Genomic DNA, 1,039,074 nt, shown 5'->3' on the forward strand with positions numbered 1-1,039,074 from the left:
ATGTGCCCTGACTACAAAGTGAATTGAAAGCAACATACTGTGCTGAAAAGAAACCATATTTCTAGGCAGGATTGTCAACAGATTCCTAGTTTTCCGTTGCAGTCATTCTCACTGAGTCTTCCTATTGTACCCTATGGCCCAACACACTGCAGCTCATCTCCACTGTGCCTAGAGTTGTGACATTTGGGGGGGAAACAAGGCTTCCTTTAAAATAATTGTAGGCACCCTTTCTAGTGGGGTGTCTGAACTTAATTGGGAGTGTTCCAGTTGGGAAGATCCTGGGTGCTGCAATCCAGCTTTAGAGACCACAACTCCCATGATGCCTTGGGGAAACAGTGAGACACTTCCTCTTCCAGAGAGAGCAGGTGGTGGGCTCCATTTCTGGGGAGAGGAGCAAGATTGCTGGTGTGGAGCGCTCTCTGTACTAGGAGCTGCTGCTAAGAGCCTACTGGGGCTTTGCTCAAGCAGGGAGCTTGAGAGGTGGTTGGTGGCTTTCCTGGAGCCAGGGCAGAGACTATTGCTGTGCCTAGAGCTAACTGGGTAGGTCTGCAGTGAAGGAACTGTGAGTAACCCCCACTCTTGTTTGGGAAAGTACTTGCAAGGGAAGGGGCCCAGCAGAGAGACTGAGTCTGTGGAAAGAAAAGGAGTACTTGTGGCACCTTAGAAACTAACAAATTTATTTGAGCATAAGGTTTCGTGAGCTACAGCTCACTGGGGCAGAGTGATCTTCCCATAGAACCAGGACCCACTGCTGACTTTTGGTGGGGCCAGCTCCAATCTTCAGAAGGGCTGTGCAGCTTGTTGCGTTGGCTGGACTGGTGCACAGAACCAACAGAGTGCTGTCTCCAGCTGCAGATCTTCAGGCGCGCCCATGCAGGTCTCTGAAATCCAGAGGAATGTACACCCCGGGGCTGGGTAAATGGTGGCAGTGTAAATGCCAGTTAGATAAGTTTCATTTATTACTGTGTACTGTATTTGTTAATTGGATTTTATTCAACTGCCCCCTGTTTACATTGGTAGTGACATTTAATCTTAGTCTGGTATATCTGGTTTCTTAAATTAAGTAAATGAGTGTTAGCTCTAATGTAAGTATATTGGATGTATATTATTTATAATTGGTATTTTTGAGTTAGAACCATGCCGCAGATGATGATGATGATTTTATTAGAATGGGTTTATTCCTGGAGGCTCTCTAGGCATGCCATTGAGTGTGTACAGGGGCCAGCCAGGTGGAGGCACCACCAATTGTAAATTCCTTTAGGAGTAAAGGGACTGCAGCAGAGGGGTGGATTAAGGATTCCTACCTATCCAACATCATCATTGGGATACTTCAGGAGCTCCTTTAATGTCAACATCATCAGGTGCCCAGGCACACAGGTGAGTGTTACCTGCTCCTGAGTAACCTATGGAGGAAAGGGCGGAGGGGGAGTTTACATAATAATGAAAAAATGGCCAGTTGTGTAGAGTTGGTAAATGTAATAATTTAAAATCCAGTCAATAGAGAAATTAAAAATAGCAAACACTATCTCCTTCTGCTGCACAACAGGACCAGGAAGTAGAGTAGGAGAGTAGATTAAAGCAGGACCCGGGGTTATCTTAAATACCTGAGCCACATTGTTTGTTTATTTTTAAAGAGAAATCCCCACTAAGCTCAGTGGGGATTTCTGCTTTAAAAATCAGTGGCAGAGAAAGACTCCTCCAGAATAAGTTACAAAACTGGAAGATGAGTCCAAACTGGTGAAGATTTGTTGGGATAGATTTTCCCCTCCAGAGGGAGTTGCTCTTCTTGACTGTAAATGAAAGGCAGAGAAAGGCATAAGACATTCCCATGCAGGAGGATTGTTGTTCCTACTGTAAATCTTAATTTACACAAGACTTCCCTAGTATCATTAGGACAAATTCAGAGGCATATTAAGTATTAATCAGTTCTACTTATCTGGTAACATCCAGAGTCTTCATCAGAACTAGAGTGCACTATTTAGGAAAAGGAGGGATTATAGTCTGACTATAATAAAATCTATATGTGTGCTATTCTGAAAGTATTTATTTATTTATAAGCTTTTCTGTAGGGGTTAGCCTGGGCACCTCACATTATTAATGATTTTACCCTTGATAGACCATGTGAGGTGGGGGAAGTATCATTATTCCCATTTTACAGATGGGCAACTAAGGCACAGCAAGGTTAAATGACTTGCCCAGGTTCACACAGGAAGTCTGTGTCAGAGCTGGGAATTGAAACCCACATCGCCTAGTTTAGTGAATAATCACAAGTTCTTCCTTCTCTCTTTGGAAAAAGGATTAAGGATTTTACAAGGAAGGGGAAATTTTTATATGGAATTTAAGTGGTAACAGGATAAATTTCAGAAAACTTAATTAGAACCATTGTTAACAAGTGGATTAGGACATGAAAGTGGATTCTGCCATTTTTGATTAGCCAAACAATTATGATTTTAACAGAACTTTCTGGAAGGAACATGAAGATGAGACTTAAGGAAAAGCTTCCTGAAACTGATTGTCAGATAATGGGGTAGAAGTTCACGGGTGGAAATCTGAGTATTCTTGATTCTAATTACCTGATTGTAGGCCCCAATCAGGTAGCAAGAAGCACAAGTGCGCAGATTTACAACCACAGTTCACCTTCTGGGCCAATAAGGTAGGTGCAGAGTTTGTTGATTCATATGGCCACTGCAAACTGCAAGGCTGGGCTTCAGCCTGGTGGAAAATATATGCTGAAATTCTGAAAACAAAAGGAGTTATTATTAATTCAAGACTTAAACCTGGCATTTTCCCCCTGAGAAATACTGCCCTGCATCTATAGAAGCAGATAATACAGACTGAATCTGCATGATTTTGTCCAAAAGATGACATGTAATTTCCTCAAAATGAGTGAAGGTGACCTAGATTAACCAGACTTTCTGTTATTCAAAATAAATCCACTGATTGACACTTAATTGACCCACCCTGTTTGCTTCTTGCATAGCCACAGTAGAAGCTGGTCAGAATTTTTTTTCCCTGTGGAAAATGTCACCTTTTCATAAAGCAAACCCCTCCCCACCAATTGATTTTTTTTTTTTAAATTTTTTTGGGGGGAGGGTCTAGTGAAAACTAATTGTTTTTCAGCCAAAAACTGAAATTTTGACTAACCTCCCAAAATTCTAAGTTTTTCAACAATAAATTTAAAATTATATAGGAAAGCAGATGCTTTCTGTGGAAATATTATTTAGTTGAAAACCCAATTTTTTTTATCAACTTCTTTTAGCAAATTTTTGACTAGCCCTATTTTGAGCATAGTGTAAGGGCTCAAAAAATCTGTAGGACGTAATCAGTCCGATGCAGCTGGAGACTTCCAAGCTTCTCTGAGTCAAACTTCCTCGGCCAATTCTATTGGTGAGTTCCAGGTTTAGACTGCACACAATCTGGCCCTAAAGTTCTGTCATTCTGGAAAGCTAGAAAAAGGGTGTGGACATACTGTTGTCACTAGAGATTTACCTCAGCTTGGTTATAAATATCACTTGTACAGGGAGTTGAACTGTAGATGATAAGGTGATATCTGGTAGTTGCCTCTATTCTTCATTTGTATGAAGAGCTTCATACCTGTGTATAATTAATAAATTAAACATTCTGAGATGCTTATATATTTGTATGGAGGGGACTTAGATTGAACATAAGAACGGCCATTCTGGGTCAGACCAAAGGTCCATCTAGCCTAGTATCCTGTCTTCTGACAGTGGCCAGTGCCAGGTGCCTCAGAGAGAATGAACAGAACAGGTAATCATCAAGTGATCCATCCCCGTCACCCATTCCCAGCTTCTGGCAAACAGAGGCTAGGGACAGCATCCCTGCCCATCCTGGCTAATAGCCATTGTTGGACCTATCCTCCATTAATTTATCTAGTTCTTTTTTGAACCCTGTTGTAGTCTTGTCCTTCACAACATCCTCTGGCAAGGAGTTCCATAGGCTGACTGTGTGTTGTGTGAAAATGGGGTAATGATTGTTTGGGGTGTTTTGAACTAGGATGTCTATATTGGGCTGATTGCATTGGGTGAATTCAAGGTGTATACTTGATACTCTATACATGGTTGCATAAATCATGTATTTTTAAACAATGATTGAAGCAGAGCAATATAGTGAAAAAATGGTTTCTTAACTGTGCTTTGGCCATTGGTCCTGATGGGTCCCAGTTCATCCTAAGTGAAGCAACTATCTTTTAACATGTTTGCAGATGGCTCAGCAGTGGCTGATGCAGCTGTGCATGTTTGGCACATGGTTTTTAATTTTGTATTTGGTAGCTAGCCAAATTTTTCTTGGACTGGGTGGGAAGGGGAATGATCCATGGTTGTTGCATGTACACATAGAAAAAGCAATTTACTGGCACTGATCCTTTCCTAACCATATAGCATCTTATCCAGGGCCAATTTTTTCACACATTCCCTCAAACCTCTATTGTTAGACAGCCTTAGAAGGTCTATCATCCCCTCTGGTGGCAGTCAGTATTATAATGGGGTAGAAGAATATGCTATCTGGGAATAGGCAGGCATGGTGGTAGGAATGTTCCACAAATCCTCCTCAAGTAATTTGTGCTGCATATGTTTACAACAGCTTGTAGGCGTTTAGCAATTGCCTGGAGGAGTAGAAGGACAAGATAGAGGGATTCTGGTTTTTAATAGTATAACTGAATTTCTGAGATTGTTACAAAGCATTGATTTATTTGCTGGACAGTTCTTTCATAAAACTGCACAAAGTGGCAACAAAGGAAGCATCATGCATACTAAAGGACGTCAGCAGAACAGGATGTAAGTGGTGTTTTTATTTGTGTAGATTATGTTGTTACCTTTGTCTAAAACAATAAATCCTGGGACTGGAGTTTTGGGCTTATAATAATGAACTATTGTGCTCACCAAAGGTCTGAGGACTTGTTCTCTCTCAGAACAGACCTATAGCGTTACCTCTATTGGGCAACGTCACAGTCATGTTTGAACTTTTTTCTATCACCATAGGTAATTCTGGATTAGTTAATCCTCCTTCCAAACACATGCTCCCCGTTTTCTTTGCAACCCCTAAGTATAGAGATTCTTTCATCTTGCAGGATATTCAATCAAAACCTATTCCCCAACATAGACATGTTAAAAAATCCAAAATTGATGACCTTTCCAGCAAATCCTATTTATTTAAGAGCTATCAGAAGAGAACTCCCTCTTGAAGTGGATGTGCCGGCTCTGGGCTGTCACTGTCCCGCTCTGGGCTGTCACTGTCCCACTCTGGGCATAGGGTAGGTAAGATGCTTCTTGGGGGTACCCAGGATTGTGAGGCATCTTGCTACCATCTGCCTTTAGCCTAAGGAATCCTTGTCTGTGCCAACTCCACCAGCCATGGGCAACATAAGCACTCTCCTCTAGGGCTTGCACGCCCCACTGTTTCTCTACAGGATAGCAATAGACACACTCCAACCCTTGAGCCCTCTGAGTGTCATTTTGTTCCACTGAACCCTCATAGTGTTCACAAATTCACTGCTTCCATAAAAACAGTACACCCCAGCTTGCCAGTTCCACCTCAGATCACTGTTGTGCTTAGTACACAGCACTTAGATATGTTTATAGTGACATCAGGTATAAGTGTATTTAACAAAGCATAGAGATTCAAGTAATAGCAAGTAGAAGCATTGGAAACAAAAAGTTACATATAAAATAAAATCATAACATTCATTCTAGAGCCTAGACTTACTTAAGAGGATACTCTCATGTTTTGTAGAGTAATGCTCACCCCAAATCCTTGCAACTTGTTACAGCCACACGTGGCTGTGGTCCTCCTTCCCTGAGATGAGTACTTTGTGAGCTAGCTTCCCAAGTGAAGGATTCCAGGTGTTTCCTTGCACCCTCAAGATATACTGTAACAATCCTTTGTCTTTAGTCAGAAACAGGACACCTCCTGCTGATTGTTTCATCTTGTGAATTTCCTTTCTTGTAGATTTTGCAATCTCTTCTTTCTCCTGTGGCTGTATATGCAAATAGGCCCATCTTGTGAGGCATACGGCATGCCAGTGACCGGACAGGAAGATAGGTGACGGCTACTTCCTGCCGGAAAGGAACGTTTCCAAGGAATGTCCCCTCTTGGTGACCTACCTTAACTTTAAGACTTTAAGAACATAACTTTTGGTATAGATATGTAACTCTAAATATCATTTGTACATATGTTTCCCAATGGTTATGTTGACCAGTGGACCACTGGCTCTTTGGTAGAGACCTCACATGCCACCCTTTGGTGAACTGTTATAGATTTCAGAGTAGCAGCCATGTTAGTCTGTATTCGCAAAAAGAAAAGGAGTACTAGTGGCACCTTGGAGACTAACCAATTTATTTGAGCATAAGCTTTCGTGAGCTCCAGTTCAAGTGAGCTGGAGCTCACGAAAGCTTATGCTCAAATAAATTGGTTAGCCTCTAAGGTGCCACTAGTACTTCTTTTCTTTTTGTTATTCATAGAGGGATCCCCTGGGTCAGATTAAAAAACATATGTACCTCCTGTGCCCTCTGACAGTTGCCACTAAAAGGTCCCTGGGTCACAGCAGGGGCAATCTGGGGAAAGGGAGGGGAGGGAGGGCACTCTGTGGGCCAGCAGTGGCCATTGTACAATTTAGAGCATGTTTACATAGTGGTTTAATCCAAAGCTTTTTGATGCAAATCAGGTAATTTCCACCAACTGTTTTCAATTCACATCATGTAAACACAGGGCAGTAGTCTGCTGTGAACTGAGGACAGAGTCTCTTGGCAGGTATTCCATGGTACTTGGCTTCACTGCTGGGCAACATGCATCCTGGGATTGTTAAAGGCACCTGTCAAAATCAGTTAGTCTAGAATCACAAAGCTAGGTTCATGTCCCACCCCTGTCCCACCTATCCACCTGGGCTGGAGTTTGCTTGGAGGAAGGAATCTACCCTTTATGTGTAAACTATATTTGAAAGCTAAGCATCATTATTATTTATTGCTTCCCTCTTGTGCATGGGCTAACAGGCTCTCCATGTTTGGAGACACCAGATCTTTTCCATCCCAATTCTCTGCTGAAAAAAATCCTCTATTGAGATTCATTCCACTCTTACTCCTCAGTTTCTTCATCTCTCTGATATTAATTTAAAAAAACTTGAAAATTATCTTTTAAAATTCATTCCATCTGTGCAGTCTCTTCTCTTTCAGGCTCTCTACTGCTTGAGCCCTAGGTCACAGAGCACACACAGACAATATGCATGTTCATAATGAGGTAATAAATAATGCAGTGGTCTCATTCCGATCTCATCCTTTCAGCATAGCTGTGGATTCTCATGCTCTGAGCAGTTTGAATTTCTCAGCATTGCTTCTTTATAAGATCTAGTGGGCGACACAGACTAGAGCTTGTGATTTTGGGTAGATATTTTGTTGTCTTGTTATCAAGAACTTAACAGAGGAGTGGCATTGAGCTCATAATCAGGTAGGGGCTTGTGCACGGAGCGTCCTGATGCAGCTAGGCTCATGCTGCACTCCACTCTGACCTTTGGAGGGTTGTGCCCTGAGAGACACAGAGTGGTTGTGTGGTGGTGGTGAGTATTGGTACTGGATTCTGTTCGGCTGATTAGATTAAAAGAGGCAAAAGAAGACCCTCTGAATATTTGAACATGGAAGCAAGTGCCCCCCCTATTCATAGGTTCGAGATGGTCAGCCTGATGCACAATCAAAACATTTTCAAAGGCTAAAAAGGTTGAGTCATCTGCATAAAATCGTCTGTTGGTTTTGACAACAGATTGTACCATGATTGCTCCTTAAATTTAACTCAAATTTAAACTTGATGTTTTATTTTTATTTCTTTATTGCTGTGCATTTTGTTGGAAAGTTCTGTAGATTGGCTGCATGCGGATACTTCCCTTGATTTGTCAGTCTGGACACATGTTGTTAAATAAAACTCGTTAATGGTCACTAATCTCCTGTCACCACAAGCTAGATGACCCCCTCCCAGGGACACACTTGTTGCAGGGGGCCAGAGGGTCAGGAATCTCTGTGTGATATGAATCTTGTGGGGCTCTCTGTGCAGCAGCCCACAACTAAGGAGCGGGGCTTGGAGGGTTCTTAATCCTGCACATCCTGTGGCTTCCCAGGGAAGAAACCTGCTCCACCAAACGTAAGAGGCCTGGAAACCCCCCAAATGGCTCTTCTGCCTTCGGATGTCCTGTGGCAGCATGATTCCTGCGAGATTCCCATTGGCTGGCTCCCCAGTAACAGGTGTGGAGGTAACTGAGAGGAGGCAAAAGGGGGTAGTGTTACAAAATGTACCAGGTCCCCTCCTCTTTCCCCTCCTACCCCATGTCCTGTCCCAAACCCCTATGGAGCACTAACTCTAGAAAAGAAGTATATGAGGACTCCAGGAAGGATAGAAACACGATGCAGTGGCAGCAATAGAATAGTTAATAAAATAACACAGAGCCCACACCAAAGTGTATTTTCTCTGCATTTGTAAGGTAGGTGTTATCTAGCTTTCACAAGTTTTACCTCAGTAATTCAAACCTTGATACTGCCAACTCAAGAAGAGGCATTGCCAGTTTGTTTTGGTCCTTTTTTCACTCTCACACATCTGTATGCTAATCCTAATTGGTAAGGGTGGTAAGCTTGTTCAGACTAGTGATATGGAGCAATGATAATGCAGCAAAGAAAAGTTGCTTATTACTTGAAATGATTTATTTTTAAGCAAACAACTCTAAAGGCTTGTTAATCAAAAATGCACATGCTACTGCAGCCAATGGGAAACCTCTCTCCTCCTACATACTTCTGTATTAAAAAATAGTATGTTATCCCATTATCATTTGACTCAGTTACCCAAGGAATAGACCCAATTGTTTAGAGGACATGTTGCTGTTTGGATTTGCAACTCCTTAGCAAACAGTAGCAAGCTGTCATTTCACAGGCATTTGGCAAAGAATTCTGCCACTTCACACGTTACAGTCTACTAGGCTTGAAAATGTGATGTCTTTTTTGGTAAACTGCCCAGCCTGTAAATTATTATTATATAACATAAATAGCATGACATAACAAAAGGGCAAATGATGCTGTATTTTTTTCTTATTAAAACATGATTTCAGGTTACAATGTATCATTGCTGAAAAAGGAAACTTTATTTTCTATCTGGAAGTTCAGATAGGTAGGTGCTTAATTGTTTATATTATAGCAGCACTGATAGATGCTAGCTGAGATTGGAGCCCCATTGCCCATGGCATTGCACAATCGCATAGTAAGTAACAGTCTCTGCCCCAAAGAGGTTCCAATCTAAATAGACCAACAACAAAAAATGTAAGAGAAGGGAATTATTATCATTCTCATTTTACAGATGGGGAATCAGGCACAGAGAGATTACGTGATTTGTTCAAGGTCATGCAGAACAGCTGGGCAGAACCAGGAATTGAACCCAGGTCCCCTGGAACTATAAGATCCTCCTTCCACCTGAAGTGCAAACTCAGACCTGGGCTACACCTAAAACTTAAATCAACCATCTGTATTGCTCAGGACTGTGAAAAATTTCACACCCTGTGCAATGTAGTTAGGTGGACATAATCCCCACTGTAGACACAGCATTCTTCCATCGACTTAGTTACTGCCTTTTGAGGAGGTGGATTTACTATGTTGATGGAAAAACTCCTTCTGTCACTGTAGTAAGTGTCTGCAATACAGTGGCATAGCTGCAGAGCCTTTGATGGGGAGAAGATCGTGGCCAGGCACATCACTTGCAATGGCAGAATGAGATGTAGACTATGGAATGAGTCTGGAGCCCTTTTTATCAATCTGTGAATCCTGTCCTAACCTGAAGAGATGGAAGTAGAAAGCTGGACAGACGTCATCACACCTGTAAGACTTTCCTATTCAAGGGGTTAAATATTGAGGCTTTAGGGAGGGTATTCATAGTTTAGCCAAATCAGTTAATCCATCCCTTTATTTAGATTCCCCATTGTTCATACAGCATATAAGTGTCCCATATTCCTGCTATCTGAGTTATTAGGGAATAGTTCGTTGCATTTTAGGCATAATCATTATTGTGTCTGATAAAACATTTAATCTGAGTTCGTTTGAATTTATTATTGTATGATGAAAGACTAGTTTTGTGGCATAATTCCCAGATTAGACAGCTCTTCGTAATGGAATCCCTTTGTATATGTGAGTGACACTAACATATTTGCTGTGTTCGTGTAAATATTCATAGAGAGATTTTCTATTTACATCATTATGCAGTATGTACACAATATATTGTATTTTTGCAAAGACATCTTTGGAGTAAACAGACTGAATACTCAAAGTTGTTAGTGCTAGGGAATGGGAAATGGCAAACTTCCACACTCTTTGGTTTAAAAGAGCTTTGCTGGAAAAAGCTCTCTGTTTTAGATGTGTTTCAGAGTAACAGCCGTGTTAATCTGTATTCGCAAAAAGAAAAGGAGTACTTGTGGCACCTTAGAGACTAACCAATTTATTTGATCATGAGCTTTCGTGAGCTACAGCTCACTTCATCGGATGCATACCGTGGAAACTGCAGCAGACATTATATACACACAGAGATCATGAAACAATACCTCCTCCCACCCCACTGTCCTGCTGGTAATAGCTTATCTGGATGTTTTACAGCTTCCTGTTAAAGTGTATATAATAATTTAATTAAGTGACAAACTGCCAGTGTGAGACAAAAAGTTTAGTTTTGTTTAAGAAAGAGAAGTACTTTACTAGTGTAATTGGAAGAAATAGATTAGGCTATGTCTACGCTACAGCCTATGTTGGCAACACTTATGTCACTTGGGGGTGAATATTGCAACCTCCTGAGCGACTTAAGTTACCCAGATGTAAGCGCTTGTGTGCACAGTGCTATGTCAGCAGGAGAGCTTCTCCCACAGACCTAGCTTCTACCGTTCACGGAGGTGGGTTTTTTGTTTTTGTTTTATGCCGATGGGAGAGCTCTCCCATAGACAGACCCATAGAATAAACACAAATACTGAGTAGTTGAATTGTACAGCTAGTGGGTTGAAAGCATAGCTGAACAAAATCCCTTCTCATGGGTGTAGAGTGTTTTTGTGGAATAGAATTGCTTTAGGTTGAAACACAGATGAGATCCAGGCCATTCAGTTAGTCTCCAGATTCTGTCCCCAACTTTAGAGTGATTAGTGATACCAGGTTGGGACCATTATTGAGATTCTCAGATCAAAAAGTCGAGATTAAAACCTTTCCCGAGGTGAAGATGGGGAGTTTGAAATACCTTGAATCTCTGAAACCAAAGATTTTAATCTCAGCAGGATTAGACTCAGTTTTTCATCCTTCTGAGGTAACTGAAGGCCATACATTTTACTGTGGAAAAGAGCTGGTCAGAATATTTTTTTTCCCTATGGAAAAATTGAAAACTGAATATTTCAATTTGGAAATGCTACTGTGATGTTTTATAAGAATTGTAGTTCAGTGGCCTCATTCTATCATTCTCGTTTATAGGCTGAGCTCCCTGGTCTAACTACATATCCATGATGCACTCCAGTCTCTCCTCTGAGTGAGGGGAAGGACATGGGTGTCCGGTGGCTAAATTTCTCCATGGGAGATGAAGTTCTGCCTGAGAGCCTAATTCATAGGAAAAAAATAGGGAAATGAGGCAAGTGAACTACAGCTCACATAATGCACTGCAGCAGCATATCCAAATAGCAATATTTCCATTTTTGGCCAAAATATTATTTGTTTTGTCTGAAAATCAAAACATTTTCTGTTTTGGGGTGTTGGATTTTTGACAGAAAATTTTTTTGTGGAAAGCAGACCCTTTTGTGCAAAATACATTTGTTTGAGAACACATTTTTTGTGTGTGGAAAAAACAGTATTGGAGAAAAAAAAGTCAGCAAGCCCTACTGAGCAAACATCTTTCAAACAAGCCTTTCAAAGGGATCTCACTAAAATGGATGACTGAATGACCTTAACTATGCACAAAAAAAGATGGGGTCTAAATTAGCTGTTACCACTCAAGAAAGAGATCTTGGAGTCGTCATGGATGGTTCTTTTAAAACATCCACTCAATGTGCAGCAGTAGTGTTTGAAAAACAAAAAACTAACTATGTTAGGAATGATTAGAAAGGGATAGATAATAAAAGAGAAAATATCATAATGCCACTATCTAAATCCACGGTAGGTCTACACTGTGAACAAGTACACAAGTACTTCTTTTCTTTTTGCGAATACAGACTAACACAGCTGCTACTCTGAATACTGTGTCCAGTTTCGGTTGCCCCATTTAAAAAAAGAAAAAGATATTAGAACTGGAAAAGGTGCAGAGAAGAGTAACAAAAAAGATTAGGGGTCTGAAACAGCTTCTGTATGAGAGAAGATTAAATAGACTGGGCCTGGTCATCTTAGAAAATAGATAACTAAAGGGGGATTGGATAGAGGTCATGAATCATGAATGGTGTGGAGAAAGTGAATAGGGAAGTCTTATTTATCCTTTCACGCAACAAAAGAACTAGGGGTCGCCCAATGAAATTAATAGCAGCAGGATTAAAACCAAGTACTACTTCATGCAACACGCAGTCAACCTATGGAAGTTGTCGTTCTGGGATGTTGTGAAGGCCAAAAGTATTAGATAAGTTCATGGAAAATAGTCCAACTGCCAGAAGCTGGCACTGGACAATGGGGATGGATCACTCGAAATTGCCCTGTTCTGGTCATTTCCTCTGATGCATCTGGCACTGGCCACTGTTTGCGACAGGATACTGGGCTAGATGAACCATTGGTCTGATCCAACATGTCTGTTCTTGTTTTTATGCCTACTCTGTGCCTGTTCAGTCAGTTGTATAATCTCCTGTGCCTCACCCTTTTGAACACACAAACATTTAAAAAATAAAAATGGAAGTGTTTTTTAGATGTTAAACATCCCAAGGCACATTTAATCCAGTGACAAGAAAACATACTCCATTAAGACTTCCTTTGACTTCAGTGGAAGTCTTGATTGAGTAAGGGTGTCAGGATTAGATCTAGTGAATGAGGTAATCTATTTTATTGAATTAAATTCTGTTGGTGAGAGACACAAGCTTTTGGGCCACACACACACACAGCTCTTCTTCAGGTCTGGGAAAGGTACTCCCAAGGTCACAGCAAAATTAAAGGTGGAACAGATAGTTTAGTACAAATAGTTAGCACATATTATATGGGACCATTCAAGATAAGTGGCCTGTTAACACCTCTGCAATCATAGGACAAAAAGAGGTGGTTTGGGTTACAAATTGTGATAATAAGCTATAAATCTAGTGTCTCTGTTCAGTCCATGATTTTTAGTGTCTAGCAGATAAATGAATTTAAGCTCCCAGGCTCATCTTTTGAAAGTGTTGTGCAGTTTTCCTTTGAGGATAAGGACTGGAGGTCAAATATTGAGTGATCGCTTTGTGTAGTGTTCACTCACAGGTGAAAGGGTGTTTTTGTCTTTTATCATTTTCCTGTGTGAGTGTAGTGATTGTTTGGTTTCACCTACATAGTAGTTGTTGGGGCATTTAATGCACTGGATGAGTTATACCACATGTTGTGATGATCATGTGTATGATCTATGAATCTTGGAAGATGTGTCGGGGGGGGGGGTGTTGATCATCGTAGTAGAAATGTCTGCACATTTTGCAACTGTTGTTCTGGCAGGGTTTGTTGCTCCTTTGATCAAATTTTGGTTTGTCCTGGTCTGTGGGAAGCTTACATCTGATTATCAGCTTGGAGAGGTTGTCTGAAGGCCAGAAGTGGGGGTTCAGGAAAGATTTATTTCAGGGTGGGGTCCCCATTGAGTATGGGTGTTGGGGAGGTTTATTTCTGTATTGAAGCAGGTTCTCTTAGGGTATCTATGTTGCTCATTCCGTGACGCGATCTACTTCTCTGGTGGAGTACTGCCCTTGTTTGGTGAAGGCAGTTCTAAGTGTGTGAAGATGTATATCCCAATATCCCAGACTTTCTTCTCAGAGCATAGTCCGTGGTAGCTGAGGGTCTGTCTATACTAAAGGTTATGTTGGTATAACTTACGTCACTCAGGGGTGTGAGTAAGCCATCCCCCTGAGCGACATAAGTTACACTGTCCTAAGCGCCACTGTGGACATAGCTACTGTGTCTCTGGGACGTGCATTTATTTTGCCAACAGCAGAACTCTCTCCCGTTGGCAGAGAGTGTCTTCGCCAGACGCACTACAGCGGCACAGCTGTAGCGCTTCTAGTGTAGACTAGCCGTTAGTGCCTGGCGGTAGATAACAGACTTCTTGGGAGTGTTTGGGGTAGTTCCTGGAGTTAGGAAAGTAGGCGAGGTGATCTCTTACAGACAACTATATACAAGAAATCCACAGATGTGTTAACAGGACACTCTACCTTGAATGGTCCCTTACAATATATGCTAACTACACATATTAGCCCTGGTCTACACTAGGACTTTAGGTCGAATTTAGCAGCGTTAAATCGATTTAAACCTGCACCCGTCCACACAATGAAGCCCTTTATTTCGACTTAAAGGCTCTTAAAATCGATTTCCTTACTCCTCCCCTGACAAGTGGATTAGCGCTTAAATCGACGTTGCCGGCTCGAATTTGGGGTACTGTGGACACAATTAGATGGTATTGGCCTCCGGGAGCTATCCCAGAGTGCTCCATTCTGACCGCTCTGGACAGCGCTCTCAACTCAGATGCACTGGCCAGGTAGACAGGAAAAGAACCGCGAACTTTTGAATCTCATTTCCTGTTTGGCCAGCGTGGCAAGCTGCAGGTGACCATGCAGAGCTCATCAGCACAGGTGACCATGATGGAGTCCCAGAATCGCAAAAGAGCTCCAGCATGGACCGAACGGGAGATACGGGATCTGATCGCTGTTTGGGGAGAGGAATCCGTGCTATCAGAACTCCGTTCCAGTTTTCGAAATGCCAAAACCTTTCTGAAAATCTCCCAGGGCATGAAGGACAGAGGCCATAACAGGGACCCGAAGCAGTGCCGCGTGAAACTGAAGGAGCTGAGGCAAGCCTACCAGAAAACCAGAGAGGCGAACAGCCGCTCTGGGTCAGAGCCCCAAACATGCCGCTTCTATGATGAGCTGCATGCCATTTTAGGGGGTTCAGCCACAACTACCACAGCCGTGTTGTTTGACTCCTTCAATGGAGATGGAGGCAATACGGAAGTAGGTTTTGGGGACGAAGAAGATGATGATGAGGAGGTTGTAGATAGCTCACAGCAAGCAAGCGGAGAAACCGGTTTTCCCGACAGCCAGGAACTGTTTCTCACCCTAGACCTGGAGCCAGTACCCCCCGAACCCACCCAAGGCTGCCTCCTGGACTCAGCAGGCGGAGAAGGGACCTCTGGTGAGTGTACCTTTTAAAATGCTATACATGGTTTAAAAGCAAGCATGTGAAAGGATTACTTTGCCCTGGCATTTGCGGTTCTGCCTTTGCAAAAGGTTTCTGGGGAGGGCAGCCTTATTTCGTCCTTCATGGTAGGACACTTTACCACTCCAGGCCAGCAACACGTACTGGGGAATCACTGTAGAACAAAGCATTGCAGTGTATGTTTGCTGGCATTCAACCAAAATCCGTTCACGCAGTGGGAGGAGGCAAAATGCGACCTTGTAACGAAAGCACATGTGCTATGTATGTAATGTTAACAGCAAGGTTTACCCTGAAAGAGTGTAGCGACTGTTTTATAAAATGTGTCTTTTTAAATACCGCTGTCCCTTTTTTTTTCTCCACCAGCTGCATGTGTTTCAATGATCACAGGATCTTCTCCTTCCCAGAGGCTAGTGAAGCTTAGAAAGAAAAAAAAACGCACTTGCGATGAAATGTTCTCCGAGCTCATGCTGTCCTCCCACACTGACAGAGCACAGACGAATGCGTGGAGGCAAATAATGTCAGAGTGCAGGAAAGCACAAAATGACCGGGAGGAGAGGTGGAGGGCTGAAGAGAGTAAGTGGCGGGCTGAAGACAGGGCTGAAGCTCAAAGGTGGCGGCAGCGTGATGAGAGGAGGCAGGATTCAATGCTGAGGCTGCTGCAGGACCAAACCAGTATGCTCCAGTGTATGGTTGAGCTGCAGCAAAGGCAGCTGGAGCACAGACTGCCACTGCAGCCCCTCTGTAACCAACCGCCCTCCTCCCCAAGTTCCATAGCCTCCACACCCAGACGCCCAAGAACGCGGTGGGGGGGCCTCCGGCCAACCAGCCACTCCACCACAGAGGATTGCCCAAAAAAAAGAAGGCTATCATTCAATAAATTTTAAAGTTGTAAACTTTTAAAGTGCTGTGCGGCATTTTCCTTCCCTCCTCCACCACCCCTCCTGGGATACCTTGGTAGTCATCCCCCTATTTGTGTGATGAATGAATAACGAATGCATGAATGTGAAGCAACAATGACTTTATTGGCTCGGCAAGCAATGATTAAAGGGAGGAGGGGAGGGTGGTTAGCTTACAGGGAAGTAGAGTGAACCAAGGGGCGGGGGGGTTCATCAAGGAGAAACAAACAGAACTTTCACACCGTAGCCTGGCCAGTCATGAAACTGTTTTTCAAAGCTTCTCTGATGCGTACCGCGCCCTCCTGTGCTCTTCTAACCGCCCTGGTGTCTGGCTGCGCGTAACCAGCAGCCAGGCGATTTGCCTCAACCTCCCACCCCGCCATAAACGTCTCCCCCTTACTCTCACAGATATTGTGGCGCACACAGCAAGCAGTAATAACAGTGGGAATATTGGTTTCGCTGAGGTCTAAGCGAGTCAGTAAACTGCGCCAGCGCGCCTTTAAACGTCCAAATGCACATTCTACCACCATTCTGCACTTGCTCAGCCTGTAGTTGAACAGCTCCTGACCACTGTCCAGGCTGCCTGTGTATGGCTTCATGAGCCATGGCATTAAGGGGTAGGCTGGGTCCCCAAGGATACATATAGGCATTTCAACATCCCCAACAGTTATTTTCTGGTCTGGGAATAAAGTCCCTTCCTGCAGCTTTTGAAACAGACCAGAGTTCCTGAAGATGCGAGCATCATGCACCTTTCCCGGCCATCCCACGTTGATGTTGGTGAAACGTCCCTTGTGATCCACCAGAGCTTGCAGCACTATCGAAAAGTACCCCTTGCGGTTTATGTACTCGGCGGCTTGGTGCTCCGGTGCCAAGATAGGGATATGGGTTCCGTCTATAGCCCCACCACAGTTAGGGAATCCCATTGCAGCAAAGCCATCCACTATGACCTGCACATTTCCCAGGGTCACTACCCTTGATATCAGCAGATCTTTGATTGCATGGGCTACTTGCATCACAGCAGCCCCCACAGTAGATTTGCCCACTCCAAATTGATTCCCAACTGACCGGTAGCTGTCTGGCGTTGCAAGCTTCCACAGGGCTATCGCCACTCGCTTCTCAACTGTGAGGGCTGCTCTCATCTTGGTATTCATGCGCTTCAGGGCAGGGGAAAGCAAGTCACAAAGTTCCATGAAAGTGCCCTTACGCATGCGAAAGTTTCGTAGCCACTGGGAATCGTCCCAGACCTGCAACACTATGCGGTCCCACCAGTCTGTGCTTGTTTCCCGAGCCCAGAATCGGCGTTCCACAGCATGAACCTGCCCCATTAGCACCATGATGCATGCATTGTCAGGGCCCATGCTTTCAGAGAAATCTGTGTCCATGTCCTGATCACTCACGGGACCGCGCTGACGTCGCCTCCTCGCCCGGTATCGCGTTGCCATGTTCTGGTGCTGTATATACTGCTGAATAATGCGTGTGGTGGTTAATGTGCTCCTAATTGCCAAAGTGAGCTGAGCGGGCTCCATGCTTGCCGTGGTATGGCGTCCGCACAGAAAAAAGGCGCGGAACGATTGTCTGCCGTTGCTCTGACGGAGGGAGGGGCGACTGACGACACGGCTTACAGGGTTGGCTTCAGGGAGCTAAAATCAACAAAGGGGGTGCCTGTACATCAAGGAGTATTTCAGGCAGGACTGCACGGAGGGTTCCAATAAGAAATGGTGCACCTAAGTTATCGTTGTTATTGGAACAAGGAGGTTAGCCTGGCCTCTGATTGATACATGGCTAGATTTACCTCGCTGCACCTTCTCTGTGAGTGACTGCAGTGTGACCTAGAGGAATGAGTCCCCTAGACAGGGGAGGAGGCAAATGAGTACAAAACAAATCTGGTCTATTTCTTGTTTTGACCCACTCCATCTGTCTTTTACATCTTTGGCTGGCAGCAGACGGACTGCATGCCATCCACATCTCATGGCTGCTCGGCAGAAGATGGTACAGTACGACTGCTAGCCATCCCCATCTCTTGCCTGCCTGGCAGAAGATGGTGCAATACGACTGCTAGCAATCCTCATCTCTTGCCTGCCTGGCAGAAGATGGTACAGTACGACTGCTAGCAGTCCGTATCGCCTGCCCGCTCACCATAAGACGGTTCAATAGGACTGACTGCAGGACTAAAGAGAATGACCTGGTCATGTCACTCCAAATTTAGTCCCTGCGCCCATGCCTGCCCAGGCGCTCCCAGCCGACGCGGCCAGGAGCACCTCGGACACGATGAGGACGACTACCAATCGTATTGCACCGTCTGCTGCCAGAAGGCAAGGGGTTGCTGCTACTGTGCAGCAAAGCCGTACCGCGTCTGCCAGCACCCAGGAGACATAGGGTGACGGTTACCTGAGCTGGCTCCATGCTTGCTGTGGTATGGCGTCTGCACAGGTAACTCAGGAAAAAAGGCGCGAAATGATTGTCTGCCCTTGCTTTCACGGAGGGAGGGAGGGAACGGGGGCCTGACGACACGTACCCAGAACCACCCGCGACAATGTTTTAGCCCCATCAGAGTGCTCCATTGTGACTGCTCTGGACAGCACTCTCAGATGCCCGATTGTTTGCCATTGCTCTGACGCTGGGAGGGGCGCTTACAGGGTTGGCTTCAGAGAGCTAAAATCAACAAAGGGGGTGGCTTTACATCAAGGAGTATTTCAGGCAGGACTTCACGGAGGGTTCCAATAAGAAATGGTGCACCTAAGTTATTGTCCTTATTGGAGCAAGAAGGTTAGCCTGGCCTCTGATTGATACATGGCTAGATTTACCTCGCTGCACCTTCTCTGTAAGTGACTGCAGTGTGATCTAGAAGAATGAGTCCCCTAGACAGGGGAGGGGGGGAAGCAAATGAGTACAAAACAAATCTGGTCTATTTCTTGTTTTGATCCACTCCATCTATCTTTTACATCTTTGGCTGGCAGCAGACGGTGCAGAAGGACTGCATGCCATCCACATCTCATGGCTGCTCGGCAGAAGATGGTACAGTACGACTGCAAGCAGTCCGTATCGCCTGCCCGCTCACCATAAGACGGTTCAATAGGACTGACTGCAGGACTAAAGAGAATGACCTGGTCAAGTCACTCCAAATTTAGTCCCTGTGCCCATGTCTGCCCAGGCGCTCCTGATCGACCTCACAGAGGCGACCAGGAGCACCTCAGACATGACGATGACGGCTACCAGTCGTACTGTACCGTCTGCTGCCACAAGGCAAGGGGTTGCTGCTACTGTGTAGCAATGCCGTACCGCGTCTGCCAGCACCCAGGAGACATAGGGTGACGGTTACCTGAGCGGGCTCCATGCTTGCCATGGTATGGCGTCTGCACAGGTAACTCAGGAAAAAAGGCGCGAAATGATTGTCTGCCCTTGCTTTCACAGGGGGAGGGAGGGAACGGGGGGCTGACGATATGTACCCAGAACCACCCGCGACAATGTTTTAGCCCCATCAGGCATTGGGATCTCAACCCAGAATTCCAATGGGCAGCGGAGACTGCGGGAACTGTGGGATAGCTACCCACAGTGCAACGCTCCGGAAGTCGACGCTTGCCTCGGTACTGTGGAAGCGCTCCGCCGAGTTAATGCACTTAATGCACTTAGAGCATTTTCTGTGGGGACACACACACTCGAATTTATAAAACCGATTTCTAAAAAACCGACTTCTATAAATTCGACCTTATTCCGTAGTGTAGACATACCCTTAGTGTATGTGCGAACTACAGTATGCCAACAATCTGTTCCATCTTGCATTTTGCAGATGCTGGGAGTATGTGAAGGAAGAGCTCTGTGTGGCTCAAAAGTTTGTCACTCACCAACAAAAGTTGGTCCAGTAACAGCTACTAACTCATCCACCATGTCTCTCTAATAACCTGGGACTGACATGGCTATACTACCCTGCATGCAAAGGATAAGGGACAGTTTTTTGAAAGAGGGAGAACAATAGACAGTCCTGCTTAATCCATAAATAGATATAATAATACAATGTTCTGGCTCTCCCACACAATGTTCTGCTGTTGACTTACTTGATCCACTTGTTTTCTTAATTACATTTGTGTGATTTATTTTTCAGAAAGGTTATGTGAGTACAGTAAATCAGTGCAGGTTAACTTTTTAATATGAAAGCCATTCTACATTTTTTGACATCTCTCTGTATCTTGTTTCAATTATAATGTCTCTTGCTGTGCTAAACATACATTTGGTAGGTGTGCTTGTTGGCAGAAAATGTAGAACTCAGAGGTCAAACTGCAAAAGAACTGGCCAATGTGCTGGCATCTTTGCTCTTTAATAATCAGATGGGATGTTTGTGATGTCTTGAAGTGCTTCTTCTAGGGAGCAGTGTACCATTGCAGCAGCTAATTGCCTGTTAGCTTGTTGAATCAATGTGAAAGAGAGAGGTGAAGGATTTTTCAGTGGCTGTTTCTTTTTTTTCTCTCCCAATACAGCTTTATTTTAGCACAGTCTCCTCCTTTACACATGAATAACCTGCATAGGTGAGGGGAAACTCCAGTATGGAGCTGCCTAGGGAATTCTTCCCCTGGGGATGGTGGAGTGGGAGGTAGAAAGAAACTACAAAAGAAACTGGTGGTTCTGCTCATGTGACTGGGAGCCCAGGGCCATTTGTGTAGGGGTTCTGTGCCTTCATAGCAATTCTAGGACCTCCATTGCTTCCTTGGGATTGTGACTCCAGTGGGGTGCTACTGCTAAGGGTTTAGCCCCAGACCCTCCCCCACAAAGGGGAGCTGTATTAACTAAAAGTTCTATATAAATTTGGGATGGTATTAGCCAAAGAAGCCCTGCCAGCTGGGCTTCCCAGCCCACTCCAACTCCGCATTCTGGGAGCCTGCAGAGCACCATCAGGTATGGGAAGAGAGAGCACTCTGCAGATATAATATCGCAGAGTGCATGCTTGTTTGCAAATGATAGAGAAAGACAGGGCCCCATGGAGACCTCAGTGCAGCAAAGCATTAAGTACATGATTTCCTTTAGGCAGAGGTTTAAGTCTCATTGACTTTAAGGATGGATTCTTGACTCCAGGCCTGATGCCTGGTTTTCAAGTTCAGCCATATGCTATGACAATAATTTGGTAGGGAGGACATGTTCTGCCCACATGGGCCGAGCAAAGGCGGTGAATTATTATGCAGAGTATTTCCACAGCTTTAATTGAGAGATAGGAGCATGGCCTTTTGACAACCAGGAGCTATAGTGCCGGAGCAGTGCCACAATAGCTAAGGTTGCATCACAACATCTTGTTTAAAGGTTGACCTTTCTAAGTCCTCTGAAATTGACATGCTGAGTCAGATTCCTTTGAAATTTGGTGTGTCTTTGGTGCAAATTGGGGTTATTGACCCAAATTTGAACTTGAGGTTGTGGCAATATAAGCCTGCCCACCCCAAAAAAGCAATTTTCCCACACATTTTTAAGCGGATTTTTTTTTTATTGCTTACAGCTGGAGATCAAACTATTGATGTGATGTGGTCAAAATGGTCTCGATCTGTCTAGTTTTCCCCAGGGTGGTGCATGACACCCACTAAATCTTTGAGGGATCCAAACTGAGAACAATATTTAAGAAAATGTGCACTTTGTACAGTGTACATGCCCCAATACAGAAAAATGTATGGAGGATTTCCATTTCTGCCATTTTATATGCTTTAAAGCTCGACTCTTGTAGGTGCTCTAAATCCAAACAGTTAGTTGGGTTGTTTTGTAATTTGGTATGCCTCGTGGAGGCGCAGGGATAGCATTAGTTATCCAGATTTGGGATCATTTGACCAAGGGGTTTCCAAGTTAATACCCCCTCAAAATGGTTTCCTGCTACTGTCTTGTACTTTTAAATTGAGAGGTACCAATGATGGGAGAAATCAGTGACCCTATGGAGTTCAGTGGCTGTGAACTCTCAATTGAAATAATTAGGGATAAATTAATCACAAGTCCCCACCTAAGACAAAAAGAGGTTTTGGATTGAGTGGCTGGAGGATGCTACAATTTGTGAATCAGGGGGCACTTTTATTGGGGGGGGGAAATGTAATCAAAGTCTTTGGGAGAGAGAATGAGACATGTGAATGCTTCTTGGGAGGGGAGGAGTATTAGGGGGCGGGGGCAGAGGAGAGGGGAAGTGGGGGAGAAGGGTTGGGGCTGCAGTGAGGGGAACAGATTTATAGGGAGAAGCATGGTAGGAGAGGGTAGAGAGGCTAAGGGTTCAGGTGAGGGTAGGTTTGGGGATTGGAGGAAGCGGGAGATGAGGGTGAGTGGCAGGGAAACTGGGGGAGAATAGGGCAGAGGCACAGATTGGTCCCACATTTTCCCCTCTCATGTGTGTGCCCAGATCTGCGGAGCTCTGAGACCCCTCTGTGTTCTCCTCTTATGAGCTGGGATATAGAGGGTCTTATCCCTCTGGGAACATCTGAGCCCCTATCACTGCCCCCAGTGCCTGTGCTAGGATCTGGGAGGCCCATGCCCATCTACATGGGTTAGACCCTTTACCCCTTACATATGTGACTCGGGTTCTTGGGCATGGGGCATGCCCTTTCAAGAGGCCCTCTCCATGTGAGCCGACATCTGGGCTGCGGAGCTGAGAGTGAGTATACTTCATGCATATCACAGGCTGTAAACACTCAAGAGGATGATGGAAACACCCATTGAGATTGAATGGAGCAGTTCACACATTTTAGAGCTGTTGTTTCAGGTCATATTCATCTCAATGTTGTGTTCTCATTCTACTGAAAACATCACATTGAGAATGAATGGGCTACATCACACCTTTCAGAATGTCCCATGATGCAGATGGGTGTGTGGAGGAGCCCTTTCCTTCTAAAGGATGACATTTCTAAGTGCTCTAAAATCCACATACTTGCACAGATTTTCTTTAAGTTTTCTGAACCATGTGGAAGTACAGAATAGGGTTACTAATCCACAGTTTTCAGAGTAGCAGTCGTGTTAGTCTGTATTCGCAAAAAGAAAAGGGGTACTTGTGACACCTTAGAGACTAACCAATTTATTTGAGCATAATCTTTCGTGAGCTACAGCTCACTTCATCAGATGCATTCAGTCATTTGATTCAGAGGTTCCAGAGATATAAGCCCTGAAAAAATAGCACTTAAGTCATTTTTGTGTGAGCGCAGAGATAGAGATCAAACTATTGCTGTGATACGGGTCCGAATGGCTCAGTTGTTTTTTTCCACCCAAGGTAGTGCGTGGTACCTTGGGGAACCCAAATGGTGAATGATATTTAAGAACATATTCACTTATTCATTTGTATAGATGTGCAGTCTGGCAGGATTACAGGCTACGTCTACACTTGAAGCTGTGGGTGTGTTTCTCAACTTGATTAGACATACTCAGGCTAACTTTCATCCTTTGTCCATTATTAGTGTTAGATGGAATGTTGTGGGTGAGAATGACTGGTTTGTAAAAGAAGATGAAGTACCCATACAATTAATCAATTGTGGGGTTGGCAGAGTAACAGTATGTGTGTCAACAAGGCATATCGGGGCGTTGCTGAGAGAGGGCAGAGTTAAGGTTGCTTGGGCATTTTGTGGTGGTCAGAAGTTTGCGTTTTGCTCAATTCCATGTTCTGCAAGAGAATGACATACAAACAAGCAACCCTAACTGTGCATTATAGTAGTTTTTTGCCATTAAATATTTGCAGAGTATGAGGGAAAGAATATATTATGAGACATGCAGTAGGTTCTGCTTCCCAAGTGTCTTCTCTCAGGCTATGACCTGTGTAAACACTCAGTGGGATCCCAGGTAAAGCCTATGCCTTAAAAAATACCCTCTCTCATCCCCCAGCCATTGACTGAGGATTCCAAACCCAAGAGAAAAAGCCAATAAAAATGTTTCCAGCCCTTCTCTCTTTAAATGCAATCACCTGTTTGCTGTCTTGCTCACAATTCTCGGAAAGCAAAGGGCAATGATGCTGTTCACATCACTTCTTACCCTACTGTTTGATGACTTAGTCATGTCATGCCAGCCAACGTGAATGTGAACATCATTTTGGGGAGTCTTAAGTAAAACAGTCTCAGTAGTCCACAGCTGTCCTGTCATGTGCTTGCCGAGGCAAAGAACATTGAATCACAGCAGTTGCTAAACTAGGTTTCAATTCACTACTTGAATGTGGTGGTAGCGGTGGCAGGGGGAATTCAGTGGTCCACAGCCTCACAAGACTGTACGACACTAACACAATGTTCAGTATGCCCTCTTCTAAAAAGTCAGAACACCAACAAGCACTGCACTACCAGTCAATACTGCGATTTGAGTCTAAGCTGGGAGAGTAGCCTTTGTGAGTACCTTAATATCCTGAATGACCTTATCTTTCTAAACGGTGTCTGTCTGAAGGGACATAGAAGCATTTAAAGAGTGAATTTACAAGCATGTGTTGTGTTTATAAAAATAACTGATTGAGTATTTTCTGAACAAGACCCATCTGAAATCTTTTGAAAAAATTAAGGCTAATGTGTTGACAATTGTAATACCAGTAGCTTTTAATCTTTGGGTTTTTTTTTCATTAAATAGGGATTCCAAGACATGGGTAGCAGAAGATTAGGTTTATCCACTAACAATATAAAATCCTGTAATCCTTTGAAAGTTTAAAATCTTTCTTGGGCTGGAGAAAGAAACACTTTATCAATATGTACAGGTAGTGGCCTCTTTTGGCTATACAAGCACATCCCGTTGCTTGGGGTTGGGGTGGGGGGAGGGATTTGGAATGTTTTATATGAGTCTAATAAATCTAATTTTTTAACCCTTTGCATCAATAAATGGAAAAGGTTTTGGGGAAGCTGTACTATTGATTGTCCAGATAACTTTTTTGGTGGGCAGATTTCAGATTCAGGGAAATTAATTATAATACTACGAGTGCTTGTTCATGTTGATTCCAATCAGGTGTGTACGCGCTGCATGCACAGTTGCTGATAAGTTTTTTTTTTTTTTTTTTTTTCCCGCCAGCAGCTCCCGTTGGGTCAGCTGTGGAGCCCCCTGGAATGGCGCCTTCATGGCGCTCTAATATGTGACCCTGCCGACTTGGTCCCTCCTTAGTTCCTTCTTATCACCTGTCACAGTGTCAGAACTGCGAGTGGGTTGCTTGCAAGTTCTCTTCTCTTCCCCAAGCTTTCCAATGTAGTTTATCTCAGTAGTTTACAGTTGTTCTGCATTTTGTTAGTTAGTAGTAGTTCTGTTGGGAGCGGAGGTTTCTCCTTCCACCCCAGTTTTTTTCCCTTGGGGACAATGGGGCATGTCTCGATCCCCGGTGTTCAAGCCCTGAAAGTCCTGTGGTCTCGGCTAATGGGGCGCGTCCCAGAGAGGAGTACCCAGCCCCGAGACTGTCGGAGTTGGCACTGGGAACTTCAGACCCACAAGGAGTACTATTGAGCCCAGGGCCATTGGACTCCCCAATCCATATGGTGGAGGAGGTGGGGCTACCGTCCACCCTGGACACCTTTGAGGCTGCACATGACTGTTCCTGACTTTCTGTGACAAGCCCCCAGCACTGCTGCGGGCGCTACTGTCCCGTGACAAGCCATGACAAGCCCATCTGCTTCTCTAAAGTCACTTGTCCCCAGCACAGTAAAGGGGGCATTATTCTGAGATCCCAGTCCCCATCCTCTGAATCAGATGTGGGGTCTAGATACTCACACTGGTGCCAGCACCGGTTGGCACATTGATGGCCTGAAGTGCGTGCAATGCCATGGCTGCCTCAATGGCAAGGACTGGCACAAAGGCCTTTTTGGACCCCCTGGACATATCATCAGTCCCAGGGTACCTTGTCCAAGGACTCCCAATCAGTGGCATCTGAGCCCAGGGTGCTGATGGCTTCGGACAGCTGTGCTGCGCCCAGAGGTGCGGAAGGGATTTGGCTATAGCACCTTCACTGGCACAGACCCCTGCCCCTGTGGTGGAACCAGTGGTCACTGATCTGGAACAGCAGGTGGAACAGGAGGTGCGCATGGACCAACAGACCCAGGATGACCCGGTTTCCCCCGCCTGCGTCCTCGTCCCCTTTCCCGGACAAGGTGCTAGCGGGAACTTCAGTGTCAGGACCACCACCCATAGATAGTCGCACCCACCAGGACCTACTCTGCAGGGTGGTGCACAATCTGGGCTTACAAGTCAAGGAGGTGGTGGAACAGGAGGACCCAATGGTGGACATTTTGGCCCCAGAAGGTCCATCCCGAGTGGCACTGCCACTCATTAGGACCATTCAAAACAGCATCAAAACTGTGTGGCTTACCCTGGCCTCTCCCCACGATGGCCTCAGGAGTAGAATGCAAATACTTCGTCCCTCCAAGGGTTACACGTATCTAGACTCCCAATTGCAGCCCTGCTCCTTGGTGGTGTCTGCGGTTGATGAACATGAAAGGCAGGGGAGGCAGGGACCCACGCCTGTGTCCAAGGACTCTTAAAAAAAAACTTGACCTTTTTGGTAGAAAGGTCTACTCCCCGGGGGGCCTACAGCTCAGGATTGTTAACCAACAGGCAGTCCTTAAGTCTCAGTGACTTAAAGTTAACCAAATATTTAAGTGTCCTTCCTGAATCAGAGCCAAAGTATTTACCCCATCTTACCCAGTTCAGCAAGATACTTAAGAAGTATGGTCCTTTGAAATGGAGTTAGGTGCCTAAATACCTTTGATCTGGGCCTACATGCCTCACTTTAAACATGTGAGTTTTCCTATTGAAATCAATGGGACTACTCACATGATTAGATTAAACATTTGCCTAAGTACCTTGCTGAATCAGTGCTTTAAGCCCCAAAACTTGCAACTGGATCTACACATGGGTTCAAGAGGCCACTCATTTGGATTCACTTGCAGAATCAGGGCTTTAGAATTAAAGAATGATTTCTAAATCCCCTTGCAATTGGGCTTCTACAAATATAATAGACATCTATATTTTTTTCTCCTAAAAACATGATAAAAATCCATTAAGGCCAAATTCTTTCCTTCTATGTATAATAGAATAATTAAAAAACAATAAACTACAAACTGAGGGATCAGAAAATTCAGAATAGTGATATATAATTTGTCTTTGGTATCAGCTTAATTTGTATCATTATTCATCTTCTGAATACATACAAATTCTTTAGATTGATCATAATCATAGAACAAATTTAATTTACTGAGGCGTAATTTAGATGGAAAAAATATGAAGACTCTAAAGCAAATTGCAAAAAATCTGCCCTCAGAAATCAGTACTTTTCTTCCAACTTTGAGTTATTCTTGAGACATCTGGAAATGTGTGCCTGATTCAAATCCAATTGAAGTCAGTGGGAATCTTTTCTTTTACTCAACGGTCATCGGATGGAGCTCTATATGAATTTTTCTGTGACTGTTTTTCTCTGGATTTAGTGTACCAATTTTTCACAATCTGGAAAAGATAACAATAACAGGCCCAATACTATAAACTCTTACTCATATAAGTAACTTTATGCATGTGAACTGTCCCTTTGAGTACACTAGATGGTTTACATGTGCACATAAGCTTCTTTGTATGCATCTCTTTTTGAAGGAGTGAGGTCCTAAATAGATATAGATTCATAGATACTAAGGTCAGAAGGGACCATTATGATCATCTAGTCCGACCTCCTGCACAACGCAGGCCACAGAATCTCACCCACCCACTCCTGCGAAAAACCTCTCACCTCTGTCTGAGCTATTGAAGTCCTTAAATTGTGGTTTAAAGACTTCAAGGAGCAGAGAATCCTCCAGCAAGTGACCCGTGCCCCATGCTACAGAGGAAGGCGAAAAACCTCCAGGGCCTCTTCCAATCTGCTCTGGAGGAAAATTCCTTCCTGACCCCAAATACGGCAATCAGCGAAACCCTGAGCATATGGGCAAGATTCACCAGATACCCAGGAAATAATTTTCTGTAGTAACTCCGATCCCATTCCATCACAGGCCATTGGGCCTATTTACCATGAATATTTAAAGATCAATTAATTACCAAAATCATGTTGTCCCATCATACCATCTCCTCCATAAACTTATCGAGTTTAATCTTAAAGCCAGATAGATCTTTTGCCCCCACTTCTTCCCTTGGAAGGCTATTCCAAAACTTCATAATGGTTAGAAACCGTTATCTAATTTCAAGTCTAAACTTCCCAATGACCAGTTTATTTCCATTTGTTTTTGTGTCCACATTGGTACTGAGCTTAAATAATTCCTCTCCCTCTCCGGTATTTATCCCTCTGATATATTTATAGAGAGCAATCATATCTCCCCTCAACCTTCTTTTAGTTAGGCTAAACAAGCCAAGTCTCCTTTCGTAAGGCAAGTTTTCCATTCCTTGGATCATCCTTGTAGCCCTTCTCTGTACCTGTTCCAGTTTGAATTCATCCTTCTTAAACATGGGAGACCAGAACTGCACACAGTATTCCAGGTGAGGTCTCACCAGTGCCTTGTATAATGGTACTAAAACCTCCTTATCTCTACTGGAAATACCTCGCCTGATGCATCCCAAGACTGCATTGGCTTTTTTCACGGCAATATCACACTGGCAGCTCATAGTCATCCTATGACCAATATCCCAAGGTCCGTCTCCTCCTCTGTTACTGCTAATTGATGTGTCCCCAGCTTATAACTAAAATTCTTGTTATTAATTCCTAAATGCATAACCTTACACGTCTCACTCTTAAATTCCATCCTATTACTATTAGTCCAGTTTATAAGGTCTTCCAGATCCTCCTGTATGATATCCCGGTCCTTCTCTAAATTGGTAATACCTCCCAGCTTTGTATAATCCACAAACTTTATTAGGTTTCAGAGGAACAGCCGTGTTAGTCTGTATTCGCAAAAAGAAAAGGAGTACTTGTGGCACCTTAGAGACTAACCAATTTATTTGAGCATGAGCTTTCGTGAACTACAGCTCACTTCATCAGATGTTTACCGTGGAAACTGCAGCAGACTTTATATACACACAGAGAATATGAAACAATACCTCCTCCCACCCCACTGTCCTGCTGGTAATAGCTTATCTAAAGTGATCACTTTTTGTGCCGAAGTCAGTAATAAAAAGATTAAGTAAGATTGGTCCCAAAACTGATCCCTGAGGAACTCCACTGGTGACCTCCCTCCAGCCTGACAGTTCACCTTTCAGTAGGACCCGCTGTAGTTTCCCTGTTAACCAATTCCTTATCCACCTTTCAATTTTCATATTGATCCCCATCTTTTCCAATTTAACTAATAATTCCCCATGTCGCATGGTATCAAACACCTTACTGAAATCTAGATAAATTAGATCCACTGTGTTTCCTTTGTCTAAAAAATCTGTTACTTTCTCAAAGAAGGAGATCAGGTTGGTTTGGCACGATCTACCTTTTGTAAAACCATGTTGTATTTTGTCCCATTTGCCATTGACGTCAATGTCCTTAACTACTTTCTCCTTCAAAATTTTTTCCAAGACCTTGCATAATACAGGTGTCAAACTAACAGGCCTGTAGTTACCCGGATCACTTTTTTTCCCCCCTTTCTTAAAAATAGGAACTGTGTTATCAATTCTCCAATCATATGGTACAACCCCTGAGTTTACAGATTCATTAAAAATTCTTGCTAATGGGCTTGCAATTTCGTGTGCCAATTCCTTTAATATTCCTGGATGAAGATTATTTGGGCCCCCCCGATTTAGTCCCATTAAGCTGTTTGAGTTTCGCTTCTACCTCAGATACGGTAATATCTACCTCCATATCCTCATTCCCATTTGTCATGCTACCATTATCCCTAAGATCCTCTTTAGCCTTATTAAAGACTGAGGCAAAGTATTTATTTAGATATTGGGCCATGCCTAGATTATCCTTGACCTCCACTCCATCCTCAGTGTTTAGTGGTCCCACTTCTTCTTTCTTTGTTTTCTTCTTCTTTATATGGCTATAGAACCTTTTACTATTGGTTTTAATTCCCTTTGCAAGGTCCAACTCTACTGGACTTTTAGCCTATCTCACTTTATCCATACATGTTCTGACCTCAATAAGGTAGCTTTCCTTGCTGATCCCTCCCATCGTCCATTCTCTGGATGCTTTCTGCTTTTTCTTAATCACCTCTCTGAGATGCTTGCTCATCCAGCTTGGTCTACAACTCCTACCACTGAATTTTTTCCCCTTTCTTGGGATGCAGGCTTCCCATAGCTTCTGCAGCTTTGGTTTAAAGTAATCCCAGGCCCCCTCTGCCTTTAGATCCATAAATTCTTCAGTCCAATCCACTTCCCTAACTAATTTCCTTAATTTTTGAAAGTCAGCCCTTTTGAAATCAAAAACCCTAGTTGCAGATTTATTTTTGTTAATCCTTCCGTTCAGTTTGAACTGAATTAGCTCATGATCACTTGAACCAAGATTATCCCCTACAACCATTTCTTCTATGAGGTCCTCACTACTCACCAAAACCAAATCTAACATGGCCTCCCCTCTTGTTGGTTCAGCAACTACTTGGTGAAGGAATCCATCAGCTATCGCATGTAGGGAAATCTGAGCCCTATTATTATTACAAGCACTTGTCCTCCAGTCTATATCTGGGAAGTTAGTCTCCCATGATCATGCAGTTTCCATTAGTATTTACTTTATTAAAAACATTAAAAAGGGCTCTATCCATATCTGATCCCTGAGGTCTATAGCACACCCCAAGCACTATCCCAGGGGAGGCTCTAATAGTTTTCTTCCCCAATGTAATTTATGCCCAGACAGACTCTGTCTTATCCATTCCATCGCTTCTTATTTCTTTACATTCTACCTCATCATTGATATACAATGCTACTCCACCACCTTTACCTTTATTTTGGTCTTTCCTAAACAGCACATACCCTTCAATACCTGTAGTCCAGTCATGACTACTATTCCATCATGTTTCTGTTATCCCTATAATGTCTGGTTTCACTTCCTGCACCAGTAGCTCTAGTTCCTCCGTTTTGTTACCTCGGCTCCTCGCATTGGTGTACAAACATCTTAATTTTTGCTGTTTGGCCTCGCTCACATTCTGTACCCTATTAGGCACGGTCATTCTACAGCCAGTATAACCTATTAGACTGGTATCCACACTGCCCTTCCTCCTTATATACATTCTCTGACCCACGGCTGTATCCTTTCTTACTTCATTTTCTTCCTTCTCAATGCTAAAATCCGGCGTGGAGATTACCTGGACATCTCCTAACCATCTCCCCCAAATTCCTAGTTTAAAGCTCTCTTAATCAGTTGTGCCAGCCTCCATCCTAGAAGTCTATTTCCTTCCCTACTCAGATGAAGTCTGTCCCGAGAGAACTGTCCTCTATCCATGAATGCCTCCCAGTGGCCATACATCCCAAAGCCCTCCTTGTAGCACCACTGTCTAAGCCATCTGTTGATAGTCATAATCTTGTCACACCTTTGTTGCCCTTCTCTAGGAATAGGCAGAATCCCACTAAAGATCACCTGAGCCTTGATTTCCTTAAGCGTCTTCCCCAGCCTAGCATAGTCTCCCTTAATACTTTCCAGTGAGAATCTAGCCGTATCATTTGTTCTCATATGAAGGATAATTAGAGGATTCTTTCCTGCTCCCTTTAGGATCCTTTTCAACCTCAGGTCTACATCCCGTATCTTAGCACCTGGAAGACAGCATAGCCTTCTATTCTCTGGATCAGCTCTGGATACAGGCCTGTCTATTCTTCTCAGTAAAGAGTCCCCGATCACATAGACCTGCCTTTTCCTGGTGACGGTGCTATTCTCCAGTCTATCTCCTGTTCCCTCTGTCTGCAAGTTCTTTCCATTCCTATTCTCCCTTGTAATCCTCTTCAACCCATCCTGTATCCTCCTGGGGCTCATTTTTGGTGTAGTCTCCATTGACTCTTCCCCTTTTCCTGTAGGACTAGCCGCTCTTCTCTTCTTCCTTGCCCTTCCACCTTCAGTGACTACCTGCTGAGCTCCTTCTTCATTTTCCAACTCTGCAGACCTGTTCTTGAGCTCTGTTTCTCCTTCACTAGCCTGTCTTTTCCTCTGCCTGGTTCTTTTAGTCACATGCTTCTGCTGACCACTTTCCTTACGCAGTCTCCCCTCAGAATTCCTCAGTCCTGCTTCCATCTGCAAGTCTGAGCTTTTCCCTTCAGATACCTCATGTCTTTGCTCCATAATCTGCTCGAACCCTTTCCTAAACTCAACCAGACTTTCCGCCTGCATCTCCAAACCTCGGATCTTTTCGTCCATCAGCTCTCTCAGACGGCATTTCATGCAGACAAAACTCTTACCAGGTACCCCCTCCAGGATCATGTACATACCACAGCTTCCACATCCAGTCATCTTCATTGTGTCTTCCACGAAATGAGTCACTCCCACTGCTGCCTCTGAATCTGCCATAGCCTTCCCACCTAAATCCTGTTAATTTGGGAAACACAAACCACACCAAACCACCACCACCCACAGCAAAAACAAACCCCAAACAAGCACCTCAATACAAACTCCCCTGTGTACAGCTCTGTTTGCTGGCTCGTGTGCCGCTGCCTGGCTGGCTGGCTACCTTTATAGGACCCCTAGTCAGAGAAGCCCTGCCCCCTGATCAGGGCTCAGCTTCTCTTCCAACACAAAGCCCCTACAAGCCTCTACATAGACCAGGGGCAAGTTATTTAACCACTCCATTCCTCAGTTTCCACACCTGTAATATGGTGGTGATATCTATCCTGCAAAGTGCCATGAGCTCTATGAATGAGAAACTATGGAAGTTAAGTTTTATTACTAATACTTTAAGAAGAAACTTCCCGAATTACAACTGGGGCAGATTCAAATTACAACTGTGACTAGTTCAAAAAAAGATTTTTCCCAATAAAAATTAGGGTTAACTCAAAAAGGAACTTCTCCAGTAACAACTAAGGTTATTTTGATAAAGAAAAAGATAAGTGTAATTTTTTTTTTAAAAAAAGGAAGTTAGAAACTGCATCTAGATATGATTAAAAATAAAGTACCTTGGTGATAACCATTTGTACCTTGGAACCATTTCCAGATGGAAATTTGCCAGATTACAATAAGGGTTACTTAAAAAGAGAATGTCCCATGTTATAGGAATGCCTACTTCATTAAGAAAATTCCCCAGTGTCAGTCAGGACAGATTTTAGGAAAAATTTCCCCAGCTGCAGAAGAACCCAACAAAGGATATTGCAAAAGGTCTCAGTTCAGCAAAGCATTTAAAGAGAAACTTCTATTTAGGAGAGTGAGAAGCAGATTAGCAGGCTCAAGCATCTCGCAGCACCAAGGTCTGAAGAGGGGAATGTGGCTTTGTGCCTCAATTTACTGACATCATCATGTTTTGTGAGAAGCCTTGGTGTAAAAAAGAAAGGAATCCGAGGACCATTACCAGCATCCGTAGTAATGGGTCGTATTATCGGTGATTAGTGAACAGAATCCGTTGCCATTGAAGTCTGTGGGCACTTGGCTATTGAGTTCACTTGCAGCAGGATTGAATCTTCAATGCCCTGCTCCTTTTTCTGCTTCACTGTAAGGCTCTATAACTCATATTTTAAGGTTTTATAAATTCTTGGTCATTCCACCCCATCTGTCTGGAAAAAAAAAAATAAACTACTATGCGCACTCTACAATTTCCTGAAAGTAGCATTCTCAGACAGAGAGAATAGAAGAATATATCTATAGCTATCATTTCACCTATTCCAGATCCGAAAAATCAGGAGTAACGGTGGGGCTGGAAGCAATACTTTGACTTCACTTTCCTGGATATGGATACAATACAATTTATTTTTATGTAGTGTCCTTCAAAGAAAGTATCATCACTTGAAGCATGGTTTTGTGCTCGCTGCCAGAACTAAGCTACTGAAGATACTATAATGACAGCTCCTCCTGTATCATCATCATCAATATTATGACAACCCAAACTGACAAAAGTGCTATGTGTGGTGGTATAGTGATTTGTACAGTGAAAATAAACAATGCATCAGCATAATGGCTTAGAAGGAGGACAGTGGGATTTGTAGTATTCTAGGCAGAGCTGGTAGTGCTGCCTATACTTAAGGTTGCCTAACGGCATGGCTACACTTGCAGACGTAGAGCACTTTGAGTTAAATCCACCTTTGGAGAGCGCAGTAGGGAAAGCGCTGCAGTCCACACTGACAGCTGCAAGCGCACTGGAGTGGCCACATTTGCGGCATTGGGAGCGGTGCATTATGGGGAGCTATCCCACAGAGCACCTCTTCCCATTCTGGCGCTGTGGCCTGTTCAGGAAGCTGCAAGCCGGGACTCTTTTTCCCAGACCAGAAGATCACCGTTGGGGAAGTCAAAATGCCTGTTATTCTTGGAGACCCTGCTTACCCTTTAATGCCGTGGCTCATGAAACCCTACACAGAGAGCCTTGGCAGCAGCAGGATTGGTTCAACAGGCTGAGCCGGTGCAGAATGACTTTGGAGTGTGCTTTTGGCCATTTAAAGGGCCGCTAGTGCTCTCTGTATGGGAAGCTGGAACTGGCCGATGACAGCATCCCCGCGGTTATATCCGCATGCTGTATCCTTCATAACTTTTGTGAAGGGAAGGGTGAATGATTCACTCAGGCATGGAACTTGGAGGTTCAATGCCTGGAGGCTGAATTGGAACAGTCAGAGAGCAGGGCTATTAGAGGGGCCGAGCGTGGGGCTGCAAGGATTAGGGTTGCCTTGAGGGAGCAATTTGAGGCTGAAAGCTACCGGTAATGTCTGGTGCCCTGCACAGGAGTGAAGTGCAGTGGTTCCAATGTTAGTAGGAATCTGTGTTTGCTACGCTGACTTGCAGTGCCTGTTTCTTTCCTGGGCTAAGGTATCTTTTACTTTATGCAGTAATAAAAAATGTTTTCAAAGCCAAAAAATCCATTTATTGAAAAGAAACACAATTGCTTGGGAAACAGGGCAACAAGGTGGGAGGGGAACAGTACAGTCCCAGATTTGCGTATGTCCTGTTGTTATACTCAGCCTTCCTGTCTGGAGTGCTGTGCAATGAGTGCTATACTGCATGGTGATGGGGGTTGAGTGCAGTGGGTAAGGGTCATAGTTTTCAGGGCTCGATGGTGAAGCTACAGGTGTTGGAGGCAGCTGGTGGTGGTAAGAACCTGGATGTTGGGGGAAGTGGGTTGGAGGTGGACATGGGGGCACCAGGGAAAGAGTTCTGAGACAAGGGCTGCAGGGGAGAAGGGGGGGCGCGGTAGTGCTCTGCCTGCATGGCTACGAGCTTCTGGTTAGAGTCTGCCTGGCTCTCCATTATGCTTATCAGCCAATCCGTGCTTTGCTGCCAGAGCACTGCGCTTTTGTGCCGGCACTCCTCATTCTGTTGGCGGATCCTCCTTTCACTGTCCCGCCACTTTTGCACTTTTTGATTTTTATTACTTGAATGCTGCATTACTTCATGCAACATATGTTCTTTACTTGTACGTGGCCTCTTTCTGATTCTTTGGAGTCTTTCGACCGGTGATAACACGGACGGCTGAGATCTCAAGGTTGTATCTGTAAAAGCAAAATGCAGCACTTAACAGAGGCAGCATTGTTCACACCAGGTAGAGCAATGATTCCCCCTTACTTAAGGGCAAGCACAGTCTACACAATAGCATAATTTGACTGTCCCAAAGCGAGCACACATAACCCATGGGAGCCCCAAAACGGTGAGTAAGCACTGGGTCAAGCGTGACTGATTGTTTCGTGGCTGTACTGTCTTCTGGGTTTCTGTGCCTTGGGGAGACCCGACAGCAGCAGGGGGCTCCTAAACTGAACACTGTCCCCACATTTTCCATAGGATGAGTTCGTCCTGGAAGATATCTCGCTGCTGAGGGTGACCTGGGAAGCAAGGGAGGGTCTTCTACTGCAATGCAGCTTCCGCCCTGGCCCATATGCAGCTTGCCTGTGTGCAGCAATGGTCCTTCCGCCCCTCACGGCACAGTGGCGCAGACAAGTTAGCCTTACTGGGACAAGGACCACAGTGGCTCTCTCGAGAAACCTGCGCAAGTGCATTGCCCAAGTTCTGGATGAGACCTTTGAAGAGATCACTGAGGCAGATTACCATGATGTGAGCGAGCACATCAATGCTCTATTCCACAACTAGGCATGCACGCAGCCCTAACCCTCCTCGCCCCAAGAGCCCGCACCGAATAACTTCCTTCCCAAAATAAAAGCTGCTTACTGGGAACCTCCTCTGGTGTTTGTCCTTCCCCAAGCACCGGCTGCTGTGACTGGCTACCTTCCTCCTGGCTTGAGAACAGCTTCTGGCTGCGTGCGTCTAGGGATTTCGGGGTGCCTTCCTCCACCTCAGCACCCTCGCTCCCACTTTGCTGCTGCTGCTGCTCCTCTTCCTCCTCCTGCCTTGTTGAACTGGGTTCTGAAGTGACCACGGTGGTACTTGGAGTGGAGATGGGGTCGCCCCCAAGTATCGTGTCCAGCTCTTTGTAGAAACAGCAAGTTGCAGGGGCAGCACCAGAGCAGCTGTTTGCCTTGCGAGCTTTGCAGTAGGCATTCTGCAGCTCCTTCACTTTAATCCTGCACTGCAGTGCATCCCAGTCATGGCCCCTTTCCATCATGTCCCTTGATATCTGCCTGAAGGTATCGTAATTCCTACCGCTGGAGCGCAGCTGAGATTGGACAGCTTCCTCCCCTCAAATACTGATGAGGTCCAGCACCTCGCCATTGCTCCAGACTGGGGATCACCTGGCGTGTGGAGGCATGATCACCTGGAAAGATTCGCTGAAAGCACTCCATGCCTGGCTGAGCAAAGAGGAAGGGGATTTTCAAAATTCCCAGAGAATTTAAACAGCAGGTCTGATGGTTGGTCACCTAAGGGCAGAGCAGTAGAATTCAAAGTGATGACCAGAGTGGCTAGAACAGGCATTGTGGGACACTTCTGGAGGCCGATCAGAGCACGCTAACAGACCAGGGTGTCCACACTGGCTCTGTGGTGCTCCAGCGGAGGCGCACAAAATGTTATTCCACTCGCCGAGGTGGAATACCAGGCGCGCTCTAGCCACGGAGTCAGAGCACTGTACATGCCATGCCAGTGTGGACGGGTAGTGAGCTAGTGCGCCCGGGGTTCCTTTAATGCGCTCTAACTCGGAAGTGTAGCCAAGCCTTAATACTTTCTTGTATATGACCCTCTTTTCAGTTGCATGAACAAACTTAATTCGGGCGTTTACTAATTTTGAGTGCTTGACTTTGCAACATTTGTTATTTTAATATAGTTTTTTATGTGAAATATGTATGTTTAAATTAATTGTTGCTGTTGTCATTCTCCCTCCTCTATTCCCTTTGTTTTAAATCTAACTAGATAGTTAGCTTTCTGGAGCGGGGACTATGTTTGTACAATGCCTAGTGGAGTGGGCTGCAATTCCCAATTGGTCCAGTAATTGGGTGAACTGGCACTTTAAGAGAGAGATGAGGGAAGTCTCTAGAACCATTTTAACATGTTGCAGCAGTTTTATGGTAAAGGCAGAGTTGTAGGACAAGAAGAACAGCCACTTAGAAATAAAAGGAAGTGGTTTTGGGGAGGCAGTAGGGATGTTTGGAAGTACAGCAGGACTTCTGACTTTGCCCAAGAATGGAACCCCTAGAGGCAAGGTGAGTGGAAGCTTCCATCTGATCTCCGTTCAGAGGGAATGCTGGGTAGTGTATTCCCAGGAATTCTGGTACATGCATGCTAGTCTGGAGAGAGATTGTGGGAGAATATTGCAGACAATCTGCCCCAGGTACAGGGAAAACTCTGTTTGATGTTTCAATTTGACCTCTGAGGATGGTCTGAGTTCTCAGAAGAAGAAGAAAAACCCTGCTGTGACCTCTGACAAATGTTGGCCTGCCCCAGGGTCCTTAGTTACTATTGTGATACATATAAATAATCCATCAACTTTTTAAATCACTGCCAGTCCAAACCATTCAAAATTGAGTCAGGCCAGACTGCTTTAAAAATCATGACACTTAAAATAACCCTACATGTATTTTTTATTTTTTTTATTTTTTACATTTGCCTCTGGATTTTCAACCATTAGGGTTCACATTTTCAAGCTTTTCTCTGCAATAAGGAGGACAGTTTTTTTTAAAATGAAAGCTGAGATTCTGATGTAATTGCTCATTCCAGGAACTGGGTCTTTAGTGGACACATCAGATATCATGAATTGGCAACACTGTATTGCTCTCCTAGGGTATTGCTGAAAGAGGGCAGAGTTAAGGTTGCATAGACAACCTTAACTCTGCATTTCCTGGTTTTCAGAAGTTTTGAGTTTTGCTCAACACAACATACTGCTAGGGAATAACATACCACCAAGCAACCTTAACTCTTAATCAGCTGGCTTTTCCATCAGTTCACTGAGAGTCTACCTGGCTGTCTATATCAGCAGTATACCTGCCTGTGGATAGATTTTTCCATTTCTGTCACTCTTTGATATCCAGATTTCAGAAAGTTCTAGTCAAGGTGTACCCTACTGGGTCTGATCCAGTACCTTTGTGGGATTTTAACCTAGTTTTCTCCAGACTAATGTATTCCCCCGTTAAACCTATGGTGAGAACCTCGCTGAGAACCTCGCTATCTCTATTGTATATGAAGACTACATTTGTGGTGTCAAGCACTTCTGCAAGGAGAGTCTCAAAACTTTAAGATCTCTTAGCTGATTCTCCTTTTGTAGCCTTTCATAAAGATAAGGTTTCCCTTAGGCTAGACCCTAAGTTCATGTTAAAGATGTCAGCTTTCCACCTCATTCAAACTATTCAACTTCTGGTGTTTTTTCTAAACCCTCACTCGTCCACAGCTGAAGAAGTGTTCTATACCTTAGATGTTTGTAGAGCTTTGGCATTTTACCTAAACTGCGCAGTCTTTCAAATCTTCTCCCAGACTCTTTGTAGCCTTACTGAGAGAATTAGGGGTCAACCAGTAACAGCTCAGCAAATTTCACATTGGATTTCTGACTGCATGAAGCTGTGCTGTGATCTTGCTAAAGTCTCCTCCACCAGCAATAACAGCTCACTCTACAAGAGCTCAATCAACTACATCAGCTTTTCTGAACAACATTCTGTCACTGGGGCACCCCCCCAGGCTCTGGGTGGGGCCCCAGCACTCACCCAGGCTATGGCTCTGGGATGTCTAGGTGGTTTCCCACTCCAGCTCCAGCCCTAAGAGCAGGGCCGGCTCCAGCATTTTTGCCGCCCCAAGCGGCAAAAAAACCCAACTTGCTGCCAAACGGGGAGGCGGAATCCTGCCCGCTGAACATGGAGGCGGAGTGATGGTGCGGCTGCTGAATTGCTGCTGGTGACTGAAGAAGAGTTGTGTCCCCACCGCCGCCCAGGGCAGATTGCCGCCCCAGAGCCTGACATCCTGCTGCTCCTTTACATTTGCCGCCCCAGGCACTGGCTTGGTTCGCTGGTGCCTGGAGCCGGGCCTGACTAAGAGGCTCAGCTCTCTGGCTGGTCCCCAGCTAGTCAACCTCTTCTGGGGCTGTCAATGAACAGAAAGAAAGGATAATTAACAGAAATGGGTTGTCCCAAAGCTGGGTTAAGGCTCCCTCTTTTCAGAGGGTGCTCAGCAGGCTGTGGACCTACACTAAATTCACAAGTAATAGAGAGGAATAGTCCCCTTTCAAGGTGAGTCAGGATCAGGCCCTTCCTTCCTTCATGGAGGGGCTATTGGGCATGGTCAGTAGGAGCTCCTGCCTTTAGTCGGCCCTCTCTCCAGGAGGTGAGGACTGAAGGTCTGGTCTGCTCTCCTCCCTGGTCTGCCATTAACTGAGCTGCATTTCTTTCTCTTAAGCTCCTCACTCCAATTCTGACATCTCTCACAGGTGTGATAGGGTGGGGCCGCTGAGCCCGCACTACTAGCTCATTAAACCCGTGTTGCCCAGTGTGGTCTTTGTGTACCCAAAGCAGCTACATGGTCATCTGTACCTGTCTTTTCCAGACATTACACCATCCGTGAATCGTCTAGAGACGATGCCACCTTTGGCAAGTTGATGTTATAGTCTCTGATCAAGTGAATGGAAGTCCCACCACTTGGAAGGGAACTGCTGATGAGTCACCTGCAATAGAATGTATATGTGCACAATCACCTGAAGGAGGAAACATGCTTACTTATCTATTCTTTACCTGTTGTTCCTTGAGATATGTTGTGCACATATACATTCCACAACTCTCCCACCTTCCCTGCTGCTTTGGACCTTACGAATACGTCGGTACGAAGAAATGGAGAGAGGCCGTGGATATGCCCCTTCTATGCCCTTGGCCCAGCTGATGAGGAGAGCCGGGGCTTGTGTTGACTAGTGATGCTGCTGGCAGAAGTCTCCAACTACAGTGCACGGGGTGCACCGGCAGTAGAATGTATATGTACACAACACATTTTGAAGAACAACAGTTACTGTACGGATACATGACTCCTCCCACTCCCCCTCGCCCCCATGAAGGTTAAGTTCTGTAAGGCTTAATTACATTCTGTAAGTGCTGGCCAGTCCTGAAATTGTTAAAACCTGACTTTTCAGAAAAAAATTGAGGCTCTTTGGAGGAGAAAATGACCTGTGATAGTTAAATACTTACTTTGATCGAACAAGTTTAAGTCACAGACAGAGATTCATCCATCTCAGAAATGTCAGTTCTCGCTATAGATGAATCCTAAAAGGCTTGCTGGCGAGTTCAGGTAAGCATGTAAAAGTTCAGATGATTATCCACACCTTTTTGGTTTGGAACTATAGCAGGAATAGGCTTTCACATACTGTTTTGGGGTATTCATTCTAAGACTTATCCCAGCCAAAAATCAGAGGAATAATTTTAAAAAAGTTTTTAGACCTTAAGGCTTTTTAGACCTTAAGTAATGTTTCACTTCTTTCCAGTATGGAGTTTGAATGAAGTTTTGGGACAGTTATGACTTATTTCAGACTGACAGGCCTATACTTAGCTAGATCTTTTTTTTTTTTTTTTTTAAACGCTTGACGCACCATCATGCTAATGTAGAATTTACTCTTGATGCCAGAGGTTCCCAAACTGCAGTCTGCAAAGCATTTCCTGAAGATATATGAAGAGCTGGGAAGCCATGTGAGGAATGCCACAGGCCAGTCAGCCTCACTTCAGTCCCCGGAAAAATCATGGAGCAGGTCCTCAAAGAATCAATCCTGAAGCACTTGCATGAGAGGAAAGTGATCAGGAACAGCCAGCATGGATTCACCAAGGGAAGGTCATGCCTGACTAATCTAATCGCCTTCTATGATGAGATTACTGGTTCTGTGGATGAAGGGAAAGCAGTGGATGTATTGTTTCTTGACTTTAGCAAAGTTTTTGACACGGTCTCCCACAGTATTCTTGTCAGCAAGTTAAGGAAGTATGGGCTGGATGAATGCACTACAAGGTGGGTAGAAAGCTGGCTAGATTGTCGGGCTCAACGGGTAGTTATCAATGGCTCCATGTCTAGTTGGCAGCCGGTATCAAGTGGAGTGCCCCAAGGGTCGGTCCTGGGGCCGGTTTTGTTCAATATCTTCATAAATGATCTGGAGGATGGTGTGGATTGCACTCTCAGCAAATTTGCGGATGATACTAAACTGGGAGGAGTGGTAGATACGCTGGAGGGGAGGGATAGGATACAGAAGGACCTAGACAAATTGGAGGATTGGGCCAAAAGAAATCTGATGAGGTTCAATAAGGATAAGTGCAGGGTCCTGCACTTAGGACGGAAGAACCCAATGCACAGCTACAGACTAGGGACCGAATGGCTAGGCAGCAGTTCTGCGGAAAAGGACCTAGGGGTGACAGTGGACGAGAAGCTGGATATGAGTCAGCAGTGTGCCCTTGTTGCCAAGAAGGCCAATGGCATTTTGGGATGTATAAGTAGGGGCATAGCGAGCAGATCGAGGGACGTGATCGTTCCCCTCTATTCGACATTGGTGAGGCCTCATCTGGAGTACTGTGTCCAGTTTTGGGCCCCACACTTCAAGAAGGATGTGGATAAATTGGATAGAGTCCAGCGAAGGGCAACAAAAATGATTAGGGGTCTGGAACACATGAGTTATGAGGAGAGGCTGAGGGAGCTGGGATTGTTTAGCCTGCAGAAGAGAAGAATGAGGGGGGATTTGATAGCTGCTTTCAACTACCTGAAAGGGGGTTCCAAAGAGGATGGCTCTAGACTGTTCTCAATGGTATCAGATGACAGAACGAGGAGTAATGGTCTCAAGCTGCAGTGGGGGAGGTTTAGATTGGATATTAGGAAAAACTTTTTCACTAAGAGGGTGGTGAAACACTGGAATGCGTTACCTAGGGAGGTGGTAGAATCTCCTTCCTTAGAGGTTTTTAAGGTCAGGCTTGACAAAGCCCTGGCTGGGATGATTTAACTGGGAATTGGTCCTGCTTCGAGCAGGGGATTGGACTAGATGACCTCTGGGGTCCCTTCCAACCCTTATATTCTATGATTCTATGATTCTATGATCTGTTGCTACCCAGGAATCTGCTGCAACCACCATAGTTGTTGCCACTGAGGAACCTTCTGCACCTATATAAGTTGCCACTGTTACCAGAAACTGTGAGATCTGTAATACTCTGCTGCTGAAAGATCAGCCATCTAGGGAACCCCATTGCCCACAACTTCTGCAGGACCCTAGTGCTGCAGCTACTTCTCTGAGACCTCCTACCACTGAGGGACCGGCTGCTGCAGCTGAGGGGAGGATAGGAAATATAAAAGTCCAAAACAGGGGCCTGTGAATGAGGGAAGGAGTAGTGGGAACTTCTGAATGGGGAATTTTGCGTGGAAGGAGGAGTAATGGTCAGTCTGAGGCAGCTGGGGATGGGGTATCCTCGGTGTGACTGGGAAGGCAGGGACTGGAACCGGAGTGTGTAACCTGAGGCCGAGGGAGGAAGACCGGAACCAAGTGCCAAGAGACAGGAACTGAGGACTAGTGTGCATCTGTATTCCCCCTCTGTGGTCCACCAACGGTCACCTCTCTGGTGGAGACACACACCTCTCTCTCTCCCTGTTGACTTGGGTATTTCTAGGCTGCACAGTCTCTGCCTACCCAGTGCATTCCCCAGCAAGTCAGACTGCCTAAACAGACATGCTTTGCGTTTCTCTTTAGGTTATAAACAGCGGAATTCCTCACTGTTATAAGCTACCACACAGTTTTTCCTAAGCAAGCACATTTATTCTTAAAGTGAAAGCATTACAGAGAAAACACATTAAAATAATAAGAGCCTACCTCCATGCTGTTAATCTTGCTAGAGATCACCCCAGCTCCAACAAGGGCTCTGGTAGGAATCAGTCCTTCAAACCCCCCCAAAGGGTTTTTCTGTGGTTACAAGTTCAGAACCACCTTGGCTCAGAATAAGCAAACTCATGAACCTGAAGTCAGTTCTTTATACAGAGTGGGCCTCTGAGCTTGTCCTCCTATAACAGGTGATCTGCAAACATAGGTCTTCTCTTCAGGGTGAAGCTTCAAATGACTGAGTTGCATAACCAGAAGGGGTGCATTTGCATACATTTTCCCCTAGAGAGTTTCTGGGAAACCCTTAACTTTGTCCCAAAAGTACTTTTGTGCCTGGCACACTGTTTAAAAAAGTCCTTTGAAACTCATAACACTTCCCAGGGTTTACACTGACCACATCTTCCTCCCCTAAAGAAGTTGCATACAATCCCACAATAATACATAAACATTTGCATTTTTAGTACAATGAACTCCTAAGATATTTAAACTTGTAATGTGACAAACCCATACCATTTAGTCCCCATATAATATTGCAGGATTTCAGCTGGAAAGATTGATTGGATCCTGAAGTACTGAAAAAGGACAGACAAGCAGGTAGTAAGTTGCTTCTGGATGCACCATGCCGTAAATAAACAAGTTTTATTCGGTTCATAAAACTCTCATCAGCATGTCAATCATAGCAGAAGTGGAACTGATATGCATTGCTGAAATTAAGGATGAGTAAATGGTGGTGATAAAATTCTAGACTCATTCAATTATTAAGGCCTTGTTGTCAGCTGAACAGAAATGACATATCTAGGAGCAAACCTCTACCACACAAAGCAAAGCCATATGAAGGCTTCAAATTTTTATTTGACCTGGTGCCTGAATAATTTTTTTTAAAGAAATTATGGTGAATGAGGTCTTATCTGCTACACCAGGTCCCACCAAATTGCTCCTGCTATATGAAAAAGCAAAACAGAAGAACTTGAGGCTACATCTGTCCCATAAATCCAACTGAAGAGGGCAGGGTTGCAGCTCACTCCAATACCCATTAATATTACTCCATAGGTTAGCAAGAAGCAATCACTCAGGGTGCTCTCTCCTGCAAGGCAGCAAGTGTTTTGCCTGCAGTACTCTCATTCACTCTTGAGATGAGACACAAGGGACAAATGAAGGACTCAAATTCAGATCCACTCTCAGGACTCTAAACCAGAAATTTTGCTTGTATTTTCTTGATCAGGCTTCCTATTGTTCTTACTAGTTAACTCAACTTGATACTCCGTTATTCAGCTGTGTATGTCTGTAATGGCTGGTAGGGTGGTCTAGAAAACCACCATCCTGTTTTGTGGAAAAAAAATGAAGCTTCTATATTTATTTTTGTTCAACAGGACTAAACCAAGACCTTTCAACGTTTTTGAGCGACTGACAGGATAGTGAATAATCCAGTGGTTTGGGCACTCAACTGACATATAGAAGACTCAGGTTTAAGTTCCTGGTCTGGCTGAGTCAACCCAGGGATTTGAACCTGGGTTTGCCAAATCCTAGGTGAGCACATTGGCCACCAGGTTATCAAGTCAGTCAGTTTCTCCTGATGGAACTTTTCCACTTTGTATAAATAATTCAATTTTCATGGGACCAGAGAGAGAGACTTACTCTATAGCCTGTTAGTTAGGGTCTCCCACATCCCAGAAGAGTGCTGCAACCGCTAGGCTATTGGCTAATCAGGTAGGGGTGGGTGGATGCGTGAACACACATCAGAAATTCCATCCTGGATCTGAGAATTCCTTCTGACAATTCTCATTGAAACCAGTACGTTTTCATGAAAAGTTTTGAGTTAGATTAATCAGCATTTTTAACAACAAAAAATTTCATCAAGAAATTTCCAATCAGCTCTACTGTTTTCCCTTTCTGTGGGTTCCCTCTTAATTCAACATGGCTATCTTAACCACTTCACCACAGTATCCAAAGTAAATTCAACAGCACACTGATGATGCAGATTGCTCTTTTTGGCTGGTTCTGTGTGTGTTGCTGTTTTTCAGGTTCTATTACTAGTTAATACCCATTGTTGATCAGCCAATTATGGCAAGCTGTCACATTTTTGATTAATCACATTATACCCTATCAGTATATATTGTGATGTTTGTATCACACTTCTTCACGTCTCCAATTCCTGCTATTGAAGAAAGTGATACTGCCATGCAATTAAGCTTTTGGTGTCCAGGCTTCTGAATGTTATTTTTTGTAATAATGAACCATAAAACCTGGGTCATCTGGCATATCTTTGGGTATTTTCATTCTGACAAGTATTGATTTCCCCACACATTATTTCCTGTTGTTCTCCAGTTTAATGGCTGACTTGCCAGAGTATGATTCCAACCTCTTTCTGGTGACTGAATCATGGATATGTCTGGGTTCTGACCATAAATCTTTGCTGTTCGTCTCTATGTCTAAGGGTGATATTCTGAAACCTAACTATTGGCTCTGAGACATTAATACATTTAAATGGCTCCTGGAAAAATGACACTAGTTCATTTTTCAAGATTTAATCTTGGGGGGGCTTTCCAATGTATATTCAGGGAGAGTTGTAATTCTCACTTTTTCTGGAGGCCTAAGAGATTCTAAGATCATTAACATTGTGTTCTTTACAGTACAGATTTCAGAGTAGCAGCTGTGTTAGTCTGTATCCGCAAAAAGAAAAGGAGGACTTGTGGCACCTTAACAGGTTTCAGAGTAACAGCCGTGTTAGTCTGTATTCGCAAAAAGAACAGGAGGACTTGTGGCACCTTAGAGACGAACAAATTTATTTGAGCATAAGCTTTCGTGAGCTCACTTCATCGAATGCAATTTGTTCGTCTCTAAGGTGCCACAAGTACTCCTTTTCTTTTTACAGTACAGAGAGGCTGTCCATGAATTATGCTGGTGCTAGCTCTGGTAGAACTTTTTTGAGCAGCATTCAGCTGAGGACTTGAAAGCTCACACTGCTGAAGTTGTAAACAGTGATATGGGAACCAATTACAAGGGAAATCTCCAGCCCCAAATGCAAATCTTCACATTGATGTGTCAGATCTTACAGGCAAGATCCTCCTAAAGCTCATTTAAGTTATTTGTTTTCTTCCTCGTTTCAATGCACTATATACTATATGTATTTTTTTACTTCTACTTAATTATTTTTCTTAAAATGTTTTTTAATCACATGGCCATCCATATATATTGTATATTAGTAGAAAAATGCATTTAGGCTCCCAAAAGCTCTTTGAAAAATAGGTTACTCCTAGTCATGTTTAGTATTTTTTCCCTCTCCTCAGGATGGAATCTGCTTTCAGACTATTTTTCACAGAGGAAAGGGATTAGTGCCCCTTTATCAATATTGTCCATATCCCCACTCAGTATACTTTATTATCACTGCTAGAAGGTGCTTCTTGAAGACTGAGCTGTGAAGCTGTAAAAATCAAGCTTCTCAAAGCTGGGGAAAATTGAAATGTCACTCTCTACAAGGAGTTTTAGGAGTGAGACTAAGCATTTACCTCAACCCAGGCCATCCATTCTATGGCCTAGTTTAGAAACTTTCAAAATCAATTTTAAATCTTTTCTTTAAGGCTCTCATGTCCCTTCAATATCATACTTTATTATTAAATTGCCATAGTCAGAGCAACATTTGGGGAAGAAATTGATTTGTTATTTGCAGTGACTACTATTCTTCCTCACTCTGCTCTACCAAACACCAAACTGGATGGAGAACTTCCTATTTTCAACAGATGCAATAGGCCACTGTGGTGTTTGACAGACAATTCCTCATGTTCACAGAACTAGCAATGCTCTTCAAGGCCAAATTAGATTTATATGGAATGGTAGGTCAGCTAGCAGCATTATGTACCAGTCTGAGTGCCCAGGTTAATTAGCAGCCAAAATATAAATAGTAGCATCTCCAGGGACGCTGACATGCTTAATGCATCTGTGGCAAATCAAATTAAGAGAAATCCCATTATCTTGTTTGGGTTTCTGCTTTCTACTGACCACATGTTTCAATGTCCAAACAGGCCAGTTATTGCAAAGATATTTCATTACTCTAATATACTGTCCGAAAACAGAATATAAGGCGAGGCGGGAACCTAACCATACAACAAGATCATTATTTACAATTAAACTAAATTCATTTGTTTTCTCTTTTCCCTGTCAGGGTAGTTATCAGTCAGCTGAGATTACACTGTCAGCACAGCACATGGTATTTTTGCATTTTTAATGCAGCCCCCAAACATTTTTATTTAGCTCACTGTTATCACAGTATTACTAATGAGCTGGTTGGAAGACAAATATTTTTAACAATACTTATAACCTTGTCATGCTCTGGGGTTTGTTTTCTGATGTTTATGAATATTTCTCATAGGGACTGAGTAAGGTAAACTGTCCATTAATCTCTAACTTTATAGTCTTCATGTTATTCAAGACAGACAAAAGAAACCCATAAGCATTGGGAGTTTTTAAACAAGATTATTTTATTACTAAGGGAATGAAGGACATGAATAAAAGCAGAAATGAGAAACACGTACAAGTTTTTATATAAAATGATACTGTGGCTGGAATAAAAAGCAAAGAATAAAGGGAAAATGCACTGATCCCTTTGTACCTTTGGTAACTCTGGATCATTAAATTCAGCTTCATGGGCAAGACCTGACATTTAAGTTGCATATTTAACTACGCTTTGACACTGATACTTTCCAACAAGGGATAAGAGAATAATTTGATTTTCAGTGCAAACTATCACTATTTTAAATATTTAAGATAATGTAATTTATTTTTTTCCAACATGTAGTCACATTATAACCAAAACATCCCCGAAGGGACAAATCCTCCAGCATTAAGTATTTTACCTAACTAAATTTTAATTAAGGAAACCTGAAAATAAATCCCATCTTTTCTGTGGCCTGTTTCCTCAGTCTGTTAAATCTTTGCTCGTGAAAATAAGTCTTAGATTCTTATGTAAAACAGCAAGCACTGTAATTAAGTGTTCTAGGAAACCAATCGTGCACTTTCAGGTATCTTAAATGTGTAGACTGCCAGCGATACATTCTTCGATAGAACTTCAGTTGAGATAATTACATGTATTTTAGCATTTTTTCCTTTTGTTATGTTTCAGATTTTAAATAGTGTTCTGTTTCCTTGTGCTGGCTCATCATCACTTTCACTTTTAATTTGACAGAAAGAGTGGTAATCATTTTAGAAGAGGAATACATTTTTGTCAGAAAGTAGCCCATTTCTACCTGTGTGGCATGATGCTGTGTACAAAGCACTACATAGGTAAGTTCTGTGCATATTAATGATTTCCTTTGATTGGAGGTGTGACCAAGGATCACACGTTTCCTTCTTAGGAGTGAAAATTCAGTTAAACTGTTCTGTTATATGACTGTCATTTCAGTCCCAATGTGGATGTGATTGCATATATATCATAATATTTCTCCTGCCATCTTGTGTTATTTTATTTATGTACTTTAAGTGGTTGTAGTGCTCTTGAAAATACCAGACTGATAGTACCGGAGACTGATTTTCTGTATTTATCCCCAATATAGGTATAGTGCAAGCTTTCCCATACTTCTCTGCTCATGTATTCATAACCAGAACCAGGAGGACCATCTGTAAAGGATGAGAAGGTACAATAGTCACCACCATTTATTAAGTGCTACTATGCAGCAGTCTCAGATATACCATTTATGCACTAGATTTTCTAGAGAATGGTGTGTGACATACAATGACAAGATTTCTGATAGCAGTGAGTGGCAGCGGTTGGTAAGTGTTCACTTTTAATGTTGACCGCTCTTTTTCAGTCTCCATGCCCATTTAGCTCATGGCATCTACTCATAGAATTTAGGGACCCAATTAAGAGAGTGTGGGGAAAATAAGTAATACAAACTAGATTTATAATGCATCAAGTTGTTAACATTGTTTACATAAGAAAATGTGTTTCATGACGTATCAATAATAATAATACAGTATTATTTCTTTTGTTTGTTTACTCAGATATCTACAACACTTTCCTCCCCTCGCTTTCCCCCCCGCCCCAGTTTTTGAAGACCAGACATAAATTGTTTGTGGGTGGCAGGTATCTCAATCCCTGCATATCTGAACTATGTAAGAGTTAATTATATCCCACTTCACTGCAGCTACAGTTAGATTCCTGGGGCCTCTCTGTGTATAATGCTGCACTTTAGTAATGTGTGTCACTGTAGAGACAAGACACATTAATGCAGACCAGAAATTATTAATTACAATTATAGTGACTTACAGTATTTAAAAAAATCAGAGCTAGATGAAATTCATTTTGAATAAAATTCATTATGAATTTAGCCCTTTTTGGAATAGCAAATATTTCATTAAAATTATTTTTTTATTGCATGTGTTATTTTTCAATATTTGCTGGGTAGTCTAGACAAATAACATTTTAGTCTATATGTTTTTAGTAGTTAATTTTGACTATTTGTTATTCGTTATTCATCTTGTGTCACATAGCATTATTTCTGCTCCCTGTTTGGATGTCTGGAACTTTCAGATAGCAATGACTGAATAACACCTTTCCAATAAAAATATTTAGATGAATAAACATTTGTAAAACTTTCAAGATTTGTGAACATTTTCACGGGTACCTCACAGATGTCCAAATACATTTGTGCAACAAATAATCTGACCCCATAAATTACAATAAACTGAATTTGGTGTTTTTCAAATAGTCATTAAGCCATTTTTTTGCTTGCTAATTTCTTTAAAAGTATTCACTACAAATTAGCGCTAGTCAGAAATATTTCCTCAACATTTCCCCTCAGATTTTATCAATTTTAGTTCAAAACTGAAACATTCTGTGTAGCTGGTTCAATTTAGATGAAATTCCTCCAAGCAGTCTTTGAAACATGCCTGCCAAGAGTTCCAGGTTCCAGGGCTCCAGGGCAGCCCTCCAAGTGGATGGTCCCCATGCTGGGAACTCCAGGGTTTTCCCTTTTGTGGAGAATTTCAAAATTTTTGGTTTTCATTCCAAATCAGGACAAAAACCAAATTTCAAAATATCAGTCATCTATTCCAAATAGATTCATAGATATTAAATGCAGAAGGGCCCATTAGATCATTTGGTCTGACCTCCCGTATAATAAAGGCCATAGGATTTAATCCAGTTATTCCTGGATTAGATTGAGCCCAATAACTTGCATTTGACTGGAAGATATCTTTTAGAAAGGCATCTAGTCTTGATTTGAAGACTTCAAGAAATGGAGAATCCACCACTTTCCTTGGTAGTTTTGTTCCAATGGTTAATCAGCCTCAATGTTAAATAATTGTGCCTTATTTCTAAATTGAGTCTTCCTTCAACTTCCAGATGTTGGTTCTTGCTATGCATTTCTCTGCTACATTCATAATCCCTATGTTACCTGGTATTATTGTTGAAAATCATGAAAATAGTGATGGTGACATTTTCTTTCATCAAAAGTTGCTTTGATATATTTGGCAAGTTGAATGTCTGCCTCCTAACTGTCTCAAGGTCACTTCGAGTACACTGAATAGGGCCGCAACAATGTCTAGAAAATGGTTTCTATCTTTGATGAGAAATCAAAACTCATGTTTTGCTTCTTTCTTAGAAAGTCAAAATAAATACATATTCCGTTCCTCAGTGCAGTCTAACCTATTTTTTGCATTAAGTAAACAGATGTTTTGCCAGTTAAACTGTTAGCTTAGCAAAGTTTAAATATTTGTGTCCAATGGAGGGGAAAGCTGAAAATCAACTGGTAAATTCCTCTTCAAGTGGGAGGTTTTCATAGCCTGAATTTTCCTGTGTCATCAGTAACATCCAGATTCCCAGCAGGGAGAGCTTGATAGAAAAAGTTGTCTCGCTGTCTCAGGATTTATTTTGTGAATGAGAATGAGACAGACAACACTATCAGCTGAATGGGTGTCAGGGGATTTGGATTCTTTCCCGAGCTCTATCACTAAGCTGCTGAGTCACATTGGGCAAGTTTGATTAATTTTCCATGCCTAACATTCCCTAATGATTGAAGGGAAGACTTTCAGAAGCACCCAAGGGAGTTTGTAGCATAATTCTCCTTGGAAGTCAATGGAGCTTGTGCTCCTAAATCTCATAATTGTTTTAGAAAATTTGTCCAAGAATCAGTTCCTTACCAAATGCAGGATAGTTTAAAGTACAGTTCCTTTCTGAAAGTGACTACAAAGAAAAGCAGCATGAAGTTCCTGCTTTATTTTCTCTTTATTCCATATCACCTGTGTAAATTTTCCAAGTAAACTGATGGGGGATTTTTTTTTAACTGCCATTCTGGAAAACTCACCCAAAGCTCAGCAAATCAGATCAGGATCTTTCCTGCCCAAACATATTACCCCTAACAAAGTTTAAATTAGTTCTTCAGTGACATCTGTGTAACCCTACTGCTGTTGTCAGATTGACACAGATGGAATTTATTGGAACTTAGCAGGCAATTCTCTTGGTGATGCAAGCGGTGGCATTTGGTGTGGCCTCAATCTACAGCACTTAAAAAGAACAGAACTTTAGTATCTCTAACAGAAGGGGGAAAAAAATCTCACAAAAAGAAGATACAAACCTTAGCACAGACTTAGTAAGAGTATAAATATGGATTTTGAAGAAGGGTACAAGCAGATTGAGAGATTCCAATATTTACATATATCCCCCAAGTGGAGTGCTGTTGAGAGTTCTGGTAGTATCTCTGTCCAGAGTTTCCCTGAGAACTTTCTCAAGCTATCTTGAGTCCTTGGACACCTGTATACCTCCTTAGCATATGCATACTTTCTCTCTGTTTCTTGATGAAATTCCAGTGACGCATTTGACAGGTCCACCCCCATAAGGCCAGTAATTGAGTAGCAGAGCACTGGAAAGCGTTGTGCTTTGAATGCTAGGGGTGCAAATTGAAGTACTTCTAATCTGTTGCAGGGGTTGTGTATACTCCTTCCAGCTGTATCATATCCCAGTGCAGTAGCAGCAAAGAGCCTTTCCTGGTCCTAGGAAATTACTCCTAGCTATGCAGGGCAAGCCCCCCTTGCAGGGAAGCTCATTCCATGGTGTGATTTTTAAATCTCTTCCTCAACTGCTAGACCATATAGACTCAAGAATACCCAAGAAGATGTAGAATGCATCTCTCACTTGGAAGTTCTAACAAGAGTAAAAGGCAGTAATCACTTTATATTTTTTTCTTTTGTTGTTGCTTAAGTCACTTCATGTGTCTTTGAATAAGCACAGGGAGGGGCTTTGCTGAGTTAGGGGGCTGCCATTTTTACATTACCACTTTTCAGAGCACAACCATGCTTTAATTCATCAGCTTGCTCCTATGCATGAGTTCAGTCAAGAGCAGGAATGAGCCCATTACTTGTCAGCTGCTTGGAGATCTTCAGATAACAGGTGTAAAGGGAACTTGTAACACGATAAGGCTTCTGGACAAAGTACTGTTGTTTGGAAAACTATTGCCAAGCAATAAAAATCACTATTATATTTCAATTTCTTTTATTGTAACAACTGTCTTTGAAAGAGGCAGTTTTTTACAAGTGTGTTTTACTGGCACAATATGGAAAATCAGGCAGGCAAAAGAGCAGGTACCTGTGGAGATAATAATCATGATCAAAATAGACTGTATTTGCAGCTCAGACAGTTGCTGTTATTCGGCATATCTATGGTCAGTCTACATTCACCACATGTACTTTTCCTTTAAGAGAGAATCTCTTTCATTCTAAATACTTCACTGACAATTATCAGACATTCTGTGATGTGATCTGAATTATGAAATCTTACTCCTGTAGCCATGCTTCTATGACACGTTCACTCGGAAACTTAAATTACCATGGACTGGATTGTGACATCTGTAGTTCTTGCTGTATTAGGGGATGGGATATATACAGACGCCTTGAACAAGCAGCAATGGCTAGAGGTGTTTTGCCTGTAAAAGGCAACAATAGTGTGTACTTCTGAATGCACTCCCCCAGACCTCTTGGGTCTGGGGGAGTGCATTCAGAAGTATATACTATTATGATTGCCTTTATAAAGGATACAGTAGCTGTTCCTTGTTGTGCCAGACTCAGATCTCTGGGTAATATGGAGGTGAAAGAAATCATGGCCTGTTTTCTTTGTGGTGCCTTGCAGCTACTGATGGTCCTCCACACTTCACAGCAAAGGAGCTTATGGAGAGGATATGTCCATTTGTATCTACAATAGGGTCTTCTGCCAAAAGTTTCCCATTGTTGCTGGAGCTGGTTCAGGAGAGCTATTGTAGACCTGGTTCCAGACAACTGCTAGTATTTCAGGCACTGTGACACCTAACCTTGATCTGAGCATGTGCTCGTAAGGCCAGCAGCTGCCAGAACTTTGTCTACGCTATCATTCCCCCCATTCCTAGGGGTAAGTTAGAGGTAGAAACAAGAAATTTCATAAAAATAAGTCTAGGGTCGGCAAGGCTGCAGTGCAAGGGATAGGATTGAGGGTATGTCTACATGGCAACCTTTTATCTCCCTGCAGCAGCAAGTCTCAGAGTCCAAATCTATAGACTTGGGCTTGTGCTACAGTGCTAAAAATAGCTGTGTAGACATTTGGGCTTGGGCTCTGAAACCCATCCTACTTTTTGGGCTTCAAAGCCTGAGCCCAGATGTCTACACAGGTATTTTTAGTGCTGTAGTGTGAGCCTGAGTCTATAGATCTGGTCTCTGAGACTCGCTGCCATGAGTTTATTTTTGGGTTTATTTTTTGCTGTGTAGACATATCATTAGGCTGCATTTTTCACTGGACCACTAGCAGGGAAGGAATTGTGCACTATCTTTCCCTTTGCAAACATGCTAGGAGCAGCCAAAATACAGCCCAACTATATTTACTCCATACAGACTAGTCCTGTGTTCTTTGTGAAGTTAAATACCATTGTCTTCATTGTGTGTCTTGATCATGCAAGGAGTGTAGGTGTTGTGTCTTTTGCTGTATACATAAGAGTGTGAGGGACAGAACACTGGCACAGTGGGGTCAAAATAATCACGTTTTCAGTATACACATAGAACTCTCAAGGTCCAGCTGCCTATATATACTGCTGCTCTGGGAGGGTTCTCCTAGATTCTAAGTATAGAACATGGTGAGTACTACTAGGGGACTCCAACTATTTAAAGGGATACTTCTCTATTCCTATACACTATAGTAAGTTAGGGTCCTTAAGTCGTTTTGAAAATGCTGTATTTTGACAAAGTGGTAAGGTAATTTTCTTTTCTGGACCAACTTCTAAATAAATAAATAAAAGATATTACCTTACCCACCTTGTCTCTCTCATATCCTGGGACCAAGAGGGCAACAACACCACTGCATATTTTGACAAGTGATTGCTAGAATTTTTTAGTCTGTTACATCTGTCTTTTTCAGCTGAAACAGTGTGTCTGAATATTTAGCTTGTATTGTTAACAGGAAAAGAAATATTTCGCTCCCATTTTTCAGACTGTTTTAGTCTCCTAAAATGTAATATTTCCCCAATATAACTTCATGTAGGTTTCATTTATTTTAACTTTTAAAAACAATCCTTCCATTAAAGGTTAAAGTAAGAAGTTGTTTCTTTTGTGAAAAAGATAAAGAATGCAGACTTTATAGGCCTGTGCAGTGAAGACCACCAGGAAGCTGCCAAAGAAAATTGGATTCATCCATACAGAAGAACATGGTTTTCTTGCAGTAAAATTCATTAAGTTGCCCAAACTCAGAACTTCCCAATGCTAATCACTCCAAGCTCAACTCTTTCATGAGGGTAAAATGCTCTGCTGAAGTATCTTGTTTGAATTCGATGGAGTTACGCTGGACTATACAGAGTAAAGTTTGGAGTAAAGAGGAGATAAGGGTGACACTCTTTTCCCTGACAGATTTAAAATTTTTATTAAAGGAAATGTTAAAAAAATATATATAAAACATAGTTTGGGAAAAGAGCGTCTGTACATCTGGTTATAGTGCTTAGATTATCCTCAAATACAAAGTTTGTTTTTAAAGTCATATGATACATAGAGTACGTAATCAGGAATAACCCAAATTTAGGTGAATAGATTTAACAATACAGTTTAGATTTTAGAATCCAAATACTCGTACATCCCTTGTGAAAAGTTGTACAGAGATTTGGTTGTGGAAAGCAAAATATATCAATGACTAGAGATTGTCCCTCAGTAATTGAGAATTAGGTTGGTTGTCCATTTCCTTGAGGAAAGTATTTGTTACTTTCCTGACTGCACTTCTCATCGTGCAGTCAGGAAAGTAACAAATATATCTACAATATCAAACTCTGTGTGTGTGTGTGTGAGAGGTACACAGGGCTTATTTCTGCAAGGTGTTGAGCTCCCTCAACTCCCATCTAGCTCAATCAGAGTTGAGGGTGCTCAGATCTGATACAAGAAACTCTGCATCTCACAGGCCTTTACGCAGCAAGTGCTTGGATTTTGTCCTCCCATCCCCATTTCACCATTTGTGCTACAAACATATTTCCCTGCAGGAGAAAGGATTAGTTAACTGGATTATGTGTGAAGCTTTAATTGCTCAGATAAATTGCCTATGGTATATTATTTTGGTATCTTGTGAATCAACATGCAGAAAAATGCTAAGTTCCCTTGGTGTATATCCAAATGGGCCAAAATCTGATTTTTAGTTACACCAGTTTAAATCTGGAATACATCCATTGACTTTCACGATTATTCTGGATTTTTACCAGTGCACATAAGAGCAGAATTTGGCCCAGTAAACCCTTTCTCATTGTACAACTCCTCTGCAACTGTGCAATCCATTTTTCATATGGAGCACATTGGTATTCTATGGCATTCTAGTCACGATATGTAACAGGACCCCAAAGACAGATTATGCAGTCACAACGATGAAAATTGATTACTAAGCACTCAATGAGTCATCTGCCTCAGGAAGTAACTACTTCAATCTATTATTGTCAAAGTCCTGATGGGTCAACCAGGACGTGAAAAGGAATTTGCATTAAATTGATTTGAGTGTTTTTTTTCTAGAAATAACATCACTCAATCAAAGGAAACATTCAGACAAAGCTAGACAGGACTGACTGAATTTGATTTGGAAAGGCAGAGCAGCAAGGGATGAGCAGGCTGATTCAGATAAAAATATAAATGGGATTTAGAGCACCATAAATCTAATTTTGCGGAATAACAGGTTAGAGGTGGTGGTAAGAATTTCTGCAATGCAGATGGAGATGCACAAGCAAAGAATCTTTTATTTGGTTATAGGTGTGTGTGTGTATATATACAAACAGCACATGCTATAGTATGTTTATACAGGTAGTGTATTTATATATGTATTCACCATTAAAAAAAAAAGGTTGTCATTCGGTAATAAAGGATAACTTATTTATTTCCAACATTGGGTGATACCATAAATCACAAGAGCAAGGATCTTATGCTTTGTAACAAGATGCTGAAAATGGAGTTATTCTGGATTATGTAGTTGCATTGAATATTTATTTATGTTTTATAGTTTGAGGTTAGCGTGTTTCTGTTTTGAAAGCTTTTACCTTTCGAAGTCAGGATTTCAGAATATGCAGCCCACCACTTCATAAAATTCAAAAAGTGAAATATTTTCTCTTGATTTACAATACTCTGAGATCAGAATCAGGCTTTCAGAACGGACAGAAAATGGGGCATTGGAATTCTGTTGTTTTTTCTGACAACATTCTGTATCCTGAATAGTCTCTGTCTCCTCCTCCCCACCCCCCGTATAAACTAGGTCTTGTAATCACTGGAGTCATCTTCAAACTGTTTAAAATGTATGCGTTGCCAGATGTCCGTTTTTGACTGGAACATCTGGTCGAATAGGGACCCTGGTGGCCCCAGTCAGTACTGCTGACCGGGCTGTTAAAAGTTCGGTTGGCAGGGATGGCAGGCCCCCTACCTGGCTTCTCGCAACTCTCCGGAAGCTGTGACCTGTCCCTCGACTTCTAGGTGGAGGTGCAGCCAGCGGGGCTCCGTGTGCTGCCCCTGCCCTGAGCACCGGTTCTGCAGCTCCCATTGGCTGGGAGCTGCGGGGGCGCTGCCTGCTGGCAGAGGCAGCATGCAGAGCTGCCTGGCCGCACCTCTGCCGAGCAGCCAAGGGACATGTTGTAGCTTCCGGGGACCCCCCAAGGTAAGCACCACCTGCACCCCTCACTCCCTCCCATACTCCAACCCCCACCACAGCCCTGAGCCCCCTCCCACACCCAAACTCCCTCCCAGAGTCCACACCCTGTACTCCCTGCCCCAACCCTGAGCTCCTACCTGGAGCCTGCACCCCTACCCCCTGCCTCAGTTCAGAGCCACCTCCCACTCTCTGAATCCCTTGGTTACACCCCTAGCCCAGAGCCCCCTCCTTCACTCCAAACACCTCATACCTGACCCACCCCAGAGCCTAGACCCCAACCTCCTGCCCCAGCCTGGAGCCCCCTCCTGCACCCAAACTCCCTCCCAGAGCCTGCACCCGAACCCCCTGCCTCAGCCCAGCGCCACTTCCCACACTCTGAACCTCTTGGCTCCACACCCCAGACGCCTTCCCCCTGCCCTAGCCTGGTGAAAATGAGCAAGTGAATGAGGGTGGGAAAAAGCGAGCGACAGAGGGAGGCAGGATGGAGTGAGTGGGGGCGGGGCTTTGGAGAAGGGGTGGGGGGGCCTAGGGGATGGGGCGGGGCAAGGGTGTTCACTTTTGTGCGATTAGAAAGTTGGCAACCCTGTTGGCAAGACCATTATTTATGGAGCAGTTCCTAAAAGTCTAAGGGCAGATCCTCAACTGATGTAAATTTTCACACTTCCATTGACTTCAACAGAACTATGACAACTTACGCTGGTTGAGGATGTGCCCCCTAAACTTTATATTCTTTAGTCCAATTCTGCAACTTCCATTCAGTCTGAATAGTATTTATGAGACTAGGCCCAAGAGAGCTCAGCGTGAGTAGTCCTATAAAGCTCTATTGTGTGTTGTACAAAGGCATAGTTGGAGGCATTCCCTGCCCTGAAGAGCTTGCAAACTAAAGGAGAGATTTTCAAATGTCTCAGGGATTTAGGAACTCAACCCCAGTTGAAAGGATTTGGGCTCCTAAATTGCTTGCACACTTTTGAAAATCTTCTGTATAGATGAGACAGGCAAAAGATGGGGGAAAAAGAATTTTTATTCCCATTACTGGCAGGGCTGAAGCACACAGAGACTCAAGCCCTGATTCAGCACAGAACTTAAGCATATTCCTAATTTTGACTTTAATCAGCATTTTGCGTGGATAAGGAATGCAGGTTCGGGCTCCTTGTGAGAAACAGAATTAGCATGAACAGGGACCAAACTGTAAAATGCTTGAATTTTACCAGTAGACAAAGAGGTGTCAGGGCAGACAGTAATCTGCATCTGACATAAGCTCTCAAATGGAACATAGGCATTTATCAGTTCCTATAAATAACACAGCTGAGAGGCTTCAAGTGCCTTGAACATATGTAGAACTTTAAATTATATCCCTGTTCTCAAAAAAAGTCCAATGAAACTTCTTAATCCAAGGGGTAACATGATCAAAATAGGTTTCAGAGCAGATAAATCAAGTCACCAAATTCCAAACAGCCTGCCAAATGGGTGAAAGTAGACCAACCATGAGTGCAGTGATACAAATCAGGAAGCGTCCTTCCCTACCCTGGCATCTTGAAAGTGAAGTAAATGAGAACTCTGGGCTCTGTAGTCACTGATACATTTCAGCTGCTTTTTGCTGCTCCAGCTAAAATATGTGAAATCTAATTGGATTCCCCATTACATTTCCTAAATACAAGAATCCTGAACAACGCCATCTAAAAGACTGGAGATTTGGAACATCTCTTCCCCAATCAATGGTACTGCATGTCTGAGTAAGTGTTGAAGGATTGGGCCCTTAATGTTTGTACAGTACATATATCATCTAAGACCTGATTTTTCTCTGTCCAGCCTCTGTCTGTGTGCACACTGGTACGCATGCTCAGTGTGGTAACATTATTTACATGAACATCTGACAAAATGTGCATGTGTAGAGATCAAACATGCAAGTATTAGTGCACCAAACAGTGCAAAAGGTGTGTGCCGCTGCAAAGATGCACGTGGAGGGTGCCTGCTGAAAATGGGGCTCATAAAGTTCTATATTAGAGATAAAAATATTGTTTTCATAAGAACATAAGAATGGCCATACTGGGTCAGACCAAAGGTCCATCCAGCCCAGTATTCCGTCTACCAACAGTGGCCAGTGCCAGGTGCCCCAGAGGGAGTGAACCTAACAGGTAATGATCAAGTGATCTCTCTCCTGCCATCCATCTCCACCCTCTGACAAACAGAGGGTAGGGACACCATTCCTTACCCATTCTGGCTAAAAGCCATTAGTGGTCTTAATCTCCATGAATTTACCCAATTCGCTTTTAAACCCTGTTACAGTCTTAGCCTTCACAATCTCCTCAGGCAAGGAGTTCCAGAGGTTGACTGTGTGCTGAGTGAAGAAGAACTTCCTTTTATCTGTGTTAAACCTGCTACCCATTAATTTCATTTGGTGGCCCCTAGTTCTTATATTATGGGAACAAGTAAATAACTTTTCCTTATTCACTTTCTCTACACCACTCATGATTTTATATACCTCTATCATGTCCCCCCCTTCGTCTCCTCTTTTCCAATCTGAAAAGTCCTAGCCTCTTTAATCTCTCCTTGTGTGGGACCCATTCCAAACCCCTAATCATTTTAGTTGCCCTTTTCTGAACCTTTTCTAATGCCAGTATATCTTTTTTGAGATGAGGGGACCACATCTGTATGCAGTATTCAAGATGTGGGCGTACCATGGATTTATACACGGGCAATAAAATATTCTCCATCTTATTCTCTATCCCTTTTTTAATGATTCCTAACATCCCCTTTGCTTTTTTGACTGCCGCTGCACACTGCGTGGACGTCTTCAGAGAACTATCCACGATGACTCCAAGATCTTCCTCCTGATTGGTTGTAACTAAATTAGCCCCCATCATATTGTATGTATATTACTTACTACTATTTTGTAAAATAACTGCCTGGGATTGTGATTGACTCCCTGGAAATCAGTTTCTCATTAAACACTATCACTGTGCATTTTTAAGCTCCTCTTAGGCTACGTCTATACTACCCATCGCTGGCGGCAGCATGTAGGGTATGTGCAGCTACACGCTTCAGGCACTGGCACGCTGCACTGCTAAACATAGCAGTGTAGGTGGGGAGGCATGGCTTGAACAAATAGAGAGATGTCTAGGGTACGTAGTTGTATACATACTCACACCCGTCAGGCATGTCTGCACTCTACTCACTTAATACACTTCTGTTCATACCCATGCAAGGGGGCTGTGTGGGGATGTACACCACACACTGCTGTGTGCCGTCTAGACGTACCATAAATGAAAACTCTTCTTCCGCCTTGGTTTTCATTTGAATCCAGATGCACATGGAAGAACCATCAGTAGGCTCATCTCTAGTACAGCTTATTCCATTTGTAGGCGTCAAGAGAGTGCTATTATACTGATCAGCTATATTCTTAACATCAGGAAAAGGCATTGAGGTAAAGAGGAAATGGCTCTCTTCCAGGAGTGTTGGTACCAAGTGCCCTCAAATTACAGCACTCAACACTATGACAAGGAGGAGCTGACCACTAGGTTCTTTTAACAGAAGTGCATTTATTGTTACGTAAAAGTTGAAGAGCATTACTGGAATCAGGCAGCAGCTAATGCTCTGAGCTGGGATAGAGGACACTGATGAATTTCAAATGATTCCAGTGAAAGCCAGAGAAGGTGGCATTATTTAATATGAATATTGAAATAAAATATTTAAATTGACAGCAAAATGTACATGCATATACAAACTTTGTTATTAACTCAAATGAATGATATATAATCACCAGCTATCCGTAAAGGGAAATAACTGAACTGCATCTTTTTGAAGGTGGAAAGATCTAAGAGGCTTTAGGTAGAGGTCAGCATAAATAAATAATAAATTAGAAAGGATACTCCTATACTTGCACTAGTTTCACACAGATGTAACTTTATTGACTTCTTCATTCGACTTCCCAGTATAAATAAGAGAAGAAGTGTGTTCCTCACCATCCTCCTAAGTTTATTTTAAATAAAGAGTGGGTCTCTGCAACTAAGGAAGATTTACTAAACATCTGGCATAGTTAGTCAAATTATAATTACAACAAACACATTGGCTCCTTCAGAAGTCTAGCAGTCAGTTCTAGAACATTAGATTTTGTCTAGTGAGTAGCCATCCCATATATAACAAAATTAAGACATTAACTAGTGTGTTCAGACTCTTTGATGTCTCTGCAGGATTACAATGGTGAGAATGATTGCAAGGCCTAGAGACATTCCTCCTTTGCCTAAAATGAGCAGTCCTTAAAACATATTATCTTACAAAAGAGTTGGAGCCCAGTTCTGGGTTGTCATTTGTCTATGAACTTAATAGTCTGAGCCACAGCCAGAGTATTTGAATGACATATAAATAATTGAAACAAACTATATATACTTGCTACAAGGCTGAGAAGAGCTGCCACTTGAACTAGGAAACCCAGCTGAGGATGAAACAGACCTCAGTCTGCCCTTCTGCAGTCAGCCCAAAAATACTTGGGCACTATAATAGTAGGAAGAAGCAAGAACAAAGAAGAAGGGTGACATGTCTACTCAAGAAACCAAAATAAAATAATACAATTGGAACAGTTGAAAACTTAAGTACAGAATTCTGTATCCAACCCACAGGGAACACCACCAAGAGAAGAAAAAAATGTGTTCAATAGCATAAAGAACATTACGTGAAATTAATCATATTTGAAAACCTAAATTAAAAATGCGTGTCTGAGACAAAGTTAAGAAAAAGTCAAAGGTTGCACAGAAATCACCCCTGCAGAAGCTCATGACTGGCAGAAAACACCAATAACTGACCATAGTTATCTAGAGCAATATCAAAGCATGCTTAAATTGTCAAAACACATTGACTAAACAAAGCTTGGAGCTAAATCAAAGGCAGACAAAATCTCTACAGATAGCAGTAGAATTGCTTCTTCTTTAAATGATGCTGGTATAAACCTGGAGTAATTCTACAGAAAGCAAGGGATCTACACAAGGGTAAAATCAGAACTGGTCTGAATAAGTCGAAAATCAAGCAGGAGGTCCATACCCAATGGTTTTATAAAAAAGACTTGTCCATACAACAGATATACCAGAACAAACTAGTGTGCCTGGATGTTTCCTGTAAAGAGTAGCTCAGGGATCCTTATGTAATGCCCATACTTTGCCAAGGCGTCATTGCTCATTGTCTGCTGACAGAGAAATTAAATTAGTTTCTCTCTGGTTGGCTCTGTTTAATTGGCAGAGCTCTTCAACCTCATAGACTTTTAGAAAATTTAAGTCAGTTCCCTTTTGTCTCCAGATTGTCCAGATACCTCCTTTACAACAACTCGATCTCCAAAGACAAGAAAGTGGTCCAACCAAGAATGATTCCTAGCCCAGCATTCTAAAACATTTTGACTGAAATGGGAAGAAAAGCAGCACAGATGATGTTATGCCATTTATTGTTAAGCAGATGTTTCGATCACCACTTGCAAAGAGACCAGATTATTTCTATGTGCCTGTGCTGTCAATCTTTCTGCAAGTGCATCTGTGTATTATTTTGCTAAGATTAAGCAAAATTCAGTTTTACTAAAAGACTTTTAAATTATCATTTAAATGGAGATTTTTCTTAATTGTTTGTGTGAGAGAGGTTTTGAAAGACTAGGCTAGATCTTTAGCTAGTGTCAATCAGTGTAGCTTATTTGAAGTCGGGGGAACTTCACTTCACAACAGCTGAGGACCTGGCCCTCTATTACAGAATCAGAGGTAATGGAGAGGAGCTCCAAATAACTGGGAAATACAGTTCAGAATACTGTGAAGAAAGGGCACAGAGACAATTGCAGAAGTCAAAGGGCTGTGAAGGGTATTCCATTTCCTTCCCTTTCTACAGTCCTTTTCCATCAAATGAAAGCCAGGAGTCTGAAAAAAAATCAAGCTCAAAAAAGCAGCAATCATAAGCACTGGAGCAAATGAGGAACCAGGAGCTGATTAGCAGAGGATCAAAGTGAATGTGACTGATGCTCCAAGGAGCAATAAGCAGTTTGTTTGTACATTCAGCCATTTTGTGTCCCAAAAGTATCTTTAAGTTTTACTCTCAAGTATGTGACAACTGGATGGAATAGCAATAGCTGTGCTTGTACATGAATCAGGATGGATCGATTGGCAAGAGAGTTGTTTAGATGGAAAGTAGTTGCCACCGTCTTGGTTGAATTAGTCTCCATTGCTGAAAGTAAGTGATCAGAGTATTCAGGTCTTGGCAGAGATTTCCTTCAATCCTGTGGAAATTGTATCCCTTGTCAGCAATACAGATGCCATCAGCATACACGTATTTCTTGGCCTGCATTTCAGGAAGGTTGTATGTAGATATTGAACGAAAGGGGAGCCAAAACTGACCTTTGTGAAGGCCATTGCAGAGATGTTTAAAGTGATGGATTATCTCCCCAATTTGCGGAATGAAGCTTCAGTTGCTAATCATTTCTTGAATGAATGGCACCATCCGCCTACACGGAATAACTTGCAGCAGCTTGGCAGTCAGCCCGATGTACCGTGTCGTAGGCTGACGTAAGATCAATAAGAACTGCACCAACTTTCTTTTCTGATACAAATGCATTTTCTGTATCTTGATTTGGGGAGAGTACCTTCTATTTTCCCCTCCTAAATCCAGTCTAAAGGCGAGGCAGCTGAGGATAGACTGCCTCTTTAATCTGCATCAGTATTAGTCTCTTCATCACCTTGTAGATAATACACTGCAGAGAAAATGGTTGATAGCTCTTTGGGTCTGTCAGTGCTTTCCCTGGCTTGGCAACAGCTATGACCTTTGCTCTGTGCCAGACGGTTGGGATGCTGCAATCCTGGGTACAAGGATGCAAAAATCAAAGTGGACAGCTTTTGGTGATTGGCCCAAAATGAACGATGAACTTCTTATGGATGTTGTGTAGACCAGGAGCCTTTTTAGACTGCAGTTGATGTATAGCCAGGTTGAGCTCTTGATCAGTAGAAAGAGCAGGTTTGTGTTCACACTCAGTATATATTCCAGTGAGAGACTGAATGACTCTAGAACAATGTTATGCTTAGAACTTGTATAATCATGGGGGAAAACTGAATTTAAATTTTAGTTTCCAGAAAACAATACTCATGCATGGGACTTGGAAATTTGGACATCTCAGCCAACATTAATGCCAGCAAAACTCAATTGGTAGTGGAAAGCGAACACAAAAAGCGTCTGAGTCTGGTGGAAGCAAATTTGGTTAAAAATTCAAACCAGTGTTCAAAATATTTGCTTATATAATCCTCTAATCAGGGAACAGAAAAAATAAGATAGGGCTTACATGGTGAATCACAACACAGCTCGGGGGCTGGCTATATGTGATCAATCTGGAGAGGTAAAAGAAAAAAGTGGTAAATTAATTCAAATGACAAACCTGTAGAAATTACAATGTGCCCATGGATATTCTATGACCAGCAAGAGGCTAAGCTTATTGAATAAGGTATTCATTGTAGAATATTCATTCATCTCCAATTATGAATGAACGTAACATATAACCTTCAGTGAACCTGGGTGTCAATGTCTGTCTGTTTAGAAAAGAACTGTACTAAGGGGTACGGAGAACAAAAAAAGAGATTAAATATGCATTCAGCTGCTAAGAATCACATGGGTCCATATGTAGATGAGAAAATGTCTAGGTTTGCTGAAGAAGGAAAGCATAAAGTGGAAAGAGGTGTAAAAGGTCTCTCTATTGGCAAAAAGCATTTTGGCTGCCTGATGTAGACTTGTTGGTATTTTCCCAGGGCCTTAAAATTTTAATTTGAGGCTTTCTGTGCATAGCCTGCCTGCCTTGCAATTTCTTCGCAAGTTAGATTCAGTACTACTTATGTGGAACACACTCTAATGCAGGGGGCGGCAACCTATGGCACGCGTGCCAAAGACGGCACGCGAGCCAATTTTTAATGCCATGCTGATGCCTGCAGGGTTCCAGCTGCCGGCTTTGCTCAGCCTGCTGCCAAACCCAAGCCGGGACCCCGGCAGGCAGCAGCGTGCCATTAAAAATCCTGCCTGCCCCGGCCTGCTCTTCTCCGCCCCTCCCCCAATGGGGGCAGGGTGAAGAAGCTTGGTCCTACTGGCTGCTGCTGCAGGGAAGGCAAGATCCCCCTCCCCCGCCTCTTCTGCCAGCGTGCTGGGGTTCCTGCCCCTCCTCCTCTCCCTCCCTGCCGCCGATCAGCTGATGGCCCTTGCAAGGGAGTGGGAGAAGTGGAGACAGAGCGTGCTTGCTGCTCTGGGGAGGAGGCGGAGAAGAGGTGGGGACGGGGCCTTGGAAAAAGGGGGTGGAATCGGCATATCCCCTCCAGCCCCCTGCCATGAGCCACTCTGGGCAGGGGGCTGGGAGCACCCCTAGGACTCTAGCCCACACCCCCCAGCCCTCTGCCCTGACCCGTGCAGCCCCCACGACCCCAGCCCTGACTCCAGCACCCCCACACATACCCAGCCCTCCCACATCCCATACCCTGACTCTTGCACCCCCCGCATTCGTACCCCCACCCTGAGCACCAAACGGGAGCTCCTGCACTCCCCCCCCCACACACACACACACATTCCCACCACACCCCTCGCACCAAATGGGAGCTGCCCTGGTAAGCACTCCACACCCACTCCTGCCCCAACCTTGAGCCCCCTCCCTCATTCTAGCTCCTGGCCAGACCCTACACCCCAACCCCCAGCCTGATCCTTCACCCCCAGCTCTGTGCTCAGTGCACTCCCACCCTCAGCTCAGTGCAGAGAGAGAGGAAGGGAATGGGCTAGAACCAAGGAGAAGGTAGGTACCCACTGTATGTGGGCAGGGCTGGGATCCCAGACCGGCAGCAGGCTGAGCGGGTCTGGCAGCCGGGACCCTGGCTGGCAGGAGCCGGCGGATGGAACCCCAGACCAGTAGCAGGCGGAGCGGCAGCGGGCTGAGCCGCTCAGCCCGCTGCCGGTCTGGGGGTCCTGGCCGCTGGCCCCGCTCAGCCCGCTGCCGGTCTGGGGGTCCTGGCCGCTGGCCCCGCTCAGCCCCCTGCCGGTCTGGGGTTCTGGCTGCCGGCCCTTTGCCAGCTGGGGTCCCAGGTGCAGGCCCTGTTCAGCCTGCTGCCGGCCTAGGTGAACAGAACCCCAGGCTGGCAGCGGGCTGAATGGGCCAGTGGCTTAAGATCAGCATTTTAATTTAATTTTAAATGAAGCTTCTTAAACATTTTGAAAACCTTGTTTACTTTACATACGACAATAGTTTAGTTATATAAACTATAACACCACACCACTTCTGAAAGGTTGCCGACCCCTGCTCTAATGCCAAGGAAAGGGTTGGTGCAGTAGTAGCAAAACTTGAGACACGTTAATATTCAGACAGTCTTGACAACTTGGGAGTATCCTTTTTTTTTTCTCTCCCCAGAAGTTATAGTCCTACCTTACTTATCCTAATCACGTCTGAGAAAATGGCTTATCTGCAATGTATGGGCTTGCAGGGCTACTTCTTAGAGTGATTAATGGTGAGTAACTGATTCCCCTTCTCTTCCATTCACTTGCTGAGCAGTCAGGGCTGATAAAGTGTAGTAAATTTTTGCGAAGACAGGGCTCAGAATACAGCTTCACAACTTATTCTCTACAGCCTGGTGGAGATGGCATGCATTCTTGAAAAATGCCAAAAACATTTTAAATAATTCCCATTAAGTTTTTTTTTATCCTTCGCTAAACCCAGCACTGTTTGTGTAGTCCATCTGCCCCTAGTAGTTATAAATATTCAAAACTTCCAACAAGATATTGGCACAGCATTGAGTTGCTCTGTGTGTATCTTTTGTACAGGGGTGTTTATAATATTTTCCTGGAATTAAAGAATACTTGTTTATTGCAAGAGGGCCTGGAATGCAAGACCTATTATGGGCATCTAAGGGTAGCAAGTCTAAAAGAATCTCTTGACAGTATTACTTCCTTCTACATTTTTGCAGTTGATATATGTTCTTTCTCTGGACCCCAAACATACAGTGGCAGAGTCATAAGTAGGATTGTGTATAACACACTGGTTTTGATTGTATTGATTTCACAAACCACACTCTGTGGGTTAAGTTGACATCTTACAAATCTAAAACCTTCAAGCAGAGTTAGATCTAGCACCTGTAAAACAAGTTGGTTTCCTATTGTGGGTGTCCTTTATTTAGTATTATCGGTACTCCAAAGAGGACTGTGTAAAATGATAGAACATTCTAGCGAAGTAAATGATTCAAAAGTAAGATAGTCTTTACTAAACTTAAGCATGATTTCATCTCTTTTAGCTCTTTGACATTGTTCAGGCTAGATATATTATATCTTGTAATACTCGGAGGGATGTTTTCTATTTCTAAAAGAATACTTTCTTGTAATCAGTGAGGGCAATAAGAAAAAGAGATGTACCAATGAAGATAATCTGTCTCTGAGCAAGTGTTCTCTCATGTAACATATGAGGTTGTCAAATCCACTCTCATCCTTTGGGCTAAGGTGGTTAATAGTTGAGTCTAGATATATTAAGTTGATTGGGGGTACACAGAATTTCACAGCATGGTGGTAAGAAACAGGCTCTATGGTAGATATTTCCAAGGATGCTTGGAGGAGGGTATGTGAATGGAAGATGATGAATAAAGATATCAATATGCTATTGTCAAGCCAGACCTCATAGAATGTGCTCATTGAAACTTTGAAGAAGAATATCTTTCAAAAGAAGCTCATGTTAACATGTTCTGCTTTGATAAAGGCAGAACATCTTAAAGGCCTGCAGGCTAGTAAGTCTACAATAAAATTGTACTGTAGTGTTGATGTTTACTTTTTGATCACTGGATTATCAGTGGATATTTATGCAGAGTTTGTGAGTCACCCTTTAAAACATATTCAGGGTTAGATCCACAAAGGGATCCCCATTCAGCTGCCACCTAATCCTGTAAGCATTTTTTTTCCCTTGGGGCAAGAAGGGGCTGATCTAGTGGAGACATCTAACTCCAGGAGATGATTCATGGCTGTGAATAAATGAAAGTAGGTGCCTTCCTCTTGCCCAGAGATAGGTGCCTAACTTCTTTTGAGGGATGGGGTTTAGGCCAGCTCAGCTTCCTGGCTTTTGTGGATCCCATTCTTAGGAGCCTAACTCTTCCCAAGTCCTGTATAGGGAGTCTGGGCTCCTGTCTTGGGGTAATGGATTCCACTAGGTGGCAGGGTACCCAAAATTAGGTGTTGCAGGGCTGAGCCTAAATCCCCTTTAAAAAAGGAGTACTTGTGGCACCTTAGAGACTAACAAATTTTTTTGAGCATAAGCTTTCGTGAGCTACAGCTCACTTCACTGGATGCATCCAATGAAGTGAGCTGTAGCTCACAAAAGCTTATGCTCAAATAAATTTGTTAGTCTCTAAGGTGCCACAAGTACTCCTTTTTTTTTTGCGGATACAGACTAACACGGCTGCTACTCTGAAATAAATCCCCTTTGTGACTCTAATCCCTCAGGTCTATAGAACCCTATAGAAAGTATAGGGAATACTGGAAATAATTATGTAATTTAGGATGCATGAAATCTCAATGGATAAAACTTGAAAGCACATGGGATAAGATGACAGATATTCCTTTTCCTTTCCATTCTGTTTCCAGCCATCACTTCCATCCTGAAATGAATGTTAAAATATTTTTCTTAGATTAAATTAAGACCAAATACCACAACCAATGGCCACATTAATCCAGTTTGCCTTTACTAAAAGAAATCTAGTCAAACTGGTGCCTTTCTTTGTGCCCATTTAATGAAGATTGTTGGTAACTTAAGAAAATCAGAAAAGACCTCTCAGAAAATTTTGACAAGTCTTTAAACAGATATTTTGCCACCAGATTGTTTGAAAGTTATTTTAAAAAGACTTCATTTATTTGTTTGTTTATTGAGTAAGAGAGCTTTGTGCTTTGTCTACTGGGATTGATTTTAAAAATTTGGGACATGGCCCAGTAATGAGCTCTGTGTGGGCAGAACATTGCATCTTGGGTCTTGTGAGACCAGGGATCTGAGCATGTAAAAGAGTGGTATCAAAGTGTTGTCTCATAAGGGGAGATTGGCCTGGCATGTCCGGGGTATTTCAAATAATTTAGAGAAATATGAAAGTGCCTCACCACATGCAGATCACTATGGCATTTTAAAATCTGTGTAAAATTTGTTTTAATATCACATAATTCCTTCAGAGCCTTTAGCTGGCTGGCATTATCATGTAGGTTCTCAAATAAACCCTTCTATGGAGCCTGCTAGCCCAGCAATAGTTATGAAAATCTAGCACCTTTTTGATATAAAGTTATCCGTTGGGTGAAATTCACCCTTGATTGCCAGCACAAGTTCCTGAAGACTTATGTGATGTCCGGGCTTTATTTTGGCACTCTGTGCAAGAGTACATTTCACCCATTCTAGTCATCTTCTAGTTGTTTGTTTATGAGCCCAGAGAAAGTGAATAAACAACTTTTAAGAGCTAAGCAAATTACATTAGATGATTTTGAAGAGAAATTAAAAAAAATAGCAGTATTCGTTATTAAAACATTAATTCTATCCAAAAAGATAGTGCTGTTCTTTAAGTTGTGTTGTATTTTGTATGCTACTATCCCAGTTAAAGGCTACCAAACAAAATAAAATGCTAAACATTTTAATGGCATAAGTACATGACATCCATTTTACAGTAGGATCAGGAACTGCATATGGAGTTGTAATGGGATTTGAAGTCTTTTTTTCCTTTAAGAATTGAGATATAAAACTTCAAAAATGTGATTGAACAACCTTAATTAGAGTAGCTCATCCGTCGGAACTGAAGCAACAGACTGATTCCTCAAATCTTTCTCAGCAGTGTAGAACTGAAGTGGTAAGTCTTTTGCCCTTTCTCTTCAGCACCCATCTCTCAATTATGTTTCTCTTGTGGCTAGCCGGAAGAGGGAGCTATGACCAGCTCTTTGAGGCTCATCATTTCCATTCTCCCCCTGGATGGAGTGGAGATGAACCCTTGGCATCTAACTTCAAAACCCAAACATGAAGGGTTTTATTATGGCTCATGAGTCCCAGGTGTAACTGAGTTGGGATGTGGGCAGCACCCAATAATGGAACCCTTGATGAATTATGCCTGCATAGGCCAGGAACAGGCATCGTGCAGCAGGGGTGCCAGGGTAAGCAAGCTCACTGGTAGCACCTGCAACACTTGTCTGTGTAATAGGTGCAGTACATATTCCCACAATCAGCTGGTGTGCAGTATTCTACAGGGTGTGTGCATTTTAGCCAATGCTGGACCGCTTCCTCATTCAATTCCTCTTGAAGAGCACAGCTATTAGGTGAGCCCTTTGTAATTAATCCTTATGTCATTTGTAAGGTAGGTAATATATACCATTATGCCCATTTCACAGGTGAGGAGATAGGGGCACAGATATGTTAAGTGTCTTGTCCAAGACTAGATAGTGAATTAATGGTAGAGCCAGGATTAGAACTCAAGATTTCCTGGCTTACAAGTCCCATGGTCAGGCCTGTGCAATTTATGCTGCATTTTTTCTGACTCTCTGAAATGGACCATGTTTCCCGACAAGTGGAGTTTTGTTGGTCATAATATTAGATCTGTTGAAAAGATTATAAGTTAAAAAATGAATAATGGGTAGAAATGTATCTTGATATCATAAGTAGTACTGGGTGAATAATGCCTTTGTTCAGTTTGCTGGCAATTACAAAATAAATAAATACAATTAAAATTAAAAAATAAACTGTTTTGGGTAAAAAAAAAAAAGTTCCTTTTCAATTTTGAGCATTATTGTGTGTTTTAATTTTTGAAATAAAATTAGAGAAAATTTCTAAACAAAGTCATTTTGAACTGAAAAATCAGCATTTTCTTTCAAAAATGTCAAATGGAACATTTCAAATTTTTTGGAATTTTTTACTAAACAATTCAGTGAAATCCACAAGGATTCACCAAAAAATGTTGGGGCTGAAAAATTTTGCCCAGCCCCAATTATAAGTCATTTTGTGATGGAAAAACAAATGAAGACAGAGCCCTGGAAGTAAAGAAAACAGTAGATGTTATAGCAATTTGTATTATTGTTATTAAACAAAGGATAAATGGGAGCAATCCAATATTCCCATGGAAAGAGCAGGAAAACACTGAAAATCCATTTAAATGAAAAATGTTTCACCAACCTTTTATTCACACCATGGCAAAGGATTCATGTGATGCACAGAGCATATTGAAAGAGATCGACTCTTACAATAAGATATGGATGAAATTCTTTCTTGCTTTGTCATGTACAGAACAACCAAGAGATTTGACATTTTTTTTTCACTGTGAACTTCCTTATGTCAAACAGTGCTATGCTGTTCATGTTTCAGAATATTTGGACATTTTGCTCCTCAATTCTCTTCTTTCCTCTCCCTCTCCTCGGTCTAGCAGACAGTTAAACAACAAGCTGCCAGAAACCTCCAAAAGATGTAAATGTGTCATTTCTGAGTTTGCCCCAGGTTATTTATCTACAGTGGACACACTTAAAAGTTCATTCCAGTTCTAGAGATATAGCTAGTTCCAGCAGTATTCCCCTTGGTGTACGGAATATCTCTGAACCCTTTAATAGCTCTAAAATCAGAATGAACACTTTAAGTGAGTACTCTGTAGACAGTTTTATCTATGCAGTTTCTGCATTTAGAGTCAAATCCCACTGAAGGCAATAGGAGTTTTATTATTTAAATTAGTGGAACCAAGCTTTCATTCTTCCTGTTTTCTGTTAGATAATAGAAACCTCTGTATACATATGTATATATATCACAAGTTTGCTGAAATGCCCAATAAACAATTGAGGCTTGTATATGCTGGCCATTTCTACAAGTGGTTATAAGTCTGATACCAGGATATTTTTCATACCAGACTCATTTCTTGCAAATTAAAAAACAATTCCAATATTCTCAGAGCATGGGTGGAAACAGCGAGGCAAGGCCTTTCTGAGTTTTGGGCTCTTTAATGAAGTTTAGTGAGTCAGATTAATTCTGGATTGAATTTCAGCATGAAACTATCTTTTAAAATGAGGGTTTATCTGGAGAAGAAAGTCTCAATATTATAAAAGTATTTGTAAGTGAGGAAGATGGTTCATGAAGTGGAAAAACTTTCCATTCAATATATAGAGACGAGTCCAAATATTGGTATGCCTATATTTTGTCCAAGCCATTAGACTCAAAGCACAATGACTGAGGATATTTTATATTGATCTTAGGTTGTTTTAATGGTAACATTGATGGGTGGGCTGGAAAACACTCTCAAAGGAATCTCTGGTTCATTTTGACCATACTTGTATAACTTACTGATCTGTACATATTGCACCACTTCCTCTCTGCCCAAGCCACAGAACGTGTGTGAATCTGTTACAGCCCCCTGTCTCCAGACCCTTGTTCTTTAGCTCAAGCCGTAGAGACTCATGTTTTTAGCTTTTTAGGGTCCTGAAAAAGTGTGTTGGCTAAGATTATGGCCATCACTCTTGCATACCTTTGTGTCCTGTGATTACCTTTTGGCAGTGCACTCAGCTTTTGAAGACCATTTAGTTAAAACATTGATATCTACCAGATAGGAGGATGTACATGCTATATATAGGCCACCTGCTGCTGCTAACGTAGGACTTCAATACTGTTTCTTTTCCTAATACACAGTCTCTTTAGACACAGAAAATCATTTTAAAAAAAAGATGGAATCATCCTTTGACGGTAGAGGATGGTGGTGGTAATGGGGAATGAATTTAAATTACAGGAAAATTTTAGTGAATTTGTACTAATCTTGCAAAGAAAGAATTAGTTCTAAAGATATGCAGACCTTTCAGCTTCCTAAGACTTGCCCATCTCCAGCTGTTACCTGATGGAGACATTACATTCAAGAGTCTCAGCTGGTGCAAACTGATGTAGTTCCATTGACTTCAGTGGAGCTATGCCAATATGCAGGAGCTGAGAATCCAGCCCTATTTTTGCTTTGTTGATGGGATTGTTGCTTTTGTAATAGCTTCCCTTTTTCTCCCCTCAAAACCGTTCATGTTTTATATTATTTGTTGGATTCTTATTAATCTTTTCATTATAACTGCCTCGCCTCCCTCCCCCCCCCCGATACTCTGTTATCAAAATGGAATTGTGTTTGATTGTCAACAAATTAAATCCTGAGGGGGAGATGCCAGTTGAATACAGCCTTATTAAGGAAATGTAAAGGCTGGATACCCCCCCCCTTTTTTTTTTTTTGGCTGATTTTCACCTGTAATAAGTACACCAATATGATTTCTTTTATTGTTGTATCCAGCAAATGTTTTATGTACAAAATTCAGGTTTTTATATTAAAATCTTTTTTATTTCTTAATTTGTTTTTATTTTGACCCTACCAGGAAAACATACCTTACTCACCAGCATTTGGTTGGCAGTCCGGAGTAGGTCAGTGTTCTAACGAAGATTGAGGCTATATTATAAGCTTCCATATATTTCTTCTAATTGCCTAGCATTTCTCAGTGGTACATCTGAAACATCTTGAATTCACTTTTTGTCTGTTTGCTATGGGAACACTAGTGAAAACTTTAGAATTAAAATAGCATTATTGGCAACTGTCTTTTCCAGAAAACTATTTTAAGAATGAGTTACTGAGTGATAATTAGATACTGAAATGCACCCAGTTTCACATTTCAGTGCTCCTTTCCAATTAGAATGGCATTAGAGTGAAAGTGTAGCTATATAATTGTATGAAGAATAGATCTAATTTTCTCAATGTCACTGCAATATCACCTTTCAGGAGTAACGGCTCTGAATGATTACGCATATCATTTAGTAATTGTATTTTATCCATTTCATGGGGAAAGCTGATTTTTTTAAAGTGGACATGTGATTAGATTATAAATGAATACATCACAAAGAGAGTGTGCTACATATCAATATGTCAGTGTTAATGTTGCTGCATCTTAAACTGCTGTGAATAACGTGGCATGCTATTTGTTAGTATTCAACATTTACAAGCAGGTTGAATCTTTACTGGCTTTTTAATGGTCAAAAAAAGCAGCAGTGGGAACCTCTGAACTCTTGAGTTAAGGAAAAGGTCTTTACAATTTTTTCTTGACCTAGTACTGTATGTAACTACAAAATGAGCTCTGATCCAGGTCCAGGATTAAATGCTCCCATTAGACTTGCTGGATGCCTAGCCTGAGTGTTTCATATGTGTGCATCTTGCCTACCCAGACCATATCATTCTGTCTTGCTGCAGAGAAAAGCAGGCTACAAAACAGATAATCCCTGTGAAAACGCAGTGCTACGAAGTGCAAATTAATCATACCAAATGTTACTGGCAGTATTTCTTATAGGTCATGAGTGGAAATTTATACAGTAATCTGCATTTAAATGGCAGATTTGAGAAGTAGAATGTATAGAAGGAGATGGACTTTAGGCCTTAAGTTATGGCACTGAGGCCTTTAGGAGAGTATTGAACTCTTCAATTCAAGACCATAAATTTGAATAAACACAACATTTTGGTGTGCATTTGAAGCTACATTATCAAACTAACCAAAGGCACTTTGATGGGCTAACTCTGATGCATAGGGTTTGCTTGGGGGCGTTCCCAGGACATAGAAATGTAAGCATCTTCCACCTCAAAATGTTAACTGTGTGACCCGCTCTCCTTGTAGTAGCTTCATTAAAATTAATTTTGTGCTTCTAGCTAAGAATTTTGTACATTCCTGTTATATTTATTTGTTACCCTGGCCTCCTCTACCTGTTATGTATTGTCTTTTAGATTTTTTAGGTCCTTAGGGTAGCGACTGTCATTAATAGAGTTGGGCAACTTTTTCAGCAAATTTTAAGTAAGAAAAATAAAAAATGCAAAAAAAGAAAGCTCTGGGTTCAAAACTGTTTAAAAAAAATGGCTACTGCACCTGTGTAGTGAATGTTTTGTAGGGATTTACTATGCATAGTGTGTCTCCTAAAGCACTGCTTCTCTGTCTAAAGGGTAGAATAGGTCTATAAAATATACCTCTCATTATACACTATAATTATAAAAATAATAAACTGGGATGATTCAGAGTGGCCTTTCTTGTGTTTTGAGTTAATAATATGAATTTTTAAAAAATATCCTATGTTCATATTTATTGAGAAGCTGAAATACTTCCAAAGGAAATTGTTCTTATCCCTGGGGTAATACTTATGTATTAAATTCATGGAAATTAAAAAAAAAAAGAAACAAGAACATTAATATGTGTAGGTTATAACACACCTATAAAAGTCAGAGAATTCAAAGTTAAACCTGATGCTCTATCTTTAACTACTGTATTTTTGCTGTATTTTAACCATATTTAACACAATGGTAAGTTAAAGACAAATGATCTGACTTGACTGAATTTCCTGCCTTTTCTATTTTTCACTAGTGCCTTCTCTTTTTAATTATTGTATTTTATGATTATTATTACTGCAAGGAAGTGTTTAACCTGTGAGATCTCCTCAAAATAAGAAATTGGAAGCAGCAGCAGAATGTTGAGTTCACCAATGCTTTGTTTGTCTTTCACATATAGAAAATTAAACATTTACAAAGAGAAATACATTAAAGGGCTGTTAGAAATTCCAAAGGAAAATAATTTGGTTGGTGGAAATTTTCCACTTGGCCTCTCTCAAAGTCGTCTTAACACTTTTTCGACAAATCCATATTGAATGCTACATAGTAACTTTTGCAGCAGCTCGGAAATGCTAAAGAGGACTTTTTAAAAACTGCTTTTGTTTTCAGGAATACAGTTCCAGTTTGTTCCAATCAATGGAACCCTAGGACTCATGGGAACATTGACTCTTTAGAAACACACTGTTAGAAGCAAAGACTTCAAAGAGTGGTATTATATCACTACCAAAAGTAATTCTTGGACTTATTTTGGACATCCTTGAACTTAGTATTAATTTAGTTCTTATTTTTTGTGAATTTTATGGTCTTATTTTTTGTCATTTGTGATGGCAATGAAGAATGCAAACAGACAAAATAATCTAACTGATGCATAGTGGGTCACCAGGGTACAGAGTTCATAGTATATAAGGTATCCTTTGCATAATTAGGGGTTTTCCCAGAGAAAACATAGGTGTGCGTGTTTATCATTCTCTGCACATTGCTCTCGATTGTCTGCCAGAGTTAATTTAGACTTGAAAATTCTATTCATCAGTATTTTCCCTCAGTGGAGCCCAGCCAGTCAGTGTGCTTTACCTTAATGTATTCTCAACATCTGCATTCCAATAATTTATTCATAGGCTGAAATCTCTAATCCCAGTTTGGGGTGGAGAAATGTTTACTTGGTCACTTACACTCTGTTAATCTGGGACAGTGACAGGCAGGTCATACACAGCTGTTCTTTTTCATACAACTTTTTGAACAATGGATTGTTAGTCATTTTATCAAAGAGCCAAGGGTAGCAGTCTGTGTGGTTGTATTGAGAATCAGCTAATGGACAGAAAGTACCTGCTCCGACACATTAATTCCCTTCCCTGTCAGCCTGCATCATTGTAGAGTGTGCATGATGGGAAGCAAGGTCCCATCACACCATGGCACCTGCTGCTTTTCCATCTGCCGAGCGCAATAGCTTCTTTGATTGCCCATTTTTCAGCGTAATGGCTTTATTCCTTTTCTCTTTGTAAAGTTTTTACATTTTTTATTGTTATTTTAATAGTCTTTTTTTTTATTTTCTCCTCTCTGGTGGGCATGCTAAGAGGGATGATAAAAGAATAACATAAATAATATTCCAAATCTGTGCCCAAATTCAGATTGCCCCAAGTGTTGTGTTTCACAATTTAGTCTGATAAAGTTGTCATGGTGATAATGTCTCCTGAGAATAAAAGTGCCATGTGCCTGGCTGATTACAGGAAATAGCTCAGATGGTACACAAACTGGTAAATATTGAACCCATGGGCAATGATGCTGGCCATATTTTTTGTTTGTTTATTTATTTATTTTATTTTTCTGTAGCTGTGGTCAGTTTGATTATGGAAAGAGTGTGACACTTCACAGTTTGCTTTCCATACACTAAGAGTTATAGGTTTGATTTTTTTTTTCTTTTTTTCTTTCTTTAAATCCAGTGGAATAGATGTTGGCTGTGTTCCCTGAAATGGCCTTTGAATTCTGTCTAAAGCTGTTGACTTGGCTGGATTAGTCAAAGCGGCAGATCATTATTACATATCGAACATCTGTCAAAAATATCACTTGCAATTAACAGATATATCCTCTGTAACTTGCTGTTTCAGATTTTGTATGTGGGAAGAACCTTTAAAATTCTGACAAATGCTGACTTCATTCATCTGAAATTTGAAGATAACAGCCATGCTTTTAAATAGATTTTTCTTCTAGTAAATAGAAAATGAAATAATGTCTTCCATATCCAAGATGTTGATCATGTTAAAATCAAAGTATACTGATGTAGGATTTTTTTAAAAAGTGTTAAGATTACACAATTATGTACTCAGGAGAGAGAAAATATCGGATATAAGGCTGTGTGCACAATACTAGCTTTGTCCCATTGTGCAGACATACTACAATAGTCTGTAAATGCTACTTCTTAAATAATACAATGTAATAAAATACATTTCTATTCAACCTAGATAAACACGCGTAGCATCTTGCAATATTTTCTCCACTCTTGTAGTATTATTATTATTATTATTTTTAATATCATAGAGAGGTAGGTTTTCTGCTTCCATTGAAAGTCAATGGGGATTAGATACCTGAGTGTCATTTTATGTCCATGAAAATCTTCCCCTTTAGGATTTGTGGCTAAGATTTTTCAAAGGTGCCTAAGCGAGTTAGCCACCTCTAACTCCCATTACTTTGGAACTCATTTTAGGCCTCTTTGAAAATCCCATGTAAAGTTCTTTAAGTTATTCAGCCACATACCTTAGAGCTTATTCAGCCACAATGTAGTCAGCCAATAGCACAGCCTTTCTTGGGTGCAATTCAGAGGATGAAGAGGCGTTTAACTTCAAAGCTAATTTAAATGCTCAACATATGCCAGTGGATTATTTTTCATGATTGCTCAAGTTACGAAACATACTACAAATCAAGTGTGAGAATGATTTGCTATGTTCTTTTAAAATAAGTTTAATTGACTTTTTTGGTCATGAAGAGTAGTAGACTATATCACAAGATGCTGTACATGTATATCTAGAGTTACAAAAAATATTGTATGGCGTTACGCTGTTCTGTTTGCACAACAGTATGTGATCATGTAACTGGATTACCTTGGAAAGCACATGCACAAGGAAGCAAGTTTGCGACCAACTTAAAAAAAGCAGAAAATATTATCTGATTTTGTTTGTGTTTTGGGGGGTTTGTGTGTGTGTGCGCGTGTGTATAATCATTCCACCTTAATATTTGTTTAACAGTTTTTTGGATGGAATTTTGTAAGGTATTTTAAGGAGGAAAAAATTGGAAAAATAAATTCCATACTTTGTATCTATTTGGACAGACACCACTAAAACACCCTTTTTGCTCAGGCATTTTGAGGTCCTTGGAAGAGAGTGTGTCTCATGCACTTATTAAGAGCTGTTCAGCTTTTAACTTGCAAGATATACAGTGAAAGAAGCAAGGATATTTTCACAAAATCCGAAGTAGAGCTGGGTGAATATTTTTCAGCTAATTGATTTTTGCCAAATAATGCATTTTTTCAGGCCCCAAAACTAGTCAACAAATTTTGACAAATAATTAAGGTTGACTTTTTTTTTTTAATCCAGATGTTTTGTTTTGACCATTCTGAAATGTTTCATTTCAACTTCTGTAATCAAATCCGTGTTTTGATTTTTAATTTGAGTATTTTTTTAAAATAACCCCACTTAAAGTGAAAAACACTTGAAACAGTCAAACCAAAAATGAAAAACTTGGGGAGGGCAATTCATCCTGAGTCAACCAAAACACTTCTTGAAATTTAAAATAAATATGTAAATAAAAGCAAGTTCAGTTTGAACTGAACTTTTTTGGGGGGGGTGAAGGGAGCTGGATTTTTTCCGTTCATCACCCAATCTGAAAAATCCATTAGTTGCTCATCTTTAGTCTTAAAATTTCAGAGAAATTAACTATACTTATGTGCAAAATATGAATGTTCTTAGCAAAAAAACAAACAACTTCCTGCAAAGTATCCTGCTGATTGCACAGTGCAGATTTTGAGCAACACAGCTTTGTCAAATCAAAAACAACTAACATCGGGACACTTGAAAGCACCTCTATTCATTGAGGACTACTAACATGTCAAATCTCTACTTTCTTCCCCAAACTGTTCCTGGTCTACAACTGTTCAAAAAGGTGATGAGGTGTTTTTGTTTTGTTTTTTTATAATGAATAAAATGTATTTTTTCTACTCTCCTTTGTCTCCAAAATGACTGAACTCAAACTTTCCAAAGAAATCAATGTTCATCAGAGTAAAGCCCAGAAATTTTAGCCGGAGAGGTGAAAATGTCACGTGTTCATGGGGCACTGAAAACAGGAGGTTGGAATGGAGACACTTGAACAAACTTACCTATACCCAAGGCCCTTTATATTGTGTATCTGTGTAAAATGGCTGCTTAATTCTCTCATTTGTAATCCCTCTTTTGGCTCATAAATAACTGACTGGAGGCTTGAGGCTTAGAGGTGCTACAGAGAGATAGGGTGTAAGCCAGTGTCAAAGAAACCGATGAAATTGGAAGCAGTAAGAGTAGGCTTTTGGAGGGTATATTTGTTCCACAAAAGCCTGTTCTGGCTGTACTTGCAGAACAGGTGCTAACTCCAACTGCTGATAAAGAGGGACTTCTTTCTTACCTTACAAGTTCAATCCTACTAGAACCAAGCAATGCTGAATTCTATCTGCAACTGGAATGGTGTCTGTTCTGGACAGCTCCAAAATTCTGCAATACCATAGTCTGCTTGTTGCTTGTAACTTTGTTGACTTATCTGGAGTTAAGCCAAATCTCATTCCCGTTTTTCATACTCTGTGGGTGAAATCCTTGCTCCAATGAAGTCAATGGCAAAACTCCCATTGACGTCAATAGGCCCAGAATTTCACCCTGTGTCTGTAATAGACTGAATGAATTCATAATACTGAGCTACTGCAACAGGGGTAAAATGTATTGTTCCTGTAAGACGTCAAGTGCTTATTAAAAATAAACCTGCAACTTATTATGCAGTGGGTGTGAAAGTCCCTGGCATTTCTCCATTTCTTATGGGAACTTGCAGTGTATTTAGCTCCTTACAAGGTTATACATTGCACCTAAAAAGAAAGGCAAAGGAAACACAGCACACTGCAGACAAAGCCTAGAATTATCTCTAATGGGTGAAAGACAACTGTGACCCCTGGCACAGTACAATGATGGAGAGCTGCTGGTTTGACAGCTCCTTTCTGTGCTCTTTCAGACACAATGAGACAAATGAGAATGCCATTCTGCTTCCCTGCTTCCCATTCTGTAGGAATCAGTGCAGTAGAGGAAGTGTCAAACTTGCTAAAAGCAGAATGAGACATGTTCAGGTGCAGTAGGTAATTTGGAGCATTTAAAGCAAAGTCTTAAGGGTTTGTAGTTTTTCTGAACACCAGAGACAGACAACAAAAAGGGCGGGGGGGGGGGAATCAACACTTCTTCCTCGAATTGGTTCAGATATCTGAGTTCACAGACCTTTTCTTTGTCTTGGAAAAGGTTTGTGTCATGGCTTAATCAGAGCCTTCAGAACAGCCTTCCACAGATTTGTTGTAGGGAGGGCAAAGGAAAGGAGCGGGGGTGGGAGAGGAATAAGTCATTGAAGGGCCAAAGCCTGAGGATTGTGCTGTAAAATTTGCAATAGTTTCTCCTCTAGTTCTTAACTTGATGGGTTGCCAGTGATTAGGGACCCCTGGTCCCTGCTACCTTTGGATGAATTCTGCTAAAGGCCTAAGTAACTATCATTAATGTGCGTAATGCTGAACAGTACAATGGGCTATCTGAACAAACCCACCATGAAGAAACCATTCAGATTGGTCTTTCACAAGGTCTGTGGCATAAAGTCAACACTACTTACCAGAGCACGGAGCATGAACTAATTGCAAAAGCCATTCCATCGGATAATCAGCTTAGAAGTGTTATCGTTTAAGGTACTATAGATGCTGAAGTCAGGGAACAAGTGTGTAGAGCCCTGCGCAGATTAAAAAATGTGGATCTGCATCCACCAGAGTCAACTCACATACTGACCTGTGATTTGCTAGCCATCTTTTACCTGTGTCCGCATCTGCACCTGCAGCAGTAAGCCATCTTACAAGACCTAACGGGGTGGGTGTGTGTGGGGGGGTGCGTGCAGGGAGCAAGTGGGGGGGTGGGGTCTTGCAAGGAAGAGGCAGTGCGAGGGTGGGGACTGGCGGTAAGGGACAGTGTGGGGTGGGGTCTCGAGGAGAAGGGGTGGTGCGGAGGAGGAGGCTGAGGGGGAAGGGGCGTTGTATCGCGTGCTCCTCAGGCTCGCAAGCCATGGCACACAGCAGCAGCAGTGCCTGTTGTGTCACAGCGGGACAAAGGGATGGGGGGGGCCCGCTCCAATCCCCGTGACTCGGGGTGCGCCCTGCTGCCCAGGAGCTGGCAGGCCAGGCCCAGGACTGGGAGCGCGCCCACAGCTGCTGGGCCATGGTGGGAATACTGGTGCTGCATGAGGGGCCCGAGCTGCTGGACAGGAAGTAACGCAGCGAGTGGGTGCTGGACAGCCCCGACTCCAACCTGCTGCCCAGCTCCAGCCATTGGCTGCTGCCGCTGGCCCTAAGCATACTGTGCCCCCCGGGCTGCCCGAGCCAGATGCTGAGGGCCAGGCACCGCCGGTGAGTAGAGCCCTGCATGGTTGTATCTGTATCCGATCCACTATCCACAAAAATGGTCCACAGATATGAAGTGGATATCCGCAGATTTGCATGGCTCTGCAAGTGTGTGTGGTTTATTTGTTTGTTTGTTTTTGTTTTTTTAAGGAAAAATAACGTGCAGTTAAATAAAGTCAAAAGTTGAAACACGGTGGGTTTGGGGTTTTTTTTGCTGATCTGTACTGCAGACCAGATCCTCACTAGGAAAAATTTAGTGTTGCTCCGTTGTAATCAATTGATTTTATGCCAATTGACTTTAGCCAAGGATCTCCTCCTGTATGATTTAAACCTCTTGGTCGTTATTATCAATTTGATAATGATGCTGACCTCCTTTGTAAATATGTTTTGAGATTTACTGATGAAAAGCATTACCTATGCGCTAGGTATTATTAGGATATTCCACAATGTCCAAATCACAGCATATTGTTCCCAGCAAGTTTCAAGTTTTGAGTCCCAGAGCAGATGTTCTTTCCTCGTAATGGTTCATTTTAATCTTCAATGGGCATAGCATAGAAGTGTCCACCCTGGCCTCCTTGCACATAACCTCAACAGGAAAAGCATTACGAAAACTGCACTGATTAGGTACAACCTGAAATGACAATAAGAGTTTTGCTTCATTATCAAAGCTGTGTGTGCTTGGAAAGCTCACCTGGCAATGTCAGGGCTCATTTTTCAGACTATTTTCAAAACGTCCCCTGTCCAGGGCACTCGAAACAGGACAGGGGCAATTTTGAAAAAGTTTGAAAAATGAGCCATGATATTGCCAGGTGGATATCAGCTCTGTGAAAAGCGGAGTGTTTTTAGCTGGTAATACACAAAACTTTGAAAAAGTCAAAAGAGGAACGGATACCTTTTGCTAAGTGCTGCAGATAGGTGTCTGCCAGAAAACCTTCACTTAGGAGCATGATCTAGGGGAGGCCACTCTGCAGCAGGAGCCGGGGAGGATGGTGGTCCAAGATGAGGCCTAGGGGTCAGTCATGTTAGTGAGCATCTGCCCCCTGACCCAGACATGGCCCTTAAGCTCATCCCATCCCACATATAGACACACACAAACCTTATTTATGCTCCTGCCAAGAGTAATCTGTTCATGGGGACGCTGCAAACCAGAATACGAAGGCCACATATGCAGTCTGTGCACCTACCTGCAGGCTATTTCACTGACGTCCAATACCATTCTGCCTTAGACCCAGCCTTCTTTTTTCCCTTCACTGTGACTCTTTAAAGAGGGAAAAAGAAGTCTGTTTGCAGTATTTTGGTGCTCAGTTCATGCCCTCTGCTCTTATTGTTTCAGTCTGTCACACTGACACGTTAGAAGCTCAGGCTCAATTCACCGCCTCTCCCCCGTCAAACCTCATGTGTAGGGTGAGATCACAGCGGAGTGCGATCTCATTCTGAGCGATTCCTTTCATGCCCATAGCTTCATTTGGCTTCTGCTCCCCCTCATCAGTGTGAATTTTTTTCACTTGTGTGGGTTTCAAAGTATTTTGTTTGTGGGATTTTTTTTTTTTTTGTATAAAGACTTGTTCTTCCTTTCCTGCCAAATGGGCTTATTCAAGCATATGATGATGATGACCTAACCTCCTGGGGATTATGGCAGTAAATTTAGGGCCCAGAAGTCTTTGATGGGCTTAGCTGTTCGGAGTTGTAAGCTGTGGCAAACAGTTCAGTGAATTCTATTCAACACACAGCACACGCAACTTACGTTATCACTCTCTGAATGGACTGATTAAAAATCCACATCATTTTACTACAGCTGGATTGAGGCAGGATCTCTTGGATCCTGACTGGCCTTCTACTGATACAGCAGTAAGGCAGAGCAGGAGGTATCCGGTGATTGCTGCTGGCCAGTTAGCTACTAAAGGAGATCAAGATTGAAGTCTTTAAACCACGATTAGAGGACTTCAGTAGCTCAGACATAGGTTAGGGGTTTGTTACAGGAATGGGTGGGTGAGATTCTGTGGCCTGCGTTGTGCAGGAGGTCAGACTAGATGATCATAATGGTCCCTTCTGACCTTAAAGTCTATGATTCTGTGGACTCAGGAGCTGGGAAGATGAGAGCTTCCTGAGAGGCTTGGGAGTAATTGTCTAGGAGGAGTGGCCAAGAGTTGGGCAGAGAATCTGTCCAGATGTTCCCAAGTATGGGGAACTCGGCATTTTACTGGCTGCAGGCCATATTTATCCTCTCTTCACTCCTGTATTTCATAAATTTAAATAGTATGTAAATCCTCCAGTAAAAGCTGGTTTCCCAATGGGGCATAGTGAAGATGGCATTGAAGGAAGTGTCCTACAACCCTGTATTAATTCATTGTATTAACATAATGGATGTAAAAATAAAGTTTTAGTTCATAAAGGAAGCAATACTAAATATGAACATTCTCATTAAGCAGGATGCTGTGGTGACAACTAAATCAGATTATTATGGCAATGTTATTCATAGTAAATCTCTCCTCCGTAGAATTGTTTAATTAATGCCCACTGAACAAATACACTAAATGTTTGTCTGGGTGCATCCTTTACATTTAAAGGAGGAAAAATGTGAGTTTAAACATCAGGCAAATGGAACCAGATATGCAGCTACCAAGGGAGAGACAACTAACTATTGGTATTGCACATACATTCTGGACTATGACTTTTAAGACACATCAGTTAAAGGCAAGCAGTATGGAACTTGGGCACCTCTCCAACAAGCCTTGAATGCTTCAAAACAAACCATTTTTGAGTTGAGAGCCAAGTCTTACAATAGCAGCATATGTCAACAGCCAGCAAGCCCTGATCCTTCCTTGTTTGTGGTTTCTTTGGAAAGTACTAATACTGTATTCCTCTCAAACCCAAAGTCTGACCAGAAAGCATCACTGTGCTTGAGTTCTTTACTCTTCCGGAAGTTTGTTGATGTTTAAAGGGAGTTGGAGTGCTGAACTGTATTTGATTGGAGGTAGTTTACTGTACAGGCCTGGTGCTACTGGGAGGTGGGAGAGAACATTTGACCCCACCCAAATGATTTTCAAGGGACCCCAAATTATTCTCAGAAAGGGCAAAATATATACAATATTTACAGTCTTCATTCTTTATATAAATTATAAATCACAGCCAAATACAGTGGCCACATTTTCTTTTTTTAAAACTCTGAAAAATCAAAGCTTTTCCATCGGTTTAACTAGCCCCCTCCTGGAAGGTTGTTTTTTAATAAGTGCTGTCTAGGGATTCCAAAACACACACTCCCTCCACGCCCCATAATAATGGGACCTTAGAACTGGCCCTGTTAATATATTAAACTCCACGTTTGTATCCAGGCTTTGAATTTTGAAGAGTACTCTGAAATGCCTGTACCATTGGAATTTAAAAGTGTTAACATCCAATTACTCTCTCAAGTAGGAAGGTTTTCTTTCTTTCTTTTATCACTACAAAAGCTCTCTCTAATTAGGCTTAGGTGGTTTTGTTTGATCTCTGATCACACTCTTAGTTCCAAATGTTCCACAAATTGAGTGATATAAATGAAGCAAAGCCTGTATTAGTGTGTAATGTAACTTCCACTCGTTTATTTAACAAAGAAAAAAGTCTCTGAAAGCATTCAGGTAACCCAGCCTTTATTTAAACGCACATACAAATGCAATATTTTACCAAATGGACCGAGTTTTATAACTGTCTGCAGTGAATCAAGATTTGTCTAATTGGCTATACCTCACTCTTAGCGTATAATCTTGGCTTCATTGAAGTCAATGGTCGTTTTACTATTGATTTCAGTGGTGCTAGGATTTCACCCCCAAAGTTCTTCAGCACTAGAGGCTGTGGGGAGACAATGGGGCCTCAATTGCACAAGTATAAAAGAAGTTACTCTGGATTTCCACTGGTGTAATAATGTAGAATTGTGCCCTGTGGTTCAAAAGTCTCCACCAATGCTTGTTTGGTTTGATTTTGTGGGGTATTTTTAACTCAGATAGATGAGACATTTGTACTAATCTGCTGTTTATTTATACAGAGAGATTGTAAAATTGCCCCATGGCTTCTCATTTGACATTACGGAATTCATCAAACATGGGGACACAAATCTAATTGTGTTTCCTTAAACCACTGGAGCAACATGCAGAGTACCTGGCATCAGTCTTATTTGTCAATACTTGTACAGTGTTGTGCAGAGTCCAGAACCATAGTATCTCTAAAGCTTCTATTTGCTCAGGCTTTTGGGGAGGCTGAGGTCATGGGTGTGGTGGGGGTATTACAGGAAATAGGGGTGTATATTTTTATTCTTGTTGACTGGCTGGCTGATTCCTTTATTGTGTGTGCCTTTGTTTTGGTTGTTTTTTATGGACGGCCATTTTAAATTATTATCAGGGTACTGAGAACCTGGGCCTGGTTTCTTTCCCTCATCCCTGGTTTTTGTTTGTATTTTATGTCTATTTCTAGAGGATATAGTGGTGTCCAGGTTCTTGAATTGTTCCATGAGAATTAAATGACTAGAAAATAATGATTTTGGATACACATTTCTGGGTTAACAACAGCAACTTTGCTCTGATAATTTGCTCCCAATACTCTTAATGTTGTTTTCTCTTGTCACAAGAGGGTGCCAGAAATAATGGTACCCTTTTCACATGGTTTAGATTTACATATCAATAAATGACTACCTAGAGTCTAACCAGATCACTCATCAGATATTAGTAATAGGCAATCGGCAAACACTTCAGATGTTCTAGCAAGTCTAGAAACATTCACTATGATACATTGGGAACATAGTTTACTAAACCATTACCTGCAATTAAGGTTCCAACTCATTGAAATGCTACTTATGATACACTCCAGTGACGCTTGGAAAAACAGAAATGGTGCATGACTAAGTAGGCGAATACAAGGGTACTTTCCTTTCTTCAAAGGAAGCTGACATGTACATCACCAGCACTTAGTAAGCAATAAATAATACTTATTTTTTTACAACGATCTGTATATCACTTAAGACTAATCAGACGTTACAGTGTATCCTTAAGTCAGCTGTTTCCACTTTGCGGGTAGTTTAAATCTTTTACTGGCACAAATGTAAACCCAGTTTGACAACGGTAAGCCACTGAATCTGTTTAGTCTCTAGAATTAGTGTTTTATTTCAGAGAAAAGACAGTATTGCTAGGTGCATATGGCAGGCTTGTACAATTATCTGCATTTCTTCTCCATCCTTTGCACTCTCATATCAATCTAATCCATAAATCATGCGCCCATATGAACACTAATACGAACAGTCCCTCAGAAATTCAATACCTAATTTTCATGCATAAATAGTACACTCCAGAAAAATTATGTTCAGGCTCTTTTGTAGAGTATATCATCCTGGAGAAAGAAACCACAATATATAGCAAATAGGCCTAGTTTATCCTCTTTCAGTGGCACTACGAGGAAATCCTGCTATCTAAATATCTACTATACAAACGTCTCTGTCTAACGAACAGCCTTTGCTCTCTAAACTCTTGGAGTCTTCTGTCTTTGAATAAAAGTTGAGTATTTGTTCAGGAAATCTTGGTTGAGAGCCTCATGATTCTTCAATGTACAACTGAGCATCATTTGCTAGACTTCTTTTGTTACACTGTGTTCCGTTACTGAGTTAAAAATCTAATTTGCATTCTCAGCTCAGATACCTAAGTGCTGCAGGTGGCATTGTTTCCAAATGTATTTCCTTTCAAAGTATACTTTAAAAAATTGAAATAATGATGATAGGTGACAGCAAAATATAAATATGAGCTAAAAGGTTCTGAAAATGTCAGCTGACTCCCAATAGGGAAGTATGCCACATATGGAGAACCAAATCTTGTTGTTCTTCATCAGTGTGGAATTTTGATTGCTACACATAGTGTTTCGGTTTTATTTTGAGGTCACGCACGTGTAAATCAGGAGCAACTCCACTAAAGTTAATGTTTGAAGTCAGTAGTGTTACAGCTGTGTAAAACTTTTGCAATCATTTTCCTAAGACAGATGGTTCTTGTCTTTCAAAATAGTTTTGAACATACATAACAGAAAAGAAGAGAGAATACAAATTCTCGATCTGCCACCCAATTTGCAAAAATTATGCTTTTCAAAGGATGGGGCAGTATTGTCAGGATGAGTTTTATAATGTTTCATGGATGTCGTCCTTGGGTAAATAAGAATAATGGGCAACACACCTACACTGTCAGTTTCACTTGTACGGTACACTCCTTAAATCCCGATTTGACACAGTTCTAGAAAAGGGATATGCATGCCAGGGCACTTCATTCCTTTCCTGTGGCCAAATTCAGGGCAGAACTATTCTGCCTCCAACTACAGGTAATATCAGTCCAGCAGGCCTCCATGACTCAAGAAGGAGAGGAGCTCTCCAGGGTAGGGCAGGGCTTAGGAATAGGCCCAGTATAAGGCATAAACACTACTAAGCTTGTGGCTAGGGCACCAGCTCCTGGAGTCACATGATTATATTAAGTGATTTTTTTAAATTATTTTTCCTTTTTTAAAATACTTTTTTTGCTGCACAGAAATGCTTGAAAAATGTGACCTGAGTGTAACCAAAGCAGCAATACAGGGGTCTGTAGATATTAGTTCAGAGAGGTGTGAAGTGGCCAGTGCATTTCAACAGGGTATTAACTGTTGTTCTAGGGAGGACCCACCAACACCATCCCAGCAGAGGACTCTGCGTGGCAAGAGAGGAAGAGTGCAGTTGCACTTGACAAGGGCCCCCCATGCTGCTTCCCCTACCTCTCTCTGGGGAGGGGAGGAGGGAGGGAGGGAAGGACTGTGGGTGGACCCATATAATGGTGTGCATAAAGCCTCAGATTGCTTTAATCCAGGTCTGTTTCAAAGGCATGGCCTGCACATTTCAGAGTGCAGGTCTCTCTAGCTCAGTGTTTCCCAACCGTTTCTGGTCCAAGGCACACTTACTTCAATCAAAGATTTCTGTGGCACATCTCCCACACTGCACTAAAATTATTAAAACAAAACTTACTTTTCATGAGAAATTTGAGCTTGCCTTGGTACCCAGAGCTATTTCAGCCAGGCAGGAAATGCTGACAGTGCAACTCTGAGCTCTTGCTCAACCCATCTCAGATGCTCTCTGTTTGTTTTTGATGCAGGTCAGGCTTGAAAACAATCTAACTTGCACAGATATGTTGTTGAAAATGACAAGAAAATGGAGATAACATGGTCTGAGATTTTCATCTGCCACTGTAAACCAGAATGAGTCCAAAGGCATGTCGCCAAACTTAATTTTAAAAAGAGTGGCCTATCCTTAATGTAGCCGCTTGCTCTTGAGACATTATTGTAAGATTCTTAGCACTTTCTATTGCAGAGGAAATCCAAGGATCCCAGACCCAGTTAAATCTTCAAATAGGTTGAAGGAAAATGTGAGTTGAATTTTTCTTCCAGATTTTTCAAATGGTCAGAAATAACATTGACCAAAATACTGCCGAAAGGATATGCCACATTTTCCAGGGGGGACAAGGCTAACTTAGATCTAAACCTATGCAGTTTATTCATGCAGGAGAGAAGATTCTCTTTTCTACCTTAGAGACTAACAAATGTATTTGGGCATAAGCTTTCGTGGGCTAGAACCCACTTCATCAGATGAATGAAGTAAAAGATACGGGAGGAGGTATAAATACATATACTGATGAAGTGGGTTCCAGCCCACAAAAGCTTATGCCCAAATACATTTGTTAGTGTCTAAGGTGCCACAAGGACTCCCCGTTTTTTTTTGCTGATACAGACTAACACGGCTACCGCTGAAATCTTTTCTACCTTGCATTTTCCTGTTCAGTTCACTGAGATGGTGGACTATATTGGCCAGGTAGGCAAGTTTTACCCTCCTTGCCACATCTGTGATCAAGTGCATATATGTAGATTCCTCCAGAGTTAAGAACATTTTAAACTCCTTTCTCATCTTATACAAATTGTATGCAGCTTTTTTGCCTTTGCTACAAGCTCAGCAACCAAGTGGCCTGCTTTCAGTGGTTTATCGGAAACTGTTACACAGCCTTTCATCATTTGCACTTGTTTTTCATTTTGATCCTTCAAATGCTCAAAAATGTTTTTGACCCGGTTGGCAAGGGATGGATGTTTGCTTTTAACATCTTGTGTTATGCTGTTTTAACTAACTTGGTTTCAGAGATTCTTCCTATACACAAGAGAGTAAGAGAGTAAGATGGTTCACCTGTAAACGAAAATCCAAATTGCAAATAACACAGTAGCTTTGGATCACCACTTTGGCTTCCTTATGTTCCTGTTCAGCTTCATCACTGAAAGTAGAGGTGAAGGCACCAGAATCTCTCTTCTTCAAATATTTGTCCATTTTCAAGTGTTCAATTCAAAATTTACCATCAGCAAGTTTAAAAAAGTATGGATTGGATAAATGGACTATAAGGTGGATAGAAAGCTGGCTAGATCGTCATACTTTTTTAATCTATTTCCCCATGTTAAGTAGCCTGACACCTTCTTGTCAACTGTCTAAATGGGCCTAAATCTTGATTATTACTACAAAAGTTTTTTTTTCTCCTGCTGGTAATAGCTCATCTTAATTAATTAGCCTCTTAGTTGGTATGGCTACTTCCACCTTTTCATGTTCTCTGTATGTGTATATATAGATATCTTCTTACTATATGTGCCATTCTGTGCATCCGATGAAGTGGGCTATCACCCATGAAAGCTTATGCTAAAATAAATTTGTTAGTCTCTAAAGTGCCACAAGTACTCCTGTTCTTTTTGAGGATACAGTCTAACACAGCTGCTTCTCTGAAACCTATGATTCTTCTATGAGTCACTGTAACTTAACAGGTTTCAGAGTAACACCCGTGTTAGTCTGTATTTGCAAAAAGAAAAGGAGTACTTGTGGCACCTTAGAGACTAACCAATTTATTTGAGCATAAGCTTTCGTGAGCTACAGATGAAGTGAGCTGTAGCTCACGAAAGCTTATGCTCTTTCATCTGTAGCTCACGAAAGCTTATGCTCAAATAAATTGGTTAGTCTCTAAGGTGCCACAAGTACTCTTTTTATTTTTGTAACTTAACAGTTGATAAGAAAACACAGCTACCATGTGACACCATGCAAATACTTAGGAAGGAACAATCAGTTGCACACATACAAAATGGGAAATGACAGCCTAGGAAGGAGTACTGTGGAAAGTGATCTGGGGGTCATAGTGGACCACAAGCTAAATATGAGTCAGCAGTGTAACACTGTTGCAAAAAAAGCGAACATCATTCTGGGATGTATTAGCAGGAGTGTTGTAAGCAAGACACGAGGAGTCATTCTTCCTCACTACTCCATGCTGATTAGGCCTCAAATGGAGTATTGTATCCAGGTCTGGGCGTCACATTTCAGGAAAGATGTAGACAACTTGGAGAAAGTCCAGAGTAGAGTAACAAAAATGATTAAAGGTCTAGAAAACATGACCTATGAGGGAAGATTGAAAAAATTGGGTTTGTTTATTTTGGAAAAGAGAAGACTGAGAGGGGACATGATAACAGTTTTCAGGAACATAAAAGGTTGTTACAAGGAGTAGGGAGAAAAATTGTTCTTAACCTCTGAGGATAGGACATGAAGCAATGGGCTTAAATTGCAGCAATGGAGGTTTAGGTTGGACATTAGGAAAATCTTCCTAACTGTCAGGGTGGTTAAGCATTGGAATAAATTGCCTAGGGAGGTTGTGGAATCTCCATCATTGGGGATTTTTAAGAGCATGTTAGACCAATATGTGTCAGGGATGTTCTAGATCAGCAGCTCTCAAAGTTTAGCAACCCAAGGACACCCATTTTGATTTAAAATTTGTCATGGACCCCCAAGATGGCTTTCAATTTTCCCTGGGGGTACTCAACCCCTGCTCAGCCCCAGGCCCTGCCCTCACTCCACCCCTTCCCTGAAGGGCCCGCCTCTTCCCACCCCCTGCTCCATCCCTGCTCCTCGTCTTCCCTGCCTCTTTCCATCCTCCCCCAAGTGCACCCCATCCCCGCTATTCCCCCTCCCTCTCACCACCTCCTGCATGCCGCTGAACAGCTGTTTTGCTGCAGGAGGCACTGGGAGGGAGGGGGAGGAGTTGATCAGCTGGGTCGGCTCCCTGGACATGGCTCACGAACCCCCTGGATTACCCTCCCAGACCCCCAGGGGTCCATGGACCCCACTTTGAGAATTGCTGGTCTAGATGATACTTAGTCCTGCCTTGAGTGCAGGGGACTGGACTAGATGACCTCTTGAGGGCCCTTCCAGTCCTATGATTCTAAAAAAGGTCATTTGAGTGTATTGTGTGTAACATCTGTCTCACACACGTACACCCAAAGAGCAACAGCACAAAATGCAAGTTTATGACACTAATGAAAATAAATTAGAATTATTTTTCTCCTCCTAAGTGACTTTTCCAAAGTTCCGTGGCACACCAGTTCATGCCTGATGGCACATCAATGTGCCATGACACACCAGTTGGGAAACACTGTTCTAGCTGCCTGCAACCCATACACTTTCCACTGCTGGGTCCTCTTTTCTCCATTGGGAATAATCACTGCTGGCATCTGTGTCAGAGGTGTCACAGGTTGCTTGAATATGAGCACAAATGAATATTGCTTTGCCAGTAGTTAATTTGAGAGAATTTGGCGAGAATTTTCTCTCCTGAAGCTTATTTTTATTGGGTCTATCAAGGTGAGATAGATGAAACCTGGAATTCCTGTTTCACAGGAAATTCTGAAACTTTGTGATTTTGTTGTTGTTGTTCTGAATTGGAATAAAAAAAATTCAGTTTTCCATGGAATGAAATATTGAAATTCTGTTTTGGTAAAATTTAAAGGAAATATCATATCAACCATATCAAAACATTTCATTATGATAGATCAAAATATTATTGTTTTGACTTTTGACTTTTTTGTATTATAATTGGTAATTATATTATAAATTACATTAACCAATATATTATGTCATGATATAATAGTTTAAGCATTTCAATTATATTTATATTATAAATTGTAATATAACATAAAAGTCAACTGGTTTGACATCAAAATGAAGTGCTTTGAGAAGGTAAAAACAAAACCTTTTGAGCTTATCAAAATCTTTTCAATTAATTTTTCAGTAAAAATTTTGATGAAATTGACATGTTCCTAGAGAACATTTTAGTTGGTCAAATCTGCATTTCTTGATGAAAGAATATTTCATCAGAAAAATTTTGATCAGCTCTACTCAGTGAAATGCACATGTGGCTCCCAGTGCTCTTGCAACATGTGCTAGCCCCAAGTATACTGAAGTCCAGGGATGTACCTGTTTAATGTGTCATTCCAGGTAATACCACCTAGGGAAATCCCTCTCTGAAGTGACCCTTTCAAATCTCGAGATTATCCAACAACCAAGTTACTGGTGCAGACTTCCAAATACTCCTGGTTTAGATCATACTGTTTAGATTTTTTTTTTTTTGGTTCAGTCCAGTTCTAAGTTAAATTCGTGCTCTGAAATCTTTCTTAAGATGAAGTTAAGTCTGTACCACATAGTAGTAGTTTGAGTGAATGCTAATATCAAAAATATTAGGCCCCAATCCAATAAATCACTTAAGCACATTTGTAACTTTACGCATTTCAGAAGTTCCACTAAAATTTAAGGTATTACTCAGATGCTTAAAGTTACACACGTGCTTAAGTGATTTGCTGCATCAGGGCTATCATGGAGCGTCTATCCCACACTGGCATGTAAAGACTTAATAGAGGCCTAGGGAGGCTGCACAGGAAAGCAGCCAGTAGGAGAGAGGCTGTGATGAGCAGCCAATCCAGGCCCAGCAGGCCCATAAAAGGAGAGCCGCAGGGCAGAGCAGGGTCAGTAGCTGCCTGGAGCTCAAGGAGGGAAGCTTGTGTTCCTAGCAAGAGGAAGGAGTACCAGTACCTTGGACAGAGCAGTGCCTGAAGGCCCTGAGGTGAGGGCAAAGCAGGTGCTGATGGCCAGGGGAAGAGGTCCAGGGAAGCATAGCAGTCATAAGAGGAGTTAAGGAGACACAGCACGAGGGTGCCGTCAACAGGGTTCCTGAGCCGGGATCCAGGTTCCTCCCACTCATCACTGGGGAAGTGGCTGGACAGTTGGACTGCAATACTAACTTCTGGAAGGGGGGAGTACAGATGGTGATATGACTGGAGGGCTGTGTCATGAAGAGGATGCCGTGTTCCCTGGAGTGACGTGGGTCAGAGAGAAGATGTGATGGCGGGCAAGACACCATCGGGAGTGGTCATACCTACCCGCAGAGCTAATCCCCAAGATGGCGAGCAGGAGGCGCCAGCATGGTGAGTCACACCCCGTCACAAGGGTCTTATAATTAAAGCAGCACTTCTTAAACAAGGCACTTCCCACTACTTTAACTCTGTTGCCACAGGGATACCAGTCTACTGTTGTTTTTTGTATGCAGAATATTGAAAATGTTTACAACAAAGTATTGATTTTTATCATTTTTCATACATACACATCTCTGGGCTACTGTGTGTGGTGATTTGTTACGACGCTGACTTTTGTTCTTGTCATGTAAGTGCTCTAACAGCATGATCTGGGCAAATGAGGTTTCTATATGGAGACTCTCTGGCTTTTTGTTTCACAGCCTTTGCATAATTGGCTGCCACATGGAATCATACAGCATGTATGAATGAATGCAACACTTTATGTGATCCAGCCCTCAAAGAAGAGTGGCAATGATTTTCTTCAATGTGCTATTTGTCCAGTCAGGTGTTCAGATGTGTACTATATATGACAGTAAAAGAAGTTAATAACCCAAGCACAGTACAATTAAGTTTAAGGCATTCTAGTTTTTTTAAGGTAACTGATTAAACTACAACTGTTTGTTATGCATAGATTAGGTAGTGTGTTTAGTTATATTTTCCAGGGCCTTCCTGTGGGGGCAGAGTTAAGGTAGTTTGGATGCCTTGTCTGAGAAGACTACTGGGTGAGACGTGGGCATGGAGTGGGAGGAAAATACCGATGGATATTGCTTTCATTCCCAAGGACCTTCTCTGGTCTGCAGCAGTGGAAAACTTACAGCAAGCCATAAGAAGCTCACAGCCCCCTCCCATGAACCTTTTGTTGGAACTATACCCTTATTTCCATTGACAAATCTTCCTAGTGATCAGGTTCTGCATTATGTCTATCTCTGAAAGGGAAAAAGCTATAGATTTCCTTCTGTTTTTTTAATGAAAGTGTATGTCCTGCTATACTGAGCTTTCCAGAGTCACTGATCCATAACCATGTTCCAGATTCAAAAGTTAATACCTTTTGAAATTAGACTTTAATCAACTAAAGTATGATACCATGCACTGGATCTCAACCAGAGAGCTGAGTAAACAAAGTCTAATTTCTGTTCTGCTTTCTGTTTCTCTGGTCCAAAGTAGTAAAAAGTACAGGAGGAGACTTTCTGAACTCTGGGAACACCTCTATTCCATACTTCAGTCACCCCTTCCCCATCCAGTTCAAATGTTGTAGAAAATATCTACAGTAGCCTCAGATCTAACTTACCACTGTTGAGGCTGATATGACTTTACTCTGTGGATTTTAGAGGAAACATAAATCAGGCTTATAAAACTCATTTGCAACTCTTGTTGCTCCATAAAAAAGAAACCATACACCACTGAACCTACACAACAACATCAAAGTAATGGGCCAGAGTAAAGCATGCAAAAGGGAATGACACATAAGAGATAAATCCTTATAATTTGTTTGCTGGCTTTGTTTTACGATTTTGTAACTTATTTATCAGGAAAAAACAGAGGGATTTCAAAACAACTATTCTGGGCACGTCTCCAGCATTAAGTGCACCTTTTTATGCCTTAAACTTAATTATTTTTCATATTTGTTCTCTAATCATTCATTATTTGTAGATGCCACAAAACTATCCACGAAGAGCTGGCAGAACAAACATTAGTCCCCTTAGATTTCTTTTATTGTTATTGTTATTATTATTATTATTATTATTTATTAACCAGATGCTGTAAAGTTTGTATAGAGTAATTTTGTGAACTCAGCAAAGTGGGGGGAGAAAGGGCAGCAGTCTGTGAATTTAAAGATTTTTGGCAATATTAAAAATCAGTCATCTTTATTTTTTAAAGTACTTTTCTTTATGTTATCCCTGTCTTCTTGCCCTGTGTTACTGTCAGAATAAATCTGTTAAAATATGGGCTGAGTCAGTGTGAATCTACTATTCTGTGGGATGCTACTTGGCCTTTTAAAATTAATATTTTAAATAAAGATTGATCTCTGTCACTTTAGGGGTATAAGTACCTTTGTCCATATAAGGTTGCCTTGCCTGCTGCTAGAGCCTCACCTTGAGAATTTCAGCATTTGATTAATTCTTAATAGAGGGCAGATATGATTCTTAGCTACATCGAGAGAGTTTCAATGAAGAATGCTAGCAGTAGTCATTATGCTTTTCAATTCAGAATCGGTGAGCTTTTGTAGCCTAAGCAAAAGCCTGAGTCACTCACATTTTTGATAACCATAAATCTAAGAAAGTTTTGTTAGAATTATGACTTGATATGTGTGTAAACAAATTGCTCAGATGGGTCCCTGTGGATCCGTAATATTTAAAAATACTTAAACATAAAAATCTATACAGATCTTTCTGGTGCTATAATACAGCAATGTCGTTATTTAAGAAAGAACTCGTGGCACCGCTCACTTAAACTATTTAGAGCCCGGATCTGTGGAGGCTGAAACTCTTGATACTGGTCCTCAGAGAGCTGGCTGTTTGCCTGGTGATAGCTCCCTTTTTTATTTCCTCTTGCTTCTATGGGCATCTGGGATCGGCCTCCTGAACTGTAGAAGCTTCGAGACACACCAGCCTAGTTACATAGACTAAGGGTTATTGCTATATAATGGTTCCTGCTATACATAAAGTGGGAAGAGAGAGAACAGGAAGTATTGTAGGAATCAGGGCCACTGGTGTGACTGGAGTTGAGAGGTACCAACAGGATAGGAATCTCCAGGAGGAGAAAAGAGAAGGGAATGAGGCATCTTAGCAGTATATCCAAGAGAGCGGAACCAAGCATGTGCATGCAAGAGAAGACTAAGGCCTGGTCTACACTACGAGTTTATGTCAGATTTAGCAGCGTTAAATCGAATTAACCCTGCACCCGTCCACACAATGGACATTTTTTTTGACATACAGGGTTCTTAAAACCAATTTCTGTACTCCTCCCCAACGAGGGGATTAGTGCTGAAATCGACATCGCTGTTTCGAATTAGGGTTAGTGTGGACACAATTCGAAGATATTGGCCTCCGGGAGCTATCCCACAGTGCACTATTGTGACCGCTCTGGACAGCACTCTGAACTCGGATGCACTGGCCAGGTGTACAGGAAAAGCCCCGGGAACTTTTGAATCTCATTTCCTGTTTGGCCAGGCGAGCTCATCAGCACAGGTGACCATGCAGTCCCAGAATTGAAAAAGAGCTCCAGCATGGACCGAATGGGAGGTACTGGATCTGATCGCTGTGTGGGGAGAGGAATCCGTGCTATCAGAACTACGTTCCAAAAGATGAAATGCCAAAATATTTCAAAAGATCTCCGAGGCCATGAGCGACAGAGACTACAGCAGGGACGCAACACAGTGCTGCGTGAAACTTAAGGAGCTCAGACAAGCGTACCAGAAAACCAAAGAATCAAATGGATGCTCCGGGACAGAGCCCCAGACATGCTGCTTCTAGGCTGAGCTGCATGCAGTCTTAGGGGGGGCCGCCACCACTACCCCACCCCTGTCCATGGACTCCGATGATGGGGTACTCTCCGTCATGCCTGAGGATTTTGCGGATGGGGAAGATGATGATGATGAGGAGGACGAGCTTGAGGAGAGCACACAGCACACCAGTCTCCCCGACAGCCAGGATCTTTTTATCACCCTGACTGAAATACCTCCCAACCCAACGAAGCTGGAGAAGGGACCTCTGGTGAGTGTACCTTTTAAAATATAATACATGTTATAAAAGCAAGCATTTTTTAATGATTAAGTAGCCCTGAGGACTTGGGATGCATTCGTGTCCAGTACAGCTACTGGAAAAGTATGTTAATGTGTCTGGGGATGGAGCAGAAATCTTCCAGGGACATCTCCATGAAGCTCTCCTGGAGGTACTCTAAAAGCCTTTGCAGAAAGCAGCCTTATTCCGTCCTCCATAGTAGGACACTTTACCATGCCATGCTAGTAGCAGGTAATCTGGTATCATTGCATGACTAAGCCTGGCACGGTATGGTCCCGGTGTTTGCTGGCATTGAAGCAACATCCGTTCTTTATCTCTCTGTGTTATCCTCAGGAGAGTGATATCATTCATGGTAACCTGGTTGAAATAGGGGAATTTAATTAAGAGGACATTCAGAGGTGGCCATTCCTACTAGGCTGTTTGCCTGTGGCTGAAAAGAAATCCTCCCCGCAGTTAACCACACGGTGGGAAGGGAGGATTGGCGCTAAGCTGTTCGAGTTTGGCTAGCAGGGATCTTCCTGATACCAGCAACGCGGTTGGGTGAGGGGTAAAGCAATCATCCCAGAGAATTGGAACGGGGGCGGGGTTTAGTTTGGTTTCTGCTGCGGCACGTTAACAGGAAAACCACAGCACTAAATGGCCAACTCAACGTGCTTTGCTTAGTATGGGAGAGGAGGGTGCTGCTGTTATGAAGGTTGCAGAAGCTGAAAGACTGTGGCTTACCATGGCCGCCTGCAAGCCAAATTCTGTTGCCCGGCCCTGCGTGTGTGATCTCTAACACCAAAGCTGCAGGCATTCAATATAAGATGCAAAATGCGACCTTGTACCAAAATCACATATGCTATCTAATGTGAATAGTGTTGTTCACCATGAAAGAGTATAGCCATTGTTCTGTAAAATGTATCTTTTTAAATACTTCACTCCCTTTTTTTCCTCCAGCAGCTGCAAATGTTTCAAGCCTCCCTCCTCCATCCCAAAGGCTATCTCAGATAAGGCGGCGAAAAAAACGCACGCGCAATGACATGTTCTCTGAGCTCATGCAGTCGTCCCGCACTGACAGAGCTCAGCAGAATGTGTGGAGGGACACAATAGTAGAGTACAGGAAAGTAGCCGATGAACGTGAGGAGAGGTGGCAGCAGGAAGATCAGAGGAGGCATGAGGCAACGCTGAGGCTGCTGCGGGATCAAACGGACATGTTTCGGTGTCTGGTGGAGGTTCATGAACGGCAGCAGGATCACAGACTGCCACTGCAGCCCCTGTTTAACTGCCCTCCCTACTCTCCAAGTTCCATAGCCTCCTCAACCAGACACCGAAGAACACGGGGGAGGGGGGGGAGGCTCCGGGCACTCAACCACTCCACCCCAGTGGAAAGCCCAAGCAACAGAAAGCTGTCATTCAACAAGTTTTAAAGTGGCCTTTTCCTTCCCTCCTCCCACACCCCACACGGGCTATCTTGTGAGTTATCTCCCTATTTTTATAATCAATTAATAAAGAATACATGTTTTTTAAATGATAGTGACTTTATTTCCTTTGCAAGCAAGCTGTGATCGAAGGGGGGAGGGCGGGTGGCTTACAGGGAATTTAGAGGCAACCAAGGGGGTGGGTTTTCATCAAGGAGAAACAAACAGAACTGTCACACAGTACCCTGGCCAGTCATGAAACTGGTTTTCAAAGCTTCTCTGACGCGCAGCGCTTCTTGCTGTGCTCTTCTAACTGCCCTGGTGTCTGGCTGTGCGTACTCAGTGGCCAGGCGATTTGCCTCAACCTCCCACCCCACCATAAACGTCTCCCCCTTACTCTCACAGAGATTGTGGAGCACACAGCAAGCAGCAATAACAATGGGAATATTGGTTTTGCTGAGGTCTGAGTGAGTCAGTAAACTGCGCCAGCGACCCTTTAAACGTCCAAATGCACACTCTACCACCATTCTGCACTTGCTCAGCCTATAGTTGAACAGCTCCTTACTACTGTCGAGGGTGCCTGTGTATGGCTTCATGAGCCATGGCATTAAGGGGTAGGCTGGGTCCCCAAGGATAACTATAGGCATTTCAACATCCCCAACAGTTATTTTCTGGTCTGGGAAGTAAATCCCTTCCTGCAGGCATTTCCTGGCCATCCCGCGTTGATGCTGGTGAAAGGTCCCTTGTGATCCAGTGCTTGCAGCACCATTGAAAAGTACCCCTGGCGGTGTATGTACTGGCTGCCATGGTGGTCCGGTCCCAAGATAGGGATATGCATTTCATCTGTAGCCCCACAACAATTAGGGAATCCAATTGCAGCAAAGCCATCTAGTATGACCTGCACATTTCCCAGAGTCACTACCTTTGATAGCAGCAGCTCAATGATTGTGTTGGCTACTTGCATCACAGCAACCCCCACAGTAGATTTGCCCACTCCAAATTGATTCCCGACTGACCGGTAGCTGTCTGGCATTGCAGGCTTCCACAGGGCTATTGCCACTCACTTGTGAACTATGAGGGCTGCTCTCATCTTGGTATTCTTGTGCTTCAGGGCAGGGGAAAGCAAGTCACAAAGTTCCATGAAAGTGCCCTTATGCATGTGAAAGTTTTGGAGCTACTGGGTATCATCCCAAACCTGCAACACTGTGCGGTCCCACACTCTGTGCTTGTTTCCCGGGCCCAGAATTGGCGTTCCACGGCATGAGCCTGCCCCATTAACACCATGATCTCCAAATTGCTGGGGACCGCAGTTTTAGAGAAATCTGTGTTCATGTCCTCATCACCGCGCTGCTGTTGCATCCTCGCCTGGTTTTTCAGGTGCTGGTTCTGCATAAACTGCACAATAATGCGCGAGGTGTTTACAATAGTCATAACTGCTGTGGTGAGCTGAACGGGCTCCATGCTTGCCGTGCTATGACGTCTGCTCGGGCAATCCAGGGAAAAGGGCGCAAAATGATTGTCTGCTGTTGCTTTCATGGAGGGAGGGGGGGGTTGACTGATGACATTTACCCATAACCACCTACAACAAATTTTTGGCCCCATTAGGCATTGGGAGCTCAGTCCAAAATTCCAATGGGCAGCGGGGACTGCAGGAACTGTGGGATAGCTACCCACAGTGCACCGCTCGGAATGTCGATGCTTGCCACGGTACTGTGGACGCACACCGCCGAATTAATGTGCTTAGTGTGAATGCATGCACTCGACTTTACATAATCTGTTCCCAAAAATCGACTTCTGTAACATCAGAGTACTTTTGTAGTGTAGACGTGGCCTCTGAGTAGTACCTGGTGGCAGAAAAGTGTGTGTAAGAGTGTGTGGGATGGAGGGAAGTGGGGGTGAGAACAGTGTCACAAAAGCTAATGGAGGGGCAAGATTTTAAGAGGGTGTGACTAATCAGGAAAGAGAGGTAGTTCCAGTGGTCAGGGATGGGAAGGTACCCATGAGACAATTTCTGTATTACAATGTGGGCCACAGTGTGGAAAAAGTTACACAAACCCCTGATTTAGAGTCATTTAGAGCTGGGTTCTTTGGTTTGTTTTTTAAACAGTTAGCGAGAGATTCCATAGTTTTAGAGCAAAGAACAGGACATCCTGCAGCACAATTGAGTATGGCAATGAATATCATTGACCTTTGTCATTTGGATGGTTGTTGTCACTTTAAGGTCTACCAGTTAATACTGTATCCAAAGCATGCTCCTGTAAGCCACTTTACTTTTCTTATTTTTAAACTGGTTACAACCCAGGAAGTGCGGCAAATCCCTGAATAATATGATCTGTTCTGCTTTTTCTAAAGCAATTTTTAAACCTCCAGGATATTCAACTTTGAAAATAGGCTGTTTCACAGACGCAGTAGCTTGTGTTTATGGGGACTTTTTACTACAGTTCAAAATGGTTTAACTTTATACTGATTTAAAATATTATTGAAGACATTTCTGGAAAAGTGAATGTTTAGAGGCTAGTCAGATAATTTGACCACCCAGTCTGGCCCTCTACATCCCTTGTACAATAAGAAATGTCCATAAAATACTAGTCTAAGAAATGTCAGCTAATACAGGTTTCCCATTGCTGTGGTGTCACTCTGACAATGACTGATCGCTCTTTTTGGAGTCTGTTTTCGTGATTGATGTAAAAAGATGCTGGGAGCTAAGGCAGCTGCAGAGTGATGGGTGGGTCAAGTATTTAAATGCCAGCCTACTTCTGATATACACCCAGGAGTTCAGCTATTGCATTGCTAGGTAAAGTAATGTACTACAATGGCAGTCCACTTTTGGAGACCAGTGATTGAATCCTTTGGAAATGATGCAGTTTATGATGATGATTCTCAGTGATCTCTATTTCCCACTTTTCTGAAACCAACTGTGGGTGTAAAAATGCAGCAAACTAGCACACAATAAACTGTATTTCAGATCGGGGCATTGTGATAATTGGGCCTACAACTGTAAAAAGTGAGTATAAGTTCATGAAATATCACAAAATCCTATAATAATAAATGTTGGTGAGAAGTTGCAAAAGGGAGACAGACCAAGTCCAAATTAAAAGGCTTACAGATAAAACTCAAGGAGTGTGTGAAGATCATGCTTAGTAAACAAGAAAAGTGTGGAACCAGAAATCAGTGACCCAAAATTGGTGTGTTGGAAATTAGGCCTAATTGGTGGGCAAAATAATGAAGACATGAGGCTATTCCATCCCTCACTCTCTTTTGGAGGTCCTTAAAGAGACACTGGGAAGAAAAACTGGCTACTGCAACAAGCTTCACCATTATGGCTGACACCCTTGCCATTTCCTGGGACCCTGGACTGTCTTTGTCCTAATCTTGAGAGATGTCCTGACCAGACCAGGGCACAGAGAGGGAGCCAGATGATGCCACCAGCTCCATTTGAATCCCCCATACCACCTGTTTGAAAAGGACTACATTAGTGTGAACTAGGGACCTTTAAGTTCACACCCTCAGCGTCTACACAGGGGAATTACAGCACAGCATTGTGGTGCACGCTACCATTTACACCCCTATAGTCCAAACTGCAAAGCAATGAAGACCTGCCCTTAGTCTTTCACTCTCTCAGTCCCCCACCATGTCTCCTTTTTCTTCCCTGCTTTACTTTTTCTTTCCCATCTCTCTCTCTCTTTCTTACTTCTGTTTAATAAGAGTTTGGCTTAGCCAGCCAAGACTGCATATTTAGCAATGCTGCAGAAAACCAGTGACCAGAGGGGCAACTGAAAGCAAAACCTTAAAGAGCCTGATTCTAGCCCATTTTTGCCAGGTCTCAGAGTGGCTGATAAGACCAGGTGTCTCTGTGCCCGTGTTTCTCCAGTGATGAAGTTGCAAGCGACAGAAGCTTCTTTTTCTGTCTCTGTTGTTCTTTTCTCTCCCCTTTTGAGAGAGTTTGTCTTCTAGGAAGCAAGACGGCAATGACGGCAACAGCAATGACAACTCCAGCCCATCTTGACTAATGTCTTCTCTTTTCCTCAAAAGGACAGTTACCACCATCTTTAATACCACCTGAGGGCATGTCTACACTCAAATTAAAAAAAACCCGGCTAGCCCAGGCCAGCTGACTCAGGCTCACAGGGCTTAGGCTAAGGGGCTGTTTAATTGCAATGTAAACTTTCAGGCTTGGGCTGGAGCCCAGGCTCTAGCATTCTGTGATGTGGGAGATCCAAGAGCTCAGGCTGGAGTCCAATCATTTACACCACGATTAAACAGCCCCTTAGCCCAAGTGAGCTGGCACAGGCCAGCCCAGGTGTCTAATTGCAATGTACACATCGCCTCAGAGACTGTCAAAAACTGATTTCGCAGAAAGAACAGGAGTACTTGTGGCACCTTAGAGACTAACAAATTTATTTGAGCATAAGCTTTTGTGAGCTACAGCTCACTTCAAATGCATCCGATGAAGTGAGCTGTAGCTCACGAAAGCTTATGCTCAAAAGCTTATGCTCAAATAAATTTGTTAGTCTCTAAGGTGCCACAAGTACTCCTTTTCTTTTTGCAAATACAGATTAACACGGCTGCTACTCTAAAAACTGATTTGTTTTCCTTTTAAGAACGCTCTGCAGCTAAATGGAAAAGGAACAAGGGATATTGTTAAAATGAAAGCCTTATTTAAAACTTGCCATTTCAAATGCTTTAGCTGTTTTTCCTTCTTATCTCTATCTTTCATACAAAGTTAAAAAGGATTTTTAATAGTGTGTTTGCCCGGATACTAAGCAGGCTGAGGTCTCTGTGTATGAAACGCCAAACCTTGTTTAAAACTCTTTAATGTTGGACAGTGACTGGGTTTTGTTGACCTGTTAGGGCCTCTATAGTCCATCTAAATTAATACAACAGGGGCTTAGCCCGTGAGGGCTGGAGCTGCTCCCTGGTTGTATTTGTTATGCAGTTAAATTTGACTTTGCCCTGAGTCTCCATAGCTGTTAATTTGTCACCATTCACAAATGATAATTTCACTTAAACATAACATCTTTAGAAGCTCCATCTCGTATGTATAGAATGCTTTCATCAACATTTTGTTTAATATATTAGCTATGCCCAGACAGCAGAAAACTTGTTTTGTGATCCAGCAAGATGACAGGTAAAAGATTATTATTGGCCTAATTCTGGTCTTGGGTACACCAGCGTAAATCAGGTATAACTCCATTGAAGTCAATGAGTCAAATTCTGTACTCATTTAGACCAGTGTAAATCTGGAATTACTCCACTAAAGTCTAGATTCATACCAGTGTAAGTGGGGAAAGAATTTAGCTCAGTGGCGTTACAGTGATGTAAAAACAGTGTAAGAGCAATTAGAATCAGGTCCCAGGTCTAATACTCTGTGCAGTTAAGTTCATCCCAGGAGACCCAGACATAACAGATGTTGCAACATCTTAAACACAGAATGTCAGTCTTAGCTCTGTATTTCTTTGATTCGGCTGGCATGTGTCATGATGACCTGAACATCATTTAAACTGCAAGGTTTTTTTTTGCGTGTGCTATATTCTCCTGTGGCATTACAATAAATTACATAGAACACTCTAAATGCAGAGCAATTTATCAATTTTTTTAAAAGGTGGGTAACATTAATTTTAATGTTAGGCTTTGGTATGACACACAGACTTTGTCTTCATTATTCTGAAACATAGTTTGGAAAAAAACATGAATCCATTTATGTTTTCAATTTGCTTTGAACTATTTTTCAACATCTCAGGTCAAGACCTAATTTCTGAAGCAATCTTCACTGTATTTTATTGTTCACCAGTGACTTGTACATGATTAAGGAATCCATCAGGAAAATTCTCTTTTTATTCTTTCTATAACATCTCCTTTTCCAATATTTCACTCTTTGGTTTTCAGTATGGTAACTTGAATAAAATTTCAGGGCAGGGAACAGGTACTATACTTTAAAAAATGGCAGTTTCATTTCAAATACCTCCCTAGTCTCAGAATTTGTGCTTTCTTATTGTGAACTTCAATCATCCAAATGTAAAAAGGCATTCAAACACTTGCAATATACTATCTACTAGACACATAATAAGGCACTATTGTTGGCTTTCAGGCCTAAGAATTCTGCCAAAATATCCACTTCTTGCAAACATTTGATCCACCTATTTCACCAACATATACATAAAGCATATCAATTTGAAGAGCCACTCTTTGAATTATTCTATTACTCACAACGGGGTACTTCTGGCACAGGCTTCTCATGAAGTGGAAAACATAGTTTAAAAAATAACCCTTGAAAATAGGAACTAAGACTTCTATTCAACCCTTATTTTTGTGTGATGGAGAAGGACTTTGTGTGTATCTTCAGGAAGAGAGCTGTAGAATTGTCTGGCTTGCTCAATGTATGTTCCAGCCAAAATTCCCTTGTGAGTAGTCTCATCAGAAAAGGCTAGAGCAAGGTGCTGTACATGGAGACTGACCTCTACATGTGGTCAGAGTTGATGCCTATCGACTAGTGTAATGAATGAAATTCACCTCTGTGCAGAGGCGCTGCACAAAGTATCCACCTAAGCTGAACTATATTGAGTAATTATGTGGCATATAGGTCTCCTGCTGGTCTTCTGCTCAGGGGTGAATTTTACTCGTTGTGAAGAGGTTTACATCATTGCTGCATATGCAGTACCTGTTCTCTGGACAAATAGAGTCCAGAGGCCCTAAGACTGTCAGTCAAGCACCTTTGGCGCTTACTACATTCACTCTGTTTTTCTATTTATTTTTCTTAATCCTGAAATGGTATCCTCCTAGCCAGGCAATACCACCATCAGATTATATCCAGCACAAGGAGGAGATAGATAAAAGGGATTGATTCTGACGGGGTAGTCTGCCCCATAAGGGCAGTACTGCCTACTGCTCAGTCCTCCAAAATCAGGTGGCATTGTTATTTAAAAGTTCTGGATGTTCAAATACAGACAGCCTGAGGAGACCTGGGGAGAGAGGATAAAGGGTCCTGAGAAGAAGCAGCATTTAGGAGGAATCCTGCTACTGTATCTTTAAGGGCTGGGGGCCAGAATCCTTGCAGAGAGGGTAAGGCAGAGCTCCCTTCTCAACCAGCCAATAAAAAATGATAACTGTTGCCACCTCCTTCATAGGGCAGATGCCTACAGTCACTGGAAGGAGTAAGAAGGCTCTTGCAGGGCCCTGACTTAGCAGGGGGCGAACACCAGCAGGAGAAGTCTGCCAAACCCTCTGAGGATAAAGTGGAGCCAGCTCAGGGAGATAAATTGCTTCCTAGCTCCAGGAGGAGAGCTGGGGACTCCTGATAAGGAGAGGGATAATAATTGCATGAATTACCCAGCTGCAGGAGGAGCACTGCCATGAGGACAGACTGAGCGAGTACCCTGAGGGGCCTGGGAATGGAGCTTAGAGGACAGGATTCAGAGGAACCCTGTATGCCAGAAGTACTCTTGATTATTTGTGATTCTGTTGTGGCCCCTTTTGTAGGAGGTTTTGTAATTTAAAAACCCAAAACCTAAAGAAGGTTTTATTGAATCGAGCCTCAAGATTGCCAGATGTGGAATTATTAACTTCCTGAGAAAGGAAACTGAGGCAGGGAGCATGTGTAGCACTATACTACCCCAGCAGGGGGCGCTAAAGTGTAGGCACATCCTACAACATGGCACTCATAGGAAAGAGGAGGAATTCCTATGTATTAGTTACAACCAGTTGAGGGTAAACATTTTCCCCACTTCTCACTTGGGGAATATGGAGTTCAGGTCAGGTTAGTCTGCCCACTTCTTTTTACCACTGATTACAAACAGAATAGTGATCATGGTATGTTAATGATGTTAAGGTCTGTCTCAAATTGTGCTGAAATATGGTGCATGTGGAAGTTTGTGTGCACATACGCCCAGAACATCCTCCTTTCTCTCTACTAAAGAAAACATTATTTTAATACTGTCAATGTCTTTCTTAAATGTTTCAATTAAAAAAAAATGTGATAAATAGTTAGTGGTCTATGTAGGTAAAATATACATACAAAAGTCTGATCTAAATACTGAACTATGCTTTACCTGAACAATGTGTTCTGGGTATTTTGTCAAAAGATATTTCTAGGATATGGATATGACAGACATGTATAAAAACAGAACTACATACAAAAGAAATTTTGAATGCAAATCTGTAAAAGCAGGTCACTTTACTTGAATGTCTTGGAAAAAACCTCACCCATTAGACTGTGTGATGGTCAGTGATCATACAGTGCTTAAGATGCATGTGAATTCTTGCAAAATAGTATAATCCATTGCATTTCTTGCTAGTGTAAATCTATATTAGTTTATACCAGCTAAGGATCTGGCCCATTGATTGTAAAAATTCTATTAACAAATTAAGGCTTTTTGTAAATCAAGAAATACATACAGCACACACATCATTAGAATAGGAATCACAAGGTGTTTGATATATGTAAAAGGAGCTGAAACTGGAGAAATATGGCATATGCAAATGAAGGAAACCTAAAAACCATTGTGACAGGGTGTATAAATCCCACAGCGATGAGGAAGGAGCTAGAGAGGCCAGGTGTGGGTGTGGGCCTGGGCCTGGGCCTGCCCCTCCCCCTCCTCCGCCCTACCATACATGATTGACAAGGCAGGCCTTTTAACAGGAAGAAACTGCAGTCAGCTGTGAGGAGAGATCACTGTGACTGGGAAACAGTTGGAGTGATTCCTGAAGCTAAAGAGGGATCTCCTATCTAGGGTAAGCCTGCCAAAGTGAGCCTGATTCAGCAGCCCTGCCAGAAAGATTCAATGAAAACCATACACAGAGGTGGTATTGTTGGCTTTTTCCCTTTTGAGGGGCCCTGGGAAGAAGTTATTCTTGGGTGTTGTCAAAGTTTTTTCCCCACTCTGAACTCTAGGGTACAGATGTGGGGGCCTGCATGAAAAACCCCCTCAGCTTATTTTTACCAGCTTAGGTTAAAACTTCCCCAAGGTACAAACTATTTTACCTTTTGCCCCTGGACTTTATTGCTGCCACCACCAAGTGTCTAACAAATATATAACAGGGAAAGAGCCTGCTTGGAAACATCTTTCCCCCCAAAATCCTCCCCAAACCCTACACCCCCTTTCCTGAGGAAGGCTTGATAAAAATCCTCACCAATTTGCATAGGTGAACACAGACCCCAAACCCAAAAGAACAATGAAAAAGCAATCAGGTTCTTAAAAGAAGAATTTTAATAGAAGTAAAAGAATCACCTCTGTAAAATCAGGATGGTGAATCCTTACAGGGTAATCAGATTCAAAACATAGAGAATTCCTCTAGGCAAAGCCTTAAGTTACAAAAAGACACAAAAACGGGAATATACATTCCATTCAGCACAACTTATTTTATCAGCCATTTAAACAAAACAGAATCTAACACATATCTAACTAGATTGCTTATTAGCCCTTTACAGGAGTTCTGACCTGCACTCCTGTTCTGGTCCTGGCAAAAGCAACACACAGACTGAGAGAACCTTTGTGTCTCCTCCTCTCCAGCTTTGAAAGTATCTTGTCTCCTCATTGGTCATTTTGGTCAGGTGCCAGTGAGGTTATCCTAGCTTCTTAACCCTTTACAGGTGAGAGGGTTTTTCCTCTGGCCAGGAGGGATTTAAAGGTGTTTTCCCTTCCCTTTATATTTATGACAGGTGTGCTGGGGCATTTAACTTTCCTTTTGATCCCCCCATCAGAAGGAACTTAAGAAGGCAAAAGGTAGCATCCGCCCCCCCCTCCCCGCAAAAAGTAAGAAATTGGGGCCTGTGTATGAGCCACCCAGTATAAATATGTGGGCGTGCCAGGGTCCTCCCAGCATCTGGAAGAAGAACCTCAGGGGACTTCTTTTACCCTGTGATGTGTCAAGTAAAATTTGTCTACTGATGTTTGGTACCTTAGATGTTATGACCTGTGCAATGAAGTAACTTATGATTTGGAACACCCTAATTGATACGAAGATTAATAATTACTTTATAACATCAAAGGGATTGGAATTCGGACTCTTCAGCGCCAGGAGTCCAGGCCTTTTACCTGATAAACTAAGGGAGGTGCTCCACAAGCTGCATCGTCAATAGCTCATCGACAGCCAGGAAGGGAATGGGTTTGTATGAGCAGGTCAGTCACCCGACTGGAGTGCAGTGACAGACTGTGCTCAGATATCAAAGTATCCCCCAGTTAAGCTCAGAGTACTCCCAGCATCATAACATGGTACGACGTGTGATGTTACAGAGGTCCATGGCAAAAGCCACAGTAGTGTCCTGTGATGAACATCCTGACAGCATCATTAGTGGTTTGCAAAGGAAGTGCTATATAGTGGTCACAGCACAGGAATCTGAATCAAGAATCCTGGATTCCCTTCCTGCCCTGCCACACGTTTGTTGAGTGACTGTGACCAAGTTGTGACAGGTCGACTTTAATCTATCAATAATATACGTTTAATAGAGAGCAGAATAAAGATAAAGGGGAATTCTAAGAAACTAAGAGCAGGCAGTGAGCTGGCTTCAGGTTAATTTATCAGGTGTGGGTATCCACTTGCAAAAACTTGGTCATTGGGGTAGAACAACGAGCAAGCAGCCTGGGAGTAGGGGAATCTTATTTGGAGGTAAGATGTAATGCTGGAGCGAGGAGACACCTTCAGAAAGACATTGTGGAAGCGTTACAGAACAAACAGGAAACAAAGCAGTTTGTCCAAAGCAGCAAATGCAGTTCTGAATAGATCTGGGAAGCACACAATGTAGGAGACAGTCATATGCTTGCTGGAGGATACATCTGTGCAATTGCCTTTGAGGGGATGTCAGAAAGGGACAGATCATGCAAGGGCCATTCCACAGCTGGGGATCAGCAAGACATAGAGGTGCCCTTGCCATGATCCCTGTGCTAGGATCTGGGCGGTGGGGTAGTGGATCAGATAGTAAAGGGGATCTCCACAATCCAAGGATTCCTCTGCATAGGGGAGAACTTCACTGGCTTTAGGACTGCTTTGTACTGCAAGTGCAATACAAAGCAGCTCTAGCACTCTCTGTAAAACAGGGTCTTACTTCTCCTCTCCTGGAGCCTCACTGCCATGCCTCTCTTGGCTCTCTGAGCTGGTTCTCTTTCTAGTCGCTTCACATGGAGTGTTTGCACTTTGAGTAGTGCTTGAAGGGTGAAGTCTTGACTGAAAGTTGTGTGATGTAGAGGGCAAGTATCTCAACATTGTTTGTCAAGGTTAATGTTAAAAATCCCTGCCTGGGATTTCTCTGATAATACGCCAGGTGGTGCCGTGGATGTTTGCTGAGACAATATGTAATTACTTTTCTTGTTCTGCTAGTACAGTTTAAAAAGACTATTTGGGTTTTACCTTATCACTTGCCCCCTCCTGTTACTGTGGCTCCCTGTGGCTCACTGGTATCAGTATGTCTTCTTGAAATGTCTCTGAGCTCAGTGGATATGACCTCAATTACTCCTTCCTTCCCCCCCCTCGTCCCATCCCAAAGCACTAGCAAATTCTCTTTTTCACATTTACATTATGACTAAGAGAAATGACCTCCTGATCTTCCAGCTAACTCAATGCACGAACCTTCAGTCGGTCACCTGCTATGAAAGATTTAATGTTGTACAGAGCCACGCTGTATCATCGTGTTGCTTAGATAGTCTCTTATTAGAACCGAGTAGAAAAAGGTTAAAAACAAGATCAGCTTTTTGAAGCGACAATATTTTTCTCTTCAAGTGAAAAAGCAGAGTCCATGGTTTTACCATTTCCAGGCTGGAGTCATCTTAGTCCCTAAATTCCTGCAGTTAAAAAGCCCTGTTGAATAGCAGCATGTTCCTCTTTAATGCCTTTCTGCTACTCTCCTAGCTCATATCGGGTTGTCAAGATGATCTCGTAGCGGTCCCTGAGTCCAGCCTGCTGCTGCTCCAGTTCCCTATGCAGTGAAATGTGAAATTGCAGTCTTCTGCAACGTCAGTGCAAATGGCTTATACTAAAGCAAGCAGCAGTGCATTTAATGGTAATGGCCATGAAAAGGAAGTTTGCAGCAAATCACCCCAATGTGTGAGGCCTGGGAGAAGGTCGTTACAATGCTGGTATTTGGACAGAAGTTAGAATTTTATGTGTGTTCCTGCAAATATTTTATCAGCTTTATGGGTGAAGGTGACAGCTGTTCCTTCTCATAGGTTCTTCTTGGGTAAAAAAGCTAGCCTTCATCTTTGTGAAGGAATACATAACAGAGCAATGCGTCACTGAAACTTGGGTGGTTAGAGGTCACATTCACATCACTTATAGCATGTAATCCAGTGATCAAATGGTCACTTACATATTATACATAAAACACTTGCAAGCTTCCAGCCACCTATGCCCTGCCTTCAAATCAAACAGCACACATAATGGATTGCACGGAGGTCTTTTAAAAAAAACCCCAAAAACGACCAAATCATGGTCAAATTGCAAATGCAGTTAGCAGCATCACTTTGGATTGTGTTTTACTTAAATGTTACTGACCCTCAGAATTATTATTGCAGACAAAGGTACCAACAACAGTCGATAAAGCAGAGGTGGGAGTTAATGTATACAGACACACCTCAAATTCTGTACTACTTATAACTTCTCATAAATAACTCCTTGTGTGACAGTACAGAAGTACTAAAAAGAGGAATGGCAGAGCCCGTCTTCACCAATTACTTTTATAGTCACAAAACTACTTCAGCTTTGATTTTCCTCTCCTTCCATCTCTCTACTTTGGACCTTTTTTTCCTCTAAAAGGTATTGTAATTTGAAAAGAAAACCAAAACCTTTGGGAGCAGGGGATGGATATTTTTTCTTGTTGTTCTTATGCTGTATATTCACAGATGGTTGGTTTTATTGTTTGTTTGTTTGTTTTGCTTTTTAAAAGGCCAGAAGGGACTTTCATGGTCATTTAGTCTGACCTCCTGCATAACACAGGCCAGAAAACCCACCCAATAAATTCTTCATCGAGCAAAAGAATATTTCATTAGTTGCAGATTAGAAGGGTATTTGAATATCCATTCACTTGCTCACAAAGCAAAACACTTTCTATTGCTCCACTAAGCCACAGTTTATTTTAGGATAGACAAATCCCCCACTCCTGCCCCAAATCTAGGCATCCAAGGATATGGTGTGTTTATGTATGGCATTTATTATTTCCTTAGTTTCCTCCTCCTCCTCCTCTCTTCTCCCTTTTCTCTTCTCCCTAGTCTGTATCTGTGTTTATTGTGGCTGCTTTCCACTTTGTTTTAACCCCTTCTCCCCCCCCCCCATTTGCCCCTTTCCCCACAATCTCTTCCAAATGAAACTCAAACCCAGCCTTTTCACTCGAAAGACAAACCTTCCAGTTCACAAAGTTCAGAAAACTGAATGCTGAAAAAGAGGTCAAGCATCCCGAATTGGAAGTGTCTTAGGGGGTGGCATGTAAACTCAATAATACAATTTGGCCGAGTGATTTAAGGTTAGAAAAATCCTGACCCAATTACTAGAAGAAAACAACTTGCTCAGACATATCTCAAGAAGGCAACCCTATAACATATATTATATGACCTTCTCATAAACAAACTAGGGAAATACAACGTAGATGGAGGTACTATAAGGTGGGTGCATAACTGGTTGGCAAATCATTCCCAGAGAGAAGTTATCAGTGGTTCACAGTCATTCTGGAAGGGCATAACGAGTGGGGTCCCACAGGGATCGATTCTGGGTTCGGTTCTATTCAATATCTTTATCAATTATTTAGATAATGGTTTAGATCTAAATCAGTGATTTAGATAAAGAGAGTACACTTTAAAGGTTTCAGAGTAGCAGCCGTGTTAGTCTATATCCGCAAAAAGAACAGGAGTACTTGTGGCACCTTAGAGACTAACAAATTTATTAAAGCGTAAGCTTTCGTGGGCTACAGCCCACTTCATCGGATGCATAGAATGGAACAAATAGTAAGAAGATATATACACACATACAAAAAGCAATGGGCTTAAATTGTAGCAAGGGCAGTTTAGGTTGGACATTAGGAAAAACTTCCTAACTGTCAGAGTGGTTAAGAATTGGAATAAATTGCCTAGGGTGATTGTGGAATCTCCATCATTGGGGATTTTTAAGAGCAGGTTGGACAAACACCTGTCGGGGATGGTCTAGAGTGATAATACTTAGTCCTGCCATGAGTGCAGGGGTCTGGACTAGATGACCTCTTGAGGTCCCTCCATGTGGCAGCTCCATGTTATATAGTTACTTAAGTGCCTTGCCGAGAAAGGGACCTAGCTAACATCTCCCTATCTGGAAACAGGAGAAATCAGCAGTGAACTAATAATAAAGTTGAAATTTGGTTCTGTCACTTACAGTAGAACCTCAGAGTTACAAACACCTCAGGAATGAAGGTTTGTTTCTAACTCTGAAATGTTCGTAACTCTGAACAAAATATTGTTCTTTCAAAAATTTAAAACTGAACATTGAGTTAATACAGCTTTGCAACTTCACTATGTAGAAGAAAAATGCTGCTTTCCCTATATTTATTTTTTTTAGTAATTTGTTTAACAGTACCGTGCTGTGTTTACTTTTTTTTTTTTTTTGGGAGGGGGGGTCTCTGCTGCTGCCTGATTGTGTACTTCTGGTTCCAGATGAGGTGTGTGGTTAACTGGTCAGTTTGTAACTCTGGGGTTCTATTCTTGGGACCACCAGCAATGGGTGGTTTGTGTGATATGAATACCAGTGAACTTAATATAAGTGAAACTCTGTGACTAAAATCTATGCACACCCATGTCTTGGACTCACTTGCATTTGGCCGAGTTTTCCCAGCATTTGTACATGGCCATAGTGTGGAGAATGGGGGAGATAACTGTTGTTTTATGTGAATATTATACATATCTCAGTTTATCTGCTTGATATTATTCTGACTGACTGCAAGGAGTTAAAGGAGGCTTTTAGGGTTAGAGAGATGATATCTCCAGGGAGAATGCCCTGGGTCCTTAAGAGAAGCTATGGGTGAGTGTGCCCTTACAAAATCTCTATCTGCAAACCAGGATGACAGGCCTATTCTTCTAAGGCCAGAGGCTAAGATCAAGAGAACACTAGGCCATAAAAAAACCCAGCCTAGAGTAAAAAGGAGGGGAAGTGAGCAGAGAATCACTGTGATAGGGCTGCAGCCTCAGCCTAAGGCAGGAGCTCTGCAGGATGTGCCTGAAATAGCTAGTTTCTCCTAAGCTTTGAGAGAGGTGATGAGGCAGTCAAGCCAAGGCATGCAGACCTCTTGTGAGGTTAACCCTGTCTCCTATCTTGCTGTGCACTTCTGGTGACTTGACAATATGGCTGTTTAGAAAGAGCTGTTTTGAATCACTTTAATCAGCCACTGGTCACAGACACCCAAAGATGCACGCCTTGCAGGTTGACAATTGCAGTTGAGCCTGTTGTGTTAACACCTTTGGAAATGGGATGCATTAGAAATATGACTGTCAGTATCTAGTCACAGTCATACTGACTCAATAGTACTGCTGCAGTTAGACAACGCTTCCTATTCCATGCACACAAGTATGCAGATAAAGCCACACGCTCTTCAATCAGATTTTTAAAACTGGGATTTTGCTGCTGTTGTACTTTAGCCTGGCAATTTGATGCTCATTCCAGTCACTGAGTTCCCTTATCAGAAAAAGTACTGTACACAGGAGAGTCAAGAAGCGGGGAGAAAAATCATGTCTGTACCAAATAACCAAGTTCCCTAGAGCACAAATTCTACCAAATTTTAAATATCTGCTTGTTTTCTCTGAGGAGAGCACAAAATAAACAGTGATATTGTGCCATGATGACAGAATCCCCAGGAAAGCATAAAATTTAATAACGCAGACTCTCACACTCTCTCACCACAGAAAATTCTCTTGCTAAATTCATTTGAGACTGAAGTTGAGCAGGGCAATTTTTCTCTCTGATGCTGACATTTCCATAGACAAACAATGCGTTTATTCTACAACCACAAGTGCACATATCTATACAGATACTATATAAATTATTAATATTAATGGGACCTGGCACAAAGGCTAACATTTTAATTTTAGGCCAGTTTTCAAAATAAGAAATGTTAATGCCACTTCCCACAACTGGGGCTGAAAAACAGTGTGAAATTTCCCTGATTGTACACTTTTGTCCAGTGCACACCACAAACCTCTTTGGGTCTTATTCCAAGGCTTAACAGGATAAAGCCTTCCTCCAGTCCATAGAAGTTCTCTGGTGGAGTTGTGTGCCCGTACAAACCTAGGTTTAAATGAACAATGCTTTCATAAGGTTTTCTCTCCTTGCTTCTGGCATTTCCTAGAGGCAATAGTCCTGGGAATGTTGTAAAAACTTGGGTTTGATGTGACTCTTCAGTTCTGTTGCCAGAGTGGAACAAAGATTGGAAGAGATGGAGTGAGATGAAATAAGAAGGGGAGCAGTGGCTCTGCTTCAGGATTTAGAGGTTGGAGCTCTGTGGATTAAAGGAGGCAAGCTGGAAAGTGGGTGGACCAAGCGAGCAGCCACTCTGTGAAGCATGGAGCCCTGGGTCAAGAAGCAAAACTTAATGGTAAAAGGAATAGGGTAACTCTGGTGAGAAAATTATTAATTTGTGGTAGTAATTTACTGTAGAAAAAGTTGCTAACATGCAGGTGCAGCAAGGGAGTTGTCATATCATGGAAGAGGGAAGTTCTCTGAGAGCACATGGATGGATAGCTCCTCCATAGGTCTAACAATTGTGAGGCCCCAGACAGATAGTGGCTCAGTGTTCTGAGAATCTGTGTAAAGCGTAGTAGGTGCAGTAAATGGGATTTTAAAGATCTATTGTTAACCTGGAGGGTGGGGTTCTGAGTCCCTTCATATTTCTTATTTGTACATGAAAGTTTACTTAGAATTCAATCTTCATTGAAAGGGATATTTTTCTTCACCTATAATTTATTGATCATTCTGAGAAACAACATGTGTGCTATGGAACTTAAATTACACAATTGTTCAGGAAAGACTAGTACCCACTGTAGTATCCAGAGAGAAAAGCTAGTTGCATTTATCAGGATCCCTGAGAATTCTGGTAATTCTTTTCTAATGTACTGATATAACTCTCAATTGTTTCATATTAAGACTAGAGAAAGGGAAGAGTTAGGAGACAGTACATATTTTAATAGAAGCAGTAATTCTGCTTGAAGGCTTGTCTGAACGTTTTGCATGGGAAAAGAAAACAATAGATCACATTTAACTGAATAAGGCAGGATAGGAAGAAATAATATAGGTCACAGCCCCAGGCCTAATTCTGTTGTAAGTGTTTTAAGGCTTGGATTAGCATTTTGCAGTTTATTTTGTAAGTTCCGAATGGCAAAAAAAACGTGTGTACAGTAATTACTGTGAACTACATTTGTCTTGATTGGAACAGAAAAGGGGCTTGTCTTAGGACATTAAATTTGATTCAAACTGGTATCTATACATACATTTGTTATAAAGTAACTTATGCTTTATAAAATATAAACATGAATTGATCAGATTATAACATATGTGTTTATTGTATAACATAGATTCATAGAAGGTTAGGGTTGGAAGGGACCTCAGGAGGTCATCTAGTCCAACCCCCTGCTTGAAGCAGGACCAATCCCCAATTTTTGCTCCAGATCCCTAAATGGCCCCCTCAAGGATTGAACTCACAACCCTGGGTTTAGCAGGCCAATGCTCAAACCACTGTGTATGGTCAGGTCATCCGCTAGTGTAAATCATCAAGGGTCCATTGACCTGAGTTATGCCAGTTGACACTAGCTGAGGATCTGGCTCATAACTTTTTCTTCCTGTTAATGATTATTTAAGAAACTCACTAAAGGCTTAATCTCATACTTTTTGCACAAGCAAAATTAACATTGGTGGGTGGATTGCTTGTTTAATGAACACTGGATTCATCTCCAAAAGTCTTTGCTAACTTATTAGTAAGATCAAGTTGACTTCCTTTGAATTTTCATTAGCTAACTATTTTGGGCTTGATTCTTATTTATCCTAAGGCCCCCTTTAAATTGCTGTGGAAGTGTATAGCATCTTAAAGTAGACGTAAACGGGCTTTAGGCTAAATATGAGGCCTGCTTCTTAAATTTCCATATTTGTCTCTGAGTTCCATTATTCACAATGTGTTCATAAAATTGTAGTCCAGAAAGGACCCCTGCAGCATGATCCCCTTTGTTTTACATTCCTTCCCTTTGGGAAACCAAGATTATAAGATAAGGCAGAGACCAAAATCATCACCTCTGGACCTAAATCTGCAAACGCTACTGGGGAAAGCTGTTACTGCCAGGAGAGGTCCCACTGACATGAATAGGGCTCTGCCTGTTAGCAAACACTGTGTTACATCACAGGATCTGGACCTTCTTTTGTACTGGACAGTAGTGGGGTTTACAAAACCTGCATCAGAAAGGAAGGGGTTAGGGAGCTACTTTGGGCCCAGGCAGACCCACTCTGCTACACCTGCAAAGCATGTATGGCCTGGAGAAGAAGCTCAAAAGGAGAACAGAACAGCTCAGTAGGCGGAAAGAGGGTGCAGGTGAACAGACCAACACTCTTGGCTCCTGGGAGACAGCACTGTGGGTGGTCCAACTGCCCTAGATCTCTAGCTGTCGTGTGTTCACCAAACCCACAGAGAAAAGAGACTCATGACTCTCAGAAGGGCTGAGAGTTGCCATTGATTTCAATTCTTTTATTTCTTTATTTTTCTGGTTGGCGAAGGGGAACAGGTACGAGGTGGTCCAGAGAAACAGGAGCAGTACCACAGCATTGGGTGCAGATCTTAGTTGCCTTCCGCATGGCCCTGGATTGGAACCCAGTGGAGAGGGTGGGCCTGGGTTTCCCTATGAACCCCTAGGTGGTGTAAAGGCCAGAGAGCCTAGCATGATGTCTAAATGAGCACTCCCCTGCTATCTATTGATGAACTGGGAGAAAAATGCTCAGGAGCAGACTGTATTTGCATAGACACAGCTGCTTTGCTTAGGTGATGAGCAGACAGACTTGCATTGCCAAAAGGATCAATTTTGGTTATTTTGGGTTAAAATTCACTTTAGTCTTGGATTTAGGGGTAATGAAATGTTGTTACCTTATTATCTGAGTAGAGTGCAGCAGAACGGTAGTTAATGTGCCTTAGTTGTGGGGGAGGATGGTCATCCTACCTTTAATCTCATTCTCTAAATGTGGAGTAGTGATACCAAATCCAAGTGCCAGAGAAAGGGTGGGGACAGGTCTTTCTACCTGCTGGTGTGGATTCTGTTTAAAGACTGTTTTGGTATTGTTTAATCCTACCCCTGCAGTGTTTAAAGACAGATGTGATCAGACTCAATTGAGTCCTTGTTTCTGCTCAGTGATCACTTGAGCTGACATCACTGATAAGCTGCTGTTGAGGGCTGAACCTTAGGTCTGGTATGGGGACAGAGTTGCAGTGAAAAACAATGCAGCAGTGAGGTTCCTCCCCTACCCAGTGAAATCACTAGGAATTGGGCTAAGCGGTGGAACCTCAAAACACAACATCACAGCTAGAGGCAGAGACATGAGCAAGCAGTGGCAAAGGTGGCAGCGACAGCAACCAGAGGTACTGTCTGGTTACCCCACCCCCAATCCCTGCCTGGGGTGGGAGGTGAACCCACATGAGTGCATCCCTGAATTCTTATGCATATACTGCTTTTGCTCATTCTCATCTCTTGGTGTGATATGGTACATAGATTAATCTGAATGTCTCTGGAGGACACTGATGAGGGGTTTAGTCTTATGCTAATTCTAAAGTATTGCATGCTTCTCTCTTTACCAGGCAGCATGGTCCAGTTGTTTTTCATGAGACTGAGACAAGAACTCCAGACTTCAAGTCTGCTCTTGACTCACTGTGTGGTCTTGGAAAAATGTATGGGATGGGAGTGCTTTAAGGAATGTGTGTGTGGTGGAAGAGGGCAATTACTGTACTGTACAGGGCCCCAGAATTCTTTAGTCGGGTGCTGGGCGTTAGAAGACACGCTCTGGTTTTAGTTCAAGCCTATTCCTTCTCCAAACTGGGATCAGGTTTGCTGAAAAGCTTAAAAAATACTTAGCTACCTTTTTGAGAACCAGGTTTCAATTAAAAACCTGTTACAAAACATGTGGTTTGGGGTTTCACTGGATCAAGATTAGAGAGATGAGAAATGCTCACAAAGAAGAGTTTACTGGCTATCAAAACAGGATAAATTGATATGCTTTGAGAAATACCTAAATAGGAGATTTCATAAATGTTATGATTGACTAATGGCTTTTTAAAAATTGATCTGCTGTTTCTCTGTAAGGCACAGTAGATGATTTAACAATAATAGGCTATTGATCCTGCCTTGAGTAGCAGTTTTGGTGGTGACGTCATGCACAAGCCATGCATGCTTTGGCATAGCTGCAGGTGCTATATCCAGGGCTGTATGTTGTATGCAGCCTCTTGCATTGACTTGAGGATATTCTGGCCTCTTGAGAAAGTTCTGTTTTTTCTTCTCTGGATAAAATCAGTCTGACTGAAAAATTTGAGCTGATCAGCTTGTTTAAGGAAAGCTGGTTTGGGGTTAACATTGTTTCCTATCTGAAATAAATTTAGCCTTCTTTAAAGTTGTGGAATTGATAGACCTGGCGGCTGAAATTCTGGATCCTCCCAGGAGGGTCCAGAGCAGGCAGCAGTAGAGCTTATCTGCCAGACTGACTGAGAGGCAACCCTTTTGGGTGAAAAACTAATTCAGATTCCTTACTCATTTAATCCTTTGCTTTTCTGCTGAAAAGTGTCAACGAGGGCACCAGTGGTTCTTCCTGTCTGGTCTGTCTTCCACTAGGAACCAGTCTGAAAACAGCAAACCCATTTTATACAGACCACTGAGCAGTCCTCCAATGCTAACGACTTTCAGCCACTATGAACTAGAGTTGGAGCTGACCCACTGGCCAGGAGGTGAAAGACTCCAAATCCCATTACCAATTCCCCGAGTCATCTAGTCCTTTTTGTTTAAACATGGCTACAGCACTGATGGAACCTGTGGTAGAATATTGAACTTGGCTGAATCCTGGGTGAACCACCAACTGGAAAGCAAATAGCAAACTTACCCTCCTCCACTCCCACCAGTTAGGCCTCTTTTCTTGAAATGGCGACTATAGAGTAGTTGAACAGTATTTCCATACACAAAATGTACAAGCCTATTCTGTTTTTGTGTGCGTGTGTCTCAGTTTGTTGATTGTTTTGAAAATATGTGGTGGTTTACAAGTGAGAAGTTGTCTATGGATTATTAACAAACTGTCCAGGGCTGATATTTGGTATGGCATATGCAAGCTTAGAAGCTGATCATTACAACCCTCCTGTCACCCTTCTCTTTGCAGCTGCTGCTCATGCTGCTGCCGAGAGTGACACACACGGGGGAGAGAATGATTGATGAGCAGTGAATGCACAATGCAGTAATATTCAATGCTCTCTCACTGAGTCACTGTTACCCTGCCTAATACCCTCACTGTGAGACAAAGGTCCAGTTTATACAAGGGAGAGAGAGCTAGTGGGTACTCTGCAAGCCGTTAGAGCTGAAGGGAGATGGATTGAGCTTTAGGCTGGGGGGCACTAAAAGGGACAGAAGTGGGTAGGTGGGGAAGATGAGGAGCAGGGAAAGGCAGAGCGGAAGCACTTGTGCTTTCCTGACTTCTGCAGCAGACAAACTTCCTGTGGTCTGTAACAGTAGGACGACCTGGCTGATGAACGACAAGTAGTTTGTCTGGTGGGGAAGACCCAGTACTTTCACCATGTTTTCTTCCCTGGGACCGTGGAGCTCCACACTGCACCAGAGTCTTCATTATAAGATCGATTATTTTGGGACCCCACCTTTTAAAGTCCACTCAGAACGTCCCACTGGCTTCTAAACTGGTAGGTTTAGATCTTGGAACAGGACAGAATTCTTCTCCAAAATTTGAAGTGAATAGGACTAAAAGATTTTGAATTATGTCACCACAAAATCAGAGACATTGAGAGTACAAAAGGCCTGTTTATTAAATTGCAGCAAGGTGTAAGCCATCAAAAAGTGAAATAAAATTTCACTTACTGGTCTCCAGACCTAATAAATAACATCAAAATGAGGTTGATTACATGCTCTCTCTCCCTCCACTTTCCCTCTATTTAGAGCCAATTTTGCAGGGTAAGCGAAAAAGAAATATTAATTTATAAGGTATTAACTATAATTACAATAATTAGTGCTATCAATAATTGTATGCAGCTTTATTTATAAAAACAAATGAAATTTCAACAGCTTGTACAACTAGCTGCATTTGCACAGGAGCTGTTCACCTATCTGTAGAATAAAGCCTACAGCTAGCTTGAACAAATGTCTGCTAATCCATGGGGGGGAAATCAATTGGTCAGAATCTTGTGTAGAGAAGAAACCTAGCATGCACTTGCTAGTACATTGTGTCAGATGAAAAGGAAGGACAAAGGGAACTGATTCAGAGTCAAATGAGTTGGAAGGGAGGGAGCCGAAAGAGAAAAAGAGAGAGAGAGAGAGAAAGAAAGGAGAGAGTTGGGAGGAGTCCTGAGAGGAAGTACACCCTCTAAATAAACCTTGGGATTTTCTCCATGATGACTGTACAAACTTAGGACCTCTTGCACTCCACCCGAATGATACCAAAGCTCATCTCCTAAACAAGATCTGCTCCACCTGAAGAGTTTATTTCCACTGCCAGTAGCCAGCCTCATTTAGCAAGTAAATGCTACCATTGGCTAAATGCCAGCTTTGTGCTCTTGTCTCTTCGTAATGGAGAAGGGGCCAAAGAATGGAAGCCTGTTTGATGCAGTGTCAAATAGTCGTTTTCATACCATTTATCCAAACTAAGATCCTGAACAAATTTTATTACTTTCTAGACTTCACATTGTCTGTCTGTGATATGCTGCAGATTAGGGTGACCAGATGTCCCGATTTTATAGGGACAGTCCCAATATTTGGGTTTTTGACATATATAGTCCTATTGCCCCCATCTCCTGTCCTGATTTTTCACACTTGCTATCTGATCACCCTACTGCAGATGCGCACCTGTCTCTCTATTGCACATCCTGTGGGTGTATAAGACAATCCAGCCTTGTTAATGTGGATGCATGATCAAAACTCTCAGCAATGAATTCCAACTGGAACTCTGTCTACTGCTTATCCAAATGGAGCTTTAACTAATAATAGGAACAGTTTATAGAAAGCCAATTTTAATAAAGTGCACCCCAGCCAAACCATCAAACTCTAACAAGCAGCTCCAGTGATAGCTCTGAAACCTGCAAACAACTTCTACTGAAGCCAATCAGAGCGTAGTTACTTTGTTTCAGTTTAGATTCTTCAGATGAGGTGTTGAGCCCTCTGCTTCAAACATCAAGAATGAATGTCCCACCAGGATAATCTGTTCTTGTTTATACAATGGAACTTGTCCTGTTTGAAAAGCCTCTCACCAAAAATAAAGAACAAAAATACACTTCAGCTCTTCTATTCCATTAAGCCCCATGAAAAACTAAAAATCAGACACTTAGGCCACATCTACACTACCCGCCGGATCGACGGGTAGTGATCGATCTATCGGGGATCGATTTATCGTGTCTACTGTAGACACGATAAATCGATCCCTGACCGTTCTGCTGTCTACTCTGGAACTCCACCACAGCAAGAGGTGGCAGCGGAGTCGACGGGGGAGCGGCGGCCGTCGATCCCGCACCGCGAGGATGCGAAGTAAGTGATTTTAAGTCGATCTAAGATATGTCGACTTCAGCTACGCTATTCTCGTAGCTGAAGTTGCATATCTTAGATCGACCCTCCCCCCCCCCCCCAGTGTAGACCAGGCCCTAGTTTTCATATGTCTGGCAGTCTGTCTGAGGAAGAGGATGGGGCAACCCTGGGATTACATTTGGTATTATATAGTTCCTCAACATGGTAGAATTCAAATAAAAGGGGGCGGGAGACAGAGTACCAAAAAACCTAGTTATTTTTGTAAGGAGCTAAATATGAGGTTGATTTTAAAGTGATTTGATCATGTCTGATCTCAGTTGGTTGTTTTCTGGTTTTCAATGTAAGAAATAGCCAAGAGGCTCCTGGAGATTATCAAAAAATAATTTTTTTTGATGAAGGCTTTTATGGCGTTTCTAAAGTCTGAAATGTTTTCAGCCACTGCTGCAAGCTCAGGCAAGGTTAAAGTCACCTCCTCAGCATGATTGGCCAGTTCATTATGCAGAAGATCGGCTGTGGAATTTGCTTAAGATTTACAAAGAAGGCTTCATGTGCAAGGGGCAATTTAGTAGGATTTAAATGTCTCTACAGGAATCTATATAGGAAAATTCAGGCACATTTTCTCTATTACCATGTATGACTCTCTATGTATACACTGTAAACCTCAAGAGGAATGTGTGCAGGACTTTATTCTAGAGAAGTGTACACAGTGGGTTGGCATTTTACTTTCTGCCTATGAGAAATACTATAAAGTACACCATTACCTTCAACAGAAATTATATTAACTGTTGACATGGACGTTTCTATAGGTAATGGTACAAATAGTCACTTTTCTTAAAGTGAGTGATTTTTTTTCATTAGATTCAAATGAATAAATTTTCATTAGTCACTTGTGCCATGTCCATTTAGCATTGCAGCTGATAGGGCAGCTTGAGAAGGTCAGAGGTGAAATATTAAGCTAAAACAAGTCATTTATAAGATACTTCGACTCTGATCCTCTGCTGTGGTCACTTCTATACTACACTGCCATCATGTTGGTCACCTAGCTGACCACACCACTGCAGAGAATGACCTGCTGCCAGTATGTAGAGACATGGCAGAAGGAAAGTGGGTGTGGCCATGGTTTCCCTGTACCCCACCCACCTCCAATTGCCATATCAGCCCCCTGGAGCCAATGGCAGCAAAAGTAAATGAGAGCTGCATTAACTTACCCCAGGGGAACAGACAAGCACACAGCAGGATCAGGGACGCCCCAACATAGGTTAAAGACACTTTCACAGCCCCTACTTTTCCCTGAGCTGTGCTGTGTGCTCCATAGCTGAAGATGATAACCTGTGTTATCAGTGGCCTTTGTGCTTCCCTTCTGCACCTGGCCTTTGGAAACCTATGCAGGTGGTGGTATGTAGATGCAAGGAATGTGACCCAAAAAGCAGCAGCAGAGGAAGGAGATTTGCAGATGTCAAGTTACTGATTTTTTCTTTTTCTACCACACAAACTACAGGTGCCCAGCTGCAGTAGCCATGCACATGGATTCTTCTTCAGTGCTCCTTTGTGGCACTGTCCACGAGCTGCAGAGTACAGCTGAGCCAGTAGCCATGCTGCTGTTGGATGCCGGCTCCCTATAACATTTCTGATACGACCTTGGGGGGTGTGGTCACTGAGCACACAGTGGAATCAATTCTACTTCAAGCAGCACTAACTTTCCTTCCTTTTCACTTTATGTTTGCCTTCCAAAAATGCACTGTGCTTTGCTCTCTTTCCTTGCTTCCCTGCAGCCACACCCCCTTTCTCCAAGTGGCTGATGGGCTGCCTGATGATTTATCTAAAGGAAGAGAAATGGCTAGTGGACTGTGTGTATTGGGCGGGGGAGATCATGCATAACCAACTATCCACTCTGCTCTGTCCTATGGCAGCTCTTATTGCAGACTTGCTCTCTTCTGCATGACACAGAGGAATTTGGCTTTAGAAAAGCAAGGGCCATTGAGATTATGGGATTGCTCTCACTTTTTAAGAGAGTGCCATATTAATGTATAATTTATATAGCATCTTTTATCCTTAAAGGCTTCAAACACTTACACTGCTATACTCTGGGATCACAGTGTAATGCAGATACCTCAGGGGTGAAACAGCTACTTTTTAACAATGCTGAATAGCAATACGCAAGAGTTTAGGCAGAGGAAGAAGAATACCTTGTTTAGTTCATAAACTAATTTGGGGAATTTAAGTCAGTGACCTGAGGTGGAATGTGGCCAGGACACCAGGGTGAATGCCTTAAGTTCATTGCAAAGTGCCATGGGATCTTTAGTTACCTCAAATGCTCAGAACATCAGTGCTGACTCAGGAGAAGGGTGCAATATAGATAAGAGCTAAGAATTATTATAATAGGGAGGCGGTGCTCCCTATGAGATAGTGCACTGGACTGGGACTGAAGACCTGGGTTCTATTCCCAGCTCTTCTACTGGCCTTCTGGGTGAACTAGGCCAAGTTGAATTGCCTCTCTGCCTCAGTTTTCCCATTTTACAGATGGGGTTAATGATCCTGACCTCCTTTGGAAAATGCTTTGAGATCAGCTGATCAAAAGCACTATATAAGAAATAGGTATTATTACTGACCGGTTCACCAGTCTTGCTTTCTGCAGCATGTGTTTCTTGGAGGTCTCACATCCCTGACCCAGCAAAAGTCGCTAGGGGTGTAGGCTGCTCAGCATCTCTGAGAAATGACCATGATTCGATAGCAGGGTTTTGACAAGGCCTTTTTAAAAATGTTCAGCAAAACTTTAAATACTATTTTTGTGTCAAACAAATGAAACCCATGTACCACACTATGATATGGTGCAATTTAATGCTATAGGGCTGTATTCATCTTGTACAATTCAGGAAGCTTGCGAGTAAGTAAAGCTGGGGCCATTTTGCTCTATGCATCCTCCTTTTTTGTTCAGTTGGCTGGTGCAAATCATTTATTTTTGTGTACAAACTGTGAATTATATTTGAAAATAAAGTTAATTAAAATTGGTATTTCTGAGACTTCTGCTCAGGCTACGTAATCAATTAGCTATCATTTGCAATGCACTGTGAAGATGGAAAGCGCTATATAACTACTAAGTGACATTATTATTTTATTTTATTATTAACTCTCTGAAATGCTGGATGCCAGGAGAATCGGTGTCCAATAGCAGACCTCGTTAATCAGCTTCCAGGCTTCTGTAACTCTGATTTAACAGCAACCTGAGGAGAATTGTTACTGTGGAAGCACAGAGTGTATAAACATTAATGCAATATGGCCATTAGTGCCAGAGAAGTGCTTAGGACAAGGAAGTGGGGAAATGAGCAGTGGCTAGGTGGTGGTGGTAACTGCGGATCCTGTGCTTGGAAGTGAAGGGACCTGGTGAGTTGTGTATTTGGTCTATTTGTTGCTGTACATCTGGAGTTTGGGGCACCTAAATAAAACAGGTGAAAGATCTGGGATTTTTTTCCCAAGTCTCCGTGAAGATCCTGGAGCTAGAACTCTTAAGTCTTTGATCAGACCCAGTGTTTTAGGTCTGAGGGATTCATCCTTCCCTGGAGGGATAATAAGCAATGAGACTTGAAATAAATCAGTTTCTGAGCAAACAGGAGTTTCAGAAGGTGTTTGGAAAGGGAGTGTGATTCCATCCATCCATCAGTGAGTTTCAATGAAGTCACACAAATGAGGGTCATTCTTGTCAGTTGCCAGCTTGTGCAGATGGATGGATGGATGGCCCTACATCACATAGTGGATATTGACAATGAGAGAGAGACTGCTGTGAATTGCCTTGGATGATCTATGTTTTCCTTTCTGCTGAAGGACTGAAGAGATTTCTGGTGCATGAAGTGCAAGCTGGTGTCCATCATAGAAGAGAAGATGCATGGCCTGGATATGCACATTTCTATGCTACATAATATCCAAGAAAATGAAGACTTCTTGGATAACCAGATACTGCAGTCATTGCCACAGTCACCACAAGGAAGGATCAATGCTAAGGGAACTGGAGAGAGTAGAAACTGAAGAAGGTGACTGACAATTTGTGACCCAAAGAGAAAAATCAGAAGGCAATCAACATGGTTAAAAGTAACAAATCCATTATCTGATACTCAGTGGGTCAACTACCAGGGAACCCATTATTGAAGAAATGGAACAGAAAGCACCACTGGACATATCTCATCCTTGCAGCATGAAACAAGGAGCTACCAGGATAGGTTCTTCCATCCTAGGGAAAAAAAGGCAATAGTCACTGGCAACTCAGTATTAAGAAGATTGACAGAGAATTCAGAAAAGGACACACAGACAACAGGACAGTGTCTCCCAGTAAAAAAGATATGAGATGTAACTGCAGGATCATGAAATCATATGGCAGCTCTTTGCTGGTGATGATATACATTGTAACCAATGACCAGGCATCATGTGGAATTACACTGATTATAGAAGGCTTCAGGGATCTTGGAAGGGAGCTGAAGAAGATGACAGTCCAAGTGATCTTTTTGGCGATTCTATCGTCCAATGATTGAGAGAAGGCAAAAGGCAGAAAATATAGGTGAACTTTTGGCTGTGCACCTGGAGTAAGGTTGAAGGCTCTGGTTTTGTGAATTGCTGGGCTACATTTCAGTAAGGTGGCAGGGGAGGACTGTAGAAACAGGATGGCCTGCATCTCAGAGGGCTACATTTTCATTAGGAGATTAGCTGGAGTAGCCAGAATGTTAAATTAGCAATGCAAAGGAAGGATGCTAAGAAGGCAAATATGAGTCAATGTTGGTGTGTCATGAACAAATTGAACTGACAGGGCAAAGAATGTGAAGAAAGGAAATTTTTCAGTTGCTTATGCCAATGCTAGGAGTGTAGGTAATAAGCAAGAGGAATTGGAAATTCTCACTGATAAGACATTTGATATAATTGGCATTACTGAAACCTGGTGGGATGATTCATGTGATTGGAATATTAATATAACGGGTTATAACCTGTTCAGGAGGCACACTGAGATGGTAAAAGAAATGTGGGGCATTCTACATTAAAGATGCCAATACTTGGTTTTGAGTTATTGATTACTGAGAACTGCAGGATCTCAATTACCTGTGGATCAGTGTGTTAACTAACAAAGCCAAGGAGAGAGCTGTGGTGGGGTCTGTTAGGATGTGTCTACACAGCAAACAGCAGCCCACAATGTGAGTCTCAGAGCCCAGGCCACCAGACTTGGGCTTGGAAGGCCCACTCTACGGTGTTAAAAATAGCTGCGTAGTCATTTGGTGTCTGAAGCTGAGGGAGCAGGTGGGCTTCGAAGCCTGAGCTCCAGCCTAAGCCCTGCTATCGACACAGCTGTTTTTAGTGCCATCATGTGAGCCCGAGTCTGTGGACCTAGGATTTGAGACTCACTGCCACTAACTGTGTAGACTCACCCTTACAGACCACCAGATGAAACTACAGAACAGGGTGAACTACTCTTTAAGCACCTGTCTGTAATGTGTGGGGGGGAATTGCAGTGCTGGGAAAACTTCGGTGTTGGAGACACATGCAGGGGGTCTCATGGAGCCAGTAGTAAAACATCATTAGAGTTGCTCAAAATCTTAGATGATGATCTTCTAAAACAAAATGTCTTGATACAGCCAAATGCAAAATTATACATCTAAGAACAAGGAATGTAGGCCACTACAGATTGCGGGACTGTAATGGAAAGGCGTGAGATACATGGAAAGGTCAGACCAGATGGTCTAAGAGGTCCCTTTGGCCCGAAACTCTAATCTGAGCATATGATCCAGTTCTCCTATCCTACCAGTTTTAGATAAGTGTAACTCCATTGGCTTCTGTAGAATTACTCCTGATTTACAAATGAAAAGCGAATCAGGCCTATAATTTTTTGTGGGGTGCTTTGTAGGGGGGATGTTCAGAAATAGTGCAGTGTGTACTAGCAGGTGCACAAGAGCCAGGAGCCATAGTGGTATGTGCCACCAGGGACCAATTGTCCCCCTTGCCTTTGTGCTCATAGGACCTGACTCCTAACTTCCTCACAGCAGTTTGAGATTCTGCAGAATCTGAAGGAGCCATGGGAATCGTCCCCTGTGAGCATGCCATTCCAGCATGACTACTTCAGAGTTTTTTCACCGTCCTCAGAGTTACCTGGTACTGGCTGTTGTCAAAGACAGAATACAGAAGTCTGGTCCAGCACTTCCTGTGTTTCACTGACATCTGAGAACTTACCCCTGCTTTACTGAACTCTAAGATGAGAATCAGGCCTCCAATGCAAAGAGAGTGGGGCAAAGGTCCCCTTCCATCCTTGTCCTGCTATAACCAGCTCCTCCATACCGGGACAGCCACAAATGGGCATGTCTGTTTACTAAGGCCTCAGTTTGGCAAAGTACCCAGGCTTGTGTTTAAATACACCCCTAATCAGGAAAGAATTTAACCACATGTTTAACTTGAAGCATGCGCTTAACTCTCACTAAAATCAATAGGACTGAACCATGCTCTTGCATGGAGAGAGCTTGCTGAATTGTTTCCTAAAGGCCCAATCTTGCAAATACCTAAGAGTGAATAGTGCTTACTACCCTAAATAGTTCTATTGATTTCAGTGGAACTATTCAGGGTATTTAGTACTAAACTCAGTGGAAAATGATTGCAAGATTGGGCTCCAGAGCAGTCATGTTAAAGCAGGATAGAAAGAGGCTGATTACCTTTAATATTGCACTCAATTCTTTTGATGTTACCCACAATGTCACTTTTCAGCAGGAGGATGGGTGCCAGCAGGAAGCTCAGAAATTCAAATGTTAATTTAAAGCAAACAGTTCTAAAACTAATTCTCCATGAGTCTTCAGGGTCGTATAGAGAGTGAAGCAAAAAAGGAACATATCTTTATTAAGGCAAAATCTGGGCTGCCACACAGACTGCTGTACAAAAATAAAAACAACTTGACTTCATAAACAAGTCAGTGTCTATAGCTCAAGGTTTTGTACCTTGACATACAGTTTATTTGCTTTTGTGACTTTGTCAGAGGATTAACATTCCTTAAATGCAGCTGTGTATGTAGGAGAATTTCCTCTCTTAGCATTAGCATAAAACAGTGGTTTTCAATTTTTTTTGAAGAAATGGAAGTGCTGATCCCTTTGGAAATCTTAGACATAGTCTGCAGACTTCCAGGGGGCTGTGGACCACAGGTTGAAAACCACTGGCATAAAAGAACAACAGACCATGCTGTAGTATGTGCATGGAAGTTGACAAATAAGGTTATTGAAGACTTATTCTGGTTTATCATGTCAAAACACTTAGAGACAGATAGTGGGTCAATGTCTTGCGACTATTACATCCCCTTCATGCTGCTACACAGTACAAAGGGGCTATGCAACTAATTTAACCAACCTGCTTAGAATTCCTTTGAAGTGACTGGTTCTATTTTACATACCTTCATGGCCCACTCCCTCACGCGCCCACCTTCGGTGTAGTGGGCATGTCTGGCTATTCCCAGTTATCGGAATGGCCCACTGGGGCCATAGGCAGCAGAATCTTAGAGTAACTTTGAGGCATAAAGCCATCTTTGCCCCCCTCCTACCCTAACTCAAGTTCTCCTTCAAACACAGCTCATCCAGGCCTAAAATGTGATCCTTGAAATCTTTCCTCATGAGAGTAGCTCTACTGCTTCATGTGCATAAGGACTACCTGAGTAAACTCAGGCACGCTACAGATTAAAAGCCCAGTCCTGATTGGTGGGAATGTCCCCTTTGGAGCCAGTGTAGTGTATATTTGCATTAGTGGAGTGCTGTTCGTGCTATAGGTTTATTAGCTAAAAAAAGAAATGGAAAATTTTTCTTGAAAGAGTTTGTTTCAGGATTGCCAACCAGAAAGACTAGTTTGCCTTTTTGTTTGTTTTCCAGAATAATCAAAGGCACTTATTTTCATGAAGGTCTTGCATGCCAAGTTTCAGCCTGGGACACAGTTTAGAGTCAAGTTATAAAGCCGTAGGGACAAACTGACAAACTCCCATTGACTCCAGCAGTATAAATAGTGATGGTGTAAGGTTTAAGTGCTGCTATTTAGAAAAAGATTTAGGATCAGATGCATTTCTCCATTTAGCCAGACAGGGAAACAAAAGCAGGTGAAAATAGGGAAGGGAGTGTGTTAGGAGAGAAGCGGTGGTTCCATGGGATGTCCTTTCATTCAGCCTATGAAAGGTTGGATTAGCCATACATATGGGTTACTTACACACACAGACATAAATGCACCCTCCCACCCATTAACAGGTAATAAACACACAGTATTAATATGGTATATATTATATTAAATCTAAGTGTTGGATAGTCATGCTAAATTGTATTATGTTTACTCTTCCTTATGCTAAGGGGGGATGTATCCCACAATACCTTGTAACAGTACTAATCAGCATTTGGCATAGGCAGATAGGAAACCTGTCAAAGTAAAGAGGCATGAATGTACAGCCCTGGTACAAGCTGGTGAGTGCTGGAACCTGGAATGTCATGTCCAAAACATGAGAATAAAGTTAGGTACCCAAGAACAAGTTAAGGAACTTGGGGATTGGATCTTGGATGATGTACAGCAAGCCCTCTGACTTGTATAAAGGTCTGGTATAAATAGAGGTAGTTTTGAAGGGGGTGTAAGGTGAACTGAACACGCTGCCAGATCTCACTTTCCAGAAGGATTGGTAACTTATTAACTCTTTCTTATCTGTACTGCTTTGTCTTTAGACAATAAATTGGCTAAGCTTGGTTATTTTGTCTCTTGGACATTTTTAATATTGAACTGCAACTGTAGTCAAGCCATTGGCTACACATTTAGCAACAGTTGAGTAAGACATAGGAAATACCTACATGGAAGTTCAGATGACTTGTTGAATCTTCTGAAATGTGTATGTACTTCAGTTAAAATGTATAAAATCTTCACGTTCTCAGAGGCTGATAATTTGACTAAAGATTGTCTCCTTTGGTACTGGTGTTTGTTGTAATTATATCATGCTACGGTCATTCTTGGGTGGGATCTTCAAAAGTGGTTAATGACTTACGAGAACAGTAGGACACGTGCAGTTACATCACTTAGGTGCTTTTGAAATCCCACCCATTTTGTCAAATTCCTCTTTGGTGTATCTCCACTGAGCACACTGGATTACCCTAGCTGCAAATGTGTGTTGCATACTTGCCTTGATGACTAACTTTGAATAAAAAACAAAAATGAGTAGAATATGGGTTCATGGTGGAAAAATCCAAGAGACCGAGATTCTGAACATATTTGGCTTACGTGAGATGTGTCCTGATGATGTGAGGTAGCTCTGTTTGGGTTGCTTTTACTCACAGCTGAGCTCAGCTCTAGGCCAAAGAGATGTGTTTCCTCTATTTTATGGGTCAGTGTACCAATTTAAAACAATGTCGTACCGTATTGTGTCTTGCTCCTACCAGCTATACATAGCTGTAGCAGCATCCCATGGAAATGCAAACAGAAAGTTTGAAAGGCAATGCAAGAAATGTGTGTTACCATTTACAGTTGATCAACTAGGTTTGTAACCAAGAGAATCATTTCCTATTTTTCCTCTGTGTATTCGTATAACCGTTTCCTGATAACTCATGCAGCACATTTTAAAACCATGTGTTTTATGTTCAAGCTAAGTGGCAAGCATGGATATTAGAGGGGGCTATGTCTCTTCCATTTGTATTTATGAAAGGATTCCAGATTCTCCAAACTTCTGGATCCTAACCCAAAATTATGTTGAGCCAGAGCGGATCAGTGATTAAAAATGGAGGTGATCTACTTGTTGAGTAAAGTCCTAAGACAATGGTGACTATAACTGAACCATAACAGGGTTTCAGAATTCTGGACATACAGGGAGATATTCTTGTGGTTGTCAGTGCAGTCAAATCTGCATGTGAATAATGCCCAGCTCTCTGTACATGTCTTTGTCTAGAAACTGTAAGTTCTTTCTTTGTCTGATCAAGGAGGAAAGAGTTTTTTCATCTATCTTTTTCAAATGCAACTTTTTTTTAATGTGGTAAGGACCATGGCAACTTCTGAGGAACTTACAGTTTCTCTTTTCATTTTGAGACTTGCAAAATTAAGCTGTTCCCTTAGAGCAGAAAATGAATCCTCTCCTTTTTCCTGTTGTCTAGAGTCCATTTTAAGAATAGAATTCAGAAGGTTAAAACATTTTAAAGCCCTGAAAGTTTTTAATTTGAGGAGGACACTGCCAAATGACATTTCAGACTGAATATTTTTCACCTGCTATTGTTACAAGTTACACCGAAAATGACTGTAACCCAAAGAAATTAGCTACAAAAATTCTTGACTTTTTTTACAGTTTGTTTACTTGGTGCATTTGGCAGCAGTTTTCCTTTTGTGTGGTTATCTGTGGGGTAATGGACAACATTTTTTAAAATCTGAAATAATGCATGATGCAGCAGTTCTCATTAAAAACTCAAGGTTTGCCCAGAGCTATCACAAACGGGTAAATGAGATATCACAGCTTTTCCCTGTTCTAACCACAGGGAATAACTGTGGTTACTATGTGGTATCTGTTGATAAATGCTGACCTGTTCATGGTGACCACTGAACTGTAATTTTCTCGGAGTAATTGAAATTACTGGTTAGTAGGAACACTAAGCAATTGAATTACTGTTTTTTCTAACTTTTGGAAATACATATCTTTGCAGCTTTATGAAAACCAAATGCCTGGAACTTCCTCTGCTGAACAAAGTCCATTAAACTGAGGAACAGTTTGTAACAATCATGTTACCTGACTGACCTCTCCAAGAGTCCTTTGCACTAGTTATCTGAATTGCATGCAGTTTTCTAAATAGTGACAGATGCTAATCACATGTATTTCAGATTGGACTATTCTGTATGTGCTAGCCAGGTAGTTTTCATTACATCTTTCATCATGTAGCTACCTGGTTTACTTTAATTTAAAGTGACACCCATTAACTGAAGCCTAGTCAAAGTTTTAAAAATGTCAGGTAACAAAAGTTTCTTGTGTCGCCCCCTGGCAATTGTTAAAGTTACACCTCTCTTTTTAAAAATACCATTTTTTTTCTCTGTCCCTGTTGCCATATTAAGAAGACACACACACACAATGACATGCTTTGTTACTGCTCCAAGTGCAAAGACTGCATCTTCATTTATTTATTTGTTTGTTTGTTTATTCTATTTAATTTGTAATTGCACTCATTTTTTTTATATCTGTGTTAAAATCAGTTTCTTTCTTCACAACATGTAAAGTAGTTCTTTGGTATTTCTTTGTTGCAGAACTCCATCTTGCACCAAGAACTCTGGATTCCAGATTCCTCTTCCATTGAGAATCAAAGATCTTTCTTGTGCCGTTTAATTTAATTTGCAGGCATAACTGCGTCACTAGACTAGAATAAAAATTCCAATATCCTAATCTCTGTTAAGGGCCAGTTCTCAGCTGCTGTAAATTGATGCAGTGCAACTGAGGATATTACACTAGGACAGGGCTCGGCAACCTTTGGCACGCAGCCCGTCAGGGAAATCCACTGGCAGCCCAGGACGGTTTGCTTACCTGCAGCATCCTCAGGTTCAGCTGATCACAGCTCCCACTGGCCTCGGTTCGCCGTTCCAGGCCAATGGGGGGCTGCGGGAAGTGGCGTGGCCTGAGGGATGTGCTGGCCACCGCTTCCCGCAGCCCCCATTAGCCTGGAACGATGAACCGCAGCTGGTAGGAGCTGCGATCCGCCAAACCTGCGGACGCTGCAGGTAAACAAACTGTCCTGGCCCGCCAGTGGAATTCCCTAGCAGGCCACATGCCAAAGGTTGCCAATCCCTGCACTAGGAGATCATTTCAGTTAGTATTCTTCTAATTATTTCTGCTCAAATCCTATAAAGCATGTAAACTGATAAGTTATTACCATTTTTATTAAAGGCCCCACCTGAAATCTGGGCCCCTTGTGCTAGGCACTGTACAAATACAGTAAGATACTGTCTTCATCCTGAAGAGCTCAAAAACTAAACAGACAACACCAAAATGGGAGATGAAGAGGGGGCAGAAAGCAGAGGCAAACTTACTTGCCTAAGGTCACATAGTAGGCCCAGTGGTAGAGTTAGTGATAGAAAGTAGTTCTCCTAAGTCCCAGTTCAATTCCTTGTCCGCTAGTCCACATTACCTCTCATCTCTATTTCTCATCAAAATTATTTTCCAGCAGTGTCAGGCTAAAGCCAGACTTCCATCCCAGCTTATCATGGGCTTTTCCCATCTCTGTTTTCCAGGAATATCCGCTGACATTTAGACGTACCCAACCAAATTTTTATTTTGGTTAGAGTGTGTGCTACAATTTAAATAGAATATAATTCAGACAAGCTTTCTTTCCATCTGTTTTTAATAATATAATTTCTTTGTGTTATTTTTAATTCCTGGTGAATTTTGTAATGTAAAACTCAAGATGAGAAAAAGAAATATTTTCTAACAATTTACTACTTTGTAGGGAGTTAACTATGAGACCAGGCTCAAAACAAACACCCCTAATGTTGTCCGCTGATTATTTATCTAATGGCAGGGAAGATGAGTCTTTATTGTCTCCTGTGGTCAGTGGTTTATCACTGAAATAACATTAATGGTTTGAAAATGTACTTCCTTGGGATGACTAGGATCTTATTTTCTAATAAACTCACACTTCAGAGGTCTGAAAGGTTGTAGTTTTAGCTTCTACCAAGTTACAGTATCTATTCAAATAGTAATTTCCTCCCTCTGGGTTTGCAGCATTTGGACTCAGAAATGGTCTAACCTCAGTCTATAAATGAACACTTGGAGTGGAAAGCACAAGAGTCTGAGGTTTAGCTGTTACTTGAAGCAGTGACCACCAAACATAAATGGTTTTATGTTGGCTGTCTCTTGACATTTTTCAGATCCATCTATTCTTCTGCCATTTCTTTTATTTACCGGGCACTTTTAACCTAGCCTGTTAACCCTGTTCTCACCACAGCAAACATTGATAGCTTGGAGACTGGCATAATCTTATTTGGAAGACATATTAATAAAAATTCCTAAAGTGCAACATTTATTTAATGCTTCATATAAAATCCTGTTTCAGAGGAACAGCCGTGTTAGTCTGTATTCGCAAAAAGAAAAGGAGTACTTGTGGCACCTTAGAGACTAACCAATTTATTTGAGCATGAGCTTTCGTGATGAAGTGAGCTGTAGCTCACGAAAGCTCATGCTCAAATAAATTGGTTAGTCTCTAAGGTGCCACAAGTACTCCTTTTCTTTTTATATAAAATCCTGATACTCTTGTTTCTTAAGGTAAGCACAATTTGAAATTTAGTAGGAAATGGAACTATTGGGAAATTAGTTTTAAAAATGGCTGTCTAATGAGATCTGTTTTTTGAATTTATATTGTTTCTACTGATTTAAGATTAGTTTTAGTGTTGCCTGGAGTGCTTCATTCATGGAGAATGATTGATTGAGAAAATAATTAGATTGGGCTGCCTCTGTGACAGTGTATGCAAATACTGGGACTGTGCAGCATCATTAAAATCATGTTTAGATCCCAGAAATAGTTGCTATTTTAGAAAAGAACAAGGATGCATATTGTAGGAGATGAAGTACTACATAGCAGTAGACATAATTAATGTCGCTCTGTCTACATTTGAGTTTCCAAAAAATCTCTTTTATAATAATTATTCGTAGTCACAGGAGCTAATCTCAAAATCCCACCCTATCACAGGAAAAGACCACCATGCTCAAAATTAATTTTGGCACTGTTCTCTCATGGTTCAGTCTATCCAATCTCCAGAAACAGACCCTGAGGAATTGTTCCTGGAGGGCTGATTGTTCCGGGAGGGGCTGATTTAACTCGTAACTCAAAGTAACAAAAGAATCCTCAGCTTCCTTCCAAAGATTAATTGTTCCTAGTTACCTGTGGCCCAGCAAGATACTTTCATTCCCATTTTATGAGGGCCAGAGCTAACTGAACCAGACTGCAAGCAAGACTGAGCTGTAATAGCCCTTAATCTTAATGCAGGGTTCTAGCTCCTTTGCTTGGAGTGACTCCACGCAGGAGAGCATGGCATTCCTATACCGGGTCTGTGCTCTGCTCTGCTGCATACTTGTAGAACAAATAAATGTTACCTTGCCCATTTGCACCTTTAAATTTAAAGGGGCATAATTTATACCTAGCATTTCTTGCTTTGACTTCAGAAATGACCAAGCTCATTAGTCCCTGATAGAATATGAATTTAAAAACAAACTAATAAAAAAACCCACAGCTGCTTCAACTTAGAATTGATTCACATGTGTTGTAGTTTTGAGGCTGATGAAATCAGCTCACTCTCTAAATGTGAAGACAACTGCCTTACTGCACGAATTGTAGGTCTGTCTATGTATAGATGCATATATAGCTATCTACGACATGCAGGGGGGAGGGAGGAAAGCTGCCTGATGGTGGGGGACTTCAATTTGAATAATATGTTCTGGAAGTTTCATGCTGCCGGTACTAAAACATCCTTGGAATTTCTAAATATTATGGATAACAATTTCCTAATTCAAAAAGTGTTGCATCCAACATGGGGGGATTCTATATTAGACTTTGTCTTGACAGATAAAGTGGAACTGATCATCAAACAAAAAATTAATGGTATCTTAGGTACAAGTGATCATGACTTAATCACATTTATAATGTGCAAACAGAATAAAGTCCAGACCAGAAATATAGATACTTGGTGCTTTAAAAGGGCCAGTTTCACAAAGCTGAAAAGAATTATGACCAAATGAGCTGGGAGGAAGAATTTAATCAGAAAAGTGTGAATGATAAATGGTTTAAGAATACTGGATGCTTAAAAGCCACAACTGAAGAAAAGAAGAGGGGAAAAAAGGAAATATTAGTTAAAAGATTACTTGGTTTAGGGGAAAGTGAAGGCAGATATTACATATATGGAATAAATTGAAAGTTAATATTAAAGAATGTAAATCAGAAGCTAGGAATTGTAGAAAATTTATATGTTTCAGAGTAACAGCCATGTTAGTCTGTATTCGCAAAAAGAAAAGGAGTACTTGTGGCACCTTAGAGACTAACCAATTTATTTGAGCATAAGCTTTCGTGAGCTACAGCTCACTTCATCGGATGCATACTGTGGAAAATATATAAGATCTCTTTATACACACAAAGCATGAAAAAATGGGTGTTTACCACTACAAAAGGTTTTCTCTCCCCCCACCCCACTCTCCTGCTGGTAATAGCTTATGTAAAGTGATCACTCTCCTTACAATGTGTATGGTAATCAAGTTGGGCCATTTCCAGCACAAATGCAGGTTTTCTCCAGAGACATAAAGAGAAATCTATAGCCAGCAAAGTTAAGGACAATAAGGAGTTTAAATAAAAATAAAGCATATTAGCAACAAAAAAGAATCCTAACAATGGTATTGGTCCATTACTAAATGAAAATGGTAGAATTATCAATAATGATGCAGAAAAGGCAGAAGTATTTAATACATACTTCTGTTATGTTTGGGGGGGAGAAACAGATGATGCAGTGACATCATATGATAACACTCTTTCCATTCCACTAGTATATCAAAAGGATGTTAAACAGCAGTTACTAAAATGAGACACTTTTAAATCAGCAGGTCTGGATAATTACATCCAAGAGTTTAAAAAGACGAGGCTGAAGAACACACTGGACCATTAATGCTGATTTTTAATAAGCCTTGGAATACTGGGGAGGTTCCAGAAGACTGGAAGAAAGCTACTGTGCCAATATTTAAAAAGGGTAAATGGTAGGACCCAAGTAATTATAGGCCTTTCAATCTGACATCAATCCCAGGCAAGATAATGGAGCGTCTGATATGGGACTAGATTAATAAAGAATTAAAGGAAGGTAATATAATTAATGCCAGCCAACATGAATTTATGGAAAAAAGAGCCTGTCAAACTAACTTGATAGCATTTTTATGAGGTTAAAAGTTTGGTTGGTAAAGGATAATAGTGTTGATGTTAATAGACTGCAGTACTGCATCTGACTTTGTACCACACAAAGTTTTGATTTAAAAAACCCTAGAATGATATAAAATTAACATGGCATATAGTGCGTGAATTGAAAGCTGGCTAACAAAATGTAATTGTAAATGGGGAATCATCATTGAGTGGGTGTATTTCTAAAGGGGTCCCTCAGGAATTGGTTCTTGGCCCTACAGTATTTAACATTATCTGTGACCTGGAAGAAAACATAAAATTATCACTGATTAAATTTGCAGATGACAAAAAATGGAAGCAGTGGTAAATAAATAGAGGATAGGCCACTGATACAAAGCAATCTAGATCAGCAGTTTCAGGGGGTCCACCAAGCAGGGCTGGTATTAGACTCACAGGGCCCAGGGCAGAAAAATGAAGCACCATCGTCCAGGGCTGAAGCCTGGGCCCCTGAGTCTCGCCACCCGCTTGTGGCACAGATGGCCTATGGAGTTTTTATGACATGTTGGCGGGGCATCAGAAAGAAAAAGTTTGAGAACCCCTGATATAGATCACTTGGTAAGCTGGGTGCAAGGAAACAATATGTGTTTTAATTTGGCTAAATGTATATATCTAGGTACAAAAAATGTAGGCTGTACTTACAGGATGGGGGACTCTATGCTGGGAAGCAGTGACTCTGAAAAAGATTTGAGTGTCATGGTAGCTTATCAGCTGAACATTAGCCCTCTTGGCCATAGCTTCATACTGGGAGCTCATGTGATCCTTGGATGCATAAACAGGGGAATTTCAAGCAGGAGTAGAGTGGTTATTTTACTTCATTTGGCACTGGTCTGACCAGTGCTGGAATAGTGAGTCCAATCCTGGTATTAACAATTCAAGAAGGGTGTTGATAAATTGGAGAAGGTTCCGAGAAGACCCACAAAAATAACTGAAAGATTAGAAAACATGTCTTTATAGTGACAGGCTCTAAGGGCATGTTTATACAGCACTTGAAAATTCATGGCTGGCCCATGGGCTTGTGGGACTCAGGCTAAGGTGCTGTTTAATTGCAGAGTAGACACTTGGGCTGGAACCTGGACTCTAGGATCCTGCAAGGTTACATTTAGCCGTGGGTATCTAATTGCAGTGTGGACATACCCAAATTTCTCAGTTTGTTTAGCTTAACAAAGAGAAGATTAAGGAGTGACTTGATTACAGTCCATTATCTACATGGAGAACACATATTTGATAATGGGCTCTTCAGTGTAGAAAAGAAAGACATAACATAATCCAATGGCTGGAAGTTGAAGCTAGACAAATTCAGACTGGAAATATGGCATACCTATATTTATGACAGTGAGGATAATTAACCATTGGAGTAGTTTACAAAAGATCATGGTGGGTTCTCCATCACTAGTAATTTTTTATTAACACTGGATCTTTTTCTAAAATCTATGCTCTTGGAATTATTTTTGGGGAAGTTCTATGGCCTGTGCCATACAAGAGGTCAGACTAGATGATCACAGTGGTCCCTTCTGTCCTTGGAATCAATTATAACAAGTCACCATAAATGAGCTTCTCTGCTAAAAGGAGTCATTAAGTAAAGCACTTCCAAAAAAAAATATTTTCTAAATCACTAGACTTTCACTACAGAGAGAGAATTAACTGTAATGAAGAAATTGCTTATAAATTTGTTTTTTACAGCCCTTTATCATTAGTCCAGAATAAATTAGTCATCATTGGGGTAACAGGTGTGATGCGGAGATTTACAGGTCAAATTCATCCCTGGTGCTTACTTCAAAGGAGTTACACCAGTGATTACTTTAATCCAGTGGTTCTCAACCTATTTACCATTGTGGATTGCATATGCAGATCTCTATGTATTATGTGGGACACATCCACACACTATATATACTACCTCTGTGGCCCAGAGGATGTTACATGGGCCACAGCTGCGTGCTGATTGGGCCGTGGGTTGAGAACCACTGCACTAGACCAACCTGCTTGAAAGAAAACAACTATCAGAGGAGATGATGAGCAACACTGTGGATTGGAAAACACTCATCTAACAGCAGTTGCTCAGCACCCTGTAGGAATAGGCCAAGGTATAGCACAGACACAAGGAACAGATGACTGGTTCAGGAACTAGAAAGTGAAACTGAACTTTTCTTCAAAGCATATTGCCTTGACTCTAGAACTGGTTAACATCAGTGACTGGCAGGATTCACTTTGGAATTTCAGGGCTTTCTTTTAAGTACATCTGGTCAGAAAATGGTATTCGCTCTGAGAAATTTCAAAAAGAAGTAAACATTCTTTTCTTTTTTGGGAAGGGGGGATATATATTTACTGGAAAATGTTTGATGAAACAAATTTACCATGAAAATGTTCATGTTGAGAGAAAAAATGTTGAAGGAAAAATTTCAATTAGCTCTACTTCTAAGGTATCTGCCTTAATCTAGGTATAGTTTATTAGTGGTACACACATGAATTGGATACCTTTTTACTAGCACTATCAACTATACGAGGCTAGTTGTTGATTCTGAATAGTGTAAAAGGACTTAAGGCAAGCTTTACTGCCATCTGCCCTAGAAGGAAGAAATTTTATACACGTGGCACTGGGTGAAGTTCTCTGTTACATTCGGCCAGCCCCATTGAAATCATTGCAGTGACTGTCATGGAAATCCCTCTTTTTACACTTCTTAATGTAGGTACCATGGTCATAAGTACTATACAGAAAACCTAGATAGATTTCTTTTCAGATATTCATTCTTTCCTACCTATATCCAGATTTTTCTCTATACCTATACAACAGCTCTCTGTAAAGCAGGATCCACATCTGTTATATACACATTTTAAATAATAATAATTAATAAATGACTGCAAATGGAGTAAAAATAACTTGTCTTGACAAAGTTGGAAATTATTTTCCTAATAAGTTGATTGTTTACCAGGACTTATTTTCTACACACGCATTTCTTTATTAGTCCAAAGGCCACATGGTATTGGTTACATCCAAAATACAAGCATAAGCATATACACACCTGTACTATGTAGCCTAGCAACAACATCATTATAAGCGTTGGCCAACATACTTACAACAGGATCAGGCCAGGGAGACACCTATTCCATCGCAGCATGAACAAAGTTCTGACAAAGAACCCCTAGAAAACCTTGGGTTTTTTTATATCACTCTAACAAACGGGTGATGTCTGCCAATTATTGGATGTTTGCCAAAGATAATTGCAGGAGTTTTAGGACTGAATCCTACCCCCTGGCTTGGTTAAGACAAGATTAATGGCTGGGCCCCTTTCTTCTCAAGGTTTCCTTCTTATTTTATTTTACTATATTTTTCCCTGGCTACTGGACTAAGTCTCTTTAACTAATTATTTATTAGCCCCGGTGTCCAATTAACCATGTTTTCTTTATCTCTGTTGGTTATCCCAAACCTTAAATAAGATAACACTGGTATTTTCAGGGTCGCTACAAGTTTAACACAAACAATCCCTCTTTCTCATTATTTTTTTAGGGTGGGGTATATGTTTTGGGCCTGTCACTCATATCAAGATCCAAACTCAATTTAAAACCATAGTTGGTCCAGCACTAATGTGGGCCTATAATCCTACAGATACGGTCCTACTTTACTCCAGTTTTCTGGTAGATATTAGACACTTAGACAGCTTTTTCCTTTATAGTTTTTTTTTAATTAGTTGGGGCAACAGAAAAGGTATTCTGGGTAATATATATAACTAGCATGACCAGATGTCCGTATTTTATAGGGACATTCCTGATATTTGAGGCTTTATCTTATATAGGCACCTAGCTCCCCACCTCCTGTCCTGATTTTTCACATTTGCTATCTGGTCACCGTACATATAACTCAGTGTGCAATCTGTGCTCAAATCAGCTATAGCTCAGCGGTTTGTGCTCAGCACTCTTCCCTCTTTTAATATTTTCCTGGGATTTTTGGCTCTATGCCAGTTATTAATATGTCAAACAAAATATTGTGAATGAGACTAGGCTACCTGGAGTGTGAAATATATTGACCCGAGTTGCAGAAAGTAACCAACTTTAAAGCTGGCAGGCTCCTATTGCTTATTGGTTTATATTTATGCCAGTGATTAGGGAGATGTGATAGCAAGAAAGAAATTTGCTTGATCAAAATATCCTTCAACTAAAGCTGAATGAAAAACAAAGCTACAGATGAGAGCTACTGTTAATATTAATGCTCAACCTGTCACTTTAAGTCCCGTGATAGAAAATCCAGTGGGAACAAGACCCTAATGTGCAGGAGTAGAGTTAAGGCACTTTAATTACATTTAAAGATTTTCTTACTCATGGGAATGGACATAATTAGCTGTTTTCTGAGCTGTATTTGACCTGAAGATGCTTGCATCAGCAGACAATGGAATGTATTAAGAAGTAGTAGATTCTAATTATGAGATTTTGGGCACCATTAATTTTTTTGTGAAATATTGTTTTCTAAATGATGGGGTAACAACCTGGTAAATAAATATAATGTGTTTCAATAATAGTAAAGAGGTGTTAAAACTGATGGTCTGGATTCAGGGCTGGCTCGAGGAAAGTAAGCTGCCACATACTAAATCAAATGTTGCTGTGTTTGCAGGTTGTCCCAACTTCACTGGAACTTCAGACAATCAAAATAAAAACAGTGAAGTAACACTGGCGATATATGAAAACTATTGCAGTTGGATATAGTGTCTGTGTTAACCTTAAGGAGACCTTAATTAAAGAAATATAGCCACAGTTGGCCAAAGTCATCATTGTATCACTCCATGGCCTTCAGTGGAGTTACACCAGGGATGTTTTTAGCCCTTAACTTCTTGGGCAGCCAAGTCACATTCTAATTCTTTCTAGTCCAGCAAGCAAGCCTGGAATGTCATTTCAAATTGACATCCAATATAGTACGTGCTAATCCCATCAGTCTCTTCAGACTCTTTGTGCTTTGGAGGCAATGTAATAACTGGAGAAAGGCAGGTGACTATGAGCCAGAGTCCTAGCTGGTGTATGTCTAATTATTTCCATGGAAGTCAATGGAACTGTACTGATTTACAGCAGCTGAGGATCTGGCCATATTTCTCTGAGTGCAAGATAACGTAGTGCTTTCCTTCACCCTCTACCTATACCAGTGAGGAAGTATTGGTATGAACATACATTTTAATTTGTGCGCATGTTTGTTCATTGTATTTTTCAAGAAGTTTTACTAGACAGCAAAGGGTTAAATCCCATTTTCGGTCATAGTTCGTTGGTGGGATTTACTATTTGTTGTGTTGTCAATGGCGTTTGAGAAGGGAGACAGCTTCTTTGCCCTCATGGTGAATTTTGTGTGTGGATTTCCTTCCCTTCACCAATGCCATTTTGCTTCCCTTGTGTTTGGAGGAGGTAGCTATCTTCCCCATTTTGAAATCTTGCAGCTCAGTTCTGTAGTGGCCTTACAGAGCTCTCCGGTATGGTCTGTGAGGCCTGCCAGCATACCTCTTAAGCTAGATGCAAATGTTAAATAATAACAACTGTTTTCAAGCAGAGTAAAAACAACTTGTCTGAAAAGATTCTGATTTATTACAACTTTCTGGTACTTAGTAGACACTAAACCCTGATTCAGCAAAGTGCTCAAGCACACGTTTAACTTCAAAGTCAATGAGACAAGCAGGTGCTTAAAAGTTAAACACATACCGGAAGTACATTGGTGAACAAGATAGATTTTATGCAGGCACTTAAGTGCTTTCCTGAATCCAGGCCTAAGATGTCTCTTTTCTTTCCACTACCTGAAAGCAGCAAAGCAGTTTGTTTGTTTTGTTCTGTTTTGCTTAAATTTCTGAGGAGGGGGCCGGGAAAGCAAACCCAGCCCTTTCAAATGCATAGATAAAGGAGTGAAGGAGCCATTAGAAGTGGACCCTTCCTTCTAGTGTAGAGGAGAGTTGGTTAAAAGTTAAGTCAACTACTCTTCTCAGAGATGGACAAGAGTAAAGAGGAGAAGAGCCCCCCTTCGACCAATCCTGTGTCTTGCTCTCAGTTGTCTGGTGAAGGTATTACATAGTATGGGGAATTCTCTTTTGTGGATCCTTCACTCGGTGAGATGCCTTGAAGCTCTTAATCAAGGGAGGGATAGCTCAGTGGTAGGGAGGGATAGCTCTGTGGTTTGAGCATTGGCCTGCTAAACCCAGGGTTGTAAGTTCAATCCTTAAAGGGACTATTTAGGGATCTGGGCCAAAAATTGGAGATTGGCCCTGCTTTGAGCAGGGGGTTGGACTAGATGACCTCCTGAGGTCCCTTCTAACACTGATATTCTATGATTCATGGTCCCCTCCTACCAAAATATCATTACCATCAAGACAGTTTGTCAGTGTTAAATCCATGCTTCACTAAAGCCTGAGGCCACAAGACAGCTCCTAAAAGCTGCAGTGATAAACCATTGCTAAGTACTCAGTACCCTTGTCAGCAGTGTTTTGGGATGGTGACTTTGCTATTTTTGTCTTATGGTGTCTGTTACTTTTCTGGTTTAGGAGGCTGACTGTCTAGCCACCCCTTATTCATCAAAAGAGTATAAAAAATTGAAAAGGCCTTAAAAGTATTAGTTGTCATCAACATCAGTTCATGCAGCCCTTGCATGGAAAATTATGGAACATGTCTTCCTGATATGTCTTGTTCTGTGTACTTCTGGCAGATGCAAAAATGCTCACTTTCACGGCTGTGTGGAAGTGATCCCTGGTGTAGAAGCAATCCCAACAACCATATTGTTCTTTTGACAGCTGAACCCAAATCCAAGTTTTCATATTGAATACAAACAGCAACGACTCACCTACAATTCCCTTGATCACTTATACTATTGGACATGCATTTCTTGCATGAACAGAGATCAACTTCAGATTGTTTTCTATCTACACCTATGGCCCAAATGAGTGTGTAGTATCTGCATATGTATAACCTCTCTTTAACTTGAACAAGAAGATCCACACAAATAAGAAATAACTTTTGGCTTAGTCAGTTCAGTTATTTATGTTCTTGTATCTGATTGGTCTCCTCTGACAGTTGTTTGGGATGAAGGAAATGGGATGACTTGTTGGCACGTTTGCATTAATATTATTGGCTACACTGGATGCTCTGGTGGGTTAGGGTGCCTTTAGTTCCTTGAAGGAAGGGGAGGTAGCTGCTTTCAACTACCTGAAAGGGGGTTCCAAAGAGGATGGATCTAGACTGTTCTCAGTGGTAGCAGATGACAGAACGAGGCGTAATGGTCTCAAGTTACAATGGAGGAGGTTTAGGTTGGATATTGGAAAAAACTTTTTCACTAGGGGGCGATGAAGCACTGGAATGCGTTACCTAGGGAGGTGGTGGAATCTCCTTCCTTAGAAGTTTTTAAGGTCAGGCTTGACAAAGCCCTGGTTGGGATGATTTAGTTGGGGATTGGTCTTGCTTTGAGCAGGGGGTTGGACTAGATGACCTCCTGAGGTCCCTTCCAACCCTGATATTCTGTGATTCTTTGAGCGGGAAATTAAGGACTTAATTCTCTTTTACACTAAGGCCCCATTACACTTCCAGAGTGGCAAATTTGACAAGTATGTTATTAGAGGTGAGTATATATTGGAAAGAACATCCACCCATAATTATTAAAATTGGAAAGGAAGATTCGATTTGACTATGTTTGTGACCCTTTCCTGTTAGCTTTTTGCAAATTTTCCAGGGCACGAGGTCTGCTAACAGAAACACAATGAAAAGCAAATCCTGCATTCCAAGGCATGAATTTGTCAAAAGTACATTTTGAATGATAGTTATGATTGTGATATTCTGATTCACAATTTGCATTTCATATTGGGCTGGATGATTGGTGTGTATAACCAAGACCGCATAAATTTGAAATACTGCAATCAAATATACAATTTTGAAATTCATGTTGGTGGTTCGTTTCATGGGTAGTCTAATAAAGAACCTGTAACTAACCAACACAGAGTAGACTGTGAATATTCACAAACTAGCTGGAGACCAAGAATTATTTACTGCAGAAGTCTGAATAATGTATAATAATGAAGGGGTGTGTGTGTGTTCTGTTGTAGTTATACAGTAATTTACAAAAAACATGTAGGAGTCATTGCACCTACCACTTACAGCTGCTTCTGGGATGGAAAACAGCAGCTGCTTAACACCACAGAGTCTCTCTACACCATGTTTTTTTAGGACAGGTTGTGAAAACACTTTCTGGATGGGCACCAGTCTGTTGTGATTGGACCCATCCACTAACCCACATGCATCTAAGCCCCCTAGATCTTGATATGGACCCTGTGTATGACACCCTTTTTCAGTTGTAGGTCCCTGCAGCCTGACCTCCTAGCCCCCATAACCAGTGTCACTGCCCTCTTCCGCACACATTTGGTTAGACATGATTTCCATGCCTCCAAGTTCCCCAGAGTTCCATGTGCCTGTGGGAACTCGGATTTCCTAGCCACAACCTTTTTAGGAGCATGTGGCAGTAAAGCAATTAACTCAGGCTTAGTAAAGGAATTTGATATGCACAAACACTTTACTCTTATGGAAGGCACAAGAGAGTTACAGCTCTCTTGAAAACAACAAACTCCTGAACACAATTCTCCTCCATCTGACCTCACCATCCCAGTAAGTCCTGGATTTGGTCTGAGTCCTTAGGTTAGGCATCCCCACCAGCCTCCCTGACCTAGCCCTCTTGCTTCTTGTGTTAGAATGGCCTGTCTTGCTTAGATAAGTGCTCTGTTTTAGAACAGTCTCTCTTTCTTGTTGCCCATGAACTTCTGCTGGGGAAATTCCAGCCTCCAGCCCTCTCAACTTGAGGGTAGATAAATATTGAGAGTCAATAGTGGGAAACCCATTGTTGCAATTGGGAAGAATTGTTCAGTGTTGGTGGCCCTTGTCTGTTCTGTTACAGCTTCTCTGACATCTGACCCACATGGTGTCATGCCTCTGCTACAAAAGGGAAACTCTAATCCACAGTGAAGGTAACAGTCATAAATAGGGGTCACAAGGCAAGATGAAATTCAGGATTTGAAGAGATGTATTCCCCCAAACTGTCACAAAGACAAATACCATTGCCAGTTGGAACAAGAGGTGGAATTAGCCAGGTGGAATGTAGTTTCCCAAGTTGGAATTTATCCAGAGCCAAGAGATTAAAAGTGTTTTTTTGATGCTCTTATAATGAATGCAGTGGAATCTTTTAATGTCCACAACTGGCCAGGACCTTGCTTTTAAATCTTATCTGAAAAGCGGGACCTTGAACTAAACAGTATCTCTTAATATCATGCCAAGGTGTTTAGTGAGTGCTGAATTAGGGGGAATAGTGCCACCTACTGAATTGTCAGCACAGTTTATGGCAACCCTTTGGTTTTCCTAATAGATCTTCCAAGTATTGACCATATTGACCCTGCTTAGTTAAATCTGATGAGAACACAGCCCAAGATGGTATAGTTATAGGATTTAGACTATCTGTTTTTATATATATATATATATATATATATATATATATATATATATATATATATATATAATCAGTTCTGGAACTAGAAGGTTAGCACATACATTAGGTCATTTCAATTTCTTTAACTACGGTAGTGTATATTTTTGATAACGGATGAGTTGCTGCTATTGTGTTAAACTCACAAGCCTGACACATTAATCACTAGATTTCTTGGAAGATGTTCTACTTTGGAGTACATCTCCTTTTGGCATTCCTTAAGCATACGTTGCTTTCTCATGACTCTCAAGAGCATAGTTCAGAGATGAACAAACATTTATATTTCTAAAGTAAAACCATTTAATACTTACAAATACTGTATAATATGCTCTGAAGGTATCATTCACTATATTAGGAATCTGTCTCTCCACCCTGCATAAAGCCGCCTTAAATACAAATACTTTAAAGCATATAATTAAGTAGTTTTCTTTTAACTAAATAATGGCTGGCATTTTTCCACTTTCTGTATAAATGATGGGAGGTGCCATGACAGTCAAAATTATTAAGAACGTGTGAGCAAATGGGCTAACCCTCTACCTTCTCAATGGGCATGGGATGGCTGGTTGACAATAGAACCAGTTCCTGTGTGGGGATTTCTCAGCTTTGCTTATGCACCACTGGGGGGGCACTCTCTTTCTCCCTGCATCAGCAGGGGGATTGGGAGCAAGTTAGGGAGGAGTCAAAGCTGCATAAATCCACAAGCAAAATGTGTGTGGTGTGTCAAGCGGGCAAAAGAACCATGGGGTCTATTACAGCCTTCAGACTACAGTAGTGATTGTGATGTATTGAGGACTGTGTTGGAAATGCAAGCTGCCACTCTAAAAGCAGCGGAATTTTCTGGTTCTGCTTGCAGGTGAGGGGGCTCTGTCAAAAACCATGGGATCAGTGTAATTCTGTAAAAAGCCATCTTAAAGCAAGGTGGAGTGAGTTATGCTTGGCTGTCTTAAGGAGCAGCCTGTTTTTTCTCTGTGTGTTCTTGTGTGTGTTATAGCTCTGAATTCTGAGAAATAAAGTAGTGTTACGTTGCTACCTTCCAGCAAGAATATTTATGTTTTTATCTAATTTATATTCAGACGTGCAGGTGCAGACCATGAATATAACAGTGATCACAGAGAACATAGAGCACAATATCCCTTCCAGACACCAGTTGATTCTTGATTAACATTAGCTATTTTGAGGGGTGAGCTGTATTGCCATAGGAATTTAATTTTCTAACTTTGCTATTGTATCAAGGAGCCAGTCTAGCAGCTGTACTGGATTTGTCAAAAGCAATGGAGCAGGTTCTGCTTTGCAATCAGTACCATTCTCGTACTCGGATCTTGGGTAAGGATATTTGTAAAGCAACAGTAAAAGTTAATACTCAATACTCATCATTAACTTTTGAATATTATTGCATGTTAATTTTTACAGTTACTTTTACAAAACCCCTTACCAAAATCTTGGCAGCCAGAAAATGCTGTTGATAGTACAGCAGAGTTTCCCACAGATCAGTTCTTCCTACAGAGCAAGCTGGGCTGCTCCCTGTCTGATACACCAGCCGATAAACCATTCTTCCTCTATGAAAAGAGAAAAAAGCTGGAAACCACAGCAAATTCTTCCCTCTTAGAAATGAAGTTGAATTTAACAATTTGCCTGTGCTGAGTAGCTGACATTCAAGACACACAAGGTGACAATGCAGTATTGATGTACAATTGGATGGGGTTTAATAAGAAAATAAATTTTTAAGTTGTTCTTCATAACTTTCTGACTCTTCCACCCAATGCATAACATAATAACAGCCAAGCGTTATACTGATGCTGATAAGAGTTCTCAGCACTTATATAGTCCATTTATCCACAGACTTCAAAATGTGTTCTAGAAATGTGGGAAATATCATGCCCCAGTTTTATAGATGGGGAAACTGTGACTCTTCCAAAAAGCTCCTCACAAGTCATTGGTATCATTGGGAAGGAAGCCCAGGTTCCCTGAGACCCACTCCCATTTCTTATTGACCATAACATGCTGTCTCCCTTGGTCAGATCTTACACTCCTGACTCGTGTAAAATCCGGTGACATACGTTGTTCAACTGACTTCAGAAGAAGTGCACCTGGGGTGGATAAGGCAAACTCAGCTGTCTCTGTCTCACATAAGCACTGCATTAGGACATGCAGCTGGTGGGAGGAGGCAGGTAGAGCCACTATGCAGGAGACCTTCTGCACTTAATGCACCCTGTGGAAAGGATCTGTGGATCAGCCTCATTTAGGCTAGTGGTGTTGCGAAATTGTATAATCAATTGCTTGACCATACTTTAGTTCAGTATGGAATATATTCAAGAGACCAAATAACTAATGTCAGTTGGGTTTATTGCTAAAAGTCAATAACACTGCAGTACAGGAAGAGTTTTGATATGATACCGGTTTCCAGGAAACAGTCTTGTGCAGCATTGTTACATTCATTTTACACAGAAGGTGTGCCACAGAAGTTCCACATTTTAACTAGGAGTATTTATAGGATGGTTTTACAAGTTACAGAATTTTTCACGTCATTAAAATCCAGCCCATCAGTTTGTCCCAGTTCCTTAACTTGTTCTGTACCTTTTCTTCTTTGTTTTGTATATTAACTTTCCAGGTACTGGTCTGTGAAGGTACCTCCCCAGAATGTATTTTGCCTTTGACAAGCTTCTTATTTTTTAATCCAAAGCTGACTTCAGCTTTGCAAAGTGTTATGGGGTATTCAGAGTAAGTGAATAGGATTATAAACAGACAGGCCAATTCAGGCCATGTAACAGCTAGAAATATGTATGCAATATATTATCTTGATATTGTATTCTTAATGCAAATTAATATGTGATATATCTGTCGGTTAACACAAGTAAGGGACTCACCATGGCATCCCTTTTTATGCAGAATCAGTAGCCGCAAACACAGTAAAAGAGTTGTGAAGGGGTTGCAGCTGCTACTCCAACTCAGGCTGGTGTAGCAGGTTCCTTAACCTGATCCCAACACTTCATTCAAGGGATTCGCTGATGAATTTCCCCAGACAGAAGACACATCAATAAAGCAGTCAGTCTGACAGTGATTCGGCTGGTATGCAAAGGACAGTGCTTTTGGTTCCTCATCCTATAAAACCCCCTGTGGCTTCTAGCAGCGCTCACCCTGAGTCTTAGGACTTGTCTACAGTTACCGGGGGATCAACGAGAAGCGATTGATGTATCAGCGGTTGATTTAGCGGCTCTAGTGAAGACCCGCTAAATAGACTACAGATCATTCTCCGGTCGACTCCCATACTCCACCGGATTGAGAAGAGTAGGGGGAGTCAATGGGAGAGTGTCTCCTGTTGACATCATGTAGTGTGGACCCTGTGGTAAGTAGATCTAAGCTATGTTGATTTTGAGTTACGCTATTCATGTAACTCAAATTGTGTAGCTTAGATCGACTTTCCCCTGTAGCGTAGACAATGCCTTAGATTTTATGAATACAGAGAGCTCAGATTTATCTAATTTCATTAATTAAAAAAGAGACAAATTGCTGCAATATTTTAAAACAGAAAATCACTATAACGACAAATGACAACCTTGCAGCCTGTGAAGTCTGCTAATAAAGTGTCTTCTGTAGTTGTTATTAAAGCTAAACTTATGATCCATGATTATCCAACCATTAAACATAAGTGGAGTCTAAACTGGATATCTGTGTCAGATGATATTTCGGTGCTGTCTTCACTGAGAAAATTACTCATCAAATTTAATTTCTGATGTGTCCCTCCTCTGAAGATTAGCCGCCTGAGGAGTTAACAAGCATTCAGGAAGAATCCTTCCTCCCTCCCTATGCATCCTGTCTTTCTCCTCAGCAACTTCATTGTATGATTTCTTTGTTTCTTTTTTAAGTCATCCATGTAAAGTAGTTGTGTATTGCGTTTTTGTTTTTTTAACACACTTTTACATAGCAGTTGGCAGCACAGCAATGCTGCACACTTACCTGAGCAATCCTCATGCCTATGGATAATCACTGCTTTCCAGCCAAATATTCTTGGACTTTTGCTGGCCATTTTGATAGGGTCTGTCTATCAGCTGTATTGTCTGTATACCAAAGAATCTTTACCACTGCTACATTAGCTAATTAAGCTTCACAAGAACATTGGTTCAGTTCAGATGCTGGCTGGCACATACTGGGATTTTTTTCTTTGATTGATGTATGCTATCGTTATTATTGTCGGGAACATTTTTTATACCATTTGACTAATGGGAACAGTGATCTCTTTAGGAGAGAAAAAAGCTACATATGCCAACACAAAGTTCTAATGCTGTTGGCTGACTGCCGGCGTACCAACAAAAATTTTTATCTCTCTCTGGTCCTTGTCCCCACTGGCTTTCACGGTTGCCAATAAATTTGAGTGGTGCAATTTTTACGTTTGGTTATAGCATGGAAAAACAGAGTCTAATGAATTTACATTCATGCAGCACATTTTAATTTTATTCCTATCCCTCCAACTTGCAGCACAGGAATTATATAAACTAGAATTCAAACCCATCCTTCTGATTCATGCCTGGCTTGACACCAGCTGATTTCTTCCCACATATATTCTAATCCTTACTACTTCTCTGCTTGCAAATATCCCATCTGCAATGATGTCCAGAGCAAACTCTCAACCTTCCACGATGCAAATGTAAATGAAAAAACAGAGGTAGTTAAGAAAAAAAATATTGTTATGAGCACTAATGGTATGACATGAGGGCAGTCTTTCATAATGATGGGTCGCTCAGAGTGATAGCATAAAAAGTTACTGGGTAGCTCAATAGACAACTTGCATGAAACAAAAATACTGGAGGGTGCAAAAGTATATGGTGGAAATGGTTCCAATGTGAAATGCAGAAAAAAAATCAGGGGTTTTAGCTTTCATTTTGTGTTCCAGCATAGGCAGCAGCAATGCAAGCTTCCCACACTGGTCATGCGCCTCAGCCATAACTTGAGCAGGCAAACGAAAGTGAGGAGATGGCTATTAATTCTTTCAATAGCAATGGTGCCATAACATTTTCCAGAAGACCCTGATATATTAAGAACTGGACAAAGACCACCAGTTCACTTCATATAGGCCACTGAACAGCAAGTAGGTGGAACTTATTGTTTCAGCCACTACGGGGGTGAAAATAACTTAAGGGACTTACCAGTAGGCAGCGCTGGGGCCTGAGTGGGTGGGGGGGGGGATTCAGAAGGAGTGGGTGGGGCCTTTAAATCCCCAGGCCCTTTAAATTGCGGCCTCTACTCTGGGACTCCAGCGGTGATTTAAAGGGCCCGGGGCTCCAGCTGCGGTAGCTGCAGCAGCTGTCGGGAGCCCCAGGGCTCTGGCGGTGATTTAAAGGGCCAGGGGCTCTAGCTACTGCCGGGAGCCTCGGGCCTTTTATATTGCCACCAGAGTCCTGAGGCTACCAGCTGCTGCCACCACTACCCCAGGGCTCCGGCAGCAGGACTCTGGCGGCGATTTAAAGGGCCAGGGGCTCCGGTTGTTGCCGGGAGCCCAGGACCCTTTTAAATTGCCCGCTTGGGGAAGTGGCCCCCTGCCGGTACGGTCAGCTTTGTACGGCACTTGCCAGCACACCGTACCTGACCGTGCCGGCTTACTTTCACCTTTAGCCATTACTGACCTGTTTGGATTTGAACAGGTGACTTAAGGTGAGTCTTCATATCACATTGCTCTAGTCCCATAAGCCATTTATCCAGTCCTCCAGCTTCCGCATAGTAATCATCCAAATTATAGAGCAAAGATTGTGAGTACAGGAGAACCTCAGAGTTATGAACACCAGAGTTACAAACTGACCAGTCAACCACGCACCTCATTTGGAACCAGAAGCATGCAATCAGGCAGCAGGAGAGATTCCTCCTCTTCCCTCCCACCCCCGCAAAGAAAGCACAAATTCAGTACAGTACTGTGCTAAATGTAAACTACTAAAAAAATAAAGGGAAAGCAGCATTTTTCTTTTGCATATTAAAGTTTCAAAGCTGCATTAAGTCAATGTTCACTTGTAAACTTTTGAAAGAACAACCAGTACATTCTGTTCAGAGTTATGAACATTTCAGAGTTATGAACAACCTCCATTCCTGAGGAGTTCGTAATTCTCAGGGGCTACAGTATGGTGTAAACTACAGCCAAGATCCTTTTTTAAAACCTAACAGTCAATACGTGTTTATGGTTTCTGGAAGTAAGTGGGACCTCTATATATCATTGATACTTTATTAATGATTTCATTTTAAATAGTGCTAAGTCATGATTCACAGGGGAAGCATTTTCCATCACTCTTGTTAATGTCCACAAAGAGGAGTCCTGCTTACAGCAAAAATAATTTCACACAACACCACAAGTGCTGATTCATAAAAACAAAATGCCTCCTTCTGAAAAAGCTTGTGGTCATTCTTTGTCCTGCAGTGAGAGGTATGAAGCCAGCACTGCTGGACTTTGTAAGATGCTCCTTCTCACTGATGCCACATTAATATGTCATTAGGCTAGTATATTTTACTGGCCCATTGATATAGTTCAGAACTGACTTTGGGCCCTGAGGAACTGTGTGTTTTTATTTTAAAAGAATAAATCATTTATAAATTTTGAATTTATTCTTAAGTAAATCGAATGGTCTTGGCAGAGAGCCCACCGTGCTAACATGTGTGGTGAAAACTAACTGGAAAAAACGTTTGTGGGGCCAAGAGGGCTGTTTGCAGAAGTGGAACTAATGGGGAAAACACAAAAAAGAATGCCAAATTCTAAAGCCCTACCTAGACTCTAAAACCTGGATACCATATACCCCACACATTTGACTAGCATATGTTAACCCCAACTGTTACAGATTTGTTTTTTTATATGTTGAAACAATAAAAGAGACACTTAACGTTCTCATTAAAGCCATCAGACAACATTACCCTTGATGCAGACATTGCTCTTGGGGGCTCAACTGCGACTTACGTGGTGCATAGGTCTGGTAGTGGTCAGTTTCACCCATCACTACAATATCAATTTACATGGCTACAACTCTGCAAATTTCACCCATAATGATTATGAAGGAGCTTGAATGCAGCTGTCAAGAAATTGCATGATGATTATCATCTCACTAATGACAGCAGGGTGTTTCTGTAACTTCTCTCCTCAAATGGTTATCATGTTGTTTTGCCTGTTTATCTCCAATTGCACACCATACCATATCTCACTTCACCTAATGTAAATGGACATGAAGTTGCTCCCAGTTCTGATGGTTTGTAAAAAAAAGTTTAAGAAATCACACATTTCAAATAGAAGTTTAAAGAAAATGCTTTATGGCAACGTCATTGTTCCTCAAGTTTACTGTAGGCTACAAGGGCCCAATCCAACTCTTATCCGAGTCAACTGGAGTCTTTCCACCAACCTTAATGAGAGTAGGATCAGGCCTTTAGTGGACTAGCTCTGGAAATGCCATGCTTGTTTCAAGTGTGGCAGGAATTCTGATTTCCTGTTCTACAGAAGCAGTCCCAGGGCTGCATGACTCATGGGGTTACACATGGTACCTCCTTCCTCATGGCAAAATCTCAATGGCCAAAATGCTTTTGCTGGAGATGTCTGCAGAAAAGTAAGGGTGTTTTGTGGATGAGATGGTGGATTGGGTGAGAATGGAGAACCTCATCTGAAGGGGCTGTGTCAAGGTTCCTTCCCCACTCTGAACTCTAGGGTACAGATGTGGGGACCTGCACGAAAGACCCCCTAAGCTTATTCTTACCAGCTTAGGTTAAAAACTTCCCCAAGGTACAAACTTTGCCATGTCCTTGAACCATATGCTGCCACCACCAAGTGTGTTAAACAAAGAACAGGGAAAGAGCCCAGTTGGAGACGTCTTCCCCCAAAATATCCCCCACAAACCCTACACCCCCTTTCCTGGGGAAGGCTTGATAATAATCCTCACTAATGGGTACAGGTGAACACAGACCCAAACCCTTGGATCTTAAGAACAATGAAAAATCAATCAGGTTCTTAAAAGAAGAGTTTTATTTAAAGAAAAGGTAAAGAATCACCTCTGTAAAATCAGGATCGTAAATACTTTCCAGGGTAATCAGATTCAAAACATAGAGAATCCCTCTAGGCAAAACCTTAGGTTACAAAAAGACACAAAAACAGAAATATACATTCCCTCCAGCACAGCTTATTTTACAAGCCATTAATCAAAAGAAAATCTAATGCATTTTCTAGCTATATTACTTACCAACTTTACAGGAGTTGTAAGGCTTGCAATCCTGATCTGTTCCTGGCAAAAGCATCACACAGACAGACAGAACCTTTTGTCCCCCCACCCCTCTAGATTTGAAAGTATCTTGTCCCCTCATTGGTCAATTTGGGTCAGGTGCCAGTGAGGTTACCTTAGCTTCTTAACCCTTTACAGGTGAAAGGGTTTTGCCTCTGGCCAGGTGGGATTTTACAGCACTGTATACAGAAAGGTTGTTACCCTTCCCTTTATATTTATGACGGGCTGTAAGTATGCTTATCGGAGGGAGCAAAGGGATCCTCCTTGTCAGGGGAGGCACAAAGGGGGTTGGTGCTCTTTAAATAAATTATGCCCTTCATTTATTGATATTTTAGAGTGACACTGGTCTTAGTTATGGATCATTTCAGCAGATCTTTATGCTGAATAGTTTGTGTTGCTAAGCAACATTTAGAAATGTGTATGCATGTTCAAATTGCCTTTGGTACTTCAGATAACCACTTTTATTCTCATCTCCAAATTTTGTTAGCTAGATGAAAGGTTTCTATGTGGATTGATGCAGGATCAAGGTGTACATTGAAAATGGCACAGAGATCAGCTCTTTCAAAGTTAAATAGACCATAGCACTAGAGTAAATGCTAAAGGAAAACTGGGACTTAATCGAAGAACTATGTATCTTTTCTGTCACCTTTAAACTGTGTACCTGTCTTCCCTGCCACAGCTGCACTCATGTTTACTTTCATTTTCAGTGCTGACAAGAACAAAAACCTATTTAAAATGTCTGAGTGAATGGCACCTTTGATAAAAATAGTTTCTTTGTGAAGAATGGTGGACCACTACAGTAGATATAAAACCTATTCTCCAGCTTGCCACCTGCCAGAACGCAGCTGAATGTCCAGTGCTAAGTAACCTGAGCATGAATAAATTATCCAGAGACTCCTAGTCTGAAATCGTTCTCGGATCATTTAATTCATCTCATAATTATTTTAATGCATTGTTAAGGGTCTAAGTGAAGAGAATGCTGCTCATTTCTTACACTCTTGTGCCTTGAGGCATGAATCAAGAAGATTAGAAAGTACATACATAGGAGTTTTTGAGATTTGACATAGTAGAATGCAGTAGGCCTGATGCTGATCTCACACCAGTGTAAATCAAGAGCAGCTCCTTTCTAGATGATAGTGTTACACAGGCCATCCCCTGGTCCTGAAGAAGATCTGTGCAGGCCAGCCCCATGTGCCATGTTAGAACAGGCAGAGGAGTTGCTTTAACCTATAGTAAGCTACAGTATCTGCACAGGACCAAAACCACGGCTGAGGATCAGTAAAGTGAAGGACTATCTTAGCCATACCTCCTTTTCTCCAGGATGCCTCTGTCCCCTAAGGTGTTCCTTCCTCCTGCTATGCTGGCAGCGGCGAGGAGGAATGGTGTAAAAAACCCTATGATGGGTTTATGTCATTACACTAGAGTGATCCTATGTGGGTTAGTTAAACTGACTAACTGCACCACACTGAAGGATCTGGCCCACGTGAGCAGAAAACCAGTGTAAGTGAGATCAAAATCAGAACCATTTGCTTTGAAAGGAGCCACTAGAATCAGCTAGACTCTGAGAATTGTTGGTTGCAAGCCTTTGGGAAATCTTTTAGGTACCCACCATTTAGAATAACCCTGAAGCTGCTCTGTTTTATGAAGGTCACAGAACTGGTCTCCAACACCACTTTCCTCACCATATGCCTCAGGTCCTGTGCCAAACATAGTTCATCTGGGATTGACACCATAACATAAGATTTCATGTACAGTTATTCACTCCATGTGGGATTAAAATGAATAAAACAGCCAAATGTTATGCGTTTGAAAGGAGCTACTGTGAATGAAGGCAGTGATTTAATTTCTTAATATGGTATATATAGTGTGTTGGGTTATGGTTTGGGAAGAGTTAAATTCCTATTCATCAGCACTTGTAGGCTGGTGTTTAATTCCCTATTCAGCAAAGCACTTAAACAATTACTTCACTTTAAGCAAGTATTTAAGCTCTCTGGACTGGAATAGGATGTAAGCAAACACTTAAAGTTATTCACCTGTTCTAGTGCTTTGCAGAATTGGGGCCTTAATTTGTAAAGCACAAGGGTGCCATATAGGTGATGTTCAACGTACTCAATGTGCAGCTAGAATACTCTAAATAAAGTTACCTACTGTTTCTAACTTTACTTAGGCTTTGTCTACACTATTGGGGTAAATCGACCTAAGTTACTCTACTCCAGCTAGGTGAATAACGTAACTGGAGTTGATGTAGCTTAGGTCAACTTACCACGGTATCTTCACTGCATAGACAGGAGATGTCTCCCATCAATTTATCATACTCTTCTCGGAGAGGTAGAGTACCGGAGTCGACTGGGTGTCAATCTCCCCAGTAGTGAAGACAAGCCCTTAGTTAGTTCCAGCCCCAGTGAGGTTACAATCTTTTTGTTCTGTGTTGGTGCAGTTCTTAGCCCAGTGTGGTCCTGGTCCATCACCTGGGCTACTATGCATTACAAGTAATAATAATTCAAATAATATTAAATAGTAATCCATTATTAGCTGTTTAGCACAATTTGTCAAGCAAATACACAAATCAATTAATAAATCGTTTTATCTTGGTCCCTATGAAGCCTGTGAAAAGCGTAGTCAACCATATGTGGTCCCTTCTAGTGATATTTACAGAAGAGGACTTCACAGGAGAGGGAATTAAATTTTAACTTTATATTTCATGAATTATTTCATGGTAAAGATCAAAAGCCAAAACAATTATATATATATATATATATAATTTTTCATTTTGAACCCTAGCCAAGGCAGAAGATTACTTTCTAGAAATGTTGACATGAGAATCTTTTTTATGTAACTTTTTGTGGTGAACAGGTTGAATAATGTTAACATTCATTTGATGCTACAGATATACAGGAGGTTCTGCCTTTTGTTAAACCACTAAATATGTAAATTCTAGAGAGAAACATGACCTGAACTTTAGACCTATGGTATCTATCAAGATTGATCCATTATAATCTAATTCAGGCACAGTCAGTCAGTATTCAAGACATTTGTTTCGTTCTTTCAGTTTAACATTCATCTGTTTTGGTTCATGGTAGGGTATATAAGAACAAATAACGGTTTCCTCTTAACTTTTTTTATGTAAATGAATTACAGCAGCACTTGTTAGTTGCACTAAAATTAAGGGGCTGTCAGTATATCAATTACAAACCTCTATTTTCAGGGACTTATAATTCAGTTGTAAAAATTCTCTCCAGAACACATATCACTTGGCAGACATTGTCTTAAGTGAAAAGCACATTTATTTACAAATTTTTTAGTGATCTTGGGATGTTAACGTTTGGAAAGTGTTTTGAGATCCTTTATATGGCAGACACTGTATAAGTGCAAAATATTGTTAATAGTCTGGATCATTAATACACATTGGCAGCATATGCTAGGAGGACTCATTTGAGTCAGAGTGTTAGATGCCACAATGCATCTAATAGCAAATGTCTTCTGGACGTTATTAAAACCTCAGTTGAGATTTGGTGCTGACTTACTTTGGCAAGAAGAAAAATTGAAATAATGTGGAAAGATGCAAGATATCCAGCTCTTAAAGATTAGATAAAATGTGCAATACTGGATAATTATCTTAGGCTGATGTGGTAGAAGAGAAAAATTTGAAGCTATAGATCATCCTTTAAACTTGTTGTAAAGTGAATGGGGAGTCAATGCACTGGGAGTGCGGGTAAGGATAAAGTACAAAGGTTTCTGTTATGCACTGATGCATTTATCATTTTGTGTCCCCTATTAAAAAATATTAGACACCAATCCTACAAATAATGAAGCATTTGCTCTAAATTTATGCACTGAAATCAATGACCTACTTATGTGCTTAAAGTTAAGCAGTTCTTATTTTTTTTAGGATGGGACCACATAGAGACATTGCCATTTGTACTAGGGCTTCAAAACCCAAAATAAGGCTTAAAGTTCTGAGAGTAGTTTCCTTTAAAGGTTATGCTTATAGCTGCATAAAATGGCCAGGAGAGGGGGAGGCATCATTCAGTACATTACAGGGACATGCTGTTTTCTAATTGCACTTAAAATGGATTTAGGTAAGAATTCATTTAAACAAACAGTAACTCAGCTCTGTCGCTAACTATTCACCTCTTTCATCCCCTGAAACAAATCCACAGGTATAGTCAGAGATATCCAGGCCTGTTCTTGCTGGTACTTTAAACATCTCTTTTGCATCTTTCCTAATTTTCTCTTATTCAAAGAACAAATTAAAGGAGTGTTAGAAAGTGGAGTTCTTCAATGTTCATAATTATGTGAAATGCAGTGGCTATAAATACCACACTGCTACTAAAAATATATTTAGGGGCTTCCATTTGGGGGTTTATTAATTTCTTTTTAGAGGTTATTTTTAGTATTTTTGAAATTTTAGTAGCTATGCAAAAATAATAGATTTCAGGACTTCCTTTTTATATACTGTATATATTTATATTTGCTTTAACTAGTATATGCATTAATCATTACAGTTGTATGACTGTATTGTACTATACATACTACTGTAATAAGTAATCTTTATGTGATGTTCCCTAGCGCACTTTAACATAGTACTGCCTCATACAGCAAGGGACCCTTATAGTATGGACCAGCACATATGGACCAATTAATGCACAACACAGTAGTGTGCTTTTACTGGGGTTCTCGCAACAAAATTTTTGGTGGCCTCAGAGTGAAGCCACCAACTCTTGCTGGTGGCCGCACCGACACTTTTTTCCTAAAATTATTTATTTTTCCTAAAGTTAATAAAGTAATATGCACATATATAGATCTAAGTCATTATAATTTATTTATGTAAGGGGTTTTTTTGTTTTGTTTTGTTTTTTGCAGACTCAGGAATAAAAATCATGCACAGTTATCTATACTCTTTACTGGACCTAACAGAATAGAAACACAAATAAGGTACGTTCTTGTCTTTTTTTATTGTTTCTTTTGCTTTTTTTGGTAAAAGTGGCTGTCCCTATAACAATTCTGAAGTAAACTTAAAAATGCTTTGACATAATAGAAGGCCAAATAATAATGAAAAACATATCTGGGTGGCTTGGGTCTGGGGAGGGAAGGGGAGGCACGGCTGCGGCTGGCCTGGGGCTCCTCCAGGCAGGTGGAGGGACTCGGGGCTTTGGCCAGCCCGGAGCTCCTCGGGATGAGAGGGGTGGGGTGCTCCAGGCTTTGGCCAGTCCGGGGCTCCTCTGGGCAAGTATGGGGGGCTGGGTCTCAGGGCTTCGTCTAGCCAGGAGCTCCTCTGGCTGTGGAGGTTGGCAGGAGCTTGTGGCTCCAGGCGCAGGGGGTCTTGGGGCTCCCCTCCCCTCCCCGCCCCCTGCTGCTCGCCACCTCACCTCTCCCCACTCACCTCTCGCCTCCTCACACCCCCTCTTGCCTCCTCATCCCACCCCCACTCGCCTCCTCACTCCCCCGCTCGTGGCCAGACCCATGCCCGTCTCCTCACCCTGCTGCTGGCTCACTGCTCACCTCCTTACTCCTCCACCAGGGCCTCCCAGTGCCACCTGCCACTCGCTTCCTCACCCCCCTTACCTGCTGCTTGCTTTCTCACCACCTCCTCGCCGCCTCACCTTGTTCCTTAAGCATTGTGTGTCCCACCTGTGTCTCCAGAGAGGCAGCGCATGCAGGAGCAAGAGGGAGGAAGGGGAGGAGCTGATGCTTCCCCCCACCCTGCACAGGAAACTGCCGTGGACGCAGGGAACCCCACCAAACTGCCCCGGTCACGGTGGCCACATTTGAGAAACAGTGCTTTCGAAATCACACACAAAAGTTATCATCTGCTGGAATTAGCCTGTAGCCCAAATATTCTGAATTTGAATTTCATATATTTTAAAGCACTTTAAAATGTTGTAAAATCATATAAACAATCTGATGAAAAAAATCATTTATCTTACTGGAAACTTTTGACTTTTTACAGAAGTATAAGCTTTTCTTTGTCCTTGATAAGTGCAGAAACTATATCCTAATTGCACTAATTTAAAACAGTCTAATAACTTTTATTGTTAAACATATATGTTGTACCACTGTCTTTTTGAAGGTGACCTTTATAGTGAATGAAAAGAAAAAGTTTGAACATTTTTTTGTATTTTCCAGTGGTCTATAAACTCAAATTAGAAATCTTGCAATTTTTTGTAGTATGTGGGGATTAGCCAGCATGGGTTCGACATGAGTTTTGAAGGAATCTTTTAGATGTATTTCCCATTTATTTCTAAAGCACTGTATCATCGACAACACTGTAAATGCAAATGAAGCGTTACAAAATAAAAACTGGCAACATTGAGTAGGAAAATAACCCTTGTGATGTGACCATAATGGAATATATATATATATTTGTAAGAAAGGTGACCCTGAAAAGTTATTATATATATATAAAATAACTTTTCAGGGTCACCTTTCTTACAAACTCAGTTTTTAAGTTTCCTCACTGATTATTTTTGAGGGTAAGAAATGTGGGATCAAATTAACAAATGCATGCACGGCACCGACTTGTGTGCACACACATCAAAAATCCAGTAGAGCCAAATCAAGATGTTCAAAAATCATGACTTTAGACCTCTCCAAATAATCACAAGATTGATTTAAAAATCATGAGGTTATTTTTTTAAAAAGTACAGGATTATTCGTATGTGACTTCTGGTTTCTGAGCCTTGAGGGTGCATTCTGTTCATGTTTCCAGGCTTTTCTCTGCAACTGTGAAGTCTAGAAATTAAGTTTATTTAAATGAAAATGGAGGTTTTCATGTAAGCACAGGATTGCAGGAGTAGAAGCTTTAAGAAGAACTCCGTATCATGACAAAATCATGTGGTGGTAGCACGTCACATGTGGTGACCCACAGTCCGCTGACAATGCACACGATGGGAAGTTCTGCCTCAAGTGGTCTGACAGTTGTTTTCGCAATCCCTGATTAGATCCTTGGTCCTATATAAGCTCATGGAGCATACCAGGAAGTGGCCAGGCAATAATGTGGATCATACCTAGGTTACATGACTGTCCTGCTTCTCTGTTTCTGTATTCACCTCAGCTGTGACTTGGACTCTGAACCCTGGAACCTTAACACTGACTCTGGTATCTTTTATTGACACTTGGCTGGATTCCTGACCGTCTCCAGTTTTGACCCTCAGTTTGATTCTTGATTCTTACCTCAGCTGCAGGTCCTGACTCCCAAGCTCCTGCCACTAGCTCCTGCCTGCCTTTGCCCAGGATCCATGCATCTTTGGAGAATTTGGGGGCTGATCTTATAAGATGCTTACAAATTGTTGAGTGGCCTTAACACCAGTTCAAATCAGTTGAAGATAAAGGCACTCAGAGGCTACCAGTGAAGCCCTCTGAACTCCAGTCCAGCAAAGTATTTAGGTCCTGATCCTGTAGATGTTTATTCACAGGCTCTACTTCATTCATGTCCACCCCATTGCAGTCTACCCCTTCTGAATAAACTTAAAAGGTGCGCACACATTCATGGGGTATGGCTACATTGCAATAACAAGCCTGCTTGGGTGCTGGAGCTGTGCAGCTGTGGCAGCATGGACTTCAGCACGGGCTAGCTGCCCGAGCAATTACCCAAGGTTCTGGGTGGGCTAGTACAGCCTGCGCTGAAGCCAGTAGTGCTGCGGCTTCGTTGCTCAGGTGCCCATACTAGCTGGATGAAAGCTAACTGGGACATGAGCTGCAGACACACCCTTAGATACTGTACAGAGGTGTCACAGTGAGGTCAGACTATGATGTACGCTGTTTACAGTACGTCCTTCGTTTTTTAATGCATCACAAAGTTTGAAACCAAACATTTTAAGTAGATTGTTAATAGAAAATTACAATGTCAAACCTATCGTGTTGTTGTTTCCCAGGAATATTTTTCCAACAGATGTGAACCTAAAAATTTGTAACACAGATTTTATTTTTCAGTCTTGTTGGTGTAAATGTAGCTTCATGTAGCTTTAGTATTGCTAAAATGCATTTTTAAATAAGATGGGTTTTCATAATCCTTTTAATATAAGAGAGATTTTTTTCAACCTAGTCAGCAGCTAATGTTTCCATCACCTGTAAATGAAGCAAACACATCTGTTGGCAAATTGCTTTATACAAGACTACAAAATTGTAGTCTATAGTCTCTGTATAAAAGCTATCAGTGTATCATTCAGTTCATCAATGTGCATAGCTGGGGTAGTTATTCAAGAAGCATATGCATGGGCTAATTGGATTTTCCATTTTGCATTACTTCATTGTTGAATACGTACAGGCTTAGAAGATTCAGGCTAATAAAACTGGCATAATGCTACATGTACATGATTACCTCTGTCTTGTCAATGACTTAATCCACCATCTATTACAATATTAAGCTGACTCTCATACTGCATTATTAGATACGCAAAATTAGAACTATATTTAAAGTTCTTTCCGGCTAGAAAATTGACCCAGATCTAGCCATTTCTAGATAGTGTGATAGAGCTCTGAAACTCTGTTGCTCCATGATGTCTGAACAGCTGTTAAGAAGGGGGTTACTTTGATAAAATTTTAAGTTACCCACTTTTTACTGCCTTCATATTAACAACAGTTAAGGTTTTGGGTTCTGTCACCACGGTTTTGGTTTTGCTTGTTACCACTGAGGAAAAATAGCATTTTAAAACACTGAGTAGTTCCTGGCTCCCAGTTCTGTGCTCAGACTACTAGATAATGCCTTTCTCCTGTTAGGTCAGCAATTCCCAGGCTTTTCTACAGGATATTTGATATTATAGGTTCATTCAGCCAATTTTTTTGGGACAATTTGTGCTAAACATACTGAATCACTTTCATTCACAGATAGTCATAATAATATTAACCCAGTCACTGATATTTAATAAATATTTTTGAAATCATATGCAACTTGAAGGACACAACAAGACTCAAATGCTTATAGTTTTTACCTATGGCTTTAAAAATTCAGATTGTACATCTTTATATTATGCTGTACCACCTTTCAGGCAGACAGCTCCTTAATCACATACAGCCCATGGTATATCAGACAGCAAATTGAATTCTGCACTTTCAAAGAGTCCTCACAACTCATCATACTGCTGAAGCTGCAGGAACAGTTGGCAGTAAGCCTTACAGAAAAATCTTTCACTTCTGTTATTCTCCTATGAAACTATGGCAATTTAGCATAGACTTGTACTAACAGCTCACATTTTATATACTTAAGAACTACAAAAATCAATGCTTGAGTAGATGGACAGATACTAAAGTGCCAGCAGTCTGAAAGGGAGGTTCCTTGTAAACCCACTTTATCATTCTGAATAAGCATCCCGAAGTCTGGAAGCTTTTGTGACTGTAAGCTCCCTAATGATGGAAATCTCATGAGAACACAGGATTTCTGAGACTTCCTGGTTTCAGAAAGAAAAGGAGTACTTGTGGTGCCTTAGAGACTAACAAATTTATTTGAGCATAAGCTTTCATGAGCTACAGCTCACTTCATCGGATGCATTCAGTGGAAAATACAGTGGGGAGATTTTATATACACAGAGAACATGAAACAATGGGTGGTGTTATACACACTGTAACAAGAATGATCAGGTAAGGTGAGTTATTACCGGCAGGAGAGCGGGGCGGAGGGGGGACCTTGTGTAGTGATAATCAAGGTGGGCCATTTCCAGCAGTTGACAAGAACGTGTGAGGAACAGTTGGGGGGGCGTGGAATAAACATGGGGAAATAGTTTTACTTTATGTAATGACGCATCCACTCCCAGTCTTTATTCAAGCCTAAGTTAATTGTATCCAGTTTACAAATTAATTCCAGTTCAGCAGTCTCTCGTTGGAGTCTGTTTTTGAAGTTTTTTTTGTTGAAGAATTGCCACTTTTAGGTCTGTAATTGAGTGACCAAAGAGATTGAAGTGTTCTCTGACTGGTTTTTGAATGTTATAATTCTTGATGTCTGATTTGTGTCCATTTATTCTTTTACGTAGAGACTGTCCAGTTCGGCCAATGTACGTGGCAGAGGGGCATTGCTGGCACATGATGGCATATATCACATTGGTAGATGTGCAGGTGAACGAGCCTCTGATAATGTGGCTGATGTGATTAGGCCCTATGATGGTGTCCCCTGAATAGATACATGGACACAGTTGGCGACGGGCTTTGTTTCAAGGATAGGTTCCCGGGTTAGTGTTTTTGTTGTGTGGTGTGTAGTTGCTGGTGAGTATTTGCTTCAGGTTGGGGGGCTGTCTGTAAGCAAGGACTGGCCTGTCTCTCAAGATCTGTGAGAGTGGTGGGTCATCCTTCAGGATAGGTTGTAGATCCTTGATGATGCGTTGGAGAGGTTTTAGTTGGGGGCTGAAGGTGGTTTCCCCCCAACTTCCCCCCGCTCTCCTGCTGGTAATAGCTCACCTTACCTGATCACTCTTGTTACAGTGTGTATGGTAACACCCATTGTTTCATGTTCTCTGTGTATATAAAATCTCCCCACTGTATTTTCCACTACATGTATCTGATGAAGTGAGCTGTAGCTCACGAAAGCTTATGCTCAAATAAATTGGTTAGTCTCTAAGGTGTCACAAGTACTCCTTTTCTTTTTGAGGATACAGACTAACAAGGCTGCTACTCTGATTCCTGATTTCAATCAGTCTGGAATACCATGTGAATAGCTTTTACTTCCTTGCAACGGGATTTTTACTTCTGTCCTCAGATAAAACCAAAAAGTGAAGGCAGCTGAACTCTCACAAAACACATTTTTTAACTTCCAAAAAGTTTGGTTTATGTTTAAGGGCAAAGATTCAGGTCAGTTCTTACTTCGTCTGATCCAGTTCACTAATCCCTAACTGGAGATGCTCACCGTGCTTTATTTCAGTGAATCAGCTCTCACAAAACAATCTTGGTGCAAACCCTTCACATTCATCCTCAGCCTCTCCCCTAACTGTACATCTCCCATGCTAACATTCTTGTCAGGCGATAAGGTGGAAGTCATAAATAGCTCTGAAACTGCAGTTGAAGACAATTTGTATGAATAGTACATTTAATTGCAATGAAATACATATGTTAAACGAATGTTATTAAGGTTATAAAGTCAAGCACTCCAAAGTGAGGGAATGCCACATATAAGTCTGCCCATGCAAGTTTAACTAGGCTTCCTTTTGTGCATGCATGATGCTACAGGCTTTAATTGTGTGATCACATTCTCTTTTTTTTCCACAGGACCCATGCTTCATTCGGTGCACAGGATGGATGATGCTCACCAAATGAGCAGCTATTCAATATTTTGTTTTCTCTTCATTGTTCAGTGTGAGCCCCAGACTTTATTTACTGCATGGTGCCCAAGCCCTGCTCTGAAGACAGATTTATTAATTCCCTCATAGGCTTTTCTATGGCATTCATCATTATAGTATCTGAATGCTTCATAAACATTAATTAATACATCTTCACAACACCCCTATGCGATGAGGCGTATTATCAGCCCCATTTCACAGATGAGGGAACTGAGGCACAGAAAAACTGAGTTGAAAAGTTTTTCCACTAATTTTGGGTGCCCAATATGAGATGACCAGAGTACCTAGCATTATATAGACGTGTTACATTCAAAATGCAGCTCCCAATGACTTCAGTTGCAGCTGTGAGTGCCCAGCCTTTCTGCAATCTGGACCTCAAGATATCAGAATGGGCACCAAGAAAATGAAGAACACATAAATAGTGGCCACGTGTGAAAAGACTGGATTAATCACCTAGGAACTCTGTGGCAGAGGCAGGGATAGATCCAAATCTCCAGGGTAGCATGCAAATGCCTTAACCGTAAGACGGTCCTTTCTCTTCCTGCAGTTCCCTGCTTCATTCACTACCTTCCAACATCTGCAACAACTGAAGCAAGGGTCCTGCAGACACCAGCCTCCTTCAGTCCACACAACCCTGATTCTTCCCCAGAGCACAGTCCAGTCTATGCGTTGAATCAGGGAGGGGGCCCGTGGAGAAACAGTATGTGAACCTGTAATTAAAAACTCTCATAATGGGGCCATATTAAGGTTTCATAGGCAACATTAATTTTCTAATTTCTGAGAGTGTGATCTTGCAATTTTAATAATGTGCTTTTAACATATCTTGTGTGTGTAATTTCCTGTAAAAATGAAAAAACAGAAATTGCTTCATGTGGCATTGTATTGACTCCCAGATGGGTTGTTGGTAGAGGTGAGCAATTGATTTTTTGGTTGAGGTGGGCCAAACTGAAAAATCTGGGGAAAAAATAGTGTATTTTGAACTGAAACTGATTTTTTGTTTGTTTTTCTCACCAAAACAACAGCAACACACACTGAAAGAAATAGTTTTGGATTGAAAAACACTCAGAATGAAATAACCACTAATATGAACAAAAAAATGAAAAAAAAGTTTGATTTCCAGGATGGTTTTCAATATGAAACCAAACATTTTTGGCTTTTTGTTTGTTTAGATTCTGGGTGTTTTCTACCCTTCTTTAAAAATAAATATAGGGAAATTTCAAAACAAAACATTATTTGAAAATAAACAGTTGAATGATTTTGTTTCTAAATGGCCAAAACAAAATTAACCTTTTAAAAATATATAATCAATTTTTGGGCAAAACTCTTTACCAAATTCAACTGAAATTCACAAATAGCTTCAGTGCCCTGAAAAATACTACATTCCCAGGAAAATGCATTTGCCAAAAAATTTTTGCCCAGCACTAGTCATCACCAAGATTGGTACCTTTAGATCCCCTCCACAGACCTCTGCCATTTGAGCTATCAGTAAGCAGCAGTAAATTGTAATTCTTTGTGGACCAGTTCTAGTTGGGGATGGAACAATCTGCCACTGGGTATAACAGATGTCTGCTGACAGCAAAGGGAAGGTGAGAATGAGGAATCTTGGGTTCTATTCCAGGTTCAGTAGGTGGAGATTTCTAGTGGGTAAAGACTCTTCTGCATATTGTCCCTTCTGCCTCCCACCTGTCCCTGTCCTGCTTCTTCCCCACGACTGGCTCGTTGTCTCAGTCCTATCTCCTCACCTACACAGTCTCAGTCTCCACTCCTGTCAAGATTCCTTCCCCACCCTGAACTCTAGGGTACAGATGTGGGGACCTGCATGAAAGACCCCCTAAGCTTATTCTTACCAGCTTAGGTTAAAAACTTCCTCAAGGTACAAACTTTGCCTTGTCCTTGAACCGTATGCTGCCACCACCAAGTGTGTTAAACAAAGAACAGGGAAAGAGCCCACTTGGAGATGTATTCCCCCAAAATATTCCCCCAAGCCCTACACCCCCTTTCCTGGGGAAGGCTTGATAAAAATCCTCACCAATTTGTACAGGTGAACACAGACCCAAACCCTTGGATCTTAAGAACAACGAAAAATCAATCAGGTCCTTAAAAGAAGAATTTTAATTAAACAAAAGGTAAGAGAATCAACTCTGTAAAATCAGGATGGTAAATACCTTACAGGGTAATCAGATTCAAAACGTAGAGAATCCCTCTAGGCAAAACCTTAAGTGACAAAAAGATACAAAAACAGGAATATACATTCCAGCCAGCACAGCTTATTTTACCAGCCATTAAACAAAAGGAAATCTAACGCATTTCTAGCTAGATTACTTACTAACTAACAGAAGTTCTGAGACTGCATTCCTGAGCTGTTCCCGTCAAAAGCATCACACAGACAGACAGACCCTTTGTTCCCACCCCTCCCGATTTGAAAGTATCTTGTCTCCTCATTGGTCATTTTGGTCAGGTGCCAGCGAGGTTATCTTAGCTTTTTAACCCTTTACAGGTTAAAGGGTTTTGCCTCTGGCCAGGAGGGATTTTATAGCACTGTATACAGAAAGGTGGTTATCCTTCCTTTATTTTTATGACAACTCCTCAGGCTTCTCATCTTAGTCCCATACTCCTTGTCCAGCCAGTTCTAGTCTCCCCTGAAACTCAGCTCCTTGTTTGATCTATTGCCCTTCTCCACCCACAATTTCCTAGTCCCAGTGTTCTTGACCAGCCAGTCCCAGTCTCCCAGATCCCCTTTCAATCTCAGTATTTTCCTCACTGACTCCCAGTTCCTGTCTTTCCCCCACAACTCCCAGTCTCCTAGCAAGTCTTAGCCTCAGTTCCCGCTCTGGATCCCTGTCCCAATTTCCTTGCCCAGCCACTCCCATTTCCAGTTTTTCTCTTCCTCCATTCCCAGTTTCGCCAAAAATCCTTGTCCCAATTTATTCATTTCCATCCCCTCTGGAATGGCTTTGTCCCCTCTGCATTTGAATACTCCATGGTGCCAGCATGAGTGTCACTAAAAGCACAGGAAAACCAGGCTCCCTGCTCTCAGTTCCAGACAGTGTCCCCCCTCCCCATCCCCTATAGGGTGACTAGATAGAAAGTGAAAAATCAGGACAGGGGATGGGAGGTAATAGATGCCTATATAAGAAAAAGCTCCAAATATCAGGACTGTCCCTATGAAATCGGGACATCTGGTCACTCTAATCCCCTAGCCCAGAGCAGCTGCAAGTAGCTTTCACAGGGAATATCCACCTCACCCCAGTAGCATTGGTCTGGAGAGTGCTCGGTCACTCTGTGGCGATGGTGCAAGTGTAACCCGGTCAGGTCAGTGCTAGGAGCTATTAGGATGACTCATCAGCAGTTAATATAGTCATTCAGTGCATCCTGGGTGTCATTTTGCAGCGTGGCCACTCACACTCAAGTTGGCTAACCCTAGAGTAACCCTAGGTAATCTGAGTTAATCCTGCGGTGAAGAGAGACGCACAGGCTTCCAATGTGCCAAGGACACAGAGCCAACGAACATTGCCTGGAGCACTGGCCAGCCCCAAAGGGGATGTTTGTTTGCATGTAGAGCAAGGTGGGGATATGGCCCTGTCCCCTCTGCAATGGAAGCAATTGCCACCCCTTTTTAGAGATGTAGCATGACACCATCTGTGTCGTGTTCCCCACTGTGCATTTGAAGTCAGAATGCTTCCAGGCAGACCTTTGCATATGTAACCCACACACCTCCTGGGTATGATGTTCTGTCCCTTTGGGTGGGCATGGGAGGAGAGCGAGAGATTAATGAGTCTGCTCTACAGCCTTAGCTAGCAGCCAGTTGGCTTTTAGCTCATGCGATAGGGCTCATGCACTGAGCTCCAGAGGTCCCAGTTTCAATCCCGCCCGCCGATGACCACAGTCTGTGGGTATTTCACATACCTAGGGGGTATCTGACAACCGCACAGTGCATGTCTTCTCTCAGCTGCACATGGTTTAGCTTCAGAAGATGTATACCTGAGCCCTAAATATTATCAGGAATATGCACATGTATGTATAAAATGCCATATATGAAGAGCATATGCATGTTCCATACAAGGACATGTATAGAAACTGGGTGATTTAGTGCTGTTAACTGAGCAAGCCAGTGTCTATTCCAAAAGTGAAGCTAATCCCCCAAATCCAGGGAGACAGTAGTTAAAAACTGCCTTACAAACTCCTTTCTGTTAATGGTACAGCCTAGATAGAGCACTTAGATCTCCTTGCTCTCTCTCTGGGATGATTCATCTCCAGAGCAATATTACAGATCAGTCACTCTGAATCAATAATATTTGCATGCACTTATGTGTAGTTCATGCTAAAGAGGGTAAGCCAGAGCTAATCAAGCCAAAACATCATTTGTACCCTTGGCAGCTCCCTGCTAACTTTGAACAGTCCATTACATTAAAGTGCAATGATCAAACGATCTAGAACTGAAATAGTGAGTACAGCTGATTTTTAAATGGAATTACTATAAAAGTCAAAGTGCCTTGTGAAAGCATATGGGTTTCTACAAAGCTAATAGACAGATCTAGCTAATACCTAAATGCAGGCAATAAATTTCCCACAACCAGCAGACAGTTCTCAAACCTATCTATCTAATCTATCAATCGTGGAAATGTGGGAAGCCTTAATCCCAGCCATGCTGATATAATCTATCTATCTGCCTACCTACATGTATAGCCCCAAGAGCCACACTGATATTTAAAAACTGAAATAATATTGCTCTTCCTGCCTGGCCTGTAGGGAAATAGCTTGATTTGTTTATAGTGGAGGTTTTTTTGTTATTTTTGCCTGTTTGATTATATGTGTAAGTGAGTGGGTGTGTTGTGTGCCTGTATGACTAATCAGGCTTGCTTTCTTTGTCCGGAGGTGAGGATTTTTGAAAAAATAGACTGGATTTTATTTTAAGGCCCTCAAGCCAGGACAGTTATGAGTTTAGGCCCTTCTATCAAGCTGTATCTGTATTCTGGTCTCCTTTTAGATATTTGGCAGCAGCAGCAGCAACATTCTGGCAGAATTTTTCAAACTGCACAGTTCACAAACTACATGAACATGCAATTAAATATATCTGTGGTTTTGGTTTGCAATGGATTGAACATTAATCCAATATGTTTGTGTATAGTGTTTTTATATTTAAAGGCTTTTTATTTTCATCTTTTGACTTCGAATTGTGGGCATTTAAAACCACATGTGCATATTTTGCTACATACACACACGTTTTGCAGAATCATACTTCTGCATGTGCAATTATTAATTGTAATACCTGCATGTAGGATAAAGGCAAGCGATAGATTTTGCCTCCTTAAAAACCATTTGTCCCAACAGGCTTTACAGAGGCATATTCCTCCACTTACACACATGCAAAGTTTAACATTTTTTAAAGTATGTGCACAGTGCTTTGCATCGAGACGTGCGCATATAGATGTGGAGACCGGAAAGACTTTGAGAAAAAAGTTGCATTTACTACTATGAATAACAATTCTTTGAACATTTTATAATTTACAGCTTAGAATACAATAGTAGCACTGATTGTGAATCTTCATAAAACATCCCTTTTTTTGCAGATAGGGGCTGAGAGAGAGAGAACTTAGCTATTCTTCCAGGCCATACCACAGTCGTTAGCTAATCTTGTCTGGGTAAAAATCCAAAATTAAAATTGTCAAACTGAGCAGCAGATGTTGAAAGGGAATTGGGCATTGCCAGAAAGTTGGTGTGCCAATGTAAGCTAGTGGATGCAGCATGGAGAAAATTGAAGAGAAAGGAAGTTCCAATTAAATAAAACCCAGCAGGTGACAGGGACACAGAAAGCTAAACTAGGACATCTAGCCAGTTTATATTTTGGCAACCACATTCATGGTTTTTACACTGCTGTGCTTCATCCCTACTCCATTTTCTGAAGGCTTGGACTGGCTTCATTTTACAGGTGACTCCTCTACAGTCTTCTCCTAACTGATTAGATGTCATGATCTGGTGATTTAATGACTCTGCCCATCGAGTTGTCTGCCCACCTATCTCCACTGGTGCCCGCAGCCATAGGCACATTATGCACAGTGCATACCACTGGCAGCCTTGCTCCACTTCCAGCGCCCTGTATTCCCTCTCAGGGATGGGGAGTGACACTGCACCTGGGTGTGCTGCTCTGGAAGGTTGGGGCTGAGTGTGGCATGGATTTGATGTGCAAGGAGCTGTAGGCCAGTGGCTGCGAGGAGGATGGCTCCACAGGTACTGATGATGTGTACCCTGAGAAAATTTCTGGGGGCACCCCTGACTAGCTCCACCTGCACACAGTTAAAGAGGCTTCTGTTGGTGATTTGTGGGGATGTTGAATCCATCTAGATTTGCCAGAGTAGCAACACCACTGGGTGAGTTGTCTGCAGGGAATATATATATAGACCAGATCTCTGATTTAGCTGGTCAAAAGGGAAGTGACTAGGTCACACATTTTCAGCCGAGACCTCAGGATTTTCATTCTTCTTTCATATGGCGATAGTGAAACAGGCAAAGCAACTGCATGACTACAGTTGGATCTTGAGGTCTCTTATCCAGTTCAGAGCGGAGGGCATAGCCATGTGAATGGCTGTGACACCTCCAGGATGAGCAGAGATTGGACAATCATTTATAATATGTCTGACCATTTGCACCACGCCACAGTTGCAGTTCTGCAGTTCCCTCACTTTCCATCTTTGGAGTAAGTATGTGCATCTTCCATGTTGGGTGCGGATACAGTTTAGAGCTCTCCATATGTGCCATGGGGAGGGGTAGCCCAGAACTTGTACAGTTGGGTCCCCAATTAGATATTTGTTTGGTACGCTGGCAGCCGTCCATGCTTCAAACCATCTTCTGCGAATGTCCTTATTTTCCACAAGGAGGGCCGTGACACTAGACCAGATGGCTTTTCTTGATTTTAATAGGTGGTGAGGGGGGTGTTCTAGGTCATGGTGGAGCAGTAGTGTGGTATTTGCCATGATCTTTATGTGCTCCCCAACTGTCGCAGTGTCTCGTTGGGTATTTGCTGGCGCATTGCTAGCCAGTACCGATAGCCATGGAAGTGGCATTGATGTGAAGGTTGTTACCAGATTTGCCCGTTACTTTGGGGTATGCTCATTTATTAGGGTTACTCTTCTGGCAGGGCAGGTCCCCTCCCAATGGAGCTATCCTGCAGGACCTAGGTTCCCCAGGGCTGGGTTCCTCCAGCCCCAGAACCAGATGAACACACACACACATTAACAGAGAAAGTCTGAGTGGACTGGGTCAATCAGCATTTTCAAGATGTCACCCTTATATGTCCCTGGACTCAGTGGGCTGGGTCAAGCAGCACTTTTAAGCTGTCACCCTTATATGCCCCAGGGCTCAATAGGCTGGGCCAGGCAGCACTTTCAAGCTGCAACCCTTATATGCCACAAGTACCGCACCGGAATAGAGTACACCTGAGCAGGCTGGGTCAAACAGCACTTTCAGGCTGCCACCCTTATATGTCACAGGTTTAGCACATCCCTATCCCCACTTTCACGTCACAATTGTACTGGTTGTAACCCACTTGATGAGAAAACCCCACAGTATTTTTGGGCGCTACAGGGATCTTTAGCTTAGGTAAGAGGAGCGTTGCTGCAGAGTAAATGGGGAAGCTAAAAACACAAAAGAATAAAGTTCAGAGAGAGAGAGAGAGAGAAGCAACCAGCTTAACCATAAAAGTTATTTATTGAATAATAGTGATAACTACACAAGGAGAGCCTAAACCAAGAAAACAGTTACATTATTAAAGGTTAATACCTGGGGTAGAAAAGAAGAGAGAAAGAGAGATCTCACCCACTCCCTGAAGCTTGAACTGGTCGCAGTTCCCAGGTGATGGTGGTTGCTCAGGGTCCTGAATGCTGGATACTGGCAGAGCCCCCAGCATGATCAGTCAGGAGAAGATGAAATCCCAGTGGAACAGTGCAGAGTTTGGGTCCTTACATCAAAACACTTACTTGAACATAGGTGGGGGTTTTTATAGAGAAACAACAATGGTTCAAGAGAGAACACTAGATTTGTTTATGTGTAAACTGGTGACTCAAGGGTTTTCTTTAGGCTAGACCATAGAAGCTGATCACTCTTGGCTATGGGTGGTATTTTCTACCAGGGAGCTCACAGTGCAATTAGGCTGCTTCAGTATTTTGGATATCAATCAAGGATTCATTACTAGAATTGGTCTGATAACTGCTGAGTCTGGTGTATGCAGGCATAGGTTCATTAACATCTGGAGCAGAGATCCTCCATGATGCAGTGCTTCCCTGCTTTTCTGGTCGCAAAGTTCAGTGCAGTTCTCTGTTCTCCATTCTGTATGCTAATGGAGATGTCTCCCTGTCTCATCTTTCATGCAGGTGAGGCTAGGGAAGTTGCCTCTGTTCTCCATTTTGTATGCTAATGTAGATACCTTAATCTTGTCACCCTTGTCAGGAGGGGTCTAAGTGTGTATCCCAACGCCCTTCACTGCTCTCTGCAAGTCTTTGATCGGTTTTGGTTCAAGCAGAGACTGGTGTGTGTGGGGGGGTGTTTTTCATGAGTCAGACAGGCTAGATACTGCGCCCTGGTTCCCCCAAGAACACAGAGCTGACTGGTATCAAGATACTGTTAATTATGCAAAGAGCGGCGTTAATTTCAGCATCCACAAAAATCCTGTGGACCTTCGCTCCAAACTGGGGCACAGTATTTCACTGTGGAATGGACCAGGGCTAGTGTCAATATTGGGAGCATGTGGTCATCACTTCCCTAAGATGTTTCTGCAAACTTTTGTATGATGTTGACGCTGGTCTTCCTTTTCCTTTTGGTTTCTTCAAGGTGGTGATGGAAGCTGAGCATGAGGTCCAGGGTTATCCCCAGATGTAGCGAGGTGGTGTGGCTCCCCGCCGCCCCGGAAAGGGTCTAGCCCCTCCAGACACCAGAGTTGGCGGAGCCAGGAAGCTCTGAGCCCAACCCTCAGAGGGACAGGTGGCGACCCGGAAGTAGAAAGGCGTGACCTGGAAGTATAAAGGCAGGCCCTCAGAGCTCACTAGAGGACCAGCCACCGGAGAGGCCAGATGTAGCCAGCCTAGCCCGTGACTGGCAAAACCCGATGGCTCCAGGTCCACGCCAAGACTGGCCGGGCCTGTCCTGCGCCTGCTCTCCAGGGGAGTTGCCGGGCCTGCCTGTGCTTGTACCAGGCCCACCGCTTGTCCATTACCCTGAGAAGTCCCTGGTGCTGGACCCCCTGGAGAACACCGCTGTGATCCAGGTACCAGAAGGAGGGGAGCTAGGAAGTAGCCTGGGGACAGCCAACCCTGGTCTGGCTGTAATTCTGCCAGAACCCACGTCAGTGTGTTGTGGTCAGCATCCCCACTGACCCAGCAGCAGGTTGTTTGCTGCTGCTGTTAGGGCCCCGAGCTGGGACGCAGTGGAGTGGGTGGGCCTGCGTCCCCCCTGCCACCCAACTCCTGGGTGGCTGCCTCCCCCTCTTCCAGGTCCATGGAGGCCTGGGCTAATTCACACATGCTGTGCTGCTCAACCCCTGCCTGAGGGCCTGAGCTACTGACTATTTGGTGCCCCGCCCTGACTCAGGGCCCAGGCCTACAGTGCTCGTCCCAGTTACCACAAGGGCTGCCAAGGGAGACTCCAGTGGCTGGATAAATTCCCCAAAGTCAACCGTGTAGTGAGCCGGTGTGGCTCCCCACCGTCCCGGAGAGGGTCGAGCCCTGGCCTAGCCCCTTTACACCAGGTATTGTGGATTTTCATTAAACCTGGAAAAAGTCTAATTTTTCTGTCTTCTCCATCACCCAATGTTTTCTCTGTGGCAGCTGCTGCTGCTTTATGTGGCAGACAGCCCTGGGTTTTTGAAAAATTTCCTTAGTTTGATTCATTTCTCTTGAATATAGATTTTTTTCTTGTTTTTGGCAAGCAGAGAATTCTGGCCTCAGTGTAGATTTCTGTCTCAGTCTCTCACACACGTACTTCACTTCCTTTGCTGTGTCCAACCTTTTCAACTCTCTTTTTTTATTGCCTGCTGTTTTCCCCTAAAGAGGCAGTAAGCAATGGTCAGTATCCATGGGCCACCATGAACTGTTAACTCATTAATAGATATAATGTGGTGCATGGATTAGGAGCCTCGCATGTTTCTGAAAAACCACACACATTAGCAAAATAAAATATTTTTTCTTTATGTGAGTGTGTGTGAGAATTTAAGCTGTGCCACTGTTGCCCGTGCTATTGTGGCTATGCTACTATTTATCCTCATGCTAGCTTGGTGTCAGCTGGTGAAAGTATGTGTACACCACCCCAGGGAATCACACCCCTAGCTGGTAGTGTAGATAGGGTTTCCAACTTTCTAATTGCAAAAAACCGAACATGCTTGCCCCACCCCCTGTCCTGCCCCTTCTCTGAGGCCCTGTCCCCACTCACTCCATCTCCCCTCCCTCTGTCACTCACTTTCCCCACCCTCACTCGCTCATTTTCACCGGGCTGGGGCAGAGGGTTGGGGTCCAGGAGGGGGTGAGGGCATCTGCTGGGGGTGTGGCTCTGGGGTGGGGCTGGGGATGCGGGGTTTGGGGTGGAGGAGAGGGCTCCAGGCTGGGGCCAAGGGGTTCAGAGTGTGGGAGGGGGTTCCAAACTGGGGTAGGGGGTTGGGGCAAAGGAGGGGGTTTGGGGTGCAGACTCTGGGAGGGAGTTTAGGTGCAGGAGGGGGCTCAGGGCTGGGGGTTGGGGCGTAGGAGAGGGCTGTGGCGCAGGAGGGGGCTCAGGGCTGGGGCAGAGGGTTGGGGTGTTGGAGGGATTTTGGCTGTGGGAGGGGGGGTTGGGACAGGGGGTTGGAGCATGGGAGGGTGTGCAGGCTCTGGGAGGGAGCTGAGGTGTGGGAGAGGGCTCAGGGCTGGGGCAAGGGGGTTGGCGTGCAGGAGGGGTTTCAGGGTTCGGACGCTGAACAGCGCTTACCTCAGGCGGCTCCCCACAAGCGGCGACATGTCCCTCAGCTCCTAGGCATAGGGGTGGCTAGGTGGCTCTGTGCGCGCTGCCTCTGCCCGCAGTCGCTGCCCCCACAGCTCCCATTGGCTGCGGTTCCAATGGAAGCTGCGGAGCTGGCACTCAGCGTGGGGGCAGTGTCCTGAGCCCCTGTGGCCTTCCGTCCACCTAGGAGCCGAGGGACATGTCACTGCTTCCGGGGAGCCATGCGGAGCCAAGTAGGGAGCCTACCAGCCCTGCGCCAAATGGACTTTCAACAGCCTGGTCAGCAGTACTGACCGGAACTGCCAGGGTCCCTTTTCGACTGGGTGTTCCAGTTGAAAACCGGACACCTGGCAGCCCTAAGTGTAGACATAGCCTCAGTACGTGGTTGCATGGCAGCTATCACAATAGGGCCCTTATCTTCATTAGGGCCTATGGACTTGATCCTGTGCCAATTGAAATCAAGAGTAAAGATCCCTTGGACTTCAGTGATGCAAGATCTGGCCCTATACATGCTACTGTAATGCAAATAATAAAGTGTTTGGGTTCATCTGGATGAGATGATAACTTCATGCCTCCAGTTCTTGCCATATCAGTCAATGCTTCCCATTAATGTGATGGTAGTCTTTGCAATGTAGACACCTGTCCATCAGGAAATGTGCCAGGACCAGCAAACTCTTGTCCATTTTGGCAATTTGCCCATTTTGACAAATGTAAATTATGACCATTTTGAAACATTATTCAAAAAAATTCTGAGTAGAGAAATTTGTCAAAACCAACTCTTTCCCACAGAATTTTTTGACAAATCATTATATTTTTAATGAAAAAACATTTTGTCAAAAAATTCCTGACCAGCTCCCCTTGTTGTTCTATTGACAATCCTCTGACCCAAATGCTGTGTTGTTTTCCTTGGAATGTAAATGAATATAAGGTGGTGTTTAAGATATTTTTGGCATATTTCCCTGTATACTTAATCCAAAATTGCTCATATATGTATCTTGCCAATTTAGCATCACACTATCTGTATTTTCTAATAATCTTATATTTTGCTACCTGAAATAATTCCTTTGTATTCTGTATATTTAGCTGAATTTCATCCTCCTATTTCCATCCTTACTAAAGGCAACTAGATTAATTGTAGTCAAGATTCCAACACAGAAAGGAAGGCGAAATCGCAAAAAAGAAAATGGCTATATTAAGAATAGGCTCTTTGTTTTGCTCAGCTCTCTAATCATAAACAAAACCCAGAACTCACCGAGGTTCAGTGAAAGGTTCATATGAATGCTTTGCAAAATTTTTTTTTGCTGTCTGGCTTTTGGAAGATTTCGTAAATGTTTACCCAAAATAAGCAGATTTTGTTGTGAAACTGATGAAAGCCAACAATCTCGTAGCCAAATCATCAGGATTTGTTATGAAGCCAAAGATATTTCTCACTGGCCGAATTTCACATTCAGTTTTTAGGCTTGTATGAGAGAAGTACCAGCCATGATCCCACTTCATTTCTGTGAACTTTGGAAAGTTCTGGATTCAGAGCTGGATGTTGCAGTTTGGGTCTATTGTGTTTGAACCTGAAACACTGAGCAAGCCAGGAGGATCTGAAAACAAGTAAACTGAGTCTAATCACAAGTGTTCACCAAGTGTCATGCAAAACAAAAGGGATGATTCATGACAAGCCCTAGCCTTACACTGAAGAAATGACCAAGGTCAGAAAAGGCAGTATATTACCAAATACAGTAAAAGCTGTGCTATCCAGCCCTGTACCAACCAGAAAGCTCTATTCATAGGAAGTCTGGTTTATGGCTCAGTTGGCACGGGGCTGGCAGGCTCCCTATGTGGTTCCCTGGAAGTAACACCATGTCCATGCTGCTTCTAGGTGGAGGAACGGCCATAAGGGGCTTGGAGTGCAGGGGGTCGGGGTGCAGGCTCTGGGAGAGAGTTTGGGTGCAGGAGGAGGTGCGGGGTGCCAGATCTGGGGGGCACTCACCTCAGGCAGCTCCCTGCAAGCAGTAACCAGTCCCTGCAGCTCCCAGGCAGAAGTGTAGCTAGGTGACCCTGCGAATGCTGCCCTCACCCCAGTGCTGGCTCCACAGCTCCCATTGGCCGGGAACCGCGGCCAGTGGGAGCTGCAGGAACAGTGCCTGCAGACAGGGCCCCCCTGCCCCACGCCCCCTCCTGCAACCAAACTCCCTCCCAGAGGCCGCACCCCAACCTCACACCTGCCCCATCCCTCCCCGCAAGCAAACTCCATCCCTCTTAGTTAACCGGAATTTTTGACTTACCGGCACCCCCTCATTCCCCCAACATGCCAGAGAAAAAGCTTTTACTGTACATCTTCTGTTGTTCTTTAAGGGCCATGTTCATCAACTAGTTATGAGCTACAAGAGCTCATAGTGAAGTTTTAAAAAAGTGATGAGTGATTTTTGGGGGCCCTCCATTTTTGGGGTGCCAAACTTGGGACACCTTAAGAGTCATGATTTTCAGAGAGTGCTGAGTACCACCCTCTGAAAATCAGGCCACCGAATAACTGATCCTGAATAGCTCTGTCTTAAAAAGCATATATTTTGCTTAACATTAAGCATATGCTTAAGTGTTTTCCTAAATTGGGGCCTCTATCAGTTTTATTAGCTCCCTAAAATAAGAATGGAGGATAGTAAGGAAACTACCTTTTTTTTTTTTAAATAAATGTATCCGCTAAATGTACACACGGAACATTTTAAAGTGATGGAGGAATACTTAGCAATAAACATTTTTAATGGGGAGCCCTATTCCCAGTTTATTTTCTGCTCTCAATCATACAGTATTCATAGATTCTTGGATACTAAGGTCAGAAGGGACCATTATGATCATCTAGTCCGACCTCCTGCACAACACAGGCCACAGAATCTCACCCACCCACTCCTGCGAAAAACCTCTCTCCTGTGTCTGAACTATTGAAGTCCTAAAATTGCGGTTTAAAGACTTCAAGGAGCAGAGAATCCTCCAGTAAGTGACCTGTGCCCCATGCTACAGAGGAAGGCGAAAAACCTCCAGGGCCTCCTCCAATCTGCCCTGGAGGAAAATTCCTTCCCGACCCCAAATATGGTGATCAGCTAAACCCTGAGCATATGGGAAAGATTCACCAGCCAGATACCCAGGAAAGAATTTTCTGTAGTAACTCAGATCCCATCACAGGCCATTAGGCCTATTTATCATGAAAATTTAAAGATCAATTAATTACCAAAATCATGTTATTATCCCATCATACCATCTCCTCCATAAACTTATCGAGTTTAATCTTAAAGCCAGATAGATCTTTTGTCCCCACTGCTTCCCTTGGAAGGCTATTCCAAAACTTCACTCCGATGGTTAGAAACCTTTGTCTAATTTCAAGTCTAAACTTCCCAATGACCAGTTTATATCCATTTGTTTTTGTGTCACATTGGTACTGAGCTTAAATAATTCCTCTCCCTCTCCGGTATTTATCCCTCTGATATATTTATAGAGAGCAGTCATTATCTCCCCTCAACCTTCTGTTAGTTAGGCTAAACAAGCCAAGCTCCTTGAGTCTCCTTTCATAAGATAAGTTTTCCATTCCTCGGATCATCCTAGTAGCCCTTCTCTGTACCTGTTCCAGCTTGAATTCATTCTTCTTAAACATGGGAGACCAGAACTGCACACAGTATTCCAGGTGAGGTCTCACCAGTGCCTTGTATAACGGTACTAAAACTTCCTTATCTCTACTGGAAATACCTCTCCTGATGCATTCCAAGACCGCATTAGCTTTTTTCACGGCCATATCACATTGGCGGCTCATAGTCATCCTATGATCAACCAATACTCCAAGGTCTTTCTCCTCCTCGTTACTTCTAATTGATGCATCCCCAGCTTATAACTAAAATTCATATTATTAATCCCTAAATGCATAACCTTACACTTCTCACTATTAAATTTCATCATATTACTATTACAGTTTACAAGGTCATCCACATCCTCCTGTATGATATCCCAGTCCTTTTCTAAATTGGCAATACCTTCCAGCTTTGTATCATCCGCAAACTTTATTGGCACACTCCCACTTTTTGTGCCGAGGTCAGTAATAAAAATATTAAATAAGATTGGTCCCAAAACTGATCCTTGAGGAACTCCACTGGTAACCTCCCTCCAGCCTGACAGTTCACCTTTCAGTAGGACTAGTTGTAGTCTCCCCTTTAACCAATTCCTTATCCACCTTTCAATTTTCGTATTGATCCCCATAATTTCCAATTTAACTAATAATTCCACCTGTGGCACAGTATCAAACACCTTACTGAAATGGAGGTAAATTAGATCCACTGCGTTTCCTTTGTCTAAAAAAATCTGTTACCTTCTCAAAGAAGGAGATCAGGTTGGTTTGGCACAATCTACCTTTTGTAAAACCATGTTGTCTTTGTCCCATTTGCCATTGACCTCAATGTCCTTAACTACTTTCTCCTTCAAAATTTTTTCCAAGACCTTGCATAATACAGGTGTCAAACTAACAGGCCTGTAGTTACCCGGATCACTTTTTTTCCCCCCTTTCTTAAAAATAGGAACTATATTAGCAATTCTCCAATCATACGGTACAACCCCTGAGTTTACAGATTCATTAAAAATTCTTGCTAATGGGCTTGCAATTTCGTGTGCCAATTCCTTTAATATTCCTGGATGAAGATTATTTGGGCTCCCCCGATTTAGTCCCATTAAGCTGTTTGAGTTTCGCTTCTACCTCAGATATAGTAATATCTACCTCCATATCCTCATTCCCGTTTGTCATGCTACCATTATCCCTAAGATCCTCTTTAGCCTTATTAAAGACTGAGGCAAAGTATTTATTTAGATATTGGGCCATGCCAAGATTATCCTTGACCTCCACTCCGTCCTCAGTGTTTAGCAGTCCCACTTCTTCCTTCTTTATATAGCTATAGAACCTTTTACTTTTGGTTTTAATTCCCTTTGCAAGGTCCAACTCTACTTGACTTTTAGCCTATCTCACTTTATCCATACATGTTCTGACCTCAATAAGGTAGCTTTCCTTGCTGATCCCTCCCATCGTCCATTCTCTGGATGCTTTCTGCTTTTTCTTAATCACCTCTCTGAGATGCTTGGTCTACACTTCCTGCCTCTGAATTTTTTCCCCTTTCTTGGGATGCAGGCTTCCCATAGCTTCTGCAGCTTTGGTTTAAAGTAATCCCAGGCCTCCTCTGCCTTTAGATCCATAAGTTCTTCAGTCCAATCCACTTCCCTAACTAATTTCCTTAATTTTTGAAAGTCAGCCCTTTTGAAATCAAAAACCCTAGTTGCAGATTTATTTTTGTTAATCCTTCTGTTCAGTTTGAACTGAATTAGCTCATGATCACTTGAACCAAGATTATCCCCTACAACCATTTCTTCTATGAGGTCCTCACTACTCACCAAAACCAAATCTAACATGGCATCCCCTCTAATCGGTTCAGCAACTACTTGATGAAAGAATCGATCAGCTATCGCATCTAGGAAAATCTGAGCCCTATTATTATTACTAGCACTTGTCCTCCAGTCTATATCTGGGAAGTTAAAGTCTCCCATGATCACACAGTTTCCATTAGTATTTACTTCATTAAAAAGGGCTCTATCCATATCCGATCCCTGAGGTCTATAGCACACCCCAAGCACTATCCCAGGGGAGGCTCTAATAGTTTTCTTCCCCAATGTAATTTTTGCACAGACGGACTCTGTCTTATCCATTCCGTCGCTTATTTCTTTACATTCTACCTCATCATTGATATACAATGCTACTCCACCACCTTTACCTTTATTTTGGTCTTTCCTGAACAGCACATACCCTTCAATACCTGTTGTCCAGTCATGACTACTATTCCACCATGTTTCTGTTATCCCTATAATATCTGGTTTCACTTCCTGCACCAGTAGCTCTAGTTCCTCCATTTTGTTACCTCGGCTCCTTGCATTGGTGTACAAACATCTTACTTTTTGCTGTTTGGCCTCGTTCACATTCTGTACCCTATTAGGCACGGTCATTCTACAGCCAGTATAACCTATTAGACTGGTATTCACACTGCCCTTCCTCCTTATATACATTCTCCTACCCACGGCTGTATCCTTTCTTACTTCATTTTCTTCCCTCTCAATGCTAAAATCCAGCTTGGAGATTACTTGAACATCTCCTAACCATCTCCCCCAAATTCCTAGTTTAAAGCTCTCTTAATCAGTTGTGCCAGCCTCCATCCTAGAAGTCTATTTCCTTCCCTACTCAGATGAAGTCTGTCCCGAGAGAACTGTCCTCTGTCCATGAATGCCTCCCAGTGGCCACACATCCCAAAGCCCTCCTTATAGCACCACTGCCTAAGCCATCTGTTGATAGTCATAATCTTGTCACAACTTTGCCCTTCTCCAGGCAGAATCCCACTAAAGATCAGCTGAGCCTCGATTTCCTTAAGCATCTTCCCCAGCCTAGCACAGTCTCCCTTAATACTTTCCAGCGAGAATCTAGCCATATCATTTGTTCCCACATGAAGGATAATTAGGGGATTCTTTCCTGCTCCCTTCAGGATCCTTTTCAACCTCAGGTCTACATCCCGTATCTTAGCACCTGGAAGACAGCATAGCCTTCTATTCTATGGATCAGCTCTGGTTACAGGCCTGTCTATTCTTCTCAGTAAAGAGTCCCTGATCACATAGACCTGCCTTTTCCTGGTGACAGTGCTGTTCTCCAGTCTATCCCCTGTTCCCTCTGGCTGCAAGTTCTTTCCATTCCTATTCTCCCTTGTAATCCTCTTCAACGCATCCTGTATCCTCCTGGGGCTCATATTTGGTGTAGTCTCCATTGACTCTTCCCCTTCTCTTCTTCCTTGCCCTTCCACCTTCAGTGACTACCTGCTGAGCCCCTTCTTCATTTTCCAACTCTGCAGACCTGTTCTTGAGCTCTATTTCTCCTTCACTAGCCTGTCTTCCTCTGCCTGGTTCTTTTAGTCACATGCTTCTGCTGACCACTTTCCTTACCCAGTCTCCCCTCAGAATTCCTCAGTCCTGCTTCCATCTGCAAGTCTGAGCTTTTCCCTTCAGATACCTCATGTCTTTGCTCCATAATCTGCTCAAACCCCTTCCTAAACTTAACCAGACTTTCCACCTGCATCTCCAAACCTCAGATCTTTTCCTCCATCAGCTCTATCAGACAGCATTTCATGCAGACAAAACTCTTACCAGGTACCCCCTCCAGGATCATGTACATACTGCAGCTTCCATATTCAGTCATCTTCATTGTGTCTTCCATGACATGAGTCACTCCCACTGCTGCCTCTGAATCTGCCATAGCCTTCCCATCTAAATCCTGTTAATCTGGGAAACAAACCACACCAAACCACCACCACCCACAGCAAAAACAAACCCCAAACAAGCACCGCACTACAAACTCCCCTTACAAACTCCCCTGTTTGCTGGCTCCTGTGCCGCGGCAGCTGTCTGTGCTGCTGCCTGGCTGGCTGGCTACCTTTTATAGGACCCCTTCTCCTCCAACAGAACTCCAACTCCCACTCCTTTTTCCTAGGTAGTCATTTTCCATTTTGTATGTGTGCAACTGATTGTTCCTTCCTAAGTGGAGTACTCTTCATTTGTCCTTTATTGAGTTTCATCCTGTTTACTTCAGACCATTTCTCCAGTTTGTCCAGATGATTTTGAATTTTAATCCTGTCCTCCAAAGCACTTGCATCACAATACTAGTGATGTTCCTTTGCTTTAATCAGAGCATATGAACAGCCAAACTGTATGGAATTGCAAAAATGTGTCTAGAATGTAGTGTCAAGAATGTGGTATGATACTAAAATTTAGTAATGAATGCTCTGGTATTAAAATTGTGAGAGATTTATCTTTCTGCATCTATCCTCTCCACATTGAATAGTCATGCCTCAGTTCAGCAATGGTGACTGTTACAAAACTAAAGAGAATGGATATCAGAAATGGCACAAAGCATGACACTAGTAATTAGAGATAAATGAATAACTGACTTGATTGATTTGACCATTCTTCATTGTACATTTTCTGCAGTTTCCTCCAATGTATTTATTATTCTGCATTATTCTACACACAACTTCTATGAATGGTTCTTGGCAGAAATGAGTGTTTGATATTCCTAAGCCAATACTAACTCAACGTCAGGTCGTCACAATGGTCACAATACTGTTTGTCTTCTCTGATTGATTGTGTATATTTTTTTACAATTAACTTTCTGGAGCAAGTATTCATAATCCATGATTTCTGGGTGAAATTCATGCCTGTGCTGATAGCCACAACCAGGCTACATTTAATCCTACTTAAGCCATATTTTGAAGACTTAAATGGTGCACAAGTTACTGTACTGGGCCTCCACAGGGGGAGACATTGATCTCCGGCAAATATTCTTTGATAGTCACTGAATTGGGCAAATCATGAGTCCAGAACTTGGTTCTACTCTTCCCATCCTCTAATACCTGCCACAGAGGGAGCCTGCCTGGAACAGAGCTCTGTGCTAATCACGGAGCTGTGCTGTCTGCATAACCCCACTACCCTACACGCCACTCCTCATTCTTGCAGACGTACTGTCTCGTTTCTGTTTGCAAGAAGTGCTTTACAGCTGCAGCTAGGGCTGCATTTATCCCCAGATAAACTGCCGTTTTGTGAATATTCCTACCACCAAGATCATTCCCTAGAATATTCATGAAAAACCAATGCAAAGGGGACATGAATGCAGAAGACGCAAGTTCAATTTTTTATTTAAGTGACTGTTATAAATTTACTCCACAGCATTCACCCAAAATGAATACATGATTTGGCATGAAAATGTTCAGAAGGGAAGTATCTGTGCTTATTCACTATTCATAATTCAAGGAAAAAACATACCTCCTGACATCTGTGGAAAATTCAGTCTAATTACTTCAGAGGCTGATGATTCTGCTGTGCTCGAACAAAGGTTACAGGTTCTTGGATCTACAAGTAGTGAAATTAAGGAAGGAAATTAAAATGGCTGGTCAGGTTTAATTTTTAATGGTTCATAAATTTCTGGGTCATAAACATACACTTTTAACATCAAGAACAGATTATTCCTTGGCTTATATCATGTAAAAATAGTTCTTTTCATGTCATTCTTGCATGCTGTTTTTAAGGATTGCATGAAAGGCAGCTTTCCTTTCAATAATACACTAGTATCAGGACCGTTCCACTTGGCCTTGCAAAGCTCTACTCACCAGAAAGCCCCTGGTCAGTAACTTCTGTTAATGAATAAGTAAAATACCACTCTCCTTTCCTATCACCATTAGCTTGGTAGGGTGAACAAGAAGCATATGTGCTTCAGCTGGTAAATTTAACAAGTGTGGCCTTAGGCCCCTCGGCTTCACATATGCATTAGCAGAATCCTCTTTCGGCACGTACTTGTTTCTTTGTGTAAAGATTTTATTAGTAGAGGAAAAAGATCCAACCAGCTACACCAAAGCCACAACTATCCAGCTTGTTTCAATATAAGCATATAGATTGAAATATAGAAGGGGTAACAGTTTGCCTCTACTGAAATACTAGGCATTCATTAAATAAGAAGCCCCATTACCAATTCCATATGCCGCTTTATTCAGTCCTAACCTTTCAGAAAGCAGGACCATAACCATAATGTATGTACTTATATGATGGGCAGAGAAAGGGTCCTTCTCATTGTTGATGGAGATGGTGTTTGTATTCAATTTAAAAACTATTAAAAATAATTGAACAATGAGGGTGCATAAATTTGTGGAGCCTGCCTGAGGTTGACATAACTTACACAATACACATGAAAGATTTGCAAAGGGGTTATATTCAACATTCATAAAATAAGAAAAAACCTTATTAAATCACAGCAGCTCTACTACTTCGAAGATAAAGAGCTCTGTCTTGAACAATATTTACCCATGCACATTTCTACACAGACCAAGAGGATGAAATTAATTCACAGACTTTTGGTTAATGTGCAGCAGAGTTTGTCTTCTACTTGAGACAAACTGGAGAGAGAGCAGAGCATCACACTTCTGCCCTGAGAATAGAACCCATCAGCACTACTTGATTCAGTAACTGAACCCATCTCATTTCCAAACTGTTGCCCTACCCCTAAGCTCAGACTGCATAGACTCATCACATTCAAGTTTTTCTCTACCACTTGTGAGTGATGAGATTCATCTCCAACTTATGAAAGTACCTTGATCTCAGAAACGGGGAATGGCTGACACATTTTACTGAAGTTGTAATCCCCGAGATTGGGGAAAAAGCACGTTCTCTATTATTAGGGCCCTGCTGAGCTCATCATTGTAGAAACATATTGTAAGAGATGGGCCCTGCCTTAAAGAGCTACTATCAACAATAGATAAAATATGAGGCAAGGGTGCATTATTACAGATGAGGACCTGAGCACACAGAGGGGAAATTACTTGCTGAAGGTCACATAGTAGGTGTGTAGCAGACCTGGGAATAGAACCCATCTCTCCTTAGTCTTGGCCCATTGCTTTAACCTCAGAACCCTTCTTCTTCTCTCCCAACACTCATCTGGAGTGAATGTGAGTTCTGGGGAGATGCTATGGGTCCAAGTTGCTGCAGTCAATGCCCCATTACACTCCCACATGCTGTATGCACGTGTGCTGCTGCCAGACGTGAAGGTGAGCCAGAAGAACCCTCTAACACTACCTCAGAGAGGTGGGTTATGCGTTTGCAGGAGTGCCCTTAGATGGGCTGCCAGGAGAAGTCCCCCAGCCTCTCAGATTGTCCCCCTTCTTTAGCCAGGCTGGCCCCTGTAGACCAATGGGCAGGGCATTTCCACAGATCCTTCCTCCCACCCCTCATCAGCCAGGGAAGGTTTTTCTCCTTTTCATGTAGTGTGAGATTTCACAAAACTGGAGCCCATTTTGTGAGGTTGTCAGACATTTGACAAGGCTCCCTCTCAAGTCCTCAAACTTCAGTGGGGCTTGAACCTCTCCAACAGGAACACACATTCACCCACCACTCTGAACTCTCCCTTCAGGTGGAGAGCGGGCCTGATTCTGACCCCAACAGACTCAATTGACAAACTGCCACTGACCTCAGTGGTACAGGATCAAGCCCATATGGCTACATGAGCACCACATTCTCTAGACTAATGGTCTCCCCAGAGCCTGTCGTTGCTCCACAGCTCAATCTGCTGGCTCCTATAGAAACCAAAGACTCTCTAGTGCCGGTGCCACTGTTACCGTTTTCTCTTCAGGCAAATGCTGTTCTGTAAAAACAAACGCTCTGGTGCAGAACAATGGCATCGATCAAAGCCAGAGGGCAGCACTCTCCATCCACTCGTAGCATTGCAGTCCAAGATCAAAGCTGTTGATGCCAATAGAGGTATAACAGTGTAAGAGCAATAAAAGTTGGTCCCAAAGTACTTTTTTCAGTGTCTCAGGCCTATACTACACTGAAGCCTCCACTTACAACACCACAGCGTGCCTGGAGTTCGAGTCCAAGAGCTCCTAGATTTCAAAGCCAAACAAATGTAGCAGTTAATGGATATTAACTGTTTCATGAAAGAGGAGGAGCGCATTGTTTAAATGAATATGTTGTCTTAATTTCTTGTCATTCTCAATCTCTTTTCTTTGTACCCTCCCCCTAAACTTCTCTTCCCTCGTCTTCCTCCTATTTTTCTATGCTTCCTCTGTCTTTAAAATTCTCTGCTCTCTAGTCCCCACCATTTACTTTTTGCCTCTCTCTTTTTCTTGATTCTTCCCCAGCATCTCCATTTCATTGCTGTCCTTTATTTTCTCTCTCTCACTAAATCCCTATGCCGGCCTGTCATTGATCTTCTTTTAAACAACTAAGAGTGTGTAATTTTGTATCCTGCACTGGCCAAAACATTGTTTGTCTTAGCTATATGTTAATCAACTGGTTTTAAACTTTCTCATTGACCTGTAAGGCCAAATATGTTTCCATTTTTAGTCCTGAGAAACCAGTGGTTTATAATCACAAAACAGATTTGAAACACATTGAATGCAACAAAACAAGCCTGCGAGCAAAAATAACTAAAACAATATATCAATAAGCATTCCACTGCATGTTTTTGTATAAGAGAGAATCTCTATATAATAATAAATTAGAATATAAGCAAAACTGTAGAGGCTAGGGTATGAACAGAAGATATATGCAATAGGACAACTCCATTTGAATGAGCTAATTGATTAATTACATGTGCAAATCAGCTGTTTGCACTTACAGATAATTGTGCATGGAATTTTCAGTTCATAAGCCTGAACCAAAGCCCAATGAAGTAATTAGGAGTCTTTCCTTTGGTGTCAATGTGCACTGGATTGGGTGCATGGGCAAAACAGATGGGTTTGCATTTGCAAATAGGGGGTGCAATGGACCTTTGCCTCTACATTTTAAAATGTGGCACAGAGATCTGAGAAGAGAGCGAAGTACATGGAGTGACCAGTTGTGCTGGTAATTTTATAAGTAAACTACTACTGCCTATACTGAGAATTTCTAATTGGGAGCTTGGCACAGCAGCTGTAGAAAGCAGTTCAGCAGGTAAAGCAGGAGGTAAAATGGGGTCCAGTCAGGGCCACCCTTCCTCCCTCACACCCCTAAACCCAGAACTGTGCAGGGGAGACCACCCCCTATGGGGCAATAGGAGCCATAGGTCAACCTCTCCAAAGCCATGTGACTTTTGAGAAAGAACCTGCAGAGAGAAACTAGCTAGAGACTGAAGCCAGTATGTCAGCTGCAGTGGCAGTTTAAGCAGGGACCAATAGACATTGATGATGTCTAGCTAGATCTCTGTCTAGCTAATCCCCCCCTAACATAACCCCACTGTAAGGGCTTAAATAATCAAACAAATCATGGAGCTGACATGACATCTGTTGCCATCATGTTGTTTACTTTTCTTGTGTGTTCTACCTCTTCCTTCTTCCTTTTGTCTGTCTTGGCTACTTAGATTGTAAGCCATTCAGGGCAGGGACTGATGCTTATTCTGTGTTTAGAATAGACATAGTAGAATGGGTCTCCTTTCTCCGTTGGACCCTAGGCTCTGTTGTGATAAACATGACTGATAATAACTCTACTGGCAACAATACATTTGGCCTCAGGTATTTTACATGTGAGCAAACCAGACAAAAACAAATCAACAGCTTTGGGAGGGGAAAGGTTGGACAAGGATGTGGATCAATCCCAGGTCCAACTGTGGGAGCTTTTCTGAATAAAGAACCTTAAGAATCCTTGCTAAAATAAATGTTTTTTGCATGTATCTGCACTTTCTCATTCTGCCTGGGAACAGAAATGGACAAAATACAGTGAAATAGGATGCTTTTGCATTAGGTCTATCCTAGTACTGAAGACCCGAAAGGTTTGGATAGGGTCAAAATATTGCTCTGAACATTTAGGTGCTTATCCAAACCCTGAATCAGCTTCTTCCAGTGATATTAGTGTTGCTACTATGTGGTGCAGGAAAAGAAGAAAATTTATCAGAAGCCTTGGCAACTACAAATCAAGGTAGTAAGAATGGGGCAGTTAATTATACCTTTACCCACAATGAATAGTACCATAATCCACAAAGTGGTTCCTTTGATTTCAGTGGTAAAACTTGTGGAGTAGGCTTCTGTTCAACATCAGTAACAGAATCTGTCCCAATATTGTCAAGTTTGGTAGGATTCAGGTCTATTTGTAAATAAACTGAACATAATTCTGGGGTAAATTTATTGTCTTTAATGCATTCTTGGCCAATACACAGGGTAGTTTTTCTACCAAGTTCTATTCTTTCCAATATTTTCAGTGCAAACTATTTTTCTTGATATTGCCTGACTGATGGCTACATCTCATCTGTTTGTACATGGCTTATATTCTCCTCCTTTCTCTTGACCAGATCCTCAACTGATGCAGCTCCAATGAAGTCGAGGTACAATTATACTGTACTAATATATACGTCACTCTGTGAACCAATGCTGATTTACTCCAGGTGAGGAAGGGCCCTTGACTTGTGCTGTCATTTGCTGTGTTGAATTGGATGAATATGGCAATTTGTTGGACTCTCAGTAAAAATGTAAAAGCAATGTAACTTTTGATCCTCATTTCATCTCTGTACATTCTAAATGAATCTGTAAAGATGGAGCTACAGCAGTTATCCATCTCATTAGTCCCATTCCAAGTTTCAAAAGTTTTCTCTCAAAACTTGGCTGCTTTTGGCCAGTGATCTTTTTAAAAAAAACCTTGCATTTTCCACTTGAAATCCAAATCACCAAGAACAAGGGATGAAGACTAGGTTTGAGTGGGTATATGACTGTGTTCCCCACCTATCACAGGAAAAGCTCATGCTCTTTATCTTAAATGAGTGACCCAGTCTATTGGCCTGATTCTATAATTTCCCCTACTTCTTTCCCTCCCATTTGTTTAGACTTGGTAATTATGAATCTGGTAATTGTGATACTTTGGCCTCTAAAGCTTACATTATCCCTTGAAGGCGCAGGCTTATGGTAGGGTGGATCAATTCCACCCCAGGAGGGACTGTGCCTGGGCCCCATGAAGGGGAGCACATTCCACCATCCTCAGGGCATGCACATTTTCCCCGCAATCCCTGGACTGCTGGGGAGGGGGTTTGTATTTTCAGGAAATAGAGAGGGAGAGGGAAGGGGGTGCAGGGTGCTTCACCCTCCCTGACTAGCTAGCACAGAGGAGGAGAAGGGACATTTTCCTGCCTTTCCTCATGGGCAATTAGGGCTCTGACGTGTTAGGCGGAAGGTGAGCATAGGGCCTGTGATTTTTGAGTGGTTTTTGCAGGGGGGTAGTTGTGAGGGTGTTGGCACCCCATCAGTGTGCATTCACACAAGCCTAGCCTGTGATTTGGGGCACTTGAAGCCACTTAACTCTTCTCACAGAAACAGAATGTCAAAGGCAAACAGGAAGACACAACAATTCCAACACCCAGCTCAGAAAACAGTGGTGTGCCATACCCGAGTCTCCAAAACATAGGAGATCCTAGGAGCACTTTTTGAGAGAAATGTCTGATCATGGTTGAAACTCCTCAGTGTAAGACCATTCACTTACAGTAGGAAATCTATCCCAGCATTCTTTTGCATGGTAGCTTTAAATTTGGCAGAGAAATGCAGCTGCAGCCCTAGAGGGGTCATCAGGTAGTTGGCTGCTCATTGGTACATCTCCCTTGCTTCCAACTGGTAAGTCTTCTTAGCCCTTAATATATTTTCCCCTACTGTTATTCCTGAAAATAGCCCATAGGCTGGGCATAACATGTGGCAACTCTTTAACTAGTTATGAATGGATGTATTATGTTTTCCACATTCTAAATAACTGTTTTTAAAAAGCACTTCTCTTGGCAAGTGATTTTTTTTCTTATTACTAATTTTAAAATGTCCAGTAAATCCTTTGTACAGGATTTACAAGATTCGTGTTGGTTCTGTACATCCTGACTAGGGAGCCCAAGGAAATTACTAAATGTACAAGAGGAGTAGATTTGTTATGGGATTTAGAGCAGTAGCCTATTCAGTTCCAGCCCAGATCAGCAGTGACTAAAAGTTATCAGCTGATTGTTACTGAGTGGCCTAAGTGAAATGAGTATTGGTGGTCTCAGTCAATTTCCCTGTAGACAGTTTTCGCCATTATGACTGACACCATCCCTTGCATTCTTAGCAGACAGGTGAAGAATTCAATGGACCCTAGATAATTAACCTTTTAGGTCAGGATTGAGGTATATTGGCAGAGCAGTGTGAGGGGGAGTGTAGTGTGGCTGCCTGTGCTTTATCTGTTCTGTGGATTCCATACACAAAGGATTTCAGCAGAATCAATCTGACAGAATTTACCAAGACTATATTCACATGCCATATTTACAAAGCGAAGAAATTCTGTTCCCAGAACTGGCCTAGCAGCCTCAGCGATGCTGATGCACAAATGAGGGAATAGCCCAAACAAAAAGAAAAATGAGCCCAGCTGATTTCAGTTTAATTGAAAATGCACAGGAAGAACAGGGAGTATTTCCCAAAGGGAAAAGGACAGAATTGGTAGCAAAAGCAATGTTAGTTGCAAACTCCTGTCAAACAACACAGAGACTAAAGAAAATTGCTTCCCCCCCCCTTTTTTTTTGTTTTGTTTTGTTTTGTTTTGTTTGGATAGTTTATTGGTTTTATAATGAACAAACACAGAAATACAAGAGAAAACAACTTCAAAGACCTACAATGAAATGTTACTGAGATTAGTAAGGCTGTGGGCCAAATTGACACGTCTGTGAATGCAGAGGTGCACAAACACTTTGCCATGTGTTGATTTTAGTTGCACAGATACTTTGGTGCAGACTTTGGACAGATATTGAGCTTACATGCACACATAGCTAGTCACATATGCAGAGTCAGGAGAGTATAAAATTGTGGGTGCATTTTGCTCAGGCCAATTTACAAATCTGTCCTGTAAACCAACAGTGTCTATTCATCTATATAAATCTTCAGTGATGCGCCCTCTTCTTTCACACTTCCAAGGCTACCTGACTGTGGAATTGGAGTTTGTCCCTTGTGGTGATTTTCATAATCACTTGGTATTTAGTGTATAATGTAGTCTTACAATTTTTTTACATTTTGGCCAACTTTCTGTTTCACGAACAATTCATCTCCTGCTGCGTGTTTCTGCCCTTTTGACTAAGGAAGTTTAATGGCCTGTATTTGCAGAAAGGGCTTGTTTTGCTTTCTAACCTAATCCAATTTAAATGTATGCTGGTCTAATTTTTGCTAGTCTTTCTTTTGATCCAGTCACTCGAGGGATAGCTCAGTGGTTTGAGCATGGGCCTGCTAAACCAAGGGTTTTGAGTTCAATCCTTGAGGGGGCCATTTAGGGATCTGGGGCAAAAATTGGGAATTGGTCCTGCTTTGAGCAGGGGGTTGGACTAGATGACCTCCTGAGGTCCCTTCCAACCCTGATATTCTATGATTCTATCACAAATTCTGAATTATTTCTCTGCAGTAAATATCACCACATCAACATTTGTGACTCGCTAATGCGCTTACACCTGTACATTTTCTGGAGACATAAGGGGCCTGCGCCAGAGGGGATATTGCTTTTAGTTTGAATTTTTATAACTCAGTATTAGTTTTTTTTAATGTATTGGAATTTGTAATCAGTTTGGCACACCAAGACATATTGGAAGCATGCAGGAAGTTACTAATCTTTTCAGATTGCTTATTTATCTCTAAAGGTATTAGGGGATCATATAAAAGTCTGGTGCTGCAGAACTGTCCCTCCCCTTTCTTCACCCCCTTAGTTTCCACAGGAGAAAGTAATTAGTGTCTTAAGATTAACCTCCCAGGGCTCTTGTTTAATGGAACATGAACAATTTATTTGAGTAATTTTTACTTCCCAGGATTTTCAAAGTGCTAGTCAGAATAAAGCCTATTATGAATATCCATAATAATGTCTACCCTGAGTACTTTTTAACCTGAAAAGAAAGGCAACTTGTCTTTTAAGAAGAAAAGGAGGACTTGTGGCACCTTAGAGACAAACAAATTTATTTGAGCATAAGCTTTTGTGAGCTACAGCTCACTTAATTTAGTCTTTTTTTGGTCCAGTTGCCCTAGTGCCTTGGCAGCCTGTTGCCATGTGGGAGACCTGGGTGAAGTTGGTGTTTAGTAGATATCTGTTTGTCCTTGGCCCTTGCATGCTACTCATCATGCACCTGCACAAGCAACAACCTGGCAGTAACTGCAGTAGCAGCTGCTGCCTGAAATAAATGGTGGGCTCCCAGTAGTGAGTTCCCCTCTCGAGGGCCTCTTTCCTACACTCCCCTACAGGATGACCATACTTTCAAAATTAGAAAAATAAGGATGTTACGGTCAGGGAAGTATTTTGGTTGGGGACAAGAGAGGCTTGAGCCAAAGCTAGAAGTAAAGGGATGATTTCTTCGCTTTCTTCTTTTCTACCCCTTTTGTAATGAAACTTTGGGCCAGTAAAGAGCCAAACCATAAAAACAGTACAAACAAAACCAGGTTGGATCTCAGCTAATGCCTGTGATTAAATGGGAGGAGGTCAAGGTGTCCAACTTGCACTTTGATGATGTAAGTCAGTGTCCCTCAAGAGAAATCACTGGAGCTATGCTGATTTATGCCCTGCAAGAATCTGGCTCATATACTTAGCTGGGCTTGATGAACCCTACTGATTTCTTTGTGGATAAAAGCAGCAGCACAGAGTTGGGAGGGATTCATCTTAATTTCATCCTGTTGGCAATCCCCAAGCTGCTTCTTGTCAATTTCACATCACTGCCTCTCCCCAAGCTGCTATTTGTCAATTTCACTCTGCTGCAGAGTGCTAAAAAGACAAGGAGTGATACAGTGACCCTTGCCGATGTTAAAGTTATAATGAGAAGCACAGCAATTGGCCAGCCCATATATTTTGCTTTTCATTCTTCATACATATATTATGTGCCTGTTTTATGAAGTTGAAGGAAGACTCAAGGTTGTTTAAAAGTAGGAGAGAACACCTGTCAGAGCCACTTTTCAATGCTAGGAAGGAATAAGTGCAAGTATATTATTTTATCAGTAAATTGTAACTCTCTCTTTTTTGAAAAAGTTTAAAAATATTAACCTCAGGCCACTATGTAAAATCATATTCTTTGCAACAAATGCTGCTCTGCTGGCCTATTCCAATAATAAAAGACGACAGGAGACCATAAAAAGGGACAGTGCAAAATGCTGAGAAACATTCCTTTCCCAGGAGGGTGTACTTAGCTTTGTCTTCAGACACTTGAGAAGCATCATTACCATGACAAAGCAAAATAGCAGACCCTGGGGAACATTACAGCAATTATAAAATGATCCTCTTTAAAAAAAGAAATTGTGACCTATTTGGGCTTTGCTCACTGATGTTTTTCACTTCCATCATTCAAGCACTTGTTCACAGCTGCAGGGTAAAACGCTTTATTATATGAGAAATGGAGAACAGGCTGGAACAAAGTTTCAGACATTGGCACCTCAGTTACACCATTTGCCCATTTTACAAAAACAATCTACATTTGCAAGTGTGATAGGCATAGACTCATCATCATTATCATCATCATTATTTATTTGTATGACAATAGCACCTAGGGCTCCTAATCATGGACCTAGACCCCACTGTGCTAGGCGCTTTACAACCACAGAACACAAAGACAATCCCTGCCCCAGGGAGCTTATATGTGTTCTGTGGCTGCATTTTGGTGTTGACATTTGAGCATTCAGCCTATTTCTCTAATACCTTGAAAAGTGCTATAGGAATATGTGTTATAATGTATTATCATTATATTGATTTTTATTTCTCATTTTAAAGAACGTTAGAGCCTAAATAAAGGTGTTTTTTAAAGCCTATGAGATCTCTTGTCTTACTAAGCCCCATTCCCCGGGTTTAGCTTGACATGAGAGAAAACAGTTCTTTTAATCAGAAGAATTTCTGTTTGGGAGCATGGGCAGGGAGAGTAGGCTGGATGGGTTTTCATTTCTGTGTATTTCTGCTGTGTCCAATGGCTCATATTTAAAGAAGTCACCTTCTGAGGACAATAGCCAATTTCTTCCTCTAGAAGAGCAATCAGGCTAAGCGTGAATCAGATTCATTCCAGGAGCCAGAGAATGACTATGTGTGCAGATGTGAATGGGAATTTCATAGAGGGAGCTACACAGAACTCCAGGCCTTAACTAACGTGTGCTGGCAACATGTGCATGGGATTAAATAAATCAGTTAGGTGCCTAATAGAGCAGAATGCAACAGTCTTTACGGTAAGGCAAGGAGAAGACTGCACACTCAGAGGAGCTCTGCACTGTATACCTAACAAACTGACAATATAAAGAGACTGTTTGGACAAACTCCATGAGGAATAGTTTTTGGGTGAGTTTCTTGAGGAAAGACATTCTCACTATCGAGGTACAACCACACAAATACTGAACTAATATAGCACTTGCATGCTGCCTGTGCTGTCCACACACACAGTGCACAATATCCAATAATAAACACCGCTTTTAAATGTACCTTCCTCACAAGCTGCATTGATTTCACCTCACATGCAGTATCCTTAGCACAGAACACAGCAAGTCAAAAGAGAAAAATAAATAACCTAATTTTCTGGGGGTGGGGGTTAAGTTTCATCTGGGCACATATGGAACAGATCGTGTTGCAATGTAGCAAAATAAAGTATTTCAAGTAAACTACCTCATTATCATCAACAAAAATAAAGCTGTCCACCCAACCTTGCTATTTCAATTTTCTGCTCATTTTCTTTAGTTCATGTCAGTCTCAGCACCCATTTTCTTTAGTTCCTGAAAGACTCACTGTAATAGCAAACCAATGAGCGAAGACCATTTTCAGGCATGGTAATTATAATGAAAAAGGAAAATATCAGGAAAAAAGATTGAATTTCCACAGACTCTGCCATTTATAATCCACCAAACGCAAGTTAGAAGGGACTCTCCTTTTCCGTTTCTACATTCCACCGCTTAAATTGTTAGGAGAATTGTGGCATGTGTAACGATGTAGCTCTGATGTCTTTGCTGTCTCTGTGGCACCTTTAAATGGCTAGGAAGGCTGCTTATCCATAGGTGCAGCTGCCAGTGTGTGAGGCAGAGCTGATCCAGGGTACTGCAGAGGAGAGGAACTCTGTGCCCTCTCATGCAGATTTTATTTTTGTTGTCATTTCTCTCGTTTCAAAATAAATCACTCATGTAGAATGTATGAGCTGTGTAAAAACAGAGCAAGACCAAGGTCTACTGAAGAGGTATAATAAAGATTTTTAATTGTTATATGTAGAGGTATCACATGCAACCTGTGAGCATCATGGTCCTGTGGATTAGCCATAGGACTGGGACTCAGAAGACCCACCTTCTATCCCTGGCTATATCTCAGACTAGCACTGCCTATAATACTTCTGGTTTTGGTGCTTATCTGGCTCCCATTATCCTAGGAGCTCAACAGCTTGAAATCTTTAATGTATTTAATAGTTACAGTGCCCCTGCAAGGTAGGGATTCATCCCTATTTTACAGATGCGGCATTGAGACACAGAGAGAGTAAGTGACTCACTCCAGGGCACACAGGAAGTCTGTGGCACTCAGGGATTTGACTCCAAGGCTATTGCCCTAACGACTGGATGGTACTGTCCCACCTTGCAGTGGTATTGTAAGTCTTAATGCATTAATGTTTGTAAAGGGCCCTGTAAACTTTTAGAGAAGGAGCTTTACCAGTGTAAAATCTTGTTTTATTTATGAATCTACAAAGCTTCCTATACTTTGCTGCAGGGGGGAAAAAGAAGAATCTAATAGGAGGCAAAGTTGGTCTGTCAAAACCTCTGTCTTTCCGTTTAATTAAGAGTGATCAAACCTAGAACCTTTTCGGAAGTCTGGGTCAGAGGGTAATAATGAAACAAAAATTGAGTCAAGAAGTTAAGGGAAAGCCACACTCCAAAGTCACCATACAGAGGTCCAGGTTATTTCAATCAAAATTATTTTCAGGCAATGTCGCTCTCCCTAACCAGCCTTTAATGCCATAAGGCAGAAGGCCAAAGCAGTCAGCAGTCTGACAGCTTAGTTTTCTTACATCGATCCAGAGAATATATAGTAGGCCGTTTGCGCCATCTGCCACACAGGTATCATTCACAGGCAGTAGGGTGGAAACCTGGGACTGTCAGTGTTGAGATGCCATTAGAGGATAAATAAAGGCTGCGGTGGGAAAAGCCTGAAAAAACAAAGAACCTAAGAGAGCTGAAAACAACAACGAATAATACTTAAAACCTCAGGGTAATCATGAGAAGGCAGGATGGGCATGCTTCTGAGACCTGGGGAAGCATACGACAACTTTCCAGCCTTTATCACCCAGAAATGGCTGAATATAACTCACAAGCCTGGCAAACATTTTGACATTAAAAATAAAGGGTCTTCTGCAGCACAAAAAGTGTTACAGCATAAAAAGGGAGCTGCAGAAGCAAGATGTGCACAGTACACAATGAGCAGCCCACTTGCACTGATGTAGCAGACTGTAGTATTGATAGGTTTCAGAGTATTGATGAATCCACTGAGAAAAAGTAACATTACCCTGAGCCTTTTACGATGTTTTTTCTTTGAACAAAACAGACTATTCAGTTTGTAAAATTGTGCGAGGAAGATTAGTGTACGCTGGGGCAGGTCCTCAACAAGTGTAAAGTGGCGTAGCATTTCTGACTTCAGTGGAGCAATGCTGATTTACTACAGCTGAGGATCTGGCCCTCGCTCTAGAGGGAAGGGAATAAGGAATGCAATTCAGCTCTAGAGCTGTACCTTTGACTCTCTGAATGTAGGGAATTGTCAAGACCAGGGTTTTTGTTCAGCTGGGTACAGAAATAGCAGCCCACTGAGAAATTCAGATTTGGGTTTGGATTCCTCCTTCCCCAAGTACTGGTGTGTTTGGATTTGAGTTTTGGCTCATGCCCATTGACTATTCTAAGGCAAACTGAGGCACTTCAAGGTCACATCGGCACATGTAATATGCAGCCTTCTGATTAAATGCTGGATGTCAGTTATAGACAGATTGGAGAATGTACCAGTCTGCCAGCTGTGTCTTGTCCTTTTCCAAGGCTAGTGTCATTGGGAACTGTTTAGCTTCATTTATTAAAGGTTTTGAAATAGATCACATTGTCATCAGCTTATTTCAGAAGTTTCAGCACCTGCTTGGAGTGTGGTTCGTGCCCACTTCTGTCTCATTTATGCTAGCACATTCTGAGTTAAGGCTCTCCGCACCATCCATAACATAAAGAGTAGTGGCCGCACACTCTGCTTTGCATGCCATTTAAACTGGGCTGTGCATAATTCCCTGCACAATTAATCACAGAACTAGAATATGTGATTTGTGTCACTCACTGCTTAATTTGTGCCAGGGTTGAGCCCCAGCATGCTAGGTTTGGCAGTCCTTAGCCCTGGCACCTCTGGGCTTGCCACATCAGTTATAAAGTAAACAAATTGCTTCAGCCCCAGCACCTAATTGCTTAAGCCTCAGCACCTCCTTCATTACAAATTAAGTATGGGTGTCTCGTATGATCTTTGGCCACTTTGGCTGCTGGCCATTATGTCAAAAAGAGTTTGGCTCATTACAGGAAGGGAAAAAGCAAAAACAAACCAAAAACTTGCCAATACATCAGCTCAAAGCAGGAGGTTCAAGCTCATTGGAAACTGGCATTCCATATGCTCGAGAGACTTCTGGAACACGCACTCTCTACATATGCTTCTGTTGGCAAGCTCATAAACAGAAAGGGAGATATTTTCCTCTTCCCACCTAACATTGCTCCCACTCACTTGAAATGCTCACTTGCAAATGGAGAACACTCAGATATAAGAATGACACTAGCATATACCCAATATATGTGAAGCTGGAGAGAGAAAAATCTTGAATGAATTTGAAACTAAAGAAGTCCTTGATGTAGTCACAGTAGTAGAAAGCAAAGCTTGTAAGAGAGCCTCCCACTTAGGGTAACCAGAGAGTTAGTGTGAAAAATCAGGACAGGGGGTGGAGGGTAACAGGAGCCTGTATAAGAAAAAGACCCAAAAATCGGGACTGTCCCTATAAAATCAGGACATCTGGTCAAACTACTTCCACTCCACAATCAGTGGAATAGTTAAAGGAGAATAACATGTGCTGTGCTGGCCACATTTATTTCCATCCCAAGTAGATCCAGATTGCTGGAAAGATGCTATCATGGAGAAAAGATTTGAAGCCTGTGTAATTCTCTTGCCTCTACTTTTCCTTCATAATAATGAAGCCATGATATGTATGTGTGTGTATACATATATACACATATATGGTTGCCTCTTGGGATATCAGAGAGTGTAAAAGAGAATCACCATGCTGGTAGCAGCAGTATCAACAACAGAAAGACTACAAATGCATCTGTTGTCTTTTTTTCAGACATATGTCTTTTGGTCCTTTTCTAAACAGTCAATGTATAGCAGGAAAATTACCCCATCTTCTTAATTTGCTCCTACAAACAATATGCATGCACAAGTTCAAATGTTTGTATGGGGGGGGGGGCAAGAAAGGGGGAGGAGAAAAGTGTCCCTACAGTTTGAGAGGCCAGGTTGAGACAGCCTGTTAATCTACCCTTAACTGACTACCTTGGGGAAGCTGTCACTGTTTAATGAAACCCAACCTTAAAAAGAATAGTTCCTCAGTGCAGACTTGTTAAAGGAAAACGGAAATGTCAATGAGAAAATAGTACAGGAACCGATGCTTGAAGTGGGTGGTTTATATGTGTAGTCGTCACCATTAGTCAGCCTTTGCCAGCACTTGCGACACGGAGGTACCAGAGATTTTTTTTTTTAACATGAAACAGCTGTGGATAAGCAGTTGAGCTGTTGAAAAATTCTAAGTTTTTAAATGGCAAGCATTGTAGTTATGCTGTACCCATCCTTCTCACTTGATCTGGTTAACATTTTTCAGGTTTCAGCATTTTGACAAAATGAGAGTTTCCATTAAATTATTGTGAAATTTCCCACTATTTGTTGACCAACTCTTAGAGCTGGTGGAAAATTTTCAAAATGTGATTTTTTTTTTAAAGGGGAAACTATTTTTAAAAATGAATTGTGCAATGTTTTCCCTGCCTCAGCCAAATCTACTTCCTTACCCTGCCCCCTGAGAAAGGGAAAAAATCTTGGGCACCCCGCTCTGCTTGGCTTGAATTGAAGTGATAAAAATGAAACAGCCCCCACCTGCAAGACTTAAGACAATTGTTTATCGGATGTTAAATAAGAAAATAATGGAGGAAATTGTTGTTTGTTGTATGTTTTTATTTGTATGTGAAATGGTTATTTAGTATAAAGCGCCCTGAATATAGTATGTCACTAAGTACCTACAATCGGTAAACCTGGCCTTAGACTGTATTTCAAGTTCCCTGATAAGCAACACAATGTGAAAAGGCCCTCTGCTCTTTCAAGGGGTCGTGATGGAGTCCTTTCCCTCTTTCTAGCACCACGCAATTGAATTGGAACATCCATGTCATTCAGAAAATACATAGGGCTACATTCTGCACTGACCTGACTCCCACTGGCAACCTCACTGAAAATCAATGAGGTCACACAAGCTGTAAGGCAGCAGAGAATCTGCCCCACAGAGGCTGATGTTAAATATGATCTTAACAAATACGTGCCCACAGCATTAGCAACGATGGAAAAGGCTTCCAAGAAAAATGAGCACAAACTAATTACTGGTATAATACACACCGCTTCCATTAAGTGAGGTCTTCTAATGAAATACATTCATGCTAGCAGGAAGGTAAAGCAAGCCAATGTATTTAGAACAGTTCTATCAACCTTTTTTTTAAAAAAAAACCTTTCAATACCCAGAATTTGACACTGAATAGTTCTATGTGAAACATTCCTTATAATAACCAACTGAAAGGACACAAGCATCACAAAACTGGCAGTCATGCTATGACCCTGATTCAGCTAAGAGTTTAAGCACATGTTTAACTGGCAGGATCCCAATCACATGCTCAAGGGAATGGGCTTGGGGGGCAGCACTAGCGCCTCACGCTGTCTAGAACAGCAAATCTGAGAAGCCCTTCTTTGACTCATAAGGGGAGAGACGAGTCACACAATGATTTGCTTAGAGCACTTTTGGGTTTGGCATGCATCTGAATGTGTCCAGAACCCCTTTGCTGATTCATTCATTGTATTTATACTTCTGCATGCTCCTGCACTTCCTGCTTTCGCCAGGGATGAGAGATGCAAGTTCTGAAATTCTGTGGAGAGAAAAAAGTCTGTTGCTTGTATATGGAAGCATGTAATTGTAACATTGTGTAAATAACATGAGGGAAGACCTCATCTTTGTGACATTCCCCAGGCTGTGTCCTGACTGGAATGCTTTGTTCAGATCAGAGTTGTGTGGAAGTCAGCAGTTTTGATGTGGAAAGGGTGAGGAGGGCTCATGTGAATCTTTTCTTCTACTTGTATTCATCTGGCTATAGCAGTCACACAAGGCCACCCCATGGAAGAGCCCCCTAGACCTCAGTGGGATTTTTGATCAGTAAAGCTCTGCAGAATTTGCCTCTACATTCCCAGATAGTAACGTGTGCTTAACTAATTAGCTAAGGCTGCGAGGCCCTATGCTCAGCTTCGTAGCACTTCTCTGGCTGTTAGGTGTAATGCAGTAGATTTTGCTCATTGCAGCTGATCAATTCCAAACATTCAGGGGCTGTTCTAGGCAGAACCCTACTGATTTCGGTGAAAACTGGAAAACCAGAGCATGAAATGGGGGAACACATGGGAGCCCTGGCATCTGGTTAGCAGACCCAGCAACTTCAACATGCACTGTTCTCCACTGATTGAAGAAATGGCATCCGTTAACACCTTCCAGCATTGCAACACCACCATCACAGTTCTGCTGCCCTCCTGCTAGAGTTGAATATGTTGATGCCCTGAATGACTCATCTCCCAGGCAAAAAAAGAACAGGAAATTATAGTTGGGGAATGGGAGCCACACAGATTTCTGGCATAGAGGGGAGAGTGGGAGACCCTAGTATGGGAGCAGGAGGAATAGGCAGCCACACAGTGACCCTAGCATTTAAGGACAGGGGGAACGAGGGGGAACACATCCAGCCTCCGGCATGGGGGAGGGAATGAGGGGCTGCAGGGAGTCCCTGCAATAGACTGGGAAGGGGGGTGGTGACACACAGGAAGCTTGTGGAAGGGAATGGATGAAGGATCATCTGTCTCAATGGCTCCATGTCTAGTTAGCAGCTGGTATCAAGCGGAGTGTCCCAAGGGTCGGTCCTGGGGCCAGTTTTGTTCAATATCTTCATTAATGATCCGGAGGATGGCGTGGAATGCACCCTCAGCAAGTGTGCAGATGACACTAAACTGACAGGAGTGGTAGATACCCTGGAGGGTAGGGACAGGATACAGGGGGACCAAGACAAATTAGAGGATTGGGACAAAAGAAATCTCATGAGGTTCAACAAGGACAGGTGCGGAGTCCTGCACTTAGGATGGAAGAATCCCATGCACTGCTATGGACTAGGGACCAAGTGGCTAGGCGGCAGTTCTGCAGAAAAGGACCTAGGGGCTACAGTGGACTAGAAGCTGGATATGAGTCAACAGTGTGCCCTTGTTGCCAAGAAGGCTAACGGCATTTTGGGCTGTATAAGTAGGGGAATTGCCAGCAGATGGAGGGACATGATCATTCTCCTTTATTCAGCATTGGTGAGGCCTCATCTGGAGTACTGTGTCCAGCTTTGGGCCCCACAGTACAAGAAATATGTGGAAAAATTGGAAAGAGTCCAGCGGAGGGCAACAAAAATGATTAGGGGGCTGGAGTACAAGATTTATGAGGAGAGGCTGAGGGAACTGGGATTATTTAGTCTGCAGAAGAGAAGAATGAGGGGGGATTTGATAGCTGCTTTCAACTACCTGAAAGGGGGTTCCAAAGAGGATGGATCTTGACTGTTCTCAGTAGTAGCAGATGACAGAACAAGGAGTAATGGTCTCAAGTTGCAGTGGGGGAGGTTTAGGTTGGATATTAGGAAAAACTTTTTCACTAGGAGGGTGGTGAAGCACTGGAATGCATTACCTAGGGAGGTGGTGGGATCTCCTTCCTTAGAGGTTTTTAAGGTCAGGCTTAACAAAGCCCTGGCTGGGATGATTTAGCTGGGGATTGGTCCTGCTTTGAGCAGGGGGTTGGACTAGATGATCTCCTGAGGTCCCTTCCAAACCTGATATTCTGTGATTCTATGAAGGATCTTGGCCTACAGAAGCTACAGGAAGTGTAATCCCATACTTACAGGCAGTGTGACTTATAGGGAGTCACAACTCCCAGCTTTACTAACGAGCCAAACTTCCGAGCTGCTCTCCCTCCTCTCATTAGCAAAAACATACCTTGTACAAAACCTCTTTCTTTGCATTTAGCCTCCATATCTCTCGCAGTCTGTGCCTGCTTGTTCTTCATTATCACACCTTTATCTTGTCATCACCTGGGGATGCTGGACACCTGCAATGCACTGAATGTGCCCAGGCTCCCACTGAAGTTCAGTGCATCACCCTGGGCTCTTCTAAGGCACACAAAAGAGCTTTGTTCCCTTTTTTTCTTTTTTTTTCTCTCTCTCTCTTTTAATGAATGACATTAGCAGAATACAGAAATTCCATTGTTCAGCAACGCAGACAATAGTAGAATAAACAGTGCAAAGTGGGCAGCTGAGCCAAAACGCATTTATTTCTGTAGCCTATGGGATGGTCCCTCCTGCATTCTGTTGCCTTTTCAAACGTTTCTGAAATATTAGGTTTTTCCAGGTGATAGACAGGTCACCTATGCGCCTTGCCAGTCACGTGGCTTCCTCTGGTACTAGCAGTGCCTATGACTATGAAAGAAATAATGGATGTCAAGCCACTCAGTGGATGTTCTTATCACTGATATGTACCAAGATCTTGATTGCTTCTCCACCTCCTTCTCCGTCTACGCCTCCCTATTGCATAGCTGATGATTTGCTGCATGATGTGTGAAGGTTTTTCTCCCCATGCTATTGCATGGTTATTTTTCAGTGTACCCGATCTGCAGCATCTACTTTCCTGTCTTCCACTAATGCATTCTCCGACCCCATTTGAATGCTGATCTAAAAACACTGCTGGTTTTATTTCCTCCCCTACCAATAGCATTGCTTCCTATGGATATATTCTCTAGGATGGTTTTTCTCTTTAGATTCCTTCTTTCTCCCTGTGCCTTGTACCCAGAACCAAATCCTTCAGTCCTTACTCATTGAGATCAATGGAGCTAGGATCTCATCTAAAGGGTACAGGGTACAAGCATATTTTTAATGACAGGTTTCAGAGTAGCAGCCGTGTTAGTCTGTATTCGCAAAAAGAAAAGGAGGACTTGTGGCATCTTAGAGACTAGCAAATTTATCTGAGCATAAGCTTTCGTGAGCTACAGCATCCAATGCATCCGATGCAGTGAGCTGTAGCTCATGAAAGCTTATGCTCAAATAAATTTGTTAGTCTCTAAGGTGCCACAAGTCCTCCTTTTCTTTTTGCATATTTTTAAGAGGCTGCAGCATGAGAGATGCTGCTGCTCCTGCTATACTTGTACAGCCTGTTCCTCTCTTCTCTTTGCAGGAAGAACACTCTGTCCTTTGCTCCTGTTCCCCCTCTTCTTCAACAAAACAAACAAAAAATAATTTGGAGCTTTACAGTTTTTCTTTTCCTCTCACAAGTAGAAGGATTTGGCCTGCTGTTCACCCTTCTTCCCACTGCTAGAGCTTTTGCATGGTGGGAGTTAGAACGAATGAACATATTGCACACAAAAGTGGCATAAATACCATATGCAAAAGTAATTTTCTGCGTGGGCAGCAAATACAAAACCCAGCTTTTGACACCAACATTTGGGGTAAGGGAGAATCACACCTGGTGAAAAGACGTCATCAGGCAAAATGCAAATGTATCCATTTTTCATGTTAAGTGGGAATGAGGGAGGCCTATGGAGTACAGGGTTTGCAGACCTCACAAGCCAAGTTCATAGGGGTTGCAAGTCCATATACCTATTTTTCCCCTTTCCCTATACTATAAACCCATGTTGTTTTCTAGGGGTAACTCAATTTAAAAAAACCCAATCTAGGTAAATGGAAGAATGAGCTAAATTGGGAAAGAAGGGCAATCCACAAAATGTAGGTTGATACTGGGGCCAGATTTCATACAGCTGGCACAGATCTCATATACCACGGCAGTTGGAAAGTCCACCCAAAAATGGCTTGCAGCAGTGCAATTTTACCCGCACCTTCCCATCCACTGGGGGCCCCACAACTAGCCAGCAAAATTCCAAACATGGGCAGCGTTGAGTAATGAGTGGGTGTGCTGATTCCCCACTGCAGCCTTAGATCCAGCTGCCAAGATTTAGGCTGCCCCCGCCCTGGAGGAAACTCCCAGGCAAAGTTGTTCTGTAAATACAATTTGCACCTCCCTGCACTTGCAGTTGTGACTCTAACCCAGATATTCACGCTGCCTCCCCATTGCTCTGTTTTTTACCCTGTTTTTTTCACTGGACATTTTTCTCCCTGTCTCGTCTCTGCCCCCTTCTTTGTACTCTCTCCTAAGCAGAATATGCACCCAGTAACTTCAGGGGTCAGACAAACTTTGGGGCCCACAATAGTTATGTGGGTTTCAGATTGGTTGAGCTGGTTTAAGAATGGAAACCTATTATTGTATACAGTTGTCAATTGTTCAAAACTGGTCAATTGTTCATTTTTTTTCAGAATCTTTTAAGGGTGTTGGAGTGAGTGAGATGAAATTTGTATTGGACGCATGAATGAAATAGTTTTTGAAATTTTCATTGAACAAAAAAATTAAATAGTTATTTTGCTAACAATTTTGGATTTTTTTTTAAAAAAAGGTATAGGGTAAAATCCTGGCTCCACAAAACTCAATGACAAAACTCACATTAATTTTAGTAGTGGCAGGATTTCAGCCATAGGATTTTAAAAAAGAACCATATTTTGTTTTTTAAAAAGGCCATTTTTCAATTAAAGCAACTTCAGAATTATTTTGGTCAGCTCTAGAAATTAGGTTAAACATGTTTGCATTGTCCACTGGAGACAAGAGCACAAACTTTTATTTCTACATGATTCAGGGACTCAAAATCACATCCTGTTTACTCCATACTTACAAGCAATAATAGCATCTTATTTTGTCCGGGAGACCAAAGGAGCTGATCTTCTCAGGGATAGAGAAAACAAGGTGTAACTTTATTTCAGACACTGTCTTGAAAGAGTTGGACAACTGAAATCTTTCCCAGATGTACTGAGAGCATAACTTTCCCCAGGCCATGAGCCTAATATCAATTTGTGTAGATGGCCACATCTGACCATGCATTGTGGTCTTCTAACTACTTGCATCAGTACTAGAGTCTGACTTGGAAATGCTGTAGCAATCTAGGAATATATTTCTCTTAATTTTTTTGTCACTTCTCTGAATTAGAATGTGGCAAATATTATAGGCCAGACCCTCGGCTGATGCAAACTTCTGCAGCTCCAGGGCTGGGGTTTTACACCCTCTGAGGACCTGGCCCTATGTGTGTGCATTTTAAGGACTGCATTAGAAAATGTTGATTCAGTTCATTGGAAGGACTTAGCAGAAGGAAAGGCTCAATTACAAGCTTCTTCTGTAGCTGACTTTAAAACTCCCAAATGTAAAATCTCAAACATTTGTAAAATAAAAGAGTTGCAATATGTTGTTCTCTCTTCTGTTTAGACTGAAGAAATTAGGGGGAGGGTTCTTGTCAGTCTTTGCTGAATTTTCTGTATTCAGTGATATTTCCAAAGCTCAGTACATAAAAAGAAGGTACAATTAATTCTTCCTGAATTTGGACAGCTTGGAAGTTTTCTGTTGCCCTCTGTCAAGCTTGGCACATTGAATTCTCTCTTTGAGATTTCTTAGAGCATGCTGCTTCAGGCATTTCAAAGATGTCTCTGCCTGCTCCTCTAGAAATACTTGAGGTAGTTTGTGCAGAGAATGTTTCCAGGAATTGCATAGCAGTGGCAATCTCCTGTGCTTGCTGTCTTCAGAATCAGAGAGCAAATATGTATTTTGTTTATTTGTGAAAATGCTCCATCAATTGGTAAGTCAAGTTGCTTTTAAGAGATGAACAGGGGTCTGAGGTACAGACCTAACCTCTCATTCCTTTATATTTCATAGGGCATTATTTGGATGAGTGGGTATTAGCTGCCTCCAGTTGTACCTGCTAGTAACCTGAGTTCCAGTTTTCACTCCCTTCAAAGTTTGTGCTTAGTATCCCATAATACTTGCTTTCCATGTAGTTTATACATCCACTATTTTCAGTAGCAAAATGGTTTTTGGGTCCTCAAGAACAAAAAATGATCGAATTGTGGTTTTAGCAGATAAGAAGGTGGGGGAAATCCACAGGTTTCTGCAAAAGCAGACATTTTCAGGGGAATGAAAGCACTCTGAGCCTGAAGAAGCTGTTCATGACAGTGTGTGACATAAAAGGTGAAGCAGCCATTTGGAAACCTCTACCTCTACCACACATTGCTCTTCTCCTGGATCTCCTCCGAATATCATTCCTTCATCTCAGGTTTAGAATTAGAAAACTATGTAAATAAATTAAACTAAATAACATCAATTAATTCCACTTTCTTTTCATGAACTGTTCATGAACTGTCTGGGTCCCAGATTATGATTGTCTCAAATTGATTCATTATCTGTTGAACAATTTTTGTGAATAATTCTTGACCTGTAGATCGTTCTTGGTTAGTACTTTAATAATCAAGATGTTTTGATTGAATGCGTTAGTCACGTGGTATGTTTCGGTGCCCTGTTTGGACAAGTGCAACTCTTCAAGCGTCTAGTATGGTTACAAATTCATAATTTGTTTCTCATTAATATTGTGCATAAAATTCACCATTTTGGTTAACTATCATGCAAGTGAACTAATTCATATTAACTGAACATTAAAGGGCCGCAAGCGTTGGCAAAGACAATTTAATATAGCATAGGCCAAATAAACTCTGTTCTGCAAAAAATCTCAGTTCAGCCATATGTGATAACTCCCTGTAAGTCCGATTACCCCTGGCTGTGGGAAGACAAATGTCGGCTTTCAGGATTTTTGTAAAATATCATGTTCCTCTGAAATTAGGATACCCTGTCCTAAAGCAATGACTAGATTACTGTTCTATGGTGCCAGGGACTTGATCCTTCAGTTCTTACCTTTACTAAAGCAGACCGAGAATATCTAGAAAGAGTCAGCATATTAGTATTCTAAAGTTACACAGTGTCTCTTAGCGCTGTGAAAGCATCAGAGGGGTAGCTTCCTTCCCCCATTAGAGTTTTATCAGTTATCAGATCCTCTCATATGTTCTTTTTCCTCCAGTTGTATCTTTCAAAAATAGTATTTTTCTGGATTTTGCTCTCATTTGGTTCCAAATTAAGGCAAGGACCTTGCTGGGCTGTATGATATACAGGTCAGTATGGCTAATGAACTCAGACTTTAAAATTGTGAGCATTGGGAGGAAAGCTCTTGCACAGAGATGGAGGTGGGTATTCCTGAGGGGTAGTAGCCAGGGTTACAGTCTCCAGATTGATAATCTACAGCAGGGGTGGCCAACCTGTGACTCCGGAGCCACATGCGCCTCTTCAGAAGTTAATATGTGGCTCCTTGTATAGGCACTTTTTAGAGTAACAGCCGTGTTAGTCTGTATTCGCGAAAAGAAAAGGAGTACTTGTGGCACCTTAGAGACTAACTCCAGGGCTAGAGCTGCCCGTGCCAACTTTCCAATGTGCCGGGGGGTGCTCACTGCTCAACAACCTGGCTCTGCCACAGACCCTGCCCTCACTCCACTCCTTCCTGTCCCCTCCCCTGAGCCTGCAGTGTCCTCGCTACCCCTCCCCCAGAGCCTCCTGCACGCCACAAAACAGCTGATCAGGAGGTGCGGGGAGGGAGGAGGAGGTGCTGATTGGCGGGGGGCAGGTGCTGGGAATGGGAGGGGAGAGCTGATGGGGGGCTGCTGACGTGGCTCTTTGGCAATTACATTGGTAAATTCTGGCTCCTTCTCAGGCTCAGGCTGGCCACCCCGATCTACTGCAAGTAGCATGGAGATGGTGTTTTTTCACACCATTGAACAGATTGTCCTGCTCTCTAGCACTCCAGTAGTCTGGAATCAGCCAAAACTTTCTCAAGTTATTCTGTAATAACTGGTGTCCTAGCCCTTGCCCTTGCCCTTCACACAAACTATTAGACAAGGTTACCCGTTTCTCTCTCTTTTTGAGGCCTGGTTCCGATCTCATTTACAACATAAATTGTTAGTAACTCTATGGAGATCAACAGAGTTACACCGTATAAGTGTGTTCTGAATCGAGTCCTTACTACTTTAGCCACTGAGTCTTTAGTTTTCTATTGTTTGAGCTATTAACAGAATTCAAACAAATTGGGCCTCCATTTTCCTTCCTTTGGAAGGAACTTGGCTCCTTATGTTAAAACAATTGTTAAAACAATTGTTTTAACTCAACAGTCTCCCTCGTAGGAGACAGGTTTATTTCTTTTAAACATATGGATCAGCTTCCCTCCTTCGACTGAATGTGTGTGGGTATGGGTTTTATGGAAATATCTGCTTCTCCTAGCTCATCAGTCTCAAATTTCTGCCATGTTATTTATTGTGTTTGTTATAGCACTGCCTAAGGACCAACCAAGAGTGGAGCGCCATTGTGCTAGGCACTGTACGAACTCAGAATAGTTGACGGTTCCTGCCTTGAAGAGTTTATACTCCAAATATGCCATGAGACTTATGTAGGGTTTGGTTTCAACTGTGGGAACCATTAAATCTTAAGGATCACTAAGTAAAGAGAGATTGTGATTATCTACGTTGAGCTACCTAGACTATATTTTGTTTTGTTAGGACAAGGGCTTCCCTTTATCAAGCTTTAATGGTTTAGCTGCCAACTTTAATTAGTTTCTAGGGCTTTCTTCACTGATTTTACAGGCTATGGATGTGGTAAGATTAAGAAATGTCTGTTTCCCTTTTACTTCAAGGGATTCTCTAAGAACTCAGCACGGTTCTTTTATTATACGATTTCCATACCTAACTACCTCATCATCAGCCATTCTATCAGTGTTCTGTACATGGTTCAGCATACGTGAAGGAGTTCAACTTTTTAATCAATAGATACACTGATGCTTTCTCTGGGATGGGTAACCCTTTACCCTCCAGGAAGGGATTACCAATGGGAAATATGCAGTGGAGGATGTGGTCAGCAGTTGTCTGTTCCTGACCTTTTCAGAGCTGAAGCAGAAGTACAGCATCATCTTTCCAGCAAGTCTTGTATGAGTATAAATCAGTTTGCTCTGAATGCTATTTATTTTTTTTTCCTTTCCCTCTTGTTGCTCTTCTACATTTATATCTGTCTGAATCCATGTTGATGTCTCTGGTGCTGATTTTTCTTTGGAAAAAAGATTTTCATTTTCCTGAAGCTGGGATTTAGTAGTTTAGAGAAATAGGAATTGATTAGGGTTTGTTTTCTTTCCATTTTCACAAAAGTATCCGTAAACAGTGTTTGAAAACAACAAAACTATATCTAACAGGTTTGATTCATATTTGTGGTGCACATAAAGCAAAAAGCATGCCTGATCTAGCTTCCCTTGAAGTCAATGGCAGAGCTATCATTGACTTCAAAGGGTGCAATATTCAGGACCTTAAATGCTATAATTTTGATCACAAGATTTTGGGTAACAGTTAGACCAGGTGACTGGATGACAGAGCTCCTGGGTTCTGGTCCCAGCTTTGCTACTAGCTCACTGCACACCTCAATTTCCCTCCATGAAAATGCATTTAAGATTTCAAAGCAACATTGTACGGCTGAAATAATTATAAATATTCTTAAAGTGGGATTTCCTTGCAGTAGAACATCATGGGTTGCCCTGATTCCCATACATTTTCTGTGTGTCTCTGTGAAGTGTCCTCATGATAGTTCCCTTCTGCATGTTGTCTGCTAATCACAAAGCTGATATTCAAAAATTAATGAAAATGTGGAAGCGCAAAAAAAGAAAATGAACAGCTGTAGCTACTGTAATGATTCCTACACCCACAGGCTCAGCAGGTTCTGGAGCAATCAGCTATAACTTGGCTTAAAAAGCGTAGAATTTCTGGTACTATATTTGCTGCTGCTTTGCCCAGTTTAATTGAGGGGACTCTTCAGAAAGGAATAAGACTTGAGGTCTCAACTGAATCCTAGCCTGACATAACCTATGAGACCACTGGAATAAACATCAACCTTCAGGCCAGTATATACTGTCCTACAATGAACAAACTGTAAGAGACCACAATTTGTTGCACAGTTAGAAGAAACGGTATATAATTTGCAGCAGGTATTAGGAATGGAGATGTTGTGCATTTTGGAATAACCTCCATCTCTCTAATTCAAGCCAAAATCAGCTCCAGCTGACTGAGATAGATAGGTAGAGAATCTGCCAGTGACACAGAGCAAGGCAGTGAAAGTAGAAACTCAGGATTTAGCACTGTGGCGGAGGGAGGATTAGTGCCAGTTGGACCCTCACACTCTCTCTCACCTGTCTGATTGCTGCTTCTTAGTCCATCTAGGGAGGCCAGGGACCTCATTTTCCCACTCTCAGGCTCCATGTAACTCCTACATGGGGTGACTGCAAGGCTCTAAAGAAAAAGGTTAAGCACAATTCAATCTGTGTAATTCTTCCTCTGTACAAAATTTGTACCTGATGCAGGTGGGGACTTGCTCCTCGTCTCTGCTGCAACTGCTACTCCTTCCATTGACCTTAATTCATTTCCGTACCCTGGTCTCAACTTATTGCAGACTGGAGGGTGCGGTAGCCCAAGATAGCCATGTAAACTCTGTCATTTTAGAAAGAATGATGCAGGGGGCTCAACCACCTGTGCAGTCAGAATGTGAACTGCTTTTCTCTCAGTAGACAGCTACGTGTTCATAAAATCATGGCCAAATCAGTTTGATTAAAGTGAACAAAAGGAGAACTCAGAACCTTTCCGTCTCCCTGGCCGAGAATGTGAGACTCATGCAAATGAGGTCCTTGTTTCCCCTCCATCCTATCGTCTATCTGTTCCCTAGCTGGTACTCCCTGTACTACTGCACTAACCCACATGTGGATCCAAATGGCAAAGGTTCTCTGTTTTTTATTTCTTCCTTGAGGGTCACTGGGGATGTCTTTTCCTCTTATTCAGGTTGTAGGAGGGACTCTTTGCACAGATCTCCATCGTCTCTTCCTTGCTGACATCTTCCTAACTGTTGACTAGAAGATCCATCTTCAGGTCATGCAGCCCCTTTGAATGCCTCCCAGGCAACCAGAAACCCACATTTCTGGATTTGGCCCTCTCACCCTAAAAACTGGAATTGAATTTTAGGAAAGGCACAATTTATGAAGTATAGCCTTGGCCTTTCACAATTCCTGTTGTTCTACAGAGTGAATTCGATTGAACAACGCAGATTTCCTCAAAGAGCACACTTCCTGTTGGAGAAATTCTAAAGGACAGGGTCTGTATGCACTATAGAGTACCAGTGACATTACTCTATATGTTACATCATACTGCATCTCTGCAGAGTCCCTTTCATTCAGTGATCACAAGTAATTTACAGACTTTAATTAATTAAGCCTCAAACCACCCTGTCAAATATATAAGGAGTATTATTGCCTATAAAATTGAGTAAGATGAGGCACAGAGAAGTTACGTGTCTTGTCTAAGGTCACTTGTCATTTCTGTTTCTGATCTGTTATGTCCTGAATCCTCGTGCCTTGCTCTGAACATTAATTCACACTCCAGCTCTGAAATGTCATGACAGAGAGTTTGGGTAGCTACATCGTGAAAGAGAGATTTGTGTTCTGACTGGCGCAAACTGTTAATTTTCCTTTCTCTGAGTCTTAATATGCAACAGAAGAGAAAGGTACTCAGTTATTCTAGGCAAGAACGTCATAGCAAGGGAAGACAGAATCCAGTTCAGATCAAATTCAATAATATTTTGCCTTTATATAGCGACATTCATTCAAAGTTCTTTGAGTGCTTTGCTGTTCAAAGGTGGGTGGAAATTCGACAATGTGTGTCTAATCAGGAGTACAGCTATGTAGCTAATGGTACCAATGCTCTAATTTGTGTTTACAGTTGACTTTTGCTACCTAAAAGTAATTTTGCAGGCTCATTTTTCACCCACAAATAAGGAGGTTGGGCCTGAGGATTAGCCTTGTAACCATACAGTACTGCCGAGGCCACCGTGCACAGCTGTCATTGCCTATAGTTTGCTTTCTCACAGCCCCAGTGGTATTGAGATAAATGGCAAACCATTGTTTAATCTGATGCCATTTTTGTGCAGGGTATGTTTGCTTGCTTGCAAATCTAACAGGTGTGGAGAGAGGATAGTGGGTGTTGTTAACATTTTTCATCAACATTTTATCTGGGAGAAAAGTTATTGCCAGTTCCAGTGCTATCTAGAAGGCACAGCCAGATTTCCAAAGGTATTTAGGGGTGTCAAGGTTCCTCCCCCACTCTGAACTCTAGGGTACAGATGTGGGGACCTGCATGAAAAACCTCCTAAGCTTATCTTTACCAGCTTAGGTCAAAACTTCCCCAAGGTACAAAATATTACACCCGTTATCCTTGGAATGGCCGCTACCACCACCAAACTAATACTGGTTACTGGGGAAGAGCTGTTTGGACGCGTCTTTCCCCCCAAAATACTTCCCAAAACCTTGCACCCCACTTCCTGGACAAGGTTTGGTAAAAAGCCTCACCAATTTGCCTAGGTGACTACAGACCCAGACCCTTGGATCTTAAGAACAATGAACAATCCTCCCAACACTTGCACCCCCCCTTTCCTGGGAAATGTTGGATAAAAAGCCTCACCAATTTGCATAGGTGACCACAGACCCAAACCCTTGGATCTGAGAACAATGAAAAAGCATTCAGTTTTTTACAAGAAGACTTTTAATAAAAAATAGAAGTAAATAGAAATAAAGAAATCCCCCCTGTAAAATCAGGATGGTAGATATCTTACAGGGTAATTAGATTCAAAAACATAGAGAACCCCTCTAGGCAAACCCTTAAGTTACAAAAAAGATACACAGACAGAAATAGGTATTCTATTCAGCACAATGCTTTTCTCAGCCATTTAAAGAAATCATAATCTAACACATACCTAGCTAGATTACTTACTAAAAGTTCTAAGACTCCATTCCTGGTCTATCCCTGGCAGAAACCAGCATACAGACAGACACAGACCCTTTGTTTCTCTCCCTCCTCCCAGCTTTTGAAAGTATCTTGTCTCCTCATTGGTCATTTTGGTCAGGTGCCAGCGAGGTTACCTTTAGCTTCTTAACCCTTTACAGGTGAGAGGAGCTTTCCCCTGGCCAGGAGGGATTTCAAAGGGGTTTACCTTTCCCTTTATATTTATGACAAGGGGCCTTGGGCTAAAGCCACAAAGGGGATCTAGACTCAGCATTGAATATTTTCTTAGCATCTTACCTACCATTGAAAAGATATTGTTGTATATTATTTCCTATAGCACCTAGCAGACCTAGTCATTGAACATGTGCAAAGAACATAAGACAATCCCCAAAGAGCTCCAGATAGCTTACAATGTAAGTACTGGTTTAAGTAGGTAGGGCCAGATTTACAGAGGTAGTTAGGTGTCTAAAATGCAGATGGGTGCCTAGCGGGATTTACAAAAGCATCCAAATAAATTGGGTGCCTAACTTCCATTGACTTTCAGAAATGCCAATGGGAGTTAGGTGCCCAATTCATTTAGGTGCTTTTTCAAATACCATTTGGGGCTAGATCTACAGAGGGAATTAGATGCTTAACTGCCATTTTAGGTGCCTAAGTCCAAAGTCACATCCTCAAAATATCCACTCGGCTGCTGCCTAACCCTGTATGCGCCTAAGTTCCTGCTAGTAAAATTCCTAAGGCACTTAAAAATCTTCCCGTGAGCATGGGCACACCTGACAAAGTCCTGACTTCCAGAAGAATCCTCAGACTAGCCATGCCCCCCCGTCTCCCGCAGGGCTCGACCTGCTAGATGTTCTCAGAGGCTGCCTAACAGCTCTCGCCCTGCACAAAACACAGCTGGAGGAGAAAAAAGTGATGGTGTGAGGTCCCCCCCAAACCTTTAGCCAGTGGTTAGGGCATTCACCAGCGTGTGGGAGAGCCAGATTCAAATCCTTCCTCTGCCTGATGTGAAGCGGGCATTTGAGCCAATATCTCCTATCTCTTAGGAGAGTGCCTAACCACTGGTCTGTGGGATATCCGGGGCGGGTGGGGAGGGAGTCTCTCAGCCTTTCCTGTTGAAGCTGTTCCATTTTGTATAACATACTTCAATAGTCGAGAGAGAGAGAGAGAGAATGACTCTATAGCTCATGTTAGTGGTTAGTGCACTCTCCAGAGATGGGGGTTCAACTCCACATCAGCCAGGGAAGGGATTTGAACTTGGGGTTTCCACATCCTGGGTGAGTGCTCTAACCATTGAGCTACAGGTTATAAAGGGCTCCAAGGCCTAAGTCCAGGAGAGAGTTCATGGCTGAAAACCCCAAGTGGAAATAGGTGCCTAACTTCCCTTGAGGGGCGGAGCTTAGGCCACACTTATCTCATCAGTATTTCCAATTGGCTGTCTTAGGTGAAATTCTGGCCAAATGGAATTCAGTGAGTTTTTCCATTCAGTGTGCTGGCTTTTCTAGTTCCCATTTTTAGGCACTTAACTCTCCCCAAGCTTTGTACAGGGAGCCTCGGTGCCCATCTTGGGGCTATGCATTCCATTCAGTGGTGGCATGCTTAAAGTTACATCTTGACTTTTTGATTGTGTCCACTGTAACTGCTTCTTCATATTTTTTCTGATGTAACCTCTGGTACCGTTTAATGTTTTAATAAGCATTCAGGAGTCAGGTTTGTCCAGAGTTAAGATGAGGCATTTGCCATGAAGATCACTAGCACTCACCTCATTCCAAGACTGCTCAGGTTTCCGGAAACGTCTCGTGAAAATCCCAGCCCCATGGAAGTTAATGGCAAAACTCACTGAATTCCATAGGGTCAGGATTTCACCCTTACTTTAGCATACTGGGCATGCTCAGAAACTTAAGCTGGACATTAGCATCCTCAGTGGGAACTAACATCAGCTTATTAGCAGACTGACTCCCATGCTTGTAACTTGATACCTAGCCCTATACCCATCACTATTTCCTCCACTGTCAGGAATAATAGCCTCTGTCTCTTCCTCATTATTGCCTTCACTGTCATTGAGTTTAGAAGAAACAGACAGACACACCACTGTCACCTGAATCAGTATCAGCTGTACCTGGTAATGTATCAGCTGAGTCTGACCTGGCACCATTTTCCTGATATCTTTATTATCCTTATTGGTAATTTCAAGTTCAGACTGAACCTGACTGCAGCAGTTCCTTGAGAGTTTGATGTATCTGAGCTGCCAGGTTGGGAGGTGGACAAGGACTCCCCTATCCCTCTGCTCTGAGTTGAGCTCCTTGCAAGCTCAGCCTGTTTCTCACAAATTACTTAGTGGTTATTCTCTGAGGGCTGATAGCTACTGCTAGCTTTATTTGATCTATTGATTGATTCTATTTATTTTATCTTGTGCTTTTACTGATGATGAGAGAAAGAATAGGTTGGATCCAGACACACAAACTAACTAGTTAATTGTTCTTTCCCTACTCTTTAATCTGTTCCTCTGTGTATTTGCTTAAATTGGAGTTCACCTTGTTTTTCTTCTTTCTTATGTACCTGCACCCTTTTTTACATATCCCATCTATAACTCATGCTACAGTTCTTCTCCTTCCTCACACTAGAGGACAATTGGATTGTGCCCATCCTTTTTGGGGCACAGCCCAAGGGCATCCAGTAAGCACAGCAATAATTTATGCAGCAAGGAAATACGTCTGTCTTTGCTCTGAAATTACACTCATCGAACTGTGCTGGATAACCTTACCTGTATGCCAAAGCCTTCACTCTGTGTTTCACTGAATATTTGTGCTGTAAAGTGTGGCAGGTCGTGCACAAAGATGAATAAAATGAATTGTACAAATACCAACCTTCATGTTGCTAAAATTGATACATTCCAGTTTTATGAGAGTGACCTATAATCAACAATCCTGAATTACTGTCCAAGACATGCCAGCTCCTTGCCAGGACACATAGAAAGTTTGAGGTCAGAAAATGAGTGAGAACTCAGTGAGAGAGAAGAATATTGAAATGGTAGCAATAAAGAAGCCCTTATGGTCAGGAATAGAAATGGAGAGTGTGTAGAAACAGATGGATACTACATGCTTAGGTCTCTGAAGATCCAGACATGTCATTACATGTATCATTACAAGTATCATTTCTCTGGCTGATTATCAACATTGTATGTGTGTTGAAATCTAAAGCCTGGGACAGATCCTGAAGAGACATTCATGTCCATATAAAGCCCTGACAGAGCTCAAACACAGTTTCTACCACAGCAACAGGCCAGACAGCAGAGACTTCCTGAAGGAAGTATTTGCTTCTCCTGCACAGCAGGGTAGCCCTCCATAGCATTAAATGGAGGGCAAGCAGAAGTGTTGGATGGGTTTGCATTGTGCAAAAAGCAAATCCAGAAGAGCCAGGCTCCCTCCTCTCCCACCCCTTTGAAGAACAGGAGGGCACTGCCTTATGCAGCAGCTGGCTAGGGGAAAGGTCTGAAGAATTCTGAGGCAAGCATTGTAGTGGTGGATTCTTTTCCTCTGTCCTGCTACGGTTCAGAGCATTTCCATTTTATACTCTAGCTTTGCTCCATTACCACAGAGCCTCTGTAAGTCACAGGTGGTGGCCATAGCAAGAGTGAGCCTCATCTGAGAGAAATAAATCAGACAGTAATTATTTATAGAGATAGGGTAACCAAATATTAATTGGAATCAATGGCAATTACCATGCTAGGAAAAAACAAATTAAGATTAAGTCAATTAAAGGTAATGCCTTGACGGAAGGACAATGATATTTAAATTAAATTGTTCTAAAGGGTACTTCACAGATACAAATTGTTATTTTCATTAAAATATTTTAAACATTTTAACATTGAAAATGAAATTGAATTATTTTACAAAGGTAAAGAGCAAAAGTGGTATTGGCAACCTTTTTTATTCTGTCAGCCAGGTCAGGAATTGCATAAGTAGCATTTTACTTAGCATGCTGTGCACATTTATTTTATACTTTCAAAGTACTGTATATGGTCTGCTTGTGTGAGAGGCTTAAATGGAAAAAGGCATTCACGTCTTTTAAAAATTTATTTTTCTTACATTCAAGATCTTTTCTTGAATTTTTGTTGTTTTTTCCCCCCACAATGAAAGATCGAGATCTAATTATTTCATCAAAGTGTCAATTACAAACCCCTTCAAATTAATGTTTCTTTGCTGATCAGCAGGAGATGTAAGATGTTTACCTCATGATTTTTATATTTCATCCTGTTCACATACATAAGGCTGCAGTCTCTAAAATTACATGAAGTTGGCTTTCTTGAGTTTCTAGGCCTGGATTAATAGTAACAATGCTCAGATGTTGCCCCAAAAATAAGAGTACTATCCATCCATCATTTCCTCCTCCTCCTTTATTATCATCCCTTAAAATAAGCAAGCCACTTTCTAAGTTATATATAAGGCTATATATTACGCACTGTATGTGAAATACTCATATCCTATTATTGAGATCAGGTGTGACTTGCTGTTGTATGGGTGTTGATACATGGAAAGAATATAATAGGAGACTTTCAAAGGCATGTGTTAACTCTTCCCATCCCATACTTCCTACCCTACACAGATATGTAACGCTACCTGCTGTGACATAGTATATACAGTAGATCTGCATCCTTCACATAGTGAAAACTCCTCATTTACTTCATTTAGATGTTTTCTTGGGTGAAGACTGAAGGATCAAGCACAATACCAATATATCTAAAATAATTGTTTCCCAGCTGGCAATGGTTTTGTACTGTAATTGATATGCTAGGTTTTTCTTCTCTTAATGATGGGCATGTGCCCTCTTCCCCATTGGGTACCCTTGTGCCAGACTTGATTCAGTTAAGCAAGGTTTAAGGGCTTGTTTATAGTGGTACAGCTTTTTGCTAACTTTTGTGCTGGTGATGTTAATACATTGTTCAGAACAATTCCAGATAAAATGCTCTAGTGCAAAGTGAGACAGTGCTAGAGGTGACCAGAGGTGGCACAGGCTAGGGTGACCAGACAGCAAGTGTGAAAAATCGGGACGGGGTGGGGGGTAATAGAAGCCTGTATAAGAAAAAGACCCAAAAATCGGGACTGTCCCTATAAAATTGGAACATCTGGTCACCCTAGCATGGGCTGAAATGCCAGCATAGGGAAAGCCTAACTCACAGCAAAGCTTGGTCTGATTATGAGACACGGGTTTGCAGCAGCTCAGCCTCCAGCGCGGACGGAGGTGAGTACAGCTGATTGGAAGGCAGCTCACACCACCAAGGATTTAGCCAGATATAGTATTATAGTTGCTTGAAAAGGCTGGGAACCCCTCTCCTAAGTCATATCATATGCATCTTAATTGGACTTGTTCTGCAGAGTACATCAATCTTCAGCAAAGTAGTCAGAGTAATAATTTCAAAGAAAAGCTATAATTACAGATACCCTTTATCAGAAGGTTTGCATGTTCTCTGAAGGATGTAGGTTTTGAATGTGTCAGGCCATCTATTTGGGGGATCCTGATAGCTTAAGCTGGTCCATGGCTTAAATTGCTTCAAGTTATTAGTTATATTTCACAAATGTCAGCGCTGCTCTGTAGAAACTTGATGTGGCCTTACCCAGACAGTGCTTCATTACTGACATTTCTTTCCCTAGCTAGTGCCTTTTCCTTGGAACCCATTGTCTAAAGTTGTCTGTCCCTGTCTCTGGCTTTTAAACCCCAGAGAGTTGTCAACTGAGTATCAAACTGGGGCTGAGGTGACGCAGGTCACTGATGTTTTAACTGACACTTGCTTTGCATAATGTGCAGAAAGCGTGCAGCCTGAACTTCAAGATCAACCTCAAAATATAGACACTCCTTCTTAATATTATTTTTGTATTAATTGTGCATACTCTACATGGTGATTCCCAGTAATTTTTGGCTATAGTTAGGAAAGAATTTTTTTTCCAGAAAGTGAACTTACAAGACTAGAGGATTGTTTTTTCTCCCTTCACAGGAGGTAAAAAAGGCACTTGTTTTTACTTTACTTTCCTGCAAAGTTTCCATCTAACTCTGCCAACATGTGGAGAAATTAGCTATGAAGGTCTGAAGGTAGTTCTTCACTTTATTCATGAAGTAGAGCTGCCATGAATACCATACTCCTACTTTGGTGTTCTTTTTGGTGAAAATCTAGAGAAGGTTCAAGTAAACCGTCTAGACCTATAGAAATAATGCTACATAATATCTGTAGCTAAGGCTAGATCATCAGCTAGTGTAAACTGGCATAGCTCCATTGAGTTCAACAGTGTCCAGCTGAGGGTTAGGCCCTTAAGACTTATTCTAAGATAACATGGTTAAAAAGGAAGTTTCACAGGACCTGATTCCTCTCTCAGCTTGCATTAATATATCTCCATGGACTTCAGTTGAGTTACTCCTGTTTTAAGACTGATTAAAATGAGAACACATTATGGCCCACAGTGTACATGAATATCTTAATGACATTTCTTTTGACAAGGACAGCCAAAGAATTTATCAACCCAGCTTTGGGGCTTGTCTATCTCATTATCTCAATGAGCATCAGGTAGGAGAAGACATCCCCATTCCAAAGTAAGTTGTTGCAAAACTCTTGTTGCAATAAGTATTTAAGGTTTCCCAGCAGCTGGTGATTTAAATGTTTTTTAAGTTTGCTGTGTACAGGAAAAGTGGTGTTTGCTGCCTTTACAAACCTCTAGAGAAACGTTCTGTGTAGCTCTAATTCAAACTAGACCAGCTGGGCAGATAAATCACTATGTAAAAATCCATCATTGCCATCAGAATATTTTAAGGAAATGAGCAAAACTAGGTATGCTTCCCTTCAAGAGTTTCCCCCCAAAATGCTGAATTTACTATAATTAGTTTTGTTCTCTACAGAAACCTTCATTTAGTGGTAACGCCATAAAACAAGTGAAATACAAATTACAAGTGACATTTATATGATCATAATCACTCCTTCCTGGCTGCCAGGAATATTTTCTCATAGAGAACCTGCATTTCTGCAGATGGTATGAAAAAAAATGAGGCCTGCAGAACACACCATTATTCCTGTGAGGCCATCAGTTTATTAGTCGAAGCAGCCAAGTCTTGACGAGCTGCAACTGATCAGCAAATGGGAAATGAGCAGGAGTATAAATTCCCAGCAAACTGAATCATTAACATTTGCCGCCTGCATCCTGGAAACATGGTAAATCAAGTGTCATGATGTATCAAGACAAAATATCATTACTAATTGGGATTAATTTGCTGCCGTGGGATTGCCGACCTTTGCTGAAAGAAAATAAAACTGCTCATTAACTTATTTATTATTATTATTATTACTATTTATTTAGGATAGACTAAGGTGCTACTATACCAGATCTTTCACTCAGTTCTATTCTTGTCATAGTTTGGTGCTTTGACTGACAAATGTAGTATTTTCTGCTTGGACCGGATATTTGTGTTCAGAGAAAGTAACACGCATCCACACTATGTTAGTTCTGATTGAGAAGTGTCAAAATATTGTGAAAAACATTATTAGAAAAATAATGAAGGTGGAATTTTGTCCTATTTGAAGGAAAATAGGTAAAAGTAAGATATTTTGGATTTACTTTCCTATTTCTTTTCATTGTTAAAATGAGGCATAGGCCGACTGTGGGGACACCAACTCCATCTGGCACTCATTGGCATTCCCCAATGCTTGATCATTCTTAGCACTTGCACAATATCTTTTCATCTTCAAAGGGTTTTGCAGTTGTTATCCAGCTGATCCTCACAACACTCTTCTGAGAAAATGTTACTGAGAATATGAGCTACAGAGCCATGAATGGAGGATCAGGCCTATTATAATTTTTCAACAGTGGCCGCTAGGAGCCCTGAAAGAGCATTCACTGATAAAGTGAAGGCCATCAACCCCTTTAAATGTGTGACAGGGCAGTTTGGGTGGAGTGGGCCTACTGTCAAACACATGGCACCTGAACACCTGTAAGCTGCTGGCGAGTGTGTGTTATAGATCCCCCTCTGTGTGAATCCACAGAGCATATCCGTTGTTACAGTTCCCCGCTACAAAGTCTTGGCTATTTAGTTCATGCTGTAGCACCTAATGTTTTTAGCTCTGGGGGCCTCTGTTACCGGGGTTCTTTCAACCCAAAGCTCTTGGTAACTTTTACTCTGTGCAAGGTGGTGTCAGGAAATAAATCAGGGGAGACACGGCCATCCAACCGATAGATGGCTGGCACAAACAGGACAACACAAGAGTGCTTTCACTTAAAGCTAAACTTTACTTAGTCTCCAGCCCCTACGCATGTCTGCAAAAGATTAGTAAAACACCCCTGTCAAGGTTCCTTCCCCACTCTGAACTCTTGGGTACAGATGTGGGGACCTGCATGAAAACCCACTAAGCTTACTTTTACCAGCTTAGGTTAAAACTTCCCCAAGGTACAAACTATTTTACCCTTTTTGCCCCTGGACTTCCATTGCCACCACCAAACTTTATCTGGGTTCCTGAAAAAACGTAGTTTGGACACGTCTTTCCCCCCAAAATCCTCCCAACCCTTGCACCCCACTTCCTGGGGAAGGTTTGGTAAAAATCCTCACCAATTTGCATAGGTGACCACAGACCCTTGGATCTTAGAACAATGAAAAAGCATTCCGTTTTCTTACAAGAAGACTTTTAATAGAAGTAAAAAGGAATCACCTCTGTAAAATCAGGATGGTGAATACCTTACAGAGTAATTAGATTCAAAACATAGAGAATCCCTCTAGGCAAAACCTTAAGTTACAAAAAAGACACGCAGACAGGAATATTCATTCTATTCAGCACAGCTATTTTCTCAGCCATTTAAAGAAATCATAATCTAACACATACCTAGCTAGATTACTTACTAAATTCTAAGACTCTGTTCCTGTTCTGTCCCCCGCAAAAGCATCACACAGACAGACACAGACCGTTTGTTTTTTCTCCCTCCTCCCAGCTTTTGAAAGTATCTTGTCTCCTCATTGGTTATTTTGGTCAGGTGCCAGCGAGGTTACCTTTAGTTTCTTAACCCTTTACAGGTGAGAGGATTTTTCCTCTGGCCAGGAGGGATTTTAAAGGGGTTTACCCTTCCCTTTATATTTATGACAACCCCCAAACCTCTATAATTACCGAAGCTGAGTGTGGCTCTCGAGCGGCACAGCGGCTGCCCGTGGGGAACATAAGATGTATCCAGAGGGAGAGTCCAGTCCTGAAGCGTCTCACTGCCTCAAACTTTTCCCCCTTATTTTATAACATAAGTAACACGTCCCTTAAAGAAAACTTGTTAAGCAAGCACTTTCAATGGTCAAGCAAGAGGTTTTCTTCTGATTATTGATTAACCAGGTGTGGTTTTTCCAGAGTTTGCAGCCTGGAGGCCCCAAGACATTCCTGGGGCACATCCTGCTATTCTAAAATGCATGTATCAGCAACTTCAACACAATTCTTATCAGGAAGGACGTGGGGTCAAGCTGCCCTTTCTGTGGCACCCAAAAGTCCCTCTCCTCCTGCTTTGGTCAAGCTAAGCCTCTGACTTGGCTGCTTTTAGCAATAAGCCATAGTGGTTTCAGGCACTTTACTGGTTTGCTGACATCTCCCCATACAGATCCCCTCCTTAAAGGTCACCTTTCACCTTTTCTGGATGCACCTGCATTGAGATCCAACAAAAGCTCAAGGCTCTCAGCTGAGACTGAGCAAATTATCTTCTTGTTGGCATCCCATACTCAGCACACCAGCGTAGCAATTTACAAGCAATCATTTTACCCTCCTTTCCTATTTGAGGGAGGGGTGACAAGTTCGATATGTTCCTTTCCCAGGCGTATGAGTGTCAGTAACCACTGACTCATCTGTCGGGGAACTTGCAATTGCTGTATTTTGCACCAGGTCCAGCATGTCATCAGGCTGGTAACAAAAACCACTACTATTTGGCACCCCAAGATTACTATGATGGGGTGTTGGGCCAAATTCAGGATCCCTGTGCCAGTAGGGGACCATCTCAATAACACTTCCCACCAGTGGTGTGACAGGTCTTGGCCAATTCTTGCAAATACCCATTTAATTTCATTGGCATTATGATGCACAGTACCATGACTCTACACCCTTTCTGTTTTACAGTATATAGCTGGTTCTGTAAATCAGTGTGTACAAGCAATGTTTGTAAAGCAGTTAAATCCATTCCAAGGGGCACAGGTGTTACAATAGAATACAAAGTATAAGACACTTTTAACTGACTATATTTAAATTTGGGTACATTAAATTCAAAATCACATCCCCTAATTGCTACAATATGACTGAAACATTTATTCTCATGAGGATTATGATTTACTTTATGAACATAACTTTGTTTATTTGCCAATACCTCTATGTTAGTAGCATCCAGCACTCCAACTTCTAATCCTCCTGCCTTGGTCAAGCTAAGCCTGCTGACTTGGGTGCTTTTAGCAATAAGCCATAGTGGTTTCAGGCACTTGACTAGTTTGCTGACATCTCCCTGTACATCCCCAGTTCAGTCTGTGGTGCATCGGCCATTGTGGATACCATCACACACCTATGCCATGGACCTCATTCATACACTAGTACAAAGTGGAGGTATGATGGGGCATTCACCCCACCCCAGCCTCAAAAGGGTTAAGGAAGCTGAGAAAGGGCCAGTTAGTAAGATAGGTCACACATGAGGTGTGCATGCTGGAGAAGCAACCCCTGATGAGAAGATGGAGCTCAGCTAAGCAGGTGCTAAGCAGGTGTGGGCTAAGCTAGTATAAAGCCAGGAAACTGGCAATAGAAATAACTGCAGTGAGGAAGCCACCCTCTGTGCGTTAAAGAGGGAAGCCTGGGAGCCTGGCCCTGAGGAAACAGTGTACACAGAAGAGAGAAGGGTGAAGATGAGAGCCTGTGGGAGGTGGGTAGGAAGCAGCCCAAGGAGGGAGCAGCAAAGGTAGGGACTGAGCAGACCTTGCAGGGGGACTGCAACAATCTGTATAGTGGGGGTGCTGAGAGTCTTGAACTAAACTGTAAACCCTGTATATGATGGAAACCCCTTCAAACCAGGGTGTGCCGCCACACCCCCAGTGCCCTTAGTTCCAGCACCTATGACACCTTGGCTGTGTGTTGTAGGGTCACCGGACTGGAACCCAGAGTAGTGGGCAGGCCCAGATTCCCCTCCCAGTCACTGACTGAGTGGCGTTGCCTGGACAATGGGTCCAGTGAGAGACTGTACCTCAGAAGGGGAAACCACATAGTGACTGGCCGGAGGAGGAGTTCTGAGGAGGAAGCTGCAGCTCCTGGAGCAAGAGAGGAGCCACAGAATGAGAGGGACGACAATGGGCTGAGAGACGGCAAGGGGAGGCGTCAGACCTGGAAGACAGCTAATCCCCAGAACAGCTAGGAGCAGGCGCCACCTGTGGTGAGTACCCCATGACAGGAGGTACCGTTCTGACTGGTTCAGCATTTTAAATCCAGTTGCACAGGTGTAAATGCCTACACAATGTCCAGTCACATACTAGGGTTCACCACATATTTTGTCCAGGGCTTATTACTCTGTGTTGGGTTTCATAATGTGCAGGGGTCATTTTTATCTGCTATTAACAAACCCATTATTTTTCCGATCAACCCAATGAGGGGAGAAGACGTATTTGTGTATCTGCTCAGTCTCCTCACAATAGGCTATTCTACCGCCCGGACTCTTCCGTCATTGTGAGATAAGGTAATGGTTATAGTAACGTTGACAGTGCATATTTGGGATATTCAGACTGACACTAGAAAGGACAATGGTCTATAAATAATTAAGAAAAAGTCATTTGTGCACTATGTTTAGTGCTCAGAGATAAGCTCTCATTTCAACTTCAGGCATGTTGCAGCCAAAATTGATAGTCCAAGGTCAACTTGAGTGTTCCACATAGCTCTGTCTGAAGTAATGTTGTCCTTTTCCGTTATAGGGGCCAGACTCAGCTGTGGTGTAAAGCTGGTACTGAAGTCAATGGGAGGTTTATTCACTGTTGCCAGTATTAGATTGGCCCATAATTTGTTTTGAATATCTTTGGGCTGAGACTCACCCCTGCTGCAGTGGTGTGTAGGGGTCGTAAATGAATCGCCAAGGTCCAGGGAAGAATTCTCTCATCTCAGGAGCAGTGTGGAGCCAATGAAAGCCCTACACTCCTGCTTCTCACGAACCACACAGAGGGGAAAAGCTGGGGCTGGCAGTGGGAAGAGAGATGTCAAGGAGGGCAAGGGAGTAGTGGTAGCACTTGGTGCTGTGCAGAGTCTGGACTGCGATCCATAAGCAGCCTGGGATAGGCCACTTTTGCCACCCCTTCTTGCTGTGCTATATCTGCTGTGTTTCTTCTCTCAGGAGACGCCAAAGAGAGTCTGGTCCAATGTGTGTGTGTGTGCGTGTGTATCTGCTTATTGGAGATCAAGATCTTGAAATAGAAGAAGGGCCATATTTACAGCAGAGATGAATTTGGCCAAAGATATTTACAAACATCAGCACATTAAGAAAACTGTAGGAAAAACTGCTACTGTGCTAGATTTTTTTACACATCTTCCTAACCCCTACCTCCTCCTTCCCCCAGGCCTGATAGGTATTTGATTTTTCTGCGTATTTGTTGTGTATATGTTAGGCAATGGACTCATCAGAAGACAATACAAATATTGAGAAATATTGTACACTTATCAAAGACTAAATTAAAAACAGTTTATGGGCAGCTGTGTTATTCTTGTGCCCCAGACCTTTTGGCTCATCTCTTTAATATGTATGTAGGATGGCTTTCAGACACATGATAAACTACCAGCTTGTCTACTGAGCCCAAGCTGACTTTATTAACACCATCATTAAAAACACATAGACAGTATTTCATTAATTTAGAAGCAAGAAGCTGTTTTAATTAGATACTGTAACTCAGCTTAAACTTCTCTTTATCTAACTTCAGAGTCGGACGCCTGGATTGTGACAATGTCTTTAGTGAAGCAAAGGTCCTTTTTCCAACCAAATCCATAGGAACCTGTGACATTTACCAGTACATTTGTATTATTAAGATAAGCAGTACCAGTCCAAGTCAAGAACAGGGACTCTCAAGTCAATAGGCAAACAGATGAGCTGCACGTCAGCAGTACAGTGATTGGGGCACGAGCCTAGGACTTGGAGACCTGGGGTCAATTCCCTGCTTTACCACAGACGTCCTGACCTTGTTGCAAGTTACTTAGCCTCACAGTGCCCCATCTGTAAAGTGGAGGTAAAAATCATTCCCTACCTCACAAGAATCTTGTGAGGATAAATACAGTACAGAGTGTGAAGCACTTTGAGATCTACTGATGAAAAGTTCTATATAAGAGCTAGGCATTTTTAAATGTAAGGTAGACTGTAAAAGTGAGCTATTTATTCTGTGGCCAGACCTTACATAGCAAATTTACAATGTTGCATTAATGTGACTATGATTAAATATTAAAACAAGAATAAACTATTTCAAATCCTCCTCTAGCATGGGAGTTATTTTACCCCTGAACATAGGTGTTGATGTTAATAATTTTACATTCAAAAGCCTGTGAGAACTTATCTCACATGGTGCTAGATGACGATGAATGAAGGTGGCTCGGGAACTGAAAGGGCTCCAACATCCAAAGATGCCTCCTCCACAGGCTCTAGTTCTGCCTTATTTGAACTTTAAGAAGTTTTTTCCAATGAAGAAAGGAAGCCAGCCAGCCAGCCATTTCTAATTCACCTATATCTGCCCTAGCTGCTGATAGAAGCTCATCAGTCTGTCTACCAGGTGGTACCATTTTGTGCACAGTGTATGATAATGATCCTCTTTTGGCAGTAACTTCTGCAGGAACCCCCTCAACCAATTTCCAAGCTAGGACTGGTTATTCTGGATTTAAAACTGCTTTTGGCTCACATCTCCCATTGATTTCCAGTTATTGCATCAGCCATGTCATCCAGTGGCACTAGTCAGTGCTGGATGTTCCTTTGCAGTGGTAGTGGTTTGTTTGTTTTGATAAGAAAATCAGAGATCAGCAAGGAATTTATGAACAGGCGACCCTTCCTGAAAAGAACACAAGGCTTGTTGTGTTGGCTGAAAAAACCTTTCTGTGCAATACAATGTAGAGCTAATTTATGACCTAACCCAAGCATCATCTTCAAAGTTTCAAACTCATCACACCCAGTGGCATATTGAAATATACAAGTTGTTAATGATAGACCAGGAAGACTGAGCATTTCACACAGGTTTGGTAGCTGTAGGGTGACCAGATGTCCCAGTTTTATAGGGACAGTCCCAGTATTCGGGGCTTTGTCTTATATAGGCACCTATCACCCCCTACCTCCTGGCCCAATTTTTCACACTTGCTATCTGATCACCCTACGTAGCTGTAAAGGTCCGTACAGATTCCCAGCTGCTTTGTTTAAGCAACATTGATCATCAATATTATGAGTCCTATGAAAGGAAGAGCAAAATTCACATGGATATGTTGGAATGGATTTTCAACCCACCCATGACTTACGGATGCTGCTGTTTTCCTGTACATACTTTTTAAAAATGACCTTTATTTTAAAGAAACATTGTCATTTTGAAATCTAGTTAGTTTTCAAAACTCAAGTTAAAAGGTAATGATATCTACCCCTTAGTCTCCCTGCCAATTTTTTGTGATTTTTTTTTTTTGCAATCACACTTTCCAATTTTAAAACATTTTTCTTTCCCTTGTTTCTTGTATGAAAGACCTATACAAACAACAAGGGAATCCAGCTAACTAAATTGAAAAGGAAACAGTGAAATTGAAAATGCTCCAAGTGCTGTCAAATGCATAATATAAACTGAAAAATAGAGAACAACATTTTTTTCTAAACCTTTTCATTTAAACCAATCTTAGGCGCTACTTGAAGAAAATGGTAAAACATTTTCTAACGTAAGTGTGAGGTTTTTTTAAAAATTTGTTGTCCCTTTAGGAGAAGGGCAAAATAGGAGACCACAAAAGGTAACATCTCCAAAAGAGAACATGCGATCTGTGTCTGCACTGCTCTGCTTTAGAAAATGGCAGCTTCCTTCTGTGTGTTGACAGCAGATGTCTAGAAATTCAAAGGTTCAGTACACAGAAAGCAAACAGGAAAAATTGCATAGTTCCATATACCATAAATATAGGAGTGCCATTTCTAACATGAAAAAAACCTTCCTTTTTTTCCCTTTGTACAGTCCAAAGGAAGGTCACCAAATGGAACTTGGGACAATTTGCTCCAGCTCCATCACTCCACAAAGCCTAGGTAGATCTCAGCTGGCCTCTGCTTGCTTAATGGTGGTGGAATAAAAGTTTGAATACACAGCAAGACTGAACCAGTACCTCTGGTTATCTGTAGTAATAGGGTGTGAGCACTTCTGATTTTCCTACAATGTTTTTTTAGAGAAAACAAATGTAACAACACAGGACAATATGAAATCAGCTGGTCTGCATTGTCTTATGTGCAGATAAAGAAATGAGTTTGTGTGGCTGCATTACCAAAGCTTTAGGAAGAATTAACAATTTTTCTAAGATATACTAGAAAATAACACTTCATTTTAATAGTCAAAATATATAAAGACAGTTATTCACCAATTTCTGTGTTTTAGCTAATCACTCTGAAACTGAATACTTCCCATACTATGAAATTTTGCTGAGGGCTGCTCTATGTTGTTAGGTTCTCCATATTTTTCCCTCTTGAAGGACATGTTCAATGGAGGGATTCTTTTCTCCAGCTGCTTAATGGTACATGTGCCATGGCAGACGTGGCTTCATTCTTAACATGTCCCGTATCTTCTTTTCTAGATAACTTTGGAGATAATAAGTTGTTGAACTCTTTGACAAGTCTCAGCATTTGTTATAAATTCATTCAATTTCAGACTTAGTATTTTTCTAAAACATTTGCTTTCAAAGGGATTTAGACATCTGTCTACGTTTGGTGGAATTCCAGCTTTCACATCAGTTAGACATTTTTAAACCAACACTTTAAAAAAAAAAAAAAGCTTTTACATACACCCTCTATTTTGAATGTGAGATCGCATTCTGGTGTTTATGAATGATAGCCTGCATTAAAAAAGCATAGCACAAAAGTATGGGCCTGATCTGTGTGCTCAAAACACACCTGATGCGTATACAAGTTGGGTCTGCATGGATGTAAAGGTCTGAGCAGATGCAAATCTCAACCTTATATGCAAGGATCAGACATACTTTCGTACACTGATTTTTAGAATTTTGGGCCAAAGCATGTTCCCTTCCTCACTCTTAGTATTGTGTCTTTTGCGTGCTAGTTATGCTAATCTTATTCAGAGAGTAAATATTTCATTTTTAATTGCATTGGAACTAATTCAGTCTAGCCTATAAATGGGGCTATTTGAATTAGCTACAATTAACCTGAACATCATAATTTCTTTGTATGGAAAAACAAGACACTCATTCCCATTCATTTCTGTTAGCTCAGAGCCGCAATAAACGAATACTGTAGGTGTTAACAAGCATGAATGTGCTACAGAGTAAGTTGTTCTTTTGCAATATCTTCTTATAACACTTAGACTTTCAAGGGAACTGTTGTTTCAAACACAAAAGAAATGCCTCCAACATGTGAGATGTCTGACTGCAGCACACTTTGTTTCTGCAGCTGCAACCCAACTGAAGTGTTAAAGCATTATGACTAAACATTCAAAGCTAGAAATGTTTATTTTAGATAAAGAAGGGAAAGGCACTTTTGCATTGTCGAATACTTAAATAATAAGTCTGACTGATGAAGAGGTTGTGTTAGCGGCAGCTCATCCTTATGCTGATATAACTTTGGATGATATAACTATTGCATGAGGAATTAGCCAGCCAATTCCCATTCTAATCAATGGGAACCACATGGCTAAATCCTATGTAACTCATTGAAAATGTAGAAGTTTTTTCAGTTGTTTGTTGCCATATGGCTAGATAATGCTGGGGGTTGTGCAACATAAACATTAGTTCAAGTTTCTAGAGTAAAAAGATTAGGTTTGGCATGTTGTTAATAGAGCTTCAACCTCCTCAAATGGTGTAGCTTATCTTCATAAAAGTTGTTATGGCTTTAGGTCTGGCTGCTGCTTCTTCTCCAAGCCTCTCCTAGTTTTTCAGTCTCTCTTGCTTACTGCACTGCATAGTAAACAATAACATGTGTCAATTAATTCCTAGAGTTCCCCTCACTGCCTCGAAAACCTGGGCTGAATACTGGCCCCAGCGAAGTCAATGGGAATTTTGCCATTGATTTAAATGGGGCCAGGATTTCACTCATCATCTGTCTGAGAAACAAACAAACAAAATTAGAAAATATTATTTTCTTTCCTAACTAATTTGTCTGCAATTTGAGTGTTACATCAAATTATGATTTTTACAGTGGATAAACATTTTGAGACATCTGCCCACTCCATTATATATTTTAGGTGTGCTTTAATTAACCCATTCTCCTGCATTTCCGTCCAGCTCATCTTTCAGTTATGTTGATGATATTTATTTATGTTTGTCTCATGCCTTATGATTTATTTTCACTGCTGTCACTGGTACTTCTAAATAACAGTCAGGAGCTCAGACAATAGATAGAAATGTTCACTATGCTGTAATATTAAATGTCTTACAGCCAAACAACCCAACTATTTGTATTGTACAATATTCTTCTTTTCTTCTGAGAATGTAATACCTTCCTGTTCTTTCATCTCTCAATCCCTATTATCCTCAGAACAGATAATAAGAGCTCAAATTATTGTTATGGCCCCCAAATGGAGCATAATTTGATATACCATAGAAAATGCTAAATGACAATTTTCTCCACATTTTGAGGTATTGATATTACATTTGTGCCAACCATAGATCATTTATGGGACAAATTGCTTCAACAAATACCTTTAACGTTGGATAATATAAATAAAAATATGCCTGTACTGTTCTTTTATAACCCGTGGATATATGATTTAATCATTTCATCAGATATACAAGCATGCACTGAATGAACGACTGAGTCCATAGAATGGATAAAAATACTGTGTACTGTTGTCATGATACCTAGTGAATTTTTTATCCCCGTTTCTCTGGGTAGTCGTGCAGAGAAATCTTTTGTAAATGTGCATTAGCATGCAGGCAAACTGAGGCCATGATTCTGCAAATCCTTATAAATGTGCTTAACTTTTTATGCATGTGAGCAGTTGCATTGAAGTAAAATATTTGACACCACTGGGATTAAACACAGACAGAAGTGTTTGCAGGACTGGGGGCCTAAAAATGTATCAACTTTACTTTATAGAGCTAATGCACATCTGTCATGCTCTATTGTATCAATAACACTATTTCCAATGAAGATTGTAGTGCCTTGTAACTTGCTATTGTATGAAAATCCATGTCTTTCAGGGGCATAGATATATTCAATAGGTGCTATTAGAAACTCAGCATTTGCCACTCCAGGTTCCTGCACTAACCATGGTATCTTCCTGTACTTAGAATAAGAGATCCCAGTGTACCACAGTCACTGCAGTAGATCAGATAATGAGGTTTTATTTCTAATAACTTTTTACTTTTCAAAAGAACTTAAGAACATACATTGACTTAAACTATGTATACTTGCTGTTCAGCAGATATTGCTATATACTAAAAAAAAAGTTAATCGGTTTTACAGCAGCTGATTTATACATTATCAGTAAAAGAAAGTCAGTTATCTAGGTTTCAGAGTAGCAGCTGTGTTAGTCTGTATTCGCAAAAAGAAAAGGAGTACTTGTGGCACCTTAGAGACTAACAAATTTATTTGAGCATAAGCTTATCTAGGTATTTGTCAGGAATTTTTTGTCTCCCTTATTAGGTTTTCAGTTAATGTGTGTATTTCTCCATTACCATTATATCTTAAGTTTTATTGTACCAGGTAGGAATGTTTTCTTCTTCCATTTCCCAGCTAATGAGAGACTGGCTGCCTCTAGTAAATGTGTTCTTAATGATTTAGGTTCTCCAAAGGCCACATCGTTAATTGGGAAACCTAAAAGGACCTATTGGTTCCTTAAGAAGATTACATCTAGTAATTGATCTGATTTGGTCAGTTATCCTGCCCCAGTAATCTTGTGCCTCTGAACAATCCCACCTGGTATGCATAAAGGTCCCTGTATTCCCACATGCCCTCCAGCATCAGTCACTGGTAGGTTACAAATATTAAAAGCTTTGCTGAATTAAGGTACCATTGACACAATATCTTAAAACAGTTTTCCCTTGTAATGGTATTTTCTCTGTTGATGTCTATTCCTCTTCTCTTCAGGATGCCAGCATTCCCCTTTATGTCCCCAGTGATCAGATATCTGCAGATTTGTAGGAAGGTATCTCCAGTAATTGGCAAGTGACCCACACCAACATGCTGCAAAGGAAGGTGAAAAATCCCCCAGGTCACTGCCAATCAGATCTGGAGAAAAAAATTCTTCCTGGCCCCATATATTGTGATCAGTTACATCCTGAGTATGTTTTAACAAGAACCAGACAGCCAAGCACCTAGAGAGAGAATGCTCGGTGCCACCTCACAGCCCTGGCCCACCACATCCAATGTCCCATCTCCAGCCTGGGCCATCCCTGATGCTTCAGAGGAAAAAGATTTTTAAAAATACCTGGCATAAATCCCTTCCTGCCCCCTGCAGGTGGCTTGCTGAAACCCTGAAGCATGAACCTTTATATATGCTAATTTATGTGAGTGAAGTGTGTGATTTATTTATAAATCTTCATTAAGGAGATTTCTATAGTACAACTGTGAATCATGTCATCAATGGCAGAATTCATCCTTATCTCACTTAAACTTTCACCTAGATATGTTTGCATTATTGTACACTCTCATAAGATACATTTAAAATGAAAATGCGTGAAGCAATACTGTCCACTTCATTATGACAGTAATACTTGTAAATCTGCAGAAGATTTAAGTCTGTATTCATTTCAGTGAGAGTCAATACAACGCTAACTATTAATTCCTTGATGTTGTAGTTTGTTTGGTTTTTTAACTCAAACTTTCTTGAAAGGTTATGACACATATACCTAGAGTTAGGTTTTCTAAAGCATTCAGCATTGGCCTAACTCTGCTTCCTTTGAAGTCATTGCTCCTAAACCACAGATCTATACTTGCCACCTTAACTATCCCTTAACAAAGCTTGTTCTCTAAACATCATCTTCAGCTTCTCTGTTGTATGTCTGTGAAAATTATTAGGAATCCTAATGAAAACCATTGAAAACAGCTATCATGCAGGGTCCCACACTGAAATTGATAGTTGAAATGGAGAAATCTGCATATTTGAAATCACTCTGTGGTGCTGTGAATGTAGAACTTATATTTAGTTCCTATAATTCCCTGAGTCCAAATTTTATAATGAACTAACAATTAATGTAAGGATAAATTCTCATCACAAAGTACAGCTCATAACTGTTTAAGTTCAGTTTATGATCTGTTGATTGGCTAAGTCTGAGTTAATTGAAAGTAATTATAAATAGGCAATTTGGAAACTGTGAAAAAAGAAAATCAGAGTGAAAAATTAAGCTTTCATGGTCCAATTCAGCGAGTCTTATAGTTGGAGCAAAGAAACTCTGTTATAAATGTAATTCCTCAGCAACAATGCTCATCCTACTACTATTACTTGATACAGATACAGCACTCTTCATCCAACAGAAGGTCCTATTGGCATGAAATTTCTCTAGTGTAAAATGTCTTCTTCCCTCTAAACAGATACCAGATTGCACCCAAAGCCCAAATATATTACAAACACCACTGGAAAAAAAATTATCTTTAAGTTAAGGTATGGTGATAAAACATGACCTTATGAATATTTTGGGGGTTCAGTGATATTGTATGAATATTAACTGTATTTACTAAGAACTTGTCATCTTATATTTGTCTGTAAAGCACAATGCACACCAGTAGAAAATAGCAATGAATAATAATAGTGTGATCCATATATTTAAGTGGCATAAAAGCCTACCTAGGTTGTAGTACTTACCAAAAAAGAAAACACCATGTCATTATTTATATACTTAGTTACTCTGCAGAGTGATTGTAAAATAGCTTTAAATCCTACTCAGCTGTTCTATCTCGGTTGATTACTTTATCAGAACAGTGAAATGAATTTTAATTACAATATGACATTTCCATGAAATATTCTGACAGATGTTTGTCTTATTTTTCCATCAATCATCATAAACAGAAGGAAACATTCATGATATTCAGCTACCAAAATACCTCCAGTATCGCCTACCAAAGACACCTTCAGTGTTCATCAATTAGCTCTGGTGTCACACAGACTCCAAAGTATTGGCACAATTCCATTCCAGTTTCTAGTGCTGTAATGTTATTCCCCAAAACAGCCCCTCCTTCTGAAAGTCGTTCTTCCGAGAGTGATGTAGAAACATGCTGATGCCCTTTCACCACTGCTAAGCTGTGAGGCAAACTGCTTGCCTGGCCCTATTGTGAAGGCACCTTTATATGCAAAGGTATCTGTCTCCTTAGCTGGGTAACCTGCAATTCTTTAGTTGAGAGTTGTTCAGAAAAATGTAACACCTTTTGCAGACTGTAAGGCAGGATGCTCCACTGGCCTATCTATACTCTACTGGCCTCACAGTCAGCAGTTTTGTGATCCTTAGCCCGGATTTTGGATATTCCAGAGATGATATCACCACTTACTGTAGCTGCTGAATACTAATGGAGGAGTTAGGGAAGATTTGCAACAGCTGAGCCTGAAATTGTTTGAGAATTTTATTTGTAAATTTCCATTTGAAGGCTTTGTCATGTCTCACCTGTCTCTCTCCTCCCACATCCTATATTTATTGAGAAACAAATATAAATTCCAAAGATCAGTAATCTTGGCCTGAAAGCTCTGTCCTGTGAGTGAAACACATCTTTAAAAATGGCAGGTTTCAGAGGAACAGCCGTGTTAGTCTGTATTCGCAAAAAGAAAAGGAGTACTTGTGGCACCTTAGAGACTAACCAATTTATTTGAGCATGAGCTTTCGTGAGCTACAGCTCACTGATCTGATGAAGTGAGCTGTAGCTCACGAAAGCTCATGCTCAAATAAATTGGTTAGTCTCTAAGGTGCCACAAGTACTCCTTATCTTTAAAAATGTTATCTATGAGTTGTTTGAATACATTTGAAACTTCTGTTTAATTTCTGTTCTTGAACCTCCTTTTTAAAAGCCAGATAAATGCTGGACCAGGTGTAATATATTAGCCCAACAGTAATATCCTTTCACGTGTTAAACTAATTGAACTGCTATCTTCCCTCTCAATATTCCAACAGACATACAGTAAGGATTCAGATTTTTTAAAACACTGCAAATTAATCACAGAATTAGAGCAATTATGTAATAGGTAAAGTGCACAAAGACTTACTTTTATAAATGCAACTGAAAACAGGAATGTAACCCTCCCCAGTTAGTGCCTGCTCCCGTTGAAGTTAGAGGGGGGACTGAAATTGACTTTCAAGTGAGCAGAACAGGCCTAGAGTGTCCCCAGTTGAAAACCCAGCCTAGAACCAGAGCCTCAGCACATTCATGAAGAAGGCTTTGTGTTTTCAGTAGTACAATAATCAGTAGAGTGAAGGGACTCATTCATAATTAATAATTATTCATTAAAAACGGCTTTTTTCACTATCTTCCACAGGTAGCATTATTTTTGTTGGTAGCATTTCCTTCTTTCAAGTAATCTAAATGAGTCTGCTGTTTTTGTTTTTGCTTTCCCAGTCAGCATCTGATAAACATGGTGATGATTTTCTCTGTGTCACAAATTTTCAGAGGCCCATTGCAGCTTCTGATATCTGAAAGGCCTGAGCCTATGGTATATATAAAATATGCTAATATGTATGGAACAACTATATAGAGAGCTGGTTGGAAATTTTCTGTCATGATTTTTTGATAGAAAATATGGTTTTTGCAAAACTGAAATTTTCCACTGGAAAATTTTGTTTTTGATGACATTTTTAATTTTTCACCAGGCGAATTGTAATAAAGTATTTTGTTTTGGGTCAATTTGACCCAAATTGAAGCATTTCAGTTTGTTGAACAGAACTAAAATATTTTGAGTCAGTTCAACATTAAACTGCATCTGTGTGTGGTGCCATGGTGCAGCATGGGAGTTGTAGTTTGAGTGCTTCATCCTCTATTCCTATGTTCATTTGCCAGACATTCCCCGTGATGCACTGTGCCCTCCACTCTTACTGAGCCATGTGGTGCTTCATAAGAGTCACATAACTGTAGGTGCATCATGGAAGACATACTGTTGCCAGAGAGAAGGGGTTCTCAAACTGGGGATCGGGACCCCTCGTGGGCCACAAGGTTATTACCTGGGGGGGGTCGCGAGCTGTCAGCCTCCACCCCAAATTCCGCTTTGCCTCCAGCATTTATAATGGTGTTAAATATATAAAAAAGTGTTTTTAATCAATAATCTCACTCAGAGGCTTGCTATGTAAAAGGGGTCACCAGTAAAAAAGGTTTGAGAACCACTGCCATAGAGCCTGGCATATTGAGGAGACCAGGGGCAAGAGGCACCCATACCATACTTGTGTCTCCTCAGCACGATAGGCAGATGCAGTTTAATTGCAAACTGACTAAAAATGAGATGTTGAATCTCCATTCAACACCCTGAGACAAAATGTTTTGACATTTCTGATTCAGTTTTTAGAATTTTTCTTTTGATGAAAATTTAGATATTTGAATGGTTTGTCTCAATTTAAGACAAAAACAGATGTTGAAATGGTGGAATTTCCCAAAGGGCAGAAATTCAGATGTTTTTCTTGGCTCTAGTTATATGTATATAAATAAGTCTGAAGTCAAAGTGTTGGCCAAGATGTAAGACCAAAAGTTGGCCATTGCTAGCATGCTAGTAGTCTCAGTCATTCACACTGAGTAATAGTTCACATCATTAAAGCATATATCTTTCAGGATTTACCTATTACTGACATGTAACTAAACAAGAACCTTTAAGCACTTAAATCAGGATTTAGGCTGTAGCTCACTTTTGGGAAGGTATATAGTACTGCTTGTTATTAAGGCATGGTAAGAGGAATCTTGTACCATCTAGAGATTAAAAATGTGTATTTAGGGCATCAATCTGCAAATAAAGCCTTCTAGTAGCAAGTAAAATAAGAAAGATTATGATATATTCATGATTCATGGCATGAGCCAGATGCATTATGAATGATCAATGAACATTATCATCAGAACAATGTCATACTCTTACAATTATGTTGCATCATAAATGCAAAGATAATTGCATTGTATTTAATGAAATACAAAAGCTTCATTTAAATAATAAAGTTAAGGTTGTGATTCAAACTGACAAAACCTTCAATATTCGAGAGACAAGGTGGATAACTTTTATTGGACCAACTTCTGTTGGTGAGAGAGACAAGCTTTTGAGTTTACACAGATCTCTTCTTCACATCACTGTTTATGCTCAAAAGCTTGTCTCTCTCACCAACAGAAGTTGGTCCAATAAAAGATATTACCTCACCCACCTTGTCTCTCTAACACCCTGGGAACAACATGGCTACAACAATATTGTGTAAAACTTTGAATACTCAGGTAGGCTGACATGATTTCATCCTTAACCCCTTTGTTGCTGCCGGAACATAAACATGTTTGGTAACACTTTTCTTATGGACCATCAGGACATGCCTAGTGATAACACTGGACAAGTTCTTTTGCCACAGGGAAGTGAGGGACCACAGTATATAGACATCTGTTCTTCCCATCACATTTTGAGGTCATCTTATTGATTTCAAAGTATGCTGACAACACTGCCAAGTAGTAAGATGCTATTTCAATAGCCATTCAGAGAGAAGGGTGATATATATGCACACACTTAGTTATTCACTGTATAAGTGGACAAGCCTACCAGGGAGTTAAAATGCCATGATTACGGATAAGATTTTTTCATGGATATTTTTAGTAAAAGTCACTGACAGGTCGCTGGCAATAAACAAATTCATGGAAGCCTGTGACCTGTCTGTGACATTTACTAAATATAACCGGGGGTAGGGGGCCGACTTCCAGGGTAGACTGAAGCCCGAGCTCTGCTGCTCGGGGAAGGGAGGTTCCATTCCCCGCCGTAGCAGCTGACAGTTCTAGGCCCCGCTGCCCTGAGGCACGCAGCTGAAGCTGAAGAAGTCACTGTAGCCCACAAAAGCTTATGCTCTAATAAATTTGTTAGTTTCTAAGGTGCCACAAGTACTCCTGTTCTTTTAGAAGATGCAGAGGGGTTGGGATGAAGACAGCCATGCAGGAAATTCTGCCCTCACTGAAGCCAATAGCAAAAATTCCATGGACTTCAATAGGGCCAGGATTTCATCTCACAGGTCTGTCCCCTCCTCACCAGCTACTATAGCTGGTCCCATACTGTGGTGAGACCAGCCTGCTTCTTACAGCTCGGTCACACTCTGGCACACACCAGCTCTGGTTATGTCTGGCAAGGTGAACTCAAGGCACCCTAGCTCTGAATTTTCCCCAGACCATGAGCTCTGCAATGTCCAGACCTTTCCTGGACCATACTGAGGTATAAGAAGATTCATTTGGTCCTCTAAAAAGACAAATGGCACAGCTTATCACTTTAACTGGAGTTAACAATCACTTTAAGTCAGGCACAGCACGGGCTTGGTTTAGGGTGAAAGTAAAACAAGTTTTATTAACAAAAGAATATAGTGATAGTGAATATAGTGATAAGTGAGTTCAAGTATAAGGGATAGTCAGAAATAGTTACAAGCAGATAAAAGTGAAAAATGCTTCCTAGAGACTAAGTTGGGGTGGTCAGTCCAGCTGAAACTCACTGTCAGATGCACTGAGACGCTGTAAGGGTCACACAAACATCTACCCTTCCTATGTACTCCTGAAGGCACTGTGCTTCCCTCGTCCTACGTATCCTAGAATTAGTCTGGATAAGTACTCCAGTCTATATACCGAAGACAGTGTGGGGAGGGATTTGTGGTGACAGGGAGTACACCACTTGGAACTACAGGAGGTGGAAGCATATCCTTGTTTTGGAAGCTCTGAATGTGCTCATATACTATGGGAAAAAAATGTTAAATAACAGCTAACTATTCTCTCATTTACTGGTTTCTTGACAAAGCCAGCCATTTAAAAAGGTCAAATCTTCTGCTTCAGTTGATTGAAAACTGCTGACTGCTGTATTCATAGTGCTCGACAGGGAGATAATGATGTCACTCTTCAAAATATTACATACATATATGCCTTTTGGGGGGCAGGTTTTGCAGGAGTCATGGCCTTAGAAAGTTTCTAGATACTGTATGTGATGCCTGGTATCTACAGTAAATATTAGTCTCCTTATCTTATATAATATTCTGTGCTGTTCGTTTCAATAAGAATATAATATAACCTAAATTTTCAGAAACAGTTTAAAGAAAACCAAATCCTTCAAGATATACAGTAATAACTAGAATTTGCTTCAATATCTTTTCTCATTTTCAATAATACTGATGCCGGAAAATGAAATTCTAAGCACAGAAGCCAACCCCATTCCTCTGCTATGGGATACATATAACTCTTATTGACTTCAGTGGGTATCCCATGATAAGGAAATACTAGGGGTTCCAATTCTTCTCTCAGCTGTAGTGGTGTAAATTGGAATAACCCCACTGAAGTTAATGGCATGCCTCAGATTTGTGCTGATGTAATTCGGAGCAGCATTTGGCCCACTAAGTTATCTTAAATATAGCTGGAGTTTAACCCTACTCCTAAATTTCAACTTAAAATGTGTTATATCACTATTCTCCATATAAATGTTAGACTCAATATGGGGGTATAGTGAGAAAGAAACTTATTTACTAAATGTTCCCTAATCACCAGAAAATAAAAGTCTTTAAAGATGAGCAAGGAGTTCTGTTATGGGCTGATGTCATATGGTGAGTCACCAGTCTAATAATCCCCGGCAATCAGAGAGGAGCAGAACGCAGTCTCAGTTAATTAAAAGACAGAAGGATAACTGGGCCACTGTCATTGGCATCGCTGCAGTATGTTAGATTGTCTAAAAGTCTCCAATAAACGCTACATGAAAACACTTGACCCTTTGTTATTATTAAAATTTATTAGATTTTCAGCATATCAGTGGCTGAATTATAAAGAGCAGTTATAATCATAATAGTGCCCAGTGTGGAGATAATATTGCTATCTATAGAGTACAGAGAGCGTTAAGAAAGCTTTCAATAATAAAGCACTTGACCCTTTTAGCCCTACATTTTCTCAAAGTTTATAATTCTAACATTAACAAGAGCATTGTCATCACCAAGAACATTTTATTTCTAGGTAATTTTAGTTTGGTTAAGACGGTAGTCATAAAATATTAGATAATGAAAGATTTCTTTCCTAGAAATGCACTTTAATCAAGTGTGATTTACATATCTCTTAATATGCAGTTTCTGTTAGAAAAATGTCCTGAAATTTACAACGGGTGATTCAAGGTAAATTGTCTATGGCAGGGAGAGATAAGAGATTTGAAAAAGTCAATACCTCAACTGTGCATCCCACAACAACATTTTGAGCAAAAATAGGCAGGTATTCAAAAAACTGATAAGGATTAGAACTGTGTTATGGAATAGGGGCAACAGCCATGTACGTTGTGGAGCTCCAAGAGGATCACATTTTGTAGGAAGAAGCTCTTGAGAGATTAAACATGAGCTTTAAGGTTAAAATTATACCTAAAGACACAGCACTCTTTTGGGGATATAGTCAAAGTATACGAATGTACTAATGGGAAGGCTGATGACTGAACAGACAATTAACAATGGAAAACTATGAAAAGTTTCAGTATATTGAACGGGTATGTTGGGTTGTGTGACTCCTGAAATTACTTATTTACTGGTAGCACCCAATATGTCCCAGGAGCTTTCCAATCATTCCAGAATGTCAGTCTCTGTTCCAGGGAGCTCACAATCTAATACCCTGATCCTTCAATGTACAATCACCAGATGATTGCTCCACCCACACAGATCCTCACTGACTTCTGTGGGACTTCATGCGGGGACAGCATTTCACCCATGCATTATACATTTCAGGACTGCGCCCAAGCACAGAAAAATGTAGCGATTAGGAGAAAGGGAACAGAAACAACCACAGATCATTTCTGTGCAGTTTATATGCAAGTTAACGCAATTTGCTGTAGGCAGTATGGCAGAAGTGGGTCCTTAATGGAGACTTAATTGTGGACATGTTGTGAGTCTATTAAAATATATTAATTTCAGATGAATGAGAAGATGGAGGAATGTAATGAAATATGTTTTGCCTTTCTGAAGCTATACAACTAAATGAAAACATACGTTTTTAAATCAGTAATATAGGTCACATGTAATATATCTTCCTTGTAAACGATTGCAGTAAAAATCTGTGTTGTTACTGCTATTTATTATTTCTGTTGTGCTAATGCCCAAAGGCCCCAATCAGAATATCTGTTCATTTTCTCAGTCATTATCCATTTCTCACTAAACCCTCCTGCTTTGAAGATCTAAAATATATAAAACCAAGAAAGAAGAAAAGAGAAAGAAGAAGGGTTTCAACTGAGTACTTTCCACTAATAGTAAAATATTCATGATTTGTCTGGGAACTGCCTTATCTTTACAAGCCTTCAGTAACATGGGAGTGAAGGATATTTGGCAGCCGTTCCCCCCACAGGAGGCAAGCCTCACTTCTGAACAGTGCCCCAGATTCACAAGAGGAACTTGTCTCCTGTGGAACTGAGGAGTTGCACAGAAGCAGGGCTTCACTTCAGCAAGTGCACCATCCCCCCGGGTAAGCTGTAAGAGGTTGTTCCCTCTCACCTTGTGAGTTTGGTGCTTGTGACCAACAACCCTCAATCTCTGCGAATCTTAGGAGGTTGGGTCTGAGCCTCCTGAAACCACCTTTGGTTTGTGGGTGCATCTTACACACACACACGTTCAAATATTGGCATGTCCCCGTCACTCCCAAAACATAGATGGATGTCTCTTCCCTTTCCTTTGAATTCAGGGTGTCCAATGTTGCTATGAGCATAGCTTGTGTGATGTGCTAGTGCAGGATAATCAGCTCCTGGCCACGTCTATAGAGAAAGAGTTTATCAAACAGCTGCAGAAATACAGTTTCTTCTTTAACTTTATTCTTATACAACAAACAGCACAATGATTGTGTCTATCAGCTTGGCTTGCCTTATGGTAGCATAGTAAATCCATGGCCAGGGAAGGAAAGTTGCACTTGCTGAATTTAGTACTGAGGGTCTTGGGAGCTCACAGTGATTTACAAACACTATAGAAACTAGTTTGTATTTAGGAGGGAAGTGATGAGACATCGGAGGGTGAATGCAGGTGCCATTTTACACCAGTTAATGACACGTCACTTTCCATTGCTACAACCAGAGTAGTGTGTCCAATATGTCTCTCTTTCATTTAAAAAAGAAAAGAAAAGATCATGCTGGCTAGATTTCTCTTCCTCCCGCCACCCCCTGTATTTTGTTTTAGTAACATAGTGTATTGTATATTTTGATTCTTGACCATGAGGAATCACTGCAGCAAGCTTTAAATGATCTATGAAATGCAAAATTCCTGCTTGGTGCATAGATCACAAAAGAGTGTATGAATGCACACAGACAGTGCCAAGCAGTCATTGCTAGCTTGTGCCATTGGCTCCATAGTATTAAAGGAAAGCTTCAGAAAACCAGCAAGACGTGTGTGTGCGAGAGAGAGAGAGAGAGCGCATTTAGCTGATAGCCATTCTAGGAAATCCTAGAGTGTGAGATCCCCAGGCCAGAGCAGTTTCTGAGGGAAATAGACCCTTGTTGAGCTGTCCCCACCCCTAATTTTCACTAACTCTATCACTACATCCTCATCCTCCCACCAACAGTCATCACCTCCTCCTTCACAAGGCTTATTTGCATAAAGGCTGTTATGGGGAATTTCTGTGGTGATGTCACAAGATCTCAAGGGTCCCCTTTTGTAAAGTTGCAGCCATAGCTGCTCAGACACTGCTGAGTTCAGAGTTGTTGGGACCTTTTATAAGCCATTCCCAGAGAAGTGGATATAAGAACCTACTGTCCCACATGGTCTGGGGAGAAAAGGGCCTGGTGCCCATAGTCCTGAGATTTGGAGATCCAAGGGCAGGAAGACAGGCTAAACCAACTGCTCTCTGTGGTTAAACATTCTTTTTTTTATTTAAGTGAAGAATATTTTATCCACTGTGAGCTCCCTTTAACACAAGTGGTCATCCCTTCTATGGAGACCTGTGAATCAGATCATCAATCTGTAATACCTCTTTATAAATCATTCACAAAATATGCACTGTGGTTCATTCCTTTCCTTATGGAGAACATTATGAGAGAATATGAAATAAATGGATTTTTAATAGTGTCTGATAGCAGGAGCATTGTCTCTTCATAAGAGAAAGTAGTACCAAAATAAACCTCTACTGTCTCTGTGTTAATTAAAGTGGCCTACCTCCTTCGTCTCTACATCCCCTCCACCTGCTAAACTGATAATTGGCTGCTGTGAGCTGAAAATGAAATTGGAAGATAGAGAATGTCAGGGGAAGAGTGGATGGAGGAGTGTGTGTGTGTCTGTACACGTATCATCTATATTTAGGGTTGCCAATTTTCTGAATGCAGAAAACCGAACACCCCTTTCCTTTCCTCCTGCCCAAGGCCCCACCCCTTCTCTGAGGCTCCGCCCCTGCTCACTCCATTCCCCCTCCTTCCATTGCTTGCTCTCCCCCACTCTTGTTCCCTTGCTCATTTTCACCAGGCTGGGCAGGGAGTTGGGTTGCGGGAGGGAGTGAGGGCTCTGGGTCAGGGTGCGGGCTGTGGAGTGGGACCAGAAATGAGGGGTTTGGAATGTGTCGGGGGATCCAGGATGGGGCAGGGAAATAGGGTGTGGGAGGGGGTATGGGCTCGGAGATGGGGGTGCAGGCTCCGCTGTGGGACCAGATATGAGGGGTTCAGGGTGTGGGGGAGGCTCTGGGTTGGGGTTCGGGGGGATGAGGGCTCCGGCTGGGGTGCGGGCTGACCTGGGGCTGGGAGTGAGGGGTGCTGAGTGTGGGCTCCGGGCTAGAACTGAGGGTTTCGGAGTGCAGGAAGGGGTGTGGGCTTTGGGAGGGAGTTTGGGTGCAGGAGGGAGCTCAGGGCTGGGGCAGGGGGTTGGGGTGCGGGTGGGAATTCAAGGTGCAGGCTCCAGGCGGTCTTACCTCAGGAGGCTCCCGGAAGCAGTCGGCCTTTCTCTCTGGCTCCTAGGCAGAGGTGTGGCCAGGCAGCTCTGCGCGTTCCCCTTGTCCGCAGGTGCTACCCATGCAGCTGCCATTGGCCATGGTTCCCAGCCAATGGGAACTGCAGAGCCCATGCTCGGGCGGGGACAGCGAGCAGAGCCCCCATGGCCATACCTCTGCCTAGGAGCCAGAGGGAAATGCCAGCTGCTTCCAGGAGCTGTGCAGAGCCAAGGCAAGCAGGGAGCCCTGCCTTAGCCCCACTGCATTGCCACCTGGACATTTATTGGTCCAGTCAGCAGTGCTGACCAGAGCTGCCAAGATCCCTTTTCGACCGGGAGTTCTGGTCGAAAACTGGATGCCTGGCAACCCTATCTATATTCTCTTTCCTCTTTTGGTTTCATTGTGCAGTATTATGTCCCCTTGGGGTTTCTGGTCCAGTTAGAATCAGGAATTTCCACAAGACAGCCAAAAAACTAACAGTTCAGTCATTATTTGATCTATTGTTGTTTTCATCCAAGGATTTCAAAACCCTAACCTCACCATGTTTTCAGCCCAGATATATTTGGATGATTCAGACTAAGTTCAGATAATCATCCAAAAGTTTGAGTGCTAATCTGAACCTCAACCTACATATCTTTTCAGCTTTACCCATTACTGCACAAGATTGGTATATGAGCTATTCTTGTGACCATAATTTCCGCTTCATTTGTCTGCAAAATTAATATCCTACTGGTTGTAATTTTGTAGGCAAATTTGATATCTGTTTACCTGATTTGCAGAGACAGTAAAGTAACTAACTGTCTAAGTGACAATAAAATGCACCCACACATATTTGTCTCTATGGTTATCTGAAAAATGTAGACAAAAAACCAAAGGCTGAGGCCCTTTTGAAAATCAGGGCCTATATATCTCCTTTGTAAAAGGTCAGACCACTTGTTCCTGATTCTGAACTCCTGAGTGTGTTACAGTCATTTAAACTGAGGTGAATTCAAATCATGATTCTATACAGTCATTCCGTAATAGCAGAGTGAGCAGCGGTCACTCTATTGCTCCGGTATCCATCAGATACAAGGATTATTTCCAAACATCAGTAATTTCACATAATATAACTAAAGTTAATAAGACAGAAAATTATCACAATTTCAGTGCCTCCCACTTTGAAAATAAACATCCCTGCTTTTTCTTGCCATATATCTAACAGCAAGAAAGCATTATCCTGTGACAATATTCTATCCATTGTTAGTATCTCTCCATTATTGCACATAGAATCTGTATTATTCTGTTGCTAGATGGCTGATTTCAGACTAATTTATATTTTTAGCACTATTTTCTTTTGAAATATTGAATTTTTGGCATTATCAGCTAGATCAGGATTCAAGAAAAGAAACATTACATTCCCCAAACACGATATACGATACTTGCTTCTTGATGTGCTCTCTAAATAGCCTAAGATAGTATTTTAAGTCCTAACACAATTCCATGTTCACAGACTTAAGGGCCGATCCAAAGTCCATTAAAGTCAATGGGAATCTTTCCATAGAATAGATTGGGTTTTGAATCAGGCCCTTAGTACTTCTGAAATATATTACAGTGATTAAAGACATCCTCAAAGGGTAATTACTTTAGAGAGGTAGCACAGTAATTGAAGGTTGAATGAAAAAACATATGCAGTTATCAATAGAGCTGGCTGAACATTTATAATTTATTATAATGAAGGTCTGCATACTCCCCAAGAAGCTAGACCTACATTCTGCCATACTGTGATGCAGCAGACTGAAAAGTCTGCAGCAGCCTCAGTCATTCATGTTAACATATGGAGCTTTTTTTAAATGAATTAAATACGAAAATGCATGGTTCAATCAGTGCATTAGTCCCTGAGATATTTCGTGTGTCGTTAAATGTTTTAAGCTCCTGTGTTTCCAGTTTCAATGCAGAGCAGATATTTGTTTTGACAAGGAATGACTGCATCATAGAAGTTGTCTGGGGCAGAGAGAGGTTTTGGGAGCTGGGCAGTGGGTAGCTGGGGCTTTCTATCCATGAAGAGGAATGGGAAGCAATTTGAGGGGAATAAGGACAGGAGCTAGATGTTTCTGCTACAATGATCAGCACTGAATTGTTAGGGGCGTTGATAGTCGCAATGTTATTTTTAAATTTCAGAGTTAACAACCTTTTGAGGCAAGTGAGCTACTTCCCAGAGCTATTGTTTTGAGCAGTCTGCAGACTCAGGAAGCCAACACTGCATTGGTTTACATTCAATCCATGTTTTCGATGTTATCATCACAGCCATGAGAGCTGGAGATAGATACAGATATATGAAATGAAAGGGTAGATTTTGGAGAACAGTTCTGTGGTAAGGAATGGATTGTGCAGCAAGTTCCAACACTGCTGAATCACACAATATATAGGGCCTTTGTTATCTTTATCATTATTATTACCATAATAGCCCTCCCAAATTATGCTGAGTCCTCCACAGTAAACATAGGAGATATGGCCCCTACTGTGATCTCAGAGTTTCCAGCTGTATGCAACAGGAGGATGATGAGATTTGTTATCCCATACCAACTGCTCAAAAAAACAACCTCATGAGAAGAAAAGGAGTAAATGTTATAATTACAGATGGGGAACAACCCAAACAATTTTTCCAATCCCCCCCACTGGGCTTTTGGGGCTTTGGATGAACTGAGATCCAGATCTGAACCACCTTTGTTGTCAGAAATGAACAGTATGAACTCTCTGAATGGCACAAATAATCAGATCTATATTTCTGCAATGATTTCTCAGGCAAAATGAAAAACATGTCTGTAATAATTAAACCAAATTCAACTTAGAAGGAATAAGTGGAGGACCTCAAAGATCGAACGACACTGAAAATAATCTCAAAATGAATGTAAGGGCAATTATTTAAACCGAAGTAACAAACTGGTAAATTTCCAGTTTTGTATGATGATAGGGAAGTATAGTTTTAGAAAAAACTAACAGTTCAGTCATTATTTGATCTATTGTTGTTTTCATCCAAGGATTTCAAAACATTACTTAAATAATATGCAGAAAAGTACTATAAACTACTGCTAGAAAGTAATATTATACCCATGTTACAGAGGGGGACTGTGAGGTAGTAAATTGAATTATTGAAGTGCATGGTGGGTTGAGCAAGGAAAGTAATCCAGGATTCATGACTCCCAGCCTCTTACTTTAGCATCTAGAATAAATTGCCTTTGGAATTTGAGTGATTGTTTTACATTTATTAATTTAGCTCTTCAGATTTACTGCTCTCTGAATTTTATATGTATGCTGTGCACTACAGCTAAACTGCTTTTTCTGGAAAATCTCTTTTCTTCTTTTTTTCCAAAGATGGTCCTTTTCGTAATTCAAAATACCCTGCATATATTTTTCACGCTTACCTTTTTTTAAAAAAGAAAATTAAAGGTGAGATTACTCTCCTACATATTAATTTTTCATATCACCAACTAGCAGAAAAAAATGTGTCATCAAGTTTTTCCCCCTTTAAGCACTTTTGTGTTTGGATCTTTGCATAAAATCAAATAGCAGAGATAATAAAATTAGGATGGAAGCATGTTCAACCCAGCCTACCCTAATGCAATTAATAATTAAGATCAAATGGCTTGTAAAATACCTAGCAATATGATTAAAATGCTATGGAAAGGTTGCTGTAAGAATAATTGCTTTTCGTTTAATATAACCAAAAAACAAATCTGTGCTTCAATATCTGTTGTGTTGTATGTTTTCTGTTTTTAAAATTAATATGACATAAGCCATTCTTTATGCTAATGTTATAGCTCCTTGGTCGAGTTTAGCACCATTATCTTCTTTAATGAATAATTCATTCCCTGTTGAAAACTTAACTATATCATTTTTACAGTGTGTAAATGAAACTTTGAAGTGCAATTTAACTTTAAAGAACTTCAGATTGTAGAGAATTCCCATAAACCACCAAAAAAAGTGCTGTGCTGGTAATACTGCCTCATACGGAAGTGTAATCACTTTATGGTAAGTATGTGTGAGATTTTTAATTTTGCTTCTCATTTTAAAAAAATCTTGGAGAGAATCCTTGCCATGATTCTTCTTTTAACTGATGTAATTTGTTAATACAACAAGGCATAGCTTCCTAGTGCCTGTCTTTAGCAGGTGGGCTCGGTGTTGGTAACGCATAGGAGAAGGCTGTGGAGTGGGAACAAAACCCTTTCACAGCAGTGGACTCCAGTCTTGTTGCTAGAAAGCCTTTGCCATTCAAGCACAGACTTATATTTAGGTGGAGGGAGAGGGAAAGGGAAGAAAGGACCCATACAGTTGTAAGAGCATCTGACCACACCCAACCCAGATCTCTCCTTTCCTCCCCTTCATTCTTTCAGAGCCATGTTAGGAGCTCAGCATCACACTGGGGTTACTTAGTGGTCTTTTTGTTATAACTATGTTGCTGTATATAAACAGGATCCCATATACTTTATGATTGCATCTTACTTCCCTCTCTACTGCAGACTTGCGCTCTTCAATCTAAGCTTTCACTTTTTTTTCAAAAAAGTAAGTTTATGGGTTTCATCACAGTTTCATCAGTGTTATACTGCTGTAATAGAATGCAGAATGGGACCCAATAGCTCTAAGGGGGGGTGAACTTACCCATTCATCTCAATGTTAACTCTGAAACCTAGATTCAATAAGTTAAAAGTCAATGTTGCTAATTGTTTCACAGCTGATCATTTTAGGCTCAACATTTAGTTTGTTCATCCCAATCTCCCAGATGCCTGAATATGGGGTGTGTGTGTGTGTGTGTGTGTGTGTGTGTGTGTACTTCTATTTTTTTTATTTAATTAACTTCTTCTATCATCTGCTTCATTACATATACACAGGCCTCCATACATTCTGCAATCTGTGGGCATATAATTTGCTACAGAATGGAATGGAGAATCAGACCCAGTTTTTCTAGGATGTTAGATGACTCAGCATGTATTATTTAAGGGGGTCAGATAACTGGAATATATCTATACCTGTATAAATATTCCAGTTACCCGACCCTTTGCCTGATACTTATTGAGACCCCCTTGTGGTGAGACCTTATTGATTTCAATAACATAGCAGAATGCACTGCATGTGTCCAACAGATCAAATAAATGCCTTTCTTCATGAGAATTCTAAGACAGTGGAGTGTTTAGATGAAGACATTTCCACGCAATAATTTTTGTGCTAAGCCATGCTTATTTTGAAAATTTCCTGATAAGACTAAACCTTCTCCCTCAAGGCTGGAGACATATCATTGTGTAAGTTGTTTTGTCTCCCCGTGGCAATAATAGCTACCGGTGATGGTGGGAGCTGTGAGTTTTCCCTTGTCCCCAGGGTGCGCATTATCATCTTGATTTGGATCATATCCTCACAAAATATTTTCATTTGAGCCATTTTAAGGCACACAGCTTTGAGGGTTTATAGAAACCCACTTGGTAAATGTTTTCTCTTTTCCCACTTCCTTCCAAGCTCCCTCAGTTTGCAAGCCAAAGGACCCTGAGGAGTACTCATTTAAAGCCAACCGTGAAATCTACCAGAAAAATAAACAGTGTACTTAATTTTTTTCCTGAGATAATCTCTTTCTGGAACTGGTGTGATTCTCAGATAAAACAAATGAATCTCCAAATACCTGCTAGTCGATTTCGTGCAGCTTCCCATGGCAGAGAGTTCCTCAGGTACTCTTCTACCAGTGCTTTAAATAACACAGATACACAGACCTGCTCCTGTCAGCTGTGGAGGAATTGATGGGACACATCATCAATTTCAATACCAGACTTATCTCAGCTGATCACGAATCTGCAGTTAATTTTACTGTATGTTCTTGAACTTCTGATTACAGAACTGATGACTTCTGAAGCTGAGTTTATAGAAATGTTATAGAACTGACATTATTTCTACCTGTTTCCTCTGAAATTTTCTGTTGGATCCCATACTTGGAGTCTTAGCTGCACATTTTAAAGGCCAGTGGTCTTGGCTGCTTTTGAAATGCATATATAAAGTCAGTATAAAGTTTAAGGTGTCCATTTACACAAGGGGTCAGGGCATAAGAAATTGTAGAGGATAGAATAGAAACAGGTAAACCCAAGCAGGGAGGAGGGTCAGACTGGGGAGAGAAGTATGAATCATACCTCTTTGCATAATGTGTTGTCCTTTGCATAATGTGGCTGGCTGTGGGTGGAAAACGACATTTCTTCAAAGGAAAAATAACTCCTGCGGGTATTATAGGCTCTTTATAATGGCAATTCAGCAACCTCAACTTGTGGTCTGGATTTGTGATATTTTTATTTTATTTTTGTGGGATGCAATCATGGAAAGCTTTGCATTTATCCAGTTGCACATTACAAAGCATTTGAATGTTTTCCCTTTCGTTAATGTTAACAAAGCTTCTTGAATCAAATATATTTAAAATAGGAAAATCTTATGTTTTTCTAATGAGTTTACCTTGTACAAAACATTGAAATAATCACAATTAATCCCCTTCTTCAATCTAGGGTTCCAGTCCCTATGTCCCCTTTCTGTTGCTTTCTCTTTCTGACAATCAAAATCCTTTGAAGTCAAACACACACACAAAACCATTTTTACCTTGCATAACTCAAGCAGTGATCAGCAGCAGCCGCTATTATTACAGGAGATTAGCTTTGTCATTAAGGGACATAATCCCTACAATACTCCTATTCATCAGGTACCATTTAAATGAGGAAAAGTCTCTAGTCCTGGCAATTGTAAAATTGCATATTAAAACATTATACAGTATCCATGCAGACTGCATGAAACAATGATTAGCATGCTGCTCTCCCTTCCTTTTGACATTATTTATTTTAAGGACATTTCAGATGTTAAAGTAAAAAGTACAACCACAGTTTCAATAACCGTGTTTTCCATTTTATTGTTAGCCATTTCCTGGCTTCTAGGTTTCATTTAGCTATTTTTATTCATTTGGTCTATTGATCTTTCTCCCTGTTCTATAATGCATCTCAATATTTGTCTCAAATTCTAAAATATAAACCAAGCCTGATGGTAATTTGTGTTTTTCAAAAGGTAATTGGATTCCTTTAGTCTTTGCTTGTGGCATTGAAAAGATGCACACAAAAGGATAAAGGTAAAACTTTTCCTCTATCCCAAAGAACTCTGCTATAATGGTATAACCTGAGAATGAGACCCAGTTTTGTTTTTCTTTGGGGGGGCTACAGAAGACCAATAGTATTCAATGAGTATTCAAATAACATTTGCCTCATGGCAATACAGTTATTAAAATAGTTTAACTTGAGGCTGGTCCAGCATTTAATCAGCTAGGACTGTGTAAAATGATCACAACCAAAGTTGAAATCGTGCAAGATGTATTTGGGATGGGTGTGTATTTTTTATTCCAGATTCTAAACTAAGGTCAGGTTGGCAAAACTCCTGAGCAAACTTGGATCCAGGTTTGAATACGCCTGGAACAATGTATTGTTTTGCAGTGCAAACAGGCAAAATGTGCTGGTTTCAATTGAATTTCGCTCAATGTTTTTCTCCTGGAACCTGGAAACTCAAAGTGAAATGTGGGGAGAGATCTGAATCTCACATGCATTAAAATCAGAGAAAATGTTGGCATGAACTCCTGTGAAGGGAACCCACCATATTTCTCACAGCTCCATTAATTGTGGCACAAAGGGCATCCATGTGGATATGAGTCTGAGACTTGTGCTTGTTCCTCCTTTCTGGTGCCATCATGAAATGGAAGGCTAGAGCATGGCAGTGGCCTTGTGCTCAGCGCTGGCCATTTCAGGATGACAGTTCAGAGCACCGGAAGAAACTGTTTTCCATTCATCTCATATGGAGGGATGATCATCACAAAGCCGAGTCTTTGTGGCTGGAGAAAGTATAACTGAAAATTGAGGGTTGGGGGGGCCTTCCAGACTGAGAGAGGAACAGAGGAGTCTTCTCTGCTGTCACAAAAAAGATTGTGTAAGTTACAGTGTTGTCATTTTCCTAATATTTTCCCCCGTGCACTGGTGGTTTAATATTGGAATTTGAGTGAATGGTTTCCTTGATTTACGAGGAGAAAACTAATTGAAAAAAAAGTTGGCAAGGTTACTCAATAGACTGATGCATTCATCTGTTACACTCTGATGCAAGTGCTGGCACAGCCAGTTATATTATCATTTTGTTCTTTGTGTCAAACAGCCAGGTTTCAGATTCTGACCTCACTGGTGTTTGCTACTTGTAGAGAGTTATGTATGGCTTGTTGATTGAATTCAACAGCAGGGAAGGCAGCAGTGATCAGTTTTGTCCTAACTGAGTATCATTGCAGTCAACAGGAAATTCTATAAGAGGTTTCCAGGGATGATCTGCCAGCCAAAAGGCAAAGGCAGAACTAAATTATCATAGAAAATTGCAGCAAACCTAATTAAGCTGGGTTTGTGGCGGGAGAGATTGTTTTTAACCACATGAATGGCTATTATCTTCAGTCACTAAAGATGCTTAGAACATAGCCCATCCTAGCAAATCATGCAGCACCTTGCTAAAATCTATAAGGACACTCATTCATATGGCTCCATATGGTACAAGGTGTTTAATATTATCCTTAAAGCAGCAAGTTTCTGTGACGTTTGAAAAATGCACACATATGCTCATGGTGAGGACCAATATGGCTACAAACAATTTGTGAACAGTGTGGATGACACCGCAATCTGCTCTCTCAAATGGCAGTTTTGCTACATGGAAAAATCAGAGAAGCATTTCCTGAGCAAATGCAAAATGTAGAATATTGTTCCTAATGGGCCTGGAGTCTACAACCCACTGAGAATCACATATAACATTTATTACCATCACTCCCCTTTAGAAAGGAAAGCTAAGCAGTCACTAAAATCCAATAACATCTTGATCAAGCCAGCTGACAAAAGAGTGGATACTGTCATTCTAAACCAACAAGATTATATTAATGAAGCAGACTCAGATTTTCTTACAGAAAACAATTGACTGCACTGAAGATTATTATTATTTTATTAAACTACTGCCCAGAAACTCCAATCAAGATTAGGGCCCAGTGTTCTGCCCCAAAGAGCTTACAGAACACACTGCAAGGCCAACTCAGTTCTTAATAAACTGTCATCAGAGTTGCTCTCTGTTCCACTCCTCATGGCCATTATTCTCCCAAGAGACCACACAGTTGTATTGTCATCCTCCTTATACCCTTGTGGTGTTTTCTCCACATATTTATGGTAAGTCTAGGAAATTATAACTCTATAGCACCACCCTGTTGACACATTTCAGGGTGTCATTACCTGCATCAAACTCCCTGGATAGTGAAGTAACTAACAAAGATTGTGGCCCTGCTAATTGGGTAGGCTGGGTTGTGCTTAGTCCAGTACTCTTCAAAAGAGGGGTGGAGAAGGCAGGACTCCACCTTTATGACCAGCTTTATGACCTTGGACTGTTCTAACTTGTTTTGGTAGTAATGCCTCCCTCTCTCCCCCAACGTGCCACTGTGATGGCTGGTTTGCTGGAACATGTTCCCTATGCTGAAGGACAGGAAGGAGTACTGTATGGCTGGCTAGTCCAAGAATATACACCACTCTTATCACTAAAACAACCTTTACTGCCTTTTATTTAATTGTTAGGAAGAAAGCCTAAACTAGGGTGTAGCATGAAAGTCACAATTTAACTTTATTATAGATTTTGTGTGGTTTGGGGTGGTTTCATTTTGAGCATTCAGGAATTTGTCCAGGGCAAATATATATATATTTTTTTCCGTGGTAAACATGGATCTTTGAAATGAGAATACAAGATGTATCCATATTTTTTTCTCACATTTGGACAAAATACCAACCAAGTGTTGTGGGCCTAAATGCAAAGAAAATGTTTATAAAGTGGTAAATACACCTCCATAAAGGAGTTGAACTTAGCTCTCCTGTCATGCAATGAAAATCTTTTTCTGTCTTGTAGTTATGCAATTCACAGTTAAGAAATCAACATAGCCCTGTAAAATCTTCCAGCGTGTAAAGGAAGTTGGATTTTGGTCCAAAAGCTTTATAATAAAATTCACACAATATGTTGATCCAATAAAGGTATCACATTTTCTTTACCTTCTTCATAAATGTTCCCTCCTCTTTTTAATTACAAAAGCTACCATATTAGTACCTTCTTTCCTTCCTTGCCTTCAACTATTAACTCCTAGCATAGACCTATTGACCTACAGTATGCTAGTGAATGTTTTTGTAATGTAGTCTTGGAGTTTACAGCTCATATAGCAATTTTCTGCCCAATCTAGGGCCATATATTTTTCCTTTAAATCACCTGCAAGTTAAATTAATTATGGGTCAAAATCCTAGTTTTTGAACCTGTAGCAACTGTCTGATTAATTAACTCATGTGTGGGTGCAAACATCTAAATACTATCACTTGTGCCTGAAATTAACTGCACCTGCAATATTGGAGGAGAGAGTTGAAACTCCTTGTAAAATCTGAGCCCTAAAGATATGTGTTCAACATAGACTCACAGATACAGTAGCTGCCAGTAAATAGTCAACAGCTAGCAACAGACATCATCACACAATTATATTTTATAATTTATTTTCAAAGCATAGAGAGAAACTGTGTCATCTGAGATACAACTGTGTGGCAAATGCTGACATTTTAAGAGAACCCGCTAAAGAGGTAATCAGTGCACTTTCATATATGTCACTGAAGGTAGAATTTGACCCAGAATTATTATATGGAGTTATGACATGAAGGATGTCCTAGTCCTCTGATAAATTTCACCTATGCTGACATGTGCCCTATTTATAAAGACATTAGGTTAATTCCTCAGTTGGCATAAATGGTCAGAGCTGCATTGAAACAAGTTGACCTGTGCCCATTTACACCAATTGAGGATCTGTCCGTTTGTACATAATATACAGCTTGAGGAACCAAAATAAACAGGAAGTTAAAGTAGTAACTGTCCTAGTGTAACTTACTTTGTCTTCCAGGTTTTCAGCACTCATTTAGACTCCCTGATACACAGATAGAGTTGCTGTAAGTAGATCTGATGGAATTTGAATGAGTGTAAAGAAGTCTAACTTTTGCATCACCTTACACATCACTTCTGAATTAGATCCCCAAGCACAATAGAATCTCCTTGCTTCTCCCTGCAAAGGGACTTTTTGCCCACCTTAGGACCAATGGGCCCTGCTGCGTTTCTTAATGATCCTTGGGCTAATGTCAATTCTCAGCCTTAAGCTGGCTGGTCATGGGAGCTCAGCTGGTTGCTCAGTGTCTCCACCTAGTGGCCAGGTGAATAAATCCATATGCAGCCCCTATGAGCTGGAGAACATTAAAGACTAAAACGTGTCAAAAACCAACCAATTTTAAAAAGGAACAAATGTAACTATGTAAATGTGTGCATAATAACTATATTTACTAAGTAGTAGGACTATTGGCAGAATACAAGGGACTTATCAGGCCATATGTGAAACATGATTATGTCAGGTCAACTTATTACAGATAGAATATCAGGGAAATGCATAAAATAAAACAGATGGCAACCATAATGTTGCAAGAACCAAGGGACTTGGTTTTTATAAAAAGGCTAAAAAAAAAATCCCCATCTCTAACCTCTTTAGAGATGAGAGAGAAAGAGGTAACCCTATTGAGGTATATAAAATTCTGAAGAGACGTGAGAGGATAGATGCTACAGTCCCATTTGAATTTGTGTCAAATGCAAGAACAAGAGTCATGAACTAAAACTAAGAAAGGCTCAGTTCCTGAAGGAATGTAAGTAGAATGTCTCTGAGCAGAGAATAGTTATGCTTTATAAAGAACAGGCAGTGATATTAATTTCTACTATAAATACCTTTAAAAAGGAGTTAGGCAAATAGCTGGGGGAAAACATTGTGTATTGTGTGACTACAAGGTTAAAACAATGGAATGAATCTTAATGGATATTAAGATTGATTTTGTTTTCATAATTTCTATGCTGTTGTTATTTTTAGATAAACTATAATTCTGTTATGCAAGAACTGTTCCCACTAGGAGTCACTGACATACAGTGGTACATACATTGTGGAAAACAACATATAGTATATACGCAATCTGCTAAAAAGGTTATATATATATCTCATTAATATATATATATATACATGCGATTGTTGGATAGAGCCTGTACAGTATGTGTCTTTGAGTGTAAAATCATCTATATAGCATGCATTAACAGTAATCACTCACTTATTATAAAATAGCACTATGTAGTTTGTTACTGTTATTTTTACTTTCTAGGTACAGCTTATTTGATTGACAAAAAAGACAAAGAAAAAGAGCTATTTCCAGGTGAATGCAAATAGGGCTAGATTCTCTGCTGCATCCACCTTATGCTGGTCTGGGAGTTGGGTCTACTTCCCCGATTTTTTTTTTTATTTTTTTTTCTGCCCTGGCTCCAGCTATTCACAGCAGCCAGGGGGGGGCTGCTCTAGCTTTGGTAGGTGGTAATTGTCCTGAAGGAGAACTCCTGCTGCCAACTCCAATATAATCTGTGCTAGAATCTACCAGGGAGGGGAAGTGGAGGAGCCAGCAGAGGCTCCTCCAGCAGACCTCTACTGGGGACTCCCACTTGCTGGATATATGCCAAACTGGGAAATTACAGAGATTTCACCTTCATTCTTGAGCAGTGCAAAGGCAGCAAAGCAGACCAGAGAACTTGACTCGTATAGTGGAATCTGTGTTCAATTCATCATAACTTAGTACTTTCATAGTAAATGTCCATCAAGTTATTATGATGCAAATCTATTAAGGATATTAACATTTCCTAAGCCTGGCTATGCCTAATAAAAACACACTGCAAAGCAAGTTTTATTTCAGAATGCTGAGTGTCCAATTAATGATTAATTTGCACCAAATATCTCATTAATAGCCCAGATTGTTTTGCCAATGCTCTTGAGCAAATATAATTAGAAAATTTATCAAAAATTCCTTAACGTACTTAGGGCTGCAAAAGATAAAAGTGTGAAATTAATAACGTTTGCTACTTATTTCTGTACTCGTGTTTTGATGCACTACTTTATCTATTCCAGGGGTTCTCAAGCTTTTTTCTTTCTGAGGCCTCCCAACGTGCTATAAAAACTCTACAGCCTACCTGTGCCACAATAACTGTTTTCCTGCATATAAAAGCCAGAGCCAGGGTTAGGGGGTAGCAAGCAGGGCAATGGCCTGGGGCCCCATGCCACAGCGGTCCCCACAAAGCTAAGTCGCTCAGGCTTCAGCTTCAACCCTGGGTGGCAAGGCTTAGGGGCCCATGCTTCAGTCCTGGATAGTGGTGCTTCATCTTTCTGCCCCGGGCCCCAGTGAGTCTAATGCCAGCTCTGCTTGGAGGCCCCCCAAGGGGGCCCTGACCTCTGGTTGAGAACTGCTAATCTATTCTGTGTATATGGGGCCAAAGCTGTATTTCCCTGTGACCAGCATGCTCATATAGTGACATTCTCCTAGCACAATTTCCTTGTGTTCAGACTTCTCCTATGAGAATCAAACTTTGAGCCCAGTCTTAAAATTAAAGAAACTTAGCAAAACTCCCATTGATCTCAATGAGAGCAGGAGCAAGACCTTTATTTAGGAGTGTAGGTACAGACAGAGTGGCCTGTCCTGCCATCATTTCAAGACTGGAACTTCCATAGAAGCCAATGGGAGTTCTCTGAGTAAAGCAGGGTAAATATTTCACAAGGAATAGCTTCTATGACAAAATCAGCTTGTATTCTGCTTTGCAGGCTGTCTGCAAGAAGGTAGCAATTCCCATGAATTTATTCATTTCTCCAAATTACTCAGCTGATTATTAAATATTTTTGTTATTTCTGTGGTTTGATTTGGAACAGTTCTGAATGAGTGTTCAATATTGGCTATTCAAGCTGTGTTACTGCTTATGATTGGTCACATGATATCATCTCTGTGTGCCCTGATTGCATGTGTGTGCAAATTCTTCCAGCACGAATGATCACTTGTTGCCTGTTTAGCATTTGGTTTCTGTGAATACTTTCACATGGAACTTTCAGATGTGCTTTCAGTGAATTAGTATGCAAGTAAATGATGGTTTCTGCAATGGCAGTGGAAAGCAAACCCAAAAGGATCATGAGCATGGCTGAAATGAATTAATTTGTTTTATTCCCACAAATTCTATGAAAAATCCTTTTCACTATTTGCCAGCCTCCAGGATTTGTGTGTACATTGGTAGCAGGACTGGACCCTGTGTCAGCACAGAGAGAAAACACAGCTCACTAAAGCACAAGGTCAAACAGCAATCTGGGATTTGCCAGCCCTTTGGGTGTGTCCAGAAAAGCTAATATCAATTTCGTTAACATGGGCTGTCAAAGATCAAGGGGTAGGAGATCCATTCGTTTTCTAAAGGACCAGGCTTGGCTGGGAAATAATCTTTGAACAGGTAAAAAGTTTTAAAGCCTGACCACTACTCCCTCCCCGCCAACTAAACCTCATCTGAAACGCAGCTGTACTAGGTAAATGGCAAATTTGCTTACTGTACACACTGTACCGGGGTCAGCAACGTGTCTGTACGTGGACACAAGTGTCTGTGATAAAAATTTTGAGGTCCATGTAATTTTTCAAAAAATTGAATGACTGAATGACAAACCCCGCCTCATACCCCTACACAATGAACGTTACTAAGTATGGCAATTTTGTCAAGTGTCAGTCCCACAAGATCGTGGTGCCAACCCTTGCACTGTACATATTGCCATGAGCCATAAATACTAGCAATGCAAATACCATGGCAAAGAACATAACTTAAAAATGCAAATGAGGAAGTCAAAATGGCAGTTCTTAAAATAGGGACTTTCCAAGTAAGAGCTATAGTAACAACTTTCTTTTCAAAAGGGTGCTTCTAGGGGTCAAGATGGATATTTTCACCAATTCTAATTTGATTAAAAAATGTATGTATTCCCATAAGTGAATAGCTGGAAATTAATTTCGTGGGGACGAATGTTTCATTATATTTGATAAGTTGATACCATGATAGGTTCTTAATGCCATTTATGACAGAGTCATTAATTATGTTACTATTTTATTGTTTATATTTCTTTTTGGTACTTATGGTTAAGGAACTAGAATAGGTCCTATTCCTTATGGGAATATAACTTATGGTTAAGGAATAGAATAGAATAGAAGATATGGGTTCAATTCCTAGCTCTTCCACAAACTTTCCTGTGTGATCTTGGGCAAGTCATTTAATTTCTCTGTATCTCTGTAATAATCCTTTATTTCTCCCACTCTATGTCTATCTTGTCCATTTAGATTGCAGGCTTTTTGGGGCAGGGACTGTCTCTTGCTATGTAATGTGCTGAGCCTGAGGCTAGTTTGAGGACTAGTTTGGGGTCTCTAGGTAAGACAAATACAAATATTACTCAATAATATAATTAAGTATATAAGGCTGTGAGTATGTCACGGAAGTCATGGATTCCGTGACTTTCCGCAATCTCTGTGACATTGGGCCTCGCAGCAGCCCAGCCACCACCAGCACTGGGGAGACCCTCCCACACTAGACCAGCTGCCATACCCCCTTCTGCAGCTCCCCAACCCCCGCGGGCGATGGGGAACCCTTCTGCAGCTTCCCAACTCCCATGGGCAGCGGGGGATCCCGCAGATCCCAGCCCCAGCCAGAGGCAAGGGACCTTGGAGTTCCTGATTGCCATGGGCAGTGGAAGACCCTCCTCCTTTTCCATTTTGTCATTGATGTTTTTAGTAAAAGTCAGGAACAGGTCACAGCTTCCATGAATTTTTGTTCATTGCCCATGACCTGTCCCATGACTTTTACTAAAAATATCCATGACAAAATCATAGCCTTAAATATAGTTAATAGAAATAAGGAGACGACTTGTACTGTCTGTAATTTAGGGGAAATGCTTCAAAAATAAATAAGACTACATCCACAAAGCAAATAGAGCTGGTTATTCTGCAGTGTCTCAGAAGACATGATATGAGCAAGGCATCAGTTAGTGCAACCAGCTGAAAGGTTGTGTAGGTTCCAATTCATCATTAACGTTGATAGGTGCCAACTTTCAAATTTCCCAGGGAGTGCTCAACCCCCACTCCATCTCAGGTCCCACCCCTACCCGCCTCTTCCTCCCCCACTCCACCCCACCCCACCTCTTCCTGTCCCTTTCAGCCCCCTCCACCAAGTGCACCCCACCCTCGCTCTGCCTCTTCCTGCCCCTGCTTCTCCCCCTAATAGTGCTGAGCACACACTATTTTTCCCATGGGCGCTCCAGCCCCGAAGCACCCACAGAGTCAGTGCCTATGGTAATATTAATGGGACTTAAGCACATAAGTGCTTTGCAGAATAGGAATAGCCATTAACACATGCTTAGCTCTTTTGCTGAACAAGGGCAATAAATTTAGCAGCAGGATTAGTGATGAGAGCAGAATCCTTAGGATCAAATATAGTTCCTTGGACATTATAATCTAGTCCAGGGAGCTTCTCATAATGGCATTCTCATACAGCAGTCAGCATTTACCAACAGTTATCAATTTACCACTCATTGCTGTTTGAGCTATTACAATATTTCCTGTATCTAGAATTGGAAGTAATAGTAGAGTCTCAGCTGCCACTTTATGGTAATTGTTGATAGCCACTGACTTTTTAATAGCAACTACTGTAGTGAGCTGTATTGGTAAATAAAATGTTTCTCTTGCTACCATTTGGCACCTCCTGATCCTATCTGGTACTCTCATCTTCTAAAGAAACCTCAGATTACAAGGAGTGGGAATGATATAACCTTGATTTGGACATAGGTGGTTGGATCTTCAGCTGATGTAAATTGCTGTAGCTCCTTTAAAATCAGCTGTCCATTGAAGCTGATTTACACCAGCTGTAAATCTGGCCTAGATCCTTTTTATGACATGGTTCTGACATGTCATCATTGGAAATATTTTCCAAGTAATTATGTTTTGCAGCAGTTGTACCATAAAGGTGCTGGCTTCTTTATAAAACAGCTTTTGAAGGGCAGATGTCAAACATCAGAGGGACAATTCTGGTAACTTTATTAATGGTTGTGAATAAACTAGCTTGCAGTTTTCCTGCTCAGTTAAGGTTTGTGTGGGCCTTGAATAATGCAGTATGTAAAGACAGTTTACCATGAAATTTATTATAATTGGAAATCTGTTTCTCATGAAGGTAAATGGTTCCCCATTTTTTCTCAGATGGCTAAGTAATTGAACAGCATAACATCCTCAGGTCAGAGGTCATAGAGCATCCTAATACCATGCTGCCTGGGCAAACCATAGTTTCAACAAAAACCCCTACCACACCAGCACTGAACCTAGTGACTAGAGAATATGCCCTCAAAGAAATACATTACACCTTAATGTTTTAAAAAGAAAATACTTCTTTATTTAATAGCAGAACAGCATCCAATAAAACATCAATCCAGTTTAAAAGCCAAACACCCTTAAAATAAATCACACACCCATCTTTCCTGTTGTTTTTTAAATGAAAGAGGGTCATACAAGAGCACAAATAAACAATCCCCCCTTTTCCCATTTACATTAATAATTATTTACATACCAAGCTCTTTGTAGCAGAGATCATTCCTTTTATATGTCTTTAAAGTGCTGTACACACCCAGTGTTGTATAAATAATAACAATAAGCTCTTCTTCCTTGCTATTTCTGAACAGTCTCAAACAAAAACTGTCTCTTGAAAGTCATAAGTGTACAGAAGAAAATCCTTCTCTGAGCTGGACACAGATTTTTTGGCCTTATCTCTTTTGGCCTTTCTCCAAGTCTTTCAGATGATTGGCCCCTTTCTGCAAAAACCAGCAACAAAGAGCTAAAGAGAATTCACACTTGTGAGTAAAACCTAGGAAGGAAGCTTTTACTTGAACAGAAGATGGGGAACCATTTACCTGTAGGAGAACAGATTCCTGATTTTCCCCTAATTTTGCATTGTGATAGAGTTTGATGTTTAGATCCATAAGAAAGATAAGGCTGAGATGTGAATTCCGAACTGACCTTGGAGCTGGGTTTAAATTTTGCTTCAGACTTGCATGCATTTTAATTCAAGTTACATTTTACACGGGATACATTCTATCTGGTTTGGTATGTGACTTCTGACCTGGCATTGTTATATTCTTTTAAGGCCCAATCTAAAGCCCATTGAAGGCAATGGAACATCTATTCTGTATGAGATGGCTTCTTGTGTTTGTTTGAGTGTAGTGGGTTCTGTGGTGATGAGGATTAGCCAGACCTCAGTCCAATCTCAAGTACTACAGGTGCAATTTTGTGCCCATAATTAAATGATGGAGCATTTAATCATGTCTGCAATTACCCCCAACTGTCTGATTTGTGAGTGCTGTCAGTTGTTTAGGCTCAAATCCATTTGCAGACACACTTAATTTTGCACCGTCATTTAAATATGGCTGCACAATGGATTAAAGTTATTCAAAGATGCTTTTGAAAAATTAAGGCCTGTAAATGCGTTTAGGCATATGTTTAGGCCTTTTATGCTAACTGTATATAGCTGTTCTTTTAATCCCTAGACATATCAATCTGAAGAAGTAGTGGTTAAAGCAGCCAGTAAACTCTCATCTTGTGCATTACGAATATCTATTGTAAAGAACTGCCATCCTACTCCTCCCTTCACTTCCCCCACCCCACATTCTACCTTCCTCCCATGTTTATGAGTTGGGTTTATGAAACATTTTCTCCACTTGATTCTAAAAGGTATGGGGGGGGAGGGAGGATATTGCACAGCATTATTTAATCTTACTTATTCCTCAAATGTTTGAGCCTGAAATATTGTTCAGTCCCAAGCTATAGAACAGGAGCTCCTGAAGTTGACCAGAGTGACTCACTTGTTTCACCATGAATTCAAAGTGGATATGAAGCATAAATCCCCCTCTTCCCTCTGTAATATAGTAGCCATGAATCACAATGTCACACTGAGTCGATCATAATCTAACACTTCACGCCTCAGCCAACAACTTGATTTGTCAAGAGAACAGGCCTGCAAGCTGCCAATAGAATTGTTTCCCATTGGAGAAGAAGGGATAATTAAGCCCTCCGTGAGCTAATTTCTTTGTTCTTTTATAAAAATAACATTTACTTTCATCATTTTAGTAAACACAAATGAAGAAATATGACATATGTATAAGATCACTAAACTGTTTACTTTCTCTAAATTACTGATATGAGTTTTCATTCCATTACCACCTGATAAAGTATGTTCAGGAATATTCTATTTTGCCACAAAACAATGCACCGTGTTATATCTTAATTAGGTAAACTGGAGCTAAAGCTAATTACACTATATCTGGATGCTAACTGGAGCAGGGCATCATTGCTTCCTGGGGATAAGTGTGAGGCTGTCTATTATGAGCTTGGTATTTTCTATCCAGTGACTGAATAATCATTATATTTTGTTTAATGTTCTGGTTAAATTCTATTCCATGTGACCTATATAATGTGTGATTATATCAGGGTGACCAAATGTGTATTATGAGTCTTGAAACATGATCTGAAGTCATTGTTCAGTGCTCTGTATTTTATACGTAGAGAATATTGATTCTATTAAGAAAAATCCAAACCTCCTATTCCTCCCTCATGACTAAGAATGCCTTAATATTGTGGATTCATGGCTGGTGAATTCAGCCAATAAGTGATTCTTCTTCTTCTCCTACCAAGGACAATATTGAATATGCTTGGGTTTGGGTTTTTTATATTATGTTATGTACATTTACATACAAATTAGATATGGCCCTGGCTGTCATGGAGAGTTGGCTGTAAGGCCTCACTGTTACAATGTTTGGGAACTCATGATGTGCTAATGACCAGTTTTCCCTCTATGCACACCCTAAGTAAACAGTTTATGGAGAGAGAGAGAGAGAGAGAGCTGCTGCAGGGTAGGGAGAAAGAATATTGAATTGCTCAGCACTGCAGTAGACCCCATAGAAGTTGCTCCCTTCCTCTGTAGAGGAGAATGGCCAGTTGGTTCATATAGTCAAGGATTCACCAATCTCACCACCACTCCTCCCCTGGCTCCGCCTTGCTGAGCTGTATTTCTTGGCAGTACATTAGGAGCCCTCTCAGATCTAGGCACCACAGCACTGAAGAAGGATGCACTTTCCTAGTGTCCTGAACTATCCTTGTGTCCTCCCATAGCCCCTAAGGCACACACAGCCTGTGCACCCACTATGACACCACTGTGTGAGATGCAGCTAATTACGTGATACATGGCCAGTGCCTAGGGAGGGCAGAGTCATTTCATCCCTTTCTGCATCTTGGAGAGAACAGGGGTAGAGCAGTCCCTGCCCTTTGCCTGGCTCTTATGCAGGGGCAGGGAAAGCTCCTTCATTTACAAAGTCAAAGAATAGCCAGGTAGAATCTGCCCCATGTGAATATTAAGAATACCCTAATGACTTTGGGCCTGTTCTCCTACTTCTTACTAGCACTGAGATTAGATATATAGAGTTACAGTATCATGAGGCTGAATAAGCTTTTGTCCTCACAGTTAGTTCTTTTCTCTCTTCCTACAATTGTACCACAGTCACTGCCTGGCTTCTTGTATATATTCCATAGCTGCTGGGATACTGTCATTAATAAGCTTCATGGGTTTTTTTTATTTTTTGCATTGATGAAGCTAAATGTGATACCTTTCTTTCTCTACGTATTTACTTGGGTAGTATTTCCAAGACATCTAGACTCATTTTCTTAGCTGACACTCAGTTATGTCTTTCCACAGTTGCACTAGATAAGAATACAAACAGCTATCCTTGGATATGGCTCTTTAAAAAAAAAAACTAATATGTTTTCTATATTTTTCTCCATATGAGAGAAATTTTCCTTAGCCATCCATATGCTATTCAAATTAAGTTGTTCACAAGCTATGCTTATGAAGTGAATTTCTTAAATGGAAACTTATTTTGACATCTGTTTAAATTTTCTTCTATTTTGTTAGTAGCTAAAAGCATTTTGAGTCTGCCTGTCAAAAACGCCTTTGGCTTTTAAATTTAAGGGGATCTATGAACTGTGTCTGCTGTGTTTAACTGGTGTTTGGAAGCAGTGAAGTATTTTTTTAAAAAAGCTGGATCTCCCTGTTATCCAGTAAGGACAAAGGCTCCCTGTGCAAAGAGAATTGTTTCCTGAGCTGTGCGGTAACTCCTCCTAGCCAGCAGCTAGATGAGAGTGTAGGCTCTTTGGGGCTGAGACTGCCTCTTTAAGAAATGTTTGTACAGTGTTTAGGAAGTCTGGCACCAATCCCTAATTGAGTCCTTCGGCATTACCATAATATAAACTTGTGTGTACAGTGCCAAGTTCCTTGGTAGGAGCCTCTAGGTAATACTACAGTACCAATAAATAATAATAGACAATACTGGGTGATCTGGGGACATAACATACAGTACCTAATGAATGTCAGCCATAAACAACAGTCGTTTATGGAGATATACATACTATTTATACGGTATATGTAGCAGATAAGAAAAATAACTAAATTGTGTGGTTTCAGAGTAACAGCTGTGTTAGTCTGTATTTGCAAAAAGAAAAGGAGTACTTGTGGCACCTTAGAGACTAACCAATTTATTTGAGCATAGGCTTTTGTGAGCTACAGCTCACTTCATCGGATGCATACTGTGGAAAATACAGAAGAAGAATATCATGAAAAAATGGGTGTTTATCACTACAAAAGGTTTTCTCTCCCCCGACCCCACTCTCCTGATGGTAATAGCTTATGCAAAGTGATCACTCTTCCATTTCCAGCACAAATCCAGGTGGGGGGGGGGGAGAAAACCTGGATTTGTGCTGGAAATGGCCCATCTTGATTATCATACACATTGTAAGGAGGGTGATCACTTTACATAAGCTGTTACCAGCAGAAGAGTGGGGTGGGGGGAGAGAAAACCTTTTGTAGTGATAAACACCCATTTCTTCATGATTTGTGTGTATAAAAACAAACAACTATGCATCCGATGAAGTGAGCCGTAGCTCACGAAAGCTTATGCTCAAATAAATTGGTTAGTCTCTAAGGTGCCACAAGTACTCCTTTTCTTTTTGTAAATTGTGTGGGGAGCAGAACGACTCAAGTCAAGCCCTAGAGTACTGTATAATTCCCTGGTCCCTCACAGTCTCACTGGCAATATCTAATCTCTCACTCTTGCACAGTTTGCAATTGCTTTTCGAAGTATGGTAATGAACATCCCTATAATATTTGCAGCATTCCCTATGCTGTATATAGGGAGTATGGCAGAAAGTAACTACATGAAAAAGGATCATAGCAAATGTTTAATGGTGACCACTTTTTGCATGCATCTGTTCTTTTATGGTAGAGATATATTCTTCTGTAATATGTGCAGCAAATTTGGAGCTTTGTTGTTAATCTTCAGCAAAATGCTCGTATGATGCATTCTCCATTGTGTCACTATACCACTCTTCCAAAACCAGAGCACGTGGACTTTTCTAATTTTGGAGGAGAAATCTTTTTCTGCAAACAAGGGAATGGAAATCCATTTTTTATGTCTTTGTTGGTCTGTATGCCGACAAGAAATCCTACAGTAAATATAAATTTGATTTATGTGGTAATTTATTTATTTATTCCATGCAATTTCTATGGAATTTGTTACACTAGATATTTACACTAGGTATTTACAGTGTTAGGGTATAATTCTGTGCATGTAACATTGCCACCCATGAGACAACACACATCATTGTCCAGTACATCAAACTCCAAGTAGTGTGCAGGAGTCCAGTAAATTCTTAGTATAATTTTCCACTTTGCAGGTTGTTATTATTATTATTTATTTTGTACTAGGACCAGGACCCTATTGTGTTATGTGCTGTACAAACACAGTATAAAAATCTAGTTACTGCCCCAAAGTGCTTATAAGACTAGAGAGAACAGGTGGATACAAACAGAGGGGGGGAGCACATGGAAACAATGATATTATTGATATTATTATGGTAATATTGCTCAGCATTACAGGCAGTGATATCAGTACATCAGCCTCCTAACCATTGTCAAGTTTTTTGTAGGCATCATGGCAAAGGAGAGTTTTAAGAGGGGATATGAAGGAGGAGGATAAGGTAGCTTTGAGATGGGGAACTCCCCCCCAGGGTCAGAGACATAAGAGATAGGACAAAAGTGCTTGTTTTAAAATTTAACAAGTGAGTGATGGAGTTTGGCATCTTGGGCCAGTTGGACGTGAGGACTCTCTCCAGTAGCTCTATTAATGTAATAGTTTTTAAAAGAAATGCTGCATATAAATATAACCAACCAACTCCTGCACTGCTTTAACCCAGCGTAGCTCCATTTACTTTAGTTGGACCAGCAGAGAAGCTGGTCCAAACTTCTTAAAATACTTACTTCTGAGAAATCAAATGCCTTTTTCTGAATCATTTTATAGGGGGTTGTGTTGATGTGATGGATCATATAAAACAAACGTGTAGGACAATGCTGGTCAGGGTTTAGCAGTGTCTAACTGGAAAAGGAGAACAATTGTGCTCCAAAGCAGCTCTTTATGCTGGTTCAGAAAGTAAATGCTCCATCCTGCACAGACATTTTCACCTCATGCCTTCTTTTATTCCCTTTCAGCATTGAGATGATGCTTCTTGGGGGTACCCAGGGTTGTGAGGCACCTTGCTACCATCTGTCCTTAGCGAGAGAAAGTCTGATCTGTGTCTAGTGAGGGTCAGCTCCCCATCCCAACCAGACAGGGGCAACACTCCTCTCTCTGCCTATTCAAACTCTGGTGTCTCTCTGCAGATTAATGATAGGTGTACTCCAAGCCCTCAGAACCATCTCCCTCCTTCCCCCGGGAGTGTGTAGCCCCTGTTCCACTGGCCCCATGTAGAATTCACAGATTTGCCGATCCCAAAGGAAAAGTACACACCAGTTTAGCAGTTCCACCTCAGGATCATCACTCCACTTAACACGCTTCACTTAGATATGTGTATAGTGAAAACAAAGAAAGGCTTATTTAACAAGGTAGAGAGATTTGAGATATGGAGTAAAGTTTTGGAAACCGTAAAATAAAATCATAACACACCTTCTAAAGCCTAGTGTGACAGAGAGCTATCTGTAGCACCCTGATCATTGATGTTGCTGCAGCATGGAAAAGGCTGCAGGCTCATCTGGGAGTAATCAGCCATTTTCTATTGGAATGGGAGGATTATGAGCACCTGGTGATAATCACTAGGCTATTGATTCAATTGGCAGTAACTGGGAGGATCATAGAATCATAGAATATCAGGGTTGGAAGGGACCCCAGAAGGTCATCTAGTCCAACCCCCTGCTCGAAGCAGGACAAAGCAGGACAAGCAGGATCAGGAAGTGGGGAGTGGGGGAGAGTTTAGAGGGTGAGTTGTGCAGAGGAGAGAAGCTGTGTAGAAGCCATCTCCTGTAACATGTGTGCCATGTTCTGTTTGCTGGAGAACGGAGGAGCAAAGGTACATGTTGTGAAAGGGAAAGAGCCTGAGCATGTTTGAGATTGAGGGACCATGGAAACAGGAAATGAGGCATGCAGGGTAGCTGAAGAAGTACTCTGTGACACCTAGGCTTAATTAACAAGATAATTTTCTATTTAATAAAGTTTTTAGTTCAGTCAAAGTCTCCGCAGCATTTTTCGGCCAGGTTGGCTGTGACCTTCCTTTCATAAGAGAGAACATGCTGACAATTCATCTCCTCCGTGAAGGATACAGGTTCTGCAGTACCCCAGTTATATTCCCCAAATTCATTGCCTTTACTTATAAACAGGATACCTCCTGCTGTTTTTGTTTTTTCCTGCAGCTCTCCTCTTGTGACTTTTTTGCAATCTCTTGATTAACCACAAACTCAGCAATGCGGATAAGCCTTCAGTGTGATGCATACAATACGCACCTGAAGAGAGAGAGAGAGAGAGCAGTGTCTCTCTACCCTATACCTGAGCAGAATCTCTCCAAGACCTGTCACCTCCTGTCACCACCTACTTTTAATGTCAAGGCTTTAAGAACATAATTTCCAACTTATCCCCACGTAACTTCTTAGATATTATCTGTACATACATTGTGCAATGACTATAATGACCAGTAAGCTACTGGCTCTTGGTAGAGGCCTTACACGCTACCCTTTGGTGAAATATTATACATATACCTGACCCAGAGGATCCCTGTGGAACCTGATGCATCCACTCTTTGCCTTCTGTTAGTTTGCATCAAGAGGTCCAGGGTCATAATCGCTACAAAGAGAATAGTGCAGAAAGGAGAGGAAAGTAAGTGTGATTTGGAGGAAACGGAGCTACACAAGGCCCTAGGCTAGTACTCCTCCCTCTAATATTAAAGAATAGAACCTCTGCTCTCTGAGAAAGTACTCAACCCACACTGCATCAGATAATGAGCCTGGTGGCGGGGACTTAAAAATGGAATCCCACATGAAGATTTGGATTCAGATTGTGGAAAAATTACTAGCATATAGTGGGAACAGGATATTTCCTACTCACTGTAGTAAAACCTGGTGATTTCTGAACATGCAGGAGTGGAACCAAGATTGTCTGAAAATGTTGGCCTATCAGAAGAGCTCAACTCCCATTTAGGCACCAAAATCTGGTTATAAATGTCAAAGTAGGAGCTGCTGGTACCTGAACACTTTTGTGAAGTTGGCCTTTTATTTTGGTGTCTAAAAGGGAAAGGAAGTCTTTGGGTAATCTGTATCCTGTTGTGAGTGCAGAGTAGAGCCATGTGAATAACCAAATGCCAAACCAAAAAGTTGAAAACAATTTTTCCTTTCAGACTGAGCCAAAACAAAAAAATGTTCAATTTTCTGGAAAACCAGGAAAGTAGAAAAAATTGTTTTGGATCAAATGAAACATTTTGTTTCATATTCAAGTTTTTTACTTTTCAAAAATTAAAGTAAAATTTGAAACAAAAAGTCATTTTGAATTAAAAATATCAAAATACATTGTTTAGAAAATGTTGAAATGGAAAGGTTCTGATTTTTTCCAAAAATATGTTGTGGGAGACTTGACCCCCAAAAAACCTGGCAAAGTCCATACTAATTCATAGAATGTTTTAATTTTTTTCATTGAAAATGTTTTGGTCCAAAAAAACTTGCCCTGACTTGAAAATCAGGGGACCTTGTTCTCTTTTGAAAATCCGATCCCAAAATATATATTCAAACAATATATGCTAGATAAATTACACCCAAAACATTCTCCTACATTAGGATGCACCTTCAAATATTTTTCATTGGAACATTTTTTTTTTTAAAGAAATGATATGCCTTTTCATTATTTAGCTAATTTTTAAATTTTAACTAAATCAGAGGCATAACAAGTAATTACTAGATGATTATGCTTATAGTAAAACAGAATTTCATAAAGATTGCATTTTCATCTCATGTAAACAAGCAGGTTTTCTATAATTTATGCCCTTTTTCCTAAAAAATTGGAGATGAAACTTGAAATGATATGCATCAAAATGAAGTGGGAACAAAGATTTTATCTAATTTTGTGCTTTGTGTCTTGACTTTTTACTTCGGTATATATTATTGCAGACATTTTCAGATTTTCATTCTCTGAGAAAAGCTGTGTAAACGTCAACCTAACTTCAGTGGTAATTAGGGTCCAAAAATGACTTTGAACTAAGCAGGACTTTATTCCGTTAGCATATTGTTAGATCATTGACTTTTAAAATTATAAAAATCTCTGCATTAGCTAGAAATAGCTTTCTTAGCTGAAAATAGGCCCATGATATTCTTTTTTTTTTTTTCCAAGCATGAGAGCCAGCATTTTGTCATTTAGGCATAGAACTTCTTGGCGTTCTCTAATACAATGTAACAACATAATACACCTAAATGACACAATATTGACTCCCTTGACATACATTATATAGTATTATTTATACTTATTTTCAGCTGTGAAAGCCACTATTAACTCACATACACAAAATGGCAGTAAACATGTACAAACTAAATATGCTGAACATGACCATTTAAATAAGAGGCCAGCCCAATTCTATCTGATATTAGTTAAGTATTTTCAGTCATTAGCTGATGTTTGAGGAAGTAGGCTCTTAGGAATGACTCCATATTAACTCCTAATCCACATTCTGGATGTAATGTTCTCAGACAGGAACATGTTTTGGTAAATTGTTAAATAAGTGGGTTTGCCTGAGTTCTCCAGGACCATGTAAGCGCTGTAGCCATGACCATCGTTAACTTTGATGAAAGGTTCTGTGGCTTTGAATCTCATGTGTCTGAGTCAGTTTCAGAATGGGAAGGATAACTGGCAAGAGGATAATGTGAAGCAGATGGAGAAGGAGGGAGAGTGAATTCTGGACTTCAGTGGTAGGACTTTCATCAGTTAATAACCAGAAAAACTGATGACTTGTGGCATGTTGAGATTTGGTTGGGTTGATGTGATAGTATCAACTGAATAAACTTCAGTGAGAGCTTTGCAAGCTGAGAAGTTAAATCTCAGGTTGTTGGAGGCAAACAGTGTGTGTGAACTCGGGAATAACACTGCAATTAAAGAAGGGACTAAGGGCTTGATCTTGACTGAGGCATTGTGGCCCCAGTCCATCACAGTTCTTAAGCACATGCTTAACTTTAAACATGTCAGTAGTATCACTGAGTTTAAGCACTCGCATGTTTAAAGATAAGCACATGCTTAAGTGCTTTGCTGGACTGGGGCAGAGTGCTCTGCACTTTGTAGGATCAAGCCTTAAACCAGTGAACTCTCAGTGAAAGCTTTAAGTCATCCATAAGGGGTACCATCTTGCAAACTTTTATACAGTGAGGCTTCTTGTGGGTGTATTGGTTTCAAAGGGACTACGAACATGAATAGAGACTACTCAAGTCTGTAAGAGTTTGGTGGATTGAGTATGAAGACATGAGATTCTTCTGAAGATAAAAAAGGGCAATTTAAGAAATACCGAAGTGTCTAGTTGTGGGGATTACTAAGGCTAGCTCTGGTACAGAATTGCCTTTGTTTAGTGGGGTTCTGCTATCACAGCACATGTTCTGGTTTTGTTATTTGCACCAGGAATGGGAAAAGAAAGGGTATTTCGGGTACAAAACAATGTGCAGGGGTGGGTTGGTTTTTGTTTTGTTTTCACCCTTTCTTCGTTTAAAAATTAAATAACCTTTTTACCATAGCTACCCTAAAAACAATCATGCCAAAATCACAGCTCTAGTTAAATATTATGGGCCGGATCTTCATCCCATTGAAGTGAGTGATAATATTGCCATTGACTTCAGTGGGAGCAGGATCATGTCCAAGAAGGAGGAAATGTGGAGCAGAATGCAGTCTCCAGTGCTATATATTTATGATTATTCTTGGATTGGTCTGAAACAATTAGGATGAAATCCCGGCCCCATTGAAGTCAATGGGAATTTTACCATTAAATTCAACAAAGCTAGGATTTCACCCTTATTTCTTCCTGGAATAGAAATCCATTCTATAGCTTTCCTAAATCTTCACCCATTATATTCATGCACCATGTAGCTAAACCTTTTAGCAGATAGGTTCCATATGCTGTTTGTTCATTGTCTCCAGTTTTATTTACCTGAAATGAGCTGCTTTTGTTCCATAAAACACCTTTATTCCTTCTCTGATATGTCCATGTGACTTACCAGAGGAACTTCAGCCAAATGAAAATCAATGAACTCCATTCTTGAAATCCCTGCAGTACTTTCTGGCCTTCTCATGCAGAATAAACAAAATTGCTTTGTCTTAACAACAGCTTGTCAATATTCATAAGCATTTAACAGAGCAGGAAAAGATGCCAATGAAAGCCACCCCCCAGATACAAGAACAAATGTTTAGCCTTTGAGAGATGGGTCCAGTTAGCTTTGTGGCAGGAGTGTAAAACTTACTCATGACAAGATTATGCGTGGATATTAAAAGTGGTGATGTGTGGATATTAAAAAACCCACTACCCATGTCTACTCTCAGATACTACTATAAGAGCCACTATAGGATATGATTTCCTGGCATACCTTCAAAAAATTAATGTTACAGTGCCATGAAGTCAATCTCTTTAAGAACGCAACATCACTTGTATAAATGACATTAAGAATATTGTGAACCACCCAATAGGAAGATAAAGACTTAGGTGGTATCAAGATACTTTACTTATATTCAAAGTTTATATGTCCTCATTTGAAGTCTGCTTTCTATATTTTGTACCATTGTCCATGGTGACTTCTAAAACCGGACAGTTAAAAATGCTGGGCCAAATTCTGTTTCCCACTTATTCTGTTTATAAGTTTGAAATAACTCCAGACTTTAATGGGATTACTCTGGATTTGTACTGGTGTAACTGAGAGCAGAGTTTGTCCCATCAAATAGAGCTTTTCATGCATCTAGATGAACAAGATTATCAAAGAAGCTCCTTTAAAAATCTTATATTGATCAGTCTTGTCTGCACAAATTCATCTCTAATTGAAAGAGGAGCTGACTTCAGAGACATTTTTAGCACATCTGCATCCTTTAACTGAGAGTGGTTATGAAAGTAAAAACTCTTGTAGTATGTATTGGTTGTGTTAGCTCAATCTAAAATCTGAAAAAGACATCCAGCCATTGGGTGTTAGAAATTAGTTGCCCAATTCTGCATCTGTTCATGTGCTAATCCTTACTTACATAATATTTATTGACGCCAATGGAACTATTCACATGAGGAAAAACTACTCGCTTGAAATGAGAAGGAAGGATCTGGCCTTAATTCTGTATCATATAGTTGTCAGTTCAGTTCAGTTACAGCCCTAAATGCAATTAGTTTCAATGTAATAATGAAAATGATTGTTGTAGCTTAATGGGGGTTTTAGCTCTATATCATCAGAAACTGAAGACCCCTTCCATTTACCAAAAGTGAAATTGTATTATTAATTAATTCAGTAAACTGCCAACAACAAATTGATAGTTTTCCCCTTGTTGGCTATTAAATATGCTTAACTAAAACCCTGATTCTGATCTTACATCTGAGTAGCTCCATTGACATCAATGAAGTTATTCCTGATTTGCATCATGGTCAATGAAATTAGAATTAGGACTTGTCTTATTAGTAGTTCTAGTGTCTTTTTGATGGGCATATAATTGTATTACGTTTCTTGTGTTAGTGTTTCTTGTGCTGCCTTTTCTTTATTTCTCCAGCTGAATATCAGCATCACTGGCAATGTCCACATAATGGTCTGCTCATGAAACAGGAGCTTTTATATAACTTCTGCTGCAGGACAGTAAGTCACACCAAAATGATTGTTACTGATTATTATCCTAAAAATATATTACTTAGATTGCAAGCTCTTCGGGGTGGGGACTGTCTTTTTGTTTTGTGTTTCACACTTCACATAGCACAATTCAAATTTAGCCAATTTTTAAAGGAAAAACGTGCACAAAAAGAGTGACACCCCCCCCACTCCCAACCCCCGCAAATGGCTGAATCAAAACAAAAAAAAATTGAAACAACGATGATTTGGGGTTGACCAAATTGGTGAGCGTGAAACAATGTTTTTGGTATGGGGTTTTTTGAGCCTTGCGATACAATGGGAAAAACTGGGTTTGGTTCAAATTGAGCTGGAGTGTGTTTTTTTCGGTTTGCCCCCGAACCAAAAAAAATCTAAAGTCTCAAGTCTAAAGGACAGACAGAGACAGATAGACAGAGCTAATAGAGGGAAGGGGAGCACTGTATACTTTTTGCTTTTCTGATTACTGAGTATACATGGCAACAAGCATCCCCAGCAGAAGTGCCTTCCAAGACTTACAATAATGTGGCGAGGGTAGGGGACTTTGTGGATAAGCTCGGGAGCATTGTACCACGTGTAAGGGGAAGTCTGGAAAAGGTGTGTAGGTGATTGAAAGTGGGGCAATAGTCAGTTTTTTCTAAACAAAAATGCACTCAAATTTATGACACTGTAGCTAAAAGGTTATATTCAGATACTTACATCCCGAAGACAGATGGTTATTTGTAATGCTATTATTTATATCAGGACACTTTCTGCAGTACTAAGATGAATGATTACTGTCTAAAGTTTATTGGAGAAAGGGTGTATTGTCCTTTCACAATTAATTGTATTAAGCCATTTCCTTCAAAACAGGAGCCCGCTTGAATTGGATTTTAGGGGCAACTATTTTGAAACCAGAGCAGTCTTGCTGATAGTGAGCCAACAAATGTCTGAACAGGCTCATTTGTTTACTCTGGTAATCGCAATAAGGCATTTCAGGCCACATCTCTTTCAATTTTGCTGGCAGTGGGGAAAGATTGGGGCTGGGGAGGAGAGGAAGCAAAAGCTGCCAAAACCTGTAGGAAGCAAGAGCAGCATGCTGTACCCCTCCATCTGACACCCTAAAAGTGCATTTATATGAACTCCATACAGCCAGTGCTCTGCAGGTTCTGAGAGGGGTCTGTCTAAATGGGAGTAAGGATTGGAATAGATCTTTGCCCTGTGGAATCACCCTACACCCCAGCAGACTCATGGGAGAACATGTACAGGATTTAATGGTGACTCAGTCAACATTTTGCACAAAGCGAAATTTTAGGCTTGGTGCTACAGAAGTGTGCAGAAAATGGTGAAATATGTATGTTTTCTGGAAGAAAAATGTGAATGTTTTGCACATTTCCAAACGAGATGCAGATCTGTAGTGTAGCGGGCGTGATGTGCTACTGCTTTTTCATCCTAATTCAAATCCTTCACGCAGCATACAGTTGCTTTGTTTGGCGTGCACGCAGCAACCAAGACCATTTTTTTTAATTCTTGCCATGCATAGCACCCTGCTATACAGAACACTCCAAGCAGCGATCACTGAAATAAATCAAGTACTTTGATTTAGTGCCAGAGTTCAAAATCATCCAGTCCCAATCTCCACTTCTACGCAGTATTGCAATTCATTCAAGTGAAGCAATGTGATTTAAAGATGATACTGCCACATTAACAATACATCACCTGATTTAGAACAGGTCCTTCAGGTTATAGTGCTGTTGATGTTGCACTTCTAACAATGTCCAATCTTATGGAAACTCCCAACCTACTACATGTTTTTATGGTAGCTGTGACTTCTGTATTTACCCAGTGTCAGATCCTTGATAGAGAACGATACATGTGAAGGACCAAATTCTGTGCTCAGCTACACCAGGGTAAATCCAGAGTAACTCCATGAAGTCAGAGGAGATCAGAATAAGTCCCAAATTTTTGAGCGTAGTGTATATAGATTGTGGGCCTGAGCCTGATTCCCTTGAGCCTTTTAGGCACTGGTCTGCACAGGAGGTGCTGAAGACCCAACTTGATTAAGGAGGATATTAGGGAGTTTCCTGGTGCACATGAATATGCACAGATTGAACCCTCTCTTCAGGTAGTGCAGCCGGTTTTCTCCAGTATGCCCAGCGCTCTGTCTGGACCATTACTGTGATCGGGGTAGGGGGGGCAAAATCCTATCTCATCCCTATCACTCATGACTCCCTTTGGGAGCATGTTGAGGGAACAGTCTATGCAGTCCCCCATGCCCAAGCATTGAAACTTTAACAGGCCCTTGTGGGCGGGGGGGGGGGAGAGACACAAGCAGCCAATCTGACCCTTTGTCTTCAATGAGGCAAAGCCAGGCCTTTCATTCAGTTAACTTGATGGTGTATAGATTTGTACAAAGGAAATAGTTTGGTATAGAAATAGCCTCTGAGATGTTATATTAGCCTTTTTAATTACATGGATTCTGTCTAATACCACCCTACTTTCACTTCCTATTCTTCTCATCCTCTTTATCTTCTTGTATGAAAATCACATCTTCCTCTCAGATATTCTGTTTTTGCATCGTTAGCTTTCCTAGTGTTGCCCAAAATTACTCTGTCCTTGCTCTAAATGTCTTTTATTTGCTGCCAGTTCTAGTTATAAAGAAACACTTCTGAGTGGTGTTTTCATTGAAATAATCTCAAAACTCAGCCATGTGCATACGCTATTTTCTCCTTTTCCCACCATTCTCATCTCCTGTCCAACTGACAAATGTTCTCTCAACAATGGAAATAAAATTCTTGGATCACTTGTTTCATTCTAAACTTCAGGGCTTGCTATTTGTGATGCTTCCCTCTTCTTCAGTTTCTTTTTATGCAGGCTCCATTCCTGCATGTTTTGTCACTGTGACATCTCTTTAAAATGCATTGTTTCTAGCATTGTAATGATGTTGGAAACAAGGAGGAAAAAAAGCATCGTTGAGCTGATCAGATTGATAACATTACATTACAGGTGTCACTGACAACTGACTGAATCAACCCCAGATAGAGGGAGGACAGAGGAGTTAGAGGTATGGTATGTTATGTGCAGTTAAATTTCTGATCAACTGTCCACAAAATTTCTGTTCCTGGATTCTACAAGCCAATCATGGGGAAATGCCCTCTACCCATTTCTTGGTTAAAAGCACCATCTTTCTACTAACATATGGCCAGTGTTGTGTTCACTATTAATCATCACTTGTGCGTGTATAATGTTTCCTTAGTCTGCCTGTCTTATGAGCAAAGGACGGTCTCGGGGCTAAACTACAGAACAGGGGAGGCAAAAGATCTGAATTCCATTCTTGGCTCTGCCCCAGGCCTTCTGCATGACCTGAGTGAGTCATTTCCCTTTCTCTGTGCCCAATTACCTACTGTCAACAATGGCTGAGGTATGGGATAGGACAACAGCCACTCGTTCCTCTGGGGATTTTTGGTCCAAAAGCACTGAAAGTCCAGTGGGGCTAAGGCAGGCTCCCTCCCTGCCCTGGTCCCGTGCTGCTCCTGAAAGTGGTTGGCACGTCCCTGCGGCCACTGTGGGGGGGAGCAGGTGGCTCCACGTGCTGCCCCCACTCCCAGTGCTGACTCCACAGCTTCCATTGGCTGGGAACTGCGGCCAGTAGGAGCTGCGGGGGCGACATTTGCAGGCGTAGGCAGTGCGCAGAGCTCTCTCCACCCCACACGGGCTGCAGGGACCTGCCAGCCACTTTCAGGAGTGGCATGGAGCCAGAGCAGGCAGGGAGCCTGCCTTAGCCCCGCTGCACCGCTGAATGGGAGGCCCGCAAGGTAAGCACCTCCTGGGCGGAGCCTATACCCCAATCCCCTGCCCCAACCCTGAGCCCCCTCCTACACCCAAACTCCCTCCCAGAGCCTGCACCCCAATCCCCTTCACCAGCCCTGAGCCCCTTCAACACCCAAACTCCTTCCCAGAGCTTGCACCCTGCACCCCAACTCCCTGCCCCAGGCGTATCCCACACTCTGAACCCCTTAGACCCCGCCCAGAGCCCACACCCCAAGCCCCTGCGCTAGCCCAGTGAAAGTGTGTCAGGCTGGGGGAGAGTGAGTGACAGAGGGAGTGGGGATGGAGTGAGTGGGGCGAGGCCTCGGAGAAGGGGCTGGGCAGGGGAAGGGCCTTCGGGAAGGGGCGGCACAGGTGGCAGGCAGCAGGCACAGGTGGCAGGACAAGTGTGTTTGGGTTTGTGTGATTACACAGTTGGCAACTGTACTCTGAATGGGCCTGCCTGGGAGGTTTGTTGTACTAGCACTTTGCAAAGAGTATATGATCAATTATGAGAAAAGTGTGTTGAGTGTTTTACATGCCTACCTTAAAGGGATGGGTATTCCTAAAATGACTAGAAAGCCAGGAAGAGATAAAAATGTGTCAAATGCTTATTACCTGGAAGGGAGAGAATGAAAACTCACCCCAACTGGGATCCAGAATGGTTCTTGATTCTAGCTGGCCATTTCTCCTGGATTTAAGAGGCCAGCTATTAGGGGAGAACATGCTGGGGAAGGTTGATAATAACAGAAATCAAAACAGACCAGAGTAGTTGTGACCAATATGCCAGGCTAATACTTCTGAGAAAATGCTAGGCCACCAACTGTTAAGAGTTCAGGACAACTGCACTTCTGTGGTCCCTTGAGGGCACTCATTTTAGGTTCCTGGCTCCTCAGCCATCATCTCTCTTGGGCAGAGATCCACATCTCTCTCCCTCCTGACTGGGGTTTTTCCAGGCTGCACAGTTCCCTGCCTACACTGTGATATAAGTGATATATGTGTGATGTAAGGTACATTTACGGTACTGCTGTTACACTTTACTCCCCATGGGTCACATTGGAAACTTATCCCAATGGCTCTATGGGCTTGTGTGTTTAATAACAGTCATTTGGAGGAAGAAGAAAAGGAGTACTTGTGGCACCTTAGAGACTAACCAATTTATTGTTACTGCAATTTATTGTTTACTGCAGTCTGCTGCAGTTTCCACAGTATGCATCCGATGAAGTGAGCTGTAGCTCACGAAAGCTCATGCTCAAATAAATTGGTTAGTCTCTAAGGTGCCACAAGTACTCCTTTTCTTTTTGCGAATACAGACTAACACGGCTGTTACTCTGAAACCAGTCATTTGGAGGAGAAGCCTTTGTTAATACCGTAACTGGAAACAGATGTTAGCTGTAGACAAGCACTGAAGAAAATGAGACAGAACTGTTTTGCCAGCCAGTGATTTGAATGCTTTGTTTGCTACAGGCATTCCTCTGTGTGTTGGTGATGATCACTGATTCTAGTCCAATGTTTTACTTGATTTCCGATTCTGATAATGCAAAGATAAAGCATCAAGCTATGAAAGTGCACCCATCCAAAAAGTCTTCCAGCTGTGGAAATAACTTACTCTAAAAATGGCCAGTTTTGTGCAAAGCTGCTCAGAATACCCCAAGCTACACAACATTTTGTGAAGACTTTATTCATCTTGGGCATGAAAACTGCTATAGCTTGAGCAATAAAAAGAAAGGGAGAAAATTCCATAAAATATTGGCGATAATGGAACTAGATACCTGTAGTCACATCTAAAAGAAAAAATGTAAATTATTACCAACCTTCAGGAGTCTATTGTTTACAGTGCCTACATTATATTTAAAAGATTCATTTAGATGCAGCAATGGGCTTGTTTTCTGGGTTTATCTCAAGATGGCAGACTAAGAGTAATTACTCTCTTCAGGAAAACAAATGCTATTCAAAAAGTTTTCTCGAAGCCAAGGACAAGAATAATGGAAACAGCAGTTTGCCAGGATAAAAACAAACTTGTTCATCTGTATCAGATATGATGGGTTTAAAATGATTCGGTTTCAAATTATGAAAGATCTCAAGTGCATATGTGCACACATCTGTTTTTTTTAACAGGAAACTTGTGATTAGAATGGGATCTGAATATTTTAGATCTGCATCCCAGGAGTCACTGGCACAGCCCACAAAGGCATAGGAAATAGGAATGGGAAAACCTCAAAAGGTTTCAAGTTCACATTCAGGTCAGAGAAGCATATAAAAGACTGAATGCTTGCAGTGGTTGTTGTTAAAAAGTTTCAGAGTAACAGCCGTGTTAGTCTGTATTCGCAAAAAGAAAAGGAGTACTTGTGGCACCTTAGAGACTAACCAATTTAGCTCACGAAAGCTTATGCTCAAATAAATTGGTTAGTCTCTAAGGTGCCACAAGTACTCCTTTTCTTTTTGTTAAAAAGTTATTTGCCAAGTCTCTGATTCAGCAAACCACACCTATTCAGCAAAGTACTTAATGTGAAGCACATGCTTAAGTATTTTGCTAACAAAGGTTGGACTTAAGCATGCATTGCAGTGCTTTGCTCAATTGGTGCCCAAGTTACTATGCAGTGATATCTGAAGTATCACAACTTTATAGATCTAGGAGGAATAGGAAATAAATAAAGGTGACTGAATAAAATGTCATTTAAAAAAAATAAAGTATTCAACAAATGGTTTTCAAACCTGAATCGAGGGCATCCTCTCTGAACTCAGGGAACTTTGAGGAAGTTTGCATCTGAAGCTGAACTTTGAAGCTCATTTGTACAATAATGTGGCTCTGCACATAGGAATCCATGATAAAGCATCAGATCATGGGATCAGACCCAGAGTCTTCACACTTGTTTGATATATCTTATTTTAACTGAAACGTTTCATCCCTCACCACTCCAAAATTGCTCTATAACAAATTCTGCTCTATAAAGATTTAGTCCGTTAAATCAGGGTGCTGCTGAGATACTTTCTAAAGAACTGTTGTTGTGATTTTTAAAAAGATGGGAAATCTGATGGTAATATTATGGTTTGAGTGTATTGGGCAAGGTGATAAGACTGTACCTTTAGATATTTTGTATTTCAAAGCACAGAAAGACAATTGTCAGTCAAATTGAGATTTTCTGGCTAGAAATAAGATTTGTCTTTCCTTCCTTACTATGTATTTAATGTGACAGATGTTGGATGGCTTTACTTAACCTCCTCCTTGCTCTTTGAGATCTTTTTTCTTCTTCTTATGGTTAATGTTTTCAAAAACAAGCCGTACAACATTTGTGTCACAATAAATGCCTCTGCTCATTTGCTACCTCATTCTAGACGTGTTGCTGCATCTGAGTGAAATTTAACCCAACAAGAAAGTTAATTCTAAAGCGATTCCTAAACTAGAGAGTACAGAGTGTGTTCAGCACTTGTCCTGGAGTAATTTTTTATTAATAGTCATGAGGGTATGTCTCTCCTGAGGAGTGAACACACATGCATTTTTGTGTACTATATTTGTATCCATCATCTCTTTTAATATTAATGCCCTCAAATTGTTTGTTGAGTATCACTTGGTATGGGCTTTTTCTGAGACTAAAGAAAGGCAATTAATATAATGCATTTATTAAAATGTTAAAATATTAAAAACTATATTTCATCAGCATAAAAACTACTATATTAATGCAGATACATCATTATGCTAAAAGAAATGCCTCATGATGTTGGAAAATACTGTGCACCCTAAGGCACAATGTCTAGTTAATTACTAAAGAATAATCTCCATCTGGTAGACTTTTGTCTTCCCCAGTTCATTCTAAAACAAGTCTCCAGATAGTCTCTGCAATAGTCTCCTTAAACACACTGTTTCCAAGGTTATTAGTAGTAATTGTGTTGCACAATCAAGGGAATTTTGTTTAGGAAGCCATGTCATTATTAGTTGATTAGTGTGAACAATCTTTGACAATATGTAGTACCAATATGTAGATCCGATGAAGTGAGCTGTAGCTCACGAAAGCTTATGCTCAAATAAATTTGCAAAAAGAAAAGGAGTACTTGTGGCACCTTAGAGACTACATAAATTGGTTAGTCTCTAAGGCGCCACAAGTACTCCTTTTCTTTTTGCGAATACAGACTAACACGGCTGCTACCCTGAAACCTGTCAAATAAATTTGTTAGCCTCTAAGGTGCCACAAGTCCTCCACCTCTCTAAGGTGCCACAAGTCTGTTGCGGATACAGACTAACACGGCTGCTACTCTAGTACCAACTATAGGTTCAACCAGTGACATCTCATTATTCTGATTGTCATGTTAAGAGGCAACTGGAAAATAAAAAGCAATCATCCCCTATAAATTTCTGAGCCTAGAACCATTAGAGAGTTTGTGTGCTTAGCCACTGTCAAGGTTCCTTCCCCACTCTGAACGCTAGGGTACAGATGTGGGGACCTGCATGAAAAACCTCCTAAGTTTATCTTTACCTGCTTAGGTCAAAACTTCCCCAAGGTACAAAATATTCCACCCTTTGTCCTTGGATTGGCCGCTACCACCACCAAACTAATACTGGTTACTGGGGAAGAGCTGTTCGGAAATGTCTTTCCCCCCAAAATACTTCCCAAAACCTTGCACCCCACTTCCTGGACAAGGTTTGGTAAAAAGCCTCACCAATTTGCCTAGGTGACTACAGACCCAGACCCTTGGATCTTAAGAACAATGAACAATCCTCCCAACACTTGCACCCCCCCTTTCCTGGGAAATGTTGGATAAAAAGCCTCACCAATTTGCATAGGTGACCACAGACCCAAACCCTTGGATCTGAGAACAATGAAAAAACATTCAGTTTTCTTACAAGAAGACTTTTAATAGAAATAGAAGTAAATAGAAATAAAGAAATCACCTCTGTAAAATCAGGATGGTAGATACCTAACAGGGTAATTAGATTAGATAGAGAAACCCCTCTAGGCAAAACCTTAAGTTACAAAAAAGATACACAGACAGAAATAGTTATTCTATTCAGCACAATTCTTTTCTCAGCCATTTAAAGAAATCATAATCTAACAAGTACCTAGCTAGATTACTTACTAAAAGTTCTAAGACTCCATTCCTGGTCTATCCCCGACAAAGACAGCATATAGACAGACAGAGACCCTTTGTTTCTCTCCCTCCTCCCAGCTTTTGAAAGTATCTTGTCTCCTCATCGGTCATTTTGGTCAGGTGCCAGCATGGTTACCTTTAGCTTCTTAACCCTTTACAGGTGAGAGGAGCTTTCCCCTGGCCAGGAGGCATTTCAAAGGGGTTTATCCTTCCCTTTATATTTATGACAGCCACCTTCTAGAAATTTCCTTTCCCCAAGAAAACTAGGTTCAGAGGTTGACAAATGCCTGTCACTGTTTTTGTAAATTATCACAAGTAGTGCAGTGAGGCATCTAACCGATAGTAGTCTCTGAAATATGCTCTGTGATTTCAAAAACTGGTAACAAGACTAGATCATTTGTAATTAAAGGGAATCTAAAGAAAATGTGTCAGATGTTCAGCTGGTGTAAAGTAGCATAGCTCAAATGTAAATCTGATCCAAGAAGAAGTTCTCAGTAAAAACAACTAGCCTTTTTCATACCAAAATACCTTTGGCCAAATTCAGGCCTCGGTTACACCATAAATCCAGATTAACTCTCTTGTCTACAAATGGTTGTTTAAGATTTCTACCAGTGTTATGGAGAATGGAATTTGGCCTCTTCTATCTATGACAGACACCCCAAAACAATGCAAGGGAAAGTAGGAATGCTGAGGACACACCCTGAAGCAGTGAGAACGTTCATAGACAGGGTGGGTATTTTTAATTCCCTGACACCTTTGCCAATCTGCACAGTAAACCTGTGTCCCTTCATTTTATTCCTGGAAGCACCGTCCTGGGAATAATACCATAGGTCAGCAGCTCTGTTGGTAGGTCCCATGAACACTAAAATACCTGCTTGTATTTTGCAAAGGAAGCTGTCTTAGCAGATCCTGGGTCTTCATGGCTCTGGCACTGTACATGCATAATTATAAACATAAGGAACTTTATCTACTCACATGCTTTAAGTATGTGCACAACTTTAATACTTTGGTGGATTGCAGTCTCTAAGGCCAGAGTCTGTATCATATAATGTACTACACATTTTCAACTTGGCTTCAAATTACATGGCTTTTGTACATTTAATTACTGTATTTGTATGCAATATCCTGTTTCCAGATGCAAATGTAATTGAGTTTGCGTTGGTGTGCACGCACATACAGCTAGGGGAGCTACTTTTAGCAAATTTGGCCCATGTGGTGGGGTGATTATTGGACCTACAAATTTACCCGACTGTGTGCTCAACTGTGAAAAATGCATGAAAGTTCATAAAATGTCACAGTAACATGTATTAATAAATGTTGATGGGGAAAGGTGCAAAAAAGGGGGACAAAGACTGAATTAAACTAAACGTAAGAGGCTACTAGTATAATTCAAAGACTGTGTTAAGATCGCACCTGGTAAATAAGAAAAGTGTGGGACTGGAAATAAATGAACCAAAATTGGTGTGTCGGAAATTAGGCTTAATTGGTGTATAAAATAATGAAGGGATGAGTTATTTGCTCTATCACTCCCTTTTGAGGTCCTTAGAAAGAGAGAGAGACTTTGGGGTGGAAACTGTACCTTGACACTGGCTGACTAAAAGAAAGGGAAGGTGCAAGCTTTCCCTTCATGACTACTACCTCCACTATCGCCTGGGATCCCAGGATCCAGAGTGACACCTTTGTGCCTTTCTAAAGCTGAGGTGTCCTGATCTGACCAAGCCAGAGAAGGACCCAAATGACACTGACACTGCAGTCATAGGTGATGGAACTAGGAGTGTTGGGGGTGCTGGAGCACACCCTGGCTTGAAGTGGTTTCCATCATGTACAGGGCTTAGAGTTTGGTTCAATGGCTCTCAGCAGTCCACCCCACTATAAACATTATTCCAGCACCCCTGACCGCCACTGGCTCCAGCTAATCCCAAACACCATCTGAGATGTGAGACTTTGTTGTCCCACACCTCACCTCCTTGTATGTTCTTTTCCTTCCCTCTAATTTCTCCTCTTTCCTATCTCTCTCCTTTTGGATTCTGTCTAATAAGTCTGGCTTAGCTGGCCAAGACTGTATGTTTTGCTGTAAGCCTGTGATCAGAAAGGCAACTAACAGCCATGCTCTAAACAGCCTGACATTAGAACGAGTTTGCCAGGTCTTAGAGAGGCTAATAAGACCATGTGCTGTGCCTGTGTTTTTCCACTATTGAGGCTGCAAGACAGAGTCAACAATATAAGCTTCATTTTCCATCTTTGCTGTTCTCTTCTCTCCCCTTTTGTGTACATCTGTCTTTAGTCTTCTAGGAAACAGGATTGGACTTCAACAGCAGCAGCTGCGGCCCATCTCAATTAGCTGCTTCTCTTCCCTCCCTCGCCCCCCATCCAAAAAGGACAGTTATGACTGTCTAAGAGACTGTCAAAGAAAGGGGTTTTCATTCTAAAAACTTTCTACACTCAAATAAAAAGGGAACAAGGGAGGTTATTAAAAGGAAAGTCTTTCTTAATACTTTACATTTCAAATGCTTTAACTCTTTTTCCCCTTTTCGGTATCTTTAATACAAGATTTAAAAGATTTTTAATAACATTTGCTATGGTTCTAAGCAACCTGAAATCTCTGTATACTGAATCCAATCCTTGTTTAAAATTGTTTAATATTGGACAGTGATGTTAATGAATTTGACTCTTTGGGCCTATATATTCCATCAAAACTAATACAACAATGATCAATAGTTTCTGTATTAGCAGTGATGTTATAAACCCCTATTTGGGTGCATTGTATGTGATCTGTAAATACTGATCTATACCAAAACCCACTTTTAGGTTCTGTTTTAACTCAGAGGTGACATTTTTGCAGAAAGAAAAATCTCAAAAGTCATGGTAATCTTCGGTCTAATTAAATGAATGAAAAATGCCTCCAATCTTTGTCACCCCTTCCCAAGGTGTACTGATTTAATTGTTGTTTAGCACTTGTTTAATATGCATGTGCCATTGGTTAAGTGAGTGACTGAGGCACAGAATACAACTCGTGGCAAGGGAAGCAGAATCTGTGTATAAGCAGGCTATGTCTCAAGTTAGAATAAGTAGTTTGCATTACTGTCCATACTAGACTGGAATTTGGTAAATTAGCATCTGTTCAACCCATGAGTAACAGAAGACAGAGTTGCACTGGAAAACAAAAAGGGAGTTTAGTATAAAAGGGAAGGCATCTTCCCTTCTTCGTCTTCTATAATAGATTGTTCAAAGGAATATCAATTAAAATCGTAACTTGTGCTTCCCAACATTGGAACATTTTTGCTGGGTCAAATTATGCTATGTTACACATTGGGAATCAAGGGTAACTCCATTAAAGTCAATGGAATCACTCAATTTATGCCAATGTAAATGACCCCAGTATTTGTCCATGTCTTTGAATCAGGTAGGCCAAAAGGCTGCATTTCCATTAGTGTCTCCCTACTTGTTGAACCCTATCTGCTCTGGGATAGTGCTAACATGTATCTGGGGAAGGGTCTCTAACCAAAATAGAACCATCCACAATTAGAGAGGCCAGTAAAATAATTACATAAGGAATAAACTAAGGCTTTTATTCTCTCTCTGGATTCTGATTCATTGGAAGCTGTTTGGGCCAGTGGCTGTCATTATGTGCTAGGTGCCCTACATACATAATTGACCTGATTGGTCTCTAGCTACTCCTGCAATATAAATGTTACATAATAGCTGTCATAAATATAAAGGGAAGGGTAAACCCCTTTGAAATCCCTCCTGGCCAGGGGAAAGCTCCTCTCACCTGTAAAGGGTTAAGAAGCTAAAGGTAACCTCGCTGGCACCTGACCAAAATGACCAATGAGGAGACAAGATACTTTCAAAAGCTGGGAGGAGGGGGATAAACAAAGGGTCTGTGTCTGTCTGTGTGCTGCTCTTGCCAGAGACAGAACAGGAATGGAGTCTTAGAACTTTTAGTAAATAATCTAGCTAGGTATGTGTTAGATTATGATTTCTTTAAATGGCTGAGAAAAGAATTGTGCTGAATAGAATAACTATTTCTGTCTGTGTATCTTTTTTGTAACTTAAGGTTTTGCCTAGAGGGGTTCTCTATGTTTTTGAATCTAATTACCCTGTAAGATATCTACCATCCTGATTTTACAGGGGGGATTTCTTTATTTCTATTTACTTCTATTTTTTATTAAAAGTCTTCTTGTAAAAAACTGAATGCTTTTTCATTGTTCTCAGATCCAAGGGTTTGGGTCTGTGGTCACCTATGCAAATTGGTGAGGCTTTTTATCCAACATTTCCCAGGAAAGGGGGGGTGCAAGTGTTGGGAGGATTGTTCATTGTTCTTAAGATCCAAGGGTCTGGGTCTGTAGTCACCTAGGCAAATTGGTGAGGCTTTTTACCAAACCTTGTCCAGGAAGTGGGGTGCAAGGTTTTGGGAAGTATTTTGGGGGGAAAGACGCGTCCAAACAGCTCTTCCCCAGTAACCAGTATTAGTTTGGTGGTGGTAGCGGCCATTCCAAGGATAACGGGTGTAATATCTTGTACCTTGGGGAAGTTTTGACCTAAGCTGGTAAAGATAAGCTTAGGAGGTTTTTCATGCAGGTCCCCACATCTGTACCCTAGAGTTCAGAGTGGGGGAGGAACCTTGACATGGTGGCACAGTGGTGGGATTAACCTGAAATCATTTGAGATCCAGTTGAGATTTTTTGAACTAGAAATACAGATTTTAAAAAGGAAAATTTTTTTTTCTTTGGAAAGAAAGTCCAGAAAGCAGCTTTGAAACTGAAAGCAGCTTGGTTTCTCTCTGCTTTGTGGCCAAGCAGAGACAAAAGGGGATTATCTTGTGAATTGCAGGTTTTTTTTTGCCTGGAGGCAGGGTACTTAACTCCTGCAGGGAAATCTTCCAATCCAGAGGTTTTTTTTTTCTTTTCTTCCTAAAAGTAAATAGGGGGTGTGTGTTCTACCCATTTGCTTTTTCTTTGGGCTGGGTAAGCAGGTTTCCAAGCAGTTGGAGGTTTTTTGCTTTAATTTGGGCCCAGAGCAGAGACAAGGGAATTGTCTTTTTCTGTAGGCTGACAATCACTATCAGAGAATAGGTATTCTATTGCAGCACAGCAAAATTTTACAGCCAAGTTTTGTTTGTTTATTTCTAAACCTCAGGTGTAAAGTTAGTTAAAAACAGAGAGGTTAGAATGACCAAATCCTCAGCTCAACTACAGCTGGAATTAGCCAAATTTCAGGCTGAGGAAAGACAAAGGGAACATGAAAGACAGATAGAACTCATGCGGCTGGAGAAGGAGGTACAGGAGGCTGCCCACAAGAGGGAAATGGAGGCAAGGAAGCATGTGGAGGAGGAGAAGGAAAAAGAGAGGAAGCATGTGGAGGAGGAGAAGGAAAAAGAGAGGAAGCATGTGGAGGAGGAGAAGGAAAAAGAGAGGAAGCATGTGGAGGAGGTGGAGAGGATAAAGGCCCTGCAGAATATACCAACAAACCCTAGCAATCCTTCTCCAGGTACCACTTCCCATCCCAGAAAGTTCCCCACCTACAAGGCAGGTGATGATACTGAGGCCTTCTTAGAAAACTTTGAAAGGGCCTGCCTTGGGTACAGCATCTCTACTGACCAATACATGGTAGAGCTGAGGTCGCAGCTCAGTGGACCCTTAGCTGAGGTGGCAGCTGAAATGCCTAAAGAACACATGAACAAGTATGAACTGTTTAAATCCAAGGCGAGAGTCAGAATGGGGATAACACCCGAGCAGTCTCGTCGGAGGTTCAGAGCCCTAAGGTGGAAACCAGACATGTCATTTACCCGACATGCCTACCACATTGTGAAACATTGGGATGCCTGGATATCAGGAGCAAGTGTTGAATCTCCAGTAAATTTGCCCTTCCTAATGCAAATGGAACAATTCTTAGAGGGTGTTCCTGAGGAAATAGAAAGATACATCCTAGACGGGAAGCCCAAAACTGTAATCGAGGCAGGAGAGATTGGAGCCAGATGGGTGGAGGTGGCAGAGAAGAAGAAAACTGGTCGCAGTTGGAGTGGAGACCAGAAGGGACCACCCCAGACCACACCCTATTACCGGGGGCCGCCCAAAGCCCCACCTACCTCCCAAAGAACCCTCCAGACCCCTTATCGTCCCACCACCCCGTTCTCCAGCAACCCTCCTCGCCCCAGTGACCCGTCAGCTGGACGATGTTTTAAGTGTAACGAGCTGGGGCATGTAAAGGCCAACTGCCCCAAGAACCCCAACAGATTACAGTTCATTGCACCGGAATCACACCAGAGGTCCACAGGCCCAGATACCTCCCAGATACCCTTGGAGCGGAGGGAAACTGTGAGTGTGGGCGGGAAGAAGGTCACCGCGTGGAGGGACACCGGAGCACAAGTGTCAGCTATCCATGCTTCCTTAGTGGACCCCAATTTAATCAACCCAGAGATCCAAGTGACGATTCAACCCTTCAAGTCCAACTCTTTCAATTTGCCTACAGCCAAGTTGCCTGTCCAGTACAAGGGCTGGTCAGGAATGTGGACTTTTGCAGTCTATGATGATTATCCCATCCCCATGCTGTTGGGGGAAGACTTGGCCAATCATGTGAAGCAGGCCAAGAGGGTGGGAATGGTCACCCGCAGCCAGGCTAAACAAGCCGTGAGGCCTAGCTCTGTTCCAGAAACTTCTATCAGGACCCAGTCAGAGGTGATGGACCTGGACCCCAGGCCAATGTCTGCAACAGCAGTAGTGGATCCAGTCCCAGAGACCCAGACGGAACCAGTCCCAGAACCGGAACCAGCCGAACAACCAACACCAGACCCCGTGTCAGCACTGAATCCAGTACTTGCAACCTCAACAACAGAGGGCCCCACCGAACCTGAACTGGCAGCAGCCGATAACCCTACACAAGAGGCTCAGCCGGAGCCTGAATCCCAACATAGTGCACCAGCGGAGAGCGGTTCACAGTCAATAGAAACAGCTCCATCCCCTATATCGCTTCCAGAGGGACCAAGCCTAGGTCCACAATCCCATGAGGAACTGATGTCTCCAGCATCAAGGGAACAGTTCCAGACCGAACAGGAAGCAGATGAAAGCCTCCAGAGAGCTTGGACGGCGGCACGGAGCAACCCACCGCCTCTCAGCTCTTCTAATCGATCCAGGTTTGTTGTAGAAAGAGGACTTTTATACAAGGAAACTCTTTCTGGTGGACACCAGGAAGACTGGCATCCTCAGAGACAGTTGGTAGTTCCAACTAAATACCGGGCCAAGCTCTTGAGCTTAGCCCATGATCACCCTAGTGGCCATGCTGGGGTTAACAGGACCAAAGACCGTTTGGGGGGGTCATTCCACTGGGAAGGAATGGGCAAGGATGTTTCTACCTATGTCCAGTCTTGTGAGGTGTGCCAAAGAGTGGGAAAACCCCAAGACCAGGTCAAAGCCCCTCTACAACCCCTCCCCATCATTGAAGTTCCATTTCAGCGAGTAGCTGTGGATATTCTGGGTCCTTTTCCGAAAAAGACACCCAGAGGAAAGCAGTACATACTGACTTTCATGGATTTTGCCACCCGATGGCCAGAAGCAGTAGCTGTAAGCAACACCAGGGCTAAAAGTGTGTGCCAGGCACTAGCAGACATTTTTGCCAGGGTAGGTTGGCCCTCCGACATCCTCACAGATGCAGGGACTAATTTCCTGGCAGGAACTATGAAAAACCTTTGGGAAGCTCATGGGGTAAATCACTTGGTTGCCACTCCTTACCACCATCAAACAAATGGCATGGTGGAGAAGTTTAATGGAACTTTGGGGGCCATGATACGTAAATTCGTAAATGAGCACTCCAATGATTGGGACCTAGTGTTGCAGCAGTTGCTCTTTGCCTACAGAGCTGTACCACATCCCAGTTTAGGGTTTTCCCCATTTGAACTTGTATATGGCCGTGAGGTTAAGGGGCCATTGCAGTTGGTGAAGCAGCAATGGGAGGGATTTACACCTTCTCCAGGAACTAACATTCTGGACTTTGTAACCAACCTACAAAACACCCTCCGAACCTCTTTAGCCCTTGCTAGAGAAAACTTACAGGATGCTCAAAAAGAGCAAAAAGCCTGGTATGATAAGCATGCCAGAGAGCGTTCCTTCAAAGTAGGAGACCAGGTCATGGTCTTAAAGGCGCTCCAGGCCCATAAAATGGAAGCATCGTGGGAAGGGCCATTCATGGTCCAGGAGCGCCTGGGAGCTGTTAATTATCTCATAGCATTCCCCACCTCCAACCGAAAGCCTAAGGTGTACCATATTAATTCTCTAAAGCCCTTTTATTCCAGAGAATTAAAGGTTTGTCAGTTTACAGCCCAGGGAGGAGACGACGCTGAGTGGCCTGAAGGTGTTTACTACGAAGGGAAATGTAGTGGTGGTGTGGAAGAGGTGAACCTCTCCATGACCCTTGGGCGTATGCAGCGACAGCAGATCCAGGAGCTGTGCACTAGCTACACGCCAACGTTCTCAGCCACCCCAGGACTGACTGAACGGGCATACCACTCCATTGACACAGGTAATGCTCACCCAATTAGGGTCCAACCTTACCGGGTGTCTCCTCAAGCTAAAACTGCTATAGAACGGGAGATCCAGGATATGTTACAGATGGGGGTAATCCGCCCCTCTGAAAGTGCATGGGCATCTCCAGTGGTTCTAGTTCCCAAACCAGATGGGGAAATACGTTTTTGCGTGGACTACCGTAAACTAAATGCTGTAACTCGCCCAGACAACTATCCAATGCCACGCACAGATGAACTATTAGAGAAACTGGGACGGGCCCAGTTCATCTCTACCTTGGACTTAACCAAGGGGTACTGGCAGGTACCGCCAGATGAATCTGCCAAGGAAAGGTCAGCCTTCATCACACATCTCGGGCTGTATGAATTTAATGTACTCCCTTTCGGGCTGCGAAATGCACCCGCCACTTTCCAAAGACTTGTAGATGGTCTCCTAGCGGGATTAGGAGAATATGCAGTCGCCTACCTTGACGACGTGGCCATATTTTCGGATTCCTGGGCAGACCACCTGGAACATCTACAAAAAGTCCTTGAGCGCATAAGGGAGGCAGGACTAACTGTTAAGGCTAAGAAGTGTCAAATAGGCCTAAACAGAGTGACTTACCTTGGACACCAGGTGGGTCAAGGAACTATCAGCCCCCTACAGGCCAAAGTGGATGCTATCCAAAAGTGGCCTGTCCCAAAGTCAAAGAAACAGGTTCAATCCTTCTTAGGCTTGGCCGGTTATTACAGACGATTTGTACCGCACTACAGCCAAATCGCTGCCCCACTGACAGACCTAACCAAAAAGAAACAGCCAAATGCTGTTCAGTGGACCGGAAAGTGTCAGAAGGCCTTTAACAAGCTTAAAGCGACACTCATGTCTGACCCTGTACTAAGGGCCCCAGACTTTGACAAACCGTTCCTAGTAACCACAGATGCATCCGAGCGTGGTGTGGGAGCAGTTTTAATGCAGAAAGGACCTGATCAAGAATTCCACCCTGTAGTGTTTCTCAGCAAAAAACTGTCTGAGAGGGAAAGCAACTGGTCAGTCACTGAAAAAGAATGTTATGCCATTGTCTACGCTCTGGAAAAGCTACGCCCATATGTTTGGGGACGGCGTTTCCACCTGCAAACCGACCATGCTGCACTAAAGTGGCTTCACACCGTCAAAGAAACTAACAAAAAACTTCTTCGGTGGAGTTTAGCTCTCCAAGATTTTGATTTCGACATCCAACACATCTCAGGAGCTTCTAACAAAGTGGCTGATGCACTCTCCCGTGAAAGTTTCCCAGAGTCAACTGGTTAAAATCGTCCTTGAGATGTGGAAAATATTGTTAGTCTTTATGTACTTGGTAGTATATTTAGAGATGCATGTGTCTTATTAACTCTGTTTTCCTAGAGCTCCAGGAAGAAATCCCAGCCAGTGTTTCACCCTAGCTGAGATTTGGGGGGCGTGTCATAAATATAAAGGGAAGGGTAAACCCCTTTGAAATCCCTCCTGGCCAGGGGAAAGCTCCTCTCACCTGTAAAGGGTTAAGAAGCTAAAGGTAACCTCGCTGGCACCTGACCAAAATGACCAATGAGGAGACAAGATACTTTCAAAAGCTGGGAGGAGGGAGATAAACAAAGGGTCTGTGTCTGTCTGTGTGCTGCTCTTGCCAGAGACAGAACAGGAATGGAGTCTTAGAACTTTTAGTAAATAATCTAGCTAGGTATGTGTTAGATTATGATTTCTTTAAATGGCTGAGAAAAGAATTGTGCTGAATAGAATAACTATTTCTGTCTGTGTATCTTTTTTGTAACTTAAGGTTTTGCCTAGAGGGGTTCTCTATGTTTTTGAATCTAATTACCCTGTAAGATATCTACCATCCTGATTTTACAGGGGGGATTTCTTTATTTCTATTTACTTCTATTTTTTATTAAAAGTCTTCTTGTAAAAAACTGAATGCTTTTTCATTGTTCTCAGATCCAAGGGTTTGGGTCTGTGGTCACCTATGCAAATTGGTGAGGCTTTTTATCCAACATTTCCCAGGAAAGGGGGGGTGCAAGTGTTGGGAGGATTGTTCATTGTTCTTAAGATCCAAGGGTCTGGGTCTGTAGTCACCTAGGCAAATTGGTGAGGCTTTTTACCAAACCTTGTCCAGGAAGTGGGGTGCAAGGTTTTGGGAAGTATTTTGGGGGGAAAGACGCGTCCAAACAGCTCTTCCCCAGTAACCAGTATTAGTTTGGTGGTGGTAGCGGCCATTCCAAGGATAACGGGTGTAATATCTTGTACCTTGGGGAAGTTTTGACCTAAGCTGGTAAAGATAAGCTTAGGAGGTTTTTCATGCAGGTCCCCACATCTGTACCCTAGAGTTCAGAGTGGGGGAGGAACCTTGACAATAGCAATAATAATAATAATAATAATTAATTAAGCTGAGTGGAGGAGGGGTTGTATCTCAGAGCCTATGGTTGAAAAGGATTGGTTTCATTGGCAATAAGTAATACAGCAAGCAGGTAGAGTTGTAGGAAAGAAATCTTTATTGAGCCTGTGTAAAGGCCTGTGTTACTTGCAGAGAGGCCTGTGTTTGTCTGGTATCGGCCTGCATTCACTAGTCCCTGTTGGCACAGCAAACTAGATCCCAGCTGACCCTCCTCCAGTTCCACTTATACTATAGTAATGTGACTGGCAGGGGGTGTGGGACGACTCCTAACTGCTATACCGGACGGTTGCGAATTTGCTTCTCAGCCGTGGCAAAGTCACTCATTGTCTTTGTGCCCTCTCTTCCCCATCTGTAAAAGAGCTCCCTAAATTCCTTTTTTTTAAAATATTGGGATATTAAGGGGCTCAATTATCTAATGTTTATAAACTGCCTTGAGAGTCTTCAATGAAAGCTGTAAAGAAAAGGAGAGCCTTATAATCATCATAGATTGTATTGCTTTCATACTTAGTTATGTTCATATTATGAGGAATATTTGTGTTGGCTGGCAGTGATGTTATCAATATCAATAGTGTTCAGCTAATGCACTAACTGTTTTCCTTATTTGTATTATATCTGCAAAATTCTATTTCATAATGTAATAAGACATTCTCAGCCATACATTTCTAGGGAATTATTGCGCCTCTCAGGTGGTAAAGTAATTTGGCCTTCAGCTTCATACCTTATGACAACACTCGAGGAGTGCAATAATCGCTCTTTCACCGCTGCCTCTTATGTCTTATAGATTAAATACAGTGTATGGATTTAGAAGAATTGAGAAAACAAGAACAGAGTATGGTTTGGGCCAAACAGGTTTGCTAGCTGAAATCGATTCAATGCACTCAGCTGATGGCACTTGAGAGGTAGCAGGAAGGAACTTGTATTGTTTTGACAGGTAGGAAAGCAGATAAATGTAACAATCAACTAACTCATGCTCTCATCTAAGCAAGCACTGACACGCAACAAGGTGTGTGGCTATCCCAGGACACTCACGTGCCTCAGGAGCAGTGAGGGGCCTAGTGCACTGAATCACCTGACTTAAGTGCAGATATTCTTGTAGCAGCACCAGTGCTTGAAGCATTTTATTGCCTTTAAACCGGGGGACGGGACAAAAGGTGTAGGTGTTTCTTTAAGTGGCATTAAATGCACTTTGGGTCATGAGTCCCATTTTGAAAATAGTTCTCTATCTTTTGGGTTTTATTAATATTTTTGGATGCATACAAGGCAATGGGCTTCAGAGGCTTTGGGATTTGAAAATACATTGTAGCTTCTGGAGCGCAAGTGCCTTGTACAGAAGCAGCTGTCTTTAGCAGCAGAGCCCAAGTCAAGAGTGGCTTGAGGTCATTAGGCCACCTGAGAACATCAAAACAGGGAACCTCACACCAACGGCTGTGTAGGAAATCTGAAGCTCAGGCCAGAGTTGCCAAGGTTCACAAATCTCTCTCCAAACCTGGGCTAAGTTTCAAGTGAACTTGAGCTCATTTATGGTTACAGGTGGAACTAGAAACCATTACAAGGTCTGTGGTTTGGACCAAAACCTGGCTGAGGTTGGCAGTTTCAAATGTGTTTTTTGCAATGTGTTTTTCTGTGTCTGTTCAAAATTCAAAGCAAAATTCATGGGTGCAAATTTTACCCAAGCCAAAACCTACAAAATGGTTCCCATGAAACCCTGTGAATCAAAAACACTGAGTTTTTCATAGTTCTGACTATACAATGCTATAGACTTTATTTACTTCAAGGCCTGCCTCTTTGAGGGGCCTCTAACAACTGGATGCAGAGAGTGGGAGGGCCACTGATGTTGTAGGGTCCATAGATATCTAGTGTCAGCCGTTGGCTATGTGAAAAATGTTGAAGTAAACATAGCCGTTTCAAAGGCAAAAATTAATCAGGATTTATTAAACTAATAAAAAATTTGCTTTCTCTCTTCCTCTTCCACCTTGCCTCAGAGCTGATTCCTTCATAGATGACAATAAGTGTAATGGCAGAATAGCTTTCCTTCCTCCTCTCCACTGTCTCCCAGTGTGTCTGTCTCTCCTGTGCAAATATGCAGAGAATCCACACCAAACCCCGGGAGGCAGAACAGCTGCTTTGCAATTACATCAACACAGACCCCCAGTATCCATTTTTGTTGATGAAAGAAACAAGGAGATGCACAGGTGTGCAGACAACCCAATCTGAAACTAGAACTCGGTCTCTTGTTCCCTGAGGAGGAAGCAAACTCTGGAAGCAGCAAGAAGATGGTTATCTATGTATCACGCTCTACATCCTCAGGATGGTCTGGAGTGGAATTAAATGAGCTTTGTAAGTAGCTTGGTCCTGGTAAAGTATAGTTCTAAACAGTTCACTAAGATATCACACAGAGGAAAAATAGGGAGTGTGTGTGTGTGTGTGTGTGTGTGTGTGAAGAAAGAATGCTCTTATTTTCACAGCATAAGGTGAGCGTTTCAGAATAAAAAAACAAAAATGCCTGGAATGTCAAGGGATTAAACATTTTGATGGTCTGAAAATGCTGATGAGTGAGGAGTTCTATGTGTTTGAATGTTGTTTCATTTTAACTGCAGTGGGATAAGAGTTTTAACAAACTGTGTGAAATTTCTCTGATTTGACATAAAATTTCTCTGATTTGACACCATTGTGTGTCTGAATCATGTCTTGGAACACAAAAATGCATGCGTTCAGTAACTGGCAACATTTTGAGCTGCCGTCATCCCAATAACCTTCTGTTCACTTCTAAGTTACTAGTTCAAATCCAGCCCACCTCGATAGTAAGCAAACAGAATTATCTTCTGATGGTTGATCACCTACATGAAATGAGTTAATAGCCTCAGGTGAGTCCCCATGGGACAGGTGTCCATTTTAGGGAAGAAAACAGCACTGCAGTTGGCAGATTTGTTGGCAGCCTCAGCAGAGAGGTGAAATACTGAATCACTTATTGTGACTGAGGGCATGTGTACACTTACCTCTGGAGTGATCGATCCAGCAGGGGTTGATTTATCGCGTCAAGTGAAGACGGGATAAATCGACCGCAGAGCACTCTGCCATCGACTCCGGTACTCCACCGAAGTGAGAAGTGTAGGCAGAGTCGACCGGCGAGCGTCAGCAGTTGACCTACCGCAGTGAAGACACCGCGGTAAGTAGCTCTAAATACGTCAACTTCAGCTACGCTATTTTTGTAGCTGAAGTTGCGTAACTTAGACCGACTTAGCTCATCCCCCACCCCTCAATGTAGACCAGGCCTCAGCTACCCTCCCCTCCCTAGCTTGGGATTAAGACACATTGGCAATGTCATCCTGTATCTGTTGTGTGGGTCATAGAATCATAGAAACATGGGGCTGGAAATGTCCTTGTCTGGTCATCTAGTCTATCCCCTCATGCTGAGGTAGGACCAAATATAGCTAGACCATTCCTGATAGGTGTTCATCTAACATGTTCTTAAAAACTTTCAATGATGGGGATTCCACAACGGCCCTTGCAACCTATTCCAGTACATAATTATCCTTTTGGTTAGAGAATGTCACGCGAGATTGTGTCAAATCTTGTACTAAGATCAACATATATCACATCTACTGTTTCCCCCACCCCACCCCCAAACTCAGGAGGCCAGTGACCTGTCAAAGAAAGAAATTAAGTTGGTTTAGCATAATTTGTTCGTGACAAATCCATGCTGGGTATTACTTATCCCATTATTCCTTAGATGCTACAAAATTGATTGTTCAATAATTTGTTTAAGTATCTTTCCAGGTATCAAAGTTAGACTGACTAGTCTATAATTCCCTCCCTCCCTCTGTTCCTCTTTTTTAAGATAAGTATTATGTTTGCTCTTCTTCAGCTCTCTGGGACCTCACCTGTCCTCCATGAGTTTTCAAAGATGATCACTAATAGTTCCAAGATTGCTTCAGCTAGTTCCTTAAGTATCCTAAGGTGGATTTCATCAGGCCCATCTAACTCATATAAATATTTTTTAACCTATTCTTTTCCTATTCTGGCTTTTTGTTGCTGTTAATTGTGTTAAGCATGCTGTTACAATTCTCTCTCTCTCTCTCTCATTTTTTTTTTAGAGAACACTAAAACAAAACAGACATTAAACACTTCAGCCTTCTTGTTATTGCGCTCTCCTTTCCTGCCAAATAGTTGACATACACTTCCTTTGTCTTTCTCTTGTTCCTAATGTATTTATAGAAGCTCCTATAATCTTTATGTATTTTAATAAGTGTAACTCAATTTTTTCCCTTAGTCTTTCTAATTTTCACCCAACATGCCTGTGCTATTCTTTTGTACTCATAATTAGCAATTTGTCCATGTTTCCATTTTTTATAGGATTCCTTTTTGATTCTCAGGTATTAAAGAGCTCTGGATGCAGCCATATGGACCTCTTGTTATTCTTCCCACCTTTTCTTTGCATCAGAATAGTTTACAGTTGTGCCTTCAACATTGTGTCCTTGAGAAACTGCCTGCTCTCCCAACCTACTTGTTCCCTTAGATTTTCTTCCCATGGGACCTTATCTACCTGTTCTGAGTTCAAAATCTGCTTTTTTTTTTTAAGTCCAATGCCCGTATTCTGCTGCGTATATCATTCCATCCTTTCCTCAGAACAATGAAATCTATCATTTCAAAATCACTTTCACCTACCTTCAGATTCACAGTCAGTTTCTCCCCGTTCAGAATAAAGTCTAAAATGGCTGCGCTCCTGGTTTCTTCTCCACCTTCCAAAACAAGTTGTTCCCCATACTTTGAAAGAACTTACTGGACATTTTGTATTTTGCTGTATTTCTTTTCTAACAGGTGTCTAGGTAGTTAAAGTCCCCTATTACTACCAGGTCTTGTGATGGATATTTCTGTTGATTGTTCTAGAAATGCCTCACCCACCACCTCATTCTGATTTGGTAGATTATAGTAAGCCGCTACCATGACATTGCCCCTCGTTTATCTTCACAGAGAGGCTTTCAGTTGGTCTGCCTCTCACCTCCTTCTGTGTCTCAGGACAAGGGCATACGTGCTTGATGTACAATGCAACTCTGCTTTCTTTTTTTTACCCATTGCCTGTCCTTCCTGAAGAACCTGTGCATCTTTCCAGGGCCGGCCCACAACATTTTGGCACCTGAGGTGGGGAGCTCAAATAACGACCCCATGCCCCTCGCTTGGGCCAAAACTTTGAAAGGTCCCAATTCTGCCTTCTTCCTGTTCTACTCCTCTCATGGTACTGCTCTGCTACCTACCCCAATAAAGGAGAACTAACAACTTAAAATGCCTTGTTCAAAAATTTTAAGTAACACTTACATTTGCTGTTCAGGCGTTTGAAAGTTAACTTTTCTTGTCTGCATAATAAACACTGGCATTTTTATCTGTTTGAATAATCAAAGTGGTGCTTTCCGTGCCTTCTTGGTTGCAAAGATTTGAACTGCTTCCTGCAGGTCCACAGTCTGGGCCAGCTCATGCTCTCTTGAGATGGTTGCAAGGCTGACCAGCCTCCCCTGGGTCATTGTGGAGCGTAGATGTGTTTTTATTAACTTCAGCTTGGAGAAGCTGCATTCTCCACCGGCAACTGTGACAAGAATTGTTAGAAGTATGCGCAGAGCAACAAAAGCATTTGGAAAGAGGGCGGTCATCTTATTTGAGCACATATATTCCAGACAGCCGTTGGAGTTGCCCCTGCTGAAATGTATCTTGAAAGGCTTTCAGTTCATCACCTAAATCACTCGCATCAATATTGCGCATGTCATCAAGTGTCAACACTGCCTCTAGTGCCTTGCATTGCTGGTGTAGGTCTTCTTCAGGTGTAGTGAGGAGTTTTGGAATATCATACAACATCCCAAATATACTGCTGTGTTCCTTGAGTGGCATGAAATGTTCTTCAACTGACTGTATTGCACAATCTAGCACCTGGTTAAAGAATTCAGCTTTGAATTGTTGTTTGGGGATTATTTTATGGGATTATCCCGTGCCTTGTAATCAAAATGTCATCTTCTTCGGTGACTCTTGTATTCTTCAGTGGGTGGGAAAATAGCTTCAGTGTGAAGTTCCTCTGCCAACTTCTGTGTGCTCGTCAGAACGTTTTGAAATCCCTCATCTGACTGGCACGGCTGTAGGTATGACTTTGTTTTGTCCAGTTGTTCCATTGCTCCAGATATATCAAGGTCAACACCTTGGAGTCTCTTGCTTACAACATTTATTTCAAACAGTGTGTCATGCCACAACAATAAGCCACACAGAAATATGAAGTTATGTATGTTTTTGGTGATTCCATTTCCCTCTGCCACTGTTCTCTCACGAACAGTTCCTGTCATAGCATTATCCTCCATAAATGGCAACTATGGCGTCATCTATCTTCCCAATCTGGTGTTTGATAGGCTTTGTCACCTCCACTTGACTTTCCCATCGTGTGGCACTCAGTAGTTTCAGTGTCAGTTCCCAAATGTTGCTTCAAAATTTGCCATCGATGAGCTGATGCAGAGAAAAATACATAGATGCTTTGAATTACATTAAAAAATTCAGCAGCCTTACTAGAAGCTGATACTGCATCACTGACCACCAAGTTCAATGAATGAGAACTGCATGGGACAAAAAAAGCTCAAGGGTTTAACTCTCGGATCCGTGTTTGCACTCCTCTGTTCTTTCCTCTCATGTTGGCACCATTATCGTAGCCCTGACCTCTCGTCTCAGCTATCGCAATTCCCATATCTTCCAGCTTTTTAAGAAACACATTTGTCATACCAGCTCCCGTAGTATCATCAATGTCAATAAATTCTAGAAAATGCTCTCCGACAGTCACCACTGCAGGGACATTTTCACTAGCTTCTGTTGTTGTTACAAAACGCACCATTAAAGTCATTTGTTCCGTATGGCTGATGTCAGGTGTGCAATCCAGAATAACAGAGTAATATCTCGCTGACTTCAGATCTGCCGCAATCTTCTGTTTGACTTTTGTTGCCAGTAACTGTATGATCTTGATGATTTTGAATTGTTTTTCCAAGATAGTGGTGTGTGTACATTTCTTGGGTGGCAGCTCTTTTTAGATGCTCCTGGAGTACAGCATCAAACTCAGCCATCAGCTCCATAATTTTAAGGAAGTTTCCATTGTTTGGCACATACAGCTGATCTGAAGAGCCACACAGTGCTAGGCTTTCGGTAGCAAGCATTCTCACAATGGCAATGAGCCTTTTCAGAACATTTTTCCAGTAAAGGGACTCTGATGCAATCTTCTCTTGATGCTGATCATCTATGGTGGCCTTTAACCTTTAGTCTCATCTCAAGCTCTTTCCACCTATGGACTGCTCTCTGGCGATTTGCTGCCTTCTCATGGCATGCCAGATTTCTAGCCAAATTTTTCCAGTCCTTTGTTCCTGTGGAACCCAATGTGGCTGGAACATTAGACTGGAAGAGTTTGCAACAAAAACAGTCTGCAGCATTCTGGATTTTTGAGTACATAAGCCATGGCCCCTCCACTTTGTCACCATTGGGGATTTCACACCAGTAATTTGTTGGATGGAAACTTCTATTTTCATTGTCTTTGGGAAACATGAAGTTTTTCACTTGCTGTTGCCCATGCAGTACAAGGAAGTCCCTCTGGCTACTGCTCAGGTGGGTCCACAGTCCTGGATCATCTAGATTTAAGGAACTAAGCTCAGCAGAGGCTGTTTCTTGCGCCTCCACCACACTCTTTTCTGATCTACACTTTTTTCTTCAGGAATGTGCATGATTACATCAGTTTGAGATGGAGATATGGATGCTGCAGTAGCTGCCAGGTCACCTGCACTCTGACTAACTGGAAGATCAGGCATCTCCTCACCACTCACTTCCTTGCTGGGGCCGGAAGGCTCACTATGAACATTTGTGTCTGTGTATCTCAGGAGAGCTCCTTCCTGCTTAGATAGAAAAGCTTCCTTTGCTTTCTTTCTTTTTCTGAATGCTGCCCCAGAGGGGCGTTTTCTTCTTTCACTCATGACTGCTGTTCTGTGCCAGCTGTAGTGACTCTCAACACTCAATTGAAGGGAACAAATAAGCAGGCTGGTAGCAGGGCCTGAGTGAGGGAAGATATCAGCATCTTAAAGGCCTAACTGGCTCCAACTACTTCAGTTGACTGCCTGTTCTCCTCAAGTGGGTTGAGGGAAGCAGCAGGAAACAGGAAGCTCCCTGAGAAGCTGGTGTTAATCAATCCAGGTTCCTGGGGGGTGCTAGAGAGGTACATAAGAGGCTCCTCCTCCTCTCTCTCCCTGCAGCTCCTGTTGCTTTCTGTTATTCCCTCTCACCTTTTCTCCTGCCTGCCTGTTATGTCTCTTGTGCCCTCCTTGCTCCAGCACAGCACTCCACCATCTCTGTGCACCTAGAACAGAGAGAATATGTATGCACCAGCAGCAGACACAATTTTCTACACTTTGGGTCCTAGTGCCCTCCTCCCCTCCACAGTCTGGGACCTGGCCGCCTCAGTTCACCTCATGGTAAGGCCAGCCCTGCATCTCTCTCTCTCTCTCTCTCTCTCTCTCTCTCTCAATATTCTACTCATGAGATTTATCTCTGATGCCAGTTACATCATAAGTGTACTTGTTTACTGAGACTTTCAGTTCTTCCTGTTTGTTCCCCCTACTCCTCGTATATATATATAGATATATAAGATTGTGAGCAGATTGCTCCCCAGTTTTCCCTAGAGGAGTTCAGTCTCCATAGCTTCCAGTCTGGTACTTTTTGCAAACAGTACATTTGTACATAGGACTCTCTTCTCCTCTGCAGCTGAGCACCACTCAGCAAAAAGGGCTGGGCCAGTAATGATTCTGTGCCAGCTTAGCACTGGTGTGAATTAGAGCAGCCTAGGGGCTGCTCTCACACTTCTGAGGTGAGGTCCCTAAGGATCAGCATAGTGATGTTGGACCCATTGTCTCCCTTACCCAGCATATACTATGCACTGGAGGTGGGGCGATGAATAGCACGTGTGTCTACAGGCTTTACATCAGTGAAAAGTTCTATGAGCAGTCCACTTGTGATCAGAATCCAGTCAGTGCACCACATAAATCCCATATATGCCCTCAAGAGATTAAGTGGACCTAAGTGATGCACAGAGCTATGTTGGCCCTCAGCACAGGGTGAAATTCACCCTTTCCGAATACAACTCTTTCTGGTTTAGATTAGTTTTACTAGACTTAATATACTGTAAATGTTGCCTGATTTTCAAAGCACACTCTCTGTATAGTGATGGTTTTTCCTGAAACGAGGCATATGTCCTCAATAACCTGGTAGGATTAGATTAAAAAGCAACAAGGAGTAAAATTTTGACATGTGAATAAATAATCTGCACAGAACCAAACATGGCCTGAAACAAAGAAGTGTTACTGAACTGTTACATGTATTTTTTGAGAATGGTTATTTTGCTAATCAATAGTGTACGTACTTAATCAAATGCAGCAGGCTGGGCAAAAGGTCAAGCACTGATCACACATTACTGATCACGACATCTGCTGATGTTTCCTGCGAATTTAATTCTGCGTACTAATAAAGCTCACTTGCTATTAACATGCTTGAGAGGATGTGAAAAAGGGTTCAGCACAATCATGTTTGGAAAGCATAATAAAATGTCTTTTTGTCAGGAGAGCTCCCACTGTACAACAGGCGTCAGAGAATGCTACATTTGCTATTCTGTATATAAAATAAATAGCTGGTTAGGTATGTTACAGCTGAAACGTGAAATGTCAGTTTTTACTAATGAGTGCAGAAGGCTTGATTAAGACGGACTTCCTGCGTGTTCTGAACAGCTGGATGTGACTAGGTTTGGCATGTAAAGCTGGCTTGGAATACTTCTCAGAACAAGCACGATCCAATCTAGGGATATGCATTGGTCCTAAAATTTGTGATTTGGGGACAGTTCAGGTTTGGGCTTTGTGTTAAGGTAAAAGAAAAAACATAAAAAAGCTACTACAATGGAATGAAGGGCCTGATTCGAGGCCTATTGAAGTCCATGGTAGTCATCACATTCCCTTCAACAAGCATTGGATCAGGCCCAAAGCGGATGCAAAGCAGCCTACTCTAATAGTATGTAATCTCCATTAGGATAGGAGTGTGAGATCTGTTGAACTCAGAACTAGAATGCTTTGGAGTGAGCCAAAGTTCAGGAGCAGCCCCAGGGTCCGAGGCTGAGTTGCCACCTCTTCTCACTCTCTAGGTTATAAGAAGTTGCAAAGTGTTAAACAAGAAAACATGGCAGGCTTGCATCGGTGTGTGTGGGGGGGGGGGGGGGGGGCAATGGTGCAACATGCGCTATCACTGCTTCCTGTAGAGAAGTTCTAGATGAAAGCATACTAGCTAACCTCAGTTATGACTGGTTTCAGAGGAACAGCCGTGTTAGTCTGTATTCGCAAAAAGAAAAGGAGTACTTGTGGCACCTTAGAGACTAACCAATTTATTTGAGCATGAGCTTTCGTGAGCTACAGCTCACTTCATCAGATGTATACCGTGGAAACTGCAGCAGACTTTATATACACACAGAGAATATGAAACAATACCTCCTCCCACCCCCACTGTCCTGCTGGTAATAGCTTATCTAAAGTGATCAACAGGTGGGCCATTTCCAGCACAAATAAAGTCTGCTGCAGTTTCCACGGTATACATCTGATGAAGTGAGCTGTAGCTCACGAAAGCTCATGCTCAAATAAATTGGTTAGTCTCTAAGGTGCCACAAGTACTCCTTTTCAGTTATGACTGCACAACTTGACAACCCAGCCTCCTTTCCTCATGAAATGGTTTGATAGTGAAACCTAGAGGCAGCGTTTCCTTGTACTGCAGTGTTGCTTTTAAAATGCACATTTGGAATTTTAAAAAAATTAACATAACATTATGATGGGAAACATGCAGCATTTCAAGTTTAGAGATAATCCACACAGTTGATTTTGTTTCTGTACTGCAACTACTAATAGAATCCATGTACTACGGTGTCATTACCAGCGTGTCATCCATATTGAAGTGTTTTGCCTCAGGTGATAGATGCTGTTGATCTTAATGTCTCTCAAATGTCAAAGCTCTGGAAACCAAAAATATGTGAGAAATGGTCTGTGCTGAAATTTTGTTTGTTGCAAGCAAGATTGTTTCCCTTTTCCTGCTCCAGGTAACTTTCTGTGGGCTGTCAGGTGTCTCTTACAGTTGCAGAACACACTAACATGCACATCAGTCTGGTAACAAGCAAGAAATTATGGCCTCTGTTAGTAGCAATAAAATACATAACTTTCTCTAGATCTAATATGGAGTGTGCAGCCAAAACTCTTGCGGGAGAAAATTCCACTACAGATAAACAGGGTTTTATTGGTAGGGTGGATACAGTAATACCTGCTGCCCTTGTAATTAGCAATTCAAAGCTTTTGAATCACACCCTGAGTTCTCCTTTTGGAAGTTGTACTTCTGAGAATGATCCTGCAATAAGGGAAAAACAATGGTTTGCTGATCTAGAGGCAACATTCCCAGAGGAATCACCTTTCCAGAGGCAGTAATCTGGGGAATGATACGATGGCATCTCAGTATATCTCTAGGTGAGCATACATCCGGTAGGTGAACAGCCAAGAGCAGTTCTAATTAGGGATCCCTAAAGTCACACAACAGATTTAGATGACCTACAAAAAGTACTGGGCTTTAAAGTGTGTGATGCCATAATGTGAGGCATGACTGTTGCACAGTATTGTGAATATTGTTGATATAGTGAATGGAGGATAAACTATGTGCATATAGAAAAGGAGGACTTTTGGCACCTTAGAGACTAACAAATTTATTTGCACGTAAGCTTTCGTGAACTACAGCTCACTTCATCGGATGCATCCGATGAACTGAGCTGTAGCTCACGAAAGCTTATGCGCAAATAAACTTGTTAGTGTCTAAGGTGCCACAAGTCCTCCTTTTCTTTTTGTGGATACAGACTAACACGACTGCTACTCTGAAATATGGGCATCTATTTACTCATAGGAGAGTTGGAGATTTTCTTCCAAATCAAATGAACAATAAAAAGACAAATGCCATTATTTCTTGGGGATAAGGATCTTGGGATTTCACTTCACTACTCCACTTTCAAAAACAAGGGGGAAATGAGCTAGGTTGAAATATTTTAATTTTTTTTGCACACACAGTTGTGTAAAGGCTGTGCTCTCTCTGAGTGGCCAACTCTGACTATACAGCTGATGTGGCTAAACAAGAGCAGCCCACCCATCAGAGCACCAAAGAGTTCAGCGATCACTTCATATAAAGCAAATAGCAAAGAAATTGAGTGCAGTAGCTTTCGTCTTTTGAGGTACAGTAGGCACAGAAATCCCATTATTTGCTAATAGGATTTTGCACATACCACCCCCTCACCACTTTGAAACTAATTTGAACTGCCCACACAATGTCCTCTTGGGTTGTCATTGGTGGAGCATCCATCTGCTTTACTTCAACATTTCAGTGTTAGTCAAGAGAATCAGGAAAAATATATCTTGGTATTTTCAGTAGGCACTTGTGTTTTTGTTCCTGCACCTGAAGGGCAGAGTTCACAAATGAGGATTTAGGTCCAAAAGTCTGAGAAGTGCAGCCATAGAGTTAAGAACAACACAGGCACTCTGATGTGTCATAGTGCAGTACCATCATACAAAGTTATCGTTGAAATGTACATAGAAATAATTTTTATACAGAGGGATTCATAAATATGTTAATTATTTGGGCAGGTTCAGGTGACATTTACTGTGGCTAAATGCAGTTTTCTTTATGTATGCTGTTTTCCCCTCACAGCACGTTGTCATGTGCTTCAAAGGGGGCATTTAGGTATATTTACAAAACCACAGGACAAATCCATATGAATAGGCAAAATGATTAATACTTTTATGGCATTTTTCTACTCAGCTAACAGGATCCTCTCCATAGGAATTTTTATAAATAGAGTCAGACACAAGATGTTCCAGTTGGAAGTCTCTCAGTATTTTTAGTCCTTGGAAATACCCTGTTTGCATCTCAGATTTCCCTTCCATTGACAAAATTAGTACAATAACTTCCTGCTGTCTCCTGTCTCTGAAGACTGATTCCTGTCCTGTAACTCTCATTTCCCTGGCTCTGCTGCAAAGTTGTCAAGACATGCTTTGACAGGTTTCAGAGTAGCAGCCATGTTAGTCTGTATTCGCAAAAAGAAAAAGGAGTACTTGTGGCACCTTAGAGACTAACAAATTCATTTGAGCATAAGCTTTCATGAGCTACAGCTCACTTCATCGGATGCATTCATGGAGTGAGCTGTAGCTCACGAAAGCTTATACTCAAATAAATTTGTTAGTCTCTAAGGTGCCACAAGTACTCCTTTTCTTTTTAAGACATGCTTTGAGTCTTCTGAACCAAAATGTGCCTACAATGCAAAGCGTCTATCCATTTTGTGGGAACGCTATTGTCAGATAAAAAGCTGAGGAGTGAGAGAGTCCTAAACTTTTGATGCATGCTTTTAAAAAAAATATTACTTTATCTAGTTGATCTACTTCTGGTTTTGAATGTCAATAGCAGCCCTTGTCCCTGTGGTGAATTTAATTTCTCTTTGTTCTCTGGTATATTGTTGGTGTCACTTTTTCCTTCTGCTTGCAAACTGGATAGTTTTAATTCAGACATGATATCTGTGTGCTCCAATCCAGAGGCCCTATCTATGCTGCTTAGGTCCCTTTCTACAGTATTCTTGGTGTCACCAAGGATAATTGTGCTTCATCACAGATGATGGCTCTTCCCGATCAGCCTAGAATTTCATGATTGCCAGAACAATATGAGATTGTCCCCAGTAGGGTGAGTGCCACTTATAATGCTGGGAAAATTCTGGATTTGAGGTTTTGGTTGAGAGTAGTGTTTGGAAGGTGACTATTACACAATTGTCATGGATTGGTCATTGTCTCCCTTGGTTTGAGACTGGCCATACCTAACTTGGATGGCTAAGGGACCTGTTTTGATGGGCTCCCTTCGAAGACTGATAAAACCAGTGAGCTTCCAGGCAGCCTTGAAAAAAAAATATTGCTAGACCATTCTATGGATTGTCTGGTAGGACTTTACAATGATCTTTTGTCTTCTATTATTGTGCATGGAGTAGTCACCCTCAAAGTCTCTGCAGTTCACAGATGATCTATGACAGATGCAGTTAAAGGGGAGGCAGCTAGAGTTTGGGGCTGAGTATGACTGATTGTGGTACACAAGTATTTTAAAACTGTATGCCATGGCTGTTTCAGAAATGAAGAAAGGTTTTTTTGGATGATCTCCTGAGGATTTTGCTATTGATTTCACCTTTTGTTTCCATCCTGGTGTTTTCCAAGTCTTGCAGAGCAGCACTGTTCTGGGAGGTTAATAGCATGAGTAATTCCAGCTCCTTCCATTCAGAGTCAAATTTTCTTCACTGTTAGTAACTGCCATAGTACTTTGCAGACAAAATCTCTCAGATCTGGACTGAGGTTTTTTTTTTCCTCTTTCTCCTGCGAAGCCAGAGAAAGTTTCTTGTAGAAACAAATGTCTGGTCCTAAGTTTCCACCAGTGCCACTCATGTTGGCTCTTGGGGTGTTAGGTCTCTCCAACTACAGCCCATGGGAGCTGGACCCAAGACCTTCGTGGCCAGTGTGGAGAAAATGGCTCTACTGTTGGCGGAGATTGTCTGTCTCTTTGCTGAGGAACGGAGTACCAGCCACTCCTGAGTTGTTGTAAGGCCTCTGCTCAAAAAATCTACTCTTCATGCTTAATTCATTCCAGTGTTCCTGGAACAGGGTCTTCTGACCTCCTCAGGGTTTAAAGGGCTTCAGACCCTCCTCAGGGTTTCAGATAACGTGTCTGTGCTTCTTGTGTGCTACAAATGCCTAACTTTTCCCCAGTCATTTGGGGAACAAATGGATTGAAAGGATTCATTGACTGGCAACAGTAGGGGGAGTAGTTTTTTTAAATTATGTTTGCTGAGTCTTATTGTATTTTGCAGCCTTTTATAATTTATGTTGTGAAAATAAAACTACATACAAGCACCCAGAGCATGAGAGAGAGAGATGCTTGTGTTTGCTTTATAAATCTAAATAATAAATAGTAAATATTTACTTTGGTACTTGATCATGTTGTCTGGTAACATAAGAGCTCTGATTCTGTAAATGATCTTTTTCTGAATTAAAACAACTGGCAAAGAGTATAGTAATCTGCCACCTTTTTATATGTGGGGAAACTGAGGCAGACTAAAAACAGTAGAGGTATTCAGACCTAGAAAAGAGAAGCCAGCCGGTTTTGCATAATTAAATCAGCTAAATAATAATTCTCAGCTTTCATTTCTCCCAAATAATGTTTTAACCTGTTTTTAAAAAATTATGCATAAACATTAAATCCTATTATCAATGTTTTATTTTCTGTAATAAATGCATCCTAAGCAATACGGAATAAAAGCTATAGGATGTTGGGAAATATAAAGACCTTTCCCTCTAGCTTGCTAGTGACTTTTTTTAAATCCTCAGTTATGCTGGTAATTATTTTTTTTGAGCTTTTAGAAAATGCTCATTGTAACATGTTCAAAGGTTTGAAGCTTAAAGAATAATCTAAATTCTCCTGGTTTCTTGGCAGCAAGTGTTCCCTAGCAGCAGTGATACAGTTCCCACTACAATGTCACTAGCAAGGTGTCCTGCACCAGACTCTTTCACCACAAGTAATAAGTTGCTACACTTCTGAATGCCTCCTGAATGATCGGAAATAGGACACTTTGTACAGTGTTAGGTTTGTTACATTTCCTCTTGATAGCATCTTCTCATTTTTTTCCAGAACTGCATTCAGAATGTACCTGAACAATGAATGAAATAATTGGGTCCAAAAATAAGGTTTTAGTTACTGAGGGGCAGGATGCTGTAGCTGTAAATCGGTTGAATCATTTGGGGGGATATTTTATTCAAAGATACTATGTAATAATGGGGAGATAATGCATTCTTTTACTGCAGTTAACAGGCGTATACCCAGATCTTGTGGATATGTCTTTCAATACTCCCTTAAGGCCAGATACTCCAATGGCTTCAAGGGAGCCACATCAATTTACACCAGCTGAGGATAGGATCCATGGAGTGAATTTAGTGCATGGAATGCTCTCTAATGGGAGCATTGCTCACCTGTCATTACTCCATCAGAGCTTTTGTCAGAATGCTAATACTCCCAAGCAGAGCCACATCTCTTCATTTAGATAATGCCATGATGAAGGGTTGGGTAAGATTCAGGATCAAACTCATCTTTATTGGAAGTTTAATCCACAGCCACTCTTCCTCTGGTTTTAGCCCCTGTGATAGGGAAATTGTCTTCTGTCAGCCAGAATGTTCCACAAGAATACCTTCAGGGGAAAGGACAGAGGAATTCTGTGAGATGGCTGTATCCCAATCTGTTTAGGGTGTTGTTGTAGGTGACCAGGACCTTGCACTGAATTTGGAAATGGACAGGCAGCCGATGTAGAACATGAAGCACTGATGTGATATGCTCCTGATGCATTGTAATGCCTGGTACCAGCTTTGATTTCTAAGTGGCCCTTTTGATTAGACTCACATAAAGCAGTCTAAGCAAGAAATGAAAATGCATGGATCACCATGGCTATTAGGTTTTCATCTATCAGAAATACACAATTTCCTGGCCAGCCATAAATAGAAAAAGGTAATTTTTTCCACTGCAGCTATCTCTGATTCAGAAGCGGAAACAAGTCCACCAGGATTCTAAGGTTGTACATCTCTTTTGCATCAAGGGGCAGATATACTCAGTGTAGAATAAGGTCATAGACTCTGCCAGTCCATATTGGACACCTTTTTGAATGGTGTCCAATCAGTTCCTTAACGATTGCCAGCTGATCAAAATTTGGACATAGTCTGTCCAAAGATTAATTGTATTGTCAGATCACACCAACTAGAGCAAAACATGTTCTAACTTTCCTAAGGGGTTTGCTCTCATTTACATGCTCTATTAATTTTGTGTTTTCTCAGACTTTACTCTTTTCTTTGCTCCATCTCCATACTTCATACTATCTTTGAATTAATTTGAGTAAAATTGTGGCCCTGCTGTAGTCAATAGGAGTTTTGCCATTGGCTTCAATAGGGTCACATTTCCACTCTTTGTATCCTTCCCTTTGTGTCCGTGTCAAACTCTCATATCTATGGTTCCCTCTCCAGATCGCCTTTTATGTTTAAACTCCCTGTCATTCACTTTCTTTTCTTCAAATCTCTTCTCTAAACACTATTTTTGGTCAAGCCCATCATAGTGAATCCACTATTAAAAAGAACTTGTAGTTATGTGATGCATCCACTTCTGGCAACCTGGTACTTTGAGTCTGTATTATTTGCCTTTGGGCCAAATCCTGGTCTGATTGAAGTCAGTCGGGTGTTTGTCAATCATTTCAGTGGGTTGTAAGCTCCTTGGAGCTGAGGCCATGTTATTCCTATTTTCTATATACAACAATGGAGCTTTAATATTCCACTTATCCTTGAAGAAATTCCCTGTCTGGCAGAGTGAATTCCATTGAATAACACTGAGTTCTTGTGTGAAAGACCCTCCCACTGTGCAGGACAGAAGAAATGTGAAGGCCCCAGAAATGTGGTGTTAAGCATGCTGTCCACAGTCTACATTGTTTTATGGTGTCAATGCTATAACTTGTGCCTGAAACTCTATCTTCTGCAGTTGTTTCACAGATTCCCTTTCCTACCAAAACCAATAAACATTTAAAAAATAAAAAGAGATGTTTTGTAATCTCTTGTGCAAAAAAAAAAATCCACCTAGTAAGAGCCCACCTTTCTAAACAGATAAATGGGGGAACAGGTCTAGTCCACAAGTGTATTTAATGGTAATGAAGAGAGTATGGACAAATTATAATGGAAAAGCAATAAGGGCCAAGTTTGCTATACATGACATGTAATTTTGGGATCAATTGATTCACCTCTTATTGATATAGCCTGCTCCCAAAAATGCCACATTAGGTAGAGCAAACCATTCCTCATTGCTGAATTCCAATGTAGTTATTGTCTCTGCTGACTTCTGATTACCTTGCTAATAGGTTTCAAAATAACAGCCGTGTTAGTCTGTATTCGCAAAAAGAAAAGGAGTACTTGTGGCACCTTAGAGACTAACCAATTTATTTGAGCATAAGCTTTCGTGAGCTACAGCTCACTTCATCGGATGCATCCGATGAAGTGAGCTGTAGCTCACGAAAGCTTATGCTCAAATAAGTTGGTTAGTCTCTAAGGTGCCACAAGTACTTCTTTTCTTCTTGCTAATAGAGTAGCCAAAGATCCTGAAACCATAAGTTAGTAGCTTTATTTGGAGATGTTATGAGCTGCTTTTACTGTAAGGTGAATGTTTCAATTTATGTATGCATTTCAAGTAGGATGTTCAGAGGCACTCAGTGTTGGCCCCTCTGCTCCCACTGACGTCAATGGGAGTTGCTAGTGACTTCAATGGGAGTAATTAGGCCAGTTGAAAGCACTTTTGAAAAATTCCATTCCTCACTTTTTAGTTTTGGGAAGAGAATCAGAAGGCTCAGGAGACATTGGTAGCTTTTCACTGGTGCAAATGTGATTCCAGTGCTCAGCGCTCAAAAGTCATTGCAATGGGATTGCTGTCACAAGAGATCATGATTTGGAGTTGGAATCTAGTGGACAGTAAAAATTTAAAAGAAACCCTGACAGGCACTACTTGATGGGCTCTTTTCTTGGCAGTCTCAGCAAAGAAGCCAAGGGCTACGAAGGAGCTAATGAGTGTGAAGCCAGAATCACACTCTCGTTATGAGGTTATCCATCAAGGTCAAGCTGAGGGGCATTGGTGGACAGCGTGAGGAAAGCCTGGACTGCTGATGTACCTACTCTGTGGGTAAATGGAAGATATCCATCTACAAGACTGTGAAACGGATACTATTTGTGAGCACCAAGCTCACTTAATATTTTTGGAAAATGTGGAAAATGTTAATTATTTTCCAGTGGATACATCTGCCCAGTTCAGATTGTGCTGGAAGCAGTAAAATATCCTTCAATTAAACAGTTGCATGTCCCTGGAGGCAGAATGAGGGCAGGTAATGGCATCACTCTACCCAAGCTCTGTTCACAATTCCAGGTGAGTTGGATGCTTGTGCTATATAATGATCAGGAGTGAAATAGTTTAAAACATTGAAATTTAATGTCATCCTTAGGTTTCAGGGTGAACAGTTCTTCCCTGAGATGAAAGCAGGCAGTTCACACTGTTCCTTTGAAAGTTCATGCTGGCATACTTGCTTGTTAAAGTGAAAAAAGTTTGTGAACCCAGTTTTATGGTTTGTGCAGAAAAATGAGGAATTTGGCTGGAAAAGCCAACAAGTGAAACAGAACAAAGAGACCAGTCGAATTGTACATCCCAGCTCAGGTAGACAGACTCACACTGGCACTGCTCAAGCTAGCACTCTAAAAATAGTAGTAAGGCTATAGCAGCACTGGTGGCAGCTTGGGCTAGCCACCTGAGTCCCAAGTCCACCTGACCCCCTGGGGCCAAGCTCTGGCAGCTAGCCTGAGCCACCAGCAGCCTCACAACATCCAGGCTGCTATTCTTAGCCTGCTAGCTTGAGCTAAGCTAATGCCAGACTGTCTACTTGCGCTAGGAATCACACCTCCCCGCTGCAGTGTAGACATACCCTAAATGGTGCCCTGAATACATCATTTGGGGCATTATGGTCCTTTTAGGGTGCAAAATGGGGCCCAAATACAACTAAAATTGCTGGCATAACTCCCTGTGAGGCGTTGTGACAAAGAACCATGATTTTTATACTTGCCTTCTTTTGTGTTCAGTAGGCAAAATGCCTTGTTCTAAATGAGCAATGGGGCCGTTTTCTATCCAAAAAACCCCCAAACAAACATTGAACAGAATGTATTGGTTGTTGATGAATGAATGAGGATAAGATAAATCAAGGTCAAGTGAAGGGAGTGGTTACAGCAAAGGACAGGACTTCATGACAGAAGAAAAGAGCAAGAAATTAAGAAGTCAGGGAGAGAGGCATTTTTAGGCCCCTGACAGGCCCAGTTCCCCCCCGCCCCCTTTCACACAGCTCTGTTTGCATGAGCCCTCCACATTGATGTAAATTTCAGCCCAAATGGCTAATGTAAATATTTCTCCAAAAGTTCTTCTTTTCCTTAAAAATGTAAATATGAAAATAAAGTAATTTCAAAATCAATTTTGACAGTTCTTAATTGTCATTATGCCTAGATCTATACATAGTATTTGTACTGTTATAACAAATTTGGTTAGGGGTGTGATTTTTTTTTTAACCAATATAGTTATACCAGTACAATCCCTAGCTTTTTACCCTTCATACACAGGAGTAAGCTATAAATACCTTTATACAGACATACTTATGTCCACACTGGGGGGGGGGGGGTTATATAGCTTTAATTATATCAGTTAAAGTGATATAGCTTTTGTGTGTAGACAAGACTTTAATCTCTCTAATCTATAGAATCAGCATCTGAGCAGCTCTCTTAATTGCCGCAGCTGAAGAACAATGGGTTTTAATGTTGGTTTCAGAAAATTGTTAAAAAGGCAACTTACATATCCTGTTGCTATCAACCTGCACACACAATTTGTGCTCTGCAGAATCTCATCAAATACTTTAGTTAATTACTTGCTAATTATGACATTGTTGAATGGCTATACTGTGGCACCCATATAATTGTGGAGCACAGCATGCTGAGCGCTTATAAGCCTGAGCATATTGACTGGTTACAATAAATCCCTTGCTCATTATTTGTCACCTGTTTAACATTCCTAATCTGTTTGCATATCATAACCTCAAAGAACAGCATATGAACTGCTATTAGTGATATACAGTAATTTAAATTAAGAGCAGAGAATATAGGGAAGCTATGTTTTGTGTTTGTGTTTTGAAGTTATATTTTATATGAATGTACATTGTACATCCAGAAAAACCCTTCTCAATTGTCAGTGCATGGTTGTCTTCTAGCTAACACCAGTATAACTTCATAGACTTCACTGGAGTTAATCCCAATTTACACTGGTGTAAATAAAAGGAGAATTGGGCCCAATGTGTTTTCATGAGTAACATACTGTGAGCTAAATCCATAGTGCAGCTGACAAAGGGGAGGAAAGGTGCCTGCCTTTCTGATTTCTCAGTTCTGGGAACATCACAGGAGTTGAAACGGCCTCTGAAATTTAGAGCAGCATAAGAGCTCTAACAAGTCTCCGATATGTGCAAGAAAGGAGAGCAGGTGGTGTAGAGATATCTGTGCCACCTTTACACCCTCAGTGCATTCCCCTGCATCAGTGGAATCCTCAACTGCTGCTTTAGGGCAGCTTCCTGGCTGATTTTGTGCTCAGTAGCATAAAGTAAGAAGAACAGGAGATACGAATCTGGCTCTGTGTTTTGTCCTGCTAAATAAGTAAAATGTGCCAGCTTTAAATAAAATATTTTCTCCCTATCCCCTTTCCAAATCCTTGTTCTCACTCCCTCAAATATAGTTCTGGAGCTGGGAAAACTTTGAACGTAGTTGTCATTCATATTATACACGCTACCACCAAGAACAAGATATCAGGATTCCTACAGCTGTTGAACAAACAAGATATTTCATTAAAACTCAGTGTAAGTGTTACACTCGTCTCTCGTTCTTGCCATGCATCGTTCTCACTTTGTTCTCAAAATGGAATGTTAAAGCAGGAAATGTCTGATCAAAGGGCTTTCAAGATTCATTTTAGAAAAGTGAGTCACTCAACATTTGTACTGTCTGGGTTCTCTATTCAGTAACAATGCCACCTGCAGCATAAATATGCACTTAGAGAAAAGCTTAATGACAGTCATGTACAGAATATCTAAGTAGCACATAGCTAACTTCTAATTTCCCAGTAAATGTAAAGATCTTTCCATAAAGACAAACCTTTGTTCTAATGTACTGTAAGTTCATTGCCAGTGAAAGGAGATTGACTCTTTCTGACTGGCTACACCCTGTCTCTATAGTTCTCAAAAGGTTGGAGGTTGACCAGGAGCCTACACTGTCTGTTTGTGCTCTTACTATATGAGAACTGAAAATACACTTTTAAGCTGCTGCTGTTATTGTTGCTGTTCTTTTCAAACGGTGAAAATGTTTTACCGAGCTATTTAAAAATTAATGTCACATGACATGTCACAACTTGGTGGGTCTGGATTTGAAATACGCTAGGAACCAGATAACTGGTACAACCATGTCCAACCCCAGCCAGTGATGGATTTGACCTTTGGTCATTTTTGTGGCTGTACACAAAAAGTCCAGTAACAGAGTATCACCCCATGACAACTGTTGTCTACAGCCTATGCCTGCTTTACTGATAGTAATGCTGCTGTTTATTGATGGAGGAATTAACTGAGATCATACAACAAGAATTTGCTTCGTGTAACTACCAAAGCACATGCAACTGAGCATGTGCACCTAAAAATAGGCATGCTTAGGCACAGTCTCCCAATTTTCCTTGTCACACAGACACGTCCACTGACTCAGATCCAGGAGAGCTGTTGCATTATTACCTTCCAAAAAGAGAAATGGCTGTTTTAAATCAGCAAATGTTTCTTGGCATCGATATAAGGGAAATGCCTCTATAAATGACAGAAAATATTCTCAGAGCTGGGGAGAGCCACACTCCTCTACATTCATTCTCCACTCATTCTCTGGAATGGCACATTTTGGGGGCTGTTTAGGGGGACAACACCCCCTGGCATTTCCCAAACTACGCCTGCGCCCGCACCTAGAGTTGGCGTAGAGCAGGCAGAGTTAGTTCTTTGCCTGCTATAGAGACATTCTGTGCTAGAGGTATTCTCTAGTGAGACTTTTGCCTGCCCCATGACATCTCTGTATGCTAGCTGAGCTGGCACAACAGCACCTTAGAGCAATGATGAATTTGGCCCAGTATGTTAATTCAAGTCATCAATTAATCATCACTGTGTGCATTCCAGTTAAAAACACCAGCCTTATTGTATTCATCTACTCTTCTTTCAAATCCTTGGCTGTGGAGGGGTGGGAGAAATGTTTTCCGCAAAAGACTTTTTCAGTTTGGTACCCAGAAAACATTGTTTGCTACCTTTGTGATAAATGCTTTGGATTTGTCTCCATCAGAGGGATTTAGGCCGCCAAAAGACTAAGTCAAACATGGGAGGAACCACCACTTTTCCGTACATTAATTTTAGAAAATTGCAAGGTCTTGGAAGATTATTTTTCACATTTTTACCAGCAAAAACAATCTTAAGCTGGTTGAGACATAACCATGTAAAGAGCGGACCTTTTTACCATAGGAACAGGAAGGGAAAACAGAATAGATGACTGGACTGTCTCCTTTCATTGTTTGACCTTTAATTGAAAGATTGAAGATAAGTAGTTCCTGGGAGAAAGCAAAAGGCTGATTCACTTACCCTGTAGCTTCAAGTGAAAAAGCTTCCTGGAAGCCTTACTATATATTATGAATCATCCTCTTGTCATTCCAAGAAGTTCATAGCCAAGTAAAATGCTAGAAATGGATTTATAGTACAGTGATGGGCAGTAGGGCCTAAGTGAGAGGTGAAAGACCTCAAGATAATACATTCAAGCATCCCTTAGGACTTTTTTGTAAAGCTGATGTTTCTGACCTCAGGAACGGCTGTCTCTCTGTATCAAGATTCACTGCTCTCTTAAAATAATGCCATTTTGGAAAGTTCACTACTTTACATGACGTTTTTACAATGTAGATAGACTCTGTTCCTGTTTCCTTTCAAGGAAAGCATATCAGGATCATCACAGCTTTATCTTTGTGGGATGTTGAAGCATGCCAGCTGCAGTGATGTTATCTGTGTTGGGCACCAAACTGTAAATTTCATGGAATCAGAATAAAGAAGAGCAGCTGCAGAACAGGTTTGTTTATATCTAGTTGTGAAGTGTCCAATTAACAAATCCTAGAGATTGTGTGTCCACATGTCATAGAGGTGAATTTATTGTCTTGAACAGGAGCTGAGTTTTCAGAGTGAAGCTGTGTTGCCTTCTCCAAAAAAGTGGGATCCAGGGGTAAAGGTGCTTACAACTCCAACTCCAGGGTTTCTCAGTATGTTTTCATTTAGTTGGGGAATACAACCCCTTTCTCACTTTGTGATGTGAAATCAGTCTTGTCTCATATTTACAGTGGCTGTTCCTGTTTCTAGCTCATAGGACGACCAGCAGATTCTGGCTGGCATATGCTATCAAAATGCTATCGGTGGAGGAACTGCTGTAAGAACACCTCACTGATTCTGTCTCCCACAGGAAACATCCTATTCTGTTTCAGGAGCTGACTTCTTCTGTGGCTCCTGTGTCAGGCACTCGTATGACAGGGAGTTTGACAGGCCAGGGGCTTATAGTATCTTTTTTAAATGCAACTAACGGCCACACCTATAAAGTTAGTAGATTTCCTAGTAGAGAAAAGGTTCAGTGTAGATTATTAGAGCTGAGATCCCTGGTGCCCTGAGCAAGTTCTTGGCTTAGCAAGACAAACATACTCCAGCACATTGAAGAGGCTCCCTTACGCTTGCTAGGTATAATATGAGAAATGTCACGTTCACTAAGAGAATTCATTTTTAATAAATGGGGGAGGGGGAGCAGTCCTCTTGTTCTGCTATCCTCCCCAGCATATATGTAACCCATACACCTTCTGGGTGTGGTGTTCTGTCCCATCTAGTGGCAACAAAACCACGTAGAGAAAGATTAATGAGTCTGCTCTACAGTAATCTGTATCTGTCATGCACTAGTCAGTCTGTGGTTGTTACATATACACACCTGATCACTTTGTTATATAAATACTTTATATTTTCCATATAGCCAACACCACCGTCCCTAACACTCTCCTTTCTGGAGAGGGGTGGCTGGCTAAGGAAGACTGTATGGCAGTGGAGTTGTCTGCTTACACAAGGGCTGAATTTGGCCCAATGTTTTCAAATACATTGAGCTTGATTCTCATCTGTCATGCTGGTACAACTCCGTTGACACCAATGATCTCACTCTTCATGTACACAAGAGCAGAGTGAGACCTTGTTCCCAGTTAAGAGTTCTTCTTAGATTGTCTGTGCAGTGTTACTAAGGTTGGCATTTAAATGATCACAGCTAGGACTTGAAGTGAACACTTCACAGAGGTGAATAAGGTGCTGGAAAGATTTTTCTTTTTTCTGATTCTATTGTTTAACTGGAGACAGCTTTCTGCAAGGCAGAAATGCACTGATTTACATTCTGAAGGTTATCTTTCCAATGGAAAAGAATAGAATAGATTTTTTTTATTATACTTCATTTTATTTTTGAGGAAAGGTTCTCTAGAAACGCTGTTAACTGGTGTTGGGTGGCAATAGCAGTGAGGGGTTCTCTTAGCAGTGGGATTTGATACTGGATTGGATACATTTTATATTTTGGTTGATTTCTCCTTTCTTTCCCCTTGCATGCTGGCAAGTGTATTATCAACCTTGCTTTTTGCTTTATCCATAGAATCTTTGGCTCATGTTGTGTTGATAATGGATATTCAGTTGGAAGGTGTCCACTAGAGGATGATTAGATATTTGACTTCTATTTACCCCATCTCACAAGTCCTTGATATGTGGAACTACAACTGATTTCATTCATTCAGCAAAAACCTAATGCTGTGTTATCCAAAGTGCGCTGTAGGATTAATTTTCATATTGAATACTCCTGTTTTTAAATTAATGGGGGGAGAGAAGTATTGTTAATCCCTTTAAAGGCCTACTTCTCTCCTTACTCACACGAATAATGAAATTAACTACAGTATATTTACACGTCTAAGTAAGGAGAGCAGGATTTGGCCCTTTATAAAGCAGGAATAGCTATAGTACACCGGCATCTAGATATTGTTATTGGGCAGTAAAACTTCAATGTCTTATCACTTAGCTACAAGGACACTTTAAGTCTCTTCATTGCTCGCCCTTGTTTGCCTTGTGTCAACACCCCACAGAATTTCAGCTGAAGATGGAGGTAAAAAGACCACAGGGAAGGTGCCTGTGACTACCCCCACGCTTGTGTGTGTGTTTACCCCCACACTTACCCTGGAAAAGGGTTAATGCAGAGTGAGAAGGGGGCTAATTAACTCAACAAGCCACAGCTGAGTGGAATCAGGTAGCCAAATAATCCCCTTCCCTGGCTGAGTGAGGGAGCCAGCTGAGGATGAACGAGCTGGGACTATAAAGACAGGAAATTGGAAGCAGAAGGAGTGGCTGGGAAAGTCTGCAGTCACTTCCTAGCAGCAGAGAACAGTTCTTGGAGGCTACAGGGACAGGGACACAGATACGCCCAGAGTGGGGGGGGGGGGGTTAGGAGGCTGGTAAACCCCAGAGAAGGGGGAGTACCAGATGGTGGTAGAGGGCTCAGGGAAAGGCAGTAAGGCCTAAAAGGGAACAGACCTTGACTTCTGGCTAGAGGGTCCCTGAGCCAGAACCTGGAATAGAGGGTTGGCCCAGGTTCCCTTGCCAGCCACTAAGGAAGTGGCATTGAGGCAGTGAATGGGAAGACTGTCTAGGATTGCTGAAGGAAGACATTGGTACCCCAGAAGGGGAAAAGATGTAGGGTGGCCTGGCTGCAGGGCCAAATCATGAAGAGGAGGCTGAAACTCATGGAGCAAGAGAGGGGCTGCAGACCCAGAGAGAGAAGTGGAGAGATGGTGTGCAACTCACAAGCTATTCCCCAGAGTGACTAGGAGGAGGCACCATCCTAACAGTGAGTGGAGCACCCCATCACCGTACCAGACAGCTATACAATCAAAAGGGTGCTCACAAAACAAAGTGGAGTTTGTGGTTTGATATACATATATACAGGCATATATTAAATCATCACATATGGAAATTAGGCACTCACCTGCTATTTGTGCCTTTGAAAATCACTCCCATAATCTAACACTTCATGTAAATTAGTGTGGTAAAAGAAACTGTGCTTTTGCTTTTATTCAATTATTTTTTTGCCAATGTTTACTATTAAGTTATTAACTGAGCTCATTACAAATACAAGGAATCAAAGGACTGGAATTAACATTTTAGTAAGTAAGATGTTATCTCCTTCCATTCACCATATTTTTATTTTAAATTCTAATATGTGTAATGTTTTACTATTGAATGATGCAGGGGTTTCCATAAAGTCCAGTGAGAAATGGAATGAGGCTTTACACTTGGCTTATTCCAAGGACAAGTATAATTCAATTTGTGAACAGGTTGGGATGATTTTTATTAATATAAACAAAACCAACAGAAAACCAACACCTCTGTTAAATTTTCAGCATAGAACTTGCTTATCGCCTGATAAGTGGCAGATATTTTTTTCTGATAGTCAGAAATATGCAATAAATGGAAGTAGGGGATTTCCTTAAGAAGGCTTGGAACTATTGGAGAATTAATATTTTGTTTTAAAATAACTGTACCAGTTACAAGAGTCGCTGGAATTATTCCTTCTATTAGTTTACTATGGTGCAAATCCTGCATTTCCCCAGGAAGTTCCCAAATGCAGACGAACGGGTGCAATTCTACTACGTAGAATTCGGGGAGGCCATGTCACCTCTGTGTACCACAGAGCATAGCTCCATGGGGGCTCCTTGAACTGCAATGTGGAGAGGCATTGGCAGGGCAAAAGAAAGGCAGGCCACAGCTGGTGGATCCACAGTTATGAAGGTCTACCAGGCCATGGAGTGGCAGGCCCAGCATACAAGTAGATACTGCTTCAGCCTTGAGACTGCCATAGTAGCCATGCACACGCTCCCCTGATGTTCTGCAGAATTGGAAAGAGGAACTCTTTCTTGGAACTCACTAGCATGGAGCCTGTGTACTCCGTACATGCTAAACAGCATGGGTAGGGTATTATTCTTGGGCTGGGTGAACACAGTCCACCTCCAACTGAAGGACAGAGCGTTGGTGTAGCTCTACAGCTACATTAAAGATATTATATCACTAGTATTCAAAAGATTATGCTAATACCTGTTATGTCTCTAAGCATGCCCATTGTGAACTAGAAGATTTTCAGAAACTTGATCAGTTTCAATCTGAGATGACTGATCATTCGTTAATGCAAATGCATGCCTTCTCGCCAATTATCTAACTCCAGAGTCCTTACTAGACATTCTGGACATTAGTCCAGCCCTTGGACTGGAATAGTTCCCATGACCTCCAGCACCATCATGTTTCAAACCCAGTGGATCTGTGCCAGACCTACTGGCCATATTTTCTGTCCCCTGGCCCAACTCAGTATTCCCAACTCTCAATATATTGGGCTGAAGAGAGCCCAGTTCCACATGATACAGAGGCTGCAGATCCCCCTGTCTGCCTGCTTCACTCTCACATGCAGTGCAACTATGGCAGTTCTGCTGCTTTGGGGGCTTCCGTGGCCTCTTTTATAATGGATGAAAATTTTAGCGTAGAGAGCACTGGTGGAGTTTCTAAATGCATCACACCTACTGATATGTGATGGCCTCATTAGACATGCATAGGCAGAGTTCATACAGATATTTCCATTCCAACGTATTGCTGATTACGGTAGTTTGTTCAGTTTTAGAATTGATTGAATGAGGAAAAATATTCGCTAATTTATTGAGTTATTGACCAAAAATATTTGATCAAAAATGTTAATGTGAGCTGTAGCTCACGAAAGTTTATGCTCAAATAAATTGGTTAGTCTCTAAGGTGCCACAAGTCCTCCTTTTCTTTTTGCGGATACAGACTAACACGGCTGCTACTCTGAAACATGTACATTTTTCCATGTACATTACGCCAGCTGTACATTTTCTCTGTTATGTGTTTAAACAGGACATTTAAAAAATAGCTTCCACAGAAGAAACAAATATCCAAGCAAATATTTGATTCATACAGAGTAGCTACCAGGCGGACTATTTCTCTAGTGTAAGCAGATGCAACTCCATTGACTTCAATGGAGATATGCCAACTTATACTGGGGCTGCATTAGCTCATATTTTTCACTGTAATATGAATTATTGTACATGTACAGCAGATACAAATCTGTTGTGTCATTAATACTCCGTGAAATATAAAGTGTATCGAGATATATATGGTTCCATGGTTAATCATAACAAAGGAAATTAAACCAGCAGAGGCTAGGGAAGAGTGATTAGGTGTCTGACTTCAGTTTACAAAACAAAGGAAATAAACTCCACCATTAAGCCAATGTGTAGGATATCAGCATAGCAGGATTCTCCAGAAAGTGGATGAGCAAAAATGTTAAGCTCAACAAGATGTGTTTTAAGTACTGTTGCATATGTAGGGCCAGTATGTCCAGGGGCAGAAGGAGTAAGGAGGGTACAAGATGCCTCCACCACCTTCCAAAGCATAAACTCCATCAATAAACTCTATAATTATAGCCCAGTCATTCTAACTTCAGTACTTGGAAAGATATTAAAACAAATTATTAAATGTTCAGTTCAAAGCACCTAGAGAATAATAGAGTTAGAAGGAATAGCCAGCATGGATATGTAAAGAACAAACCAACCCAATTTCCTTCTTTTACAGGGTTACTTGCCTAGTGGATGAGGGCGGGGGTGGGCAGTAGGTGTGATAAATCTTATTTTAATAAAGCTTTTGCATAGTCCCCCATGACAGTCTCATAAGGAAACTAGGGAAATGTGATATAGATGAAATTACTATAAGGTGGGAGCACAATTAGTTGGAAAACAATACTCAGAGAATTCTCTACAGTTCACTGTCAAAATGGGAGGATGTATCTAGTGGGGTCCCAGACAGGTCAGACCTGGATCTGTTCTTAGTCTTTATTTTCATTAATGACTTGGATAATGGAGTGGAGAACATGTTTATAAAATCTGCAGATGACACCAAGCTGGGAGGGGTTGTAAGCACCTTGGAGGGAAGGATTAGAATTCAAAACAACCTTGACGAATGCGTCTGAACTCAACAAGATGAAATGCAATAAAAGAAAGCACAGAGTACTTCACTTAGGATGGAAAAATCAAATGCACAACTACACAATAGGAAATAACTGTCTAGGTGGTAGTACTGCTTAAAAAGATGTGGGGGCTATAGTGGATCACAGATTGAATATGTGTCATCACTGTGATGCAGTTGGGGAAAAAAGTAATATCTGGTGTATTATCCAGAGTGTTGTATGTAAGACACAGGAGGTAATTGTCCCACTCTACTTGGATCTGGTGAGGCCTCAACTGGAGTACTGTGTCCCATTCTGGGCACCACACTTTAGGAAAGATGTGGACAAACAGGGGAGTCCAGAGGACAGCAATAGAAATGATAAAAGGTTTAGAAAACCTGACCTATGAGGAAAGATTGAAATAAAAATGGGTATGTCTAACCTTGAGAAAAGAAGACTGAGAAGGAACCTAATAACGGTCTTCAAATATATTAAGGCCTGTTATAAAGAGGACTGTGATTAATTGTTCTCCATGTCCACTGAACAAAACAAGAACTAAAGGGAATAAGCTGCACCAAGGGAGATTTAGGTAAGATATTAGAAAAAATTCCAAGTATAACGGGTAGTTCAGCACTGGAACAGGCTTCCAAGGAAGGTCATGGAATTCCCATCACTGGAAGTTTTTAAGAACAGGTTGGACAAACACCTGTCAAGTGAATGGTCTAGGTTTACTTGGTCCTGCCTTAGCAGAGGTGCTGAACTTGACAAATTTTCAAAGTCCCTTTAGCCCTACATTTCTGTTAGTCTATACCCTGGAGGATGACTAGGTACCAAAAAGGCAGCATCAATCAGTAAAGGTAGACTTTAGCTGGAGCAAATCCTTGCAACCAACAAATAAGAGGGAAGTAAAGTCAGAATTAACCCCTTACTCAGTAGGGGCCTGATACTGCACTTTATGATACAGCTCTCGTGTTCTGGATGCCAGTGTCTTCATACCAGCCTGTGGAGCTGACTGCACACAGGGTATGTGTATGCCGGCACTGGAAGGTATAATTCCAAGATCGAGGAACCATACTTGCTCTAGCTCTGATCAAGCTCGTGCACTAAAAATAGCAGTGTAATCATGGTGGTGTGAACACCAGGAGGGGATAGGCACCCAAATATACACTTAAGGTCTTATATGAGATTATACTTGAGTTAGCTAGCCCCTCATACTGCCATGGCTACATTCTGTTAACTGCACTAGCTCTGATCAAGCTAACGTGATATGTGCTGTAAATTACACCTCCAGCTCTGTAGACCTATCCACAAAGGGCCTTGCTTGTTACGTAAGGAGGCTTTAATGATCCTTTGCATATAGAAGGGGGATTGAGGCAACTTTACAAATGTTGTTAGGCAGGCATATAAATAAAAAAGTGACTGTAATTTCTATTATGCTTAATATGCCATAACAGCGTGCCAACCTGGATACATCTTTGCACATGCATACACACATGCACACAGAGTTTCTTACAAGTTATTAGGCTGGCACATCAGCTGTGAAGGCTTATAATAAAAGTCGGTAAGTTTCAGTATACTACACTGTGTGGAATCCAATGCATTTCAAGATGTTAAGACTTAGCAGTAATACAGCAATTAAAAATGTGAGGTATCAGAAGCTGCAGCTCCGCGACTAATTAAAATTAAACTGGAAATGATTTAAATGTTTTTGTCAGGGGCAACATTAAACTTTACAAAGAACAAATATGCTGTGGCAAACCAATTAGAAATATTTATATTTCTGTTTTTTTCTGTAAGGTGACTTTTATTTACCATGTTTGTCTAGTTATCTGACTAATGTTTACCAGACTATACTGTGACTTGTGTTTGGTTTTTGGTCTGAATCTGCATTTTGTAATCCAGAATATCAGAGAAATACAAAAGATTGCGTTTGAGATCTTAGCATTGACTAACATCTGTAAATTCCTCCTGGTTCTCAAGGGTTAGATAAATTCATAAATCCTTCATATTTTACACACACAAGCAGCCCCAACAAAGTTGCATAGGGTTGGATGGCTCCTGTGGGAAAAGATTGTAGCCAATGGCCACAAATGTGGTAATTGAAGCCTTTGACCAAATAGGTGTTAAAAATTAGATATGACAAGTTGTCAGAGAGAGAGGGGCTGGGATTTTAAAAAAGCCTAAGGGAATTATATGCCTAAATCTCATTGAAATTTAATAGGTGAGTGCCTAATTCCCTTAGGTTCTGTTGCAAATCCCAGCCTTTATCTCTCTATGGCAACCTGATTTCTGATGCTGCTTCACCAAGTATAGTCCTAATAATACAGACATGTCTGTGAAGATGTGAGGATGATGGAAATGCTTATATTCAGTGCCTTTATTTCAGAATAATGGTTTAAAGGGTTTTAGATGAAAATTAGTGAAGTGAAGCAATTTCCTGCTAAATGCCTAGCAACACAGGCTTTAGTCTGTATTAGGGATGTAAACATATGCCTTAAACTTCATAATGGAATTTATTAAACTTAATGGGAAAATTTTTATTATATTGCAATGCTACAGTGAAGCTCTTCTTCCTTCTCTTTTCTTTGCCTGCAGCTACAAATAAATTTGACACTCCATATTATGTTATCCTAGTTCACTGCAAGTTTATCATGTTACCTGAAACCATAGCCTGAATCTGAAATTGCTGGCAAAAGTGGTTGCACGTCATGCCTTTCATTCAAATGAAAGAGGGATATCCAAATGTCTCTGATCACATGTAAAATGACTTTATGGCAAATATGTTGTGTTCTGTTTAACTATATACTGCTGTTGTTACTGAGCCTTCAGCTAACTGGAACAGCTGGAGTAATCTTCCCACTTCAAGGACTTGCAGTGGTATTGTGAGTAAATATAAACAGACTGCACTAATTGTAACTATCCAGTGTCCACCATTGTTCAAAACCATCACTGCAGGAACTATATGTAATGTGCAAAATTCTGTCCTCAACTACACCTATTCAACCCCACTGAAGTTTATATGATTGCATGAGTGTAACCGAGAGTAGAATTTGCATTCTGATTGATAAAGCTGTGAGTATGGATTAATAATAGTAGTCTGCTTTATTTACAAGGTGGCCAAATTTGGCCCAGTGGGTTGCACAGTTGTAATGGAGGTTTCATAGCTCTCATCACATTCTAAACCCGAACTCAACCCTCTTAGCTTTGTGTCTCATTACAAAACCCAAATTCATGCCAGAGTTCCCAAAAACTTTACTGAGGGCTGGATGAGCCTAGGCTTTGATTGTTCCATAGCAACAGCGGGAACTATGGATGAATTTTGACTGAATTTTACAAGTTTCACTGATTTTTTTTAAGGTTTCAGAGTAGCAGCCATGTTATTCTGTATTCACAAAAGGAAAAGGAGTATTTGTGGCACCTTAGAGACTAACCAATTTATTTGAGCATAAGCTTTCGTGAGCTACAGCTCACTTCGTTCATTTGATCCTGAAACTTGAACAGAAATTGAGGGTACAAACCATTGTGACCCAAAACAAAACAAAAGGTTTCTACAAATCCCATATGAACCTAAGCTGCCAAGTTTCACACAGTTTGAACTGTAACATGCCTTTACATTTGTAATTAACAGGGAATATTTTAGCAGTTTTAAAAATGTAAAGTTTCTGGGGTGCTAATAATTTATTAATTCAGTGTCTGTTTCAGCTAATTTCCTTCCCATGAATGCCAAATCTTCCTGACCAATTGAAAGTTCTGACAATTTCTTAACTTTCCAGTTAAATAATTGATATGTCCTAATGTTACTAATGAACTGAATTAGTAACTACTGTATGGTGCCACTATACCTTTAGTCATATGGCCTGCCTCACCATCATTGCTATTGTAAGTACTAAAATTGAAGCATAGATCAAATGTGGGCATTTCCTTATGGAAATTCACCACAAAAGCTAGATAGATTTCGAGCCAGAGAACTGTGATGGTTAATAAACCATGCTCTGTTCTAACACTAAAATATTTTGCTCCTAGATAGAAATGGTAATGTAAAGTCAAAAGAGTTAGATTTTAAGCTCTTTGGGGAGGAGGCCAGTTTTTGTTCTGTGTTTTTACAACACCTACCACAATGGGGGTAGTAGGCACTAATGCAATACAAATAATAAATACAGCTAATAATCATAATACTCAGCAACATTATGCTTCACTGTTCCGTGCTGGGTATCGCTGGAAGATGATTAATCACTCACTAAGTTAAAGGGAACGTTTTAAAGAGACCCTTTAAAAACTAACTTTGTTTTTTGTTTGGATAGTGAAATTCTACTCTCTTTTATACCAATTTTATTCCAGAATAACTCCATTGAAGTCAACAGACTTACTCCACATTTAGATTTGTATAACTAAGGGCAAAATTTGATCCAGAAGTTCCAAACATCCCCCATTCAAGATTCTGGTCCGTTGAAAGATAGTGTTGTGGTCTGCTGTTCAAAACCTGTCACAAGGCCCAGAAGTCAATATTCTTCCTTCAGACTAAGGGTTCAACCCTGTTAACAATTAATACAGAAGCAGCAAAGCTGGATGAAATGCTTTCTTTTTTTCCAAATTTAACAGAAAAAGAGAAGAAAAATTAAAATATTTTTGTTAATATTTTCCTAGCATAGTTCTACCAGTTACAGAGCTGGTACTGAAATTTTTCAATTTGAAAACTTGAAAGAAGAAAACAGGAAAACATCATTTCACAGTTTTCCTGCTCCCTGGTTTTTGTTTTGTTTTGGTTTTGGTTTTTCTCTCCAAACTCTAAAATTGAACTTTGTGCTTGCTACCCTTATTTAGACTCATTGTCCCAGGCACAAGAATGAAAGGCTCTGTAGTAAGTGTTTGCAGACTATAATATCGGTTCTCCTGGACTCAGCAGCCACTTTCAGCTCCCTACTAAGGCAAATCTTTGGATTCAAAAACCATACTGAAATATACAAAGTGAAATCCTGGCCCCAATTAAGTAAATGGCAAAACTCCTATGAACAGGATTTCACCCCACTGTTTTTAGCCTATATATGCCCTACCATTATGTCTTTGTGGTTTTATTTTTTTAGCGGGGTTCTAATTTAATCTATCCATCATCATGGTGTCTGTGTTAAAGAAACTATTGACGACATTATCAACCCTGCTAAAGTCGATGTGATGAACACTAGAAGTGTCAGAATCAGCTGATAGGGAGAGGAACGCACTGGTTTTCATAAGTAATTCTACCCACAAAAATGTAGAACAGTCTCCTCGTTCTTGCTTTTCAAGTGCAACGAAACCCTTTCTCTTCAAAAACATGTAAAATGTCACTTGCTAGATGACATAGAATCATAGAATATCAGGGTTGGAAGGGACCTCAGGAGGTCATCTAGTCCAACCCCCTGCTCAAAGAAGGACCAATCCCCAATTAAATCATCCCAGCCAGGGCTTTGTCAAGCCTGACCTTAAAAACCTCTAAGGAAGGAGATTCTACCACCTCCCTAGGTAACGCATTCCAGTGTTTCACCACCCTCTTAGTGAAAAAGTTTTTCCTAATATCCAACCTAAACCTTCCCCACTCCAACTTGAGACCATTACTCCTTGTCCTGTCATCTTCTACCACTGAAAATAGTCTAGAACCATCCTATTTGGAACCACCTCTGAGGTAGTTGAAAGCAGCTATCAAATCCCCCCTCGTTCTTCTCTTCTGCAGATTAAACAATCCCAGTTCCCTCAGCCTCTCCTCATAAGTCATGTGTTCCAATCCCCTAATAATTTTTGTTGCCCTCCACTCGACGTTTTCCAATTTTTCCACATCCTTCTTGTAGTGTGGAGCCCAAAACTGGACACAGTACTCCAGATGAGGCCTCACCAATGTCGAATAGAGGGGAACGATCACGTCCCTCGATCTGCTGGCTATGCCCCTACTTATACATTCCAAAATGCCATTGGCCTTCTTGGGCAACAAGGGCACACTGTTGACTCATATCCAGCTTCTCGTCCACTGTCACCCCTAGGTCCTTTTCCGCAGAACTGCTGCCTAGCCATTCGGTCCCTAGTCTGTAGCGGTGCATTGGATTCTTCTGTCCTAAGTGCAGGACCCTGCACTTATCCTTGTTGAACCTCATCAGATTTCTTTTGGCCCAATCCTCCAATTTGTCTAGGTCCCTCTGTATCCTATCCCGACCTGCCACCATATCTACCACTCCTCCTAGTTTAGTATCATCCGCAAATTTGCTGAGAGTGCAATCCACACCATCCTCCAGATCATTTATGAAGATATTGAACAAAACCGGCCCCAGGACCTACCCTTGGGGCACTCCACTTGATATCGGCTGCCATCTAGACATGGAGCCATTGATCACTACCCGTTGAGCCCGACAATCTAGCCAACTTTCTACCCACCTTATAGTGCATTCATCCAGCCCATACTTCTTTAACTTGCTGACAGGAATACTGTGGGAGACCCTGTCAAAAGCTTTGCTAAAGTCAAGAAAAAATACATCCACTGCTTTCCCTTCATCCACAGAACCAGTAATCTCATCATAGAAGGCGATTAGATTAGTCAGGCATGACCTTCCCTTGGGGAATCCATGCTGACTGTTCCTGATCACTTTCCTCTTGTGTAAGTGCTTCAGGATTGATTCCTTGAGGACCTGCTCCATGATTTTTCCGGGGACTGAGGTGAGGCTGACTGGCCTGTAGTTCCCAGGATCCTCCTTCTTCCCTTTTTTAAAGATGGCACTACATTAGCCTTTTTGCAGTCATCTGGGACTTCCCCCGATCGCCATGAGTTTTCAAAGATAATGGCCAATGGCTCTGCAATCACAACCGCCAACTCCTTTAGCACTCTCGGATGGAACGCATCTGGCCCCATGGACTTGTGCACGTCCAGCTTTTCTAAATTGTCCCTAACCACTTCTTTCTCTGCAGAGGGCTGGCCACCTGCTCCCCATGCTGTGTTGCCCAGCGCAGCAATCTGGGAGCTGACCTTGTTTGTGAAGACAGAGGCAAAAAAAGCATTGAGTACATTAGCTTTTTCCACATCCTCTGTCACTAGGTTGCCTCCCTCATTCAGTAAGGGACCCACACTTTCCTTGGCTTTCTTCTTGTTGCCAACATACGTGAAGAAACCCTTCCTGTTACTCTTAATATCTCTTGCTAGCTGCAGCTCCAGGTGCGATTTGGCCTTCCTGATTTCATTCCTACATGCCCAAGCAACATTTTTATACTCTTCCCTGGTCATTTATCCAATCTTCCACTTCTTGTAAGCTTTTTATTATGTTTAAGATCCGCAAGGATTTCACTGTTAAGCCAAGCTGGTCACCTGCCATATTTACTGTTCTTTCGACACATCAGGATGGTTTGTCCCTGTAACCTCAATAGGGATTTTTTGAAATACAGCCAGCTCTCCTGGACTCCTTTCCCCCTCATGTTATTCCCCCAGGGGATCCTACCCATCAGTTCCCTGATGCTGTGCCTTGTCATGCTCATTTATGTGAGATTGATTGTGTAGTATTAATCTACAATCTTTGAAACTGCTTCGCTTGCTAAATCTTGTTGAGGATTGAAAGGTGCTTGATAAATCCCTAGAGTGCCTTGTTTCAGAAGAATTCTTCTATAGCTGCAACCAAGACAAACAGGCCTATGACACAAGCCCCCGCACAAGGGAACTCTGCATGCTGGTGGCACTGGCATGGCGCCCTTGCAATTTTCCCTACCGTTAACACCTGTTGCTTGGAAAGATAAAGAGATCAATGTGTTTATAGCAGCAGATCTTTAGCTCTCCCCTTATGAAGTACCTGTCCAAGTTTCCATAATAAAATCTTGTGCTTCAGCGTTTTCTAACTTAACTGAACAACTTGTTCTAGGCAGCATCTTCTCCTATGGAGTCTTATCCAAAGCCTGTTGAGGTCGATGAGTCTTTTTAATGAATTTCATAGTCTCTGGATGAGGTCCCAAAAGTTTTATCTTATTTTGCTGTTTAAAATCCTGTAGCCCCAAAGAGATCGTACATGAGCAAAGCCTCAGATGGTCAGCAGAAGTGATGATTTTACAGATATTTGGGCTCCCATCATTTACATTTTAAAATGGCTGTTTTCAAAATGAAACTTGACAGGATGTTTAGGGTCCCTGGCCCTTGCACAAATAAATGGAGCTTGGCGCAAAGAGATTTTACCTCTGACTCCTGATGCAAAGGCCAGTGATAGACACAGGTCGTTGCATTCAGGGTAGCATGGGAATTTCTTCATCTGGTAGCTGAGAAGTGTGGGTAGGGAGGGATAATTGGGCCATTTTCCTGCCAATTCCTCCAAAGCAACTAGCAGATGTGGCGCAGTGTGCTGGGGTAGTATGCTACACTATTTTGGATACTGCGCACTGCACAGTGATGAGATCAGGGGGGGATTTTTCCCTAAGCTCCCATAGGTCAGACACAATGTTCAGCACAGTGCTGTGTCTAACAGTTCAGCTTTTTCCATTTTGAAATGTGTTAATTAGATAGTAAAAAGTCAATATCTGTATTAAAAAATTAAAATTGGTAAAATCCTATCAGAACTTGGGGAACCAGCAAGATTCCTATGCTAAGTGACCTTGCAAGGTGAGTAGAATCTCTCCACCCACTGGAGCCACCTGTTGACTATACATCATCAGTTTGGATTGTAAGCTTCCTTGGGCAGGACTTTACTGTGTGCAAAATATCTAGCCCAGTGCTGGGACTTTATAAGCAAAAAATACTTCGGCTTGGTAAATTTTTTTTTCAAGAACATGTTTAGTATACTGAAAAGGCATTGTTGACAGCTCTTCATGGTGAATTTTCATGATACAATAGTATGTAACTACCTTAAATTGCTATTTGTTTAATAGGTAAAAACTGCCTGCATAGATAGATATTTGACAGGCTTTACGAGGTACCAATAAGCCACTCAGATCTCTCAAGTATAAATAATACGCATGCTAAAAAACTATAATTTGTGGCTGAATGATTTCTTTTTTAATGCGGAAACCTTGCAAATATGTATCTTTATTTCTTCTGACACATCATAGAAAAGACAACAGAAAATGCAGACGTGCTTCTCTCTGGCAGATTTCCCAAATGTACTTAGAGTTACCCACCCCATGTAAGAGCTTCTCTGTATAGAATATGCAATGACTTTGTCACAATTATGGACATCAGACAGAGGGTTTTCACAGTCCTTCATTCTGCAAATGTTTCAGCTCAGTGTGCTGATCAGCACATTGCCCCAGGGAATTGCCTTGCTGATCAGCGAAGCAACTGTGCACTCCTCTGGTTCATACCTAGCGCACCCTTTCCATGGCAATTATTAGCTTGGCACTAATAGAAGCCAATACATGCAATAGAAGAGCAGTTTCAAAATACCAGTGGTGCATCTCTCCTCAGAAGAGAGACTGTAATTATTCTATGTGGTGACTCCCCTAGTTAGAGGTAAAGTATTACATTGAGGATGTCTCTAAGGATGCATACCAGCTCCTCTGCATAACATCATCCCTGAGTAAACACATGCATTTGGAAAATCAGGCATAAGGACTTGGATATTGGAGGTGCCTTTTTAATAGATCTATTTAAAAATATTGCTATATATAAATCCTGAGTATGGGGACAACTTTATGGACAACTTTATTGGTACTGCAGTCTTAAGACAAAATTCTTTGCTGGCATAACTCCATTGACTTCAGTGGGATTAAACCAGCAGAGAATTTAACCCACAGTTTTTTTCCATATTCTCTCCTTTGCTAAAACAGAATGTCAGCATCAATTTATGCATGGTTGGCTGGAGCAGTGTTTGCTTTTAAGCAAAAAGAAAAGGAGTACTTGTGGCACCTTAGAGACTAACCAATTTATTTGAGCATGAGCTTTCGTGAGCTACAGCTCACTTCATCAGATGTATACCGTGGAAACTGCAGCAGACTTTATATACACACAGAGAATATGAAACAATACCTCCTCCCACCCCACTGTCCTGCTGGTAATAGCTTATCTAAAGTGATCAACAGGTGGGCCATTTCCAGCACAAATCCAGGTTTTCTCACCCTCCACCCCCCCACACAAATTCACTCTCCTGCTGTTTATTTGAGCATGAGCTTTCGTGAGCTACAGCTCACTTCATCAGATGTATACCATGGAAACTGCAGCAGACTTTATATACACACAGAGAATATGAAACAATACCTCCTCCCACCCCACTGTCCTGTTTCATATTCTCTGTGTGTATATAAAGTCTGCTGCAGTTTCCACGGTATACATCTGATGAAGTGAGCTCTAGCTCACGAAAGCTCATGCTCAAATAAATTGGTTAGTCTCTAAGGTGCCACAAGTACTCCTTTTCTTTTTGCGAATACAGACTAACACGGCTGTTCCTCTGAAACCTGCTTTTAAGCAGTAAGCCCAACAGTTTCCAAAGCAATTGATGATTTTGAGTGTTTTCATTTTTGGGTTCCCAAGCTGAACCACCTTGCACCTGATTTTTAAAATGACTGAGCAATGAGCACCAGCAGCTCCTACTGACTTGGATTAGAGGTGGGAGTACTCGACACTTCTGAATACAGGACTCACATTAAGCATACAAAAATGAAGGAACCAAAAATATCAGTGGCCAAGAAAATTTGGACCTTAACATGTCCTTGAGATGGTCAAACTGGTAGCTAGCCTCTAGTGTCCTGTATTATTCTAATACTTTAAGAATTTAAAACTTGAGCGGTCAGTGCCAAATTCTGGCACAGAGAATTCATTCATAGTAAGACAATTATGAGTGCAACATGGCCACCCAAGGAAGTACGGAGGCATAAGGCAACCCTTTGATCTTCTGGACTACGTGGATCACAGCTTGGGGGGAGGAGAACAGACATGGGTAGCAGCTTTATTCTATACTCCTCACCCAACATGGTTCCATCAAAGCTAAACATTTGCAGAGGGGAAGTACTCAATCTAGGGAAAGTAAGTGGCAGAATATTTCTTCTCTTGAGCAAAGGGGGAAATCAGAAACCAGAATGTGATTCTCAAAGTCCTGCTCTGTTCCTGTAGTCCCCTCATAATGTTACAATCTAGCCCTCAGTCATTAGCTGTAGGGAGTATTTGCATTTTTCTTCATATCTAAGAATATACAAGGATAGCGTCTCTCCTGCCCCCTTCCCTCCCTCTGCCCCCGGTAAACCTTTAGGCTTTGTTAGTCAGAGTACATTCCTCATTTACTATTATGCTAAACATTTGACAAGTAATCATCTCTGGAAGGAAAATGATTTACTGCAGCAGTCTAGGGGTGTCCTATCTATAACAATAATAATGCTTGGCACTGTTGTATCCAAGCTTGTAATTATGTTTAAGAATGGAATACTGGTCATGACTGGATTTCTCCTACTTTATTTCACTCAAGTGGGATTCATTATATAAGACTTTGAGCCATTTAACACAATTGTGTGGAGGGATTTAATTTTTGAGGTAGGAGAAGGAGCAATATGAGCAGGATTCTGTCTAGGCCTGATGGAAAGTTTCCCATTGAAATTTTTTTCCAGTGGAAAATTGCGGGTTCAGTGAAACAACTTTCACAGAAGTATCAGCTTTTGTCAAATACGTTTTTTGTTTTGTTTCAGAAAAACCAGTTTTTGGCTGAAAAATGTGTTTGGGTTTTGGTTGCCAAACAAACAAACAAACAAACAAAAAAGACCTGTTTGGGGGTTTTCAGTTTTTCAATTAAAAACTAAAGTGTTGTGGGGAAAAAAAATAATTTTCCAGCCAGGTCTAGATTTGTCATTACAAGTAATCCTTACTGTTTCTGCACCTGCTATAATGAGAAGCAATGGGTTCCTCTGTAACCCAGATACAGGGGTTTCAGATACTGGTATGAACTGTCTGACTAGTAGTACAGCAGCAGTACCATGGGACAAGTGTAGTGAACCCTCTTGAAGAGGAGAGCTATTCGTTGGCTGTGCATTAGCACAATGGGTTTTTTTTATGGATGATTGCTTAAATGGTGCGTGCAGCTGAGAGTTGTGGGGCCTGGTGGTGGAACATGGTAGGTCTCACAGGAACATGTGCCATTTGGATTACTTAATCCCTTCCCAAAACCCTTCTGAAATCTGTGCTGTCAATCACACAGTGGTCTCCACCAATTTATTTCCAACGTTTCATTCAATTACTTACACCTTTTATTGTCTTCTTTCCAGGTATACCTATTTGGAATGGAAATATGAGGGGTTTTTGTAATGCACTTGAGTGGTTTTCATTTAGTGTATGTACTGTAACTGAGCTTCCTTTTTCTCTTTTCTATTGTAAACTTTATTGTGTTTGATAGATTTTATTACATACGCTCCCTGGTTTCATACCGTTTACTTCATTAGTCATAAAAGAATCAGGCTGTCCCATCATTCAATCTACTTTATTACCCTTTATTCTTTTCTTTTTTTCCCAATGAGTTCCTTAAAAACACACCTGCCTAAAACTAAAGAAACTTTAATATCAGTAATAGCCACCTCATGTATAGAAACTCTTTTGCATGTGAGAATATAAAGAGATCTTTGCTGACCACATGGGTCCAGAAACAGAAGCCTTGCCCGTGGAAAGCTACCAGAATTATTACCTTCCTTTCTAAAAAAAAAAAAAAAAAAAAAATTCAAACTCTTTATTCAAAAAAAAATCTCAATGTGCACAGCCACAATGGTTTACTAGACTGACTGAGGATGCTGATTCAATCAAGCTGCTTCTAATGACACTAGAAATACTGTAATGGATGGAGCGTTCCTGGCCTGACCTAAATTGGATTAGATGGTTTACTAATGTGATGTAGGCAAGCCAAATCAGTCTCTGATGCCATGAGGATTAATCTATGGGGACTATTTGATTTCTAATGTCCATGTGTGTGCTAAAGTGCAGTCATATCTTTTGATTTAATAAACTATGTTTTAGACTTCCGAGCAGTAAGCTCATTTGAGGAGAATGAGCTAATTAGTAGAATCACCCTTTTTAAAGGAAGTTTCATAACTTGTTGCTAAATTGAAGAACACTAAGTACTTCAATCTTAGATGATTTGGCTGCTCACACAAATTCTCTTTGATAGTTTAAATGCTGAGGACAACACAAGAATTTGGTGTTCTCTGTTAAGAGACCAAACTTAATGAAGCTAGTGTATCCCATTAAAAACTCGTTGTTGTTGAACTGAGGAGACATAAAAGACATATATCCTTATAAGTCGTAATATATTAGATTAATCAGAATGTATTCCATTCATAGCAGAACTTCATTAAAAATTAAGCCTTGTAACATGAGAAATTTGCAGCCAAATAAATGCTTAGAAAGGTGTGGGTATATGTGGGAGGGAGAGGGGGAGAGAGTTTGCACAATAGAGTGCTTTTTGTTGTTGTTTAGAATTATTTTTTAGAGCCCAGATGTTTGCCAGGCACTTCTCAGAAGACATGGAAAGACATGCTTTCTGTCCCAAAGATCTACAATTATAGATGAAACACAGCAAGTGTGGGTGGCAAAGAGATGAGGAAGGATGAGGGTTACAGATATGTGAAACTGAGGTTACATGGTTTAGGAATGCGCACATCTGGGTACATCTGTCATAGTATAAAAGTTTTATTGACATGAATGTAAAATGACAGCATTACTCAAAAGTAGCATAGTCACTAACGGGTGGTCTTGCACCCACTGAAGTCAGTAGCAGTTTTGTCATTCAATTGAATAGCAGCAGGAGAATTGTCTTTATCAAGTTAGGGTATCCATAGTATAATTTTCCTTTCTTTTTCTACAGCCGTGACATGGAATAAACTATGGACTCATGGAGTAAACTACATTTATTCTGTACCCTTCACCCTCTCAACTGCACTCTGCCTTCTACTCTAAGCTGGAACTACTGCTAATATTCCAAACTTCTCAACTGGTGAAATAGTAATGAAGTAGAACTTACCAAAACTTTGTTTTCTTCCTTCCACAAATAGGGAATTTCCCCACCAACTTATACTGGTCTCAAATCCAAGACTGACATATTTTTCAATCCTAGAATTGTGACCGTTTTTAGATCTGATATCCTGACTAACACCAGCAAAACATGTGTTTCTAACCTTAGCCATTCACAACATATGAAACCCCATATATCCCTAGAGTGGAAATTACATGGTGTTCTGTGTTACATGCAAAGAGTTCCATTTGCTGTAGTGTTGTTTTACATTTCCATGCAGTTCTCATCTTCAGCTGAGATTTTTCAAAGGAGCTGAAAAGGTATGGAATCCAACTCCCATACACTTCACCATGGTGTATGACGGTTTGAGTCTATAAGGAGACATTGTTTTAAGAAAATATACCCAGAAAGTATTTCCTTCAGACAATTGTTCAGCCATGACATTTTTCCCTTTGGGAAAATGTTGATATCTAATAAACTGTAGCATCTTTCAAGTTAGACCACTGGCTGTAGATCTTTTCCAGTAATGATAACTGACTTGTGATGTCTCAATCAGGTCTGGAGGTCTCTGGAGGTCTTGCACATATTGTTTCTAGTATTTCTGTGTGTTTCTGATGCTGAGGGCCAGCTTTTCAAATACATGTGATTAAATTATACATACAAGTACACTGATGCATGTACATAAGTTGAATATTGCATTTATGCTGAGCAATTGTGTGTGTTTGTGTCTGTGAATATACAAATGGCAATTTGTTTTTGTACCTAGATGCAATTATACGCTTGGGTTGCCTACATGCTTGGAAATTTGACTCTGAGGGATATAAATCATACCATGTTGTTCTGCATATGAACTATTGGTAAAATGTACCTGTAGTGCCACTAGTGAATTCAGAAGTTGGACGCAGGTGGTAATAAGCTTCACAGCTCTGATTCTGAATCACAGTAGTCCATTCTTTTAGTGTGAAATTCCTAACACCTGTGCAAAGCTGGAGTAAAGGGCATTTTGGGATGAGGGGGATGGAATTTATCACCCCAATTTTAGGACAGGGCCCAGAGTAACATAATCCATCGGTTGTGTACTGGCTCCAGTCTACTGTCCCTATTGTAAATGGGGTTTGAGACCAGTGAACTCAGGCAACTGATGAATCCACTGGCATGTCCCCTTCACTCTGCCAACCCATCCTGAATCACCTTGCCTACCATGGAAGTAGTGATTGATATACAGAGTTTCAGAGCTTGCTGGATGGCTGCCCTGGGGTTAGGGACAGACACTGCTGAACCTGGAAAGTTTGGGGGAGGAGGGATAATTCTTCTCACCCATAGGGAGAACAATTATGGGTATTAATTCTGCTCTGACAATGAGTTTCTCCAAACTGGGAGGCTTGTGTGAGGCAGGGAATGGAGGATGTTCTGTTCTGTAACTTAACTGAATGTGATATCAAATGGTAGGGGTTTGATTATTTCTCTCTATTTAAGAGCTGCTGGATGAATATATTGACATTTATTTATACCATATGAAATGGTAATATCCATGTGGTAAAACCCTTTTTTTGCTACCATATATTACCATTAATAATAAATACCCACATGAGCTGTATTTACTTTGAACTTGTGACTTGCTCCCCTGCACTCTGTCCACTAAGACCCCAAACCTCTAAAGCTGCTTTGAAAGAGTTTTAAAGAGTGTGCCACAAACATGTGCCTTTCTTTACGCACATGTGGCAGGTTGTGATAAGTCAGACTTTGAAATCATGACTCACTGATATAAGGAGATGCTATTTTAAATAATCTTGTCTAACTTTCCTCTCTGTCCAAGACTTATATCTGGTTACAAAGGTACCTGGCTTTGCAGATGTAGGGCTGCGATATTAAATAATCACAACAAAAAGTTTTCTGATAGATTCCATGTATCTGAGCAATTTGAAGATAGTGTCAGTAAAGTATCATCTGTGTTTTGTTAATGCACTGTTATATCAACAGCAAACTGCATGCGACATTCCTCAGAATATTACAATATACAGTACGAAGACCAGGTCTCATGCAGAGCATAGGAATAACTATAGAGTGATGACCTGGAACAGCACAAGACTAACACTCTGATTTTGTATTTCATCTCTTTGTACTCCTTGACTTTCAGAAGCAACCATTTCATAAAAGTCATATTTGCTTTCCTTTGATTTACAATTATTGAAATTTTAATAAGGATTGTGCAGCGACTCCAGACATCACATACTGTCAGTGAGGAATTATAACTTTATTGCAGCACACACTGACAGCCAACTCATAAAAATGAATGACATTCTATATCATAACATCTCGTAGGCTGTTCAGCATGTTAATAGCTCACTTCATCTTTCTTTAGCATAATGAGGCAGACAGTGTACCAATATTCAACGTGAAAATGAAGATTAAGAAAATTTGAACTGAAGCAAGAAAGTAACATTTAACAGAGTATCAGCCAACATTCGGATAAAAAGTTTCAATTAAAGTACTATTAGCAAGCCTTTTATCACTGGAGCAAAGCTTTGTTACCAAAGACCAACAGTTATTACAAGAAATGACTGTTTCCAGCTGCACTTGGCTTTTGAAACTACTTCTGATAGGGTCTATAGTCTTTTCTTGCTGCTTCTGCTCATATTTCCCTTCTAGGTTCAGTTGGATAAGATATTTAGATCATGCTGTAAAAAGCTCTTTTTTTTTCAGATAGATCAAATTAAAAACTGGAAAAACATTGACACGAGAGGATTTAGTGGCTCAGCCACATTTCTAGTGTACTTTTCTGCAGTCTATTCCATGAACAGATGAAAATATTTTGTTTCTAATCAATAAAATGTTGTCATCTATACCACTGATTGGCGTTTTTGAACATATCTGAAGGTATATTCATCAATGTATTTGAACCCGAAACATGCAGTTATAACAAGAACTGCATTGTACAAAAGCAATAACTTAGATACACTTGCATAAATGTAAATGACTGTTAACTGATCATCTGTACTGCAGAATCCAAGTTTTCTACATCTTCCATTGGCAAACCACAAAGCGCTGTCCTAGACAAAACTGTTCATTATGCCCAAACTCCTATAGTTGTGTTGTTCAACAAATCAGTCATTGTACAGAGCCCTTGTTAATGGAGAGAGATCCTCATGAACTCACTATAGTAGGGCATGGACTTCCCCATACTAAGGCCATGATCCTAAAGCACGTCCCATTCAATTAAATGGAATTATTTATATGAGTAAAGTTTGCACCTGCATAAGTCTTTGTAAGATCAGGACTATAAGTTGCAACTGGATTTTTGCTTTGAGATGAACAGATGAAAAGCAGTAGCTATGTGCAAAGCATACTATTAGCCATAATTTAGATGAGGTAACTAACCAACCCTGGCTGAGACACACTATGGTTTATGAGAGTGTATCATCTGTTGTGGAACCCAGCAATGTGGGTTCTAGTTTGGGGCATGACACTTTGCTAAGAATTTCTAGGACCTTTTTCCCAACATCTGGCTGTGCCTGGCTAAAATAACTATGTAGAGAATAAGCATATCTTTTCTGGTGCTCTTTGGGGTAGGCAGTCTCTGTAGCGGTTATTACCAGGTTGGCCAGCATCCCTCACCTCTTTAATGTGACTCAACCTTACTCCATACCACCCCAGGGGAGTAAACTGGTGGTATGCCCCATCCCATTTATTTAATTTTTTAAATATTGTCTTCATTTAGCTATGGAAAAGCAAAAGGGGGAGAAAGTACAAAAAAAAACCCCAAAACCCTGAGGAATCCCAGAAACAAAAGATCCGTTCTTGCCAACCTCTGCAACAGAGGTTTTTGGATTTGGAATAACTAATAAAATAATGTAGAGGATTGCATTGCAATTAAATAATGCATCTGTCACAGTTCTCGGACCAGATTAGTCTCTGCTGATGCAGGGAGAGGCACTGTGCCTGGCTTAGAGGGGTGTTCATCTTCTCACCTGACTGGGACAGTAGGTAGCCTGTTTCCACTGATCCCCTTCCCAGTGGGTTCCTCTAGAATAATGACTGCTAAATCCTCTCAGGGCAAGATTTCATCTGTCCTAGTGACACTCATTAACCAGACATCACAGCTCATTTTTGGGTCTGCACTGACTAGGTTGGGTCCTTCAGCACAGGGGAAGTTGCATGTGCTATGCAGTACTGCAGTCCCTCACCAGATAGGCTTTCTGCCACAGAGGGTCCTCTGTTGCTAGAAGGGGGCACTAGAGCTGCTTGAAACTTGGAATTTCCATTGCATGGGAAACATCAACATTTTGAAGTTTGTTTTTGTTACGAATCGGAACAAAACCAAATATTTTAAATTTCCTGTGAAACTGAAATTCCAAAAAATTTCACTTCAAAAATATTTTTCCATGGGCCATTTCATTGAAATTAAGACATTTTCATGAAAAAAAATCTGTTTTTGATGAGGCATTTTCCAACAGAAAATTGTTTTCTGGCCAGCTTTAGCTGGCACAGACCCTGGGTGAATCACTTGATTTTAAAATAAGTCCAAACCCCTATGTAAGCAGGGACTATTTTGAAAAGAGGCTTTTTTTCTGACCATGTCTGTATTGTTATCAGCAGGGGGCTAAGAGGCACAAGGTAACACTGACATGCTAAAAGAGCCACTAAAGTAATGTCCAAACTTCAGCCAGCTCTCCCTTCTCCAAATATTAAGAATGTTGCTAAAGGTTATTTGTGCCATTTGTGGAAATCTGTGTGTGTCTGTGTGTATTTAGTTCCTTTTCCTTTACCTGATCTATTTACTTTTAAATGGTCCGTAGTTCTGCTTATTGTTTATTTGGTACAATTTTGGGACTCTATCACCAACCAAACATTCATTTTGATTTGTTAACTAATTGTCTAAGCTTACTCCTGGTTTGATTCTTCACTCTTTCAGGCTTTTTATTTTGGGTGATTTTGAAATTTATGCTGATGCTTCAGAACATCCACTTTTACAAAGGATTAATGATTTGTCGAATCTCCTTAGTTTATCAAATTATGTTAATTTTCTTTCTTGTAAAATGGGCCATATATTAGATTTGGATATCTTACTTAATCTTTATCTCAGCCATATAACACACCTTATCCTTCTCATTCATTTTCCCATTGACTGACTAAAGGTTTCTCTCCCTTTCCTTTCTTCTCCTGTGATATTTGCTAGCCATTCTGGGCCCAATCCTGTCTTGGGACCAGACAAGTGGTTCCTTATACCCAAGCACAGTCCTGTTGAAGTCAGTGTATCGCCACACAGGCAAAACTCTTTATGGACTTATATGGCTTCATCATTTTTCTTCCTCTTTATTTTGCATAACTGATGAGCTATTATAGTTTATCCTGTGCCAGTTTAGCTGATGGCATTGCCCTTTGAGGGCCAACAAGAGATACCTGTCACAGAGAGTTTGAGTGTGTGTTACTTATGTCAGATGATTAGGGCTGCCCACAAGGAAAACAAGGGTGGATATTGATCTGCTTGTGGGAGCACAGGGCAAGATCAGAGACTTGTATATTAGATTCTCAGCTCTGCTATTGATTCGCTGTTTAGCCTTGGGCAAGTCACAGATAAAATAAATACAATACTTGTCTATATCGTATGGCAGGATAAGTTTATTTGTGTGGGATTCTCATTTTCAGATCTGAATCAGAGTGTGTCTAAATTTTTGGGGATCCCACAAGGCCCCACCTCTTCTTAGAGTTTGTTTGTATCACTGGCAACAGCCATGATGAGCACCAGTGAGGGCAGCGCAGGCTACCTGAAGACAGGACCCCACATGGGCCTGGCTGCCTATGGTGGGAGCGTTTCTCAAGTGCGGCTACCAGTGGCTTTTCTTGTGGTCACAGCCTCCTGGGCAGTAATGGGGGTGGGGGGTGCAGGGGAGGAAACAAGCAGCGGCCCCAACCCTGGGGCTGCCAGCAGGGATTGGGCCCTGTCCCTCTCCGGAGCCACAAATGTCCAAGGAGAAGGCAGCAGCTGTGAGTTCCCCACCTTCCTGGGGGCAAGGGCTCTGGCTTCAGCCCTGGGGTGGTGGGCAGCAGGCTCCAGCTGCATGGCAGCAGGCTCTGACCCCCGGCTGCGGGTTCTGCACCTCCCTCATCACCCCTGGCCCCTGCCGCCTCCCTACTTACCTCCCCATCTAGGGCTTAATTTGTCCCCTGGCTTGCCAGGGCCGAATAAATCTGCTGTCAAAAGTGATATTTGTATGCTTGCTAATATTACTTTTCATTGCCTCCCAGCTAGCTAGCAAGTCTGCTGCTATGAAAAGTGATATTAACAAATATATAAATATCACTTTTCACAGAAGCAGACTTACTAGCTAGCAAGTCTAAAGAAAAAAAAGCAATCAAAAAAACAAAAGAAACAACAACAAAAGATAACATGCAAAGCACCTTATTTATGTTTCTATTCTATATAGGTCCAGTAAAGAATAGAGACAAAACTGTACACTATTTTTATTGTTGAGTCTGCAAAAAAACCCTACACAAATAAATTACAATGATTTGAACATGTATCTGTGCATATTTTTGTTTTTCCGAAAGTTAATTAAGTATTTTAGGAAAAATTATCAGAGTGGCCACCAAAAAATTTGTTGTGAGAACCCCCTAGCATGCCCTCTGCAAGGAATCTGACAGCCAGAGAAAAGTCCCCTCCTAGAAATCTGGTAACCAAGGGGGTACAGAGAGACAGGTCCACTTCTGATAAGTAGAAAGCTGGCCTAGGAGGGAAAGGGGAGTATGACTGACCATCCCTGGTCTCTTCTAGTGGGGGGGATTTAGCATTCACACCCAAGCCCAAAAGACCAGAGGCTGGGGTAGGAAATACTCACAGGTAGATTTGCAGCTGGTGAAGAGTTCAAAGACCCTGCAAAAGAAAGGCAGAGGTGGCAGGAGGGATCTCAGCTGTCCACTCACAGCACCCCATTCTGACGGAAAGTCTCTCTGTAAGAAAATGTTGTTTTGCCACATTAAAAGTTTCTGCAGGAACATGTCACTTGGCGTGAAATTTAATAATAATTAAAAAAAAAAACACAGAAAAACCTTCAATTTTGACCTTATTCAAATAAAAGATTTTAATTTTTCTCTTTGAAATGACTTTTCATTTCATTTTTTATTTTATTACATCATAATTTGTAATATAAAATAAGAAAAGTCAAAATTATAACTACAATTTGTATGAAGAAAAATGTTTTGATTAACCCAAAATGAATTTTTTCAAAGAAAATTTTGTTTTGTGGGAAATTAAAGGAAACTACTGGGGGGAGAGGGGTTTCAGCCAGCTCCAGTGCAAATTTGGTCCTGAGCTGTTTTGAAAATTTGGTCTATGGTTCCTGATCCTGCCAACATGTAAGTGTGTACTTAGCTTTTGACTTAATTGGGAGCACTCATATTAAGCACGTGGAGAGATGTTGGCATGACTGAGGCTATAGAGAATCCCCAAGTCTCAAAAGTGATATAATATTTAAGAAATCCACAGTTTGGTGGTTTTTATTGATTTTTTTCTGAAAAGTGTCAGTAATTTTCAAAGTTATATCTATTTAGATTTCTTATGCCCTACCCTAATTCCACCATAGCATGTGAGCTTCACATACCAGTACCAATGAATGTACCTTGGCAACACCCCATTGAGCCATTGAAGCGTTGCTGTGCCCACATTTAAGAGAGGGTGACTTGCCAAAGGTCACACTGAAAGTCTGTGGCAGAACCAGGAACTGAACCCAGCTCTCCTGAATTCCAGACCAATATTTTGACCACAAGATCATCCTTCCTCCTTTTGGCAACCCAAAAAGCACATTTTTGCCAAATTTCCTATTTCTAAACACAATAAGCTTTAGAAATTCAGGGCAGTGAGCCTCCAAAATTCAAAAAACTTCATGTCTGACACAGACCCCCCAATCCTTATGCATTAGTTTGCTTCCCATTCCTGCCCTGTGAGTAGAGCTGTGAGAACAGAAGTTTGTTTGTGTTTTTTATTCGGTGGCTAAACCGAAAAATGGACTGTTGGGGGAGGGATTTCAAATTATCCAGTGAAACAAAAAATTAGAAAAAAAAATAATTTTGAGTCAAACAAAACATTTCATTCAATCGGAAATAAAACTTTTTATTTCGTTTTTGGGTTTTTAAACCTTTTTATATATAATATAAATTGCAGTAAAATTCAAAGCAAAAAGATGTTTTGAACTGTAAAATCAAAACAGTTTGTCCAGATAAAGCTTTCAATTTTTTTTAAACTTTCTTCTTTTTTTTTTTTTCCTTCCCCTGGCTGAAACAATTGGCAGATTCAAGCTGAAGTCACAAATAGGTTTGATCAACCCAAATCTGCATTTTTTGGCCCTCCAAAAAAGGTCTTGTGTGAAAAATTTCACATAGCTGTACAGGTGGGAAGCTACCAGTCTCCAGCTACATACCTCTGATTATGTATATATACACACACCTCTCAACATCCGTCTCCTCTTCCTCCCCTGCAACCTCTCCTCTTCCTGCTATTCATTTTATTTTACTCTTTTTTCCTTTCACCTACTACCCTTCCTCTATTGCTTTCCCCTCCCATCTTAATGTTCCTCTTCCCCACCCTCCTCTCCTTTCAGCCGCTTACTTTCTATCTCTGCTCTCTCCCCTTCCCTAACTGTCTCCTTCCGTCCCTAGCAGCAATCTTGATGAACATCCCATTTGCACAAAACTCTGAGTTTTTTGTGAAGAAAATAAGTAAGATCAGACAAACTCCCTGTCACAGGGTGGCACTGGCCTTTTAAGGGTACATCTGTCCAGCCCATGGCAGTGAGCTCTCAGCCGAGGTCAACAGACTTGGGCTCACAGGCTCATGTTACCTAGCTAAAAATTGCTGTGTAGACATTAAGAAAAGGAGTACTTGTGGCACCTTAGAGACTAACCAATTTATTTGAGCATGAGCTTTCGTGAGCTACAGCTCACTTCAAAACATCTGATGAAGTGAGCTGTAGCTCACGAAAGCTCATGCTCAAATAAATTGGTTAGTCTCTAAGGTGCCACAAGTACTCCTTTTCTTTTTGCGAATACAGACTAACACGGCTGTTCCTCTGAAACCTGTGTAGACATTGAGGTTCAGGCTGGAACTTGGGCTTTGAAGCCTAGGGAGGGGAGCTGACCTTGCTGCAACTTAAAAGTGCTATCTTCACAGCTATTTTAGTACAGTAGTGTGAGGCCCAGGCTTAGTAGCTCATTGCTGCTGACTGTGTAGATTTACCTGAAGAGGAAGGAGGCTTGTGCATCTGTGACTGGTCATTTGATGCCCAATTAGGTTTAAGAGAGGGCACCTGGGCCCTAGAATGAAGCAGACCTGGTGAGACAGAGCCTTGGAGAGTCAGGGAGGGCCAATGAATGTTGCTTGAAGCAAAGAGCTGAAGGAGAGCAGTAACTGGGAACCGCCAGTGAGGAGCTTGGAGGAAGCTGTTGGTGAGCACTGGCTAAATCTGTGGACCCCTGATAAGTGGGAGGCTTGGGCAGTGGCCCCTAGGAAAAGGGGAAGATCCAACTTGGTCAAGGAAGCCAAGCTCAGAAGCCAGAGGGTTGTTGCAGGAGGGTAGGTCCCCTATGTAGGGATAGAACTCCAGATAGGGAAGCTTGGAGAAGTGGAGCACTGCAGGATGGGGAGCACTTGGGGTAAAAGTGAAGTGTTGTAGGAAGAAACACTCTCAAGTTGGGGGACCTGAAAGGTGGAGACCTGGATCAGGAGCTATAAAGGAACTGAAAACATAGTGCTGCGATTGACTTTTTTGGTGGGTGACTTGGAAGTGATGTTCCCAGAGAGGGTAATGGAAAACCCCTAATATCTTTATATGTTTACTGTGGGAATTGGAGAGTGGTTTTATTACAAGATTTCTGGGGAACTATGAATAAATTATGACCAGAGGTGGACTCTGTATCACACACTGAGTGACTATGTTCTTTTCATGGGCAGATAAAGGGAAACTGAGGCAGATACAGCCTGCCACAGGTCACCCCAGGTGGGGGTTGCCTTATGACACGCCATAGTTTTGATGTTCAGTTTTTCTTTGTTGCCATTATCAACTTGTTTCCCTAAATTTATCCACTTCATTAATGATGAGACTACATTTATTATTCAGAAAAATACCTCAAATCAGCTGATTCATTGATCCTTGTTTGCCTTGCTTTAAATAAGTCATATCCATTCCTAGGGCTCTTCACCAGTCTAGTTTATATTCCTGCTTACTCAGGGTCAGCTTTCACCTCATTAGAACATGGCTGCAATTACTATTATAATTAAAGAGCTCAATTAATTGGACTAGATTCAGTTAGTTTTCGTCCGGTCTCTTACCTCCTGTTTATTTCAGTGGCAGGTAAGAAGGGCGTAGTGAAACAGCTTTTGCAGCAGTGGCATATATTTGATTTTATCATTAAGTCTTAGTTTTCAGATCTCATCTCATATTGGTGAAACTCAGGAGTAACTCCAATCAAGTAGTGGGGCCAATTTATCCCTGTGTCATAAGTGAGTTCAGTGCAGGGCTTGGAGGCCTGATGCAGATGAGCACCACTCTAACTTTTATGTGGCTGCCAACGGCTCATAGAATCTATTGCAGCAGCCAGGAAGAGCTAGTATGCAACAGCAGTCTGGATAGACCTCCTGCACCAGGGTCTCCTGTGGAGGAAGTCATAGAGTCAGCCAAACTGGCTCTACAACAGACAGGGATGTCCCCTGTGTTGGTGGAAAGAGCCAGCTTGATGGTTCCACCACATCACTAAAGCCAGCACAAATTTATACTGATGTAAAGCCAGTGTGTTTTGAAGGTTGAAGTGTGTTTTGAAGATTGAAGGTTTATTTCTGCCCCCTCAGCGGGCACATGCAGACAGCAGCCACCTGCCTTCCCAGAGTCTTTTCCCAGGCCTAGCAGGCGAGCAGCTGTATCCAAGGGAGAGGACATTAAATAAGAGTAACATGTCATGAGGAGTGGGCTGTACCTGTCTATCTGTCCAGCTGTGCATACATTTCTCCCGGGAGGGGCCGTGCAGCGGCTGGGTGGGCTGGTTTAGACTGGTATGGACCTCACATACACAGGTGTAAATTTTGGATAATTCCATTGAAGTCATGGGTGTTGCAATGGTGTAAATCTGCAATGGGAGGTGAATTAGGCCTTTAGTCTGGCTTTGCACCAGCTCGTAGAGTTGAAACTACTCGGTTGCAAATATGCAGACATGCCCTTCCTGCATCTGGTTACCACAGAGTTATGATGCCATTTACCTGTTCATAAACTTTTTGTGGCTTATAATGCTACTAATCACAGTCCTTTCTTTTTCACCTGGGATTTTGGTCTGGTTCATCAAGCTTCGTTTATCTGTTTTCTGTTGTTGTTTGTCTCATGCCATTTATCTGGGGAATTATTATTGCAAACTACCGACTGACATTTGTGGTCCCTTTTTATTTTTCATTTACAGTCTTCCCTTGAGTAAAATCATTGTTTGCGGTGTCATTGGTATGCAGAAAATACTCAAATATACTTTCCAATCCTTACAGATCTTGTGAAGCAGTTGATGTTTTGCATAATTTTCTATGTGATATTCAATCATAGATGTCTTCAAATTCCCTTAAACCTAGTAGGTAAAATATAATCAAGCTCTTATTGAATGCCTGGGTTTCTATTCAAAGATTTCTAGTGTTGCACCTTGGAAGCGGACCATCCAGGAAAGAAATATCAGCTTTTTGCTTTTTTGTTGTTAAAGATTTTGCTTAACTGTTTTGGCACTGTGGTTATCATTGGTTTATTTTGGCTTTTTACCCTTACGTTTGACCATGCAAGAATCTTTTTTTTTTTTTTAAATTGTCTGATCTTTTTGCAAAAAAAACTCATGGTTTTAACCTTCATCAACAAGGAAAATGGCCTTCTTGTATGATCAGTGCAGTCTCTCCTGTACCACCCAGGTTTAGCTGTGTACAGTTTGCACGTCAGGGCCGGCCCACAACATTTTGGCACCTGAGGCAGGGAGCTCAAATGACACCCCCATTTCCCCTCGCTTAGGCCAAAACTTTAAAAGGTCTCAGTTCTGCCTTCTTCCTGTTTTACTCCTCTCATGATACTGCTCTGCTACCTACCCCAATAAAGGAGAACTAACAACTTAAAATGCCTTGTTCAAAAATTTTAAGTAACACTTACATTTGCTATTCAGGCGTTCGAAAGTTAACTTTTCTTGTCTGCATAGTAAACATTGGCATTTTTATCTGTTTGAATAATCAAAGTGGTGCTTTCCCTGCCTTCTTGGTTGCAAGGATTTGAACTGTTCCTGAGGTCCACAGTCAGGGCCAGCTCATGCTCTATTGAGATGGTTGCAAGGCCAACCAGCCTCTCCTGGGTCATTGTGGAGCGTAGATGTGTTTTTATTAACTTCAGTTTGGAGAAGCTGCATTCTCCACCGGCAACTGTGACAAGAATTGTTAGAAGTATGCGCAGAGCAACAAAAGCATTTGGAAAGAGGGCGGTCATCTTATTTGTGCACATATATTCCAGACAGCCTTTGGAGTTTACCCTGCTGAAATGTATCTTGAAAGGCTTTCAGTTCATCACCTAAATCACTCGCATCAATATTGCGCATGTCATCAAGTGTCAACACTGTCGCTAGTGCCCTGCATTGCTGGTGTAGGTCTTCTTCAGGTGTAGTGAGGAGTTTTGGAATATCGGACAACATCCCAAATATACTGCTGTGTTCCTTGAGCGGCATAAAATGTTCTTCAACTGACTGTATTTCACAATCTAGCACCTGGTTAAAGAATTCAACTTTGAATTGTTGTTTGGGGTCTCTTATGGGATTATCCCGTGCCTTGTAATCAAAATGTCGTCTTCTTCGGTGACTCTTGTATTCTTGAGTGGGTGGGAAAATAGCTTCAGTGTGAAGTTTCTCTGCCAACTTCTGTGCGCTCTTCAGAACATTTTGAAATCCCTCATCTGACTGGTAAGACTGTAGGTATGACTTTGTTTTGTCCAGTTGTTCCATTGCTCCAGATATATCAAGGTCAACACCTTGGAGTCTCTTGCTCACATTTATTTCAAACAGTATGTCATGCCACAACAATAAGCCACACAGAAATGTGAAGTTATGTATGTTTCTGGTGATTCCATTTCCCTCTGCCACTATTCTCTCACAAACAGTTCCTGTCATAGCATTATCCTCCATAATGGCAACTATGGCATCATCTATCTTCCCAGTTTGGTGTTTGATAGGCTTTATCGCCTCCATTTGACTTTCCCATTGTGTGGCACTCGGTGGTTTCAGTGTCAGAGAGGATGTTCCCAAATGTTGCTTCAAAATTTGCCATTGATGAGTTGATGCAGAGAAAAATACATAGATGCTTTGAATTACATTTAAAAAAAATTCAGCAGCCTCACTAGAAGCTAATACTGCATCACTGACCACCAAGTTCAATGAATGAGAGCTGCATGGGACAAAAAAGCTCAAGGGTTTAACTCTCGGATCCGTGTCTGCACTCCTCTGTTCTTTCCTCTCATGTTGGCACCATTATCGTAGCCCTGACCTCTTGTGTCAACTATCACAATTCCCGTATCTTCCAGCTTTTTAAGAAGCACATTTGTCATACCAGCTCCTGTAGTATCATCAATGTCAATAAATTCTAGAAAATGCTCTCCGACAGTCACCATTGCAGGGACATTTTCACTAGGTTCTGTTGTTGTTACAAAACACACCATTAAAGTCACTTGTTCCGTGTGGCTGATGTCAGGTGTGCAATCCAGAATAATAGAGTAATATCTTGTTGACTTCAGATCTGCCACAATCTTCTGTTTGACTTTTGTTGCCAGTAACTGTATGGTCTCATTTTGAATTGTTTTTCCAAGGTAGTGGTGTGTGTACATTTCTTGGGTGGCGACTCTTCTTAGATGCTCCTGGAGTACAGCATCAAACTCCACCATCAGGTCCACAATTTTAAGGAAGTTTCCATTGTTTGGCACATAAAGCTGATCTGAAGTGCCACGCAGTGCTAGGTTTTGGGTAGTAAGCATTCTCACAATGGCAATGAGCCTTTTCAGAACATTTTTCCAGTAAAGGGACTCTGATGCAATCTTCTCTTGATGCTGATCATCTATGGTGGTCGTTAACCTCAGTCTTATCTCAAGCTCTTTCTCCCTGTGGAATGCTCTCTGATGATTTGCTGCCTTCTCATGGCATGCCAGATTTCTAGCCAGATTTTTCCAGTCCTTTGTTCCTGTGGAACCCAATGTGGCTGGAACATTCGACTGGAAGAGTTTGCAACAAAAACAATATGCAGCATTCTGGATTTTTGAGTACATAAGCCATGGCCTCTCCACTCTGTCACCATTGGGAATTTCATGCCAGTAATGTGTTGGATGGAAACTTCTATTCTCATTATCTTTGGGGAACATGAAGTTTTTCACTTGCTGTTACCCATGCAGTACAAGGAAGTCCCTTAGGCTGCTGCTCAAGTGGGCCCACAGTCCTGGATCATCTAGATTTAAGGAACTAAGGTCAGCAGCAGCTGTTTCTTGTGCCTCCACCACACTCTTCTCTGATCTACACTTTTTTTCTTCAGGAATGTGCATGGTTACATCCATTTGAGATGGAGATATGGATGCTGCAGTAGCTGCCAGGTCACCTGCACTGTGACTAACTGGAAGATCAGGCATCTCCTCACCACTCACATCCTCGCTGGGGCCGGAAGGCTCACTATGAACATTTGTGTCTATGTATCTCAGGAGAGCTCCTTCCTGCTTAGATAGAAAAGCTTCCTTTGCTTTCTTTCTTTTTCTGAATGCTGCCCCAGAGGGGCGTTTTCTTCTTTCACTCATGACTGCTGTTCTGTGCCAGCTATAGTGGCTTTCAACACTCAATTGAAGGGAACAAATAAGGAAGCTGATAGCAGGGCCTGAGTGAGGGAAGATATCAGCATCTTAAAGGCCTAACTGGCTCCAACTACTTCAGTTGACTGCCTGTTCTCCTCAAGTGGGTTGAGGGAAGCAGCAGGAAACAGGAAGCTCCCTGAGAAGCTGGTGTTAATCAATCCAGGTTCATGGGGGTGCTAGAGAGGTACATAAGAGGCTCCTCCTCCTCTCTCTCCCTGCAGCTCCTGCTGCTCTCTGTTATTCCCTCTCATCTTTTCTCCTGCCTGCCTGTTATGTCTACTTCCTCCAGCACAGCACTCCACCATCTCTGTGCATCTAGAGCAGAGAGAATACGTATGCATCAGCTGTAGACACAATTTTCTACACTCTGGGTCCTAGTGGCACACCCCCACAATCTGGCACCTGAGGCGGCCACCTCAAGTTTGCCTCATGGTAAGGCCAGCCCTGTTGCAGGTTATGTGCAAATCATCTCAAAATTTTTGTTAATGCATGATTCTCGTCCCACTTGAACTGCTTGTATACCAGGATTCCACTGACTAATCAGGGTTACTCCAGTTACACTATTGTAAGAGGAGAATCAAGCCCTATATGTCCCTAACTTTATAAGGATGAAGGCAGCCTCGTTTATATTGTTATAAGCAGCGAAGTTGGGGTGGTGGAGATGGGGGGCGGGAGATCTTCGGAGATTCAATTACTTTCCCCTGTTCCTGTTGCACCCCATTTCTAGCCTTTCTCAAACACTCCACTCTCCATCGATCACCCGGAGCCAGATGCACAGAATGAGAATGATCTGGTGACAAGGGTCATTGCCAGTATATTTTAGCACGCACATTAACTGATCTATCTTAGTAGTCACCTCCTTGCTGGTCTTTTTGTGGGGACCTTCACAGCTGGGATCTGATCTCCCAATAGTTTTGGTATAAACTAATGCAGAGCTGGAATATGACTCTTGTAATGCAAGTATGAAATGTGTGCTCAGTAAAATATGTAACTGTCTTTAACACTTTCAGAAGCAAAGATTCTTCCTAACAGCTCGAAATACTGTAATTACATGTAAGGAGGTACCTCTTAATCCAAAATCTATAGGTACACTGCCAGGTATCTTGTAAAATCCGCTTTTGTGCGTGTGTGCTCATACATTGTAAGAGGTTTTTCAGGCTATGCAGGGAGCCATATGGGAGTATCTCAAATTAGCCAACCCCTTACATTTTAATTATTTTTAGAAAGCTGCTAGATAATTGCATTCATGGTTGAAGTATGTGTAAGGACAGTGAATGATTTCCACTGGTCAGAGTAATAGCACTGAAACATTAGCAAGAATAACGTATGATGCCATAGTTAATTTACTACTTATTTTAAATCTTTTTTTAAAGAAAATTTGCTGCCTGTCTCACCAACCCCTCTCCATAATGTCTGTTTCTTCCCTCCTCCCCCCAGTTATTTGATGCTACACCCAGGTCCTTATTTTATATATTTCATTTAATATTAACATGAGTGTTATGAAAAACCTTGTGTAACAACCCACCATTGTTAACCTTATCACCATCCTATCTGCTGCTTGCTTCTGTTGTTCATGTTATATTGTTTTGAACAATATATATATTGTTTTGAACAATTACTTCATTTTGCTTTACAAAACGATTTTCTCTATAAATTGTCATCTCCGAGTTGGAACTGAGCAGCTGGGTGAGGGAAGGATGGAGTTAAAAATGGCATGGGCTTAACCTTCAATAAAATATATCTAATGAGAACAGAAGGAAGAACGAACAAAATAAATGCACATCAGAAAGCTGTGATATTGGCTGAAACCAAACTTATTATCTGAAAGTACCCCTGCCTGGTGTTCCTGATTTTAAAAATACTGAGACATAACTGGGAGCTAGGAGATCTGGATTTTATTTATGACGTAGGTTCTTTATGTGCCTCAGTTTCCTCATCCATGAAATGGGGATAATATTTCACTTCCACTCAGGGTACTGCCAGTCTTATTTAATATGCTTTGATGGCCTCAAATGTAAAGGGCTGTATGAACCAAATTTGGCTTTGTTCCACTGGTGTAAATCCAGAATCAGAGACTTACTTTTGAAAAGGAGAGCAGGCTCTCTACATACCAAGTATTATTATTATTATTATTTATTATTAGCCATAATAATCACAAATCAGTTTAATGTATAGGTTTTAATTTACAAAAATTGAGATTTCTGTGAGATAGTCTCAGAGGGCATGAAACTACAAATATGCAGGAGTGCAGAAATGTAAAACTGTGCGGTTACTGAGCCATTGTCAACTTACAAGTGGAAACTTTCCTTAATAAAATAACAAAACATTTGAATGATCTAGAAATGTTAGAAGATAAACTTCAGAATGTTTGTCAGTTACGAAAACACAGGCCTTTATGGGATAAAACTGTAGAGTCTTATGCTTGCATTTATAAGAGAAACAAACATTTTATTGAATCTATAAGGACCATGAATTTATTGATATTAAGTCTGCAGTTTCGAGTGCTGCTATGAATCTATTACAGTAAACTGTGGGGATTTTTTTGTATTCATGGCACGTATCCAGTCTTTTTTGTGGGGGAGGGGGGGAAATGCCCTAATTTGGTCTAAGTTGCTATTATTTGACTGAAATATGTCCTATAAACCAGAACACATTGGATATTAAATATTGACTTTTCCGTTGGAAAGACTGATTCATTATCTAGCAGAAATTACACTATAGTAAACGTCCACAAGAAAATAGAATCTTTAGTCCTGTATAATTCGTGTTGAAAACTGAAGTTTACAATAGTAGTTATGCCTTTCAGATCTTGCCTTCTGTTCACTCTGATACCTTCCATTACCTGGTGCTAGATGCTCCCTGTCAGGCATTGTTGTTTAAATAATATTTGTAATCTAATTTAAACTAGCTGTGAGTGTTAAACTGTTTGAACAATCACTGCTACTAGTTTGCTAAAAGTGGCATCACATTTTCTAATTTTCTGATACCAAGTGCAGCCATCAAACAAGTGCTGGAAATTGGCCTTGGAAACTTTTGTTGGGGGTGCTAACAAAAATATATGGAATTGCACAATTTCAAGAATGAAAATGTTGCAGTCTTTTACTTAATCGCCTATATACAAGGCTTTTTTTTTTCTTTGCTTTTTTTTTTAAAATAAAAACTAATGGGATTGGATCCTCATCTGTGCTCGGTTCACAGTTGGAGTAATGGAGCATGATGGGAAAGATGGCGCTAAATAATTTGTACGCCTCCCCAGATCCTGGGCTTCCTGGGGTCTGAAGTAGCCCCTGGCATAAGCTAGAGCAACTCTGTGTTTACTCCAATTTACGGCAACAGAAATAATCCAGCAGCCCAGATTGCTGGAGGGCAGGACGCTCTGGCCCTCGCCACAACCCAGTCTTCCAAGTATACCGCTAAGCAAAGAGCAGAGGGATCAGGTGACATAAATCAAGTTAAAAGCCACCAGGTGATTTCCTTACATCAGAGCAATTCCATGCGGTACAGTGCAAAGGAGATTTAACAAGGGCCAAGAATCTGGCTCATTACATACATATGTATTTTTATATATATATAAAATAAATGGTATATAATGCTAATCATGCAATGTCTAGGTTTGGGCACAAAAATTAAAACAAACAAGACAGCCATAAAATCAACCAAATTATTGGGAGGCAATTTTGGAGACAACCTCTAAAGCTCAGGAACATTCTATCATCAGCATCCAGAACCACATCAGCACTTTTCAGCACTTTAAATAAATAAATAAATAAATCAGACCCTTTTAAGTCTTTCAAGTAGGGCACCAAAGAATCACTACTTACTTTTGGCCCAAAATCCTAATATTAAAACATGTGGTACACCCTAAGGAGACTCAGAAGTAAAGGCCTCTAATGATGTCACTATTGATCACTAAGAGGAAGTGAGCCTGTCCTTATTCCAGACAGTACCGTAATAGACAGGAAGTAAACTAAAATAACATTGTAATCAGCAGTATCAAAGGCTGCCAAAAGTCTAAAAGGGATATCATGTCTGGTGCAACTCAAAAGAAATAATTATAAACTTAAATGCCATCTTTTAAAGAGACCATTCTCTTTCCCTACATATGTTATCTGGGCCAAAAATATTATGTTCTGAACTGGAAAATCATCCAGATGTGTGTTTAAATTTATATCCACCTGCTTGTCATCAAGAAATTAAAACAATATTTGACACACACAAATTTGGCTTCCTTTTTAGAGACTCACAACAAGGATTACTTGAAGAGCTGGTTAGAAAATGTTTGGGGTTTTTTTGTTTTTGGTGTGTTTGTTTGTTCCCCTGCAAACCTTCAACAAAAACAAAAACGATCATTTTGCATTGATGTTTTTCTTCAAAAGTTAAGGTTTTTGTCATAAAATTGAAAAAAAACAAAAAATTCTGTCTGGGGGATTAATCATTGAAAATAGTTGTAATAAAAAAAAATCATTTTAGGGGGTGGGGTTCAGTTTCTTAACAACCCTTCCAAAACATTTTTGTTGACACTTCCTGCAGAAATTTCCATTCTGACAAAAAGACCATCATTTTTTAAAAAAAGAAAATTCAAACAAAAAATTGTAGCCAGTTGCTTTTATATTGTGCTCTCTCTGCTGATTCTACAACATCACTTACCAGGTTAGCAATAGCCTCTGGGTTGGGTTTACATCAGTAATACTGGTGCATAAAGCAAAGGTGAAAACAAAAAATAGCAATTTTAATATCACCTCCCTTTTAAACACAGGAACAAAATCAGGGCCAAATCTACAACTGGCCTCCAGTAGATGGCTTGCAACATTTTTGTTTGCCCATGTTTTTTCATGCACACGCTCAAACTAGTACATGAACGTCCGATAGCTGTATGCCTCGCTACCTAATTTATGCAAGCAAATGTGAGCTCTGCAGAATGTCACCAGTCAGTTGAAAAAGTGATTATCTGATGGAAATGCATTTCCCTACCAACTATGCTTTCTATTTTGAAACTTCTAAAAGGCAATTAAGCCCGGTATTTTAAAAAAACAGAGAATTTATATATATTCTTTACTTCATCTTAACTTGACTGCTTCCGTTTTTTTATTTGTGAGTATTCCAGCAACTTCCCTTGAATGTTGCTTTTAAGTACAGAATTCATCAGGTGCTGAAAATAGCTTCCCAGACTAGGTGAGTCTTTCCATTGTATTACCCCTATTTGAAAAGAACCTAATTGGTCTACAGTAATAATACGTTAGATTTTAAAATCCTGATACCAACTTACAAGGCTTTGTATGTCTTGGTTCTGTCTTTTGGAGACTTAATCAAGGGGCTTTGTTCCTCTTCTTAAATAGCTTTTATCTATTCTACTTGTACAGACAATCTAATGGATCGTATCCATTTACTCACTGTACTGCACAGCAATGAAATGTGATTCCTTTATGTTTTATAACTCCAAAATGCTGTCTATTTTTAGGTCAAAATGAAAAATCCATTTGTCTTATTTAGCTTTTTAAATATTTATTTTATTGTATTTTACATCTTTGTGCATTTGCCCTAGGGCATTTGTACAAAACGTGCTGTTGAAATGTGCATATGGTTGATTTGAGTTTTAAGGCTGACACAACAGGACTCAGGTTTCACTCTCTGAAAAACTACAGGAAAATGATCCGGACTTGGTAGAGAAAAGGGAATATTGCATTTGCAGTGCAGGAAGAATTAGCATTCCATTAAAAAGGAGAACACGATGAAACATTAAAAGAAAAAAATGGGCCAGATTCTTAGCTGGAGCTATGCTAATTTATGCCAACTGAAAATCTGTCCCAGTATTTTTACTGCGGTCTGTAACCTGGGGAGTGAGCATAGAAAGACAAACCAACAACTGTTTGTTTCCTTTTCAGCTGAATGCCTACATGCATAAAAATGATGATTATTATAACTGAGATGCAACAACAGACTCCCAAGCTGAAGTCTTCCTAAGACATCCCTCCATAGGCCAGTAGTAAACTAACATAGTATAAGGGATGGAAAATTTGGTCTCCAGGACCATGCTAATTGAACACTGTAATCCTGATTCTGCAGTCCTTATTTAGGTGGAATAATACTTACTCACATAAATAGTCCCATTGATGCCTTTATAACCTTTGTATGCCTTTGTAGTGGGCCAGATCTTAGTCATGACACCGTTTTTACTCCGTCAAAATTCCCACTGTAACCTACCTTGTCTCTCTCCTAGTCTGGGACCAACACCGCAAACATTGTAATCAAGGGAGTTTTGTGTGAATAAGGATTTAGTAAAAACTGAGGGCTGCAGGATTTGAGCCAGTGCAGTTGCTTTGAAGAAGGCTATGCTTCCTGCCCTCTCAGCTAGAACTTGGGTATTGTGAGGGAGCCAGTTATTCCAAGGAAGTTGGCAAGCAAGCACGACAAAAATAATAGAATTAGAAGGGGGAAAGGACTTTTTGCAATTAAAATGGCAAGTACTGGCATTTCTAGTATGTGGCAGAGATCCTGCACGTTTTACTCCGGAGTAACAAAGAAAAGAGCTGTGTATGTCACCATGGAAATGTGAATGGAGCTCCTTTTACAAACAGAAATGTATGCCATCCCTTTCTACTCAGAATGTTTTGTAGTGGGGTACAACAGAAGAGTGGTATGTCTGTAATAGAAAAGATATGAAAATGTTGTTGTATTACTTTGAAGCCATAATATTTTTATTATGTTATATATTAATATTCAGTTTGAGTAATACAAGACAAAAATTCTAATGTGTGTGGACCTTTTAAACTATTCAGTGAAAAAATCCAGTATTAGTAACCAACAACATAAAATGGCAGAGATCTAAGTTGGAGCAAACAGCATAGAATGAAACACAAAAAAGGTCAAATGTGTTTATCAGTAGGGTGTTTCCCCCCTTACCCAAAAACTGCATTTCAGATTTCCAAAGCCTTTTATTTGATATAATCTCCTATTTATTTTCTGTCACATTTTAAAGGGTTTAATTAACTACAGTAAGTATAGAAATGTAATATTTATACAATGCACCATTACAGTAGGAAATTGAATAGATAACAGTTCATATGCAGCTTCCCATACATTATTATCAGCCATTTCATAATAGTGATCCTAAGGAAATGGAAAAATTACCTTATTTTTCCTCTGTCTTCTCCATTGAAAAAGAGGAAGGGTTATTTACTTGTTTCTGCTGTCTCTGGAGAGGAAGTCAAATGGTGTGCAAAGAAGGGATGGAGAGAATTTCCTGTTCTTTATAGCAGTTCTGTGATGTAGTTGCAGGGAGAGACTAGCTAGGAAGCTGCCAAGGCCGTGAAACTCCTGTGCAGTTGGAATTAGGAGGTAATCAAGTGTGGAAATGGGTCCAGAAAGAGAACCGTTATTTTGGGGAGTGGGGAAGAGACTGCTAGAACAGCATATTTTTATCCTGTCCCCCCATCCCCCCACTCTCAAACCTCAGGAAATCAGTCAACATTTTAATAAGTAGAATAACGTGCTGAGGAGAACCTGCCAAAAGGAGCAGATTCTGATTTCATAACTTGCTTACATGTCTAAGTTCTGGTGAAATGCTATGATGTTTTACAATTGTTCAGGTAATTTAATAAGACTGTCATCAGATTTAGTGGACATCATGGATTTGTAGGCTAGGCTACCTGCCTTGGACAGACTATAGGGAAAATGCAAGACTGGTAAGGACACTTCTGTACAGCATGTAGGCAAATTTAACTCTGAAACTTTTCACTGTTTCTCCCTGAACTGGCTTCTCTCTCTACTTGAAAGACAGCAAAATCTTCACTGTGGTTGTACATGGTCTTCCCAGAGAAGGTAACAAACAGCAATATTAATCATAAGCTCAAAAACTCTTAGCTAACGTTACACTTTTAGAATAGATATGTAGGTTTTGTAGTCCTCCTTTCTGGACTGCAGAGCCAGATGAATATCATAAAATATTTTCCATAAGCAGTTGCTTGAATTTAAAAAAGAATTTATATTGGATATTCTTACACAAATGATGTGGGAAGTTCATTTCTAGCTCATAAGCTTGACTATTTGAATCAAAAGTATACAGTAGATGAGCAAAAGGGATGGGGTTCGCAAAACCCCTTGCCAGACTCCTAGTAGATTTATTTGCTTGGGGTACAATTTAAACTTAATTTTCTCATATCACAGTCACAAAATTTAAGTCTGTGTAAATATGGTCATAGTTGTGAAGTTTGTGGTCAGATCCTTTTTTGGTTTAATTGCCCATTTCCACCCCATCCCCATTACCCCCCCCCCCGCCCCCCCGCCCCAGGAATAAGGTTTAGAGACAGTACTGTGGCTCAGAATGGAAAAAGTTTTAATATTCCCTAATCCTGCTTATTTTCTACCTTTCCCAAACACATACAGAGCCCAGTAGCTTCTTCAAAGCATGCTCCTGATTTATTTTCATACACTCAGAGAACAGAAACAGTACAAGGTGACTTACAGATCAACAACACCTAACCCACACCACTCAAATTTTGAATATGAAGTTTAAAACATTTTTGGGGAACAGTTTGTGATCAATGCACAGTGTAATTTATTTTAAAAGTTGCAAAAACAATTGAGTAATTTTGATTAACAAAGAAATTAATAGAAATCGTGAGCTGCTTGAGGAACTTCCATTATCAGAAAAAAATCACTAAATGAGTAATTACCTCTCAAGGATAATTATTACGATTGCCTAGCACCTATATTGGCTTATTAAAACTTGTTCAGGAGTGACCATTACCATATTTATTATGCATGTTCATAAATTCATAAAAATTCTCAAATTTTTGATTTAGGCAAAATTCGGATTAGGAAAAAGGCAGAGTACTAAAAGACAATAATAACCACTTATATTTTATATAATTATTTTTGTCACAATAGTGACAAGGTAGTGTTCTATGTTTTAACCCATTATTGAAATGCAGCCAGCTTTGAAATGAAACAGGGCAGCTCTTCAATACCATGTAACAATACTACACAATAGTAAATAGAAAGCATTTACTTTATCCAGCTGACAATATAGGATCATTTTAGGTAGGCAGAATGTTGGAATTTGGCTAGGACACAACAGCTCTTATGAAAAATTCCGTGGGAGCTTTAATGATCATGTTAGCAGAGACATAAAAATAGATGTCTCTGCTAAAAGTTGGAACTTAAAGTATAGTATTGACCCTTTAGCATTATAATAGGGTATTTGTTCAATCAGTACCTACTCAGAGAGTGCAGTACTGCCTCCTGCATTTGGAACAATATACTTTCTACCTACCGAACCTAGATTTTCATTGACTTCTCCTAATCAAATAATAAGACTGGTATTGCTTAGCTTATGAGATTGTTATAAGTACATGGACATCCTGTAGTGTCTTGAAGTTACACTGATACACAGATGGGCCAAATATTTGATAGCAACTTTGCAGTGAATAATGTGCCCGATATCTTTATGTGACACCAAAAATCCTAGAATTTTGCTAGGATACAAAAATGACTCTTGGATGAAATATTATTTTGAATTTACAAAATTGGATGTGTCATAAAAACTGGTGGCTGTTATCCATACATAAAGGTCTGAAAGCCAGTTGATTCACAAGTAATTTTCCAATTAATCTGTTCTCTTAGTGGGAGTTACCCACATAAATCATTTGCTCATCAGTGGGAGGATAGACCACATATGGCACATGGCTCATTTCTTAAACTTATTATTCTTTTCTAGTGTAATAAATGGTATGGGTGGAAATGCAGGTGTGGGCACATCTGTGAATGGCAACTGCAGCTACTTTGGCAATGCTAGAAAATTTTCAATGAACTATATAGCTAGAGAGTTTGTCACCAGAATAATTGTATCAAGCGGTTCCAACTCATTGAATCTCTTCTCTCCATATGCTTAAACATCTGGAATATGAAGAAGCTCTATATATCTGTACATATGTTGATAGGAAAAACAGTTGTACTGACTTCCAAATACTACAAACTAGTATCCCATTTACTTACCATTTTCTTTGTTTAAATACCCATGGGATACATTGGAGCCAAAAAAACTGACAAATCAGTGGTCTACAAAGATTTATGGAGGAAACTAAAATGAAGTCTTTGAAAATAATGTAAAAAAGAGCATGAAGTTTTTATAAGGACTGATTTTCAACCATTCAGTTGTTCAGTTGAAGTGATGTTGAAAGATGTTGAATATTCATATTTGTAACATTTCTTTCAGCCAGGTAGAGACAATCATTGACACCAGTGTAAGTGTGAAGTAAGTCTATTACAGTCAGTGGAATCACTCCAAATTTATGTTGGTGTAACTGAGATCAGAATCTGCCACACTTACCAAAATGAAAGTCCCAAACCATTCTTTCTTCCACTTATTAAAAAAAAAAAAAATCTATAGGATTTTGTAGTAGTATTCACAAATAAAAGAAGCTAAGCTCCGTATTCATTCACACAACTCATTGCTGATTAAAATCTACAAAGATTAGCACAGTGATTTATAATAAATTAATAGAAAACATAGTGTCATTGCACCACATTGTCAGAAAAGTCTCATTCATTTTATCGGCACCAGAAATGCTCACAGCACACATCACAAGAAGGTATTCTCATTTTATGAGATATTGCATAACTAAATTCATTCATAAAGTGAACATGAAACAGTCCCCTTACATCTCTCCTTCTTTCCTCTAAGGAGGATCGTGACAGCACTAAGAAAGGATAAGTAGACTGAAGCAGGCTTTGTAGCATAACTGTTGGAGATCTCAGATACATGTAGTTCACAGGAGAAAACATTGTAGCATCTACCACATCATGTGTCATGTCAACTGAGAAAAAAAATCCATCGCCAGTTCTCAAATGTGATTACAATTAGGGATTACAATTAAGGAAGAAAAAAGAATCCTATTAGGTTTGAAGTCTTGATTTGTAACTCTCTTTTCTCTTCTTCTAGTTTATTTATTTTTGGTTTTATTTCCTACACCACTTTTTAAAAGAAAATTATATTGATTTCTGTATTGAGGTAATCATTGAAATTGAGGCTACAAGTACATGTGGCAGATTCACAAACTAGCCTTTGGTGCTGCATGGCTATGCATGGGGAGAAGGTGCAAGGAGCTTCCCTTTGCTGTGCACAGGATCCAGGTTTAGAGAGGGGGGCCATCTCCAGAGATGGGCAGTAGATGTTAAGGGGAATAAGACTGAGACACAGGAATTTGGGGGAGTCTGAAGAAGTTAGGCTTGCTTAATTACCATTGGAATACTTTAGGTAAAATACACATGTAAACCATTGTTTTAAAAACCTTTTTCTCTTATGGTTTAGTCCTACTGCTAAAGGCTTTGGCTTAAGAAGCTACCTGATCAGTGTAGACCACTGGTCACAAACTCCAAAGGGAAGAACAGCAGGTGGGTAAGCAGGGTGGATACTCAAGGTACTGTAGCCCAGGGACTGATGTCAGAGTGGAAGAATTGTGAATTTCTACCCTAAGATAGGTAAATTCATGAGGTTTGACACCTAAGGAAGTGCACTCAGTGATCCCAGAAAGGAGACTGAAGTGTAGTTAGCCCTATAACCATGATACAGATGCCTGTACTGTGTGAGCTATCCCTGGGGTGAAGGCCCATCCATGCAGTCCATCCTCAAGCACCTCCCACCCAAAGTGGGCAGTGGCGTAACTAGTTAAGTTCCACTTCACTCTTAAGATTAAAGACCAATATTCTTCCTATCCATTTTCTGATAAGCAGTAATCCTAGAAGCAGTGAATCCACCCATGTGAGGTGCTGGCTGCTCTCTACTCCCATTCACTAATGGAAGCACAGGGTTCTCACCATCTCATGGGATTAAGTCCATTATCACCACCCTATAGCAAGGATGATATGATATAGATAAAGTGCTCCAGGAAGTGTAGAGATGCCACACTTCCTCTATACTCTAGATATAGCTTTTGGTAGCCTATTATACTTCCTTTCTGGAGCCAAAACAAAGAAGCTCAGGACAGGGCCATCACCAGCTGCAGCTACACAGAGCAATGGGGAGTTTAGTTGCCTCATTTCTGTACATAGCTCCTTCTTAATAAAGGGTTTAATCTTGACAGCGGTCATCAGTAAGATACTCTGTGGTACCGGGGTGGAAGGCACAGTGTTCTGAGAGACCCAGTGGGAGGGGTAACATTGAAATGGCTGCTACAGCCCCTGTGCTACTGCAAGTAAATCCTCCCACCAGCCCTGAGATTCAGGGGAAATGCTGACTATGCCTGGCTCAGACAGAGGTTCAGACAGCAATTTGAACTGTATCTAAAAGCCACTATGGCTGTTATGCAGCTGTGTATGGAACATGAAGAGAACACTCCCACTTGTCCACAAGAAGTGAACTATTGCCTGAAATGGCAGGAGTGAAATTCTTCAGCAAATTAGATGCAGCAGCAGGATTTTGGCAGATCCCCTTAGACACTGGGAGCTACAAGATCAGCACCCTCAATACACCGTTTCGCAGATACTGCTTCCTAAGACAGCATTTAGGAGTGTGTTTGGCTCCAGAAGTATTTCACTGTACAGTAATCCAGATGCTAGAGGGATGAGCAGGCATGACCTTGTACATTGATGATATAATTTGGGGCAGCACTGCCATTGAGGAGCATACTGGAAGTTGAGAGAGCTAATAACCTTAAACTGAATAAGGCCAATTTCAAACCACGGAAATAACACACTTGAGAGAGAGAGACTGACCTCAAAAGGTTTCTTGCCTGATGAATCAAAGATTCAGGCAATACTGAATACTAGGGAGTAGAGGGAACCCACAACTGGGCATCTTTATTTTTGAAAAAAGAAGATTGAGAGTGGTGCAACCTGATACATCTTCTAATATATTAAGGACTCTTGTAAAGAGGATGGTGATTGACTGTTCTGCATGTCCATCGAAGGTAGGACAAGAAGTAATTGGCTAAATCTCCAGCAAGGGATATAGAAAAAGCTTTTGAACAATAAGGATAGTTAAATACTGAAACAGGCTTCCAAAGGAGGTTGTAGAATCCCTGTCACTGGAGGTTTTTAAGAACCGGTTAGATAAATATCTATCTGATAAGGTCTAGGTGCACTTGGTCCTGCCTCTGTGCAGAGGGATGAACTAGATGCCCTCTGGAGGTATCTTCCAGCCCTACATTTCTGTGAACATGCCAAGACCTGAAGATAAAAAACGAATTCAAAGGCTGGTAGGCATGTTGAATTATATCAGCAAATTCATACTTAACTATACTGCTCATGCAACTCACCTAAGACATCTCCTCCACAAGGTCACAATGGGGAATGGATACCAGAGCATGAAAAGGAGTTCAGTGATTTAAAGCACAGTCTGACATCCGCTCCAGTGCTGCAATTTTTTGACCTCTTTAAAAACACCAAACTCTCCACAGACATCTCGAAAGGAGGGTTGGGAGCAATACTATTAGTGTCATGGAGCTGATTGGTTCCCAGCCTCACATAAATCTAGGGCTATAGTAGACACAGAGAAGATGTAACTATGAACTGAATAAGAGACATGTACATCATTACACCAGATGTAAATATTTCATGACTTTCTATATGGTCATAGCTTCAAAATAGAGTACAAACCACTGACTGCAGGACACACAAAGGGATAGAGTACCCAAGAATGCAGTGACTACTTTTGAAAATACAGAATTATGTTGTGACCTGAGAGTTCCAGCTGGTACACCACTTAGCAAAGACAGACACATTCCCAAGAGCATATGCTCCATCGGACAGTATTCAGCCTGGTAATGTGGAACAAGCAGTAAATGTACATATGAACATATAAGTGTCATGTGCTGTATCTCCAGCAGGGCCGGTTCTAGGTTTTTTGTCACCCCAAGCAAAAACAAATTTTGGCCTGCCCCCCGCCACCCCACCCCCTTTTGTTTTTTTGGCTTTTTACACCTGTTTGCACTTTGCAATTTTTGTTGTTGTTGTTTTGGGTTTTTTTGACTGTTTTAAAATTTTTTAAAAAATGAAAACCAGAGAATTTGTAGTTAGTGAAATAAAACAATTTCCTACTAGTGTACTCATTTAATTTTAATAAAATCACAATTACAAAGAATTTGGGTTCAACTATACACTGTAATGAAAAATGTTAGTGTCTTCCAGTGCGCCCAGTTTCTCATAAATTAAAAGAATGTATATGAACTGAATGTTTCTGGTTTTTATACTTGCATAGTCTCTTAATAATTCAGTGAAATCTAAATTTTGTGCAATGGTACTTTTCAACTGAAATTAATGCAAGTCCTGACAAATGATTTTGAGACATGGTGGACCTCAAATAATTTTTTAGTAATTTTCAGTTTTGAGAACCTGAGCTCACCAGAAGCCACTGATACTGGTAATGTTAAAAGAATGCATAATGCTATAGCAGTGTTTGTAGTGAAGTGCTCAGGGCTTCACCCCTGCAGAGGGGACAGTAACCAACAGAGCAGCTGGGGGGGGGGTGGGTCAGCCGTGGGGAGGGGGACAGACCAGATCCTGGGCTCGGCTCTGGCTCCTCCACCACTTGTGACACATGTGGCAGGGGCGGGCAGGTGGGGAGGAGCTGCATCGCCCCACTCCCGAGGTGGCAGGGGGCCAGGGCCGGGACCCCCGTGCTGAGCCCACCGCCCCACCCCACACAGGGGCTCATTGGTTGGCTGAGCGGGGCTGGGGGGGAAAAAAAGATGGCCGGAATGCCATCCCTGGAAATGTGCCACCCCAAGCACGTGTTTGCTTTGCTGGTGCCTAGAGCTGGTCCTGATCTCCAGATATATGGGATAATGGAAGCAGAAACAGCTAAAGATGGAATTCTTTAAGCAGTGATACAAGCAATGTGTAAAACACGAGAAAAAAATCAAGATTTCCCACCTTCTTAGTCCCACTATAAAATGAGCTGTCAGTGATCTCAAGCATGCTCTTCAAGGAGACAGACTGTGATTACCACAGTGATGAGAGGATCTATTGGAATGAATACACACAGGGCACCTGGGAATGACCAAAGCAAAAAGGAGTGTTCAGAGTTATATTTTGGCCACAGATGAACAGTGACATCAAAGAAATGGTGAAAACATATCAGAAGTACAGCAACTCCCAGCAGAAGGAACCAATGATACTGTGCAGTTCCGTGAGACTGAATTAGAATGACATATTCAGCCTGGGGAGATATCACCACCTGGTTACAATGATCTACTTTACCCCTCTCCCAGAAGCAGTCACACTTGAAGATAGCACAGCAGCAAAAGTTGTCAGGTACATTAAATCTGTATTTGCATGTCATGAAATTCTAACAGGAATAACTGACAGGGGACCATAGTTCAAGAATAGGGAATTCCTGGACTTTTTCTAAAATGTATGATTTTTGCCACGAGACATTCGTTCGCAAATATCCTCAAAACAATGAATTTGTGGAATGTGGACTACATACGGTGACAAATTTGCTCAAAAAAGCCATGGATGCAAGAGAAGATCCATATTTAGTATTACTGAACTGCAGAGCTACACCTCTACAATGTGGAATATCACCTGCTGAATTCCTCTACAAGAAATACCTATAAATACTTGATGACGACAACAATAACAGGATGACTAAGGAGTCTGTAATAGTGAGGAAAAGTCTAGGAAAGCAAAGTCAGTCAAAATATTACACTGAAGGAGCAAGACCTCTTCCACAGGTTAAAAAAATATGAATAAGGCAAAAATATGAAAAAATTAAGAATATGGCAGGGTGGGCACTGCCCAGGGAAAGCTACAGTGATTAGAGAAGTCACCTCGCTCAAACTTAGTGTTCACAGATGAAGGCAAAATCTTACAAAACAATAGTAGACATCTGCTCAAGATACCTGAGCCATTGGCTGAGACAAATGAAATGAGAGTAGGCACACAAGGTGAAACAAGTCACAATCTGACCCTGTTATTGATCATGAGACAGAATGGTCTGTTGCAGACAAGGACTTGCCTTGGGGGTTTGCAATACAGCAGATCAGGAAGATTGCTGAATAGGCTGATAGAAATATGTTGTGTTTAGGCAGCCTGAAGGGCTGTTAAGTCAACTATTGTATCTGGTATAGTTTGTTTAATTTAATAGTGTTTTAGTTCAGTAAAGGATCTTTAAAAAAGGGAAGCTGTGCTATCGGGTAAGTCTTCCAGGAAGTGCAGAGATGCCAAACTTCCTGTACACTCTTTATGTAGACTTTGGTAGCTCACGACACTTTCTGCTGGAGCAGAAACGAAGAAGCCCACAGAAAGTCAGTTGCAGGCTGCAGCTACACAGAGTATTAGGCAGTTTTGATCCCTCATTTCAGTACATAGTTCCTGTTCCTAATGAAGGGTTTATCTTCACACTGGTCTGCACACAGTAAGATACTACAGATGATGTCTTTGAAACCAAACTGTGTGTCCTTGATTTTAGGTTTGCTAATCAGGGTATTATTTAAAAAGAAAAACCCTAGCATACTCTTGGGCAAATTATACCATTATTAAAAGTGACCAAATGTGGTCCAAAATAGTGGGCAAGTGTTTCTATTAATTGAAGTGCCAGTGTATTAGAATGGAGTCTTTTGCCAAGGCTTTGAAGTCTCTGACACACACAGCCACTCAGACAAATCTAATAAAGACTATATTATTTGCATAATTACTTTCTATAGAGACCGTGGCTATTGCAGAGCAGTAGGTGTTTTCATAGTTTACAGGAGAAGAGCAGAAAAAGGTCAAAAATTCGCTGTATACTATGAGCTTGTGGCTCCGCTTGCGCGCGCGTGCTCTCTCTCTCTCTCACACACACACACACACACACGTATTGTGAAATGACACTCCTGCTTCCAACACTGAAGAGACCTTGCACCCTGGTGATCTGTTTCAAAGTCCAGTGTTCCTAATATGAACCCTAGTCCCTTACACCTCACTTTCTCTTGCACTGATTGAAAACCGTGGAACAGCAGAGCTGTGGTTCTGTTTCATGGGGAAAGAGAAATTACAGAGGCCATGCAGAGACTGTAAACCCTCTCCAAGCTGCAAACTACTGCTGTTAAGTGGCTTTCTTCACAGCAGGGCAGCCGCTTTCATGAGGCTGGTTGGGCCAGTGTTGAAGTAGGAGCAAGATTGTAGTCTGCAGGTCTGTGAACTGTACGTAGAAGCCACGGAGCAGCTACGGGGTTGTTTTCTTCCTGGTCCCAGGTTGGAAGGAGAGGGCAGGATGTGTAAGTTCAGTATGAAACCTGGTGACTTATACTTTGCACAAAGGATTTGTGGTCTATATGTACAGATGTCCTCAAAGTTCATCCTAATAATTATTTACATAAATCTCATGTACACCATCTTAAACTGTAGGCATATTGCACACAAACCCTAAAGATAATTCCTGCAAGTCATAGATCTTTTTCCTTGTGATAAGCAACAAAATGTCCCTAATGGCCTCCTTTGTACTTATTATTTCCCTCTCTTTCGAGGAAAAGGTTGGTAGTACTAGTGAATGGAGCTGCCTGGAGGATGACAATTCCATTCTTACAACTTTTGTGGGTTTGAAATTGGTTTTCATTTGGCATTGGAACAAAAGCAGAGCCTTTCAAATATTTTTGTGAAACAAAATTGTATCAAAACATCCATTTTTGGATCCAAAAGGTCATGGTTTGTAATTCAACTCAAATGGCTGTAGAGCCTTGGACCTCAGAAAACATCCCCCCATACTTTGGTGAAATCAGGATAATTCTGTGAAATGTTTAGCTTCCAAAAGACAGCATATTTCAACAGAAACGTATTTTGTCAAAAAAGTTCCAATCAGCTCTAGTAGTGAGTCCGAGTGAGTAAAATTTTCAAAAGCATCTAAGTGACATCAGAAATTAAGTCCCATTTTCAAAACAAATTTAGACATTTTGGAGCCCGAGTCCCCTTGACTTTCAATGGGATATTGGGACCTAAGCATTCTTGAAAATCCTACTAAGCACCTATCTGGATCTTTAGGGCCCTAAATACCTTTTAAAAATCTGGCCCTAAATGGCTTAAGATTTATTCCCATTTTCAAAAGTTCTTTTTATAAAATTGCTTCTCATTTCTTCTCTTTAGTTGTAGTTTTAATTGCATAAAACCCAACAAATACATCTTTCTAAGAAAGTGCATGGAAACAGTTCACTGTGTATTAATTTTGCTTATATCACTGTTTATATAATCAGTTATTGTAGGGACAAATCCTGAAGCCGTCACTCAGTCAAAACTCTCACTGAAGTCATTAGGCGTTTGCCTGTGTATGAAATTAGTAATGCCTTCATTATTTGGCCCATTGTGTGGTTAATTCTGAGGGTCATATGACACTGCAGTGGAGAAGTCCTGCCAAATATAATCACTGTTCAAGTGATACTACTGTTTCATCATTATGTACAAGTGGCCTTAAATTCGTCTCTTACTTCTGAAATATCTCCTTGCCATCTCATGTGTTGAGTTGTTTTGATATGTTTGCTAAGTGATGAGTGTGTTTCTGTTCCTATCATCCATGTGTGCAGCACTACTGGGCAGGAATGCTTAGGGTCTTTATATACATGTGCTCCACAGAATTCAGAGCTTGACATATGCTGCCCTAGCACCACTCATGGAATGCCCTCTATTTCTGCCTCTGCAGATATCTGTGGAATAATTTGTACTGTAGTTGAAGGCCTGTGGATAATTTTTCAAACCTTGGAGTGTTTATTCTTCTCCTTCCCAGTGGGGCACAAAATGTCAAAGAAGAAACTTCCCTCCCTTCCTCCCTCAGCCCCCAAATGTTACAATCACTTTGTCCAATGTTTCAAGGAATGATTTATGGTTGTGAGAGCAGCCTGCAGATATGTAACTGACCTGTGCCACAGACACCATTTTTACTGCTCTGATTCTTCCCCGTATGAGTGTCAAGATAAATGCATTCCTAGTGTTGCTCCATTAAGTTGAATAGAACAACAACAGGGATGGATTTCGCCCCACGTATGTTTTTAAAAAAATCCTACAATCAAACATATATATAATCCAATAGAAAATTATAAGTCGCTCTAAAAACGTCAAGGAACATAGGCTGCATTAGTTGGCAAAGAATATGTGCGAGAATTAAATTGAGATTGTGGGAACCTTAAGTAAGACATCTGATGGACTTGTGAATGCTGAACAGAGGGAGCTGCAGTAAAACATTGCCAGACATTCTAAAGTCAGCTTTGAATGTAGTTAGATCCTCCAAATGGTGTAAATTATCATAGGACCATTGAAGTAAAGGAAGCTGTGACAATTTGCACCAGCTGAGGTTCTTCCCTAGCAAATTTTGAACAATCTTAGATCTATATCCTTCCATCATATGGATAGGATTGTAACAAATCTATTATGCTCAATGCAGAGGAAGATCAGCTAAATTTGTGTAGTGCTTCTAGGACTCAATCCAGCACTTTGCAAGATTGAGCCTTCAGTATATTTATTTTAGTTCATTACAATGACATTTACAAATTTCAGACCTTTTTCTCATCTATGTTAGATGATGGGTTTTGCCTTTCAGTCTTTCTTTCAGTGCTTCCTCAGGTGCATTATGTTGCCCAGTATAGTGTCATTTATGCTAATAAAATGCACAGTCATGAATCTGCCTTGAGGAGGTTTTAAATAAACCCTTGCACATTTACGAATTCAGATGAATATATCATTCTTAACGTCCTGTTTAGTTACATGTTAAATATTTGTCATTTAATGCAGTCATTTCAATTTCAAGAAGAAAAAACTTGTAGCTAAAATAATAGAATTGTAAAGGCACTGTAGAATAGAGGTGACTTTCTCTTTTAAAATCTTTATTGGATGTGGAATATACTTTTTACATTTTGTAGAACAGCAGTTCCTCCTGAAATATTTAAGGCTAGAATAAATGATTATTGTATAGCGCATGGCGCACAACTGTACCTCTCCTGAGGGAGTAGCATGCTGGGGATGTGGACTAGGTATACTGGCCAAACAGCATTGACTGAAGAAACATACTGAAAAGCAAGATATTATTGTACAGCTGTAGGCACAATCTCCCAGAAGCAGCCCTGCTTGGGTTCAGAAGGCACAAAGCTATGGATTGCCCAGAAAAACCTCAGCAGTTTCTAATACTGCCAGCAGTGCAAGCAAAATTATGGATGAGAGGGGAGAGCCATTTGCACCCTCTCTCACAGTGGCGGATTTAGAGTTAGTGAGGCCCTGTGCGCAGCTTCATTTTTGGGGGCCCCCTCTCGGGAGCCAGCCAAGAAAAAGAACATTATCTCCCCCCCTCCACCCCGTTTTTCGTTCTTTTTTTTCTTCATCCTCCTATATTATAAGTAATAGGAAGTAAATGAAAATAAAGTGAGGTACTTTGATTGGGGCAGGGGGTTGGGGCACAGGCTCTGGGTGGAAGTTTGGGTGTGGGGTAGGGCAGGGGGTTGGGGTATCAGAGGAGTCAGGGGGTTGGGGTATCAGAGGAGTCAGTCACTAACCTTGGGCAGTGCGGCTCCCAAAGCGACCAGCACACCCCTCTGGCAGTGGCTCCTAGGCAGAGGGAGGGCCAGGCGGGTCAATGGGAGCTGCAGAGTCGGCACTCGGGGCGAGGGCGAAGCGCGGAGACACCACCCTGCAGGGGCCACAGGGATATGCCAGCTGCTTCTGGGAGTGGCACAGCACGGAGTGAGAGTGGCAGCATGGGCAGGGAGCCGGCTTAGCCCTGCTGCGCTGCTGTTGGCATGTCTCTGTGCACCCCTTGGGGTGGGGGCAGCGTGCGGATCCACCTCCCTCTGCCAGAGGCACACAGAGACATGCCAGCAGCCGGCCGCTTTTCGGGAGCCATGTGGGGCCACCGGCCACGGAATGCAGGCAGCCTGCCTGCCTGAGCCCTGCTGTGCTGCCGGCCAGGACTTGGGGGCAGGTTGTCAGATGAGATTTGTCCTACATTTTGGGGCCCACCTTGTCATTGGGGACCCCGTGCTACCACATTGTTTGTTTGTTTCATGGTAAATCCGCCTCTGCTTTCTCGCCTAGGGCCTGATACTGCAAGGTACTGAGAATCTCCTGAACAGTGCTGACTGCTTTCAGCTTCTGTTGACTTCCATATAAACTGAGGTGCTCCACCTTCCAGGGCTAAACCCTTAGGACCGTTGGCACTGGAATGTCCATAATTTGGCCCACAATTAGTATGTTACAGAAAAAATGGGAGGAAGGAGATTATTTAAAGTCACTTTTATGTTGTAAGGCTAAGCATACATTTATTCACTATTTTGTATTATTGGCTGTGTACTGGCTGTAGGCCTTATCCAAAGCCAGTGGGAGTCTTTCCATTGATTATAATGGACTTTGTATGAGGCCCTGTGTGACTGCTAGAACTGGCTGGAAAAAAAAAAATTCTACAGAAAATTTTGACCTTTTTGTTGAGAAAGAGAAAACTGAATTTATTTATTTATTTCTTTATGTATTTAACCAAAACCTGCCAAACACTTAAATATTCTCAGATTTAAAACTGCAAACACCTGGAAAGTTTCAAGTTGTTTTTTGTTTTTGTGTTGTCCCCCTCCCCCCCCTCCCCAACAAAAAAAATTAAAAATTCCAAGAGAGCTGATATCTTCTGCAAAAATTATCGTGTGGTCAAACACAATTTTCTGTTGAAAGAGTTCAATTTAAAAAAATTAATTCACCCTAGTGACTGTCTATAATGTAATTATTCTGATGATTCTTTTTATTTCAAGTTTTGAGGTATTAAGTTGTGATTGAAGGGTAGATGAAAACTACTGAGTCTAATGGCTGCTTTGCAAGGAGGAAATAAGGACAGCTTGCTTACAGTGGCAATTTTCTTCTGTTTTCATTCATCTTTACCTATTCAAATGACTTGTAATTTTTCAGTTTGAACCCCAATGGCACAGTTGTGTGAGGATTCAGCTAATCTCCTCTGAGATGCCAAGTGCGTTCAGCATCCATGGGAGTGAATGAATGAACGTTTTTTTTGTTTTTTTTAATGCAATGGTAGCCCTATGGGTCCCAGCTAAGAATAGGGCCTTATTTGATAGACATAGAAAATCCTTGCCCCAAATAGCTTACAGTCAAAATAAACAAGCCAAATGAAGGGTGGGAGGGGAAACTAAGGCACAGAGCAATGAAGTGACGGTCTAAAGTCACACAGCAGGTTAGCGGTAGAGTCACCACAAGAACTGCAGTTTCCTGAGTCTCAGTCCAGTATCCTAACTACTAAACCATACTGTCTCCCTTCTAGAATTGATAAGTGGGAACTGAAAAGGACCTTGAACAATTGATGCCCCAATTTCCCAACAAGAGGATGCCAAGTATTCTATCTGAGAATTATGTGATATGGAACTCCCCTAAAGTAATTCCAATAGGGTAACTGGTTAATTATGTATTTCTAACTAAATACTCATGTAATTGTAAAGGTATAGTTTTCCCTAGGTGGACATAAATTTGAATGATAGATTGCATTAGGCAATTATCATTTTGAAGAATAGACGTTGTCACCATTCCAAGTGGGTAGTTAGGACATATAATAGCAGTGTCACATTTGTCACAGCATCTAAGAGACAGGATGCTTAAATGCAGCGGAAAGGCTATTAATGCAGAAAGGTTTTAAAACTGCCATCAGATCTCTTATAGTCAATACGAGTACTTTACATAAAAATTGGCTGCACGGATGATAGGGTAAGTTGTCTGAGCTCAAATCATTGAAGAACAATCAGATATGATAAATGATTGCCAGGTGCTACCACTTTCAAAGCACAGACACAAATCTATAATAATGGAGGTAAGACAAATCAGACAGAAACTTTAACTTAAAGTATTTTGTGATTCCTGGCAATTAGGCAATGTAAAAGGGAACCTCATCTTTAGGGATAAAACCGGGTATGTTCTCAGCTATGGGTCTCAACAGTTTAGTCAGAATCTATCTACCTACAGTGGGCACAATCTACACAGAAAAGCAATACAATTCCCCTACTTTAGCTCTGCTGGTTATTTGAATTTATTGCATTGTCTTTACTGAGGTTCACCAAATGTTATCAAACCATGTTAGAAGATTTTCACATGTGCCAAGCACCTCCATTTTTCACTGACTTCACTTGGAATTATGGATATATCTAAAAATCAGGCCTAAATGGACCTTGAATGGACCTAAATGGACCATGTCAGCACGTTGAGCGAGTTTTAGGCTTTATAACATAAAATTGTTATAAATACTGTATCCTCATTTGTGTTTTATGCTTAGCAGAATTCTTTAGAATCTCATACTTTAAGCACAGGCTGAAAATGTATATAATTTGCGTGGGAGGGAGGAGAGAGAAAAGTAAACACCTGTTTTGGACCAATTATGAACTGCAGAGAATTATTAGTCCTAATTACAAAATAGCTACAGGATTCTCATTTAAGCAAAATCAACTATACTTGAAAACTAAACTTAGAATGTAAATGATGCAATCATTCTTAATTCATTCTGCTACAGCGGAGTCCTAGTCAAAGCTGAACAAGTGGTAGAATTTGCACTTTTTAAGTTTCAGAGTGTGCTTTAACAACTTACACTAGATTTCAAAAGATGTTAAGGAGAAACCTAACTTTTATGGGCATTATTTCTTACCCATATTTTGAAAACTGAACAACTGATTAAGATCATTCTTTTACCTCTGCTGCTCTTCAAAAAGAAAGGGGTATCTCTAAATTCTCTCTCAGAAAGGAAATACTAATAGTCTATCTTTGAGGAAAAAGATCAATTTCTGCTGCTTAACACAAATACGAGCTGCTCATTAAGGAATTTCTGTTTTACTACTATTTGCATGACAGGTGCCTACTTGTAACTGATAAGTCAGTTCTTATATCCTACAGCAGATATTATGTACTACACATGTATTAGTAGAATCAATGATCCAAGGATAATTTCTCAGGCAAAATAACTGAGGGCAAGACCTTAAGATCTGAAATGCAGCTACAGTTCTCTTGGGAAAAGCAAAAGACTCTCCACATTAAATCTTGATTTGCAGGTCTCAGCCTGTTTGCAGCCTAGAACTACTGTACCATGCTCATGCTGGGTTGATTGCTATTATCCTTACCAATGGCAACTCATTATAGCAACTGGATATTAATTTGTTAAACTTCATTTTTATGTCTTTTGTTTTTTGTTTAGTCCAAAAGTATCACCCTCCACACACACACGAACACAATCCTGTGGACAGTTGATTGCTAGTACAATGAATTCAAAAGCAAGTAACTAACTAATCCATGGTCTATAGTGATACTCATTTATCAATTGCAAAGTTTTAGCTTTGAGTTCAACGGCTTTATCTATACAGCATTTCTGCGCACCGTTAGGAAAAACTAAGTAGGCCATTGTTAATCCTGTGAACAGCTGGGGAAAGTATTTGAAGTGAACAACTTGTTCAGCAAATTTAGGCCTTTTTTCTATTTGCAAATTGGTTGAACAGATTGTGAGATCCATTTATTTGATTGCTATAAGCATTTGTTCGCCAAATATTTTGGTGAACAAATTTCAGCCTATTGAATGATCATGAATTGTTTGCTGCTACTGTAACTATTCCTTTAAATATTCTTGATTCAGTATTCAAGCTCTGTGATTGGTCACTGTGAAAGAGTGTACTACTACCTCTTCAAAGGACAGGCTGGAGCCTGCAGATAATCAAGAAGGCCTTGGCCCTGCCTGGAGTTGAGCTATTTAAACAAGAACAGAAAACTGAACATAGATATCCAGTATGGATATGGTAGAGGGAGATACAGTAAATGAGGTGCTCGAAAATCATTATATAGCTTCTGGAGTTATCCTTTAAAGAGTATACAATAGACAAAGGGTACATCTGTACTGCAGCTGGAAGCGTGCTTCCCAGCTTGGGTAGATAGACACAACATGCCTCCTCTGTTTAAGCTAGCATACTAAAAATAGCAGAATAGTCAGAGGTAGAATGGGTGGTAGTTCAGGCTAGCCACCTGATGAGAAACCCACCTGGATCCCCTGGGTATGTGCTGGGGTAGGTAGCCCAAGCAGCCATCTGTGCTACGCTGTGATTTTTAGCACACTAGCTCAAACAAAGTTTGTGTGTCTGTTTACCCAGGCTGGGAAGCTTGCTTCCAGTTGCAATGTAGATATACCCAAAGAAAGAAGGATGGTTGATTTTGCCCAATGGAACTACTGCAAAACTATGTCCTTAAATGGGCTACACATAACTTCTATATAGTAAGTAAAATTAGTTAAAACCTACTACTTTTAACATATCAAGAATAAAAATAACCTAATAGGATAAATCACTTACTGTCATCCATTAAAGTGTTAATGAACCCTACAGTGATTACGGTGTATATGCAAAAGGTTTTGCAACGTGTTGCTTGTGGTTTCTCATCGAAATTCAGTATTCTATGGATGCCAGTTACTTCCATTTAGTATCCGAGTGTATTCAATTTTTTGCTTTGAACCTGTAAAGTCCTATAGGGTTTGAGTCCTGATTGTTAGACACTGTCTTATCTTCTTGCTCTACTCCAGAAGCTGAGCTTATCTGGGGTATTCTTGCACACTGTCCCTATATTAGTACCTCTAGGGATGGAGATAGGGAGTTGAGAGTGGAGGTCATTTGACTCTGAGATTTGCTTCCATAACTGGTCTGACAGACCCTGAGTTCCTGACCTTAAGGACATGTTACGAGATCTATTTATTCACTCAAGCCTTAGCCTCAATTGGTGTTTGGGATGAGTTGAATTTCTGCGATGGTTTGGCAAGTTTTTTGAGTTTGACATTGGGTTATTCTAGGTAAAATTAAAGTATGCCTATTTATACTTTACATGGACAGAGAGGTGCAGAATTTGACTCTAACAAAATTTCACATCTTGAAAATCTGTAAATGATTTGAATTCTGCTGTTAATCACTTTACATTTCAATGGGAAAGAAGGGTGAGAAAATAATAAAGTCATAACATTGTTTCAGAGTTTGAAAACATAGCCTTACATATAAGCCAATACAAATGTCCACAAGTGATGGAGTATTATTATTACACAATAATTCATGTAACCAAAGTGAAAACCTTACTGTCCACTTAGTGGGGTTAAAGGTGTGAAGTGGGAATATAAAGCAGGCTAAGCAATATAACTCTTGGCATAATTGCATTTGCTATTGTGGATCCCATTCTTAAGAGCAAAAGGGACATAATGAGTGTGTCGTAGGTTTTACTTTAAATCAATCTTTCTACTCCATGTATTAGAAAATGTAAAAAGGAAACCTAAAGTTCCACCGTTCAATATGTTTAACCATTTATGAGTTATTTTATTAATATTTTATTAACTAACACTTAAGAGAACAGAAAAAATGCTCTTCACCAGTTCAGAGGAGGCAAATAATCATTAGCTTAATGATTAACATATAAGTATTATGAAATGTGCCTGTTGCTATTGTTTACACACATTTTTCTAACAGAGAACATAGAGAACTAGCACACATTCAAATCCCTGCAAGTAGGTTACTGCTATCCGTGGGGCTGCATGCTTTTTTTCCCAAAAACTTTATTTTCCATCTTTATTCTTACTTATTATACACACATATTTTGTTTGAAATCAGAATGCGCCACCTTGATTGACTTTGCCTCCTTTTTGAAAGTGCACATCCTCGTGATGCACATATTAAAAGTAGTTGAAGCACATACAGTACTCAAACTTAAGTTTTGAATGATTCTGTCAGTTTGAAAGATATATCCTATACTTGAAATGAGGCATATTGCTGTTATAGCTCTTAGAAAAGAAACAACTTTACAAGTCTAAACACTGTACTCAAAAGGAAAAAGGGTTCAAATTGGGGTGGTACATGTTAATAAGACACACTGTACTGCTCCTACAGTGCTATCCTGTGCTCCAGATTCTAACTTTCATTTTTTAAGTGTTTCTCACTATTGTGGTTGTGAAGAAAATTCTGAAAATGTGAAGCAAGTGTAACTGATGTAGTGATGTTAGCCTGAGTTTGCAGAGAGCCTGAAATAGTAACTCAGAAAGGAATGAACAGTGCCATTCATCTAAGAGATGAAAACTCAGATGCCCAATGATGATACGTTTGTCAGTGTTACTAACTACTCACTGCTGATCAAAGCATATAAGAAAGAAGAGGGAGGATCATATTATGAACATCTATATAATCTACTGTGTCTCTCATAAACCAATCTCTTATAACTGGCCCAAATATGCAAGTACTCAGCTTTGATTTGCTATGGCACTCATGGGCCCTTCTGAACTAATTCAAACAGGCCAGGATCAATTTGCCTTCACAACTAGGGCCAACAAGAGGATTCCACATGTGGTTGTGGCCAAAGACCGACAAAGTCACACAACTACCCTCTGGCCAGATTTGATGGTGGTCTGAAGGCTCTGCACTTCACTGTTGAGGCTGTTGCAAATTGGCTTGGCAGGTGCTTCACCTGATAAGAAGAAGAAGAATGTGGATCTCATTTTGTTGCTTTTAGTAAATGGAGGTTGGACAAGTATCAATTAGAGCTGGAAGGGAATTTTTTAATGGGAAATGCTGATTTGTCAAACCCAAAAGGTTTTTTTGGAAACCCATCCAGTCCAATGAACTTCTGATGAACCACAGGCAGGGTTCCAACAGAAACCTTCCTCCCAGGTAAGATTCTGCCCAGTTTCCTGTCAGCTCCTCTGGTGGGCTGCTGTGGACTCTAGGCTTCTAAGGTCCATAGTACCAAGGCAGTTCCCCTTCTTCCCCCAACTAAGGATCCCAGGGCTTCCAGACTCCCAGGCAGCCTAGCTCCCTGGGCTGCCAGGTACCTATAGCCTGGTGAGGCAGATACCTTGAAAGTCAGGCAGCACAGTGAGCCAGCTGGCCTGGGAGTCTGGAAGCCGTGGGGCAGCCCACATGCCCCAGAGCTGTAGATGCTGGAAGACCCATCAGCTGCTGCCTGAACTTGACATGATTCTTGTCAGTTTCATGGCTGCCAACCACTGAATAGCAATGGTGAAAGGGCTAGTCAGTGGTGAGGAGCTGTAAAAATGACAAAAATCTTGTCAATTTCAGGCTGCCAGGTCCTAGGGAGCATACTTTGTTTCAGAAACACCATGCAACAGTGTTTTTGAAATGAAAGCTCTCCAGAGTTTCTGGTTTACAGGTGCCTGTTTTAAAAAAGGGTAGGGTTCACAGAGAGGTGGCAGCTCTCTTGGGACTGGAAGACAAATGACACAGAGTGGGGACAAATGTCTCCCACCAACATTAACTCTGTCCTAAGTCTGCATCTCTCATGCTAACCCAAAGACTTTCAGATGCTGTGCTCCTGGTGAGTAATACTTTTTTTACTGGTTTCAGAGTAGCAGCCGTGTTAGTCTGTATTCGCAAAAAGAAAAGGAGTACTAGTGGCACCTCTGTTATGAAAAGGCTGCCTGGTGTCGTTGCAGATACTTAATCAGAGCATTGAGTCCTGAAGTGAGGAGGACGGGAAAGTCTAGCTTGGCTGAACTCACTGCAGTGAGCCACTGCAAGAGACAGGGATTGCTGGAACCTGAAGGCCCAGTTTTGGAGTTGTGGAGGCCATGGGTCTGCCTCTGTGAAACAGTGAGGATTCCTAGAGTCAAGCACACTAGAGGGATACTCACAAGACACTGGTTAACGGCTGGGGCATAGAACAGACCCCGTGAATCTGTGACACAAACATTTTTGGTGTAACTGAGTCATCTCAATGAAAAATGTGAATGATTTTTAAATGACCTAATTAAACTTTTATATATTTGAAGGGCTTACATTTTATTTTGCCTGCCACTTCTCCCATGTGTGTAAGACTGCCTACCAATTCCTCCAAAACATTTCTAAAGCATCTTTAGAGATCTTACTCTTGCTTCCATCTCTTTTCTCCAATTACTCTACATTCTCTCTAAGGCTACACTCTGATTTTTGTTTTGTTTTGTCAAATATATAGTTGCAGCATTGTGAATCCCAGTTCATTCAAAAATTGTGAATCATGCATCCAGAATCATAAGATTGGCTTAATCATGAGATTTTAATTTGTTTTTTGGTTTTTGAGCATGGAGTGTTCATGTTGTCAAACTCTTTTCAAATATGGGCTAAATGACAGTTGAGATCCTCCGTAATCACATGACTATAGGAGCTAGGGCTTTAACACCAAATATGAGACTTGTGATAAAGTCATAAGAGTTAGCAACACTGTAGTTGCTCATCTTCTTCTTCATACATGTAAATATAAATATATCATTTCCATCCTCAGAAATCTTCAGTAGCTTTCTGCCCATTTCAGAATTTAGTACAAAATTATTCCTCTAAATAGTCTAGGTTCTCTGTGTATTTACTGTCCCTTTCTCTGTGTCCTCATCTTTGTTAAACATATAAACCTTGACTCTAATGGCACTCTGTCCAGGCCCAGGGGCACTGATTAAAGTAACTTGTAGAATTGTGGCCTAAATCATTTATTATGATTTCTGAACCTTATGTCCCAATCTCTGAAACTCAGGGTAGTATTATTCTTTAGGAATATATTGAGAGTATAATAACTAAAAGCATTAATTTAAAGTTTTAACACCTAAATGGTACATTTATTGAGTCACTAATTTAGAGCTTGATTCATCTAACTTTACTTGTCAAAATACAGCTCCTGCATCTAATATTGAGAATATCTTTGCTTCTGAGATCATAGCTCCCGCTTCTTTAATGGTTTTCATAAGAGAATGTTAATGTTTTATGGCTTTATTTAAATCACATGGATCAATGCATATCTATACTTTATTTGGCTTTTCAATTATAACCCTAGAGTAAAGTATTCTGTAAGCTGTTCTACCTTTTAAATATATCCTAGGTTTCCATATTATCAAATTCATTTTTTACTTTATCTGTTAAGGAAAATTGAATTTTTCTTGGTGTCTGCTTCACTAGAGTTACTGATTTGCCTAACTTATTGTAGTGTTCTCTTTTTCAGACATCCTAAGCTTTGGAAAACATCTGAAAAATGTCACATTATATCTGTTTTTTGTGCTATCTAGTGGTATTTGCAGCAAACATCTTTTTTTAACTAACTTCATGTCTAGGCAGTTTTTTAATCTTAAAACAAGTGCTACATCAGCATTTACTATGTGGAAAGTTATCAAGTGATACTGAATTTTAAAATAAGAAAATAGTTTCTTGCCCTTTTACTGCTATTTTCTGTCTTGAATATGAAGCAAGTTTTGCTTTGCACCTCTGTCCTCTCTTATCTGAAGTCATATATATTCTTGGAATGACATTTCATTTTATGCCATTATCCATGTTAAAGGATACAGTTTTGCTACTGATGTTTAGCTGTATTTACCAATCTGCAGTCATTGGACCTGATCCTTGCAGCTTGTGTAATCATTTACCCCATGTGTATGTACACACTACCAAAGCAGAATAGTAGCATTTTACATCTACTTTGCACAGGGGGCAAATCGAAAAAACAAGATGAAGGTCAGTAAAAAATCAGGCCTATTGAGCCTACAGGTATCTTTGCAAGGAATTTTTAAAGCTTTTTACAAACTCAATTGGGCATCATTTTACAATTTCTTCACATGTTAAAGGTTATCTTTGCAATCATAGGAACTAGAAACTTGATTTAAAAAAAAAAAGAATGTTGAGATTCTGAAACATGATTCTGCAATGATGGGTGAATTCTGCAGCAAATTTCAGAACTGTAGATTACGCTGGTTTCCCGATGAGATGATGTTCACTCTGAACTGAGACACTTAGGACACAGATTCTGCAAATGGCTATGTCTCAGGCTGAAGTTAAATCACTTCTCCACAGTGGTCTGTGCCCCTCTTGGTTATTCTGTATTCCACAAAGGAATGGGGTTTTTTGTTTGTTTTTAAAATGGAGTCACATAATTCCCTAAATCATGTTCCAGCTTTAGTCTTTATTTTAGTCACATATTCATCAACTGGCTCATAGTGCAAGGATAAAACAAATGTCTCATAAGTACCATTTTTATGGGGTTACAGTACCTAACAAATATATCTATAATCCCTGACTAATAGTCATTGCTTTCTTTCTTCTCCCATGTCAAAATCACAAGTACATGTAACATTGCCAAACACAATGTGAAAAAAGTCTGTCTCTGCTGCATCAATGAGATATAGAAAAATGTCAAACTATTGTTTAAGCAGGTGCAATTTTCCTACTAACTTCCTTTGCAAACCCAGTACATTTGAAGGAAGTAACTGGTTCATTATTTGTTTGAGATGATTTAAGATTCGATATAAAGAGCTGCACATTAGAAACCATTTGCAGTACACAACAAATTTTTATTGTTGTGGCCTAGAGGACAGAGCACTGGACATGAACTCAGGTTGTATTCCTGGCCCTGCCTGCTCAGTGACTTTAAGCAAGTTACTTAGCCTCTCTGTGCTTCAGTTTCTCCATCTGTAAAACAGGGATAAATGATACATGCCATTGCAAATCGCTTTGAGATCTACTGATGAAAAGTGCTATCTAAGAGCTAGACAATATGATAAAATTCAGGAACTATATTACGTATTTTAGAGTGCCATCCTCTGGTGCTTATCTATATATAGATATAAGACATAGAGCTCTATCATAACACTAACTCCAGATACAATATAATGAGCATGCAGGAGACAAGTTGATTAGAAAGAAAGACTTTGACTAAGTGAACCAGCAACCAGCTCAGACTGACGTTGCTTATGCTTCTGGAAAACATTTAGTTTATACTGGACATGCTCAATGGCTTAACACAGAATGATTTTGACATTACAACATGAGTATTACTTCTCCTTGGCATAACCACTCCCATCTTTATAATGATAAAAATAACTGGGCATGTTTAGTTTTGAGAAAAGAAGACTAAAGTTGGACCCCATAATGGTCTTCAGATGTTAAGGGCTTTTATAAAAGAATGGCGATCAATTATTCTCCATATCTGCTGGAGGTAGGACAAGAAATAATGGATTTAACCTGCAGCAAGAGAGATGTAGGTTAGATATTAGAAATTTTTCCCTAACTATAAAGTATTTAAGCACTGGAATAGGCTTCCAACGGAGGTTGCGGATTCCCCATCATTAGAGAGCAGAAGAACAGGCTGGACAAACACCTGTCACAGATGGTCTAGGTATACTTAGTCCTTCCTCAGATTGGAAGGCTGGTCTTGATGTCTTCTCAAGGTCCCTACCACCTCTAAATTTCTATTGTACCTATCCTTAAGAAGCATTCTGTAATTTGTTTAAAGAAATTATAAATGCTGCTATACAAAATAATTTATCTAGTAATATACTTCTGTCTCCATTTATTCACAAAAGCAATTGATCTGAACTCAAATACATACCATACATATAAATATCTTTCTAAAAAAAATTCTGAAATAACATTAAAACAAAGAAATTCAGACCAGACGTTAATTACACAGTAACTGCAGCCATGTAACTATATTTTAATAATTTTTATTAAGAATTAAAAGGGTCCAAGAACAAGCTCACCTTTATGTTGCTTTAGCCAGTTACCCTATCTCTGAAATATAACTTGAGTTATTTACTGTGCAAAACTGCCTACGTGCAAAACTGCCTACACACAAAACATTACTACAAAACTGGTAATGGTGCAAAACCTGTCCTCTTCTCTCTGGCCAAAAATTCAGAACTCAGCCTATGTTTGTGAAGCCTCAATGACTTATATGCGTATAAAAACCCTGAGAAAATACATTTTCAATGTGCAACTATATGACATTCACCAGTTTGCTCAAACCCTGACCTCTATTGCATAGATAGAAAAGAAAACATCCACACAAACTGGAATCAATTATTTGGCCCCAATCTAGTATTCTTTACTGTTTAGGGTAAACCAAGAGAAGCACTTTGTGTTTAAATTTAAACAGGAAACTTGGCTAGGATGTAAAGTGAGAAAAGTAAAACAGTGCATTTTGAAGAGAAAAATCTCTGTCTGATATCTTTCCTCACAGCTAAACCAACTCAGTGCTTTATTGATTACTGAAGAGCATTTGTGTGTCAGCAGAGGATGGGGGTGGGGAGCTGGTTCAGTCAGCCAGGCTGTTGAATTCCCTGAGATGTAGGCAATGCAGGCAGTTAATGCACCTTCATTATGGATGTCCCCAACCCTCAGAAGAATTAAAAAAAAAAAAAGCCCCCTGAATTGGATTGCATTTATGGGAGGGCAGTAGAGATACAGGGGACTAAGAAAGACAAGGAAGGGGAAGAAACTCGGGAACGGGGGGGAGCGGAGGGCACAGAAAATAAACAACTGGAAGGGGACAGGCAGAGTAAATGGAGAGGCCAAAACCAAGAAAGAGTGGCAGACAGGAAGGAGAGGTAGAAGGACAAGGAAGAGAGTGGGTGAAGGAAGGACAAGCACTGAGAGGAGGCCCCTGATGTACAGAAAAAGCAAGAGCTAAGGAAGAGGTGAAACTGGGCACAGCCTGCCATTGTGGAGCACCCTGAAGAGTGAATAGGTTGAAATAGAACTGGGGGGTGGTTGTGGAGGCACTACCTGGGAGACTGCAACTCAGGTGTATTGGCGGGGTCTGTGTGTAGGAGGCAAAACACAGGGGTGGGATCTACATGGGTGGAGGAGACATTTGGTATGAGAAGCTGCAAGACAGGGGTGTGAGTGTGGGTGTCTGAGATGGGGGCTGCTTTGGGGATAAGGGAGAGGGTGTAAAAGTGATGCATGGCTGATGGAGAAGCTGGTGTGGGACTGAGCTGTAAGGTCTTCAGGAAATACTGGGATGAGGGGGAGAAGGCCATACTGAGCCACCCAGTGAAGAGAGGAGGATGGAAGCAGGCAGAGGCGCTGGGGTGGAGGAAGTAAAGGCTCTGTGGTGGGGCGCGGGGTCGGAGGAGGCACAGGCTGGAGGATGGGGTGACCCTGGGAGAAGGGGACACTGAGCATGGCGTGGGGTGGAAGAAGGAGAGGAGGGGCGGTAGGAGGCTCTGGGGTTCACTCCAGAGCGGAGGCTGCGGCCGGAACCCATGTGAGGTGCGGGGGCCGCTCAACTGCAGGGAGGTCGCTACTAGGCGCGCGTGGGGCGCTGAGGCAATGGTCGCTGGCGGGGCGTTAGGCGCGGGGAGTGGCGGGAGGCGGGGGGTGGGCGTGGGGTTTGAGGTGGAGTCACCCGGGGCTGGGAGGGAGCCGGCCCGGGAGTTTGCCGTGCCGGGAGCTGAGCCTGCACCGCCTCCCTATAATCGCTGTCAGAGCCCTGCGGAGCCCGGAGCAGGTGGTTTCCTGAGCGAGCCGCAGCCCCAAGTAAGTCATCCGCCTCGCTAGCAGACTGCCATGCCGGGGACAGCGCTGCCTGCTCGGCTGCAGCGCTCTTGGGCTCCCCGGGCGCCCTGACCTAGGCGGGGGAAACAGGAGCGCTTCCCAGCGGGGGGCTGCGAGCTGCAGCCCAGACGCGGCATCCCCTGGGTGGGTGGGTGGGTGGAGGTGAGCATCGCTCGCACGCGGAGCTGCTGCCCCTCAGGATTTGGGGGAGAGGGAAGGAAAGCGAGTGAGTTGGCCCGTGTCTTATTTTTGTGCCTGTTGTTTTTTTTTTTTAATCTTTATTTTCAAAGAGTAGCTATATGCAGAATGTCTGGAGGTGAGACACACACACACACAGTCCTTCTGGGGTTACATAGGTTCTGGATCGTAATGTCAGTGAGTAGAAAGATTTGCTTCATTTGCAAAAAAAAAAAAAAAAAGTGTGTGTGGGGGGAAATCGGTGCGTGGAAAAAGTCCTCTGTGTGTGAGAGAGAAGGAGTGCGTGGCTTTTGTTTTGGTGGGGGGGGGGTTCCTTTCTTTCTCTGGGTTTGGTCGGTTTCGTTGCATTTCTCTGGGTGGGTCTCTTTTCTCTTGGCTCATTGTTTTGCAGTGTTATTTCCATCCGTGCCAGTGGCCGAGAGGCAGGACCGCTGCTGATGGTCTCTAAGCGTGAGGAGATGGCAGGGTTCTGTATTTTGCTGAGAAGGATTGGTCTGGGGATAAAACTGACTTCCTCACAACAATCTCAGGATAGATAAGGGATTATGATCATAGTTGTCTGCTTTATTTAGACAGCTACTGGCTCTGAGCGTAAAACTTAGAGCCTGTTCCCACCGTACAAAGGAAGCACACGCTTGCAGATGAGTGAAAGCCTCTCTGTATAGCCAGTGAAAGCATTTTAGGGGGAGGCAGTTTAATAATGAATTTTTTAAATTTTAAAATATTGCTATACGAGATTTAGTGTATAAAGTCTCAGCACAAATATGTACAATACAGTCTATGTGCTTTTCTTTCTATGCATTGTGTATGTGTTTGCACCTATATTACCTTCTTTGGTTTCTCTCGTGGTTTAATTCGTTCAGGATGTTTCCACTTTCCAATTATTCTCTCAGCTGGAGTGCTCAGCAGTTTCTACTTGATGGGCTGAGAAATTCTAATTTTTTTAATGATGTTATCCACTTCTCAGATGTTACCATATATCATAGACATGCTTTTAAAGGTGTACTCTCCCCACGGTGTCCACATGAACTACTCCTAACACTAATGCATGTGCACCCAGAGCAGAATAGATCGATACAATATTGATGCACATATATATATATATATATATATATATATATATATATATATATATATATATATATATATATATATGCCTTTCAAATAATGTGTAAGTGTATTCACACATACAGTTTCCCCTTCCTGTTTATAATTCCAACTCCTGGTCACTTTGTTTACTTCCCCCACAGAGGGGGTTTGATTTATCTAAACAAGATGCTAGTGATAAAAAATTGGTAGCAACTGGTACAACTCTCAACACTAAATTGTTCATGTGCATCAAGTGATGCTGGGTGTAAATCCCAATGGACTCTAACATATCTAATGCCTTGAATGTATTTTGGTTTGACAGTACTTGACGGACTTGCTAAGTGCTCCAGTCTGCTGAAGCTGAGTTTCTAGCCCCCTGGAGAAACACGTTAGTTATATGAAAACCTCTAACTCAGAGCTTGATTTCAAAGGGAAAATCCATGACATAGAACTGGTGTTATGATTATGGAAAGTGATGATAGATAAAACAGACATCTAGCTCCTGTAAAATATTTATATTTCATTTTATAAGTCACTTCTGAATTTCCTCTTTCTTCAAATAAATTACACATCAATGTACCCATTTATTTCTCTTCTTAGTAGCAATCTGTTTTCATTTTTTAGTTTTATTATCCTTTTCACATTGATTTTTATTGATTAAATGTTTTTGTTTGCCTGTCATCATAGCTTTCTGTCCCTAGTTCAACCTTTAACAGTATTTCTAACTACTGTTCAGTTTGTCTCCATCTTTCTATCGTATCTGCATTGTCCTCCTCAGTTTAGAGCACTGATTGTATATTCTTGCACACAGCATTGGTCTTTCTATTGTACATTTGTTGTTGTTCTTTTAGAATAACATGGACCATTTCAAGCAGATTTTGATTGAGATAAAGTGAAATATAAATTTGACTACCCTTAATGGCCCTTTTAGATCCTTGCATACTACTTGCATTCTCTGTACCCCAGACTCCAAATTATAATGCAATGTGAATAGTAAGTCAGTACCTCTATCTTTTTTAATGAATTTATTCATTAATAGTCTTGATCATACTTTTTGTCAACAAAATGTGTGTCTAGCAATCAGCAGATTCATGTTTTGCAAAATTCATATTTGATTAAATGCGGCATTAAAATATGTACAACTTGCATGAATGATTTAAAAATCATGTAGAAGTTCAGAAGTAAATAAGAAAAGGTTTAATAGATTGTTAGAAAACCAGGTTTTCTTTCTTTTGTAAAAGAACCTTTACCAATGTTTATTGAATTTGCTTGTCTGCATGAAGAAAAGAACTGTTGTTTTGTTATGTAGCAGCTGTAAGAAGATTGACAGCTACAAACTGAAAATCTATGAAGGGTCTGTCCATGACAATTTTGAGTTTATTTAGATTTTATCATTTGCAAAATTATATAAACAAAGATACGTTTGTGGGGAAGATATATATAGATAGTATACTGTAAAGATTCTGAAGCTTATTGGGATAATTTTCAGAGCGTGGTCTTGTCTGGGATGTGACAATTAATTTAAATCTTATTAAAATATGAATACACAATTTAAAATTAGAATATATACAAGAAATACTTATTTTAACCATGCTGGCTTAACTGGAAGTATATTAAGTGTAATAGCCTATTTGTTGAGATAAAGAGAACATCATTGATGTCATGGCGTGCTTTGCATGTTTAAACAGAATCTAATGAATTACAAACATTCATTACACTACAAGCAATTGCTGAAACTTCTCAGGACCCCAAAATAGAGAGTTATTTGTACACTGATGCTCACATGTTTTCTGATTTTGGATTCACTGTAAAAACAGAAATAAATAAAAAACCCATTGTTTTGAAATGAATTCTCTGCTAGCTCTAAATCTTTTGTTTGTCTACTCCTGTCTCATAAATTTATGTTTAAATACCTCCAACGTCTTCAGGTTATAGAACTTTCTGTTGAGAAGTGTGGGAAAGCTGCATGGACGGAGCAGCCTTTATTAAATCTTGTAAGAGTAGAGAACATATAACACACTAGGGAAGGTCAGGTTTTACTAACTATCTGAGAATAGAATGAAGATTGTTCCTTTGACCTTTCTAAATTCAAGCTATGTACTAATTTTAAAGGGCATCTTATATAAATATTGGTAATCCATTGCCTAGCTGCACATATCAAGATGCAAAAGAAAGATTAGGTCAGTACTTCTTGGACTGTTATACATAAATATTTATTTTTCATTTACAATTCACTTCTACTTAAGCTTGAGTATTATTAAAACAGTTATTGTCGTACTGTGATTTTTGTTCTGTATGGGCTCGATTGAAAGCCCACTGTAGTCAATGGAAGCGGTCCATATTTTTAGGCCAACATTTTCAACAATGACTTGTGATTTTTTGGGTGCCTCAATCTGTAGATACTAAGGGGTCTGAAGAAGAATTGTCTACAGAGCGAGTTAGTGCGTAGCAAGGCAGGATGTGAATCTTCAGCACACTAAGTTGCCAAACACTAATTTGCTGTAGAGAGAAGTCTAGAGTATGGGTTATCAGTACTTTCCAAAAATCAGGCCCCCTTAAAGTCTCAAGTTTGGCACCCAAAAATAGAGCCACGCGCCCCTCCCCCCAAGTAACAAGTCACTTTTGAAGATCTTGGCCTGCAGAAATTGGAGGAGAGAGTAAGAGTAAGTAGTGTAAGAAGAACCTGCTAGAACTGTCCATTATAAGGATTTTTATTTTGATATTGTGAACAGTAAAGATTTTGTAATGTCAGTTCAGATTTTGGCCAGCAACGCTATATACCTACTTTTGTGTATATATGAGAGAGACTGCATGATGATGTTCTGTAGTTACAGGATTTCATTGGCATCAATTTATAGTGGTCACATTAATCATAAGTAATAAGCCATGTGTGACGTATGCAGGTTATCCAGAAGAAGTGCCAATAAAAACCTCATACCATGCTATCATCCAAAGTATTCTGCATATGCCTTGTATTTTAAAGAAAATCTATTTTCAAAATGTCTTAGACAGATATACAAAAATGTCTATTTTTCATATCCCCTCTTGTAAAGCTGGACAGTCTTCATTGCTACTAGTTCACTGCACAGTGCTCAGAAGGCAAAAAAAAGTTATAACTAATCAAACATGTCCTCTGGATGCCTGTCCTTCCTGTATGATAAAGGGTAGTAAGGAAGTACAGGGTCCATTGCTGGTGGGAATTGTCAATGTTTCCCTTCAGGTGGTCTCTTAAGGAGGCAACTGTGAAACATTTGCTTCACAACCAACCCTTGATGCTATCAGTCTGATTAATTATTGACCAGTATGACATCTTCTATTATGAGTTAAGAGAAGTTTCTGGTGGTGAGACAACTATTTAAGTACTTAGATTCCTCAGACTTCCTTGATGTTTTGGCTACAGATCTTGGTATATGGGTAGAAATTGTGCTGATGGGATTAGTAAATGATCTGAGGATGAACAAAGACTGGATGTCTATGCTGATATTGTCAGGTGTATCGGCAGCCATTGACACTGATGACCAAAGGGGGGTATTGATTTGTTTGTAGACTGCAGTAGGAGTAGATGGAGCCACTCTTGAGTGACTCCATTATTTTCTTAAGTGCTCTCAGAAGGTGGGACAATTGCTCTTACTCCATAGGGTGCTATGGCATGGAATTCCACCAGATTGCATCTTGTTTCCTATCTTGTTCAATCTGTGTATGGTGCTGATTGAAGAACTAGCACGACAGCCTATAATTACTCACTTTCAATATGCTGACAACACCTCAACTCAGTAGTACTGTCTCACCTGACTGCACCATAACTGTGGAAAGACTACCCTAGTGTTTCGAAGTGGCTGGATCTTGGATGAGAGTTGGCTGAAGCTCAGTCCAGATAAAACCAAAGTGATGTTTCCTGCAGGAAACAGCCAAATGCTGTGACAAGGATGATCTATTCAGTGAGGGCATTGGCCATTTGTTACTCAAGTTTGCAGTCTGTGAGTACCTGCAACCATTTCTCTTGGGTGTGGGTCTGACTGCAGGGTTTTATGTCTTTGTTATCTTGAGGCTAGATTCTTGCAATGGAGCTACACTTCAGGTTAACTTGGAAATTTGAGTTGATTCGGAATACAGCAGCCCACTTAGTAAATGGTATACTTTAATTAGGGCACAGAACACAAGTATTCCATGATGTGTACTGCCTGCCTGTTAGTTTCTGGGTGGATTTTAAGATGTTGGCTTTAATCTGTGAAGCCCCAACTGGTGTGGGGCCTTCCTATGTGAGAGACTGCTGCCATACTTTGATCAGCAGAGACACATGAGCTGTATTCTCTTTTATTTGACATAGAGGGGGTTGGTGATAGAGCTTCTTCCATGAGGAGCCTTCAGTTGTGGTAGAAGCACTATCTTTGGTCTGAAGTAGTTTGGGATTCTTGATTGGCAGGCCACTATGCAAGGCCCATCCTTTCCCCTCATGTCTGACTAGGGTGAGTTTGACAGCGGAAATGTGGTTTATGGGTGGTTGAGTTCTAGTGGGGAAAGCCCTACCTTTTGAGTTATCATGGAAGGGGTTTTGCTGGAGTTTTTGCTGCTGATTCGGCTTTGGTTTATTGTTCAAATAATGTAAACTACCCTTAGAGAAGCAGAAGGAATGAGAACCTTTTTATTACATTTTATAAATTAAAAAATAGCTAGGGAGGGAAGAAATATGTCATAACTTTGAAGTCTGATATCTTGGGATGTTCCAAGACTTACAAGCTAGTTGATATCACATTGGAACATTAGGAATCTCCCCTTTTTGGTGGTGTAAAGCTCCTGTTTGTTACCTTGTGGGGTGGAAAGATACTAGATTTCAAACACAGACTTTAGTTGCTAAGGACAAGCTTCCCTTGAAGGGAAGAGTGTTATTGCTTTCTCAGTTTGTTGTATTCCACTTAAGTGAGTGGTCAACATAAAGGATAAATGCCTACTAATGTTATTAATTAGTGCAGTTACTCCTTTAGCTCAAGTAGCAAAGGAGTCTTTCTTGAAGCTGAAGATTCTAAGTTTTATCCACAAAGACAAATGGGCACAGATGTTCTTACCATCAGTTTTGTGGTATCAGTTAATAATCTGCTTCAATCTTAGTCCCTCTCCTCTATTTTATTTATTCTGTCTTTACTCCCAGTCTATTGAGTTTGCATCACCTTTCACTCAATCAAATGTTCACTGTCATTTCCCAGTCTATTATATTCTCAGTTCCCCTTCCCCAATTCAGTTCCAGCCTCACCCAGTTTATCAGTTCCATTCTCAGTTTCCCTCATCCAATGTAGTTCTCAGACCCGTTCCAAATTTATCAATTCTCAGCCTCATCAGCTAATAAGTCCTTTCCCCAGTGCATCCAATATAATTCCAATACCCTTTCCTTTAATTCAACAGTTCGCCTACCTATTGTTCCTTCCCCCTACTCACTCACTAACCCCAAAGAGTGTTACTATGAGACTAACACTTTCTTTCCCCAACTTTACAGCATTAAAGTTTTTTAATTTAATATTCTATGAAGACAAGGTTTTGCATTTTAAATTCCATGGGCCAGATTGTGACAGCTAGTCCTACATGTGGATGGGTCTCTTCAGGGATAGATCTCACTTCTCTTATACAGAATATTTGGGGAGGAGTCGGGTGCCTCTACAGCACTATTCTCAAAACCCAACAGATGGTGCTCCCAGGTGTTAGATTCTGTATAGGGGAGAAGGAGGAGATTGGGCCTCCAGCCACGCAGATTATCTGGGAAGTGTAATACAATACCAGGCTTTTAGGCTTGTGAAGTTTATTTAGAACCTTCAGGAGCTCCACAGGAGCATAAGAATTTCAGTACAGAATCCTCCTGCTTTCTGATTTTCCTACAGAGAAATATGTTGAAAACTTACAACCATGGTTGTTAACTACAGTGCTAATTCAGCAGAGCAGATGATGTTGTAGCTACCATGCATGCACAAAACCAATTTTTAAAAAATGTTTATATCTGTTGTTTGGGTGTTCTTTTTTTCCCCTTGGCAAGTAATGAAAGTACCCAGTACTGAGTCAGAGCTAGCCAACCTGAAAATGTCAGATCGTACAGATCAGCCATTTTCAAATTGTGTATGTTTTTTTTTAAAAAAATCACTTTTTTTTCACCTTTCCATAATTCAAAAACAGGTAAATGGATTTCTCTCAAATTTGGGGAAAAAATAAAAATCATCTCTGGGTGAGGGGAAGTCAAGTATGGAACAAAGCAGAAGATTGATATGGAACATCTCAGCTAGAAATGAGAAAAATCCCAAAATGGTAAGCTTTAGCTTTTGATATTGTAATATATACTACATACAAAAACTGTTAAAAGAACATTAAGGTTGCAAAATCAAGCACTCTAAAGTTAGGAAATGCCAGAATGAAGGTTTCCTGTGCAACCTTAATTTAACCTCTTGTGCATATGCATCACAACACAGTCTTCTATTACATTATCACATACTATTTTCCCCCCTTCCTTATTCAGTACACAGGATGGATGGTGCTCACTTAATTAATAGCTATTCAGTATTTTGTTTTATCCCCATTGTTCAGTGTGTTGCCCCATGCCTCCCCCCCCCCCACATTCAAACCTCATGATGGGCTTTTCTTTGGTGCTTCACAAATATTAATTTATTTTATTTTCAAATAATTTGAAATGCCTATGACCTGATTTTTAGAGCACTTAGCATTATATGTTCAAATCATTAACTTCACTTGCAGCTATGAGTGCCCAGCAGCTCTGGAGATTCTAGAGTCTCATGTTGGTCACCCCAAAAATGAACATACAAATAGTGACCAATTGTGAAAAATTTGGTTTAAATGTCTTGCCTGCCATCGCATAGGCGCTCTGTGGCAGTGGAAGGTACTTCAGGGCAACATTCTACTGCTTTGACCAACCTTTCTTTTCCTGCAATCTGTCTTTTTCACTACACACCTTTCAACTGCTGCGACAAATGAAGCACAGATACTACAGACAATAACTTCTTTCATTACACAACTCAGATTCATCCCCAGCGCATTGTCTGTCCTTTTGCACCGAAAGAGGCCAGGATCTTGTTTGGAAAAAACAGTATGTGTTCATGTAATTAAAAACTGTATCGTAACTCATAATTCCGCCTTTTGAGTTCTTTTTAGCATTCTTTTAATGTTGATTTTTGTGTGTAATTCACTATGGTTTTAGAAAAACAAAGTGAAAAAAATAGAAATTCCACCATATGGGTCATCAGCAGGGTTGGAACCTTTACATCTTGTTCATAGACCTCTGCCATTTGTTCTAATGGTATAACTGTTAACAGTAGTCGATTATCTACTATGTGGACCAGTACTAGAGGGGAATGAGACATACGCTTTGTCAATGGGATTCACAGATATTTGCTGACAGCAGAGGAATGATCAGACTTAGAAATCTTGGGTTCCATTTGGGCTCTGGAAGGGAATGTTCTATAGTGGGCACAGACCCTTCTACCCCTGTTTCTGCCCACTGCTCTCCCTGGTTTCTCATCCCAGTCTTCCTCCCACATCCTGGCAACTAGTCTCAGCCTCTCTCCCCAGGCTCCTCCTCCCAGACCCAGTCTCATTTCCCAAACAATCCTAGTCTTTTTCTATTCCCCACCTCCTCCCACACCATTTCAAGTTCTCCCCTGCCTCCTTGTATGACTTTCTCCTCCCTGATCATGCTGACTTTAGTACCAGTCTCCTCTTCTTCCAACCCTACTTCCCAATGCCTTGTCCCAGTTTACTCCCTCTGCTGACACCCCTTCCAGTTTCAGCTTTTTTCCTCTCTGTATATGAATCAGGCTACCTCCTCCTCCATGTTGTCTGGCCCCAGAAGGGGGACGGTAAGGATATGTCTACACTGCAGTTAGACACCTATGGCTGGCCTGTGCCAGCTGATGCGGGCTCAGGATAGGGGGCTGTTTAATTGCAGTGTAGACATTGAGGCTTGGGTTGCAAGCTGGGCTTTAGGACCCTGTGATGTAGCAGGGTCCTAGAGCTTGGACTACAGCCTGAGCCCAAACATCTGCACCACAGTTAAACAGCCCTTTAGCCCAATCCCGGTGAGCCTCTGTTAACTGGCATGGGCCAACCATGGGTGTCTAATTGCAGTGTAAGCATACCCTAAGAGTACAGAAGAGACAATGTTCTTGCTCTTTGTTCTGGTACCTGGTGACATAGTAGCAGCAGCAACTGAAGAGAGAGCCTGCTCAGCCACTGGGATGGGGTCGTTGCAGACATATTCTGTGAAGATTCTATCTACCAAACACTAACAAGTCTCTACTAAGCATGTGCAATTTCACAGGAATTGCAAAAGGCACATTGTCGACACCAGGGCAATATCCTCCCTGTACTAAATTTCAAGGCCATGCTTCTAGCATGGGAGTACTACAGCTTCTCAATGAAACAGTAATAATAATTTTTAATATAGGTATAAGTATATTTTCCCTAATCTTGTTCTCCAAAACATCTAAACTGTTTTAGTTAAAACTTTTCTGAAAAGATTTAGTCTGGGGCACACACCCAGCATAGGAAATTTCATACCAAACAGTTAAAGTTTGGCAAAGCAACTGGAAACAGCATCTTTATAGTGAGAAGTGTTGGGGAACCTTAACTATAGGCATCACTGCCAGTTCTGCCTACAATACTTAGCTACAGTGCTTCAAGTTACTCTGTGCCTGCAGACTCCTGAGCCCATCCAGAGTGTCTTGAAGGTTTGGTGTCATACATTGAAAAGCAATTTTTTATGTGTGCATCTGTGTGTGTATATATATAGATATAGACAGTATGTGAGAGAGAATATATTAAATAAAATGAGACTACGAGATAGGATGGCGGCACGAAGATTTCAGTAGCAATCCAACAAGAGTTTGAGTTGACTGCATTACTCGCAATTGGGAGATGTACATATGTTGATAGATAGATATGGGAAGAGAAAGAGATTGGTTTGTATGTAGGTATTCATCAGCTTAAGAGTGAGGTAGAGTGAGAATAAAATGCAGTTGAATTCTATAAACCAGTATGGTTTGGAAAATAACACTGTTATGGAGTTATAATCAATTTACCACATCTAACGTCACATACATGGTTCGTCACTTTTAACAGACAATGAGGAGTTTCTAAAGATTGCAGTTCATTACTAAATTAGGATTTACCTTGCTGGTGTTTAGAATTTTAAAAATTTCTTTCCAGTTAGACTCTTTAGTTTTGTATGTGACAGGAGAAAGTACACATTTAATGTTTTTGTTTTATTTTAATTGAAATGGTGGATTTCTTTTTATCCTATGCATTAATTTAATGTGCTGCAAGTCTTTTTAACAGATGTGTATTCACTAGGAGATTGAATGTGTTGTCACTGCTTTACAGGCTGGCAGACGGTTCAACTCTCTAAGCCTGTTTCTGTCAAATGAATTTTCTTGGATTGTCTGTGCATGTGCAAAGCTTCAAAATGTCGTAATTACCTCTTTAAAGGGGAAAAAAAAGAGAAGAAACCAAAGCTAAAATTCAGCCTCCGATTCTCATTTAATATATAAAGAAAATTGTATGGTTTAAAGGAACCACAGAAGACAGAGCAGAAATGTTATAACATGAGCAATCAAGATTTTGAAAATGCTGAATAGGAGTTGTTGCTGAAAAATCAGACTGCAATTTAAGACTTTAAATATGTACAAATAAATGTAAGAAAAACTAACATTAAACTTTCACACAAACTTGCTATATCAATTATCAACATAATCTGAATGTTTGATGGACCAATTTGCAGGAGCTTTGGCCATGGCGTTCTCATTAAAGTCAATGGGCATCCCTCTCCTCATGGTACGTCTGCAGGATGAAGCCCACGGTACGTTTTAGTATTAGAAATAGTTAATTTCATTTCAGCACTGTTTTATTTATCTAAATAGTATCCCTAATCTGTCCACTTAATCTACCTAAAAGTGTTTGTTCTGTATACCAGAGCATTAGCACGTTATACAGAACTCGTCGGTTTTTATAAAGGGGGGGGAGGTTTTGATACATCTTGTGCCTTCTGAGACACATTCAGTTTTACAATATTGTTATCTATGTGAATTCCTATTGTAATTTAATCCCTCCCAAAAATAGTTGCCAGCTCTATTAGTCAGGAATCCATAGAGGGTACAAATGTAAGATCTTGATAAATAGACAATATTTCATAGAGAATTGTGAAAAACACTTTGCAAGATTCATGGCATGAATTAAGGTGCTAGCTGATTAAATTTTGCAGCTATCTTTTCAAAGAAAAGAAAGCAAATCCTTTGTAAAATAAATCTAGAGACCTTAAAGAATGATACTGGAGTATTTTAAACTCAACTCCTGAGATTCTGAAGTGCCAATACTACTTATAAATCAGAACTTTCTTCCTAGTATTCAAGACAATGTATTGATGCCAAGGTTGGGGACTTCATGGTTGCCTTTTCGCCAAAAAATGCATGAATACCAAAGAAAGTTCTCTAACACAAGCTGCAAAAGTCTCTTACCAGGAGGTGTCACTGCAGTTCAATATGAACTATTGAAGTATATCTCTCGGGACAAAATAGATTCAAGGTCTCATCAGACATGAATGCTCATGTCATCAGATACAGCGATGTGCTGCCAGTGTTTAAGAAAAGGAGTCCCATAATTTCCTCCTCTGCCTCTTTTAAACCTTGTGTACCATGTGCCTTCAGAAGGGAGAGTGAGTGACTATGGAATTTTTTCCCATTTAAAGAAGGGTGCTTTCTGCTAACCAAGAAAAAAGACAGCACTTCGTGAAGAAATGTATATTAAGTGCACTTGCTAGATTGACACTTTGTTCCTCAAAAATATACTTAGTGCAGTGATTGTATAGTGCAACTTTCGAGGTAATATGAAGTGTGTGAGAGAGAGAGAAGACCTTGTAGAGATAGTATCTTGGTGTATCCTCTCCTGGGGATTTTTTTTATATACACCTGACACTTGATGTAATCTGATCCATTCCCTTGACCCTATTCATTCTTTCAGAATAGTTACAGACTTTAATACAGGGCTGCTATGAATCCCTGAAGCAATTCCCAAAGGTTATGTTTGGAGTTACGTTATAGGAAAATCATTGTAGACCTTGGGTGAAATCCCCATGTACAAAGGGAGTGGAGCTAGGGCCAAGTTCTAGCACTGATTCATCTTATTTCTCAGAACAGTTCTCACAATCAGTTTTACTCTGAGCTTAATGTATATTTCGTGTAGCCTGCTAATGAGGTGAAAATTTCTTAATTATAGCAGTCTGTGGAGTATGTTTATGGCTCTTATTTGTCTATTCTCTGTTTATGGCACACAATAGTTCAGGCGCCTCTGTAGCTGTAATATTTTAGTGTAATCAGGTTATTGGGTTTAGTACAGGGGCAACTGGGTGGGATGAAGTGGCCTGTGATGTGCAGGAAGTTAGACTATGTGATATGGTGGTCCCTTCTGTCCTTAAACTCTGTGTGTGCAAAAAATAATAATCAGCCTGGCTGGGTTCAAGCAAGTGATCTACAGGTAAAAGGCAAGATTCTTTCCTCTGTCAGTTTCATATGTGATTAAAATGTCTATCAACTATTTTCATAATTATTGTTTGTATAAAGTCCTGTGTTCCAGATAACCAGTTGTGGGTTTTTTAACCTAGTTTTTTCATAAAGAGCTGAATCCTCCCTTGCTGAGTCAGTGCACAGGGCAGACTAAGTGGACCAAGTTTGCTGTCCCTTGGCTGCCTCCACTTGGCTGCCATGTCTGGAAAAGGGAGAGGAAAGTGGCCTATTGTGGGAAAAGAGAGGATGAGCAAGTCTCCCATGCTATCTCCCCAGTGCACCTCAGATAGCTCTAATTTTTAATCAAATACATCTTAGGTTCCCTGGATGAAGATTCTCTCCTCTCCCTAAAAAGAAAAGGAGTACTTGTGGCACCTTAGAGACTAACAAATTTCCTCTCCCTGTTGCTGCTCCACAAGATTTTCTTTTGCCCTGGGGCTGCACTAACAATGCTGGGAGAGAGGGGCTGCCCAAAATTCATGGATGACTGGGGGAGGGGGGCTTAATTTACATGAAATCCTTGTCCAACCACTTCCAAACAGCTCTGTGTCTTGCTGCAGTGGAGGAGGGTTAGCATGTATCTGTGCCTCTTCTTCACAAAGTCTTATTGTCCTTACAGCTAGTCAAGCTAATGCAGACACAATGGGAAGTAGGAACTAATTAGCCGCAAACATCTGTGCAACTCAGCTTGATGATTTGGCCCAAAGTAAAGGGAACTGCTGGACCCATGGGAGTTGCACCTGTGAAACAGAGTAGAGTTTGTCTCTCTCATGTTAATTGCATGACATTTCAGCTTGTTTCTTGGAAACAAATTACTTGTATTCAATGGCCATTTGTAGCACTCAGTGTATATGTGAAGGGTCTCAATAGATTCCTGGAGCTATCTATAGAATATTCTCATAGGTGTTAATCTGCAAACTATTAAAAAACTAACAAATAAAATTGAAAGTGAACATTATGTAATTACTCTTAAGATTCAAGAGGTTTCAATTAACAATTGTTTGGTGATCAATATTTCATTACACTACTGAACTAGTCTATAATGTTTTTGGAAACAATTAGTATTAATTTCTCATAAAGAACTTTCATTAATTAACTGATCATACTTATTTACTGACTTAATAAAAATTCATGTGACAGGAATTGTCCAGCATATTCAGCAATCATTTTTATTAACATAAGTGTTAAAATGCTTTCTTTTACAGTCTTCCTTTGATTGTTTGCAAGTACAAATATAAAGCAGTGTGATAGAATCAGTCTCTTCAGCAGGTATCCTTATTAAAATCATATATATGGCTAACCAGGAATTCCTTAATTTTTTTTTTTTAAACTTAGATCCAGCTTAGAAAATGACATACATGTTCCTTGACCTGCAAATTCAGGAGCACATATAGGCACTGCATTAAATAAATTCTTGCTAGAATTAGCCATATTTGTGTGTTGTGGGGGGAACCCTATAAACCAGGGGTGGCCAAACTTACTGACCTTCTGAGCCACATACAATAATCTTCAGAAGTTCGAGAGCCACACCTGATGTGGCTCGGGGCTTCAGCCCCACTCCTGCTGAAGCCCCGAGACCCTCCTTGCTGCTGGGCAGAAGCCCCTACTCCACCACCCCACTGCAAAGCAGAGGTCCTGAGCTCTCCCCCCAGTCTGGCAGGTGAAGAATGGGGCGGGAGTGGGGGGTCGGCAAGCCACAGTTTAACAGTAAAAGAGCAGCATCTGGCTTGCGAGCCACAGTTAGGCCTCCCCTGCTTTAAACTGATGTAAAATCTGTACTTAAAGTGGGCTCCACCTATGTGCAGCTAAAAGAATTCCTGTCTTGCTCATCTGTTTGGTGGAAAAGTTATGTGACTTTGCATTTCATGAATGCTCATTTGTTCTAATTTACATCCAGACAGTTTGTTTCTACATTGTAGCTTTGTTTAGAAGAATATTTCAAGAACCAGAATTAAAAACAAGTATACTCTATAAAGTAAATTTCAAAGTAAGAACCATTAAGGATGTATGACATGGATTGTATAAATCTCCACTATATGCCTGAAGTGTGTATGTTGCAGTGAGGTTATTTATTTTATTCTTATAGACTAATTTGTCTAGTAAAAAGGGTTATAACATTTGCCAGGCTGAGAGGGGGGAAAAAACAGAATGAGAATGTACATCCAGGGCCAGTATGTTTGCAGACTTCACTATGACCTTGGTTTCAGCAGGTATCCTCATGGATGCTCAAATAAATTGGTTAGTCTCTAAGGTGCCACAAGTTCTCCTTTTCTTTTTGCGAATACAGACTAACACGGCTGTTACTCTGAAACCAGGCAAAGGTGTCACTCAGGAGTTTTATCACAGAGACAGCCAATATTTAAGAAACACAGGAGAAATTTCCTTTGTTTTTCATGCTGTGCCACAAATACACTGCAAGCAGAATGAACAGGAGAATGATTCCTTTAGACTCATACAGACTGTGGGGAATGGGGGGAGGAGAGTCATATCCCTTTGCTACCCACAATGGAAGAAATGCTTCTGCAACCAAGTTACTGTTTACCCGTGTAGGAGGCCTGAACAAACTGTTCATGTTGTAGTGGGTTTAACTGGCACAAACATTTGCCCAGTACACTATACACTTTGTCAGAGATTGATCTGTTGGAAATAGAGTGGAGGTGTACATTGGCAAGATCGCGTAGGCAACGTGCACTGCCATTGCTTCTGCAGTGCCTGTGTTGTACATAAATGCAGATTTCAGGGCCTGAGTATCCTCTCACTTGGACCTTATCTGCACACAAAAGCACTGATTTAATTAAACATGTTTTTAAAAAAATTAAACTGGTGCAAACCCCTGTGTGGATTCTCTTATATGGGTTTGAAATTTGTCTTATTGATTTAGCTTGTACCATTAAATTTACTAATAAAGCTGGGTTTAACCCAATAACAGTGGTCAAACAGGATTTTGTTAAATACATCAGTTTAAAAATGCACATTTTAGCCTGGCCTATACACAGAGTTGTGTGTGTGCTTGTTCATTTTTGTTACTGGTGCAGAACCCTGTGTGGTTACTCATATTAGTTTAAACCTGGCTTCTATGGGTTTAGCTTGCACCAGTAAACTTACAGGTGCAAGCAAAACTGATGTAGCCTCTCTCAACCCAATATAACTTTGTCCACATGGGTTTCTACCAGTTTGGCTAAATTGGTTTGAACTGATTTTGGTTAAACCAGTGCAGCTTTTGTGTAGAGACAAACTCTGTTCATATCGATACCACTTTGTGTATAGGCAAGGCCTTATATTGGTTTTATATCAGAGTAATTCCATTGACTGCAATGGGATTACTCCTGCTTTACAGTGGGAAGACCTTCACATATCCATGCTGTCAATCTCTCAACTTTCACAATCACGCAGTTTACTTCTGCCATCCCCCTCAAAAATGCATTTACAATTCCTGAAGGAGAATTATTGCTGCATTTTCTCCTTTTGCATATGCAGAGTCTTTGCTACTCATATGTCCTGGACACACCACAAATTTAGGACTGCTGCTGTAGTTTCTTATTTTGAGTCAGTCAGTAGTCAAACAATAAAGATACTTAAATAGATTTTAATAAATGCTAAATAAGGGTGTTTCAGAAGTAGTAGTTATCCATTGGGTACCATGATCAGAAAAACAAAACAAAATAACTTTGGGCACTTTAATATTATTATGTATTTGTTTTCTATAGCCAATGTATATTTAAACAATAAAGCATGACAGGGAGTATATTTCAGAGGCATGAATATACACTTCAGGCATATTATGGATGAAGGGAGAGCTAATTTAACTTCCTGAGTAGTGCAATAATCTTTTTAGAAATGCATTACCTGATATCTTATTGCAATTACTAAATAGTAATTTTTAAAAAATCCTAAAAGAGCTGTACTCTGGGATTTACTTGGGATTTTGATACGTTTGGTATCAATGGCAGCTCGTAAGAAAAGATACATTTACATTCTGCATTCTAAAGCTATTTGCTTCATTCATATTGACACTAGCATGCAGTGAGGTAATAGCTAACAGAAGCATCAAACCACAAAATGCATATGCAACCATAGTCAGTAGTCCCAGTGCATTTTTCCTATATACAGTATCCATAAATTACTTCTTCGTTTAGCTTTGCTTAGAGTAAATTATATGTTTGAAGTTGAAAGCCGGCAGAAACCATAATGCACTACAAGCCCAATTTGTTTTTAGCATGACTGAAAAAAGCTTTACTAACAATGTACAAAGAATTTTTTTAAATGTACCTGATTTTTTTTCAGTATAAAACATCACATCAAACAATACATTAATATGATATTTAGTGAAATTTTTGGGTATACAAAAAGTGCAGGATCAGTCTGATTGCATCAGGAAAAAAAGTAATAAGCCATGTTTTATAGGAGAGTGTTTGTTTTTTAACTAAAAAAAACCCAAAACGATCTATAATCAGAGGTTTTAACATCTGTTCTTCTCCAATTGTTTTCTTACAGACTACTGTAAAATATTACAGAAGAAATCAAAGGCTTATTAAAATTCTAGTAAGAAGGTTTTTGTTTCATTTTCTGGGAATACAAAAAGCTGCCTTTAAATAAATGTTAACAAATTACATTATAATATCTTATAATTAATTTGTGTCTTAAAGGAAACCTGCTTGAGATTATTGAGTCTTCTCAACTTTCTTTTGATAAAGTCTAACCTTCCTCTCAAAAATAGACAAATGGGAAAGAACAGTGAGCATTAGTCATACTGTTTTTTGTGTGAAATAGAAGTTTGTTTACTTGATATAATGTTTTAGTTGTTCTCTCTTTGGTGACAACCATAGCGGAGACAGAAAACCTTGACAGAAGGGTTAAAGACTGTACTATATGTACAAAATTGGTGGCTACTGTATGTAAACAATTCTCAGTTACACTTCATGCAAGCATACTTTAGCGCTCTAACAAACTGATACAGTAGTAATAGAAGCAAATTAGTGGCTGGTACTCGGGCTGTCGTGTGTCTATGTATGTATAAAAAAGTGTGTGTGTGTGTGTATATATATATATGTATAAAAAGGTTTGTGTGTGTGTGTTTATATATACGCATCTGTGATCATACAAATTGCTATAGATCAGACTAGTATCCAGTCTCTGACTGTGGCCATTACCAGAGGCTTCTGGGTAAGTTTCAAGGAAACCCATAGTGGGCAATAATAAAATAACCTGTTCTAAGGGAAAGTTTCATCCTAATCCCCATCACTTAGTGGTTAGTTTAGGTCCTGGACCTTGAGGGAATACATACCTTCATATATTAAATATATATATATTTTAAACCAGACCTGGGTATCTGTGGGTACACTCCTTTATTTATTTAAATGTCTAATGCTTTTCTGAATCTGTGACCGTAGGCACCCTGGTATTCACACACTACACACTATTGCAATAATATTTGTACAAAATATTTCTTATGAATTATTGTATGTAAGCTAATAACATGCTGGTTATTAATATTGCAAAATGTGTGTGTTAATGGTATATGTAAAGTCATGAATTCCCTCTAGATGTTACTAGAACATGTTTGACTAGACAGCTTTGCCTAAGTAAAGGTGATAAATAAGTCTGTCCTAGATTAAGGAATGTGGGTTTACCTCAATTTACGTATTGGCAGAAAACAAAGCTATCAAGCTAAACCAGCAGGGGTAATCCTGCTCCTGAACTCGGGATGTTAGATGGGGTGGGATCTGAGTTACTACAGAGAATTCTTTACTGGGTATCTGGCTGGTGAATCTTGCCCACATGGTCAGGGTTCAGCTGATTGCCATATTTTGGGTCGGGAAGGCATTTTCCTCCACGGGAGATTGGAAGAGGCCCTGGGGGTTTTTCGCCTTCTTCTGCAGCATGGGCCACGGGTCACTTGCTGGAGGATTCTCTGCACCTTGAAGTCTTTAAACCATGATTTGAGGACTTCAATAGCTCAGACACAGGTGAGAGCTTTATTGCAGGAGTGGGTGGGTGAGATTCTGTGGCCTGCATTGTGCAGGAGGTCAGACTAGATGGTCATAATGGTCCCTTCTGACCTTAATATCTATGAGTCTATGAGACGCTGAGAATTAACATGGCTCCTGCATCCCAAAGAGATGCAGGAGACTGAGTCCTCAGGAGGTCTTCCTGACTTGTAAGACAAAGACATCCTTTGTTTGTTTTATGTTTACTATAAACCAATTCAGTGCTCTGTTTGAAGGGAAGGGTGGAAAGTGAAATTAATAACCTGTGATGTACTGAATCTTTAATGAGTGGCAAACTTAATATCTTCTGAGAATGCACAGTAGGGTAGGGGCTGTGCATTGCAGAGAAACATCTCAGAGGCTGGAGTAGAGTGACTTTTACCTGCTAGGTGAGGTTTGGATGGGGAGAGCCTTGAGGAGTTTGCTGGTGAGGAAGACAGATTGATATGGTAAGGAATTGACACACAATCCAGTTGTCAGCAAAACTCACACTTGCTGAGGCAGAGTGGTAAGAGAGTCAGTCACAGCTCTGGATATCTTGGCCTCAGTTATGTCTTGTGATAATACGTTCCACAAGTTAGTTGTGCAGTATGCAAAAAATGCATTTCCTTATGTCTGTATTAACTTTTTTCCCTTCCAATTTAGTTGAATCTCCCCTTTTTCTTGTATTATAAATAGGAATACCTGCTTTGCCTTATATGATTTCATTATTCTGTATAATTTGATCATGTCCCCTCAAACTCTTCATCTCCTCATAAATATTCCCAGTCTTTTAAATACTTCTTCCATGCCTCTGATCACTTTTATCACCTATCTCTAGAACTCGTTTCTACTTTTTTATATTGTTGACTTGTGGAATGACATTATAGTATGTTAAATATTGATTTAATCTCATTCATTTTACATCCTAATATTTTATTTGCTTAAAAAATGTTTTCCCTAAACATTGAGCGAAGGCTTTCATTGAGCTGTCGAAAATGATACTCAGGGTCTTTTTCCTGTGTGGCTGCAGTTCAATTAGAACACCAGAAATATGTAATAGTCATCCATGTTATTCCTTCCAGAGTGAATTACCTTGCATTTATCTACTCTGAAGTATTTATTTTCCATAGTGTCTTGTGCTCTGATTCCATCATATCTTCTAATCTAAGCAGGGCTACATCAGCATTTGGATAAGAGACTTCTGAAGAACATATGCATGCTGCAAAAGTGGTACAGATGATTCAACAGAGACAGTGAAGACTGAATCATATCTTGAATCAATGCCTCAGCATAAGGTTAAGGAGCACTGTGCTGCCAAAGGTGCTCTGTTTTGGATATGTAAAAATAAGGTCCTGAACACCTGTAGCCATTAAAAATCTTGTGGCACCTTTAGCAAGTAGTGGGATATTAAGACCAGTGACCAGGCCAAATATTAGTTTGGGTTATCTGTCTACATTCCCCTACAGTTTCAATTGGATTCAATATTCTTTATCCCTTTTCCAAACAGCTGTATAATGTGTGTCCTGCCTCCTTTATGTAATTTGGGCCTTTCATCTCTCTGTGTTGCATATGCACAGGGGAGTATATAGTTCTGTGTTTGTAAAATATTTCAGGATCTTTGGGGATGAAAGACAGCATATAAATGGAGGAATATTATTATATACTCTGAGACCCGATTAAAGCCAGCAGAAATTGGTGGCTGCAGAAATTCTTATTCAAAGAGGGTTAAACAATCAAATCAGCTCCATCTAAATCCTATAAACTATATTTTGGTAAAAATATTAAATCAGAAGGTTTTTTTGTATTCTATGTGAAGTCTGAGCAGAATTTAATTACTAAAAATGAGGCTACTATAGCAAATATACGGATGCATATCAAATTCATTCTCTAAACTGGGTGAGGACTATTAAAATTGTTCTACAATTTCAAAATCAGATCTTTCTTTTGGGAAAAAAAATCATAAAGGGTTGAAATTTATCAAATGTAATTAGCTATAGCCTGGAGTGTTGATTATTTCCTTTTCTTTGGCCAGCTGTAATTCATTTACTGAATACCTGATGATATTACAGTTGCTGAAGGAGCTTATGAGGAACTCGCATATTGCTAAACGCTTGAGTGCTAAGAGATTTTTTGGAGCATTTAAAATAAAAGGAGTGGAAGAGAAAAATAAGTCCCTGGGAATTATGAAAAAATTGTGGGCACAGGCATCCCACATAATCCATCCTAAAATGCTTCTATATTGTACTTTTAACTATGGAATGAATATTTTGGCAATTCTCCCAAAGGCTATTAGTTTGTCTGTAAGTGGTAATTCTTCTTCTGGCATGATGCTGCCCCTCCTAAAATTAGTTTTAATGTTTTCAATACTATACACACACATTAATTATTCTGTGTCTACACATATATACATAATTAATTGTTTACGTTTCTCTCATATATACATGCGCACACATAATTATATACAAAAGAAAAATACAAATTTGGGTAATAATTCTCAATGTAGATCCAGAGATTCCAAAGCCAAAAGAGACCATTGTGATCATCTAGTCCAGGGATCCCCAGCCTTTGGCACATGGCCCGCCAGGGAACGCCCCTGGTGGGCCGGACCAGTTTGTTTACCTGCTGCGTCTGCAGGTTCGGCCGATCGCAGCTCCCACTGGCTGCGGTTCGCCGTCCCAGGCCAGTGGGGGCTGCGGGAAGGGCGTCCAGCACATCCCTCGGCCCGCGCCTCTTCCCGCAGCCCCCATTGGCCTGGAAGGACGAACTGCGGCCAATGGGAGCTGCGATCAGCCGAACCTGTATATGCTGCAGGTAAACATACTGGCCTGGCCCGCCAGGGGTGTTCCCTGGCAGGCCACGGGCCAAAGGTTGCCAATCCCTGATGTAGTCTGACCACCTAAATAACATAGGCTGTAGAACTTCCCCAAAATAATTCCTCAAGCATGTCTTTTAGAATAACATCCAGTCTTGATTTTAAAATTGTCAGTGTCATAGAATCCACCACCACTCTGGGTGAATTTTTCTAATGGTTAATTACCCTAACTGTTAAATGTTTTTGCCTGATTTCCAGTCCATATCTATGGGTTTTCTCAAGTGTAGGTCATTGTAAAGTCTAAGCAGAGGATATACAATTGACATCTGAAAGCATTTGTGTAGCTTCGAATTTTTCAAATTTCAGACCTGTCCCGCAAATAATGTGGATAGTTGGGGTTTACTTTGTATATGCATCCACGTATATTTGAGGTTGAAGGAACCTGGCCAATTTTTTTTTCACATTGCTGGAGTTGCACTGGTGTAAATCCACCCCTTGAGAACAGTAACTCCCACAGGGAGGTAGAGGGAGGTTTGAGGTACATAGGGGGCTGCTGAGCAGAAAGGGAGTAGGCATCTGTGGTGTAGGGATGAGGCTCCTTTTCCTCCACATCTGCACATTTATCCGAACTTCCTCAAGATTTTATCAGCCCAGTACTCAACCAATTTACATAGTCTTCTGGGGCTTACGTGACCATACTTTGTGGTAACCTGGGACCAAGATTGGCACTATGGATTGTTTAGCAATACACAAGTAATTTTTATATGTGCGAGTCTTCTGAATTTTTAGTAAGGTTGTCACAGTATTTATTGATTTATAAAAAGAGCTCATAAGAATTTAGATCAGATTAAAATATCAAAATTATTGTCCTATACTTTACATGTAATCAACAGGTGCCTTTTAACGTTTTGTCCACTGCGGAGACCCAGTGAGCAAAACAGCAGAGTTCTAATTTCTCTGTTTAGAGATCGTTTGATATGAGCTAGTGAGGAAGCACATTTATAGAAGAACGGAGGTGAATAAAGAGGTAACAGTTGCTGTTATAAAGCCAGTAATTGTCAGTGCAAGGTGCTACAGCTCAGCTGTTATATAACACATTTCTTAGCCTACTAGGAAGGAAATTATACAGCAAATATTTAAGTAATTCCCAAAGGAAGTAGGTGCAAGTCCATAAATGGGTGCATGTCCATTGACAGGAGTCAGTGGAGGTGCACATGCTGATACCAGTGCTTAGTGTTATCTGTGAAAGTGTTTTTTTTTATTATTATTATTTAGGGCTGGATTGTGACATTGTGATCTACTCAGTAAAAAAGGTTTTGGTGCATTGCTCTGGAGGGAAATTGTGACTTGGAGGACCACAATCTCTCTCCCAGCTGCTCCAGAGAAGTAAATTGCTCTGGGTCTATACCAGCACAGCATATGCATACACTGCCTGATATGCCTGTACAGTTATGCTGCTGTGTGCATTGGGAGAGTTAGAATTTAAAGGCTCCACTGACTCCCATCTCTTTCCACCCACCTGGTGTAAATAAAGAATGTAACAATTCTCTGCGTCCTCTCCCACACTGTGACACGAGGAGCCAGCATGAGTGGCATAAGGAGGTACTAACTGGGCTGCAGTTCATCTAATTTGTTCCTTTAATTTGGCTTTACAATAATGTGGTTCTGAGTGAAAGAAATATAGATTAAGTTGTTAATAAATTAATTGTTGACAAATGCACCCTGGAAAGAACTATATGAAATTCTCCTACTTATTGCCTATTTCTCTGCAGCCACCTGGAGCAAAGTCTTACACCGCAGAACTCTTCCAGAGAGCAAATAATTTTTGATCCTCACTGAGCTGGAATAGTATCTATTAATAGTGGATTGGACTGAAGAATTTATGGGTTTAAAGGTAGAGGAGGCCTGGGATTATTTTAAATTAAAGCTGCAGAAGCTATCGGAAGCCTGCATCCCAAGAAAGGGGAAAAAATTCATAGGCAGGAGTTGTAGACCAAGTTGGATGAGCAAGCATCTTAGAGAGGTAATTAAGAAAAAGCAGAAAGCATATAGGGAGTGGAAGAAGGGAGGGATCAGTAAGGAAAGCTACCTTATTGAGGTCAGAATATGTAGGGATAAAGTGAGACAGGCTAAAAGTCAAGTAGAGTTGGACCTTGCAAAGGGAATTAAAACCAATAGTAAAAGGTTCTATAGTCATATAAATAGGAAGAAAACAAAGAAAGAAGAAGTGGGACCGCTAAAAACTGAGGATGGAGTGGAGGTCAAGGATAATCTAGGCATGGCCCAATATCTAAACAAATACTTTGCCTCAGTCTTTAATAAGACTAAAGAGGATCTTAGGGATAATGGTAGCATGATAAATGGGAATGAGGATATGGAGGTAGACATCACCATATCTGAGGTAGAAGCAAAACTCAAACAGCTTAATGGGACTAAATCGGGGGGCCCAGATAATCTTCATCCAAGAATATTAAAAGAATTGGCACAAGAAATTGCAAGCCCATTAGCAAGAATTTTTAATGAATCTGTAAACTCAGGGGTTGTACCGTATGATTGGAGAATTGCTAACATAGTTCCTATTTTTAAGAAAGGGAAAAAAAGTGATCCAAGTAATTATAGGCCTGTTAGTTTGACATCTGTAGTATGCAAGGTCTTGGAAAAAATTTTGAAGGAGAAGGTAGTTAAGGACATTGAAGTCAATGGTAAATGGGACAAAATACAACATGGTTTTACAAAAGGTAGATCGTGCCAAACCAACCTGATCTCCTTCTTTGAGAGAGTAACAGATTTTTTAGATAAAGGAAACGCAGTGGATCTAATTTACTTAGATTTTAGTAAGGCGTTTGATACTGTGCCACATGGGGAATTATTAGTTAAATTGGATAAGATGGGCATCAATAGGAAAATTGAAAGGTGGATAGGGAATTGGTTAAAGGGGAGACTACAACGGGTCCTACTGAAAGGTGAACTGTCAAGTTGGAGGAAGGTTACCAGTGGAGTTCCTCAAGGATCAGTTTTGGGACCAATCTTATTTAATCTTTTTATTACTGACCTGGGCACAAAAAGTGGGAATGTGCTAATAAAGTTTGCAGATGATACAAAGCTGGGAGGTATTGCTAATTTAGAGAAGGACAGGGATACCCTACAGGAGGATCTGGATGACCTTGTAAACTGGAGTAATAGGAATAGGATGAAATTTAATAGTGAGAAGTGTAAGGTCATGCATTTAGGGATTAATAACAAGAATTTTAGTTATAAGCTAGGGACGCATCAACTAGAAGTAACGGAGGAGGAAAAGGACCTTGGAGTATTGGTTGATCATAGGATGACTATGAGCTGCCAATGTGATATGGCTGTGAAAAAAGCTAATGTCATCTTGGGATGCATCAGGAGAGGTATTTCCAGTAGGGATAAGGAGGTTTTAGTACCATTATATAAGGCACTGGTGAGACCTCACCTGGAATACTGTGTGCAGTTCTGGTCTCCCATGTTTAAGAAGGATGAATTCAAACTGGAACAGGTACAGAGAAGGGCTACTGGGATGATCCGAGGAATGGAAAACTTGTCTTATGAAAGGAGACTCAGGGAGCTTGGCTTGTTTAGCCTAACTAAAAGAAGGTTGAGGGGAGATATGATTACTCTCTATAAATATATCAGAGGGATAAATACCAGAGAGGGAGAGGAATTATTTAAACTCAGTACCAATGTGGACACAAGAACAAATGGATATAAACTGGCCACTAGGAAATTTAGATTAGAAATTAGACGAAGGTTTCTAACCATCAGAGGAGTGAAGTTTTGGAATAGCCTTCCGAGGGAAGTAGTGGGGGCAAAAGATCTATCTTGCTTTAAGATTAAACTCGATAAGTTTATGGAGGAGATGGTATGATGGGATAACATGGTTTTGGTAATTAAATATTCATGGTAAATAGGCCCAATGGCCTGAGATGGGTTTTTAGATGGGGTAAGATCCAAGTTACCCGGGAAAGAATTTTCTGTAGTATCTGGCTGATGAATCTTGCCCATATGCTCAGGGTTTAGCTGATCGCCATATTTGGGGTCGGGAAGGAATTTTCCTCCAGGGCAGATTGGAAGGCCCTGGAGGTTTTTCGCCTTCCTCTGTAGCATGGGGCACGGGTCACTTGCTGGAGGATTCTCTGCTCCTTGAGGTCTTCAAACTACAATTTGAGGACTTCAATAGCACAGATATAGGTGTGTGGTCTTTTTTAGGAGTGGTGGGTGAAATTCTGTGGCCTGCATTGTGCAGGAGGTCAGACTAGATGATCATAATGGTCCCTTCTGGCCTAAATATCTATGAATCTATGAATCTTGCTCCACAGGAAATCCTTTTGAAGTCAGTGGAGGAAGGAGGTTGTAAAGAGTGTCAAAATCTTGGTAAACTAGACTTATTTAATTCAACCACAAGGAAGTGTCTTTCTCTTACTGTAAGGAATCCTCTCTTCTTTGTCCCAGAAAAGATCACCTACATCTGAGGCAACCCTATGAATTCCCAGAAACAATAAACCAAACCCACATCTGGAAATATAGTGCCTCTATTGCAAGAATTTGGCCTCTTTACACAAGAAGTGATCTATGCTCTCAAGCATACTACTTGTGAATCTGATTCTTGACCTTTCTTGCTGTGAAAGTGAGTAGGGAACAATGTCTAGGCCTTTGATTAACAAAGACTGTTAGTACTTCCTTGGACAAATGAAATCTAATTCTAAAGAAGTCATCAGTACATATAGTGAGTTTCCTGCAATTCATAATAGTTGGAAAAACAACATACCATAAAATTCAATAACTTAACCAAGAGTGGCTTGTCTGGCATCATAACAGTGCTTCTGATCCCATGTAAAACGTTCCAAACGTTTGCCCACATGTGATGAGGTTAACAGATGTGATGTTTGCATTATTTAATACTTTCTAGAACTTTAGATACTCTGAAGGACATAATAAGCACAAGGGGTTGCAAATATTCTTTTGTGCTTTGCAGGATACAGAATTTACCATCTCAATATTCTTGAAGCAGTTTTACCTGAAATAATGTGTCATCAGTGACCTTACTGCACTGCAGGTAGCATGCTGGTAGCCAATTGCTATACCGAAATGGTGCAATGGTGCTTCCAGAACTGGTATCAAAATAAGGCCCAGACCTGAAGAAAAGCAATATGTAGCTTATAATCTTGTATCCATTACCAAAACAAGTTGGTCCAATAAAAGATATTACCACACCCACTTTGTCTCATCAGAATGAGGGTGAATTCAACAAACTGTGAAAAAGCAAAATAAATGGAAAAGTGTTGTTGGCTTAGAATATTTAGTACTCTGCATTGTCAAGAAACAACAACATCCATAATATTCTATAAAGCAATATTATAGATTTCACTATTTCTTCCCATTTATGGACACTTTATTCACACAGCTAAATGACAGATTTGTAGCTTTGTTTTCCAGCAAATACAGCTACAGTGAACTTGCACAATCCATTCAATGCTACTTTCCAAATTTACCTGAAGTTAAGCATTAGTTGTGAAATCCTGGCTGAAGTGAAGTGAATGGCAAAACTCTGACAGCAGTGGGGCTGTTATTTCATCCCAGGTCTCTGTTGGGTCTGAGGGATAGAGTTCAGTACTGGCAAGGAAAGAAGCCTGTACCACCCAATACCATTACTGAAACTCTGACTGAACATGACCTGGTATTCTTTGCCATTGCAAAAAGATATTTGATATTTTTCCTGTGACTACATCTACCGGAGGATGTGGGGTTTTTTTCCCCCACTTCTGTTCACCTTTAGAACTATCGATGGACTGCTGGAATTGTGTAACTTTAATGCTTGTTTATTGAAACCCAAGTCACTAAAAATCTGAGAGAAAATACAGTTTACTAATTTACAACACAGCCAGCATCTTGAAGATTGATTGTATAGGGCATTGTTGGCATACCTTTTACTTTCTTTCATCAAGATGTCGCTAACACTTTTTTGGGGGGGGGGGTTTCAGTGTCATTTATCTGCATACTAGCTCCACCCACCCTCCGCTACACAATCCTAAACTGACTTCTCATAAAGCAGAGTATTGTATTTATAAGATAAAACAAACCAGTTAATATTGTCAAAACATTTATCAACCTTTCACCTATTAGTCAAATGCAAATTAGCAGAAATGTTTTTGCTAACCACAGCTACCATCAGGAACTGTATTAATAATAATAATAAAAGATAATTTAACAGTACAATTGTGTGAATACAACAGCTCTTTCAAACAGCTCATGCTCGTGACTTTGACTGAACCATTCTATTAGTTCCTTACACATTTCCAAGCTTATTTAAAACATAATCAAAATAATGAAATAATAAACCTTTATAATAGAAAGGAAGATCCTATATGTTTGTAACATCATTGCATTTATATGCTGGTCTATTAAAACTCAAAGCTCCCTTTGTACATGGCATGTTTTTTGTAACTCAGAAAAAACCTATAATGGGTTACATTTTTCACATGGAAAGTTATATACAAAGCTTCCATTAGTGATGACGTGTGTTGTGTGAATTACTCCATGTGCATCATGCTGAAAATGTGGTTTAACAAATCAGTGTAAGCAATTAAAAATGAAGCAACAACAAGGCCCAGGCCACCTCCTTTTTCATGTTCAATGAAGAAAGAAAATGCAGAAAAAGAAAGTTTAGTGCTCTAGTGCAGTTTTTCTTCTCTTCTGGTTGGTAAAACAATTTGTGCATGCCTTTAAATGAGCAAATATAACATTTGAAGGAGTAACTATAGCAGATATGCACATAGATGCTGCTGTGTGTGTTGAGAAATATTTGTTTTAAAACTCCATATAAATAAGTACTGCATTTATCCAGCAGACCAGAAGAGTTCCTAATGATGCACGTTATTTAAAACTACAGGAACTGCCTAAATCCTTGAGGATAGATTCTTCAGGGGAAAAGGGTGTTACAGGGAGCCAGCTGTACAGCTTCCTGATCTTCACTGTCCATCTTCATGATAGGCATTGTGGAGCTCTGCTCTGCCATTTCCTCTCGCCCCTACCACACCCCATTACAATGATGGTTTGGCAAGCATCTGGCACAGGAGGTGACTCTGGCATTTCCATTTTCTTTTCAGTAGCATAGTTCATCTATGCAAGGGAAATGCTCCACTGGCCTTCCTCAGCAAGAATATGACCACTCTATGGTGCTTGAATGCTCCAAAGCAGCTATATGCTATCAAAGAATCCAGTTTTCCAAAAAAAAAAAAAAAAAAAAATTCAAAGTTGCCTGAATGCTCAGTGGACATGAATAAAGGTGGGCTGACAGACAAATATGAGGTAAGAAAATGTAGGATGAAGGCAAAGGACTATGTTGAGAGGAGAAGTGAAGGAGACAGTGAGGAAAGAAGGAGGAGGAAAAGAAGTGAAAAGGTTAAGGATGGGAAAGAGAAAGTTGTGGAGTGGGAAAGAATGTGAGGATAGGAAAGGAGGAGAGGTAAAGGAAAGACTTTGAAGTGAAACCTGTGAGAAAGAGAACAACAAAGAGCAAAAGAGGAAATTGAAGGGGAATGGTTATTTCAATCTCTTGAGTTAATAATTCCCGTTCGTTATTTTTTCCCTGAAAGCTTCTTTTTTTAAATCAAAGAAATTAAACTGAAAATGTATCTAAAAGATTTAGCACGGTTAAAGTGGCCAATAAAAATCAGGAAATTCAGAGTTAACACTGACACTGTCATCCTTACATATGCTATTGTTGGTGATTTTTTGCATTATTTTCCTTATCAGTATAACACAGTTTGTGTCTCCTATCAAAAATAGGACATGGTTCCCAAATTGATACAGCAATTACTTCCTTTATCACTCTGTGTTAGACTTTGCTTCAGGTACTTTTAAATGAGAATTCCTGAAATCTTGAAATTAAACCACTGGTTATTAGACATGATATTTCAAATCTCACACCTGGAGCAACTCCTTTTCATATTACATTTATGATAGGCAGTTCCTTGCATGAATAATAGAAAGGCCTTGAATGAATTCATAGAGGCTTTTGCCTTGGGGAGAAACACTAGGTTAGGTAGATGACTCCGAGTATGATCCTTTGTCTGTTGACATCACTTTTAAACTTTTTTCTTCTGCAGTCTGTGGCAATGTGTATTAAATAAATGATAAACGCTGTTTCTCACAAAGAGCCTGCTAACCATTTGAGCCACAAAGGACACTTTCCAGGTAGTTGAGAGGTTAATATCTATGAATTATTTATTTGTTCTGGGTGGTGATTTTCTCCCCTCTTCTTCCCCTCCTCATTTTCTCCAATGACTGGTATTCTGTGGAGGAAATAGAATCCAGCATCTTTAACTCAAACACATCAAAAATATTACACTGACTAATTGGTTTGTGTCTAAACCATTCAGCCATTGGCTCAATCCAAGGGTGGAAGAAACTGCCACTTTTTAAAATGACTGCAGTGCTATCCCATGAAGTTCAAACGAACATTGGTAATGGAAAAAGTAAAAACACCAGGACAGGTTGATTCTTTGATATAAATAATATATTTACTAACTGATCTAACTCACAGTGACTTGCAAACTACTGTAACACTTTACTTACTGTGCAACTTTGATAAGCCTATAAAGGAATTTATAGGAACAAAAACGCATGCAATAAATGACCTCTTCTTAAAAAAAGGTTCCATCCTCAATTTATATTTTAGTATAAGTTAATATATATATTTTTATTGAGGATGTGTCTTTTCACAGGTGAAACATTCATTCAGATGAAACACCAACAGCAATGTTGTCATCATTTTGTGATTGATCCTTTAACTTGAAACTCCAAGAGACAAGCAATCAGAAAGATCACTTGGAGAAAGTGTGTGTATTGACCTTGGGAGTTTTGCATATGTAGGCAGAGCAGCATATCAGCTGAGATCACCCATCTGGATCTAAGAGAACAATTTTATCTGTAGATTCCTGCTGCTGTTTTTGACATTTTCCATGTTAAATATTTTTCTTTTAATCTTCTGTTTCTAAAGCTGTTGTTTGCTAAAATACAAGAAAGCAAAAAGGGTTTACAGTGAGTAAATGTTTTGTGTCCTCTGCAATGTAGTTGTGTCCTCTGCAACCTAACCCGCACTTAAATACAGCTACGTCAACGTAAGAAGTCTTCCATCAACCTAACTAAAACATCAGAGAGGTGGATTACCTACATCAGTGGAGAAACCCCTTCTGTCGATTGTAGGAAGCATCTACACTATGGCAACACAGTGGTGCTAGCTGTATTGCAGCGGTAGCAGTAGCTTAGCCATTGTGGTGTAGATGTACCCTGACACACTATCAAAGAGAGGTAGGATAGCATCAAAAGGGAAAAGAAAATGAATGGATGAGGCATTGATTTCCTTAGTAACAGTCCTGTAGATCGTAAATAGGCTGACATGCAAAGTTTAAAGGCCAGGGAACTAACCCAGGACTCTAGAAAAATAATGTGGTTATTTATTTATTTTCTCCTGTGCAGTAATAGTGGCAAATTTCCTAGATATGTAGCTGTGCCAATGCATCTGGGATTGGAAGATTTACACAGATAAAATCAGAGGTTTTGACTTTATCAGATGTGTAGATCTGGCCCCAAATTGACAGGGAAGTAGTGTTTTTGCAGAATAAATGTTTAGATTATTACAGAATTTTTGGAATGAAAGTGAATACTTGTCTTCTACTTGCATTACTATATATTATGGAATTAACTCCAAAGTATTTGTAGAACTTCAAAATTGCAATTTATCACTGAACCAATAGATTTTTTTAATTGGTTTACTGCAGGGGTTCTCAAACTAGGGGTCAGGACCCCTCAGGTGGTCGTGAGGTTATTCCGTGGGGGGTTGCAAGCTGTCAGCCTCCATCCCAAACCCCACTTTGCCTCCAGCATTTATAATAGTGTTAAATATATAAACAAGTGTTTTTAATTTCTATGGGGGGGTCACACCTTTCAGAGGCTTGCTATGTGAAAGAGGTTACCAGTACAATAGTTTGAGAACCAGTGGTTTACTGTGTCTAGTGTTTGAGAGTTGCCAGTAACTGCCAGCCCTCTGTTTATTCACAGAACACATACAACAGAGAAGCAGCTTTCTGCACAGTGCCCCACTACTGTACTTCAGCAGTGAATAACCTGTACCATGGCAGCAGGTGAACCGCTGGCTCGGAGAGGCTAGCTCTGCAGCCCTGCCCCTTCTGCCCGAGGCCCCATCCCTTCTACGCCCCCTCATGGAGATGGATTACCAGGAGCGCTGGGAGAGCTCTCTCCCAGCGTTCGTGCACGTCCACACTCGCACTTCAAAGCAGGAGCGCTCCCGCAACAGCACTTTGAAGTTTCCAGTGTAGCTGTGACCTTAGTTAAGATTCAGTCTGCATCTGCACCTTTGTCACACAACAGTCAACTCCCCCAATCATCTCAATGGGATCTTAACTTAGAACTCTCTTTGGAGAGTAATTTAAATGTTGACAACATTAGCGTTGTTGGGAGCTCTTTAAGAAGATTTTAGTAGATGGCCAAAAAGCCATATTTCTACAATGCAAAAAGAGGACGTCTTTTTCAGTGGCCAAGTGAAGGCAGAAGTTAGAAATAAAATAAGTAATGGAAAAGGGGAAATGAATAACAATATAAATTAGAAGTGATGAAGTATAGAAAATTGATAAGGGAAGCTAAAGACCTCAGTGAATTATCTATGGCTGGCAGTGCCAAGAAATATAAAGAGGATTTTTTAAAGTATGTTAAGAACAAAAACAATACTAGAAATATATAAGCCTATTAATAGATGGAAATGGTAAAAATGTTAATACTTATGCTGAAAAGGCAAAGGGTTCAATAAATATTTCTGTTCTGTATTTGGAAAGAAATCACAGGAAGATGAAGAAGTATTTTTGAGTCTATTCTTAACTAAGGAGGATGTTAAACAACTTATAGGGATAAACATATTTTAGTCAGCAGGACTAGATAACTTGCATCTGAGTCCTGAAAGACGAAGATGAGGAGATATCTGGCCCACTGATGTTAATTTTTAATAAATCTTGGAATGCCAGGGAAATTCCAAGAGATTGGAAGAGTGATACTGATGTGCCAGTGTTCAAAAAGGGCAAGTAAGAGATCAATCCGAGGCAAAATAATGAAAAAGCTGATACAGGATTCAGTTAATAAAGAATTCAAGGACTAGAATATAATGAATGCCAATCAGTGTGGTTTTATAAAAAACAGGTCATATCAAACAAACCTGTTTGATTCTTTGGGGCAGTTACAGTTTGGTTGATAAAGCTAACTGCATAGATGTAATATACTTAGACTTTTGTAAGGGGTTACTGCACAACAGTCTGATTGTTTTTAAAGTACTATATATCAATAAAGCACACATTAAATGGATTAAAAACTGGCTAACAGATCTCAAAAATTTGTCATATATGGGAGATCATCACTAAAAGAGGGGTATTTCTAGTGGGATTCCACAGGACTCAGTACAAGGGCAGATGCTATGTAACATTTTTATCAATGATCTGGAAATATATATAAAATCACTGCTGATAAAATTTGTGGATAACACAAAGACTGGCGGAATGGTAAATAATGAGGACAGGGTAATCATGCAGAGCAATCTGGATCCTTGATAAGCGGGGTCCATTCAAACAAAATGTATTTTAATATAGCAAATGCATAGTTGTATATCTAGACAAAGGAAGGCAGTCCATACCTACTGAATGATGGCAATATTCTGGAAAGTAGTGACTCTGAAAAGGATTTAAGGGTCATTGTAGACAAGCAACTCAACATGAGCTCTCCATGCAAAGCGGTGGCAAAAAAGGGCTAATGCGCTTCCTGGATATATAAATGTGAGGACTGAGTAGAAGTAAGGAGGAGATTTTACCTCTTTTTGTGGCATTGACGAGACCTGTATTGGAATGCTGCATCCAGTTCTGGTGTCCACATTTTAAAAAGAATGTTAAAAAACTGGAGAAAAGGTGTAAAGGAAGACCTACGGAAATTATCTGAGTGTTGGAGAAAATGAAAAAGCTTAAAGAGTTCAGTCTCTTTAGTTTATCAAGAACAAGATTGAGAGACAAATTGGTTACAGTGTGCAAGGACTGGTGTTCACTAGAAAGTTAGGTCAACCCAGCTACATCACTCAGGGGTGTGAAAAATTCATAAGGTGCCAACCTTATCCCCAGTGTAGACAGTGCTGGGTTGACAAAGAATTCTACCACCTCTCCGGGAAGTAGATTTACTATAGTGGCAGAAGAATCCTAGTGTAGATGTTATCCTATGTACCTTCATGAGGAGAAAATACAGGATAGTAAAAGGCTCTTTAATCTAGTGGAGAAAGGCATAACAAGAACCAAAGGTTCTTGCTATACAGCTTTAAATTGGGAATAAGGCACACATTTCTAACGGTGAGGATGATTAACCACTGGAATAAGGGGAAGTTGTGGATTCTCAGTCTCTTGATGTCTTAAAGACTGGATGCCTTTCTGGCTGATATGTTTTAGCAAGACATAAGTTACTGGGATCAGGAGCGGAGTAACTGGGTGAAATTTAATAGCCTTTGATATTCAGGAGGTTGGACTAGATGATCTAATGGGTCATTCTGGCCTTAAAATCTAAACTCTATGAAACCAATATACTTTACAGGTGGAGGCAAGAGAGGTGAGAATAGGGGAGGGAGGAGGAATAAATAAGCCTCCCTTCAAATTTAGGAGGCATGAGAATGAAAACCCATCAGATTTGCAGACACCCAGACAAATTATTTAAGTAGCTCTAAAAGGACGTTATAGCCTGTTTGGTCTCCTCTTGGCCTTAGTTACTCAAATGATTTAGTAGCAGCATCCCTAGGAGTCAAGAGTGTCCAGAGTAGAACAGATGGGCATGATAACTTTCAGCAAGTCATCCCTTGAGAAAGATACAAGGCCCAGCCACCATTTGAAAAGATATATGGAAAATGTCAGGTTTCTCTGGGAAACTTTCTATAGTTAAATGAAGTACTTTTATTTTAAAATGATACTCTTTTGAAAAAAAAGTAGCATAAAAATTTATAGATATAGTTAATATGGGGTGGGCTAAAGAACTTTATCAGTATATTTTCCTTCCCCTCTTTTGTGCAGAGAGAGGAACTGGGTCCTTGATCTCTCTCAAATCTATCAATTGTTCGGTCCTTCAGTCAACTGAAATGCAAATAGGAGGCACAGGTAAAAGTGCTTTCACCAATTTGATCGGGAGGTCACAATCCAAGGTACCCCAATAACTTATAGGGACAAAGACTCGATTGATTGTGTCACTGTGCATGCAACGTACTGGCACAAAACTCTGACTATTCTCTCAGGCTGTGAATGAAGCAGTTTGCCAGCAGAGAGTTCTGTCTCTGTCTCCTTGCCAAATTCCCTTTATCAGTGGACCCTATCCCCCCACCTAGAAATTACCCCACAGGTATGGCTCTGATATTCTCCCCAGTTTTACCCGACAAAATGCCTCATGGCTCCTGATCTGCCAACTCCAGGTCACTGGCTGATGCTACCATTTCTGCCCCCCAGTACCCTCCTCCACACAGTATCTTCCTCCCTACCACTCTCCAGAAAGACCCCTGATCTGATTGCTATGCTCCTCCTTTGTATTTGTAAAAGGGAACCTTTTGTAGTTTTCCAGCTTATTTTTTTTCTTCATTTTTAAAGGGCTCTCTTTGGTCAACTTGTTTTCCAAAAACAAACTGAAAATTAGGCTGGTTTTAAACTGGGTTTGTTTTGGTTTGACCATGTGTGGCTCAAACCCATTCACTGACTCGAGAAAAACTAGAGAAAATTAAAATTCACCACTTTCCAAGACAGCTCACATCTCAAATATAATTGCTCGTGTAAAGCATTAGATATTGTGCTATTCACTGATATTATAAAGATGCAGCTAATCTGCATAATACATTTAATAATATTTATTTGCATGCCAGTCCCACCCACTTCTCTTTCAAATTCCTATGTCTACTATTGCTCAAAAGTGCACATTAACCTGTAGCACAGTAATGTACATTGTCAGTCACTGTTCATTGCTTTTTGTACTGGAAAAGTCTTCTGTTTGTTAGTCACATTTGGGACCCTATCTTTGCTCTCATTGCAATTTTGCCTTCACATTCAGTAGGAGCAGGGTTAGGCCTTTTGTGCATAATCATTTTCACAGTGTAACCACTGGTGAGAGGTAGCAATTTAGCATTTGGCTTTGGAGAGTGGTTGTGAACTGATAGAAGATAAAAATGTGTTCCTGTTAGTTATCTTTCAAGGACAGAGTTAGTTTGCCCATAAGTAAAGTATCACACTTTTTTTTACCACTACTTTGGGGCTTCAGACAACTCCCATTAACTCAGTAGAAAGGCTCCCATTGACTTTAATCAGAACTGGCTCAGGAAATGTTGAAGAGAGCTTAATTGTTGTGTGGAGCTAAAATGTCATGGTGAGAGTTACTTCGTAAATATCATTGATATTAAAACCGTGTAATAAAATTATTTAGTTGTACAGATATAAGAAGGACTGCCATTGACCAAAACACTTTTTACCTTTTTCTATTAATTGTTATGCTTAAAAAAGGGGGGGGAGTGTGAAGTGAAACTAAATCTGAAGTTTCAGAGTAACATGCGTGTTAGTCTGTATTCGCAAAAAGAAAAGGAGTACTTGTGGCACCTTAGAGACTAACCAATTTATTTGAGCATAAGCTTTCATGAGCTACAGCTCACTTCATCGGATGCATACTGTGGAAACTGCAGAAGACATTATATACACAGAAACCATGAAACATTGTTTCATGTATTATTTCATGGTCTCTGTGTATATAATGTCTTCTGCAGTTTCCACAGTATGCATCCGATGAAGTGAGCTGTAGCTCACGAAAGCTTATGCTCAAATAAATTGGTTAGTTTCTAAGGTGCCACAAGTACTCCTTTTCTTTTTGTAAATCTGAAGTGAAACTGTCCCATTGACTAAGTACAGGATGACTCTATTCTAGTCCAGAAATGAGAGATGGATTATTTGCCTGATTTTTAGTTTTTAAATCTGTTGTTTCTTTAAAACAATAACAACCTCTCCTCCTCAGGTGGTGGTGGTGGTGGTGGTGGTGTGAGTGTGTGTGTGTGTAAATTAGGAGACTGACCAGAACACAGTAACAAAGAGTGCATCTGCAAACACAGATTTTCATTACTTGCATTATAGTTTTTGTGTCAGGTTATCTTACTTACATATATATAAATGTCAAACAACAGCAATGATTTGCAGCCAAATGGAAAAGATTATTAAACCAAGGGTGTTGCCTAAGTGCATTTTGAAGGGACATATGAATGACATCTGAGATATACTGGGCACTAACCAATCAACTATTGCAAGTGAGGGAGCTGTCTTGCCATTGTACGTAACACAGCAACAGACTTTGGGATCTAGTCCTCTGTTGTTGTGTGTGTAAAATTCCCATTAACCTTAATCAGAACTACATATGCACATCATAAGGTGACCAGATAGCAGTTTTCACTTCTGATAGAGATAATTTCCAGATCTTGCATGCTTCCTAAAATGAAAGCAGCCAAAAATGTCACTAGAAATAGCTCTTGTTTAAAAGTAAAATAAAAAAATTGTGTATATAGTCTTATGGAATTTGTGATGGAGTAGCCCCCATAACAGACCAGGACCACATAGTGCTACGTGCTGTACAAACACAGATCAAAAAGATGGTCATTAGATTGTAAACTTTTTGGGGCAAATACAAACCAGGAGACAACAGATGGATAGATGGGCACACAAGGACAAAAATGGGACAATATTTGGCAAGATTTAAACTAGCCTGGATGAAAGGCTCTAGAGCAGTGGTGGGCAACCTGTGGCCCATGTGCTGCATGCGGCTCATTGGGGTAATCATCTGGCAGGCTGTGAGACAGTTTGTTTATGTTGATCGTCTGCAGGCATGGCTGCCCGCAGCTTCCCAGCCAATGGGAGCTGCAGGAAGTGGTGCGGGCCGCAGGGACATGCGGGCCGTGCCTTCCCACAGCTCCCATTGGCTGGGAATGGCGAACTGCGGCCACTGGGAGCTGTGGGCGGCCATGTCTGTGGGTGGTCAATGTAAACAAACTGTCTCGCAGCCCGCCAGCAGATTACCCTGATGGGCCGCAAGTTGCTCACCGCTGCTCTACAGAGAGTTAAAAATGGTGCCCACGCTATGGGCCTAAGAGACATACAGGATGGTGTTATTGTCCACAGTGATTGAGAGACTCTAGTCCGCAGGGACGGAAGCATCCAAGGCAGACACTGTTACACTGAGGGAAGGGGTAAAGTGGGGCCCAGTTGCAACCCTCCCTCCCCTGAGCACCCAGAACTGTACAGGGGTCATTAGAACTCCAGAGTTGCCTCTCCTCCCCTCCATATGGCCTTGGAGGAAAGCTGCAGAGAGGAGTAGCCAAAGACTATAGCCAGTAGGAGCAGAAGCAGCCAAAGCAGGGAGCTCTGGACAGTCAGAGAATTTTTTTAAGTTTTGACTGGACTTCCTCTGCCCTATTCTGATGGGCTGGTTGCTCAAACCCATTCCCTTTTCCCTCTCCCTTTCTAAACTTCAGTCTCTTCACTTCAGATTAATTCAACACCTATCTCCCTTCCCCTCTTCTATCCTGTTGAGTCCCCCTTGCTCCCTTCCATTCCCTTTTTTTTTCCCCATTAAGTTTATCTCCCTCCTAACTAACCCACGTCACCCTCCAAAAAATTGTGGAACTAATATGATGATTGCTACCATCACATTGTTTGCTCTACTTGTTGTTCTAGCCCTTCCCCCACCCAGTGTCTGTCTAGTCTATTTAAATTGTAAGCTCTTCAGGGCAGCAACCATCTATTCTGTGTTTGTACAGTGCATAGTGCAACGAGGACCAATTCTTGGTTGGCCAGTAGACACTAGTGTAATAATTAGTGCTATAATAATAACATGATGATGATTAAGAATAATAATAATAAAGAAGGGATGGGAGAGGGCTTGTCAAGGGGAAATTAGAGGTTCAGTTTTGTCTGTGTTGAGCTTAAACGGATAGCTGGACATACGCTCTATGCAATGTTGTTGTAACCATGTTGGTCCCAGGATATCAGAGAGACAAGGTGGGTGAGATAATATGTATTATTGGACCAACTTCCATTGGTGAGAGAGAGAAGCTTTCAAGCTACACAGAAAGCTCGCCTCTCTCACCGGCTGATGTTGGTCCAATAAAAGATATTACCTCACACCCCACCCCACCCAGTCACTCTGTCAAAGGCAGGTGAAGATTTTAATTTGGACAAGAGGAAATGGGTCTAGAGTAGAGTGGTAGACCTGTGAGTCATCAGCATAGGAATGATAGGTAAATTTGTGTTTGTGGATGAGATTACTAAGTGATAAGGTGTAGAGGGAGAAGAGAACTATGACCATAGACAGAGCCCTGCAGAACCCCCACAGAATGTTGGAGGGAGAATGTGGAGGAGCTTCTGAAAGACAGGTTGAGGGTGTGATTAGTGACTGAGGAGGAGGGCCAGGAGAGGACAGAGTCATGGAAGCCATGGGGCAGTAGTTGGTAAATGAGGTAAATGGTGGAGGGAGGATTACATATGAGAAACTAAAGCACGCTTGTATTGTAAGTGGAAAGCACAAGAGGAGAATAAGATTAAGGGTACGACTAAAGGAGGACATGAGGGAGGTCAAGAGACAGAATGGGGTCGCTGGAGCAAGAGAAGGAGTTAGAGGAGAAGAGCAGATGAGAAAAGTCTTTATCTATAACATGGAAGAAGAGGGAGAGAGTTGTAGGAGGGAAGGGAAGGTTATATTTTGCCAGTTTTCTCTTTGAAGAAATCACTGAGATCCTGTACACAGAGAGAAGTGGAAGCAAGAGGAGGGGAGGGTTTGAGAAAGGAGTCAAAGATAGCAAAAAGTTGGTGGGGATTGCAGACATGCGATTCAGTTAGAGTGGAGAGTTGCATAGCTTGGAAGATGGCAGAACTGAAGGAGGAAAACACAAATTTGAAGTGGAAGAAGTCAGCCTGGTCCATGGGATTTCCACCAGGGATGCTTCACAGTGAAAGAGCAGGAGTAAACGAAGCAGATGTTGGAAGTGAACCAGGGCTGGTTGGCCCTTGAAAAGGGACAGAGGGGCACAAGTGTGAAGGGTGGAGAAAAGTAAAGCATGAAGAAAATAAACACATGTCAGTGGAAGAAAGGGAAAGGAAAGCAGGGAGGAGAGGGTTGAGAGTGGAAGAGAAACCATCAGTGCTGGTAGGCTGGAAGTCACAAAAGGGCTGGGTGAAGATGAGATCAAGGGGGCAGAAAAGTGATCCTGAAAGAACCAGATGATGGTCATACAGGTGGAACTCCACAACAGAGAAACCAGAGACCACCTAACTAAGGGAAACATAGCACATTAACAGAAAAAATATCTAGTTTCTACCAACAGGAGACAATGAAAGGTGAGATTATTGGAATCCACTTCTATGATACCAAAATTGTAAATGTAGGTTATTATGGGAGTATATTTTATTTAGTACCTATTGGCTACATGAAATTTCTTTTTGGACTGTTTTTTATGATTCTTCGTGAAACAAAGACTTATTAAGTTTAGTTGGCAGCTGTAAGGTAAGGTAGAAAAAAATAAGCTGTGCTTGTTTTTCTTAAAGCAGCCTTTGGCAGTTCTCCATCTTTTATTTCAAGCTGATGAGACTCAGAAACAATGATTACATTTACTGCCTCTGGAAACTTCTAAACCTCATTTTTAGATCCCATTTATTTTAATGAGAAATGTCGTGAAGTCCAGTTTGTGACCTAAATCAATACAGTTTAGTGAATTAAGTCGTCTTTCATGAAGTACAGTAATAGTGAACAACCAACCTTCTGCTGATGAGCCTGGCAAACTATAATAAATAAATATTACGCTAAATAAAGATTGGCACATTTAGTCTACACCATATGGGCCCCCTGTACAAATAATTCAGTGGTGGATAACACCTTTTATAGAGTGAAAATATCATCAGTATTTTTTATTGGAAGGAGTTTTTTGAGTCTTGGGTGTCCAATCCAAATATTTTTTTTGTTCATTTCAAGTTACTTTTACTTTGCAGCCTCTGTTTCCTTTACTCCAAAGTAGTTAACAAGACCATAAACCATGGCTTATGCACAAAGAGCTTGCAATGATATATTTTTCTTAATAAAGAAATTGATTTCCTTTCATTTGTTTCAGAGGTTACTGACCAAAAGAATGTAACAGACTAACTCACTGAAAAACGTCTTTGCTCCATCTTCTGCATTATATCCATGTCTGTAGTCACAGTTGATGGTCTCCATCTCGGTGGCAGAGCTAGCAAGAACAGGTGAAGATACCTCCTTTGCCAGCATATGTGGCACTGCTATCATATGAGTACAACCAGGCTCCTGACTACCTGTTCAAACTTTATATTATGCCCTTCCTTTCCTGCTTTCCTTTTCTTCTCTTCTCTTTCCTGCAGGGATCTATGATGCAAGCTAACTCTTCTGTTGCCTTTCCACTCAACATAAGTCAAATTCAAACAAATTCTTAAAATATGTTCTCACTTTACACATTATTGTCCGAGTCTATCCTCTTTGTGGTAGATTAGATAGAGTACCATCTTCATACCAATGCTAGACACATGTTTTCTCCTGTAATACCTGGCATTAAGGGAGACACAATGGAGGGTTATTTTGTTGAACTGTCTAGACCAGGGGTCAGCAACCTTTCAGAAGTGGTGTGCTGAGTCTTCATTTATTCACTTTAATTTAAGGTTTCACGTGCCAGTAATACATTTTAACGTTTTTTAGAAGGTCTTTCTCTATAAGTCTATATATTATATAACTAAACTATTGTCGTATGTAAAGTAAACAGGGTTTTCAAAATGTTTAAGAAGCTTCATTTAAAATTAAATTAAAATGCTGATCTTACACCGCCGGCCCACTGCCAGCCTGGGGTTCCGTTCACCTAGGCAGGCAGCAGGCTGAGCGGGGCTTGCGGCCAGGATCCCGGCTGGCAAGGGGCCAGCAGCCAGACCGGCAGCGGGCTGAGCGGGGCCGGCAGCCGGGACCCCAGAACAGCAGTGGGCTGAGCTGCTCAGCCCGCTGCCACTCAGCCTGCTGCTGGTCTGGGGTTCCATCCACCGGCTCCTGCCAGCCAGGGTCCTGGCTGCCAGCCCTGCCCAGCCCGCTGCTGGTCTGGGATCCCGGCCCTGCCCACATAGAGTGGGTACCTACCTTCTCCCTGGTTCTAGCCCATTCTCTTCCTCTCTCTCTGCACTGAGCTGAGGATGGGAGTGCACTGAGCACAGGGCTGGGGGTGAAGGATCAGGCTGGGGGTTGGGGTGTAGGGTCTGGCCAGGAGCTAGAATGAGGGAGGGGGCTCAGGACTGGGGCAGGAGGTTTGGGTGTGGAGTGCTTAGCTGGGCAGCTCTCATTTGGTGCGAGGGGTGCAGGTAGGAATGTGGGGCGGGGTGCAGGAACTCCCATTTGGTGCTCAGGGTGGGGGTGAGAATGTGGGGCGTGCAAGAGTCCGGGCATGGGGTGTGGTGGGGGGGCTGGGTATGTGTGTGGGGTGAGGGCAGAGGGCTGGGGGCATCTGAGGGGGGTGCAGAAGTCAGGGCATAGGGTGTGGGGGGTGCTGGAGTCAAGGCTGGGGTCGTGGCGGGGTGCAGGGGTCAGGACAAAGGGTTGGGGCATGTGAGGGGGTGCTGGAGTCAAGGCTGGGGTTGTGGGAGGGGGATGCAGCGGTCAGGGCAGAGGGCGGGGGGTGTGGGCTAGGGTCGTGGTGGTGGTCCCACGGCAGGGGGGCTGGAGGGGATATGCCCTGATTCCATCCCCCTTCCCCAAGGCCCCGTCCCCACCTCTTCTCCGCCTCCTCCCCGGAGCACCCAGTGCGCTGCGGCTCCGCTTCTCTCCCTCCTCCCAAGGGCCATCAGCTGATGGGCAGCAGGGAGGGAGAGGAGGAGGGGCAGGAACCAGCACGCTGGGGGAAGAGGCGGGGGAGGGGGATCTTGCCTGCCCTGCAGCAGCAGCCAGCAGGACCAAGCTTCTTCACCCTGCCCCCGTGTGTGGGGGAGCACAGAAGAGCGGGCTGGGGCGGGCAGGATTTTTAATGGCACGTTGCTGCCTGCCGGGGTCCCGGCCTGGGTTCAGCAGCAGGCTGAGCGGGGCCAGCGGCTGGGACCCAGCAGGCAGCAGCGTGCCATTAAAAATCAGCTCCCGTGCCGTCTTTGGCGCGCGTGCTATAGGTTGCCGACCCCTGGTCTAGACAAACAGCATAATTTTAATGCAGAAGTTATAAAGAGATTTTTGTCCATTGTAATGGACTGTTATAGGAATATCTAGTTGTTACTACTGTTAAAGTACACTACAATGTTCAATAAATTTATGCCCTAAAGAATGACAAACCAGTGCAATGAACTACCATCCATGTTGAGGATGATGCTCAAATATCACAAAAAGCATACATTGTAAGAAAAAAATCTACTTCCTTGTGGGCGTGGGCCAATATATATTCTGTTATGACAGTAATGCTAGTAGGCAAAATACAAAGCTATGAGTGCAACATATTTTGTTACCATTCCAGCATTAACAACTGTTTGTCTTAAAATAAGTACTGTATTAGAGAGATTTGGAGAATTTGAACCAGCAAACACTTTGGTTTGAGAATCACTGGTTTCTCATCACAATGAGGGGTTTGCATTCATTTTTCTGTTCATATATAAATCATAATTAATAATATTGAATAATATTATTCAATAATAATAATCTCTGAATAATATTGAATTTTGTCTTCAGCCTCTGCAATTTAATTGATGATAAATTGTGACACTTTGGGCAGAATGAATGGAGGAGCAGCAGCTGCCTACCAGAGAGGAAAACTGATGATTTGGCACTCAGCAGATATCTTGTGGTCATCATGACTTTTATCTGCAGAATCATCAATTTTCTTCAAGGTCTGTTCCATTTCTTTGGCAGGAAGGCCTATTTCCAAGCAGTCTTGAGGATGAGTTCTTTATTATATTTCTCACTGCTTGAATTTCCTGCTCAACTGCTTACCTGTCAAAGCAGAGACAACCTGTAACTCTTGATGGTGGGGGGGGCCCCCACAATTTAAAGGTTCAGGGGCATATGACTGACCCTCGCATTGCCTCTGGTCCCTTTTCCATCACTCCTGTGCCTTCCATACCCACTGCAAGCCGGCACCACTCCCCTCATAGCTCCTTCCCCACTTATTTCTCCCATTGCCTCCCTGATGCTGGCACAGCATGGGCTGGTGCAGACAGCTATTGCTGAGCAGGTAATTACAGCTATGGGCAAGGAAGGGATGGGACTCAACTCAGAGGGCTTTACCATGCCCCCTCTGGCAAAGATGTGCTACCAGCCCCATCTATCTTCCCTGCTCTGGGCGCCTCCTAGAGGGAGCACTAGGTGCCAGGGCCTTTCCCATGCATGTCCCCCTCAGCGGGCTCAGCCCAACTCGCACCCTGGTAGAAGTTGGGGGGCAGGGCACAAATCACCTCTGTTTCAATGGTAAACTGGGAGTTGAAAAGCAATTCTTTATTGCCATGAGCTGTGTGCGTTTGAGTCTCTGAATATGTGCCAGCATCTACAGAGGATGCTATAAAGTTCTGGCTTTTATGAATTTCTAGGAAAATCCATAGCAAGCATTGTTTGCAATGACACAACGTTGATGGAAATTCCTTCTGGTGTTTCTCCTCCTGTCTCCAAGCCATTGGAGACTGCCCTTCATTTTTCTCCACAGGTGAGTCTATATAATTTTATATTTTCCTTCTTATCTATTGTTAAAGGTCTGTATATTGACCATAACTCTGCTGTATGGTTTCATTATTCTGCTTTCAATCCCTCTTTAATAATTCTTTAGTTATTACAATAGGGTTGGATTTATTCACAGGTTTGTTATTCGTATCTTACGTAATTATCGGAATTTACTACCTGGTCATAAGAATCTTTTCTTCTGCCTTTTATCATGATAAGGAAAAAACTAACAATATGTTACTACACTGTCAAAATATACTTGTCCCAAATAAATAGGCAGTTGGAATTTTTAGAAGACTGATTGTCTAAATTTTAAAAGTAACAATAACTTATGTTTATATACTTTTTTTCATCTCAGAAATACTCTGATACTAGGTGCAGACAACTCAGAAATTGGTTGTAGAAGAAATTCTATAAAGGTTTGACCAGCACAGAGAATTTTGAAATATTCCAGATGTTATTCTCTCTATATTTTATTTTCATTCCTTACTCCTGGGGGAATTCTGCGCCAATTTTTTTTTTAAATTCTGCGCACAATTTTTTAACATTCTGCAACATTCTGCATATTTTATTTGTCAAAATAACACCATATAATCAAAACAGTTTCAATTATTTTTGGTCATTTATTTCAAAATACCTGTCAGCAAGTATGCCCTGTAACTCCACTCCCATTCAGCCCCTGCCCTAGTCTGTTCTCCCACACTAGTCCTTATGAGCCCCTGTCTGACACCCCCCTGATCCCCCAGCGCCCACACTGTCTATCTCCATATAGCCCCTATCTGCTGACCTGGCCTGACAGGCACTGCGAAGAAGGCAGGCTCTTTCTCTTCCCTAGCTGGCTGGGAGCTGCTGCTGTGTTCTATTGCCACAGCCCCCTCTGGTGGGCAAAAGACAGAACCACAGGAGTTATTTTCTGCTGGGACCTGCTGCTGTTCTTGTGCCACCGCGCCCTGTGGTGGGCATAAGGCGGAACTGCAGCAACATTTCAGCAGAAGCTTTTTTCTGCGCAAAATTTTTTAAATATGCATGGCTTATTAATTATGCACATGCAGTCGTGCAGAATCCCCCCACCCCCAGAGTAATTCCTTAATGCGTGCTCCTGCACACACTTATTTGAGCAATTTTCTTCATTTGAGTAGCCCTACTGATTTGGGAATGATGTTACTCCTGTGCATATGTGTTGGTAGGATCAGGCTCTTAAACATTACAATCATTTTACAGAAATTATCATGCAGGTATCAGTCGCTCATAGTTCCATAAAAATGTTTGTTAATAGAGAACTAAAAGTCATAGATACATTAAAGCATAACATGTGGGGCATGGCCTGACTTAGCAGGTGAGCAAACGTGCTAATTTAATGTCTTTTGTTTTTGATAGTTCATCTCTTCCATTTATGACTGAGTGCCACTCATAGTTAAAACAATGTCAACAGGCAACAATGTGCCCAAAGCTTTGTAAGCTGAATTCTCTCTCTCTCTGCAAATTTGTCTGTATCATTCCTGTCATAATGGACACAAGCCCCAAATATACAGGCTGGCCCACTGAATGATGATCTCCAGATTCTGGAGGAAATAATTTTGAAGGTGAACTAACTTGAAATAAAAATTGGGCTTTAGGATAACAAGATGGAGTGAAAGAACTCTCATACTAACAGTACTGAATCCAGAATAGATACCTTTGGGGATCTGTAGATGGGGAAAGAATAGATGTCACAAAATAGATGCAGAAGGAAGGGTGACAAAGTACTAAATTACAACTGAAATATTCAGGAATAAAGCCATATCTGTAGTTTATGATGATAAAATCTCTCTATATATGCAGTGTGCATACCATATATTATGGATCACCCATTAGAAATGAAAGGGCATATAGAGTGCCCAGCAGAAATCCATCTAGAAATCCAGGCGGTATAGAAACCATCTTCTGTAAATTGCCTGTTAGAGAGAAATATTTTCTCAAGTGAGTTTTTTCTGAACATGGACCTGTTATGCAGCCAAAAAGGCAAGAATTAATCCCAGTAAAGAACAGTTTCCAAGCATGTGTGTATGCACTCTCTTAGTCACAGATAGGCAGACAGAGATACACAATCCACCTTATTGTAACCAATCAATTTATGGAATGACAGACAAGAAAAGCCTGATTGTGCTAGGACTGTGAACATACAGAACAATTATTAGACACCATTATTAAAGATGTGGAGAAGAAAAGGTAAAAATTCCATTTGACTTTATTAGCATCTCAATCACTTGTGATCCTTACTATTAAAAGAATTAATTGTAAATAGTTAGGTAGCACCATATTAGAAGTGTGAAGGTCTAAAGTTTTGTAAACCAAGACTGTGTTAGCTGTGTGACTGAATATGTCTTTCTATTATATTATAATTAAACAGAAAGAGCTATGTTAATGTGGCATTAAAGTGCAGTTCTGTTCTGAAAGGTGACTGAAAACAGCACCTTTTTACTTGGCAGATCTGCTCCCTGCCTATATTCAGAGAGAAACATGCTTACTTTGGAGGACAGGGAGTCAGTATGATTTTCACTATTTTCAGGTCATACAGCCCTGGGTGAGAACTGGAATAACTTCTGTCTTTTATAACTGCGTAGCATTTCTAGGACTACCTTTACAGTCCTTTCTCTTCAACTTATGCCTTCAATGACCATGAAATCAACAAGATGGTAGTTATGTCATTGAGAACAGATTTTGAGGCTGGTGTGGTTGTCCAGGTATAAATGAGGGCAGCTGTAGCTCTACAGAATCTATTACTGGAGGTGATGCATGAGCCAGAAAGAACCTAGTTTGACTTTCATATACCAGATTTAGTCTGCAGGCCTGGCAATTAGAAAAACATTGTTTCCTTGTAAGCTAATTAGATCTGGACATTTACTGGGGGGAGAGTAATTATGGAATCACACAAGGCTGTTTTTACAAAGGCATTCTTCAAAATAGAACCGCATGTTAAAGTTGCATGGTTAAAATTACAGTCCAGAAATGCAAAAGCTGAAATTCCAACAGGAATAGGAAATACAGTGTATGGCAATGTGGCCAAGTTGGCATTGCTGCTGGAACTTGCATCTTGTGACTTTTTGTTGCTTTAAATGTTCAGCCTTATCATTGCATGAACATAGGTTCTCTACATTTAATCTCCCTGTTTTAAAAATAATAGGAAAAAGAAATTTTCTTTGCATAATATTAATATTTAAATAGTTTCCATTGTATTGGGACAATTTGCAAATTTCAATGTAGCAGGTGTTACCAAACTCTGACTATACTTTTCCATGGGTCAGCAAGTGTCGTTGGTTGATATCAAAGGGGATTTCTGGTTAAGAGATAATGGTATTATTTTGTTCTGTATAATTATACAGTTAGCTAATATGCGTTTTGTATGCTCATCCTCCTACAACATCTCTGGAAACAAATAGTAACAATGTATTTTTTCCCCCTTCCCCAAGAAAGCTATTCATCCAGGGCCCAAACCTACACTCTTTGCTCACCCCAAACTCCCACTCATGTTTGTGAACATTTGGGGTGCATGTAGTATGGGGGGAATCAGGCTCTGTTTTTTGTAATTCTCAAAACAAAAATACGAATTACAATAGTAATGGCCTTACAATTAATTGTTACAGAAAATGTGGTTGAATGTATAATATATTAGGAGTTTTGCTTCAGCTTTTGAATATTTTTATTTAATTAAAAAATTGAATCATACTGACACATCCGTTGACATTGTTGTTGAATTTTGAAAAATATACAGAAGCAGCCCAGATTCTGATCTCACTTACACCACGATAAATCAAGCTTGACTCCTAGACCTAGTGTCAGATCAGAATGGGCCCCCCACTTTTAAAAATGAGCATTTTCTGGCCCATATTCTAAAATGTGGGGCGGGGAGAGGGAGGTTAGGCAGGCTTGTCAACAATTAAATTTGGGCCTGAGAAAACATTGCCCTTCATACCACAGAAGGACCAGTAGTCCTATAACCAGCTGGTATTTATGTAAATTTTTATTCATTGAAGCTTGAGTAGATGAAACAGAAAATAAACTGGGAGAAAATGTTAATTGAAAAACACTTTATGAACTCTTACATAGTTTACAACTATGTAAAAACTACAGAACTGCATGTATTATTTTAATGAGTATGTTCTTTAAAAAAGGCACAATAGATGACTGTGGTAGTATTTTATCAAAATACAGGACTTGAAACAAGAAATACTCCCTTTTTTCTCTAACGGATGCGTAAATAGTCCAATAATTATCCACACAAATGATCACCAGGTATAGTTAATAAACATGTTGCAGAACAGTTTCCTTATGATTTTTTTAACACCTGCATTTTTCTTTCCTGTTAACAGAGTTGGGTATAGTAGATTAAAAAGAAGTGGTGGTTGAGCTGAGAGCTAGGAAGGAGCGGGAGAAGATTAATAATACCTAATAACTATGTTTTCCTTTTTTGTAGTATGCTGCATAGAAAATCAAATAAATAGTAGTATATGATACTATGGAGAGACACTAAACTCTTCATAGTTTAGTTTCTCCACTAGTGAGTAATGCGATCACCCTAAAGTCATACTGATTAAGACCTTTATTCTACAGTATACTCCAAAAGTGGCATAGCGCAATCACTCTAAAATTGTCTTAATATGTTAGGTCTAGATGGATTACATGCCTGTTCAGGGTGTATAGAAAGGGGGAGTAAGACAGCCCCTCCCCCCGATACTCACATGTGGGTACCCAGATCTTGGGTCTGGGCAAACAGATGTGAGTGAGTGACGGTAGATACAAAAGGGTGAGGAACCTTGCATTGGGGGAATTTCCCTGGGGGGCTTTTCCATTCTCTGTGCTGCTTCTATATGCCACAGGTCAGAATCTGGCTCATGGCGTGATGGATGCCCAGGGCTGACAGTAGGTCAGGGACAGGAGCTGACTTATGATCTTTCAAATGATCCTAACTAAAATTTCCATACCTTATTTTTAGGTGCAGGCTTAAGTTTGAATTTAGTTTTGCCTGGAAACTTGTACTAGTAATAACAATTCACATTCTTACCCTGGTACGAGGGGGCAAAGTGGGTATATCCATGCCAAATTAAGGTGCCCATTCAAAATAACTGTTGCAAACACGGTGGGAATTATTTCAGCAACCACCTTGATTGAGCTCTCGATAGTGAAACTAGAGCCAGTACCTTGAACCGTGAGAGGTGAAACTGAGTGAAAGTAGTCCCCCTGCCCCTTAGCTCATAAGCTGAATTTAAGCACTGGCCACAAGGTATCTTTGATTTTTCAACATAATTATTTTATTTACTTCCAGGGCACACATTTCTAAACACAGCTGAATTTAGACAAAATTATTTTTTCCTAGCTGTGGAAGCAGAGCTATATTTTAATCTCCAAGAAAGGAAAAGAAATACACTGGTATTGTGGAAACTTAAACAATGCTTTTATAAAGCTGACTACCACTAACAGATGAGTATGTGACCTTTGAAGGCTGCATTTACCCAAATTAAAGAGCAAATGATGCACATCCAGATTTTCATGCAGTGTAATTTTGGATTGCTCTGGGATATTTAACTTTGGCAATAAGACTAAAGTTGATCAGCACAGCCAAGAAACAACAGTTCTTTCAGTTTTAACAGCAGGAGTGCTTTGTTGTGGGCAGATGATTTTAAAAAAAAATCTGTGGAGATGGGATTAATTTGGGGAGATGAAACCAGGTAAGGTGATGTCTAGTAAATCAAAGAGAGAGAGAATTATTTGAGTCTTGTAGATGAAGCAATATTTTTTCCTGTTGAAATACACAAACTAGATATGAATATATCGCCCCAGGTTTGAAGAACCTGTGTTCTCTAAAAAGATCTATTTTCATATTATGAGGTATTATTTAACATAAGCAATCATGAAAAAATAGAATATATTAATGCTAGCCATATAACTCTTCATTGTGTGCAGCTGCACTGGAAGCTAGTATGTTAATGTTTAGAGTTATCAGAGATATTTTCCATTAGCTCTCTATTTAACAAATTATCAGTAATTGTGTATAATAGCCAATCTCCTCAAGTCTTAATGATCATGGATATACACAGTAAGAGATTAACATAAAATTAGCACTGATGCAGCTATTTAAGAATCTCAAAAGAGTTTGATATTCTAAATCAAGTAGGTTCCAACATGTATCGGAGCCTTATCAAAACCTTCAGGCTGCTTGCGCTCAGACATGTTCCCCACACTGCACATCAATCTTTGTCCCTCCCTTTCCTCTTTGTCTACTACTTTGTACTAATATTCTGACTCCACAAAATAATTTATAAAGCTGTAGCGGCCATGTTCCCTGTTGAAACCTCTTGCACCCTCTCTGAGGCTTGTATCCTGCAAGTTGCTGAGTCCTTTCTGGGAAGGGCTGAGCATTTTCTTATCCCACTGACATGACATTCATAGATAGTGCTTGGTCTTTATTTCTTTTAAAACCTGAGTATCATAAAAAGACACACACAATTTGCTATTATAATTTGTTAGGCCTTTCACCCTGTAGGTCTGATTCTGCTCTACGTTACCTGGTGCTTATTATGTCTGGGTATCTTTCAATTAAAAAATAAATTAAACATTTTGTTACTGTTTGTTTCATGATTCTAGTGCTTCACCTTGCCATTCTCTTGTCACAGCAGTATGCTAAATCATAACACTATCCTAAATCCTTCACTCTGGCTTTAATTGTTGACAATCCATCCAACTCTATTATAGTTCCAACTTTTTTGAGACCCTTAACAGGGCTACCCATGAGCTCAGTAAAGAAAGGGAGGAAATCATCAGCAACCCTGTGAACAAAGGTGTTAGCAAAACAAAACATTACAAAGCTAATACAAACCCTTCAAATGGTTCTGAAATGAATTCTGAATGTTTTCAGAACCAGAGTTTGGGCTGTTGTTTTTCTCTCAACCTGCACTCTCCCCCCCCCCCCCTTTAAGCTGGTTTATCTATCCCTACTGGGTAAAACTTACAGCTACTTGCAAAGCAGCAATTATCCTAATTACACTTCACCATTTAAAACCATCTTCTGGAAGATGATTTACAAGAATTACATAAAAGAGATCTATATATAATGACACACTTGCTTGTTTGGCCTGAAGCATTTTATGTTTTCCCGTTTAATCGGAATGCTTATGATGAGTAGAGAAGTTCTAATGAGTTTCTATATGACTCTTGCGCCTGAAGATGTATTCAGAAATGTACTTGGCTATTTTTTTCTCTCCAGCACAGCTGAGGGGGTCAAACAATCCTTTATTACTCTGACATACTATGAGGCATTTGCTATGGTATTCCTAAGATCACAATTGCTACCAGTGTGTCTGTTCATTTCCAGAAGCTGAGAAAGTTAAAATGGGCAAATAGTTAACTTACTCTAAAATATTATCAAGAGGAGCAGACACTTTTTGCCAATGTGTACCAATGTTTGAATGTTCTTCCCATACTAGAATTGGCAAAATTATGGAAATGAAAGTGCTGGAGTTTTCCACACTCCTTCATAAACACAATCAAATTCTATTTTGTTTATGAAGGATTGAAATTTGGGGACCAAATAAAAACAGCTGTTAAACTCTGGTGTTGAAGCCACCAATACTGAATTTGCACCACAACTGTATCTCTTCATCAGAACAGTTGCTAATGCATGATGGGCAAGATATGGCAGTAATTTGATTTATGCCTCTTTGGAGTTTTGTAATAATTTATAAGGTCTCAGCTTTGTCCTTCATGAATATATTGGAAAGATGGCTGCTGATGCTTTTGTACATGCATGCTCAGTAAACCAATAATCAAAAATAGCACAGTAATGAGAGCCATGAATCAGAGGGCTGAATCAAACCCAAAAAGTCCATATGAGTGTGACAGTATACCAGAAGATTTAGGTTAGAAACCCATTTTGAAAGACACTAATCCTAGCTAGACTAGTTTTACTGTGAAATAAACTTGGCTGTGTGTTTCAGCTTCTTTCCTAAAGCAATTTACTACAAAGTTCCCAAGGGGCAGTTGTTACTAATATATTTCTGGAGTACTGTACTTGCTATAGTGAGCCAGTAAAATAAAAGAGCTAACCTTAAATGATTAACACTGACTCCAGAAATCTGATATGAAATAATTTAATATAGAATTCTCCCGATTGCACCATTTTTGTTTCCTATTTTATTATTACCATAAGCCATTAGTGTAGCATGTTAATGTTGTTAGTACATTTGCTGATTGTATAATGTACTTAACACTGATTATAGAACCATTCAGCAGCTATGCTTTTGAACATTTTAAGGAGGTGCTGCTACGAGAATTATTGTAATGGGGTTCAGTATACTTGGGAATGTAGAAACTACTGAAGCTTATATTGGTTAGACCATTATAATAGAAAGCTTTGAAATGAAGGAGAAGAATAATTGAATCATCTACCATAATATTTTCTGCTTTCAAAATGTTCAGGGTATGATGATATGCAATTTAGTTTTACAAAACAGTTGAACACTCTCTTTTTATTTTAGATGTAACTGGATATACCAAGCCGTTCTGTCAGGCAAAACACCTTCCTCAAAGGCTTTAATGTATGTTGCTGCTAGCACTGGGGAATAACAGAAAATAAAAAAATGGCTGATGTTTTCTTAAAATACAATTTTCTTTCAAGCATATAATATCCCAGTTTTTCCTTTTTCCCTTCAATAGTAAAAAGGTATTACATCGTCACATAGCGCTGATCAGGTTGTAAACATTTTATACTGTGCAGATTTCTGAACAGACATTTAAATAAATGTATGTACTGTACTAGTGTCTAGCTGCTGACATTGACCTATAGGTGAAAGGCTCCATATACACTGAGTCAAATCCAGTTCAGGCTGATAGTGACCTAAAGTTATTGTATAATGGCTCTTCAGTGGCCTACATGAAATGTAGTTGTAGTCTCACTCCAATTCGTGGTGGGGAGGTGTCTCATCACCAAAGCTACCATCACAGTTCAGACTACTTGGTGTCTATGATAGCAATCGCTGTAGAGATGTCAAGGTTTGAATGGGCCTGCAGAATACAAATGGTCTCTTCAGGTTATGTTTGGGAAGCTGTTGGCAGGGCAAAGTATAGACAAGATTGTTGTTTAGGTAAACAGAGGACATCAGTTTCCAGGGCAATCAGTGCTCCAGCTATCATGAACACTAAACTGATCCAGAAAAGCTGTATGAAAATTATGGGGTTAATCCTGCAAAGCCTTATTCACAAGTAGGCTCATTTTTCTTACTGGGACTATTTGCTTAAGGACTGTTCATGTAACGGAGTGCAGGATTGGGACCTAAATTATTAATATTCAGTGTTGTTCAAGTCAAAGTTTGCTCTCAGAGACATAACAATCAACTTGTTTTCCAATTTCATGCTCTGTAGTCCAGTTTTGATGGTCAGATATAACCTCTGATTAGCAACTGATGGGAATTATCTGTGCTCAACAGGTCAAACACTTCCCTGTTTTGGAAAAATGGGTGAACAGTGAGGTGATGCAATTTGCAGATGACTCAATTATGTAGTGAAGTCAAGACTAAAGAAGACTGTGGGGAACTTCAGCTAGGTGAATGAACGGCACAATGGCAGATGAAATACAATGTTGGCTAATGCAAAATAGTGCACATTTGGAAGGAATCGTTTAAACCACATATTACAATCTTCTAAACTATAATGACCAAGAAAAATGGCCGGGATGTGTTTACAGAAAGTTCATTTTAAGGATCTTTACAATGGGCAGTGATGGTTATAAAAGTTAACAAAATTAGATAAGTATAAAAACCAATTTTAAAAATAGTCTGAAAAAATGTCAGTATTAAAAAAAGGGATAAACTGGATGACCCTGGTAACTATAGTCCTTTCACTTTGACATTGATCCTAGGCAAAATAATGCAATGGCTGATAGACTTGATTAATCAAGAATTAAAGGAGGCTAATATAATTAATGCCTATTAACATGTGTTATGGAAAATAGGTCTTGTCACAATAATTTGATATTTTTGACTAGATTACAAGTTTGGTTAATAGGGGTAATGATGTTGAGGTAATATACTTCGACTTGGCACCACACAACATTTGATTCAGAAAATAGAACAATACAGAATCACCATGTCTGTCACAGTAAATGGATTAAGAACGGCCCTAAACTCTACCCTCAACGGGACTAAGGTGTCTTAATCTGGTTGGAGGGAGGCATCTCCCTCTGCTAAGGATTCACAGCCATGACCCCTCTCCTGGAATAAAGTGCCTAAGATCTTTCTGGCAAAGAACAAAGAGGAGGTGATTGTGGTGGTTCCCCCATTGTAACTTTTAGTCTAGTGGTTAGTGCATTTACCCAGGAAGTGGAAAACCTGTCTTTCTCCTTCTGTCTGATGTGGAGCAGGGACTTGAACTTTGGGTGTACCTTTCCTAGGAGAGTACACTCACCACTTGGCAAAGAGGTATTCTGATGTAGTTCTCTGGCTTTCCTTTTGTTTCTGCTCCACTGTGTAAAACAGTAAAATATCAAGTAGGAGTAGAGAGGTTATATTACTTCTGTATTTAGCTGCTGCCATATGGTCCAGTTCTTGTGTCCACATATCAAGAAGGATGTTGAAAAAATGGAGTGGGTTCAGATGACAGCCATGAGGAAGATTACAGGATTGGAAAACATGCTTGCTAGTGAAAGACTCAAAAAGCTCAGTCCTTTAGCTCATCAAAGAGAAGGTAAAGGGGTTTCTTAATCGCTGTCTGTCAGTACCTACATGGGGAAGAGATATTTGATCATAGAAATCTCTTCAGTTTTGCAGACAAAAGTATAACAGGAACCAAAAACTGGAAGTTGCAGCTAAACAAATTCAAACTAAAAATAAGGCACACTTTTTAAACAGTGAGGGTAATTAAGTGGAAATAACTTACCAAGGGTTGTGGTGGATTCTCCATTACTGGAAATTTTTACATTGAGATTTTTTTTTCTCTTAAAAGAAGTGCTTTAGTTCAGGCACAGCTTTTGAACTTAAAGCAGGAATTAATACAGGGATGTTCTAAGGCTTGTGGTATGCTGGAGGTCAGACTAAATGATTGAATTGGTTCCTTCTGGCCTTAAAATCTATTTATTACAATGCCATTATTCAAAATCGAAGGTATGCCCTTACCTGGAATGCTGTGTTCAGCTCTGATCACTCCTTCTAAAAAATTATAGCAGAATAACAAGAACTTCTGGGAGGGAATTCACTGCCACAAGTTATCATTGTGGCAAAAAGTTTAGTAGGATTTAAAAATGGATTAGATATTTCTTTGTAAAATGAAAACACCTATGTTTACAATAAACAGGATAAAACATTTTTATAAGAAATTTAAACTCTATAGCTTTAGGGGATAAGCCAACCACTAACTGAAGGTGGTTAGAAAGAAACTTCTGTATAGGCCAGTTATTCCATTATGGGTTTCTCTCTTCTTCTCTGAGGTGTCTGGAATTGGCCTCTGAGGTAAGTAGTGTAACAGAGAGATGAAACACTGCTCTCAATTGCTGTTTGTAAAACTCTCCTAGTCTGTAGGAGACACATTGGTGCAATAGTGTTTACGCTGTTGAAAAACACATTCTGTTTGGTGCAAATATTAATTAGAAGGTTATGCTTTTAGAAACAAAAATTCTGAAAAAGAAGTCAAATCTAAGCCTGTATTCTTCAGTGTAGGAATTATCAACACAACCAAAGATACACCTAAGGCAACTCACATTTCCACTGGATTGTAAGATCTCTGGCTGTGGGGTTTAGTGTTTCTATTACTGATCATTGTAGAAACACTGTAGCAAAAAATAACTTCATTTGCAAATAAAATCCGTTCACTGTGAAGTCAAGGGAGCCAGCTAGTCTGGATCTTATGAAGAAGAAACACCCCCCATCGTTTTGAAAAATTCCACAGTAAAACATTCTCCTTGTTCCTAGACTTTGCCATCCAGTTATATATATATATATTTTGAAAAAACAGCAAAATCTCTCGGGAGACAAATGTGCACTGTAGAAACACTGTTTAAACTTCTAACTTCAGAAATATTTATCAGATAGGATGGGAAAAAGGTTTAAAGCTTTGCTGTATTCCCCCTCCTTCCAAACTAATCCCCAGTTTTCAGAAGAGCCAGTCACAGTGAATAAGTTTGGTTAGTGTTTAAAATATATTCTCTGCTGATCTGGCTTCTTTGCCTGGCCTGAGCAGTAGAAAGGGACTAGAACTTAACTGAAGCTGTGAAGCTGCAAATTCCACTGGCCAAGAGGAACTCTCAGCTGGCACCTGTGCCACCTCTTCCCGATATTCCCCCACCCTGGCATATGAGGCATGTCTGGGAGAAGAGATGGGGCATAACTCCCTACTGCCAGTTCACAGCTGACATTGGATCCCTTATGGACCATAGCCTGATGCCTTATACCAGACTAACCCATGTGGGCCAGAGCCTCCTGAGAATCAAACAGTAGCAACTGACTCCCTGACCAGCCCCCACTGTCCTGCACCTTTTCAATCTTGGTGCAGGAAGAATTCTAATTTAATAACTGTAACATAGTGGGTTTCCATCTCCCCAGCTAGCTTTTCTTCCCTCTTGAAGAATAGATAATTTCATACTTCATCAAGTAGTGGGCAGTTGCAGCAGCAAACAGGCTTGTCTGCCAACAGCCATGGGCTGTGGGGACAAGTTAATAAATGTCCGTGCTTTCAAGAAGCCAAACTTTAAGCTACGTCACCCCAACTCCATCCTTTCTGAAGCCCACCTCTCCATTTTCATACCTATAGTTTGTCACAGATGTCATCTCTTAGTGCTGCATGTTGATAGAAGCGCAGTATCTAACTTCTTTAAAACAACCATTTGCAGCGTTTATATTTATCATAGTCACTGCTAGTCTGCCAGACCCCACTCTGCTGAATTAGCACTCCTGGAAGCAATTCCTCCTGTCAATCAATTGACAGGAGGAATTGCTTCCAGGAGTGCTGATTAAGCAACATAAGGCACCCACAGCCTATAGGTTAAGCTGAATAAAATTGCAGTACAAGAATATATTTTTTTTTAAAGAACAGGGGTTTTATTCTTTAAATGAGGGACAGAAGAGGGAGATAAGAGCACCAAAAAGGATGGAAGAGTACAAAGCACAATGAGAGCAAGACAGAAAAGGTGAAGGAGAGTTGATCCATTTTTTTTCTCTCTCCCTTTTTTTTTGTCTTCTGGCGCTGCCCCTTTGTTTCAGAGGCAGCATGTTCTTCTTTTCCTCAGAACTGTCTCATTAATTAGTATTGTTGCCTCTTCTTCCACACTAGTGTCACTCCTCTGTCATGTGTGTGGTAGCAGAATTCTGAGGCCTTGTAGCTTGGTTTCCCAGGGAAAGAGAAATCAGTAATGTGGAATCTAGGTATATTCTAAGTGTAACTTTCTTTATTTACACATCAGTCTTGGCAGAGAGGGAGTCACAATAATCCCCCAAGCACTCCCCTCTTCCAGAAATCTCAGCCCACACACCAATGCCTGGTTCCTAGGAAACTACTCTGTCTCTAGAATTGCCTGAAAAATATCGAAAATAAGGCATAGAACAAACTGTTATATGCCTCAGCGTCTCTCAGAGGACCACTGCATAACACAGCTAACAACAACACAGCATTTCTTCAAAGACTATAAACTTGCTTGTGCAAGAAAAGCATTTGTAAATCTGTGTGTAACAGCACCATATGGTGACTCTTGCCATAACTGTATTATTTATTATTATTTCTTGAATGCTCACAGTGTACTTAGTGCCGTGCAAAGCACAGACAAAATTATGGACCCTTTGCTAAGGAAATTGTAATTGAAATCACTCAATATTAGGGTGGAACCGCCACTCTCAATCTATGTAGCTTCACACAGGCAGCTATGTAATTGGTGCATTAATGGCCCGATACCATGAAGAGCACTCTGCTTCATGCAGGGTGCTGAGCACCACAAATGTATACCTGACAACTCATCCGCAAATTATGATCCTCGTCCCCATGTTTATAGAAAGCATTTTATCACCCACATTTAGCTGCAAGCCATAGGTTCTCAAAGACTTTGAAGTGCTGTTCAGTATTAGCACTGGCCTGCAACCAGGAAAGCCCTCCGAGAGGAGAGCAGGATAGGAATTCCCAGTAAGGGAGGGAGGTGGGGCTGTGCAAGCAAAAGAGACAGGGCCTGCACTCTGGGAGGGTGTTGCTGTTGAGCTCCAAGTGTGAATCGGACAAACATACCAGAGTTCTCATCAGGCAAAGACTGGGAGATGCAACAACCAGGAGAACATGCCTGTTCTTAGCCCCCTGTATTCTCAGTATTTATATAGGATTAGCCCCTCATGAGCCAGACAGTGAGAAGTGGTGGGGGCATTTTTTCAGCAGTATAGTGGGGTGGGTAGGTGAGAGGTGACCATAAACTGGCCTCTAGTTGTCTCTGTGGGGTGCGTGGGGTATAAGGGGCTTGCAGACATCTTTTGCAGTGCAGTTCATTTCAAGATATGGGGTATATGGGATTGGGAACTTATGTTTGTCTTTGGGACAGTGTTGAGGTGGGAGGAGGGCTAGTGTGCAGAAAAGGGGGAAGATGACCAGGTCTGTCTTGATTGATTTTTGAAGGTCTAGTGAGGACATCCAACACTTCTATTAAATTGAGAGTTTGAAAGCCAAGAGTTTCAGTTCTTTGGAGATTCTAAACTCTGTGGGACTCAAGCCTGAAAGTAAACTGCAGAGCTGCAGTGAAGCTGCATTCCTGTTGAATTTAGAAGATCATGTCCTGCAGAGTTCAGTAGCTCTGCAAGGCTGAAGTGGTGAAGTTCCCATTTAGCAGCGCTTCAGTCAATGTGAACACAAGGGCCATAACGACCACCTTTAGTTGAGTTAATGTGAGTTTGGAAAACCAGAGTTGTATTGTGCTTCAAAAAGAGGGTGTTATGCAGCATGAGCAAGTAAGGAATGCCTCCTCCCTGAATGAAGGCTGAGAATATTTCAGATTGTCTTATTTCCATTTTTATTAAGGTAATACCATTTCCAGATTTATATTTGCAGTAATCTGGACCCAGAGTGGCAAAAAAGTATATACCTCTCTCCTCTAACAATTACAAGTGACCCCTTTTTCATAACACTCTGTACTATGACTACAGTATTTTTCCATGGAACGAAGTTTATTTAGTCTTGTAAATTTAAAATCTCTCTTCAAATATAAGTCTGTGAATAGTATTTATGCATAAAAATATTAGGGATGTTTCTCAGCCTTTGGATAAAAAGAAAGAAGTGATACCAACTTCCTGGTTCCTCCCCTAAGGGCAATATGTGTCACCCTTACTTTCCACCCAGGAGCCAGGGTTGCTTAGGATCAGGCCCCCAAACCAGGTGGTGATATTGAATGATAGATGGATCAAAGTGGAAAGCCTGAGGCCTCCTTATTCTTTCCCTGCACCATGTCAGCTAGAGGGTAAACATTAATTTTCATTAAGTGTCCTGCTGCAAATCTGACTAATACTATTCTTAAATGTTCCAATAAAGCCCTTTGTCTTTCAGGTGTCTCCCATAATCCCATATCACTGATGCGTTTAGACGGTGACAAACAGCAAACTGTATCTGACTACCATTTTCTCTGTCTCTTTCTCTATCTCCTCCCCCTCCCTTTACCTCACTGATATGCATAATGTAGCAGTCCCTGGTTAAGCATCCTGTACAAATTGTGTTTCGTTTTCAAATAAAAAAGAGAGCTGGTGGTTGGCCGGATTTAGTTTATATGACCCAACCTATGCGTCTTGGTCACTGATGTTCCAAAACTGGAATCTGTTATTCAACAGTCCCAACCCAAAGCACTGAATTTTGATGATCATGATCAAGTGGAACGTGGGGTCTGAACCAGGAGGCCCCTCCACCCCCCCCCTTTTTTTTTTTTGCTTTACAACATGAAAAAAACCGTATCATTTTGCAAAACCAAACCTTTATTTCTTTCACACAGCTTAAGGTGGGCTATTTGATTTATCTTCCATCTGTTCTGCCTATGCATGTCGAGTATCTTTAATAAATGTGCCATTTCCCCCAACAAGCATTACTTCTAGGTAAGCTAACCTAACATCCCATTCTCCATCTTTTGTTCCCCTGTCCACATGCCATTCCAATACATTGGTGGTGTCTTTCTGCTTCGCAGTCCACTCATTAGAGTTTATTTCCCTTATAGCCCCTTGTACTGCAATGTTAGTAATAACCCAGGTGCTTTACATAGCCTCTTGTAGTTTCAAACTTTCCATGTTGCTGCAGAGTTGACACCTTCTTCCATCTCTTGTGTAGATATTCTCTTCCCTACTTTGCTTCCCTTTCGTTCAACCTTTGCAGTTGGCAATCTATGAATGACAAAGGAGCAGGATTGTATTAAGACATTTCTGTATACAGTTCTTGTATTTTTCTGCTTCTCAGCTGGAGAAAAATGCTTGAAAGTGACATGGATTTGTTGCTTTAAGCAGTGTCCCAGGTACCAAGAAAACACTTGTGTAGTCACTGATTAGTTCCTACTAAGGTAATTGAATTTGGATTTGTAGAAAATTTAGAGGGCTTTCAAGAATGGTAGTTGGTATTAAATTACTTTGAACATTTAGGAATCCAAACTAGTGCAGCTGTCCATTCTTCATTATGAAAAACCTCCATAAGCAGTACAGCATCTGAGAGGAGCTATTTCGTGAAAAACCATTAGAGGAAACTGATTTTCTAATGCAATTTCCACTAATTTCTTAGCTGCTGGGCAGAAGAATAACTGGAACTAAATTTCTGTGCAATCATACTTAGAATCTGAAGTCTGCAGCTACTGCAAGCAAGTAACTTAAGAACATTTATTAATAAATGCTATTTTGTTTTTTGCCCAACAAAATAAATGCTTTGACTTAACAAAGAGAAGGGTTCAGTTCAGATTGTGGGGGAGGGTGTGAGAGAGAGAGATACTGTTTAGTTTGAAACAAAGAATTAATGGCTTGTGAAGGCTCACTGGATTCCTTTAATTATTAAAATGGTTCTTCTGCTGTTCTGTAATATTCCCAGGATCTTTTAATGTACAGGACACGCTGTCTAAAGCTTGATTCCTTTTTCCAATCTTTTAGGCTTTCAGCCATAACGGGGAGGATGAAGTGAACATGCAAAAGTACACAAGAAATAAAGAGATTATGATAATTCCCCTCTTTCTTCACAAAAAAGTGCATGTGTACACATTCTGTCCACCTCTTCAGTTTGTGCTTATCCTTACTTACATGAAGGGAGAAGTGGGGACATGGAAAGTATATCAAAAAATGGGCCAATCCTTTATTCTGTTTCACAGTACAGAGGAGATAAATGTGCGTGACTCATGTGAAATTTGTCTAGGGGAGTGATAGCTACATTGTCCTTTCTCTTTCTGAGCCAAAAACTCCCTTGTGACAATCTGCATTTGGGGCTCTATGAAAATCTGGGTACGTGACTAACTGTATTAAGGGGCCTGGCAGACAGAGGGAACAAATGCTAGTAGGCAAAACATTCTCCTGAGAATACAGCACAGTTTGGGGAGTAGTTCCCTGCCTAAGTTAATACTGGTCTTTGCAGCATAAATTTCCATTTTACTTTCTCTCTAATGAACAAGTGTATAGGCAAGACACAAGGACCAAGAGCAGCCAGGCCACCGAAGCAGCTGTGTTGCCAGAAAAGAGGAGGGAGCCCAAGTCAGTACACTGAGGGCCAGGCCAAGCACTTTAGAGCCTAGACAGTAGAAGATCACATTATGCCTTCTGTGAAGGCCAATATTATTCTATTAATTTTTCCTCTTCCACACACTTCTTGGGCAGAATGTCATTCCGCTCTCCAATATTTCTAAGATAGTGGATTTGAAAGGGAATGTGGGAATGGTCAAGCATAAGTCAAGGGGCATGAGCAGCATAGAGAGGTGTCACATGCTGCTTTGCAGTATAAAATGGTTCATCACTAGATGTGCAGTGAAGAATCATGCTCATAGATTAAACAAAGGCACCTGATGGCAGCATGTTAGAACTTAATTGTCTTGATGTTGTCCTGTAGGTTAGTATCTTAAGGTAAATTTTCCAAGCATTGCAAAAAGCCTAACTACACATACCATTTAAGTCAATGGGAGCCACAGAGCTAAAACCCCATGCAATGCTTTGAAAATGTATCTCTTGGGTGTTAATTCCATCATCTAAAATATATAGGATAATGGAAAGTTACTGTATGAATACAAAGTTTTAAGTCCCTCTAGGGTCTCTGCCAACAGCATAAACCATGAGAGTATATATCAAGTTGTTTATGAACAGAAGCAGAGTCCCAAGAGTGATATACAGCTATAAATTCACTCCAGTCTATGGCTGTCTATTGTTATTTGTAATAGAGAGAGAGTGAGAGCGAGAGCAGTTTTCACTTAATATTACCTCCTTGAAGAGTTTTAACTGAGGAGCTCCACCTGAAAATCAGTACTGACAGATTAGCGACTTTGACAGTGGAAGGATTCCATTTTCTGTAGTGGCTATATGTATGTATCTATTTTTACGTGAGTTCAGTAAACAAGTAAGCCATGTGAATGTATCAGTTGTTCGTGTGTAATTTTTAAAAGAATATGCATTTTATTTACTTACTAGACCTATTATCAGATAAATTATTCTGGTCCTAAACATTATTATTTTCATTATATTATACGTGCTTGTGAATATGTACAGATAGATACTGAATATATTCACTGTGTGATAATACAAGCTTGTGCACACACAAATATGTGTACTAAAGCTCATAACAGTTGCTTGTCAGCTAATATATCTGTGGCTGGTTTGTGTACAGAAAGCTACAATCTGAGTGGAGTATGGAAAAATAGCCTAGAAGTGTTAGTGGACTAAGCAGTCAGCTGTTAGCTTTCCAAATGTGAGGATAAATTTTGCTTAAGTTGCACATATATGTCAGAGAACACTCTGTGGCTGATGGCATTATTTTTGGAAGTTAACACGCTCCAGGTATTAGTATGTGGGCGTTCCCTCAATACCTTAACGATAGGAGAGAGAATGCGGTACAAATAAATCTGATCATTATGTAAGATTTTTTTTTTTACTTGCTCTTTCTTAGGAGCCATTGTTCCCACTTCATTTTTTTTTTTTGCGCTGTTATACTGTAAACATGTTCACTTAAAGGAAATGCTTGAGTGTGTCTGTGCATGTATGCACTGTGACCTCCCCTTTCAGAGAATAAACACAGAACATCACCTGTGGTGACTCTTCCATTGTTAACGGTTAAGCCCAAAAGTATGTTGTGTTAGTGTGATTTATATTTAATATAAGGTTAAAATTCTAGGCTAGGTCATGGCTTTTAGAGCCCAGCATAGGGGGCAGTGTGATGAAGCACTGCTCCAGGAAGAGGAGCACCAGGGTAATCAGCCCTTAGGCAAGCAGAATTTCTCCTTGGACTTCTCCATGTGCACGGGGACAAAGGGGATAAGTGAGGGGTGTGCAATCTGCTCCAGCCACTTAAGTCCCTTTTGCACATCTCCAGTCTTGGAACCATTGTATACTGGTCAAAGACTGACATAAGTTAGAATCCAGGTCATCTGACTCCCAGTCCATTGCTTTATTCACTAGTCCTTGCTATTTTCAGAGCTGGAGGTGAGGACAAAAAAGGCCTACTTCTCTTTCCCTCCCCTTCCCCCCCAACCTAAGCCAGTCATTCCTGTTCTCTTTCCTTCTCAATCTCCCCACTTTAAAAATCAAAGGTAGGACATAAATGTTGGTATTTTCTTCCTGGTACCTGTACTCCAGCTTGTTTTGTTTTCAAATTGCCCTTGCTCCAATTCCTGCCTTATTATGCGCCTCCTCTCTCTACTCTTCTGCTCCCCTCTCTCTCTCTTGAACCTTTCATTTACAACCTCTTCCTCTTCCCTTTACTTCTTAGCTCACTCTCACTGCCACATGAATTCATTCTCTCATCTCATTTAGTCTCAAATTGTCTCCCCAGCACCCTTTCCGCCTGCCCCCTTCCTCTCCCCCCAACCCCCCGATAGAAACAATGCTCTGCCACAAACCATGGCCCATTTCTAGGGTGGGGGAGATGGGAAGGAACATGCCCAGGCTAAATCTGTGGTTGCTTGTACAAACTGGAGGTGTGACTGGATTGCCCAAAGTAGAACTGCCTGGAGTAGAGTAGAGTCCTGGCTGTACATAGATTTGACACTGCATGGGGGGGCGGGAGAACAATGGCTCAAAGTTTCATGTGTGAGGGATGTATGGTTCATGGGGGTTGCACAGTTGGGGTATGTCCACACTGGAATAAAAGACCAGTGTCTAGAAATTGATGTGTACGCATTTGGGCTTGGACTGGAGCTTGAGCTGTGGGACTGTTCCCACTTGTGGAATCCTAGAGCTCAGGCTACATCCCAAGCCCAAATGTGCACACAGCAACTTTAGAGCCCTGCAAGCCTGAGTCAGACCTGGGCCAGCCACAGGTGTTTAATTGCTGCATAGACTTGAGAGGGGCGGGTGGCAACTTACAATGGGCCTGACTGTGGAAGGTCTTTGAGACACACAGGCACCCTGTATGCAGTGTTGTTGTCCCAGGATATTAGAGAGACAAGATGGGTGAGGTAATATCTTTTATTGGAGCTACTGTTGGTGAGAGAGACAAGCTTTTGAGCTTATACAGAGCTCTTCTTCAGATATACCTTGACAACATCCTGTCAGTTTCACCAACTCATCTGCCTGGGGTCTCTCTTAGGTGACCATCCTGCAGGGGGAGGTTTAAGAAACACGACAAAACATTTTTTGGGGGGAGGCTATAGTGGAGATACTGAAAACAGGTAGATTTCCAGTTAATAGAGACACATAATCACTGAGTCCCTCCCCTGTGTACCACCTATAAGGGTAGCAAGTCAAAGTTTGACACCAAATTAAATTTTGTGGGCAGATTATAAACTCTGGAATATGTATGATTATAGCAGAACTTTAATTCCAGAAATGCTAGTTTCAGAGTAACAGCCGTGTTAGTCTGTATCCGCAAAAAGAACAGGAGTACTTGTGGCACCTTAAAGACTAAAAAATTTATTAGAGCATAAGCTTTCATGGGCTACAGCCCACTTCATCAGATGCTAGTGAGTGTTTTCTCTGCAATAGATGCCAATCTTTATTTATGCTACAACTCTTGTGATCCACCTTAATGTATGAGTTTTGTGAAGATGCCAGTTGTCTAAACAAATCAGAATTGTTTGTGTAAAGCTGGAGGGTAGGAAACAGTTGGTAAACACTCCACTTACTCCATCTTAGCTTGACTAGATGGGCTCCATGATGCCAGGTATCCCTGCTGTTTCTTTAAGAAAGTATTGTTCCACTGAAATAAATACTCAGGCTTAAAATGCAATCTTTTTCAGTACCTTGTGTTGGACCTCTGTATTTGTTTTGATGGAATGATGCTTTCTTAAAGAGGATTTGATGATTGCTGCATAGTGAAATTTTATGGTATAGGAAGAAACATTTTAAAATGAATATTTGTATTGTGTGCATAGCAGTGCTTTTCTTTCTGGTAAGTACAGACATCAATTGTAAAGGGCATGTTGGGATAACACACTGCAATCAAAAAATGACATACAACTAAGTTTCAAGTCCTTCCAGACATTAAGATCATACAAAATTGATAAGGTGACGACAAATCTGATATTTTCCTTAGTTTATGTAGACCACAATTGTATTCTGAAAATTCAAAGCACAAGTGATAAAGGAACAAGCATAGGAGTTGGTATGTCATCTTAGACATGACTAGGACATCCTACATTTTAATGATTCATTTATTCAAGGATAGAGGTTTGGATAATAGCCACATGAGCAGCCAGCAGAAGAAGCAATAACAAACTGTGGGTTCTATTCAGGGTCCCTTACAGTCAATGGGAGGCCTTTTATCAGGGGTGAAAGTAATATTAAACTCTTACCGGTATGGGGGCATGGTTCCAGGCCCCCAGAAGGGGCGGGGTCTCGGGCAGAAGGGGCGGGGTTGGGGGGAGTCATCCTCCCCCATCCAGCCCATCCGCACTGCCAGGCCCACGCCACCAGAGGCTACGGCTGTGATTTAAAAGAGCCCGGGGCTCCGGCCGCTGCCGCAGTAGAAGCAATAATTAAATATACACTAAATACAGTATTTCTGAGAAACTACATATAATTTAACCATTTATGGTATATCTTAATACACTTTTCACATACCAAATTTTGTACTATGCAGTGTAGTAGTATTGTTTGTCCCAGGATATTAGAGAGACAAGGTGGGTGAGATAATGTCTTTTATTGGAGAAACTTCTGTTAATGAGAGAGACAAGCTTTCAAGCTACATAGAGCTCTTCTTCAAGTCCGGGAAATGTACTTATGCTAAACAATCTGTTCCACCTTGTATTTAGCTGTGACACTCTGAGTACATTTCCTGGACCTGAAGAAGAGCTCTGTGTAAGCTCAAAAGCTTGTCTCTTTTACCAACAGAAGTTGCTTCAATAAAAGATATTACCCTTTCTCTCTAAACTTTGTACTGAAAACCTCATTTAGAAATATTTAGGCTAGTTTACCGTGTTTTAAAAAATATTTTTGTCTGCCTCCACCAATAAAGTTAGCCTCATTTAGCATCATGAAACCATCCATCCAAACCCTAGAAAGAGAGAAAAATTATAACTAATAAATATTTAGAAAATAATTGTTCTATACATCACAATATTATGATAGTAAGATCCAGTAACTCAGGAAATTCAAGATGGGAAGAAAGTATTCTCTCCACTTTCTAACCACACAGAGCTATAGGTAATAGTTGTGTGTACATGTATATATGCTTCTATGTGTTTACACTGTAAGTATTTTTATTAAATACACTTTTAACAATCTAAGATTGAAGAAAATAGAAATTATCCCTAAGAAAAAAATTTACGTTGCTATAGCACAAACTGTATAGTTGTTCTGCTCAAATCTACATGGGAGCTTTTGGGCTACAAGATGGTTCTGGAAAGGAAAGGGTCTCTTTCAATTAACATAAAGCTGTACCTTAAAATAGCCACCTATTACTTCATGTGCCTTATTTAATATCTTTGTTAATGACCTGAAAAAAGGAATAAACAGCATTTTAAATCTGCAGATGGTATAGATTATGAGGAGTTGTGAATGGTATAGATTATGAGGAGTTAGAGAAATAAAAGAAGATCATGAATGTGGATAGAAAATAACAAGAATTCAGCTTTATAAAATTGAAAGTGAACACATCTTTGGAAACACATAACCCTTGGCCACTCTTTGTGTGTATGTAGGTGTCTGTATATTTATTTATTTATTTGATCAAAGTTCAAAGATTTCTCCCTATGCTATCAGACACTGATCTGACTGTGGTGATTATTGCAACCTGTTATATCTAGGTATGAAACTACACACCCTGGAAAAGCTCCAGTTGATATAGGGTTACCATACGTCCATGTTTTCCCAGACATGTCTGGCTTTTTGGTTCTTAAATTGCTGTCCGGGAGGAATTTTTAAATATCTAAAAACATCTGGGATTTTGCCATTATTATTTTTCCCCAAAGAAGAGTTGATCATTCAAGAAAAGAGTGAATGTTGATCATTTGAGAAAGAGAATGAATGTTGATCACTTGAGCGAGTGCCCGCTTTTACCCCCTAGCTCCCAGCGCTTGCACTGCAAAACAGCTGTTTCATGCGGCTGGGAGGGATGGGGGAGGAAGGGGAACGTGGCGTGCTCAGGGGAGGAGGCGAGGCCGGGGCGGGGATTTGGGGAAGGGGTCCAATGGGGCAGGGAGGGGGTAGAGTTGGGGCAGGGACTTTGGGGAATGGGTTGGAATGGGGACAGGGAAGGGGTGGAGTTGGGGCAGGCCGGGAGCAGTGGGCCACGAGCAAATACCCCCCCCCCCATTCCTATGGAGTGTCCTCTCTTTTGAATGTTCATTTATGGTAATCCTAGCTGATACAAAATGCAGCAGATCCTCTGCTTAGCAATACAGGTTACTGTTAGTTTTTCAGCCTGCTGCTCTGCTGTCTGGACTGGTGCCCCTTTGAAAACAGAGTCCTGTCTAAGGCTTCTACCATGATAGTCAAACCTTCAGTGGGATCAGTGCTAGCTACCAGGGAGATTCTCTCCCTCCGTGTTTGACCTCCTATGGCAACTGCAATCCACTGGCACAATGCAGCAATTGACCAATAATGAGAAACTCAGTGCAGGAGACAGAACTTTCATGAGACTGATACCTGAACCTGCAGGAGACAGAACTTTCATGGAAGCCTGGCTGCAAAAGAGAAGTATTTCAGAACTGAATGCAACCACTTTCAGAACTGAATGCAAAACTCTTTTCTTCAACTTAGCTTTTCCTCAATAACTTCTTCACTCTTGCACGCACAGCCAACTCATACACATAAACATAAACCAGCCAAAAAATTAAAAATATTGAAATTATTCAAGCTATTTCTCTAACAGACTAAGAAGATTAAGAAGAAAGCGAGTACTGTTGTTTTCATTTTAAGTACTTGAGAGGCATTTAGATTCTCCAATGATAGTGGCCAAATGTCACAATCTGTATGTGTTCATAGTTATAAATTCTTTGAATATTCTTGAGTAAAATAATTGTAAAAATGTATTTTAAACATATTTGTATAGTTTACCTACAGTATTAATGTAGGAAAATACACGTATGCAAGAAGGTTAAAGATGTGGCTGATCTATTTATAGTGAAATATACATGTGGGGGTTAAAACTCAGACAATAAGTTCATTATTATTTACTAGAAGTTTCTTGGTTTGTTAATTCTAACTATGAAGTTAGGGGCTAGATTCTCATGTGATTTATACTGATGTAAGTTAGAGGAGAATCTGGCTCTAGGAAGTAGATAACAGTCAAGCTAGAGATCAGTGTAGGGAAAAGGTTGTGGATTATTTTTAATGTTGAAGTGTTAGGTCAAGTAAAATATGGGAAAGCAATACAGAAACAGGATGATCAGAGCTTTAAATTATCTTTTCTCATTTTCTTCTTGTTCAGTAAGGACCTGATTCTGCAATTTTTACTCATGATGAGTAGCTCTAACATGAGTATACCCCATAAAAATCCATGCTACTCTGTGTGAGAAAAGATTGCAGAATTTGGTTTTTTGAAACTTACTGTAACAATGGAAATTTTGTTTTCTCCTTGGGAGAAATGCTCAGCATCTTTGGGGGTGGGGGGGTGGGGAAGTGTCTGAGCTCAGCTCCTATGAGATCTTGCTAACTCTGGGAACTAAGCAAAGCAAATAAATTGGATCCTGGGGTAGTTGAATAAAAGTCCCAAGGAAGCCAAAGCTGTACAACTAATGTGTGACATTGTGAGAGTTCATCTCTAGACTATTGCATTCAGATTTACTCCTCTTAATTTAGGCTATTAGCATAGTGAGAAAGGTTAAGCTGACTATTATGAATAGCAGATCTCAAGAACATGTGCTCCAAAGGACTGGTTGAAAGTCTACAAAATGTGGATTAAAGGAGCCAATTCATAAAATATTATTTGGTCTGTTTCCATGGGATTCTTGAAGTATTTCTCACTGATAACTGTTCTTTGTTTACAGTTTCTAAGACAGTTTTCACTGTCTTGGAGTTCTTCCACAATTCCTTTGTGCTCTTATTTTTAAATAAGCCTTTTATAAGGAAAACTTCTTTAGAAAATCTAACAGGGAGAGGACTTTAAAATGTTTGCATCTCTCCGCATATATTACAATTTTTTCCTGACCTTAACAAAAGCTTGTTTGTTTATCATGATTATTTTTAATTGTGTTTTTCCAAACTATGCTGGATATTGCATGATAATCTCTTTTTTTTTTTCAAAATAGTTTACTGTTGAGTTTGTTAATGAAAGCTTCCAGCAGTGTTTGGTATAGTAACAGTACAGTGATTGGTGTGAAGCAGGAAATGAGTTTGTACAGCAGAACTAAAAAGTGGCGTGGCATTTGCCAATATCCAATCTTGTAGCTCATCGGACTTGGAAAAAATATAATTCAGCTCCACTACTCCCTTCTGTTACTTCTTTCAAGGTTTTAATGTAGTCTGAAACACTTTTCATGCTTCTTTGTTTTGCTTTGAACAAGACATAGTGGAATACACTAACAATAAAGCTGATAAAGCTAGAATCTAGTTGGTTGCAAAAACAAAATTAAATGGACAGCAGGATTTTTGAGAAGTGAACTAAACGACATTGTGGAAAATCACTTTGGCAATAGCAGCTTGTCTATTATCTTATAAATAACTGAATAGAAAGATTATGATTGAAAAAAATTATGGGTTTTGCCCAGCAATATGTAAATAACATGACTCAGAGCACTCTGATCTGCACTGTATGATTTCATCTTGATTTATACTGATTTTGTTGGATTTAATACACAATATTTCATGTACAATTATACTTCTAAATTCTTTTTTAATTTGGTAATTTTCTAGTAAAAAGACACAAACATGTTTACCCCAAATATGTTGTTTCCTACTTAAGTATTTAGCCATTAAATCTTGACATTATTTGCAGGGGAAACTAGTTGTATGGTTAAAAGAAAAGGAGTACTTGTGGCACCTTAGAGACTAACCAATTTATTTGAGCATGAGCTTTCATGAGCTACAGCTCACTCACAAAAGCTCATGCTCAAATAAATTGGTTAGTCTCTAAGGTGCCACAAGTACTCCTTTTCTTTTTGCGAATACAGACTAACACGGCTGTTACTCTGAAACCTGTAGTTGTATGGTTGTCATCAGAGATAAAAGCAGATAGTAGTTATGGTTAGAAATGGCTGCTTGCCATTCTGTTTAAAAGAAAAACTTCTCTGGTTTTCAAAAGGGCTTAAAATCCACATTGTGCCTCAACTGCTGGCAGCATCAGTATAGAAAAGAGAGTTGCAGTGGGTTTATTTAACAGTTTAATCTGCCTAAAATGTGTGTGTCCAGTTTTCTATCCACATGGAATAAAAACGCACAGAGAACAGGTTCTGAATTCATTCTAAGTTTATCGTCAGAGATTTTGAACATCCCTTAAAACCTATTTAGCAAAGAAATAGGCAGGAAAGCAAAGTTTGAATATCTGATTGAAGATGGCAAAGGTTTAGATTTTCCCATGAAAGGCACCAAATCATCGTCCGACTTGCCAGCCAAGGTTCCACGTTCTCATCTATTTTTCTGCAATGATCTTGCATCTAGCATGCTGGAGAGGTGATAATGAGTGAGTTTGTCTATAGGGTATCAGATAAGAGTATGAAGATTAGCATCTAATTCTAAGAGTATTTATGCAGAACTAAATGTCTAATTGGAATTTCTATCAGTTTTAAGATTTGCTGCAGCATTTATCCTGTTGTGCCGCTCCTAGAGCACAAGGAAAAGCATCATATTAGTGTGTGATGTCTTCACTTTTTTAAATTGTGAGTAGTCCCATCAAAACCAGAAACTAACCCTAAAATATATGTAGTGAAAACAATCCTGGCAAAATCCACATTTATATATTTTAAGAGCATGTTAAGTGTTCCTATCATTTAAGTGTATAGGCATCAAAATTGCAATCTAATTTGGAAATGAAAGAAAGAGGTCAGCACTTTGAAAATGTTCTCCCCTCTTGAGCCACTTTTCGGGATCTATCAGTGCTTTCAGTGGAACTGGATGAATACTGAAAATATATTCTCACAAATAAGTTTTAATTCATAAATGCCATAGTGGTGCCTAATTGATGTTATAAATTGGGTGTCTCATGCCCCACTATTTATGGCCAGACTACATCTCCCATGAGGCACCGTGGGCTCCCCTCTTCCAGAGTATCTGTGGTGAATCAGGGGAGTCCCATGGGTCTGGTGCATCATGGGACATGCAGCCTGACTGGGGAACCCAGTCTATAGAAGAGAATGGGGGCATGAGGCACTGCAGCAACATTTCCAAATTGAACGGTTTTAGGTTTGGGGTGTTGGTTTTTATAGGGGGGAAAAATCAGTTTTCTGCAGAAAGCAGGCATTCTTCTCTAAAATTTGTTTTTGTTAAAAAAAACAAAACAAACAAACAAACAAAAAACAACCAATTTTCTATAGGAACAGTTTTGATGGAAAATGTTGATCAGCCTACTGCTTACCCCCATAAACCAAGTATTAAGATGTCCAAATGCCATTATTTATATGCACCCATAATTAATTGCTGGTGCAAAAGTGAAAGTGCTGCAGAGTTTCCTTTTAAAAATCTATTCCTCAGGTGGTTACCTGCACAAATAGTCCTGAATTTAACAATACCATTGCTATCAAAATAGCTGTGTATCTGGTTGCATTGTTTCCTATTACACACCAGTGTATGTCAGACCACCAGATGTGGAAATGTAAATATGAAAGTCATTGAACACCATGACACAAACTTTCAGCAGGCTTCTGCACATACACCTTAAATGCCTTGCCATTATTTGCTAATAGTATATCTATGCACACACATGAAAATATGATTGTGATGGACTTGTATGTGACACAGTTAGCTATTTTGGAGTACACCAAGATCTATTAAAACCATAGGCTGAAATCCTGGCCCTGGTGAAGTCAATAAGCGTTTTGTCATTGATTTCAGTTGGGTCAGGATTAGCTGGGCAAATAATGGATTTTCTGGTTTGCTACCAATTCTGAAAAATTCAAAAAAATTTAGTTTCGGGTCAAATTCATAACAGTCATTGCCAGGGAAATAGAGTGAGAATAACTCTATAGTCTCGTGGTGAGGACATTCACCTAGAATGTGGAACACCCAAATTCACTTTCCTGTTTCAGGTTTCAGAGTAACAGCCGTGTTAGTCTGTATTCGCAAAAAGAAAAGGAGTACTTGTGGCACCTTAGAGACTAACCAATTTATTTGAGCATGAGCTTTCGTGAGCTACAGCTCACTTCATCGGATGCATACCGTGGAAAGTACAGAAGATCTTTTTATACACACAGAGAATATGAAACAATACCTCCTCCCACACCCACTGGTGGGAGGAGGTATTGTTTCATATTCTCTGTGTGTATATAAAGTCTGCTGCAGTTTCCACGGTATGCATCCGATGAAGTGAGCTGTAGCTCACGAAAGCTCATGCTCAAATAAATTGGTTAGTCTCTAGGGTGCCACAAGTACTCCTTTTCTTTTTCCTGTTTCAATTACTATTTAATTATTTTATACACAGTGGAACAGCTTCAACAGAAAAAATTGAGACAGACACACACCCCTCTCCCCCCTCCCTCCACCCGACTATCCTTGTGGTTAGGGCATGCTCCTGTGCTGTGGGAGACCCAAATTCAAATTCCATCTCTACATCAGGCAGAGAGGGTAATTGAACCTAGATTTCCCATAGTGCGAGGGGAAAAACTGCCCAATTCTAGTCAGGATTTCACCCTTAGACTATGTAAACAAGTAAACTCTTACACGTCAATACTGTAAAAGCTGAAGTTGAGACTTCAGTTTTCCCACTCAACTGGGGTGAGTTTATTTCAACACCGGTAGTAGTGAGCTGCATTCCCCAACATGTTAGTGTGGGAGAAGTCTAGAAGTTATGTAGATAAATTAGAATCTCCTATTGATTAGAAATCCAGTTTTTTCTCTCTCTAGAGACTGACAGCTCTGTCAACCTGTATTTTCTGACAAGTTTTGGTTATAAAACGTTAGGATTTATTGTGAAGAGTACATTAAATAAAAGATTAATTTAAAAGATTTTTAATGAGAAGTGCCAGCTGTTTGACATGACATAAGGCAGCAGTTAAAATTTAACCTGCTTAGTAGTATAGTAATGCTATATGTTCTTATACAGTTGAAGGTGTTTTTAAATTGCTCACAGCTTCACAGACAAGACAAGATTTATTTTAATATCTGTATAACAAACAATCCTAAGTCTACTTTTATATAGAATTTCCACTGTAATGAATTACAAAGAATAATATAGTTTATAATTCTTATATTGTGTTCAGATGAGGACTACAAACATCACATTTTATTAAACCTCACAATACCAGTGTTGCACACTCTTTCAATATTTGATGTTCTTTTGAAAGCCCCAAGTCCTGGATGCTAGTGATTACATGAGAACCTCCGCTTTCATTTAAAAAGAATAGTAAGATTCTAGTTATTGTGGTTGTGCAGAAATGCTTGAAAACATGGCCAAAGTGTGACCTACAGACTTAGGTACCAGAAGGCTAAAAAGTCACCGAAACTCAAAATATATTATTGTTTTTAGGACAATCTCATTATTTTTAAGCAAATCTCATGCTACTGGGTGCGGGGTGGGGGCTGACTCATGATTTTTGTATGCTTGGGGTTGGCGACACTTATGTGATGATGTGTTTTATCCCCATTTTCCCAGGCAGGTAAATTTTGGTTACAGAAATATTCAGTGGCTTGCCTGAATTTGCTCAGTGAGTTACTGGGATGGCCAAAACTAGAACTGAGAAGATTTCAAAAAATTATTTACATAATGGTAAAAGAGAGTCATTTCTTTCTTTTTAAGTAAATAAATAGGGCTTTTCATTTATCAACAAGGGATGACAGTACAGTTTCTATTATTTTATGGTTGTTTGTTATTTATATTACAGTAACTCCTAGAGGCCCCAGAGAGATCTGAGCCCCACTATATACAAAAACGGAGCATGAGACACCCCCAAAGAGTTTACAATCTGTTTAAGACCAAACGCAACAGATGGGTATAACATCTGGGGTGGGGGTGGAAGGGAGAGGAAGGGAGGAAAGGATAGGTGGAAGGGGGTGGAAGTGGGGGTGAAAGGGAGGAAAGGATAACAGTAATACAGCTAGTCTATGCAAAAATATGTTTGCATGGACAATTTGTGGGTATAAACATTCTTATTGTTGGGGAGGAGGGTGGGATTATGTAAATCATCAGTAGCAGAAAGCCCAGGTCTCCCCCTTGTCTAGCCATGGTCAGATGGAAGTGTTCTGTAAGCATTCTGATAGAAGTGGGACATGAAGAGAGATTTGAAGGAACATCTGTGTTGCCAACACCAGGCATTCAAAAACTATGAAATTAAAAAAAAATGGGGATTTTTGTTTTGTTTTTTGCTTTCTGGTTTTAAACCTCTAGGGTGCACTCAGGCCATCGATTCAAGCTTTTCTCCACAACCATGAGAGCTAGAAACTTACTCTTTTTGTTTGTTGTTTGGTTTTTTGTTTCCATAAAAGCTGAGGTTCCCATGAAATCACATAACTGCAGAACCTGGTGCTTTCAGAAGATCACGAAACATCATGAGTTTGCAATAAAAATCGTATGAGTTCGCAACACGGAGGAAGATAAGGTAGTAGACACTTATCGGGCAGTCAGGAAGGAGGATTAAAAATGAGGGAGAAAAATTTTTAACAAAGCAAACATCCTTAATGAAAAAATCTTGGGGAAGAAAGTAAGGCTCACAGATGAGACTAACCCCTGGGTAAATGTAATGTCTAAGACTTGCAATGAAAGTATAGCTAAACTGGCATTGCACATTCCATAAGAATGGCCATGCTTGGTCAGACCAATGGTTCATCCAGCCCCATATCCTGTTTCTGACAGTGGCCAGTTCCAGATGCTTCAGAGGGAATGAACAGAACACAGTTACTTTGAGTGATCCATCCCATGTTGTCCAGTCCCAGCTTCTGACAGTCAGAGGTTGACAGTCAGATTGCATCCTGACCATCTTAGCCAATAGCCGTATATGGACCTGTCCTCCATGAACTTATCTGAGTCTTTTTTTAAACCAGTTATATGTTTGGCCTTAACAACATCCTCTGGCAATGAGTTCCACAGGTTGACTGTGCACTGTGTGAAGAAATACTTCCTTTCGTTTGTTTTAAACCTGTTGCGTATCAGTTTCATTAGGTTCTTGTGTTATGTGAAGGGGTAAATAACACTTTTTTCCACACCATTCATGATTTAATCTCCATCCTTAGAGGTTTTTAAGGCCTGACTTGACAAAGCCTTGGCTGGGACAATTTAAGCAGGGGATTGGACTAACTGGTCTCCTGAGGTCTCTTCCAACCCTAATATTCTGTGATTTTTATAGTCTTCTATCATATTCCCCTGTAGTAATTTCTTTTCTAAAAAGAACAGTCCTTGTCTTTTTAATCTCTCCTCATATGGAAGCTTGTTCCAATTCCCCAATTATTTTTGTTACCCTTCTCTGCACCTTTTCCAATTCTAATATGTTTTTTGAGATGGGGCAATCAGAACTGCACACTGATTTCAAGGTGTGGGCATATCAAGGATTATATAGCTGCATTATTGTATTTTCTGTATTATTATCTATTCTTTTCCGAGTGGTTCCTAACATTCTGTTTTTTGACTGCCACTGCACATTTAGCTGTTTTGAGAGGACTATCCACAATGATTCAAAAGATCTCTATCTTGAGATCAACAGCTAATTTATACCCCATCATTTTGTATGTGTAGTTGGGATTATATTTTCCAACGTGCATTACTTTGTACTTATCAACATTGAATTTTGTCTGCCATTTAGTGTCCAGTCACCCAGTTTTGGGAGATCCCTTTGTAATTCTCTCTCACTCACTATCTTGAGTGATTTTGTATCATCTGCAAATTTTGCCACCTGACTATTTGCGCTCTTTTCCAAATCATTTATGAATATGTTGAACAGCACTGGTCCCACTACCGATCCTTGGGAACCCTGCTATTTACCTCTCTCCACTGTGAAAACTGACCATTTATTCATACCCTTTGTTCCTATCTTTAAATCAGTTACTGATCCATGAGAGGACCTTCCCTCTTATCCAAGGATTGCTTACTTTGATTAAGAGCTGTTGGTGAGGGACCTTATCAAAGGCTTTGTTGATCTACATAGTTTACAGTGTGCCTCTTATCCAGTCTTTTAAATCAGCCGTTTAAAATTCAATTTGCCCATTCTGCTGGGGTGAGTAATTTTTTTTATGGGTGAGTAAAATACCATTAGCTTTCATTATCAGTCATGGTCATGGTAAGGGTGGGTGAGATTTTATGCTAGGGCCGGTAATGTTTCATGACCCAATTGCATGACTGCTGAGTGGAATTTCACATGCACACTAAGAGAGAAATTATCCCTAGGAGGTATAAATAGTTTTATTTGGATTGACTGATCTTGAACATTTTGCCCAACATGTTGGATACAAAAATGGAGCTGTCATAAATATAAAGGGAAGGGTAAACACCTTTAAATCCCTCCTGGCCAGAGAAAAAACCCTTTCACCTGTAAAGAGTTAAGAAGCTAAGACAACCTCACTGGCACCTGACCAAAATGACCAATGAGGAGACGATATTTTCAAAGCTGGAGGGGGGGCGGAAACAAAGGGTTCTCTCTGTCTGTGTTGTCTTTTGCCAGGACCAGAGCAGGAATGCAGGTCAGAACTCCTGTAAAGGGTTAATAAGCAATCTAGTTAGATATGCGTTAGATTCTGTTTCGTTTAAATGGCAGATAAAATAAGTTGTGCTGGATGGAATGTATATTCCTGTTTTTGTCTTTTTGTTACTTAAGGTTTTGCCTAGAGGGATTCTCTATGTTTTGAATCTGATTACCCTGTCAGGTATTCACCATCCTGATTTTACAGAGGTGATTCTTTTACTTTTTCTTCAATTAAAATTCTTCTTTTAAAAACTTGATTGCTTTTTCATTGTTCTTAAGATCCAAGGGTTGGGGTCTGTGTTCACCTATGCAAATTGGTGAGGATTTTTATCAAGCTTTCCCCAGAAAAGGGGGTGTAGGGCATGGGGGGATTTTGAGGGGAAAGACGTTTCCAAGTGGGCTCTTTCCCTGTTATTTTTGTTAGACGGTTGGTGGTAGCAGCAATAAGGTCCAGGGACTAAAGGTAAAATAGTTTGTACCTTGGGGAAGTTTTAACTTAAGCTGGTAAAAATAAGCTTAGGAGGTTTTTCATGCAGGTCCCCACATCTGTACCCTAGAGTTCAGAGTGGGGAAGGAACCTTGACAGGAGCCCAATTCAGTCTCTCTGGTGAAAGGAATTGCAAATTGCAAACTGTACCTTCTTAGAGTAGTGGGGGCTGCTGAACCCCTGAAAGCCAGTTTTAAGTTGAATACAGGTCTCCACTGCAGCTCCACAAGTAGAGGCCATCCAGTGATGAGTCAGGGCATATGCTGGTCTCACACTTCCCAGCCAGAGCTGCACATGTCTGGGGCAGTATTGGGTAGCCATGCCTGCCCCCGCCCCCCCAACTTCCCTCCAGAGGAAAGATTACAAACAGAAGTTAGTATACTGGCACTGAATCTAGCCAATGAATTTCATCATCTTCAGATATACATGAACTCTCGCCTATTTTTGTCATGCTCAAATCTTTTTTTAACAAATAAGAACCCACTCACCACTTGTGTATGAGATCCTTTTGTTTCTTTCACACTCTATACCAAAGCAGGAAGAAGATTTTGTCCAAAACCTATGTCTCTTTTTAAGACTTAGAAACCCGAGTGCCATATAGTAGCCATGTAATGTTTAACTGCACTAGTAGTTCAGCCTTGAGGATACAGCCCTGTGTGGGACAATTTTTTTGATCGCGCTCCCATCCGCCCTGCAATTCCCACTCCCACCCGCTCCCACATTGTAATTTTTAGCACTAAAAGAATAAAACAAATCTTGCTTAAACCATGTAAAAAATATTTTAACTCCTGTTATAATAGACATCAAATCTTTCTATCCCTTACCTAAATTTAAGTATTAAACCCCTTATTTTAAAAATAACCTTGCTTTACACTGCTGGCATTCTATTTATGACAAACTGACAAGAGATTTAGTGTTTTCCTGCAAATTACAGTCCATTTTTTTTTTGCCCACCCAGTCCCATTGACAACAAAGTACAATTACCCTCTTTTGCTATTATGGACCTGCAGGATCCCAGTCCCATGACAGGGCTCTTTTTGAGGGTCTTCCTATTGATTTTCCTCTTGGGAAATTTAACTCTGTCATTCTAAAGTAAATAGAGGCATCAGCAGCTATAATGTGAAGGAGGAACATTTAGGTTATCATAAGTGGCTCCGTGTTCTGACTGGCCTTCTTCTACAAACCTGACCTATTCCTATTCTCCACAAGCTGAAGGAGGCTGTTTCTTGAATGAGGGATAGGGAATAAAGTTTTCAGTTCACAGTAATATGTGCAGTTATGACACAGTATGTGGTCAAAGGAAAAGTGTTTCTTCCCTGGTTTGGGATTCATACTCAGTTGAGTGACTGATCCAATTCACTACTGTATAGTTCTTTATTTTGTGGTGACTAGTATACAGTGAATTCAGTTCCCCGGTCATGTAGAGAATTCACTTCCAAATGAATGTACTGCATAAAGGCTTTCATTCTCTGCTGTATGTGAGACCTGAGTTCTATTCCCAGTCCCAGTGCTTTGCTCACTTGGTTGTCAAGGGTTGAGCATGCTGCAGAAAGGAATTTTTTGTCATTCAGAAGTGACCCCTCCTGCTGCTTAGAGCATGGCATTGATCGGCTCTGAAGGGAGTCCTGTCTAGTCCTCCTCAGTCAGAAGGATGATGGTCACACTGAGGATCTCAATAATACAGAAGTATAAACATGGAGGATCCACCAAACATAACAAAATTAAGATGTAGTTATATGTACACAATACACTGATAAATAGAATCTTAAGAGTAGGATTTTTAAAAGCATTTAGCTTTGGCCTAACTCTGTTTCCACTTTGTTGACTTCACAGTGATCACATTTGGGCTGGTGTTGAGCACTTCTGAAAAATCTCGCCTTAAATGTAATGTACTGATACATCAATACGTTTACAGATTGCTATGATGATGAATTACTGTATCATTGCAGTTTAGCAGATGAGAAGATCTAGTGTATAGCAAATCTATGAGCATATTCTGCATACATATGAAAGTCCTGGGGTAACGTATGGATACTAGGAATTGCCCAAAATAATAAAAATATCCTGAATTCTTTACTTGGGCAGAATTCCCATTGAAGTGAGTGGGAGTTGCAAGTGCTCAGCACCTCTGTAATTTTAGGCACCTTTGGCTTGAAATATTTGTAATTTATTTATATCTTTTGTTGCATGCCTTCTTTTTAACAGGCTTAATTTGTTTTCTATACCAGTCCACTACAAATCTGTGCCCTGTTCTTTTGATTAAAAAAATAGTTTATTTACATGTGGATGAAACTAACAGTTAATTTTTGTTTTAGCAAAAACATATTTTCTTTCTGCCTTAAACTCTTATCTGTTTTTTCAGTCTGAATATACCTGTCATTCAAGATGTCATGGAACAGCCCTTACCTGGGATTTGTGTCCTTTGGACTGTGTAAAAATAGGATTAACAGAACATCTGGCTGCACAGTACGAATATTTCACTCTAAAGTACAAAAATAAAACCACAAAAGATCAAGAGAAAAAAGCATTACAGGCAAGAAATTACCCTTTCTTTATGTCCCCATTGTCCGTCAAGTACCAGCGTCTTAGAGAAAGAAAGCAAGGAGATAATGAAAGAAAAACAGGGAGAGAATTAAAAAGTAGCCTTACCTCATTATCACTTTTGCAGCTTTGATAGCCATAAGTAGCACTCTCAGTTGCTGCCATTAGGATTTATAGGAAGTCAGTGGGAGTGCAGCAAATTGTCTGTGGCTCTCAGGAACAAGCCCTCAGTTAGCAGCAAATTTCCAGAAAACGGGCATCCTACACTTGAAAATGAAATGAGAGATGAGGCTGTTCAAAATATGATTGGAAAATAATCCCCAAAAGGTCATATTTCTCTCAAACCACGAACAGCCCCAATCACAAATGCTCTGAATGATGATTGTTTTTAAAAGGCATAATTTGCAAACTGCAGTTTATGTGCAGAATTCACCTGTTCACATCTTTAGTAATTTTTTTTCTTTACATGCTTCAATGGTCAAGAGGATCTTTATCAGTTTGTATCTTTCACTTTTCCTTAGCATATCTGAGAGGCTTATGACCCACTGTATTTTCACTTACAATTTGTCAACTGAAGATTGAACTGGCACAGACCATCATAAAGGAAATAAAATAGTAACTATTGTCTTTTACCTAGATATTGATTGCATTGCCATGGAGCAAAGAATCACATTACATGTCATAATCATTTTAAATACTCTAATTAAAGACACTATAAGAGCGTGAAACACTTTACAAACATTAATTAAGCTTCACAACATCCCTCTGAGTTAGGCAGATGGTATTATCCCCACTTTAAAAATGAGGAAATTGGGCACATAGAAGATGAGTCAGGAATGGCAAATGGTAGCTGAAAAGACCACACGCAAGACAGACACCTATGTGATACAGTGGAATACTACCACATAACCCAAAATATGTGCAATGTATTGAATATGCAATAGAAAGATATTGGGGATGTGGGGTGTGGTCTGTGGAAAGTGGGAAGAGCCAGAGTAAATGAGATATTGGACTTATGCAAGTAGTATAAAGTCTGACAGTGACATTGCCCTTCATGGCACAAATCAGCAAACAATCATTGGTTCATGTCAGCCATGCAGCCAACCAATGCTGCAGTATCTTGGGAGTAATTTAGGGTCTTTCTGCCTTGTGTGTGCTTGTTTTCAGACATCAGGACTTTGTTGTGATGACATTCACCATCTTCAGCAGATGCAATCAGTGTGTTTTTGTGCTGCATCCACTGTACATTTTGTATATGTATGTAAGAAAAAGATATGCCATAATTTAGTAGGACAGCTCATTGAGGCACTTTTCCTTGTAGAAATCAGTAATTTCCATGTTAAGATCTGCAAAAGATCAGCAGCATGTGTCCCTTTGATCTAATGAATTTTCTACTGTTCTAGAGGCTGAGATCATTATTACTTCTATTCTAAAACAAATGTCTTGGATGCAGATCTTATCGATGTTTTTATCCCCATACATTTCTGTCTAATCTTAATGAGTCATATTTTACTTTGAATGGATGGAGATTACTCTGTCACTGGGCACATAGGTGATCTTCTTCAGTGCTTACTTTCTTAGCAGCTGGGGAATTTTCAGTTGGAAATGTTTCAGGGCTGTAGACTGACAGCTGTACCTACTAATCCAGGAGTCTGTCATGGTCCCTGTGTTATTAAATATGCCTGTTACCTTAGGCAAGTAATGGTGCATTTTCCTGTGTTTATGATGACAACACTGACATCTATTTAACATTTCAATTAAATAATGTTGGAGCAGTCTCTGTGTCTCTCTCTTATGGCTGACGACAAGGCTTGGCTCACAGTCAACAGCTTCCAGTTTAGCTTTGACAAGATGAGACCCACTTCTTCTGAGAGCAAGTGTCTCCTGTAGCTTGATGCTGAGTTTTTTCCCTCACACGGGAATGGGTATGTTTACCATCTGACTAGAACAGGGGTGGGCAAACTTTATGGCCTGAGGGTCACATCGGGGTTGCACAACTGTCTGGAGGGCTGGGTAGGGAAGGTTGTGCCTCCCCAAACAGTCTGGACCCTGCCCCCTATCCACTCCCTCCCACTTCCCGCCCCCCTCAGAATCCCTGACCCACCCAACCCCCCCCTGCTCCTTGACCCCTGACCGTCCCCTCCCAGGACCCCCTGCCCCTAACTGCCCCCTGGGTTTCCCCCATTCAACCCCCCCACTCCCTGTCCCCTGACTGCCACAACCGCTATCCACACCCCCAGCCCCTAACCGTCCCCCGGGACCCCACCCCCTATCCAACTCCCCCTGCTCCCTGTCCCCTAACTTGCCCCCCCCGAATCTCTGCCCCATCCAACCACCCCCTGACCCCTGACTGCCCCTTGGGACCCCCTGCCCCTTATCCAAACCCCCCGCTCCCCACCCCTTTACCATGCCGGAGCCAGCCGTGCTGCCTGACAGGAGCGGCAGGCCAGAGCGCTGCCCGCACGGCGGCGTTGCTGTGGGGGAGGGGGAACAGCAGGGGAGGGACCAGGGGCTAGCCTCCCCAGCTGGGAGCTCAGGGGCCGGGCAGGACAGTCCCGCGAGCTCTGTGGTTTGCCCACCCCTGGACTAGAACATTGTTTGGGCATAATGTAGCCTAATAGGAGTAAAGACATTTTACCAACTTTACAAATCTGCCTCTGTAGATACACTCACTGGTATTTCTCTGCTTCTGGTACTGTTCTCGCAGTTCAAAGTAAATATTAAATGAAATGTGATCTGTTGGTAGGAGGTCTGCACAATTGTTGTTACTAAAATAAGTTGGATCTTCTATAGAGTTCAAAAGACTTTGATGTAACTTCTTCCAAATTGTTTGACACCTTCACAGTGCATTAAACATTTACTGAGAAAGACAATAATAGTTAATAACACCTGTAATGTCATCTTAGAAAATAGCCCTGCCATATATTTTCCCTGCTGTTTCACCCACCGTACTGGGTTTCACTGGAGGAGCTGAAGCCAAATCTGCTATTGTGGCTTTAAATACTTCAGTTGAAATTGCAAAAGCACAATTCTTTTTTTCCTATACTAAAATATAACAATTATGTTGAAATGAGGTTCATTCTGAACCTTGCTGATCATTATAATAATCACTTACTGTATTTTAGCAGAAACATACCTTTTGGATTTTAAATCTCTGCTAAAGCACATTTTCTAAATATCAGGAAAAAGGGAAGTGTCATATTTTTAAGACAAATTATTTTAATTGCAAAGCCTTCCAGTGATAAATTATGGAAATCTTACATATTCAGGTGTGTGAGCATGTGAAAAACACATATGTTTTCATGCTATAAACACTGAGATATAAAAATACTTCAGTGTGCCTTTCCTTCATTCCATCTATATTCAAACCCATTATAATTACCTTCTTCTAACATTATGTTGCTCTTATTATTTATATTACAGAGGTCCCCAGAGGACCCCACTGAGATTCTTGTCCCATTGTGCTAAGTGCTGTACAAACACACAGTAAGAAACAGTCCACACGCATAAGTGCTTACAATCAAAATGGACAAGGCAGAGCGTGGGAGAAAGGAAGTGTTGTTATTCCCATTTTGCAGATGAACAACTGAGGTACAAAGATATTAAATGACTTGCCCAAGGTTACACAGGACCATCTGTGCAAAGCTGAGAACTGAACTCTGATCTCCTGAGTAGAGCTGTTCAAAACTCAGAATTTCTATTCTGCAGGAAATTCTGACATTTTTTTAAAAAGGGTTTTGTTCTGATTCAGACCAAACCTAGAAATTTTAAAATTTCCCACAGAAAGGAAATTCTGAAAAATTCATTTTGGAACAATCAAAACCTTTCCGTTTGAGTTCTCTGAAACAAAATGGAGCAGCCAGGAATCAAGGGAGCTCCCAGCATATAGTGGGGAACCTACAAGACTTGAGAGCCCCAGTTCCATCCTGAGCATCCAGGGTCCTAGCTGCATAACAGAGCGGTTGAAACCCTTGGGGTCCCTGACTCTGAGGCAGCCAGCATGATGGGGCTGCCCTGGAGCCAGGTACCCTGGAAGCCTGGGCTCCCCAGTAAAGCTGCCAAGTGAGCTGGCAGGAAGCCAGACAGGTTTCCTGGCTGGCAGGGGTCTATCAGAACACTGCCTGTGTTTTTGCGGAAGTTCTTTGAAACCGATATTTTCTGCAAATCATTTTTGACTAATCAGTATTTTGACTAATCGGTATTTTCTGGTGAAAATTGTTTTGTCAGAAAATTCCTAGCTAGCTCTATTCCAAGTCCTGGTCCAGTGCCTGAACCACATGACCATCCTACCTCTCAAGTTGGAAAGCTCAAAATTATTTGGCTTACAATGATGGCATTACAATGAAGGTAGTTTGATCAACCCAAGATAATCTACTGCACACTATGTTTCTTATTAGCAAAGCTCATTTAAAGTAAGTCCTTTTAAATGACCCAAAGTATGTAAAATTTAACAGCTCCCTGCTGGTTTTTTGTTAGTTTCTTACTTTATGTTTATTATTATTGAAACATTAATAAAATTGTAGATTAATCCTGATAAACTTTAAAAAATGAGTGAGAAACTCGTACACATACACTATACCCAGACTGAGCCAGGTCCTGGTGCATGTGCACCAGGAGGAACTTTCAACATGGAGTATCATCTCCCTTGTGCAGCCTGTGTAAAGGCCTATTGATGTGGTTCCAACTTCTATCCACACAGGGCGAGATGCACTGTGTGGGGAACAGGCTGCGCCATTCGAATTACTCAGTGCCCCTGCACATCGGGAACTCTGGGAAGGATTGTGCGTCCCTCAGTTCCCACTGGGCTGTTTGTTCATGGACATCCCAAAGAGAGAAACATCGCATGTAAAAAATATGTACCATGGCCTGAAAGGGAAAATGCTCCATATGGCACGTTGACCTATAACATCTTAAAATACCAAAGAACCATGCCCTCCTACCCCTAATAGCCAATAATCAAAGCTCCTCATAAGACTTATGTTATACACAATCTAGTAAAGCAAAGCCATTATTTCATGTTCCTATTAGTAGAAATAGCTCTCAAGATGAAAAGACTATATGAAGCACGTGATTAGTACTGTCTCTGAAATTACACTGGGCCAGATTCTCTGCTGGGATATATCAGCACAGCTGCACTGAAGTTGCTACACCAACTCTTTACAGCAGATGATCTGGCCTATTATTTAAATGAATATTAATTGAGACTGCTCATTGAAATAATGAGGGACACAGTCAGGGGCCAAATTTGTTAGCGTATGCTCTATATTTTTTCAATTTACATATTAAATACAGCTCACTATCGAAAAAAGAACTGTTTTCTACCTCTTTATAGGAATTATACTAACTGGTACATGGTACACAATTAATCATAAAGTGGAAGGACAGACTCCTTCATCGAACCATTTAAATTTATTAACAGGTACCTCACCATTCCCATTTTTAAAAGTTCATTGAGAGAGGTTTTAGCACCATGTCATCACATTATATTTTTTTAACTCTGCTGTGATTTGCAGTTTAGCTGCAAGGAGAAAAGGCATATTAATATGCCTGGCAAAAATCATAGAATAGAATCATAGAATATCAGGATTGGAAGGGACCTCAGGAGGTCATCTAGTCCAACCCCCTGCTCAAAGCAGGACCAATCCCCAATTTTTGCCCCAAATCCCTAAATGGCCCCCTCAAGGATTGAACTCACAACCCTGGGTTTAGCAGGCCAATGCTCAAACCACTGAGCTATCCCTCCCCCCAAATCATTTCCATTGATTTCCATTTCACACAAAAAACCATAAGGTTTCAGGATTTGTTTGTTTTGAAGTGGAATGAAATGGAGACCTTCTAAATTATTTCGTTTGCAACAACAACAAAGAAGAGAGAGAGAGAGAATTCCTAACCCCACAGTGAGTTCAGTGGGCAGGGTACTCACGTGGGAGACCCACATTCAGGTCCCTGCTCTAAATCAGGCAGAGTACGGGCTTGAACCTGAGATATTGGCTACTCTAGGATTCTAGGATGGTTTTGATGTTGACCAGATACTTCATCTGTACCTAAGAAGCCTTTCCAAATAAAATTTTCATCAAAACTGATACATGTTCCCAACTGTGTCAGTTTTGACAAATCTGCATTTACTGACCCCCCCCCCCCCCCCAAAAATAAATGTTGTGTTAACAAATTCCTGAGGAGCTCTACATATTTGTACTCTGACCTGTAATTTGAGCCTTTTTGTGGTAATTAGGTAGCCTCAACCAAATCTAGGAAAATAGAAACTTTCATTATGTTTCAGAATACCCTTTCAATTCCATGCAATACTTCTTCCATGACTCTATCCTTATCCTTTATAAATGTAACAAGTTCTACTACAACTAATGAGTTTAGCACAGTAGAAGAGGAAATGTTGTCAATAGAATTCTAAAATATCCAAAAATGTGCAAAGGAGATGTTAAATACATGATCCAATGTTGATAGATTTTCATATTTTTCCCATTTCCAATCAGCTTTAAACTGAAAACAATTTAAGGGCATTTTGTTTGAGTATGTGGGATTATTTTAGATATTTTATTCTTTTGCGACCCTCAATTATATAAATTACATAACTGCTATAAATTACATAACAGTCACTTCCTCATATGTTTTTTCTGAATAGCTTCATGGAGAAATAGACATTTAAATAAATTCACTCATCTATTACGTACAATACAGCTCACTTGTACCAAAGGGAAACTGAATCACTCATGATGTTGTCCCAAAGAAGGAAAAACCGCATCAGACTTCAGCTCCACAATTTGTAATCTGTACCCTGATACCACTAGTTAAGGCTCTGGTAGATGATGTGTCAAAATCCTATGCTGCTTATTCTCACAGATAGGTACAGGCCGTATCAGGACATTCCCAAGCTTCTCTTAAGATATGAAGAGAAAATCAAATTTAGTGCCAAAAATGAGAGCACAAGGACCATCTCTGTGCTGTGAAGGAAACTAGAAGATGTCCAGCCCTTGCACTTGACCTCATTCCACACAAGGAGAGAGAAAAAGAAGCAGCAGTCACTCTATCCATACAAGGCAAAGATACAAAGTGGCGTCATGTAGACTTATTGTCTTTACTAGGCCCTGATTCTAAACTGGGTACAAAGAACATTCATCGCAGCTTAAAGAGGGAATTTAACTTTTGGCAGACCTTGTACTGATCTGCATTGGGCCAGTCCTCAGCACAAGTTGGGAAAAGCATGAGTTGCTTTAATGTGTACCAGCTGCCAATGCCCCTCACAGGCTTGTTACTCCTGCTGCGGATTGCTGTGTCATATACATGCTCTAGCCATGTTTCCTTTTCCCCTTTCTCTACCACCCACACTTAGAGACATGGGGGAGGAACCTCAGACAGCTCTGCCACTCAAAGATCCTATACATTGGTAGTTTCCTCCTTTGGGTACTTAAGTCAGCTTTAGGGTAGCTTTGCCTCACCGAGCTGTGCTCACCTGTTCAGAGCACGGGTAGACAGCATGATGGTAAAAATGCTGCAACCCTGTCAACTCCAGCACTTCTACTGTTGCTAGCACAAATGGAGCTGCACTAGTGCTAGATAAATGGTGCAAAATGCCCTAGTGTTGACACAGTCTGAGTTGACAGGAGAGCTCAGTGTGATGGCAATTTATTGTAGCCACAAATATTTATCATTTTAGACTCTCATTACTCATTTTAAAAATAATAAAAGTTCTGAGAATATGCATATGCACTGACAGTGCCCTAAACTGAAGCTGAACAAAACTAAGTTGCAAGTCAACTGCTTTTTGTAAATAGGCTGTTTAGAGATGCAGTATTGTTTCTGCAATGATGCCAGATCCCTTGATAATGTCTGTCTGTATGAAGCAGTAGGGGATGAATCTGGGTGGAATAACTACAAAGTGTACCAGAGATAAAGAATTGACGTGGTCTGAAATGGGTATCCAGAATTGTTTTCCAAAAGTGTAGATAGCATTTGCTTCAAAATGAACACAAAAGAGAGCTATCTTTTTAAAAGGTGTGTTTAACACCTGGTCAATTCGCTACAGTACTAAGAATTAATGGTAGACAATTAGAAGGATGAATGGTTGGCTAACCCATGCTCTTTTTGCTGCGGTTTTCTCATTCAGCTATTCATTTTGCATTGACACATCTTTACTTCTATAGTTCTCATTTTTGGCTCCTTTGTTCATTGCTACCTGTATTTCAATAGCACTAATTCAGTTTGATCCTGAATGTAATAGGAAACAAACGGCTGTAATCTCTTGTCAAGGTTCCTCCCCCACTCTGAACTCTAGGGTACAGATGTGGGGACCTGCATGAAAAAACCTCCTAAGCTTATCTTTACCAGCTTAGGTCAAAACTTCCCCAAGGTACAAAATATTCCACCCGTTGTCCTTGGACTGGCCGCTACCACCACCAAACTAATACTGGTTACTGGGGAAGAGCTGTTTGGACGCGTCCTTCCCCCCAAAATACTTCCCAAAACCTTGCACCCCACTTCCTGGACAAGATTTGGTAAAAAGCCTCACCAATTTGCCTAGGTGACTACAGACCCAGACCCTTGGATCTTAAGAACAATGAACAATCCTCCCAACACTTGCACCCCCCCTTTCCTGGGAAATGTTGGATAAAAAGCCTCACCAATTTGCATAGGTGACCACAGACCCAAACCCTTGGATCTGAGAACAATGAAAAAGCATTCAGTTTCTTACAAGAAGACTTTTAATAAAAATAGAAGTAAATAGAAATGAAGAAATCCCCCCTGTAAAATCAGGATGGTAGATATCTTACAGGGTAATTAAATTCAAAAACATAGAGAACCCCTCTAGGCAAAACCTTAAGTTACAAAAAAGATACACAGACAGAAATAGTTATTCTATTCAGCACAATTCTTTTCTCAGCCATTTAAAGAAATCATAATCTAACAAGTACCTAGCTAGATTACTTACTAAAAGTTCTAAGACTCCATTCCTGGTCTATCCCCGACAAAGACCAGCATATAGACAGACACACAGACCCTTTGTTTCTCTCCCTCCTCCCAGCTTTTGAAAGTATCTTGTCTCCTCATTGGTCATTTTGGTCAGGTGCCAGCAAGGTTACCTTTAGCTTCTTAACCCTTTACAGGTGAGAGGAGCCTTCTCCTGGCCAGGAGGGATTTCAAAGGGGTTTACCCTTCCCTTTATATTTATGACACGCCCCCCAAATCTCAGCTAGGGTGAAACACTGGCTGGGATTTCTTCCTGGAGCTCTAGGAAAAACAGAGTTAATAAGACACATGCATCTCTAAATATACTACCAAGTACATAAAGACTAACAATATTTTCCACATCTCAAGGACGATTTTAACCAGTTGATTCTGGGAAACTTTCACGGGAGAGTGCATCAGCTTTGTTAGAAGCTCCTGAGATGTGTTGGATGTCGAAATCAAAATCTTGGAGAGCTAAACTCCACCGAAGAAGTTTTTTGTTAGTTTCCTTGACGGCGTGAAGCCACTTCAGTGCAGCATGGTCGGTTTGCAGGTGGAAACGCCGTCCCCAAACATATGGGCGTAGCTTTTCCAGAGCGTAGACAATGGCATAACATTCTTTTTCAGTGACTGACCAGTTGCTTTCCCTCTCAGACAGTTTTTTGCTGAGAAACACTACAGGGTGGAATTCTTGATCAGGTCCTTTCTGCATTAAAACTGCTCCCACACCACGCTTGGACGCATCTGTGGTTACTAGGAACGGTTTGTCAAAGTCTGGGGCCCTTAGTACAGGGTCGGACATGAGTGTCGCTTTAAGCGTGTTAAAGGCCTTCTGACACTTTTCGGTCCACTGAACAGCATTTGGCTGTTTCTTTTTGGTTAGGTCTGTTAGTGGGGCAGCGATTTGGCTGTAGTGCGGTACAAATCGTCTGTAATAACCGGCCAAGCCTAAGAAGGATTGAACCTGTTTCTTTGACTTTGGGACAGGCCACTTTTGGATAGCATCCACTTTGGCCTGTAGGGGGCTGATAGTTCCTTGACCCACCTGGTGTCCAAGGTAAGTCACTCTGTTTAGGCCTATTTGACACTTCTTAGCCTTAACAGTTAGTCCTGCCTCCCTTATGCGCTCAAGGACTTTTTGTAGATGTTCCAGGTGGTCTGCCCAGGAATCCGAAAATATGGCCACATCGTCAAGGTAGGCGACTGCATATTCTCCTAATCCCGCTAGGAGACCATCTACAAGTCTTTGGAAAGTGGCGGGTGCATTTCGCAGCCCGAAAGGGAGTACATTAAATTCATACAGCCCGAGATGTGTGATGAAGGCTGACCTTTCCTTGGCAGATTCATCTAGCGGTACCTGCCAGTACCCCTTGGTTAAGTCCAAGGTAGAGATGAACTGGGCCCGTCCCAGTTTCTCTAATAGTTCATCTGTGCGTGGCATTGGATAGTTGTCTGGGCGAGTTACAGCATTTAGCTTACGGTAGTCCACGCAAAAACATATTTCCCCATCTGGTTTGGGAACTAGAACCACTGGAGATGCCCATGCACTTTCAGAGGGGCGGATTACACCCATCTGTAACATATCCTGGATCTCCTGTTCTATAGCAGTTTTAGCTTGAGGAGACACCCGGTAAGGTTGGACCCTAATTGGGTGAGCATTACCTGTGTCAATGGAGTGGTATGCCCGTTCAGTCAGTCCTGGGGTGGCTGAGAACGTTGGCGCGTAGCTAGTGCACAGCTCCTGGATCTGCTGTCGCTGCATACGCCCAAGGGTCATGGAGAGGTTCACCTCTTCCACACCACCAGCACATTTCCCTTCGTAGTAGACACCTTCAGGCCACTCAGCGTCGTCTCCTCCCTGGGCTGTAAACTGACAAACCTTTAATTCTCTGGAATAAAAGGGCTTTAGAGAATTAATATGGTACACCTTAGGCTTTCGGTTGGAGGTGGGGAATGCTATGAGATAATTAACAGCTCCCAGGCGCTCCTGGACCATGAATGGCCCTTCCCACGATGCTTCCATTTTATGGGCCTGGAGCGCCTTTAAGACCATGACCTGGTCTCCTACTTTGAAGGAACGCTCTCTGGCATGTTTATCATACCAGGCTTTTTGCTCTTTTTGAGCATCCTGTAAGTTTTCTCTAGCAAGGGCTAAGGAGGTTCGGAGGGTGTTTTGTAGGTTGGTTACAAAGTCCAGAATGTTAGTTCCTGGAGAAGGTGTAAATCCCTCCCATTGCTGCTTCACCAACTGCAATGGCCCCTTAACCTCACGGCCATATACAAGTTCAAATGGGGAAAACCCTAAACTGGGATGTGGTACAGCTCTGTAGGCAAAGAGCAACTGCTGCAACACTAGGTCCCAATCATTGGAGTGCTCATTTACGAATTTACGTATCATGGCCCCCAAAGTTCCATTAAACTTCTCCACCATGCCATTTGTTTGATGGTGGTAAGGAGTGGCAACCAAGTGATTTACCCCATGAGCTTCCCAAAGGTTTTTCATAGTTCCTGCCAGGAAATTAGTCCCTGCATCTGTGAGGATGTCGGAGGGCCAACCTACCCTGGCAAAAATGTCTGCTAGTGCCTGGCACACACTTTTAGCCCTGGTGTTGCTTAGAGCTACTGCTTCCGGCCATCGGGTGGCAAAATCCATGAAAGTCAGTATGTACTGCTTTCCTCTGGGTGTCTTTTTCGGAAAAGGACCCAGAATATCCACAGCTACTCGCTGAAATGGAACTTCAATGATGGGGAGTGGCTGGAGAGGGGCTTTGACCTGGTCTTGGGGTTTTCCCACTCTTTGGCACACCTCACAAGACTGGACATAGGTAGAAACATCCTTGCCCATTCCCTCCCAGTGGAATGACCCCCCCCAAACGGTCTTTGGTCCTGTTCACCCCAGCATGGCCACTAGGGTGATCGTGGGCTAAGCTCAAGAGCTTGGCCCGGTATTTAGTTGGAACTACCAACTGTCTCTGAGGATGCCAGTCTTCCTGGTGTCCCCCAGAAAGAGTTTCCTTGTATAAAAGTCCTCTTTCTACAACAAACCTGGATCGATTAGAAGAGCTGAGAGGCGGTGGGTTGCTCCGTGCCGCCGTCCAAGCTCTCTGGAGGCTTTCATTTGCTTCCTGTTCGGTCTGGAACTGTTCCCTTGATGCTGGAGACATCAGTTCCTCATTGGATTGGGGACCTAGGCTTGGTCCCTCGGGAAGCGATATAGGGGATGGAGCTGTTTTTGTTGACTGTGAACCGCTCTCCGCTGGTGCACTATGTTGGGATTCAGGCTCCGGCTGAGCCTCTTGTGTAGGGTTATCGGCTGCTGCCAGTTCAGGTTCGGTGGGGCCCTCTGTTGTTGAGGTTGCAAGTACTGGATTCAGTGCTGACACGGGGTCTGGTGTTGGTTGTTCGGCTGGTTCCGGTTCTGGGACTGGTTCCGTCTGGGTCTCTGGGACTGGATCCACTACTGCTGTTGCAGACATTGGCCTGGGGTCCGGGTCCATCACCTCTGACCGGGTCCTGATAGAAGTTTCCGGAACAGAGCGAGGCCTCACGGCTTGTTTAGCCTGGCTGCGGGTGACCGTTCCCACCCTCTTGGCCCGCTTTACATGATTGGCCAAGTCTTCCCCCAACAGCATGGGGATGGGATAATCATCATAGACTGCAAAAGTCCACATTCTTGACCAGCCCTTGTACTGGACAGGCAACTTGGCTGTAGGCAAATTGAAAGAGTTGGACTTGAAGGGTTGAATCGTCACTTGGATCTCTGGGTTGATTAAATTGGGGTCCACTAAGGAAGCATGGATAGCTGACACTTGTGCTCCGGTGTCCCTCCACGCGGTGACCTTCTTCCCGTCCACACTCACAGTTTCCCTCCGCTCCAAGGGTATCTGGGAGGTATCTGGGCCTGCAGACCTCTGGGGTGATTCCGGTGCAATGAACTGTAATCTGTTGGGGTTCTTGGGGCAGTTGGCCTTTACATGCCCCAGCTCGTTACATTTAAAACATCGTCCAGCTGACGGGTCACTGGGGCGAGGAGGGTTGCTGGAGAACGGGGTGGCGGGACGATAAGGGGTCTGGAGGGTTCTTTGGGAGGTAGGTGGGGCCTTGGGCGGCCCCCGGTAATAGGGTGTGGTCTGGGGTGGTCCCTTCTGGTCTCCGCTCCAACTGTGACCAGTTTTCTTCTTCTCTGCCACCTCCACCCATCTGGCTCCAATCTCTCCTGCCTCGATTACAGTTTTGGGTTTCCCATCTAGGATGTATCTTTCTATTTCCTCAGGAACACCCTCTAAGAATTGTTCCATTTGCATTAGGAAGGGCAAATTTTCTGGAGATTCAACACTTGCTCCTGATATCCAGGCATCCCAATGTTTCACAATGTGGTAGGCATGTCGGGTAAATGACATGTCTGGTTTCCACCTTAGGGCTCTGAACCTCCGACGAGACTGCTCGGGTGTTATCCCCATTCTGACTCTCGCCTCGGATTTAAACAGTTCATACTTGTTCATGTGTTCTTTAGGCATTTCAGCTGCCACCTCAGCTAAGGGTCCACTGAGCTGCGGCCTCAGCTCTACCATGTATTGGTCAGTAGAGATGTTGTACCCAAGGCAGGCCCTTTCGAAGTTTTCTAAGAAGGCCTCAGTATCATCACCTGCCTTGTAGGTGGGGAACTTTCTGGGATGGGAAGTGGTACCTGGAGAAGGATTGCTAGGGTTTGTTGGTATATTCTGCCAGGCCTTTATCCTCTCCACCTCCTCCACATGCTTCCTCTCTTTTTCCTTCTCTTCCTCCACATGCTTCCTCTCTTCTTCCTTCTCCTCCTTCTTCAGCCGCATGAGTTCTATCTGTCTTTCATGTTCCCTTTGTTTTTCCTCAGCCTGAAATTTGGCTAATTCCAGCTGTAGTCGAGCTGTGGATTTGGTCATTCTAACCTCTCTGTTTTTAACTAACTTTACACCCGAGGTTTAGAAATAAACAAACAAAACTTGGCTGTAAAATTTTGCTGTGCTGGAATAGAATACCTATTCTCTGATAGTGATTGTCAGCCTACAGAAAAAGACAATTCCCTTGTCTCTGCTCTGGGCCCAAATTAAAGCAAAAAACCTCCAACTACTTGGAAACCTGCTTACCCAGCCCAAAGAAAAAGCAAATGGGTAGAACACACACCCCCTATTTACTTTCAGGAAGAAAAGAAAAAAAAAACTCTGGGTTGGAAGACTGTGAATTTCCCTGCAGGAGTTAAGTACCCTGCCTCCAGGCAAAGAAAACCTGCAATTCACAAAGATAATCCCCTTTTGTCTCTGCTTGGCCACAAAGCAGAGAAAAAACAAGCTGCTTTCAGTTTCAGCTGCTTTCTGGACTTCCTTTCCAAAGGAAAAAAAATTTCCTTTTTAAAATCTGTATTTCTAGTTCAAAAAATCTGAACTGGATCTCAAAATGATTTCAGGTTAATCCCACCGCTGCCACCATGTCAAGGTTCCTCCCCCACTCTGAACTCTAGGGTACAGATGTGGGGACCTGCATGAAAAAACCTCCTAAGCTTATCTTTACCAGCTTAGGTCAAAACTTCCCCTAGGTACAAAATATTCCACCCGTTGTCCTTGGACTGGCCGCTACCACCACCAAACTAATACTGGTTACTGGGGAAGAGCTGTTTGGACGCGTCCTTCCCCCCAAAATACTTCCCAAAACCTTGCACCCCACTTCCTGGACAAGGTTTGGTAAAAAGCCTCACCAATTTGCCTAGGTGACTACAGACCCAGACCCTTGGATCTTAAGAACAATGAACAATCCTCCCAACACTTGCACCCCCCCTTTCCTGGGAAATGTTGGATAAAAAGCCTCACCAATTTGCATAGGTGACCACAGACCCAAACCCTTGGATCTGAGAACAATGAAAAAGCATTCAGTTTCTTACAAGAAGACTTTTAATAAAAATAGAAGTAAATAGAAATGAAGAAATCCCCCCTGTAAAATCAGGATGGTAGATATCTTACAGGGTAATTAAATTCAAAAACATAGAGAACCCCTCTAGGCAAAACCTTAAGTTACAAAAAAGATACACAGACAGAAATAGTTATTCTATTCAGCACAATTCTTTTCTCAGCCATTTAAAGAAATCATAATCTAACAAGTACCTAGCTAGATTACTTACTAAAAGTTCTAAGACTCCATTCCTGGTCTATCCCCGACAAAGACCAGCATATAGACAGACACACAGACCCTTTGTTTCTCTCCCTCCTCCCAGCTTTTGAAAGTATCTTGTCTCCTCATTGGTCATTTTGGTCAGGTGCCAGCGAGGTTACCTTTAGCTTCTTAACCCTTTACAGGTGAGAGGAGCCTTCCCCTGGCCAGGAGGGATTTCAAAGGGGTTTACCCTTCCCTTTATATTTATGACATCTCTGTTACAAATTGATTTGTCCTTTAAAAAAAAAAAGTCAAACTTGTTTTACAACGGAAATGCTGAACATAAGAGTGGTCTCCGACACAGTGTCCACCCAGTGATTATATGATTATTTATAGTTTGTGCTTAGCTTTCCAGCTAATTCCTAGTGTCTCCTGAAATTACTACTGTAGGAAACAAAAATGTTTATCTTCAAAACCAAACTCTTCATTTGAGTGGTATACAACTATTATTCTACTTTATGCATAATTTGCTAAAGGACAATAAACAAATGTACCTAGACAATGCAGAAATAAGGAACTCATACTCGAGTCAAAAACAAATTCAGCAATGACTGAAATAGTTATTTCAGTAACACATTGGGGTTGATTCTCCATTGCCTTGGATCTTGTGTAGTCATTTGCACCAATATAAAGTGGGTGTCAATATAACCAAATCATAATGGCAACATTTTACCTATACTTCTCATAAGTGTAAATTATTCCCCAAGGTGCAAGTTGGCAGAGATTCAGGCCCTTTGGGTGTAAAGTGGCTGGAAAATGCAAGTATTAAGGACTTGTCTACACTTGAAATGCTACAGTGGCAGAGCTGTAGCAGTTTAGTGTAGACACTATCTACACTGACAGGAGGGGTTCTCCTGTTGGTGTACATAATCCACCTCCCCAAGAGGCAGTAGCTAGGTCGATAGTGCTGTGGCAACTGAATGATTCTTCTATCTACGCTGGGGGTTAGGTTGATTTAACTATGTCACTCAGAGGTGTGGATTTTTTCATGCCTCTGAGCAATGTAGGTGGATTGACCTAACTTTTTAGTGTAGGCCAGGCCTAAGTAATGTAACTTGCTCTGAATAGGCATGTGAAAAGGATCTGGAGGTGAAAGTGGATCACAAATTGAATACAAGTCTGCAATGTGGTACAGGTGCGAAAAAGACTAATATCATCCTGGTGTATATTAACAGGAGTGTCATAAGATGCACAAGGTAATTGTCCCGCTCTTCTCAGTGCTGATGAGGCATCAGCTGGAGTACTGTGTCCAGCTCTGGCTGCAACACTTTAGAAAAGATGTGGACAAATTGGAAAGAGTCCAGGTAAAACAACAAAAAATGATAAGAGGTTTAGAAAACCTGACCTATGAGGAGAGGTTAAAAAAACTGGGCCTATTTACTTCTGAGAAAAGAAGACTGAGAGGCAACCTGATAACAGTCTTTAATCATTTAAGGGCTGTTCTAGAGAGGATGGTGGTCAATTGTTCTCCTTTTCCACTGAAGGTAGGACAAGAAGTAATGGGCTTTATCTGAAGGACAGGAGATGTAGGTTAAATATTAGGAAAAGCTTACTAACTATAAGGATAGTTAAGCTCTGAAATAGGGCTTCCAAGGGAGGTTGTGAATCCCCATCATTGGAGGTTTTTAAGGACAGGTTGGACAAACACCTATCAGAGATGGTCTATGTTTACTTGGTTCTGCCTCAACACAGGGGGCTGGACTTGATGACCTCTTGGGGTCCCTTCCAGTCCTACATTTCTATGATTCTATGTGGTGGGGGAGCAAAATGGGTTTAACTTACATGTGGAAGTGGGGTGAACTACAGAGGAGACCTGTTTTAACTAATACCCTGCTGTTACTTTGCCTGCTCCATGCCCATCTCCACATCATTGTGTGTTACATTTTCGTGCACACCTACTGAATACCTAATCCAAATTATGCACTCTAATTTGGATGAACTGAGTACAAATTTCCAGAGTGAGCCTGTTGAGTTTCCACATTTAAAATAGGGTTCAGTTGTGCCCTAAAGGCACTGGTGTGTATCAAGATCAGCTTGGCACTACACTTCCCCAGGGAGAGCTTTGGGAGAATTCTATGCTGCATTTCATTGGTACAAATTGCTCCTTTGCAGTCAATTTCAGAGGTGCAGCATATTCCCTGGCATGCCTGTGCAGTTGTGCAGGACTGGAGTGGGTGCACAAAATCATGATGCCATCCACTCCCTTTTCCAGTTGAGTGTCTTACACCTTAGAAATGGTGCTGGTCAAAAAACTGGGAGGGCACAGAAATAATAAACTGTCAAGTTTTTTGAAAAACACTTTTTTCCCTTTTTGGAATTTTTCTGGAATGTTTTTGCTTAAAATTTGTGTCCCTGCCCTTTACCCCTATATTTGCCATTTGAAAGGTGTGGGGAGGAAGGGGAAATGGGAAATTACAAACGAAAATTAACAAGAAAATTCAAAAAACTAATTGTTTTCCAAAATTTTCATTTAGTAAAAAGGCTATTTCACGGTGACAAAGAAAATTTGCTGGAAAAATGTAGAACAGCTCTACCTACAAAGTATTAGGAGGGTGTGCAAGAACTGTGATTGTACCCATTTGCTCTGCAGGGACACACAACAGGGAAAGTCCTTGAGCCTGCTACTCAGGGTACAGTCTGGCCCTTAGTTATTTAAAATGACCGATATCAGTAAACATCTAATGAACATATTGATAGGTATGTCTGTTTCAAACCCGAATATATATTCTAATCTTCCACTCGCTCAACACGTAGAATTATAAAATCAAACTCCTTTAATAAAACCATCATTAAATAGTGCATGGGCTCTATAAAATATAAATTATACAGCCTGGGATTGTTCTACAATACTATGCTACCACTTTTTCTGAACGGAATATTTCATACCCTGACTCACAGTTAAGGCTGCAAGTCTGTCATGGAAGTCATGGATTTTGTGACTTTCCGGGACCTCCATGACTTCTGCAGGTGTGACTGACCCCAAGGCAGCCTGAGCGGCGGTCCTGGGCCACCCCCTGCAAGCAGCGGCTGCTTTTGTCCCAGGCCGTCCACTGCCAGCAGCAGCAGCGATGGTCCCGGGATGGTCCTGTGCCATCCCCACCCCGAGTACCAGCAAGTGCTCTGGAATCCCCACCCCGAGTATCAGCGGGCACCCCGGAGGCCTACCCCAGTACCAGCAGGTGCCATGGACCCCCTTCCCCAGCACCAGGAAATGCCCCAGAGCCCTCTTCCAGAGCAGCAGCTGCACCTCTGGAGCCGCTCAGAACACCAAAGATTTAGTCAGGGGTATATAGTACAAGTCATGGACAGGTCAGAGGGCCGTGAATTTTTGTTTATTGCCCATGGCCTATCCATGACTTTTACTAAAAATGCCCATGACTAAATCTTCGTCTTATTCATAGTATGTTGTTCATTAAAATGAAAAACCCTCTCTGAAAAATTGCATATCACCTGCTGACATGTGAATTGGATAACTACAGGGAAGTACATGTGTTAAATTACTCTGATAGGAGGAAGAAAAATTAGAAGATCAGTGTTACTTTATATTTCAGTATTTTTAAATAAATCATGTTAAATTTGAAATATAAAGGCAGCATTCAGGATAATATTTTAAAGTTTGAACTCTCACGCATTGGTTCTAAAATTTAGGCAAATAATAACAATCACTAGGTGTACTGTTATATTCTTTAATCTAATCTGTTTATACATTCTATCTTGGGAACATGAAGCATGATTCTGAAAGCTACTTCCGTACTTGAGAACTGGGGGGGGGGGTGTCTATAATATAACATACACACAGACTCAGCCAGATTTTCAAAAGCTGACTCTACAATGGTGCCTGATAACATTTGTGGATGTTAAAGATTCTTTGTGGATTGCTTGGTAACCTGGGTCCATTCAAACAAAATGCATTTTAATAAAACTGAATTCAAAGTTCTGCATCCTGGAATGAGGAAATACCTCATTCAGGAAATACTACTGAATGGGGGACTGCAACCTGAAAACAGTGACTCTGAAAAGAATTTAGGGTCATAATGAACAAGCATTCAATGTGAGCAATTAGTGTGATGCTGTGGCAAAAAGGGCTCATGCTATCCTTGGATATATAAATGGGTGTAGTGAGTAGGAGGAGAACAATGATTTTACCTCTATATACAGCATTGGTGACACCGATACTGGAACATTGTGTTCTGGGACCCACATTTTAGAAAGGATGTTGAAAAAATTGGAAAGGGTGCAGAAAAGAGCTGCAAACGTGATTTGAGGACTGGTGGAAATGTCTTACTGTTAGAGATTTTAAAAGTTCAATCTGTTTAATCAAATCATCGCTTAATCTTCTTTTTGATAAACTAATGTACAAGTACCTTCATGGGGAGAAAATATTGGATGCTAAAAGGCTCTTCAATCTAGTAGAGAAAAACATGACAAGAACCAATGGCTGGAAGCTAAAGCCAGACAAATTCAGATTGGAAATTAGACACACATTTTTAATAGTGAGAGTGATTAGCCATTGGAACAAACTGCCAAGCAAAGTGATTTTGAATTCTCCATCTCTTGATGTCTTCACATCATGACTACATGCCTTTCTGGAAGATATGCTTTGGTCAAACACAAGTTACTGGGTTCAATACAGGACTTGGTTAAATGTAATAGACTGTGATATACAGGAGGTCAAAGTAGATAATATAATGGTCCATTTTGACCTTAAACTCTTTTGGATCTATCTTGCATGGGAATGGAGAAGGTTGTGAGACTGCAGCACAGAACCTTTGGTATAGCTGCTGAGCTCAGTGCTTTGTTATACACTAATGAGGAGAGGTCGGTAACCTGAGGAGAACTGGCTCAGTGAGAACACTATGTCTAGTGTAAGCCATGAGGCACTAAGCAGCTGGCTTTGTGAGATAAAGTTTAATGGAAAGTGTTTCTGTCAGTGGCTGTCCCTCATGGCTGCTCAGACTCTCACCTTGTAAGCATAGCTCTTATGCACGCTTGAGAGAGCTATTGCTTTTATTGGGAGTAGGAGTAACCAAAAATCCTAAAAACCAAAGACCTGCTGGGCACATCATTTCCACCCACTAGACGTTTAAGCTGCTATTCCCTGGCCGCAGCCAGTGAGTTGCCACTGCCTCACATCTTGTGCATTCATTTACACATGTGTAAAGTGGGTGTGAAGCTCTACTGTTTTGATGTGGCAGCATTTTATACTCATTTTGTACACATACAAATAATTGCATAATGGGCAAGACAGTGGAGATTTAAGTCCCCTAAGACTCTGAATCTTAATCGTCGTCGTAACTTACTTCTCCCCACTATTCCCCAGTGTTCAGCTCACTGCTGGTGGGAGGAGAGATTGACTCACGCTGCTGAGCACTTTGCACATTTCTCTGGTTTACATGGAAGACTCCAGGTCAGATTGTTGGTGCCACTGTGGTCATGCAAGGCAGCTGACAAGCCAGATCAACTATCTACATGTACGTTCCCTTTCAGGGTGCTCTAATTTATGCTAAAGGACTGGTTTGCTCCCTCTCCCCATCCTGTGCCAAGCACAGCTTATCCAAACAAGAGGATCTGGCCATCTCTATGTTGATGCCGAGAAAACCCTCAATCCCGAACACTAACATTTTTCGCTCCTTTAGCAGCCCATAGCGTCCAACACTGTTGTATTTTAGCTCTTTATACAAATTAAGTATATGAGGAAACCATACAGACACAGTTGGGTTCCAAATAAGCCTGTTTGCTAACTATGTTGTAAATATACAATGCCAAGCTACATATATACGCTGCAGCTCTCTTATGTTCTGATGGCCTCTGCAATGGAAGACCGGGAGCCCCACTAAAGTGGGAGGCCCCCCAAACTATTTAAAGGGCTATTACCCAATTCCTGTACACTACAAATAGTAACAGCAGAATTTTCTTTGGAAAACGACAAAAAAAAAACAAAAAAACAACCTCATGGAACTTTGTAGCCAGGTAGGTATTTGTCCATGAGATGCAAGAGAGGGATGGAGGGGAGGGAACATGTGACATTGAGAATGCTGTGCTTTCTAAAGAAACTGATCCTTCTCTATCAGAAAGCACAAGTGTTGTTTAATAAAGGCCAAGAAATGGGAAATATTTAAAAGAATGGATGGTAGGTAGGATGGATGATAGACAAGCAGAAGTACCAAAAATAATAATACTAAACTCCTATCTTGGGGAGGCAGAAAAGCAACTTATAACACTGAGAGAACAAATAAATGAACCTGAAATCTTGACTAGTGAAGTTACGCAGGAAGTAATATTTTTCTTCAGGAAAAGTAAGATGTTTTTATGAATCACTCCAAGCTCAGTGTTAATCCATTGGGGCACCTGGAGGGTACCAAAAATTATTAAAGTTGAAGATTTTATTGAAAAGATGATGAATTTTTTACAATTTACAGAATTTCTGTATTCTTTTACTTTAATGGCATGAGCTAGTCAGTCCCTGCCATCACAATACCCAGCCCAGGAGGGGTCCACTCTGCATGTTAATTTTTTAGTACAGTAATGATCTAGACTGAGATACCAATTCATATTTAGCATGTACTAATTCTAATTTAATTTACAGCTCAGCTAGAATATAATTATTTTCTGATTATACTTAAGGTGTTTATACTAGAGGGAAAGATGATTTTTGAAGTTAAGGGGAAGTTGAGAAATCCATAAGTTTAAATAGTCAATGCTTATCTTCAGCAAACTTGCATATGAAGGGGAAGATAAAAGTTTCCACTAATGCAGAATAACCAATGAGTTTTGCTGAGTGTTACTTAGCACAGAATAAGAATAAATCAGGAGTACATCTACAGCTCAAGATTAATAAAGGTGAGCAGGTTTTTTTTATTACACATTTTATGAGACCTAATTAATGAGTGCACAGAAGACTTTTGCTAATTTACATCATTAACTGAGAGATCCTTTGCAAGTAGATGAATATTGCAAATTAGCTAGTAAGTAAGCAAACAAAATTAGTAAAAAGTAAGGCTATGCATCACAACATGTATTTTGTTCATTAATTTTGACAACTGCTATTTAGGTTTTGATTTTCCGTTATCATGTTTCATAATGTACTTGTAAACATATTGCAGTCTGTTATGTGGGAAATAATGAAGGCTTAGTAGTGTGGGACCTCACTGTAGTACTCTGCTTTTAAATCTTTGCTGAGAAGCAAGGAAGAGAGATGCCCAGTTTTTTGCATGACTCAGAAAAATGCAGGTTCCTGCAATTCTGCTGTACATGGGGCAATCAAATGAAGCAATCAACTCTGTTTCTTTTAGTATTTCTTTTTAAAACATTTTGTGTTGAGAGTTGGTCACATTGACGTATCCTTTGTTGTCCTAGTGGTGTTACAGGGGATGTAATTTATGAATAACTGCTTCATTCAAAGCAGCCAGGGGGTGGATGATTATGACAGGAAAAATATTCAACTGAAATATACAATTTTAAGTCATTTCAACTGGGAATACAAGCTTTATGTTGTGCCACAGACACACATGCAGCTATCATCCTTGTCTTGCCAAATAGAAAGGGGGTCAAACACCTCCACGTCGACACTCCCCTTTCCTCTAGACCCCACAGAGTGGTCTTGTTGGGCCCATGGATCTGTTGCAGAGAGGTAGGGGGCAGGTCAGTGCTTATGAGTTGCACATCATTCCTCGCTGCCAGTCCAACAGAGATCAGGATAGACATAAGGTACAGCCTCAGAATTTACTATTTTTCTGCAGTCTTCTTTCCGTGTGTGGTGAGGAGCCTCTTTGTGGGTATCACAAGGTAGCTTCTGACTGGGTAAAGCTGATAGTGCAGCTCCAGAGGAACCAGACTACCAAGGAACAAGGGGCCTGCAGATCCACAGTTGGCATAGTCATGTAGCCACTGTACAGATGCCTGCTCTCCTGAGGCATCCACATCCACTTGGTTGCAGTGCACAGCCTCTACTGTACAAGGACAAACCCCATGGAATGCCCAGACAGGGCTGAAGAGAAGAAAAGTCAAGCTGTAGAGCCAGCACTTTCTCTTTTGGGGTTCACTGGGTTCTACCACCTGCCATACATGGAAACAGGTACCACTGGGCCAGAAAGATGAAATTCACGCCCGTGTAGGACATGAGTGGACCTTAAGGCCTTCTGAGGTCCCTCTACATTGAGATGAGTTCCATCCTAAATGAATAACAGCTTTACAGATAACACCAATCTCCTTGAAACAATCTCTTTACTTTCTGAACAACAGAAAATTTAATTTAAACAGTGAAACAAAATACTTATTGTCTGGGGAATAGAAGCAGCAAACTGTTGACATGGCTATTGTATAGATAAGTAGTTAATAGAATTGCTGTATACACAAGATCCAACTTTCTTATGGCTCTATAACATATAATCCCAAACTTGCTTAATACATGATTTAGACTATTACAATAACTTTTATTGCTTACAGGCTTGTAATAATTCTCTAGATATAAGAGAGTTAATTAGATAAGTAGATCTTGCTCAGTTAGGCCTAACCTCACTTTAGTATTAGAAAAATTTCTGTCACACACACATTAAATATGCAGTCTGATTCTTGGATGAGGTAAAATCTGCAGCCTACGTGTGCTTCCAGTTGATTTGTATAAAAAATGCAGGGATTGGAGGAGTACCCCTTGTAGAGAGAGGGTAGGTATTTTTAATTGTTAACAAAAGCTTCTAGAATCTCTGAATTTCTCTATTCTGAGTATAACATTAAAATGGGAACCAAGGACTTTGAGTCATGTAAACCTATTGCTTTATTAAGCATATTAAGAAAATATTTTAGGAAAATTAATTGCAGCGGGTATTAAAATGTTGTTAATTTCATTGATCAAGACCAGTCTGGCAATATGTCAGGTCAACAGAATGCTGGCAATTTATGATACTTACTATCTTTAACTTCTAAAACAAGAGGGGTTTGAGGGGAAGAGGGTGGCAGGGAAAGAATAGATCCTATTTGACTTTTGTAATAGAAGTAAAAAACCACTATTGAGTCAGTTGTATTTGGCAGTTTCTGTTCAAGTATTTAAAACAGTTGGAATGAGATTAAATTATTATGTAATGTCCCAGAAAGGATATTTGTCCTAATCAGGAAATATTTGAAAGAGGTTCCCAAGAGGACCAGGCATGGATGTCCCAAAATAGCCAGAGCTTCTAGAAGCAGTAATGAGAAAAGATGATAGAAATGTGAGCATTAAGGGTCAAAACCTGAAAAAGGTGAAGCTCCTAACACAAGAGTCCATTTCCTACATGAGTTTTTTAAGGAAAAAAATGTAACACATATAAAAATGTCTATACAATGTTAAGGGAGTCTCATTCAGTTGTCAAATAGTTAGGGATCAATCCAGAGCCCTGGAGCATCCACAGCACAGAGCCATCAACAGTTTGATAGGTTCCTAGGTATTAAGGTCAGATGGGACTTGTTGATCATCTAGGCTGACCTCTTTTATATCACAGGCCATAAAATTTTACCAAGTATTGAGCCCAATAACTTGTGTTTACTAACTAAAGCGTACCTTTTAGAAAGGCATCCAGTCTTGATTTGAAGACATCAAGAAATCAAAAGATGAAGAATACACCACTTCCCTTGATAGTTTTGTTCCAATGGTCAGTCACTTACACTGTTAAAAGTGTGTGTCTAATTTCTAATTTGAATGTGTCTGGTTTCAGCTTCCAGACATCAGTTTTGGTTATGCCTTTCTCTGTTAAATTAAAAACCCCTTTAGTACCCGATAGGTGCACACTGTAATCAAGTCACCTCTCAGTCTTCTTTTGATAAGCTAAATATTGAGTTCTTTATGTTTTTGAGTCTCTCACTGTAAGGCATTTTCTCCAGCTCTCGAATTGTTTTTGTGGTTCTTTCCTGCACTTTGCAGTGTTAAGGGTCTGCAGCTGTGGAGGTTTCCTCTACTCATCAGGAGGAAGCACTCCCACTCTGAGATGGCTGAATTAAGTTTGTGCTTATCAAACTCCTCCCACTCTCTGTCCAGGATTGAGTCGCAGACTGCACCAACCTGATAGCCACATATATATCAACTGGACACAAGGCAATCACCAGGAAAATACTAAATGTGCCCTTAGGCCTTGTCTACACTACACGGTTTTGTCAACAAGCATCAGGTTTCATCAACAAAACAGTGGAGGTGTATACACTACAATGCTTCTTCTGCCAACAAAACTCTCCTAGCTTTGCCGACAAAATAAAACCACCTCAACGAGAGGTGTAGAGCTTTTTGTGGCAAAGTTATATTGACAAAGTGTCAGGGTAGACCCCACACTTGGTTATGTCTCTGTAAATTCTCCCACAATGCCCATCCTGACTGCTCTGTTCCGCAGTTCAAACTCCACTGTCCTGCACCCAGGTACACATGCATCTGCCCCTCACCCTTTAAAGGCATGGGGATTTTTGAAATATCACTTCCTGCTTGCTCGGTGTGGACAGCTTACATTGCATCTTTCCAGCTGACTATGGTGGCTACATGCAGCAAATGCTGAGTTGTTGAATCTGCTGGCATTATGGGTAGAGGAGGCTGTACAGTCCCAGCTCCGCTCCATCCATAGGAACTTAGATACCTATGAAGATTTCTCGTGGCTGGTTGGATAAGAGCTACAAATGGGATGCACAGGAGTGCCATGCGAAGATAAAGGAGCTGAGGTAGGCATACCAGAAGGCAAGGGAGGCAAACTGGTCCCTCTGGTGCTGCGCCGAAGACCTGCTGCTTGTATAAGGAGCTGGACGCCATCTTTAGCGGCAACTCCTGTGGATACTTCGGTGGGGCTGAAGGTGGCAGACAGTAGACCTAACCCCAAGGACGAAATCGTGGACAAGGAGGTTGAGTTGGAGGATGATGTGGAGCACATGGCAGGGTTGTTCAGTAATGCGGAGAGTCAGGACTTCGCACTTCCGGAAGGGTCTAGCCAGTCCCAGCAGTCCATCTCTGGTGTACATGATGCAGGAGAGGAGTGCCCTGGTAAGTGATCTTTTTGAGATGCTGCTGCTTAGTTATATGAGATAGTGCCATCCTTTACTCTGTATAGTCTAGAAGTGGGTGAAGGGATAGAAATGTACAAGACTAGCTGTGTTTCCCTGTGCAGCTAAGCAGTGCAGTGGAACAGCATGTTAATGCACACCAAGATTTCATGGGAATCCTCCAGAGATATCCCTAGGAAACTTTCCTGGAGGTAGTTGCCAAACCTCTGCTGAAGGTTCCTTGGCAGAGCTACTTTGTTCCTTCCTCCATTTTAGGAAACATTCCCGTGCCACTTGTGCAGGGACCAAAGCAGCACACAGGTGAGCAGCATAGGGACCGGGTCTGAAACTGCACTCTTGCAGGAGATACACCTTTGCATCCTTGCTTACCCTCAGGAGTGAGATATTTGCTTCAATGACCCCCGCCTGTGGAAAATGGTAGCAGAATTTACGATATTGTCCCAAGTCGCCTTCAGTGGTCCCATTAAAAAACCACCTAGACCCTTTTCCCTATCTGGAACATCCAAACCCCACCCAGGCTGAACTCACCATGTTCAAGGTATTCACGGAGATGGGTGCTTGCCAAGAAACAGACACAAAGTGATTGGTATGTTAAAAGTGATGTATTTTACTACAATGATTCAATGCTGTGCATGAACTAACAATCATGCTTCTGTGTATTGTTTTTTATGCTTCTGTAGGTGTGGCCTTTAGGAGAATGCCCTACACACCAGCAGAGCACCTCTGCCGGATAAGGAAGCGACCAAGGTGGAGTAAAGAGGACATGTTCCAAGAGGTGCTCCAATCCTTAGAGGCTGAAAAAAGAGAATGCAGGGAGTGGAGAGAGACCCTGAAGGAAAAATTTAGAAAGGCAGGACAGAAAGGAGAGTGAGGAGTGCATTGTAAAGGACCAGGAGCGAATGACAAAAGTGATGGAGAAGCAAACAGATGTTTAAGTCCCTGGTCACTCTCCGGTAGAACACATGCATACTTGCCTCCCCCTCAAACCCACAGCTGATACAGAACTTCTCTCCATGACGTCCCCAGACTCCTCCCACACATTCCTTCCCAGAACATCTCAGTACCCCATTCACTCCATCCCTTTGGACAGCTTCCAAAATGATAGCTGGACTTATACACAGCTGTGAGTGCCTATACTGCCCTGCACTGTTCACTCCCTTCCCACCAAGCCTTTTGCATGTGTTGTCAATTTGGTATTTAATAAAAACAAACTCTCTGAAAGGTAACCACTCTTTATGTGTCTCCTGTACGTTGTGGTTGCTGCTGATAGTAATACATAATGGCAGTTTGATCATTTGCTGACTACAAATCTCGGTCAGGAATCATCACAATTTTCATGCAAGGCAGAAAATTAACAAAGCGTGGCAGAGTGCTGTATAGAAAGACACATTAATGGTGCTCATTATCAAAATGTTTCCTCAAAGCCTCCCTGATTTGAATAACAACAAAAGTCAGGTTTGAATAACACCCCATTGTGCCCCTCTAATAGCCCTGGTAACTGGCTGCTCAAATTCAGCAGCCAGACAATCTGCCTCCACACTCCACCCCAGGGGAAACTTTTCACCCTTAGCCTCACAAATATTATGGAGCATGCAACAGGCTGCTAAGACCGTGGGGATGATTTCTAACCTACCATAAAGGAAACACCAGCTTGCTTTTAATCTGCTAAAGGCTTCTGCCCCTCTCCTACCCACTGCACCTTTCAGCGCCCTCCCAGCTCCTGCCCATGTGCCCTGCTTCTGCCCTCCCACTTGTTCCTGTTTTCCCCTATCTTCTGCCAGGGGAGCATTGAATGCAGGGGAGACTGTCTCCCTATTCTCAGTTCCAGTTCCATAGCATTCCCAGGAAGATGTGAGAATCACTTTCAGGGAAGATCCTTCTCCATCCTAGGGATGTTGCACTGTGCAGCCAAATTCTTCAGAGAATTTAGCTACCAAACTCTAAGTCTCCACTGAGCATGTGTCAACTGAGATTTCTCAGAGGCTTATGACGTGTCTAAATTTGGGTAAATTTTTTACAGGGACAGCAAAAGGCACATCCTTGATCCCAGGGCAATTTCCCCTGCAAATTTAAGGCGCTGCTCCAACCCACGGAGCTGCTAGGTTTCTCGCAGCTGTAAGAATGTTATTTTCCCCATCTTAAAAAACAATGTGCTTCTCCCTAATTCCATTCTGGGATGAAACTGAACTATTTTAGCTGAAACTTTCCAAAATAGTTCAGCTTTAGGCAGACGCCTGGGATAGAAAATGGTTTAATTTTGGCAAAATTATAAGCAACTGAAAACGAGATCTTATAATGGAAAGCGTTGGGCAGCTTTAACTATAGACAACATTACCTGCACTGTTTCTACTACTGATGCAGATGTGTTGCTATCTCACAGTAAGAGTCTGATTTTTGTAGGAGCTGGTCACCTTCAGCACTCCTTCACTGTAACTAGAGCAGCTGGCATTCATTACCTCTGGAAATCAGACTCCAAGCGAGTAAGGGATTGATCTGGTGAGAAGATGAATGGGAGTTGAAGACACCATTCTGAAAAAGTTCTCAGCAGCTCACAGAATCCGCTCCTTACGTAAACCCTAACTGCTCTGTGGATGTTCAAAACTCTTACAAGGCACTCAGATTCACATTGCTCCTTTTTTCATTGCTGTTTTATAGAACTGAATAAGGATATTCTGCAAAAAGAATCAGTTGAAGAAGTCCAACATGAAATACATGGTTAAAATGCTGGTAATATGTACACTAGTTTGCTCTTTTCCCATTTATCTACTTCAAAATTACGGTTGGTTAGCAAAATTATTTTCATTTTAAAATATTTTTGCATTCTATGGAAGATAATTTGTTCTTTCTGTGTTTCTTTATTGTGCATTTCTGGAATGCGTCAAGACTGATTATAGCATGAGATATATCATAGCTTTTTCAAGCCGGAAAGGTGATCAGTCAATTTTGGTAGCTGACGAATTATATTCATAGTACCAGACTACAATACTTTACCTCCAAATTCATGCGGCAATGTCCAGACTCATATATAGTAGCTTTTAGAAGTCATGCAAATATTTCACCAAGCTTTTAGATAGATGTGTATTTTTCTATCTTCCCACTAATATAATTTGCATTACAAACAGGACTTTAAATAAAGTATTCAAAAATTAATAAGAGGAAATAGGTCATAAGTCATTCAATTAGTGTAGTCACCAGTAAGGAATTCCACTAGGCTACTTTCTATTTGCTTATTTCAAAGAAATATGACACATAATCATATGTTAGTCACATTTAGTGTGCTGTTGATGATAACAACTGAGTACTGAAGGGAGTTGCAGGGGAGGGATCTCTGGGATCAGATCCCCTATTTATTCGCTATGCCATCATCAAAAACCCTTCAGGCCTAATTCTCCAGTGCCCTGCACCTTATGTAGGATTTGACATTAGTTTAAAGAGGGTGTAAATACTACTAAATCAGAATGGTAGCATTGTACACCCACTTTGCATTTCCTTTACCCTGCTGTAAATGATTACACAAGGTGCAGGGCAGCAGAGAATCAGGCCTTTCATGCCCAGCTGGCACTTCCCATTGGCTGCAACTCCCTCCAGACTTACGAGCACCTGAGCTACTCAGAGAGCATCTCTTTAGAACAATGCAAGGCCTTGCACCCGAGATCCTGAGTGCACTTGCTTCACAGAAGTCCCATCCCACGCAGTTCAGAACCCAACCTCCTATCCCACATTGGCCAGTTTAGCTAGGTGTTTTCTAAATTAATCTTGAAAGCCTTGGAATAGAAGTAGTGATCCTGTGTTTTACTTTCCAAATCTCTTTATTATTCCAAAATGGGGTATTCAAATTGTGTTTGTTTAAAAATCAATTCCCTGTGAGGTTTGGAGGAATTTGCTACAGGATTCCTGTCAATTTGCATCATGTACCCAGTCTCTTTCGCCTTATAAATATCCTCCAATAATCCAAACAATAAGATATTTTAGCAGCAAAAATAAGTGAAGGAAGGCACTGTTGTTATAACAAAAACACTTTTGTAACACCAAACCTGTTTTAGTGAAAATTTCATTTGTCATGGTAGCCGACTTATATTCAATACAAAATTTGTGCAACTTTTTTGCACCCATTCCCTATCCATTTTTTAACAGGGTTGAAAAAAACCCATGTAGCATTTGCATGCTATGACCACTTAATCAGACATTTTGGGTCAGAAGCGATGGAAATGGTGCATTTCCAGTTTGCAGAACACACCCAATGCATTTGCAGTCCTCTGCATACAGCTGTCAGATGGACTGTAGAGGTGGCGGAAGTGAGGGTATTGGAGATATGGGAGGAACTGAGCAGGCTATTTACTGCTGCCCTACATTTCAAAGCCCATTTACTCATGCTTTGCTTCCTGGTCCAGGATGTGACCCTGTATTTGGGATATCTTGAAAAAATCCTGTGGATCTATTTTTGTGTGCAGTTCCCAAGATCTATATAAGCAAATACTGGCAACATTTTGAAAATCCACAACAATCTATGTGTATATTGAACATTGGTGGGCTAAAATCCTCTCTAAATTTCCGCAGTGTAAGTACAGAGTTAATCTATTGAAACACTGTCTGTACACCGAAATAGCTCAGAGCAGAATTTGGCCCATTATATGTAAAGATTTGACTACTTTACTTCTAGTACAGAGTTACCATACAGTATTCAACTTGAATTTATATTACAAATAAAACCCACAGGACTTTTAGTAAAAAAAAAAAAACAACAACCCCTTGAAAATGCACAAAGTTCAAGTGAGGTGAAAGTTTTTACTTTTAGCAAAAATAATTAGTTTCAACAGGGTTTTTTAAAATCTATGTATTTTCCCTTCTAATTTATCTTAAGGTTGACCTCCTTCCATACAGTTGCCACTGAACTGTGGTTTCTTTTGATAAGTGGTAGCTTAGTAAACTGGAGTAATAGAAATGGGGTGAAATTTAATAGTGCAAAGTGCAAGGTCATGCACTTAGGGGCTAACAACAAGAATTTTTGGTATTAGCTATGGATTTATAAGTTGGAAATGACAGAGGAGGAGAAAGACCTGGGAATATTGGTTGATCATAGGATGATTATGAGCCGCCAGTGTAGAGGGGCATAGTGTGGGGGGAATCCAGATATAGGTTGAGAGGGTTCTGTATGGGGCAATATGGGTGTGGGCGGCTCAGTGGGGGATCCAGCTAGGGTGGGGTCTGGGTGCACAGAGGCTTGTTGGGGGGGTTCTTGGTGCCATGGTAATGAGACAATGTGTGTGTGGGGGGGTGTCCAGGTGAAAGTGGTTTGGGCTCAGTGGGAGGGTCTGAGTGTGGGGGGGATAGAGCTCAGCAGGGTGGTCTGGGTGTGGGAGGCTCAGTGGTGGGGGGTCCAGATGCTGGGGGAATGGGGCTCAGTGGGGTTGGGATCCAGGTGCAACTGGTTGGGGCTCAGTTGGGGGGGGAATCTGGGTGTGGGTGGCTTGTTGGGGTGGTCTGTGTGCAGGGGGAGTGGTGCTTGTCGGTGGGGCCTCAGTGCAGGGGGGGTGAGGCTCAGTGGGAGGGTCTGGGTATGAGGGAGTCTGGATGCATGGGGGGAGCAGCTCCCCGTAAAGTGATCCCTCCTCCTGCAGCTGAGGAGTGATGGGTGCAGTAAGTGTGGGGTGGGGGAGTTTGCAGAGCTTCCTATAGCCAGGGTAGAAATCTGGGCGGGGGTGTCTGACCCGGCCCCGGATGCTGTGCAGGGAAAGAGGAAGCCCCATCCTTCCCAGCCTAGCCAGGACTAGCTGCTGAGCCCGGCACAGGATAGGAGCCACCAGCTGTGTTTTCCCCAGTCCCACCCCTACCGCACAGTGATTTACCTCTCTGTGGGCTGCCCTGGGCACCCAAAACATACTGCTGGGGAGGGTCGCATGACCACTTTTATGGTTTCCCTTTGCTTCCCCATCAAAAAGTCATTTTTCTGCGGGGGAACAAATCTGCAGGGGACATAAATTCTGTGCATATGCAGTGGTGCAGAATTCCCCCAGGAGTAACACTTAAACCACTACAGCAGCACAGCTGCAACACTGAAGCTGCACCACTGTAGCACTTCAGTCTAGACACTGTTTATGCTGACAGGAAGGTTCTTCCATCATGGAGGTAATCCACCTCCTCAAGAGGCTGTAGCTAGGTCAACAGAAGAATTCTTCCCTCAGTCTAGCACTATCTACACTTGGAGTTAGATTGGCATAGATACATCTTTCAGGGGCATGGATTTTTCACACCACTGAAACCACAGCTATGCCAATATAAATTCCCAGTGTAGACTAGCCCTAGGATACATGTGTTCACATTGGATATTAAAGGCTTGGAGGGCATCCTCTGTGTGCCTCGGCACTTTCCACATGGAGAGGGGGGATTAACCAACTCCACAACACTGTCCCTATATGTGCCCCCACCCCAACACTTCTGCAAAAAGACAGGAGAAAGTTAATACACCCTGTGACTATACTAACTCGTTTGGTTCCTTCTGCATAGGGGAACCCGCCTCTCTTTGGAAGGGATTACAAAGGAAGCAGTGTATGGGGGGAGCCTTGACAGGTTTGTGCAGAGAGTGGGGGCGAGAGCACTGCCATGACATATGCAGACCTACTCCAGTGGGTATTTCCATGGGAGGTGGTGATCCAAGTCAATCAAATCCCTCCCGAAAGCCCATTTCACCTGCGACACCTAAAAGTAAAGATAACGCAATGGTTGTATCTGGGGTTGCCTGTAAATTTGTGTGTTTCTGTGTGTGTATCTATTTAAAATATATAAAATGTCACTAAACCTTTGTTATTGGGCCATGGCCATTGCCATTCCACCACTTGTCCGCTGTCCTTGTCTGTTGTCCTCTTTTCACTTTCTCTCCATCTGTCTCTTACTTTATTTTGTCCTTTTTGGGCGTGAACTTTTGAGGATGGAGACCATGCCTTCTTTAGTGTTCAGAAAGCACCCATCACACTGTGGGCACTACCAGAAACAAATAATGAATGAAGAGGATGATAATAATAATCACCAGTACTATGACTGACATGCTAATAAATGTTGAGTCTGTAGATTTTCTGTTTCTCCAAAGACAGTCAGTTATCTTTAATCTTTAAATAAAAGATGTAAATTGAAAAGAACTTTGACTGAGATTTTCAAAGCTGCAAAATGGATTTGGATGCCAGCTTCCTATTAAAATTAATGGGAGTTGAGCATCCAAATCCCTTTGGTGGCTTGGACAATCTGAGACACTGTTTTCAAGTTTATTTTACAATGGCTCTATTATTCTCAGATCTGGGGCCATTTTACTAGTATTCCTTGCATCAGAAGACAAGCAGGACTAGGTCTGTACTATTACTTTCCTAATAATGACTTGTGTTACCTTCTAAATTATATACACCCCTTCAGTTAATTCAGTGAGTAGAGAGAGATATCTCTGAAAAACTTGGAATGGTATCAAAGAAATAAATATATTGTGAGTTCAGCCTTTAGCTTTATGTGAAAAACACTGGATTAAACACAGTACGTATTGTAGGTCAACTATATTCACTCATCACTACTACAACAAAAGAGATGGACTTTGTTGCATGCTGACTTCAATAAGAATTGTAAATCACTTCATAGACTCTCTGTTTATTCAGTTCACAGCATGATCACTATTGTTTCACCTTTCCTTTGAATACAGTAACACTCTCTACTTGGTCCCGTTATATGAAAGTCACACTCCAAGTCTAGTTATCCGTTTTAAATGAGCTGACAAATACAGCCTGTGCCCACTGATCCCAAAATAAAACATATTTCCTAACTTAATGATGTCGATAATTAAGTGTGATATTAAACTATTGAAGAACAGTGGCTACATGCAATTTTTAGCTTGAAGTAAGAAAAAATCTATACTGTATTTTTTTATGGCTGGCTATGACAGATGATTGTGCCTGCTTTGTGAGTTAGAGTTCTCTGTAAGTTAGCAGCGAATATGAAGCCTGTTGTAATGTAACTTTGCAGGTAGAGCTGTGGGCAGGCATCCTGTGCAGAAAGAGCCCCCCGGGGTAGAGATTGCATTACCATTCTAAACAAAATTGCTTGATCAAAAATATTTACCCAAACATGGATAGAGATAGGCAGAAGTCTTCCAACTGCATTTTTAAAGGAATATTCTACACTGGAGGAAAGGTCTTTTCAAATAAAATATATAGAGGGGAGTTGAAAGACGGAGTATTTGTGAAGATCTGATGTTACTTTAGAAATTTAATTTTAAAACTTAGAGTTCTATTTTTATTAAGGCTGAAGTGATGCTCTAAACACTTCTGAAAACATTGATGTCTCTCTGCCAAAAGCAAAAGAATATATATATTCTGTATAAATAGCTCCATAGATTCAGATTATAAAAGATGGATTTGGGATGTTAATCAACTAACTGGCACACTGCCACACTGGAGCTGGGATTTGGGAACAGGCAGCTTCAGGGGGTCTAAGGGCCTAATTCTACTCCTATTAAAGTAAATGTCAAAATTTCCATTGATTTTATTGGTACAGGTTCATGCTCTAGGAAACAAAGATTCCTTCAAGTGTGTTAGCTATCAAGTTTAAAGGTTTATAACTATAAACCGAAGTTTTATAGTCTGCTAATGCAACTTTTTGTAGCCCATGACTAGATGAAATTAAGTTTAAATGTTTTGCTTTGTTTTATGTGTTTTTTCTCTAGTTTTTAACTAGACAGCATTTTATTAAGTGTTGCTATAATTTGGATATGACTGTCAACATGTGTGTAGACTGGCTGACTGGGCAGTCTAGGGGTGTACTTCTCTGCTTTGGGGAAAGGAGAGAAAATGGGTAGGGTTGACTGACTTTGAGGTATTCAAGATCATTTAAAGGGATCTCGGAAGGTGCTGATGTTTTTGCCCATATAGATATTGCAGATGGTATGAATGGTAAATGCCATTAATAGATTGACAGTTACACTGTCATTCTAAATAACAGAATCAGGCTAGTCCACTGTAAATTGGGAGTGACAAAAACATCTCAGTGACAGAGTACAGAAAACATGCCATCAGTTTATGCCCCGTCTCCAAGACTATGGGGATGTGTACAGGCACACAATTCCATATGCAAAGATGTACATCAGATCTTTGTAACTGAGCACACAAATTATGTGTATGCACTCTTACACACATGAAATTCTGAAAAATTGGTCCTTATTGCTTTTAGGCTGTTTTCTTAAAATAGAAAAAGGATACGATTGCCTAGTAGGCACAAAAGTAAGACAGAATAATATTTCTATAAGGTGTTAAGGGTATTTTGATATGGGGGTGATAAAAGAAAAGCTGTTCGATTAGCTATCATTTAAAAATATAAATTATAGTATGTTATCCCAGAGTTCTGCCAATTTTAACAAGTAATGGCTTCATAAAAGTGTACAGTATAAAGTGGGATTTTGATCCTTTTTGTTAATCGGCTTTCCCTTTTGTGATTAACTCTGCACAGACTGCCTCTGTATATATGTAGGCCCACTCCTTCCAAATGCAGGACCATTAATTTTGATGAAGACAGACTATTGTGAATTCCTCTTCACAATAATGTCCCACCTTGATGTCTTCAGGGTACTCTCAGGATTATGAGCAAATGGCCACTAGCACATTAGTTGCATTAACTTTCAAGTAGTAGTTAGAGGCAGAAGATCTCACCAGTGCAACCCTATTGGGATAAAGTGCTAGAGATGAAAGCTAAATCAGCTACTTCATATGGGAAAGGATTAATTCCTGAGGTGTGGTCATGTTGTGGAATAAATCACTGGATATGGAAGGAACACCTGGAAAAGCTTGGTACTAGGTGAATAAACTCAGTTTAGCTGCCCATCAGAAATATCCCTGAAATGTGTAAAACATCACTGACACTTGCATTAACCTGGCGGAAAAAACTGGAGACCCATGACATTCAATAAAGATATGTGCAAACTACTTCCCAGAGGAAGGAAAAATCAAATGTACACCTACAAAATGGGGACTATCTGGCTAGGCGGTAGTACTCTAGGAAAGAATCGGGGATTTATAGTGGATCACAAATTGAATATGAGTCAACAATGTGATGCAGTTGTGGAAAAGATTCATATCATTCTGGGGTGTATTAACAGAAGTACCATATGTAAGACACAGAAGGTAATTGTCCCTCTACTCAGCACTGGTGAGGCCCCAGCTAGAGTAATATGTTAAGTTCTGGGTACAACACTTTAGGAAAGCTGTGGACAAATTGGAGAGAGTCCAGAGGACAGCAACAAAAATGATAAAAGGTTTAGAAAACCTGACCTGTGAGGAAAAGCTAAAAAAACTGGCATGTTTAGTCTTGAGAAATGAAAACTGAGGGGGGACCTGTTAAGTCTTCAAATATGTAAAGGACTGTTATAAAAAGGACAGTGATCAATTGTTCTCCATGTCCACTGAAGGTAGGACAAGACGTAGTGATATGCCAACTGGCTAATACCTATTACATGTTTCAGAGTAACAGCCGTGTTAGTCTGTATTCGCAAAAAGAAAAGGAGTACTTGTGGCACCTTAGAGACTAACTAATTTATTTGAGCATGAGCTTTCGTGAGCTACAGGATGCATCCGATGAAGTGAGCTGTAGCTCACGAAAGCTCATGCTCAAATAAATTGGTTAGTCTCTAAGGTGCCACAAGTACTCCTTTTCTTTTTACCTATTACATGCTTTTACTCATTCATTTCTTTAACTGATGTTCATTAAAAGTTTTCACTATCCCATCAGGCTAAGTAGAGATTTACACACCATATTTATTCTTCTGACAGGTTGAGCATATTTTTATATTACGTTAGGTTTTCAATTAACCTCGCTTCTGTGTATTTTATAGCACTACAAGCAATGTTGAACATGATTCATTTTTCCCCACATAAAACTTCAAAATGTAGCATTTCCTTAATGTATGCAAACTTGCAATATTTTATCATATCGGGATTTGAAATGCTTTCAATATCCGATTTCCATTATTTGTAGGGAGTTACACCAAGAACTTCCTGCAGAGTTTTACATTACTGTTGGTTATGTTAGTAGTGGCCTATGCTGAATTGTATTGCTGCCCTATAGTTAAGTTTAGGTAGCGATTTTGTGATATTTTGATGCCCTTGACATAACTTAGAGTGTACGGATAGATGCGCCTTTTTTAGCATAGATGTATATATAATATTTTGCAAACTTCTATGGTATTTTCAAAGCATTCAATTTAGTGAAGGGAAATGAAACACAAATGCATGAAAGAGAAAAAAAGTAGTTATAGAGCTCACTCCAAATGATCCAGTATGTTTTGAAGTGCTGGATTTTCACTCCTATTATGTAGCACAACTGAACTGGAGAATAGCCTACACCAAATTAATGGTTGTATGTGTGAAACAATGGATTAAACTATGCAGGATGGTTGACTGGGATAAGATATATTAAAATTAAGAATCATTATGACTCTTCCAGCTCTTAGTAAAAATTTGGAAAAAGGTACCTTTTCTCATCTATTAAAGCATCCACTGCTGTTTCTAATCTGGCTGTGCCACTTCCAGATTTCTGAAAACGCCCTTTAACATGTGACTAATAATATTCTCTCTCTCTTTTTAAAACCTCATTCATCCTCTCCCACCTTGCACATGGTACTAGAGACCATGACACAAAATTGTCACAGGGTAACTGCCCCTTTAAGGGCTGATGTGTCCAGGCCCACCTGTGACACAATCCACTTGCCACCCCAGATGGAGAAAATAAGCTAAGTGACATGACATGACAGGTCATGCATGTAAAATCATCCACCTGTGATGAAGATAAAAAAAATGAAGCCTCTAGAGAGACAAAGGGACAGAGAAGAAAGGCTCTGTGAAGCAGGGCTGGAACCCTACTAGTAAATTGGGGAAACCAGTTTGAGCCATTGCACCACCCCACGAAAGAGGGCTGTGGAATCGCTTAACCAGGGGGAAGGATTTGGTCTGTGAACAAGTTATTTGGGAGAAGCAAGAGGAAACTGAAGATGGTTTGCCTGCTGGCCATGCTGTGCCTGGAAGAGGTATGCTTTGAGTCAGCACCCTGCCACAACAACTTAACCAGCTAAAGTCACAGGTACTTTGCTGTCCTGGATTTGCCTCAGTTTATCCAGCTGCTCCTTTTTTGTGATTTGGAATGTAAATTTCTCTGCTAATGGGTTCCTCCACTAAGGGCCCCTCTGGATTCCATGCTTGGGCCCCTTTACTCTTTTAGTTACCTTATTCCCCTTCACCACTTTCTTTCTGAATTCACATTTGGATGTCAGTTGTGGAAAGATGATACTTAAATCTCTGTTCCCTTCATCATTTTGGTCCCTTTTTTACTCTCTCCGCTTCAGTGTCATCAATCTCTGGTTCTGCTAAAACTGTTAAACTCCATTACTTTCTCTTTAATAAGAATAGCTTCAACCAAAACTTCATTCTCTCCATTTCTCATACTCACCCCTACTTTCAGGAACACAAGTGTTCGAATTCTCCCAAACTCTCTTTTTATTTCATATCTCCCAGGCCTCTGAGTTTGCCTTCTGTCAGCTCCATAACATCATCCAGATTAGGCACTATATCAATCACTCTTCTGTCAAAGCTTTTAGCGTTTCTTCATCTCTTTCTCCCTCTTGACAAGTGTAGTCCTCCTTCTTGTGGTCTCTCTAAGGTCTCCCTGTGTTTATAAATTATCCAGACTATGATGGTTCATCTTATCATCAAATATTTGGAATGGTGTCTTCTCCATTCCCTTTTCCAGTAGAGAACATGTCTCAGATCTTCAAGATCCTTCATTGGCTTGCAAATTCCCTTACATTCTGTGCCCATATCTATTGAAGCTGTTTTCCCTGTCGCTTGGTCATTGCACACTTTTTCATACTTGTCCTACCACATCTACACATGCACTGTCTTTGATACATTGTAACCTCCTGTAAATATCTTATTGATGCAAAGTTTATGTCTGGCAGCAAAGTGTTCTATAATACTTTTCATGAGCAATGTTATGCAAAAATTACTAATTGCATTTGAAGTGAAAAGTCTTCTAGGCCTGTTGTACTTATTCAGTGATAGTATTAAAACACCAACTTTTCTTAATTTCCAGAATCAGCTCGAAAATGTGTTTGGAAGTGTCAGAAGCAACAATGAAATTTGGAGTAAAGCAACTGAAAAATTAAATAAATTTAACACAATAAGTTACATTGATCTACTCTCCATTACCTGTCTCAAAGATCTATGACCAACAAAGGTACAGCATCTGCACAGTGGATCTCCAAGATCTGGGAAGTGGGATGAGTTTATCTTTGATGGCTGAAGATGGAACCTTTGGCCACATAGCCCTAAATCAGCCCTCCCATTTACCAGCTGTGAACACTGGTGTAATTTTGGAGATAGGATGTCTCCACTGAGCCAAATATTCCATTCAGGTTAATTAGGGAAGACCCAACATCTGACCCCTCACTTTTATCAACAACATTCTTTAAAAGTAGGGACCCTCTCTCCCACATCACAACTGCTGTGCAGGAGTTACTGCAGCCCCACAGCAAAGCTGAACACGGGGGAGAATGGGACTGAGATCCACTGAGCACTTCAGGCAGGGCGGGGGGGAGTTGGAGGAAAAGATTGCCTACATTAACTCCTTGCCCCAACCCTTGGATGACTACACTTTGTTCCTACATTGTCGGGTCTCTCCACTTCTCTTGGCACATCAGCCCAATTTGACTACGGATAGGCTGGCCTGGCAAGGAGACATTTTAATAAGTAATGCTGTGTTACTGTGCCCCTTGCATCCACCTTGACGACTCTGTGGATTTGGCTTACAGAGAGAGGGGAATGAAAATGAACTTACATTTAAGGTTTCGTCTGGCTTGGCTTTTAAGATTTCATGCAGTCTGGCTTTTGAGTACATTGGTTCTTGAGTTCATTTTTATGTATCAAGTCATGCTTTACATTCTGCAATATAGATACCAATCTTCTCTCAGCTCCAATGCCAGGTACTTTATTCTAAACTGAAACTTGTACATCTGTGGCCCCTTAAACCAATATAACTCATGTGTTTCTGCAGCAAACTGCAGCTTCTGTTCAAAACTGTATTAAATGCACTAAAAATCCCCTTGTGCTTCCAAAAGTGCAGCGGATTGCTAACACACCAAGGCCTGCATATCCCTAAATTTGAGCATGGTCATGAAAAAAGTTGAAAATTTCAACCCAGTGAATCAGTTGTTCATGTACTTCCACCTAGGTATGGCTATGACCACACTTCATGACCCTAGGATATTTCAAGAAAAAACAACTCATGGGAGCCTCCTAAAATGAGAAGTAAACAGCGTGTTCTCTTCCTACTTATGATTTTGCACATCTTTTAGCCAGCTCTGAGATCTAAATATACAATCCTGCACTGAGAGACATGTTGTGGATTTGTAATAGTTGCTAGAGGACTGTAATTCCATGGCTAGATTAAATTAATCAATTCACCTTGTTCTTTTCCTATATAAAGATATGTGTTCATTTAGGGTCATACTGTGGTTTGCATTAATATGGGTGTGGGGAGGGGATGTACAAAGAGTTCCATTCCCTCCTCCCTTGGGCCCCATGCATAAAGGCCATACACAACTGCATGCCTTGAATTCAAGAACTTCTACCTCAGTATGTCCCTGGGATGTGCATCACCTTAAAGGGGTGATGAGGAGCTGGGAGACGGTGCAGACATCACCAAATACCTGAACAATTGGCCTGGAACATTGAGGGTGGGGAGGTATGTTGTTCCACTGGAAAGGATGGCCAGCACAGTCATCCCGCACAGCAAATTGCTCAGGGAAGAAATGTTCCTTCCTGATTCATAATTCTTCCCGGTGGTACTCTGGATGCAGCACAACTCTGCTGTCCTTAGTCCAGGTCTGTGTGCAGTTTGCACAATTTCATCCTTTATACGTCATCCAAGTAGAATTCAATTCACATTACTAAAAGGAGTTCAAAACGTTCTTCATTTTAGTGAACTCTTCCATAGCACTTTGTGCAAGAGAACATGGCTGGATGGAAATTGCTTCTGGCAATGTGAGAGGAGAATGCAGCATTTATGTGTGCATGTGAGAATGAGTGAGTTGTGGCAGCCTCTCAGCATATCACACTTTTGGTTTGTATACCTAAGATATGCCATGATCTATATAACTGGGTATAAACATAGGTATATAACAGTTTGTGTGTTATGCCTTTGACACCAAGTACTGATTTAACAATCAGTATATTTGGCAGAAACATATATATATATATTGAAACCACAACCACAGCCAGATGTGTACACAGATGCTGCAAAAACAAAGAGCAGTATACAATGGAAGAGATGATTTGCCTTAATAGAATGTGTAGAGATACTGCTCTCTATCTACCTTGGGAAATGTGAGGGCTGAATCAGCTCTGCTGGGATCTGAAGCTGTGGTCCTAGTGTCACTGAGGTATTCCAAAACTGATGCTTAAATTACTAAACCATCACTTCCAGCACTCTTTTGTTGGAATGCTCTTCCAACGATATTAAAAGTCCAGAAACCTTTGCTATGTTAAAGTTGATCTAATTTACAAAGAGTTCTCGGATATTAGACCGTGGAAAGACTTTAATGGTAATTTTAAAAAATGTGTTAACTATACTGTAAACTATCAGAATAAACCTTTGATCAAAGACTATTGTGTGGAAATTTAAAGATTTACGTGTGTAGATTAATGTGAAGGCCATTGGGAAATGGTTTGGTACATAAGGAACTATCTAACGCATTAATGGTGGGATTTTCAAAAGCATGTAAGGGAATTAGGCACCCAGTTCTCTTAGGTGCCCTTGAAAATCTCACCCTAAAGGACTTATTACAAAGTAAAAAGTGATAATATTTTCATAGGGAGCCTGAACAATAGAGAAAGAAAGAACTGTGGAGATTTGCTATACAAGTCTAAAGATCAACTATAGCACTTCGTAGCTTTTTAATTTCAAATATATCATGTATATTTCAGAGTCCTTTCCTGATTGCCTGTTATTGTATATTGCAACTTGAATTTGATGCCCACTATGAAAATTAATAATTATCATGATGTGAGAATAGACAAGGGTCAGATGATCCAACTATCTCTCTTTTGTCAAGTCCATTTCTTCTTTGCTTTTGATTTAAGTCTAGTTGCATTTTGTCAAGAAATTCAGCATCCTAAACAGAAACTATTTTGAATAATTCGACAAATTAGTTATGTAAAATATATTTTTCAATATATCTCTTTGCTAAAGATTTTAGTTTTCTTTTTTTTGTAGAAACTTAAATAGTATTATTAAAAATGTTCAGTATATGGTAAAAAAGGCAAGTTTGCTTGCTCCTAAAGTGCTTTTGTACAAGTCAGCTCTTAAATGCCATCTCTGAATATTATTTTTCTGATGTCAAGAGAGATAATCCCGTATTAGAATTACTAGGGGGCACATTTCCATGAACTTCAAAGCATCTTAGATCTAGAATTAAGAACTGTGTTTGATAGTACACTTCATTAATCTTAGATTGGCCACTGGCTTTTTTTCCCTTTTCTTCTCCCTCCCCAGCCCCATTGACCATCTTTCTAATACAGTTTATTAAAACTAACCATGCAGTGCACTGTTATTCTTCTTGGTAGGATTGTTTTGTTGCATTCATGAAAGAACAGTTTCTCTATAGAAAATGCCCTTTGGGAATCAGTATTCAGGTTCACAGTTCCTGAAAAAGTCAACAAGTTGGTGTGTTGAATTCAGATCTGTCTTAATGGTCTTATCATTAAACCTGCAGCAGGCATATATAAACCATGCTTTCTGTGGATACTGGGAAAGCATGATTAAAATAAATCATCTGTCTGATGAATATTTTCCTCTGACTTTTGGCAGGATCACCCACCTGAGCTCATGCCAGCCTGTACGGGAACACTGATGCCAACAGTTTAAAGATCTTCACATTTGCTTTCTGTGGTAAGATTTAAAGATAAAACAGTAAATAGCATTATAATATTACTGTCAGATGTTAAATTGCACTAAAAGCAAACTCATATAAGATGAATATTTCTCTTTGACCATCACAAGGAGGTATAAGGCAGCTTATTACTGCATAGGACAACAGTTGATGATAAAATCTGAACAGAAGTAATGAGCAGTTATCATAGTAATAATTAAAAATTGATAGTTTACAAAGGAAAATTGGAATTCTTTATGCACAGGGCAAGAATCAGGCCATTTTCATTGTCCACTGTATTATAGTAGTTGCTCTCAAAAGGCATTGCTATTGAACTGGAATGGTGTGCATTTTGGAGAGCGCATCCATTTTCCACAAGCTTGGTGATCACCTGCAATAAAATGATATCTAACATTTCTCCTCTTGCGGGGAAAACAGCAAATGTGACAAGGCCTAGCAATACCTTCCCAGTCTAATGCTGTCATTATAACTATAATCTGATTTTCCAGACACTGAGCCATTTTCTCAGTTCTTGTTCCACTGTGCTCCTGAGAACTAAAAAGCAGACTTTATCTGGCTATATGGTGAAAGCCAAGACCTGCCCTGGTGGAGGGAAATTCTCAACTGATAGCAGAGAGGGTCCGAGCAATTCTGAGCTGTCATATTGCCTCTTATGACCATAGCTAAGTCTCATAAATTAGAGCAACCCCCAAGTTCCCTCTCTGACTGACACACATATTCCTTCCACTCCTCAAATACTCTTGGTGCGGGAGTATGTAGGGGATGCCTGGTCTATAGATTATGATATTGGGCTTGATGACATTTAGATGGGGATGGAGGTGTTTAGTCCCATCATGCCATCAGTCTACATTTAACATTTCCATTGACATGACTGGATGTACTGGATGTAAAATGATTGCACAATTTTACAGGCCCAATATTTATTGTTGTATGTATTTTTTCTGAATACGTAGGTTAGGTATCCCATTATGCTACCAGTTCACAGGTTACCTTACTGTACTCGTAACAAATGCAACCAATAGCTGACATTTTAATGAAAATATATATAAAACATGTAGCACTGTTGTTCCTCCTTTATTAGTTAAATTTTACATCATTCTTAACCTAAATAAGACCAAGAAATAGCAACATTTAGCCTAAACTGAGAATCACTAACAAAATTATTTTTAATTTGTTTGTACTGGGCCTAGTTCTGTGAGATGCTGAGCCTCAAACCCCTCAAATGTGCCAGTTTTCCCCTGGCATGCAGTGTGTATTTGCGATGATGCATGGAACTAGAGTTAACAGCTTTGGTTCCTCTGGTCGTTGTGCCGCTGGGAGCAGAGAGTTCAAGATTGTGCTCTGGTGCAAATTTGAGCAGTCTAGGTGACCATGCAAGGTCTCAGGGCTCCACAAGGAGGCAAAATTAGTCTTCAGCATGTTTGCTGTTTTACTCTCAAGAGCAGATGCAAAGAAAGGGGTGGGGGCTCGGTGGATGGCAAATGGATGCCCATAATCCTTAATATGCAAATAAGACACTTGGCAAAGTACTTCCCAATTTGGCCTGACTCCTGCTACTAGACAGGATTAACTTGGTGGCTGTGTAGCAGCTCTCTTCTTAATGAAGGGGAGTAATTGACCTGCTCTCCAGTTTTTACCTGGTATTTTTATGTGAAGCACATGACACCTATGTTGTGCAGGATATAGCTCAATGAAGTCATGCACCTGAATTCGCTCTTCCAACCAGTAAAGTCATTTTGTATCACACTATATACAAAGTTAGCACTAAGGGGGAAACACATCCAAAGCTTTCATATTTAACATTATTGCGTATTCCAAGAAATGACAGAATATAGCCCAAATGTCTTCTAGTTTGGATTTGCAACTGTTTTTCAGTATTTCCTTTACACGGTTTCCTGTCATTAACCTTGCAGCTTAATCATAACTACCGATTATTAAGAAGAGGTATCTTACAACAGTCATGTCTGCCACATTCCCATCTATCACATGCAGGTTTCTATATAATAAAGTAAACATGATATCATCTTATATTATGAAGCCTCACAGTAGATGAAATTTCATTATTGTTGAGTGACTTTGTAAAATTGGAACATGTTGAGTATCCCTAGAGAAAAACTATATCTATATCAGGGCCTAGGCGACCAGTATACTTCTTCATTAGAAAGAAAAAGATAGAGTTTTAATAGTGCCTTGCCTCATCAAGTAGCCATGAAAAATCTAATTAAGTGCTGAACTGCAAATTGTAAAGACTATTGTGTAGGCAAACATCATGATCCTAGTAACAATTTTAGAAGCTTTCCAAACTGTTCTGTATCACTTTTTGATTTCTTGGTGTACTGTAACCTGGGGACCTGCAAGTCAGTGCTGCTTCTGAGAGGTGGAGAACCTGTGAGAACCAAAGGCCAGGTGGTGCTGAACTACAAGACCTTTTAACCATGGAAAAAGAGAGCTCTAGTGATTCAGTAAAAGAAAGCAAAGAGCCTCGTTTGTTATTTCTGAATTAAAGCAAATGAAAATCCATCACAGGGCATGGAAGGCCCAGTCCTGTGGTAAAACTCTTATTGACTTCAATGAAAGTAAGCCAAGTACTACTTAAGGACAAGAAAACAACATTTTAAACAGTTCAAGATGTAACTGCTATAAGGTAAAGTTAGAGACTGAATCTCTGGGCCAAATCTGCCCTCAGATTTGCTTGTGCAACTCCCATTGCTATTAGATAAAATTCAATACACCTGTGTGTACATTCTAAAACTACATATAAAACTTCCATCCTTCCATTTTCAATATATGCACCATGTATAGCAGGAGGTATAAGAATAATGACCTTTAGAACATCTGCAGTTACCAGTTTAATTCCCTTATTATTACTAATTTAAAAAAATAGATAATCTGTGCTATTAAAGTGTGTCTGTCCAGCTGTGTGTATGTAAAGGGGGAGAGAGATTTCCTTGTTATTGAATTTCTTTATTTGACCATCCTTTCACACCTCATTTCAGCCTTTATACAGCTTTTGTATTCAAACTTTATTATATTTTCTTGAGGCAAGAAAGGATTTCAATGAGAATGTGATGAATGTCCATATTAAATTGGATCCTCTTTTTAATTAAGTTCATCTAAATTTAATTTTGTAATTTTACTTCAGTAAACCCATCTGACTCCAGATGTTTAATGTGCTTTTCCTATTGCTGTTCTCACATAATTGTACCTGTAAAAGATTTATGACTTAGAGAAGCATTACTAAACCCTTTAGTGTGTTTTCAGCATATGCTTCATGGATGGCTAGTAACATGAGCAATTAGCATCCTAAAATGCTCTTCTGCTTCCAGGATTTCTCTTAATAGGGTAAGTTACTTTTATTAGCCTGAACTTTACACAAATAATAAGTTTAAAAGAAACATTGTTATCAAAGGATCTCAATTGAAACTGTGAGATTATCCCCTAAAGAAACTTTAACAGTGCAAGTTAACACCTTGGAAACTAAAAGATACTATAACAAAAATATAATAAAAAAGAGGAATAACTCTTCAATTGAATGAAAAAGACACTATGCAATTCACTTTAGATTAACAACCCTCCTTTCAGTCAAATGCTATGGGATAAAGATATTTGTTTCTCTGTGCAACAGTGCTGTTTCTCATTACTTTACCACATTAACATGTGGTAAACACACTTCCAGGAATGTCTTGATTCTTGTATCTTTCAAAATGTTCTTGCTAACTTTGGTAACAGTTAGCATTGACATTGAGAATTAATTAACATCATTTCCCTTATCCTATTCTGTCATGACTTCTTGACCACAAAAATTGCTGGCAAATTGCCTGTTTTCTTACAAGAATTAATTGGAAAACTATAATTATTCTGGTTCTGCCTCTTTGCTTCTTTAGTCAAAGCATATCTAATATAACACTCAATATTACATGTGGGATCTGGTATAATGAAGCCCTTGGTCCTAATCAAAGAATCATATACCACCATTAAACCTTTAGACTATTATAAAGAGAAAAAGGCAACTGCAAACCAAAAAGATAACTCAATCTTTTTTCTCAAGTGAAAATCAAATTTCTGAGGTTTTTGATGCTATTATAATTTGTCTTGATGTGTTAGTCTGAAATATTCACCAGTGCAGTAAACAAATCAGTTTATGGATTTTCCCCAGAATTTAAGGTTCTCACACTACTAATCACACTCTGGAATAGATTCACCATGGCATTGCTCCAGCTTTATGCTGATATTTCTCCATTGAAATCAGAGCTTACAACAGTGTAAAACTTTAGTAGTGGTAGTATTTCAGGTGAGAATCAGGTCCCATGTTTTTATTCTTCTAAACCCTCAATAATAATACTTTGCATTTACTATTCAATTCTGTGAGATAGCCTTATTCCCCCAGTGCACATGTAGGGAAGTAAGGCAGAGAAATTATCAGTGCCTGCAGCCTCTACTTTGAGTAGTCTCAAATTGACTCATATGAATGGAGGCTGCAGGGTAGGATCTTAAGCAACTTTCTCTAAGCCACAAAAATCAGCTTCTGAGCCAGTATGAGCTTCTGACCCAGGAATCCTGGCTCATTGTGTTCTGCTCAGACCACTAGGTCACACCTAACTAGTGACACCTATATGCAATATTAGACAAAACCTCTTTCTCGCGATCATTTTTTCTTTTTCTTTATTCCAGTTTATTTTGGGCCTCTAACAAGGCTTTTTAGTATGGCAATAGAGAAAGCGTTGTTCTTTCCCAGACTTCTGAACAATGCTGGATTAAATTAATTGCAATACATAAGGCTGAGTAAGTGTACACTTATAAAAGTTTCAGCAAAGTCACTCAAGTAGCTCATTTAATTTCCAACAAAAAAGAAGAAACATAACAATCATCAGACCGATGAAATGCTTCTGAGCTTTAAAGACTTTATGTGGGAGTCTGGATGAGACCCAAAGGAGGAAACACTTCAAAATTACAAAATGACAGTTATGTTTTTTATGAAATTGTCAAGTTTCATTATTTATTTGCAGAGAAGGTAACCATTCAAGGGTTTTTTAAAAGATACTAACTAGAGGAGGATATGTTAAACCTCCAAAGCCTTAAGAAAGCCTAATGACTGCCAGTACAGCTGAATCCTGCAGGGTAATGGGGGATTGCCTACCATGTAAATATAAAGGGGGTTATTTAGGAGACCCAGTGAGCTGTGAATTATTGCCTAGGTTGTCACCAAAAAAGAGGGAAAATGAGTTGTGAAGAGGAAGAAACGTGCACTGGGTACTGAATAGCTTTCTGAGACTTTTTTGTGATAGATGGGAAAACTTATATATTCTCTCTGCAAAAAGAAATATTTGTTTTGTCAGATTGTGAATCTCCCAGCCCACCTAGATTGCTTTGAAAAACCCATTATGGAAACAAAAGTAGGCTATTTTTATGCCTGACATAATGCAGATATCAGAGGAAAATAAGTGGAAAGCCCCATTGAATTATCGAATTTTTCAATATTTGCCCAGTGGTTGAAGTTAACTGTATTGATTCAGCTCCCACTGAAGTCAATGGGAGCTGGATTGGACTCCTGGGGAGGTAAAGAGTTAATAGCAGGATTGAAAGGAGTGGTTGTAGGCAACAGAAGCTTCTAAAAACCCATTTTTTATTGTGAATCGTTAGCACAAGCCAGTTGAAAGAGAGAATTTTAAAATGATAACTTGGAAACACTTCAGAATGATTTTCTGTCATTTGCCATGCCAGAGTTCATAAACTGAGTCCCAAAAGAATGGAGTGAAAATCTACAGTTTTTATTTCCATAAGAGTATGTCTGCTAATGAGGTTTTTTTTAAGTTTTCAAAAAAATTGCAAAGCTCGTTCTTTTCAGCTTGCTTCATAAATACAGTTCATTTCCAAGTAAAATCTACCAAAGGGAAACTTTTGGATTTCTTGAGTTAGAACTTCCTCAAAACTGCTTTGTTTTATAACTCTTGATAATCCATGTTCATTCCACACTGTTTCTATCACATACATTGTATTAATTTATTATATTTTCTGCCATGCGATGCAGTTCTAGAGACTCATGAATCTAGATTATTCCCATCCTTTATCTAAAAATAGCATACTAAGTATTTTTACTTTTAAATGGGAGACATTATTGTGTGTCAGTTAAAAAATATGATATTAACAACCATAGGAAATGGAAGTTTCTTATCTCACTTACCTATAAATTGTTAATTTTGGAAGGTCCAGCATGGACAATTCCAACTAGAGCTAGTTGGAAATTTTCCACTGAAACCTTTGGGATTTTTTAATGAATTTTCAAGTGAGAAGATTTTTTTTTTTTCAAAAAACTTGCTTTCATCAAAGAAAGTCAGGGTTTTATTGAAAAAACAAAAGCTAGAGGGAAAAATCAGTTTTTATATTTTGCCAAAAATGTAACAAAATGAAGAAATAAATCAATCAAAGTGGAAAGAAGAATTTTTCATCTGATTTATTTTCCATGAAGGAAATAAATCATCTCAACACCACTTCTACTCTAGACAATTACTAGAAGGGTCTTATGCTACTAATCTCAATTATTTTAAATGGAATTATTTGTTTCAAAACATGAATAAGATTTCCTAGCAATCAATTTACATACACACAATGAAAAGCTTTGCACAGCCTGTATGTAAATCCAAGGTGAAAAGCAAATACTCTGAAGTCCATCCTGCTATGTCAAAAGTTTACAGTCCGTATGGTAACTGTCCATATAATATTGGTGGTGGATGACCTAGGTCATTACAGAACTGTGGGTTGAGATATGGGAGGCCTTAAGTGCATGCTTGGAGAATATAAGTGTATTCAGCCATATTTTCCAGAATATGGAAAATATTTTCATATATTTTATTATTCTTTCTTTCTTCCTTTCTTTCTTCTGATGTGTTAGGAACCTAAATAAACTAGTGAAGAAACAATCTGTCTCAAAGAGCATAGAAACTAATTTTAATATGACAAAACAGATTAGGATCCTAATGGACAAGACAGGGGAAAGGGGAAAAGGACAAGAATGACAATAATAAGATGCCATTGTTATTAAGTTAGACATGTACTCATAAACATGGTTTAGTTCTTGTTGTTTATCATTATTTGTTGGTTATTTATTCTGCCTCCCCATTTGGCTTTTCAGCAGGAGGCGTAGTCAAATATGACCCCATGATTATGGGATCTGGTCTCAGAGAGGAAGAGCATGTTGTCAGCTGTGATGGAGAACAGAGGGGCGGAGCAGGTGTTCTTATAAAGCTTGAGATGGTAGTGAGATGACAGTGAGAGATCTGAGACTGGATCACAAGAGATTGCTCTTGGTGGCTTTTATACATTCCAGTTGAGTTTGAACTGTAAATTAATTTTCATAGTGAAAGGATATGTTGGATAAAATATCAAAAATCCTATTTGGGAGAAAATGAAATGTATTATATAGCATTAAGAAATCTCAAGGTTTGTTTCAGTGTGTCATTAATATTCACCACAAATGGTGTAGAGGATACTCTGTGGCTTTATGGCTCACCAAGGCATACCGTAATGGATCACTGGAACACTCACAATTGAATGCGCTAATAAAAATAGGATACTTCTGAGTCTTGAAAAATACCTGCAAATTCGCTAGAACTAATGATGTATGCTGCAGTACAGCAGTTAACAGACTTGTTATTATATTTCTATTTTTTATTCTTCATTTGTTTTTTGTGTTTTGTTTTTTCCTAGTAAATGTTCATAGCCAGTCGAAATGTAAATAGCAAATAGTTAAAAAGAAGAGTAATGGCCCTTCAAGTGTATCTGTTACGTTGTTGCAGAGAATTCCTAATGAGAACATATTTGTATATAAATAAATCTTTTATCCCCTTCATAACTCCTCTGTGTTCGTACAATGAAGTCATCCACCCGGACCTCCTTGTAATGAGTTGAAAGCCTCAATAGGCCCTTTTATTTAAAATAAATATTACATGCTAATGTTACCAATGTAATTGTATGATGTCTCAATAGTGGATTATGGCTTCATGAAATAAGTTATCTTCTGATAGTGGAGCCTATTTTTTCTTATGAAGAAGAAACCCATTTATTCCCAATTCTTTTAATGAATATTCTGGGCAAAAACTATTGTGACAAAGTTCCTCCTCTGCCTTGGTGGGTCCTGCGCTTATTGGCGGATTTTCTCACCTCAGAGGTTCACGCCAGCCCTCAGTTTGGCCACTTTCGTGGCTCAAATCTGCCGTTCGCTCAGTTAGCCTCATCACTGGTCAGTATGGGGAAAGGAAGAAGAACAATCCCCGCAGTCTCTGCTGATCAGAGACCTTCCCCTGTGGTGGAACCCACGGTCCAGGTCAACTCCTCTGGTATCAAGTAGGGAGCTGGGGAGATGGAGGGATGGGGGAAACCCGGGCCCGCCCTCTACTCCGGGCTCCAGCCCAGGGCCCTGTGGATTGCAGCTGTCTACAGGGGCTCCTGTAACAGCTCCGTGACAGCTACAGCTCCCTGGGCTACTTCCCCATGGCCTCCTCCCAACACCTCTTTATTCTCACCAGAGGACCTTCCTCCTGATGTCTGATAATGCTTGTACTTCTCAGTCTTCCAGTTGTACGCCTTCTCACTCTCTGCTTCTTGCACCTCTCGCTCCCAGCTCCTCGCATGCGCACCACAAACTGAAGTGAGCTCCTTTTTAAACCCAGGTGCCCTGATAAGCCTGCCTTAATTGATTCTAGCAGCTTCTTGATTGGTTGAAGGTGTTCTAATCAGCCTGTCTGCCTTAATTGTTTCCAGAAAGTTCCTGATTGTTCTGGAACCTTCCCTGTTACCTTACCCAGGAAAAAGGGACCCACTTAACCTGGGGCTAATATATCTGCCTTCCTTCACTCTCCTGTAGCCATCTGGCCCGACCCTGTCACATATTTCCCCCCCCCCCCCGCTCAACACCACGGGGTTGGGCAACTTGGGACTTCAGGCAGTGTACCCGTGACAAGCCATCTGCATTGCCATGGTGGCTTCCAGCCCAGTGATGTATGGTGAATTGGAAAGGTTGTAGGGACAGGAACCATCTGGTTACCCTTGTGTTCTTCTCTTTATTTCGCTGCATCCACTGGAGGGGCGCATGGTCGGTCACAAGGGTAAACCAACATCCCAGAAGGTAATAACGTAGTGTTTCCATGGCCCATTTCACAGCTAGCCACTCTCTTTCAACCACGGCGTACATCTGCTCTCTTGGGAGGAGTTTCCTGCTGAGGAAGAGGATTGGGTGTTCTTCATCTCTGACCATCTGCAATAGGACAGTCCCAATCCTACTTCAGATGCATCTGTCTGTAAAATGAATTCTTTGTTGAAGTCTGGGGCTATAAGCACGGGGTTACTGCAGAGGGCTGTCTGAATGCTTTCTCTGCGGCATCTATCCACTTCACCATGTCCGGACCCCGGGCTTTTATCAGGTCTGTCAGGGGACTCGCTCTGATAGCAAAATGGGGAATAAATCATCGGTAGTACCCCACCACACCCAAGAATGCCCAGACTTGCTTTTTCCGATTTGGCCGGGGCCAATTTTGGATAGCCTCTAGTTTGTTTAGTTGGGGCTTGACCATGCCCCTTCCTACAATGTAGCCAAGGTATTTAGCCTCGGCTAGCCCTCTAGCACACTTGGCTGGGTTGGCTGTGAGGCCAGCCCGTCTTAACATGTCCAGAACCGCTTCCACCTTTTCCAAGTGGGTTTCCCAGTCGGGGGTGTGAATAATCACATCATCCAGATATGCAGCTGCATAACTGGTATGGGGCCATAAGAACTTGTCCATAAGACGCTGGAAGGTGGCAGGTGCCCCATGCAGTCCAAAAGGAAGAACAGTATATTGAAACAGACCCTCTGGTGTAGAGAATGCCGTCTTTTCTTTCGCATCTTTGGCAAGGGAAATCTGCCAGTATCCCTTTGTTAAATCAAGGATAGTCAAAAATTGGGCATTGCCCAGGTGGTCAACTAACTCATCGATATGGGGTATGCATCGAATTTGGATATCTCATTCAGCCGGCAAAAGTCATTACAAAACCTAGTGGTGCCATCGGGTTTGGGCACCAACACCATTGGGCTTGACCACTGAATGTGGGACTCTTCGATGACTCCCAGCTCCAACATCCTTTTTACCTCTGCCTTGATCTCCTCCCTTTTTGCTGCTGGGACCCAGTAGGGTCTTAAAGTTACCTTTGCCCCAGGGTCTGTGATAATATGGTGATCTGCTTCAGTGGTCCGACCTGGTTTGGTTGAAAACACATCCTGGTATTGGTTGGTCATCTCAGTTATCAATCTTCCTTCTGGCTTGGTGTCAGATCAGTGGATATCCTGATCTGCTCCTGCATGTTATTTCCCTGGCTCGGGGTCTCTTGGGCCACTACACACACACCTCGTTGGTGCCAAGGCTTTAAGAGGTAAATGTGATAAATTTGTTCTTGTTTCCGGCATCCTGCCTGCCACACCTTGTAGGTTACTTCCCCCATGGGTTCAACCACCTCATAGGGCCCCTACCATTGGGCCAAAAGCTTGCTTTCCGCCGTGGGTACCAACACTATCACCCGATTCCCTGGTTGGAACTGTCGGACTTTTGCCTTGTGATTGTAAAGGTTCGTTGGGCCTCCTGCGCCTTTTCCAAATGTTCCCGTACAATAGGGGTGACCCGGGCTATCCGTTCTCGCATCTGCAACACATGGTCAATTATATTTCTTCCTTCATTGGGTTCCTCTTCCCAGATTTCTTTTGCGATATCTAGTATGCCACGGGGGTGGCGTCCGTATAATAACTCAAAGGGGAAAAACCCAGTTGAGGCCTGAGGTACCTAGCGGATTGCAAACATAAGGTAGGGTAGTAGGGTGTCCCAATCCTTCCCGTCCCGACTTACTACTTTCCTTATCATTGCCTTGAGGGTTCTGTTAAAACTTTCTACCAGCCCATTGGTCTGCGGATGATAGACTGAAGTTCTCAAGCTCTCAGACTGCTGCACTGGGCATCACAAAATGGGGAAGAGATGGCCAGCCCTCTGTGGAGATTGAGGTGGTTAGGGACTATTTAGAAAAGCTGGACGTGCACAAGTCCATGGGGCCGGACGAGTTGCATCCGAGAGTGCTGAAGGAATTGGCGGCTGTGATTGCAGAGCCATTGGCCATTATCTTTGAAAACTCGTGGTGAACGGGGGAAGTCCCAGATGACTGGAAAAAGGCTAATGTAGTGCCAATCTTTAAAAAAGGGAAGAAGGAGGATCCTGGGAACTACAGGCCAGTCACCTCAGTCCCTGGAAAAATCATGGAGCAGGTCCTCAAAGAATCAATCCTGAAGCACTTGCATGAGAGGAAAGTGATCAGGAACAGCCAGCATGGATTCACCAAGGGAAGGTCATGCCTGACTAATCTAATCGCCTTTTATGATGAGATTACTGGTTCTGTGGATGAAGGGAAAGCAGTGGATGTATTGTTTCTTGACTTTAGCAAAGCTTTTTACACGGTCTCCCACAGTATTCTTGTCAGCAAGTTAAGGACGTATGGGCTGGATGAATGCACTATAAGGTGGGTAGAAATCTGGCTAGATTGTCGGGCTCAACGGGTAGTGATCAATGGCTCCATGTCTAGTTGGCAGCCGGTGTCAAGTGGAGTGCCCCAGGGGTCGGGCCTGGGGCCAGTTTTGTTCAATATCTTCATAAATGATCTGGAGGATGGTGTAGATTGCACTCTCAGCAAATTTGCGGATTATACTAAACTGGGAGGAGTGGTAGATACGCTGGAGGGGAGGGATAGGATACAGAAGGACCTAGAAAAATTGGAGGATTGGGCCAAAAGAAATCTGATGAGGTTCAATAAGGATAAGTGCAGGGTCCTGCACTTAGGACGGAAGAATCCAATGCACCGCTACAGACTAGGGGCCGAATGGCTAGGCAGCAGTTCTGCAGAAAAGGACCTAGGGGTGACAGTGGATGAGAAGCTGGATATGAGTCAGCAGTGTGCCCTTGTTGCCAAGAAGGCCAATGGCATTTTGGGATGTATAAGTAGGGGCATAGCGAGCAGATCAAGGGACGTGATCGTTCCCCTCTATTCGACATTGGTGAGGCCTCATCTGGAGTACTGTGTCCAGTTTTGGGCCCCACACTACAAGAAGTATGTGGATAAATTGGAGAGAGTCCAGCGAAGGGCAACAAAAATGATTAGGGGTCTAGAACACATGACTTATGAGGAGAGGCTGAGGGAGCTGGGATTGTTTAGCCTGCAGAAGAGAAGAATGAGGGGGGATTTGATAGCTGCTTTCAACTACCTGAAAGGGGGTTCCACAGAGGATGGCTCTAGACTGTTCTCAATGGTAGCAGATGACAGAACGAGGAGTAATGGTCTCAAGTTGCAGTGGGGGAGGTTTAGATTGGACATTAGGAAAAACTTTTTCACTAAGAGGGTGGTGAAACACTGGAATGCGTTACCTAGGGAGGTGGTAGAATCTCCTTCCTTAGAGGTTTTTAAGTTCAGGCTTGACAAAGCCCTGGCTGGGATGATTTAACTGGGAATTGGTCCTGCTTCGAGCAGGGGGTTGGACTAGATGACCTTCTGGGGTCCCTTCCAACCCTGATATTCTATGATTCTATGTATCCCACTTCCCGGATCCCAATAGGATCACTATCCTGTAGCCCTCTGGCCTGACCCTGTCACACTATGTTAATCCAATATTAAGACTGCACAGTTAAGCACAGTCAAAAAATATAGTGTTAAAGTAATGTTAAACATTAGCGTTCTTATGTGTGTATGCACTAAAGCAGAGGTTCCCAAACTTTTTCAGCCCATGAGCACCTGTGGGCTCACCTTGGTTAACGTGACCCTCAATTCAGGTATTTCTTGTGACAGCAAATGTTTCAGCCCTGCTCCCCACCTCAACCCCCTCCCTTCATCCCCCAGCCAACCCTGCTCCCATCACCGCCCTCCCTCCTTCCTAGGAGGGAGTTGCCATTGCATCTCAGAGCAGGCAGAAGGGCACGGACTGGGCACCTCTGACCCCGCAACGGCAGCTAGCTGCATGCGTCTCTACTTGCTGCCCTGAGATGGGACCATGAGCAGCCTTCCTGACTTCTTCTGTCCTACCTACCTGGTGCCCTTACCCTCTGCTTTCCCCAGACCTTCCCCCACCCCCAACTCCTTACTGCTGCCAAAGAGGGCTTCTGCAGGTTCCAGCAGGAGGGCCGGGAAGGCAGAGCGGGACCTGGGCGCTCCCTGCAGAACCTCGATGTCTCATAACCCCAGTAGTTCTCTTTCATGACCACGCTTGGGCATTGCGACCCACAGTTTGGGAAATGCAGCACTAAAGTATGTATTATAATTACACAACGCATAATATTTCACAAATAACATAATCAGAATTATGATTAATTCATTTTTGTGTACAATGTTAGATATGCTATATGACATGTTTCTAAAATGTGTGTGCATGCAAGAGTAATACAATGTCCTCACCCATATATAGTATAAGTAGAAGACACACTGTTTATATTAATAAATAGACAGAAAAACAGACTACCATCATGTGCTAGAGATGAACTATATGGAATAGAGCCCCAAATCAGAAACGCTCTTAAAGCACATACTTAACTTTGAGCATTGACTTCAGTAGGACTTGAGAACAAGTTTATATTTAAAAACTAGAAGAAGACTAACAGGTTAGCACAAGGGTTCATATTTATATAACAGTGCAAAATATTAAGAAAACTATAGTGTAGTTTTGTGATCTGTTAATGTAAATATCCGGTAGTACAACTAGATACTCTTAGACATATAAAAAAAGAATTTCTCTGAAAGCTTATGAGAAAAATTCAATTTCAGATGAAAAGCAAAATTACATTTCATTTTAATAGTGTATAACAAGTACTTCAGATAACATAGTTATCTAAAAACAAGTGTAAAATACAAGGTTTTAACATAATTCAAGAGTCAAATATCCCATCTTGTTGAAAGTAATACTTAAAGTTTTTATTAATACAATTTGCAACCTACATGAAAAAAATAAATTAAATAGCTATGTAAGAGAGGAGTTTTGGCAAAAGCAAAACAGAAATGGAAAATATAAACTGTTAATAAAACAGCATAAAAGAACTCCTGTAAGAAGCAGTTTCAAAATTAACACCATAAGCCTATCCTAGTCATATAGATGCAAAAAAGAAAAGAAGAGTGTAGCAGTGTATATGTGTAAGACCAACATAGATACTTAAGTATACAAAGTGACCTTTTATGGGGAAGAGAATGTATGATATATGAAAAAGAATCTTCTATCACTTAGGAGTGTAACTAGCTCCCTCGTGGCCAAGATGGAGTTCACGCAGCAGGAGCATCAGCCAAGAAAAGGCATGCGCAGGAATGCAGCAGGGAAACTCCCTTCCACCCCAGGGGCACCTATTCCAAAAACACACACACACATCCCGAGTAAACACACACACACCAGAATAGTGCAATTAATATAGGAAAGGAAAATATTTATTTACGGAGGAATGAATGGAGAAGAACAATGGGGGGTGGGGAGACAGGAGGAGTGGTAAAACAGGGTTACATCCACAGATCCAGTGGTACCACAATAAGAAAGGGCAGATGCCAAGCAGTGTATCTGCGTTCAGGAGTCCTGGGCCAAGTTCCAGTCCAGCAGTGAATCTTGGGTGCTCCAGGTCATCTTTGGTGCCAGTATATTTCCCCCAAGAAACCCCTTCAGTGCCCTCTTTTGCCGCTCTCTGCAACACATACAGAGCAACAACCTCCCCACTTAGCTAGCTACAGCCTCCTTCCTTATTCCCAATGCAAGGGGTACAGTAGGCCACAATAGTAAGTTGGAGCCTTTAGGTGCTATTGCAATATAAGTAATAGTAATGTGAAGTTGTAAAGTTCAGCCATTTTTAGTTATACATACCCAACAACACAAACATATTTTTAAAGCAGAAAAAGGAGGATTATTTGGATTCCATTTTGATAAAGCAAAAATGTCTAAAGGGAATTTTCTTCAAACTTAAAAAAAAATCAGCCAATATAATGAAATAGTTCAGTGCTAAAGTTGAATTTTGTAGAAAGTTGTAAATGAATTAATTCAGGAATGTCAAATGGAACATGAGTTTCCACTTTACGGGCCGCGTTCTCTAATCAGATCTGGCTTGTCAGCACCACTCAATGAACAAAAAGGCTGGAAACTGGGCAAAAACTGTCAACTAAAAATTCTTCTAACATTGTGGAACACATTGCTGGTACAAGTTTGCCACTGCCATTCCCAAACCTGCCATCCCCACCATCTCAGCAGACGGGGCATGTGAAGTTGTGCAAATGGCTGGAAAGTGGACATGCTATGACTATCCTCTGTTGGCATATGGTCCATTAAGGATCCTAAATCAGTGAGAGAATTTATAGATCTCTGGCAGCATCTTTAACTAGCATCCATCCTAGGGCTGTGCCAAGAATCAGGGAATAGGCCCTTTTAGCATTTGCTGCTGTGAAAGTTCAATAATAAAAAAGACCTAAATTATATAGTCAAAAAATAGACTGAACTCAATTTTCATTAAAAAAATTAGAGTTCAAATTTCTTAGGTTTTGCCATCACATGTATTAGTAAGACGCTCCAAGAAATTGTGACTTGAATAAACAAGCCTCCATGCAGACAAATGAAAAAGGAAGCAATACTTGGACTCGGGTTATGTTCTGGAGAAAATTAGGTTTCCTCTAATTTTTCTGATTAATTTAATATGTACTATTAGAATAAGGTCAGTAAAAAAGTTAAAGTACTTTGATTTTTGTATGACAAAAAAAAAAAGCTGGAATAGACCAAAAGGTTGGGAAATATCTTACATGGCTAGACCTGTGATAAGGGAAAATGCTACCAAATAAATATGAGATGTGAAGAAATCATCTTTTGTTTTTAACCCTGAATGAAAAGGTGTGTTCAGAAGATCAGTTTTAGGATTTGTGAAATATTATATCAATATATTTTATACGTATAGCAATGTAACAAAGAATCTTATCATAAAAATTTTTACTGCATACAATGAATGATATCTCAGCATGTAGAACAAATTACAGGGATCTAAACTGCTTTCGCCTTGACAAAAAAACCAAAACACTTCTGTAGCCAACAGTAAGTTTTGATTTTGCCACAATAAAGAAACATTAGAGTTTGGACTTTGATAAAACTGGTCTGTGGGCTGGGAAGTGTGCCTTTCAACTCCATTTCATGTGCCCTTCAGTTCATGTTGCCAAAAAAATGTATGCCAAGTATTGCTATTAAATCTTTTATGTTTCAGAGATTTTTGTCAACACGCACATGGGGATTGGGTTTTAAGTGGAGTTAATAATTGAACTTGGAAAAGAGAAACACTGTGGGTGTACTTGACTGAAACATACAAACCACTACACAAGCTTCAGCCATCTCTATAATTATTACCCTGTTTCCACGGTATGGCAGGTTAAGCATAAAATCTGGCTTACCATACCATATTTATTCATTTTTAAGTCTTGTAGAACAGATTACAAGAAGCAGATATTTAAGATGGTGAGAGCTATATATTTGCCAGCAGCCACCTTGTGTCGCATTGAAACAGAACCTTTTGAAGTCAGCTTTAAGCAATTATATCTGAGTGCTTGTTCTGGAAGTCTTAAGAAATAATACAGAACTTTCTATAGTATCATTGTTTTCCAAACCTTTTTGTCCAGTAAGTATTATTTATCACATTTAATCATAGATTAAAAATTAATTCATTCTGCCAGTAAAAACAGACCTTGAAATAAAATAGTATCCATAAAAACTATCCATGGAAGAAAGTAGTGTCCTTGGTTTATTTCCCCCTACTCCAGAAAAAAGTGTTCATAAAAAATAAATCCCTGGTTTTTTTGTTTTGTTTTAAACCAACTTATTTTGTGAAAATGCACTTAGTAGCTAAAAATGTACAGTATATCAAATTGTACACTTAATGGTAAAGCATATTTTCTACACTGAAGGGTACACGTATATTTAGAAGGTATGGTTAAATGTTCTTACTATTACTGTGTGCCCATGTGTATGCAATCAATAAATATAGGTTAGCTCTGCAATGGGAGATGCTAATAATTTAGAATGTGGTCATGTTAGTACCAGAGAATGTTGCCAAGAGCTTGCTCAATTTAGGAGAATACAGAATGAAGTTGGGCAAAGCTAAGCTGCATTTTTATTAATAACACAATAATTCCTGAGGAAAAATCCACCCTTCTGCACCCATCCTGAATAGCCAGTAAGGAGAATGGGCAGCAATCCACAAGTGTGAGATGAAATCCTCCCCATAGGTTATAAATTGGCAATAGGGCTGCTATTACTTTCTGTTGCTGCAGTGGCCCCTACCATTCCTACACTCCCACTCTGGCTTGCTGATCTATGTGACCCTGGCCTGCTTTCTCCCATACTGAGCCCAGATCCTACAGTAAGGGAGGGGCATTCACAGAATTATGGGAAGAGGGGGGATGACAGTCATAGAGTTAGCCCCCTCACTCTTTCCCACCCCAGATTCTTCAGCAAAACACGATAATCTCCCCCTATGTTTCTTCTTATCCATAATAATCACCACCCCGTGTCTGTGCGTCCTACAGCACCTGATAGTGAAAGTGACACCCTCTGTAATGAACATGTTTGGAGTGGCAGCAGATTACATGGCAACCATCACAGAGTATCATTCCTGATCAATTTGCAGCACTCAGTCCCAGATGGGGACTAAAAGTGGCGGCACAGAACAGAAGGTCAACACACTCAGAGATAGCACATCAGTATGTTCAACCAGCAGACTGGCTGCTCTCTGCATTTTGTATCAAACAGAGGTCAACATGAGTGCCCTTTGTTAACATCTCTATCAGTGCAGAAGCAATAACGATGTTAGGAGAAACATGTTGGAATTGAGGGATATTGTTTGGGAGGCAATGGCTGCAAACAACAAAAGGTACGACATCACTTTTGGTATGCCACACGAAAATGATCATTCCTATTAATATTTGGGTAATGAAGTGGTTGATATGGATGGCAGATGTTAAGATGGGATGGCTCAGCAGTAACATGCAGAAAATCGGTGTGGTTCCAAACTCAGTCTTTATTAGCAGCCTCGCTGGTTTTGTTCTGTTACAGAAGCAGAGCAGTCAATCCAGACAGCAGTATTATTATTCATTATTCTTATTATTTATTTGCTGTTTGTTGCACCCACTGTGTGCCAGGTGCTTTCTAAGGAGGATGAACCCTGCTCCAAAGAGCTCACTAGCACAGACAAGTAAACAGAGGTCAGAGGAAGGGGAAGGACGATAGGCAATTTATATAGAAATCCCTGGTGTCACTCTGGTAATGCCCACTAGATCCTAAAGGGAACAGGGCTGACCCTTTCTGGTGAAGCTGCATCCATTATTCCTTATCCAGAGAAGCAGTGCTGTAACATAAGACTTTTAAAGGAGGGGAATTTAAAGGCTCTTATGTCTTTGAGGTGAGCTGGTTAAAAAAATTTCGAACTAAAAATTGTGTTCAGAAGATGTGATTTTTGTCAAAATCAATCTTTCTTGCAGGAAAATGCCCACTTCAACAAAATAAATATTTTCTAAAAGTGACATTTCAAAATGGAGCAGAACATTTTTTTGCAACATAAGAAAAATTCAGCAATTTTTGTTCTGTGAAAATTTTGCCTAATTTGACTTTTTTCCCAGATTTAGGATGAAAACAAATGTCGACATATTGGAATTTCTTGCAAAATGGAAATTCCATTTTCCGACCAGCTTTATTTATGTGTAAATAGTTAATAGAATATGTGACAGTTGATGATGGTCAAGAATATGCAGCATTGTATATGGGAACAGTAAAATGTGTTCTGTATACTGCAAATGGCTTCCTTTGTGCAGCTCTTTACCTGATCTCTTAATGGGAAAGTTAGAAGCAGGGATAATTCTCTTAACTCTGAAGGTTCTTGGAGCGAGACCTCTGGAGAAAAAAAATTATATTTATCATGCAAAATAAAGCTAGAATAAGCCTTTAGGCTCAGGCCCTGTGTAAGGAATGGTGTGTAACTTCTCCATCCCAGCAGCAACCCCAGCAAAGAATTGTCACTCAGAATTTCCTCTGTTCCCCCTCTTGCTCCAAGGGAAGTAAATTACTGTAGATCCAGGATGAATGCCGGATATATATATTCTTCCCTATATATATAAAATCAGCTACTCTGACTAGCAAGTGGGGGGTTGGAGCAAAGCTCTGCCTCTTCGCCACCCCTCTCTTATCCCACTTGCTCACACAGAGATCAGGAGCTATTCTGTGCACCAGACCATGATTCAATGTCAGGGGATCCCCAGATAAGGGCAGGGGAGGAGTGTGCCTTCTTCTCCGTTACTCCTTTGTTAAACAAGACAGGCTACATTTCAAACTAGCAGTGTTCCATTATTTGCATTTTTGTTCTTTTTAAAAAAAAAAAAACCTCTCTTTTTTTTAAAAAAAAAAAAACTACCTCTGCTAGTTCTCTAGCAGGTACAGCAGAAGCTGCTCTGGCCGACATTTTTCAGTAAGGAATATTTTTCTAGAAGGAGGGGAAACAAATGGATAGTAATAGCTCTGTGTTGCTTTGATCAAGAGCCAGAGAAATTGCACAGTGTCCTCTGCTTCTAAGCCTCAGAGCTTCCCTCCTTTATCTTTTATGCACATCATAAGGTATTGCCCTCCAAAAACTTCAGTAAAAGGAGGAAAGATACTCTTTGCTACATTTGCTTGGAGCCCAATATTTTTCTACATTGAGTAGCAGCTGTGGCAATGCCCTGCTTAATGCAGGGAACATCTGGGCTGCATGCAGTGACGGCAAGAGAAGTGGCAGAAGTGTCATCGACATCCTTGAGCAAGGAGGGATCTTTACTTTTATAACACAGAAGTGTCAAAAACAGTGTTACTGAACATCAGGTTCCAATTTGGCATGAAACATACAACTCTGAATAGACGTGACAGTTAATTCCCTCTTAGGATTCTGCCACCTAACATTATTTTTGCATGGTTTCAAGTTAACATGGGGGAAGAGGGGACCAAACCAGGGGTAGCTGGATAGCTTAGTTGATGAAAGGCATGATCTTGTGGTACTTACTTCCCAACCTCACTGACTGTCCACTAAGTGAAATGAGATTGATTAATTCTTTCACATCCTCAGTGGAGCACATTGCATTGATCCAGCCTGAATCACAAAACCAGCACATGTGATTCAAATAACTTGACCTAATTGAAAGTTCTGACCCTGGAAGGTCACTAAAATGAGCTCTCAGGGAGACCAGATATCCTTTTCTCCTCAAAAAAGGGTCATCCCTTCAGATCAAATATGATGGCTTTTGCTTTCACATTGTTATTTGCCCTTTCTGTGCTTAGTCTGAGGGCAAACTGAGACCTTTTTAGTTTTGAGGGGAGAAGAAAAAAGAGTTACTTTAGCCACCTTTTTTATTCTTTTGCAGGCAAAGTTGTAGACCCTAAAATGTTACTCTGAACCTTTAGTATTGAATCAAGCAAAATTCCAAGGGAAGTCAATGGGAATGATCCCATATAGGGACCAGAGGACCACATGTATATCTGTGTTTTTAATTGTTATAAAAAATACTAGCTAGTCCTAGTTAAAAATTCAAATCTGTAAGAATGGTAACAGTGGAGAAAGCATTCCCTTCCCCTTCTCTCTCTCTCTCTTTCTTTTCATCTCTTCTTCCTCTCCTACCTTTTCCCCCTCCTCTTTTTTATCTTACCTCTCTTCTCTTCACCTGCTGCTGTTTTCCCATGAATACCTCATTTTTGAGTGGTGAGACGGTGACATCAAAGATGGGTCAACCTTAAAGTGCAGGCTGTTTAGTGTTAATATTGTGTTAATCAAAAGTAAGTGGGTGATGTAACCAGGAGGCATAAGTGTCACAGGCGGACATACAGGCACACAGCTAAAATTGTGACCAAGATTTTTAAAGTGAGTAGTGATTTGGGGTGTTTTCAGTTAAAGCCCACCTTAAAGGGGTCTGGTTTTCTAAAGAAAGATGATTGGTACTTTTTGAAATTCAGGCCTTTTTAAGGTGTTTCAAATCGGACACCCAAAAGTCACCTTTGAAAATCTTGGTCTATAGAAATAACAGTGTATAATTTGCCATGTATAATTTGTAATGTGTGTTACAAATGGACACATACAAACCATTCAAGTTTGCTGTGTAGTGTTTATATTGGTACTAGAAACTAATCATAAATCTTGTCTGAATCTATACAATGCAATGTGGAGCAAGCCAATATCTTAAGAGGTGTATAGGCTTTGTGCTAGACCACTGCACAGGGGTGAATTTCAACTGTATTTTTATTTCCCTCCCTGTGATTGCCATTAAAAAGTCAACAATTACCAGCAGTTACCCCACAGAGACATTTTCATTGTGTCCCATTCTAAGTCGAGGGCAGTAAAGTTATTGCAAAATGTTGACTTCTTAACAGTGATCACTGTGTATAATTTATCCCATAAAAAGGAGATTACAATATCTCTGTGATACTTTTTTTGTCTAGCTTTGTAATTGAATTAAGTTGTTTTTCTAGGAAGTGTTCCCTCTCTCAGCTACACAGAAAAAACCTGCAAAAAGAAAAAAGCTAAAATGTTAATGTTCTTGTAATTAAGATAAAGGACAGCTTTTGAACTCTTGTGGGACACTAACTTGACATCTCTTTTTAAAAATAGATTAACATACCCTCATGTTTGAATCAATCAAAAAGTAATTTGTGGGGAAGGATTTTCAGAAAGTTAGCCGTATGCAACCATCAGTTTAACCATACAACAAAGCTTCCTGATAATAAAAAATACCGAGTGAGCTAAATCTGTTGGCTTATTAGAAGAGTGCATGTTGTATACAGAAAGCAAACAACTCATTTAGAGTGTTTGATATGAGTATCATGTTATGCATATTCAAATATATAGGTCTTTTTCTAAAATAAGCCTTCAGTTCCGAGCAGAAGGGAAATGGAAAGACATAAAGCAATAGTTTTATTGTATATTTTGTAACTCTTCTGAAAGCCAAATCCTGAATATTTTTCACATTAAAATAAAACCCTTGCAATTGATAATTCCGCTGGATTCTTATTTATAGTATCATCGTTTTAAAAGGAGGCAAATCAGACAGCAGTATTTAGATGAATAATATTGCTCCCAGCACTCTCCCTGCAGCCCACACATTGTGTTTTTTGGCATTGATCATGGCAATTTTTAAAAAAATAAACATTTCATCTTAATTTTTTTATCCACGAGCTATTGCAATCGACATTGACACAGCTGGCAAAGACATTCAGTGAAAGGTAAACATGGTGCTTAAAATGTAATATAACATATTGCTGTGTTTGTTTGTAGAAATGTAATCCTCCACAAAGAATATTTTTAAACTGTTTATTTTGTTTACTTCTTAACGGAATATCAAACATCGTGATACTTGATCATAAAACTAGCCTTTTTAAAGCAATGATATTTGCAAAATTGTATATCCTAGCAGACAATTTATTTTTTTAATTTCTTTTTAGTCTTAAAAAAAACCAGGAAAGTAAAAGAGATACAATGTTATATTGTTCAGCAAAGCGTAACAGAGTTACTAAAATCAATTTCTCTTAATAAAATCATGTAAAAAGAGGGAGGTTCAATAACAAATGAGTTGGTCCATTTTTCAAGGCAGAACACTTTTAAAGGGATTAGGATCAATTTATGAGACTTGATTCAACAAAAATTGCAACAAAAATTGTCTCATTCCATGACAGCATTGCTCTGATGGCATATAGGTGGGTTTGTGGTAAAACAGTACATACACAGGAAAAGGAATTACATTTGTAAAAACACGAAAACAGTTAGATGGCAACTCATGGGTAAGGCCAGGCTGTTGTCATGTGTGTTCTGGATTCCATGAGCTGCATATTAGTCTGTTTTTTTAAATCCATAAATTTGCATCGTTGCTTATGATGAAGGTGAATGAGATGATATCATGGTGACATTTTTTTCCTACAGTGGGGCCAAATCCTGGTCCCTGACTCTTAGCCCAGAGTCAGCCACACCTTCATGGTCCAGCAGGGCTCATGGGTAGCTGTGTGGTGCTTACATGGACACCAAATCCTGCCCCCTCTTCAAGGGTTCATCTGCAGTTAGTTTTCTGGCACAAGGGAAATAGATTTAAAGTAACAAACATGAAATACTTGGGCTCAAGGGCACCCTGTGGCAGAAGTCCAGGCCGTGTGTGTGTATATATATTATATGACACACACTGGTATATATCGCTATATTCACACTATATCGCATGACACCCAAATGGCTATTGAAAATCCTGATTGATGTTTGCCAGCCCTACTTACTGGAACACTGGATGTGTTGTTTTGCACTGACTGGGCAATGCACTAGCTTTCTGACCCTGGCCATCTCAATGATCGCCACAAACAGTGTCCCTGTCAACATGCCTGTCATGCTTTCATTACATTTAAAACGAGTTCTTGAAAAGATCTGACTGTTCCTTTTGCTGATTAGAGTACTTCCCAGGCATTTGAGTTTCCAGCTCCCACTTATTTCTTCTTTAAGGCTTAATTATAAAAAGAATAAATGTGCTGCAAAATGGATATCTGCCCTTTTATTATCTAGGAAGTAGATCTCTAGGTACAGTCCATGAGTTTTAAAAAAAAAGTGTAGATTCATTTTTAATTTATAATTTAATGTCATATGATAATACCAGATTAAAAGAAATGTTTGATATTTAAAATTTAGCCCAGGATTTAATAGTGAAGTAAGATGATTATCGTAGAGTCTAATATAAGTTTTCAAAAGCAATTTAGATGTTTGGTGGAGGCTATAATGATCTCATAATTAATGATATCCTGCGTAAATCCAGAGTAATTCCACTGCGGTCAGGGTAGTTATATCAGAGTAAAACTAGCATAAAGTGTGGTGGTGAGAAGGGAATTGCCTCCCTTCTGTTTACTAACTGCTTAAAAGAAATTAATCTTTTAGAAGTAAAATCAAAACAAAAGCAGCATGGATCTTGATTTTCCTCTCACTTACTCTGGTCTGTTACACCTGTCCTGCAGATCTGGGCATATTAAAAAATTCTGCCCCTCTAATGGAGTATGACTATGCAGAGATCTGTAGCTTCATTTTGATACTAAGGGAAGCGACCCCTGTCCAAACATGGGGAAACCCCCCTCTCCACCTCTCCTGTGTCTGTGGAGGCAATTAGGCTTATTCCACAGCCACAATTCTGGTGACTGTGGAGTCACATGGGGTGAGTTTGCTGCAAGGTCTCAGGCATCCTGCCCTGGCTAGTTATCTGAGGGAAAGCTAGGAGGCCTTTGCAAATTCTCTGTGGTCAGAGGCAGTACAGTCTTTAGAACCCAGCCAGCTGCAGGAAACCCAGACTGGAACTTCCCAAGACACATTTTCCATTGGATCATTTGAGAACATGGTCCAGGTCTAACAAAAACCAAGCAGAACAGCATAATGAACAGGCTGGAGAGTGAAGGTTTCATGCTGTGGACAGGTCCTGTACTTGTAGCTGAGTTCAGAAAGCAAGCTCTTCACTAAATGGCAGGACCCAGATGAAGTGATGAGGACAGTAGACAAGGTCCATTATACCGTATATACCAGCTATATCATAGGGCTAGAAGGGAGCAGTGGGAACATTACTTCCTCCCTCCCGCATCCTTGCAGGTGGGTGGGGACTGAGCAAATTAGGAGGGGGAGCGTGTACTTGGCTGCACTCTCCAGATCTGGGCAGCAGATCTGAGCTAGCACAGAGTGGAGGTAATCTGTGGCCATTATAACATCGATTATTCTGCAGTATAGACTGTCTCAGTTGGAACATGAGGGAACCAGAGAGTGAATTGTAACTCTCAGAGTCCCAGTCCAGTCTTTGTTGTTCTCAGCAGATGGCACAGCTGCAGGCTGCCCCTTACTCAGGATAGACTGTAAACTTTCAATGTAGCTCAAAGGTAGGATGGAAAAGACTATATAATGAAAATGTTTAAGACTTCTACAATCTTCTACAACAATAAGGGTTATTATTATAGAACCTGCAGTACTATTTAAAAGGGAGCTGTTTTTAAATACAAAATATACACGATCATTTTATCTCTATTCAGAACACAGGAAAAAATAATGTTTGCTTAATAGAAAAAAGCAGAATCAGTGGGGAGAAAAATATATTTCCAAGCTTCTAAGACAACATTACAAGAGAGTTAGAGTAAAAAAAAATAGTAGTAGTAAATAAATAAGTAAATAAAAACTATAAAAAATTAATTCACAGTGTGCTTTTTGGAAATCTATTATAGTTCAGCGAACACTCTAATAGAATTCTAAATGCGTGTGAAAATGGTGGGAAGCCTTTTTCTATTTCAGGGCTCTGTATTTTCATCTATAGATTTAAGCAAAAATATTAATAGAGAAACAGATATATTTCTTTCCTTTATGCTCGGGTTCAGGAATTTTTCAGTCCAAATCAATAATTAAAATGTGTATTAGTTATTCTAGGGAACACATATACTACATGAATAAAAATATCTATATATTGAGCATAAGTTGCAATATTTATGTCCAGAATTTGTTTTGGGTCATAAGCAGAACTTCTGGGAAAAGACAGTATCTATCATATTTGGTGGATACTATGTTCACTTACTAACAATTTGGCACATTTTCAGTCTGTTGGAAGATAGAAAGTAATAGTCTGTCTCTTCAAGAAGAAGCAGAATCAAACAGGATTTATTTAAAAAGAGGCATTAAAGCAAGTATGGGTTTTGATGTAAAAAATTCTAGAAGATCACAGAAGAAATGTACCAACTGATTATAGAAACTAGAATTCTGGTGTATCCATAATTTCAAAACTGAATGGATTAAAAATGTTGGTTTAATCAAAATGCACTTACAATGTCTCCTTGAGGTTATATAAAACCACACAGACATTGCAACAGACATATACATATATAGACAAATAATATAGATATCTAGGGGAAACAGTGTGGGATCATGTGGAGGACTTAATGTTAAAAAAAACATTTTTTTTTTTGCAGCTGATGTCTTTATTTTTTGCTATCACTTGGAGGGACCTTCAGAATATCACAAACTGTCCCAAATAAGGGCTAGTCTTGGCCACTGCTACTTAAGCTGTGTTAAGCTGTGTTTTAGAAGGCTCATGTGTAAGTGGGTAGGATGTAATGCGAGTGCCAATAGCTAAGATGCAGAGATTTGACACAGCAGCGCTTCTACAATATGTTGGCACTGTTCTGGTTAGAATGCTTTCCTTGCCAAGGGATAAAGATATATTTCTGGCTTCTTAGGCACCTGGGACTGTAGCACCAAAGATAATTAAGATGGGGTAAAGGATTATTGTTTTCAAAATCCTCTTAATTCCAAAATGTCCATTACTCTTCTTAAATTAACTACATGCAATTTCTTCTCTTTTCTCCTCATGCTCCTTTCCAGCGCCGAAGTGGAAGGAGAGATCAAACCTGCCCATCTAGCTGGCAAGGTGCTAATAGGGAGTGCCACCTCACCCCTCAAATTTAAACCCACGTGGCAAAGCAGTTCAAAATATTGTTTCCCCCTTGTCCCTCTCATTACAACAATGATTCCAGCCTGGAAAGCCCTACTGCCACAAACGTATGTGTTTTCCCGTCCCCGCACATACAGGTGGCCCTTATGGATGGAATGCTTTCCTTTAATGACTCTGTAAAGCCACCATACTCCTCTTCCAAATCTCTCTACAAAGCCAGCTTCTCCTGCAACACTTATGAGAAATTATCTATCCAATGATGGCTAGGTTGTATGCCAGCTAGAATAAACTGAGCTAATTTTATCTTGTTTAAGCCTGATGCTTGTTTAAATTCAGGTGCTTTGGAACCACCAAGTTGTAAAATAGCGACTTACTATGTTTACTTACGTAACCAATTGATCTTATACCCATAACACTTGTTCCCCTTTCCTCCTGTCACAGTTATTTGTTGCATCTTGTCTTAAATAGAATTGTAAACTCTGGGGCAGGGATCATGTCTACTTGTATACAGCACCTAACACAATGTAACTATGGGCCACCACCAGCATACTAAATACAACCAACCGCATCAGAAAAAAGCTAGGTAAGCAGATGTGTTTTTCAGTGCGCTCTCAACACGTTCTATCTATTGGTACAGCGCACATTGTAATGCAGTATATTTCTTAGCAGTGATATTCTCTGGGCTGGAGTATAGTAGGTTTTATTCTAAAACAGGCCACATCATCCTGTGGGACAAATTAATGCAACTGAGTTTTAAATGGAAACTAATTGTTTGGCTTTAAACTGTCTGTCTTTTTTTGCGAGAGAAGAGAAAATTAAGTCTAATAGCAAACTCATGACTACAGAATCAATGTAATAAAAAGTAACTAGCATCTTTTGAAAAGGATGTCCATAATTTGCAATAATCTGTGCCATATTCTGCTCTTGCACCAGAGACAATCCATTAAAGTTACCCTGGTTTAACACCAGTGTAACTGAGAGCAGGATCTGACCTTTTGACACACCAACTAACTCTCTCTAAGTTCATTGATTAATGAGAAGATCTTTCCTCCTGGCTTCATGAAAGTTTGGGGACTGAAAGGCTGCTGTACGTGAGAGTAAAAAAAAACAAGCATAGTGAAGGAAATGCTCTTTTTATGTCGGAAAGGAGCTATTAGCTCGAAGTGTAGCATCCCTAAATGGCGTCTAGTTAGATCTTTGGAAGCCTCCGGAAGAACAGTGTTCTGGGGTTCCACGCATCTCTGTGGTATTTGAGAGCATCTTTTAAAAATTTGCCAATGATTGTATTTCACTTCTCTTTGCTTCCATTTCCTCATCTATAAAATGGGGATGAATAATGATACTAAAAATGTAAAGCACTTTGAGATACTTGGATAAAAAGCTCTCAAAACAAGCTAGTTTATTTTTGTTTTCTGGTGACTGTAAATAATTGTTTAAAAAAAACCTCCCAAACTGAAAATCCAGAATCTATCAAAAGGCCAATCCCAGGCAGTAGAGGCATCAGCAGTGCTTAATTTGTGCCGGGGTTTGCCAAGTTCATAGCCCCAGCACCTCTGGACTTGCCACATCAGTTATAAAAGTAAAAAAATTGCTTGAGGTCCAGTATCTCCTTCCTTACAAGTTAAACATTGGGCACCATCAGCTGGACACCATTTTAAACTATTGTGCTTTTCTTGATCAGTACCTTCCATTGCTCAGTACTGAGATGGATTTAGACAGTACGGTGAGGTGAAACCTAGCCAAATTCGACTGTACCAACAGAGTCATGAATGCAATATAGATGGAAATACAAAGACTCGAATACCACCAAAACCTTTGCAAAAATAGGTACCGAATAATTTTAACACTATCGAGAGAGTGGGGGATGAAACAATGAGGTAGAAAGATTTTGACCTCCCTTCTCTGGCAACTGGAGAGAGCTGATGGATCTTGGAGCTGCAGCTTCTTGTATCACCTTGCTTGGAACATTCAGTGTTGTGAGGAAGCATGCCCCTCCAACCGTCAAAACTTTCTGGAGGGTTCCAGCTCAAGAGTTTATACTGACAGTACTTGAAGGGGAAAGGTAAGCTATAAAAAAATTGGGCTAATGAGAGAGGCCTGGCCTAGAGAATGTAGTCACAGGCCTGTGTCAAATCCCCTTATATTGTAATATAGGTCTATAGTATAGGTAAGTATACAGTAATGTAAGCTGTTTGGGGCAGGGACTGTCTTTTTGTTCTGTGTGTGTACAGCACCTAGCTGGGAGATGCTGGCCCAAGACTGGGGGCATTACTGCAATACACATAATAAAGTGTACCGGAAGAGAAGTGTTTGATTGCACTGAACAAGGGATCATATTGGTAAGCTGTTTGATGTACTCCCAAAGTAACAGCCAGAGAGAGAGTAACTGGGCTGAAATGACAGGAACTGACTGCACTAGAGCTATGCAAAACTCAGCAGCTTCATTTCTCAGCAGGTTCGCTTCTTGTAAACAGTTCCTTTGCTTTCAGTTTCATGGGGTCAGAATCCCAGTTTTTGCTTTGATGTTTGAATGAACAAAGCGTCCAAGTGAAACTCAGTCAAAACTAGAGCTTTGTAAATACTGAGGTGGGGGTTAAGCATCTTTGAGTATTTCCATTAATAAAACTAGTGAATGTGATCCAGGTGGCCCTCGTCTATTTGCTGTTGTGAATATTCAGATAGGCACATTTTGTTCACAGGAGTCTGCGGTAATTGATGTCATACAGGTATACTTGTTTGCATGAGATTCTGCATGTTCACCAGTACATGCACGTGTGAGCAACAGCAACGTAAAACTATGATAATTATGGTCATCCAAGCACGAACCAGAAACAGTCTCATCTGCCTTTGCTATTCAAACTGTGCAATTGTACCAACAGTGAATGAATAGTCACAATGAGCTATTTGTGAGCAATCCATAGGCTGAACTGGTCACATGAAGTGTTTAAGAAGCAATTGAAAATAATGACTAAATCAGATCAGGGGAAAATAGTGGGGAAAAAGTTGGTTTTGGATAATTTGCAACAGGCAGAAAAATGGGCCAAAGGGTAGATTGTGGCTTTAGGCACAGCCCTGAGTAAGGGAGTGCCTACCTATGTCACCCTAGGAGACACTAAAGAGGCACAATTCTTTCCTCCCTGCTTGCTCCCGGGGTAGAAGTAAGCTTCTTTTGGTCTTTACCAGTAGCAGATTACTACCCCCTACACTGGGCGGGAGGAGGATCTTGAAGGATGAAGCTGAGACTCTATTTCCCACCTTTCCCTGGCCTAGGCCACTTGCAGAAGGGTGGAGATCAGTGGCCCCATATGGCTTGCTTCCCTACACTATGCCTCGTTTTAAAGTCTAGGAAGGCCACACAGCACTGGGTGTGTTGCGGGAGGAGGCCACGGGGTGGTCTTATCTGCGTTGTGCCCCTGCACAGCCTTATAGGGCCAGGCTATAACTGCCCCTCACTTTGTCTAACAAAGTTGTGTACTATAAATGGATTGACCAGCTGGTCCTGGAACCACGTACCTTGGGGAACCTTTCTAGAAATCTGGTTTGAGTTTCAAGTTGCAGTGAAATATGAAAGTAACGAGATTTATTGGTTGTCAGGTTTTGCTGAAAACCTTTCACACAGCTCTAGTCAGTTACTGTTGCTTTTTGCATTTCTCTGTAAAAAATTGTTAGAAAAATTGGGAATTCGGAAAGGGAGGGGGCGCCCATTTTTTCTTGTTTTCTTTCTGTTTTTAGTTCCCCTCCTCATGGAGCTTCCCTGAATATTTTCCTATGGAGATATCTGAGCCATTTAACTAACTTTGACAATAAAATAACATCCCCATTCTTCACTGGCTTAGGCAAATGGAAAAGAAGTTCTGCAGACTCTGGCAAGTAGACAAGAAACCTGGAAAGGTGGTCCAATTCCCAACTGGCCAGTGGTGTTAGAAGTCTGGAAAGGCAGTCTACACAGTGACTGGCACGTTAGATGGGAGGGCCCAGGAGGTGGTTCAGTTCCTAGCTGGCAAGAGGAATGGGAGGCCTGAAGAAGTGGGCTGCTTTCCGTTTGGCTTTATAGGTTGAATAAGAGGCCAAGAAATGAGGTTCAGTTCCCATTAGCCTGTCTGGTTCTTGATTTGCTTCCTTAGTTAAGAGAGGCAGAGAATACTGATGTTGTTCTGCCAGGGACAGGATTGAAATTGAGCAGCATGGAAGAATACAGACTTAAATAAGCACAGCTCGCTGTCTCCACTTGCTTTTGTCAGTTGTTCAACAGCTCTGCTGCCAGCAACCTTACTTACTAAAAGGCAGAGGGGGGAGGGAAACAGGGGTCATGGGGAGGTTTTGTGTGCAGTTCTGTGTTTGGTTTTTAGCTTTTTTGTTTGTTTATTACAGAACAGTTTATGACACAACAAACCACTTGTTAGACCTCCAGTGTCCTGATGATCTGATTATTTAGGATCAAATTAGTATTTACTGAGAGCTTTTCAGGTGTTTTCTATACTGTACTTTATGGTCTGCCTGTTACAAATTATTAAATTTGTCAAAGGTATTTTACACACTAGACAACAGTGGCTTTATCAGCTGTGTGAGGTGTATGTGTTTTTTAAAAAGGTCTATTATTTACCTGCAAAACTAAATGGCACTGTGTAGTTGGCTCCTTTTTAGAAACTGGATTTTTGCTTCCTTTGACTGTAATTGTTCTCTTGGAACTTGTTGGCCTATTGTTTAAATCATTCTTAAATTCTATAGCAGCCTTGTTGGTTTTGTGATAGTATATTGTAGTTTGGTGAATAGGACACCTGTGTCCTTCCTACCCATTATAACTTTTCACACAAAAAATTCCTTTTGGACATAAATTCTTTTCATTGAAGGCTTTAGTTGAAGATTATATTTTAATACATATACAGACTTTGAATAAAATGTTCAAAGGCACTTAAGTGATTTAGGAGACTAAGTCCAAATTTCAAACTTGACTTAGACACTTAAGAGACTAAGTCTCAGTGAAAGTCAATGGAACTTAGGTTTCTAAGTTCTTTTGAAAACTTCGGCCTTTATCATAAACGTTTTAGCAGATAACTCTGAAATGGTTTGGTTACTGCATCACCTTTGTTATTTACCTTTGGGCACACCCAGTCCCCCCCTCAAGGCCCCTTGGCAGTGAAACGAATCATCCAGCCACACCGCCCCAGGGTCAGGCTCAACCCCAGTGCCTGTGGATGAACCTGTGAGTGCACTGCTTTATGAGCTGTAGCTCACGAAAGCTCATGCTCAAATAAATTAGTTGAGTCTCTAAGGTGCCACAAGTACTCCTTTTCTTTCTGCTTTATGAAGGCGCTCCTCGGTGCATCTACTCATCTCAGTACCTCAGAAAGGTGCACTGAAGCTTGACACAGTGAGAGGTTTCTAAGGGCACTGAGTGTGCTGGGGTATATGCAGGGGATGAGTGTTAGGGGGCTTATTCCTTCACCCACTCACTTCCCTGGTCCTTCTCGCATGAACAGAGAGCAACAATACCCGAAGTCCAAAGGTGCAAACAATTCGATGTTTATTGGGGTGAACTTCCAGCAAGCATGATTCCAGTTTCCTTCCTTAGTATCCTCCTTCCCAGCTCTGACACCACAGAGCCTTACACCTGTGTCCCTGTTCCCATTCCTACCCTTAGCAAAACATGATTCCAATTTCCTTACTCCCATTCCCTGTTCCCATTTCCCCCTTTAGCAAAACATGATTCCAATTTTCTTACCCCCATTCCCTGTTCCCATCTCCCCCTTTAGCAAAACATGATTCCAATTTTCTTACCCCCATTCCCTGTTCCCATCTCCCCCTTTAGCAAAACATGATTCCAATTTTCTTACCCCCATTCCCTGTTCCCATCTCACACACCCACATGCCCACCCCCACCCACACCCAGTCACTTCCTCATTGACTACAGATTATATAGTAAAACTTGAGTTCTGCTTAGCTATACCTTAACCAATCTTTTCCTGAAATTTAACTAACCAATCCTAACATATTGTAACATGATTATGTAACCAATTATATCCCACCACCTTAATTAGTTTACACCCAGCAAAATTAATTATACAGCAGACAGAAACAATCACAGAACCAGACAGAGATTATACAGACAAACAACAGCAAAGTGGGAACTATAATGACAAGACAATACAGAAGTGAGGATTTCACATCCCAGCTATTGATAAGTGAGTTCTTGCCAGACAGGATGCTATCAAACTAAGTTTCCTTTTACATTTTCTAGGCACTTCCCTTTCTCTGGAGGTGATAGGAACTATCAGGACAGGATTGTATTCCTAACAGCCGAATAGCACCTTATTTCAGTGTGACTAGTTTGGAATGTGAGGATGTGACTGTTTGCTTCCCAGCTTATGGCTGCCTCTGCTGCTTAGGCAAAGGCCTTAGCCTAAGAACAGGGCCTCAGACTGTCACAGTAAGAGAAGGCCCTTACACCAGCAGACAGTGATTTTGATTCTTTCTTTTATACCTCTATCACTAGCCAAGTGATAAGAATACACCTAAATTCTTAGAGTATAGGCCTTTACAGACAGGCCTGAATATCTATATCCTAACAATGAGTCAATGGGTTGAGGCACTCAACTTATCCACCAGTCCCAAGTCCTCAAAGAAGTACAACAACCAACACAGCCCTACTATAGAAGAAGGTTCTGAGGCACATTAGTGCTTGGGGAATCCTCAGCTACATAGCTCACCCTATGTGGCTTAGCAGAAACAAAGGGAAGGTAATGTACTCAGAGCTAAGTTACAAACAAAGAGCTCAACTATGATTTTTAAACCACAGTCAGAAGTAGGTGTCACTGATCCTTAGCAGACGTTACGAACATAGGACTGGAAGGGATCTCCTCAGTCATCATGTCCAATCCCCTGTTGTTGCAGGTAACCCCATTATAAAATCCCACTCATGAATTTATCAAGCTCCGCTTTAAAAGTAGTTAGGTTGTTTGCCCCCTCTCCTTCTTAGTGACTGTTCCAGAACCTCATTCCTCTGATGGTTAGAAACCTTCTTCTAATTTCTGGAGTACATTTATTCATGGTCAGTTTTAGCCCATTTGTTCTTGTACCAACATTGTCCTTCAGCTTAAATAGCTCTTCACCCTCCCAAATGTTTACACACACACACCCCCAATGTCTTTATAGAGCACAATTATATTTCCTCTCAGCCTGCATTTTGCTAGGCTAAACAAACCAAGCTCTTTTAGTCTCCTTTCATAAGATAGGCCTCCATTCCCCTGATGATCCTAGTAGCCCTTCTCTGCATCTGTTCCAGTTTGAATTAATCTTTCCTGAAATATGGGTGTACACAGTATTCCAAATGAGGTCTTACCAGTGCCTTGTACAATGGCATTAATACTTCCCTATCTCTACTGGAAATACCTCACTCGATACCATAAGATCCTAGGATATACGTCTACACTGCAATGTAAGCCCATGGTCAGTAGAACTCAAGTTAGCAGACCCTGAGTTTGTTTACCTTAGGCTTGAGCATCTACATTCATTTGTAACCCCAGGTTAAGAATTTTTGAACCCTGGGTCACGACCTGGGGCTCCAGCATCTTCACTGCATTATGCAGGCCTGACTCTCACCACCTATATCCCAGATTTTGATCATGGTGCTGTGTGGAAAAACTTGATCATCCACCAAACTTGACTGTCCAGAAGACAAAGAAAATTGTCCTAGGGAAGAGTGGAATACTTTTGGTGGACTCTCAGAGCACGAGTCCATTGGAGCTGCTTCGGTACTACAAAGCAATAGGGTTTGAACCCTGGATCCTGGCTTGACTCAGGCTCGAACCATCCACGTCTATGGGGTCCTGGGAAGTTGGGTACTAGCCCTGGCTTAGTGCAATTCATGTATAGATGGAAGGTGGGGACAGGCTGAGTTTGAATCCTGGTCTTATATGGCAGTGCAGACATAACCTTATTTGCTTTTTCATGATTGCATCACATTGATTGCCACAGTCATACAGCAATTGATTTATACACCCAGGTCTTTCTCCTCCTCTGTCATTTCCAACTGATGAGCCTCCAATTTATAGCAGAAATTCGTATTAGTCCCTAAGTGTATGACCGTGCACTTTATACTATTAAAATTCATACCATTTCTATTAATCCAGTCCTCAAGGTCTTCCAGTTCTTCCTGTATAATATTCTGATCCTTCTCTGTATTGATAATGCCTCCCAGTTTTGGGTCATCAGCAAATTTCATTAGCACATGGCTATTTTTTGTGTTGTGAACATTGATGAAAATATTAAATATCAGTCCCAAGAATAATCATTGAAGAACTCCACTAGTAACCTCTGTCTTGCCCAATGGTTCTCTTTTCAGCACAACCCATTGTCATCTCTCCTTTAGCCAGTTCCTTACCCACCTTACAATTCTTATACTAATCCCCATCTTCTCCAGGTTTACAAATAATTGCCTATGTGGTACATTGTCAAATCCTTTAATGAAGTTCAGTTAGATTAGATCTAGAGTCCCAAGAGGTATTCTACCTGAGACAGGCACAAAGCCTCAAGGAGTTCAGAGGAAGCAAGGCCACTTCTACACGCCTTTGTAAGGGGACAGCAAGCATTTCCATCTGGGTGAGGCTAGCTCTGCTGGCTGTAGAGCAGGAGAACCCATGGACCTACCTTCACTATCTGGAGATGATAGTGCCCCTGCAGACACTAGGTTGGAGCAGTTCTCGTGTGCAAGGGAATACACTTACCAGGCTCTTGTGTAACACCCACAGACCAATTCCATTGCTGCTTCACAACTTCAGGAGTAGGATCCCTTTCCCTGGAACTCAGCGCATTCTCAGAGGCCAGCACAGCTACTCAGGCTGTGGAAGAACATGGGTTTGTTCCTGCACTTGTCTGCTACAAAATTTTTGTCGAAGTTTCTGAGCATCTTCCATAATCACACTTTAAATCTCAGTATACCTGTAATTCCACCCCTTTTTACTTTCTTGTTTTAATACAAGCTGATTACTAAATTGTTATTGCTGAGTTACTCAAGCGGCAGTGCGTTAAACCAGCAAACTGGGGATTTTCTACTCATAAAAGCTTAAAATAGAAAAAAAAATCTTTTCTTTCTTTTTAATGGTTAAAAAGCCCTCTGTCTGAGACTTTGTATGCCACCTTTAATCCTGGAGCTTTTTTTTTTTACAGTTGAGTTCTAAACCCCTCACAGATGGGTTTTATAGGAGAAGTGCTGACACAGCCTTAACTATGGAATCTTGAATGGCAAACTGCAATAAAATATCAGGCTTGTAATGCTGGAGTAGGGAGAAAGAAACACGGTCTTCAAAAAAGGAAAATGTTCACAGAAGTACTGAACTTCAATCCATTTAACCAAGGCCCTATATACTGAATAAAGTGTTTTTTTTTTTAATGTCGACAGTATTTTAGCTCTTTCCTATTGATCACTACGATAGATCAGGCTGGAAAAGAGTAACATTGCTGGAAACAGAAATTGCTTCAAGGCAAATTCTTAAACCAATTCTTGAAACACTATATTTTCAGATTTCAAATCGAAAGGGGCTTTTGCCCAAGAGGAACTGAGTTGTTGGTATCAGAATTGAACACCAGGTCCACTAAACTTCTACTGAAGCTTAACTCACTGTAGCAGGTTACTGCCATTCACATTTGGTATGCTGAAAAGGGAAGGCTCAGCTGACAGAGCTGGTGAACAGTAGCCCATTTGCAGTGCACTGTACAAACAAAAATAAAATATGTTCCAAACATGAATATGCTTCTGTACAGACCCGTTAGGCAGACAAATCCATTGTGAGACATTTCAGCAGTGGTGTAGGGTAGCCACTGTCAGTCCAGCTTTTGGAGAGTGGTAAAAGCATCCTCTGGGTCCAGGGTAGGTTCTTTGTGTTAAAGCTAAAATATCATGCAAGAAGGGTTCGTTACGGGATTCTGTTTTCCCAGTAACTATGTTTACTGCTTGCACTCTTCAGGTTAGAGGATGGTTTGTATTAGCAGAGATCAAGAGGAAAATCACCAGTCCAGTAGAAGAAAGAGATGACAGCCATTGTGCTTTATAACTAAAAAGGCTGGGGAGCCTCTTGTGGAAGCAGTATGAATATGTCCCTCCCTTTGTTGTTGCTGAGCTTGGATGCACCTGTAATGTAGTGTACCTCGTGCAACTGAAAATCAGTTTGCTTTTTCCATTCAAAGCCAGCTCTCAGGTTAAGCTTTCTAAAACATTTCCAATAGAACAAAGAAAGCTGGCTGAGATAATATTTCATCTTCTGACATAAGAGTTCTTCAAAGCCAGTCACATTACACTGGGCAGAGGAGGACACCACTCACTTGAGAGTCTATTGAGAATCTATGAGTGCTCATAAGTTCAAGTCCATCTACTGCAGACGTCATGCACTACTAGCTATTACACTAGCTTGACAGTAATCTTGGCATCATCTTTTATTCCTGTCACAAATGGCTGTCAAAAAGCAAATAGCAAGAATTACTATAAACAGCAATGATTCAGTTTCAATGTCTATGGCTTTCGATAGTCTAGTAATGTAATCTCATACTCTACCCTGAAATTGGATATAGCATATGAAGTCCGTCAGCCATGCAGAAAAGGAAAATGTATATTGTTGAGGCCTTTGCTGTCTGGAAAACAGCTGATGAAGAGTCACAAAAGGAGTTTTAAATGTGCTAGAAGAAATTCCAAGTAGCATTAAAGTCACAAATAGCAAACTTAATAACTCCCGCTGGACTAACAGACCTCTTTCAAAAGTTTTTTTATTAGCTTCATGCATCATTGCTATAATTTATTAATATACAAGCTGAGGTTTCTTCACTCTCTACGACTGTGGAAGAGTTACTGTAACTTCTTTTTCATGATAAACAGCTGTTGAAAAATTTGCCAGTATTCTCTCCTCTTATAATTTAAAAATGCCTGCAGTGCAATTCATATTTCTACTTCCCCAAAAGCATAAGAAGATACTATATTTATAATTTAATCAATGACTTATCCTCTATAGATATTATTACATTGTTTAGATTGCTAACATATATATTTTCACCTAATCTCTTAAAAAATAAGATCTCAGAATTGTAATGTTGTATCCGCTGGTTGAAAGTTAGCTTCAGTGCTTTGCCTTTTTCTGTGTTCAGTAATTCTCTGGCCATTCCAAATCTTCTTAGATTACAGGAACTAAAAAGAAAGAGACAAAACTGTTAGTAAAAATACAGACATTTGAAGAGGTCATCTACGGCAGGGATTAAAAGTTTGATTCCACCTGCTCATTATAAGGCATGTATCAAACAGGAAATGGCATAACTTTAATCTGTTTTTCCAACAATGACTGTTATGGGGTTAGGAAATGGTGTACATAATTCTTACTTCAGGCCTCCTGACACAGTAAACCTTTAGCTCTCCTTGCATGCTGTAAAATATACCAACCTCAGATACTTGTGTTTCTGTTAAAGAGGAAATGTCAGACTTTCCCAACTCCTGGAGCTGCTGTAGTTGACAGTGCAAGTCTATTCTCTATACAGCACGAAAACAAAACAAAACAAAAACCCAGTGCTGTGAGAGTTGTGCATTGTGATTTGTTTGAATTATGAACTCCAGAACTAATTTTAATCATAAACTTGCATAATAAATCCTTATAAACATGAAGCATTTACCAAGTGTCCTTCATTAAGTATTAAAACATCATTCAATTTGATATAGGTTAAAGACCCAACTAATGTGCTTTAAAAGGTTAATCAAATTTAATGAGCTGTTACAGTAATCAATATTTGTTTTATAGACACATTTTTCATTTGGTCCCAAACATGCCAAGTCTCAAAGGAGATCAAAACAAGGCTCAAGTGAAATGGGAGGGAAATTAATCACTAGGGAATAACCTGCAGATTTTCATTAATGCCACTGTTGGCTTTCCAACTAGTATACTCATATTTCTTGCTGCAAAATCTAGGTAACATAAGTCTCACAACTACTCCAATTGAAGTCAATGGCAAAATTCCCATTATTATTATAGCTTCTGTGCCTCATAATTAGTATTAAGTACAATATATTTGTTCTGGAAATGGTGTGCTAAACCTGACAACAAAAGATCCATAGTATAGTATTATTCAGATATCTACATAAAAATATAACAATATTCTGTTTCTCTGCATCATCGCCCGTACTTCCCACATTCTCTGCTGCCTCCCTATGGGGATGGATTCCAATGGCCTCTTTGCCCTCTCCCATAGAGGACAGTTGTTGTATATAAACTCTGTTGCCACCTTAAGTAAGGAGAAAATAAAACTAGATGGAGGAGGTGTTGAACGAGGTGGTTCCAGAAGATGAATGCAGGACAAAGTCAGAGGATAGAAGGAATGGGAATGTGGAATATGTGGAGGATGATTAATATTTTCACCAGATATGTGCATATACTTAAATAACCACCACATGGCAGAATTTTTAAAAGAGGGGGAGAAAAAAGTAATACAATCTCCACTCCATTGGTTTGATACTAACTCATTGTCTGTCACAGCGGTTAATTTAACATTCTATTCCTCAGGCTATTCCAGCACACATCACTGCAATGATTCTAAGGCACAAAGAGAAAAAGTCATTTTGGCTTCTGCTCCATTACAAATGAAACAAACCAAAATGTTTCACAAATGTTTGCACTGTACTTTAGATCAACATCGTAACAGCAACTATTTTAATAATTACCCAGGGACTGATAAAGTAATGGTACTAGCAAACGTTTGCTGTGAATGCATTTAGCAATGGATCTAATAAGGTACAGTATGATAAAGCAATATTATATTCCGCATGTCTGGTGCCAGAAGGGCCAGAGTAATCTTTGCACCCCTCTCTTCCTCCCTTCTTTAGCTGCACCAAGCCTTCTTCAGCAGTCCAGGATCTGGCCCTTCATGTGTTAATTCTACCTAGAAAGCCAGAATGGTTCTGGTTACACTATTTAATCACTTACACCTATGGCTAAATTTTGCTCCCCTTTACTCCATTGCAACTCCAAAATAACTCCATGGATTTCACTGGATCTGCTCTGAATTTATATCAGTGTAACAGGCAGCATTTAGTCCCTGAAATTTAACGTTAAACCACGGATTATGCCACTGCTGAAAAAGGCTCGGAGACTTATATAGGTATTGAATCCACTTAAACTACATCTAAATTTGGCCCTGCATATTTTGATTTCATTAAAGAAATTAAAGTGTCTTAAACTGAATGTGTGAGTGGAGGAAGGAGGGCATCCTTTCAATTTCAGCCAACTTCTTAGTGGAAGGTACTTCCAAATCTCAACAGATTCGTGCCACACTAGAGGTCAGAAAAGATTTTAATTTTGTCTTTAACAAACATCTCACCCAGAAATGCAATACCTTGAAAAGATTTAAACAATATTTAAACCTTTAACAATATTTAAAAACAAATATTTTAGTTTTCTTGAGGCTAGAGTTAAACCATAGGGAAGAGAATGTAGACAATACAGATTAATTTGGATAGGTTTGCATTTTGTTTTCCATATGTGCTGGCTGTTTATTGGCTTCCACTTCATCTCCTTTCTAGCACATGTTATAACTTCAGCTTGAGAGGCAGGAAGTGCACAGTTTGCTTTGATATGAGCCTATTCTTTTTTTATTTTCCCACTTGGAAATTGCCATATCATTACTTGATGTAAAATAAATGAGGACCATACTCTGCTCTCAGTGACGCTTGTGCAGAATGTATAATGTGCAAGGGAGGAAGTTCTTGCTAGCCACTCCTGGAAGGGTGTGTCACATTTTGGCCTGGTATATTACCCTTGCAATGCAGTAGCAAATAATTAATGTAAGGATTTTTATAACACTTCCTCTTTAAACATTTGAAAATAAGTCTAACAACACAGGTAAAAAGCATTATCCCCTTCCAGTTATAGCCCCCCAGTTCACCTCCCATTGTCAATGTGCTTCTGTTCCCCATGCTGTTCCTCTTCGCCTCCTCCCCAACATCACTTTTTTCAACCCCTCTGCAATTTTGTCTCACTCAGCCCACCTCACCTCCATTTTCCTTCTGCTAAGTCTACACGAAAACGGGATCCCTGCAGCCTCACTTTGGGCTAGTGTTCCCATTGCCAGCCTCCATTTTCTCTGTGTAACATCTCAAGTAGCAGGGTATACCAGAGCAGTGGCAGCTGTACCTTCTTCAGCCTCCCATGGAGGGCTTTGACTATCAGGGCCCAGAGCTTGAACTGGACTCTGCATTCAGTGAGGGCTCAGGGCTGTGAGCAGGGCACTGGAGTGATGCTCCCACATGTGTTGCTAAGCAGAGAGGCTGCTGCCTTTTGTACTAGTGAGTTACAGCAATCAAGCATGGTGCTCATGAAGGCCTGGGTCACTGGCCAAGGCTGTCTGATAGGTTGGAGCACAGTCATCTGGCCAGTCGCAGATGGAACTGGGTGTCTTTTGCCCCCACATTTATATGAGAGTCTACTAGCACTGAGTCTAAAGGACCCCAAGGCAGAGGAGGGATGTGATAGTCTATTAACAGGGAGACTACGGGGAGGGGAGTTCTCTCAAGCATTTCCCTCTGCCTACCAGCATCTCCTCATTCTTACCTGGGCTGAAGTTTAGCAACCCATCTGTTGTGAAGGAGACATTTTGCTGGGAGCAGACTGCACCTGGGGCCAGGGGTAAAGTGCACCTGGGGCCAGGGGTCGCAGACCTGGCAAATAAAATGTCTACATCTCCAGCCAGGTGGCTGAGGGTCACACATTACAGTCCTGCCTGGCTGCCCTCAGATTGGCTGCCCACCCTACTTCCCCACCTCCTGGGATACAAGCAGCCAAGCAGAGATGCTGCAGGAAGCAGTCAGAGCTCTCTGCCCTCCCTCAGGAGCCAATGCCATTCACATGGGCAAGGGAGGGAGCCCACACACCCTTGTTCAGATCACTTTAAGAACTGTTTAACCCATGTTGTTTTATTAGTTCTCCCAACAGCTTTTTCATATTTATGTTGACCAATATGGGGGGAGAGGCCTGAATCTTATAAGGCTCTACAGGTACAGGCTCTGCAGGTGCAGAAACAGATGCCCATAGCAACTTTCTGGATTTAGCCGAAGAGGAATTATCATCGATCTGGTGCAGAGGGGAGCCAAACCATTGGATAGGTGGAAGGAACCCATATGCAAAGGAATGACAGCAACATGAGATGTCACTTATACATCCTCTTACTTTCCATAACATAAGTGTGCAGCCAATTGGCTGCTTGTAAAAAGAGCAGAAGTGGCGAGGTTGAAAGCTGAAGGTTGAAGCTGAAGAAGAGTCAGTCTGTTTACCATGTCCCGCTGCTTACATAAACTAAAGCCTACACAAATGGCGGGGATTAGTTAATAGTGCTTGAAACATCAGTCACTATTCCTCTGCACTTGTGACACAGAGTGCAGTGCCTGCAGCCAATAGCACTGGGGACCTTCCATGAATCCAGCCAGGATTCAGTAAGAAACCTTAAGCCCAGTTCATTCCCGCCTAGCCTCCCAATTCTTCACAGAGAGTTTCTCCCTCTCTTCCAGCATGGATGATGAGTCAGCCACCTCCTCAACACCATCTCCTTTTACTAGTTCCAATATCTCTGGTAGGGATGGGGCAAAGACTGGCCATGCCAGGAGCAGGACTACATAGGACCCACAGCATTTCCTGTCTAATCTGGGACTGTATTTTTCTTCACTGAGTTCTCCTCTCTCCACCCACACTAGGTCCCTAGGTGTCAGCATGTCCAGAGATGTCTCCAGTAGAGCAGCTCCAGGGCAGGCTGGTCCATTGGGGGGGGCGAAAGCCAGCATAAAGATATATGGTCTCCATGCCAACACCTGGGAATCCACCGCGTTTAGGGGTGGCTCCACATAAGAGCAATCTCTCTCACTCACTCTCTTTCTCATACATACACACACACATACACGCACACACATACAGAGAAATGACAGTATCAGATGAGGAGATCATCACTGGGATTTCCTTCCCAAGAGCCATCGCCTGTGGAAGGAAATGATCACATTCCTGTCCTTAACCCTGTGGTCTCCAGGGTCACATTTCTCAGTAGCTCTACATTTCTGATGGTTCTTCACAGTGTTTGTGGTTGGGGAGGAGGCGGGGGAAGAGTGTGACCCCTGAGGCACACTTAAATAGTTGCATGACTTCTGGAGTGTTTTGTTCCTCTCCCTATAGTTTTATTCCAGGAGGACACATATGGGCAATTATGATTAGTGGGCTGATGTTCCAACAGATAACTGGTATCAATACTATTTTTAGTTGTGTCAATGCAATAGCTTTATGACTGCTGTTAGTGTGACTAAATGTATGAGACACACAAGAATAATCTAATTCAAATATAAAACAGTCTTTTCAAGTTAGGCTTTAGGCATTTCTGCAGCTGTATATCATTCTCCAGCGCTCTAGTCTTTAAAAGGAGAGGGAGCGTTGACTGAAATGTCAGCATTAGTCATTTACAGACTTAAATATATATATTTGTTCAGTTTGCAATTTGGTCTCAATCTGTATTATTCTCTGAAGGTGTCTGCTGCATACAACTGAAATGTTGTTTTCTGTGGGTTGGAGTCACAGACAGGACTAACAACTTGTAGAATTGGGCCTGTAAGCAATGCCATAGTCTCAGCCATGCCTAGGGAGGAGTATTTATCACAGGCAACACAACAGCTAAAACCTTTAATGATCTTTTCTTGACTCACTGTGAATAATGCCCAGATTTAGATCACTTATTATTATTATTTCCAGTTGTTTTACACAAGGCTGTTGTATTTAAGGCCCAAATATGTGCAGCATATGTTCGGCTATTTATAGCTTTACAATTACCTCAACAGCCAGAGTCAGGCAGATGGTAAACATTACTACTAAGCATAAGTACATTTAGAATTAGACATTTAAATAAATTCTGTCTCAAGCTTATTTAAGGGATTTTATCTCTTAAGCCATTTTAGGTGTCTGGTTCTGCTGAAAGTCTGTATTGCATGCAGACATGGTCTATACAGACTTTGGTCTATAGATAGTTGTAGAAGGCAGATGACATCAGTTCCTGTACTTTGAACCTGGTTCATGCAATTAAGCTAATAAGACTAATTAATTTGAAAATAAAGAGATTAAAACTTTTAGATTGTAAATGACAATGGCTAACTTCTTTCATGCTGCTGAAAGAATATACATGCTTCAGGGAACATCAGTTGGTCTCTCTTAAAAGCCAGAGGACTTCATACAGAGATTAGAAAACTGACAAAAGTACATACCAGAGGGCCAAAGCATAATCTTCCAACTTCAAAACCTCAGGCTATGGTGGCTTTTCACATGAATCTCACAGAGCAGCAAAAATAAAGGTTAGAACTACAGCTGAGGATTGGGTGAGCAATTTAGCTGAAATATGTTTAAAGATGTCTAGGACTGCTTAAAAAATCTTTGGACTCTTCAGAGTTATTACTAGACGATTTCAAAATAAAAATAGAGTCTAATTGTGTTGCAGAGTGAAACTAAACACGGTCATAAAACAGATTTTGAAATTGGAATTGTTGTTACCTTAATAATTTTTTTATTCTGTTAGGATGTATTTACTGTATATCTTTAGACTTCTTTATCCAATACACATAAAAATCTCTAAATCTGTTCTTTCTGTACATAGCAGGGAAAGAATGCTCTGATTCAACTTCTGCTCTGTTACAATGGTGTAAATCTTAAGTAAATCCACTGAAGTTGATTATGTACCATGTAGCTGAGAACGGAATTTGGCACTATGTTTTTTCCAGACACAGGGGGCCAAATGGTCTCATGAAGCACAAAGCAGAGCAGAAAATGAAAATGTGCATACAAATGCATTAGTTTAGAGAAGTGTAGTGTTTACTCTATCATGCTCCCTACAATCCATATCCTGGCCCGTGCATAGAGGCTGCAGTGGATGTATTCACATTCTCCACGTCTGAGATGCTGTGAAATCCTCACCTGTACAGCAAATCTTAGGACAACAGGAGGCAAGGTCTCTCAAGGTTAGTGAGGGGGCTGCCAAAGCTATTTGGTTAAAATACCTGCTGACTGGAGGCACAGGGAACCTCTCAGGCACAGCCTTGACACCAGGCCATTGGCGATACTTCACAGAATAGTGCAGTGTGTGGCTTACAGACCTGTCTCTACGTTGTCAGTAGTGGGAATCCAGGAGCTGTTGTGCATCATCCTCCAATTACTTTGCACATCCATGAAACAGCATCTGATAACGTCCTTGTTTCCTACGTATGTTGTCCTATTCCTTTTGCCTTGAATGGCCTGTTTCCCTGCTTGGAGATGGGGATGTGTGAGTTTGCCCATTGCTAGAGGCAAACTTCAAACACATGTTCAAATCTCTCAGCCAAATGGATTTACTTCACTGCTATCTTTGAGTGTTGAGTAGAGTTCTGGGGAGTTATTAATCAACTAATATTTTCTCTTCCTGAGATGGCTGCATTTCAATGGCAATTCTGATAAATGCCTTCCCTCCCGCTAAAAGTTTTTTGAGGTTTCATAAGTTATTGTTTGAAAGGCATTACATATCTATACTCAGAATTATGTATTTCCCTAGAAGAAGAAAAAAACTTGTCTCTGATTTAAATTGGCTATGTTCAAGCCCCTATATATAATGTGATTATGCAGGCATGTGAATTGCCACATAATCACCATTCTTTTTCAGTTTTCCATGTAATTGTGTTCCAGAATCAAAGCTTTAATTTAAAAAATTAAGTCCCTAGCCCTTACGATTGAGAAGAAAGCCTTCAAAATATTGAAAACTTACTAGAATCTGCAGAAAATAATAACTCTGAGAAAAGTGTGAATTGTCCTTATTACTCTCAACAGACTATTAGAACTGAATCCTAATGATTTTTAAACAGCAGCGTTGTCAACTTCTGATCCATTCCAGAAGAAACATTAATCTTCCATAGTTGTCCATCCTTGTTGGATGTGGTGGCAGACAGTGCAAGGGGATGTAGTGGAGGAGCTAGTTGTTGGAATGACAAAACAGCCCCCACCACCTTTCTGCCCATACGTCATTTCTGTTCCTGTCCCAGCAGAGGAGAAAAATAGCAGATGTACCCCCACCCTCTATCTGACCAAAAAATGGGGGGCAGCCAAAAAGAAATAAAATTGAATATCAAATCAGAAGAGAAACTGTACTGATTGTACTGGGATTGGTTGGGAAAGGGCAGTACTGCATAATTCCAAGGTTTCTGCCACATAATCAAGTTGTATATGCTGCATAGCACACAGGGTCTTTCCTGTAACCCCTGTTAACTTTATATATATATGTGTGAAATAGCACTGGCTATACACAGCTATATCTGCAAATTATGAGATAGAAAACAAAACATCTTTATTTGCTCCATATGTATGTTAAACCCTAGACTTATTGGGGGAGGGGGAAGAGGGAAGCAAGGGATAAATATCCATTGTATAGCACTGCACAGTGTATATAATAAAATCCAATGCTAGCAGTACAAACTGGAGTTGGTGTGTAATTCACTAACATATTTGTACATTGCATTTTGCAATTGACAAGGATTCTGCACAGAGCCTGCAGCACTTTCTGTATTTATGGCATTATGAGAAGGCTTTAAACCATTTTACTCCATACTGAATTAACATGCTAAACCTAATCCCTGCTGCCCTGAGAGATGAGGAATGACCATAACTCTCTTATTGCAGGTGGCTCAATCCCACATTTCTAGTTGCCTGAATTCACTCCACTCTTGTATAGCTGCATATTGAAACTTCTCCTTCTCCTTGCATTGCCTTTGTACTAACTGAACAGATCGGGTGTTTGTGTGCGGGGGGAATTAATGAGCCTTCTACAGATTAAAAAAAATATAATAATAGGTTTACCTTCAAAATACTGCCTCACACCAAGGATAAATCATGGACAAACAGAAAACCTTTTGTAGTTTAACTAATTATAAATGGCTTAATATAGCATATAGTCATCCCCTAAATATTTAGTGTTGTGATCATTGTGAAATGTAATTACTTTTACGGTAGTTTAGTATTATAGAATCAATATGATCACTATGCTACTGTACTGCGGGTTTGTAGGGTTGCAGTTTATGCAGCCATGGCTAGTGATGTCCAAATTACAGTACTTCATATAAGAATGTTTCTTATTCTTTATGGTTGGTAAGTAAGACTCAGGTAAATAAATATGCCATCAGTTGCAATTCCATGTAGAGTCTAATAAGCTTTAATTCTGAAAGATCCGGTTGACTATGTATACTGTCACTTCAAGAAGATATTAATGTAATTAGTATACGTAGACCAGTCATTTAGGTCCCTGATATTTTGTGTGCTTGGTCTGTTTTCATAAAGCTTTCCTTATTTTACCTTTATGAAGTTAAGAGCAGATTATTTTGATCTGTGTTCTGTTCGGCATCTCTAGATTCTAATGTGTGAAACTTTATTGATAAAAATGTTACAGAAGCAAAGCATTGTATCCGAGTGTTTATAAGTCAATGAGGGAACAGAGGAAGAAAACTATGTCTGAAGAGAGCTATTTTTTGTTTTCCTACTACTTTTCTGGAGAAAAAAGTTGCAGGGTGGAGGGGAAGCTCTAACTGTCAATAAACCAGCAGTGAGTGTCTTGATTTGAGCCCTCTTTAAGTACAAACCCTGAAGAATGCAGATGGGAAACTGTCTATTTATAGATTTACAAGTTCTTATCTGAGAAATTGTAGAAAAATACACAATGATGAATTTTAAGAGTGTACCAAATGGCTATTGAAAGCACTAGAAATATTGTGATATCTGGCCTATTTATTGTACATTATGGTCAGAATTTTCAGAAGGGCTCAGTGCCTACAGCTATTTTCAGAACAGTTCATCTCCCATGTAAGTGAGATGAGTGGATCTAAATGAGTGGATCTTTTGAAAATCTAGTCAAAAGTGCCACTGCAAGAGCTTCAGTGTGCCAAACTTTTGAAACTCTGCCCCTAATTTAGATGCCAAATGGGAACTGACCTCCTGAGAAAACTTGGCCCCAATTTGTATGAGTACTAACCGTTTGAAAATCTGGGCCCCAAACGCTTTTGAAAATTTGACCTTGTAACAATTTGTGTAAGTTTGTTGCATATCCAGTTGCAGTGGTGGGGGTGGGAAATCTCTCCCAAGTTTCCAGTTAAAAACTAGTGATATTGGGGGGGAAAAAGTGCATTTCTCCTCTATTCCTCCAGTGGGACACACACTAGAATTGGACTGTTGGACTGGGTACAATATTAAAATTCTGGGGAATCATTTTAAATCACTGTACACTGGTTTCTGAACTTCATCACGACCTCCTTTTTTCACCATTCCACTGGGTCCCTGCAGGCCATAAAAATAATTCAGAAAAGATTTTTCACATTTCACTTGTCAGCCATAGACATGTGCAAGATCAATTTACAGAAATTCTAGAATGTGGAGTCTGCAAAGATATCTCTTCCCTCCAGCAAAAGTTTTTGATATTTGATGAAAATTGGTGCAAAGTGATAAAGAGACAAAAGACCTGCTGGCTGTTTGTTCACATTGTATCAACCACCGCAGATAGAAATATTCCCCATAGATTTCAAAAGATATTGCATGTCTGTGCACTAATGTATAGTTTTTTTTGTTGCTGTTGAAAACTCTGGCTCTCTGTAATATTTAACCAAAAAAAGTTGTTATACAGTCCAAATAAATAACTGCTTTCCTGCTCACCCAAGGTAATATTACTTTACATTGGTAGTAGAAAGCGGGTGCTTTGCCATATGGGTGCTTCACAATACTAATTCACTTAGATTGCATTGTATGGGATGGGATGCACTGAGATGACATAACACAAGTGCTCTGTTCAAAAGCCTAACATGGTATATACATCAGTTTCCCGCAAAGAAAGCCTGATATAATTTCTTTCTCAGCTGCAATAACTCCTTGTGCAGGTGCAAACTAAACGTTCTCACTGATAAGCAAACTAACTCCTAGTTTTCAATGTTGAATGATAATTGGAACAGAAACCGACAAGCCTATCTCCAAAATATATTTATATTTATCTTGATGTTTAGTCCATGATATCAAAGCCATCAAAATAGGAAAATAGTCACTCTGCTGTAAGGAAAAATATGTGACAGGAATAAGTCTGAAAACTGTGAGAGAGAGATTGTGTCGTGGAAAAAAAGTTCAGCACAGCTCCAAATGGCTCCTTTGAAATGCCTGTGGACTCCAAGGATACTACTTTGTGTCTCAGCAAGTTGCACACACAGCAACAAACCCAGCCACAGGATGTGTGGCTGTATTAAGTGGGATTGGCAGGCACATCAGGGCTATCACTACAATCACATTAAAATGATGCATACTGACGTGACTAAGAATTATTTAAAAAAAAAAACAACCCCCTGGTGACATCCTCATTTTTAAGGATGTCCAAGGGGACCCGGGCAAATGTATTCACATTTCCCCAATGAATACTAAACAAGCTAATTAGCTATATCAAAAATAGACTCTTATAATTAGTTAACAGCACCCCAAAATAATTACTTGAATACAAACTGTTATAATTTAAAATATATCCAGTTAACAGAAACTTCACAAAAACCTTAACTACAGTATAATATAATTAAATTTGATATAGATAGCTGATTAGTTGATATTATTAAAATTGACATCCAGAAAGATAATGTATTGTGCTGGAATGGATTTTGGATGTACATTATGGAATGGAGAAGAATGCTACTTTTCCTAAGTTCAGAATAAAAGCAAAATAGAAATCCAGGCTTTATACTAATATATCATGGTAGGAAAAGTATGTCTGGCAGACCTAAGAACGCTCAAGAGAAATGATAAATTATCTGAAATGTGATGTAAAAATAGAATTTTTTGCTATGTCTCTCAATATCTGTGGAAATTATTCCAGTGATCAGGTTAAAGTTATATACAATAAAACTATACTAAAGGGTTTGGGATTTTTTAGAAAACAGTAATTTTATCTTAAATTAATGTGAAAAAAGTAACATAAATGCAGATTATGATTTGATGCATGAAAGAAATCTGGAAATTCAGTTAAGGTTCCCAGAGCAATACTAAATTTTGCCTCCTTGTGAATATGTATTGCAACAGGCTTTTTAATTCATGACCATATAGAGTGGGCAATATGCCATATTAAGCAAACAATACATGTTATTTAATGGAAGGGAGCTAAACTTTCTATAATAATCACAAACATTTTATATGACTACTTATGCAGAATTGTAATATTATTCCTGCAGTAATACTGTGTAAGTAAGTTGGCTGGTATGCTATTTTTTTGAAATATATGGTATATGATTTTTGTTGAAACAGCACTTTTTCCTACAACCTTATGAGATGTATGTCTGTTTCATTTTATATTTCTGCATCTGTGCTGTGATCCTATAATGAAAGATCTTTTGTATTGCATGTGTATAAGAAGCAGAATCAAGGCTGTTATGAGAACCTTGAAACAGAATTTCTTAATTTTGTTCCGTCTAAATCTCAAACTTTGTTACATACATGAACTTTTTACATATGCTTTTACCTTATATTATTATTATTTCGTATTTATAGAATTCCAATTCTTTGGAAAGATAAACACATGGTCCCAACGTCAGAGTGCTTATAAACCAAAACAAAGATAATGCTTAGGATGACGTTCAGACTGGGAGCTAAGGGGACTGTCTAGAGCTGGTCAGAGATGTTTTGATAGAACTGCATTCTGTTGAAATTAGGGTGACCAGATGTCCCGATTTTATATGGACAGTCCTGATTTTGGGGGCTTTTTCTTAAATAGGCACCTATTACCCCCCACTCCCTGTCCCGATTTTTTACACTTGCTATTTGGTCACCCTGGTTCCACTGAAATTGAAATGCTTCACAAAATCTTGTTGATCTTGTCAGAATTCTGTTTAGGAAGAAAACTGGAGAAAGAGAGTTCCAGCAATGTCACATGACTGTGGTGCATCATGGTACTCTACTGAGGCCAGGGAGTTCAGCTCATAGGGAAGAATGAGCCACCTGAACTACAACTCCCTTGAGGCAACATGGCACCTGAGGCAGATTCAGTTTAATGACAAATTGATTCAAAACCAAATGTTTCATCATTTCTGAATGTAAAATTTCTCTAACTTTTCATTCCACAAAAATTTCAGCATTTCATCCAGACTTGTGATGAAAACAAGTGCAAACTGTTGGGATTTCTTACAGGACAGAAATTCCAGTTTTCACTCAGCTCTAATTTTCAAGCATATTCATCTGCTGTTTCTTAAGTTTGCAATTTCCTATGGCCCCAGTCAAGCAACAACCTGTGCATAGGCAGGCCCCCTGTGTTCTCACAGAGCCTCACTGGACTCAATAGGGCTCTGTATGGGCTCTGGAGTTCTACAGTTTGCTAGGAGTTCTCAGCAGGTCCTAATAGGGACAACATTTTTAAAGGTATTTAGGTGTCTAATTCCCGCCAAAAGCGGTGGGAGTTAGACACACCTAAATGCCAACATGAATTTCATACCAGGATGGACTTAGACTTCTATACCATAATATGAATGTGCTAAAGTTAGTTTTAAATTTGTGATTGAGCCACGACATACCTAACAAGTGGAGAAGTTTGGTCTCAATCCAAGAAGGTACTTAAGCACATGCCTAACTTTAAGTACACGAGTAGTACCACTAAGGCGAAGTGCCTTGGTGAATCAGGGCTTTAAAGAGGTTTGTTTTGCAGAGAGAGGATGTTTTCGTTTTGTCAGATTTTAAACTGCCCCCTAATCCTCATTTCGACTGTAAAGTCAACTAGGTTCACTGATGGCCAAGAGTATATAGCACTTTATTTGGCTTATTGCAATTAAGAAAAGCAGTTAATATGCACACTCAGAACATGATCTTTAGGTAGCAAAATGGTTATTTCCAGTGGTGAGCTGGAGCCGGTTCACACCTGTTCACGCAAACCGGTTGTTAAATTTTTCAGCCGGTTTAGAACTGGTTGTTAAATTTTGCAGGCAGTTGAGAATCAGTTGTTAAAGGGGTGGGCAAACTCCTGTCCTGCCCGTCCTGCCTGAGCTCTAGGCTTCCCCTGTGAATTTGTACTCACCTGGCGGCACTGCACGCCTTCGGCGGCATTTCAGCGGCGGGCCCTTCACTCGTTCTGGGTCTTCGGCAGCACTTCGGCGGCGGGCCCTTCACGCGTTCTGGGTCTTCGACGGCACTTCGGCGGCAGGTCCTTCAGTGCTGCCGAAGACCAGGAGCAACTGAAGGAACTGGTTCTTCAGCTTCTGGCAGCTCATCACTGGGCGAAACAGTGACTGACTTCAAAGGGGAAAGTGAGGCATATCTCCATAACACTCGCTTAGCCATGTGCGGGAGAGAGGCCAGACACCCAGCCTCTGCTTTGTCTATTTAGAGTGTAAATTCTTCAGGGCAGCAACTGTCTTTAAGTATCCGTTCAACACCTAGCTCAATGAGGCCTCAATTTCAGCAGGCACTTCTAGTAGCTACTCTATTAGAAATTATGATGATAATATGTAAGTTAGATAGGGAAGATACTTATCAAATGATCCTCTCTATCTCCCTGCCAATGCAGGATTGTCTCCAAGGTTGTTGTTTTTTGGGTTTTGTTTTTTTTTAGTGTTTAGTCCAGTCTAGTTTTAAAAGCCCCGAGCAATGGGGCTTCCACCACTTCCCTAGACAGGGTATTCAACATCTCTCAATAATTGGAATCCTGTCTGTATACAACACTGTTGTTCTCTTTGTGTGGTATCATGGCAATTGAGATCAGCTGTGACACTCAAAATAATAATCCCCCAAACTAAGTGAGGCAAAATACTTTTCTAAGTATTTTCTAAATATATTTTTAAGTATTGTAACTGAACTGCTTCTCTAGAGGTTGCTGCTCTTCTTCATCTGACAGATCCACAGTCTCTGGACCCTCATGGTGTGTAGAAAGGCTTATTAGTTCTCCCATGCTTTTTGAGAAAGGGGTGGAATAGGAGGGTAGATGTGGGTTTTGTGGGGATTAAATCTAACGGGAAATTTTCCAAAATGCTGATTATCAAACCCAAGTTTTCTCATCAAATCAAGTTGGATTCAACCAAACTTTCACTGAAAGGACCCCAGGAACCCAAAGCTTCTGGGGTCTGTGGCTCCAGTGTGTGGACTGCCCACATGACTTGTAGGGTCCACAGCTTCAGGGTAGCTCCACCATGCAGTCTGTTCCAGGGCCAGGAGCCTGGAGCTTACAGGGTCCCTGCAACAGAGCAGGGACACTGGGATCCTGAAAACTGCTGGTCAAGCTGAGGCTCACAGGGCTTTCAGGATCCCTGCTTTTCAGGGCTAAGAGCCTAGCAGCCTTTGAAACTCTGTATACCCCAGCTCAAGCCATGGGTGCCAGGGTCTAGACTTCCAGCTGTTCAGCAGAGCATCTGGAAGCCCTGGGAGCTGGGGTTGTCAGGATTTCCAGACTCCCTGCTGCTTTGGAATCTCTGGGAGACTTGGCTCAAGTTGTGGCACTTCAGCAGAGAGCCTGAGAGCATCAACTGGATTTGGAGAGCCTGAAAGCCCTGAGAGCCCTGGCTTCACTTGGGGGTCTCAGGCTCCCAGCCACAGAATCAAACTATCTGGCCAGCTGGCTCCCTGGGCGGCCCAACTCTTGAGGCAGCTAGCTCACAGCTAGCAGTAGCTGGGCAGCCCGGTAGGGCAGCTGCCCCTGGATCCCTGACAGCTGCCAGGGATCTAGGAAGCACATTTTTGTTTCAGATACACTGTGGTTTGGTTTTTCTGAAATGAAAATTCCAGTTTGCAGGAATTCCCCTTTTTGGACAGTTCTAATGGAGAAGTTATTGACAGTTCTGACGCATTGATTGGGTGAGCAGGAATTTATAATTTCTTGTTAATTTGTGATACTGTAGGTGTAATTTCATTGGACACATACCTTAAGTGTCTACCTAAGGCTGAATAAGGCAGAGGGCTGCAGGAATAGAAAGGGCAGTCTCCTAGTTAAGTCAGTTGAATGCTGCACTGAAGTCTATCCCTGCTTCTTCCACAGAATTCCTCTATGACATTGGGCAAGTCATGTAAACCAAAATGTTCACAGGTGGCCACTGTGTGGTCCTCACTTTCTGGGTACCCAACTTGAGACACCTGGAGTCTGATTTGCAAAAGTCCTGAGCACTCATAGCTGAAGCTCAGATCAATGGGAGCCCTGCTTTGAACATATAAAGTACTATGCAATATTAAGTTTTCTGAAAAATCAAGTCCTCGGCATCTCAGATTGGATATCCAAAATCAGTGAATACTTTTGACCTTAATCTTTTGTGCCTTAGTTCCACATCTGGAAAATGGGGACAATAATATCACCTCATCTCACGGGGGAGTTGTGAAAATAAATTAATTAATATATATGAAGCACTCAGATACTAGAGTGATGAGCACCATAGAAAAGCCTATGAGGAAATGAATAATTCTGTCTTCAGAGTGGGGGTCAGATAACATGCAGACTAGAAGGTCTAGGGCCCTCCACGCACTGAATGATGATCAAAAGAAGTACTGAATAGCTGCACTTTCAGTGCACAGCACCCATTGTGTGCACTGAAAGAGGGAGGGATTCCATGGCAAAAATGGCATGTGATCATATAATCATATACTTAAAGACTGCATCATAATGTATACACACAGGGGGGGTGAATTAAGGTTGCACAGGCAGCTTCAATTCTGGCATTTCCTAATTTTGGAGAGCTTGATTTTGCAACTTGAATGTTTTTAACATGTTTTACATAATGATGTACAAAATATATAAATATATCTACATCTATATAGAAATATCCTGGATAGTTTGACTGTATCCTTCTCCCTGCCCGCTTGTATGGAGCATGTCTTATATTGGGAGTTCTTCAGGGTAGGGTCTGTGACTTCTTGGTATGTGGATAGTGCCTTGCCCCTGGAGACACAAATAACTAAATAGTTTTAAATGAGCCAGTAGTAAGGCATCCCAAAGACATATTGAGACCAACATCATCTTGTTTAACATTTTTACAGCTTTTACAATAGCCATAAAAACCAAGTAAAATGTCTGGACAACACTTAAGAACATTTGAAGGCAACTCAAATGTCCTACAGTAAATACATTACCTGCAGCTACAGAGTATAGTTAACTCTCATTACTTAGCTCTCTTTTATTGGTCTCCTACTGATGTATTAGAAAAAACAGAATGAGTCCATGCGTTATCAGGATTACCAGGATTTGAGAGAGCATGGAGAGATATCATGCTGAAGGGGAAAAAAGTAGAATGACCTTGAACTGTGTTCCCCATACATCACTGATTCTATTGCCTCCACTGGCACGATTCCATTGCAGCAACATTGCAGACTACCAGTGGGATGCTGCTATGGACACCAGTGGGAAAGAGCCAAATGTGAGGCAAGGAAAACAAAAAGGGGAAAACACTCAACTAAAAAAAGACAAAAATGCTATGGGTACGAATGGAGCAGCTCTACAATTCCAGCTTTGGTCCTGGCACAAACAAGATTTTTCAGCTATTCCAAGAGTGGTGACAAAAAAAATCTGTCTTTAAATAGCTAAATTTTACATCTGCAGCTCATCTGTGGTAATAAACCAACTGTATTTTAAAGAGAACCTGTATTATTCTGATATATTTCAAGTGCTGGATTTTAAAAACTGTTTAATGCTACAGCTGTATACTGTTAATCCTCCAAAAGAGCTGCCAAGAGTAAAATGAGAAGATTTAACTTATGGTTGGTTTTCATATATACTGTACAGTGCTATTCTGAATAGGGACACCGTAGTGTCTGAATATTTTAACAGATCTGAACTCTTTCCTGAATATCTTCACTTATGCAGCTGCTTTCCCTTTAAAACTCCATATAGGAAATACTTTTCATATCCCTTGAAATCTACATCTCTCTCTACATACAGACATACATGTGTGTGGGTGTGTGCACACACACACACCCTTTAAGTTATTTACTTATTAGAAGACTAAGGAATATTTACTTTGGATGCTACAATACAGTGATAGATGAGAGTGAGGATGGTTCCCACAAGTATTCACCACAGAACAGCATCATTCATATTTGAGGACATTTTGAAAACTGTTTTCAAAGAATAAATCCCACCGAGACCATATTTCAGACCCTGTAATTAAATGTCCTAAACCGGTTTGACAAAAATATTTGACTTAGATTGAGTGGCCAACACCATACAGGATGATGGCATCAACAGGTTCTACTCTATCCTATTCTCCCTTTCCTACATAATAATACACTGAAAAGGACACCTTAGCAGGAAAGATCTAAGGCTTTGAGGTTGCTATTGTTGTGTAACCTTGGACCTTACGACCAGTGGAAGTGTGGAATGAGCAGGGGTGACAGCCATATAAACCGCCCTATGCTAGGGATCCATGGGAACATACTACATACTTCCTGCAAATGTCACTGGGATCATATGGAACCACTGTGTATCCGTACTGCTGCTCCCAGCCCTCCCCTATCATAGTGGTAGAACTGGAAGGCAAATACACCTTGGATAAAATATCAGCTCAGACAGTGGACATCTGATCCCAGTTTAAGGCAGATGGTTAGGATTCTGTTATCTGCTAAAAGTGAGTAATTTTGTTAAGCCTTGAACCATACACAGAAACTAGAACATCTGTTCTATATCTCTCTAGTAGGCACACTGTAGATATGGCCAAGTTTTATTATTTTTTTCTGAAAAAAGATAAAGGAAAAGATAGTTACTGTGTAACAAATCATTCAAATTCCTGACGTCAACCTCAGAAAAGAGGTGAGTATGTAGATAACACTGCTCTGGAAATGTAAATGACAGTCTGGTCCCTTGTGTTAACAACAGGGCAGGAAGTTGGCCACAATAGTTATAAATATATGCTGAAGCTGGAAAATACAGTTTGCAATGATATTTAAATCATTAAGCCTTATTCAGGAGTAATCTACAAAAGTTAAGATCATTTTGGAAGATTGCTAACTTTATGTTTGTGCTTTACGTGCATGTTAGTGAGAACTCCTAATGTGTGTCTAACACACCTGATAAGTAGATGGTCATTATCATACCTTTTCCTTAAAAATAAATACTTTTTTTTTCTTGAAGGACTTTCCACATGGAGTGGGTGAACTCCAAAACAATTTTTGTTCCAGAAAACATTTAGAAGTTTTTGAGAAGTTCTAGAAGTTTCAAAGAACAGTTTTTCATCCTTGGGCGGGGGGGAAACAGGATTTTTATACACACACAAACACACTCTTTGTGTGTTTAAACATATTGCTTTTTCCCAAGAGTATGAAAAAAAGTTTTCTATGTACGTGCCTCCTTGATTCTATACTGAACGAATCCCCATGAGAAGAACAAGTTGAGAGTGGAAGGAACAGATGATCATCTCTGTTGTTAATGACACTTAGAACCCAGCTCTCCCCTTTAGTATCCTACTGCTCTGATAGGGTAATGTACAAGAGTTTAGGGAGATAGAAATGTACAAGAGTTTGGGGAGACAGAGAAATGATAATGAAAGGATGCTGAAATCTAGCAAGAATACTCCTACTCCTTCCTCCTCATTCTGAAACTGCTGTACACGGTACTTCATAGGAACAACATGGACAGGGAACATTGTTGTTAGATAGGCTTGATGTTCACCTATGTTCTCTCCACCCTTCCTTGATATCTGATGTTTTTTTCTCCCCTTTGAACTGAAAATAAACCTTAAAGGTCAGTTCTGTGGATGAATATTAGCTCGCTGTCCGGAAAAAAAATCTAAGATGCACTCCTGTATAAATGGAGATTAATTTGTAAAAGGGAAATGTGAACAGAAAGATGACTGCTTTCAGGGGCATTCTGACATTAGAAATATCCCCCAGAAAACACTATCCAAAGATCCGAAAAGGAACAAAGATAATTACAGCAAATAGCCTCTGGTAAATCAAAAATAAATAAACAAACAAAGACTGTAGAAGAAAACATCCCAAATGCACTTAAACAAAATCACTTCCAAGGTGCAAGAAAGATAGGAGGGTCAATAGTCAACAAAATGACATTTCAGCTTCAAAAAGCCTTACTCATACCTTGATCCAGTATCACGGGAGGGATGATAAGTGCCCATTTCAGACAAAATGTTGTTTCTCTCTCTCTCTCTCTCTCTCTTTTTTTTTTTTTTTTTTTTTTGGTACCTCGTATAAGTGCCTTTTAGCTGTGACTCTTCTGTAATATTTTTGAGTTATCAGTGGAAGTTGCCTGACTTGACTTTGTCTTTTTTGCTAAATTGTGAACGCACAATGTCCCAGTAGGTTTGAATTGTAATGAAAAGAATCCTCCCATCACTGCTCCACTTTTGCATTAATCTATGTTATTTCATAGTACCTTATTGTGATGTTACAGCAGCAGACCAAATATGGAAATATATGCAATCCTTGCATACAATAATAATAAAACCGATAACAAGGAAAGAAGAAATATGACATGTGCTGAAGATAACCCATACTGGGACATCTTGATTTTACTGGCAGCATCAACAGTAGATAAACACTTTTCTAAGGAAATAAAATGTAAATACAGATTAACACATTATAGCTGAGACTTTACACATACATTTTTCAAAGTTGTGATTCCAACAGCAACTGTAATTTGACCTTCTGCGCTGTTTCAGAAAGGCATGAGAATTAACATCATGCTGTGTACAGTAGAACTATGAAGTTTTGTAGCAGGGCATATTATAGCTGATGTAACAGGGCTTTAGATTCTGACTCAGTAAAGCACTTCAGCCAGTGCCTAATTCTAAGCATTAGTACTGAAGTCAGTGGGACTTAAGCTTGTACATAAGATCCCAATTGATCAAGGTACTTTCATATGTGTGTAACTTTAGGCATGAGTGGTCTCTTGACTTCAGTGGCATTACTCTGCTTAAAATTACGTGCATGCCGAAATACCTTGCGGAAGCAAGCTCAGATTGCCTACTCTTCTCCATTCAAAGGGTCTTTGGTCAGTTGCTCCTATCTTTCTGAACCTTTCGCCTTTTAGGTTAAAATTTTCCATGCTTGGTCTCTGCCTGCAGGTGACTTTGTTTTTAATAAAACTTTAGCAAAAATGGTTCATCATTTTTAAGAATAAGAAGAGTGCACATTTCTCATTATGCAAATTGCATGTGACTATTATTGAACAACTCTAAACCCACAGTGAGTGAGGACAGGAAACTAAATTTTGGTAGGAAGGCAGGTATTTGGGGGAAGAAGATGCGCCTTTTAATGTTCCAGTGAAGGTTGATTTTGATTTGCCGAGTGACAACTTGAGAACCATCATTCACTCCCATCTGGTAGTCTTTTCACAATAGCACTTTTTTATCCACCAACATTCTAAAGGGAAACTAGTTACAATGTAAATGTTCACTTAGTTGATTAACTGCTTAGGGGAAAATGTGGTGAACTTTTGTGCACTGAAAGAAGCAGGGGTCATATTGTTAAACTCACTTGTTGTTATTCCTTTAACTCTTTCCAGGACTCTTAATTTACTATTGCACTAAACAAGGTGCTGATGCTGAATTTATACAGTGTTTACATACCTAACATTTCATTCATGCTTCCAAAAGTTTTTAAAACTATGTACAGCAACTACATCATGAGATTTAAGCCACCACAGTTCTATCAGCCTGAGCTTAAAAGGTTGGTACTTACCAGACAAAGACACTGACTAAAGGTCAGGAACTTATTGTCCAATTTAAATAAAATAGGTGATAGCTCAGAACTACAGATATCATTCTAAGCAGTTTGTGGGTCAAATGGTTAGCAATTCTGCAGTTGATACAGATGATCATGGAAGCTGGGAGGTTTTCAGAGCAGGGTTTATTATTGCAAAGCTGGTTGGGGCTCAGATGACGGGGCTGTTGACTTCTGCAACTTTCATGATCATAAACTACTCACTAGAAATAAATAGCTCGGTTTGTAATAACTTATTCACTTTTTGGCCTCTGCATCCATGAGCTGCAGACATACAACAGGAAACGTGCACATGGCAGTTGAGAAAGGGTCTACATGTGAAGAATACTAGGCTATTCGTCACACTGTTTCAGGGGTTACTGCTATTGAGTGACTCACGGAAAGTCAGTATAAAAGATTCATACAGTCATTAAATACTGTAAAGCTTTTTTCCATTTTGGGTTAGCCTGGCCCTTTAAGGCACAGCCTAGCCGAAGGTGGCAGTGCAGAGGCACATAGCTCCCAGGGTCATAGTTTTCCAGGGCAGGCTCCATGGTTCTGGATCAGCACAGCTTCTGCTGTATCCTTTATAAGGGGACAGTATGCAATTGTAATCCCACCTGGGGCCCGTTCTGCTGGCTAGGAATCCAGAGTGATGTAGCTCCAGCCCTAAGCCCTGGGGGAGATTCTTGCCTCCATAGCCTCCAGCCTCCAATAATCCTTTGAACTCTGAGTGCAAGAACTGGGATCGTTTAGGCCCCATAGAGAGGCACAAAGCAGAGAGGACTCCTTGCACCCTCCCTGCACCTCAGACTTGTACATGGCCAGACACAAGCTGTCTCTTAATGATCAACAGGAAACAAATGATTGAACTCTTCTTAATGTGTTGTTTGGGAAAGTAGACAGAACATTTAGTATTAAAATAGCAAAGTAAAGCATTAGAAGTGTTTCCGCATCAGTTTTCCATTAGATTTCTGTGCAAAGATAAGGAGGGATAAATAAATGGTTACCGCAATATTGTTATTTCCCCGGTGAAACTAGAGTTGTTGGGGTTTTGGAATAGATGAATAAATAGGGAATTTCCAGAGTGTGTTTTACAATTCTTGAATTTACAAGAAAATGAGGATTTCATTTTCAGTAAAAAATGTGCCAGTACTCTGCTGGATGGGTGTAATAAATCCACACAAGAGGAGAAGATGCAGCTGTCGCAGGAAAGGCTGAAGGATCAGTTTTTAAGGGGGACTGGTTGGCTCAGAAGATTGGTAGTTTGGCTATAGAGACTTTTGTGTCCAGGTTCTCAGAGACCATATTGATGACCGTAGTGATGAGCATTATATGGTGGAATGGATGCAAGTCTGAATCCAACCAAGGTTGGTAAGGAACAAAAGTCATTTGCATCAGGTGGCTGTTCAGTGAAATGAGGAGTTGACTTCAGTCATATCCCCAGTCAGCAGGTATCAGAATTACTCAAACATTTGTTAGGCTAAGTATCCAAGGGATATCAAGATTCCCATCCCTAGACTTGTTCCTTCCAGACAGGATTGAAGCATATGGGTGAATGGGCCAGTGTTCAGGAGCTTCCATAGATTAGATATCACACAGATAGAATCAATGACAAAACAGCAAACTTCAGAATCCACTCACCTTCCAGAAAGACAAAAATTGAAGGGAAAATTATAGTGGAGCAGTCGTATTACTGTACTTCAGGCTGCAACTAGATTACTCTTTAATAATCAATTTTTCTAACTGCTCTAAAATTCACTTGCATATTTGGACTGTCTGAAAATTTTCTGTGCCTTATGGGGTCCAAGGCAGGGTTACTCATCCAGATTTGAGGTGGTTTGAGCAAGGTACTTCAGATACAGCTCAACTTTTTAAAAAAGCACATAATATCAAAATGTTATGGTTGGTATGTGTTTTTGCACACAGATGGGGATCAGGCTGTGGTTCTGATCCTCTGCAAATTGATTTTGCCAGGTCAGGATGCATCGGTATCTAGAACCCACTGGCCCTTTGATAAAACAATACTTTAAAGTTATTCGGTTTCAGGTTGGATCTGCAGTGTGTCACAAGCCAGAGAATGTCCTTTGCAGATGTGCAACAGGACAAGGGCTCTGTGGCAAACCAGGGTTTTCAGGTAAGCTGATGTTAGAGTAACTGTGTGGCTTGCAGTAGTGTGCTGTTACCATTGAATCTGAGCTGTACCTATGGCTGTGAGTTTGAGTCCTCCCTTTGGCAGCTGTGTGAGAATGTGTGGTGCATATTAGTTGTTTTCTTTTTGCATTCTGCAGGGACTCCTTTTTCCCTGAGAGCAAAGTTTCTGGTTTGATTCAATATTTATTTCAAATTGATCTAAAATCCATATGCATATGGAGAGGGTTTTGAAAATTGTTGTTCCTCATCAGTGACAGAGGTAGAGTTAGTGGAGCAAGTAGGGGGTCACGTGGTCCATGGGTTCCTCAGGTACAGACCCCCAAATGAGGAGCTGAACTCTTCAGTGCAATATGATGATAAACATTGTTTTATGGAGCATCTGTACCCAAAGACCTCTTCAAAACACCCTATTTGTAGTTTAAACTATTTGTGTAATGCAGTCCACTCTGTTCCTCATCACTTAGCAGAATTGGCAAAGAATTGCCTACTAACAGCCCTCACAAGCTGGCACACTAATCAGAATTTACAGGGAAGATAAGAAGATAAGAGAGTAATGGAGGGAACATACAAGTAGGAAAATATGTGCTCACAGAACACTCTTGGTTGGTAAACGTTTAAAAAATGACACTGTCAGTGTTTACCTAAAAACTTTGTTAATGCAGAGTTCAGGTTACGCAGTGGTGCTTCACACCCTTCCAGAATGTGGAGAGCAGCTACACTGTATTGAAGTACTCGACATTCTAGAAGGGCACAAGGCACTATTGGCCAACCTTTCCTCTGTGTGAATGGAGTTTTGAGGCAGTGAATATAAGAGAAAGATGGATTTTTTATTGCAAACATGTAAGTCATGCATGATTTTATTCACAAACCTGAAGCTTCAGAAGTTGTAAGTGAAACTATTTATAAATGTATCATGCTTCAGATGATACTTGTGGAATTTTCATTTATGATTTTAAGGATGCGAATATTTGTTTTACTGTAGCATTTCATTGCTGAAAACTACCAATTTATTTGTTTGACTCTCTGCTTGTAAAAATATATTCTAAAGCAATAATAGCTCAGTGAGACAGTATGAACTATCAATGCATTTGGTAAAAGTTCACATCTAGTTACCTTTCATTATTATTTTGTACATAATGACCCTGTTCATGATATATTTATAGATATGATTGTTTTGTCAAAATATTCCCAGTTTGTCAGCTTGATTTAGAAGAGGAACTTAAACCTAGGTCTCTTATATCCCAGGTAAATGCTCTAACCACTGGACTGTTGGCTGGGGACTAGCTTGCTATGGATTTTCACCAAAAAATGTCAAAAGGTCTTGGTATTGTCCCATTACAGAATGGGAAAGTTTTTTGAAATCTCAGAAAGTTTTCATGGGACAGAAAAAATGTTACCCACTCAGCTGTAGATACATATATTAACTGAAAGGAGAGAGAGAGAGATTGATTGATTGGTTATTAAACTACAGAGCACTAAAAAAATGTATCACTTGAAAATCAGTAAAGAATGTGGACAGTACATATAGCTTTTCTATAAATCAATTTTAAGTTGCAATGGGCAAAGGTCTTGCCTCAGTCAACACATTCAACAATTAATATGTATCAATTTAAAAATATTTTAAAGTGTCATCAATGGATTAAGATGCTAATTTTCCCCAGTCTGCGCTATTACCACCAATGATTTCATAAAGATATCATACTAAAAACCAGATGACCTATTAAGTTCTATCATGAAAAATAAATGTTAATATATTGTTGTATGGCAGCCATCTCACCAGTATTCTTGTTCAGCAGAAGAGAATAAATAACTGTGTTTAAATATCAGTTTATATGCAAATAAGTAAATACAAAAATGTTAAAACATAATTTGGGAAGTCTTTTGGATAAAAGAGAGAATATGGTTTAGGTCTCTCAGCTCATCTTTGCTCTGACCTTGTATTCTTAGTAACATGAGTGCAAAACACTACTGTTCTGATCGGGTAGCCTTTTACACTGCCTTTGCACTGCTGTAAAAAACTGCACACTACGTGGATGGGAGCAGGATCAGACCATTGTTATTAATCAGCTCCAAAGACTACTATCTATTTTAACAGAATACTTTTTTTGTACTTTAAAGTGTTTCTAGACAAAAACTATTGCTTAATGGGTTAATTAGCATTAGTTTCCTCCACTTTAGCTGGTGAAACCCTGTTTCAAGGGGGGGAAAGCCACCACATAACATGTATGCAAAGCATCTAAAGCACAGCATCATTCCATTTATTGGAGGTTGCAATATTTTAAGACATTAGACTGAAAGCAAACAGTCTGAGGAGCTGCCACCTAGCTTACAAAATCAGGTATAGACATTCAGAGAAGCTTTTGCTTAAAAATGAATGCATGCATGCTGCCTTCATTAAGTACAGTTAGCATAAGCACAGCCTTAACTAACACACAGCAGAATGCCAAATGCAGTCATAGAGATTCCCATGTACAGAACAGATGAACCAGTGACTTGATGTCATCCTCAAACTGTGCTAATATTGTTATTAACGTTTATTTACTCCTCGTTCCCTATATTACCGTCTGAGCTGGGTCACTTTCCTTTGGGTTTGTGAAGGAATCATATATGGCTCAAATTTACTTTACAGTTTTAAATCTGCTTTCTTGTTCAGGACAGTGCATATTGACATATTATCATAAAGGGAAGAGCAGAACTAGCAAGCGTATCTTTTTTAATTGCACAATTAATGCATTATGCTGCAATTAACACAAGGCCATATATACATTTTTAAGGTATGAATGAAAAGGAAATGAATATATGGGGAACACTAGATAACACAAGAAATGTTGACACCCTTCTGAGACTTTCTTTTTTTGCTATGGTGTAACATTACTGCACAGCCAGCTCTGTCATCTTAAAGTCTTGGTTAATCTCTCTTTTTTTATTGCACATTGTTTGCATTAGCTTGAGCAGTTGTTTTTATTGCCCTCTTGAGCTATTACTCAACAATATATTTAATGAGTTCTTTATGCAAATTAATACAAGTTCAGCTTTACCTTTCATTGAAAAAGTCAGAAGTTCATTTCCCAGTGAGAATGACTTTCCAATCCACTCATTTGAAATTATTGTTGCCATTTTTAGCTGCACTGCTATGTTCATTCCACAGTACAGAAAAACATCTTGGAAAAGCACTTAAAAAATAAAACAAACAGCTGATCTTATCATATTCTCCAGGGTAAGTACTCACCTGGAATTTGTGAAAATGGTCCCTGCAGCCATAGACGCTGAGAGCACCAAATACCTCCTAATGGATCACAACAGGCTGTGAGTTTTCCAGTAGGATACTAATTGATTATTCAGTTTTCAAGCTCAAATATTTTCATCTAAGCCCTAGTGTTCTGCCCTTTACAACAAGAAATTTGTCAGCCATACAGTATTATTTTTTTCAGTTTTAGTCCTAAAAAGCCATAAGCAGGAGGGGAGGGGGTATTTTTTAAATGTACCATTTGAGCTTAAGGGCTTGTCTATACTGCGATGTTGTCGACAAAACTTTTGTCTTTCATGGGTACTTAAAACAGCCCACCCCCCGTGAAAGACAAAAGTTTTGCTAATGCAAGTGGCAGTGTTGCTCCTGCCGACAAAGCTAATGCCGCTCATGGGGGGCTGGAAGTATTTTGTCGGCAAAAGTGCCAACAAAATACCAACAGATACCCTTCACACATGCTGACTTTTAGCGACAAGGCTGTGTCAACGCAGCCTTCTCGCTAAAAACTATGTAATGAAGACAAGCCCTAAGATATTCAGTTTTTGCAACCTGATGTTGTGGAATTAGTTATAGGGATATGGGTCCAGTTCCGTTCCTCTACACATGCAACTACCCCATTGATGACATCATGGTCCAGGGAATAAGGTATATGACAGGAAGGAGTTTTGCCACTGAATTCAGTGAGGGCAGTATTGGGCCCTGAGTATTCTGTCATTGATGGGATCAGTATAAGGCTGTTGTATTAATTATATTTCTACTTCTGCTACTGCCCCACTGTTTAAACTTAAGCAGTCACTTCACCTCCGGGCCTCCATTTTTCCATCTGTACAATGGGCAAAATGATACATACCCACCATTATACACAGTGTTGTGGTTGATAGATTAGTGTTTTAAAATACTAACTTGTCATTACTCATGTGAGCAAGATGATCAGGATCTGATGCATTACCTGGATTAAAGTTACAGAGGATACTGTATTATCTGAATAGTTGTTTCTTCGTGGCTATGATGTATATGCAATCCCTCGCCATGATATAATGATCAAAAGCTGCACATTAAGTACACACAAGCAGAATCATTCAGAGCCACAATTATCCAAATCAAATATGCCTATTTCTTTCAGAATTTCTTTTGGGGGATTTTTATTTTCTCCAAAAACCCAAGTTCATCTTTAATGCCATGGAAACTGGCACCAACATGGCAAAGGCCTGAAAAGCTAGCGTCTGCTGTTTAGAGCAGGCTTCCATAGGGTGTAAGATAAGCATGTTGTTTGTTAAATTGGGCCCTAAAAATGAGACAACTTTCATTAAAAAATCTTATGAAATTTGTGATTATTTCAGCATCATACCAGAGTTTGGAATCAATCAACAATGTTTTGGTTTTAAAAAGGAGTCCAGTTATAATGTAAAATATTTGCTTTCCAGCAGTGACTTATCAAACAATTCTGCATAAAACTCAGTTAGGGAGAGAGACAATGTTTTGAGTATATAATTTTAAGTGTGAATAGAAAGGGCCAGGTTCTCTAGACAAACTCTGCTTCCTCCACACTGTTCCTGTGGTGCAAAGGAAACAGAAAATCCCTGTGTCTCCCCAGCTTAAGGGAATCATCAGTGGTTGTAGAGACAGCCCTCCTTAGCCCCTAGCAAAAGGAGCCTGTCAGAGGGGGTAGCCATAGCACACCACACTCCAACAATCCCCAGTTGACATATGGTTTCTTGGTGACTGTAACCAGTTGGCACATTTTAAAGCAACCACTTAACTGCTCTAACCTACTCTATGGCCAGGGCGGCAGCAGGTTGGCCCAGAGAATTAAGGATCTGTAACTTGCTCTCATATGGCCATCCCACCACCAGATTTTGGACCAGAAGCTCTCCATGGCTAATATGTTGTGTAAGTATAATCAAAAAGAAAAGGAGTACTTGTGGCACCTTAGAGACTAACCAATTTATTTGAGCATGAGCTTTCGTGAGCTACAGCTCACTTCATCAGATGTATACCGTGGAAACTGCAGCAGACTTTATATACACACAGAGAATATGAAACAATACCTCCTCCCACCCCACTGTCCTGCTGGTGCCACAAGTACTCCTTTTCTTTTTGCGAATACAGACTAACACGGCTGTTCCTCTGAAACCTGTAAGTATAATGAGATTCATATAAAATCAAACACTAGATTGGTTAACTGAGTATATCTTCCATGCACCAGACTAAAATATATACAGAAATACAGTGCAGTACCTCATGATGAATACACAATAGAGAAATGTAATAAAACCTGAACAACAAGCCACATAGTAACTCTTGGACTCCAGATTGCTAAATGTTTTGAGCTTTTTGTTTTGGTATCTGTTTGTCAGATCTGATCCTTTGTCAATGCTCATATTAAATCTAATCTGACCTGCACAATGCCATGCTCAAGTCATCTTCCAACATACTGTACTTTGAAAGGGGCTCTGATTTTTTTAATGTGCTATAGTGGGAGATTATTAATTACAGTGCTTAGCTGTTGTGTTATTTTGCTGCTGTGCACAGCTATAAGAGAAGCATCTGAAATGTGACTGCTGGCACATCTAACCCTTAAATATATACTTTCTATTAATTCTACCACACTGTTGTTTTAATCCATGAATCAGATTTGGCAGGCCAATTCAATAAAAAGTGGCTCCTGTGCCCAAATATAATTCCTGGCAGCCCCAATTTTGGTGGATAATTGTTGGTTTTCAAAGAACTGTTATGCCCTGAGCTCATCATACTCCTGCTTGCCTCAGACCAGCCATACTATGAAAGATCAAGGGGGAAAAGCGTGTCTGTTAGTAAAATGTTTAGTCTCCTCAGGCACTGAAACCCAGATGGATTTTCAATCCAGCCATTCCCCAGAACATAGACTATTTTTCAACAGACGACTGTTGAAACAGGGATGCGTGGTGTGAGTAGAGAGGTAATTCTCTACTATCCTGTGAGACATCATACTTCCAAAAGCAACGATGGGCACCAGAATGTATCTGCCATGACTTCCTTTAGCACCCAACTGAGATGTGTTTTCAGAGCAGTAAGATGTTAATGAACAACAAACTGTGTACTTTATGTGACACACACAAAAACAAAATGTGTAAAAAATAGCTGGTGAGCACTAGCTAAGAGATGTATTTTTTCACACCCTCAGTGACAGACATTTTGCTGTCATTAGTGGTAGTGTAGACATGGCTTAGAAAGCAAATGAAACACATTTGCCAGTAGGAGAAATGCTATATGTCTTAAAGTAGAAGACAGCCTCTGGTATCTCTTTAAAACTTATGGCAAACAATGGAAATCTACACAGCTACAGTAGCCTGCATGTTAAAAAGGTTCTGATAGTAACATGTAAAGATAATAAAATCAGATCGTCTTCCCTGTCCACCCCGCTCTTGAATTGCCCTATGACTTCATGCTCTCTTCTGATGCCAAAATTTCTCTACCTAGAAATCTTCCTGCTCTGTACAGAGTACACAGAAGGCTCCAAGAAATGTGGAACTCACCTGGGTAGATCTAACAGCAGCTCTGTTTGAACAGAGATCCCACCTAGATCCTGATTGTCTGAGTCACAGATCTCTAGATCTGTTATGTGGCTCGGACTGTGAATAACTTTGCAGGGTCACAAGATATTTGCCCAGAGAAGTTAACAGGAGAGTGCATAAGTGCCAGAAATCAGGCATGTATGTTGGTCGTGCTGGCTGTCAGTTTGAGGAGAAGGCACATAACATCCAGTAATCTGAAATGTAACTATGGGGACCAAATTTTGCTCCCCTTATTCACATTAATAGACCCATTTACTTAAATATGACTCAGGAGAATATGAGTTGTATAAACCCATGTTTCCAGCTCTTTTTAAAAACCCTCTCATGTCTGCATTTGTAAATATTTTAAAACTGTATATTTCCCTGTCTCTGTTAGTGGAGGATACATCTGACCTTAGCTCTTTAATCACACAGTATTTAGATACTAATTACTGCATAGGACACACTGTAATCAACCAGTTAGAATAGTAATTCTTAATCTAAACAGATATTTTTTATACAATGCGTGAGTATAAATTCAGTAAAAGGAGGGATAATTCTATGAAAACAGACATAGATTTTTGTCTGTTAGGTTTTACATTTTGTGTATACCTATAGATGTGGGATACTGGACGTTTTACATTTTGTGTATACCTATTGATGCGGGATACTGTCTTATATGCTGGCTATAAGGAGTCTGATTCTCCTCCCATTTGTATCAGTTTTACACTGGTGCAATGCCACTGGCTTTAGTGATGTTATTCCTGGTTTATACTGGTGTAAGTGAGAGGGAAATCAGATGGACATTATGTAAAAATCTTACATTCCATTATTATTGAGTGTAACCAAATGGCATGTTATAATGTTTTTTGTGCTTTAAGAGAATAGCATTAGCTGTGGCAAAAAATTTTGTCTAGACAGTTTTGTGACAAGTTACGGTGATGAGTACTAATCTCCCAGGGTATATCCATGTAATGAATAATTGAAACCTGGACTCTTCATCTTACAGCTCATGGAAAGGTTGGTGTGTCCTTCTGATTACACCACACTAAGCTCTTGGGTAGGTAACCTGGTAGATGGACTGGTTCTTTGCATGGTCTGAATTCAAAGTATGTCAAATTATCTGTGTTCCAGGACTACGCAGGCAAAATTTAATCTAATAATCCTATAAGCAAAGAATTTTACTTGTGCCTTTCAGTTTTGATTTTTAAAAAGAGAGACTTTTCAAATGTTCAGACTAAAAGTATCAAAGGTATTGGGGGTTAGGACACTTTCTCATACATACATAAATCTATAAAGGTGATTCAGCCTCAGTGCAGATACTGCCAGAGGGAATTGTCCTCATTGAATACAAGGTTAATTCTAAAAGCTATCACCTGAAAATTGAGAGAGGATTACTTTAAAGTTCAAACTACAAAAAGAAACATTTTTTCCTGTTTCTGGTACATTTTGCTGCTTTATTAAGAAATAACTGTAGTTTATTAGCCTTCATGGAAACTCCCCAAATTTGCTCAAAGAAATTGATCTATATGTACATGATGATAAAAGATTTGGTCACTTTAATGCTCTGATTATATTTAATGTATGTAAGACATGGAAAGCTTTGTGTTTTCAGTAGCAGAACATGAAATACAAAGCACAGAGCTAATAAAAATAGGTTTCAGAGTAGCAGCCGTGTTAGTCTGTATCCTCAAAAAGAAAAGGAGTACTTGCGGCATCTTAGAGATTAACACATTTATTTGAGCATAAGCTTTCGTGAGCTACAGCTCACTTCATCGGATGCATTCAGTGGAAAATACAGTGGGGAGATTTATATACATAGAGAACATGAAACAACGGGTGTTACCATACACACTGTAACAAGAGTGATCAGGAAAGGTGAGCTATTACCAACAGGAGAGCGGGGGGTGGGGGGGACCTTTTGTAGTGATAATCAAGGTGGGCCATTTCCAGCAGTTGACAAGAACGTCTGAGGAACAGTTGGGGGGGGGGAGGAATATACATGTGGAAATAGTTTTACTTTGTGTAATGACCCATCCACTCCCAGTCTCTATTCAAGCCTAAGTTAATTGTATCCAGTTTGCAAATTAATTCCAATTCAGCAGTCTCTCGTTGGAGTCTGTTTTTGAAGCTTTTTTGTTGAAGAATTGCCACTTTTGGGTCTGTAATCAAGTGACCAGGGAGATTGAAGTGTTCTCCAACTGGTTTTTGAACGTTGTAATTCTTGACGTCTGATTTGTGTCCATTTATTCTTCTACGTAGAGACTGTCCAGTTTGGCCAATGTACATGCAGAGGGGCATTGCTGGCACATGATGGCATAGATCACATTGGTAGATGTGAACGAGCCTCTGATAGTGTGGCTGAGGTTGATGGTGGGATGGAAATTGTTGAAATCATGGTGGAATTCCTCAAGCGCTTCTTTTCCTTGAGTCCAGATGATGAAGATGTCATCAATGTAGCGCAAGTAGAGTAGGGGCATTAGGGGACGAGAGCTGAGGAAGCGTTGTTCTAAGTCAGCCATAAAAATGTTGGCATACTGTGGGGTCATGCGGGTACCCATAGCAGTGCCGCTGATTTGAAGGTATACATTGTTCCCAAACGTGAAATAGTTATGGGTGAGGTAAAATAGGGTAATTCTGTGTAACTTAAAACTCATTATTTAGTTTTAAGTAAAAGGATTTTAACACACTTCCATGCCTTTCGGTTTTTGAGGTAAATTATCCTGTGAATGCTAATACATATTGAATTTGAAACAATAATATGTACAGAGGCATCACTATTGCATTGTAGGAGAAGATATTTTGAATAAAATGTATCAACTTTATGACATTAAAAGACTCCAAACTATTTTAATACTTTCTGGTATATCCAATGTTAAAATAGTTTTGACTGCAACACTTCTTTTAAGTCACATTGTGTTGTTTTCTATAAAAGAATATCTTTTTTTTAATTGTGCAAAAGCATTTTTTCTTTGGATAAAGAAAGAAGGAAAGAAAGTCTTCAAGCCAAAAACAGGATCTCAGGAAAATGTATACCCATTTTGACAGTAATTAAAGCTCCTGCAACATTGATCATCTCAGTGTTATTTCTAAACTAAATGTTTCCATACCAACTCCAAAAGTATAGTAAGAATGTCTATATATACATTTAATTGCATCAAAATAGCACATCCATCTGTGTGCTTTGTTCTAAGCTTGCTGAGTGAGTTGAAAATAAGGAATGTGCTCTGCAAACTCAGCAAGTTACTAACAGCAAGCTTTTTTGGATGTTTTTGAACAAATACTGTACAAAGTAGCTGAGGAAAACTACCCACTGAATTAGTTGGAAGACTTTAGCAGATTAATTCAATTGTAACTAAGGTTAATAGTTTCATGGCAAAGTCAACACAAATGCATTTCCACAACAAATATAGTTATGTGAATTGACCTGTTTCCCTCTTTTATTTTTCCCCACTAGTTTTATTACTGAAGAGACAGCCCCCTGAGAAAGGTAAGCATTGCTTTAATATTCATTGCCTTGGATCAGTGCGGTCAAGACACTTTTATCAGCCATATATGTATTTCTCCTGTGACAAACAAGGTCTCTTCTCAGTTCATTAGTGTGAGCATTCTGGAGTCCCCAAAAGTTACTTGTTTCTGTTTGTGTTTGTGAACTGGGAAGCCAAACATAAAATGAAATGTAGTGGCTGAATACTCAGATCTTTAGCAAGAGAGAGACAGTTTTTGTCTTTGGTTTTCCAGTCTGATTAATCCTTTAATGAAACTGAGAGTTGCTAATCTGGGTAGCTAAATCACATGACAATGGTTTGGGGTTTTTTATGTCTCTGTAGTACAGCATTGCACCTTCAAGAAAGTCTATTCTTGAGACTTTTAAAGAAAAATGCAGGTTGCCTCCACATACCACTGTAATGTCATATTTTAATTATGGTTTGCAATGCACTTCACACACTGCTCCAGGAGGATTGCCTAATTAACAAGGTTGTTCAGTCTCCGAATATGAGATCAAGACATTTTCAGCAACTATTTGATTGTCACTATGTGAAAGCTGTAGTATGAACAAAGGACACTTTACTCCATTGTTAGTAAACTAAAAGCTTGTCCAAAATGGGCAGCATCTGGTTTGCAAATATAATATTAAAATCTCTGGAAACATCTGAGACTTCAGTCTAGTAAGGCAGTAAGCACATGCTTAGCTTTAAACATGTAGTTCTATTGACCACTATGGCCATCCTCACATGAGTAAAATTAAGCATGTGCTTAAGTAATTTCCTTGATCAGGACCTGCGAGGCCTCATTTTCAAATGCAAAACTGAACTTTTCTGAAAAGAGCAATAAACTCTCTCATTTTTAACCTGAAGAAAAGAACTACATATTGTAGCAATTAGTACTTGCACTAGAATTTTAATATCTTATTGGATATGGAAAATCAAGGCATGCATTTCAGATAAGATTCAATAACAATATCATAGAAAATAAAATAATTTGGAGCCTTGAAATTACATAGACTGCCAAAATCTTTGAGATTACATTGAGACTGTTGGAAGGAAAAGGTGAGATATGTACTGTAAGGGAGAAGGAAAGAGAGAAAGAAAACTAGTATAACTGGGAAAAATTCTAGAATTTTTAACAAATACTTTTCTAAACTTTTCTAAAAAAAAATTTTCTAGAATTTAACAAAACAAACATTTCAGTTTTAAAGGCAATTTAAAACTTTAAAAAAAGATAAATTATGGTGAGAATTGTCATAAATCTTGATAGTATTGTAAATGGATTTGGGTGCAATCAAATTAAGTTTCCAGTGAGGTACAGTTATCTTCACTCCCTACTTTGCTATTTTCTGTAGACGTCAATTGACTAGAAAAATTAATCAAAATGAAAAAAAAATGTATTTCCTCCCCTCCCTCCCTCCCTCCCTCCCCCCCTCCAATCTTAGGCTAAATTTGTGGATTTACCACTAGCCTCAAAGAAGGGGCAGTGCATAGTTGCAGTGTCCCAGCAGCAGTCCAGGGGCCAAATTCTTATGTAAGGAGCAAAATTCAGTCCCTGAGTCCCTCCTCCCTCCTGCTGGGAAGCAGTGTGCACCAGCCCATTATGTGGCACAGATTACTTTTCCCTCCACTCTGGACACACACAGTGTGGAGTCAAGAGTCTGCCTACTCCTCTCCCCTTCCCACTACTCCCCATCTCTGTGCAGGGAAAGAGGTAGCAGTCCTGCAAAGTTTGCTCCTTCTCCCCACATTATAACCCATGATGTAGATAGCCCACTCAGTGACAAAGGGAAATGCCTTACACCCCCATACTTCCTTGTGCAGATTTATAGGGCAAGACCCCGTCTTGCATTTAGTGTGGTGAATGTGATATCTGTATGGAAACAAAACTGAGGTTTTAAAAACTAAAGACAGGAACTTTCCTCATAAGGGAGAAATTCACCCTGTGTAGAGGTCTATGCACCACCAATCCTGCTTTGTGTTCTATTGCATTCATGCGATTTAAAGGGTGCACAGGGGTATATTTCTTTGGGGCTGTTCAGTCTTTGATATATCAGAAAATAGATTAACATTCTGGGTCCAAAAAAGATATTCCACCTCTCTCTATTTTTTTTCTTTTTCCCCAAATAAGATTAATTCATTTTTCTCAATCAGTAGAGTGAAAAACAAGCAATAATTGTGCGTGTGCCAGGCCTTGCAGAAAGAGCACATACAATACCCTTATTGGGATCCGAAATATGTTGAGATATATGTAGGGGTGGGTTGAAATCCGCAATAGAACTTTAAAAATTAATCATAGAAATATATAATTCTTCCCCCTCAGAAAAGCCCAGAAATACTTGTGACTAATTGTAGAGTATTTCAAGTTTCCTGTGAAATAGCACTGTATATTGTCTTTACTAGTTGCAGTAGTTTTGATAACAAATGTTTAAACCATCCAGTTGTAGGAAAGCATATTTCACTTCGAGCTTTTGAAATGCACTCTTTATACTTTAAATTATGTTAATGGTTGATGTCTTGGAAACCTAAAGCAAATGCCAAACCCTAATGCTTTTCATATTCCTTTTGCTTGTTCTTTGAGCATGTTTCACACGGCAGCATAAGCTTTAATATGATGGACCTAAAAAAATTAAAGTCAATCCAATTATTCCTATATTTAATGTGTATTTTTGAAAGGCGATGTTCTTTATTCTATAAACACTGACATGTTACCATGCTATATCCAAGAATATCAGCGCAAACCCTGGCAGTTGCAATGTGCTGAATAGCTAGCAACTATTTAGGTGAAAAACTTCAGTTCCTCTGTACTGCAGTTATCTTGAGAAACCACGTAGCAGTAAAGCTTTGTGGATTAATGCCTTTGAATCAGCAAAGCTGCTTCAGATTAACAATTCTTTTAGCTGCTGCCATATATTTTTATTCTATACAGTAACAAACATGATTATCACAGAAATACCATGCTCTTCTTAACCTGTTTCTAATTGGGAGAATCTATTGTATGTATTCTACAGTCCAGCTGACACTGAAGATTGAAGTGTAATTACAGTACAGGCAATCTCATCTCTGGTAATTACAGCTGTCACCATCGATCCAATTAACCAGGATAACTAACTCTTCTGAGCCAGAGTTAGCAAAGCTTTCTTGCTAAATCCAGATTGCTTTATAAGGGGTTTTGTTGGGTTTTTGAGACTTTTCAATTGCCAGAATACTGTTGCTTAAAGAAACAGATAAATGTGGATTTCAGATTAGGGGCTAGAAGGGAAATCTCATTTCATTACATTTTAATAAGTGAAACTTTTAAATGTGCTTGCAAATCAAGTTTTCAAAATGAGAAATAGGCTTTTGGGAAAATAAAATGTGTGGAAGAGAGAGACCTAAAGGGCTACAAGTTAGGGCAGAATTTGGCCTAATGCTTCTAGGAAATGGTCAACACAGCACATAACAGCCAGCCTGCTCCTATCTCTTTCTGTTCTAGTTCTGCACACTTTAATGAAGTTCCTCAAGATTTACACTGGTGTAACTGAGAGCAGAATCTACCCCAGCTGATTGACTGGAATTGGTTTTAGATATACCCACTTGAAATATACTGTCTATAATGACATCTAGAGATGAAGGTCTGATTCATTGTATACATAATACTTGAGCCAAGATTTGAAATACAAGCAGGATTCCAACAAGAAAAGGGAACTATGTGCAGCTCAATACACAATGAATATTTTACACAAGATTCAGCACAAAGACACACTTCTGTCAGACATGCTGCACTGGAACTGGTTGGCATTATAGTGTAGGACAAGGGCAGGAGAAACTCCTTATCCATAACCTGCTCATGCTACAGCTGCAACTTCTGATGCATTAGAAACTGTTGCCTTTCCATCCTCTTGGTTGCTGATACTGTCTGCATTTAGGACCAGACTGTGATACCTTATTCTCATTAAGTAGTCCTGATGACATCACTGGGACGACTCAAGGGGTAAGGTATTATTCTGTGTTGGTAAGAGTGTCACAATCTGGCTTGTAGGGCATAGAGAGGGCTCTCAATTTCTTCACGTCAGTCGTATTTCACAATGCAATCTGCAATCGTTCTAGGGCACTTGAGTCTTGAAGACATAAGTGGGACTATAAGATCAGATCCTAGCTCCTTTTTGAAGACCTCAAAGTGTTTATAGGTAGAGGCTGGGTTAGTTGTGTCACTGGTCCACTATATCAAGTACTACGTTAGAGCTAGTCAGAAAATGTTGAAATTTTGTTGAAGAATGGAAAGAATTTGTGATTTACCCTCTTTTCCTAGTTTTCTGTCCAACACTGTATTGTCTAGATTTTATCTGACCTCATCAAGACTACAAAAAATGAAATATGCTTGTTGTGACAACGTTAGTGAGGTTGCAATGTATGGAATGAGCATAAACACATGAAATTGCGAAGTTCAAGCTGGTCCACGTGCATGCCCAAGAGATATAGGGACACCATTCATTTTAACATACCATGAACTTTGATGGGAGTATGCAGACAGGAAGTCAGAGGAAAGTTGCCACTCCCATTACAATTCCTCCTAATTGTAACTCAGACTGTAGCACAGTGGAAAAGTCTATAGATCCCCCTCCATAACCAGATGGTTCACAAAGCTACCATATGGGAAACTCTCCCATGGATAATGACAGGTTTCAGAGTAGCAGCCGTGTTAGTCTGTATTCGCAAAAAGAAAAGGAGTACTTGTGGCACCTTAGAGACTAGTTTACGAAAGCTTATGCTCAAATAAATTGGTTAGTCTCTAAGGTGCCACGAGTACTCCTTTTCTTTCTCCCATGGAGGAATTGCCTGTGAAGAAATTCCCCTATCTGAAGAAAGACAAACACAAAGGACTATTTCAAAATACAACCTCCCTTTGTTCAACATGCTGTAAAAAAGAATGAATTGAGACAACTAAAATCTGTAGCATTATTCACTCCTTACTAAAATGACATCGTTACTTTATGTGCAGTACTTTGCTTGTAGCTGTATTTATGGCACTACTGAAGAGGAAAGAATACTAGATGTACTCTCTATGGGATCATAAGTACAGCTGCATCTGACTAGTGTATAAAAATCAACCTGAGAATACAGTGAATGACTGTGAACTGGACATTGCTCTCACTATAATGTCATATATTGTATAGTCAAAATATACAATAGGAATTGTGAATCTATGTCCCATCAATAGATGAGATATGTTATAGGGACATAAATGGAGAAATAAGATTGTTTTATTTTTTTATTTTTATTTTTATTTTTTTTTGCATTAGGTATGTGAATGGGTATGTCCAAGGAAAATATAGCTGTAACAAGATAAAAATTCATGTTTGATGTTATGGCTGAATCAATATTTGAGGGGGGTTAGAGAAATATCCCAACCTTTTACCCTGAGCAGCAGAACTGTCAGGCAGACTTAATCAACTAGAATTTCATCACCTTTTAAAACTATTACTTTTGTTTCCTTAACACATTTGTGAGTAACAGTATTTTTAATAAAAGGGTAATTGTAGAGGAATGCACCATACTGACTCACTGTTTTAACAGTGAGAGTAACTAACCACTGGAATAATTTACCAAGGGTCATAGTGTATTCTCCATCACTGACCATTTTTAAGTAAAGATTGGGTGTTTTTTTCTAAAAGTTCTGCTCTAGGAATTATTTTTGGAAAGTTCTATGGCCTGGGTTGTACAGGAGGTCAGACCAGATGATTACGATGGTCCCTTCTGCCCTTGGACTCTTTGAATCTATGACAAAAAACTGATGCATCTTTTACCTATTGCCAAACCCCTTGCTATATTGTTGTAGCATTGATCAGCAGTGTTACTGAAGTCTCTAGCCTAGTGCATCCTGGGAAATCTTAATAGATCAAGAAGATGACAATTGTTGAGGTCTAGGAGCTCTGTCATTAGGAGCCATTAAAGAAAATGAGGCAAATTGAATACAGTACAATTTTCTGTGTGTTCAGCCTGCTAAGCATGTATATTTGAAAATTTTCATTCTCTCTCTAAGCAGCCTGCTGTATACTCTTTATTCAGACAAAACTTCCCTTAACTGGACTAGGACTTTTGCCTGAGAAAGGAGTGCAGAGAGAAGAATTTTATATACTTTAAAATATATTCAATTAGTTCATTAGTTATGTAGCAATTAAGTCCTGTTAAGATCAGTGAATCCTTGCATTTTCTGACTAATTTGTAACATGTGCAAGTGTCTCCTTAGAAATATTGTAGATGTTTTCTATGTATGAACTTGTGTTAATTGTTCAGGACCAATTCTCCGCCCTTCTCTGTTATTTTCTCCCTGCTTTGGCCTTGTGCATTCTTACAATATCTGCCAAAAGGCTGTCCCATTGCATAATGAATATCCTTTCTCACACATATCAGTGTCATCCAGACTAGATGGGAGATTTGCCTGTGTAAGTAATCCCTCTAAACTGTAGATTTTAGGGCAGGTTCTCTCCGCATTAGCGATCTGCTTGGTTCTGCTTGTTTCTGAAGGTCAGTACTGGCCCCAACACAACTCAGAGCTGCTGCCAGGCAGCTCTAACTTGAACCTCTACCACAGGATCCTTAATAATAAAGAGGCAAACATATATCCCCTACAAAGCATACACACATTATTGATTCATTATAATCCAGCAGGTATGCAGCCTACTGTGACAGAAGATGTGGTCCTATATAGCCTCCCCATACGTATTACTTAGTGTTTGTATTACAACAGTGCCTAGAGACCCCATTTGAGATCTGGGCCCCATTGTGCTAGGTGCTGTACATTCACATAGTAAAGACAGTCCCTGCCCCAAAGAGCTTACTGTATATGGGTGGAATTTTCAAAAGTGATCAGCACTCCTCCAGCTCTGCTCCCAGTGAAGTCAATGGTAAAACACTACTGACTTCAATAGAAGCAGAAGTAAACAAATGTAGAATGCTTTTGAAAATCTCACTCCAAATAGACAACACAGGACACCCCTGCCCCCCAACTATTAGTACCTGCTTTTTACTAATGGGGATCTGAGGCACAAAGAGATGATGACTTGGCCACTGTCAGCATGTGGCAGAATAGGGAATTGAATCGTGCTTTCCTGAGTGCCAGACTAGTGCCTTAACCATCATCTCCTATTAATTTCAACAGCAGTTCTGTATGTGTTGGCATTGTAGGAGCAGGCCCAGGATTTCTTCTTTTTCATGTCACCTTTAGGCCACTTCTGTTCAATGATTTGTCTTTGTCATATGTGTTTTCACGAGTAGATGGGTGTGCTCTGTATTTTATTGTCTAACATTTTCCAATAATAGGCACACTTATTCATATAAAAGTGTAAACAAAACACAGACAATCTACGAATTGCTTGCACAATTCCATGTGCTGCTATGGCTCTGAATGACATCTTTTCTGACTGCATAGTTTAGTGTGCATGTTTTATTAATGTACAGTATCAGATCTTTAAATATCTTAACAAACACTGAAATGAATCATGATTCAATATTTCTTTGTTTATATTTTCTCTAGAGAAAAATTCTGATTTTTTTTCCTTCCAAGATGTAGATCCACAATTTCTCTGAAACAGTACAATCTTTCTCACTTCTACACAGCATTTGCCCTTGTCTCCATGTGCTTATTGCTGGTGCAGTTTGTTTCTTCTGATATCATATTATGCAAATATCATGCACAGCCTCACAGTATAAATGAGGAGCATTTCTCAACATTAATTTCTTTTTTTTTCAAGCTCTGCAAAGCACATTTCACAAACATAGTTGTTTTAAAACAACTGATTGAATTGGACGATAAATGAAACAAGATGCAATAAAGGAAATTCCCCAAACTGCTAATCTTAAAGGTCACAGACTAAAGTAGTTTAACTTCATAAAATGGGACCCTGTGTCTTGTAGGCTGGCTAGGAGAACCTCAGAACATCTTGATCTGAAGAGAGGTGAAAATCTTTGCATGGCTAATGGCCGATTTATGGCTCTGAGGAGGTCTGTGGTTGTTTTTGTAATCCCAAACACAGCTGTTTGGTTAATTGGAAAGACCTTTTAATAAAGCTGAATGGTGGATGCTTTTCAAGTTGCAATTTCAGTATGCAACAACTGAAGGCTTGCCTCAGAGCTGAAACAATTACACTGCTTTGCCCTAACAGCATTATTCGTTTTAGAAGCAAATGTGCTTCTTTGAGTGCTTGCTCATGTCCATTCCAATAGGTGTATGCATGTGCCACCTGCACGATTGTTTGAAGGTTTTACCCTAGTGGTACCCGTTGGGTCGGCTGTGGAGCCCCTTGGAGTGGCGCCTTCATGGCGGTGTATATAGTCCCCTGCCGACCCGGTACCGGCTCAGTTCCTTCTTACCGCCAGTGACGGTCGTTGGAGCAACTTGTCTCTTGCTTTAGCAAGTGCTTTCTTAGTGTTTTTTTCCTGTACATAGCTGTTAATTGTTATCATAGTAGTTAGTAAGTTTCTTAGTTAGTTAGTGAGTAAGTTTTTTTCCCTGTCTAGGCCGGGGCTTGGCCCCAGGGGTTCAAGCTGTGTGACAGAAGCGGTAAGCCTATGCCCAGAACGGATCTGCACGCTGCTTGTCTGAAGTGCCTGGGAGAGGGACATTTGCGGGACAAGTGTAGTATTTGCAGACGCTTCAAGCCCAGAACCAAAAGAGAGAGAGACTATTGCCTGAAACTCCTTTTAATGGAATCCGCTCTCCGGCCTCAGCTGGCACAAGAGGTGGCACTGGCAGCCTCAGTGCACAGAGCACCGGCCTTGGTGCAGGACAGCTCGGCACCGAGGAAGGATTCGCATAAGGAGCCCTGGCACCACTCCCCAGCGTGGAAGGCAGGCTCATCGGTGTGACACCAATCACAATCCCCGGTGCCACAAAAAAAGGTGGAGAAGGGTTGTTCCCCATCAAGAAGAGCACACAGGACACCAGTGTGTTGCATCTCACACCGGGACACCAGAAGGCTGGTCCATCAGTCCCAACACGGTTGACTCCGGCCTCGAGGGGAGGTCCGTCGAATCCAGTGTCAGTGGACTCTCCAGTCCAGGAGGTGTTGGAGGGGGACCTAGATCCTTCCCTCCACACCAGATACTTTCGAGGCCACGCAGGACTTGATTGACATGACAGCACAGCCCCCCGCCTCGCATTCCCAGGCACCGGTTCAGGTGCAGACACCACTGCAGGCACCGACGGTGGTACCACTATCTGGCACCAGGGCAAGCCCACCATGATGCGGGGCCATTCCCCATTGCCTTGGTACCACTTCCTGGCACCCTCAGGGTCTGCCCCTCCCTGGTCGGGCTCGGACTACTCCTCTGAGTCAGAGGCTGTCTCATTTGTGTCCCGTCACAGCTGGTACCGCTCAAGATCCTGGCACGGCTCTCGGCACCATAGAGCGGAGAACCCCACAGTACCGATGGTATCCTGGCCACCCCCACGGGTCCCTCCAAGGTGGCACTGCCACTTATAAAAACTATTCAAAACACCACAAGGGTGCTCTGGCACCTCTACAGCCTCATACACCTATGGCCAGGGGAGTAGAGCAGCGTTACTTCATCCCTCCAAAGGGGCATGAGCGCCTCTTCACTCACCCCCAAACGGGGACTCTGGTGGTGGATGCAGCAAACCACAGGGAGCAGAAGGGGAACAGGGGCCTTCCCCAAAAAACAAGGACGCCAAGAAGTTGGACCTCTTCAGTCGAAAGGTATGCTCGACCAGGGGACTCCAGCTTTGAATTTCCAACCAGCAGATGGTACTTAGCCGCTATGCATACACTTCTTGAAATGCCCTCTCCAAGTTCTAGGAACTGCTCCCTTTGGAGTCACAACAGGAATTTGCTGCTTTCCTAGAGGAAGGCAGAATGGTGGCTAGAACCTCCCTCCAAGCTACTTTGGACTCCACCAAGTCGGTGACGTGGACTATGGCTACGGCCGTTACAATGAGGCTTAGCTCATGGCTACAAGTCTCGGCACTCCCAGCGGAGGTCCAGAATACAATACAGGACTTTGCATTTGATGCTGTGGGACTGTTTGCTGACAAGACAGACTCGAGACTGCACAGTCTCAAGATCTCACGAAATCTCTGGAATTCACTTGCCAGCATCCCAAAGAAAGCCCTTCAAACCCCAGCCCCCCTTACACTTCTATCCAGGACCCCCTAGGCAGGACTATAGTCGATGGAGGGGCAGAAACAACAGGAGGCAACTTCCGCAGTCCTCCTCCAGCCAGGGCCAGGGCTCCTCCAAGCAGCCCCCCACCTCGAAACCGAACTTTTGAAAGTGTGCCCGAGGACAGAGCACCATCCCAAGTCTCGGATCCTTTCCCTCCCCTTGTGAATCGTCTGTCCCACTTCTACTGTGCCTGGACCCAGACTATTTCAGATCGCTGGGTCCTGAGCATGGTTCGGGTGGGATATTCTATCCAATTCTGTGCCCTCCCACCCACCTTCCCTGTTCCTCTTCAGGGACCCCTCTCACGAACAACTCCTTCTACAGGAGGTGCAATCACTCCTTGCTCTAGGGGTGATAGAGGAGGTTACTCAGAATTTCAGGGGTAGAGGAGTCTACTCACGATATTTCCTCATCCCCAAGGCCAAAGGGGGGCTCAGGCCTATCCTGCATCTGCGAAATCTCAACACGTTTATAAGAAAACTGAAGTTTTGTATGGTCTTTCTGGCCACCATCATTCCTTCCCTGGATCCAGGGAACTGGTAAATCACCCTCGAGCAGAAGGTCGCATACTTCCATATATCGATTATATCCGGCTCAGATGATTCCTGAGATTCATGGTCAGCAGCTGACACTATCAGTTCACTATACTCCTATTCGGGCTTTCAGTGGCCCCTCACATGGTCACAAAGTGCATGGCAGTTGTGGCAGCCTTCCTCTGCAAACTCAGGGTACAAGTTATCCCGTACCCGGATGACTGACTCATGAAGGGTGATTCTTGAGTTCAAGCACAAGAGCACATGGCATTGGCACGCACCACTTTCAGCAGGATGGGGCTCATGCTGAACGGACCCAAGTCTACCCTAGCCCCAACCCAAAAAATAGAATGTATTGGGGCAGTCCTGGACTCCACTTGAGCCAGAGCTTCCCTGACCAAGTCCCAGTTCCAAAGCATGGAGGGGCATCATCGAGAGCCTCCGCCGGTTTCCTACAACTACAGCCAGAAACTGCATGAAGCTTCTGGGGCATATGGCAGCCTGCACATACATAGATAACACACCCGATTGTGCCTTCACCCCCTCCAGGCTTGGTTGGCGAAGGTATACAGACCCAGCTAGGACTCTCTGGATAGACTCATTACCCTCCTGCCCCCGATTCTCGAGTCCCTCAGCTGGTGGCTACAACCTCAGGTGGTCTGTGCAGGAGTGCTCTTCGCCAAGCCTCAGCCCTCACTGTCACTGGTCACAGACACATCAGAGATGGGCTGGGGAGCACACCTGGGCAGTATCAGAACTCAAGGCCTGTGGTCAAAGCCAGAACTATCGCTGCATATCAATGTCAGAGAGCTAAGAGCAGTTCGCCTGGCTTGCCAGACATTCCAGGCCCATCTTCAGGGAAGTGTGTCTCAGTGATGATGGACAACACCACAGTGATGTTCTATATAAACAAACAGGGAGGTGCTCACCCCTCTCCCCTGTGCCAGGAAGCTCTCCGACTGTGGGACTTCTGCATCACACGCTCCATCCAGCTACAGGCCTTGTGTCTGCTGGGAGCACAGAACGAACTAGCGGACCTCCTCAGCTGCTCATTCAACACTCACGAGTGGTCACTAAGAGCAGACATTGCCCTTTCCATCTTCCAGAGGTGGGGCTATCCCCACATGGACCTGTTTGCGATGCGAAGCAACAGAAAGTGTCAGCTGTTCTGCTCCTTTCAGAACCACAGCCACGGCCAGTCGCCCTTCCTATGCTCCCGGACCTCATCATGCAGGACCACAGTTAACTACAGCACCCCAGCCTGGAGTCCCTCCACCTCATGGCATGGAAACTCCATGGCTGAACCCGCTTGAACTACAGTGTTTGGAACCTGTTAGGGAAGTCCTGTTGGGGAACAGGAAACCCTCCACTCACACAACGTACCTGGCAAAGTGGAAGCATTTCTCCATTTGGTCCCTACAGAAATGTACCTCCCCTCAGCAAGCCCCTATTCCCCTTGTTCTAGACTACCTTCTGTACCTGAAACAACAGGAGTTGGCAGTATCAACTATTAAGGTGCACCTGGCTGCCATCTTGGCCTTCCACCCAGCTGTGGCAGGTAGGTCAGTCTTTGGACATCCTATGGTTGGTTGTTTCTCAAGGACAGGCTTTTTCCGCAGGTGCGGCAGCCCGTTCCCCAGTGGGATCTCAACCTCGTTCTCTCCAGACTTATGGGGCCCCCCTTCGAGCCCATGGCAACCTGCCCTCTATCCTACTTGACCTGGAAGGTGGTTTTTCTGGTGGCAATAACCTCAGCCAGAAGGGTCTCTGAACTCAGAGTACTGACTTCTGAGGCCCCCTTACACGTTTTTTTAGAAAGACGAGGTGCAGCTACGCCCAAACTTAGTGTTCCTACCCAAGGTAGTCTCACACTTTCATGTAAACCAGGAAATATTTTTACCGGTATTCTTTCCTAAACCTCATGCCAGCAACAGAGAGTGAGTACTCCATTCTCTGGATGTCAGGTGTGCCCTAGCCTTCTACACTGAGCATACAAAGCCATTTCGTAAGTCACCACAGCTCTTTATTGCAATTGCTGAAAGAATGAAAGGGCTTCCCATCTCATCTCAGCACATTTCATTGAGGATCACGTCCTGCATCAGAACATGCTATGACCTGGCTAAGATTCCAGCCCCAGCATTGACGGCGCACTCCACAAGAATGCAGCCTTCTTCCGCTGCATTCCCTATTCAGGGCGTATGCAAGGCAGCAATGTGGTCTTCCATCCACACCTTCACGTCACACTATGCCATCATTCAGCAGGCGAGAGACAATGCGGCCTTCAGCAGGGCAGTACTTCAGTCTGCAACTCAGTGAACTCTGACCCCTCCTCCGTAGAAACTGCTTGGGAGTCACCTATGGAATGGACATAAGCAAGCACGCGAAGAAGAAAAAACGGTTACTTACCATCTTTAACTGTTGTTCTTTGAGATGTGTTGCTCGTGTCCATTCCAAATCCTGTCCGTCTCCCTCTGTTGGAGTATTCTGGCAAGAAGGAACTGAGCAGGCGGCAGGTCGGCAGGGGACAATATACACCGCCATGCAGGCGCCACTCCAGGGGGCTCCACAGCCGACCCAACGGGTATCGCTAGGGGAAAACCTTGAAATGACAGTGCAGGTGGTGTGTGCACATACCTAGTGGAATGGACATGAGCAACACATCTCGAAGAACAACAGGTACAAGATGATAAGTAACAATTTTTTCAGCTTTATACTTTTTACTACGGATGTCAAGATGCAGGTACTGGTAAAAATTACATTAATTTTAATATCACTAAGATCACTGTCAACATGCCTAGTTTTAAATGATGTGTCAAGCAGTTTGTGCTAAAGTGGGGCCTAGCAGCATCCCACACAAGGCCCACCCAGGTGAGGATTGCTGAGGCAGTACAAAAGTGCAGGGTTAAACCTAGGTCAGAATAGCTTTCTTTCATAATGCATGTGCCAGCTCGCTCTCTGACGATAATCCTGTTATCTCCAGCCAAAGTTTTGTTTTCACTCATATCCACACATATCTAAAGTCCAACCCTGCAAACACTTGCAAACACATGTAACTTTTGTTGATGTGAGAAGTCCCTTTGCTTTGAAGCAAAGCAAAGGGACTACTTTCACTACATGCAGCAGTGTGTGATCTGTTCTGCATTCTATAAACAAACGCTCATACATTTAGTCACTTTATTTGTATATGTTAATCTTTTCCAATATTAAGACTATTCTGGTAGAAAAGTTCCTCCCACCCCCCAAGATTGTCAGCCTTAATACCTAAGAAACAAGAACAAAGTCAACATGAAGTCTAGTGTATTTGAACATATGGCCCTAGGATCTGTTATTACTATATCAATCAGATAAAGGAGTATAAAAAAAACCACTACAGCACAGAAGAAGCAATATTAACCCAGCACAAGGACTTTTTTATTTTAAAGAAATACACTGTACATGTATTGAGTTTTCCAAAGTATTCAGGATAGTTTTTTGAGAAAGTGTTAAGGATAATTTAAACTAAAATATTATTATTATTGTTTAAACCATATTTTAATGTCATTGAAAGCTTTTTCCACTGTAAATCTAACGTTAGAGAAAAGAATCTGTTTTTACAGGAATGCTCTGTAGTATACAGGTTAAGTGAGATAACAGTGAGTAGAGATGTGTGATTCAGGGCAGTTTCAATTTACAGAGTTGGCGTAATTTTTTTTAAATGTGGTTCAGCACATGTAGGCTCCCCTCTCCAAAATTTTGTTGTGAATCTTGTACATACCCAAAAACTCAAAGCAAAAGTTAGTTGACGCCATCAAGTTTTCGTGACAAAACCTTGTGAAAGAAACCAGTTGCCTATAGTTTCACCAGGAACCATAAATTAATACAGGTTTGCACATACGTCAGCTTTATTTCTGGTAAATAGGCAGAGAAGACCATTCTACATTCTAGATCATCTTAGTCCAATTAATGTGGCATCTGTTACTGATGGATTTTAGAACCTATACCAGCCAAACAAATTTTGGAAACAAGGACACCAGGCTTTTTAAACTCATACATGATTTGATCGCAATAGTGCAGTATGTGGTCTGCCTAGATGGCATTTGAATGGGAGTTACCCCAAGTTAGTGAGTTGGGTTTCATTTATATATATGGTTTGTGAAGAGTGGTTAGTGGTGTCTTGTGGTGCCCTGCTACTGGCATGCGCTAAAGCATACTGAAGCATCTAGATCAGTGGTTCTCAAACTTTTGTGCTGGTGACGTCTTTCACACAGAAAGCCCCTGAGTGCAAACCCCCCTTATAAATTAAAAACACTTTTTATATATTTAACACCATTATAAATGCTGGAGGCAAAGCAGGGTTTGGAGAGGAGGCTGACAGTTTGCGATCCCCCATGTAATAACCTCACGCCCGCTGAGGGGTCTCGACCCCCAGTTTGAGAACCCCCATTCTAGACTGTGATCATTTAAAGATTCTGCTTAAATGCTAGTAGAACGTTTCCAGAATTTTACATTAAATCTTTATTAATCTTTCTGCTAGTTTTACAGCCGGGCATATACTGAAAAATGCAGAGAACCTTTTTAAATGATTTAATTGACTTCAGTCAGTTTTTAAAATGGAATTTGCTTTGACTGTATCCAAACCTCTTTTGTGTTAATTTTCCACAGATATGCAAGCAAATGGGTATATTTGAGGTGGGTGAGGTGAGCCCTGGATGAAATTCACACCCGTACAGAGGATCATCAAGTGGTCTATGCACCGCTTACCTCACATGTGAACCCTCAAAATACACTTAAATAGTGTTTAAATGGGACGGGAGTGGTGCACAGGCTTTGAGCTAGCACTTTGCATGTGGTAAATTTCACCCAGGCTGAGGTATGGGAATCAGCTTGGTATTCTTTATTTGCTTATAAATATTGAGGGTGAGATTCTCGTCCCCTTTCTGGCACTTTTATAAAAGGTGAAAGGGCTAGAATAGCATAAAGCAAGTTCTAGAAGCCCCAGATCCAGATGGGGGAGAATTCGCCTGGCACAGGAGCTAAGGTAGACAGATGCAGGCTGTCTTCCAAGGACCCTTTTGCAAGCCCTGGTGTAAGGGGCCCCAGAGTGGGATGGGAGTGTCATGGACAAGAGCCTGAACTAGGTGGCAGTACCTAGTGGTGCAGAGATTGTGGAGAGCACTTTTGCTGTAAGTTAAGCAGCTCCATAGTGCTGTCTGTGTTACTCCAAGGGTTGCTTCAGCCCCTGGAGCAGCCCAGAATCAGTAGGATGCGGAGATTACTTAACCTTAGTCTCTCTTAATCGGGGGCTTTGAGTTCTGAGCTGTTCCCGTGCTGTGCCTCTTAAAGGATTTCACCCTGAGTGACCAAAGACTACCTGGATAGTGTAGTAGAGATGCATGGGACAGGAAATACAAATCACTACATGTGGGAGGGAAAGGCCTGAAACATGCACTCTAGCCCTTCAAGATAGAGCATAATGGGGAAAGAGGGATATTTAAAAAGCCTGTACCTCCAAGGGAAATTTTGAGTGTACATATTAATAATTTCTCAGGGAAAGTAAATGCATAAGAGGCAAATTGTTATATTGTGCAACCCAGAGAGGGACAGCAAACTATAAGAACATAAGAGCTGCCATACTAGATCAGACCATGGTCAGTCTTGCCCAATATCCTGTCTCCAACGTTGGCCCATACCAGAGCTGGTACAGAACAGGGCAATTATGGAGATCCACCCCTGTCTTCCACTCCTGGCATCTGGTAGTCAGAGGTTTAGGGTCACCTTAAGCATGCAGATGCATCTCTGACCATCTTGTCTAATAGCTGCAGTCTATCCTCCTTGAATGTATCTAGTCCTTTTTTTTTTAACTTTTGGAAATCACAACATCCCATTCACTTTTTCCAAACCATTCATGATTTTATAGACTTCTGTTATATCCCCCTTTAGTTGTCTTTCTTCTAAGCCGAACAGCCCTAATCTTTTTGGTCTCTCCTCATATGAAAGCTGATCCATACCCTTGATCATCTTTGTTGTTCTTCTCTGAACATTTTCCAGGTCCACTATATCCTTTTTGAGGTGGGGCCAACCAGAACTACACATAGTATTCAAAGTGTAGGCACAACCATGGATTTATATAGTGGCATTATGATATTTTCGGTCTTATTTTCTATCCCTTTCCTAATAGTTCCTTATATATTGTTAGTCTTTTTGACCACTGCTACACATTGAGCTTAAGTTTTTAGAGAACTATTCATGGTGACTCCAAGATCTCTTTCTTGAGTAGTAATAGCTAATTTAGAATCCATTATTTAATATATATAGTTGGGATTGTTTTTTCCAATGTGCATTACTTTGCACTTATCAGCATTGAATTTCATCTGCCATTTTGTTGCTCAGTCACCCAGCTTTGTGAGATTGCACTGTAGCTCCTTGCAGTCTGCTTTGGACTTAATTATATTGAATAATTTTGTATTGTCTGCAAACTTTGCCACTTCCCTAATCACCCCCTTTGGTATATCATGAATGAATATGTTGAATGCCATAGGTCTTAGTACAGATCTTTTGGGGATCCCACTGTTCACCTCTCTTCACTGTGAAAATCGACCATTTATTCCTATCCTTTTTCCTGTCTTTCAACCAGTTACTGATCAATGAGACAACATTCCCTCTTATCCCATGGCTACTGTGTTTCCTTAAGAAACTTTAGGTAATGGACCTTGGCAAAGGCTTTCTGTAAATCCATGTGTTCTGTGTTGAGTTTATAATGTCATTTGTGGAACGTTGATGTTTTAGCTTTTGCACACAGGGTGGCGAGTAAAAGCTGGAGAACTGTTCCAATACTTGCCCTGGGTGTCCTTTTTAGCACTTAGGAGCTGCCTTTTATAGATGTAGACCCAGAAGATGAGAAGGTGGAGTGATGTTCTAGGAAAGCTCATCTAGTATATTCATGGCTGTTATGTTACAGGCATGTCTGTTAAATAAATTAGAGAATGGGGCCTTAACAGTTATATTTTGGTTTGCAATATGGCTGCCTCATTAGCTGCATCATATGTGAGTCAGTTGGGCTTGGGGTTTTATTGTGAAGAAGAGGATTTAATTCTTTTTGGAGGGGAACATGAGCTATTTCCTGCTACAGGAAGAACCTCTCTAGTCCAGCACTTTCTGGTCCGGCAACATCCGTAGTCCAGGATGATTTTAGTTAGCCAGATGTCTGCTTATCGTGGGTGGGGCCAAGTTTCCTGTGGTCCAGCAAAGTTTGTTTACAGCCACCAGTCCTGGAACTCAGTGTTCTGTCCTGTTATTTAGCTCTAATTTACCCCTAAATATGTCTTCTAAGAGACCAGCAAGCAATGGAAGTGTTGGTAATGCTGCTAAGCATAAGAATGGATCAATATTGATACAGCAAAGATGGAATTGTTGCAGAAATTGGAAAACGGCACATCAGTACATTGTTCCATTTATTTGCCTCAACGAAATAAAAATAAAGAGAGACCTGCTCACTACAGTACTATATTGACCTCCCATGGTTCGGCAAATTCTCTGGTTCTGCACCAGTCAGGTCCCGAGGGTGCTGGACTAGAGAGGTTCAACCTGTGTAAAGAGGATTGAGCTGAACAGCCAAGAGGCCCTTCTCTGGATAACTTTTTGTGTAATAGTCATTTTTGGTTGTTGGAGATTTTTAGTGTTTTGTACTTTTCCATTTGTCTCTCCTTAATTTTTTAAGGGAAGTTTTTATTCCTTTATAAGACATCAGGCAGAAATGTTTGTGGAAACAGCAAATGTTAAGAATATCATGGAGTGTATGTTGAAAAGGTGAATTTTAAACACACACAAAACACGTGTCTGCATCAGAAATCTGATTCTAAGAGTGATACTCACCCAATCATGACAGTGAAATGAAGCCATGTGACCTATATGGCAAGCAGAGCCCAACAACACATGTTGAATATCACAAAGAACTGCTCACAGTTCACAAAGCTAAAATTATTTGCTGGAATTATTTGTCAAATAACTTGGAATAATGATTGAAGCAAAACAAATTGTAAACTGCTCATAGGCAGATCATGAACAGAACAAGAGGCTACATTTGTGCATTGCATTATTCACTGTAAATGGTTTACTCAGTTCCAGCTAGTTTATAGGCTGTGTTAGAATTACACCGGATTCTGCAAGGGCTGAGTCTAAGTAATCCAACAAGAAGAAACCTTGTTACCTTGCATGATAGGATGTTCTCAGTACTTCTCATGATGGAAAGTCAAATGAAATGAAAATAGTCCTCACTGTATCCGATATGGAATTCCAGTACTGCTTGTAGGCAATGAATGAAGTCACTTGAATACTTCTGCCAGTGCTGCCTGAAAGTAAGGCTGAAGATTAAATGGCAGGATTATATCTCAAACATTAAGATCCCTGAAAGGACGATATTGCTGAAAATGAAGTTACAGAAGTCAGTTCAGATGATAGGTCATGTAATGGGATGTCCAAGATTACTATTTGGTCAAATGACTCAAGAAAATTGCAGGTATGGAATGCTTTAAAGATTCTCTTAATATCCCATTTCTACATACACTGCACAGCAGATTACAGATAACAGGATAGAGGGCAGCAATGGAAAACAGCAGTGTGAGACTCAACAATCAATGTAGTTCGCATACCACTGATAAACCTGCATCGAGAAAACAAATCCTAACAAGACCTGTGATAACAAAACATGCAAGCAGTGGAGAAACTCAGGAAATGTCAGTGGAGATTCCACCGTTTCTTTGGCCTTGTCTACACAACTAGGCGATCCCCCGCTTGGAGCAATGCCGAGCTGCTGGACCTCATCGGCATTTGGGGAGAGGAGGCTGTCCAGTCCCAGCTGCGCTCCAGCCGTAGGAATGATGCTACCTACAGACAGATTTCACGATGCGTGACAGAAAGGGGCCATGACCGGGACACACTGCAGTTCTGGGTCAAAGTGAAGGAGCTGTGGAACGCCCACCACAAGGTGCGGGAAGCAAACCGCCACTCTGGTGCTGCGCCCACGAGCTGCCAGTTCTACAAAGAGCTGGATGCAATACTCGGTGGTGACCCCACCTCCACTGCAAAGGCCACTGTGGATACTTCAGTGGCTCGTGTGCCAGTCGAGAGTGGACTGAGCCAGGAGGAGGAAATCTTGGATGAGGATGTGGAGGAGGAAGGGGACCCAGAGGCAGAAGATGACTTGGAAGTCAGAGATGCATGCAGCCTGGAGCTCTTCTCTACCCCAGAGGAGGCTAGCCAGTCACAGCTGTCGGAGCACAAACAGAAGAGGAGGCCCCTGGTAAGTGGCTTTGATTTTGGGAATTGCTGAGGCGAGTTGTTGGGGGCAGGAGGGTTGCAGAAAGCAGGCTTGTTTCTGTATGATGCGCATACCACCACATGCCTAGTCTGAGCGGCAGAACAGGGTGTTGATTGACTCCATCACTTCACGGGAATCTGCCTCAGAGATATCCACGAAACTCTCATGGAGATACTGGGCAATCCGCTACCGCAGGTAGTTTGGCAGAGCTGATTTGTTTCTTGCCCCATTAAGGGTAACTTTCCCACACCACTCTGCCGTCACTGCGGGGGGACCATTGCTGCACACAGGGTGGAAGCCACAGTCTTGGAGAAGACCCTCTCTTAATTCCCTGCTCATCCTCAGCAGTGAGATATCTTCCATAATGAACACAACCTGTGGAAAATTTTGGTAATGATAAGTAATGATTATAAGCCCCCCCCCCCCCCCCCCCCAGTGCTGACTCTCCCCAAGAACTACGTGCCCAGTGTACAGTACGATCCTGGAACACTTATTTCACCTGCCCCTGTAGCTACTCTCCATTTTGGGGGTCTTGTGACTCATGTATGCTTGCCTGGGGTTAGCCAGTTAGTTACTGGTATGTGAATAGTGGCTGGGTTTTAAATCCCTGAATCAGTGGTCTGTGTATTGCAAACAATACTGCTTCTGAAAAATGTTGCATTTTGGCTTCACAGATATGATCTTGGGAGCCCAGCCTCCCTCTTTGCTATCGCCAGCTGAACAGCTGTGCAGAATTAGAAAGTGGCCACGAAGAACTAAGGAGGACTTTCCACATGACGTTATGATGCACTCCGTGGCCAAAAAACAAGAATCAAAGGAGTAGAGGGACAGCGAGAAGAGGGACTGAAAGGAGAATGCAGTGTGCCATAACGAAGCCACACTTAGTTATGGAGTGCCAAGCGGACACGCTCCAGGCGCTTGCACCTGCAAACCGAGCAGCTCTGTGCCTGCCTTCCCCTGCAGCCACTTTCGCAAAACTCTTTCCCATGTGCCCCCCAAGACACTGCCAACACCCTCTTAGCAACGTCCTGGCTTCAGTCTGTACCCACTGCATTCCACTCCTTACCTGTCACTGTCCAGCCCTGTGGACTCCCAGTACCCACTGCACTCAACACCCATCCCTCTGCAGGTTAGTCCTGCTGAAGTACAGTACCCAGTGCATTGGACTCCAGAGGACAAAGTTGCATATGATGCTTGGACATACACAAATCTTTAACCGTCCCGGGACCCCACCTCCTCCTGGGACCCTGCCTTCCCCCATCCCCCACAGTGCTGTTGTGTTATTTTGTTTCTCTTCTCCGGTTGTTGCTTTTTAATAAAAGAATTGTTTTGGTTTGAAAGCAATCTTTATTCCATTAATTGAAAGCAAACAGAGCCTTGCAAAGCAACAGGCAATTTTCGTAAACCTTCATAGTGCATCGTCTGCACCAATCACAATCACCTCCTAGCATTACAAACACTGCACTCCCAAGCATAGCAACAAATATTAGTGGATTTCAGCTTCAAATTGCTGCCTCAAGGCATCCCTGATCCTTGTGGCCCCGCACGGCATCCCTCTAATAGCCCTGGTCTCTGGCTATTCAAATTCAGCCTCCAGGCATTGAGCCTCAGTGGTCCAGCCCTGAGTGAAGCTTTCACCCTTCCCTTCACAAATATTATGGAGCGTACAGCACGCGGCTATAAGCATAGGAATATTGTCATTGGCCAGGTCCAGCCTCCCATATAGGCAGCACCAGCAGGCCTTTAAACAGCCAACAGCACACTCAACAGTCATTCTGCACTTGGTCAGCCTGGTGTTGAACTGCTCCTTGCTGCTGTCAAGGTACCCCATGTATGGCTTCATAAGACATGGCATTAAGGGGTAGGCAGGGTCTCCCAGGATCACAGTGGGCATTTCAACTTCCCCTACGGTGATCTTCTGGTCCGGGAAGAAAGTCCCTGCTTGCAACTTCCTGAACAGGCCAGTGTTCTGAAACATGTGTGCGTCATGCACCTTTCCGGACCAGCCAGCGCTAATGTCTGTGAAATGCCACAGACAACTGAAGAACCACAGAGAAATACCCCTTCTGGTTAATGTGGGTAGGTGATCTGGTGCCAGAATTGGAATATGCATGCCATCTATCACCCCTCCTCAGTTAGGGAAGCCCATTTGTGAAAAGCCATCCACAATGTCACGCACGTTGCCCAGAGTCACGGTCTTTCAAAGCAGGATGCGATTAATGGCCCTGCACACTTCCATCAACACGAGTCCAACAGTCGACTTTCCGATTCCGAACTGGTTAGTGACGGATCGGTAGCAGTCTGGAGTAGCCAGCTTCCACAGTGCAATTGTCACACGCTTCTCCAACAACAGGACAACTCCCTTGTGTTCCTGCGCTGCAAGGCTGGGGCTAGCTCAACACGCAGTCCCATGAATGTGGCTTTTTTCATCCAAAAGTTCTGCAGCCACTGCTCGTCATCCCAGACGTGCATGATGATGTGATCTCACCACTCAGTGCTTGTTTCCTGAGCCCAAAAGCGGCTTTCCACTGTGGTCAGCACCTCCGTGAATGCCACAAGCAATCTCCTGTCAAACCTACTACACGTGGCGAGATCAATGTCAAACTCCTCTTGCCTTTGTAGTTTAAGGAATAACTCCACTGCCACTCGTGTTAGTGAGAGTGAGCAGCATATTGGTCAACAAAGTGCAGGATCCATTCCTGCAGACTGAAGAGGCAGAGCCCGCAATACACAAACCATTGAAAGATGGCGCCAAATGCTGACAGAAGCCTTTAAACAGCCAAAAGCACACTCAACAGTCATTCTGCACTTGTTCAGCCTGTTGTTGAACCGCTCCTTTCTATAAGCCTATAAACATTTGGGCCAGACCCTGTGCTGGTGTACATTCCCTTAGCTTCATTGGTTTCAGTGACACTGTGCTGATGTAAACCTGCTGAGGAGCTGCCCCTTTATTATTGTTGTCTTTAAAATCCATTATTTTTAATCTGAGAGTGTCTCTGTAACTAATTAAAACAAATTAGGTTAATTCTTAAAACATAATCTAATGTCCTCCACTGTTTACGAAAATGGCCCTTTGTCTAAAACCTGCTTCCATTTTTAGAGTTAAACTATTTACTATGAGTCAGCCAAAAGTACTCTACTGCTAGAATCAGAGCTCTTGGTAATGGATATTTTCCAAATGTAGATTATATGCACTTTAAGCATAGAAGCATTAGAAAATTAAGTTGAAATAACTGACTTGTGAACTATGGCCAAAACAGAAGAATATTAGCTGGTGCAAACAATGAAATTTGAGTGAGAGGGAGACTCATTGGAAAGGTTTAATTCTGAAATGGTAAGTGTGCGTGAGAGACACATGAACACAGAATTATTACCATGTCCAAGCTTTTCATGCCCTGTAGAAGCAAAGAAGGTAATTTGTATCCATTTTCTTTTACCAGTCATGCATCCTGAAGTGATGGAGTTTGGCAAGAATATGACTTAACAATTATTAAATGAGCACTACTGTAATAAAATAAAATAAAACCCATGTTGAAATAAACTCACTTATCTTTTTGATTATATGAGACTAAAGGATGCTTTGAGACTAGTGCAGAACTGTCATTTACGATATTAACATTTATTGAATGAGCAAAGATTATGCTGACCTGAAAAACAATACGCAAAAAAACCTAGGTGATTATACAGATAAATGTACCAGTCTTTGATTTGGAGAGCTGTGATCTGACTGATCTGACATGCTGTGGCAATTTACAATTGCCACCCAAATGTTCTTTTGGAGATGTTTACTGGACCTCCAACTGTAATTGCTGAAACTGAAATTTTAAGACTTCATGTAATGTGATTTGAAATCGGTATGATAACCCCAGTGCTTCTCTTTAAAGATGAAGCTTTACAAATTTGAAAGAGAAATTCACCCACTCTACAGATTTTGCACAAGTAATATGTTCTCAGCTTTTATTTGCATTGGATGGCAACATGTTAGGATCAGTATTTGCCTACCCATATGTTCCATAATCCTATGAATGATCAAGGAAAATTATGACAGGTTTCAGCGTAGCAGCCGTGTTAGTCTGTATTCGCAAAAAGAAAAGGAGTACTTGTGGAACCTTAGAGACTAACCAATTTATTTGAGCATAAGCTTTCGTGAGCTACAGCTCGCTTCATCGGATGCATTCAGTGGAAAATACAGTGGGGAGATTTATATACATAGACTATATGTATTAATATTTTACCTTCTGCTGCTAATTAAGGCAATCTTAATTTAAAAAACACCTTAGCGATCAAATGTGGCAGCTGTTTTTTTTTTAATTTTTTTTGTATATTTAGATTTCTGTTCAGTGTTACATGTGGACAACTGTATTCTGTATTTAAGGCTGCTAAAATAAAACAAATACTGAGTTAGCATACTGAAGTGAGCACATTAAAAATAATCTTTACAATATAAAAAATGTGTGAATCATGTATATAATTTTTGGTGTCAAATGATGTTTTACAATAATCATATGATAATAAAATGTATAATTAATAATAAAAATGCCAACATCTGTTAGCCTGTTAGTACAGGCTGATTTTGAGTGTACTGTTTGGAATGTGTTATCATTAACCTAATTTATATTAAAATACCTCAAATACAATCTGCTTTCATTAATTGCTAATTTAGACTGGCACATGGCATACAGAAGAGGTTCTATGTTTTTTTCTTTGTCTATAACCAAATTTCACAAATATTTTTAAACCTGCTAAAATAACCCAAATGTCCTATCAGCAGATGGATCAGATTTGCCGGCTGGGTTGCTCTCAGCTGTGATTGATTGGCCATCTGAGCCTGAGTTGGTATCACTCATTCATTGGAACAGTGCCTCTCTCCATGGACACTGTCTGTCTCCTGATGTCCTTCCACGCACTAACCTGTTTGTTTGCTCTATCTGTGTCCTCGTTGCCAAAGTACACTGCATTCAGAGGCCTGTGCAGTTCACAGCTGCAGCACAAATTTCCTTGAATGTACAGGGCTAATTTACACAGTCATACAATGGATGTTCATAAACCTGAGCCATAGTTCTACTCCTCAGTAAGGGGAAATGCACAACCGTGGTCTTAAAAGTCAGATTTCCATAAAGGCTTGACCAGTAACCAGATGTCTTTACTAAATGAAAAACTTTTTTTTAAACATTTAACAAGAGAAATATTGGACACCAGGGATAGTTTGTTGTGTGGCAAACAAATAGAGGCTGTAGCAGAGGATAAATTCCCATGCACACGCTATCATACCATCTGCAGGGAAAATCCTACATATGGGGCTAACTATGAGGAATTGCAGAAAAGAAACCTATAAAGCAAGTCTGCCTGTCTTTTAACATGCAAATGAAAGGCATTCTGTAGTAGTCTGAAAACTCTCTGGGGAGTTGCAGTGGCCATCTGAAAGCTGCTAAACTTCACAATAATGTGACCGGGTGAAAACATCTGGTTTTGGATGAAGATCTCACAGAACTATCCCATTCTCTTAGCCTGAGCTGAATTGGGAAGCATTTTGTCACTTTTGTGTTTGGAGTCTGTTGATGGCATGTGTACGTATAGTCCTTCACTGAAAAGCCATTCCGTTCTGCTGAAAACAGCAGGCTCAGCAACTCAGCACAGAGATTTGCCCCATTAAGCTTTCAGAAATCCAATATTTAAACAGTCAGTATAAATGCTAATTGTTTATTTTTAAATAATCCATAAATTGTGGATCTTGGACTGTTTCTTAACAGTGTATACAGCAGAGAGTTTTTCTTCTTTTCCATATATTAGAGCTGTCCATAAAAAGGGCCCAATCTCTCCCGATTCTATTGGTGGAGCTTGAGCTGTAGTAAAAGCTGCAGGATGAGACCTGACAATCTTTTACCTCTTTTTGTTTTCTTTAAATTTTATTTAAATATATGAATATGCACAGCTACAATCCCAAGCAGCTCTGTTTCAGTGACTGCAGTGGGGAACAGCTCATGGTGTATTTTTGTTGGTTTATATATAATTCGCAAGTCAGAACTAACAGGTCGTAAAAATGTGCTAATTACTTGAAGAAATAAAAGAAATCCAAGATTAATGCTAACCACAGCACTAAGCCATCTTTCTTCAGCTTACAATGACATTGTTATATAAATGAAAAAACCCACCAATCTTTGTATTTAATTAAAACGGCAATGCCATTTTAAAACACGATGATATATTATCATTTAGACTTAGCGTTTACAATGGTTTCTTTTTTGTATTGACTTCCTCATTTGAACATAGCTTGGTCATACTGTACCACTGTCTGAAAGGGAGTAACCTCTATTGACCTCAGTGGGAATTATATGCACCAAGCCAAGAGAAGACCGTGACCCAAATAAGACTGTAAAGGCTTTTGTAAACCTAAAAACCCAGAAAGTGATGCAGTAAACAAGCCCTTCAAAGGCTTTGTTTTTACATGAACTGCTTCTTTGTTTCGTCATTTGTTTGGCGTAACAGCTTGGGATAACTTTTTCAGGCAGGCTCTATTATATTATTAGGAGGTATGGTAGAGCTGCTCAGAGTTGGGTGCAATTCCAATTTTAAAATGGTCTAAATTTGCAATTGTTTTGTTTTATTTTTTTTAAACCAGTGATTCAGTTCTGTTTACAAATACCTACAGGCCTCATCCAATGGCCTCTGAAGTCAATGGAAAGACAGCAATCGACTTTGGTGAGCTTTAGAGCAGGCCCTATATCAAGCAAACATTGAGCAAAAAGCTAATTTTTCAACTCTCAAAAAATTAGTGGATAGACAATGGGTATGATGCTGGGACTATACCATGCTTACTCTATGAAACATGATGTTATTTTGTGTTCCATCACCCTCCATTTGTTAGATTGTGAGCTCCCTGGGGCACAGACGGTCTTTTTTTTCTTATAAGTGCATACAGTGTCTAGCACACTGGGATCCTGATCCCTGGTTGGGGTCTCTTAGTGCTACCTCAATACAAATAATTAATTAATTAGTAAGTTTGCGGGGTCCTAGCAGGCCTTGTAAGCATGAGACACTCAACCCCTTAAAAATATAACCTCCTGTAATGATTGCTTCGCCTAGAGACTTCACAGTCATAGTGCAAACAAACCGTGGGATTTTCTGCTCCCAAAGCAGAGGCCCCTATCCCAATCTCCCTTAGTAGCAGTAGAAGTATGGATTATACCAGCTGTAGGTCAGCCTCCAGAGGGTGATGGAGATGCAAATGCTTTAGCAGATCTCACACTGTATACTGTAGAAAGCAGTAGTACATATCCACACGAAGAATTACCAAACAGGTATGCACTAGCCTATAGGCAGAGCATGGTCAATATGTTATCTGGGCCATATCTTGAACCCATTGAATTTGGTGGCAAAACACCTATTAGCTTTAATAGGAATAGTAATTGGCCCTTTGAAAGCAGAAATAAGGACAAAGTCAAATTCTTCAGGTATTCTTCAGAGACTGAGCTTAATGAATAATATTACATAATACACATATGTAATATTCCTACCAGGACTGTATCAAATTCTAAGATGAATGGAAGAGTACAGCACAAATACAACATTCCCATTGGTTTGTGTGTGTGCATTAGCTCACATAGGTAAGAACTGCTCATATTTAAAAATATATTGTTTTCCCCATAGCACAGGGAAGCTGCGGATGGCCCAAGGTCTGGCTTACTTCTTTCAGCTGGTGGAGAATCCAGCCATTATATTTCTGATATCAAGTTACATCACCTGCACACTGGGTCCCAAGAGTTAAAGAAAAAACAGACCAAAGTGTCTTCTTGAATATTATTTTTCATTTGATAGCTATACTGCAAGCTCTCCTCCGCCATCTCCCTATATCAGTCCTATGGAGACTGACATAGCAGATATTATTCTTTAATCGGTGATTGAAATGTGCATGTAGCCCATTAGCACATTTTTCTCGGTGCTGTTAATGTTTTATAATAATGTAGCTTTGAGGGATGTAATTGCACCTTTGTTGAGAGTTTTAGCACTTTGAATCCCCATGAAGAAGTTGAAGCATATCCTTTTGAGGCCACATCTTAAAACAACCAGACACTTTTGAACGCAATGGAATCTATTTTGCTAAAGCTATTTTTTCATCAGCTGAACACCCATCATATGAGAAGGTGCAATGAATATATCATGCACCATTTGGGGCTATTTTTCAACCCAAGTCAAACTTTAGATTTCAGTGTCCTGGCTGTTACAATGTTCATGTGATTACCTTGTTGCATCTTTCCACCTGCCCTCTGCTGATTTAAGATTTTTTATTCTCAGCTCACATCTGTCTCTGACAAAAAAAAAAAAGATAAATGTTTTAAGGGAATCAACTGAAAACTTACGTTCACTAACTATGGCTTCCGCCACGTAAGTTTTGCTAAGGAAATTGGTGCTCAGGCGAGCTGTGCAGAGTGAAGTGCCCTCCAGGTAAGAAATCTGGGTGTCCTACTGATCACAACTGATTGCTATGTAACGGATTTGAATGTGCAAAGCCCCTTCTGAACTGTATAGTTCTTGATTTGCATATGGCAATTCCAGACCAGTTCAATGGGATAAAAGGTTATCAATGGACAACCTGACAATTAAGAATTTAATTATAGGGATGGCTTTGCCCTCAGAACCTTCATGTGGTTTTTCAAACTCAGGTGATTCTGTTTCTCCTATTAAACGCTACACAACATTAAACCCAGTGCTTTCCACACCTCTAGCATAACACAGAGCATCAGGCCACATCATCCCCTCTTCCCTCCACTCATCCCAAAATAGAGTGTCGTTCAAATGCTGAATGTATTCAACTGACTAAGCTCCGAGAGTACATCATTGTCATCATCTCTGAAGGGAACCAGATCACAGGCTTATGTGCCGAGGGTTCACCTATCTTGAGAAATGGCACAAAGTCCTACAGGGCAATGCAAGCAGGGCAAAGAGAAGGTACGTCAATGAAGTAGGCTTGCACTAGGCATAATTCTATCTATCTGTCTGCTCCTCCTGAGCTGCTACAGAGGACTTAATACAACTCTCAGATAAATTGGCTTTTAATTTTAAAAGTCCCCTGTGGTCACATTTTGGAACTCACAATAAAATGGAAGCACCATTATGTTTGTGTGTAGGGGAGAGGTTGGAGAGATGTTAAAATAAGGTTTTAGGTTTTTTTTAAATTATTTCATAAGAGGCAACAAATGGAAAGAACCATATCAAACTTGTATAGCTGCACACATTTAAAACGTCAGAAGAAAAGATCTAGGCATAAAAAGGCCATAAAGGCTAGTAAGATGAGATCCCAATGGGCTTATTTCATTCTGGACTTCAAGGGCTGTCATGAGTTTCAGGAAGCTGGTCAAACTTCATAAGCAGGCACATAATAAGAATATTTTGTGCATGTATGAATTACACTAGCAGCTGGGAGCTGAAAGTTGCAGCAGGCTCTAATTGCAAAGATTGCCTGCATTCATCATTGTGGATTTACTTAAATGTGTTGCAAGTGAAACCGGCACCCTTCAAATAAATATGGCATTATCTGGAGTAAGTAGTCATCATCTAATTTGTTTGACATAAGATATGGATATGGCAAAAAGACCGCTTAAAGACAATTATTTTTCCGGACAAAACAATTTTGGTTTAGTTTTCATCAAGGTTGAAGTTATGGCCACAAATAGCTAAGCGGCATACCATTTAATTGGGGAGCAACTGACACCATAGTATATTTTCCTAAACTCTGAGGCACTAGCTTGTCTAGTCACTGCTGATTCAGTCACAAGCATATATCTAGATTTTCTTTGGCCATCCAAAAACCAGATAAAGTGATTTGCTTTACTGTATTTCTAAACTTTGTAATTACAATTTTCCTAAGAGAGTAATATTTTGTACATAAAATGTACTTTACAATGTATTGCATTTTAAGTACAAAGATATACACCTTCATAAGTAGAGGCTGTTAAAACAATTTAATAGTGTGTCAAACATGCACAGATATGTACATAAAAACAGAATCATTGGGTTTGTTTTAATGCACTGAACCAATTCAGCTATGCACCGTCAAGTGCTATTGAGAATCACTTTGCACTAACAGGATTACATGACTGGAATTGTTTTCAGTTTAAGTCTTAATTCTCTTGAATGATAAAGTTTAACTGAATGACTGACATTTTGTGAACGCATGAACCAAGAAACTGTGTAACAAATACTGAACTGAAGGTTGAAAATTTACTTCCATTATATATTGTATACAGTGACTATATAAGGGTTCATTAAAGTAGGTGGAGGAATGGAGCTGAGTAAATAATTCACAATGAATCATTTATCAGACAAATTTAGCCTGTTCTTCTGCTTGTAGAAAACCTGTGAGCAGATCACAACTTTCTCAAATCTAATTGCTAGTCAGAGCTATTTTTGGATTGTCTTTTCAATTTCCAGAACCATGGATTGATTGCAGATGGTTTCCAGAAGCGTAAGATGTCTGTTACTCATACTAGTTATGAGTTACAACTGGTTAGTTGTGATTGGACAGATAAGTCACTTGGTATTGTTTCTGTCCTCTGGTTGGGTGAGTTTGCAAGCATTTCCTATGCAAATATTAGTAGTGCATGTGCAAATATAAAATTTGCTTTCCATCAATATCTCCACATATGACACTGTGAAATTCACTTTCCATGTATGTCTCTAAACCTAGACTGCATGAATATCTGTGAAAATTAAACATAAAAGGTGTCTGAAACAATCAATTTGAAAATATAACTGAATATTTGTAAAACATTTTTTTCAGTATTTATGTTTCTTTAGTAGGTGGACTAGGTGAATATGTAAGTTCAATAGAAGGTAGGTAGTCAACGGTAACTATCCGTATACTGAAAAGGAGTACCACAAGTACTCCTTTTCTTTTTGCGAATACAGACTAACACGGCTGTTACTCTGAAACCTATCCGTATACTGCTGCAAGATGTGCAGCAAATATCCGTCATCTTCATTACACTACCTAATGCATTGCTGCAGAAAGGACACTTCAGAGACAGCTGCACTGTGGATATCTTTAATGGAATCACTCCTATGGATAAGAGGTGAAATCCTCATCCCATTTAAATTAGTGGGAGTGTTGCCATTGACTTCAATGGAGCCAGGATTTCAGCCAGCCATAACTGTCGTCTGTGAAGCTGGTGGCACAATGTACAGAGTTCTGCTGCTTTTTTCCTTTAAGAGTTAGGATCCCTTATACCACAGATTTTGTTTCCCCCCCCCCCCAGACCCCAGTAGCCCGTGCCGCTATCTGCTTTGAGATCTGTGGATTAAAAGCTTTATATAAGTGCTAAGAATTATCATTATTACCATTTTCAGAAGTGTTTCTCAGGAGAGCAGAAATTCTAGGAATGAAGATCATAGGGTCAGACAATGTTAAGTGGCTGACAATATAATAGCAAAAGAACTATTTCAGATGGAAAGGTGGCTGTTTCCCTATTCGTTCTGATAACTCACAAGTGAGTAGGATATTTGGAGGATGCCTGTGGGTAGAGCTCCATCTCTAATCAGAAGGGAACAGTCAAAAAGTCAATAAAATTAAATTCCCATTGAGAGCTGTTAGAAGAAAAGCTGCACTTACAGTAATATTCAGACACTGAATCCCATTAGCAAAACCAACGAGCCCTTGATACTTAAAAACATATAAAAGATTTCTTTGGATGCCTTTTTAGAACTCTCATGTGTTGCCAAAGGTTATGCCCTGCGTCTTTTTCTTTTTATGTGACAAACATGCCTGTATACCTGGAAAGCAGCAAGCTGTGTTCTGAGGCACAGAGGGTGGATTAGGTTACAGGAGGAGGGGACGATAATGGGAAATCCTCATGAGGCATGTCTGAATTATTTTGAAGAAGAAAGCTTCAAATGGCACTGTAATTTGATGCTTTTTAAATGTGTAAGTATGTTTAAAGAGCAGCACTATTTGGTTTCTCTCTACTTAAGAGAAATTTAAAGCCCTCGGTAAATAACTCCTCTTCAAGTGCTATACAAACTAAAACCACAGGATCAAAATGCAGACAAGCTCCTACTCTTGGTGCACCTTCCAGATCATTCAAGGACTGGGAGGGATGGGGAATTATTCTTATTTCCTAAGACAGAACAGGTTCCACCTCTCACAACAGAAATTACAAAGGACCAAATCCTGCCTTCGGGTTACATGCACAACCATCGTGCAGTCAACAGGATTTCATGGGTGTAATCTGAGGGTAGATTCGGAAATCTAAGGAGGAGGATGGCATGCTGAGTGCACCTCTCCCTTATTAGTCACTTTGCTGGCATTAGCTTCAGAATAAGAGTCCTTCTCACCTTGAAACAAATACAGAGGCACACCCACAGGCTGGGCAATAATAGACAAGAGAGAGAAGGCAACTGGGAAAATAAAGGGCCAGTGAAGATTTTGGAAGGTAACTAAACAAATTAGGAAATTCTTCTCAATTTCTTCTAAGGGTCTTTAGTCACAGGTGCTAATGTGGACACACTCCCTCAAAGCTAAGACTGCAGGAGCAGGGGAGAAAGTAAAAAGCAAACTATCAAAATGATGAAGCACCCTTCCAAAAGGTCACTGCTGGCTGGGCAATGTGGTTGTACAAGTTTGAGAGAGTATAGTCAGCGGTCAGCATGGTAGTGAAGTGAGGCGTGAGTGCCAATGTACATTTAACACAGAGATCAGTGTGCAGGGAGGGAGGGTGTACAAATCAAATGCAGGGCCCTCAGTCTCTCCTATTAAAGTTGTTCCATTGATAATGAAAGATAATTGATAATGAAAGAATCATTGGTCCAGAGAAAGCATGAGAATGACTCTGTAGCCTGATGGTTAGACCATTCACATGCGTGGTGGGTAATCCAGGATCCAGCTTCCCTTTCCAATTACTTTTTAAATTATTTATCCACAGTGGAACTGCTTCAGCAGAGAGACTGAGGGAGCCTTGCATCAGAATAGCCCATATCCCAGTGATTAGGGCACTCACCTGAGAGGTGGCAGATCCCTGTTCAAATCCCATCTCCCCCTCGGGTGTAGGAAGGACTTGAACCAGGGGTCTGCTGCATCTGAGGTGAGTACCTGGTCCCCTGCCACTAGGTTAAAAGTTCAGAGGGAGCTTGTCCTTCTCCCTGGCCTCTTACAAAAATGGCATTGGCATTTAATGACAAGAGAGGGTTTGCAGCCAAGGATCCCAAGCAGAGATAGGTGCCTCCCTGCAGCTGGATTTAGGCACCTATCTCCCTGAGACATGTGGGGCTGAGGACGCACCCCTTGCATTGGCATCTCCCATTGGCTAGCTTAGATGAGGCGCTACCCAGCTGGTTGGCTTTTGTGAATCCCACTGAGAGGCACCCACTTCTGGTATAGGGAGCCCAGGTGCCTCACTCAGGCTTTATGAATCCCAATGATTTTCTAGGTGGCCAAAGGTTAGGCACGGTGAGGCTCAGTGTTGCCATTCCTAAGTTCCTTTTGTGAATCTAGCCCTCAGTACTCTGCAACTAACTGCCTGCTGCTCCAAGAGGGACTCAGGGGGAAAATTGAGGGGGTACCCCAGAGCAAGGGGCTGTTGGCATATTCCTTGCAGTTCTCTCAGAGATCATTCAAAAGGAATAAAGAGTGACAAAGGGCATGCCGAACCCTGCTTGTATGTGCTCTAAGGTAAAATAATAACCAGCTGATGGAAGTGCCTCAGCAGCAACAATGAGCGTCAAATCAGAAAAGTAGAGTTTGTTGCCCAATAACACAGATGATTTATAATGAATCTAAACAACTGTACTGCTGACCAAACTCCAGATACACTTGCATTGAGAGAATATATTGAATACAGTTCTTGGCCCCACTCTTCTAAATATTTGCTGTGCACTAAGAACATTCACAGAATAAAATTCAATCCAGCACGCTATGATAACAGAACATTTTGGCTGAGATTTAAACCTACAAAGCTCAGAAATTCAGAGGGAAGGCTGGCTTACTCTTTGTTCCCAATGCCCCTCTTCCTTGACTAGAGTTGAGAATGTTTTAAACCCTCATTGAAGGAAGCAAAATGCCCAAACACCCATATTTTAAAGAAGAACTTTGCCAAATACACCTGAATTGTTAAGATACTATGTTGGGAAATGAATTACAATGTTAACACAAGCAATCTGAAAGAAATGACCCATAAATCATTTTTTTCAGTGGGTCATGAACTTAAAGCTGTGCATTCATCTCAGCAGTTTCATTAAAGCAGAATAACCTTATTTTCTTACAGAGAAAACTCTAGTACATCTTGAAGTAACAAATCATGCTTTCGTTTCAACGCTAGTTTGCAATATCACTGAAAAAAGCCATACTTGTCAAAAGTTGCCTAGAAGTGGGTAAATTGAGGAATATGGAGATGTTGCCACACTTATTGAGACATTCCAGTTGGCATCAAAGGAATGTGATATGCAGGTTGAAGATGAGTTATGCCAATGATTAATGGACTCAGAAACGAACTATATGCATATCAGTCTGGAGCTCAACTTCTAACACCTACTTACGGATTTCATTACTATAGTTATCTTGTCACACTGGAGTGCTGACTGATAGGTGTGTTACAGATGTGTTGATGGCATTACTTTGATAGCTTGAGGTTACTGATTCAATGTAAATTTACTTAAATAGTATTCCTTGTGTAAGGGCATTCTAACCCCCTTTCGCTCATCTGCCTGTGACCACACTGGTTTTGCATACAATGAAAAATCTAATGTTTCCCAATTGCAATAACTATCCCTATATAAAATCAATAGAGTCTAGTTAGGTATATATTCTATTGAGGGCTTATAGTGAGCCCATATGTAAGATGACAGTTTGTGACTGATCTAGTAACATACCTTATCTTCCTGGATTTTATTGGATTCTGAGTCTTATTCTAAATATTTACCAAAATTAATGTGTCACCTTAAGGACCAATTCTTCCCTGAGATATGCATGCACAGCTCCCATTGACATCAGTGTCAAATAAGTGGAGGTATCGGTAGGAATGATTGTGAACTAAGGCTATATCTACCCTAGCAACTTTCTAAAAACTTCTGATTCAGTACTCCACCCTCCACAGTAGGAATGGAGGAAGTGTTAGTACAGACAGGACACTCATATTTTTACTGCCATATAATCTAACCTTGCTTATAACATTCTCCCATTTTAAAAAGCTCCAGATTTCCTGGTTTTCAGTTTTACAGACCTTGGACCCAATTATGCACTTATCAAAGTTGATGGAAAAACTCCCATTGACTTCAACAGGAACAGGATTGGGTCTTTTGCTATGATTAAAGTTTTAGACAAGGTCATAAACTCTGTGTAAATAAACTCTGTTCATTGTAACTGTCATACAATATTAAGTGCTGCAAATCAGTCAAGTCGTTTTCTTAGGCTTACTATAAAAAGTGATAAGGCCTTGGGCGTAGCAAACATTAAAACTAATGATAAAGTATGATACATTCTGGCCTGGCCTTGAAAGTTTGGAGCTACTGCAGCTGCTGGTGCTTTATATCTCTGCACATCCTGTTTATAAACAGCTGGCAGAAATATGTAATTTTCTCCGATTTTTAGCTGTTTGCTCTGGCTAAATATGTATGATAGTGCATTGAATTGTCTCAGCCAATCAGAATACATTTTTTCCTTCAGCTATACAATTCTCAGATCACTAATTGATTGTGGTCATCTGCTGTGTACAAACACTATGCAGTTATTTCTCAATAACCATGCTAGGAAAATTCAAATATCTCTATTCTAATTCATTCCCATACTAAGACTTTTCAAGCTGTTTGTCTGACAAGCCCAAAGCTTATCACTCTTTGCAAAGCAGGCAGATAACTCAAAAGTATACACAAAAAGAAAAAATATCATGTCAAAAAGCAAAGAAGGTTGGGCTGTCAGGCTGCTGGAAGAGAAACGCTATTAAGAAAGGTTTCAGAGTAGCAGCAGTGTTAGTCTGTATTCGCAAAAAGAAAAGGAGTACTTGTGGCACCTTAGAGACTAACAAATTTATTTGAGCATAAGCTTTCCGATGAAGTGACCTGTAGCTCACGAAAGCTTATGCGCAAATAAATTGGTTAGTCTCTAAGGTGCCACAAGTCCTCCTTTTCTTTTTGTGAATACAGACTAATACGGCTGCTACTCTGAAACCTGTCATTATGCAAGGCACTGAATTTAGCCGTATGGAGTGGAAATCTATCAACTTCATGAAAAAACTCGTACAGATACAGACAGACATCATCTTCCTTTCCAAATGCAAACAGATGGACATCATACCAAAAGGACTGAAGGTAAAAAATCCATTACAATCTACATACCACACAGACTATGCTGACAGCTTGTGCCACATGCTCTCAAAGAAACTGCGGAACCACCTGATCAACGTCCTCTACAGCAAACAGGGAAAGATTAAGAATGTGCTCTCTTAAAACTGGATACTCTCTTCCACACAAACTTCCTCGTGGCTGGACTTTAGAAAAATTAGACAAGCTATACAATTGCTTAGGAATGTATCCGATGAAGTGAGCTGTAGCTCACAAAAGCTTATGCTCATATAAATTTGCTAGTCTCTAAGGTGCCACAAGTACTCCTTTTCTTTTTGCTATTAAGAAAGAGATTTAAAAAGAAATTTTAACTTAGCCCTGGTCTACACTAGGAGTTAAGGTCGAATTTAGCAGCATTAAATCGATTTAACCCTGCACCCGTCCACACGACGAAGCCCTTTTTTTCGACTTAAAGGGCTCTTAAAATCAATTTCCTTACTCCACCCCCGACAAGGGGATTAGCACTGAAATCGGCCTTGCTGGGTCAAATTTGGGGTACTGTAGATGCAATTAGATGGTATTGGCCTCCGGGAGCTATCCCAGAGTGCTCCATTGTGACCGCTCTGGACAGCACTCTCAACTCAGATGCACTGGCCAGGTAGACAGGAAAAGGCCCGTGAACTTTTGAATTTCATTTCCTGTTTGGCAAGCTGCAGGCGAGTGCAGAGCTCATCAGCAGAGGTGACCATGATGGAGTCCCAGAATCGCAAAAGAGCTCCAACATGGACCAAACGGAGGTACGGGATCTGATCGCTGTATGGGGAGAGGAATCTGTGCTATCAGAACCCCGTTCCAGTTTTCGAAATGCCAAAACATTTGTCAAAATCTCCCAGGGCATGAAGGACAGAGCCCATAACAGGGACCCGAAGCAGTGCTGCGTGAAACTTAAGGAGCTGAGGCAAGCCTACCAGAAAACCAGAGAGGCAAATGGCCGATCCGGGTCAGAGCCCAAAACATGCCACTTCTATGATGAGCTGCATGCCATCTTAGGGGGTTCAGCCACCACTACCCAACCATGTTGTTTGATTCCTTCAGTGGAGATGGATGCAAGGCGGAAGCAGGTTTTGGGGATGAGGCAGATGATGATGATGAGATAGCTCACAGCAAGCAAGCGGAGAAACTGGTTTTCCCGACAGCCAGGAACTGTTTCTCACCCTGGACCTGGAGCCAGTACCGCCTGAACCCACCCAAGGCTGCCTCCCAGACCCGCCAGGCAGAGAAGGGACCTCTGGTGAATGTACCTTTTAAAATAATATACATAGTTTAAAAGCAAGCGTGTTTAATGATTAATTTGCCCTGGCATTCACGGCCAGTACAGCTACTGGAAAAGTCTGTTAACGTGTCTGGGGATGGAGTGGAAATCCTCTAGGAACATCTCCATAAAGCTCTCCTGGATGTACTCCCAAAGCCTTTGCAAAAGGTTTCTGGGGAGGGCAGCCTTATTCGGTCCACCATGGTAGCACGTAGTCGGGAATCATTGCAGAACAAAGCATTGCAGTGTATGTTTGCTGGCGTTCAAACAACATCCGTTCTTTATCTCTCTGTGTTATCCTCAGGAGACTGATATCATTCATGGTCATCTGGTTGAAATAGGGTGCTTTTCTTAAGGGGACATTCAGAGGTGGCCATTGCTGCTGGACTGTTTGGCTGTGGCTGAACAGAAATGTTCCCCGCTGTTAGCCACAGGGAGGGGGGAAGGTTGAGGGGGTAGCCACACGGTGGGGGGAGGCAAAATGCGACCTTGTAACGAAAGCACATGTGCTATGTATGTAATGTTAACAGCAAGGTTTACTGTGAAAGAGTGTACCCATTGTTCTATAAAATGTGTCTTTTTAAATACCACTGTCCCTTTTTTTTTCTCCATGAGCTGCATGTGTTTCAAGGATCACAGGATCTTCTCCTTCCCAGAGGCTAGCGAAGATTAGAAGGTGAAAAAAACACACTCACGATGAAATGTTCTCTGAGTTCATGCTGTCCTCCCACACTTGACAGAGCACAGATGAATGCGTGAAGGCAGACAATGTCAGAGTGCAAGAAAGCACAAAATGACCGGGAGAAGAGGTGGTGGGCTGAAGAGAGTAAGTGGCGGGCTGAAGAGAGGGCTGAAGCTGAAAGGTGGCGGCAATATGATGAGAGGAGGCAGGATTCAATGCTGAGGCTGCTGGAGGACCAAACCAGTATGCTCCAGTGTATGGCTGAGCTGCAGGAAAGGCAGCAGGAGCACAGACTGCCACTACAGCCCCTGTGTAACCAACCGCCCTCCTCCCCAAGTTCCATAGCCTCCACACCCAGACGCCCAAGAACGTGGTGGGGGGGCCACTGGCCAACCAGCCACTCCACCCCAGAGGATTGCCCAAGCAACAGAAGGCTGGCATTCAATAAGTTTGAAAGTTTTAAACTTTTAAAGTGCTGTGTGGCCTTGTCCTTCCCTCCTCTGTCCAACCACCCCTCCCAGGCTACCTTGGCGGTTATCCCCCTATTTGAGTGACGAATGAATAAAGAATGCATGAATGTGAAGCAACAATGACTTTATTGCCTCTGCAAGCGGTGATTGAAGGGAGGAGGGGAGGGTGGTTAGCTTACAGGGAAGTAGAGTGAACCAAGGAGCGGGGGATTTCATCAAGGAGAAACAAAGAGAACTTTCACACCGTAGCCTGGCCAGTCATGAAACTGGTTTCCAAAGCTTCTCTGATGCGCACTGTGCCCTCCTGTGCTCTTCTAACCGCCCTGGTGTCTGGCTGCGCGTAACCAGCGGCCAGGCGATTTGCCTCAAACTCCCACCCCGCTATAAACATCTCCCCCCTTACTCTCACAGATATTGTGGAGCGCACAGCAAGCAGTAATAACAGTGGGAATATTGGTTTTGCTGAGGTCTAACCGAGTCAGTAAACTGCGCCAGCGCACTTTTAAATGTCCAAATGCACATTCTACCACCATTCTGCACTTGCTCAGCCTGTAGTTGAACAGCCCCTGACTACTGTCCAGGATGCCTGTGTACAGCTTCATGAGCCAGGGCATTAAGGGGTAGGCTGGGTTCCCAAGGATAACTATTGGCATTTCAACATCCCCAACGGTTATTTTCTGGTCTGGGAATAAAGTCCCTTCCTGCAGCTTGTGAAACAGACCAGAGTTCCTGAAGATGCGAGCATCATGTACCTTTCCCGGCCATCCCACGTTGATGTTGGTGAAACATCCCTTGTGATCCACCAGAGCTTGCAGCACTATTGAAAAGTACCCCTTGCGGTTTATGTACTCGCCGGCTTGGTGCTCTGGTGCCAAGATAGGGATATGGGTTCCATCTATGGCCCCACCACAGTTAGGGAATCCCATTGCAGCAAAGCCATCCACTATGACCTGCACATTTCCCAGGTCACTACCCTTGATATCAGCGGATCTTTGATTGCGTTGGCTACTTGCATCACAGCAGCCCCCACAGTAGATTTGCCCACTCCAAATTGATTCCCGACTGACCGGTAGCTATCTGGCGTTGCAGGCTTCCACAGGATTATTGCCACTTGCTTCTCAACTGTAAGGGCTGCTCTCATCTTGGTATTCTTCCGCCTCAGGGCAGGGGAAAGCAAGTCACAAAGTTCCATGAAAGTGCCCTTACGCATGCGAAAGTTTCGCAGCCACTGGGAATCATCCCAGACCTGCAACGCTATACGGTCCCACCAGTCTGTGCTTGTTTCCTGCGCCCAGAATCGGCGTTCCACCACATGAACCTGCCCCATTAGCACCATGATGCCCATATTGCCAGGGCCCTTGCTGGATAATGCGCGTGGTGTTTAATGTGCTCCTAATTGCCAAAGTGAGCTGAGCAGGCTTCATGCTTGCTGTGGTATGGTGTCTACGCAGAAAAAAGGCACGGAACGATTGTCTGCCGTTGCTCTGACGGAGGGAGGGGCGACTGACAACATGGCTTACAGGATTGACTTACAGGGAATTAAAATCAACAAAGGGGGTGGCTTTACATCAAGGAGAAACTAAAACAACTGTCACACAGAATGGCCCCCTCAAGGACTGAACTCAAGACCCTGGGTTTAGCAGGCCAATGCTCAATCCAATGCTCAACCCACTGAGCTATCCCGCCCCCCCAGTATTTCAGGCAGGACTGAATCTCCATTAAACTTTTCAAGGTGCCCCTGACAGACCTCACCGAAATGTTTTTCAGCTGTTCATTTCACAGAGGCAGGGAGGGGGGAGCAAATTAATACAAAACAAATCTGGTGTATTTCTTGTTTTGATCCACTCCATCTGTCTTTTACATCTTTGGCTGGCAGCAGACAGTGCAGTAGGACTGCTAGCCATCCTCATCTCCTGGCTGCTCGGCAGAAGACGGTGCAATAGGACTGCTAGCCATCCTCATTTCCTTCCTGCTCGCCAGAAGATGGTACGATAGGACTGCTGGCAGGACTAAAGAGAATGACCTGGTCGAGTCACTCCTATTTTAGTCCCTGCGCCCATGTCTGCCCAGGCACTCCTGACCGACCTTACCGAGGCTGCCAGGGGCACCTCAGACATGATGATGATGGTTATCAGGCCTATTGCACCGTCTGCTGCCACAAGACAATGGGTTGCTGCTATGTAGCTGTCAAGGTTCCTCCCCCACTCTGAACTCTAGGGTACAGATGTGGGGACCTGCATGAAAAACCTCCTAAGCTTATCTTTACCAGCTTAGGTCAAAACTTCCCCAAGGTACAAAATATTCCACCCGTTGTCCTTGGACTGGCCGCTACCACCACCAAACTAATACTGGTTACTGGGGAAGAGCTGTTTGGACGCATCCTTCCCCCCAAAATACTTCCCAAAACCTTGCACCCCACTTCCTGATCAAGGTTTGGTAAAAAGCCTCACCAATTTGCCTCGGTGACTACAGACCCAGACCCTTGGATCTTAAGAACAATGAACAATCCTCCCAACACTTGCACCCCCCCTTTCCTGGGAAATGTTGGATAAAAAGCCTCACCAATTTGCATAGGTGACCACAGACCCAAACCCTTGGATCTGAGAACAATGAAAAAGCATTCAGTTTTCTTACAAGAAGACTTTTAATAAAAATAGAAGTAAATAGAAATAAAGAAAGCCCCCCTGTAAAATCAGGATGGAAGATATCTTACAGGGTAATTAGATTCAAAAACATAGAGAACCCCTCTAGGCAAAACCTTAAGTTACAAAAAAGATACACAGACAGAAATAGTTATTCTATTCAGCACAATTCTTTTCTCAGCCATTTAAAGAAATCATAATCTAACACATACCTAGCTAGATTACTTACTAAAAGTTCTAAGACTCCATTCCTGGTCTATCCCCGACAAAGACCAGCATATAGACAGACACACAGACCCTTTGTTTCTCTCCCTCCTCCCAGCTTTTGAAAGTATCTTGTCTCCTCATTGGTCATTTTGGTCAGGTGCCAGCGAGTACTCCCTTTCGGGCTGCAAAATGCACCCGCCACTTTCCAAAGACTTGTAGATGGTCTCCTAGCGGGATTAGGAGAATATGCAGTCGCCTACCTTGACGATGTGGCCATATTTTCGGATTCCTGGGCAGACTACCTGGAACATCTACACAAAGTCCTTGAGCGCATAAGGGAGGCAGGACTAACTGTTAAGACTAAGAAGTGTCAAATAGGCCTAAACAGAGTGACTTACCTTGGACACCAGGTGGGTCAAGGAACTATCAGCCCCCTACAGGCCAAAGTGGATGCTATCCAAAAGTGGCCTGTCCCAAAGTCAAAGAAACAGGTTCAATCCTTCTTAGGCTTGGCCGGTTATTACAGACGATTTGTACCGCACTACAGCCAAATCGCTGCCCCACTGACAGACCTAACCAAAAAGAAACAGCCAAATGCTGTTCAGTGGACCGGAAAGTGTCAGAAGGCCTTTAACAAGCTTAAAGCGACACTCATGTCCGACCCTGTACTAAGGGCCCCAGACTTTGACAAACCGTTCCTAGTAACCACAGATGCGTCCGAGCGTGGTGTGGGAGCAGTTTTAATGCAGAAAGGACCTGATCAAGAATTCCACCCTGTAGTGTTTCTCAGCAAAAAACTGTCTGAGAGGGAAAGCAACTGGTCAGTCACTGAAAAAGAATGTTATGCCATTGTCTACGCTCTGGAAAAGCTACGCCCATATGTTTGGGGACGGCGTTTCCACCTGCAAACTGACCATGCTGCACTGAAGTGGCTTCACACCGTCAAGGAAACTAACAAAAAACTTCTTCGGTGGAGTTTAGCTCTCCAAGATTTTGATTTCGACATCCGACACATCTCAGGAGCTTCTAACAAAGTGGCTGATGCACTCTCCCGTGAAAGTTTCCCAGAATCAACTGGTTAAAATCGTCCTTGAGATGTGGAAAATATTGTTAGTCTTTATGTACTTGGTAGTATATTTAGAGATGCATGTGTCTTATTAACTCTGTTTTTCCTAGAGCTCCAAGAAGAAATCCCAGCCAGTGTTTCACCCTAGCTGAGATTTGGGGGGGGTGTCATAAATATAAAGGGAAGGGTAAACCCCTTTGAAATCCCTCCTGGCCAGGGGAAAGCTCCTCTCACCTGTAAAGGGTTAAGAAGCTAAAGGTAACCTCGCTGGCACCTGACCAAAATGACCAATGAGGAGACAAGATACTTTCAAAAGCTGGGAGGAGGGAGAGAAACAAAGGGTCTGTGTGTCTGTCTATATGCTGGTCTTTGTCGGGGATAGACCAGGAATGGAGTCTTAGAACTTTTAGTAAGTAATCTAGCTAGGTATGTGTTAGATTATGATTTCTTTAAATGGCTGAGAAAAGAATTGTGCTGAATAGAATAACTATTTCTGTCTGTGTATCTTTTTTGTAACTTAAGGTTTTGCCTAGAGGGGTTCTCTATGTTTTTGAATCTAATTACCCTGTAAGATATCTACCATCCTGATTTTACAGGGGGGCTTTCTTTATTTCTATTTACTTCTATTTTTATTAAAAGTCTTCTTGTAAGAAAACTGAATGCTTTTTCATTGTTCTCAGATCCAAGGGTTTGGGTCTGTGGTCACCTATGCAAATTGGTGAGGCTTTTTATCCAACATTTCCCAGGAAAGGGGGGGTGCAAGTGTTGGGAGGATTGTTCATTGTTCTTAAGATCCAAGGGTCTGGGTCTGTAGTCACCGAGGCAAATTGGTGAGGCTTTTTACCAAACCTTGATCAGGAAGTGGGGTGCAAGGTTTTGGGAAGTATTTTGGGGGGAAGGACGCGTCCAAACAGCTCTTCCCCAGTAACCAGTATTAGTTTGGTGGTGGTAGCGGCCAGTCCAAGGACAACGGGTGGAATATTTTGTACCTTGGGGAAGTTTTGACCTAAGCTGGTAAAGATAAGCTTAGGAGGTTTTTCATGCAGGTCCCCACATCTGTACCCTAGAGTTCAGAGTGGGGGAGGAACCTTGACATGGTGGCAGCAAGGTTACCTTTAGCTTCTTAACCCTTTACAGGTGAGAGGAGCTTTCCCCTAGCCAGGAGGGATTTCAAAGGGGTTTACCCTTCCCTTTATATTTATAACAGTAGCAATGCAGTACTGCATCTGCCGGCACCCAGGAGACGTACGGTGACCGTGAGCTGAGCGGGCTCCATGGTATGGCGTCTGCACAGGTAACTCAGGAAAAAAGGCGCAAAACGATTGTCTGCCGTTGCTTTCACGGAGGGGGGAGGGAGGGCCTGACAACATGTACCCAGAACCACCCGCGACAATGCAGAGTTAATGCACTTAGAGCATTTGTGTGGGGACACACACAATCGACTATATAAAAATGATTTCTAAAAAAACGACTTCTATAAATTCGACCTAATTTCGTAGTGTAGACATATCCTGAGTTTCTTTCTTCAGAGAGGCTACACCCATTTGTCCGTATTATGCCCAGCAGTAAGTACTGCTCATGGCAATAAACCTGGCAGTGAGTGTTTGCAGGGTTGGGTCCATGGATATGAGACATTCCCAGAAGTGTTAAAGTTTATGCAATGCACACACTCAATGCCACTTTTCAGTTCAATATTCGGTATTCATCTATACTGACTGTGCCAAGTCAAAGTGTTTAGGAAAGGTTTTTTTTAAAGGGTGGTGCTGTCAAATAGTTTTCAGCCTAAAATATAGATTTTGTTTTTAAAGAGAGTGTTTCTGCATCTTTGTATGGGTTTGTGCAAGTACGGCTAAATGTGTGTCCAAGCTTCTGCATGTTTTACACCTCTAAGTACTGATCCTACAAAGGCCTATGCACTTGTATAACTGTACACATTGTTAGTAGTCACACAGAAGTCAGTGGGCCTTGGGTCCTGATCCTGCAATGAGATGAGTTTCAGCAGAGCCTTATGCCTATCTGTAGCCCCATTCAAGTCAGTGGAGCTCTGTGTTGGCACACAAGTGTCTCCTGACACACATCTCATTACAGAATGGGAGCCACAGGTCCCAGTTAAGCAAAGTACATAAGCATATGATTAAGTCAAAACCACTAAATGGGACTTAAGCACATGCTGAACATTAATCATGTGCTTAAGCACTGTGTTGAACCAGGTCCTCAATGGGCAAGTTTGATCTGAGCAAGGACTTCAGAACTGGTCCCAGTGTGAATGGGCAGAAATGTGCACATGATTTCTTAAAAATTTCAGTTAAAGTAACATAAATATATTTAAATATTTCCCCTGCAATATTGGCAACAAATATAATTGCATTGTGCTAGTGTGGGAACCAGAAATAAAATGTGAAACTGACCAATCTAATCTAACTTCTCAAGCTCAAATTAGATTGGACAAAGTAAACAAGCAATACAAATGGAGAAAAGTTAGATATTTAAATGTCTTTCCCTTTTACTAATCTAAGGTACTGTGGGTCACATAAATAAGGAGGCTTTTAAATATAACTTTAGAACTGGATGAATCATAAAAACAGTCAAAATATTTTTTTAAACTTTGCAAAACTTCTCTAATTATTTGGAGTACTTGTGGCACCTTAGAGACTAACCAATTTATTTGAGCATGAGCTTTCGTGAGCTACAGCTCACTTCATCGGATTTGAGCTTATGCTCAAATAAATTGGTTAGTCTCTAAGGTGCCACAAGTACTCCTTTTCTTTTTGTGAATACAGACTAACACGGCTGTTACTCTGAAACCTCTAATTATTTGGCAACTATGTTCAGATTTGCAAGCTACATGAGTTTTGAAAAATAATTGCCTGATCATTGCTTCAAAAATATGGTGAAGTTCATGGGCTCAGCCTCATGTGAGATGCAGAGCTATACCAACCCAAGAGTCACACTTCCTCCCCTGCTCCCCTTTTGCTCCTATGAGAAATAAGTCCCGATACCCCTTCAGAATGGCTCGGCTTATTTTCCCCCTGCACTGGCATGGTTCTGCTTGTAGGCTCTTTGGGGAGGGGGGAGGGGGGAAAGTAACATGACTGTGCAGAGAAATGTGATGGCGGAGGTAGTTTTACTCTCTCCCCGACCCCGATATGGTTACATTAGGGCCAGTCATGATCTAGCCCTTGACAAACATTGTTCGACTAACTCTAGTCCTGTTCGTGTTTTAAATGACAAGAGCACAATGATATTTGCATATGCAATCCTAGGTTGTGTCTATACTAAATCTGACTGGGAAATCTTCTACCATTGGTGCCACCACACTGGGAGAATGGTGGAAGCCCTAGTGTAGACAGGGTAGAGGCAATTTTATCCTCATGTAATGTAGACCAGGCTTCTCCAAGCTGTGGGTTCAGGAATGCTGCTTTTGCATTGGATTTGTATAACAAATACAAATGGCTATGTGGAGTGTTCTGTCAGATTATCCAAATGCCTCTGCCAGCAACAGTATAGCTAAAGTCTCTCTGCAATGACTCCTTGGAACCAGGGAGTTGGGCTGCTGGTGGGGGCTCCTTCACCAAGGGCAGGGTAACTATCTCCTCCTCTCTTAACGCTCCCCTGCTGCTGCTCAGACAGCTGGGAATTGCTGGGTAGGAAGCAGCAAAGTGGCTACTAGCACAGTCTCCTTAGGCACCCAGCGTGAGAGAGAAAGGTTAGGAGAGGTCAAACTACTCTGCATTCATACAGACAGCAGCTTCAGGCTCAGGTCCTCAGGAACCCATACAGCCTCTATCCAGTTCACTCAGAAAACCCACCATCCACCCCCAGTCAAACCCAACTGCACCCAGTTCAGAATAAAACAAAAGCCCTCCCTTAACCCAACTGCTATCCAGTTCCACAAGCTCTGCCGTCATCCCATTCTGCAGATTCTCTATTGCTAACGTCTCCGGACTGTCACAAAACAGGGCAGTTAAACTCCTCAAAGGTTAGAAGAACTTTTTTTAAAATGTGTACTTTGTGTAATTATTTTCCTGCATAATAGCAATAATGTGTGGCTGCGAGTAGTATACTCACAGTTAATGGCTTTCAGGTCTGGTAGACGCTTCATCTGGCAACCATTAGACTAGTCACGACCGCACATTTATCACTTAATTATGCTGAAATGATACCGGCTTCTCCAGTCAGAGTGCAGGGATGCTACAGAATTACTGAATCACAACTGTATAACAGATTTCAGTAACCATTCAGTATGCATTGCCCTGCACTGCGATTGGATACAAACTGCATGCTTGTTTTAGTAACCGTACAGTGTGTGTAACCCTGAACTCCAACTGGTTACTCTGTAAGCCTAGAACAATCATGGTCACTCCCAACTTCTCAATATGGCCAGTTGGCAGAAGAATTAAATCTTCAAATACACTCACTTATTGGGATTTCCATGCAACATTTAGTTGATGGTGCTTCCTGTTTATAACAATACTTATCTCTCATCTAGCACATCATCCTTAGATCTTAAAGCGCTTTACAAAATAGGGTAAGTATCATTACCTGTATTTCACAGATGGATAAACTGAGGTCAGAGCAGGGAACAGAAGCCAAGTGTTCTGACTGAAGCCAGTGCCCCCTCCACTGAACTATATTGCTTTCCTTCTTTGTGAACATGTCAAAAACTACATGATGTACTAATAAACACCTTGGCCTTGGAGTTTATTTAGCCCAGGATTCAGTTATTGCTTCATAAACAAGAAATACCCACATGTTATCATCTGTCATTTACGCCATCATGAAAATGATTGAAGCAACATAACAAATATTTCACCATTAATGGCCCAAATTCTGCTCCAAGTAACACCATACATTAAGATCTCATAGCACTGTTCTTAAGAGGATTTTTTTCTGGTGTCCTTGGCTAAAATGTTCTGCTCTGCATGCTGTTCTGTAATGCACGAGGCAGACAATGGCTTTTCTGCACTCCACAGGTGACAGTGTTTCAGTGGTGCTTTCAGAATTTAGTTTTTAAAGAGCTTTGGGATTATTTTCTAGATGAAAGTGGCTATCTTCATGTAAAATGATATTATTACATGAGCAGGGCATTTGTCTGTAAGCAATATGTTAGGAAATGCTGAACCAATTTAAATAGCAGTGAAGTTTTTATTGTTTGGGCTTTCGAAAGGGAGCAGGCTAGATTCTGGGCTGCCCTGCATCCTGTATAAACTCACTCTTTACCAGCATAGCTTGAGGTATAAATCAATGCAGAATTAGCCTAGTATCTTTTCCAGGTTATGACTCAATAACCGAGTTTTTACATTAATTCGATTACAATTTCATTGCATGGAGGACTTTCCTGCATCTATTTCACAGATATCAACCTTTTAAATTTTATTTAATTTGTATTGATTTTTGCTGCACTTTTATAAGCAGACATCACACATATGAGCACACACAAAAATGATTACTTAAGTGATAATTTAAAAATAATGGATGTACATTAGCACATGAATGATTAATTCCTCTTTGTGAGTACAAGCATACAGGCTATGGCTGAGTAAAATATTGATGGTACAGAGGAAATGAGCTGTTTCTTAATTTAGTTTTGTTCTGGTAATGTGTAACTAATGTTGTTTCCTTCTAGCAATATGCATTAGGTACCCTTTTAAATTTTAATACCTAGCGATAGCTAAACTAATAGCTGCACAAGGATATACAGAGTGAATTTTTAAAAAGTATGGATATATTTTACATACATTAATTTGGGGCCCGTCTCTAGCAGATAGAATACATGAAAGCTGTAGAAAGACCCAGATAAAGCCTCAACAGTTGAGCTGGGTTTTCAGTAGGAAGCCAAGACTAACCTGTCGTCATTTTGCCAAGACAGATAGCGATAGGAGAGCTGCTGAAGGGTGGAGACTTCATTATATAACTCCCTTGCCCTCATGGCACATAAATCCTAGTTCACCAAGGCCTAAACAGTTACCTTAAACATCTGTGAGAGTAGCTTTACCTATACCATCAGTAGAAATAGCAGAGCCCTGTATTCTAAACCATAAGCACGAATGCCCTTCATCACCTGACATTTTGACATTCTTGGATGGGAATCCAGCTCCTTTTACTCAAGGCTAATACACAGACTGGTTCTCTGGCATGCCTATCCTCTTGTTCATCTGTTAGAGTGGAAATTTGCCCACTGATGTGGTGATATGCTCGTTTTCATTTGGAGTAGGGAGCCTTCTAACAATGGGTTTAGAAAAGCAGCCTCTTCAAGGCAGCAACAGACACTTTTTACTTCAATAGGCTGTTTTTGGAATGGGAACACTGGTGGCAAGCAACACATAAGACCCAACCCTGCCTCTATTGAATCAATAGCAAAGGCATTGATTACAATAAGGGCAAGTTTGGCCCAAAATTAGAGCCATTAAGAGGGATCGCTTCCTTTTGCACTTGTTAGGGTCTTCAGGTTAGATATTAGGAACAGCTTTCTAACCATAAAGATAGTTAAGTACTGGAACAAGTTACCAAGGGAGGTTGTGGAAACCCCATCACTGGAGGCTTTTAAGAACAGATTAGTGGAACACCTGTCAGGGATGGTCTAGGTATACTTGGCCTTGCCTCAGCACGGGGGGATGGACTAGATGACCTCTCAGGATCTCTTTCTGCCCTACATTTTTATGATCTTGAGTGAAGACAGGAGAGAAGTAGTTGCAGAAGATGAAGCAAACTTGTGCAATTAAAGGAGCAGAAGTCTGGCAGTGCCAAAAATCAAGGTTGCCCTTGTGTTTGCCTCCCAGATGATACACTGGCAGATAATACTGATGCCAAGGCTTAAGTGTGTGGTTTATATTGTGAGTACTAATTCACCTTCTGTAAGTGGAAATTTTTATCCTGTACTCATATTAACTTGAAGAGCACAGAACAGAGAAAATTAAATCTTTCATGGATAGTTCCATTGTGGATATTCAATGGAAAGATTTTTGCAGCCAAATATTGGAATACACCAAAGAGAACACTGATGTTCACTCAAAACCAGAAATATTTTTTCAAGCAAAGTGGCATGTCAGATAAGACCAGCAGTGTTGAAAAATAAGTAAGGGGATCCACCTGTATGCCCAAAATAAAATGCTATAGGGTAAGGTCTGGTATTGACATGTTAAGGGGCATAATACTAAATATGAACCCAAGTGAACATTGCCAAAGGCAAAATCTCATGTCATTACTGATTACGTGTGTGCTCTGAATGTTATTATGTGTTGCAGGGATCATCTATGTCCAAAGCTACACCTAAACAGATAAGTTTAGCTAAGTGTCTAAACTCAGTTGGTCAGGAATACCTTTGAGGCACATGGAAAAGCCTTTTCTTAGAGTTTAAACCGATATAAACTAATGTTTTCAATGCCAATCTGGCCATTGGAATTGCAGATCTCCATGCAATGGCAGGGGTCCGGCCACACACAATCAGTTGCAGGATCAGGGCTTTTGGAGAGAAAAGTCATTTTGTGCAATGCAGATGTAGCTACATGTAATTAAATGTATCCCGTTATACTCCTTGTAATTTTGTTTGCAGGTATACACCACAAATATAAATCTAGTACAAAGATTTCTTTTCATCCAACTATGTCCGATTTTACTATCAATGTGGGAAACTGTAGGTGAATGCTAGTGACTGCAAGTCTGTACTTTATATCTGTATGACAAATTAAAGTTAGAAAATTAAAATTGCAGATGTTGCTGAAGACTTTCCATTAGTCTTGGAAACAGGCCCTTAAATTTAATTAGTATATTCCACTGTTTTTGCCCTAAGTGTTTGAAACAAACTCTCACTGTCAAATGATAGGCAATGTTATGTACCGAACTAAGAAACTAATCACTATAAAATTAAAGCGATTTTTCCCCTTTATTTTCATGTTTCTTGTAGACATTGCATTATAGTGAGCCTTGTAAAGTCTGCCACTAACAGTGCAGCTAAAACATTCAGAAACACCTATCATTCTCAATGCATGATATTTAATCATTCTCTTAGTTATTTCATTTAAAAATAAAAAAAGATGAATTGGACACTAACACCCTCTGAGACAGGTCAGGTGAGCTACAGACAGGGGTTAACGCCAGTCTTACAAAGACTTGTCAAAAGAAGCAAACAATAAAGGTTTCCCCTACCCATGTACTTAAACTGAGACTTCAAAAAAGGCTTCTCGTGGCCTAGATCTCTTTAAAAATTAATAAATCATTGCTCTGTTGCAGCCAAAGTTCAGGATCTTAACAGAGTGGATTTCTTTCTACTAGTCTGCCCATACCATAGTGTATCCTCTTTAGGTTCTCTTACTACATCTATCACCATTGTGGCTGATCCTGACCCTGACCCGCAAGGGTGTGGCTACTTCAAAGCCCTTGGAGCTGTTCTTTTCGGGCCTGATTCTGCACATTCAAATAAATGGGAGCTTCAACATTGACTTCAAGGGCTGTTCTTGGAGCATGAAGAGAGTGATCTAATTCACCACAGCTGGAGCTGGCCTCACTTCATTCAGCTGGGTCCCTGACAGTGCCTGCACTGAGAGCATGCAGCTGGACTTCTTTCCTCGTGGAGAGAGTAAACCCTCTCTCTGCCAGCCACTGGATGGAGCCTATACATCCTGTCACACTTGGTTTATTTACAGGGTGGTTCTTTTTAAATGATTAGGAATTATGTAGTTTTTACCACTGCAGCTTTCTTTGCAAGGGAATGCCAAGGCAGAACATTTCTTGAAAGAATGTTTGCTTTGCACCTCATTTAAAATCAGAAAGTTCAATGTGAAAAGGTGTTTGTAAAAGCTATTTTGCCAGCTTCTATAGACTTTTTTTTAAAAGGCTCAGTGTTGTGACCAGTGCTGAGGTATGCTAGGGTTTTGCTATGTTCACTGCTTGAATTGATTTTATTCTCTTTGACTTCTAAGCACCCAGACTTCACTTTAGGCTCTTGGCAATAATTAAAATACACAATACAAAGAATTTACAAACAACAGGCCAGTGCCTTACTCCATCTTTACTGAGGCAATATTCACTCTGCAGCCAGCTATGAGGGTCCTTGTAAAAGCAAGGGAGTAGAAATTCCTTGCCCTGCACCACCTGGCAAGTAGCAGAATCTTTGTTGTTAGTCACTAGCTGAGCAGAGGAGTAGGACATAAAATAGGCCAGGTGCAACATGAAATATTTGTGGTTCTCTTTTATTATATTAATTGTTACTACCACATTGCATCTGCCTCCATCGAGTGGACTGGCAGGGAGGGAGACAGACTGGAGGCTGAGCAATCGAATACCCGGCGAAGTAGCCCAGAGACACCAAGCCCGTCATCCTGCCCCAGGACGTCCTGCCCCAGGACATCCTGGCCGCCGAGGGCTCCATGTCCTGCCTCATCTCCCCCACCATCAGCATCTGCTCCAGTCTGGACATGACGCTTACTACCACATTGCATCTGCCTCTATCGAGTGGATTGGAGGTGTAGAGACAGACTGGAGGCTGAGAGTGGATTTCAAGATTATCACTTTAAAATCCCACTATATGGTGCTCCTGCATTCCGCACATACCCCAAGATTTCAGTGGTTGTTTTGAGTGTGTAAGGAATACGAGATTGGACCCCCTGTTGCACTTTTGTCATTTATATTTCTACATAGTGTAAGCGTGTTCAGACATTGATGCAATACAGTTACCAAGCTGGGGTGATGGTAGAAATCCCATCCATGTTAGCAGAAAATTATCCCCATTTCTTTGAGATGACAGGTATGTCACCTAAGGCTGCCACACATCTGGAGACACAAGGCAGGCTAGAAAAATAGAAAACAGGAGAACAATGATTTTAAAGTGAGAGTTTGACAGTCAGAAGCATTTTAAGAAAAACTTTCAACACAATCATCATGAAGGTGCTAAAAATGTTTTATGTCTAGTAGGCATATTTTAGAAAATTGTAATTGCTTAAAAATCTCTCCCATAATTTTTCTTGAGCAGTAGTACACTGGGAGTTATTACAGAAAACGTGAGGAAATACCTTCTTTAATGTTGTGGAGAACTATGCTAATGTGCAATGTGGATTGACTACTATTTAGAGAGAAAACTGTGATCTCTACCTTTATGCTTGCTGTCTGTCTGTGCTGTACTTCTTTGTTTCCCACCATCCATACAACCCAGAAGTCTTATAATAGCAATTTGTGTGTCTAGTTTATTGCTCTAAATTGCGAGTGGAAGTGGTCCATGTATGACTTATATTATTGGAAATCCAGGACTCAAGGAACAAAAGTGGCTGGCCAACTTGTAATGCTCTGCCGGTCAAGCAGAGGAACTTGAATCCTAGTCCAATATTCTCCAATCCAGCAGGAGCTGGGAGCACTGAATAGGCAGCACACTCAAGTCTGAGCGTAGAGCATCTCCACTGTGACAGATTAAAGCCTGGTGTTAATGGGGTCCAAAGGGAGGTCTGAACAGTCAGCCACTAACAGGCTGGTGGCTATGATGTGGATTCACAGGGACAGGAGGCTAAAGCAAGAGACCCTAAAGGTTCCTCAGGTATCCATCAGGCATATTAAACCCCTTTTAATTTTGTATAAGGAAATGATCAGCTACAGTCTGTAGGTCCATACCCCCGTACCAATGATGAGAGAAGAAATATCACACTTTGGGGCTTCCTATTTTCAGCATGTATCCTTTTAAAAATCCAGAGAAAGGCATCAAGAAGAGGGTACTTTAATAATCAGTGCAGATGAAAAGCCCATTTTTCCTTGAACAGCTCTGCATTTATTCATGTGGTGCTCAATATACATGTCTGTGACTATCAGCCCTGCCCCCTAGTACCGCTCCCCAGTGTGATATTGACTGGGGCTAATGCTGCACGAAACCAAGAGCTGCATGAAAATAATGTTTTGTGGATATTGGTATAAACTAATATCAGAACAAACTATTACTTACCGCTGCTTTGAGGGTTTGGGAATTAGTCACTAAATATCACCTTAAATCTAAAATTGTCAGCCCTAATTAAAGCAGGCATAATAACTACAATCTATTTCATTTTTTTATCTTTGTTTATTACAATAGTGTAAGTCATAATGTATCTGTTCATTTTGCAAGGATGATTCAAAGGCAGTTAATACAATAAGAACTGTGCACATCTTCACCGTAATTAATTACATATCTAATAGTTCTGTACAGTAGGGAGATGCCTTTTAACTCCATTGAAATGCATTGGATTAGGAGAGTTTATTGAAGGAAAATAATAGAAAAAATGGTAAATATTTTTGTTGAAACATAGTGACTGTGATGATTTAACAATTATCAAATTCTAACATTATTGTAATTTGACCATAGCACCATAGTTGACACCGCTATTCTTACAGAAAACTCAATTTGACCTAAATGAGCACAAAACATCAAACACCAGTTTCACATCTTATCCAAAGGACATCACCTTGATGTGGCAATGTGCTGTGATGCTGGTTCAGCACGGACTCAGGCAGTAGAGTGACACCTGCTGAATCACTCACACCATTTCCCACATTATGTAGATGTTCCTTAGAGACGTGCCTTTCAAGCAAACCTTGCTAGGCTTATGAACGCTGAGGTTGGTATCCCAAATATACAAATTAGCAAGAATGATGTACAGTTCCACTTTCCAACCAGCCACCAATATCTTGCAGTCGTGATTTCCGTATCAAATTTTAGATCCCGTTTTAATTAATTATACACAAATTCATCTCTGGTTGTGAGCCCACTGACGTCACCTGAGTGGAGTGAAACCTGACTTCTGCTTTTTCTTCCTCAGTTAGCATTAAATGGTAATGACTGGGACTCAACATAACAATTTAAATTAATTTAACATATGTTAGATTAACATAAAATATATTTGTATTAATAGTATTTTAATGAAGCAAAAACTCAGTTTCCAAATCATTGATATAATAGACTGTCATTGTTATAACAGCATACACACTGTGAATATTTTGGTCCCAGATTTAACACACTTCATAAATTATAAAAGATAGTGATGATTCTGTAAAGCACTTTGATGATGGAAAGTGCTTTAGATCAAACAATGAATCTGCAAGATGCCCCTGTGAGATAATATGAGTAAACACTATTATTTCCAGGTTTCAGAGAAGCATCCGTGTTAGTCTGTATTCGCAAAAAGAAAAGGAGTACTTGTGGCACCTTAGAGACTAACCAATTTATTTTGTTAGTCTCTAAGGTGCCACAAGTACTCCTTTTCTTTTTACTATTATTTCCATTTTGTAGCTAAGAAAATTAAGTCAAAGAGATTAAGGCCCAGATCCAATGGAAGTTAAGCATCTGAGGATCTGGACCTAACTCACTTCTTCAGGATCTGAGTGGAAATCACTGTCAGGGCTAGGATTAGAATTTTGGCATGCCTGGCTGTCAGTCCTGTTTTCAGACCATTTGATTGTATCTCTTTACTACCAAATACCACTGATGTGTTTCTTTTACAAATCAATCATTCTAGAGGTAATTAACACCTAAAAGCCTTGTTTCTTTTAATCCCATTAACGTATTTGCAAAAAGAAATATGTTGGCAGAATCCAAAGGTTCAGAGTTACAATGGGGAACAAGTATTAGGATAAAGCAAAGTTAAGAACTAAATATCTTGACAATGCTCCTTTTATTATGCACGCTACTGACACAATAGTGATCTGTTGTGTCAATGAGGATTTAAGGAGCTTTTCTGCACATGTTACTGATGGTTTATCATGTCAGTTGAAGCCTGCGTATATTTGTCTTAAAACCAATCATTATAATTCCTGTACTGAATTGTGCATGTACAATAAATGTGCATATTTAAAATCCTTATTTAAAGTGGTTACTACGCATGCACAACAGCAGGTTTCAAATCTTAATAAAGCACTGTATTTAATATTTTAAAATAAACCTAAGATTCTAGTCAACATTGTGTACCAAAATCCTCCAAAATTCATGTGTTAACTGAAATCTCTTTTAAAATTATATAAGCATCCCATTCTGATATCTGGAATGTTACGGGCCAGATTATGAGTCGTGATCACAAGGAGTCTTCCTCCCCCTTTGCTCACCTGAGTTGGGGAGCATGAGGACAGCACAAGGCTAGTGCTGGTGGGTGTGCTAGACTTCCCAAGGAACCTACTGCTGGGGTAATCCTAAATTTCACTGCTAGGTGAATTTTTAAGGATCAATTACAAAACCCTTGAAAAATGAAGTTCAGTATGAAAATACTGGTATGCCCTCATGGACTGCAGTTTTACTAATAAGAACTGCTGTGGGACATGCAGAGAACAGGCAGACTTACCCCATGTCCCGTTTTAATTTTTTGGCTTGGGCAGCCTGCATATAGGAGGATGTCAAGTAAAAGGGAGTAGCCCTGTTAGTCTGTATCCACAAAAACACAAGGAGTCTAATGGCACTTTAAAGACTAACAGATTTATTTGGGCATAAGCTTTCGTGGGTAAAATACCACTTCTTCAGATGCATCGTGGTGTTTTACTCCCGAAAGTTTATGCCCAAATAAATCTGTTAGTCTTTAAGGTGCCACCAGACTCCTTGTTGTTTTTATAGGAGGATGAAAGTTCTGTAAAATGAGAGAATAGAGGCTCTGTGCAGAATATATGCTTCTGAGTATAAAGACTGCAGAGATATTTAGTGAACTGAATCCTTCTTCGTGATGCAGTCACATTGCACACTATATGCTTTTTCTGCCCTCAGGTTTGCAACTTGATTCCTAATCAAGCCAATAGTCACCATCCCAACATCTTCAGTCAGTGTCCAAATTTTAATGCTTGCAGCATAGAGTTGTTCCCTGAAAGCAGGAAATAAAGAATGTCCTTACACCTCTAAACAGGTAAAAGCTTCTGGGTTACAAAATAGCTTTGCTGAATGTCTACTGTAAAGAAGCGTGCAGTGATATAGCTTTCAGCCTTTCGCCACCAGAGAACATCAGAGTAAAACAGACAAAGGATTGATTTGCCAGAAATGTCCTATTCCCATGACTGAGAGGCTTTTTGGAACAGTCACTGAAGAGAATTTACTGTGGACCAAATCCTGTAGTCTTTACTTAATTCACTTGGTTCTCAACACGCAAAACTCCCACTGTGAAGGCAATGTGAGTTTTGGCTGAGTACAGACTTGCAGGATCAGCCCAGCATAGTTCTTCAGTCTAAGTAGCACCTACTCACAAGTTTTGTGAGGAAAAAAATTAGGGGAAGGGCAGTTCAGCAACAACCCACCGGATATTTACTGTTGTTCAGTTTCACAAGTTTATGTGCACCAGTTGGGGTATGTGGTTCTGAAGCTTGAGTAACTCAAATGCTTTCCCAGTGACAAGCTATGAATTATTTTAAAGATTAAATTCTGTTTTCCCACCATGAAAGAGAGCACAGATGATAAAGTTTGGTGTGTAATCATTTTTTCTTTTCTTTCTTTTTTTCCCCCCAAGGAGCCTCCAAAGTCCTTCATGCCATTTTAGGCTTTAAATGATTCATATTCCATCTGAAAATTAATAAATAGTAGCTGACTCCTAGAATTAATTTCTAAGATTAAAACCTTTGTTTCTGACTATATGACTTTTTTTTTTCTGCTGATGATGGGCTACTTAAAATGATGTCACTTCAAGGACATTTTTTTTCTTTCCCCTCCTCTTTCACGGTAAAACTGACTTTCATTAATCTGCAAAATTGTACTGTACTGAATGGCTTTCATTCAAAGTAGACATGAGAGTGCCTATGTGTACACACACACACACATAAAATGCTGTTTGATTGCCTCTTCCCAGCTGTTTACCTTAGAGGTTCTAAAGTGGTGGTGTGATGGGGAGGCAAGAAATTGCCTGACCAAGAAAAACTAAGGCTGAACTTTGCTGAAAGACTGGGCATGCCGATCCTTTTGGCAGCAGTTGTTTGTCCTCAGGATGTCTGAAATAAACGCTTCATAATAAAGGAGTGGGGGGGGGGGGGCGAAGCGGGAGCGAGCAGGCTTCTTCATGACCGCTGCACGCAGCTAGCCAGTGTGGCTGAGGTGCTTGGAGCTGGTGTAGCTGCTCCTGGTAGGTGGGGGGCTGAGGGAGGAGGCGAGGCCACTGAAGGGTCACTGAGCGCTGGGGGCCTCAGCAACAGCCGCCAGGGAGGGCGATCAGCCCAAGCCTGCCTGCCTCTCCGAGCCTAGGGGGGTGGGACCCTGGACTCCAGCCGCCTGCTTGTTGGGAGGGAAGAAGCCTCTCCCTCTCTGGGTGGATTGACTGGAGATGGATCGAATTACACCATTTGCTGTGCTCGCGTTTGTTTTGCTCCCGGTTTGTCCCAGCGCTCCTAGAGCTGGCGAGTTTCAGGATTACGCTGGCGAAGCCCGAAGCTCGGCTCCGGATTTGGGTTTCGGGGTAGCGCTCTCCCGAGCTTGCTTTCCTCCTTCCCTTATGAGGTAAGAGCTTCATTTGCAACCCTGAGCGCTGGCAGAGCTGACGCCGAGCCGCCGCATCTCGCGCCTTCGCTGGCTGCACCGTGCCCAGGCTAGCGGTGCAGTGCGCAGTGCCCGGCCGGCGGGTCAGGGACAGAAATAGTCCGAGCAGAGGTTATTTTTACTTGCTTGTTGCCGACTCTGCGTGTCGGGGTGGGAGGAAGAGCCAGGAGAGAGGGTGAAAAGTTCCCAGCCTTCGCAGGGACGGTGCCGAGCCCTTCCCCTTTCGCACGGTGTGTGCGTTTGCGTTGGAGGCTGCGTCCCCGGGCTGCGACGCGCAAGTTGGCCTCGGGAGCCTGCTGGTGTTTATTTTGGGCAAAGGTAGGTGGGTCCGAGGCCGGCGGGGAGGTGCCGTCCAGAGGCCATTGGAACTGATCAGCGCTGGGCTGCAGCAGCTGGGCCCGCCGGACAGCTGCGGGGTGCGCTGGGGAGGGGTTGTTTTGAACGCCCCCCCCCCCCCCGGCTGTGCCAGCCCGCGCCGCGCGCTCTGGGATGGGGAAGGCTGGCAGGAGGCACCGGCCAGAGAGCGCCCTTAGCAGCCAGCCTGCCGCGGGGACCCTGGCGCTCCCGGGCTCCAGCGGCCCGGAAGCCCAGCCTCGCCCGCTGCACAGCCACAGCGGGAGCAGCGCGCTGGGACGGGGGGGGGCAGAACTAGGAACCACCTGTTACACCCGCCACGGTGCTGCGGTGCCGCCGCTGGATGGTGCCCCCAGCACGGCCTCGCGTGCGCTGCTCCAGCCCGTCCTGCCCACGCTGGCCCTGGCGCCGCCGCCCCCCACCCCAAAGCTGCCGACCTTGCCCCCGGGCTCCCTCTCCTGCTCCCCTCCCTGGGCACGTTACGTGGCTTTGCGGTGGCATGTGAATTGACTGGCCCCTCTTGAATTCAGGAGAGCCGGGGGTGTAGAAACACTGGGGGGAGGGGGGGATGCGAGAGCCACTGAACCAACCCTGTAGCTAACGGAACCCACGTCAAGCCAGGGGGTGCGGAGCACCCACCACCCCTCGTTCCAGGACCTTTGGGAGAGCGCTTGCCACGGCGGGGCGAGCAGGCTGCGAGCTTCCGGGCGGACTGGGGCGTGCAGCGCCAGCGCTCAGTGAGCCTTAACCTGCCGCCTGCCTGGGAAATTCCTCTGCGTGGCAGCTCGAGCCGGCTGCTCCCTCGGAGCCGGATCAGGCCCCTCTGTCCCCCGTTAGAAATGATTTATTGGATAATCTTGGCCGAACCTTCGTGGTTCCTCCAGCAGTCGGTACTAGTCACGCGTTGGGAGCCAGAGGGAGCTGTATTTCAAACTACCATTAATTATGGATGGAAACAAATAAGAGAGTCAATTCTGCATTAGCCCTTTGCAATGGCAGGAATATCTTAACCCTTTCACCCTGCTCGCCTGATGACAGCAATGTTTTGTTTAAGTGTAAAGTAGCGAAACTTTGTTTCGGCTCTGCAGCAACTGGTACTGCAGCTTATACAGAGTACAGTAATTAAATGGGTTGCAGCTGCCTTTATTATTTATAAGACCTGGATAGAAATGAAAGGGTGCACAGATAGTTCTAGGTGGAGATTATTCCTGTGTTTTAAAAGGGATCTTTTTCAAATGCCCTGCCATCGTGTTTTGTATTTTATGTCTCTTTCTATATAGACATATTGTGTGGCTGGAAAATTCAGTTAAATGCTTTAAGCCTCTGAATTTCATTAATTCAAAACACTGTAGTTCCAAGTGTTTATAGCACTCCAGTAAGGTAGAGGACATAGAGGTTCTCTGGTCTCCAGATTGTTTAATACTGTTGGTCAAATTCTGATAGTTTTAGGTCTGTGAGAAACCCGCAAGTGAAATTTGGCCCTGCGTGTATAAAATAGCTACAAACACACACACACATCTATGCAGACAAATGTACTTACTCAGGCATGCGTCAGCAGTAATGTGATTGTTCGTAATGTATACAGATGTAGTACTTACTATGCATTCAGTATTGTAGTTTATATATACACCCCACACAATTCCAGCGAACAATACAGAGAATTTGCAGCAAAGAACTGTCACTGAAAAATTAATCATCCTTGACTTACGTAAAATCCATGACATTTTGCTTAGTTATTTTCAGGGGGACAACATGTCTTTACTAGAATAACGTTAGCTCTGCATTAAGTTGTTAGTGTTCCAAAGAAGCATAAAAGTATTTTAGTAATGGCATTAATTCTTCCTTCTTTTAAGTGTTGGTGTCTTGGTGGAATTTCTTCCTAATTCTTCAGAGGCTTTTTAATACTTGTGTATCACTCTCATGAAAATCCTTTTATTGAGTATTTTTCCAAGATTCCTTCTTTATATTCTTGAGGAGTCTGGAAGCTCACTGTGAGGCTGTACTAGCATTATAGTGGCAAAAGGCTTTTATTCTGCTTTATTCACACTGTAAAAATCTATCCACCTCAAATGTGTATGTATCTAATTCAGTAAATTAAGCTGTATACAATCATGTTTAATGTAGTGAGTGACAGGTATATCCTGTTATGTTGGCAGATATTGTATAAACATTTACTCTGGCTTGGACAAATGGAAATTGCCAGATGAGCCCTGTGATTTTTTTCTCTATATAATCGTAAACTTTAACACTTTTTATAGAAACTAATATACTCAGCTGTTTTAAAAATGGAAAGAAAGAGTTTGCATTAGGAATTTACTCGCATTTTTAAATTAAGTAGATTGAATTTGTTTTCAAAGGAGAGCCAAAACTATAACCCAGAGGCTTTAAATTGGGTTATTTAACAGGCTGCTCACTTTCATCTGCATCTTTAGTTACATTGAACTACCATTCTTCTTCATATCCTGCAGTCTGTCACTACCTCTGTTCATTTCTGCTAAGGATGCAACAAAGATATCATCATCATCTAAACATGCTTTGTGTGATGTAGGAGGGTGTGCTAGGAATACAGTGACCAGCCTTGTCACAGCTCCACAAGCCAGCTGTGTGGCTGCATTTGTTTCAATCATTGATGCCCTTTTAGTTGGACCATCTAACATTTCTGCCTCTTTTGTATGGCTGATTTGATCTGATTGTGACAGCAAACGCCTTAGCCCTTGGAACTGCTAGAACTTTGATCTAGTTTTATGAAGTTCACACATTTAGAGAGAATGCCTAATTATGTGTTCAATTCCCTGTGCCTAAACAGGTTCTAGCTCAGATATGTACCATCAAATGAGATACAGGATGGTAAAGAAGTAGTAGTAAAAAGTCACTTAAAAAAATCTTAAACTACAAGGCTCCATGTAGGTATGACTAATTGTCACAACTGCTGGTCTGATTAGATACATCTTTTAAATTACTGCACTTAACACAGGAATGGGTCTTGCTCACATTGATGGCAATAGGAGTTTTGCCATTGGCTTCAGTGGCAGTAGGCTACAGCCCCTTTTTATATACATATTGAAAATGGCTTGGTTATTCTTCTTTCTGAAAAACAAACAAAAATCTCTAGCAAGAAATCACATGAAGAGCATATGTGGATATGGCCAGTTCTCACCATGAATGTTATAGTGAGTAAAATGATAAAAAGTAGCTTTGCTTCAATTTTTGTCTTTGCCTTGAAAGACCAAGGAAGTACTTGCTTTATTTGTTTATTACATAGCTGGTCCCTAATATTTCCCAACAAACATTTTTGTTTTTTTGCTTTGATTAATAAACACAGGAGATAGAGGGGAGACTGCCCTATTTTTTGCTTAGCAACTAAATAAGGAAATAAAGGGGTGTATAATTCCAGTAAGAAATGTAAACGTATATCCTGCTATTGGATAAATTAATCATTTGCTCCAGGAACAGTTAAGGAAAAAGATGGAAGGCATAATATTTGCATTGGGTAATACAAGCAGTCCTATATGTAATTAAAACGGTTCAAATGTTGATGTAATCAAAACTGCTGTTAGAACAGATTATCTCTTTTTATGCATTAGATAAGCTTGCTGCAGTTCCAGTTAAAATCCGTCTAAGCCATTTTATTAAGTTGTTACTTGTTCTGTGAATAGCTGCCAGCTTCAAGTTCAAGTTCTCATGTCACATGAAAGAAATGTTCAGTGAAAATCATATTGCTAGCTTTATGATGCTGTTTTCAGTAGCTGTATTGTCTGCCTTAGTCCACTTTCCCTTCTTGTGCCTTGACAGTAATTATAGTACAGCTAATAACAAAAGTTGATTCAGTTTATTCAAACAAGAAAACTGTTAAATTGTCTAACTTCCAAAGGCAAATGTTTGTCTAACTAGAGAGATCAAATCTGGAGTGTACATATGTAACATATGAGGTGTGTTTATTTCCCTAACATTTCTGTTCCATTAGGCTTTTGTTAACTAAACTAGATTAGCATTTTAACAACCCTGAAGTGAACTTCTGCCATTCTTTCTACTTGGACACTGTGTGTAGAACATTCATCATTCTGTCCTTGGCCACAACAGGCTACTGGCTTCATAACCATTTGGAGCTACACAGAAGCCATCCGACTGTGAACAGCACAGCTGGCTACAGCAATTTTGTCTTCCATACCACTGGCAGCATTGTCTGGCTATGGTAACTAAAGTTAACATCCAGAACATGAAGTTTCTTTTGTTTGGCAGATTTAGCCCTGCCCTGAGGCAGCTCAGTGGCCACACCTGCAGAAAAGTCACAAAATGGTCGCTAGAAATAAATAGCACCAGTGGACAATTTAAAAAAATCTGGCTTCAGGATCTCAATCTGTTGCTTAGAGTGTGATTATTAATTCAGTTATTACTTGAAAGAGAACATTTTATTCGAATCCTACTTGGTTTCAGTTTGGAGATTATGGCATATTTTGAAAAAAGATAAAGGAGCAGAACTTGCTTTGATTCAGTCAGTCAAACTGCCAAAGAGCACAGAAAGAAAGAGAAGAATTGTTCCATGTATTCTACATGTTATTGCAAAAGCTCTTTTCCTTCCACAACGGGAAACATGTGATTTAGCAGAATCAGTGCCCAGAATCTAATAGTTTCAACAGATGCTTTTCTAAGTTTGTTTTGCAGATTTAGGTACTTAATATAAAATAACTACATAAATTCCAGTATGTATTGCTTTACTCCTGAATTGTGCTAAGAAAGCCAGGTAACCAGCAGGTAAATAGAGTGAGGGCTCTATTGTAATCTTACTTGTTGGGATGTTAGCATAATTCAAACAAGTTGGTCTAACATGCTGTCTCTTGGTGGAAATCCATGGCTTTCCTCCTAGCATCTAATTCTTATTTCAAGAAGCAGGGAGGTCAAGAGGTGTTATCAAAAAATGGGGGGGAGGGAGGGAGGAAGTGGAAAAAGGGGAGGAGCACAGGATTTAAGCAAGCGAGTGACATTTGTTCTGTCCAGAATATTGAAGAACATTGTAAATTAAATCAGTCGCTAGACAGCTTTGATTTATACACTTACACAGCAGATTGCCCTTGGTCTGTCTGACCCTGGTAACATTACAGAGGTCATATTTACAAACAGATATTCTTCTTGAATAATGGGTAATTACTGAATAATGTTGTTTTCTGCCATTTCTGTACAGGCTTTTCTTAAACACAAGCCATACAGTTCATCTCTTTTCTTCAGATGAAATAACTGTGACAACATCCCTCTTGTAGTATCTTGAGTAGTAGCAATGTGCAAGATCATGTCCCAGGCCCTCCCATTGGTAGCATTCCCCTCAGAGTTTACAGTGCCATAAAACAAATGGTACTTATCTCACTTTTCTAAAAGCATCTCTGCATTAGGGCCTTATTGAGATTCACCTCCCCCGTATTGGCATGTGAAGATCCATAGTGTGCTCTGGTCCCTTTTCCCAAGGATGTTTTTTGGCACTGCAGTTATTCAGGCCCTAGGAATATCACCACATGGACAGACAGTGTTGCTGTTACCCCACTATGTACTGTGACACACAATAGTCATAGAGTCAGAAAAAAATTATCATACTCATATGTGAAATCCTCCTTCAATCCTTCAGTCAAACACTACCCAGGGACCAGTGTGCCTGTGTGTGCTTTGGGTTGTTCTGGGAGGCTGCAAAGGAGAAAAAAATTATATATATATTTAAATTTCAAATGCCAGAATAAGATCCTAAGCATACATATAAAACTTCAGGATCGTATAAAACCTTAGCTGGTTTTGAAAACATTAAAGTATTTGTAAAGTAGCCATTACTCTGCCCATTATTGTAGGCTGTATTTTAAAAAAATTTTAAAGGGACACATCTGCCGTGCATGTCTCCACAGTTGAATAGCACACAATTAAATGGATGGGCATAAGATCTTACTATCACCCTGGCTGCAGCAGGCTTGGGAATTTACAGAAGTGATGCTTTCAATGTCTAGGATCAGATAATCAGCAAACCAGTACAGAATCACTCTCCATTCCCTGAAGTTGGCTAAGTGCCAGGTTTTTTTTTGCAAATATAGCTATTCTGTGTATTACCACCTGGAGAAAGGGCACTGAGGTGATAGGTAGGGATAAGAGTGTTAAAGTTCTCAACAGTGAGGGAACAATGTCCCCAGGCGCCTCATGAAAGGAGTAATAAGAAAAAAATCAGTTTACAGAGTTGAATGGTTTAGTTCAATTTGCGAAGATCTGCTTCTCCATGACACCTCCTTAAATCCAACACATGTGACTCAAAGATTAGTCATTTGTTTTTGCTGACTAAATCATATACTTTCATAATGTAAATGCTATGCAGATATTTTTAGCAATACATATTTTGATTTAATGATAACCTAGGACAAGGATAATCAAATCACATGCTTCAGGGATTAATCTGATTCCCTGCAGAGGGTAGGATAGGAATTTTTGCTCTTTATACACAACTATACAAGTTTTTTCTAGGTGTGCAGTGAATGGTGTTTTCCTGAAGCATTAGGCTTTGCTCCCTGCCAAAGACAGGATACTGGACTGGATAGAGCAGTGGCCTGCCATGGAAAAACTATGGCCATATATTTATTTCATTTTTTGCAGCATACATATAGTTGTTTCATGCAGTTATAGAGAGATATATACGCATGCATGTGTGTATTTTGTTTGGGTCAGCACGTGTGTATTCTGTTTGGGTCAGATGTACTTGTTCATTCACACAGCTCCAAATTAATCTCTGTGCTGGTGCTATTTGTAACACAACAGCTGAGGGGAGTGGTTTGTGCCTCCCCTATTCACGGTCTGCTGGGAGCTAGGAAGGATGGTATAGTGGTCAGGGTGCTAGCTAAGAACTGAGAAGGTCCAGATTCAGTTCCCTTCTCTGCTACAGGCTTCCAGTGTGACCTTGCACAAATCACTTATCCTCTCTGCACCTCAGTTTCCCAATGGGTATAAGTTTCTCCTTACCTCACAAGTATGTTGTGAGGATACATACATTTAAGATTTGGAGATGTTCAGATACTACAATGATGTGGGTGATAGATATAAGAACCTAAGACAGCTGGTACACGCTGGCCCCATGTATAGGCTACAGCTGCCCTAAATTGTGCCCCTGTTGCAAAGAGACATTACAGTGATGCAAGAACACCTACCATTCCTCCTTCAGTCTCTGAAACCCCACCTTCTCCCACTGCAGGTGCCTCCTATTAGGGTGGAGAAGAGCCGACTTTACAGTTCCTGCAGATGGCCTTTTGCACCAGGACTATCCCGCAGTGGGTCACAGCACAATAATGAATCCCCCTCTCTCGCGGAGTGTGTGCGTGAGCATGTATATGATCCATTTGCAAATATACACTCACAGACAACAAAAGTAGCAAATGTAATAATGTGATCCAAATGTTCAGTGCTAAGCTAAAAAGAAATAGTTTTCTGCCATTATGTGAAAATCTAGCGTGACTGGAACAGAGTCTGCATTTGATTAGACAATTTAAAAAATGTAAGAGACTTTACACTTGAGGGCAATGCTGCAAAACAATTGCACAGTACATGCTATAAAATTGGTTTGCCTTCACCAGATTTCCATGTTTTTATGCACTGTGTCTCAAATTATAAATATGAAATGTCACATGGTAAATTAATGCTTTTTGATGTCATAGAGTAAATAAAAGCAACAGGGTAAACAATTACACAAAAGTTTAAATAACCCATGAGACAGAAGAATATAATTCATAGTGCATTCTCTTCTCTAGCACAAGAGAAACATTCCGTACAACATTCTTTCCCCGTTGTAGTTAATCTTTAACACTCAACAAGATAATATGAAGAGTTAAGATTAAGCTCCAGCTTTGTATACTTTTTCACGCCTGCATTTGCAAATGCAGTTGACTGGTCTGACAGAAGTGGCAGAGCACGTGTTTTGCATATCCCAATGGGTCAGTTTAGTGACCAACTATTAGATTAGTTCATAGAAGAGGCCAACAAATATTCAAAACAGTTGTTCACCCATTTTTACAGGCTAAATCAAGGGTGTGGGCAAAATTTGAGGCTGGCTAAAAATTCAGCCTTCAATGTGTATACTAGTAACCCTGCTCCAAAGGTGCTTAGGAGGCTGTGACCTGTTTGTTGCCATAAATGATTCTTCTCTTTCCCTTCACCTTTTCTACCAGCCATTTACTTCCTCTTTGAAGTGCTGGCACTCCTGTGAGCCCATCCCAAAGCAGCACTCCCAACCAGCACCCTTCTAGCCAACAGCCATACCACGACCTTTCCACCAGCAGATGCCCTGACATCCAGCAGCTGCAGTATGTTCCATCAGCGCCACCACCCCAGCCAGGGTCAGCAATACAATGCAAGAGGTTTGGGATAGGGAAGAGGTGTGGAGGAGGATATTCTTCATGAAGCAAGATTCAGCGCTACATTGTCTGGGCCACGGGCTGTTAGACAACAGATATGCCTCCTCCACAGTGCAATTCTCTCACTCCTCAGCATCCTACTTTGGAGGCACTTATGGGCCTCTTCAAATACCCTCCTTTCCATATCAGAACATCTCAGCCTCCTTCTCCTGCAGGCATACCCAACCCTCACTCGTCCCTCATGTGCTGGCCCAAGGTGCTAGTGGGCAGTGCTGATACTTTTGGTAGTCCTAGGGAGTGCTGTTCATGGGAGGAGCCATTTTCTCCAGTGTTGAAAGATGGTAGTGCTCATGAAAGAGAGAAACTGATGATGCTGTAGCTGAATAAATTGCACCTTAGATCTACATTGTATCCTCACTTGCACACACTGGTTTATACCTGGCCCATAGCTCTCCTTATCAAGGACTGCTAACCATGCTGAAATGAATGGTAGTGTTGTAATATAAAATCAAGCACTATAGGTCTTGTATAAAAACAGTTATTTCTTTCACTTGTGACTCCCATTCACATTTGAAACTTAAGTCTCCAGCCATGAAAGGTATTAGTTCACTTTTGCTTCAGTCTTTTTGTTTGTTTCTAAATCTATATTAAAGCCTATATCTAATCATATAAATATTTGCATCATCATTAGAGAGCGTGGAAACTCTTTAGATTTCAGTCTCAAAGAAACTGCACACCAAAAGACAGGCACCCATGGAAAACGCTGGGCAACTCTGACATCCATTTAAAAATCACAGGAACATGGAAGTTAACTCTTAATGCAGCTCATGAAACACAGGTTTATGAGCTGAAAATAAAACAGAAAAAAGAAAAATACCTGAGTATCGATGGACCCTAAACTATTATCTTGCTGGTAGGATTGGTCTCTGCAGGTCTAGGCCAGAGCACTGAGTAGAAGCTAGCATTTTTGCTGTCTTGGCTGCACCTATTCTGGGAATAAATGGAAAACCTACATCTCCAGGGCTGGCAATATGACACTTTTTTAAAAACAAAGCAGCTACACACCAAAATCCACCCTTCATTTTCCTACCATACTGCTTGGGTGCTGTAACCAATAAATTCATCATATCAGAGAGCAGTCTCAGTCCAAGGCAAGCAGTTTAAATTAGTAAAATATAGGTCTGTTAAGATGGTTAAGCAGAATACTCAAAAAGAACAGGAGTACTTGTGGCACCTTAGAGACTAACCAACTTATTTGAGCATAAGCTTTCGTGAGCTACAGCTCACTGTAGCTCATGAAAGCTTATGCTCAAATAAATTGGTAAGTCTCTAAGGTGCCACAAGTCCTCCTTTTCTTTTTGCGAATACAGACTAACACGGCTGCTTCTCTGAAACCAATCAGAATAGTGCATAAGCAAATGTACCTTGCACTTTGTCACCAAGCTCAGACTCTGGTAAACCGTCAAAGGGAGTAAGTCCCACGGGAGCTATATAACATAGAGAACAGCTCTGGCAGCAGATACAGCTTCAAAACAAAGTTTGGTTTCTACTGTAGAACATGTGTACTGCCCTGGCAAAGGACAGAAAATGGAGTAACAAGTCAAAAACCAGCATAAAGAACAATAATTGAAGGGATCACGTATGTTTTGGTCTACATCTTATTTCATTTTGTGCTGAAACTGCCTTGTTTGAGTAAATTTTTGATCACAAGAGAGTTCAGTCCTCAAAGTGTGTCTAATCAACCTCTGAGCATTTGTATAAGTCACCCTAGCCCAGTGGCTCTCAACCTTTCCAGACTACTGTACCTCTTTCAGGAATCTGATTTGTTTTTTATTTGTTTTGTATACCTCGTGTTTCACTTCGCTTAAAAACTACTTGCTTACAAAATCGGACATAAAAAGACAAAAGTGTCACAGCACACTATTACTGAAAAGAATGCTTTCTCATTTTTATCATATAATTATAAAATAAATCAATTGGAATATAAATATTATACTTACATTTCAGTGTATACTATAGAGCAGTATAAACAATTCATTGTATGTATGAAATTTTAGTTTGTTCTGACTTTGCTAGTGCTTTTTATGTAGTCTCTTGCAAAAGTAGGCAAATATCTAGGTGAGTTGAGTACCCCCTGAAAGACTTCTATGCGTACACCTGGTTGAGAATCACTGCCCTAGCTATTTAGCAAGCATTCTATCATTTTCTTTTAGACTAAAGGGATGTGTGCTCTCTCTGTAATGTTAAAAGCCTGCAAACAACTGAAGTGTAACTAAATACTATAAGCCAATTAAGATCAAACCTGTGATATTCAGTACTATGGTTTCATCACTTTAATATTAAACATTTTTTACTTGGACATAGATCAAGAAGTGTTGATGCAGACACCATTAAACAAGTCAGGCAGTATCTTAAAGAGACAGATCTTCTATTTGCTGTTTCAGAATCAGTTACTATCCTGGCTCCAAATACTAAATTTCTCCAGAAATTTTATAAAAATTGTCCCCACAAAAAAATATGAATGTGTGTGTATTTATTGCAGGATAAAACTGAGGAGCCATCATCTCAAAAGTGCATTTATATTGTCAATAGCTTAAACACATTTTCTTCAGTTCATTTTATGACTGATGTGTTTAATTCTACGCAGTCTTCAAGTAAGCTCAAGGGCAACAAGAATAGTGTCAGTATGTGACTTCGTATTGTAAGGCCGGAATATTCCCCTTCTCCACTCTTTATTTGATAGCCAAAATGGGCTAATGTTATCAAGCTTTTAAATATGGATTTACCATAGCACAGCCAACATGTGAGACTTAGTAGAATAAACACCCTGTGCCAAATGTTGCCCTCAGTAACGTGCATGCAGAATCACTGAAGTCAATCCATATTACAAGGAACACACATGAAAGAAATCCCATGGAAGAAACCAACTTTTGTCTACCTTCAATAATTATACCTTAACTATACCAGTATAGTTAAATCAGTATAACCCTCCCTCTTGTGTGGACACACTTATACTAGTAAAAAGATGCCTTATATTGGTATCGCTGATTCCCCTTCCTGTATGACAAGTTGGTGTCTTGAATGGGATTTCTTTATACCGGTATAACTTTATCGGGGGGGAGCAGAATCACACCCGCTAGCAGACATAGTCATTCCAGTACAAAAATCTGTGTACAGACCAGGCCTAAGATCAAAATTTGGCCCTTTGATTGTAAAATTAACCATAGTTCGCACGTACAGAGTTTTGCGTAAAACCATTTAAAGAGATTTGCATAAAAACTACTGAATACTTACACGGGCTCCTGTGGTATAGGAAGTAAACATTATCATCCCCATTTCACAAAACAGGAAATAGAGACTTTGGGAGATTAACCATGGCCACAATGACACACCCAGGATTAAAACTCAGGAATTTCTGCCCCCAGTCCTGTGCTCAGGCCGCTAGACTATACAGTTTTCATCTTTTAATTTGGAATCTATAGAATACAGTGTTTTCAAAGTTCATCTACAGATATATTGGGCCTGATTCGCCATTAGCCTGGACCTTGTTAGTCATTTACACCTGCCACAGAGGGTTTAAAACTCTACTATTCTGATTTAGTAACACGGTACACCCACTTCACACACCCACTGCACAAGGGTGCTGGGCAACAGAGAATCAGGTTTAACTTTAACATGTTTGGCTTTATCTGTTAGGACCTGGATCTAGTAAAAAGTTTCCAAAGTCCCTGAGAAGGATGGCCTGCCACAGAAGGCAACAAAAAAAAATCCAACAACCCCAAACAAAAACCCCACTTTACTCCTTGGGAGTGAGCTGCATCTCTTCTCCCCTGCACCCTACTACTTCAGTTTCTCAAGCTCTTCTGCCATCTCACCAGGGGCCATTTATCGCACACACACACAGGTTGAACATACAGTGAGAAATCCTGGCCCCACTGAAATCTGGCAAAAGTACCTTTGACTTCACTGGGGACAGGATTTCACTCATTGTCTTCCAGACAAAACTCATCTCCCAAAAAGCCATCCAGGAATATGCTCAGCAAGTCCCCTCAATACCATTGTCAAGAGCCTGATTACCATACTAGAATGCCACAGAGTGGCTGTAGAATGCTGCATTAGGTGTACTCAGACTTCTAGAAAGAGTGTCCATTCCCCTTTGGAATGGGGAGCAGCATTCACAGTTGTGGAGCCCAAGAAACTTGTTGAGCATCCGTGAGCCAGCAGCAACAGAGGCAAATTGGACCTGGAACAGACCTTTACATTTGCGCTGTTATTGGAATGAACAAGTTTAAAGCTTTTTTCAAAAGGTGCACCCTCAAAAGTGTACGCGCATGCATCAGGACTTCAGAAAAGCACCTGCACACTCAATGACACACGCATACCTATTTGTACTCACAGGTATAGTCATATGTACGTGTTAGTTTCTCAAGGAACCTTCATTTGAAAATCTTGGTGCTTCTCAAACTTTGAACCAGCAGGCAAATTCCAGATTTATACAGAAGTGAGTCTTGAAACCTCAGGGGCTAGTTTAAAAAAAAACAAAACAACAAAACCCTGATGACTTTGCCAGACTAGAACCTAGTATTGAAGTGGTAGTAATCTGGTAATATGGTGCCCCACTTCAAAGACACACCATTTCTCCCGAAGAAATCCCTTTGCTGACCTCATAACACCTGGCTTTGTTCTGTGCTAAGTGCAGAAAGAAAGAAAATGGCAAAGTTTGACAAAGCCTCATTTAATACTTTTCAATATAGTAGCTTTTTTAACCCCCAAGTTTCATTTATTACTCAGTTTCATTTTTCCCTCCTAGAGGACATTTAAGGCTGATTAGTAGCTAGGTTTGTTTCTTTCTAACCTGGCCTGAAGTGCATTTTCATTTACCTCCTCCCCCACATATCCCAGTCTGTGCTTGGTAATTTATGAAATATTGGTAGTATAAAGAAATTTGGCTGTGATTTTTAGAGGGAAACATTTGTCAGTTTGGTTTTAATCTATTTTATTTAATTATTGCCTCGCCACAGCTGGCTCACTTTCCCTTCCCCCATTTCCTTTTACATGGCAGAAACATGCAACAATGATTAATGGAATGTCACCCATAAATTGACAAAGTTTTGGGTAGATGAATGGATAAGGAACACAGACCTTTTCCCTGTTAAATGTGATTGTTTGAAGCCAGGCTCAACTTTTAAGGGAAATAGTATTGGATTCCATCAATGAAGAAGTGAAAGGTGGCAATCTCATTGAAGAATGACAGGAACTAGCCACAAATAGTCAGCTAAAGATTTGGGGCAATGTCTTGCTTTTTGCACAGCCAGCCCTTTACTGGCTGTGAAATAGCCAGGGAGGATTTCACCCAGGCCAGCTTCCTTTTTACAGGTGAAAGTTTGCACCAACAGACAACTATCCTTGTATTTTAGTACCTGCAAATTCTAGTTAAGGCACTGAACTGGAGCCCAGACGATCTAGGTTAAATTCCCATCTCCACAGACTTTATGTATGACCTTGGACAAGTCACCTGACATCTGGGGAAAATCTGACCGTAAAACCTAGTAGCTCCCATTGTTCTCAGAGGGGCTTATGGGCTGCTGAGCTCTTTGGAAAAATCTGCCCCTAGTTGTAGATGCTGAGCCTTTGTGAAAATTCTGGCTTTAATCTGTCATTGTTTCAACTCCCCCTCTGTGAAATGGGGCTAGAAATACTTTTGCTACCAATATTTGCAATTTACAATAAATTATAAGAGCAAAAACGTTGGTGCTACAATTAATAGGCAAAATTAATCAAAGACCAGTTTGAAGCCTGGCTGAAAAGAATCAGGAGCGTAACTGAGCTCTAAATTTTCTTCTGGGCAGATATTTCCAATAATTCATAATCAGGTGATTCTGGTGAAACAAATTCCTCAGCATTTCTATTTGTATAGTCCTCCACAGACCTCCATTAACAGGGTTGAATGAGGTAAGAATTATGTGTGAGTTTCACAATAGCATATCTGTGTGCGACAGAAGTATTTACCTGGCTGGCAAAGCCTGTGTGCTGGTGGCGAGGTTGAGTACATTTTCTGTTCATCCCAGGAACAGTCTATGGTCAGGTTTTATTCCTTCCCGGCAGTCCTGATCTCAATCTGTTTGTGTCAAGGCTGCCAAAAGTGTGATAGTAGATCCAAATACCTTCACAAAGTGGCTGCCCTTTCCCTCCTACACATATTGGAAGTGCGAGCTGATACTCATTTTCTTTCCATGCTTTTAATATACTGAGTAATAAAGAAACCTTTAACTCTACAATCACAGGTGACTGAGTCAAGCTTTCCCTGTTGGATCTCCTCCCTCTTCATGACAAAGATCTTTACATAGAAGTAGATGTGGGGGATGGATCAGTTGATGATTACCTGCTCTTTTCATTCCCTCTCGAGCACCTGAAATTGGCTACTGTTGGAAAACAGGTTACTGGGCTAAGTGGATCTTTGGTTTGACTCAGTATGGCCGTTCTCATCTTCCCCTGATAAGGGTTTGTGAGAGGCGAGGTTGGGTTAGAAGGGATTATCAAACATAAAAATTCCCAGCTTTTTATATTTGCATAAAGTTTCCATCTTTGGATCAATGCTCTCTGCCCAAGGAAGAGTTAAATGTGGGTTTATCCATCTTTGTCCTCGAAAATTTCTATGTGAGGACTCGTCCACTAGCATTACACTTCTCTTTACCTCCTAGATTTTAATGTGTTACTGAGAAGACTGATTCTCACTTTGTTCATCCTTTAATTTAATTTTTTTTGGGGGGGGGAGGGGATGGAGGGGGTCTCTTCCTTTTAGCAAAGTTATTTTTTTTAAATCGCTGTAATTTTTGACCAGCACACATGTAGCTGCCCTTTGTTCTTGACTGTCATTTTGTTTTTTTAATTTCTCTCAAGCCAAAAAAAGGCCCTGTCTCAAGTACTCTTCTTTGTAACAGAGATTACATCAAGGTTTCATGTGACCTTTGTTCAGACATTTTCCCTGATTGTTTTGGGTTGGGGGGCTGGGAGGAAGAAATTCTTCCTGTGTCTAATATGCCCACAATCCCAGAAGTGTCTCCATGGTAGATTGGGAATTCCAGAAATCTCAGAATGTGTTTATTTTGTGGAAGGGGCAAGGGCTCCAAAAATTCATGATGTGAGGCACATAGAGTTGATGCATCTCCTGATCCATCCAGCTAGTGTATTTCTAAATCCTACTTACCAAAAAAAGCTCTGTGGTCAGTTAGAATTGATGGCCCTTCCACTCACCCTAGGCCTCCTCCTGAGTCAATGGAGGCTTCAGGAGAGGAATTCTACAAGGTTCTTTACCAGTCATTTTGCCTTTGTATCAGTTGTGTTTGACCTACTACAGTTTGAGGTCTCTGATGCCTCTCCTCATTCTTTTCCTAGTCTTGAGAATAGGATCGGTATTCAAAGCTTGTAAGAGCCAGAGTTCTGTTTGCAGAAAGAAGAATGTATCTCAGAGCCACCAAGCTGCAGTATCTCACTCTGATGCATACTTGAACAAGAAGGAACTAGTTTGACTAACATTATTAATTCCAGTATGTTTAAGTGCATTCACTAGCAAATTAATGCTAGATGTTTCATATGAGGAGGCTGTGTCAAGCCAAGGACAGTGTCAGGAATTGTTAGTGTTCATTAGTCACTGCTGCTTATCAATCTTGCCTGAGAGTGCGACCCATCAGTTCTGGACTGGTGGACTTGAGATGCAGAAGCATCATTAACAGTTAAAAATGTATCTTTTCCAGGTCACTGTGTAATGGATAGGACCTCATCTACACTTCCCATTGCCAAATACTACCTCCATCTACGCTGGTCTCACCTAGTCCAGCATGAGCTCACTCGGGTCAGCGGCCATATGCACTGAACAATCCTTGCACAGAACCAATATTGGGAGTGACACCAACTTTTCACCCTAAGCACCCTAACTTTCAGTAGCACTTACACACATTTTAACTGGTTTGCAGAAATATTAGGAATCAGGAGATTGGTTTTATTTTCCTAAAACAAATAATTTACTAGAATAAGTGATTTCCACAACTGCAGAACATAGTGTTCATGATTAAATCAATAGAGATTTGTACCTGCAACTCAGAACTGAACTAATGCTTTGGTAAGTTGCTATGAGGTATAGTACTGCAGTTGCCATGTTTCTAATATGAAATAAAACCTATGCCCAGACTATGTGTGGTCATTAAAAATCCTTGAGACATGTTTTCTTGCATCTTGCCCAAATTGCATTTCACTTGCCCTCAAAAGCATCATTGCATAGTGCTGGTACTGCATTTCTATGATGTATGTCATGATCTCAACACATACTGTACAATCTTTTGGGCGCCTGAGACTAAACAAGGTGCTACATAATCAGACGTGGAAAGATTAGATTTTTAATCGGTAAATATTGGGTAAAGATCAGTTTTGTTGGACACGACAAACCAATGAAAAAATATTTCCAGGGACGATAATCAAAATTTACAGAGAGACAAAGTAAGGAAAATGCTTCTTGAGAACTTGCAGAGTATGATTTAAATAATTGACTTTGTGTATTTTGACATGATGTTCACATTTTGTGTTGTAATGGTTATAAAGCTTTAACTTTTTGAATCTTAGCGTCTACTGTCATTAAACAATTACTGTCTGACCCCCCCCCACTCATAATTTCCCACAGCTCTGAAAACTTAAATTTAAAAAATTGAAAAAATGCTTAAAACCCATAATTTTGCATAACTGAACATTTAAATTGATAAAAATAAAAAATGATATTATACATGGGCCTTATCAAAATAAAAGTTGAATGCTGCCACATCTGCACATAATTATCCGCATTATTTAGTTAGTTATAGAATTGGGTGGGGGAAATACATTCTCAGGGACTGATTCTCTCCATTGCTCTGCACATTGCACACCAATGCAAAGGAAGTGCCAAGTGAGTGACAAACACTACCAAATCAGAATGGTGCTCACCTTGCACACATGTAAATACAAGGGACACGGGAATAGAGTGTCAGGCATTGAGGGCAAGAATCTCAAAGAAACCTAGGTGTGGTCACTATGTAGCCAGCATCACCAAGCCTAACGTTTAGGTGCCTAGAAAACCCTGAAGTCACAAAGCCTGAATCAGACTCCCTATACAACACATGGGGAGAGAGAGATGCCTGAGAACGGGATTCACAAAAACCCTAGTGCTAGGCAGCTCCTCACCAATGGGAGGTGCCAAAGCAAGGGGTGTAAGCTAAACCCCACGCCTCTCTTGCAGATAGGCACTGAATTCTAGACTGCAGGGAAGTGCTTCCTGACACTTGGGATTCTCAGCAGCAAACCCTCCTTTGCTGTTAGGTGCCTATGCCATTTCTGTAAAAAGCAGGCAATGGGAGGAGGCGCTCCCTCATAATTTTTAGCTACGTGGTTAGGCTGCTCTGGGTGAGGATCTCTTCCCCCTCCCCCAGTTCAAATCCCCCCTCAATCCTGGGTAGAAGGGATTTGAACTGAGATCTGCCACCTTTCACATGAGTGCTCCAGTCATGGCGCTATGCAATATTCTGATATGGGACTCCCTCATTCTATCCCTCATTGAAGCTGTTCCACTGTGGATAATGAAAGAATCACTGGGGCCAGAGAGAGTGCATGAGAATTATTCTGGAGCATGGTGGTCACAGCGCTCACTTAAGAGACCCAGGGTCCGGTCTCCCTGCGCCACTGATTTGATTTATGCAAGTGGAACAGGTTTAACTGGAGCCACTGAGACACTCCACATTAGACTATCCCATAACTACTCCTGGGGGAATTGTGTGCCACTGCACGTGCGCAGAATTCATGTCCCCCACAGATTTTGTTGCTTTCCCTGCAGAAAATTGACTTTCTGACAGGGAAGCTGCAAGAGCAGTCACACACCGCTCCCTAGCTGCGCAGGTACATCGTTTCAGGAACCCAGAGCAGCTGGCAGAGAAGTAACTCACTGCAGAGCTGGGGACACCCCAACCAGTGGCTCCTACCCTGAGCCGGGATCAGCTGCTAGTCCTGTCTGGGCTGGAGGCAAGAGAGGATGGGACTTTCTCTTTCCTTGCAAGGAGTGGCTGGGGCTGTATCAGACCCCCTTCCCCCCCTCCATCCCCCCAAAACTCCCCCAGCAGCAGGAAGCTCAGCATCCTCCTCTGCTTCTTGGCCCATCGCTCCTCAGCTGTGGTGGGGAGGGATGACTGTACGGGGAACAGCTTCCCCATTTACCCAACCCCTGTGCATCTGAACCCACCATACCCAGATACCCCTGACAAGCCTCACCTCGTACACCCAGAATGCCCCTAGCCCTCCATACCTGAATCCCACCCCACTGAACCTCAAACCCTACATCTGGAGCCCCGCTGCATCCAGATCCCCTGCCTCCAGCCCGCCACCCACTGAGCTCCCTGCACTCAAACCCTCACACTGATGTCCCACCCCGAACTCCCACATCCAGACCCCCCCCCGACACCACTGACCCCAACGAGCTGCACCCAGACCCCCATCCCACCCAGCCTCACTCCCCCCAAGCCTCCCCCCCCCCCGAGACCTCCCACACCCAGACCCCTCTGCTGAGTCCCAACCACCTTCACCTGGAGAGTCCCATTGCCCCTGCATCTGGAACCCCCCCCGCCCCCAACGAATCCTCTCACCCCCACAGCTGGATTCCCCCCCACATTGAGCCCCTCCACACTTGGATCCTGCCTGGTTGAACCTGCCTGCCTCACACCTGGTGCAGAGGGGCAGGGCCCTAGGGTGTTTCTGGGACAGGTCCAGGCCTTGTGCTGTATCAGGGTCGGGTGCAGCCTCACCGCTGAGTCTGTGTCCCAGGGGGGTAGGGCTGCAGGATGATCTCTGACCTGCATGCAGCCAGTGGCCTGTGCTCCCCGCTGCCATGCTGGAGCCTTTGCATTTATTTATTGACAAATAAAACTTGCAGAATTTTAAAATATTGTGTTCAGGGTAGGGCACTCACCTGAGAGATGGCAGATCCCAGTTCAAATTACATCTTCCCCTCAGGCAGACTTGAACCAGGGGTCTCCCACATCCCAGGTAGGTACCCTAATTATTGGTCTCAAAGTTATGAAGGAGCTCCTCCAGATTCCCATAGGGCCCAATCCACTGGCAAGGTCTGAGCACGCTTACTAGATCAGGCCCATAAGTCAGTTAGGTGTTCCTCTGCTTATCTGTCCCGGGTTCATGCATCACCCTGGGGCTTATGCATCTGGACACCTGGTGTGGAGCTGCTGTGTGCGTGCTCAAAGGAAGAAACACAGAGGGCCTAGGGAGCTTTTATTGCAAAACTTTAGGTGCCGATCGAGTTTAGATGCCTACAGGCATTGAGTGGGGGTTTTCTGAATCTCGGCTGGGGCCTGATTCTGGGATTTAAGTGCCTAAAGTGGTAGTCCTTTTGTGAATCTAACCCTAAGAATATTAGACTTAGATTTAAGCTTGTTTTAAATCTAAATGCTGGCTTGGGAGAAACAATGAGAAACAATGTGTCTCTTGATGTTAATAGATAAAATTTAGGTAGTTTATGGGATAGGATTTTGTTGGCTGACATTTGGTAATGGGGGAAGGGAAAGAGATAGCAGTTTAATTAAAATTCTAATCCCAACTTTAACAATGTTCTCACCAAGTCAGTAGCCTGCATGTATCCTTGTGATTTAGCTAGGATAACATTCATCGGCTGCCTCTAAAATATCTCTAAATGTGACTAAAAATTAGCAAACATCAATACGATTCAGAAAAGCTTTAGTCAACATTGTCACATAGCAGTTTTTCCGTCAACATACACAAAGGGGCCTTTCATAAATACTAGTTTACTCCACCACTGCTAACATTAAAAAAAAAAATCACTCTGCAATAAGAAGTCACTTCTATTGTCCTGTAGTATTGAAACCTCATTGCCATATTTCTGTTTTACAGGTAATTAAACAGTATTACCAAGAAGCTGGTGCTATTTTTCCCCAGCCATGAGGCTGCTTCTGCTTTGTGCTTGTCTGATGCTATTGACTGTGTCCTGGTGCCTAGCTGTCAGCTTTCCTGAAGACGCTGACCCTATTAATGTTGTTGACTACCATTGTAAGTAATCAGCAAATTGCTTGCCTTTAAAACACTACACAGTTGTTTTGATTCATTGAAATTTTAATTAATTAATATCTAGACAAGTAAAAATGTTTATTCTTTTGCAATTCACCAAATTTATTTACTGGCTCTTACTCCTTTAAAAAAAGCAATCAGAAATACTGCGACAATTTCAGTAAAAAGAATATTTGCTGACATTGGCTAGCTTTTATTCATTCATATTCAAGACATTACTTGAGGAATTTAGTTTAAACCCTTCTACACCTAGTATATACAGCTAATCAATGCTGTATATTGATTCTTTAGCTCTATAATCCTGAGTGATGGGACAGCCCATTTTTACTTGCAGATTCAAGGCAATATCCAGTATTTAAAGGACGCCCTTCAGGCAATGAATCTCAACACAGGCTGGACTTTCAACTGATGTTGAAAATTCGAGACACACTTTATATCGCTGGCAGGTAATTTTCCTGTAGTCAGTTCATTAGATTTAAATTCTTTTTTTTCCTAGGTATGCGTTAATGTGGGCAATTTATTAAAAAAATAATCTGCAAAATTAGAATGGGGGGGAAACCTCCCAGAGAAATAAACAGTATCTATGCCCCAGGTATAAAAATTGGATTTGAAGGCCAAAGGCAGCAATATGTTGCTGCGTTATGCTAAACCATTTTCCTTCTTTTACATTACAGCCGTGATTAAAACATGTCCTGATCACTTTAAACATGGAATGATACTTCAGGGATATAGGAAAAGAGTCTAAAACTTTTGAATGTTGACACACTGAGCTGGGCTTGGACAATATATGACAGATAAGAGCTGAATAGCTGAAAAACACAGCTGCTATCTAAAACCATTACTGTAATAGGAACCAAAAATGTCCAGTGTTTACTCAGAAAATCAATAAAGGCTTCAAAATATAGTCTTTGTCTAGCAAGTCTCCTAAAAAGTAGATCTATAATAAAAAACATGCATACATCCAACATATTCATGCATTCACTTGATGCCTCTTATGCCCTTGTTTCCAATAGGGATCAAGTTTATACAGTAAACTTAAATGAAGTTCCCAAGGCAGAAGTTACTCCAAGCAAAGTGAGTAGATGTAAGGAAAGTGATTTGATTTTTTTTTTAAGGAATTTTCAAGTCAAGAAGTAAACTTTTTTATTTCATTTGATTTAAACAGAAATTAACCTGGAGATCGAGACAGCAGGACAGAGAGAACTGTGCCATGAAAGGCAAACACAAAGTATGTTTATCATATACAGAGAAAGTAATACTACTAAGTGCAGGCATGAGATCTGTTCTTAATACAAGTTTTTCTTCTTTCAGGATGAATGCCATAACTTTATTAAAGTCTTTGTTCCCAGAAATGATGAGATGGTGTTTGTCTGTGGTACAAATGCATTTAACCCCATGTGCAGATACTACTGGGTAAGCACATTCAATAATATGCAATTAATCTGTTGTTTTATAGGTTTGCAAAGTAATTGTGTTGTGATCGTTAAGCTTTTTGGTACGACTGCAGAATGCTTCTTTTCTCGAGTGTCATGAAATATTAGATAAAAATGGACAGAAACCATCATGTAGAGTTAAGGTATATGTAAAAGTAGTGTTACCCCTTCGTGCTGGCATGTAGGACACCAACAATTTATTTTTCTTCTCTAGCTGAATACCTTAGAGTATGACGGAGAGGAAATTAGCGGATTGGCAAGATGCCCATTTGATGCCAGACAAACCAACGTTGCCCTCTTTGCTGGTAAGAACTTTTGATTAATGATGCAGAAGGTGCCAGAGGGCTTTAAAAGAAAGCACAGAGAAGCTGCAGGTGTCACGGTGCCTCAGATTCTAAGATTGTGCTCAAGGGTCTCAAAAGGATTAGAGGCTAAATTGTTAAAATATAGGTTAGAGTAATTTTGGGGAAAGTGGCAGTACAAAGAGAGATTACAGACTAGTAAGAATTCTGTGTATTATTAATGGCCCATTAATACCATGGTTTGACTATTGTTTTAGATGGGAAATTGTATTCAGCAACAGTAGCAGATTTTCTAGCAAGTGATGCTGTTATTTACCGCAGCATGGGAGATGGATCTGCCCTAAGAACAATAAAATACGATTCCAAATGGATAAAAGGTAATTTTGAAAAAATTACTTTCCTGTGTATGTCACAGATATAATTTTATTGGCCTTGAGGATCAAGTGTATCATAGCCAGTATGTTTTTATATAAACACTGTGTTAACGTACATGCAATGTTTGGTATAGCAAGATCAAATGGATAAGAAAGCAACTTTGTGCTGATAAAGCATAATCTTTGTTTAAAATGTAAGGGTCCCCCCCACTCACAGTTAAATAGGTTAATGAATGAATCTGTAGTAACAAAGACCTTCACTGTAATACAATTCCTTTGAGGCCTTTTTACAGTCCATTAGCTGACATTAAAGACTACAAGTTCATTTAAGCTTGAATGCACCCATATTTGGACTTCCTAAAGTGTCTTGAATATTGGAGTTCCCTTTAGTTGGTATGTAACCAAGGGAAAGCCTTTAAGTCACACAGAGCAGGCAGTGTCTTATACTTATTGAATGGTTCTTTTAGGTAAACAGCTTTCTCTTCATTCTTTCTTGCAGAACCACATTTCCTCCATGCCATAGAATATGGCAACTATGTTTATTTCTTCTTTCGAGAAATTGCTGTAGAGCACAATAATTTAGGCAAGGTAGGTATATAAAGTCAGTGTGTCACAATCGGCTGTGAAGTATCAAAAATCTTGTCAGGGTGAGATATGGTTGTCATGGACAATAGCCTCAGCAACAAATATAGTTTACATCATATTGTATTAATGGTATAAAGCTGATACAGTTTTTTCATCCTTATAATTGTCAGGTATCTTGAGCCTTAAAGCTTTTTGCATTTGCCCTGTCTTGTTAACAAAGTTCTCCACAGGTATCTTTTAGCGTTGCCATTTCCTTAACTTAGGAAATTAGCAGATATTCTGTTTTTGCCTACTGTTAAAGAAAGGGGGGGAGGGGGTCAAAAGGTGGCTCCCTAATGCCTCTAGATAATGAATATCTTTGTCATACTAATATAGCATATGATACTTCTGCTTCACCATGGAAAGATATTCTGTAGTAAATTACTAAACCATTTACACATGGTTATTTAAAGACTTTAAATCTTACTAACAATATGATTTTGAAAAAAGGTGGAGGGAAGGCTGGGAGTGTTGTGTTGGCTCAGTGATGCATTCAAATGCTTATGCACTGGCAGCTAAACGTTGTTTGCTTTCTTCCTTTCTGTACAGACTCAGAAAAGCAGTTATAGAGCTGCAATGTTCCTGTTAACAAAATTGTCCTTGGAAAATGGGGGTATTTTTCATAGCATTTCATAAACCAATCTCTTTGCCTTTTGTCCCCTGTACAGGCTGTGTATTCCCGTGTGGCACGCATATGTAAAAATGACATGGGTGGCTCCCAAAGAGTGCTGGAAAAACACTGGACTTCATTCCTAAAAGCTCGGCTCAACTGTTCTGTTCCCGGGGATTCATTTTTCTACTTTGATGTTCTGCAGTCGATCACAGACATAATAGAAATCAATGGAGTCCCTACTGTTGTCGGTGTATTCACCACACAGCTTAACAGGTGAGAGATGAGCAACCTAACATCAAAAGAAGCTCTCCAGTTCCCTGTTAGAACTAAGATTGTTGCAAGAATTCAGACTACAATAGCACCAGTTTTTTTTTTTATTTTACAGCATCCCTGGTTCAGCAGTGTGTGCTTTTAGCATGGATGACATTGAGAAAGTATTCAAAGGAAGATTTAAAGAACAGAAGACTCCAGACTCTGTTTGGACAGCTGTACCCGAAGACAAAGTACCAAAGCCAAGGTAAAAGATTCTTGCTCATGACACAATAATATTATTCCTGTAAACTGCTATCTTTAAATCAATGACACATTGGAGAATCTAGTCATGTAAAACTGAAGAAGTGGCTTTCACTTGGACCATAAGTATTCTCATCTGCAGCCTGCTCTGCTCTTTCAGGATGCTTCTTACCCTGTCTCATTACCTAAAATATTGAGAGAGAAAACATGTTGCTTTCCTTTCAGACCTGGTTGCTGTGCAAAACATGGTCTAGCAGAGGCTTACAAAACCTCCATTGATTTCCCGGATGAAACCTTATCCTTCATCAAATCCCATCCATTGATGGATTCTGCAGTTCCATCAGTCATCGAGGAGCCCTGGTTCACAAAGACACGGGTCAGGTATGGCATCTTTGTGAAGTCAGTCACATCTGTACATTAAAAAAAGAAATATTCTTTTGAATAACTATGTGCGTTTCGGTTTTTGGTAGATATAGGTTGACTGCAGTTGCTGTAGACCATTCCGCTGGACCCTACCAAAACTACACAATCATATTTGTTGGCTCTGAAGCAGGAGTGGTACTTAAGATCTTGGCAAAGACCAGATCTTTTTCTTTGAATGACAGCGTATTACTGGAAGAGATTGATGCTTATAATCATGCAAAGTAGGTATTATTTTACAAGAACTGCTCTCCAGAATACCAAAAATATTCCAGAGTGTTTCTCACCTAGTCATTTTCTTCTCGTGGCCTAACAAGTAGTGGTGTTTTTTCTTAAATTTTTTTTTTTTGTAAACACTTTCTCACAAAGATCCTTACTCTGTTTGTCATTTCCCACTGTTTATGGAGCAGATATGCTGCTGAATAACCTGAAAATTTTAGTACATAACATTTTGTGGGTAGCAGAGAGCATTTTAATTCCATGTCTGTTAAGTCATTGATGCAATTTCTTCTAGATACCAAACACCATACACTGTTACCTTAGCTAAGGAATTCCTTTAAAGAATTTCAAAGTGTTCAGTGATAAATAAAATAATCACTAATGAAATAAAGATTGTTTGTTCTGTAAGCAGAGAATTTGGGTAGGGCCATGTGAAGTGTTCCGTTTAAAATCCAAATGGACCCAGCACAGATGTTGAGAGTCTTCTCTATGACAGGTGTATGAGACATAGTGAGATCACAAAGCTAGTGAGTTTGGAGTTTTCCAGCCTGAATCACAGAACTTGTCACCCAGCTGCAGAGCTGGGGCCAAAAAACAGCTCTGGTAATGCTTAGGTTGTATGGGGATCACCCTAAAAGTAGATTAAATTACACAGATGTGTAAGCATTTCTACAGCATTCATCATTGCAATGTCCAAGCAATAGTAATTGTTGAGCATACAGTTTTCAGTTCCTACACAGCTGTAATTGACTGACAAATCAAAAATGTTTCCAGTGTGAGCTTTACACAAGATACTCTAGTTTATATCAATAACTGTTTCAAATGACTTTTACCAAACAGGTGTAACGCAGAGATTGAAGAAGACAGAAAAGTCATTTCCCTTCAGTTGGATAAAGAACACCATGCTATATTTGTGGCATTCTCCAGTTGTGTTATTAGAATTCCCCTCAGTCGCTGTGAGCATCATGGATCATGTAAAAAGTAAGCCTACATTCCTCAACTCTCCGATAAATTAAAGGCACAGAAATCTCTGGTGTTGGATGAAAGACATTATTTTCTCTGGTTTGATCTTGTACAGGTCTTGTATTGCTTCACGAGACCCCTATTGTGGCTGGCTAGACCAGGGGGCATGCGGAAGAGTGAAACCTGGCATGTTGTAAGTGTTATTTTTAAAATCAGCCCAGTGTATCTACAGTAGGTTATATATGTGCATGCACTCATTCACTAAATCTCCTTTTTTTAATGCTCTAAAAATAAAACGTTTCTCTTAGTATATGTAAAAAACCAGAATGCTAAATTCTGGTCCAATTCTATAGTCTTTACTTAGGGAAGACTTTGATCTCAATGTGTGTTTTACCTGCGTAAGGACAATCAGACCTATAGGGAGGGCTACCTGGAGCATGACGCAGACCAAATTAATCAGTTTAGCAAAGAGATTACAATATTCTAGTTACTCACTCCCAGGAGACTACAACAATCAATCTATTTTCACGGGCTCATAACTACATGGGGAAAAGTCTCCTACAGCCTAAGTTTTCTCTGTTTGTCTCAACTTTTTGGACTGTTTGAGTGAAATTTGCTCACTTGATTTTTACAACGGTGAAAAAAATATTTTTTTTTAGCAGAAAACTTGTAAGACTTTTCCACAGCCAATCTATACCTTTCCAATGGCATTTTGCAGAATCCAGCTCCATATTAGCAATATTACCCTTAGATAGGCATGCACAACTCCAGTTAATATAGTTGGAGTTGCATGGATCTACCAGCAAACAAGAATGGTTGCACTATACATAAATTTATTAGTGTGAGAACTTGATTTATTTCTTGGTGTAAGTGCTTAAAAATTTAAAGCCTTCACATAATTTTTATATTTAATATACAGTCTTTCTGCTATCATCTACTGTACAACTCCCCTTTCCCATAAGTTTGCTGAACAAATGTGTGTCTGGTTTATGCTTTCAGAAGAAAATCATTCTTTTCCTTATTAATGCTATTAATTGCAGGTTCTCTTTGTTTGTTTCATACAACCACAGCACTGGAGGATATGAGCAAGATGTAGAATACGGCAATACAGGACAGCTTGGGGACTGCCATGGTAAGACACAGTCACTGCTGCTAATTTATAATGTGTCAACAGTAGTTTGTGGATGTTAAATTTATGATGAGCTGTTCAGTGACACCTTGCACGCTCCATCTAGTGTTACCACGAACAGTCACAAAGCTAAGCTGCTCCGGCGGGGGGTGGCAGAGATGTTTTACCTCTCCCCCTCTCCTTCCCTCACTTCGCTATTGACTCCAGAGAGCTCTAAGGTACTGAACAATTTCCCTTTTTTGGTAACAGATCGTATTTCCTTTTTTATTTTCAGTTACTCAGGTTTTAAAATCTTTTGCTTTCTTTTGGTTACTTTTCACTGATTACTTGTTCCTTTAATTCTTTTAGAAATTTTGCCTACTACAACTACACCAGATTACAAAATATTTGGCGACCCAACATCTGGTTAGTTTTTTTTAATTTTTTTGAATTAATGACCTTTTCTTTCCTTCAGTTCAGCATTTTCAGCCCTTTTTTCCCTTCCTTTTGCGCAGGTGGCAAGCCTTCATTTTTGTGCTTTTACTCATGTCCCCACTGATAGTAAAGCTAGCTGGACTCTTGTGGCTCAGCTCTTCACCTTGTGTAGCCGCATGTTAACAGCTCATTATTTATTGAGATACATCCTTTATTAAAGAGCCTGATTAACATAGATGACATCTTCACTGCACGGAAGTCCACTCAGCTTTACCCCCCACCCCCCATACATTTGTGAATGCCCCTCTTGGTCATCTCTAATAGATGGATGGCAAAAATCTCATCATCTTCCTTTTTTTTCCTCCCCCTTCTCCCCCCTCACCACCAATCTTATCAAGCAAATACACATTTTCTAAAATGTGTATTTCTATGTTTTGGAAATGTTTAAATACTTATGCTAATGTTAATCATTTAATCTCATCAAGGGCACAGCAGAACACGGGCTATAGCAAACCAATGCTGGACTAGAGACCTTTGGTGCAGTGTTGTCCTAGGGCCTTCATATCCTTTACTCCTTTCAACATTTTTTTACAGCATTTTCATTGCAAATCCCCATTTTCCAGGAATATAGGAGCCAATGTTGCTCTGTTGAACTCAATAGTAAAACCTTTATCGATTTCAAAAGGAGCACGATCAAGCCCTTATTTTCCAGGGTTCAGTCCAGAATGAAACTTGGTCTCTGGGTTTCAGCCCTAGGGGACATTCCTGTTGGCCAAATCTGAAGGAAATCTGTTGGGCTGTTTAAGTTATGGGAATGCAACAACAGTGTGGTTTCTGATGGTATTTGCACGTCTGTATCTCAACAAGGGGGCTGTGTTTGATAAACAAACACACACTTTGCAGATTTATGTACCCATAATATAATTTAGGGCATAAATTTGGGGGGAGGGGGGAATGACAGCCATATTATTTGAACGTGCTGCCTTACTTGCATGAAAGTTTACTTCATCGATTCAACTTTCAGTTGGATTTTTTAGACTGCACACATAATGAACCTGATTTTTGCGCCCTGAATTAACATATATGTGAGTGGTTACTTTTCTCAGGCAAATCCCCAGTTGCAGGCACACATGGCTATAAATCTGTCTAGTCCTGTGCAAACCAATCAGGGATGTGCACCTGAAAAGTAGGCTCAGTGTAGACTATTAGGTTCAATAGGTTTGCTGCTCATGGGCATTACCACAGAGGCCAGAATGACTTTATACACTCAATTCATTACTAAGAAGGCTTTAGCAGCATAGTTCCTTAGGAACCATTACAATATAAGAGGTAAAAATATGTGTCTTATCTCCCAACGGTGCCTAACTACATCAGTTCCTGGTGATTGTAATAGTTCTAACAGAGCTGATCTGGTCTCTCAGGAATATTTACTATTTTGGCCTCTTACAAGGTCACTAATAAACATCTTTTTCAGAGATTTTTAAAAGACAGTGAAATACATTGAAACAGCTTGTCTAAAAGTAAACAATACAGCAATAAAGTAGAATAAGTTGTGCTTTCCCCCTCCTTCAGTTGCTTACGATAACTTCCACACTTCCTTCCATTTGACTTTCTTGGCTTTTGAATAATAGCTGTAATGTTATTTAATGTATAATTTGTATTTTTAATCTGATTTTCGGCACCCCTATGTACTTCTGTGAAGTGTAGATCATATATGGCCCTGACATGTAACTCCCATTAAATGCCTTCTCCAGCTATAATTTAGAAATACCACAAAACAGTGAGGAAAGCCTGTTTGTAATACACATTAATAAAAATCTGTTTGCACCACAGACATGGAGTTATCCTCAGCTTCTATTACCACAATGGCAAGTATCCCAGTTATATCACCTAAAGTGATTGGTTCCTGGAAACCTAAAGTGACTGGCTCTCGGAAATTTGTAGTTCAAGATGACCCAAACACTTCTGATTATTCTGATCCATTATCAGGTGTCCCAAAGGGTAAGGCCTTACCAGGGAATACATTACAGCTGAATGGAAACCTGATAGGGTACAATTAGAATTTTGAAAATGCTGGGACTGTTATGTTTATACTATTTCCTGTGAATATACAGAAGGTGCAATCATGGTTCTCTTGCCCATTTGGCGCATGTAGGCAAAGTGATGTTCATCGTTTGCAAAACTCCAGCTGATGTCAGCAGGAATTCTGGATGCATAGCAAATGTAAATTCAAGTCTTACAAGTAACCTGCCCATCAGGTGGTTGGTTACTAGAGCTGGGTGAAATTTTTCACCTGAAACTTTTGCTAAAAGAAGCAGATTCAGGTCACCTGAAATATTTTACAAATGCACATTGATTTTTTGTTGTGGTTAAATAAAACAAAAAATCTGAAAAAAGCAAAACTTTTGTTTCAACATTTTTGAAATGAAACATTTTGATTTTTCAATTTGAAACACCTTTGTGCTGCGAAATTTACTTCAAGTGTATTTTTAAAAGGTTTTTAAAGTGTTTTAAAATGCTCAAATTAAACAAAACTTTTTGCTCAATGTAAAACAAAACTTTTTCTTTTACTTTTGGTTTACCAAAAATGTTGACAAATTTTCATTTCAGTTTGACCCAAAACAATTTTTAGAATGGCCAGTGAACCGAAAAATCTGTTATTTCCCCCTGTCTATGGGTTACAGAACAGCAGTAGTTCTAGAGCTTGAATGAGACTGCTGGTCCTCTCAGCCAAACAGACAGGGCCTTGGTATATTAGCTAATGTTTAAAGACAAATTCAAAAGTGCAAAGGAACAGCCCATGTGTATGTGGACAAAACTGCTCAGATGAGGTCCAATGTTGTATTCGTTGAACACCCAAAACTCTCATTCAGTTCAGTGGGTTTGCAAGGAACACAGGGTCAGGTTTGATATTCAATCCTCTGCAATTATACTTTGGAGAGAGGAGCTGGGCGCTTGCACTCAGATAGCTGTGTAGAGTCTCCCAATACACACACTCTGCTTTTCTGAAAACTAAAAAAACATGTGAAGTCTGATTTTATAGATTACATACAATTCATCTTCTGTTGCCTTTCCTCCTTTCAATCACGTGAAACATTGCATAGGCTGTTACAGAAACAAAGGTTTCAGATTGGCAAAAAAGTATTACAATCAACAACAGCCAAAACTTCATGAGAGACTTTTATTGGTACATACATTATCCTGGTGACAGACATGTTTGCACAATTCTGTATTTTATGAAAGTCACAAGCGAAGGGAAGAGCCTCAGTTCTACAAGTCACCAAAATATATCAGGTTTCCTATCAGCCATTATAGCAGTGCATTTGTAATTTTAATTTGTTTCAGTTTTATTTGCTTTAAGTCAATACATTTTTGTCCTAATTTGCTCTTGTTTCTTATTCACATTCTGTGACATTTCTATTAGTGAACCTTTCCTCCTCTTCCCTTTCCTCTTCTGCACAACACCCATTAAAACCTATAACCCTGAACATTAACACTGTTCAAAGGCCTTGCCTCTAACAAAAATCAGTATATTCCTATAATCTCAACTCTTTATTTTAACTTCTCCTGGTATAGTTAACGGAATTACCTTTAAAATCTAACATTGTCTTAATTGCAAGATGTCTGTGGTTGCTTTAAAAGCAAAAACCCAAAAAACTAAGAGACACTGTGATAATATGTGAATTACAAACTAATCCAATATTCATTCTTCTTTTAGATTTTTAACAAACTCTAATACTTTTTATTAACCATGTATCTTAAATGATATGGAGTTTGAAATGCTCATTACTGAGTAAATAAGAAAAAACAGTAAAATACCTGTATAAAATAGTGTAATCTTGAATTGTAAAAAATATAAGTAAATAATCATACAGAGTATGGTACTCTAAAGATAGCAGAATATGAATGTATTAGTTCATGTGTTTTGCACAGTATTAACATGTTTATAACACCACAATATGTACATTATTCAGTTTTACATAACATTTGCATAATCCTCTCTCTTTTGATTTATGAGTTGGGCAGGAACTTGAGAGAAAAATTCCTCCATGAGTTATTAATTGCAGTCTGGCAGAGTAGCACCTTTTAACCCTAATTTTCCAGCAGAAATTGTTAACAACATACAAACCACTATTTGTGAGCCTTAAAGGATATTTGGGGACAAGGATAGACACTAGACCAGTACAGTATATAACTAAATGTAATTTGGGTAATGGAACACCAGCAAGCTTTTCTCATTCGCAAATGAAATGCAGAGTTTACATTTGTGCTGCTCAATACTAGCATAGTAACTTTTATTTTAAAACTTTACACTCTGCAGTGTGATGGAGGGTAGAATCCAGACAAATTACGTTAATACTAGTCTAGCTTAAACAGTCATCTAATTATATATCCTTGTCCTTCACCCAGGCTGGCAGCCTTTGTTTTGGACTGTGTGTGTCACCTATGTTATTTTAATGTATCACATATGTTTGTTGCAGGTGTAAGGTGGGAAGTACAGTCAGGAGATTCCAACCAAATGGTACACATGAACGTCCTGATCACTTGTGTATTTGCTGCTTTTGTCCTGGGAGCCTTCCTTGCAGGAGTGGCAGTTTACTGTTACCGAGATATATTTGTACGGAAATCTAGAAAAATACACAAAGATGCAGAATCAGCTCAGTCCTGTACAGACTCCAGTGGAAGTTTTGCTAAACTGAATGGGTTATTTGATAGTCCTGTCAAGGAATATCAGCAAAACATTGACTCGCCTAAACTGTACACAAATCTGTTGAGTAGCAGAAAAGAACTGCCACCGAATGGTGATACAAAATCCATGATAATGGACCACAGAGGCCAGCCTCCAGAATTAGCTGCACTTCCTACTCCAGAATCCACCCCAGTACTGCAGCAAAAGACACTGCAGGTGATGAAGAGTCAGTCAGACAAGGCACATAGCAACCTCAATGCTTCAAGAAAAGAAACCCCTCTAAAAAGCCCTCAATTTTTTCCTTCTAGTCCCCCACCCCATTCTCCGTTAAGTCATGGACATATTCCCAGTGCTATTGTTCTTCCCAATGCTACCCATGACTACAACACATCTTTCTCAAATTCTAACGCACATAAAGCAGACAAAAAGATGCAAAATATTGATCACCCACTTACAAAACCGTCAAGCAAAAGAGACCACAGGCGATCTGTTGATTCCAGGAATACCCTGAACGATTTTCTGAAACATTTAAACGAAACTCCTAATAATCCCAAATCAATTATGGGAGACATTCAAGTGGCTCACCAGACTTTAATGCTGGATCCAATGGGAAATATGTCTGAGATTCCACCTAAAGTTCCTAATAGGGAGGCATCTTTATACTCCCCTCCATCTACGCTTCCAAGAAATAGTCCAACAAAACGGGTGGACGTCCCTACTACCCCAGCAGTACCAATGACTTCTTTAGACAGACAAAGGGGCTATCACAAAAATTCTTCACAAAGGCATTCAATATCTGCCCTTCCTAAAAACTTAAACTCACCAAATGGTGTTTTGTTATCCAGACAGCCTAGTATTACCCGTGGGGGATACATGCCTCCTGCTACAGGCACAAAGATGGACTACATGCAAGGAACACCGGTCAGCGTTCACCTACAGCCTTCTTTATCCAGACAAAGCAGTTACACAAGCAATGGAACCCTTCCTCGTACAGGGATAAAGAGGACACCATCCATAAAACCTGACGTGCCACCAAAACCCTCATTCGTTCCTCAAACAACTTCAGTCAGACCACTGAACAAATACAGCTACTAGGACTTGTATATTTTATTAGAGTGTGGTATTGACCTGTCCAGGTTGTGGGATGATGTTGTGGGAGAGACATAAGATGGAGACTTGCTTGTAATTAAAGAGAACAAAGTGGCCAAAGAAACTGTCTTTACTTCAGCAACATCTGTGTCTTGCCACACATTGCTACAGCAAGACTTGCTAAAATAAACAAAGGAAGGTGCTGGTCATTACATTTCTTTTGTTTGGAGCTAAGGAGACATGTAGCACAATGGGAATGGGGGCTACTTTACTGTTCTAACTAGCTGATAAAGTACTTGGAAAAACCTGTAAGCAATTACTTGAAAATGGGTTCCATTTTAGACTGCCGTTATGCGTGGTCTTCCCATTAAATGTGAACATTTTAGTATGTATGCATTCACCTTGCCTCTTGCACAAATGTCAGAAAATGGTAATGTCTCAATGAATATCTGGGTTAATAAGCAATTTGCTGAAATTCAGTCTCTGGCCCAACAGTAGCACTGTTTGTTTCCATGTTTGGCATTTTGTTTATGCCACAGATAAAGCTCTGTGTGTGTGTGTATGTGCGTGTGTATTGTACACACTAGATTGTATGTAGATTGCCATCACATCTTTTCTGCTGTGGAATTGTTTACATTGATCATTATTGAACAAATAAATGACTCTCTTCCTTCTGCAGTTCATTGGGTTCAGTTTGGAGACAGCTAGAGAGGAACTGTGCATCTCAGTCAGTGTTCCAGATTATATACATTGCTGAATTAGTAATCCAATGAAAGAATACAAGTGTGTTAATTCTAAAATAACTTTATTATGCTGCTATCGATTCAGATCTGTACATTTCAAATCTAGTGTTTTGGGGTGGGAGTGTGGGGAGTCTCACTGTACTTCCACAGTTCCTCCATTCAGTACCTGGCCACTGTGAATTTGAGCCCCTGTAGTTTTCATTGAAGGCAGCTAATAATGTAGAACACACTAGGCAATGCCTGTGTAATAAAGTTACCTTTTTGTTGCATTTAATAACATCCTACACTCTGATAGACCTTTGTCAATCTCAAGGAAGAAGCGCTAATTGGCCTGGCAGAAGCCGTCTGTGAAAACTCAACTGTAGTGCAATCAATTTGTTTATGTTGTGTAATGTAAGTATTTTCTCCAAAGTCATGCAGGTAATGACGATATTCTGTAAATATTATGTGTGAGTTTACCTGAATTTGTGCATTTTGTGCCTTATTCACGCGAATGATAAAAGTACTAAGAATCTGTCAGGTGTCCTCCATATAGCACATATTTCCTCAGTGCCAGTTGTAATTCTTTTAACAAACACCCAAAAAAAGATAAAAAGCAAGAGTAATTAGTGGTAAATAAAGGCAGTCTGCAATTCAAGAAGACAGCAATATTAAATCACCTTGCCATGATAAGCATTCCACTGATCAGTTATAATGTGAAATCAAATAAGGTTTCTAGGGTAATGGAACACCTGCTAAAGTTGTGTAAGTCATTTGCTAGGTTTTACAGTATCCACTTGCAGCTGATGTTCAACACAGATGGCTGTTTTAGCTTGCAAACTACACACTACCACATTGTTTATTGAACATAACCGTAGAAATGACCATGGCAGAGGAATACTCAATTAGTAGGACAGATAACTTCAGTCGGTTTCTGAGACAATGAAGATTTATATTACATATCGGAGGAGGAGAAAAGGTTAGTCTGAAAACTAGATAACTGTTACAGAACATAGAATAAAGAATAGAAATTATTCCTTTTCTATTTTCCTCTTTGCTTTAAGGCTGTTTTTGGCAAGGAACTTTTATTTCCTGAGACCTCTGGATCCAAAATCCTGTGATCTCTTTTCTTAAACATTTCAATCTCGCAACTAAAACACTACAGATTAATAACAATTAAAAAGCAAAATTTACTCAGTCAGCAAATGACAAAAACTGATTTGAATTCACTTCACAAATATTAATACAGACTTGTGTGAAACCGAAACATAAATGTATGTGAACCTGATATGAACCCTGATAACTTTCTGTAACATTGTGCTGCCTTGTAGATGGTAATGTGAGTTCTATCAGTATTTATGTTGAGATTTCTAACATTCATCCTAGTCATTCTGTTAATTTAATAATACAAAAGATGCTTTATCCATTTGTGCAAAGGTAAACGCAGATTGTATCTTTTTTAATGGTACGGCATAAAAAGTAACCCTAAAAATGAAGCTGCTCTACACCACAGAGTACTTTAACATGTATAGATATCTTGTAAACTTGTATTGTGGATGTGTAAATAATACGTTCTTTGGGTTTTTAACACTGCATGTAAAGTCAAAATAAAATATTCGAATCTACTGAATGTCTGACTTTTTTGTTATTGACTATATTTATAAAATGTATTGTCCTTTTGATTGAAAAGACGGAAAAACTCTGCTTGCTTTTAATAGCTTCATTAAGAAACCACAGACACATCCCCTCATCAGCAGTATTGGGTATCATGCAGATTGCAAAAGACCGATCGCATGGCACACAGGTGTACTTCCGTTTTCATAACAGTCTAATGCTGACATGAAGGCTCTTGAGAGCCTTGTGCAGACAACTGTTAGACTCCTGAGTTAAAAATAAAACATCAAAACAACTGGCGTATAGAGGGAAAATGTAATACTGTGTCAGATTAGTCCATATGATTCATCACACAGATGCATTTTAATTTATAAAACACGCAACACTCCCCTCTGAAATCTGTACTGTAACTTGATTTCAGGCTTACAGTTGGCAGATTTGCTTCCTGTAAATCTCTCTAGTGTCTAGTAACCCTTCTGTGTTCCATCCCTTACACAAATACAGCACACTATTAAGGTGGACAGTTTTCCTCTCCATAATATAGATAATTAATGTTCACAATTTCCAGCAAAGCTATTTTGAAACTTAAATTTAATCAAGTATTGGCACTTCCCTAAGTAACCAATGCTTAAAAAGTACAGTTTTTGCTGCTGTTTGGATTTGGAACCAGTAATAAAACATAGCAGAACTATATACAATGCACGTACTTTAAACCATACAGTTGAGTATAGTTAATATGTGCCAACATCATGGTTAATTTAAAAATAAGCCCAGCAATTTCATGAAGCAAATGTTCAACATTCTTTTAACAAAATTTGCTTTTAAGTGATAAACAGAAATGGTTTACTATGATTTTCTTTTCAAATCATCAATAACCTGAAATTACTTGACAAGTTATACCAAGAGAGTGGCACCTAAAAGTAGTTTTACTAAAAGCATTTTTAAAATTTTTAAACACATTTTTGGCTAAAAAAAATACAGGATGAAAACCTGATAACCAACGTATGTATCTAGACCTAAAACAAATTTAGATTTATGGACTGTTTTATCTGATGCACATTTAAAATCTGTATTTAATATATAACTTCATTTTCCTGGTTTGCTCAAAGTAACTACATTTTTCCATTGTAAAAATAACTACACACAAGACAAAAATGACAGTAAATATATTCAAACTTGTTCCTTATGTTTTGAAATTGAATAATTCTCAGACAATAACAGTATAAGATTACAAAGAATTATTGACTCAGCACGTAAAATACATTCAGTTCCACACAGTGGGATGTTTTTGTTCCCAAAATAGTTTTGTTTATTCTATCCCCAAGCCTTCCATCACCATATTCCACATATTTTTTTATATTGAACCTTTCCACATTTCCCAGAGTAATATTTCACTTGGTAGTATATTATACAGTATTTCATCAATATAGACACTCTGTCCTAGATGCCATAACTGACAAAACCCACCATACAAGCCTGTGAAAATGCTTTAATTCAGCACCAAAATTAGAAAATTGGGATACAAGAAAAGGATCCTTTCAAAACTTCATCATTAAAGGAAAAAGTTCCACTTCAAAAGAGAATCCAGCACATCAGAGCCAGATCAAAGTATACTGCAGCTGCAGATTCAGTTACTTTGTCTTTTAGCAGCAAAGACAAAGCAGTTGTAGGTTCTCTATCCTGGAAGGGAATTGAATAACCAGGAGGGGTTATCTTGACCTTGAATTGTTGGGGTTTTTTGTTTTGGGGGGGAGGGGAGGGAGGTTAAGTGTCTAGAGTGCAATTTGACTTGAAATAAAAATTATACATGTAGGTATTGAAGCTGAAAGGCAAAAGATGTTTTGCTCAGAAAGTGAACTAGGTGGATTTGGCACTGACTGAGGGAAGCATGTGTCCAAGTATTAAAAGTTTACTCTGGGGGCTCAGTGCAGAGGAGAGGCCCAGCAAGTTTATCCATCTTCCCTCATATGGGAGCAACCAGGAAAGAAAAAGGGTCCTGCTCTCCTTTATGTCCCTCTTTCCCAATAAAAGAAAAACGTAGGTTTTTTAAAAAAAAATTAAATGCAGAAAATAAGGCTGCGTTCACATGACAATGGGATGGTTGGAAGAGAGAGACAATTTGTGAAAATACCAAGTAACTACATTAAGCAAAATTTGGTGCAATTTTAAGGCTGTCAGAAAATTACGTCTTGTTAAAAACCATTCACATAATGTGGTTTAGAGTTAGGGCAGGTGATGGGGAGTCAGGACTCGTCTGTCCTAATCCCATATTTGCCACTGATTCACTCTGCAACCTTGGGCAAGTGGCCTTAATCAGCTTAACGTTTACATAATGCTTTGAGATCCTCAGATCAAAGTATTATATTGAGTATGTCAAGTTTCCGTATTTGAATCAAGTTTTCCCTTTATGGAGTTTTACCTTTTCCTTCACCTCCCATTCTGGGCCCTGCAGGCCTTATTTACTTCTTGCAAGTAAATAAAGGGAAAAGGAAATCCCACTGAAGGGCACTATCCTTGGGAAGGTTAGGGGGACCTGGGAGGGATATGCAGTAGTTTCCCAAGTATATGCAAATTACATCGGATGGAAAAATATTTTTAAATTAATCAAGACCCACTAGCCTCGTAAACACAGCATCTGGTGTTCAACTGGCATGTGAACTGTAAGTATAAGAGGTATTGCCAGAAGAGCAACCGAGTTTGTTGCGCAGTTCAAAATTAATATTAAAAAAAGGAAGCAAGAAAACAAAAAGTCTAAAACCCCTTGAACTGCTTTTTGTTAGCTTTCACTTTACTAGGTGAATTTTTACTCTAAAAAATTGCGAACACCTGCCAGCTTGGGGGGGCCAAAGTCTATTTTCACTGTCTGCCACACATTGCTGCCTGCATACAAACGCCTTTGTGAATTTTTTGAAACATACTGCATTGTGCTTCCACACATCTGAAATTATAATCTGTCCTGAACCATATACTGATGGATGTTTCTGCTCTGCCTGAAATGAAATTTATTGGAAGTATGATTTTACTAGTACTTTCTGAATTCATACGATGACCTGATTTATGGCCTGATTGCTTGCTTTTTCCTACAGTCAGACATGCTTTGTGAACTCTTTCTTGAAATGGGAAGCGGATCCACATAATTGTGCTATCCAGCTAACGTAGCTCAACAAAACATACATGCTATTGTCTGCAGCCCTCCAGGTGTAGTCAGAGGAACCCCTAGGCTCCTATGGTGGTACTGAATTTTTCCCAACAGATGGGCACATCTGCTCCTGATGCAAGCCATGGAGAACTGTATATATTTTTCAGAGTAGCAGCCGTGTTAGTCTGTATTCGCAAAAAGAAAAGGAGTACTTGTGGCACCTTAGAGACTAACAAATATATGTGAGCACAAGCTTTTGTGAGCTACAGCTCACTTCATCGGATGCGCACGAAAGCTTATGCTCAAATATATTTGTTAGTCTCTAAGGTGCCACAAGTCCTCCTTTTCTTTTTGTACATATTTTATTGCTCCATCTTGTGTAATACTTTGAGGAGGCGAAGGCGAAGAAAAAAATTTTCCTGGCTATTGTCAGAAATGGCCCTATCGCTCAGCAAGGAGACAGGTTTAATGTGGGAGAAGGGGGAGTATTTAAACAGCAAGAATACTGCACATTCTTACGATCCCAATCCTGCAAAAGGAACTGCTGTATGAAGGGTCACACTCGTGCAGGGGTTCTCAAACTATGGGTCGGGACCCCTCAAGGGGTCGTGAGGTTATTACATGGGAAGGTCGTGAGCTGTTGGCCTCCACCCCAAACCCCACTTTGCATCCAGCATTTATAATGGTGTTAAATATATAAAAAAGTGTTTTTACTTTATAAGGGAGGGTCACACTCAGAGGCTTGCTATTTGAAAGGGGTCACCAGGACACAAGTTTGAGACCACTGCACTAGTGGATCGTTTTGTAGGATCAGGCTTAAAAGCATTAAAGGGTTTAAAACCATCTCCAGAATTTCAGTTTAACCATGGTCAGAAACAGGACACCAAACTAAACTGATCATTGTTCTGTTCCTGTACCTGCATGGCAGGTCTTAAAGCATGTACAACCTCTGATAGAAATGGAACAATCACCTGACAAGACAAGTAGGATGGGTTTTGTTTTCAAGTGGGTCACTTGGACCACACTCATTTCCCAACTCTAACTCACAGTACTGATCACATATGGTAAAATTATTGAGAGTAAACCTGAGTGCGTGAGTCACAACAACCAATATATTAGATGAATGTAACTTCCCCTTCTGTGCATGAAATAGCCAGGAGATCATGATTTCCTCAAAATTACTTGTTGGGCAAATGTATTCAAGGAATAGCTTCACCTTTTTTGTTAAGGGTTGACTGACTATTTTAAATTCAAGTTATGTTGTGTAATAATGAACAGTCAAATTAGTCACATGGTACTGTAGCTGTTCCATGATTGGGTGAATTTACAAGCACTTCCATCTGTGAGAATTGTTTTTGTGAGACATTTGCATTCACAGAGAATATGGCTGTAAGTTTGCATAACTTTTAAATTCACTATGAAAGCACATAATATGAGAAACCAGATCTACTGAATTGACAACTTGGGTCCCAATCCCACATGCACGTAACTTTATACACATGAACTCAGTGAGATTACTCAGGCAAGTAAAGTTAAACATACACAGAAATGTCTGTGGAATCAGGATCTTCTTTAGTGCAATATTTTCCAGAGGACTTCAGTTCTATTAATTACAACGTCATATATTATATTACCGCTCTTAACCTTTAAAACCTTTCAAAATTTCCTCTTTGCAAAAATGAATAGTTTAAGAACTTTGAAGGCTTTTTGGAAAATATCAAAACTTCTTGAGCATTCATGAAATTTTCATTTTTGAACTTTAATTGGAAGAAAGTTTAATGTAATCATCAGTTAGCTTTACCAATTTTTATGAGAGATCTTTTATACTGAATAGTTCTTTTTTTCCTCATAAAAGTTTAAATCCTCATCTTTAGGACTTACTTTGAACCATTCTTCCGCAGGCTAAGGGAAGTTTGGAAATAGACTATTAGTTTTACAACAATAGGCAATAATTCTCTTTAACATGCATGAAGTGTGCATCTGTAAGGGTATGTCTACACAACGGAATTAGGTCGAATTTATAGAAGTCGGTTTTTTAGAAATAGGTTTTATCTATTCGACTGTGTGTGTCCCCACAGAAAATGCTCTAAGTGCATTAAGTGCATTAACTCGGCGGAGTGCTTCCACAGTACCGAGGCGAGCGTCGACTTCTGGAGTGTTGCACTGTGGGTAGCTATCCCACAGTTCCCGCAGTCTCCGCTGCCTATTGGAATTCTGGGTTGAGATCCCAATGCCTGATGGGGCTAAAACATTGTCGCGGGTGGTTCTGGGTACATATCGTCAGGCCCCCATTCCCTCCCTCTCTCCGTGAAAGCAAGGGCAGACAATCGTTTCGCACCTTTTTTCCTGAGTTACCTGTGCAGACGCCATACCACGGCAAGCATGGAGCCTGCTCAGGTAACCGTCACCGTATGTCTCCTGGGTGCTGGCAGACGCGGTACTGCATTGCTACACAGTAGCAGCAACCCATTGCCTTCTGGCAGCAGACGGTGCAATACGACTGGTAGCCGTCATTGTCATGTCCGAGGTGCTCCTGGCCACGTCGGCCAGAAGCGCCTGGGCAGACATGGGCGCAGGGCTAAATTTGGAGTGACTTGACCAGGTCATTCTCTTTAGTCCTGCAGTCAGTCCTATTGAACCGTCTTATGGTGAGCAGGCAGGCGATACGGATTGCTAGCAGTCATACTGTACCATCTTCTGCCGGGCAGGCAAGAGATGAGGATGGCTAGCAGTCATATTGCACCATCTTCTGCCGGGCAGGCAAGAGATGAGGATGGCTGGCAGTCGTATTGCACCATCTTCTGCCAAGCAGCCATGAGATGTGGATGGCATGCAGTCCTTCTGCACCGTCTGCTGCCAGCCAAAGATCTAAAAGATAGATGGAGTGGATCAAAACAAGAAATAGACCAGATTTGTTTTGTACTCATTTGCTCTTCCCCCCCCTCCCCTGTCTAGGGGACTCATTCCTCTACGTCACACTGCAGTCACTCACAGAGAAGGTGCAGCGAGGTAAATCTAGGCATGTATCAGTCAGAGGCCAGGCTAACCTCCTTGTTCCAATAAGAACAATAACTTAGGTGCACCATTTCTTATTGGAACCCTCTGTGAAGTCCTACCTGAAATACTCATAGATGTAAAGCCACCCCCTTTGTTGATTTTAGCTCCCTGAAGCCAACCCTGTAAGCCATGTCGTCAGTCGCCCCTCCCTCCGTCAGAGCAACGGCAGACAATCGTTCCGCGCCTTTTTTCTGTGCGGACGCCATACCAAGGCAAGCATGGAGGCCGCTCAGCTCACTTTGGCAATTAGGAGCACATTAAACACCACACGCATTATCCAGCAGTATATGCAGCACCAGAACCTGGCAGAGTGATACCGGGTGAGGAGGCGACGTCAGCGCGGTCACGTGAGTGATCAGGACATGGACACAGATTTCTCTGAAAGCATGGGCCCTGCCAATGCATGCATCATGGTGCTAATGGGGCAGGTTCATGTGGTGGAACGCCGATTCTGAGTTCGGGAAACAAGCACAGACTGGTGGGACCGCATAGTGTTGCAGGTCTGGGACGATTCCCAGTGGCTGCGAAACTTTCGCATGCGTAAGGGCACTTTCATGGAACTTTGTGACTTGCTTTCCCCTGCCCTGAAGCGCATGAATACCAAGATGAGAGCAGCCCTCACAGTTGAGAAGCGAGTGGCGATAGCCCTGTGGAAGCTTGCAACGCCAGACAGTTACCGGTCAGTCGGGAATCAATTTGGAGTGGGCAAATCTACTGTTGGGGCTGCTGTGATGCAAGTAGCCAACTCAATCAAAGATCTGCTGATATCAAGGGTAGTGACCCTGGGAAATGTGCAGGTCATAGTGGATGGTTTTGCTGCAATGGGATTCCCTAACTGTGGTGGGGCCATAGACAGAACCCATATCCCTATCTTGGAACTGGAGCACCAAGCTGGAGAGTACATAAACCGCAAGGGGTCCTTTTCAATAGTGCTGCAAGCTCTGGTGGATCACAAGGGACGTTTCACCAACATCAATGTGGGATACATGACGCTCACATCTTCAGGAACTCTGGTCTGTTTCAAAAGCTGCAGGAAGGAACTTTATTCTCAGACCAGAAAATAACTGTTGGGGACGTTGAAATGCCAAAATGTATCCTTGGGGACCCAGCCTACCCCTTAATGCCATGGCTCATGAAGCCGTACACAGGCAGCCTGGATAGTAGTCAGGAGCTGTTCAACTACAGGCTGAGCAAGTGCAGAATGGTGGTAGAATGTGCATTTGGACGTTTAAAGGCGCGCTGGCGCAGTTTACTGACTCACTTAGACCTCAGCAAAACCAATATTCCCACTGTTATTACTGCTTGCTGTGTGCTCCACAATATCTGTGAGAGCAAGGGAGAGACGTTTATGGCGGGGTGGGAGGTTGAGGCAAATCGCCTGGCTGCTGGTTACGCGCAGCCAGACACCAGGGCGGTTAGAAGAGCACAGGAGGGCGCGGTATGCATCAGAGAAGCTTTGAAAACCAATTTCATGACTGGCCAGGCTATGGTGTGAAAGTTCTCTTTGTTTCTCTTTGATGAAACCCCCCGCCCCTTGGTTCACTCTACTTCCCTGCAAGCTAACCACCCTCCTCTCCTCCCTTTAATCATTGCTTGCAGAGGCAATAAAGTCATTGTTGCTTCACATTCATGCATTCTTTATTCATTCATCACACAAATAGGGGGACGACTACCAAGGTAGCCCAGGAGGGGTGGTGGAGGAGGGAAGGAAAATGCCACACAGCACTTTAAAAGTTTACAACTTTAAAATTTATTGAATGCCAGCCTTCTTTTGTTTTGGGCAATCCTCTGTGGCGGAGTGGCTGGTTAGCCGATGGCCCCCCCAGCGCGTTCTTGGGCGTCTGGGTGTGGAGGCTATGGAACTTGGGGAGGAGGGCGGTTGGTTACACATGGGCTGTAGTGGCAGTCTGTGCTCCAGCTGCCTTTGCTGCAGCTCAACCATACACTGGAGCATACTGGTTTGGTCCTCCAGCAGCCTCTACATTGAATCCTGCCTCCTCTCATCACGCTGCCGCCACATTTGAGCTTTAGCCCTGTCTTCAGCCCGCCATTTACTCTCTTCAGCCCGCCACCTCTCCTCCCGGTCATTTTGTGCTTTCCTGCACTCTGACATTATTTGCCTCCACGCATTCGTCTGTGCTCTGTCAGTGTGGGAGGACAGCATGAGCTCAGAGAACATTTCATCACGAGTGCATTTTTTTTTCTTTCTAATCTTCACTAGCCTCTGGGAAGGAGAAGATCCTGTGATCATTGAAACACATGCAGCTGGTGGAGAAAAAAAAAGGGACAGCGGTATTTAAAAAGACACATTTTATAAAACAGTGGCTACACTCTTTCAGGGTAAACCTTGCTGTTAACATTACATACATAGCACATGTGCTTTCGTTACAAGGTCACATTTTGCCTCCCCCTACAGCGTGGCTACCCCCTCAACCCTCCACCCTCCCCGTGGCTAACAGCAGGGAACATTTCTGTTTAGCCGCAGGCAAACAGCTCAGCAGGAACGGGCTCCTCTGAATGTCCCCTGGAGAAAAGCACCCTATTTCAACCAGGAGACTATGAATGATATCTCACTCTCCTGAGGATAACACAGAGAGATAAAGAACAGATGTTGTTTGAATGCCAGCAAACATACACTGCAATGCTTTGTTCTACAATGATTCCCGAGTACGTGTTACTGGCCTGGAGTGGTAAAGTGTCCTACCATGAAGGACGCAATAAGGCTGCCCTCCCCAAAAACCTTTTGCAAAGGCTTTGGGAGTACATCCAGGAAAGCCGCGAATGCCAGGGCAAATTAATCCTTTACATGGATTTAATTAATTTACATGGATTTAATTAATCCTTTCACATGCTTGCTTTTAAACCATGTATAGTATTTTAAAAGGTACACTCACCGGAGGTCCCTTCTCCGCCTGCCGGGTCCAGGAGGCAGCCTTGGGTGGGTTCGGGGGGTACTGGTTCCAGGTCCAGGGTGAGAAACAGTTCCTGACTGTCAGGAAAACCGGTTTCTCTGCTTGCCTGCTGTGAGCTATCTACAACCTCATCATCATCATCTTCTTCGTCCCCAAAACCTGCTTCTGTGTTGCCTCCATGTCCATTGAAGGAGTCAAACAACACGGCTGGGGGAGTGGTGGCTGAACCCCCTAAAATGGCGTGCAGCTCATCATAGAAGCGGCATGTTTGGGGCTCTGACCCGGAGCGGCTTTTCGCCCCTCTGGTTTTCTGGTAGGCTTGCCTCAGCTCCTTCAGTTTCAAGCGGCACTGCTTCGGATCCCTGTTATGGCCTCTGTCCTTCATGCCCTGGGAGATTTTGACAAAGGTTTTGGCATTTCGAAAACTGGAACGGAGTTCTGATAGCACGGATTCCTCTCCCCATACAGTGATCAGATCCCGTACCTCCCGTTCAGTCCATGCTGGAGCTCTTTTGCGATTCTGGGACTCAATCATGGTCACCTCTGCTGATGAGCTCTGCATGGTCACCTTGCCACGCTGGCCAAACAGGAAATGAGATTCAAAAGTTCGCAGTTCTTTTCCTGTCTACCTGGCCAGTACATCTGAGTTGAGAGTGCTGTCCAGAGCGGTCACAATGGAGCACTCTGGGATAGTTCCCGGAGGCCAATACCGTCGAATTGTGTCCACAGTACCCCAAATTCGACCCGGCAAGGCCGATTTAAGCGCTAATCCACTTGTCAGGGGTGGAGTACAGAAATCGATTTTAAGAGCCCTTTAAGTCGAAATAAAGGGCTTCATCGTGTGGATGGGTGCAGGTTTACAACGCTGCTAAAATCGACCTAAAGTCCTAGTATAGACCAGGGCTAAGAGAACTACATTGTTCAGTTCCCAGAGGACATAAGCCAACCTTAAAATATAACTCCATGTGAGTCCTACACATAAAGTGACATGATCAAAATCTAGGTTATGTAAAGTACAAGCTGTGAAGAAGTCACATGTAATTTCAGAACTGCTCCATAATTGGGGTTGATAGTCTGGAAAGATTTCAAAAATTACATTTCCACTATCCTGAGTGTCTACTCTGTGTTACAACACCTTGCAGGTTCCTGATTATGTATATGCATTGCTGGAACGTTTAGTCAAAGGTGGATTTTCTCCTCCTTAGGAACAAATAACTTCCTTTAATTCCTTTGAGATTTATGCGTATACAAGAAGGAGGAGAATGCACCTCAAAAGTCCTTAGCTGTGCCCACCATGAATCAGTTCTAAGAGTCAAACAGAGTTACATAAGACACAAAGTACAATCAATTGTCAAAAATATATTGTTTGTCACATTTCAGAATAAAACCACTTAGAAACCACTCATGTGAGTTTGGGAGGGGGGGGGAATTGTTTGATCTTAAATTGGCTGACAGAGTAGACAGCTTTATGATGTTGACTTCTAAAGAAATCTTGCAGCAAATACCACACTGGCAAACAAGGTCAGCAGTTTATACTGAAATCTAGCATATTACTAGCTTTTATATAGACTTTCCCGTCTGCTCTAAACCACAGTTCAGCATGCCCTGGTCAAAACTAACACCTTTTTGTGATTTGACTTTATTAACAAACAAATGAACAAGATAAAGTCCAGTACAAGCCTTCTCCTCTGCATGGCTGCTCCTAAGGCCAATAGCTCATGGCAGCTCAGTCTACATCCTGTCCCCTCTCGCTCAGACCCAAAGTCCCTCTCTCAGGGCAATCTCCCTTAGAAGCCTGATTTCTCCATTTTTATACCCTCCTTCCAAGCTTGATATTTCTGCTAACTGTTGCAAGGTGGAGCTGGTATGAGCCCTGCCTACAGGACAGACTGTTAAATCTTTCCTTCCTTGGTCCAGTGTGGGGCTGCCCATCCCATCAATAAGAGCTGGGCACCTAACTGCCATTTTTGTCTCTGAAAATCCCCACAGTCGTTTGGACATTTAACCCTTGGCCTTTCCACTGAGACTATCAATCAGGGTGCCAGTTGTGGTGAGAACCACCAATCCACCAGCAACATGACAGAACCGAGCCATCTATGGAGAGCTGATCGAACCACCCTCGTCCAAAGAAAATCACAGAGGCCAAACAGCCATTACACAGAGATAAGGGATGGCTTTGAACCAACAACCTACAAAGTCCCAGGCATTTAAAAAAATGTTTGAATTGTTTAAAGCTGTGGATTGTTTTGAGAGGTTTTTAGTTTATTATTGTTGCGGTGGGTGGGGTTTTTGGAAGGGGTGAGATTTTTAAATATTAATAAATTTATGCAGTTTGCTGTTGCTGTTGTTGTTCAAACCTAAAGATGTTTCAAAAGTTGGCACTGAGAACTCTGGCCTGAACTCGGATTTTTTCAGATTTTATAAGTTCGTGCGAGGCCAAAAGCATTAATTTTATGCAATGTGTGTTAAACCTTGAAAGTTCAATGGAAGTTCATGAAAGTCAAAGTATTTTTTATGTGTAATTTCGCAGTCTTTTTCAAGATGTACATATTTTTGCTCCAATAACCAGCAAAGCTGCAAAGGGATCATTAAGGTCTTTTGACTCAGTGAATAGTGAGGGACTCATCGGCATGTAGCTAACAGACATGACAGACTGCTGAAGCTATTAGAGTCTATCATGTTATTGTGACACTAACTCTATCTACTAAAAATTATTGAGAAAAGGTTACTGCCTACACAGTCATTTTTCCAAATACACTAAACTGTTCATTTTGGAGGGGGGGGGGGGGGACAATTTACTGGCCACAAAGACCAATCACCTGATAAATCCCATTTTAAAGAATAAAGATGTTTTACTTCTGAACCCCTAAAACAGCTTTTGAAACCAGCTGTTTCTCCCACGTCCCACCCTACAAATGACAGTGGCCAAGCCTGTTTTTATTTTATGTATAATAAAACCCATAGAAGAGATTACCCCTATAAAGGAAAATCCTAGCCTAAGAGACCACCCCAAAAAATTTCCAAACATACTACGTACAATTCTTCTCCACCTTTATTATAAAGCTCTCTCTGCTTAGCAACCAATTGTCGTTGGCCACATGTGTGACCACTTAAGACAGGTTTCACTGAATATATACACATTGGGGTTATGCTTGTGGACTGAGACTGAATTCAAGATGATTAAGTATAACTTTCCCTACATCACTGGTAAAATGGTCTCCTGGATACAAACATGGAAGTCTATAAACCCCTGCTTATCTCCACTTTTTGCCTTTAGCTGTAGACATTGTTTAAGGTCATTAAATACATCCAGCATTGCATTCCTAATAGTCACTTAAACTGAATGTGCAGAATCATAAAGGGGTGGGGGGAGTAACTATTTAAAAGACTCAAACTAAAACAAGAACTTAAAAGTAAAATATCCAAAGCATTGCAAAGGGTTTAGCTACAGAGCTCCATCCCAGTGGAGCACCAAGTATTTTTACATCCACTGTGCCTGCAAGAGGCAGAGCTAATGTGCTAGAAACAGAATTTCATGCTGCAGAATCCCTTCTGAGAGTTTAAATCCTCAGGCACAAATATCTTGATTTATTCCCCAGATATTTAAACAGCCTAGAACTAACCTGGCAAATTGTTCCTGATCATGTTAGGCAGGGATTTATTAACACCGCCTGAGTTCTCATCACGATAGCCACCTTATCCTTAGTGGCCACATTTCGTTCTTGTTAAGTAAACAAGACTAGCACACTGGAAAGTACCCTGAGCACTTTATATTAGGTACTGGACTCAGATGAGCATTTCAATTAGATTCATTAAGGAAGTTATTACTTGTTAATTGAATAGCAACAGACTGCTAAGGATCACTTATTGAGGTCTAGTAAGTATGTAAGAGAGAAATCTACTCCTCATGTAATTCCATCAGCAATAAACTAGTGTAATTAGATTCTTACTAACAAACTCAAATTGCCAGGAATGTTGAAGCAGATAATTGGCACTTTCTGCAAGTATCTTCCTCAGTTAGTGCAATATCAATTAACATACTTACTAAATGTCAGTTTAAACTCTTAACAAATAATTAATACCAATGGACTCTGTGTCACCTGGTTAAATATTTACACTTTCATATTCAGAAAAAAATTATAATACAAGTCCACTAACCACTCTTGTTTAATACTACATACCATATGCTGTGATACTACTTTGGATTTGAACAGCACCTTCCATCACAGGATCTCAGATCCCCTGGCAATATGAACGTATTAAGGCCCCTGTATACCTGGGAAGTCTCCTTATCCCCACTTTACAGATGGAGAAACTGAGGCAGAGAGAGATTATGTGACTTGCCCAAGATTCAGAAGGATTGTGGCAGCCCTAGTGTAAAGTCCAGTCGATTCAGGGTATTAAACTGTGACTGTAGTATCGGTAGGCACACCCAGACTGGCTTTAATCTCACTAGCCCAGCTAACAACAGTAGTGAAGACGTGGCAGCACGGACTTCAGCGCAAGCTAGCCTACCCCTGCTACAATCATATCTTCATTTGCTATGTACCCTCTGTTAGAATCTTTCAAATAGTTTCTGTTGCTTTTTACTAGTTTCACTTGCCCCAGGAACCAGTAGACCAAATAAATATTCTGCTTGATTCCAAAATCTAGTTGGCTATTGGAACAAGTTGGACATTTTCAACTGGAACTTCTGCTCAGGAGAGGCAGGAACAGAACCCTACACGCTTTAACTACACAACCATCCTCTCTCCTAGTGTGCTCACTCCTTGTCTGAAATGGGAACACCTCTGCTTTCTGTTTAAGCTCACCCCCAATTTGGCCACAGGAATGGACCATTTGGACAATGTACAGGGCCCCGGGCTTTTGGAGGCCCCACCCCAACAATGTCCCATTCCAGCATGAAACCATCGGCATGCACAACACAACACACACACACCCCGACTGCTGGTCCACTATGATGAACTGTTTAGGCTTGGTCTACACTTAAATGTTTTGCCAGCTTAGTTTTGTTGGTGGCGGGGAGCGGGTGAGCGTGTAATTTTTTTTTTTTTTTTGGTGACATAGCTATGCCTGTAAAACTCCTAATGTCGACTGGCAAAAAAGTTCTTTTGGCAGTATGGCTTACTTTGTTTGGGGATCTGGTATAAGCTATACCATAATTTCTTTTTCTGATATAAACTGTATCTACACTTGAAGGCAGGGAGTGTAGACAAGGTCTTAGACTGTAAGCTTTGTAGGGCAGGACCATCTTTTTGTTCTGTGTTTGTATAGTGCCTAGCAAAACAGGGTCCTTATCCATAACTAGGGGTCCTAGGTGCTGCTGCAACAATATAAATAAATAAAATAATAATAATAATGAATCTTAGGTCCAAACCTTCTGAATCCCATAGTGACAGTGCCCTGATCGCCCTCGCAGAACTCTCCCACATTCTTCTACTAACACATTTCTACAACCAACTCAGCTGTCAAAACTCCCCTCCAGCCCAGTGTGGCTTTGTGGGTATCAATGTCTGCCTGGGGCCCAGCATATCTCATTTCACACAAAGACCACACAAAACCTAAGGCTGTCTCTGTTTCCCTCTAATTCCTGAAGAACCTTGAAGTGTCTGAAGCATGGTTGAGTTCCATATGAACTATATAGAATCTAGGTATTTGGGGAAAAGGCAATCTCCAATAATAAACAACACAGAAACTCAGAGATACTTTTTAAAGTTAAAGCTTCAGTCCCCTTATAATTTAATGTTTGAGATGCTACTCTAGTCCTGTTCTCTCTCCACCAGCAATGATGGTCTGTCTTCCAAGATATTTGAATAATGACTCTGTTCCTCTTGTAACATCTTCCTTGCCTACTCCTCATGCATAATAATGCTAATGATCTTGCAGCTTTCAGTGACATTTTTCTTCTCTTAAGTGAATGCCTAGTTTTATGCAGGGCTATTTTATTCAGTGCCTTGTCTTCTGCATGTGCTTTTTATTAAATGGTATACCTACGCATACACAAGAGTCTGTTTATTATTTTCTATTATGAGTTGCTTGTGTTCCACTTAATAGTATACAGGTGAAACAGATTAAGTGATTATTTATATTATGCAAATTGCAGCAATGCTTAAAGGGCCCAATCAAGATTAGGGCACCACTGTATTATGTACTGTATAAATGCATATGAAGGCATAATCCATGTTCTGAAGGCCTTACACTATATAGTTAACCAGGGACCTTTTGTATGTGAAATGAACGTGATCCCCAGTAAATTATATGCTACAATGTGTTATGTGCAGCAACATAGCAGAACTGTATGTTTTATACGACACCATCAGCATGGATTTCCACAGCTCCTTTCCTCAGAGATTAATTCAGCTTCACAACACACCCATAATGTAGGAAAACACTCTCCCCATTTTAGATGGGGTAACTGGGGCACAGAGAGGTTGAGTGAGTGAGGGGTAGAGCTGGGAATGGAACCAAAAACTCAGTTCCTAGTTCTGTGCTTGTCACTAGACTTTGATGCTTCTTCCCTCGGGTAATAAGCTCATGTTCCTTATGTTTGGAAGCTATCTTTACATACCTTCTTAGTAATCACTAACTCTTAGAAGGTTTCAGAGGAACAGCCGTGTTAGTCTGTATTCGCGGTAAACATCTGATGAAGTGAGCTGTAGCTCACGAAAGCTCATGCTCAAATAAATTGGTTAGTCTCTAAGGTGCCACAAGTACTCCTTTTCTTTTAACTCTTAGAAGTAGCTTTTGTCTCTTGTAAAGGGTTTTGTTAAAGAGTCTCACTGTTTCTAAAGGTTCTCCATAATCCAAATCCCCACATATCAGTGTCAATGCCAGTGCATTTTATATGAATAGTATTAATAGTTTTGACTTAACCGATGGCTTCAGTGGAGTTACACCAGGGTTGAATTTGGCCTAGGGCCTTCAAAGTATTACAAAGATTATCCCTGCTAACCTGACCACTGTTTAGAATTCAGGTGATGAGACAATGATCCGCAAATCATCCATCTCAGGCCCACGTATGTTTTTTAGCATTCCTCCCATTGGTTCTTATGTACTAACTGTAAAACCCTTTCTAGATAAAAACCACGAGGAGCCATTTACACCCACAGAGAATCTGGCCCTTTAAAAAGATAAATCATGAAACAATGTTGCATGCTATGTCCTCAAAACCAGAGTCAGAGTTACATGCCATTAAGCATAAGAAACATCTTATAAATACGTCTTAGAAAAAGGGTGACAAAAACACAGACATGTTCAGAACTGCTAACATGATATCAGCAAGTAATAGTCATTGCTTTTCTTGGAACCGATGTTTACAAGTAAAACATTTTACTTGTCTTTGTTTACTGGGGTAATATAAATACTGTATGAACTGCATTTCCTTGCCATCTAAGCATTGTGTACATGACGGCAGCTTGTTCTAACAGTGTTTATAATTTCAAAAGAGTTGAAAAGCTCAGTGGTTGAGCGGGAGAGTTTGGGGTCTTATTTACATGGGAAATGTACTGTTCCATATATAAATGAAAAAAACCTCCAGCACTTCATACCTAATTCTTCCCGAGATCTGCAGCGCAGATCACCAGTATGTGCCTTAAACACAGTGGGTAGCATTTTTAAAGCACCTAGATGGAGGTTAATGGCTATTAGCGAGGATGTTAGTCAGGATGGGTAAGGAATGATGTCCCTAGCCTCTGTTTGTCAGAGGGTGGAGATGGATGGCAGGAGAGAGATCACTTGATCATTACCTGTTAGGTTCACTCCCTCTGGGACACCTGGCTTTGGCCACTGTCGGGAGACAGGATGCTGGGCTGGATGGATCTTTAGTCTGACCCAGTATGGCCATTCTTATGTTCTTGTGACTTCAGAGCCTATATTTTTAAAAGTGCCATAGGCATTTAGGGCTGGATTCACAAGGGCGATTTAGGAATCTAACTGCCATTTTCGGCACCTAGGTCCAACATTTAGTTGCTAACTTGTCACCAGCACTCACAAAACCCCTGCAGTCATCTAAAGTTCCTAGGCGTGCAAGTTCCGCTATTAAGGTTCACAAGCCACCTAAATGTCTGCTGCTGGGCATGCTGATAGCATCATAAGATAGGCCCAGCAGCCACTAAATTTCAAAGAAAATAGCTTGATTGGTCTAAAAAAGCCATCCAGTCATGTGGGGTGGGGTTTGCATCCCAGCACCATCACACTGGTCATGGGGGGCAAGGTCTGGTCCAAGGGGGAAAAAAAAAAGAGCTGAGATAAACAAAAAGCCCTAGAGGTCACAACTAGGTAAAAACCCCACCCAATCTTTAAAAGATAGCCCAAACCTTGCTTACAAACAGCTACTTGGTAGCCAGGCCAAACCTGCCACCCCAGGCCTATGAGGACAGGGCAGCAGATTGTCTAGAGCACACCTAAAACAGCTGGAGAAGGAGTCCCCTCTTATAACCATTAGTGCAGTGCTTAAAGCATTCACCCAGGATGTGGGAGACAGGTTCAGTCCCCCCTTATGCCTGATATGGAGCAGGGATTTGAACCTGAGTCTCTCACTGCCCAGGAGAGCACCCTAACCACTGGGATACAGAGTCATTCTAATTCTCTCACTGACCCAAATTTAATGAGCTTTGGATCAGGCCCTTAGAGAACTTCTAAAAAACAAAATAAACTGACCAATATAAAAATTAAATAGACATATCCTCTAAATTAAGCCATAAATATAACAAATATGCAATGGCAGCAAACAAATAGCTCAGCACAGAAATGGGCTTTGCAATATGGTTGGCGGAGGGTGGGTAGGGGAGGAGTGAATTCCAGAGTTGCAGGCCATCCACTGAAAATGCCCTTTTATCAGTTCCCCTATATACAGATGTAGGGACTTTAGCCAAGACAGCAAGAGCTGATTTCAAATTAACTGCTCCAATATGTGCATGATGGACAAGTCATGTTCTGCCTGCAAAAGCTGCAAACAGGCTGGAGACACATTGTTAGGAACGATGGGAGCAAAGGAAAATGAAATGATTTCAATATTTTTGTTCAATGGCTGAGCCAGGCCAGTGAAATATATTTCTATATGATCTCAATATCTCTCTCTTAATCAGGCCAAAGAGGACATGTCCTGTGTGCAGTTCTGGGCACCACACTTTGGGAAAGATGTGGACAAATTGGAGAAAGTCCAGAGGACAGCAACAAAAATGATTCAAGGTCTAGAAAATATGACCTATGAGGAAAGATTGAAAAAATTGGGTTTGTTCATCTAGAGAGAAGAAGAGTGAAGGGGGGGACATGATAACAGTTTTCAAGTAAATAAAAGGTTGTTATAATGCGGAGGGTGATAAATTGCTCTCCTTAGGACAAGAAGCAATGGGCTTAAACTGCAGCAAGGGAGATTTAGGTTAGACATAGGAAAAACTTTCAAACTGTAAGGGTAGTTAAGTACTGGAACAAGTTAACTAAGGAGGTTGTAGAATCTCTGTCATTGGAGATTTTTAAGAACAGGTTAGATGAACACCTGTCAGAGATGGTCTAAATAATAATTAGTTCTGCCTCAGTGCAGGAGACTGGACTAAATGAACTATCTAGGTCCCTTCTAGTCCTACGTTTCTCTGATTCTATGATTCTGCTATCTTGCTGGAACACACCAGTTCTGACTTCCCATTTCATATGGGAAGCAAAACAAGAAAATGAAATGCACAAGTGTTGTTGTTTAATTTGGCTAATATAAACAAGGCTGTGCTCTGTAGATTACTGGATGAAATATTAGCATCAAGGACCACCAAGCAAAGAGCAGCAGCTGGCAAAAAAAAAACTATTATAAAACAATTTTCATGATGTTTACAGAGGAACAGGAAACTGCAAATGGAAGAGCGTAGAAAAGGGAATTCTAACAGGTTACACGTTGTTGGTGCTTCTCTTTCCAGCCGCAATGAACCTACTAATGTAATGCAAAGGACCATAGTCCAAACACCAGCAGAAGTAAAACAGCTCCTAAGGATGGTATCTCTGGGATGATATAATTTTAATATGGTGGATTTAAATGGCGATTAGCTAGTCTATATATATATTAGAGAAAGTACTGAAATAGTGGAAAATGAAGTGTAAAGCATCAAGATCTAACCCCGTGTTTAGTGTTGCATGTCAAAAAAGTAACGAAAAGGCCCAAGTTAAGGAGCTTTAGGGTAAAAGAGAGCTGGATTTATAAAAAGAACAGATGAGTAACCTTGCTAAGGATACATAAATAGGATAATAAAGCTATGATGGTTAGAAAGCAAGAACAAGAAATGAGCCAAGGAGTTCTGGAGATGAGATGAAATGTTCTCAATTGGGTATGGAAGAGAAATAAACCAAAAAGCACCGAAACTGCAGCCTATGATATTTGCAAACATGTAACAAGAAGGCTAAGAATAGATACAATGACAGCTGCAGCCTAACTGATGGGAGACTTGCCTAACAGGTTGTCAGACTGCTGTGTGGCTTCAATCCAGGCCACGGGGCTGGAGGCACAATGTTAGAAATACTGACAAGCGTTTACTAAAAATAAATAAAAGTTTTCCAGGACAAAGGGAAATATAGCTCCAAGTAACTAGTCACAGTATTGCGTTAGATCTCTAGGAAAGAAGAAAGCATGCAGCAGAGAGTGTGATAGTTCCCCAAGGCCCACCGCAGAGACACAGGCAGCCTGCTAAGTAATTTTATAAGGGTGCTGTCTTGCCAAGGGCATTGGCTCTGGGTGTGTTGAGAGAATAACATTGTAGGGGCAAAGAAAACAACTACCAAATTAGCAAAGAGGGTTGACTGGCGAGGGGAGAAAGTGAGATACGATATAGAAATACTCAATGGGGGGAGGGAAAAAAATCACAAGGGAGTCTCTCAAGAAAGTCGAACAGAGGAAATGGACTCCATTTTCCTTGTGGTTAACAGGAAATGTGAGCGTGATTATTTGGCCACTGTAGATGGGATTTACTGGGAGGAGGCACAGATCAGAGTGGGGTCTGGGCTCAGTACTGAGCATTGTAGCATTCCCAGAGAACGCTTAGGATGGTATTTTTTAATGTTAGCAGAAACATGCTCAGGAGATATACGGGCAGGGGAGGGTTAAGACAGAACCTTTAGACCAAGGCCCTGAGGTCAGCAGCAAGTGCAAGGCAGCTCCCTGCCTCATTCTGGCTATCCACCAGCCTCATTTGGGGCAAGGGTAAAAGAACTCCGCAGTGGGAGGAAGGCCACAGGCCATTCAGGAGGGTGTCCTTCAGAGCTAGGAGAAATGCTCTGTCTAAGGGGTCCAAGTTTGGTCCTGGATCTGGACCCTGTTTACAGGAGAAAAGCCCCCAACTTTCTGCAGCTAATCTGACATGCTAACTAGAGAGTTGTGTCACATACTACATTGTAAGCTCCTTTGTCATTTTGTTATGTGTGTGCACAGTGGGGGCTTGAACCACGAGTGGGTGCTACCATATTATTACTCTTATGACCAAGACTTTAAACAAATACCTAATAATAGTAAATCCAGTGCCTGAATTTAATGCTGACAAAACCACCAAGGAGAGCAGAGAGGAGATAAGCTCCACTAGTTAACTATAGTCACACTCCATTCATATACCTCTTAAATCCTTGCCATATTTACTAGTGATTACTTATGCGTCATTACTCAGGACAAATCAAACTCATATTAATAAGCAGTTTGGTGTAAATGCTCTGCTGATTAACCATTCCTGATTTTACTCCTAAAATACCTAATTATATAATAAACATGAGAATGAATGTTAGGATTAATGCTTTATTGACTCATTGGGAGTCTCCAAAGAGTTTATGAGGAATCCAATTGCTAAAACATGTTTGCAAGAAATAATCAAGTAATTTCAAATAACAAATAAATTCATAAAAATCAAAGTCTCTGGAAAATGAAAAAGGGTAACATTCATAGAATGAAGAATTAGTTAGGAATAGTTCACTCCTCTCTATACAGAAATGACTAAATGAGGTCTTAGGCACGTATCTGAGCCCTGAATCAATCTCTACAAGTAATATATGGGGCTCTGGTCCTGGGGCTCCCATTAAAATCAATGGGACAATCAGATGACTAAAAGTCCCTGAAGCACTTTGAAGATGTGCATCTAAGCATTTAGCAGGATGTCTGGCTCATTGAGAGAAGTACAAGACAGCTAGTCACAGGCTAGAGGAGTCTGGATGACAGGAGTTCATGGCAGCCAAGAGCGCTGTATTTAACTGAGATACTGTCAGAACTAGATTTGAGAGCTAGGTTTTCCTGGTGGTGGTTCTAAAATCCTCATGTGCAGATCAGAATCTCTCTCTGAAGAACGGATGTGAGGAGTGTTTCCCCCATGATTACTCCATTTATTTTTCATCAACACAGTTCCCCATGCCTTTTAGAATTTAAAATAACAAAGCACAAATTTAGCATAAGGGAGACTTATAGCTCATAAAACAAAGGTTACTAACCAGAATTTGAGTCAAATTCTCAAGATTTCTGATTGGCGAGTGCATTTGTGAGTAGTTAGACAGGCAGTTGCTTTTTAGTCCATATGCAAATACCATTTTATGCAATCAGACAAAGAAGAAGCCTTTTGAATAACTGCAATTAGAGATGAGCCTATATCAAATCTGTGTACGCAAGCAGCCCTGAACTGTGCATGTTTTGAGAGTATTGTAACAAACCAGACAAGACTAGGCAGCTCATTTCCAACCCCAGGTCTGGTTCCAAATGTCAGTTAACCCTATCTTTAAGATGAGTCTTAACCAAACCCCAGATCTGGATTTTGAGGAGTTTAAAATCCTGATTCAGGTCTGGATTCTGCTGCTCTGGCCAATTTCTCAATGTACTTTAATGTATTGCAATGGGAGAGAGTAAGGTCATTATGAGAAAAGTACTGGCTTACACTTCTAAGTCTCTGCCATTCATTCTCTCTCCTCACACATCCATCCTTGCATAAGAAATTACAGACCTCTTAACTCTTCACAAACAAAATATTGACTTTTCCAAAAAAAACCACACGAATGGATGACATTCAACAGCCTGATCCTGCTCCCATTAAAGTCAACGGTAAAACTCCAACTGACTTGAAAGGAATCAGGATTGAGCCCTGTAATGATCTTTCCCCCCTTTCTGAGTTAGACATATTCTGACGCCTTTTGTGTGTGACTTCGACAGACATTAAAAAGCATTAACACCTCTTTCAATTCCCTACACTCCCCCCTAAATAGCAGCTTTATGAACGCCTGAGGCTCAGGATACGGAATAACTGACCTCCTGCATCAAGCAGTTTTAATCATGAGTTTGCATCTCAGAACTACAGGCCAGGTTGAGATCTCAGCTCAATGTATGAGTGCAGAGTGGGAGTGAGGAGTTATTTTCTAGGGCATATGAGTCAAATGCTCCATGATGATAGAGAAAAATGTCATGGTTATAGAATGTAAAGGAATTACTGCTTCTTTACAGCCACCCCACTTCCGCAGGAAATAATGTAGAATCACTTTCTGAGTGAGCAAGCCACTCATGAAAGATCTTGCTTATTGACAGGGAACAAAAGATGGGAAGGGGGGAACAGTATGGGAATATTAAATGCATGTGTATGTTTTATTATCATTATCAACTTTTTACATTTAAATTAAAAAAAGTAGCAGTTAAGCCATTATGCAAGGGAGCAAATTCAGAGGTGGGGAAATCCACAAATTAACAGCATACTGTACCTCTTGTAACAGGTCGGAATTTGACCCAAGAAGTCCACATAGCCAAGCAGATCATAAAATACTGTTGCCTCTTTTGCCCCAAGTGGTTAGCCAATATTCAGGCCCTGGCCAGGCATTTCCATCAGGAAGAGAAATTGATGGAGTCAGGTATTTCTTGGGTGCCATCCTGTTAGTTTACAAAGAATGAACATAAAAAACCTATTTCCCTGAACTCAGTAAGAATCAAACACTAGGCAATTTCCTTTTTCAGAAATTCAAGCCTCGCCAGCTAGCACTGTACACAAAAGAAGCCATCCCCCTGTGTTTCCTCCAATGCTTCTCTGGCTTTTTCCTGCTGTATCTCTGCTTGTCTACATGTAGACACACATGGAGCTATAATCCGATCAATCCCCAAACCCTGCATTTGCAATCAGATCAGAGCATGCATGGCTCAGTGGTTCTCTACACATGGAGTTGTTCCATAATAGCTATTCTGGAATAACTCCATGGTGGACATTCTTATTCTGGAGTAAGTGTGTCCGCATATGGAGTTATTCAGGAATAGCTATCATGCTTTAAATTCACACCCTAATTTAATCCAAATTAACTTTCAAGTGTAGACAAGATCTCAGCTTCTGCTCCGGTCTTGCCATGCAGCTCTGTGATTTGAGCAGTGGCTTGTCTTGTATCAGCTATCACTAAACAAAGAGGCATTTAATTGTTCCCTCATTTGGGCTGAATGAAACATAGCTACCATATATCCAACACACACCACCACTACCAACATAACAGCATAACAATATCATCACTAAACTATTGCCTAAAACTTTGAGATGAGGACTGTAGTCAACAACACCACTCTTTTTGGCACAATGGAACTTTTCTACCTAAAAGGTAAATATCATCTGTGTAAGAGACAGAGTTTTCTCTGGCATCGGTCCAAGACTGTTGAATAAACTTCCACAAAAACGAAGGATCATCACAAACCTCACCACCTTGCGCTCCACATGCCAGGCGCACTTCTAGCATTAACAAACAGCAGCATGTACATTAAAAAAACAAACCCCAAACCAAGACAAAACACTTTATTGCACACACAATTCCCCTGGGGAGAGAATGAAAGAGAAAATGAACCACACGTGGCAGATGTTACGCATGTCACTTAATGCACTACTGGAAGGCACTCAGATACCTTGGTGGTGAAGAACCAGTATAAGAATCCACATAGAACAGAATGCATTGTTAACATACTTTAATCATGGCTATACCTTTGTGCCTTAGCATGATTCAAAGGGCCACATCCTGCAGCCCTTATTCAGGCAAGAGTCCAAAATTAGCCCAGAAATAAACACTCTCCACCAAATACACACACACACACCCCTGCATCTACCTGCAATATAAACAAAGTACATTGATCCTTCAGGCCAATTCACTGTTGGCTTGCATCTAAATTGGTAAATTAGAAGCTAGCATTTCACGCTGACTTTACACTGTCTTTGTACTATTGCAAGTGAGTACACAAGGTGCAGTACAATGATAAATCAGCCCCTCTCTTTATTCTGCTGTGGGTATGTATTTAATGCCCTAATGTTTGGATGAAGTATACTGTGCTGTAAACTGATCTGTGGAATGAATGGATCCATTTTGTAGTGCTGTAGTTTAATGATTCTTATCTAGGGGTTATTTATTAAATTCCATTATTTTATTTAGCCAGTTTAAATAGAATCATAGAAGATTAGGGTTGGAAGAGACCTTAGGAGGTCATCTAGTCCAACCCCCTGTTCAAAGCAGGACCAGTCCCCAACTAAATCATCCCAGCCAGGGCTTTGTCAAGCGGGGCCTTAAAAACCTCTAAGGATGGAGATTCCACCACCTCCCGAAGTAACCTATTCCAGTGCTTCACCACCCTCCTAGTGAAATAGTGTTTCCTAATATCCAACCTAGACCTCCCTCACTGCAACTTGAGACCATTGCTCCTTGTTCTGTCACCTGCCACCACTGAGAACAGCCTACCTCCATCCTCTTTGGAACCTCCATTCAGGTAGTTGAAGGCTGCTATCAAATCCCCCTCACTCTTCTCTTCTGCAGACTAAATAACCCCAGCTCCCTCAGCCTCTCCTCATAAGTCATGTGCCCCAACCCCCTAATCATTTTTGTTGCCCTCCGCTGGACTCTTTCCAATTTGTCCACATCCCTTCTGTGGTGGGGGGACCAAAACTGAACACAATACTCCAGGTGTGGCCTCACCAGTGCTGATTAGAGGGGAACGATCACGTCCCTCGATCTGCTGGCAATGCTCCTACTAATACAGCCCAATATGCCGTTGGCCTTCTTGGCAACAAGGGCACACTGTTGACTCATATCCAGCTTCTCATCCACTGTAATCCCCAGGACTTTTTCTGCAGAACTGCTGCCTAGCCACTCGGTCCCTAGTCTGTAGCATTGCATGGGATTCTTCCGTCCTAAGTGCAGGACTCTGCACTGGTCCTTGTTGAACCTCATGAGATTTCTTTTGGCCCAATCCTCCAATTTGTCTAGGTCCCTCTGTATCCTATCCCTACCCTCCAGCGTATCTACCTCTCCTCCCAGTTTAGTGTCATCTGCAAACTTGCTGAGGGGGCAATTCATCCCATCATCCAGATCATTAATAAAGATGTTGAACAAAACCAGCCCCAGGGCAGACCCTGAGGCGTTCTGCTTGATACTGACTGACAACTAGACATCGAGCCGTTGAGCCCGACAATCTAGCCAGCTTTCTATCCACCTTATAGTCCATTCATCCAATCTATACTTCTTTAACTTGCTGGCAAGAATACTGTGGGAGACTGTATCAAAAGCTTTGCTAAAGTCAAGAGATATCATATCCACTGCTTCCCCCATATCCACAGAGCCAGTTATCTCATCATAGAAGGCAATCAGGTTGGTCAGGCATGACTTGCCCTTGGTGAATCCATGCTGACTGTTTCTGATCACCTTCCTCTTCTCCAAGTGCTTCAAAATGGATTCCCTGAGGACCGGCTCCATGATTTTGCTGGGGACTGAAGTGAGGCTGACCAGTCTGTAGTTCCCTGCATTCTCTTTCTTCCCTTTTCTAAATATGGGCACTATATTTGCCTTTTTCCAATCGCCACGAATTTTCAAAGATAATGGCCCATGGCTCTGCAATCACATCAGCCAACTCCCTCGGCACCCTTGGATGCATTAGATCTGGACCCATAGACTTGTGCATGTCCAGCTTTCCTAATAGTCCTTAACCTGTTCTTTCACCATGGAGGGCTGCTCACCTCCTCCCCATATTGTGTTGCCCAGTGAAGCAGTCTGGGAGCTGATCTTGTCTGTGAAGACCAAGGCAAAAAAAGCATTGAGTACTTCAGCTTTTTCCACACCATCTGTCACTATGTTGCCTCCCCCATTCAGTAAGGGTCCCACACTTTCCCTGACCACCTTCTTGTTGCTGACATACTTGTAGAAACCCTTCTTGTTACCCTTCACATCCCTTGCTAGCTGCAACTCCAATTGTGCCTTGGCCTTCCTGATTATACCCCTGCATGCTCTAGCAATATTTTTATACTCCTCCCTAGTCATCTGTCCAAATTTCACTTCTTGTAAGCTTTCTTTTTAAGTTCATCAAAGATTTCACTGTTAAGCCAAGCTGGTTGCCTGCCGTATTTGCTATTCTTTCTGCACATTGGGATGGTTTGTTCCTGTGCCTTCAATAAGGCTTCTTTAAAACACAGCCACCTCTCCTGGACTCCTTTCCCCCTCATATTAGCCTCCCAGGGGATTCTGCCCATCAGTTCCTTAAGGGAGTCTAAGTCTGCTTTTCTGAAGTCCAGGGTCCATATTTTGCTACTCTCCTTTCTTCCTTTTGTCCGGATCCTGAACTCATCCATCACATGGTCACTGCTGCCTAGGTTGCCACCCACTTCTACTTCCCCTACCAATTCTTCCCTGTTTGTAATAGTTGTCCTGTCAAAGGAAAGTTATTTTACGCACGTTGCTGAAAATATAGACATACTAACATACAAAGCTATGCAAAACAGAGGTGAAATTCATTTCTGGTTAGCACTATTTTTTTTTTTAAATCACAATGGGAAGGAATGCTTTACCTACCTTAACTTGTACTGGACTTTCTAGTACACAAAATGTTCAGCTAAGAAGTATATAATTCAGAACTGCTATAAGAACAGAGATTATAGTTTGCTTGTAAGACTTCAAGCACTGCTTGTAAAGATTTATATTAAACACATGTGGTTAATTATTAGTGCTGAATATCATATGATTTACATATTAATAGATACAATTAATAGCCCGTTAGTGAACAACTACTATTATTTATTGAGAGCCAGTAATGCGCTAGGTGCTGCAGAGAGAGAAAGACACACAGTCTTTGCCCCAGTGAGGTTACAATACAAAGATTTGATTCTTAGGCCCTTACTGCAGGCTTCAGTGGGACTACTTGTATGAATAAGGTGAACAGGACTTGGCTGAGATCAAGCATGGCAAAATGCAGCCCAAAAGAAGAATCTCAGAAATTTATAAGACTGGGGCATTACAATGAACATTCTGATGTAACCTTAACACACAGCAATCAGAACTATCACTGGGATAACACTGGACTTCACTTGACCAGAAATACAGAGCATTACCTTAACAACAAGCACTGAAAACTTTTGAACCGAGCTGATTACGCCCATTTCACATACTACCAAATACAATGAGGCACCATGGTCTAGAGAATAGAGCACAGAAGTAAGTTCCAGTCCTTTCTGTGCCACGGATACTCTGTAACTTTTGCCAACTCACTTAACCTCTCTGTGTTTCAGTTTCCGCATCTATAACACAGGATCAGCAATACTTACCCCTCTTTAGAAAGTTCTTTGTGGCCAGCAGACGAAAAGCACTGTCTAAAATGCAAATCTTTGTTAAGCTGTACAAAAATCATTTCCACAGCTGCTGTATGGATGGAGAATTTATAGAAATGTACCAAAAATTATTTTTTCTCCTTTTAAAAATTCTCAAGTTTTGTTTCAGATACTTGAGTTTTTTGAGATCCTGGCATAACTACATGATTATGTATTATTATTCTAATAAATAAACAAGTTCTAGATAGTCTAATTTACAACAGTAACTTATTATGTATGGTATGATAATTCAATCATAAATCTCTCAAAATAATTACCAGATTTCCTAAAAAAAACCCTCTCTTGCTTATTCAAACTCAAGGTGATTTTCTCTACATTTGTCAGTTCACTTAACCCTGTGTATCTTACTGCAAGCTTTAATCCTTTTGCACATTTCCATTTCAGCAGTATCATCCTTTTAGCAATTGCATTTGCTCTTAATAGAAAATTTCTTTTGTGGTTCATTTATATTCCAGAGACTATTCAGGTCACCTCGTGCAAATATTTTCAGATCACTGGGGATGTCACTGTCCAGAATCACATTCACTCTATTTCTTACCACTTCCCAAAATGAACATACTATGTATGAGGTGTTGAGAAAATCCTGGTTGTTATTAATCTCATTTTTAACTACGGAAGCAAAACACACAGTAGATGAAGTCTGATTTGCATGAAATTGTGCATGCCCACATATCTTGGTAATAATCTACGGAACAGACATTCTTTGAGCTCTGCCGCTCATATTTTCTATTTTTAATTCATTTTTGGATGTTATTTTCAATATATTTCTTTGTTGAATTCAGAGAACAATACAGGAGGGGTTCCTTTAAGTTAACACCCGCCAGTTCACATGGCTTCTAATCCAAAATTGTACAGCTCGGTAGCCACAGCACCTCTCTTATATTTTTAAGGTAGTGAGTTTGTAGTCTATGGAGCTGATATTTTAATTAACACATGCAATTAGCACAACCTGTTTTAAAACCATGAGGAGGGAAAAACATGCAGCTTAAACCTCATGGAGTGATGCAGACACATCAGAGCCGGGTGAAATTTCTCAAAAATATCCACCTTTTTTTGCCAACAAATGCTGACTTGATTCAACTGAAACATTTAGCAAATTTGTGCAGAATTCACCAAATTGGTTTGGCTAAAAAAGACCTTTAACAAATAAAAATTTAAAAAAATAGAAATGTTCAATTGACATTTTTGAAATTACACATTTCAGTTTTATTTTGAAATCTGCTTCCATTTTATTAAAAAATAAGTTAATGAAATGAAATATTTTGAAACGTTTCAAACATGCAAATGTTTCAAAAATAAAACTAAACACTTAATACACCCTAAAACGAAAACTGTTTTTGACTTTCTGATTTGCCAGAAAATTTTCATCTCATCACTTGAAACTATTTTGATTCTATTTTTTTAGATTGGAAAGCAAACTGAAAAATCAGTGCTTCACACAGCTCTATCCCTTATAGCATGTTTTCATTCTGTGAGCATGACAGCACATGCTTGAACTTTATTCTAAAGTTCAGGCCTTTTTTCTAAACTGGGAGTGCTGTGATGATTTGTTACTCTTTTGTAGATTTGGATTTCGATGATCAGCAACACAACCACCTTGGAGACTGTCCTATGGTAGGAGCCAGCTGCCAGTAAGCTGGTCTTTGGGAGTCAACCAAGCAATAGATGGAGGCAGAACAAAAAAAATCGCCATTGTTTCTAACGTTATCTGCATCTCCTGGCTGCCAGTGCCACTGACTCAGCAGACACGGGCGGAACACTAATGGTTTCAAGTCTTGAAGGATTTAAGATCTTAAGAATTGGAGGGCATTCAATATTTCCTTATTCCAATTATTTAATCCTGAAAATGCTATTTTATTTCCAGTTCCCAATATATAAGGCAGTCTGAAGCTCACGAGCCACAAGTGGCTCTTTGCAGCATGTGATATTCAAACACTGTATGATTTAATTATTAACCAAATTGGGATGCTTTTACTATGTTATGAAGCAATTGTCGTTGATAAAATAATAATAATAATATTTCCCTATCATGCTGTTTAAACATGACCTTATATAGTACTATAGTAAATGAAAAAATGAATTCACACTGCTGTGGCTCTTTTGAGTAATAGCAATCGCTAATTTGGCTCCTGACCCCCTGAGGTCTGAGCAGCACAGGTATAAGGATTGCTTAATGGGTTGGGAACACACACATTCGTAGAACCACAGATTTTAATCGAGGTAGAGCCAGCTCAGCCCTGCCTCTCTCTGAGGCAGGCAATTTGAATATCATGTAGTTTACCATCTGGGGGCCCTTCAAATAGGTCCTTAAAATTTTCATGGAGCTTTTGTCAGGGTAGTGACCTGCCCCAGGGTCCTATGATAAAACTTCCCCTTCTCTCCACTCTTTTGCAGCATGCTGGGTGCTGGCTCGCTGGTGCCCCTACCATGTGAGACTCTTATGGATGGGAAGAGCTCTATGAAATGCCAGATTACTAGAGGTGCCTGCAGTGTCCAGATAAACATAATGCGTCAAACAAGTGGAAGTAGGGGCTTGCATCTTTTCATCTGACATCACTTTTCAAATGAATAAATTTTATCCAGAGCCAGTCCCCCGTTTGTGTGTGTTTTAATTAAAAAAAATTCTCCTTGGCTTGATAGTCCCAGTTGCACAGCTCCTGCCTTGCACATCCTGCCAGTCCCATCCTGCCTTGCTTTCTGGGTGGATGCAGAGGTTGCTGGTTGTGCTCTCACACCAGCATGAGCTGGAATCCAAAACAGCACCAGAGTGGGGAGGTAGCCTAGTAGCAGGAATTCTGCCTAAAACTTTTTCTCTAAGGTTATGTCTACACTTCAGCAAGGAGCTCACCCTCCAGCCTGGACAGACAGACCTGCCAGAGCGGGACATAAGCTAGTGGCTAAAAATAACAGTGTGGACATTGCAGCTCTAGCAGAGACTCAGGCTAGCCACCCAAGCTCAGACCAAGGAAGAGCCCACGCTGCTGCACAAGCCACAGCCTGAGCCACCACCGAAGCCACCACATCCATAGTGCTTTTTTTTAGCATGCGAGCTCAAGTCTGTCTACCCACGCTGGGAGGCTGGCTCCCAGCTGCAGTGTAGATACATCCTTAGGTCTTACTTACAGTTGCAACATTGGGAGCCCTAGTGTACATGGGGTTTGGGCCACAGACGTGGCTGTCAGCACCATGTGGATTAGGCTTATCCCCAGCAGAGTTAGAAGATATGGTGCTGAAAACTGTGCCAGCAGCCCAAGCTGCACTGACACTAGGATGCCCAGTGTTGCTAACACCAATGACACCAAACTAATGTTAGCAACAGTGAGAAACTTTACTAATATTTCCCTAATGTAGCCTGGGCCTAAGAAGAGAAATATTTCTGCACCACATCCCTGTCTTGGGAGCGGGGTTTGGAGTAGGGTTGCTACCTGTCTAGGATTTACCTGGGACAGTCTGGTTTTTGGCTTCTGTGTCTGGGTGCCATTTAAGGTTTTGTTCAATATTTTCATTAATGATCTGGAGGATGGCGTGGATTGCATCCTCAGCAAGTTTGCAGATGATACTAAACTGGGAGGAGTGGTAGATATTCTGGAGGGTAGGGATAGGATAGAGAGGGACCTAGACAAATTAGAGGATTGGGCCAAAAGAAATCTGATGAGGTTCAACAAGGACAAGTGCAGAATTCTGCACTTAGGAAGGAAGAATCCCACGCACCGCTACAGACTAGGGACCGAGTGGCTAGACAGCAGTTCTGCAGAAAAGGACCTAGGACCTTACAGTGGATGAGAAGCTGGATATGAGTCAACAGTGTGCCCTTGTTGCCAAGAAGGCTAATGGCATTTTAGGCTGTATAAGCAGGAGCATTGCCAGCAGATCCAGGGACGTGATTGTTCCCCTCTATTCGGCACTGGTGAGGCCTCATCTGGAGTACTGTGTCCAGTTTTGGGCCCCACACTACAAGAAGGATGTGGATAAATTGGAGAGAGTCCAGCGAAGGGCAACAAAAATAATTAGGGGGCTGGAACACATGATTTATGAGGAGAGGCTGAGGGAACTGGGATTGTTTAGTCTGCGGAAGAGAAGAATGAGGGGGGATTTGATAGCTGCTTTCAACTACGTGAAAGGGGGTTCCAAAGAGGATGGATCTAGACTATTCTCAGTGGTACCAGATGACAGAACAAGGAGTAAGGGTCTCAAGTTGTAGTGGGGGAGGTTTAGGTTGGATATTAGGAAAAACTTTTTCACTACGAGGGAGGTGAAGCACTGGAATGGGTTACTTCGGGGGGTGGTGGAATCTCCATCCTTGGAGGTTTTTAAGGTCAGGCTTGACAAAGCCCTGGCTGGGATGATTTAGTTGGGGATTGGTCCTGCTTTGAACAGGGGGTTGGACTAGATGACCTCCTGAGGTCCCTTTCAACCCTGATATTCTATGATTCTATGATAAGGTTGCCAGGTGCCCGTTTTTGGGGACCTGGCAACCCTAAATGGCATCCGAACCAAAAAACCAGTTACTGCAGGGCAGAGGGAAGTGCTGGGCCAGCCCTGCTCAGCTGTGGTTGTCTCATACCTGCAGGCAGGCTCCTTGAGATGATCCAGCAAGTGATTGGGGGAGAAAGGGAGAGAAGTGAGTGATGGGATGGGGCCTTGGGAAAGAGGAGGAGAGGGGTGGGACCTCGGGGAAGGATGTGAGGTCTCAGGGAAGAGGCGGGGCAGGGTCAAGGCCTCAGGGGTCCAGTTACCAGCAATTAGAAGGTGGTAACCATAGTTTGGAGAACCCCACATCTTATTCCTGCGACTAGGGGTGGAAACTATAAAGCTGCTTGCAGCAGGGGCAAAGGCTGGAATGACCAGAGACAGAGCAAGCAAAGCCAGGGCAGGAGAAGGGGTGATGCCTTACTCTATGCAAGTTCTGGACTTTTTACCCACCCATCAGTAAACGGAGCCTTGGAGCTGCAAGAGTTAATTAAAAAGGGAAATAAACATGGGCGATGGATATCATAGGCTGAGGGAGGCTGTGCCTCCCCAAACAGCCTGGCATGGCCCCGCCCATGCTCCGCCCCCAGGTTTCCTCCTGCCTCCTTCCAGTTCACTTCACGCTCTTCCATGGCCAAGAGGGTGGGGCAGGCGGGCTGGGTTGGAGGTGCTGGGTCTGGGGCCATGCCACTCAGCCCGGTGATGGGGGTGCACAGAGGGGCTGGTGGCTGTGGGGTGTGTGTGCGTGCGCTCTGGGCTCTGGTGGGGGAGGGGTAGCCGATGGGGAGGGGCGGGGCCTCAGGCAGAGGCTTGTTCACCTGTCGCCCACGGAAATAAATTATTTAAAATATTAAGTTGTGATCCCTCAAACCACAGATAGTCCTAAATGGGTTTCTAATTTCATAAATGATAGTATTCCCAGACCCTGAGTGAAACAGAGATCTGCTTAATACAGCATGTAAGCAAAGAGATCTGGAGAAACTAAACAGAGATAAAGTGAGAAAAAATGAGCAGTGAAAAGTGGGACTTTAATTTCTTGCGATACTACATTGTGTTCTGCTGGGTCATGGCAAGCCTCTGAAAGCACTTTATGCTCATCTTTTCCATATTTTCCCAGCTGGATAGAACACAGCCTGATTCTAAAACTACATCTATCAATGTTATGTACATGATCCACATCACCAATACAAGATGTGCCTTTCAAGAAATAAATGTCTCACTGTAGGTAATAACAAAAGAACAGGACCCCCTTCCCCTCTATATTTGAGATCAGTCACTGACTCAAACACAGAAAACATCAGAAATTCCCAGGGATCGATGGAGAAAGGTATATTCCTATGGTTTCAGGCATATATACTGTATTCTGCCACTAATCCTTTCATACTCAGCTTGATTTATTAGTCTTACTTGGCATTCTATCTTGTAGACCTGCCAGAAAAGCACAGTGGGATGAAACAGCTGGTAAATTTGCTCCAATTCTAATATGAAATATCTTCAGTTCAAGTTTCAGTGAAAAGTAAACAAGTCATTGTCTCTAAAAAGTGATTCACTTCGCTGTCAAACACTGGCAATCAGCAACAGACATTAGGCCTTTGTTAGAGCTGTCAAGTGAGAATACTTCCTACTGTGGACCTCTGGTGCACAGGAGGTCATGTGACTCTTTATTGCTTCAGTGGAAAACACATTCACAAAAAGGTGCATTATTTTTACTTTCTCACTTCTGTGCAATGACATTTGTTTAGCTGCATATTTCAACACTATAAATAGGGATGTTGGAAAACAATATTGGAAAACTCTCACTCCAGAGTAGGAAAGTGCTAAGTAGGCTGTTAAATATGTAGAGATTGTCTATCCGCTGCCAGGAACGTGTGGCAGTTATATGGAGTGCACAGTATGGATCTGCAAATAAGTAAACCTCACCTGAGCACAGAGTTGCCCTAAATCATTTACATAATCCCTCCATGGCTGAGAGCAGGGAAAGGAGAGAAGAAGCCACTATTCCAATCCACGCATGGGAATAGCATCCATACAGAGTTGTTCTTCTATTCAGCCAGCCATCAATTAGGGAAGAATTCATTTCAACCTCAATCAATCACTCAAGCTGTGTGTGGGGAAAGAGTTGAATTTCCCCCAACCTGGATTCTTCAGCTATTGCTTAATTTCTACAGGAAGACATTTTTTCAGCCAACGGTGGCTTTGAAAAAAGGGATATGCTGGAAAAGAATCTATTGGTGGGATAAACTGCAGCTCTTTACTGTATGCCTCCATGGACTTTTTTTTAATTGGTGGAGAGTCTTTAGAGTGCTGTTTGACTTTCGCACTTTCCTGTGGTGTGTGAGAAATGTGAGACAAATTATAGGTAGAAAACGAGACTGGATAATGAACACATTATGGATTGTCCCTACTAGAAAGATAACTATAATAAAGGGTTTACTCTCCTGTAAAGAGGCAGGTGGCATTCATTTAGGTATTCTATGCATAGGATTATGGTACCATACAGAATTTATATTTCCGTGCATACACCACATATATACACTGTATAAAACTTGCATCTTACAGAGAAAATTATAGTGACTGCATAGTTAAAGTTGCCATGAAGTTAACACAAAGCAGGACTAAAACTCCCTCAGTTTCACAGTTTGAAGACTGAATTTAGTCTCATGAGGACAAATCAATTTTCCATATCATTTTTGCAGAGAAATGTGTACTAACTTTTGCTTTAAAAATGTGCCACATTTGAAATTTTGCCCTGATAATTTCATGGGCATCAGGGGTAGAGGGGGTCGGGGGGGGGGGGGGGGGAAGAAGTGGTCACTCTAGCTGGACAGCCACAGTCCCCACAAATACACATCTCAACTATAGGACTCTTTTCAAATGTTACAATTAAACAAAGTTATTTCCCATACTCAAGATAACCGAATGCATCTTTGTCAGAACAGGACAGCTCAGACCTGTCAGCAACTTCCTTTTCTGATGTTACAAGGGATAGCTGTAAACTCACAGACCTTGACAATTTAGGGGTCAATTCTCTCTCCCTGTCTCCTCCCACACCACCGTTAGTAACAAGGGGCCATGAAAGAAGCCAGGAGAGGAGAGTGGGTGTTGAAGCGCAGATCGTCAGAGACCTAAAGCTTGTGGCTCCTGGGGTTTGTGCTAGTCTAAGGGTATGTCTACACTTTAGCTGGGAGGTGAGTGTCCCAGTACAGGCAGACAGACTTGTGCTAGCCCTGCTCAAGCTAGCATGCTAAAAACAGCATTAGGACATTACGGTACAGGTGGTGGCTCAGGCTAGCCACTTGAACTCAGACCCAGGGGGGCTGACGGGATTGGACTTGGGTAGCTAACTTGAGCCACTGCCCGTGCAGCAACATCCACACTGCAGTTTTTAAGCTTGAGCAGACCTAGGGTGTGTCTACCATGCTGGAATCGTGCCTCCCAGAAGCAGTGTAGACAAACCCTAACAGACTTGAGGAAGTCTAAGTGGGTCTCTGCTTCCAGGCTCACCAACTGTGGAGGGCAGCAGGAAGGGCAGGGGAGCATGGATACAGGGAGAAGCATGAATAAATGGCACAGCAGTTGACAGTGGGGCTGGGAATCAGAACTTCCAGATGACTTACTGGCTTCCACTACCCATCAGTCTCCAGCCCCACTGCAGGGCTCAGTGGGCAGCCTGGCTTTCTAGCTCCATGGGCTCCTCTCTGCCCCATCCCTCATGCCCCTAACTCCCATTCATTGTAGTGTTCATTTATTCTGATCAACAAAATAAGCAACCAGAACCAACAATTGGGAGGGAAATCATTTTCTACTCAGAATGGGAGGAACTACAGGAGGTCTGCCAGAGAGAGAAGCTATCGCTGAGCTAGAGCTGTGGGTGCCCTCCTCCTACCACGTCCCAGGCCCTGTTACTAATGGGCAGGAGATGGGGACACTTGGAGGCAAACTAAGAGCATCCCTCTGGCAGCAGATTTTCCCCTTTGGAGAACCTCCTATGCTTTGCCAAAGCAGAGCCCAGGTCTGATGGAGCTGGGCTGGTCCTTTGAACTTGAACTCCTGATGGGGAAGGACCTCTCATGCTGCCCCACTCTCCCTCACTTCCACCCCTCGTAGGCCACAAGGGGGGGGAATTCCCTAATAGCCAGTTAAGCCATTTTAACAACCCTTTGCACTGCCAGAGCTGCACAAAGGGTTCATATTGCAACTGAGAACCAGATCCCTAGTTGTCAAACTGCATATTGCACCAACTCAAACCATACAAAGCAAGCATATCAATCATTCAATACCCCATCTATGCTCTGCTCTTCAGTTCCTCTCAGCATGAGATGCCTCCCTTGCAACAGAGTAAGTGAGGCGTGGTGTCAGATTGCCAGTGGGAGCTTGGAGACAAGTTTATCTGTCAGAGTCTGCTGCAGGCTCAAGAACAGAGAGGAGTAAGATGTATTTACTCCAGTCCCCCTCCTTGTGGCCTACGGGTCCCTTGGAACCATTTCCCCTACTCCTTTGCCCTTCCCCTCAATGCACAGGGCACAGAAGGTTTGAACAAGAGGAAAAATGTCTTTAAAAATGCTTTGGGGACATAATAAATGTAGCAAAACAATGGATTTTTTTCCCTTCGCAAAGCACAGGCTTCACTCTTCCTTCTGTCTTGCTGCGCAGCTTCAGACTTTTTGTTCTAAAGCAAAACTCTCCATTCAAGTGCACAGCATTTTCTGGGCACTATATCTTCAGTATATTCTTTGCAGCACTGTAATTTATTTTATATTGTCATTTGAATAATCAGCAGGCAGTGTTAAAATACACCATTGTACATTGACATTGCTAAACCGCAGGAAGCTACAGAGGATGAAGGGGGAAGGCTGCATTTCTTACTGGCCTTATTTTTCTCTCTTTTCTTTGAGAGCTAACTGTTTATTTCCTGCTTACAAGTATCTCACACAGTTAAAGCCAGCCTTGGTTGTCTATAGCCAGCTCTTGCTCCTGCCCCGAGCAGTACAGAACCACAGCATGGGGGCTGTTAAGCCTACTGGCAATCTAGCACTGGGTTTTTAAGAATGTCCCAAAAGGGAGTTGTTTGCACAACAACCCTCTGTGCCCCAAACCTGGATGAAAAGTGCTTTGGTATATTTTTGGGTACAGCGTCAGACCCTTGATGCTTTGCAACTGCCAACACACAAACACATGTTATATGCCTCACCAGGCAAGTAACTTGCATGGTAGCTTCAGGTCCTGAGCTTTCAAAGATGGTATGTTTTCTATAAATAATTTAATGAGCCATCAGACATTTGGGAGGGAGACACAGAGCCATGTTTGAAGGAAGGGAGTTCTCTAGTCACAGCTGTAACCATTTACTTTTGTTACACATAGCTGTATTCTTTTTTAAGTGCTCAGAGTTTTTAATGCTAATCCAAGCTTATTGTCTCTCTCTGCCAGCCAGCCATATGTGACCCCTGTTCTTTATAAACATTACAAACTGTGCAAGAAGATTATGTGGATACAGGCAACATCCTTGCCTTCCTGTAAAGATAAATGTTACCACTAAGTCAATACCAATGGCTTCAGTATTTTCCTGTCTTCTTTCTGCCTTTACAAGCTGGGTGAGGTAATATCTTTCAGTGGACCAACTTCTCCTGGGCCTGGTCTTCACTACACGGTTAGGTTGATGCAAGGCAGCTTATGTTGACCTAGCTGTGAATGTGTCTACACTTAAATTTTGCTCCCACCAATGTAACTTCCCCACTACGCCAACTTAATAACGCCACCTCCTGGAGCGGCGTAGAGTCAGAGTCAATGTAATCAGGTAGATACAGCGTCAGTTTAGACACTGTGTTAGTTACATCAACTGTTATTGGCCTCCAGTCCCACAATGCCCCACACAGACTGCTCTGGTCACCATTATGAACTCCACTGCCCAGGGGTCAGGTGGACAGCCGCCCCCCCCTTTAAAGCCCTGCAAATTCTTGAAATACCTACTCCTACTTGCCCAGCTTGGTGAGCACACCTCGCAGATCTCCACTGTTGCGTGCAACCGCCCAGCTGACCATGCCAGCTACCTGCTGCAGACACACTCCTGCCTAGAGCACAGGAGATACTGGATCTCCTGGGTCTGTGGGGAGAAGAGGCTGTGCAAGTACAGCTCTGATCCAGCTGTAGAAATGTCAATGTCTATGAGCTCAGAACATGGAGGAAAAGGGCTACAGCAGGGACCTGCAGCAGTGCAATGGGAAAGCCAATGAGCTGCGGTGTACCAGAATGCAAGGGAGGCCAACAATCGATCTGGTGTGGAGTTGCAGACCTGCTGCTTTTACAAAGAGCTGCCTCGTTCCATCCTCGACTCCCAAGAGCCCTGTGGATACTTTGGAGGAGCACGAGTCACAGGCCCCCGCCATGAATAGTGAGGAGGTGGAAATGGGGAACAGGTGACCGGGGAATCCAGCGGCGCAACGAACCAGGACCTGGTTTTGATCCCACCGCAGTCCAGCCAGTCCTGACAGTTGAGTCTGATGCAGGGGGAGGAACCTCTGGTCAGTATGCAGTTTGCTTTGAAATTACAGGGATGGAACCCCCAAAGTAGCAGGACACATCTGTTGATTTACTCTTTTTTACCTGGGCTAGAAGAGGTAGTGAAACAACCAAGAATGACAGAGCTGCTATCTGCTTCTCTTTCTCCCTATAGAGTTAGGCGGGGGGTGTGTGTGTGTGTCATGGAGCAGTTTCTTTACGTGAACCAGGATGTCCAATAGAGATTACAATGACGCTTTCCTTGAGGTATCTGCAATCCTCTCCCAAAGGTTTCTGGGCAGCGCTGCCTTATTTCTTCTGCTACGACAGGACAATTTCCCACACCACTTAACGATTACTTCAGCAGGCACTATTTCAGTATACACAGGCTAGCAGCATCCTGGCCCAGGTGACATCAGGATGCCAGCAGCAGCTGTGCTTTCTCAGCCTCTGTTACCCTCAGGAATGAGATATCAGTTAAAATCACCACTGCCTGGGGAAAACCATGCCAGTATTCAGTGCCATTGCCCTATACAAATATACTCATGCTTGCGAGTTATTTCCCCCTCATTTCCCCAATCCTCCCATCCCCGAGGGCATACTCACCATGGCCGGTGCTGTGACTGGAGTGATTGCTATATCAATCCCAAGGAGCAATGAGAATGTAGGGCTTGCAACTTTTGGGGATCAAGGGGAGTGAGTTCAGTTTCATAAGTTTTGACTTACATCACGATTACCCTGACAATGGTACCTCTGTGTATTGTATCTGCAGCTGCTGGTACTGTGGCCTTCAGGGTCTCCCACTCCACACTTACAGAATGCCTGAGCCAGAAAAGGAGGAGAGAGAAGAGGACTCAGGATGACATGTTCCAGGAAATAGCGCAAGCTTGTGCTGCATCAGAGAACGAGACCAGGGCCTGGAGGGTGACCCTTGCAGAGAGCATGGAAAAGAAAAGAGTGGAGAAGAGAAAGGCTGGGGAGTACAACCAGGAAAAGAAGAAGGAGATGCACCAGGACAAAATGGAGCTTCTCAGGCAGCAAACAGAGATGCGGTGGACTTAGACCTGCAGGTTCAACAATCCCATGCTTGCTTCCCTCTGCAACCCATAGACAACTCAGTGTCGGGACCTCCCTACACCCCCACTCAACATTCCACAAGGCAGCAGGGATTGCTGCACTTCCCCTATCACTCCACCCCAGGGGACATTAAAGACAATCACAGCTGCACATACACTGACCTGTGAAACACATAGCTGGTGTATGTGTACCTGAAATGGAAATGACTGTTCTTTCTCCTTCATATGTTCTGTTCCCTTAATTTATTAAGTTCCAATTTTTTTTATTTGCCTGGTTCATGTTACAGAATGAAATGGGTTTTTTTGTGGAGATGTGTTTGGGAACATAATTCATCTTTATTAGTTCACAACATATGCTCACTGGTGATGAGCAGATCTGACAACGATCAATTTCCTGTTGCTGCACTGTGTCACAGAACCCATAACATCATTCACAAACAATACTAATAGATGCATTGACAATGTTAGATTCCTACATATACAGCTAGTAGCAGAATCATACCAGGCTGCAAAAGATCAAGATCAGATAGAGCACACTATAGCAACACACACAACTTTGGCTTACTATTAAAATGGTCTTTCAAAGCCACCCTGAGTCATACAGCTCTATGTTGAGCTCTTCTTATAGGCCTGGTATCTGGCTGTTCAAAATCAGCAGACAGCCACTCTACACCTTCACCCTGGCGGAAACTTTTCCCCCTTTGCTTCATAGATATTATGCAGGACACAGCAGGCAACTATAACCGTTGGGATATTGTTTTCACTGAGGTCCGATCTCATAAGTAAACATCAGCAGTGACCCTTCAAATGACCAAAGGCACCTTCAACTGTCATTCTGAGTATCAACACCTGCTGAGCCTGTAGCTGAAGCGCTCCTTGGTGCCGTCGAGGTGGCCAGTGAATGGCTTCATGAGTCATGGGAGCAAGGGGTAGGTTGGGTCTCTCAAGATCACGGTCAGCATTTCAACATTCCCAATGGTAATCCGTGTCAGGAAAGAAAGTCTCTTCTTTCAACTTTCTGAACAGTCTTGTGTTCTTAAAGATGTGCATGTCATGCACCTTCCCTGATGCTGGTAAAGTGTCCCAGATTATCCACCAGTGCTTGCATTACTACAGAAAAACAGCCCTTTCTGTTGATGTACTCTGCGGCAAGATGGCCTAGTGCTAAAATAGGGATATGTGTGCCATCTATCACCCTAACAGAGTTTGGGAAGCCCATTACTGCAAAACCATCCACTATGTCCTGCACATTGCCCAGAATGACAGTCCTGCTTATCAGAAGGCAATTAATGGCCCTGCACACTTGCATGACAATAGCCCCTGCGGTGCATTTCCCAATTCCAAATTGATTCCCAGCTGACCAGCAGAAATCTGGCATTGAAAGTTTCCAAAGTGCCAATTCCCACTCATGTCTCAACTATCAGTGTGGCTCTCATTTTGGTGTTGCTGTGTTGGAGGACTGGGGCGAGCTCAGCACACAGATCCAGGAATGTGGCCTTGTGCATCCGAAAGTTCTGCAGCCACTGCTCATCATCCCAAACCTGCATGACAATGCAATCCCACCAGTTAGTGCTTGTTTCTCAGGCCTAGAACTGGTGCTCCACCATCTGTAGCTGCGCCATGAATGCCGCCAAAAACCTTGAATTTTTTCTATGTCCCACAGCAATCTAACCTCCAAGGAATCATCATGTTCCCCACAGCTCCTCTTGCAGCTCTGCAAATACTGCAGGATCAGGCACTTCATGCTCGCAACACTCATCACAATAGTGCAGAGCCGTGCAGGATCCATGCTTCTATCAGAGATGGTGGACAGCGAGGAGGAATGTGCAGGTTTGCAGCGAATTCAAAAAGAAGCGTGAAATATTATGGGATGCAGATGAAATTATGGGACGGAGAACACTGCCTAATAGGAAGTTGAACCCATGCTCCCAGTCCCCCCTGCGCAACTTGTTTTGGCCCCATCAGGCATTGCAAAAACTTCCCAAAACACCCTGCGCCGTATGGTGGCGAGTTGCACAGTGGGATACCTACTCATGGCACACTTCACTCTGCATCAGTATAAGCACTCTGGGTGAGGACGCACACCGCTGACACAAGGCATGTGCTGTGCATATGCACAAGGGATGTAATAACTATGGCAGTTGTATGCCAATGTAACTTAGGTTGATATAGTTTTGTACTGTAGATATGGCCTTGGTGACAGAGACAAGCTTTCAAGCTGCTACACTGAGCTCTTCCTCAGTTCCAGAAAAGGTACTCAAAGTGTCACAGCTAAATCCTAGATCAGACAGACAGTTTAGCGTAAGTAGTTAGCACACATTCTAAGGGACTATTTAAGGTGAAGTGGCCCATTAACACCCCTGTAGTTGTAGGACAAAAAGGGGGGTTAGTGGGTTACAGATTGTTGTAACAAACCATAAATCCAGTGTCTTTATTTATCCAGTGTCATCTGCCTTTATAGTAAAGCCCAGACTCTGAGCTCCACATAGCAGAAGCTTAGAAGTAAGAGCCTCTCCAAGCAACAGCAGGTCTAGTGGAGGGGGTTCCAACCAACCCTTAATTTCAGGTTTCCTCTTCCTCCCATGTAATCTCTTACCATACTCACATTACAGTTACAGCTGCTCCAAGTTAATGCAACAACCAAGAGGGGTGGTAACCTAGCTTGAGGCAACTTGACCACTCCTCACAGGTCTAGTGAAAGTATAGTACAACCTTCACCCTCCCTCGTTTCTGCCCCTCTTGTAAGCAGATGCCCTCATGTTGTCCTTGAGCTATCTTGATTTGCTACATTGCTGACAAGAGCATTCTGGTCCACTGCGACACCATTAGGCTGCTATTATGAGAATAAAGTTATGGGTGGCTACAGGAAGCCATGGTGACATTCCTAGTTCACACAGAACTAGGAGTTTTCAATGTTCCTGCAAAGCAAACTGGTCTAGGAAAATGCTGGATCTGGATGCATGTGCCAACACAAAAAGCCTGCTTGTGTGAAGTGCTGAACATGATCAGCATTTCAAGGGAGGCACTTGGCAGCAAGCAGAATCCATCCCAATGACAATGTGGTACCAAAACATAGTGGAGAAATGAGAACCAATGGGAGCTCCATGTTAACCCAGCGATGCTTTCTGCCAGTTCCTGAATTACACTAAACCCATATAGGCACACTAAAATCCAAACAAGACTCTCCATATGGAGAACTTAATCTTCTGATGTAGGCAAGGCCTTGACAGACTTTTGGCAAACGCTAGGAAGGGAAGATATGGAATTAAGTAACCACATTGACCCTACTCCTCCAGTAGTTCAGAACTGCCTACCAATTAACAATAAATTAACTTTAATCTCCATGGCCCTGATCCAACACAAACCTTAAGCTTATGCTTAACTTTAAGCATACCAATAGTACTATTGAAGTTAAAGCACATGCTTAAGTGCTTTGCTGAATCAGTGTCTATTTGGTTATTTGATAAAATGCCCCAACCATACCCCCACACGGTACCTCTGGTGCTGGCATCTGTATTCCTCTCACAAACACTGGTACCAAATGGCAACCCCTTTGTAGTTCCCACTTGGTGACAATAACATTAGTAGGTTTGTAATCCAGACTGAGTGAAGACCAAAAATAATAAGAAAAAAAAAAGATTACATTTTGGAAAAATGCGGGAATTCCAGCGAGATAATTCAGTGGGACAAAGAACACAAAAGGGAAATGAACAATGGTAACAGAGAAATTACTGCATTCCCAGAGTTGCATGTCACCTAGTAATAAATACAGTAGGAGCAGATAAAGGCCACTGTCGAACAGGGAATTACAGGAAATAATCAAAAAGGTAAGAAAAGGGCATGAGACAGAAGAGTAGGATGGGAAGTAGAGAGAATAAAGCTGTGAGAAAGCACAATGGGCATAAGGCAGGCTGAGGTAAAGGATGAACAAAAGATTGTAGAAGGAGTAAAGACAAGAATTTTTCAAGTATATAAGAAACAAAAGGTCACCAGGGCATCTGAGAGATCACCAGGATTATTTAGTGACAGAAGAAAAAGAAGAAAATTGAAATGAATTCTTTGCTGGAGTGTTCACAAGAAAGAATGGAGGAGTGAGACGGGAGACAGAATGACATTTTCTCTGAGAAGGGGACTCAGGAACTCAGGGTCACAGTAGAGGAGGGAATAAAGAAATTACAGTGACTGCAGCTGGAAAAGGCACAAATAGGTGCCCTCGCAGAGTAATAAAGGAGGAAAGGGGGACTTCTAAACAGTGATATTTAAAATGTTCTGTTAGAAACTGGGGCAGGAGAGAAATTAGCTCCTATACTTTCATCCATTGCATTCTTGTTTGCTCAGCATGGGTAGAAGCCTTCACACCCTTCCTGTGTGGGGCCACTCTGGAGACTGAAATGGCCCCAGAGCAACTTAGCTTGGGGGCTGCTCTATGTTACATGAGCATCCCTGATTCTGCAAAAAAGACTTACAGCATACGCCAGAACAGGCATGTACACTACAGTTTCCAACTCTGACCCCTCTTCCAAATGACAAGACTTGTTGGAGACTAAATTAAGCAGCAGAATTTCTCCCCATATTCACAAGTCAAGAAAGGGTTTATGGAAAATCTAAGGTACATTAAAACACCTGTAAGTTTATTTGGAGTAACAGGAAATATGCTGCATTGGAAAAACTGATGAAAGGAACACTTAGGGCACGTCTACATTTCAACTAGGACAGTATGTGTAGGCATACCCAAACTAGCCTTGATTGAGCTAGCTCTCTAAATACAGCATTGTAGCCATGGTGGCATGGGCAACAACATAGGCTAACCACCTGAGTATTTAACTAGGATCCAGGTGGGTGGTGGTGGTACTCAGATATCTAGCCCATGCCACCAGCCAGTGTGGCCACGGTTATACTGCTCTTTAGTTGAGCCAGCTCAAACAAAGCTAACTCAGATATGCTTACACGTGCTGCAACTGCACCTCCTAATTGCAGTATAAACATACCCTTACAGCTTGTCTACACTACAACATTAAGTTGACTTAAATTTACATTGGCATACAGCTGCCACAGTAATTATATTGCTTGTACACGTCTACACTTTGCTCCTTGTGTCGGCGGTACGCATCCTCAACAGGAGTTCTTGCACCTACTGTACTGTCAGGGGCATTGTTTTGTGGGATGGCTTCTGAAAGTTAGTAACAATCAATGTAAGCCATGCAGCATCTACACTGACACCGTGTTGACCTAACTACATTGACATTGACTCTACGCCTCTCATGGAGGTGGAGTTATTAAGTCAGTATAGAGGGCAGTTACGTGGTGGGGAGCAAAATTTTAGTGTGGACAACAACATAGTCAGGTCAACATAAGCTGCTTTGCATCGACCTAACTCTGTAATGTGGACCAGGCCTTCATAGCAGAGGCTGCTCAAGACTATCTGCTGCCTTAGGAAAAACTTTAGTGTGTTGCCCGCTTCCTGTCCTCTAGGATGGAGGCTATCAACCGGGGGTGGGGGGAGGTGCGTCAGACTTTCTGGGAGGGTGTATTAAGCCTTCTGATAGTTCGGTGCTTATGGTAGAAATGGGGGGCCCAAGAACCAGGTTGCACCACTACTCACTTGTGTTTGGCCCGGCTGCCCTTCATCACGATGAGGGGGTCGGCAGGACCAAATCTGAGAGAGTGGCATTGCAACCTGGTGCACAGGGTCACAGAGCCACTCAAGGCAGCTTCCTGGTTTGCCCATAGCTAGGGAGTTACAAAAAGAAAGTCACAGCTAGCAAACTAGAGAAAAGAAATAAAATCTTCTTTAAGGGAATGTTGTGGGTAGAGGTTTCCTGAACTTTATAAGCAAACTTCCCCCATCCCTATACTCCCTTTTAAAAAGGAAAAATCCATCACGTTAGGAGCTGGATATTCTATGTTTTAAGGGTGCACAACCCAAAAGAGTGGAGAACAAATACATACAAATGGTCAGCTCCTGCCTCCTCCCACCACAATGCTTATAAAACAACATGCCTTCAGAATGATTATTAGCAAAGAGTGTGCTCATTATGGATCACACCTGCTCCTGCTTCCTAGCGGTCAAATGGCTGGACCAACAATATGCGTTTTCTGGGCTGCAAACTGCTCTGAACTAAGAAGCAAGGAATGTGCTTGGTGGAATAGGAGAATGTGGTGCAGGGGCGGCGAAATGTCATAGAATCATAGAATATAAGGGTTGGAAGGGACCCCAGAAGGTCATCTAGTCCAACCCCCTGCTCGAAGCAGGACCAATTCCCAGTTAAATCATCCCAGCCAGGGCTTTGTCAAGCCTGACCTTAAAAACCTCTAAGGAAGGAGATTCTACCACCTCCCTAGGTAACGCATTCCAGTGTTTCACCACCCTCTTAGTGAAAAAGTTTTTCCTAATATCCAATCTAAACCTCCCCCACTGCAGCTTGGGTGTCAGTGTTAGCTGTCAGTGTTTTGCCTCTGCTAAATGTCGTACTTCATTCAGATTTAGAAAACAACACACATGGACCAACTGCAAATATCAATATATTCCAGCAGCTCGCAGCATACTGAAGAATTAAAAGAAAAAAAAAAGAGTAAAAATGCCAATGTTTCAATTGTTTTTATTTAATGGGGTATCTTTCTCTCAGTCGTTTCTCCATGTTTGCTATTAGAACACAAGGTGACCTTTCTATGCTTAATTACCCGAACAAAACACACACAGAACATTAATGCCAAAAATGCCCCTTGTGCATTCTACTGCATTTTCGGATGTTTGAAATAATCCATCCTAATTTCTTTTTGCCTCAGTTTAGGGTGAATCTGGTCAGATACAAAAAAGGGAAACAAAACAGGAGAGTGGGAGAATTAACACATGTTGACAAATGTATAGTATAAGTATGTGCATGCAGCAGAATGTTTCCTAATGGGCTTTGTCTGATGAGTCCAGAATGGGCGCTTGATATTAATGCTTTCCTTCTATCACATTTTACATGCAAGGAACTCAAAAGCACTTTACAAATGTTAATTAATGCTCAACAGACCTTAGAGATAAAGAGGAATTATACCAATTTTACAGAAGAATAAACTGAGGTTCAGAGGAGTTGGATGACTTGTTCAAGGCCACACAGGTCAATGAAAGAGGCAAAAATAGAATACAAAAATATTAACTCCCAATGTCCAGTTATAATTTCCGCTCCACACTTCACCCCTGGACCTTGCCTACAGTAGACTTTCTCAGAACTGCCCACCACTCTAACTCCATCAGCTGTAGCAATGATTAGAGCTGTCATACTGACTGACTGCTGGCATTTTAACCACCATGTCATCCAGCTCTATTCAGACTACATCTAGATGACATAGTGGTTGAAATGCTACTGGCCTGTCTACATTAGCAATCCTGCAGCTATTACCACAGGTAACAAATACTAGTGTATCAATGGCAAATTAAAGAAAAATCTAGTGTAGAAGGGCACAAGAGATAAAGCAACTACAATAAACAACATCTACTCTTTGGACAAATTAAATTGTGGCAAACAAAAAGTTAAAATCAGCTGTGTACATGATGAGGCATGTAAGCAGTTCAGCCAATTAGACTGCTTGATTGTCTGACATTCCTAACACTATAATTTTGCACACAGAGTGCCTCATGCCTGAATGAAGATGGTGTTTTGAGGCTTCGCTATTTATCAGAATTTTGCATATTTCTGGTTGAAACAAACCAGCAATGTTAATTTCATGAACATTGTTTTATTTCTATCATATATGCTCAGGGCACCTAATAAATTAAATTACTGTTTCTTTATCTAGTTATTCTTTGATCACCTAATTGTTTTATAATAAACATAGGTTGTGACCTGAATGAATTTCTATTTGAATTCCAAGATTTCTCATTTGCAGTTTAGGCACCAAAAGAGAACAGTTCAGCTTCATTTCACCGCCCTCTAGTCTGATGCCCAAATGGACACGGAGGCATTTCTGATCATTCAAATGGAGACACCCCAGGGTGCCATATACATTTAGAGAGAGGAACAATTGAGAAATAAGAGGAATATTTTATACAGCAGAAAAATGTCCCTTAGGCAAGGAGAGTTCACCAGCCACTAGAGAGGTTCCTGGGATCTACACTTTATAGCACAGCCAGTCCACGCAAATGGGCACAATTCAAGTTATTTTTCTCCTTTATACTGTGCAGGTGGACTTATGCACACTGCTTAATTACTTAAGATTGTAGTATCTAGGTGCTGTGATTATACACGTAATTAAGATACATATAGCTTATCCTGTCTTTCACTAAAATAATACTTTGCATTTACTTAGCATCCCCTGTTGAAATGTCTGACCCTTCGGGGAGATATGTGGTTATTGTTACCTTATTTTACAGATGGGAAAATCTAGGTTATGGCTAAGTTTTTAAAAGTGGCTTCTAATGTCTGGTGTCCAACTCCAGATACCATGGGCCCACTTGAGAGGTGCTCAGCACCAATTCCAAACACAGACAAGGGGACCCGGGCTTACTTAAAAGACATTGGACACTCCATAATTAATGGGGATTTTTGAAACTCTTGGCCTAAGTGACTTACCCAAGGTTACAGAAACATTGATGTCACAGCTGAGAATGGAACCCACTTCACCTGAATCCCAGCCATTGGGCCTGATATTATTGCCATCAAAGTCAACGATCCTTGCATGAAATACAAGGATCAATTATTCAGGACTGACTAGAGTATTATGCCTAGTATGGACACTTGCCTCTTCCAAGTATGATCCTCGTATTATGTATAGGTTACCCTCACACTTTTACAGATATGTGGTGATAGCCCGTTAGCCTTTCATCATAATTAAAAACTAAGGCTTAGTATTCTTCGTTACCCTAGGTTGCACCCATTCTAAGGTAAAAATCCTTTCTTCAGCACTATTATTAGTACTGGCCTTTCCCAAAGGGCACATGTTTTTTTTTAAATATGGTAAGGATTTTATTGGGGGCGGAGGAGCGGTTTCATTTCAACAGTTTCCTTCCCCCCCCCCTTCTATTTTCTATCATTTCCTAGTGTGGGGTTCAATTTGTATGAACTGATGACAATAGACCCAATCCAGAACTTCTACCCACCCGATCGGCGGGTAGCGATCGATCTATTGGGGATCGATTTATCGCGTCTCGTCTAGATGCAATAAATCAATCCCCAAATCAACGCCTGTACTCCACCTCGGCCAGAGGAATAAGCGGAGTCGACAGGGGAGCCGCTGCGGTCGACTCGCCACCATGAGGACGGCCAGGTAAGTCAAACTAAGATACTTCAACTCCAGCTATGCAAATAGTGTAGCTGAAGTTGCGTATCCAGTTCAAACCCCCACCCTAGTGTAGCCCAGGCCTCAGCATCACTGACTTCAATGGGTGTTTGAAGGATTGCATGATCTGGTTCATAATTAATCAATAAATATTATATAGTCTTTTTATAGTATCATTTAACATTAGGGCTGTTGCATTTTCTTTGTGCCATACTTTTTGTCACAATAGATGTGTCACTGAGATGGTAATGGAGGAAAGTTACACATATAAGGTGTGAACCTCTGAAAATATGATCCACTCATGTTCCTGCTAATGGCTTGCCAGCCCAAGTGAACCACAGTTTATTTCTTTAATTGAATCAACATTCTAGAAACAGTAATTTCACTAAAACAAAACCACAACTATTAATTTAGGTGTCTATTAAATTGGGCTGTGCAATTCTTGAAAGCGTACTTTAATAGATATCCCTCGTATTTGCAGATTTCAAAATATCTACTAAATATTTAGACATAACAACAGGCCTGGACTCACCAATAAGTTACTGCATTTGATGCTGACATAACAGCACTGGAGTTTAATGGACTTACATCAGTGCCATGCTGCAGCAATACAGGGTTTTATATCAGCATAATATATTATATCAGCATAATATCAGCAGTGTGGTGGGTTTTTGGTGGGGGAGGGGAAAGGTGTGATGAGTGAAATCCCGGTTCCACTGATGTAAAGGGAAAAAATCCTATTCGTTTCAACAGGGGCCCTGTCATTTCATCCCCTTGTCCTTAGTTTTGTTCCTGCATACCTTAAGGGCCAAATTCTAAGCTGGTGTAAATCAATGGCGTCATGAAGCGAATGAAGAATCTGGACTTTACCCAATCCCGGATGTAAATATTAGAAAGATCAGAAATGTTCCTGTATATACTGAGATGTCAAAGAAACTAAAGACTGGATGGATTTTTCATATCAGACTGTTGAAGACTAATTATAACAGTGCTTTCCTGCAAACCAGCGATTGTAGGCTCATTTTCTGTTATGAAAACAGAAACCAAGGTTAATGAGGCTAATTGTGTTTACCAGTGTTTCAAGCAAAAATGAAGCCAACTCAATTTTGAAGTGAGTTCTTTGTCAGGAACAAATTGTGGAAAATTGCTACAGTTGTATCAGCATTTCCTAAAATTGCTTAGTAACATGCTTGGGAAACTAACATTCTAGAACATGAGCTAGCAGTACAGAAAATGAAGCTTATTAGACACTAACTATATCAAGTTCCAAATGCACTGCTGTGTAACTTAAAGTGATGGTTGAGATGTTGAAAATAATGCCACTGGGAATCATTAATAAAGTATCTGACCCTCAGTCTAGCTCTGCTGTGTTAGTAAAAGAGAAAAATGAAGAAATCCAGGTATGCAGCAATTTTTGTCAGGCAAACAATTGTTCTCAGTTTCACATCTTGTGTCAAGACTGATTAATTAATTGCACATGCTGGAACAGTCAATAAATGAATTTATTCTAGTCAAAATTTACAAGCAGACAAAAAAGTTTTTAGAAAAAAATTGTTTGTGTTTTCCTCTTTTAAACTAAAATTCAAACAATTTCTCAAAACCAGTGGTTTTCAACCTTTTTTCATTTACACACCCCTAAAAGATCTTGAATGGAGATATGGACCCTTCTGGAAATCTTAGATATACTCTGCAGACCCCCAGGGGTCCGTGGACCACAGGTTGAAAACCACTGTTCTATGGTAACAAAAATCTGTTGTGGACTCCTTAGACATCGTCTAAAGCTGAAAACTACTGCCCAAAACAAGTGAGTGGCTTTAGTATCAACAAAGTGAGCAGGAGAGTAATAATAGCTTCACATCATAGTGAGTAGCAGCTGCTGTAAGAGGTATAACTGCCAATTGTGCCTCAATTTTGATGCTTAGCACCCCCTGACACTCCTTTCCTGGGTTCTCCTCTTGGTCAGAAAATTCCCTGTCATGCAAACAATGATGCAACATGGTTTTGTGGTATGAATAACTGGAACTAAAATGAAACCAAATTAATTTTTACTTCAGAATGGTGCTCAAATTAAGCTGGTATGAACTGGTTAACCACACCAGTGTTTTCAGCAACAAGATATACAGACATATTGGTGACATTTTACCTTTCTGCAAATTCCATAACTTCTCTCGCCCTTTGCACCAGAGCAGAAGCACCTTGGAATTTGCAGGAAGACCTAACTGTGCCAGAGACATTGGGAGAGTTGATGTGGGGCTATTCCTAAAGAAATCCACCATGTCCATACACAGGGGAGCCCAAAAGTACCCATTTGGGAGGGGAAAGGAAAAAAGAACAGACGAGGAGATGAAGAGTCACAGAGGAGGAAAAAGAGATGGGTTTGGCTGGGCAGAGGACAGCAACCAGGACAGAGACAGTAGAAAAGGTCCTGTGGGGAAAAATAAGAAGCAGAGGAGGAAGCACAATAAGCTGATAAAAACAGAGAGGAAGGAGGAAACACAGGAATGAGGAGGAAGAAAGGGGGGGCTACAGAGATAAGAAAATGAAACTGAGGTGGAAAAGAAATAAATGGAATAAAAGAAAAGAAACTAAACAAAGAGACAATGTGCAATGTTGAGGTCCATAAAGGTTACATAATGCGTGTCCCACATTTCCTGTCAGAAAATGGTTCGTGGGAAGGGACTGGGTTGGGTGAGAGACTATCTAGGTTGAAGAAAGCCTGGTGGTTGGTATGAGGAGGAGCACACCAGCACCTGTGTTTGACCCCATCTAAGATCTGAATTCAGGTATTGAAAGGCTCATTTGATCTCTTTTGGTTTGAAATAAAAGCCAGAGGCTATCCAATTCCACTGGCTCCACTGATTGGAACATTTTGCAACCTTTACTGTGCTTGCTAGAAATCTATGCTTCCCTTTAGAAAAAGAAATGAAGTCTGCAGTCCTTCTGGTTTGCCAAGATATAGCCTTCACTATGTAAATCAATGTGCTGCTGTCTTGTTGAATCTACAGCCTGAGGTATGAACATCTCCTATTCATCTTAATGGGACGTTAACCTCAAAGCCTCATTGTAACTATCTGAATACTAATACTAACTTAAACAAGTTGTCTAACAGACAAACACTGGGCTTGAGTCACGGACATTTCAAAGGGAGAGCCAGATCTGGGTTTGATTTTGCACCTGAAGACCTGGGGGGAAAAAAGCACCAAAACAAAAAACAGAATCTTCAGACTATCCCCAGCCACCTCCACAAAAACTTTCAAACACAAATGGAAGTAATCTGGGTTTATGGGGTTTGGGTTTTTTGGTGGAGGAAGTGGGGTGTTTAATTGGCAGGAACTCTCTCTCTCTTCTGATTGTTTTTTGTGTTTTCTCTTCCCTCTCCCAGATTTTAACTACTCCAGTCCCATTTGCGTTTAGACTATTTTTTAAATTCATTTTTAAGGACCTGATGCTGATACACTTACTCACGTACTGTACTCCAAGAGCAACCCCACAGAATTTAAATGAGAGCTCAGTGCCTGCTATGCACCTGCAGAGGATTAAAGAGGGTAAAGAGCCCCTTTATTCTACTGTGTGGGCTACCTGCCTCTGGATGTTCAGGTGGGGGAGTGGAAGAGTGCAGCCACTATAGACAAGAATGGGCAGAGCTGTGCTTCCACTCCCCAATGCTCCAGCCTGTGCACTGGAGTCAGCACAGAGAGGGAAATAAACTGAGCCAGCAAAAGAACTGGCACCAATTACTACTAACTAAACAGGGACTCAGAATCAAAATTTAGTTCCCTGTCCCACTCCTGGGACAAAATCTAGTTCCCGGCCCCTTACTCATGGTGCTCTGTGAAGCAACAGTTCTGCCATCAATAAGGCATTCCACAGTGTGAATAGAGGTATCACAGAATGCCACCCTAATCCTGTAGGCCAAATGACCAGTGGTTATTGGTGCCTCCATTTTTTGGCTCTCAACTTGAAACACCTTAAAGGTGTCAGATTTTCAGAAAGCATTAACATCGTCCCTGCAAATCGTCCCCCTTTAAAGGTGCCTCAGGTTGGACCACCACATTTTAGCCACCCCAAAGTCACTAGTCACTTTTGGAAATCTTGGTTGTAGTCTTTACTCAATCAGAAGTCCCATTTAAGTCCATGACACCATGATTTGGCCCTGAATTAGTACTTCAGTACTGGGCCTATCATCACAGCCATTTACATAGCCATTCAAAAAACTATATAACAAGAAAAACAAGAAACTATTCAAACGAAACAGCCACCATCCCAGATAAAATCCTAATTAAATTTATGAAGAAAATAAAGATCTAAAGGAATATCTGCAGGAAGATTAAATAAGCATGATAGTGTACGAAGAAAGTGAACAATGAAACACAATCCAGTTCAGATGGATCAAGTGTAAGAGAACCTCATTATTAAAGTAAAGATCACTTGCCTACATGTATAATTAGAAATTCATATACACAAAAAGATAAAAGTGACCAGTTAATCCCACTGTAACCAGCTATAATACAGCACTGTTTATGTTTTAGAAAATCCTAACAGTCTCCAAAAATAGGCATAACAGGGTTAATTAATGAAGTCTTCATCTGAACTAAACAAGTTCCCTTTATCTACTTCTTAGTTTTTCTTAGACTGCCAACAAAAACCCCCATGAGACATGTCATCTTAGTCCAACTCTTCCACCCAGACATCTGTGACTAGATGGAATTTAGCTTGAGACAGAACAGTAACAATGATATCCAAAGAAGCCGGCTCAGATTTCAAAGTCTAGTTTTCTTGTCATAGCTTTTGCTACTCAGGCTATAATTGGAGAAAACAGTATCTTGGATTCACCCCCTCCACCTGCTCTGAAAAGTAACGCCCCACAATACGTCTCAACCTTACTGAGAATACAGTTGATATCTTAGACTGAAATAAATGTTCTGTAACAAACCGCAATGAAAAATCCACAGTGGGAGGCATAAACATTTCAGTTAAATTTGGAAGTATTCATACATCTGTGCAAGAAGATTTCTTTTTTTCCTGAAAAAAGTCACTAAGAGGCAACATTTTACAAGGATCTCCTCTCTTTACTCCTTGCATAGGATTAATTATTACTTACTATTTTAATGCCAGTAATTTGAACAGCAAAATCAAACAAATCATTTCACTGAGACAGGCAAAAGGCTAGAAGACATTAAATTTTACCTACCCCAAAACAGGAAGAAGAAAAATGTGTACATTCGTCGGCTAGAAAAGAGACATTTTTGACAGATTTCCAATAGTTTTAAATTAACATTTGTTTGTTATCACAGTACATCATATTGAAGCATCTCCCTGCACTTTTTGCACATATGCATACAAGTTCTAATTGGCATTTGATCAATTACCAAAGATGTCAAGTGCATTATCAAGACTAGTCAAGTATAAAATACTATGGACAAAAAAACGTTCCAAAGCAAATATCAACTGACCTAGTTTCACAGCCCATTGTTCCACATTATCAGGATTTCACTAATGATTTATATTTGTTTCATCTTGTCAGAATGACTTGGAGTTTATGAAATCCATTGATCTACAGGCAAGAATTAATTGTAGAATTCAGTGACTTCTGTCAAAGTAATATATTTAGTTGAAACCCTGTATCTTTCTGTTGTATATCTTTGTTGATGTCTCCCAAATTAAAATTCAAAACTTAAAAGCAGAACTCCCTAGGAATCTCAAAGCGTCAATTGGAACTTTAACAATTCTCTCTCTTTTGTATTCCACACTGAGCCCAAGGTCAGTTAGCAAAATATATTCTGTGAATAAAGGAATAATTATTGATGTAATTGGTAGTGCAAATGAAAGAAAATCATTACTGTTTAATTAACAGTACATATGTCAAGAATGCAGTAAGAAAAAAAAGCTTGGAAATAATTAATAATTTTTAAAATATAGAAGCTTTTTATCTCCTGTTCTGAACAGAAGCCACAAGCATTGTACATTGCATAATTTCTTTTTATAAATAATTCACTCTAAGTTTTGGACATTTCTTCTAGTACACATTTAAATCTCAAGAAAGCTTAGTGTGCTAAGAGAAGCTTAATTAATCATTCTCTATTCCTTGAAGCTAATTTTTAACTATGGTTTCTTGATGAAGAAAAAATAATTTTTACTTTAAAGTTTCACATCAGAACTTTTACTAACATCCCCTCTAGGATATCAGATGTTTTCAGTTGCTTGTACGTGTTTTTAAAAATCTGGATTTTTTTAAAATTGTATATTTCCTAAAGTTAGGAATACAAAACCTGATCCCATTAGAGTCACTGTGATCATAATGGGAGGTGCATTGGCCCCATAGGGCTCAGTTGTAAAGTTTTTACTCCATTTAAAAATTCCCATTGATACCAATAGGTGCTTTGGAGTACAGATCAGGCCTCAGTTCAATTGTATCAAAAGTAGTATGGCTTTTGGGAGCTAAACACATGAGACAGCTTGGGCTCAATTTGATGAGGCACTGGTCATTCAAAGTCCACCTGAGACCTCCCCTGAAAACCAGGCCCAAAATGGCTTATTATTAATGTTATCATCATATGTTTATTTGTATTGCAACAGCACCCCTAGGGGCCACAATCATGGAACAGAGCCTCATTGTGTTAAGCACTGTATAAACACATAACAAAGACATATTGTGCTCCCCAAAATTGAGTCACCCAAAATCAGTGATTATTTATGAAAATTTGCCTGTGGACCAATGGCACGAAAAGGAAGGTGTGCATATATGGGCCAAATCCTGCCAACTCTTGAGTGTGGGAATATGCACTATCCCTTTGCCTTGGACAGGACTATTCATGGAGTAAGCACTAAGCTTGAGGGTTTGCAATCACCTTAAAAGTGTCATATACTTCAATTATTAAATATTGTTTTTAAATACAGGGGAAATAGCTAAGGTGAGGTCTTCCCAATGGTGGTTTTGTAAAACTATTTTTCATTAGAAGTTCATATTGTGACTATCGCAATACAAGTGTTTAGAGATGTGTTACTTTGAAAGAATCACAGATGTACTGCCAACCAAAGTACAGCTCTTCAGTAAGCTGATTCAGTGAAAGTCACTTTGCAGAGAATTATCACGATGGTTACTATTTTCACTGACAAATTTAAAAGTAGTTTTATTATTTTTCATGTTCTATAATTTAACCCTCCCCTCTTCAAATGAAACAAAATCAACAGGTGTAACTGAAACATTATGTGCCAAATTGTTAACACATAGAGGCAGCCTGCATGCTAGAAATGTGAATGTACTCATCACATCTGCACATGTAAAGCTCACTTTTGAATGCTTAAACTGGAATTTCTGCATAGGAAGTACCCAATCTGCATGCATAAATCCAGGCGTATTCTTTCAAGCAGGGCTCAGTGCTTTAAAATTTGGTCCTGTGTAAATAAGACTTGATACTACCTTGAGGGAACACACTGCAAGGCCAAATTTTATCAACATTGGGTTTTATAAAAATAAGCTTTTACAGAACCTTTAGTCCCACCAAATATTTCAATATTATTTTTATTGTAAAGAAATCAAAGGGGAAACAGTTTGTTCCTTTTTATGGATTTATTTATTTTCCCAGGGATTTTTGTTTCTTTGTTGGGAGGGAGAGGGTTGTTTTATTTTTAAACAAACAAGAAAACAAATCTTTCCAAACATTGTAGTAGTGTACTAGTACATAAAAACCAAGAAATGAAACTAATGAATCTATCTTCCTCTTCCAAGCTCTAAAGAAATGCAAAAAGTAAGGAAGCAGAAGAATAGCACAAGTGAATGAGATTTTTAAAGTTCTTTCAGTTTTAATGATTTAAGAGATTATTTGTACCCTTGGTAAGAAAGTTTGTGGGGGTTTTAGAATGATTTCTTTTATCCTGATTCTGTGTAAGCTCAAAAGCTTCTCTTTCTCACCAACAAAAGTTGGTCCAATAAAAGATATTACCCCACCAACCTTGTCGCTCTAATATTTTCCCCAGTTTATGCTGAACATGGAATATTCTGTCATTAATAACCAATTCCAGTGCAAAAGATGGTATGATTCATTGGGTTACAAAATAAGTATCAGTGAACAGTGAGACTGAGGATAATCTAACCCTACCAAGTTATTGGTCAGAGGCAGATTTTTTCTACCACATGAGCTAAGGTTCCTATAGTAGGCAAACATTTGGGATCTTATCCAGCCCTTTGCTTGGGTATATCACAATTGTTCATCTCTGAAACTCTTCCCTGGAAACCCATAAAAGACAATATCCCCTTTTAGGCTGCCCCACTCAACACAGTCAAAATCTCACTGTACAGATAGATTTTTAATAAAGAAGGACAATGCAACCATCAGTTTTTCAACAAAACAAAGCAAATTTAAAACCACCCACTGAACTCTACCATAACAGATGTGACATTCCACAATGCAGGGGGTAGAGGGCAGATTGAGAGTCAGCTTATTAAAGACTGGCCTGAAGAGAGTACATTCACTGGGTGAAACCACAGGGGTGTCTCTGGATTGTTAAACCTTTGTTTAGAGACATTGAACTCCTCAGAGGACTGACACAGTATCAGGAATAATTAACTGCATTATAATTCGCTACAGTGCCAAGCATTGTTCTTTCTGAAGTAAAATGAATTTTGTGTTTTTCCTTGATTAGCAAGGAAAACAAGCCTAAGCACTGAAAGAAATTCACAGACAGTTTTCATGGCTGATGAGAGGGCACTGTTTTATTCTTTAGCACAAGCACTGTATTATCCTTCACTTGCACGGAAAAAGATGTCAGTATGAGGCACACTATATGTGACAATTTAAATTTGTGCCGTAGGGCTTGAAGCAATGCAGTGCCACAGTCTAGTGATACTAGCAACCACAGACAAGCTGACCTCAGCTGCAAGCCTCAAAAAATAGGCTATGTTGCCTAAATTCTAAAAGGAACAAAGCCTCTTTTAAAAAAGACTCTGTCCAGTACTTGATTTTTTAAATTTACATATTTTGGCAATAGCTTTTCAGAAGCTTGGAAACATAAAAAACTTCCTTCCCTGCAGTTTCTGTTTTTCACTTATTAAAAAAAAATTATTTAATGATTTAAAAAAAACCCACGAACTATGTTCAAAGATGTAAAATATGCATAAAGAGAATAAAATGATTATATGCATAGCTATCAATGGGCAAAGCAAGCACAACAAGTTAAGTAAATTTCTAACTCATCCGACCTTCTCAAAAGCACGTTAGAGACGTGTCCAGACAAAAATGAAAATGTGAAATAGGGCAAAGGGGGTGATAAATACAGCTAATAGGAAGGAATAAATTTGAGTGCATATGATTTACAAAAGATGAAATCCTCACCCCACTAAAGTGAATGCCAAAACTCCTATCAGCTGCAATGGGGCAAGGCTTTCACTCAAAAGTACTGAGCAACCACAACACTGCAGCCAAATGCAGATACTGGTGCTCACCATTGTTTAAAATGTACCTTAATTAGGTGCTTTGCACACCATTTTTGTACCAGAATAATTAGTGTTGTGATTTTTTTTTACTGAAATAGATATACCAGTTCAACCCCTAGCGTGAATGCAGTTACAACAAGATAAAGGTGCCTTCTACCAGTGTAGCTTATCCCCATCTCACAGAAGAATAGCGATAGCATATTTATATGGGCATAACTGTTTCCACACTAGGAGGATTGTACCACTTTAACTAGACTGGTATAGTGGTACAATCCCCCTAGTGAGGGCACAGTTACACCCATATAAATATACTCTAGCTATTCTTGTATGAGATACCAGTCTAGTTGAAGTGGTACAACTTTTATGTGTAACCAAAGCCAAAACCCAGTGTTACCTTTTCCAAGTGAAACTGTTCTGGCTAAGGCAGCCATCCATTTTCATACCGTTGGACACCTATTATCAAACACTGTGTTTCTTGTTTTGCATTTTGAATGGAGAGCAGATTAACCCTACTCCATTTTTTATTTACTTCTGAGTTTGCACAGCACAATCATCACTGGCAGAGGCACAGCTGGGGGAGAAACTGATCCCCATCATCTGGTCCACACACCAATATAACTCCCATGAATTTCTATGGGAATTTTGCCAGCATAAGAACTGCAGGTTCACTTTCTGTGTTAGATAACTACTGCAAATCCACAGAGCTGACAAAAGAGAATATTTTTTAAATTAGGTAGCCTAGACAAAGTTTTCTAAGTTCCTTGGCGGCCAAGAGATGGATTTAAAAATTAAAATATAACAGCTACAATATTTAGAGACAAGAACCTTTCTCCCAATTTAATTCCTACCGTTTTAGATCCAGTCACATATTTGGGTAGTACTATTGCATGCAGCAATATCACTTTAGGCTGCTCATGGAATAGACGACTCAATTATTCCCTGCCATTATACCACTATTATAAAACAAACAAAAACTTGTGTACTTCAGTCTCACTATAAGACTGTCTAATAACTAATAAGCTACTGCTGCTGCAAAGCTTTAAATGAAGCGTCCAAACATTACTGTAATCTACTGCAAATCCATCCAGATACCTGGATCTCTCTGTGCAGTCATGCCGATTTACAACATGCAATGTAGTAATTACACAATAGGAAAAAAATCTGATTTAGGGCAAAGCCTGATCTCCTCTCATCCCACCTCCCTCCAAATGTGTACCTAAAACATAGAGATGGGGACAGAATGCTAGGTGTCTGCACCATTGTATGCCACACATCTGTGTTCAGCAGGGGATCACTGCACCACAGCACGTAAGGGAGTTTGGCAATAATTTGCTGATGCCCGATCCTGCAGCCATACCTGCAGGGCCATGGCAGCTCTGAGGTTGCATGGGTGTCAGAAAGTGATTATTCATGTTATGATTTGGGGCCATTGACATCAGTGCAGATAAAAACTTCCTAGATATTTATGTTCTTCTCATAATAAATCTGTGGTTGTAAATTCCCCAGCAATGTAACAACATACACTGCGTTGTAGCACATGGTATCCAGGCCTTGTAGGGGAGAAGGGCTTCTTGCTTTGTCTTATGATGACTCGGTACAAAAACCAGCCAAATGTTTCTGCATTTTGTTCAATACAAAACAGGAAGAAAATCGTTTTCAAAGAAACTAATAAAATGCAGCCTCCAGTATACCATTATTAAATGGATCAGGCGATCTGGGCTCAACAACTGAATCTTTCTAAATAGATGCCAATTCCAGTATCATCCAGGAAAAAAACTCAGACCTGTTTTTCATGTGTGTATGTAAATTTCCTTTCGTAACAGCAGCAAGAGACTCGAGACAATGCTCCCTAGCATGTTCACTGCACGTCTTGAATTACATTCACTCAGACTTTGCCTTGCAACACCCATCATGCTCTAATCTTCCAGCTATGTATACTGAATATTGTCTTAGGGTTCAATCCTACATGGTGCTGAACACCTCCCTCTCCCACTGAAGTTAGTAGAAGTTGAAGTTGCTCAGCACCTTTCAGGATTGAGGTCTTATTATTTTAATATTTTAACATGATGAGAGCCGATAGTTTTGACCACTGCTGTGGGCGTGCCTAAACAATTCAAAGAAAATAGGCGCGCGTCATTGCTCTAATTTATTTCTCTGGCCTCGGTCTGCCATTTTCCAGCTCACTCCTTCACTTCTTATTCTTTAAACTGTATTTGTAGGTTTGAAAAGCATCCATCAGTCTCCTCAACTCTGTTGCTGGAAGCGGGAAGCCATGTCTCCTTCATTGCTGCACAGGCCAGTGGCAGTCCACCAAACAGCGGAACATCCAGAGAGGTTTTTTAAAAAAAATCTCTATATCCTGGTAGGAGATTTTATTATTTTTCATTGTGTTTATTATGGCAGTGTCTAAGGGCCAACCAAGAATGGGGCCCTATTGTGCTAGGCACCACTCCAACACAGAGTAGCAGCCAGTCTCTGCCCCAAACATCCTACAATCTAAAGTCTGACTGGCTCTTCTCTGCAGTTTTCCCCCACATGAGAGAGGGTTGGGGAAGAGGCATGACCTAGGTCCTAGTGCACCCATAGTAGGGGAGTTCTCCAGTGCAGTTCTGAGTGCAGGAGTGGCCCCGGTTGGGCATCATTTTACCCACTCCCACACCAGTGCTGCAGTTCCTGCAGGCACAGCTGTGAGGTGTGCTCATAACTACCCACAACAACAGATAACCTCAGCATGCACACTGCTACTGCTGTAGGTTTCCGAGATAAAAAAAATGACTTAGGGCTTCTCTGCACATAGAATTGCACAGGTTTAATTTAAGGTGTGATTTTAAACTGATTAAGGCCTGGTGTACACTTAAAAATTAGGTCAAACCAGCTACATTGCTCAGGGCTGTGAAAAATGTTTTGCCTTGAGTGCTGTAGTTAGGTTGACCTAACCCCTGGTGAAGATGCAGCTACATTGATGGAAGAATTCTTCCATCATCCTAGCTACCATCTCTGAGAGAGGTGGAGGAACGACATCAACCGGGGAAAACCCTTCCATCAATGCAGGAAGCCTCTACTCTACCGTGCTACAGCGACAGAGAGGGAGCGCTGATGTTGTGCTGCTATGGTGGCAATGGCGTAGATGTGGCCTTAGTTAAACTGGTGCAAGCCAGCTGCAAGCGGCTGCTTTTATTTTGGTTTGGTCAATTAGGAACACATTTAAGCAAAACCAAAATAAACTTCACTTAAACCCGAATAAGAGTGACCACAAAGGTTGGTACTACTTTAACTAAACTAGAGCAAGTTTGTGTATACATAACCTTTCAGTCACGTATTGGGACAAGAAGCGCACAAAGGAACACAATACGTATTAACTTGGACTGTGAAGCAGAACACTAATCCTTCACCCTTTTGACCCTGCACCATATTGCCAATAAGTCAAACATCTTCAATTTGCTTAGCCAATATAAATTACGTGCACTGTGCTCTTTGTCAATAAGTTTTCAAAGGTTTCTCTTACCATTAAAAGACATTTTCTTGCCCCCTCAAGCATCAGCAGAGTTTCTTAGCTGTTCATGAAAATTCAAATTAAAAATATCGACGAGCAGTTCATTGCTTTTAGGCAAAACACAGCTTCATTTACTTTTACTTTCCCTTGCAAAGGGAGTGCAATGCCCATGGAGTTTAGAATTCCACCTTTTCAAAAAGCAGAATGTGTCAGTTCTTTGTAGGCATTAAGGGTGCAATTTTCAAAGCTCCTAGATGATTTAGATGCTTGGTTTTAATGGGATTTCGGCATTCAAATCCCATAGGTGGCTGTAAAAAAAAATCTCACCCTAAAGATCCTGTGACATCTTTCATAAAAGTGAGGATTTGCCATTGTGTCCTTATCAAAATTTCCCATGTTCTACCCAGTCATACTCCTAGAGGCTGAATTTCTGTCGTCCTGTATGTGTATCATTTGTGAAGAGCTCTGGGAACCTTCAGCATGAACAGTGCTATTTAAAGATAAAATAGTTATCGCTGCCTTAAAATAAAGGCAAAAGAGATCTCTGAGATCTCTGTGTACACATGGGCACGTTCTACTTAAAAATCATAGCTTCTCTTGGAACAAAACCTACTTACTCAGTTAGTGCCAGCTGTGTTACTCTGCTAATTTATGGAGTGCCAGAAGCTAATCTTAGAGAATGGTCTTTCTGACAAAGGAATTCTGTCACTTTGCTCAGCAAAAATTAAAGACTGGGGACAATCAGGGATGGTTCTGCCTCTACCTATGAGGAGAAGATCACTAATACAGCACAACCCCGTAAAGCAAGAAAATATCATTGAGACCCCAGCGTGATCAAAAATGGGCAAGTGTATCCAAACCTGCACTGCAAGATATAGCTTGCATTGCACGTTTGTGTACATTTGAGGTAGTAGAATGATACCTATTACTGTTAATTAGAAATTGAGAAAGACAAATGGAGTGTGGAAATGGGGGAGTGTAACTAGAATAGGATTTGTTTGACCACTTAGAGATGTGTTATAAAAGGCATCATCCAGCCACCACAGCACTGCCCCGTACATCAGGGTGGGACAGATTTCGGGAGCTTTACAAAGTTTATTTCCCAAGTGGGGTCCCAAAATATTGCTCAAACATTCTTCCTGGAAATATTCCACTTTGTTACTATTCTAGGCCCCCAGTCCCGCAACAGAAGCTGTAGATTGGACCCCCCGCAAAGTCCCATTGACTTCAGTTGAGCACCGCAAGCATGCAGGGCTGTGCACTAGGAGATCACACTACAGGATCAAGGCTCCAGTGAGTTATTTGCCCTACTGATGATAATCAAAACCTGGCACATCAAACCCACAAATGAATTCATTGCCTGGACCTTTAACACTCTTTTAAGAGGATTTTCCCCATGAACTCTCTCATGACTCAGTACTCCTGGTCTTACTGAAGACCAAGGGCCAAATTATCACGAGCTCTGTACAACTGCATTGGAGGAAACAAGGCACAAGTTGCCTTCCCTGAACCCCTTTGCATTTTTAGTTAAGTCCCTTTGACTCTGGCAACTCTGTCTCATTTCTTTAAGGAAACTGCACCGTATCTTTTTTACAGTTTCCCCAAATAAAAAACAAATCACATCAAATTCTATGTCTCTGCCTTATACTCAGCCTTGGGTTACCAGCCCTGGAGTAACTTGTGACTAGCTATGATTTATCTGACTGGTCAGAGGTTACTGTACACAGAAATGCAATTTCTTCCTCACACTTGGCTCTAAGAAAAGGAGTACTTGTGGCACCTTAGAGACTAACCAATTTATTTGAGCATGAGCTTTCGTGAGCTACAGCTCACTTCATCGGATGCACTTGGCTCTGTCCTTCTTGGACAACTCCAACTGTCGCCAACAATCTGTAGCATGCTGCCATGTAGCCTGTCTTCAAGTACTGTATTCACCTGGTGTATCTTCTGATGCGCTGTGCTGGTCTGGAAAGGAGCAGGGCTCCTCTACATATTAGCATAATTATTAATTGATTATTAATAGAAGTTTATATTCATTCAGTACAGTTCTGGTCTTTCATTGTTATTCATGTGCTACACTGGTTGGACACGACACAATAATGTCTTTGCAGTACACACTTGCATACATGTTTGGAATGCTGCTTCTCTGGAAATTATTGTTCAAAATGACCTGTTTTCTCCTAGGTTCATTCTTTCAGGTTAGTTTAAATACCTCTTCTAAGGTATTTATTTGTAGTCTTTTTGAGTTCAGTGCTTTGATGACCCATTTCAACCATTTCAAAACCACAGCACTTGGAAGAATTTGCCTGCATCCGTGATTAATATTGTTTTAAATGAAAAAAAAAATCTCCAAATCGCGGAATGTAATAAACCCCAATTTGCTTAGCAACAGTCTCATATTTATTGTTTCAGCCAATCTCCTGTCGGACATAATGAGTACAAATTGTGAGCAGCCTCTCTCCCTTTCATGTACATCTACAAGCTTTTGTTTCGTTTTCCTCTGTTTTTTTATTAAGGGCCCAGAATAACCTACAGTAAACCTTTCAAATCACCAGACCCATTTTCCAGTTTAGCTGTTAGCTAAAGTTAAACCTGCTTGGAGGGGATGTTTCTTGCAACACAGCTGAGTCTGCCCCAGTCAAGTTCAGAAGCCACATACAGCTTTGTTTCTTCATTACTACAGAAGTTAGGATATTAGCAGCAACAGGATACAAATTATTTTTTTCTTCCTGGCATCTTTGTTAGTTAACGCCTGTGTTGTCTCTTCTGCTATTTAATTGAAAATACTTCTAATATCAGGCTACATTTTAATGATGGGGGGGGGCAAGAGAGAACCAAGACGACAGACAAGAAAGAAAAGGCAGCTGAAGTGTGAATACTATTGTGCCCAGGAGACATATGAAATCAAATAATTTAAGGAGTTTTTGGAACTTATGGATGATACAGGTACAGGAAGATCCATCAAAAAACAACCAATCACCCAACCAACCGAACAACTCTGTCGTGTCATAACAGGAATGGACCCAAACCCACACTCCAGTTAATGGTTGTTTTTTTTTTACTGACTTCAGTGGGAGCATGAGTGGGCTCAAAATAAGCAAGAACGTAACAACCATCCATCATTAAAAAGATATTTCTGAAGTGAACAAAGGTTCTCTCTCTGATGTGGAAGGAGAGAGGTTCCAATTTTTCTTACTAGACCTCCCCACAGCTCCTGTTAATGTTTATGACATGGAAAAATCCTACACACACACAGACTACTTTTTAAAGTAGGAGTCTTTTTTCATTTTTATCAAAAAAATAAAATAAAAGTTTGATTGTTATCTGAAGCCAAAATTTACAATCCAGGATGCAAAATACCAGGTCCCCAGATCCATAGTTAGCTATAATCAGGTACTGCAGTCTGCTTTTCAAAGATGTTTGGAGCTTGGATTGCCCAGCACCTCCGCAAAATCAGGTGCCTCGTTATGGCTTTTGGAGGCTAATTCTAGGTTCCAAGATTTGAAAATTTTGGCTTAATGACAAGTCAAGATTGATATTCTCTGTCACTCAGAATTAGCAAAATGAGACTGAAGATGACATATAGTAGTAAGTCAGCCAGTGAATATACTAGAGAACATTATTCTGTTAGAGGAGTACACTAAAGGAAAACCAGAATTGGTCTGTAAACACTGTCACCTTGTCATACAGCCAAAGAAACAACTATGTGCAACAAGAGTACAGCACATTACTTTAAAAAGCCTTAAAATGCAAGCAATTTGTTTTGCAGGGTTTTTTTAACCTAATGTCTAGTTTTTAAATGCAAAAATCCTCCAAGAAAAACTGAATTCTCTCGAACCCATGACCTTATCTCCCTACAAAAACAAACAAAAACAAAACCAGTTTCTGTAAGCCTTAATTAGGATTTGACCACATAGCATTATGCACAATTTCGTAATAGGTCAAAAGATCAAGCAAGCATATGGGCAAAGGAGACATGTTGCAATAATAATTCACTCACTAGAGTCTAACATTAAAATTAAAAATTTTAATTACGGTAATACAGTCATCAATCAATAATATACTCAGAAACGTAAGTTAGCAACTTTATTACAAAAACTCCAAACCACTGAACAAATCAAAAGTTCACATTATGTAAAGATACCTATATCCTGGCTGTTATGGTGCTAAGGCAGATTGAGTCTGAGAGTCATTTAGTAGACTAGTGTCAGGTTCCTATCAAGCTGAATCATTAGCTAGCTAGCTCCCACACTAGCACATGCCTGGCTTTTTCGCCTTTTCTTTCTTTCTTGTTGCTCGTTGGTTAGTTTTAACCCACATATTCCAGACTGCTCAGGGGTGGAAATGCATGCAGCAGAGTATCCAAACTCATTGCTACAGTCATGGATGATCATTTACCAGATTAACATTAAATGCATGATATGCTGTATCAGGTTTCAGAGTAGCAGTCGTGTTAGTCTGTATTCGCAAAAAGAAAAGGAGTACTTGTGGCACCTCAGAGACTAACCAATTTATTTGAGCATAAGCTTTCGTGATGCATCCGAAGAAGTGAGCTGTAGCTCACGAAAGCTTATGCTCAAATAAATTGGTTAGTCTCTAAGGTGCCACAAGTACTCCTTTTCTTTATGCTGTATCAGGTTTCATTACTTAGGCTGTAGCTTGTCATGTCATGTCATGTCACCCAAGGTCAACATTTAACGTGACACAGAGTCATCAACATGATGCAATGTTACTGCATCCTATATAGAAATCTCAGGTTTTTTAAAAAGCAGATGTATATTAAGGACCAGTCTGTAATAATTCTGGGAAATTGAGTAATTAATAAATATATTGCAGCATATGCCAAAATCCCTTGTCTACCAAAGAAGCTGCTCCTGTTAACTGATGCTTCCTGTTTACTCAACCTACTGCTGCAAGTCATGAAAAATAATCTTCTAACAGAATCCTAAGAATGGCAAGTTGGTCATAGTGCTGTTGGGTCTGAACACAGGAGAGAAATTTAGAACACAACTCAATGGGCGTCACATCCTCTGAACACTCTACCAATACTTTCTCTTACCCAGGTCTCAATGAACTGTACTCTAGAATGAACATATGCAGTACTAGTGGAATGAGGGCGCCAGGGGACACTGAAGCTGAAGGATATGTTTTTTGGCCTAGACACTGGGAAATCACAGCAAAGACATGTTTAGCTGCTGTACCAGGCTGAGAACAGGTTTCAGGAGAAAGCAAAATGTTAAAAGGTTCTGTAAGTTTGGGGTGGGTGCGGGGGAGCTGCATCAGGTTGCTTTTTGTAGCATCACCCTCCCACCTCACACATGATATAGCCTTAAAATAACAGACCCAATTTTGACTTCAATTATACAGCTGCAGATTCAATGGCTTAATCTACAGCAAAGGATATTCAAATGAGATATTAGGAAAAACTTTCTAACTATAACGATAGTTAAGTACTGGAATAGGTTACCAGCGGAGGCTGTGGAATCCCCATCATTGGAGGTTTTTAAGATCAGGTTAGACAAACATCTGTCAGAGACGGTCTAGATATACTTGATCCTACATCAGCATGGGGGGGGGGGGAGACTAGGTGACCTCTCAAGGTCCCTTCTAGTCCTACAATTTTATGATTCTACAAGTAGGAGTTGCATATGTGTGTGTGAGGACAGAACTGGACCAGTGATTGTAGTTTACTAAAGTTAAATTCAACTGAATGGGCCAAATTCTTCCTTCAGTTACAGCCACACAACCCCTGTGTATGGGTGTAAACTCTGATTTCACTAGGGTTGCCTGGGTGTTAAATAGGTATGAATTTAGCCCACTGAGTCTATGATAAATGTAAGTGATTAGTGAAATATATGAATGAATATATACTCAAAAATGGCGTTGCCTATAAGCTCAGCAAATAGAGACACAAAAAAAGTTTGCATTTTATGTTAATTTAAAAAAAATTAAAAGTGATAACATGACATTAACCACAATGCAGTTTTATTGGCCAAAGAGATCATCTAACTTTTATGTTCCCCAAAACAAAGCCTCGAGAGTCACGGTCTTGTTACTGATAAAAAATAAGTGTGTATCATTTTTAGTACAAAGGCCAGTCTCTAACAACAGCTGACTTCACATCTCAGTCTGTTCTGTTTGCCTGTGTAAACATAAAGGTAATGTTTTCTTCTTTTAGTATTCCATGAAAAAACATGGCGGGTTATTTTGTTTTAACCTTTAATTTTATTTTATTTTATTTTGGTTGCTCTTTCCATTTCAGCTCTGGAGCTCTGATGTTCGAGTGACATTGGATACACCTTAAGGGCTCAAAAAAAGTTCAAATAGGCTTCGTAGCCTAAGCTTGAAATAAAGGCTACAGAGTAAAAAATACTCCCTTCTTCTGTGACTTTGAAAGCCACAGCTGTCATTTGGTTCCCCTCTCTTTCCTCAGGGTAAAGAGACATTGAGCTATTACAGTAATGAACATGGTAAAAATGGTTAGATAGATTTGACAGGGGAAGCAGATACCTCTATCTAGTCAACTGGCAATTAGTGGTATTCAGGGGGGCAGAGGATTGGGGGGAGGTGAGGTGGAATTCATTAGCTCCAGGGAAGCTCCACTAAGCATGCAGGATCCCTATGATATCTTTCTACCTGGATGAGCTCTCTCAGGAGGGCTGTAATGACTGCTTTAGGAAGTCAGCCAAGTAAAGACAGAAATATCTATTTCATTGCTAAACTGATACATCCTGCAAATGCCTGCCCATGCTTTTGAACAGCCTGAATAGCTTCTGCTGTGCTGTCCATACTGAGGCTATGAAGATGTTCCATACTGGATCTTACTACAGGTGAGAGAGCAGTTTTGCTTGGGTTCCTGATATTCACAATTGAGCTAAAGATTAGGGAATATTAGAAAAACTGAGATGTTCACACCGGAGATTTTCTGCAACGAGAGCGTGAATAAAAACATGGAAATTATCCCTGACAATGGTAAAGCTCACAGGGTGGTCACCCAGACTTCATTCTCATGCACTGCACCCCACAATTATTAGGAAAAAATTGGCTGGCAGCAACCACCCCTCGTAATGGAGAGCTTTCTGCCGGCCCTCCATGTTTCTAAAATAGGAACGGCAGAGAATGAAAAAACAAAGCTGACATGGTGCAGTGAGTGCATGAAAACCCCCCTGACAGTGCTTGTCACAGCATCAGTGCAATCCCACCTATATTCTCCCTCTGTGGTCCACCAAGGGTGTCCACTTTAGGTTTCTGGCTCCCAGATGTCATCTCTCTTGGGTGTAGACCCTTATCTCGCTGTCTCCTAGCAGGGATTTTAATAGCTCAGAACTCCCTGCTTTACACTGTGATATTTCCAGCAGGCCAGACTAAATATAAGAATAGCCATACTCGGTCAGATCAATGGTCCATCTCACCCAACATCCTGTCTTCCGACAATGGCCAGATTCTTCAGACGGAATGAACAGAACAGGGCAATTATGGACTGATCCATTCCCTGTTGTTCAGTCCCAGCTGCTGGGAGCCAGAGGTTCAGGGACACCCAGATGATGGAGTTGCCTCCCTGACCATCTTGGCTAATAACCACTGATGAACATATCCTCCAGGAACTTACCTAATTTTATTTTGAACCCAGTTATACTTTTGGCCTTCACAACATCCCCTAGCAATAAGTTCCACAGGTTGATGTGTGCTGTCTGAAGAAGTGCTTCCTTATGTTTGTTTTAAATATGCTACCTCTTAATTTCATTCGGTGACCTCTGGTTCTTCTGTTATGTGAAGAGGTAAATAACACTTCTTTATTTACTTTCTCCACAGCATTCATGATGTTATAAATCTCTATCATACCCACCCTTAGTTGTCTCTAAAAAGACTCATGCGTGTGCTTTGCTTTCTCTCTGAGGGCTAGGACCAGTGCATTGCCTGCAATTACAAAAGTTACCTCACAGCTTCTTCTACTCAAGCACATTTACCCTTAATGTAAAAGCGTTACTGAGAAAACATTAAAATAATAAAAGAACTTACAGAAATGCTAAAAAGCTTACCAGAGGTCACCCTAACTCCAATGTACAGCTCTAAAAGGTTTTAGTCCTTCAAAATCAAACATCTGGGTTTCCCCCATGGTTACAAGTTCATCCATCCTAGATCGAGAACTAGAACAACCAAGTGGACAGTTCAATTCTTTCTTTATATAGCTTGGGTCTTTGATCTTAGCTTTCTCTCCTAAGTAGTCAGCAGACCATTGCCCTCTCAGGCGTAGCTTCAAAAGTCTGTGGTTTTGCATAACTAGAAATGTGGAATTTGCAGTAGCCAATCCCCAGGGATTTCTCCTAGAAATCCACTTAACATTTATTGTCCCAAAGAGCCCGCACTGATCTGTCATAATTCAATATCGTCTTTTGAATTCCTTAGCACTTCCAAGGTCTCACATTGGTCATATTAAGGGGGTTACGCTTTAATACAATAAGGTCTCCCAAAGACATTGCAGAAAATTGCCATATCTGTCATAGTATTGAGCTGGAGTGGCATAAAGCTCAGAATCTGAGCCCATCAAATATTTTCAACCAAAAATAAAATTGCAATTAAATAGAAATTTTCACTAAAAAAAATCAGCTTTCCCAAAAAGAGAAAAGAGTTTAATCCCAAACAATAGAACCTGGAAACCACCAAAAGATTTGTTTTCAAGTTTTTTGTTTCTTGATGAAAATCCAAACAATTTTGAAGAGAATTTCTTCACACAACACACAGTCAACCTGTGGAACTCTTTGTCAGAGGATGTTGTGAAGGCCAAGACTCTAACAGGATTCAAAAAAGAACTAGACAAATGTGTGGAGGATAAGTCCATCAATTCTTCTCTAGCACACCTCTCCAAATCAGAATCCTCCCAAAGCTGCCCCAGGGATGCATAGGATAGAGACATAATAGCTTATCACTAGTACCATCCAGTCTGGCTGCTCTGCACCACCCGTAAACTCTGGTCTGCATGCAGTTAACAATCAAGCTCTAGGGCAACAATACGCTATCTTTGAACAATGGCACAAGAGCAAATTCAGAACATTTAAGTCACAATTCAGCAACGTGGTTCTAAATATATGTAACAGCAGTCAAAATGGAAAATGCTACCAATTTGGGTCCTGGTGGTAAATTATCTTGCTCTTTGGAGTAGAAATTGACTCAGAAACTAAGGCCTTGTCTACACTGCCACTTACTGAGCTGAAACTTTCTTCGTTCAGGAGTGTGAAAAAACTCCTTCCTGAGCAATGCAAGTTTCAGCACTGTAAAGTGGCAATGTAGACAGTGCTACAGCACTGGTAGCCGCACTCCCAGCGCTGGTAGCTATTCTCCTCGTGGAGGTGGTTTTATTACAGCGCTGGGAGATCTTTCTCCCAGTGCTGGAGCCGCGACTACGCAACCACATTAAAGCGCTGTCGGAACAGCACTTTAACGTCAGCTGTGTAGACATACCCTAAGAGGTAAGGTGATCACTGATCCTGTAGAGAAAAGTGTGGCAAGTATGCCTCTGTATTCAAACAAGAGATGGATTCAGTTAAAAGAACTGAGGAAAAACTTTGTTTCAGAAAGCAACTACTAAATTACATAAAGTCAGACCTGCTTATTATGCACTGGGAAACACTGTAAATCAGCAACTCAAGGAGCTAAATAATCATGCCTGCTGTTCATAATGAGTGGCCCACATTCATTGTGTGCACATCTAAAACATATGACGGGGTATACATTTTTATGGGCTATGAAACAACAATCAGTTGTTGCTTAGATTAATATTAAGACCTCATCACTAACTTTCAGAATTTGTTTTAAATGTTGGCAAGAGTTAAGAAATTCAGCAGTTTAGGTTTGACATAGTCTTTAATGCAGCTGGCACAAGATGTAAACAGTAAGTTGTCATGGTCCTGCCTCTTTAGCTTGAGCTGTAAAGACTCATGCTTTCAGCTTGCAATGCTCACTGTGGGCCAAGATGGTGGCAGTCATATTTTATCTAGAGACATGGTAGAGTCTCCATCATTTGCAGTCCAAGTCAAAACTGGATACCTTCCTAAAAGTCAGGTTATAGCTCAAAACAGAAGTTATGGGTTTGATGCAGAAATTATGGGATGAGGTTGTCTGGCTTCTCTTATGCAGGAGATCAGACTAGACAATCATATCGGTTCCTTCTGGCCTTAAAAAATCTAGGAATCATCTTCACTCCATTTAAAAAAAGATCAATTATACCCTACTGGAGCCAAGGCAAGTTATAATTGCTTCTATTACTCTGTTATTTACCAGGGAGTAAGCACAGCTGGTAAAGCACCAGGGTGATATATTCCTGTGTTGCCAGGCACCAGAGCTTTTTCAGGGAGTGTGGCTTCATTCCCAGATATCAATGACAATAATTAAGCACAGAGATAAAGAAGCTGAAGGGACACCATCTTCTCACTTGTCACAGGTAAAGTTAGGCATTTTTTGCTACCATGGCTATTTGGGTATAAGATACCACTGAAAAGTACTTAATCCAAGGGCAGATTTCCCCCCCCCCCCCCCCCCCCAGAGGGGATAAACTGACAGGCAATAACTGAAATGAACTGGTTGTATCTACTGACAGTTTTTTTAAATGGATTATGCAGGGAATGGACATTTAAATTTGGTACAATGCTGCTAGTGGTGAGCTCTCTATTAGAAACAAGTTCCTCTCTTCCTATCACACATACCCGACCCTCCATACAATCAGCGGTCAGGAAAGTTTCAAGCAGGCCAGCAATACGTTTTTCTTGTTTTAATGAGAGTATTGAGCCTCCAGAAATAAATCTTTTATCTAGACTACAACGCCCCAGGGCTACAGCAATCAGCCAAACTAAGGTGCAAATAGTAGAAAGTTGAGTTGAAAGAAGTACAGCAAAGAGGCAACAAACAGGCAAAGGGACTGGCAGACAGAATCTTACAGAGGAGAAAAAGCAACGTCACTATCTCTGCTGCTGTCCCTTTGGTAGGACAACACTAAAACAGAAGTGAGCAAGAGAGCCTTCTGCGGCTACCTGCATAATTTAGCATGAATGTTTGTATTTCACTTTCTCATGCTGGGATAAATTACGAATATATTTTACCCTGTAGACTGTTAAAAGACAGTGAATCCTCACAGAAAACTTTGTTTGCAAATAAAATCTTTTTCGACCAAGCTCCATATAGTCTGTATTCTCTGTACTTTCTCTTCTTTCAGTCTTTATTATAAATGTTCCCATTCAACCAGAACTGTTGTTTTGAGATTTCAGCTGCTCCTGACATTTATTCCCCACTTGAAGTCAGTCCTCTGTTGGAGATGTCATAATTGCTTGCACGGCAACCAGCTGTGATGTCACAAGCAGAAGCAGATGAGCTCTTAACAAATGAAGAGTCTGTTTTCATGCAAATGTCCTTAGTTAATAGACAGTAAGAGGAGAGAGATGCAGATCATATAGGCTGGTACAAAAAGAATTATTTCTAAATGGATTGTTTTTCAAAAATTACCATGGGGAACTAGCAGTCCTTTAATGAACTGCTTGACAATCTCTCACTCAAAGTTATATTTACAGTCAGAGTATTAGGTTATAGGGAGAGGAAAATACAAGGAAAATAAGAGATTATGTACGGGTCACATGAAGTTATTCTTCAGGTCAGTTTGGATGAAGATGTTGGCAAATGTATAAAGATATTTTTAATCCCATGCAAATTGGGATCCTTCACTGAGCTAGTGAATTTTGATACTTGTTTGACTGATATTTGATATAATGATCCTAGGAGCATGAAAAGCAATCTTTAAACAAGCATGCATAAATAAAGGCAGCATTGTCAGAGGATATGCTGCAACATAACGAAAACCTCTGGGTTATTTCATCTAACGAGGTCTATCCGGTAACAGTAACTAGCCTGTGAAAGAAGGGTTGTAGTGTTTCGATATGTCAAGAGAGTCATCTTGCTGTCCTTTAGGTGAAGAAACCCAAGCAGTGCTGTGAACAAGCCTTAGATTTGTGGGAGGGAATTCCTAGAACCAGATTAGCGTTTCCTGAAATCCTCTCCTCTCACTGGGGTGTACGTATTAGTGGAAAGATAGAAATTGGGTAAACTGTGACAAAGAAAAAAAATCTTTCCCTGCTAGCAAGCTGCACAGTAAACTCAATGTTCCCGCTTCATCATACAGCTTCCAATTCCACTAGCATGAAATAGTAATTGTTCTGCTCCGCTACTTGTTTTGAACAATGCTGCATTTTGTTCTTCCTTCACAACAGCCTCTTAAGTCATTTGAGTTTTAAAAAAAGTGTTAAATTACTCTCACAATGAATGGATATGAACGGAGTTCTTGCTGAAGTTTATATATTTATTTCAGGATTTAGAGGGTATAATCATTTTTATTAATTCCTAGGCTTTGCTAGGACATTCATAATCATAGTATCTGAACACCTCACAACACCGCTGTGAAGTAGGGAAGTATTATTATCCCCATATTACACAAAAGCATCTGAGGCAAAAAATAGATTAAGGGACAGATGTTCACACACAGCAGCGCCTGTTGTTCCCAATGGGTGATGAGCACTATTGAAAATCTGGCCATTCATTTATGTCCCTAAATGGCAGAGGAGCTCTTTTGAAAATCTGTCCCAGAGGCCCAGATTTGTAAAGGTATTTAGGTGTTGCTGTGCTCAGCACTGCATCACCTAATTGACTCGGGAGCCAAAATTTCATATTTAAAAGGGATTTATGCTCCTAAGTGCCTAAATTACTTTTGAAAATTAGATTTAGGCTCCTAAACCAGTGAGGCATTGCAATGCTAGCATAGCCACACCTGAATACCTTTAAATATCTGGGCCTAAATGATTGGCCCAAGATTGCAAAAGAAGTCTGTGCACAGCTGGGAACAGATCCCAGTGCATCTAAATTCCATTCAAGTATGTCAAACACAAGCCTGTACCTCCAAACTAGTGAAAAGAGCCCCATAACCTTTCATTTGTGTGAATCTGGCAGTAGCAATAACATTTCTTAGCAACCGAGTATTTATCCTTTGCAGATGATGTGGCAGTTGCCCAGTATATAGATTGACCATTCCGGTTCAAGAACAGAAAGTGTAAATATATACGTGCTGTAGTGGATAATGTTTTAGTTTACACAAAACAAACAAAATGACAGCTTATAGTCAGCACAGTTGGGGTGACAAAAGGGAGGTGGTGAGAGGATGATACACGGACATTCAAAAGGGAACTACTAATATAAATAGGCAATTTGCGAAAGCTATTCTGAAATTCAAAAGTATGTAAATATTAAATACATATCTGTGTTATGGAACTATAAAAAGGACAGAGTGATCTACGGAACATACATATAATCATTGGGCACTTCTTTTTGGACTACTGAACTCCTCCACTTATATGAAGGAGACCTTTTTTTTTAATCTCCATTGTCTGAAACTAGATTTTGGATTAATGCAACACAGCAGAAAGAAAACAAAGAATCAGCACTAGTGGCAGGAGGAAAAAAACAGCAGTAGCTGCAGTACATGCCCCCGATGCCCCCAGTTGCTCAGCCAGTGATTCAATAGCTGTAATCACATTCAGCAGGTTTATATCCTCTTGGTGGTCACATGCTTTCCCCAAATATCTATACTTTGTAGTTTATTTTTGTAAACTGGGTAATGCATGTATGCCAAAACCATATGTCTATTGTGAAGCAGAGACCCCATCAGTCTTTTCAGAACAAGCCCTATGCCTATTGACAGATGTACTACTGACCTTGCCAGTGGCTAGAGCCCCCAAGCCCAAGTTCAATAAAGTCAAGTGGACTCAAGGCCAAGAGAAACTCCTTAACCCAGAACAACAGGGACATTTGATTGCTGGACTAAACACCCTCATTTGTCAGGCACATTGTCCTGCTTCACTCCAGTCTTCTCAATTTCTGGTTTGCGCCCTGCAGCATCAGAATCCATAGGGCTTTATAAACGCAAGCAGTTTGAAAGCCTCCCTGAGCTCCCTGCTGAGAGCCCTCAGGTAGAGAGAAAAATGAGGAGTCCTTGTGGCACCTTAGCGACTAACAAATTTATTTGGGCATAAGCTTTCGTGGGCTAAAAACCACTTTATCAGATGCATGGAGTGGAAAATACAGTAGTATATACAGTATTAATACTGTATTTACCACTCTATGCATCTTATGCCCAAATAAATTTGTTAGTCTCTAAGGTGCCACAACGACTCCTCGTTGTTTTTGCTGATACAGACTAACACGGCTACCACTCTGAAACCTGTCAGGTAGAGAGAGGAGTCAAAAAAATATTATGAGAGGAGAAATGGTGCACAGCAGCTGCTGCATTGGATGTTAATGGAGCTAAAGAAGAGTGTTAAATGTTCATTTCAGAAATAATGGGTATCAGTCAGAGCCCACCTAGATTTACGCTCCAAAATAATTTTGTGTTCCAATTCAACTCCTCCAGGAATTAATTATAATGCAAAGCTAGTAATCTAGACTTTGCCTCTAACACAAAGAAATACAATTGAATTCTAATACTTAGGATAGTGGTGCAATTGCACTGAAGTCATTTGAGTTATACCACCAGAGAATTTGGCCCTTAATTCCTACATGCTGACCTACAGATAATATAGGGTTTCCACAGTTAGCAAAAGCTTTCTTTAGCTCCCTGCTTTACTAACCACCTGTCCTATTATCACAATGAATAATGTCTTGTTCCTAAATAGCCTTGTTAGGTCTAATGGATAATGCCATATCCTCACACTGCTAAACCCTAGCTCAATTCAAAGCTGTTTTAAATATGGCCTCAAACTAGGTCATTATGAAACAAAGCACACTGAGGCATCCTCTTGATTAGCGTCTTCACTATCAGAGATATTTACAAAAAGAGTCCCTGCAAATGGTTAAAGGAGCTCTACATGAAGTCACAAAGCACATTTCAAAGAATATTTTCCTCCATTCTAGAGAAAAGGATTTTTAAAGCCTTGTTTAAAGGAACATCCAGGTTGTTAATGCTGCTATTTTCGTTAGGCAAACAAGTACATGCTTTGCCTCTTGGAAAGTATGTAACCCATGTGTTACACAGCTAGTACACAAAAAGTATTTTAGTGCTTTTGTGCTGATAGTCTGTTGTAGATAGGGCAGTTCTAACAGTGCTTGCACTTTTTTGATTCTTGTCAGTATATTTGCCAGGAATGCACATTTTGTTCTTTGATCCTGTCTCTGTATTTTGAGTTAGTCTTATCAATGGTCAGGGGATCCCTGTGTGGACAAAGGAGATTTGATGAATCTAGGAATAAGGTAATTTATGTTTGAAGATGCATTTTGTGTTTTTTTCTTCTAAGTTATGCAAATTTATTAACATGACATGCTGATTCTTTTCTTGTTGAACAGGGCCCTTAGACATTAGAGAACCCTCTACTGCCCCAGAATATTAAACCAAACTCTTCTTAACAAGCATGCTAAGTATGACTGGGGGGGTGTATACAGAGCACTCGATAATCCCCTTTGCAAGTTTTTTGAGAACTTGTCCTCTCTGCATAAAATATTAGTACAACGTTTAAACAACATTAAGGATTTGAACAACAGACAGGAATTTCAAAATAAAGGCAAATGCTCCTTTTTTAACTCACGCCATTGTGATTACGATGAATTGCAGCATATGTGGTACTGGTGTTTGCACAGTACTCACCACAATGGAATCATCCCAGGCTCAGTTGGAGATATGAAGTGCTGCAAACACTGACAGGTATTGCAGGGTACTGGATCATCAAACACAATGAAAGAAGTTACACAAGGATTGTCGACTTCATCTTATTTAAATCCACACAACCATACTGTTACAGTATTTAAAACTTTTTAGTCATTATAAAAAGGCAACACAAACTTCAGACCTGGACAAGACTTGGCAATCCAGGCATAAAAGCAGCCTGTTGAAAGATTTAGATGTGATGTACAACACGCTACTACCTACCTGCAAGGCATCCTCCTAGAAATACTTATTCCTATAAGATCATTTTTACTAGAGTCTCCTTCAATTTCAAATAAAACTCCCAAAATAGTTCTTAAGTGGAACAAAAGTTCTGTGTGTGTGTTTGATATCCAACTCCAGGCTACATCAGACTTAGGGTATGTCTGCACTGCAGTCAGAGGCATGATCGCAGCACATGTAGATGTACCTGAGATAGTTTTAATCCAAGAGTGAAGACGCGGCAGCACAGTCTTCAGTGCAAGTTAGCTGCTCAAGCACATACGCAGGGTTCCAGGTGGGCTTGTACAGCCTGTGCTGCCTCGGTTTCACTGCTATTGGAATCCAAGCTACCTAAATTAAAGCTAACTTGGGTAGGGGCTATACATGCTGCAGTCACACCCCGACTGCTGGGTACACATACCCTTAGAAATCCTGGAAATAGGTCCTGTCCAAGCAAGCTAAGGGACTGAACTTGCAAAAATCTTACTCCTGTATGTAATCGTACTCATGCTCATTAGTCACCTTTACTCACAAATATCCCATTCAAGTCAAAGGACACACCTTCACTGGAGGTTTTCAAGAAGCGGCTGGATACCCATCTGTCTTGGATGGTTTAGTAACACAACAAATCCTATATCTTGGCAGGGGTTAGACTAGATGACCCTTGGGGTCCCTTCTAACCGTATGGTTCTATGATTCCATGATATGTGTAAAGGACTGCAAGAGTGGATCCTATACTTGGTAATGGATCAACTCGTACATTCACATCAAGTGGAATTAATTCGGAATGGCACATTTATGTACAACATTAGACAAATAATTCTTAATACAGTCGACTGACAATCATAGCATATCTATATTAGGTATCAAGATGCTTTTGGAAGGCATTCAGTAACTGTAGAAATTCTGTACTTGGGCAGATTGGATCCTGTCAGGGTGCTTTTTGCTTTTTCTTTGCCTAGGTCAACCAGCTACATACTATGCCTCGAGCACAGAGGTAGCCATTGAACTGATCTATCCTTAAATTTCATTCCCCAGTCACTCTTAATAAATGTCTACCCCACAAAGCCCTGCTAGGGACAGTATAGTACCACAGTGATACAGAGCTCATGTCAATTTCCATGACACGAATTTAGGTACTGTTGGCATTAGAAACCCTACTCTTGGAGAGTAAAGCCTAAAAACCTGGAGTATAGTTTAGGGAATATAAGATTAATTAAGAGAAATCTAGGGTATTGGAACACTGTTTCTTGTTCAGACCTTTTCTTTTTTGGAAGGCTGACTTCAAATACAAGTATCAGATATCTTAAAGAGAGAGTTCATGAGAAACCCACAGTGGGGAAGATCTGTTAAATTAACGATGCTTTTAGCTACATTTTAACAGCAAATTCTATCAACCTCAGTTTACTTAAACTAACAAAAAAGGTAAAGTAATTTATAGGATTAACTCTGCCAGAAGCAAGGAAATCTGGAATTACAGCCTCCACTGAGGTTTTTTTAATGTACCCTATTGAGTCTGGATATTAAGAGGAGTGAGTGAGCTTCCATAACATAGGCACTGCTACTACCAGCAACGGGATATAGTAGGGACAGAGTAGTGGCCTGAACTGAATTTCCTTTCTAGTGACTTAAATCAAATCATATTTTAATTGTTTAAAAATGTCAATCCATATTATTTTAATTAAAAATTCTAATATTCTAAATTTGCCCTGCTGGAGGGGAGAGGGAAGCAATGTGATGTCAGTCCAAGTATGCTGAGTGCGTAATGGATTGTCTTCAAACCCAAGCTTACTCACAGCTTAATGGCACCATGACATTACTATGTCAGTGTACTATATTAGACATTTATTTTAATACAGAGTGTATCTTAGCAGGGGAAGAGCTCTTTCATTTCCACTGAAACATCACTTCAGTGTCTAATTCTCAAGAGGCATTGAAGCTACTGAGTGATCAAACTAGGCCTTCAGTCCCCTTCTCAGGATTTTGCCTCCAACAGCTGTGACAGTGAAAACGAACCGTACAGAACTGATGTCATATGCACGTAAGCTACCCATAGAAACACAACACAGTTATGGGCCTCACTTTCGAACAGCATCATCCAATTTTGCATGTCCAGGTTTTCTTCCACAATTAATTGTGAGCTCAGGCACTAGAATTCAGCAGCCTGTTATGCTACTGCACATGTACATCGCGTGAATTGCACTCGCAGGAAATTAGATAGCTCAGGTGGGATTTAAAAAAGTACTCAGCATGGGTTTAGCTCTCCTCCCAGGGAAATCAAAGGGTATTTTACTTTTGCCTCACTGCCTCCACTGGGAAGAGAGAGAGAGAGAGAGAGAGAGACTGAGCACTTTTGACAATCTCATCCCTAAATGTTAACATCAGTGGGGGGAGATTTTCAAAGCTCAAAGTGGTAATTAGGTGCCTAAATCTCACCGAAGGTCAATGATATTGGTTGATGGCCAATGGAAATTAGATGCCTGACTGATATTTGTGCCTTTGAAAACCTCCCATGTGCCCACAATTATGTCTGTTTGTATCTATAAAACAGGAGGCCATTTTAAACACACACACACACACAGAGTGATGCAAAAGTGGCCTTTGTAGAGCAGCAGCTACTGAGGCTTTTTACTATTGAAATAAACACTACCTCTTTGGTGTAGTCAGGTTTGTGGTACTAATTTAAATATATATTCAACGACATTTAAGAAGGCAACATTATTTAGCTTCCGTAACATTTAAAAGGCTTGATATTTAGGGCATGTCTACGCTACAAAATTAAGTAGACCTAACTTATGTCGGCATACAGCCACCGCAGGAATCACGTCACTTGTGCATGTCTTTGCTCCTTGTGTTGGTGGTGTGCATCCTCACCAGGAGCACTTGCATCGATTGTACTGTCCGTGTGGAGCACTGTAGGACAGCTCCCGAAAGCCATTAACAGTCGATGTAAGCAATGCAGTGTCTAAACTTGACTCTGCATCAACTTAACTACATTGACCTTGACTCTACCCCGCTTGCTGGCATAGCAAGGCAGTTGTGTCGGCAGGAGTGAAATTTTAGCTCTGGTCTACACTAGGGGTGATCGATCGAAGTTATGTGAATAACGTAGCTGAAGTCGACGTACCTAGATCGACTTTCCGCGGTGAGTCGACTGCTGCCGCTCTCCCGTTGACTCTGCCTGTGCCTCTCACGGCGCTGGAGTACAGGAGTCAACGGGAGAGTGCTCGTGGGTCAATTTATCGCGTCTAGACTAGACGTGATAAATTGATCCCTGCTGAATTGAACGCTGCCCGCCGATCCAGCAGGTAGTGAAGACATACCCATAGTGTAGATACTTCCATAGTTAGGTTGACGTAAGGTGTCTTGCATTAACCTAAGGGCATGTCTACACTTGCCATTTAAAGCAGAAAAAGTTCCTTTTTTGAGCAAAAACCACGGGAGCGTCTGCACTTGCCAATGACTTTTTGCAGTGAAACTCAGAAGTTTCACTGCAAAAAGAAAACCACCTCCACGAGAGGCATACTGCCCTTACTGGTGATGCTTTTGCGGTGATGGGCAAATGAAGACACGTTCTTCCTGTTTACACAGCTTTTAGCCTCCTGTGGATATCCCACAGAGCCTAGGTGATCACTCTGGCCAGCAGCTCTACTGCCAGGTAAACAGACACACACACACACCCCCGTAAAGCCCTGGGAACTTTGAAACTCCCCTTCTTGTTTTCTTGGCAAGTGCTCACCTATCATCTGGCCAGGTGACAATGCCTGCTCCATGGAGCAGACGATCCCCTGCTTGGAGCAATCCTGAGCTACTGCTCAGTGTTTGGAGAGAGGAGGCTATGCAGGGACTCAGGATGCCCCACGATCACACCCCCTCTTCCCACAAGACCCATCGTCAAAATGGAGAGAGTTCCACTGTGGGATAGCTGCCCTAAAGCACTGCTCTCATCGGTGATGGAAGTGCTGCTAACGTAAACACTCTCTGATGCCTGAGGAATTAAGGGAGTACACAAACCAGCGCTTTACTTTACCAGTTTCCTATCATCAGTGAAACTTACAGAGCAAAAACTCTACAAGTGTAGACATACCCTAACACTGGCGCAGACCAGACCTTGGATTTAGCAGAGGCCACCTCTGAATCGACACTATAGCGGCTTCGCATAACAGCGTTAGTGTGTCAAAGACATTCATAACACAAAGAAACTATAACAGTTCTACTGATGTTGATGTCTGCCTGAAGGATCTATGAACCCAATACCGTATGTAAGGTGACAATTCTCTTATTTATAGAGATAGTTCTTCTGGGCATAAGGGTGTTTCTTGTGTTTGTACAGGTACTACAACACACACACGCACTTCCATTTAGGCCCAAAAGGTTGTAAATGTAACAGACACGACTCATGTATTTCAACATCAGTGGAGCTGCTTTGGTTTCACTAATGTGTCATACGCTGAACATAGTCTAAGGCATTACCTTCTACTTAGTCATAGGTCCTTTGGGCGTCACGGTGTCAGTATGAGTAAGTGGGATCACATCAGCACATTATAAGATCTGTCAACCCTTCCGGCAGACTTCAATATCACCAGAGCTGCTACAATAATGTCCAAAGCTTTTGCGTAAAATTATTTAAATGATCATTAATTTTAAGGTGTTATAAAAAAAAAGTCAGCCTCCTACTAGAACTGCTCAAAAGACAGAGGAAGAATTGTTCTATGGATGAGGCATTGGACTAGGACTTGAGAGACCAAGATTCTATGCCCAACTCTGCTGTTGATCTGTGTTCACCTTGGTCAAGTTACTTTGCCTTGATTTGCCCTCCCAACCTTTGTCTTACTTCACTATTTAAACTGTAAGTTCTTTGGGGTGGGGACTGTCTCTTACTATGTGTTTGTACAGTATCCAGCACAATGGGGCCCTGATCTCAGCTGAAGCTTGTGTGAGCTAAAATAATGCAAACAATAAAATGATAATAGTAGCCCTACAATAGCGCTTCATGGCCCCAATTGTGTGATTTAAACAATGCTTTTATTCCCATTGCATTAAGCAGCTAAGGTCAGAAGAGGGCCCTATAAACATATGGATAATTTACAGAGGAAATCATTTTATCTTACTGTAGTGTTAATTTTGTATTGATTTATAAATAGAAGTATATTTGGGGATAAAGGATAGACAGCCTCACTAGTTAAAAAGTTGGTACTTGCACAAAATATATGCCACGATTCCTATTTTAGTCTAAACAATTTCCCTTTTTTAACATGATATTGATGTTTTATTATTCTTACTATTACACTGTCATAGTCTATACTTTCAAGTGTCTCTATGAGCTCCATGTGCAGTCAAGCCAGCTCAGTTAGGAAAACACCTTCCTAAAATGCCGAGGGGAAAAGAAAAGATATTCTTAAAAAATAAAGACATCTTCTTTGTTTTAATGACGGCCTCCTAAGAGTGTGAGCATCATTTTTAAAAATTTACCTTATATATAGAAGGAAGCTTTGATCTTCCAGACAAAGAATATCTCCCTCTATGTAATAATATTCAGGCATTTCAGGGAGTCCATAATGTCGCTGACAATAGAAGATGGCAATAAAGCTATTTGTATAAAGAGATACTTAATTTAGATCAAGCACACTCAGGTTTTGACTGTTGTACAAAGGGATTTCAAGAATCTGTGAGAGAACGGAAACTGCACTAATTAGTATCCCTTTAATCTCAGGCACTTTGGTACATAATACAAAATGCAGTTGTAATTTACTCAGTCCACATTTTCAGAAGCACACGCACAAGTTTTCTGCCCACCTGAACAGCATGCCCAAAATGCTTGATGTGAACACAAATATGTGTATGCAAATCTCTGATTTGTTTGTGTGCAACTCTGGGTACACCCTAGCCACAGTTTGGCTTCTATTTTCAACTTCTTCCTGAAAGTGAAATTTAGCAGAGTGGCACCAAAGAGCATTTTTACAAAAGGGGCAATTAGTTAACATTTTAACACTCTAGATTACCCTCCAGGGAATACTACTACTTTTTACTAGAACCCATCTAGTAAAAACAGATATACTTCAAACCCATGAGTACAGGGTCTAACCCAAACCTCACTGAAGTTGGTGGAAAAACTCCCATGGGTTTGACTTCAATGGGTTTTGGGTCAGGTTGATACTGTATACCTAATCTATTAAAATATTGATAAATAATCATTTATTCTTTTAAATTCCATCTTTGACAGCCAAACAGGAATATTAAAACATGTTGCTTAATAAGATTTTTTATATTATTAGATAAAAAAAGAGGACAGTGAATCCAGTAAGCACAGGTGATATGAACTCTCTGTGCATCACTCTAGCAATTTGGGATATGCCAGGACCTAAGCATAAACATATTTTCAAACACCTAACCAACCACTTTTTCTGCTGTCTTCTAACAAAAATAATTCCAATATGGTTTATGTATGCCACTGTTGTTCCTTGTTTTTACGGTTCAAAATAGGATCTATATAAAGAATTCACAGGTTTTTTTAAAAAGCTCTGGTAGTAGTTATTCAATGTGCTATACCACAGGTACTACAATAGCTGCTATACAACTCTCAGTAAAGGACCAAACATGTAAGCATCTATGGTTTGTACAAACAGACACCAGTTAATATTTTGTCTGCCTCATAATGGATTTTATGCGTATTCCAGATTTCAAAGCTGGATTCAATCATATCCCAAGATATTCAGTGCCTAGATTGGTGGTATACAGACACCTAAAATAGATCCCTTTTTTTTTTTTTTTTTTTTTTTTTAATATAAACCATTCGCTGTCCTTGCAGTTTTAATCTCAAGAGACTTGCTACTGGACAATGATTAGGCAAATGATATGTTGAAACTATTGCCTATCGTGACAACAGATACCGTCTCCTTGTCCTCAATAACCCGTCGTGTCTCGTCTTATATTTAGATTGTAAACTCCTTGGGGCAGAGACCATCTTTTAAGTTCTGTGTTTGCACAGCACGTAGTACAATGGAGTCCTTGTCTACAAGTGGGATTTTTAGGTGCCACCATAATACAAATAAATAAATAAATACTTGACTTCAGCTGAATATGCCAAATGCTTCGATCTGATATTATCAAAAAAAGCGTTAGGGGTTTTTTGTCCTGGCAAAAATCTTTGAAAACTGGCAAAAAATTTTGGGGGAACAACAGATAAATTAAATGCTGAATCAGTTACTCATTAAAAGCCACAGCATGAAATAATAGTTTATTTGTATCCGTAAAAGGGGAGAACAGAAGTGGTCCTTTTAATCTTACCTATGGGAAAAGCTGTCATCCCTTGAACTGTATCCAAATGACAAGATACACAATAAAGCTCATGTTCAGAATGAATAAATATTCCACTGGATTAAAAAATACTAGTTTTCTGAATACTTAAGTCTGACAACTATTGAAAACATGAAAGCAGAACATGCAGCTATAAGATTACTACAAAGAAAACTTTAGTCATTGCAGATACAGCTGATCAAATAAATGTGCTGCTAGCTATGGTACAGCATGCCAGGAAAAAGCACTATGCAAAGATTAGGGCTTGTTAGAAGAAAAACGGTTACTAATCTTCCGTAACTGTTATTCTTAGAGATGTGATGCTCATGCTAGCTGACCCACAAGCAGTATCCCTGGAGATGGGCTCGGAGTTCATGGATGTGCCAATTGTAACACTGCTGTCCAGAAACTGGCATCGTCATGGGCCTGTTGGGTGATGTCATAGTGGAGCACGAAAGTATGAACCAACGACCACATCACGGCCCTGCAGAGGTCCTGGATTGGTAACTGTGTTAGGAACGCTGCTGGTGAAGTGTGGGTTCTTGTGGGAGGAGCTGTACCAATGGCCGGAGGCAGAACCTTCCCCTTGCTTGTAGCAAGCTCAGAAGCAGGCGGTTATCCAGGATGAGATTCTTTGGCATGACACCGGTAGTCCTTTCATCCTGTCTGCCGCAGCTACAAAAATCAGTGGAGACTTGCAGAAGGGCTTAGTCTTTTCGATATAGAAGGCCAGGGCGCACCTAATGTCTAATGTGTGTAGCCAATGTTCCTCATTGGTGCTGTGAGGCTTCAAAAAGAAGACAGACAGAAAAATGTCCTGGTTGATATGGAACTGCAACCCCACCTTTGGTAGGAAGGCCGGGTGGGGGCGCAACTGGATCTTGTCCTTGAAGAACACGTATATGGGGGGTTCTGATGTCAGAGCTTTGATCTCAGAGACCCTTCTGGATGAAGTAATCGCCACCAGGAAGGCGACCTTCTATGAGAGGAGCAGTAAGGAACAAGATGCCAGTGGCTCAAACGGTGGTCCCCATGAGACTCGACAGGACCAGGTTTTAGTCCCACGGGGGAACTGGGTTACGAACATGCAGGTAGAGTCTTTCCAAACCCTTGAGGAACCTGATTGTCATCTTGTGATAGAAGACTGATGTGTCCTGGACTGGAGGATGGAAAGTCAAGATGGCTGCAAAGTAAACTTTGACCAAGGTGTAACTAACAGTCCAAGATAGACTGCAAGGAAGACAGAGATGGAGGAATAGCCCTGATGGAAGGTTTCCTACCACTTAGCAAGACTTGCGGGACCTGATCTGAGCAGGCCTGCTCCTCAGGGTTCAGCCACGCAAAAGCCACGCCATCAGGTGTAGGGAGGCGAGGTTCAGGTGCAGCAACCAGCCGTGGTCTTGCGAAATCAAGTCCAGATGGGGTGGGAGCTCTAGTTGAGTTCTTGTTCTAGAGACCTCTTGTGGCTGTTGTCGGTAGCTACCGGTGTGGTGCTCTGCTCTTGTTTGATGATGAAAACAGTCGGCTGCGTGCGTGTTCCCCCTGTGTCCTGCCCCAGCTCTGTGCAGATAGCTAACACAGCAGACCCCGAGAGAACCCCCAAAACCCACAGACTCTAGTAAGGTACAAAGAAACCTGAGCCAGGTTTACTGTCAAACGAAGCACAGTAATAGTTCCCTATAGACTCTACAGGGCATACTACGAATTTGTGCTCCCTGGCAATGAACATAGCTGGCGGGCTAAGCTTATCGCCCTGAGTTCCCTGACATTTATGTGCAGGAAGCGTTCTTCCTGGGACCAGAGACCCTGGGTTCTAAGTCTGCCAAAGTGCGGTTCCCCACTCCATGTCTGATGCTTCCGAAACCAACATTACTGTCAGGTACAGGGCAGTGAAAGGTACCCTTTTCAGCACCAAATGTGGGTCTGTCCACCAAATCAGAGAAGCTAGGACAGTTGGCAGAATCGTGAGAACCGAGTCCAAGTGGTCTCTGCCCAGAGAGTAGACTAATGCCAGCAACATCTGTGGGGTCTGAGGCAAAGCTGCGTGTACTGTGCCACATAGGTGCACGCTGCCATGTGACCTAACAGCTTGAGGCACACCCAAGCAATCGTAAGCAGGTGATCTGTGACATGGGTGATTAGATCTGACATAGTTCAGAACCGTGCCTCCAGCAGGTAGGCCTTGGCCTGAGTTGAATCAAGCATTGCCTCTATAAACTCTATTCTCTGCACTGGGTATGGATTTCTGTTCATTTATTAACAGGCCCAGCGCACGACAGGTGGCCACTACTATGCCAATGCTGTGCTGAACCTGAGCCTGCGAGTGGCCTTTGATCAGCCAATCATCAAGGTATGGGCAGATTTGTACGCCTCTACGTCTCAAGTAAGCTGCAACCACCACCATACACTTTGTAAGAACCCGTGGGGCTGCTGACAGGAAAGGAAGCAGGGTGAACTGGTAGTGGCATTGGCCCACCATGTACTGGCGGAATCTCTGGGGTCTGTGGAAGACGGAGATGTGGAAATATATGTCCTTTAAATCGAGGGCGGCGTACCAGTCTCCCAGATCCAGGGAGGGAATGATGGAGGCCAGAGAGACCATGTGGAAGCTCAATTTAATGAGATATTTGTTGAGGCAATGAAGACCCGCTTTGGCCTTCGGGATTAGGAAATATCAGGAGTAAAACCCCTTCCCTCTCAAGTCTTGAGGAGCTTCCTCTATGGCCCCCACACCTAGGAGGGCTTGCACCTCCTGGATGAGAAGTTGCTCATGAGAACAGTCCCTGAAGGGTGACAGGGTTTGAGGTTGGAAGGGAGGGGTGGATATAGGGTAATCAGATGTCCCGATTTTATAGGGACAGTCCCGATTTTGAGGACTTTTTCTTATATAGGCTCCTATTACCCCCACCCCCATCCCGATTTTTCACATTTGCTGTCTGGTCACTCTAGGTGGATGAAAACTGCAGGGTGTCTCCAACTGTCACAATACTGAAAACCTAACAGTCCAATGTTATGCAGGACCACGCAGTGCCGCAGGGTGATAGGCGGTTCAAAAACAAAAGCGGGGATGGATCCTGAACTGAGATTGGTATGCTGTCATCAGGTGTACCCTGAAAAGGCCAGTCTGGACCCTCTGGGGTATCTACTTGAGCCTGACTGGGTGGCCGATGTAGACTCTAGGGGCTGACGGCGCTTACAGCCCTTTCCTTTCCTCTTATAGGATTCCTGCCTGGGAAGCCCCAGAAACCTGGGAGGCTGTTGAGGCCTGAAATGCTTCCAGGAGGCCAGGGGCATGTACAGGCCTAAAGAGCGGAGTGTGGCTTTTGAGTCTTCGAGTCCGTCTGCTCAGAGAACAAAGAGGTGCCCTTGAAGGGGAGGTCCCTGACTGACTGCTGCACCTCATGCAAGAGGCCAGATGACTGGAGCCACAAACAGCGTCTCATGGCAACTGCCGATGCCATCTTTCTGGCTGCAGTCAGCCACATCCATAGCTGCCTGAAGGGAGGCCCTGGCCACCATCTTGCCTTCCTCCAGGATGGCCATGAATTCTTGCCTCGACTGCTTCAGCAGGGAGTCCTTGAACTTGTCCATTGCGTCCCACAGGTTAAAATCATACCTTCCCAGCAACACCTGCTGGTTAGAGATACGGAACTGGATACTGCCTGTGGAATAAACGTTTCTCCTGAACAGATCTAGTCTCTTAGCCTCTTCATTCTTTGGTGTAGCACTGGACTGTCCTTGTCTGTCCCTCTCGTTCGCGGCTGACACCACCAGAGACCCTGGGGTGTGGGTGTGTGAATACAAGTACTCAAACTCACTGGCCTGTACATAATACTTCTTTTCCACCCTTTCTGAGGTAAGGAAGGGGTCTGCCATACAGCCCTGACTGGTCCCAACACCACCTCATTGACTGGGACGGCCACTCTGGAGGGAGCCGCTGCAGCCAGGATATCAATCAGGCTGCGTGAACTCCTTTAGCTCCTCCACTTCCAGCCCCAAGTTTGTGGTGATCCATTTCAGGAGCTCCTGATGGGCCATGAAATCGTCCCAAAGGAACAGGATAGAGGGACCTTCTAACACCTCATTCAGGGACGAGGAGGAGGCGGCTAGCGTCATGGGAGGGGCTGCTCCTTTCTCCTCCCTTTGTACCACCTCCAATGGGGCCTCTTCAGGGACCTCAGTGCTGTGGTTGGTGACAGAGTGGGGCTCTGGTGCTGGTCGGGACAACGCCTTAGCTTGTCTATCAGAATCGACCAAGTAGGACAACTGGAAAGGGGGTCCCAGTGCTGGGGGAAACCACACAGGTTCCAATACTGCCAATTCATGGGCAAACGTCCCAGTAGCCAAGCGCTGGCTGCAGGGCTGGAACTGAAGTCTGGTGCATAAGTCGGGTACCAGTAGCTCTTTGGCAGGGCAAGGACTCCACCTCAGACTCTTCTCTCAGAGACCATGGAGGAGCTGTAACCAGTTCTGCCTCCAAGCAGTTCTGGGGGAGTGGTGACTGATGTCACGGTGGGGACCACAGTGGCAAGGCCATCGAGGGCTTTTCTTTGGAAGGTGCCACTACGGCCAGTACCACAAAGGAGCTCTCTGCACCTTGCACCCTTCTGTCCCCGGTAGTACTGACAGGCATGTGGGAGCAGGTGGGTATCGTTGAGGCACATTAAGTCCTTTGCAGCCTGGCAAGCCTCCAGAGTCAAGGGGACCCACAGGCGCGAAGTACCATGACCACTCCTGGAGTCAGAGGTGGGTCCCAGACTGGGCTCGGTGCCCTAGGCGGAGTCACCAGAGCCGACCATGGCTCTGGGGAGGACAAGTGGCCTGGCATGGGTCTCACTAGGTCGGTTGCTCCCTTCTTATTCCTCTTCAGCACTGGAGAGCACCCTCTCTTGGCAGGCAGAATGGTGCAGGTGGAGCACTTCACACAGAGGACAGTCTGCGGGCTGCCTCAATTAGCAGAGCTTTGAGGCGAATGTCTCTGTCTTTCTGAGTCCATGGTTTGAAGCCCCTGCAGATCTTACATTTCTCCTTAACATGAGCTTTCCCAGGCACTTTAGACAGGCTGAATGTGGGTCGCTCACAGCCAAGTGCTTTGCCACAGGAGTTGTATGGCTTGAAGCCCAGAGACTGGGGCCAGGCCCAGCCCCTGGGACAACATCCCTCTATGACTGGGACCGCTATCTACATTATGTGCACGAAGACTAACTGGTAACTAAATTCGCTAACTACAAACACTATATACAACACAGATCAGAGTCCAAACCACTGTTAGGGAAGCCTTGCAAGAGCAAGAAGATTGTTCCAAGCAACTGTCACTGGCGATAAGAAGGAACTGAGAGGGTGGGGTGTGGAGCCGTTGGCATCCCTTTTACCAGTGCATGTGCACAGGGCCCCACGGGGCACTAGGGCAGGCTCTACGGGTACCGCAAAGGGAAAAATCTTTGGCAACTGTGCATGTGGTGCATGCACACCTAGCATGGAATCAACATGAGCAAGCACTCGAAGAAGAATTAGGTTGTTAATGATTTTGAGATCTATATAGCAGCACAGGTCATGCAGGGCCTTCCAAAGAATTCAGTCAGCGGAAAATTTGATCCTCCATTTAATTTGATCAAAAGCTCTGGAATCAAACTGTTTGTATGTGTAGCAATCTCCAGCCCTTTATTTCAATCAGATTTTAGCACTTGATTCAACAATACCTGCTTCGCAATTGCAATTCAATCACTGACTAAAGAAAGCAGCCATTTAATTAAAAAATACCAGTATAGAAGAGTCCAAGGAAGGTCCATCTGATTATTAATTGAAAGTTGTGTTATTCAGGTCACTGTTAACATTATAAGCATTATCTGTTAAGCAACTTGGTGGCCATATATGGATGGCAAAAAAAAAAACCCACAAAAAAACTAAATCACTTCTTGTGATCAAAGTAACAAAGTAACAGAGAATAGCTATGGTTCAAAGCAAGAGGAAAAAACACGGCAGCATACATGTGAAATAAGTTACTCCTCTTCTGACTTATTAGTGACAGTATGCACTGGCCAATACCTTTCCCACTGCTGCACTACATGGAGCCAAGTTTCAGATTGAGAATTTGACAGCTGCTGTACAATTATTTATTGGGCACAACAGGAAAAAGCACTGATTATTGCCTTGATCTTGTTTAGTGAGATTCATTCTTGAGATGATGCAACATAGCTGCTATCAGCTACTTGATGGAACTGAAATTTGGCAGACGACGCACCAAAGTGGATGAGTTTAAGTTAAAAGTAAGTTTTTTAAAAATCTTATCAATTAGTCTGAAAACCTGGCTTTTCCACAGGCTCACGGTGAGCTGCTTTCCCAGAAAATGCTGCAACCCAAGTCTGATAGCCTTCTAACCATTCTCCCATCAGTCTGGTAGTTCAGATTAACAATAAACGGTTAGGAATTGTCAAATTAGAGTCCCATCAAGACCATTCAGTCAGTGAATGCCTCCAGCCCATTCCCCATGAGTCCTTAGACCAAGCATCACTGGCACTGTTGCTGTAGTCTCTCTCTCTCTCTCACACACACACACACACACACGCACACGCACACACACACACGGAAGACCCTGAGTTCCACTTTATTCATGGCAGAAAAGAAAGTTGGTGCTGATCTGTGTCCATGTGACTTTCCCTGTCAGTATGATTCCTCTCCCCAGCTCCCAAAGCCCCCAGACTAATAATAAAGAACAACCTTGCCCTCATACAGTAGTTTTCATCCCTAGATCTCAAAGCATTTTCAAAAAGGAGGGTAAGTATTCTCATCTTTTCATACACGTGAAAAACAGTCACAGAAAGGAGTTGCTCAAATCCCAGACCTTCTGACTCTCAGTCCCATTAAACTGCATTGCCTCAGGAGGGCCCACCCCAGAGATTGAGAACAAAACAATACAAGTTTCAGAGTAACACCCGTGTTAGTCTGTATTCGCAAAAAGAAAAGGAGTACTTGTGGCACCTTAGAGACTAACCAATTTATTTGAGCATAAGCTTTCGTGAGCTACATCCGATGAAGCGAGCTGTAGCTCACGAAAGCTTATGCTCAAATAAATTGCTTAGTCTCTAAGGTGCCACAAGTACTCCTTTTCTTTTTGCGAAAACAATACAAGGCTTTTCTCCCAATGATGGCTCAGAACAAAGCTTCCTTAGAATTATAAGAAGCCTGGAACCTAGCCCCCATCACATGTGTCTCTGTAAGGTTATGACCAGGTAAACTCCCGAATGGTAAATATAAGGAAATGTGACACAAGTAGGTTTCACAACCTGTATTTGGGGGGAGGGGAGGTGTCTTCAGAAGGGATTATTTGGGATCAGCCATCAATTTACTACCTGCCTATATCAGTCTTAAACGGCATAAGATTGCTTTGTTTAATTTTGCTGCCAGTTTTGTTTATAGGTCTTTTTGTGCAAGCCTTTGTGTGTCCATTAAGTAAACACTCTCTCCATGCTTGTAGAAGCATGCTTGGGTTCAGCAAGATGTCTATCACTTAATAACCAAATGAAAAGTTTAATCACCAAAAAGCTAGCTTTCAACCTGCAGGGTTACAGTAAACAAAACAGAAAAACTAAGGGTATTTCATACGCATTTTCTCTCTACTGCTTCTGTTATCGGGTTTGCTAGTCCAAACAAGTTTGGTACTTAGTATTTAGTCCTGTAAATATCAGCTCAGCATGTGGAAACAGGCAACATTTACTTTCGCTTCAGAGTTCTCAGAATCAATCCAACAATGGGCATCAATTACTCATTCCAATTCCCAAAGAATGATTGTTTTTGTTACTTATTACTGAGGACATATGAAACAGAAAGAACACATACTAATAGCTTGCTGTGCACACTGACTCACCAATACTGGGCAAGTATCTCTGAGCAAAATATGACATGGAAACCAAAGAGGAAAAAATATGAGTCATTCCAAGGTGTCATTTTCACAAAATGACTTTTCTTCTTTTAAACCAAAGAGACAAGATAATATCCCAAGATGGGACAATAAGGCGGTGTTAAAAACACTTGCCATTAACAGCTATCTGCTGTCAGCAATAATGCTGGTAAATTTTATGCACAGCTGACAGCTTTGCATTGTCTCTCCCCCTTCATGAAGAAATTTCTCACTTCAGTGTGCAAAGCCTTTAAGAAGCAGGATCTAGCCAATGCATTTACAGCTTATTATAGACTGCTGCTTGTACTAAATATTCAACATTCTGTTGTGGATTTCCAAAACAGAAAGTATACACATGATTTGGGAAAACAGTATGCTAATAATAGTCCAGTCCACTCTAATAATATTCTGTTCATGACAAAGCACTGCCTGTAAAAATCAAGAGGTAAAGTGTGCTCACTGCCCTTGACATACTCAGGTGTTAAGAAAAATCAAGAATATTTTTACTGTTCTCTGAGAAATAAAGATATAGCTCTGCTACAGCCTATCTTCTTGATCAGAATCTCTCTGGTATCCTGATGCTGTTTGAACTTGTCTCTTCAGAATATTTAGTAAATACATTTCATGTTCACACCAAAAGTTCAAGTTACCTTCCTTTTGTTTCACTGTATGTTAGAAATCTTAAAATACATAAGCACGACAAATGGCAGGGTCACACTTCCTTCATTTGCAATCTCGCAAAGAACATTTATGCAGGAAAAATGCAGAGAAAACTAAGATTCCATTAACATTCAGAATGTACTGTGACTCCCATTTTCCATCCCTCAGATCTGATAATCCTAATACACATTAGGAAAAGGGCCAGAAAAGGAAACTGAAGTAGCTAAAAAATGATTTGCCTATTGCTTTAGAGCACTATGTTCATGTCTTTCAACTCACAGAAGTTTGTGGTCAAGTCTGTATATCTGGAACCCATGTTGAGAAAATTAACCCTCTATGTGCCCTATGTCAAATGCTATATTCCTTTAAAGAGACAAGGTGGGTGAGGTAATATCTTTTATTGGACCAACTTCTGTTGGTGAGAGAGACAAGCTTTCGAGCTCATACAGAGCTCTTCTTCAGGTCAGCCCAGACCTCACCCACCTTCTCTCTCTAACAATAAAACACCACTGCATACAACATATTCCCTTAAGTCAGTAAAAAATTTGGCCCCGTTTGCTGAGTAGATGGTTCCTCCCTGGTTTCTCTCAGATTTTCTAAGGAACTAGAAACAAGTTCAATCTGAAAAAAAAATTGAATCTGTCTTTTGAACTCAAAAATATCAAGAGATATTTTTATGTTTGATGCATTTGTAAAAATTAGATTCAGGTTCAATTTGCAAGCATCCAGATTAGACCCCAAGTTCTGGTTTAGCGACATCTCATTTAGAATATGAAGACCCCTCTGGGTTTTTGTTTTTTCCTTTCAAATCAACTGTATAAACCTAACTAGCCTTTGAGTAACAATCACAATTGGGAACATGTAAATTTCTCAGCTAAATCTACATTTGATTTTTATTTTATTTTTCACGTAAAGAGAGATTTACAAAGGGGTTCAAGATCTCAGGCATTTTAAAAGTAATTCATTTCATTCCCTCCCCTTCCCCACCACTGGTACAATACCCTGGTTATGTCAATGGAAAGACACTCCATTGACTTCAGTGGGCTCCAGATCAGGCCGTTAAAGCCTAATGTCTGCAGCTTTGTGCAAATGATTCAAGGGAAGGCTGCAAGAAAGAATCCTGCGTACCAACTAGGAGCTTTTGGTGCTGAACAACTGTACTATTGCCACATTGTTCCAGCCTATGCAATGGTGCATCACATGACTTGCAGCTAAATCCCTCATTATTGTGGAGGCAGGAATGGGCTAGACCTATGGCTCCAGAGGGGCAGCCATTCCCATCTTAGGATTCAGCATGCTCTTCTTTGCTAAATTGTAACTACTTTTGACTCATAGCAAATACTGCTCCCTTTTGCTTTTTCCTATGTAGATTTTACCCTTTTAAACTGGCATTCTGCTTATGAGAATCATCCCACAAAATTTGATTCATGCCCGCTAGATTCGTCTCCATCCTTTACCAACAATTCTGCTGTGGCTCTTCTTGTTACAATGAGAATCACGTCCAAACAGCTGTCTCTCATCACAGTACTCTCTGAATCCAAAACCATCCTAGCTGCCCCACTGGCACATTCATTGGCTGGTCTCCAGTATCTGTCTCATCCTTTCTTCACTCATGGTTGGCACCCTAGCATGAGATCACTTGTTCCCGCAAGCCCTCGAACCCATTCTTGAGTCTATCAGATTTTGGCACCCTAGCATTTTGTCCCGCATGAATTATAAATCAGTGATAATTTCCCACCATTCTTCGGGGTATCTGGCACCATTATTGCAATAGTCTTTATTCTTGTAGCTAGCCGGCACCACACTATCTTGTTTTCCTTATCTGAGCTACAGATGTTTTGGACCACATTCCTCTCTGTAGAGTCGGTCAGAATGATTAGCCTCTTTTTCTGCATTCTTTCAGTGCTCACCTCCTTATCAGTGGGCGGCCTACTGCCAATTACCTTCGGCTCTTCTGAATCTGATCTCTATCTTGTTGCAATTGGAATATCTGTCCCAGGTACTAAAGGTTAAATGGCTCCATCCATAATTTCTGCTCTTTCTACAGCTTCTAGTCTTCCCTGAAACCATGTTCCTCCACCTCCATCAGCTCTGAGATCTCTGCTTGTCCAGCCTTGCCTAATTACTGTTCTCTTTGCTCCCTCTGAAATTTGGTTTTCTTTGATTTCATCATTGACTTCTACTGACCCCTCACCTTTTGCTTCAAAATGGAAAGAAATTTCACTTCAGACGTGTGTAGGCCTTTTTCATTCAAAAATAGGAACATGATATAGGTTTCACATCAGATTATTTTGGATAATTCAGTAGCCATCCTTGATAACAATCACTGCTGCTCACTTCATGAAGCTGCTTCTCTAGTGGGAATTCCCATGAGCAAAGGACTAACTTCTTACAAGTCTCTTACTCTTTGGTGGGCTACTTTTAAAATGGGTTTATATCTAACCTACCTCTGATCGGTGCTGAGTGGTAAACTGCCTCAAATCAAAACATCATTTTTACCATATTTGCTTTGTGGCTGGTTCCTCATCTCAGAGCCAAAGGCTAGGCATAGTGCAGGCAAACCATTTTGACTTTGCAAAACTTTGTGATTGCAAAATGAAACAGGCGTTTTGGATCTGGAATCCACTGCTCTGATTTGGCCCATTTCTAAGTAGGATCAAACGAGTAGGGATGAGCAAATTGGTTTAAGAACTGACCCATACCTTCCTCTAAAACAAAGTGAACTGTAACGAACAGTGCAGACAGCATGTCTACCAATAGGTGATGATGTATCTTTATCTTAGTGATAATAACAAAACAGATAACTTATGTCATTGTACCTCAGGGGTGGGAGGTGGAAGGGTATTGTTTGAAATTTCAATCCTGCCTGGTGTACTAGAGTTATTTGTGGTGTCCCAATAAAGTCTTTGGTTTCAGTGAGTGAGTATTATAGAACCTTAACTAAACTCTGAAATGTAAAATAGTTTTGACAACTAATCTCTTTCTTTGCTGATCTATTTCCCCCCTCCCCCAGCTCATTTTCAGAGGCCTCTTCCTGTGGGGACTGAGAACAAAAGAGATGAAATATTCCAAGAAATTCTGTCAGGATATGAGAGGAATCTCATGAGAAAGTCTATTCTCAGAAGATTTCTAGCCAAATTCTTAGCAGGTTTAGATTTAGCCTCAGGAGGTTTAGGTAAGTTTCCCAAAGTCTGGGTGTTGATACCTTTGATTTCCCCAACAACAGCAGTGATCGCCTCTTGAAAAAATTACTCTTAATAGTCTCATTTGTCAGCCTCTGGTTGGATGTGAAAGTGCCATTTCCAATACATACAGAACAAGCGTCACTGAAACTTAATCTAAAACAATGAATTAGTTTCCATGTCTACCGCTGGTTGTGATGAGACAGCCAGCATAAAAAAAAGAACGTGCAGAGCCAGAAAGGCCGTCAGTATACCAGACTCATTTATTTTTCTTGAGTGTAGGATAGTCAGATATTTACTGATCGAGTGGAAAGTGATTCTGTCTTCCTATACACTAAAAGAAATATTTGCATGTGCAGGTTTATTTTGTTATTGACAAATAGAGAATGAAAGAGGATGGGCCAATGGGATTACATTGAACGAAGCTAAAAGCATATATAGGATAAATTAAGTATGCACCTCTTAGATCAGGAATGGGCAAACTATGGCCCATGAGCCGTTTTAAGCCGTACCGCGAGCTTCTAGAGCTTGTCCCGCTCCGGCACTCCAGCCGGGGCATTGGGTTGGGGGCCACACCACATGGTTCCTGGAAGCTGCAGGGCGCAGGGTCAGGGGCCGCACCACGTGTAGGAGCCAGAGAAGGGACATGCTACTGCTTCTGGGAGCCGCTTGAGGTAAGCGCTGCTTGGAGCCTGTACCCCTGAGCCTCTCCCCACACCCCAACCCCCTGCCCCCGCCCTGATCCTACTCCTGCTCTCCAAACTCCTCGATCCCAGGACAGAGCACCCTCCTGCACCCCAAACCTCTCATCCCCAACCCCACTCCAGAGCCCGCCCCCCCCCAACCAGAACCTGCACCCCTGGCCCCAGCCCTGATCCCCCACCCCACCCTCTAAACCCCTCGATCCCAGCCCAGAGCTCCCTCCTACACCCTGGAGTCCTCTGTACACAATTAGTCAAGCAACCTCAATTTTTCCGGCTCTGAAACCAAACTCCTCATCCCCAGCCCCACCCCAGAGCCCTCACCCCCTCCCGCACTCCAACCCCAGTTTTGTGAGTATTCATGGCCTGCTATAAGAAAAGGAGTACTTGTGGCACCTTAGAGACTAACCAATTTATTTGAGCATGAGCTTTCGTGAGCTACAGCTCACTTCATCGGATGCATACTGTGGAAACTGCAGAAGATCTTTTTATACACAGATTTCAGAGGAACAGCCGTGTTAGTCTGTATTCGCAAAAAGAAAAGGAGTACTGGTGGCACCTTAGAGACTAACAAATAGATTGGTTAGTCTCTAAGGTGCCACCAGTACTCCTTTTCTTTATACACAGAGACCATGAAACAATACCTCCTCCCACCCCACTCTCCTGCTGGTAATAGCTTATCTAAAGTGATCATCAAGTTGGGCCATTTCCAGCACAAATCCAGGTTTTCTCACCCTCCGCCCCCCCCCAAACTCACTCTCCTGCTGGTAATAGCCCATCCAAAGTGACCACTCTCCTCACAATGTGTATGAAAATCAAGGTGGGCCATTTCCAGCACAAATACAGGTTTTCTCACCCCCCCCCCACCCCCTTTTTTTAAAAAAACACACACACAAAAACTCACTCTCCTGCTGGTAATAGCTTATCCAAAGCGACCACTCTCCCTACAATGTGCATGATAATCAAGGTGGGCCATTTCCAGCACAGATCCAGGTTTACTCACCCCCCCACCCCCATACACACACAAACTCACTCTCCTGCTGGCAATAGCTCATCCAAACTGACCACTCTCCTTACAATGTGCATGATAATCAAGGTGGGCCATTTTCAGCATAAATCCAAGTTTAACCAGCGCGTCGGGGGTGGGGGGGGTGTAGAAAGGTGCCACAAGTACTCCTTTTCTTTTTGCGAATACAGACTAACACGGCTGTTACTCTGAAACATGGCCTGCTATACAATCTGTATTCCCCAATGGGGCCCTCGGGCCAAAACGTTTGCCTACCCCATCTCAGATTATAAAATCTTTGGGGCAGGGCCCATACTCATGGGTGCTTGAAAGCCTAGCACAGCATAGTAGGTACTGTCATAAGTAATAATAAGAAAAAATGTACCTGAATCTGGGTTGTTGATACCTGTTCTAGACTGTTTTCACCTTCTTTCCTGAGAAAATAAAGCTAAATTAGAACTTGCATTCAAAATTGTCAATTGAATACTTGGGCCATTTTTCAGTTTTCCCATCATCTCCATTCCCTATAGCCCCTTAGGCTTCTCAGACTCCAGCATGGGGCTTTCCAATATCATTTTTCAGAACAATATAATTTCACTAAGAGAGGTTAACCTGCCCTCCTGATATCTCCTAGGCATCAAATATGCAACAACCTGCAGTGCACTTTTCATCCTGAAGCGTCTGTTAAAGGTTTACTTTAACATTTATCATTCTGAATTGTGAGGCTGCCTGTCTTAGGAAGCTTTGCATACAGGGTAAATCCATTTCCTGCAGGATGTACACATGCATCCTACATAGTACAATTGGGCTGGGTGAAAAGGGAATGTTTCCTGGTCAGTGCCTTTAAAACTTGTGAGTGAAAGGCAGGAGCAGCCTTAGCCATTCCGTAAGCCAGAGCAGAAAATATTTTCGGCTGACCCTGCCTCTCCCCCTCTACCGAGCCCCCTATGCCCCCAAAAAGCCAAGAGCTAAGCAGCACTGCACAACTGTTCACCTCGGAAGTTGGTGCCCATGGCAACCACCCTTTGTGTCCACCCCTAGAACCAGCCTGGTGAAAAGTATGCATGCCTAGTTTCCACTGGGCTGCTGAACACATTTGAGACTAGCTAGAAATGGGACTCAGCCCAGACAAATACAGCAGGCCTAGTTTTGATGAAGCCGTCTATGCTTTTCAATACCTTTATTTAAGAGAGTGATTTTTCACTTCCCAGACAGGTACTAATCTTCAGTAGCACACCATCACGCTTCTGGGGTCCTCTGTACACAAGCAGGCAACCAACCTCAATTTCTCCAGCTCTGAAACCATCGCCCCTGCCTTTGCTTGGTGGTATGAAACTTATTTCTTATTGTAATGCATTATTTTATTTTTTTTAATGGCTAGACCACACATCTCAATAGTGGCATGATTAGGGTCTGACAGAAAGACAATCAGTGACTTCAGTGGGTTTTAGATCAGGCATGTAGGAAAGAGCTAGCTGTTTGGAAAGATTCGTCTCTTGATATAATCAAGTGACAGCAGCAAATTCAGACCAACTAAGTGATTTATGAGCTGGAAACTATTATACTTAAAAAGCTTGCAGAATAAAGGTAAAAAAGTCAACATTTTAAAACTCTCCTTGACCTTTACGCAGTTTTAGAAGGATCATTTTTTTATCCTAAGGTAAGTGTTGAGGGCACCCGGTCAGGGAATCATATCAGGTTGCTAATTGAACCCCAACTAATGTGACCCAAGATCAAAATTTTACTGTTTCAGGAATTGAAAACAGGCTGTATTCAGAAATTCATTGCTTGTTTCCTGTGCCACTTGCCATTTGTAACCTGCATCTTTGCAAGCCACACCAAAACACATTTCAACAGTAAAACTTTTAGCGATAATTTGATTTTACACAGTCAGTCAGCACTTGAGTATTAATAATATTTTTGATGCATTACATACATGTCTGAAAACATTAGCACTCAGGTAATTAACTCTTCCATTGGGTGTCCAGTTTATCCTATTGAGTGAAAACAGATTGCTCCCACAGCAACATGTGCTGCATGTAAACAAGTCTAATTCCTGAATCTCTACTACAGTCAGCAAATTCAAATCCAGGATGTAACAGTTACATGATTTCGGGAAGGGGGTGGTGTGTCAGGGCATTTCTTAGCAAAACAGCTCACACACCATCATTGAACAACAGGAAACCAGGTCTGTAAGAGTCTGTGCTCTGCATGGCTCCAGTCAAATCGAATGGGTGAATTATTGTGACATTACTAAACAGGTAATTAGTTTCACATGTCATTGTTAACCACCTCAACCTCATTACCAAAGTCTTACGAGAGTCTTTTTAAAAATTCAGTCCTGTTTGACCTGCTACCAGCTATAGTGCATTTTGAGCACCCATGAATAAAATGTAATCTTGTGAAACTGAAGACACCTGCTCCCAGCAGGAACACGGCTTATGAGCTGCCAAGTCTGTTGTTACAGAACTTGAGATGCAGAGTTTTTTCCATCTGAGTATACCAGCATTAGCTTGGCTGCAGCCACTCTAAAGCTACCTGAGTATATGTATTACCACATGCAGCACAAGGTAGGAGCAGGATGTGCATAAATGTGTAAACAGGACAAAAATACTTTAAATTTTCACTGTTTGTAAGGTAGGTTTTTGAAACCAGTTTTTATGGGAAAGCTTCTGTCTGTGATGCACTGTACTTTGTGACTGCCACCCCACAATTGTGCATCTATAGCACTCAGTATGTTACTCTTGCTGGGTGAAATTCAGCACTTTAGTATTGGCACACAGAGGTAAGTTTTCAAATACATTATTTTATTTCCATCATAATATCTGGATTTATTTTTTTTGTTTTATTAGCCTCCAATTTTATTTTCCCTAGCGGGTGTGGGTGGGGTGGGGATCTGTTTAGAATCTCAGTGTTCCCGTTCAGACATCAGTGGCCAGCTAATTTTACCCACTCATTTCTTGCTATCATCTCTGCCTTCCAGAGACCTCAATCAGTAAAATCCGCTCTACATCACTTCATCATATATATGCAAATATTAAATTTACAACTGTGAGCATCTGTTGAGGCCAATATTTTAAGTTGTGCTTTAAATCCATTTTGCAATAAACATGGGGTGTGTTTCAGTAACAAATGATTTTCTCCTGATTAGTAAATTACTGTTGTTTCCAGTGTTACATTCTAACTACCACTTGTTTAGAGTCATAAGAAAACAGATTACTTAGTCAATACAACCAGCCCTTTATTTCCATCTCCACAAAGCAAGGTCTAGCTTATTTTCTGGGAAAACGGTTTTCAGCTGAAAGTGAAAAATATTGCATAATAACCAACATATAACATGGGAAGGAAGGTTTAATCAAAAGGATTACCACTCTCCATTGTAACTAGTTTAAAAGTTTTAAGACTTTCTGCTCAGAACAAGCTACTATATTTGCAGCACTTATGTATTTTCTATTGGTTGCCTGTATAAAAAAAATTATGAAAATTCTGCCAGTGCGGTGCTTTAATACAGATTAAATTAGATTAAAAGAAGAAAATATAGAACATTTGGCATTTTGTTATAGAGCAGACTGACACTAGTACCAACTAGAATTTTGAAATAAATCAGTTTTAAAAGGTAAAGCTAAGTTTTCTTGGACAATTGACAGCCTCTCTCAGAGACATGCATTTCACTGTGTGGGTACATAATTTTATATGCATCAGTACATGACGCTGTGATAACTTGGATGGCCATTTATATGGGATGCAGAAGAGATGAGTGCGCCCTGCATGTCACCCTAAGCAAGGACCAATATAGTCTTTAGTACCACATTCTGCATATTGCAGTTCATATTTAATAAAGCATTTAAAAAGAAAATGCTTTTTAAAAAAATTATTGGTACTATTTATTTGCCTCCCCCTGTAAAGTTGGGCTCTCTCAGTACTATACTCTTATCATTCCTACTGTACAAGATGAAAAGGATAACTAATGAAATTTTAAAAGGTCCAAAAGTTACCCATAAACCATTCTACATAGAATGATTTTGTGATTTTCACGTCAAAATAGAAGTGTAGTCCCTTTAGAAATCTGGGAGTCTCCTCTTTCTAACAGTAACCAGCCCCCATCTATAGGCCTGATAGGTAAACAGATATTGCACACCTGCTATACATGCAGGACTGAATATTCTCTGCTGCACCTTAGACTATTAATGTGGGGGGTGAGGGGAAGAGAGAGAAGTTTCTCTTTTGCTTATTTAAATAGCAGCTGCTTGAAGCTGCTCTAGAGTCTATTGAAAGCAGCCCCAAGAGAGATTAGTGAGCAGAGTGCAGGTGAGGTGGGCCAAAGTGGAAAAATAAAAGCAGTTTAACACTTAGCTATGACTATCACATTTATATATCTGTGATTTATGTAAAGTCTAGATGTACACACATGAAACTCTAGCTCTGCCTGCTGTATTTACAGGATCCTGTTTTATTTAAATTAACAATGACATGGTAAACTAGGCATAACAGTAATTAAGCCCCTTGCCTCTTAAAACACTTTTTTGGGAAAAATATAAAAAGAGCGCTCCACCAATGGGGAACTATGGTATATGGATCATTCTAAGGTCACAACAAAGATTTTATATAGGAAGCCTAAACAAACGGGAGAAACAACCCCACTTAACCACAGAAGTACTTCTTATGAGACCAAGAAGATTTCCACTTATTCACAAATGGCTAACAGTGTGCTCCTTTCCCAGAATTATAGATGAGTCACTAAAAAATAGCAAATTTGACAAAATTGTCCAATAGCCCCTTAACTGTACAACTGTGCTAAATAGTCAGAGAAGTCTAAATCTGCCATAACCAGTGTCTCTTGAGTCTGCCAAGGGTACAGATATTTCAGCTGGATAAATATGCATTTGCAGCTTGTCACCTTCCGGACCCTGCCACCATACCAGCACTAAAATGAAGGGCTGGTGTGGGACAACAGAGCAAGTGGCACCACAGTTGTCATCTGGCGCCTGGGAAAACCTTTATTTCTGAGTAAACATGGTTGTGGGAATTGGAATTTTTTGGCTGTTTTAATAAAACACCTTATAAAACTAATAGTTTATTATGTAGAATTCTTTGGGGGGGAAGTATGTATCTTGCATTTACTTCTAAGGTTAACCAACTATATTGGGTCCATTTTAAGGGATTTAGTGGAAAGATTACTAATGCCCAGCAAATGGGATTTTTCCTAAGAGTTGTACAGGTTTTTGAGTGTGTAATTTTACCTGTAACGTAATTTAAAACAAAGTCATAACTCATCAACCAGAATTACATGGGGGAGCATCTAGACCAAACAAACAGTGAATAGTGATGAGTCAGGAGAACAAACCTTTAGGATAGTTGGAGAACTTTGGCGCAGATTTGATACAGCCCCTTGAAACTCTCTCTATGTCAAGTTGAGTGTGAGCAGAGCGAGTCACAAAAAAAATCACTGAAACTTTTTTAGACATTTTTAAAAGGTATAAAAATATCATTGGCATTTAAAATTTTTTTTTGAGATGTCAAAAAGCCCAAAAGCTTTTTGAGATGTCAACGCCCCCCCCCCAAAAAAAAACTGCTTGAAAGGGATAGAGATTCCTATGGACGGTGCAGCAAGACTGTATGTCCTTTAACAGATGTCATAGAGTTAAAGAAATTGATCAATGTGACTGGAAAACTTTGCGAATTTTTTAAAACTAAAGAGAAGTTTCATGTTTAGGTTGAATCAGGTCATCCAAAAAGACAACCAGAGATTCCTTTCTTTATATTGTTGAATGACAAAAACAAATACAGGAATGACAAGATGTTTAAATAAGATCAGTAGAACAACTAAAAGGAAACTGGGAACAAGATTTTGGTTGATTCAGCACAAATTGCACTGATCAGTTTCTAAATTACTACTATAATGAGTTTTAGCAATTGTATAGTGTATATCATTAGCCAATCTAGTGCCAGTATATCATGATGCAAATAGGCCTGGTGATAGCCTGAATATGATTATTAGGTGAAAGCAACATCGCTACTTGTAAACTAATGCAGTACCTCTATCTCTTTCATTATTATGGGTGGCTCCATTATTTCTATGGTACTATACACTGGAAATTTATTTTGTACATTAAGATTTACATCTTTTGTCATAGTTGAGCATTGACAGGTTTCTATAGTTGTAGAGAAAATAATTTCTCAAGCAAGCTTCATTTTTTGGTTGGGGAGGGAGCTGGGGGAAAAGAGGTGGAAAATGAGAAAATTAGTAGCAACAGCCTGGTTCATATTTGATCCTGAAAGACAACAAAGCAGGATGAAGAAAAGGAGTACTTGTGGCACCTTAGAGACTAACCAATTTATAAGTACTCCTTTTCTTTTTGCGAATACAGACTAACACGGCTGTTACTCTGAAAGCAGGATGAGAAAAGGCTCCTCCTGTATCCAAGTGATCTCTATGAATTCTCTACTGTAGAAAGCAAAGGTAGAAGATTAATACAGACCCAGGGACAAGCAATCAAAAATACAAGGAGCAACTTCTAACTATCAAAAATGAAGGCTTTTTTCTAGGTCTGAATTTTTTAAAAGACATTTTAAAATAACGTTTCCAAGTATTTTTTTAAATGCGAACCGTGACAACCTTGTACTGTAATCTCAGATCTTTCAAGCTACAGCAGGTACAGGCTGTCAAAGAAACCTTCAAAATAGGCTGCTGTTTTAAGTTGCGGTGGTTTGATATGTTGTGCTCTTTCACCAGCTATGCTGATTTGTGTTTGTGGTGCTGGTTGTTCTTCCCTCTGAGGCTTCAATTCCCCAATATGAAGTTACAAGATTGTGTTGTTGGAGGCGCCATTTTCCACACAAGATATTAAAGCAGCTCTGATCTTTTGAGGACACAGAAGATCCCAGTTCACATGGAACCTTGTGTAAGAAGAGGGCCAATAATCCCCAGGTAATGGCCAAATTCCAATTGACAGTTACATTGTCTCCCTATATTCTCCTTGTGGTTTTTAAACAGACTGTTTTTAACTTCCTCCCCAAAACTGTTGTGTAGTATTTTGCATTTTCAACCAGAAGCAGTGTACCACCCTAGCGGTGTCTGTTATAATCTGCGTATGGTTTGTAATACTTATGCGAAACAATCTGTTCCATCTTGTATTTAGCTGTGACACTCTGAAAACCTTTTCCAACCCTGAAGAAGAATTTGGTGTAGCCTGAAAACGTGTCTCTTTCATCCAGTTGAAAGCCTTACCACCTTGTCTCTATAGTTTGTAGGTCAATTTGTAAAGTGCTTTGGAATCCTTCAGAAAGCAAGCTCTCTCATATCTCATCTAGGTTTATGGTGACCCTCAAAGATACAGAAGCTCTGGTCAGTCCAGACATTTATCCAAACCATTTGAATCTCTGATGTCTGGAAATCAAAGGAACAGGCATTTGAAAGATTTCTAGTACTTCTTAAGTCATTCAGACAGACTATTAGACAAGTCAGTCCCTATAATTATCTGGGACACCAAAAAACAATTACTCCTTCTGTAGGACTTCACAAAGATAAATCCTCACAATGCAACATTTTGCAGTAGGTAGTATCCCCATTGTACTGATGAGAAAACAAGACATCTGGTCACTGCTTTTATACATGAGTGTGGTGCTACCTCAAAGGACAGTGATAGAAGGTGTATCAACCAGCGCTATGAATTTCCTGGCTTTTGTGTGTTCAGTTCAGACCATTAATACTATTTAAATGAAGATTTATGTCCTTCAAATTCCTTTATCATGGTACAAACTGTTTTTTAAAAAGCATGCAATTCTGAATATTCAACGTGATTGTTTTGAACTGTGCCTTAATAGCAGTAATTCAATTTATTGTCTCTTACTAGAAATTACAATGGAGACTGATGAGTAGCCCATACACAGAGACAAAAAACACACATCCTTGTCTATGATTTCCTGACAGAGCCCTGAATGGGAGATCTTATCACTCAAGTAGAACCATCAACTTCTTGAAATCTGAAAAATGATGATGTTTGGAAAGTTTTTGTATGTCTGTGCCACAGTTTATAACAAGATTCTCATTTAAACTATAGAAATAATTGCCCCAACAATCCCATGAAACTTTGCATCTCATTCTATTATTATTAATTGTCACCTGTTACAAAAGATAGGTTTTAAAATAACTAAGTAATTCAGACTGAGATCTTCTAAAACGTCTGATAGAGTAGAACACTTATGTTCCACTGAAAGTCAGTCAGAGTTGGGCATTTTACTTCAGGGTCTTTGAAAGTTCCAGCCTTAGTAGCAACATAAAGGAACTTTCTGGGTGTGGAGGGGAGTTAATAATTAGAAAAATATTCCTCTGGATATTAAGGACCCAATTCTAAGAGGTGCTGAGCTACCTTTCACTCCCACAGAAGTCAATGGGAGCAGACAAGTGATAAGCACAATGTAAGACTGACTCCAAACATGTCTGTGTGGATACATTAAACATAATTGTACATTATGAAAAAATAACTGCTTTTATGAAACCAGTCTTTTTATTGAAAAGAAGTCAATTTCTAGTTTGAATCCAGCCTAGGTTGATAGAGACAGACAGTTGTTACTACAACTGGCCAAAACCATGGCATCTCCAAAATTTTGGTTCATTCCAAATCAGGACAAGAAGTCAAAATTTAGGAATTTTCAGTGAAACAAAAATATTTCAAAATATTTTGTTTTGACTTATAAGTCAAAACATTTAGACCTTATCAAAATGAAACATTCTGATAATATTCTGTCAAAAACTGGTGAAATCAGTATGTTCTTATGAAACATCTGGATTTACTCAAATCAGCATTTTCCAATGGAAAACTGTGCCATAACTGTGCCATCAAACGTTTTCAACCAGCTCTAGCTGTTACCATGAGTGGCCGTTTGGCTTATGGGAAAATGGACTTGATAGTTTCGTCCTCTCCTTAGCAAATAAGTGTCCACACCACCACAAATTACTAGCTTGGAAGATGAATTATTGAAAGGACCACAGAGACCAAGTTCCCCTTTTGCTCCTAAAGATGGGTCCCTTCCAGGTCAGGTTTGAGGCACACATGAAAGGCAGTGAACGAGAAGCTTGCATTGCCTTAGCTTGTGCTGTACATGTTCTGTGGATAAACAGAGGATTTAATCTCACATCTATAAAAACATGCACTAAGAGGTAAATGGGGGAGGGAAGTCCATGTCCATATAAATGTTAACATGCAAGCAGAATTAATTCAAATGACAGGTGATCAATAAAATAAACCCCACACAGCTCCACTGCATTTGAAAAGGCATTAAGCATAATTAGCAAAGAAGCCAATAATACAAGAGTTGTTTAATTTTTCAGTGATTATATGTTTGTTTTCTTAGTGGCACCTGCAGGGGCAAAAGACAAGAGCAGTTTCTCCTATCTTTAATGAAAAAAGAAAAGGAGTACTTGTGGCACCTTAGAGACTAACAAATTTATCTGAGCATAAGCTTTCGTGAGCTACAGCTCACTTCATCAGATGCATTCAGTGGAAAATACAGTGGGAAGATTTATATACATAGAGAACATGAAACAATGGTTGTTACCATACACACTGTAACGAGAGTGATTTTCTCTATGTATATAAATCTCCCCACTGTATTTTCCACTGAATGCATCCAATGAAGTGAGCTGTAGCTCACGAAAGCTTATGCTCAAATAAAATTATTAGTCTCTAAGATGCCACAAGTACTCCTTTTCTTTTTGCAAATACAGACTAACACGGCTGCTACTCTGAAACCTATCTTTAATGAGACAGTCTGGCACATCCCCAAATCTGACCAGTTAACAACAGTAGACCATCGACCTTTAACTTCATCTCATGGGGAAGCAGCTTTAACAAAATCCTTATTCCCTCATTAAGAGTGGTGCAAAACTCAGCAATTTTTTTCCACAAGTTGTTTGGATCCATGTAGGTTTATATCCAAAACAGAGAAACATATAAGGCATTACTATACTTGGACTGGATCATTGAGTGAATTCATGAGATCAAACGGGGAGCAGACTGGTTAGAGGCGACACACTGGAGATAGGTAAGAGATGCTAAGAGCACTGAACTAGTGGCTAGGACAAGCTGTAGAAAGAATCAAAAAGGTGCACAGGAAAAGGAGACTATCACTTCCCCAAGTCATAGCAAAAGGCCATACCCCTGCCACCTGGAGTGTAACCCACATGGAGTATAACCTGGCAGGAGTTTATAGCCACAGGAGTCAGTGGATACCATCACAGTAAATTCTTCTACCCATAGTAATAAAGGAGGTAGGGGCCCTGGAATAAGGGTATTGCGCACTGAGTTATGTTTGTGGGAACAATCTTTCCATGTTTCCAGAAGGACCCCTTGGGTGAGTTATTGCTTTTAACAGTTAAAACAAAATTCGCCACACTTTCAAAGTAGAAAGTAACGAAGTTATTTGTCCATCCAATACACCTGTAGTGTACCTTTATATGATGTGTGCACACAAGCCCATTCATTCATAATGTCATATACTTTAGCCAGCACTGGATAGTTTTTAGTTTTACATTGTACCACGCCAGTTGTCGCTGGCAGTGTTTCAGGTTGTGCCATATAGAACACATAGACTGTTTTCAGCTTCCCTTCAGTATCCTTACCTGTCACTTCCAAAGGCAAGCAATCTGTTCCCATCACAGTCAGTAAAACTGCCACTTTTCTCTCATCGGTTCTATGATTATACACTGTTCTAGTCTCTTGATACAGGACAGCCAGTTTTCTAGTGAGCTGTCAACCAAGCCTATTTTCCCCATACAGCCAGACACTTAATCCTTATTTTTATTTCTCTCTACATCAGCGGTCTACCCACAGTCCAAGTGGCTGCAGTCTGCAGTTTCCTTTTCAGTTTCACGAGGCACCTGCAAGTCACTATTTTACTGTATTCCTGGATCAGGCTCCCATCCTTGTTGCCTGTTGTTCTATTTGATCTGTACATAGCATACATAATATGAAGGAACTACACAGGCACAGGGTGTCATAGTTCAGTTACATTATCTCAGGCCTAGTTGGAACTCACACAGATTCAGTCAGTCTCTGCTGCTTTTCCGTGGAACTATTGGAAAAGACACCCACAATCAGTTAATGCATACCAATCTCAAAAAATGCATACCAAGCTCACAAAACGGCACATGAAATTTAATGTGAATAAATATAAAGTAATACACACTGGAAAAAATAACCCCAACTATACATACAATATGATGGGGGCTAATTTAGCTACAACTAATCAGGAAAGAGATCTTTGAGTCATCGTGGATAGTTCTCTAAAGACGTCCATACAGTGTGCAGTGGCAATCAAAAAAGCAAACGGGATGTTAGGAATCATTAAAAAAGGGATAGAGAATAAGACGGAGAATATCTTATTGCCCTTATATAAATCCATGGTACGCCCACACCTTGACTACTGCGTATAGATGTGGTCCCCTCATCTCAAAAAAAGATATACTGGCATTAAAAAAGGTTCAGAGAAGGGCAACTAAAATGATTAGGGGTTTGGAATGGGTCCCATATGAGGAGAGATTAAAGAGGCTAGGACTTTTCAGCTTGGCAAAAAAGAGACTAAGGGGGGATAGGTATATAAAATCATGAGTGGTGTGGAGAAAGTGAATAAGGAAAAGTTATTTACTTGTTCCCATAATATAAGAACTAGGGGCCACCAAATGAAATGAATGGGCAGCAAGTTTAAAACAAATAAAAGGAAGTAGTTCTTCACTCAGTGCACAGTCAGCCTGTGGAAGTCCTTGCCTGAAGAGGTTGTGAAGGCTAGGACTATAACAGTGTTTAAAAGAGAACTAGATAAATTCATGGAGGTTAAGTCCATTAATGGCTATTAGCCGGGATGGGTAAGAAATGGTGTCCCTAGCCTCTGTTTGTCAGAGGGTGGAGATGGATGGCAGGAGAGAGATCACTTGATCATTACCTGTTAGGTTCACTCCCTCTGGGGCACCTGGCATTGGCCACTGTTAGCAGACAGGATATTGGGCTGGACGGACCTTTGGTCTGACCCAGTACGGTCATTCTTATGTTCGTATGTTCAAAGCAGAGATATACAGAAAGTGTGTTGTCCACGCTGGATGAGCTGCAAGTGTTGGTGTGTTAGACTTTATCACAATTCCATGTGGAAGGGTACATTTCAGTGGATCATGGAGTTGCCAGGAATGACCTTAAGAGTTGTCAGGATTATTATTTCAATTGTTGGAGGAAGTGGCTGATGTAGAACAATATCAACGTTGCAGCAGGGGAGAGAGTGGTGCTGACTAGATTACTGTAACAGCAAATGTGTATGCACTTGTGCAGTGTATTGCTATTCACTGTTGAGAACAATATCATCCAAGTACTCATGCATGGTAGTAGTAGTGCTGGTCTAGGTGACGTTAACTGAACAGGAAATGGGAAGCAGTACCTCATCATTGCAAGTTTGAAGACATTTTATAGCAAGTGGCTTTAAATAGCTGGAAATGAAGGAGTTCCTGTTTTAAACATTAGCCTGCAGATTCACCAGCTTAAGGCTGTATCTGGTCGGCTAGGTCAATATTTTAGAGAGAGTAGTTTTGGTGACTGGTGACTAGCAGTGCTGAAGTTTCTGCTCTCTCATCTTGTGATGCAGCCATCCTCTAAAATAATGCCCTTACCCAAGAGGGGCAGAGTACCCTTTTGAGCTTCATGAACCAAATGCCATATCAGAAATGGGACCAAAATCCCAGATCCAAATACCCCATGGCCCACGCTTAGGAACATGATGGTATTTAAGTTTTGCAGTTTGGGACTGTCTTACCACATTAAACGTACAATGTCTGAGCCATCAAGAAATGGCAGTGTTGCAAATTGTGACTCTTCCTGTCATTATGAAAAGGGCAAACAAGACTTCTGAATCCTCCTTATTTACAAAGGTGAAAGAATATAACAGTTTGTCATCCATTCAAGCAAAGAAAGATGTTATAGTGGACTATTATAAGTCCTTTGACATGAAAAGTAGAGACTGTATACATTCCATCTGAGAAAATGGTCATTATGGGGATCCAGCTACCAACCCAGGAACCCCTTGATATGATCCCGATACAGGTATAGTAAACATAGATATGTCTCACTTCCATATGTGAAGGACAAATCTGGAGCAGCAGTGTGATAACACTGCTGAGATAAGCAGTAGTTCCTCGAAGACAGGTAGGCAGTGTCAATGAAGGAGATAAACCTACATAACCAGAAGCCGTATTGGTGGTGGTAGTGACCTTCTGGACTTTAACTACTAGCAGTTGAAACACAGTCAGCTAGATCCTCGGCGCACCAATCCAGCTGCTTCACACACTGGAAGCTGGCCTAACTGAATCAGAATACAGCTGGTGGGCAGAATACAGCTGGTGCCAGTGTAGCAGGGTACATGCCACCTTCTCCTCTCTCCTGGAAAAATTGGAGAGAGTCCAGCAAAGGGCAACAAAAACGATTAGGGGTCTGGAACACATGACTTATGAGGAGAGGCTGAGGGAACTGGGATTGTTTAGTCTACGGAAGAGAAGAATGAGGGGGGATTTGATAGCTGCTTTTAACTACCTGAAAGGTGGATCCAAAGAGGATGGATCTAGACTATTCTCAGTGATAGCAGATGACAGGACAAGGAGTAATGGTCTCAAGTTGCAGTGGGGGAGATTTAGGTTGGATATTAGGAAAAACTTTTTCACTAGGAAGGTGGTGAAACACTGGAATGCGTTACCTAGGGAGGTGGTGGAATCCCCTTCCTTGGAAGTTTTTAAGGTCAAGCTTGACAAAGCCCTGGCTGGGATGATTTAGTTGGGGATTGGTCCTGCTCTGGGCAGGGGGTTGGACTAGATGACCTCCAGAGGTCCCTTCCAACTCTGATATTCTATGATTCTATTCTATGATTCCTCCCCACCAGAGGAGGCATGCTGAGGGTGGCTCTTTGTGGCTGGAGCTCACTATGCTCCAGCAATCCCTAGCCAATTTAACGGCCCTAGGGGGACCTTTCCAGCTGGTATAATTAAGAACAGGTCTTTGGCTGTTCTAAGTTACATCAGGGCACTGAAATGGCTCCTAGCTAGCCCAAGTGTCCAAGGGGCCATCCCTATATTTTGGCCAGTGGCAGATTAATGATTTTGCCACCCCTAGGCCCAGAAATAATTGCCGTCCCCAACCCCAGCTCACCTCCGCCTCCTCCCCTGAGTGCGCCGCCAGATCCTGCTTCCCCCCGCTCCCTGCCAGTGCTTGTGTGTGAAACAGTTTCGCGAAGGAGGGGAGAGGGAGGGGAACACGGCGCGCTCAGGAGAGGAGGCGGCGCCGGGGCAGGGATTTGGGGAAGGGGACCAGTAGGGACAGGGAGGGCACTGGGAATGAGGGCGGGGAAGGGGTGGAGTTGGGGACGGGACGGGGGTGCGAACCGGCACTGGGGGAAGCAGCCACTGGCTGCTATTATAAATTTGCCGCCCTAGGCCTAGGCCTTGTTGGCCTAGGCATTAATATGCCACTGATTTTGGCTGCTTGCAGCACCTGATTGGAGCATGCTTCAGTAGGTCTGGGCTTAGGAGTGGTTGCCTCTCCTATCTTTGCTGGAGGAAGAACGGGATCTTATGTGAGAAAACTAACAAAAAAGCACAGAGCCTCATGGACCCTCCCTCCATACATGTCAGAGATCTATTTTTACACTTTTAATGGTAGACAGGTCTGGGCTTATTAACTATTAGCTGCAAGTTAGGAATTGATAACACATTTATAAAAAATTTTAATTACTCCTATTATCTGTCCCTACCTTTTGTATGTTTCTTTTGTCTTTTTAAAATGACCCTCTTTGGGGCAAGGCTGCTCTCTTTTTATGCATGTACAGTGTCTAGTGCATTGACGCACTACTGCAATACAAATAATTTTTAGGACTGACAGCAATGTTTCTCCTCCTTTTTCTGATGGCCCTTTTAAAGTAAAAGCCCACCTACGCTCAACAAATGACGAGGGGTACTATGGAAATCAGAATGACTTTTGTCAAAAATCAGCATTTTGATTCATGCAATTTTTGACCTTTCTCGGATGCAACAATAAAATTAATTCTTACGGACAGGAACAAAAAGATGCATAGGCTTCCCAATGCCCATTCACTGAAAACTTTGCTTATGCAGCAAGTTCCCAGTATTTCAATAGACCCAGTTCTCTAAGCCTCTGATCTCTAGCTTCCCACAGATCTTAAATCTTGGAAGCCTGAGCAGAGAACAAAATGAAACTAACGAACTAGAGGAAAAAACAGACAAAAAAAAAGGAGGAGCCATGTTTAGAATGAAAATGCAGAAGGAGCACAGCTAGTACCGAACAGGTGTTAAGTTTTTCAATTCACGGAAGACTCACCCAAAGACAATAATAACCTTAGGAAGGGGTTGGATGGCCTCACCTCTGATCTTTAGTTTCCTAATCAACTCAGAAGAGTGAAAACTGGCCATTCGGCTGCAGATAGAGCAGGAAGATGCTGCCACCTACAGGTACAAAGATCATGAAGACACTAAATCATAACTTCTGCATCCCCTTAATGAAACGTAAAAAAATATAGGGAAAAGTCAAGAAGTTCATAGTTATATATTACCCACACCAACCAGATCTTGGCCATATTGCACAAATGCATATGCTGAGGTATGACAGTTATTCCTTCTATATACAGCACCATGCACGCATGCATAACATATCATAACATGCTTTACATATAGAAATCAAAGTCTCTTGTCTGACAGCACTTACAATGTAAGGACCAATCCTGCAGAATACTGAGTTTCATTAGAAGCGGAGGGCTCTATGCACCTTGTCGGATAGGGCCCTAATCATAAACTGCGTTTATTTATTAAAAAGGGCACGGGAATGGTAGGGTGACAGTTGTGTAATTTGGACTGTTTGGCTTAAACATTCTTCTATTTGGTTTGGGGGCATTTTTTAAAGGTATTGTATCTTACCATGGGGGCAAGAGGAAGGCTAATCTGAGAGCAGATTTTAAGAGTGGTGCACAGAAGCTTGGCACAGTGGAGAAGGGGGATATTCCAGGCATATGAGGAAGCATAGAAACAGGAGGCAGAAGGGTTTGGTGCCATGATTACCATATACAGATAATAGTAAAGATTTTTCAAGGGTTCTAATTTGACAGCTACCTGGAAAGGAGAACTCTAAATTCCTTAATGTCTGTGCATGTAAAAACCTCTCAGCTACACTAGATCCTCAGAGTCGTGAACAGCAGAGTTATGAACCGACGAGTCAACCACACATGCCTCATCTGGAACTGGAAGTACGCAATCAGGCAGCAGCAGAGACCAAAAAAAGCGAATACAGTACGGTACTGTGTTAAACGTAAACTGCTTTAAAAAGGGGGATGGGGGTTAAAAAAGATTTGACAACTGAAACAAACCTAAACCAAAAATCTACATACCATGAATAGTTAGAGTAGAGTAAATGAAATATGACCAGTGTGGCCAGACCACTCTGCAGCCTATAAACAGTGACTGAACTGAGACAGCTCATTGTGGCTTGGTAAGACCTCATCTTGTGCTTTGCAATCTAAACTTTCATTTTAAAAGAAAATTTCTCTCTAGTATTTAAGGTGGTGAAGATACCCTTTTAGAGGTCAACTAGATGTAAACAGAAGCATCCCGCACTTCATAAATCTACAAACAGCTTAAAACAATAGCACCAATACAGGAGCAAACAGCTCTTCTCATTGGAATGTTGATTCTGAAGCCTAACAAAGAACATGTTAACTCTCAAGTTACGATCTGTTTCATTGCCAATCAAAGCAACAATGGACGCTCCAGTGCAGAAAGCTCAGAGTAGGGTTAGGGGACATAGTGGTGTCAGTGGTTTGTTTCTAGTACAGTCATCACTGGTGGGGAATTAGGAGGTTTGAATTATCCCAGGTAGATTCACCTTCAGACACCTCCAATGTTTTCAGTAGAAAATCACCTGTGCATGAGTTTTTTTGGGTGTGATTCTCCACTGCCCTGCTCGTTGTGTAGCCATTTATACCTGTGCAACGTGAGTGCAAGATGGGTGTACAACACTATCCAACCAGAATAGCAGTGGCTTTACACCAATGTAGTAAATGATTGCACAAGGTGCAAAACAGCTGAGAATCAGGCTCTTCCTTCTTCATAAACATTGGCCTTGATTCACTTCTGACGGTGGGACTCAGACTGAGGGACCACAGAGGCAGAAGGTCTGTCCCAGGGTGAACAGAAGTCATGGCACAAGCCTCCTGCAACACCCACTCATCTGGGGAGCATGGAGACAGCTAATGTAGTCTGGAAACTGGTCAGGGAGACCAGGAGAGAGGATCTGGCCAGGACACCTAAGTGCTGATACTGTGCATCCCCTGAGCATCCTGTGCCTGGAGAACTCACGTGAGCCCTGCTCCCTTCTGCTGTATTTCTGAGGTGAATTTCCTTCTTTAGTGCAGCTGCCCGCAGAGCTGCAGCAGTGTGTTCAAACTGCACTCTATTATACTCACACTAGTGGATTAAGCCCACACTAGGTGTGATTTCATCTCACTTCTCTACACTGTATTAATATTCTGTCTCCTCACTGCATTTATCAAGAACAATGCAAAGCACTGATCTAGTTTGTCACATTGGTTGGATGTTGTTGCTAGTCAACAGGACATATGCACTGGAGGAAAAATAGATTTGCTGTGACACCTTCTCCTCCCACTTTACACTGGGGGACCCCCACTGGCTTCAGTAGAGTTGCTCCAAGTTTTACTGGTGTAAAGGGAGATAAGAATCAGGCTCGTGTATAGAAATTAAGCACAGTACATTAAAATTCAGGCTAATAATTCACAGTCTTAAAAATTCAGTGGTAATTTCTTTAAATTAAACTCACCTAACCTCTGTTGGGAGAAGCAGCAGCAGCTTGTGCATCAACACCAATAAGAACAGGTGCTAGACATTGACAGGAAAATTCCCACTTGGATGCCATTCTCCTTGTCTTACCTAGCTGAACAGAGCTGAAAACTGATTCTGAAAATGAGCAAGACATGCAACTGTCTGTCTAGAGGATTTCATATTATGGAAACAAGCAAAAAAATATAGGCCCAGATACTGCAAGGAGCTTTACATGGGCTGAGCCTGTAATGGGAGAAGGCTTCTTGCAGGACTGAGACCACAAAAATCAGAGCAAAAGAGCAAGAATTCAGTCACTCTCCTCTGCAACATTCTGCATTTAAACTGTAGAACCAAGAAGGTATCTGCTTCATAGCTGCCCATGGAGACACTTCTACATTTAAAGTTACAGCAAAGAGACAACAGACTGAATTCCTAGCATTCATCCCTACATATACCACAGAGCATATCTGGAATCAACATAGGCTTTTCATATTGGCTCAGTCCAATGGTGCACTGCAATGCCTTCATTGCCAATGCCCAATAGTTCAGAGGAAGACAGACACCTTTACCCCATAAGGCATCTACCATAGCCAGCTGAGAAAACAATTTCTCTGGAGCCCAGCCAGCATTCAGCTTATGCTCTAGAGCTCATTGTTTGATTACCCTTAACTCTCATACCTACCATTGCCCATAAGAGTATCATGATTATCAAGCCTTTTTATTCCAACTACAGTAATTGTTCGTTTTAAATGTTATAGTTATAAGGCATGAGTATATGTTTATGTCAATACACTGGCTCTTAAGAAGTGTTTATGTAACCTGCATGTAGTGGTAACTGTGTGGGACCCAGGATATTAGAGAGACAAAATGGGTGAGGTAATATCTTTTATTGGACCAACTCCTGTTGGTGAGACACAAGCTTTAGAGCATACACAGAGCTCTTCTTCAGGGCTGGGAAAGGTACTCCCAAAATGCAAGGTGGAACAGACAGTTTATCAAAAGCAGTTTGCGCATATTGTGAGACCATTCCAGATAGAGCGGCCCGTTAATGAATCTGCAGTCGTAGGACTAAAAGAGGAGGTTAATGGGTTATAGATTGTGGAACTAAGCCATAAATCCAGTGTCTCTGTTCAGGGCAGGATTTTTAGTGTCTAGCAGAGTAATGAATTTAAGCTCCCAGGCTCATCTTTTGAAAGTGTTGTGCAGGCTTCCTTTGAGGATGAAGACTGATAGGTCAGATAGACAATGATCGCTCTGTGAAAAGTGTTTACCAACAGGTAATAGGGTGTTTTTGTCTTTTATCATTTTCCTGTGTAAGTGCATTAGAGAGCATAGTGATTGTCTAGTTTGACCCACATAGTTGTCATTGGGGCATTTTGTGCACTGCATGAGGTATACCACATGTTGTGATAAGCATGTGTAGGGTCCATGGATCTTAGAAGGTGTGTTGTGGGAAGTGTTGATCACTATACCAGACATATCTGCAGGTTTTGCAGCTGTTGTTCTGGCAGGGTTTGGCACTCCTTTGATTTGGTGTGTCCTGGTTTGTGGGAAGCTTACAGCTGATGAGCTTGGAGAGTTGGGGAGGGGGTTGTTTGAATGCCAGAAGTGGGGGTTCAGGAAAGATTTCTTTCAGGATGGGGTCCCCATCCAGTATGTAGTTATTTGTTACCCTGTATGCAGAGGTGAAAGTAAGCCGGTACGGTCTGATACGGTGTACCGGCAAGAGCTAATACACCATGCCGGACCGGACCGGCTTCCCCAGGCTGGCACTCTAAAGGGCCCGGGGCTCCTGCAGCGGCCGGAACCCTGGCCCTTTAAAGTGCTGCCGGAGCCGCTGCGGGGAGCCTCAGGCCCTTTAAAGCACCCACTAAGCCCCACTGCCAGAGCCCTGGGGTTGCGGTGGCAGGGCTCTGGCAGTGATTTAAAAGGCCCCGAGCTCTGCTGTGGTAGCGGCAGCCGGAGTCCTTTAAATCTCCCCTGAACCCTGGGGCTCCCAGCCTCCTCTGCAGCTGGTAGCTCTGGGGGTGATTTAAAGGCCCCAGGTATTTAAAGGCCCCGTCTCTTCCAGTTGAGGCCACGCCTCTTCTGGTCGAGGCCACGCCCCCCTGCTCAGGACTCTGGAGTACCGGTAAGTCCTTTAATTTACTTTCACCCCTGCCTGTATGGGTTCCAGTGTGGGGTGGTAGGTGACAACCGGGGTGTGCAGTCAGAGGGTGTTTTATTTCTGTGTTGAAGCAACTTCTCTCAGGGTATTTGGATTGCCCACTCCATGATGCGATCTACTTCTCTGGTGGAGATTTGTTTGTGGAAGGTGATTTTGGGTGTGTTACGGTGCATATCCTAGACTTTCTCCTAGGAGCATATTCTGTGGAGCATATTCTGAGTGCCTGGCTGTAAATAATAGATTTCTTGGTGTGTTTGGGGTGGTTACTGAATCTATGACCGTAGGTGTGGTGGTCCATGGATTTCTTGTACATAGTTGTCTGTAGGGTTCCATTGTTGAAGCTGATTCTGGTGTCCAGGAAGTTGATGCTAGTGTGGGAGTGTTCCAGAGAGAATTTAATGGATAGCTGGTGGTTGTTGAAGTTGTGGTGAAAATCTATGAAGGCGTTTAAGCAGTCTGTCCAGAGGATGCAAATATCACCAGTATATCACAGATATATCATTGGTTTCATGGTGCACTGGTTCAGAAATTCTTCTTCAAGGTGGCCCATGAAGAGGTTAGCATATTGGGGAGCCATCCTAGCACCCATGGCCGTTCCCATAATTTGTGCAAAGTGTTTGCTGTTGCATGTAAAATTTTTATGGGTGAGGATGAAATGGATGAGTTTGGCCATGTGTTTGGGGTGGATTTCTGGGGGTTGTCCATTGTCTTGTAAATATTTGAGGCAGGCAGTAATGCCGTCATTGTGAGGGGTATTGGTGTATTGGGAAGTGACATTCATGGTGGCAAAGATGGTGTTCTGAAGGAGGTTTTTAATATTGCAGTTTGTGGAAGATGTCAGTGGTGCCCTGGAGGAAGCTGACCCTTTGTGTGGTGAGGGGTTTGACGATAGTTTCTATGAGTCCCGATATTCCTTCTCTCTCTCTCTCTCTCTCTCTCTCTCTCTATGTATAGAGAGAGAGAGAGATAGATAGATCTATCTCTTTATGTCACCTGCAGGCATTTTGGTAAAAAGGACACCAAGAACAAGAATGCCTGTAATGATAGAAGCTGATGTCATAGGAACTAGGTGAAGGGTTCATGTTTAGCTATTCCACCTGGAAGCAGGCAGGGCACACCTTGACTGTTCTGTAGAAGCAATGCACACATTGCTCTATCCAAGGACAAGGGCTAGATATGAACCATGAAAACTTGATTGTTGGGACAGTAACTGCGGGAGGCTTTCTTAGCCTGGGCTCAAGGCCTGAGAACCAGGATTGTAATAGCTAAAAGATGCAACTAAGTATATTAATCAACGTCATACATTCCTTTGTGTATCTTTTTGCAGTAGCAGTGTGTAATGCTTAGGGGGGAGAAATATAATAAAAGGAGAAGGTGGAAGGCGGGGGGCAGAACGCCCATCTCAGCTGACCAGCCTGCTTTCTTGCATAAAGCTGTGTTCTGTCTCATCATTGAACTGCCACAACTAGGGATTTGCAGAAGTCAAGATAAAAAAGCTAGACCAAAAAAAGCAGTACGATTTGGGGTCCCAGGAGTTGCCACCTCTTCTTGAATATGACAATGCACTTATATGATAGAAATCAATGGTTACAAACAGCCAGGGTGTTTCATGAAGTTTCCTCACGGTATTATGACGTTGTCATGGACACACTGAGAAGGAATAGGCGATGCCTCCAACTTCTAGACGGGAGGGACTTACGGTGCACTGAGTTTGCTATTTTGCCATAGGAGGTCTCAGTTAGGCAACAACCACAATGGGATCAGACAACCAAGCCCTAGGATGCAATACTGCCAGAAAAAATGGACTCACCTCAGAGGTTAATCAAACATTGTCAATAAGTTTATTTAGTAGGTTGGTAATAGGAAGACTGGGGCAGAAGAGCTGCAAAAGCCCACGTTCCATTATGCAGAAGCAGCGGATACCAGTCACTGCATAAAGAGGATCTCTTCCAAGCACACTGGAACCCACAGTGGTTACTGACCACCACAGAGGCCAGCACCCATGAAATCTGGCACTCACTCCTTGATGTCTGCACACACAAAGGAGAAGGGAATGCTGAACATCCAAGGACTGCCCTGGCCAATCCCTGCTGCACAGCTGAGTCAACAATTGTTTATATAGAGGTTGCAACAGTGATGATAGATTTGTGACTGTTTTGGGTGAATTTTGTAACATGGCTCAGGTTTCTACATGTTTGCCTTTTCTTCCCACATCACATGGGAAATTAGTGACTTTTGAAGGGGCGAACAGATAAAGTAAATCTGTAAATTTTGTCTTCGGGCTTGTATACTGGTATAATTAAAGAAATACAACCCCATCTAGCATGTTTGCAGTTAATGCACCAATATATCACAAGATAAAAAGAGATAGAAAATGAGAAAAAGATAAGGCACTGGCAACAACAAGGAAAGAAAACCAGTTGGCAGAAGAAAAAGTAACCATCTCCAAAAAGTTGGTAGTCTTTCCACTCACTAATCCTGGCAGCCCAATAATCTCTGGTTCAGGATTTTTGAACAGTTTCAGAAACCAGCCACACATGTTTTGCCATCAGCATTTTTATACTGAAGAAAATAAATCTAGTGTGGCTGGTGAAAGGAAAATTCTGCTTATTAATTACAATTTTTATCACCCCCACCCTTCACACATTTTTTCCTGCAGAATAAAATGAGTCCAGGATCTTACCTTATGGGCATTTCTCTTTTCATACGTTTTACTGTTCATACATTTCATACCCCTCAATACTCCAGTCACATGTCATGCAGACTATCCTTCTGCATCAGTAGCTCTATCTTTTGAGTTAACTAAACTAAGTTTCTTGGGTGAAGATCTAGAATATGTCCCTGACCCCTTGCTCAAGGAGTGTCGTACAAGATTTTTTAAAAACTGGAACCTAAATTTAGGCTCCTCAATAGCCTGATTTTCAGTATTTCAAGCACCCAGATGAAGCCGACTTCAGATGAAATGCCTGATTTAAATCAAGATTACTGCTTGTTGCTCAGTACTTTTGAAATCAGACTACTCTTTAGATGAACTTGAAATATGAACTTATAAGTCTTGCAGTGTCCCTTATCAGTAGAAGAAAGATAAATCTGATAAATCTGATAATTATATAATACATGACAATACATATCAAGACATTACACCAGATGCTGACAGAAGACTTATTTATGCTACTGTTTTACAAGGGATATTCCCTACAGAACCATCTACTCTCTTTTTCTGATCCAAACACTTGCTTTGGTGAATGCTTTTTTGCCCTGCTCTGAAGAGATGCACAAATTTCATTCAGCAACCATTTCTCGTGATGGAAAACTAGTGGCCCTCAGCCAGCAACATATAAAAGTAAATGAAAATTTAAGTGCAGATCAGAAAGAAATGTGACACAGCACGGCTACTTAAAAAAATTTATGATCTCAGACATCAAGTCATCCCTTATCTATAACATGTTGATATGAATGTTAAACTGCCCTTGGCTGGGGAACAAAAGTTTTAGCTTGGTTACTGCCAAACAACTTCCCCAGTTTTCATTTTCTAGCATATACTGCGCTATGCAAGCTGGGAAGCAAATAAGATCTTTCCTTTGCTCAAACCTTTCTAACACTCCCAAGTCCAATGAGTAAAACATCATAAACATTAGTAGTAGGATAGATTAACACTGATACTTTGCACTTAAATAGGGCTGAGAATCTCAAAATGCTTTACAAATATTAGTTAAGTCTCATAATACCCTTTACAGCTGATGAAGTGAGCTGTAGCTCACGAAAGCTCATGCTCAAATAAATTGGTTAGTCTCTAAGGTGCCACAAGTACTCCTTTTCTTTTTGCGAATACAGACTAACACGGCTGTTACTCTGAAACCTGTCACCACTATAAACATTTTAGGAGTGGATAAATAGCCGTTCTGAGAGATTAAATTATTAGTATAAGGTCCTGCTCTATAAAGTCACTAGGGGCAATGGAAGGTAGGAGAAAAGCCACAACCATATACACACAAAAAAGGTTTCCCTCCCAGGAAACCCAATTTGCAAGCAAGCAAGCAAGAAAGAAAGAAAGAAAGTTTACATCTCTCTGCAATTGGTTCAGATGGTGATCAGGTGTCTGCCTCAAAAGATATTACAAAGCAAAAAGATTACACGAATCAAACGGAGTAGGTTTACTAACTCATAACTTTCAGGGTAACCCAACAGCACAGCTTGCTTCCTTTCAGAATATATTCCACCTGTGGAAAAGAGTAGAGTTTATATATTCCCCTTATTTCCCTTGGAGGCCTTGCCCCAAACTAACATCTTCCAACATGAGTGTCTCTGGATTAAATTTAGAAGGGTGATGTCGTGGTGGGAGTCTGCTATAGACCACCGGACCGGGGGATGAGGTGGACAAGGCTTTCTTCCAGCAACTCACAGAAGTGACTAGATCGCAGGCCCTGGTTCTCATGGGAGACTTCAATCACCCTGATATCTGCTGGGAGAGCAATACAGCAGTGCACAGACAATCCAGGAACTTTTTGGAAAGTGTAGGGGACAATTTCCTGGTGCAAGTGCTGGAGGAACCAACTAGGGGCAGAGCTCTTCTTGACCTGCTGCTCACAAACTGGGAAGAATTAGTAGGGGAAGCTAAAGTGGATGCGAACCTGGGAGGCAGTGACCATGAGATGGTCGAGTTCAGGATCCTGACACAGGGAAGAAAGGAGAGCAGCAGAATACAGACCCTGGACTTCAGAAAAGCAGACTTTGACTCCCTCAGGGAACTGATGGGCAGGATCCCCTGGGAGAATAACATGAGGGGGAAAGGAGTCCAGGAGAGCTGGCTGTATAGAATCCTTATTGAGGTTACAGGGACAAACCATCCCGATGCATTGAAAGAATAGTAAATATGGCAGGCGACCAGCTTGACTTAACAGTGAAATCCTTGCTGATCTTAAACACAAAAAAGAAGCTTACAAGAAGTGGAAGATTGGAAAAATGACCAGGGAAGAGTATAAAAATATTGCTCGGGCATACAGGAGTGAAATCAGGAAGGCCAAAGCACACCTGGAGTTGCAGCTAGCAAGAGATGTTAAGAATAACAAGAAGGGTTTCTTCAGGTATGTTAGCAACAAGAAGAAAGTCAAGGAAAGTGTGGGCCCCTTTCTGAATGAGGGAAGCAACCTAGTCACAGAGGATGTGGAAAGAGCTAATTTACTCACTGCTTTCTTTGCCTCTGTCTTCAAGAACAAGGTCAGCTCCCAGACTACTGCACTGGGCAGCACAGCATGGGGAGGAGGTGACCAGCCCTCTGTGGAGAAAGAAGTGGTTCGGGACTATTTAGAAAAGCTGGACGAGCACAAGTCCCTGGAGCCGGATGCGCTGCATCCGAGAGTGCTAAAGGAGTTGGCGGATGTGATTGCAGAGCCATTGGCCATTATCTTTGAAAACTCATAGCGATCCGGGGAAGTCCCGGACAACTGGAAAAAGGCTAATATAGTGCCCATCTTTAAAAAAGGGAAGGAGGAGGATCTGGGGAACTACAGGCCAGGCAGCCTCACCTCAGTCTCTGGAAAAATCATGGAGCAGGTCCTCAAGGAATCAATTCTGAAGCACTTAGGGGAGAGGAAAGTGATAAGGAACAGTCAGCATGGATTCACCAAGGGCAAGTCATGCCTGACTAATCTAATTGCCTTCTATGATGAGGTAACTGGTTCTGTGGATGAGGGGAAAGCGGTGGACGTGTTGTTCCTTGACTTTAGCAAAACTTTTGACGCAGTATTCTTGCCAGCAAGTTAAAGAAGTATGGGCTGGATGAATGGACTATAAGGTGGATAGAAAGTTGGCTAGATTGTCGGGCTCAACGGGTAGTGATCAATGGCTCCATGTCTAGCTGGCAGCCGCTATCAAGTGGAGTGCCCCAAGGGTTGGTCCTCGGGCCGGTTTTGTTCAATATCTTCATAAATGATCTGGAGGATGGTGTGGATTGCACCCTCAGCAAGTTTGCAGATGACACTAAACTGGGAGGAGAGGTAGATATGCTGGAGGGTAGGGATAGGATACAGAGGGCCCTAGACAAATTGGAGGATTGGGCCAAAAGAAATCTGATGAGGTTCAACAAGGACAAGTGCAGAGTCCTGCACTTAGGACGGAAGAACCCCATGCATCACTACAGACTAGGGACCGAATGGCTCGGCAGCAGTTCGACAGAAAAGGACCTAGGGGTTACAGTGGACAAGAAGCTGGATATGAGTCAACAGTGTGCCCTTGTTGCCAAGAAGGCCAATGGCATTTTGGGATGTATACGTAGGGGCATTGCCAGCAGATTGAGGGACGTGATCGTTCCCCTCTATTCAACATTGGTGAGGCCTCATCTGGAGTACTGTGTCCAGTTTTGGGCCCCACACTACAAGAAGGATGTGGAAAAATTGGAAAGAGTCCAGCGGAGGGCAACAAAAATGATTAGGGAACTGGAACACATGACTTATGAGGAGAGGCTGAGGGAACTAGGATTGTTTAGTCTGCGGAAGAGAAGAATGAGGGGGGATTTGATAGCTGCTTTCAACTACCTGAATGGGGTTCCAAAGAGGATGGATCTAGACTGTTCTCAGTGGTAGCTGATGACAGAACAAGGAGTAATGGTCTCAAGTTGCAGTGGGGGAGGTTTAGGATGGATATTAGGAAAAACTTTTTCACTAAGAGGGTGGTGAAACACTGGAATGTGTTACCTAGGGAGGTGGTGGAATCTCCTTCCTTAGATATTTTTTAAGGTCAGGCTTGAGAAAGCCCTGGCTGGGATGATTTAGTTGGGGATTGGTCCTGCTTGAGCAGGGGGTTGGACTAGATGACCTCCTGAGGTCCCTTCCAACCCTGATATTCTATGATTCTATGGACATGAGCAGGCAAATCAGGGTTATACTTAGAAAGCCACAAATATCTGCATGTATATTGAATGTAAATTTCACAATACACCACCCAGTTACCCATCATTCTCACTTGGATGGTTTTTTGTCAGTGGTATGGAGGGGGGAAAGGTTGAAAGTTTTAAATATTCACATCTTCAAAATATGTTAGAGAAATTAATTCTTAAAGAGGATTCAGTTTTATCCTAGCAGCACTGTACTCAGGACATGGTAAATAATGGCAGATGTATGGCTAGTGCAAGAAGCTCAACAGAGTGCAAGATACAAGGACTATTAGAACGGGTGGGGCCTTTACAGGTTGGATAGGCTATATTTTTAAAACTTGGGCACCAAAATATTTCCTAAAAGGACTGCCAAAAAGTTGTGATGTGTGTTCACTTACCCCACTATAGAAGTGTTTATAAGTGTGGCCTACTAGCATAAGGCACCTTTATAGCAGTATAACTGCATCCACACTAGAACTTTTACTAGTCAGAAGAGGGAAAAGATACACTCCTAATAGACATAATTATCCCAGTACAACCCAGTAGACCAACCTGGTGTGTAGACCAGCCTCTAATTTGCCTTTGCTTAGAAGGTGGGAGAAAGAGCCTGTCTAGGGCTCCAGCTAGTCTTAACAGGTCCCTGGAGAAAGTCGCTTGAGCCTCTCTCAGTCAGCTGAACTGTAAAACAGGATAAAGCTGGACCTGAATCAAAAATGGATTCCCTATTTGAGCTATTTTTTATGTCTCAGCAGCAGTTTTCAATAGGAATTAATGTATCATATTTCACAAGATAAAAGGAGATAGAAATGAGGAAAATATAAGAAACTGGCAACAACAAGGAAAGGAAACCAATGGGCCAATGAAAAAGTAAACCCTCTCCAAAAAGCTGATAGCCTTCACAGTCACTAATATCAGCAGACCAAAAATTGCTGGTTAAGGAATTTTGAACAGTTTAAGATTTCAGAAACCAAGCACACATGCGTTTTGCCATCGGTGTTTTTACATTGAGGACAATAAATACAACATGGCCAGTGGAAGGAAAATTCTGCTTACCGGTTACAATTTTTTTATCCCCTCCCCGTGTCTTCTTCTGGAATAAATGGAATTCAGGATGTTACCCCACATGCATCACTTATCTAAAAAAATATTGCTCTCATGAGTCCGACTAGCTGTCTGAGTCAGATATATCTACATATTTAAGTACATTAGCTTTATTCAAGTAAGGGACGAATGTAACCCCACTGGGGTTTAGAGAGTATGGCCCTTTTAAAACCTTGTCCTGAGCCAGAGGAAGTACTGATGGTGCCAGGAAGAGGAAGTGTTAGTTGTTCAAAGGGAGTGGAGAGAGGAAGAGCACAGAGTGTGTTTATCTGTAGCTCCAGACAAGAGGGTTACAGTGAGCGTAGTAAAGCAGCCAAGAATGAGCCCAAAGTATGTGAGGGACAGAGGGGCCGATCGGGGACACCCCAGGACAGGAGCCAGGAGGAGCACTCTGTCAGGGAGCAGTCACCCAAGAAGGGCAAACCAGAGCTGGACCGAGTATCACTGCTGCCCAGAGCTGTGTGGGGGTGTGAATACTGGGCTTGTGACTTTGCATTGGGAACAAGGAGGGAGGCTGTAACTAGCTAAGTGTGGAGGTTGTCACTCTGTGTGGCTTTGCAGAGAGTGGCAGAAGAGGGCACAGGAGGGGTTTGTTGTTGAAAGTTTACTGGCGCCGAAGACTACCAGAAGCACCCAAGACTCACTGCTGGACTGGAACTTGGCCCAGGACTCCTGAATTCTGAGTGTAAACACATTGCTTGGTGTTTTCCCTTTCTTACTGTGGTACCACTGGACCTGTGGGGCCTTTTGTTGGATGTAATTCCGTTTTACCACTCCTCCGAGCCTCTCCCCTTTTGTTTTTCTCCATTCGTCCCTCTGTAAATAAATATTTCCCTTTCCTATATTCATTGTACTATTCTGGTGCATGTGTTTACTCCAGGGGGTGTGGAACGGGTGCCCGTGGGGTGGAAGGGAGTTTCCCTGCGGTGTTCTTGCGCACGCTTTTTCTTGGCCAGAGCTGTCTACAGAACAGACTCCATCTTGGCCAGAGCTGTCTACAGAACAGACTCCATCTTGGCCAGGAGGGCACTACAGTTACACTCATTTGAAGATATTTATGAAATGTCAGCTACATCTCACCAAGGGTGTTGGCCTAATGATATTTTACATTTATATAGCCCTTTCATCCAAAGATCATGATAGTAGAATAGGGAAGTATAAGTGACTAGCCCAAGATCTCAACAGAAGTCTGTGAAAGAATTAAGAAAAGCAAATTCAGGTTTATTGACTCCCAGTACTATGCTTTTAAATACAAGATCTGTCAAGCAGTAATGGCTTGTTTTCACGGCCATCTGAAGAAATGTTGGCCACTAATATTTAAAAAAAAGGAAGTGGCAGATGAATTTTGATAATGGAGTAATATTGGCTGCATTTCAAACGGAATGTTTTAGGACTTGAAGCCAAGAAACTGTAGAACCCAACTCTTTTCCAAAGTGATTTTTTAAGGACCGCCGTATTTAGATTATAAAAGCAGACAAAAGCCCTGTTGTTTTGAATAAAAGTGACTATCTGTTAAAGTGAAGGAACATCGCCATTGGAATCTTTATGACTAATCTGAAATACAGTGCTTTAAACCAACTTAATTTTCAGCAAACATTGTGCAGATGCTACACAGATGACATATTTCTTATCCACAATAAAAATGATGAAGGGCCCACAATGGAGGTATTCAAATAAACAACCAGAGATCACCTTCACTAGAGAGAGACTGTTCCTTTGCTGATATCAGAGTTCTTTGCACCCAAAGCAGTGAACTCACAACTACCTGGTCTGAAACAGCGTTTTTGAGATGGTGGCCATTAAAGAGACTTCAGGAGTTAAGTTTTGAGAAGTATGGTATTAAAAGATGGAAAAATGTTCATGCCTTTTCCTACAGCTTTGCTAATGTGGAATGTCTCTCTATTTCCTATTGACTTGCCTGTCTATGTAATGCAGCAGAACCACACAGGAAGGCCTGTTACAAATTACCAGAAGTAACCAAACATCATTAAAGAACCCAGTCAAAGATACCATGGCAAAACTTACTGCGTTCATTTATTTTTCAGGAGCATAGTTTAGTCTTATGTCTACAATGCAATTAAACACCCGCAGCTTGCCCATGCCAGCTGATTTGGGCTTGTGGGACTAGGGCGACAGGGCTGTTTAACTGCAGTACAGACATTGTGGACCCTCTGAGCCTGAACGTCTACACCGCAATTAAACCACCCAGTAACCTGAACCTGAGCCAACTGACATGGGCCTGCTGTAGGTGTTTAACTGCAGTGTAGACATACCCATAGTATACTAGTAAACAGATCTGGGTAAACTCTTAAAAAAAAAAAAAGCTTGCTCATGAGCACTGATTTGAATAAAAGCTGTGAATTCACTAGGTTGGTATTTACAGCTATTTCCATTCATCCTATATGAACATTCAAGTTTTTGCTCACAAAAACCATTTGTGGAAAGAGGAGTGCCATCAGCTAACCACACCAAGAGTGAGTATTTGCACAAGTATTCACACCAGAAGTGTTTGTGGGGCCACCTTGGGTTCAAGAGTTATCCAGTCAGTGAGCAGACCCATCATGTGTGCTAGGTGACTGATAATACATTGCATATTTTCTAACGAGGCTCCTGCCATCCTTTGATCCCTAATCCCTTTAGGCTCCCTTGACAAGGGGACAGGGCTAACTCAGGGAGAACAGGGGTTTAAAAAGCCAGCTCACAACCGACCAGAGAAGCTAGTGAACAGGAGCAGTAAACAGGAGAGTTTTGTGAGGGAGTGTGACAGCCAGAAACCCCTAATAACCCACTCCCCAAAACACACACAAAAAGAACAAAACAAACCATTCAACCTGCTGCAAGAATAAAAATGATGCAAGCAGAAGTCCAGCAGCAGAGTGAGGGCTAACCAGTTTATTGCACTGAATGAGGCATTTATGATTACCTGCCTGGTGTGCAAGTGGCATAGGTGTGCATTCCATGCAAGCAGCTCACAGCCCTCAGATACTAAGTATGGTCTCTTGAAACCAACGTGGCTGAACTGGAGGAACCTAACGGAGCTACATAGATAAGACTTTCTGGGACCCAGAAGAGCAGTCCCACCCCCAGCCTGACAGCCTCTGGAGGAGGAGGAAAGTCTCAGGGAAGGAGAGCAGCATGCTGGAGCGGAGGGCAACAATCCCATAGTTGGGAGCCTCCTTCCAGATGATGATCTAGTACCCTTTCACACTGAGGATACCTCTCTGTGAGAGGGGACCCCAGTTATTAGGAAGAGACAGGTAATAACAATGGGAGATTTGATTATTAGAAATAATAGTTGGGTTTGTGATGACCGGGAGAACCGCATGGTGAATTGCCTGCCAGGTGTGACAATTGCAGACCTCTCGAGACATCTAAACAAACTTATGCACAGTGCTGGGGAGGAGCCAGTGCCCATGGTAGATGTAGGTACCAATGACATAGGGAAAAGTAGGAGAGAGGTCCTGGAGGCCAAATTTAGGTTGCTAGGCAAGAGATTAAAGACCAGGATCTTCATGGTAGCATACCCTGAAATGATTCCAATTCCATGTGCAGGGACAGTTAGACTTGCAGAACAGCAGGGTCTCAATGTGTGGATGAGACAATGGTGTTCGGAGAAGTGGTTTAGGCTTATTAGGAACTGGGGAACCTTTTGGGAAAGGAGGAGTCTATATGGGAACGATGGGCTCCACCTAAGCCAAAATGGAACCAAATTGCTGGCATGTAAAATTAAAGAGGTTGTAGAGGAGTTTTTAAACTAAGGGCTGGGAGCAAGCCCCATGGCTATGGAAAACCACATCGTTCATGCAGACATATTGCCTAGGAGAGGATTTATTAAAGGGGATACACTATAGGTTAGTAAAGAGGAGAGAATAGAAGTTGATAAAGTACAGGTAGGAACTGAAGAGAAACAGTCAAACAAAACAGTCCCATTCAATTACATCACATGAAGGCAGACAACTAAATATTGACAAATTTTATAAGTGCTTGTATACAAATGCAAGAAGTCTAAATACTAAGACAGGTGAACTTGAGTGCCTGCTATTGAATGAGGATATTGTTATAATAGGCATCACAGAACCCTGGTGGAACAATGATAATCAATGGAACATGGTAATACCAAGGTACAAAATATACAGGAATGACAGAGTAGGTTGCACTGGTGGGGGGAGTGGCACTATATGTGAAAGAAACCATAGAGTCAAATATAGTAAAAATCTTAAATGACATTTTAACTCAGTACCACAGAATCTCTATTTATAGAAATTCCATGTTTGAATAATAAGAGTATAAATTAGCTGTTACCATTCAAGAAAGATCTTGGAGTCATTGTGGATAGTCCCCTGAAAACATCTGCTCAGTGTGCAGCAGCAGTCAAAAAGCTAACAGAATGTTAGGAACCATTAAGAAAGGGATAGATAATAAGACAGCAAATATCATAATCCCACCATATGAATACATGGTACACCTACACCTTGAATACTGCGTGCAGTTCTAGTCACCCCATCTCAAAAAAGATATTTGAATTGGAAAAAGGACAGGAAAGGGCAAAACAAATTATTAGGGGTATGGAACAGCTTCCATATGAGGAGAGATTACCAAGACTGGCACTATCCAGCTTGGAAAAGAAACGACCAAAGGGGAGATATGACAAAGGTCTATTCAACCATGAATAGAAACCTTCCTTACAAAAGCTTAGTCAAAACTGAGGCTACACCTACACTACAGAGCCTATGCTGGCATAGCTCCCTATTATAGACACAATGCATGCCAACAGAAGGAGGAGTTCGGCCTGTCTAGGAACACGACCTCCCCAAATGACATGAGCTATGCCGACAGAAGAGGAGTTGTGTTGGCATAGCTGCATCTATACTGGAAGTAGTGTCAGTCTAGCTATGTCATCTGGGTATGTTTTCTCACATCTCTGCTCGACATAGCCATGCCAGTGTAAGTTTTAAGTGCAGACCAGGCCTGATGCATTCAGTGAATAACAGCTCAGGATCTGGGTCAGTATCACTTCAGAAGTACAGTATTTACACGAGTTCTACTTTAGCAGGAGAACATCTGTCACCACTTCTCCTCATTATTCAGTAAAAATTCAATGGCTCATCTCTCTTCTCTCATGCCAATAGCACCATCTTGAATTCTCTATAATCGACTGCACTGATTTTTCAGCCCCTCACTTCAGATTCTGGTATAACCTCTGCACATGCCTTAGTACACACATTTTTAAAAACTAAATTCACTCTGACAAATGCTGTCTTCACATTCCCTGCTTTCTCGCCTTCCTCCTCCATTCGGAGCCAATAGCTCCGAGAAAGAAAGTACAACCCGAAGCATTTTGTTAAGACTGAAATGTTTACATTGACATATTTCAGATAAGAGTGGCCAAGAACCCATTACCTGGGTCACAGAGCAAAAACATCTGGGGTTTATAGGACTCTTAGATCCAGGTCTGAAAGAAATATTATAAACTTCTCCTAGGGATGTTTAGGCCTTACCTGAATATTTTTTGATATATTATATATCCAAACCCTCAGTGAAGTAAGACCTCCATGCCTTCCAAGCCGATAGCTCCACCCCAGACACACTTACTGGTTTACACATTAGAACTCCCACCCACCATCAGTGCTGTACCCCAGAAAGGAGTTATTCTTATTATTCTCTTTTGGACCCTGGCCTACTTTGACTTTTCTGCTGAATCGGAGAGGGCTGTTTGCAGTTGGAAAAGCAGTTTCTTAATCTCATTATCCATGAAATCTGACCACTTCTCCACTGTAAAATAACTCGAACCATTGCAGAACTGGACAAATGCCAAAAATGTTAGTTTTGCTTTCGATGAGAAAAAAAAAGCCTCTGTCTAGCGAATCCAGAACTCCAGTACGTCCCTTGTAAGGGAGCCTGGAGTAATTCCTCATCTTTTACTCTCCTGAAACAGACTTCTTATTGTTTAACTCAAAAAGTAATCTTGAAAAAAAAAAACCAAGATCGCCTCCAATATTTCTCTTCCCTTTCCCAGGATTTGCAAATTAACATCAAATAACTGCCTGGAGGCAAATCCTGCCCCTCCTGCAACAGGTAGAATCCATGCATTTCCATGGCTCAGGGTGGGGGGCAAAAGCCAAAAATGGGACCTCATGCAGGTCTCCTACATGCTCTCTGCACAGCAGAGTTCAACTCATGAGAGGTACATGGGCACTCATGCATCTTCTGTTACAGAGATTCACCAACCTTTTATCACCCCCCTATGGAATGAGCACATACTGATTGTGGACACAACTATATCCAAGGCAGCTGTAACAGTCAGGACAGCCCTGTGTCATTCTGTAGCCTGGGGATGAATGAGTGGATTCCATTGCTCACCAACCCTCTCCCTCTCATTCTCCCCTGACATCCACCCACTTAGCCTTAGCATAGGAGATGTAGGAAGAATTTGCCCCAAATAATTTCCAATGTGGAAATCAGCTAAGTCCCTCCCATCCCATTCCCCTCGTCCAATGGCATTTTTGTTAAACAAGTGCATGTATATGTTTGCGGGGGCAAAAATTGCACCTTCTTTGAAAGTTTGCTCCCTTACGTTTGTCACCAAAAAATCAAATATACTTTAAAAATAAATGTCTGTAGGCAATAACACCCTAGGAGCATGCAACTATAGCAATGAAAGTCTCCTGTTCCCTTTCTTCTGTTTCTGTTTCCTGCCATTCCAAGATTTTCAGCTTTTTCCTCTCTTCCATTGCATTTTACTGTGTGTGTGAAATCAGGAGTGCTGCAATGTATCAAAGCTGAATCAGATTTTAAATGTGAGCATGTTCCTCTGTCTGTTTCCTATTAGTTTCTATTTCGGTCAACTTAAAAAAAGCCGACAGAAGTCCTCTCTTTCCCCTCCCCTTCTACGACTCAGTCACATAGCAGAAAGTCACATGGGGAGCTTGCAGAATGAGATCAATAGGTCACATTGCAATTTCATTCTCTGTGATTTCAGGTGGTATGTGAAGTTCGTTATTCATGTTCCTTGAGCTTTTAAACCTGTAAGCTTCTAGGCTTCATTCCCCCTCATAAGCCCACCATGAGCTCAAGAGATGAACAGCAGCTTTACTCTCATACTGTACACCCAAAGAATCTAACTGGCAGCAAGGAACTTACTAAAAAAGTAGTGTTGAACTACACTTCCCATCTCATCCTAGCTCCTCTGAACTACTACTGCTACTTTACTGTTGCTATAAGACAAGTGGGGCCATCAGGCACTACCATACTGTACATTTATCAGCCCTTAATTATTCATGAAGACACTCTGCTTATGTTTTTTGGCTCGGGGGGCAGAGAGTAGGGAGGGGGATGGTCAAAAGGGATTTAAACAGGGATTCCAATACAACAAATGACATCAGGAACTCTATTTTTCTATTTCAGAGTACGCCTGCACGTCAAGCAGGAGGTGTAATTCTGAGCTCCAGGAGACATACCAGCACTAGCTTTGATCAAGCTAGTGCACTAAAGAGAGAGTGTAGCTGCAACAGTGTGAAGGGCTGTCCGCCTCGAGTATAAACCCACTGCCTCTAAGCCAGCTCCTCCCACCATCATGGCTACACTCTACTTTTAGCACACACCAGCTCAATCTCTGCTTGTGTATGTCTCCTCAAGCTAGGAATTACACCCCCAGTTTGAAGTGTAGACATAATCTAAAATTATAAGCAGTAGCTTAGTTTAGCAAATACAGAGAGCAAAACTGTATTACCAGTAACATGTATTACTTCTGACTAAATGAATTTCATAAACTACATATTTTGTTTAGGTTTCAGTTTAGTTTGATTTTATTTAACATAGGCACCTAGGGCCAGATTTTAGTGGAGCTATGCTGAATTTTATAGATTAAGTTAATTGTAAGGCCAGGAAGGGATATCATGATGATCCAGTAAAACCTGCATAACACAGACCATAGAATGACACCTATTAATTCCTCTATTGAGCCCAATACCACTGACCATTTCCACCAGCCTAGGATCTGGCTCCCAGTTTAAGAGATCTTTGTACAAGTATATGACAACACTAATAGGCTGACACACTTCCCCATCTCTTGGAAACTCACGAGGAGGCCAGGGAGGGCAACAGGAGCCGAGGTCCCCTTGCCACTCTGCTCTTCTCTCTATTGTAACTGAAATCTCATGGCCTCCCCCAGAGGTCTGAAAATGGATTCCACCAGCCAACACAGGAGAGGGAAAGAAACATTCCACTGCTTTTAGCAACTGCCTTGCAAAGGGAGCACAGGCTGAATGAGCCATGACTTCATTTTTCTCAGTGAGCTGCCCAGCAGCAGTTTAACTGTTGTGCGATTGTCTGGAATGCTTCTTAGGGGATGCCTTTAATAGCTATCATGTTTAGTCTTTGTGCACAAATGCCAGGCTTTGTTACTTTGTTGGATTTGCTTTGCATGCTGGCTATCGATTTTCCTTTTGGAGAAGCCATGCTGTGAAGAAAGGGTTTTGGCTGTGCAGTTCCCACATTTCCTCCCCCACTACTGCAAACTGAGGCCAATTGGAGGGCATAATGAGTGATTTCTTGTCTTTCAGATTAGATGGTAAACTGAGTCGGACATTTTTGTTACCGTTGTGGACAGATGTGGTGATGCTAGCATACATCTGTCTGCATGCTGAGGTCTGACCTATTGATCTAACTTTGCAGCAGTATATTCATCCAATGTGATAACGACACTGAAGTCATACATGGAAAGTTTTTTTAAAAAAATACATATTGCTTTTTTGATCTCCTCGGGGAAATTATTTTGACCTTATATTGCTGAGAGTTCCCCCAGAGTTATACTGCCAGAGCTCCTTTGTGGCAGATGAGTTTATTAAAAAAAATGCCTGTTGCAGATTTTCAGATCAGAAACTAGAAATGCAAGTCAGAGGCTTCTGTTCAGCTGATTCAGTGATAGCTCTCTTAGCAGGGAGAAATTACTTTTGTGTAAAAAGCAATACCCAACTTGTTTCAAAACTCAGCCTCTGGCAAATCCATCATAGAAGAAAACATTCCCCATTTCTTTGACAGATTGGCCTGGGGCTGAAAGTGAATCTAACATGTCAGAAAAGTATACAGTAGGTAAAGAGAAAATAGCTATAGCTAATCCCCTCTCAGCATTTTACATTAGGTCATATTTGGGGGATGGGGGGGGGGCGACATTTGCTTATAAACAGTAGAAGTAATACCACAATAAATCTTCAAATTCAAACAAAAGGGGGCATAAAGATACGCTATCAATACAAAAAATAGTAAGTGTGCAGAATCAGTGGACTGGAAACCGTAAGCTACACTGGTGCTTTAAAAACTACTGCCATCAGCTACTACCACTAGCTAAGATCTAAGAGCATTCATTTTCGCCATTACAGACCAATTTTCTTTTCCCTTATCCCTCTGAAAAAGAGAAATTAATAACTGGCTTCTCCTACTATAATGCAAGCGAGCATGGATTTAGGCTATTAAAACACTTTACCAAATACAGCAGTTGCCAATGTTATCAATATTGGATTTTGTTGTTCCATGTCTCACCTCTCCTACCAGCAAGGATTTGTTTCGGTTTCTTTTTTTTTCTTGCTGATAAGGCCCCTGAACTTGTATAAACTATCACTGCTCAGAATGAAACATACAGGCATACTGTAGTTTCTACTATAAACTCTGAGCCAGATCCTGACCTCTGTCTACCTGAAAGCAGCCGAGTTATTCCAGGTTTACAGCTTTGGGACACAACATTATCTGGCGCAGAGCTAGAGATTGTAGAAAAATTTGACAGTTTCCATTAAAAAATGCAATTTTGTTGAAACCCAAATGTTTCGCAGGAAAATACTGATTGATGAAATTAGACAGAAAAGTGTCAAAACATTTCAGCTTAGTAGTTGAATTTTGTTTTGACTTTTATACATTTTAACATTGTATTAGATATAAATCCACAATATGGAAATGATTTGACAGGCTCAAAATGATTCAATGTTTCCAAATTGAAACTTTTTGGAAACTTTCTGTTCCAATAGAAAAATCTCACAGTTTCAGCTTTTTATTCCAATTTGGAACAAAACCGCAGCTTTTGAAGTGTCAGAATTTCTCAGGTGACAGAAAGTCTGTGTTCTGACCCAAAGGATTTAAAGAGGGTGAAACACTGCACATTTATTACTGTCTAAACGCACAATGACACTTTGATAAAACTTTTCATGTTGACAAGTTTCTTGTGCAACATCAACACTCCTGATTTATCTGCAAAGTGTTTATTAAAAGAAGGCTGAGGAATTGTGAGAAAGGAGTGTAATTACTAAACTCTGCATCATTTATGAATTAAAAGAACACAACAATAGAAAACAAACTAATACACATTTGTTAAACCTAAAAGTTCTATTAAGACTCCTGAATGCCTTACAGTGTGTCATCTGAAATATCATTTTTAATACTTAAATATTTTACTCCCCATTCCTAAACATTGACTTTTTTCTTCTAATGCACTAATGCCAAAACAACCACTGTCAAAACAAAGGGGTTTTTCTAATGCACACTAACGTCATTCAGTGAAGGTTGTTTTTGTTTTTGTTTGGTGGCTTTTGCTGACAAAATGGAAGATTCTAACACATCCACAGTTTCCAGCCAGGTCAATCGAACTCCAGTTCCATCAATCTCTATGAAACATTAATGTAATTGCAGTTATTAACTTAGTGTGTTTTTTAAATTTTCACTAATGCTTGACAAAGTACAAGTCAAAAAGGGAGTTTTACTTAGCACGAGTCATCAGACCTAGACCCAACAAGTAAAATTTTCAAAAGTGCTTAAGTGACTTCAGAGCCTAAATTCTGCCAACATTGCAATGGGATTTACCCTTTGACACTTAAGAACCTATGTCTACAGTGCAGCTGAAGGTGTAATGTCTATCTTGAGTAGATGTACATGCTAGCTTTGATCAAGCTAGCATGCAACAAAATAGTACAGCCACAGCAGTACAGGTGGTAGCCACCCAAGTACTTATCTAGGGTATCAGATAGGATTATACTTAGCCTGTTCCATTGCCCCCACCGCCAGGGCTACATTACTTTATTTGCATGCTAGCTTAATCAGTTGGAGAAAGTCCAGGGAACAGCAATAAAAATGATTAAAGGTCTAGAAAATATGACCTATGAGGAAAGATTGGAAAAACTGGGTTTGTTTAGTCTGAAGAAGAGAAGACAGAAGCGGGACACAACAGTTTTCAAGTACATAAAAGGTTGTTAGAAGGAGGAAGGAGAAACAAAATTCTGAGGATAGAACAAGAAGCAATGGGCTTAAACTTCAGCAAGAGAGGTTGAGGTTGTACATTAGGAAACACTTCCTCTCAGGGCAGTTAAGCATTGGAACAAATTGCCTAGAGAAGTTGCAGAATCTCTGTCATTGGAGGTTTTTAAGAAGTTTTTAATGTCAGACAAACACCTGTCAGTGCTACACCATTAGCCTCATGGAATGGAATAGAGGTGAGAACATAGCATTGGATCTTCTATATTTAATATGACCAAGATATGCTATGAATTTAACCGGACATGTAAGATATCTAATACATCTTTCACATTTCATAGGGATACTTTGAGGATTATTTCATGAGTGTCTATAAAGCACCTTGAAAATGTAAAGTCCTAAGTATTATCATTACTGTAATACAGATTTTTTTAAATGGCCAGGCTCATGTCAATCCAGTACATGCCACCCATCCAGCCTGATAGCTTCCAAATGTATACTTTGGCCTTCCAAGATTCTTTAACCCACAGAGAATATTTTTTTAATTGAATGTGAAGTAAAAATGCTCCAGAAGACAGGGGATCTGTTTGCACTAAAGGCTATCTTAGCCTACTACACTGTTTTTTTGGTAATGGATAAGTCAGACTTGTCACCTTCCCTTTCCACTTTTCCCATGGAGTAGTTATAGCAGCATATGTAGGAGATCATGGTGAATTCTGCTTCCATACAAAATCATTCCTCTCCTAGGCTGTTGGGAGAAACTGCAGTACATGAAAAACAGAACAAAAATAACTTTGGAGTCTGTTCCTCCAATTCCAAAAGAGAGATTTAAATGTTTTTTTATATCTGTTAACATACTTGCCATAATAGTAGCGGACTCAGAACTGCACTCATTATGACATGGCACTTTAAAAATGACCAAAAAACCCCAAAACTGTGGGTTAAATCCTGGCCCCACTATGGATAAACTTCTGTTGATTTCAGTAACAGCGAGATTTCCTTTCCTTCCTTCCTTCACCCTTTCCCTCTTCTTTAGGCACGCTCTAATGCGGTACCACTAACAATACTGCACTAGAATATGGGCTGAATGAGCCTATAACTGCAGATATTAGCAAGTTTTCCAGTTATATCCTGAATGGCCAATCACAGAGACCTTCCAAATACCTGATATACCATGTCAGGAGCTGTGGTTACCGGGCTATTTTCACTCCTGCGGAAAAGCAATGGCATCACAAGATCGGCCAATCAACATTGCCAGACATCAGCAGCACAGGAGCATGAGCGGAGCTATGCTATGCTCAGAGTAACTTGCCACACTAAGGCTATATGTACACTTACAATGCTGCTGCAGCGTTTCAATATAGACATTTACTGCAGCGACGGGAGGAGTTCTCCCAGCACTGTGGTAAATCCACCTCCACAAGAGGGAGTAGTTAGTTAAACAGAAGAATTTTCCTGTCAACTTAACGCTGTCTACTTGGGGACTTAAGTCAACTTCACTACAATACTCGGAGTGCGGATTTTTCACACCCCGAATGCCATAGCTGTGTAAATCTAATATTCTAGTACAGACCATCCCTGAGGAGGTGGTTAGCTGCACTCCTCAGTACCACACACTGCAGAAATTCACCAGAAGTGACAAAGGGGTAAGAGGCTAGAGCTGTGGGAGGACAGAATTTCCGTTTCACAAAGGATTTCAAGATTTTAAAATCCAATTTTGTTCTAAATCAGAATGAAAACTGAAAATGTTGAAATCTTCCACAAAAGAAAATTCTGAAAAAAATTCTTTTCAAGTCAAAGTATTTCAATTTCACCTTTTTATTTTGTTAAAATAAAATTAAAATTATACAACAATACAAACATTTTGAAATTAAAATAACTTAAAAAAGGAAAAATCAAAACATTTTATTCCCAAAACATCAAAACGGGTGGTTTCAACATTGTGGGAACTTGTTTTGGTTTTCTTCCAAAACTAAATTCTCTCAAAAAACCCACAAACAACTTGATTTCATGAAACATCTTGACTTCGATAAAAGAGCATATTCTGATGGCATATGGTTCTACTGAAACTTGCCCAGCCAGCTGTAATAAAGGTACCACTTTCAGGGTGTAAGAATGGGGGGCTGACCCCTGAAAAGGTTTTTTTCTTTCAAAAGGATCCATCAAAAGTTAGTGTAAACAAACAAAAAAGGGTAACAGAAAGCTCCCACCAGTCTGGAGTTCAATCTAGCCCTCATTAAGAGGAATGATCCCTGGAACACCAAACTGTCCATCGCTAAATCTTGAGCGACTCATCAATACATGAGTGACAGCTTTCCACTCTCTACAAGCTAGCCAGATATCACCGCTTTCCCCATCTGGCACCCAAGAGATATTATCTAGTTATCAATTCCTGTTAAGAACAGGCCATACTGAACTGATGCATCACAAGACTGCGACAACTGAACTTACTAGAAGCAACCTTCCTAGTACGCTTTAATCAGAGGTGGATGTAGCCTCCTGATTAAATGGGTGCTTCCTCCCCCTGCCATGGGAGCACCAACCAACCATAGCAGCACCCTCCTCTCTGGCACTGCAACCCTAATCCTGACCCAGTGAAGAAGGGAGGTCCGGGGGAACAGTCTGGAAAGATCCTCTCCCTCAGCTGCAGCCGGGTCCAACTCCTTGCTCTGCACATTGCACATAGCGTCTCAGTGCCATTCAGTCAGTTTTGGTGCAGCCACCCCATAAGGATGACTGAGGGGCAAACAGGACAAATCTGAGTGGTGTGGGTGGTTGGAGGACCCCGGTCGCCACAAGCAGCCTCACAGGACAGGAAGCACTGCTGTGGGATTTCTGTGGGATTTCTGTGGGAGCAGTTGTTCCCATGAACACCTGCTAAAGCAGCCCCTGTTGCATCAATAGCCAATTATGAAATCATGGCAGATCGGTATAATCAAAAGGAAAGTACTCACCCTCAGGTTACTATTCTTGAGGGGCTCCCCACAAAAGGCCTTCTTCAAAGGATTTCCTCTTGGGATGAAAGTGAATCTGGTGTTTATTCCTCTGTGCGCTGGCATTTGCAGCATGACCACAGGAGCCCATCTGAGAAGCTCTTTCATTTCAAGAGAACAGTTGCACTGCTGCCAGTGTGGCACTCATGACTGTGTGTGTGTTTGAAGCAAAAAGGGAATAACAGATGTGAGGGGGAAGATCACTGCAAAGGGAAAGTAACCTGCCAACATCCCAAATACAAAGAGAGGGTGCGGCCTACATTCTGCCTCAGCACCTGTTATATTTGAGGACTAAAAGCATAGCCTAGGCCATGAGATGGAATTAAACCATAAGCAAAATGTCTGTAATTACCTCACTCCCTTGCAAAGCCAGATGTGTCCACCAGGGACACAGTTTGTCCAGTATTCTGACGAGGATAACAGGTTTAATGAAATAGTTTCCCCGTGCTCCCTTAAACCCTCCTGGATGTTACTATCCCAGACTAGGATTCACAATCTCAAGATCTTCTCCACAACCGTGAAAACTAAAACCTTAATTAAAAAAAAAAAAAAACCCATACATAACACCAAGATATTCTCCTATAGTCACATGAATCCAGGAGCTGGACCCTACAGGAAAACACCAAATCTTATTCTCGCTGTTCATCAGTTTTTATTACTATTTAGACTGTTTTCAAGTGCCTAAAACTTGCTGGACATATTCCAAACACCAAGAAAAATAGTCCCTGGCCCAAAGAGTTAGATCTTCCCCGTTCTAGTTTAATTCATTTCATTTCCTGTGTTGTTTCCTCTTTCTCTTTTGTATCGTACCACCTCTTATATTCTCTCTTTCCCTGTATTCTCTACCTCTGTCTTTCCTCTTTTCTTCTCCCTTCAAATTCTTTCAGTACTCTCTCACACACTGAACTTCTCTTTTGCATCCCATTAATCTTACCCTATTACTCTTATCCTGACTCTGCCCCCAGCCCATTCACTCACCCCAGCACATATAGGTAACAGGTAAAATATCTAAGCCCTAACATCCAAAGGACTGACCCTACTTACCATATAAAGTTGGGGAAACCACTGTCAAGAGGCAATCCCCAAATGAAAAATCACCTCAAACTGCTAGAATAGGGGAGGCTACCAGGATTCTTACCAATGTGATGTTCTTGGATCCTGTCCAGGGGCCTCATCTTTCTTATCATCCTCTCAAAGCTGGATTAAAGAATTTTTGGGGCCCTTTGCACTGTGGAAATTGGAGACCCCAACCTCTTCCTTAAACTAGACAGAGCGTGTGATATACAGTCTGTGAACGGGAAATCTCCATTTATTAATTATTTGTGTAACTGCATAATATGTAATCAGTTGACAAGGCTTTGTGCCAATACTCTAGTGATTATAAGTGCAAATGAGTACAGAGAGAAAGAGAGACAGACATCTGAGATTCAGAGAGAACACCCTGTATCACAATCATTTCCCTCTTCCACTTGTTGATTTCAGTGTAGAACAGAAATACTGGATTTGATTTCTAGGCTAGGAGTGGAATCCTGCAGCTTACTTCCTTCACATGTGCACAAGCTTGAGCTCAGTTCCCTGGTACTAAAATGAATGCCTGTGCCAGACAATCCCAAAAAACATGGTAGGTTTGCAATGAGATATGGTTGCTTCCTTTTACGATTGACAATAAAATACCCTTCAGAACCTCAGATAACCATAGGATCTAGCACTTTTTTTCTCTACTCAACTGGACATCAGGCATATACTACTGTAATAAGTAATGCGAGACACAAAAACACCCAATTTTTGGACATCTACATAAAACTCAATTGTTAAAAATAAACCCCAAAAGAATATTAATAAACCCTGAAAAACAGAAGCCCTAATACTATCGTATCAATATATCACTATGGGAAAAGCTATTGGCTTTAAACATGAGTTACAAACTAATCACATCCCAGCCTATAGGCTAGGCAATTTCAGGAACACTGTTTGTTGTAATCACTCTCATGCACGCTCTTCCTGCCATCCCTACAATCTCCCTACCAGCTCGGTTTTTGTGAAGGGGCAAGATTTTGAAACTGACATGAATTCTGCTCTCAGAAGCTCTGGCAGGGCAGCATTCTCTTCAGTCGCAAAACCCTGTCAGACCACAAGCGAAGAACAGGCAAGGGAAGCAAAGGGACCAGGCACCACATACAGTCAGGTGTGTAGTTGGGTTATAATGAACCCAAGAATTCCTGAAAAGCCGGGATTGGGTCAGTGCTCACATTTCAACGTAAAGCTCTGGAAACGTCCATAGGAAGTTCGCTCCAAGAGGAGTGTTCTTGTTCATTTACAATATGGTACAATGCTTTCCCTATACAGCCACTCTAAAACCCACACCATAAATCCTGATTCATAATGATCCTGATGGATCTACCCATGGCCTGATGGGACCAGGTGCAGGAGGGATCACAAGGCTGTTGGAGAGCAGGAACAGCAGCCTGACAGCTGGCTGTAGAAGGAAGGCTGGGGTGGAACTGGAGGGCCTGAGAACCATAACTGGAAGCCCTCAGAGCTGGACTGCCAGACATACCATGCAGCTGGCAGGGGGCAGCAGCTACAGCACAAGAACAAAGGGCTGCACACAGACAGGACAGCACAGAGGGGTTACACTGGGATTAATGAGAGTGTGCTGAGGGAATTTGCACCTTTTATTTCTGGCAGTCCTAATAAAGGAATCTTACTTAATCCAAACATGCAGGTGTTCGGGGGCACCCACCACAGACAAGGGCCTGAAGAGCCCAGTGCTTGGAGTGCCTACAACACTCATCTCCAAGCTTGAGGTATGCCCAGCATGCTACCAAGATGTCCAGGGGACTGGGGCAGCGTGGCACTCACAACGCACCTACAGTGGAGTGGGTTACAGCATGGAAAGCTGTAAAGTGAGATTATCAGTGGGATTTGGATGCCCAGTTGTAATCAGAAGATCTCAGATGTAACATACTGTAATGATCAGTATTGCTCCCTTTAATAGTATTTCTATCCTCATAGGAAGCTACAGGATGTTCTTCTTACTTGTTGCTTAATAAAGTTAACCCAACATCAAGTTCATGATTCTCATACAGAAGCTTCTCTCCAAGACAGACTAAGGAGATCATAAGAATCCTGTATGTACTCTTCCCCCACATACAAGCAACTCTCTCTCCTGCTATGCCCTTCCAAGGCAGTTGCATTCACCTAAGCCAAGTTGCCATTGTCTTCCATCCTAAGGTTCAACTCAAACTAATTCAGACTGGGGTCAAGGCCTTCTTTATTTCAGGGACCCACCTTCAAGACAACCAGCTCAAGCATGCCCCATGGTGGCTTTCTTCTGGACTCTCTGCAAGGCTTTGCCGTTCAGGTCATTTGGAGGATTTCCTCTCCCTTCCTTTTTCAGCAGCTTCCTTGGAATTTATTTACTCATCTGGTTTTGTTTTACGACAGCAACTGACAGCCTAGCCACATTTGGATGTGTTTTGTTTGACCACTACTAATTATACAGCAGCCCAGATGCCAGCAATAGACACTACAATCAAATAAATCCAGCAAGGAATTAATACAATAAGTGACTGTTTGCAGCAAACCTAGAGATGGAGACTTCACTCAATGCTCCTAGCAATCTTTCAAAAGTGGCAAACTTATTGTCAATAGCTTTGTGAAAACTGTTTTGTGACAAGTCAAGAGAAAGAAACTACTAAAACAAAGGACGTAAAACCATGAGGTAGGAAACAAAAATAGGTTATAATAATTTATCAAAAAGATTAATAAAATACCACTGCAACACAAGGCAGGGCTGGCACAACAGGACAAACACACAGCTCTGCAGCTTGCAGTTCCTAGGGAAAATATTTTACCTTTTATTATGCAATTTCAGAAATATTAAATCAGAGCTATGGGAAGATACGCTGCTAAGGGTGAGAAAATACGAAGCCTTCCTAGAAAGGTGACATCTAACCCAAAATGGGAAGACGTTCTAGAAAACAGATTATAGGGACTCTACAACAGTGGCACTGGAGTGATCTCTCTCATCTCTACCCCTAGGATGGAAGGCAAAGCAAAGTAATTCGAGCAGTAATATTTTCAAGTGCAGATCCTCCAGCTGAAATGGGAAGAGGACACCAGCTTTACCATGCAAAAGAGAAACACTTGCAAGGCCAAGCTAGGCAAGATGGCTCAGCTAGAGACATCCATAAAAAAAAACAGAAACAACCACCACTACTTTACAACCTGTGCAGTAAAACAGATATATTAGTGGGTCCCAGAACCACTCAGGCAGCCACTTTGACTCACCCGAAACAGAAGTTGCACAAGCACCAAAAAGAGCTATAAAAGCACATAAAAATCCCACAAAGTATATGCTCCTTGAACCGCCAGCCATTGAAGAACAAAATATCTGACTGACATTTCAGGGGAAAAACAAAACAATAAGACCCCAAATGGAAAGATAGCAGTTCCCTTAAAAGCTGAAACTGATTCAACATCTTCCATTAAGGCTTTGGACTCCAAATTCTTCATTAAATATGGAGGCAGACCCAGTATATGCAGAAAAGGGAATCTTATATTCAAAAGTTGCCATCACAGAGAGCCTGAAATAGGCAAATCTTTGTCAATAATTATGAGAGGGAGAGGCAGAGAAGTGTGCACAACTCATACTGGAAATGTGCATTTGGAACAGTTAATGCATAAAATATGGCCCTGACTCTGCAAACAGTGGCATAGAGATTCCCCATGAGGTCCTGAACGCTACACACTGCAGGATCAGGGCCTATATTTTTATTCTCAGTTTTAGAATTCCTAACCAAAAAAAACAGAACAGGATTTCAACTGGAGAGGGGCCAGAACCAAATCCAGTCTTGAACATACTCAATAGTTGCCAGATGGATGGGATGGTGAGAGGGAGACAGGATTCTTCAGAACCTGAACCCAGATACAAATTTGTACAGCCAGACCCTATCTTAGAATCATAGAATATCAGGGTTGGAAGGGACCTCAGGAGGTCATCTAGTCCAACCCCCTGCTCAAAGCAGGACCAATCCCCAACTAAATCATCCCAGCCAGGGCTTTGTCAAGCCTGACCTTAAAAATATCTAAGGAAGGAGACTCCACCACCTCCCTAAGTAACACATTCCAGTGTTTCACCACCCTCCTAGTGAAAAAGTTTTTTCTAATATCCAACCTAAACCTCCCCCACTGCAACTTGAGACCATTACTCCTTGTTCTGTCATCAGCTACCACTGAGAACAGTCTAGATCCATCCTCTTTGGAACCCCCTTTCAGGTAGTTGAAAGCAGCTATCAAATCCCCCCTCATTCTTCTCTTCCGCAGACTAAACAATCCCAGTTCCCTCAGCCTCTCCTCATAAGTCATGTGTTCCAGTCCCCTAAACATTTTTGTTGCCCTCCGCTGGACTCTTTCCAATTTTTCCACATCCTTCTTGTAGTGTGGGGCCCAAAACTGGACACAGTACTCCAGATGAGGCCTCACCAATGTTGAATAGAGGGGAACGATCACGTCCCTCGATCTGCTGGCAATGCCCCTACGTATACATCCCAAAATGCCATTGGCCTTCTTGGCAACAAGGGCACACTGTTGACTCATATCCAGCTTCTCGTCCACTGTAACCCCTAGGTCCTTTTCCGCAGAACTGCTGCCTAGCCATTCGGTCCCTAGTCTGTAGCGATGCATGGGGTTTTTCCGTCCTAAGTGCAGGACTCTGCACTTGTCCTAGCTGAACCTCAACAGATTTCTTTTGGCCCAATCCTCCAATTTGTCTAGGGCCCTCTGTATCCTATCCCTACTCTCCAGCATATCTACCTCTCCTCCCAGTTTAGTGTCATCTGCAAACTTGCTGAGGGTGCAATCCACACCATCCTCCAGATCATTTATGAAGATATTGAACAAAACCGGCCCGAGGACCAACCCTTGGGGCACTCCACTTGATACCGGCTGCCAACTGGACATGGAGCCATTGATCACTACCCGTTGAGCCCGACAATCTAGCCAACTTTCTATCCACCTTATAGTCCATTCATCCAGCCCATACTTCTTTAACTTGCTGGCAAGAATACTGTGTCAAAAGCTTTGCTAAAGTCAAGGAACAACACGTCCACCGCTTTCCCCTCATCCACAGAGCCAGTTATCTCATCATAGAAGGCAATTAGATTAGTCAGGCATGACTTGCCCTTGGTGAATCCATGCTGACTGTTCCTGATCACTTTCCTCTCCTCTAAGTGCTTCAGAATTGATTCCTTGAGGACCTGCTCCATGATTTTTCCAGGCACTGAGGTGAGGCTGCCTGGCCTGTAGTTCCCCAGATCCTCCTTCTTCCCTTTTTTAAAGATGGGCACTACATTAGCCTCTTTCCAGTCGTCCGGGACTTCCCTGGATCGCCATGAGTTTTCAAAGATAATGGCCAATGGCTCTGCAATTACATCCGCCAACTCCTTTCGCACTCTCGGATGCAGCACATCCGGCCCCATGGACTTGTGCTCGTCCTTTAATGGGCTGAAATGAAAACTAGGGTGTGAACAAGCTCCAAAAACCTTGAGAGTCTGAAAGCCAGAAAATTTTACAGTTTGAGTCTATCTCCAGTTATAAACAACTTGACAAGAGTTTGCCTGTTGGTGGGAAAAGACCACAGCGCCTCATGGTGACCAATATTACTGCATTGTTCACTTGTACTCCCCCATCTGTCTATATCCATATGTTGCCTCTTGTTTTATACAGTATTTAGATTATAAGCTCCTTGGGCAGGAACAGTCTTATTGTTCTGTGTTTGTACAGCACCAAGCACAACGGGGTCCCAGTCCATGACTAGAGCTCCTAGGTGATGTGCTAATTCAAACAATCAATAACAACTTTAAAATGATGTCTCATGAAAAATATTATTTAACAGATACAAGGGTAAAAAAAAAGAGGGGGAGGGGAGAGGCAGGGGGAGTTATTGAATAATATGGAAGCCATAGATAGCAAGGCTGCATGCCCTTTGTTCCTTTCTCTGAATGAACATTTCCTCTGTCTCCTTCTTCCGAATCTGGAGAACTTCAGAGGACACAAAGACTTTTAAAGGACTTCCGTGTCATCATTTCTGCATCAGGTTAAAATATTAGTGTGTTAAAAACTGAAACTTGTGTACTGCAGAAAAGATGTTCCTGTTATATTGCTATCTCTTATTTTGTAATATGAGAAATGGGTGATGGAAAAAATAACGATTGGGTCATCTTTCTCTCCCCAGCCAGTGCAGGATTATTCCCTACAGCATATTTTCTTGTGCTTTACCCATCACATTATTTTTCAAAAGCCATAAATAAGTTTTTAAAATATAGTAATTTGAACTCGGGGTTCAAGATACTGCAACATGCTTGCAAATAAATTACCATGTGATCATGGTACTCAGTATGGAGCACTTCTAAGGGACAATTTCAAATATGTAAGAGAAAACAGGGACCTGCATTTGTATTGGTTGTTGTTGAGAGGGCTTTGTGCAATGCAGGCAAGGATTTTCCATTATAAAAACATGAGGACCTTAAAACTAACTTCCTCCACCTGCACACTCAATCCTCCCTGACTACAAAGTGGCTTTAAAAAAAAATTAGCTAAGACCTTGTAACAGAGTCAGACCATTTCCCAGCTATGCACAGCGACTACATATGAATAACTAAATGCATTAGAATGCTTTCATTCTTTGTGCAAGTTGAACAAAAGGACAGAGTTGTCCTTGCGGCTGATATAAATACTTACATAAGCAGCACATTCTGCAAGTAACAGAAACAAAAAGCACAATAAGATAATTCTATGATATACACTCAAAGAGCATATATATGTTTTCTACACAGGAATCTATGGATCATCCAATGTTTTTGCTAGATCTGAAGAAGCCAACAGCCACCCATCTATTACAATTCATATTACAAAAGGAAAGAAGATCATTAAAGAAAGAGAATTACTCGCCAGTGCTACTGGTTGTTTCTGCCTTGAGGATGAATGACCTTTATGTCCAGAAAGGCTGTCAGGCAAGTTCAGGCATGTATGCCAGGCATTGCATTGACCTATAGGGAACAGCTCCACTACTCATCATCAAAAGCTGTAGCTTTTTATCTAGAAAAGGGCTCAGTTCATTAATGAAGCACAGTCATATTTTTTAGGTAGCAACATTCCTGCTAAGATTCCTGCCATGGGTTTTGTTTAACAGTTCACAGCTGCCTACATCCATAGGCAACAACAAGTTATTCTCTCCTGAGTGTGTAATTAACAAAATCCTGGTGTCTAAGTTACGAAAACAGATCTAGGAACAAAAGAGACAAAGAAGAAACAAGTCTATGCGTTGTTTTGAAAAAAGAAAAGGAGTACTTGTGGCACCTTAGAGACTAACCAATTTATTTGAGCATAAGCTTTCGTGAGCTACAGCTCACTTCATCGGATGCATCTGATGAAGTGAGCTGTAGCTCACGGAAGCTCATGCTCAAATAAATTGGTTAGTCTCTAAGGTGCCACAAGTACTCCTTTTCTTTTTGCGAATACTAACACGGCTGTTACTCTGAAACGCGTTGTTTTGAGTGCACCTTCTCTGGCTACAATACAAACCGCACAAGTGGACAGAACAGTATATGGCCCAGAGTGGGTAAGCTCTCGCTAAACTGCATTTTGCTAATAATTCACACTTGTAGCCAACAAATTATGCTGGCCAAATAGCTCCTGTCCAGGTAGCTGCACTGACCATGTTTAAATATCAGTTTAACAGCTACAGCTTGTTTTTGCTTAATATGTTTTGTCTTGTAATTTGACAGCTGGATGAACGCTCTAGTAGATTTTAGCCAAATTATTGCAAAGTTTCAATTTCCATCTTAAACCCTGCAGATAGATATGTAATAGTATTATAACTAATAACTAATTATAACTAATAACTAATCAGTGCTTCCAAGGTCAACAGTGGAATGTGATCCCAGAAAGTGTACAAGGCAAAAGTACAAAAATCCTTAAGCACACACTAGTTCTCATTTGCTTATTTTCCACTGATGCCTTTTGCTCTGTTAGCCCAGGAAATTGTGTTTTGATTTTATCTCTGCCATTTATTTTAGTATCCAGTGGTATTAGTTTCAGCTGGACCAGGATATTTGACTTGATGGACCAATGATTTTATTGGAAGTTTTGAGTTCCAACGTCTCCCTGCAGGCCAGTGGCAGAGCCAGGAATTGACCCAGGTATTCTGATTCCAAGTCCAGTGACCTATCTACAAAGCTATATTGCCCCATCTCACATTACAGTAAAGCCAGTGTAGGAAGTTTTAAGGTTGGGGGAGGCATTGTATTTTGTTTTAAATAGGGAGTACTTTTTGAATCCTTCCACCCATAAAGCTAGGTGCCTTATAACTAAGCTACATTTTAGTCATGGTTATTTTTAGTAAAAGTCAGGGACAGTGTTGGATCATATTAAAGAAGTTCTGTATTAAAATCACAAATGAATTTGATTCCCCATAGTTTAAATTCCAGGGTATTACTAATTAAGAGGTCTCTTGGTTTTTGGTACTGTTTCTGTCCCTCTATGAGTGAAACTTGCAAGCTGCTAATTGTGTTAGTACATTGTAAGACAGAGTCTGTTCTCAAAGCAATTCTTTGTAACAACAACTACTCACACAGAAAGAGACTCAAAGCAATACTCTGTAACAACAGAAACAGCACCCAGAGACTCCCCGCCCTTTTGTTGTACTCATCTCTCTTTGTTAACAATTGTGATTAAAATAGAGATAGAGGATGTATGTGGATGGATGCTTGGTGTGGATAATAACTGAATGATCAGGGAGGTGCCAGCTTAAGAATCCAGTGTCCATCAGCTGAAGAAGGCATCAAGTGGAAATAACCAGAGGACCCCCCAGAGGGCAGACTGGAATCCACCCAACAGCCTCAAGGATGGGAGAACCAAAGAACAAGATAACATCTAGCAGCACGGAGCTGTCAGGAATGTGCTATCTGCTGATTGATTCAGCAACAGCATGATGAAGCAATTCCCATAGACTGGCATAGGAAGAAATTCCTATAAAAATGGACTCTAGAAAGTGAGAACTTTGCGGTCTGATTCTGCAAACCAACTTCCAGGAGCATCAGATATGCATCTGAAAAGGCCCTGCTCCCTCCTCATGTCCAGGCCACCTGGCCAGTGGCTTCAGTGGCATGAGCAACTCTAAGGCTGGTAACTATGATAACAACCTTGCAGAACCTGTGTGTGAGTGTGTGTATGAATGAATGTGTGAATAAATATGAGATTGAATGGAATGTTATAGCCATAACTAACTGCTTACTATGATTCTTTCTGTATTCACAATAAATGTGGTATTTTGCCTTTTCCTCTTTAATAAGATCCTGCTGGTTTTTATTTTATTGGTATAATAACAGGTCATGGGCAGTAAACAAAAATTCACAGCCCATAACCTGTCCATGACTTTTACTATATAGTAATATGGAGGGGGCGCCACAAGTGCTGTGGGGAAGGGTTGGCGGGGCTGGGATAGGCTCCTTACCTGGCTCCTGAGCTCCACGTGCTGCCTCTGCTCCGCCCCAATCCCTGATTCTGCAGCTCCCATTGGCTGGGAACTGTAGCCAATGGGAGCTGTGGGGGCAGTGCCCATTAGCAGAGGCAGCACAGGGAGCTAGGAGCTGAGAGAGGGGAGTTCCTGTAGCCCTTCCGGGGAGCCCGTCCTAGGTAAGCGCCACCTTGCACCTCAACCTCCAGCCCTGAGCCCCCCCACATCCAAACTCCTGCTGCTGGGAGGTAAGTGGGGGTCCAGACTGCCCCAGCAGTAACCGGTGCAACTGGCCCATGGGCTGCCTGAGCCACTCAGGTGGCCCCCAGACCAGGCACACCAGCCACTGCAGAAGTCACAGAGGTCATGGAAAGTCACGGAATCCGTGACTTCTGAGACAAACACGGAGCCTTACTTATAACCACGAGTCTAACCAAAGAAGGGTCAGAGAAGAAGCCATAAAAGCATCTAAAATGACTTAAAACAAATATCCTATGCCAGAAATGTAATGACTTTAAAGACTGATATCCTTCATAGATTCCAAGGCCAGAAAGGACCACTGTGGTCCTCTCATCTGACCTCCTGTATAACAAAGGCCATAGATCTCCCCCAAAATAATCCTTGGAGCAGATCATTTAGAAAAACATCAAATCTTGATTTAAAAATTGCCAGTGATGGGCATCAACCAAGATCCTTGGTAAATTGTTCAAATGGTACATCACTCTAATTACCCCCTACCTTCAGCTTCCAGCCCCTGCTACACTGAAGAGCCCATTATCAAATATTTGTTCCCCATGTAGGTACCTATAGACTGTAATCAAGTCACTCCATAACCTTTTTGTTAAGCTAAACATATTGAGCTCCTTGAGTCTAATCACTATAAGGCTGGTTTTCTAATCCTTTAATCATTCTCATGGCTCTTCTCTGAACCCTCTCCAATTATTCAATATCCTTCTTGATGTATGGACACCAGAACGGGACATAGTATTCCAGCAGTGGTCACTCCGGTGCCAAATAACATGTCTGTTCCTAATTGAGATTCCCCTGTTTATGTATCCGAGGATCGCATTAGCTCTTTTGGCTACAGTCACCATGTAAGCTCATGTTCAGCTGATTATCCACCACAGCCTCCAAATCTTTTTCAGAATCCCCCATCCTGTAAGTATGGCCTACATTCTTTGTTCCTACATGTATACATTTAGCCATATTAAAACATATTGTTTGTTTGCAACCAGTTTACCTAATGATCCAAATCACTCTATCAGGGACCTGACCTCTTCATTATTTACCACTCCCCCTCATTTTGGGAGCATCTTCAAACATTATCAGTGATGATTTTATGCTTTCTTCCAGGTCATTGATAAAAAATATTAAATAGCATAGGGCCAAGAATTGATCTTTACAGTACCCCAGTAAAACACCCCTGCTCAATTATTACATTTTGATACCTATCCATTAGCCAGCTTTTAATCCATTTAATGTGTGCCATGTTAATTTTATATTGTTCTAGTTTTTTAATCAAAATGTCAAGTGATATCAAATCAAATGCCTCACAGAAGTCCAAGTATATTACAGCAACATTATTGCTTTATCAACCAAACTTTAAATCTCCTCAAAAATATATACATCAAGTTAATGACAGGATCTATTTTCCATAATGCCATGATGATTGGCATTAATTCCATTATCCTCTTAAATCTTTGTTCATCAAGGCCCATATCAGCTATTTCATTATCTTGCCCAGGATCAACATCAGACTGATTAGGCCTATAATTACCTTTTAAATATTGGCACATTGACTTTCTTCAGTTTATGGAACTTTCCCAGCATTCCAACACTTATTGAAAAATCAACATTAATGATCCAGAGACCTCCTCCACCAGCTCTTTTAAAACTCTTGAATGCAAGTTATCTGGACCTGCCGATTTAGACTAACTTTTTGTAGCTGCTACTTAACATTCTCCTGAGATACTAATGAAAGGGAAAGAGTGTTTTCATCATATGATGAGACCATCTCATCAGTTTTCCCCTCAAATATAGAACAGAAACATTTATTGACCACTTCTGCCTTTGTATTGATAATTCTTCCATTTCCATCTAGTAATGGAGCAATACCATTGCCAGGATTCTTTTTGTTCCTAATAAATTCCTTCTTATTGTCCATAACTCTGCTGTCCATAGATTTCTCTTTGTGTCCCTTTGCTTCCCATATCAATTTTCTGCAATTCCTAACTTCTGATTTATGTTCATTACTATCTTCCCCTTTCTTCTTCTTCTTCTTTTTTTAATAGCTGCCTTCACATCCTTGCTAAACCTTCTTCCTCAATTGTGGCTTTTTGGGCATCTAGTAAAGTGTTAAACAATTCCCAATTATCATTCACATTTTTCTTATTAAATTCTTACTTCCAGTTTATCTGGCTCATAATTATTTTCAGCTTTGTGAAGTCGGCCTTTTTAAATTGGCTCTTTTGGGTCTGGACTTTATTCTATTTGTACATGATCAAGTCACGATCTCTTGTACCTAAATTACCATTAATGTTTAGTTCTGTGATATGATCCTCTTCATCTGTCAAGACGAAACATTTTTCTGAGTTAGGAAATTGTCATCTGTAATATTTTGACATTCCAATGATGTTTTAGTACTGGCGGCATGAGCATATGTCACTCAAATTGAAGTCCCCCATGATCACACAGCTTTGTTTCTTGTACATTACAAGTAGGTGCATAAAGAGCCAGTCATCCTGTTCCCTGCTGTGATTTGGTGGGCTGTAGCAGACACTGCCTAATACCCCATACTGTGCTTTATCTGTTAGGATATTGAACCATAAGTATTCAAGATCACTTTTTTCTGAGTTATCAGTGACTCGGAAACAGGTAACACCATTTTTGACAGAGTGCCATTTCTCCTCACTTTTTGTCCACTCAGTCCTTCTTATGTAGGTTATAGCCATTGATTTCAACATTCCAACCATGTGAATCATCCCACCAGGTTTCAGTAATACCAACTAGATCAAATCTATGCTCATGTTTGTTGTCCCATCTCCTAGCATTGGTGTATAGGCAATTAAAGAATTTTTTCTCTTCATGTTCTTTGGTTCCTTAATTAATTTTCTTCCCAGGATCTTAATTTTGTGCTACATGAGTGCTCATCTCTTCCCTCTTTTTACCTTTCTGGACCCCTGAGAGAGTGTGCTATTACCCTTTGCACCAAGCATAAGCCGCTCATTTCTAGCCTTGCATGACCACAAAATAACGTTAATCAAAACCACAACCTACTTACATGTAGAAAATCCAGCAGCAGCTCAGGTCTAAACATTACCCATCCTGAACCTCAGGCTAAGGTCCCCTTGAAAACAAAAACTCCATACATAACAGAGCCACACTTAGATACTCAGGGTGCCCTTTTTGGGACTTTGCCGGCCTGGTTCTGAGTCGCATGCTCCCAGGACATGACTCCTGCACTCATTCCCTTCACCTGGGGAGGAAAGCAACCTCATGACACAAATGAGTCTGAGCCTAACTCACTTGCAAGGCCAGCTCATGCCATGGCACAACAGTTTAGGGAAGGAGGAGGAAACATTTCCAGTAGGGATAAGGAGGTTTTAGTACCGTTATACAAGGCACTGGTGAGACCTCACCTGGAATACTGTGTGCAGTTCTGGTCTCCCATGTTTAAGAAGGATGAATTCAAACTGGAACAGGTACAGAGAAGGGCTACTAGGATGATCCGAGGAATGGAAAACTTGTCTTATGAAAGGAGACTTGAGGAGCTTGGCTTGTTTAGCCTAACTAAAAGAAGGTTGAGGGGAGATATGATTGCTCTCTATAAATATATCAGAGGGATAAATACCGGAGAGGGAGAGGAATTATTTAAGCTCAGTACCAATGTGGACACAAGAACAAATGGATATAAACTGGCCACCAGGAAATTTAGATAGAAATTAGACGAAGCTTTTTAACCATCAGAGGAGTGAAGTTTTGGAATAGCCTTCCAAGGGAAGCAGTGGGGGCAAAAGATCTACCTGGCTTTAAGATTAAACTCGATAAGTTTATGGAGGAGATGGTATGATGGGATAACATGGTTTTGGTAATTAAATATTCATGGTAAATAGGCCCAATGGCCTGTGATGGGATATTAGATGGGATGGGATCTGAGTTACCCAGGAAAGAATTTTCTGTAGTATCTGGCTGATGAATCTTGCCCATATGCTCAGGGTTTAGCTGATCGCCATATTTGGGGTCGGGAAGGAATTTTCCTCCATGGCAGATAGGAAGAGGCCCTGGAGGTTTTTCGCCTTCCTCTGTAGCATGGGGCACGTGTCACTTGCTGGAGGATTCTCTGCCCCTTGAAGTCTTTAAACTACGATTTGAGGACTTCAATAGCACAGACATAGGTGTGAGTTTTTTTGCAGGAGTGGTGGGTGAAATTCTGTGGCCTGCGTTGTGCAGGAGGTCAGACTAGATGATCATAATGGTCTCCTCTGACCTAAATATCTATGAATCTATGAATTTTTCTGGCAGGTAGACTTTTTTTTTTTTTTTTATGCAGCCATTTGAAATGTTGCATTAAGGCTTGGTGTAGAGGCAGTGTTTAGCATTGATTACCAGGCAGAGGGCAGGTGATGTGAGCAATATGTTACTTTATCACATTGCTTTGCAGTTCATCACATGGTTAGTATCTTCACATATATGTGCCACATAGACACACACATGCGCTTTTTAATGATATATTATTTATATTAATTTAAATAAATCAATGCAGGTGTACATGTGTTTACTAAGAGATCAGCTGTGTGATTTGTCCAAGAGCACATCACAGGGAGATTGGTTCAGGAACAGATAGTTCTAAGATGGTAAGGATATTACAGTGGTATCTCTGATAATGTCAGAAGTCAACTTGGCATCCTCTCCAATGACTAAGATGCTGAATGTAGGGCTAGCACCTAAAATCCTGCTCTCTGTAATTGCACCATGGCTGGAAGAATAGGAAGTAGCAGTTGTAGCATATGTTTCTCTGAAGTGCTTACTGAAACTTCCATACAGGAAACTTCCGTTGTATAAAGCTTGCAGGGCTGTTACAACAGTATGCTTTGTTGCTTTCCTGTTTTACGACACTGTTCTCAACACAATGTTTTAAAGATATTCCCATCACGGTTTCCCAAAGATCAGGCTATAGATCTTAATGCATTTATATTGCATGAATACCAATTGAAAAAACTGCAGCCACAGCAGTCAGCAGGGCATAGTGTTACAGATCAGACTGAGTGCTTGCTGGAATGAACAAAAAAGGAGATTACAATAACCTTGTGCCTTTAAGACAACAAATACTAATTAACAGCTGACACTAACAAAGCACTTTCATTTTCTTCACCTCTGTCATCTGCTGCCAGTCCATCCCTATCATGTTTTTTTAATTACTTCATATTCTGCAATGGTGGCACCCATGACATTTATCTTAAACTTGTAAATCATTGGTGCTGTTACACAATAATATCAGAAAGAGTTGTTTTTAACCAAGGCTAAAAATTGTCTCCTGGATGTCTTTCACATAGAAAAATAATTTAAAATCTTGACATGAAGCAGGAACACATTTTTTGAGAAGGAAGAGAAAAATGTAGCATTGTATTGCTTTCATAATCATTTAAACTATCATATTCTCTCTTCTGTGTTCCTGCATGCACAACTGTCTATAAACATTAGTGAGAGTTACATGAGAATCAATGGGAAAACACAACCCTAATTTCCCAACATGCTGTTAATAGGTCCCCTTTGCCTTTGTTTTGGATTATCTGTGTTGGCCATAAATTATCTTAAAATGTCTATGGATTTTAAACCATAAAAATGTAGACAGGTACATATTTGCTGTTTGCAGTAGATATTTCTTAATCACTACAAAATTATGCTGCTTAAATCAATATGATTTTAAACTTAACAAGCAACACACCAACACACTGGAAGCTATTACCTTGGTTTACTTATTTGACTAGCTTTCAAATAAAGATCACCAGCAGATGTTGATACTTCAGACACTGCAAAGAGGGCAGATGAAGCAATAACTAACAGTTACAAGACAGGATATAAGTGGGTGTTAGGGAGTCACTTTAAAATGCATGTAAAGTACAAGCACTGAGATCTCAGAAACTATATCTGTATGATAGAGAGTTTGTAGTATTCCGCCCCTAACTGTGACCACCTACATAAGAGATTCTTTCAGTCCTGTAAAAAATGAAGGACAAATGAAAGGAACACAAGACAACTGTTTTGCATATGTATTAAACTCAGCTTGACTTGTTTCTAGAGGCACCAGCTGGAGGTGGCAGCAGAACCATGTGAAAATGAGGCCAGAAAAGGAAGAAGTTGGTTGGACTGTGTCACATGCATGCATGAGATATCAGATGCTCCCTACAAGAGATGAAAAAACACCGGACTCCATCCACTTCGAAAGAGCAAAACATTCAGCTCACAAATCACACCTTAAAGGCATCGAGACCAGAGGGAGAATTACTGATCATTGTGTACTGTTTCAGATTGGCAACAGACACAGCTCAAAACCGGATTTATAGTGTTTTGGTTTTTATTTTTTGTTTGTTTTTGTCTCAATTCCAGTACAAATAAGAATTACATAGTTTTCAAACACTGTGACTGATGTGCATTTCACACTGGTCTGAAATGTTATAGCAGTGACCACCACAAAAATGTTCCAGTTCATTTACTTCAGTTGTATTGCTACCCCTTCTGTGTTCACTTTCTGTAAATATTCTAGCTACTGAGTTGGTTTTCAGGACCATTTGTCAAAAACAGCTACCAGTGTTGCAGAAAGCTCAAAGAAAACTGCTTTTCAAATTTGTAGTGGTGAGTATTTGCACTGGAAGCCTGATTCTAAGAGTCACACTCATACAATCAACCATCAGAAATACTGTATACCACAGGAACGTTGTCTAATTAAAGCAACTTGGATTTTGCATACTCTCAACAAAAGCTACAGATCAAGAATTATTTACAGATATTTTTAGGCAGATAATTTTGAATAATAAGTACATGTTATTTTCTCAAAATCTATAAACAATTCACATCTAGAGAGGTGAAATTCCTATAAGTAGAGTTGGCAGTATCATTTGTAATAGCACTCAGTGCTTTTAATGTAATATTTTAACAATACCTCACCCAAGAGTGCCGACCAATTCTGTTGGTTCAAAAGTGGGCCAGTTGAACAGCAGCCCTAATAGTCTTCTTTAGTACAATATCTTCCCATGTTCTTCTCCCCACCCTCCCCCTGTTTTCTGGTGCTCTGAATTTCAAGGTATGATTCTGCAAGATCTCAGCAGGCAGAAATCAATAGGTGTTGTATGCTCTCTGGGTTTATGGTCCTGGGCCTTCAGCAGTTCCTCTCTCCCACTGGCATCCTGCAATCTGCCCTAAGCAAGGGGCTGGGCATAGCTGTGCTGCCTCAGGAGCAGAGCAGGAACCAGAGTGTGATTCAGAGCCACAGCTAAGAAGCTTTTTCCACCTCCACACCAGCTGGAACATTGTGGGGGTAGAGCCAACATTCTGCACACTTACGGTGAGTTACAGTCAGGCAGCAACTGCCCCCTCTCCTTCACACTCCCCTCTCATGATGCAAGTAGCAAGAGGGCTCTTTTTGCCCCTTACTCCTCTTTGGAAAGCTTTACCATGGTTGGGATCTATTCATATGTCTGTCACATATATCACACTAACCCCACGTTCATGTTCCACTGCAACATTGTGCATCTCCACCGATACGCGTAACGAATGCTTGGACCGCTTCCCTAACTATTTCTCTCCTGACATATGTTTGCATAATGAAATTAAGTGGGCTTTTATACATATATACATAAAATCCACACATTTGGAAAATAAAATAATAAAGACCATCACAGAGGGTTTGTTGGAAGCACAACAGCCCAGATCCACAAGGTACTTAGTTGCCTAAATTCCAGTTTTGGGCACCACCGTGATTTTCAGAACTTCTGCTTGACTGCTGCCTAACTCTGTAGCCACCTAATCATACTTGGTGCCTACACTTTTGCTGTAAAAGTTCCCTAGGCACCTATTTTCCTGCCCTAGGGCATGCATGCTGCTGCCTCACTCTAGGAGTCTGCACTGCTATCTCCCATCTATGCCTTGTTGCAATCCATGAACCAGAGGAAGCCAGGTGGAGGAGCACCCATCTCACCTGAGGGGCCCTGTCTGGGAGATTTACTCAGAGGCCACCTACCATTCAAAATCTGGGGCATGTCCACCTTATAACTTTTACCCCAATTGTTACAGCACTCACTTGGGATGTGGGAGATGCAAGTTCAACGCCTCCTTCTGCCTGATGGGGAGAAAGGATCTGAATAGGGGTCTCCCACACCTCAGGAGAGTGCTCTAACCACTGGGCTATGGGATATGCTGATGTGGGGCTCCCTCAAATTCTCCTGTTGAAGCTGCTCCACTCCTCTCATCAACATCTCTCATTGGCTAGCTTAGGCAGCTCCCCACCTAGCACGCTGGCTTTTGTGGATCACGTTTTTAGGCACCTGTCTCTTCCCGTTCATTGTAAAGGTACCTAACTCAGGCTTTGTGGACTTCTTTGTTGTGATTTTCCTGGTGCCTAAAAGTTAGGCATTGCAACACCTAAGTCTCTTTGTGGATCCAGGCCAACATTACAAGCCAGGAGTCGTAGGTCCAGGCATCTCTCTTCTCAAACTGTTAGCAGTTGGGCGTGCCACAGAAATTATACTCCAGTCCAGGTTCCAGCCTCAGTCTGCACTCATGTAATCACCAGTTAATTCCACTAAAGTAAGCGGAGTTGCCCTGTCTTTAGGAGAGGTGAAAGGTATGACATTATATGGCAGCTAGGCAGTAGCAGCAGGGGTCTTGTGTCATATTCTACTGTGTGGCTAAAGATTTCAGTTTAAATGCCATATGTTCATGGGTTTGTGTCTTGCAAGCACCACCCTGGTGACACAGTGAACAACAACTGCAGCTCCTCTGGGTTCTACTTTGAAAGACTTTTTTTCTCTGAACAGGTGGAGGAACACCAAGAGGCCAGTCCTTAGACAGGTCTTAAACAGAAGTAGCACTACTGACAGCATAATAAAGGCTCTGTTGCACGACTACACAATAGAGCCAAGCGCTTAGAAACCGTTTTTGGTTTCATGTAGCAGTCAGATTTTACAACCTCATCTTATTAGATGCAATAAAAGGGAGAGAGAGTTTTAATGATAAGTATCAAAATATAAAATTCAGCCACATTTAGTGCTGTGAAAATGAAGCCACCGCTCGTAGTCTAGAAATGACAGCCTTGCATTAAAAAGTGGCCCCAGACATGCAAAGACTCCAGGAAAACCTGGAGTAAAGACAGCAAAAAAATCGAAGTGCAGCTGCTCTTTTTACTGTTTAAATCATTATATATTAGCAACAAATCTTGTTGTTGGCCAACATTCAAAAAATGGCATATGGCCAATAAAAGGTTCGGTGGAGTTTTCCATCTGTCGCAAAAATCAGCCATGGCTCCAGCTCATACAGTCAGTTCAGTGCCATAATTGTTTGTGTTCTGGATTTCTATCATTCACGCTAATGCAATCATTTGACCATACAATCTGCTAAGTATACGGGCTGTGCAAAAGTACTACATAATAGCATTTGTAAAATACGTGGGGAGAGTTTATAATACATGGAGCAAGATGGCTGATAACGCTAACAGTAGATGGAGCAAAGGAACAGAATGAATGGACTCTTGCCACATTAGATTATGCAAATGAAGGCATCCTAAAGAGTCCTCTAGACATGTAACAAACAAATAATAAGAAAAAACTTTGCACTGTGCTTTTGTTAAAATCAAAGCTAAATATATAACAGTTAGCAAAAGGCAATGTGGGTCTGCAGAGATTTCTTTTACCCACTTATTTATTACAGATACTGGGTAGAGATTTATTTTTTGGCTTTACTGTTTACTGTTTACTGTTTACTTTTACCTGCTTCAAAAGTAGGCAGATAACTGTTTGAAAGGTTGTCTGGTTTCACTATGGTTTGTAAATACCTTGGTAACGTTTGCTAATTTATTTTATTTAACTTCTTAATACAGCAGTTCTCAATAGTTCTCAGACAACTAGAGCAACAGGGAACTAAGGAGATGCATTGGCCTGCTAAACCCAGAGTTGTGAGTTCAATCCTTGAGGGGAGCATTTAGGGATCTGGGGCAAAAATTGGGGATTGGTCCTGCTTTGAGCAGGGGGTTGGACTAGATGATCTCCTGAGGTCCCTTCCAACCCTGATATTCTATGATTCTATGATACTCATACTGATGTGCAAACACACACATGTCATGAAGGGCAGTGCTATGCTAGATTTGGATGTGGATTTTAAAGACATAATTCAAGGTGTTGAAAGTCAAATCTGGATTCAGCTCATTAATAAGATAAGGATCACTTGTAAAATCTAGATACAGATTAGGTTCAGATTTCAAGCAGCCCAGAATTATAAGGTGTTTTGGCCCAGGGCTAGGTAGGTGAATGGGCACATTTCTGTTTTCTCAACCGGCAGGAATAGGAGATGCCTTTTTTAAGTACAGTGCTTTATTTAAAAAAAGATTTTTAAACCATGCTGGCAGCAGAAAGCAGGAGAAGGGAAATTCTGTGTTGTGTGAGACCATGATGTTACCATTTCTCTTCCTAGATTCTGACTGCTCTGCACCTGTCATAAGTGCACTGCCAGAGGCTGAGGTTTAGAGGTGCTGAGCCAGACTCATGGCTGGTTCCTAATATTTAGAATTTGTGAGAGTAAGCGTGAGCGGGGAAGGAATGGAGAATTGACAAAAGCATTTTCTCAACATTCCTTTGTGAAGTGGTCCAAAGCTGGCACAAATTGACATCAATGAGCTGATTTGCATAGAAATGGGCTCATGACTCCAACAGATGACAACAGTTTACAAGAACAGATTTCTACGGCAAATGGGTCCTGTGCATAGTCTCCTTTTGCTCACTAACAAGGAAAGGGGTGGGGGGGCCAAGGAGAAACCTTAGCATTTTTTTAAACTTAAAACCCTGTCTGAATTTCAAACTCTAAAAGCAGGCACTTGTTTAAAAAGATAGAGTGTTCACTACCTCAGTGACTCCCTCCTCAGGCCCTACGCTACCAGCACTCCCAGCTACCTTCGAGACACCACTGACTTCCTGAGGAAACTTCAATCCATCGGTGATCTTCCTGATAACACCATCCTGGCTACTATGGATGTAGAAGCCCTCTACACCAACATTCCACACAAAGATGGACTACAAGCCGTCAAGAACACTATCCCCGATAATGTCACGGCTAACCTGGTGGCTGAACTTTGTGACTTTGTCCTTACCCATAACTATTTCACATTTGGGGACAATGTATACCTTCAGATCAGCGGTACTGCTATGGGTACCCGCATGGCCCCACAGTATGCCAACATTTTTATGGCTGATTTAGAACAACGCTTCCTCAGCTCTCGTCCCCTAAAGCCCCTACTCTACTTGCGCTATATTGATGACATCTTCATCATCTGGACCCATGGAAAAGAAGCCCTTGAGGAATTCCACCATGCTTTCAACAATTTCCATCCCACCACCAACCTCAGCCTGGTCCAGTCCACACAAGAGATCCACTTCCTGGACACTACAGTGCTAATAAACAATGGCCACATAAACACCACCCTATACCGGAAACCTACTGACCGCTATTCCTACCTGCATGCCTCCAGCTTTCACCCTGACCACACCACACGATCCATCGTCTACAGCCAAGCTCTGCGATACAACTGCATTTGCTCCAAGCCCTCAGACAGAGACAAACACCTACAAGATCTCTGTCAAGCTTTCTTACAACTACAATACCCACCTTCAGAAGTAAAGAAACAGATTGATACAGCCAGAAGAGTTCCCAGAAGTTACCTACTACAGGACAGGCCTAACAAAGAAAATAACAGAACACCACTAGCGGTCACCTTCAGCCCCCAACTAAAACCCCTCCAACGCATTATTAAGGATCTACAACCTATCCTAAAGGATGACCCAACACTCTCACAAGTCTTGGGAGACAGGCCAGTCCTTGCCTACAGACAGCCCCGCAACCTGAAGCAAATACTCACCAACAACCACATACCACACAACAGAACCACTAACCCAGGAACTTATCCTTGCAACAAAGCCCGTTGCCAATTGTGCCCACATATCTATTCAGGGGACACCATCACAGGGCCTAATAACATCAGCCACACTATCAGAGGCTCGTTCACCTGCACATCCACCAATGTGATATATGCCATCATGTGCCAGCAATGCCCCTCTGCCATGTACATTGGTCAAACTGGACAGTCTCTACGTAAAAGAATAAATGGACACAAATCAGATGTCAAGAATTATAACATTCATAAACCAGTCGGAGAACACTTCAATCTCTCTGGTCACGCAATCACAGACATGAAGGTCGCTATCTTAAAACAAAAAAACTTCAAATCCAGACTCCAGTGAGAAACTGCTGAATTGGAATTCATTTGCAAATTGGATACTATTAATTTAGGCTTAAATAGAGACTGGGAGTGGCTAAGTCATTATGCAAGGTAGCCTGTTTCCTCTTGTTTTTTCCTACCCCCCCCCCCCCCCAGATGTTCTGGTTTAACTTGGATTTAAACTTGGAGAGTGGTCAGTTTAGATGAGCTATTACCAGCAGGAGAGTGAGTTTGTGTGTGTATGGGGGTGGGGGGGATGTGAGAAAACCTGGATCTATGCAGGAAATAGCCCGACTTGATTATGTAAAGAGTTGTCACTTTGGATGGGCTAGCACCAGCAGAAGAGTGAATTTGTGTGGGGGGGTGGAGGGTGAGAAAACCTGGATTTGTGCTGGAAATGGCCCACCTGTTGATCACTTTAGATAAGCTATTACCAGCAGGACAGTGGGGTGGGAGGAGGTATTGTTTCATATTCTCTGTGTGTATATAAAGTCTGCTGCAGTTTCCACGGTATACATCTGATGAAGTGAGCTGTAGCTCACGAAAGCTCATGCTCAAATAAATTGGTTAGTCTCTAAGGTGCCACAAGTACTCCTTTTCTTTTTGCGAATACAGACTAACACGGCTGTTCCTCTGAAACCAGAATTAGACTGAAAACTTTTCTAGGCAAGGACCTCATTCTCACACCTGCCCAAAGTTCCCAGCAGGCTGCTGTGATGTGCAAATAATCATCTATTTAGCTCCAGAGGAAGAATGTAGAGCCCATGGAACGAGCAGCCTTAATTTTCAAAGTATCAAAATTAAAATGTTCAGACATCCATTTAAGGTTCAGGGGTTTTTTAAGAGTATCTAGAGATTTGAAAGAACTTTTATGGATCAGCAGGCCTGCTCTGTGCAGAAAGATCAATCTTCTCTAAGCAGGACCTTGTTTCTGTTATTCATAGTTGGCTGTGGTACACTCTGCTTCATGTCGTAGCATATTAGAGACTGGTTTCCATTTTGCCTACAAGAGGCAAAAACGCCAAGCATCTCAATGGGAATGAAAGCCACTCTGCACCTCCCAATACTGGTCCTCATTTAACTATATTGCTATGCAGACCCATACTTGTGACTAGTCCCATTTTGGATTTGCCCCAAGTCCCCCTGCTGCTAGTGCACATAGGAGTTTGACCCAAGCAAGGGGCCCTGCAATGAACCAGATTCATCCCTGCACTGCAACCAGTGGCAAGGCAGCTTCCACCTCTCCTATTCAGAGCTGGTGCGGCCCCTGGCACAGGTTAGAGAAATCCAGAGGGCTACCCTAAGTTGAACCCCTGCTGTAATAAAACACTATGAACCATTGCAGAACAGAACTGGTCATCCACCCCAGCCTGCTTCCCACCCCAAGTCACCCTACCCCAGAACAGCCCCTGAACCGGGGCTCCTGTGGAGGCAGCTCATAGCAGCCAGATCCTGCTCTACACCAGGCTCCCTGTACAGGGTGGTATTCTTCAGCCTAGTTGACACAAAGGGACCACAGAACAGCACTCAATCGGGCTCAGCGTCAGCTTCCTGCCATAAGGGCATATCCTGGGAGAAGAAGGGGGGGGGGGGGGGAGAAGAGATTGAGTTTCCTTTCCTGCTTTTCAAACCCTAAAGCTCAGTGTTCTCGGACAGCAAGAGGGTGGAAGAGCATGCAGCCAGCCAGCCTGCCTGGTCAGCACCAAGCAGCAATGAAGGCCTCCACTCCCCGTATGACGCTATCAGTGGCAAACACTGCAAATCAGTTATAGGAACACATGGGTGGAGACACAGGGCAGACACAAGAATGGGGCAAATAGGGCAGACAAGGGAAACATAGGATGACATGGGGAAGCAAGGGTGGGAGGCAGAAGGGGGAGCCACTGAGGTAGGAGAAGATAAGAGGAGCCAGGGAGGTAAAAGGGAGAGCAGCATAGCTAGGGGCAAGCAGAGGGAGCTGTTAGAATGAGGAAACAGGAGAAAAGTGGAGCAAGTTTTTTCATACTAGCTGGGAGCCTGTGGCCATTGGAGGCTTTGCGTACACCCAGATGACTTTTAAGGTTTAATACCCTTTTTTCCTGTTGCCATTCTAGGAAGAAAATATTCTCAATCCCACCAGAATGTGCACAGAACGGTCCAGCAGTTGGAGACTTGGCTGCCATCAGATCCCCTACTTATCAGGAGAACTGCCTCTGGCAAACATTTTCACACGCTGGCACCCATGCAGGCCTTCTCAGTGTGCACTGATGGTTTTTATTAGTGTGAAGTTCACTGATAACTGGGGAGCATAGCTCCCAACCTGCCAGGGAATAAAGGTTTTAAATTAGAAACAGGCTGAATTTTCTGAAAAATGTACAAGGAAAAATAAATAATTGAAAAAGTTTTAAGTTATGTTGGCTTCAGCTTCCAATTTGTACCCACCATGGAAAATATTGCCCACCTGCCACTGAGCTGGATATCTCCCCAGCTCCAACACATGCACTGCCATGCCCAGTCTCTTGCAAGGAGATTTGTTTTCTTAACAGAGGTTAAGAAACAGAGAAACACAGTCCTTTTAACTCATTCCTTAGCCTCCAGCTGCAGAGCCACCCAGTCCAGGGGTCTCTGCCACTCCTGCTCCTGGCAGCTTCCCAGTTCCAGTCAGCTCTGCTCCATTCCTGGAGCAGCAGCCCTAGGGCTGCTTCTTTGAGCCCCTTACTCCACAGATCCACCCCAGGAGCTAGCTCCAGTCTAGTGTGGTTTTCCCATCCCAGGGTAGAACTAGTCTCACTTAATCTCCCTCAGCTGCTCACTAGCAGCCTTTTATAGGCCCAGCTGTGTAGTCCAGCCCTCTTTAATGGGCTGGACAAGGCTTCCCTCTCTGCTCCAGAGGAGCTGGGCTGGCTTAGTTTATCCGCAGGGACAAGCTACCCTGTGACATCAGTCTATCACCTCAGCCCCACTGTAATCATGATCACCCAAAGCAGACATACTATTACATGCTCTTATGTGATGTACACAGTGTAATCACTGACACAGGATGCAGCTAGATCTAGCAATGCATTCATGAAAGGCCTGATAAAACCTGAAATGTTGCTTTAGGAAATTAAAGTGGTATGTTCTAGCACAGTGGTTCTCAACCAGGGGTACACATACCCCCAAGGGTACGCATAGAAGTCTTCCAGGGGGTACATCAACTCATCTAGATATTTGCCTAGTTTTACAACAGGCTAAGTAAAAAGCACTAGCGAAGTCAGTACACTGAAACGTAAGTACAATATTTATATTGCAATTGATTTATTTTGTAATTATATGGTAAAACTACGAAAGCCAGCAATTTTTCAGTAATAGCGTGATATGACACTTTTGTACTTTTATGTCTGATTTTGTAAGCAAGTAGTTTTTAAGTGTGGTGAAACTTGTGGGCACGCAAGACAAATCAGACTCCTGGAAGGGGTACACAGTAGTCTGAAAGGTTGAGAACTACTCTTCTAGCATAAGTCTGCCTATACTACAATGACATTAGTTGTTTTAACATATACTTTTATAACCCCAATTTCACAATGAATCATTTACACTTTTAACATTTAAAAAAGTAATAAACAGCAACAAATGGCTACCAGTTTGTGGGAGCTACAGGGAAATTTGACAGGTTTCAGAGTAACAGCCGTATTAGTCTGTATTCGCAAAAAGAAAAGGAGTACTTGTGGCACCTTAGAGACTAACCAATTTATTTGAGCATGAGCTTTCGTGAGCTACAGCTCACTTCATCGGATGCATACTGTGGAAACTGCAGAAGACATTATATACACAGAGACCATGAAACAATACCTCCTCCCACCCCACTCTCCTGCTGGTAATAGCTTATCTAAAGTGATCATCAAGTTGGGCCATTTCCAGGACAAATCCAGGTTTTCTCACCCTCCGCCCCCCCACACACAAACTCACTCTCCTGCTGGCAATAGCCCATCCAAAGTGACCACTTTCTTTAAAATGACAGGTTTCAGAGTAACAGCCATGTTAGTCTGTATTCGCAAAAAGAAAAGGAGTACTTGTGGCATCTTAGAGACTAACCAATTTAGTTGAGCATGAGCTTTCGTGAGCTACAGCTCACTTCATCGGATGCATACCGTGGAAATGCATATTTAAAATGTGCATGATAATCAAGTTGGGCCATTTCCAGCACAAATCCAGGTTTTCTCACCCCCCCACTCCCCTCCAAAAACCACACACACAAACTCACTCTCCTGCTGGTAATAGCTTATCCAAAGTGACCACTCTCCTCACAATGTGTATGAAAATCAAGGTGGGCCATTTCCAGCACAAATCCAGGTTCTCTCACCCCCCCACCCCCACCCCCCTTTTTTTTTTTTTTTTTTCAAAAAAACACACACACAAAAACTCACTCTCCTGCTGGTAATAGCTTATCCAAAGCGACCACTCTCCCTACAAATTTGAGTCTCAGATAAGGAATGTACCAAACAATAAAATATATTAGAGGGAAAAGGAAAGGGCTTGCATCAAAACAACAAAGTTCCATAGGGCTTACAAACATTTTATGCGCATGACATTTGCACTACCGAGTTTGTACAGTAATTGTTTATCATTGTTTCCTTGTTAGAAGCCAGGAACTGACTTTGGAAGACGTACGTAGGCCCGTCATTCTCACGGTGCCTCGTCGTTTCCAGAGGAAAAGCAGGCACCTGCACTTGTGTTTATCCTGGGCATTTTTTTGGATTTTATTTATACCAGCTCCTGTCCATGGTGTAAACTGGGAGAAGTCATTTGTCAGGATGGGGTATTTTGTCAGATTCCAACCTATTTTCATAAATCCCAAATGAAGAGATATCTAGTCAAAAGGCATTTTTTGGCACAGAGCTATTTGTTTCAGAAAAATATACAACCACTGTGCATTTTGGGGAGAAATCCAGTATTGCCAACCCCAGAGATTTACAAATTATGAGTCAGGCCCTCCAAAATCATGAGACTGGCTTTAAAATCATGAGGGTTTTTTTAATAATTAATTTTGGATCTTTGTATTTGCCTCTTGGTGCTGGAGCCCTTAGGGTTCATGTTCTCAAGCTTTTCTCCACAACCAGGAGGGCTAGAAATGTTTTTTTTTTTTAAATGAAAGCTGAGATTTTCATGTAATTACATATGTCTTCGAGCTGGACATTTAAGAAAAATGGCAAACATCCTGAGAATTGGCAACACTCAAATCCTTCATTATGAGGGAGAATATTAAAAAGATATCACCAGTGTATTAGGTTCCAGGAGGTGAGCCATGCAATATTGACAAGGAGGAATATTTTGTCAGACCATGGTGGCATATTTATCTTTTAAACTAAGGATAATATAGTTACACTGAAGAGACTAATTTTAATTCTGAAATGCAGCAGAGTATCTATCTAGGTGCTTAGGCAGCCCTCATTACAATATTATCTGAGCACCTAAGGGTAACAGAGACTGAGAATTTATTCTGCGAAGGCTATTTTTAGAGACTAGTATTTTAAGTAGATAATTACCCTAACCAGGAAAGGGATTATCTAAATAGCATGCATGAGCACACAACTGGGAGAGTGCAAACTGAATAGCTCGAGTCTCTCTAGCACTGACTCCTGCTGCAGCCACTTCACCTTTCCTCCTCAGCTTCTCTTTCTGTAAAAATGGAGATAATACTGCAGTGCTGTAAGGGTTCAGTTTTGAAGATGAAAACTGTTTGGTAAATGCTACACATTCTTTGGAAGTTTCTTGTTAAAACAATGCTGGATGAGAGTGTGGTTAGCTTATCACAATAGCATGACTCCAGGGAAGAGACTACATAAACATGAATGGGAGGAGCTGAACAGGCATTTAGGAGTCTGTAAAGTGCACAGTTTCCACTCTAGCTCCAATTTCAGGGGCCTAAAATATCAGTTAATCTCAGTTTTAATTTTAAAAGAATGTATCAATTTCTAGTTCTTTTGCTTGCAATAGAAACTGTGAAATTGTAAACTGAAAGAGAAACATTTATGATTTTCAGAGCCTACAGCCTTCAGCGGCACTTGAATCATGTTTGACATGACTTGAAACTGTGTCTCCGGCAAAAATGCTCTTGCCTGCACCGAGTCCAGCATCGCTCCGATTAACTCTATTCTCTGGGTCGGAGACAAGGTTGATTTGTTCATGTTGAGGAGGAGGCCCAGTCTCTCGAAAGCAGATCTGACAAACCAGACCTGAGATTCCACCTGCTCCCCGGTGTGCCCCCTGAGCAGCCAGTCACCAAGGTAGGGGTATACCTGCACCTGTCTCTTGCAGAGGAAGGCTGCTACGACTGACATGCACTCGGTGAACACTTGCGGGGCCGTTGAGAGACCAGATGGGAGGACCGTGAACCGATAGTGTTTGTGGTTGACCACAAACCTTAGAAATCACCTGTGCGCAGGCCAAATGGCTTTGTGAAAGTACACGTCTCATGTCGAGGGTGGCGTACCAGTCTCCTGGATCCAGGGAAGGGATAATCATGCTCAGGGAGACCATATGGAACTTCATCTTCACCATGAATTCGTTGAGTCCTCACAGGTCTAGAACAGGTCAGAGACCCGACTTCACCTTGGGGATTAGGAAATAGCGGGAGTAGAATCTCTTGCCCCTTAGCTCCTGAGGAACCTCTTCACCGCCACTATGGCGAGGAGCGCCTGCACCTCCTGGATAAGGAGCTGCTTGTGAGACAGGTCCCTAAAGAGGGACAGGGAAGGGGGGTGGGAGGGAGGGAGGGCAGGAGCAGAATTGGACAGAATATCCCACTTCTACCGTGCGAAGAACCCAGCGGTCCGATGTTATTTGGGACCAAGCATGGTAGAAGTGGGATAGATGGTTCAGAAAACATTCAGGGAAGGATCCGCTGCTGAATGTGTTCTACATCTAACGTGTAGCTAACTATATGGTGCTGAATGTGTTCTACATCTAACACTTAGTTCCCTGAATGGCTTAGTGCATTAGATGTAGAAGGCTAGCACCTGCCAAACATCCAGAGAGTGCAGCCTCTGCTCGCGATTATTGGCATGAGGCTTAGGAAAGAAAACAGGCAGGTATATTGTGACGCACTCTATACATAGAGTGTGAATATAATGTAACTAAAATATGCTTCATGCAAAAGGTCTCTTGTAAGGTATCATTACAAAGCTTATAATCTACTGAGTGTGGTCATCGTATTTGTATAAATGTATCACTCTTCTATCTGAAATTAGAAATATGAAATATAACTGAGGGCCTATTGTAGTTATGCAAAGTGTGGGCCATTAACAGTGGTTTGGAATCTTGATGGCTCCCATCAATCAGGACAATTGACTGTGGATGGCTCTGTTTGCAGGCAGGGCTTCCTGTGAGTCAGGCTGGCAGGAATGAAGGCTTGGGGTCTCACAGGACATGTGATCATGTCACCTGAACTGGAATCCATCTTTAACCTGGTGCTTTTCCACTGAGAAGCAGGGGTGGGAACCCAGAGGGACAAAGGATTCCCACCTTATGCAAAAAATATATAAGTGGGTGGAACAGAACAAGGAGAGAGCCATCATGAGGAATCCCCTAGCTACCACCTGAGCTGGAACAAGGGCTGTACCAGGGGAAAGGATTGTGCCCAGACTAGGAAGGTGTCCAGCTCCAGTCTGTGAAAGAAACTTATTGAAACATCTCTTAGGGTGAGATTTTATCTGTATTCAGTTTTTATTACTGTACTAGACTTAGACTGGCTTGTTTTATTTTATTTTGCTTGGTAGACCTAAATATCTATGAATTCACTTTGTTCTGTCTGTTACTACTTAGAACCACTTAAATGCTACTTTCTTTATTTAATAAAATCACTTTTTACTTATTAATTAACCCAGAGTATGTATTAATACTTGGGGGCGGGGGCCAAACAGCTGTTCATATCTCTCTATCAGTGTTATAGAGGGCAAGCAATTTACGAGTTTACCCTGCATAAACTTTATACAGGGTAAAACGGATTTATTTGGGGGTTGGACCCCATTGGGAGTTGGGCATATGAGTGTTAAAGACGGGGACACTTCCGTAAGCTTCCTTCAGTTAAGCCGACAGCTGTTAGGGGACGTGGTTCAGACCTGGGTCTGGGTTTGCAGCAGGCTAGAGGGTCTGGCTCAAACCAGGCAGGATGCTGGCATCCTAAGCTGGCAGGAAAGCAGGAGCAGAAGTAATCTTGGCACATCAGGTGGCAGCTCCCAGGGGGTTTCTGTGATCCAACCAGCCACATATATGTTTTGACTTGAATGAAAATGTCTCAGGAAGAAAGGCTGGGTGAGGCCTAAATTTCACTTTATCCTTGTGGAAAACCATGTAAAGTGGGTCAGAAGTGAGGGCCTTTAACACAGACACCCTCCTTGCTGAGGTAATGGCAACCAGAAAAGCTACCTGGCAAGATAGACAGAGAAGAGAGCAAGTTGCTAGCAGTTCAAATGAGGGGCCCATTACTTTGGAGAGGACCAAGTTAAGGTCCCACGTAAGAATTGGCTGTCTAATCTGTGGATGTAGCCGTTCCAGGCCCTTGAGGAAATGTCCCAGCATGGGGTTGACAAATACAGAGCATCCAGATACACCTGGGTGGAAGGCCGAGATAGCAGCGAGGTGTACCTTGGTGGATGATGCTGCCAGGCATTATTGTTTTAGGTGCAGGAGGTACTCTAGAATGAGTGGTATGGCACCTGAAGTGAAAGTGTGTGACGCTGGGCACACTAGCAAGTGAACCTTTTCCACTTAGCTAGATAAGTTGCCCTGGTGGAGGTTTTCCTGCTGTCAAGTAGGACTTCCCTTCCAAGCACAGAAGTTCCATGGGGTTTAACCATGAAGCTTCCAAGCTGTGAGATGGGGGACTTGAGGTCTGGTTGGAGCAGGCGACCGAGGTCCTGAGTAGCAACGCAATCTGGGCATCCACTAACAGTTCAAAGAGCATGGCAGAACTTCCAGAGCCTGAGGGCTTCTCAATACAGGGGAGCGGGTTCCACCCTGCTTGCTGATGTTAAACATGGCAGTGGTGTTGTCCATCCTCACTGCCACGCACTGGCCTTGCAGCCGAGCCCAAAAAGTTTGGCATGCTACACATACCGCCCTGAGCTCTTTGATGTTGATATGAAGGGAGAGCTTGTCCTGAGACCATAGGCCCTGCATTTCTAGATATCCCAAATGCACACCCCAACCCAGAGCTGACAAGTCCATTACCAGGGACAAGGAGGGCTGGGGGCTGTTGAAGGGGACTTCTTCGCACACCTTCCAAGGGTCAAGCCACCATTGACAGTTGTTCTGGTATCGTCACAACTATGTCCAGGTTGTCGTGTTCCAACTGATAGGCCGATGCAAGCCACACGTGCAGGGGTCTGAGCCTCAGCCTGGCATGCAGAATCAACTAAGTGCAGGCTGCCATGTGGCCAAGGAGATGTAGACAACCCCTTGCAGTAGCGGTGTCTTGCCTCTGGTGGCGGCACCAAGGGGCGGAGCATTGCCGGTTTTCCACGGGACAGTGCCAAACGCTGTGGCATCAGAGGCTTGGCGTGAAGGGCCAGGGATCGTGGTGCCGTCATATCTATGAGGTTTCTCGCAGCCTCAAATGTGTCTGGGATGGAAGGCAGTTGCACCTTGGACACGGTGAGTCCAATTGCACCAGACACAACAGCCCTCCTTGCGGGACCGAAGTCAACAGTGCCGGCTCCAAAGTTTTCAGCACGGGGGCTCCTCCCTGAGACACACCCCACTGGCCAGTTCCGAGGGGGTGGGACCCAAAGTCGAGGTTTCCAGTACCTTGTTTCATTGCTGCTTCTGCCCGAGAGAATGGGACCGGTGCTGAGTCGTCTCCGACTGTTTCCGCACCAGAGAGCAGTGGTGCAGCGGGTCTCGTCCAGAGTCCTTCTGCGGTGCCATTTCCGTTACCGCTGCTGGGGCATTGCACACCAATGCCAGGTCCTGCTGCGCCTGTGCTGATTGCGGTCTGTCAAAGTTCCTTCCCCACTCTGAACTCTAGGGTAAAGATGTGGGGACCTGCATGAAAGACCCCCTAAGCTTATTCTTACCAGCTTAGGTTAAAAACTTCCCCAAGGTACAAACTTTGCCTTGTCCTTGAACAGTATGCTTCCACCACCAAGCGTTTTAAACAAAGAAAAGGGAAAGAGACCACTTGGAGACGTCTTCCCTCAAAATATCCCCCCAAGCCCTACACCCCCTTTCCTGGGGAAGGCTTGATAATAATCCTCACCAATTGATACAGGTGAACACGGACCCAAACCCTTGGATCTTAAGAACAATGAAAAATCAATCAGGTTCTTAAAAGAAGGATTTTAATTAAAGAAAAGGTAAAAGAATCACCTCTGTAAAATCAGGATGGTAAATACCTTACAGGGTATTCAAAACATAGAGAATCCCTCCAGGCAAAACCTTACGTAACAAAAAGACACAAAAACAGGAATATACATTCTCTCCAGCACAGCTTATTTTACCAGCCATTAAACAAAAGAAAATCGAACGCATTTTCTAACTAGATTACTTACTAACTTAACAGGAGTTGGAAGGCTTGCGTTTCGGATCTGTTCCCGGCAAAAGCATCACACAGACAGACAGAACCCTTTGTTCCCCTCCCTGCAGATTTGACTTTGTCCCCTCATTGGTCATTTTGGGTCAGGTGCCAGCGAGGTTACCTTAGCTTCTTAACCCTTTACAGGTGAAAAGGTTTTGTCTCTGGCCAGGAGGGATTTTACAGCACTGTACGCAGAGAGGTGGTTACCCTTCCCTTTATATTTATGACACAGTCTAAGTGCCGCCTCCATAAGGAGCTGCTTCAGTCTAAAGTCCCACTCCTTTTTTCATTCTCAGGTGAAACTCTTTGCAAATCCTGCATTTATCTGCCTGATGCGTTTCCCCCAGACACTTTAAGCAAGCGTCATGGGGGTCGCCCATTGGCATAGGCTTTTTGCAGGACTTGCAGGGTTTGGACCCCTGGGACTTAGGCATGCCCTGAGTCCCCAGGAAGAACACAGTTGGGTTGGAGGGGAACCCCCCACTCCCAACAGCAAACTATTAACACAACACTAATAACTAACTAAACTTACTAAGGAAGACAAACACTAATGTAGATAGAAGCTTGGGAAACGTGGAGAGCTTGCTGAGCAAGATGCCACAGTTACAACGACCGTCACTGGCGGCAAGAAAGAACTGAGGAAGTGCCGGGTCGGCAGGGTCATATATAGAGCACTATGGAGGCACCATTCCAAGGGGCTCCACAACCAACCCGACGGGTGCAGCTAGGGGAAAAACTTTCCGACAACTGTGCATGTGGCGCACATGCACCTAATTGGAATCGATATGAGCAATCACTCTAAGAAGAATTGCTGATCTGTTCCAGTTAGAGCATGCATTTCAATCAGAGCTGCAAATGTCATTTCAACCAATAAAAGACAAATACCATAAAAAAAACCCTGAATTGAAAAGATCCTCTTTAAACACACTGGATACTAGAATGCTGCATTACAGTATTAATTTAGTAATGGGTGGGCAATCTTTATGGAAGAGATCCAGGGGATGGTGCTAGAGACCTTGTGTAGGAAGACCCCCTTTATTGACCTACATAGAGGAAGCAGGAAATTAGATAATTTAAACAGTGACTAGAAAGAGCTCCAGAAAGTCCTCCTCTGTTTGTCTCTAGTAAAAGTGCACCCATAGTGAAAAACAGGAATCAGAAGAATATGGATTTAAGTTTCCTTATAGATAAATCTAGCAGGGCCAAGATGATTTCCATCTCCACCCCCTGGTTTTCGCTCTTCCTGTCAGAGAAACAGGAGAAACAGTTTTCAGAGCAGCAGCCAGGTTAGTCTGTATTCGCAAAAAGAAAAGGAGTACTTGTGGCATCTTAGAGACTAACAAATTTATTTGAGCATAAGCTTTCGTGAGCTACAGCTCACTTCATCGGATGCATTCAGTGGAAAATACAGTGGGGAGACTTATATACATAGAGAACATGAAACAATGGGTGTAACTATACACACTGTAATGAGAGTGATCACTTAAGGTGAGCTATTACCAGCAGGAGAGCGGGGGGGGGGGGGGGGGGAGGGGGGGGCCTTTTGTAGTGATAATCAAGGTGGGCCATTTCCAGCAGTTGACAAGAATGTCTGAGGAACAGTGTAAAGCTTTTGCCAAGATTTTCAAAATTAGCAAGTAATTTTGGGTTCCCAACTTGACACACCTTACAGTGGCTGATTTTCTGAAGGCACTGAGCACCCACCCTTTAAAAATGTCTCAGGTTAAGCACCCAAACCACTTTTGAAACCTTGGCCCTTATAATATTCTGGGAGAGAACAATCACACTGTTTTTAATATTGAGACAAAGAGGTGCTGGAGATTGATACAGCTATTATGGCTGACTGAGCTGGTTCAGAATAGATTTTTTTTAATTGCCAGTCTCTACCCGGTCCTAATGACTTTTTGTAGACACAATCTTTTATTACAAAAAGGGGGAAAAAATCACCTTGCCGCACTTTTGCCATGGAGTTACTAAACCCCATCACATCTTGTACATACTGCATGGTGGTTGATCATGCATTAGCTAAAACAGCATGGGAATAAGGAACAATACACTTAAAGGATTAGGATGTAATGACGCAAAATAATGTTTTTCAATTGGCAAGAGAAATAAGACCAAATATCTAAATGTGCCTGAGCATTAGCCCTGCTCCTACAAAATGGCTAGTTACAATATTGGCACTTTACAATGTCATTTCACATAATTGGACAGTAAACATTTATGGAAACTAAGTTTAGAAATTGATTCAATAGAAACCTAACTCATAGCTTTTCCTTTGGAAAATAATAGTTTTGTGGGACCTACTAAAATACATTTTTAAGCAAGAAAGCTTTGTATTTAATCTTCAGTTACACACCTGATTTCAATGTTGAAACATCATTGGACAAAGGGTTGGAAACAAGTTTGGGTTCCAGGCTCTGAAGCAGGGGCCTGTGCGCTTGATCTCACTGTGACTCTTGCTGAATAATTCACCTGACGGGTATAGAAGTCTTCTTCCCCACAAACCTGGTACTGGCCTCACCCAGCGTGGGAACTCTGGCACAACCCAACGGGACTAAGCGGAGGCTGTAGTAGTTGTGCAAGGAAGAGAGTCATATTCGAAGGAGAGCAGCTTACACTAAATCTCCGTCCCATCCCAACATTTACACAGCCTCAGCAGCTTGCACCAGCGCAACACTGGTGGTGCCAACATGTCACATGCTTTCTCCACAGTTGCAGAAACGAAGGGCAGTTAGTAATAACGGCTTACGCCTCCAGTCTGCAACTGGACAGAGCTTTGTACCTGGGTCCTGCCTGAGCACAGGGGCCCGGAAGCCGTTGGGAGATCCGCGCCTCCCCCAGAACTTCAGGGCTGCCTGTGGGCGGCTCTTGGTGCCTGGCGCCCTTCAGCGAGCGGGCTCGGCCCTGCGCCGGTGGGGGCAATTCCTGGGAGAAGCGGGGGGAGCTTGGCGATGGGGGCGGAGGGGAGCCCTAGCTATGGCTTGTATCTACCGCTGGCAGCCGCAGCCTGGGCTAAGGGGACTCCAGCCCGAGTCCTGGCTCCTTGCCGAACCGTGGGGCGAGGAGCAGCCACCCCGCGGGACTAGCGAGGCCCCGAAACTCAGCCGCACCTCCCAGCGGCACCCCAGCGTGGTGCGCCTCCCGCTCGGCCCCGGACGGGCAGCCTGAGGTCCGGGGCGCCAGCAGCCGGGAGAGCGAGCCCGGGTCGGGCGGCTTCGGGGCCGGAGCTGCAGCAGGAGGCGAGCTCCTCACCCCCTGCCTCCGCGCCGCTGCGCGCCCAGGGGAAGCGGCCAAAACCGCCCCCTCACATGATCCCGCCGGCCCCTAATCCCCTCTGCGCCTCCCCGGCGGCTCAGTGCGAGGTTGAGGCCGGCGCGATGAAGGGAGGCTGCGGCCAGGGCTGGAGGCACCGGGCAAGAGGAGGCCGGGCAGCCTCCGTCCTGCTGCTCCTGGGGGCTCTGGCCGCCTTTCACCTTCCTCGCAGGGGCGCTGCCGCCCAGCGGCTCCGCGGGGACACAGGTAGGCTGGGGGCGCGGAGTGTCAGCCGGCTGCGTTCACACCTCGGGAGCGGCTCCGCTCCGCAGGAAAGGGGCGCTGGGTGGGAAAAGCGCAGTAGCCCCACGACTAGCCCTCGCATGGGCCGCTTGGTTTACGGGGGCTTTTCAGCTACTCAATCGGTGATGCACACAGTGCCCGGGGGGGAAGCGTTGGAAAGAGCTTGGGGTCTTTCTTGTCACACTATAGTTGCTAAGAAAGGCAAATTTGTTCAACTATTTCAGTAGGGGCCTAAGTTTTCTCCCTCTCCTTCGCTGGCTGTTTTCCTCCCCCGCGGTTGGAAGGGAGCCGTTTATTTCTTTTGCCGGAATAACTCCAGCCTGACCTGTATGTGGTTGGAAAATGTCTAAGTTTAAGCAAACCTTCCGGGGCAATACATGGCACCCACCCCAGTTTTTTTGCCTCTCTGGAGTCTTATCTGGACGTCAGAGTTGTACTGGAAACCTCGGGATACCTGAACATTGGTTGCTCTAGAAAGGGATGTGTGTCAAAGGCTCATTAGACAAAGGGTTGGAAACAAGTTTGGGTTGCTGGCTTTCCTCAGTGCAGGTTGCACCGAGTTGTGTGCAGGAGTGAAACATTGACAATATATACCATTATGTGTATCGCAACAGTTCTCTGTCTGGGGATTCCAAAAATTAAGAACAAATCATTTAAAATGAGTTCCTACGTTCCACCTAGCCAGAATTCCATTGAAGACATCCTCAAAACTTTTGTAGCTGGGGGAGACGACTATGTTTGATAATATGCACAAGACCTTTGTATTCTCTTTTCAGAAAATAAAACACAATGTATTCCCTCTTCCTCATCGGAATTTCCTGACGCATTTTTTACACAACAGGAGAGAGAAGATGGGGGGATCATTATCTATTTCATAATTATCCTTTACATGTTTATGGCTGTATCCATTGTGTGTGATGATTACTTCCTTCCTTCTCTAGAGATCATTAGTGAATGTAAGTTATTTTTTAAGTCCTAGTAATGATTTCTGTAAAATTGAACAGCTATTGGCAAGATTATTCTCTTGGCAGAGTTTCACAACATGAATGCAACTTAGAAATAAGGGCAGAAAGTTCGATGTTCAATATTTAGCTTAGTTGGGAAACAATGTACAGGGAAAGTGGGCTTCTGGCTGCTAAACTACAGGAGTGTAGGAGATGTAATATTGACATCCAGGCTTAACACCAAAAAGAAAATATTTTAAATAAAGTGATTAACTTTAAAGTGATTTTAAAAATGAAAGTACCAGATGTTCTAGACTAAGGCAGATAAACTTTTCTGCAGGAACCAGTGTCCTGGGAAAAGCTAACAAAACACACTAGTACCAATGGGATTCCTCTTGTATAGATCATGTTGATAAACTGGAGTGTTCAGAAAACAGCCCCAGAATGATTAAAGGATTAGAAAACATTCCTTATAGTGAAAAGAAAAGGAGTACTTGTGGCACCTTAGAGACTAACCAATTTATTTGAGCATAAGCTTTTGTGAGGTACAGCTCACTTCATCGGATGCATACTGTGGAAACTGCCTTGTATGCATCCGATGAAGTGAGCTGTACCTCACAAAAGCTTATGCTCAAATAAATTGGTTAGTCTCTAAGGTGCCACAAGTACTCCTTTTCTTTTTGCGAATACAGACTAACACGGCTGTTACTCTGAAACCTATCCTTATAGTGAAAGAGTCAAGAAATTCAATATATTTAGTTTGATCAAATAGGTGGTTATAGGGTGATTTGCTAACAATCCAAGTATCTACATGGGGAACAAAAATGTGTAATACCGTGTTCTTCAATGTAACAAGCAAAGTGTAACAATATCTTAGACAAATTCAGACTCTAAATAAAGGCGCACATTGTAATAAGGTAATTAACCACTGGAACAATTTACCCAGAGCTGTAGGGGAATCTCCATCACTAGAAGTTTTTAAATCTAGATTGGATTTTTTCTAAAAGGTTTCCTCTAGTTGAAGCAGGAATTAATTCAGGGAAGTCCTAAGACTGGTGTTTCAGGCTAGATGATCAACACTCCCTGCTGGCTCTATCATCCCACATGCAGCAGGACAGAAGGGCAGGTACACACATTTGCTTTCTCTCTATCTACAGTAGATATCTCCTAGCTAAGTGCCTATATAGTAAGATGCTGGGTGCATTAGAAATATCTTACTTAAAATCAGTTTAAGTAGTGGGGGGAACAAAGTTGTTAACTTGTTAGAATCATAAATAATTTACCTAATAAATAACCTGACAATTTCCAAGAGCATAAGGACACAATGTTAAGGAACAGTGGTGACCTCTTCTACCAAATGTATGTGCTAGTGGAAACAATGGGAGTTTTGCCATAAAAGCTAGTGGTAAACTTAGCCCTAAAGTTTCCTTCATCCCCATACGATTAAAACCAAAACCCATTCATTAAGAGAGACAATTGCTGCATAAAATGCCCAATCCTGAGTGGGCTGGTAACTTCGTGTTTTGTTATGCTTAAAGGAATCTTAAGCTGCTTAACTAAGGCCATGTCTACACTACCACTTATATCAGCAAAATTTTTACGTCATTCAGGGATGTGAAAAATAACACCCCCGAGGAGATACATTTCACTCGCATAAGTGCTAGTGTGCACACCACTATGTTGGCAGGAGAGCGTCTCCTGCTGGTATAGCTACCACTGTGTGTGGAGGTGGTTTTATTATGTGGATGGGAGAACTCTCTGCCGTTCGCATAGAATGGCTACACAAGTGATCTTGCAGCAGCGCAGCTGCAGCGGTACAGCCGTGCCGCTGTAAACTTACTAGTGTAGACGTGGCTTAAGCCTTACACAATATATCCATGAAGCAAGTAGTACTATACCCATTTTACAAATGGATTCAGCAAGTAAGTGAAGCAGGAACTAATTGTCAGTTTTATGCTTCACTGAGTTGCTGATGCTTGACTTGAGGAGTGTATTTTCCTCACAACAGTAGATACAAACAAGTAACATCTAGAACATCAATGAACTTGGATTTAAATCTGACTTTACATTTTTCACCCACAAATAAAGGTCCCAATCCTACACGTTTATAAATCTTGTGCACTTATATTACAGCAAAAACTATTTCAACACTTAAAACCTATGCACCAGTCTTTAGAAAAGTTTATAAATGAAGTTCTTGAACAGTTGTCTTCCTGACATTCAAACAAAAGTCTCCAAGCATCTGTGTTATAGCTTATTCTGCAACCAATAAATGAATTTTCTTCTGCGAAGAATATAAGGAGCTACTTTTTACACATTAGTTGTAAGTAGTGTGTGTAGATTAGAGGTGTAACTTTTGTTTAATAGTAAGTATTTTATTCCATCTTCAGCCCTTGACCTGTCTCAGGATGTTGCTGGAGCAACTTTTATGGCAGCTGGTAGCTCTGCTCCTGAATTGGTCACTGCTTTTCTAGGTAAAACGAACAATTGTTTAACAATTCTGAATATATAATCTCCCATCCGCCCAAAAAAACTAAAAAGCGGAAATTAACTATGTTAAACACTGTTTTGCTTACAGGGGTATTCGTGACAAAGGGAGACATTGGAGTTAGCACCATCCTTGGATCTGCAATCTATAACCTTCTCGGTATCTGTGCAGCTTGTGGGTTGTTATCTAGTGTGGTACGTAAAACACGGATATAATTTGGCTCTCTTTAGAGCCAAATGATGGTAACTTCCTATGGTTTACTGACAAAAGTCCAAGCAAGTTTAGTATGATAATAGTTCAATTTATTACTCAGTAGCAAAACGGCATGTAATCAATCAGCAGATAACTCCCCAAAAAGATTTTTTTTAAATTACTTTTGAGTTACTATATTTAAATCATTTCCTAAGAACCAAGTTAGTCACATATCAATACAGAAACGTTAAGGCAGCATGTACAGTAGCTGGTGAAAGAACTACAACAGATTTGAAAAAGTAATTTGTGTCCTGCAGGTTTCGAGGCTGTCTTGTTGGCCACTGTTTAGAGACTGTTTGGCATATGCAATTAGTGCCGCAGCAGTCCTTGCAATGATATTTGACAGCAGAATTTACTGGTAAGTGCACAATTTGTGTTAAATTCATGTTGACTGGAAATTAGTGAGTGTAAAAATCAAAGTTTATTTTGTCACTTTTTCATCAAGCATTAACCTCAAGTATCCCAATCTGAAGTTCATTGTATAGTACATTGACAAATATGAATATCTTGTTGGCTTTAAGAATTGTATATTGAATTCAGTGTTCATGAAGGCTGTTGCATTAACCATTCTGTGAGTTCCTGCTTATAAATCTCAACCAGCATAGGCTTCCTTGCACTGAACTTCAAACCTGTTCTGGTGTCCTCTCTCTTGCACAACCATTAGTCTTCATAGTCTATTCCTTTGTTAACCTCTCTTTTGTGCACCTGACTTGAGATAGTTGTCCATTATCAAATGGACTGAGTAACTCATATGAACTGCTGAACTATCAGATGGTAACTATTTTCAGTCAATATTGACCTTAATTGGCTTTGAACCTATGAGGAGAGGCTTTAGTCTTTAATTACCAATTTCCTGAACCATTCAGCCTCCACTTTTCTTCTTTCCCACAGAAATTAGCCTGCAATATGCGTGAGAGCTGAATTTTTAGGTTTTTCTTTAACTGGGTAATGGAAGCACCTACCAGCTGTCATTATTCCATGTTCATTATTAAATACATTGCACTCATTTGGCATTTTTATCTTCAAAGACTATTAAAATCCTCAACATCCTTGTGAGCTGAGTTTACAAATTGTGGGTTCAGTTCTAATATAAAGGGGCGACACTCTATTTAAGTCAATGGAGTTGCACCCATTTGTTCCAGAAGAGATTTGGATTAGTTTCTCTTCTTTACAAATAAGTTCCTCTGTGTAGCCTTCAGCAAATTAGCTAAACCCAGGAATAGAACTCTGAAGTTCCTGGCTTCTAAGCAGAGCTCAGACCATGCCTTCTGTTGATTAACATAATAGGATTCAATCTTGCAAATGTTTACGCATGAGTAGTTCCATAAGACTACAGAATACTGTCGCAGATAAGTGTTTGTGGGACTGGGGCTGTCTTCTGTTAATCAAATAGCTGTAAAATAAGGAGAAACAGTCTCCAATATGGTATCTATACATAACGTGTGTCCTGGTAAACCAGAAATCTTTGATAATCTGCATTGGGGAAATATGTTTAATTGTTTCCAATTATTTTCCTTCTGCTGCCAAAGCCAATTAATTATCTCCTCAGTGGGCAGTCACTTAAGTATTACTAAGCTAAAACAGCTTTTTTAAACATCAATTTCTTTTTAAAATAACTGAAGATAAAAATGAGTTGGATTTTTATGTAAAATCCAATTTTTATTCTAGGTATGAAGGTGCTTCCCTGCTGCTGATTTATGGGTTATATATTCTGGTGCTGTGTTTTGATATTAAAATCAATCAATATATTATGAAGAAGTTTAGTCCCTGCTGTACTTGTTTTGCAAAAGCTATGGAAGAAAACACTGAACAGCAGCCATTAATTGGCTGGAAGGAAGAATGTGAACCACTAATTTGTCGACAATCAAGAACTGATAGTGGAAATTTTCATGACGAATCAGACTACTCACAGCTTTCTATAAGTTTACTTGGGCTTGATGAAATTTCTGAAGGTATTAATACAGCCTCTACCAGTCTACGTGTGTTTCTAATTATGGGAGTGGGGGTTGAGTAAATTGTAAGACTAATTTCAAATGGTTTAGACCATGAAAGAACTCTAGTTGAGTGTAATACACTACTATTCCTTCTTGGAATCTGACCTTTAGCAAAATCAAAACACAGAGCTGGTTATATAAAGTTATCCACTGGAAGAATGCCAGAGCAGTCATTCATTTGAGCCACAGCAGAAGAACTATGATTGATGGGTAGAGTAACTTTCCTTGAGATTCTTTGAAGTTCATATTTGAAACTTCTCAACAGCTCAGCTGATAGGTCTTCCATTTGATATAACTGCCACTTGCACTAACTGCGTGATACTGGTGTTCTGTGAAACAGGCAGTTAATTATAGCCCCAAAAGATGTGCTATAGTATGGATCTGATTAACGCTTCTGAGGCAGGAATTTAAGAAAGTGACAGCCCTGATATGACTAATCAGGTACCTATGGAAAAACTTCACTTAGGCACCTAGTTACTCAGTAAGAAAGCACCAAACAAACCCATTACAAAGAAGCTCAGGTTACTTAAGTAAGCAGAATAACTCAGGTGGCTTTTCCTAGTGACGAAAGAAAGGGAAATCTTGTTTGAGATTGTATTTTTGTATGCTTTTGCCCATCGTTTTTACAAGTAAAGTCAGGTTATCAGATTATACACAAACATAGCCTCATTACAGGGATAGTTTAAAATGGTTTACCTTTTAATCTCCAACAGATCCTCCAAGTGTCTTCACTATCCCTGAAGCAGATTTAAAAAGAATTCTCTGGGTGTTATCTCTTCCTATTATTACACTACTCTATTTGACCATACCAGACTGCAGAAGACAGTTTTGGAAAAACTGGTTCATGGTGACATTTTTCATGTCAGCTGTGTGGATTTCTGCATTTACATATGTCCTTGTATGGATGGTAACAATAGTTGGTATGTACTTTACTTGCTGCTATATCATGTCAACTGACTCAATCACTGAGGAATGAATGATTTTTCACAACGGGGGAGGGTTAGATCTTAATTCTGTACTCTTCTGAAAAAGCTTAGCCTCAGACTGCATGTTCATAGCTCAAGTTTCTCCCCCACCTACTGCCCAAAAAGAGTGGTTAACAAGATAAATCAACTGTTATTGCTTTGAAAAGGGCTAGTTCAGAACTACCTAAAGACTGCATTGAGACGTTTTCATAGTTAACTTTCTTTCTTGGTCTGATATTTCCCTAGAAGAATATTTTCTGGAAATTGAGCTTGGCTGTACCATTGGGCTGCACCATCAGCCTTCCCAATCTAGGTGATGGGCATCTACTCATGTGGCTATGTAACAATGAATGCATTTGAGAAAAATATTTACAACTTCATTGCTCAAATTGTTCAGAAAATTATGGATTTGTTCTACCTAACGTTAAGATCATAAACAGCATTACAGGTATAGCATTATTTTAAACTGATTTACCAAGCAGGTATCAAAGTTACCAAATTTATCTGCCAAGACTGGAGATAAAAGTTCAGTTCCTCTCATACAATGAAGTGAGCTGTAGCTCACGAAAGCTTATGCTCAAATAAATTTGTTAGTCTAAGGTGCCACAAGTACTCCTTTTCTTTTTGCGAATACAGACTAACACAGCTGCTACTCTGAAACCATACAAGAGCAATTATCACTAAACTTTAAATATCATTTCCTTGCAAGCATCAATTAGGAGGCTATGATCAATAATGGTCATTTAAAGAAATTAATTGATTTTAGTACCTTTAGCAACAAGTAAAGGGTTTTAACAAGTTTCAGGTTTTCCTTTTTTGCTGCTTTGATGGGGAGGCTTGAAGTGTGTGTGTGTGTGTGTGTGTGTGTGTGTGTGTGTGTGAGAGAGAGAGAGAGATTTAAACCTTTAAAAATCATGTGTGTCTAGCAAACTAGGGAAAACTAGAGTACTCTGTCAGTCTCATGAACTCACATCTTAAGTGAAGGGGCAGAAGTGTTAAGTATCTAATGAAGTCATCCTGTCTCCTCAGAGTTTTAGCAATTGGAGTTAAATAGGTGTAAAAGCAAAAAAAGTTTCTGAATGCTGACTAGACTGTTTTCCCCCTTTCAGTTGCTCAAACTTTCAGTCACATGGCATAACTTGACTAGTTCTCTAGTCATAGCTTTCAGGGTAGACATGAAATTTCAAATTTTAAGAACAAACCAAAAACCGACAAGCCTTTCAAGCTTTACATCTCAAAAAGCAAAGGGGAAGGGGGAAGTTACAACCCTTGCATTTCTCCTTTGTAGCTCCTTTAAGTCTGCCTATGTAGTCTACTAATTCACAACTAAGTTTGTTTTGAATTCAGTCTAATTGAATGTCTTAAGGAAAAACAATCCTGCCAACAGAGGCTTGTGTAGTTTGATACAACCAAAAGTAAATAACTAGCTGTCAAGTGGTCTAGTGTACTGATAGAGGTAATTCAGCACCTACTACATTCTCTCATTGTTTATAAAACACATCCTACTCATAACTAGGTAAAAGCAAAAAGAAAAGGAGTACTTGTGGCACCTTAGAGACTAACCAATTTATTTGAGCATGAGCTTTCGTGAGCTACAGCGGTAACTTACTGTAGTGAGCTACGAATCTTTGACAATCTTTCCCATGTTGCAGGTGAGAGCTATTGCTGATCTGCTAGTTAGAGCCATGACAATGTGAAAGTGGATATGCCAAGGTTTCAAACAGGGTGGAGTGTTGGTCTACTTTGAAAAGTGATTAAAAGTGCTATTGGAAGGGGGGGTCTGTGTCTCACGGACTTCAAACTGTGTTTGTTCTGTCTACAAGATAAAGCTTTAGATAGCCCTACATATTCATCCTGGGTTCTTTTCTTTTCATAAATCAGTTTTTGTAAAAGGTAATGCACTAATACCTATCCTACCCCTGGACTTCACGGGGTTTGTACAGGTTTAGCATACTGGAACTTAATTCTGGTGCATACAAAGAATAGAATCTAGCAAAAAAACAAACAAACATTTGATAAATTCATGGAGGATAGGTCTATCAATGGCTATTAGCCATGATGGGCAGGGATGGTATACCTAGCCTGTTTGCCAGAAGCTGAGAATGGGCAATGGGCTGAATCACTTGATTACCTGTTCTGTTCATTCCCTTGAGGGCACCTGGCATTGGCCACTGTCGGAAGACAGGATGCTGGGCAAGATGGACCTTTGGTCTGACCCAGTATGGCCATTCTTATGTTCACATTCCCTATTAGTATGTATTAGTCCAGGGGTGGGCAAACTTTTTGGCCCGAGGGCCACATCTGAGTATGGAAATTGTATGGCAGGCCATGAATGCTCACAAAATTGGGGGTTAGGGTGCGGGAGAGGGTGAGGGCTCTGGGGTAGGGCCAGAAGTGAGGAGTTCAGGGTGGGGGAGTGGTTGGGAGGTGTGTGTGGGAGGGGTGAGGGCTCTGGGCTGGGACTGGGGATGAGGGGTTGGGGGTGCAGGAGGGTGCTCTGGGCTGGGACTGAGGGGCTCAAAGGGCAGGAGGGGGATCAAGGCTATGGCAGGAGGTTGGGGTGCAGGCTCCAGGCGGCGCTTACCTCAAGCAGCTCCCAGAAGCAGCGGCATGTCTTCCTCTGGCTCCTACGTGGAGGTACAGCCAGGAGGCTCTGCGCGCTGCCCCGTCTGTAGGTAATGCCCCTGCAGCTCCCATTAGCCGTGGTTCCTGGCCAACAGGAGCTGTGGGGGTGGTGCTTGGGGCAGGGGCAGCATGTGGAGCCCCCTGGCTGCCTCTACACTTAGGAGTTGGAGGGGAAATGGCGCTGTTTCCGGGAGCCATGGCCCTGCTGCGCGCATGCAAGTCCCAGCTCAAGTGCTGGATTAAATCATCTGAAGGGCCGGATGTGGCCCCCCGGACAGTAGTTTGCCCACCCCTGTATTAGTCCCATCTTTACATTGTCACTTACCAGACTAGAACTGCACTTTAACTAGAAGCTGATAAAACTATGTAGTGAGGAAAGAGATCAGACCTACTTCCGTTTAGGTTCCAATCTTACCTTCTAGGGCAAGAATCTAGCACTTTGTGCCATAGACTAAGAGATTCATGCTTCAGCTCTCCCTTGTCATGCCCATTACTTTTTAGTCTTGGTTTACAAGATGACTTTCTTCCTACACTAATCCCCTAATCTGGGGAAGGAGGCTTTGGATCATTACAAATCCCAGATCAGAATAATTTTCAATCACTTCTAACAGAGAAGCAGCAGATTTAGATTCCCTATTTTTAAGTTTTGCCTCTAACTGACCTAAGCTGGTATCTGGCATGCAACTACAGCACACCTAAATTTACAGACAATCCACTGCATAATTTGTTCTAACAAAATTGCTTATTACTGTTTGTCAAAACCCTTACTATTGTGGATGAAAGGCCCACTACAAAAAAAATGTAGAGGTAGACAATACACTTTTCAGTAAAGTGAATTAAATTAGCCTTTAAAAAACAAGTTAAAAGTTTAAACAGAGATCAAATCCTTCAAACTTTCTCCCAAAGTTTTATGAATACTGCATTAGGGGAAACAAATGGAGACAACACCTGCTTGACGATAAAATCAAAACTAAAGGCTGCTCAAGGTTAGCCCCAAAAGATAAATTCAAATCCAAGTTAAGTAGTTCTAGCTTTAAATTTTAGGTAAGCAACTGAAGCACAAAGATGAAGAGAAGTTAATCCATTTTCAAAGTATTAATGGCTGCTAGCAGGGAAGAAAATAGTGTACTGCTACTGAAGTTAATGTGAGAAAACTAGTATTTACCGGTGGGAAACGCAGGCTTCTAAATAAGTAGAAGTGTTGCAATTATATTTTACTTAGCATTTTGCTAAGTATGACTACTAAGACTTGGAAAGTTACATTTTTTTGACTGAAGTGAAGTTTCACAGCAATGAATTTGGACAGTACAGTAGTAAGGATTATTTAAAGTCTTTTCATATGTCTCCCCAGGGAGTTCATGTGCTTTTTTCAAGAGTGAATGATTAAAGAGGTTACTGCTTCATGTGACTTCCAGAACTCATGTGATAAAATGCCAAAAGAACACAAGGGATTAGTCTATTTTCAGCAGTTCAAAAAGTGTCAATGGTCAAACCTCAAACTTGTACTGTATCTGCAGGAAGTCAGTAATAGCCTTCTACCTCTAGCTGAGTGGGCATATTTATTTTCAAAGCTGAAAACAAATTCCACATCATGTTACTGATAGGTGCTTGTTCCATTAGTAAATAACCACTGACTAGTTAAGAAAAAAGTCAGTGTAAGATTTCAGTAAATAAAGTTAAGCTATCCTGAATTACTGGCTCCCACAGATTCCTTTTGGAATTAGCATACAAATACCAATCCTTTCTTTCTCTGGTAAGCACAGATCCATACCAGATTCCTCAGGCCAGACTTCAGCTACGAAACGTGTTGTTACTCAGTATCCTTGTTTATTCACTACAGGTGATACGCTGGCAATTCCAGAAACAGTAATGGGTCTTACATTACTAGCAGCAGGGACAAGCATACCAGACACAGTTGCAAGTGTACTGGTGGCTAGGAAAGGTAAGAATTTCAGCATTCATGCTCACTCAATTAAGAACTTGTTTTCGGAGCTAGGGCAGAGAGGTCTCAACACACACAATATATCTGAAAGGGTCAGAGCAAATCATAAAGCTGCTACTGTTTGCCTAAAACAAAATTCATTAGTATTAAATACTGAAGTTCACTTAAAGTCAATTGTAGCTTAGCCTTCCAAAATTTAAAAGGGAGGGGGGGAAGGAAAGGGTTTGGAAAAGTTTGATTGCTATAAAACTGCAAGTTTAATTGTGTTCCAACAGGATTGATTTTAGGCCCGTAGTATATAGTTTACTTTATCAAGTGATCTCAATGTAGGTGCTCATAGTTTAGGGAGATGCTTAGAAAATTCTTTCTACAGTACAATAAAAATGAATGGACACTTGGTGTTTTTTGTTTTGCAGGGAAAGGAGATATGGCTATGTCTAACATTGTAGGATCCAATGTATTCGATATGCTGTGTTTGGGAGTACCTTGGTTTATAAAAACTGCCTTCATAGATACATCAGCACCCGTGGAAGTGAATAGCAGTGGTTTGACTTACACAGCTATTTCTCTTATTTGTTCCATTATTTTTATTTTTCTGGCAGTTCACCTAAATGGCTGGAAGTTAGATAAGAAACTGGGAGCAGTCTGTCTAGTAATGTACTTAGCATTTGCTGTATTGTCAATTTTATATGAACTTGGGATCATAGGGAACAATCCTGTAAAGGTCTGTGGTGGCAAGTTTTAGCCAGTGACTGTACTGAGGAAGACACAAAACAATGAGAGAGGATCAATTTCTTCATTTAGTCAAATAAAAAAAATCCAAAACTCCCTTTGGGCTCTAAAACTTATTTACAGAAGTTCTAAATCATGGCATAAAAGTAATCTTAAAAATAAAACAACATCACAGCCTAATTGGAGCCCTTTCTTTTAGAGTCAAGAATTACAGTGTGACTACAATGCATATATAAAACCAAAATTCTGGAAAGGACATCTAATTTTTTACATTACAATGTTGATACAAGCTGGGGGAATCTGAAACACTAAACAAATCCCACTATGCAATCTTGAGAACAGAGAAAATGGCTTATTTTATTAAAAACAGTATAACCATTCATTTAAACTGAATGACTAGAGACACTTCGCCTAATTTTCCAGAGGTGCCAAGCATCCACAGCCTCTCTAAAATGTCTTTAAGAGGACTGCAGGTGTTCAGTACCTCTGAAAATCGGGCAAACTGTCCTTAAAAACCAAACATAGTAAGATTTAGTTAACAAGAATCACAGTATATTAAACACTATACTGTTAAAGGCTGGTGGGATTTAAAAGTTTGTTTTTACGGTTTTTGTAAGCATACAATGTTACTAAAAATGACTTACTAGGATATAGAAGCTAAACAGACATAGGAATGTTCCTGAATACAGTTTAAATTATGCATTGCGATCCAAGCGTACATCAATTTCTCTGCCACTGATTTTTATGCCGTTCATTATTCTACAGGCTTTTTCAGCAGATTCTGGTGAGTCAAACCTGACTGTTCCACAGCCTTTTGATTTTCCATTCTCCATTTTTATTTCAGCAAACATTACATGACCTGAATAAATAAGTTAAACAGCAGTTACTATAAAGGCTACATTGCACTACCAAGTTAGATATCCAATGACAGATTGAAGTAGAAAGGCATTTAAAAAAAATTTAGGAGGCATCTAAGATTAGATGTTAAAATACACTTTAGAAAACATACTACCATCAAATGGGCTAACCAAGTATAAGGTTTGTATCCATTTTACAGCAGGTTGAATCTTTGGGTCAATCTGAGGTGTTAATTAACTGCTTTACATTTTTATTAAAAAAGTTGCTATTCCAATACATTCAGGTAGTGTTTACTTATGTTTCCTTTCAGTAAGTGTTAAAACAGCAGACAAGAATCAGAGTATGAAAACTCCCCGGTCCACACAAACAGCAACAGTCCTTGTCTGAAACCAGTATAGAATTAAACATGCTTTTGCTTGAATTAATTGAGCTCAGTTGCACAAACAGAAGAATCCCATTAGAATAAGACCAGTTTTGAGGCCCTTTCAGCCACGATTTGAGCTATCACACAGTGATTACTTACTAGGTGCACGTTACTGTAAAAATCATAGTACAGATCAAACGGAGTGGAAGTTCTGTTACTGGAGTGATTATCGAAATAAGAATTAATTGATTTTTCACGGATGGACATTCCTTTATCCTGAATACACTTCTTTAGAAGACTTAAGATTTCAAAAAGCACCCAAGACAGAAAACTAGTCATTAACTGGCTGTTTTAAGAAAGACATTTCATAACAAGCTATCCTTTTAGCTAAACCATGATAATACAGCCAAGCCACCACAAGTAGACAAGCCTCTCTAAAATGTAGGCCTCATTTTTAAGAGACTCAATATAAGACTGACTTTTCACAGAAAGAGATGAAACATTTAGAGACAGATATTATTTTTAGTCACTTAATGACATTTGCAGGATATACAGATTTTGCTGATTTGTACTAATCACTGTTTTCTTAAAATCATTCAAGAATTACTACGTTAGCTGCTGTGAAGATTGTCAAAGAGAAGCAGATGCACTTCTAGGGCTCATCTAGTTAAATCTGAACAGAAACTGCATCGTTTAGAATCAGGGATGCTGTGGGCACAGGTAAAGATGCTTTTCAGTATAGCTTATTTCTGTAAATTTATGAATAAAAACTATTCTGGTATAAGCACCTTTATAACTGTATAACTGCAGCTATACTAGGCGGTTGTACCAGTATTATCGGTTTAGAAACCGATATAGCTAACGCAGTACAAAAAAACCTGTATTTAGACAGCCCTTAAACAGAGATCTTGTTTTCATACATATCCTCAGTTCCCCTCCCTGCTTCTCCTTTATACTAATATCTGCAGAATGACTTGTAAAGATTTTTCCACATTTTAATTCCACATTCTTCCAATGTTCACAAAATTCTTCTAAATTTTAAGATGCAACATTACCAAGGTTACATATGAAAAGAAGGTGGCTATTGAGATTAGAGCAATTGCAAAAAATGGTTATTACTGAACTTGTGTTTGGGGCAGGGACCATCTTTTGGTTTGTGTTTTTTTAACGCCAAGTACAATGGAGGTCTTATCCATAACTATGGGTTCTAAGCACAACAGTAAAACAGTAAAAAAGATAGCCCAGAGGAAGAACGTTTAGGTACAAAAATAGCCACAAGAGACTGGAAAACAGTTTACTATCTTATGCACTTCTGCCAAGTCTCAGAGGTTACAGAGAGAAAAAAAAAACCCACAGCCCCTGTAGAAGCAAGTCTTAAAAGTCTGGGTCAACTGACTCAGGCTTGCACTACAGGGCTAAAAACAGCAGTGTAGATGTTCCGACTCAAGCTGGAGCCCAGGCCCTGAGGTTCCCCTATCCCCACAGGTTTCAGAGCCCAAGCGGGAGTGTCTACTCTACTATTTTTAGCCCTGTAGAGCCAGCCCAAGTCAGGTTTTTTGTGTTGTTTTTTGCTGTGTAGATGTACCCATAACATCCCAGCAATAAACATCTTTGCATGAAGTCAAAAGCAGGAATATCTGCAACTTCATTTTCTTGGACAAAAGCTATGTACATTTGCTATCACATTTGTACAGCACAAATGTTTATGACTGTCTATTCATTATATCAGATGACAGTGCTATGCTGAGAATTATTTCTTCCTCCTCTCTCCCCCCACAAAGTAAAAAAGCCAATTAGGTTTTGAGTTCTGAAAGTGAGTTTTCAAAGGGGGAAACAAGGTGTTTGTTCTTACATCTAAGCCCCATGATTCATGCATTTTTAGCAATAGGGCCATAAAGGCTTTCTGAATTACCTGCATAAATCAATGCTATGTTGAATATCCACAGCAATCTTGCATGTCTTCCATACACAAAGCCAAACAATATAGCAACAATGCTTTTATTCATTTTAATAAGCCACAGCCCTCAGATAATACACAGACTAGGCCCATCTAGCTGAACAAAAACAATCTGCCTCCAGCTGTAAAACACATCTAAAGTCGCAAGGGTAAATTTAGTACAGTAATTTTCCCAGAAATTAACATATGTGAGCAGGATAAGGCTGGCCAGACTACTTTTCAGGCTAGTTAACATTTTGCCTAGGCAACAACTACATCCCACTGTCCTTGTAGATTGGACATTTGTTAAACTCTGACTTTATGGCTTATGCAGGACAATATTTGCAGCCTTCCATATACTTACCACACTGACTGAATTTCTCTTTTAGCTTCTGCCAGGTCAAGTCAAATGGAAGCTAGAATGAAAACAGGTATTAATAATATATACAGACACAAGAGTGGAAAAAATAGCTGTTTGTTCAAATTCACATGCTTACATTTCTGACAAATATCTGGTTGCCTTTAGAACCTCTCTCTCTCACACCACTTCCCATCGGGCCAGCCACAAATCCTCGATCCATATCAATATTCCTGTCCAGGCCAGCTCCCATAGCTGGTCCCATTCGATCAAAACTGGAGCTCATACGATCCATCCCCATTCCTCCAGTCATACTATTCATACCACCCATTCCACCACCTAGACAGAGAGAGGAAGAGAAGATGTTCAGGAAATAAAAATAAGTTTACTTCATGATATTACATTAAATGCAAGTTATAGCTGTATTGTAAGTGAATTTAACTAACTGGATCTCTTGTGTAGGGAAAATGCCGTCATTTTAGGTAAGAAAACTGATCTAGTACAGAGCATAATGAAGTTTGTCATATTTCATATAAGCTCCAAGCGGATTCAAATATCAGCATGTTAGCCCAATCACGGTTATTACATTCTTTGCAAATTACTAAAATTGACGTTTTTATTTGAACATTTCTGAATTATCAAAATATCAGTACTGTACAATAAGATACCAAGTAGCAAATACAGAAGTGTTGACAGACTAGTACTGTATCTATAAAAAACATTCCAATGAACATCACCATAAACCTCACAGGAATTGAAAGTTCAATGACTTTCAAATTTCACTAATAAGTCACACAGTGGACCAAAAAGATGAAATGAAAATACTGTAGAAGTTTTAGAACATGGATAATTCGAGAATTATAATCCAGGAAGGCAAAATAAAAATACGTCAGTTTTCCTGAATGCAAATACACACACAGACTTTTATCTACCTGATGGCATCATCTTCTAAAGGAAGGGTTCTTTGGATATTAAACTGGATTGGCATTGATAGCCACTACTTGATATCAGAAACCTGGACTTTCCAACACTAAATGCAATTTTAAAGCACATTACTATGTGTCAGACGTGTGAAACTACTGGCACTCAAGATAAATATCCTATTGAAAATTTTAATGAATCCACAATTAAAATTCAGGTAAGGCAGGAGCTTCAACTTCATCCACATGTCTTGAGTATCGAGGTGGATTTCCTAATGTGCCATCCAAGATAGCCAATGGCAAGGCATTACCGTCTTTCAACTATCCCAATGTGAAGGTGTCATGCCTACTGACTATGAACGTTCAGGATTAGACCTCTACACAAAAAGTTAACTGAATTATATCTGAAATTCTAGACTACAAATGGTTTCTAGCATGTTTTACTTACTGCAAAAATAACAGTATTGAAAAATCAGAGTTGTTTGTAGGATTCCTACGAATAACTCACCCTATCTTTCTTCTGGCAAAAATCTTACCAGAATGCTGCTCCTTTCTTCACAAATACTTAGCATATTAAGAAGTTTGACAAATTCCAACACCAGATTAAGAGTTAGAAAGGATGTAGTGAACGAGAAAGAAACTCAGTGTTAATGTATAAATAGGGCCCTACCAAATTCATGGTCCATTTTGGCAAGTTTCATGGCCAGAAGGTTTTTGAAATTGACCAATTTCATGTTTTCAGATGTTTGCATCTGAAATTTCACTGTGCTGTATCCATGGCGGTCCCAACCCAAAAGGGCATCATGGGGGGGTGTAAAACAAAGCTGTTGTGTGTGTGCGCACGCACGCACACATGTGTGGGGGTCGCAAGATTGCCATAGAGCTTTCTGCAGCCAGGGGAGGTTCCTGGACGTGGGTCTGATCTCCCTCGTACTGCTGGGAGTGCCCCATCCGGGGGCTCCTACCTTCTAGTCTGGGCTGTGCTGTGGAGGGATAGGACCTCCTCTTCCACTGCATGGGGGGGGGGGGGTGGTAAATCTAATCTCCCCTCTGAGAATGGTCATGCAAGGGAAGATGAAGCCCCATCCCTCCCCAGCCCAGCAGCTGGAGTGCGCTCAGCCCTGCCACTCCCCTCCAATAGCTAGATTTCATGGGGGGAGGGCCTGATTTCACAGTCAGTGAATTTAGTAGGGCCCTATATAGAAGGAAAGCATTTCTAGCAAAAGGGCTCCTCCAAAAACAATGAGAATTACAATCACAACTGGGACTGCTACATGAATATTTTCCTGCCACTGAAAGTATTGCACTAGAACAAGTTAATTATTTTCAAAAATCTTCTGCTACATCTATACATTGATCATTTACATTCTGTTGAAACCAATCAACCTACTCATTCCAGATCCTACTGGGCCCATGCTAGAAGCTCCCATTCCTCCTGCAAAACCACCAACCATTGCACCACCTAAACAAAGATAGGAGAAAAAAAAATCTAGTGACATACGCTAAGATTATGGCTATAAATTAACAAAGCCAGATAATATTAGCAAGTACACTGGTTAACGTTTAAAACTACACAAGACATTCTTACCTTATGATTCTTCTCTGTGGACTGGTTTCACCTGGGTAGATTAGATGGGCTGGTACCTTATTATGCAAGCTGGGTGGGAAGCCTCTAATAAGTGACTTTGATGGCCTCTAGCCCTGAGCTCTTTTTACAGATTCATAGATATTTTAGGTCAGAAGGGACCATTATGATCATCTAGTCTGACCTCCTGCACAACGCAGGCCACAGAATTTCACCCACCACTCCTGCAAAAAACCTCACACCTATATCTGTGCTATTGAAGTCCTCAAATTGTAGTTTAAAGACTTCAAGGAACAGAGAATCCTCCAGCAAGTGACCCGTGCCCCATGCTACAGAGGAAGGCGAAAAACCTCCAGGGCCTCTTCCAATCTGCCCTGGAGGAAAACTCCCTCCCGACCCCAAATATGGCAATCAGCTAAACCCTGAGCATATGGGCAAGATTCATCAGCCAGATACTACAGAAAATTCTTTCCTAGGTAACTCAGATCAGGTTTTAAGATGCTTTCCAAAGCCTCTTCCTAAGAAAAAAAATTCTTTTGTTTGGACAAATTGCCATTAGGGCAAGCTAGATGGAATAAAGAAAACGATCCTGCAAGAAACTCAAAGCAAGGCTAATAGGACCACCTTATTGTGAAAAATATAGGGTGGAAAGGGCTTCTGTCATTTCCACTCCCAACTGATGTACAATACTAGGAGAATTACTTGAAGCTTTTGCTTCTCTCCCGAAAGATTCAAAGGAATTCAAAGGAGCTGCTTATTAAACGCTCAAGTAAAGATTCCACTGGGAAGCCTATAGTGGGTCAGAGGAGAGAAAATATGCTTTTAGGGAACAGTGCTAGGGATGTGGAAGAAAAGTCACACCAAATTCATTAAACTCATAAGAGCTGCAAGACTGAGACAGCAAGGGGAAAGTACTTTAATCCCACCGTTCTATAACTCCCTTGTGATGGCTTTGGTAGAGGTTACCATAGCACTACACCGCCTGTCCCTGTCCAGATTCTGTAGTAAGCAGCTAAATTGCTCTTCTTTCTGGAGTAAATCTCAGTACCAAACGAAGTGGTTTACACTATAATAGTAAAGAACAGAATTATCAGACACAGATAAGCACAATATATTGGGGAAGAATCAATGAGACACTTGTTGAGGGAAGTAATACCTCACCAATCTATTAGCATTCTTTGAGGATGTCAACAAGCATGTGGACAAGGGTGATCCAGTGGAAATAGTGCACTTGGACTTTCAGAAACCATTTATATGATCCTTCACCAAAGGCTCTTAAGCAAAGTAAGGAGTCATGAGATAAAAGGGAAGGTCCTCTCATGGATCAGTAACTGGTTAAAAGTTAGGAAACAAAGGGTAGGAATAAATAGTCAATTTTCACAATGGAGAGAGGTAAATAGTGGGGTTCCACAAGGATCCATTCTGGGATCAGTTCTGTTCAACATATTCATAAATGATCTGGAAAAAGGGGTAAAGAGTGAGAATAGTGAAGTGGCAAAATTTGCAGATGATACAAAATTACTCAGGATAGTTAAATCCAAAGCTGCGAAGAGCTACAAAAGGGATCTCACAGAAACTAGGTGATTGAGCAACAAGATGGCAGATAGAGACTAACGAATTTATTGAGCATAAGCTTTCGTGAGCTACAGCTCACTTCATCGGATGCATCCCATGAAGTGAGCTGTAGCTCACGAAAGCTTATGCGCAAATAAATTTGTTAGTCTCTAAGGTGCCACAAGTACTCCTTTTCTTTTTGTGAATGCAGACTAACACGGCTGCTACTCTGAAAGATGGCAGATGAAATTCAATGTTGATAAATGCAAAGTAATGCACACTGGAAAACAATCCCAACTATACATACAAAATGATGGGTTCTAAATTAGCTGTTACCACTCAAGAAAGATCTTAGAATCATTGTGAACAGGTCTCTGAAAACATCTGCTCAATGTGAAGCAGCAGTCAAAAAAAGCTAATAGTGTTAGGAACCATTACGAAAGGGATAGATAATAAGGCAGAAAATATCATATTGCCACTATATAAATCCATGGTATGCCCACATCTTGAATATTGCATGCAGTTCTGGTCACCCATCTCAAAAAACAAAACAAAAAATTAAAATTGGAAAAAGCACAGAGAAGGACAACAAAAACGATTAGGGATATGGAACAGCTTCCATATGAGGAGAGATTAAAAAGACTGGGGGACTAGTCAGCTTGGAAAAGAGATGACCTAACGGGAATATGATAGAGGTCTATAAAATCATGAATGGTTTGGAGAAAGTATATAAGGAAGTGTTATTTACCCCTTCACATAACACGTGAACCTGGGGTCACCAAATGAAAATAAGAGGCAGCAAGTTTAAAACTAACTTAAGGAAGTACCTCATACAACCCACAGTCAAACCATGGAACTCATTGCCAGGGGGTACGGTAAAGGCCAAAGGTATAAATGGGTTCAAACAGAATTAATTAAATTCATGGAGGGTAGGTCCATCAATGGCTATTAGCCAAGATGATCAAGGATGCAACCCCATGCTCTGAGTGTCCCTAAACCTCTGACTGACAGTAACTGGGACTGGACCACAAGGCACAGATCACTCAAACTGTCCTGTTACGTTAATTCCCTCTGAAGCCCCCTGCACCAGCCACTGTTGACAGGAAGACAGGAAACTGGGCAAGGTGGACCATTGGTCTCACCCAGTATGGCCATTTTTATGGAGAAGAGAATAGACAGAACTCTCTCTGATAAACCTAGATCTGCTAGATTGTGACAAAGACAGCGTCACTGTGACAATAGATCTTGATATGAGAAGACAAATGGGTGGAGTTCTAATGCCATCCAATGTAAGTCCACAAACTGATGACTTGGTCACTCCAGAACTATCAGCACAATCTTGGCTCTGTCTTGCTTGATTTAATTACCCTTCACATGAAAGAAAACACAAGTGTACATGGTATGGGCTAAAAGGAAGAACACAAACTTCATGTTGCCCATGCTACTTTATCTGCTGGAGAACCTTTCACATTCTGGGTTTTTTGTTTATCTGGTCTGGTGTTTTTTGCCACAGAAAGTCAGTGACTGACTTGCCCAGACTGCAAACACTCTGAATACCCAATTTCTGAAACTGTTCCCCAGGGTGGATATATTTTCTGTATAATGAACCTGATGACAGACTCAGCAGTTCAAACGGAAAGATGATTGTTCTCTGCAAACCTGAATAGAAGGATGGTCTCTTAGAGGAAGAGTTTGTTTTCCCCTTTGCAATTTACTTATGCCACACTAGTGTTACCTGACCTCAGAATAATGTTGTGATTCTCGCTAGAATACTGAGCTTGTTCAATGCAAGCTGGGCTTTTCAGCACTCTAGCAGGTGGGGATCAAAAGCTCTTTCTGAAATACAATACATCAGATGGATGCTTAGACAGGATCCCCAAACCAAAAAGCTTGCGTTTGAGTCCTGCAGGGGCATCCTTTTCATTACAATGCAACACATTTTGTGACCTGTAGGGGAAAGACTATTTCATACTCATTGCTTTGATTGAAAGTGTCCTCCATGATAAGAACTGTTTGCAGAGTTTGAAACCAGGGTACTAAATCCCAGCAGTATACAGTAAGGTCAAAATGTCAGCAGAGCTCAGATTGCTGGAGAAATCTACCATGCTAATTGGACAGATTTTATCCTCAAAGTGATTTCCTGAAGGCAATACTAGTCTCCAAGCATTTGTTAGGAGCAAGAAAACTTCTGCCAAGGGCCTCTCATTACTGAAGAGTCCTAGACTCAAGAACATCTCTGCTCTGGTCACAGCCCTTAATACACAAACTTCTAAATAAGCTAATCATCTAGGTAGGTGATTACATAGATCTTGTTCTAGATTCATTAATTTTCTTGATATTGTACGAAAGGAAGAGGGGAGAGCCTTTTACTTCAAAGAATGGGAGGGATAGCTCAGTGGTTTGAGCATTGGCCTGCTAAACCCAGAGTTGTGAGTTCAATCCTTGAGGGGGACATTTGGGATCTGGGGCAAAAATTGGGGATTGGTCCTGCTTTGAGCAGGGGGTTGGACTAGATGACCTCCTGAGGTCCCTTCCAACCCTGAGATTTTATGATTCTATGAAAGTGGCCAATACAGTCTCTTGGGTGCATTAAAGCTGTGAAGACCCCCTTCAATGCACCAGTGGCCCATTTTCCTTAAGTAAGAAGACATCAGCCTAGATATTGGGATAGGAGGAGAGTAGGGTCTTATGCAGCTAAGCACAGCATAAACCAACAGTTATGATGTAAAGTCATAATAGTTTAGCTAGCAAAAGGAAAAAAAGTTATAGGTCCTCTGGGATTATATCAAGTTCTCACTAAGTAAAAATGCAATGCCAAAATACAATCAAGAGAAGCAGATATTTTGTATATTTCAATTACTTCCATTCTCTGCCACTGCTATCCTGTTCAGTGATCCCAAAACAGTACTTATCACAGGAAGCAGAGATACAGACTTTGTAGATACAAATCAGCCCAGGATACTTTCACCTTTAAGTATGTACTGTCTTGTCCCGTTACAGCAGCACCAGAGAATACAAGTATATATGGCAGAGCCCTGCTGTTTTGCACTCTACTTGGCTAAAGCCTGCTCCCATCTATTGCATGCAGAACTCCCACATCCAATTCCTCACAACAGTACTAAAATGCACAGATTTAATACCAGCCTCTGCAAGACCAATATGCATTATCGATATACAGGAAAAAAAAAATCTGATATTAGTGTAGAACATCTGCAGTCAGAGCTAAGTTTGTGTTTTCAACTGAGAAATTTTGCCTGCAAATACATAGCAGCCACTATCAACCTAAATATATTCTATTTTGAATGTCTTCACTTCCAAGAAACTGTTCAGTCACTTTAAATCCAAGATGGGGCAAAGACTTGCTGTCATCTTAAAAGATGGGAAATAGCCTAAAACAGATACCAGAAAATCTGATGTCTCCTGGAAAGGGGCAAATTAACCAGATTCTTAGCAAACAGTTTTATCATCTTTGCACAATCTTCTTTTCTGCCCCTAAAGAAAAGACTGAATCATCTTGTGAGACACGGAGGCAACTCAGAAATTCAAGATAGTCAAGAGGACCCACCGGTCTTTTGTGATGCGGACCTAATCCTTGAAGATGCCCCACCCCAAACAGAGAATGTATGAAGAGCAGGAGCCATTCGCAGGCCGGAAGAAGCAGAGCTTCCAGACTGACTTCTGTAAAGAATGGTTCTCTAATTTGATTTACACACCTGTCTAAATGGGGATTTTCTAATTAAAATTGGTAATCATGCCTGAATCTCCTTCAGGGAAAAATTGTTTTACAAGCAGCCTTTACGGTGGCAACCTAAACTAGTCCCCTCTGCCTCTTCCAATGAGGCATCCATATATCATGAAGGATTTTAGGAGTCAACCTCATGCTATTCTTCACCTTTGCAGGGTGGAGTTAACAGAAAAGAAAGTTCATATCTTTAGCATGTCCACCATAAAAGAAAGGCAGTAAATAGCTACATTTAGGCAGGATCCAGGCTCATCCTTGCACTTCTGGTCAACCTAGGCTCTACTTCTGCAGAACATTTTTTGTCCCAAATGACCAAGTTAAAACAAGAGAGGGTAGTGAAACCTGCTCAGTCAAAAAAGTGCAACATCTTTGCACAGGACATGGTGACCTAAAAGTGGAGAAAATATCAGCACAACCTCCTGAGCTGACTTTACTCCTGGAGGAATTCTGCGCCACTGTGCAATGCAGAATTTTTCAGAAATTAACGTTGTGCATGTAGAATTTCTTTTCCCCCACAGAAATGGGCTGCAGTGCTGTTGGCCACGACCAGACGCCGCTGGACACAGCAGAGCCCAGCTCACACACAGAAGATGCTGCTGAGGGAGGGGGAGAGAGCTACAGGATTTCTGGCAGCTATAGTTCCCAGCATGCCCTGAGGGAAGGAGATGGCAACACACAGGAAACTCCATGCAAGCCTGGGGCCAAGCATCAGGAGGTTTCTCCTCTGGATTCCTGGGCTCTGGGGGGCAGAGGCGCAGGTGCTGAGGGAAGGGGGGAACATGGCTGGGCTCGGGCGGGGGGGGAGAGAAGTGGGCATGGGATCTTGGCAAGAGGTGTGGGGTTGGGTATATTGGCTGTGGGAGCACAGTGGCTGGCTCTGGGGGGAGGGGGAGCGGGGTTGTGCGTGTCTGGCCCCCCCAGCTGGGCTCTGAGGTGTTGGATCATATTAAAGAAGTTCTGTATTAAAATCACAAATGAGTTTGATTCCCCAGAGTTTAAATTCCAGGGTATTACTAATTAAGAGGTCTCTTGGTTTTTGGTACTGTTTCTCTCCCTCTATGTGTGAAACTTGCAAGCTGCTAATTGTGTTAGTACATTCTAAGACAGAGTCTATTCTCAAAGCAATTCACAGAGAGAGAGACTCAAAGCAATACTCTAACAACAGAAACAGCACCCAGAGACTCCCTGCCCTTTTGTTGTGTTAACAATTGTGATTAAAATAGAGATAGAGGATGTATGTGGATGGATGCTTGGTGTGGATAATAACTGAATGATCAGGGAGGTGCCAGCCTAAGAATCCAGTGTCCATTGGCTGAAGAAGGCGTCAAGTGGAAATAACCAGAGGACCCCACCCGGAGGGCAGACTGGAATCCACCCAACAGCCTCAAGAATGGGAGAACCAAAGAACAAGATAACATCTTGGAGCCGTCAGGAATGTGCTATCTGCTGATTGATTCAGCAACAGCATGATGAAGCAATTCCCATAGACTGGCATAGGAAGAAATTCCTATAAACATAGACTGTAAAAAGTGAGAACTTTGGGGTGGGATTCTGCAAACCAACTTCCAGGAGCATCAGACAAGGCCCTGCTCCCTCCTCATGTCCAGGCCACCTGGCCAGTGGCTTGGCATGAGCAACTTTAAGGCTGGTAACTATGATAGCAACCTAGCAGAACGTACGTACGTATGTACGTACGTGTGTGTGTGTGTGATTGAATGGTATGTTATAACTAGAACTAACTGCTTACTATGATTCTTTCTGTATTCACAATAAATGTGGTATTTTGCCTTTTTCCCTTTAATAAAATCCTGCTGGTTTTTTGGTAACTATGATAGCAACCTAGCAGAACGTGTGTGTGTGTGTGTGTGTGTGTGTGTGTGTAAATATGAGATTGAATGGTATGTTATAACTAGAACTAACTGCTTACTATGATTCTTTCTGTATTCACAATAAATGTGGTATTTTGCCTTTTTCCCTTTAGTAAAATCCTGCTGGTTTTTATTTTATTGGTACAACAGAGGGAGGGGGAAAAGGGGCAGAGAAACAGGAACTGGGTTGTCATAGTGGTTTCTTTAACTCTCTACTCAGGAAGGAAGGAAGGAAGGAGAGTGTGAGGTTACAGACATACTTGCTGACAGATATTTTGAAATAAATTACCAAATAACTGAAACTGCTGTGATTATGTTGTGTTATTTTGACAAATAAAATTTTCAGAATTTTAAAATATTGTGCTCAGAATTTTTAATTTTTTGGCACAGAAATCCCCCAGGACTATGACTTGCATTAAAAAAAGAAGCAGCAGATTGGGCATAAACGGGAAGGACAACCTAGTGTGCACTAATGAGACAGGGCCACAGAAATTGCAAGACAGCTGGTATGCGGTTTCCAGAAAGGTGTCCTAGAATTTCAATTACTCAAATACTCAAAGTTACTAGCTGTGTTAACTTAAAATATTCTCTTTAAATCACTCCCCCGTTTTTTAGACAGGGCCACTGTACTTCCATCTATGTAAAGATCTAAATTTTATCCTCATTGCAGCACCTACCAAAATACTCTCTGGAGACTAAAGTTGATGGTGAGGAGTAGGCAGATAAATTTACAAGTTAGTTTTCTTGTCAAAAGAAAGAAAGTACTTGCAACACATTGTGATTGCTCAGGAGGAACTCAAATTTGACAGAGTTACCATACCCATTCTTCCAAACGAATCTCCAAAGCCCCGGTTCATTGCCATGTCACTGCGACCAAAATCTCTGTCCATACTTCCTCCCATTCCACCACGAAACATTTCTGCTGAGAATATACCAACAAAGAAGCAGGAGTTGCAATAGATTTTCTGTTACATTTTCAACATAAGATATACATAAATTACATATTTCATGACTGCTCATTCAAAAGGAAAATAGTTTAAAGCACAAATCTGAAGAGCTCACATTTAAGTTTGCTAACTTACCTCCCATGCCAGTTGCCATGCCTCCCATGCCAGTTCCTATGCCCCCACTCATTCCACTGCCCATATTTCCTCTGAAGTCATCTACGCTCCCCATCCCTATGTAAAGAAAAGAGTTTTAATAACGATAATGGATTAAAAGTAGAGGGGGAGAGGGAGAGAGAAAGTTCACACACCTCCCATTCTGCTGACTCCACCAAATCCTCCCATGTTAGTCATTCCTTCCATTCCACCAAATCCACCGATACCTATGCAATAAGGAAAAATGTTTTCTATACTATATTTTAAAGAAGTTAACAGAAAATAAATAAAAAACACATATACCTCCTCCCATTCTGTTCATTCCTCCGAAACCTGGGCCATCCATTCCCATACCTTCAACCAAAAGTTATACATATTGTTTAGAATACAGAAAAAGCTCTCTATATTTCTATATTCTATAAAATTCTGTGCACAATATTTTAAAATTCTGCATATTTTGTCAAAACAACACTATATAATCACACCAATTTCAATTATTGGGTATTCAATTTCAAAATACTGTCAGCCAGTATGTCTGTAGCAATACAGACAAAAAAAATTCCCCCAGGAGTAGAGAGTTAAAGAAGCCCCTACAACAACCCAGTTGCTGTTTTTCTACCCCTTCCCGAGCCCCACCTGAGGACCAGACACCCCCACACTCCCTCCAGCTCTAGCTCAGACACTCTTGCCTCCTATCCTCCCAGAGCCCAGGGATCCAGAGGGAGAAACAGCCTGATGCTGGGCCCTGGGCTTGTACGGCGTTTCCTGCATGCCACCTCCCTCCTCCAGGGCATGCTGGGAACTGCAGCTGCCAGGAACCCTTCAACTCCCTCCCCCTCAGAGTGGCTTCTATTTGCAAGCTGGGCTCTGCTGGGTCCAGTGGCCCCAAGTGTCCATCAGCACCTCTGCAGCCCATTTCCGTGGGGTTAAAAGGAAATTCTGCACAGAACATTAATTTTGCACAAATACTGTATTGCGCAGAATTCCTCTAGGAGTAATTTATGTAAGTCAATTAATCAAATTCACACTATTCAAGGTTTACTTTGTTAGAGAAGACAACTTTTCCTGAGGCAAGACCAAGAACCATTAAAGTTATAGAGAAAAGAAATAAAAGTATACTCACCTCCTGGACCCATATTCCCCATTCCACCTCCCATGCTCAACTGGGTTGCGCTGATGGGCTGTCCTCCTGGTCCAAGTCCCATCCCAATACCTCCAAGGCCACCTTTGAAAACCAGAGTAAGTATCACCATCACGAGTCAGGATTTCTGTTGCCACAATGAGATCCTACAAATGTCATTCATGCCTTCTGGTGCTGACATCATACAGTTACAGACTGCACATTATAATATATGAAGTTCAAGGAGTAAGGAAGATTATAGCCCATACTCACGAGGTAACTGTGGCGTCTTGTTCTCCACCACACGGAAGTCTTCATGAGGAATTGATTTGTCATCCTGTTGTGAAATGAGTATTATTAGGAGGGATTTCACTACATTTTAGCTTGGCTAAAGGGGGAAAAGGGCAGACAACTCACCATTTTTACATGCATGGGTCTATCAAACAGGAACTGTCCATTGAACATAGCTGAAGACCAAGTCAAAGAAGTTTGATCTGACAACTGAAGGCAGCCTAACTAGTTTTAAAGACTCATTTTTATAATTTACATCACCCTTCTTAGTGGTTCCCTCCCCACTTCTCCAATCAAGGAGATTAGCTAGTTAGAATGACAGTTACAGACAATCACTGAACAAATCAGCTCCTTTTTCAACCTTAACTACTGGACTGCAGAGTCACCCTCTCTCTCCGGCCCAATGATTATTTAAGTGTTTATCCACACTTGAACAGTCACTGGCCGAGAGAGAATGTTTCTGTATTCCAATGGTTAGAGCACCCACCTGGGAAGTGGAAGAACCTGGTACAGTCCCCCTGCTCCACTCTCATCATTTATCCACTATGGAATGGCTTCAACAAGAGAAGAATCAGAATATCCCATAGCTCAGGGGTTAGAGCAGCTCAGGATGGTGAGAGAGATAAGAATTGTACTTGGGTCTCCCACATCCCAGTAGAGTGCTCTAACCACTGAACTAACAGTTATAAGGTAGGTACCACCAACACCACCTGGATTTTGAATGGGATCCGAACTGGTGCATGTGCCTCAAGCCACACAAACCAACAAATTTCTATCTTCCTCTGGTTCATGAATTGCTCTGTGACTTAGGCACCTAGATGCCTAGAGTAGAATTGAACATACCCCAAGCTCTAAAAACTTAGGTTCCCAGGGAACTTTTACAATGGAATGTTAAGTGCCAAGTTAGTTTAGGTGCCAACAGAGTTAGGTGGCAGCCTAGAAGAAGTTGTGTGGACTTCGGTGACACCACACATGGGGACTTACATGCCTAATTTTGGAGTTTAGGCGCCTAAGCTGTTTTGTGAAGTGCACTCAAGGTCTTCATGTACACAGAAACTGAAATTTAGCATGCACATAAAGCAGCTACAATGCAAATGGATATAGTGTAGCTTTAAAATCAATCACATACACTCATATACCATTCAATGCAAACTGAATCCACATTTAACAAATTGCTCCTTTGACCAGATAACTAATTCTCAAAAATAAGGATACATATTGCCTGAACTGCTTCAATTGCTTGTTCAAAAGTGACTGTTCCCATTCCTCGACTCTTGCCATCCTTGTCTTCTTTGATATCTGCACGTTTTACAGTTCCAGCAATGCTGAACACCTCCTTTAGTTTCTTCCAGCCAACTTTAAAGTCAAGCTGAATATACAAAATTACACAATTCCAATACATTTATCTCTTCTCATTAAATAATTTAGAAGACATTGTACAGCACAGTAACTTTTTAAACTCTTAAAAACAATATATTTTTATAGCACATGTCCACCACAGTGAGTCTAACAAGTCAAATCTCTTTAAAAGTGATGATTTCATGTCACTTCTGTATGCTTCCCTCCTCGACTTTTAACATGCTGATTAGGAAGGGATATTTTTTGCAGCACCTGCATTCTCTTAAGTGCCAGTTTGCATCTAAAGAGAATCAGGACTAGTTCAGGTATTTCTTAAATTTGTGCAAATTCTGAGCTAGTAAAAGAATCAGAATAAATGATCGCATTAAAACAATAATGTAAAATAGAGTTTGTGTTAATGCAGAGTAACTGGCAAGATTTTCTGCACAAGGTGGATACATACAAATACACTTGCCAACTAACAAGTACACTCAGTTGTAAAGAAAAGCCAAAGTTATCTGTAAATACTATTTTAAAAAATTGCAACAAAGGACTACAGCACAGTGAAGACCATCAAAAAGACCTGCTAGTAGTAGTCTGCTGCTGAAAATCCATTTCACGTATTTTGGACACATACATACGTTCTCTCTTCAGGTTTCAGGAAAGAAATACCAGACCTTAAAATTAATTCATATGCATGTCCTTTTAAAAAGGGAGAGTGAGTGGATATTCTTGCGTAATTCAGAGAGATTGGTACTACTGAACATAAGGATTTTTTAAGATAGATTAGACATTAAAATTTTTAAATATGTGCTTAAACTTACATTAGCAACAAAAATAGTGGACCCGAGCCTGCCAGCCTGCAAATTACTGATAATCTCAGGAGGAATGTTTGGATTATTGATAATTGAAGGGGGTAAATTCATCAATCCAGGTGCCATATCAGGTCCATGTCCTCCTGGGAATGGTCCTCCCACACGCTGCAATGCCCTACGAGCATGTTCACCATCAGGATCCTAGAACACATTTAAAAGTAAAGCTAACACATTCATCAACAGCAGGATTGACAGTTGAACAAAAAAAGTACTATTTTAAAATTCCACAAAAATCCATCAAAATCATCAACTAATATCCTTGTCAGCATCAGCAGAGGGATCAAGCACTTAAGTAGCATGGAGACCTAATTCCCTCACCTCTAGAGGTGGGTCCTTTCAGATGAGGGTTGAGGCATATTGGCAAAGCACTTGTGGAGGAAGCGTGCACTGCCACTTCACATGCTGTACCTAGCCTATGGACAAGTAGAAAAGATTTCAATCTAGTGGGCTGTCAGTCTAGTACCTTCTTCCAAGCACTGAGTTAATTCAATGAACTTTGATTATTTGTTAATTCCATGATTAAAAATGTAACAGAACATTCCAAAGAACTATTATAGGACCCAACACTGTATATTACATTGAGAATTTTGACACTTATTTGAGATCTCAATTTGCACAATCACTCTATTTCCACCCCCTGTCCCACTACAAAATAGTCAGAACAATCTGACTGGCAGACTAGAGTTAAGAGTCATTTTGATAAAAGTATAAAAACTGAAAGCAATAACCAGGGAGGACAGAGGGAAGTGGTAGGAAGTTAGGAGATATCTACCATTTAAAAAAGGCATGTGTCTATTTTGGCATACTACAGTCTTTAGGACACATCATGATTTTGTCACATTAGATCCCCTGGCATTGTGCCTTCTGTGAGCCACAGGCCCCTTGCTGGCTAAGGAAACATAAAGAGGCCTCTCCACTATAGAAAGTGGAAGATATGTGTAGCTAATAGACCACCTCATGTTAGTATAAAGCCACTTCAAGTGTTCCTAGAAAAGATTTCATCAATTCAAGCTAAAACAAGGTAACGTTCATACCTCTTTAATGTTCAGGGGTCTTCCACTAAGGTCATATTTGTTCATAGTTTCTAATGCTTTCTTTATGAATTCTTCATCTTTGAATTCAACCACACTTAAGAAGGAACAAAATATGTAGAGTATTAAAATAAAGTTAATTTTAAAAACCTAGCAGAATATTTATACAGTAGTGTCTTTCCACACACACACACACACACAAAGAAACTTACCCACAACCCTACATCCATGATGAAGATTTGTGAACACATAAGGAGAAAAAAAAAAAAAGGAGTCAGTAAACGTAGCTAATAAAATATTTTAAGATTCCATATTACTGTTAAATAACTATTAGTTAAATTTCAACTCCAGAATTTATAAACACATGCTTTTTACTGATTAGGTGAAATTAAATTTCACCTAGTGTCTTCTGAACAAATGCACTACAGTGGATATTACAATTAAAAAGCAAAAGACAATATTGTAAACTCTATTTTATTCTCTTTGAGCCAAACCAGAATTGGACTATAGAAAAATGCCACACAGATCAATATAGGACAGTTAAAAGAATACGATCAGCACACTCAGTGTGTCACTGGATGCTGACCTTTGAGTACAAAATTTAATTCCACATACATATAATATACAAGGATTTTGTGTACCTTTCTGAATTACGTTTAAAAGTTAAGTTACTTTTCATGAAAGTAAATTACCGACTGCACCAAAACCCATTTAATAAAGCAACTAGCTTAGGACTGCTTTAAGTGAGCAGTAATATAGACTAAACTGAAAACACACCATTTTGTTTTACAAATGTTAGGGAACTCATTTACAACAATTATTCCTGCTTAGGTAGAATCAAACCTGCATTTCTCAGTTCATAAAGCAGGTTCAGATCTATTATAGCTCAAACTTTTGACTGAAAAAAAGACAAAGGAGCTTTAACATTCTTCACTCTAAGTGCCTCATTGCTGGCATTCTCTTGGCTGCCAACCACCTCCTTCCATTCAGTTTAAAAAACAGGCAAATTCAATAATCCAAAGTGTTCAGAGCACTAGTCCTGTAAACTCTCAAATTAGATTCTTCAAACAGTATAGTCTTAACATTTTTATACTTATTGGCCTCAAAAAAATTACACTTGCAAAATTTGTCAATTCAGTAGTTTTTTTTAAAGTCCTTTACATAAAACAGATCTAGAACACAACAAAAATCCTCAAGTAAAGTGTTGGCTGAAAAGTATTACCTTAAGAGAATTAAGTAAATGCCATTTGTTGACTTTTATAAAATAGTTTGTCCCTTACAGCCAGCTAGTTTGATTTACATGAAAGTGTCAGACTGATTCTAATACAGAAGCCTCAAGTCTATCATAATAAAATAAAAATGAAACTTACTTTCCAAAAACTGGTACAGGTATTATACAAAAATAAAACTGCTGAGGAACTTTTAAACCTCTAGCAGATTGTTGCCCACGGCACTTACCCTTGATTTTCCTTCAGCATCCTTAAACAGCTCCACGTATGTAACCTCACCAACTACATAAGACATACAAAGGGAAAATACCAAGAGACAATGCATTTAAACACCAATATCTTGCTTTACTGTGCCCCTGTGCACAACTCTACAGAGAAGCACCTATTATTCACCAACAATCAAAACCAGACCAACATACCTCCTGTCAATGGCTATATAATTTAGCTAATTTTCAGAAATATGCAGCAGCCACATTCTCAAGAGCTATACAAACAACTATATTTAACCTAATTCATACTACAGATCATATTTTGGCCAGTATGATATAGTTGGTGAACAAATTCAGATACACACTTGGTCCCTTAACCTATCAGATTAGAACATCAACATTAGCACTTTTCAATGACATTTGTCATCCTACTCACAACAGCTGTTTTAAGGTGACTTTCTACCTGAATGTCTTCAATCATAAGAGTTTGCCTTCAATATAATAACCAAATTTACACGTCAAATATTTCACAGCAAGCCACACACTTTCTAAAGTTTCGGTGAATAAAACCAATCAAATAGTCATGTCACCTTACAACAGATACACCAAGCACAGTTACAAAAAGTTTTTGGCATTATTTAACAGCCTAGAAGCCAAGTGTGCTTTGCATTACTTTTAAAGAATCAATATTTTCAAGAAAAATAACAGATCTAACTTTTTACAGAATTCTTATTAGAGTTATTTTCCCCCAAACTGTCCAGAGTAAAACGTTTGGGTTGTTCAGATTACTCTATCAAAACTGCAACAGCAGTAACACACTTTTAATATAGATCTCCAGACAGTCAGTCATGGCAGTAGTGACAATGCAGACAAAGTTAATTCCACAGCCAGATTCCACCAAGGAAATACAAAACATCTTTTGAAATACACACTAAGTGTATTGCTTAAATACAATAGCCCTTTAAAAATCTACAAAGACTACAACTAGACAAAACACAATCTCTTTAAAAAGTCATGAGGGCATGCATATGCTTTTGGCTCTCTACTGTCACACTAGAATGGCAAGTTTGTAAACACTTCATTTTCCCATACTACCCTGCAATGCAGTTGTCTCAAATGAAAGAGTGGGGGAAAGATAGATGTATCAAGTAAAGGCCAAACAAAAAATAAAAAAAATGCAAGTCAAATCTGTGTGGCTCAAAGGACAAAAATATTTTAAGTTCCTCCCCTTCCTATATGAAGTGGGTTATCAGGAGTGAGTTACCTTTTTCTCTCATAAGATCTTTAATAGCTTGCCATTTCATGTCGTATGGGATGTTGCTAATGAAAACTCTGTTACGGTTAATAGTCTTCTTTTCTCCAGTGCCTAAATTCTTGTCCTTTGAATAGGGATGGAATCTATTCTTGTTTCCAAGAGATGGAATTGCCTTCGGTTTTGGAACATACTTTTCCTTCACAGGTGCTTTTTCTTCCTTTGTTGCCTCATCATTATCCCTATATTTTCAAGAGACAGACAGATTAGTTTTGCTTTGAGATAACGGTACAATTCTATACTAATAGGGCAAATGCCACATTTTGCATGCTATCAACTTTGCAACTACCATTCAGAACTCCCTAGTTCCCAAGATATTTTAAGATTTCATTTTAAACAGTCTCATTTCATGAACACGATGTTTTATTTGGCAACAAAATAAGAAGTTAAAGTTTGCAAAGAAAGGCCACACTGTTCCATTATAATCACAGTAAGGAAGTCTAGTTAAGTTGTACTTCTGTACTAATATGCCGGTCAAGTTCCAGCAAGGTGGTGTTATAAAGAAACAGATTATTAAAAACTTGTGTAACTGAGATGTACCAGCCTAGTTATTACAAGCCTTGAGACTTAGGTGTTTTAAACAGTGTACTGAAAGATCTTTGCATGAGACACCAGTTGCAATTACACAATACTCCTCTCATATCTAAGGGTTACAAGATTGCAGAAAAGGGGGATTTGGAACCTCTTGCTTAACTTATTACATGAGCAAAACAGTATCTTCACAATGCCTCACAAGCTGTATTTGTTTCAACAGGGATCCAGGACCTAAAATTTTATACCAAGTTTTGACACTTTCAGCATGTAGCTCAAAAGACCTAAAATACAGTACATCGCTGGACTGTTTCGTTTGTGTTTATTGAAGAATTATGAAATTAAGAGCCAAGATTCTCTTCATTAAAAAGTAACCACACCTTCAAATGTAATCAACCTGCATATCCTGAGTGTGCAATAAAGTCAATTTATTACTGTCACGCTAAGTAAATGAAAAGTTCTACAGTGGGGTCCCATTTATTATCCATCCACAATGCCAAACTCCATTTTAAGAATTCAGAGCATGAATTTGAAGCAATTACTTTTCCTAGAATTAGAAAGCACTGGTGTGAAATGGGCTTTGTAGCCAAAATATGTAATAATCAAGTTAGTTGAGAGATTATTGCAAAGTTTATAACTAAAAAATATATTATATCCAAAGAGATTATATCCAGAAAAGAAGCATATGTTGGTATTTTCATTTTTTATATATAGCAAAACAATCTGATCACCTGAGTATTCATAAGGAACATAGAAATCCACGGATGCAGAACTTCTGTGCATCCTAGAAGGAGAGGCAACGTTTTCTGTAAAATATGAGCTATCATTTTACATACACCTCTACCCCGATATAACACGACCCGATATAACACGAATTCGGATATAACGTGGTAAAGCAGCACTCCAGGGTGGGCAGGGCTGCATGCTTCGGTGGATCAAAGCAAGTTCGATATAACGCGGTTTCACCTATAATGCGGTAAGATTTTTTTGGCTCCCAAGCACAGCGTTATATCAGAGTAGAGATGTAGTTTCTTCCCTGATTACAAAGAAAACCTTTGAAACGGGAATTGAAGCAGCATTACTTTTGTGGTCTGGAGACCAACTGAAATGACAACTTTAAGAGCTACAAACTTCCCTATCTCACTTTAGCGTGGAGTCCATTCAGTCAGAAAAAAAAAAAATAAAAAAAATCAATCAGTACAGAATTCCCACAGAAGTAATGAAATTAAGCAATACAGCGACACCAGTTATAAATTAATTAAGGCCAGGGATTTTGTCTTCATACTTCTCTGTAGAGCAGCTAGCACTTTTTTATTGTTGTATAAGTGTTTATATTTGACTTCTTGACCCAGATCCCCAAAACACCAAGAATTATCATTATTAATCAAATTTTACATAAAGGGATTTTTTTTGTTTGTTTGTTCATTCTCTGGTCAATCACCTGATAGTTAGATTGACCCAATGTACTGTAGTATGCATCAACATGTGCTGGGGCCAAAGTTGAGTAGGAACAATAACATGATTCTAAACTTTGATTACAATCATCAGCATTTATTATTAGCATTTACTGCATAATGTGTAAATAAGAAGAAATACAATAATTAAACTGAATTTTATTTTCTGATTCCAGATATTACTAGTAATTAAATTTTAACTCAAAGATTGCATCTGTAGGAAACAAACTGAGGCAAACATTTAAATCCAAAATTGTGCAGAAAATAAATCTTCAAAACAAAATAAAAAAAAAGATAAATCTTCCAAGCTTATGTATAAAGAACCCACAGAAAAAGATGATTTCAAATAATTTGTAATATGCACGTCATTTTTCACGATACATAAGTTAACAAAATACTTACAGCTCAGAATTCTATTTATTCAATGTATTGTGCTGAAAAAGTTATTCTAGGAACTTCTATTGATTCTGTTCATAAGTAGATGGGTACAAAGTGGCAGTGCAGGAAGTTCCACAACTAAGTCCCTAATTCTGCAAACACAGATGCAAATTTTTATCTTTACTACCTTGAGTAGTACTATTACTCAACATAGTAAGGTTAAGTAGGTGCATAAGTAATTGCAGGATTAGAGTAATATGTTGTCCACTTTCACATAAGCACTATCTGGTTACAGGAGAATTTAAACAGACTGAAATTTGTCTTTTGATACACAATAAATTTAACATAATGCTTTCTGTACACGATTCCAAGGGGAACAGAGGGGGGATTATGTGTACATGAAACCCTGATACCCAGGAGCATATCTTGCATTTCTTTCTAAAACAACTCCCCAAGTCTACCAACAAAAATATAGGGTAATAGGTTTTTTGTTAAGTCACTGCCATAATTATTACATTCCCAGAAGAAAATGAAAAACTGTGATTAACACCATGTTGCATTTTGATGTTTGCACAGCAATTTGAAAATGCAAGACTCTACACATGGCCTTAAACCAAGAATAATACAAACCACAAAAAACAGGAGTGTGAGCATTTAGAGCCAAGTGCACAACAAAGGAAAACCTGACCTAGGTTACCCCAAGGTATGTAAAATATAATCTACACAAATACAAGAATACCATGGAATAAATGCCTTCATTCGTCACCCCTTTTATAAATGTTTTTATTTTGAATCTGACTTCAAGTGTGTTTATTTACCACAATCCATACTTTTAACATTTCAAATGTCAACGCAGCTTTCAAACAGTCACCATGTATTAAAAGACGCCTGTAACAAAATATACTTTCCTCCAAGGTGTGAACTGGGTAAAATGAGGAGCTGAAAGTTGTACTGATTTGAGATCAAAGACTTCCTATGTTCAACCACTGACATCAGACCTTCAAACTTTTACCAGCCAAGAACCATCAGTTCTAGAAAGCCCTTTTGCTTTATTACATTGGAAAGCTGAAATTCCAAGCTTCTTAATAACATACCACATCTGTCCCTGACAGGTCCTGGCTTACTGGATCTTAAAATAGCACTGTAATTTACAGGAAAGCTGTTAATTTTTAAAACTTTTTCAAAATGTGTTACAAGTACAGATTTGTCTCTATGCACCTGCACAAGAGCTTTCCTGTTTCTAAGCCAACCTGGCTTTACAGATGGAGGGATACAAAAAAAACCAAACAAAAAAAAAAAAAAGCAGCAATGTAAAGTTACAATACATCTCCAGAAAAACGTGGTGTAAACAGAACAGATTATGGTATTTGAAGACATAAAGATTTCACTACTCAAAAGCGATCTGTGGAGTGATGATCAACTCCCACCCATATAATCCTCACAGAATCACATACTTACTGTCTGTGTTTCACGTACTGGCTTGGATTCAGCGAGCAGACACACGACCATGCAAGGAAGCGCACTGCTCCCAGTGATCACACCGAGAAACCTCGCCATCGTTAATATAATGCAATTGCCTGGCCTCCTGCCTTGCCGCAGGGCCACGCTCTCCGTGTTCCCAAGGAGAGGCTAATGGGATGGGGGAAGCAACCCCCCCTAGAGCAGCACCTCACCGCAGGGCAGCCTTCGTGAGCCTCCCCTCCCCCTGCTCTTAGCCCCCTCCTCTGACCTGCTCGTTATCCCCTTCTCCACACACACCGCCCCCAGGCTACACCACAGCGGCTAACACTAACGGGGGGGGGGGAGGGGGCTTCTACTTCCCCTCCCAGGTGATGGGGGCTCCCCGGAGGGGGAGGAGCCTTGCCCGAGGTGGGGGGGGGGCGAGAAGGAGAGGACGGGCTGCCTCTCTACCACGGCCTAGGCGGCCGGCTGAATCCCCGCGCTCAGGTAGCCCCGTTGCCTAGCCCCCTCCCGCTTGTCTCCCGGCTCGGAGCCCAGGCCCAGCCCCGCACACACATTTTGACGCCATTGGCGCTACCACCGCTCTCGGTCGCCGTTGCCACCATCTCCTCATCCTGCTGCTGAGGCTGGTTGTCTGGGGCGGCTAAGGCCTCCTCCGCTCCCCCCGGTGGCGGCGCGGCCGCCGCGGTCTCCGGTTTATCGTTCTCCGCCATTTCCTTGCCGAGCTCCTGTGCCGCCGCTGCCGCTGGGTTTGAAAAGGCCCCTGAGCGCCCTGGCCTCTCCGCGCCGGCCCGGCCAGCTCTCGCGAGAACGAATCCGGAAGGGGGGGTGAGCGAAGAGGGCTCCTGGGTTACCATAGTGACACCATTGTACTGGAGAGGCCTATCGTCTCCATCCTCCCCTCTCCTAAGCGGGGACATCTTACGGGCGAAGGGCTCCCCTTAATTAGCCACTTCCAGCTCGAAGTGTAACCCACCTCCCCGCCACAGATATTACCCAGCTCTCTCTGTGCATCCACCCTCCTTAGAGAGCCTGCCAATTCTACTGCCCTGAGACCCCTTCCCCCCACAAAAAGTACATACTCCCACTTCCGAATGTTCAGCAACACCCCCAGCCTCACTGACCCCCCAAATAAACACTCCCACCTCTGAATATTCAATAACCCCCTCCCAGCATACCCCCAAAACTCCCATTGCTACATTTTCAATCACTCCCCACCCCACCACTCACCCGCAACATAATCCATGTTCACCACTAATTGTTCCATAAACACACCTAGGATTACACCAAAAATGTCTACATGCAGCATTAACTGTTCAACAGCCACCCTCTCAGTCCCAAAGATCTCTCCCTCAAAAATAACCCAAGGGCTGCCCTAGTTTTTCAAAAATAACTTAAGGGCTGCCCTAGTTTTTGCCCCAGCAGCAACTATTTCCCTATGAGCAATTCTAACAGTTAGGAATAGCCCTGGCATAGGAACACCCTGGCCACTCTCCTGGCACACTTCTTGAGGTGAAGACTGCTGATGAAGATAGCAAAGAACCAGCTATACTGTGTTGTTGTTGTGCCCCCTCGTTTCAGGTGTATTCCCCAGAAGGGCTTACAGTGGCCTCAGTGCAGGAATGAATTTCAGCATGTCCGGTTGTGACCCTGCCACCCAGAAAACAGAAAACTCATAAAAAACAGAAAGTGTATTTTTCTTCAGGCTCTTCTCTATATTTTTCTATGGTTTGCATTATCACTTGCTACACAGTGCTGTTTATCTCACTCCACAGCTTCAAGACATTTCTGTGTATCCTCTCTCGTATCCCGCTGCCCCTGCCAATGTTGTGACATGGTGTTATTTATCTTGATCTGCAATTTTGAGATGTCTGAGTCGCTTTCCATCCCCAGTATCTCAATATTAATGCAGTACCATGAAGCATTATTATTTGATTATTCAATGCTGCCGATAATGTATTTGTTTATTAGTATTTAACACTGCGGGGTGGTTCTTATTGTTATTGTAAGTTTAATTATTGTTAGGATATTCAGAGCTTCTGCATGGGCATTAATTTTATCATTAAATCCAAATGATAATAAAAGTCTGCACAGCACTTTACAGATATATAAGAAGATACAGTCAATACCCCAAAGATCTATAACCAAAGGACCTGATCCTGTCTCACAGCCTGCAAATGGAAACAGAAAAGCCTGAGATATTCCTTTCAGCATAGGTTGACTCCCTCTGCCCATCCATTTCATCCAATTTTCTCCGTATCATTTGAAAAAATATTAACGTTAAATTATTTTGGATTTAACTTAGAAATTTATAAAGCAGCCACCAGTCTGGTATCTCAGCATCTTTTAAATGAGGAAGAATATTATATGCCATATGGTGAATCTAGACCATTCTAGAGCTCAGGATCTATCTTCTTTGTGGGACTCTCTTTTGCCCTATATTTTCATGTAATGACACCACCAGCCTTGAGAATACTCCAGAGATTTTGGAGGAAATCCTGAGATTTTAAGGAATCTCCTAAAAGGCTAGACTCAGGCTACGTCTACACCAGTGGTTCTCAGACTTTTGTACTGGTAACCCCTTTCACGTACCAAGCCTCTGAGTGCGACCCCCCCCCTTATAAATGAAAAACACTTTTAAATATATTTAACACTATTATAAATGCTGGAGGCAAAGTGGGGTTTGGGGTGGAGGCTGACAGCTTGCAACCCCCCATGTAATAGCCTCGCGACCCCCTGAGAGGTCCCAACCCCCAGTTTGAGAACCTCTGGGTCTACACTATAGGGACTACAGCAGCGTAGCTATGGAGCTGTAGCTATGCCAGCATAACCCCATGGTGTAGACAGGCTACAGCGACAGAAGGAGTTTTTCTATTGCTGTGGGAACACGACCTCCTTGAGTAATGGTAGCTAGCTCAACAGAAGCATTCTGCCATCAGTCTAGCTGCTTCTACCCCAGGGGTTAGGTCGGCATAACTATGGTATTCAGGTTGTGGATTTTTATGCCCCTGAGCGCAGTAGCTAAATTGACCTAAATTTTAAGTATACACTAGGCACATCAAAAGCCTAGGATTAGGCAGGTACGGCTAAGTCCATCCTGCTCAGGGGTTAAATGGAAGGAATGATAACATTCTATTCAAGCTTTACCTACAGCTGCATAATAGATGGATGTTTCTGCTATAATGATCAGTAATGAACTAGTTAACATTGTCCGTAAATTGTTGTCAATATGTTTTAGAGCTATCATGCCACTGAGATGAAAGGGAGTAATTCATACCTTTATATTATTGGACCAAGTACAGAAACCTCTGCATAATGGGTTTTGCACAAGGGATCTAAAAATGTTGAGGAAAAGGGAGTCTTATACCCCAAACACAGTGCATTGGTGCAAAGTGGCTAAGGGATGACTCCTCTGCCACTTCATGGCCCATATGCTCTAGTAACAGCTAAGATTCTTGCGTACTTCCTACACGGAGGTTTAGAGTCTAAACTTTAGACCTGTGTACGCGTATTGAGAGAGCTTTACTGGCTCTACTGTCTTGCTCCCACCATGCCATCATTTATGGCAGTGTGTGTCTTTGGCCTGGTCTATATACAGATTTTGCACTGGAATAACTATTTTTGTTAGAGGTGTGATTTTTTTACTGATATAGTTATACCAGTACAACCCATAAGGCAGATGCACTAGTATAGCTAATTCCTCTTCCTGTATAGGAATAATGCCATTTCTACACTACAAACTTTGGTATACACAACTTATGTGAGTCTGAGGTAAGACAAAATCTGATCCTCCTCCAACCCCACTGCTTCCTATTAAACAAAGGTTTCTCCCCCAAACCTGCAAAAATTGGGATCTTTATATTTGTGAGAGCCAAAATGCCAAACACTTGGAAGGGACAAACTGCAGAGGGTTGTTTGTTAGCAGAAATCTCTCACAAGCAACACAGCAGCAGTATAACAAATACAGAACTGAAACCTACTGATATCACTGAGCTTTATAGCTTTATATGTGCTGCTGATTGCTTCCAGCTGTCCTCCTTGCCATTTTAGCATTTTTCCAGTTTGTCTTTTGTCTTTTTGTTTTAAAGAATAAAAGACTTCATCAGGATTCATTGTTTTTCTCTCTCTAGCCTCCTTCTGAGTTTTCAAACAATAGTGCTGGTTCTTGTACATGACTATATGTCCCAGGGTCTGCTCTGCCTTTTAGTTCATTCCCAGGTATAAGTCAAGGTCTAGGTTTTGATCCATTAAGCTTTAATGGTTTCAACCCTACCAAACTGGATATGGACTCTCTCTTCGTGTTTTAACACAGCAGCGACAGCTTAAATTGACAGTTCCCAAGTATATCAGTTAGGGCAGTGGTCCCCAAACTGTGGGGCGCACCCCCATAGGGGGTGCAGAGGAATGTTCAGAGGTGTGCGGCAGGACCCAGGCCAGCCCCCACAGGGGTTGGGGAGGGAGTGTCACCCAGCCCCACTCTGCTGCCCCTACCTCTGCTCCAGCCCCACCCCCAGGTCCCAGTCGTGACTCTACTCTTGTATCTGGTTCTGTCCCCACCTGTGGCTCTGCCCCCAGCCATGGCCCCGACCTTGGCCCTGCTCCCGGCCCCACCTTCCAACCATGGCTTTGGGGAGGGGGGGAGGGTTGGACAGCGGTAAGGGGGGATGTGAGGTAAAAAATTTGGCAAGCACTGAGTTAGGGCCTGGGCTAGGAGGCAGGGCTTTCTCAGTGGATGGTCTCTGATCAGTCCAACAGAGCCTGGGTTTACTAAACTTTTACTCAGGGTGTCTCTATGCTGAAAAACGCTGCACCACTGTAGTGCTTCAGTGTAGATACTACCTATGCAGATGGAAGAGGTTCTCCTGTTGGTATAGGTAATCCACCTCCCCAAGAGGCAGTAGCTAGGTTGACAGAAGAATTCTTCCATCGACCTAGTGCTGTCTATGACAGGGGTTAGGACAGTATAGCTATGTCTCTCAGAGGAGTGGATTTTTCACACCCCAAGAGATGTGGCTATTCCAAAGCAAATTCTTAACATAGACCAGGCCTCAGGCTTTTTTTGGGTGGAATGTGAGTGGTTGTTTGGTGGAGAAGGTCTCCCTGTTTGGCGTTTTAAAGATTATTTATGCACTTAGGCCCCAATCCAGGAAAACACTTAAGCATGTGCATTACTTTTAGAACATGAAGAGTCCCAGAGATCAGTTTGACTACTCCTGTGTATAATTACATACGTGCCTAAGACCTTTGCTGGATAGGGGTCTTAAAGTCTAGGAAATCTTTTCTTTATTTCTCTCTACTTCCAGATTAGTTTTCCTATGTCTAAAACTTTGCTGCCTTATATTTCTTACTCAGAAATGGATCATGTGAGATCTTGGAGTACAGTGTCCTGAAGGGGCATGGAGGAGGAGTGAAGGGGGCTGGTGGAGGCATAGAGAGGAACAGGGTGAGATGGAGTGGTATTTCATTGTTAAAACTTTAAACATTAACAATTTCCAGATATAAATAATTTAGCATTTCAGGTTTGCTATGTGGATAAAAGCCTTTCTCCATCAGCATGTTCATTCCTTTCCGTTGTCTACTACCCATCATGCATCACCCTACTCAACCCTCCTATAGACTTGCTGAAAGCTGTAGGACAGGAACCCTGATTGATCAATGTCAGATCTTTCAGAACAGGGCTCCCTCCATTGACCTTATGCACCAACTCAATTTAAGTTTCTGGCAATCGTTAAAAAATGGGATTTTTAAAAAGCTGTTAAAAATATTAAGTTTGCATGTGTGTAGTAATGGAGCCTGGTTACCTTTCAAAAGAAGTTACATTTTCTTTACAGTTCTACAACTAAACATTAAAAAGTCTGAAAATAAACAGTGACATAAAAACATAACATAAGAATGGCCATACTGGGTCAGACTAAAGGTCCATCTAGCCCAGTATCCTGTTTTCCGACAGAGGCCAATGCCAGGTGCCCCAGAGGGAATTAACAGAACAGGTAATCATCAAGTGATCCATTCCCTGTCACCCATTCCCAGCTTCTGGCAAACAGAGGCTAGGGATACCATCCCTGCCCCCCCTGGCTAATAGCCATTGATGGACCTATCCTCCATTAATTTATCTAATTCTTTTTTGAACCCTGTTATAGTCTTGGCCTTCACAAGATCCCCTGGCAAGGAGTTCCACAGGTTGACTGTGCATTCTGTGAAAAAATACTTCCTTTTGTTTGTTTTAAACCTGCTGCCTATTAATTTAATTTGGTGGCCCCTAGTTCTTGTGTTATGAGAAGGAGTAAATAACACTTCCTTATTTACTTTCTCCACACCAGTCATGATTTTATAGACCTCTATCATATCCCCCCTTAGTTGTCTCTTTTCCAAGCTGAAAAGTCCCAGTCTTCTTAATCTCTCCTCATAGGGCAGACGTTCCATACTCTCCCCTTTAATCAGCGCTTCAGTCACTTGGTGGTGGTGTCTGTAGATAGAAGTGGAAGAGAGAGAGAGCATGGCAAACATCTCTCCCTTTTATCATGTCCTTTCTTCCCTCTTGGCTTTCCCCCTCCCCTCCCTTCAGAGTCAGGTGAGTATTACCTCACTGTAGTCCCAAACTGACCAAGGGAAGGGGAGAGTCCAACAGATCCTTTGTTGATGTCTAGGCCAGTGTCTTTTGTTCCTGTGAGGCTGGGCTGGGTTTGTCCCATACATGTCCTAATGAGGTGTGAACTGCCCCTCTGCTCTTGGAGAGTTTTGCCTGGGCCTCTGCTCCTGAAGAGTTTTTGCCTGGACTTGTTTTAAGCCATGAGGACACATTTTCAGACTCATAACTATATACATGAAATTACAACCTATAACATTACTATAACAACAATGCTCAGTGCATCATGAGCCTTCCGAAGACACCCGACATGACAAACATTGCATTGGATACCACACAATCGTATTATAAGGATGAACATGGGGGTGCAAGGTGTTCTCCCAAGGTACAGAGCATCACACATACCCCAATCATTTCTGTTGCCCTTTTCTGAACCTTTTCCAAGTCCAATATATCTTTTTTGAGATGGGGCAACCACATCGGCAAGCAGTATTCAAGATGTGGGCATACCATGGATTTATATATATGACAAGATATAGCTAGCTTCCCACTGCCACTCACTCCCACCCCACTTGCTTTGCAGCACCCAACCAACCTTAATTTTGCCTGATGAAATCTGCAAAGATCAAAATACTAAATTACTAGATGACTATAAAATTTCAATTCCTATTCAAGGGATCCATTTCCAATGTACCCTTAATCCTCTTTAGGAAAGGAATCTAGGGTCAAATCAGTTCAAACTCTAAATGAAGCCAGTGGGAGTTGTATTGCTGAATTCAGTAGAAATTCAGCCTGATGGAAAATGGAAAATAAGCGGGTGATGAAGGTTCCATCTGTTCAGGTATCTAGCATACCAAACACAGTTAACCAGTTTGCCATCCAAGAATTCACTACTCCAACTCAAGGGGGGAAGTGGTGGCTTCATTTATTTTCATTTTTCATTGTTTTTCCATTCTAAAGTACAACACCTTGGACTGCACAGGGAATTTTAAAAAACAGCACTATTACTGACAACCAGTAGCTCTCTCATTCTCAGCTGCTGGCTACCAGCTGCTTCTCTAGTTTGGTTTCCATGAAAAATGAAAGTCAAACAGATAAAAATGCAGTGAGGGGAAATGTTTAAATACAACTGCAAGTGCCAGTTTCAAGAACCAGTTACAGGAGATCAGGCTATTCAAGCCTGTAATAGTATAAATGTGAAGAGAATAGTTCCAATTTTTAAATGATTGGCCTCAGCATCCATTCTTACAGTAGGGCACCTGAGGGGAGGAAAACAGCATGAGGATTTCCCCAAATCATTCCAAGAGGAGGTAGGGGTGAATGAACAGCACTTCCACACTTATAACACTATAAAAAGAAAAGGAGTACTTGCGGCACCTTAGAGACTAACCAATTTATTTGAGCATAAGCTTTCGTGAGCTACAGCTCACTTCATCGGATGCATACTGTGGAAAGTATAGAAGATCTTATTATACACACAAAGCATGAAAAAATACCTCCCCCCACCCCACTCTCCTGCTGGTAATAGCTTATCTAAAGTGACCACTCTCCTTACAATGTGTATGATAATCAAGGTGGGCCATTTCCAGCACAAATCCAGGGTTTAACAAGAACGTCTGGGGGGGGGGAGGGGGAGGTGTAGGAAAAAGCTATGGGAAATAAGTTACCTTGCATAATGACTTTGCCACTCCCAGTCTCTATTCAAGCCTAAGTTAATTGTATCCAATTTGCAAATGAATTCCAATTCAACAGTTTCTCGTTGGAGTCTGGATTTGAAGTTTTTTTGTTGTAATATTGCAACTTTCATGTCTGTAATCGCGTGACCAGAGAGATAGAAGTGTTCTCTGACTGGTTTATGAATGTTATAATTCTTGACATCTGATTTGTGTCCATTTATTCTTTTACGTAGAGACTGTCCAGTTTGACCAATGTACATGGCAGAGGGGCATTGCTGGCACATGATGGCATATATCACATTGGTGGATGTGCAGGTGAACAAGCCTCTGATAGTGTGGCTGATGTTATTAGGCCCTGTGATGGTGTCCCCTGAATAGATATGTGGGCACAGTTGGCAACGGGCTTTGTTGCAAGGATAGGTTCCTGGGTTAGTGGTTCTGTTGTGTGGTATGTGGTTGCTGCTGAGTATTTGCTTCAGGTTGGGGGGCTGTCTGTAGGCAAGGACTGGCCTGTCTCCCAAGATTTGTGAGAGTGTTGGGTCATCCTTCAGGATAGGTTGTATATCCTTAATAATGCGTGGGAGGGGTTTTAGTTGGGGGCTGAAGGTGACGGCTAGTGGCGTTCTGTTATTTTCTTTGTTAGGCCTGTCCTGTAGTAGGTGACTTCTGGGAACTCTTCTGGTTCTATCAATCTGTTTCTTCACTTCCGCAGGTGGGTATTGTAGTTGTAAGAATGCTTGATAGAGCTCTTGTAGGTGTTTCCCACCATCAACCTCAGCCTGGTCCAGTCCACACAAGAGATCCACTTCCTGGACACTAGAGTGCTAATAAACGATGGTCACATAAACACCACCCTATACCGGAAACCTACTGACCGCTACTCCTACCTACATGCCTCCAGCTTTCACCCTGACCACACCACACGATCCATCGTCTACAGCCAAGCTCTGCGATACAACCGCATTTGCTCCAACCCCTCAGACAGAGACAAACACCTACAAGAGCTCTATCAAGCATTCTTACAACTACAATACCCACCTGTGGAAGTGAAGAAACAGATTGATAGAGCCAGAAGAGTTCCCAGAAGTCACCTACTACAGGACAGGCCTAACAAAGAAAATAACAGAACGCCACTAGCCGTCACCTTCAGCCCCCAACTAAAACCCCTCCAACGCATTATTAAGGATCTACAACCTATCCTGAAGGATGACCCAACACTCTCACAAATCTTGGGAGACAGGCCAGTCCTTGCCTACAGACAGCCCCCCAACCTGAAGCAAATACTCAGCAGCAATCACATACCACACAACAGAACCACTAACCCAGGAACCTATCCTTGCAACAAAGCCCGTTGCCAACTGTGCCCACATATCTATTCAGGGGACACCATCACAGGGCCTAATAACATCAGCCACACTATCAGGGGCTTGTTCACCTGCACATCCACCAATGTGATATATGCCATCATGTGCCGGCAATGCCCCTCTGCCACGTACATTGGCCGAACTGGACAGTCTCTACGTAAAAGAATAAATGGACACAAATCAGACGTCAAGAATTATAACATTCATAAACCAGTCGGAGAACACTTCAATCTCTCTGGTCACGCGATTACAGACATGAAAGTTGCAATATTACAACAAAAAAACTTCAAATCCAGACTCCAGCGAGAGACTGCTGAATTGGAATTCATTTGCAAATTGGATACAATTAACTTAGGCTTGAATAGAGACTGGGAGTGGCTAAGTCATTATGCAAGATAACCTATTTCCCATAGTTTCCCCACCCCCACCCCCACCCCCGTTCTTGTTAAACCCTGGATTTGTGCTGGAAATGGCCCACCTTGATTATCATACACATTGTAAGGAGAGTGGTCACTTTAGATAAGCTATTACCAGCAGGAGAGTGGGGTGGGGGGAGGTATTTTTTCATGCTTTGTGTCTATAAAAAGATCTTCTATACTTTCCACAGTATGCATCTGATGAAGTGAGCTGTAGCTCACGAAAGCATATGCTCAAATAAATTGGTTAGTCTCTAAGGTGCCGCAAGTACTCCTTTTCTTTTTGCGAATACAGACTAACACGGCTGTTACTCTGAAACCTATAACACTATGGATCTTGAAGAATCTGCAGAAGGCAAGAGCTATCCACATACAGGCTGGCTACCTCCACAATGGCTCAGGCCTGCCCCTCCTCTGATTCGCAGCTGTACCATCAGCCCCTTCTCTGGCCCCAGCTATCTGAAGACCCCCTTAAAGGAAGATTCCGCTGTGTCAAGAGGTTCAACAGAAGAGGTAACAGAGCTTAGCAGAAGAGCCTGGAGCTGTTTTACCTCTCCCTAGTAAATGATGATGAACTGGTAAGGAGATAATGAGGACCCTCCCAATGTCTAGCCTAAACCTGTCCACTTCCCATTTCTCCTCTATGCAAATCTTAACTCATGGAGAGCCTTTTGCAGAGTCCCAGAAAAAGGGTGGTGGTGCTGCGGAGGCAGCAGGGGAGAACCACACATAGAAGTATATTTACAAGTATATTTTGGAGGCAGAATGTGGCCCATCATATCCTTTGAAAGGATCTGTTTTTAAAGGGACCAAGTGTCTTTACATATAATAATCCCTTTAAAAATTAATTTTATATATGTAACATTTTCAGTAATACACATTGTTTATTCTGTGATCATGAAGGGCCAATACAGGATAATAATCACACAGATTTTTAGTAGTAGTAGTAAACATTTCTATTATAAGAGTGCCCAAAGTCTTAGGACCCCATTGTGCTAGGTGCTGTACAAACACTGGGGAAAAAAAGAGATTCATATATAAATATAGCAACACACAGCAGGAAAAAATCCTCCCCCCATTTCCTCAGAAAAAATAACTTCACAAATATTTATCATATTTATTTAACACTCGTTAAAACTCTATTTTAATTAAAGCAATAAAAAAACCTTTTGAGATATGCATTTATAACAGGACTTCCCCTGTCTTTAGCCTTTAACCTTGTGTTTCAGTACATATGTAAGGTATACAGCTAGCCAGTGTAACCGCAAACCTTGTCATCCTTGATACTTACTTGGATACCAGTCCTGTGCTACTGAGATCAGTATGAATTTCCAATGGGGTGCTTAAGTACTGGAATGCACAGAAATGGAATGATCGGTTAAAATGTGCCTGAGTGGGTTTTTTTAATTTAATATATTAAAACTTAATTTATTAAATTTAAGACAACTTAAAACAATTCTCCATCCGGTAGCCACATACACGTTAATACCACCTTCTAATATGGCAAGTGGAATCCTAATTTTTTAAACTTATCTTTACAAACGGAGATCTACAAGACATATGTAACTTAGGCACAAACTCGGCAAAGAAGCTTCAGCACTAATGACAGCCCCTGGACATGATTATTATTAATAATGATGGATTATTAAGCTGCTGGGAGAAGGGGTGCTAGCAATGCCAGAGGCAGACACAAAATAAGAAGAGACCATCCTTCAGCTCACCCCAGTACCTCACAGAAACCAGTTGAATGTTATGGGCTACACCTTCATCGTTTACACACACCAGTTGCTTGCAGGAGAGCAGGATTTGGGCCCGGAGTATTTAACATGGCTCTTCCGGTCTCATTAATCACTAGATGGTAGAAAGCGTGAGGTCGAAAGCCGTGACAATGTGCTCCCATGGGGCGATGCCGCTCCCTCGGGGGATCCAGGGCTGATGCGGCTAGGATTTTAGCAGTGCACTGATTATATACCCGCGCTGCCTATTTAACCAAACAGCACCCGAGGGCTAAATTAACCGACATAAATAATTCAGATATCCCCCACAGAATGAAAGGCTAGAGCCCCTGCATTGTTCTGGAAATGTGCAACTGAATGCAGATAGTCACAGAACACCTTAGTCAATTTCAAATCCCGCCTCCCTGCTTTTACTTGTTCTGCTTGAAAGCCAGCCTGTGGGAAAAGCCAGCCTTGCAGTCTGTGTGACATTGTTGCTTGCATGGTAAGGACCCCTCTGACACGTCAACGAAGGTGCTGCTGTGCCTCCAGGTGCCATGTCCCAGAACCTTATGTTTCAGGAGGGAAGGTAGCCTGCAGGCTCCGGTAATCCAAGAGAGAAATCGCTGGGCAGCCGCTCTTGCGGCTGCTGCAGCATCTGGATGGGAGTGCAGCAAAGATTTGCTGATGCCTCTCACGTAGTATTTTGCAGGAAGTTTCCATACTTCTTCAGGTGAATCGGTAGAAGGGGGGCGGGGGTTGGAGGGAAGCGGGGCTGAATCATCCTAAAGGGTCTTTCTTACTTTCTTTCTTTAATCCAGTTCGAGAATTTCCAACCGCATCTTGACCCAAGTGTTTGGAGAGGAGTCCCCAAGCGATGCGTCCATCTGTCTGAAGAAACGGCCACGGATGACCCCTGGAGCCTCTGGTGGGGGTTGTAGGGATGTGTCGCGTGGGGAGCCTCACTGGGTTTGTGGCCACAAGGGAGGATCCCAGCAGACATAGGCTGAATCCTGAGCTTTCAACAGCTTGAGAACCTACTGCAACTTCTGCAGTTCATCAGCATGGGGAGAGGGGACAAGGAAGAATGGGGTTTGTATTGCTAGGTTTTCATTCGATAAGGATGCTTCTCTATCTAGTTACAAAACAAGAAGGGCGGGGTGGGGGGGCTGTGCACATCTTGGCTGGAGAATTGCCCTGGTTTTGTCTGTTTAAATTTTGCAGGATATCTTGAGCTTGCTATGCTCTTTTGTTATGATTTCCTAGCTTTGCTGTAGATCTGCTTTTAATAATGCATTTAATGACTGTATTATGGCCAGGTAAGGGATATTCTCAGAGAAAGCTTCTCTTAGGGTAAGACAAAATAGGCAGTTTGTAGCAGAAATTAAATGTTTTTTTCAATACTGCTTCTTGAAATTGGCTGTAAATGATTATAGACTGAATTCTATGTTTTTGTAAATACAGAAGTGTCCTGGTGCAAAAGGATGCCAAAGAGAAGTGAAAGCTATAGATATAACTGTATATCAACAGTTGCCTTGCAGATACTTCATATCTTATGGTACAAATATAGTACATGCTCATGGCCAGTGTATTGCATTATTTTATGTTCACAAGTCGAAGAAGGATGATGACACTGAATCTTTTGTTTTTCTATTCTGTGTCTCACTTATCCAGACATCCCTAGCTCATAAGAATAAAAAGTGCATTACGGAGCACAGGATCTACCACCAAATGGATACTCTAGGTATTGTGCATTTACTAGGAGTAAAATCCTGTCTTTTTATATTGTATATAAAGGGGGTGGCAATCCCTTGCTGGCTCAGATTTGCAGGGGAATGCACAGTGGAATGGAATTTACTGCTGCTCCAAAAAGATGCAGTATGTCCTGTGATTACATACTGTAGGCCACACCTGGCCCTACTACACTCTCAGAATGGCTAATTACACCCTTCTGATACAAAACAGTGCTGGGCAGCATGGCACTGGGCTCCCTGCATAACATTCTCTTGAATGCCAGGTTTGGGATCATGACCTGCTGGATGTATAGGGTGGGAAGAAGAGGCTGACTTTCCTGCAATGATTTAGGGATGCAGTATGTGTATTAACTGAAGTGAGGCTGGCTCTGCAGTCACAGAGATGTTCTCGTGACATTTCCAGACCAGTGTTGTCATCTCAGATGGTCCAGATGGTTTGGATAAACTTCCAAATTCATGGAAACTGGAGAGAACTTTTTGAGGTGTACCCATCACTAATCCTCTCCCTTCATTACCTCCTTCAAATTCCTGCTACAGCAGTTGTACCACCCTGAAGGGCCACTCCTCCAGAGACAGCTTTTTAAAGATATTTAGATATATAAAGATGCATACAGGCACCTAAGTGCTTTTGAAAATCCCAGTATGTGCCTGTCAGCATCTTTAGGCACCTAAATACCTTTTAAAATTCTTAGAAGCATTAATCTGGAATCCAGGCCATTTGAAGCATCATCAGAATGACGGGGTCACTGCAACACTGCTTCAGCCATGCAACCTCCAGTACTTCCTGAATGATAACTATCTGCGTACCATGGAATGACTTTTTATTACTATTATGTGATTACAGGAGCCACCTGAAACTCATTAAGCACAATTAGTTTTTTTAACCTGGCTTTTAATATGTAATGTGAATTCTCAGTCAACCCAGGCTTGATCATGCAAGGATCTGAGTCCTCTCAACTCCTGGTGACTTCAGTGGGACTTAAGTGTACCCAGCACCTCACAAGATTGGGCCCTTACACAATGATCTTTACAACAAAACCTGTTTGTTTTTGAGGGTAAGGCTAATATCCAACATGTGAGGAAGACTCTTAAGGAAGTCTTATAATCAGCAACCTTTGGAGGCTGTGGTCAGACTTCTCAGACCCTTTCCCAAGAACATGTGGAATTACTGTTGACACTTTCTTTTTCCAAAGTTTGGAAATGTGAGGGTGGGTAACTAGGGTTGCACAAAAAGTTCATATCAAAACCCTCAAACCACCCATAATCAGGGTTGGATTCTAACGGAACTTTAAACATCAGCCCAGGTCCACAAACATTTGGTGGATATGGGTTGATGCTGTTACAATAATCTTAGGCACTCCAACTTATCTACCTATTTATCTAGGCTTCTATACTGTGCTCACTACCATCTTTTGACCTCCTTAGCACCATTCATCCAGCAATGTCCAGTTGCTCCCGACCCTCTGCTTACCATTGTCATCCATGGGGGTGAAGCATTTGTTCCACTCTTGCTTCCTGGTGGCCCCCTTTCTGGTCTTGCAGGGGCATCAGATGGCCTTTTCCACAACAACAGGCTATTCAGGGATCCTTGCTTCTCCCAATCCAGAGGGATTTTGAAGCGCAGTTGAGTGAAACTACATGGAAGCAAACTGTAGAACCTGGACCAATAGGGATTGGTTTGGTGAAAACTCCTGACAAATGAACCCTACAAGTTCTAGTTCCTATAATGCATGCCTCTGCTCTCTGACCTAGTGGTTACCTACATACTTTGTTGGATTAGGACCCTCTAACATTCATGGTCTTTTTTCCTCATGATTTTACTCTAGCGCAGATGACATTAAGTATGCATAACTGCTGGCTGCGGCCTTCAGTCACCAATCTGTAAACAGATTTATAATGTAAACATATCCCATTCCCCCAAACAAGTAAAATCTTACTTTTATATGGTACACATGTAGTACCAAATTCTCCACTCCAATCTGTGAGCATGCAAGGCCTGAAATGCAGTGGAAATACTACATCTCTGCTGCTCAGGATGGGGAGAAGGAGAGCTCAGGACTCAACAGACACACACAATATGGATTGACAGGAAATATACACTATTACTCCATATAGCCAATGGCACCCACAGAGTTGTTCCACCCCACTACTGCAGGTTGGGGCCAAGAATTCTGTTCCTCAGCCCTGTATGCATTTCCTTGTACTCCCTGTCAATTTACTCAGGCTTTGCATGCTGAAGATTTGACCCATAATTGCCAGTATGATGAACTGAATAATAAATAAATAAAATAATATCAGTGTGGGCTAATAGCAAATGTTTAGTAGAGCAAGCATGCAAGGACCAATAGCAATGCTTGTTTCCTAGTCTGTGTGAGAAATCAGCCCAAATATTGGTCTAATCCTATTAATTAAGCCATAGGGTCCAGTGCATAATACTCCTGTTGGTGATTTAATACAGGGTTTTATGTGTCTCTTCTTCATTCCTGAATTATGTGATCATCCTAGCTCATTAAAATAAATGGTGTTACTTGCAGGTTTGGTTTGGCTTGTAAACTGTATCTTATCTTGGAACCTGCTTCTGCACTCGTTTCTCAGGCAAAACTCCCATGGACTCCAATGGGAGAGGATTTTTGCCAAAGTAAGACTGCAAGATTGGGAGTTTATGTTCCTCTGGGAGTTGGGGGCAGAGCCCCTCTGATTTCTGTGGACTTCACATGGACTTCACATGTGTCCCCCTCCTGCAGAACCAATTGCAGAGCCAGGGCTATAGTTTGTCTCAGAGACTTCTGTATCTTTTATGGGTGTACTTTTTTTTCTGGCACTGTGTCTTCTTGCTTTAGTGTACAAATCATTTCCCAGTATAAGCCTTTCATTTTTTTAATTTCTCAGAGTCCTTGGACTCCTGCAAGGAGAACTTTATTCTTGGCTGGATCCTGTTACATATAATGGATTTGGGCAACAATCTGAGAATTCTGTGATTTTACTCTCCAATCTCTGCAGCTGTTAAACTTTCTGGAAAAACTGGAAACGTGCCTTACATGAAAACGTGTGAATCAGGTGGTTTCATCTATTACATTTGTTTTCTTCATATAGATATCAATTATTGTTATTCAATTGCTGTTGACGTTAATTTTGGTTACTACGGGTCATATAGTGGCACCTGGTCTCTCACCGAGTAGCACCATACGCCGTAAATTGTACCATTTGGTTCAATGGCACAACTCACAGAACAAGACATTACTCAACAGGAGTAAAGATCTCATGGCTCTGATGGACAAGCCTCTAAGTATGAGGAATTAATTTTGCTAATGAACAATGCAGAGGTTTGGACTGGGAGTCAGGGAGAGGAAAGAGATGGTGGTGGTGAGGTGCTTAAACCAACATTTTCCAAACCTTAAAACAGGTGCAGGTTGTAGGGCCAAATCCAATGGGTATAAATCAATGTAGCTCTAGTGAAGTCAATAGCTCTACACTGACTCACATCAGCTAAACATCTGGCCCCCAGTTTTTAACCGTATCCTTCCTTCTATTTTATCCTTACTCCTTATTATGGACTAAATTAAACGGAAGCTGCAAAAGAAAAAAATAGGTTTGCTTTCTGTCCTTTTCTTTTCTCCTTCCCTGTTTTTTAATTTTGGTTCTTTATGATCTATATAAAGAAATATGGAGGTTATCAGGAGGGAAAGAGAAGATCCAAACAAGGATCTTTTACTGGTTACCTTTTGTTTTTTCTGGGATGACTTGGAAATTTATAATGCTTCCTTGGAGAAAGGGTGTTGAACAAAAGGAATGTTTTCCCCAAGTGTTTTAGTTAAATAGGTGTTAACAGCCAACAAAAACAAACAAACGATCAGCCTAAAAATTATTTGTCCCCCCCCCACCCCCCCGGTGGTACTCGCTATGTTATAATCCTACCAGTTCTCTAGTTGTCCATAGAGTCATCAGGGAAGGCAGGATATCAGTTTCTAACAGGAAACCAAGCAGACAAAAATTATGAAGAGAAGAAAAACCTCTTTTGCCTTCTTTATCATTATAAAGAAGCTAATAAAAAGGGGTGGGGGAGTCCAATTTCTTTCCCCTTTGCAGATCACCTATAATGCTATGACACCTTGAGGTCTGCTGAGTTGTGGCAGTGGTGATGAGGCAGGTGTGACACCTGAGTGGAAGTGGCTGGAACATAATGCCCATGTAAGGCTAAGGCAGGTGTATTGCTCCCAAGAGCACGGGAGAAAGCATGTTCAGAAATGTTACTTGTACACTTCTAAATATGGTGGAATGTGTGCTCAGTCAGCACCAGTCTCAAGGCATTAGCTGGTGTGTATGGGTGGGGCCCTGGCCATGTTCCCTAGCCCACCTGGCCACACCATCTTTGCAGCTTTTACTGCCACTACATGGGCTAGCGAGCCCTGCCTCACTCCCCCCCACCAACACTAAGGGAGCACAAATCCCAGCATGGGCTACCTCCAGCGTGAGTGCACTAGAAAGGAGGAAGGGTTCCCTGCACGCCCTTCCCAGGCTAGTGCACTCATGCAAGGGCAAACCATAATTTGGCTCTGTGTATTTTGGGCCCTTCTACATTTCTTGCACTCTCCCGCCCAAACTTCCAGTGAAGTTAGTGGATGTTTTTAAAGTGCCACGAATGCGGGATTGCACCCTTTGTGTACTGGTTATTAATGATGCTTTGAATGAGGAAGCTGTTTTAAGGCTCCTAAATCAGTGTCTTGGGGAACAGCAACATTTTAAAAGGGAAAATAATGGTGATGAGAACAGCATAATGAGGGAAAGAAAAAGATTCTCGCTTCTCCCATTAACCTTTCCGCATACACTAATGGGTGTAAGGATTTCTAATTTCAGTTTGGTGGGGACATATACACTGTGCACCCTTGGGAGCTGGCACATGGCTCAGCCTGCCAATCTGAATGTAGCTTTCGACAGTCTGTGGCCCCAGCCAGACTCTAATCATGTTTATGCTCTACTGAGTAACAATCACATAGGACAGGAATTCAGAAAAGCAAGTACGCAACTGCACAAGCACATTATCTTTCATTTAACACTACTTACACATACACATGATTAGTGAGAAGTTAAACATTCAGCTGGTCATTTTTACAAGCATTTTTAGGCACGCATTTGTCTGAAAATGGAGCCCAAACAATATTATATAAAAATGACATTTTCATTCTGTACGTTTGGTTTATTGCCATTAGAGTTCTAGGCTAAAATACATGGGCCCAATCCATTAGTCTGACTCAGGTAAAATGCCCATTGAAGACAATGGGTGTTTCACCAGATTAAGGACTCAGATACAGATAGTGCAAGCACTCCAGCATAAATTTCCCATTTAGCTCTGCACATGGAGGCCTTGCAAGCTCTGACCAGGATTTTGCCCAGTCTGATAAAATGCCATCTAGCGCTGCCTTGCAAAATTTCACATGCCCCTGGCCAGTAGTTTTCTATTTTGGGTGGGAGGGACAAGCAAGTAAATTATCAGTTTGTCATTGTCATTGTCAGGATTAGCAACTCCAACTAGCTTTCGTTCAGGGACTACCAATTTCTAATGACAGTGTTGCCAGGCTGATTTGGGGGTACAAAAATGTACTTTCACTATTAATGCCCATGGAGTTTTTGTTTTCAAAATTTTTTTATGCTCTAAGGACTATGTTACATTTGTCCATAACCAAACTGACTCCACTTTTGTGTACAGGCAAAGAAGGAATACGAGTGAAAATTCTGAAGACTCACCAGTATGTGACACCCAATGATGAGCAGTAGCTACTGCAGCAACGCTTCAGCCAGCATGAGTGTCAACGAAGTATCCACCTTCTCACTGACTTTAGAGCAAAAAACTGGCTTTGCCTTCGTAGGGATTCTGTGTGTTTTCTTGGGACTACTTATTATTAGATGCTTCAAAATCTTACTGGATCCCAATAGTAGCATGCCTTCTTCCACTTGGGAAGATGAAGTCGAGGGTCTTGATAAAGGAACGTTTGAATATGCTCTTGCATGAAAACTCAAGAGTATCCTGCCTTACTTTTGATGTTGATTTCATTTTGATGTTGATTTCATTTTGAAAACCTAGTACTGATACATTTGTACTATATACCTATGTTTTGAAGATATGATGGTGGCATCCATTTTGTTAAATAAATATTTGTTGTAGACTTATAAAAGCATCTCATGCTGCTTTTATTTTGGGAATTTGCCTTTTGTGAAGCTGGGGTAAGAAACAGCTAATAGCAAAGAAAGACTTTAGGGAGACGATTCACTAAACATTCAGTGAGGAGAAGTGGCAGAGAAATCTCTTGAGAATCAGACCCGTCACCTGTCTCTTCATAGGCAGAATTCATGCCACAACATCACATCAGTGACAAAGAGGGATGGGTGGGAAATATTTTTGGAGGGTAAACATAATAGTAACTCCCAATTCATCCAAACATGATTTCTTTAAGTCCAGAAACTGACCTTGGAGACCTCATATGCAAAAATTGAATCAGCCCAATGTACTGGACGAGTTTAGCTTGCAAGACTAAACAGCACAACAGGATCACAGCACAAGGGGAGATGCCTGCAGGTACTCATGTGTCTGCATGTGGAAACTCTTGTTTTCAGTTACTAAGAGAACAGAAAAACCACCGTAGGAGCTAATGGTTACTGCAGTCACTAATGAAAGTCCCACCCTCAAACACCTGGAGGTGCTGTCACATTGGCTAAATCCATGTGAGAGGAGCATGCTGCTGCTGCTGCTACTATATCCGGTGTTTCCACAGTCTTTTCAGAACAATGTATAGGGCTCTTTCTTGCTCCCAGTCTGAGAAAACTGTTTACACTTGCCGAAACAAAACTTCCTGTCTCCTGCTCTAATCAAATTCTTAGATGACCAAGCAAGAGTTATTAGGGTGGGAGTGGGGGGTAAATGTCATTAAAGATGGTTTGGTTGCTATACATACGATATATGGTACACTCAGCATTGCAAGACACGTGCCCATCTCAAAAATCCAACCAGAGCCTCTAATTCCATCCCCACATCCTCATACAGCTGAACATTGGTTAGTGGCTTTGCAGAAAGCAAAGTCATTCTGAGAGATTCACAGAGATGAGGGGAGGGGAAGAGAAAAAAGCAAGGACCCAGTCCTCCAGTCTAATTGAGCTGTGCTTAGAGCAGGACCTAACGGGGTGTATAGCTATTTTCGCAGCACCTTTGTGCTTCTCTGGGGACTGATTCAGAAGTTAGAACAGCCTTTGCTGCTCTAACTTGTGTTGGATGGTAATAGCCCCCAGTAGCCATAATACCAGCTGGGGATTGCCAGAGTACAGAGGCAATCTGCAAGCCCCTCTATGCCAGTGGATCAAAAGAGGATAGAACCTAGACCTGGTTATGCCAGTTGTGCATCATCCAGTGATTCCCCCCATGCTAGAAAAGCCTCGACAGGCAGGGCAGGACAGCTTTTCAGTCTCTTTGCACTACCAGAGTGGTGCAACGGGGCAAATCAGGGGCCAGGATCTGGCCCTACCATTGGATTTTATTTGGATTGTCACTCTGAGGAATTTTGTGGCAGAGGGTTCTAGTAAGACAGAAGAAAGAGAGAAAAAACAGAAGCTGAGTAGTAATACCTCAAGGTCACCTCTTAGCGCAAATAGCTGCTGTGTGAGAGTGTCAGAACTTGACAGTAATTTGATTCCACTTTTGAGAAACTTGGAATCAGACTTTTGTTTAGGCATTGTCACTCTCACTAAACAGCTATGCATGCTAAGAGATGCAAAGACAAGAAGATGAGTTGTAGTGATTGTTTGTTTTACAGTAATTCAGCAAAATCCATATTGTGCCACATGCCATATTTGCTAGACAAGTGGCAGTGAAGGGAACTTGGCTAAGGAAAATGCCACTCACAGGGGAAGACACTGTATTATATGGGAAAAGCCATGAATATCATGCCTGAGGCTCATAGCAAGAAAGAGAACAGTACTGGTGGTACTGACTCTTGTTGGTGGTCTTCTCCATCCAAAGTGTACAATGTAAAAAGCTGTGTCCTGGAACATGTAACATTTAAATGGCTTGGGTTCCAATGTGAGAAACCTTTGAGGCCACATAGCTCCAATAAACTCTATTTATTTTTGTTTTAATTCAAACATAAATCAAGTACCTACCGTACAAAATTATCCAGTGCAGAGCCTTAGCACACTGTACACATGCTCATAACTATCCTTTTCATCTTGGTAACAAGAAATAATATACTATTTCATTTTTGCTCTGGTCCATGAACTGTACTTAGTTCTTTGACTTGACAATATTTTGTAGCCATATACCAAATTCCATTTTGATTATAAAGCAACATTAGTTGTTTCTCCATCAAAAGGAAAGACTCAAGCCTACAAGAAGGAGTGCACAAGGCTGGAACTTTTCAAAAGGCTTTCCTCAAAAATACAGGGCAAGGTTTTGAACAGAGAGAGACTCAAAAAAGTTCACACACAGCCTGATTCTCCTCTCATGTATTCTTATCCCCAATTTACTGATGGGGAAATCAAGGCACGGAGCCAGGAAGGTTAAATGACCTCATCAAGGTCATAAGGAGAGTCAGTGGTCTCATCCATGCTGGGGATCTAAATTAATTCAGGATTATGCATAAACATGTTTCCAGCTAAACCAGTTTCTAACAGTGTTGCTGGGGATGTTGACGGGGCTAACCGGCATTCTAAAATGTGTTATAGCTGAACCAAGGAGCTGAGCAGGCCATGATTTTAAACAGTGCCAGCAAAGTGTGACCCCAAGAAACTTTGTTTTTTTAAACACAATTCCCAAACTCTTTTCAAAGACCTGTCCAAAGCTAGGCTTAGAGCGCCAGAGTACCTGGCACCCAAACCTATACTCGGACCATTAGGCTATGCCTTCTTCAGCATGAAGGTTTATATTAACTCCCTGGATAGTGCCACTGTCCAAGTCTCAGATGTGGTGATAGGCACATCACCCACACAAGCTGAAGTTTACCTAGTCTGGAGGCTCAAGCTCAAGGACTACGCCCAGTAGGCATGAGTTTCAATCCCAAGAGGGGAGTTTACTGATAATTATGTAGCTGGCAGATCCCACAAACACATCTTTGCAAAGTCAGAGTAGTCTGTGAACAAATAAACATGCTCATTTCAAATGCAACAACTACTTGGCCCAATTCTGCTACATGTACTGTTGAGATGGACGACTTGTGGCTAAGGCACTGGATGGGGATTCAGGAGATCCGGATTCAATTCCCAGCTGTGCCACATTACCAGTGAGACCCTGGGCAAGTCACTTACTCTCTGTGTGCTTCTATTACCCATCTTTAAAACAGAGATCATAATACTGCCTTTCTCTCACTCTGTGTCTGTATAGACCCCAGTCCTGCAAAGGCGTCACCGATATTTAACTTTATGCACACGAGCAGTCCTGTCAAACCGACAGTGTCACCTATGTGCTTAAAGCTGAACACATTTAAACTGTGAGTGGGCCCCCTAGGAACTACCATAATAGAAAAAATAAATAACCACAGTTACAATGAGTAGTACCTTATTCCATGAGTCTTTTCCATTTACTTTAATGGGACTATTTGCTTGACTCACTGTTCAAATTCCAAATACAATCTGCTAAAATCGGATTTCCAGTCGTGGAGTTTTAGATTTACATTTCAATGTAAATTCAGCCAACTTTTATTGTACGTCCTTCCCCAACCCCGAAAGTATCAAAGAAAACAAGTCTAAAATGAAATGATCTTAAAGGAAATAAACAGGAAGGACATACTGACACACAAGTGCACATAAGCAGATCCATAATTGTGGGACAATAACTGATACAGCAGCCTAGAAGCCTGTAGCTATATTTTATAAATTCTAAAGAAAAACAAACCACCATATTTTTCTCCTATGACACGCAGGCACAGTTTTATTCCTTCCTTCTAAGAATTAACAGGTTCATTTATAGTTGATATTTAACAAGCTAGAATGTCCTTCTAAATCAGTCACTTAGGAGCATTTTAGAGCATGTGTCAAAGACAGGGGTTGGGCAAGTCACTTGATATTTTGCACAGAAGAAAGAATTAGCCAATGAGGAAAAAACCCATGCTGCATAAGTGAGAAGGACGGTCTATATACAGAAGTACATAAGAGGCTGATTGCCCTTCACTAGAGCATGGGACTGAGAGGTAAGTTAAACTACTGAACAGCGTAAACTTGTTAATTTATGCATAGTGCAAGAATACTAATAATACTAAATTTAATGGTGAATAACAGCATCTAACAGACCTCTGGAAATCTACTGCAAAAAACAAATCATTATTTGCAAAGGCAGCAGAAAGGTAAGAGACTTTTATTTTCCTGGTGGCAGAAACACTTACCGTAAAAGTAAACTTGGAAGGTGAAATTATGGGCCCACTGAAGCCAATGGCAAAATTCCCATTGACTTCAAAGGGCCAGGATTTCACCCAGAGTCTACAAGCACAGAATTAGGACCAAATCTGTTTTTTACTGAAGTCAGCAGCAACACTGCTATTGACTTTAGTAGGATAAGGATCTGGCCCTTATGTAAGAAAATATTTCATTTCTGTGCACTCTTTTTATATTAAAGATTTTTATGCTAATGGGAAAAGCATACAGTCTATGGTCAGAGATTACCAATCAATAACATAACAAATGTAATATGGATCAGAGGTGACCAAGAAAAAATAGTACCAAACAAAGAAGCTGAAAGAAGGAGCTTCTTGTTTCTGGTGGAGTTCACAAAACATTAAGCCGGAAAGAACAGCTTGCTTTGAAAAAACAATATCTTTGGAGGGTTATAAAGAAATTTTGTTGTGACGAGAGTTTACAGCAGAATATTCTATATACACAGAGAGAGAGGGTAGATGGGAGTCACGGAATCAGGATCTGATTTACATTCAAGTGCTATAGCTAAGTCTCAGAATGAGCTTTGATTGTATTTGGTTAAGGGGCTCTTCAAGTTATAATTCCCCTGTGTGATTATTAGATATTTTATATAGGTAGGCATATGTAGATCTATCAATATATATGGTTAATTTGTCTTTCAATTCCCAGTTCATTCTTCTAATGGGTTTATTTATTTACCCAATGTTCAGTTGGTATAATCCTTTTATAATATTGCATGTTTTTTCCCCAAAATTTCCTGCTATCAGATATATTTTCAAAAGGGCCCAAGACCCAGCATGAGCTCAACAGAGACAGGATTAGATTTTTACTGGATTGTTCTACAGGATGGGATAGCCTAATTTTGGCAATTAATTGATCTTCAACTATTAGCGGTAGCTATGCCCAATAACCTGTGATGGGATGTTAGATGGGGTGGGAACTGAGTTACTACAGAGAATTCTTTCCTGGGTGTCTGCCTGGTGAGTCTTGCCCACATGCTCAGGGTTTAGCTGATCGCCATATTTAGAATCATAGAATATCAGGGTTGGAAGGGACCCCTGAAGGCCATCTAGTCCAACCCCCTGCTCGAAGCAGGACCAAATCCCAGTTAAATCATCCCAGCCAGGGCTTTGTCAAGCCTGACCTTAAAAACCTCTAAGGAAGGAGATTCTACCACCTCCCTAGGTAACGCATTCCAGTGTTTCACCACCCTCTTAGTGAAAAAGTTTTTCCTAATATCCAATCTAAACCTCCCCCACTGCAACTTGAGACCATTACTCCTCGTTCTGTCATCTGCTACCATTGAGAACAGTCTAGAGCCATCCTCTTTGGAACCTTTGGGGTCGGGAAGGAATTTTCCTCCAGGGAAGATTTGCAGAGGCCCTGGGGGTTTTTCACCTTCCTATGAAGCGTGGGGCACGGGTCACTTGCTGAAGGATTATCTGCACCTTGAAGTCTTTAAACCACGATTTGATGACTTCAGTAGTTCAGACATAGGTTAGGGGTTTGTTACAGGAGTGGGTGGGTGAGATTCTGTGGCCTGCATTGTGCAGGAGGTCAGACTAGATGATCACAATGGTCCCTTCTGACCTTAAAGTCTATGATTCTATGATACACAGGGTTGTAAAATTACATTTCTTTAATTTCTGAAAGTAGTTATCAATATATGCATTATTTCAAGCCTCATATTGGTCTGGCACAGGATTTAGTAGATCACAAATAATTAGTAATACATGCCATTTCAGAGTCATCTAACTTGACAGCTTGTTCTCCTTGGACCCAATCCTGAAAATTTAACCATTTGCAGGATTGGGCTTTATATATATGCCCTTGTTTTCCTTTGCGGGGGAGGGGGCAGTTCTGAATCCCTCACACATTTAGTTCTAACCATCTGCCACTATTTATTTAAAATGGTCTTAAATGGGTATTTGGTGTCACAAGGAATGCAAGATCAGATTTGTCAAATTATTCTTTGAATCTTGTATTGTCTAAAACTATTGCTAATATATATTTCAGTAATGAATAATTGTCATTTTGCTTTAGTTATTTGAACACAATATGAACCATTGGGCTGTACATTATTCAGAGAAGTACTATGTTTAGTTCCTGAAAAGATAATATACTCAGGCAAGTTACTTTTATGTATAGTGTTAGCCTATTTAGGGCCTGATCGAAGCCCACTGAGATAAAGAGCAAGACTCCCACTGATATCACATTGACTCAGACTTTGGATCAGGCCCTGTTTGTAAAATGTTATAAGGCTGCTATCTCACTGGGTTTTTTAAGAAATCATGGAAGACTTACATTACTGTGTAAGTTAATTAAATATATAAAAGTTTTACTTGTGCTTTTGATGACAGAGTCATGCAGGACAACCTTAAGAAGAATACTTAGGAGTGAACACTTCAAGAAAGTCTCCATTGAACTTTGCTAGATTAAGAACCAAGATCTTTCAAATGCAACAGCATTACTGTCTTACTGCAGATAAAGCAACACTATCTCCAACTACAGAAGAATAGAAAGATTGGTGACCTAAGCACATAACATCCCTGAAGATGTCAATGAATAATTCTCCAAATGTATTCTTGGACCCAAGTCCAAATAGGTTTCAAGTTAATGTAATTAACGAAAGCCATGACAATAATGCAACACCCCAAGAGGATGCTGATCCTCCACATTATGAAGAAACATCATTTACTGAAGAAGCACATGGCAGACACAGGATCAGTCACAGGCCTGGAAATAGAGCGTTATATGAAAATTTTATTCAAAATGGGGATACCGTTAAATCGGATGGAAATTTACATCCCTATGATACTCATAGTAACACATATTATCTAAAAACCTTTGGCCATAACACAGTGGATGCAGTTCCTAACATTGATTATTATCGAAACACTGGCAGCATCAGTGGGGCCAAAATGAACAGACCAAGCTTGTTAGAAATTCATGAACAACTGGCAAAGGTAAGTTGCAAGGAATGATACATTTTCCATTACATTTGCAGACTAATTTTGTTTATTAACATATCCAGCCCCTTATCTTGTGAACCCTGTGCAAGAGAAGAAGTATAACTAAATACTTCCCTTATTTAGACTTGTACCTGCAGGATGTTTTCTGTTCTGTATTCTGCTAGGAGCAAAGATCTTTGTTAAACAGGTTTGTATCTGATTGAAAATAATGAATGTACTCAATCAGTAGGAACATATGCCTATTTCTGGTCTACAGCTATAAAGCCACAGGATTTATTTTATGTTTGACTTACAGTTAAATGTGTAGAAGTAGCAATTTAAGACATAATTTAACCTAAATCAAATATGAAACTGTCTATTCTAGCCTAACACCTGATCATAACCAGAGTTCTATTGATTAGTTTGTTGTGTTCATGCAATAATCTGTTAATAACTGTTGTATTAAAGTTTTATAATGTAGAATAAATACCATTATCAACTAGTCAGAAATACAAAGCTTTACCCATTTGTGCTATGAACAAAAGCTACCAAATTGTAAGACAAGGTGACAAGATGCAAATTAAGATGAGCTTCAAACACAAAAGAATGTGTGTTGGTTCTGAAAGTATTTGCTTTAAAGAGGTATATGTTAACAGACAATTCTCGGGGACAAATTCATCCTTAGGGTACTGGTTACCCCACTGACATCAATGGATTCAGGCTAGTGATGACTTTGGCCCTCATTGTTTATTGTAACAATGATTTTTGGGAGGTTCTGAGAGGCACCACTTCAGTGATCGTCTATCAACCATTTATTCAGAAGTCATTTGGTGAAAACCCTTTTTACTGCCCAATGCAAAAGAGTTGTTTAGAATTCACTCATATACTATGGTGATGGGACCATGGAAGCATAGAGGCAAGACAGACTTACAGAAAACTAGTTAGAACCACAGAGTACAGCTGCTCTCGACAAATGAGATACCTAAACTGCTTTTAATGATTTTCTAGAGTTGGGGTTATTTCCCCGCTCCTTTCTAAGGGGATTGTGGCCCTAGTTTTGATTAACTGATTGAATGGGAGAGTTTACCACTGACTCACAAGACTGATAGGTCTAATGAACAGAACTTCCCCTCCAGCAGTCACTCCATGCATGTTCCACTTTATCTGCACAGCCACTTCTGGTAAATTGATATTAATTAACAAGAAACAGGCCCTTTGTCATCATAATCCGCATTTCTGTTGCCCTCCACACCTACTTTTCCCAAAACGATTAACCAGAAATGCATTGTCTAGGTCTGATCCTCCCTTCCCTGCACACTCAAAACTCTCCTTAAATGTATTTGAAAAGTTTATAACAGCGAGTCTCAGATTGTAATGGTCAAAACCAACCCTCTGAATAGCAGGGTTTCACTAACGTCTGTGCTACTTCATGTGCACTAACGTAATTCATTTCTATAAAAAAAACCTTAATGGACTGCTGGGGGCCTGATTCTGCACTGCCTTGCTCTGTAGTGACACATGTATAAAGTGAGCAAAGAGTAGGTGTAAAACACAACTTCACTGAGAGTTTTGGGTGGACAAAGACTACTAGATCAAGCCCTCTATATAGTTCTTCTTTGCAACAGTTAAACAAAGTAACTGAAAACCTACTGGAATAAATTATTAGGGATGGTTCAACTAATTTGAATAAAATGAGAATCCCTCTTACCCCCAAAACCATACTGACAAGTTCGCTATAAAAAGCATTGCTGAGATGTAACCTTCACCCCTTTTTTAGAGTTGAAGTCAAACCATTTCCCCCCTGAAATTCTAAACTGTTCAGATGTGTCTTAGGGAAGAGGCAGGAGAAAGGGATTCATGTCTAGCTTCCAGCTGGGACTAGAAGTGCCAAAATACAGTAAGAAAAAAATGGTTTCTTTTCTATTTCTGGCCAAATGTGGAAGCAGAAGTCTCCAGAGCAAGCCTGCTCTCATTACATTTCCAACTCAGTTTTGCATATTTGTGAGGTCTGAATAATTTGGATAAGCATTAGACTTTTGGATGCTGGTTCAAATGCAGTTCAACCTCCAAACCTCTTGAGGTTCACCCATCCTAGGAAGGATCAATCAGAAGTACTGAAATCAAGCCTAAAGTTAACCATTTGAAAATCAGAGCCTGATTCTCCCCCCCATCTCCCACATTGGGACTCCCATTTACAATAAGGCCTCTGCCTGAGCTGTGCAAAGTGGCCTTAACGTAAATGAGAATCAGGTCCCTTGTGTGGTCACTTACAGCTACGCAACATGAATGCCAAGTGGGTATAAAACACCTGGTGTAAATGACTGGAGAATTCCAATTTGGTAGCTACTCACTTTGCAGATGTACAAGTGAAAACTCAAAGAACAAGGCAGTGAGGAATCTGGCCTTCCTTGTTCAGATAAGTTTCTTGTATTATATAAATGAATGACACTGGTGCATGTGAAGTAGCACAATGAAACCCTGGTGTCCGGGGCTTAAGTCTTGACCATTGTAACCTAATTCAGTCTGGGGTTTGCTGCTGGACAGCTTTTCAGTTTGGGTATCTGTTTTTGTTTACAGAATGTAGCTGAACTTTAGCTGTTTAGTTTTTTGTCCTTTGAGGGTTTTTTAGTGAGCGAAGGTCAAAGCAAGAACTGTCTGGCTCATTTCAGAAGCTTCATAACATTACTTATTTAACATAAGGTTTTGCAGGTCATGACTACCAGGGGAGAAGGAGGCATATTCTAGTTGTTGACACACAGCACTAGCAGTTGGGATTTCTGGGCTGTAATCCTGGCTCTTCCACTATTCACTGTATGACATAAGCAAGTCACAAGTTCCCTTGGTCTTAATTACCCCATCTGTAAAATGGGGATATTAATATTTAACTGGACTTGAAGCAAGTGCTGTGAGGTCTAAGTTATCAATGTTTGTAAAGTGTTCTGAGATCTTAACCTGAAACATTGAAGAACACAGGATAAGAACATCGAGAAGGAAAGGAGTACTTGTGGCACCTTAGAGACTAACCAATTTATTTGAGCATGAGCTTTCGTGAGCTACAGCTCCAAGTACTCCTTTTCTTTTTGCGAATACAGACTAACACGGCTGTTCCTCTGAAACCTAACATCGAGAAGGCAATTCTGGTATTTAGAAATATAAATAAATTAGATGTAATTGCACAATAGGTTAGGATAGTAAACACTATGCAAGCGCAGTAATTTTAATTGTCACAGTGTTTTTAGTGCACATGGGGTATTATGGAATTGTTATAATAATTGATTATTAGTGAAATAATCACATTTCATTCCCTTTATGTGGAACAACTCCATGTAAGCTTTAGACCAGTGGTGGACAACCTGCGGCCCACATGCATCCCATCAGGGTAATCCACTGGCGGGCCACAAGACAGTGTTTACATTGACCGTCCGCAGGCATGGCTGCCTGCAGCTTCCAGTGGCCACAGTTCGCCGTTCCTGGCCAATGGGAGCTGTGGGAAGCAGTGCGGGCTGCAGGGACGTGCTGGCCACCACTTCCATTGGCCGGGAACGGTGAACCGCAGCCACTGGGAGCTGCGGGAGGCCGTGCCTGTGGACAGTCAATGTAAATACTATCTTGTGGCCTGCCAGCGGATTAGCCTGATGGGCTGCAGATTGCCCATTAATCCTTTAGACTACAATTTGCACGAGCAGAATGATTATGAAAATTAGTTCCTGTGCAGATGAACTTAGGCCAAGAATTGCAAAAATTACTAGTGATTGGGGGCAGGAGAGTCTAAGTTTTGTAGTGTCTATTTGAGACCTCTTAAAGGTGTGTGATTTTCAGAGGGTGGTATTTTCAGAACACTTTCTGAATAGCAGCCTACTTCATGGTGTCTCAATTTGGGCCCCCCAAAACTGGGGCAAACTAAAATCACTAGTCACTTTTGAAAATTAGAAATTAGTGATGGAGAAGACCTATCAGAATATCAAGCTTCGCCCCCTGCCAGGGTGGGTTGTTCCCTGGAGTACATTGGTTAGTGCTTTGTGTTAGCATATGCACCAACTGCTTCTATGGTAGAAATAACTCAACCATTCCCCATGCAGTTTGTGAAAACAAGCAAGGACTTGATTTCAATGGGACTTTTTCAGTTAGCATTATAATGACTCTAAATTACACACTGGGCCTGCTCTAACTCCCAGTTAAATCAATGGGAGTTTTTCTATTGACTTTAGTTCTGCCCTCCACCCCACAAACATGTTGCTATTATACTGTGCAAGAGGGAGGTAGGACTTAAAGAGCTTGCCCAAGGTATGCCCATCCATCCTCACAAGCAGTGGAGCCAGCCCTGTGGTAGCTCCTTGCAAACCACAGTGTAGCAGGAACTTATTACGTGAGTCAACCTATTGCTTAAAAACACCTAATGGGGGTTTTGAAGGATGAAGTAGCACCCATGGCAAACTAGCTTCCCTGGCTGATCATCCACAAGTGGGAGGAAGAATTCTGCATTATGCACACCCTGGTGTTACTCCTGCTAGACACAGCCGTAGTAGGCTCATCAACCTCCATATGTGGCCCAGCCTACACTAGAGGGAAACAGAGTGTCACACTGAGTGGTGTGAGTTCCACTTGAAGTCCTAGCTGTGCATTTGACGGTTTGAGGAAGGATGGTGGCCTTACTAAATACATTAAGCCTGGGCTCGTGATTTGTATGACCATTTATGCAAACCCCACACAATTTACCATATAAAGCCCTGTAAACCTGCACCATTGCTAGTGTTTGATGCAGTATATGTCATACCTGGCTGGTACATTAAATACTATACCCCCTTTTTTTCAGTGCAGTTCACATAGAGGTGAGCACATCTCAGTAAGAGAAAACTAGATTCAAACAACAAACCAAACAAAGTTGTCAAACATAACTGGCCTGTCTGAGCCCATTGCTGGAGGCAAGAAGCGACATAATTTGTGACTCCAACTGTCTGAGTCCCACATAAGCCTTTCCATTGTGCTTTGATGCTGGTTTAACATCAGAAGATAAAACATTCATGTTTAATACATTTTTTTAAATGTATAATTTTTCTGATGCCAGAATTTAAGCAGGCTAAAAGGAACATCTGAGATCCAGCTCCTTCACTACTGGAGTCAAATGTGTGTAATCTTTTAACAAGATGTGTCATTTTTAGCTTGTATTAAGCTCCAAAATGCCAATTATAGTTAAAGATATATTTTGTAAGAACTATTTCACAGCTGGTAGTTGGTGAGAATTGCTTGGGTCTAACAGTTACCCCACCATAAAAAATAAATTTAACCTTTCTTCATCTCCTTGGCTGTTCTCCACACTTATTATGTAGATTGGATGAGCTCATCGTTACTAGCCACACAAGATACTAAAGCTGAAATGTTCTGAAATGAAGACGGGAAAATGTTTAAAACAGCAATAACTTTTGATTTGGGTGACTTCTTGAAATGTTCTGTCACCTTTACTCCTTACCCTTAATGCATGAATTGCCCAGGTAAAGCCATTTGGTAAATAAATAATCATTCCCTAAAGCACTCCAATTTAAAATGCACCATGGCAAGTTTAGGACCATAATTTATGGTAATAGAATGTGAAAGCACAAATTAATTTGAAGTATGTAAGAAACAACTAGTTTCAAGTGGCAATGAGTGAACCTTTTATTTTTTGTCTTTGAGGACTTGATCCCATGAACGTGCAATAAACAAAAATTCATGTGACAGTATTATGGCTGCTAATCCTCCTGGCCTTTACTTAACAATTGACTGTATTTTGAGTGAATGTAGCCGCTATCATCTTGGGTGGGATTTTCAAAAGCACCTAAGTGACTTAGGAGCACAATGGGATTTGTGCTCCTAAATCACATGGGTAGTTTTGAAAAGCCCACCCACAGATGCTCTTAAGAAGATAAATTCTCTCCAAAGAAGTTCAGCATTGGTCTTCTTCATCAGATAAGGTGGTAGGTAGTACCAGAAGGAGAATATAAAACATCAGGTCTGATATGCAGGTATGTATGCAGCAAAGCTATCAACTGTTTGTGTATCTGAGGTCAGAACTAAGCCCATATTTTCTACACAACAAGCATACTTAATTCCGATTGACTTGGTGTTATGGGTGCTCAGCACCTTTGAAAATAAGGGACCATATCTCTCAAGATGGACTCTTAAAAACTGAAGTGGCCAAAATTAGAGTCCACTTCTGAAAATTTTGGCTTTGCTCAGTATCACACATTGAGTGAATGGCAGATCCAGAAATAGAATCTAGTTCTCCTATGTCCCACACAGGTAGCCTTATCCCCTGGAATACATTGTCTTTCATAAGAAGAGATGCTTCTGCTTTATGGTACTCTTAATGTTGTATGAGGGTCATTGAAAGTAGTTGTTCCTGATTTTGTAAGATGTGTGATAATGATTGTTGCTGTTACTGTTGTAATGAAGTATGTTTCTATAGTGTTATCACATTAAAGCAGGTACTTCACAGTTTTAATTACACATACAGTAAAATCTTATACATTATATATTTCTACATTAATACATATGTGTGTATGCTACGGGCCAAATTCTGGTTGGGCATGCACATGCCAGCTGACAATAAGCAAGGCGAGTGTTGGTGGGAACCCACCCTAGACATCCGCCAACAGAGTGGCAAAAAGCCCCATTTTCTGACACCTTCCCCTGCTTTTCTCCTTCCTAGCAAGGGACCATGATTTCTTCACCCCGATGGCCTTCTTAAGAACATAAGAATGGCCATACTGGATCAGACCAAAGGTCCATCTAGCCCAGTATCCTGTCTTCCGACAGTGGCCAATGCCAGATGCCTTATCACCCTTGAGTGCTCCTTTAGCATCTTGATCGTCCAGTGGCCTCACTGGTTGTTTAGCAGGCTTCCTGCTTCTGACGTACTTTAAAAAAAACAAAAACCTGCTATTACTTTTTGTGTCTTTGGCTAGCTGTTCTTCAAATTCTTTTTTGGCATTCCTAATTATATTTTTACATTTCATTTTCCAGAGTTTATGCTCCTTTCTATTTTCCTCATTAGGATTTAACTTCCACTTTTTAAAGGATGCCTTTTTGCATCTCACTGCTTCTTTTACTTTGTTGTTTAGCCACAGTGGCTCTTTTTTGTTTCTCTTACTATGTTTTTTAATTTGGGGTATACATTTAAGTTGAGCCTCGATTATGGTGTTTTTAAAAAGTTTCCATGCAGTTTGCAGGGATTTTACTTTTGGTGCTGTACCTTTTAATTTCTGTTTAACTAACAGGTTTCAGAGTAACAGCCGTGTTAGTCTGTATTCGCAAAAAGAAAAGGAGTACTTGTAGCACCTTAGAGACTAACCAATTTATTTGAGCATGAGCTTTCGTGAAGTGAGCTGTAGCTCATGAAAGCTCATGCTCAAATAAATTGGTTAGTCTCTAAGGTGCTACAAGTACTCCTTTTCTTTTTGTTTAACTAACCTAATTTTTGTCTAGTTCCCCTTTCCAAAATTAAATGCTATAGTGTTGGGCCGCTGTGGTGTTTCCCCCACCACAGGGATGTTAAATTTAATTATATTATGGTCACTATTACCAAGTGGTCCAGCTATATTTACCTCTTGGACCTGATGCTGTGCTCCACTTAGGACTAAATCAAGAATTGCCTCTCCTCTTGTGGACTTCAGGACTATCTGCTCCAAGAAGCAGTCATTTAAAGTGTCAAGAAACTTTATCTCTGCATCCCTTTCTGAGGTGATATGTACCCAGTCAATACGGAAATAGTTGAAATAATCCCCCATTATTATTGAGTTTTTTATTTTAATAGCCTCTCTAATCTCCCTGAGCATTCACAGTCACTATCATCATCCTCGTCAGGTGGTCTGTAATATATTCCCTACTGCTATATTCTTATTATTCAAGCATGGAATTACTATCCATAGAGATTCAATGGTACAGTTTGGTTCATTTAAGATTTTTACTACATTTGATTCTATGCTTTCTTTCACATATAGTGCTACTCCCCACCAGCACGACCTGTTCTGTCCTTCTGATATATTTTGTACCCTGGTATTACTGTGTCCCATTGATTATCCTCATTCTACCAAGTTTCTGTGATGCCTATTATATCAATAGCCTCATTTAATACAAGACACTCTAGTTCACCCATTTTATTATTTAGACTTCTAGCACTGGTATACAAACACTTTAAAAACTTGTTACTTTTTAGCTGTTTGCCATTACATGATGTAATTGAATGGGACTTTTTTTCTTTTGACTGTTTCTCGTCATATCCTACCTGTATTTTATCATCTTCCATCCTCTCCTCCTTATTAGGACATAGAAGGATGAGGAAGAAATAAATGGAGATTCCCTATCTCCTACATGCACACAACTTGACACATTAATTGGGAACCCAGCTATGTCTATGCCCTAGTATGTTACCCCTCCCCTTTGCATAGTTACTCTCTCTGGAAATGTCCTCACACCCCACCAAGTCCTGAAAAGCACTGAGTTCCCTGAACTACCAGCTTCCTCCATCTCTCTGACCCTCTCACTCACCCCAACGGGCTATGTATCTTTCTTCACACAGGGCCTAACCTGCAACTGTATGTTGTCTGCCCTTATGCGGATTCTCCCAGAAACTTCATATGATGAAACCGAGCAATGAGGCATAATATAGAGGTCAGGGACATGGTCTCTGTGTAAGTCCACAGGTACTCCCTGACCCACCAATGGCTGCAAGGTGCAATCCTCTAACACAACTTATTCCTATCTAAACTGCAAGCTGCAGACCTGGAGCTGAACTTTCTCAAAAGCTAAGGGGAGGGACACTGGGGTTTTTTGTTGTCCCATTAGAGGGACAGATCTAAGTCTGCATCCGGATCTGAACTTTCCCAAAACTTTGGGATGTTGGTTCAGCCATTCCTCTGTGTGTAGGGAGGAGGTTTTTCAAAGCCAGGATGTGAGTACACATGAACTCTGCATTTGGCATGTGGTTATGGCACCAGCATGCCAGTACTTGACCCTGTATGCTTATACTTCTATTAGAGCTAGTTAAACCGTAGAACAGATTTTTCATTTAGTGTATTATCTGATGCATTTTTGCTACTATTCATCAAATAACATTCTCACTAAAAAGTACTTAAGCTACAGAGTTGGTCAAATTCTGCAAAGATATATTTGGTGACTGTATTATCTGATGAAAAATGGTGAAATTCATACAATAACTTATTTGCCAAGTAGTATTCAGCAAATTCTAGTTTCTGTAGACAGCAATACTTCTTATGTTATATAAATATATTTTATTATTATTATTAACAGCAATAATTTACATTGCCGTAGCATTTAGAGGCCAACCAGGTCAGGACCTCAGTGTGCTATGTGGTATACAAACATATAAATATGGCATATATGATGTCTACCGTTAACGCTTACCCATACACACATAGACAGGATTTAAGTCCAGATTATGATACACTTACTCATTTTGATTATATCTTGAGTAGTTCAGCTACTATTTAGTGTAAGAGGATAACATTCTCTTCCAAAAAAAAAAAAAAAAAGCAAAATACACTTTTATTTTGGATCCCTATTTTTCATGTGTTCCTTATGCAGCCAGTTGTCATCTGCTTGGTATATTGTTTAATCAACTGTACAGAATATATGTATATATATATTTTGTGATCTTTTAGAACATAGCAGTGAACCCCGGTTCAATCGAGAGAATTACTAATGGAGATGGCACTCCAGGAGATGAAGCAACAGCCAACAAGGAAGAAGAAAGCAAAGGGGGATTTGTGAAGTTTGGATGGGTGAAAGGTGTGCTGGTGAGAGAAACCTAAACCTTCCTACCAGAAAATTATCTGTATATTACAAAAATTAATATATCAACAATGATAAAATCCCTTAAAAAACAGGGGGTTGTTTGCTGCTTTTAAAAAGCCTACTCACTTTCTGCAATGCACCTTATCAAGTTTCATAATACTGTTTGTAATTTTATAATGATGTAAGATCGTTTGTTTAAAATTTAGGTGAGATGCATGTTGAATATCTGGGGTGTGATGCTTTTCATTCGACTGTCCTGGATTGTAGGTCAAGCTGGAATTGGTATGTATTTTTTCAATATAATTTTCAACAGCATAAAGAATAAGGGTAGAAACTACACATGATCACAATTAATATTTAATCTGAAATGTGAGTTTGCATGTTGCACTAACTTTGGTCTTCTAAGTGTTTGCTAGGGTATAAGAGCTACTGGAATTTTTAAGACCCCCAGCCAAATTACAGCTTAGAGGGATGTATGTGTCAACTATACACACAAACATATTACAACTCCCATCTTTGGTGAAATTTGTATTTAGAACCAGTAACGGTTCTCAACTTCATGACTGAAACTAATTTATAATATGTATACTCATGCACAGTTGACCTTTCTACTTCATACTTTGCTAATCCATGAACCCAAACTGTCACTCACACACTATTTTTAATTACAATACAGAAACAGATACTAGTGGCACCAGGAAATATCTTATTAAAACTTGACTAAGTTTTTCAGATACATTAACAAAGTATATTTTGTGGTGCAGGAGGACCTTTTATTTTCATTGTGTCTGCATCCTGTCCAACTCCCACTGAATTTAATGTAATGACTCACCAACTTCAGTAAGAGTTGGACCCTGAGGACTCAGTCCTGCATGGGACTGAGTTCCCTAACTCCCACTGAAGTCAATGGGAGATGATTGCGCTCACCACCTCACAGGGTCTTCAGCATCTTGCAGTATCAGGCTTTTATTCAGGAATGTAAAATCATAGCATCACAGAGTTTAAGGCCGGAAGGGATCATCAGATCATTTAGTCTGATCTCCTGTGCATCGCAGGCCACTAACACCACCTAGCAACAGGACACTAAATTCAACAACGGAACAACTAAAATGAGACCAAAGTATTGCAGCCCATGGGAGACTAGACTATTATGTGCACAGGCAAGAGAATAGGAGGGGACCCAGGTGCAGCAGTGCCTGAGGCCCCTGCAATGCCAGGGAAATGATTGAGATATACCCATATAATCCTGGCAAGTGACCTACACCCACACGCTGCAGAGGAAGGCCAATTCCTTCCCGACTCCACATATGGCGATCAGTTAGACCCTGAGCATGTGAACAAGAACCAGCAAGCCAAGCGGCTGAGAGAGAGAAGGCTTGATGCCACCTCAAAGACCAGGCCCACACCATCCTATGTCATCTCCAGCCATGGCCATCCCTGATGCTTCAGAAGAAGTAGTTAAAAAAAGCCCTCCCAGAATATATTGAGATGGGAGAAGAAATCCCTTCCTGGCCCCTGCCGGGGGCCAGCTGACACCCTGAAGAAAGACCTTTCGGAACATAAGACATCAACCAGAAATGAGCCCCAGGGCTGTTGAGCCCTGCCCCCCATCATCATGAGCAGCCCTGTCATACAACTGTACTCAAGTTGTTTGCCCCCCAGAGCTTCTATTGGGAGGCTGTACCAGAACACCACCCGCTTCTTCTAATTTTCAGCCTGCGCTGGCTCATGGCCAATTTATTCCATATGTTCTTGTGCCTTTTTAGCTTAAATAACTTTTTACCCTCCCTGGTATTTACTTCCTAATGTATTTATAGAGAACAATCGTAATCTCCTCTCAGCCTTCTCTCTGCTAAGCTAAACAAGCCAAGCACTTCCAGTCTCCTCTCAAAAGACAGGCCCTCCATTCTCCATAGTCCTAGTAGCTCTTCTCTGTTCCTGTTCCAGTTTAAATGCATCTTTCCTGAACATGGGCGACCAGAACTGTACATAAGACCTGATGCGAAATATTACCAGTGCCTTGTACAATGGCATTAATACTTCTCTAGCTCTATTGGAAATGCTTCTCCTAATACTTCCTAGGATTGCATTTGCCTTTTTCATAGCCACATCATACTGGTGGCTCATAGTCATCCTGTGATGAACCCACACAACCAAGTCTCTCTCCTTCTCTGTCACTTTCAGTTTCTGGAGCAGACCATGCACAGATTTACTTGATATGAGTAAGCTCTTCAGGACAAGTCTCTCTTTTTGTTCTGTGTTTGCACAGTGCTTAGAACAATGGGGCCTTGATGGAGGCCCATGGGCACGAATAGAATATAAATAATGACAGCAATAATCCACAGTCTCCAACACATCAATAGCAGGTATTTTCAGTTGTTGTTCTACCAGTTTTATCTCAATATAAATTGGTATTAGAGAGGAACTTGAACCAAAACTTTGGATCTGGGGTCTGACCATGCCTGATCTCTGGGGTGATTCAGAATCCAAACGTGGATGGATCTCTGGGCTGAAACAAAACCTCAGCTTCAAGCACCCCCTCAAGACTTTTCAAGGGCTGAAATCTCATCTTAGGCAAAACTTCCATTGGCATCACGGAAGCTTTGCTTGCGTGAGGACTGCTAGATGGAGCCCTGAATTTGCAATTAGGAAACCTGTGTGTAACAGGTCTTCTGAAAAAAGAAAAAAGAACATAAACTTACTTAGACGTAAGGTTGAAAAGGCAAGAAAGTTCCTGAAAGAAAATGGAAGAACTCTGCATATTTTTACAGTGTTTCACATTTGGCTCCAGTACTGTGCCTGTCTCTGACAAAAGGGTGCTTGCTGATTTTATGATGCATACCAAATGAGGGTTTGCAGCCACGGGGCACACATAAGTGTATGCTTTGCCATGAAAACTCTGCATCTTAACATTGCCAAGACTTTGCTCCAGGGTTTCACGCAAAATTAGTTTTTTAAGGGCAGTTTAGTAACTTATTGAGATCATCAAGAAGCATTACTTTGTTTTGAGGTGTGAGAATAGCCATAGGCAAGAGTAATTCATTTTAATGCAATTTACTTAACATCCATATGTCTGGGTTTCAATATAAACTTTAATCAGATCTTATCATTCCTTTGCACAACAGCAGTTACAATGGCCATAGTTTCACATTTAATTTTACAATTCTAATTCACTAATAATCAAACCCTCCCTTCTTACTGTTTATTGCTTTGTTATTGTTTTATTTAAATTACATGTCTTGTACATAAAGCAGGTAGTTTGAATAATCTCCCGATGCATTTTCTGAATATCCTATAAGCAATGGGCATTATGTCGCAAGAAAAGCTATTAAGGAAAGTAGAGATGTAGCTCATCACTAACACGGCTTGGGGATTTCACTGGGCACTGCTGCTAACATGGAAGTTAAATGAGTCAGTGAAGCTACCATCTGGGCCCCATTTATATCCCAATCATTAGAAGGACGAAGAGAGCAAACCTTTTTCTTGCTAAGTTGTCTTGGGTACAAGCTGTTAAAGAGGAAAAAGGTTGAGACAAGGTTCTCTAATCATAAGAACTTATCAACTATGAAAAGAGTAGTTAAATCTTCTACTGAGAGGGTTACATTTCCAAAACCATCCTGTTAATTTGCACCTGTCATTTTGCAGCTCCCCCAAACCTGATAGTTAGGCAGAGGTGAGAAAAGGGGCCAAGTTTAGGCCATTAGAAAATTTTGCCCCAAATGTTACCATATAATAATGAAATAAATAATATTCATAGTGTTTTGTTTTGCCTAGCTCATTTATCCCTTGCACTGTGCCTATTGAATGTTTCCTTTTTTCTGGATTGGTAACAAATTCTGTCCAAACAGACACATCACTTGTCTAATGAGCAGAATATATAGCCCTATTTAGCACATTTGTTTTGATAAAGTATGTTATCAAAATGTAATTGAAAAGCTCTGGAAGGTACTTTATACAAATTACAGGGAAAACATTCAATCTATTTTGAGAGTGATGTGTCTGAATTATTCAATTTAATGAGTTAACAGTTTATTTAAAAGTCAGATTGTGGCCTGCCATTCACCAGGGTGAAAAATACCCATTGGATTCAGTTGGATTTGTGTGCGCAGACTATGATAGGATGTGGCCCCAGGAACTGACTTTGTATACAGAAGCATATACCAAATAGGTGCATCCTTGGTTAAAATTAAAACTCGCAAGTCAATAGTATAAGTGTGATTTACCATTTAAAATATCTAACCTCATGCTATATATCACTTATATCTCCTGCATGATGTTGCTCTGCCTTAAAGTGCTGTGATAACATGGCTATCATTTTAGAAACAAAGAACATTTGTTTGGGTATTTGATATCTATAATAATCCAATATGAAATGAAGCCAGCAAGTAGAACTGGGGCAGATAAGTCCATACTTTGTAGTACCTCTAATGGTTTGCTAGTTACAGTGTCCATGTTTCGGTTCTGACAAGCCGTGGCCAATATTTATGGCTATAGGCTAAGTTTAGCCTTCCATTTTAAAGTGAAAATGCACATACCTAATGGGAGCAATAGAATTACTGAGGCAGGAAATGCTGAAGTAGGGACGCGTGAAGTAGTTCGGATACAATTAAGATTTCACACAGAGAAATTAGATGAAAACAGAAATACTCTTGCTGGAAGGTTGCAACTTAATACTATCTTATTCCTTAAAATTCAGAATGATAACACACAAGAACCCAAGACAGAGAGAATATAGGCTGCTCCCGAAGGCAGCAAGGCACAGCTCACCCCACATGGCTTTAAGATGGTTTCCTTCCAGCCTGGCTGTCCCCTACTGACTCAGATAATCCAGATCATATGACTTCCTTCAGAGCCCCCAAGCCTGCAAGCAGGAGCAAGGAATTCCTCACACTTAAAGTGAAAGTTTGTCATTTTTAATCAGTTTCCAATACGCCACAGGAAATACAAGCAAGAAAATAAGAGAAAAGCTGTTATAATATTTCTTGCCTGACTAGAAGTAGGAAAGTAGTTTGGAAGGAAAACCTCAGAAGAAGCCCTATTCTCATGGGCTTTCTAGTCCAATTTTGCCGAATGAAGAGAACCTGCACTGTATGGACAAGGTCCAGAAAAACACGCAAACCTATCTGAACTGTAAAGAACCTCAGAACCTTTTGAGGTTCACCTTTTACTAAAATAAAACTCCAGTTATTTTGATTAGTTACATGTAATTCCACAGTATGTTGAATTTTAGTTAAACAAATGGCTCTCAAAGTTTACCTTTTCTGGTCCTCTCGTTAAAATGAAGATTCTCTCAGAGCCACATCCCCTCCTAATTCCAACCCAACCCTTTCCAAGGGCGTCAGCCCCAGAGACGGGGCCTGTAACCTGAGCCCTGCTGCCCAGGGCTGAAGTCCTCAGGCTTTGGCCTCGGGCCCCAGCCCGGGCCCCAGCAAGTCTAAGCCAGCCTTGGTGACACCATTAAAAACGGAGTCCCAAACACTGTTCCCTCTAAGCTGTGCACATGCACGCAGATCCTAAACCCCACGCACACGGCGAAACACCGCGCGCACAAAAATTTGCACAGAAGAAATTTTTTGCGCACACGGCCTGTCAAAAATTAGAGGGAACATTGGTCACGACCCACTTTAGGATCCTGACCCACAGTTTGAGAACTGCTGATCAAGGCTAAATATATAGCAGACACCTGACAAAAGTGCATATTTCTGTACTATTATTGTGGTCAATCAGCTGGTCAGATACCATGGTGATGGGCGCAATATGAGAACCAAAGCTGAGTAAAACGGAAACCAAATTAAACTTTTTTTTTTGTTTTTCCCCTATATAAGAACTTGTTCAAGATCCATGTTTTAACCCCATGACTGAAATATGGTTCTCTAAAATGCTTATAGCATGTTTATTCCAACCATCTACACAAGAAAAAAAGACATTATAACATTGCTTGGTTGCTTAATTTTTGTAGTATTAAGGGGGTGGATCAAAGAAAGACATGAGGCACCCAGGCAGAAAGTTGCTTTTTTATTATTATTTTTATTAGTTTCAAGAAAGTCTCTGGAAATCATAGGAGAGTCCGTGACTGGGCTACTTCTGTCAGAAAACATCACTGCTTGAAGACTGGTGGATGCTTTGCTGTTGTGATAGAAGTAGCTACATGGACCAGCTGGAATTGCTCCATAGACCAGAAGTGGTCTACAAACTATCATTTCAGTTCAGAGCTCTGATTCTAGTTTGAAAGTTTAATTTAAAGACAATATGGAATATGGATCACAAATAAAATATTTTATCTTTTCATTACTGACAGGTCTTGGAGTTGTCATAATTCTTCTTGCCACCACAGTAACCTCAATTACTGGGTTGTCAACTTCTGCAATAGCAACTAATGGGTTTGTCCGTGGAGGTAAAATCTTTAGGGTTTCTTATGTTCTCAAGACTCAAAAAAGGTTTAATTATATTCTTATGAGAGAAACCAGAGGTCATATTCCCTAAAATAACACCACTACTAAGGATAAACCAAACTGGACACCTAGACCCCAGAAGAACCAGCAGGTAATACATCTAGCCAACACTATCCACAATTTTGGAATGTTTGAGTTGTCATTTTAATAAATCCCAGTTTCACTTCAATTTGTAAAGTACGTTTCAGCTGTTCCTGTATGAGACTGGAGGAGGAATGGATTCCACTTTGTCCTGGAGTTCTTTTGTTCTTATTCTTTTAATAGATCATTCTTATTCAGAGCATTTCAGGTTCCATTTCCTTGGAGAGAGTGAATATTATGAGACTCATTCCTTTAGCTTAAAGACTGATGCAGATTGATGGATACATTAACTTTTATCACTTCCTGTACATTTCCTTATAAAATCCTTTTACATTTCAGGTGCTTCTTGGAACATAAGTGATTACTCTTGGTGCAATACTAAAGTCTAGTACATTTCAGGTACTTCATGAAACTTGTATCTAAAAGTTTAGTGCATTTCAGTGTCTTGAAGGTACACCAGGTGTTTTCCCCACAGTGGATGATGGTGATTTCTAACTACAGGATTCAAGTGCTGAGCAGGTATTTAGGTTAAATATACTCTTTTTGGGATTTTTCAGGTCTTGGAATCGTGGTTATTATGCTGAGTGTGGTAGTAACAACATTAACAGGTATCTCAATGTCTGCCATTTGTACGAATGGAGTAGTAAGAGGAGGTACGTAAATATTACTATATGGAAAATATGGAAATCTGCAGAGCTGATTTAGAATAAAATGGAGAGATTGTAATGGTGTTAGCCCAGTATGGTAAAGCAAAGAAAAACCAAAATATAAAAGTTTTGGGTGATCTGTTTTACTGAGTTAACTCCAAACAACAACATGTCTCTTCAGCAGAGCTGATTTTAAAACATTCTGACATTAAACACTATGGTTCATTATGATAGGAGGAATTATTTAATTGATTGAGTGAGGTTCCGCCTATATAGAAATGCAAAAACTTTAAAGACTTTATAGCTTAACTCTGTGAACTATTTAAGGACTGTATTGTGCATGTTTGTATCTTGGCGAATGAATTTTTACACTGACAACGGGAGGACCCAGGTAAGGAAAAATCCTTTCAGCGGTGATCTTTTCTCTATAGCATCCTTGTTTTAATTATATACCATTAGTGGCTGGTTTGCATTCCAAATAATACATGCTAAAAAGATATTAATGATTCCAATAGCTAGTCATTTTCAATACTTAGTATTTAATTCTACAGTAAATTCTGAAAGCTGAATTTTTGCAAACAGTTTCCTGGGCCCATCCACACACAAATTTGCTCCTTCCATTAACAGGGCAAATCCTCAAGCAAAAAACAAAACTCCCAGTGGTATTGCTCACATAAGTAAGCTGAGCAAGATCTGGCAATAGCTGAATTATGTTAAAGCAACAGTCTCTCCTCTTGGCAGGTGGTGCTTACTATCTTATCTCAAGAAGTTTAGGACCTGAATTTGGAGGATCAATCGGACTTATCTTTGCCTTTGCCAATGCTGTAGCAGTAGCCATGTATGTAGTTGGATTTGCTGAAACTGTTGTAGAGCTTCTTAAGGTAAATATGAAAGTATATTTGTTGCATGTGGTTAAACCAGGGAATTCTGTCAATTTTTCTAAGAGCTTCAGTCTTTGGTTCTTATTTAGATCTCTCTAAATGGACCACGAATGCTACTTAATAAGATTTTCCATCACTTCTAACTTATATCAGAAGTGTTTTATACAGTGCTACAAGAGCTTCAAAATTACTAAAGGGAATAGGCTCCTAATTAGTCAACCAGTAATCTCAACTACTAAGGCCCAGCTAGTGCAGGAAATCATTAACCCGTGAAACTGTATAAGTTAATTTACTCATTCCATTCTGCCTTAACTGGTTGTCTGATCTCTCCATCTGATCATAAAAACTGTGTTCTTACCCTTTCCAGAGCAGTGGTGCATTGATGGTGGATGAATCCAATGACATCAGAATAATAGGCTCCATTACTGTAGTTGTTCTTTTAGGCATTTCTGTGGCTGGGATGGAATGGGAAGCAAAGGTAAGCTTTAAAAGTTACGTATAAATAAGTATTATTACACTGCAAAATGTGTTATATAAGCATAAAACAAGTGTTTGGGGGTAGAGATCTACATATGACAGGTGGGAATTTCAAAAGCACTCAACATTAGCTTCCCACTTCCCTTTGAAGTCAATGGGAGTTAGCTATTGATGTCAGTGGAAACAGAGTTAGGCCGCAGGCTCCCTCTTTTCCTCACACCGAAATTTGTGGGGGAAGAGGAATTTGGTGTTCTGCCGGCGGTTTAATTTTACTTGTTTTTGTAATTTATGGCAGGATCATCTACAGCCTTGGGTAGATGCCCCTTTTATTTTTTTTATAGCTCTATAGAAATAACAATAATAAAAATAATACACAGTCTAGCCATACTACTCTGGGTAGAATACTGGCCCCAAAGTGAGTTGTTATACTGCTATCCATTCATTACCCTCTAATGATTCATGCCTTCCTGTCTACTGTTCAAATGTTAAAAATCTCAGTCACATCTATTAATGGGAAAACACCCATAAAATAAAGGAAATGTTACAGCTAAGAGACTGGAATGTACCTGTCAAAATCAGATCCAGAATAGCAACCTTATCTTTATGTTCTGCTGTGAGGGGAATTTAGAGCAACTTGTAAGAGTGGTCAATTAGATATTATAACCCATTATGGAACAACGTCCTGAAACTAAACAAACAATGTAAAATATCTTAATCTAAATATTTATCCATCAGCTGTTTCATTTTTCCTTTTCTTGTAAAGGAAGCAAACTACAATATAAAGCTGTAGTCATAACTTTCTATATTTCATGTCCATTCCTTGTTACAAAATATTTGTTATGGACATAGAACTTAAGGCACTTTTTCTATTTAGTCATCTTGATTACTGAATCATCTGCCCAAGCAGTGTCTGAGTGTGTTCTAATATTGCAGAAATTTGAAATACATCATAAATAATACATAAATACCACTACATACGTAATTACCACCATATTCAAAACAAAAAAGAGTCCACTAGTAAAATGCTTTTGTCTCTGTTAACAGGCTCAAGTAATTCTTCTAGTCATTCTTCTTATTGCCATTGCAAATTTCTTCATTGGGACAGTCATTCCGACCAGCAACGAAAAGAAGGCCAAAGGCTTTTTTAATTACCAAGGCAAGTGTTGCTATGACCAAATAATATAAAATAAATTAATATTTTTGACCCAGTCCTGCAGCCTTTAGTTCTGCAAAATTCTCATTGATAAATTCTACAAGATCAGGCTGTTTTATCCAAATATAAATGAGCATGTAAACTAAGGGAACCCAGTTTTTTTTTAAAAATATATTTCTGGGTGACTGGGTTTAGTCCGTTTTTACTTTTGAACCTGTGAATGCCTCTGAAGCTGACACACTGGCAGTAGCGGTTTGAGCCGTTTATGTGTGTGCGACACAGTTTTGTCTATTTTAATCTGAACCTGGAACACGCCTGTTATTTCAATACTGAGCTGTAGTTCTGTGATCTGGAGAAACATGCACTGAAGGGAACTAAAGTGAGATGATCAAATTCACCTCACTTATGAGCTAAAATGGATTGGAACCCAGTCTTCCAGAGGTGAAAGGCTAGTTCATTTATCTACTTCATCATGTAACTTCAGAATCAAGTCTTGGTGATATGTTTCATTTTCATTTGTATTTGCAGCCTCAATATTTGCAGAAAATTTTGGACCAGTTTTCAGAGGTGAAGGATTTTTCTCGGTCTTTGCCATTTTTTTCCCAGCAGCTACTGGCATTCTTGCAGGGGCCAATATCTCAGGAGATCTGGAGGTATGGATTTTATTTACTTCATTATACTGGTTAGGCTATAGAAGGGCAAGGATGAACAAGATACAAAATTATTAATCAACACTATATTCAGTTTCAACACACAAATAATTCCATGAGACAAAATTTTCATTTTTAAATGTGTTTTATTATCTAAGCACATCAGTTCCCGTTTTCCTTCTAATCTAATACAGCTATGTATACAAAATTCCTTCATTTAAATTAGGTGTTTCAATAACCCAAAATAACATAACATTTACAGATCCATTTTGGAAGTTAGCTGTATAATTCCATTACAATTGGATTGCTAATTCCCCTTATATCATACTGAAAAGTATACCATAAAACTCAAGTTTACACCCAGAAAAACAAGGAAATGGAAAGCTCATGTGAGAAAAAAAAAAAAAGAACTTTTTGGTAGAATCAAGAGGAGACCAGACCCTTGAGTGTTTCCACTTTACCCTTGCAACCAATATAAATTATTTTAGGTCACTAATCTTTCAGTGATTTTTCCAATATTTAAGAAAACTGGTAAATTAAGGATTTTGTTTTAGCTTTAACAATGAGTGCCATCTAGTTTTTATGGCTTTATATTAGCTATTTACTGATACCTAATATTATAGCTGATTGAATCTTACTTACAAAATACAAAAAATCGGGGCTTTTCTGGCTTTGTGAAGCACCTGATGAAACAGTCACAATACTTGTGAAGCTATTCAGTACTCAGTAATATTCAAAGAATATCACAAACAAACCAACGGCTGTCTGTGGAGTATTTATGAAGCATCGGTTGTTTGGATTTAGAATTTGAGTTATAAAAATGGTGCCTCAAATATTCCAGTGGGTGGGACACCCATAAATTAAATATTAAATAAAGTTCTTGAGCCTTATCATGCAGTCTGGTTTTGCGGCTGTATGACTGTTAAAGTGCTTAACTCCAGTCAAATTGATTTGAAACTCAAGTATTTGCAAAACATCCACAAACTGCTCCAGTTCGAATTAAGGGCCAGTTGTGTCACCCTTACCCACACTGAGCAGCGTCATAGACTCATCGTCTTTAAGGCCTGAACAAATCATCAAGATCATTTTGTCTGTCCTCCGGCACACTGAAGGCCACAGAAGCTCACCTGCCCACTCCTCCAATAGTCCCAGACCCTCTGACTGCATTACTGATGTCCTCAAATCTTGAGCTATTTACTCGAGTTTAAATCAATAAATGACCTGTGCCCCATGCTTCAGAGGAAGGCGAACCTCCCCTCTGTCCCCAGGGTCTCTGTTCCAAAAGCTTGAGTTGCCTTTGTTTTACTGGGGCTGCTTTTGAAGCCAGGTGCTACTCAATAGGAGTAAGCATGATAGCATCCAGTCAATAGCATTTGTGATGGATTTTTTGACTGGGAGCATTCTGTTGAGTCTGAACCAGCCCCTTCTCATTCCATCTGAGAGAATCCCCATTATTTCATCAAACTTAGTGTCTACAAGGAAAGCAGCTGCTTTGATTTAGGCCTTTGCCTGGCAGGCCACTGATGTGCAGGAATTACACATAACTCAGTAGAGCTTCCACAGGAGCATCTCTTCCTTCCCAGACAATGTGGAGTTCTCTCCACAGATCTCGGGAACCACTCAGGAACTAGGACAGGGTGGGAAGTGAGTGGATTGGTGGGACACATAACATTCCCACTCCACATCAGCCCTACAGAGCTGTATTATCCTGACTGCATGGACATTTCCATAGCCCCCATCCACACTGGGAATCCCCCACTGCCCATGCTCAGATGCATCAAGAGTGATCTAATGAAATTAATCAGCCTAAAGAGAAACCTGAAACACAACATAAGCTGTAGCTTAAAATTTAGAAGTAGACAAACTAAACTGCCTCTAAAGTTTGTAGCAAACCATTATAAGGTCGTGTCTCTGAAACAGGCAGTCATTCATTCATTCATGAAGGCCCTGATCCAAAATTCACTGACATCCATGAGAGTCTTTGCTTTGACTTAGAATCATAGAATATCAGGGTTGGAAGGGACCTCAGGAGGTCATCTAGTCCAACCCCCTGCTCAAAGCAGGACCAATGCCCAACTGAATCATCCCAGCCAGGGCTTTGTCAAGCCTGATCTTAAAAACCTCAAAGGAAGGAGATTCCACCACCTCCCTAGGTAACGCATTCCAGTGCTTCACCATTCTCCTAGTGAAAAAGTTTTTCCTAATATTCAATCTAAACCTCCCCCACTGCAACTTGAGACCATTACTCCTCGTTCTGTCATCTGCTACCACTGAGAACAGTCTAGATCCATCCTCTTTGGAACCCCCATTCAGGTAATTGAAAGCAGCTATCAAATCCCCCCTCATTCTTCTCTTTCACAGACTAAACAATCCCAGTTCCCTCAGCCTCTCCTCATAAGTCATGTGTTCCAGTCCCCTAATCATTTTTGTTGCCCTCCGCTGGATACTTTCCAATTTTTCCACATCCTTCTTGTAGTGTGGGGCCCAAAACTGGACACAGTACTCCAGATGAGGCCTCACCAATGTCGAAAAGAGGGGAACGATCACGTCTCTCGATCTGCTGGCAATGCCCCTACTTATGCCATTGGCTATTTTGGCAACAAGGGCACACTGTTGACTCATATCCAGCTTCTTGTCCACTGTAACCCCTAGATCCTTTTCTGCAGAACTGCTGCCTAGCCACTCAGTCCCTAGTCTGTAGCGGTGCATGGGATTCTTCTGTCCTAAGTGCAGGATTCTGCACTTGTCCTTGTTGAACCTCATCAGATTTCTTTTGGCCCAATCCTCCAATTTGTCTAGGTCCCTCTCTATCCTATCCCTACCCTCCAGAATATCTACCTCTCCTCCCAGTTTAGTGTCATCTGCAAACTTGCTGAGGGTGCAATCCACGCCATCCTCCAGATCATTAATGAAGATATTGAACAAAACTGGCCCCAGGACCGACCCTTGGGGCACTCCGCTTGATACCGGCTGCCAACTAGACATGGAGCCATTGATCACTACCCGTTGAGCCCGACAATCTAGCCAGCTTTCTATCCACCTTATAGTCCATTCATCCAGCCCATTCCTCTTTAAATTGCTGGCAAGAATACTGTGGGACACCATGTCAAAAGCTTTGCTAAAGTCAAGGAAAAACACATCCACTACTTTCCCCTCATCCACAGAGCCATTTATCTCATCATAGAAGGCAATTAGATTAGTCAGGCATGACTTGCCCTTGGTGAATCCATGCTGACTGTTCCTGATCACTTTCCTCTCCTCTAAGTGCTTCAGAATTGATTCCTTGAGGACCTGCTCCATGATTTTTCCAGGCACTGAGGTGAGGCTGACTGGCCTGTAGTTCCCCAGATCCTCCTTCTTCCCTTTTTTGAAGATGGGCACTACATTAGCCTTTTTCCAGTCGTCCAGGACCTCCCCCGATCGCTATGAGTTTTCAAAGATAATGGCCAATGGTTCTGCAATCACATCCGCCAACTCCTTTAGCACTCTCGGATGCAGCGCATCCGGCCCCATGGACTTGTGCTCGTCCAGCTTTTCTAAATAATGCTGTGCTGCCCAGTGCAGTAGTCTGGGAGCTGACCTTGTTTGTGAAGACAGAGGCAAAAAAAGCAGTGAGTACATTAGCTTTTTCCACATCCTCTGTCACTAGGTTACCTCCCTCATTCAGTAAGGGGCCCACACTTTCCTTGACTTTCTTCTTGTTGCTAACATACCTGAAGAAACCCTTCTTGTTACTCTTAACATCTCTTGCTAGCTGCAACCCCAAGTGTGATTTGGCCTTCCTGATTTCACTCCTGCATGCCTGAGCAATATTTTTATACTCCTCCCTGGTCATTTGTCCAATCTTCCACTTCTTGTAAGCTTCTTTTTTGTGTTTAAGATCAGCAAGGAGTTCACTGTTAAGCCAAGCTGGTCTCCTCCCATATTTACTATTCTTTCTACACATCGGGATGGTTTGTCCCTGTAACCTCAATAAGGATTCTTTAAAATACAGCCAGCTCTCCTGGACTCCTTTCCCCCTCATGTTATTCTCCCAGGGGATCCTGCCCATCAGTTCCATGAGGGAGTCAAAGTCTGCTTTTCTGAAGTCCAGGGTCCGTATTCTGCTGCTCTCCTTTCTTCCTTGTGTCAGGATCCTGAACTCGACCATCTCATGGTCACTGCCTCCCAGGTTCCCATCCACTTTTGCTTCCCCTACTAATTCTTTCCAGTTTGTGAGCAGCAGGTCAAGAAGAGCTCTGCCCCTAGTTGGTTCCTCCAGCACTCGCACCAGGAAATTGTCCCCTACACTTTCCAAAAACTTCCTGGATTGTCTGTGCACCGCTGTATTGCTCTTCCAGCAGATATCAGGGTGACTGAAGTCTCCCATGAGAACCAGGGCCTGCGATCTAGTAATTTCTGTGAGTTGCCGGAAGAAAGCCTCGTCCACCTCATCCCCCTGGTCCGGTGGTCTATAGCAGACTCCCACCACGACATCACCCTTGTTGCTCACACTTCTAAACTTAATCCAGAGACTCTCAGGTTTTTCTGCAGTTTCATACCGGAGCTCTGAGCAGTCATACTGCTCTCTTACATACAATGCAACTCCCCCACCGTTTCAGCCCTGCCTGTCCTTCCTGAACAGTTTATATCCATCCATGACAGTACTCCAGTCATGTGAGTTATCCCACCAAGTCTCTGTTATTCCAGTCACATCATAATTCCTTGACTGTGTCAGGACTTCCAGTTCTCCCTACTTGTTTCCCAGGCTTCTTGCATTTGTGTATAGGCACTTGAGATAACTCGCTGATCGTCCCTCTTTCTCAGTATGAGGCAGGAGCCCTCCCCTTTTGTGCTCTCCTGCTCGTGCTTCCTCCCAGTATCCCACTTCCCCCAGGGCTTTGGTATCCTTCCACCGGTGAACCTAGTTTAAAGCCCTCCTCACTAGGTTAGCTAGCCTGCTTGCGAAGATACTCTTCCCTCTCTTCGTTAGGTGGAGCCTGTCTCTTCCAGACTTCAAGGCCTTTTGCTCAGACCCTGAACGGGTGATGACATATTGAGTAAATGTCCTTCTAGTTAGTGTTTTAAGATTGCAGCATAAGATCCCACCTATACAATCGCTACTTGTCACATGAACACTGGGATGGCATATGTTAAAAGCCGTAATGACTGAAGGTTAAAGATTCATATGCAACTGAAGTGATTTGTTTGGGGATTTTTAGCCCAGTGAAACTTTACTACATTAATACTTGTTTGATAATGTTAAGAGTTAACATAATTAAGTCATTCATCCACATTACACACAATGATTTGCTAAATTTCATTGAGAAAAACAAATCTGTTTAATAAAGATCCAAAAAATTTCTGAAAAACGTAAAAATATACCTTTCGTGCTCCTTTAAGTAAAAAAATAAAATAAAATTATCACTAAACCAAATTAAAAAGAAAATTAACAAAAAATAGCTTTCTAGGCTGAACAAGTATACACCAAGTTATTGCCTGCAAGAATTTTTAAGGTATTAAAATCTCCTAAAAATCATAATTAATAATGGAATGTCTTAGAGCCCTTTATCCACAGAAGCATGAACAGTGCTGATATAGTTTTCAGTTACAGTTTATAGAAGAAATGCTGACCCAACACACTTGCCTCTCCCAGCAATAACACATAGCTGACTTTTCCTGAATAATCTAATGTAAAAGTAAAAGCAACCTGAAAGGTAGGAGCTCACTTCGGACATAACTGGGGATTATGAGTTTCCAACAGTAATAGTAGTGTCCTTTCTTTCAAAATGACTATTTCCCCTAATCTTACTGGCTAATTGAATTGTACAATGGTTTGGGTGAGTGCTTAAAGCAGGAGACTAAGGGCCACTGTTATGTTAGTGCAAAGGGGACTTAAAGTTCCCCTAAATGTACAGCTAGGGAGTCTCACAGTGTGGCACTGCCCTAAATGGAGTTCTGCAGTGCCTCCTTTGCAGCATTCAGGGGAGGGGGATGGTGCCACAGAAGTATCTGACTCCATCCCCATGCTGGAGAGTGAGTTCCTTGTACAGATCTAATGGGTAACAATTTCTCCCTCCCTAAAATATTTTATTTAAAAATATCACAAAGTGGCAGCACCAAAACTTGCTAACTTGTAAATAATCACAGTACACACTCTTAATTTACAAATACATAAAGGACTCACATCAATTTTTGCAATTACAATTTTTAAGGATCCACAAGCTGCTATACCCAAAGGAACAATGTTGGCCATTCTGATTACATCTGTTGCCTATCTAGGAGTTGCAATATGTGTAGGTAAGTAGTGAACATCTGTTTTGTGTCACAATTAATATAGTTAAGTAGTTTTAGAGCTCTATACGCATCCTCAACCTCATCATTACTTTTGATCTGGAGGATTTGCTATGTAGTAAGACAGCTCTTTCGGCTTTATAGTATTTAAAAAACAAAACAAACCATTCAGCAAAAACAAAAATCTCTATGTGGCATCTGGGTAGAATTTGAGCATATGTGTGCTTACATATGGGTAGAGAGATTCTTTACACATTATAAAGAAACTCCACAATGCCAAATGATTTAGCAACAAAGACCATCCATGTACAGTACTTAAGAACAAACTAGTTTGGTAGTAAAGGGTAGGAGAATTACCACAAATCAAACTGCTCATGATTTTGCTCCTCTTTCACATGAAAGTTCTCCAAGTGGCCTCCAGCTGCTCTCCTGCTGACATTACTGCACACACAAGTGTCAGAGTTACATGCAAACTCTGAGTCTTCACATTTCAAGACAGGATAAATCAATTAATTCCCTAAAGAAGAAATGTTAGGCCACAAGGTGCCCCATGGCACTGGAGTTTGGAAATGACAGTTCAACAAAACAAACACAGGGTAGAACACAGGCTTGCACTGCAGGCATCCTCTGTGTAAGACAAACATTCAATTAAATTCTCATTACAAAGGGTGCAATAAATCTTTGATCAAGAAATAAAGGTCTCTTTCCACTTTAACAATGCTGCAAGAAACAATTAGTAAGTGGCACTCTTCCCCTCTGAATATGTGCCCTAACATGTACTAGGGCTCTGTGGGAAACTTCCTTTCAAAGGAGAGAGAAAAGTAAAGGGCTTCCAACTTTTTGGGTGTTGGTACTTTATGCAAAAGTAGATGTGCTGTTGCCCTAGCCATATTCAAACTCTGGTAACTGCATTCTGTATACCTGCATTCCCCCTGCAATTTCAGTTTCAGAATTCAGAAAATGAAGTCTGCTTTAAACCTGTGTAATGGGGCTCTGTTCTGTTAAGCAGTTGCTGCACTTCAACACCAGAGGGGGCTACATTTCAGAGGTGGATGTGGTCATTTCTGTTCAGTCTGTAGATCGGTTTGCTACATATGTAATGGTATTTTGCGATCCTTAAACCATTTTTGTTTGGGTATGTTTGAAAAAACTGTATTAACTTACACATTAGCAGCTAAAGCTGTTGAGATCAGAGCTCCATAAGTTCACTTCGGGCATGGCTACACTTGCCGATGTAGAGCGCTTTGAGTTAAACCAGCCTTCATAGAGCGCAGTAGGGAAAGCGCTGCAGTCTGTCCACACTGACAGCTTCAAGCGCACTGGCGTGGCCACATTTGCGGCACTTGCAGCGGCATTGGGAGCGGTGCATTATGGGCAGCTATCCCAGCATGCAAGTGGCTGCAACGTGCTTTTCAAATGGGGGTGGGGTGGGGTGGAGTGTGACTAGAAGTGTGTTGTGTATATGTGTGGGGAGAGAGAGTGGGTTTTTGGGGTGCTGAGAGCATGTCAGGATGCTGTCTTGTAAGTTCAGACAGCAGCAGACCCTCCTCGGCCTCCCCCCCGCCTCTCTCTCTCTCACACACAGCATTCCACACTAATGGCTTGCTTTGTCTAGGAGCAGATAAGCAGCTGGCTGACAGAAACGGAACTTTCAAAGGGCATTTCCGCATTCCTGCAGCCGATTCCAAACAATGACAAGAGTGGCCACTTGACTTAAGGGGATTATGGGATGTTTCTAGAGGCTGATCAGAGCATAGTAAAGCAACACCTCGTTCACAGTGGCACCGTGGTGCTCCAGCAAGGGTGCAGCAAATGTTATTCCACTCGCTGGGGTGGAGTACCAGCAGCGCTGTAGCCATGGAGTCAGAGCGCTCTACGTGCCTTGCCAGTGTGTATGGGTAATGAGCTAGTGCGCCCGGGCTCCTTTATTGCGCTGTAACTCGCAAGTGTAGCCAAGCCCGAATGTGTTTCTTCCTTCTTCTGGGGTTACAAACAAAAAGAGAGTGAACATAAATATCATTAGTAACAAAGAGACTTTGGATCAAATTCTCAGCCCAGGTAAATCAGTACAACTCTATTGACTTAAATGGAGCTACAATGATTTACAGCAGCTGAGGATCTGAACCTATGAAGCCAGTGGGAATCTTGGTTAGACAAGAAATGTATGCTCAGACCCTAAACTGTTTGGCAACATGATTGTTTTTGAATACTGGTAGTTTTAGAAGGGGCCATAGATGGAACATTTACTTCACTACATCAATTCCGAGTTAATTCAGATAATTTTCTGCTGATCTCCAAAGTACCTAGTGTTCCACTCCCATGAGTAAGGCAGTCCCCCTCTCCTCCACTGGCCCAAGTTCACAATCCAGAGAAGTGAACTTACCCTACTGAAAAGCAATACTCTGTGGGATAGAAGCAGCCATTTGTACATAGTCCATGCAGCTAAGCTCCAAAGTATGGGGGGCACATTCTTCTGTTGTCAAAAGAAAGGGAAATAATCACATGCTGTTGTTTCCCCAGCTGCGTGTGTTGTACGTGATGCTACTGGGAACACCAATGACACAGTTGTATCTGGAATGAACTGTAATGGATCCTCTGCCTGTACCCTTGGCTATGACTTTTCCAGCTGTAAAGCCCAGGAATGTCGTTATGGGCTGATGAACAATTTCCAGGTTTTAAAGTGTTTTATTTATATAATATGCAAAATCATAAATGATACAAGCGCACACACACCACGATACACACACATATATAAACCCACAAACTTTGTTTACTGACAGTTAAGGCTGCATCAAGACACACGCCCCTAACTCAAAATCTGAAAACCATAGAAATAAGCTACAAAGAGATAAGTCTCCTGCATTGCTTGCCACTTTCACATTGCCTACAACACTCAAGAGCTCTTTCCAACACTCCAGAAGATACTAAAAAGCAGTCCATGCCCCTGCATCATGAAACTGACACTCTAGCAAAAAGCCTTAAGTGACCTTAGCTGCTTTTATATCAAGAAATCAGCACACCTGACTGCCACACTTTCCATACATTTGAGAAGTTATGTTGCCTTAAAGTTGCTGAGGTCATGGTTAAGGTTTTATGCTGATTGTAATGGGAGTTAGGCATCTACATACCTTTAAAGATTTGGCTCTTAGTCTTTCTGGGCCTCAGTTTCCAAACTGTAAACTGAGAATGTTATTTCCTGACCTCACAGGGGATTTTGCCAATAAATACAGATGAGGTGCTAAGGTACTCTGGTAATTGGGACCATATAAATAGCTATGATGGATCAGTGTATCCTATTCGCGAGCCTGACAGTTCTTTACTTTTGTTGCTTCCAAAGGTTATGAGCATGGTTTCTGGCTTTGGTCCTCTAATCACTGCAGGAATCTTTTCTGCGACCCTCTCGTCAGCTCTAGCCTCACTTGTCAGTGCACCCAAGGTTTTCCAGGTACAATAAAGAGCATTAATTTCCTTCTACCCTACTTTGCTCCCAAGATATGTAATTAGTTGAACTGTATGTTCTTACCAGCAGTGATATAAAATATTTTAGAAAGGTCTTATTATTTTACTACAGAAAGAGGCATGGCCTACTGATCTGAGCATGGGATTCAGAGGCAAGAGCTGTGGGGTTCCTGCATTTAAATCCCAGCTCTGCTACAGACTTGCTGTGTGATTTAGACAAGTCACTAATTTGTGCCTCAGTTTCCCCCATTTAGCTACCTCTCATGGGTCTTGTGAGACTTATCTGGTAAGTGTTTGTATCAGAAAGAGCGAGTGTTAAGCATCACTGATTTTATTTAGCTATTGTACTCTAGGGGGTTGATTATCACCTTACTTCAGTGCTTAGATACCATGATGATAAACATCTTTGAAATACCTGAGATAGATACAATTATTTCTTACTAGAGCATGGTGTCATTTTGGGTCAACTTTCCCTAGAATGAAATAACTTTTTCTAATGCAAAAAGTGCTATTAAATTCTGATTTATCTCCCAGGCTCTTTGCAAGGATAACATCTACAAAGCACTCCACTTTTTCGCTAAAGGATATGGGAAGAACAATGAACCACTCCGAGGATATGTTCTTACTTTCATTATTGCTATGGCATTCATTCTGATTGGTTTGTATATATGTTCCAATTGCCTGCTATAATTTAGAAACAAATAACTGAGAATTTAAATTCATTTTCATAAAAATATCTACTATTCAATCCCACTCCATCTTGGCATTTAATTTAATGTGTTTTTAATTCATTTCATTTTGCAAGAAAGTAAAAAGTGCAATGAGTGCAGAATGCATTTTAGATTGCTACAGGTTATTAATGCATCCTGTTCTTAAATCATTCATCAAACACTCAGCATAGATGCTAATTGGTGTGCTCACCAACCAATGGTTGAGCTAGTTCTGGCCACACATTACTCTTGACCCACCTAACTATGGCTCAAGGCCAGAACATTTATTATTTTGGCCATTGACCACCTTCTATCAAATCCTTAAAAAAAACACTCAGGGCAAAAGAATCTTAACTGAATCCATTGATGAAATGTTTGCTGTACAAGGAATAGGTGAGACATTAACATCCACTCCAGAGATGCTAGTATTAAGTTATAGTGAGAAGCAGAGGTAATACTGAAATTGTAGAATCAGAAAATGTATGGGGCTTGATTTTCCCACTGAAAGCAATGGCAAAAATTTGTTTATCTCAGATGAAGTAGGATCAGGCCCATAATGTGAACAGGAAACATAAGTGAACTATGACAGTTGGTTATTACTGCCATTATGTTGTTATTTTCAAAGGAGCTAAGCACCCACAGGTCCAGTTGATTTCAATAGGAGAGATACATGCTCATCACAGTAGGAAATCCAGCACGGACACTTAAGACACTTCTTCATACACTTTCCATTTGGCATTCATTTCAAATCTCTTTTAAGTATTATACAAACCAAACTGATTTGCAAACCTTTCACACTGAAAATTCCCACTGACTTCAACACAAGCTCACAGCACTGGTCCTTGGAGATTCCCGCTATTGCTTTCTAGTACTTATTTGATCATTATTAGCAGCAGTTTTGGATGTCTGGAATTTTTGAAGTTAATTTTTCATAAGACTTCAAATTCAAGTGTGTGACGTGTTGTTTCAGAATGCCTCTTAAAAAGCAAAGAAAATAAATTCACCATCACCCTTTTGCTTTTACGAAGTGCATCATCCGCTCAATTACATTTTAAAAAAACTTAAACCAAAATTAAAGGACAGATTGTGATGCCTTTCCATTGAATAGTCCCTTACATCACAAGTAGCGTCATTAAAGTCACTTATATCATTTGTAGAGTCAGGTAGTACCCAATCTGAGTAAGGGTTTCACAATCTGGCCCTAAATTAGCCCCCTCTGGAAAGTTACCCAGGTTTTGCAGGTGTAACTTGAACTTCTCCAATATCCAAGTATTAGTGCATTTTGAGGAAACAGCTGTCTAACCCCAAAGCCATCAGAAAGACATGCACATGAAATCTAAGGTTTCAAAGTAGCAGCCATGTTAGTCTGTATCCAAAAAAAGAACAGGAGTACTTGTGGCACCTTAGAGACTAACACATTTATTTGAGCATAAGCTTTTGTGGGCTACAGCCCACTTCTTCGGATGCATAGAATGGAACATATGGTAAGATGATATATATATGTACATACTTATGCTTCTTTCTTGCAGCTGAACTGAACACCATTGCTCCCATCATCTCCAACTTTTTCCTGGCTTCATACGCGCTTATTAACTTCTCCTGTTTTCATGCATCATATGCAAAATCTCCAGGTTAGTTTTAGGGCCCACTATGAACTGATTGTAGGCATCACAGTTTGTGATATCAAAATAGCATAAAAAGGGCAACTTAACATTTAGCTGCTGTCCAGCAAAAGTTCCAGCATCTATAAAATGAGTAAGTTATATGATAGAGACGGGGGGGGAGGGGCGAGGTCATATCTTTTATTGCACCAACGTCTGCTGCAGAAAGAGAGAAGCGTTCGAGCTCCACAGAGCTCTTCTTTCCCAGACCTGAAGAGAAATAATAAATACAAGATAAAATAAAATGTCTGACAGAAGATATTAGCTCACCCACCTTGTCTCTCTCATATCCTGGGACCAACGTGGCTACAACAACACTGCAAACAAATAAGATATACAATGTGCAGCCTGACCATGCTCCCACTGAAGACTGTGACTTATCTCTTCAAGTTAAGACTAATGGCTCTCTCTCAAACTGTAATTTGGCTCTGGAAATATATAGCTTTATGCTCCCTGCAACTGCACAGTACGGAAGGGAGCAGAACAATGCCACGAGATGCAAAGCTGCCACGAGATGCTTTCCCAGCTACACAGTCACTTCCACCGACCCCTTTGCAAAACTCCATGTGGCCTATCAGCCACTGGGGGAAAGTGGGTAAGCCAGGAATGTGGGGAGGGAAGAAGCCACATCAAGTAGCATGATCTTCTCCCCAATAAATGCAGAAGCTCTGCAGTGCATTTTGTAGTAAGTTATTAATAATAGTAAGACTATTATTGGAAATCGCAGCCCCTATAGTGGGTTACATAGAGCAGCAATGAACCAACAAAACAGTGGCAGCATTGATGGTGGGCCTGCCATAGCTATTAGAAGTGTTGTAGAGAAATTGCAGAGAGTCCCTCCAAATGGATGACTGGGATCCATGAGGTCTCTGCTTAATGTTTTGGTCTGAGCTCTGACCCCTGACTAGTCTATACCATTGCAAGTCCTGGGCAGGGGAGGAGAGAGAAGAGGATGAAGGGCCTCTCTCCAGGTATATGCAACAGGGGAGCATCCAGGTGTATTTGCAGCACCACGGTCAGAGTAATCCTCTTTATTTTCATGAATGAAAGGTTGACAGCCAAAAATAAGGAGAATAATCTGAACGATGCCCCTTTTGACCAACAGTAAAGGCAATTTTCCGCTGCTGCAAATCAATTATTAATTTCAAACAGTAGAGACATACACTCTATTTCCAGTGTGAAAGAAGCCACAGTGGCGGCATAAACATATATATCAAGTCCCTTCCCACATGTCTGCATGCTGCCAGTTGTTCAGAGGGCAGAAAAAATAAGCACTTCTGCTAATTATCTACAGAGCTGAACAAATGCAGATCTGCTCTGTGCTGCATAGAGCTCAGTACAAATTACCTTTGTGCTCTTCATGTGTGCATCAGTCATGATTCTGTAACTACTTAACATTTCATATAAAACTATAGCAATTTTTTCTCCTTATTTTCCTTGTTTCCTTTGGCTCCTGTCAATTCACAGTGATAGATGTTCCTAATTGCAAGACTACAGGACAGTAAATTTCTTCACAGTGGTGCCTTCTCATTCCATCATTATTATTGTGATCCATGTTAGGGTACTGGGGACCTCCTTACACCTTCAGTGTTTTTCCCTCGCCAAAGAATCTGTTCTGAAGAACACCTGGTAGAGACCCACAAACCATGGATGTTCATCCTTTGACTCATCATTTTAATTGCTAGCAGGGGAAGTATTCAATATCACAGCTCAAGAGCAGTAGGAATAATACCTTTTTAAAGTCAATTGCAATTTTTTTTTCAGTGATCCCAAATGATTTCTAAGTTTAAAAGGCAGGAGCACTTACAATATTGAGATATATTCTCCTCTTGGAGCATAATTCCCATTAACATTAATGAGAGTTATATAAATGCATCAAAAAGGAGACAATAACCTATTACCTGCAGTTATGGAAAAATTCATTTTCAGTTCTGATTCTGTAATCTATGATTTGGCAAAAGCATGTAAATGCACTGACTGTTTAAAACCAACTGGACAAAGCCATTGAAGAGGTACTGTAGGGAACAATCCTGCAATAGCTAGGGGGAGAGACTTCAGAGACCCCAGCGGTCTGAATATCCAAGAGGTCTCAACACAGTCTTCATCCTTTTGCATACAAAACTATATCAAATACTTACGAGAGCCCTTTTACAGCACAATCATTTCTATCTGCAGGCAGTGTGAATATACCTTCCACCTTTTCCATCTCTGATTTTTCTGATTCTCATTTAAATAGGCTGGAGACCTGCATTCAAGTATTACAACATGTGGGTGTCACTTTTTGGAGCCATGCTGTGCTGTGGTGTCATGTTTGTCATCAACTGGTGGGCAGCTCTCATCACATATGCCATTGAGCTCTTCCTCTATATTTATGTGACATACAAGAAGCCAGGTGAGACTGGAAAAGTTGTTTATTATTTTTTGTTCATGATATGCAGTTAATTGAGGTCATTGTAGTCATTCCTAAGGCTACTGCCTAGGCCCTATGGTCATTCCTTTTTCAACATAACTTCTGCCATAAGGAGGACTGGAGGCCCCAGGCACTATGGACAGCACACAATGAATAACAGAGAAATCCCATTCTACAGATTTCTTAAGGCAAAACCTCATTGTATTGTGGATATTACAAGCAGCCCAAGGATAACCCAAGGCCTAGTTCATACACAAAGTTGCACCAGTTTAACTTAAGATATGATTTAAAACCAATTCAGTTAAGCAGATGTACATTCGTGTGTAGATGCTCTGAAATCAATTTGAATCTGGCTTATATACAGGTGTAATCTGAATTGATATAAACTTAGCATAAACAGGTATTAGAGTATTCACAGAGAGGTTTGCATGAGTTTCATTAAACCAATGTAACTTCTGATTCAAGTTAAACCAATGTAACTTTTGTGTGCAGAAAAGGCCCAAAAGTAGTAGAGAATTTGGGACACATGGGTATAAAAATGTATAACTAAGAAATCACAAGAATACTACTTTAAAATTTCCAAAACATGGCGCCCTAATAAAGGTCCTTTCCCTATGGCACATTTAATCCAGCCTTCTTGGAAGCAGAAAGGAGATACCCTAATCACAAACTCCAGCTCTTAGGAGGTATGAACTCTGTTACCCATTCCTAGATCAAAAGTCTAATCCTTCCTTTCAGGCTACAGCTTTCATCTAGTCCTCTCAACCAGCCCCATCTTATGCTAGAACCACCTCTGGGGAGAAACTTCTGAGGGAGATTTTTAGGAAACAGCTCCTTTCTACCCCCAAAGGCACACCTCCTTATCAGGCTTTTGCAACAAGCAGTCTAACTCAGCTGGTCTTAGCAGACTCACCTGTGCAAAGGAACAAAGCTGTTCTTTCAGCTTTTTAATCCAGAAGTGGCTCATCTACTACACCCCTATTTGGAGTCTTAAATCAGAATGGTCACTAATTTCAGGGTATTTCTTCACAGCAGAGTTAACTAGGCTAATTACCTTAGTGTTGCCCTAACCACCACCACCACCTTCTTGCTGTCACACACAAGACCCTCTCACCAGAGTTTGTGGTGCTTTCAACCTGGGCGTGGGTTACAGTCTAGGTTCCTCTTTCACTCAGGTTGGTTACCCACCCACTTTCCAATGAGGATGTAGGCTATATCACTGGAGTGCTGATAGTCCTCCAATGCCTACAAGGATGAACAAATACCAGGAAAGAATCCTAGACCAGCTCAGCTTACTGCAATACAAAGAACCACAGACTATGCCCCCCAGAAGTCCTAGTGACATGCACAGGAAAAGGCAGAACCAAAGAGAACAGAGTAACTCAGGCAGGGCTTTGCTCTGTGGCTGTTCACACGCAGGCAAGACCAACCAGGTGCTCAGACCTGGATTCCAATCACTGGGGCTAACTCTGCAGTGAAGACACTCTCTCAGACTGAAAAAGCAACAAGCTTCCCAGCTAATACATTTGCACAGAAACTCTCTCTCCCTCCCACCAGGAGAGGAGCACTTCTACTAACTACTCATATGAGATGTTACATTCTTTACTGGCAGCTGAGTGATACTCAGAAAGGTGAGACATTCTTTCCTACCTTGGGGGGGGAAAAAATCAAAAAGGCCATATTCAGAATTTTAAAAGTTGCATATAATGCTGGTTCTACACTGGCGTAACTGGTGTTACTTCCCATTTACACAGGCATGACAACAGAATTTAGAAATAATTTATTTCCAGTCTGATTCCTTCAGCCAAACATCAGTAAAAGTGTGAAACAAGGATATCAGCAGCAAAAAGATGTGGCTTTTGGAAAGTAATTACATACAGCTGAATGATCACATTCTGCTAGACCAACAGTCTTGAGTATCTTAGAAAACAGCTGGGAAATAGAGCTAGATTTTTATAGCATACCCATAACTAGGATACCTGACTTAGACCACTTGCAGGACTGTGTAATCCCTGCAGAGTTTGGTTCATGAACTGAGCCCAGGGCATTCAGTCTGCAGGGGTTACAATGAACCAACCCTTAGGTTTGACTTGGAAGGTAACATTCCATGCCCTCTCCCCCGCCACAAGCCCAGGACTGACCCCCATCTTATTTCAGATATTTTGATGCACTCCTAGTACTTGCTTCTACTTTCTGCTCTTAGAATCACTCTTAGGTAACATTGATGGGCTACCTTGCCAGGAGGCACAATATACACAGCTTCTGCTCTCTCCAAATCTTGGATCCTATGTTTAGGATCTTGGAGCACTACTGTTTCCTTTCTTTTCTTCCACTGGTCTAGGGGTGAACAGGTACGTCTTGTCCTCTTGCATCCCTCAAGACCTTATATGAATTAGGAGTTCAGCAGCTGTGCCAGGAAGCCCCAGGAGTTTTGCATGCAGAGCTGCCACTTGGATCCTTACTGAAGCCTAGTCCCAGAATAGAGCGGGATTATTGTCATGCCCAGTGCACACCCGTGAAGGGTGAGGGGATCCAAAGGGTTGGCTGTTAGGAGAAGGGAGAAAGGACAATGGCATGTTATATTGTTATACAAGGGTTCCTTTACCATGGCAGTATTCTTTGTTTCTCAGACACCATGCACTATAAAGAGGTTGCAACAGTATGCGTTCGATAGCAAGGCAAACAAGCTTGTGGTTGACTGGCATGTCTCAGTAAGTGAGAAAGCGTACCTTCAATTTTCTTCTTTGAAAGCATGTGGTTTTTAACTCATTGGAGCTAGTAATGTGCCTTCCTAACAGCTTCATTGCCTCTGCTGAAATATCACATCAAATGCAACTTCTTTATTCAGGGGTGTCCATTTGATACGCGGGAGAAGGGAAGAGAGTTAATGGAACAGAGAGCAAAACATCTCTTAAGCAGAGGAAGAACATTCCCTACGCTTTTCAAACAAAGAATGAGGCAGGATTTATTTGTATGTTTGTATTTGCATCATGCCCCCTCTTCCCCAAACATTTATGTGGCGGAGAGCATGATAGAATACAGTGTGCTATGGCTCATTGAGAAGACGATGCTGACATCTGTTATACCACTTAGAAAAAAACATGGTTTAATATGCAATGTTTTTCTTTGTCATACACAGAGGTAAATTGGGGCTCATCTGCACAGGCTCTTTACTATGTTAATGCACTAGACAGTGCACTGGAATTAACTGCTGTAGAAGATCATGTGAAAAACTTCAGGTAAGGTTTGCAGGGAAATAGTGAGTGGCTCAGTCTGGAGTTAGATAGATAGATTCCCAGTTAAATGTAACCCTTTTTTTCCTTCCTCCAGACCTCAGTGCATAGTATTAACAGGAGGACCCATGACAAGACCTGCTCTGTTAGACATCACACATTCATTCACAAAGAACAACGGTCTCTGCATCTGCTGCCAAGTATATACGGTAGGGTCTATGTATGTGAACCTAAAAATTAAAAGCAAAATTCTCCGGTGTGCACTGCAGAGCTCCATTCTCCACTCATTTGGCACACAATGCTCCCACTGATGCTGAGGAGTAGAACATGTCAATGAATTTTGCCATGCGCCTTGACAAAAAGGCTGTCAACTGATTTGGAGCCTGCTCGCTAATGCCTCATTGAGACGTGTCTCAGAGTTCATAGTAGACCAACCAAAAATGAGAGGAGGTTTGGAAAAATTAGAGTTACAAGGAAAGATTTAAAAAATTGGATACACTGAGGCTAGAGAAAGTGCGGGGACAAGGAGGCACGATGATTTTGGGAACAGAGCACTGGAGTCAAAATACCCAAGGTCTCAGCTCTGCCACTGATTTGCTATGTTGACCTTTGTCGCTCAGTGCCTCAGTTTCCCCATATATATGATAATAGCAATACTCATCAAGCTTTTGGGAGAAAGGGATTCTGCTCCAAAATCTTATGAAGAAAGGAGCTACCTAAGTACACCTTTTTGTTATTATATGAGTAGCTACAACTATGTGCATGGAAAAGATGCAGTAAAGATGATAGGGATCATTTCAATAATGAGCTTATATTGCAGCAGTGAAAAGTGTAGTTTAAATGTAGGACAAACTTTTTTAACTGTAATAAAAACTGAATCGTGGAACAAGCTACAAAAGGGATTATGGAATTACCCTTGTTAGAGCTAGTCAAGTCCAGTTAATGCATCCCTTTCCTCGTGTTACTGAAGTAATTATTAAATCAATGCTACCAAAATGCAGAAAGGTGGACTACAAGACCTAGATAAGCTCCCTTCCAACCCAAACAAGTCTTTGGGCTTCTCTGCATGGTGCCTTAGTCTGCACTAGAGGGGTGTAAATTCTAGTACACACTAGTGTGTTGTGCAACAATTGGCCCATGTGGACCCTGCCACTGCACCCCGAAAGTTCCCTGGTGCATGTTAATGTGATCCCATTTCAAGCAGTATTACACCAGGGAACTTATAGTTCACGGCAGCAGGTGCCACATGGGGCAGTTAGTATGCAACATGTAGTGAGCATGAGAATTTACACCTCTCTAGTGAGGACTAGCACACTATGTAGACAAGTCCTATACGAGTATGTGGCCCTGATACTGCATCACTGAAGTTAATGGGAGCTTCCCATTAATGTCCGTGGGTACAGACTAGACAACTTCGCTTCAACATGGCTTCAGCAAGTTTTCTTATTAGGCATCTTCCTGTATTATTACTGGTTTTCATGTAGTGTTAGGAGATTTCATTTCTGCCTATAAAACAACACAAGTTGGTTGTGCTAGCGCAAGCATTTTTGTTGTTTTTTCTTCTCTAACAATTTCAGCTAAATTTAGTTTAGTGGGTAATAAAAGTGTGACACAATGAACCACTGTGATTTGTATAACTGCAGAAATAACCTGGTGATAAAAACTGCTATGTGCTGTCAGTGGGAATCCCATAATGCCTACAAATATTGTAACTGTTGGATTTTTCCCAATTAAGCTATCAGATGATCACTGGAAAGACACAGTAACAAAGGAGTTTGTGTGTCCAGTTTGTTAAGGTCTAGTTTGCCCTTACTGTCAGAAGATAGGCATTTAATGACTGCTTAAGATCTGTTGAGCCTTCTGTAGGGCTGCTTATGCAGTCAAGTCAGGTAGGGAGTTTGTTCGCTCAGAGATACTTCATCACAATATTGTTCTAAGATGTTACAATTCAGAGTAGTCTTTCTTTCTGTCAGAATCACTATATTTAAGTAGCATTAACAGCCTTGGTCCTCTTGAACAGAATGTGAATTATGTTACCAGCACGGTTCTTTTACAAGCATTGAATCTCCATGGACTCTTTTTGGAAATGTATTTTTCTGACTCCGTCCATTCCCCCATACAGCAGACTAGGTAAGTCCTTCAAAATCACAGTGCGATGTATAAAACAAAGTCTTCTTACTAATATTTTATTGTATCCTACAGGGACCGCGCAAGCTGTGTGTTAAAGAGATGAACAGTGGCATGGCAAAAAAGCAGGCCTGGCTTACAAAGAACAAAAGAAAAGCATTTTACGCTGCGGTGGCAGCTGACAGCTTTAGAGATGGAGTCAAAAGTCTCCTTCAAGTAAGCTTTTTATTTACAAAATGCGTACAAGAGTATTACATCAACGCTTCCCTGTACGTCAAGCATTACTGTTTACTTGTTAAAAGGTCTTGTATATAAGGGATAATATGTTAAAAATGTAGAGGGTGTCCTGAGGATACCTCTCTTTGTAGTATAGTCTACTTCATGAACAGATTTGGTTCTAGGCTATGGAACTGAGAAACAAAGCTGGCTGATTCTATCCTAAATGCATGAGGCCCTATTATGAAAGTAGAGGTGCCTTTAGGGCACCATACAAACGGCTGTGCCTGCACTTAGTGCACTGCAAATGAGTTCTTGTTGCTGGTATGCAGTATATTAGACATTTGAGAATGTTTTTGTATTTCATATCACAGGAAATATTTATCGTTTTATATATATTAATTTTGCAAACACAGTGAAGCCCATCTCAAATAATAAAAACTCACTGCCTGAAACATTTTCCTATCACTTCAAACATATTCCAGCTTTCTTATAAACAGACCATTAAAATTAACCTAACTTCACTGAAGATAGCATTGTCAGAGTCTAAACTGGTACCACTTTTAGATTCCCCATTTCCCTCTCTTTCACATGCACATGTATAAACATGTATGTCTCGAGGCACAGGGAAAGAATCCCACCATTCTCATGTGCAAAACATCCTGTCAACCTCACCACAAGAGCATGGACACGCAAAAGACTTTTTGTCAGTTCTCTGGTAACAGCTACCCACTGGTAGCATATTATGGGTTTTATCATGTTTGCTGAATGGACAGCAGAGGTGAGTGAGATGATGTATTAATATAGCAATATGTTAATACAGTACATTTTTCTGTTGTATTAAAGCTCAATGAGGAGTATCTTGAGTTTTAAATGCTGGGATTTAAAACAAAACAGCTTGCCAAGCAGCAGTTCTTTTTGTTGTTTCTAAGAACCATTATTCCTGATGATCTTTTCTTCTTCCATCTCTTTTAAAATGCCATGATCAAAATCAAAAAAGAAAAGGAGTACTTGTGGCACCTTAGAGACTAACCAATTTATTTGAGCATGAGCTTTCGTGAGCTACAGCTCACTTCATCGGATGCATATTGTGGAAACTGCAGAAGACATTATATCATGGTCTCTGTGTATATAATGTCTTCTGCAGTTTCCACAGTATGCATCCGATGAAGTGAGCTGTAGCTCACGAAAGCTCATGCTCAAATAAATTGGTCAGTCTCTAAGGTGCCACAAGTACTCCTTTTCTTTTTGCGAATACAGACTAACACGGCTGTTACTCTGAAACCGATCAAAATCAAGTACATGAGTGCAAATAAACACTTCCCTTTCAGCAGTTTGGGAAGGTGGCCATACCACCAATAGAGTATCCTGGAGAAATCAGTATGAAATTGTTTTGCAGACAAGCTATTCATTTAAATGTGTACAATATGAATGTGTCAGTACAACTCACAAAAACAATTTTCCCATAGCTCTATCCATTTCCCTGTTGTTAGCAATAAAAATATGCAAATGCAATACCTCAAGAGCTAATATATTTGTGTATTCTAAGAAAATGTTCCTAACATATTGCATTTTTTAGTCTGCACTCATACTTAATCAAATTAGATTAACTGGAACCATGGGGAAGCTTGAATCTAGATCTGGTCCCCTCTTAAATTTGGATCCAACTTTTAGCACTCAGACCCATCTCTACCTAAAACCTGCTTTGAACATTGGAAGAAGCCTGGTCTGATGTTACATCTTGCCAAATTGCCTATTCTTCCTGCATATTTCCAAATTATTATTTACATATAAGGTGTACTCAGCTACTTTTGGATCATCTCCTCGGGGATGGCTAGAACTCCTAAACTAAAGTAAAGAATTTGTTTTTAACAAAGGACTGCCACTACTCCTCCCTCTGAGTGCTTCAAATCCTTAAAGGGACTTCAAGACCTAGTTTATTTACTTTATGTTACAAGCCAGACAGAAGCTTAATGCTGTTAGGTAGAATGAGCACACAAACAGCAGCATGAACTGGCTCTTGGTTTTAAGTTACTGAACCATTTTCATGAGAGCATGTCAGAAGAAATGCAAATGAATGTTAAATTAGCAAAACTACATTTATTTCATCTAAAAACCTTGTATGACCGGAATAATGTAGACCTAATCTTTCTACTTTCTGCTTGGGTACAGGCATGAAGGACATTCACAAAATGCAATCAAATCTTAAGAATCTCCAGAACATTACTTCAGTTATCTTTTGCCATTACTTCTCATTTACAGCAACAGCTGGTGTGTTTGCACCTTTTCATGCAGTATTTTAATATCACTAGGCTTCAGGTTTGGGTAGGATGAGACCAAATACCTTGGTGCTGGGATTTAAAACAGACTGGCGGGATGCATCTGCTGTGCAAATTGAAAACTACATGGGTGTTATACAGTAAGTTATGGTTCAGTTTCATCATCATATTTTCTGTGGACTCAAAGTATTTTGCATTTCTAAAAAGAAAAAATAATGTAAAATATTTCTAGTAAGTAAAACTGAAAGTATAAAAAGCTAGCTCAGCTGGTGCTCTAGCCTTTCACCTCTGGAGATCTGAGTTCCATCTCCCTCTAGGCTCATGAATGAAAATATGCTCAACCTAGTTCCTAAAGGATGTATGTTTAGAAGACAAAATCACCCCCACTGTGGCACATCAGGCAACACCTGGCCTATCACTGACACAGTAGAGGTGCTTTGACAAAGCTGCATAAGAAAGCTGCACAGTTCTCAGTTTTGTAGGACTACATTTTCTTCTTTTCTGTGGACTGAGATGGGGAAAAATTAACTCCAAATAAATGCTTGGTGGATAAGAGAGAACACTGGCATTCTCCCTGTAGGCCCAAAGCACTATGGAACATAGGCACCAACTTCCCCACTTCCCCCTGGGTGCTCGACCCTACCTCTGGCCCCAGGCCCCACCCCCACTCTACCAGTTCCATGTGGGCCCGCCCCACCTCTTCCCACCCCTTCCCCAAAGTCCCTGCCCCAACTCCGCCCTCTCCCCCAAATCCCGGACCTGCCTCTTCCCCGCCTCCTCCCCCTCCCTCCCAGCACACTGCCAAACAGTAAAACCTCAGCCAGCAGTAAAACCCACTCCATGTCTCCTGATGCTCAGAAGGGATGGAATGGGGCACTATCATGGAGGAGCCACTCAAGGGTGGCACAACAACTAAAGAAGCTGACAAGGGGGAGCTTAGAGGCAATTGTGAGAGGAAGGTCCACCTCGGGGACAACCTCTCCGTTTCTCACAAGCACCAACTCCTTTGTCTTGAGAGGAAGAGTCACTGGAACCCTGCAAATTCACATTTGCTTAGTTTTGGCCACATTTCACCTCTGGTAGACTTAGCCATTGCAGGGCAGTGTGTGGCCCACAATGCTTCATACCAAGCATTAACATTTCTCTGAATGTCATTAAGTTAGGCAGTGACACGTACAGGGTAAGGCAGTAGTGTAGATAAGGGTAAATGCGGTAAATGGAGTTTACCCACTTGTCATTTGAGGAATATGGAGTTTAGTTTGGGTTAGCTTATCCACTTTTTTTTTTTTTTTAACTACAATACCACTGGTGAGAAAGTGCCCATAATCATTTTATTTTTGTTTTCAGTGATGCATTTGATTTTGAGCTTGGCGTGGTTATTGTCAGAATTAGCCAAGGATTTGATATATCTCAAGTCCTCCAGGTTCAAGGTATGTAGTGATGGAATAATGGAATTGCACTTAACTTCTATTATTAAGGTATGCTTGTTTTTTAAACTATCATTTTCCTATTGGTTTCCAAACATATCAATCCACTGTAGTCCTGCTCAATGACTTGTTAACCTACAGCTTAATAATGTAAGATATCCAGAAGCTGAGAACCAATAAAATATGTGTAAATGCTGGAGCATCACACCATTTTCTCCATGTTAGTGAAAAAAAATTAAAGGTCCACTGTCAGCTTGAAATCTAGTCATTCCAAAATAAAGAGCTAAAAACAGTTTCAGACACCTGCCCAAAGGGAGAAGGAGGTTGTGTCAGCAAAACTCTGGCACAGATTACTTGTCGAATCCCCCTGGTCCAAGGGATGAGGCTGTCACTCTCAGAATCACAGTCTGGTTCCTGTCCTTCTCCTGGGGCAACACAGCTACCTACTGCCTCTTACTTGTAAGCATGTAGTCCTGGCCAATATCCGTACTGTGGCAGAGCTCCCACAGAAGTAAATGCACGTATTGCCCTGAGAAAGGCCTTCAAGGGTGGGCCTTAGAACTGATCAGAGGTCCTGCACACTGCTTCACAGAACTGGGGTCCCAAGACACCCCCTCCTTGGCATGGATTGAAGTAGTAAAATCAGGCACAACTAGGGTGACGGGTGGCTCCAATGTATGTTCCCTCCCTGCTCTTGGAGACTCTATAGGGCAGCTCTCCAAGACTGACATTGCTGGGACTTGTGGGAGCTACCACTCTCTAAACCCTGTCTGTGCTACTCTGTGTCACAGTAGATTTCACCTGCAAAATCCACACAAAGTTAGTGCATCTATATGGAGCACCAAGTCCCCATTGCAGCTGCAATTCCCCTTTCCAAAGGGGACAGTGCATAGTTCTAGTGGACATGGAGTGCCGGGGTTCTTCTAGTATGGGGGTTTCCTGGATCCACACAGTTGCCATCACTTTCTCTTTTCATCCTTGGGATGTGTAGGGTTTGTAGGCATCTCACTGCCTCCCAAGGACACTTAGAAAGGAGAATACCAAATGAAACCCCACCAGAAGAACCCTCAGGACTGCAATAGAATTACTGTCCCACTGAGAGTTAGTCCACTGCAGGAGAAACATGCAACTGAGCTATGGCAATTAAGCCACTGTACACAAAATGAAGTATTTTTCTTTTTCTACTGTACATGAAGTGGACTAAATCTAATACAAAAATAGGTATACGAGTTAATCATAAAACAGAATGATGACTCTTTGCTGCCACCTGCTGGAATTTTGCCTCTCTCATTTCTCCTTGTAGTATCCTGTTGGTACACATACCAAAATGCAGTCATTTATACCCAAAGGAGACATGGAATAGCAGAATCTTCTATGCAAGTAATCACAAAACTAAAGCCCATTCCTTAGTGGGCAAGCTAATTTTGTTAAACCCAACAGCAAGTCACCTTTAAGATCTTTAAGCATAAAAAGTTCCAGAACTTCCTTTTAAAAAACTTGAGCAGATGAGCACTCCACTTTCAAACACACTGTTAAATTCCAAATCAGCCTCTGCGGACTTCCCTGTTGATATCCCTAACACTTTGATTATTTGACTGGGAAACAGTCAAGCACTGACTCCTATTTTAAACCTCTCTGGGAAAACACATTCTATAAGACTCCAATGTAATAGTGATAAATATCAATTCTGAACATTTACTTTAGTTTATCAAGGTGCAAATTGTCAAAGAAATAGAAATACAACTAGAAATTACAATTGACCCTAAAAAAGTCAACAATGAGAACTCCTTTGAAGCGGATGATATTTAACATACAAACACATTAGGCTAGGAAGTGGGAAAAGAAACACTGTGTTCTATTAGATTCACTACATCATTATGTTTAAAAGAATAACTGAATCTTTAGTTTTGAGTAAGTGTATGTCAGTGGTTATCATCATGTCCTAATAAACATAGGCACTATGCTATTATGCTGGAGTCTAATTTAAAATTTTTTTTAGCAATTCAGAGCACCAACAGAGCTAATAAACTCTAATGGCCGCAGATGATTTTATATATATACACAGGTAATTTATCAGCCAGGGAAGATACCATATCTCACTCCAAAGAAAACAACATTCCTTATTAAAAAAGCTTACTACGAACTAGTGCTTACATCATATTAACTACTACCTCACCATAATAAATTCAATAGCAGTGGATGCCACTTTTCCTTGGAGAAAAGCTCATTTTCTCCAAGACAGAAGGGATTTTTTATATTACATATACAGAATAGTTTAGCGGACTCTTCTGTCTCTGCAGCAAGCATTTCAAAATGCATCAACACAAGATAAAGTACTGTAATATTTTCAATATATACGGTGGTCACATATTCAGTGTAAGTACTCAAATATTTATGAGCATCTCAAAATAGGAGGCAGTCTGCTCTTGTGATTACTGAAGGGGACTGAGAATTAGGCAACTGGATCATGTTCACAATTTAGAGTCTGATCCACAGCCTACTGAAGTGAATGAGAAGACTCCATTCACTTCAGAGGACTGTGCACTGGGACCTTAGTTAGTGACCTCACTCAGCCCCTCGTATTCTCTGCCTCTGGCACGTAAAAGTCTAGTTTCCTGTGGGCTGTAATACTTTGGTCTAATTTCGGTTGTTGGGTTTAGCGTGCAGATGCTGGGTGGTGGTGTGTGATATACAGGAGGTAACACTAGATGATTTGGTCGTCCCTTCTGGCCTTAAACTCTATAACTCAGTGTGACACATGGGGCAAATCACTTACTACTTCTGTGCCTTGGTTTCCCAGTTTGGACAAAATCAGCTTTTATAAAATGCTTTGATATCCTTGAAAGAAAAAACAAACCAAAGTATTATCTTACTATAAAGTACAGTGATACTGCTATTTCTGATCTGGTGGACTAGCAAACTAAAGATAGAGAGCAACAGAGTAACACTTGATAACAATGCAATCTCTATGGATGAGTATGGTCCACCCTGAACTAGAGCTTTCACATATTGAGTTTCCTGACACCTACTAGGAAAATCATTTCACAAAAATTGTCCATATCCCAATATTTTTACAGTGTATACTAAGAATCATAACAGATAATTATAACTCTCAATGTTATTACCATCAACAGTTTAATTTAAACTGTAAATTATTGTGTTACTAGTTTCCAGTGTTGCTTTCAATTAACAGAGGAATTAGAGAAGTTAGAGCAGGAGAGGCTGGCGCTAGAAGCTACCATTAAAGACAATGAATTTGAAGAAGAAAGTCGTGGTATCTGTGGATTGTTTGGCAAAGCCAGAAAGCTCAATATTACCAAGCGTGTAACCAAAAAAGGTAAGCTTGTAAATGACATAAAAGGACATTTTATAACACTTTCACTGATACACAGCTATACCTTCATTCTAGAGAAAAGCTTCTAAGGTACAATGATGTCCTTTGACTTTAGCTAGTGGAGCTGCCATTTAATCCAGACAACACATTAGGGAAATGTGCTAATGGATTAGCAGAATGCTGTGGACTTGGGTTCTGGTACTACATTCCCCCCCGCCCCCGAACATAAATATTGTGACAAAGTTCCTGCGCTGCCTTGGTGGGTCTTGTGCTTATTGGTGGATTTGCTCGCCTTGGAGCTCCACAGCAGCCCTCAGCTTGGCCGTTTTTCTGAATTCACAGTCCAGGTCAACTCCTCCTGTGTCTGACCAGGAGTTGGGAGGATTTTGGGGGGAACCCGGGCCTGTCCTCTATTCTGGGTTCCAGCCCAGGGCCCTGTGGAATGCAGCTGTCTAGAGTGCCTCCTGGAACAGCTGTGCGACAGCTACAACTCCCTGGACTACTTCCCCATGGCCTCCTCCCAACACCTTCTTTATCCTCACCATAGGACCTTCCTCCTGGTGTCTGATAATGCTGGTACACCTCAGTCCTCCAACACTCCGCGTTCTCACTCTCAGCTCCTAGTGCCTCTTGCTCCCAACTCCTCACACGCACACCACAAACTGAAGAGAGCTCCTTTTTAAAACCCAGGTGCTCTATTAGTCTGCCTTAATTGATTCTAGCAGCTTCTTGATTGGCTGCAGGTGTTCTAATCAACCTGTCCTAATTGTCTTCAGAAGGTTCCTGATTGTTCTGGGACCTTCCCTGTTACCTTACCCAGGGGAAAGGGACCTACTTAATCTGGGGCTAATATATCTGCCTTCTATCACTCTCCTGTAGCCATCTGGCCTGACCCTGTCACAATATATTAGTTGAGATAACTATGTAATAGGTATATAGTGATCTATGCTAGTACAAGATGTTACCTGATATGACAGAATTAATTTCTTTTGTCATTTTTCAGATGAAATTCATGGCTTTGGTTTTTTACTTTTTATCTAATTGATAAAATTGGGTATGGATACTAAATGTTTGCACAAACACAGATCAAGTTATTTTCTTATATTGGGGTCATTTTTCTGAAATTTTATAAAAATGTTGAACTGTGCACAGAATTCAGGGAACAATCAAACTCAAATTCTCTATTGTACACAAAACCCACAATGTGTGGATGAAAAAATATGTTATAAAAATGGCCACAGTTCTATGTTGTGGGTACACTATCATACTAAAGGAGTGAACCAATGTATGCATAAGCACTGAAAGCAAATGTATAACATGTTATGAAACAAATAAAATGGACTGTAAGTAGTATAGTGTGGTAGGATCTAGACTATTAAAATTTATATGGGATGTAAACAAACCCAAAAGAGAAATATAGTAAATCTACAGGTAAAGGTTCACCGAATTAAAATTCTCATTTCACAATTGTTAGGGTATGATAATGACCCAACCAAAACCATTTTTGCATTCATAAAAATATTTTTTTGAATTTTCTACTACAGAAACTATGGTCTATCTATATACTCAACTCCCAGTGATAGCAAGAAGTTATCACAGACTAATAGCAGAAAATGTGATCAATTCTTTAGTTGTCAGTGCTCAGTTAATTTTGCATGTTAGAACAGAATGTCCTCTCGTAACAAATGCTACAAAATCTAACATGCTTCAGCCTCTCTTTTCTGGTCAGTTCAGAAAGAAAATAGAGCTGGTTGGGAATTTTGCACTGGAAAATAATTTTGACAGAAACTGCCCTTTTAAGAAAGGGATTTCTATTTTCTCATCAGCTCTAATAGGAAATACATATTGCACACTTTTTCTCTGAACGCTTTTCAAACAGAAATATGAAAATACATTATATTAGTAAATATTCCTGTCTTCCCATTTTGTTAATAAATATATTCTCCCTGGAGTTGTTAGAACTTCCAACATAGATGCCATACCACACAGGAAAGCTGATAATTGTTTTAGAATTATCTTGTCAAAACTCTGGGAACACTCGAAGACTGCACAAAGCATCTTCTGAACCTAATACATCAGAGCAAAACCTATAAAGAAGCCTGTCTGCTCCACTTTAAATATTGCTCTGACACTGTCTCTTTGAAATCACTGGAAGGTAACTGTAATAAAGTCACTGGCTTCAAAGAATAATGGAATGGGAAAAATATTGTTAGTATATAGACATTTTTAGACAGAACCAGCACTGCAATAAGAAGCAAATCCTATTTTTAAATTAACACGAAGGAATTTTCCTCCAGGGCAGATTGGAAGGCCCTGGAGGTTTTTCGCCTTCCTCTGTAGCATGGGGCACGGGTCACTTGCTGGAGGATTCTCTGCTCCTTGAGGTCTTCAAACTACAATTTGAGGACTTCAATAGCACAGATATAGGTGTGAGGTCTTTTTTAGGAGTGGTGGGTGAAATTCTGTGGCCTGCATTGTGCAGGAGGTCAGACTAGATGATCATAATGGTCCCTTCTGGCCTAAATATCTATGAATCTATGAATCTTCTAGGGCGTTATATATGTCCCATGCTTAAATTTTCCTCCCACCCTTAGGGCTTGTATACATGGAGAAATTGCCCAGAAGGTCTTTAGGTCTTTGCCCCACCTCAACCTTCTCTGTATCTACTTAGTTGTTCACATCTCCCTTTAGCAAGCCCTATAATATATTTTATGGAAGATTCAATATTTTGCAAAACATTAATATGTCTGTAATATAAAAGGTAAAAAAAAAGGTTATTCCTTACATTTTTCAAAACAGTTCCTATATGTTTCAATGATACCCATTTTAGAATAGGTTATCTCATCCACAGAAACCTGCTCCCTTTTACAGCTCTTATAATTTGATGCAGTAAGGTCCCGATATCATAAAAACTAACACAAGAGCAAATTTGCTTATGCACTGCAGTTCCAGTTGGTACCTATGGAAGTTGTGTGTGCTGACACATTAAGGTTCAGAAGATGATCTATTTGTGCAGTAAGGGTTTTCAGGATTGAGGCCTAAGAATCATGTTACCAAGATAGTCCATGTACCTCCAACAGATATAACTGAAAGCATGCCCCAAAAGGACACTAAAACACACATCCTGTAAGCATTTACGCACATGCTGACTTTAAGTATGCAAGTCAAACCAAGCTCATGCGGTGACAATCAAACAGAAGTCATATCACATGTGATACCCCTCACTGACAGAAAGCACCATACCATGCCTTTGTGAGATACCGAACTGAACGCTTTCACTATGTCAATGAAGATGTCTCCTAATGTTTTGTGAGGTTTTTTGGTTTTACTTATGTGAATACATTTAAGCACATGCATAAATGTTTGTAGGTTTGGGACCTGAATCATTTCAATACATTATCTACATAATAATTAATGGTGAATAAAATACCACCTTATGCCGTGATCTGAAATCAATTCATTGCTTTATAATCCCACATTTAAAAACAAGCATATATTCTTTGTTTAATGTAAAAGATAATATAAACTATTTTGAGATTAGACAAAATTTCACTACTCATTTTTGATTCCCTACGAGACATTGCATTATTTTGTCCAAAGGGTTCCAATTCCCAAAAAGAAACAGGAAGAAGAAAAATTTCACCCAGATGATGGGGGTTTTTTCCTCCTTGTTTCCTGAAAGCAGATTTATCAGAAAGTTGCTTTGTTTCAGTTCTCAAAAGAAAAGAAGATACACAGTTTTCTTTCTCATTTCAGACAGCAGCATTAACACAATCCAGTCTATGCATGTGGGTGAATTCAATCAGAGGCTGCTAGAAGCCAGCAATCAGTTTAAAAAGAAACAAGGGAAAGGAACAATTGATGTTTGGTGGCTGTTTGATGATGGAGGTAAGAGATTCAAAAGGACACCATAGGGAGAAAGATTTTTATGTTGCCAAATATGAATGCATACTTGGGGATTTATATAAAGTGATAACACTTACATTATGTAGGTTATTTTTTACATGGCTTAAATATTTTACGATAAATTTGTATATGTCACTACGAAGTAAAGGAGAAGGCTTTATTTTTATCACAAGCAAAGACTTTCATTTTTCTGGGTGGGTGCTCCAACCCCGCTCTCCCCTGAGGCCCCGCCCCCATTTTGCCCCTTCCCCGAAGGCTCCACCCTTGCTCCGCCTCTTCCTGCCCCCGCTCCACCCCCTCAACCCACTGCCTCCTGCCCACACCGAACAGCTATTTTTTCCCCATGGGTACTCCAGCGCCTGAGCACTCACGGAGTTGGCGCCTATGATTTTTACCACACAAGATACTCATTTGATCTCGCTGTGGTTTATATGTTTATCCAGGTTTAACACTCCTAATTCCCTATATTCTGACTATGAGGAAAAAGTGGAAGGATTGTAAATTAAGGATCTTCACTGGAGGAAAGATCAACCGGATCGAAGATGAAAAACTAGCGTAAATTTAACTATTTTCCCCACTACTGTTTAAAATGTTTTGATTGCTTATGAATATTAGTTGTATATAGTCTCCTCTAGTAGTAACCTTAGCATTTCTGAGCAGCTCCAGCTTGCTTTATTTTGAACAGTAATAAAAGTATATTTAATATAGAGATGTCTAACACTTGAAAAGGGCCTTAGGGGTCATTAATCTTAAATATAAATGATGACTAGCATAGGAAGATCACACCCCACATATTCTCTGCCTAATAGGTCATGTTCCCTCCTTAGAGAATGACACTCTTTAGTCTGTAATATGAAAATCTTTGTGTTTTATATGATTTTGACTAGTTAACAAGTGAAACTGCATATGAAGCCTCCTAGATGCACATGCTATAGACCAGTTGTTTTCAAACTTTTTTTCTGGTGACCCAGTTGAAGGAAATTGTTGATGCCCAAGACCCAATGGAGCTGAGGATGAGGAGTCTGCGGTGTGGGAGGGGGCTCAGGGCTGGAGCAGACTGTTGGGATATAGGGGTTAGGGCTGCGGGGTGGGGCCGGGAATGAGGGGTTCAGGGTGTGGAGGAGGGCTCTGGTCTGGAGTAGGGGGCTGGGGGTGCAGGCTCTGTGGTGGGGCCAGGGATGAGGGGTTTAGGGTACAGGAAGGGGCTCCAGGTTGGGGGGATCAGGGCTGGGGCAGGGGATTGGAGCACGGGGTTGGGGTACGGGCTTACCTCTGGCGGCCAGTCAGTGACGCAGCCGGGGTGCAGAGGCAGGCTTCCCACCTGTCCTGGAACCATGGACCATGCTGTGCCCTAGAAGCGGCCAGCAGCAGGTCCATCTCCTAGGCAGGGGTACACAAGTGGCTCCACGCGGCTCTCACCTGCAGGCACCGCCCCCTCCCCCAGCTCCCACTGGCCAGTTCCTGGCCAATGGGAGTGCAGAGCCAGTGCTCGGGGCGGGGGCAGCGCGTGGAGCCCCATGGCCCCCCTGCCTAGGGGCTGGACCTGCTGCCGGCCACTTCCAGGATGCAGCATGGTGTCAGAACAGGTAGGGACTACTATTTTTTACTGGCCAGCTGCCAGGGTCCCTGAGTGCTGAGCAAGGCAGTACTGGGTCACAACCCAAAGTTTGAAAACCACTGCTATAGACAGACAGCCCACAAAAATGTGATTAGCAAGTACAAACTTTTAAGAGCTGAAAACCAAGTCATTTAGTTTTAAAACTTTCTAGACCTCTGAGCTATAGTCTGCTTTCCATCCATGTGCAAAACAAAGTTGCTAATGTGAGCTCTTTATAATTGTCATTTATATAACACCATTCTTTCCAAAGCAGCCAATTTGGATTGGAATTCAGTAACTGTTTAACACAACAGAGCATCACTAGGCAACTGGTTAGGACAGGAAGTGAAGAATAACTATCCAATTATCACTACAGGGGGAATTTAAGTAGGAAGGATATAACTGCATGAGTTGGAAATCAGTCAAGACAAGACTGCTCTGTGGTTTGGTTGCATTCTCTTATGAGGGCTTGAATAGCTGACATTCCACAAGGGCATGGATGAAGTTCCATGGAGTGGGACTGTGAAACCTCTCTCCCCAGTGTGGCACTGAGCTATGTAGATCCGGCCAAGCTTCCCACACTTGTGTAAAAAAGGCTACATAAGTATCTGTGGAGGGTATTCCAGTCATTGAGTTGGGATAAACTATGCAAAATGGCTCTGTAGTTTCTCTGCTGCTTGAAAGAAAGGATTCCTTCCCCCCACGGCCACCATGCAATGGCTGGCCTACCTACTCAGACTGGCAATTGGCTTCCAGATTTTGACCTGGCACAGACAACAATCAATTTCATTTAGAGCTGAAGCAAGTTTTGGCATTGTTATGGGTACATCAGAACTTAGTAGCCTTACTAACCAATGGGCAGATACAGGTATTTTTATTGCTACCACTGTTTCTGCAAATGCCAGGACCCAGTGCTCAGGCTGATCAGTGCAATCTCTGTGGTCAATAGGTCTTCACTGACTACCATCTTATCATCAACAAGTCCCCCGACCAAGTCTGTGTGGATGACTGACACTGCAGACTCAACATGAGTTTACCTCATTCTCTATACCCATACCCAAGAAAGACAAACTTGGAGGCAAATTGGTCATTCTATTCCTTTTGACCTTAAATACAGGGACATCATCATTTGAAACAAAATCCTTGGTGTATGCCCATTTAATCTGTGAATCCAGAGATGCAACTAACTTCAACATCCTACTCATCTGTCAAACACTAAAAGCTTTCCAAAGGAGCTGAAAGAGACATTGCCTGACATGGTGATAAAGTTTAAAAGATTTATCATCCGAGGAGACTTCAACATCAACACAGACAACACTTTTGATACTATACCACAAACCAAACTCTCCACTTTAGCATTCTCACAGTTAATCTCTGCACCCACTTCCAACAGCCAGCCATATCCTGGACTAGATGTAGACATAAACTGCAAGAAATGCTCCTGCTCAATCCTGTTCAGATAACTTCCTCCTCCAAGTGGAAATAAAAACTCTCCTCATAGGCAAGAAGAATTCACCATAATGATCTGCCCTAGGAAACTCTTGGATCCTGCCAAACTCCAAAAATTAGTTATAGAAAAGAAAGCAAGGAATCTAGAAAGTGAATCACTGCAAACACTCCCTGACTACTACTGTAGAAGTAGCCAACTTTGGAACTAAATGCAAAACCAATATCTGAATTGGCTAACACAGTGCACACAAATAAAAACTGTAAAATAATCAAGCTATTTCTCCTACAGGCTGGAAAGGAAGAAATAGAGATAGATAGATAGATAGATAGATAGATAGATAGATAGATTGTTTTTCTATTTTTAATTTTTTGGGGAAGTGCTCACATACTATAGTAGTGGGACCACATGAGTGCACAGATTGATAAAATTCCAAATACTGCTTATCAAACCTGTGACCAAATTCTCCTCTCCAATCGGTACAGTTGTGCTTTATTTATTCAATGCACATAAGCTCCGTTGATAACTCGGATGATAGAGGTCTGTACTGTCAACTGGAAGAGAGAATTCTCTCCTATATTTCTTTGTATCTGACAGATCTTTTGGAATTTAATCTTTTAAAATATTTGATCAAAGAACCAATGTTTCCCCTAAAATGTAAACATACCTCCCTCTGTCTGTTGCTCTTGCTTTCTGTATCTTTATGGAATTCCCACTGATCTTCCGCTAGTAATTTAGGGCTGGTCCACTCTACAAAGTTAGGTCAGCTTAACTACATTGCTCAGGGCTGTGAAAAATTACATGTGAAATAATTAGTAGTAAAGCCAACCTAACCCCAGAACTCTTCCGTCAACCTAACTACTGCCTCTCGAAGAGGCTGATTTACTACAGTGACAGAAGAATCCCTTCCATCACTGAAGTAAGTGTCTACCCTTCAGTGCTACAGCAGCACTGTAGCATTTCTGGTATTGCCAGACCCCTGGTTTATAGTTTATCTATAAAATTCTGTAATTGAAAACAGAAACACTAACTAAAGCATTTCAGATAAATTCACTTGTCATATAGTTAAAGTTAAAATACTAGACAATCGCTTTTGATGACTTAACTCATTTACGAGCACTCTTTGATCTGAGGTACTTAAAAATGCAGTGATGAAGTGTTCTCCCCTTTGTTTTCAGGATGACTTCACTTCTAAGCAAATTCAGAATAAAATATGCTGATATTAAGATCATTGGCAACATCAACATGAAACCCAACAAAGAGAGGTAAGAAACATTTCCAAAACCCATTATTTCACTGCAGTTCTTTATCTGGGAGTTGTTTCTTTTATACTGATTATAAAAAATTATCAAAGGATGAAAGCAAGTGCACAAAAAAAAAGTCTTTTAAAACTCACAATACAAAGGTTAAAGGCTAACAGATTTATTTGGGCATAAGCTTTCGTGGGCTAGAACCCACTTCATTGGATGCATGGAGTAAAAATTACAGATGCAGGCATTATTGTGTCAGTATAATAATGCCTGCATCTGTAATTTTCACTCCATGCATCCGATGAAGTGGGTTCTAGCCCACGAAAGCTTATGCCCAAATAAATCTGTTAGTCTTTAAGGTGCCACCGGACTCCTTGGTGTTTTTGTGGATACAGACTAACATGGCTACCCCCGATACTTAATACAAAGGGTGGTACTACAAACGGCCCTCCACTTCATGTTGTAATGATAGGACTTTATTTTGATACAAAGACTAATTAGAAACTCACAGTTATGAGCCACTGAATTTAACAGGGATCATTTTATAATTGCTTTCGATATCTGGTTTTGTTTCCATGGCCGTGACTAAATCATGCTATTCATCAGATTTCACTGCAGCTCTTTTGAAGACTCATCTTCCCCTCTGACTCAGACTTTCAGAGTCCTCTGGGTTTTACCTCACCCAGGCATTCAGTAGCTTACCATCTTTAAGGCCGAACACACACACTGCTCCTTTCCCTAGAGAAGGACATTACCGCTCTCTCCTATCACTCAAATATAATGAAGGCACAACACACATTTTTTAAAAGCTAGGTATATTTATTCTCTAGATAAGTCAAGTGAGGCCTGAAGAATAGGTAATATTCAAAAAATTCCATCTCTGAGTGCCTTGGCTAGAGATATTCTGAGAGCTATGCCAGCATTAAACATTTTGCTGTCCCTGGCAAACTAGAAAACTACCGGCCCTCACAGCCACTTCACATTTTCTAGCCTTCTATTTTGCTGCCTTAGATGATCACCCCTCTGTTGCCTGCAGGGTACTAGAAATTCTGTATTTCAGAACTGTTGTAGCTAATCCCCATTCAGCAGGTAAACTTGCCTCCACTCTTCCAAAACAAACCACCACCTCTGGATTTCTGTTGAACCTTCCCCAAAGTGAGTAGACCCTGTAAGTCCTCCTTCAAAGTAAAGATAAGTCCCAAATCTCCCAAAGTAAGTCTCTCCTAAATAGAATATCTCCTCACCAACTCAGAGAAGGATATACCCGCTGCCCCATCAGAATCCAGTACAAAATATCTCCCTTGTTCTTCAAGGTTCTCTGTGAAATTTAACAGTTTACTCGTACCTCCTTCTGCTCTCCAGCCTAACCTCCATGCTCCTCTGATACCATACTTCTTTCTTTTTCTTCCACACACCCATCATCTTGGACTTCTGGTATAACCATGGGCAAATCACTTAATCTCACTGTGCCTCCATTTCTCTATGTGTAAAATGGTGATAACAATACTTATCTTGTTTCATTAGTGCTTATACAATCACTGGATGGGAGACACTATAGGAATGCTGAGTATTATACTCTTATGAATATGTGAAGTATTTACTATTTAATAGCTGTATTTCTGAAAAATCAGCAAAGCGATTTAGGGGATTTCATCCCCTTTCTGATTCTACAGTCAGTATTTTCTTTTTAACTATACCCAGAATGGTGAAAAGCATTATTCTTTTCCTTTTTCCCATGTTAACTGAATAACGATCTTCCAAAGTACATTTGCAAAGGAATCAAACAGAAATACATTTGGCATTCACATGAGCAAATGCATTTGAAAGCTCAGCATTATTTATAACATATAATAAATGTATAACATGACTGGACACCTGCAACAGTGCCATATTTCTCCCTGAACCTGTGTGCATATCCTCTTGATTTTATTAAGAGATGTGCACATGGATTACAGGCAGGATTAGGCTCTGAAATTGCTGCTGAAAATGATAAAATTATCTATATAGATCGGCCTGCCAATACAGTTGTATCAAAATACCTCACAGTTGTTTATGAATTTATTTTTCCAACTCCCCTGCAAAATGGGAGGTATTATTAACCCTATTTTACATATGGGAACTGAGGCACAGAGAAAATTGAGGTATGTTCAAAGTCACACAGGAAATCTATAGCAAAGTTGGAAGTTGAATCCAGATCCCTCAGTCCCACTCCAGAGCCTTAGCCATAAAACTTCTTTCCACCTGTCATTAGGGTAAACGTACACAGACAAGCTATTAATTTCATTAAAGCTGTATACTGATCATTCAGGTGACTTCTAACACTACAAAACTCTGTTAAATGATTATGCGTGTTCAGTGGTGGTGTAAAGTCCTGCATTCTTTATTAAACGTAGACCTTGTCTACTCTAGAACTTACTTTGGTATAATTTACATCACTCAGGGCTGTGAATAATCCACACCTCTGAGCAATGTAAGTTATACCGACCTAAGTGCTGGTGTAGACAGGGCTATGTTGGCAGGAGAGCTTCTCCTGTTGACATAGCTATGGGCTCTCGGGGAAGGTGGCATAATTAAGCTGAAGACAGAGCTCTCTCCCATCAGCTTAGAGCATCTTCTCCAGAAGCGCTACGGCAGTGCAGCTGCATTGGAGCAGCTGTGTTGCTATAGTGCTTCTAGCATACATGCAGCCTTAGTAACTAATACTTTCCAGTTTGGGCTTACAGTGAAAACATTTCAGCATCTTAAATAGGCTATGTTACAAGGACACCAATGCTTGCTGTAAATTCATTGTAGAGATAGTGGGCCAAATGTAGCTCTTAGTTATACCCATATAAACTCATTTTAGTGGGGTTGCATAGATGTATTCGAGGGCACAATTAGGCCCCAAATGTTTAAAGATGTTGCATGTCATTCAGCTGCATTCTGCAGTCAGTGGGGGACCTGCCTTACCTAAATCATCTGTGAAATAATGAGTTAGTACCCTGCTGGGAGGCCTCTTTCATAATTCTTGTTTCAGCTGGAAATTCTTTGAAGAGATGATTGAACCACACCGCCTCCATGAAAGCTGCAAAGATTTAACAACTGCCGAGAAATTAAAAAGAGAGACTCCATGGAAAATTACAGATGCAGAGCTGGAAGCATTCAAGGAGAAAGTAAATCTTTGTCTACCTTTATTATATATTGCTGGCTAGCTAGCTAAAGAAACTAGTGAACAAATCTGAAATATCAGCTAAGACTTTGATATACAAGTTAACTATGTGTCAGCATTTGATTTTTTTAAGAATTGGGTTTGTATTGTAAATATCATAAGAAAAGTTATTTTTCCTTTGTACAAAGATCTGGAGAGAGCCTATCTAGAGTACTCAGTGTGGCTTTAAATGTTTACCTCGGCAGCTATACAGTCATTCAGGGAAGGCCAAGAGCAGGACTGCTACATGAAGCAAAAGAATGGAGGGTTTTAGCTATGAGGGCAGGCTGAAGAGAGGAGGCCTATACATTTAGAGGAGAGGAAAATGTATTTAGAGAAGGACCTAAACTGGAACTTCAGATCTAAACACCCCTAAACTTGGGAAATGTTATTATCCAAATCCAGACTTTGTGGCTTGGGCTCTTTGTTATTAACATAAGACCCAAATGATTGAATAAAAACCTATTTGAACCAATAAGCAACATGAAACCGCAGGGCCACTCACAGAAATAAGAACAGCAACAACAAAGTTTAAGTTTACTGCATGGACGTTTTTTCTCCCTTCATCCTCAGAGGTTAATCAAAAATTGGAATTCTCTGACCAAAATTAGAACCAGGCTTAAAATTAGAGAGGAAAATAGTAGTAGTTATTCGGATACCAGTGGTACTTTAAGGTATCATACATGGGATTGAATGCTTACCTAAATTATGGTGATTCTTACTCATTACACACATGATTAAACTGAGGGCAAGATTTCAAATTGAGATGGAATATTCCTTAAGAGCAGATTGATATGAACCATAGTTTACTTATTTTTCCTTTCTCTAGAGTATTGGACAGGTGGATTAGGATGAGGAGGATATGCCAAACTCCTTGAAGGTGAAATTCACACCTGTATGGATGTCCCAACTTAAAACCTATTAGGGGTTAGGCACCAATTGACATTAGTCTTCCCTGTTCTTTTCTTCTCTATTATGTGTGTTGTGTTTTGGAAGCCTCTGGAAACTCAGTCTGACTTTGGTAATAATCCTGGTTGAACCTCAATATAGCATTCATGAATGCAAGTGGTTATAGTACATAAAATACATGAAACAACTATAATATCTTTACTCTATGTATATTACAATCAGTCCTCTAGAAAATTTTAGTAAAATGAATAACCTCTGATAGGTTGCAAGCTGGCTTATTTATTTACATAATAATTTTTCACACAATGCACAGTCAACCTGTGGAACGCCTTGTCAGAGGATGTTGTGAAGGCCAAGACTATAACAGCATTCAAAAAAGAACTAGATAAGTTCATTGAGAATAGGTCCATCAATGTCTGTTTGCCAGGATGGGCAGTGATGGTGTCCCTAGCCTCTGTTTGCAAGAAGCTGGGAACAGGCGACAAGGAATGGATCTGTTCTGTTCATTCCCTCTGGGGCGCTTGGCGTTGACTACTGTCAGAAGACAGGATACTGGGCTAGATGGACCTTTGGTCTGACCCAGTATGGCCGTTCTTATATGTTCTTATTTTTATACCCATTGAGATGGCACCTTGGCACCTGACAAATTAAATGCAGTAACATATTAAACTGCCAACTGCAGACAGCAGTTTCCCCAAACAGCCATAATAAGTAATCTACTACCATAATCCACAGTCAAAGAAATATATGACAGCCATAATCCATAGTCAAATATTTGACCAAAAAAACCCCATGGCTTCTCAAGCTCTGGTATATCACCACTGTGACGTACAAGGGTACAATGCAGACTAATGAGCACCTGTGTTACCCCTGCCCTGCTACCCTGGATGCCTTGCTGAAGGAGTTCCCAGCTGGGCTGCTCACAAACAGCCTGCCAGCATGCAAGCCACACCCTTAGGGTCTGTATGCAACTGCAGCCTGTCATCCACACTTGGGTTACACTCTGGCTCTCACCAGCCTTGGTTATACTGCAGGGTGACTCCAACACACCCTCAGTCTTAGATTTCCCCCCAGAAATGTATGTTCTGTATTGCCCAGCCGCTTCCTGGAGAATACAAGTTATATTAAATCTGTTATTTCTTTAATAGAAATAATATGCACACAACTTGCCACCCCAATGGAGTTCCCCAGACACTTCAATTTAAACACGATGGATTAGATAAAACAACAAAACAAGTTTATTACCTACAAAGAAATACATTTTAAGTGAACACAAGTAATGAGGCATAAAAGTCAGAAATGGTTACAAGAAAAATAAAGATAAAACACTACTGGTGCCTAACTTAACAAACTATGTTAAATTCAAAGCAAAATTTTCTCACCACATGCTTTCAGCAGTTGTACTGCCAAATGTCTTAGGCCAGGATCCCTTCTCCCAGCGTCCAACAAAGGCTTCCTCTGTTGCTTCAGGTGCAGTGAATGTTAAGGGCAGGGAGTGAGAGAGGTATTCCTTGGGGCATTTGTCCCTCCTTTTTATCGTTTCAGTCCCCTTCTTGAAAAACATTTCCAGCTGGGTAATAGCAGACAAAAACTCTATGTGGAAGGATGTTCCCTGCTTTTTCCTCACCTGATTGAACTTCCTGTTTCCCTTCCTGCTTGATGACTCTGTTTACTGCTTGAATGCAAATTAAGGAGAGCACACATTCCTTTGTTTAAGATAGACCTGTTTGCCAACTTCAGTTTGAAACATGTGTTAATAATAGCATACAGTGGAATCTTATAATTTCACATGCAATGTTGCCACACGTATTTTATCAGGATGATACTGATCAGCAAATGATGAGTTTTTGAAAGATACCTTACAAGGCATACTTTGTACAAAGATTATTACAATAGTGTGTAGGGTGTGAATACAGGGGTACATTCTGTCTCAACCACACAGAGTAATTTCCACATCCAGGAAACTGTATTGTCTAATGGAATCTAATTTTTCCCACCAGAGTTACCGTCAGGTCCGTTTGAATGAACTCTTACAGGCATACTCTAGGGCTGCTAATCTCATTGTCCTGTAAGTTGCACAATTTTAACTCAGAAAATAAATAAGTTAACCTGCATACAGGTATTTTTTTGGATATGAACAACAGAAAGATGTATGTTAATTCACTCAGAGCGAAATTCACTTCTGTCCAGAGGTCCAGCACAAGGGCTATGTATCATTTAAGTCCCTTTTGAGGCCTTTTGTGGGACTTAAGCAGCGCACAAGCCTCATGCTGGTTCTCCAGACGAAGCTGAAGCTCACTCTTAGTTAACAAAAAGAAAAGGAGTACTTGTGGCACCTTAGAGACTAACCAATTTATTTGAGCATGAGCTTTCGTGAGCTACAGCTCACTCACGAAAGCTCATGCTCAAATAAACTGGTTAGTCTCTAAGGTGCCACAAGTACTCCTTTTCTTTTTGCAAAGACAGACTAACACGGCTGTTACTCTGAAACCTGTCTTAGTTAACAGTTCTTTGTATCTTAAAATTAGGTTTTACTCTGAAAAAGAATTATAGGAAAATGGCACCTTCCTGCCCAACAAATTTACTCTCTGCATATTCAGAGTTGTATCTGCTTACTATCATGGCAAAAATAGTTCTTCTTACTATTGTTAACATTGCAAAGTCAACTGATATCAGAAAGAGAAAGAGAGAGAATTCTTCTTTTGGTTTATGTATCATAACCAGAATTGTTAGTTAGGTTCAGATTGCAGGACCAATCTGTTTTTCTCAGGGAAAGCCCAGTGAGGACAATAGAATTTACTCCTGAGGGCATTCTGCACCAAAAAATTAAAAATTCTGCACACAATATTTTAAAATTCTGTAAAATTCTGCAAAATTTATTTGCCAAATAAATATGTAGGCTCCAGTACGGCACTGGGGAGCGCAGGCCACTGGCTGCACAGAGGTGGGAGATCACTGTGCAGCTGCCCCCACCCCAGACACAGATTCTGTGGTGAGGCTGCACCCAACCCTGACACAGAGCAAGGACTGGGCCTGCCCCAGAAACACCCCTCCTCCGTGCCAGGTGCACAAGGTGTGGGCAGGCAGGCTCAGCAAGGCATGATCCAAGTGTGGAGGGATCCAGGTGTGGGTTGAGAGGATTCTGTGTGGGGCAATATGGGTGCGGGCGGCTCACTGGGGCATCTGGGTGTACATGGGGCCTCTTGGGAGCTTCTGGGTGCAATGGTAATGGGACTATGCAGGGAGGTCCAGGTGAAGGTGGTTGGGGCTCAAGGGGGTGGTCTGGATGTGAGAGGGGGATAGAACTTGGCAGGGGGGTCTAGGTGTGGAGGGCACAGGGGAGGGGTCCAGATGCTGGGGGAGTGGGTCTCAGTGGGGTGGGGATCCAGGTGCGGCTGATTGGGGCCTCAGTAGGGTGGGGATCTGGGTGCGGGTGGCTCGTCTGGGTGGATGCTGTGCAGGGGAAGAGGAAGTCCCATCCTCCCCTGCCCAGCCAGGACTAGCAGCTGAGCCCAGTGCAGGGTAGGGAGCCAGGTCTTCCCCAGTCCCACTCCCTGCACCACAGTGATTTACCTCTCTGTCGCTCTTGTGGCTTCCCCTTTCTTCACCGTCAGAAGGTCACTTGTCTGCAGGGAAGCAAAGAAATCTGCAGGGGACATAAATTCTGAGCATGAGCAGTGGTGCAGAATTCCCCCAGAATAGGAATTGCACAGGTTTTACTCAGGGTATAATTTGGATTGAAGAGTCTTTAGGTGAGGATCTAAGAATCAGAAATATGTGCTTTTAGGGTCCAGGTTGATGACCGTGCAGGAATGGCAATTAGAAAAAATGCTTACTTGTGAACTTGACAAATAGAATAACCGATACACATGGAACGATGAAACTATTTTTAAGAGAACCATTTTTTAGAGCAGAACCACACTTTAAGTGCTTGAATAAACTTCAGTTACTGTTGTGTTTTGATAAGCCTCTCAGTCTCTGGAGGCAGAAACTGCATTTGCAGTATATATGGAAAATTACTCTATACTGTACAACCCAGATCTCTTAGGAATAACCTGTCCTAAAATAATTTAGAGCAGATCTTGATTGATACAAAGCAGATGGAATGTATGACTTATCAGCTTTATATTTTCTCTCCTCTGATTCTCATCAAGCTAGACATATAACTAATTTGTGATTTCTATGACCCCAATTCTGCAAACACTTAACTTTATATGCTTAACTTTACTATCATGAGCAGCCCCATTGATTTCATTGGGATTACTCACATTAATAAATCTAAATACATATGTAAGTGATGCAGGATCAGGGCCTAAGAGAAACCCCATATATTATAAGATTAACTTTTTGAATGTTCATGCTTAGGTTGTGTGATTGTTTTAAATAGATTGGTTATAGTTTTCTACTCAAGATAGTATGTATTGAAAAGCATATGATCAGGTTTACCCTATATTTATAACATTAATGTTATTCCTCTTTTTACTTCAACAGGAGCTTGCCAGTGGCAAAAAAAGGAGTAGTGTCTGATCACCTGTATATGGCTTGGTTAGAAATTCTCTCAAAGAACCTGCCTCCAATCTTACTGGTCAGGGGCAACCACAAAAATGTACTAACTTTTTACTCCTAGTAAAATATAAATACCTAGAATACAGTATGTTTGATTTCAACACAGGTATTTTTAAAGACAAAGCCATACTAAAGAGACACTATTGTGTAGTTTAGACCTAGAATTTTACCTACTGATGAAGAATGTCCTCCAAATCATAAATATCCTGTTTTAAAAAAACAACTATGTGCCACCCAAAATTTAAAAAGCTACAATTTATATAGAATCTAAAATACTTTGGGCTTTGCTACTGAAGAGCCAATTAACAGAAGGGGCAGAAATTATTTAAACAAACACTACTTTCAGAACTGTGCTGACATCACTGCTGATAGCTATACATGAAGGAGAATGACAATAAAATCGACCCATATTGAAAATATCTCTCAAGTTTCACTGCATTTGACTAAAAACGATAATTTAATGTAATACAGATATATACCTTAAAATAGCCTGTTTAAGTTGTGTTTCCCAATTATATTTCTCAAATTACTGACTATATAAAAATGTACTATGTCCAAACACATATGCTGTCTCTTTGAATGTATGCATCTATCTTAGACACCTACCAGATATATTTGCCAGTTACTCATAAGGCATTATTTGCAAACAGTTTCAAACCAACTAGCTGACAAACAGAAAAGTTAGATTTATGGAAAATTACTTTCTAAATGATAATAGCTGATCATGAATTTTCAAACTATTGTATGGAACTAATTAAATGTATAATTGCAATAATCACATATGGTTATGAAATAGATTTCAAAGTGAAGCTAATGAAATACTAAAATAACATTCTGTTAAGATTTGTTATGAACATTGTGGTTTTCCCAAATGTACAATCTCATATGATTTAGAGGATCACATTTTACACTGATTTGGTAAATTGCAAAACAACTTATAGTAAAATAAACATAACATTTACTCTTTAGTTGAATGTCTTAATTTTCCTGGTCAAAATAGATTATTCCTTTAATTGCTGGGCTTTCTAATGAACATCTGTTAAACATTTTAACTTGAAATAAATAATTGAAGTCCACTTAACTATCTGTGTGCAATGTTTTTTCTGTAGTATATTCTGGAATATTACAGTACTATATTATCATTAAAATAGGCTATTTTATTTCCATTAGAGAATATATGTATAATTAATATTTAAACTACAAATTACTAAAAGGTATAATTAAACAAATTACCCCAAACCCCTTTTCATACATCCTTGCACTGTGTCTTTTCACTGTAAAGAAAAAGTGCTATCTGCACTGCCCTACACTCAAACACTTAGCCTACTCTACTGACAGAATACCACACTGGTGAAATTTAACAATCACTTCCCACTTTAAAGCAGCGCACAAGTATAGGCATACTGAGGCATCACTCAAAGAGGGTAGAGTTAAGGTTACATGGACATACGCTTTAGCTCTGTAGTTCCTCATTTTCTAAAATCTGAATTTTCTGAACTTGACATTCTGAAAGGGCACAAGCTACTGCTGGGCAACCTTAACTCTGCATTAATGAAGGTATTGCCATTTAATTTCCTTGTTTTTTTAACAGAAAGGGAAATGTTTGTTGGTAGGAGTTAGCGCTCATTTATGCATTTGTAATTTTCGCCTGAGTTTGCAGCTGATATGCTACTGTGGTTAGGTAATAATCAAAAGGCCTACCTTTCATATAGTGCTTTTCATCAGTAGATCTCAAAGAACGTTACAGATGGGAAACAGAGGCATAGCACGTTGCCCAAGGTCACTCAACAGCCCAGTGGCAGAGCTAGGAATAGTTCCAGGCCAGTGGTCTTTGCCCTTGGCCACATGGTTACTATGTGATTCCTAAGTGTTCCTCCCTGCTACTGTACATTTTGTTATAGTGGACTGGGGATAATGGTCATACTTTGAAATGTTTGCAATGTGCATCTGTTAATAGGACCGGAGAGAGAAATTTCATCCATGGTCTATGTCTCAGCTTCATAACATATTGGTTATAGTAACATTAAGCATGTGAGAAGGCTGATATATCTCTCTCCTTCTTTACCCGCTACCCCACCATTCCCTGCAAATGTAGCACCCCCCCCGGCCAACATTTTCAACTCGCCTTCCCCTTCCCATTAAGCCATTAGTGGGCACTGTAGTAGCCATTAACATCTAAAATGTTGCTCCTTGCTGTTTCCTACCTTCTGCTGCTGTGTACACATCACAGCAAGCAGCTTGCTGGAGGGCTACACACACATTACCTTGATTATGTAGCCTGAGTGGCACCCTGAGCTGGACCCCTCACTCCCACTACTCACCCACAGCTGCAACTCCTGCCCCTGCTTCAGCCAGGCTTCCTCACCCATGCCCCAGTCTCTCCCAGTTCACCCCTTTTAAACCAAGCCCCTTCCTCCCCGACATTCTGGCCAGTCCTGCCCCCTCACTCCCTGGAGTGTTTGTACTTTAACTATTCATTTTCTGGACTGCAGATGTTTAAATTTGCATTACCTTCAGCCCTCCCCCAGATCCCACATGGAGAGAGGCTCAGATACCCCAGGAGGTGCCAGGTCCCCCAGATTACAGAACACACAAGGGGCAGGGAGAAGAGATCTGTGTACTCAAAAGCATGCCTCTCTCATGAACAGAAGTTGGTCCAATGAAAGCTATTACCTCATCCATCTTGTCTCTATAGTAACTTTAACTAATTACAAATGACAATTGAAAAGATCACATGCAAGCATGCAAGCATTTTACTCATTGGGGAATTATGCACCAAAAAGTAAAAATTCTGAGCACAATATTTTAAAAATTTGCAAAATTCTGCACATTTTATTTGTCAAAATAATACAATATAATCATACCAGTTTCAATTATTTTGGTAATTTATTTCAAAATACCTGTCAGCAGGTATGTCTGTAGCAATACAGACAACAAAAAAAGATTCAGGAAATGTTTTTTGACAAATAGGTTCCATACTTGGCATATTAATACAGAACTCTGAGTAATAATTCATTTAAACTACAACACAGAAACGTATTTCCTGCAACCCGCAGAAGCACTGCAAAAGCTTGGGGGAGTCAGGGCTAATGGAGGAGCTGAGGGAGAGGGAAGTAATTGCTGGGAAGGAACTTGGGAGTGAACCTGGAGGATTGGTGGGTGTGAGTGGGAGTGTATCCTCATTCAGCCACCCCTCCTCCCTCATCCCCATGTATCCCTGCACTCCCACTCAGCCACCCCCTCCCATCCCCATGTCCCTTCACCCCCACTCAGTCACCCCTCCTCTTGTTCCTGTGTCCCTGCACTCCCATTCAGCCCCTACCACACTCTGTCCCCCTGACTAGCCCTTATGAACCCATCTATGTGACCCATGAGCAGCCCCTTCGGCCCGCCCTGCCCCCATATCCCATGCCTCCTCACCTGACCCCGGAGGCAGGTAGTGAGGAACACAGCTTTTCCAGGACTGGCTGCCTTCTGTTCTTGCACCACAGCGGCCCATGGTGGGCAAACGGCATAACTGCAGTACCTCTCTGCCAGAATGTATTTTCTACAGAGAAAAAAAAAATCAGTGGGGGACATGAATTCTGCACGTGTGCAGTGGCACAGAATTCCCCCAGGAGTACCATTTCCTCTTTTCCCTCATGGTATGAAAGGGAGGACTGATATATTCCCATTCTAGAAAATGCCTAATTAGACAAAGATTTAGTTTAGTTTCTTTCTATTTATTTGATAATTTGAGAGTCCATGAGCTGGAAAGAGTATGCACACAACTAAAACATTCATTCGCTCTACTTTCTGTATTTACCTCTTTTCTTACATTCTTTTCACTTTCACATGATTTTAAGATTTCACATGAATCATAGGATTTGAAAGGACTGCAAGGTCATCTTGTCTAACTCCCTGCCGAGATGCAGGATTTGTTGTGTCTAAATCATTCAAGACAGATGCCAGCCTTCTTTTGAAAACCTCCACACCCTTCCTAGGCAGTCTGTTCCATTGTCCTACTGTTCGTACAGTTAGGAAGTTTTTCCTGCTATCTTCGCAAAAAGAAAAGGAGTACTTGTGGCACCTTACAGACTAACCAATTTATTTGAGCATAAGCTTTCGTGAGATAAAGCTTATGCTCAAATAAATTGGTTAGTCTGTAAGGTGCCACAAGTACTCCTTTTCTTTTTGCGAATACAGACTAACACGGCTGTTACTCGGAATCCTGCTATCTTTTTATCTCTTTTTGGTGACTCCTTGGTGAAAAAGAATTCAAAATGGGGGACAGATTATTTATAAAATAGTCCATTGCTGTGTTAATTAGAAGGTATTATACAAGTCTGTCTATGAAAGCAATCAATTGGGGTCAGCTACAGAAAACCCCAGACTGCTTATCTTTATATAGATTTAATTTGCTTTTTTCCCAGTAAACATACCTTTATAAAAAAATTAATATAAATCTAAAGTAGTGTATTTTAACATTTTCTGTGTAGTGGGCTATAATATCCACCACTCCTCCTCATGCAAAAACAGTGCACCAATTGTGAAACAGAAAGTATCTAATACCAGTAACAAACAAACCTCAAATCAAGCAATATACAGAAATCTATTTTCCATGACTGGGTTAAAGCGAATAGCAATGGTTCTGCCACCCATGGCTGCATTTTAAAAAATGCAACACTCAGTCCCATTTATATCCTTTGATCTTTACTGAAATATCTTTAATCAAATCCATAAATGGAAACTTTGTTAGAAGACTCAATTTTTAGATCAAAGCTCTGACTCTGTGCACAACAGAATGAATGTGTAAAAGCGGGTGTGCAGTTTTGTCTGAGTAAATTTGATCTAGGGGAATATTATGTATGAATATAAGGAGGTATTATTTTACAGAGCATGGTGAAAAAAGTGCAATGAACATCCAAATGTGGTGGTGGAATCAAACAATATTATATTTAAGCAGAAACTAAATGACTAGGTTAAAGGGGTAGTGGAAGTATATGATCCTCCTCATGAAAATCAAGGAGTTTTTCACTAATCATATTTTTCCTTGCAGACTGGATTTGGAGGTTCTTATGGGTGTGAGGGTTTTTTGCCTTCATCTGACAGAGTGTTTTGTTTTACCTTTCAAATGTTCCCAGAATTATGTAAACTAGAAGTGACAGCGTTATCAGGAAGGACTTCTAGCCAGATTCTGGTTTACTACCATATAATGAATTGAGGAGATGATCTTGTGGTTAAGGTGCTGCACTAGGTTTCATGCCAGAACGGTGTAATTCCTGACAGTACCATAGATATCTCCTCACTTAATGTCTCTATCTCAGCTCCCCGTCTCTGAAATGGAGACACCTGCCTACCACACAGTGAAGTACCAGAAGCCCATACAATGAATTATTCTCGGTGAGTTTCAGCCCAGACACTAGAGATACTGTTTTGATCCCCGTGGAAAGTACCACGGGATCTTTGCTGATCCCTGACATTAGTTCTACATCTCAACTGAGACCCTGTACCTCACAGATGTCCTGTGCAGGGCCGGGAGCTGCTTACCGAAGAAGCCGGCCCCGCTACCTGCAGCACCCTGAGTTTTCCTGGGCGGCTCCCACCTCCCTCCAGCTCATGAGCGGAGACCACAGCCGAGGTGATGCCTGAGGGACAGGTATAAAGCGGGCAGTGCGGAAGGCGCGGCGCGGGTCTGGCCCTCGATGGACACAGGGTCCCTTTGCAGGCAGCGCCTGCATTCACTGCACTGGCTGGGGATTACCAGGGGCGGCTGCGTGCGCCAAGCGAGGCCTACAGCCCGGCCTTCGCTGCTGTTGAGCAGCTAGTTCCCCCCTCCCGCGAGCTGCAGCAGGCGCCATGCTGGCCAAGCGCCTCCTCGGGCAGCTCCTCCGCAGACACAGTAAGGGGAGAGGAGCGAGGGGCTGCGGCTATAGTAACCCTGTGCAACGTGGCCCTGGCGCCGCAGCACAATCCGGGGAGCGGCAGTGCGGCACGGGGTGGGGAAGCGAGTTGCAGCGGGGGTTGCAGGGCTCCGATGCTGCCAGGCCCGGGGAGTTGCAGGGTTCCAGTGCTGCAGGCTCTGAGGGGTGGGGTAGAGGTTTTGCACGGCGGGGGGGAATGGCAGGGCGGCGGGGGGGAATGGCAGGACTCCCATACTGCAGGGACGGAGGGGCTGGTAGGTTGCACAGCTTCGGGGCTGCAGGGTGGTGGGAAGATGGCAGGGCTCCGGTGCTGCAGGGCCTGGTGGTGGTGGGTTTGTTTGTTTTGGGGTGCGGGGGAGGAGATGGCAAGTTGCACCGCTCCGAGGTTGTAGGGGGGCGGGAGGATAGCAGAGCTCCGGTGCTGCGGGACGCGCGACTGGCGGGATGTCCCTGAGGGGCTTCCGGCCTGGCCAGAGCCCAGGAGCGAAGTGACGGGGTACCTGACCGGGAGCCCAGCAGCAATACCGACAGCCGGCGGCCAGCTCGGCCCCAGAGTGCTCGCCTCCTGGGTAGGGGCGGGGCTCGGGGGCTCAGGAGGTGGGGTCGGGAGAGCCCATTCTGTCCTGCGGGGGGGAGGGCCCGACTCCGCCTCATGGGCCGGGCCGGGGCGTGGTAACGGTTCGGATGGTGCGGGCGGGAAACGCCAGCTCCGCCCCTTCGCTCAGCTCTGTCCCCTGCTCTCTCTCTCTCGCCCGCTCTCCCCATGCCGTGCTCCGGAGCAGACCCCGCCGTGTCCCCCAGCAAGAGGCTCAAGGCCTCGGAGCCTGATCTGCGGCTCCGCTTCGCCAAGCTCTCCGAGAACGCGTCCACCCCGTCCCGGGGCTCGGCCCGCGCAGCTGGCTACGACCTATACAGGTGAGGGGCGGCCCGCTCCGTGCACTGCCCGAGAGCCCGCCGCTCTCGGCCAGTGCAGCCGGGGGGAGATCAGCCCTCTCAGCCCCCCAAGCTAGGGCTCAGCAGCCCCGAGGGCGCGCCCGGTGAGCGGAGCAGCTTCTCCTGGGTAGAGGGTGAGTGGCTACCATGCGCCCTGCGGAGCCCGCCATCGTCTCCCGCTTCCCCTGTGGCTGGCCCGCAGAGCCCCTGCTCAGCGGCGCTGGGGTCTGCGGCCCTCTCCGTTGTGGGGCTCGTTGGCCTCGGAGCGTGGCGCGCGACAGCAGCCGGGTGAGCGAACCCCGCGCTGCTCTCTGTGTAGACCCCGCTAGCTGCAGCGACAGGGAAACGAGCCCCTCACACCACAATAATTGTCTCTGCAGGGTTTTGCACTTTAGAGTGGCCTTACTCTAATCACTTCTGCATCCCCCTCCACTTTGCCCCCTCTCATTTCCCCTTTCCACTCTCCTCCAGTGCACGCAGCGTGCAGCAGCTGGCATCTGCCTCTTTGGCCAGGTCACACTGCATTTTGAATCCTTTCATTGGCTTCCTAGGGGCTTCCTTGTGCCCTATCCCTTTGCTCACCTCGCCATTCCTTTGTCTCCAGCATACTAGCTTTTGTACCTTTTTCCACATTGCTTACTGCATTTGGAAAGGACTTCCTAATGCATATAGAGCCTTCCCTTTCCTCCTCCAAGGCCTTGAACATCAATTCTTTCTCAAGACCTACAGGTTCTAGCCTGTACCAGCAGATGAGGTCTCTAGCAAAAGGCTGATAACAGTAATTACAGTCATGCAATTGGATCAGCACAAACAATTTATTAGGCCCCACCAAGTCTGAATATCTGCATAGAATTTTGTAGATTTGTAGGTGGCTCTTACACAGACACTGGGATAGTTCTTACCCCTCAAGCCCTGTCTTTACTATGTGTAATTATAGGTTCGTGTATTTAATCATTCTGTTACCAACAAGAAAGTACCCAAAACATTAAGTAAGTGTTGACATATATTTGCTTGCTTTATTTAGTGCCTATAACTATGTGATTCCTGCTATGGAAAAGGCTATAGTGAAAACTGACATTCAGATCTCCCTCCCTTCTGGATGTTATGGCAGAGTAGGTAAGTTAGACTGTAGAAAAGTGTCATTGAAACAGGTTCATTTGCCCCAGTGGCTTGCCTTGAAGCTTAGTCAACATGCAAAAATGGCACCATTTAACCCAGTCTGTTTCTATATTGATTTAGTTAAATGGTTGCCATTCCTTTGCAAGGATGCTCTTAAGCCAGTTTGAGTGGCTGCACAGGAGGGTTGTACCCATTAAAGTAAAATCTTTGGAGAAGTGAATGTGGTTCAGTGGTGTAATTCCTCTTTATAGACTGCACCTTACTGGACTCCTTTTTAATTTCAGCCTATTCATTGTGATGAAATTTAAATTATCTTGAACCTGGTACTCTAGGTAACACGCTATTACCACATCTTTTGGTGAAAATATTTGAAGATTTGATGGATGACTCATAATAAACTATGTGAAACACTTTGCTAATAAAAATGTGCATAACTTGTTTGAAGTATTATAGAACCTACATTTATGAAATTTTTTGGATTTTTTTAAGTGTATAGTGATGTGTAGTAGCTGTAGGTCAAAGCAGCTGATCTGGTTAAAATAATATTTTACGTTCTCTTAAGAACATTGGGGGGGGGAAACTTATCAAAGTACAGTACAACTTAATTAGCACACCCTAGTGCAGGGGTCTCAAAGTCCTGGCCCGCGAGCCATCTGCAGCCTGAGAACCTCCCCACTGCAGGCTGTGGAGGAGAGATGCATGCAGACATGCTGCCGGTGCCACCCCTGCAGCTCCCATTGGCTGGGGGAGAGGGACAAAGATAGCATCATTAGTTGCTGGGCAGAGTCAGCCATGGAGGCAGCATCATTAGTTGCTGGGCAGAGTCAGCCATGGAGGCAGCATCGTTTTTTCCCCCCACAATGAATATAAACAAGTCAAAATACCAAACAGAACTATCTGATGCACACCTGGCTGCAATCCTGAAGGTTTCAACTGCTCAGTCACTGAGGCCAAACATCAATAAACTGACAGAACTGAAACATTGCCAGGTGTCCGACAAACACTAAAGACTCTGGCAGGCGACAAACTGTATAAAGTTGTATGACACTTATTATTTCTAAGAAATTCAAAATAAAAAATACAGTATAAATATTTTCTTTTCTGAACACCATCTTCAGTGACATTATTGGCCCGATAGGAGGATTTGAGGACTGGCACTGGCCCCAAGGTAAATTGAGTTTGAGACCCCTGCCCTAGTGGAAATAACTCAGATTGCTGTTGGCCAGCTTATGAAAACTTAATTGGTATTTTAGTCAAGTTCCTATTGAAACATGGTCACTTTCAGAACTAAATGCAAAGCTCCCTGATTTGGATTCCCCACCAAGTTCTAGACATAGAAAACTCATATAAACTAATCAAGCCATTTCTTTCACAGGCTGGGAGGAAAAAGATGTATCTGTTTTTAAATACTTGAGGTGCTTTGATACTACATTGATGAGGGTTATAAGTACTTCAGTAATGATTGTCTTATCACAAAAACAACTTCTACAATTGGCACTAGTGTCCTCTTCTTGGTAATCTCAAGAAAGGTCAAGGATAAAATGGCTGTAGTCTCAAGTATGTTCTTTAGTGGTGGTTCCTCCAGGTAAGAATTGAGGTACTTCCTTAGGCTTGTGCTACTACTACTCATTCTTTATAATTATTATGTGCACTTAGATTTACAAGTGGTAAAGGGGGAAGCCTGTCCTAGGTTCTAAATGTAGTGTGTTCAAATACTCAATGAAATGAAAGAGGATCAGCAATGAATCCAAAATTAAGAAAATGACAGTGTTTCTAACACTGTTTACTACTAAATCCTCCAAAAAGGGAGATTGTACATTTCTCTCATCTTCAGCCAATTTAAAATTTTTGGAAATAGGTAAAGCTGGTAAGGTAACATTTAATCCCCAAAGTAAAGCAGCTTGAAGTAAAGCCTTAGCAACAATTACCTTGCATTAGCAACTAGCAATTAGTCATTTAAAATCTGTTAATGGGTTGCAGGCTATGCCAGAATTGCGGTTTTAAGTGAGTTAGGTGTATTATTGTTTTGTGTAACTAGAGTGTATTCCACTATACCTGACTTCTTTGTGATGATTACTATGGAACAGGTGTTACAACGATAATGTGAAGAAGGGCCAAAGCGTCATATAAATGGCCATAGTCTGAACAACCTTTTTTAGTGGTGTTTCAAGGTAAAACAATGCATTTTCAGCTACTCTAATCATACACCCAATTCACTTAGTCTGCAATCTTATTATAGTCTGCAACTGTTGATATTGTCACCTACTGCGGTCATGTAATGACACTTGCTGTACATTTTGTAGGATTACATGTAGGTTTTGGAAGGAGCTAGGTCAGTGTTTTTGGTGGTGGGACTTACTGATTTTGAGCAACTTATCATACATAGACTTCATGCTAAAATTCATTTTCAGAAGGTTTCTTAAACTTCTTTTCATTTTCTAGCCCCACGTTCTGGATTAGCTGCAAAACACTTCATAGATGTTGGTGGTAAGATGTTTATGTTCTTTTCACAGTCTCTGTAAATCTTTATTCTATGTCTCAAAGTGAAATTTAGATACTAAAACTATAAAGTGACAACTACAGCTTCATTACTTTTAAGGACTTCAGTAAAATAAATGGAAACTGTGATTTAAGATTTTCAATCATATACTCATCCCAGGATCTAAGTTCCCAAACTATTTTGGACTGAATCTTGCTTATGGTTTTCATTTTCTTACCGTTCTTTCAGATTGATTTGGACTGGTAAGAAGAAAGTTTAGGTCACATTTTTGGGCTCTAGTAAAGCCGTAATTCTTTTCTAATCTGCATATTAATTTTTTTTCAGATACAGAAAATAGTAACCAAATGATATTCTCTCTGAAGTAATGCTTGATGTAGCCAGTGCTTAATGGGCCAAATGCCTGTCTAACAAACATTCATCAACCAAATGATGATGATAATCGAACTAAGTACAACATATGTTCGTCTGTATCTCCTGAAGTTTAGATAAAGCATTGGGACCAAATTCAGCTCTGGCATGAACTCATTTACATTAGGGTTGAATTTAGACCTTTTCATAATCTCTTGTGGTTCTGGGGTTTACTGTAAACTGTAAGTACTAGGGATGATTTTTTTTCCTTGTTCTTGTATTTTTCTGTCTTGTTCAGTAAGATTCAAATTTGCTGCTTTGCACTCTCCGCTAACTACCGACTTGTTTTTCTGTTAGATTTGAATTCCTTATTAGTTTTAATCCAAGGCGACAAAAACAATTGTTTCATTCTTTCCTACCTATTTATTTTTCTGCCCTGAACTTTAACACAAAGCTATAAACATCATCCCAGAATTTCAGACTTAATTGTGAATGTTCTTGCTTCTGTTAGTCATCCTTTTACTGCTATGTCCTCTTACTATGCCTTGGAAATAGTCTTAAACATGTTATTTAGCTGCTATTTAGTAATAATTATAACAACCAAAATGTTATAGTAACTCAAGAGTAACTCATTTTTACAGCCAGTTTCCTCCATTTGACTATTCATCTTTTTCCTTGCCCATTTTCACCCTTACAAAAAGTTTAATATTTAAAGGTTGTTGGCATATAAGTTTAAATGGATATAAGAAATCATTATTTGAGTATCAACAGTATAAGCAAAGGAAAATTTTATTTTTATTTCCATATCTAGTTCTTCACAGTCAGAAAATGGCTAATTAAGATGAAGACTTAGCTTTGACATACTATGGTTTTACATCTTATTAATCAAAACTAGGTGGGAAATAATGAGATAAGGAATCCCAGAGGCAAATTTGAAAGATAAGGTTAACTTTATACTTTGTTCTAGAAAAAATGGTTTGGAAAAAGAACGGTAACTTAAATTTTAGACTCCACTCATTATTCAACCTTTGTATAGATATAGTGAAATCAGAGTGGCTTTGAATAATAGTGAGGATATGTGATACTTTCCTCTGAATATATCTCAGTTGTAATTACAGATACCTGGCAGACAAGCTCCCTTATAGCAGTAGGTAGGATAAGTAGGATATAGGGAAAATAAGTAGGTTATAGGGAAGCTTCAGCTGTACCACCTTCCCATCAACCATGCTCTTCATCACACTCAATACAAGTCATTATATATGAAGATCCAGATCCTTGGTGCAGCTGAGCTGCAGCCAGCACAGGACCCATGGAGGTGGGGAAAGATGGATCTAAGCCATTTGTTTCCCTCCCCTGATACTGGAGCCAAAGCTGAAACCACTCCCAGTATAACTTAGAACAGCTTACGGGCCCTGTAAACCAGCTGAGGATCACTGGAACATATTAAGGTCTGGCTCTACCCCTGATATATTCACTATGCCAGCCTACTGTCATAGGGAATTTTCCTTCTGGGGAATCCTCTATGGACCTCAGGACAACTCTCTTCTCTTTATGCCTGTCTGATGGAACAAAAGAAACAGGGACAAGATGTGACCCAAATATTTTCCTGTAGTAGTGTATTGTAGAATAATATATATTTGCATCTAAGGTTCTGAAAATAATTGTGATCATGTAATCAAACTATCAGTGCATATACACAGGGTAAGAGCGGGGGTAGAGTAACTTTGGTATTTTCTGAATTGAGTGCTTAACCGTGTAATCTTTTATGTTTAACTTTTGTGTTCAGCATTTCGAAAAAAGTGACATCATAAATGAAAATAATCATTACAGTTGGTAGGGTGCCTCTTATGAAAAATCAGACATTGATGTTTTCTTTGGAACTCAGTGTCTTGTATAAGCACACTTGACATAGCAGAGAAATGTTTTATTTCAATACAAATGTATTGTCAGAGGTCCCAGGCTGTAAATAAGGGGCTGGGGAAAAAACTGAGCATGCAGGATTCTGTTCAGAATCCACATCTGGTAGGCGTGGATGGTTTTCCAACAAGTGACATGCCAGATTCTCGACAGAGTAAGGGCTTTTGCATGAAGTCAGTATTGCACTCTGCCAGTTCCAATGCATGATTTTTCCAGTAATGACTTAGATGCTTTCCACCCAAAGTAGATCATGCAGAAAAGTCTCCTAGTGTTCAAGAGAGTGTATAACTGTTTTAGCTAGATGTTTTTGAATAATAGAATCCCAAAAGGTCTGTTACGTTAACCTTAAGCAGACCAAGCTTCTGCCCTGCTACCTCCTGTTAATCCATAGTAATTACTTAAATTGAGTGCCTCTTCCTATAGAGACAGAGGATGTTTTAGGCTCCTGCCCCAAGTACCTTTACATTTTGTGATACAGACAATGTAGTTTGAACACCAAATGGAGGTCAGTCTCTGGTGCACTTTTTAAAAAAACAAACCTATCTATTGGAATACTCTTTAAATTCTTTCCTTACCAACCCTTTTTCTATTTGGCAAACTCCTACCCTACTGTGTTTCTAATGGAGCTTGAAATTAGCATGGCTTTGGCAGCATTTCTGCCACTTCATTCTGCACAGCACTAGGTTAGTGGCAGTGGCTGCAGCATATTCCAAAATCATTTTGTTTATCACATCTTAGCTTTAGGTTCCCAGGGCAGATCCAGCCTATAGCATGTATGTTTTCAGGGCAGAAGTCATCTTTCTCTATTCCATCCTGAAAAGGAGAACTTTTCACACACACTGCATAGAGCCAGGAATCAAACTCAGGCTATTAAAAAAGAGATTCTATCAGGCTACAGAATCATTATAACCTCTGTCTAGTTCATAATTGCACCCTAAGAGGTGCTGTTAAATCATTAAACTAGTTCTATCTAGTGTAATGATAATTTCAGTTGCTTATTCTTTTACTACTAGGGCTGGTTTTGACAGATTTCTGTGCTGAACTCCCTCTCTTAACTTGGCTTTTATCAGATGTAGCTTTTAACTCATGGGGAGGATATTTTTCTCTTCCCCACCTGCAGAAGGCAAGAGAGGGACTGAATAGCGAAGTTAACTGATCTATTTATTTAAAAAAAAAAAAAAAAATCAGGAAATCCCCCTCTAGTAGGAGTTTGAAGAGAGCTCTGACTGTTCAGGGAGTAAAACCTCCAAACTCACACGACCCGGGGGATTGGTGTGATGGTGTCCCCAGAGAGGGTGGATCTCCTACCCGTTTCCTCTGTCAGCATGATTCCATATACTGACACTGGCTGAATCCCCTGGTGCTGCTTGAAGGGACCTAATGGCAGTTAATTCTGTTGCAAGCAGTCTACTTCTGTGTAGAAATCACATAAGAATACACAAACTGTGCCATGGAGAGTGGCTGGTTCAATGCTTCAATCTAACAATCTATCTAACAATCCTGCGGAGAAGTTTCTAGTTGTCTGAGAGAGGGGAGCAAATGATGCTGATAGGCAGCACTTCTGTGTAACCCGGGAATTCTGGCTGTATAGGTGGATATTATAATCTGGGTCTTGCTGTTAAGGCTTAATGAATCAGTAAATGGGGTGAATTATGACTGAGTCAAATGGTGCATAACACCTTTTATGAAAGGCAAGTCTAGTCATCTTCAGGAAGGGTTTCTACTAGTTTACCTACACAGAAGGTGAGGTATTTAGCAAGCTTGCTGACTGAATTTGGTGTTTTTGGAACATCTCTTCAAGGCGGGATCTAGTCCTTAAAATATATGCATTTAACTCCCATGGACTTCAGCTGGAGTTGCACATGCACATTGGAGTATAGAACTTGGCCCTAAGATGTCTGAGAACAAGATACCTGTTTTTAAATTTGGGTACTAGGGAGCCAGGTGTTGTGTTTGTTAAATGTTAACTCAGCAAGAAACAGCACTTAGACGCTATTTTGTCTGTTACATGTGCTGTTTGTTTCAGGGAAGTGGTGAAATGGAGATGGCGCATCAATGCCAAATCTCCATGGCAACATTTGAGGGGGTGATCACAAAAAGCAGGAGCCTGTTCTTTAAGGAAAATATTTGGATGGCAACTTTATGACATGCTGAAAGTGTTTGCTGTAGTGACTAAGCTACAGTACTAGTCTGAGACTGGGTTACTGAAGCAGCATTATGAAGCTTTCCTACTTCCAAAGGCCCAGCCAGTAAAAGGTAAAGGAAAGACTTCAAGCCAGATCCTCCTCAACTAGCGTAAATCAGCATAACTCCACTGCTCCCCTCAACAAAAAATGGAGTCTGGCACTAAATAAAACAACAAGAATTTATAATAACTCTAAATTTAAAACTTAACCTGCAGTAAAGTAACTGTAAAAAGTAAAATGACGACTCTGGCATTTCACTTTAGAAACAGTTAAAGGGGCATCTTAACTCAATGGGGCTATGTCAGTTTACATTAGCTGGGGACCTGCCCCTTAACTATTGTGGCTTTGTTCCACCATCCCTGTTAGGAGGCTATGGGGAAAGAGGTCTAGCTGATGGTCCCAGCCATCTTATTTAATGCAGTGGCACTGATTTCCTCCCTACTCATTATTCCTGAGTTTAATTAGTTTATGTTTATGAGCACTAAGACATATTGATGACCCTCTCAACTTCTCTTTGTAAAGCAAAAGATGAATGTCACTAAATATAATTTTATTTTTAGTTTATTGTAGATTCCTAAATAGCCAATTAATCTTATTTTCACTTTTTTTTCCACTTTGACCCAATTTCTGTTAAAGGCTGGTGGTATTTATTTTAGAACAAACAGATTCACAATTAAGACTTTTTTAAAAAAAAAAAACCTCAGTGGTTTTGTCTATATAACTAGACTCTTAAAATAACATGAACTTCACCACAGAGTTAATTAGTCTCCAGTATGCACAATACAGAAGAGTACCACTTTTTATTACTAGAATAGGAATGAGGATCATGTATGCAGAGCTGTATGAATTGTCTGTTGCTGACAGATTAAGAAGGTAAACTAGCAGCAAGTAGTCTGCTCTAGAGTGACCTAAACCAGCATTGCAAGCATGGCTCTGGCATTACATGGGAAGGGAATTTATTTAAGTGTGTGGGAGTTAATGCTTTAATTAGAATATCTGAAATTGCCAGAATTCTTCTCTTCTACGGATCTCCGACACAAACTTTAACCAAAGAGCGGTACTAAATTTAGATTTTTGTACTTAGATATCTAAGCAGGCTGTCTAAAAGTCCATTGTACTTAAAACTTTAGAGGATGACTGAGCTTTTAAAAATACTAGGACTGTAGTAATCCATCAGTACGCAAAGTCGAACCACTAGAGAGTATTTTGTGTATTACTTTTGGAAGTAAAACTAGCTCTGATTATGTTAAATTAGCAAGCTTCATTCTCAGTCTTTGTAATAAGTAGCAATATCTAGTTCACATGCTGGGACAGAAAAAAAAAATGTACCTCTAGCTGAATAGAAACACTTTGACAATAAATGTCTTAAAAATGTAGTAGTCTCTGGCTCAGTGTGGCAGTGCCTAACTAATTTAGGAGCGTAAATCCCATTGGCAGTTGGTGGGATTTAGGCTCTTAAATCAGTTATGTACTACTACGTTGAGTGCAGCAACACCTAAATACCTTTAAATATCTGGGCCTTAATGATTTTTAGTAAGTATTTAAAAGCTTATTTGTGTGCACTGTATGTTCTCTCTCAGCCCTCCTACCACATTGCTTCCATTCAGAAAATGCTCCGCATTAGCTGAAGCTCTATTTAAAGAAGAACTTCAGTAAGGCTAAGAATATAAGATAGCCAATTATATTTTTAACTTCATATATGGCAGCCAGGCTATGTTTCTCATCAACAGTGTCCATTTTAAATCCAGAAGAAATCTATTGTTCTAGACAACCACTTTGATGTAGTCCCTTTCTCAGCTAAATTTGTTCAATCTTTTGTATGGGATAGACAAAAGAAACCATCATATCACTTAACAGTGGTATTAAATGCTTGTTGAAATATGCATGTTAAATTTTAGAAATAACGTTCTAAAAAAATGCAATGGGGTCTTTTTAGTTCATAATCATTGCAAATTAGACTTGCATTTGGATATTCCAGTATTTTAAATTCCAATCTCTTAAGGGGATGGATGGATACACTTAATGTGCTGAAATGTATCTACAAATCTAACTTACTATTTCATGAATATCTTTCTTCCTTGATATTAACATCTCTCCAGCAATTGTAGATACAGTTTTTAATTACTCCCTTTATTACAGCTGGGGTCATTGATGAAGATTACAGAGGAAATGTTGGTGTTGTACTTTTTAATTTCGGCAAGGAAGATTTTGAAGGTAAGCATTAGATTGGAGAAAAATCTGTATTTGAGATTGCAGTCAGCAACCTAAACTTGTTATTTGCGTATTCCCTAAGGAATACTTCACCCAAGTTTAAGAACATATGCCTCCCTCTTCAACCAGTAAACACGTGGAAAATCAAGTAAGTCCTCATCCTTGCCTTGCAACAGGCAACCATGAAGTCTTATGTTCCCAGTATAACAGGTGGCATGGAAAGACTTGTAGCTCCAGGACTGAGCGACCAGCTCTGCCCAGTGGCAATTTTTTCATCTGGAAAATTTCCCTGTGGTTCACCAGAAGAGGAGTCCCAATCTGATGGATCCAACTGAGCCAATAGTTGGGAATGATGAAGACCTCCCCTGGAGTCTACGGGAATTAGTGTGTGGGGAAAGGGATGGCTTACCATCAGCTATGCTACCTTCTCCTCTCCCTCCCCACAAACATAAAAGATGCCCACCCCTCCAATGCTTTACTATTCTACTTCCCCTGTGCTCATCAGAATATATTTTGAGTCTGGGGACTGTTGTTATCTAGCTAGAGATATTCAAAGAAAAGGGAGGAAACCAGGGTTGCATTTCAAAAAGGGAGCACTTAAATCATCGTGTGCAAAAAGTTAATAAATATTTTTCTGGAAAACTTGTCTGAAGTTATTAAACTAAATTTAGCAATTAATGGGAAGTTGAGTGAGTTTTAGTCTTGCTTAAGTGCAAATTTCTAGGTATAACCTGAACTCAAATTGCTACAGATGCCTACATAATTTAAATTTCAAAATTTACTGCTAATGCCATAATGTTTTATGGAGTCTTAAATATGAAGATTGAAGTTGTATTGGGCTTGTTACTTTTTTAAAAAATAACATATTAACTTCTCTTAAGTTAAAAAAGGGGACAGAATTGCCCAGCTGATCTGTGAACGCATCTTCTATCCTGAGCTGGAGGAAGTTCAAGTAAGTTACTGGAATGAAACACTTGCATTCGTCTGAGTGTACAGGAAGAGCTGTATTTAATCTGTCAAAATTCAGAGAACAATTGGGCTTTTCAAAAAGTTATTTACTTCTGTTGCTGCCTGTAAGAACATGTAAATTATTACTGTTTGAATTAAAAAGGAAAATGTCTACAGTTTAACACTTAATTGTAAGTCCTTACAAGCCTGTTGGGGACGCAGGGGATGTGAAGAGTTGAAAAATCAGTGATTCTTAAATATAAGAATTACAAACAAACTTTGGTGTTTACTTGAAATCTGGAATAATTTCAATTTGTAGGCATGTCTGCTTAGAGTTCTATAATTTATGACAACCCATGCAATTTGCCCATGTCAATGCAAGAGAAGGAATGGGGTGATAATCCCACTCTGAATTTAAAGAAAAAATGAAGAAAAGATGGATGCAGTTTTCCTGGAAATGAGCAATTTACAGTTTTAAACTACTGAAAACATGGCAGACTGACATATATTTTGAACATGTAAGATATTGTAAAAATATATTTTAACATGTGTTCTGTTGACTCCTGAACTTAATTTTAGTTTAAAAACTTGAAGCTTATTTATGCTTGTGCAGTAAAGATCTTCTCCATAAAAGAAAATGTACTGATTTTTCTGTGGGGAAGATGAAGAACATGCAAGAAACAAATGAGTATATATACACAAGCATAAGTCTTTAAAAAGCTAACCTTATTAATCTCTTTTCAGGTTCTGGATGACACTGAACGTGGTACAGGTGGCTTCGGTTCCACTGGCCAGAAATGAAGAGAGATGTTAGATGTTATAAATTCTTACTGTATTTGGATTTTATTGATTAAAAGGTTCTTTTTGTAAACAGTCTTTAAAGAATAGTTTCAAAAGGGGAGTTGGGATTTTAGGATCTGTGAAAGTAAGGGACTCATAACTCAAGCATTGTACAAGCGTCTACAAATCTCTGCCTTCTTGTCCACTTCCAAACTGATAGCAAGTGACGTTGAGCAGCATGCTAGCTTGCAGTACAGAGAAATCTGCACAAGAGATTTGACAAAGTATTTTTTGTTAACTCCTAGGATTCTGAACCAGTGTTTCTATTGATATGGAAGTTTAACGGTACTAATTACACCTCCTTTGTGCCAGCTAGATTTTCTGACATCTTCAGATAAGTGTGTGAAGCTATCTTGCAGCAGATTAAGAAAAACATAACTCATTTTCTGGAAACTAACAATTTAGCTTATGCCCTGATACTGCATGGTGTAAAGATTGCTTAATACAAAACTTGTCAATGAATCAGTACTTCTGCGGTCATGTCATTCTGTCTTTCTGGTAAAAATGTGACCACCTCAAACTACAATTAAGCGTCTTTTCAATGTCTCAACACAAGTCTTTCATGTAAATAAGCCTGAGAGACTTCAGTATAATGTTCAAAAGATAGTTATGTTGGAGAAATATGATCCTCAAATGTTGTAAAGATGACCTGTAAATACAGTCCTTCACCTATAGGTGGCTTTGGTACATGCAAAGAACAGACATGTCATGTCAGCAAAAATAGTTCATACAGGGTGATGTGTGAATAAATACTTCACAGAAAGGGGACTCTGAATAATTACTGGAATGGTTCATCCAGAGTAGTCTTTTAGGTAAGTCATTACACCAATTAGCAGAATGTTTGAGTATATCCCAAACCTGATTTCTTAAAGTGCAGGAAATCTATAACTTAACTGATCTAGCAACATACAGGTGAAGGAACATGCACTATAAAAGGGGTAAGGAGGAAGGAATGTGAAGTAGTCTTTTCTGTAAAATGGCTAGAAGAGTTGTAGGGAAGTCTTTATTTAAAAAAACCAAAAAACAAAAAAAAACCCACCACCCCCTTATCCAGGAAGAATTGATTAATTTTCCTACAGTCGCCTGTATTATATGGCACATCAATAATAAGAAAAAAGTTTGAATGTTGCAGATCTGTGGAAACTTTCATTTAAGGATGTCTGTACTTTACAACTTCCCATTGCTGACAAAGGTAAGGGATATATAGGCCTACAGGATTATGATGAGTGTATGCACACTCCACAGGGCAGGTCTACACTAGAATTATTACAGCAGTGCCGCTGTAGCGCTGCTAATGCACACACTGTCGATTGCAGACAGCAGAGCACTCTTCCGAATTACTCCACATCCCCGAGCAATGGTAGCTATGTCAGCGGGGGAGCATCTCCTGCTGACATAGTGCAGGTCATACCTATGCTTACGTCAGTGTAACTTACATCCCTCAGGGCCATGGCTTTTTCCACACCCCCCCAAGCAACTTAAGATATATCCAAGTAAGCACTAATGCAGACTTCCTGTCTCAAGCTTTATGGCCTGAGTGCTTTTAGTCCTTTCCCCTCTTCTAGGCCTAAATCATATAATGCTGAAGATCCCGACTCTTACTCAATATCATATTGGCATTGTTATCCATGCCAGTTTCTCAGTATTTTAATGCCACTCATCTCTTGCATCTTGTAGTTGTCCTAGTGTCTGTTGGAATTTGGAACCTAAATACCAAGTGACCAGATTTCTTTGGTTGGCTAGGATAGAGAACTTTTCCGCTCATGTACATCTAGCTGTAGTGACTGCTTTTTCTTTCTGAAACATGCTTAAGGTATTTGATCATGAAGGCCTTACAGAAGTTGGCTCACCATGAAACAGCCCATTTCCTGTCTGAGACAGTTTGATGAGGGCATGTCTCAGTGACCAACTTTTGAATCCATCTTTAAGTGCTAGTCCTGCTCTTTACAACGGTTAGAAAGTCAGGTCCAAGACAGCTCAGTTATCTTGCCCTTTGTGACCTGCCAAAGCAGCTGCACTTGTCAAAGATTGTGAAGTTAAGTTCTGTTTTAGGATAGAACTTACACATATAAATGATTGCTATTATACTTTTAGATAAGTGATCGCACTACATACAGCATTTCCTGTTCATGAAGGAATACCTAATATATTGCAAATGTTAAAGGGCAGGGAGGAGTTTAGTGAGCCCACTCTCAGTAGAAAGACAGCTTTAGAGTGGTTTCAGAGTAACAGCCGTGTTAGTCTGTATTCGCAAAAAGAAAAAGAGTACTTGTGGCACCTTAGAGACTAACCAATTTATTTGAGCATGAGCTTTCGTGAGCTACAGCTCACTTCATCGGATGCATACTGTACGATGCATGCTTTAGAGTGTAATCTCACAAGAAAGGGTGTATGCAATAACTATGATATTTTATAGAAGTGGTTAGTTATGCATGTACTGTAAAACAACTCTCTACGTATGTGGACCATTGCAAATCCTTGGCAGAGGATCAGAAAAACTTTAAATGTTTCATTCCATAGTCCATTTTTCACTACCTATTCAGAAAAGTCAGTATGTAGCTGAAGTGAAGCTGCAGGACTCATGCCAATAACGATCTGGGAAAAAGTCCACCCACCTCACAGGGAAACTACACTACCTTTTAGTTCATGACAAACTGAACTCCCTGTGTGAATCGAACCACAGTGCTGAGGAGAACTCTTCAACTAAAGTCACTTACTGAGAGTCCCCTCTCTCCCCGTCCCTATGGCTTTGGAGCTGTGTATCTGGTTCAATATAGTTTTGAATGGCAAATCTTTATTCTCTTGTGAAGAAGCTGGTTACTTTTTATAAGCACCTAACTTCTGTAATCCAAAGAACCATGGAGTAAACTGTTTACCATTCATTATTTTGCAGTTAGGCTTAACATTTACTGTAGAAAGCCCACTAACTGTAGATTAAGGCCTACAGGCTCCCTTCATGGAAGGGGAAAAGTTAATAAAAATAGTCACTACTTTTGAAGTAAATCTCTTCCCATGTGGGAGAACAGTTTGCTGGCACTATCATATCCCCTCTCCCACAACTGCACAGTGAGGCCCATAGATTTAAGAAACACTGAAGCAGAGGTTCTGCCCTTTTGTCGTAATCTTCATGTTTCCTCTTTCTGACTTGCTATGGAGCCATATTGTAACTTGCCATCCAGCTGAGCCTCCAACACTACACACGCGCACACAATATACAGACAGGAGTTAGTTAGTGGTGAAACTGGCCATTAGCTCCCACTGGAATTTCTGATTGAAATCCTGCAAGTATCAAGGAAAATGCCTTTTTGGAGTAGCTGTTCCGAGTCTTTCCAGTCTGGCCATGCAATGTTCAGCTGGATTCATTTCCCTCCCCTTGCCAACCAGATTTGGTTTGTATTTATGCAAATATTATTCCCACCAGAACAGGGACATGGAACTAGGCCATAGGAAAAGGGTTCTTACAAGCCAGTTTAAAAATCTGGGATGTGTGGGAGCAAGTGTTTTAAGAATGTTAGTGTACAGATTTAATTTAATCCCATTTTAATAATGTATACGTTTACTGCCCTGATTGAACAAAACTAATGGGGGATGGCTTTTGCATCACAACAGTCTATAGAAATGCTGCCATCAACATGTTTTCTTTGAAACCATTCAAATTAAGTACAAATTAGCTTTTAAAAAAGAACAAGAGGCTGGACAGCACAGTGGTGCTTGCTTGTTGTGTTGCTGTTACATCAGGTGAAACCTGGTTTTCGGTCTGTAGTGACATAAGCTAGCTGTACACGTTTATGAAACTAGTTTGTGTAGTTCCATGTGTTTGGCCACCACAATTCAGGAGAAGCTAAAGACTGTTCTGAATAGCTGTGAATTGCACCTAGCTAGTAGTTTTTCCAGATTAGGGCAGTTGACAGGTTGTTTGCAATCTGCCATACCTGCTATAGGATGGCTGATCTATGAGGAAAATACATTACTTCAATTTTAAGTGCTTTCAGTGCCCAAGTTCAAGTTGTTAAGTAGGCAAGGCCTGCTAGGTGGGGGTGGGGGAGGAGCAAAGGTGAAAGGTACCAAAAAATCGGAGGCTCGCTTGCTTAATTCACAATAAAATCACTTAAATCAAAATGTTTATGCAGGATGAAAATTTTTCCTCATCTCCCTTCAGCAAGTTTAGTCTGAACTTGATTTAATTTAAAACCAACAACTGAGACTGCTTTAAAGGTAGTGTATCCCCAGAGGGGAGAGAGGGGACTTTGGTGTGGACACCTAGGGATGAATACAAAGCAGGCAAAGATGGGATGGCTCCTTCACCAAGGCTCTTCAGCATGAATAAGTGGGATCTGGTGCCTTCATGGAGAGAAAAGTAAAGATTGATCGGATTTCTCATGGTCAATGAAGACCCTTCCCTCAGGGAAAGGAAAGAAAATTACGACACAAAGATCTGGTGTCCTGTTTAAGAAATGGCCTTGTTATAACTAGAGTTGGATGAAATCTGAACCTCAATTCCAAACCCTAATCAATCTGCACGGGAAGGGTGGCTTTCGAATTCAGATGCTTGGCTCCAAATCCATACCTATGATTTTACTCCCAGGAGACTGTTTTCTAGTTTGAATTGAAATGCAGCTGACAGCTTGAAACAATAAACATTTTTACAAGATGTGAAACTCCTGAAGGAACAGGTTATTGCTATGAGAGTTCTGCCATTCAATATCTCCATTTGGGGCCAAAAATCTTAGAAGGATTCCTTAAAAATCATTGATACCATTGAATCAAAGCCCTCCAGCTTATTCCATACCATACTGAATCCTGTAACCTGGCTGTGAATTTGAACACAGCCTCCACAGCCCATACATAGATATAACAAATGCATTGCCCTGGGGTATGCTCAGAATTATTTTTGTATGCAGAATGTAGCTTTGTTGGATCCAGCATATCAGAATGGCAAGGTGGGGAAGAAAATATCTCTTATTGGACCAACTTCTGTTCGTGAGAGAGACAAGCTTTAGAGTTTACACAGACCTCCTCTTCGGGTCTCAGAATTATTTTTGGCCCTTTCAAATGTTTTCAATAAATTAGCCACTAGGTGGCACTTAAAGTTTGCTTTTCCATCCTGCATCTTTTTTTGCAAGAGATATTTTTCAAGTTGTTCATCTACAATTAAGAGTGGATGACTCCCAATGGGACTGTTTTGGCAGAAAGCAAGATGCAGCAATATTTGAGTGAAAGCAGGCAAAAGTATAACCATTTAAAAAGGGAACAATGACTATAATTTAAATAAGATTTGGGTGGTTGCAGCGTTTGCATAATCCCTCCTGGCATACAAGAACAGTAGAGAAGTCTGTGGCTTTGCTCTCCTGCTGTGTTTCAACAAAACAAAACAAAAATGGAAAAATTGTTACAGCAATATTTTCCCTATCTTTCATATTCTCTCTCTTCTCCCTTCCCCAACCCCTTACTTTCAGTGGAATGCAATTTACTTAATGATTGCATTATAATGAAGCTAGTTTTGAGCCTTTGTATTGGGCTGTCTAATTTGGCTGCCTTTTGTTGTGAGTTCTGAACATAAATTTTAAAAATACTTAACTTCACTTAGTAAAGTGCAGATGAGATACAGTAACATGGCAGAATTATGGGAGTTTTTAGGAAGGTTCTCTGGGTTTTGTATTGGCTGGAACTCCTGCAATAGTTTACAGGTACTCTGTGTCTGTCTTTTTTTGATAGATTGTTTGTTTGTTTTAAACTGCCATTGTATTCTGGCTTCAAGATGGTTAAATAAGTTTCAGTATTAAGTAAACTTCTCTGACCCTGCCTACTTCCTGTCCTGTCAAACCTTTCCTTGTAAGAATAACAGTGTCCTTTTATTTGGGAGAGTGCAGCATGATGTTTTTGGCAGGCCCAACATTTTTGACTTACATAAGTTTGTGACCTTAAGTGCAAGAAAAGTGAATGCTTGCTTCAGTGCTGCATGGTTTCTGCCTAAAAAAGAAAAGTGCCCACTTTTCTGATCATTGTAGTTTTTGAATAATTATCAGCATAATTATTCCACCTTATTGTACATGATTGCACTTCCATATGAAAGGATCAGAACTAAAAATGGGATCATTTTGTAACTAGTTATATAAGATGCTCAATCTCTGAATATGTAGGGCAGACTGTACTAACTTATTGATTTCTAGAATTGGCACAAAAGGCCCTTGTCTCGCTAGCAAGTATTTGGCAACCTCTTCCTCCATAAAGATCCAATTCTGCACAATATAAGCCTGGGATTACTGCTGGGTAAAGGGCTCATTGCATGACTAAAGGCCACAGGATCAGGCCCTAATTTTGAACTGAATTAATATAGTTGTTCATTTTATTTACTTTGAAACTGCTCTTTCATTAATTGTGGGCTTATTTAGTTTTTTACAACTAAATTTATGATACCCCCATGCTCCATTATAACACATATCAGTTAGGAAACAACCACCCACAGCTGATTAAGCAGTCTGATCTGAATATTTAAAATCCCCAACTAAATAGTAACTGCTTAATTTTAATACTTAAAGAACTTAAGAAAGAATAAGGGTGTATTAGCTGTACATGTACCTGTTATTTTTCTCAATAGGTTTTGATAACTTTTCAATGATGTTACAAGACTAACATCTAATTATGGATTCTGTACTTAAATGTTAACACCTGTTTAGGTTTTCTTGTGTACCATAATAAATATTGTTTATAGCCCCATTAGCAATTAAAGCTGATATGTTTGAACTGAAGTAAATATTTATCTTGATTAATGTTGATTACAATAAAGTTTGAAAAAGGGAAGCAAGAAAATCAAACAGTCATAAAAGAAGAAACTTGGACCAGATTCTTTTAACATGAGCATTTTGTGGTTTACAGATTCCTAGCCAGTCAGAAAGGTTGTCTCCAACTGTCCAAGACAAAATAACCATGTGCCCTACTTGGATGAAAACCTTTCCCTTTCCTTTGCAACTAAGCTGATTGCGTATGCTGTTTCTAGTGAGCGAGGCAGTAAGCATAATATGCCATGCAGCTCTGCTACTGCACCTAAAGACTGACCAAAACATCCCTGCTATGCCAATCCAGCATTGTGCTAGATTACATGGTGTTTTTCAGCAGATGGATTATAGACTCTTCCCCTAACAAGGAGTGTTTCTATCCTGGAGGGAAAAACCATTGTTTATGCCTTCCCATTAAAAGAAAAAAAAAAAGCTTCCCGTATCCCCCGGTCGGAGTATACTGCAATCAGCCAGGCGTTAAGTGGTGCTACTGTTGTTTAGGCCATTAAAAGATGCTTGGAGAAATAAGAAGTTTTCCCCTCCTCACTTTTGTGAGAGGGGTGTGTCAGAGATAAGCAGGCCGGCACTAGTCGAAGAAAGGTCGGAACAGCTTTTTTGAAGGGGAGAGTAGGTATAAAGTTTCAGCTGGAGCCCTTGTTCCGATCTGTCCAACCTGTGTTGGACAGAGCCAATTTATCAAAACTTATTAAAGAGGAAGGAGTTGCAACAAAGGTAGAAAATCAAGTCTGGCAACTTAGAGTTCACTACCATCCCTTGACAAGAGGAGGAGGGACACCAATGTCAGGATGGATGGGGTCTTCCTTTTCTGGGTCCACATCATCATCTTGGTTTTAATCCCAGGTAAACGATTCAAGCCCTTTTTGCTTGCATAAGGGGATCATCTTCCCTAAGTCTATTTTTGCTGGGCTTCCAGGAGAGTGACGATATCAAGAGAGAGCATGCCAAGCCACACCAATAACGATACAAATAAACTAACAGCTTCTCTACCACTCTACAGGACTGAGACAACTGACTATTTCCCCCAAGTAGCAGCAGCATCTTATTTGCATTTCTGTTTCTATTTGATATTTACCACCTGTTGCTTTATTTAAAGGTAATGGGTAGGGTTGGTTGAAACCATACCATCCAAATTTATTTTTAGACTACAATGCACTCTAGAAAATTTGGTTCATTCAACATTTTCCAGGTTTTAAACAAAAAAATGAAAACCGAAAGCTTATGCTCAAATAAATTGGTTAGTCTCTAAGGTGTCACAAGTACTCCTTTTCTTTTTGTCCCAGAACTAAACTCAAGGCACTCCATCTTTCATATCAGCTTCTAGTCAGTAGAAGTCTGATGGATTTGAAGGGGGCTTCAAATTTCCCTGGCTGCTGGAAAGGTGAAGGCATAGTCTCTCCCTCCCTTCTATTCTGTACACCAGGGCTTCCTGGCTATGGTGTGAGAATGCATTCTGTACTTGTCTAATTTTACCCAACCTCTATTTTTGAGTGCTCCTCCCTAATGCCTTCCCCTGCCATTGCTCATAGCTTTCCGAAGCACCAGCTGAACGAATCTGACTAAGATCAGTAAAGAGATAAGGCGGGGGAGGTAATATATTTTATTGGATCAACTGTTGGTGAGAGAGACAAGCTTTCCAGCTTTCCAGGAAAGCCTCTGGACTAGGAAAGGTACTAGGAGTGTCACAGCTAAATTCAAGATCTAACAGATAGTTTAGCATAAGTAGTTAACATATATTCTCAGGGACCAGTCAAGGAGAAGTGGCCCATTAACACCCCTGTAGTAGTAGGACAAAAAGGGGAATAAGTTTGTTACAGATTGTTGTAATAAACCATAAATCCAATGTCTTTATTAAGACCATGATTTTTAGTGTCTAGCAAAGTTGTGAATTTAAGCTCCCAATTTTCACTGCTCTATCTTGGGAAAGTTCTGAGCAGCAGCAGAAGCACTGAAGCTGTGTATCTGCTGACTGAGGAAGACTTCACTGCATCAGTTTGCATTTGGTTCACGTTTAGAAAGTTTTCTTTGCAGCCATGAGGACTAGCAGATTTTTTCTTAATGAAATTTAAGATTCTGCAGAATTAATCTCACTTTCCTAGGAAAAAGTTCCCTATTCACCACAGAAGAGTGGATTTTTTCAAGTGTGTTCCAATTTACATATGATTGCAAACTGCTTTTTTTAATCTGAGCTTTTCTGCTGCTAAAGGTTTACTTGAAAGATATTGATGGTCTAGACCAGTGGTTCCCAGACTTGTTCCGCCACTTGTGCAGGGAAAGCCCCCGACGGGCCACGCCAGTTTGTTTACCTGCTGCGTCCGCAGGTTTGGTCGATCTCAGCTCCCAGTGGCCGTGGTTTGCTGCTCCAGGCCAATGGGAGCTGCTGGAAGCGGCACGGGCCAAGGGATGTACTGGCCGCCGCTTCCAGCAGCTCCCATTGGCTAGGAGCAGTGAACCGCGACCACTGGGAGCCGCGATTGGCCGAACCTGCGGATGCGGAGGTAAACAAACCGGCGTGGCCCGTCAGGGGCTTTCCCGGCACAAGTGGCGGAACAAGTTTGGGAACCACTGGTCTAGATTAATAGTGAATCTAATAATAAATAGGATTCCTCATATACATGACACCTTACTGCTTAAATTTGCCATTTAAATGTTAACAGTTCATGTTCAAAGGTATATATTTTTAGAGTATGCAAGTGATTAGTGAGATTGAGATTTTTTTCATTTTTGATAGTTGGTTTGTATCTCAATTACCTCATTTTTTAAAGAATTGTATATACAGTACCTGGTACCAAAATATCCTGAACGATTAATTCTAAGCGCAGACATTTGAGAAGAAAATACAAATATGTATGAAGTTATGATGAACACAGAACAGTGGGAGCTACTCATGTAACTGGTTTGCATAGAGGTAGTTATTTTTCTGGTTCTTGCTAGAAGTATTAAAAAGAGGCGCAGTGTAAGTGGGGGAAAAGTTAAATGTTTTAGATTAGTATTGCTGCGTCTAAGCAAACAAATGGGCTGTGGGCTTTTGCAAATTTGTTTCACTAGATAATAATAAATGTCAAATCTGAGATCCTTTTTGCATGTGTTAAAATAGCATTTGATTTTCTCGGTTGTCTTGATAAGTCAGTTGTCTCTTTTATAGTTCAATTATGGTGTAGTACAAAATAAACTCAGCTAAAAACTTTTTCTAGTAAAGCTACAGTCCAATAAAAATTGCTTACAATTTCTAGTAAAGAAAGTCTACATCTACTGAACTGGTATGCCTGCTATTCTTAGAACAGAGAATTTGGAAAGCATCACATGCACCATAGCTGCAGGGTAGAAATAGATGTAACAATGTACTGTAAAACTGGAGCTATCTAACTGGCGTAGTGCTGTCTATAATGACAGTAACTTGGTCCGGTACAGGCATTTAACTACGAGGTTGGGAACATGGTTTGCATTTATTATAAACTGCTCCACCACCAAAATCCAAACAAAACACTATAGTGACTGTACAAACAGAAAGTTATAAACCTGTATATGTAATTTAAAAGTACCATATCTAGATAGTGTCCTATAATAGCATCACCCTCCCACATGCCTACCAACCTTACACAATCTGTTTCTCAATCAGTGTGTCTTGCTTCACCAAACCCTTTTATTTTTTATCATGCCAGATGACCCATGAGCGAGAAGGCAATCATAGGTGCTTCAGATGCTATTCTTGAATAGTTAGTTGGTAGATTCCCATAAAACATATTCCTTTCTAATAAACAGAAGAGGAATCTTCAGGCTTTACTAAGGCTTGTGGAAGAGAAAAGGTACACATATTATAGTGGGAATTAGAAAAAGGTGATCAGAAACACACACATTTCACCTTAATTGTGTTCTCCAAAGGGTAGTCCAATAGAAGGGCAATAGGCTAACATTTCTGTTGGGCCTCCTTTAGTTTAATAGCTTGGTTGTCTCTTCAAGTCCAACCCTTTAAGAAATTCCACCACAGGGGTCTCACTGGCCTGAGACTGTTGGTGACCAATTCTTGTCGTCATATTACCTGGCCTGGCCCTAGGACGCATGGAGCCCTGTGTGGAATCTGATAAAGAGACTCAACTGCTAATGGCAGAGGCGATGCGTGCGGGGGTGAGGATGCAGGGTCATGTGCCCCCCCCCCCCAGATTTGCTGTTTGGATTGTACTGAGCATGGTCAGTAACACTGCTGAAGCCAGCTGCCCTTGCTCTACCCGGTCCCACCTCAAATGGCAGGCGCAGGCCATCTCTGGCTAAAAGATCAGGGAATTGTATCCCTGCTACCACTGAAGGCACCCTGGGAACTAGGGTCCTCCTGCAGCCACAGAAGCTGGAAGTGCCTAGAGCCAGCCTAACATTGCCCTCTGCCAGCCTTCTAGCTATTCACACTACAATCAATAGCCCAACCTGCAAACACATGTGTAATCAAGTCACAAGTAGTCCTGTTAGAAGCCAATAGGACCACTTGTGTGAGCATGTGGCCCCAGATACCCAATGGGCAAGAGGATTCCTGCCTCGTTCCTTTTGTACCATACAATGCCCCTCCCCCCCCCCGCTCCACTCCAAAAAACCTCCCAAACCCTTTAAAATTGCTCATATTTAAAGAGCAAAGTGAAAGAGGTAAGGCCCCACAATGCACGTTACAAGATATTCATGGTTCCAACTATACCCTTTCTCCGAGATGCTGCCTCATTCAGTGTGCACCTCCCATTCACAGCTATGATAGTTACCCAAGGATACTCATAGTGGCCTTCTATGGCTGTGGAACTTAAAAGTTTGGCATTGTATTGTTAAAGTTACTGCACATGCCCAAAACAATTTTCAGTGAGTGATAACAGCCAAACCAATATCAGTTCTCACTGGAACACTCAACAGGGACTCTTATTTATTTATCTTGGATACTTTGACTCTTGAGATGTTAAAAAAAAAAAAAGCTGAAAGTGTGGTTTTATTTCTGTAACAGGGAAAGTGTATTTCTTTGTCTCTCCAGGCTCAAAAATAATCGACCCATATTCATTCAAATTTCTCTCCTTGTCTCCTCTCCCCCAACACACACCCACACCTTTATACAAAGACTAGGTCTGGAAAATTTCATTGGAAAAGATTCAAGTTTCAGAAAATTATGGTGATAGAATGAAGAGAGGGTCTGAAGGGGGGTTAGAATGGAAACACTTGGGAGCCTTAACTATATAGCTGCCTCATGCACTTTGCTCTTTAAATATGAGCAATTTTAAGGGTTTTTAACAGTGTAGTTGGAGAGCTTCTGGCAGATAAAGTTTGTTGTCTTAACAGCTGGACAAAGCAGAAGAGATATTTAATTGTAAACATCTCATCAGTAAACATCTGTTAAGTGTTTTTTATTCACCTCAGAAACATGCTGGAGTGATTATTTTTCAGTAGGTTTCGAGGACATCCCATTACTAATAGCCAAAGAACTTTGGCACAGTTAAAGGGAGTTAGAGTCAGAGAAAATAGTACACGTGACGGCAAATTCTGAGCATTAGCCAAATGAAATGCAATTGTTTGGGGGGGTTTATATGCTTCTCACTGCTGCCGGATGACTTATAACTATGGCCAAGGAATAATTATTGAAAGAGACAGCTGTGGGGTGGGACATTGTTAGCCTCATATGATCTGAATGCAAAAATAAAAGGTTAAATTTGAGATACAGTACAGTCATAAGACTAGGGTCCTTCACCTATTTTCTGTCCACCTGAATTAAACAGTTTACTTTTATTATTTCACAGAATCAAGTTTAAGTTATCCCTAATGGTGACATCAGGTAGCCTCTGTAATAGCTTCCTGAGGGAAGTGGTGGAAACCCTGGCCTTGGTGCATTTAAAGCCAGACAAGACAAAGTAGAAGAACAGGGAACAATCCTGACCTAACTGATCTTTTAAATGATTTTCATGCCTGAAGACCCTGTTCCCATTCACAACACTGCTGCTTTATTGGAAACATCAGTCAAGGTTTGCTTTTGAATATGGCACAGTTAATAACCCTGTATGAGTAACTTTGGTATGAGTTGACAGGTAAAGAGAGTGCCAATGCTCTCCTAGTGCATAACAGCCCACACTGCTGAATGTGCTCAGAAAACCCCTGAGCCCCAGGAATCTGCATTTCCCAAAGCTCTCTCTTCCCCCTGTAGTAACTGTACATTCTGCAATTGTTATCAGCATATTACATTGGAGAAGAAAGATTTGCCCTGGATGGGAGATACAGTGCCCAAGTGCAGAAGACGTTCATTTCCCAGTATGCTATTTGGATGCTGGGTGGGCACTCCATTAGTTCCCTACTACCACCCCTGGTCCCACAGGGAGATCTCCCCTGCTCCCTTTGCACAGGAGGCAGGAATTCACCCAGAAACAACTCCAACACCGCTATCGGTAAGAAACGCTCAGCTTATCAGCAACAAGTTGCCCTCGTGCCCACCCTCCAGCATCAGCCTCTCAGGCACTGAGCAGGAGTTTCTTCCCTTTGGGTGATCCTAACATCCCTCTGGATCCCTCTGGCTGATCCTAACATGAAGCACAACACAAGCGCTACATGCTCAGACTGTGCCCTGAGCCTGTCTCCTCGCCCAGAGCTCTCAGCCTCTCAATCTGTTGCGTCCCGCAGCTTCAGCTGCCCACTATACATGGTGTCTCCCTCAGCAGCCTGTGCAATTGTAATCTGAGGTGTAGAAGAGCTCACAGCTGGGAGTAAGGGCAGGATTTCCTGACAGCTCTCTAACCAACCTCTCAAGCTCTGTGGGGATGGGGAGGCCAGCTTCTCCAGTTTGCGCTTCCCCCTGCCCACCAGGACTCTGGGGGTAGGACCAGCTTTTAAAGCACTGCTGTTCATCTGTGGAGCTGGAAGTCACGTAGACACGGGCTCCTAACTTTCAAAAACAAACCAGGTCTAAGTTGTATCCCTTGGAATGTTTACAGGAGGTGTGGCCAAGCATGGCAAGCCAAGTTCCACAACATGGTCCATGGCCATTCTCAATTTTAATATAGAGATCCAGCCTGTGGAGACCATGGATTTCATCATGCAGTGCTCTAACTGGGTCAGGCAGCCTCCCCTCAGTTCAAAACAGATCATTGCAAAACAGCCACTCATGTCTCCGTAGGCTATGCATTTGTGTTCCTGATGAGACTGGCTACATCTGGTGTCTTGTATGCACATGTGATCCCTGGCCATCAAGATTTTGTTAATTCCCCAATATAGACTTTAGTTGGGCAACTCTGGGTGTCCCTGGTTTAATCAGATGATTAACTAACAAATGGATCCCATTGCTGCTTCATACACCATAAAAACAAAGTTTGTAAGAGATCTTCCAATTGCAAGAGGGTTGGTTCTGAAAGATTTGATACAACAATTTTGGATACAGTTGTACATCTCTTATGTGAAATATCTCTCATTTACTTATGGAAATGAGCATTAAATTAAAGTCATATATTGCTGCAATGTAAAAGGCAAAAGGTAGTGTAAGCTAAGCTGGTAAAGCCAGGTGATTTTAAATGTATATATTCTTTAATGGCAAACTAAATGTTAGGAAATGAGGCTTTGCAGTGTATCAGAGCACTTGTCTAACTTTTGGATTACTTGTATGGAAAAATATAGCTGTCTTTTGGAATTCAGAAAAACAAAACAAAATACTGCATGGCTTAGATTCCAAACCATTCAGTCTACTTCAAAATGGCTGCTGTATGGAGAAGCCTTTTTGAAATGAAGGTTTAGGGGAATATTCTTCCCAAGCCTATATCCTCAGCCACTGTACTGAAGCAAATAGGTGGCAAAGGTACTTAAGGCAGGCTAGAATTTGCCATATTTGGGTCATTTTAATTTCACACTATTCTTATGACTTCGGTGAGCTTTGTATTGCTCTGTTGTAACCAGTGAGCTTTGTATTGCTCTATTTGTCCCTGTAAATTACTGAGGAAGTTGGAAGGGTGAAGTTGAAACCAGGTCACTGTAAAAAGACAGAATGACAGATCTGTAGATTGTTAAATTAGTATGGAGGGCATTCGTTATTTTCAAAAGAATTGCAGGTGAAATCCTGGCTTCACTGGAGTCAATGGGATTTTGCCATTGGCTTCATGTGGGGAAGGATTTCACACCCTATGGAGATGCCCTGATTTAGCTGTAATTGAAATCATTTGGAGTTTGCCATTGACTTCAGTGGAAACAGGACTGTGTCCTGACAGGGGGATTCTTGGTTGATTTAATGTGTTGCTTGGTGCTAAATCCCACAGTGCTTTATTCAGGCAAAACTCCCATTGGAATGAATGGAAGTTTTGCTTGAGTAAAGACTGCATGACTGAGCCTTTAGTAACAAGTATAAAACCTCAGAGTGGGTCCTTTAACCTCCTCCTTCAGTCAGGCACGCTGGAACAATTTTTATAGTGGGGGTGCTGAGAGCCATTGAACCAAACTGTAAACCATGTAAAGTATATAATGGAAAGCACTTCAAGCCAGGGGGTACCCACGCTACTCGTTTCAGCACCTATGCCTTCAGTCTTGAAAGACACATTGAGGTTGAGATTTTGATGATGTTATCTCAACACTTTCTACATCATGGACTAAGTTGTGCCTGGGTGTCTGTGGGCACCATTCCTTCATAGTGCCTTATGCCAGGGCTAACCTCTTTCACATTCTATCCCATGATACCTCAGTCATCCTTCTTCTGAACACTGAAATAATTTTGTCCCCTCAGCTATATTCAGTTCTGAAAGACATTCTCCCTCTATCCTATGCAAAGAGTTTTGGTTTCTTTGTACGATGGTATAGAAAGTGCATTTGAATCATACAAATACATTCTCTCTGGTTAAATCAACAATAGGTAATAGCCATCTGCAAGACTGGTAGTAAAATGCACAGTGACCTGGAATCATGTTGAGTCAGTTTGTTTCCATCTGAGTGCCTGGCATAGCTGTATTTCTGTATGTTTTACCATTTCTCTATTCCTTATGGCATTTTTGTGTGTGTGGTGCTTAAAGAGAAGTCATTTTCAAACTTACCTCAGTGCAATATTGCATCTGTGAAGGCTCCCAGAAAGAGTGGTAGATACTGCAGCCTCACAGGCTGTTCTCTACCCTGAGTTCGTTACATGGATGACCCACCCTAGTATTGCTGGGGCTGAGCTTGGGAACCTCAGTCTGTTCCAGAAACCAGAGTTCCCATAATTACATAATGCATGGCTATCATATTACTAGGCTAGCCTCAAATTGACTAATGTCAGACTCACTAAGGATGGTGAAGTTGTAGTATGCATAATTTCCTGGAGAGGGTGATTTGTTCTTTACTGCTGAAGTACTTTAGATATCAACACACACAAATATTAAGTCCCAGTGAGACAAATGGTCTGACAGTCATATACAGTACAAAACAAAAGGTAATTCATAGTGAAGGTTTCCAGTGTCTTTAACTTGGCCTGTTGTATCTAAACATTGCAAGGCCCTGAAATCAGTCAGTGAGGTTACATACCATCTGTGCAACTGCCACTGGGAAGCATAGGTCAAGATAAGGCTATCATGTAAGACCACGCATGGCATGGCCTTACTTTGGGGGGTTGGCAGAGCATTAGACTGATGTCAGGTATTGTTCCCTCTCGCTTGTTTTCTGCATGTGGAGTGAGAGGCTGACTCAATTCACATTTAACGAGCACAGCTCCTTGTTCCCCCCCTGCTGACTCAGTCTATATTAGAGGCAATCAACGAACCTCACTTCTTAAGCTCTGGATTTCTTATAGCTACTGCTGAACCCAGATTTCAAACCATTACAGCTACTGTTCACTCATCCCTAGTAGTCTATGAGCGTCCTATCTCAGCTGCAGAGCTAGGACTCTGGCTACATCAGCAGCTCTGGTTTGGAGACAGCAGGGCCTGCTTACCTTTTCTTCATCATCTTGAAATCTTGGGCACATTAACAGCATCCTTCATTACATCAGACCTGCTACATACCTTCTAGCCAGCTGGGTATAACAAAAGCCCATATCTCAACCCTTTGTAGTATCAAACTCCAACTAATCCACACAAGTTGTACCACATAAAATCTTCTATATCATGAATAGACCAAGTAATGAAACATACTAGCCAGTGTGCCTCAGCCCACGCTCTCCTGAAGAAGGCTGCTCGCTTACAGTTAGGATTACGGATCTATTTTGTACAGTTCTTCTGAAGCAGTCTCCCAAATCCTCACCAACAAAAACTTATCTAAGAAAGCTTGCATAACTGACAAATACTGCCTAGAGTCTGGTGGACTTCACGCATTGCAACCACAGCAGGCTTTTCTCAGTTTAATTTGCATATTCATCCATGAAGGATTTAGTTCCAGCAGAGTAGTTTTACATTCACTATATTAGGTAATCTTTGTTCATCTGAAAAGCGTCACTAGGTTTGCTTCTATAGCACCATGTATTCAGTCAACAGAGATAGTGTGTACTGGGAAGGTCCCCCCCCCAAAAAATAACTAACTCATACTGAACAAAGGCAAGGGTGATCTTTTCAACACCACCTCATCCCATTCTGCAGGAACAGGTGGAGCATTGCTTGTGATGGGGTCAACGAAAGGTTGGTAATATTCAGAAGTCAGTTCTAATCTGGCAGGGTTCTTAGGGCCACAAGAGCTGCTGAAAGGCTATGCGTGCTTTCCGGTGGATTTTAGGGTATATTTCCTGTATGCATCCCCCATGGTTACCTATAGATTCCAGAGTTATCAGCAAGATTCATTTAATTCTGGTGCCCAAAATATACTATATACATTTTGGAATATCATTTGTGCCTCTCATTCTCTAGCTGCATTAAACAGAGCCCACCCTTTCCTGCCCACTTATGTGGCTGCTGTGATGGACATCCTTCCCCATAGGCTGGCTGCGTCTTGCCAGAAGTTAGATCCACAAAGGAACTTTGGTGCCTAACTGCCATGTTAGGCACCTGAATCAACAATTAGGCACCACGAGATCCTCAAAACCCTACTCAGCTGCTGCTTAACCCTGTGTGAGCCTAAATGCCATAGATGCCTAAGTGCTTGACAGTAAAATTCCCTAGCTGCCTCAGCGCCTGCCGGTGGGAATGTACAAAACTGCCTAAATCTTCATGGGCCTGAGCTACTCAGCCTAAGCCCCAGTACAGTTCAGACACTAGAGTTTCTCTATCTGTCTCCCCAGTGGGGCCCAGCCCATTAGGTGTTTTCCAAGCATACCTACTGGGTTCTGAGCCCTGCACAAAAGATGGATGGGACAACCAGATCAGGAATTTTGGGTGGGTGTCCCAGAATACCCAATAGCCCAGTGCTCTGAGCACTCACAAGGGATACCCAGGTTTCAATCCCCATTCTGCCTCATTCAGAGCAGAGACTTGAATCCAGGTCTCCTACATCCCAGGTGAGCACCCCAGTCCCCACACTAAAGGGCATTCTAGGGTAGTTTTTCTCCCATTGAAGCTGTTTCACTTTGTATAAAGAATTAAATAGTCATTGACAAAGAGAGGGGTTGACTCTAGGCACTCACCTGGGAGGTGGGTGACCCAAGTTCAAGTCATTGCTGCAGAGCAGGAATTTGAAAACAGGTTTCTCGCATCCCAGGTGAGTGCCTTAACTACTTGGCTATTGGCTGTCATGGGGTGGGGTCTCTTGCTTCTGGGGAGAAAGGGCTGACCTGGTGTAGTCACCTAGCTCCAGGAGAGAAGGTATGGCTGGGAGTCTTGAGCAAAGATAGGTACCTGACTCCCTTTGAGGGGCAGAGCCTAGTGTTTCCTACTGGCTAGCTTAGGCAGCTCTCCCCACTCCCCTCCAACTCATCTTGCTGGCTTTTCTGCAATTCCCTTATGTGTGTAATGGGGCTGTGAAGTCCACAGCGTGGCAGGGCACCTACAAGCTAGGCATTGCAATGCTGAGCACTGTGATATCTAAGTGCCTTGTGGAGCTAGCCCTTAGTTTATATTTTTGACTCTATGGGCTCAATCCTTGGGCCCTGCTCTGGCTGCTTTGTGCCGCTGTAGGAGCAGGAAAGATGCCTTAAAGGGGCAGCCAGGGATTCCCCCTAACAGAGAGGAATCCTTGGCATTACAAGCTCTGCTTCCCTGGTACAGGTCAGTTTGGAAAGTGGTGGCAGGCTTACCAGGTGTGGGGGAGGGGCAGGATTCTAAGTTACAAGGGAGGCCGTTTCATCCACTAGCTAACCCCATATTGGCTGAGAAGAGTTTACAGCCACCTTTCCACCCCACTCTCCCCTCAGATAGGCCAAATGTAAACCTGGAGCTGCTGAAGTCTGAGCCCTGTCAGCAACACAAAGGGCCACCTAACTTTTTAAAGCTGAGATTAGTTCTGGCATTTAAAGGATCCCACAGATCAGAAGCCCGGCAACCACAGTCTGCATGCACTACAAAAGCCAGCATTGTCAATCAGACAAATACAGCTCACCTAACCCTGAGCTGCCTCCACAGCTCTTCTCTGATCAGTAGGAGAGTGGCTAAGTGGGAATGTAAAAACCACTTGAATCCCAAAAGGAGGCTTTTGGTGAACCTGGCTAAGGAGATGACTTAGGAGAGCTATCAAAAAAAATCAGTAAAAGGAGATTTTGGATACCAAAAAGCAGCAAATATGTCTACTCCCTGTACAACTTCTTTAAATATAGTTAAAAGACACAGATAGTGAAAGAGAAAATTAATCCACTTAAACCAGTAAGAGTGGGAAACTGGTGAAAGAAGTTCCATCGGGGAGCTAGCAGCTTTGTCAGCCCATTGGCTGACTCATCCCGTTACAGATAATGATGGGTGAGCACTGTACCTGTGGGAAACTACAAAATGGTTGGGAAATGATGAGAAGCTCTGGATGAGACAGGTTTAGGTAATATGCCACCATGTTTTTGAAGGTGACTAGAACAGCTTAAGCTATGGTTTGAGTTCTCAAGGGACAGGTCAGAATCCACAGAACTGTAAAGTGGCAAATGTAACATCATTATTGAAACCAGTGTTGGCAGGAACTACTGGATCTGCCCTCATTTCTAATAACATTTTAATTTATAAACTGTTCTGGAGTTGTACAGTCCATTAAACACACACAGAAAAGTCACCACAGAGCGTGAGTTATTGGTTTGAAGCTGAGACACTTCTGGGTGGATGTCTATCTCCCTAACCACGTTTCTGTTTCTTACACTGGCTCTCTAAGGACTTCATCCTGAGCACACTGAAGTCAATCATAAAACTCCAACTGACCACAATAGTGCAGGAGCAGACATTAATTGCTCGCTGCGTTGTGTTTCTGTGCATCCTTTGACACTCTTCTCTAGCCCTCTGGTTCCCACTTGCCATGTCTCTCTGATCACTAGGCATGTCTACCTTTCTCTGTGCATGAGCCCATTTCACACTGCTCCTCTAGCTTGTCCCCCCTTTGTTCCCCCTAGAAGCATAAGTGGCAAATTCTGATTTGGTGATGTTTTACACTAACTCTCACAAGCATGGGCTCAGTTGCTCACTGGCCTGCTCCTGGAACAGTTATTCACAGCAGTGTGAAATGCTGCTAAATCAGCACAGTAGCACTATGATCTCACCTTGTGCTGGTGTAAATGACTGCACAACATGCAGGGCAATGGTGACCTGGGCCATACCTATTTGTACTCAAGGTACAAGGAGTGCAGGATTCAAATCCAGAACTAGTGGGCAGCCTCCATTCCTCCATTCTGGCCCCTTTGCACTCCCTGTCACTCAGAGGCCTTACCTCCACATTTTGGATCCCACTCCTGCCAGGGTTTTGAGGTGCGGCCTTCACCGCTCTGCCTCACTTTCCCCAATAGAGATAATAATCCCCCTCCCCCTCAGAGGGGCATTGTGAGGATGGCTTAGTTAGCATTTGTACTCTGAAGATTGGGGCTCAAATCCTGGCCCCATGGAAGCCAATGGGCATTTTGCCATTGACATCTATGTGGCTAGGAGTTCACCTATAAAGCACTTGCAGGTACTGAGTATTGATATGTGTTTCTCAGCCTTATTGGCAACCTCAGCAAAAGGAGGGTGGAACCTGAATTACCTTCTTACTCCTAGAGGTAGTCTCTCTACCTCAGGGCTGAAGTACACTGGCCCCAGTTTCTTCTATCCAGGATGGCAAAAGGAGCCTGTAGGCAGACGTTAGCCCCCAATACCCAGGGACTAGCCCAAGTGCAGAGGACCTCTACACCAAGCAAGAGCAGGCTGGAACAGTTTTGTGCCATCATCACAGGAGACGATGCGCCTCCTGGCATAGGGGATGTTCCGGGGCAGGCGGGGAAGTGGTGAGGCTGGGATGGTTCTACATCCCAGCAATGCTGCTTCCTTGGGCCCTGGCAACAAGGGTGGACTTCCCTAGCTTACTCTGTGGCCAAACTGCATTAAGTGAGGCACAGACCACATAGTGGCACTGGCCCAGGGATGAATTGGTCCATTGCCAGGGCACGGAGGGAAGCTCTTGTGCTAGGGTGGCCAGTCGTGGCTCTGTTCTGTAGCTAGACGGAACTCCAGTGCCAGTCAAGTGCACTTCACTATCAGGACATTGACTATACTTAAAAAAAGACAACAAAATAACAAACAAACCAAACATCTTTCTGCAAGCAGAAAAGGGCTGAACTAATTCAAACCAAATTCAGAAAAGAAACTCCTCCCTGGCGGAGACATTTTCTGTCAAGTTTCAGCCCTGGGAGAATTTTTGCAGCTGAGCTGTATACATTCTTGGAAACAGAGTTTAAGGGTCTCATGAGCACAAGGCTTCTGGTATAAGAAGCAACCCTCAACAGTGTTCAAGATTTATTCCAAAGGGCTGGGCTGGGCTGAACAGACAGTGCTCAACATCAAGGATGGAAAGGGTTAATCACAATGTTTGCCCAATGAACATTTCCTAATATTGCCACTTTTTACTTACAAGTTACAATTTCTCTGTTACTATAGAGGCAAGTTGTTGATACTGGATCCATTTTCTGGTTTATATTCCTTTTTGTCATTTTTCCCATGAACTAATAAGCCACAGTGGATTTGAAAATATGAGCAAATGTGAACATTATACAAAGCACTTTTATGTTCTATTGACATTTGCTTTCCACCCTAATAATTTAGAGCTGTTAACAAAAAAAAAAAAAAAAAAAATCATACTTCCCATCACTTTTATTTCCCAAGTTTATGAAGGAAGAATCATGAGTAATTTCCCATAGTTATTGTTTGTAGCACAACACATGGTCATAATTATGGGGATAAGAAACACAGAAAGGGTTTGGTAAGGATAAATTATTTATCTATGGCTTTAATTCAGAACTCATTTTCTATACCATAGTTTACATTATATTGATCAGCCATCATTTTCTTTTAGCATTTTATTAACATGATCCAGACATTCTTACCAAGACTCCAGTTCATGAGAGATTTGCCCTGCTTACGCATATATGGAATCATGAAACATAAGTAGAGCAACCATCCACCCAGTCCCCCAAGTACACCTGTCTTTAAAGCACCCTTTCCCTCATGTACAAATTGAAGCAATAGACATTTTAATACTCAGTTCTGTCCTCACTTACTGCTTCCAGGGAAGACAACAGGGATTATACATGAGATCAGAATTTGCCCCAGACCTTCATAGTGAGAGGAGTAATCCAGGCCTTCAATTTAGAATCATAGAAATATAGGGCTAGAAAGGACCATGCAAGGTCATCTAGTCCATCCCACTGCACTGAGGCAGAATCAAATATACTTAGGCCAGCCCTGACAGGTGTTATTCTAACTTGCTCTTAAAAACCTTCAATAATGGGGTTCCACAACTCTCCTTGGTAACATATTCCAGTACTTAACTATCATTATAGTTAGAAAATTTTTCCTACTATCTAACCTGCAGCTCTTTTATGGCAGTTTAAGCTGCTTTTTTTTTGGTTCTACCTGCAGTGGATATGGAGAACAACTGACCACAATCCTCTTTATAACAGTCCTTAACAGATTGGAAGGCTATTATTAGGTTCCCCATCAGTTGTCTTTCCTCAAGACTAAACATAACTAGTTTTTTTTAACTTTTCCTCATATGTTAGGTATCTAAATCTTTTATAATTTTGTTGCTCTCCTCTAGACGCTCTCCAGTTTGTCCACATCTTTCATAAGGTGTGGCACCCAAAACTGGACACAGTACTACTGGCCCAGCTGAGGCCATGCCAGTGCTGAGTAGACCCCAAAACATTATTTCCCATTTCTTACATATGGTGTTCCTGTTAATAAATTCCAGAATGATATTAGTCTTTTTTGAAAGTGTCACATTTTGTTGGCTCATATTCAATTTGTGCTCCACTGTAACTTCCATATTCATCTTTGCAGTACTACCACCTAGCCAGTTATTCCAATATTGTGTTTGTCATTTGATTTTTTTCCTTCCTACGTATAGTACTTTGCACTTGTTTTTATAACATTTCACCTTGTTGATTTCAGACTATTTCTCCAGTTTATCAAGGTCATTCTGAATTCTAATTCTGTCTTCAAGGGGGTTGCAATGGGATGGGTATTACTTATCAACATATTATTCTCTAGATGCTCATAAATTGATTGTTTGACAATTTGTTCCAGTATCTTTCCAGATGTTGAAGTTAAGATGGCTGGTCTATAATTTCTCACGTCCTCTGTTCCCCCTTTTAAAGATAGGGACCATGTTTGCTCTGGACCTCAACTGTCCTCCAGGAGTTCTCAAAGATAGTTGCTAACAGTTCCAAGCTTGCTTCAGCTAGTTCCTTAAGTAGCCTATGGAAAATTTTGTCATGCCCTGGCAACTTGAAAACATCTAATTTGTCTAAATATTCTTTAACCTGTTATTTTCCTATTCTGGCTTGTGCTCCTCCCCCCTTGTTATTACTGTTAATTGTGTTAAACATCTGGTCACAATTAAACTTTTCAGAGAAGACTGAAGCAAAATACGCATTAAACTCCTCAGCCTTATTGGGGTTGTCCATTATTAGCTCTCCTTTTTCAAGAAGTAGCAGACTTACTCTTTCCTTGGTCTTTCTCTTGCTCCTTCTGTATTTACATAACCTCTTCTTATTGCTTGTTATGTCCCTTTCTAGGTGTAACTCATTTTATGCCTTAGCAAAAAACATGTGTTTTCCTTAATGAAAAGCAGGTTATCTAGGGGTATGTATACACAGCAAAGAAAAACCCACAGCTGGCCCATGCCAGCTGACTCAGGGTGTGGGGCTGTTTCATTCTGTGTAGACTTCCCAGCTCAAGCTGAAGCCTAAACTCTGGGACCAGAGTCACAGAAAATCTCTAGGGCTGATTCTCCACTGCCTCCCACCTTATGTTGTCCTTTATCCCTGTGCAAAGCAACCCTGAAACACTGCCATTTTGGTTTTGTAGCACCATCTGGCTGGCAGGATGAGTCAGCTAAATGCGCTACGTGATTACGTAAGGTCCCAGAGCCTGACACCCAATAACATGGTATGGTCTGTTTTGCCCCCCAAATGTTGTCATAGCATCGAGGTGCTTAAAAAAACAACCCATGCAGCCTTCTTCTAATGTAATATATTTTCCACCCTGTATGCAAGAAGCAGAAGCTAAAAGCCTTCAGTGACGGGAAGAGGTATCTTTGGCAAGTCTGTTTTAAACATGTGGACTGGGCAACCTTTTAATTTCTTTTTTGCTGAGTCATTTTCACTTTGGGTTCACCAAAGAAGGACTCATCTTTGTGTAGTTAGTACTCCACACTTGACATTTACTAGTTTTTTTTTTTTTTATGGTTACCTGGATTTGACAAGTTTTCAGGGAGTCTTTTTTGTTTCATGAGTTAGCTTTGTTCCTTCCCTCTCCCTGGAGTGATCAAAACCTCCATAGGAAAGCCAGCCTCAGCCTGAAAATCACACATACAGTCTCCTTTGACTTAAGTCCCAAAATGGCTTTTCTGGAAATGATGTTGGCACATATGCAGTATGTTGACATGAAGTGTTCTGGATAGTTACCCATTTAAGGCCCAATTCTACCCTCACTTACACAGGTTTAGCACTACCCTCTAGATCCAAACTCTGCTCTGAAGGGGATGGTATAAAGCATGATTCAGAGGAGAATTTGCCTCTTACTTTTTAAGGTCCTTGTGTACTTTCCCCCCTAAGCCAATTGTGCTAAGATATGGTCCACACTTGGTAGCGGGAGAAACCACAGTTGATTTTCCAAAAGACTGATCCTCCCAGATGCGTAAGGCATCCCATCTTTCTCCATAGCTTCTCTGATCTCTTCACTAGCGAAGTATTGGTCCAGGTAAGAAACAAGGAGAGGTTAGGTTTTTTTTATGGCTTCTCCTTGCTCTGAAAGGCAGTATTGGCAGTAATAGGGTGGGGAAAGTTTGGACATTCTAGACCTGCAAAGAATGATGGGCAGAAGAGGAAGGGAGTAGGGAACAAAGGAAAGAATAAGAGAAAGAGTAGGACTGAGAGCAAATGAAAGCTTCCCCAGTACAGAAAGAGGGAAGAAAATTACCTGAAGCCCCAGGAAGGTAAGAACCATTATATCTTAGTCACCAAAACTCTGGACTTAGAACCACAACATTAGTTTTACAGCGCATTTCACCCAAGGATGGCAAAGGGTTTTACAGAGGAGGGGAACTATCATCATCCCCATTTTACATATGGGGAAACCAAGGCACAGCAGTTCAATGACTTACCAAGGTCACAGAGCAAGTCAGGAATAGAACTCACCTCTTAGTCATGTGTGTCTCAGCCACTACAGCATGCTCCCTCCCCCAGATGTGCACCATTCCACCTAACCAGATCCACGTCAGAGCCATACATGGTACAGCAAGTCCTGTGTTTTAGGACTGCAGCCAACAGTGTTGAATCATGTGGGGGAAGCTTTGCACTGAACCACCTAGCCCCCAAAGCTGGTAATTTTCATTCATTGGTGACAGTTCATTTGCATGAAACAATTAGTTAAAGATCACTCTATAGCTGTGATGAACCAGCAATGCCTAACAGCTAGTTCCTCTATTCATTAATCCTAGTTTCCTGTAGTTTCATACCAGTATAGATGTGGATTGACAGTGCAGTTGTCTTCAGATTCCTAGTCTACTTTTCATTGGCATCTTGCTTCTCATTTCCTGTTGGCCACTCCTAGAATATGTGTTTCTCAAAGCAACAGTAACTTGTGCTATCACCCTGCTCTGTAGCCTTACATTTATATTCCATGGTCAGCTGCTCATATTCTGCCTGATACTTGAAACCAGCTTCTGCTCAAATATTTTCCAGCTACATTTTGTGTTTGGAGCAGAAGGAATCTCAAGATCAGGGGTTTTAGTGACTATTATTGTTATTTTTTATTTAAGACAAGTTTATGTCTCCAGATCACTTTAAAGAGAATGAACAAGGAAGTCTTTTCAACTGTTGGCTGTCCAAAAGGCAGCCGTCTTATGGCTAAACTGGCAGCCCTAGCTTCTGGGCTGTCTCTTGTAACATTACTGGTAGTTCTGAACTGTGGGCAGCGCTGGGCTGAGAAATGATGCCAAGTGGCTCTGAGTAGTTCATTAAAAATAACAGGTGAATATTACATTTTCCCACCAAGTGTGTGTGTACCATATTCCAGCACAAAACCATGGGGCCCATATTCACCCCTGGTGTAACTATTGCTTTCAGATGTGGATTTGTCCCCAGGGCCTAAAATGTGTGCTATGGGACTAATCTGCTCCCACTGAAATCAGTGGTTTAAACCGCACTGGGGCTGGCTCAGGCACTAAACCTGTATATATAACCTCAAAACATGAGCACAGGGAAGCCCCCATTGTGGGATTGAGTTTATTAGAGCAGTGAAAACCCAGGCAATCTCAGCTCCAGGAACTCATGAGTGGAACTTCAAACAAACTTCCCCTTGGTTTTCAGGACTACTCACATGCTTAAAGTTAAGCACATGCTTACATGCAGTGCTGGGTTGGGACCTCACTTTGCGAACCATTTTCTCTCAGATTTAGTTTGTGTGGCCTCACTCCTCTGGCTCTTGCTATTTTGCTTTCATGCTTAAAACTCAAAATCAAAGTGACATGCAGCCAAAAATGCCAAGATTTCTTAGTTTCAGCTTGAAACTAAGGACAGCCTCCAAGTTTTGCATGGTTTCCACCTAAAACCATATATCATCCCTACTTCACCTGAAATTTGTTCCAAATTTGCTCAAGAGTTGGCCCAGGGTTGCTTGAAACAGAGCCCAGTTTCAATGAGAGGTTCATGAACCTTAATAAACCTGGCCCAAGTTTTGGGCTTGTAACGAAACCAGAAACATGCAAGTTTCACCTGGTTTGGGTTTTGTTACAAATGCTTCTCACAGAGCTAGTATTTATTATGATTACAGTTATAACACATTTAGACGGGCCTGAATGTATACACCACGTTACAAACAGAAAAAGCCCAGACCCATTTCCTGCCCTGTGGAGCTTATAATGTAAATAATATACTGATTTCTGTTTAATTTACATATATGCATAACCAAACATTTATCCCACACCACTTACTTAGCTATTCTAATGGTTTGTTGCAGAAAAGAATCTCCGTGAAGAGTGTGCAATTGGGACCCATTGGAGTGACAAGAGTTAAGAAAACAAAGCCGAAGCCTTGTGTTGATGGATACATTCATAAAAGCCTGGTTTTGTAGATGACAAAACCGAGATGTTGGCTGAAATGATGTTGTGTTCATCAGGTACATTCTCAATTGTTACTGCAACCTTGACTCTTCCAAATACCCAGGGAGGATTGGTCTAATAATTAAATCATGGGTCTGAGACTTACAAGAACTGGATTTTGTTCCTGACTCTGCTACAAATTGTGCTGTGACCCTATGAAGGTACGTAGTGAGAAACCTCTGTGCAGCTGCAACAACCCACCCTGATTGCAACTATCAGCTCTGAGTGTCAAGGGAGAGCAGGAGAGTGTGGGCCTTATGCTACCACCTTAAACAAGTGGATAGCTGGCTGGGTATGTGAAAAGGGGTCTAGTAAGTTACCCTTCTTATTACCCCAACTCTGTCTGGCCCCAGAAAGGAGCCCTGGGAGGAACTGTGCCTCTGAGGGACAACTTTGTGAGGCAGCAGTACTATGTGCCTTTCTATACTGAAGGCTGAGCCTAAAGGCCTTACCGTGTGAGCTCGAGCAAGCCTATTAACTCCTCTGTCCTCCATTCAGAAAATACTTAAACATGTGCTTAAGTCTGTCCCTATTCAGGAAGGCACTTAAGTTAAGCACATACTTTCTTGAAACAGAACCTCTGTTTTTCAGTTCCCTCTCTGTAAAATGGGGATAACACCACAGCCCTACCTCACAGAGGTGTTGCAAGGATACACACTAATGTTTGCGAGGTGGTCAGGGCTGGGAGCCATAGAGATGGGACTACAGGGCTGGGAGCCATAGAAATGTTATAAATAAACAAACTAAAGAAATATTAAATTGCAGTGCTCAGACCTGTGAGAGTTCTGGATGCTGTTCCGTATGATGAAAGCCTCTAGCAGGCCTGTGTGAAAAAGTAATATAGTTTTTGGGTACTTAGCAAAGGTTTAACGTAGTGCACGTCTGCTTTGGCAGATGCAATGGGAAATAGCCTTTCTACACTCTTCTGTATTTAAATATGTATGAGAATTCAGAGTTGTGACATAGTGATTGAAACAACTGGCAAGCTCACATGGTTATTTTTTCGGAAATGAAACAGTCTCTGTGCATTAAAGGAAAGGCCCTAATCCAGCCTGCCCTGCACCCGCCCATCTCATGGATAAATTTCATCTTTAGAAAAGTATTTTAGAAGTGGAAGAGAGTCTCTGACATACAGAACACAACATTTCTATGGCCCCAGTGCCTTCACCAGGAGTTGCTTCAGGGCCTTTAGCCCCAAGAGTACTTCTGCTAATGGGGGATTCTAAAGGGTTTCTCTAGCTTTTAAAAACATAAAAAAGCGACGAGTAAAAAACAAGCCTTTTGTTCATGCTGAAGTGAGACATTGTCATTCACACGTGAAGATGGTAATAATGTATAGACAACCAAAGTGAAGTATCCCCTAGGAGAAATGGAGCTTCAGAGGGTGAAAGTTTGAGTGCCCTTTATTCCTACTGAAGCCAATTGGAGTTGAGCATGCTCAGCTCCTCGTAGGACTGGGCCAATGGTGCCTTAGGATTTATATGTGAGCTGCTTTAGGTAGCAGAGTCAGGACTCGCACTCCTGCATCGTCTTTGCCTAAGCTACTGGCATGATGAAAAGCACAGGAAACAGAGGTTAAACTACCCTTCATTTTAATTACAAACACACAGCATTGGCTTTCCTTAGTCCTCTTCAAGCTCACCTGTTCCCCTCACCCCCATGACACCAGCTTCATTGCTAATTAATTATTGGGCCACATGCAAAATGGCATGGTAATGAGGGATGTGCAGAAACCTCCCTCTTTGGCATCTTCCAGTCAGGCCTTGCTGGAAGTCAACTGACGTCTTGCATTTCAAATGCCCCTCTTGTAGAGGTAGTCTAGGCTCAAGTAACCTACATCTCATCTACCCACCAAGAGCAAGATCCTTCTCAGAGGAACAGTTTATGTGCGAAAGTCACAGAGTGCACAAAGCTTGAGGAGCTCAGGTTTGCTGTGGAGATTCAGTTACTGTATGATCTATATGCTCATCTTGCTGGCTGACAACTCAGTGCACTGAAGATGGCCACTGTGAAGAATACCCTCGTGGTCATGCTTCAGGAAGTGGAAGGTTGTGAAAAGTGGCTGCAGAATGAAAGCGTAGGGGAACAAAGCACTGCATCTGAACTGGCATTCAGGACAGGGCTAAATGTGTTCAGGCAGAGCAAGGACTACATGCTTAATGACATCTCGGGGTATTAAACAACTTCTATACAATGGGCCTAATTCTGATCTCAGTTACACCAAATAACTCTAATGCAGCCACAGAAATTACTCTGGATGTACACTGGTATCACTGAAATCACAGTCAGGCCAAATACATCACTGCATGCCATGGGGAAAAAAGGGTAATGCTTCTTTCAATGAGAATGCACCCAGTAGAGTGGATCACATAATTGGTGACCTTTTGCCTCTGAAATGAATCTGAGCATCAGCAAGACTTTAGCCTGCAATAATCCCTACAATACTTTGAAGGGTCTGAACCTTTAATATTACCATGGGCCAATAACTATATTTCAGTGTGACAACCAGCATGCAGCTGTCATCAGCTATAATCCCCAATGGCAATGAACTGAGGGAGAGTGATTCTAAACTTTGCTGATAAAGTATTGTGTCGTGACTAAATTGTAAAGTGAAAGGATGAATGGTCTTTTGCCAGGGCACTTTCACATAAGAATGGCCATACTGGGTCAGACCAAAGGTCCATCTAGCCCAGTATCCTGTCTTCTGACAGTGGCCAGTGCCAGGTGCCCCAGAGGGAATGAAAAGAAGGGGTAATCATCAAGTGATTCATCCTATTGCTCATTGCCAGCTTCTGGCAAACAGAGGCTAGGAACACCATCCCTGCCCATCCTGGCTAATAGCCATTGATAGACCTATCCTCCATTAATGTATCTAGTTCTTTTTTGAACCCTGTTATAGCCTTGACCTTCACAACATCCTCTGGCAAGGAGTTCCACAGGTTGACTGTGCGTTGTGTGAAAAAATACCTTTTGTTTGTTTTAAACCTGCTGCGTATTAATTTCATTTGGTGACCCCTAGTTCTTGTGTTATAAAAAGTAAATAACACTTCTCTATTTACTTTCTCCACACCAGTCATGATTTATAGATCTCTATCATATCCCCCCTTAGTCGTCTTTTTTCCAAGCTGAAAAGTCCCAGTCTTATTAATTTCTCCTCATATGGAAGCCGTTCCATGCCCCTAATCATTTTTGTTGCCCTTGTCTGAACCTTTTCCAATTCCAGTATATCTTTTTTGAGATGGGGCGACCACATTTGGACGCAGTATTCAATATGCGGGCATACCATTTATTTATATAGAGGCAATATATTTTCTGTATTATCATCTATCCCTTTCTTAATAATTTCCAATATTCTGTTCACTTTTTTGACTGCCGTTGCACATTAGATGAGCTTTAGCTGTGGAACACTAGCTTGATGGACACACCCTTTGAAATCTGTGTTTGGTAGGTAATACCTTCTGAGAACCCCAAGAATAATTTCTTGTCTCATTGATTTTATCCTCTTCCCTTTGAGTAGTATTGCCTGCTCCTGTTTTTCACAGCGTGCAAGCCAACATGACTCCACCTTCCGTTAATCTGTTTTGTGTATTACCTCTGGTAATATCAGCAGGAATGTGTAGAGCAGAGATTGTCATTGTACAGGTGAAATTTGGGGGCACACACATTTACCCAATACACAGAGTAGGTGTTTAGCCAGGCATCTATACGTTCCTCCCACACTTATGGAGCAGAAGCTAATAGATTTTCTAAAGGTAAAGTTTTCTCTGAGGTGTTATTTTGATATGACCACATTAATGCGATGACTAGCGGTTTGTTCTGGAGAGCGCTCAGAAGGGGACACTCAACTTAGATTTTTCGAGCTGACTACAGTAAATGCCAAAATGTTACAAAGGGCTAAATTCAGGCCACTTTGAATAAGAAAGTGTGAAGAAGGTCACCAAAGTGAGGTGCAATATTTGCACCCAATCCTAGCTCCCCTCACATCCAGAGACCATGCAATAGCATAGAGAGGGTGGTATAGGATGAGGTCTGAAGGTCATGGGCCACCTGTTTTTGTACGTACTCCATTATCCCTGGTGCCTCCTTCTTGGCTGGGATTGTGCTCTTGGCATGAGTAATCTGCATGTGCACCCGGGTAAAAGTTGTGCAGGTTCCTTCATGCTGGCTGGAATATGGATATCAAATAGAACTTTCTTGGTCTTTTTATTTTTGTCCCCATTTTGAGTAAAAAAGGAAGAGGAATTTGAACCCATCTGGTATCTATCCAGGTTCCAAGGAGTATGCAGATGGCATTTTAACCTTAGTTGCAATGTACTGATTCTGGCTGAAGTAATTCTGATCCATAACACTAGTGTGAGGCTTTATTCACTTTAATGCTGTGGCTTTAAAATGGGAACCTAAAAATTGCTTTTTAAAAAGTGACATTTGCTAGAAAGAGATGTGAAAGGCTCAGAAGGTAAAATCCTGCTCTGTCACTTGGTTTGATCTTAGGTGAGCTTGAATGTCAGCAGTTTGATGTGGACTGGTTAGCATCACACTTACCTATAGAGACAGGTGTCAGCTGAACGTGAGTAAGCAAAACAGTCACAGTGCTCAGAGTTGGTTACAGCAGCAGGCAAAGATCAAATGTATCAGACTCCTAGAGGGCAGGCCCTACCTGTGCTGAGGAACCTAGACTTGCCTGTTTCAGAGCCCAAATCAGAACTTAAACTACAAGCTAGAAACATTTGCATTAACATTTTACTTTGATATGAAATCCCAGCAAGAGCAGCTACCTGGAAATTGGTCTCAGACCGGCTATAAGAAAGACAAACAGTTTGGGTTCTTTGCAAGACCGTTTAAAAGGGAGACTGTGGAAACAGTCATGTCCCGCCAAAATACACATCATCTGTCAAGCTTACAAGATACTGTTACAATACACAGCAAGTCAGGAGACTGGGTTGATATATACAGTAATGAGACATTTTTGTTAAGCTGTATGTTGACCAGAAATTATAATATTTTGGCACATGCATATAAGTTATGCACAAATTCACTTGCTAAAAGCCACAATTATTTCAAAGAGCTAAAATATGTATGACCATTTCCGCAACTCTAATATGAAAACTTTTACGTACAAAACCATACTAAAGCTCCTCCTCCCCTTCAACTCTACCGCAA

The 1,039,074-nt window shown here is 41.2% G+C and overlaps 6 protein-coding genes and 4 long non-coding RNA genes across 40 annotated transcripts; 6 read left to right on the top strand and 4 right to left on the bottom strand.

The window, feature by feature from the left end:
- Window positions 1–1,269: 1,269 nt before the first annotated feature.
- On the top strand, window positions 1,270–169,075 carry LOC142073494 (uncharacterized). The gene is made up of 5 exons (XR_012670380.1): window positions 1,270–1,377; window positions 48,557–48,654; window positions 48,924–49,004; window positions 161,743–161,814; window positions 168,070–169,075. It is a non-coding gene; the product is annotated as an uncharacterized LOC142073494 (long non-coding RNA).
- A 57,426-nt stretch (window positions 169,076–226,501) lies between these two features.
- On the bottom strand, window positions 226,502–364,777 carry LOC142073395 (uncharacterized). Its single transcript, XR_012670244.1, has 4 exons — window positions 364,627–364,777; window positions 349,468–349,579; window positions 254,576–254,676; window positions 226,502–233,535 (listed from the first exon to the last, which is right to left on the bottom strand). It is a non-coding gene; the product is annotated as an uncharacterized LOC142073395 (long non-coding RNA).
- Window positions 364,778–391,580: 26,803 nt separating this feature from the next.
- Window positions 391,581–681,222, top strand: SEMA6D (semaphorin 6D). 19 transcript variants are annotated; one of them, XM_075133095.1, is made up of 26 exons: window positions 391,581–391,712; window positions 399,174–399,302; window positions 402,784–402,861; window positions 432,564–432,693; window positions 436,003–436,115; window positions 515,518–515,598; window positions 587,165–587,197; window positions 652,832–652,951; window positions 665,919–666,074; window positions 666,427–666,538; window positions 667,106–667,166; window positions 667,258–667,320; window positions 667,404–667,505; window positions 667,740–667,830; window positions 668,085–668,204; window positions 668,701–668,789; window positions 669,494–669,711; window positions 669,824–669,955; window positions 670,177–670,332; window positions 670,422–670,595; window positions 671,431–671,571; window positions 671,669–671,746; window positions 672,594–672,685; window positions 673,031–673,087; window positions 674,930–675,097; window positions 677,578–681,222. In XM_075133095.1, the coding sequence occupies exons 9-26, from the start codon at window positions 665,966–665,968 to the stop codon at window positions 678,879–678,881; spliced, it is 3,267 nt and encodes a 1,088-aa protein (XP_074989196.1). In that variant the 5' UTR covers window positions 391,581–391,712; window positions 399,174–399,302; window positions 402,784–402,861; window positions 432,564–432,693; window positions 436,003–436,115; window positions 515,518–515,598; window positions 587,165–587,197; window positions 652,832–652,951; window positions 665,919–665,965; the 3' UTR covers window positions 678,882–681,222. The 19 variants fall into 19 exon arrangements, with proteins under 19 accessions (XP_074989196.1, XP_048722471.1, XP_048722479.1 ...); XM_048866514.2 differs by lacking the exon at window positions 652,832–652,951; XM_048866522.2 differs by lacking the exon at window positions 652,832–652,951 and having other exon boundaries at window positions 672,624–672,685.
- A 5,625-nt stretch (window positions 681,223–686,847) lies between these two features.
- Window positions 686,848–858,511, bottom strand: LOC142073396 (uncharacterized). Its single transcript, XR_012670245.1, has 3 exons — window positions 857,958–858,511; window positions 780,220–780,268; window positions 686,848–687,218 (listed from the first exon to the last, which is right to left on the bottom strand). It is a non-coding gene; the product is annotated as an uncharacterized LOC142073396 (long non-coding RNA).
- On the top strand, window positions 858,446–871,194 carry SLC24A5 (solute carrier family 24 member 5). Of its 2 annotated transcripts, none has more exons than XM_048865988.2 (9): window positions 858,446–858,513; window positions 859,933–860,112; window positions 862,491–862,574; window positions 862,679–862,782; window positions 863,098–863,198; window positions 864,509–864,792; window positions 865,548–865,754; window positions 870,265–870,366; window positions 870,783–871,194. In XM_048865988.2, exons 2-9 carry the CDS (start codon window positions 860,046–860,048, stop codon window positions 871,109–871,111), a joined length of 1,278 nt encoding a protein of 425 aa, XP_048721945.2. In that variant the 5' UTR covers window positions 858,446–858,513; window positions 859,933–860,045; the 3' UTR covers window positions 871,112–871,194. The 2 variants fall into 2 exon arrangements, with proteins under 2 accessions (XP_048721945.2, XP_048721944.2); XM_048865987.2 differs by lacking the exon at window positions 858,446–858,513 and adding an exon at window positions 858,768–859,120.
- Window positions 871,149–897,547, bottom strand: MYEF2 (myelin expression factor 2). Its single transcript, XM_048865989.1, is given in 20 exon segments — window positions 871,149–871,957; window positions 874,621–874,672; window positions 874,754–874,953; window positions 876,925–876,996; window positions 885,104–885,205; window positions 885,366–885,461; window positions 885,539–885,610; window positions 885,687–885,737; window positions 886,507–886,608; window positions 886,777–886,840; window positions 886,921–886,970; window positions 888,010–888,163; window positions 888,957–889,148; window positions 890,042–890,135; window positions 890,251–890,258; window positions 891,497–891,549; window positions 892,741–892,970; window positions 897,168–897,367; window positions 897,369–897,440; window positions 897,443–897,547. Coding segments are annotated over 20 exon segments (2,118 nt in total). The 5' UTR covers window positions 897,533–897,547; the 3' UTR covers window positions 871,149–871,793.
- An 11,247-nt stretch (window positions 897,548–908,794) lies between these two features.
- On the top strand, window positions 908,795–916,293 carry CTXN2 (cortexin 2). 3 transcript variants are annotated; one of them, XM_048866037.2, is made up of 5 exons: window positions 908,795–908,874; window positions 909,191–909,461; window positions 910,044–910,113; window positions 913,013–913,180; window positions 915,828–916,293. In XM_048866037.2, the coding sequence occupies exon 5, from the start codon at window positions 915,882–915,884 to the stop codon at window positions 916,128–916,130; it is 249 nt and encodes an 82-aa protein (XP_048721994.2). In that variant the 5' UTR covers window positions 908,795–908,874; window positions 909,191–909,461; window positions 910,044–910,113; window positions 913,013–913,180; window positions 915,828–915,881; the 3' UTR covers window positions 916,131–916,293. The 3 variants fall into 3 exon arrangements, with proteins under 3 accessions (XP_048721994.2, XP_074989209.1, XP_048721995.2); XM_075133108.1 differs by lacking the exon at window positions 908,795–908,874 and having other exon boundaries at window positions 909,123–909,461; XM_048866038.2 differs by lacking the exon at window positions 908,795–908,874 and having other exon boundaries at window positions 909,123–909,297.
- A 3,890-nt stretch (window positions 916,294–920,183) lies between these two features.
- Window positions 920,184–988,662, top strand: SLC12A1 (solute carrier family 12 member 1). 6 transcript variants are annotated; one of them, XM_075133103.1, is made up of 28 exons: window positions 920,184–920,289; window positions 922,870–923,475; window positions 933,117–933,251; window positions 933,456–933,531; window positions 939,548–939,643; window positions 940,340–940,435; window positions 941,171–941,310; window positions 941,678–941,788; window positions 942,832–942,943; window positions 943,469–943,593; window positions 949,785–949,869; window positions 952,384–952,535; window positions 953,201–953,308; window positions 953,857–953,980; window positions 955,562–955,663; window positions 957,930–958,085; window positions 961,243–961,342; window positions 961,434–961,545; window positions 963,539–963,679; window positions 965,992–966,098; window positions 967,306–967,388; window positions 970,579–970,722; window positions 974,476–974,607; window positions 975,069–975,180; window positions 978,848–978,934; window positions 981,936–982,071; window positions 985,016–985,083; window positions 987,507–988,662. In XM_075133103.1, exons 2-28 carry the CDS (start codon window positions 923,065–923,067, stop codon window positions 987,640–987,642), a joined length of 3,387 nt encoding a protein of 1,128 aa, XP_074989204.1. In that variant the 5' UTR covers window positions 920,184–920,289; window positions 922,870–923,064; the 3' UTR covers window positions 987,643–988,662. The 6 variants fall into 6 exon arrangements, with proteins under 6 accessions (XP_074989204.1, XP_074989203.1, XP_074989207.1 ...); XM_075133102.1 differs by lacking the exon at window positions 920,184–920,289 and adding an exon at window positions 920,296–920,442; XM_075133106.1 differs by lacking the exons at window positions 920,184–920,289; window positions 985,016–985,083 and adding an exon at window positions 920,296–920,442.
- On the bottom strand, window positions 955,432–994,068 carry LOC125643459 (uncharacterized). Of its 3 annotated transcripts, XR_012670247.1 has the most exons (5): window positions 993,985–994,068; window positions 991,002–991,128; window positions 986,589–986,661; window positions 984,398–984,687; window positions 955,432–955,903 (listed from the first exon to the last, which is right to left on the bottom strand). It is a non-coding gene; the product is annotated as an uncharacterized LOC125643459 (long non-coding RNA). The 3 variants fall into 3 exon arrangements; XR_012670248.1 differs by lacking the exon at window positions 955,432–955,903 and having other exon boundaries at window positions 984,231–984,585; XR_012670246.1 differs by lacking the exon at window positions 955,432–955,903 and having other exon boundaries at window positions 984,231–984,687.
- DUT (deoxyuridine triphosphatase) lies at window positions 992,969–1,006,954 on the top strand. 3 transcript variants are annotated; one of them, XM_048866035.2, is made up of 7 exons: window positions 992,969–993,201; window positions 994,267–994,399; window positions 995,442–995,533; window positions 997,979–998,023; window positions 1,004,627–1,004,701; window positions 1,005,580–1,005,650; window positions 1,006,391–1,006,954. In XM_048866035.2, exons 1-7 carry the CDS (start codon window positions 993,081–993,083, stop codon window positions 1,006,445–1,006,447), a joined length of 594 nt encoding a protein of 197 aa, XP_048721992.1. In that variant the 5' UTR covers window positions 992,969–993,080; the 3' UTR covers window positions 1,006,448–1,006,954. The 3 variants fall into 3 exon arrangements, with proteins under 3 accessions (XP_048721992.1, XP_048721991.1, XP_074989208.1); XM_048866034.2 differs by lacking the exon at window positions 992,969–993,201 and adding an exon at window positions 993,311–993,462; XM_075133107.1 differs by lacking the exon at window positions 992,969–993,201 and adding an exon at window positions 993,687–993,738.
- The last annotated feature ends 32,120 nt before the right edge of the window (window positions 1,006,955–1,039,074 follow it).

The sequence above is a fragment of the Caretta caretta genome, chromosome 10 (genome assembly GCF_965140235.1).
Source record: "Caretta caretta isolate rCarCar2 chromosome 10, rCarCar1.hap1, whole genome shotgun sequence".
NCBI lineage: Eukaryota > Metazoa > Chordata > Testudines > Cheloniidae > Caretta > Caretta caretta.

What these genes read in the sequence shown, in the direction of transcription:
- SEMA6D (XM_075133095.1), top strand. Translation starts at nt 665,966, where the DNA reads ATGAGGCTGCTTCTGCTTTGTGCTTGTCTGATGCTATTGACTGTGTCC. An exon ending in ACACTTTATATCGCTGGCAG is followed by an intron (nt 666,539 to 667,105) that starts GTAATTTTCCTG and finishes TGTTTCCAATAG; the next exon opens with GGATCAAGTTTATACAGTAA. An exon ending in TTCACAAAGACACGGGTCAG is followed by an intron (nt 670,333 to 670,421) that starts GTATGGCATCTT and finishes GGTTTTTGGTAG; the next exon opens with ATATAGGTTGACTGCAGTTG.
- SLC24A5 (XM_048865987.2), top strand. Translation starts at nt 858,910, where the DNA reads ATGATCCCGCCGGCCCCTAATCCCCTCTGCGCCTCCCCGGCGGCTCAG. An exon ending in GTGGGTTGTTATCTAGTGTG is followed by an intron (nt 862,783 to 863,097) that starts GTACGTAAAACA and finishes TGTGTCCTGCAG; the next exon opens with GTTTCGAGGCTGTCTTGTTG. An exon ending in GCTTGATGAAATTTCTGAAG is followed by an intron (nt 864,793 to 865,547) that starts GTATTAATACAG and finishes AATCTCCAACAG; the next exon opens with ATCCTCCAAGTGTCTTCACT.
- CTXN2 (XM_048866037.2), top strand. Translation starts at nt 915,882, where the DNA reads ATGATGAGCAGTAGCTACTGCAGCAACGCTTCAGCCAGCATGAGTGTC.
- SLC12A1 (XM_075133103.1), top strand. Translation starts at nt 923,065, where the DNA reads ATGTCAATGAATAATTCTCCAAATGTATTCTTGGACCCAAGTCCAAAT. An exon ending in GTGCACCCAAGGTTTTCCAG is followed by an intron (nt 953,309 to 953,856) that starts GTACAATAAAGA and finishes TTTATCTCCCAG; the next exon opens with GCTCTTTGCAAGGATAACAT. An exon ending in GCTGCTAATCTCATTGTCCT is followed by an intron (nt 985,084 to 987,506) that starts GTAAGTTGCACA and finishes TTACTTCAACAG; the next exon opens with GAGCTTGCCAGTGGCAAAAA.
- DUT (XM_048866035.2), top strand. Translation starts at nt 993,081, where the DNA reads ATGTCCTGTGCAGGGCCGGGAGCTGCTTACCGAAGAAGCCGGCCCCGC. An exon ending in TGGATGTTATGGCAGAGTAG is followed by an intron (nt 995,534 to 997,978) that starts GTAAGTTAGACT and finishes TTCATTTTCTAG; the next exon opens with CCCCACGTTCTGGATTAGCT. An exon ending in ACACTTCATAGATGTTGGTG is followed by an intron (nt 998,024 to 1,004,626) that starts GTAAGATGTTTA and finishes CCTTTATTACAG; the next exon opens with CTGGGGTCATTGATGAAGAT.